This window comes from Microtus oregoni, unplaced genomic scaffold (assembly GCF_018167655.1).
Source record: "Microtus oregoni isolate MIOR12 unplaced genomic scaffold, Mior012 000070F_ref0000104, whole genome shotgun sequence".
NCBI lineage: Eukaryota > Metazoa > Chordata > Mammalia > Rodentia > Cricetidae > Microtus > Microtus oregoni.
In genome coordinates this window covers 1,027,395-2,164,247 of record NW_024543977.1, presented here as the reverse complement: position 1 = coordinate 2,164,247, position 1,136,853 = coordinate 1,027,395, and the positions used below count along the sequence as shown (strand labels likewise).

The window sequence follows — 1,136,853 nt, the reverse complement described above, 5'->3', positions numbered from 1 at the left end:
GAATGTTTGGGCTGTTTAATCAATAAAGTTATTAATACTTTGGAGTTTTCTAAACAAATTAAAATGCCTAGTTATAAATTGGCTGGAATTTATTACATTTTCAGCATCATACTCAAGCGTGAGGTGCCAATAAACGGCTCTCCTGGTGTTCTTTTGCTATCTCCGATGGATTGCCATGTTTTTGATATTCTGAAACAGTGAAAGCAACCTATAGGAGTAGTCTAGATTGCTCAGCCCCTGTGCTAGACACTTATGTCTTCCCAGTGAGAGAGCGATCACTCATCCCCTCCCAGGCATCAGGGAGCTACTCCCTCCCTTTGGAATAGAACCACTGCATTCTAGAAAACCCTGAGCTCACCCTCTGCCCAATTGTCTAATCTGGAAAATTTAGCATTTTGAGAATTTTACTTAATTTGCTGGTCATGAAATTCCTTCAGATCCCAAGACAATAGGAGAGGATGGGTGGATAAGCAGAGTCCAGGAGGGAAGGAGGGGATTGTGGAAGTGGTGACCATGCCCCCATGCAAAGGTGTGGAGAATGATGAGAAAAGGGTACTCTTGACGGGGGCTGCCTGTCAGACTTGAGGGTTGCATCTGAACCCTGTGGAGAGGAGGCATAGCCAAAACAGTGGTACTCTCCAACTCTCCACTTTACACAGAACGAGGGCACCTGTGGGCATGTTAACGCTTTGGTGCAAGGAGGGGCAAAGCAGCATTTACACTTTAGGACCCATGAGGTGTATAGTGCAGGGAGAAAGGGCATTGTGGAAAGACAGTTCACACCAGTCACAATAGGCCACATTCCAGAGGCTTCATGCACTATAGACAGCATGCCCAGAGGACCACAGGGCAGGACTGTTGATGGAAACAGGAGAAAGCCTGGAGCAGGCAGGAGTATGTCTGTGCTGCTTGAACCTGCGAGGACACTGGGCTGGTAGGACTCCATGCTCACCCAGTCAGGATCCTTGCTAATAGCTGTGGTGGCCCCCGGATGTGGTCACTTTAACCGAAAAGGTGTCTTTTTCTTATCTATTCAAAGTTAGATTGGCTGTTTTGTTCTTGATGTGTGCAGTTTCTAACTAGAAGTCAATGGCTTATTCCCCCAGAGCAGACTTTTCCTCAGATTGAAAGGTGAACATGGAGACACGATAAGGGGAGGAGGGCAGAATCCTACATCTTCAAAGGGGGAAATATGCCTGAACACATATCACCATGGCCTCATTTTTTTTGAGGGGGGGGGCAATACAGGATTTTTCTGTGTATCCCTGACTGTTCTGAAACTCACTCAGTAGACCAAGCTGGCCTGCAAGGTTCACTTGAGAAGGCAGGATAAGAAGAAACAGTGGTAATTTCAAAAGCTAGGGGATGATGTTGTGATGTATGACAGTGGTGATTAACTCCATCAAAGAAAAACAAACAACAGGAAAGGGCAAGGAAGACACTTGGGCTTTGTTGTTGTTGTATGCTACAGATAGTAATACAATCCAGAGAGGAGGAATCAATTATTGCTTTGTGTAGTGGCTAGTTTTATGTCGGCTTGACAGAAACTAGAGTTATCTGAAAGCTGAGACCCTCAATTAAGAAAATACCTCTATAAGATCCGAATGCAGGACATTTTATTAATTAATGGGAGAGGATCCAGCCCATTGTGGGTGGCGCCATCCCTGGACTGGTGGCCTTGGGTTCTATAAGAAAGCAGGCTGAGCAAGCCATGAGGAACTAGCCAGTAGGCAGCACACACACACCTGCCCCATGACCTCTGCATCAGCTCCTGCCTTCAGGTTTCTGCCCTGCTTGAGTTCCTGTCCTGACTTCCATCAGTGATGGACTAGAAGTGTTAAGTGTAAGCCAAATAAACCCTTTCCTTCCTAACTTGTTTTTGGTCATGGTGTTTTATAATAGCAATAGAAACCCTTACTCGGGTGCTTTGTAATAAAACATTTCCAGGCTGAGGAGCGTAAACCAACAATTGGTATTTATTTGGTATTTTTTTTATCTGAGAGGGGCACGGTCTAGGTTTTATGAGGTCTGATAGAAGCCCTAAATTTTGAAAGCTTCAACCAAGTGACACTAAACTGCCCAGTAGGGCAGCAATTAGCTGTTCATGATCAAGTCAATGCTAAATAAAAGCAGCAATACACATCCTCATTCAAGCTAGCTAGGTCACTATTGCTCAGTAAGCTGGGGTGGTTTGTGGTACCCCAAAGGGCAGGGCAGACATGGTCAATTCCCTTCTCATAGAAAGTCATGTAAACACCAAGGCCTGAACGTCTAGCTGTCACTGTTGGCTCTCAGCTGGATTAGATGAGAGTATCGCCCATGTGCCCTTCTGGAAGGGCCAGTCCTCCTCTAAACATGGCAGCTGAGTGATAAAGGTAAGGGGCGTGGTGTACATTGGGTTTTATATGGCAGGCTCACTTCTACCACAATTGTTTTTGTTTTCTGGTTGTTTTTTTTTTTTTAGTCTGGCATTACAAAGGAAAGTAGAAGACTACCACAACCTGATAGAAGAATAGAAACATATTAAAAGATCAAGGGCCATGGGTATATGTTGCTGCGACTACCTTCAAATGTCAGCCCCCTCGGGAAAGTTATATGTTGTAGTGGTTGGAATAGGTATGGCCTTCATAGATTCATGGCTTTGAATGCTTGGCCCGTTGGGAGTGGCAGTATTAGGAGGTGTGGTGTTGTTGGAGTAGGTGTGGTCTTGTTGGAGGAAGTGTGTCACTGTGGGGCAGGCTGTGAGGTCTCAAATGCTTAAGCCCGGCCTAGTGTAGCAAAATCTCCTTCTGCTGTCTGCCCATCAAGATTAGAACTCTCAGCTCCTCCAGCACCATGTCTGCCTGTATGCCACCTTGCTTTCCCCATGAGGATAAAGGACTGAACATCTAAAACTATAAGGCAGCCCCAATTAAATGTTTTTCTTTACAAGAGTTGCTGTGGTCAGCAGGAGGGTGGTGGCATACGCCTTTAATTCCCCTTAACCAAGCACTTGGGAGTCATAAACAGGCAGATCTTTGTGACTTTGAGGTCAGCCTGGTCTGCCTTCCAGGGGGTGGGGTAGTGGGGGTGAGGAATGAGTTGCCATGGTCACAGTGTCTTTTTGCAGTAAAAGAAAGCCTAAGACACATGTCCTGTGCATTTCCTATTAAGATCAGGGAAGAAGTTGATTATTCAGTGGTTATAAAGTGTGGATAAAACATATCTAGTTATGCATGTTGTGTGTGTGTGTGTGTGTGTGTGTGTGTGTGCGTGTATGTATGTGTCATTGTCTTGTTAGGGTCACTATTGCTGTGATGGAACACCATGACCAAACGCAGTGTGGAGGAAAGGGCTTACTTCTCTCACACTTCCGTATAATAGTGTGTCATCAAAAGCAGTGAGAGTGGAAAATCGCACGGGGCAGGAACCTGGAGGCAGGAACTGATGCAGAGGCCATGGAGGAGGGCTACTTACTGGCTTGCTTCGCATGACTTGCTCAGTCTGTTTTCTTATTGACCCCAGGATCACCAGCTCAGGGATTAGCATTACCCACAATGCTCTGGGTCCTCCCCCATCAATCACTAATTAAGAAAATGTCCCACAGGCTTGCCTATATCTCAGTCTTATGGAGGCATTTTTTTAAATTACGGTTCTTCCTCTCAAATGACTTTAGCTTTTGTCGAGTTAATAAAACTATCCAGCAAAGTGTTTACATGTAAAAATATGTAAATATGAGATTTGCATGAAACAATGGGAAAAAAATTCAAAGTCAAAATCAAGGACCTTCTACTTCAGTAAAATTTCTAGGAGTGCAGGGCATGCAGAGATATTCCTTCTGAGTTGTTTCTCCTGCCCGTCCTACCACCAGGGAGGAAGCACAGTGGCTAATGGGCCTATCTACATCCACGACAGCTATTCCTCCCGTGGGGGTGTTACTCCAGCCCGTGTACCAGACGACTCGGAAAGCTAGAGTTTTAAGTGGGACCTGGAATAGAAGGTTCTATAACAGGCTCAGGTTGCTGTGCAGCCTGCTCTACTACTTGGTCCATACAATCCAGCAGACCCGATGGTACTTGAGTTATCCACGGTAACTATAGATGCAGTTAGGAACCTTTGGCAGGGCCCTCTAGGTGAGGAGGAGGCCTTTGGGATTTGGGAGCCAGAATTCACTGTCATATATAGACAACTGTTCTTCCTTTAATAGGTAGCCTTTGCGGAAACTAAGCATTTAACAATTAACCACTAAGTTACCAAGCAACCTGAGCTGCCTGCCCATCATGGGCTGGGTGTTATCTAACTCACAGAAGTTATATGGTTGGCTATGACAGCAGCAGCCCATTATCACATGCAAGGGCTATAAAATGATTGGGGCTATGATCTTATTCCTGGAAACAGTAACCACCAAATCACCTTAAACCACAGGCTACTGAGTACTAATCGTCACGGTTTTACAGTGGAAGCCCATCAGTGCTCCTAATCTAATAGGAAGGGATGGTTGCAAGGAAAAACAAAAACAAACAAAACCCAAAACTGTCTTATTTTAACAAGGAAGTAGGTTCTGTCATGTGAAGAGTATTCATAACCTAGAAAATAGTTTGTACCGCACAACTTCAGGATGGCCATGCAAATCTTAGGTGTTCACAGAGGATTCTGTCACAAATGTAACATGGCAGGCCGATGGTGGAAGAATCATGCCTCAGGCTCACCATGCAGGTTCACAACCGCCTGTAACTCCAGTTCCAGGGGACCCAGTGTCTCTGATATCTGTGGAGGTAGGCATGGGTGCCATACTCATGCATGCAGTCTAAACCCTCATACACAAAATAAATCTAAAATATCTTAAGCTGTTAGAGAAAACGAATTAGCCAGTGTAATCCCACTCAGAAGCATATGGTGTGGTACACGCACTGACCTGTCATTCCGTCAAGTGCAAGTTATCTTAAAGACTGGACTGGACATGTGACAAGTCCATTGCATCTGGCCAGGTGACAGCTCCCATGGCAGCCATGCGTTAAATGCTTCTGAAGCTTTAGGTCTGGTTTTCAGACTAGTATTTCATCCCTACCCACACAGTATATACGTCCATCTTGAGACAGAAATAAACCTGAAATCTCCCATATCCATGCTAAAAAGCTTTTACAGACGCTTGCTGATTGAATACCGTGTGGTAATAAAGGTGGTTTGTTCTGTTGACCTAAGAACAAACTTGACTTTCTAGCATCTTGTTGGTAGTTTTGGCAACAGCAGACAGACTTTAAAACTACGGAGAAAGCCAGGCAGGACAGAACAGACAAGATGATCCCAAGTCCAGGGTCTGCCCGAGCAACTTAATAAGGCCCTTCCTCAAATAAGAATTATGAAGCTATAGCTCAGCACTGGGATAATACATGATAAGCCCTATGGTCAGTTCCCAGTATCATAAATAATAAATAAGAGAGACAGAGAAGGACAGAAAATGGTGAGGGGAAGCGCAAGGTCTGTAAAGCAAGAATCAAGGAACCCCGAGGAGATCTTAGGGGTGGTAGAGGTTTGGGGGTCCCAGGCTCTATTCCAAGGGTAATCTGACTCTTGAGAGTCAAACAGAAAGACTCCTGATCTCCCTGGAAAGAAAGAGATGTGGTAACCTGGTTTATTCCGACAGAAGGAGGACATTTGTCTTCATTCACTGTCCTGTAAGAAACTAAAAGACCTAGGGCTACAATCATAGCTCAGGGTCAGAGTGCTTGTCTGCTATATACAAAAGCCTGGCTTCTATCCCCAGCACCAATAAGAGAAGAGAGGGAAGGAGAGGAGAGGGGAGGGGAGGGGAGGGAAGGAGAGGGGAGAGAAGAAGAGGGGAGGGGAAGGGAGAGGGGAGGGAAAGAGAAGAGAAGAGAAGAGAAGAGAAGAGAAGAGAAGAGAAGAGAAGAGAGGAGAGGAGAGGAGAGGAGAGGGGACGGGAGGGGAGGGGAGGGGAGGGGAGGGGAGGAGAGGAGAGGGGAGGAAAAGAGAGGAGAGGAGAGGAGAGGAGAGGAGAGGAGAGGAGAGGAGAGGAGGAGAGGGGAGGAGAGAAGGAAAACAGGCTCCTTCCTGTTTTTTGTAGCATATGCTATGTTGAACTAAGAAATGATGTATGAAACCTATCAGCTCACCAAAAAATCTTACAAAAGTCTGATATTTTCTTGGACATTGGGATTTGCTGGGCCGGTGTGTGTCTCAGAAGACCCCCTTAGCCTCAGCTCTGAAAAGCCTCTTCGTGCTTCACCCCTACCCCTCCCGTGGCATGCTCTGTCTCGAAGGTCTTCTCCAGGTTTTAAAGGGAAGCCTCTCCTTTAAGGTCCCCATTAAGCGGTCTTTAATATGTTGAACCCTTTTCTATCTAAGGTCTCTCCTGCCACAGATGCATTGCTTGGACGCCTTCCCTTCTACTGAATCATGTTTCTCGTGAGAACTGTGTGCCAGCTTCATTTCTGTGTGAACTCCATTGCTGCTGCCCTTTTAAAAACCAGGCTCAACCTCCCAGAGTCTTTCAGCTCTCTTAAAACTGGCAAGATCTCTGAATGGACAGAGGTCAAAGGCATTTTTCTTATCTCTAAAATATGTGTGCAGATCTCCACTGTGATTACTAACCTTGACTAAATTTAGGACTTCCTAGGAGATAACACTCTGGGCTTGTTTGCGAGGTGTTTCTAGATAGTGAGAAAGGAAGACCCACACTGGATGCGGGTGACAATCCTACTCAATGGCCCTGCACTGAATATAAAGGAAGCAAGCCAGGCAGTGGTGGCACATGCCTTTAAGCTGAGCACTCGGGAGCCAGAGGCAGGCGGAGCTCTGTGAGTTTGAGGCCAGCCTCGTCTACAGAGTGAGTTCCAAGACTGGCCTCCAAAGCTATTGCGAAACCCTGTCTCAAAAAGGAAGCAAGCAGAGTTTCCCAGCTGTGTAGGCAAGGTGACTGACCAGCTTCCTCACACTCCAGTTCTCTGCCTCCCCTCACACACCACAAACCATCAGTAGATATAACCCTGACACACCTAAACACATTTGATAATGAAATACAACTAGGTCTCTGCAGAGCCCTCTGTCTTCCAGAATTCTTCAGATTGGTTGGCCCTAGCTTCAATTGTTTGTGTGGTGTTCGAGCACATGCTGTATACACAGTTCTCCTTCACTTACTCAGCATTCATGCTCGATGCCGTTCACATTTATAACTTAAGAATCTTAAATTGTTTGGTACAGAACCAATTTTCCTCATTTTACAAGCTGCTTATCACACATACCACAATGTGCTGTAGCTAATGGAGCTGCTAAGCTCTGCAGCTCTCTGTGACTCATGAGCTTTTTTAAAAACTTGAGTTCAACAACATCTGGTCGCTTATATAAGGAGAGGGATGATCTTCACAATCAGTGATTTTTCTGGACGCTGTGTTTCTGCACCTGGCAGCCTTCCACTTCCCTCCGAGTGGCTGCTCTCTTTGTGTAATTAAACAAGCATCTCCATTTTCCCCGTGAAGATTAACACATGCAGGAACTTGGTCAAGTAGTGCGCCATAAACTCGTGCAGTGACTGATTCCTGGATCTCCAATGTTAATCTGCTCAGCGTTGATCCGATCTTGAAATAAAAGAGTAAAAACTAGAAATAATTGGAAATGAATTCAAAGCAGTAAAATCCCCATGTTGTACACATCAGGGAAGAATGTGGTGGCCTTTTTGTTTGCTTTAGTTAGGGTTGTATTCTTGGGACAGAGTCTCACGCTGTAGCTCAGGCTGACCTCAAATTTAGAGCCATTCATCTGCCTCAGCATCCTAAGAGCTGGGAGTACAGTTTATACACCTGGTTTAGAATGCTATTTCTTATGGAGAAATTTATATTAGGAAATTTCCGGGGTCTCTCTGATAGCCACCACAAAGAAGGCAAAGTTCACGTTTTTCAAAGTGCATCCCCAGGTAAATTAGTTTTTTCTAGCCATATGTTTTATTCATCCTTTCTGTCTCACAGTCTCTTAGACAGGAATAAAATATGCATAATATTCATGTGATGGAGGGCCCTAACAATGTTCCAGGATTTTCTCACATTCATGGTTTAGTCTAGTCTCTCTTTAATCTTTGGAATGGCAATAGGGAACGTAAGCTTGCTGCTGGGAAGGAATTGCACACATTTGAAAATTCTTTTAAACCTTTCTACCACTATTACTTCAGGCAGAAAAGGAACAGCATGAACTGCAAACACTATCCTCCACGTGTCTTTATATCCATTTTTTTAGGGGGTAGGGAGGGGTCCAGTAAGAAATCCAGGAGTTAAAAAAAAAAGCCTGTACTAAAACTTGTATAACAATGAGATGATAATAGGCTCAAGATATTCAAAAGGATCCAAATGACTCTCAAATAATTTGCTAAGCCGGGTGGTGGTGGCGCACGCCTTTAATCCCAGCACTCGGGAGGCAGAGGCAGACGGATCTCTGGGAGTTCGAGACCAGCCTGGTCTACAAGAGCTAGTTCCAGAACAGGGTCCAAAACCACAAAGAAACCCTGTCTTGAAAAATCAAAATAATAATAATAATTTGATAACATCCATTTTAGGATGGTCATAGATTAATATTGATTATATGTTCATATAATTCATATGTTCAACAGAAACTATTTTTTATTTATCTTTCCATGGAACTAGTTCAACTTACTCATAAATGGATGGGCCAAATTTGATGGTTAGAAAGATTTCAATAAATATAACATTTTTACAGCCTTTGCAATATTTATTTCAGAACATTTCACTTAATACTAAACACTTTCATCAAGTCCAAAAGGAAAACACTTTTGTTTAGAATAATTTGTTTTGTTTTTGAAGGAAATGAGCGTAGACACTGAAGATGCTGCCGGTAACATTCTTTGAGGTCTTGGCAGAGCTTGAACTATGTCGGTGATTTTGTTAAGCACCATGTGCCTCTCTCATGCACATCCCCACCCCTTAGTGAGACCTCAGCTGTACTCATTCTTCCCTGCGGCGACACAGCACCTCAGTTAAGAAATTACTATTTTCTAAAACATCTATATTCATAGGAAAAAGTCCACAAATAGCTAAGAAATGGACAACCCAATCATCTGTCAAAGGCGTTGATGGTTGAATGAATGAACAAATGGGAGGCATATATAATGGAGGATTCAACACCCAGAATATAACAACAGCAACAACAAAAGTTGGGGATGTTGCTCAGTTGGCTGACTACTTGCCCAATATACACAAGGCCCTGGGTTAGATTTTTCATCACCACGTAAATGGGGCATGGTGGCACACACCAGTAATCCTGGTATTTGAGGTGGAGGAAGGACGCCTAGAAATTCAAGGTATCCTCAACTACATGGGGAGTTTGAGGCTAGCCTGGGTTGAAGGAAAACAAAGACTGTTGCAGGCAACATGAGTGAACCTTGAAGAAAATATGGCAAATGAAATAAACCAGCCACAAAAATATAAACACTATGTGATTCTGTTCGTACAAGGCCTCTAAAATGCCTATGAGTTAAAAGCAAAGCTACAGAAAGCACATAGAACGGCCATTGCCAAGGGTTGGGAGTGTTTAATGGCTATGGTGTTTCATTTCGACCAATAAAAACATTTTAGAATTTTGTGTGCATGTACCTAATGCTACACACTGCACACACTAGAAAGACTTAAGATGGTAAATTTGTATGTGCTTGCTATCAGGATTATAAAGAAATATTTCCTCGGAAAGGATTTTAACTCTTCTTGAGTTTTATGCTTCGTGTTTTCTCACAGTGGTGATAAACAAGTGGAGCACCGTTGTTTCGGGGCAACCAAAAACCACATATGAAGTTCTGTTGCTGAACTTCATCAATATCAAACAATTTACTCTGTCAACATCTTGTGGGATTTTATAAATTCCCAGATTTGGGGCAGGAGGGTGCTTGAAAATGAAACTGGAAAGTAATCAAGTGCAGTGCTTCTTTAGAAAGCTGTTGAAAGCCGCAGTAAGCTCACATCCTCCCTATCTGGAGAAGTCTATATTCTCAGTGTTCAGGAAAGGGAATGGAAGGCCCACTTCTGAAGTGAAAAGAGGGAAGGAATACGGATTTAATCAAGTCTTCGGAGGTGTGCAGCTGCTCTGCCTTCTCTGATGCGCTGGGGTCCGTCTCTGTTGTGTGGGTGTTTAAGGCAGAGTCTAAGTAACTAAGATCTGTTTCAGATGCTCCCACACGCAGCATTTAAGAACCTGGCATTTAGCTCCGTTCCTAATCTGCAGCTGGTGCTCACTGGCTCAGGCAGCTGAAGAAGTCCCCTTTGTGCTGGAGTCTGCGTGTGGAGATAGGTGACTGGGGGACTGTACCCACCTCCACCGGGGATTCTCTCCCCTCCGCACATCTCTTCTCTAGGCAGCCTACTGTTCCAACTCCTCTTCCTCCCCATCCCTGACCCTCTGCTCTTCCTCCCCATCCCTAGACCCCTCACGCTTCCTCTCCATCTTTAGACCCTCCACTCTTCCTCTCCATCCCTAGATCCTCCACTCTTCCTCTTCACCCCTAGACCCTCCACTCTTCTTCCCTATTTCTGACCCTCCGCTCTTCCTCCTCACCCCTAGACCCTCTGCTCTTCCTCCCCATCCCTAGACCCTTCACTCTTCCTATCCATCCTTAGACCCTCCACTCTTCCTCCCCTTCCCTAGACCCTCTGCTCTTCCTCCCCATCCCTAGACCTTCCACTCTTCTCCCTATCCCTAGATCCTCCTCTCTTCCTCCTCATCCCTAGACCCTCTGTTCTCCCTCTCCATCTCTAGATCCTCCACTCTTCCCCCTCATCCTCTTTCCCTCCTCTCTTCCTCCTCCTTCCCTCATTCTTCCTCTCTTCCTCCCCCTTTGCCCCTCTTTCTCTTTTGTGTTGGGAGTGGAATCTGGGACCTCAGCACGCTACTGCACATACTCTACCATCAGCTACCCTCCAGCCCTTTTCATTTGTGTGGTGAAGGGCTTAGAAGGCTTCTTCATTTCTGAAATACACTAAGCAACTCATTCTGTATTGTTCCTAGGTTCTTGGATGTGAGTAAGCTTCCCAGAGTTTGAAACTAAGGGTGTTTTATAGGACAAACTCCAGACTTACAAAAAATACAGATCTCTCCTCTGAATTATTTCATGTTCTTGTGTGTTATTTAACAACAATAAGACAGTAGTCCCTTTCAGTTAGAATAGTCCTTTAATATCTTAGAGATCCTTTAAGACTGATGAAGATCTCAAGATTATATTGAATTTGAAAAATCATCTTGACAACCAACTAAATAGTAGTTATGTCATGAGACAAAACATACATAGATTTTGCCTCACTTATGAAAGCAAACTAAACAACAATCGTTCAAGCACAGTTTCCCAAATCACATATGGAGGTGTTGTGTAAACTTGCTTGCAAGGAATCTACTCTGGTCTTGTGTATCACTCCTGTGGCCAACTCTAGTCCAGGGTTTGTGTGCCCAGCTCCCTTCAGAGTAAAACATGTGACTGACTTTCTGGATTCTGGTGCCCTGCAGGCAGAGGGAGGTCCTGATTGGCTGACACTTTGGCACATTTGCCCTTAGCCCTCAGAAATTTCTCTGGACCAATAATTGACTCATAGCCTAGGCTCCATGGCTCCTTGGTAATCCCAGCTTGCTCCAGGTTTTGTGCCTGCCTCTGTTATCCACTGCCACATGATCCCAGCTTAACTGTTGTGACGGGAGGGTGGAAGTCACCCCTTCAGCTTCAGGTACTTCACTCACAGCATCTCTCCCCAGCCCAGCATGTGTCTGCATACTCTTACTGCATGTTCACCTGCTGCATGGCAGCAAACTGAGCAAAATGCCCTTCAGTCTTACTCATCATTCATTCTGTACATTATTAATGAATCATTTTGCCCCTCTAGAACTCCTACTTATAATAAAAGAACTAAACCAAACCAATCTTTTTCTCCATTGTTAGGAGTGTTTTCTAGGATAGGAGGCAAGAGGTTAAGGGCACAGGTTTTGGCAACAAGCAGACCTTTTGCGTATGGGTTTTCCACTGACTAGCAAATGGCCTAGCCAACTGGGCTTCAACTAAATGGAACTAATTCTTACCTCGCAGTGCTGGTGTAGGATTAAGTGAGATAATATATGAAAGTCCGTGTTAGTTGGTAATAATCAAGGACATTATATAAAATATGCAACTAAATGGTTATATATAAATATTTCATCTTGGCATTTTCCTATTACTTTCTCTGTGTATTCTTTTTATCTTAGTTCTTGCGTTTCACAAAATATTTTGAACACCTAGCAAGCATTTCTATGGAAGGTGCTCCAGTTTGGTGCTGAAATGTCTTCCAAAGGCTTATGTTCTGAAGGTATGTTTCTTCAGATGGCACTAATGGAAGATTCTGGAAGCCCTTGCGAGGTTTTGGCTAATTGGGCATACCCTCCAAGGAACTGTGGGACTCGCCTGTCTCCTCCCGTCCCTGTGCGTGTGTATGTGTCTCTCTGTGTGTCTCTCTCCCCTTCCCTGTCTCCCCCATCCCTGCATGTCTCTCTGTGTGTCTCTCTCCCCTTCCCTGTCTCTTTGTGTGTCTCTCTCCCCTTCCCTGTCTCCCCCATCCCTGCATGTCTCTCTGTATGTCTCTTTCCCCTTCCCTGCCCCTCCCTCATCCTCCCTTGGTGCCTTGTTCCACCACACACTCTGACATTAAGCTCTGAACATGGACTAAAACTTTCAGAACAGAGAGCCAGGATAGACATTTTCCTTTAGAAGCTCATTGTCACAAGCATCTTGGTACAGAAGTGAGACCCTGATAGACGTGCCAGGTAAGACTTCTTAAACTTTGGTTTTGACATAAAAATGCAGAATTTGAGCTTTTGAAGATACTCTTATTTGAGTTATAGTTAAAACAGTTGTGGAGCTGGTTTAGTATGAACAGATGGCCTTTTTAAAAAGTACAAATTGTTTTGGCAATCATCTTTGAACTGATTATAATCTTAAACTTTTAAAAATCTGTAACCAAGAAATCAGAATGTTTTGTTACATCATTTCCACAAAGGGTAGGAGCCCTGGGTGAGAGCCTCTGCCTTGACTAGGTCAGTGTTCCAGTTCAGAAACAACTATAGTAGCCTTCAAAGGGAAAGTGTGCCAGCTGACAGGGGAACCAGAAAGACTTTGTAAAAGGTCTTTAGACATACGTATTTTATTTTATGTGTATTAGTGTTTCGACTGCATGTTTTTTGTTTGTGTGTTTGTTTTCTGGTTTTTTGAGGCAGGGTTTATCTGTGGCTTTGGAGCCTGTCCTGGAACTAGCTCTTGTAGACCAAGCTGGCCTCGAACTCACAGAGATCCTCCTGCCTCTGCCTCTGTCTCCCAAGTGCTGGGATTAAAGGAATGCACCATCACCGCCCAGCACTACTGCATGTTTGTATGTATACCATGTATGTGCAGTGCCCACAGAGGCCAGAAGGTGGTGTCAGATCCCCTGGAACTGAGCTACAGATGGTTGTGTACTGCCATGTGGGTGCTGGGGACTAAATCTCACTGCAAGGTTAACAAGTACTCTTAAACTGCTAAGTGAACTCTTTGGTACCAAGAATTTTAATCTCATCATACACAATCTTATGAACAGTTGGGACCCAATAGCCTCCACCTTCCTTTACCAATGAAATGCCAAAGCCAGGAGTCCAAACTTCTGACTGCTACACCACTGATACCCAATCTAGGCACCAGTGCCTCCTCCCTAGTTCTCACTCTACTTACTTTAACTTCGCTTATCTGGAAACCCAGACAGACAAAACGTTCTTCCTGTGTAGCTTCAGAGCATAAACAATTGATAAAACATAAGATATTGGTAAAAAGCCAACTTTAAGATGCCGAAAATTAATATGGGACAAAGAAGCTAAGATCAAGAGCTGTCCTGAGATACTCACCCTCATCTTGACTGCCCTTGTCACTGAGGCAAAACTGCTAAACCACCAACATTTGGAAATGCCCATTGCAGAATCAAACATTCATGGAATTTCTATGCAGTCTAGAGAAGTATTTTTCAGTGTGAGATCCATTAGGCAAAGTCACACGGTGAGCAGAAACCTTAGAAGGAAGTGTAGTATGCTGTTCATTTATTCCTGCAGTGGTAGGGACGATAATGGTCCGGAGAGTAGTCCACACCCTCACACCCAGGTGATGCTGCTGCTGCACCTTGGAGAGAGGGATTTTCTGGTGAATAAAGCACAGATTCTGAGACAAGGAAGCTCTCTTTGTTTATAAAGATTGGTCCAGTATATTCACAGGGGTCCTTATGACAGGAAGGGTGGGAGACAGAGCAAAGACAGAAAAAAAGATGATGGAAAAAGGCATCAGATTCATTAGCAGAGGTACTTGAAGATGTGGCATGACCAGCTTTGAAGATGGACAAAGGGCACATGAGCCAAGACACGCAAGTGGTCTAAAAAAGCTGGAAAAGGGAAGGCAAGGAGGCAAGTTCCATAATGAGCTTCTGAAAGGAGCATAGATATCCTGACAACTTAGTTTTAATTTTATGGAAAACATTTTGAATCTCTGACTCCCCAAAAAAAACTAGAATGATAAATACATACATACACAGATAAGATGGAAGGATGGATGGATGGATGCATGCATGCATGCATGGATGCATGGACAGATAGACACAGATATTGCTGTTGATTAATATTGACATGTTGTGCTTATATGAGGTGTGTGTGGAGGGTGTTCATATTTGTACATGTCCATATGTGCATGTAGGGGGTCAGAGGGCAACCTCATGGGTCGTTCCTTAGGCACTGCCCCCTGTTTGGTTTGGTTTTTCAGACAGTCTCTCATGAGCCAGGAGACTCACCAGTAAGTGAGGCTGACTCGTCAGCAAACCCTAAGGCTGTCTCCGCAGTCTTGGGATTACAAGCTTGCACTTCCTATCATGCCTGGCTGTTTTAAAACATGGGTTCTAGGGATTGAGCTTAGGTCTTCATGCTTGCAATCAAGCTCTTTACTGCCTGATGTATATTCCAGTTCAAGATATTGAGTCGCTTTGAATGAGAAATTGATATACCCAGTGCCAGAGAAGCACAGATGCAGGACATATTCTTAGACCAGGCATGGTGGTGTGCACCCTTAGTCTCAGCACTTGGGAGGTAGAAGCAAGCAGATCTCTGTGAGTTCAAGGCCTGCCTAGGCCTACAAAACAAGTTCCAGGCCAGCCAGGGAAACACAGTGAGACCTCATCAAAAAAAAAAAAAGAAAAAAGAAAAGAAAAACAAAAGGAAGAAAGGAAGGAAGGAGGGATGAAGGAAGGAAGGAAGGAAAAGGAAGAGAAAAGAAAGAGAAGGAAGGACAAAAGGAAGGAAAAGAAAAGGAAATTAAAACCACATTCTTCCTTTGATCATTTGTTCAACAAATATGTACTAGGTTGCTCAAAGATACCAGGTACCCAACACTTGTGAACTACCCACTATGTGTCACCAGGTACCCAACACTTGTGAACTACCCACTATGTGTCACCAGGTACCCAACACTTGTGAACTACCCACTATGTGTCACCAGGTACCCAACACTTGTGAACTACCCACTATGTGTCACCAGGTACCCAACACTTGTGAACTACCCACTATGTGTCACCAGGTACCCAACACTTGTGAACTACCCACTATGTGTCACCAGGTACCCAACACTTGTGAACTACCCACTATGTGTCACCAGGTACCCAACACTTGTGAACTACCCACTATGTGTCACCAGGTACCCAACACTTGTGAACTACCCACTATGTGTCACCAGGTACCCAACACTTGTGAACTACCCACTATGTGTCACCAGGTACCCAACACTTGTGAACTACCCACTGTCACCAGGTACCCAACACTTGTGAACTACCCACTCTTACCAGGTACCCAACACTTGTTAACTACCCACTGTCACCAGGTACCCAACACTTGTGAACTACCCACTCTTACCAGGTACCCAACACTTGTTAACTACCCACTGTCACCAGGTACCCAACACTTGTTAACTACCCATGCATGTCAAGCAGTGTGTTAGTGTTTTGCTTGCATTTCTCCTATCTCCAAACCTATCCTGTTGATAGATCGCGGATCTCTACTGAACACCACAACCGTTACCTTTCCCTAACGATGACAGTGATCCTTCTCCCTTATTTCACAATGGAGGAGATAAATGAGCTTCAGAAGAGCAGAAGTGCTTCTTCGGATCACTTCTGAGAAGCGAAGAGGCTACCTGTAATTCTCCCTCCCCATTTTCCAGATGAGTAAACTGAGGCTCTGGAAACCATAAAAACTCGCTAACGTGAACACTGATTTGTCATTATCTCACCAACACATCCCTTCCTCTGCTTCTCCCTGCACATCCTCCAGCGTGTCCAGAGCCTTCTGCCGTCAGCCTGCAACCTGCTCACGATGCTTTACAGCGCATGAGTACTGGGGGGTTCTCCGCACTGATGCTAACATTGACTCCTTGGGGACACCGAAGTTGAGCTGTCCTAGGATAAGCCTGGGTTTCTTGGCTGTCTTCAACTGTCTGGAACTAGACTTCATTCGTTTTTCCTGACAGTACTGTTCCTTCAGCAAAGAAGCTGCTACTTGGCAAAGCTCCCTTTTTCCGTGCGCATGTGTGCATGCGTGTGTGCATATTAAAGTATAGGAATGCAAGTGAATGCCAAGGCACTCTTGCTGAAGTCAAAGGACAACCCTGGGACAGTCTTACCTTCCCACTGTTCTGAGACAGGTTCTCCATTGATTTTCTGCTGCATATGTTGAACTAGCTGACTCAAGCCTCCCGAGATTCTCTTGTTTCTGCTTCTTATCTCCCAACAGGAGTGCTGGGATTACAGATATGCTAATCACCTGGCTTTTATGTGTATCCTGGGGATTCAAACTCGGGTCCTCATTCTTGCATACAAAGCACGTTTACCTATAAGCTATCTCTCCAGCCCTATGTCTTCCATTCTTTCTCTACTCCTACCATGATCCTCTCAGGAACAGGAACTCCAGACACATAATCACTTGTGCAGGTCCTTGAAAGCTGGGAGCTCCCAAATGAGCCTGACCCCAAACTGCCATAGACAGGAAGAGATGTATATGGGAAACCTATCCCTTCCACAACCTCGAAACTTCGTTTGACAGTATCCTGGGTGTTCAGTGTTGGTTGTCCCCACAGCACCAAAGACACTGCAGACCACATATGTGTCCTTACCCTGGGGCATCACTTGTCCTTCCCACACCATAGCCAAGCTGACACTGGAAGAAGACAATATTGGAAGAAGCAAAGGGATAGCAATAAAGAAAAAAACCATACAAACATTTCTAAATGTAACAATTCCTGAATTTTAGCCATCTGATAGTAAGAAATGCTCCTTAGGGGAAAAAAATCAACATTCTCCAAAGATATTGTGCATAGTGAGCACCTGATGCATGCTTTGTTACAATTGAATTGGTTTATTTGAAAAACTGACTTACTGGCCTGGCTTATTGTAACCTAGATACAGCCTTTGCCCCAGAAGCAGGAAGTTCTGTTCATTCCTGCCTTCAACAAAAATGGGGTAGCTTTCTTACTAAAATGCAGCCCTTCGCACCAGGCATGATGATCCATGCTTATATATGGTCCCACCACTAGGGAGGCCAAGGCAGGAGGAGGACAAGTTATAGACCACCCTGAGTGGCATAGTGAGACACTGTTCAACCTCTCCACCACCTACCCTAATGCGAACACTTTCCTTACTCGAGTCCCCTTTGAACTATCTTGGATCCTTCCTTGTGAGTCTAGAGCAGAAGGATTGGGCCTCCCTTCCAGTGAGCCCCAGCTTCCTCTCCTCCAGGAGTCCTTGCCTATGACTTCTGCAGATAAGAACTGGCTGAGGGTAGCCTGACATGGTCTTTCAAAGCGCTAGCCAGTGATGTTAGCAATGACAACAGTTCGGTTGGTTGGTTGTGGTTGTACATACCTATAATTCCAGTACTAAGAAGGCTGCACAGAGGACTGAAACCTCAAAGTCAGTCTGGGATGCACGGTGAGACCCTGTCTCAACAAGTCAAATGAAGTCCAGAAACCATACAACACCACTGTACACCTGTTATGGTATAGTCTTAAATTTTCCCCAAAGGCTCATGTGCCAGAGACTTGGTCCCCAGTCTACAGCGCTACTGGAAGGTAGAAAAGAACCTATAAGAGATGGGATCTACTTGAATGAAATTAGGTCTTTGGGGTCATACTCCTGAATGAAGATATTGGGTCATAGGTCACTTCTCTCTTCCTGGCCTGCCATGAAGAAAGCTGCCACTACCTCCATGATGTATGCTGTAACCTCGGGTCCAAAGCAAGGACCCAGGGAGCAGAAAGTGACAGCTCCGAAGCTGTGATTATAAATAAGCCTTTTCTCTTCTTAGCTGTCCTAAGTTGTCTTTAGATGTGTCCTCACAGCTATGAAGAGCTGACTGACACCAATTCTACAGCAAATCTGCCTTGGCTCTTAGCCAACAGAGAGTGAAGACCAGTAAATGGTGCCTATTTCTCCTCTCAAGTGGGCAACAGGGAGAAAAGGCCCAGGGACAGTTGGTGCCTTTAAAAAGGTATAAAACATGTGTTGATTATTTACTGTTTCTGGGGAATATTTTCAGTGACGTTGAGAATGTAGGTTTTCCTCTAGACCTATTGGGACAAAACATATATTAAAAAAAGAAAAAGCATGACTGTCATGTCCTTAAAGCCCAGCACCATGCCTGGAATTTGGTAGAGTTCTCTCATCCTCCGGCACTGATTTATGGCTCTCAGTTAACAGCCTCGGGATCACTGGTGGGGCTAACTGTGGTCTTCTGGGAAAGCAAGCAAGGAATGTCTCTGTTTTGCCTAAAATTAGCCTCATCCCTTACCTATCAAGCCAGGGCAGACTCTTTAGTGTCTCAAATGACAGACAGTCCCTACCGTCAGGTATGACAGGAATGTTGTAAAAGTTGGTTTGTCTTCATGAGGTCATTCTCATTGCTTGTTGGTACATGGTCTGCGGCCCAGCCACACAGACCAGTTTGCTGCCTGGGATCAGGGCCCTCCCTTGCTGCTGCCTTGACCGCGGGCGTGAATGGTATTTTGCCATTGGATGCTTTTCGCTTTCTCCAGATTCACAGGTCTCTTTGTGTGCTTCTGAGTAACCACCATCCAGGTAGATCACCCTGGAAGGTGGTTTTCTCTGTTCTTACACTTACACCAGAGTCGTAAGGGGAAGGTCTGCATCACGCCCATCAGTGCGAGCTTGTGTCCACTGTGTACTCCCAGATTTAAACACAAGTTTCCGAAAGGGAGGAATCTTATCTCGGATATCTTCCCCATGACACCCCTGCCGAGCACAGGCACCGGGAGACACTGGGACTCTCCGCGATTTAGCCAAGTTCATGCCTTGGGAGCTTAGATGGTAAATGTGCACCAGAAGCCCCTGTGTTTACATTCTCCAGGTAAAGGCTGGCATTCGCTGGGCTTGCTCTTTCAAAGAGTCACAGGGTAGACTCAGTTTGGATCCTGGCTTCATCTTAAAGCCCCATCCATGGGTGGTAGTAAGGACAACATGATTATTGTTACTCAGCCTCCCATGACAGTTCCTCCTCCAGAGCACCATGTCTATCCCTGCAGTGTTCCCTCCATCCTGCCTTCTCTCTTCCCATTGTCACTGTCAGACCCCTCCAAGACTCTCCCAACATTATGACATTCTCGATGTATGTCCAGGAGATGACAGCAAAAGACAGCTGGCCTGTTGGCAGTTTCCTTGGCCCATGACTTTCTTGAGGGTTTGTCTCGGAGTAAGGCAGGTTTTTTTGGTGTTCCCGAGTCCCAGTGCAGCCTCCCCTTACACTAACTCTTAAAAGAACACCCTTCCAGGCTCTTGGAGACTTCATGTCTGTCCTATGATAACTCCAGAACTTTCTAATGGCAAAAGCAGAGATGACCATTTCATCACAGACTAGGAATGAGTCACCCATTCCCACGGAATGCTTCTCAACAAAAGGCTTTCCTGGGAGGCTCTGTTGTGTATTTCATGAGGCTCTTGAGCTGTGGTTGGCTAAGTCACCAGGAACTGAAAATGGTGCCCCTCACAGAGTTCTTGAGCTGTGGTTGGCTAAGTCACCAGGGACTGAAAATGGTGCCCCTCACAGAGTTCTTTTTTTTTTTTTTTTTTTTTTTTTTTTTTGGTTTTTCGAGACAGGGTTTCTCTGCCTCACAGAGTTCTTGTGAAGAGCCCAAGAATCACACTGGACCAGCGACTCAAGGGCTCAGCTGACACTTATTGACGTTGTTACATTAAGGAGCCCCTTCCACACCAGTTCTCCATAGAGCCTTCACCCACATGACCATAGCAACTCAGACAGGCTAGGGCGGAGAACCATGGAACAGCCAGCAGCTTGTAGAACACCACAGAAGCCTGCGGCGCCTCCTGCTCGTATTGTTTAGCAGTGATGGGGAGCCATGCGCGTTTAGTGTCAGCAGGACTTAACACCGAGAAAGCTTCGAACATCTCTACAGTATTTTTACCACATAATTTTATGTGGACATTAAAAATTATGATTTTAATTATATCTTGTGCAGCAGAAAAAAGGAAAAAAAAAGGAAAAAATCATTTCCCATGTCTCTTTCTAGGCAAGTCTTTCACTCCCATACAAAGTGGGCTTCTGAAGATCATGGTCCCTGTTGAAGGGTCTCTTGATCAGGTGGAGCTGACCAGTGAAGCCCACTGTTGTTGCAGGAAATGAATGCACTGTGTAGCAGGCGATTCGCTTCCCCATTGTTTCCCAGGCACGGGCCTGTGTGGGAATGTTTGTCCGCTAGCACACACAGCAGCCATTGTGTCCTCCACAGCATCCTCCATGCAGCTGTGAACACTTGTGCCCGGGCCAGTTCTGGGCTGTGGAATTTCACTCCCAAAGGAACTCTGTGAACCACATACCATGGCAGGGCCCTGGTTTTCTCTGGGAATGTCCTGCACTTTCCAAAATTCCTCTTTCTACTTGGCCAAGAACAACAAGTAAATAGGTCTCTTTGCTGTATGTAACTCCGGGACATTCAGAGGTGAGACTGCAGGGGAAGGAGTTTCCACTCTGTACAAAGAGCCTTCATTCACAACTTTCTGAGCCAAAGCAGGGAATGGTAATGCCCACATGGCCAGGCATCAAAGTTTACTATACAAAGCACTCTTGGTGCCACAATCTCTGGGGTCACACGGTGTCCCTGTATAAATAGCATCTTGAGGATGCTCCACCTGGTTATTTGACACCATCCTAGCCAGAAACCTAATCTACAGTGTGTCTCTGAAACCTACATGCTCCTTTCCCACATTTTCCTCAGCTCCTCTAGCAGGAGTCTTACATTTAAATCAGAGAACAGGAGATAGCGGTTCTCAGGGCTTGAAACATGTGTACAGGAAGACAAGGCTGTGAGTTCACAGAACGACCCACAGCTACCACCTCTGCGGATGAGACTAACTCATGGATTAGCCATGGCTGTCTTAGGAACACTGGGAATGTCTTCTTGGACACAGCAACCCATTCTTCCAAGCATATTTACAAAACTCTCCACTGGAGATCCTTCAACATTTGTTCACACTCCCTGTGACCCACTCAAAATTAGAAATTTGAAAAGTTCATCACTTTCTCACTTGTCTTAAGGATACCACTCAAAAATTTTCACAAAAGCTTAAGTAACTGCTAGGGACGCTTCCAGCAGATTATAAATAGTAGCATTTGACATTAAAGCTTCATGTCATTTTTACATGTGTCTCATCATTTAGTGTCCATTTCCAGCTACTAAAACATACAGGAAAAGTATTGTTTCATATGTGGAGATGGAATCGCCTGTCTTTTTCTCCGTTCCATTTTACTCCTATCATTTATCCTAATGAAACTGACATTTATTCTTGAAAATCCTTTATTAACCACACTGATATATTTTTTTACAATGAAATATGTTTGTGCACTGTGCTTATGGCTGGAATTCAGAAGGAGATTTGGAAGTAGACTGATGTTTTGAGGAAGTGCAGCTCCCCTAGGAAATTATTCAGTAGTTTACTTCAGCATCATGCTCACTGTGGTAGAATCTAGCAGCACAGAGGACAAAGTCATTCCTATTCATGCATCCTTAGGGAGCAAGCTTCAGCATCTTATCTGGGGAAGAGAAGGAGGCTAGTTAAAATGGAGAACACTGTTAGCATGGACATTCTCAACGCGACCTTGGGTTAGCAACACTTCATGGTGAGAGTGTACCCTGGTGACTAGAGGAAGGTTTAGTGCTGGTTTTGTTAGGCCATCTCTGCAGAGGGAGTCACAGGCACTACGAGGCTGAAGCCCCAGGATGCAACAAGCAGCTACAGCCATGAGATCAGCACCCACTCTGGTGGTGGTTACCCAGAAGGAGTGAGAGTGTACACCCTGCGGGCAGCAGCTCTATTGGCAGGCTCATCGGGACACTTTGGCTGTCTTGGCATGGTCCTGGCGAGGCAGTTCTGAAGCAGCAATGCATTCACTGCAGGCCAGTGACTCCAAGAGCAGCAAGCAACCCCAGCTCATGAGAGTGTCCAAGGATCAGTGCCTTTGCTTCATGCCTGGTTGCAAGTTCCAAGGTGACATTTCACAGGAAGCCAAAGCAAGAGAGCAAATAGTCAACACTTTAGCGTTTTATAGGTAGAGACACAAGAAACACCAACTAGGCATCTCTCAGAAATATCCATCATACATGCCCAAGAGTCCCAGAGATACTATGACAGAAGGATGTGCCAGGACCAAGAAAGTCGGACTTGTTTATCTGTGAAACATAAGCTATGAAAGTTCCAGTAAGGGAGAACGCACAATCAAATTAAGTAAACATAATATTATTGTGGATCACACCAGAGCCAAGGGTACAAGCAGAAGAAAAAAGCAGGAGCAAGCATGGCAAAGCCTGCATTCTAATTCTTATGGAATCAAAAGGGCGAAGAGGAACCTTCAGTTCCATTTATCACCATTTAGTTGAGGGATGCTAAGTGGCTGGTTTTAGCAACAGCTTCAGAAAACCAGAAGTTATACGATGACAAGATATAGATTGAGTATTTCACTGATGTCCAAAGCAGTGGTTTCCTCCCCTCTGAGCAAAATGGGGCCATGGCGTGTGGGGGCGGTGGGGAGCAGACAAGAAGAGACTCTGTGCTCCAGAGAAGATGCACAATACAAAATTGAGGTCCTACTTCCAGCAAATCTCCAAAGTGAAAATCCACAGGCTGCTGAGCCTGAAGCGGAAAATGTTATAGGAAGAAGCTGTACCTGCTGCATTGCTGCCTTTGTTGTTTTGCTTTCCCATGAGGATGAGAAAAAAACTCTTCACTGTAACAGTGCTGAGCTCCAAAAGGTTTTGGCTCCTAAAGTCAAGTCCATGTGCATTCCCAGAAGCTCCCGGACCCTGCCTCACACAGACAAGTGCCCCCCCCCCCCCGCCAGTCCTAGCCAGCTGTGGACAGCACCTTCCTGCACAAGGGTCGCAGTGCAGGTATGCAAACCAAGTGTCAGGCTCCATTCCTTCTCTGAATTCAGCATAACAGACTTCCAAACCAAGATCAATACATTGGTGTTGCTCTGTATTATTGGGGGGGGGGGGGGATTTTGAAAAATTATAGTCTTTCTTCTCTCTTAATGCCCTTTGTATCACCCAGGACACTGACTAGGGCTTAGTAAATACTGTATCACCCAGGACACTGGCCAGGGCTTAGTAAATACTGTATTACCCAGGACACTGGTCAGAGCTTAGTAAATACTGTATCACTCAGGACACTGGCCAGGGCATAGTAAATACTGTTAAATTAAAATCAGATGCCCACTACTCAATTGGCAACCTAAACAGGCTTTACCAGGAGTCATTTAAGACAGCCCTGAAAACCTTCCTTTCTGCAGCTCCTTCCACAGTGAATCTCCATGTCTCCATGTAATCTGTGGTGTAATCTCACAGGACCTGTGCCTTCTGGTGTTGCCTGGACCAGATCAGTCTTGTTACTAGAAGTTGGAGATATATTTGTGGATTTGTAATTATGCATAATTAGAAAATTATAAAAAGGAGTAAAAAAGAAAGAAATGAGAGTGGAAGGACTCTGGGCTATGCCAAATTTTATATACACTAAAACTGTTTAATACTAGAACTCTGAGGGTACTCTGGGTCTGGGGACCTTTCCAGAATACCACAGGTCCTTGGGGGAAAAGTTGAGGTTAGGGCAAGTGTGTGTCTGCTGGTGCTCGCTGACCGTTGGCCCTGAGTGCAGGTCCCACCTTCTACCCCCCATCCCTACTGCCATCCCACCATCTGCTGTCTACCTGCCTTCACTACTGGGCAAGGGTTGAGTGTGGCAAGTCAGCCAGGGCAGAGTTTCTCACCCAGCCCCACTTTAGTTACTTCCTCCCAAGCCTTTGCCATCTATTTATAGAGAAGGAAGCAGATGAGAAAGAGGACTTCCTGAAGACAAGGAAAAGGAAATGTGGGGTGCCGAGCATTCATGTAAGGCTCTTGATCCATCCTGCACCCTCATAGAGAGTGGGGGCTTTGTAGGCAAGCACCAACTTTACCCAGCCAATACTGACAACAAATACATCTTCAGAAAAGCCCTTCATGTGCTTCCTGATGCCTCGTTACTAAAGAGCAAGCCAAAGAGTAAGCCAGCTGTCTAGTCCTTCATGTGCTTCATGTGCTTCTTGATGCCTCGTTACTAAAGAGTAACCCAAAGAGTAAGCCAGCTGTCTAGTATTCCAGCAATAGCTGTGACTCCAGCTATTCTGGTTCGTTCTGCCTGCAAGGGGCTTATTGAGAACCAAAGTAACATTCCCAACAACCTGTCACTTAAGGAAACAGCACTAATCATGATAAGCACACATACTACTTAAAAGGAGTGAGCATAATTTTGTTTTAACATATCCTCAAGAGCTGGTTCCTACTCTGTTCCCATGTCTCAGACAAGGCATAGGACACATGAGAGATTAAGTATCTTGTACAAGGTCAGATGACTAACAAGTAATGTAAACAGAATACAAACATAGGTGATTTAGCTTCCAGGACAGATTTAGAAGCAGTCACCCAAAAGAACTCATAGATCTATATTCCTTGCTCAGCCCAGGCATGTAAATAGTAAATATTTATTTCTTATCAATGAAGGAGAAATGAGACATCAGTAGAGGACTGGACCTTGAGCCAGAAGGGAAATCCAGAGTCCATATTGTTTGCATCATTATCTGCCAGAAGGAGGAAGTTAAATTTGTAAAGAAAAGAGAAATTGCACATTCCAGTTCTTTCCCTGTTTCTGATGTGTGACTCCGCAGAAAATGATGGGCATCTATAGCTTCAAAGACTCACTCTGAGAGTCCTTTATGATTGTGGTTACATCAATGGGTTTAACACAAACATCTAATAATATCAAAAATAAAAAAAATTTGAAATATCAAATGAATAAATGAATGATATGCTAACATCTATCTATCTATCTATCATCTATCTATCTCTTTGGTTTCTTAAGACAGGGTTTCTCTGTAGCTTTGGAGCCTGTCCTGGAACTAGCTTTTGTAGACCAGGCTGGTCTTGAACTCACAGAGATCCTCCTGCCTCTGCCTCCTGAGTGCTGGGATTAAAGGTGTGTGCCACCACCGCCTAGCTGCTAAAATCTCTTTTAAAAAATAATTTTAGTATCTTACCCCCACCCCTGAGCGCCCCACTCCAAGACAGGGTTTCTTTGTGTAGCCCTGGATATCCTGGAACTCATTCTGTAGACCAGGCTGGCCTCAAACTCATAGACATTGGTCTGCTCCTGTTTCTTGAATGCTGGGGTCAAAGGCATTCACTGCCACTGCCACCCAGTGTTTATTTATTTTTATTTTATGTTCATTGGTGTTTTGCTGCCTATATGTCTGTGTGGGGGTATGGGATTCCCTGGACCTGGGGTTACAGACTATTGTGAACTGCCACACAGGTGCAGGGAACTGAATCTGAGTCCTCTGGAAGATCAGCCAGTGTTCTTAACTACAAAGTCATCTCTCCAAACTCAATATTTCCTAAGAAAACAAAAAAAGAAAGGGGGAGATATCACATTCAGAATGGATGCCCTAACTTTGTTTATAAGGAGAGACAATATACAAAAAAGAGTTAGTTTCACCCATACACATACATGAGTGGGGGAGAGTTGTTCAAGGCATAAACTGAAAATACAGATACGTAGTCTCCCACCTGGAGCTTCACCTTCTGTGGTTCCCTAACCTACAGTAATTGTGGGTTATGGTCTAAATATTGCAAATAAACAGACACAATAAAAAAGAGATTCTGAAAAAAATCAGTCCACACAAAAAGTATCAGGAATCAAAATAACATTGGTTTGTTCACAATAATAATAACTGTTACAAGGAGGGGGAGCCACTTGTTTGTCCCGGCTGCCTGGCTAGCTTACACCCGAAATAACCACACAGAAACTGTGTCAATTAAAAACACTGCTTGGCCATTAGCTCTAACTTCTTATTGGATAACTCTTACATATTAGTTTAACCCATCTCCACTAATCTGTGTATTGCTATGTGGCTGTAGCTTAATGGAGATTCTAACCAGCGTCCATCTCAGGCAGAGGGTCCATGGCTTCTCTCTCTCTGCCCTTCTTCCCAGCATTCAGTTCTGTCTTCTCTGCCTACCTAAGTTCTGCCCTATCAGGCCCAAAGCAGTTTCTTTATTCATTAACCAATGAAAGCAACACACGAACAGAAGAACCTCCTACACCAAATAACAGAATAATAACAATAATGGATTTTTTTTTATTTCTAGATAAATTGAAAAAGGGAACTTTTTCAAAATTCAGATTTCCAGATAGAGACTTTAACCAAGTATAAAGATAGCATCATTTTAGATATTTAAATGCTCACTCAATATTTTGCCTTTCATAGGCTGTTGGTTTAGAAAAAGCTGTTGAATATTACACTTTGAAAACTGAAAAGAGCTATAAAGGAAGGAAATCAGGGTTCCACTGAATGTCAGCATGAATGGGAATTGGTCTCTATTACACAATGGCGGGGAAAGGCTGGGTGGGGGAATAGTACTCAAATGTAAACCAACAGCAACAGTAGCAACAACAAACCCTGGTATTCTTGACCGTATGGTGGACAGAACCCAAGAGTGTACTATAGAACTATGAAAACAGTTAATGATGATTATACAAGCTAAGAAAAAGATATTGGGGTTAAGAATTCTAGGAACACTTTGAAAATGGAACCAAAGAAAAAAGAAACATTATTATGTTATGCTGTTTACCTTGAGATTAAAAAAAAAGAACATTAATTTACATAGGTTTAGTAACATAAACTCTGTTGATTTACCCTCAATGTACTGTGTCAATTAGGAAGAAGGGGAGGTCTGGAGGGCAGGGATGTGAGGGAGGGGGTTCTAACATCTGGGTCTTTAAATTCCAAAAATAACAAGTCCAAAATGGAAGTCAAAGCACACTACTTTAAATTATAGAAGAAAAGTCTAAAGCTGTAGCTCAGAGGAGAAGATGAGTCCATGGGTTTGGTCCCCAGCGTTGCAAGAAAATAAAATTAAGACGGAAGAGCTGCTCACCGTAGAACACATCTGTAATCCCAGCATTCCAGAGGCCAAGGCAAGGGGGCCATGCATTGAAAGCCAGACTGTGCATAAAGTGAGACTTTCTCTCCAAAAGATTGCTCTAATTAATGTAACTGTGGAGAGAAATGCACAGGAAAGTATGCTGGACAGGCAGCTTCTGAGAGCAAGAATAACGCCAGGCAGCACTGTCTGCTTTCTCAACCTTGATGCTCTGCAGTGGACAGCGGCTCACTCCATTGCTGGCCTGGAGCCCCGGATGGAGCCATCCTCCGCCTTCAGCCTCCCCAACAACATTTCTTAAAAAGGACTTTTAAAAACCCGGGGAGATGGATCTGTGGCTAAGAGCACTTGTTGCTCTTCCTAAAGACCATGCCTGTGACTCGCTACCACCTACCTGTGACTTCAGTCCCAGAGAAACTAATGCTCTCTCCTGGCCTCCACAGGTACCCACACATGCTCAAATACACACGTGCACAGACATGCATACAAATTAAAAAAATAAATCTCTTACAAAAGTATCTTGAAAATAATATTGGATTTCTAAAAATAAATTCTTGAGTTATTTTAAGAAAAATGAAAATTGCTTTAGCGGGCATCTGGGGCTCCCTGATGGTGTGTCTATAACGCTTGCATATATCATTATAGAAAAGGAGAAAAACCAACATCCGAAGAAGAGGCTATTATTAAATATGGCTTTGTTACTGAAATAATCACATGGCAATTTGGTAGAGAATTCAAGAGACAGTGAAGGTGATTTGGAGAGTTTACCCTTATGCCTATGTACATGATAATATTATATCCGTGCATACGTATTTATAACAGTTAAATTGTGTAGGCGTATATGCTACATATATTCCAAGTGGAGAGCTTGATGTCATGGTAACTGATGCTGATATTGTGAACAATTTTGGATCTCATGGCTTTTAAATAAACTCATTTATTATTACTGTGTTTTTTTTTGTTTGCCTTCTGTCTTGCACTCATAGAATTATAACACTTAGAATTGGAAGGGACAGGGAATTAGATTAAGATGGTTAGCTGGGCACAGATGCCTGAAATTGACAGAATAGATTATATGTTTAAAATTACAAACTTGTAACATGGCCAGAGAACAACAAAGAGTGTTCTTGTGGGTCAGAAAGGATGATTCCTCAGGAAGAGAAGGCAGGCAGGAGTGGATCAGTAGAGGAAGCTCTTTCTCAAAACTCCACAGATTCCTAAGACAGTCTGCTCCACTCGGAGAGAGATGACACCCAGCTGTTTACAGTTCTCTCACTTACAGTCTTGCATCTTTACAAGCAGCAAAAGCCTGTTATAGAAAGGAAGATCCGCTCTGGATTGCTTGAGCCTCCAGCCACAAGTGGGAGGCGGTGGCAGTGTGAGCAAGAAGGGAACCTATAGGAAAGACTGGGGGTTGATGGTTTCCAAAGTGCTTTAGAAAGATTGCATGGGGTAACCTCTGACCCCGACTTACCGAACAGAGGTAGCTGTCCTCAGAGGGGCAGAGTGACTGTAAATGTCTGAAGAATGTGTTGTTGGTTAGTGTGTGTGTGTGCGTGTGTGTGTGTGTGTGTGTGTGTGTGTGTGTGTGTGTGTGTGTGTGCATTTCACACAATCTGGAGTCCTTTGAGAATAAGGAACCCCAAACGAGAAAATGCCCCCATCAGATCAGTCTGTAGGCCAACGGGTGGAGGGTTTATGTGCAAAGACCCAGCCCACTGTGGGTAGATGCATTCCTTCACAGGGGGTACTGAGTGATGTAAGAAATCAAACCGAACAAGTCATGGAGAGAAAGTCGACACACAGTGTTCCTCCACGGTCTCTGACACAGATCCCACCTCCAGGTTCCTGCCTTGGGTTCCTCGTTGACTTCTCCTGATGATGAGCTGGAACCTGGAAGCCAACAAACATTTTCCCACTCACGTTGCTTTTGGCCATTGAGTTTGTCACAGCAATAGGGAGGAAGGAAACCATGGCTGGTGCCTTAGAAAGGTTCAGTAAGGAAAAGGAGCATCCTCTCCCAAGAGACAGGCCGACCCAGCATCTGGGAAGCAGGTAAAGCAATGACGGGCTGTGTGGAGACTCCACGGTGAGCATGAGTTCACAGCTGAGGACGGTCAATCTGAGAAAAGCTAATATCCCGAAGCAGAAGGTTTTTTTTTTTTTTTTTCTGAGAGTCTTGTATTAATACCCTCAGAGGGAAAAGACAGGATGTTGTGTACCTGAGACTAGAATTTTTTATTTGAGGAGAAAACTACTAGGAGACTTGGGGGAAACTGTGATGGTCGCACTAAGGCTTTTTGAGGTCTGATCTGCACTTCACTTCGTATGTAGACAAGGGAACACCCCATGACAACAGACGGACCACTCTGTTATTGGGAAGCTCGCATGTGTAAACGGAACAGTGTTCCACACAGCATCTTGCCTCTTGCCCTTCAGTCCTTGTCCTGGGCCAGTTGTTAGAGCCATCAGGTCACCTCCCTTTCCTTAAGAATGCATTTTGGGGCTGGGTGGTGGTGGCACATGCCTTTAATGCCAGCAGTCGGAAGGCAGAGGCAGGCAGATCTCTGTAAGTTCGAGGACAGCCTGGTCTACAAGAGCTAGTTCCAGGACAGCCAGAGGTACACAGAGAAACCCTGTCTCAAAAAAAGAAAAAAAAAATGCCTTTTTGATATTTGCTTTTTGCCTTCGTGGTCTTGTCTCCAAGCTAAATACTAACTCATCCATGGGCTTCTCCCCCGACAGCTTTCTAAACTTTCTTCTAACCTTGTCCCAAAGATTGTTCAAGATTGTCCTCAACATGTAGAGCAGAGGCCGGTCCAGAAGGTCCACGGTTGCCTGTGCTTCAGATGTTTTGGTTTTATTTTTCACAATGATATTATTGCTTCCTCTGATTATGCAGCTACTATTAATACACACGGGTCCACATCAGCCTAGGGCCTTTCCCGAAGAACCCCAGGAAATGAGTAAGCCGCTCTGTTTCTCTAACGTTTTCTGTTGGCTTCATCTGTTTAGTAAATATTTATGGACTTCAGACCATGCTCCCGAGACAGTCCTAGGTGCTATTGGGACTCCTAAGGTATGTGAAGCAGTGTCCCTGCCTAAGGAAGCTTATTGTCTGGTAGGACAGTGACGATGTGTGTCTAAATAGCGTCCATGGTGCAGATGGGAGGATAGAGCTTTGAGCAGACAGGAATACACAAACTAAAAGCAGAAACGCTTCCCAATAAACAGTCTTTCAGAAGGCTGGCATCAGATGCCAGCATAGATTCCTTCCCTAGACTTGGGTCTTGTTATCCCAGCTTCCTGTTGCGGGTGTGTCCTCGGTTCCAGTGAGTACCTATTTGCTCTTACTACTCTCCTGGGCCTGAAGATCAGCAGAGAAACCTGGCTTTCAGAATCAGCCACTCGGTAATCTCAGTTCCTCATGTAAGCACGCACACACATACACACTGCAAATTATAAGTGGGGATTGAATGGACATGTGCACATCCACATTATAAAAACCCTATTCACATAACCAAGAGGCGGAAGCACCCTGTATCCACTGGACAGCCCGTGGTCACATACACAATGGAGTATTGTTCTGCCGAGGCGTGGAACTTCTGACACATGCCGCAATAGGAATTACTCCTCAAGATGTTATAGGAAAAGAGATGAGCTAGTCACAAAATGACAAACATTAAATTATTCCACTTCCATATTATTCATAGAGATAGACAGACAATGATGTTTGCTTTGGGGCAGGGCCCTGGGAGAGTGAGGAAACAGTGTTCAGTGGCTACAGAGCTTCAACTGGAGAAGATGAAATAGTTCTACAGATGGTCATGCTAGTTGTCCATCCGTGTGAACGTGTGTCCATATGTATTTGTATGCACAAGTGAAGGCCAGTGGGTGGTCCTCCTCTATTCCTCTGTACCTTGTTCCTTTAAGGTAGCATCTCTCACAGAAGTAAGCACTGCTGTCCAGGAAGGCTAGCAGGCAGTGATTCCCAGGGACCCTTATATCCCTGCCTCCCAGCATTGGAGTTACAGGCACAAGGTCACAGCTGTAGCAGAACTCTTTGGACCACCATCCCCCAAATCATGACACAGAGACTTACTATTAATTATGAAAGCCTGGTCTTTAGCTTAGGTTTGTCCCACTAGCTCTTAGAATGTGAACCAGCCTGTTTCTCTTCATCTGTATCCTGCCACCCATGTCTTGCTCCCTCTGCGTCTGCCCAGAAGACCCACCTATACCTCCTGCCTAGTTATTGGCCATTTCATTTAGCCTTTTATTATCCCAACCACAGTGACACATCTTCATGCAGTGGCTCTTAGCATGAGTGCTGGGGGTCTGAACGTGGCTCTTCATGCTCACACAGTAAGCACTCTCCCACGTTGAGCCACCTCCCTTCCCTGTGAATGAACTTAAATATGGTTAAACAGCATGTGTTAATGTGTGTGTGTGTGCGTGTGTGCGTGTGTGTGCGCGTGCATGTGCCAGTGAGCCACTGATGTTAAGATGCCAGAAAAGGTGAGGGATCCCACAGAACTAGAGTTACAGGTGGTCATTAGGCAACTGGGTGGATATTAGAAATTGAACTCTGGTCCCTGGAAGAGCAGCAAGTGCTCTTAACCACTGAATACCCTCTCCAGCCCCTTAAATGGCAAACATTACACTATGCATATTTTACTGTTATAAAGATTCATCCTAACCTTGCACTTTCGATATTATAGGATTCCATTGTTCAACTCTTATCCACAACCTTGCCCTCCCTTCTGAGTTGTAGGCTGACTTGAAGGTACTCTTTACATAGAACACATTTACGGCTGCTATGACTGTGATGTGGTATTAGCTAAGGAGGAAGTTTATTGAGAGAAGGAATTGTCTTCAGGGGCCATGACCAACAAACCAAAAGCTGGAATCCTCTGAGGCGAGGCTCACATTCCACTCACGGCCTCACCTTTCCATAAACCTTTATGGAGGAGTCCCATGAACCCAGGAGGCGTCTTTGGCTGTGTCTAGACTGAACGTGAAATGGAAACTCCCTATCCCATCTGGAACAATCCACTTTCTTCTCAGGTAGATTGTGTCCAAGGAGAGTTCCTCCAGCATCTGTCCCTCTGGCCCTGAAAACGGTCTCCCATTCATGGCAGCAGCCTCAGCACCTAGTGCTGGAGGATTGGAGTTGGTAAACAAGCTATCCACCTGGGAAGGAATGGAATACTTGCATCATGAGTAGAACTCTATTAATTCATGCTCAGTGAGTTGTTGAATTTTACTCATGTATGATGCACTTGGTAGAATTATAGCTTGCCGATTTGCAAGGATAGTAATATTTATGAGGGCTTGGTCCGCATGGGCTAATCACTCGTGTGTTCATCTCTCTTTTTTATTGTTATAATAAAATGTTTGAGACTGAATAACTTTATAAAGAAAAAACTTTAGTTAGTTTGCAATTCTGTAGACTTACGGGCATGTTACCAGTGTCGAATGTTGTTGTTTATGCCTATAATCTCAACACTCGAGAGCGAGACACTCAGGCAGATCTCTGTGAGTTCGAGGCCTGCCTGGTCTACACAGTGAGTTTCAGGACAGTCAGCCAGGGCTACTAAACGAGACCCTCTCTCAAAAAAACCAAAAACTTAAAAGAACAAAAATATGATACCAGCAAGCAACATACAGGAGTCTGGAAAGAACCTCCCTACGAATGGAAGCACAATGCTAAGAGAACACTGAGAAGATCACACGTCAAACAGGAAGCAGAGGAAAGCAGAAGGAGCTTGCTGTCATGAGAGCCAAACGGCTTACTTCCTTTCCAAGAGCAGTGTCTCCACTGATATCAGGACTTTATAGTACTCCCGTCCCCGAAACAGGCTCCACTGCTGACACAGTAACCCCAAGCCACAAACATACCCTATGAGTACTTAAGAGACATATCCAAAACTCATCTGGACCCTCTTGCCTTCTGAAAGCCCCCACCTCCTAATCCCACCTCATTGAGAGGTAGGCTGGGTCTAACAAACAAGTACGTTCAATCCTTGCCCAGCTTATCTCTCTTACAAAGAAAAATCCCACTCCCTTCTGGGGCATTTCAAGGCAGTAATGAAATCCAAGACACTGGGACTGAATTTGTTGAATTCCTGAAGGAAAAACAAAAACAGAAGAAAAAAAATAACCCCAGAGAGCTAATAAATCATCCCAGCAACACTGTGTGCTTTAGGAAAGAAAAGAAACGGAGGAGAGTGTGGGATGCACCATGCTGCAGCCCAGCAAGCTGCTGGTCTCCTGGAAAAGCAGTTTGCTTTCCCTCTTATGCAGGAAGTCTCCCTGGAGCTGGACCTGCCACACTACATCCAACGCCCATCATTTCCTCAGCACCGACAGTTCACTCCAACTACACAGTTGAATAAGGACATCATCCAGAGTTCTGTTTACATGGCCACAAACACTCTCACTCTCATCCCAGAAGAAAATGTACCTCTGGCAGTCAAAGACTAGGTGGCCAGCTCCATAGCTCTATGTCCCCATATGAACCTTTTCCATCACCCCTGGTCACCTGACTGCTGCCCTGGGTCCCAATGCCTTCCAGTTTGGGTATGTATCCAAATCAGCCTCAAGATTGAAAAAACTCCTGGGTTCAAGCATCAACCATCTTCATCCAATGGTCCCAATGTGCTGACCAAATTTCTTTCTAAAATTTTGACCCATTTTGCAAGCTGATCTCTCCATTTCCAGAGATGAATGCACTGTGTGCTTCTCAGTTTGCCATACCCTGCCATTCCCTGTTTGCCCGTGGTTGCTGCACTTTCTGCTCTTCCCATTCCGTTCACCTGAGCAAGCCCTGTAAATTGTTGTTGCTGAGGGTTAGCGTCTCTCCCTACTCCCCAACCCCATGCTGACACTACCATTTCAGACTATTAAGAAGCCTCTCCCTGCCCAGCTGAGCAAACCTTTTACGGGACCAATTCATGTCCTTTTCTGTTTGAATCTAGACAACACTTAAATGCTTCTCTCTTGTTCTCAACTTACGAGAGGAATTTTTACACCACATTTGAAGGCAAGACAGCCACGATATTTATTGAAGGCTGGGCAAGAGGTTGCCCTTGTCTTCTGTCAGTATCATCTGTCTGGCAGGCCAAGGAATTCAGCCTGATTTCTCATCCAAGTCCATGTTAGATGCACTAGAAAGCATTGTTAACAAAACCCAAATGTAGCTGAGTGCTCTCAGCAGAAGCCTGTGAGCCAACTGCAGAGGAGGTGCACACGCACACATGCACACGCACACATGCACACGCACACGCACACATGCACACACACACATGCACACGCACACACACGCACACGGCTTGAGGCCAGAGGATAACTCCAGGTATCAGTCCTTCAGCAATGCCCATCATCTTAAGGGGAGACAGGGACTCTCACTGCCTTGAGATCAAGTCGGCTATGCCTGCCGGCCAGTGAGCTGCAGGGACCTGCTTGTCACAGACTCTCCAGTGCTGAGACTACAAGCTTGGGTTTTCAGACATGGCATTTTTCATATGAGTTGTGGGGACCACGCCTGTCTTCATGATTTGAGTAACCAGGTCATTTCTCCAATCTTCATTTATGCTCTTTAAAAATTTTCATCCTTTTGTTTTGTTTCACTGATGGGGTGTTGCTTTGTTACCCAGGTTGGTCTCAAACTCTGAGCCTCAAGTAATCTTCCTACCTCAAACTTCATCTTGGCTTGTTGTCTTTGGGGGTGGGGTGATCAATGAAGTTAGCTAAGTCACGCTACTTCGCACACTCCTGAAGCCCTGACCAGCTCCTAGGTTGAAGAATACACTTGCTCAGGGCATCACACACCCGTTCTCTTTATCCAAGCTGCTGCAGTTCTTCAGCGGCTTTCTCTGCCCTCTGTTTCATCTTGAGCATTCTCTCTCCATGTTTCTCCCTGCTCAAAGTCAGACCATTATTTGTCTCTGTGTGCGCAGAGCTGATTCTGCACAGGGCTGTGCAGGGTGTGCTGGGAGCAGTGTGGACTTTGTAGCACACAGAACTGCCCTTGAGAATACTAATTGCATGACTGATAAATTGGGGAGGGGGAGGCTCAGGGACAATAGCAGTCCTGCCTGAGAACAGAACCAGAAAGCACATCTGCAGGAACAGCATGCAAAGCCATCCTTTTCTCTCTCCTACATTTTCGTGTCCATTGGCTTCCGTCCTCTCTTAGGCCATTCCAGGATCAACCATTTCAAGAGCCTGAACAAAGCAGAACCAGCCAAAATTTAAAACACACACACACACACACACACACACACACACAGAGAGAGAGAGAGAGAGAGAGAGAGAGAGAGAGAGAGCTCAGAATCAAGGTCTGTTTTGTCAAGTTCAGGATTAGCTGAAAAATCCCTGCCTTTCTGGTCTTGTCCCCCCACCCACCCACCCATCATGAAACACCATTTTCCCAAGACATTCTTGTGGTACGTCATCATTCGCCAATCAGAGAGCCCAGTGGGGTGATATTTAATTCATGTCTGTCAATCAGGACACAAAGAAAAGGCCTTCAGCTGGCCAGAGAGAATCCTGTGCTCACCAAACAAAGAGTGGGCAGGAATCTCTGGGCCCTTCGGCCAACCACTCTCGGGGAGCGGGGCTTCACGCTACCAGCCCCTTGTGTGATTTCAAAATAATTGTGGCTTTGGAAGCTGCAAGGCAGATGAAAGAGATTAAATAGAGCATCCCTGCGACAGTCGGGATGAAACTGGGACTCTGGTGTTTGAGCCCCTCAGTCGCGGATCAGCATGTCCTTGGCATCAGACCTTCGCGTCCCATCCAAATATTTGAATTTTAGAGACAGCAGAAGTCTGACCCTCCCGACTTGTGGTTATATTAGCTCCATAATTTTTAAACAGACATATCAGCAAAACCAAGTCGTTAAGATAAGAATCTTGAGTATGAAAAAAAAAATTTTTTTTGAAGCCTCACTTCCATGCCTGCCATTGATCTTTGGAAGCTGGAGGGATATGAACAATAAATAAATGAAATGAAACACTTCCGTTGCATGCGTCGGCAACGCAAACACAGGATTCAAAGCAGCAGATGGGCGACAAAGGAACCGGTCCTCATGTTCAAACTTAGCTCACTGAGGACTCCCTCCCCCTACCACCACCCCCGGCGCCCCTCCTCCCAGTCAGACTGGGAAGTGCGGCGAGCCTTCCCACCTCCTTTCTCTCCGTCACAGCAGTGGGTCAAAATGCTTGTGCACTTGACCCTAAAAACAGTACCCGGAGCTGCTGCTCAAGGTCCAGCCCCTCATTTCTTTTTACTGAGAGAACATTTATTTCACACCTTTTTCTTTCCAATTATGTTTACCTTACTCGCTCATTTTAGAAGTGGCAACAAATGACCAAGCGTGAGGGAGGGTGGACTGGAGATGAATGAGGAGTGGGTGTGAAGGTCCAAGGGCAAACGGGAGAGGCCCAGAAAAAATAGTTTTTTCATCTTAGCCCTCCCGACTTCTGGCTCTCTGAGACTGGCAGGAGCTTAAACGCCTTGATCTTCAATTTCCTTTCTGGTGAAGTGGGAAACACCTACTCGCAGTATTCTCATTACAATTAAGCGAGATCACTGGAGTGAGAGTTCTTGGCAGGACCCGAGCGCTTGGAAGCGGTGGTTTCTTCCACAGCACACGGGAAGGTTTAGAGCTGTGCCGAATGATAGTCTGCGCGCAATCGCGCTGCCCCTGGATCGCCAGCTAGCTCAACACTCTTCTAGGTAGTGGCTTGGCTGGCGTTGTTATTAAGCTAATGCCCTTAGGTTCCTTTCTTGCTGGAGCATCAGCAAGAACAGCTCCTGTCCTGCAGGAAGTCTCCCTATTTCTTATTCACTGCTGTTACTGTGAATATTTGGGGCCCAAGAAATTTCAAGAACAGGTTAACCCCTGAGATGGTTAATCTCAATAGACACCTTGACCAGATTTAGAATCCGCACAGTTTTTCTTTTCTTTCCTTTTTTCCTTTTATTTTATTTTTTGTTTCGAAACAGAGTTTCTCTGTGGCTTTGGAGCCTGTCCTGGAACTAGCTCTTGTAGACTAGACTGGCCTCACACTCACAGAGATCCACCTGCCTCTGTCTGCCTCCCGAGTGCCACCAAACAAACTTGCCTCTGGGTGTCCTGGTGAGGGTCCACAACAAAGGGAAGACACACAGTACGGATGGTGGGTTGCATTCCTGGCTGAATAGAATGGAAATGTAAACAGCCCCAGCATCCATCTCTCTCTCTGCTTCTCTACTGAGGGCACCACGTGACCAGCCACCTCACACTCCTCCCAGGGGCCCTTGTATCCCTTCAAACTATAAGCCCAAATACCTTCCTTCACTTAAATTGATTCTGGTCTAGTATTTGATCACATCAATAATAAAAGCAATTAACACACCATGTTAGATTCGGGCAGGTCCTTTTATACGCTATGCATGCCTTTAGTTTAGACTATAATTAAAGTTTCAAACAGCTGTAGTCTCAACTACTTAAAAGGCTGGGGCAGGAGAATTGTTTGAGACTAGTCCAGGGCCAGCCTGGGTAACTAACTTTTTATATATATATAAAAAAAAAGCAGCCGGGCAGAGGTGGTGCACACCTTTAATCCCAGCACTTGGGAAGCAGAGGCAGGCGGATCTTTGTGAGTTCGAGGCCAGCCTGGTCTACAGAGCTAGTTCCAGAACAGGCTCCAGAGAAACCCTGTCTTGAAAAACAAAAACAAACAAACAAAGCAATAGGCAATATTTGGACTAGGTATATAACTCAGTGGTAAAAACATTTCAATCACAAGCACTAAAAATAAAAATTTTCTAGACCACTTATTTGTCCCAGCCACTTAGCCCGGACATAATCACCCAGAAACTGTATTAATTAAAACACTGCTTGCCCCATTAGCTCTAACTTCTTATTGGCTAACTCTTACATATTAACTTAACCCATTTCTATTAATCTGTGTTATTGCCACGTGACTGTGGTTGACCGGCTGGAGTTCTGGCATATCTGTCTTGGGCAGGCTACACGGCTTCTCTCTGACTCTGCCTTCTTCCTCCCAGCATTCAGTTTAGTTCTCCTCATCTAACTCTGTTCTACCCTATCAGGCCAAACCAGTTTCTTTATTTATTAACCAATGAAAGCAACACATAGACAAAAGGACCTCCTACACCAGGCAATATTTGGACTAGGTATATAACTCAGTGGTAAATCATTTCAATCATAAGCACTGAAAGTAAAATTTTACTTCAGCTTTCAACTGTACCTGCCTTTTTAAAGGGGACAGTGAAAGTGGTATGGAAGTTGGAGCTGTGTAGTGGTGGCACACACCTGAAATCTCACCACTAGGGAGGCGGGGGTGGGAGGATCAGAAGTTTGAGGCAGTGGAGACTACAAAGTCAAGCTCCCCAACTCCTCCTCTGTTATAAAATGAGGTGTTTGACAATATTGTTGGTTTCTGTTCTCATTCTTTATGTAATCTCCATTTTTTTTTTTGGTTTTTTTTTTTTTTTCGAGACAGGGTTTCTCTGTGGTTTTGGAGCCTGTCCTGGAACTAGCTCTTGTAGACCAGGCTGGTCTCGAACTCACAGAGATCCGCCTGCCTCTGCCTCCCGAGTGCTGGGATTAAAGGCGTGCGCCACCACCGCCCGGCTGTAATCTCCATTTTTAATTACTGTAAAATGGAGACAGGAGTACATCCTCTTTTCTCTGTTCTCTGAGCCTCTAAAATGTGAGCGCAATTGCTGCACACACCTGTGTCCACTGTGCCACCTGCCACCATGCTTCCTCTGCCCCTCCTCCATCGAGCTGCGTCTTGCTAGGCATTTGGTCAGAAAGGTTTTGTTTTGGTTTGTTTTTGTTTTGTCTTGTTCTTGTTGTTTATTTGTTTGAATACAGAACATTGGTAGAGAGAAGTGGGGTTGCTATGATGATACCCTAACTACGATCCCCAGGCCTTTAGAGACAGCTTGTGGAAGGAATGTGGAAGAATTGGAGTTGTGGCCTAGAGAAGTCCTAGCATGTCGCAAGCAGAGTTCAATGGGCCATGCTGACCCTAGCCTGGAAGGCTAGGAAGCAAATAGAGACGTAGAGTGGAGGCTGAGCTCATTTAGGTCTCTGAGGGGAACAAGGATTCTCCTGGGAATGGGGCCAGAGGCCATTCATGTTATACTCTGGCAAAGAATCACATTCTGTTTCCTGAAAACCTGAATGAGGCTGAATTCAGAAGCAGTGACTAGCTTGTCAGAAGGAGGTAATTTCAAGACAGCATAATATTTAGGCTGTAGTGTAGTATTTTAATATTTATTTATTTATTATGTATACAATATTCTGTCTGTGTGTCTGCCTGTAGGCCAGAAGAGGGCATCAGATCTCATTTCAGATGGTTGTGAGCCACCATGTGGTTGCTAGGAATTGAACTCAGGACCTTTGGAAGAACAGGCAATGTTCTTAACTGCTGAGCCATCTCTCCAGCCCCTGTAGTGTGGTTTTTACCACACTATATTCATCCAACTTATACTGAAAGAGATCAGAAAGCAGAACATGGAGCTGTGAAAAATGAACATAGTTAAAGTTTAGGACAGGGCAGTTTCAGAAAAAGTGACTGTAATTGTTAAACAGATCAACACTATTACGGAGAAGCCTCTGACTTTGTATCAGAACAATCATGTTGTAGGACATTCTGTACACTGTAAAGATGGTCTCTCCCTAAGGTTCCTGGTGATAAGCTGAATAGATTAATAACCAATAGCTAGGCAGGGGAGAATAGGCGGGACTTCCAGGGAAAAAGAGGAACTTGGTGTTAGAATCCAGGCATGCAAGAGACATTAGGGAGACACTGAAGAGGCAGACATACAGTACAGAGTAGAGGCGACCAAGCCAAGTGGCAGAATGTAGGTTAATAGAAATAGGTTAACTTAAGTAATAAGACCTAGCTGGAGACAAGCCTAGCTAAAGGCTAAGCTTTCATGATTAATAAGAAGCCTCCATATCGTTATTTGTGGGTTATAAATCCAGGAAAAGTTCAACTCCACAGTAGGGAAGGTGTTTGTACGGGATGATGTACACATGAAGAGTTCCAGGGCAATAGGGCAATTGATCTGAAAGAAACAAACACGAAAAAGAAGAAACTTTGGGGATACCCTATTTGAAAGTTGTCTAGGGAAGTGTTTTCCTAGACTCATCTACAAAGGCACAAGGGGGTCATTGCTGCTGCAGTATATATTTGAACTGGTGACAGAATTTGCTGGTGGTATCCACATTGCAGTGGTTTTGTAGGCATGCAAGCGAGAGAATCATGGAGGCTTGCAGCAGCAAGCCACTGAGGTCCAGTGACATAGCAGCAATATCAGATTCCCTCATGGAAGACCTGAGTGGGCTGAGCATGGAACAGTGAAGGAAAACATCAATTTCAATGGAGATGTTAAAAAATTAGGAATGGCAGACGGTAGTGGCACACACCTTTAATCCCAGCATTTAGGAGCAGAGACAGGTGGATGGCTGAGTTTGATATCAGCCTGGTCTACAGAGTGAGTTCCAGAACAACCAGAGAGAAATCCTCTCTCAAAAATAAAAATAAAATAAAATAAAAATTTAAAAAATGGAAATACTGGAAACATGGGTGTCTATTGAGGGATGCTTGGGGCATGGAGGAGAATAGACTGAGCTGAGAAGATACATGAGGCCTAGAAAATAGAGCTTTAGGGGGAGGGCTACCTATCCAAGGCTGGTAGGGCCCAGACGGAAATACTGAATGTGGAGCTACAGAGTCAGCCTGCTGGTGTTGATCTTGTATTTTTAACCTATGCTTGCTATGCTCCTATGTCTCCCATTGGGTACGTTCACTCTGCCGCTGTATGTTGAAAGTATAGGACTTAATTATTAATTTATAGTTGCTCACAGTTAAGATTGGCTTGAGTATTGAAAGAGATTTTGAGCTTTTAGACATGCTTAAAATTATTAAGACTGGGGAATCTTGTAATGAACTAAATTCTTCTTTCATTGTCAGATGGCCACAAGCCCTTGAGAATTGGGGGTGGAATATTAGAGGTTTTCGTTTTAGTTTTTGTCTTCCAAGTCAGGTTTTCTCTATGTAACAGAGCCCTGGCTATCCTGGAACTCACTTTGTAGACCAGGCTGACCTCTAACTCACAGAGATCCACCTGCTCCTGCCTTCCAAGTGCCGGAATTAAAGGTGTGTGCCCCCACTGTCCAACTTGGAATGTTCTAGTTTTAAAGTGATTTGTTTGAGTGTGAGTTGACAAGATGTGGACTTTTGATGGCTAATCTTCACTGTCAACTTCAGAGGATTCATAATCACCTAGGAGACACACCTCCGGCCACATCTGTGAAGGTATTCCAGTGGGGAGTTAACTAAAGATGGGAAACCTGCCCTGAATGTGGATGGCACGAACTCATGGATGCCCCACACGGAATACAACGAGAAAAAGCAGTGATCCAGCTGAGCACCGGCCATTCCCCTCTCTGCTTTCTGGTCTACTGAGACGTAGCAAAAACTTGTTATACAGAACCAGCAGCCACAGAAGCCCCTGCCACCGTGCCTTCCACACTATATTTCTTCAAACAGTGAGGCAAAATAAGCCTCTTTCTCTTTGAAAATGGGAAGGATAGCAATAGTCCATATACAAGATTATCATGAGGCCTAAACGAAATGATACATCCAGTCAGAATAAATCTCAAACCAAAAATCCTATTATAAAAGTGTGTTTATATTTTCTTTTGTGTATATGTATTAGTCAGTGTTGTCTAGAGGAATGGAACTTATAGAATGAATACACATACACACACATATATATACTGTGTATATATATATGTATATATATACATAGAATTTATTAAAATGGCTTACAGGTTGTGTTGTGGTTCAGCTGATCAATGGCTGTCTACCAATGGAAGATCCAAGAATCCAGTAGTTGTTCAGTCCATGAGGCTGGATGTCTCAGCTGGTCTTCAGCACACACCAGAACCCCAAAGAAGAAGACTCTGATGTCAGTGGAGGAATGGACTTGCTGGCAAGACTGAGGAAAGCAAGCTTCCTTCTTCCATGTCATTTATATAGGCTGCCATCAAAAGGTGTGGCAGATTAAAGGTGGATCTTTTCACTTCGAAAGATCCAGATTAAAGTGGGTCTTCGTCAGGCGATGATGGTGCACACCTTTAATCCCAGTGTTTGGGACGCAGAAGCAGGCAGATTTCTATGAGTTCGAGGCCAGCCTGGTGTACAGAACTAGTTCCAGGACAGCCAAGGTTGTTACACAGTAAAACCCTGTTTCAAATCCACCCTACGCGCGCGCGCACACACACACACACACACACACACACACACACACACACACACACACAGAGTGGGTTTTCCAGGGCCTAGAGAGACTGCTTAGTGGTTAAGAGCCCTATTTTCTTTCCCAGAGGTCCTAGGCTCAGTTCCCAGCACCATTATGGCAGCTCACAACCATCTTTTACTAATCCTATGGACTATGATGCCCTCTTCTGATGTGCAGACATACATGCAGACAAAACATACATATACCTAAAATAATCTTTAAAATAAATAAGTAAACAAATAAATAAAGGTGTGTCTTCCTACTTTAAATGATTTAACTAAGAAAAAATCCCTCACAGGTGCCCAGCCACTGGGTTTTAGTTAATTATAGATGTAATCAAGTTGACAACCAAGAATAGCTATCACATGCATGTATTACTGTATTATATATGCATGTATGTACGTATATATATCTACCCAATGACATGCATGCATAATATGTATGTTATATATGTTATATCCAATGACATACATTTATAGTGTGTATATGTATATATTGCATGCACCATGCGCACACATATATACTCATATAACATACATACCTAACCTATATATGTGTACCCTAAATGTACATATACAGTATGTATGCATGGTCTATGTGTACACATAACATATACATATTATACATACATGTCCTTGGATATATGTATATAATTTTTTTAAATCACACATTTTCTGAGTCATAATCCTCTGGGTTACCAGGAAATTTAATTTTAGACACTATCGGGGATTTCCCACCCATATTCCAGGGCACATTTTAAGTGTCTTACATAGATGTCATCCTTACCAGGATGGTTCCAGGACCTCTTGAGAATACCAACATCTATCAATGCTCAACTCTCTTATATAAAACAAAATATAACTTTCATATACTTTTCTGTATATTTCAAGTCATCTCTAGGTTGCTTATAAAACCTGATAAAGTAGAAATGGTATATACACTTTATCATTTCATATTATTTGTAAAATTAGGCAAGAAAAGTGTCTGCATATGTTCAGATTTTACAAACGTCTTCCATCCATGATTGATTGGACCTACAGATGAAGAATCTGAGGACAGAGTGCTCATTTTCTAGTGTACAGCAGCAGATGGAGGCATGGGGATTCTCCTGGTCTTTGAGATGCATGTTGTCTTGGCGCACAGGGGTCCGGCAGTAACTCTTCTGCCATGCTTGGACAAAGCCCCCTGAGAGAAGACTAGGAGGCCCAACATCCTGAGACTAGGAGGCTCAACATCCTGATATCGTTCCTTTGCTGAGGTCTAACCCCTCCCCAGTCCCTGTTCTCCATGACTGGGGAAGTTCTTCATAGTCTAGTTGAGCTCTGGGACCAGTCTCTGGGGCTTGGAAGGCGTCAACACCAAGAAGCGCCTGCAGCTCTCCAAGCCTACCACCATCTCACCAGCCCTCTGCAGGCAGCTCATCATCTATATTTGCTTCCTGTGACACCTGAGCTGTCTCCCTCCAAGCCCTTCTCTCAGCTAAGCTTAAATTAACTTGGGTCTCATTCAGTGGAGCTTCTTCTATGATGCCTCCAGACAGAGTTCGCTCTTCTTCCTTCTAGCTACCACTGAAGTACCGCAATACTGGCTTCATCCTACTGCACATCCTGACTGAGTGTCTGCTTTCTCTACTCATTTGAAAACAGTGTTAGCTCTCTCTCTCTCTCCAGCTAGTGCTGAACCCAGCAAGTATACAGTTTAGGTTTGGTAAGTCGATTTTCTTAACAGCAATTCTATGCATTTAGTTTTCTCTCCTAATAGTGCTTGATCTCTGTGCTTGAACCCATGACAGTGCTATGCACATTAGGAAGCGATGTAATTCAGCTAGTCTTGGTGACCACAGACTAGCTGAATTACATGGCCTCCTAATTGCAGATCCTAAGGGGGAAAAAAACTCAGTTGTAGTGTTTAAAAATCTCTCCTTCGTAGTGCAAAACTCATTTACAGACGGTCATTCACTCTCTTCTTAAATCATTCCCAAGGCTTTTACATTGACTGGATTCCGAAGTGCATTGTGGAAAACACTAGCATGTGGATAGGCATTCTGAGAACGTCCTGGCATACAGCACCTGACTCACTCTGTGGATGAGAACAGAGCAGTTCAGAACACACAGATGCTGGGAGGAAAGGACATTCTGTTTTTGATGAAGCTTATTTTTCTTTCAGATGACAGTCCAGGCAAATAAGGAGGCTGGGTGGCCCTGCTCTCTTGGGCCCTGTTCGGTTAGCTGGTTCTGACTACAGTCCTACAGGTAACAGAACCAGAGCCTTCTGCTTGCTCTTCCAGGAGCCGTTGTTATCACCACCAAGAGATTTGGACCCGAACGGTTTTTGGGGATGAGAAAGAAGCAAGGACAGTGGCTCTTTGTGTCTCTCAAAGGCAGCACTGTTTCCCTGTGCTGGCACAGCTCACCATCAACGTGGTGCACTTCATGCAAGATTGTTTGACTACCCTGGCACATGGACTGCCCAGCGCCAGTCCTCAGCAGGGAGAAATGCTGGTACTGCCTTTGCAGAGCAGCAAATAGGAATACCTTCCAAAAAGGGACTGTCAGTCACCTGTTGTACTTTCTGCGGCTGGCTTGTTTGTGTCTTCTGTATCTAGTTGCCAACAGCGGCCTAGAGCTTAGAAGTGGAGTTGCTAAAGGGCCCTCTCATGTTCCTCTATTTGGAGTCCTTGTCCCAGGCCATACATCACAGCATGTTAATCGGTGAAAATAGCTGTTTGTTGATGCTACCACAACTTCCAGATCCCCCTACACCAGTCATTCATCGGTACAGTTAGCAAACACTGGGAACAGATTTTATATCACCTGCCTCAGCCACCAAAGTGCACAATTACACACCTACTTTCTTTTGCAGCCTTACCTGTCTCTTTCATGTTTCCTTTAAAAAGGTGAAAATGGTGATCCTGATGTTGATATAAACAGACCAAACTCAAGAAGACAGATAATGCATGTTTTCTCTCGGAGGTGGACTCTGCACTATATGTGATGTATGTATCATGGGGGAAGAGAACCAGTAAGAGGAAGGAAGGGCACAAGACAGACATTAGATACAAATATTGGCAAGGTACAATGGTATACATCTGTGAAGATGTCCTAATGAAACCCATTATTTTGTATGCTAGCTAATAATAATGATAATATGCGACTCTTAATAAAGGGAAGGCTATCACTGTTGGTGCTAGGTGCTGTGGGTCCCTTGTTGGTTACAGAAATATCAGGGACACGGGACAACCCTGGCCCCCTGAAGCATCAAATACGCCCTTGCTTTCTTAAGTCTCTGAAATCCAGGGTGCATTTGCAGCTAGAACATGAATCATTCTGTCCTAATTAGCGTGGAGTTTTATCATACACTGACATTCTTGTACTTAGGTCATCGTTATCCTTTGTTTTAATTTCTGTCTTATGTTTCTATGGTGATAAATCTTGATTATTTTTTCCTTTGGTTCCATACTGTTTATTGAGCTGCAATAATCCTCTCCGATGGTTTTCCAGTGGGTTTTATTTTCTGAGAAATAGTAACATCACAAAAATCTTTCTTGAATGACTATCAATAGTGGTGTAGTTGGAATACATACTTTATTCATTATATTTGGCAAAGAGAAAGTATAGTTCTTTTTAGCGGGTCCCACCCTTCAGCTGTAACTCATTACTGTCTACCTAAATGGCCTGAACTAGCCAGAAAGCAAATGTTTCCCATTACACATGACATCCATCAGCTAGTCTCAGCAATAGGCTCCCTTCAAAATTGATCTAACTTGGAAGTAACAGTTATGACTCACTACTGAATCTCTTCATGCTTTCAAAGTGAAAAATCACAGTGGATGATACGATTAATCCCGACCCACTGCATCTTTCTCAGGCATGCTTCAACCTTCGCCTTTATCTCTCTGGTAAGGTTCTGTTTTGGGCTATCACCTCTAGAATGTCTTTCTCAGTAGGTCTGATAGTCCTCCATCTGCAGGCATAGGCTACATTTAGAAGGTTTTTTAAAATACTTTTTAGAACTGTTACCTTATTCTGTAGTGCCACCCAGAAGCTGAATTATGTTAAACAATGTTTGAGTAGATGCTATGGTTCAGACAGTGATGCTGTTGGAAATATATGAAGTACCCCAACTTCCACATGGGTTACATTCTGGAAGTTTATGGTCCGCTTTTTGGAACTTAGGTGACATTTCCCAGCGATAGCTCTGAAATCCATCATTTATTCTATCTGTTCTATTGTAACTACTCAAAGCCAGTTTAACCATGAGAGCAGGAGAAGCCCACTTCTTCAGTATGCTAACCATCTGAGCTATCTGTGCAATCTAATCATGGTTTATAAAAATGTTTGTCGAAACCAGTCTGTTGCTATCAGAACAACCGTTTGGGAAAATGTTTGGCCTCTGACACTATCCATGTAGAGGGAAGCGACCTGGAATCCATAAGAACATATTCTGGTCACTCACAAACGTGTTTTTCAAAATAGCAAGTGGCCTCTGCATGTCTGATCAAGAGGGTGAAAGCGTCAGAGCCTCTTTCAGGGGTTCTGGTGGGTCCCTTGAAGCATCAGCTGCAGTTTGAGATGCAGAGTTAAGACCAAAAGATTGCTGTAAAACAGATGCTTCTAATTTCAAAGTTAATTTTATGCAATAGCTTTGAGAGTCCTTGAAGTCAATCCATATCACAGCAGCGTAATACAAAAGTCAGTCAAGTGCACTGGATGGTTATTCTGACCACCTGATAGGAGCATCCGTCTAGTGAACAGTCTCACCTCTGGCTGAGAGGGTTCGGCAGTGACCTGCAGGGAGGCACTGAAATGCCTCTGGGAGTCCGACTTTGGCAGAAGTGGAACGCAGAGTGTGTGCTGAGTGACAAACTGTTACTGCTGTCCTGCCACCTGGGCTCAAAGATAGACCAGCTTCTACTACGCCCTCAGGAACCATTTCCAGGTACCGTTTGCTCCGTTTTGAAAGCTGTTAAACAAAGGTCCACACTCGAGCTTGAGACAGGAAAGTAATAAGGAAGAAACTGACCCCATAGACCAATTACATAACAGTTCTGCTATTTCCATGATAATTCACTGTGATTAACTCAAGAAAACAAACTGGGTGGTGGTGGTGGTGCACACCTTTAATCAGGAGGCAGAGGCAGGCGGATCTCTGTGAGTTGGAGGCCAGCGGTGGTCTACAACAGCTAGTTCAAGGACCTGGGCATTCACTGACTCGGCAACGTTGGTGACCTACATCTGGCCCACACAAGACTGACCCTATCAACAGTCAGTCATGAATGGGCGTGGTCAAGAGGCCCTACCTTTACTCCTGAACTATTGGTAGATTCTAGGACCGGGGAATCGCTGTCTCTTTTTGTGTCCTCACTACTGAGTCCACTGGTCTCCACTGGATATGCCAAAGCAGTGGACACACAGATGTCATTGATAAACTCCGTCACAAAACAGAACAGACATGAACTTGAGGAGAGAGAGAAAGAGACAGGTTTGTAGGAACGAGGCATGAAGGGAAAGAGTGGTAGGGAAAGAGGAGACAGGTGGGGTGAGAGTGTACATAAGAAATTATCAAAAACACATTTAAATAATAAAAATAATTTTTAAGAAATAAATAGAAAATGCAAACAAAACAAGTATTTTGATTTTTAAGATCTCTTAGAAATAATTATGAATCAGAAATTTAATAATTTAATAAAAGCAAAAGTTTCTCTGTCTTTCTTTCCCTCCCTACTATATTCCTTTCTTCATTTTCTTTAAAGATTTGACAGGATCGCACTATGTAGCCCCGGCTGGCCTTGAACTCACAATCTTTCTGCCTTGGCTTCTTAAATGCTAACATTACAAGCAGGCACCACTATGCCTAGATTTTCTATACCTATTAAAGACTTGAAACCAGAGTCAACCACAAGGGTAAAAAGCTTGGAAAATATCAATTTGTTATTTTGAAACTGCAATACAAAAAAACAAATCAAGATTTCTTTTCCTCCCTGCCCCAGGGATTGAACCCAGGGTCTCACACATGTGAGGTGAATGCCTTCCTGATGAGCTTCTGCTCTAGTCCTGGGATTTCACCAATATTGATTCATTTTTCCCCCTAAATTGTATAGATAATGCAAGGCAATTTGAAAAAGATAGGAAAAGAGGAGGGGAGAGAAGGAGGGAGGGAGGAGGGGAGAGAGTGGGAAGGGAAGGAGGAAGCTGGCAGAGAGAGAAAGGGAGGGAGGGAAGGGAGGAGGGAGGGAAAAAGGAAGGAATAGATTCAGGCAAGTATGAAGTGACCTGGATCTTGAACCAGAAAGTTTTATTCTACCTTCTCTCTGTTTTCCTAGTGATTTGATAACAGTTTAACTTACCCCTATCTAGCCATATTATGCTCTTTCTAATTTAGTGTGACCACACTTAGCAACCTGCCATTGGTCTACTCAGTCAGATGTGGACCTGTCTAGATGTTGAAGGACAGATGACATTTGGACAGGTAGACAATTTCAAATAATATTAGCAACTGGCTCAGCTGCCAGTCATGGAAAATTGAGTGCAGACAAGATTCATGTTGAGTTACACGCATTCTATAACCCAGCCCACAAACACCTTACAAGGCTGGGCATGTAGCGGCACGATACAGTGCTTACCTGACATATGCAATCCCTGCCTTAAATACCCGAGAATGGAAAAGTCATTAGAGACCATGTGTGGTGATGGTTAGTGCCTATTGTCAACAGACATCTTTACATTTCTCATCTCCTTAGTGATCCAGCTTTATGGTAAGGTCCATTCCATATGTAGTGGCAACAGTGTCTGGATCCTACTGAATATAGAAGATCAAGAATTTCCTTTGAGGTAATTGAAGAAACTTGCATCTCAGAAGTTTCAGCGAGGCTGAAGGACCAGAGCTCAGTTGCTAACACCTATGTCAGGGAGATCATAACTGCCGGTGACTCCAGTACCAAAGAATCTGACATCATCGTCTAGCCTTGCAGGACACCTGCACTCGTGTGTATAAACCTACACATATATACATGCATACACATAATTAAAAATAAAAATAAATCACAAAAAAATAAAGAAGCTTCGCTGAGCGGTGATGACACACGCCTTTAATCCCCTCGTTCAGGAGGCAGAGGCAGGCAGATCTCTGAGTTAAGAGGCCAGCCATCTACAGAGTGAGTTCTAGGACAGTCAGGGCTACACAGATCAACAACAACAACAAAGAAGCTTGACCATATGTCATGTCTTACTGATGTAATGATGTCCACATCATTGACCTAAATTTGATAATGTCCATTTCAGCAATTTATATGGCAACAAAGAAACATTGTCCTCCTTGGTTTTAGCCAGTCAAGGCAATGCCAGGATTGACCTCACTGTAAGTATGATCTCATCCTTCCAAAATCTCAGTGTACTTAAAGCAAAAGGCAGTCAGGAAAGATTCTAGTGAGGTTGCTAAAACTATGGACTCCACCCTCCAGTCCTATTGTTTCGTTAAAAGCAAAATCTCAGAAAATATTATTTTTAAAATATTTAAAATTTATTTTAAACTCTGTTGTTCAAAAAAATGTAAACTAAAAAACATCACACAGTGAAATTAACCAAATCCAAAGACTCCACAGCTCAATGAACTTTTATACAGTTAGTAACCATTCAAATCAGAGGCTGTGGTGCTTCACACTGCATTTTATACTTTGACTATCAGGTATATTTTATATCAAAAAAACTAAGAACATGACAGAGTTAGAACTAGAGAAACAATTAGCTTTATACCCTCTTTCATGACTAGTGTTACCTGCCTGCATTCATGTTACACTGTATCCATATGTACATTTGTTTACATATGTGAATACATTATTGGCTAAATTTCATATATGAGGGAGAATATGAGTTCTTCTGAGATTCTGTGATCTCAATTAATATGCATTTTAAGTCTGTCCATTTTCCTGAAAAGTTTGTGATTTGTTTTCTTTAGAGCTGAGTAGTATTAATAAATATAAATATAATATATAATTTTATTGTCTATTCATCAGTTGATAGACAATTTGGTTAGTTCTACATTCTTGCTATATTGAATAAAGCAGCCAGAAGCCTAGGAGCACAAATATGCCTACTGTACGGTATGGTGTTCTTGGGTATAAACCTGGAAATGGAACAGTTGGGTCACACGCTAGTTCTACTTTTAATTTTTTGAGTACTCTCCTGTAGGTGGCATTTTCTTTCTTGCCCACCAGTCCCAAGTAACTGCACTGAGGTATATGTTAATTACAAATGCTTGCCCAATAGCTCAGGCTTATTACTAACTAGTTCTTACATTTTAAGTTAACCCTGATGCTTTATTTATGCTCTGTTTTGTGGCAGTACCTTTTTAACAAGGCACGTTCATCTCCTGCTCCCTCTGCTTCTGACTGGCAATCCAGACTCAGCCCTTCTTCCTCCCAACATTCTCAGGCCTAACCTTACTCTGTTCAGCTATTGGCCAGTCAGCTTCTTTAAACCAGTCACAGTGACATATATTCACACAGTTTAAAGAATATTCCACAGCACTCTCCAAACTGATTTCTACAATGACTGTATTAATTTGCACCCCAACTTCCAGTTAATAAGGGTTTCTTTTCTGGCTGCATCATTTCCAATATCCTTTGTCAGATTTGTGGATGATAGCTGTTCTGACTGGGATGAGGAAGAGTCCTAAAGTAGTTTTAATTTCCATTTCTCTGATGGGTAGAGACAATGGAACTTTTAAAACATAGTTATTGGCCATGTGTGTTTCTTGTTTTGAATACTCCTTTTCATTTCCTTAGCCTGTTTGTTGATTGGTGGTTTCATTTCCCTGGTATTTACTTTCTGTGATTCTTTGTAAATCCTGAATGTTAGCCCTTTGTCTGAAGTGTGTCTGGTGGAGATTTTCTCACCGTCTGTATACTGTTGGCTTATTCTGCCGAGTGTTTTCTGTACAGAAATGTCTTGTTTTCTTGTAGTCCCACCTGTGGGTGTTTGGAGTCAGTACCTATGCCATTGGTTTTCTGTAAAATACTCTTGCCTACTGCAATATCTTAAAGGTATGTCATGTTTTCTTCTAAAGGTTCCAGGTTTTAAAGTTTTTGATGCATTTGGAATAGATTTTCTTAACAAGGTGAAAGACAGAATCTAATTTCATTCTCCTGCAGCAGAAATGTAGTTTTGCCAGCATCATTTGGTGGACAGACTTTTTTCCAATCTATGTTTTTTCTTTTATCAGAAATTAAGTGGGCATAGCTTTGTCACTTCTTTTTTGGGCTCCCTATCTGATATTCTTGTCTATTTTTATGTCAATCCCAGGCATGTTTACTACTATTTTCCTAATGTAAAATTTCAGGAAGGGTATTGTAACACCTCAGCAGGTATATTAAAAGGCCATCCTGGATGGGAAAGCTCTGCATTAACGGAACTAAAGTAAGTTTCTCTGCTCCCAGGGAGCATACTTTCCATGGTCATGTAAGGCGCTCCAAAACTAACTACCACATTTCAACTTGGTAAGTATCCATATTTTGAATGTTACATATATTTTGAAAAGATATGTGTCTTGGGGTGTCATAGGTTTATTCTGATTGAATTTTAAAAATAAATTCAATTTAAATTTAATTATAAAATTAAAAATACCAAGTGAAAAACACCAGATATGATGTTCCACTCTTGTAAATCCAGCATTTGGGGAATAGGAGGACCAGTGCAAGTTCAAAGGCAGCCTAGTCTATGCAGTGTAGTGACCATAGTGATGGAAGTCCCCACCTATGGTTCTGTAAACCATCACTGCTTACAGGCATTGTACTGTGTCTCACTCAGGTTAACATGGTAGCTACCACATGACCCACAGCCTCTGGAGCTATATTATTCCCCTCTAAAGCACTCACACAGCCTAGAGGATGCAGCTTAAAGTGAAACATAGTTTTACTCAGCTTCACTTCAAGGAGAAAGAAAGAGCATCAATAGTCAACAGATCTACTAATTTCCAGTGGTGGTTCTCAGCTTCTAACAATCGCAGAGTCTGGCTGTTCCATTACGTTTCTAAAGGCTAAATAAATTAGTACCATGAGAAATACCCCGGCCCGGTTCTGCCTCAAATATAAATATACAAAAGAAGAATCCACACAGGTCTGTTTATAATTCAGAACAATAAAATAAATAAGATTGAAAAAGTCCTGCAGATGAGTCCAGAATGTCTGAGCCAGTTTCAAGTCTTCTGGCCTCTGAGTTGCTAGGGTTTATTTTTTTCCATTCCCTTCTGAAAGCATCGTGGCTACAAAATCTCAGAAACAGAACGGCAGAAAAGGGACAGCCCTACTTTATCCCATCAACCCCCAGTCACCAAACTGTGATTAAATGGGTGTGAAGACCAAAGCAGCCCAAGATTCCTAAAATGTCACATATTTGTAATTTGCCCAAAATGGAACCAAGCCTAGAGAAGCCTGTCTCATTACTTTTTGGCAAAGGACAGGGAATATCCATGGAAATGCTCTTAAATTTGTCCTTGTTTTCTTCTGAAAAGTAGTATTAATTTATAAAATAAGTTTGAGCCCCAATGAAAGGTATCAACATGTCCAACCAGGAACCCTCAAAGAAGAACCTGGCCACCCCAAACTATAGTGTTAGCATTATGCTTGGGGTGAGAACTGATGGCCAACTCAGCACACATGTCCTAATATGCCCTCACCTTATTAACTGTGGTACAAAGACCTTTCTTCCTTTCAAAGTGGCAGCTTCTTTGGGGGTATAAACCCTAGGCCTTCCTGGATAATCACTGCGATTCTTCTCTGAACTAAATAGTTCTCTGAACTAAATGAACCATCCCCTTTAGTCTAATAGAAAGCATTTTGATGATCCTGGATTATGGTTGAGTTAGTTTTTTTCTTTGTAGAAACTGCCCATTAGAGAAATCAGTAGGCCCAGTAGTCTACTCACAGATTCTAACAATAAATTCTACATAGAGCAGTTGTGGGCTTGTTTATACTTCTGCTTATTTGTCTAGAAGTTTCTGAAGTTGATAATAGCATACATTGTCTTTTTTGGATTCCTTACTGCAGCCTATGCCTTCCAGGATGAGCATCTGGTATCTGACAATCTTGGCATCCTGTGTCTGCTGCTCTGGACTTTTTGGCATTAGAGTTGAATTGGTTTCACTCCTCATCAATGAACAAAACATGTGCAGAAAAATATAAGGAAGGAATGCCCATCCAGTGTGGGGAAAGCATGCAGAGTTCTTGGTGTTGGGATTGTATAATAGATGATTGTTTACATCTTGGTGGATCAGTGAACTTGAGATAATCAGATGAGTATCATGGCCTACTCCTAACGAGTCAGTATTGCTGCATCCCAAAGGTTCTATAACCTCCCAAAATAGAAGCACATCCTGGGGACCAAGTGTCCAAACATATAAGACTGTAGAAGACATTTCACACTCAAGCCCTGACAATAGTGCACTCATAAAAATGCAATTCACTTTAAGTGGTTTTACATATGGCATTGAGAGAATAGCAAAAAGTAAGGGAATTCTTACGTCTTTAATCAAGGTCAAAGAAGAAATAAAAAGCGTATTTCATTTACTTTTCAAGTGTTAAGAAATAGATACTTGCTTATAAAATGAACTGCTTTTTAGTATCATAGTGTAGTTTATAACCTGTTCAAGGGTGGGGGAAGCATCCGGAGTGAAAAGGGACAATTAAAACTGTGTAGACACATCACAGAAGAAGGGAGCAGAAAGATGACAGAAGCCACAGACCTGAGAGGACTGCTAAGAAGGATTTCCAGACATGTGTCTTGTTCTATTGCAGAACAAGATGGAGAGGAAGGGGTTTATTTGGCTTACATTTCATTGTTCATTATTTTTAAAGGAATGGGAACTCATACAGGGCAGGAACTCAAATTTCATCAGGACAGAAATTCAAACAGGGCAGGATTTGGAGGTGGGAGCTGATGTTGAGGCCACGGAGGAGTACTGCTTACTGTCTTGCTCCATGTAAGTCTACTTTCTTATAGAACCTAAGACCACCTGCTCAGGAATGGCACCTCCCACAGTGGGCTGGGCCCTTTCCATTTAATAGTTATTAAGAAAATGCTCTACAGGCTGGCCCACAGCCCTATCTTATGTAGGCATTTTCTCAATTGAGGTTTCCTCCTCCCGAATTCCTATAGGTTGTATCAAGTTGACATGCATCTAACCAGTTGTATCAAGTTGACATGCATCTAACCAGTTGTATCAAGTTGACAAGCATCTAACCAGTTGTATCAAGTTGACAAGCATCTAACCAGTTGTATCAAGTTGACAAGCATCTAACCAGTTGTATCAAGTTGACATGCATCTAACCAGTTGTATCAAGTTGACATGCATCTAACCAGTTGTATCAAGTTGACATGCATCTAACCAGTTGTATCAAGTTGACATGCATCTAACCAGTTGTATCAAGTTGACATGCATCTAACTAGCACAACACGGCAGGGCTGTCGCAGTCATGAACCCACAGCAGCTGTTGAAAGTCAGTGCTGGGGAGTGGGGAGTGGGGAGTGGGGAGTGGGGAGTGGAGAGTGGGGAGTGGGGAGTGGGGGGTGGGGAGTGGCATCAAAGGCCTCACCCCTAGCTGAGGGGCTCCTTGCTGTCAAAGGCTGTTGAGGACAGGAAAGACCAGTGTCCTTCAGGGGTGTGAGCCTTATTAGGTTTCCATGTCATCAGTGGATGGTCGCACACCCATGGGCGCACGGGCAGTACTAACTGGACTCTGTGGGTTTTGTTCTTATTTGAAGGTCTTGAAAGGCTGGGTGGGATAGTGCACACCTTTAACCCCAGCAATTAGGAGACAGAGGCAGACTGATCTCTGTGAGTTCTAGCCCAGACTGGTCTATATAATGATACTTTATCTTAAAAAAAAAAAAGAAGGAAAGAAAAGAGGGAAGGAAGAAGAAAAGAAAGAAAGAAAAATACCCCCTACCCAAAGGTTTGAGTGTTGTGAGGGAAATATGGAAAAGGAAATATGGCTTTGGAGGTGATGAAAGGGTGTGTGAATAGGATCAGTATGCATTGGATTGCATTGTATACAAGTATAAATTCTTAAAGAATAAATGAAAATATCATTAAAAAACTTGTTCACAAATGATATAATAGTCTGTGTAGAAAATCCTACAGAATTTATAGAACAGAGTTCAGAAATAGATCAACATTACAAAAAAATAGATTTCACAATGGTCTCAATATAATTTAGTGAAACAAAGGAAATTTTTTCCAACAAATGGTTTACTGAAGTGAAGCTCCCTCCTCTCAGATGACTGTAGGTTATGTCAGCTGACGTGAAACTAGTCAGCACACCTAGCTTAATCAGTGTGTGCCAGGTCACAGAGAAATCCTGTCTCACTGAAACAAGGAGGACAGCACATGAGGAGAAGCAACATTGGAGGCTGTTCTCTGGCCTCCATGTTTGCGTTCCCATGTGCACCTGCACAATATACACATATGAACATGCATGCAAACATGCACCCACACACGTAAAACAAAACTGACAGCACCAAATGTTGATGTTGCTGTAGACCTAGCAGAACTCTCAGAAGCAGAACAGTATGTGTCACTTTGAAAAGCTACAAGATTTTATATAAAGCTAAACATATACATTCTTTATGATTTGATAATTCTTTTAAGTGTTTATTCAAGAGAAATACAACATACAAAACATTTGCACAAGAACATATGAATATATGTGGCAGTATTTGACTTTATTGATAATAGTTGATAATAGTCCCTTACTGGAAAAAAAACACGTTAACAGTTTAATGTTTACCCATGTCATGGGATAGTCACACAATGGAATATTACTAAGTAGTGAAAAATAACTGCTAATGTACACATACTACTGATCAAATTAAAAAACAACAGTGTAGCAAGTTAAAGAAGGCAGCAACTGCACTAGCTTGCTTTCTGTTGCTGTGATAAAACAGTAAACAAAACTTACTTAGGAAAGATAGGGTTGGTTTGGCTTACACATCCTGATCATGGTCCATCATCAAAAGTCAGAACAGGAACTAGAGTGAGGAGTGCTGTTTACTTACCTGCTTTTATGCCTTATTTACTCTGCTTTTGTTCACAATCCAGGGCCAACTCTAAGCTATGGGGCCCCTCAAAGTAGCTGGGTCCTCCCACATCAATCACCAATCAAGAAAATACCCATAAACCAATCTCATGGCGGTACTTCCTCAATTGGAGTTCCTTCTTCCCAAGTGTGAGGGGGGATGGAACCATTTGGGAAGGATAGGAGGTGTGACCTTGTTGGAAAAGGTGTGTCACCAGGGGTGGACTCCGAGGTTTCAAAAGACTCCTACCATTACCTGTGTGTTCTCTGCCTTGTGCTATGGGTCAAGATGCGAGTCTCAGCGGCTCCTGCTACCATGTTTTTCTCTGCCTTCATGGATTTTATCCAACCCACTGAAATTATAAGCACAATAAACACTTTCTTTTCTATGTTGTCTTGATCATAGTGTTTTTTTTTTCACAACAATAGAAAAGTATCTAAGACAGAAGTTGGTTCCAAAGAGTAGCTATATTACTATGACAGGGCCTGATCACGCTGGGTTTGGGGCAAATGTGGAAGATTTGGGGGCTTTGGACTAGGAAAGAGCTTGAAGCTCTAAGCAGTGATTAATTTATAGGACTTTGGAAGACAGAAGTGCTGAACATGATGTGGACTGTGGAGGCCCAGCTCAAGAGATCTCAGATGGGAATTATATTAGCAACTGTATTAGAGAGCATTCTTGTGATATTTTAACAGAGAATGTGACTGCCTTCTGCCCTTGTCCAAAGAATTCTCCTGTGTCTAAACTTAAAAGTAGGAAACTAATTTATTTGGCAGAGGAGATTTTACGACAACCTAATACTGACTTCATTGTATGGTTATTAGTGATCACTCTTATGCAGGTCTACTAATGAAAAAGAGAAGGAATGTGGAGCCAAAGGAATCACAAAATAGACAGTCTGGGAAAAAAGGAGCCCTGGGAAATGTTGTATGGGAGCCGAGGACCGTGCTGGGAGAGATGAGACCAAACCTAAGCGGCTCTGCTACAGAGGGAGGGCAAGACTTCACCCTGCTAAGCTTCCAATGTGTGAAAGGAAGAGGCCTAAGGAATTCTCCGTTCCTAAAAAGAACAACCAATTAAAGCTGCTACTAATGTGGCTCAAGGGGGCCAGGGTACACCCCACATTCGTAGTTCAACTCGGCAGTGTCGAGCTCATGATTCTGGCTTTAAAGTCATAAGACTTTAAAAAGTCTCATGTGTTTAGCTTGACTTAAAATTCAGGTGTTTATAAAAAGTGATATATTTCTGAGCCGTTTCTTCACCTGAGAGTTAAGAGTGGAGAGAAAACTCAAAACAAATGCTACTACAGCACTGGATGAGATCGATGGATTCACAACCACAACGGAAGGCCACACAGCAGGAGCGGACAGGAAAACCCGGGAAGCAAGTCGGCCCTAAAGCTAATTAATCCCCCAGGGGGTGATCTCTACACCCAGGGCTGTGAGTAGCCAGCCTTCTCTGCTCCCCAGAAAGGAGCACGGCTCACTGCCAGCCCTGCCTTGACCTTGGGTCTTGCTCTCGCTCCGTGCATGCCTCTCATTCCACGGGACACAAATATGCCTTTCATATCAGAAAGGAGACTATTCCCTATACGCCCAGCCTTCGTGGCCATCCGCAGACACAGGGACAGACAGCTGGGCAGAAGCTATTTATGTTTACCAAAACCTTATTTCTTCCCAGATCAGTTAAGTTTTTCTTTTCACTGGACTTATTAGATGCTGTCTTCAAGAACAAAATTTGGTCTGTTTATTTAAAAAAAAAAAAGATATTTTGTTTGAGAAGTAAAATGTGTTGATCTAAGTAGCCATTATTACAAGTTGTGGAATGGGGATGTTATGAGGGCTTTTTTTCAGCTTGCTTTATGTTAGAATGGCTGTTTCCTTTGCTCAAACTCAAATGGACAGACACCATGTTTGGCTCCTCCTCCGTGTCTCTCCTGCAGAGCTTTTAGCATGTCTGGACTCCAACAATTTACTTGATTAAAATTAACGGTCTTGCCTGTCACCCTTACCTCTACACTGTCAGGGGCTCCAGAGCATCGCTGGCACAGTTCCTCTCCAGCCACCCTCTCTACACTTCTCAGGCTGTTTGCAAGGGGTCTGCTTCATTCATCCATGCATCTCATCCCGGCTCCCGGCTTCTTTCTACTTCTCCGAGAAGGTCAACTGTGAAATAGATAAATAGTTGGCCAGAGTCCTGTTTTCTCTACAATTTCCTCCCAAAGAAAAGGCAATAAATAAAACCGAGTAAGCGGGGGCTGTGTCAACATAGCAAACACCTGCAGAACAACTCGGGGCTGACGAAGACTTATGAAACCCTTCAATGGCTGTCCTGGGTCCAATAGTAAGCTTTTCCGGACCCTAACTCTCTCTCTGCCAAGGAGTCATGACCTTTGAACCTGGTGGAGAAGTTCAGTATAATACTGTATTATTACTTCATAGAACAACAGGATAAAATACATGGTGGGAATTGGTCACAGACACAGGCTATGGGTCAATTAACGCAAGCTAGAAAATGGTAAAAATGATGGCAACCAAAACATTCCAAAATATAATAGGATTTACTATTTGCAAGCTGATTTTGCATACACTATAGCAACCTTCCTTACTACCACATATTAATAAAATAAGCCTCAGAGTGACTGAAGTTTTCTTTATGGTATCCACGAGGGAAGGGGTTCTGGGTATTAGGGGTATCTATTTAGGGTCACAAAATCATATTCCTCTTTGATATTCTCTTTCTCTCAGGCACTGGTCTTCTAACTCCATTGTGAAATATGTACCATTGCCACGTTTTGTTCTAGCCCTCACTCAGCTTTGATACAATGTTGTTTAAGGCTCAAAAGTGACTTCTCTTCACAAATTTAGTTTCCCCAATTGTGCACAGAAATCACCACAGAACCACAGCGGGCAGGAAGAAAAGTCACCACAAGGAAAGTGGGAATATATCTAACTTATAATGTTAGAAGTATTTGACCAATATTAATGAGAAATATTGAGCATTTATTCGGTATCAGGCATTGTGCTAGGTGCCTATAGAATCTTTGGGCCTATGCTAGGCTGGGATGTAGCTTGGTCGTAGAGCATTTCCCTAGTAAGCAGGAGGCCTGAGTTCAGTTCCAGCAGCGCACACGTGCGCGCTCTCTCTCTCTCTCTCTCTCTCTCTCTCTCTCTCTCTGAATCACCCAAGAATAATAGTCTATGAAAATGTAGTATGAAACCAGTGGAAAGGAATGAACTCTACAGAGCTCTGAAGAATTTCAGGAATCTTCCTGACATCTTTACTAGAGTTGCCAGAAGACGCTGTCTCCATGAATAAGAGCATTAAAAGAAGAGAGAGAGGAGGCTTTGAAGAAGAAGAAGGATGTCATGAGAAAGAAAAGAGCAGAGGTAACTTGGAAAGCAAAGTAGATAAAATAAAAATATTTTTTAAAAAGCAGAAAAACAGAGTTAAAGTTGTTTGTGCTTAAAAGCAGCACAATGAGTTTCCTGAATATGCAGGACTTAAGCAAATAGATCTGGCTACACATGATGATTGTCTATAATCCCAGCACTACGGAGCCAGAGGTAGGAAGATCTGGAGTTCAAGGGCAGCCTGGACTAGCTAGATCCATCTCAAAAACAAACAAGCAAATAAACACACGAAGTCCAAAAGTGACCAAAAAGAAAAAGAGAGAAAAAAAATTAAAAATAAATAAAAAAAAAAAGAAAGAAAAAACCACCAAAGACATGCCTGGTCTTTGTAACCAGAGACAGCACATTTGTTTTTCTGGATGCCCAGAGCTGAATAATAATACAGAAACTGTATTAATTACAACACTGTTTGGCCTATTAGCTCAGGCTTCTTATTAAGTAACTCTTACATCTTAAATTAATCCCAGACCCAGATAATCACACAAAAACTTTATTTATTACAACACTGTTTGGCCAATAACTTAAGTGTACTTTTAGCTAGCTAGGTCTTCCATCTTAAATTAACCCATTTTTACTAATCTATATATCACCAGGCTGTGGCCTACTTGTAAGGCTCTGGTCAGAATCTGTCTCCTTCAGCAGCTGCATTGGATTTTTCTCTGACTCTGCCTATTCTCTCTCTATATATCTCTTCCAGCATGGCTATATTCGGCCTTGCAATAGGCCAAAGCAGCTTTATTCATTAGCCAATAAAAGCAACACATATACAGAGGGACACCCCACATGAGGTCATTGCTTCTATTTAGGATTCCTCAGGGCCATTCAGTCATGAAATAAGTCAAGAAAAGGACTGGTCCATGAATTAGAAAGGAGAAACAATATATGGGGGTTAGAGGAGCCAATGCTATGAATCATTTTTTGCATATAAAGGAATAGTTTGAAAATATACAGATAAGTATTTCAACTGCAAATCATGATGAGTTATAAACACCCGAGAATAAACTTAAATAAAGGCAAGGGGCAGGCAAGAAGGCTCAGGGGGCAAAAGCACTTGATGCCAAGATCTGAGTTGATCCCTGGGACTCACATGATGGAAAGAGAGAACCAACTCCTGAAAACAGTTCTCTGACATCTACACATGTGCTGTAGTAGAAAGAAAGAAAGAAAGAAAGAAAGAAAGAAAGAAAGAAAGAAAGAAAGAAAAGAGAAGGAGGGAGGGAGGGAGAAAGGAAGGAAGGAAGGAAGGAAGGAAAGAAGGAAGGAAGGAAGTTGGGCATGGATACACCTATAATACCAGTGCTCGAAAGGCTTGAGGCAAGATATTACTGTGAATTCAAAACCAGTCTGAGCTACAAAGCATAAAAGGACTGTGTAAGAATGACATTAAAAGTTGTAAAACTGGGCCTGTAAAGATGGCCCAGCAGTTTAGAGCACTTGCTATTCTTGTAAAGGTCCTGGATTCGATTCCCAGTACTCACATGGCAGCTCACAACTGTCTCTCACTTCGGTTCCAGAGGAGCTGATGCTCTCTTCTGACCTCTGCAAGTACCAGGTACACAGTGGTGCACAGACATACATGCAATCAAAATACTCATACAACATTAAATAAATCTGAAAATCAAGACATTTAAAGAATTAGAAAATTCCATCCCAGGTGACAACTGCTAGAAGAAACAGCTATATTCATTATAGGGAAGAATAAAATACTACCATATTCTAAAAGCAGATTCTTTCTGAATCTATGCAATATCATTTCAATTTAAATTTTGATGGGTTTTGATTGTTTTGAAATGACTATTCAAAGAAAAAGAGCCAAGAATTAAATTAGAAAACTATTACTGAAAGGGGAAGCTTGCTTCAAAAATGAAGGGTACGTGTTAAAACAAAACAAAATATGTCCATATTCACTTTTGGTTCTGATCTTGTCTAGACATCCAGGGTCAGCTTGCCAGCTAGCGGGTGGATCTAGAACTTCAAAGTCAGCATATCTGATACATTCCCTCCCCACACTGTGTTTATAACCTGTGAGGCCACAGTCTGGCGGATCACAACTGTACAGACTCCTCTTCCATTTCCACTCCTGGCCCTAAGGCAGGCTCCTCCACAGACGGAGATATTGCCATCCTCTGCTGTGGGTCTCCATGACCCTCTCTGCCCTTGGCCCCAGGCCTGGATTTTTCTCCTCCTTTGTGGCTACGTGACTAATCTCCATGGAGAGACCTTGGTCATGGCATTCCCTCAATCATGTGCTTCAGAACCTTTAGTGACACCTAACTGTCTACTAAATATAGTCTAAACTCTTTAGTTTGGTATTTATAAAAGGTCCTGTGCTTTCTGACCCTCACTTCTGTTCTCCACTTCATCTCTCTGTCAGCAGACAGGTTAGTGGGAACAGCAGAGAAACGAAAGAACAGAGAGTGAAACATATGTAGACTACTCCTTAGAAGCCTTTCCTAGAGCCAGGCAGGACGGACGATGTGCGAGCCGTCACAAGAAGGTGGAAGCAGGAGGATTGCCAGTCTGAATGAGCTTTCAGTGAGACCCACTTTCACAAAGATTAGGTCTGTAGATCAGTAGTAGAGAGCCCAGCACATAAAAAACTATGGGTTCCATTTCTAGCACAAGACAATAAACAAAATAAAAATGGAGAAACTGAGGTGAACGGAAGGTGAAAATCGAATACTATTCTAGAATCATCCATTGAAAGAGGTTTTGCTCTATTTTGTCTTGGAATGGAGTATTTGAAAGATGCATATTTCATGAGTTGGTTAGAAATCGCTCTGTAACAAAATACCCCAAAGCTTAGTGACCTAATATTCAACAACCATTTATATTGGGTGTTTATTTAGTTCCAGAGTCTTCAGGGCTGCTGGTGGTTTTGCTAATTTGAATCCTGCTTAGCAGATCTTGGCTGGACGACTATTAGTCTGCTGATGGAAAGGTAGCAGACTACTGATCTAGAATGGTTCCAGCTGATACAACTGTCCTCATTTTGTGGAGTCTCTCATCCAGCATTAGGCAAAGCCTGGGCTTGCTCACAAGGTGGTGGGAAGGTCTCAAGGAAAAGCCTGGAAGCAACAGGGCTTCTAGGTTGTAAGCATCCCAAGGTGGGTATGGGAACCGAACTCAGGTCCTCTGCAACAACAGAACATGATCTTAACCACTGAGCCATCTCTCCAGTACCCACAAGGGGCTTCTTAAAGCTTAAGCTCAGAGTTGGCATATTGTCACTTCCTTTGGCAGTGGCTAAATGGGATGGATGAAAACATTGAAAAACCATAGAAACCACCTCCAAACCATAGACACTTCAAGGTCACATTGGAAAGGAAGAGCGAGGACTTGAGACCATTTTTTATAACTAGTAGTCGCCAGTCCCTGCAGCTTATATTATGATAAGCAGGACAGACCAGGGGCTGAACCCATAGCAGTCAGTTTTGATTGACAGATACTTGGGCCAATCTGGTTGTTCATGTGATCTGCAAGGATCTCTTTGGTCCACTAATCTCAAAGGTCACCTCAAGAGCTTCGTTATGAATGCAACACTATAAAAAAGTACGATGAAAACAAAACAAATCTTTGCATTTGGGGGACTAACTCAATGTCTTACCACATCAATATCATAATCTGTAAACTTTGTTTACACAATGATAAAAGCTTCTCGCCCTTCTAGCCTTGTAGATGCTGGAGCTCATGCTGTACAAAATGCGTTCATCTGTCCTCAGGATGCACCACTGATCCCTTCTGGAGAGGTTGAAACACCATATTTTTAAAATTTTGTCTGTTCATTTCTTCAGACCAGTTTACCTAGTACCAAAATAATTTTCAAACGACTTTATTCTTTAAGAAGAAGCCTTTTAGTTGGGCATTGTTTTTCTTCTTCTTTTTTTTAAATGTTTTCTCAAGACAGGGTTTCTCTGTAGCTTTGGAGCTTATCTTGGAACTAGCTCTTGTAGACCAGGCTGGCCTCAAACTCACAGAGATCCGCCTGCCTCTGCCTCCCGAGTTCTGGGATTAAAGGCGTGTGCCACACCACCCGGTTTTTATTCTTCTTTATGCAGCACAGTAATATCTGTATGAATGTATATGTTACAAAATACTATTTGTTTTAAAGACTAGATATGTCTGTTGCAAAACGTCAGCTTTATTGAATGACAACATAAGGGGTTTTATAGAAAATAATCCTATGCTTTCATTCGGTATTCCAGTTAGTCCTCACCATGAGTCACTGTGGTGAAAAGACATCTGAGAAGAACAAAGGATTCCGTTCTGTGCCACCTGAGAGTTGTCCCTACCCAAAACAGCTTACAAATACAAACAGAAACACCGTGCCAAGAATTCAGATCACAGAAATTCCATCCCAAATGAGTTCAACTTATATATTAATTATGTTTTTGGCTCATTTGATATATAACTGTGCTCGTACCCTAAAGCAGTGTGATTACCTGACATTTAATACTAAATATGAAATGAAAATTAATAGATGTACAACTGGATCCACACACTAGTACTTGCGAATATAAATTTAAAAAAAATCTCAAGGACATTGTAGCCCAGAATAATGTGGGATGTCACAGCCCTTATGACGTTGAGGACTTCCCCATTGTTTCTTTTCTATTGTTGACTCTATCACCTTCATTAATTTATTCTTACTCTTTTTCTTTTTGTCATCAAAGAAACCTTGAAATCCTTTAAAACTGGAACCACTTAGCTCCTTGGAGCATAGCTATGTAAATAGACTAAAGGCAGCAGAGTTCAGCTTTCTTCTCCACAGCAGCCAGTGTTTCTCTGTGTTCTTCGGTGTCCACTTGCTCTGGCCATTTGTTAAGTCACACACAGAAGAGCTGGATCTGGTGGCACAGGCCTGGAACCTCAGCCACTTGGGAGGCTGAGGCAGGAAGACCATGAGTTCAAGGCCTGCCTTGGCGAGATCTTGGTGCAAAACCAAGCTAGAAGAGAGAAGAGGACCCGTGGTGCAGAGAGAGATTCTTGTGACCTGAATCGGACATAACTTTTCTACCGTATTCAGATGCTAACACCAGGCTCTTAAGGTTTTCTCTACATTGACCAGGAGGAAGGAACGTCACCCCAAAAATCCAAACATGTAAGGTTTCTTTTAACTTAAAACTTTAAATGTTGTTTTTATAATATACAATGCTAAAATTATTCAAATAGCATAGAATAGAAAGTAAATCTCAATCCCACCACCTGGCATCTATCCCAATTCTTCAGTTAGTTTACAACTTTTCTGACAATAAATGTCTATAATAAGGACATATAAATTATAAACAGATACATATAATCAATATTTATTGTGTAATTCCACAGCTTGTGAATGAATCCATAAATCTCTCCCCAATTCATTTTAACAACCACAGAATGTTTTTACTAATCCTTTTGTATAACCATCCAAGTCAAATGTCCATTCCTTATTGAGCAGCTTTGCACGGTTTCTTAAACCAAGTTCTATATCGGATTTATTGTAAAACACATTATCTGCCCTCATCTTTTTAAAGATTTCTCTAGAGCAGTGGCTCTCAGTCTTCCTAAGCTGCAACCCCTTGACGCAGCTCCTTGTGTTGTGGGGACCCCAACCATACAATTATTTCATTGCTACTTCATAACTGGAATTTTGCTCCTGTTTATGAATCGTAATGTAAATATAGGATATACAGATGGACTTCCCAAAGGTTAAGAACTACTGCTCGGAGGTGATTCCTGTGTCTCTTATGGTTTCATATCCTTTCCTTGTCACTGATGAAACTGCCTTCTCCATTTTTATGATTTACGGGCATAGTTTAAAAATATATAAATTTGGGGCTGGCAAGATATATACAGACAAATAAACTAAATAAAATAAGTAAAAATTCTATAAAACTTTAAATTAAAATACATATTTTGTTTATGCTCAAAATATTAATTACTACAAACCTTAAAAGAACCTTAAATAGGCCGGGCGGTGGTGGCGCACCCCTTTAATCCCAGCACTTGGGAGGCAGAGGTAGGCAGATCTCTGTGAGTTCGAGGCCAGCCTGGTCTACAAGAGCTACTTCCAGGACAGTCCCCAAAGCTAGCTACAGAGAAACCCTGTCTCAAAAAACAAAATAAAACAAAAAAGAACCTAAATACAAATAAACCCTGTTCATATCTTTGGTTTTTGATTTATCTTTAAATAGATAACCAAAACTTTCTTTTCATTCTTTGAGATGATAAAAGGATCTTGGCGTGGCCGAGAAGGTGTGCCTTGCCCTGGTTAGGCACTCAGGAATCTGAAGCAAATCTCCTAAGACCTTGCTAGTTACAGTATTACTAACAGTTTCAGATTGGAGTGTTTACCAAGCATTTGCCAGGAATGAAGAGAACCTCCCCTATCCATGGATAGCTAGCAACTGCATGAAAAAAGTCCAGTCCCATTAGATAGGGCACTAACTACACTCAGCAACAAAAGGCAAGCTAACTGGACATAAAAATTATCTTATGTATTTTAGTTTAAATACCTCTAGTGAATCAAACTTTAGAGTTTTGTGAAACTATGAAACACATGCATTCTACATAATATCCAAAACTTGTACTTTAAAGTATTTTGTATGGGTTAGCTCATTAACTCTTCAAAGCAAAAAGGTGAGGTTGTACATGCCGGTAATTCCAGCATTTGGGGGCTTGGGAGGAGAACTGGGAGTTCCAGGTCATCCTCCATCAGCTGCACAGGGAGTCTGTGCAAGAGTCTTAACTCAAAAAAGTAAAAATAAAAATTCCAAAACATGATAGGTTTTATCTCCATTTTTAATATTTGGGAAACTAAAAAAACAAGAGAGATTGCTTATTTGCAAAACCAGCCATGGTTCTAGCAGCATCTGGACCACTTGAGCAGAACCTGACCTAACTAACCACCTTTTCCTTTTGCTACTTCTAAATAAAACATAAAGTTGCGGACACCATATATAATATATAAAATATAGTGATAAAAATACACATTCATAAAAGGGCCTGCATCAACAACCATGAAGAAATACAAACTGAAACCACAGTGAGACATAAGAGACTCTGAGGTCCCCACTAGGAAACTCTTAGAATTGCTAAGCACTTTCATCAGAATGGGGGATACAAAGCTAGTGTGAGAAAACCAGTAAGTAGCCTTCCTCTACACCACAGACATCTGAGAAAGAAATCAGGGAAGCAATCCTATTCACAACAGCCTTTGAAGAAAACCAAAGAAACACCTTGAAATACACCCATCCGAGAAAGAGAAAGGCCTGCTAAGCAAACAACCCAAGGAAGACATTGGAAATGGAAAGACCTTATGCTCACAGATTGGGAGAATTAATATTAAAAAAATAGCTATTCCACCAAAAGCAATTGGTCCCCATTATAATCCCAATACCCTTTTGCACAGAAAGAGGAAAAACAGCAACAATTAAAAAAAACCTTTAAATTCATATGGGACAAGAGCTCTAGCAGCCAAAGCAATTCTGAACAAAAACAATATTGCTGATATGATAACATCTGATTTTTAGTTATACTACAGAGTAATAGTAATAAAAACACCATGAGAGTCAGGCGATGGAGGTGCACACATTTAATCCCAGCACTCAAGAGGCAGAGGCAGGCGGATTCTTATAAATTCGAGGCCAACCTGGACTACAAAACAAGATCCAGGACAGCCAGTGCTACACAGAAACCCTAACTTAAAAATTTAAACAAACAAAATAACAAACAACCAAACAAATAAAAATAAATAAGCCAGCATGAAACAGGCAGAAACAGACACTAAGATTATTGGGAGAGAATCAAGAACCCAAATACAAGCCCACATAGGTATAACCACCTGATTTTTGACAAAGATATGAAAAATACGCATTGGAGAAAGTACAGCTTTCAACAAGTGGGGCAATGGGGTCAACTTGAGTTTAACAATAATTTTCTTTAGGAACCATTTTGTGTCATTTTATTGTGATAAAATGCACATTTCCTAAATCTCCCATTTTGAACCATTTATTGTGACCATACATTCATACTGTTGTGAGTCACCATCCTTCGTCTCCAAAGCTTTCTACCTTGCAAACCTGAAATTGTACCTATGATAGGATAACCTGTCCTTCTCGCCCACTGTGGGCGTTTCCTTCCTGCTCTCTGCTCTAGGAATTGTATTACCAGAACCTCCTAAAAGAGATGATGATACTATTGATCCTTTTGGGGGTTATTTCATCTAGTTTAGGCATGTTTCAGAATGTCTTCCTTTTCTTTAATGATGAAAAGCATTCCTCTTTCTCTCTCTCTTTCTCTTTCTCTTTGTAAGAATTTTTTTTATGTATTCATTCGTCAACAGACACTTGGAGTTTTCCACATTTGGGTTGTTGCAAGCAATGCTGTTGTAGACATGGGTGTTTAGATAATCCTTTAAATCTCTGTTTTCAGTTCTTTGGGGGTACAGGTCATGAAGGAAGATTTCCATCCACATAATTCTACTTTTACGTTTTTGAGAGCCCACCTTGGTGTTCTCCCTGGCAGCTATGCCATTTCACATTTTTCCCAACAATTCATTTTCCCACAACTTTGACAATGTTTACCCCTCTCCCCTTGCTTTCCTTTCCTGCTTTCCCCAGGAGCCATCATCATGGATGTGAGGGCTAAGTGTGCATAGCCCTTAATGCCAAACATTGCAGTAATCAAGAATAATATTTATATAAAAATGTTGATAAACACCCTTGTAAATTAGCAACTACTCCCATGCTCCTGAGGGTCATCATCTAGAGCAACACAATTGTCTCAAGACAGCCAACAAAACTGCAGACACGGGCCTGAGGAGAAATTACCCTGTGTGGGGTTGCCTAGACAATGGGGGCAGTAGTGTGGGAACACGGTGACTAGCCAGCCGGTAGTGGAGACCGTATTATAGAAACCATGCTTCCTGGAACTCACCTACCCAATGTTGCCTACTTGATCCTCTGACAGCCAGGTTTTGACATTTACTTTTTTATTTTTAATATTGCTTCAGTACTCACTTCAAATGCCCACCCATTGGATTTACAGTTTTTCTCCAAGAAAATAAGAAGCCAAGTCTTACATTTTTTAAATTAAAAGTTTCAAAGTGTTAGGTCTTATTTATCTCTTAATGTAAAGTCACAATTCAGCGTGTCTTGGCAGCCGACATCTGAAATTCTAGCATTCAGAGTCAGGGGCAGGAGGATCACTGCAAGTGCAAGGCCTACCTGATCTGCATAGTGAGCTACCCATTCCAGACTCTTCCACACTCTTCTCACAAACCAGTTCCTCAGGCCTAAGCACTACATACATGGTCAGGTTTATCTCAGCCATTGCCAGACTCCTCCGGACCAGTTTTCTGAATTAGTCAGCTTTATCATTGTTAGGATAAACTATCTGACAGAAGCCACTGAAGTGGGGAAAGGTTTATCTTGCCAACAATCCATCCTGGTTGAGGCCACACAGTGTCCTTGAGTAGGAGCTTGAGTCGATGGTCACACCGTCTACAGTCGGGAAACAGCAAGAGGAATGTTGGTACACAGCTCATTTGGACATCCACCCATGGGACGATGCCACTCATTTTTAGGATGGGTCTTCTGTCTTCAATTAACCCAAACCTAGAAGCTTCCTCATTTATTTCCTATTCCTCATTGTCTTTTTTCCTCTTCCTCTTCCTGTTTGAGGCCAGTATGAATCTGCCCATGATTTTTATACTTTTAATGAATGTGTGTGTGTTCATACATACTATGTGACACATATTATATATGTATTATAAATCAACTCGCACTTTGGCAATTTCCTTTCACATTTGGTATCCATTTTATTATAAATTAATTTATATTATTATATTTATCAACTTCATTAATTAAACTTGCACTGCCTAAATAAAGTTGATTTTATCCATATTTTCCTACAGAAGGAGAACTTATGTAGAGGGGGATATTTTATACACATCTGCTTTTATAAAGAAAATATTTTTTCTGGATGAATATGCAGAAGTATATTTTTTGTAATAGTATTTTTTAGCCATTATATTTAAAAACGCTTTTTTCCCCTAAAGTGGTTATTTATTCAGTTTTCAACACATGATGTATTGAGTATATTGCACAAACCAGGATCTGTTGTAGACACCGAGGAGATAGCAACCTGTAAAAGAGACTTGCTTCCAGCTCCTCTAAGGCTTACTGTCTAAGAAGAGAAAATAAATACATAACACCAGGTAACAATGAATACTTTGAGAAACTGAAGCCCCAAGGACAGAGTTCGAGTTTCCTCTTAGGTGTTCTCTAAAGGTGTGTGTGTGCTGTCTGGAGCTTAGGTCACGGAGGGAGTGTTCTTGAAGGGGGATACTGGCATCCCAGCCTCTTTTTAGCCTTCTTGCCCACTATCCCATGAAGAGCCTCTACCCCACACTCCCCACCGGGATGCGCTGCACAGACACAACACAGTCAAATGCCTCACCAACATGGACTGTGAAACCACGAACCTGAATAAGCCACTTCCTCAGTCCTGGCTGCCCACCTGCTGCACTTACTGACATCTAATATAGGTGGAGAGAGAACTATCTGATGCATGACTGAGGTGACACCTGTGGAGGCAGCTAAGGTGTCATTTAAAGTATGGTGGTCAAAGAAAACCTTTTAAAAAATAACTTTTAAGTAAAAAGCCTCAATGAGATGAGGGAAGTCTCCTCCCGTCTTGGGGGAGGGCAGGTCTGAAGTGTAGGTGAGCTGCAGCTGTGTTGGGAGCAAGCCCCCAACACTAGAGAAATGACAGCAAGCAGACGGGTATATTCTGGAGGTGGACCAGGGGAGGTGGTGTAAGTTATTGGAAGGGTTTAGGCTTTTTTATCTTAACCAAAAATAGGAAGCCATTGGGGGATTTTACGCAAATAAGTGTCATGATCCGATCTGAGTTCTCAAAGGCTTTCCTTGGCCCCTGTAGATTGTGATAAAGATAAGGGCAGAAGCCAGAAGACTAATTAAAGGCTGTCGTTCTAATCCAGGTGAAAGATGGCTTGGCTGGGGTTAGGGTGACAGCTGTGGAGGTGATAGATACTGGGTATAACTGAATATCAGAGCTGACTGATGTGGCTGTGGAATGAGAGAGAAAGAGGGGTTCAAGGAGCCTCACAAGTTGGAGATTTGAAGCAACTGGAAGGACAGAATTGCCACTTATGTGGGGAAAACAGATGGGGCATTTCACATTGGAGACCCCTGCTGGATATCAAGGTGGAGATCGGTGGCCTCAGATTCTGCAGACAATTTAGAAAAGGGTCTGAGCAACCTTTGGACGGCACTGAACGGCCCACATGCTGTGAAATCGTCGCTTTCCTCGCTAGCACAGTGTGGTGGGTTTCAGAAGCCTCCTCATTTGATTGGCATTATCCTGACCACAGGGGCACGGAACACCAACGCTTTTCTTAACGCTCAGGGTCAGAGATATTTTCTCTTTTGTGAACTATTGGTCCTTTCTATTTTACCTGCTGGCCTCTGGGAGCTCTTTCCACATCTGAATATAAATTCCCTTTGAGTTGTATGTGTCTCTTGGGTCTGTGGTTTGCCTTTTCACTTTATGTCTAAGTATTTGGTCTTTGGGACTTCCAGCAGCGTAAATAACTTAATGGCATTTCCACAGCTCCTTGTAGCCGACAAGGAGATCCACAGGAGTAACATTTCTTAACCTTTCCTCTCCTGCTTCTCCAACACCCTCGGCACGCTTCTGCCGTAGTCTTATTGCAGTACTATTATTGCCTTCTTTTTTGACATTGATTTTCCTCTCAGGATTTATAGTATCTGCATTCGGTGATGGCCCAGTGATGACCACAGGTAGGCCATTGCCACCACCAGTGCTCACGTGTGTAGTGGAATCCAGTAGTAAATCACAGTGCCATATGTCATACTTTGGGAGGAAAGCGATAAAGTTCCTGAATTTACACATTCAAAATGTCTTCTTATTGCTTTTAAATTTGAAACGGCTACATGATTTTGATCTTTTGAGTCATTTTCCTTTCTGTTTTCCTTCAGAACTTTTTCCATATTAATAATGAGAATTCTGTAGCCAGTCACCCTTCTCCTTCCGATTAAAGGCACGTGCTACCACTGCCCAGCACTATCTCTTTAAACTGCTTCCATTTGAAAAGCAGGGTTTTTGTTTGTTTGTTTGTTTGCTTGTTTTCCCCCCGGGAAGAGCTAGATAGGAAATCTGTTAGGCTCTGTAGCTCTCACGGACTGAAGCATCCCCTTATTGTCGTAGCACTGCCTTCATGATCAGTGCTGCAGAGCTTGTAAAACTTGCCAGGCAAAACAAATGGAAGTTCTATTGTGTGCAGCCTTATTTCATTTTTCTTTATTACTAATGCATGTGTCCGTGTGTCCGTGTCTGTGTCCGTGTGTGTGTCTGTGTGCACCGTTACTATCTGAAGGTCAGAGGTCAGCTTTGGGAGTTTGTTCTTTCCTTCTAGCAGGAGTTCCAGTGGATGAACTCAGGTCCTTAAGTCAGCCTTCACAAGCATTTAATTACAGTTCTCGCTATCTCTGAGAGGATCCATAGACAAAATATTGGACACCCAGTTTAACGTAAATTTCAGATAAAGAACAAATAAATAAATAAATAAATGTGCACTATTTCAGTTATTATAACAGGTTTATACTAGAAAAATATTTTTTGAGATCTATATTACATTTTTGTTTTTTCTGGTTTTGGTTTTGTTTTTTTTTTTGTTTTTGTTTTTGTTTTTTTTTTTTGAGACAAGGTTTCTCTGTGTAGCTCTGACTGTCCTGGAACTCACTTTGTAGACCAAACTGGCCTTGAACTCAGAGATCCTCCTGCCTCCTGAGTGCTGGGATTAAAGGCACTATCAATACTACATTTTTATTTGCTGTTTATTTGAAAGCAATATGGAACTGAGTGCCATTTATATATTATTTATTATTAAGACAGTGTTTCCTGTAACACAGAGTGTCTTAAGTCCAAGGATGGTATTGAACCTGATCCTCCTGCCTCCACCTTCCAAAGTGCTGGGATTACTGGGATATGCACGGTGACATGTTTAGCACTGGAGACGGAACCAGAGCACAGTGTATACCAGGCAAGGTCTTTACCACCGAGTCCAAACTCTAACCCTTGCCTTTTATTTTTATATGCTAAACGTGGCAATCTATCTCAATCACTGTGAAGTTGGGGAGCCCTTTACGGGGGAGAATTCTGGAGTGACCCATGGTCATTCCTGCCCATGTTTCATATAGTTATGACCACACTTAGGAGGAAGGCTGGGAACTAAGCCCAACTTGTTGCTCCAGTAAAATGCTATTATTAGGGAGGGATGGTACAGATACTGGGGACATTCAACTGCAAGCCCATTTTATCCCTGAAAAGATTTTACTTTTGTTAATGCAAACTCTTGGTCAGAGGTCTTTATTTCTCCAAATTATATTTTTTATCATGTATTCCTTATATTTATTTTTCTCACACTTCTCCCTCCTGGTGTGAAGAGTTTCCTCTGAGACTGAACCATTCTGTCTATCATACAGGAAAGTACTTTAAACAGGAAGGTAAACCATTCAAAATAGCTGCAGGAAGTCCCTGAAACTGACCAGATTCACTAGCCCTCCCTCTCGTCCAGAGTAAGCATTAAAAGCCGAGTGTTTGTCTCAGAGGAGCGGAGAAAAGCTGAGAAGATGGCTTTCAGACAAACCCAACTGCAAAGAAGACTCTGAGGCCAGACCAGCTACCGGAAGAGGTTTAGACCAAATGAGTCACAGGGACGGGACAGTCACCAAGCTGTCGAGCTGCCTGCAGGCTGTGCAGTGTGCTCCAGGTTCTCAGCTTCTGTGAGCTGTCACCACGCTGCAGTGGGCCTCAATGAGGCAGCTGTCTTTGAGTCATTTCTACTCCTCCAAGTAACCCCTCACCTGTATTCCTGTAAGTAACATCCAGAAAACTCATTGGTTCACCAATTTGGATTTTGATGGTGTTTGTGTTTTGGTCTGCCGTGGCTTTTCATCTGGGGTGAGTAGATACGCCTGCTTCTCCCCAGGGGAAGTTTTGTCACACAGCACCTCCCTCCTCTTCTTTATTTCCCCTTTCTCTAGCACTGTGTAGTTGAGGCAGGTCTTGAACTCGCAGTCCTTCTGCTTCATCCTCTGGCATGATTTTAATCTCTAGCCTACTCACTCGACATCTCTTCCTTTCCTTTGGGTTTCATGTGAGAAACGACAGCTACCAGACCAGCCCTGCACACACCACAAGCCTCTTGTTCACCTACACTGCATTCTTCTAGACACTTAGTGACACTCTGGCTGACTCTAGCTTTACTTCGGCCATGGTAAGCTTCTTCCCCCTTGACATATTCTCTCAGCTCTCACAGTGCCTTTCATATTTTCTTCATTCACTTTTAATATATCCTTTCCACTAGGGTGTAAACTATTGGTCTACTTTTCTTCAGTTACTGGAGTTAATCTTATATAATATATTCTTTTCTCTCTTGTTAGAAGAATATACTCTGTTTCTGAAGTTTTTACAGCTTGTTGGTCTTCTGATAAATCTGCCCCATCACAGATCCAGCCATTGCAGAGTCTCTGCCCCTGCTGTTTGTCTGTCTGCTGTCCTGACTTCACAAATCCTGCTCTTGCACACAGCACACAGACTCCTTGAGGTCCTTTTTGTCTTGCTCAGGGCATTTCTTGCAAGGTCATTTGGGCTTGCCTTCCTTCCTTCCTTCCTCCCTCCCTCCCTTCCTTCCTTCCTTCCTTCCTTCCTTCCTTCCTTCCTTCCTTCCTTTGAGACAGGGTTTCTCTGTAGCTTTAGAGCCGGTCCTGGAACTAGCTCTTGTAGCCCAGGCTGGCCTTGAACTCATAAAAATCCGCCTGCCTCTGTCTCCCAACTGGGCTCAGTTTTCTTTGTGCAATCCAAAGAATCACCAAAACTAAGGCCACTTGTTTTGCCACCACTGAATCAGTGCGAAAATGTCATTGGGTATAGTCTCGTGCATTTTGGATAGTTCCCCTGCAATGTTTGTTGTTGGAACCATTATCTTCTCAGAGTGAAAGACACTGATGATCATTTGCTTCCTTTGAAGAGACTGATCACAAACCCCTCTTTCTAGACAGTTACCATGGATGATAGGAGATCCTCAGGCAGCCAGGAAAAGGTGACTGCATGCTCCTTTATTTTGCCTTCTTCCCCACAATGACAATGTAAAATGTTTTCATCAATTTAAAAAAAAAAAAGTAGCCCAGGTAGGCCTGGAACTCAAAGAAGCCATCCAGGTCGGCCTTGGACTCATCTTCATCTTAGAGTGTCTCAGTCTCCCTTAGTACTGGGATTAAAGGCCAGCACGTCTGTGTCTCCATTCACCTTTGACAAGGACTCACGCGCTATCTTTTCCGTTTGCATATAATTAGACCTCAGAGTAGATGAAGTATCTCTGACAGTCTCAGGATTTTTGTTGGATTCAACCAGTAAAAGCTTTTGGAAGACGCCAGAGGATAGATTTGTAAAGTATGATATGAAGTCAGCTCAGCAGAGCCTGACTGTTTATTTGTATGTGTGTGTTGTGAATCTTTTAGAAATTAAAATATAATTGAACTGGGTATGTTGGTTTATGCCTTTAATCCCAGCACTTGGGAGGCAAAGGCAGGTGGATCTCTGTGAGTTTGAGGCCAGCCTGGTCTACAGCTATTGACTTTGTCTCTCTTGTGCAAAGAAAACAAAACCAATTTTATACTTATATATAATCAAAATAATCCTTAGGGTAAAGTTATGCAAGCCTCAATCTATAATTCTTGAACCCACAAGTGAATCTCCATATATTTTTCTATAATGTTTTTCTATCTGAAGGAAGAATCTTTAGTTAGTTGACTTTTGGATTAGTAAGGAATGCAGGTGATTTTAGGAATAAGGGAACCTGATCTATGGGGCTAAGGAGTATGGAAAGGCAACCGGAGTTTCACTGATGCCAGGAATGGAACGGCCTTGGAATCTGTCCTAATCCTGCCCAGTGATGGCAAAAGGAACTGCTAGGGAAAAAAATGACTTTCCTTTTTACTATGATGAAAAGTTTGGGTTACTCTGGATTGGACCTACCATATTCAAAATCAACTGCTGGCGGTCTCCTCGTTAGAACAGAGTAGCTGGAATGCAGCCCTCTCTTCCGAGCTGATAAAACCCAGTTCACATCTATTGTAACGTGGGTTTCCACCCAGACTGCAGTTCTTGCACAGCATGTTCCAGCTCAGACTTAGGCGAGTGGGTGGTTTTAAAAACTGGTCTCATATTTTTAAAAATAGAACATTTCTAAATGAAAGTCACGATTCCTAGGACGAAAGAAGAGCTGTGAATCAATGTATTTAGTCCTATTATTCTTAAAATGCAGAAATAAACTCTTAATGATGCTGAGTCACTGTAGCACTACATTGGAATAACACAAATTTGACTGCTGAAAAATAGTTTGAATCCAGAAGGAAATGGTGGATATATGATTCTGGGTAAACTGTGAGTTGAGATTTTATACCACTCAAATTTATTGCCTCCCAAATGCAAGTGATACTAGTTTTTAGGATGCTGTTGTGAGCCGAGACAGTCAGTCATCAGAGATGGAGTTAGGTGAAGAGCGAAAACCTGCCAAGGGTGGAGCTTGAGGCATGTGGTCTTTATTCTCTTTATAGATACATCTTTGAATTTATTCTCTTCAGCCATATGCACTGTGATCTGGATAGTTAGAGGTCAGCTAGGAATTTGAGATAAAACGGTTTATCAGTAACAATGATACAGACTCAGTGGTAGAACACTTGCCTAGTGTGTATGAGGTCATGGGTTCAAACTTTAGAACCACAAATAATAACAATCATAACAATATCACCTTGATTATTTATTTGTTGAGTAATTGAGTACCGATTTGTGTAGACTAAAGATGTGAATTAAAGTCTCAAAATGAATACTAGTATTCTATTGCAGGATTAGGGAAAAAAATAAGCTGAGAGCAAAGAAATTATTCAAAATTAGTATTTAACAGTTTGCTAGTCACTGTATATAAGAAACTAAAGATTATTATCTTCACGTTCAGAAATTAATGGTAAAACCTAGATCATCTACAGTATGAATAAGAAATAAAGTATCTAGCAAATGTAGAACATTAAATTAGTAAATAATTTACAGTATTTGTTTGGAAGGGTTGGATGTGATGGAGGACCCTAGGACTTCCTTGCCTTGGAGAATCACTCCTATCTCTTGAATACAGCAGTTAAATGCCTTGTGAGTGAGGGGAGATATCTCTAGCTATTCAACATGAAGGTGTCATTTCAGAGAAATGTTGGTAGGTATCAGTTCCTTTCTGAAGGTATGTGACTAAGAAATAAAGCTCACAGTGTTTCCTCACTGAAGGGAAGTTGCTCGTCTGATGGCATTTGGTCTCAAATATCTCAGACACATAATTTTGCAAGTGCTTCATACTGAATTACAAATTTCACTTGTGGAATTCTCTGGCAAACACTTGTGCCTCTTAGACTTGGCAGCTTCTGTATTCAGAGTTGAAATCATCCATAGATTGTCACAGAATGACCTCAGACCAGACCAGGCCAGAACACTGTGGTTCTATTTCTGGCTTTGACATTTTTCCTTGATAATGGTTCACCAAACAGTATTATTATGCCATCCACATAGCCAAAACTTACATTTTGAGGATATAGTTGCCATCTTAAAAAAAAAAAACTTACTTGCACTGCAAGAATTATAGTTTATGAGTTGACCTTCTAGTAGTTAACATAGTAATTTATGAAACTCTTTCAAGTTCGACGATAGGAAATCACACATTAGATATGCAGCAGGCAGGAAAAGATGGGTCTTTCAAGAGAGCAAAGCTATCAACAAGGGTCCAGATATCAACCATGACATCCAGGAGACCCACAGTTTGTTTCAGTGTCCTCTGTTATAGTGACCCCCAACATTGGTTAACTGACTCTGTCAGGAGAGCCTTTAACAGGTGCCACATGATTGAAGTTTGGCTCATTTTCCTTCCCTTGCCTTCCCTCTGGTGGAGGTGTTAATGAGTTCAAACACCTATACGGGCAGCAGAGAATTCCAGGGTGGCATCCTGAACCCCTTATTTATTCTGTTAGCCGGTGGAGCCTAGTGAGGGACTGGCTGTGGGCTGCTGCTTTCTGGATGAGCCAAGGGTGCCCATGCCCGTTCCTTATACAGAAGGAAACTAAATGGGAGCAGAATCACTTATTCTGAGATTACTATTGCTCACATCTTCAGACAGGAACGGACATAACTCTGAACTGGCTAATGTGTTCCTAGTAAGGGTCACTAAAAGAGTGAAGTCCCGTTGAGGACACAAGACAAAGTCTTGCTTCACAGTAGCTTCGTGGTTTAATAGTTAATACGCAACGATGTGGTCATTTTTTTTTTTTTTTTTTGAGATGGGATTTCTCTGAACAGCCCTGGCTGTCCTGGAACTAGCTCTGTAGACCAGGCTGACCTCAAACTCACAGAGATCCACGTGCTTCTTCCTTCCAAGTGCTGGGATTAAAGGTATGAGCTCCCACCGCCCAGCATACTTTAATAGTTTAATAGCCAACATAATGTTTTTATATTTGCAACGTCCCTTTACAGCTGTGATTTCACCTGATGTTCTCCTCAACAAAATATGAAAAATACTGTTATTTATACTCACAGATTCTAGTAGTGGTCCAGAGACATGTTTCTCAAATCCTAGCCACATAGTCTTCTCAATCCAGTAAGTCTGACATGCACAAGCCACACATGATGTAACTCATAAAGTTATGAAAAGCATTCCCACGTTTTTGGGACATCATGATCATACCTGGCCGTCCAAGGAATAGGATTAAATTGGTACTTACAGACCACAAAAATTAGCACATAGTATGCTAAATGTTAGCTAATATGGTTATTATCATCGTAAAGGCTGTTTGAGGGAGTATAGAGCTATATAAAAAAGAGCGAATTCTGGAACCAGACTCTGGGTTTGAGTCCTGCCTCCGACATAACAGTCTCCTTATGATGGACATGAAGCTCTCAGAGCAGCACCAACAGGGGACAGGGCTAAAGAGATGTTGGCTGCTGTTGTTCTCCGTTAGCTCTGGTATTTACACACAAAGAAGAATTTGCCTCAAGTTACATGAAAAATAAAGATAGAATGTAACATTTTAAAAAGACTTTATTTTTTAATCATGTATATGTGTGTGTTGCTCCAGAGACCGGAGGGGTTGTGTACCTAGAACTGGAGTTCCAGGCGGCTGAGAGCTGGTTGGTGTAGGTGCTAGGAGCCTAACTCAAGTCTTCACTGCTGAGTCATTCTTCTCTCAGACCCCTGGATATAATCTTGGTTCTCCCATGTTACTTTCTTTGGCAGAAATTTTGCATTCGTAGGGTATGTTACTTCCCCATAATTCCAAAATGAAATTGATTTCCTTTCACGGCTAGCCTTTTATTCTCTAGTACCAAATGGAAACCCTTTTCCCCAAACCCACCTTTGTAAAGATCTACTGCGAAGCCTAGATAGCCTCTTCTGTTAGGCCCTCAGTTATGCCAGGCATGCGCATTTGCATCTGTAAGCAGAAGATGTGAACTTTTATCTCCTCTTATTCTCTAAGCATACTAGAGACAAACCGCTTAAACGTTGGATTTCTTTTCAGTTTTGTTGATTTAGCCAATAACAGGGTAGAACTAGATCTGCTATAGAAGATCTATAGAAGATCTGGGCTGCTCCGGAGTAAATTACTGAGCAGTAGGCTTCCTTTTCTATCTTCTTCCTCCCTCCCTCCAACCTTCCCTCTCTCCCTCCCTGTCTTTTCTTTTTCGTTCTTGGCTATTGGTTAACTATTCTGGTCCGGAGCCGTCAGACCCCGCACCTCTCAGGGTTACTGAAAATGATCTAGTTAATTTCCGTCCTTATCAAAGTGTGAAGGTTTGGTTGTGAATTCTTTCATTGTAAGGAACTATAAACTAAGGTTCAGGTTCTTCTCTACCAGTTCCGGAGAGTGCTTTAAACCTGGAAAAGAAACAGGACCCTAGGCAGTGGGTGTGGAACGGGGAGGAGTCTTCAGAAGATAATTGCAGCAAAGAAGAAAAAGGTAGCACGTCCCACCGTGTCGTCTTGTTTTTGTTCTGTTCTCTCAGGATGGTGGTGACAAATGATCAGACACAAAAGCTGGCAGTGCTCTGCCAAAAAGAGGATCAAAATGTCCCTCAACAGCATCACCGGGAGGACAGAGACCGGGAGAAGGGGTGTGCATAAGAGGAAGAGAGGACTACGGTGACAAGGCGCCAAGTGCTACGGTCGCAGCTAGGTGCTCCTTCAAGGAACAGAGTTGGTGAGCCACCTCCCAAGAAGGGGTGGGGGTGGAAAGGGGAGGCTGAGGGGCGGGGCAAAAGGCCCGAGCAGGTAGCCTCTGATTGGCTCACATTCTCTCGCAGCGTCCCCGGATTGGGCGGTTTGCAGCGGGAGATGTTGTGAGACGCAGCAGGGCGGAGCTAGCCGTTGGGGTCTGAGTGCTGGCCCGGGAGTGCCGTGTGGAGCGGCGGCGGCCGCCGGCTGGGTCCCTGGGACGGGGACTATGGGGACGGCCCAGCCGCTACCGCTGCTCGGTTCCGCTAGCCGCGCCTATTCGCTCTGCTGCACCGCTGGCTAAAAAAGAAAAAAAAGCAACCACAAAAAAATCTGAACGACACGTAGCCGCCACCACCGTGTCCCTGCTTACCGCAGGAAGCTACCTTGCAGTGGGGCGGGCAGGGACACTCCCTTATCTGGAAGCCCCACGTCCCGTAGCCTCTAGCCCCACCCGCTGCAGAAAAGGGGCCGCCGGCGCCCAAGACCTGTGTCCCCGCGGTCCCGGGCCCTCGGTCCCGCAGGCAGCTGCAGGGCTGTGCCTGCTCTTGGAGCGGCGCTCGGGAAGCATCTGGGGTTGTGAGCCCGAATCGGGGCGCGGGGACGAGAGGGACCGCGAGCGTCCAAGTTTCGGGGGGCCTGGCGAGTACCACCCTGTCCTGGCCCATCTTCCTTCTCCAGCTTGACTTCCCGGGCCGGGTGACTGCAGACCGAAAACTCCTCGTCCCCGAGAGTCCCCCGGGAGGGGAGGGGAAGGAGGTGGGGTGGAAGGAGGTGGATCCAGAAGGAAGGCGCGAGCAGTCCGCCCCCGGGAAGCAGCTCGCGTGCCCGCCGGCCGGGACAGTCTCGCGCTCGGCGATCGCGGGAGCGGGGGCCCCGGCCGGCCCGGCCAGGCGAGGGGAGAGTCCGGCGGCCACCGCCCCGCCCCACGCCCTCCCGCGGCGCCGAGAGCCCGGGGCCGGCCGGGGCAGGTCGTGGCGCTGCCTGCGAGCGGACCCCCCTCGCCCGCGTCCTCCGTTGCGTGGTCGTCTCTCTCACCGCCCGGGGCTCAGGCGCGGGCCCGCGGAGGCCGCGCCCGCGTGTGAGCAGCGAGCGAACGAGGCCGGGGCACAAAGGCGGGCGGCGGGCGCCGGGGTCCGGCGGGCCGCGGAGGAGGGGCGGCGCCTCATGAATATTAACCGAGCCGCGGCCTAGCGCGCCCCGCCGCGGGCCGAGCCGCCGAGCGGAGCCCTCGCTACCCGCACGCGCCCGGGCCGCGCTTCCCGGGAGCCCGCGCCGGCGACCCGCCTCAGGAAGGGGCGGAGGAAATAGTGGTAGGTGGGTGGTTTGCTTTGCGCTTTTCCCTCTTCCTCAGGTGGCTACCCGGGAGGGCGAGCCAGGATCGGGGTGGGGGTGGGGGGCGCAGCGCCGACCTACGAGTTGCCGGGGCCGCGCTCTCCCGAAGCATGCCCGGCAGCCCGAGCGGGAGCGGCGCCGCGTCTCAACCGCGGCCGCACGCCTCCCCACCCAGCCCCGCCGCGGGCCAAGGAAAACAGCCGCCTCCTCGGGGGCGCGGGCCGGGGCGCAGGGCAGGCTGCCACGGGCGGTCCGAGTCACCCGTGGCCCCGGCGGCCGCCGCAGACGCCGCCGAGCCCACGCCCGCCCGGCTCAGAGCTGGCTTTTTGTTTGTTTGTTAGGGAGTTGGAGGGCGTCTGCGAGTCTAACCCGGTGCGGAGCAAACTTCGCTTAAGAGTAGGTATCCGGGTGCTGCAGAACGCGCACACTGCCTCGACACTGCCCAGGAAATGCAGCAATTAAAATACACTTGAACCGGGAATTTTCTTTTTTTTAATTCATGAAGGCTTCAAGCAGCCGGGTGTGCTTGACACAGCCACAAGGGCAGTTCTGAGGTCTCGCTCTCTCGTTCTCTTCCCGGTGTTCAGGCTTCTCTCTCTCTTTTTAATTTGTGGCATGCGAGAACTGTTTCTTTCCTTTGCGTGGTTCACCTTCGTGGACTGAGTAATCCATCGGATCGGGGAGAGGGGGAACTTGGTCTGGACTTGTGGCTAAGGCTAAAGATCGGCGCCTGGGGAAAGTTCACGTCCTTCATTAACTTCTCCCTGTTCTAGGAAGGATCCCCGAAAGCCGACGCCAGAGCGGCCCACTAGGATTTTTGTCTGCCTTCGAGTAGTACCGCTTGGAAGTAGACCTCTTCTCTCTACCCTTGGCGTCCACCCGCCCTGCCAAGGAAACCTGTCGCCCCTGGACTCTGTCTGGAGCAATGAAGAGGGCGAATTCTCTGGAAGAGGGCGTTTGAAGGGGCTTCCTGCAAATCTTTCTTATCTCGCTCGTTGTTGGACCAGTCCCTTCCCTGCTTCGCCTCAGAAACCTGCTGTGGAATTGGCCCCCTTTTGGTGTGTGGTGGCTCCTCTTCAATGTGGACTCCAAAGGATTTGTCCCTTTACAGTTTGAAATGAAATGATGGCCACACATTGGACTGGTCTGCCTGAGGGAGATGGTGACAAACTCAAGGCCTGTGGGGCCGTCTCTGCCTGTGAGGTAAGCCAGCTAGCTGGGCGGTGGCTCGTCTGTGAGCGTCCTAAGAGAGTGGGGTCGCCTGCCGCTGGGCCTCCCGAGGGGGATTCTTGGGGGCCTTCAGCTGCTTGGTGCCAGTGTCCCAGTTGACCAGGAGGGATGTGAAACCTGGCCTATTTTTGTTTCTAGCGACTTCAGTGATTAATTAGCAGGAACGAGTCTCTGTTTTAAATACCCACATCTTGGTTACCCTTTGGGCCAGAGGCATTCTTCCATCCACGAAGGCTGAGAAGCCTGAGAACAGACGGTTCAGCATCCATGTTCTCTTCAGTGTTTGGAGATGGAACTGCTTGGGGACTGCTTTATGTAACTCTTGTGTGTGCTACAGCCCCAGCGGAGAGGGCAGCTGCTGGGCTTTGCTGCACCTGGAAGCCAATGTTTTTGACTGATGGGAGGGGATCCTGCCTGCTAGTGGTGCCCATAGCAGCTTTGGGTGGGAATCGAGTCTTCCCACCGACAGTTTGAGCTCAGCCCTGGAAAACGCCTGTAGTGTTGAAATTCCAAGCTCCTGAAAATCCTGGCTTTGATCTTGTTTTATTTCTGCTCTCTGAGACCTTATATAGCTCCGTAGTTCTCAGGGCTGCTCCGGGTGTCAGGTGGCTTGACCTGAAGTTCAGAGAACAGCTGGCTGGGAAGCACTGACGCCAGCTTTTCCAATTTTTCCTTTTTCTCTTTCTCTCTCTCCTTCTTTTGTTTTCTGTTTGTTTTTTTCAGCCAGCCGCACAGAATTTGTAAAATATCTATTCATTTATGGCATCTGCATGACCTCCTGTCTTCACCTGCCTTTATCCTCCTTGTATTTGAGTTGGTGTATGTGGAGTTTATTTCTATGATGGATCTGTTGTGCTTCGTTTTGTATGGTTTCTGTGATTTGTTTGTTACTTTTTACACCTGATTTTTGAGGTGCCTGTGTCTTTATTGAGATGTCAGTGGTGACAATAGCAACATCTCCAGTGATTCCTCACTAGCTCACTGTTTCTTTTTCCTCTATTGCCAGTTTCCACATCTTGGTCTTTGGGACACGACTCCTTCTAAGCATTTAGTCAGTTCAGTTTTGGTTCAGAAAGCATGCAGAAGGCATGCGTCAAACAGATTACTTCGTGTGGGAGTAGAAAGTTTGTGCAGAGGGGACATTCTGTGTGTTAGCACGCAGTTTATTGGGCACAGTCTCAGGTTTATGTCTAGAACAGGTATTCTGCTTTTTGATATCTGTAAACACCTGCTTGCAGGTTAAGCATGATTAAGTCTGACACCACAATCCTCTGATCGCAGTAAACCATAATGACACCTTTTGGAAGACCTACCTACAACCTGGTGATTGCTTAATGGGCATTGTAGTTACATAATGATATATGCTGTGGTCCTAAAGCCTTATTTGTCATTGTCTTGTGAACACTTGAATTAGCATGCTCTTGCATTGTGTTTTCTAGAACTAACGTTTATTTGATAATATACATATGTGTCTGTTGTTGTTATTGTTTAAGGGTTGCTCTCAAACCAAGAATTTAGACACACCTTGTACTTGTCTGTAAAGCAGTGTGCACTTCAGTTAGTTGCATACTGGCTTTTATTGACAGTGGCAGTGTGTGTGTGTGTGTATATACATATCTATACACATGTATATATGCATATGTATACACACATGTATGTATATATGTATTTTTGAGGGCTGCAAAATTCGTTTTCATTTGGGCAGTTTTTTTTTTGGTTGTGTGGCTATATTGTTTCTAGTTGGGAATAATGGCACAACATTGTCTGTATTTTGCTAATTTAAAGAGTACTTGAATTTGGTATTAAATCAATTTGTTTTGGTTTTTTTAAGAATAGTCTTAGATTCTTTGTGCTTCAAGAAAGCATTTTCAAACCGGCAGGTAGGGGGTGAGGGAAGTGTGGTTTTACTGCCTGCAGTTAGCTGGGTGTGGGTTTCTCTCAGATGCTGGTTACAGCTTGGGAATATTTCTGAATACTAGAAAGGGAGTTGTCATAGTTTGGTTTGATAAATATTCATCATTGAACACTGCACTTAATACTTGTTTTTAGTTTTATTGGCAGTACTCTATTCTGTAATATACCATCATTCTTCAATTAAAAAGGAAAAAGAAGAAAAAGGAGAAACAGCAACTATATTCCTGAATGTGTTTGAGTAGTAAATTGATGTACATTCTTAACTATCCAGGAAAGAATGCATGTGTCTTGGTAGTAATGCTTTTTGTTAAATTACCAAAATGTCTAACAGTGTGAGATAGAAGAAACCAATTTGCTAATTTAATTGGCATTTCTTTCATGCCATATCTAATTATAATGTTCCATGTTCAGTGGATAAGGTCAGTTGCTTTGCATTAAACAGAGATTTCATGTTCCTATTAAACAATATAATCCACTTGTGTTGATAAGTATATTAATTTAGGCACCCTTCCTCAAGAATATATTGGAAGACCAAAAAGCAGATAACCAATAGTTCCCATAACTTAAGGAATTCTGACAGTTCAGAAAGTGTCTTGGTGTTACAGTGAGGATCATATAGATAGTGTTCTATACCATAGTACACAAGCTTCCTCTGTGCCTCCCCCTTTCCCCTTTGCGTCCCCTTCCCTCCCTTCTTATAGGCCCTGCCATGTAACCCTGGCTGGTCTCAAACTCAAAGCAATCTTACATCAACTTTCCAAGCAGTGGGATTATAGGCAAGAGCCAGCAGGGTGGGCTTTAAAGATAAGTTTTTTAGTAATGGTTTTAATCAACTTGAACTATGGTGTGTATGTGTGTGTGTAGGTTTGGCTTGCTATTTTGTTTTATATAGACACCTTTAAATGTTGTGATAAGATCATTCCCTTTTCAAATTACTTAGTTTTAGTCTTCAAGGTTTAGTTTGTTTTTTAGCCAGAAGACTGAAAAGTTGCATTGATTTTTTTTTTCTCCCCCTTTCCTCTATTTTAAACACTAATTTCACCTTTTAGTCTATAATACCTAGTATTCTATAGTAATGGAAATTTTAGCAAGTTCATTGTTAAAAACTTAATTGTTATTGCTAATTTCAAACGCTGTGTCTTGCTTTTATTTTTTAAACTTTGGCTGAGATTTTCCTGTAACTGTAATGTATTTGTGGCTGATGAAAATTATTTGCTTGTTGATAATGCAGTAGTGTAAACGCTATGATAGAGAGTTTTTTCTGAGTGGGAGGTTGTGTGAAGTCTTGCTTTGGCTGTCTTTTATAGTAGTGCTTGTTTTGTTTTTATCCCAGGTTCCCTTGCTCCATCTTGGGTTCGTTATGTTTTTTCTTTTTCTTACTCTTCCTCCTCCTCCTTTTTCCATAAGATCCTTTTACTGTTTGCCCATTTCATATTGGATTAAGCCCTAGTTAGTCTGTTTCTAGTCTTTTATCCTTTGCTTTCTTTCCCAGGCTTCATGTTTTCCTGTAGCTTTAATCTCTATATAAGTGATTCCCAGTATATAACCCCATCCCAGATTTTATGGTTGCCCTGTAGACCTCCATAACCATTTTGTTGAGTTCTGAGCAGTGTTTCGGGAACTCCACAGGTATAGCCCGGTCACCTGCCTGCTGTCTGCTGCTGCTGCTTGCTCTCTTAGTCTGTTTACTTGTCTCAGTTAAAAACTCGGTGGTTAGTCTTGATTATCTTCTCTAAAGTTCTGTCAAGGCTCCACTCTAGATTGCTACCGCCACTGGGGTCACTTTCTCCTGAACCACAGAAACTGGTTTCTCCAGGAGGTTCCAGTAGCCCAGCTGTCCCTTTCTTCTCCCAGAGCTTAGTCTTCAGTGACTTCAGTGGTCGAGGCCATCCTTCTCCTTTCTCACCTCTTTCTGTAGTTCCTATAATTGAACTTGTGGATCGTGGGGCAGGCAAGGCCTTTCCTTCAGGTCCTCACAGGTGTCTTTCACGTTGCCTGGCTCCCCACAGGTTCATCATTGCCACCTTTATCTGGTTTCCACTTAGCCCTTCAGGCTTTTATTTTACGTGATTCCTAGGGACGTCTGCCCTGACTCTCCAGGACTGATTAGTTGCCCCTAGTGCATTAGTCCAAAACATGCTGTACTTTATTGGGAACAGGTGCTTACGGCGCTGGCCATTGCTGTCTTCTTTGGACTGCAGCCTCCATAAGAGCACAGATCATGTTTATTTCCACAGTGTCTGGCACGTAATAAATGCTCAGTGTTTGTTGACTAGGTGAATGAATACATTGAAAGGGCTTTACATTTCATTGACTGTTCCCTGGGAGTCTAGTACACTGGTTATTATCTTGATTATTCTACCTCATCTTTTCTTTCTCCACTGTCAATTTCAAGTTTTTCAACTTTCTTACCTATGTATATCTCAGGACTCAGTTTGGCCCTCTTTTCCTCCTATGTTTCATGGTTTTGACCCAGGGTAGTCTCAAACTGGACGCGGAGCTGAGAATGACCTTGGATTTATCATCTTCCTCATTCCACTTTCCAACTATTGGGATTACAAGCACATGCCAGGAAGCCTGCTTTTCTCTTTTTCTCTATTGTTTTTGAGACAAGATCTCACTATAGAGCCAGGATGGTCTTGACTTTACCATCTTCCTGTCCGTCTCTCCCCCCCCCCCCCCCCCCCCCCCCCGCCTCCCCAGTCTGGGATTACAGGTAGATGCTACCATGTCTGGCTCTTTTAGAGCATGCATGGTATGTATATTTCTTGGTTGTTTTTTTTTTTTTGGCTTGCTGAGCTGCTGTTTCTTCCTGTTGTAAGCAGAGCAGACCATTTATAAATCAAATCATGTCATTCTTTCACTCAGATTCCTTTAATGGCCTTTCATTTCCTTAAAAATTAAAGGGCAGAGTTCTTTTGGTGACCTTCAGGGCTTTCCCCTTTGCCTTCCTGCCCTCACTTCCTGTTACTCTTCCCCTCATTATGTACTGGCTTTCGCAGACTTTTGCTCTTCTGCACACAGAGATGGAGCCTGGCGACCTCGAGCCTCCCGCTTGCTGTTCCCCCTTTTGCAATGCTCTTCCCCATCTCTTCAAGGCCTGCTCTCCTGTCTACGGCTTGTGCTCAGAGGCCACCCTCTGAATGCAGCATTGTCACCCACCCAGATGAGTGAACACGATCCTCCTCCTGCTCCCCTCCGCTTCCCCTGTGTCCCATGAATATGCTTAGATGATTTTACTTTTTGGGGGGACACAGATAATGCATATAGAATATAAATGTTCTGAGTGCAGAGTGTGACTGTTTTGATCATGTGCTCTTTGTGTCGTAATATATTTTTTAGATGGATGGAGACGAGAAATTGCACATTGTTGTGCAGTTTGTTCTTAGGCGTGTAATATGTAAATACAGTGTATTAGCCATGAAGTAGAAGTGCTTGTTCTTCAGGCAGCCTCCTCACTCCCTACTTTCCCTTCCTTTTCCCTTAAGGATTGCATTTTCATTAAGGATTGCAGCCGAGAGTTTGTCTTTTTTTTTTCCCTTTGTATCTTTCTTACCTTTGGGAAGTTGGTTACCAAGTTACAGTAACCAGGACAATATGTAGTGCAAATGAAGGAAATAATTTGCACCACTGGGTTTGATAACAGACTCGTGGAAAGATAATCAGGGTGGTGGATGCTAAAAGCATATTGAAAGGTAATAGGCCAAGAGCTAGAGTGCTTTACCTGGCATGCATGGGGCTCTGAGTTTGAACCTAGCACTTAAAAAAAAAAGCAGTATGTTTATATTAACAATATTTCTTTAGTCAAATGATTGTCTATCATATGACTGATACTTATTTTATATTTTTGTTTTTAATATAATAGGCAGGCAAATTTAACAGCTGTTAATTTTGATGAGAATATAGAAGTAAGTTTTAATCCTTTTCAATTCTGAACTGCTATTTACTGATTTTTTTTAAAAAAATAAGTTACATGTTACCAGTCTTATAAAATTCTGATTTCTAGCAAACCCATACTCAAAGCAATACATGAGCAAGCTTTCAGAGGCATATGCTTTGTTCTGAGATGTCCTGGGGTTGATTCTAGCTAGTTATTGTACAAGACAGCACCATTACTTCATCTTAAGTGTTCCTCCATATAAATAGATCCAAAACCAGAATACCACTCTGCCAAACATCTCTATGCAGACTTAGGACTGAGAGTGAAGCCTGCCAGCACTGAGAATAGTGTAATCACCCAAGCGCCTGTCACTGGGGCATCATATGTGAGTCTGGAATTGAATGTGTTAAACAAGATCTTTCACTAGATAAGAGCCACCAACAAAGAAATTTTCTCCATAAATTATTAGTGTTCCTTAACATTCATTTCTCTTAACATATTTTGAAGTCTGTTGTGCTTTGATTTCATGTTTTAATTTGAGCAACTGCGGGTCAGTTTATGTACGAGAAAGGTAATACTCTCTTTTGTTCTTTGCACTATGAAGAGCTTTGTCTTATTATATTAACAATATGCTTGCTGATTTAAGGATGGGCAGGGCTAGGGCTGTTAGATGCACAGATGCTGTTATTGAATGCAGCTATTTTCTGCCACAGAAGGACCATATGGTAGGCACTTGTTTTTCTTTCTGGTTGATGTGATTAGAGTACTAAATGAAAGGTTACTGTATTTAAAGACTGTCCTAGTATTTATCTGCTTTTAATCGACCTTAAGGAATTAAATGTGTGAAACTATTATAAATAGCCTTCTGAATAGCTTTGGGGGAGAAAGACTTCGTGTGAGTTACCTTTATGGGTTCTGTGGCAAAGCACCTGACATGAAGTGGCCTCAGGAAAGACAGGTTTATTTTGGCTTAGAGCTCTCCAGGATATAGTCTGTCATGGCAGGGAAAGTGCAGAGAGAGAAGGTGCTGGCCACATTGTGTCTGCAGTCAGGAACTGAGGCTAATGGCTGCCAGTGCTCAGCCTGTCTCAGTTGTGTCTTCTCTAGGACTCCAGCTCATGGAGTGCTAATACAGTCTTCAGGTCTTCCTCAATTACAGTTTTCTGGGAACATCCTCTGTTTCCATGGTGATTCTAAGTCCAGTCAAGTTGGCCATGGAGATGAATTGTTGTATACATCTTCATGCAAAAGCTGCATTTTGGATTATTTTTATGAAAACAGTTTTGTAATTTGAAGTAGTCAAACTACAAACCATAGTCTTATCAAACTGAATAGTAGACAGAAGAGTTTATTTCTTTAATAATGTAATAACAGAGGACAGCATTTTATGCTTTTAAAGTCATCTGAAAGTGGGCTTGAAAGATGTCTCTGGGGTACAGGCTCTTGCCATGTAAGCCTGGCAGCCTGAACTCAAAGCCTGTAACCATGGTGGAAGGAGAAGACTGATTCTCCAGGGCTGTTTTCTCACCTCCATGTGTGCACCATTGCATATGCAACCCCACATCTCTCTCTCTGGGTCTCTCTATTCCACACACACACACATTATACATTTTTTAAAAATCTGAAAGAGAAATGAATATACTGTACTATAGCTTTAAAAACTTTACATGATAGAATTTTTTGTTTGTTTTCTAGTTAATACAAAAAATTCCATTCTCATGTTAGGATTAAAACAATAAGTTTAAAACTTAAACGTGGTATTTCTGAATATTTGCCTATTTAAGAGAACACGGTTAGACAGACCAGAGCAAACTGTACTCCATTACTATTAGGAAGGCTATGTTAAAGACTTTATTGACTTTCCCCAGTGTCTGGCTGCTCTCCGGCCTTCTGTTTGATATTGGGTATGTTTGGATTCTGGCTGGGTTACTTGCTGCCTTTTGCCTTGTTGCTTATCTCGGCCCTGGATGGACATCTGGTGCAGCTGTGGGCCAGGCCAGGCATGCTCTGTCTTTCTCATAACCTAGTGAGCACGTAGTGTCTTGGCTTCTGGCTCTCTTTTCACTGCCTTCCTCACTAGTATAGCTTAGAGGGGCTTACATTCTTAATAACATGCTGATTATCACATAGCAGATGGGCTTAGAATGCTGGGAAGTTTCTTCTGGATATAGTTTCACCAGTATGCTCTTGAACTTTAAAAAGTGTCTTCAGATCAGGTGTCTGGATACAGCAGTGTCTTCTGGTCTCTCAGGGTTCTGTATTGGAGGAAATCCGTGTGAGCTTGATCAGTGAGGCCTACTTTCTCTTCTGGCCTCTGAATATTGGCTTCTGGACATGGTCGGGATTGGTATGTGAGGTGAGGGAAGGAAGTGCCTGGGGCACCCAGTTTTAAGTGGGTCTTTATTGAAAAGCTTTTAGGAAATTGCTTTTGCTTCATTCATTCATTCCCTACACTCATGCTTCTCAACAAGTTTGAAAACAGAAAAATAGAGACAGAATAAGTAAAAGCCTAGAATTGTCCCAGGTGCACACTTAATAAATTCTGGTGAGCACTGCTAAAGTTATGGGCTGAGTTCATGGCCTGGATTTCTTCCTTGACATTCCAGTTTGTTCTTTATTCCTTGAAGTGAGAGAAACCCAGTATGGAAACAAAGGTAGGAACCACCAATGTGCTGGAGACTTCTGTGAGGCCCGTCATCTCCCAGAGTGTTCTTAGTCAAGTGCTAGCAGTTTCTTACAGGATTCTTTCCATTGTGGTGCATGGCCAGAATTTTGATTTAGTGAAATGAAGAGGATCATGATTAGAAATTTGTTTTTACTTTTTTAATTAAAAAATTATATTTGTACTGTATTTTTAAAAAAGTGACTTAATAATATATCATAGGCATACATCTTTGTCCATAGGTTTATGGATGGATCATACCCTATTGTATATGGAGGAAAAGAAACCTAAATAGGCTAGGCCAAAGGGAATTTCAAAGTCTGTAATATAGAACTAAGAATAGATTCATTTTCTATGTCTCTGAAGGTAGAACTAGGTCGATGGGCCTATTCTAACTAGAAGTTAACGGAAATTAAATTTGTTTTCTTAGCAGAGGTAGGATGACCTTCAGATAGAGATGTTACAGTAGATACTTTTGCCTTGGTAGGATTTTTCAGTCAGGTGTGTTGGGGTGATCTTTTGAGTAACTTTTTGAATTACAGATTTCTAGTAATGTAATGAATAGATAACCCTGGAATTCACCCCAAACCTTTAACTATTGAACGGGCTTGTGATCACCCAATTTTGAGAACAGCAGAATTCAAAGTCATATTCACAGACCCTTCCAGGAAGTTGTAAATGGCCATAAATTTAGTTAATCTTCAAGATCGAAATTGTATTGGAGTTTCTTCTCTTATAGTGAAGCATTATATCCGCGTTGCTGATCTGCTGAAGTGATATCTTTTCAGACACAGAAAACTGTCAAGAGAGTCAGACATGGTGGTGCACACCTAGCTGCAGGAGCTCGGAAGTTGAGACTTGAGTAGAAGTTGAACCAAGGGGTTCAAGGCAGCAGAACAAAACACACTTTAAAATCCAACAGATGTAAGTGATAGCTAGTGTACTTTTGAAAGATGTTGGCTGTCCCTTAGTCAAAAGTTAAACATTTTAAAGTGATAGAATTCTCCTTTTTGGCTTAGTGCACATACAGCTGTTAGTTTCTTGCTTTATTACAAAACTAATATATTTGGTTTCATTTGTACAAGGTTGTATTTAGAAATTATTGCTAGGATAAATTGCAAGCAGTTGTTTTTACTATTTTTTTTTTTTTTAGCAAGAACAGAAAAGGTTACAGTAGAATATATGTGAATATATGTGCACACCCACATGCACACATACACATGCACATGGTTCTGTACCTTAATCCACACTGAGTACACATTGTGAGGGACAGAAATCATTACAGCATAAATCTCCAACAGTGAAGTGTTCATTAGTGAGATAATTTCCCCGTAAATCTGTCCCCATTTACCTCCAGCCCGCAGCTCTTCTGAGTCTGTCCTTTGAATCTGTCTGGTCTTTTAGGCTGACTCAGAGTGGCCGGCATTGGATAATACAATGCAAACACAATGCAAACTAATTGCAGTGTCCAGTTGCAATTCTGAAAAAGAAGTGGGGTTTCTGGAAGACAGTGAATGTGAAGGAGAAGGCGCACTGACAAAGAGGATCTGGCAGAGTGAGACTCAGCTCCCAAATGAAGGAAATGTAATCAGGGTTGATAGGCATCTCAAAGGGGAGCAGTGGAGAGCATGTTTAAGGATTAAGAGCTTTTGAGAAATTGATGTCTTTGACTGTGATTGCATCTGGGAGGGTACAGTTCTTCTCAGAAGCAAAGTTTAACTTAGACCTAGTCTTTCAGCAGCTCTGTTTGCCGAGAGACAAGAAAAAGCAGGTATGAATGTATTGATGGATGGGTGGAAGTAGTGGACAAATTTCTCCTACTACTGAGCATTAGCAGAAAACCCTAGCTTTTCTGGTTGGCTTTTAAATGAAGCTGTTTAAAAATAGCTCTCAGGGATAGCCTCATACAAGGTTGTAGTTCTTAGATACCCAAGTAGTTCAGGATTGTGACTATCACGGGTCTTTGCTGCCTAGAGTACCATTGATGTCTTAGCCAAGAGTTCAGGAGATTAAAATCAAGACTGGTAGGCACAATTACATTGTACGTCTCATTAAAATCTTCCTTAGGATCTGATTCAAACGATCTCTAGGTGATGATATTAACAGAACCATAGTTTGTGGCTGCCAGAAGTGTGTCTGCTCTAGCCATAGAGGAATACAGATTCTAATCCAGCTAAGGGAGAAACCAAGAATCATTTATTTCTGTTGGGCCTTTGCTGCTGTCACTCTTGACAGCTGTTGACCTCTGTGATTATCATTTCTAATTTTGACCTTTAAGCAGATTATTCAAACAATATTTTTGGAGTAACCGGTATTTTGAGAAGAAGGTAGACAGTTATTTAATGGCTTAAAATATGTGTGTCCATTTGAAGAACACAATAATTCCTCCAAACACTGGGCTTAGAAAGGGCATGCCTCACACTGTGCTGAAGTGTTAGGTATTATTGACAGGAAAATGGTATGTCTTTCCTAGCTGACTCTTAATTGACCACAGACTAAATAGAACTCTTTCTTAGTCTCTTAATAGGATTTGAACTTTAGAAGTTATTTTGTATATTCACTAAGAGGAGTAGAATACCAATATTATGAATAAAGTAGGGGTCATTGGTCATAGCCTATATATAGATAATAAAAAAGAGAATTTCAAATGGATTAATTTCTGTCAGTGAACTTGGCAGATGAAATGGTCAAGTTCCTTAAGAGGGCAAATTACTGAAATGGACACAAGGAGAAATTAAGGAATTGTAACAGTGCCATGTGTTAAAGCATGTGAAACCACAAGCCTTTCCAAACAGAGGGTTCGAAATCCATTTGATACACTGGTATGTTTAAGGCATACATCTATCTATGTATCTTCTATATTAAACATGTCACATATTTAAGGAAGAAAAGATTCTAAAGCCAATTTTTTTACAAACTCAAAAAATAGAGGTAGAGAGAATTTTCTGACCTCCAGTTTATGAGGTCATTTGTAGGCCTGTCCAGATAAATACATAAGAAAAGGAATTCATATTAACAGCTGTCCTGTTTATATTCTGCAAGGATATTAGCAAATCAGATCTAGCAATAAAGTGAAAAGGATAATATACCATAAGTAATTTTGAGTTATTTTAGAAGTGAACGTTTATTATCAAAAATGAATTAGCAACAAAGCAAGGTAGTTCATATGATCATCTCAGTAGATGCAAAGTATTTGACATAGTGTAAGTCAGAAAGCTGGGAATATAATGACACTTGCTGAATTTGATGGGAGCACAGCTGTCAGACTTGGGGTCTGGTCCCCGCAGGCTTACAGTGTAAGTCAGCAGAGGAGCTAGAAGGGAGGAAGAAGAGGAGTGAGCCACTTCTCAGAATGCATTTATACATGTAGAAAACCATAAGGGATGCACCCCACATGCCTGCTAGAACTAACTAGTAATAGTTTCAAACTTAGGGATGCAAGGCGGTTATGTAGTAGGCTTTGTATTTCTGTGTGCTGACAACAGCTAGTGAACGAGACTAAAAGTGAGTTTTCTTTTAATGTTTGAAGGGGAACTGAACAGAGAGTTAGCCACAAACTGCTCTGTTAGATTCAGTTTAGTTACAGTTAAACCTCTAGCAGGCATTTTGCTGTTGTTTGCTGTTTTTTTGTTTTTTGTTTTGTTTTTGTTTTTGAGACAAGGTCTCTATACGTGGCCCTCTCTGACCTAGCTCTGACTCTGGCTGGCCTCTAACTCACAGAGATCCACTTGCCTCTGCTGGGACTGTGTGTTTTACCACACCCAGCTTTTAAGAAGAGAACCACCTAAATAAGGTGATTCTAAAAGGTATGTGGGTATGCAAAGGACAAACTGTGGCTACAGCTGTACTGAAAAAATAGGACTTTGGAAGGCTTACAGTATCATACTGACTTAAAGCCACGGAAATCCGACAGTACAGACTTAACATATAGAGTAATATAATCTTGATGTCTGCAGGAATGAAGGTGACTCGAGAGTGGGAGACCTGTTCATCCTTCCATCCTCCGTCCATTCAGATGCACCGAGGAAAGGATAGTGTTCTCAACAAATGGAAATACATACAGAAAAGGAGCATCCTTTTTAATGTCTCATTGGACAGAAAAGTTAATACAACATTGATCACTGGTGTGAATATGAAAGCTGATTATAAAGCTCCAATAAAGCAGCAGAATGGGCAGAGGTTTCTGAGAAATGACCCAAAAATATTTCCTAGAAGAGAAAAACAGTGATTATTTCTACTTTATCAAAATGAGAAAACTTCTATTTTTGCAAAATGCAATTAAGAAAATGTTTTCCGGCTGCACAAGGTGGTGCAGCCTTTAATCCCAGCACTCGGGAGGCAGAGGCTGGTGGGTCTCTGTGATTTCGAGGCCAACTTGGTCTACAGAGTGAGTTCCAGGAGAGCCAGGGTTACACAGAGAAATCCTGCCTTGAAAAACCAAAATAAATAAATAAACAAAGAAGAAAACAAATAAATAAATTCTTTTTGAAACCAGAGATGGGGAGGAGAGCTTCACGGAATCCGTTTTGAATGAAGGGATTGCTTCTAGAATCTGTATAGAGAATTCTTAGAACACAACTGTGAGACAGTCTACTTTTAAAAATGGGCAAAAACTGAAGCACAAGACAAGATAAATGGAAAACACATGCAGCCTTGTTCATCATCATTAGTAATGTTTGTTCTCTGTCGCAGTGGAGTTTGCTGCTGTGATCTGCCTGCACTCAGACAACTCTGAGAGAGCAGTTTGTGGGGACTTCTCTTTCTAGGTTCTCTCTGAAGCACTAAAATAATATTGCTGTTACTTTTCTTTTTTTTTTTTTTTTTTTTTTGGTTTTTCGAGACAGGGTTTCTCTGTGGTTTTGGAGCCTGTCCTGGAACTAGCTCTGTAGACCAGGCTGGTCTCGATCTCACAGAGATCCGCCTGCCTCTGCCTCCCGAGTGCTGGGATTAAAGGCGTGCGCCACCACCGCCCGGCTGCTGTTACTTTTTTATCTTTATTTTATGTAAATTGGTATTTTACCAGCATATATGTCTGTTGTGAGGGTGTCAGAAGCCCTGGAACTGGAATTACAGACAGTCGTGAGCTGCCTTGTGGGTGGGAATTGAACCCTTATCCTCTAGAAGAGCAGCCAGTGCTCTTAACCACTGAGCCACTTCTCCAGCCCTATTGCTGTTACTTTTCAATTTTGTTTTCCAGTTATTCATTACTACCACATAGGAAGGAAGGGAGGATTTTGTGTAGCAACTTTGTATACTGAAAATGTAAAAATTTCACTTTTTGGCTGCTACCCATTAGAATATCAGAATTCTAAGTCAGAATACCAAGTATTGTTAGGGAGAAGCAACTGCCCATTAGAATATCAGAATTGTAATCAGAATACCAAGTATTGTTTGGGGAGGAGCAACTGCCCATTAGAATATCAGAATTATGAGTCAGACTACCACGTGTTTGGGGAGGAGCAACTGTCCTTTCACATATTGTAGCTGACATGATGACACAACCACGGAGGAAGACCTTTTGCCACCTGTCAGAAATTCAGGTACTCATTCACTGTGCAGCCCACTCTAGCTAATAATTTTTGTTATTTTGAGACAGAGTCTTGCTGTGTAATAGCCCTGGCTAGCCTATGGCTTGCTGCATTTCCCAGAATAGCCTTGAACTCAAGAAAATCTGCCTCAGCTTCTCAGATTCCGAATTTACAGGCATGTAGCATGTGTCTCTTTTTAGCTGTTTATAGTCTTAATATCTAGCATCTTCAAATTTGAAACAGCCCATGTGTTTACCAACAGAGGAACCAGAAAGTAAATTTTAATGTATTATATAGTAGAGTACTACTCAGAGTTAGAATGAGCTGATACTTGCAACCACATAGATGTATCTCACAAAGTAAGAGAAGCTAGACGCGAAAGAGTGGATATATAGACACATAAATGTACACACACACTTCACACAATTCCACTTTTAGGAAATTTTAGAACTAGGGAAAATAATCTCTAGTGCTGTCGAGTGGACTGTTGGTCACATGGGGGAAGACTGATTGCAGAGGTCCAGAGGAACCTGGGGTAAGCAGGTCTTGTGCGGTGCTGGTGTTTATGTGTGTGCATATATTTGCGAAGATCAATTGTGCATTCAGTGGGTACATTTTGTTCTGTGAATTAGACTTCAGCAAAATGTATTTAAAAAGAAAAATGTTTGACAACATGAAAGTGTGGTAAGGCTGTGCAGTAGCAAGCCCTGCTACAGTGCCGAGTGCCATCTACAGCAGCACGCTTAGACCAAAGTCTTGCTGGCTTCCCATAAACGCCAGCAGATACCCACCTTAGGAGCCACAATTTCTATCCCCAGAAAACAGATCTCCACAGGAGTGTTCACAAGGGCTTGCTCCTGCCAGACTGGAAGCAAGCTGACTAGCTAAACAAGCCCAAGGAGGGAGCTCTGAGATGAGAGACTCTGAATATCTCAAGTGTCTTAACCTCTGGCCCCCACATGCACAGACATAGGGGCATGGGCCCTCTTCCCATGCATTCACATAGATCTGAACACGTACATGCATGTACACATGTGCGTGCACAAAAAGGAAAAGGCTGTGCTAAGTATGACAGTAAAATGCAAACTGGTGAAAAAGGAGGCTGTGCAGAAACTGAAGAATTCACCAGAACTGTTCTATAAGCACCAGGTTCCCACCTAGTATTTAACTGTGCCTCCTGGATATAAAAATAAATATTTTTAAAAGGGAGAAAATGAAAATAACTTAGTTTCTATTATTCTTAAGTTCTAAACTTAAGAAGTATTTTCTTTTTAGAGAAAGGATAGTTAAGGGAGTTACTGTAGCTCTCAGGAACCCGAAGCTAAACCTTACACTTAATTTGTATCTCTTACCTATCAGCCAGCTTCTTATATCCTAATAGTGTGACCAAATTTATCAAGTTTTGGTTTCTCTAGAACAAATATTTTAAGAATTTCTTTTATTTTCTTAACTGCAGTCATTAAGAAATCATAATGAGCTGGGTGGTGGTGGCGCACACCTTTAATCTCAGGAGGCAGAGGCAGGCAGCTCTCTGTGAATTTGAGGCCAGCCTGGTCTACAAGAGCTAATTCTAATTAGAACAGGCTCCAAAGCTACAGAGAAACCCTAACTAGAAAAACCAAAAAGAAAAAAAAATGGAAAGAAATCATAGTGAAACTATACAAAAATTGAAAAATTACATATACTGATACTTACATAAATTGATACTTTACATTGAGACTGGAGCTCCGCTGTCAGGCAACTTATTTTGTATGAACCTTGACTGTTTTGGAGGTGGAAATAAGTAAGTAAACTCTGAATATCATTTTTAAAATGTGGGATTAAATTGTTAGCTATTCCACTTAAATGCTGTGAATTAGATTCTTTGCAGGAAACTATATTTTATAATGTTTTCTTTGGTTATGCCCAATAATTGTTTTATCTTTTTAGTGGCTCAAGGACTTAAGATTTAAGATGTAATTTTTTTATTTTTAAAAATATTTAATATTCATACATACATACAATGTGCTTTGATCAAATGCATCCTTCTTTCCCTCCTTTTCCGTTTCTCTCATCCCCCACCCCCAACTCTGTCCCCTCGACTTCATGTGCAGCTTGGCTGGGGGAGGGGCTCTTGAAGTCCCACTCCTGTCTGAGGGGCTATTGCCAGTTGATGGCTGTTCATAGAAGAGTCAGTTTTTTTCAGGGTTGCTTGCAATAGGCGTCCTCCACGCATACATATATATGCAGTACTAAATGGATTCAGTGGTATTCAGTTTAAAAATATCACACTTGAACTATTTTTAAGGGCATAACTTGGTACAGTATGCACATTCATAATTTTCTGTAATAATCCCTATTTCTGGGGTCTTCTCATCACACCAGAGTGAAACCCTCGCCTCTGGTCACTTCTGTTCTACTTAAGGGTTACCGATGTGCCGATCCTGGGTAGTCTGTGCTGTCAGCAGCATTTGTCCATTGCTTTGTGGCCACCTCCCTTAGCACAGCGCTTCCGTGCCTCACCCACACTGTGGGTGTTAGAATTCCATGTCCTTCTGCGGTGAGCGGCATCCTGCTGAGGAACATGCCATAGCTTTTATGCACTCGGTTGTTTATGGTTTCTTAGATGTGAATAACGCCATTGTAAACGTACCACGCAGGTATCTGTTTGAATTCCTGTCTTCTTCCGAGAACAGACCTGGTGACAGTGGGAGGCAGGTAGGACAGTGTGGCAGAGGCAAGTGTGAGAGAACCGCTCAAGTTCAGAGCAAACCAAAGTGTATGAAGGAGAACTCTTGATAAGTACACGGTAGTACAGAACTGAATTTCCAGATGAGGTTTTCATGTCACTCGTCCAGTGATGATGCAGGGAACAGGCTCCAGTGTTTGAACAAGTCTGTGCTGCGTTCCATTCCAGCTCAGACCTGTTTTTGGCTCATGAGGGCACTGTGCAAGGAATCTCTGTTATAGTCTCCATCCAGTATCTGACTTTTTAAAAACCCCCAGCGTCTAGTAACAGGAAGCCCGTGGTGTTTGTTTTGTCAGCCTGGGTCATCTGTTAGTTCTCACAGAGAGAGCGTTTGAGGACGGAGAAAGTTTAATATTAATGATAGTATTTTTCAGTTCTTCCTTTCTAGTGAATAAAATCAGAGTGTCTCCATTTTAATTATTTTAATAAATTTGGGCTTTGTTGTCTTCTTTTACTTAACCTTTTTTCTACCCATCTCTTTTACTGCTAGTTTATAACCTACAATCCGCTGGGGGACTTATGAGTGACTGTTTGACTTTTCTGTAAATGGGACAGGCACAGTCATTAAAAATAAATTTACTTCTGTTTGATTAGTTTTGTACAGTTTTAGACACTTGCTAGTCAAGTTACTTAAGCAGGATGGGATACTAGTTAGATTGTTTTGTCTTCAGGTAAAAGTACAGACTATGAGAACAGATCTAAATAGTTGGGGTAATTACATTAAAGACTTTTAAAAATCTGTGTGTATGCATTCTCCACATGTGTGCAGGTGTTGAGAAAGCCAGAAGAGGGCGTTGGATCCCCTGGAGCTGGAGTTAGGCTGTTTTGAGCTGTCCACCACTGTTTCTTGTCCTCTGGAAGAGCAGGAAGAACTCTTAACCAATAAACTCTCTTTCCAGCGCCCAGGGAGTTAAGTCTTTGCAAAGGGTGATTTGAGCTGTTGTTAACTAGCCGCATAGCATATGACTTGTGTTTGTTGTTATTTGTTTGCCTCTAAATGTGGACATCAGAAAATCGTAACCGTTGGTCTGCTTTCTAGCATGGAGCATGGAATTGCATCTGTTTTCAGTTTTATTTCACCACCTTTTAATACTCGTTCCTGCTGTACTGTAGACGAGGATGCTGTTGACATCCGCTAGCTGTAATGTTTGTTCAGTCTCAGAGCACTGGTTGGTACTTTGTGAGTTCTAGACTGGAATAGCGGTTTCCTAGAAATATGCTGTGAGACAAAGAGCATCTTAGACAGGTTTATAGCTCTGGAGAAAGAGCCTTAACACTTACATCATTCTGGGAAGGCCTGTATGACTGTATGCATTTTCAAGGTGGAACAGGTTCAGAGAGCTTAATTAACAAGGCCAAGGCCACACAGATCTATAGCTATCTTATTTCCGCTCGTTTCTTCAGAGTGGTGAATTGCACATGGTGTTTTCCTGAGGAAAGCCCATTTGAGTTTGAACCTGACCTAACCTCCCTCCTTGGTGGGACTAAAGGTCCTTAGAGCTCTCCACCTTGTCTTTGCAGCAGGCAGCATAGCGTGGTTCCTTGAACGCAGAAGACGGCCAAAGTCCGTCATGTCTGTTCATGTTCACTGTGCTGAAACACCTTTCTCACGTCTCACATCCCTGTAAGTCCTACGTTTCCTTCAAGTCTGCAGCACAGTGCCTGAGAAGCTTTTGTCCGACCTCACTGACCTCAGGTAGAAAACAGTTTTCCAGTCTCAAGGTGGATAGTCTTGCTCTTGGTGGCTTTTCTTCCTTGACGCTCTCTCCCTCTGGACTCCTACTGTCATTTCCCTTATTTTTAGTATTGAGTAGATCTGTAACTTAATTCTTTCAGAGTTCAGAAGGTCTTAGATCTTAGAAGTGGTGCAGATTCTGGCTGTGAACTGTGTTGTATGAGTGTTTGCATTCATGGAATAAATACAGACTTAGAGCCTATGGTCAGCTCAAGTCAGGGTTTATTTACTGCCAATGTGAAAAAAACAATGTTTTCACTTTCAGGGCTGTTTGAAATTTAGGATAGTCAATATATAGTTATAAATACAGACGACGGCTATTTTAGAAAACCTATCTAGTAGTCACATGATAATTTATGACTTTTGTTCCTCTTTTTTTTTTTTTTAAAACAAATTAGTATTGATTACCTTAGAGATGATGTGAGTGTGTGGGTATTGGCTGCCAATTGATCCATCATTAATAGGTAGATGTGACCTTATTTTTCAAAGCTTGGATTTTTTGGTCACTGGTGACTTTTCAGTTTTTTCCTAAATCCTTTAGACACAAACCCAATTATCAGTCATGGTTTCTTATTTTCTACTTCAATTTTACGTGCTATTTTCGCCCAAGATCTCTGGAATCAACCGTTGTTTCAAGATGTCCTAGTATCTTTTAGTAGACACAGTATTTCAAGACCTCGCTTTCTCTTAGAGATAGATGTTCGTTCCTAAAGAGTTGACGTTGAGGTTTATTTCATAACCATACACACTCATGTTCTATAACCTTCTATACTTATCCAGACCAGGACAACAGCAACAATATTGCTATAGTATTCTTATTAAAGTATAGGCCCATTTGCTGCCTTTTGAGTGGGGGGGAATGAGACTATAAGTCACACTATTTCCTTTCAAATTCAGGGTTTTGAGAGTGTTGTTTGAGACGAGGCCTCACTGTTTAACCCTGGCTGACTTGGAACTCACTATATAGGTGAGGCTGGTCTAGAACTCAGAGAGATTCCCTTGCCTCTGCCTCTTGAGTGCTTGAATTAAAGGTGTGCACCACATCTGGCAGGCTTAGGCGTTTTTGTTTAACCTCTTTGGTATTTCCTTCCATTCCTCTTTACCCCCAGAGAACTCATTTAATTTTATCCCAAACAGCATATATAACAATCTGGGGAAAAATAGTGCCCGATGAGTGTAACTACTGAGAAATTACATTTTTTCCTGTTCTTTCTCATTTTTAAATGCCCCTTCCCATTTTTTAAAGAAGTTGTATTGTAGCCGGGCGGTGGTGGCGCACGCCTTTAATCCCAGCACTTGGGAGGCAGAGGCAGGCGGATCTTTGTGAGTTCGAGACCAGCCTGGTCTACAGAGCTAGTTCCAGGACAGGCTCCAAAGCCACAGAGAAACCCTGTCTCGAAAAACCAAAAAAAAAGAAGTTGTATTGTATCTGCCCTGTCAAACTAACAGGGATTAGAGGTCCACTTTCCCCTTTTAAACTGTCATTTAGTGTTGATTCTAAAATAGCTCAGTGTTAAGTATTCATCTCTGTTTCCCATGCCCTGCTTCTTCTTTTGTTTTGACATGGAATCCTTCTTTGTAGTCAACACGGGCCTGTGATTTCCTTTGTAGCCCAGGCTGGCCAGGTTACAGATATGAGTCACCATATCTAGTTGCTTTAGTCGTTTTGATTGTCTAGAGTTTGTTTTCTGATAGGTTCTGTGGGAAAGTCTAGGACACAAAATTCCTAGAGTTCTCACAAAGTTGTGGATATTACAGTGGAAAGCTCTACCCTGGGCAGTTTCTGGATTCATTTTCTTTCTGGAAATGTCTTAAAACTGATGTTGCAGGTTTGTTTTTGTTGTGGAAAAGTCAAATGGCCATTTAATTTTATTTTCATAAGCACTTTGCTCTTTCTGCCTCAGTTAGTTGGTTATTTTTTATTGCTGTGATGAAATACCATGACCAAAAGTGACTTACGGAAGCAAGACTTTATTTCAGTTTCCAGTTCATGGCAGAGTCCATGATGGTGGTGGAGGCGGAGTAACAGACAGCCAGAGCCAGATGCCTACAGTTTCATATTCCACTGGAAACCCTAAGCAGAAAGCAAGCTGGAAGTGGTGCATGGGTTTAAACTTTCAAAGCTTCCCCCCAGTGATGCATTCTTCATCAAGGAGCCAATGCAAAGGTTTTACTGTCTCCCAAACAGCACCACCAGAAGTGGCCCAAGAATTCAGATACAAGAGCTCATTCAGATCACCATAGCGGCTCCCATCTCATTAATGTAGTGATGGCATTCTGAGGGCATCCCTTTCAATTTCAAATGTTTTTGTTTCAGGAAAGCATTTATGAATTGACTCCTTGTACATACTCTTCTGCTTCTCTGGGATTCTTGACGGACTGTGCTGTGTGCACATTGAAACTCCCCTCCTATTTTCAGTGATTTCCGTATTCTCTATGTCTCCTCTAGCTTACTGTTTACTTCTGATTTTTGAGTTTTATCATCTCATTTCTGAGTTTGTGTAGTTTGAAAGGAAGTTTATTTGACCAATTGATAATTGGTATAAGCCAATTCTAATTCACCTTCCTTGTCCTATAGAACTAGTGGGAACATGCTTTGAGAAATGGTGCTGTATCCTGACAGAAAGCAACAGTTGGAAGTGATGTAGCCTGTGTAATCTGTGTTTAACTTTGGTTTACAATATTCTTTTGTTAATCCTGTGGAGCAAGATTTCAGATAGGTGTGACAGAATGGTTGAGAGACCAGCCTAGGAGAAAGCTTATGGGAGTCTAACTCAGCAGGAGGCAGTGCAGTAAGAAGGGGACAGTATTTTAGAAGTGACAGATTTAGTAACTGGGCAGAGAGAGAAGGGACTCTAGGAAGACTGTTTTCTGTTGTGGTAACCAAGGGCTTGAATTGAGCTGTCGTTATGTAGATTTGGAGATTCTTGGTGCTGGCAGTTGGGAGAGGGAAGATAATGAGCTCTGTTCAGGGCATGTAGTGCAAGGCATCTAGGTACCCAGGCTTAGCAAGGGCTCAGTCATGCAAATGGGGGCTTGGGAGAAAGAGTGGCTTTGGAGAGCATTGAAAGTTATTCATAGTCATGAGCCTTGAGGATGACATCATCTAGGGAGAGCATAAGAAAGGAGAAAGTGGGTCAAGGAGAGAATTCTAACGTAGATAAGAAAGGAAACCAGGCTTAGAATCATTAGGTGCTATTTAATTTTGTTGCGGTTGTTCATGCTAAAAGATCCATGCAGGTGTTACTCATTTTACAAACGAATGATTGGGAGTTCAAAGGTTTAAGCATTTGCTGCTTGTACTTCTAGCAGTCTGTGTGGCTTGAACCCCTGCTTCTCACTTCTACCTGGCCTCTTGCTAGGCAAGGAGTTTCGGAAACATTGCACAAGTGGTGGTGTACTGCCTAGGGTGAGAGATGTGGAAGGTGTTAGCAGTGTGGGGTCCTGCCGAGAGATTAGGAGGATTCTTGTGTGGAGTTGGTTTGCTGTGGGACGTAGCTAGTATGGTTAGTGTATTGCACTGCTTTGTTATGCCGTGCTTTTATTACTAAGTAAATGCCAGCTCATGATTCTCCAAAAGAAGAAAACAACAATTGTTAGAAAAACGAAGTGATGCTAAATTCAGACTAAGACTGTTATGAGACAGCCCTCCTGCATGATGCAATACGGCGTTCTAGTGCTTCGGAGGGTGCCGCAGCTCGGACAGGAAGGGAGGGGAACGCCTCTGAGCGCTTCACTGCAGAGGGAGCGCTGCTTGCTGACAAAAGCTGAGTCAGAGGATGGAGACTGCGCTCTAGGCAGACATGGCCCAGTTCAGGCTGCTGGATTGCGTGATCAACCACAACTGGAGTTTACTCTGCAATCTGTATTGTGCGTGGAGTGGCCAGGTTTGTCTGATGGGTACATACTTTTGCTTTTTAATTTGAGGCGGCTCTGGCTGTAGAGCAGGGTGGAAATGCTTGATATGAGAACATAGTCTTGTTGCAGTCAGCTTTTGTTACTTTTGGATGAATTAGTTTTGTTCACATAGCATATGGTAAATCTGATTATCTGATTTACTCTAAGATTGGAGTTCACTGAAGGAAAACACAAATGATGCTGTTTGTAGAGCATTCCATAGTGGGGGAGGGGAAGTGGCAATGAATTACTTAACACAAAACTAATAAATATGAGAACAATACGGTTGTAAAAGAAGGGAAACATCACAGCTTTTCCAAGAAGTTTAGGATTGTGTTAATAAGGTGGTAGGAGTTCAGAATGAACTGCCTTTTATTAGCAAGCTTTTTATTTACAAAAAATATGGTTCTGGATTTCTTTCACAGTGGTATTGAATGAAGCTCCTTTCTGAACTTTTCAGGTTATGAGCCAGGCTTTTATGAAAACTATTGTTTTGCTTGGTGGGCATGTTTCTTGGAATAGCTTCCCGCTCTTGAGTGTTCTCTAGGAAGCAAACCGTTCTCAGTGCAGCACCACCAGCACTCTTAGCAGGTAAAGACTGCTTTAGTAAGTCGTAAATCATGTTGTACATGCTCAGCCTAATGGCTTTTAAAACACAGAAGACCCAGCCACACCCCAGCCATGTCTCAGTTCTTCCACAGGCCAGACACAAACTTCCTAGGTTGGAAGATTTGAAATTAGTTCCAAGCAGGACATTTGGGTCTCAGTCCTTTTCTGTGTATCCTATTTTTTCTGGCCTGGAAAATAGTTTCATAGTTTAGCATGGACACAGTAGACCAATAAATAGATCAGAGAAATTAGAGATAAAGAAGGCCATTTAGTATCTGTTTCTTTCAGGCTAAAATTGATCCCTCAATGCACTTTCTAGTACTTTTCCTAATGGATTTACATTGCCATAAAAATATGGGTTTTACATGGCTACTAAGAGAATAAACGAAGATAGATACTGCAATTATCTTAACATTTAAAATTCATGATATCAGGAGCCTAGAAGCTGAAACCTGAGCTCTGTGCTTTATACTTGCTCCATAACTATTACTAAGCCTGTAGTCTCACCAGCAAACTGTCTTGTTTGAAGTCTGAAGCTACTTGGTCCTAACTCTGAAGCTACTTGGTCCTAACTAACCCCAAACGAGTTTTAACTGTACTGTAGATGTCCTGGGATGAGTTGATGCAGCTGCTGACCCCAAGTGCTTTGTGTGTGCCTTGGCCTGTGTGTTGTTGGAGTTGCTGTTGCCATAGTCATGGCTTTGATCTGACGTTGGCCATTTAGCTAGAGTATCTCTCAGGGAGTTTGCAGAATGTAGCTTAAGGAAAATGGCACAGGACACCATCTCCTGTGAATATTGATGCCACTACTTAAAAATATTCTGTTTGTTTTTCAGACAGGGTTTCTCTTTGTAGCCTTGTTCCAGGATCTCACTCTGTAGACCAGGCTGGCCTTGAACTCAGAGATCTGTCTGCCGCTGCCTCTGGAGTGCTGGGATTTAAAACGTGCACCACCACTGCCTGGCTTCTTAAAAGTGGCACACTTTTAAAAAAGAGTATTTAAAGAAAGTCACAGGTGCAGTATGTTTGTTTGTTTGTTTGTTTATTTATTTGGTTTTTCAAGACAGGGTTTCTCTAGCTTTGGAGCCTATCCTGTAACTTGCTCTGTAGACCAAGCTGGTCTTGAACTCATAGAAATCCGCCTGCTGCTGCCTCCTGAGTGCTGGGATTAAAGGTACATACATGCCACCACCACCCGGCACTGATGTAGTACCTTTGAGACAGACTTTCAGTATGAAAGGAGTCGAAAAAGAGTGAAGAGGCTGGTTTGGTGTGATGGCATATACCTGCAATCACAGCACTTGGGTGCAGAGGCAGGGGAGGATCAGGAGTTCAAGGCTAGCCAGAGCTTAAAGGAGTGAAGAGACCTGCATATAACTGCAGATAACAGGAGAGCGAAAGTTCTCAGTCACAGCTCCTGTGCTGGACCTGATGTTGCCAGATGCTGCCTGCATGTGTGTATGTGTATAACATACACACCTGGTGCTGGCAGAGCTCAGAAGAGGGGATTGTGTAGCAGGCTGTCTTGGCTCACCGACCCCAAATCATTGCATGGAGACTCATGATTAATCATGAATGCCTGGCCTTAGTTTAGGCTTGTCCCACTAGCTCTTATAACTTATTTTAACCTGTTTCTCTTCAGCTATGATTTGCCTCAGGGTTTTTTTTTTTAAACCTTTCTTTTATTCTGTATTTCCCACTTTCCTGCTTTCTCTGTGTCTGTCTGGCAGCTGCTTCCCTATCTGGCCTCAGGGGCTCTCTTTCTTTCTCCCTTGTTCTTTCTCCTTCCTTCCTTCCTTCCCTCCCTCCCTCCCTCCCTCCCTCCCTCCCTCCCTCCCTCCCCACCCACTTATTCTTTCTGCCTGCAAGCCCTGCCTCTATTACCTAACTATTGGAAGTTCAGGTTTTTATTAGACCAATCAGGTGACTTAGGCAAGCAAGGTGAAACAAATGTAACATATCTTTTCATAGTTGAACAAATGCAGCATAAAGAAATACAATACACTTTTACATTGTTGAAATAATATTCTGCAACATAAACAAATGTAATATATCTTTACATAGTTAAAGTAATATTCCACAACAGGGGTGGATTCCCTGGAACTAGGTGGTTGTTAGCCACTGTGTTGGTGCTGGGAACTGAGCTGAAGTCCTTTGCAAAAGCAACATGTGCTCCTCTAAGCCTTGTCTCTAGTTCCTTCAAGATACTTTATTTTAAAAGAAGTAAATGTTTAAATTGTATATGAATTTACCATATCTTTTAAACGTTGATGACTTATTAAAAACTTTCAAAACAGGATCTGAAGCGAATCCATATATTGGGCAGGTGTGGCTCTAAGCTTCCAATGTGTGACTTCTAATTTATAGTAGACATAGGGTGTCACTTGGTTCTCTTGATTTCACCATTGAAGCTAAGCAGTGCCCAAGAATGTTGCTAGATAAAAGCGTGTGGTATTGATAGGGAAGGTGCACAGAGGATGAGGGAGAAAGGGAGTGAATGAAGTAGTGGATGAGAGAAGAGGGAAACAATGGAGATGAAGGAATGATAAACCAAGAAGGAGAAAGTACCACCATGGTGCAGAATGCTGGTCCCGTTACTTACTACATATCTCATTGCTGCAGGGAGACAGGATAGTGGAGAATAATGCCAAGTTTGGTGTCCAGGAATATTTAAGGCAGAGTTAATGATGGTTCTGTTATGTCCATATGCTGCTAACTTTGTGTACTTCACATAGTGTGGACATCAGGAATTACTGTGAAGATGAAAACGGGGAGCTTGGTCCAGCGCTTGGCAAAGTGCCTGGCATGTTATATTTAATGTGTGCTTATTGTTATTGTTAATATATCCTAGCTCAGTGTAGTGTGCATCAAGGTAATATCACATGAGATTTATATTAGAAATTAAAATTATTTGTAAGTTGAATGATCACTTGTAAAACATTGGAAATATGTTAAAATTGATTTACACATTTCAGTCATTCAGCTAACACTCCTACTAATATTTGATATGTATATAGCCAGTGTTTCCCAAGATCTTTTGCGGAATTTTGAGTAGTTTGAAAATTTGAGTAGTTTATAGTTTTTATAAACTGGAGTCAAATTATGAACAATTCCCACTCCCCAATTTAAAAGGCTTCATTAAAAAAATTTAGTGTGTGTGTGTGTGTGAGAGAGAGAGAGAAAGAAAGAGAGAGAGAGAGAGAGAGAGAGAGAACGTGTTGAGTGCAGGTGCTCAGGGAGGTCAGGAGAGGATGTTGAATTCCCTTGGAGCTGGAGTTAAAGGTGGTTGTGAGCTGCCCTATGTAGGTGCTGGGAACCAAATTTAGGTCCTCAGCACGACGAACAAGGACTTTTAACTACTGAGCCATCTCTCTAGTTCTCAAGGCTTTGTTTTTAATAACTAATATTCTAGCTGTAAAATCTATATATTTTAATTACATTTGCTGGATATTCAGATTGCTTCTTAGTATGTTTTCATGTGTTTGTATACAAGTGTGTGTGCATCTATGTACATGCATGCATGTGGAGACCAGAGAACATCCTTAGGTGGCAGCAACTGGAGTTGGTGTTGTTTCTGTTTGTTTGCTTTTGAGACAGGGTCCCTCTATACGACCCTGACTTTTCTGGAACTGGCTATGTAGACCATACTTTCCTCAAACTCATCTGCCTTTGCCTACAGAGTACTGGGATTAAAGGTGTAACCACCACTCCAGGCTCCTAAGTTTTTTAATGATAGGGTCTGAGTTTCACTGATTAGGCTAGGCTGGCTATCCAGTGAGCCCCAGGGATCTGCCTGTCTCTGCCTCTCAGCACTAGGATTAAAAGCACAAGCTACCATGCCTGGCGTTTTTGCATGGGTTCTGGGGATTGAATTCAGACCCTTGTGCTTATGTGGCTAACACTTTGTTGGCTAGCATTTCTCTAGTCCCCTCTAGTGGTTTCAGTGACTCACATAGGACCATAGGGAGTGCTACTATTAGGAGGTGTGGCCTTGTTGGAGGAAGAGTGTCACTAGGGGTGGGCTTTGAGGTTTTCCTACTGTGTGGATCCAGATGTAGAACTCTCCGTTCCTTCTCTAGCACCTTGTCTTCCTGCATGCTGTCAGGCTTTTCACCCCAATGATGTTAATGGATTAAACCTCTGAACTGTAAGCCAACTCCAGTTAAATGTTTTCCTTTTCAAAAGTTGCTGTGTTTATGGTGTGTCTTTACAGCAATAGAAACCCTAAGACACCCCCACTTCTATATCTTTGCTATAATAAATTGCTGAGTATCCTTCAAGGCTATGGCTGTAGCTCAGTTGATAGAGTGCCTGCTTAGCAGCAGGCAGAAGTCCTGGGTTAGATCGCCAGTGCTGCATTTGGAAGGTGGAGGCAGGAACATCAGGAGTCCAAGTCATGTTCAGCTACAAGAAGATTGTGGTCAGCTTGGGCTACATGAGACCTCCTATCCCCTCAGTACCAGTACCCTCCTACCCTCCAAATCCAATAGACTCCTCCAGGCAAACCCGTAACCTCAGTTTTTCATGTTTTGTATTTTACTAACTTAGGAAGGTGTTTCATTATTACTGCTTTAGTCAGCTAGGGGCTCTCAGAGGGACTTTAGGCAAAGATCCTGGAGGTTTTGTTTCATAATGGACACAGTACTATAGTTGGGCTGTACTCCTTAGCCTGACCTCCAGAACAGCCCGGTGTATAGCTGTGTGGATATGCATCTGAGTCTTCTGTCTGCTGCTCACTTCCAAGCAAAAGGTTTTTTGATGAGTAGTCAACGTCAGCCGGAAGTGACATATGGAAAGCACACCAGTGGGTGGGACAGATAGAGGATGAACACAGATGAGAACAGGTGACATGGGGATGGGAGAGCAGAGTTCTCTTCCTCACGGTTAAGAGAAGTCCAAGCTGAGCAACTATGTGTCTAAGCAGTAGTGTTTAAGGACTGTTGGCTTCAGTCTCAGAACTGAAGCTCTCACAACCATTGGTTTCAGGAGGAGGAGAAAGCACTGTTCTGCCATTAGCTTTAAGATAAGCCCTGTATAGGAAACCTGCACAGTGATGGAAAAGGCCATGAGGAATTTTAGTTCAGTATTTTCGGAGTGATTAAAAATAGATGCCAGGCATTTTAGATATTTAACCTCCTTGGTACTTCTGATAACCCCACAGTGTTGGTGTAGCCATCACATGCCTGTCTTTGCACGTGAGGAAGCTAGTGCAGTGGGAGGCTTAGTGCCTGGTCCAGTTCCCACCACTGGGGTGATGCAAAGCAGGGTATGCTGAGACTCATACGCAGCTGAGTGTTGCGATTACAGGTTGTACCACCTGTTAAACTAATTCGGTAATTTCCAGGGCTTCTGAATTCTAATTCTAACAAAATAAGATATGATTTACATACTGCTGTATGTTTTAGAAATTTTAATTCTGCTTTGTTACCATGGTTAATAGTTAAGTCATAATTGATGAGGTTACTTCTCCCAGTGGCCTTGGGTTCAGAGACTGAATGGGAAAGTTTTTAGAAAGAACTTCACTTGGTGCATTAAAGAACTCAGTCCCTGGTTTTCCTGCCATTGTACAAACACAAGCAAATGCAGCAGCCAGGGACTCTATTCGCTTTACCTGCAAAAGACCTGAGAATGTTTCTGTCCAAGTATAGTACAGGTTTGTCTTATTCTGTACTTTCTCCTAGTTGAAGAAAATTGGGCTCAACAACTCATCAGGCTTAACAGTTGGTGGAGTCTGAGCAAGGTTTGGCCTAGGTCAGTGATCAGAACAGGGGAAGAAGGGACACAGAGGCATCTGCTCGTCCTCACTTTGCTCCATCTTCCTGCGTGCTCCCTTTATTTCCTGTTCCTCACAGCCCACCCATCTCCCTGTGGCTGATCCCTCAAACCATCTCCGCTCACAGCTGTCCTTTCACTTAGATTTCCTCTCCTACGACATTTCCCCCATTCTTTGGAGTCAGGTGGCGCTAAGGTTGAGTCACGTTTAGGAACAATGTTTTATTACCCTTGTCTCGCATTTCTGACTCAGGCCCTTTGGTACCCTTCTCACTGGGACACTCATTCCTGAATTTCACCTTGTAATGAAGGTTAAAAGCCCTGCTGGGCCCCCGCTGATTTCTGTGCTGTTGCCAACCCCTTTGCTCCATCACCAGGCTGTATTCTCAGTGTTGACTTGAGAGCATGCAGCACCTCGCAGACTGGCACTGCCTTGGTACCTGGAGTGTCCTCTGACCTCTGCAGATGCCTTGGCCTGGTCCTGAATGCCCGGTTCCTGAGCATCATGGTCAGCCACAGCAGTTCTAGTACCTCTGCTTGATATGCAGTCTCATTTTGTCCAAGCTTCGTAGGCCCTGCCCAGTGGTATATGTGAGCCTCCCGTTCACTCTGCCGTTCCCACTACTCTGCAGCTAAGACTTTTCATGCACCAGTGGGTACTGGCCGGGGCCTGCAGTTCTCGGGGGAACAAGAACCCTTTCCTCTTCCATCTTTGTTGGTCTTTATTAGGTATGCTGATCCCTTTCAGTCAGGAGCAGATTCATCCTGATAGTGGGCTCTTAAGCATTTTACTTGGTGTACCATTGCTGACTGCATCTTCCCTCTCTCACTGGTGGGAACAGCTGTGTTCCTGGTCCTGTGTGCTTTTCAGGGGCTAGCTACCCATCCTTTTAAGAAATCCTTCATTCAGGCAGACTAACCCTGCTTGTTAGAACTGGGCCTCTGGGTCAGAATCTGTCTGTTATTTAGCCCTCTGCCCTGTGAACTCAAGTCTTCCCTGCCTAGATTCCCTTTCCCTGTGCGGAGGTCTTACATACTGTGTGTATAAGCGTGGGTGGTCGTAAGGCTCCCTTGGTCCTCTCAGGGCTCACTGCTCTTTGTCATCCGCTGATCCCTGACTAGAAGCTGTTGCTTCAGAGATGCTATAGAGTTTGGGTTGTTTACCTTACCGGTAGACTGTCAGTTATCTGCTCCTGAGTAGCAGATTACCCCTGCAACTTCATGGCTGGGAGAACACATCTCAGTTTCTTCTGGGGTGGAAGGAGAAGCTTACTTTCTTAGGGTTGTCTGTAGCATTGGCCACAGCACACCCAGGCTCTTGGTTTGCCCGGGGAAGGACCCTGTTGACGGCTGACTTCAGTTCTTCAGGGACTGTGCAACCGAGAGCGCATGAGTTCTTCAGGGGCTGTGCAGCCGAGGGCACATGAGTTCTTTCTTTTTTTAAAAGAGGTGATTTCATTTTATTTAAGTACATCTTTTATAAAGAAGTACATTTTCTTTTTAATGTGGGTGTTTGCCTGCATGTATGTATGTGAATCTCATGCACGTCTGGCGCCCATGGAGCCTCCTGCGCACGCTTTGCTTTTTAAGCTGGCTGAGTGGACGGCACGTGACCCTTTCCAGAGAGTGTGGTGTACAACCTGGCAACTTGTTTCATGAGAGGATGTAAGGGAGAAGAGGCAGAGAGTGGACAAGACAATGGTTGCTGTGTTTTGGAATCTAACCTGGGAAGGGATATTCCATCACTTTTATGGAATCTCGTTCTTCAGGAGCTAATCACTAGGTCCAGCCCACACTCAAGGGAGGGGTTTGCACATAGACAGGAAGGTGGGGATATTGATTAGAACCATTGCAGAGCTGGGGGATGTGTTGGTTTGTGAGGCAGCTCGCAGACCTGAGTCTGCAATACTCAGCTCCAGTAGCTATACCACAGTGAAAGGACACAAAGCAAGTCAGCTGGGACAAAGGTCAGTGGAAACCACACAGGCTTCCATGAGTCCTCCCTTGGTGGAGTCACATAGGATATGCTTAACTGCTTCAGCCACAGTCTGTTAACAGCGCTTGTGAGAGTTTTTTTTTTTTATTAAACTGCAGGCCAGTCACCTGCCTAGAATATACCATAATTCTAGACTCTTAATAAGAAAGCAAGTAAGTACTTAGGCGAAGTGAGCCTCTTTCATCAGCTAGGAATTGATGGGAACATTCTTAAACCTAAACAGCGTGACACCAGTCTGTGGACTCCTTGCAGGCAGGTGTGCTAACTCTTCTGAATAAGTTGGAGTTGGAGTTTATGTTTGTCTTACTACAAATCATAGTAACTAGTAAAAACATTGTATTAAAGCCAGGTGTGGCAGTGCATAGCTGTGATTCTAACATTCAAGAGATTGAACCAAGAAGATGGCCAGTCTATGCCCTCCAGGACTATACAGTGAGACCATGGCTTAAAATAAATTACCTGATTTCTTGGAATATGATGTTAAGTACTCCTATAGTGGAATAATATTATCTTTTCCTTCCTTTTAGTAGTCTCTTTTTGAGTAAACAAAACAGGTTAATATGAATTTTAAGGCTTTTTCAGCAGTTTATAAGAACTGAAGAACTAAACATTAACTAATATTAGCTATTTTCTACATAGACTACATGTCTATTTTGGATATAAAGAGTTTTCAAGAGACTAGATCTGAAGTGTGAATTAATATTGTAAAAATCAACTAGGGCTAGGAGCTGGCTCATTTGGTAAAATATCTGTTTTGCAAGCATGAAGACCTGGGTTTGGTTTCCCAGAACTCACATGAAAATCGGCATAGTGGTGGTGCACACTTGTGCTGTGGAGGCAGGGACAGACAAACCTCCGAGGCTCACTGGCCAGACCCTCCCCAAAGAGGTACACAGAAGTTGTTGTTTCTTAACTCTGGCCTACACGTACACATATATACATACACACACCTCAAATGAATGAAAATCAACTTTCAAAATATAAGATTAGTTATAAGTGAGTTGGTAGAATGCCAGTCTACGACGCTGGAGGCCCCGGTTTCAGCCCTAGTACTCTGAAACTGGGATGGTGGCACCCTGGCCCGTTATCCAGTACTCCAGAGGCAAAGCAGGAGGATCAGTAGTTCTAGGTCATTCTCAGTCCCAGCCAGTTCCTGGCCAACTTGGATTACATAATATCCTGTCTAAAATACAACAATAACAACAAAAATACAATATAAGAAGACTCCTGTTCTTCTTCCACAAGAAGAAACATTTTTTAAAAAAATATTTAAGCCCAGTTTATCTGTAGATTACTCTTCTGAACACAAGTTCATTTTTATATCTAACTGCAAAGCCTCTCTACATGTACCTGACGAGTGCTTAAGGACTAGCATCTCCCTGTCTCCCAGTACCATAGCCAGTGTCTCCCACACTTTGACAGGACTAGCATAGCAACATCTACAAAAACCTATCGTTTGGTTTTGAAGATACCCTGACTGACAGTATTTCCAGACATGGCCCATGACTTTGAGCACACCCACGAGCATCTGCTCTCTTAGCAGAGTGGAGCGGTGCTGCCCACCCTTGTCTATTTATTTTGAATGATGCATGCTTCTTTTAGCTTCTGAATTTGAATACAGTATAATTCTTAGTTTGTTGCATTTGTATTTCCACGAGTTTGATATACATTTTAAGACACCTGAAGATATTCATTGTATAGTATGCAACTTTCTAAAAAGGTTGTAGTTCAGTGTTGGAGCACTTGCTCAGCATGCACAAGGTTTTAACACCTTCACCTTATAGATGGTTTCTGAGTTTCTAGTTTCTATAGCTTTGCTTCTTGATAATTGTTGGGCTATTTCTGGGTTTTGGAAGCATTTTTCTTTGTAATCTATTGAAACAATCTGTTCTGTAATGTTGTTTCTGTTGTATTGTAGATTTACTGAAGTTCTTCAGTGTTTTCTAAAAGATTTACACCAAGGTTCTCTTAAATATCAAGCGTCTCCGCAATGCTCAAATGTGTTTAAAATACTTTTCGATATTTAATTATAGCTTTTCATGACCCAGCTGTAAAATAAATACCTCCTGCATTTGGAACGTTTTACTTGGCTGAGTTTTTAGTGAGTTTGACCCTAAAACAACTTTTGAAAGTGCAGGAAGGAATCATGTATTTCTACACTGGAAGTGTAGAATCAGTGGCTGAGGCTCTCATCACGAAGCATGAGGGCCAGGACTTAGGTCCCTAGAGCACATGGAAAGCCAGGTGGGGCATAGCATCCCATCTCTAACCCCAGTGCCCTAGAGGAGATAGCCAGATTGGTGATGGCCATGTTTAGATGAGACATCTTGCCTCAGTTTATGAAGGTGCAGAACAATTGATGACATCAATTTTAGGCCTCCATACACATGTTCACACATGATACATACCACACACATACCTCCCTCACATGTGACATGAATGCACACACACACAAAAATGAAAGAAAGGAAGGAAGAGAAGGGAAGGAACAGAGAGAGGGGGAAGGAAGGAAAGAAGGAAGAAAGGGAAAGAAAGGAAGAAAGGGAACTGCAGCCTCCTGGAGCTCTGTCTCAAAGGTGTGTTTCCCCCAGGAACCTTGCCTTCCTAGTTAACTGCTCCAATGTCAATCCCCTCTGCTATGTCTACCAGTTTAGGGCGCAGCCCTGCTGTGACTAATCAGATTATAAAGCAGGTCCAGCCTATCTTGGTTAGGGCATTATCTCCTCTGTGAACGGAAAGGTCTGCTCTCTTTGGTGATAACCTCTGTGTACTGGGAGCTCTCTCCAGCCCTTAGGGATTTTGTTTTGTTTGTTTTGTTTTCTGCTACTAGGATTTAAGACATTCCTGCCAAAGGGACTGCTTTCTGAGTGTCAGTGATGCCTCGTGTTTTCCTTTAAAGGACTATGCATTCTTTTCTGCTATTTATATTATTATTATTATTTATATCTAGGAAGAGTTTAAGGTGCTTAGCTTTGCTAATAATGAAAGAAACAAAGATTAAGTCAGCGAAAACCATTTCATTTTCTCATATTTGTAACTTAAGAAAATCCCAGCGCTAATTAGAACACAGCAGTGTCCTGCTGTGAATGGGTTTTGCCCTTTATTTTATTCTTGATACTTTGAAACTTTGAAATGAAAAACAAATAAAATGGTAATATATTAACAAGTCTGTTTTCAGGAATTTACCCTAATGTGATTCTCATGGTTTTTCATAGACACTGGTCTACAAAGAGGTAGTAGTATAATAATAAGAGAAGTTCACTGATAGTATAAAAATGCCCAATCTTGAGACATGGCTTACTACTCTTGCAGAGAACAGTATTCAATTCCCAGCACTGAGATAGGGCAGCTCCAGTTTGAGGGGATCCTCCACCCTCTACTGAACTGTACACATACCAGCACTAACATGTGCACAAAGCCACATACACAGACACACTCACACATACTCAGATACATATTTACACTTAATTAAAACTAAAAAAGAAACTCTTTAAGAAGTTAGTGAATTGATATGGGAGTGTCATATATCAATCTGTTGATTTCATTGGTTAAGCAATAAAGAAACTGCTTGGCCCTCATAGGTTAAAACATAGGTGGGAGGAGTAAACAGAACAGAATGCTGGGAGGAAGAGGAAGTGAGCTCAGAGAGACGCCATGCTCCGCTCTCCCTGGCGGACGTGAGAGCTCTGCTCTCTGAGACACACGCGATGAGGCTCCGACCCAGGATGGAGGTGGGCTAGAATCTCCCTGGTAAGCGCACCTTGGGGTGCTACACAAATGATTGGAAATGGGCTAGTCCAGGTGCGAGAGTTAGCCGAGAAGAGGCTGGATATAATGGGCCAAGCAGTGTTTAAAAGAATACAGTGTCCATGTAATTATTTTGGGGTATAAGCTAGCCAGGCGGCCCGGGTGCTGGGGATGCAGCCCCACCGCTCCATATTACTACAGTGAATGTAGCCCATTGTGGTGGTGTGCGCATTTATCCCAAACACTTGAGAAGGAGAGGCGGGATTGCTCTCTGATTTTGAGGCTAGCCTGGTCTTCAGAGTAAGTTCTAGGACAGCCAGGGTGGCACAGAAACCTGTCGTGTCACCCCCACCCCAAAAAGATAGTGAACAGTTGCATATACCTAATTCAAAGAAGTTGAAATGAACAAAGTATGTTTTATTTATGTGATGAAATAATTAAGTTTTAAAGATAATATAGACATATATGTTTATATGAAAAGAGACGTATACGTAAAAAAATGTTAGAAGAGAAATTTCTCTAAAGTGTATATTTTTATATGAAAAATATTGGGGAATATACATATATACCAAAATTTTGACTTAGTTTTCTCTAAAGAGGTTAGTTTTTCTTCAATGTGAAAAAACCTGTGAAGATAGAAACTCAATTGAGGAATTGCCTCCATCAGATTGGTCTGTGGACATGTCTTTAGAATATTTTCTTACCAATTCTTGATTAATGATTGAAATAGGAGGGCCCAGCTCACTGTGTGTGGTACTCTGGGCAGGTGATCCTAGGTTATATAAGAAAGCAGTATCAGCAGCCCCTGCGTAGTAGCCATTAAGGAGCATTCCTCCATGGCTTCGGCTTCTGTTTCTGCCTCCTCCTGCCCTGAATTCCCACAGTGATGAATTAATTGACCTGGCTATTGTAAGATGAAATAAAAGCCTTTCCTTTATAAGTTGCTTTTAGTGGTAATAGCAACAGCAAACAAAACAGGATTAGAGAGAATGGGAGATAAATTCAGTTATTTTCCCTTTTGCTTATTTTTATCTTTAATGAACTTTTATTATGTGTCTTAAAAGAAGAATGGTATTATGACCCATAAGCTGTCTCCTCATATTGCTGAGATATCTTGTTAATGATGTGGCTTACCGGGAAGGTTCCGTTCAGGAGAGTGGAAACTTCAGCTACAGTCCAAGCTGTGCAGCTAGTTATAAGAGCATCAGCCCAGTCTCTGTGTGCAAAGTAAGTTGGTTGAAATAGGTCTCTGATTTTGAGGGTTTTAGCTTCTGTGAAATTATATATAACCTTTACAGTATTAGTTAATGAGTCCACTGTTAAGTTGATAATACAGTGTGAATGTGTATGTGTGTGTATATACATACGCACACATATATTTTACTCTTTTTGCAGCAAGGTTTCTTTATGTAGCTTTGGCTAGCCTGGAACTCATAGTATAGACCAGGTTGGCCTAGAATTCATAGAGCTCCACCTGCCTCTACCTCTTGAGTACTGGGGCTAAAGGCACACACTGCCACACCCAGCTGATAATACAGTGTCTTAATACTATATTTGGGGTTAATTTATGTTTTGGAAAACTTATGTAAACATTTATGAAAATGAGTCTTTGTTCTAGAGCAGCATGGTGTTTCAAGTAAAATAGGTAACTTTTGTAATGGCTGTCTCTACCATGTCTTCCCTAGCTTGTATATATGTGTCCTTCTGTATATGTCTGCTCAGAGGGGACTGCATTATTTCTTTGGTAGCTATGATGAAATGAAAACTAAGCTTTGATTACCTAAAAGGTAAGGAGGTAACTGTTTTTAATCTGAAAAAAATCTATTCTCAGCTTGAGAAGAGCCAACATTTTATACATATCACAAGATAAGAGCAATTTGAAACTATCTACTAGTATTACTTCTTTAACAGAATATATGTAAATTACACATATCTACATGTTTTGGTTTTTAGTTTTGGTCATCTTTGTTACATTTCATTCATGTTTGTGTGTATGCATTTGAGCACACATGTAGAGGTCAGAAGACAACGTTTAGGAGTCTGTTCTCTCCTTCTGTCATATGGGTCTGGAGGCCTACATGTAGGCTGGCTGACTTTGTGACAGGTCCCTTCACTGGTTGAGGTGTTTTGTCTTCTTCATGTAATATGCTATATGCACTCATCATTGGTCATGAGAAAAATAGGAACTATGTAAATGGAGCAGTTCCCAGACAAAGTCTTAAAGTAGTTGTTTTCTTTCACATCACCCTTGCTTTATGTAAACTTTAATTGAGCCATCTAACTTAATTCAGTTTTTCGACTGTAATTTTGTTTGGGGCATGGAATCTCTTGAGGGAATGGCTCTGGCTGGCGGTGGCTTGAAGTACGGCGCTCTGCAGTGAAGACATGGGGAGGTGGGAGTATTGGGCTCTCCCTCTGGAAATTTGTGGTGAGGATAGTCTTAAAAGGTTTCAAACCTGGTGCAACTTAGCTGGGATACACTGCATGGCACTCCAGCCTACGGTGCCAGGGCTGTGCTCATGTCCATTTTCTAGAACCATAAAGGCGTGTGTGTGTGTGTGTGTGTGTGAGAGAGAGAGAGGGGGGGGGGGGGAGGGGAGGGAGAGGTTAAGAAAATTTTTTTATATTGTGAAGTTTTATATCTTATTTTTTTTAGCATTTCATATTGGGCATCTTCCCATACCCTGAAAATGTTTCACAGTCATGACTTTAGTAGCTCGGTCATAATAATTCTCCTTTGTTGCCGTTGGACACGGGTTTGTTTGTTTGTTTGTTATTGTAAGGATAGAACTCAGGACTTGACCCTTGCTTGGAAAGGGCTCCACTACTGAGTTGCACATCTATAGCTCCTGACAATTTCACTAGTTTCCAATTTCAGTTTGTTATTGTGATTAGGATCAAGAAGAGATGGGGGATGTAGATCGATCGGGAGAGGGAAAGCTTTGCTTTTGAAGAATATTTTTGATAAGTGAGGATTAGCTGAACTTTACTGAGGTAACTTCTTCAGAAGTCCTTAGCAAAGTGATTAGCAGAGCGATACTTCAGACATTGAATGTTTTTTATGTATGATTTGAAAGTCTTATAGAAAGATACTTTAGGAAGAGACTAACTTCATAATGGAGAGGATAGTGTATCACAGTGTTACAGTTAGAAAAGAACAGGGTTATTGATTGAACTACCCTTGTGGACAAAACTATTTCTGCAGAGAAACAACATAGCTTTATTCTCCTCTGATAGTGAACCCATGACAGACCAAAACCAGGATACCACCCATGTCCAACTTGGTGAACCAATGAGTTTTATTGAGGTTACTTACAGGAGCAGAAATGACTCAAAGGCAGCTGAATCACCAAGTCCCACCCCAGCATAGCAACAGCTCACAAAAGTTGGGAACCTGGAGCACAATGCACAGCCTGCAGGCAGCTCACCAGGTTGGAGTGTCCTTTCCAAGTGACGCTGGGCCAGGCAGCTGGGCTGCTCTCAGAGTCTTTGCAGCTTTTCTCTCTGAGAGTCTGCATTGCTGCTCAGTTTCCCAGGGTCTTCTTGGCAGCTTGGTTCCCATATGAGAGTCTCCTTTGCATTATAGCTTCCTTTAGTCAGAGAAGGACTCTCAGCTTTTATTACTTACTCTGGCAAGGAGGGGCCTAGTAATCTGATCTGTATCGCCAACTCCCTGAAGTTAGTTTGAACTGTATACTTTTCTGTTTAAAAAGCTTCCCTGCAAGATAGAATGTTTCAATTTGTTATTACTTGACATTATTATGCTGTTATTGTATCTTATGTTTAGGAAATGATTAGGAAAGTTAGAAGCAAATAAAGAATGAAAGTAAAATTATGCTGCCTAATTTTGGTAGCATGATTGATGGCGATGGACTATAAATGCTGAGTGCAGTTGGTGAGGCTTTAAAAGTAAAGGTGGAAGTTCTTGTGCCAGCAGAAATTGTAGTAAACTGTGGGTGTCTACATTGATCTGTGCTGTGGTGTGGTGTCAGTGCTGGCCTGTGCATGTTTGTCAAAAAGTAGGAAAGGAAAAGCCATAGAATAGAGCAGGAAAGCTAGTGCTGATTGATACAGTACCACAAAATGATTTGTTGAGGAGGAAGTCCATGATTGCCTAAAATTGTGTTACCAGATTGTTTTTTTCCTGTTTTAATCATGCATTAGATTTGGTCACTCTAGTTGGTGCTCCTTAACAGCTAAAAAAGTCTTTATTCATGATAAGTCTATTCCTAGTATACCTAGAATATAGCAGTCAAACTGATAGATTCTTAGAATTGAAAATAGTTTGTTCTATGACAATTTTTTACATGTATACAGCATATTTTAGTAACATTCTTGTTGCCACCTCTTCTTCCTCTTCCTCCTCCTTTTCTTCTTTCTCTTTTGTTTTTTCTTATAGCCCACTTGAATCTAGTTACTGATACTTGTATATATGTTGGACCTGGAACCAAAATTTCTAGAACATTTTTATTTCTGATATTTAGTTTGAAATTTTTTTTTCTTACTTGATCTTTCTTTTTAAAAAATAAAATACCTGAAGTATACATTTCAATGAAAATCATTTTTTTCAAATGTGCTGGCATGTCTTAACAATGTTCCAGTAATATAGTAATATAGGAGTTCATAGACCTTCTGGGCTCCCACGTCCTTGTGTTTCATCATGATTAATGTTTGATTTTTTTTTTATTGCAGTAACATGTCTTCAAGTAGAAGCACTTTGTCTTTTTGTTTGTTTGTTTGTTTGTTTTCGAGACAGGGTTTCTCTGTGGTTTTGGAGCCTGTCCTGGAACTAGCTCTTGTAGACCAGGCTGGTCTCGAACTCACAGAGATCCGCCTGCCTCTGCCTCCCGAGTGCTAGGATTAAAGGCATGCGCCACCACCGCCGGGCACACTTTGTCTTTTGTAAGTAGACTTAGGGCCTTTGGTTTCTTAGGAGACAGCCCTTAGTAAGCTTACATTATTCAAATTACATTCTTTTGTTTTGTTAAAAGTTTAAGCCATAATAGCAGACAATTTCAACTTCTTCTCATGCAGTACTAAGGAGAGTTTGAGTAAATCTTTGAATAAATTTCTGAGCAAATCCCACACATGTTCAGAGAGAAGTGACATCTTCTCTTGGGGCTGTCTGGGAGGAAGGTGTGAGGACAGACCATGCTGTAGTAGCTCTTGATAGCCATGACCCACCTCACTTCATGAAAACATTCTATACCAGCCAAGTCCATTAAAAAGATATAAATACTATTAAGTATGTTAAAGAATTCATAAAAATACTGTGTGAATACCATGAAGAAACCATAGCACAGTGCATTTCCCTACAGACAGATAGATGTTCTGAGGAACATTTAAAAATTTTGTTAGTGAAATAACTGGACACTCCCATCCCATTTACTGGAGAACAGATAAATACAATGTAGGGTTTTCACAGTGGAACCGTGTATTTGATAGAAATTATTGAACAGTGTAGGCATTGGTTGGTTAGCTGCCGAGAAGACACAACCCCCCCTTTTTGTGGTGAGCACCTCAATCTCATGCCCTTGCATTCTTACTTTAATGAGTATTTTTAATCATAGAAAGCAATGCCAGAGGATATTCAAGAAGTGATTGCAAACATATTTCAGATATGCCAAATAATGGCTGGTGTATCATAGTTCATCTTTGTTTCAAAACCTTTGAGATATTTTTCAGTTTATAAAAAATGAAACTGCTGTGAACAGTTCTGTGTAAGTTTTTATATTGACATAAAAACCTGAGTTTCCTATTGAGCAGTCATTTGTGTTTTGGAGAAGGAGGGAGAGAGACCACCCCCCCCTTCAACCCCCCCCACCCCCGCCACCGACCCAACTGTATCGGCGTAAATAAATGCAATGCAGATATTAAAGAATATTTACCACTTTAATGATAAACTTACAGAACCGAAGTTCCCGCGTGACACAGGAGGTAGGAAGGAAAGGGCGGAGCCGCCTCCCGTGCGCCCATTTATCTGTAGGCGTTCGCCCGAGGCAAACCCCGCCCCCTAAAGGGGCTGTCTTAACCCTACACCCAACAGGGTTTCTCTGTGTAGTGCTGGCCTTGCTGGAACCCACTCAGTAGACCAGGCTGCCTCTAAGTCAGATCCGCCTGCCTCTGCCTCTTAAGTGCTGGGATTAGAGGTGTGTGCCATCACTGCCTGGTGAGAAAAATTATTTTAAATTATAAGAATAGTTATACAAATGCCAGAGGACAGGTGAACTTTTTTGTTTCAGGCACAATTTTGAAAACTTTGTCTCTTTTATTTTGTAAATTTATGCACTTTTCATTATGTATTTGTAATTGAAGGAAGAATGGGAGCACACACGCATGTTGAGGTCAGAAGATGATTTTGTGGAGTTAGTTCTTTCTGTCTCCATTTACTTGGGTTTCTGGGCTGGAACTCAGCGCACAGGGCTGTTGCATGATACCATGGGAGTCTGTTAAAGGATGTCAAGAATTTATTTAGGTATAGGGTAGGGACCAGCACTCACTGATACAGAACCCATTAGATGCCACCGCTAATCCAGCTGCCTTCATTCAGCCGTTCTGCCCAGGGGTGAAGAACACCAACCACAAGCTATCTCTCTGCTGCCTGCTCTGCTGGGCCACCAAGAGAGCGCTAGGGCAAGAGCGCTCTCAACCCTCTTTCTCAGCTTTTAAACGGTATTGTAGGCAGATAAGACCATGTCTTAAGGCTTGCTGCCCTCAAAGTCCTTGGCTAACTGGATCAAAATCTCTCTACAAATGACTTTTTTGGGAACAGTGCCTGCTGAGTGGCCAACTGAACTTTCTCTTTTAGAAAAGCATATCAAATTGTCCCTGTTATCGTGCTGCTATGTTTTGTTTGTCACAAGGAGAACCAAGGAAGATAGAAACACATAATTGGAGTATGTCATTACTACCAGTAAAAGAACCCTGAGAATGTGCCTAGAAAATGTACTGTTTATAGACATACCAGATGATGTGACACCTCCTTGTCATTCTGTGAGATGGCAATGTTGCTATTGTATGTCTGTAAATTAATGAGATGATTCTCACCATCTGCTGGTATTCAGAGCTAACCTACTTGTGAAGCATTCCTGGATTTTCCATAACCTTGCTGCAGTTTTGGTTTCTTTGGCTATTATATAAATATGAAGTATTAAAGTAGTGATTTAATTATCTCTTTGAAAAATTGGGATCTAAAAACAGAGAAAGAGGGAGCAGGGAGAGAAAGGGGAACCGCTTAGGTTATAAGTGCAGTAAAAAGCAGAAGCTGGATAGGTGGGCAGTGTGAGCGGGACAGCACCAGTGAGTAGAGCTGCAGGAATGGCTGCAGAAATTCAGCTTCCCAGTGAGCTGCATGAGTGGTGCCACTGCTAATCCTAAGATTTGCCCAGAAAAACCAGCTCTACCTTGTTGACCAAGTTAAGCAAGCTTTTTACTAAAATGTTAAATACTACCAAGGTGGGATTTGGTCAGGGTCATTCCCGGAAATTTTGCTGCTGAGTGGCCCTGAGGCACAAGTTGTTGGAGGTTATATGAACAAAACCTGTCCTATAGGCCACCATACTTTCCCATGAGACTTTGTTGTAATTTTCAACTCAAGAACTACAACTCCCAGCATCACAGGAAGTTAACCTAGTCTTGGGGCAAGTGGGGCTTACAGGTTACCTTAGTGTCTAACACTACAAACAAATGTCTGGTGACGTGATAAACTGAAGATTAAGCTGTGTGTAAAAATACTGACTGTCAGGGGTTTCCTTTGCTGTATCATGCATGGCAGTTACCTGAGTCTCCCAGCTCCCAGCTATGAGTTCATTCTTTGGTTATATTAACTGTGTTGAGCTAGAGTCACAGGCCCTCTTGTTTTCAACATGGATTGGCAAAAATTTCTTTAGGGCTGGAGAAAACTCCATGGTAAAGTGCAAGGATGAAGATGGGAGTTTGATCCCCAGAACCCATGTGAAAAAGCAGCAGTGACCATCTATAATCCCAGCTCTGGGGAGGCAGAGACCCGTGGGATCCCCTGGGACTCTGGCTAGCCTGCCTTGCCTAGTGAGTTCCCGACCAATGAAAGGACCCTGTCTCAAAAACAGTGGATGATATCTAAAGAATGACACCCAAGGCTGTCCACTAACCGGACTCATCTCTGTGCCCGCCCTCTCTCTCCCTCTCCTTCTCCCTCTCCTTCTGCCTCTCCCAACACCCCTCTCTCTATCTCTGTCTCTCTGTCTCTCTCTCTCATACACACACACGAAACTCTTTCTCCCCTCCCCCCATGTAAACTAATAATCAAAGAAGAACGATTTTAAATTAGAAAAAAAAAGAATTTATCAGCAAGCCATGTGGTAAGACTTTCAAGGATACTTGGCATATGCAGATTATATTTAAGAGCCTTTTAACAAACTTAGAATCTAAACCAATAGACCAAAAACAAACAAAAACTAAACTTCAATTCAAAACAGATTATTTCTCTGGTGTAACTCTGGAGAAATTAGTTTAGAGATGAAGCAATATCTAATTTATCAACACTATTATTTTTCCATTTCTGCTAATGGTGTGTTTCGGAGAAAGTGGGTTAGCTCATTACTTAGTAGCTGTCTGGTTTTGAGAAATGACTCAATCACTGTAAATCCACTTCTCTGTTATACTCCTGATATGAGGATTTTGCCTGGCAGTGACTCAACCTTCAAGTACTTGCCATGCCATGCATGTTTGAGGCTGTGACGATCAATCTCTAATACTGAAAAAAATCAATAAATGTTTAGAGATATTCAGGTTTTGTTTTTCTTAGACAAAAATCAAGATTTTACACTTGATCTCAGTGTCTGAGCAGTGGTCCTTCAGTACATTTTTACAATAAGTTGTTTCTGTGTTTAGTGACACTTATAATTTTATTTTATGAAAGAAGTTTATTGTTTACTTTGCAAGATGGTATTTTAAGTATTATGTACTTTTAACTCATTAAAAAATTAGGGATGGTAATAGTTGTCTATATAGTCTCAGGACTCAGGGGATCAGGAGTTTAAAGTCAGTCTTCAGGCACAGCAGATTCAAGGCCAACTTGGGCTACTTGAGACACTGTCTAAAAAAAAAATATTTAAAAATATCTCTGGAAAGCCGGGCGGTGGTGGCGCATGCCTTTAATCCCAGCACTCAGGAGGCAGAGGCAGGCGGATCTCTGTGAGTTCGAGGCCAGCCTGGTCTACAAGAGGTAGTTCCAGGACAGGAACCAAAAAAGCTACGGAGAAACCCTGTCTCAAAAAAAAAAAAAAAAAAAAAATCTCTGGAATAATAGATAATAATGACACAAATAGCCATATGACATAGTTGTTTATGTTGTTTGACTATTACTTATCCAGAATGCTTGGGCTAGAGTATATTTAGTTAATCTGTTTGTTTGTGAATGAGCTCTTACACTGTGTACACACACCTGGCACAGTGTCTTAAGTGTAGTGTTTCAGGCACTCTCTGGTTTTCCTGAATCCTATGACGTGAAGTAGGACATTTCCTACTTCTGCTGTCATAAAAGTACTCATAAAGTGTTAGGTAGTGGGAGACGATGGGGTTTTGAATTAGTGCTATAACTTCCATTATCATCCTCAGAACCAAGGCACAGACATGCTTCAAGCAGTTTGCCAACCACAACCTAGAGCTGTAACCCAAGGATCCAGTTCAGAGAGTTTAGTTCTGAGTGCAATGTCCCCTGTGCCATATCCTAGAAACATCAACAAAATAGCACTGAGCCAGATGAAAGGTGCAACCAGAAAGTTAATAGTTCAAGGACATAAAAAGAAGATCACTGTTTTGTGTTTTCTCAGCAAGTAAAATTACCAGAAGAGGTTGGTCATGAAAAGATCAGGCTCTGTAAGCAGACACTGCCTTTAAGTCGCTGTGTGATCTGTGGTAAGGGTTATAAGAGGACAAGTCTTTGTCAGTAGGACTGACTGTAGGCACACCGACCGACCGACTGTAGGCATGTTGACTGACTGTAGGCACACTGACAGACTGACTGTAGGCACATTGACTGACCGACTGTAGGCATATTGACCGGCCGACTGTAGGCACATTGACTGACTGTAGGCATGTTGACCAACTGACTGTAGGCATGTTGACCGACCGACTGTAGGCATGTTGACCAGCCGACTGTAGGCACGTTGACTGACTTAGGCACACTCTAGGATTTCTGTGACGGCCTTTCACGAAAAATAGAATACAGAATGATTTCTCAGGAATGCATCCTGGGATGCACCAGGAAACTGACTTCATTTTGTGTTAAGTGTAAATAACTATAAAAGGAAATGTCTGTATACTTGTTATGTATATAACCATTCTGTCCTGTTATATTCACTTGTAAGACAACCCTATCTCCTCTTCCTCCCACCTTTCCTTTTCTTCTCTCATTGATCCAGAGCTTTCCATGTTCTAGGCAAACACTTTACCCTAAGAAGCTACCACAATGATTTACAAATAAAAGAAACTCACCCACTGTGAATGCGCATTTCATTGGTGTGTGTAAAAGTTTACCACACTCCTTTAGAACTTTTCCATTAATCTAGAAAGTTCCATCATGCCATTACCTCCGTTTTTTAAAACAATTCCTTTTATATTTTTTTGATTGGTGTTTTCCCCTTACACTCTATCTCAGCCTTCTTTTACTTTGCTTTGTCTAATTATTCTAATTTTTATAGAAGTGTTTGTTATCTTTTAGTTTCTTTGAATGTTGTCAATCAAATGACCTTGTTATAAAGTCTCTTAAGGGAATGAAATCGCAGTTCTTAGTCGACAGAAATTTAGTCTCTTATATCCAATCATTTCTTACCTTTGTTCACTCTCAGGTAGTTAGCGGTCAGTGGTGGTTGGGAAATGAGATGTCTGGGGAGACGCTGACCAGAGTCTCTTAACTGGAGGGATCTGTGAGTGCTGACTTCTTTACTCACAGCCCACAGTTTGCCTTTGTTACTAAATCCAGAAGATCAAAGGCACTGTGGGTATGTAGGAGTGAAAGAGGCACTCGTGTATGTTTCTTTTTATCTCCTTTGTATACAGGCCAATGAAAATATAACCTTCTTTCCTACAGGGGAAAGGTCAGAGACTGAAAGGGCTTGGATGTGTTGTTCTGGGTTGATGGAATAATTGAAACAACTGAGCTATGTGCTGTTAAAAAAAATTAGTTCATGGAGGGCAAAGTGAAATTGCTTACACTTATCCATCTTCTTTTGTAGAAAGAATGTAGTAAATTAAGATGTAACAAGGCCAGTCAGAGGCTTAAGAGGAGGAACCATGATCTGTAGAGGTTCCTGTGTGATTGAAAAGAAAGCTTGAATATGTCTGAGGTTGTGAGACTATCAAAAGAACATTCTATTCATATCATATGAAATATGAATTTAATGTACAGGTCAGTTTTAGAGTGTTAAAACTGAGTCCAAAAGGATCTTTAACAATCCCAGTTTAGACTGAAGAACAAGATTATGAGATTACAGGCTAGAAGAGATGAGACATGGACGCAGAACATACTCTAGCTGGGACTCAGGATTCCATTGTTCGGTTGAAGATTTCGTGAGGTAAGGTCTTGCTGTATCCCAGGTTGGCCTCAGACTTAGTGCAATTAATAGATACTTACATATACAGGAGTTCATTTCATTGCTAAATAGTGATTGATGTATCATAGTTTATCTTTGTTTCAAAACCTTTGAGATATTTTTCAGTTTATAACAGATGAAAACTGCTGTGAACAGTTCTGTGTAAGTTTTTATATTGACATAAAAACCTGAGCTTCCTCTTGAGCAAATGGCTGTACCACACAAAAATACATATTTAACTCTTTATGAATCCATATAGTTGTACAAAATATAAGTACCATTTTAGGTTTGCAATAGCATTGTGTGAGAGGTCCAAGTGACTCATAGCCAACACGGGCTGGTCTTTACAGGAAATGGTCCAGTCACAATGTTGAACATTTCTTAGCTTCTTTAGTGAGGTATACTTTGATATTCTGCTCATTTATTAATTATTGAATTTCTAAAGTCATTTTTATGTTCCATACATTACTTTTTGATGAGATCCCATTTATAGAGATACAATTTCAACAAATTGTCCTTTTATTTTCACGTTTCAAACAACAGATTTTGATGAAATCTTTTTTTAAAAAAAAAATATAGAACATAAGTGTAGGAAATTTCTTCTTCAGAGCATGATCCGGTGAGCTTTAGAAACAGTATGTCTTCGTGCAAAAGTGTCCTGAGATCTTAATTGAAATTGCTTTGAATCAATATACAAATCTAAGTCTATAAATACATCTAGAGTTAATAGGGTAACATTGCCAAATCTCCTAAGAAGAATGTTCTTCATCTAGTACATGGTCTTTCAGTGTCTCAGTAGTAATGTTTTAGACTTGTACCTTCAGTTTTAGGTCTTGGGAATGTTTTGTCATCTCATAGCTCAGAGCCATTTTAGTTGATATGTCTGTTTTTTTTGTGCATATATGTTTGTGTGTGGGTGTATGCAAATGATCATACACCCTCTTCAGAGGTGTAGGATCCCCTGAGCTGGAATTATAGGCAGTTGTGAGCTGGCCAACATGGATGATGGAAACCAAATGCAGGTCTTCTCAAGGTGCTCTTAACCACCAAGCCATCTCTCTGGCATGGTTGATACATCTTTTTAATTATCAAGTTGCAGTTGTTTATTGCCAATATGTAAACATGTCATTAATTGTATACATTACATATTACTGTCACATTCCAGTTACTTAGTTACATTGCCTTGCTGCTGTCTTATCTTCTCACATCCTTATGAAACAAATCGTTATGGAATAGATTTGTTAATAGACGATAATAGAAAAGGAGAGTCAGCATTTGTAAGTATTTGCTATTTGATAAGGTTACATTTTTTAAATTGCTGGAGTAAGCTTAGAGTTATAATCTAAAGCAAAATCTTATCAACAACTCAGACATTTAAAGTTACCAATTGGATTGGAGGTATGCTCAAACAATAGATACCTATTTGGTATTGAGCACACGATACTAAATGAAGTTACCCAAAGAAAAGAGTTTGAAGAAGTCAATGGATTTACTGTGGGGGTGGGGTTGTTGGCACCTCAGCCTACAAGGAGTCTTCTGGGAGTGCTGCACTTTTCTGGGACATGAGCCTGTTGGTTGTAAATTGTCCCTCGCATGCTGCAGCCAACCTCTTCATCCAGCCAGGTCTCCCACATTCTTTTCCAGTGTCTGACCTGCTCTACACCAGGTTCCACTAGTTCAGCCACTCCTGCCTGCACAGCAATCAACCTCTAGTCTTCTTCCAGGACCCTTCCCGCCCGCCATCTACCCCTAGTCTCTCTGGCACCACATTCTAAACTTTCCGTCCATCCACAATTCAGATCATCCATGTTCTATACAGGGCCTAGCCTGGTCTTCCACACAGATCCTCTCATCTGCCACAACCTACTTTGTCTATATAAGATTTAGGACTAACAAAAGAAATCCACATGCCCAGATCTCACCGAAAAATGAAATATGAAAGATCAAACTGATATCTTCTTTCCAGAACTACCAGTCCAGTCCTAAAGAAGTGTTTGCCAATGAGAATCACCTAGAAAAACCCCAGGACACAAAATTTAAAAGAACAACCATAAACTTCTTCAAAGAATTCAGGGAATTTAAATATGGCAGAAAGAAGCAACTCAATGAAATTAAGTAGAAAGAACTTAAGGAAAAGAAATGTCTGAGTGAAATCCAAGAAGACACAGACAAGGCTGATGGCTACGATGAAGACAATCCAGGATCTGAGAACAAAATTCAAGAAGGAAATAGAAACACTGAAGAAGATTCAAACTGAAATGAAGGTGGAATTGAAAAACTCAACTCAACTAGAAATTTCAAAAGGAAAACTTTACAAGTCGAATGAATCAAGCACAAGATAGATTAGCAGGACTCTTAGACAAAGTAAAAGATCTAAACCAAATAAACAAGGAATATGAAGCAAAAATTAAAAAAAGGAAAATTAAAAAACACCATGAAGAAAACCAAACCTATGAATTATAGGCACAGAGGAGGGATAAGAATCTGAAAAGAATGGCATAGATCAGATCTTCAATAAGATCATAGAAGAAAACTTTCCGCCAATACAAATGCAAGAAGTACACAGAACATCAAGTAGACAAGACCAGAAAAGAAAATCCCTATGGCATATCATAGTTAAAACAATAAGTATGTAGAACCAAGAAAGTATACTTAAAACTTCAAGAGAAACACACACAAACACAGACACACACACACAAACACACACACACACACACACATAAACTCACTGCATTTAGGAAATTTGAAAGCCAGAAGAGCCTGGAACAATGCATTCTAAATCCTAAAAGACTACAACAGCTAGCCTGGACTAATAAGCCTAGCAAAACTATCTGCCTTAATTAAAGGAGAAAGGAAACTTTCCATTGTATAAATAGCCTAAAAAGATTTTTATATTAAAAAAAAACAGTAAGAAAATACAGGAAGCATTATTTTGGGCTGGAGAGAGAAATGAGCATAGTAGAGACCAGGGAGAGAAGTACAAAGCTGTAATTACTATAACACAAAGTACCAGCGAGAGCACAAACAGTACCAAAAGTCAACAACATGATGACCATGATGAACACAGATTACAATCATAGCAGCTTTAAATATTAATGTCCTCAGTTCTCCAATCAAAAGACACAAACTGGATGGATCAAGAAGCAGAATTCAATTATCTGTTGTTTACAAGAAACATCTTAGTTTTAAAGATGGGCACCACCTTAGCAAAAGGACGGACAAAAATACTCCAATCAAATCTGGTAGGAAGCAAGCAGGTCTTCCTACCCTAATATCTGATTGACTAGACTTCAAACTTAAACTAAAACTTCATTCTAATGAAGGAAATGGTTACATTAAATATGTAATATAATTTGGTACATATGTACCAAACTCTTGTGCAATCAGTGTTGTTAAAAAGCTGTACTAAAACCAAAAAAAAAAAAACCTGTACTACCAATTGAAAGACAAAGATTAGTATCAATCCATTAATAGTGGGTGATTTGAATACGTCACTTTCTCTGAAAGACAGGTCATATGGACAAAAAAATAGAAGCATCAGGATTAGTTGACATCATATATCAAATGGATTTGTCAGATCCACAGAATATTCCACCCAAACACCAAAGAATACACATTCTACCCAGCCGTACATGGAAGCTTTTCTAAAATAGATCACATCCTGGGGCACAAAACAAATCTTTACAAAGTAAAAGGCAAACAAAACTACTATATTGGATATAGTGCAATAAAACTTAAAATCGACAGCAACCAAATCTCTAATAAATATATAAACTCATAGAGAGTAATCTAAATGATGGATGGGTCCAAGAAAGAAATAAAAATGAACTTGTAACTAAATGAAAACCAATAATATAATACAGCAAAAACTGTGGGACTCATAGATAACTGGGAGGAAAATTGATAACTTTTTAAGTACCTACATTAAAGAATCACAAATAAGCTACTTAGTGATGTAATTCAAAAATTTAGAAATCAAGAACAAACCACATCTAAACCTAGTCAGTGCCAAAAAAACAATAAAAGTCAGTGCAGGAATTCATTGAAATAGGAACAAAGAAAAATATGCAAAGAATCAACCAATTTAAGAGCTGGTTCTTTGAGAAGATAAGATTGACAGACCCTTTGCCCACTAACTAAGAGAAAGAAAGAGGATCCAAATTAATAGAATCGGAATTAATAAAAGAAAACATTACAGTAGGCACCAAAGAAATTGAGAATATTATAAGGGAAAAGGGAATATTATGAGAAAAGGAGAACTCAGAATCCTTCTGTAAACCTTGCATCATCCTCATACCAAAACTAGGTAAAGATACAACAGAAAATGAAAACAACAGGCCCATATCTCTGATGACTATAGACTGAAAAAATGCTCAATAGAATAGCTTACAAACAGAAAACAGACATATATCACAAAGGTTATACACTATGACCAAGTTGACTTTATTACTGAAATGTAGGGTTGGTTCAACACATTCAAGACAATAAATGTCATAAACTACATAAATGGACTTAAAGACAATAATCTCATAGTCATCTCAGTAGATGAAGAAACAGAATCCAACATGCTTTCATGATAGAAGTCTTAGAGAATATAGGAGATGGGGCCATTACAAAGCTATAAGGCATTAGGAGAACAGAGACTTCAGTCATTATCATTACGAGAGAGGACGGGAAAAGATGGGGGAAGTGGGTAGGTAAATGCCAGGGGATTATGTTCTCTTTATAGCTCTGTTTTCTCACTGTGAAACCCTGGTAAGGTCATTGTCTTCCAGTGAGGGTGAGGGAGAAAGGATGAAATAGCCGCTTAGGATGAGGAGACAAGATGTCAGGTATCTGAGTGACCGTACTGCAGGGTCTGACATTCAAGTGAACGCCACCAGCTTGGCTTTGTTTCTCTCCACCTGTGTTCACCTGGAAAGGCTAAAGCTTCCAACTGGCAATGCCGATTCCTCCTGGGCCATTTAGGTAGCAGTGAGGAGTTCTGAAGAATCTAAGGTTAAGGGAGTGTTGTAATAGGAGCGGCGGGGCTGTGTCCCCAGCACCCCGGCCGCCTGGCTAGCTTATGCCCCGAAATAATTACACAGACACTGTATTCTTTTAAACACTGCTTGGCCCATTTCTATCTAGCCTCTTCTAGGCTAATTCTCACATATTAATTTAGCCCATTTCTAATCATCTATGTAGCCCACGAGATGGCTTACCAGGGAGATTCTAGCCTACGTCCATCCTGGGTCGGAGCGTCATTGTGTGCGTCTCTCTGAGCTCACTTCCTCTTCCTCCCAGCATTCTGTTCTGTTTACTCCTCCCACCTATGTTTTAACCTATGGGGCCAAGCAGTTTCTTTATTACTTAACCAATGACCTTCCTCCATCAAGGGAGTAGGTAAATCAAAGCCTCTTTAAGAGAAGCGTGAAGACTTGTGGTTGGTGAGGCACAGTGTTAAGAGTTCAGACTTCGGGAACAACAGGAATTAAGAGGTAATGAGTGAGGTTTTTGGTTTAATCTGTAAAGGATTTTTAGTCTTGGTCAGGAAAAGGCTGAAGAGCAGAGGTCAAGGGACCTCAAAAGCCAGAATCTTGGAAGGATTGTGATCTCTGTGCATATGTAATTCAGGCTTAGAGCTGAGGGCTTTGCTAGTTTTCTAATATTTGTTGCATTGGACCATATGGCTTACTCTCCTTCTGTGCTGAGAGTTCTGCCTCTCTTTCATTGTTTCTCCTTTGACCCTTTGTGTGTTGTGGGATTTTCTTAGTGTCGTTTTCCTGTGACATTTTTAGTTTTACTTACTGTGCTGGTAATTTTCAGGAATTCTCTCTTGCTCATTGATTTTCCATAATATAATTTTTTTTTTGTAGTTTTAGTTTGAGGGTGGTGGTGGAGAGATGGCTCAGAGGTAAGAGTGTTGCTGTTCAAGATAAAGAACCAGAGCGTAGGTCCCAGCACTCACTTGACAAGCTGGGAGAGGCTCTGCATGAACCTTTAACGCCATCAATGAGCAGGTCATCCCCTGTGAGGATACTGGGCCTTGCTGCCTGCCGTCCTAACCTTGCCAAACACTGTAAACTCCAGGTTCAACAAGAGATCCTGTCTCAAAAGATATATGGCAGAGAATGGTAGAAGACACAAGACACCCTCTGGCCCCAGTATGCATGTAGAGGTGCCCACACATGTACATGCATTATACGCATGCTCACACACATGCACGTATGCACATCTTTGTGATTTTGGTGATTGTGATTCACTTAACTCTAGCAGCAAATACACGACCTGTCCATAAAGTTCATATTTATACTCAGGTATTGTGTTTGTACTTGTGTTCTGTAGTTAAGTGGTACATATCTTTGCACTTTAGGTGTCAAAAAATAAAGATGGAAAAGAACAAAGTGAAACCGTGTCACCATCTGAAGATGAACCGTTCTCCTGGCCAGGTCCAAAAACAGTTATGTTGAAGAGAACGTCGCAAGGGTTTGGCTTTACCTTGAGACACTTCATCGTTTATCCCCCAGAGTCTGCCATTCAGTTTTCATATAAGGTAAGAGAATCCCATCCCCTCTGGTCTCTTCCCCTTCTCACCTCCCCCTTCCCCTCTTTTCTATCTTAAAATGAGTGACATATTTGTATTTTAAAATCTTTTTTATGTATTTTTTAAACCTATAGCAAACTTTAATTTCTGAAATATACTGATTCTGAACTCTAGATCTATTTTTTGGTGACTTCTAAGCTTCATTTTTACTCTTCATAATGTGTGACTTCCCTACATCTAGAAAAAGTCTGTAGGCTCTGGGCAGATTATGGCAATTGATGGTTAAAATATGCTGGTGATTTCAGAAAATTAATAAGACTAGAAATTGCTAACTTTCCATTGTATCATGATGGTAAGTCAGAATTTTGAAATACAGTCACAGGTGTAAGCTGCACGAATATGCTTCAGTCGAGAGCGCTCCTGTTGAACGGGTCAGCGTGTAATGATTTTAGCTGCAGTTAACATGTTTGTGATCATTACTCTTCCCTGCCATTACTAGTGCTAGCTTACAAGTATATTAGCCCCGTGTCACAGACATGGGAACTGGGTTAAGTCCTATAGGTAGAGTGGGTCTGGAATTTGAACTTGGCTAATGTATTGATTAAAGACATATAAAGATAATATCCAGTTGTATCTAGAGATCACACTTTTTTTAGCTGTTGTTCAGTTTTTGAGATGTAGCTCTGGCTAGCCTCAAACTCACAGGTCTCTGCCTCCTCCTGTCTGCAGAGAGCTAGAATTAAAGGTGTGCAAGCACACCTGGACCCTCACTTCATTTCCCTAAATACCTCTTTCCAAGAAAATGAACTACAGGATAGTCTTTTAAAGGCACTGAATATCTCAAAGGTTATGAATAATTACTGCCATTGGACTTAATATTATTAGTCATGTTTCCTAAAATGTCTGTATAGCGATTGTCTAGCTGCTTTAAGAAGTTATTGATCTTAAAAGCTCTAATAAATATTACTTACATATTCACTAGATACATACGCTAGAGCCGTGTGATTGTTTGTTTCATTTAGCTCACAACGAGCATATAGATAATATAATTTTTATAAAATAATTAGCACAGGTTAAAAATATATCTGTATTGGAAAGTGTTTGTGGAGTCGAAAGAATCTGGTCTGATCCCCATCTCTGTCCCTCATGAGCTCTGTGACCTTGAGCATTGCACTTGTGAGACCCCAGCAGTGCCTTGCTCACGGTGGGCATGGTGACTTTGCAGCATGAAGCAATGGGAATGGAACTGATAGACAGTAATGCTTGGTAGAGCCATGTAATGCTGGGGTTTGGTGCAGACATTCATATATATAGGTCTGTTTTTATATTCCTTCCCTGGGAAATATACATTAGAGTATTTTCCACTTTCATATTGAAATTTTATCAATTCACTCAAAGACTGTGTGTGTGCATGTGTGTCTGTGTGTGTGCATGTGTGCGTTCATGTGTGCATGTGTGTGTGTCTGAGGAAGTAGACCTCGGGCCTTATACATGACACTTGCTAGGCGAGCACTGTATCACTGAGCTACACTCCCAGTCTTAAAAGAATTTAAAATAATTTTTAGTGTTATATAGTTTTTAGAAAGTGTCCGATTGATTAAAAAACAATGTCTCTATTATGTGACTTAGCTGGCAACCAATTAGTCTCAGAACAGAGCTTATAACAAGAAGAAGAAAAACATTTGGGCAGCCAAAATAAAGGTCAAGAGTTATGTAATAAATCACTAGCCTTCAGCCAGAGCTCCACTTTCCTTTCTACAGTGCATGGTAGCTTTGATTCTGTCAAGGCTCAGCAAGTACTTGTCTTGATGTGTTTTTTCATACGAGCTTTTGAAAGTTGCTTGCTAATTTCTTAGCTAGAAGGCAGCGTGGCAGCAAGAGCCTAAAGACACCAAACAGATGACCTTTCAAATTGCGTACAGGAACTTAACCATGTAGTGGTTAGTTCCGTGTCCTGTCGTAGCCCATGAGCGCTCACGGAAGGTCCCTGTAGTACAGTAGCGTCTCATCTCTCTGGCTGCTTTTGTGGTACTTCCGCCTGAGTGTCTCCGTGATGCACCCCGCCCCCACATATTTCAGAGCTAGTTGATTTTTTTGCTCCTAACCTGGCTTCACCCACAGCCTTTTTTCTTGTGAAAACTCCAGTCTTCTGACAAAGGTGCTTAGTAAGATTCTAATTGGTATTAATTATATACCAATAATTTGTTTTAAGTATGGCTGTGATCAGATAACAGTTCACTATTGTGCTCATATGTGTATTTGTTTTATTTTGTAGGATGAAGAGAATGGAAACAGAGGAGGTAAGCCGTAAAATGTTTACTTTTTCTCTAAATATACACGTTCCTCTGTGTATTCTTGCTGTTCTGGGGATGGTGTTAATTAAAGTGATTTCAAATGTAGACTGGCTTTTAGGTGTGAGAATCATGGGAGTTGACTATCCTTTGCTCTCATTCCAGGGCTTTGGGAATTCAATCACTTGGTCGTCAGAATTTGAACACTAACGCTTTCATTATTTATGCAGCACAATTCTAAGGATATTATGTACAGTTTTTATTTTGGTCTGAGGACTTTTGTAAACTTAGTGGTCCTTTCAGGACAGGAGGAGCATGTTGTGTTTTATAAGGGTAGCTTCGGGTTCTTCTATTCTTACTCTTTTTTTTAATATTTTACTTATTTATTATGTATACAATATTCTGTCTGTGTGTCTGCCTGCAGGCCAGAATCGGGCACCAGACCCCATTACAGATGGTTGTCAGCCACTATGTGGTTACTGGGAATTGAACTCAGGACGTTTGGAAGAGCAGGCAATGCTCTTAACCTCTGAGCCATCTCTCCAGCCCTGAGGCTTGCTTCTTAGAAGTATACATAACTGTGATACAGTGAGCATAACTAGGAAATTAACATTGATAAGTATTAGTATATTAGCTACAGGCGTTCATTGTTGCTGAGTTTTCCACTGTCATGTTGGTTTTGTTTTTTGTTATTCTAGAATCCCACTTTGCATTCAGTTATGATTCTTCCTTAAAATCTCAGTCTTTATTTCTCTCCTTTGTTCTTTTTGTAACTTGTGACCTCAACATTGTTGAGACTCTGCTAGTTTTTGTCTTGAAGGATGTTTATTCACTTGGTTTGTCTGTTTTCTTACTACCAGTTCAAGTTTAATGTGCTTTTACCAATAATATCACATTTGCACCAATATAAGTATATGTTATATGAGAGTTAATAAATATGTAACCCATGAACCTTCCTTTCCCATCAAGATATGACTTAAAAATATGCATTCCATCAGTTTGGAAAGTTTCTGTGTATTCTATGTATTTCTGTGTATTTGTAACTCGTTTGGTTTCTCATCAATAGAGAATTTTGCATTTTCTGGAATTTCTTGTCAAGTAGAACAATACAGAATATTCTTTCTGTGTCTTTTGCCTGACTTTTTTATTTTAATGTACGTATGGGTACTAACAGTGCTATCTCCCCTCCCCCTGCCAGCTGAGTAATTTCATTTGAATCTACGCCACATAGCCTTATTGGATCTTCGTCATGTCTGTGTCTCAACAGCCTGCTTTGTCATGTTTAGGGTTAACATGGAAAGGAAATAATTTCTTTCATTATTGTCCAAAATAATCCGAGGGTGTAGGCCAGGTAGCAGGAATCATAGATGTCACCTGTGCAGGATGGGGCTCTCCTGTCACCATCTGTTATGCACTAGGGTTTAGGATGAGTTCCAAACACTCCTGCTGTGACAGGAGCAGGGACAGTGAAGGAACAAGTACCGGTGCGAGCAAAGGGCATTTGAGTGCTCTGTCATCTTCCCACCATGTCCCAGGCCCATGTGCTGGGGCAGATATGGCAACGTAGCTTGTTACGGGGAATATACATGCCTAATAAATCTAGAAAAATATAACCAGGAAGCCGTGTGTGGATGGTGATGGATCTGCCGCAGCCTTTGAACTAATTGGATGTAGTTAGTGCTTTGAATGGGAAGAATTAATGGAAATCCCTGCAGGGGCCAGGGCTCAGAGAAAGAAATTTGGAGAGGAATAGTAACATGTAGATAGAGGGTAATCCACCCATTTTATACATACTCTTATTCAAAATGGATTGTCCACATACAGAAATACCATGTTGCCATTAAATAGTAAGAAATAAGTTAATTTAAAAAAAGGTACAAAGTTGGATGGGTAGGAAAAGGAGAGTGGTTGTAAAAAGAGTATGGGGAGAGGGTGAATATGATCCAAACACTTGAGATTCTCAAAGAAACTGATAGATTTTGAGTAAAAACATTAATTTGATTGACAGGAGATTCAGTGTACATAAATATGTTCTGTGTGTCATTATAAAAAGAAAAGCTGAGTTTGCTCCTAAGCTTCCTAAGAGCCAAAGAATCAAGTAATAATAGTAATAGTTAGAAATACACATCGTCTGTTAAAAACACTGTATTGTTTGCATTCAGTAGGAGGACAGAGTATCGTATATGTCCCTGTTCTGGAAAACAAAGAGAATGCTTCAGCAGTGTTGCTCCACAAGGCTGTTTTTACAATGAATTTACATCCCTAGCATACAGTTCCTTTAAAGCAGTGGTTCTTAGTCTTTCTAATGCTGCATCCCCAGTTCAGTTCTTCCTAATGCTGCATCCCCAGTTCAGTTCTTCCTAATGCTGCACCTCCAGTTCAGTTCTTCCTAATGCTGCACCTCCAGTACAGTTCTTCCTAATGCTGCATCCCCAGTACAGTTCTTCCTAATGCTGCATCCCCAGTACAGTTGTTCCTAATGCTGCATCCCCAGTACAGTTCTTCCTAATGCTGCATCCCCAGTGCAGTTCTTCCTAATGCTGCATCCCCAGTACAGTTGTTCCTAATGCTGCATCCCCAGTACAGTTCTTCCTAATGCTGCATCCCCAGTACAGTTCTTCCTAATGCTGCACCTCCAGTACAGTTATTCCTAATGCTGCATCCCCAGTACAGTTCTTCCTAATGCTGCATCCCCAGCACAGTTCTTCCTAATGCTGTATCCCCAGTACAGTTATTCCTAATGCTGCACCTCCAGTACAGTTCTTCCTAATGCTCCATCCCCAGTACAGTTCTTCCTAATGCTGCATCCCCAGCACAGTTCTTCCTAATGCTGCATCCCCAGTACAGTTCTTCCTAATGCTGCATCCCCAGTACAGTTCTTCCTAATGCTGCATCCCCAGTACAGTTCTTCCTAATGCTGCATCCCCAGTACAGTTCTTCCTAATGCTGCATCCCCAGTACAGTTATTCCTAATGCTGCACCTCCAGTACAGTTCTTCCTAATGCTGCATCCCCAGTACAGTTCTTCCTAATGCTGCATCCCCAGTACAGTTATTCCTAATGCTGCATCCCCAGTACAGTTCTTCCTAATGCTCCATCCCCAGTTCAGTTCTTCCTAATGCTGCATCCCCAGTACAGTTCTTCCTAATGCTCCATCCCCAGTTCAGTTCTTCCTAATGCTGCACCTCCAGTACAGTTCTTCCTAATGCTGCACCTCCAGTTCAGTTCTTCCTAATGCTGCATCCCCCAGCACAGTTATTCCTAATGCTGCATCCCCAGTACAAGAAAAGACCCTATAAGTGGGGACTATTTTGGAGAGAATAGCTGTTTTGGACAATTGGTATCATCTTGATGCCCTATTGCCCTTTAAAATTGTGGAGTAAATACTCATAATCACACGAGAATAAGGTTGACTGTTGCTGTCATTTCCTTTTCTTAGTTCCATTCTATTTCCATTGTTCTAGCCTGTTAATAATAGTGTGGAGTACCTGGGAGTTGTGGGAATAGTCTCAGTTGTGACATTTGTGATTTGTTTTTTCCTGATGGAATAGCTCTATAATCTGTACTGGTGTGTTCCAACAGTGACAAGACCCAGGACAGGCCAGATGCAAAGGATGGTGTGCACTGGCCATAAACATGCCAGAGAGACACAGCAGCAGCGGGGCAGCCACGGCCTATGGAAGAGTCTGTCCAGGAAAGCTGGACTCTGTGTCCATGAGCTTACGCTCTGTGGCAGTCCAGCCCTCGCCATGCCCTCTTTTTTGTGACACTCCTAAATCTCCAGGGAGGGAACTGAAGCAGACCAGTGAGCTGTTGAGTGCAGAACACCTCAGAGCTGGGTGTGGAAACAAGTGTGCTTCAGTGAAACACAGTTTGAGTGATGAAAAGAGGCTTAGAAAGCAGAGAAAATGGGGTGTACTTCATGCTAGCATTTCTATTAACATGCTGAAAACACATTCTTTCAGAATAATGTAGCTAAAATATGGACCTGAAATTGTGTTACAAGTTTTTCTTTCTGGGCAGGTCAGTAGCCAGAGATTTGGTGGTGAGTGTGAAAAATACATTTACATTTCTTTTCAAATGCAGCTATTCTGACTGAGCTCTTTGGAGTCCTTAGCTGAACCCTATAGGATACATGTTTAATTGAGTTGTTTTTAATTAACTTAACTGGATAGGTATTAATTAGTTGTATATTTTCTGTTAATTTTTAGTGCTCCTTAGTAGAATAGCTGTAGGCGTCTTAGTCTTATTCTAGGAAGAAGGAGAGAGAGATGGTCATGATGGTGGCCCCAGTGCTAGAGCAGGCAACAGTGCCAATGACAACACAGTAGTTAATCCTTAGCAGCACAGCTTTCCAAGGGTGGATACAGTTACTGCCTCTAGTTTTAGGTGATGTAATCGAAGCATGCCATTTAAGTAATTAGCAAGAGGTAGAGAATCTGGGTTCTGAAGTTCCTCTCAGTTTCTGCCATGGCCTCTCAGAACTTAGCTTTTATGGAATTCAGGCTTGAAAGTATAGAAGAAAGAAGACTATATTCTCTGGATTATACACACTGCTAACTGCCCGTATTCTCTGGATTGTACACACCGCTAACAGCGTGTGTTCTCTGGATTGCACACACCGCTAACAGCGCGTGTTCTCTGGATTGCACACACCGCTAACAGCGCGTGTTCTCTGGATTGCACACACCGCTAACAGCGCGTGTTCTCTGGATTGCACACACTGCTAACACGCGTGTTTGGCTTCAGGTGCAGTTTTGATTGGCACAGCAGAGCATTTCAGACATGTTCTCTAACTTTCCTCAATTTTACAGGCTCACATGTTATTGGCTTTTTTTAAAATTGAGCATCAGTTTAGCAACAAGGCGTATATATTACCCTTTTTTCCTTATTTTTTAAAATTTATTTGTTTTACATCCCAACTATAGTTTCCTCTCCCTTTTCACATCCCAGTCCTCCCTCCCCATATTTATTATCTTAATGTCTGAATTTACTTTTCTTTTTGGTTCAGTTATATTTTTGATATGTGGAATGTTCTTGTCATTTATTTTTATGAGATGATAAGAGAAATCCTAGGTTTGGACCTAAAATAAATTAAATGTGAGCAAAAAGTATCTCTATAGAATTATTTATAACTGTCTTTTCAAAATCAACACTAAATTTGAGCAAAATAGTCATTGTTGTATAAATAGGTAAATTGTGATATATAGTGGAATACACAGCAAAATTGATGAATTTTGTAAACTTTTAAAACAATTCTCCTTATATAGCTTGAACTTATAGAACTTTCCTCTGCTTCCTGAGTGGTACAATTAAAGGCATAAACTACCATGCCTCGCTTGAAAACATTTTTTGTCATGAATTACAATAAAATTTACCACTTTCAAGTTAACAACTAAGTGGCATATCTGTGTCTTTCTCTCTCTCTCCACACACACACACACACACAAACACACACATGCACACATACACGCACACCACCGTTTATCCATTTACCTGTTGTTGGACAGTTAGACTTAATAGAACTTGTGGCTATTGTTGTTTGTGCACTGTGAACATATATGTGGTGATATTTGGGTCCACGTTCTCCGTTCTTTGGATGGGTACCCAGGAGTGTGGTTGCTGGTCACACTCTTTCCCGCAATGGCCTCACCATTTCCATACTCCTATGCAGTGCAGGAGGTCTCCATTTCTCTGCATTCTCTCTGACAAGTTTCTGTTTTTATATTAGAGTCAACCTCATAGGTATGAAGTGAAATTTCATTGTGGTTTTGATTTGCATTTAACTTATTAATACTTTTAGATAATATCTTTCTGTGTGTTTATTGGCCATTTGTGTAACCTACTTGTAGAAATATCTGTTGATGTCCATTGCTCATTATTTATTTTTAAAATTATTATTTTGTTATTGTCTGTATATGGATGTTTTGTCTGCATGTATGTCTGGGCCCCATGCTTGCTTGTTCCTGGTACTTGAGGAAGTTAGAACAGGGTGTTAGATTTCTGAACTTGAGTTACAGGTTGTGGGCCACCACGTGGGTGCTGGGAACCAAACTCAAGTCCATTTTAATTACCGACTTGTAGGCATTAAATATTTCAGTCGAGGAATTAGTTAGCTGCATTATGTACAGTTGGCTGTCTATTGATCTTGTTTTTCAGATTCTTACTAATTTTGATACGTTTCTTATTTTAATGCAGTCTGAATGGGTGATACTTGTTTTTAACACTTTGAGTTTTCTTTGAGAACTTTGTACCCCTTGGACACGAAGGTGCTCACTGTGGTTTCCTAAGGTGCTGTTGTTTCATCATTCACGATCAGAACTTCAGTTTGCCCATCATTATTGCTTTGGTGTGTGGTTTGAGACCAAGAGAAATTTTTTCTATAATTTTTATTTTCATTCCCACAGTGTTTAGTGTAAAGTCTGTACCTATTCAATTTCTGTGTAGCGAAAATTGCCTTGCTCATAAAGTTGTCTGTCTCGGTGTTGGTCTGTCCTGGACTTCGCTCTATCCTGGGAGTTGGCCCATGGCTTGTTATTATATAGTTTCCAAACCAGGATTTTTTTTTTTTTAAGAAGATAAAAAGAACAGGATAGAGACCATAAGTACTTACGAAGCCCCAAATACTTACTATCTGATTCTTTACAGACACACATCATTCGTGTTGTTCCTGTTTCCCTGGTTGTTTTATTTGCATCAAGACAGCACTGCTTTTGATTGTTGTGGTTTGAGAGGTGTCTTTATCCTGCAGCGTATTCTTCCATTTGTTCATGATACCTTGCTGGGCTGAGGTGTAACTAACTTGGTGCTTTGTCTCCGACTCAGCATTAAACCCACAAACAGAAAAAAAGAAAAAGAAAAAGAAAAAAATTCCAGGCTATTTAATTTATTATGTAGTATCATAAAAGTTTTAGAATTAGGCTACACGTTCTCTCTCTCTCTCTCTCTCTCTCTCTCTCTCTCTCTCTCTCACACACACACACACACACACACACACACACACACCTAAAACCAAACAAAATCCTTGGCTTGTTGAAGAATGTAGATTAGTTGGTCTGCATTTTTTGCTTTTTCTCTGTCCATCTTTTGATAAAATGAATGTGTGTATATTGGTTGGATTTTTAGGTGTTAAGCCAACTTTGTATTCCTGACCGAACCAAGCTTATTCCTACTGTCATGCTTATTATCATCAACTTTGACTTTGCTACTTGAAGATTCTGGCTTCTCTGCTCAGTGACTGTTGAGATTAGCAGTCACCGAGCAGCAGCAGCTCATGCAAGAGCATTGGTAGGGAAAATGATTTACGATGGACAAATAATCGAAGAGGAGGGCCGCGATACAGATCTGGCCCTAAGGCAGAAAAGTGAAAGGACGATTTGTTAGGAGAAGCCTCAGACTTCTTAAAGTCTGCATTTAAGGAAGGCGCGGCTAGGCCAGCAAGCGGTAGATGGGTTGGGAGCAATCCTCTTAAAGAACTTTGCTTTGGGCAGCAGCTGGGACATGCTGGCTCAGCTGGACAGTGGATCTGATGGCTGGAGAACTGCTACCTGCAGAAGGTTCTCAGAGGGAAATGTGGGCATGGCATCTTCATGCTTGATAGCCTGGCCTTCTTCCTCCTCTCCATCCCAGCTGAAGGCATTTGATCCTTTCCAGGCTGGTTCTGCACACCTTGCTTCCCTCCCAGCCTTTGGAGACTGTGAGGCTCTTTGCCTTGTCTAGCTTTCCTGTGGTCCATGAGAGGAAGTTGACCATGAAGCCAGTTAGCAAGCTATACGTATTTAGAAACTTAGATACTGATAACTAATGAAAATTTTCATTTGTTTAATCTTTTACATTTATTTATGTATATATGTATTTATTTATTATGCGTATAAGTGTTTGTTTTGCCTGCATGTATGTCTGTGCACTACTTTCATGCCTGATTTCTTCAGAGGACAAAAGAGGTCATCGAATCACCTGAAACTAGAGTTACAGATGGTGTGATCTGCTGTGTAGTTGCTGAGAACCAAACTCCTGTCCTCTGGGAGAGCAGCCAGTGTTCTTAACAACTGAACTCTCTCTCCAGCCCTTTGTTTAATCTTTGTTGTAAGAATCTGTTGATTCAGACTTACTTATAAATTTCTTTTTGAGACTAAAAAAGCCATTTTTCCTTCATGCTTTCTACTTGATATGTTAAGTGATATATTTTCATTCTTCTAATAGTTAGCTTGGTAACTCTACTTACGCTCTCCTGCCTGCATATCATTGTTGTGCTGTATTGAAGTGCCCCCATTTTTGCTTTGTACATTCTTCAGTAATCTTGGAGATGCAATTCTAGTCTTACTTGGCTTCTGCTGTTGCTACTAAGACATTGTAATTTGGTCATACCTTTTTGGAGGTAAACACACAGACATGCACACATGCCACAGACACATGCACACATGCCACAGATACACGCACAAAACACAGACACATACACACAAAACACAGACACACACCAAACACAGAATTGTACACAGAACAGAGGACACACAACACAGACACGCACACAAAACACACACACGTACACACACAGTGCACTTAAGTTTTTTTTCCCTGTACCTTTAATGCTCAGCCATTTCTAACGGTGTAGCAGAGGGAGGATCATCAGAGAGAGTTCTGTTGTTAAGAACACTGGCTGCTATCCCAGAGGACAGGATATCAGGTGGGGGCAGTGGAACTTCTCAGGACTGTGACGTCTTTTCTCCTCATATTCTATCACTGTCTGGTTCTTTCCGAGGCCTCAGTTAAATATTTTCTTTTTTTGTTTGCTTGTTTGTTTGTTTTGTTTTTGAGACAGGGTTTTTCTGTAGCTTTGGAGCCTGTCCTGGAACTAGCTCTTTTCCACCAGGCTGGTCTTAAAATTACAGAGATCCTCCTGCCCCTGCCTTCTGAGTGCTGGGATTAAATGCGTGTGCCACCGCTGCCCAGCTATATTCCTTTTTAAAACATGATTTGATTTTCATGGTTTTTACTAGATTTTTAGAAGCTAATAGAAAAGTGATAGCCAGTTTCAATTTTTTGAAGGTCTATTTGTAGGAAATGTTTCACAATTAGTAGAAGATTGAAGATATGTTCATTAATAATACACTGGAAAAATCCCTGCTCTTGGAGACAGCTTGTTGATCGTTCGTGTTTGTGGTAAATTTGGTGAGAATCCCTGCCTCTTGAATTGCCCGTTCACGCTGTGGCGCTAGCGCAGGTTTGTTGCTACGAAGTATGAAGCCAAGGCTGGTCATGAGATTGTACAAAGGAGACACTTAGTTGTTCATGGCTGCCCTCCCCTCCTCCCTCGCTGTGCTTGTCTCCTTCCCTCTTTCCGTTCCTCCTTTTCTTGTGTAAAGAATCAGGATCTCTTTGTGTTGACTTGGCACTCTTGAACTCCTAGGCTCAAGTAATCTTCCCTCCTTAGCCTCCCAAGTCAGGGACAGATCCACTCCAAGATCCACTCCACTTAGCTATCAATGTATTTTTGAAATGATTCCTCTGTATTCTTCTCAGAGCAAAAGTTATGAAGGGCAGGAAATGCCTCAGATGGCTGAATTTTCAGTGAGTAGGTCCCTGGCACATAGTAGGAGCTTATGTGCACCAGTGACCATTGAATAAAGGGAAGGACGGTGACAGCTGTGGTGATGGCTACCATGGTGCTGTTCCTGAGTGACTGCTGCCCGGGCTGCAGGGCTTTGCTTGTTGGTCTGTATCTGCTATGTGTGAGAAAACTAGTTCTGTCTCTCCTTTCTTACTCCCCATAGTCTCTGCAACTCAAGGGTTGATTTAGAAACCACATTTTAAATAACTAAGTGTATGTATGAGAAAATAATGAAAATAGAAAAATCTTGGACTTACATAGAAACTCAGACTCTGTAGGTGAGAAATTTAGAAGTAAGTCTTGATATTACTTAAAGGTAAAGAATGGTAATCTATTATGAAGGGAATTCAGCTGGATTAAAGTAAATGTCAGAAATCTGCTTTTTAGGAGTAAACTTTTAAAAGTTGAAAAACTAATACATGAAGTTAACTTGGTGGTCAATAAATCAGATGTAATTTCAGAATATCTTTAAGAATTCTAAGCCCTTTTTTAAATATGAAAGCGTTCAGAGAGCTAATTGGAGGCACTGGGCAGAGGGATATAGTTGTAAAAGAATGAGCAAAGTTCACACAGTCTGCCCAGTCTCTGCAGCATGACCGTCTGCTCTGCAGACATTCTCTCAGGACCGTCGCCTTGGGCAGCCCTGTAATGGGGAGGGGGGGGGGGTTGAGCTGTGTTTTCCTAGCTGTTTGGTAACTTGTGACCTGGCTCGCAGACACCACTCGGCTGGATTATCCCGGTCTTGTTTCAGATTGCTTTCCAGCCAGCCGATACAGAAAGTATGGGATTCCTAACTTCATAAAAGTTAATTGTGGGATTTACAGCCCCTGCTTTTGACGTTTAGCACATAACTTCTCTTCATTGGCATGAAAACAAAACAGACGTGTGCAGCTAAATGCTGAGCACAATAATCTAAGAAATCCATTTCTTGTTTTTATATTCACTTAGCAAACATCTGTTCAGTCTGTACCATGAGCCAGACACTAAACTGATTGCCTGGAAGGAAGCATTGTGGCCTCTAACCTCACTTCCCTCAGAGTGTTGATCAAATGCCGCCTGATACAGTGGACTTCCTCAACCATTTAATAAAAACAACCCTGCCTTTCATGTTCTCTTTCCTTCTCCTCCTGTGTGGTGTTCTCCACAACACCACCTCACACTAATTTCTTCACTACTCCCCTCACAGTTGAAATAGAGGCCAAGAAGTTTTGGTTTTTCTTTTTTTGTTTTCTTCCTTCAAACTCAGAATAGTTTCTGCCATGCATTTATTGGAAATATACAGACCCACACATATGACACCCTGATTTCGAGAAACTTGTAATCTGTTGGAAGGTAGAAATATAAAATAACTCTTTTAAAGTACTGAAAGAAAGTGTACAGTTGTTATAGGATTGTGGCGGAATGAATTATTTTTACACCAGGAAAGAGTGCTTAGGAGAACATTGGTTAGATTGTTGATGGACTTAATGCGGAGGAAGGAAAAACAGCACATGCTGAAGTGATATTTGCCTAGCTTTGGGGAAGAGCAGGGTGGGGTGGATTATGTGTATTCGTTGTGGGTGACTGATACATGGAGAGTCATACTTAGCTTTTCTAGGTTGAGTAGGTTGAATGGATGAAAACTCTGTGAATCAAAGGATGCTAGAAGGAATCATCTTCCTGTCCCCAGGGAGTGGGCTTCAGTTTGGGATCAGGAGCTTTTCTGATGATCACTAGGGCACAGAGCCTGGAGTTCTTGAGGAGGACCAGCCATTTACAGATGAGCCGTCGATATGCTAGGGTTAGGTCTCGGACATAATGAAACCATCCAGAGAGCATGGGACCTCAGAGTAAAGATGGGGCCAGGGAAGATAATGTCTAATGATGGCCAGAGCAAGACAAATCAGAAAAAAGATGTAGTGACATTACATTTGTATTTTAATAAATAAAGATTGCCTGAAGTTCAGAAAAGTAAAACAGCCACCCACTGACTCTTATCTTTGTGTTAGTCCAAAATGGCACTCCTGCTTCCAGGAATCTCAGAATGAGACTGGGTCTGAGAGCTGTCTACAATCCTCTACAGTGCTGGGATTTAAGGGCATGCGTGCTCCACTACTGCCTGGTTTCTGTGGCAAACTAGTGTGGCTACTCGGATTAAAGGTGTGTGTCACCACTGCCTGGTCTGTAAGACTGATCAGTGCAGCTGTTTTATCTCTGAACTTCAGGAAAGCTTTATTTATTAAAATACAAATGAAATATTATTATAGAAAGATCTGAGGACAACCAGAGTTGGCGCTTTGCTAATTAAGGGGTGGTAATTTTGAGGTGTCAGCGAAAAGCTTGTCATTGTGGCAGAAAATCCATTAGGACGGAGGCCAGAAGGGTTCTCTCTGACAAGTAGCACATTAGTGAAGTTACAGAGGACAGTGGACTTGACAGAGATTGAATTAGGATGTTTGTTAGAACATCAACCCATGCCCAGAGACAGCAGTGTCACCACGCTGAGTTTGTATGCCTGCCCTGGGGATGTTTGTTCATATCAGAAAACCCTGAAATACAAGTGACTGGAGACGAGTGAGTGCATCAGAACTGGCAGAAACACAACACCAGTCACAGCCGCATGGACGAGAGAAAGGGCACTTCGGGGAGATGATGTTGAGTTGATTGAAGTACATACACAAGAAGTGGTAGCTGTGGACCAAGACTCTGAAGAAGGCTGTGAGGGCTAAGTTCTTGCTTGAGAACAGGACACAGGAGAAATGAAAACTTAGCATTTAAAAAATAAAATGAGGCCAGAGCAGCAGAAGTACAGGAAATAGGAGACAGATCCAGTGTGACCTGGGCTGCAAGGAGAGCAGGTTAAAACTGCAGAAGTTTGGAAGAACAGCCTCGAGGGAACAGGAGTTGAACAGCAAGAGCCTTTCCTGAGCAGAAACCTGACTGAACTTAGGAAGCAGTTTACTGTGTGGCTCAGCTTCATCAGCTGTATTGCTGGGCCGGAAACTGGAGGCTGGAGGCAGAGCTGGTGTGTAGTTGGTCTTCTGTCTAGTCAGATGAGCATACTGCATACTCTGAAAGTTCAGGGGAGAAGAGGTTGAAGTTGCTAAGTTTTGTTGAGATGTGCCTCTGTAGATGATCTCAGAGAGACTCCTGAGGGAGGCCGGTAGTCTTGACCAGTAGAGAAGGCACAAAGGAAGTTCTTGACAAGACTGAGGAGAATTCAGAGATGGAAAGTTGTTGCTTATGATTAAGAGTGCTGTAACAATTTGGTTGGTCAGAGAAATCACAACCTATCATAGCAAAAAAAACAAAAAACAAACAAAAAAAACCAAAATGGGGCTGTGACTCTAGGCATGATACATGACTTTTGAAACTGCTAAGACTTAGAGAAAAATCTGACATCTTGTGAACTTGAAATACTCTGAAAGGTAATCGTGGGGCTATTTTGTTCATAATAAGAAAATCACTATGAAATGGTAAATTTTTGTTGGGTGTTAACATGCTCCTTGTGTTTCTGCCTAGCTAGAACACTAACATTTTTCAACTCATGCCTGACACCTAGTGGTGTTATGCTTACACTACTCTCATTGCCTGCCCTGGCTCTGAACTGACCAGGACAGGAGACAAAAGCTCTTTTACTGTAGGCATCTTCCAGTGTGACATTTGTGTCGGAGGGTATTTATGGAGCATCTTACATGCCAGGTACCATTCTGTGCACTTGAGATATTCAAGTGACTTGTTTTCTCTTCTATAAACTCAGAGAATTTGAAAATATAGCTGAGTAAATTGGCAATAAACTCACTGTATTTTAACATATAGCTGAACAGGACCACTGCACGCTCACAGAACTTGAATATATAGCTAAGCAGATCTACTATTAACTCAATCGATTTTGAATCTATAACTTAGCATATTACTACTAACCCATGAAATTTGAATCTATAGCTGAGCAGATCCACTACTAACTCATTGAATTTGAATTTATAACTGAGTAGATCTACTATTACCCTGTGAAATTGAATATGTAGCTAAGCAGATTCACAGGATGGGTAACTTGTTTATAAACTTAACATAGAGTTGTCTTGTGATTTTCACATGTGAGACCTTTTTGTGTTTGTCTCATGGTTTTGGGGGCTGTGTCAGTCATTCATGTTAAGTAGCTGTTTAAGAAGATAAAACTTGGTTTGTGCTCAGTGTATGTGAGAAACCGTGCAGAGTACTCCGTCCATACTGTGGAGACTCACTGGAGTAGTTCGCCGATTTGCCTGTACGTTAACACTAAACTTATCTTTCAGCTATCCTTGCCGAAGTATTTACAGTATTTATGAATGAATCAACATCTGGGGTATAATTTGAAATGTTTCATAAGTATATGAGTGTGCTTACATGGAACAGGATATTCATAGCTCTTTAGATAGGCTCCTGGGGTTCGTGATATTAGCTGCCTGGTTCTGAGTATATGACATACATTACCATGGCAAAAAGTCTTAAAGATCTGAATGTATCTGATTTGAAAGAGTTTTAACATAAGTAAGTTCAAATATAGTCTTCTTATTAAGGTTTTAAAAGATTTTTTTAACTCCATTATTAAAGGTCAGGTTGTATAAAGGAAGTATGTATTTGATGAAGTATATGCAAGTGTGATTGAAACATGACAGATCTCATCCCGGTTCCATTCCGACATTATTAGAACTTGAGGTCAGGTTTTCTGAAACTGCAGATTGGGAGATAAAACTTGAATGTACTAACTAGCATTCTGAAAATGAGCATGCCAAATAGAATTTGGAGAACACGTTGATTTAATAAGTTACTTTTTCCCATTTGCTTTTGCCCTTACCACAAAAGAAGAAAAGGAGGATAACAAATCAGCTGTAGCATTTTAGTGTTTGATTATATGATACATGCATTTTTTAACATGAAGTAGTGTGTTTATTTTAGGATATTAAGATGACTTTTATAACTGGATGTGGTGACTCGTGCCTGTAATCACAGCCTTTAGAGTTGAGACAGAAGGGTTGCTGTGAGTTCAGGATCAGCCTGGTGACAAGAGCTAGTGCCGGTGGTAGTGCGTGAAGCATGGGCTGTATGACCGGCAATGGGATTGCTGGGTCTTACGGATTTTTTTCCCATTTATTTATTTGACGGTACTTTATACTGTTTTCCATAATGGTTGTTGTGTTGGTTAGTTTTATGTGAACTTGGCATATGCTAGAATAGAGCCATTGGCCATTTGGGAAGAGGGTCTCTTTGGTTTTTTTGTCAATGTGATTTTTACTCATTGACTAATAGCCTACTGCAATTTATTGGTCCCAGTTAATTTGCATTTATGTGTATAATGGTTATTTATTATTTGTATTGATCTTAGTTTTGAAAAACAACCTAGTAAAGAAATTCATATTTCAGTGGACTTGGACAATGCCACAGGCTCCACGGCTCCCTTGAGAGAACTGCCACTGAGCTCTTCTCCAAATCTCAGTGTTAAATGTTTTTGATAGTTAAAAGCCATGTGAAGAAAAATGAGTACATAAAAGGAATTTAGATATATTTTATAGGTTAAACCTTACAAATATTTTTATTTTTTAAATTTTTTTGAGATTATACTATAATTGCAGCACTTTTTTCTTTCTCTTTCCCCCCTCCAGCTTCTCCAATATACCCACCTCCCTACTCTAAAATTCATGGGTTCTTTTCTTTCGTAGTTTTTACTATTTTCGATTGTGTGTGTGTATTTCTTCCTAAATAGAACCTGCTCAGTCCGTACTACATTACTCGTGTATGTTTCCGAGACTGACCACTTGGTATTGATTAACCAGCCGAGGCACTCTTTGCTGTGGGAAGCTGGTTCTCCCATTTTGAGCATTCCTTAGTGGCCTATGAGTCTTTGTCTATGATTAAGGACACATTAGTTTCCCCTCGGTGTCAGCATGTTTATTGGCATTGTCTTTGTTTAACTCATGTTTGGGCTTTTCTGCCAATGTGACTTAATGGGTATAGCTTCTCTGACATTTCTAGGAGACAATTTTACAGCAAACATCCTGTTCTCTGGCTTTTACAATCTTTCTGCCCCTCTTTGGCAATGATCCCTTGAGCTTTAGATGTAGGAGTAACTCTTTCATATGTACCTCTGGAACTGAGCTTCACAGCTCTGCATTGTTCATTTTATATAATGATCTCCATCTGTTGCAAAGAGAAGTTCCCTTGATGAAGGGAGAGGACTGCACTTATCTGTGGGTATGAGGATAAATATCTAATAGGTGGTTAGGGGTTATGCCGACTTAGGAAAGAAGCAATTACAGGTTCTCCAAGATCTATGACTTCACTAGCCCCAGGTAACTGGCTAGATTTCCAAGACCAGGCATTACTTTTCTCTTGTTGAGCAATTAGATTGCTGTTGGTTACTGCATAGGTATGCATGCCACTATTGCACACTTGGGGTTATCATGCCATGCTGATTGTTGTGGTTTATAGGCATCATACATAGCTGGGTAAAACTATTGGTTGCTTCCTCCCTGACGCGTTTTGGTATCATAAGAGCTAGTTCTCAGGGAGGAGACATTCAGGTCAGATCCAACTCGGATCCTCTGGGTGGAAAATGATCTGCCCATATATTCAACTCCATGAGTTAATAGTGGATTTACTCAACTTTATATTCAGTTTCATGAGTTAATAGTGAATCAGTTCAGCCATATATTCAAACTTCATGAGTTAATTGCGGATCTGCTCAGCTATATATTCAAATTCAGTGCATGATGACTTAGCAATAGTGACTTAACTTCCACTTCTTGGAAGCAACCAGGGACTACAGCAGTATCCTACAATGTTCTGGGACTCTCTTTGACAACCTTGACCAATAAGAGGACTTCCCATGCTTGGTGTTACGGCTTTTGCTAAATAGTCTGGGGCTCTTGAGGGGAGCCTTATTAGCCCAGATGGGATAATTTCATTTAAACAGTGTATGCTTATGTATATTCAAACTTAGGTGTATTATATTTTTAGGTTGATAGATTAATAGTATGATTTCTCCTTTATGATATTTTTTTCTGACATCCTTACCATTAATTTTACCCTCTTCCCTCCTTCTGTATTTATCTCCCACCCTCCTTTGGTAATTAACACCTCCCCTAGTTTTCCACTCCCCTCTTTAGATCAGTCAATCAATCCCTGCCAAGGTATGCATTCCACTATTGATCAATCAATCAGTCTCTGTTGCAAGAGGACTGTTCATTGAGAAAATGCCTCCATACTGTCAGTTCTGCCTGCATTTTCTTTAGTAATGATTGATGGAAGACACAGCCCACTGTGGATCGTGACAGTTTAGGGCGGGTGGTCGGTCCTGAGTTGTGTATGAAAACAGCCATTGAAGCCATAGTGACCAAGCCTGTTACGTGGTGCTTCTCCTTGGCCCCGGCTCCAGTTCTTGCCTTGCCTTGCCTTTCCTCAGTGAGAGGAAGAGACCTGTAAGAGAAATAAACCTTTTCCAGTCCCAAGTTGCCTTTGGCCATGGTGTTTTATCACAGCAGTAGAAACTCTAAGACATCTGCACCACTTTAAGTTGCCACCAGTGGACAGGGCTTCCCTTTTTCTGGTCCTTGCCAGCACTTGTTACTTTTGTCTTCTAGTGCACTGTGGTTTTGGCTTGTATTTTTTTGCTACTTAGTGATGTGGAACGCTTGCTTTTACTCTGTGTTGACCACCTAATAATATGTCTGCTTAGAAGTGTCTGCTTATGTGTGTTGCCCATTTTTTTATCTGGTTGATTTTTTTTTTTGCTATTGAGTTTTTGTAGTTTCTTAATATTTTGGTTATTGACTTTTCAGAGGTGTAATTTGCAGTATCTTATTCTATGTGATATCTTCTGACTGTGATGATTATTTCCTATTTCTATGCAGAATCATTTTAGTTTAATATAATCTCATTTATTTATCAGCTTTTATTTGCTGTATTTCTGGGCAATGTGAATATATGTGTATACATATTTGTGTACACATGACAAAACTGTTTTTTCAGTCAATCATAGGTACGTTACTTTGTTCTAGAACTGTAGGATTCCATGGTTGTCATGATCTCTTTATGAATCTTTCAGGGTTGTTTTTGTGACTAGCCATCTTAGTTTGGGTTTCTATTGCTGTGAAGAAACCCCATGATCACAGCAAGTCTTACAAGGAAAACATTTAATTGGTATAGCTTGCTTACTGTTTCAGAGGTTCAGTTCATTATCATCATGGCAAGGGTGCATGAGGCCATGCAGGCAGGCATGGTGCTGGCTTCATCTTATCAGAAGGCAATAGAAAGTGGACTCGTGTATGATAAAGTGAAACTTGAGCAAAAGAGACCTCAAAGCTCACCCCCAGAGTGACACACTTCTTCCAACAAAGCCACACCTACTTCAAGACCACACCTCCTAATAGTGACACTCCCTTTGCCATTTTCTTTCAAACTACCACACTGGCATAGGTCAAAGATTGTTTCTTTACGATCTGTCTACTCTGTGAACCTTCATACTAAAAATTTTCAGGTAAGATAAATGCTGCAAGGTGATTCCAATTTGAGCATTCTCTAAAGAAGTTTGTTATAGATTTAAATCATCTCTCTTGACTTTAGAGATGTCATAATTCAGTCTGAGCCACCAATCTTTTTGTAGTTGGGAATCTAGTTCACAGCAGGGATATTGGAACATTTTGTGCTTGTACCTTTATGTCCTCTTCCCTTTCGTTTCTGTTTTCTTTGGACTGTGCTCTTCAGCTTCCTTCTAATATGACTGTTGAGTTTAATGGATAATTTCTCAGCCAGTGTTTTCTGATTACCTGCAGGGATACAAGGTTGATGTCTTCTCACAGGGCTTGTCTCCATCTGTGTGTAAACCTTGTCTGTGAACCTGGTTTAGAATAAAATGAGCGTAGTCATATATATTTAATATCTTAATGTTAATGCTCACAGCAACTTTGTCAGGTAGGCGTAACTACTGTTGTTACTGCATTGCAGATGAGCAAACTGGCACATGTAAGCAAGTCATGTAAAAAAATACTTGCCAGGTAAAAAAAAAGAGCGCTCAGTTAAATTTGACGCTCATATCAATAACTAATAATTAGTGAGAACTTATATCAAATACAAATTTTGGTAGCTGGATTGGAAAGTAAATGGTAAAGGTGGGGTTTTAAGCCATATGTCTTGGTATAGGGCCTGAGTTTTTCTGAAGTACTCCATTATCCTGGGCACAGAATACGACTTCCCTGGACATTCAGAATTGGATGGTTCCCCCTACCTGTATGTTACTAATTCTTTTTACTTAAGCACAGCTGATCACATTATTGTAAAGTTTATGTGCTCTCTGATTTTAAATGTTGTCCCGAGCCTTCAGTCAGTTCATGTGTGCTTTCTATGCCTTCTTAATCAAGTGTGGTCACTTCATTTAGCCTTTTGCACCCATGTAAGACCCTTTCATTTGCTTATTTTCTGCAAAGATAAAGATTTAGTTAGTTACACAAATATGCTAATATAAATACTTAGAGAAGGTCAATAAAAAGACACCAGAGTAAGATACTTGACCTTTTAAACATGTTCTGTGTCTTCAAAAAGTCAAGAAATGGAGAAAGAAGTAAAGGAAGGAAAGTGGAAGTGACTTTCTAAGAATCACCAAGGCAGCTGTCTGGAAACAGCAATAAGTCTCCCTGTTGGATTATTAAAACTCAGGATTGGGCTTTTCATTTTATATGTCCAGAAAGTGATCTGCAAAACCTAATGACTGATGAGATTGAATGACACACATCTTATTTACTTATTATCCTATTTTTGTTTGCTTGGTGTATGTGTGGCATATACATGTTTGTACATGTGTGGATGTGGGTATACATACTTATGCAGAAATGCAAATAATTTTGGGTGTCATCTTCTATCACTTTCTACTCTGTATTTTGAGTCATACTGCACTGAACCTGGAGCTCATGGTAACTGCTGGCCGGCCGGCCAGTGTGTCCCCGAGATCAGCTCGTGTAGGGCTGGTTATAACGGTGCGCTGCCATGCTTGCTTTTTATGTGGGTGCTGGAGATCCAAACTCAGCAAGAAGCACTCTACCTACTGAGCAGTCTCTTTACCGTTCATTCATTCATTCATTCATTCATTCATCCGTTAGGTCGTTTGTCCATTCATCTAAGACAAGGCTTGCTCTCTACCTTGGCTGGCCTCAAACTCGTGATCCTAATACCTCCACCTTCTGAATGTTTAAATTATAGGGATGTACTGCATATGAGCTCAAGTTGAAACAGAATTTCATCTCCCCTGCCCCGTGTGTGTGTGTGTGTGTGTGTGTGTGTGTACTGTTAAAATTAATGAGCCAAATGTCTTAACTCAAAATATAAAATCTGACTATAGAAATCGAAGACATATAAATTCCTACTGAGGCTTGCTTATATTTAAGGGATATATGAAGAACAGTTTTCATTTTTTATAAGAAGGATTAGATTAAACCCTGGTAGAATTTAGAAGAGAGTTCATTCTCAGCATATGTTATGGCTTATTGATATTATTGACCTCTTTTTTAATCGATTCTACCTCCATAGGCATAGTGTGATGATAGGCTTATCAATAACAAATTGATTTGGCTTCACAAAAGAAGCCATTGCAAAAGTAGTATTTCTTTTGTAAACATTTGGCCCAAATTATTTTGGTCAGCTCTCCTCTGTGTTAGTAAACTTCGCTACCAGAATTTTTAGCTGTTACCACATTGCTATCCAACTAACTTTTTATTATTTTGTAGAATGTATTAATAACCATTTGTATTTAATAAATATTTGTAGCAAGCTCTTATTTTTATTTTAATATTTTATGTGTATGGGTGTTTGCCTGCATGTATGTCTGTGTACCACATGTGTGCCTGGTGCCCAAGGAGGCCAGAAGAAAGTATCATATCTCCTGGAACTGGACTTACAGATGGTTATGAGCTGCCATATGGATACTGGGAATCAAACTTGGGTCCTCTGTGAGAGCAGCTGGGGCTCTTAACTGCTGAGCCATCTCTATAGCCTCTATGTTTTATATTTTTAAATGAGACAGATGAGAGACATCAATAGAAAACAAATGTCTTTTATTTTACAAACCTTCCTGTGAAAGCAATGTCTTGATAAAACATTAAATCCTTAGATCTTTAGCCAAAAAGACAAGTGGTTTTCTTTTAATGCTAGCTGTTGTAATGTTGGGTTGGTCACAAAGGGATCTAGCCAGACTAGCTTCTTTCTGGATTAGAATTCAGTGTTTGCATTTTGAATGACTTAAATTGAAATACATTTTTTCTTCATAGAAATTGCATCTGTGCATCACCTAAAATGGCAGTACATTATGGGAAGATGTCCCTAGGTGATTTTTGTCACTGAGTTAGTGTTGTAGTATCTGTTTGCATATATCTAGATGGGAATGTAACTCATTGGCAGAGCGCTCACCTAAAGTGCAAGCCCTAGGTTCCATCCCAGCACTACAAAGAAAAAACAGCTAGAAATGCAGATAGATAGCATGGCCTTTACACACCTGGTGCTGTTTGGTATAGCCACTGTTTGACAAAACGTTAGGCTCATGACTGTAACTGTAAGTGGGCTTGTCTAAATAAAGCTGGACCCCTGGATTAATGTCAGTTACTGAGATGCCATGTCACTCTGCCTCTGCCGAATGCTTCGTTTCTCATTCCTGCTCAGTCACAGTCTCTGGATCACGGTGCCTAGCTCCAAAGCCTGTGAGAGTTAGACTAATGTGTTTATTCATCAACTTTGTAAGTGCTTATTAGATGCCAGCTCCGTACCAACCATTCTCTAGGTGATGTGGATGTCAGGAAGAATCATACATTTCCCACCATTAGCTTTATTAGCCATACATACAGCAAATAAAGAAACAGATATACAGATTTTGTAGTGATACTTTCAGTGAATACAAATTAAGAACAGACATTTTCAAGTGGCAAAGGGGTCTGTGACTGTACCACCCTGAATGTTCCCAGCCATGCCTACTGACTTCTGAAACATAAGCAGTTGCTACTACAGTAGGATGGCTTAGGTGGTTGAGTTACTGCTTTAGAGGGCGTCTTTCTGATTACAGAGCTAGGTATGAACAGGAGTGACCGATTGATGGTCTGTTACTGAGAGATGTCTTTCGAGCCTCCTCTGTGCAGACATGAAGACAGTTTCATGTGGCTATAATGAAGCATTCTCCTATGTGGCATCCTCTTCTCCCCAGTGCTGCTACTTAGTAAGTAGCATTAGATTACCATATACATGCATATGTCTTGTTACTCAGTTACATTCTTCTTTAAAGGTCTGTGTCTTCTACTTCAGTGGTTCTCGCTAACCTCAGCTATCTGGAGCCGGTCTACAGACCATCATTTCTTTTTTTTTTTTCTTTTTTTTTTTTCGAGACAGGATTTCCCTGTGTAACAGTCCTAGCTGCTCTGGAAATAGCTCTTGTAGACAAGGCTGGCCTCGAACTCACAGGGATTCACCTGCCTCTGCCTCCCGAGTGCTGGTATTAAAGGCATGAGCCACCACCACAACCGGGCATTTTTAACTCAGCCCCCGGTGGTGCAGGCCACAAAGGTCTTAACCTTGAAAACTGTGGGCTCATCATGGTGTTTATCAGTCAGCTGGCCTGTTCTCTCTTCTTTGACTCTTTCCTTGACATCTATTTCTTGGAAACGTTCTTCTCACATTGTAGTGTTAGGGTCACATTGGAAACTTGTAAACAAAATGAAATTCCGTTTGGACCCTATGCAATTTTTATTCCATAAATGCTGGGATATCTATTTATAGGAGGGGCTGTGGACCAAAACTTGTGAAATATTGACTTTTTTTTTTTTTTTTTGGTTTTTCGAGACAGGGTTTCTCTGTGGCTTTGGAGCCTGTCCTGGAACTAGCTCTATAGACCAGGCTGGTCTCGAACTCACAGAGATCCGCCTGCCTCTGCCTCCCGAGTGCTGGGATTAAAGGCGTGCGCCACCATCGCCCGGCTAATACGTGGCTAAGTTGTTTAAGAGCTTATACTACCCTTGCAGAAAAACAGTTCCTGGTACCCAGGTTGAACTGCCTATAACTCCAACTCTAGAGGTTATAATGCCCTCTTCTGGTTTCTGCAGAAACCTAAACTCATCTATACATTCTCACACAAATACACATGCATACTTATAATTAAAAATAAAATCTTCTTTGAGAATACTGACTCTCTTAATTAGGCCTTTTATTGCTGTGAAGAGACACCATGGCCATAGCAACTGTTATAAGCAAATTGGCAGCTTACAGTTTCAGAGGTTCAGTTCATCATCATCATGTCAGGGAGCATGGCAGTGTGCAGGCAGACATGATGCTGAGGCTGAGAGTCCCACATCTTGCTGGCAATTGGAAGTCAACTGTCACACTGAACAAAACTTCAGCAAAAGAGACCTCAACGCCTGCCCCCAAAGTGCCACACTTCCTCTAAGTAGGCTGTACCTACATCAAACAAGGCCACACCTCTAGTAGTGCCTGTCCCTTTGGGGGGCATTTTCTTTCAAACCACTACACTGACTGTATTCATATTGATCATGTGCTTATTGTCACCACTACATTTCGTACCTATCTTTAACCAAGTGTTACACTATCTTGTCATTTATTTATGTCTGATTTTTCCCATCAGCTCTTAGAAGAAAGGACTGTCTTCACTGTTAGCACAATTTAGTTTTAGAAAGCAGTAGTCTGGGTGTTGCTGTGTAACAAGCTTTGGCATTTGTTAGCTCTGTGACCTTTGAAGATCTTTTACCCCTTCAAGACGTGGTCCTCTTTGTGCTCTAGTGGTCATTATATTTATTAACTATGGGAATTAGGAGCTGTACTGTAGGATATCATAGCATATAATTTAGTCATAAATATACAGAATATGCTCAGCAAATGGAAACCATCAATTGTTCTATGGCAGAAGCAAATAAATGCTCACTTAAGGAAAAGCCCTACAGTCTCGCGTTAGCATCCAGATTCAGGTTGTGTTTAATACTCTGAAAAATCTCTACCCCTGTTTTAATTAGCTCTCATTTTATGTTTGGGAGTTTTATTAAAATACTGTGAAGTAAAACCTTGATTTGGGATTTTTTTTCTTTCATAGGAAAGCAGAGAAACCGATTGGAGCCGATGGATACCATATTTGTTAAACAAGTGAAGGAAGGCGGGCCTGCCTCTGAGGCTGGATTATGCACAGGTGCTAGTCATCAGTGTCTCGTACATTCATTTCACCTTTCCTTACACATCTTTTCCTGGAGGTTTCTTTCCCTTTTCTAGTCTTCTATGTATGTATCTCTCTCTCTCTCTCTCTCTCTCTCTCTCCCCCCCCCCACCCACACACACATACACACATGTTTTTTGTTGTTGTTGTTGCTGAGATTGAGTTCTATTTTTCTTGAAACTCAGTGGATGTAGCTGAACGGACAGAACGATGAAACTTGATAAAAATCTGGGCACTTTTAGTTAAGACACAGACTTGCAGTCTCTTTACAATCTATAGTTGAAGTTTGACAAAAGGATCTCTAAGTCTGGAAGTGCCTGATCAGGCAGGAAACCTACAGAATGACTGAGCTTCCCTGAGTTCCTTCATTTCCAAGTATCAGTGGGAGTGGTCTACTGAGGGAGATTTAATAGCTGCTTGATACTATATTTTTCTAATTTAATTTGTGACATTAATAAAATTAACTCAAAATCAAAGCTTAGCAAATACTTTAGAATATTTTTGTTGTTTTTAATGCATAAAGCAATTCAAAATCGAAATTGACAGCCTCTACATGCTTCTTTTAGTTCCCTTTGAATAAAGTATATTTTCAGCTACGAATAAGTAGTGAGTACCACTGCTGAGATTTATGAGGCTGCATTATAATTATCCTTATCATATTTAAAGTAACTCTTATTTTAATATCATTAATATGTATAATATGCATATTAGTATCTACACATGCAGAGTTTCATTAGTGTATCACCTGTCATATTCCAGGTGTCACAGTTTTGAGACAGTAAGTAGGAGATAATGTGATAAGCACACAAAAAATTACTTTATTTCTATTTCCCGTTTTTCTGTCCTTTTTTCCTTTTTTTGCCCTTTTATTCCTGTTTTTTTGAGTAATCCAATATTTTTCTCCATTAAAATGAAGAGTAAATTAATAGATTCAAAGTACAAAAAACGCATATATTCGTCTTTAAGTTTCCTAGCACATTTATCAGTTATCCAGATATATAGTTTGGAGGAACACCGTAAGAAGTGAGGAGATAAAATCAGATGATCCTGTTGAACCGTTAGCATCATCTGAAGTATGATGGGAAGGGGAGGAGTACCTGAGGACAGGAGCAGCACCTGGGCCATTGCAGTTTAAGTTCATCAGTATCAGAATTCTTACTTGGACCATTGTCGTACTTCATGAGAAGTTGGAGGCATCAACGGGTGGATTTATTTTTGTAACAGGTACTTAAAAGTATGCAAGTATGTTTTAAAAATAAGGGCACATTGGATATAGGGTGTAGTTCAGGTAGCAAGCAGTTTGACCCCAGCACCACTAGAACAACAAAGAGAAGGAGCAGTCTCGGGAGCTACTTTACAGTTACCCAAAGCGAATTCTTTCCGGAGTTCCTAATGTGTTAGTTTGTTTATTTTTTTCTTTCTATTTAATTATTCTTTGTAATTATTCTTTGAAGGTGACCGGATTATAAAAGTCAACGGAGAAAGTGTCATAGGAAAGACCTATTCCCAAGTAATTGCTCTCATTCAGAACAGGTAGGATTCTTGAAAACTGATTAATTTTCGTTAAAATCCTATAGAGCAAGTAGGTTTCATACAATGCTGTGCTCCTCTAAGGGACTGGGGTGACATGGAGCTTTCTTCTTCAGTGGATAATGTGGCTGGTGTTTCCAAGCCTTAGCCCACTCATTGCTTAGTGGGCTTGCCAATTTGTAATGTTTACAATGTAAAATCCTTTGGGGTTGGAGAGCACATAGTATAGATAATATGAGTTTTCCACTTTGATTTGAAAGGACAAATATGTAATTTGCTTAAAATAAATCTGGAAATAAATGGACACTTGGTTTTCTAAAAAAAAATCTTAGTGAGATGCATATTTTTAATGTATTTTACCTGACAGTCTTATTGAATAAAATCATTAGCTTGTATTCCTTCATTTATTTTAACAATCTCAGCAAGCTATTCTTTTTAAATTCACTTGCCTGTAATCTACAGAAGGATAGAATTTTGAGTCTTAAAGGTAAATACATATTTATAGAATAAGTATCTATAAGACCACAAAAACAATTTAGTCTTCTTTCTTTCTCTCTCACACTTAAAAATTTTAAATAACTTTAAAAAAAAATCTGAAGTCAAAGAGGTCATGATATTGAGTTTCTATCAAGCGCACCATGACTCTAGCTCTGACTTCCAATCCTATCTCTTTTCTAAGAGGTTCTTCCCCAGTTCAGATTCATAACTTTTGGATTATTGAATGCTTCCTCTTTGCTTTCTTCACCTATTTAAAACTCAATTGAAATTCTTTATTTTCTAAAAGGTAAGATTGTGTGGGTATGTCTCAGTCAAAGACAACTTGAAGCATCTTCTTCCTCAGGAACACTGTCCACTCTGTTGAGACAGAGTCTCATTCCTGGAGCTCAGCAGGCTCTTAGTGCTATCTCTCCGCCACCCTAAGATTTTTATCCGGGGTTCTAGCTATGTCGACAGCAGTTTGTGCCATAGTTTAAATTATTTATACTAATGTCCTAATGCATTGCGTTGTTTTTACAATGAAATGATATGATCATGATTAATTGATCTCAGAGTATTCTATTTGATGTTTTAATATTTAATGAAATTCCTAGAGAAGCCAAGTCTTTAACTCTAGGTATTGGAGGCAAAGCTTCTGCAGAAGCAGCAGGAGAGATGTACACATTCTTCCTTTCCAGTAACCAAGATCATCACACCTACACCAGCATGCCAGTATATAACCTAATTTCTGTTTTCCCCAAATCCACATAATTCCTCTATTATTGGTACAGATCTTTCAGAGTAACACGAGAATAGTAGTCTTAAAATTTCTGCCACAAGCAATTTGATGCTGAGAGAAAAGCCTTTTATGATGTTAGTTTATGTCAGAAAGTTGCATAGCAAGGGCAGAGCAGCTGAAAGCTCCGGGGCTACAGTGACTGTCACTGCCGGGGACGTCTCTGTACATTATGTGTGTTTTTGACATCCTGAAATGCGGGAATGCAGGGGCTGTTAGTTGTGTTTGCACCCGTGGCTCATTGGTTTACCAACCTCCTGAAATTATCAACCTAAACAGATACGGACAAAGTACTGAATTTTGAACTTTTTTCCATTTTCCGTTGGGATTATTTATTAGTCTTTGAGGGTATCAAAGGGAAGCTGTGATAATAGGTTAAGACAGCCCCACGATCCTAAATATGAATGCAGGCCATGTCACAGGGCTCATTTCAGCTCCTCTTGAGTTCTCTTTCCTCCCCTTTTCTTTCCTGTGCTGCAGATCAAACCAGGCTCTGGCAAATGGTCTCCCACTGCCCTGTGCAAACCCAGGGAGCCGTCCCCAACAGAAACCTGCAGTGCCAGCATGAAAACGCTTTAGGCTGTACCTAAGGTTCTGAGATTAAATCCTAGTGATAAAACAAATAGTTGAGGTGATGCTGAAAACTGAAATTATGTTCACCACGTCTGAGGCCAAGATGGAATTTTCAAAATTAGGAAGTTTAAATCTGCTTAAAATGTTAAATTTGAGGGGCTGGGATATAGTTCAATCCCCAGAACCTAAAAGCATCAAAGCAAGAAAGTCACTAGAAGAGTTCCTGGCTATTTTGTGTTAATAAATTTTAAGTTGATAATAAAAACCAATAATTTGTCTTATGGCTCAAATAAGCAATTAAAGACTCATATTCTGATATTTTTACAAGTTTTGTCCTCAAACTGTTTATTATGTAACAGTTTATTTCTGAGTTAGCAGCATGTCATAAAGACAGCTCAGTTGCTTATGAACTATGGAAACTTATGTGGGGTGCCCTCTTTTGTATGTCACCTACCTCTGTGCAAACAGCTTCTTTCATATGGTTTGTTTTGAAAGTGATGGTTTAAAAGTGCTCCTAAACCAAGCATTCTGAGTTAGAGTTTCTTGTTAGCCTCCTGCCTCCTGACAGTGTTGTGCTCCATTTCAGTGACACCACACTGGAGCTCAGTGTTATGCCAAAGGATGAAGATATCCTCCAAGTGGTAAGCTTTCTTCAAATAGAAATTGTTCATAGACATGAATATTAAGGTAATTTTAAAAAGAAGGGGATTGCATCAAAAGAGTTTGCAGATCAAAACCACCCCCTGATTGACTCTCTCAGCAGTGTGTGGCTGTGTTCTTTATAAGAGAACGAGAGACTGTTGTCCGTTATTGGAACTAAGTGTCGTTCATGGGACTGTTTTATATTCTTCAGTGAGCTCCCCTGAAGCAGAGGCCTGAATCTTGGGCCTTGGGCTTGCTAAGGAAGCTCTCTGCCTCTGAGCTAATCCCCCAGCCTCCAGTTTCACAAGAGACTATTAATGTTACCATTTAGGATGAAATTCCTGAACAGTCAAGCCAAGTTGCATTATGGGTATCCTTTGACGCCAAGGCCAAACATCAGAGTGTGTACGCACATCTTTAGGGATTAGAATTTTTGTTTTTTGATGTGTAAATAAGAGTTTTTAGAAAGTAGGTGCTAACTTTTCTTATAATTGTTAGCCCTTTAGAAGTAAGTGTTCATTGTGAATGGACTCTGCAGCTTAGTGGGAAATGCATTTGAGTAAGTGAAACAGTGTGGGCACGAAGTGGGCGTGTAGTCTAAAACACTTTCCTGAGTGCAAGAAGGGTTAAAGGATATCAAAAATAAAACTTTCGCTTGAAATAATATTTTCAGTGGACTTGGCAAGTCATTAGCATACAGGAGGTGGTGATGATCTCTTCTCAGTGACTTGTTTTTAACTCACAGCTAAATTCAATAAAACAGGGATGTAGCATGATTAATTAAAAACCCAGAGACAGATATTGGGGTTCTCTCTAAAGGTCAGAAAAGTAAAACAGCTAGCCACTGGCTCTTAAGCCTCTGCCTTAGTCAGAAATGGCAATCCTGCGTCCAGGAGTCCTCAGAATGAGACTGTGTCTGAGAGCTGTCTCCTCCCATCTTGTATTCTTGTCTAGGACTGGGATTAAAGGTGTGCACCACTACCACTCGGTTTCAGTGTGGCTACTGGGATTAAAGGTGTGTGTCACCACTGCCTGGTCTGCATGGCTGACCAGTGGGACTGTTTTACACTCTGATCTTCAGGCAAGCTTTACTTATTAAAACACAAATGAAATATCACTACAGAGGGACAGGAGTTTGAATGTAACCTAACGAGATTTTAAACAGTTTTTTGTTAAGCAAAAGCATCAGTAAGGAGACCCTGGGGACTCATCTTATTTGCTGACATATTATAGATGAATTAGCTGATTCGTGGAGATGAACCCAAGTCTCCTCAAGGCATACTGGCTTTCTTTAGGAATGGCTCACTATTGGTCACAGAATATTCTTCCTAAGTATGTGGACTAGGGCCTGGGAGACTCAACCAGAAACGTGTAGGTACAGTGTAGTGACAGAATAGCATTAGTGAGTGAGACTGATGCTTCCGGTAACTAGACTAGAGGTGGAGGACTTTTCTCTAATGCTCTGTTGGCTTCAGTGCCACAGAGTGCTCTGTGATTTCGGTAAACCCGGAAGCGGAAGACTTGAGGATAGACCACCTTTCAAGCTAAGTTGTCATGACCTTTAGTTACTTTTCCTTGCCAGCAGCAGGTACTGCTGGAACAGTGTGGCTAGTATTGTCCTAAATTTCTAAGTTTGTAATTGAGTGCAGAAATCTGTGATAGATGAAGGATGACAAACAACTTCATGCAGCTGGCAAAATAGCTTCCTAATAAGATCAGGAAGTGGTGTGGTGGTGCACGCCTTTAATACCAGCATTTGGAGCCAGAGGCAAGTGGATCTCTGTAAGTCCAGGACAGCCAGGGCTGTTACACAGAGAAACCTTGTCTGAAACAAACAAACAAACAAAAATACAAAGAAAAATCAGTAGAAGAAAACTAGGTCATTCTGCTGTATAATTCTTTGCAGCAAGAATACAATAAAGTATAGTGCAAAGCATTGTAAACATAGGGTGGCATGGCATACAGGTCTAGGCCCAGAACAAAGACTATGGTAGACCAAAATCTAAAATTTACTCTTGAAAATATTTTACAAATTACTTCAATCATAAATTTAAAAACATGTACCCTCAATGATAAATCTCCACCTTTATATTTGGTCTTAACTCTGATTTTAAATTGTTTAGAAATTAAAAGGGCGTCTATATAAAATAAAATTGATGCATAATATGCATTGTTCTGTGAAGGACAATAGACTATGGCTACTTTTTGAAGCATAGTTTTTATGGGATTATGGACAAGCTTTGCCTTAATTAGGGTTTCTATTGCCGTGAAGAAGACACCATGACCATGGCAACACTATAAAGGAAAATATTTAATTTATTTAATTGGGACTACCTTACTGTTCAGAGGTTGGTTTAGTCCATTATGGCAGAAAGCATGGCAGCATGCAGGCAGTACTGGAGAAGTAGCTGAGAGTTCGACGTCTGTATCTAGGTGAGAGAGAGGGACACTGGGCCTGACTTGAGCTTTTGAAACTGCAAAGCCCACCCCCGGTGACATACTTCCTGCAGCAAGGGCAGGGTCTGTGGCAGACTCTTGATGGCTCTGTGGTGACTATTTTCATTCAGACCAAAACAAGCATCATTATTGGAGTTACTATAAATATGCAAAAAGAATCAAAGGGTTTTTTGTTTTTGTTGTTTGGTTGGTTGATTGGTTTTTAACCTTATATAGAAATATACTGTATTTTGGTATAGATCCTGGGGCTTAACTATTTCACAGGGGACCTTGAGGCCTTACATAGTACTTACATTGAATTTAAATTCATTTTTAATTTTGAAGTATCCATTTGTGTTTAAAAAGAAAAACAACGTTAAGAGTAGCTACATAAGCAATCTTAATGATACTGAAATAATATAATTTCAGGTAAATGTTTTTTTCATACAGGATGATTTAATATTATCATAAAAGAATACAAATAGACATAATTACATAAGGACATAATTGCTTTGTTTTGCTTACGGGGTATTCTGTGCCATTTAATTGGTGCCCACTGATAATTTAAAGGTTCCCTGATGTGTACTTAAAGCACTGGTGTGTTGGACCATGATTACTTGTTGAAAGAGTTGATGCTGTGTAACCAAGCACATGAGAAGAAGCACATCGTTATGGTTGTGAGCAAGTTGGAATTATTAATTCTCTTCCCAGAACATAAAGTTATATTTTCATACTCAGTGTTCATTTGCCTTAAAAGATTGCATATTCTGATTCCATCCAAGTGACCTGTTCTTATGAATATATGTCTTTCTTTATGGAGCCCAGAGCAATCTTCAGATGTCATGGGAGAAAAAGCATTTTGTAGTTGTGAGTTCTCTGTCCCTAACTTGTTTCCCCAGTATTCCTTGGGACTAGTTTGGGCTATATATTTATGCTTTTTTGGATTGCCACATATAACCCTGGGTTATTCTCCAGTACAACAACCTTAGGAATAAAATACTTGTTAATTCCTCCATGGGTGGTTAACTGGTGAGACCATTTGTTCCCAAATTTAGTGTCCAGAATTTCTGTGTAGAAATTTTGGCTATATCTAAAGAAAATAAACATTTAAAATATTTTATAGATAACGTTCCTCTTCAAAGTTGGCTAAATGAGTTACCTTTGAATTATTGCAGAATGACCTTTTCAAGCATGTATAAAACCTGTGGGGGTAAAAATGGGCTTTTATGGGGAGTAAGTATGTGTATGTTCTCTTCAAGTACAGTGTGTTTTATCTAGTGCAGGAGAAGTTTGCCAAAGCTTCCCAGTTTCCCTGACATTGCCGGCTGTAAGGACACAAACCCACTGCAGGAAATACTGCAAGAGTCCATGAAGCTCTCTTAGGTCATTGTGTGTGTGTGTGTGTGTGTGTGTGTGTGTGTGTGTGCTGTGTGTGGTGTGTGTGTGTGTGTGGTGTGTGTGCTGTGTGTGCTGTGTGTGTGGTGTGTGTGGTGTGTGTGTGTGGTGTGTGTGTGTGTGTGTGGTATGTGTGTGTGTGTGTGGTATGTGTGTGTGTGGTATGTGTGTGTGTGTGGTGTGTGTGTGTGTGGTGTGTGTGTGGTGTGTGTGCTGTGTGTGCTGTGTGTGTGTGTGTGGTGTGTGTGTGTGGTGTGTGTGTGTGTGGTGTGTGTGCTGTGTGTGGTGTGTGTGTGTGTGTGGTGTGTGTGTGGTGTGTGTGTGTGGTGTGTGTGCTGTGTGTGTGGTGTGTGTGCTGTGTGTGTGTGGTGTGTGCGTGTGTGGTGTGTGCGTGTGTGTGTGGTGTGTGTGTGGTGTGTGTGTGTGGTGTGTGTGTGTGGTGTGTGTGCTGTGTGTGTGGTGTGTGTGTGCTGTGTGTGTGTGTGTGGTGTGTGTGTATGTGCTGTGTGTGTGTGTGTGTGTGGTATGTGCACATGTGTCACAGAAAAGCAGTGACATGGACTTAATCAATGTGAAAAAACTAGGCTTGTTATGTACATAGCCAAGATGCATACTTCATGTTCACATTTACAGTGTTTATGCTATAAAAATATTATGGTGTGTGTGTTTATAAATTTAGCTTCTATTTCTCAACTGCACTCAAGACTGTTCTGTAATACCTATTACTACTACAAGTTATACTCTGGAAGTGACTTTTTATGTCTAGTTGAAAGTTATTTAATAAATGAATAAAGCACTATAAAAGACATTGTGTTGAAAGATCTTAAGAATAATCTATTTAAACCAAAGCGTTGTTTCCTCCCGTCATATGGTGAAGTTGTCTGTAGTCAGCTGACAGTCTGTGGTTATGCTCTGATCTACCAGGAAGGAGGAGGGTGCACTATTTTAAATGCATAATAGAGGCATTCACTTAGTCTGGAAGCAGGGATGAAGGTGCTCAGGGGAAGAGAGAGGCAGCAATGCTGATCGTGTTGAAGGGAAGCTTGCACATTATCAGGTAGCTGTGAATATTGGAGAAAATGCCTGTCAGGTCTGTGTGTCACTAGATGTATTCTGCTTCCAAGAGTCAACGACAAATCCAATAAGAACCAGATAAGAGCTTGAGAATAAGATGCTCAGTGGATACTGAAGTTATTCTTACGCTCCACTGCCCTTTACTCTCTTGGTACCTTCCGGGGAAATCATTATAGGTGTATTTTTAGCTTGCTGTTTCCAGCATCAATATGACAACATGATTCTGTCTTTATATCAGTAAGCAACTTCTACTGTGTTTTCCCATTTTCTGCTAGCTACAATTTACAAAGGATGTCACAGCACTGGTAAGAGTTGCACAGTAGCCATTTCCTTGTTTTTAAAGTTATGTTCCATAGCGATTTGTCAAAAGCCAATCTATTACAATTGTAAGTTTGCTTACTCATACTCATTTGCAGAAGCGTTTATGTAACACGTGGTTTTCCTTCCTCCACCGTTATGTTTTGTTTGTACTCTAGAACTAGTATTAAAGCATATTTATCTGCATTTGTATTTTTCCTTAAGTATCTCACCCTCTCCTTAATCCTTTGCCGTGATGTGGTAGCTGCATGTGAGCTTGGCAGGCTGTGTAGTGTGAGGGCGGGTGTGCTGCCAGGCAGGAGTTACTCATTTGATCTGGGTGACAGTCGCCACACCTGACTGCCCAGCTGCACATAACCCTGTGGGGCATCCGTGAGCTCTGTTTGTGTGGAGCTTTTCTAATTAAATTTCAGTTCTTAAAATTTTGAAAGTATTGCTAGATAAATTTATAAATTATAAAAGTCAGAGCTGCGTGCATGCTTCTTAGTAATTGAAGTGCCTTGAGAAAGGCCAGTTTATCGAGTAATGTTTGCTGAACTTAAAATAATAAAAAGTTTATATTCAGAAAGATGAATTATCTTTTTCATATTTTTGTTCTTAATATATGCTACCTAATTTCTCAAATCTGCACATTCAGTGACTTTAAATATGAAAATATTTAGCATGGCTGTTTAGGGACTTAATTTTCCAAGGTGATTTTTTTAAAAATTCTTTATAGTTAATTGACAAGCCATTTTAGTAAATGTTAAATTTGTTATAGTATTAACCTTAAACAACAATGTATTTGGGTAAGACTTTTAATATTTTGACTTTCTTCCCTTGCAAACATTTAGAATCTTCTTTTGCTGGGATTTATTAGACAGTCATTTAACCTATTGACTGCCCAAAAATCTTAAAGCTTAAATGGAGAGATTTTAGAAATGGCGTATTATCTCTGATTGGTTAGGAGCAATATTATAGGTCTCATGAACCTCTTGGAACAATTAATGATTGCAGTTTGTATGTGTGGCATGTTCTACAGTTTATTCAGTTTCTTTAAGGATAATTCTTGAGGATATGCAGTGCTGTGCTTTGTATGCATGTAATAGTAAGCATCATTCAGGGTTAAGGTAGGGCTTACTTAGTCAAATAGTGAACTACAAACATGAAAATTATTTGTGATACTTTTCTCTGATTTCCATACAGGCATATTCTCAAGATGCCTACCTGAAAGGCAATGAAGCTTACAGTGGCAATGCCCGTAACATACCTGAACCTCCACCAGTTTGCTATCCCTGGTTGCCATCCACTCCTTCAGCCACGGCACAGCCAGTTGAAATATCTCCTCCAGACTCCTTACCGAACAAACAGCAGACCAGTACACCGGTCCTGACACAACCTGGCCGGGCTTATAGAATGGAAATACAAGTGCCTCCATCACCAACGGATGTTGCAAAGTCAAACACAGCAGTGTGTGTTTGCAGTGAAAGTGTGAGGACTGTCATTGTGCCTTCTGAGAAGGTGGTAGACTTGTTATCCAATAGAAACAACCATTCAGGTCCTTCGCACAGAACTGAAGAAGTAAGGTATGGTGTAAGTGAGCAGACCTCTTCAAAAGCAGCATCAAGAACCACATCACCGTCATCAGTTCCCACTGCCCACCTGAGTCATCAGACCACAGGCTCCAGATCGCTGGAACCTTCTGGAATTTTACTTAAATCTGGAAATTACAGTGGACATTTAGAAGGAGTCTCAAGTAGTAGACCTCAAAGTGTGGATTCTCCCTCTGTGTCTGTCAATCACTATTCCCCAAACTCCCATCAGCACATAGACTGGAAAAATTATAAGACTTATAAAGAATACATTGATAATAGGAGGTTGCACATGGGTTGTCGGACAATTCAAGAAAGGTTGGACAGCTTAAGGGCTGCATCTCAGAGTGCAGCGGACTATAACCAGGTGGTACCCACCCGCACTACTTTGCAGGTACGACGTCGAAGCACCTCTCATGATCGAGTGCCCCAGTCGGTTCAGATCCGGCAGCGCAGTGTATCTCAGGAAAGACTGGAAGATTCTGTGCTGATGAAGTATTGCCCAAGGAGCGCGTCTCAAGGAGCGCTGACCGCGCCACCTGTTAGCTTTAGTAATCATAGAACTCGTTCATGGGATTACATCGAGGGGCAGGGTGAAGCCACAGCCAGCGTCAGTTCTGAAAGTCAGATGCCTGACTCAAATGGGGAACGAAAACAGACATATAAGTGGAGTGGATTCACCGAGCAAGACGATAGACGAGGTATTTGTGAACGACCCAGGCAGCAAGAAGCTCACAAACCTTTCCGAGGTTCAAATTTGACTGTGGCCCCTGTTGTTAACTCCGATAACAGGCGACTGAGTGGTAGAGGAGTGGGGCCTGTTTCACAGCTTAAAAAAATCCCACCAGACCTCAGACCACCACATTCCAACAGAACTTTTCCAACTACGAGTGGGATGTCACTGCCACGGGGTGTTTCACAAGACAGGTCCCCACTTATGAAAGTCCGAAGCAATTCTCTGAAAGCGCCTTCTGCACCTGTCTCCAAACCATCCTTCAGCCAGCACTCACTGGTGTCCACGAAAGACCAAAGGCCCGTCAATCATCTGCATCAGCATAGTCCACTGAATCAGCAGACATGGTTCAGACCTGAAAACACCCTTGAGCACCAGCTGGGGACTGAGATGTCCCCATGTTTACCCGGAACTTCTGCTAAGACAGGGCCTCAGCTCAGTGAGAACTTGGGAACTTCAGATTTAGAATTATCTACCAGTCCAAGGAATGGAGATTTAAACTTACAGGAGGCTGAAATTCAGCAGCCAGGTGTGCTAGATAATAAAGAATCTGTCATCCTAAGAGAAAAACCTCCATCTGGTCGCCAGACGCCGCAGCCTTTAAGACATCAGTCTTACATCTTGGCAGTGAATGACCAGGAAACGGGGTCAGACACCACCTGCTGGCTGCCAAATGATGCTCGCAGAGAGGTTCATATAAGAAGGATGGAGGAAAGGAAGGCTTCAAACACCAGTCCGCCTGGTGATTCCCTGGCTTCCATCCCATTTATAGGTGAGCTCAGAGATGCTCCATAGTGTTGACTATGTAAAAATGTTTTCAGAAAAAATGGGATTTATATTCCGTAAGCACAGACATTTTAAACTGCTTTCAAAGCATTTTAAGTGTTGTTTACTTGTTTGTTTTCAGTGCTGGGGATCAGACCCAGTGCCTTATGTGTACTAGGCAAGCGCTTCCCCAATGAGCCACAGCACCCCTCTCTAAATATTAAGTTGTGCTTTGGTCAGAGCCATTGCTTCTCCTCCTTAAAATTATTTCCATTAGATATTTTCCTTTAGAAGTGAACTTAAATCTCATGTTTTTTTGGAGACAGGGTCTCAGTAGGTAGCCCAGGCTGGCTTTGAACATATGGTTCTGCCCCTCCACTGGCCAAGTGGGCTTACAGGTTCTCATAATCTCTTCTTAGTTTTCGTTAAATCAGTTTCTACCATCTGTGGTCAAGAGACTCAATGGCCAGTTATACCTAGTTGTTGATCCAGGCATGCCCTTCCCTGCTACGTCAGTAGTCAGCAGCTGCTAGGTCATAGAGGCTGGTGCAGGGAGGGACAGACTCCTGGGCAGGAGCTCCTATGTTGTCACCCACATGGGGGTGGGCCTTTTATGATGCAGCTGCCTTTGAGTCGCTCGTGCTTCTGTAGGTAGCCCCCCACCCATTTTCCTGTAAGTAACCACTAGGGACTCTAGTAGTTCACTGAGGTTTTAAACAAAACAAAAAATAAGAGGTAGGAAAGCTTTGAACATTAGTAATGAGCCCTGCATCTGAGCAGTGTGAAGCACGCTGTAAAGAGGGACCGTGCGTAGGTGTGCAGAGGCCCTGCTTTGACACCAAGGCATGGTCTTACAAGTTTATGATAGGCTCTCCGTAGCTTTGTAATGTAACTTGTCAATTTCTTACATTTTTCTCTCTAGAGACACTTTAAGCTGTTGAACAATTGAACTGTCACGTAGCAGTATCCAAATCAGCTTAAAAGAGTCAAGAATAGTGTCAAGTTTTTATAAGTCGGTTATTTTCATTGTGAGGAGAGTTTCAGCCAAAATTATACCCACATTCAAGTTTGTATCCTTACTGCCAAGCCTGCTGAATAGTTCTTGTTGTACATAGAATGTAATAGCTCACCTACATTGGTAACTGAGGACTAATGGTTTGTATGTATGTGTTCTACAACCTGAAGCTACATTTCACAGGTCAATGAGATCTTACCAGAGTGACAGCATCACATTTTTTTTTCTGCATTGTGAGATGTTAGAATAAGATAACATGGAATATATTTAGTTTTTAAGTGCTGGGAGATAAAATGAGAATCAACTATTTATTAAAAAGCATCCATTAACTAAAATACAGAGTAGTTGTCTCTATAATTCTGTGTATACGCATATTCATGAAACAGAGTGTCTTACTGGATTACTCAGAGAGAACAGAGTGCTCCAGGGCTGGAGTGGCGGGGCTTCAGCAGCTAACAGTGCTTCCTGCTTTCCCAGAGGACCTGAGTTGGTTCCCAGTTCGCCCGCACCACATGGCACACAACTGCCTGGAACTCCAGCTTCAGGGGATCCATCTGATGGCCTCCATGGTACCCGTACACGTGATATATACTCACATGGATGCATATACAAAATAAAATTCAGCCAGGTGGTGGCAGTGCAAACCTTTAATTCCTCAGTTGAGGCCAGCCTTGTCTACAAAGTGAGTTCCAGAACAGCCAGGGCTACACAGAGAAACCCTGTCTAGAAAAACAAAAAAACAAAACAATAAAATCAGACTTTGCAAAGAGAATAAAAGTGCTCACTGACTCCCTTCGTCGTTTTGAATACTTACTGAAGCCTTTCTCCTAATTCCTACAGAATACATCTGTTTTAGCACTTCTAAAGTTACACAGTGTAACAGCCCTCTTAAAGCCTACTCACATAGCCTGTGGGCATGTGGCACGAGTTACACAGCACCAGGCGTAGAGGCCGAGACCTAAGGTTCTTTGACTGTTCTCCCACTGTGGAAAACTGTCCATCCCATGATCAGCCTCTCAGAAGTTCCCAAGCTTGAGGTGGGCAGCCTGGCACCTTCTGAGTTATTTACAGCATAGCCCAGCATTTATAATACTTCTGCTTGAAGTAAAGACACTGAAAGGAATATAATTTTAGTATTCATCTGATTTTTAGAAAATAAGCTTTCTTTTTACTTAACATATTTACCCTTTTTCTTTGATGCTTTCAGCTTTTTGATTAAAAAATCCATTCTTGAAACATTAGATTCCAAAGACCTTGTCATGTTAAGTAGAGGTTGGAGAACTTTTATGTTCATTTTTTAATTCATAAAACCTCAGTACTTATTACTGGGCTTTAAATTTTATCCTACATGTTTTTCATTACCTATTGGTTATATAAATACACATTCTAGGGGTGGTTAGGATAGATAACAAGATCCGAGTGGAGAGAAGAGAATGTATGCAACGCTCCCCAAAAAGCTTTTAGAGAACACAGATTCCATTAGACTGTGTTATTGAGAATTGTTTATTCAGCAGCCAAAGAAAGCAAAAAATGTTAGCTTACATGGAAAATAAATTTTTGTCTTTTTACTGTAACAGTCTCCAAGTCATTAATATATTACTAGATGCTGGGAATTTCCTAGGGTTAGTAGATCTTAAAAATATTTGGTAGTACATTCTTTTGTTTAGATTATCTAATGGCGTCAGTGTACTATAAGACAAATTTTGGAGGCTGGGCGGTGGTGGCGCACGCCTTTAATCCCAGCACTTGGGAGGCAGAGGCAGGTGGATCTCTGTGAGTTCGAGACCAGCCTGGTCTACAAGAGCTAGTTCCAGGACAGGCTCCAAAACCACAGAGAAACCCTGACTCGAAAAACAAAAAAAAAAAAAAAAACAAAAAAAAAAAGACAAATTTTGGTATATGTTGACCTGTTTTGTGGTACTTTATTCAAATTTAAGTAACAAAGAAAAAAATTAAGGCTTGCTTTTGTGCTATCAAACCTAGAGGTCCTGTTATTTTAATAATGCTTTTTGTTACTTGAAAACATTATAGATTAATGTCCTCACATATCAAATGCCTTCTCTTTTCCCCCAAATACCAATGTAGAGCCAGTTCACTTATTTAGCTGTCTGTCAGGCAGAACGAAGGTCTTCAGCAGGGGTTTCAGCCTGTGCATCATGATCGCTTTTGGGGTCAAATGACCCTTTCACAGGGATCACATGTCAGATGTATTTACATTGATAACAGCAGCAGAATCACAGTAAACATGTAGCAGCAATGAAGTAAAATGAAGGTAATTTTATGGTTGGGGTGACCACAACATGAGGAACTGCCTTAAAGGGCCACAGTATGAGGAAGGCTGAGAACCACTGAGTTACAGGAAGAAAATTCTCTACGTATTTTATTACACATTTATTTAACTTGTAACATCAATCTTTTACTACACAATGTGGGGAAAATGCCAACATTTCATTTTTATTTTCTTATTTATTTTTTTAAAAAAGAAAACAATCTTTTTTCATTTTATGTACCGAACTCAGTTCCCACTCTCTCCCCTCGTCCCATTCCTTCTACCTTCCCTCCCCCCCACCTCCCATCCACTCCTCAGACAGGGTAAGGCACATTGCTTTGAGGCCCTCCCTACTATATCTAGGCTGAACAAGGTATCCATCCAAAGAGAATAGGTTCCCTTAAAGCCAGTACAAGCAGTAGGGATAAATCCTGATGCCACTGCCAGTGTCCCCACAGTGTGCCCCAGCCACTGTGTTACTGTAACTCACATTCAGAGGGACTAGTTTGGACCTATGCTGTTTCCTTCCCTGTCTGGCTGAAGTTGGTGAGCTCCTATTAGCTCAGGTGAACTGTTTTAGTGGGTATCCCCATCATGGTCTTGACCTCTTTGTTCATATTCTCATTCCTCCCACTCTTTAGCTGGACTTTGGGATCTCAGTCCAATGCTCCAATGCAGGTCTCTGCCTCTGTTTCCATCAATCTATGGTGACATTTAAGTTATTCATCAATTTGACTCCAAGACAAGGCCAGTTTGGGCACCCTCGCTATTGCTTATGGTCTTTGCTGAGGTCATCCTTGTGGATTCCTGGGAATTTCTCTAGTGTCAGATTTCTTGCTAACCCGTAATGGCTCCCCTCCATCAAAGTATCTCTTTCCTTGCTCTCATCTCTGTCATTCCTCCATCTTGACTATCCTGTTTCCTCAAGTTCTTCCCCTTCTTCCCTTCTCTTCCCCTTCTGCCTTTCTCTACCCACCTCCGTGCTCCCAATTTTGTCAGGCAATCTTGTCTACTTCTCCTTTCTAGTTGGATCTATATATGTTTTTCTCAGGGTTCACCTTGTTACTTAGCTTCTCTAGGGTCGTGACTGTAGGCTCCTTTGCTTTATAGCTGTATCCACTTATGAATGAGTACATACCATGTTCATCTTGGGCATATACCCAAAGTACGCTCAATCATACAACAAAGATATTTGTTCAACTGTCTTCATAGCAGCATTATTTATAATAGTCAGAACCTGGAAACAACCTAGATGCCCCTCAACTGAAGAATGAATAAAGAAAATGGAGCACATTTACACATAAGAGTACAATTCAGCGGTAAAAAACAATGACATCTTGAAATTTGCATGCAAATGGATGGAAGTAGAAAAAACATCCTGAGTGAGGTAACCCAGACCCAACATTTCCTTTTTAAATCAGAAACTCTGGACTGAGAGCAAGGAGAGCCTGCATAGGACCAAACTAGGGTCCTATGTACGGGTGACAGTTGTGTGTTTTGGGCAGTCTGTGGGACCTCTGACAACTGGACCAGAATGTATCCCTACTATTTGAACTGGCGTCTTGGAACCCATTCTCTTTGGAGGGATACCTTGCTCAGCCTAGATATAGTAGGGAGGGCCTCAGTCCTGCCTCAAAGAGATGATGACTTTTAGATAGCCCAACAGCTACTGGTTAGCGTATAGAAATGCTGCTGTTTTGTATGTTGATGGCTATTTTTGTGTCCTGCAGTATGACCAAATTTATTTACTTGTAATAATGTAATGACAGTTATGTTGTTCTTGAGTTTTATTTCTAAAATAGGGTCTCAGCGAGAGCCCTGGATGAGTTAGAACTCTATAGCTGAGACTGGCCTTGACCTTTTTATTCTGTTGTCTTTACTTCCTGGGTGCTGGGATTAGAGGTGTGTGCCACCATACCTGGTTTCATGAAGAGCTAGGGATCCACCCTATGCCTTCATGCATGCTAGACAAGCACTTTACCCCCAACCTATGTCCTAATAGTTTTTTGATGGAGTCTTCATGACAGATGATCACATGTACCTGCAGTGGGAAGGCAGAGGGTGGGGAGAGGCGGGTACTCAAGTGTGTTCCTTATTCGGTGTGAGATACCTCCCCATCAAGTGTGCTGCCCACAAAGGCGGGTCTTCTTTCTTTAGTTATGCCTTTTGGAGACACCGCCATAGACAACCCCAGAGAGTGTGTTTCTATGACGATTCCAAGTCTAATCAAGTTGACAGTGGAATATTAATCATCATAATAATCATGCTACCTGCATGATTTTTTAAAATTTTTTAAAAAATAAAAAGAAATGTTTTTTGGTTGTAATGGTGTTGTCATCTCTTAATTGGGCCTTCTCTTGTTTTCTTTAGTGTGACTAAAGGTTTGTCAATCTTGCTTATCTTTGCAGAGAATTAACCTTTTGTTTCGTTGACTATTTATTAAAGGATTTATTGCTTTTGGTTATATAATAGAAAAGTTACAATTTTTCAAACATTAGTTCTTTTTGCCAAAATACTGATCATTAAAATGATAGAAGATTGTTAGAATTTGCTCAGAATTAGTGTTTGACCATCTGAACCAAGTGATCAAAATTCTGTTTTATATCACTGTAGTTTTTTTTTGTAAAGGATTCTATTATGGGACATCTAATCTTATGCCTTATATATAGTTCTGCCCTCCTATAAAATTTTGTTTAGCCTAAAATACTAGAAGGTAAATCGTTGATGTTTTTACAAGAGTAAGAATTTAGAATGAAGTTATGGCTCACTAATTGGAAGACAGGTGCCAAGCAGGCAGGGCCGATGAGGCTTGGTTTAGATGACACCATTGAATTCTGCTGTCTTGCTCTCTTAGTCTGTAAAGTCATGTTTCAGGATTTCGTTTGTTTTACAGGAAGTAGGATATGTAAACCGTTTACACGTATTAGCACATAATGAGCACCATTATTGTTAGCTTTCATGCATGTATACAGATTGGTTTGACAGAAGGTGACAGACTTAGAGATAGTGAGAACTCGCACACAGAGTTTCCCATTTCTACAAGTCCATCTGCACACAGCTAATAGGAAAATCATGACTGACACCTGTCCTGGAAAGAAGGGACCTTTTATGATTTACTTAACAATGCCAAATAGATTAGAATGTTCTGATAGACTTCTGGATGTTACATACTGGACTTTGTTATCTTGCTACACAAGTTAAAGACTTGTGTTGGGAGTTGACAGTCAGACTTGAAAAAGTCAATTTTGACATATGGCTGATTATTTGCTTTGGTCCATTTAGGGTCTTATACCTACATGCTTTGTTTGCTATGCTTGTTTTCATTTTACATTGTTGGGGGGGATTATTCATTTTTATATTTTCAGAGTTATTGGCAGCACTACAGTAGTGGTTGTGTAAAGTGAATTTTAATAGAGAGCTGTGTCATTTTATTGGTGGTTTGATGACTGCTAAAACCTTCATTTGGCCTTTTTAGGCACAACAGTTGACTATGACATTTTTAAGGTTCAGTAATTGTTTTCCTTCCTTACAGACGAGCCAACCAGCCCTAGCATTGATCATGATATCGCACATATCCCTGCATCTGCTGTAATCTCAGCCTCTCCCTCCCAGGTCCCCTCCATAGCAACAGTTCCTCCAAGCCTCACGACTTCTGCTCCTTTGATTCGACGTCAGCTCTCCCATGACCAAGGTACGTTTAAAGTGATTCTGCACTGTACCTCACAAATACCTGGCAAGTGGATCTTTAACCATTGAAAGAATCTGAAAGATCACTTAAAAAGTATGAATTCTGGGTCTGAATTGCAGAATCTGTTGGACCTCCCAGCTTAGATGGCCAGCACAACTCAAAGACAGAAAGATCAAAATCCTATGATGAAGGGCTGGATGATTACAGAGAAGACGCAAAACTGTGAGTCTCAGACGTATTGTTTTAAATGTTTTTATGTAAATGGTATTCATTATGAGTTTAGCTTTTAAGGTTGTCTTATTTTTAACTTTGACATCAGAAATGCAAATTGAATAGTATCAAACTAGCATCCAATTTATTTTAGAAGTAATATTTTTATTTGTTTATAGCAACATGCTTTTATATGTCATAGATATAAGACGCTATTCCTCCCCCAGACTTGTAGCTATTTATAGTGGTTTTACATAATGAGGTAGGGCTATTACTCATCGTGATGATGTGTTCTTTCAAAATTCTGCTGATTATTTTTATTTTATTACTTGAACCTTCAAACATGATTTTCTAGTTCCTTTTCATGTGGGTATTTTTATTGATACATTGTTTGGTTCATAGATTAGTTTAGGAAATGTTGACAGCGTTTATCAGTGAGCAATTCTTACGTCAGTTTGTTTAATGTCCTTTTAGGCTTTCATCAGATTGTCATTTGTATTCTAATACAATTAGTTCTTCTAGGACTAGTCGCATAAGAGCGGTTCCTCTGAGATACTGCCAGGGCACAATGTTCCAGCTCAGTAGGAGTTTTCCTCATGATGCCAGGTTGGATATGTGAGCCATTGCCACGCAGTTCAGGCTTCTCTCTACATGGGCTATGCACAGCTTTCTTCAAAGATGGCAGCACTACGTGTTTCCTCACTTATTCAACACATGTACAATGTCTTAGACAATATTAACTCCCCATTGCCTTCTCTTGTCTCCTCAATCTCCTGCTAAACTCCTTCTCAACTAAACTACACTCCAGTGTCTATGTCCGTGTGTCCCACTGAGTTCAGTTAAGGAAGCATGCCTGAGCATGTGTGGAGTTATTTACCATAGCACAAACAGCTTACCAGTGGCCATGAACAAAATGCCCCCCCCCACCTGCTTGCAAGTAGCGGCTCCTCCTCACTTTCCTCCCCTCACTGGTGCTAGGTGGTGACTCTGAGTTTGTCACAAATCCACCTTGTGTCCCATGTGTGAATTGGGGGAGGGAGACTGTGAACTGCGATGTTATTTGAATTACGCAGCTAGTGGTCTACTCTCTATTGGCCTTTAACTGCTCTTCTTCATTCACGGACATTTTTACCTTTTCTTGAGAGTAGTTAGTAATTCCAACGTCCAGCTCATGTCTGTGTCTGATTTTATAATCTTCCGTATCTTGAAACTGGGTTCCTTTTTCGTTTGAATTGTCTTTTTTTATTATCATTGCCATTTTTTATTGAAAGCTAGACGCTACAGATAGACAAAAATTTGGGTTAATTTTACAGTATTCGTTCACAGGGGTGGGCATAAACTGTGAGACAGGCTCTCTCCAGGAGTTTAACCCTTTCTTTCTAGCCTACTGGTAAACAGTTTCAGAGTCTCCTGGTACTTTTCAGGAAGGAGTTTGTATACCTGTTTCTCATTGCCTTCTTGGTTGAGGTGTTTTTTGAGAGAACAGTGATGTATTTTGTCACATCTTAAAAGTTTAATTATTTTGAAGAATTAATACTGACCTGAAGCCTTTTCATTGACAGCATTTGTTTCTCCCATTCTTGAAAGCACTCAAGAGTGTGGGTGAATGAGTGTATGCAATGGGGTGGGTTAAGGGGTGGGGTGGGTTAAGAGGGAGTGTCTCTGGCCTTCATGGACCTGCAGAGAGTTGATCATAGCAAGAAGTCTTGTTTACCATTAACTCAGTAGCCAGTATTGGTTCAAACTTTTGGAGTCCGACTCTGAGTGGTTTATTTTAGGCATGTTTAAGCAAAACACAGTTTAGTGAAAACTTCGGGTGATTATCAGCTCAATCCTGCATGCACAACAAAACATACATAAACCTATGAAAATTGGATGTAACTACATTGAAACTCTTTGCTAAAGTTCAATGGGACACCTTACATAAGGATAGCTTCTATAGATTGACTGAGAAAAACCAGTTTTCAGTGTTCTGTGGGTGGGGAGTCCATTGTCAGAAAGTCTCAGACTATGCAAAGAGTCAGCAGGCTAGGAAGCACTTCTGCTTCTGCCTTCTGGGCAGAAAACAGGTTTTGCATTCCCTCTCTTGGAGGAAGAGCTCTGCATTCTTCACATTCCAGGTTCCCCAGTGCTTACCTGTGAACACCACAACCTTCCTCCTGCTGGTAGAGGGCACAAGGTGTGGCCGGCACTACCTGACAGCTTGCTGACTGCTGCATTCAAGGTCCAGGGTTTTCATTAGCTGCATAGGGCAAAAGAGCTGTAGTAGACTGCCCCCTGTAGGTAGCAAGCCCAGTGGTTAGCCCAGAGGTAGCTTTTCCTTTGATATAAAGAAATATGTTTTAAAAAGTTGCACACTTAAAGCAGAAAAGGCAGAAACAGCTGACCTGGCAAATGAAAGCTAAGAAAGCTGTTATCAATGAATTGAAAATGTACATGTTTATAACTTAGCTTTTCTCACTTATGTTGAACAATGAACATATCAATAGCATGATTAGGATGAAATGTCAAGTCATTAATTAATGAAAATTTAGTTGTAGTAGTCAGTTCTTACATAAAGAGTTTTTAATACTTACTGCACTTATTTATATACTTCTCCAACAGATCCTTTAAGCATGTGTCTAGCCTGAAGGGAATCAAGGTCAGTATTTAATATTTTTAAGATACCGAGTAAATGATCAATGTTTTATTTACCTTAGTTTACTTTAGTCCATCAAAGAAAAGTATGTATTTTTCTCTTTTGGGTATTTTGTATTTAAATGATATTACTTTTTAACCCATGTCCACTGGATTGGAAAGATACGTGAAAAAGTGTTTTTAATTTCTAAACATTTTCATGAAGTATATAATGCCTTACAAACATTGGACTGATTTTTCTCATTAACAACTCAAGGCCCAAATCAAAATGCCAAGCAGCCCTTCTGCATTTTATTTTCTCCTCAAAATCTACCTGCTGCTTCTAACCACATCTATACCGTCTTTACCCTTCCTCGTACTTCATTGAAAAATTAGGGATGATTAGACAGGAAAACTTTAATTTGCTGCCCCTGGAAATGGCTGGGACTGCATAGTTATTTCCTTTCTTGCCTTTTCCTTAAAGTCTTTGTGCTTGGAACATGGCCTTGCTGAAAGCCAGCAAGCACCCAAACTTCTGTGGTACCCACCCACACTTACTTCCCCAAACCCCACCCTCTTCTGCAAGGGTAGTCTTCCCGGTCCTTGCTTACTGCAGGCCATCATCTGCTGTCTCTGTTACCCAGGAAACTCCCGGAAGCTGTACCTCTCTACCACTCCCAGTTTGTAATTTTTATATAAACCTTAAAAACCACGTACATGGTCTCTTCCCCTCAGTTCACATACGTGAGAATCATAAGTGTGCCAAGGTTGCCAGTGACGCTCAGCTTCACAGATGGTGGTTACCTGGGTTTTTAACTTGATACAACTTGTCAAGAATAGTTCCACAATTCCATCTGCTGCTTCTACTTCGTCATCTCTTCCTTTGTGTTCTGAGTCTTCTTTGCTGGCTCTTCTGCACAGTTAAAATTTTGGAATGCCTAAAGCTAGTTTCAATCTGTTTCTGTACACTGATTTCCTTGTTGATTAATTCAGAGGCCTCACGGAATCTGTTTACTAGCCTTGGCTTCCTCCCAGAACAGCAGCTCATGGAAGCCACTACGTAACCTAACGTCTTCATCCACATATTTAGTAAGCAGCTCCAGGTTTGCATAGCTCTTGATTACCCTTAGATGGTTTATCCCTTCTCTCCGTCTCATTAATTCCACTTTTATTCTCCCATTTGCTCAAGACAAACTGTTTCTTCTGTTTCCCTCCTTGACGTCAGACTTGTCTTCTCTGTGTCTAAGCCATAGCCTCAGTGGTTCATCCCTCCTCATCTTCTCTCCAGTCACGCAGTCATCTCTGCGTGCTTGTCCCTTGAAGAGAAACCACTCTCCATGCAACAGGATGGATGGTCTTACTCTCAGGCTCCCTTCCCTTTCTACTACAGACAAAAGACCAGACCAACTTTTCCTTAGCTCTCTACATATTGAAGTGATAAGTATGTGTTCATCAGCCCATGCATTCTTCCTGAACTTTCCATCTCTGGCCTGTTATGGTGCTGCTGTGGCCCCACCAGCTTAGTCATCCAGTTCCCAGTCCCTCCATGTCCATTCTCCAGAAGCACCGATCACGAATGGCTAATGTCCTCACTTCTGTCTCCAAGTTTTTGTGTCATTTTGTTTTAAAGCAGGATCTCATTGTATAGAATAGGCTGGCTTTGAACTTACTTTGTACCTCAGGCTGGCCCCAAACTCTGTAGAGTAGACATAGATTCGTTTTTTGTACACCCTAAGCTCCTCCCATTGCAGCCTCTTGAGTGCTGAGATTACAGGTGTCCCACTAGACTTGGCTTCTTGTTTGTCGCCAATCTGTCTGTCCGTCTGTCTGTCTTTCTGTCCATCTGTCTTTGTGTGTGTGTGTGTGTGTGTGTGTGCGCGTGTGCGTGTGGTGTGTCCACCCCATTATCTTTTTCTGCCAAAATGTGACTCCATGAGACTAACGAAGTCACACTATTCTGTAGATGGCTTTTAAAAAACAATGGGAGCCAATTTGCCTTTTACAAAAAGGGCTAGAAGTGTTTCTGGTATGGTTTCTAACCCCAGAACTTTCCACAGTGCTTTACTTAGAACATTAAATATGACATTTTGACAGCACAGTTTCTGTGTCTAACTATTTATATTTAGTGTTCGCTTGGCTCTCTCTGTAGATCACGGACAGCCAGAAGTCCTCAGAGGACTCTGGATCCAGGAAGGATTCTTCCTCTGAGGTCTTCAGTGATGCTGCCAAAGAAGGGTGGCTCCAGTTCCGACCTCTCATCACCGATAAGGGCAAAGTAAGTGCACTTTCTTAGCTCATGTGATACCAGAAATGAGGCCTGATGAAACCTCTTACACATATGAGGTTGTGAGGCTCCCAGGCATTCCTAAAAAGGGAAATCTCATCGATGGGGTCATTTTCTGCTTCTCATCTTGAGCACCAGCTCCATGTGGAGTATACTGCCTTATAGTGTGCTAGTGTGAACAGGAAATCGGGGTCTAAGGAGGAACTCTGTCTCTTTCTACCAGGATGGGTTATCTAAGTCACTAGATAGCAATTCTCCTTACTGGCATCTAGAAATATTTAGCCTAGTTCTTTTTAATTTTTGTTTCATTTCATTTTATAAACACTGAATTACATGAATGTGTTTAGTGGTATCAACATGGTGCTTCAGTAAATAGAATCCAACCCAATAAAATCTTTGCATAAGAATTATTTTAGTGTTGTGAAAAAATTTAAATTTGCAAACATCCTTGGATATGGATGTTCCTGCTTTACCCTGCAAAGCTGATAATTTTGGTCATGTCATTTTCTGTCATTATGTGTTGTTTCAGGAGCATTCCTTCTGGGGTGTTGATCATGCCCCTGTTTTAAAACTTGGGTTTTACTTGTATTATGGTTTTTGTTTTTCCTTTGTTTGTTTGTTTGTTTTTTTCTGGTCAGAGATACAGCTTAATGGTAGAGCACTTGAACACTGCTCTAGATTCAATCCCCTAGCACCAGAAGGAAAAAAAGATTATTATTGGATTTCTTTCTTTTAGTTATGAAAATTTCTTTGCTATTTTTGTGTTCCTATAATCGTTATTAAAAAAATAAAAGCAAACAGTTAATGGCCACTTTTAATACATTTCTGTAGCATGTATTTGGGTTTAGTTGTTCATTTTGCCTTCCATCTGAAGTTGATGCAAATACATTCCCTAATTGGTATATATGTGACATTAAAAAAAAGTACTACCTTTTGTTTTTTAGCTTTTTATTGATTCTTTGTGGATTTCACATCATGCATCCCAATCCCATTCATCTCCCTGTACCTTTGTGTCCACCCTCTACCCTGCTACTCCTTCCTATCCCCCTCCACAAATAAATTTTAAAAATAAGGAAAGAAAAAGAAAAATTCAGTGTGGGAGCTGTCCTGTCACACAGTGAGTCACAGTTACCCTGTGGTCCATAACTTTACTTGGAAGTGTTTGCTGCAGAGTGTCATTGGTCAGGTTCAGGGCCTCTGGTTTCTGCTGCCCTATCGATACTGGAACTCCTCTTGGATACCCTGATGTTGTCCTGCTCCATGGAGATCCTGACAGCTTTGGATCTGCAGGTCCACCCGCCTCACATGCTCCAGCAGTTCATAGATGAGGTGGATGCTGGGGTGGGACAAGTCATACCTTTGATTCTGGGCCTGGGTGACACCTGCCTTGATCAGCTGCCAACTTTCCCTCAACATTATCCCTGGGGTGAGCTCCCCAGCACTGCCTTGGCCAGCTCACCTTGCAGCAGGCAGCAAGGGGAGGGATCGGTTTTCCTACTCTCATGCCCTTGGGCCAACTTATCCACACCCATACCACCACAGCCACCTCTACTGTTTTGAAAAAGTACTACATTTAAAGTTTTTATTTGTTTATTTAGATGGGATCTCACTGTATAGCTTGGAACCTGCTAAGTAGACTAGGCTGTCCTCAAACTCAGAGCCTTTGGCTCCTGTGTGCTCAGACATGAGTCACCATGTCTAGCTACACTTTTATTGTATGTGTAAGTGTATCATGTGATTGTTCTTATGCCGTGGCAAGCATGTGAAGGTCAGAAAACAGTGTGCAGGAGTCAAGTTCCCTTGTACTTATGTAGGTCTCTGGATAGAACTCATATCAAGCTTGGTAGCAGGCAACTTTTCCCACTGAGCAATCTGACATTTTTTTTTATCCTTCCTTTCTTAATGTGTCTTCAGTAAATGAGACATTGCTAACCCATGTACATAACTGCATCTGAAAGGCGCTGCTTAGTCCCCATCCTGTCACAGAGCTCTAGCCTTGTATTGCGTATTCATAGACATGGACCACTTGGCTATTTTCCAGCGTGTTGGTGGCAGCATTAGGCCTTGGAAACAGATGTATGTTGTACTTCGGGGCCATTCCCTTTACTTGTACAAAGACAGAAGAGAGCAGACAACGCCATCCGAGGAAGAACAGCCCATCAGTGTCAATGCTTGCCTGATTGACATCTCATACAGTGAGACAAAGAGGAGGAACGTGTTCCGCCTCACCACATCTGACTGTGAGTGCCTGTTCCAGGCTGAAGACAGAGACGACATGTTAGCGTGGATCAAGACTATCCAGGAAAGTAGCAACCTAAATGAAGAGGTATGATTTTCAAAGGATGTGGATGAAATTTGACACTTATTAAAGCATTGAATAGATTATTTTTTTTTAAATATTTATTTATTTATTATGCATACAATATTCTGTCTGTGTGTATGTCTGCAGTCCAGAAGAGGGCACCAGACCTCATTACAGATGGTTGTGAGCCACCATGTGGTTGCCGGGAATTGAACTCAGGACCTTTGGAAGAGCAGGCAATGCTCTTAACCACTGAGCCATCCCTCCAGCCCTGAATAGATTATTTTTATAAAAAAATAAGATACACTATTTTCAGTCATTAAAGCGGAAAATTCAAGTATACCTACATTATTTGTATTTATTGAAAAAGTACTATTACTAAACAAGAAAAATAGGATATTCATATTCTTCATTTCTTTTCAGACGTAGCAAATTGCAGTCAGGAGCCCCATGTTACCTTCTGAGGATTAGTGTTGTCCCTGGTACCTGTGAGGAGGGTCAGGACACCTCCATGGATACCAGTGTCTGTGGGTGCTGCAGCTTCTTACATGGCACAGAAACCTGCAAGAACCCTTTTGACCAAATTACTACCCACTTGTCCTAGATGCTGAAATTAGTATTGTTGTGGGTTAGGCTACAGCAAAAACATTTACAAAGACAAGTTACTATGTAAAGGCAAAGAAATGATTTTTTTTTAAATGGAATTGTGTAGGTAAAAATATACTATATCCTGGTATGCTCATGGGTTTCTAAAGAAGCATGTTTTATCAAAAATCATTCTATAAGGCATTTTTTTTTAAATTAAGGAATAATGCCTTACATTTTTGAGAGTCTCTGGCTTATACCATCAAGGAGTTGCTTTTGCAGTAAGAATTTTAATAGTCAAGGTATTTTTCAATACAGTGGAAGTCAAGCTTCTCCTCACCCCACCATATCATTAGCGCGGTTTTCCTTGCACATTCGTCGTGCTCCTTGTGCCTGCTACTCAGTGCTCGTGGTCAGCTGCGTCAGCTGTGCAGCTGCACATTCGATTTTCCTCTTTTCATTCCCATTGTTCAGCGGACACTGAAAACTGAAAGGCTCACACCGTGAGGTCACCTCGCTGGGCTGCTGTGCCTCCTGCCTTGCCTTTGCTCTGTCGCTGCTCACTGCCGTCAGCTGAATTGTGTGTCAGGAAACTGAAGGGTAGATTTCAGCTTAAAACAGTTGCTTGAGCTTTTTAATCAGCGTGCACAGCATTGGGATACATTATGGCATTTTCTTCTTTTATTTTTGTCTATGTTTTTTTTTTGTTTTGCTTTGTTTTTCGAGACAGTATTTATCGTGTAGCCCTGGATGTCCTGGAACTCTCTCTGTAGCCCAGGCTGGCCTTGAACTCAAAAGATCCATCTGCCTCTGCCTCCTGATTAAAGGCATGCACCACTACTGCCTAACTACATTGTGGCATTTTCATATAAACTCTATCTTTGTTGATCCCTTTCCCTCACCCCCTTTCCTTCTGGTCCCCTTCTTTCTGCAGGTAGTCTACATTCCACTTTCATGCCACGTAACTTTTGTTGCCTTTTTCTTTCTTTCTTTTTCCCTACTCATGCTCCTGTTTGCAATTCCATGATCTGAACCCACCCTCGTACATGCACACATATGAAAATTAAAGTCTAGTTTCTGCATAGGAAAGAAAACATGTGCAATTTGTCTTCCTAAGCCTAGGCAACATAACAGTGAAAAGCAGAGAAGAGAGTCATTCAATATGGGTGTTGGCAAGAGGAACAAAGAGCTCTAGTGGCCTCCAGTCCATCCTTGAGCATCCTGCATGAGGGTTAGGTTTAGAGGGCAGAAAGGCATGCATAGCTAAGCAGTCCTGGTCAAGGTGTCGTCCTGTCCATCATCGTTGTGGCTCAGCTTTGACAAATCACAAAATTGAGTGAAATCTCTTTCTGGGAGACAAGCCCCCCTCTTACTGTCATGGAGTATGATGTTAGCTTTTGCTTCTTTTAGCATGAGAGCCCCGGGACATGGTTAACTTTTTAAGAACCATTGTTTCAATAATCTGATAGCCAAAAAGAGCACAGTCTTCAAGGATCTTTTTTCCTGCCTGTGTGCCTACATGTATTTCATGACACTCAAAATAAGAGGTATTTTAAAAAATGTTTGCAGACACATGACAGTGTATAACCACAGTAACTATAAATAGTTACTCCTGTTTGCTCACCTTTGAGCAGAAAATAGGACAAAGCAGGTTCTTGAAGACCTGCCCCTCTTGATGCCACTTAACTCTTAATTCACTATTCCTGCAAGTTATTCATTAATTCTGGTGTATTTTTCCATTTTGACTCAGTAGTATTATTATTGAATGCTGATCATTCATTCTTATATTAGAGATAAGCTGGCTTTGTGCTCCTCAATTATGCATTTTGCTTAGCATATTAATTCAGTACCTACTGAATCAGTGTTACCTAAAAACTATACTGATATTGCATATATAAAGCAAACTCACTTGCAGGGGCACTTGAACCATTTGCCACATGGTGACAGCTCCATTGAGAATAAGTCATAGCATTTATATTAATAAAGTGATATCATAGCAAGCTTCAAACCTAGGGGCTACCCTCTGCCGCCTCCAATAGTCTGCTAGCATACTTTCTAATGTTACCTTCTGCTCATTCTGTAGGACACGGGAGTTACCAACAGAGATCTAATTAGTCGAAGAATCAAAGAATATAACAGTCTGATGAGGTGAGAATCCCACCATGCCTATGGTTAATTTAGATGTCAAATATGCAGTTGTTAAGAAATGTTCATTTCTTTCAGCAGCAAAACAGAACAGTTGCCGAAAACACCTCGCCAGAGTCTTAGCATCAGGCAGACTTTGCTTGGTGCTAAATCAGAGCCAAAAACTCAAAGCCCACATTCTCCAAAGGAGGAGTCAGAGCGGAAGCTTCTCAGCAGAGGTAACTAAGTGTAACCAGCTTATGCCGGGTTGTGAGTGTGTGTTCTCTCTTCACGGTGCTGTTTTTACCAGCAGGCCCAGGGTTAGCTAGCTCGAAACTCATGGTAAACACGGAACAAGCTTATTGGACTTTTTCCTTTAAGGTGAGGCCCAAGGCATCCTTCCCTGTAATCAAGAGAAAGGGAAGGAGAGCAGAGTCACATCTTTACCTATGTGAATGGCCAGGCGTCACTGTCAAAGGCCGGTTCTGGTTCTTTCTGAGAGGGTAAAGAAGTCGAGTGTGTCTGACAGTCATGTGGCCGGGTGGAGGCATGACAGCGCCGAAGGAGAATTCTGTGCTAAGCGTAGACTGTTATAAGACTGCAGTCAAGGCAGGCGGATCTCTGTGAGTTCGAGACCAGCCTGGTCTACAGAGTTAGTTCCAGGACAGGCTCCAAAGCCACAGAGAAACCCTGTCTCGAAAAACCAAAAAAAAAAAAAAAAAAAGACTGCAGTCAATGCAAGCATCAGTGAAGTAGCCTTTTAAAGTGATTCGAACAGTCTTGTTTCCATTTTTTATAATGTCAATTTATTTTCAATAACAATCAAAAGATGATACCAGTCCACCCAAAGACAAAGGCACTTGGAGAAGAGGCATTCCAAGCATTGTGAGGAAGACATTTGAGAAAAAGCCAGCTGCCACAGGGACCTTCGGAGTTAGACTGGATGACTGCCCGCCTGCCCACACCAACCGGGTAGGAGACCCCAACCATTCGACCAGTCAGTGACCATCATAGCAGGGCCTGAGTTTACAGCTCTTTGGATAAAGGGGGTGCATGCTCATCTGGTCGGTGCTTTTCTCCCTTAGTATAACTGTGGGTTGAACAGTTTTTATCTTTAAGCTTTTTATCTTAACTCTGAACTAGAGTAGTAATTTAATCAGAAATGGTCAGTAGGAATTCATTTTCAAACTTTTGTACTGTGTTAAATAAAATGCTCGTTTCTTGTTTTGCAGTATATTCCATTGATTGTTGACATATGTTGCAAATTAGTTGAAGAAAGAGGTCTTGAATATACAGGTATTTACAGAGTTCCTGGGAACAACGCAGCCATTTCAAGCATGCAGGAAGAACTCAACAAGGGGATGACTGACATTGATATACAAGATGATGTAAGCTCATTTCTGTTTGAATAACTGATCCATTTTTTCTTCTATAATATTGACCACAAAAATGCTTTGTTTCTGTTTTGTATATCCAGAAATGGCGAGATCTGAATGTGATAAGCAGTTTACTAAAATCCTTCTTCCGAAAGCTACCTGAGCCTCTCTTCACAAATGGTGAGTTAGTTCCCTCAGACCATGCCAGAGGAGAAGGCTCACTGTCTGGGGAAATCAGGGCATAATAAATCTAACCAGGAAAACAATATGAGGGATGAAGAAATGGCATTTATCAGGTCTAAATTTAATGAAAAGCATAATTGAGAACTGACTTTGTTCATTTATAGTCTTGATAAATTTTGGTAAAAAATCATTTGCAAAAAGTTGATCTACTTCAGTAAAATGATAATAAGATCTATATTCACCTATGTTTGTCATCAAGCTAAGTATGTCATTGTTTCAGTCCGATTTCTTTGGTTATAAGGTTTACTTTCACGACCCCATGCTAGATACTGGTGTGAGGTGGGGATAATGGACAGGTTGAATGAATGCTAGACAGTAGCTTTGAAGAACATTGAGAGAACTGTCTAGACAGTAGCTTTGAAGAACATTGAGAGAACTCTTCTCTGTTTCCTGGAAAGGCTTGGAGATCATTAAAAACCGTATCTAGCATGTAAATTTCAGAGATTTATATTTTAAAGATAGACAAAATCTTACACATTTTAAATTGTGGTTTAAAATTAAGCCCTGAAAAAAGGGGACTGCAGTTGACCTAAGCAGGTTGATTTGTTCTTTTGTTCCTACCACTACCAGATAAATACACTGACTTCATTGAGGCCAATCGTAAGGAAGACCCTCTAGATCGGCTGAGAACATTAAAAAGACTAGTAGGTATTTCTTTTTATTTGGGGAGGTGCAATTCAAATACAGCATTTAAATCCATTCTGAAAATAATATGTTCCAGATCCATGACCTGCCTGAACATCATTACGAAACACTCAAGTTTCTTTCGGCTCATCTGAAGACAGTGGCAGAAAATTCAGAAAAAAATAAGGTACGCAAGGTACAGCCCGTGGAAATACACTCTCAGCAACCTCAGTTAGAGGGTTGGCCTTCATCGCTCTGTGCTGAGAACTTAGAGGAAGCCTAAGAGGCATCAGACTGGACTGGCTGGGTCCTTCTGAAGATCGCACAGAAGCAAAGGCCGCACAAACAGCCGCTGTCACTCTTGTGAAGGGCACTTCTTTGGAAATGTGTCACTTGACATCCATCCAGCAAGAAAAATGGGAGAGTCAGAATTTTATTGTTTTCAGCTTTCAGTCACTACCTTAAATAGGTGGCGTATGTGCATGGTAACCCAGCAGATGATCCACGCTGAAAAGAAGTGTTTTCTTTAGTTTCCTTTTAAACAGTGTGAGCTTTTTCTTCCTTTAACACCACATCAGCACACACCCACAGCTAGCTAAGTATTCTCAGATATTCAGTTCATGTTCAGGTTTTCTCGAGCAGTTTTTTTTTTTAATATCTTTACAGTTATTTGTTTAAATAGCTAAGTAAGATCCACATTGGATTTCACTGATCCATTTAATCTTCATTTTTCATCTTTTTGCTGAATCAGTGAGTGATTGTTGCCCAAGTCTATTATATCAGGAGGTTGCAAATGATTCTTCTTCTAACTTGGGTCATTATTTGCAGTTTTGTGATGATCTTGTTGTTATGGAGGAAAAAAAATGAATTCTAGCTGGAGTATTTTCTAGTTGATTATCCCTGACCGATGGCATGGTCCAAAGTTCAGTAGCCTTATTATGTACCAGTGTCAGACATACTGAGGAAGAAATCAGGGAGCAGTTCCACTCACCGTAGCCTCAGAACTGAATCAGCTGGTGTCTATGCTGTACAATTCCTTTTTGCTGTTGTTGTTGTTGTGTTTGTTAGGTTTGTTAGGGTTTCTATGCAATATAACTGTCCTGGAATTTGCTAGGTAAACTCAGGCTAGCCTCAGACTTAGAAATCCTATCTCTGCCTCCTGAGTGCTGGAATTAAAAGCGTGAGCCTCCACACCTGGCTCAGGTTTGTTTTTTGTTTTTTTTTTGTTTTGTTTTTCGAGAAGGATCTCAGGTAGCTCAGACTGGCCTTGAGCTCAGCTTTGGAGCCTAAGTGTCTTATCCTCTTGCATCCTCTTGCCTCCACTGGAGCCATAGGCATAGGCCACCACACTGGCTTCTTAGAGTTTTTTCTGGATTAATAGTGAATTTGAAGACAATATAGTACTTTATTTTCATGACATTTTCTTAACCTAATTTTTTGGATCTAAAGACTTAAATGAAGCCATAGGCAGGAATCTACTAAATGTTTGACATTAAGCATTTGATGTGGTAGATTTTTTTGGCTTTCGGCCATTCTTGCCATACCAGTACAGGGGTTGGGACAAAATAACTGAATATTCTAAGAGGAGACACAAACATGGCCATGCCCAAATCCTTTCTAATAGTCCAGGAAAATCCTAAACCTTTATAAGAGTTTATTTTTTGTTTTTCTTCCATATGTTATGATAACACTGGTTAAAAGATGAGTGACATTTAGGCTCCTTGTCTGGTAAATTACATACACATGTTGGTGCCTCCCAAATAATCTAGTAATATGGGATCCTGATGATTAATTTTTTTCATACCCTGATGAGTTCTAAGATTGGCTAAAGTTTTAACACTTTAATCAAACCTTAAGCTCAACATAATATAGACACAACAGGTCCCGTGACAGTCATGATTAAACAAATTGGGAAGAGTCTGTCAGTGACTATGCAAGCTGATAAGAATCTCAGGCTAAGAAGGCAGGGAGCCAAAGCCCAGAACTTGAGGAGATTTGGATGAGGTCAAAGTTCATCAGAAAAGATATTTCAGACTTGTTTTCCTTTGTTAAAGATTTTGATGTATGACACAAAAGAATCTGGAACCCAATCTTATTCCCAAGTCCTTTGTCCCTTCCTTCCAATTCCCAAGAGGAATTCCTTATTCTTTCTTTTTCCATTCAAAAATTTACACTTCCTCCCTTCCTCCCATTCTCCTCTTGTTTCCCCACTCACCCTCCTCTCTCCCCCTCCCTCCTTAAGAGAGGGCAAGGAACCCTGCCCTGTGGGAAGTCCAAGGCCCTCTCCCCTCCATCCAGGCCTAGGAAGCTTTGCATCCAAATAGACCTGGGTTGCAAAAAGCAGCCAGTACATGCAGTAGAAACAAGTCCCAGTGCCTTTATCAATGGCTTCTCAGTCAGCCCCCATTGTCAGCCACATTTAGATTCTTTAATTTCACTTTTTTCTTTTTTGTCCCCAACCAATCCAGATATCTTTGTTTTTGTTTTGTTTTTTTTAAATATTTATATATTTTGTATACAATATTCTGTCTATGTGTATGACTGCAGGCCAGAAGAGGGCACCAGACCCCGTTACAGATGGTTGTGAGCCACCATGTGGTTGCTGGGAATTGAACTCAGGACCTTTGGAAGAGCAGGCAATGCTCTTAACCTCTGAGCCATCTCTCCAGCTCCCCAGATATCTTTGTTAACTAAAACCAGTTGGTTTGGTTTCATACTAATCAAAGATTCCTTGGAAAAACACAAATAATCAATTATCATCATCCATTATCATTTTAGGATTTGCTCAGAAAAACCCTAAGTAGGAAGACTTTGTTTTTCTTTATCCATTCTTTGTGGTTTTTATCAAAAAGAACTTTCCAGAAATAAATTTCAACAACTCAGTGCCAGACCTGCAGTAGAGGTTTAATCTAATTTTTCACTTTCCTTTCCTTCAGATGGAACCAAGAAACCTAGCCATCGTTTTTGGTCCAACTCTAGTGAGAACATCAGAAGACAACATGACGCACATGGTGACACACATGCCTGACCAGTACAGAATCGTAGAGACCCTCATCCAGCACGTAAGTTGGCACTGCCTCTCTTCCTGAAAGGCCACTTCCATCGCACCTGACGGCTGGTAGGACGAAGGCTGCACCTACTTTCCCCTCTGACACTTCCCTATTCCTGTTCTGTTCCCCGAGGTAGAAATACACTTGGAGGGTTATTTAATTATTCTCACTTTTTTATTTTAAATTTTAGCATGACTGGTTTTTCACAGAAGAGGGCGCTGAAGAACCTCTCGTAAGTATTGTTGGTGCGCGTGCTCTGCTCTTTTCATGTGGGACACAGGCTCCTTCTTGATGCCACAACAGTCTTGATCTTCTGCCTTGTGTGCTCTTGTCAGCCATGTGCCTAGGAAGCAGGTCTCTAGTGCCCAGTCGCTGATCTGATGAGCGTGTAACTGGTGCCTACTTCACCATTAGTGGCATCTAACCAATGCGAAGTTAAGCCCCTGCTCCATATAGCAATGCGTATCTTCTACTAAGTGTTGTTTGGAGAGACGGTGAAGAGGTCTTTGTTTGTTAACCACAGACGACAGTGCAGGAGGAGAGCACAGTAGACTCCCAGCCAGTACCCAACATAGATCACTTACTCACCAACATCGGAAGGACAGGCGTGCTCCCCGGAGATGTACCAGGTAACTCTTGTGTGGGCGGTACTGACCGCTAGGTTATTTGACATTCCTGTAACATGAAACAGCGACTCAGCCATGAGTAACAATCCACTATGAGTTCTTTTCTTTCCCTTCCTCTATTTCCTTTCTACTAATAAAACTGCGATCTGCCTTTTCTGATTGACCTCACTTACCTTCCAGTGACTATAATGCCATTGACAGTGCATGGAGTTGTGATGTTTGTCAGAATGGGAAGATGAGAGCAATGAGCATGCAAACCACTGTTTTGTTCTGTTTTGTTTTTTTTTAATTCACAGTTTCCATGTAATAGTCATCACAAGGTAAAACAGATATATGCTGCTGGATATGTGGTTGCTGTGACGGCAGAAAGTATGGTTAGACTGAATGCATAGTTCTTGGTTGGGGCCAGTTCTGTGAGAGCAGCATGCCCCTCGCAATCCAGTGTCATCTGTCACTAGAGACGTCGCAGTCTAAGCTGCTCTACTGACCTTGATTTTCTTCTTTCTCCTACTGCCACCCTAATGCTTGGTTAAGTATTAGTGTTTAATAGGCTCTTGATGGAAACGTCTCCTGCCAAACTGTTGCACTAATCTGGCATGCTATTTCACACAATGTTCTCCCTTTGTCTCTAGTTCTTGTTTTGGCTCTAAAGGGCTTTTTCAGCACTTACTGACACAGGCAAATCTATATTGATGTTGCGCAGGCGAAGTGGGAGGAGTCTATCACACGGTAATGTCACTAGTGGATTCTGTGATGTCCCTGATGGACAGCTGGAACTGTAGGAAGAAGGAGGACTGCTGTCCACACTGTAGCTGCCTTGTCTGCAGAAACCCCCGGTTCTTGTAAATGCAAACATAGCTGATCTGTGGTGTAAAGTCTCTCTTAAGAATATTGTAAACAGATCACTGCTACTCTCTTAAAAGTTTTTCTGCTGTCTCTTGTTATTTCTGAAGCGGACCCTGAGGAGAAATAGCATGGTATGGTCCACCGGTTCTTAAAGTCATAAAGCATTTAGCCATGTGTTGAAAGGGGCGTGGCATGGGCCCAGCTCATTAATTTTGAAAATAATTTTCCCAATATTTTAAAGATAAAATTCTAAAATTGATATTTATTCTTCATCATGCTGGCCCCTTCCTACCCTCTTTATAATTGTATAATCTGAGTTTTTGCCAGACAGCGAAATTATGGTCTCCATTTTTCCATTTCCATAATAGCATTTGTTAATAGATACTTACAAACCTGGTAGCAATTTAACCAAACTAACCAAAAGGATCCCTGACTGCACGGATGTGAAACTGGGGGCGAGCACAAAAATAAGCATCATTTAACAAAACCAAACGTGACCTGGGAGCAAGGCCACCCTAATGCCTCTGTCGTGTCCATTCACATCTGGGGTGTGTTTATACAAATTCCAATCTGACAGTCTGACAAAAATCAACATGTACCAGTGTGAGTGTTTCTATTTGTAGCTAGGGCAGCCGGCAGTCTGGAAAGTCCTGCATTGTGTATCAGTTTCAGATGCAAGATGTGGGACATGATTTTAAATGGTGTTCAAGCTTCCTCATTGCTAGATTCACTATTTAGAAAGATAGACACTAGTATTCCGTTTCTGTTTAGCACAGGGCTCCTTGCCATTCCTCTCATTGAGCTGGTTCTGCCTACAATTCACAGCATCCTTTCATGGCGGTGGCTTTCTGTGGTGCAGCTTGCATCTTTGTGAGCTCTGACTATCCACTGTGTTCTATTGTTTTGAGTTTTGCTTTCACATTTTGTTCTGTGCCTGTCCTCTTCATAAGTTTTGCATTGTTTATTGAAAGTGGTGAGGCTTGGCTCCCACTAACTGCATTTTATTTACTTCCCACAGATTCAGCTACTAGTGACTCAACAAAATCTAAGGTGAGTTGTGTATACAGTTTGAAAACACTTCATCGTGTCTTTCTATGAGAGCTTTTATCATTAACATACAATTGTAGTTCATACTGGAGCCAGAGTAGTGAAGTCCAGTGTGAGGAGAAGTTAATTTGGAACAGAAGAAGGCTGGAGAATACAAGATCTTGAGCTGGAAGATTGCAGTAGTGGGAACAGTTTAGCATGATGCAGACAGCAATGGCTTGATTACATTGTTAAAAATGTACTAACATGAAGTTGGGTGGGGGTGGCGCACGCCTTTAATCCCAGCACTCAGGAGCAGAGGCAGGTGGATCTCTGTGAGTTCGAGGCCAGCCTGGTCTACAAGAGCTAGTTCCAGGACAGGCTTCAAAGCTGCAATGAAAACACAGAGAATGGGATAAAGAATCTGCATAAGCCAGGATGATGGTGCAGGTCCGAGACAGGAAGAAAACCTGGTCTAACCTGGCGTTGCTATCATAGTGAGATTCTGTCTCAAAACACACATGCACACATATAAAAAGATCCTTCTAGCACAAATTGGATTCAATGGGTCATTTAAAAAGAAAAAAAAAAGACAGTTATGAAGTGGATCTGTGAGTCTACGAGGAATGAGGGATCGAAGTACCTGTAGAAAGGATTTCCATGCATGGAAAGGTGCTGGAATAATAGTTTTCAAGCATGTGTGCTTGCATGCTGTAGTGCACGCGTAGAGATCAGGGGACAGTGACCTAAATCGTTTTCTCAGCTTGGTGAGTCCAAGGGATTGGACGCAGGTTGGCAGGTGATTTTACCCACCAAGTGACTTCTCACCTTTCTGTTGCTGTGACAGATACCGTGACCTAAAGCAACTAAGGGGAAGAAAGACTTTATCTCGCCCTCTGCTTTCAGGCGTTGAGGGAAGTCAGGGCAGGAACATGAAGCAAAAACCACAGAGGCAGACTGCTTCCTGGCTCACTCAAGGGCTTGTGCTTTTAGCTAGCTTTTTTACCCAGCCAGGACCATGTGCCTAGAGATGGTGTTGCCCACAGTGTCAGACCCATTGCAACTCAGTTAGCAATCAGAACAGTTCCCGCACACGCTCGCCCATAGCACAGTCTGACCTACGGAACCCCTCGACTGAGACTGCCTTTTCAGGAGGCTCCACAGTTGGCCGATTAGCGCATCCACTGGGGCTTTTGTTTGTTTAAACATGTATTTACAATCCTTTTACCTTGAATTCATTCCTTGCTAAGTGTGTGTGTGTGTGTGTGTGTGTGTGTGTATCACTCGGGCCATGAACACACAGACTTACTTAGCTAATTATAATATGGATGACACCACCCTAAATAGTGCAGCCCTGTCTCCCACAAACCAGAACATTCTCCTACATAATCAGTCTGGTCATCATTGGCAGGGCACTAACACAAGCATAATACATTATTGTATAATGTATTTTTTATGCAACTTTTCCGGATTACCTGAATATTCTTTTAACCCCTGCTCAGGAATAATCAGAAATCATCGCTTACATTCGATTGTCATGTCCCTGGTCTCCCTAGAGCTAGAATACGTCCCAAACCTCTTTTGCCGGATTTCTATTTGGAACAGGGTCTCACAGTGTAGTCCGAACCAGCCTGGACACATACTCCAGCCTCAGCTTCCCACGTGTTTCACTGTACCAGCTTCAGGCGATAAACTTTGAAATCAGAAAGACATGCTTGATATCCCTACCCCCCTCACTAGACATACACCCCTTTCCCTGTATGTTCATCTTACATTGTTTTATACTAAGCCTATAACATAATTTGAATTTTCACTGTTTCCAAATTGTAAAAATCAGACTTTTTTCACACAGAATTAGAGAATTTAAAGGTGATATAATCCAGGTGCTTCTTCTCTGACTGGTAAAATCGAGGTGTGAAAATGAATTCATCCTTTGTGTCCTGCAGAGCAAGCTGGAGACAGGAGGCCAGTTCCTCCCTCAGCTCAGGTTCAGGCATGGTCCAGTGTTAAAGAGAACATGGGGGAAACAGGAGCGGCCCATAGGAAGGCACTGTGGCTGAGAAGTCCTTTACCGTGTAGAAAAGCACAAGCCTACTGATCTCTGATTTGTCTTTTTCATAGAACATCTCCTTTCAGAAGACATCATGATAGCAGGCTAGCTTGTTTAAGGTTTCGTTTTGTTTTGTTTTGGTACTAGGCATGTATTTTCTGATCCATTACTCTACATGCCTTCTGCTAGGCTCTCTTTGCTGAAGATTGTGTTCTAAAAGGAAGGGCTAATTTACCTGCCCACCAACCACTTACTTGGCAGGCAGACATTCCAAACAAACTAAATAGCTGTCATCAAGAACTTCCGATATGTAGCTAGCACGTGACTCTTACATTAGCAGTACACTGCAGTGTTTTGGGGTAAGAATTCACAACTTTTTGAGTAACTTTATGTACTTTGAATTTTTTGCTTTGCTGTTACATGAGATGAATGAAGCCTTTAATAACTTGATTTACCCAAGACAAATCCCTGAAGATCCAGTCTTGGGGAGCTAATGGGAACCAGACTCCCCTTAGCTGAATGAGTACCTCAGGTACAGTACCTGTACCATATGCTGTCCACAGTCATGCAGACCTGATCATGTCTGAATAGTAAGTGTCAGAATGCTGTTTACCTGCTTCCCTTTTGGGTGTTTGAGACAGGATCCCACTGTGTAGTTGGGGCAACCTTGGGACTTGTCCTCTTTCTGGCAGCCTCCTGAGTGGTGTGATTACAGGTGTGCACCATCACACCTGGCAGAATATCTCTTAACTTCTCTACTTGTAGACTAGATAAAGGAAGTAGGACTATTTGAGTGTTATGGGTGGGAAAAACCAATGAGGAAATTAATAGGAATTGGGAACCCTCAATTTCCCTAAGCATGAACTAATTCCCTGAAAGAGAAATGTATCTGTTATGATGTGACAAGAAATGGGACTGGTGATTAAATTAAAAAAAACTAACATTGACACAAGTTTAAAAGTGAGTATTAAAAAATAAGCAGACGATGTTGTGGATCATCTGGGCTTTGGTAGACTTTAACTCTAAGCCAGCCCTGCCAAGACTCTGGACAGTGTTCATGACCTCATTTTTCTGCTTGCTTCCTAGGGCTCTTGGGGATCAGGGAAGGATCAGTATAGCAGGGAACTGCTTGTGTCCTCCATCTTCGCAGCTGCTAGTCGTAAGAGGAAAAAGCCCAAAGAGAAAGCCCAACCCAGCAGCTCTGAAGATGAGTTGGACAGTGTGTTTTTTAAGAAGGAGAATGTGGAACAGAGTCACAATGAGATTAAAGAAGAGTCCAGAAAAGAAAATGAGGTATCAGGCAGAAAGCAGAGGGCTGTCATTGCCAAAGACAGTAATGCCAAGAAAGACACTGGTGTATCAAAGGAGGAGAAGAAAATGCCATCCGAAGAGCCCTCCCCACCACACAGCTCCAAACGCAACAGGTCACCAACTCTGAGCAGTCGCCTGGCCGTGCTGAAGGAGAGCCCCAGATCTCTTCTGACACAGAAGCCCCCCTGCGAAGAAACAGGGTCTGACTCGGGCACTCTGCTTAGCACGTCTTCCCAGGCTTCGCTGGCGAGGTCCTCCACCAAAAAATCAACCAGTCCAGAAACCAAGCACAGTGAGTTTTTGGCCAATGCTGGCACCATCACCTCAGATTATTCTACTACATCATCAGCTACCTACTTGACCAGCCTGGACTCCAGCCGCCTGAGCCCCGAGGTGCAGTCAGTGGCAGAGAGCAAGGGGGATGAGGCTGATGACGAGAGGAGCGAGCTGGTGAGTGAAGGGCGGCCGATGGAGACAGACAGCGAGAGCGACTTCCCTGTGTTCCCCACCGCGCTGACTTCGGACAGGCTGTTCCGAGGGAAGCTACAGGAGGTTGCCAGGGTGAGCCGCAGGAACTCAGAAGGCAGCGAAGCCAGCTGCACTGAGGGAAGCCTTACACCAAGTTTAGACAGCCGTAGGCAGCAGTTCAGTTCCCACAGGCTGATTGAATGTGACACGCTGTCTAGAAAGAAGTCTGCTCGCTTCAAGTCAGATAGTGGGAGCCCTGGAGACACGAGGACCGAGAAAGAAACTCCTGCCCTGGCCAAAGTGTTTGACGTCATGAAGAAAGGCAAGTCGACAGGAAGCCTCCTGACACCCAGCAGAAGTGAATCCGAAAAGCAGGAGGCCACTTGGAAAACAAAAATAGCAGATCGCTTAAAACTGAGACCCAGGGCACCGGCTGATGACATGTTCGGAGTTGGGAATCAAAAACCTACTGCCGAGACAGCGAAAAGGAAAAACATCAAACGCAGACACACGCTCGGAGGCCACAGAGATGCTACTGAAATCAGCGTCCTGAGTTTCTGGAAAGCGCAGGAGCAGAATGCAGACAAAGAGTCCGAGCTTTCAGCTGTGAATCGGTTAAAACCCAAGTGCTCAGCCCAGGACCTCTCCATCTCAGACTGGCTCGCCAGGGAGCGCATCCGCACCAGCGCCTCCGACCTGAGCCGAGGCGAAGGCCGCGAGTCACAGGCCGAGAGCTCCAGCATGCCGGGCACACCCGCCAACACCCAAGTACCCCTCTCTCAGCAGTCTGAAGCCAGGGGCGCTGCTAGCACCTTGACATCAGCTGGTGGGCCCCCTCTTTCCACACCACCACAGTCACCTGACCAAATAAACGGAGAAAGCTTCCAGAACATGAGCCAGAATGCTAGTTCTGCAGCCAACACCCACCCTCACAAACTGTCTGAAAGTCCCAGTACTAAGGTGGAGTCTCCTCCCTGTCTTTAAGCTGGGTATGTCCACTCTAGAAATAAAAAGCTACTGTTACACAGTTCGGTAACTCTGTAAATATTTTTCTTGTACCAGAATTGTTATTATGCAGCCTTGGTTTGGGCTGGATTCACCATTTTGCACTGTGAAATAGCTTTACAGTGCATTACTACAGCCAGAAGAACACACACATACATGTAAAGGTATATCAGATAGTTGTATACAAATAAGCAGTGTGTTTGTTGCAACTTATTACATAGTAGATTCCCCAAATTACTGAAGAAAAATCGCTGGCTCATGCCACAGAATTGTCCTTTTGGTTCCTCACTAACAAAAGTGCCTATGATAAAAGTACATTTGATTTTTAGGGTGCCATATTGTTGAAATTAGATAACTTACATTGAATAAATGAATGCGTTTTACCAGTAACAAATTTCATTACCTTTACCGGTTTTAACACAGGTGGATACAGAACCTCCATTCTTTAGTCATTCCATGTGGATCTGAGTTTTATATCAAACTTTTAATACAGTTCTGAGTTTTGTGTGACTTGAATTTTTAATCTTTCTGTAAAATACGTAATAACTTAAATGAACATATTCTATGTGTATCTTTTCTTCAGATACCAGATTTGATATAAATGTTGTAACATAGATGTGTAGATAGTGGATCCTGGATGGAACTGGCTTCTTCCTGAGAAGAATATAATTCTGCATGAGGACTTAAATCCAAACCTGTGTCATGCCTGTGTGCATACCCAATTAAACACTGGAAATAAAAATTGTTTTGGTGAAGTTTTCCCTGTTGGGAGCTGTCTCTATTTTAACTGTTGCCCATTTGTATACTGTTTAACCCATTTTATACTATCTAGCCCTATCTTTTAAAAGTTAGCCTCTGTGTTCGCACAGTCCTTCCTCCTCTCCTCTCTTGCCATGGCTGGGAATGACTGCTTAGGAACGCTTATGGCGGCCTCACTTCTGTGGGTCAGTGGTCCTTAGGAACTGGAGCTGCAGTACTGGGCGCTGCTCGCCTTTCCTGGAGAAGCATTGAGTAAAGAACTGTACTTCCTAGACATGTAGCGAGTTAGACTGTAACTTCTGAGTCACCTGTATGAGCAGTGACAGAAATGTAGCGAGTTAGACTGTAACTTCTGAGTCACCTGTATGAGCAGTGACAGAAATGTAGCGAGTTAGACTGTGAACTTCTGAGTTCGCTCCTATATGAACAGTGACAGAAATACTTCCCAGTGTAGCATATTATAAATAATGCAGCCATAAAATCTAAACGTGTGAAGATTTGATGAGCGCGGAAGTCACTGGAGCCACAGATTCTCAAAAAACTTTTTATAAAAACATTTCTAATTGTTCCATTTCACAAAACGAAATTATGTATATGTATTTGAGTATATATAAAATATGTCAGAGGCTACATTCCCTTGTTATCAGAAAGGAAAGGAATTTGTAATAACATGTTGAAATAAGAGCAGTTGGGCTGTGTCCCGGGCACCCGGCCGCCCGCACGGCTAGCTTTACCCGAAATAATTACACAGAAACTGTATTTTTTTAAGCACCGCTTGGCCCATTATATCTAGCCTTTTCTCAGCTAACTCTCGCACCTGGACTAGCCCATTTCTTCTAATCTGTGTAGCCCAAGAGCTGGCTTACCAGGAATGATCTTAACCTGCGTCTGTCTGGAGTGGGAGAATCATCGCGACTCACTGACTCAGCTTCTTTCTCCCAGCATTCTGTTCTGTTTACTCTTCCCACCTATGTTTTAACCTATGAGGGCCAAGCAGTTTCTTTATTGCTTAACCAATGAAATCAACAGATTGATATATGACACTCCCACATCAATAACGCACACTCGGCTTGCAGTTACTTCGACACAGCTACATTATAGAAACTGACATCAGTCATCAGGCACTGTTGCTGTAGCTGTGGGCACAGAAGGCACAGTGAAGGCTATGCCGTGTGTGGCTGCGCCAGCAGTAATGTGATTTTCTTTCTTATTTTAGACATTGTCTCACTGTGCAGCCCTGACTGCCCTAGAACTTCCTGTGTAAACCAGACTGGCCAGGAACACAGATCCACCTGCCTCTGCCTTCCAAGTGCTCAGACTATAGGTATTTGCCACCATGCCAGCTGGATGTGATTTTTCTTAAACAGATATGCTGTCAGTAAAGGTCTGAAAAAATACACTTTTGGTGTAGTTTACACAACAAAAGTAAAAGTATATTTTTGAAACTGTCAAAACCATCTTTTAGGCATTTTGAAAGGCTGGTTCAAGGCTCAAATGATTGTATTTCAATCTGCCCTTGAATTAATTATGTTTTTGGATTTAGTTGGTTGTGTATTTTTAAAATCCCTAATATTGTTGATTTTTTTTCCCAGGATTTTGTTCTTTCATTTTCTAATATATGCATTTTAGGCCTTTGGACTCTATTTTTGTTATTAACTTAAAAATATTGGCGAGAAAGATGGGGAAGTGGGTAGGATGTCTGCCCAAGCCCCACAACCTGAGTTCTATCCCTGAAACCTACATGGTAGAAGGAAGGGAATGAGCCCCACATATGTGTGCACTTGTACACACAGCATAGTGTAACAGAGGTCAGCAGAGGACACTTTCAGAAGTGTGGATGCAGAGAACAACTCAGACCATCATGCTTGGTAGCAGCAAGCACCTTTACTTGCTGAGCTGTTTTGCTGGCCCATGACACAGTTTCAATGGATTTTGATGTAAGTTATATGTGTTTGAAGAACACATGATGGGACTGATGGTTTTTGTCCTGGGTGCCAAGTCCAGGGCTGAATATACCGTTTTCCCACTGATCTGCGGTGCCATCTTCTGCCTCTGTCACTCCCCGATACATGTGCAGGGCTGTCTGGGGCTCAGTATCTTCTCTATCGCTCTGCTTGAGTCCCTGCTCATAATACATACTTTATAAATCTTGATGGGGAAGTTTTTCTTCCCATTGCTTCTAAGCCAGTCCACTGCAGCTGCTATAGACTTGCATGTGAGTTTTCTACTTTAATATATTATCTTTAACTTGTTCCCTTTTATTGGAGGAATAGTTTTTGTTCTTTAATTTCTCAAGTTGGATGATTAAGTTCATTTATTATATTTTTAGTCTTTTCAAATCCCAATAAAGTTTATAATTTCCTTATGTTTATAAGCTATGTCAACTAAGTTTTAATTCCAAGTGTCTTTATAGTTTCTTGATTTTTTTACATATGGGTGTAGAACTGCCTTTAAATGTCCAAAGACGCGGCATTTTTATAGTGTATCATTTTGAGAAATTTTTCTGAATTCATTATGGTAGAATACATAGTCTGTATGGTCCTAGTTCTTAGCATTTGATTGGAGTTAGTGTACAGTCAGTTATAACAATGTTCTGTCTTCGTTCACAGCAGGCATGTCACTCGGAGCAAGCCTGCTGTTGTGCTGGTTACTGTCTCCTTTCTTTTCTAGAGGAGGCAATGAAGTCCTTTGTGACAGCATGAGCTGTTGACATTGGGTGCAACCATGCCAAGATGCTAATGTGTCGCATCCTCATGGGGGTGGCAAAGCCTTCCCCAAGTCTGAGTGTGAATGTTAACTGTCTGGGGGCGCGGGGGGGGGGGGGGGGGAATGTCTACTTAGCCCCGCCCCCCAGTTGTTTACATCCTGAAGACCGCATCCCTACAGAGACTAATCCTACTGAGATTAGCTAAACCTGCCTCTGTTCAGTTTTGTATAACCCCGCCTCCTTATTCAGCTGTATATAACCCTGCCTCCTTGTTCAACTGCACATAATCGTGGCCTCTATTATATTGGTTCCTGGAGCCATGCAGGACATGGCACTTTTCTTCTTGCTGGGTTCTTTTTTTATATATTTTTATTGGTTTCAAATTGCTGTGGACTTTCTGTCTAGCTAAGGATAGTTGGAATTGCATGAGTAAACGCTAATCTTTTTCTACTAATCTTTTTCTACTGGGTTAAAGTCTATTTTGTACTTGTTCTTGTATTTGTTTAGTGAAATTAGCCTTGTTCTAAGCCTATTTCTCCATTCTTTAATCCTTATCCTTTCTCTATAGCTTTCTCTAATAGCTTTTTCTGTTATCCTTATAAATATAAAAACCTTTATGTTCTGTTACTTTTTTTAAGTAGTCAGATAAAGCATCTTTCAACCTCAATAATCAGTCTTTATCTGTCGTACTTTCTGATTGTTCAATAATCTATCCACTGGCTGTTGGTTTTTATTATGTTTCCCTCACCTTTTATTTTTACTTGGATTGAGATTTTCTCTTTCCATCCTTCTCCTATTTCTATCCTTTTAGTAAATCTAGAAAATTCAGTATTTGGGACTGGAGACATTGCTCAATAATTGTGTACTGCTCTTGCAGAGGACCTGGGTTTGGTTCTCAGCACTCAGTTCTGTAACTTCAGTTCTGGGGGGTGAGAAGGGCTCTGATGCCCTCTTGTGGTCTCTTTGAGCACTTACACTCAACATGTACATACACACACTTGAATAAATTTTAAAAGGAAAAAATGTAAGATGCATACTATAAGAAATTTCTTTAATAGTTGATGTAGAGAGTGCTTGTTCATTTCCCAGATGCCCAGAAACTATTACAGCATTGTTTGGCATATTCCTAGCTAGCTCTTATATCTTAAATGAACTCATTTCTGTTAATCTGTTTATTACCACAAGGCTATGACCTACCAGTAAGGTTCTGGCGTTCCAGAGTCTTTCTCCTTTGGCAGCTACATGGTGTCTCCTTGACTCCACTTACTCTCTCTTTATATCTCTGTTCAGATTTCCCACCTGGGTTTACTCTGCTAAGCTACTGGCTGAAACAGCTTTATTCATTATCAAATAAAAGCAACAAATATTCAGAAGGACATCGCACATCTCCCCTTTCTGTCTAATTAAAAAGGAAAGTTTAATTTTAACATAGTAAATTACATAGAACAAAACTGGCATCAAGCAAGAGTTACACTTAAATATTTAGTTTACTTGTATCTGGAAAGTTTCACATCTAATTATCCTTTATCATAGCTAAGGAAAGCTATAACTATATCTGTTTTCAACTCCGTCAAAGACTCCAGAAGGATATAATATTACCTAAATAAATAAGAAGTTCATTGTAAGGATCTTCAGAACTCTAGAATTGAGAGACATCTTACTGCCTGGACAGTCACCCAAAGTTCTTCTGTAACATTGGGGCATCCATCTTCAGCCTACAGGCCCATAGTATCTGGCAGACTTTTCAATGAAGCAGGAAATTTGAAAGGCTGTTTTGCCTCTATTGGCAATTTGTCAGTCACTTTCTTCTGTGTCCTGCAGAATATCTAACAGACTCTTTCATGAAGCAGGAACCCTGAAGGGCTGTCTCACCTTATTTAGGCAAGTTTAGCAGTCATTTTTCTGTGGGTCCTAAATGTCCATTTCATACAGCCAACCATCAAGCAGTCCAGACAAGAGCAGTTTCTTGCCTAAATGGCTAGCCTTCTCAATTGAAAGCAAATTCCATAATGTGTTTCTACGATTCCATCAACCTCTCTGAAGTAATTGGTGCTGCCAGAAGCAGACATGTCTCACTGTTGATAAAAGTTTTAAGTTCTTAAAACATTTTAAATGCCATATTCTGTAGGTCTTTTTTTTTAAGATTTGAAGAATAGCTATCCATCTGAAATATATCTCTATACATCTAGAAAACCTAACATGACTACAAATTTGACTATTTTAGATGATTATAAATCCATAATTTTAAATTATGCATTAAATTTTTAAATGAGCTGTATAAACATACCTTTAACAAGAGTAGAAAGATACATGTAATAAAATTGACATTAAATTTGTATCAACAAACCAAAATCTATATCAATGCAAAGCATTTATCTCTATATCACATACCCCCTTTTTAAGAAAGAGATTGACTGTGATTTAACTATTTATACCTAACCTCTTTTCAGTGAAAACAAATAATTATAATAAACAATCATTTGGGGAATTTGGGCATCGTTTTCTCCAAACTGCTTCTGCTGTTTGTTAGGCCAAGTATTTTTAGGGTTCATGGAGACCTTATGGGAGGAGGTCTTGTTCCATTAAACCACATTTGCCTGGAATCTTCTGTGGAAACAAAAGCAGAACCTCTTTTTCAAACTAACATATCATTAGACTCAAATTTTGAAGTCAAGATACCATTAAAATATATATGTTGGTTTAACTTAGCAGCCCCAAGAATCAAATGTCTCTCTGCAGTCAAAAAATTCAAAGAAATACAATAATTAATCAAGATTGTATTTTCATTAAGTGGCCTTTTTCTCTTATTTTTTAATATTTTATTATCTTTACTCCTTTAGTCTATGATTTTCTGTACTCTTTCATAAGCCCATGTACATTTATCCAACACTGTGACCCATTTAGAGGTCTATTTTTTTAATGACTCTGCCTTTATTGTATATCTGTAATCATATTTTGACCAGGAGTGTCTTTTTTATTGCTAAGTAGATGTGGCTAGAACCAACTCCACCAACTACTACATGGCAGAGACATGTTTACCAGTTCTGTGAGCCATGCTCATCACCCCAGCTCCAGGAATGCAGCAGGTCTATTTTGCCATTAAGCAATTTTTAGCACTGCTCACAGACCCCTGTAAGTGCTCTATAACAACCATCATAAACCAGGAAGCCAGCTCTTAAAGGAGCTGGACAATTTTTGCTGCTAATGCATAGTCAGGAAGCCTTTTCTTAAAGGAATTGCCCCTCTGCTTGCCTCTAGTAAACAGAGCCCACCTGAGAAAATGCTGCTGCCAAGAAACCATGTTTAACTCTGTTCTTTTGTGTCTAGAATTCCTTCCCAAGCTCTCTCTGGTTTTATGTGGATATAGTTGGCCCACATTGGTCCTGTTAGTAAGCAGACTATTCATTCCAGACTCAAATAATCACACAGAAACTATATTAATTACAACACTGTTTGGCCAATGACTCAGGCATATTCCTAACTAGCTCTTACATCTAAACTCATTTCTGTGTATCACTACAAGGCTGTGGCCTACTGGTAATATTTTTGGCATTCTAGAGTCTCTTTTGGCAGCTATGTGATGTCTCCTTGACTCCACCTACTATCTATCTATCTATCTATCTATCTATCTATCTATCTATCTATCTGTTCAGATTTCCCATCTAGCTTTACTCTGCTAAGCCATTGACCGAAATAGCTTTATTCATTATCCAATAAAAGCAACACATAAAAAAGGATATATACATCAAGTTGAGAGCTTTGCTCTCAAGCAATACAGAGACTGTTCCTCTCCAACATCTTCCAGAAGTTTGGTTTTTCTTTTCTACTCCATGATGTGGACAATGTTCCTTTTTGATACAGTTAGGCTGATACTTAGATTTACTTCCTGGCATGTCACTGAGCATTGCTTCCTGTAATCTAGATTGACATTCTAAGAACGTTTTCATGAAACCTGAACTGTATATTTTAGAAATTTCTTTAGTGAAAATCATTCATCATAAATATCCACTGTTTCTATTTATCTTTTGGTGAAATTGTTTTGCTTTTTGTTCTTGAAAGTACTGTGTTGCTGGTGGTGCAATAATAGGCTGAAGCAGTATTTCCTCTTCGTCTGGAGATGTCGTCTCCTGGTGCTGCTGCACTGACTCAGCGGTAAGTTACTGCCTTTTAAAATCCTCCCTTTGCCAGTGTTCTGAGGCTTTGGTACAATGTGTGTAGGGTTCCATCTCATTATCCTCCTGAGATTTCTGTGGCTTAGCAGTTCCATGCTGTTTTTGTCACCTCCCTTCCTTATGCTCTGTCACCTCCTTCAGGAACACCCTAGAAATGTGCTGAACGGACTCCCTCTTGTGCCACATCCTTTCCCTTCCCTTCTTATTCACCTCTCCTTCTGCCACTCTGCCAGATTTCCACTTTTGCTGTTTCACTTTTAGCTCTGTCTAATCTGCAGTTAAATCTGTTCAACAAGTTTCAAATATCACTTATTTTGTCTTTCTCTAAAAATAGCAGCATTTTCGAAATGACCTAGTCAGCTTTGAAATACCACTTGTCACATTTACAACCATCTGTAAAATGAAACCATTTTATTTTAGTATGAATCCCAGAAGCAGACTACCTGTCTGCAAATCTGAACATTGCCATTTATGGAAGAGGTGGGTTTCCACCCTTGGATTCTGAGGGCAGTAATAATTCCTCTCAGAGTTCATATGTGTTGTTATTATTGACATAATTCAGCTGTAGAGAGTCTGGTTGTTTAATCTGACTCTTGCTGAGGGAGACCATTTTTCCTGAAGTACATACCCAGTTTCCACTTTTACTATAATCAACATTTGTCATACAATATTGAGTTCAATGTACCCAAATGATGCTTATCCTTTCCTATGTTTGAAGATACCCAGAGGCTGCTTCTCAAGACCAACAGGAAAGAGGGTTTATGCAGGCATTTTAATAAACATTTTATCTTAGCCGGGCGGTGGTGGCGCACGCCTTTAATCCCAGCACTCGGGAGGCAGAGGCAGGTGGATCTCTGTGAGTTCGAGACCAGCCTGGTCTACAAGAGCTAGTTCCAGGACAGGCTCCAAAACCACAGAGAAACCCTGTCTCAAAAAAACAAAAAAAAAAAAAATTTATCTTGTGACTGAGGAAGTCAGCACGAGGGTCACAGTAGCCCAGAATCATACAGGATTCCCAGGAAAGATTTTTTTTTTTTTAAGGAACTATACATTAAGAACCAGAGTTTATCAATGAATGCTGCTGGGAAGCCAGGCAACTTCAACATTGCCTTTTTTGCAGCCAATTTGTTACAAGAAACTATAACCTTTGCTATAAATATCTGTATATTTAGACTAAATATTGTTGCCTCCTCCAAAATTCAGCTTCTCTTTGGTCTCAAGAAGCCAGAGAGAGCACCTTAATTTATAAATTGTTCATTAGCTGTTCATTTTGGCCAAGATGTTTTGAAGCCTGCACTAAAATTTTCTTTAAGATATGTTGACATATTTACAACCTTCTAAATTTACTATGCTCATAAACTCTTAGGAGAACTATGTCATCGTTTCCTCTCCATTTTCCATAAGCAATCTACTCTGAAGACCTAATGTAGCCCCAAAGGACTCTTTAGCTGCAGAATGATGAGGAAAGCCATGGCTTTGCTTACAGACCCCAGCGTCCTTCAGGGTTGATTATTTACTGGCAGACATTTCCCAGTCCCACTTTGGGGAAGTATCACTTAAAGGGACTTGTCCCTAGTCAAAGCAGAGATGAAGAAAGTAATCTTCATGCTGGTGGATTTCATGAAATGAGTGGAGGTGTTTAGTAGTGGGAGGGGGGAGGGAAAAAACAAAAACCAGACTTTTCTTGTAAGCCAACCTCAGTGTAGTATGACTTTGTTGTTTTTGAGTCAGGATCTCACATAACCCAGGTTGGCCTCCAGCTCACTCAGTAGCTGAGGATACTCAGCTGTCCTAGAACTTGGTCTGTAGACCAGGCTAGCCTCAAACTCACAGAGATCTGTCCGCCTCTGCTTCCTGAGTACTGGGATTAAGTGTGTGCTACCACCACCCAGCTTCTAGTATAGTTTTGAAACATTGGGAACTAGTAATCTTTCCATCCCTCTAGCACACTTTAGTAGACACTATGCAAACAAAACCTCTTAAGTTACAAAGTTTAGTCTTTCCTTCCCTGGGCTCCCTGTCCAGCTTAGGGGGCGGCAGGCTGGGGACCACTCCAGGCCAGCCTTAGTAGGTCCCGCCCCGATGTCTCCCCCCCCCCCCCATAATGTTTTGCAGTCATGCCTCCAGCTGCAGCTGATTGCTTTTCCAACCCAGCCCCTGTGTCATTATTTTCCATCTCATGTGGTCTCAGCAGTCTGCTCGCCTGTGGCCATAAGACAGTGTTCAGAGTGAATAGAAAGACGTCACATTCAAGTCAGCCCAAACTGTTCTGAAGTCCCCACCCCTTAGAGAGCATGTATGTGCCTGCTTCCCATTCACTTAGCCCCTCCAGCCTGTGCCTGGCTGTCACTGTTGCAGTGATTGATCCCCAGAGCACTACCCTAACCCTTGGCTCGACTAAAATCTCTTCCAATGGAGGGGGCCGACGACTTTTGGCCTCTCAGCCTCACACCGCGTCTTTAAGGCTAGATATGGGAGAAGTCCTATATTCTAAGGGGAGCTATAGGAAGGGCCAACCTGTGCTTCAGCAGCAGGTTCTCTCACTTTGGGAGAATCTTATTTCTAAAAAGTATAGCATTGAAAATCTTCAGGTGACTAGATTTTATTCAGATGACTAATACCTAGTCAATGTGACAAACTTTAATGCATGCCTCAGCCTCTGGACAACTAGCTGTGGCCACAGACCGGGCTCTTGCTTGATATTTACAGGAGGGGACCTTCCCACCAGTTCCTGGAAAAGCACCTTCCCCTTGGTATAGACTGACCACAGTCCAAGACTCTTGAACTTGAAGCTACCTCAGAATGAAAGTCTTGCATAGTGGACCCCAAGTTCATGTGCCATGGACTGCCACCTAAAAATCCCTACCTCTCAGCTGAATGTACAGGAGAGAAATAGATATCTCTCCTTTTCTGCCATTCCTACTTTAGGCCTCATAGTGTGCAGCTGCCCATAGTCCTGGGTGAGAGAGACATACGTATGGTGCTTTAGATGGGAAAAGGGTCAGTTGTTTTTCCAAGTCTATGTGACTAGGAACAAAAATCTCTGAACTTTAGAGCTTAGAAAATTTAGAAATACCTACCCCCTATAAGATATGCTAAGAGCACAAAGGAAAATAGGAACATCGGGTTAGTATTATCTGAACAAAGTCTAGTCATTTGAGGATTTAAGACATATGTTCTTACTTAAAAATAAGATTTTTTTTTCCCCAAAATGAGATAATTTACTGGAGAAAAAAACTGAGAACATACAGACTTAAGATTATTTAAACACTTTTTTCTTACTGTGTAATTTAACTGTGCTTTTAATTGCTGACTTGGGCCATTTTCATAAGCTGTCTCGGTTTCTCATAAGATAGTAGTCCTTAGAATAAGAGTTCAGAGATGCTGACCTCCCTCAGGGAAAAAATGTGTTGATTTACACACAATTTCATTTTCTGGTAATTAAAGTCCTAGACACTTAAAACATACTTGTCAGGGTTTCTCCAAAACATAGTGTACACCTCGGTTCCTATCTGAAATTCAAACAATTGTTTGATTCATGCTAATTATTTTCTTAAAACAGTCAGTGAGGCAGCTCAATAGGTAGAGGTACTTGCTGACAAGCCTGACAACCCACGTTCAGTCCCTAGGGCCCACCTAGTCCCACAGGTTGTTTTCTCATCTCCATTCATGCCTGTGTGCACGTGTGTGCACACACACGATACATTTTTCTGAATAGCAACTAAAAAAATGTATGTGTTGATAAAAACTCCTGAGAGGAGCAACTTACATGAGAAAAGGTTTACTTTGGGTTGTGGTTTCAGGACTTTTAGTCTGGCTTGGCTCCATTTTTGCAGAGGCCTCTGGTGAGATGGTATGTTATGGCAGAAGGACACAGCAGAATAACTGCTCACTTCTGAGCAGAAAGCTGAGCCCCAGTGACCTTCCTGCAGCTAAGCCCCACCTCCTTTTGATCCTTCCAGCTATGCCTTATCAATGGATCAACACACTGATAACCTCAGAAGTCTCCTGATCCAGTGACCTCTCAAAAGATCAGCTGATGACCAAGCCTATAGCACAGGAATCTTTTCAGGCTACTTTTAGAGTCATCCTATAGTTTCCCTAGTCTGAAGATAGCAGAAGGGTGTCCATTGCTGCCACTGAGTTGTTGCATCCTGGAACTCCCTACACTGGCTTTGTAGATGTGGGCTAGATTCCACTTAACCCCGCCTGGCAAGCATTTTTGGCGACTAAACGCTTGCAAGCTTCTCACTGACATTAGTGACATCCTATAGTGATTCTCACAGTCGCTCAGCTTCTGTCCTCCACACTCTTGTTACCACAGGTCAGAACTGCCGCTTCTCCAGTACCGTTCGTTTCCCATTGTGAAGACATGAGGTGAGGTCTGGGTTGAAGGAACACCTCTTCAAGACAATGCTTCCTCTTTTCTATGCTAACTCATCAGCCGAAGATGGCCTAGCGGAAAGCCATTTTCATCCCATGGGCTTTGGAAGCCAACCCTGAAGCAAAATAACATGCGCACTGTGAGATCTAGAGTGACCTCATAAGGCACAGGCTCACTCATCAGCTGGTCAACTCAGGTCTTTACCCTGAGGTGACGGAGTTCTCAAAAGAAACTTTATGGGTGGCATTTCTTCCAAAACAGTGGTTCTCAACCTCCTCATGGTCTGACTCTTTAATACAGTTCCTCATGTTGTAATGACCCCCAACCATAAAATTATTTCAATCCTACTTCATAACTGTAATTTTGCTTCTGTTATAAATTGTGGTGTAATTTCTGTGATATGCAGGCTCTCTAGTAGAAAGAAATCCCTGTGAAAGGGTTGTTTGATCCTCAGAGGGGTCGCGACCACAGGTTGAGAAGCACTACTCTAGAGGCTGACAAAGTAGGGTAGTCTAGCCTTGACAGAGTGGGGACAAGGGAAGCAGAAGGTGAAAGCTGCTCAGAGGACAGGTTCATTTGTCAGATGTCTGACTCTTGTGTGACTAATGTTGACATGGCCACTGAGCTGATTTTTTAGAATCTTGGTTTAAAAAAATAAAGAGGCTTGTGTCTGACATCCATAATGCCAGTACTCAGGAGGCTGAGGCATGGGGAAGTTTGAGTCTAGCTTGGGATATAGTGAGAGCTTCTCTCGAAGACCAAACAGAAACTATCAGAAGTGTGAAGCCAAGCCTGTCACCTTTCCTCAATGGCTCTGCTTCCCCAGAGGCACCTGATAGTGGCCGGGATGCTGTGTGAGGGGCAAAGCGCTTGTCCAGCATGTGGAAGAGCCTGGGCTCAAACCCTAGCACCAGCAACAAAAGAGGAATCAGCGGTCCAGGGGCAGAGAAGGGAGCTGTACATAGCCACGGGAAGGGTGCCTAATGTCACACAGACACTCCCTCTGCTGAGCCTCATGCATCAACCAGTGGTGTATTTAGATTTTGCTCGAGGTGGTGGTGAAAACAGTGGGCATAAAAAGTGAGGCTGTGGGCAGGTAGAAGTACAGCCACTCCACACACTAGACCAAATAAATCACAGATGGGACCACGTCTTCCTTTGCAACTTCGGCCCAGCCGTAATTCAGACCTTTGACAGAGTCAGGATTTCCTGAGCAAAGTGACTGTCGGCTGCTTTTTCTGAAAAGCACTTATACTATTAGCTCCAACTACTCCTTTCCTAAAATGTTTTACCCTACACCAGTAGCTCTCAACCTTCCTAATACTGCAACTTTTTAACACAGTTCCTCATGTGTGGTGACCCCAACCACAAAATTATTTCACTGCTACTTCATAACTGTAATTTTGCTACTGTTATGAACTGAATTATAAATATCTGATATGCAGGATATCTGATATGCAACCCCTAAAGGGGTCGTGACCCACAGGTCTTTGACTTGCCTCGTTTTCCCGGTAGCTTTCCTAGGTCTCTCCTCTCTGATCCTGACACTGAGGTCTAAGCATTCCGGCAGAGTACTGAGCGTGTGTCTCGATGCTGGTCAACCTTTCCTACTGCCTTTGGAAGTCTTTTAGGACAGGAATTGAGTTCCACTGCAGACTGTACACAATTGTTGGACAGCAACAGAAATAACCCAATAAAAAATTTATGACCACAGCTTTTGAGAACTCTGCATAATCAAGAGGCAAAATCCAAGAATCTATGATGTAGAAGAAGAAGCTGAGATAAAAACCAAAATCTATTCCATGAAATTGTAACAGAAGCCAGGCCATGGTGGTCCACGCCTTAATCCCAACAGTGGGAGGCAGAGACAACTTCAAGGCCAGCCTGGTCTATAGAGTTCCAGGACAGGCTCCAAAGCTACATAGAAACCCTGTCTTGAAAAAACAAAAAACAAAACAGAAACAGAAAAAAAAAACAAAAAAAAAAAACAAACAAAACAGAAACAACAACAAAAGAAAACTGTAACAGAACATTTGGTACAAGAAGCACTTAGAGCCCCAAAAGGACATGACCAGAAAAGAACCTTCTCCAGTACGCACTATAGTTCAAATGCTCAGGCTGCAAAGAAACAGGATTAAATTCTGTAAGAGAAAAACTCCACTTCACTTACAAAAGCTACCCCACCAGAATAGCTTAGCAAAGACCCTCAAAGCCAGGGAATCATGAATGACCTATTTTAAGACTTGAAAGTAGAAAAACTGCCAACTAAGATTACTATATCCAGCAAAATTATCTTTTAATATCCTTGGCAAAATAAAGACATTTCCAAACATGCATAAACTAAAGCAATACATGACTTCTGAGCCAGCACACCAGAAGATGCTTAGAATTCTGTTCGTCTGCTTTCTGTTGCTGACATAAAAACACTCTGACACAGTCTATCTCTGAGGGAAGTCAAGCAGGAACGTTAGGCAGGAACCTAGAACCAAGATCCATGGAAGAAACTTGCTGGTTGACTCTCAGGCTCAAGCATACCTAGCCTTCTTATACAGTTCAAGACTTGCTTGGGGATGGTACCACCCACAGTGGATTGGGCCCTTCTGTATTAATAACCGAGAAAATCTCCTACAGACATGCTCATAAGCCAGTTTTACCTAGGCAATTCCTCAATCAAGATTTACCTCAATCAAGATTTCCCTCAATCAAGATTTGACTCTAGGCTGTGTCAAGTTGACAAAGCCAACTAGAATAAATCCTATAAAGGGAGAGGGGCATGGGGAACACACACAATCACACGATCATTTTGTTTTGTTTGACAGGATGGAGACTGAACCTAGGAATTCATGCATGAGAGGCAAGTGCTCTACTACTGTGATAGAATTCAGTAGCTATTTATGAATTAGAAGGAAAAAAGACCATACGAGGAATTTAGTATTTTTTTATAACAATGTAATTGTATAGACATTATTTACCATGAAATCTTGAACTTAATGTCAAAATCTTGAGAAGGTTCATCACTGGCGACCCAAACAAAGAAGGAATCATTGGTAATACCAATTCTATTCAGGAAATAAGAATGAATCTACAAAAAATGAATCTACAATGATTAATTATTAAAAGTAAGCAAGTTAGACTTGTTAGTCAGCTCAGCAGGTAAAGGCACTAGCTACCAACCCTGCTGAGCTGAGTTTGATGCATGCATGTGGTCGAGGGAGAGGGTGGCTCAAGCAGGTTGTCCTTGGATCTCCCTGTGTGCTGTGGCTCACACGCGCGCGCACACACACACACATTTCTCTCCTAAGGTGTTTTGATTATTGGTATTTGTCACAAGAACGAAAAAGGAAACTAGAATAAACCTTTAGCCAAATTAACCAAGGATGATCCAACATTTGCAAATCAATAGCCATATTATAGCACAAATAGAAACCATGGGTCATCTGAATAGATGTAGAGAGGGCTTTTGATAAACCTCAATGACCCTTCATGATCAAACCATCAATGAATGAATATCTTAATATAATACAATATACAACAGATCTACAGCCAATGTCATACTAAATGTGGGAAAGTGAAACGTTTTTCCAAAGGAGCAAGACCAGAGGGTCTGTCTACTGTTCCCTACTCTTCTTAATACAGTGCTTGAAGACTTAGCCAGAGCAGTCACAGAAATAACAGGGATAGGAAATAGAAAAGGAATAGCCAAATTAAATATCAGCACTCAGTTTAGTCTTCCCACCTAGTTATATTCTGTCCTGTCATAGGACAAAAAAGCTTCTGTATTAACCAATGGTAATAAAACATATTCACAGCATACAGAGAGGAATCCCATATTAAGAAAGCAAACACACAAAGCACTGAAAACAGGCACCGGAGTGGTAGTTCAGCAGTTAAAAGCACTGGCGGATCCACTGCCCTCTTCTGGCCTCCGCTGGTAACACACTCACATAGGGCATGGACACACATGAAGGCAAAATACCCATACACAGTAAAATAAATCGGAACTACTACATGACCCAGTTATACCTCTCCTGAGTGTACTCAAGGGAATCAAAGCCAGCATATGAAAGAGATAACTCCATACTATGTTAATCATGGCATTGTTTACGATGTATTAGAGATATGGCCAGCCTAAGTGTCCTGTAATGGACAAACAGGTAAAACTATTGTATATGCTCCCAATGCAGTGTTATTCAGCCACAAAGAACAAAATAAGCCAATTTTTTTTAAGAAAAGCTGTTGTAACTAAAGGTCACCTACAGGAAATAAGCCAGACTCAGACAAATCTTGTGCATTATGTCCCCTCGTGAGAGAACTAGAAGAAGAAAAAAGATGGCTTGGAAGTAGCAGCGGGACAGCTGGGGAAATACACAGGATGGAAGGGTGAGTGACAGTAAGACAGTGGAAGGGAGGGGAGATAGGACCAAGCATGATACTCAAGGTGCCATGGTTTGTTCTGTGCTCTGTGCATCCGTGGTTGCAGTAGGAAAGACCCCATGAGAGGTGCAGTCGGGGAGCTGGGCTCTGCTGAGTCAGTGAGTGCCCTTCGTGTCTAGAAAGGAGAGACAGTACTTTTTGAGTAAAATCTCTACGTGCAGAAAGGGTATATGGGCTGCAAATAAGCACACGAGGGATTCTATCTTCATTGGTCACTAGCTGACTTAGTTATTTTTCTCTCAATTTGACACAGGCTAGAATCATCTGGTAAGAGGAACCTCCATTGAGCAAAGGCCGCCACCAGATTGGCCTATAAACAAGTCTGCAGGGTGTTTTCTTGATTAATCATTTGTGGAGATATTTTGTTTATGATCTAACAAACAAGGCCTGCCTGAAGACCAGAGTGCAGAACTAGTTAGCCATAGAGGTCAGGCAGTGGTGGCACACACTTTTAATCCCAGGAAACAGAGTCAGACGGATCTCTGTGAGTTCAAGGACACCATAGACTCCATGAAATGGATTCAGTCTGACACCCTAGGCTCCACGAAATTGATTCAGTCTAAAAGAGAAAAAGAGCTCACACAAAGATAATCCTAGCACCGAGGATCACACACCTTTAATCCTAGCATTAGGGAGGTGGAGACAGGAGGGATATGGCTGGATGGAGAGAGGAATATAAGGCAGGAAGAGACAGGAGCTCAGTGCAGTCAGTCTGAGAATGCAGTCTGAGGACAGCATCACCTCTTTGGTCTGAGCATTGGCAGAGGTAAGAACTCTAGTGACTGGTTGCTCTGCTTCTCTGATCTTTCAACTTTCATCCTGATAGCTGACTCCGAGTTTTTATTATTTAGAACAATTAGAATTCGTGCGACAGTCAGTGATCCCTGGTCAGGTGGTCCTGGGATGTTAAGAAAGGAAGCTGAACAAGTCATGGAGGACAAGTCAGAATGCAGCTCTTCTCCATGGCTTCAGCTCCTGTCTCCAGCTCCTGCCCCGACTTCCCCTCATGATGGATGACAACTGCAAGCTATATAAACTTTCTTTCCAACTTGCTTTTGGTCATGGTGTTTATCGCAGCAATAGAAAGCGAACTGAGACCCAGACGAAATGAAATGAACTGAGATCCACCTCTCTCTCTACTCAAAGCAGGGCTAAATTAAATGATGGGTGGTGTGAACTATCGGTGAGGCTGTGGAGGGACAGGGGCGACAGTCCTGCTGATGGGAACAGAATGCATACTTCTGAAAAGATGTCTGGAACCTCCTCCAAATATTAAATATGCCATTCCTGAATGACACAGGCAGGGCACACCTCAGTATTTGCCCAGGAGGAATGAAAGGCTATGTCCGTGAAAAGACTTCTCTATACATGTCCACAGTGACCTTGCTTGTCAAACTCACACCAGGAAGCATATTCCTGCAATGAGATACTGTTTGGTCATATGAAGAACTGAACTACTGGTGGACTCAATAACAGGCTGAAGCCCAGAACGGTTAGAGGGAAAGAGGCCAGACTAAAAATCACAATCTATATTGCATTTCCTCAAAAAGTTGGGATGACTCAAAACTTAGTTACAGTGACTGAAAGAAGACCAGAGCTTGGAGAAGAAGGGGCAGGGAGGGGTGGGAAGGAAAGACAGTAAAACAGAGCCTTATAGTGGAGTAATTTAGGGTGGCCCGCATAGCCCCACATAATAGCATTCACTGCCTCATCTAATCCTCACTCCTGGACAAATTTGTCAGTAAGCAACACACCACCTCAAGGGGGTGGGGAGGATTTTGTCTCTATTAGACTAGGTAAGATTTTATCTTCTGTGGTGCTAGCCCACACTATCCCTTGTGCATTTTTTTCTTTTCTTCAGCTTTCTATTTTGGTGGGCCGGCGGTCAGCCCCAGAGATGGCAGTTCGTTACACGCATGCTCCAGTCCCAGGAACTGAAGTGTGCTACACACATGCTCGGCCACGTGGACATGTCCCTACTTTCACTTGCCAGCTTTGATGAGGTCGTGGCTATGCTGGGAAGACCACAAGCCGAGGAAGTGAAGGCAGTCATGGCCCACAGCCTGCAAAGAACAGAATCCTGAAGCAACCAACTGAACTCAGAAGCAGAGCAGAATCCTCAGGTCCAGATTTTAGGACAATACCAGCACAATTGATACATTCAGTCCCCCAAATCCTGATCCAATGCCCCTGCTAAACATCTGGACTCCAGGTTCTTAAATGCTTTGTGGTTTTTATTTTATTTTTTTTAAAGATTTATTTATTTATTATGTATACAACATTCTGCCTCCATTATGCCCACACGCCAGAAGAGGGCACCAGACCCTATTACAGATGGTTGTGAGCCACCATGTGGTTGCTGGGAATTGAACGCAGGACCTCTGGAAGAGCAGCCAGTGCTCTTAACCACTGAGTCGTCTCTCCAGCTCCCCCTTTGTGGTTTTAAACCACAGTCTGTGACCATTTATTTCACAGCCACAGATAACCAACTCAAGACACAAACACTAAAAAGAACAAGCAGGTGAACTGCGTGCCTATGATGACAGGCACCACAGCCACCAGTGGGACTAAAGTTAAATCCCAGAAATACCCAAGGCTCACATGCAGAGGAACTGGGCCCTTCCATGCTGGAGTGTAAATTGGTGCTGCCTCTTAGAAAATTCTATGGGCGGACAATTCCCCTAACTTAGACCCCAAAACGTAGCCACGTGTGCATCAAAAGTATATGTGAAACATATTCCGCAGTGTCCAAAGAGTCATGTCAACATGACCAACTGTCAGTCAACAAGGTCAAGCTTTGGATTCCAACACAATATTGGCTTAACCTCAGAGCCACAACTGAGAGGAAAACAGAACACAGTATCCCGTTGTCTACAGAAAAGAAGAAACAGGTCATCCTAACAGGATCACGTGTGAGGAACTGTGCGAAGGGACCTTGATGACTTCCTATTTCTTCAATTCTTCTGGGAGTCACTTCTGACTTTGCAGGCAATGAGCTATGAACATGGGCTTTGTGTGCTCGTGTGTGCCACACTTGGGCTTTGTGTACTTATGTATGTGTTACACTTGGGCTCTGTGTGTTCATGTATGTATCACACTTGTGCTTTGTGTGCTCGTGCATGTCACACTTGGGCCTTGTGTGCTCATGCATATATACATTTCCTAAAAACTTGACTCAAAGCCTCATTTATGTCAAGTGGGGCCAGTTTTAAAATCCCGATATTCCTATGGCTGCATGGATTTTGCCGTGGCACACTCCATTGTCTTTGGCCACAGCGACTATTAAGATGATCGGCCATAGACTGGGTGGCTTATAAGCCACAAGAGTTTATTTTTCACAGTGTTGGATGGAGGAGGTTCTGGATAAGAAATTTGAGGGTGAGGGCTTGCTCGCTTGATCTACACTGAGGTCATCTTGTTGGGAAGAATAAAGTCTCTGGAGTCTGTTGTATACAGGTGGTAATTCCACTCAGGAGAACTCCGTGGTCATGATCTAATCACTTTGTTTTATACCATCTCATTGAGGTTATGTTTCCTTTTTTAAAATTTTCTTATTGTTATTTGTCTTGTCTGTGCGTACAGGAATGCCACTGCTGGCAGAGGCCAGAGGCTTCAGAGCCACACCCTCAGCTCAAACGACACATGGTTGGGGGCCAACCCCGGTGAGAGCTAGGAGCCAAACTCAAGTCTTCCACACAAGCAGAACCTGCTTTTAACAGCTATACAGTCTCTCCGGCCCCCAGAGTTAGGGTTTTAAAACAGAAATTTGGGTAGCAGGAAAAATGCAAAGATAAAAAGATAAAGAGGGGTGCTTCTAGCAGGGACCCAAACCCAAACTTCCTGGAGGGGGCAGCATCTGAGCCCAGGCCAGAGGGATCACTAGAACACAGAGGAGGGCCTAGATGAAGAGAACATTGCAGGCAGAGGAAGCTGCTTGTGTTGTGGGCTTGTCTTAGGAGAATGGTTGGCATAGAGACTGAAGGGTGAGACAAAGCCAGATTGCATTTTTGAGGCAAGAAGATCTAATCTGCATTAGAAGTGTCTCCTTTGAGGCATTTTAGACAAAAGAGGAAGTTAATGCCATCTCTCCTTGAGGTGTCAGCGGCAGGGCATTCTTTATCCTTGCAGAACTGTAGGCCTAGTGAGAACCTTCTCCTCTGGGCCTATTCAGTTGTCAAGACAAAGGCAGTCTGATGATAACTATAGCAGACGATGTGTCTGTCCCAGAACCGTGTCCTTCTAGTTCCCTGTCCAGGTAAGGCTTCCTCAAGCTGACATCAGGTGCAACCACAGACTTTTCAGGAAAAGACAAGCCTGGAAAGGAGTCTACCATCATGGAGAGAAGAGATGCTGGAGCCCCAGGACTAGCCATGTGAAAGGGTAGAAACCCGGGAAGGCACGCTGGCCAAGAGAGGAGACTGGCCTATCAAATGTGCACTTTGCTTCTTTGTAACTCTAAGGAAGCTTCCCGCTCCAATCCATCTGTCACATTCAATCCAATGTGCACCCTTAGATCCAGTCTGTTGAAAAGACAGCACCGGATGGTGCTTTAAATGCTGGCTCAAAACAAAACCAAAATCAAAACCAAGCAAATCCAAGCAAGAATAATCAACTAAGTAGATGGTACTCCCAAAAAGTATACAGTGTCTTCTGCAGATATATGGTGTGCCCTGAGCTCATTAGCTGAACCATTAGTATCTGTCAATCATGCAGCAAAGTTCTGACTGCTAAGCCCGGAAGACTAAGGTTGCCACTCCCCTGTGTCACTACAGAAAGGGCCTCTGTTCTGTTAGGTCCAGAACAGTCACTGCAATGGCTTTACATGGAGCCAAAGACAGTGATGGAAGAAACAGAGATTGCAGTAACCTCTGAGGTAGCAGCGTCTGCAGGGAAGCACCGAGTGGGCCACATCACTATGGTGCTGCCGACCACAAGTGCAGTCTTTGGTATCAACACAGTTAAAGTACCTCACTTAAGTAGTAGGGACATCTGGAGACCAAGAAAGACCTAGGTCTGTGCTTTCATAAGGCCAGGTCTTAATTTCACCTGCAAAGGCACTGGAATGCTATGAACTGGCATCGCAAAGAAAGCACTATGTGTAGCCAAACCCAAGGCAACTCCCAAAGGCACCAAGAATATAACACATAAGGCGGCTATAAATTGACTTTATAAAGCCAGGCAGGACATGGTGGCACTCCAGCTGCAACCGAAGCACTCTGGAGACTGGAAGATAGGAGTTTGACAACAGCCTGGACTATATATGGAATCCCTGCTTTTAAGTAAATAAGTAGGTAAAATAACAGCTGAGAAGTTGGAGGTGGGGTACACACATTTACCCCCAATTGATGGCTGAACCAAGTTCTTCCTGTGGAAACCAGCATGGCAGCAGTGACATCTGTGTTTGCCTCTGACTTTTCTGGGAGGAGAGGGTACCTTCCAGCCCTGTTGTCCTGCTAAAGAGTGAGCTGAGAGGTTGAGAAAACACCTCCTCTTCATTCTTTTTGAGTGTCCAAGCCTTGGCACGTTCAGGTGCAGCATTCCACAGCCCTCCAGGAGGGCAATGCCCTCAACTTCAAGAAGCTGCCCCCTGAGCCTCCAATATCTTATACCCGGCTTTCTTGGGTTCTGCCGTTTCTGGGGTATCTCTCACTGTTCTCTGTCTTTTGCTATCCCGGCAACCTGGCAATGGTTCCAACTCACCTTTCCTCGGTGTCTCAGGCCCCTCATGGGTGCCCAGAGGCTAGATTGCCATGGCTACTGAATTTATCAGGCTTTATGAGAGAGCATACAAGGATAAAGGCTTAGGAAGAAGTAGAAGAGGAAGACTGGTCCACGGGGGCAATTTGAAGGACCTGTGGAGAGCGTTTTCTCCTCAGCACTGAAGGCAAAAGTGGTATTTAGTGAGTCAGGGATGCTAGAACCTTGCTTAAGGATGGTCCCTGCCTGGTAGGAGCATGCTGCCATCTGTTGGGCATTTAAGAAATTAAAACCGTGTTCGTAATTACCAGATACCAGAGACCAAATTCATTCATGTCACCTTTAAGCAATCTAGTCTCCAGTGATGAGTGGAACCTGGGGGACTGGCGTTGGTTTTGTTTGACCCTTTCAACAGTGGTCCACTCTTTGCAAAAAGTCACAACACATGGCATTCACAGCGTCTGAGTCTGGGGCCTGGTCTGAATGCATCTTCACTTGAGGCTGAGTTCCACGAGGATGCATGCCTGTGACAGCCAGGTGAGGACTGTGCTACACTGGTGGATGGGTGGACACGCCCCGAAGGGTTTCTCCTCATACAAAACCATTTACAAGGGGAACTTGCATGCAATGGAACTAAGATTCCTTCTCTCATCTTAAAGACTCTCCGTGGGCCCCTTCACAAATTTATACCTGGCAAGTTTCAAAGCCAAGACGCCAGAATCCCTTTCAGGAGGCACTTACCAACAGCTCTTCACTAGATGAGTGTGACCAGCCAGAGGACTCCCATGTCGGATAGGGCCCAGAGATGTGGGCTACACCAGGGAGGACCAGCACCTTGGAATTTCAGATACCAACATGGGACTTTGGGGAGAGTTGTGTTGTGAGCCCAGATTTGTACCCAGCTCATTCTCCTCCCTACAATTAACAGCTGATGACAATGTCAGCCTGGCGAGCGGAGAATCTTGTCACCCGCCCTTCTTCTGAAGGGGAAGATGCCAGAACTTGAAGTCTAATAACCCCTACAGTGACTGCTTTTCTACAGCGTGCTTGTTTGTTTGATCATGGAATGGAAAATGCCTGTCAACACTATTGCCTTCCAAAGAGGCACCATGAGCCGTCCCACCCCCACGCAAAACATTCAAGCTTTGCCCCACTCGGTCTGCCCCTTACAGGCCTCTGCCTGGGCACAGAGAGATGGGGAGGGAGGACGGTGTGTGGGGTAATCCATGGCTAAGGTTGGAGAGGCAGTGGATCTAAGCCCCTGAAGCATCATGCCTGGCTCATAATAGATGACGGATGGCCATTACTCTGGCTATGTCCAAAGACTCATGGTCTAAGGAATCCCTGAAAATCTCAGGCAATTAAACATGGAGTTTTTTGTGTGAATTTAAGGTATGCAGCATAGGGTCGCTGCCTTTGGGGCAGACTCTATGGAACACATCTTAGCCCTCTTGATTTCAGGCTGTCGAGTGAGCCTTTGCTGCCAAGCTGGGCAGCATGAACTGTTGTTGGGGCAGGACCTACGAGTGTGGTCCAACTCATAATTGTCAACTTACTCAAAGCATTATGAGAGTTTTTATGTATTTTTTTACTCAATTGCACAGCTCTTGAATGTATATGTTGTGGATGACAATGCTATACTTCAAAGTCGGTAGCTTGGATATCTGTCTTCTGTTCTGCAGGGCAGATTAGGGACTAGATGGTGGGCCTGGCTCGAGGTCTTTCCCTGGCTGGTGTTACTGACATATGTACAGAAACTAGCTTCCATGCTATTAACTGATACTGTTTCCTCTCGAAGGCTGTGGGGCTGCTCCTGTGTATTAGCACTTACGGAGCTCCAAGGAAGCTGGTTAGTGCTATAAGGACATCCAAGAAGATGGTTAATTACCTACAAACCTGGTTCAAAGAAGAGTATGCAACCTGTTCCAGTGCCCAGAGGCTGGGTCCCCCCATTCCAGGTCTTGCTTCTGGCACTCCTCCTAGATATGGGCAACACTGGGGGATGCGGAGTGGACTGGGCTGGGCACCCCTGCCCTGAGAATTTAGCTTTGTAGGACTACATTCTTGCAGCGAAGGTTCCCAGAGTATCAGTACTTCTCCATGCCTGTGCAAGGATTCTAGTCATGGGCAATGTACCAGTCAAGCAGCTCCTTTGATGCCAAGGAAGTATGTTCTGTTTTGTCCCAAAAAGGGCCAAATGGCCATCTCCCTGAAGTCACAGAACAGAACTGTGCAGCTTCTGTTCGGATGACTCTAACACTCCCCTGTTGCCCCATTTTGTCCTTCCTAGGATTCACTCCCCCCCTCCTGATTAGACTAGAAACTTCTTAGGGGCCAGATAGTGCCACAGGTATCATTGAAATTGTTAACGGTAAGTCTAATCTTTTCTAAGTGCTCAAGATGGGTTAGGTTCTGCTATACTGTGGTTAACAGATGAGAAAACCAGACTGTGCTCAGATTTGTATGTCCAGGAAATAGCAGTAAGGTCTCAGGTCACAGTGTTACCTCCCCAACCCCTAGAGCCCTCCAAAACTGGTTCAGTGGAGTTACGTGTTATTCAGCAAGTGTTAAAGGCCATGCAGAGTAAAGGGACAACTTTTGTTGATTCAGTCCATTCCTTCCGTCTTCATGCCTATACTGGGTCTTGAACTCAGGGCATTAGGTTTTCAAGGCACCTTTACCAGATGAAGCAGCTCGCTGGGCCCATTTAGCTTATTTAAGAATCTTTGTCAGATTGCAGAGATTTATTAGATTAATGGCAACCATAGATGATTCTTAAGCAAATATCTATTCGTAATTTAACAAAGCCTGAGAAGTCAGCTGTTTTTGCTGCCACCCCTCACCCACTTTAGGTGTTAAAATAGCTCAGGTGCAGTTGTGAGCCTCACTGTACGCATTCTTTTTTCACTTTGAGATCTCTATACTGGAGCATCCTTCAACCAAACAGCCCCTGTCGAGGACGCCCTGTACGTCTAGGTGATAGGCATATGCAATGCAGCAAGAACTTAAACACAAACTACAGCAAAGTGAAGCAGTTTATTATTTAAGGATCTTTGAGTGCTGATGGCGGTGGGGCCAAGGGATGGTGAGTGGGCACAGAACAAAGCTCAGGCAGCAGGTTGGTGGGAAGGACAAGGGCCATGCCTTTATTAGGTCCTCATGCCTGCTCCCTGGCCTTTGGAGAGATTGGCTGGTGTAAAGAAGACTCATGTGAAGTAGAAACCATTTGGTCTTGGGTGCTAACCATTAGGTTTGATTGTGGTTAGCAGCTGAAGGATGTGTTGGGTTTGTGGCCAGTGAGGTGAGGAACCAACCAGAAGAGGAGGGGATCTTAACTCAGCTAAGGGTGACAGGGTAAAACCGGGTCTCAAGTTATGTCAGACTTAGAAATGAGTGTTGAGTCAACTCATTTCTGCCTGCTGCCATTTTGCTAAGCTGGTTGTGGGATACCTGGGCTCTGTTCCTCACAGCAAGAGAGAAGACACTTCATCACCCTTCCCCCGCCCAATGGAAGAGGCAGGCAGAGAGTTCTGGGCCAGTCTTGAGAGGTCTCCAGTCCAGGGAATCTGCTTGTGCCTGTCTGACACTGGCTCAAAGGGACCATGAGTTGCAGGACTCTGCCAGAGCTCTGGGAAGTCTGATGTCAAACTGAACCCCAACCTGCTGGTTAGGTGCTTAAGCAAAAGTTCCCAGCATGGCCATAAACAGGACCGAGCACACCAGCATGAATTAGCTAGTCACACAGCACAGTTGTAATTCTAGGAGCGGGTATTGTCTATGGACTCCCATTCAGATTACGGCACTGCTGGACAGGATAGGAACGCTGGAATCACGTACACTGAAAACCTTCCCTGAGTGCTACTGAACTTGTGGCGGCCATGACTGCTGTGAGCAGAGGTCTCTGAAGGTATTTCTCATGAAGGCATGATGTTCAGGAAACCTGAAGCTTGGGACACACAACAGGGTGCTGTAAAGTGTGACAGTATTAGCTCTTTACATCTAACCAACAAGTTAAATATTTTTTGATGTGAAAAAAAAAAAGATGAACAGGTTCTTAAGGTTGTTTGTGGAATCTGGGAATTTTTATTATTAATAACTCTTTGCCAGTTTGTGTGTGTATATCTGTCTATATTTATGTATGTGCATGCATGCATATCACAGCTGGAGGTCAGTCTCGGGTGCTGTTCCCCAGGGTATCTTACTGGCCTGGAACTGCTTAGGCTGGACTGGTTGGCCAGCCAGTCTCTGAGGATCTGCCTGTCTCACCCCCAGAGCTGGAATATAAGGGCATACCACTCTGCTCAGCTGCTTTTGTGGGTTCTAGGGATCAAACTCAAGATCCTCATGCTTACAGGGCAAGCACTTTCCTGACTGAGCCCTCTCCTCCGTCTTCTTTCCAGTCTTTGTAAATGAAAACGTGCTGTGTTGCATTGTCCATTTCCTTTAGATTCCTAGCACCCACATGGAGGCTTCCAACCAGATAGAACTCCAATTCCAGGGATCCGACACAACTCTTCTGACCACAGGCACCAGGAATGAATGTATATCCATATACATAAAATAACAATTTAAAAACTTCAAATTAGGAATTGAAGAATAAACAACTAGACACACACACACACACACACACACACACACACACAAACCCTGTTTGAACCAAGTGATAAAGGCATCTTCTTTTTACTTTTACTAGAAATTAAGAGAAGAAAAAAATCAAGAAAGCAGCAAAAACCCCCTCTGATGAATGAGTATGCAAACTTGTGTCCAGGTTTATGGTCTTGGGGTTTGGTTATCAGCTAAACCCCAAGAAGCCCTGGAGAAAAGTGAGGCCGCAAATGAAGTTCAGACAACCACACTGTCAATTAATTTATTAGGGACTCGTCCTTAGCTACTCCGAGCTTTCGGAGAAGCACCGCTGTATACTTGGACGTGGCTACACGTTACTCAGAACACCCTCAAAGCCGAGACCCTGAGGCAATACTTACATGCTCTTTGACTAGGAAGTAGTTACAATGACAAGGTACAAAAAAATACTAAGCATGCAGCCCTTTATTTAGTTTTGCAAGGTCTCTGCTTACAGTTCTGTATGTTACATGGCTGTGTTATACAAATACAGTTATTTACAAAACCACTCGAGCTGTGCAAACTTGTAGCTTTTAAAAAATGGATGGGTAGTGCCATTTCTGCCCATCCCAACATAGACTCTCAAGCATGCATAAAAATTAACTTTGGTGTGGGAAAACTACTCCATGTGCGGTCACATACAATATTTTGATGTCTGTTTATATTTAAATATTTACAAAATCTCCTCAGTGTACAGAACCGTACAGAAGTGTACGTTTTAAAATCCACAATGTAATAGTGTGGGTTACCAGGTCTAGGGAAACATAAAAAGGGGTTAAGATACTGCAACAAAAAAAATACTAAAGAATAATAATATATTTTTTTTAAGAAAAAAAGGAAGAAGAAAATAAAAAGAAGGCAAAGAAAAAGACAGCACACCTGCTTGGGCTAGCAAGTTGTCATCCATCCTTCAGATGGCAGTGCAAGAGTTTGCTGAATGTCGTCCTGCGGGCTGTGCGCAAGCGCACTGGCTTAGAGTCTAGCATGCTACTTTCAAATGTACAATGCTGTAGTATCAAAAATGTTTTTGGCAAAAAAGATCTTGAAAGGAACCATGAAGCTTTTGACAAAAATAGAAATCTGTAATAAAGCTAAATAACACTAAAATAAAAGAAAATATCATAATATATGCTTTACAATTTATATAGTCACGCTTGTGTATCTCTCTGTTCACTTCTAGTCTCTGTAATGAAAAATATTTTTATACAAAACATACTAAAACTCTGGAATCATACATGTTTTACATGCATAGTACAGCTCGTCTTACGGTCTCCTGGCTCGCGCCGTACTCTCTTGGTTAACAGCACATGCTTTCTTCATTGAATAGGTACTGAATCTAGACAGTCGTCACTATGAAATTACAACAGCAACAGAGTGGGAAAAACAGGCTTGATTGCAACCTAGGAACTAACTCAGTGTTTAGCACACACTTTGCATGAAGCCTTGGACAGTACAGCAATATGGTAATTCTCTTGTGGAAACAGTTGTTCCAGACTGGCTAAAAATTAGAAACAAGGATGGGATTCCACCTCGTGCCTAATAGGATCTGGCCTTTAAGAAGTTTCCTTTGCTGTGGACGGGGTGGCTTTGCTTGAACTTCCGTTCTGTGCTTTGTAGCTGGTGAGGCTAGGAGTATGGATGGTCCTGACGCCCCTGGCACCTTGATTCAGGGAGGTGGGGGAGGCAGGGGAGGGAGGGGAAGAGGAGGAGGAAGTAGGGGCGGCTCGGCCATTTTGAGTCTGCAGTGCAAATGAAAGGTGATGGCCTTTACCTGCGTGAGGCGGGCTCTGAAACTTTAAGGAGCCATTAGAGACAGAGGGGATGAGGGAGGTGGAGTGAGTGGGCCGTCCTGCTTGGGGGCTGAGAGGGGTAGAAGCAACCGATGGTTTAGTAGCAGATGCACTGGGGAGGTTAGAGCTGTCACCGCTAGCAGAGGGTAGAGAACTGCTTTTCCCAGAGCTGGGAGAAAGGGCTGGGATCTTAGAAGCAGGGAGGGAGGGGGAAGTAGGCTTACAATCCCCACCAGCTTTCTTAGCACTTCCATTAGCCTGCAAACAAAGATGGCGGGAGACACGCGGTCAGAAAGCTGGCAACACCATCAACACACAGGGCCTGGCAACACAGCCCTTCAGAGAACCATTCAGCACAAGGAAAACAAGGTTCAGTCAATCGCGGCCTGAGCTACGCTTTGTGCTTATCTGGACCTGGCAGAAACCACCCCATGCACAGAGCGAAGAAGGAATGGAAAAGGCAGAAAGGGAGACCACACATCACGGGTTGGGTTGGCCATGCATGGGGATTGGTGTTGGGGAGGGGAGCGTGAATGTGCTTTTAATGTGGGGGTGTTAATGTGACTTTAAAGCCATCAACACAGATGTTAGTAGCTGTGACGGAAGAGCAGACCAATGACAGGCTGGTTTGTCTCTGCTTCCCAAGAGGTTTTGATAAGCGCTACATTCACCAAAGAAACCGCCACTGGCCTGGCACCATGTGTTAACAGTTAAGGTCTGGAGTCACAGAGGAAAAGACACTTTATTGTAGGCATGCAAGAGTGTGGTGAAAAGTTTAACACAGTTCTTTTTAGATTTTTTTTCTCATGCCCCCAGATCCAGAATGTCTACGTAAATGATATCTCACAAAGAAAACACGGTATTTGGTATAAACTAAGTCAGCGACTGGCTTCTTAATTGCAACAGCGTCCATCCAAAATTTGGTTTAAGGTAAAACTACCTGACGATATTGGCGGGGATCCTGCAGTTTGGACGGTTTGTTGGTTTTATCCAGGCTTCCGGGTCTGTTCTTAGAACTCATGGGGACTGGCATCCGGCTTGTCTGTGGGGTGGCACTGGAGCCCTGTGGAAGGACCGGTGAGGGAGGGGAGACAAAGAGAAGAAGGTGAGCAGATTGTTGCTGAGACTGTCTCTCTAGGTGCAGAGAAGGTCAAGGGAAAAGCTAGCGCCCTACATGCAGGACAGACCCAGGAGACACCGACTGGGTTAATCAGAAGAATCAAACAGAATCAACAGCTCACTACTGATCAATTGGATTTTAATGTGAGTACCAACAGCACACGGCTGACCCAGCTTCCTGATACGGACCCAACACCAATCAGCAACAGAGGCACAAACAGAATTGATTAGCTGTTAGACACCTAGTTGCCGGTTGTTTTTGGAAGGCGACGGAGAAGGGAGGAAAGACGGGTACATGACGAATAGACAAAAAAAAACGCGAGCCACCTGAAAGGAAGCGATTAAATCACAAGACACCGTTTGCTACTGTGATTATGACAGGCTTAAGAAGCAGCTGGATTTTTCCACTTTCCACAGACCAATATACCTTACGTGAAGCTGAAGATATGGACGTGGGGGGTTCTGGGGCAGGGGGCACTTCATCCAGAACTAGCAAGGCCCGGGGAGAGACCTCTTGGGCTATGTGGGCCGAGCTTGCACCACAATCTGGGTTGGAAGAACACGGGGTATCAACTAGGGCCCTGGGGCTCATTTCGCTGATTGTGTTTTCAAGTTGCCTTATGGTCTGCTCCAGGCTGTCCAGAGTTCTGTACGTATTTTTCCTAATTTCATCCGTCCTTGAAGTCGGAGATGTGCCTTCAAGACTGAGCTGCTCTTGTCTCCTGGTCATGGTTTTCAGGGCATCTTCGGGCTGTGACCGGTTGATTTCAAACCTCTTGGCCTCTTTGTGCTGTTTCAAAGTGCCATCCTCTTCCTCTTCCTCATAGACCACCACCTGCAGGGTCTTCTTTCCCGTCTTAGTTCCTGTGCGGATTGCCTGAGTAAGAGCAGCAAGCTGCTTTTTAGGGAACTTGAATTTAAATTTTTTCTTGGGGCTCTCGAACTGGTCGTCAGTCACGTCACACTTGCGTCCCGAGTTTGGAGAATCTTCTGCGCTAAGTTTTCTCTGCTCAGCTTTATGAACTTCCTGCCCTCCTGGAGTCTGTGTCTCTGCTGAGGTGGAGTGGGGTTGTGATTGTGTCTCTGCCTTCTGTCCCCTCCTACCACTTCCTGAGTCAATCTGCTCAGGAGACGTGTGGGAGGAGGGTGGGACTCCAGTGTCTCCGTTTTCTTCCTCTTCCTCCTCCTCTATCTTTTCCTCTGTCATCATTCTCTCTAATTCCTCATCACATTCCTCAAAGATGGTGGAAAGTCTTTTATATGCGGATCGGATGTCCATGGGTTCATCAAAAATGATGATAACTGGCTTCTTGTCTAGGCACACGACTGGCTCTTCGCCTTCAGTCCCTTCTTGCTGAGAGGTAGCCTCTTTTCTTGCATCAATATTGACTGTCTGCACATCTTGTCCTTTTTGACTCACAATGTCATGGACCTCCCCACTGGACAGAACCTGGACAGCGGTTTTGGTGATCATGAAGGCGATGTTATCAGTGGTTGGGTGTTCCTCACTGGGAGAACTGGGAGTCGATTCTCCGTCTTCATTAGTGTTCGTATTAGCGTGCCTACCCACCTTAGATCTCAGGACAACTTGTCCAAGATCGGTCATGAGCACGTCATGATCCTGTGCTTTGACATCATGAATACTTAATTCTGTTGATCTAGTCAGTGGAGGAATGTGACTCTTATCTGTATTTTCCTGTCCTTGCTGGCCTGTCTCTTTTGCCTTTCCATAGTTCACCTTCTGATTCTCGGTGTCAGGAACAGCGCACTGTGGTCCCGAGACCTTAGGCCCTTTGTGGATTTCACCTTCCAATGAATTCACACCAGTGAAATTAAAATTGACCTTAGCCACATTTTTCTGGGAATACTCTCTACTGTCTCTGAATACATTCTTATTGGGTGTGGAATTTTCCTTCATGAAGGTGTCACCTCTACTTTCTGGTGTTCTTGATGGGTCAGGCATACTAGTCACCATCGGTCTTTCCCACTTGGGAGGGCCACTAGGTCTCAGAGCCCCTGCAGGAACCTGAGAGGCAAAGTGGAGAAAGGAAACCACACACATTAATCAGAAAAGGGTCTGCAAGGGTAGGTAATTAAATTGCATGGCATCAGTTGGAACCCAGATGCGGCGAACTCACCTTTTGAGATTCCACTTGGGGGCCATTTTCACATTCAACACCAGATTTTCGTACATCTTCATGGAAAAATTCCAAATTCTGGTAGGATAGTGTAGGACATGTTACTCCACAAACCACAGGCGCCCACAGTGGACTATCACTATCGTTTAGTTACTTTTCCAAACATGCGTGTGGCCCAAGCACGTGTGTTACACACCAACCCGAACCCTACAGCTGTTTACCCGGGGCTGCTTTGTTCTCCAACCTTCAAAACTGCCCTGTGCCCGCACGAGATCAGTCTCCATTAGTGGAACATTCAAGGGTTTCCAGTTTTGTGGGGAGCAGGTACGAGAATAAATGCAGCCATTACCAACTCTCTTTTTAACTCCTCACTGTCTGTGATCTTAGCAGAATCTAGTACCAGAATTGTAAGAAGCACACTGGGGTGTGTGGGCCAAGCAGAGACTAGGATTCTGAGATACAACTGCCTCTTAATGACGTGACTTTGGATACACCCTTTATTTCACGTCTCCACACTTGAAGTTTTGGTTTTGCTATATCTATGAACTGAGGAACAAGAGCAGAGTTTTAAAAATGTCCCTTCCAACTCTTTTATTGAAATCATCCCATAAGGAGTTCTCTTTGGGTTGGTTGTCATACTCTGGGATAAAAAAAAAAAATTCTTCCACGCTCCAGTGACAGATTGAAAATGTCTTTGTAGGTTATTAGTGTATTCAGATAACCTTCAAATTAATAACAGCCACTATGATTACATCTAAATTTGCAGTGCTAATACTCCACAGTTTGCAGCCATGTAGTTCTCAATGACAGGGACATGTCCTGACAATTGAGTCATGGAGTTTATGTTGTGCAAACATTTTAGTGTATCCTTACACTCACCAGATGTGTAGGCTACCACTGTGTGTGGCCTCAGGATGCTCTCGACAGATTCAACAAACCATGTAGCACAGGTAATTGTGCTATGGTGACTTTTGGCTTTCACGTAACTAGAAGTCTACTCTGAGACACCAATGCAGAGTATAGAATATTACATATGCCAGTGACAGCTTTTATTATCCTTATCCCATCAGGCAGGAGAGGCAACTGTCTCTTTCATACATCAGCATCAAGTAGACCTGTTTAGACCACCATAAACCACCTCAGCACAACTGCGTGATGCAGATGACTGACACCAGTTATAACTTCACTGGGTCACCACTGTAGACATGGTCCATTGCTCGCCAAAACGTTATGCTACATGGTGCATGGCCATAATGGGGGGGGGGGGGGGGATTAGTGCAGGCATCTGAGGCCAAGATGGTAGCTGTGATGTCACAGTCAGTTTTTATTCTCTGCATTTTATGATGCAGCTTTTGTTCTCTCTATTAGAAGATGTGAAGATGCTCATGGGGGTCTCAGTCCCACTAAGAGGCAGGATTGAAGGACCCAACAGCAGTGAGAGTCCAGGTAATCAGAGCATTTCGTCTCAGGGCATTGTGTTCTTCTAGCCTGACTGGAAGAATAGCCCCAGGCCCTGTGCATCCCTAATAGTAGGATCTGTTCTCCTCTCAGGGTGCTGCTGCTGGCCCTTCTAGCTGTAGCATACCAAGAGGCCGTGATGTCTGTCACAAGGTGAAATACAATCCCAGTGATGGCCGTTTGTTCAAAGCGCTGACAATATCACAAAGCACAGTAACCCAGGCTGTGCCACAGTTAACACTACTGCTCTGGTTCCGAGAGGAAGGAATAGTCACACGCGTTCAAGGGATAGCACGAACAATACAAACAACAAAGTCAGCATTAACCACATGGAACACCATTAAAGACAAGAAATGAGGTGCGCCCGCCGCCAGTCACCGCCAGTTTATGTGCCTGCTCCCCATGGGGGTCCCCAGATGGGGCAGTACTGCTGCTGCAATAGAATGTATGTTTTTCTGTGGGATTTTAAATTCAGATTATAAAGCAACTAACGTAGCACATAAAAGATTTTAAGGAGAATATTAAATGACGATTCAGTCCAACCTTTCAGTTCCAAACATGCATCCAGGTAAAAGTTTACTCCCAATAAGATAGGACTGGGTGTATGTAAGCTCAAGTCCCCTGCCACACCCATTTACTGGGGGTGGGCGAGGAGGGCAGAGGGGCGGGGCTGGCATCTGCCCTGTCTACTGCTAAATATTTCCAGTCTCGCTCTGTAATGTGTATATTTGAATACAATTTAGGTAGTTGAGTTGAAGAGTAATTCAGATTTCACACAGATAATTGCATTTTATCAATGGGCTAGAAAGAAAAAGGAATAGATTCATCAGAGCAAGCACATGGGCTTCAGGAAAACTTGGTCACAGCTGTCCTGGAAACTGACAGTGACTTCTCAGGCATGGATGGTCACAATTTTGCACGAACGACAACCACCCTCTTTAGTATTTTCTTCTAAGCCCCAGGATTTATATGGCAGGGATGGCTGGGGAAGCAAGCCCCATGTGTATGGATAATAGGCAGAAGAGAGATCCAGTCACGAGAAGCCGTGTGAAGGACCAGGCTGGAGCTTCATGAGGGCAGGAGGAAAACAACGGAGAAAGACATTTAAGTTATGGAAGGGCAGGCGAATAGGCCACAAAGAGGTTAATAATGACAAACTGGGGGGGGGGGGGGCAGGGGGGCGGGGTTTACACAGTGATTCACCTTTTGAGTTTAATGATCCAAAATGAGTGCCTGACCTACAAACAAACCCAGTGTTGGGCACTCAACAGTGACCACTGGTGTTACCATAGCAACTTGCTTCCAATCAGAGCTATCATCAGGCATGGACTTCAAACTTCAAGCAAGAACTGCAGGCAATATCAGAGCCAATTAGAAAAGTCTGCAATGACACTGTGGTTATTGGGGGACCTTTGGGAGGTATGAAGTTTCCAGTTAGTGTTCTAGAATGTTCACATTGGTCCAAACACAACATACCAGGCCCTGCCAGGGGCCTTCTACAAGTTAGCAGTAATAAAGCCGTATAGGAAAATTCCTCACACGGAATGAACAAGCAACCTGTTTCTGGGCTGATATCATGGGTTTTGTTTTCTGTGTGAGACAACCTTGTCTGTCACTGTCTAACAACCTCCAGGTGTGTAAGACATCCTCTGCCTGCTGACGCTTTCATCTGTCTACCGGCAGATCACTTCACACTTGGGCTCTGTGATGGCGCCAGGCCAGAGCTGAGCAAGTTCCTTAAAGACTTAGATTTTTCCCTCTGTGGTCTGATACTTTATCTCACTGAGTCTGCCTATATAGGAGCTAAGGAATCCATGTGGGGTAGGTACAGTAGGCCACCTTGCAGCTTTTCTCTCTCTCTCTCTCTCTTTTTTTTTTTTTATAAATTTACTCATTATGTATACAATATTCTTTCTGTGTGTATGCCTGCAGGTCAGAAGAGGGCACTAGACCTCATTACAGATGGTTGTGAGCCACCATGTGGTTGCTGGGAATTGAACTCAGGACCTTTGGAAGAGCAGGCAATGCTCTTAACCTCTGAGCCATCTCTCCAGCACCGCAGCTTTTCTCTTACTATTGTTTCTCTTTATTGAGAATTAAGTAGTGTCCTGATTCCTGAAATATAAGTTTTCTGGTGGGAAATGTTAGGACTCAGGTTGGCTCACCTTTTTGTCCTTAATTAACATGAGAAGTCTCTGAACCCCCAAACCACAGGTGCTCTGGATTCAGCTTCACACACTGTAGTTCTGACCTTGGTGCCCCCAGTGTTCTCTTCAGCATGGATCATGCTTTGCTACACACCCTGGACTCCTCTTCGAAGTCACAAGTATATTATTTTAGCGTTAAAACTACACTTACTCATTTTAAAAAATATACCTCAAAATTGGCAATAATTTGTAAGGATCCCATTTGGCATACTTCAGTGTGTATACAGGTATGCTTCTATGAGTCTAAACTTTCATGAGATAGGTTGGAAATGAGAAAAAAAATTGCATTTACTTATTTATTTCTGGTTTTTGTTGTTGTTGTTGTTTCTAACGAGCTGGACCGAAGCACTTGGAAGGTTTACATTCTCTATTTGGGGACACTATTGTCTTGCTTTTGCAAATGCTACTGTGTGGTGCTCACAGGGAACAATTCTGACTTTGGAAACAAGTCAGGTATTTCTAATCTCGCTGTAAACCTGTTTCTCTGTTAGTTTCAAAAGAAGGGAGAGAGCAAAACAGAAAGGCCGCGTGCGAGAGGTGAAGGGCAAGAGTGCGTGTTAGTAGCAGAGCAGGGCAGGGCTGTCTAACTGTGTGAAAGTTCACAGCTGCCATGTGTTACCTTCTTCTCCTTGGCTGGGACTGTGGCGCCTGGCCTAGTGTCTTTAAGGTGGCTGTCAGCTCGGGACTGCTCAGCATGACTGTTTGGATTTACATCCATAAAGGAACACTTCTGGAATGCCTAAGGAATTAAAATACTGAGGTTAACAGGGATCCAGGTGTATGGAGCAGAAAAGAGGCAGGAATTCAAAGACACGGGGTCCCCAACCCTGGTCCTGCATGCAGGTTCCTGCTAGGGGGCAGCATCCTGAAATCCTGTATTGCAGAAGTCCTCAAGTTGGCCCCTGGCTGAGCTCTAAACAACAAAAAAAAAAAATTCCTTATAAAGATGAAATGGACAGAGACCTAGAAACTGTTAATACCCTTAGGCTGGAGGTGCAGCTCAGTGAGAGGTGCATGCTTGCAGGTGTGAAACTTGGCTCGGGATCTCGCATCAAGGGGGGAAAAGGCTCTCAGGTGCACTTGAGTTGACTTAGTGTTGCTTTTTGTCTTGACCTTTTTATGTTGGCAAATACATGAACAAATCAAGAAAAGATGAAAAGATCTTTATGGTCTTCATTTCTTATCAGCTTTATTGACATGATAGGAAGAAAACCTCACGAGATATTTTCAACTTAGAAAGAAAGAATGCACACCCGTTCATCTCTGAAACAGTTGCAGATCCCACGCTCGGTGTGGCTTCCTTTCCTAGCAGCGAACGCCTTTAGCACCACGTGATCCTGAATGGCCAAGGAGCTGCCAAGCTCTGGACATACGAGTGGGCCCACAGCTGGCTCATGTGAGCAGGGCCAGGGAGACTAGTTCATAGAGAGAGCGGAAGTACTGCTTCTCTCTGTCAGGTGACAGGGTTGGGGACATCGGGAGAGTCTCTTGGCACCGTGACTGTGGAGTTCACTGCTGCTTGGTCTGAGCTAAGCATGGTTGTGCAGCCAGCAGCCAGCACAACCGAGCGCCAGCGCAGCTGGCTCACTCAAGAGAACTAGTAAATAAGAGGCCGGGAGTAGGGCATTCTCCACACAAATGCTGTAGTCATTCTCATGTGCAGTTAGCATGAAAAAGAACTTACTGAAGTGAATAATCTTAAATAATTGCCTAGTATTCTCTCTATGTCAAATGTTGACGTCTGGAAACACCTCAGTAGGCAGAAAGAAGAATTTGTGACTTTGTCAAGTGAACATTCTAGCATCTGTCCTAACATCAGGACATAGCTGACTGACAACGGGGACCCTCTTGTGCCTTCAATGCTTGCTGTCTCTGTTTTGGTCATCTTTGCCCTCCATGCGGTCTGTTCCTTGGACAGTGAGTCCTGGCTTGTCTGAGATATGCCTGACTTATCGACATGCTGCCGATTGAGACCGTGTCCTTTGAGCTGTTAGAAGTTATATTTCCAAGCCTGGATTTTCTTCTGATGCCGGGTCACCTGAACACAGGGCTCTATTTAATGGAAACTTCCCTTAGAGGGGACTGAAGAGTCTCCTTGTCATGCCGGGGGTCTGACTCAAGAGCACACATAAGCAAACTAACTGGACCGACAGAGCTAGATAATTTCAGTCTCTGTTATTACTAGTCACTTACAGAGCAAGAAGCCAGATATCCGATACCCTACTCCTGGAAAGGGATCGGCATAGAAAACACTGAAGACATAGGACTCTAAACATGGGGGAGGTCATCTCAAATGGTAGCTAGAAGTATCTATGACAAATATATGATTTCTATTGGAGTGTTAAGATTGGAACATTTAAAAGTCTAATTGTTACTAACTATAAATCTGTTTCCTGTCAGGAAGTTTCTGACCACTGTGAGAACACATGGAGTTTGCTTGACCTAGGACAATCTGTGAGCTTGAGCGAGTAGTCAAAGGCTTCACCACCCAATGGAACACTCTGGAGACCCACTTTCCTTATAAGGAGCTCAATTTTGGCAGCTATTATCATGATTATGATGAAAACCAGAGCAGACGCAGTATCACAAAACTGACATGGTATAAAATTTCCCCCATTCCACATGAAGAAGTTAGATTCCCTGGGCTGCACCAACCACATGGGCAGCGAGAAGATGACATGTTTTGGAGCCCCACACAGGATTCAGTCTCGCAGAAGCAAAAATGTCCATAAAAAGTACGAGTCAAAAAAAAAATCCAGAATTTGGTCTAGGAATTATGTATGTATCTAACGAGGTGAGTTCCCAGAACAAGCTTGTAGGGAAGAGTCACATTCATGACAGGGACATGGGGTGGCCTTGGGTATAGACCCTGCAATCTATTCTCAATCCTGGCAGAGAACTTTGCCAGTAAATACTTTAAAAAAAGAAAAGAAAAACAGAAACAAAACCAAAAACCCTAATAATATACTCTCAATAGGCAAGGAAAATAGAAAAAAATAGAATATTCTTATCACTTAGAGCTCTAGGGAGGTCTGCAACTGATTTTGCTATGTAAACTTTACAGAATTGCTTTGAAAATCGTCTCTACCTACACATCTTCCAGGTGCTTAGAGAGGTGGCTGGCTCTCAGCTTGGAACAATGGAGGCCAGAACTAAAAGGCACAATTAGCATATGCTAGCTCCAGCGCCCTTTACCAGCCCCGTCAGGTAACAAACCTGTGGGTTCCAAGGCTTGGGAAGCCCAGATGAGAACTCAGAGAGGCAATGCTAGAAGTCACCTCAGCTACATACCTGGAGTTCTGCCATGATTTTGTCTCCTTCTTCTTCTTCCTCCTCTTCATCCTTGGCGGAAGAGGTCGGGACTGGTGGTGAGGATGGGGCCCAGGCTGATGCTGGCTCCTCTGCGGGACATTTTGTAGCTCTAGTCTGTGGGGCTGGCCCAGGGTCTTCACTGCTCACCTATAGGGGATTCAAACCACAGACACTGGTCAGACAACACGGATTCTCAATGCCTCTTGCTCTTCCAGCCAAAAAGCTGCTTCATTTCCTTGCATTTAGCTTGTGTTTGTTTACATAAGTTGTCACGTTGGTGAATGGTTTGAAGAATTATAAAATTGCAAATTCCCCACATTTATAAAAGGCCCTCCCCACATTGCATTTCCAATTGGAAATTGTCCTTTTTCATTTAATACAGGGGACAAGGCTTTCCAAGTGTAAGCTAAGCTCACGTAACAGCTTTTTATGCTGACACCCGCAGCTACGACGGCTGACCCATTACCTAGGTAAGACTGTATCTCTTCCCATCTCACTTTAGGTTAATGATGCCCCACCAAGGAAAGCAGCTGGTGATATGCATTCATATTGTCCCACTAAAGTCACATAAGCCTAGCACCCACGGTGCCCCGGCTCGGCCAATAGCACTGGCCGACAGTCTCCATCTGGCGCACTTTCTGGAGATCTAAATGAGCTGAATTGATTTTTAATGTTCAGCCAGCTAGAACTGTCTGCACCTAGAAATCAGTTTGCCAGGACTCGACCCATCAGACCTTAGACACAGTCTCCTTTCTGCTGGTGTAGACCACATCGCCGGACCTTGTGGTGGTGAGTCCTGACCCAGGAAGGTAACTTCTTCGTGGGGGTGGGGGTGGAGGAGGGGGTGACTTTCCCCCTAGCTTGTCCAATTCCTGCTCCGAATTTGGAGAATCTTCTGGAAAAGAGTATGCCATTTCAAAGATAATCTCTTTTGAAGATGCATCTGGTGTATACATACGCAATAATAATAACGTAAAACTCTCTATTCTCATCAAAGACCAATGACTAAGGGGACAGCCTTCACAACAAACTGAAAGGAACTCACAGAAAGCCCCGGCATATGTGACCTCCCTTTTTGCTAACTTGGTTCTCTCATCTCTTACTTACTACATACAACATACTACTGCAACAGACCTTCCATTGGGGTGTTCTGGGGGTGAAATGATACATAAACATATATACAATCATTGGCTTATTGGGAATGCAATGCAAACTAGTAGATTTATTATTAAGTGAATTTCTTGGTACATATAAAAACTTAGGGGCACTGGAAAAGTGAAAAAAATTGGGAAACTAAAGTTAAATCTCAAACCCTTTGCCAGGCTTCAAAGTCTCAGTCCCAGCCTGAAACAGTAATAATAAGAATTTACATAGCTACGGGGATCGACTCTAGCTAAAGAGGGGAGAGGTACAGAGGAAATGGGAACAAAGAATAAAGACAAAGAAAACGTGGAACTCTGGGGAGAAGGGTCATAGTGAAGGGTTAGGAAATATGCCTTGTTGGCAATGTGAGGGACACAGTATTAAAAATCAGAATTTACAGCAATGTTAGGGGACATGGATATCTCTCAGCTCTACCTCCTGTTCAGGAAAGCCATTTTTCACCCAAAGGTTAATTTAACAGCCTGGCTTCTGCTCTTTCTCTACCTGAGACCCAAAGACTCACCAAACCAAAACCCGTACTGGTTTCTGGAGTTTTCTCTTATTCTCTCTATGGACTTGGCTTGGACACCAAGGGGTCTATTTTGCTTTTCTGGGAAACTGAGACTTGTTTTGAGGAGATTCTTCGGTTTCTGCTTTGAGTTGTAATGAAAACCTGGGTAAGTCATGAGTCTTCCTAAAGGGGTGTGGCTTCAAGGCTGCCTTGACTTAGAGCATCCATCCAGGGTTTGCCAAGGCTGATAATAGAGGTCTGTCTTCTCAGTGCCCTGAGGATAGACTCCTTCCTTGACCAAACTTTAGTCAAGTTCCTTCAGCCTCCTTCTTGACTGGACCCTGCCTGGCTACGGAGCCTAGATTTAGCGGACAATCCTATTGTCAGCTTAGCAAGGATCTCTCCAGGCCTGATACTTCTCTCTCATTTACTTCAAGAATAAAATTGAGATGAAATTTGTGCCCTGGCAACGTGCAAGCATGCATGGGCAGCACGTACATGGTGGTTGTGTTGAATTGTCTATATTGGGTGTCATGGTCTAAGTTGATGAGGACAACTGACCAGGTCTTTTCCTCAAGAGGACACCAGATCTCATTACAGATGGTTGTGAGTCACCATGCAGTTGCTGGGACTTCAACTCAGGACCTTTGGAAGAGTAGGCAGTTCTCTTAACCACTGAGCCATCTCTCCAGCCCCATTTACTACAAGACTCTTGAACAAATTTTTCCCTGCTATTTTGAAGAAACATCTACTGAATAATTTTTATTTAATAATGACTGAGGCTATGGTGTTCAAATTTTCCATCAATTTTTTCCTATCTATCCATTACCTGTGTAATAATACACCTATGAAGGTTTTATAATACCTTGTATGGAAACTTTTGTTTTTATGCATCTATAAATGCATTAAAAAATCTCTCTCTTACACACAGATACATAGAGAGACAAACACACTCACACACACACACACAGAGACACACTCGCACACACACACTGCTAGAAATCAGCATTTACAGCTACAGGTGACTGCTACATATTCTGGGTGAGCTGTGTACTAGTGAACTATTTCTGGTAATTTTTTTTGTTGTTTTGTTTTGTTTTTTAAGTAGGAAAAGCACTGAACTGGATAAAAATATTCATGCTGGTAACTGAACAATTTATGCAGGAATTTAAAATTTTTATTTACTTTTGGTTTCTTGAGACAGAGTTTCTCTGTGTAGCCCTGGCTATCCTCAAAATCAGAGATCCACCTGCCTCTACCTCCCAGGTGCTGGGATTAAAGTCATGTGCTACCACTGCCCACTGGGAATTTTTAATCTGAAAGTAAAAGGTGAAAATGAGACATATCTTTACAAAATGTTTGCTATATTTGTGGTGCCATAAATAACAAAAATATGAGAATTATATGAAACACCAACAGACTGTGAAGAGATTAATAACGGGGAAGACAATTATATAAGGTAGAAATGTAATGAGATGGGTCGGAAATTCTCTCCAGGGCCCTGAGGAGAAAAGTCAGCTTTGGAGAACCATGGCCCCTGCAGCATCTTGACCTCCTTGCGAAATTTCTTTTGTGGAGAGATTGCATCGTGCTTTGTGTGGTAGTGTTATCTACAACCTGCACATGAAGGTCAGAAGACAGGAGTTCATTCTCCCTTCTCCTACTACATGAACTCAGGTTGTTAGGCTTGGTGGCAAGTGACCGCTTCCTGAGATTCTCAGGAAGTGAGGCATGGTCCTGCATTGCACAGAAGCCTATATGAGTGATAAACTCTGATCTGAGGCCAGGGAGCCTGCACATCTCTGCAAGGCCTGCTGTAGGCTGCCCTTACCGGACAGCTCCTGCTTGTCACCAGCGGCATCAGCCTTCGGCCCTGGGGTGGAAGCTGGAGGCATCTCCAGGTTAGGAATGGATTTCATGATGTTGGCCTGAGCTTCTTCCAGCAGCTTCTCAAACTCTTTCCCATTGTATTGTTCAAGATTTTGCCTTTTTTCTTCCCATTTCCTTTCCGCTTTCTGCAGGAAAATAGCAATTGCAGCTAGTTTGAAAACTAGAGAGAAGACTTAGGTTATAGATTTTATGCTGATGCGCCAAAGGGGTTCAGCACCGTTAAAGTGTTGATAATGCCCTGGTCTATCTGAGGCCGCCTGCCATCTTATATCGCCACACGGCCCAGACCCATCAAGCTGCTTTAGCCTCTGTGACACTCATCCACAGAAAAGCTATCTCAGAAGCTCAAATCTACCTCTTGACAATCACTCGGCACTCACCATATACTCTGTCAATGCTAAATTAAAATGGGTAGGGATGTTGCTTCCAAAGGTATTTTCTACTACTCAACTTTGTTTTCTAAATTCAACTTTCATTGCAAAAGGAATGTTTAAACAAACAACAGATACACAAACACTCCCTAAGAACCACAGTAAGAACCAAAGTCCCGGTTTTACAATCTCCCACTCATGTATTGAAATATGATAAGGCACTCTATTCATATGTACAATTTTATGTTTTTATGCATTAGCTGCAAAAATAATTAAGGTTAAAAAAATCTTTTGATGTAATTCTAATTCTGCTCAAGACGCTATATGACTTCTGGGTCATCCTTTCTTATAAAATGGGGCGGGTGTTGTTTTAGATTATCTGCTAGCTCTAGACCAATGTGGTCAAGTGTCATGGTACATATGCAGTCAAGTACTTTTAAACAAACAGAAGGCCTACCGCCACCACCATCAGTCTCCTGTGCTTTCCCTCCCCAGCACCGAGCACTTGGCATGGACTTGGCGAGCCAGAAACAGCTGAGCCTAGCTCTCTGCTGACCCAAAGGCTATAAGATAGGAAGAATCAGCGAAAGAATAAAGCTTGCCTGATTTGTCATGGCCCAGGTGACAGAAAGGCCCTGGGCCTCCCTACCCATGCTCTGGGCGTTTTCAGACACAGCGCCTAAGTGTCCTTCTACATCATGAAATACAAACATCTTATGGACAACTGTGTCTCCCAGGCTTTTAATAGATGTTTATAAAATAGAAGTGTTGTCACGGTGACATCCTTTAAGTAAGGAAATGCACACACCCCACCCCCACCCCACCCTGCCCCCAGTGCTGGGGATAGAGCGAAACTCCACCCACAGCCTCCCATCCCTTCCTCCGCAATTTTTATATAAGTGACACGGATCCAGGCATAGACATTGCATGTGGAATGGAAACTACCCCTTGTCTAGAGGCCATGTGACTGTGGCTATGGAAGTTTTAAGAGGTCATTCCAGCATACCTGGAGTTATCAGCTGGTGACATGTAAGACAGGTGAGGGTGGGTATGACCAGGTTGCTGGGGACAGAGCTGGGGAAAGGCTCTGGGATTAGGGGAAAGTGAGGGCTGGGGAAGCAAAATGTATTTAAAATAATATGCTTTTTTTGTATGTCCTTTGTTTTCCCAGTGATGGGAACCCAGGAAGCAGCAGATGCTCAGCTTTGTTGTCCTGCTCCCAGCATCTTCCTGTGTAACCCAGGCTGCCCTCCAACTCCCAGCCTTCCTGCTTTAGCCTTTCCACTACCACAGCACAGGTGCTGCCTGCCATGGCCACTGCTCCGTTTCCATCCTTAGACTACGAAAACTTCCCATTCGGCTCCTGCCATTCCAGACCCATCTTATCAATTGACTCTGTATTGTCCCTGGATTTCCTGGAGATAGAATTTTGAAAACTCACTACTGTCAGACCTTCTGTGTTCTCCACTATCTCTACATCGCACCCCCAGGGAACTTGCACTGGCTTCCAAGTTCTCCCAGATCAACATACAACCAGCTAAACTGGTTTTACTCCCCGCCTTCCTTCTTTTCCAGGAATGCTCTAGCCCAGAATGCCTTCCTCCACATCTTGTCCTGGTTAGTTTTCTGTCAACCTGACACAAGCTTGAGTTATCTGGAAAGAGGACCCTCAGTTGAGAAAGTGTCTCCATGCTCCATAAGATGGCCTGTAGGCAAGTCTGCAGACACTTGCTTGATGAATGATTGACGTGGAAAGGCTCAGCCCACTGGGGGGCCGGGGTATATAAGAAAGCAGATTGATCAAACCACAGGGAACAAGCCAGTAAGCCGTGCTCCTCCACGGTGTCTGCTTCAGTTCCTGCTCTGGGTTTTTGCTTTGAGTTCCTTCCTTGGCTTCCCTCAGTAGATTGTGACCCAGGATATGTAAGTCAAATAAACCCTTCCCTAAACAAATCGCTTTTGGTCATGGTATTTATCACACCAGCAGAAAGCAAGCTAAGACAGTGCCTTTTTTGCTTACTCAGATTCTAGTGTTTCACGAAGGGAGTTGAGCCCTCTCCAAAGCTCCATTAGCATGGATGCTCTGTGTGTACAGGCTCAGAAAATGCACAGGCCTCATTTCCCTAGAAGCTTGCACTTAGCCACGTCAAGTGGTCATACCAGATCCCAGATCAGCTCCCGTGGGAGCTGGCGGATGCTTCCTAGCCGGTCTTTCCCCATAAGAGCTCCCTACTCACATTTACCAACATATCCCTGACCCATCTTAAGGTTAGGGGGCATCCTTACACCCGAAGACCTTTTCTCAACCCTACTCCTGCGTTCTGTTCCCAGAAAAATCTAAAAACAAGCAACAACAACAAAACCCCTAAATATCTACAAAAAGCTATCTTTAGTCACATATATCTTTGATCCTTATTATATTCATATGAATGCAGTCCTACTCATATATGTATATAATACATATCCATACATTGGTATTTAAATATACAGCAGTCAGAATATAAACCCTCTGCCTGCAGGGAGGACATGGGCGTGAGAAATGGAAATCAGACTCTACCTCAATGGACACCGCCCTGTTCTTGGCACTCACACTGTGGATTTCTTCAATGAACAAGCTCTGCATGGAGGAACCATTCATTGGGGTTTGAGGAGACTGGGGGGCTGGAGCTGACTGTGGTGCAGAGGTTGCTTCCTGTGTGATCACTGTGGAACTGGCTGAATGGGAGCCAGTCCCTCCAGACAAGTTCTGGGCCGCATTCAGCAAGGCTGAGGAGTGTTGGGAGGGCTGCATGACCACAGGGGAGCTCTGTACATGGTGAACCGTCATGGTGGACACGGGCACCACTTCTGACTTCACATCGCTGGGGCCTCCGATGCTGCTGTGGACGGACTGTCCAGGCACATGGATTGTCTCCTCCTGATGCTTCAGGACCTCTGCAGCTGTGGCCTTCTCCATGGCAATGTACTGTGCAGCTTGGGCTGCATCTGTGCCTTTCAGGAGCCCATCAGTGACATGCCTAGGAGAGACCAAGTACAGCAGTGTTAAATGGGGACCGGTGTCCCTCTGTGTTCTCTCTGTGGTATATTTGAATGCCATGCCAGTTTAGGTGAAAATATTAAAGAACTCAACGGTGAAGGTTATCTTAGCAATGTTCCAAAGCCATATGGGCTTTTGCAGTTCTTTCTTCAAAAGATGGTTTCGTGTGTGTGTGTGTGTGTGTGTTCTCATTGATGTGCGTGTGTTTGTGTGTGAATTCAGACACACATGAGCCATCTTCACACAGAGAGCAGAGGATAACCTGTGGAGTCTCAGTCCTTACTTTCCCCCTTGTCCGAGGCTGGATTTCATTGCTGCTGTTGATGCCAGTGTGGTCATCAATGCCAGCATAGCCTGTGAGCTTTTGAAGACTTACCTGTCTCTGCCTCCCATCTGGCCACAGGTGTATTCATGCTACGGCACCTGGTACTACCGGGGTTCTAAGGATTTGAACACAGGTCCTCAGGCTTTGTGGCAAGTGCCCTTACCCATTGAGCCCTGCTATCAGCCCCAGGAGATAGTCTCTTCCTTTTATGGTAACACTATACCAGACTGAAACTGGCCCCTCACTGTTTGGTGGTGACAAGTGAAAGTGAGCACACATTTATCAATATTCACTCTTCCACCTGATTTTGGCCTGTGAAGCTCTCAAATACACTCAATTCTCAGTCAGAAGCTCCTAGAAGCCTTCAAATTCTTGGACTGTGAGCCATGTTAGCCTGTGTCTTACCTTATTGCTGTCTTTCCCTGTATTTGGACTCAATCAAGCCTTTCAAATTCAAGGCCTACTGTGACTGTGAACCGAGGTATGTTTTGTTCCCCATCTGAACATGCTGTGCAAATGTTCTACAACTGATTTATATCCATGTGCTTGGGTTCTGAGACAAAGTCTATGCGTAGCTCAGGCTGACCTTGAACTTGTGATCATCCTGAGGGCTGGGATTATGAGCGTGTGCCACCTTCCCTGATTCTTTGGGAGTCATTTAAAGTTATATGTCTATTTTCACACAGGCTACAGTTGAAAAGACAAGGATCTTTTGGAAGCACACACGTGTGTTTGAGTGTCAGTTCTCACATGTTTTAGAATGTCAGGGACATTGCCACTTTGAGTCTCAGGTACTTCTGTAGAATGTGAGCATGGCAATAATAAAGACAGTGCCTTCTTATACCCAAGAGGTGATGGCACATGACTTTAATCCCAGCACTCAGGAGGCAGATGCAGGTGGATCTCTGAGTTTGAGGTCAATCTGGTCTACAGAGTGAGTTCCAGGACAGCCAGGGCTACACAGAGAAACCCTGTTTTGAAAAATAAACAAACAAAGACAGTGCCTTCTATGAGGAGTGTGTGTGTTTGGGTCATGCTTCTCACTCGCTTCAGGAGGCTGTCCAGCTTGTGCGGTTCTTCCTTCAAGAACCTCACAGCCTCCACTTCTATGCGCAGGACGGCACGCATCTTATTTTGCAAAGTTGGAAATTCTCCTACAGGCCAAACCAGCAATGTGTTATGGGATAGGAAGGCAGAATATGTGTGTGTGTGTGTGTGTGTGTGTGTGTGTGTGTGTGTGTGTGGTGTTCATGGCTGAACACATCCTAGGCAAGTGTTCTACCACTGAGCTACACCCCTGCCTCTGTAAGCACGGTTTCAATGGGTTTGATGATTCTAGAACTTTTTCATTAAAAGTTGCAGATCAGGCAGTGATTCCTCTGAATCTTTCTTCACAGTAGTGATCTTTGACGAGCAGCTCCACTCAAGCATGCACGTCTTTCCTTGGTGGACCTGATTCCCTTGGGTATCAGATTCCCAGATACTCTTTCAGTAGATAAACACTTGGCTCGGTTTTTCTAACTGAAGTCTACTACACCCCCAAGGTGAAGGAGGCTAATAGAGTATTTTAATTTGTTCTTTACCTACAAATTGTTACATTTAATTTTTAAAACTACTTACCTAATTTTATTTCTAAATTCATTAATTTCATAGTAGTGGGAATCAAGCCCGGCACATGGCTAACAATTTAAAAGCCTATGATGGGTCCAGTGCAAAGGTCTGCACTGAAGGAATGATGCCCTCAAGCCATGTTGTAACAGATGTTGAGATTGTGAGCAGGATGCCATGAATAAGGGGTGATGAGTCAAGATGCTACTAGAAGTAGGCCCCTGGAGAAGGGCAGGAACTTAGAGCCCATGAACTGTACGGCAGCCTATGAGCCCTCCTCCTCACCCACCCCAGTAGGGCCACGACAGTCACCTCCGCAACATCGTCAGGACATCCGTCATGCTTCTCACTCGCTTCAGGAGGCTGTCCAGCTTGTGCGGTTCTTCCTTCAAGAACCTCACAGCCTCCACTTCTATGCGCAGGACGGCACGCATCTTATTTTGCAAAGTTGGAAATTCTCCTACAGGCCAAACCAGCAGTGTGTTATGGGATAGGAAGGCAGAATAACCATACCCATCCCACGCCTGGGACCTAGGATAGTGCAGAGAAGTACCATGCCTACAAAAATGTCGGGAGACAGTGGCTAAGAGCACAGATGGTGACCTCAGACAAGGTCACAACCCCACTAGATCCATTCCCTGTATATTATGGATACGGTCAACTGAAAGTTAGGGTCATTTTCAAGAATTGGTATGTCTGTCAGGTGCAGTAAAAGTGAACAGACATTTTTAATTGTATCACTCAATTTCCATCTTCAGCTCCCTCTCTGAGGGTCCTCTAAGAAGTCCCAACTCAATCTTTCACTCTCTGAAAGATTATTTATTAAATATTTATTTGAAACAAGGTTTCACTATTTTCCTGTACTGGTCTCAATTAAGTTCAAGGTATCCTCCTGCCTCAACCTCTTGAATAGCTGGGATGACAGGCTCATATTTGAAGATTCTTACACATCCCAGGAAACATGATTCCAACCTCCCTTCCTGCAGAAGCCTCACCTTTGAGGGTGGCCACAGCTTCCCCCACTTGGCGCAGGAGGAACGCTCCGTCCTCCACATCTTTCAGCGTCACCACGCGGCCAGTGGATGAAGAGTCCTTCTTCAAGTCCTCAACGAAGTCCTCCAGTTCGCTGTTGGGAAGGGGGTCAGATAGCAGAGGAACTGAGCACAGAGGGTCTCAGGAAGGGCAGGTGAAGGAGCAGGGCACGCCCTTCCATGTCCCAGCTCCACCTTGGGTTTCCATGGAGGTGGAGGGAGTGAAGTAGATGGTACTTTGTTTTGGAACCTTGCATAGAGGTGTAAGGCAGCTTCAGGAAGGTTCTCCTCTGCCTGTCACTTGAGGCCCAGGTTGGCCAGTGATGTGTGTGTGCTGAGGGGAGAGGCATGTGGTTTGCGGAAGATATTCTTAATTTTCAAGGGTACTCATGCCAGCCAAAGGAGCAATGAGTACACTTGGTGATCAGGAAGGGAGGGAGAGAAAAACAGAGGGAAGAAAGTGGTGATAGACTAGAAATGGAAGCGGGCAGTGTGCAGGGGCGGCATGAGCCAGTTACTCCAACGGAAGGAAATCAGACAATCAGGTTTCTCAGCTTTGGTATCTGACATATTGGACCAGATAATTTTTTTTAGTGCAGGACTGTCTTGTGCAGTGAATAATGTTACACTGTGTTCCTGGCCTCTACCCATTGAGTGCTAATAGCAAACGGCCCCAAATTCCAGTCATTTGTGACACACGTGAATGTCCCTCGACATTGTCACATGTCCTTTGGAGAAAGCAAAACCGACCTCAAAACTCCCTAATAGATAACCTCTAGTGTATCTGATAGTCCTACCATTAATGATTGCCTCTCTTCTTATGGCTTAGCACTCACATAAGATCTGATTTCCGGTGTGTGTGTGTGTGTGTGTGTGTGTGTGTGTGTGTGTACAGATACTAACTCCAACAGAGCTAAGTTACATTCTTCCACTTGAAACAACAAAAACAATCTGTCCAGGCATCTTTACTCATTCCCCCATGTGTTTGCATCCTTTCAGTTTGCCTGCAAATTTGAGAAAAAGCTGTTTTTGTTTTTTTAAAAAAAAGATTAGTGAGGCTAGAGTGCTGAGAAACACACGACCACTAGGTGGCAGCAAGTGATTAGCGACTGTGCCTCCTGGTTCCTTCCCTCGTGGAGCAGGCAGAGGATGGTCACTGAGGAGGTGATAGGACTCCTTTCCTCTAGGTAAACTGGAGGGAGCTAGGGTAGCTGCAGGAGGCAGTCCAGAGCTCAGGTATACACATATTAAGGATGAAGTCACACACAAGCAATCTGGCCTCTTCTGACTCTTACTAGAAGTCCATCAGAGGACACTTCCTTGGAGTTGCTACTCTTGTTTTACTGTGGGTTCCCATGATCTTGTTATGCACAGCCCAGACAGACATGCAGCAAGTCTCCAGAGCAGGAGTATGGTCTATAGAAGGTGCCGTGCAAATAGGAATGGAACGATTCAAGCATGAGATGTCATAATCACCTTGTCCCCAGTTTTCCTGCCAATCCCAACCCCTTCTCTACAGATATCCCACACTTTCCTGGTCAAGAGACATGTTGCCATGGGGACAGTAGAGTTTCCCAGGACTTAGCAGAGGGACACTTGGAACCACAGATACCAGGGCCAGCAGATCTCTGATGTACACAGAGATAAAGAGGAGGACAGTACCAACTAAGAAGAGCACCCTGTAAACAGTTTTTCTTCCCAGGTGGCCAGCACTCACCGTAGCTTCTTGACAATCCTCTCCTCTTCATGGAGGTACTTCTGTCTCTCCTGCTCCACCAAGGTGCGCTGGCGTTGCACCGGGTCCTCCAGTCTCTGCATTGTCTCCTTCACTTTGCTACTGATTTCCAGCTCAGCCTTCTTCATCATTGCCCTCAGAATCTCCTGGTTCTGCAGCTGCGGGACAAAAGAAATCAGCTTCCATTGGCTTCGCCTGTCTGCCATCGTGAGGCCTGAGTGCCTTGCAGTCTTCAGAAACAGGCTTAGAGAAAAACTACAGCTGAATCTTTATTTTGGTAAGAAAGACAAGAAAGCAAGGCCTGGCTACAGTATCGCTTCCTTGAGGAACTGCTGAGCTTCAGCAGGCAACTGACAGCTGAACTTCAATTTGTGTCTATCAAAAAGGTAAAATCTGGGCTGGAGAGATGGCTCAGTGGTTAAGAGCATTGACTGCTCTTCCAAAGGTACCGAGTTCAATTCCCAGCAACCACATGGTGGCTCACAACCATCTGGAATGAGGTCTGGTGCCCTCTTCTGGCCTGCAGGCATATACACAGGCAGAATATTGTACTCATAATAAATAAATAAATAATTAAAAAAAAAAAAGGTAAAATCTTTTCTACTCTTCCACTACGGTTACACACACACACACACACACACACACTGCAAACTCTGATGGACATGGTTTTATAGAGAAGAGCCAAGTAGACCAATCAACCCCAATCCTTAGCCCCCTATAGACCACGGCAGCCATCCAGACTTTCTTGCCCTCTGTTTTACTTTTCTCTGATGATTTTGGATTTGCTTTCCTTGGTAGGATTACGTGAGACTCTTGACAGGAATTTTTCAGAATGTGTTTTAAAAGTGAATCTGTGCTCTCTGGTTTGTTTGGCTCCGTGTCTCAATACCATGGAGTCATAGCTCCTTACCATGTGGCTCTCAGTATTGATGGTGACAGTGATAATGAGTCCAGAGGAGACCAAGGCTCTTGGAAATTCACTAATTTCACTGGATTTGGCAAAGACCGCATGTGAACGTAAGCCCATAATTCCCATACAATTTTCAGAGCTCACTGGTTTTTCATCTCATGGAGCAGACTGCATGCATGTTTGCAGTCAGGTGTCATAAGACACTTGTCAACACTTGCATCCTTGGGGCACAGCAATGAGTCTTTCATACGTCTGGGAAGTGACCATCTTCCCTCAGCCTCAGCAGCCGCGATTCCATTATATTCATTACGTTATCCCTACGTCCCCCAGAAACACCAGAGTCCTTCAGTTGTTTGAATTGTTTTCTGGACCCTTCTCCAATACAAGCTATCACCTCACAGGGTGGGGATGCTGTTGTCATCGGCCCCATTGTATCTTCACACTGAAGGGAAGGACGGTTTGACCATGGTATCATTTGTTCAGAGCTTCACTGTGGTCTCCATTACCCAAGTAAAGAATAAGCTGGGTCACAGGTATAAGCACCACTGGGTCCCAACGTCAGTGCAAGATTCTGTGTGGCTCTTACTGGCTAAAGAGACTATGGCCGTGGATGCTACAAGTTCCCATGACTGTTAGAAAGGAAGTGTGGTAACAGGACAGTGCCTTTGCCTGATTGTGAGGATTTAGTAAGACAATTTAAAAACATGGTTAGAGAAGACTCTGGTACAAACCTAACTCTGAGTACACACCAGCTATTGTTATCAGAGAGCAGGAACCTGGGGGTGGAGCCTGTGGTCGTATCTGGGAGGGAGCCAGTAAAAGTGGGTCACTCTTGGTGACCTCTGTGACCCAGCCATGCTCACACAGCTTTGCTAATGTCCTTTCCGTGGACTTCTGAAATCAGTCAGTGCACAGCAGTCATGAGCCTCCTTTGCTGTGGATCGCTCTGGCCCGTCCTTTCTTGAGACAGCCCTTCCCGAGTGTCTCGTCTCTTCTCAGGTGCTCACACCAACATCCTCTGGTCTTTCTGACTCACCAAGGTCCTTTCTGCCACAGTGACCTTGTACCTACATATCTTTACCTCTTGAAATGGTCTTCCCACCTCCTTGTTAATTTCTTCTCTAGAAAGAGGATCTGATATCAGCTTTTGAACAAATGAACTTAAGCAGCCATCTTGATAACTAACAGAGAGCAGTGGAAAACCCAGAATGTTCTCTAAGTGGTTAAGTTAGGGAGTAACACCGGCCAGCTCAGGTGAGCCTTGTGCTCAGCCTGTGCTACAGACGCTGTGGTCAACACTGTATAGGTCAACGAAACATAAACAGTAACACGGCCTTCTATGAAAAACTCGGCTCAAATTTAGGGCTATGGTGCTAGCTCCGTAGAGCTCTGCCTCGGAGGGGAAGGAACAGTGAGTGGAGATCACACAAGCTCCGCGGAGCTCTGTCTGGGAGGGGGAGGCACAGTGAGTGGAGATGGCCGTGTAAGACACAAAGACGTACACTATTAAAGAGTTGTCAAGGTTATGAATGCCTGAAGGCTTGTGAGAGAAGCGGCTAATTTAACTGGGAGGCAAACTGAGCATCGGGAATTTTTTGACTACCTGAGTGCCTGTGTTTTGCCACCAAGGACAGTGTCATGGTCTAAGAAAGGGGCTCATGAAAGAAGAGACAGTATCACTGTGTCATGAGCTAGGGCCCAGCCCTCTGCCATTACCCTCCTGGCCACACCAGACGAAACAAGCTCAAGTAACACCATAATCTCATTAGCAGCAGACATTAAAATGGCTATCAAAATAGGAATTATTGCTGGGAGGGCCTTCCCACTGAAATTGGAAGGTAGGAAATAGGTCCCTCACAGAGGTCACGTGACTTGTTGAGGCTCATTTGTTGGTTATAGGCCCAATCAGGGTTAGAACCAGGTCATTTTATCCCATCTCTAGAACTGCTCTTCTGTCTAGACATGAGTCTTGTTCTAGGCCTACTTTCTGGCACACACAGCATTTCTGACACAGTGATGGACATCCTGGAGGAAGACAATTCCACATAATGCGTCAGTGAGCTCCTGTGCTACCAGAGCAGAGCAGGAGGATGGGCTGTTCCTCAGTGCTGGGCTCTGGGAGTCTCCTTGGGAGTCAGGGGAGAGTACAGACACGGAATTTATTATGACACTGCGGGGGTGGGGGGGCACTTCCTGAAGGGAGGAATGCCCAACTAGCTAGATTCTTAGTCTATTTCCCTCTCCTCTCCTCGCCTATCCTGCCTGTTGCTGTCATTACCTCCTGGCCACAAACATGCCCTGGTTCATCCCAGCAGAGAGCAGAAAGAAAAGCAGAGGGCAAGCTTTTGATCCACAGATGTGCTCTTGGTCTTTCTCCGTGCCGGAGAGCATGGTAAGGTTTGTAGGTTTTCCCTTCAGTTATGAAGGAGCATCAGTTCTGAGAAGGGACAGTATTCAAGCAGTAAGAAATGTACGCTCGCTCACACCAAGACAGCTTCTCAGGTTCACACATATGTCCACCAGGAAACACCACTGAAGAGAGAGACATTTTGGGGTCACTCTAAAAGTCCCCTTCACAATCCCCCACGTTTGCGACCTCTAGCCTGAGAAAACCACCCGCATTTCTGCTATCACAGAACAGCTCCCCCGTCCTAGAACATCATGCAAACGGTATCCCACGTTGTCCATTGTAACTGGCTTCTTTCATCCAGATCTCCCAGCCCCAGTGCTGAGATGTGGAACTCAGGGCCTTGCGTGTGCTAGGCAACTGATCTACCCCTGAGTCACACCCCAGCCCAGCCCAGGGCTGCTGAGGTTGCAGCAAATGCTATTTCAGCCGTCTGTTCTCTTTACGGCCAAAGTGACATTCCCTTGTGTGGACGTACTAAATGTTTTATAGCTTGACTTGATTCTGGTGATCTTGTTCAAATCACTTAGTTCGAAAGGCACTCTTGTCATTCCCTTTCACGTGCAACTGATGATAATCTGTGACGAGAGACAAGTACATTTGTGTTCCGCTGTCATACATCTGCATTTTCTTTGCCAGCCTTGCTCTGCTCGGTAATATTCAGTGCTAAACAGAAGGGAAAGGTGATTTCCGTCTACTTGGTTCTTGTGTTTTCCTGGGATCATGTGTGACGGTTCACTAGCAATACCATTTCCTATGGGCTGAGGAAGGTTCTTTCTCTCTAGAGACTCCTGAGTGTTGGTGTCACTGACAGTGAGTTCCAGCATGCTTGTCTTGTATTTACTGAGAGGTTATGTATTTTTTATTCTGTTGATAGGGTCGAACATGACAATTTCTATTTCTATGCTAAAGAACTCTGGTATACTTGAGGTAATTATTTTTTAATACATTAAATTCATTGCTACTATTTTGTTTTTTTAAAATATTTATTTATTTATTTATTAAGTATATAATATTCTGTCTGCATATATGCCTGCAGGCCAGAAGAGGGCACCAGATCTCATTACAGATGGTTGTGAGCCACCATGTGGTTGCCGGGAATTGAACTCAGGACCTTCGGAAGAGCAGGCAATGCTCTTAACCGCTGAGCCATCTCGCCGGCCCCGCTACTATTTTGTTGAGGGTTTGATAACTTTGTCTTCGCAAGGGCCACTGGCCTGTCACTTTCCTACTGCTTTTAGGGCATGTGCTGGTTAGTTTTTGTGAGCTTGACACAAGCTAGAGTCATCTGGGAAGAGTGGAATTCAATGGAAGAGCTGCCTCCATTAGGTAGGCCTGTGGGCATGTCTTTGGGACTTTCTCTTGCTTAATGATTGATGTTGGAGGTCCCAGTCCACTGTGAGCAATGTCACTACTGGGCTGGTGGTCCTTGATTTGTATAAGAAAGCAGGCTGGGCAAGCCATGGAGAGCAAGCCAATAAGCAGCACCCCTCCATTGTCTCTGCTTCAGTTGCTGCCTTGCCTTCCCTTCATGATGGACTGGGACTGGGACACGTAAGCCTTCTCTTCACGCAGTTGTTGCTTTTAGACAGTGTTTATCACAACTAGGACAGGGTAACACTGACTTCATAAGAGGAGCTGGGCACTAAATTTCCTTCCCTTTAGATTTTTTTTCCCCTTTTGGGCCTTTGAAGATGTCCTTAAACTATTTCCTGTCTGTTCTTATTTCTGATGATACGTGTCTATTAATCCTGATTTATGTTTCCATGTATGAAATGCTTCTCCCCAGTCTGCCTGTCTTTTCTATTGATCCTTGTTTTCTAGCAGGCTGTTTACAGAATCCTTTGTTGTGCTTTTCTCTCTGATGACCAGACTGGGTGTTTACTAGGTCTTTAGTCTGTAGATTTATGACCTTTATCAAGTTTGGAAAAATTGCCCCCACTCTTTCTTCCCACATTGACCCTTGAATACTGCTCCATGGGTCACTACATTTTAGTGTAATTTCTTCTTTACTCTTGGATGGTTTCTATTGCTGTTTTCTATTGCTTTCTTTGGCCAGTGCTTCATCATTTAAGTCTATCTAGATACTGTGTGTCTTTTTTTTTTTTTGGCAGTACCAAAAGCTCTATCTTTAAGCGCTTAAAGCATTGGTTCATGTTTTCTTCTAAATCTGTGAGAATAATTTGAGTAGCCTTTTGAAGTCTTTGTTACTGATGTAAGCGATCTTCATCACTTCTGGTTGGCTTCTATTGGCTGAGTTTTCATAGATCATATTTTTTTTAACCATCATTCATTGTCTAGTAGCTACCGGTTGGATGTTAGGCATGGAGTATTCGTTTTTATTGTTTTCCTTACAGATTTTGGGTATTCTCTGACAGGCCAGTTGTGTGTGGCTCATTTTGTTACTGAGAGGGTTATTTGTAATCTTTTGTAGGGAGACTCTAGGGTGATCTTTATGCTAGGGCTACTTTGGTTCAGTGACTGGGATGTCGATTTTTTCTAGTCTGTACTTAATTCTGAGGTATCCAATATGGCCTCTTCATTTTTTCTTGTGAAAACTTGAACGGATCCAGGCCTGGGTGGTCTCTAGGGAGATTTTAGCTTGCTGGTTTATCTAGTCTTTACTTGGTCCAGAGGTCTGGTCGTTTTACACATACTTGGTTTATTACCCAATAGCTGGCCCACAGATTAACATAGTCCTTTCTATACAGAGATTTCTTCTATTTGGCAGTCCATTTCATAAATGCAAGCTGCTTCAGCTTTTTGAACCTTGATTTTTATCTCCTTAGCCGAGCAAGATGATCCCAAGACTGCTGGAGTTTCTGCATTACATCTGAAGAAAATTGCTTCCAGGCAGATGCACGGGTCAGCCACGGGATTCATCTGCCTTGTCTCCATCCTTCTAAGCAACCCAGGCCCAAGATCCCTGTTGTCCAGTGTCTACAAGTCATGTTCAACAAGTTTCCAGTTCTCTAGATGTCAGCAATGGGATGGTGAGTGGGGCTGCAACTACTCCCTCTTAGCTGAAAACACAACTTATTAAAAATGCCTTTGATGGTTTTATAAGCACTCTTAGAATGTTCTTGGCCACTAAATCTTTAATTGGGCCAAGTGAGTTATCCATGTCAACTTCATGAATAATGTAGGAAACCACTTAAACCTAACTACCTCAAAATAGCCCTGTACCTCCTAAGCTCATTCCTGACAAGGTAGGTGAAGCCAGCCTTGACAACATGGTCAGCTGACAGAAAGCACCAGATGCTGCAATCACCTGGTTACACTAAGCAGTGGGTATGCCACAAACTCGGGGGTCTGGGACTAAAAACCAGACACCAGAATGACTCCTAACCACCTTCATAAAACCAGCAACGCCTAGTCACGAACACATGGTATCTGGATGTCATCTCAGCCTCTTAGATAGTCTCTTGTCTGAAGATCTGACTGGACCTTGGTAAATTGTTTAGTAACTTAACTGTCAACTTCTGTATAGGTTCCATGTATCATTTCTGCCTGGGTGGAGAAACAGTCTGTCCTACAAGGGCCAAACGTTGGTGTACTTTCGTCTGGGACACACATTATCCTGACTATAATTCTGGACATCAGAAAATAAAAACCTCTAGCACAAGAGATACATTAAGATAACTGTTGACCTATGTCAGGCCAGATCCCAGGGCTCTGTGAACAGCAGTTTCTTCTTTAGTGTTGATCCTCCCTCACCAGAGGAAAACCCGCAGATTCCCAGAAACCTTAAACATGTAACACTAAGCTCAGAAGAACACCATTTTTTTTTTTTAACTTATCAGGAAGCCGGATAAAGAGACGGGTGGGTAAGAAAACAAGTGATGTATGATGTGGAACCGTAGAATGTATCCGTTCTTTTGATTTCTGAAGTCCTGACTGTGGTCACCACAGAACTTGTTTTCTTCCAGGAATACATTTCTCTCCTCAACTCAGAGAAGGGCAAAAATGCAGTCACTGGAGGTAACTCTAGTGGGCAGTATGGGTGGAGCATGAATTGTCCAGCTCGTGTGATGTTGAAAGCCAACGCATCATACACCGAGGGAGCTGGTTGTCTCAGTGGCCTCACTGGCATCATTTTCTCCCATCTGATCACCCTTGTGTCTGCTTCATATTTTATTCCTGAGAAGAATCTATCACTTCTGGAAATGAAGTGTTCACGTGTGAGAGTCTGCGACAGTCTAAGACTTTCCAATGATTTAATTATCTAATTACTGAAGCAGGCTGCCAAACACAAAAGAGTTCATTCAGTTACACTATTTTATAACACAGCTCAAAGAACATTGGAATTTCTAATTCCATTTTTGTTCTTTTGAGACTCTTCTAGTGGGTTCTGCATGTCCCTAATGATAGCGCTGTACTGGACTCATAATCACACTGGGGTTGCGTTCATATTAGGTGTAGGGTAATGCAGGTGCTGAAGGAGAATCGGGGCTGCCACAGCTTATTACTCTCAATTGTTCTTGTATTAAATACACTCCCTTGGCTGAAAAGACAGAAGTTCCTGGAGGAGGGAAGCCTGGGACACGGAGAATACAAAGATTGGATGGAGATGAGGCTGTGAAGGCTGCCAGGTTACAAAACAAAGCACATATCTTCCCCCCTGTGTCTGCTCTGGAAACTGCTAACACTTCTGTGCCCAACAGCACAATGCTTGTGTCCATTTGCTCCCAGACAGAACCAATGAAGTGGAACAGTTCTCCAGGGATAAAGAAACCCATAGGGCTAGGATAGTATTGCTAAAGCCTTGGTCAAGAACTTCCCTGTTAAGAAATCAACAGTTTTACACTGTGGGTTTGAGGGTTGACGGGGCGGTAGGTGGTAGGAGATCTCTTCCAACCCTCCCAGAACCAAACAATGCCATGTACCCAAGGTGTTAACATTAACACCCACAGTAACAACTGCATCTCAAATGCTTAGGAAATAGCTAAGATGATTGTTTGTGTTCATGATAAAGCAATGCCACCCATGTCCCCAAACCAAGAGCTGCTCACTGTGGAGAACAGTTAGTGCCTACTATAGAAATGATAGATTCAGTTTGGGGGGTGAGGGCACCACAACATGGGATTTATAGGGGTGTCCAATGAGGAACACAGTTTCCAAACAACAATGGCGCTAAAACGCAGCTGCAGTGTGAGGAGGGGCATGCTGTGGGATAACCCTTCTGTACACTGTGAAAACGTGTTGCTCTCATTGTTAATAAAAAGCTGATTGGCTGATAGCTGGTCAGGATTTGCGGGGCAGAGAGAATGTGGGAAGAAGGGCAGAGTCTGAGGAGTCTCAAGCCAGATGCAGAAGAAGCAACATGGGAGGTTCACAGGTGGGGTAGCACATAGTTTAATAGAAATGGGTTAATTTAAGTTGTAAGAGCTGACTGGAGATAAGCCTAAGCTATCGGCTAAGCATTTAAAATTAATATTAAGTCACTTGTGGTTATTCGGGAGCAAATGACAGGACACAGGAAGTCTCTGCTTAAAGGAGCAGACTCCAGACAGACTGGGAAAGAAACAGGGAGGTGACAGGTGTGTCTGACCTACAGACCTGTCCTGCCCTTTGGCCTTGGGAACACCAAACAATTGAGTCTTAATTACTCTCTAACACTTGAAAATGGAAGTGTTTTATATCAGACTTGTATTTGCAGATTTTCTGGGAGTACTGAAAACATTCAGAACAGGGAGTCTAAGTCCACAGGGTTAGGGATGGCTGGAATTGAACGGCAATTGCTTTCTAAAGGGGCCGAGTCCTTTGCTTCTCCTTGCTTTCTTTGTGACTTCATTGTTAGGACACTGAGGACTGAAGACATTCTAGTTGTCATTCTAACCACCCACAGAAGCACTTCCTTTCATGGCGGAATCAAATCATTCTCATTCTCATCCTCCCCTCCCCCACATTTCTGATCCCCCCCCTTCCCTTTCTTTGCGGAGGGATGGCTCAATGCATGAGAATACTTTCTGTACAAGCATGAGGACCAAAGCTGGAATCTCTGGCACTCATATCAAATATCAAAACCAAGCATGGCTGCACAGGCCTGTGATCTCAGCCTGGAGGACAGGGACAGGTGGATCCTAAAAGTTAAATGGCTTCTGGTTCAGTGAGAGACCTTGTCTCAAAGCAGTGAAGTGAAGAGCACAGGTGCATGGGCACACGCCTGCATACTCACATGCACACACCACATACAGGTCTGCCCCTCCCCACATGCACATAAAATAAAAATAAATTTGCAAGGCAAAGAGAAGTTCACCCAAGATGGACTTTCACAGATGCCATGACTCAGAGGGGATTTCATACACCATATACCCAGGTCTGCCCCTCCCCACATACACATAAGATGGAAAATAAATTTGCAAGGCAAAGAGAAGTTCATTCAAGATGGACTTTCACAGATGCCATGACTCAGGGGGTATTTAAATAAATATACAGCAAATGTTCCAGGTGTCTAGGACAGAGAGAAAGTGAGCGGATGGTGGCTGTCTGAGCACTAAGCAATTTGCTGTGTTTTGTCAACCCTCACCATGTACTCCGGGACCTCAGGTCTTCCAAACCAGCTGCCCTTATTTTACATTTTAATTAAAATTAGAAGAAGTGATTTTGAGACAGGATCTCCTTTTGCAGTATAGGTTGGCCTTGAACTCATGATCTTACTGCCTCAGCCTCCCAGTGCTGGGATTAGAGACTTGGGTATGACTCGCAGCCTGGTTCTAGCTGCCACTCCCCCCTTTCCACTGCTAGACACTGGTGGGAACGCACACTCTTAGCTTTAATTAGGTGGTGGAACATGTTGGGTTTATGCCACTGGGGTGCAGAAGAGCTGCGGTTCAAAGTCCTTTCTTCCCTGAACCTCACCATTTGGGAATTGCTTCCACTAGCCGTAGAGGAGACCCGCCCATGTGACTGCCCCAGCTACTGGGTGTGTTCAACTCCAATAATATTTGGATTGTGAGCTTCTTAAAGGAGGTCAAAGAGATGTCTCCATAAAGCCCAAGCTAGGACTTTGTCCTCCACGTTCAAGTCCTTGTCAGAGACAGGGAGGGCGAGGCTGCACTGGAGGCAAACAGGTGACCTCAGGCAGTGCTGTGCTATCCCAACTCCTTAGGACTCGAGGCAGGAGCTGGAATAGCTTAGTTTATCAGGTTGTCAGTGCTTGCTGACAGAGCTCTGAGATGTGAAGGGTTATTTTTGCCCTCACTTTGATTGCCTATAGCTCAGGGATGAGAAGGACACTGGAGACCTGGAACACAGCACCCGAACAAAACGCAGATGCTCTGTGCTCAACAAGTCACCCACTGGAGCTTTCCTCACCCTTACTAATTCATCTTCTGTGCTAAACTCACAGTGGTAAAGATGAGGAGGAGTCTATGCTGAACTCATATTTCTTGAGGAGCAGGGACGGGCTTCCACCACACAGAACTGGCAACCTTGACTGGTAGCATGCCCCATGGGGCAGTTCTCCTCTCGCTCTCTTCTAAAAAAGCAAGTGCTGGAAGGTTCTTTTTCTCATGTAAAGCACTTACTGCCAAAGGAAGCTGTCATGCACTGGCTATATATATAGTGGAAGGTTCTAGACCAGGCTTACAGGTAAACAAGGGAGCTGTGTTATTATGATCATATGTGTGGGACCTTCAATTAGCTCCTAGAGAGGGTAGGTAAAGGGGCCCAGGGAAGTCGCAGCAGAGCTGGGGCTATGGGGTTGGGGGCAGAAAGTCAGATCCCAAGCCACTAAGACACAGGGACACATCTGTGAGAGGTACCTGGAGCTGCCTCATCTGCTGGAGCTGGAGTCTGAGTTCAACCACGTTCCGCCTCATGTCAAGCAGACTCATGTGGATGGATGAGGTACCAGCAGGCAGGGCTTGGCTGGGAGGCAGTGGGGCCTCCAAAGTGCCCAGACTCTTCCCAGCTGAAACATGGACCGTTCCTGTGAGGAGGAAAAAAAAAAAACAACAAAATCAAAAACCAGCAAAGGCCTTAGAATGCAGACAGCACCTGAGCTGTGAGGCCTATCTCCATACAGAGGACTAAAAAATTAATTAAGAAAACACCAGGAGGGGGCTGGAGAGATGGCTCAGTGGTTAAGAGCATCGCCTGCTCTTCCAAAGGTCCTGAGTTCAATTCCCAGCAACCACATGGTGGCTCACAACCATCTGTAATGAGGTCTGGTGCCCTCTTCTGGCCTGGAGACATACACACAAACAGAATATTGTATACATAATAAATAAATATTAAAAAAAAAAAGAAAACACCAGGAAAACAATAGGTCACAGAATGCTAAGAGTTTCAGTGTGGAACCACCATGTTCTAGAAGCTTCGCTGTCTTGGGATGGCAGAGCAGGGTTTACAGCATGAAGCCATGTCAAGGAGGCTAAGTATCTCGGCTGCTGCCAGTCCCTCTGTATCCATCTATTCCCCCTCCCTCCCTCTTCTCTCCTCCCTCTTTATCCCCTTATGCTGTGATTCCTCCACTTTCCCTTTTCTTTTTCTCTAAATGCACAGAGTTTCATAGACAAAAGTTGAAAAGTATATTGGACAAAATATTAACAACATTTCTGGCTGCTGGTATTCTAATAATCATATCACTAAATTTTAGATTTTTAAAATCTGTTATATATGTATATATATATATATATATATATATATATATATATATATATATATCATTCCAGAGTAAGGGAGGATTTAATTTCTGGGTCTTCATAGATCATGCTGAGTGACCATCTCCTGCTGGTAGGTGGACATGGGACATGCTGGAGATAGAGACCGGAAAGTAATCAGCACAAGGTAAACTTGGCTTCTAAAACCTCTTTGGTTTTAGTAAGATTTTTGTGCATTATCACCCTTTGTCAGAAAACACGATTTTCCTTTAAAATTCTTTAGGAAAGAAATTAAAACCAAAGGCAATGGAAAGAGTCGTCTAGGCTGGAGCTAGGAGCACGGCTCAGTGGTGGAGTACTCTGAGGGCCTGGGCCTGGGCCGGGGCTAGGAGCACAGCTCAGCGGTGGAGTACTCTGAGGGCCTGGGCCTGGGCCGGGGCTAGGAGCACAGCTCAGCGGTGGAGTACTCTGAGGGCCTGGGCCTGGGCCGGGGCTAGGAGCACAGCTCAGCGGTGGAGTACTCTGAGGGCCTGGGCCTGGGCCGGGGCTAGGAGCACAGCTCAGCGGTGGAGTACTCTGAGGGCCTGGGCCTGGGCCGGGGCTAGGAGCACGGCTCAGCGGTGGAGTACTCTGAGGGCCTGGGCCTAGGCCGGGGCTAGGAGCACGGCTCAGCGGTGGAGTACTCTGAGGGCCTGGGCCAGGGCTAGGAGCACGGCTCAGCGGTGGAGTACTCTGAGGGCCTGGGCCAGGGCTAGGAGCACGGCTCAGCGGTGGAGTACTCTGAGGGCCTGGGCCAGGGCTAGGAGCACGGCTCAGTGGTGGAGTACTCTGAGGGCCTGGGCCAGGGCTAGGAGCACGGCTCAGCGGTGGAGTACTCTGAGGGCCTGGGCCTGGGCCGGGGCTAGGAGCACAGCTCAGCGGTGGAGTACTCTGAGGGCCTGGGCACAGCTCCTCACTTATTCCCTAGCTGCCACTTATTCTCCATCTTTTGTTCAATTTATGTACGACTCATACATTTTGCAAGCCCATTGGGGAGGGTCAGAAGGTTTAAAGAATCTTTGCTAGATGGTTTGGCCTTTTAAAGAGAATGCAAAACTATGGAACAGGCCCCCAGAGTAAATGCTGAATGTGTATCTCTCTCTCTCTCTCACACACACACATGCACACACACATACACACTCACACACAGATACATAAACGCAGAAACACACATAGATACATATACACATGTACACAGACACACACACACACATAGACAAACACACACATGTACACACACAGCACTTCTGGCTATTCTTAGGGAACAGGCCCCCAGAGTAAATGCTGAATCTGTATCACACATACATAGACACACACGCACACTCTCACACACATAGATACACACATAGACTGTACACACACAGACACATACACACCTATATACACACAGACGTTTGGGCTATTCTTATGAACCTCAGTGGTCATTCACACCATCACCGGGCAGGTCTTGAGAAACTTTTATATGTATCCCTCACACACAGATCATCGTCACCCTCAGAGAAGCCAGTATCTGCCATCTGTGCAGCTGTTGAAAAGACTGTTTTCCACTGCGAGGACAAAGGAAGAGAACATCCAGTGACATCTCCTGCTCCAGCAGTGTGTCATAATTACTCAGTGTCTTCCAAGGTCAGGTATTCTGACAGGGAACAACTACCAGCTCCAAGTTGTCGCTTTTGAATCAGACAGCCTGTGCCTTGTGTGTAGGCAAAGATACATGTGTACAGGCATGAGAACCCCCGATATCACACCATACGTTATCTGCAGAGTAAATGGAACCACCCTGGTTCCACTTCAGTAAAAATGACACTGTGAAAACCAACCTGTCCTGCCAGCTCCTCAGCCAAATGAAGGCCCATTCCTTGTGCATACCATGTGATCCTAGCGCATGCTGGGGTACCAGTTTATCTCACCAATCTTTCTTATTTATTTATTTATTTAGTGTGTGTGTGTGTGCACACATCTCGATTCTCACCTTCCAACTGTCAGTGGCTTCTGGGATCACACTTGAGTTGCTAGGTTTGCACAACAAGCACCTTTACCCAAAGAGCCAACTCATAAAGAGAACAGACTCCAGCCTGCATGTTTTTGTTATAGCTGAATGCTTATATCAGGCTTCAAAAACATTTTCAAAAACCAGCTTCTTTATGGAATGCATATTATTTAAGAATACATCTTTTTCAATAACAGCTAGTTCTACTGCATGTGGTTTTTGGTCCCAGCAATTCCCTGAAATGGCTGCTCATAAAGTGGCCAGCAATGGTTCCTCTCCAGGGACCATGACGTCATCTAGCATCACTGGTCTTTGTTGTCTGTCAGTCACTTCTTTCCTTTGTTGTCACATTGAGATGTCTCTTCCTTGCCTTCTTCCCTCTCTGCTGCTCCATCTTCTTGAGTCTCTTCTCTAAATCCTCCCTCCATTAACCTTTGAGATCGGGCGCCTGCTGTCCTAGGTCTGCTCTTCTCTCTGGCCATGTTTTGAGGAGCAAGTCCATCCTCTTCCACCATCTGTCCAGCTCACTGCCCCCCTCAGCCTCCAGTTATCTTCAGAGTCACATACCAGTGGCTTCAAGTCACCCCCAGCCTTTCCTACAAGCAGATTCAATTCATTATCTCCTCTCACCTCCCCACAAACTGCTTTCTGTGTCTATTTGATTTTTGCCAAGGTCACTATTATCCACTTCAATATTTAGGCCAGAACCTGGAAGCTGTTCTCACTCTCCATTTTTCCATGTATAAGCTTGAGCAAGCAACTCTCAGTACTTGGTTTAATGGGTATTGGTGTTACCCTGTGGGCTAAGGAAGTCAACAGTTGTAACTGCTTAGCCCAATGTCTGAGCAAGAGTGAACCTTACTGGCCTTGGCTGAATGGGAAAAAGGACCATTTTCTCTACCTCTGTCTAGAGTCTCAGCAAGTATGGAGCTCTGGGAGTGATCCAATAGCTAGCAAGGATCTACAGCAAAGCCCTGAAATGCAGACTCAGGATGGAGAGGACCTAGTACTGGGGACTCCAAGTAAGCCCCACTCATGCTGGAATCACAAGACCTGGAGTTGGTATGTCACACCCACAGATGGGTAGTCATGTTCAGTTTCTTGCCAAGTCTAGTAAGAAGACACAACATACAGTTTGTCCCCAGAATCTTACTCCTAGGGGTAATTGATCTTGGTTAGTTTACATCTTAAAATCATCATCATCACCACCATCACTATCATCACTATCATCATCATCACCATCAAAGTCCTCATCACCACCACCACCATCATCGTCATCACAACCACCACCACCACCATCATCACCATCACCATCATCATCATCACCATCACCATCATCATTGCTATCGCCATCACCACCATCATCACCGTCATCATCATTGTGGGGGGAGTGATGTACATGACATAGCATGTAGTTGCAGGTCAGGGTACTACTCTGGAGTCCATTCTCCCCTACCTCTCTGTAGGTCCTGGGGATTGAGGTCACCAGGCTTGCACAAGGGCCTTTAGCCCCGGAGACATCTCACTGGCCCTTGGCTAGTTAGGTCTTAACAAGTGTACACGTGATGTGAACTTAGTGTGCCTCACTGTAACAGAACTAACACTGGAGCAGGTTTAGAAAGACTGCCATCAGCTGGGGGACTCAGAGCATCTTAACTTACTATGTGTGTCTGCTTCTCTCTGCAAGATACAGGTTAAGTGTGCTGAGACAACAAACAACGTAATATACATGGTACGCCTCAGAAGGGCCTTCTGCTCCTTTGTGTCTACAGTAAATTACACATTTCTAGTGTAACCAGGAAGTCTGGACTTCATTTGTGTTGACCTTTGATCAAATGAGTTCCTTGCCTTCTATATCAGTCTGTCATTTGTCCATACACAGGGAACACTGCTTATAGTTGACTTCCTAGGAGCATGGAAGAATTAATCCATTTTGGGCACTGTACTGGCTGCTGTGGCAACTAAACCCCTGTGGGCAGTATGCAGCCTTGGTACATTCATTAGAAAGAGAAAGACCAAACTGGGCAGAGACACAGGAGGGAAAACCACTTGCATTGCCAGTGGCATTGCCGATGCTTTGCATAGACCATGTGACCACTATGATCGTCTGTCCCCCACAGTTACTAATCAATACCACATGACCACTATGACCGTCTGTCCCCCACAGTTACTAATCAATACCACGTGACCACTATGACCGTCTGTCCCCCACAGTTACTAATCAATACCACTGAAGGCTTTAGTGTTAGTAGTTTCGTTCTATTCTCTGAGGTTCATAATAAATAAGAAAATGAGTGAATAAATATCCCCAGAGCCAACTGGCAAGTGTTCTGAAGTCAAGTTTAGTGATTTCCATGAAATAACTGTCTGGGTTCAGCCCAGGCCCCTGACTGATTTCTAAGCTGAACGCGGGAGAAACCTCCTTAAAACTGAGTGCTAGGCTCTGCTCCACCGAGGGGAGCCAGAGGCAGGGGTGTTAACCTACAGCCCTAATCCTATTCACATTCCTATGCTGCATGAGACCAGAAGATGTGGTTTCCCCAAATTAGGGGTTCATTTCTGTAGAGTCTCGGCATGTGAGCGTGCTCCTGACGTGATCTGTTTCTAACCCAGCAGGCAAGAAGACAGCATCTTCCTCAGGGAAGCCTGCCTGGGGACTGCAGGATCAGGCTGTCACCAAACAGAGGTGGTGACATCAGGAAGTTATGCTGGTGACAGAGTCAGTCCACCTTCAGGGGAATGCTAGCGCTTGAAAGGAAAGTCAGGAATCCTGCTCATTCCCTTTTCCTATCTAGACTTTTGTAAGTGGTTACTTCAGACTTGCCCACTCCCCTACATCCAGGCTAACAGCCTGGGATCTACCAATGGCTTCACTCTGCACATAGGGGACTGCTGAGTTACCTCAACCTGGAAGGATCCTTTCCTCTTTCCCTTCCCTAAGTTCTAGGTCCCCTTTATACTCCACTATTGCCTTTCTAGGGGACACTTTCAATCCAGGCAAGTCTTTCGCGTAGCTTTATCCCATAATGCTTGATACTCAACCCACATATATTTTCAACTTTTCTGTGCATTTGAAGTTGTAGGCAGGCAGCACCATGTTTTACATTACATATCCACTCTGCACACCAGTGCCTGGAACAGAGGTAAGGGCATACGAGTGACCGAGTGAATGAGCAATGAAGGCAGTAATTTCTGCACTGCAGGAAGCTGTAGTAGCAATGGAGTTCTCTTGGACACTTCTGCATCATAGCAACTGACTTGGAGAAACACTGAGTACATGTGAAGCCAGCCAGAGCTGACTGAAACTCACGGCCCTCCAGAGCTCCTGGGAACACTCACCTGCACCATCTGTTTGGTTCCTGCTGCCCGTGGCTTTCATCATTTTCTCACTGAATAAAAGAAAGAAGAGAGTCAACTCTACAGTTTTCAAAGTCCCATCATCTTTCCCTGACCCTTCTATTCCTAAGAATTAGCGGTGATGGATTAAGCAATGAAAGTGTTTGACACCGGCTCCATGCTGCCCGAGATGGAAAAGGCTTCCCAGGTGTGTGCTGACACAGGCAGATGTAGCTGGGCACACAGTGGTTTTCAGATGGTGGTGGATGTGGACACACGTGGATGGTAGGAACAGGCACTGCGAGGCAAGTGGTCCATGAAGCCACATGCACTGGGAAGCACAATGACCCTTCTTGGGCCAAAGTATTACCTTTGTCCAAGAATTCCCGGAAGTAAAACAAACAAACAAACAAAAAACAACCCCCACAATGTAATTTATAAAGATGTAAACATGTCAGCCCTAAAATGATCACAGAGGAACAAACTTCAGTGAATGAATGGCTGTAGTGGTTAAGGAGAAGCGAGCTGAATTATGTTTTGTGCTGCACGGCTGGCTTCTTTTTACCTAGACGTCTCTTTGCTACTACTCGTAATGGGCCCTTTAAAAAGTGCAGACTGAACAAGGCCAGTTAGACTGGCAATCTGCTTTTCCATGGCTTGCATCCTCTCTCTGCAAAACAAGAGAATTGTCTGTTAAAGCTGTTGACTTTCAGATGGGTTCTGCTAGGAGAAAGATCCACCTGCGGGCTATAAAAGGTACCAGCCGACAGGCTGCCAAAGTCTACCCAAACCTGGAGCACTGAAGATGTATGAAGACTGAGGCCAAGATGTATTGACAAGAATGGAGTGAAGAGACTGTGATCTCACAAAAAAGACAATGCTCAGGCCAGCAGAGGCCGCCCAGAAAACAGCATCTCCCTCGGGAGCATCTCCTCACATAGCATGCGTTTTCCCGCCTTCTTGCCCTGTGAGAGGAGACCTCAGTGGGACTGGCTATCCGCAGGGCCAGGCCCTGCATTCATACATGCCTCTAGGCTGCTCTTCCCAGCTGGGACGCTGCAGGCTGGTTTCAATGTAAAAGATGGGGGTGTTTGTTGCATGTGTAGTTATACTTGTTTTATAGCCCAAGGGCAGACAAACAAGCGCCTCTTGTCAACACCATGGAGAATACAATTGAAATCAATAAGAGGTTGAGAGTAGGTGATGCTCAGTTTAATGGTGTAGAAGACTTAGCCTGGAGGATTTTGCAGGATCAAGAAAGAAAAATATACTCAACAACTCAATCATGAACACACTAATCCCCCCACCTCAGTTACTGCCTATGGACAGGTGCTGTACCTTTGTCTTCAGGTCTCTGGGGTGCTCCAATCAGGTATTTGAAACAGGCTCACCTGTCTACATCGCAGACAATGGATGTAAAATAGGACCACGTGTATAATAGAATTCCTAGTCTACAAACAGCACACTCATACACGAGCTGTGGCTCTTCAGAGCAAGCCAACTTCTTTATCTGATACTCCATGGAGAGAGAGCAGCAGAGTGGCAATCCAGCCTTTCACTACAGAAACAACCGTTGAGGCTGGGCCCATGGACAGACAGGGCCTGAACTTTGCGGCAATCAAGAGCATCCTTGAGCTTTGAGGCTTTGCGTCTTGCCTTTGGTCTAAAATCTTGACCGCCTTATCAATTACTAAGTGTAACTTTGCAGTTACCAGCTCTGACTTGATTCCGCATGCTTTCTTCAGTTTAAACGGACAGGGCTGTTACGACATGAGGTTTCTTTCTCGTATGTCATGCGGGTGGTTAGCTAATGGTTGCAAAGGCAAGCAGCCCCAGAGAGTGATGTATTCTACTAGGGTAGAGATAATTGCAAATGCCAAGGATGGACGCACATCTGCACAGACTGACTGTTGATATACACAGGCCCAGCAGACAACGTCAGTCTCTGAACTGAGGCATTTGCAGGCACCCCTGTGTACTTGGCATCCTCTTTCCCACAAAAGGATCAACAGGTCAAGGAAAAAAGTTAGTAAAAAAAATTCTAACAAGAAAATCAGGTTAGTAAAAACTCTTCAGAAAGCCCATGTTTATCAGTGAGTCACAGTAGCACCTCAGAAGTGATGAGGATAGCGATTAGCCACAGTGTCTGCCACATAGGAGACACAAATGGACACAAACACTTGGGAAACTACTTATCTGAAAGAAAATGCCAGTGCAGAGTGAACGGTATTATCCCTATCATTCATTGCGCAGAAGATGGAGAGAAATGCAATGTATAGACCGGTGCACATCTACAAGGAATAACCAAGACTCTGCTTAGAGGAAAGAGCAAGAAGAAATCTTGGCATCATAACACTGGTTGTGGGGGCAGCACAGATCCACTGGCACTGCAGCACTGGCTACGGAGGCAGTGCAGGTCCACTGGCACTGCAGCACTGGCTACGGAGGCAGTACAGAGGGGCCACAGGGTTTCCTACCATTTTCTTTCTCTCGGGGGACATAGGCTTCTCCACTAAGCTTCCCCTCTATAGTTAGTGGTTTGGGGAGGCAGAGAAAGAACGATAATTCCTCACTTGCACCCCACTGCCTGATTCTTCAGGGTTCACACCAACACAAGTGTAGAACAACTTGGGACAGCAATTTAGATGCTTGGAGCAAAAGGCCTATGTGTGATCCAGGTATCAACATGCTTGGTTCTGTACTTAGTAACCATGAGTTGGGGCATGAATACTCCCTGGGTGGCCTCTTCCTGGCTATGGCATCAACAGGGCCACCAAGGAGGAGACACCAAGTTAGATGCTCTTTGACATTCTCCCTGTGATTGATAGAACCTTGAACCAAACGTAGAGGGGCCACAGTTCTCTTCCACTCCAAGGTGGGGTCAGTGCAGTGGAGGCAGTAATGGGACAGCACACTGACCCCAAAAGTGTGTGCCAATGTCTCAGCCAAAACCACTTCGTGAAAATACAATTCTTCTGACACATGGTAATGAGAAAACTTTCCTTCATATTTAATCATCGAAGTGTTTCTGGTTTCAGGATTCATTTGAGGGAGATTATCTGATTTATAAATTCATAAATAAGATTGCCTTTCCATTTCATGGTTGGTAATCTGGAAACAATTACAGCAAGTGGAATATGTGCAGCCTTCTCCCGTGATGAAATGCTATGAGGAATGTTTAATACGAAAAGGGGAAAAAATAGAAGAAATGTAGCGGAAGAAGAGAAATTAGGCACGACCCTGCCATTTACTGCAGTGGCAATTCTGTGTGATAACCGTCCGAATATTGAGGACACTTAGGCTAATTCTTACCAGTTTCACTTGGTTTAAGGTATTATGGGCTGGTATAATTACTGTAGAAAAGACAGCTCAAAAGTGATTTTATAAACCATTTTATATCATTCCCATAGACCGTATTTATACGATTAGTAGGGGACGGTTAACTAGTCATTTAGTGCTGTAAATCAGCTGCTTGGCTTCACAAATCTTTTTTGAGGCCCAAACAACATGAATAAAAAATACAAGGCAAATTTAGGGAAGGTGTTATACCGAGCATCAACAGGCCCCTGATTCTGTTTGCATTCCTCCCTGCCCGGGGTCTGTGTGTGCAGGTGAAGGGAGGCCATAGGGCTCGAGGGCCGCCCTTGCTGCCTTCCGAGCAGAGGGAAGAAAACGTTGTGTGCTCGAGGAAGTATTTTTAGCCAGCGGGTTTATTCATGTGACTTTTGATTCAAGTTTCACCTTTAATCACTTTTGATTATGGGTATGTCTGTGTTCTGAAGGAGGCCTCCTTGAGCCTGGATTAGTTTCTTATCTTTGTCTTGTTAAGAAAATTAATACCAATTAGGAATCAAGTTGACACCTTACTAAGTGAAGACCAGAAATTCTTAATGATGAATTCCATAGGATGCATGCAAGTATGCATGAGTGTGTGCATGCAAACACGTGTGTGCATGTATGTGGAAGCAGACACTGATGCTGAGTATCTTCTGGAGTCAATCCCCACCCTATATTTTGAGTCTCTCAGTGACGCAGGAGCTCATTCATTCAGTCAGGCTGGTGGCTGATGAGCTTCAAGCACCCACCTGTCTCCATGTGCTGGGGATTTGAACTCAGGCCTGCACTCTATCTCCCCAGCCCCCAAAGAATATGTTTCCAAAGATACAAGAAAGATACAGAGCAGCTGGCTGAAACCAGTCAAGCACACTAATGTGCATTAGAAATTCAGCCCTCCTTAGTCAGTTCCCCCATCACTAAAATTAGCTGTGTAAGGCAGTAAGTCACAACTACCGGAGCTGAGACCGCTATTCTAAGAGTGCTAAGTGGTCCCTAAATTCACTTCTTTTATTTTATTTTATTGTTATTTATTTATTTATTAAAGATTTCTGTCCCTCCCCCAATAAAGTCCCCCTCCCTCGTCAGCCCAAAGAGCAATCATGGTTCCCTGTCCTGTGGGAAGTCCAAGGACCACCCACCTCCATCCAGGTCTAGTAAGGTGAGCATCCAAACCGCCTAGGCTCCCACAAAGCCAGTACGTGCAGTAGGACCAAAAACCCATTGCCATTGTTCTTGAGTTCTCAGTAGTCCTCATTGTCCGCTATGTTCAGCGAGTCCGGTTTTGACAGAGACAGAGACCCGCATTGGAGCACCGGACAGAAATCTCAAGGTCCAAATCAGGAGCAGAAGGAGAGAGAGCACGAGCAAGGAACTTAGGACCGCGAGGGGTGCACCCACACACTGAGACAAAGGGGATGTTCTATTGGGAACTCACCAAGGCCAGCTGGCCTGGGTCTGAAAAAGCCTAAATTCACTTCTGACCATAATCTTTTATGACTTGTTGTTGTTCCTTCTTGCTACCATTAGGGAACTAATACTTTAACTTCTCGTTTCCAGACTAAGTTATCTAATTGGGGGCTAAATAACCAAGAGACCATTCCCGACTCTCTGAACCATCTTAACTTCTCATTGAGGCATCTGGACTTGTTGAGAGGATATGGATGGAGTTAGCAGCTGGAGTCTATTACCCATCTGCCCTCTGCTTCTGGAGTGAGCAGGAAGACTGGGCATGCTTTGTCCCCCCTACCGTGGCTTCAGTCATTGCAATGTGCCCCCTGTTTCTGAATTTAGAATTATTTGGGAGGATCTGGAAGGCATTGGGAGAGGGGCAACCATAATTGGAATACAGTTTATGAAAGAAACATTTCAATTAAAAAATAATAAAAAGAAAAAAGCAAAACAAAAAGAATTACTTGTCTAAGTTGTCTTCCAAAGTCAGGAGCCCCTGCAATTTGTGGCATTCAAGCAGAGCAAGTTGCCTTTCTGTCACATACACTGTCACCTGACAAGAAGCAGTTTACATGATAGGTGATTTATTGTGTCTCATGACCTAAGAAGAACCTACAGAGCTCATGGTGGCAGGAGCACATCTCTGGGACGCCACACCTCTTGATAGACAGCGTGGGACAGACAGGTGGCCAACAAGCCAGGTTGGCTGGGGTACAAATCTTCATCCTTGGCAACCTGTTTCCTACAGCCTGGTCTGGATATTCAAACATATGAAGGGGGAGGGGAGCTTCAATTTATATTAAAAACATAGCCTTGTTCCAATCTGCCATCTTTTAAAGCATTAAGATCCATACCAACAACCCTTCTAGAAGCCTGACATTACAGATTCTTAAACACATTTGCTGTTACGTTCTGGCATCAGGTTCCAACCTAGAACGTTTTTACTGTCTAGGCCTGAACTCTAAACTCCTCTTGAAGTCACACACTCTGTCTTCAGTTCCCTTGTTCATAGACTAGCCCCTTCTCTGTATCCTGACCTTGCCTTCTTTCTTCCAGCCATCAATAGTGTCTAGACAGTCCCTGGGGGTTTACTTGTTCCTTCCGTTTTCTAAAGTTCAGCCTGAAGACACTGGCCTGCAGTGGGACAACATACCATGGTGGGACATGTGTGCTGGAGGAGCCCTCTTCAGTGGCATGATGGCCAGGAAGATGGGGTCAGGGCGAGGTGGAGAGGAAGGGGAGAGGCAAGGATCTTGATATTCCCTTCAAGGGTGTGCCAGGCCCTAAATAAGCTAACTTCTTTCCCTAGGCCCCAACTCCTTAATGTTCCATCACTTCCAACAACACTACAAAACCAAATCTTCAACAATTGTCTTTAGGGAACTGTTTAGATCCAAACTATAATAGTGCCTAGTGTAAGTACTACCACACTCCCCTCCCCACATCCTGTCAAGACCCTCTTGCTTCTAGGCTCTTTTCCAGCCTTCCAGATCCCATGTGAGCCTGGCTTTGCTTCCTGACTGTCTGAGGAGGGCAACAAATGAGAAGAACTGGCCCCTGTGACACTTAACCTTACAACGACATCTTACAATGTCATTTTCTGTTGGTTTCCAAAAGACTGGGTGAGGTATCATTTCACTAGACAGCCATGTTTTCCTAAGCCAGATAAAACACAGCAGCCAAGCCAAAGGCGCTTACCTAAGATGCATTGCATTTGACATTATTACTAGTGTTGCTGTCACAGTGCTCAGATTGCACCCAGGGCCCTCACATTGTCTCCAGGTGTTCTACCACCAACTTGCACCTGAACCCTGCACTTACACTGGGATGTACAAAAATACAAACACATGTCTGGCTTGGTAGCAAGCCTGGAGCCCACTCGTGGACGAGGGTAAAAGGCTGTTTGTACATGCTCTGAGGCCCCGAGAGAACAAAAGTCTACAGTGGAACGAGAGGAGAAAAAGCCAACATTGGGCCGTCCCCTCTAGTTCTCAGCTCTTCACAGACTAGAAACCAAAGCAGCTTGTTTTCCTCAGCGCCATGGAAGAGGGTTGATTATCAAGTTCAAGTTCACCTTGGCCATGACTTTGGGTGTAGACACCATGACAGGAAATGGGGAATCATGACACATGAATGTTCTTCCCTTCATCTCAGGCTTAAGAAGCCCTAAGGTGACATGAAGTAGTTACACCCAAACTAGGATTCTGTGGTGTGCGTATGTCCTTGGCACCGTCCACCAAAAGCTCCCGGATAATCAGCCAGAAATGCAACCCTTCCTAAGAGCTGGCACATGAAGCCAACGCGGAAGCTGGGGGGAATGGGTGGGGCCCATAGACTAACAGTACTGATGTGGGTGCTATAGCAAGTGTAGCAGAAGGGAGCCAACTAAAACAATCCCAGCGAAAGCACAGACCAGGAGCTGATGATTTGTGTTCTGACTGACAGAGGTGACTCCTCTACAAATTCAAACAACACTTATTGTGCTAGTCAGTGTTCGAGGGATTGAAGACACAGAAGTAAGGCTTTGCACACACACACACACACACACACACACACACAGAGAGAGAGAGAGAGAGAGAGAGAGAGAGAGAGAGAGAGAAAGAGAAAGAGAGAGAAAGCCTGGTGGGACTGAGTGAGTAGTCAAGGAGCTACTGTGTCTACAGTAGTGAAGGAGGGAAGGGCAATAGGAACCAATGCAGGGTCCCACAAGGAAGGCAAACCCCAGGATTTATTTGCAAATCAGGAACCTTTTCAGAATGAAAGGGAGTCACTGGTTACTATGGAAGGCCAGAGGTAAATCTGACTGGCCCCAGACTAGCTGCAAAGTGTGTCCTTCCAGATGTGGGCCATTTTTCAGGCCGTTGGCCAGACTGTGAATGTGATGGTAGCTGAGGTCAGGACATTTGAGGACTCAGATTTTAACTGGATCCTATGACTTCTCTGCTGAGAACAGCCCAGAGTAGATGGACTCTGAGTGGGGAGCCAGCTTAGAAAATTATATGATAGTCAAGAACAGCTTCTCTTAGCTGATGGCATTTGGGTGAAGCCCTGAGGTTGGAGAGGAGCCAGTCCGGCGGCTGTTCACTGGCAGTAAGCACCAAGCGGGCACAACCACAAATGCAGTCTTCAAAGCAGGTGAGTTCCTGCCAAGTTTAGACTCAGGGGCCAGCACACATGCAGTGGCGTCCATGGCAGGGAATGCCGAAGGTCTGCGGGAGTTGGCATCTTCAATGTCTTCCAAAGGCTGATGGGTTAAAGGATTCATCCCTAGCCTGTGGTACGACAGGGCAGTGGAAATTCTGCAAAGTGGTTTCAATGGAAGGAGGCCAGGTCATAGGAGGTGTGCATGCCTATGATGGGGATACATGACCTTGGTCCTTCTTGCTTCCTGGCTGTCATGAAATGCAGAGGGCTCTTCTGCCACACACTCCCACCTTGATAAAAGTGCAGCCACAGGCTCAAGGTGAGAGGGCCAAGTAAATGTGGACTGAAATCCTTGAACCATGATCCATGAGCCCTTCCCCTTAGTAAGCTACATGTCTTGAGTGTTTTGTGACAGTGACGGAAAGGGCACAGAAAGCAGAACTCTCAACACCCAGCGGTCATAGGGCCAACAGGTTCTGGCATTGTTAAGAGAGTTGCCCTTGGTCTCATCCACTACTTACAAAGATCATATCTGAAATACAGCTGGAGTCAGGATCCTAGAATTGAATGGTTTCTCAGGAGGAACTTATTCAGCCCTCATAATTCTCTCTGTTCTGGTTCAGTGATTCTGACGTCAGGAGAGAGAGAGAGAAAAAAGAAGGGTGTATCAAATCAGACAAGTGGGTCAAAGCTCAGACACACCCAGGACAGGGCTCCCAAGGTGCACCGCTTCTGCAGCCAGATGGGTTCTTCACAGAACAGTAAATGCGGTCGGGAAGCACTCCCAGTAGTTACTCTATTTCAGTTTACTCTCTGTGCGGGCTGTATTACTTGGGACCTGAGAATAGCCCCAGGCCAGTGACAAGACACATTTTTCTCTTGGATCTGGATGGCCACCTAACTAGATAGCTTCATGTTTTTATGCTCATAAGACTCTTTCTTGATCAGACAGCTTTCAGGATCACCAAGTGGTTTTTGCACCTCTTTTCATCAGAACTAAGGGGTGCGACCTTTCAAGATTACAGCAGGCACTGAGTTTCAGCAGAGTGCAGTAGCCACGGCTGCCCTGCAACGGTGACGCACAGCCTGGGGTCAAGTGTTTCATTTCCTGTTGGCTCTGGCAGTGACTCTAGCTACCACACCCCAGAGCCAGCCAACTTGAAATCATCAATTTTGGATTTTCTTTCTCTTCCCTGAGGGTGTTCTTCAATATTCATGCTCTGGAGTGGTGCCCCATTTTTTTTTTTTTTTTTAAAATTCAGGTCCAAACTGGTAGAAACAGCTATTCATTTCTGTTACAGACTGTAACTTATTTCCAACTGACAGTGTTGGACACTAGGAAGAGCTGGTCCTGGGGTAGTTGTGAATATAAGCTCCACTGTTTCTGTAACAGAATCGTATGACATTGTCTACATGGAGCTCAACTTCTCCTGAAATGCTGGGATTACAGGAGTGGCTCCCGTGCCTGCCTTCTACCTACTTTAGCTGTAAAACCCTAGTGTGGACTCCAAAGAAATACAATGACTCAGGGCTGGGTGGAGGTGTGGCACATCTTTTATCCTAGCGCTTGGGAGGCAGAGGCAGGTGGATCTCTGAGTTTGAGGCCAGCCTGGTCTACAGAGTAAATACCAAGAGAGCTAGGGTTACACAGGAAAATCCATCTCTAAAATTCAAAGACAAATGAAAAACAAAGCAAAAACAATGACTCAGAAAAAGAAGAAAGACGTTTCCTATCTGTGCCCTCTCTAAAATTCTTACTGAGATCATCTTTCCAGTCACTGGTAGGTGATGGAGGAGGAAGGGACCTACTACCTCTATTACAAGGCAAACAGTATGGAGGCAGTGTGGTATTGAGACCCCAGTTTACTGGAATGGCTCTGGTTATCACACTCTGAACTGTGTCTCCTTATATCTTTTTTAAAGTCAGGCTACAGGGCAGAGGCCTCCAAATTCCCTTTAGCTCCAAGGCTGGACAAGGAGCACATGATTTGACTTACAGCAGTACAGTAAAAAAATGTGGATTTTTAAAAAAGACCTACCATTTTTGGAACTTTGGAATTAATGATTAGACTTAACTGTAGTTTTGAATCACATCATTCATGAAAAAAATAAAGCCCAGAGTTCCAGTAAGCATGAATGCCATCTACTTGGCCATCAGTCGGAGAGCCAATGAGTCATTGCGGAAGCCGAGATGCGGTGTGAGCATCACAAGAGCCTGAGCTGCTTAGATGAGCCTTGTTTTCAGGCTGGGGGCGGTCATGCTCATTTCTACACTTCAAGAAGGCTGTGTCTGCCCCTAAGCCTTGACTCTGGGAAGGTTCTGGCTCACAAGGAAAAGGAACTATCTGACTGTTAAATTGTTTGGGCAACTCTGATTTCCTTCCATGTGTCAGAATCAAGACTTCTGATTGACAGCACCTCTTGAATATTCAAAAGAAATGCAGTCATGTTTTAATTGGATCTAATTAGTGACAGGTGATGGCTTCTCCTTTGGAGAAATTGGTTTGTTTAAAGTAGCTCAGACTTCATAGCAGTCATTTTGTACAGAGTATCTCTGGTGCAATTATGGGGAGGGCTATCTTCATAAATCAGTTAGATGGTCAAACGTGTTTGTTACATATCTGATGCCTGAGTTTAGTCCACTGTGTGGCTACCACATATTCCTTATCCATGAGGTTATATCCCAGGGAATGTAGTAACAATTCAACATATCGGCTCTTACTCGAGTTCTTAGACTGGCAAAACATCCTATCATGATGTCATTTTATAGGTACTGTAATGGCAGAAACATAGCCAGTTTTGGATAAAGACCAGTTGGCCTTCTTTTTATTTCATTATATGCAGCCCATAAATTCCAGACCATCTGAGGATTATCATGGAGCTCCCAGATGGGCCTGACCCAGCAAAGCGCTCCCGTTTCTGAATTCTTCTCAATTACAGTCTGTATCACTGCTTTGGAATTAATTATGTACAACCATTCCCCTCAATTATGGTAGGGTTGTAATCTAAAAGTTTACTTGTACTTTCATTGTTTAGGACTTGGAATAAGTGGCGGTTGGATTTCCAGCTGGCCCCCAGAAGCTTCTTCATCTAAGCATATTATTAGTCCCATTGCTCCACATTGTTTTCAAGGAAAAACGTGTCCTAACTTCCCAGCTGGACTCTGAAGTACTGGAAAGAGATCTCCCCTGTGAAGCTCAGGACTCAGCGAGGCGCTGGGCTTGGTGTGTCTTCCCGCTCCCTACTTTGCTAGGAGACTCTGTCACTCTCAGGAAGACAGGAAAACATCTCCCAAGCATCCCCAAAGCCAAAATGAACCCCAAATCCCATGGCAGGTGTTTTCCCAGATGGGTGTTGAGTCGTTTTCGGAGTCAGAGTTCTGCTGCCCTACCACAGCGTAGCTTAGATGTGTACATTAAGCTCTGAGCGTTTTATGATTGTCTTCAAAGTTTATGTGTGTGAGAACCACATCCAAGCTCCTCTCTGTGTTCGACAAAGCGTCAGTTCACAGCCAAATACGTAAGAGGACCTCAATAAACACCTATTGATCCACAGTTAGGGCCCTGTGGGAAAGCAGACCAGACAAGCGCCCAGTTTGTCGGGCACCAGCAATCGTCCCAGCGGATGGCAACACAGCCACACCTGCGGAGGGAGGGACCTCTGCCATCAAGCCCACTGCTCGGGTTCAGGGGACTCCTCAAAGGATGCCCTTAGCCTGCCTTGTCTTTCGTCCCCAGACTTGACGACTCCTGAAACAGACTTGCTAGTGGCCCTGCTGCTCTGTACACTCTGAGTCGATCCCATTTGGGGCTCACACTTGGTTTTAATGTCTCACCCCCTCATTCTACCCCATGATGTTTTGTGCTATTATATTAAAAAATATGTCTGCCTGCCCCTTCCTTTGGCACGCCTATCTCGTCAAAAGACCAGGGCTTTTGTTCTTCAAGCCTAGGGTGCCTAAAAAGTCCTAGCCAGGTGCCATGTGGTTTCTCTTTCTTTAGATTCAGGCTACAGTCAGGGCTAGACTTTGTTCCTCAGTGCGACTCTTCCCTACTCTGAGGAACTTACCTGCTCTGGCTGAAAAACTGTTAACATGGAATCTCAGCTCCAGTTCCCCGAGCATGAAGAATCATGTTCCTTTTCAAGGATTCTGTTATGCGTTTGGGGCGATGGCCATTAGTGACTCTGCAATGAGCACCTTTGAATTTGAGTGTTATTTCTAGAAAGATACTTTCGATTATCTGATCCAAGCTACAAATAGAAAATGGTAAAAACACAAACGCCCTCGAGCTTTACAGTTCTTCTGGTCAGGGGTAATGACGCTGTTTCATGGAGTGATTTTATGACCAAGGGCAGGCAGAGCCCCTCGCTCTAACTGTCTGTCCCACATAATCTCCTCACAAGTTTCTTACAGTGGCTCGAACCCATTTTTCCTTTTTGGAATCCCAGCAGAAGGGGTTGTCTGGGCACAGCCATCAAAATATGCAAGGTGATCCTTCTCCTAGGAGCTCAGACACAGGAAGGGTGTTAGGAGAAAACTCATCACCCATGGGATCCGTGGAAGGAGAGCACCACCATGAGATATATTACACCGTTTATGCTGACCTTTCGCAGATATTCACCAAAGTGTTGTCAAAAAGCAAAGAGAAGCTGCCTCCCGGAGAATGAGGCACATGACCGTAAGCCTAAGGCTAAATGACTCAGTGTTGGGCGCTTCATTTCCTTGTCAACAGAGCTGTATACGCTCATGTTCCTTCAAACAAGCTGCCGAGGGACCTCTCCATCAGACATGTGAGAAAAAGGATTCTTCTCTCTGATTTCCAGTGTCCTGCAGCTATTTGGGCTATGACACTGAAGTGCTCTTAGGAACCATACTGGAGTCCTGCAGCCATCAGGAGAAAGCGCAGCTTCCTGCAGCTCTGGCCCCTAGGTTTTGTCAGCTCACTTAGATGTAAAAATCTCACTTGGAGATTCTCAAAGAAAAAGCGCTCTCGTTTATTTACCCTTAATATTATGAAATGGCAACAGAAATTGGCTTGGTATTTTATACCCCATGCTCATGATGTCAGACTTCAAGGGAGCTGCACATGCTTTAAAAATATTATCCAGATCAAATATTTCTAAAATAACGTCATGAGCTCAGTGAGCCGATAGCATGTAATTTTGTGCTTTGGTTATTGTTCCTGGTGTTTGTCTTTAACATTTTTTCCCCTTTGACATAGTACTCAGATGCACTTTTTTTTTTTTTTAAATAAATTCTACCAAGAATGTTCTCTCCTTTTCCCATTTCTATGTAATTGAGCTAATATACCAGCTAGGGCAGTTATACTTTAAATGGCATGCATATATTTAGCAGAATAATTATGCAAATTCTGCCATGTTTATGATTGTGAATGTCCTTTGGGAGCAGTTACTTAGCATCCAGTCCTAAAATGATTTTTGAAGCATTCTTGTTGCAATATTCAGAACTCACTTCTGTCTACTCCTCCGCTGTGGGAAGGTGGGTGACTTGATGCTATTTACCCATGGCTGCTATAGTAGACTATGCACTTCATGAATACAGGATTTCTTCCTTCGTCTTTCTTCCTCTTAGGATGGGGATGGAACCTAAAGCCTTGCACATGCTAAGCGAGGGCTCTACTGAGCTGTATCCTCATTATTTAAGATAGGGTCTCACTATGTAAACGGGGTCGGTCTTGATCTCAAATCCTCTTGTCTTAGACTCTCAGGTATTGGGGTTACAGATGTTTGTCGACATGCCTGGCAAGAGGCACAGCCCCTTTACTAGACGGAACCATTGCATAGCACGGGTGATTTTACAGAATCAACTTAGCACCCTTGTTCCTCAGTTTCTGTATCTGTGAAATGGGATGGAGCAAGTGCATATCTGAGCAGTTGTTCTGACAGTTCTATCCCATGCTATCTGGAAGACTCTTATTTCAGTGCTCACTTACAAAGGCCCTGGACATGAGGACAGGCTGCATTTCAGCTGAGTCATCACTGTCTATGGCTGTTTTGTGTCCAGGCTCAATCAGTGAGGACTGGAAAGCTGCCTTTCATTAGTGGAGACTCCAAACGTAGATGGAGCATGTGCCCGCGGTCTGTGGTGTGTGTGTGTACACGCACCTGAGCATGTGCCTGAGGTCTGTGCTGTGTGTGTGTGTGTGTGTGCGCGCGCGCACACGCACCTTGTGGTGTTTGTATAGTGTGGATGTACATGCCTGCACACTACCTGTGTGTGCTGATCAGTTCTGGGCTTGTCACTGTTGTTTTTCAACTTGACCTGAGCTAGGGTCATCTGGATAGAGAGGACTTCGATTGAGAAAATGTCTCCAGGGCTGGAGAGATAGTTCAGCCATTAAAGGCTAGGCTCACAACCAAAAATGTAAGAGAAAATGTCTCCGTTATAGTGACCTGTATGCAAGCTTGTGGGACATTTTCTTGATTAGTGGCTGATGTGGGAAGACTCAGCCCACTGGGGTCAGTAAGACCCCTGGACAGTTAGCTGTCTGGGTGGCAGAAGGAAGCGCAATGAGCGCGCCAGAAGCAGCATTCCTCCATGGCCTCTGCTGTAGTTTCGCCTGCCTTGAGTTTCTGCTCTGACTTCTCTCAGTGACGGGCTGTGACCTGGGAGTGTAAGATGAAGAACCCTTTCCTTCCCAAGTTGCTTTTGGTCATGGTGTTTGTCACAGAAATAGAAAGCTAATTAGGGCAGGTATGAATGTATGTGTTCAGAGCACATTTGTCTGTGGTGTTTTCTGTGTGTCTGTCTGTATGTGTGTTCAGAGCATGTACATCTGTGGTGTCTGTGTCTGTATGTGTGTTCAGAGCACGTATGTCTGTGGTGTTTTCTGTGTGTCTGTCTGTATGTGTGTTCAGAGCATGTACATCTGTGGTGTCTGTGTCTGTATGTGTGTTCAGAGCACGTATGTCTGTGGTGTTTTCTGTGTGTCTGTATGTGTGTTCAGAGCACGTATGTCTGTGGTGTTTTCTGTGTGTCTGTATGTGTGTTCAGAGCATATACGTCTGTGGTGTTTTCTGTGTGTCTGTGTCTGTATATTTCTATGCGGTATATGTGAACAGGCGCCCCTGTGGGGTTCCTGTGTTTATATCTATCTCTGTTATATATGTATAATTTATATTTATCTCTGTTATATATGTATATATGTCTGTAGTGTGCATAAGAGTGCATGTATGTATTTACACATCTGACAGGTGTTATGTTTGTATGTGAAAAATGTAAGATCTGTGGGAAAATGTGTGTGTGTAGTACTAACCCGTCCACAAACACATAAACACCCCAGCATAATTATCTGTGAAGACCAGTTAATTAACCAATCAGGATTCACCTAGACGGGATATGCAAAGTAAAACTCTTCCTTTGTTATTTCACATTTGGCGAAGGGAGGGATGTGAAAATGTAAAATTACAGCATCACAGTCATCTGTCAGAACACAGTGGTGATGATGACACTATGTTCTAGGTGAGCACTTACTTTTTCTGACTAACTTTTCTAATATTTTCTATTCTAGATATAACATAATTTTATAAAAATGTTTTATAACATGTAAAGAAGAAATCTATAGACTTTTTTTTGAGATTTGAAGAAATGAAGTCACTGAGGCTGGCAAATCTGTCTATGTAAGGGAGTGAAAATCCAACAAAAACACTGGCAAATGGAGTATGAATCTCCTTTAAGATGCTGGTGAGGAACCCACACATGGAACACTCTGCACATCCTTGAAGGCTGTGCTTTTGATTGTTGTTTGTTTGGTTGGATTTTTAATACAAGGTTTCCTAGGCTGACTTTGACACTGAGACAATGTTTTTTAATACAAGGTTTCCTAGGCTGACTTTGACACTGCAACAATGTTTTCCTCTTTGTCGTGCCTCCATGTCTTGAGTGCTGGGATTACAGAGTGCCCTAATTTACCTATTACTGAATCTCTTGACAAATGGGACTAAGATGCTCTGTGGGCTGGATACCTGTGGCATCTGCATCAATGACACCACACTAGGCGCTGGGAATGGAGATGTGGTGGTTTAGAGAATGCCCCTATCTATTTGAACATGGGTCTGCAGCTGGCAGCACTGTCTGAGGATGTTAAGGATCCTGTAAGAAGTGGAACGGGGTGTGGGTGGTGGAGGGGTGGAATTTGAGAGTTTATAAACTCGCCCCACTTCTGGTTATCACACTGCTTCCTGTGTGGGGTTAAGATGTGATCTCTCAGTCTCCTGCACAAGCCTCCTGCTACCACATCTACCCAACATTAGGGACATCTGGTACTCGATAGCCATTAGCCAAAATAAGCTTTTTCTTTCATAAGTTGCTTTGCTTTCCATCATGGTATTTTATCACAGCAACAGAAAAATAGCTAATACAGAGGTTGTCCCCAGAACCTAGCATGGGAACAATGTCATGTGATGCTCGTCCTCTGCTCCCCTCAAGGTACCCATGGAGTAGTGGTAGCATGGTGGAAAGGAAAAGGTAAGAGAGGGTGAATTCTGGTTCTCAGTCTTAGACCCTGGAAGTGGGGCTTTTTAAAAAATATAAATTACTTCACTAAATCCCTGTGCTTCTAATTCTCATCCTCCCCATGACCCACCATTTCCCAGCTGCACCTCACAGACCATTTCAGGGGACACCTGTCACCATGTCTGCTGAGAGCTCAGCACTCACTCCAAGCTTTGCCTTTTTTCTTAGCTCGACATTCTCAAGTCAGTTAGCTAGTTGCTACTTTACCAATGGTGAGAGTTGGACTTTGTTCTTGCATTAATGATCCCATAATGTTCATGCTCATTCCTCTTCCACTCCCCTGAAATTTTTGTGCTGTGAGATTCCTTATGCCTGAACAAATAGGGACAGCCTCACATGGTAAAGTTCTGCTAGAGGCAGCAGGACTGGGACTGATTTGAGTGTGAAAACAGTAAGTTAGGAAGACAGTTCACATTCCTTTCACAAGCCTGGACTTTTTATAAGGTTATATAACAGTGTGCAACGGAACCATTTTTAGTCAGAAGCAGTAGTTCTGAGCAGGTCCTGAGCAACTTTGTATCTGATTCTTGTATTTTATCCTTTCCGAACCTACATGAAACAGGTAAGTTGCCCATTTTACTTCAATTTATTTGCCAAATTTATGATTATAATTATTTTTATTCAGTTCAGTTCATTCATACTAGCGAACTTTCTTCTATGAAATTTTGTTTTCAGTTGTTATTTTGCAGATTTTGGAGGATTTTCAAGATACATTCAAGATATAAATATGCATATGTGTATATATGTAAACTATGAACACTCAGTGTTTAATTCACTAGAAAACTACCCATTCTAGCTCCACTCCCAGATGAGTATTAAATCCAAACATTTCATGTTCATGCAGACTTGTTCTTTCCATTTTCCAAAGCAAGATGAGAAAACGACATTACATTCTATAGATGTAACACAAATGTCTGTGACCAACAGTTAAGCTTCTCTTCATTTTCTATGACAGACAATTATTATTATGATCCCTCCATCTATCATCTGCATGGTTTCTGTTAGTCACCATTTTTTTCCCAGTTGTTCCAGATTACCTTTGTTTAATGGCAATGCTGTGAGGACCACAGTCGAGGGACAAGAAGCTGAGTGGTGCCTGTGATCGGTCTCCTTTCTCATGGTCACGGGTGGACCTCATTGACCTGACCCCTCTCATTTGGAAACCCTGCAGAGAAGGGTCACCTCCTTTGATTCTCAGAATTTTGTTCCCTGCTTGTATCTAGAAAATAGTTTTAGCAACACACAGGCACAGACCACCCTCGGCCACCCCATGCCTTACCTGGTTTCTCTGTCTTTGGGGATTGTAGCAGTGCTGTAAGCAAAAACTTGCTTCTCAACTAGAGGAGGCCCCAGGTCTACAAGGCCGGATAATCCTGGAGCGTTTCGTGGCTTTTCGATATACACCAGGGTGCCGGGCTCCTTTTTGAAGGACTGACGACTAGGTGAGGCCCGGTCGGGCTGCAGGGTGTGAGGGGGCCCGTGTGCGTTAAGATGCGGATGCATGTCTATCATTCTCAGGTCACCCACCCGGTGCGGAGAGGCCGGGGGCGTTTTGGAGCCCAAGGTAGGCAAATGGCTGTCAGGGTATTTCCTTGACTTCTGTCTGTATAATGACTGCTCCATATGCATTTCTGCTTGCAAGGAAGGGTTACAGTAAGCACTTGCTGACCGGATCGCAGTGCGGTGATACGCGATGACATGATCTGGAACATCCAAAGGGTGGCCACCGTGGGACGAGGCTATGCTCATGCGTCCCTCGTGGTAGACATAAGGGTCGGCATAGAAGCCCTCATTTCTGAACATAACCAGGTTTTTGTTGCTCATATCCTCGTCGGGCTTCACATCTCTTCTTTCCAAAATGGCGCTGGGGCTTGGGGAGATGGATCTAGAGACTGGCAGGCTGGAGAGTCTGTCCCTGGGGATGGTGGCGTTGCCAGGAATAGCCATGGGACGGCTGCCCCCGTAAGGAATTCTTGATGGCGAGGGAGGCAAAGAATGGGGCACTGGAGTGGATGGTGGGGAGTTTGGAATTGCATGGGGTGGGTGAGCTGTGGATCCTGGTCTGGGGGCTACAAGGCCATCTCCTCTTGCATAAACAATTTCTCTCTGCATCTGGAAATAAAACAAGGAATCAGAAAACATACGTAGATAACCATGGTGTGGGAGGAGCCCCAATGTGACAAGGTGAATTCCTTAATAGGGAAACCTGGCCATGTTTCTTTCCTTCTTACCAGACACTCACACCAGATGGATGGAACCTGAGCATTTGTCTTCTTACTGGCAACAAAGTCATGGGTCCTGAGGTGGCAGACACTCTCCAGGTTGACTCATTGCAATCACAAAGGATAAGCTGTCTACTTTGGAGGTGAGCGAGAGCCAAAAGCCAAGGACTGCAATGGCACAAGACAAGGAAATGGATTCTCCCTCAGCCCACCAACCAGTCTGGTACTGCCTACAGGTTGATAAACGCTCATGAAACTTATTTTAGAGATCCAACCCAACCTCTATACAAGAATAAATTCATTTCATTTAAAGCCTAAAATATTTTGTTTTGTAATGTTGAGGTTCAAACCCAAAGCCTCATAGCTTAGGCAAAGGCGCCCCACCCCACAACTCCAAGTCTCTAATAATTTGTGGTAGCAACCTCAAAAAACATCTACCCAGTGACAACAACACAGTGCCATGGTCTGAATATTGAGGCCATAGCTTCTTACAGCCACATAATAAATGTAAAGCTAATGTATACATAGGTCTAAAAATGTATTTTCCAAGACCTGTGTTGCGCACGTTTTCCTACAGTTAGCGCTGGAAAATAACTAATAAGTACTTCTTCAGGCTAATGATAGGTAAGACCATGGCTAGAAAGACAAAACGCATCCCTGGGAGAAGTGTGGAAGGAGGTTGAAGTCACTCATCAGTTCTTGACTTGGGGCCTATGTGAAGGCAGCATAACAGGCAAGGGGAAGTAAGGAGGTAACAGTAAGGTGATAGAAGAGAAAGAACCCGAAGCATGGTGGAGGCACCATGGAAAGTCTTAATGACACAGCCTGTGGGGCCACATGGTGGTGATGGGTGATGTCACATCACTCAAGTGGCAATGGGACTGGGGTAGCAGGTTACTATAAGCTGGAGCTTAGGGCCAGGTAGCTTAGATATACAGGCTGTGGCATTGCATGGTCCAGGAGAGATAAAGATGCCTATGGCTCTTTGACAAAAGCATCTTCAAAGAGAAGCAGTGACAAGAGAATAAAGCTAATGATGAAATGGGGGGGGGGATAAATTTGCAACCACATTATTGTGTTATCAAGGACAGAATCCAAACAACAAATAAATCCAGGACATGATTATCTGGTACACTGGTGCTCTGGTCAAGGCCCAGGAGGAAAATACCCACTGGGATTTTCCATTGTCCCCTGAGGGAGAGGAAACGGAAACCATAGTCCCTTATCCTGACTTCCGAGAGATGACAGAAGGGTGCCAATGGTTGGAGGGTAGCTGTGATAGGGTCATGGGAAAGAGCAGGTGGCTCAGACAGAGAAGAACCAGAATGTGCACCCAGAGGACTCATGGTGGGTGAGAGTAGTTTGAATAAAAAGCAGAGTCCATGCCTTGAATAAAAGAAACGGATGCATTACCTCATAAATTTGTCTACTGAACAACTTTTACCAAGACACTCCTAAGAGTCAGGCATCGGGGTATAACTCCAAACACTTTCTAGTTCCCACCACTGAGAAGGAACCAGCTTTCCCTCCATGAGAATCCAGAGCAAGAGTCATTCACTCTTCCACAGCTTCTTATCTTGTGCCTGGCATCCAACGATGCAGAATCCTTAATAGGATCAGGGATCCTATTATAATATTATAATGGATTTTACATAAAATGTGAACAATTAAAACTAAACTGAAACATAGTTACAAAGAGTTAACAACCAAATGGAACCGGTGGAGGGTGTTTCCTGAACTGGCCTTGATTCCCTATGGACTTGAGTGATGCTGGAGACCGAGAGGGAGCAGGCGCCTAACTTACAGTCGTAGTTTATCTCACTACCCTCTTTCCTCTCCAACACACACGGAGTTCATGCCTTCCCAGGGTAGTCGCTTCCCCTTCTCCATTGCTGACTGTGCTATCTTGAAACTCCCTTTTGTGTCCTTACTTTTATGTTCCATACTTAGTCCTGGATTCCAGGTATCCTAATATTCCTGTGCATATGACCATTCTCTACTCACCAGGCACATGTATGACTCAGGTGTGCAGTTCAGTAGACCGGAAGGGACCCACCCAAAGTCGTTGTGGGGTAATATACCTGATTAGTTCTCCAGAATGGTTGGAACAACCATGGAATGGAAGGTTTGAAAACCATCACAAACCCTTACAAATTCCTTTCCCACTGTCTTGTACAATTCAGGGCTCAATAAAAACAAAGGTAGGCTCAGTGCATGGCTTTAGAGATCATAAAACCTGGAAGGGTCTGGTTCAGCTGGCAGTGAGCATCTGACGAAATGCCGCCAACAGTCATAACACACAGTACAATAGCCACTCCCCCCAAAAAGTCAAGATAAACTCATCACACGGCATTGATTCAAGCAGCTCATTGTGTGAAGAGCATCACACATTCCCAAGACAAATTAACACATAGAAAGTTCTGTTGCCATTATTGTTGAGAATTACAAAGGTAAACAAGATGAAAAATGTCTAGAAGCCACTTGGGATCAGCAACTGCTTTAACCATCTCTGCTTTCCTTTCTTTCTTATCTCTAGATAGCATTTAGTCTTTGGGGATTCCAGCCTAGCTGGGCACAGTAGAAATATCTGTCTTTCTGTTTAGAGAGTAAAAAGAGAGAATAAGATTCTAAACAGTAGAGAAATGCTAAGAAAAATAAGTAATATTAATGAAAAAATGTAAAATTAACTTTAATTAATAAAAATATAGACATATCTTTTAAAACAGCAGAGGTGTTTGAATAGGAATTTAAAAATATTTCATGATATGAAAAGACATAGTTAAGAGTTATGAGTATCTTTTATAATGAAATACCAAAAGATTCATTAGAAAAAAATTCTTTAGTTTCAAGTAACAAAAATAGATAAATCCTGAAAGAATAAATGAATTAAGAATAGTTCTGACACACTCTACTGTGCATTCATGTGAGGAATGTGGGTGTCAGTTAAAACACCGAATAGCCTACCTCTGTCTTGGTCCGGGACCAATCAGCCCAGAACCTTCATGAATGAGGATAAATCCTGGTTATAGCCATGAGCATCTTATTCTTGCTGACCATGTGGGTATCATCCCTGACCTTCCCATTTCAAAATAATCTTACCATGGTCCAATGGGATCACAGAATGAACCACTGAGTTAGCCACTGGGCATTCAATGTTAACAGAACAGCTAATCTGAGGTGAATGTCTCCATCAACATTAGTGGCATAGCCAAAGCCTCTGGCAAAATGTTCATGTCGCTTTGCCAGACTGAACTTTAGAAAGCACCCTGATCATTTATTTCAACCCCTGCTCTAAATAGAGCCCCAGAAGAGGATGACATGATAATCCCATTAAACTTTGGGAAAATATGGCTTTCAGATGCAAGAAAAGAAACTCTTAACATGAGATGACTTCAGTCCATACAGTCAACGCCTGCGTCCAGCTGACAGCACCTCACCCAGGACCTGGTAGAAGGACTGGGAGATGAGGAAGGAACTTCATGCTGATTTTGAAAACCTAGATTTTATTGACTTCACAAGATATTTGTCTGACTGGCTGTGGGGCAGGTAAGTTTTATAGTTTGTCATTTACAGCAACCTTTGGTGCTCAAGCTCGTGTCCTTATGACTGTAATGTCCTTGTTTCAGGTGTCTACCCCTTTACTTTGCTATGGTTTTTAAAGTACCTTGCTGACAAAAACCCGACATTAACTATGAATGAGCTTCTCTTATACTAACACCCATGGTCGGGTCTAGGAGACGATTAGCTGACTTGGCACAGTGAGATAAGCAAGGCACATGTATGCAGGACTGCAGCTGTCTCCCACCCATCTCTGGCTCTGCTGCACCTCACTCCTCTTGGCAAGTTAAGAGTAGTTGTGCCCATCATTGATGCTTTCTCTACAGGGAATTTCATGTTGAAGTCTGTATATAAACTGCAGAGTTTTGTTTTACAGAAATAAAAAGAGGGCCTACATACATCTTTCTACTTCCTTCCCAGAATTCAAGTCAAGTATTTGGCTGCATAGGCTCCAGGAGAAAAATGTTCAAGCATTCAGCAATGTATGAACCAGGCTATTCTTTCTCTGTCCTTTGCACGGTATGGTATTGCCTTTCTTTTCCTCTCCTCACTGCTACCCAAACCCCTACTGTGTGGTTTTTGGAGTCTTTCTGACACGGGTAAACAAGGAGGTGTTTTACACGGTCTCATCACCAAGGTGGCCCTGAGTAGCATGCCGCTATTTCCACTCACAACACCCAGTTCACTAACCCACCCACTCTTCCATCAACCAGGGAACACTAGGGGCCAGTTCAAATTATGTTTGAGTTAGGCAGCTGTACATATAGCTGCCTTTCATTTCCCCCAAGCGTTCTAAGACAAGGCAAGAATCACTCAGTTGGGAGTTTGTCGAAAGTAAGACAAGAAGGAACATTTTTAAATGGTTTCTGGAAAAGAAAATCTAGCACGTGCAAACAACGTCTCACTTACCATCTTCTGCGGCAATGTTCCCAGAATCATGTCTCTTTCCGAAGCATTTACAGCACATACAGATACGCTTTGTGGGGAGGGCATAATATGCTCTGCTTACTCTGTTTCAAGCCCCACCCTTCCAAGTCTAGAATCTGTACGTGGCCTCCTCCATCAGACCACATAATAAAGTGTCGGGGGAAAACAGAGAGGCACCCTTAGAAATGTTTTCACCCTCAAAGAACAAAAGCCACTTACTGTTTGTCTGACGGAACCACCTGTGTAACTGATGCCGTGAAAAGGCCCATTGGCTCTGTGCCGGGTTACGGTGCTCCTTTGTTTGAGATCCTCATCCGAGTCCTCAGGCCCTCGCTTGGGTGATCCAGACAACTTCTCTTCAGTGTCCAAATCACCACAAGGGCGCTCAAATACTAAAATGCTCCCCAACGAAGACCGGTTTGTTTTGCCCGGTTTTCAGAGCGAAGCTGCCACAGGCATGGATAAAAAGTAGCTCGCCCCACGATAAGCCAATTTCTCCTCCCCTTGGAAATTAGTCACTGAATAACCTCAGCTCGCATCCAACCACAGGCTACTGCGTGGGTGACTCAATCCTTCAACAATTGCTTACAGGGAAACCCATAGCAAGGAAGGCTCAACGCTGAGAGCCCGGGGTAAACGGGTTAACAAGAGAAGCTATATTACCCAACAGAATCTACAGAAAGCAAAGATGATCCTTAAAGCCGACCAAGAGCCAGCAACCAAGAAGCAAAACCAACAGAGAAGCGGGTGTGCTAATTATCCCTCAGGACCAATTCTCACTGCAGCTTCCTGTTATGGGTGCTGGAAAAAAAATCTGGCTCAGCACCAAGACTTCCTTCTCCTGCTAGACTTTTGAAGTCTGGTTACTGGCAAGTAAAGGCAACCTATTTCTTCCCTAGGTTTGTGGTACCTGAGGGAAGACAAGAGGGAGGGAAAGAGGCTGTCTACTAATTAACCAGCCGGTTTAACCAGGCTGAGCTCTCAGTCCTCTGCAATGGCTATGGGGCTAGAAAACCCAGTTGAGACGAGGGGAAAGGGAGGGCAAGCCACAGCTGCAGAAAGAGGCGCTCTGAGAAAGGCAAGCAGCTCCTGGCAGCCCCACCCTAGGCAACAAGGAAGAGAGAGCCAGGGGTTCTCCAGAGGCGTCCTCTGGGGAAGGCGCTGTACAGCCTGCTCTTCCAGGGAGACGGGGACAAGAAGGGGCTCGCGTTGTCTACCAGAAGTAGCTCGCTAGAGGACAGGTGTCAGCACTTGGCTAACAAAAGGTCAGTGAGGTAGAAGCCAAGGCGTCCCTTGGCTCCCAGAAGCACTCTGTTTAGCCACTCCCCTGTTCTCTGAGCCCTCAGGGACAGTACAACACCCAGCTGGGAAGCCTGCAACACGGAACCTCAGACCTTGGGCTGGCTTTAAGCCACACCTCACTACCACACTCGTGGCTGCTGGAGCATTTTTAAAAACATTTTTAGGCTATCAGAGGTTGTTTTTGTGACCAAAAGAATTTTGTGACGTCGCTGAAGTTCAAATGCAGTCAGCACTGCGAACTCACCAAAGGAACCGTTTCCTACCACCAAATCGCTCGCGGTTATTAAGGGAGGGGACGTTGGTGCCCACGACACCACCACCCTCCTAAGATGGCCCATTAGAAACAATATTTTGATGAAGTGGTTGTAACAGATGCCACCTAAGAGGTTGGAAAAGTGGAGAAGGGATCTGAAAACCTTTATTTTGATTTTTTAATCTAATCAGCAAGGATTTGTTATTTCTCACCGGGCTACGGGAAGCACCAGCTCTCGGCTCCCAGGCATCTGGCATACATTTGGTGGGTTTTGTTGGGTCACAGAAGGGCTTTCCAGGAAGGGGAACATAGAGGCTGACCTTCATTGTCTGTGGAAGCCACATCCAGGCCTACTACACCCCCAATGTCTTTGTTTAATGGCATAGGGTGCAACATGGCTCTTTGAATGATTTCCCTGGTATCTTCCTGTGCAGGACCACTTGTTTTAAAGGGTTATACTTGGAATGATGGGGCCATGCCCTTCCCACCCCAAACCAGAAGCGACAGACCCTCAGTGCTCTTTGGCTGAGTGAATCATGCCATAATCAACATATTCTTTCATGACAGCCACCTTAAAGAGTGGTGGCTTCTGTTGACCCTGCTACCATGTGAGTCCGTGGTACCATGGGAGGCAGTCTGGCCTACCTCTCCCATCTCTTCCTTCCCGCTGCTTCAGAACCATATCCTTTCACTTTCGAAGTGCTCCAGGGCACTCTGCACAGTGCCCTGGCTTCATCCTTACATGGGTAGTAATTCACTGTCAGGGGTTTGAAAGGCAGCCCGATCCTGTGGTGAATACGGATGAACTAAATGCTCTACAGTAAGCAGGGATCTGGATCCCAGAGAAGAGAAATGCTTTGCTGTCCAAGGCTTGGAAAGAAGTGGCTAATGAAGCATCCATTTCTGAAAAAATGTCCCAGTGTTGAACATAGACCCACGGAGCAGCTCACACTCTACAGAAGACCCCTTAGCCCTTTCCCACTAGTCCAAGAGCTGCCAGTTCCTGGTATCTCAAACTCTAGCTTGGCCACCAGGTTGCTCTCAGTCTTGCGTACCTTTCCGTAAGCAGCCTTTGTGAGACTGCCACTCATTTCCCATCTTCTCTTGTTGGACTAAGGCTGCAAGTGAAGTGGAAGCAGTTCATCTCTTTCAGGTTAGCACTGAGAAAGGCCTTGCCTGTAGATAGGCAGGGTTAGCTCAGTAGGACACAATGCTTATTCTCTGGGAAGACGAATAGCATCGTAAAATTTGTTCCTAATTCTTCTTTCTCATTCATTATCAACTTTAGAAATACATACGTAAAAAGAAACTCCAATGTGCCTATAGACATACACATGGCATCATAAAAGGAAATAATTATCATGCTGGAAATATTTCAAACTCATCTTGTTTATAAAGTTAAAATTGTAAGGATGGTCATTTGTGAGGTCTTATTAATCAATTAATATTTCATTTGCTCATAAATGGACCATCTCCCAGACATGAGACAGATTGTTGCCAAAATTATTGGATTCTCAGTAAAGAGACGATCCAGTCAGCAGTTAGCTTATGGCTATATTTAACGTGAGTGTTATTCCCAGAAATTGTTTGACATGGAGAATCTAGTTGGGCCCTACACCACTTGATCTGGTGGACCAGCCCTGTGCCCAACAGTGACTAAAGATGCTTGGACTGGGGCAGAATAAAGAAAAATATTAAGTACATTATCTAACTTCCAAGTCACAACCAGTGATAGGGCAGAGCTGCAGGGTAGATAAAAGAAAAACTCCCCTCTCCCATGGATACTTGTCTTCCACAGGGCTGGCTACTCCCTCTGTCATGGGCCAAGGACAACTCCTTCTGTTGTGTGATCACAGTTAGTAAAATCATATCTTCTTAAAAAGATTTCCAACAAACGGAACAAATAGCTCCTTGTCTGCTCTTCGCATCCACCCATGCTTCAGCAGGGACAAAGGTCTTTTGTGCTCGGATCCCTTTCAGGACTTCTAGATTTGCTGTTGGCATATTATCTAGGTGCTCAACTCAGTGGCTTACACGGTTCCCTTTGAGTAACAGCTATTGAAATGCCTACTTAATTATTAACATGTACCTTAAATGTGTAATATATCGCATTATCAACTTACAATGTTTCTTTCTGTGAAAGGAATTTTAAATGTACCCTCGAGCAAATACATATGATAATCGCTTCATAGTTTTGTACCACACAAAGTGCTTTCAGTTATGATTTTATTTTATGGACCACAGAAGTCAGTGAGGTACATAGGGCAGGTACTACTGTCCTGAATGGCTAGTGCATGAGATGTAGGAAGTTAAGAACCTCGCTCAGCATCATGCATCATGCAGCAAGTACATACATGTAGTAGCCTTAGTCATATTCATCTGTAGGAGATAAGTTCCAACACATAACTAGATGCCTGAAACTGCAGATAGCACAGAATATTATATATATATATATACATTTCCTTCTATGCATATCCCAAAGAGATCAATAGCAATAATGCATTTGGGATAATTATAACAATAAAATTTTAAAAATTGTAATAAAAGCTACTTAGAACTTATAAACTGGTTATTCTTGAATATCTATTGATTAGTTTTAGATAAATCAAGATTGATCTTGGGGAGCTGAAATCATGGGATGGGAAATTAAATACAAATATTATATATGATATATATATACACACACACACAGAGATATCAATTATTTATGCACTAAAATGTCTGATGTATTTGATTAAAATCTCTCTCTGAGCATTATGATAGTGGTGTCATAATCTACTCCAGTTATGCTCCTGGGGCCCATAGCTCTCAAAGTTAACTCCTGCATATCTCTCAGGAACGCATTAACCAGTGACCCAGGCACAGGTCCCTTCTCTTGACCCTGTGTCCAGCCTTTCTTTCCATACAGAAACTGACTGTGCAATGACTGAAGAAACTTAGATACCATAGCAAATAGCTTTAGGATGATTGCAACAATGTGAGAATTAAGACGTCTGCTTATTTTGGCTTGATGACATAGCAAGTCTAAACTTACCAAATGAGTTCATAACGATTTATATAGAATTGTAACCACGACAACTGTAGATTAGTGACACAGAGTTCCAGGGCTCAGTAGAGAAAAACGATGGTGGATACCTGAATGAATGACAGAACTTGGAAAGCAAATGGTCACTTAGCATCCTCACCTCTTACCCTTGGGAGAGGCATGAAGGTTCTGTTACTGCTTAGCAGAACAAGCACAACACAGTGTGAGCTGCACTGCAGAGCCTATTGTAAACAGTCTGCTGCGGCTGGTGAGAGGTGCTCTGCTGAGCCATCATTTTTATCCACAGATAATGTGTCAAGAGAAGAAAAGACTATAACACAAACAAGTCCCAGGGGATAACTCTGGAGGACATAATTTACAAACCCAAACTCTCGGCCAATAAATGTCAAACAACAGTGGAGTTTCAGAGCAAAAGAGCCTTGTGGCAATCTACCTTTGATTCAAAAGGGTCTTCTGCTCTGCCCTTAAAAGTAGCTTCCAGTGTCAGTCACTTCCATGGGCATCCAAGGAAGGAGGATGCTTACGGGTAAGGCTGCCAATAGATGCTGTGGTACAGGGAAAAAGTGGCACCTGCTCAGTCCTTTCAAAGACACCCCAACTTTGTATTTGTAACGAAGACACCCTTGAAACCCAATCTGTGTTCCTGGGCTTTAGCTGGAGCCTGAGACAAAGAATACAAAAACACCTGCGAGTATTTGGAACAGATTATTATTCCTGAATGACCTCCAAGGGTGTCTCTCAAAAATCAGTGCAGACAGACTGGCAAGATGTCTCAGTAGGTAGAAACACGTGGCCCATAAGCCTGATAACCTGAGTTCAGTTCCCAGAACTCACGGTAGAAGGAGAATGATGGAGGTGAGTCTTGTATCTTATCTGTTGCTTTAATTGGTTAAGTAATAAAGGAGAGAACCAACTCTCAGAAGTTATCCTCCCATTGCCAGCCATGGGCCATGACATGTGAATGTATATGCAGGTGGACCCCACTCACATGCACAATACACCACCACCACCAACAACAACAATAATAATAACTTTTAAAAATAAAAATATCCATGTAGAATGATGGATATTCCAACACCAGTCTGGAATGAATCACTGAAACTGCCTTCAAGTTCAAGAATTAACATGAGCGTCTTAACCTTTAACTTCCTGTAATACCCACTCCAACAATCTGATGCTGCGAATTCATAGAGTGCTAACTGAGTAGCTACTGTCTGTGCTAAATCTGGGGCTACAACTGATGAGGAAGAAGGGATCTGGTGAGACACAGTCCTTACCGGGCATTGTGGCATCAGTCTTTGATCCCGGTACTCAGGAGCAGAGTCAGGCACATCTCTGAGTTCAAGGAGAGCCTGGCCTGCATACTGAGTGAGCTCCAGGATAGACAGAGACAGAGTCATATAGTGAGGCCCTGCCTCAAAATAAATAAACAAACAAATAAATAAATAACCACACAATCCCCGACCTTTGAGGAAGGCACAGTTTGGAAGAGAAAGTTAAGCATGCACATATATATTCAAAATAGATCCAGAAAGAACCATTGAAATGAGTGCACTAGACAACACTCCCAGGACCGGAAGGACGAGAGCCTTCTGATATTAAGCTGTTGGGTGGCAATAAAAATCACGATTGCCTATGATTTCTCCAGCAGTGAATACTTAAATCTGTTCAACTAAATTTGCCAGGAAAAGTTGGATATAGGAAAGGAAAGCAATGGTTTTAGAGATTTCCTATTTAGCAATTGCTTTCTAGACTTAGCCACTGGCTCCCTAAATATTCCTATCATGTAACTCTCACCTCCATTTTCCAGATGGACAAACTGACCCAGAACTTCAAGAGTCTCATCCAAGACAAAATCCAGGCCCAGAATCTACAAGATGCCGGAGCAATCTTACAGTTGGTATCTAGAGACCAGTGTTTGGGTCTGACCTTGGGAGAGTCTGAGGTTGAGTTACAGTTCAGATTCTAGAGACCAGTGTTTGGGTCTGACCTTGGGAGAGTCTGAGGTTGAGTTACAATTCAGATTCTAGAGACCAGTGTTTGGGTCTGACCTTGGGAGGGTCTCAGGTTGAGGATTATTTTGATACAAAATCAAGTGCAGAGATATCTGAACAAAGGCATCTCTTCTGCTTGTTTCAGAAGAGGAGGGTCAAACAAACCAAACATATCCACATTCTCCAAAACTGCAGGAGAAAGTCTTCGAGACAGTGACTCCGGGATCCCCGTGAACTCCACAAAAGCGCCCCATTCCGAAGGAATACCTTTGTGTTTGCAGTTCAAATATCAAGTGGGACAGCCGGTGAGCGTGGCTTGGAAATCTGAGCCGGTCAGCAGAGCCACTGCCTTGCCTTATTTGGATAAATAACAGCCTCAAAGACAACCAGTTTGGAAGTCATACATGCCCTGTGGCTAAGCTTGGCAGCATCTCTGCCCATGCCTTGCCCTGCCCTGCTCCAGCAGCGCATGGAAGAACTGAAGCAACCATCACCATCCCTTCGCCACCAGGCTGATCCTGATACAAAATGTCTTTGCCTCAGACACCAGACCTGCTTCTCCAAGTTCCAAGAACATACACCCAGAATCATGGGCATCCCCACTCTCAGGTGAAGCCCTGAATCCGAAAACCAAGTAGTCCTAAGAAACCAAATGATTAGTTAGCAGCTCAGAGACTTCCTGGAGAGACATCATGTCCCCTGTGACAAATTGCAAAATGCGTACATCATGGAAGGAGGGCAATACAATCTAGTTGTTCTTGCTAGTGCTGTCCCCTGAAAAGAGAATCCTTGTCCCACATGGCACAGGAAGATAGGTTCTATGGATCATTTTCAAAGACCCGAAACTGCACCGAGAGTTTTGCATTCACTTTAAAGATAAGCTCCAGCTTGAACAACTTACTTTCTTTCTCCCACTGCTCAATGCAACATTCAGCCTTTCCTCCTTTTTAGTATGTGTGTGTGTTCACTTAAATTTCTTCCCTTTTCTGAAAAACACCATGGGGTAAAATTTCTCCCAGGAAGCATAGAAAGACAGAGGTCAACAAATAGATGGCCTGTCCTCTGGTCTATCGACATATATAATTAGCCCCTACCCCTTCCAAAGTTTGAAAGAATTTAATCAGCCTCATCAAGTGTTGCCCCTCCCCATCACGGTGCTAAAGGAAGGAAGAGCAGTATGGGAGAACCACACTGAGTTATGGCTAAACAGGCTTGATTTCTCCTAGGAATCTCGTCTCCATCATGGGCCCCAGCCGTGAGTTTCACTGAGCTTCTAACTGTGTAGCTGTATTGTTCCAGAAATGCCTCCTGTGCTTGCCCTTCTCAGGCCATGAATAGTAAATGACTTAAATCATTGCTACATTAGCTGAGATGTAGAAATGCATGAAAAACTTGCGTTATTTTTAATATCACCAACAAATATTCATGGGCTCCTCACTGAGTTGTGAGGCAAAACAAAGTGTATAAAACGGATAATATTCACATGAATATATTCACAGGAGGATGAAGAAAATAATACCTTCTGTTGGTAAGACGGAAGAACTCATGAATGAATGGCAATTCGGAATGTAGGTAATGTATACCTTGTTGTAATATATCTCAAAGACTGTATCCTTGAGGAGAAAAGTCCGAGTTTAAGGCATGGACTTACATTTAAGAAGATATATGAAAATATTCTTGCTGATGCCAGTAAGATGACTTATGAGGTAAATAAAGGTGCCGACAGACAGGCCTGATAACGGGAGTTCAATCCTGGGGATCCATGAGGTAGAAAGAAAAGAAGCAACTGTTGTAGAACATTATTCTAAGGTGTGTTACGTTTGTTTATGCTGTGGAACATTTGTTTAATGATGCAAAGATGTGTTACATTCTTTAATGTTACATTTGTTTAACTCTGTAAAGCTGTGTTACTTTACCTGACTAAAACACTGATTAGTCTAATAAAGAGCTGACCAGCCAATAGCAAGGCAGGAAAAAGGGCGGGGCTGCCAGGCAGAGAGAAATAACTAGGAGAAACTGGGAGGAGATCAAGGAACAAGAAAAAGAGGGGACATCCGCCAAGCTACACAGCCAGTCATGGAGTAAGATGGAAACAAACATCTGGGTACCTTAAGACAGTACTCGGGGAAAAAAATTATATTTTACTCTTGCCCAAAATTGGACATTCCTTTTGAGACAGGTTTTTCTGGGTATCCCTGACTGTCCTGGAACTAGCTCTGTAGACGAGGCTGGCCTCAAACTCACAGAGTTCTGCCTGCCTCTGCCTCCTGTACTGGGATTAAAGGCGTGTGCTACCGCCACCTGGCAAGTGCATATCATTCAACAAAAATTGTGACTCAAAGTTCCACCTTTGACTTATTTTTATGCCCTAATCTCAAGGTGAAACAGAATAGAAATTTACTAGCATTTTCCTAAGTTTCTTCAGATATTGCTATAAATAATAAAAATACAGAAACATTTTAGAACAACATATTTCAGTCTTAAAATGGCTACATTAACATAATTACAGCCTTGGATGCCAATACGGCCACATTTCTCATTTTTATGAGAATACAGAGGTTCTCTTAGATCACAAGCTAATAGGCCCCTTGGTCTAAATATACACAGAGAAATCTGCCACAGATTTCTGGAGTGATGAGGTCTGACCCTGTAGATATCGGGCTGGGTACATTAGTCTGCAGCAGGGAGGGTCCTTTCTCCTTCTTCTTCTGCCTTTAAACAGCTGCTATCAAATATATTTTTAGATTCACTTTTAAAGGAAAGCAAAAACGCTATCTACTTTTGGAGATGCATCTAGAATGTTCCTTCACTCACAACCACATGGTGCCAACCATCTCCAGAAAGTTGTAATCAACATCTGTCCTTGGAGGTCAGCACAAAACACAGTCCTACACGTTCATCTTAAATGAAGTATCTGACTCTGATCATGTAGTGGACAGCCTCCTGAGGAACACACAGCAGCGTTCAGGTTCACGGAGAAAATTTCCACTGTGCGTGTGCTTTGGCTTTCTGCTGTGTACAGCTGTGTTCGGCAGTTCTTGCTACTCCTTTAAGGGTGAATGAGAAGTGATGGGTTCAAAGGGGTGAAATGGCAAGGTGAACCATGACCTTTGATGTTCCAGGAAAAGGAAAGAAAGAAAGAAAGAAAGAAAGAAAGGAAGAAAGGGATGAAATCAGTGCATGTGTGGACCTGGACTAGCGAATGAGCCAAGCATAGCGTTCATGCTTCAGGAATGTGGCGTGGCTTGGTGCTGCCATACAATGGCTTAAGTGAAGTCCCGGATGTTCACACCTCTGATTAGGAAAGGCCTCGAGGAAATATATCCGCACAAAATGACTTCATGAATACCGCCTCTTTTGTGGGGAATAGAAAGATGCTGGAGTCCTGAGAACTCTTCAAGTGGAATTAGGTGGGATTTTAACAACAAAATGATGCTTTCTTTTCAGTTATACACAATCCGTAATAATTACACCTTCCATGACCCCCAGCTTAGACTTCATCCTAAAGTTTCAATCCATGGGATTAACTCTTCATTCACAAGACAGGATTGCCATTTAGGCTCTAACCCTATTCTAGCTAAACTATATCACTCATTTAATAATTTTCTTTAAGTCAGTTTTAAACTGACTTTTATCTGCTTAACTGGGAGCAAAACAACAATACTCATTAGTTCCTAGGCCCCTGATCTCACAAATCTTTTTAAAAACCATTAAAGGCGAAATTATACAATGACTAAAATTTAGGCCTGTATAGTAGCACACACCTGTAATGCTAGCCACTGAGGTCGGCATGGGATACATAGTGAGACCCCCACAAATAACAGAAATGAAAGGATGCAAAACCCCTTTTCCATGCGTCACCTAAAAACCAGTGGTGCAAGCGGAGTTTGAAAACTACTTTGCAAGTAATTTGGCCACAGAACATTAAACCTGCACACAAAACGATGGCAGGCAAGACCTGCTGCAACAGAGAATTGGACAACTAAGGATGCTGCTGCACACTGTGCAACTTTGTGGAAGCCAATAGTTTTTGATTTATTCAATGTATTGCATAATTTGAAGCAGCTGCTATTTCTCAATTGACTTGATGACCTATTCCCTTTCCATAAAAATACAGGATAGTCTAAATTTGGTTAGTTCAACATCTATTTTTGGTGCCGGCCCATGCATTTCCAATTAATGAACCCTAGCTCTGACAGGCTCTCTGGTTCGTTTTTAGTAAGATAATCAAGAAGAGAGATGTGGGCTGCTTTCTGGAGAGTAAATGAAGCAAGCTGTACCAGCTACAGCCATGGATGCTGGGAGGTGGATAGTCTTCCCAGACCTGCCAAGAAAACCTCTGGGAAGCTGGGCATGGAGGCTTAGTGTCCTCATGAATACCTGGAAAGAATAAGCAAGTTGGAGGACAACCTTGGCTTCATAGTAACTTCAAGGCCAGCTTACATTACACAGTGAGTCTGTGTCTCTTCTGTGTCTCTCTGCCTCTCTGTCTCTGTCTCTCTGTCTCTCTCTGTCTCTGTCTCTCTCTGTTTCTCTCTCTCTCTCTCTCTCTCTCACACACACACACACACACACACACACACACACACAACACCCCAGATGAGACACAGAGGAACGAGAGCAGTAGCAAAGGTCCACACAGCATGGCAAGGGGTGAGAATAACGAACTGGTCTGAGGCGGGCAGCTGGGGCTCCTTCACCATTTTTTACCCTTTTTTTGGTTTGTAAACCTGACTAAATCTCTCCCACCACGCTAAGCCTCTTGGATGTGAACTTCCAGGTGAATGGTTTACAAAAGGTGATGCCTAAGTCCCTCTTTCTAGCTGTTGGGCCCAAAGACTTTAAATTGGTCAGGCTTAGCCACTGAGGGAAGGAACACCAACTGCACAGGTCATGTGTGTTTCCTGAGTCATGAATATAAAGGAGTATTTCCTCAAAAGCAGAGGAAACACTTCTCGCTCCTGCACATCACACTTGAGCAAAGACGCTGCTAACCCCGTGGGGAAGCACCCTGGAGAGAAATGTCATTGCGCATCTTTAACACATTCAAATGTATATGAAAACAGCCCACTCACCTGAGATACTTTGGGAAAAGCACAAAAATGGTCAGCCTGTCTCGGAGCAGGACGCCAGACCTGGGAAGCCTGGGCTGATAAAGCCCGGAACAGTCCAGCAGAGTCTTGACGGCCCTGGCGGAAATCCACAAGCAGTATGGAATAGTGAAAGTGCGGCCAGAGAACCTGAGAGAAGGAGGTTCACAGCTGGGAGACAAGGAAGCAGGCTCCCAGTCAAAGGCCACTTCTGCTAACATCAAAGAAAGGGGGCGTGGCTTGCATTGGAGAGGCAGGGGGTGTGGCAAAACGTTTCCTGCACTAGGCTAAGGATGGGTGGGGGCTGGGAGCATCAGAGGAGCGAAGCTGTTTCAAGTGATGTTTAGGTGGGCTGGTTGTGTGGCCAACCTTGGATTTCAGATCAACGACAGCATAGTCAATTAGTGTATATTAATTTACAAAAGGAGTTTTGTTTTGAAATTTTTATAATTTGCTGTAATAGGGTTGGGGGCAGGAGGCCTTGATCCTGAAACCAAATCCTGTGTGGTGCTAGCAGCTGCATCCCGGTGAGAACTTTGCATAACAAACCACCAGGATGGACATTTTCTGCTGTCAGGCTGTTGTCTGGATCTTCAGGAGGGGCTAAGGAGAGCGGGGAAGGCTAAGCAAGCCTGCAGCCCTAACTCTAGAACCTCCCCCTCCAATATACTTCAGCTTTGCTCTTGCCTCTTTCAGAGAGGGCAGTGGGGAGGTACCTGGAGCAGTCTCTCCTAAAGACTCTCAGGTCCGTTTTTGAGCTCACAAACACACTCCCCGCTCTGTGCCACAAACACAGTTCTTGCTTGTTGTGTGGAAAGGAAATGGCAAAAGCCTGCAGCAGAGACAGTCACTCATGCCAGGGGTTTTCATTTTCTCCACTGTATCTGGTGCTGACTGCCTTCCTGTCACTTTCACTTGTAATCCCTGTCCAGGGGCAAACATAAACATCAGGTCCTGCAGTGTTAGGCTTTGAAAGGTCCTAATTTACAAAAACCAACCAACAAGAGACTCCCAAACAACAGCAAAACCCACTACAGTACAAAACAGTACCTTGACACTGAGTAAATATGACTTTTTAACTACTCCCAAGGTAAATTATCTGCATTGGCTCCAGGCCTGAAACTCAGCTCTTGACAAGGCTGTGAGTCTAAGACACGGACACAGAGGCTTTGGAGAGAAAGCCTGGGTTTCAGTCCCAACTCTGCTACTTACTAGTGTGTGATCTTGTTACTTCATCACTCTCAGCCTCAGTTTTCCAATCTTAAAATGGGTACCACAGTACTTATGTCATAGGGTTACCATGATGACGATAGGAAATGATACATGGACTGCACATCACATTGGCTAACAATGTCCTACATTTTAAAATCATCTACAAACAGGGATTTAAACACTACAGGATGGATAAGCAGATCCATGCATGTGTTCCTTTAATAGGAAGCTGACAGGCTTAAAAGGGCATGCCCCTCATTAAATTCATTTAAATGTTTTCTATAATGTGATTTTACATAGACCTATTGTGACAAATAACCAGGATTTTTTTCAAAGACATTCAGGCAATCATTAAATTTCACATAACAGGCTATTTCAAAACTGGACCCTTGTTCAGCATTCCTTCCTCAAGGTTAAATTGACATCTTTCTAATTTTCTTTCTAAACTAAAATAATTGAACAATTTAAGAAGAATTTCACTGGAAAAAGAATTTAGTAACCTCCCAGAATACTACAAGCCACACAGAGTTTTCTCTTATTTCTCTTAAATTTTCTCTACTGATCTCAGAGCTGAATGAAAGATATCTTTATGAAGATACTGCCGATTGCCACAAACCCATTAATGAATGAACCCTGTTTAGGCAAACTGTACTAACTTCCCAACGGCTTTCCTAAGATACAAGGTAAAACAGAAACAGGCTCACGGCTCTGTAGTTCAGAGACAGCCCAGTGGAATCAAAGGGGGGACCTTTAAAAAAACAGACTAATTCCAGCAACAATGAGATGGTTTTCAAAGCAGCACACCAGGAGTTCAAACAAAACCTCCAACTCCAGCTCCTCACTAGAGAGAACACAGGAGATGTACTGCGAGGGAGGGAGGGTACAGCCCGTGCCGGAGCCGGACAGAGCAGTCTTGAGGGACTGCGTTCTGTTTTAAAGGCAAATCTTACCTTTCATCTTCCGTGGCCCGTTCTTTTCTAGAAAAAACTTTCTGGACTCACAGGGACCTCAGGGCCACCCATCCATCTGTCGAATACTTCCAGCCCCGTCTCTTCACGGTGACTACATGCGAGGCTTTGCTTTCTTACAGAAGGAAGCGTTTAGTCAAAACATGTGGTTTAAAGGAGCAATCTCCACCCTTGTTAAAACTATTTCACGGACATCCAGAGGTATGACTTCTACTCTGTGGAAGTTAAAGCCGCACAGGCACGCGTTTCTCCTGTTCTGGAAATCAGCATAACGAAAACCAAGGCTGAGCCAACGAGAAATGTTTCTTCCCTGTGTGCTGTCTGGCAGAAACTGCAGCCAGATCAAGGAAACACGTGATGTTTATAAATACAATATGGCTCATGTTGTCATAACCTCTCAATGACAAAAAGACGTGCAAGGGAAAACAAGTGGCCACGCAGCAGGAAAAATGAGATTTGCATCCGGTGGAAGCTGCCTGTCTGATGTGCAGGTTTGCTTCTGAGAAAGCGAAGACCTGAGAACACGGAGGGAAGGCATGCCGGGGCAGACTCAGCATTAAAATGCGCTGGCTGGTGAGTCACCACAGCAAGAGAAACTCATCACTGTGACACGGCCGTCCTAAAGACACAGGTGAAGGGGGCAACTCGTTGCTCATAACCAAGACCCACAGTCTCACTGATGCTAGCAATGAGAAGAGCAAGCTTCGTACAGCCTGGAGCTGATGAGAAAAATAACAGATGTGGATATCGGCATCGATCATTGGCTATTCTGATTCCTGGTCAGACAGATATTTGGAAGCAGGGGTTTCAACATCTGCCTTGTTTACTGTTACAGCGTCAGGATCTGGAGGAAGCATGACTGGTAGAAAGAGCTGGCTCAGCAGGCTGCAGGGGGTGGGGGGATTTCTCTGACATTTTATAGCTGTGGGGTGATGCTCACTATTGTAAAATCATAATGCTTAGTTTAGGCGTTTGAAGATATTTGAAATGATAACAACCCACTCCACCTAAAGGCAGTTTTTGTCTTCAGGAATTGTGTATACAGCAACACACGGTATCTTACTTAGGTTTTTTTTAACAGGAGAGCTAGATTTCTACTGCAGGTGAGTGCAACCCCTGGGACTCAGTCTTTTGAGGGGGGGGGGGGAGGCTGGCAGTTGTGCATTTCCCACAGTCACTGTGTCTGAGAAAGCCAGGCTTTTCCCATCACTATGATTCTCATCTGAATCTCCAGGGAAAACAACCACTGTCCTGTTGCAGAGATGGAAAGGAGAATGCGGGAAGACAAGTAGGCATTCTTGTTCCTCACTGGGAATGGGCTGCAAACCACCAGCAGCCTGTTTACAGACCATTGTATTGACATTAGTAAATAAAGCATTAAAAGTTCAATAGGAAAATGCTGACCTAAGTAATATTTTCCATGACTGCATTTAGTCAGAATCTATGCAGGATGGGCTAGTGAGAGAGTCGCAGAGAGTGTGAAGATGAGAGAAAAGGGGACCTGGTCTCAGAAGAGTGTATCTGTGACTACAAAGTAAGAAGAGAGAAGAGCATGCCAGGAGAATACAGGGGCTGAAGGGGTATCCATGGAAGTCCCAAAAAAGGACAGTGATGAAGCCTGGCTCCTGCATGAGGTCTTCAGGAAGTGGGAGTACCTAGGCGTGGAGGTGACCCGTGGACACTAAGAAGATGGTCTGGCCACGGAAGGGATCATTACCATCTTACTGAGTTCTGCCGAGCTCTGCATCCAGTTCCACATCTCACCACCTGTATGGTACTAGATGGGTTGACTAACTCTGCTCAACTTCATCTCTTCCTCCTCAGGGAATCACAGGAATTTCTCTCTCATTGTGTTATGGAAATCGAATAAGAATGAATATAATAGCAATACTGAACAAGGTGCGGGGCACAGAGTAAGTGAATCATGAACATGGGTTTCTAATACCACTGCCACTGAACAGGTAGAGGGGCCTGGCTAGGACAGGCAGCACAAACAATGAACGAAGTCAGGGAGTGTTTTCTGATATTCCATCTCTGTGGTAGACTTCCATTCCTACAGCCTTATTTGGTTCCTCCCAAATCCCAAACTTTCATCTTAGCCAGAATGCAAGAGACACAAGAGTTCTGCAGCCTGGTCACCTCCTCCATCTCCCCCTCTTCCTCTTTGTATAACTCCCTCTTCCCTTCCCTCCTTGTTTCTTTGTGCTGTTGTTATCTTTTAGGTCGTCATCAAAGAACGAGATGGGACAAAGTAAAAGAGGCCACCATGGAGGGGATATCCAACCATGTCACGAAACAAAGCAAACAATAAAGTAAATAAATAAAAACTAGAATAAATAAAAAATATTTTGTTCATCGTACTAGGAAGAGTAACTTCTTTTATATAACTTTTTATAACTCATAAAACATATATGTAAATATCAAGAGAGGAAAGCTAGGGCTGAATACAAGGAAGCTAAAAGAAGTGGGCTCAGATCTGGTGGGTAGTGGTTGTCAGCTGTGTGAGCTGAAGGGAGGTGTCTTGAGCCTCAGTTTTATCATTTGAATAAAAAAATGGATTCAACACACCTATTTTGCAGAGACTTTAAATTTAGTTAAAATCTGAAGGGCTTTCCCATGCTGCTTCCACCACAGACACAGGAGGGCCTATGATCTGACATCAGGAACCATGGCACACAGAAAATACTATTTATGTCTGGACAGATTCTACAAAGAAACTAATACAGCTCACATGAATTATTATAATCCTGTAAGGAAAAAAAAAAGCCAAGAGGAATACACGACAAGAGGAAGAAGAAAAGCAAGGAAATTAAAGGGGGAGGCCAGGAACCAAGCCAACACACAAACTACAGCCTGCAAGTGCCTGCACTCTTGCTGTGGTGGGCCACAAATCTAATTCTAAGCTTGAGAGTAGCAACACAAAGAAGGAAAATGATCACGTACAAGACTCCAAGTGTCCACATGATAAAAATAAACCAGGAGAAGGGAACTATTCTTGGGAGGGAGACTGCGGATATTTTTACAGCGGGTCCTCACTAGGAACATCACAACATCTGTAGCAACACAGTAACCATTGTTCTGGGCTGTGACTGCACCCCACATCTACCGCCCCTCTGCACTCCACATCTACCGCCCCAACCCCCACTCCACATCTACTGCCCCTCCGCACCCCACATTTACCGCCCCCCGCACCCCACACCCTACATCTACCGCCCCCCCACCCTACATCCCACATCTACCGCCCCACCCCGTACCCCATATCTACCGCCCCCGTACTCCACATCTACCGCCTCTCTGCACCCCACATCTCCCGCCCCTCCGCATTCCACATCTACTGCCCCACCCCGTACCCCATATCTACCGCCCCCGTACTCCACATCTACCGCCCCTCCGCACCCCACATCTACCGCCCCCCGCACCTCACATCTACCGCCCCCCGTACCTCACATCTACCGCCCCCCGTACCTCACATCTACCGCCCCTCTGCACCCCACATCTCCCGCCCCTCCGCATTCCACATTTACTGCCCCACCCCGTACCCCATATCTACCGTCCCCGTACTTCACATCTACCGCCCCCCCCGCACCTCACATCTACCGCCCCCCGCACCCCACATCTACCGCCCCCCGCACCTCACATCTACCGCCCCCCGCACCCCACATCTACCGCCCCCGTACTCCACATCTACCGCCCCCCGTACCTCACATCTACCGCCCCCCGCACCCCCATCTACCGCCCCTCCGCACCCCACATCGACTGACCCACTGCACCCCACATCTGCTCTACCGGTCCTCCGGATGCCACACTGGCTTCAGGGAGACATGGAGGTGAACGTAGTATGATCTGAGCCTTTAAAGGGCACACCATCTTCGGGATAAGGTGAACACAACTTAAGGGGTTAGATAAGAGAGTGTGTGTTCTTGCTCCTCAGAGGGAAGCTGGGATTACACTGACCACTCAGAAGCCTTCTGCAGCAGGCCATCTTTCATGTAGGCCAGAAAAACAGTTTTTAATTTTAATTACTTTTTAAATATTTTACAGTAGAAATTTTAAGACATAAAAAAAATAGAGAAAAAATTAGGAGCCCCTATTACCTTTCTATGTTTTTCAAAGTTGTTCCCTCTACTACGTTTTTTCCATTGATGGAGTATTGTAAAGAAAACTTCATTCAGCATGTCGTTTAACGTGTAAATACTTTAGCATGTTTCATTTTTTTTTAAAGTGCCAACCTGTTATTCTAACCCATATAGCTGCCAGTTATCCCTTAGTATCTTCTGATGCCTAACACATGTTAAAACTTTCCAAAGAGTTTTAAAGCTGTCTTTTACAGTTGGCCCATTCTCTTCAGGATCTACCGACAGACCTCGAGCACAGCTTTAGTGGACAGCACGTCCTCCCGTGTTTTTATAAGCTAGCAGTTCGTTGGAGGGAGGAATGAGATGACTGTCCATTAGTACGTTAAAAGAGAAGACTTAGTCCGTTTTGTGTTGCTATAACAAAATATCCAAGGGGTTGGGCATTTTTGGTTGCTGCTGCCCCCCCTCCCCCTTCAGTTGGATAGGAAACCCAGATCCAGGTCCAGGTGAATAGCAAGGGCGAGTCTATTCAACAATACGGCAAACGAGCGGAAAGGGAAAGGGTCATGTAAAGAAGGAGCCGGGCATGTGAGTAGCCTCCCTCACTTTGTGAGAACCAGGGCTGCCATAATCAAGTTTGGGGAACTAAATTAATCCCCTTTGAGTTGGTTCCCTCAGGACCTGATCCTTTCTCGCTAGACCACTGAAAATGCACCTCTCACCACCATGACACTGCAGGCCACACCGCAAACACGTTGAGTGTTCCATATGTCCCCAGCAGGCCAAAATATGAGGAGACACAGGGCACTCTGGACACCAAGAACAAGAAAAAATTGACATGGGAAGTAAGAAATGAGCAGGTGCAAGAACGGCGAGCACTGTGGTTAAACCTGTGGAGGTGAGCTGGGCACCTTGACTAGGAAGCAGCCTCCTCGGTGATAGCAGTCCCCTTCCTCTAGCTAAGCAACTGCTTAACACAAACAAGTGCTCATCGCTATAAATATGCAGACCACACCAACGTCTGCCTCAAGGATTTGTCTTGGGGACTAAATACTTGCCAGTGCCTAATAAAAGCTCACGAGTTAGCCCTGGCGGGAGTGTTAGTACAGACACCAGAGAACTGTCTGCGAGATACTTCGTGAGAGACATGGACAAGCGCTGGAGAATGGTTGAATATTTTGAAGGACAGTTATCAGGGAGGTTAGGAACCTAATTTTAAAAATGTTTTTGTTTTTAATTAGGTGTAGGTATGTATGTCTGTGTGTGGGTTTGTGTACCAGAGTGCAGGGCCTGAGGAGGCCAGAAGAGGGGGTCTAATCCCTAGAAGTTGGAGTTACATCTGGTTATAATCTATTAAATATGGGTTCTAGGGACTGAATTCAGGTCCTCTGTAAGAGTAGGACTTTCTCTAAACCACTGAAATCTTTCCTCTAGCCGCAAATTCAATGTTTTCAGATCTCTCAGGCTCCATTTCCTGCACATGCATGGGTGGGCGTGTGGTGTGAGGACCCACACACGGGCACTCCATCCTGCAGAGCATGTGGTGTGAGGACCCACACACAGGCACTCCATCCTGCAGAGTGTGTGGTGTGAGGACACACAACACAGGCACTCCATCCTGCAGAGGCTGAGAATCAAGGGAGTTCTTCAGTAGTAGAATTAGAAGTACTGGAAGAAAATTCAATGTGAAGGTAACAGCTTAGAGCAGTGGTTCTCAACCTGTGGGACTCAAGCTCTTTGGAGAGGGTCGGATGGCCCTTTTCACAGGGGTTGCATGTCATATACTTATGTTATGACCTAAAACAATAGCAAAGAAGCAGTTATGAAGTAGCAACAAAAATAATTTTATGGTTGAGGGTCACCCCAACATGAAGAACTATATTAAAAGGTCACAGCTTTAGGAAGGGTGAGAACCAGTGGCTTAGAGGTTACACACTTGGGTTTAGAATTAAAGAATGAGGATCTAGAAATCCATTTCTGTGTTCATTCACAGAGTTATAGTTTTTAAACAGTAGCTAAAGCAGTGATAAGATGAAAAAAAATCACAAGTTCAAGGTCAAACTAAAAGAAGAGCAGAGAGAGAGACAGAGACAGAGAGAGAGAAGCTTCAACTGCATAAATCCTGACTGAACACACTGAAGCCATTGGGGAGCGACACAAAGGAAAGGTCTACGGAATAAAGGAAGCTAGCGTGTGCTGCAGGTATGCAAAGAATTTAGCCGTGGTGTGGAATGGAAACCATTGGCTTCTAAGTAGACTATTCCTCATCATCAACGCAAGGCTCAAATAGAAAACAACCGGGAAGCAGCAACTGACTTGGGTATTGGTAGTTAATTTAAGACACAAGGTTAATTCTGGGGAGGGTGTCCTAAATGTAAATCCAGCGGTTGTCTGCATTCAAGTAAAAAATTAGAGACATATGAGTAAGATCCACAGTAGGTTGAGAGCATTTCTCAATGACAGCAGAGAATCTTGGGTAATAATATTAATTACACAAGAAATAGGGAAGCCCTCAAAGATCAGATAACAACCAGGTTTAGCGAACAGGAAGTCAAAAGTTCCCTTTGAGAGCCACAAGACAGAATGGATGACCTTCGAGGTATGTATAATTTGTGAATAAGCACACATAATGTATTCAGAAGGGCCTGCTCCATATGGTGGTAGCAGTTCTCTGGGAACTGAATGATCAAACCTACCTGATGTAAGGAACAAAGGCCACGTGACTAAATTAGATTGGGGTGCTTTACACCCATGTGGAAAGCATCAGCAGACTCAGGAGTCCAGTTAGGTATGTTCAGTTCTAGCCAAGAACAAGTCTCATTAGACACAGAGGCCTCAGCAAGGCTCAGCGAGATGTTAAATGAAAAACTAGACGCCTGCTTCCCCACAAAAATTCCATGCACACTCAGAGGCCTGTAACCTCGGAGTTAATACTTTGGTCTAACTTGCTTCCTGGGCCACACCATTCTTATCATAAAACCGCTCTGGGAGAACAGCCTGTAAATTGTAGATCCAGAGTCTCCCATTTCCTCTGACTCAAAGGCAAGGTATTAAAGTCCTTGTTTAAGGAAAATTTCAGAGGTCATAGCAGACTCTAGGTATTGCTGCTACGGCTCCTCAGCTTGTTCCAATTCATGTCTTTTTTCATATGCTTGTTTATTGGGAAGGAGTGGACAGCCCAAAGGTCTGGCCCAGGCTGTCTTTGGGAGGCTAGTGAGTGACGTCTAATGACATCAGGTGCAGGTGAAGGGTTGTCATGACATTCCTTCATGGTCACGCTCAGAGTGCCTATGCACAGGAGGACGCAGTGTGCTCTGGCCCACCATGGAGCTTGGTTTAGTCTAAGTCTATGATAACAACTGGTACTTGCTCTGTTCTGTTCTGTTCACACTAGCAGTGACGTTTTACAGCTGGACTGTATACTGGCAAGGCTTAGCAAAATTCTTGCCTTTTCCCAGCAATGCAGCTGTACTCACTGGGAGAGAGCAGACAGCTCCATTTCCCAGAGCCCAAAGCGAGGCTGGAAGATTACCACATCTTAGTTTTGGGAATCTAAGGAAAGGTTCAAAGTTATGCTGATCAGACATGATGATACCTAGATGGTTCTGACAGAGCTTCTTGTGATTCTCACTTCTGAGTAATCTTTACTAAAATGCAGGACTTTTGACTGACTACATTATGAACAGTTGTTGTCCCTCATTTGAGGGCAATGACTGAGTTCCTCTCTCACACACACATAACTGTTATCTGAAGTGGGCTCTGAACAATCCAGAAAAAAAGCACTTGTGTTTTATCCACAAGCAAATGCTGAAGGGCTTTGCTGGAGTCCAGAGCAAAGTCTGTGCATCTTAATAGCTTACACGCACATGGTTACTATTGGATGCTCCTGGTCCCCACCGCAAGTCCTGTCTGTGTAGGCACCACATGTGCTTCAGAGTTAAAACAGGTGTCTCCCGCAGCCACATGCCGGGCTCCCCAGAAACAACTGGGGGGCGCCTGTCTGAGGAAGGGCTCTGTGTAACAGAAACAGTATGGCAGAAGGACAGGTGGAAGGAAGGCACATCCAAACTAAAGATGCCCCAAGGGCAAAACTTGGGTGTTTCCCAGAAAGAGCACAGCAGAGTCATGCCACCCAGGGTCTCGTGATGTCCACTTAGGCTCCCTTAAAGGAATGGCCCATTGTCTTCACACGGTTCTGGCTTGCAGTTACATGTAACTGACTAAGAACAAATGTTAAAATTCTAGATTTTTCTGAAGTAGCACTGCAGCCTTTTGGTTTGAATCACACGAGGAAAAGAAAAAGAAAAAAGAAAAAGAAAAGCAGTTGAGGACATAATAGGCCTTTCCCTTCAAAACGGTGGGTCCTAGTCCCTCTGGGCCTTGGCTCACAATATGACCCAGAATTTCATAGGCATTCTTCTGGAGCCCTCAGCTGGATCTCCTGACCCTTCCTGTATTTAAACTCATATATCCCAGGAGGAAGGTAGAGCTCTGGTCCCCGTAGATTCTGCAGCCTAACGCGCTGCACATGTGATGCTAGGGTATAAGAGACCGGGACACTAAGGCTGCTGTGCAGCCTCCCTGAGATCAGGGGGTCCCCCAGACCATGAGCAGATGCACGGTAACGCCGAGTGTCTTTAAAAGCGGACAGTGGAAGATGGGAGATTTGACGAGGGAAGCAAGGCCAGAGGATTGAAAATGGGGCTGCAAATCAACATAGGAGACTTCCAGAAAACAGGCCAGATGGACACACATACACTGACTCTCTAGAAAGAATTTGGCTTGGCTGGCCAGTCCTTATTTAGACTGCTAAGACTCTCTAGACACACAGGGCTGTAAATAGGTGTTGTTTTAGAACACCAAACTGGCCATCATTTGTTACGGCAGTAAGAAGAAACACATGGACATCAGGAGGAAGCAGAGCGCAGCTCACTCACGGAAAGACCAGTAGGAAATGCCTAGATTTCATTAACAATAAAAAGTATTTTTTTTTAAGTTGAATTCCAGTGTCCTTGTAGGTGACTGCATGCACTCTGTGTATGTGTTGGGGAAACGGTGCATTTCAAGAAATTGATTTATTTTTGGTTGTTTTTTGTTTTGTTTTTTCGAGATACGGTTTTTCTTTGTAACAGCCTGGAACTAGCTGTTGTAGACCAGGCTGGCCTTGAACTCACAGAGATCCGCCTGCCTCTGCCTCCCGAGTGCTGTGATTAAGGGCATGCACCACCACCGCCCAACTGAGAAATTGACGCATTTATTCCCCACTTTTATTTACATTGGACACAGCCCTCCCAGTGGACTTGTATTATGTGATTCTCAGACTCTTCTCGTACAGTTCTCCCATATTTTTCTTCCAGACATCCCTGAGTGTTATAAATATTGGGGCAATCTCCTAAAATGACCTAAATCTGGAGAGTTCAGCTTCTGAATCATGTAGGTATTTATGTTCTGCTCCCAGCATGGTTCACAGAAGACGTAATGATGCTTGCCATTAAGAGAAAACAGCCCCGAGTTAGCAGGTGAGCAACCGCATGAGGATGTTGGGAGCAGCTACAGTGAGAACAAGAACTGCTTTCCCATGCAGCTCATGCACTTTGTTTTTACTCAGTGGAAGCACTGCAACAGATTCCCTAGTAAGCTAATGCGTTACAGACCAAGGATACTGAGGCAGAAGGCTTTCAAGATGCCGTTGATATCTTCAGAGTGAAGAGTTATCTAAACTCTGTGCTTGAGGTAGAGGATACAGAACAGCCCAGCGAAAGGGGGACCCTGCATTCCATCCTGAGTACCACTAAAATAAGTACGTAAGTGAGTAAAGATGAGAACTGAGATCCATGCTAAGGGAACGAAGGTAGAACCAACCCCATTCTAATTTCCGTCCTTCAAGTGACCAGGACATCTTATTGTTTTATCAGTGAACAAATGAGTCACCAGACAAGACAAGCAACACGATCCCGGGAAACGTGGTAGTGGCGGTGGTTGGCTGTGAGAGGAAGGGACTGTGCGAGCGGTACTCACCCTCACGTCTCCGTTCACAGCTTTCGCCATGTGGTTAAATGCGTGTGAAGGATCCTTGTTGTACACCTTGAGAAGGGATCTGTCTTGGATATTCCTGGAATCAAAAACATCCATCACTATGGCAGAGGAAAGGACCCTGATTCTGGCCATTTCCTCTCCCTGTCCTGAAGCATCAGGCAAAAGACAGAGACAGACACTCCGGCGGTTGACTACCATGAACCAGACAAAAAGTCTTTTCACCATGAAATGGGCAAAGATAAATAAGGAAGAGAAGAAGAAAAATGACTCTGGCTTTTCTTCCCTGGTCTCGTTCCTAGGGAACGTGTTATTCTTGCAGTATTAACGTCCACCCATAAATATCAGGTAACAAGAACTTGCTTTCAAGCTTCAGAGTGTGGAAAACTATCACTCCCGAAGGCAGTAAAATGCCAGTATTTACAATACCTTCAAAGAGCTTTGGTTAATATTTAAATACTTAATTGTTTACTTTGCCAAAACACCTGCTTTTCTGCTTATCTAATTAATGTATACATAACAATGATTTTTTTCTTTCTGACATGCTCAGCAAGGGAAACAAAACGCATACAGAATGTAGAAAAAAATATCAAAAGAGATCAAATTCAGTATATTTAACAATGCATTTCTGTCCCCCATAGGGCATTTTTAGATACTTTTCTCCATACAAATTGAAGCACAAAGGGAAAACAGCAGAGTCTTCACTGCTTTTGATCCCAGTTGTAGAGCCAAGAACTCCAACTGCAGAAGACAGGGGTTCTGCATCCTGCGCAGAGCATACCTTCAAATCACACAGAAGTGGTCCTCCTCTCTTCTTAGGTTGGTCTGTGGGCCTCTAGCCCACCTACACTGCGGTTCCATCCAATGCTGGCTGGAGCTGAGGGGCAGTGGGCAGGCAGATGGGATCTTTCTTGTATGTATACTTGCATTGAGTGGGTTGACCACAACCACTGGGATCTTTAGGTCATATTGTGTTTTAAATGAAGTGGAGGATTCTAGGAGGAGTCTTGTTTCTCTCTAAATACCTGCCAGCTATTGCTTTGAAGCATCAACTAGTCCTAGCTTGCATTGCTGCTTCATGTTTCAAGTAGCTCATTAGAAGTGAGTTTGGGGGAGCAGGCAGTCGTTGTTATCAACAGGGGCTAGGTTAATGGAGAGAAGAGAGGCAGGAGTAAGGATGTGGCGGTTCATGAAAGGAACCCAGCCTCTGGCTAGCAGATGTCATGTGTGACATGTGCTGAAACTGGAAATTTCACTAGCCATGAGAGAGTCTTACTATGATTATAAATGTATTCAAAATATATGAGCTTGGTTTATGATTAATTTAGAAACTTATTCATGAGATGAGCCAACTGCAAAAGGCCAGACTGCATTGTGGAGACATTTACCATATAGCATCCTGGCCTGACCTCTCTTCAGTACCTCCCTGAGGAAAATACGTGAAGCCAGTACAATAACGAACTAGTCAAATGGTCAACAAATGCGCTCTGACATCTAGAACACCGATAGAAATAAAATTATGACTTCATAAGAATAAAGCCACTGTCTTTAGTTACACCTACCTGTATTCTTTTTTTAAATGTATTACATAATGTTTGTGGCAAAAATTTCCATCACTGAACTTAAATTAAAACATTTTATGTACAAAAGCTAAAGAGTAAATGGTCCTACAGGGAGGATACACAACGGTCATTTAAGATAAACATGATATTCACCAAAAACAACTATTTTATCCTGAACACTTTTAGGCCCATTTTTCACATTTAAATTAAAGAAACAAAAAGCAACTTAAGGAGAGAGAATGGTAAGCTAAGTGCCAACAAGTTATCATTATTGCAATAAGAAACAAACAACACAGTAATATATCTGAGAATTATTAGGTTGTGTGTATGTTTGTGTGCATGTATGTGTGTATGTGTTCATACGTGCATGTGTGTCTGTGTGCATCTGGAAGTGGGGCATGGACTAAAACCCAGGCCTTATCCCTGATAACTTGCGCTATATCCTCACATTACCAGGGTTTAAAAAGTGTCTCTTCTAACAAGCACTGCTTTCAGTTCTTTTATGGGACGGATTTCGTTGAGGAGGACCATGGTCTTTTTCTTCGTTGGCTCTTCCCAAGTCCCCTCCTGACATTTCCAAAGAATGCAAGACCAAGCCCAAGGAACCATACCTTAGAACTCGGAAAGGCTTTAGAAAATGGTGACTCATGGTATATGTAAATGTTTCAATCGGCCGAAAGTGAGAGGAGCCCAAGTGCTCCCAATCGCCTCCTGACAGCTTTAGGGTCTGCAGTCCAGCACTTAGTCACTGCTATTGTCCCTCAGGGCCTCTCTACCCATGAGTGCAGAAATAGAAGGGGATAGCCGTGAAGTGGTCTGTCCATGTAAAAAATAACACACGGCTTTATATTATCAGAGATATACGTTTCAATATAATGCGATTACCTCCGGTTTAACTTTATGTTTTGTAAATTAAAAAAAAATGGTGACAGCTTGATTAATAATTTATCTAAAAAATAAGCATGACTTTTCAGTGGTCATAAATATTTAAACCTGTTTTCCAAAAGCAGGAAGTTGCACAACAGTTGCAGTACCACCTATAGCTTGGGGCATGTGTCAAGTAATGAAAGCCCTAAATTACACCCTGGCACCGCCTTAGTAGTCATCCAGGGTTGCTGCTAGATATGGATCAGCTTGCATTCATGCTCTGCAGGCATTTTACAAAGTACGACTTGCTATTTCCATGATGAAGAAACAGGGGAGCCTGCTCTTTCCAGGGTAGTGACCAAAAAGTCTGTCTTGTGCTCCTCATGATTTGGGCTGAACATTTGGACATCCTGGATGTGTGCCTGTGTTTGTGTGTTTGTCTTAATTGGCTGTGTGCTCTTGAAAAAGCCCCTTAACTTTGATACACCTAATTTCCTCGTTCCATAAAATGTAAGGACTAGATTAAGCTTTTGACTTCTAAACTATTTAGGGACTACATGATGGAGGAAGGTCATTGGCTAATAAAAAACTGCTTGGCCCTGATGGGTTATAATATAGGTGGGTGGAGTAAACAGAACAGAATGCTGGGAGGAAGAGGAAGCGAGCTCAGATGCCAGGCCGCTGCTCTCTGGGGGAGATGCGATGAAGCTCTGACCCAGGATGGACGTAGGCTAGAATCTTCCAGATAAGCGCACCTCGGTGCTACACACATTAATAGAAATGGGCCAGGCAGTGTTTAAATGAATACAGTTTGTGTGTTGTTATTTTGGAGTATAAGCTAGCCGGTGGCCGGGAACCGGCCTGTGGGAAGAGGCCCGCAGCTTCTACTACAACTATAATAGCAACTGCTTGTTTATATAAATTTAAATTCCATTTCTACAGCTGATTTATGGGGACAGATCAGAAGGGGCCCTCATTCTACGGACAACAACACTGCAATTAAGGACAAGGCTTTTGTTTCCTGCTAATCTGTCCAACCACGCTTCCCAGAGAAAGTCCTTTCAGCAGGTGACACCCTTGGGTAAAGGATGACTCTTTCAGAACTGGCATGTGGGACTGCTTCTCAGTGTAGTTGGCAGACACTGAGTTTAGTTTCATTTCGAACTTGTGAGGCACAAACGAAGACCCAGTAGGATCATTACTTAAAGTATCTACAAGTTCTGTCACGGGAAAAAGGGCAGTTTGTGAGGAGTTTGAAATTGTCAGTCTAAAGTATGACTTTAGCTCTTGGCATTTCTTTACCACCTCCCTAAGCTTTAGTTTCCTTGACCTTCAGATGAAATGCAGGGCTGGGTCTTTTCTTATGCTCCTGTCAGCTATCACCTAGGCAGAGCTAGTTACACACACTTCAAAGGTCTGCGTGGAAGATGTCCATTTGCATCCTTGTACTTAACTGTAGGCAGCCAGAGGGTGGACACCCTCCCATCTGTGGCAGCAGTGAAATGGAATGACTGGGGTTTCTCCATCAGGCTGAGGGGAATATGGACTGAGTACAAACTCTAGACACCCAATGTGGTCAAAGACCCACAAAATAAAATAAGCAAACGCCCCCAAACTACTACCTACAACAATGCCGCCAAACTACTTACCTACAACAATGCCCCCAAACTACTACCTACAACAATGCCGCCAAACTACTACCTACAACAATGCCGCCAAACTACTACCTACAACAATGCCGCCAAACTACTACCTACAACAATGCCGCCAAACTACTACCTACAACAATGCCACCAAACTACTACCTACAACAATGCCACCAAACTACTACCTACAACAATGCCGCCAAACTACTACCTACAACAATGCCCCCAAACTACTACCTACAACAATGCCCCCAAACTACTACCTACAACAATGCTGCCAAACTACTACCTACAACAATGCTGCCAAACTACTACCTACAACAATGCCCCCGAACTACTACCTACAACAATGCCCCCAAACTACTACCTACAACAATGCCGCCAAACTACTACCTACAACAATGCCCCCAAACTACTACCTACAACAATGCCCCCAAACTACTACCTACAACAATGCTGCCAAACTACTACCTACAACAATGCCGCCAAACTACTACCTACAACAATGCCCCCAAACTACTACCTACAACAATGCCCCCAAACTACTACCTACAACAATGCCGCCAAACTACTACCTACAACAATGCCCCCAAACTACTACCTACAACAATGCCCCCAAACTACTACCTACAACAATGCCCCAAACTACTACCTACAACAATGCCCCCAAACTACTACCTACAACAATGCCCCCAAACTACTACCTACAACAATGCCCCCAAACTACTACCTACAACAATGCCCCAAACTACTACCTACAACAATGCTGCCAAACTACTACCTACAACAATGCTGCCAAACTACTACCTACAACAATGCCCCCAAACTACTACCTACAACAATGCCCCCAAACTACTTACCTCACATCATTTAACTCATAATAGACGTTTCTGCTTTCGTCTTTGATGTAGATGGCAACGCTGGGCGACTCCAGCATTTTCATGGTGAGCTGCTGTGGGAAGGCACTTACGAAGAGGGCACGGATCGTGTCCGCGCTTGTGATTTCATTCGGCATCCGCAGCTGTTTGGTTTCATCTCCATACTGGAGGTAGAGAACACCTGCACGCAAAAGTATATGCAGTCATCAGCCCATGGATCAAGGAGCGTGGGTGTGAAACGTAAGCTGAGCCACTTCTACCACAACACAATTATAGATGTTCAGAATAAACCTGGAGAGCAAGCAACAGGGGCTGTTTGTTTGGAGCTTCCACGGGACGCATTGTCTGGTTATCATGTAATCACCCGGTTATTCTCTTTGGGCAGGTATTAACCAGGCCATTTTCCCCCCTGTTCTAGAATCAAAAGGACAAAGTTCTAACCTTGATGCCTATAGTAAAAGGCAATACATACCATCCTCAGAAGGTATATTTAGGACTTTGACCTTATGGGTTTATTTTTAGCATTAGTCCATTGACTGGAGACCTAATCATTACAGCAAGGCATAAGATAAGATTCAGAGCTTGTCTCAGAGGTTCATTCTGAAACACTTCAAGTGGAAACAGCACATCTCTGTGGTTTTACTATAGCTATCGAACGCTTATATCATATTAAACTCCCCTCAAGAGGCTGGCACCTTGACATTCCAAATAAAAATGGGACAAGTTGGTTCCCACAGATACCATCACTGAGTGTCAGAGTTCCAAGCGGGGTGGCGTATGTCTTATTTTGGCAAATGAGACATTAACCAATGTGGCGCAAAGTGAAGACCAGACACCTGCTGGCACACTGGATTTGTCTTCTTGATAAGCAAGGTTTGACAGTGATCCCTTTCAGGACCCACATTTGGGGACTCCAACCTAAGCCCCCAAAGAGGTCAAATGTAGGAGAATGGCAGTGGCGTCTGGCTGCTCCAGCAACACACCCTCATGCAGCGAGGAACACGGGATGAACATGAACTCCCGAGTCACGTGACAGAAAGGACATGTCCCCACCAAGCACTGCTGTGACTGGAGAGTCCTAGCTAGCAGACAGTAGGAGCAGCCTCAAGCTACTGCACTTGCTACTGTGGTTTGGTTATCAGTGTCCACAGTGGGTTTGAACACCTGTTCCTCAGCCAGGGGTAGTATTTGGTTAAGTTGTGAAACCTTTAGCAAACGGAGCCTTGCTGGAGGAAGCACACCACTGGAGGACTTTGAAGGTTTACAGCCGGCCCCCATCTACTCTCCTCTGTGTGCAGATAAAATGTGATCTCCCAGCTTCTGCTCTTGCTGTCACGCCTTCCTTGCCTGCTGCCATGTTTTCTCCCGCCACGCTGGACTCTATCCCTCTGGAGCTGTGAGACAAATGAGCCATTTCTCCCCTAGTTGGTGTTGTTAGGCCAGGGTATTTACCATAGAAATAGCAGAAAAGAAATGAACACATTTGCCTTCGCCTGCTATCTGGTCATGGATAACTGAAGTGTTAAATCAAAGATACTGAGGTTTCATCTGAGTCCTGGTGTTTGTGTATTTGTGAGAAGCCATGGGGGTGGGGGCGTAGACTAGCACCACTAGGTAAATATTAATGAGAAGAGACTGAAAAGGAAGCAGATGGCTTTTAGTTAAGTATGGCATCTCACCTAACAAACATATCCTCCAGAAACACCACTGAAATGGCAAAGAGGAAAAAAAACACACACACACATCAAAGAATTAGAAAAAGGAGAGAAGCTTAAGGACAGATGAGAGAAAGCTAACACTGAAATCTTCAAGGGAAGAATTCATTACAAACCAAAGAGACCCATGAGTGCCAGGCTCCTTGAGCATGCCCATACAGAGCTGAAAGGGTGGAGCCTGCCTCAACCTCATGCTTCCCAGCTTATCCAAGGCTGGATTACAACTGGTCAGGTTTACAGGCCTATGCTGGGGGATGGCATCCTACTGTAGAAACCAGAGGAACTTCCTTAGAGCTGACCGGATGAAGGGACCCTCAGGTTCGGAGGGACATCTGCCACCAGGACTGGGTGGCTGTCCCTCCCCTTCTCATGCTAACAGACTTTCAAGTATTTCAGACACTTTATGAAAGCTTTTAACATAAGAAGAGAGCATTTGAGACTTTTTATCAGTCATCTACATTTCTAGAAAAAAAAATGGTTGGGTAAAAAAAATGGCTAGGAAAAACATTTATATAAAAATAGACTATAAGTTGTCTTTTCCCAAACTAAGATTCACGAAACTCCAGAGTGAAAGGGGACGTGACATTCCCAACACACTCAGACTAGTCATTGATACTTGGAAAACAACAGGCCCTGTAGGCTCCTGGAGGTGGGGGGAGTCACAGAGGAAGGACCAGACATCAGAAGGAAGTTATCCTTCTCAATATCGACCAGGAACAGCACTTAAGAAACTCCTGTAGAATAAACTTCCCATATAGGTTTATGTCCCTCCACGTCACCAGCCAGGTTTCCATTAAAACTGTCTTCTCAGTGAGGGTTTCCCTGGATACTCCATCTAGAGTTCCAATACCCATGTCCCCTATTATTTTATATTCTACCCGTGTTTTCTTTCTGTTCTTTTCTCACCCTGAGCTACAAATTTGTATCTTAATGCTTGACCTCAGGTCTGGCTGGTGCAGCTGCAGACTGGGTATACATGTCCAGGACACTCTCGAGAGGATGGGGATGATGCCTTTGAAAACAGAGAGGACGGTGTTTTCATACTTGGTTCCAGAAAGGTATTTACCCTTATTTTTAGCTAAAATAAGTTTTTAAGAGAAGAGATATGTTCTGCAGGGTGGTGGTAGTGCACACCTTTAATCTCAGCACTTGGGAGGCAGAGGTCAGTGGATCTCTGTGAGTTCAAGGCCAGCCTGGTCTACAAAGGGAGTCTCAGGACAGTTGGACTACACAGAGAGACCCTATCTTGAAAAACCAGAGAAAGAGATAGAGACATATATATATATATATATATATATATGTATATATATATACATATATATATATGTGTATATATGGAGAGAGAGAGAGAGAGAGAGAGAGAGAGAGAGAGAGAGAGAGAGAAAGCGAAAGCCATGGAGGTCAAAAGAAGGCACAGATTACCTGGAACTGGAGATACCAGTGACTGTGAGCAAACACAGGGTGAAGGGAACCGAAACCAAACCTGGGTCCTCTGGAAAAGCAGCAAGCGGCAAGAGGGGGGAGTTTTTAAAGTATTTTTTTTTACCCATGGCTCTTCCTATCTATCAAAGTACCTATCATAGGTCCTTTTCTTTTTCCACCTGTCCTGTGTGGACATGTGAATGGTATGTGTATATGTGTGTACAGATAGATGTGTATGTGTGTGTATACATGTGGGAACACAAGGCTGATGTGAGGAGTCATCCTTGGCTGCTCTTCTACCTTATTCATGAGGTAGGGCCTCAGACTCCCCCAGAGCTCACTGATATGACTAGTCTTCGTAGCCACCTTGCTCTATGGGTTTCCTGTCTCTCTTCTGGGGCACTCAACAATCAACAGCTGAGCTATTGCAGGCTCTTAATAAACAGATACTGAATGAATGAATGAATGCATATTCATTAGTCATCTAAAAGGGACTTTGGGTAAGGGACTTATCTGAGCTGGAAATTTTATTTCTAGATGATGTACTTAGCCTCATAGGATCTAGCTTATAAATTAATGTCCCCTTTTCCCAAGTCATCTTTGTGTGTTAGACACGAGCAGTTCCATTACTCCCCTCTGCCCATCCCATGTCAGATCCTCAGGGAGCGAGCTCTCCCGTGTGCCTATGAAGTCACAAGCTCCTTAGACTGCAGAGAAAATCTTTCAGCCCTGTCTGGTCACAGACTGTGAAACGTTTCACTCCAAACAAGAATTTCGGTGACTGTCCCATGGGTTAGCTTATACTATATGAAAAGGATACAACCATTCCTGAAGGCTGGGCCTGAAACAATCCCCAGGTGAGGCCTCTCCAGAACTGCCTGGCAGCAGTTCAATATCATAGCCTTGCCACCCCCACGGGCCTGGTTTTCATCCCCACATCTGCATTCTGTATATGTATGCGTGCTTGAAATAGACTTTAAAGACTCTGGAGTGGAAACAAATTGGGACTACACTCCAATTACCTCAGGTCTGGCTGGTGCAGCTGCCAGCTGGGCACACATGTCCAGTGAGAACGTGACAGTCCAGAGGGGATGGGAATGGTGCCTTTGCAAACAGAGGCGAATGGTGTTTTCACTCATGATTCCGGAAAGGTTTTTAAAGATTCTTAAATTCAGTAGGAATTCTTCTTAATTTATGATGGCATTTTAATGGTACAGTGATAAACTAAAACCCATATGGCTTCAGCCAAGTCCATGATGGCTGCTCCAGGCGCATGAGGGATGTCTGTGGGTTATAATCTCATTCCGCATGAAGACGAGAACAACTGGAACACATGTATGGGATAGCCACTGCATCCCAGACATGGGGCCAGGATTCCATCCCATCAGACAGCATCCTTGTCCAGGTGTATGGGATGGCCACTGCATCCCAGACATGGGGCCAGGATTCCATCCCATCAAACAGCATCCTCGTCCAGGTGTATGGGTGATGGAGGAAGGTCATTGGCTAATAAAGGAACTGCCCTGGCCCATTTTATTGGTTAGAGGATAGGTGGGAGGAGTAAACAGAACAGAACGCTGGGAGGAAGAGGAAGTGAGGTCAGAGACTCGACCGCTTTCCTCTCGGGAGCAGACGCCTGAGAGAGATGCCATGCCCCACTCCCGGGATGAAGCTCCGACCCAGGATGGACTAGGCTAGAATCTCCCCGGTAAGCGCACCTTGGGGTGCTACACACAGATGATTAGGAATGGGCTAAATTAATATGTGAGAATTAGCCTAGAAGAGAATGGGCCAAACGGTGTTTAAAAGAATACAGTGTCCGTGTAATTATTTCGGGGCATAAGCTAGCTGGGCAGGCGGCTGGGGTGTTGGGGACGCAGCCCCGCCGCTGCCCTTATTACTTCATATGGCGCCCACGTGGACAACTGCTTCCACATAAAGCCTGAGACAGCTTGGAAAGTAATTCTAGAACAAAATGAAAGCATTGTGCCTGGTTTCTTGGTAGCAGCAATTTCTCGGTTCTACTCTGCTTGCTCGAGGCAAGCAAGCGCCTCATCTAAGAGAGGCTTCCTGACTCAGCTTTAGCTGCAAAGCCTGCAGCTCATTAAGAGGTCCTGCCACGAAACACTTAAACGGTGTTGACGAAAAGCTGAACACATGCTTTTCGGTTTTCAGCCATAGCAGGAAAAAAGCTGCGCCGTTTAAAAATGCCGGCTTTCTGGGCTGTCCTGCCAGGACAAACTCTGACTCTTTTACGCAGGCGGCTTGCAAGCACAGGCTGTTGAAGCTCGCTTGCTGGCTACAGCCAGTACCTCCGCCATGAGGCTGGAAAGCTAAGGAATGGACTGGATCTAGCTGACAAAGCCACGCCTTTAGTCCTACTGATATTGCTTGGTAAATTAAAGACTTGTGTGGTCAGAAAAAGAGAGATATACAGTAAAGAGAGATTCAAAGACAAAGAAAATTTCTAAAAGGTTTAAAGTGTGTTAAAAATATATGCAGACTAAAAGTTGAAGTTCTTAAAGTAAAAAACAAAAAAAGGAAGAGAGTTGTTGTGTGTGGTAGCACACGCCTTTAATCCCAGTGCCTAGAAGGCAGAGGCAAACAGATCTCTGTGAGTTCAAGGTGTAGTAGCATACACCTTTAATCCCAATGCCTGGGAGGCAGAGACAGGTGGATCTCTGAGAGTTCAAAGACAGCCTGGTCTACAGAGTTACTTCAGGTCAAAGATACAGAGAACCTGTCTCAAAAAGCAAAGAGTTAAAAGTAAAAATAAACAAAATAGAGGTTAAAACAAAGCGTACAAAGATGGAAAATACACAGAGACTTTTGATACTGTATGCTATTATGCTCTCTTTGAATTGTTTAAATGCTGAGGAAGGAGAAACAGATGCTAAAAGATATTTATTTATAAATACTGCTGAACTAATCCAACATAGATATTATGAATTTGGATCTAAGGATATGATACTTTGGGAAGGAGTTTCTTATTTTGTTTTCACAGAGGATGAGACGCTGTTCATTTCTTCTATTCCGATTTGGTATGATGGACCACGTCCTCCTGAATGGTTCCTGTGCACGCCTTCAAAAATTTGTTTCGCTCAACTGTCAACTGAGATGAAACTAGCACACAGGTTATACCATGAAAGACCTAATTAACGACGCCCCCATTCAGCAGGAAGCAGTTTGGAGAGAAAAAACTGCGCCCATGTTCCCAAATATGGTTTATAAACGTCCTTTTACATTTAAAGGGGGATATGATATAGATATGAATAATTTACATTAGTATAGATTTTGCTTTATTGATAGAGATTTAAGGTCAATTTTGTTATATGTATAAGTGTTTCTGATTTTGATTAAGGTATTGTGATTGTGTAGTTCATTTAAATATGTACTGTATAATTAAGAAATATAGGTTGTTAATGGATAATCATCGATAATAGTAAAGCTTGTAGTCATGTTAGTTAGATTTTCTAGATATATAGAGATATATTTTAGATAGACATTCTTCATGTCTTTCAAAGATTACAGAATAGGACATTTAATGTTTTAATAACTGAGGACTTTTCATGACAATGAGACACTCTGCTCCTGGCAGCACCAATGTACTTCAAGAGGAAGATGGGCATCGAAGAGGCACGTAATGGAATTTGATAGCCATTTGGGCAAGAAACTGCTCTTGCCTGGACTATTGGCATAAACTGGACACAGAAAACCCGCAGAGAGAGGACTACTGAACTTGCCTAAGGTGAGATGATCTTTCAGGGTTCCTGATTCATCAAAGAGTCTGCGAGACATTCTGCAGGACACAACAGATAGTGACTGAACTGACTTTGAATTTTCCTGCTTTATGGAAATGTCTGCTGGATACCATGGGCCTGAAGGCTGAAGATGGATGCCCCAACGGTACAGAGGAACTTTGGGTGACTGTCCAGGCAGCAAGATGTCTCTGTCATTTCTAGAGTTTTAAAAGTTGCTTTTTTCTTGTTTGCTTAGGTAGTATTGTATCTTTCTGGAGTCTTTGATGGAGTTAAGAATAGTTAGTTATAGTTATAGTTTTCCTTAGTTATGATAAAGATTATTGTAACTTTTACTTGATAACTGTTTTTGTTATATGTAATTTTGCTATGTTAAAGTTAAAGCTTTTTTTTTTTTAAACCGAAAAAGGGGAAATGATGGAGGAAGGTCATTGGCTAATAAAGGAACTGCCCTGGCCCATTTTATTGGTTAGAGGATAGGTGGGAGGAGTAAACAGAACAGAACGCTGGGAGGAAGAGGAAGTGAGGTCAGAGACTCGACCGCTTTCCTCTCGGGAGCAGACGCCTGAGAGAGATGCCATGCCCCACTCCCGGGATGAAGCTCCGACCCAGGATGGACTAGGCTAGAATCTCCCCGGTAAGCGCACCTTGGGGTGCTACACACAGATGATTAGGAATGGGCTAAATTAATATGTGAGAATTAGCCTAGAAGAGAATGGGCCAAACGGTGTTTAAAAGAATACAGTGTCCGTGTAATTATTTCGGGGCATAAGCTAGCTGGGCAGGCGGCTGGGGTGTTGGGGACGCAGCCCCGCCGCTGCCCTTATTACTTCATATGGGATAGCCACTGCATCTCAGACATAGGGCCAGGATTCCATCCCATCAGACAGCATCCTCGTCCAGGTGTTACTATGACCCAATTTCAAGGTATGGAAATATTAATAGAAGCTCATAAGGTCCAAGTGACTTGCCTTGAAGTTACAGCCAATAGCAAAGACTCAGACACAATTCTATTCTGAAGACCCTGCAGTCTTTGAAGCATACTGCTTCTGAAATTCTGCACTCGGTCTGTTCATTCAGTCTTCCATCACCTAGTGATCTCAGCTGGCATTACATTTTCCCAATGACATGTGGCTTGAAGATCAAGTTGAGGACAGTTAGGGAAGAAATTCCATCTTTAACCCAACTGAAGAGAATGAGGGCACATGGAAGGAAATTCCTCAAGTCAAGGCTGGCCTGAGAGGTTACAGGGAAGTAGGGAGCTCAGAAAGTCACCCCAGGGTTTGGAAATGAACCTCAGGACATCTGGAGTCCTTCTTAAAAAACAAACAAACAAGCAAACAAAACACAAACCAAAACCGAGACAACTCAGATTGCTTCCACCTTAATGGCTTTGCCAAAGCATTGTAGATTTTATCTAAGAATCTTAGTCACAATGAAACAAAGGTATTTGGCAGGTCATTCCTGTGTTGTTACCACCTTCTGAACCTCGGTAAGGTCCCAGAATGAGGGACCACTTACATTTTCTTTATTGTAATAAAGTATCTAAGGATATTCACAGTGTAACCTTAGCCTCCAAGACCTACTCAAGTCATCCCACCTTCCCAGGCACTGTGAGGATACTGGACATATCACCATACACATTCAGTCCACTGGGCCACCAGCTTATTATGGCCTTCTTGCCCATAGTTTGCTACACACACACACACACACACACACACACACACACACACACCAGACACACCTCCTTTGAACATGCTTCCTTCTCTATGTCAATCAGAATTGCTGCCATGATGATATACCTGAGAAAAACAACTTAAGAGACTAAAAATCTATTATGGTTCACAACTTCTGAGGTTTCAGACCATTGTAGCAAGAAAAGCATGAAGGAGCCAAGCAGCTCACCTCGTGACAGCCCAGAAGCAGAGAGAATATGTGTGGCAGGCTTTCTCTTTCTTCCTTTTATTCCAGCTCCACCCCCAGTCTATGCACACACTAGGGTTTTCCACATGTGTCAGTCCTCTCTGGAGACACCCTCTGAGACACAATGTGCTTTACTAGTTTCCCAGGTACCTTCAACCTAAGGAAACTGACCCTCAAGATCAATCACGAGAGTTCCTAACCACACCCCCAGAAGCAGAGCTTCATTATGTGCTAAGGAATCAGCTTTCTTCACATGCAAGCTTACATCGTGTTTTTCTGAAACGGCAGGCATGGTTCTTACTTGTTTACTACAGTTGCTGGTATACAAACCAGCTTGTCTCACCAGATGGTATTACACAATACAGTGGGTAGTAACTCATAGATGCTCACATATATTTACTTTAAATGAATTCAGTTCTCCCTGTACAGTGCTTGTGTTCCTCTGATACACGCCTGCTTCCGGGAAGGACAACACAGTCCTCCTGGAAGGCATTCTCCACAGGCCGGTGATGCAGCAATTTAAGTCGCCCAGTTTCTCCAAATCCACTCTGAGATTATGCAAACCACAATCATTATTGTGCATTGACACCAGCAAAAGAGCAATGTCTCTGAATATATGAAGAGCTCTGGTAGTAATTTCTGAAGAAAAAACATGCTTTCAAATCATGAAAGTTATTAAAATAAAACCAGGAAGATCATTTTTAACATCTATAAAACTGGCTAAGGGATTTACAATAGCATCAGCAGTACGAGAAAAATTAGAAAGATATTCTCATCCATCTCTTGGGAAAGCTCTTTGTAAATATACATTCAAAATTCCCAAAATATGCAATTTCAATGAGTAATTCCAACTCTGTACATTTAGGCACAAATATGTCTTTACCAGAGAATTCAAATGATCAGAACAATATGGACTAGGGAAAATGTCCAACCACGGCGGATTGATTAGACGGATTGAAGCAATCAATCAATCTACTCACGGGGACGCTGATGTTTCATAAGATTTCTAGCAGCATATGGCATTGAGCAAGACATTATATTTTTGTTAAGTGACAGAGTATGAAACAAAATGAATTTATAAAAAGTTAATTACCTTGACAAGAGGTACAAACTTTTAAACTTACAAAAATTGGCGGGGGGGACTTCTTTAAGAGTAAAACCATAAAGTTAGCTATGAACGTCAACATTCAGTTGTGGTTTCATTAGTTCTTGTTAAGTTTATCTATTTTATTGCTATATACCAAAATACTAGAAGTGCCTGAAGGGTCCACTCAAACTCCTTCATACTCTTCTGTCTATCCTTTATAAAACAAGGTTTGGTTTAATCATCTTTCAGGACAGCTTGCTCACATCCAAAGAGAATGACCAAGAAAATAACACCTTCTTGGTTAAGTGGTCATTTCTTAAGCCAGAAGAGATCGACCAAGGTTCAATGATTATATAAAATCTCTCAGTAGAGTTGGTGACATGCAATGTGACATCAGCATAAGGGAGAAACTGGTATTTATTACAAGTGAGACTTAACTATAGTTAATACGTCTGAGCATCCTTAAGAAGTGCCTTATTACAAACTTACAAAAAATATATGTACTTAGAGGGACATCATAGACACTGAGGAATCAGCTTTATTCACTAGATATGCTCCTACCATGTTCCAGGTCTCTTGTACAATATTGAGTATATGAAATAATACAACCCTAATCATAATTATATTAGAAATAGACAAAGGCTAAGAGAAATAGAGTACACTCGCAACTTTAAAAATAGTTTAATGTTTAAGTTGATTTTCTTAAGTATATCTGCCAAAAAGAAACTTTCAAATAAGCTTAAAATGTGAAAAGTCATCTTTAAACTTGGGTTATTTTGTGTGTGTGATTTCTATAGTGGAAGTGCTACCTATAACAGTTAATGCAAGAAAAAGACACCAAAGGTACACGGTGCTGAAAGGGGCACCAAAGGGATGCAGGATGTTAGGGAGAGCCCGGAGGAGTGAGGACGAAGGAAGCACATTGCAGGAATTCATGAGGATTCCGTGTGGATGAAGGAGGCTAGAACTGTTCAAAAACAAACAGCAACCCAGAGGCTTGGAAAATGGAGAATAAATATTGTTAAATAGAACTTGTCATTTATAATAACACTGGCAATTCTGAGGAACACTGATAAGCAGAAGGGCTCACTCCACCCCGCATCAACACTATTAAAACACTGTGGTCTTTGGCACAGAACAAATAAGATTATGGAGTGAAGCAAAGCCCAGGGAGAGACAGGTTTTATGAAGGCCTGAAATATGATAGGCGTGGCTCTAAAATTCATGGAGGAATGTCGATTCAATAAATAGTCCCACAAGTAGTTTTCCATACAGCAGAAGTAAAATATATCCCTTTCTTATGCCATAAGCAGGAAAGATTCCTGTTAGACTTGTGAGCAATATGTGAAGAAAAACTATGAAACTTTTAAAGGTCAGTAACATAGGGAGGTGCCTTCTACCAATGCAGGGGGCTTTTAAAAGGAGAAGGAAGCATGGAGGAAGGCACTGTTTTATTATCCCATATTAAAATAAGTATTTCATACTATGGAAGGCAGTAAACAAAGAAAACAAACCACATCCTAAAAGACGATATTTATAAATCAACAAGAAGATAGCGAAATAGAAAACAAACAGCAATAGACATCCAAAATGAAAATAAACAAGCAAGTCAATGAAGAAGAAATTCCTCAGGTGAATAAACATGAAAATGTTTTCTGTAATTGAAGGTGCGATTTGAACGGAAAACACCGCCATACTATTTTATCCCCATCGCGCAGGGAAAGCCAGGAAACCTAATGGCCTCAAGTGTCGCTGTGAGTATGAGAAAATGCCAGTGAGAGAATAAACTTAGCCATTCCTTTGGAGAGCCTTAAGATTTGTGTGCTATTCTTGGCCACGTCGTTGCTGTTTATCATAGACAACAGCTCATACACATGTTCCAAGAAAGCCCACTGTAGCTCCATTTGCAGGTGTCTGTTCTTAGTGCTGCATTCATACAATGGTTAATACAGTAAACAGCTGTTATAATGGCGGGGAAGCATGTCTGTCCTGGAGGTAGAGCTCAACAACATAAAGCTGAGAGGCCACGCAGACTAGAGAGCGATGCATACAACCCACTTAGTAGAATGTTACACTGACCACATAATCATACTCTTGCTTGTGAGCACACGGGAACACGCAGAGGCACAAGCATTTGCATGGTAGCTACACTTGCTAGCTACTGGTCAGCACTGGGATATGCATAGCAGCTACTCCCTCGAGCTATTGGTTGGCTCTGGGATATGAAAAGATATATGGCTTTATACCATGCTATCTCTTTTTAAATGTTTGTTAAGGGGGCTGGAGAGATGGCTCAGTGGTTAAGAGCATTGCCTGCTCTTCCAAAGGTCCTGAGTTCAATTCCCAGCAACCACATGGTGGTGGCTCACAACCATCTGTGATGAGGTCTGGTGCCCTCTTCTGGCCTGTAGACATACACACAGACAGAATATTGTACACATAATAAATACATATTAAAATAAATAAATGTTTGTTAGGTAAGAGGGTTCAATTATACAAATAACTTTTTCTTCATAAAAATTGACTCAACCTTATATATCACTTGTTATGGGCTGGGCATTGATCTAAACCATCCCCAAATATCAACTCATTTCATCCTTACAGTGAAGCTTTGGGCGACCCAGTTGATGACCTTACACATCGTGCAATGCCATCTCACCACTGATAAAAGGATCTCTTTATTTTTGGCAACGTCTACTATATTGTTGTTTTCTATATTTTTCCAATTTAAGATACTAAAGAAGAGACCATTTTACTTAAGATTTATGTATTTATTATGTATACATTTTCTGCCTGCATGTCAGATGAGGGCGCGAGATCTCATTACAGATGGTTGTAAGCTACCATGTGGTTGCTGGGAATTGAACTCAGGGCCTCTGAAAGAGCAGTCAGTGGTCTTAACCTCTGAGCCATCTCTCCAGCCTAGAAGAGACCATTTTTAAAGAGATTATCAAGATGAAACTTGAGAGATGGCTCAATGGTTATGAATGCCAGCTGCTCTTATAGAGGAATCAGGTTTTATTCCAAGTATCAAATGGCAACTCACAACCTCCTGTAACTCTAGTTCTAGGGGAACTGATACCCTCTTCTGGCCTCTAAACAATACACACACACACACACACACACACAGGCAAATAAAAATAAAATAAATTAAAATTTTTAAAAATCCAATCTGGGCATGGAGGCACATGCTTTTAATTCCGGCATTCAGGAGACACAGGCAGGTGGATCACTGTTAGTCCAAGACTAGCTTAATCTACACAATGAGTTACAGGCCAGACAGGGCTATGTAGGGAGGACCTGTCTCAAAACAAAAACAAAAACCAATAATAATAATAATAATAATAAATTTTCAAGATATTGTTGACAATAATGATGACAATGCTCTCTTAATGGCCTTTTCCCACATATCATACAGATCTGACCAAGAAACTAAAACCTGGGTGTAGCCTGGGAATCTGGACATTTTCTTTGGCTAGTGATAAAATAACAGACCCTGAAATTCCATAATGGCAAGCAAAGAGTAAAGGTCATAAAAGGAAGAATTAGAATCTTCTGAAGAAAAAAACAAATGATCTGAGAAAAAGGGAGGAGAAAGGAAGGAAAGAAGCCCAGCAATAATTAAATAAAAATAATGAACAACAGTAAGTGTATAGTGCAGTTCTGATGCATGCTTTCTTAGTCTCAGACTCTGGCTATGATCTTTTATTTGTATGTTTTGTTTTGGTTTTTAGAGAAAGGGTTTCTCCATGTAGCTTTGTCTGTGCTGGAACTAGCTCTTGTAGACCAGGCTGGCCTCGAACTCACAGAGATCCGCCTGCCTTTGCCTCCCGAGTGCTCAGACTAAAGGTGTGAGACCCCACCACTGGCTCTGGCTATGATTTTTAAAAAAATCATATACAAAAAAAGGTATACAAGCTTCCTTAGAGGGAGATGTGTGCGTCCTGTACTGTCTTCACTCTCACTGACCAGCAAATGTAGGCACTATTGTGGTTTGATAGGAATGTCCCTCTGTAGGTTAATGTGTTAAACATTTGGTACGCAGCTTATTTTAATTTCTATTAATCATTTTTAATTTTGGCAATACAATACATATATATGATGCATTGCGCTTATACTCACATCTTTTTATTTTTATTCGTGTGTGTGTGTGTGTGTGTGTGTGTGTGTGTGTGTGTGTGTGTGCGTGCATGAACATGCATGCTATGGGAATTTATGTGCACCATATGATTGCAGGGACCTATGCAGACCAGAACAAGGCATCAGATCCCCTGGAACTGGAGTTGTAAGCAGTTGTCCATGGACATGTGGGTGCTGGGAACTGAACCCAGATTCCCTGCTATAATAGAAAGTGCTATTAACAACCGAGTCATCTGTCCAGTACAACCTCCTCTTACTTTCTGAATTAAAAATGTTTTTCTCGTTGTTGTTGTTTTATGACTGTAGTCAAGCCTTAAACCCCTAAGTTCAAGTCGCCCTCTTGTCTCAGACTTCCTGCAGCTGTGACTAGAAGCAAGTGTCACCATGCAAGGTTAAAGTTTATTTTAAAAAGACACAAGTATGGGCTGCTTGGATCCCAAAGCCATCTTGTGCTTTTGGGCCCTTCCCACTTCTTTCCTCCCTCTCATTCAGTTTCACGGATCTATTAGATCTACTAGTTGAGCAATAAAGTTGGGAAGACAGGCAGCCAGGAGGGCGTGGTTCATCTTAGGCAGCTGTTCCTGTCTTGGCAGCTCTTTCTAGGCTCCTTTTAGGAGTCTGAAGGCTAGTCTCAAAATATTTTCCAGAAGAGAAAGGATGTGGGCAGTTTTTTGAAATCCATATCTCTCTGGCCTTCATTCTAAAGCACCTAAAAAGAAACAAACAATAACAACAATAACAGAAACCCCACACAGCTGTCATATTGCCCATGAGTCCTGAAAAGACACAACCCAGCCAATGCTCACACTCCTGGGAAAGACTAACTTCCTAAAGCTTTGTGATTTGACCTAAGAGAAAGGGAAGACAGATGTGTGTTAATCCCGACAGAACAGTAAGCGTCACACTGTGTGACACAGGTGTCTGGAAGGGGGCCTAGTTGCCCAAGCTGCCAACATGGGCAAAGAAATTCTTGGAACTGTGGGGTGATGTGGTGTTGTCCTTAGTGGGGATTATTTCTTTACAGCCACCATGCAAAGTTCGACTGGAAGCCGAACCAGAGGGAGGCAGGCTACCTTGGCAGCATTGCTCAGGCTGAGTTGTCAGGGGCGGGCCTTCCCAATCAGATGCGCTAGCTTTGTGCTGTTTCAGAGAACTCTGAAACCAAACCCGGCTTTACGTTCAGGTCTGGATATTATGAAGGCTGAGTTTGTCAAAGCATGAGGAGGGTATGGATTGTGTCTTACACTTTGTTAGCCAGATTTAAACCTTTAAAACTACCTTGATGGGGCTGGAGCAGTGGCTCAGGGGTAAAGAGCACTGGTTGCTCTTCCAGAGGACCCAGGTTCAATTCGCAGCACCCACATGACAGCTAACTACTGTCTGTAACTCTAGGATCTGACAGGCTCACACAGACACATGCAGGCAAAACACCAAGGTACACAAAACAAACAAACAGATTGAAGCTACCCTGGCAAAAGGTATGCAAGAACATGTACGCTACTCAGTGAGCATATCGGTGTGTCAGACACTAGGACCTGGGCGCTCAGAAATGTCAGCCAGAGCTAAGAATAGCCAGGTCTTCACCTTCTGGCCATTACGTAGCTGTGGACTTAGGCCATCAACAGTTCATTTTCAAGTGTTCCTGGTGGAGCCGGGACCATAGCACATTCAGTGCCGGTCTGATCGGGTTTGGCTTTGGGGCTAGAAACAAAGGTGGACTTAATGACCTGGTAACAGTGCATCACCTTCTCTATCCCACTGACTTTGTTACTATTTTATATCTATAATTTCTTCCCCATGGCTCTTCTCTGGTAATCATTCCGTCACTTGTTCATTTACTGACTCCCCTGGACTTTTCTGGGGCTATTATTAAAGTTCCCAGCTGTCTTGTGGGCACTCCCAGCAGACCCAGTCAGACTCCAGCCTGAAGTGGACAGGACAGTGACAGGACGCTGGCCTCCAGAGGGGTCCATTCTGTTCCTGGCCCTCCACCCACCTCTCAACCCTGGGGGTCTGCCTGCTGCTCCCAGCACGGCTTCTCCTGTGTCCTCCAGCCACCAGAGGATCTGCTGGCAGCCTCCTCCGAGTCTTCTGTCTCTGCCCCATCCACACTCTGACCCAGCAGGAGAACTGGGACGTCCTCTTGGTGCTGGCCTGAGGAGCCAAGTGGCTTCAGGAGAGCTAATGCTGAGCTCATGGAGGCCTGGGACCGGCACCCAAGATCCTAACTGTGTGGACCTGTGTGTCCCTCTTGCTCAAGAGCATGCGAGATGGGAAGGGCCACTGCTAGGTCCGGGTGAAGGAGGGTAAGACACCCCCTCCCACAAACGACCAGCTTTTAGTACGTGGGGATTTTAAGGAAGGTTGGCCTGACGGATCTTGTTCTTGTGACATAAACCTCCAGGACTGAGCTTGAGAAATCGCACTTCCAATCTGCTTTCTCAAGACCCCACCTCATCCTGCCACCCAAGATTTTTGCTATTTTTTTTAACATTTTAAGCCACCCCCCCACCCCATTGATACTTTCTAAGCGGCATTTAAGAGACCCACACATGACTATTTCTTCCTCTCGCCTCCCTTTGAAGCCTCACTATGCCTTTCAAGAGAAGCTTCTGATGTCAATCACAGGATCACAATAAAGAAAGAGTATCTGAGGGCAGCTGAGTCATGTGGGCCCCACTGGAGCAGCTCCGGAGGTGGTGGACCAGGAGGAGGGCCCTGAGACTGACCAAACTGTAGGACTTCTGTCCTCAAGCCCTTCCTGATCTACCTGAAAAACACACCTTGCTTCCGGATTCACTGTAAATCACCATTCAGAAATACGAGTCCCTTTGAAATGCCTCAGTATCAAAGTGACCTTTGTGCACATTCCTCCTTTAATGAAAGCTCTAGAAAAGACGGATCAGGCCCACAGGCACCTCGGGCTGCTTTGCTGTCTAAGGAATTTATCAGGCGAAGTCACTGTATTGTGCTGTTCTGAACATAACATGCGTTCGACAAGTTGACTGCCCACCCCGGGCTCCAGCAAAAATGACTTCAAGCTTGTGACTTTCGGGCTCTGTGCATCCCCTCGCCTTATCATTTACAATAGCCATTCCACTCCCGCAGAAACACTCTGTTTATGTAACAGAACAAAAGGGAGAATAATAGCCTACGTCCGTGTTCCCCAGAACAGGGTAACTCAACTACACAGGGCGCTGACATGAGCGAAAACAACCAAAGGCGAGCTGGCTGAGCTATGCTTTCAGCTGTCCTTAAATAAATTCTTTAGCAATCGAGAATCGTAGATGAGACCCAGGGCTGCTTCTGATCTACAGAGTGGCACTGCATTCATTTCACCTAAGTGTATGTCATCACAGATGGACTGAACTCATTCTAGGGAGACGGAGTGCCAACACTGCACACACAGTGTTCTCGGGGCTGGTAATAAAGTAGTCAGCTTGGAGATGTGAACGTGTGCTGCCACACAAGAGATAATAAACTCATAAAGGAGTGTGGAGCGTGTCATCTAATAGGGGAAAAGTGAAATGGGTGTGTGGGGAGGGAGAGGGAGGGCAGCAGGCAGGGTGGGTGGATTGCTATTCTACTCACAGGAGGTGGATGTCCTACAGAGACAAAGATGTTTGGGGAAAGAGTGGGAGCAGGCTTGCAGGTATCAGGAGGACTAACAGTTCCGCACCAAGGTACAGAAAGACTTAAGGAGAAGCGTGTCTGATGAGTGCCAGGAGCAGCAGGGAGCTACAGTGTTTGGAGGCAGAGGAGAAATGGCGAGGACCCAGACATGTGGTCAGAAAAGCAACAGATGGCAGGATCATAGAGACCCGGGTACTGTGAATGAGCTGGGAGGCTGACGGGATTGTGGGGAGAGGAACAGCAAGATGGGCCTGCTTACTAGAACTGCTTAGGTAAATGCTCACTTAGAGGGGTGAGGGCTAACAGTAAGGAACCGCAGGAAGCTAAAGCAAAAATCTGAGGAGAGATTATGATGGGTGAGAACATTTCTGGCTAGTCAGTGGTCTAGTAGTGTCATGAGAAGCAGTTCCAGGACCCCTCCCCCTACTGGATACCAAAATATAGACATGTTCAAATCCCTTATACAAAATAGTTCATGCAGGCTGGAGAGATGGCTCAGTGACTGCTCACTGACTGCTCTTCCAGAGTTCCTGAGTTCAGTTCCCAGCAACCACATGGTGGCTGACAGCCATCTATAATGAGATCTGGTGCCCCCTTCTGGTGTGCAGGTTTACATGGAAGGAATGCTGTGTGCATAATAAATAAATAAACTCCAGGGCTATACAGAGAAATCCTGTCTCAAAAATTAAAAAAAAAAAAAACCAAAAAACCAGACAAAACAAAATAGCGCATGCAGTATTTGCACATCACCTATGCATACCTTCCTGTGTTCTGTAAATCATCTTTAGACGACTTTTAATACATAAGCTAGTAGTTGAGATACTACATTGTTTAGGAAATAGTGACAAGAATATGTGTTCAGTAAACATGTTGATCAAGCAGGGAGTGGTGGCAGCACTTGGGAGGCAGAGGCAGGGGGATCTCTGTGAGTTTGAGGCCAGCCTGGTCTATAAACCAAGTTCCAGGACAGCCAGAACTGTTACAAAGAGAAACCCTGTCTCAAAAAACAAAAACAAAACCAACCAAACAAAAAACCCTCCTGATCGGCTACATCTTGAAGGTAGATTGAACAGAACTTCCTCTAGACTGAATAAAAATGAGATCAAAAGAGGATTCAAGAATAATAGTGAGCCGGGCAGTGGTGGCGCTGGCCTTTAATCCCAGCACTTGGGAGGCAGAGGCAGGCGGATCTCTGAATTCGAGGCCAGCCTGGTCTACAAGAGCTAGTTCCAGAACAGGCTCCGAAGCTACACAGAAACCCTGTCTTGAAAATAAAATGGTGAAGGTTCTATATGAATGATTGGCAAAGGATAATATCATCTACCCAGTTCAGGACAGATCCCATACTGAGAGGCATGGATTTGATAGAGGGAATCAGAAGTTCATTTTGGACCTTTCAACTTTAAAACTTAAGTAAACGACTTCAAATACTAATCTCAGTCTCAAGGGAAATACACAGATCAGAGAGGGCTCTGTCGTATCATTGGCACGTGGCCCCAAAGAGCTAGATCAGATCACATATGGCACTAGGAGGGAAAAGCCATGAAGTCTGGGCAGAAGCCATTTTCTGTGAGACTCTGAGAGGAAACTAGCATAGAGACTGGCAAGGAACAGCCAGGGAATCATTAGGAAAGCGGAAGGTGACCAGAGTTAAGAGAAACACTTGTCTTAAGAATGGTGCGAGATCTTGCCTGTAAAGAGATGTCATGTCACAGCACCAGTTCACACATGAATGCCACCCATGACCTTGACTGGAGCTGCATCTGGACAAGGGTGACCTAGAAAGTCTGAGCGCCCATGTTTAAGGGGAAATGACAGGAGATCTGGAGCCAGTACAGTCACCTTCCGACCTGTTACCATGGCGCAGGAGTTGGAAGGGGATGTGACAAGTCAGTTGGAGCCAAAGCTACAACCTTGGGTAATCTAGACTCAAACAGTCACACATGATTCCTGAGGACTAATAAGCAAGTCAGAGGACAAAGGACTTAAGTGGATCAGCAACAATCAAGATATTTTTTAGGTTACTCAGATTTCTTTCTCTCTCTAGCAGATATTTTTTGTGAGATTGGGACAATCAAACTGGGAAGTTATAGCCAACATAACAGTTGCACAGACTTTTGTCTCAGAATTATGCAGACACAAGTTTCGGGCACAGTACTACATCTGGCTACGCAGCTACAGCGCTACAGCTTTTCCTGTACAACATGACTAACGCCCCCTTGGTGATGCTCACTCTTATTTTATCAAGCAAGTTACTTTGGTGAGCTTTGTGGTAAGTTTGATCTCAACCAAGTGTCCATTTCCTTGGGCAACTTCTTGCTAATAGTAGTAGCCATCAAAATTCAAACAAAAACAAAAAGAACAAAATCAAACTAGTGTCCATAGTTAGAGCCAAAGTCACAGGCTAGTGGTCATTTTATATGTAATGAAATAATGAAAATAAAAATCACACTGGGTCTTGGTTTCATGTTTTCTGTTTGCCCGAATAGGCTATACTTTCCATGGGGTATCAATTCCAGTAATCCTATGGAAAATGAAATCCATGGATGCTCAAGTCCCTTTTGTAAAATGTTGAAATAATCTCCAATAGCTTGCATATCTTCCAGTATACTTTAAATCATCTTCAGATTCACTGTGATGCCCAATACAATATAAATACTACATAAATAGTTAATGACAAGAAAAGCCTATAGCATTTGTTCAACATGTTGGGTCTCAAACTCAGGATAAATACCTGAGATTCCATTAACATAGCAAAGGGGAAGCTGGCCACCAGGTTCTTCAGCATCCTTCAGTCCCTCTGTTACAGGGCCTCCTGCATGGCATGCCATGCCTCCTTCCCTAAACTTCTTCAGCCTGAGGGCTGGTCGCCCCTCCTCGAGTTGCTCTTCTCTGTAGAATCCAGCCATTTTGGTTGTGTACCCCTCTTTGCCCTTTAGCCTCTTGTTCTCTTGGCTACTGTTCCTGGTTCCCTTTTCCCAATCCCTTCCCCCATACCCTGACAGGGTCCAGCTTAGTCTGTCATGTTCAGTCTAGACCCTTCCAGATGTCTCTGGCTATGCTTTCCATCATATTTACAATAAACCTTGTTTTCCATCATACCTAGGGATAATCATGTCTCCACAATGTCTCTCCCTGTATTCTCCTTTATATCTTCCATAGACCGTCTCCTCCATCAATTCTACTTTTAATTTCTTTTTTTCTAATCACAATACAAACTTCATTATTTTTCTAAATAGTGGTGAGGTTTGGTTGGGTGAAATCATAGATGCAAAACCTATAGATACGGAGGAACAATTATGTGCATGTATATGTGTACATAGTGGTACACAGATTGGTAAACACAAACATAAACGTACACAAAAATTTGCACATACACATACAACTTCTCATAATAGATAACCTAGGAGTAATATCAATATTATAAAAGAATGCACTAAGGATATTCCTTTAATAGCAATTAGCATCAAAATTTAAGCACACTTAAATCCCAGTAAGGAGTGAACATGCCAAAGAACTTGAGAACACATGTGCAATAGAGAGGAAGGATTGGTGCCTTGAAAACTAGAATGTAAGGAACTGTTTAATTAACAAGGAGGGGTGTATGGAGGGTTTACAGAGAGGAAAGAGGAGTGAGAAATGATGAATTTACATTATAATCTCAAGAATAAAATTTAAAAATGACCTCAAGTATCTAAGAAAGTCCCTTTTTCATTGAGGGTGCATTTGTTTCATTTGATCTACCCAAGAATCGGCTGCCTCATCGGAATGCTCTGTGTCAACGACCACTAAGTAGATATCAGTACCACATGGCAACAGACTTTTTTAAGGTTGCCACTTAACGGTAAAACAACTGGCTGAGGAATGGTTGTGTTATAAAGGAACACGTGAACTAAGTAAAGTGTGGCCTACGAAAAGGGTTGTGATTCCAGCCGTAATCTGACATGCAGTTTACTATGACTCTTAGATGTATGAAGTTCTGCTGATATGGTTTTAGTAGCCAGTGCCTCTTTTTCAAGGAGAATTGGGGGAGAGATTAACAAAGAGTCCTATGCGCCAGGAAGCATCTAGAAGGCCTCCCTCACAGGAGAGAAAAAGGAAGATAGGCACAAAAATCTGTGAGAAAGAGATATTTCAGAAACTCTAGGGGAGGGAGAGTTATAATTTGCCAGAAAAGAATGGGAGAAGGAGGGCTGACTGTGTGGAGGCTTTGCGGAAGAGTATCTACTAGGGTAAGGGAGGCCTGGGCTTGATCTCAAGCATAAGATAAAAAAGGAGAGAAAAAAGCAAGAAAGAACATTGTGCCTTTCATACTGAAAGACAAAGGGCGGCTGTCCCGCTCTGGCTCCAAGCCAGAGCCGATGTTCTCAATGACCTTGGCCAAGACGTTTAATTCTCTCCACCTGCACATCTAAACTTCTGTGCAGCAGTAATGCCGTACACCCGATGACTTCTATCTGCTTGGCTTTGATTTGAACCCAAGGAACCAATTTTAGAAAATGGGTTAGTACACTTCCCCACCACAAACAAAGAGTTTCCCCTCTACACCAAGGATGCATAAATAAATGCTATCGCAAATGGGAAATCATTAATGTTAAAAACAAAACAAAACAACAAGTTTCATTAATTGCCTAGCAGGCAATGGAGGAAATGGAAGGACACACCGGGAATAGCCAGTGTGACCTTGGGCAATTTATTTCCCTCTTTTTTCTTTCAAAAAAGCTTTACTGAGCAATATAATACATATCATATATATAATAAATGAGATAAACTTAAGAAGTAGGATTTGACAAGTTAATTTCACTGCTGTTGTTTGGAGGGAGGTCTCAATACGTGGCCTAGCTTGACCTTGAACTCACAATCCTCCTGCCTCAGCCTCTTGAGTGTTGGGATTACAGGTGTGTGACTTCACATCTAGCTTCAGTTTGGGAAGTTTGGACCTATTGATAAATCCATGAAATTATCCCCTCAAACAAAGGATGATCACCAGCCCTGCCCCCAAGCGTCCCTCAGACCCTCTGCAAAGCTGCTGTCAGCTCCCCGAGCAAACATTAGTCTCCTACTGTCTCCATGGACTCGGTCTCATTTCCTTGATTTACAAAGGAAATAATACAAGACATACTCCCAGTCTGGAATCTTTCACTAAACATAATACCATGCTAGACAGTGGCGGTGTACGCCTTTAATCCCAGCATTCAGGAGGTAGAGACAGGCAGATCTCTGAGTTCAAGGCTAGCCTGGTCTACACAGTGAGTTGTAGGACAGCCAGGCCTACACAGAGAAACCCTGTCTTGAAAAACCAAAAGAGGAAGAAAAAGAAAAAAAATTAACCTGAGATGTATCTGTATTGTTCCTCTTTTCATGCTGGAAAAGACTCAGCAGTTACGAGCATGGGCTGCTCTCCTAGGGGACCCAGGTTCAATTCCCAGCACCCACACTGGGACTCACAACTGTCTGTAACTCTAATTTCAGGGAATCCAGCGCACATGAGATGCACGCGCGCGCGCGCGCACACACACACACACACACACACACACATACACACACACACGTAAACACTCATACACATAGAAATAAAAGGTTTTTTAAAGAATATAGTATATAAATAAGCATGGTGACATACATTTGCAGTCTCAGTACTCAGAAGGCAGACAGGAGGGTAACTGGAAGTTTGAAGCTTCCCTGTTCTACATAGAAAGTTCTGGACAAGCCTGGGCTACATAGTAAGACTCCTATTTAAAAAACAATTACTCAATCAACCAATCAATGAGAATTGAATACATGAAGTTGGCAATCATACCGAGCTTCCCTAATCTAACAGAGCAGTAACAGCTGACACAGGTATAAAAGCAGATGGGGTGGACTGGGCGGGACTGAGAGCTGTCCTCCTTGGGATGATAGAAGCAAGAGAATAAATGTCTTTCTGTGACTCTTACTTCCTGGAATGAATTAAGATAGGGCGGCATATAAAGTCCACTAGAAACTGCTCCACCACACACTGGAACTCATTAGTTTATGTAACACAATTTTTTGAGTGGGCACCCCACCGAGACCTTGTAAAACAGCACTGAGTAAAATAAGGTGACCATTCCCCTGGACTCCCCTGCTTGCCACAGGGAGAGGAGCTTCGTGTTAACAGACAAATGATGAGAGTGTGCCCGGCAGTCACCAGCGCTCAGCAGGGAAATCAGGCCGGTTAATAGAAGTCTATGTGAGAGGGTATTTCCCAGAGTGCTCAGAGAAGCGTTCTTCTGATAAAAACACATGAATAAAGATCAGATGAGGAAAGCTGATCTTTTCTCCAGTGTTCCCAAGACTATCGCAGGCAAAGGAAACCAAGTTCAAAGTCTCTGAGACTGCGAGCAATAAGCTGGGCTGGTGAGAGGACCGCGGAGACATCAAGGGCTGAGACTGCGGGAGGGGCAGTGTTGTCACATGCCAAAGCCGTGTACAAGGCCTTGTACCCTGACTTGGCTGTAATGCCCTGATGATTGGCCGTTGCCATGTTTGGAGCAGAAGATTCCTGTGAAGTGACCTAGGAGTTCGGATAAGCACCTTGGCCTCTTTCTGAAGATTCCTGGGACTGAGATAAGAAGCAAGGTCTTGAGCTAGTAGATTACTAAATAGTCCTGGCCATGTGAGTGGAGAGAAGGAAAACTCCCAGGTTTAGGTGCAGTTTAATGCTGTCCATCCATCGTGTCTCTCTGTGAGGCTCAATCATAAGATCACTTCCTTCCTGCAGCAGTTATTGTAGTTCAGACACCACACTGCAGAATAAATTCACTAATTTAATCCTTACAGTAGCACTGTGAGGTACGTTCTACCTGCACATTGCTTTACAGATGAGGAGGTAGGCAAGAATAGCTAGATAACAGGTGGGCAGGAACATACAGTGGAGATTATGTGGGGATGTGATGCTGGTAGCCTGACCTCAGAGTCTATGCTGTTCGTTCCACACATTATCACTCCTTCAAGTTGATGTAGGGAAGAAATAATAAGTCAGGCATCATGGTACACACCCTGCGATCCCAGTATTTGGGAGGCTGAGGAAGGAAGACCGTAGCTCCAATGTTGGTCAAGCCAAAACTGAGGGAGAGGAGAAACATGACTAAAATATATTGTTTGGAAAAAAATTTGAACAGAAAAGTGGGAAAAAAAACTCTGAGGGTAGTGAGGATGAAAAGGAAAAGAAAGGGTGGGGGCAGGCAAAAGGAGGAGAGCTGAGGGTATAACCACTTTGTTCAAAGTAAGTCTGTAAAATTGAGAAACGTGTCATATAGTGACCATTCATTTAAAGCTTTTGGCCCAAGCAAACTTGCAGAAACAACCTTGCTATCTCTTGTTATGAACACAATCAATCGCTTTCCAATGGAGCCACATTGATGGGTTCTCTTGGATAAAGCAGTGACTGATATCCACAGCCAGATGTTCTAGTTTGCCTTCTGTGACTGTAATAAACGCTGCCACCAAAGGCAATCTGGGGAGGAGAGGATCTATTTGGTTTCCACTTCCAGGTCACGATCCATCAATGAGGAAAGTCAGGGCAGGACTCCAGCAGGAGCTGAAACAGAAGCCTTTGGAGGAACATTGCTTACTGGCTTGCTTTCTTCTAAAGCCGAGGACAACCTGCCTGGGATGGTACTGCCCATGATGAGCTGGGCTCTCTTACATCAGTTAGCAATGAAGACAATGTCTGCAGACATGCGCCAGGCCAGTCTGACAGAGCAATGCTTCAATAGAGGCTTCCTTCTCCCAGGTGGCTTTAGCTTGTGCCAGGTTGGCAAGAGAAACCAACCAATAGTCATGGCCACGTCAATGGGGAGTTAAGGTGTTGAAGACAGTCATGTGTTACTTTCCTTACTGCCGTGACAAAATACTTCACAGAAGTGACCTAAGTAAGAAGTTTGCTTTGGCTCATGGTTTAGAGAGTACAGTCCCCTATGGAGGGAGAAGGCACAGCAGTAGGGCAGCTCCATGGGTAGTGGTTGGAGTGACAGGACAGCCCTGCACAGGAAACTGAGGGCTGAACAGGAAGTGGTGTGGAGTGCTACACAAGAAACAAAGGGCTGGACAGGAAGTGGTTTGGAGTGATAGGAAGTAGTGTGGAGTGATAGGAAGTGGTGTGGAGTGACAGGACAGACTTGCACAAGAAACAGAGGGCTGGACAGGAAGTGGTGTGGAGTAACAGGACAGACCTGCACAGGAAACAGAGGGCTGGACAGGAAGTGGTGTGAAGTAACAGGACAGACCTGCACAGGAAACAGAGGGCTGGACAGGAAGTGGTGTGGAGTGACGGGACAGCCCTGCACAGGAAAGAGAAAGCTGAACAGGAAGCAGAAGTTAGGTATAAACCCTTTCAAAGACTAGTTCTTAATGGCCTTCGCTTATGCTGCTTGTCTCAAAGGTTCCATAGATTTCCAGAAGAGAGCTACCAGCTGGAGACCAAGTGTTCAACACAGGAGCCTGTGGTGAACACTTCAGACCCTGTAGGCCAGTGGTTCTCAACCTGTAGGGCGCTATCCCTTTGGGGAGGGTCAAGCTTCACAGGGATGGGATATTAGATATCTAGAATACCAGATGTTTACATACAACAATAACATTCCAGTTATGAAGTAGCAACAAAATAATTTCATGACTAAGGACTGTTGCTGTAGGCAGTTCTTTAGAAACACCCGACAAGAACATTTCAAAGTATGAAGGCATGCACCTGTTTTGGGTTTGGTGAATCTTTTCTTGCCAATACCATTCTTCCATTTTATTATGGCCAAAGAACATTTATCTTTACTTTATCCTGACACAAAATAAGCTGGCCCCAGTGCTATCATCAGTATCCATAAAATATTTCTGGGAGACCCTGTGACTCATTGTCTTGTCTATCAGGCCAAGATTCCTCTCAGACTCTCCTGGGCCGGAATTTTATGGAAATGAAACCTAAGATTAGCAAGGATGAGAGAGTTACCCAGGCTCCCTGACCAGCTTCTGACCAGCTTGGCAGAGCCAGGACCAGAACGTTCCTGATGTTTTTATAGCTGACTGTGAGCTCATCCTGCAACAGGTGCTTTTGTTGTTTGAGGAGACGAAACTATTGTGTAAGAGCTAGGCAAACTCCCTCTTCGGGCTGCCGCAGAGGCTGGCAGCACCAGTTGTTCCGAGGGTCCAGCTGCACTGGGTTTAATGCTGTTTGGACTTCAGCCTTGCCTGCCAGTGCTGAAATATGGGCACATCCAGGGAAGCGAGGCTTTCAACAAAACACTTGATTTAGAGCTCGAGCGTCCGAAGGTAACACAGCTTAAGTATTTTCCTAGTGTGTTCTCTACAGTCATCGTAGGCACAATGGATGGGGCAGGCAATCTTTTATGAGTGTGGAAATAGAAGGTTTGGTTGCACAATGTTGCAGGCAGGACAAAGAGCTCTCTCTTCCCAATACTGTCAATGGCTTTAGCTGTTTAGCCCAGGCTAAATGATACTTGAGGCTGTATCTAAGCATGCACCTCGACATATTTAGGGCTCCAGGTCATCTTAACATCAGAAGAAACAAAAACAACATTACAAATGGGGAATCAATAAATTGGTGAATTTCTCTGATCTTCAAAAAGCACACCTCCACTGAATACAGAATAAGATGTCTTTAAAATGTGATTTTGTGTTCATAACTATAGGCATACATGAAGTTTGCATGTGGATGTCTGTCGATTTCCCAGGTAACAAAGTAGCCAAAGGCTGGGATCCTGGGATGAATAGCTTCATGACAGCTGTTTAGAGTGTCGTGTTACAAGGCCAGGTATACAAGCTTTGCTTTGTGGTCCTGTGCTCACACTATGGTCAGTGAAGTTCATTGAATGCAAAGGGAGATGTGGATGCTACTGGTTCTGCCTGTAGTTTAAAACGTTGCAACCAGGTATGGCGGTGCACGCCTTTGATCCCAGCACTTGGGAGGCAGACAGGGGGATCTCTGTGAGTTCGAGGCCAGTGCATGACTCTGACTTGTACTAATTCTCTGCTAATTATCCACGAGCAAAGGAAAAGCCCATGTCCTGGAAGAATTATGAAGGAACTGTGAGGACAGTAAGTTTCCATACCTGAACCAGTGCCCAGTAAATGACTTTGGCTGGTTTTAGTGTTCCGCTGTTTATCATAAAAACATTTCCTTAAGTGCATGGATGTCAATGTTGTTTATGATAGGCTCTCACGATGCAGCCCTGGCTGGCCTGGAATTCTATATGTAGTCAAGGCTCTCCTCAAGCTTAGAGCTCCACCTACTTCTGCTTAATGTACTATGGGCTGAGGATGCGCACCAGCACGCCGGGCAGGAGGGCTGCCATTGTGCTCCGCCCCAGAACTTCTCATTGCTCCTGTCAGACACGTTTGTCTTACTCTTAACGTCAGCATATGATTTGTTAAAAATCCATTCTATTTTCAATTTTCCAGAAACATCTTGGCCATTCCATCCTCTCACCATCACTTCATTCATTCTAGTCCTTCCTTCTGGTTAGCACTGCTCAGAATGAAGAATCTACTTTTCAATATTTTATTTTAAATTATTCATAAAAAAGTTGTGGGAGGGTATGGGGACCCATATCTTCTCTCAATTGTAAAATTATGGAAAAATAACCAAACCAAGTTATTCTGGTTTGATCCACAGAGAATGTTCAGATTTCTACAGGGTACCTATTCTGTGACTGTGTAATAATGGGCACAGTCACGATAATTAACTACACCATCATAACGAGGCTCCTTCATGCCACCCTTTCGATTCAGATTCCCCTCTCTCACCCAATCCCTAACCCCTGGTCAGTAGTAGGGTTTCTTATCTCCTTGGTTTTCTTTCTAGGTACAATGATTCCTCAAAGGGGTTACTAAGGGTTTTGGTTTATTCTTCCCCCGAAGACCAAGTACAGCAACTAAATGACATGATGACTTCGGCGTGGTGCGATCATCCCTGAGCAAACAGTGAAGCTTAGCACGGACCCTCAGCTGTCCCTCCTGTCTCTCCTTCCAGCCCCAAAGGCTCATCTCCCGACAGCCGGCAACCTCCAGTTCCTGGATGGCCCAGCACATTCAATCCCAGCACATCCTCATCAGCGTTGCACCCTTTCTCCAGAATCTTGGCACAGTTTGCCTCACTCCCTTCTTCCTGTGCCACTTTCCCTGGGCATGCACAGCATCCTTGCCCTTCCTGTCGCTCACCACTGTGTCAGTGGCACTGCTATTGCTGTGGAAAGTGATTGAGCAAGGAAACTTAAACAAGAGAGGGAGGGAGAAGGGAGACGGGGAGGGGAGAGGACAGACTGGGCTCATGAGTCCAGAGATTTCAGTACATCACGGTGAGAACATGATGGAGAAGAGCATGGCTGCCGTCACGGCAACCAGGAAGTGGTGCGGTCAGGCTTGCTCTTTCTACTTTTCTCCCATCAGAACCCCTAGCTTTTAGGATGGTGCCGCCCACATTCGAGCATGTTTTCCATTATGGTTAACCCTTTCTGGAAATCTCTTCACAAGCACATGTCTGGTATGCGTTGTGGGTTTAGACATGTGTTGATCCGGTCAAGTTAGCAATGAAGGTTAATCCGTACGGTCACTGAGATCAGCACTCGCCACACTCCTTGCAGACAATCCAGAGGATTTTAGGAACATCGGTACTTGCCATTTTTGTAAGAGTGCCATCCACATGGAAAGGAACTCCTCTATGTAGTTTGCAGAAGGCTACATATAAATAAAATGGCGTAGTTGGCAATCTTTTGAGATTGGCTTTAATTCAAAAGGACACTCCTCTTGAGGCACACCCAAGGTGTTACATATGTCAATATTTCTCTATTGCTGGGTGGTATTGTGTGGTACAGGGGTAGCATCCATCCATCCATCCATCCATCCATCCATCCATCCACTGAAGGGCATGTAGGTGGGGAGCTTTTACCTTTCAGCTACTTCAAGCAAAGCTGGTCTACATATGCTTCCACATAGGATTCTGGGTGAATGGCTGTTTCCCTTTTTTGAGATGAATACTAAGGAGTACAGTTAATGGATCTACTTTCTGCTACTTTCTTTGTTGTTTGTTTTGGTTTTGGCTTTTTTCCCCCTCTGAGACAGGGTTTCTCTTTGTAACAGCTCTGGCTATCCTGGAACTCACTCTATAGACCAGGCTGGCCTTAAACTCACAGTGATCTGTCTGCCTCTGCCTTCTGAGTGTTGAGATTAAAGGCGTGCGCCCATCACTGCCTGGCTTTTTTGTTTGTTTGGTTGTTTGTTTCTACTTTCAGTTTTAAAAGGAATAAAATTATTCACCAGACTGGTTGTGCTATCTTACATTCCTATCAGCAATGGGTGAGTGAGTGGCTTCAATCCTCTGAATCTTTACCATAATTTTTCAGCACCCTTATTTTTGATTTAACTATTCAATAGTGACATCATATTGGATCTTAATTTGCATTTTCTAAAATCCAATGATACTGGCCATCACAGTGAAATTCTCTATATTTCATCCAGTTTCCTAGTGGATTTTTTAAGTAATAAGAGTATTGTTTTTGTTTCTTGAGATTAAAAAAGTTGGGTCTAACTCACCAGATTTTCCTGTTATAGCCGCTATTGGTGTCACATCTGAGAAATCTTAGTAACAACAACATAGTGTATAACTCTGTCAGTATAACAAAATGCCTAGGCAATTACCTTCAAGGGGAAAGGCTTACTTTAGCTCCCAGTGTTGGAGGTATCTCTCTACCTACGGCTATCTCTAGGCCAGCAGCTCATCGCTCCTGGGCCTGTGGTGAAGCAGAACATTACGTACACAGTGGGAGCATGAGGCAGATGAAGAGCAAGAAACAGCAAGAGAAGACTAGGGTCCCTCCGCCCCCTTCCAAGGGTATTTGTTCCCTTCAAAAGCACAGCATCAATGCACTGGCACAGACTCCTTACATTTCCAGGATTTGCCAACAGCACATAGGTTTGGGTCTAAGCATTTAACATAAATATCTGATGTGTTCTGTGGCCTGGGGTCAGGTCAGGCCAGATCCAAAGGACAGTAGAGGTGCACCAACATTCAGCTTTGGTTCTGAATAGTATCTACTGCTCCTCTTTTTCAGCATGTATATGCTATGTGTCTGCATGAGCGCGTGAGCATCTGTGTTTAGTGCACGTTCCTCTGCGTGTGCATGGAGGCTGGAAGAAAGCATCAGGTTTTCTTCTCTGTCCTCTCCGCCTACTCCTTTGAGGCAGAGGCTCTCTCTGACCCTGGAGCATGTGTTTTCTCAGCCAGGCTTGAGATCTGCAAGCTCCGGTGTTCCTCTTGCCTCTGCCCCTGACAATGCTGGCGTTGCAGGCATGCACAGAATGCCTGGCTTATTCTGTTGGTGCCAGGATCCGAATTCCAGTTAGTCCTCAATGCTTCGGGACATCTCTCCAGATCCTATCTACAACTTTTCTAAAGTGTTATAGTTTTAACTCTTAAGTCTATGACCGTTTTTACAGTTAATTTAACATAAAAAGTAAGAGACCTAAGTTGGGACACTTTCTTTCAGAGCTATGGATACTCCATTGTTCTCCTGCCATATGTTGGAAAAAGTCCTTTTCCCCTTTTCGTCGAAATACCTTTGCAGCTTTGTCAAAAATTAGATGAACATCCTTCTGCCCTGTGCATGTGTGCATGCATGTGTGTGTGTTGTTTGCACAAGTGTGTGTGCATAAGTGTGTGTGTGTGCACATGAGTGTATGTGTTTGACCACATGTGTTTATGTGTGTGTGCATGAGTGTGTGCATAAGTGTATGTGCTTGTGTTTGTGTGCATGAGTGTGTGTGTGCACGCATGAGTGTGTGTGTGTGTGCATGAGTGTTGTCAGGTTCTCTTTTCTGCTTCACCGATACCTATATATGCCCCTGCATCAATACCACCACCTAAGCTCTACAGAAAGCTTTAAAATCACATAGGATGATTCTTTACACTTCATCCTTTTGTGACAATAGTATCAGGCTTGTGTATATTTACAGAGACCCTGACTGTGGTTTTAATGGTAACTGTTTGAAGCCTGGAAAGCTTTATTTTGCTGAGTCTTCCAATTCATGAATAAAATGTTTCGTCAATTATTACGTCTGCTCTCCTTTGCGCGCATCATTTTCAGCCTACAGATCCTGTGTGCCTTCTAAGTGTCTCTGCTTAAGCATCTCCTCTTCCTTCGGGAGATGGCAAAGAGCGGTGGCTTCCATCTGGCCTCCTGTCGTCCGTTGTCAGCAGGCAGTGCGGCTGATTCTGGGTCTGTTCTGTTGACCATCCCTGCAGAACTCCCGAAACTCCTCCAAGGGTTTGGTTTGCCTTTGGCTTTTTTACATTCTTGGAAATTTTCTGGAAGGCAATGTTTCTGAAACCAGAGACAGTTTTGTTTCTTCCTTTCTGAGCTACATGCCTTTATTTGATATACTGGCTAGCATATCGAAAATTACACTAACAAGAGCGAGGCCAGACACTGTTGGTGGGTCCCCTCACAGCAATGGCATTGTAACAGTTGACCGCAGGGGCCTTATATAAGCTCTTTCTGGGGTTCACCACCATTCCTATTGTGCTGGGAGCTTTTTGTTGTGAGTATTTGTTTGTTAATTTGAAAGCTTTCAGTGCTGAAGATCAAACCAAAGCCTTGTATATATGCTCAACAAATTTTTTTTTATGTCATAAAGTGGTATTGGATTTTTTGAGGCCATTCATAGAGTCACATGGTTTTCCTTGTTTGCCTGTTGAGATGGGAGATTACATAAATTGATTTACTATTGAACCAGCCTTCCGTCCCTGGACTAACTCCATCTGGTTTTACTGTGTTACTGGTTTAAAGCATTGATGTGTTTGGCTTGCTAATTTTTCATTAAGGATTTCATGTAGAATGCATGTTACTAGCTCCTTCGGCAAATCTATGGACGCAAATACTCTCAACCTTTACCTGAAAGTGGCTTATGCTTCCCTATTCAAAAGGAACAAAAAACCAAAACCCAGACTGGCTGATAGTGATTTTCCCTCTGAATGATGAAGGTGTCACTGCACAGCTTCTGGCTTCACACCCTTTTTGTGTGGGCACCCACCATTTCTCTCAACCTCTCATCTCTGATGCTCTTCCTTTTGTCCTTAGCGAACCTAGAGTGGATCCTCTCTCTCTTCTTAAAAATCTTAGTTATGACTTTATGACTTTGTGTCCCTTTTCATCTTAATTCTTAGAAAAGAAATTCTCATCTATGTTCTCTTCCACTGCTGTTCTTCTCCAGGTTTCTCCACCCACCCCATCCAGAATTCTTATAAAACTTAAATGGTCTTAATTATTTTGCCTTGGAATTGTTCCTTCACTTTCTTTCTCTTTCTCCTTGAATTGTAAGTTGTCCTTAAGTTTATATTCTTCTCAAATATACTTTTTCTCTCTAATTAAGTAATCTTGATAATATTTACATTGGTTTATAGGGCTAGTGTAGTTGTCACTAGTATTGTTTATAAATATGCTAGAGCTTTATCCCTTTGAAGTTAGTGCGACCTTGTGACTTCTTTAAACCTAAGTGTCACCGCTGCAGAAGGTTGAAAAGCTAGGCAAGTTTCACTAGGATTCCTTAGCTCATGTCACTGCTGTATTGAGCTGGAGCGGTCACTAGCATGGAACCCTGAGTGGCTGTGACCGGCAAAAACTCCAGCCGATCTGCCTTGCACATGCAACTTGAACGGGAAAGAAACATTAGCCATGGTAGGTGCCACTGGAGTCTGTGGGTGGCTACTGCAGCATTACAGAGTTTAGCCTGACTGATAATGTGGATAGCTTGAGTTAGGCTGCATCCCTCTGCGTATCTCCTATCTATGTGGGGAGCAGATGAAGGCCTTAGTGAGCACACATTGTTGAAATGGGAGAGCCATATGCAAGGCCTCAAGGCCTCAGACACATGGAAGTAAGAGCCATTCCAGGCAGAGGGGTGGGGAGGTCTGCTGGAGAGCATGGTGGTGAGGCTCAGCTCAGAGCTATGGCACAGTCTTCCTCTGGTCCAAAGGTGAAATGTTGAACAATGTAGAAAGGGTCCACTACAGTTTCGTCCTGTGTGCTGGCTGCAGTGGGAGACTGCTCCACTGCAGAGGCCTCCCGCTGAGAATAGCTGAGGCTGCCCCTTGGCCAGCTGTGTAGGATAAACCTGCCTCCTCTATTCGGACGGCTGACGGAAATGCACAGCTGGAGCCCCCACCAGAGTGAGCAGAGCCCACCTGCCCCAGCTTTTCCGCCTATCCTTTTTCTTCATTCCCTTGTCACCGCACTTGGTCAGTCCATGAAGCTGTGCAGAGGACAGAGGACAGCATAGCTAGAGGCTTCATTCCTCTCAGACAATTTTCTCTTTCCTTTGTCCCAGTGTTCAAGGCCTGGACCTTTGCTGTCTCCACAGCTGTGCGCACAGCCCGCCACTACTCCTACCGTATTCTATTAGATAAGCAGCTCCTTTAGTTGATCTTTCTCTTAATTTTCTTACTATTACCTAAGCATGAGTGTCCTGTCCAGGAAGCCCAGTATTCCTTTCTAAAATACTTATACCCAATAGTAATTCTCACCATGGCATTCTTTCTTTAATTTTTTTATTATGTATACAACATTCTGTCTGCGTGTATGCCTGCAGGCCAGAAGAGGGCACCAGACCTCATTACAGATGGTTGTAAGCCATCATATGGTTGTTGGGAATTGAACTCAGGACCTTTGGAAGAGCAGGCTCTTAACCACTGAGCCATCGCTCCAGCCCTCTTTTTCACTTCTAAAAGCTGGAAATTTTCTTTCCTTCCTTTAAAACTGATGTGTTTTAACTTTTGCTTATTATATTTCATCCTGTATTCCTACTTGTTTGTAGCAGCCAAAGGTATTATTTGTATAACTATATTTGTGATAAAATCCACCTTAAGACCACTCTGCTCTGCCAGTATAACCGTATTTTCTGAAGCATCATCTATATTCATATTGACATCAACTCTCTCCTTGCTGAAATATCTGAGTCATACTTTTCAAGCTGATAAATTTAAAAGACAGGGTAGCCCAGAAACCAACAGAACACTAGAGTTTGGAGATGGAATCTAACACTCAAGGAGAGAAGAACAGCGTGTGTGGAGAAAGTGACCTAAACAGAGAAACTTGCAGAAACAATGTAGCCTACAACTTAGGTCTGTGCTTCTGGTGAGAGTAAAGACTAAAAACCAACCAACATAACATGTGAATTATCACAACTTAAATCTTTGTAAAGAAAATACAATGTGAAAGTCACATGGCAGACCATGGATTTGGAAGGCAGAAAGGTACCCTATCCAACTTTGAAGGCAAACGGAGTTAACAATGCAGAAATCTTAAACAGTAACTGATGCAAGGTCAATGTTTCTAAATGGAATGTATCACGTCCTAGCTTAGAAAGCAGAATGCAATGGACACTGTGTCCTTCTTTATGACCTGAGTGACCAAGTAACCATCCACTAACAGATGAACTGTTCACTATGTACCTACTCTGGATTGAGACCATTACAAATAGGGGCTCAATTGGTCTTTACAACTGCTTCAAGAGTACGTTTTTATAGAAGCCCAGAGATAGAACAAGGTGCCCAATTGATGTGTGATGTCCTCTGTGTGCTATGAAGATGCTTTATTACCATTGGCTAATACAGAAGCTGCTTTGGCCTAGGCAGGAAAGCCAAACTGAATACAGGGAGAAAAGAAGCTGTCAGAGCATTACTGGTAAGCCACGGGGCATGTGGTGATACATAGATGATTAGAAATGGGTTAGTTTATATGTAAGGCTAGCCAGTATAAAGCCTGAGCTATTGGCCAAGCAATTATAATCAATATTCAACCTCAGAGTGATTTTTTGGGAACTGACAGGTGGAAGAGAAACCTCTAGTTGTAGTGATATTGCATTTGTATTTTGATAAATAAAGTTCGCCTGAAGATCAGAGAGTAAAACAGTCCCACTGGTCAGTCTTACAGACCAGGCAGTGGTGACACACACCTTTAATCCATACTAGTATGCCATAGAAATCAGGCGGTATTGATGCACGCCTTTAATCCCAGCCCTAGAGAGAGGGAGGAGACAGCGCTCAGACACAATCTCATTCTAAGATTCCTGGAGGCAGGATAACCATTTCAGACTGAGGTAGAGGTAAGAGCCTGATTGCTTTGCTTTTCTGACCTTCAGGTTATGCCCCAATATCTGTCTCTGGGTTTTTGGTTTTTTATTAGTCATGCTACATCTAGTTACACCCACCGTCACACGCCAGGTAAACGCCGGAACCTGGAACAGCTTCCCTTGACATTCATTACATAGCCTGCTTCACTGACTTTGTGCAGTATCTGTTGGGGCAGTAGAGAGGAAGCTATGCTGCAGGGAGAAGGGCAGAGGACGGGGTTGAATAACCACTGTAGACAGCCATATCCCGGTGTATCCCAGCTCAGCTCTGGAACATCAAGTCATCCACCAGCAGGTGGCTATTCATGTATTGTTTAAGGCAGCTTTTCAGTACAGCTACTGTTCTAAAGAGACCCCACCCATTTCAACGATCAGATTCTATTGATTCCCGAAAGACTCAGACAAAATGTTACTTTTCATTAAAACTCTCTAAGTCATCCAAACTAGAATCTACCTTTTTTTCTCTTTTGTGCTTTTCATACAATGACTAAGAGTGGGGCTTGTGCTGGCTGGACAGATGGCTCAGCATGTAAGGCGCTTGCCCTATAACCCTGACAACCAGAGTTCAATCCCCAGAACCCACTGGAAGGTGGAAGGAAAAATCAGCTCCACAGTTGTCCTCTAAACTCTACATGTGTGCCATGGCATGTTCATGCCCTGCTACATACATATAGACACAAAATAATACTAACAATAAATAATAATAATAATACATACAATAAAGAGATGGGCAGTGGAGATAGAACACTTAGGTTGCAATCTCAACATTCCTGTTGAACGTATTAGACACTGCCAGCAGGGCCAGTGGTAAGTATTTGCCAGTCACTAAGGTACCATCTGCATGCATTTCTTGGGTTAGAATGTTTTACATATATGTTATGTTCCAGCACAAAGTCCTACATAGCAGGAACATATTTCAAAATGCATACATCATTCAACCTATTCTTCCCATTTCCACTTTCATCTCTCTAGAGGATTCTGAGACTCTTTGTTCCCCCCAACTTGTCGCCATGCTCTTCGGTCTATCACAGACCTAGTGGTTAAAACAGCCTTGAAACTGAAGGGAAGCAAGTCACGCAGCCATTCTCCTCCCAGTGTGACCCTCTTGGCTGCCATCTGTTCTTTTGCCTCTCCTACCACATCCCCACCTCTCTAGTCCTTACTGTAGACTCCAGCCAACGGTCCTCCACCGTTCCTTCCTTGAGAGCTCCCAGCATGCTCCTGCTTGGGCCTCTGCACTCTTTTCCCTCTACATAGCTTTCTCTCCAGGTCTCTGTGTGGCTTATATCTTCATATGCTCCATGTCATGAGTCAAATGCTGCTTTCCACCATCTCTCCCTGTCCATCTCTCCAGCAGTCTCTGAAATGTTTACCTTCCGTGTCTTTCACAGATTTACACATCTATTACTTATTTTTACATCCCCCTGCTTAATCCAACAGAAGTTCCAGAAAATCAGATGGTTTTGGCTCTTATGTTGAGTATTGCCAAAGGTACCTAGCCTTCTGAGTGTTATAGAATTACCTACCTCTCTAGAGTGTTGTGCATATCACAGGAATTAGGTGTGTGTGTGTGTGTGTAGTCATATGTGTTTTTGTGATGTGTGTGGAAGCCAGAGATCAAATGCGGGTATCTCAGTTCTCATCAGTTCTCAGATTCTATCCACCTTTGTGTGTGTGTGGCGGAGGGGGGGGGGGGACTTGGCTCCTGCATTCCAGTGACTCCCATGAGGCAGGTGAAAGGAGGAGGAGAAGGAGGAGGAGGAGGAGGAGGAGGAGGAGGAGGAGGAGGAGGAGGAGAAGGAGGAGGAGGAGGAAGTACTAAACCTTGAAGAGATTGTCACATCAAAGCATGGGCCCCTGTGCCACAGAGATGGCTCACTTCACCTGCTTGTCTTCTGCCTCATCTATACCATGAATAGTATCAGGGGCTAGGTGAGAAGTGACCAGAACTGGGCCAATCTAGTCTTCCCCTGGGGCAGAGCAAAGCCAGGATACTGAGATGGGAAATCCTTGAATTAAGCTGGGTGGGTATGTGCAAAGTACTGAAGCCCGAGGAGGAAGTAAGCCACCTAGGGTACAAAGAACTTGCAGATGCCGAGTTGAGCAAACTTCTAAATCTATCAGGAGGCTGAAAGTAGCAGAAAAAAGGTGGTTCTGAGTCAGGCAGGGATCAAAAATAGGCACAGCAAAGAGAGACGGAGAGAGAGTCAAGCAGGATGTCTTCTAAACTCTAACAGGATACAGAGCCCTGAGCCTCACAAGGGCTGCACTAGCCATGGATGCTGGAGCTACTTCCAATCATGATCCAAGCTGGGCCTCTGTATTCCTCCATAGGAGTCCTTACTATTGTCTCACTCAAATAGAATAATAATTCCTCATCCTCTATAGGAACTGACCAATGGGCCCCCATGTGGGGTTATGTTGTAAGAACAGTTTTCACAAGATTGTGCTCATGCCTTGGAGCTGTTCTGGGACCCTAGGCCAAGCAATGAACAAATACTCAGATCCGACCAGATCCCTGACTGGGTAACTAAGGAGAACCAGTCACAGTGGTGCACCCTTGTAGCACCATGACTTGGGGGGCTGAAGCAGGAGGATTGTGAATATAAGGGCAGCCTGAGGTAGACAGCAAGACCCTATTTCTAGGAAGGAAGGAAGGAAGGAAGGAAGGAAGGAAGGAAGGAAAAAAGGAAGGAAGGAAGAAAAAAGGAAGGAAGGAAGGTAGGAAGGAAAAAAGAAAGGAAGGAAGGAAAAAGAAACAAAGGAAGAAAGAAAGTAAAGGAGGAAGGAATGGGAAAGAAATTCAGGAGACCAGGTCAGAAATCTGTTTTCACAACTGGCCTGCTGACGTTGTGAGTGAATGCTGTAAGCCCATCCCCAGAGCGTGGCTACCTGGAGTGAGCTCTTTAGAGCAGGATAGGGTAAGGAAGCGCTGAGGCGCGGGCTCTGATGACTGGAGGTATGAACAGTCACTCTGATCAGGTCCACTGTTAATGGGGGCGGGGTGGGAGCAGGACTCAGGCAGTAGCTGGCGGCCTGAGCAGCAGCGAGGCCCGTATGGCTGAGTGTACGCAGAACATCATCCTCCAAGTCTTCGCCCTGTGTATATTTTAAAGTAGGTCCTTACATGGGTCTTCAGTTATGCCGAACATTCTTTACATACAAGAGCCAGATTTCATATATTTCTTTAAATAACTCACCATGGCACCTTTCACCGTGCCAGAAAGCAGGCAGACTCTTGATATAAAAGACATGAATTGAGAGGGAAAATTGAGAGTGGGCAAAACTCGGGAGGGACATGGAGAGAAAAGCGTATTTTTGCTATTACTTTATATTACTGGAAGACATTTAGCCAGAGATGTCTTAAAGCCAATTAACACCTTTGGAAAGTCTGAAAATGAAAAAGTTGGAGGGAACGTAATTTTAAATGACATTTTCAAACTATTGAGAACTCAAAACCCGACAAGCTGAAAACAAGGGCTTGTCCTGATGGGATATAGTTGAGTCACGTGGATGCCAGTGTTTGTTTGCTGAACTTGAATGGAGCCTGGGACCTGCCAAAAGCAAAGAGGAAATGGAAGAGTCTGTAGCCGAGGTTTATCCTTTCTCTGGGCGGAATTATAACACCAGGCAGAGACATTGTACAAGTGTAGATATAGCTGGTTGGAAACAAAGGGAATGCTTGACAAACAATCTTAGCGTCTGGAAGAAAGACACACTCTGCTTATGGCAACTCTGTGCTGCTGAGGAGAGAAGGAGGGAGGAGAGCTGGTATGAGCCCCTTCTGCTAAAAATATCAAACTGTGGGGCTTGAACTGCAGAAATAAATCTTCTCATAATTCAAGATCAGCTCAGGTTCCCTTTATTTTTGAATCGGAGATGGCTGCCTTCTAACTTTTTCTTCATATAACCTCACCTCTGCATCCTGTTTTGCTCTTCTTAGGCGGATGCCAGTCATACCGAAATAGGACCACCTTTATAACCTCATTCTAACCCATCCACCTCTTTATTGATCTTGACTCCAAAGACAGTTACATTTTGAAGTTCTGGGAGATAGGACTTAAGTAAGCAATACTGAAAGGGAGCGCTCTAATCCCACCTATAACAGCCCCTAAGAGTCTCAAGAAAGTAAAAGGGTCACATGATGCCTGGGTGCCCACCTGCTGCTGTGTTCAAAAGCAGCTAAGTTAGATGGAAATCTCACCCTCTAAACTCTCTAGGCGGGACCTTGGCTCCAGACCCAAGGCCTGTTTCATCTCAGTTCCACATCACGATGCTCACTGGAGAAATCTGAATGGAAAGTAGACCAGAGAGGCCTTTAGCAGATCCTTTGCTTACAGAGACACACACGGACCCCGTGGCCATGCAGAATGCGTGCCTTCCTGTGTTCTTAGCACACCGCCTGAAATATGAGAACCTGCCAACAAGCTGTTCCCTGATGCCACCTGGCAGCCTGCTGGATGCCTCTGCCAGGAGGAGAGCATCAAGGAGGATCTGCATGGGTGTGTGACATAAGGCAGGCTTGCACTGCAGCGCGAGTTCCTCTGCCAGGAGGAGAGCATCAAGGAGGATCTGCATGGGTGTGTGACATAAGGCAGGCTTGCACTGCAGCGCGAGTTCCTCTGCCAGGAGGAGAGCATCAAGGAGGATCTGCATGGGTGTGTGACATAAGGCAGGCTTGCACTGCAGTGCGAGTTCCTCTGCCAGGAGGAGAGCATCAAGGAGGATCTGCATGGGTGTGTGACATAAGGCAGGCTTGCACTGCAGCGCGAGTTCTGGTATTGCACAGAATAAATTGTCTTTAAGCGAGTGTGAAAACACACGTGGAAACTCTTACGGCACTTGAAGAACATAAATGGTCCCATTTGAAAACCAGAAAACAAATTAGCTTGTAAAGGAACTTTCCATTAAAAGAAACAGGGTATGCACTATTGATATCACCAGGGCCCAATGTATAGTTACAATCTGACGGTCTCACACACAGCCTGGCTCTGGTTGAATTGAATGGATCACAAAACCAGATTAAAAGTCATGAATCTGCGAAAGAGACTAGTATGGGGATGGGAGGATAGAGTAACCAGAGTGTGAAACTGACAAGGACAAACTAAGTTAATTAAAAGGTAACTCATGAAGGTAACAAATGGTGAATGGATTTCAGATAGAGCTGCCCTGGTGAAGGAAAGAGAAGGGAACTAAAGAGCTTGCTCTTTCTCCGTGAGGAGTCCAAAAACATTTGCTCACATATCCTGTTCTAACAAAATCCCTGCAGAGCAGCTGAGAATGCAACTTCTTTTGGGGGGGAGGGTTGAGACAGGGTTTCTCTGTGTAGCCCTGGCTATCCCAGAACTCTCTCTATAGACCAGGCTGGCCTTGTCTATAGAGATCCGGCTGCCTCTGCCTCCTGAGTGCTGGGATTAAAGGCATGCACCGACGTGCATTACTATAACATCTTAATCCAGATACTTCCAATGCCATTAGAGAAGAGAACTAAGGCTTGCATTGGTATTCTTAGAGCAAACTTAAGGGGTTGGAGAGATAGCTCCATAGTTAAGAGCACTGGTTGCTTTTCCAGAGGACCGGGCTTCAATTCCCAGCACCCACATAGTGGCACACAAGCTTCTGTAACTGCTGTCCCATTAAACCCAACACCTTCTTCTGGTCTCCTAAGGCATTGTACATACATAAGGGCACAGATACACATGCAGGCAAAACGCCATACACATTTAAAGACCAAACGAAAAGAGATGTAGTTAGAATGTATGGTGGCACTAATCTCAGGACCTGCTATTTAAGGTTTTCTTTGATTGCCTAGTGAGTTCGGGTCAGCCTGAGATACAGGAGACCCTGTCTCAACAAAACAGAGCATGGGAATTTTGTCCCTACAGGAGAGGTTCCGTTTTTTCAGTTTCTTTTGACACCCTGGAAACCAATAGGGGCACGTTCCTCTCCAACTGCAGGGCCTTTTCCTGAATAGCAATTCATACTGAGAATCATTTGAGGCATGGCTCTTCAGGGATCAGGTCAGATCCCCAGAAGCCCACAGTCACCAAGTTACACCGTTGGACAGTGAGCGGTGTGAGGCATCTTGTCACTGGGTTTCCAACTTTCAGCATGAAGCCCCTTCTAAGAACAGCAAAGAAATCATTGACAAGCAACTGCCTCGTAAGGGGGTCAAGAGCACCAACCTACCATTGTTTCTACCACAATGCTTTAGAACGCTTTTACCCTGAGGAATTGGTATAAAACTTTTCTAAAATAATACAGTCTATTTAGCTCACCACATTTCTCCCTTTTTCTGCTTTTTATCTTGGTTGAAGTTACAGCAATTATCCTTATCTTAATTTCCTGGCACACACATTACATTCAACTGCTACTTGTAAAAATACTTGTTTAAATGGTTCTTATAATTTTATTATTTCTTATTAAGTCAAGTCAAATCTATTTTGGATATAGAAGTATAAATAACAAAATTTTGCCTTGCTGGGTTTCCATGTTGTCTTTGAAACTTGAGATTTCTGTTTTAAGTGAATATTTTTTTTTTACATCAGGAAAAAAAAACCAACATGGGCAGGAATCTGGGTTAGAATGGAGCTTCCTGGCTGTGATACAGAGTAAGGAATATTTCACACTGACCTCCTGGAAGACTGATTCCCCCCCCCTAAAAAGCTTTGGCTATCTGTCACCTTTCATTATTTCAATCCGATGCCTCCATCTTCAACACTGAAAAGTTTTATGTAAACCTGTTAAATGGTGACTTACCAACACCTTGGCTGCAAAAGCAAAAATAGCACAGGTGACCTGAGGCTTCCCCAGGAGCCATTCCAATGCTCACGGCTAACATGTCCCTCATTTGTGGCCCACCAACATGCCAAAGCAGGCCCGTACCCTTGGCATCAATCCTGCAGTCGCTACCTTTCCCAGCATGCCCTGCCTACAAAGCTATCATGGGAACCTTGGTAAAATACATGGTCTTGGTTTCTTACTGTGGGTCTGATAAAACACCCAACAAAGGCAAAGTGCAAAGAAGATCCATGACAGTTTACAGTTCCTGGAGGACATCATCCATCCTGGTGGAAAGAGCATGGCCGCGGAGGCAGAAAGCAGGTCAGTCACACGGAATCACACACACAGGAGGCAGTGTTTGTGTGTGTGTGTGTGTGTGTGTGTGTGTGTGTAAGCTGGTCAGTCACACCGAATCCCACACAGGAGGTAGTGTGTGTGTGTATGTGTGTGTGTGTATTAGAAAGCTGGTCAGTTACATGGAATCACACACACAGGAGGCAGTGTGTGTGTGTGTGTGTGTGTGTGTGTGTATGTGTGTGTATTAGAAAGCTGGTCAGTCACACCGAATCCCACACAGGATGCAGTGTGTGTGTGAGTGTGTGTGTGTCAGAAAGCTGGTCAGTCACACTGAATCCCACACAGGAAGCAGAATGCTGTGATGGGGTGGGACTGCGAAGCCTCAGCTGTACCCGCAGGGACCCACTTCTTCCACCAGTCTCCATCTCTCAAAGACTTCACACTTTTTCTAATTAGCAGCAACAGCAGAGGATCAGATGTTCAAACACAAGAGTTTCTGTGGGGATGTTTCCCATTCAAACTGCAAAAGGCACAGAACGAGGTCTGTGCCGACGGAATAATCGCCGTGACATCTGAGACATCAAGTCTAGAGTCGCAGCCAAGACTTTTGACAACATGAGACTTCTAATGATATCTAATTGTGTTTTCTTCCAGACAAAACCTCACTGTGTAGCCATGACTGGCTTGGAACTCACAAAAGAGACGCCTCTCCCTCCGCCTCCCAGGGCTGGGATTACATGTGCACACCGCCATGTCTGGCTAACTGTTTAAGGACAGATGCAGTTTCTTATAAGCTGAACTGGGTGCAAGCGGGTCAGTTCGCAGCAACTTTCCCACACTTCATTCACCTCATACGTAAAAATATTAAATCAAGAGGCACAGACAGGTGATCCTCTTGTATCATCATGGACGGGAGTTCTGAAGCAATCCCATTGGAAGTTAACTGCCGTCCCTAAATCCACCTTTTACTAAAGATCAACTCAGCTTATAAAAGCCTCTCAGGGTATTCATTTTACCAAATGTAAGAAAACCGAGTGAAGATAACATTTCTCTTTTTTTTTATTTGAAATTCTTTCATACAATGTATTTTGATCATATTCTTTCCCCTCCCCCAACTCCTCCCATGTTCTCCTCACCTAGCTAGTCACCCTTCATTTTCTCTCTCTCTTTCTCCAAAACAAAAAATAAAAAACCATGCAAGCAAACAAACAACATAAAACAATAAGACAAAACAAAAAAAATGCACACAAAAAATTCAGAGTCCATTTTGTGTTGGCCAACTGCTCCTGGGTATGGGACCTGCCCAGGAGTGTGGTTTATATGCCCAGTGACACTTGGAGAAACCAATTTTCCCTTTCCCAGCAGGTGTAGATCACAAAGAGATTCTTGGTGAGGGTGGGGCTCTGACTACCTAGCACCCCTCCTCTGTGCTGGAATTATGTCTAGACTGCCTCATGTAAGTCTTGGGCATGATGCTACAGTCTCTGTGTTCAAGTGGGCAGTAGCTCTGCTGTGTCTGGAAGATGCTGCTTCCTTGGAGTCATCTCCATGTTTGGCTCTTACAGTCTTTCTGCCTCCTCGTCTGCATAGATCCCTGGGTCGCAAAGGGAAGGTTTTGGTAAAGATATCCCATTTAGGACTAAGAGCCCTATTTTTGTTCATTTAAGAAAGCTTGCTTTATATAGCAAAATTTGTTCCTAACTATATAATTTCTCTTCCTTTGTCTTTGGTATATAGCTCAGTCTGTTTGATGTGTGTAGAATTTTACTTTATTTTAATTGTTTTATTTAGCATCAGTTCATTTCATGAAACTACTCTCTAACACCCCTTAGACTGCTAGTGAATTCTCTTGCAGTTCACTGACCTGCCTCTAGATGGCATTAGTCTGTACCTTTCAAGGCTATCACCTTCCCGGCAACAAAGTTGCTATGGCAACACAATATGTAAATAGAGAAAAATCAGTCAGCATGCAAGTGCAAACAACTGAATCTGTTGCTAGTTAAGGTCAGTACAGCCGTATTAAAGGCTTACAGAAACACGGAATTGGATTTTCCCTGTAGGACCGGGCTACAGCACAATCTGCCCAAACAACCTGTCACCCCAAGCAGGTGCTAAAGTCCTGGTTCTATCAGGAACCTCAGTAGTGTCACAGTCCCTGGGCACACTAGATCCTCAGAGCTACCAAGATGGCAGCCCTCTACCTGGACCCTCGACCATGCCAGTATCCTGTATGGGTGCTAACCTGAAACCATGCTCAGCTACTTTACTGGCTACCTACCAATCAGATCTGAGCATGCTCGGTGGGCTAGGACAGCCCATTTTCCAGCCTCAGTAAAAGAGCAGGCGCACATTAGGAAGATGAGAGTGTGTGACTCATACCCTCACCACAGCCACTGACCAAGTGCGCTGAGGCCAGGATGCTGTAGGAAACACACAGACACTTGCTTTCACAGTACCCTAAAACGATTACGGGTTCACCCAAACCTATCGATCTGCCGCAGGACCATCTTTTTGAATTTTCTGGTTTTATAACATTACATTTCTTTTGAATTTTTATTATTTTTAATTACGTGTGTTCATATGTTTCCGTGTGAGGGTATGCAAACAAGAACACGGGTGCTCATCCATGCTGGGAACTGAAGACAGTCTTCTGAAAAGAGCAGTATGTGCTCTTGACTGCTGAGCCAGCATCTCTCCACCCCAGTACAACACTGCATGGCAATCATTGACAACACTTGGAAAAACAAATGTCAAAAACGTTTTATCTATCAGGCTCCACGGTGACGGCTCAGCAGGCAGATCACTTGCCGTACAAGTATGAGGACCTAAATTCAAATCCCCGGGGCTCATATAAAGGCTGTGGGCAGAGTATGCATCTCTAATTCCAGTGCTCTCACGGGGAAATGGGAAGCAGAGAAGAATCCCCTGAAGACTGAAGGGTTGCAGATGTGATGTAGACAGTTGTGAGCAAGAATGGACCCTGCCTCAAACAAAGCAGAAGACGCGAACCAAAGGAGGAGCGCGTTTCTCCACCCTCCTTTCTGCTCTCACCTCCGACGCAGTGCAGTCCTGCAGATGCAGATTTGGTCCTCCATCCAGCCTTAACCCTTCTATCCCGTTTAGCCTGTTTTCGCCATTTTAGTCTATGTTTACAGGCACGGCAGGCCCTCTGCTGGGCTGCTTAGCCAGGCCTGCTCTCTAAGGCTGTGCCTTTGGGGTATGGTCAGCCCTCCAAAGCCTGGCTGCTTCAGAAGGAAGTTGCTGCTGCTGCTCATGTTTTCACAAGTATCATTTGCAAATTCCTGAGGGCACTTCGAGGGGTGGGGACAGCTTGTGGCTACCCTTCCCCAAAGGCCAACTAAGGAGCAGCCAGACACCAACCCTACAGACGGCTGCATTCCAGACAGGCACCATGATTAAAAGGACACTACACCATCATTAAGACTGCAGACCTAATATCAGTGGCCTGATTTTTCAGGGAAATTATTTCAAAAGCCAAACTCTACTGGAAAGTGGTTTTCCCATTGGGGGAGACTGGCTTTCTTTTAACCCTTTCTATTTCCAGTGACAAGAGGGTTAGTTGTGTCAGGAAGGTCAGTGAGTGTTTACTCAAATGGTAAAGCAGGTCGGGAACACACTAACTGATGGAAGTGAAGCAGGCTGAGGTCTTTGGAACCCGGCTGGGAAATAAACCAGAGCTATCAAGTACATTTCTTTCCTGTCGCTGTCTCTTTGCCAGCCTTCGGCATTAGAAAGGACCTGGCTTAGACATCATCTGACTGTGCCTTGCTCTCTCAAATGATCAGTTCCCATCTTTCATTGCAGTAATTGCCCCTCAGCATCCACAGGGGAGTACAGCCCGGATCTCACAAGACACCACAGTCTGGGGATGCTCAAGTCCCTTATATATAATCTGATAAAATCGGTTTATAATGCACACACATCTCTTGACTTCCAAACATCTCTAGATTGGTCCGAATACCTAACACAACCTAAAATCTACCTAAATAATTATTGTATTGTTTAGAGAATGGTGCACAGTTAGCATAGATACAATTTATTTTTTTTTTCAGAGGATTTTATTTTAGGGATGGGATTGAGCCTAGGGCCTTGGACACACTAGAAAATACTACTGAGCTACACCCACAGTCTCGGGAGAATTCTGGTCTGCAGATGGTTATATCAGAGGACTCAGAACTAGCAAATACAGAGAACAGCTTACATTTATGGCTATGTGAACATATGTAGTTAATACATACACATGCATTTATATATGTCTTATTGCTTTCAATTTCTCTCCAAATACATGTGCTAGAAGCCCCTTGCAGAATGAATCATGCTTAGCCCCTCAAAATTCTTCCCACTCTAAAAAACAGAGAAGCAATAGAAACAATAGATTATTCACATAGAATAATTAAAAACTTGGCAGTCTTATCTCCAAGCAAATGTGTGAAGGTTTCTTCTTCTCCAGGGAGGAAGAAGATGAGGACTATCCAGTTCAGACTCCACCATCATGGTGCCAAGCCTCCATATAGCCTAAGAAGGACTAGGATGACAAATTTTGCTACATATAGAAGTGTAAGCCAGAACAGGTTTCCCCACTCAGCCTGTTGAAGTTTGAAGGAAACCCTCAAGGGCGCCTACATTTGATCACTTAGTCCCCAGCTGGTGTCTCCAGCTGTTGAGGGAGGTTATGGAACTCTGAGAACTAGAGTGCAGAGCTTTGCTGAAGGAAGTGAGTGGCTGTGGGCCGGCTCTGGGAGTTTATAGTCCAGGCCACTTCCAGGTTACTCTCTGCTTCCTGTGTGCAGCCGAGAAGTGAGCTCGGATTCCCTGCCACCACGTCCCTCTGCCATTGTGGGCTCTCCCTCTGGAACACAAGCCCGAATAAACTCTTCCGTATATAAGCTGCTCTGGGTCATGGCATTTTGTCATAGCAACAGGGAAGTAACCAGGACATGGTCCCACTCCAGGCTCTGTGGCCAGGGGCAGGCAGCAATTGTAGCTCACACTGGGGGTGACCCCTGGGGAGGTAATGGTATAAAATCCCCGAGGTACAGCCTGTAATTATCTGTTCTGTCTCTTTAAGAGGCAAGCCATGCCTACTCCTTCCCTGCTTGCAGCCTTAATCTCCATCTTTTCTCCATCTTCCTCTTGAGGAGGCAGCTTCTGCCTCTCCCCACTTCTCCCCTCTTTTTTTTCTCTCTCTCCCTCTGTGCCCTTCTCCCTTCCTTTTTATAACCACTAAATAAATATCCCAATTCACTCTACGTGGTGTGCCTATCTGTCTGTCTTCCACCTGCCCACCACTGCCACATGGCTCGCTGCAGAGGACACTACCGGGGACCAGCCACCTTCAGAGACCTGCAGTATGGTTTCATGCATGGTCCCTGCCTAGGACTGGCTGCTCTTGGGGACCCCCTGCCCCCTGCCTGCCTGCCGGGATCCCACAGAAAGCTACTCGGGGTTCCACAACAATCTTTAATAATCCATTACATAGCCCCTAGTGCACAGGTCAAGGTCTCTACAAATACCTCAGCAATCACTAGAAGTGATACCTTGATCTAACGATAGAAACTCAAAGTTAATTCAGACTCCACTGTGGGAGCTGGAGAGATGGCTCAGGAGTTGAGAAAGCATCCTGCTCGCACAGAGAACCTGAATTTGGTTCCCAGTAACCACACTGGGTGACTCACAAGAGTATCCGACATCCTCTACTGGTCTTTGCAGGCAGCTGCACTCATGTGCATGTGTGTGTACACACAGACATAAAAACAAATCTTGTAAGAGTTATCCCTGCCCCTTAAAAGTACCCACAATGAAATCGAATTAAAACAAAACAAAACAGAAACCTTCCCATGTAATCCATAATCCTGCTATCTGGAATTTACTCAAAGAAACCTACACACAGATTTTCTCAGCAGCTTTATTCATAACCATCTACACTTGAACTCAGCCAAGATGCTTTTCAGAGGATGGACGGATAAACTGGCGGACCTAGATGACGGGATAGTATTCAGTGCTAAGAGGACATGAACCACAAGAAAACATGGAAGCTCACTTGAGGCCAGAAGTTAGTGGGGAGTGAAGGGGAAGTGGGCAGAATGCAGAAGATCTTTGAGCAGAGAAAACACTTTCTATTATAGCCGGTAATTCCTTAGCGTTGCATGCGCAGCCCTGCAGCAGAATAACAGCAAGAGGCAGCTCTCGCACCCGCTAGAGGCTGCGGGTGACAGCGATACATCAGGGTAAGCCTGTCAGTTGGGTCACCACTCCTGGCCTAAAAGTTTTTGATTTCGAGGTGGGGCGGAGTCCTTGACGATCAAGATAAATGGATACAACCAGAACAGTGGTTCTCAACCTTCCTAATGCAGAGACCCTCAGCCATAAAATCATTCTGTTGCTACTCCATAACTGTAAGTCTGCTACTTAGTGGTGTCCTGGTTTCTAAGGCCATCGGAAATGTGTGTTTTCTGATGGCTGCGACCCACAGGTTGAAAGCTACTCATCCCTATGGTGACGATGTATTAAAATTGTCAATATGACAACACAGAGATAACCAAAGTCACATGGCTTCTAGTGGGCTTACAAGGTCATGCCTCTGGGGCTTGGTGGGTTCACAGCTGCACACCTAGCTGTTTGTGATGTGGGGGAGGGGTGTCACTGCTGCTTACTCAGACTCTTGGGACCATTCCTCTGCGTGTCTGAATTAAATAAGACCAGGCACAAGGGGATTTCCTTAAAGGCAAGGCCAGGAAAGGGCCTTGAAAAGGAGATCGTGTTTGCAGATTCCTGGTGACTCACATTTCCCCCCTCATTTCAAGGCCTTATCAATCTCAGGAAGCTCCCTGGACACCAGGTGAATCCCAGAGAAATTCCCAAGTTGGCCACAAGGAGGCATTCAAGGGCAGCAGTAACATTGCTGGCCCAATGCCCTCCTCATTTTCTGAGGCCACAGGTAGCCTCCCTTTGGGCAAATTTTTCTTGTCTCTCATCTCCTGTCCTCTCCTCCCCCTGTGTCCCTTTGTTTCTCTCCGAAAGTTAAAAATTTCACAAGTTAAGTGCCCCATATTGAAGTGACTGAACTGAACTTGAATATTGAATATCCCTAATTTGCTGTGACCATGTGTTTATAGGCACTTTACAGCAAGATTGGCTTTAAATTCAGGCTGAGCATTTTGCAGAAGCACAGCCAACCAGAAATGTCCCTTCAGTAATGTCGTGGGTATCACTGCTTCACAGCTCTTGTCTCTCTGCCGGAGGTCGGGTTCCTGTGCTGGGCAGGTATGCACCTGCAAGGCCAGCTGCTGTGGCCGCCAGAGGAAATTCCTCCCTTGAAGACAAAGGGTCCATTATCCAGCAGGCTCAGGTTCCCAGGGATGGGGGAAGGCACACAGGAGCTTCTAATCTTTACTTTATTTGGCAAAGCAGGGGCAATCTTCACAGAGGCCTGACCCCCCCTCCCCGCCCCTCCCCGCCCCATTTCCAGCAAAGCACAAAGGAGAAATTCCATTGCCAGTCTCTCTTCTGCCTCAAGGGTGACTGTGGCTAAGAAAGCAGAAGGCTTTTTGATCCAGGTGGAAGCTGCAGCCTGGTGGCCACAGGAAGGTCTTGCCATCTCACTGGCCTGAGTAGCGTGTCCCCAAGTTGCATGCCAGCCCCTGGGCGTCCAAGAGATGTCATTGTACGATGGAGCTAACAGGATGTAGGGTTTGGATTTCCTGACTCTGTGATTTAACTATCAGGTCACACACACACACACACACACACACCCCAGTATTCCCTGTGACCTTGTCTTATCTGCCAAACAAGGACTCTTGTATATAAAAATAAAAACAGAAGAAGAAAGTTTTTTTGAGGCAGTTCGAACTGGCTTCAAATTCACTATGTAACCCACACTCAAAGTGTGGAATTTACTCAAACTCAAACTCTTCCTGCCTTAGCCTCCCAAGGACTGGGATTTCCGGTGTGCAGGATCACACCCAGCTTGAAGTGGAATGTTAACTGTGATACCGAGTGCTTGCTGCAGAGGCGCACACTCTAAGACTGGACTGATGTAGGAATCAGCAGGGCCTCTCACCAGCCTGGAGTGCAAAGCCGCCAACAGCCCAATCTCACAATAACAATTTTGTTTCATGAATAATAGGAAGGAAAGGACTCAAAAGCAAAAAACTGAAAATGGCGATAAGGAGACAATAGAAATATTAATTACCCTGATGCAATCAGGACCCATTGTGTACTTGTGACAAAGCATCACAGTGCACCCCCAAAGTACACAGAATTATCACATCTGGATTTAAGATTTAATTAGAGACGAAATGATAAAATCATAATGCACCAGATCATAACGCACCATTTTCGTGTATGAGCACACTCCATACTGTGCTTCGTATATGTGGACAATTAAAATAAACAGCAGAGGGCTAGAGAGATGGCTCGGCAGGTAGAGAAAAGCACTTGGCAGGGATCTGTAACCCGACCAACCCTCCAGACATTCATGAGCCTGCCAGCGTGGAGTAGCCAGTTCAGCAAAAACAGTAGGAAATACTCTGTCTTTAAATAAGGTAGGGAGAGAGAATAGACTCAGGAAAGTTATCTTCTGATCTCCCCATGCATGCCACGGCATGTGGACACCAGCACCCACACATATATCCTACACCCACGCACACATATACACAAACAACAACAATACAAATGACTGGGCGAAAGTAAAGAATATTAATAGTATTGATAATATAAACACTAATGTATCTTTTAAGGTAGCTAGGACAGTGACTGAAACCGCACATTGACACTAGCCTTGTTTTGTTTAGTTTGTTGTTTTGCCTGTGGTTAGTTGGAATGGCTAGAATACCGTCTGAATCCAGTTTCTCTGGCTGCTCTCTGCAACAAGGAAACAAAGTCAAGGTACCAACTTACACCTATTTTCTCCATAATCTTCCGGCAACAATTTGCTAGGTTTTACGTGGCGGAACGCAGTTGTCTTATATATTGGCCCCTTTGCTGTCCCCTTTTTATCCGCAATTCCACATGCCTGAAACTCTTAAGATGGCTGGTGAGACACACGGGATACCAGCGCAGTGAGCAAGGTGTCCAAACCAGTAACCCTGACATTTCGTTACGGTGCTAAGAAGGGGCATAAAGGCACAGGAAAATAAAAATGAACTTCTAATCCGGGGGGGGGGGGGAGGGGAGTTTACCAGTGGTAAAGGCATACAGAGAGCTTCTGCCTCTTGGGAAAGTCTGTGAAAAGGAGAGCGCCACACCTGAGAAGCCCTTGTCCTTGTCGAGAAACCAGGAGGGAAGAGCAGGCTGTATTTTCTGCTTTTAGCGCTCCTCACACTGCCTGAGCCATGCTGAGGGTCTACATCAACCATTGTGCCCTCTGGTACTGCGGTGTGGTCTGGGAGGTGAGAAGAGGCTCACCTGGAAGGTCACCCCTCCATGTTCCCTGGTGTTCCCTGGTCTAAGAACACTGGCAGGTACTAGAGATGTGGTGGCTAAAGTTGCTAATCCTAGACGATTCAGAATGCGCCCAGTCCAAGAAACAGTCTAGACCTCAGACAGTTCCTCAGCACATGGATAACACTTGTGTTCTAGCTAGGTTACTGTTATGATTGTTCAAGCCACGCCCACTCCCTACAGCCCCTCCCCTCCTCTCACCATCTTGGCTTCTCTGGTTCCCTGTGCTCCCTCTCCCGCTACCCCCTTCTCTCTCTGTCCTCTTTTCTCTCTTCTCTCTCTCTCTCCTCTTCTCCCTCCTCCCCCTTTTTCCCATTGCAATGCTCAACTAATAAATATCCAATTCTATTCTGTACTATGTGTCTGTCCACATGTCTCCCATCTGCTTGCCACTGGGAACCTGCACCTTCCAGGGACTCACTGTCACTGAGACCAGCCCACTGCTGCATGGCTGGGCCCTCTAGGGACCCACTGCCCAGCCCCCGCTGCTCGGGACCAGGCACTGGGACTCCGCCACAAGCTGCTCAGGACCCATAGGCAAAAATCATAACAGTTACTATTACTGTGATGGAATATGACCAAAAGCAACAGCCTGGACTTCAGCCAGTTCCTCAGCACATGGATAGCACTTGTGTTCTAGTTAGGTTGCTAGTGCTGTGTTGAAATATCATGACCAAAAGCCACTTGGGAAGGAAAGGGTTTATTTGGCTCACACATCCACTGTTCATCAGTGAAGGAAGTCAGAACAAGAACTCAAACAGGGCAGGAACCTGGAGGCAGGAGCTGGTGCAGAGGCCATGGAGGGGTGCTACTTACTGGCTCACTCCACAAGACTTTCTCAGCTTGCTTTCTTATAGAAACCAGGACCACCAGGCCAGGGTTGGCACTACCCACGATGACACTCTCCCACATCAACCACTAATTAAGAACATGTCCCACAGTCTTGCTTTCAGCCTGATTTTATGGAGGCATTTAAGTTTCTTAACTGAAGCTTCCTCCTAACTGATCACTCCGGCTCTTGTCAGGCTGACAGAAAACAAATCAGCTCATCCTGAGGCTCACTTTGTTTTGGCTCTTCAATGTCCCCACAAAAGCCTATATATCAGCAAAAAAGGACTTCTTCACCAGCCTGCAGCATTCCTAGGAGGTGATAACACCCTAAGACAGTGTGGCCAAGTAGAAGAAAGAACACTGGAGACCCTTGGCCCTTCCTTTCCCTATCTGCACCCCAGCCATAGCTCTGTTCTACCCCACGTCCCACCAATGACGTCTGTTCTCCTCACAGGAATAAAGCAATAGACTAGGGCTATGCAGGCATCCTTCTTGCTTCCTGGTAGCCACGAGGTAAGCAACTTTGCTGCTCAGTAAACACTGACATCCCAAAGGCCCCAAAGCAAAGCAACTGAGCCAGTCAAACATGAACTAAAGCAATGGTTCTCAGCAGTGGGTAACAATCCTACTGGGGTAACATTTTTGATATCCTGCATATCAGATACTTACATTGTGATTCATAACAATAGCAAAATTACAGTTATGAAGCAGCAACAAAAATAATTTTATGGTTGGGGGTGACCACAACATGAGGAACTGTATTAATGGGTCACAGCATTAGGAAGGTTGAGAACCACTGGGCTCTCTAAAACAGTAAAACAAAATAAATCTTTCTTCTTTATGCACCAGTTATCTCCAGAAATTGTCAGCGATGGGAAACTATCACAATAATAAAACAGCAAAGTTTCCCAGCATCAACGTTTGTATAACTGAGTCCAGGGGCAAATGGTTGGAAGGATAAAAACATTCACATGCAGTAAGAATGGGGCACTTGAAACTGTCTTTTGAAGCTTACCGAGGGACCTTTCTTTTGTTTGGTTGGTTGACCTCACCACGGGAAGACTCGCTCGAGTCCGACTTCCTCTAGCGAAAGGACTTGGGACGTCTCCCTCAGACATGGCTTCCAAAGAGTCACCAGATGTCTCTGACAAATGCTCAACTGGATCTCCCAAACTGGGAGGCTGAGGACTGTGAGACAGCTTGGGGCTTTTTGTCTGCAAAAGACATTGTAAAGAAAGCGTTATTACCATCATCATCATCATCATCATCATCATCATCATCATCATCATCAATTTATTTATCATTGCCATGTATTTCTAATGCCAGCTGTGGCCAGGAAGAAAGTCATCAGAAGGACTACTCTGGGAGTCAGTGGTGTCAATTCCCAGAAAACAAAATGTCCTTGAGGAGCTTGCTAAGAATTGTGGTCACTGGACACCTACACTATAAATGCCATTTCAAGCAGGTTGGGGACAAACCTGCACTGTGGGAAAGGATAATGGAGAACTATTACCTTTGTCAAACAGATTCGCACTGTTAACGCACAAAAGCCGGGGCTGTGCACAGTTCTAGGTGTCCAGTGTGGATATTAGACTCGCACCAGGGTAAACTGGATACAACCTGTTCGTCATGGTATTCTCTAAAGAACCATCCAGGGGGTGGAGAGATGGCTCAAGGGTTTATAATATTCACTGACTGTTATTCCAAAGGAGCTAGGTTCAAGTCTCAGGATCCACACAGCAGTACACAACCACCTGTAACTCCAGTTCCAGGGGACTCCTCTTCTGGCCTCTACAAGTATCAGGTATGTAAATGGTGCATGCACAGACACACATGCTGGCACAGGCTCACACAAATGGATTAAATTAAATTAATCTTTCCTAGGCATGGTGGTTTAATCCTAGCCCTCAGAAAGCAGAGGCAGGCAGAGCTCTGAGTTTAAGGCAAGCCTGGGCAATGGAGTGTGTTCTAAAACAGTTAGGACTACACAGAGAACCCCTGTCTTGAAAAATGAAAGAAAGAAAGAAAGAAAGAAACAAACAAACAAACAAACAAATCAAAACAATGAACAAAGCAAGCAAAAATGTGCTTAAAAATTCAGTAGGATAGCACTGTGAGGACAACGTTAATAACATTGTTGATTATTTCTCTTCTGAGGCAGGGGACTCTTAGTAAGTTGTCCAGCTTTTTGTTTTTTAATCTCCCTTGCTAATTCACAGTCGATACCCCCATCCACACACTGCCTAATTGAATTTCGCTGTGAATTACCTGTTTAGACTGCTATGCTAGGGAGTATGCAAAATATTTCCTGAACATAAAAGATGGCGGGAGTATTGTCCAGAGATCAGAAGAATGTCAGCACTAGGAGATGCCAAACAGCACCTGATTTAATTGGTGAAGTAAATAACCCAAGAGAATTATGATAGAAGTACACATATGAATCATGCGGTACATTCATGCACAGTTCAGTAAATACTCATGAGACCCCCCCCCACACACACACACTATGCTCCAGGCATTCCTGCTTGGGACAAAGGACAGAAAGAGACAGCGGACAGACATGACTTCCTTCCTTGTGGTGTTTATAATCCAGAAGGAAACATACACTAAGGAGAAGGGAGGAGGCTGCATGTTGTGGTACACGCCTTTAATCCCGGCACTTGGGAGGCTGAGACAGTCAGATCTCTTGAGTTTGAGGCCAGCCTGGTCTATATAGTGTGATCCAGGTCAGCCAGGGCTACACAGAGAAACCCTGTCTTGAAAACACAAGAGAGAATAAGAAACAATAGGAGGAAGTATGCCATCCAAGATTGGTGGTAGTAGTGGAGTCATGGGGGTCACAGCAGGATAAAGATGCTTTTCTAGATCACTGTGGCTGCTGTGCAGATGGGGGATGATACAGGCTGTAGGGCAAAAAAGAGGAGCTGGGAACTTGGGGAACTGTGAGAAGTGGGCACATGACCTCAACTTTCTCAGACCTCCGGCCAATACTGACCTGTACCACATGACCCCAGGCACCTTCTGGGAAGCAAACTGATCTAGAAGGACCAGGCAGGTGCCTTTTCACTAACTAAGATGCCAAAAGAGCTGGTGGAGTGGCAGAGTGGTTAGGCGGTCCCCAGAAGCCAAACTTGTTGGTTTGTTCCTTTCCTTGATTTCTTTTGGGCTGCCTAAGAATGTCAGTCCACTAGGCATTGAGGTGCCCTGGGCGCGTGACCTGTGCAGCTTCTGAAATCCCGCTATCCCATGATCTGCACTTGTTTCATGTTCTTCTGGTGAGAACTAGAAACTATTTTTTTAAATGAAGAGATAATTTATGTGTCTCTTTACTTCTCTTTAAAAATCAAGAGAAAATTCCGTGTCTTTCCCGCTTTAATGATTTAGCTACAGATTCTTGAGTGTTGTCACAACTGTGTGTGACACCACTAGGGGACCCTTGTAAAGACGGCACTCTCTCTCCTATTGCACTGCCCAGACAGCTGCTCTTTCCAGCACCTCATGGAAGGCCACAGAGGGAAACACAAAATCAGTTCTTCCCCTCCCGTGACCCCCAAGAATGTGTCTTCTAGAGATGCCTGCATATCCAAAATAAAACTCAGCCACAAGAGAATGAGATTGTGAACCGAGATTCCAGCCAGAAACAACGCTATTAATAGGCAAATTACCCCCTTTAAGTTCATTTTCATACGCAAGTTTCCAAAGCAGATTATTTCCCAATTTACATTTTATGAAGTTGGCTTCTACTAGGGGGAACTGATACTCTTCGTGACAGATGGAGCATATTATCCAACTAGGGAAATAGGCCTCAACCTCTCTTACCTACCTCACTAAGACGTGGAGCAATGGCTATGGTCACTGGAGTTAAGCTAAGCAGAATCTCATGCTAGAAGTGTCCTAACGAGAGAGGCAGGGAGATGAAGAGGAGAGATCCACTTAGCCTAGCAAAATAGCAGACACTGAGATCCCTTCAGATGAAGCAGCTGCATTCATCACATCTGCTGTGGCCATCCTAGCACAAGCTGCGTGCGTGTGATAGGTTGCTATTTCCCATTGCAATAGGCAATAATCCTTGAAGAAAATGAAACATCAAATCTCTATTTCTTGTTCAGGGTCATCACAGCAGTAAGTGAATATAAAAACAGAGATGAAAAGGCTGGTATTTTTTTTTCTAACTTCCTATATATAGACTATTTGGTTCTAAAGGGGTGCTTCTCTTGATGTTTATGTCATCAGGTTCTTGTTGAAAACCTTCCCCCTGCCCACTAACAATATCCTCAGTCAATGCACCCTCCCCTCAGACACATGCTCACTGCTGAAAAGGCAATGGAAATTGTTGGCACTGGTATTAGATACCCTATGATCTGATGTATTGAAAACAATGTGCTTGGACTACTCAGCCTATGCCTAGTATACAAGGTATATCTTAGGGGCCAAGAACTGCATATCCAGAATCTGGGGACAGGGCGTGCCTACCACATACAAAGTTATAGGTCCACTCCCAGCACTGCATGGGCTTGGTGACATTGCTTAGCACTTGAGGTGTGGAGGTAGAAGGCTCAGAATTTCAAGGTCATCTTCAGCTACATAGTAAGTTCAAGTGCAAGGCCAATGTAGGCCTGTCTCGAAAACAAACAACCAAAAAGCATCATATATATGTAACACACAAGAAGAGCCAGGTGGGCATACCACTGTGAGGACAGGAGAGAACTAAGGCTTTAAGAGAGGGCGCTGTTTAGGACAGATCAGTGGGCTCCGGGATTTATCCCCAATACTGCAACATTAAAAACTAAAGGTGGATGGGGAAAGTGGAGCTTGAATATGGCAGGTGCTGGGGTGCTGTGAGCTCTCCCCCAACTGGATCAATCAATAGCCACCTAGGCATGACGAAGCTGATCAAATTCTTTTCCTCAGAAGTCACCCTGGGCTTTACCTGTGTATATGGAACAGACCAGGAAAGTGATGCAGAAGGCACAGAGAGAAGACAACACAGCCTTGTGGTGGAATCACAGATGAGAGGCTCAGGCCAATGGCCCAGGCAAGCAGCCCTGGGGCTTTCTGCTTCCAGTCACCAGTGGGAGTGGGAGGTAGGGAGTGTGAAGCTTGCAACTAGTTTGGCCCTTAGTTCCAGTTTTGTTCTCTCATGGTTTCCAGAAGAGTCTATGCCTCATTAGCCAACGAGTACTGTCCAACACCGATTCTAGTAGTCACCCCCACACCCTCCCCATCCAGGCTGCTGTGTTACTCAGACATGAGCAACAGCCACTTTTTCTCTGGAGACCAGCAAAGAACATCAAGCAGCTAGAGGAGGTTAGAATACAGAGGGATGCTGCTTAGGTTTGCAAAGTCCGAGATAATGAAAACAAGTCAAAAGAGATCCTGTCCTATGGCTCAGGGTAGCACGCAACATTTAAACATAGTTTAAACCCCAGAACTAAACTAAACAAACTCAAGCCCCATCCCTCCCATAATATAACTATAGGAAAGGAATAGGGCACGGGGAGATGGTTCAGGTGGAACGTGCTCACTGCACAAACACTTGGAGCTGAGTCCAGTTTCCCAGAGTTCATGCGAAAGCTGGCACCATGACGCACACCTTTCATCTTAGCACTGGAGAGGTAGAGACAGGGAGACCCTGGTGGCTTGCCTTACCAACTAGCTGGCAAGCTTCAGGTTCAATGAGAGACCCCATCTCAAGAAAAACCAAGGTAGACAGCCACTGAAGAAAACACCTGATGCTGCCCTCTGACCTGATGCTGTATACAAACTCATGTGAACACTCACAAACATGTACATGTACAGTGTTTGCGTGTATGTGTGTGTGTTTGGTTGGTTTTTCAAGAAGGGTTTCTTTGGATAACAACCCTAACTGTCTTGGAACTTGCTTTGTAGACTAGTCTGGCCTCAAACTCACAGAGACCTGCTTGCCTCTTCCTCCCAAATGCTGGAATTAAAGGTGTCACCCACCTGTTGTTTTTGTGTGTGTGTGTGTGTGTGTGTGTGTGTTTAATGTTCCCTAAAAGGGAAGCAAGCGACTCCAAAGATTTCAGATTTTGGCCTCATTTTGCATAAGATGAAGCCTTTTCTGAACCCTGGGTGGCCCAGCATGTGCTCTGCAGCCTCTGCAGTAGAACTGAGAGTTAGGCTCAGCTGGAGAAGGAGCAGAGGATGATGGAGCACTCTCTGTGTCACTTGAGCAATGGCCAAGAGTCCCTAACCCTGGATTTCCCTTGTAATTCCTTGGTGACCCAGGACAAAAATCTCCCTGCATTTCCATTTCAGTAAGACCTCTCTTAAAGGAGCTGCTGCCTGCTGCCAGCAAACAGCAAGAAGCTGTGTTAAACTCTGTATTTTGTTATCTAGAATTCCCTTTTTCAAGCTCTCTTATGTTTTTAAGTGGATTTAGTTGGCCACATTGGATGCCAATTGTTGCAGCCGCTTGTTCGTCCCAGCCACCCAGAACCAAAATAACCACATAGAAACTATATTATTTAAATCACTGCTTGGCTCCTTAGCTCTAGCTTCTTATTGCTAATTCTTACATCTTAATTTAACCTATTTATATGAATCTGTATATCACCACAATGTTGTGGCCTACCAGCAAAGTTCCAGCACATCTATCTGCAGTGGTAGCTCCATAGCGTCCTCAGCATCCACCGTTCTTTCTCCCAGCATTCAGTCCAGTCCTCTCTGCCTACCTGAGTTCTGCTCTATCAACAGGCCACTGCAGTTTTTTTAATTCATTAATGGTAATCACAGCACCAAGTGGGGACTCCCACATCACTCCTCAGTTCACCAAGTGCCTCAACCATACAAACACAAATGAGAACAGGGTGGTCTGTGCAGCCAAGTCACCAACCCACTCACCCTTTCTAAAGTGTTCTCTTCATTAAAGAGAACTTGATCTCACTGAGCAGCGATGGTGTAGAGGGATCCATATGGCTCTCTCCCATGTTTTCATCTTAGACTAAATTTCCAGGCATCTTCTCTTCCTAATGACAGGGAAGGAGGAAAGGAAAGAACTAACATTGCAGATTCCATCAGCCCTGGACCAGATGGCTCGTATCTGGTAATCTTTTCTAACCATCACTGTAGCTTTGTAACAGTGCTTGCACTGAGGAACCAGTATCTAAGCCATGCACACTGAACTGCTAGCAATGGAAGGAACCCAAACTCAGTATGTAGGTTGACAGATCTGAATCTCATTGCTGAGTTAATTAACCAGGACTCACAGATGCTGGATCCAGATCACCTTCTAACAAGAACTGGTCAACATATAACTTTCACTGGGCAACAGTTGGCTCATGTGTTGCTATTTAAAATCCCTTTTCTGGCCAAAAAAGAAAAAAAAAAAGTCATAACTCTAAGGTATACATACCACAAAGAAGAATGATATCACCCAGGGGGAAAAATTAGCTTACTGAGACATCCTATACACTGTTGACTCCACAGTACTTGCTCCATACAAACATGTTGCTAGGCCATGCTAAGATCTCCTTTCTGTCATGACACTAATCCAGGAGACTGCTGTGCCTGCCTCCTCTCAGCATGAATGCACTTGAAACATCTGCCACCAGCAGCATGCTTTACTAGGATATCGGATTTGTGCTTAGTGTGTGCTTAGTGTGTGCTTAGTGTGTGTGTGTGTGAGAGAGAGAGAGAAAGAGAGAGAGAACACATGTGCATGTGTGTGATGCTGTTGCATTTGAACACTGTAGTCAAAGAGAATAGGATATCAAAGATATAATGATCAATGTTTTTTCATTCTTATTTTCAGACCTTTTAAACTCTAAACTGAAATGCTGAGGTTCAGAAAAATAAACCTGAAACAAAGCTTTATTTAACATGCTAATTATTAGGAACAGTGGAATGTCTGGTGAGCCAAAGTATTCAGATCACAGTCTGTTTTGCAAAGAAAAATCAACACTGTCTTAATGAACTTTTCCTTCATCCTAATGGATGCCCAATTTGCCACAGAGAACTTGGAAACACAATGCGAATGTATTCAGAATGACTCATTCCTGGCCCTGGTTAATTGCCTCCTTTTTTTGAATCACGACACTTGAGAAACTTTCAACTCATGCTAGTCAAAATTCTTGCTTATACTGAAGAGAACCATCTAGTCGCTACGAACAAAGTCAGAGATTATCACATAATGAATCAAGCATGAACTTTAGTTTTTCTCTCCCATCCTTGCTCTAGCAATACTTCATCTTTGAAGAAAGTTCAGTTACTAGGGACGGCCTTTCCAAGACTCTGTTAGCTTAGAGTCCTTTCCATGGTCCACAGTATGGTCAGCTGCCTCTCACTCTCATCCTTTCTTCTGATTAGTCTTTGAGTGTCTGACTGGAGATGGGAAGGAAGGCATGGAGCTCTGTGAAGCACACCAGACTTCCAGGGCTACTGTCCTTACAGACATCCACACTGGTGGCAGCATCCACTGAGGTCTTTGTCCTCTGGGCCGGGTACCTGCCACTCTCAGTTGAGTTCTGGGACCCAGAACTAGTTGCCCTGTGAGAGCACCCAGGCCAGAATAACCAAAGCCTGGAGCAGGTGGATCCCTCAGCACTATCGCTGGGATGACGGCCAAGGCGGGAAACGCACAGAACATGTCAGTGGATGTGAGAACTCCAATATAAATGCAAGAAAGAAGTGGGGTTCTAGAACAATCTTGAAATTGTCAGATGGTCTCAGCTCTAAAGACTCAGAGAAATGGAGGTGGAGGCTAATAAACCAACTTTTGTTTCCATGATAAAAGATGGGCATAGGCACTAAAGAGCTCGACTGTCAATCAAGAACAAGGCATCAACCCACTCAAGATGGAATGCCTGTTGTCTTCCTGGGTGTTTCATATTGGGAGTAAGAACACAAGACAGGTCTCAGCAATGCAGAACTTCCAGGCCCCATAGAAGATGGGAATTTAAGTTCAAGCCCTTATTTGATGCCAACTTTTAACTTTCCTGACATTCTTCAACTACCTTTACTTGAGCTTGGAAAATCAACATTTCCATTCTTTTGTTTGGACAAAGGTTAATGGTTTTCTTTCCATTATTTATTTTGATGAATTTTTCCTGATAAACTCTGCCCATACCCTGTTTCTTCAAGGCTAGTATATCAATACTTCCCCTGCTCTTCTACCCAGAGTGCCCAGACATTATTCATGTGTTTCACCTGTGAAAACATCCATGTTTGGTCTGGAGTGAAATCCGACCATTCAGCAGTAGAGCAAAGTACAACAGCATCTTTTCTTTCAAGTCTCCCCTCTCGTGTGCACAATTTCATTGTCAGATCAGGAGGATGTGTGGGCTGGAGTGGCAACTGCTCACTGCCCTTAGACAGTCCGGCCAGAGCCACCACAGACATCTGTGTGTGCAACAAGTTGGCTATGGTCTTGAACAAAGGTGGGACCTTGCGGTCTGGCCTTGCACAAGTTCCTGCCTGCAGAAGCCAGGAAGCAGATGACAAGGACAGCTCCAGCATGAAAAGAGGGATGCCCCTGTCCTTTAAACAGACGTGTGCAATCTTTTGAAACTATACGATGACACTGTCATTTCTAAATGTGTTGAGTCGCCTACCTTCTGCAGCAGGGTTGACAGGGCCTGTAAAGAACACCAGGCTACAACGTGATCTCCACAGAGCATCCTTCGTGTGCTCATCTCATCTTTTGAGAGGTCTGACAATGAGTCTGGGGAACATGGAAGTTACTAACAGGGTTTGAAAAGGGGAATGTGTGACCTTTCAGGAACAATGAGAGAATGACAATCAGGAGTCACTGATGGTGACACTGTTGTGTTCTTTAAACTGGGGAGACCTTGCTTGTATTTGCAAAAAAGACTTCTGATTGGAAGACGAGTGTGTGGTATGCTTAGGCATTCAATCTGGAAGCTTAGCAAATACGTCCCTTGTAGCTGTCTGCAATCACATGGTACAGAACCTTCATCCAGCTTTAACAGACTAACTGGGCTTCCAAAATTTCTTTATGATCCCAACCAAGGGCACAATGTTTCCCCTGAATATCATGAGAATGTTTCTCAATAGGTGGAAGCCAAGCCAAGATTAGCTTGATTTAGAAAGATTATGAAAAATGTAGAGCCCGCAAGATGGCTTAGTGTGGTGGTTCAACCTTTCTAATACTGCAACCAGTCACGTTGTGGTGACGCCCAATCATAAAATTATTTGTGTTGCTACCTCATAACTGTAATTTTATTACGGTTATGAGTTGTAACGCAAATATCTGATATGAGGGATATCTCATATTTGACCTCTAAAGGAGTGGCCACCCACAGTTGAGAACCACTGCCTTAGTAGGTGAAGGTACTTGATTGCCACATATTATGACATGAGTCCAACTCTCAGGTGCTCATGATGGAAAGGAACAGACTTCCGCAAGTTGTCCTCTGACCTCCACACATGCGTCAACATGTGCTTGAACAAACACAACACACACACACACACACACACACACACACACACACACAAAATAGTTATCATTTTAAAAGTTTTTTGTTGTTGTTTAAAGGAAGAAAAATGTGGAATTGTGGGTACAGATGTATACACATTCCATCCTTAACCAAATCAGTGAGTCTAGGAACAATTTACAAGGCGATTACCAAACTCCAATGTGTTCAGTCTGGAATACTAAGCATAACAGAGGTGTTTACAGGGAACATTTCTCATACAGTGTAGGAAAGAGAAGTCACATCCTAAACATTAACATTGGTTTTCTTCCAATGTTGGCATTATGGGTAACATGCATTCTCCCTTTCTCCAAGTCAGAACGATTGTGTTCATACATCAGAGAAATAACGAACCAGCAAGACAGTTAAAAGTGTAATGGGGGAAAGAGGAGACTTTCCTCGGGCACTGGGCATCCAGTAGGATCGGTGACCATCGGGGCCCTGCTCATACCCACTTCCTGCTTCCCCACCTGGATTTCAAACTGAGGTGGTTCCTAATGAGGGCACGTTGTATGAGGGAAAACACAGGAAGGGAAATACATTCTGATTTTCATGGCATGCAAAATTGGCAGGAACCAGAACAGCAATGGCTTTTCAACTCCAAACTAGATACAGCCAGGAGAGAGGAACCACAGCCAACAGGACAGACTTCCACGGCTGTAGTTCTGATGTGGCTGCCTTACCTGAGCCTCTAAAGCTGGACTCCAGGTAAATCAGAATTTTATCAATGCTTTTTGTTAAAAAATAGTTTCTGGACTATAAAACCATTTGCTGTGTACAGCTTCTGTGATTCTGGTTTTTGTTTGTTTTGTTTTTCCTTTAAGTGGTTCAGAGCTTCCTTGGTTGTTGCTCAAATTGACTGCACTGCAGACTGGGCATAACACAGACCCCTCACCTGGATAGAATGCCAGGTAGCTATCTCACTGCCAGGACTAGATGTCAACCTGCCCACTGCCCTTCTGTTTGCACACTTAGGGACAGACCCTTCAGCAGTTACACTTAGAATGGACTTCTGATTTCTCCACAGAGCCACCCTGAGGTCAGAGCTACTTAAAGCCCCTAAGGCCCAGCCTTCTCCTTCCTCACAAAGCGTCAACCATCCACCCTGCTGGGAAGTGAGGACGTCAACAAGTTCCACATCTGGATCTCACCAGTTCAGACCACCGTTCTGTACTGCTGCCCTTCCCCCTTTATTTCAGATACAAAATAAAAGACCAGGTGAACCAGGCTGTCTGTTTGCTATGATATCCAACCTTGTTTGTTTTAGAAAGAAGGGAAACAGCACTGTTTCTTTTAGATTTTAAAACAAGAAAAACTGTTTTGCTTCCTAAAATATGGGTCGGGTATTTCCTTATCACATAAGAAGAACTTTGTAAAAGACTACGTGTTAGGAAGGGAACAGCTGGACTCGATTTCCAGCCAATCACAGGGCGGACATTTGTGACTCTGCTTCCTCCTCTGGTAAGACTTCTGTTATTGCACGGTGCCTGTAATCCATTACTGCATCCCTTCCTCCCTCGGAGGGAAACAAACAAGCCAGGGCTTGAACAGGCCACCAGGCTGCTTCTGGAACACAGCAGCAGGTGCCACTGCAATTCAGGGACAGGAACGTGCTTTAAAAGGGTCTGAGATAAAAGGTGTCTGTGGGGATTGCTGTTACTGCTGGGATGAAAAGGAAGGGGCCCATCCTGCAGCCTTTGAGATTCACCTTAGAAGCCTCCTGGCAAAGGCATCTTTAGACACCCCCACCTCCCACCCTGCTGCCTAGGGGAGGGTGTGAGGCCCTAGGCTAGGGGTGCAATTTTTAAAGACGAATTGTATTATTGTGGAGCCAACCAGGCTTTTTTCCCTAGGGCCAATGGTCCAACTGCAGTGAGGGCATACACAGTGACAGTGTTTTGGGAACTCTTACCTGCTCCCAACATCACCACAGTGGACATGGCCTCAGGGAGTTGTTGGAAGGCACCAAGCCATTAGCACTGTGGCCAGACCCTCTCCAAATATCCCAGGAAGAACTTTGCTGTTCCTTATAAACTTAGACAGCACAGCCACCCACACTGAAGTCCACCCTCAGACTCTCCCACCCCTACCACCACCACCGTGACCACCACAGGCTCAACTTCACTGCAGTGAGTTTCACTTAAAACAAAACTCCCCCAAACAAAAAATATCTTAAAAAACAAAACAAAACAAAAAACAAAAACAAAAAAAACAAAACAGAAACAGACAATCGCTAAAATCACTTTCTGGGAATTTCAACCTCCTTTCTAGGATCCTGTTCCTTTTGTTTGTTTGTTCCTAGCTCCGTTATATTATGAAATAGCAGGGTTTGGAGAACCAGGCAAAGGACAAGTTTAGGAATATGAAAGCCCTGTGTTTTGCTCACACTGTTCTGTGGAACACAGACTAATTTCAGCAATGCTATACTAGTGAAACACAAGAAACCATTCCGAGCATCAATTCTCAGTTAAGCGGCTTCACTAGAGGAGCTGCCAGGGGTCTGTCCCAGTGGGGAGGATTTTTTTGCGTAGTGTGGATATGGCCTTGGGTTCCTTTCCCCAGACCACATAAAATAACCAGAATATTTACCTGATGTTGTTAGGGTGAGCAGAGTGTTTTAGAAACTCACAGGACGGCATTTGTGGACTGTGAACCCCACAAAGCATTGAGCTACCATTTCCTTGTACTGCTCTCACAGTTTCGGGGAGGCTCAGCTCAGCTTCCTACCAGGAGGGGTGGCCCATAACTCATGGCATCCCACCGCGATTTGAAGGACACACCAATGGCTCACTGTCTCCATGCTGCTAGACTGGAGAAGAGCTACTTCCAATTTCCAAACAGAACTTCATGTCACAGAGGACATGCGCTGGTCACGAAAGAGAACAACTACCTTCCATTTTCAACCCTAATCCTCTTGCCACTCCAGTGGGGAATTTCCCAAACTCACTGCTGCAAGTGTACCTTATCTAGAATGCAATGATTTGTTGATAAGCTTAGAAGAAAGAAAAGAGTTAGGGGTGGCAGCAGACATCTTTAATCCTAGCCATGGGGCGGGGCCAGGGCGGGGCCGGGGCGGGGGTGGGGCATGGGGAGAGCTCAGAGACAAGTAGATGGATCTCTTTGAGTCTGAGGCTCACTGAGTCTACAAAGTGGGTTCCAGATCAGCCAAGGCACAGAATAAGACCGTATCTGAAATAAAACAAACAAACAACAAACGAGAGAGAGAGACAGAGACAGAGGGAGAGAGAGGGAGGGAGAACACAGGGTTTCTTTCTTTTAAACTTAAGATAAACAGAAAGAAAAACTGACACTACAGAGTTAGCAGGATCCTGGGTTCCCATCCCCACTACCCTCTTCCCCAAAAAAGAGTGGGATGGGATTCCAGACTCTGCATTGTTTATGATGGGAGAAAAGAAATCCCACACGACAACATCAAATCTATGTTTTGAAAATCTGAAACACAGTTCAGGGCAGTGTGCGAGCGGCAGAAAGGAGCTCGCTGTAGCATCCTTCCCCTCCCTGTGCGCTTTGGCTCAGTGTGCGGCGCACATGCCAGGAAGTGGAAGAGGCCTCTCTTCTGCATGAATTATAAAATTCATTATGGAAATATAAAAACAGTTAAGAACTCATGGGAAGAAATTAAGGATAAACACCCGTCAGAACTGGCCAACTGCGGGATATGGCAGTGGTGCTTTTTGGTTTGTGAAGCCGGAATTTAACTTTTTAAGGACAGGATCTTACTGAGTAGCTTGAAGACCTGGCTGGCCTTAAACTCACAGAAATCTACCTGTGTCTGCCCCTAGAGTGCTGGGATTAAAGGGTTGTGCCGTGAGTCCTGGCCGGCCCCAAATTTAGTTTTTAAGTCTATCCATTGGAGCTGGAACATTCTAATTTGAGCTTGCTGTTCCAAACAGAAGATCAAAGGAGCCATTATCTAAAAAGGGAAGGTGAAAAAGTCAGCGCTGTCCTTGACACTGAGCAAGAAGGAGACAGGCAAACAGACAGTCTGCTTCCCGAGTCTCTTTGCATTTGGGCCTCACAGCAGAGGGCTGTGGTTCTGATGTGTGCGCATTCAGGAGACAATGGGGAAATAAATAATCCCATGTTTGTGTGGGGGGCAGAAAGGATGTGGGTGGCTGTGTGGCACAGCTTCAGTTGGCACCGCTACCCCACACTGAGCCAGATGACCGGGGATGTTCCCATCTCTGGAAGCCTGAACGATCCAAACTAAGACAGTCTGAAGTGGAGGGCCTTGAAGTGTAAAGGCAACAGTAATAAGTCAAGGACTGATGGCTGGGGTTAGACATCCTGGAGGCAAGCCGCAGCCTTGCCACTAACTAGCAGCGTGGCCTCACATAAAGTTATCTAATCTCTCTGTGCCTCGATTTCCATATTTGCAAAACGGGGAATTCCAGCACACCTTCCCTTTTGGGGGACAGCATTTAGAACAGCACATGGACTCAGGAAGTTCTAGAACAGCACCCGTGTTCCCATTATCGCTCTATGGAAATGTGGGCCAGTCAAGTGACCCAGACCCATTAATGAGGTACTCAATCTGAATCAAGTCACTCATGTGAATCCAGAACTTCAGGAGTGGAAGACTCTGGTTTACTTCCAAGAGGACTCTGTCTTGTCTGTCAGCTGGGGGTGAGGGGTCTCACTGGGGAAGATCGTCATTCAACAACCATGCAAAGACTCCAGCCTTCTGTACCACTACTCATTCTACAAAACCACAAACCAACTTATGAAAAATACATTATTTTGAGGCAAGCATGCAGTTAATGCTCATTCTGACTATACCCGTTCCTAGCACTGCAAACAATGCGCATGTTTCCCAATGCTGCAGGCACTTGGTCGTGGTAGTTGTGGATCAGTGAGGTAAATGGGAAAATACAGGCAATCTGGTTTAGTCGGCCACGGCAATCAGGGCACCACAAGCTGTTGCGTGGAAAGGGCACAAATGAGGGGGCAGCTCAGTGCACAGAAAGGGAAGGCAGAGTACTAACTCGCTGGGACGACTCGATTTTCATCAAGTACCTTTGAATGTCAAGTTCTGCCTGCAGAGACGCCAGCATACACTGCAAAGCCTGTGACCAGGAGAAAGAGAAACAGTGAAACAGGAGGAGAAAGGGGGTAGGCTGCCCAAAGAGACCAGCTAATCCTTCATACGCTTCTTAATAATAATAGTGGAGCAAAGTTATCCCTCCCGAGGGAAAGAAGTGGCAAATCCAGCCATTTATTTGTCAAAACAACGTTGAAAGCAAGTCCTAACTACCAGAGGTCTCCTCAGATCTCCTGACACAGGTGTGATTGACCTCACCTCATGTTACCTGAGAATGTGTCACACTGACCCACAGTCACGGGGTATGGAGGACTTGACAGAGCCAACCCAACCAATGGGACACCTTGTTGAATCAGAGTGCAGGCTAGTGGGCAGCATGGAAGCTACCATGAAGATTAACACTGGCCCCGGGGTCCATAGCCTCTGGGGTGTCTTTATAACACAGTTCTGTGTGCAGTGTCCTCTGTCTGTACCCTGCCACCCAGGATGCTACGGCCACTATGAATGCAGGCAGGAATAGATGACCAGCATCTAATCCAGAACTGGAGTGCTGATACTTGAACCCAGCGGCCATCAAGCAGGACTTTGTGTGCCAGCACTTAATTCTCTTTGATACTACTGATCTACTTTTGGACTCCTCCGTTTTTTAAAAACCTGAACTAGAGGGGTTGGAAGGATAGCTCAGCAGTAAGAATGAGTGTTGCTCTTGCAGAGGACCTGAGTTCAATTCCCAGTACAGATCACAACCTCCTGTAATGCTAGCCAGTCAGCTTCAGTGTCCTCTTCTGGACTCCATGGGTACCTGCATTCTCATGTGCACCTACCCTCAAACCATGCACGCACGCACACGCGCACACGCGCGAGTACACACACCACACACAAAGAAAACAAATCTTTATAAATGATCTAAGGTAGAAAACATTTTGTGTGTTTTGAAACAGGAAATCTGCATATTCCAAAAACAAGAATGATCATTTTTTGTACCTCACGTCACCCAATGACATGTTCTTCTGGTGTATAGGACTGGCCATCAATTCAGATATATCCATGTAGACTACCAGCATACAGGACCTCTAAAATCAATTGTAATCTGGTGTGGTGACGAACACCTATAATCCCAGCATTTGCAAGCCTGAGGCTGAAGGATCATGAGTTCAAAGCTAGGTTGAGCTATACAAAGATTAAAATCAGAGAAATAAATAGCTTTTTAGAAATTCACTTTGTCTAAGATTGAGTGTGCTGATTACACACAGCCAGGAGGTGGTGCACGCCTTTAATCCTAGCACTCGCGAGACAGAGACAGTCAGATCTCTGGAGGCCAGCCTGGCCTACAAAGAGAGTTCTGGGACAGCCAGGGATATACAGAGAAACAAAAAACAAAAGCAAAAGCAAACAAAACTAAACACATAACATTGTAATAAGTTTACACAATCTATATGATCCAAGTTACCTCTAGACATACAATATGTGCATCACTATATACATTTATGTCTAAGTGTTTCTATGTTATTTAGGACCACACACATTAACTATAGGTCATAAGAAGAAAAGGGGCCTTAGAATATAAAGGTTATGCTTAAAAGCTGAGACAAATCTCCTGATAATAATGGTGCTAAAATATTCTACCCAGAATGCTCTGAGGGGTTTCAACCTGTAAAAGAACACTTGGGGGCCTTCACAGGAACAAATAGCGACACCATTTGAAGAACCTGCTAGTCTGAGTTCATAAAAGCCCCCTTTACAGTGAATATACTCTTCCCAGAACTAAGAAGGCTGCTGTGCTGTAGGCTCCCTGAATCTCTGCTGCAGAGTTTACAGGCTTCATCAACTAGGCAAGAAACACCTTGAGGCAGGCCACAAATAAGAAAGCCCTAGAGGGGTGAGGTAAATAAACATGTGAGGTGGAAACAGGATGGCAGGTCTGAAGAGCCTCTGGAGTCAGATGCAGGCAAAGGCTACATAAAATTGCACTTTCTCTTCCAAGATGACGGGGTGCCATAGCTTGCAATAGACAGGAGACTTCAGCCTCAATGGGAGGGAGACCAAGGCCAAGGAGTCCCCAACATCAGGGGCACCTACAACATGAAAGAAATAGTCGGGGGCAAGTGATATCGACAAAGCAGCTGTCAAGATAAGCGTCATCGTGAGGCTGGTAGGGTGTGTGTGTGTGTGTGCACGCGTGTGTGTGCAAGCGTGTGTGTGTGTGTGTGTGTGTGTGCGCGCGCACGCGTGTGTGCGGTGGGGGCTCCACATTCTGGAGCCGACCTCACTCTCCAGCTTCGTTCATTCTCAGCTTGGCTTTGAGGAGTGAGCAGAGCCAAGAAAACATAGAAACTATCAAAGTTCCCCAGTAGACTGGGGAAGACCCTAGGGTACTAGAAGGCAGGAAGGCCTTTCTGGAAAGTCTATGGATCCAAAAGAGAAAGAACTTGGAGCCAGCAGCTGGACGTGGCGGTCCATCCTGCAATCCTACCACTGGAGGTTCTCAAGTTGGGGACACGTTCTTAAGGCCTAATGAGACCTTGCCTCAAACAACCATTAGCTCCTCACTATGGAGGGTTTTTGAGATTACAAAGGAAACTCACAGAGAACTCTATCTCCCAGTGGGTTCCATCTGGGTGGGAAAAAATTTAACCGCAACAAGAAAAAAAAAACAAAAACCAGAGACTGAATCAGGCCACTCCTTCATGCCATTCAAAGCCAAAGTAGCACTTAGGAGCTGATGCATGGCTCTAACTGGAAAATAAACTAGTTTCCAAACATTGAGAGAAGTGGCAAGGAAACTATTTTGAAAATACAATTTTATTTATTTACTGGGGTAAATAAAGGGCACACACATGCATAGCTGAGTGTGAAGGTCAGAGGACAACTTATAGGAGTCAGTTCTCCACTTCCATCATGTGGGTTCCTGAACTAAAATTCAAGTCATCCCACTCTGTGGCAAGCACCCTGGCCCACTGAGCCATCTTGGTGGCCTCAAAAGATGCTAGTTTGATTAAACTTCTTGATTATCAAAGATCCATTCAACACTTCAAGGAAATAAATGGAGTGGCAAAACAATGATGCTGTAAAATTAATCAGGAGTATAATTCTTTTTCAAACATTACTAACAAAAAATTGAACAGCTATCAGAATGAAATCGCAAAAACAGTCAATGGGTGTTTCTGTTGTACTGAAGGAGTCAGATTCCTGAGATCTTTTTCCAGAAATGAACAAAACAGAATGCTGCCCATAGCACAAGTGATGGGTGATAGGGAATCTTCTTTTTTAGCTCTTCCCATCTCTGAGTTTTCAATAGCAAGTCTAAGTACCCTACAGTGTGCAGCAGAAGCAACACACAGGTGTCTAGGGGTAGCAGTGAGAAATGGCAGATGGTTAGAACTCAAAGGTTAACATTTAACTTAAAGGTTAAGTTCTTGATTTTCTTCAGAAGTTAAAGATTTTTCTGATATATGACTTGGGAGCCACCTAGCAAACTGTGGTTGAATAAAATGCATGCATAAAAAACCTGTTATGATCCAGGGAAGACCCGGCTGTGTTGAGTGCTCCATGAACACCATCCCCATTGGCCAGAGCCTTGTGGAGTCGTTTGTCTTACCGAGCATAGATCATAGAATCAGGTTCTCTCTTCCCCTCTCTTGTGGCTCACATACTTGTTCTTGAGTTTACAGTGGAAATTTTTACTACTGCTTCCCAACTAGTTAAACTTTCAGAGATGGAGAATGCTGCTTTCATTGCCTTTCTAAATGTCTCCCTGGCTTTGAAGACACAGAATAGCTGTTTAATTTTCTCCCAACTTAACTTTCCTCATATGCAAACTGGGAGCACATAGACAGTGGTGGGTACTGAAAGGGTTAGAAGTGGCCGAGGCATATAAGACTCCACCCTCAATCCTCCCTCCTGTGACCCCAGCTCCAGGGTATCTCGTGCCCTCCCTGGTCTCTGCATGTAATCACATACAAATGGCAGCCACACACACAAATGTATGGCTATAAAATAAAAACAAATCTTTAAATAATGTATTGCCAACAGTCTGGAGAGATGACTCAGGAGTTAAGAGGACTAATTGCTCTTCCAACACCTACATGGCAACAACTGTCAGTACCTCCAGTTCCAGGGTATCTGCATGACTGATGTGGTCTTGCAGCCACATCAGTCATGCAGACTTGTGGTGACAGATTTAAGCAGGTGAAATATGCATACACACATAATAAAAATAGATAATTCAAATTATGTTGTTGACACATGATTTAATGACAGATGATGAATATTAGAAGTCTTAAAATCCAGCAATACTGTTTTCATTGGTAAACTGTAAGGAAATAACCATAACCTAAGGGAGTCTGTACAGTGTCCTGTGAACATGGGGGTTCTCATGCTCGGGCCAACGAAAACAGACGCCAACAAAGGCAATCACACACAGCTGGAAATGGCAACATACACCCATGAGCTGATGCAGGAGGATCACAGGTTCAAGGAAGCTCAGTCTACACAGCAAAGCTGTGTTTCTAGACAAAACAAGAAGTTTGCACATATAATTGAGCAGAAAAAACCATGCCAGAAAAAAAGACAACTTCTTTCAGTTCTGAATCTCTCTGCCTATCAAAGAAGAGCAGAGGGCACATGTTAACAGGGATATCCTATGGGTTGTGGGACTATACTAACTCTTAACTTTATCCTTTATAGATTACACAGTTATGCCTGTGATTTAAAAATACATTAATTTTAAATTTCATGGGACTGGCATCAAATTATTGTGCTTGTTTTTCTGATTTGTTTCTACCCCCCCAAATTCCTTAGCATTGAATATGATATTAATAGAAAAGAGAATAGAAATACTCTCCTTTAATAGAAAGAGAATATGAGGGTTCATTTGTTTGGGAGCTTTGAAGGTGGGGAAAACAGGAAGAACACAGCTAACTGTGCAGCCTTTTCATGACCTCTAAGCTGCCTGCTGGCTTCTCTTGTGGAACAAGGACCATTACACCACGAGGGGGTGCCCTGAGCTTGGCACCTTCAGCAGCATCCAGCCTGATGGAAGGACGCAGCTGACACCCCGGGCACTAGAGGAAACAGGACACCCTTGCCACTGGTGGCTCTGCGTCAAACTTTGTCCTTCTTAATATGCTTCAGAGTCTCCTGCTCACCCCCACTCTGGCTGTGTCTGGCCAATCCGTGGGGACACAGCAGTCAGCTGTGACAGGACGGAGCGAGGATGACTACGCGTCTCATCCATTTAGCAGATCTGCCAAGGATGACGCGGTTTTGTCACGGTGACGCAAACCAAAGAGCACAACACAAGCAGATGCTGGGGAAATCACTTCAGAAACCAGTCTACCCTGAAGACACACAGACCATCTGTAACAGGTCATCAAAGCCAATTCAGGTTCTTTGATGTTAAAGAAAAATTACTCCATGGAAGAATCCAATCATATAATAAAATCACCTTAAATGTTTAAAACAGTGAGAGTGGAACAAAATCATTTCCTCCATGACATTCAATAAGTCAGGCTAATATTTATAATTAACGTCAAAATTGTTGTTTATCTCTAAAGGGCAAGTGGGGGCAGCACCCAACAAAATGAAGAAGGGCATAGAGCAGAAGTCCTTAGAAACTGCTGTCCTGAGAATTTCTCCTTTCCCGAGGAACCTAAGAGTGAAGTAATCCTACAGTGACCATGAAGTGTGCTGCAACTACCGTCTCCAGAAAGAGGCAGGAGCGAATCAGCTCAGGCCTCAGCTCCAGCACTACTTAAGTTTAAGTACTGTGTGCACTGCATGGGGTGTCTTTCGTGTGCAGTTTTCTCACCAGAAGACACAGGGATGTATTTATGTTACAGTGTGTTATATGACATGAGATCACATCACTTATGAAAACCCCGAAGCACAGCACGTGAGGCTCAGTAGAACCCTGACTGACACCTACAGGAAGACGTGGCCAGGACCTCCAAACCAGGAGTCAAAGTAGGGAGCCCGCTTGGCTGTTTTCAAAACAAATGAATCCCATATACATCATCTGCATGGCAGTCTCCTCTGAACTCGAGACTCATTGGGTAAATAAAAGGTCACACTCTGGCAAAGGTGGAGCCTGGAAGATTCTGGAAGGCCCCTCCTGAGCTTTAGAGGAGCAAGCATCTCTGAGAGCTCTTGGACCTGACCTGCTATCTACAAGTTGGGCAGAGAGCCTCAGAGATTCAGCTTTCTTGAGTCCTCATCCGTGCCAGGGAGGACTTTCTGGGATACAGATTTTAAGTCATCTCTGTTCCCGTAAGTAGCCCCTCCCTCACCCCTGTCAGTAACCCCAATACAAACTCAGGGATTCACCAGGTTGGATGGACTTTGGTTCAGCTGTGACTTTGGTCTGCATGGGTTTCCTTTAGAGGAGGTGCAGGTGTGTGTTTGTGTGTGTGTCGTGTTGTCCTAGGAAAACGTTGTCCTAAAACGACACCTTAGTTTATAATACATCGCTGGCTTCCCATGCAGTGGATTTGAAGGGTAATACAATGATTTCTATTAATTGCTGTAGGTTGGAGGGGAAAAAGTTATTGTACCGCAAAGTAAATATACAGAGCATAGCCTAGAGCCAGGCCAGTTTTTGTGATGTCCAACACACACACACACACACACACACACACACACACACACACACACAGCCACTTTGTTCTGATGGGCAGGCAGTGCTATAGAAGTGGCTCAGAATTGTACTGTTCACCCGCCACTCACTTCCCATTCTGATTCCCAATATCCACTCTCTCAATCTAGAAGAATCAGACTATATTTAGGAAAGAACTGAAACAGCTGAGATTCTCATGCCAAGGAAAGACGACAGTATGAGGATCAACCAGTGCACCGTCAGAGGAACTCTTTCCTAAGTCCCCGCATTCCCCACTCACAGCGGAGGAAGAGAAGCTGGAAGAAGTGGAAATGTTCCTGTCCAGTGTTTACTGTGTCTGGGAGGACGCTGCTCAGGTCATTTCTGCAAAGGAGACAGATATTCCTAGAACCGTACCCAAAGGAATGCCTCACATGGTTGTAGCCTCTGGGTGCCCAGCTCAAACATTACCTGTCACACATAGAAGCTGTGGTTTGGGTGTGGACAGTCAGTGGAGGATCCATTGTGATTGAAAACTTGGTCATTAGGATGGTACCATGGGAGACGGTGGAACCTGTGGGAGGTGGCACCTCCTGGGAGATCAGGGTGACATTAGGAAGGTACTTCCAAAAGGGAGACCTCTGGAAGGGAGTTCTCATGGGATACATGGGCGGTTTTCTCATGGAGACTGCTATGGAGGCCTGTTTCTGGCTTGGCTCTTTCTGTCTATGGACAGACTCAGATGTGACCACTTCTGTCAACACTGGCTCCCATCACCTGCTTTGGGCCTACTCCAGCACTCAGCTGATATAGGCACCATTCCCTTGACCCTCCAAACCGAACAATTTCAATCTTTTCTCTCCATAGAGTAGCTTGTCTGGGACATTTTGTTCCAGTGACACAGAGATGACTAGGGATACAATAAATGTGTTTGTGTGCTTGCTTCCCCGTCTCCTCCCCAACTTCCCACTGTCTACACTGTGAGCATCACAAAGCAGAGGCATCTTCAGCACTTCCTTGTCACTTACAGAATGAATGAATGCAAAGCTGGAAGGAGGTAGCAGGCCTTAGGACTTGTGGTTAATGTAGTGTGGTGCTTTGAATAACCTCCTCCCCCCTACCCCCGAAATAGTGGCGCACACCTATAATCCCAGCACTCCTAGAGACAGGTGGATGGATCTCTGTGAGTTCAAGGCCAGCCTGGTCTACAAAGCAAATTTCAGGACACCCAGGGCTGTTACACAGAGAAACCCCATCTCGAAAAAACAAAACCAATCAAACCACAACAAAAAGGCCCCCATAGATTCATAAGGAGTAACACTATTAGGAGGAGTGGCCTTGTTGGAGTAGGTGTGACTTTGCTGGAAGAGGTGTGTCACTAGTGGGTGGGCTTTGAGGTCTCAGAAGCTTAAACCAGGATTAGTGGCTCCCAGCTTTTTCTGGCTGCCTGAAGATCCAGATGTAGAACTCTCAGCTACCTTTCCAGCACCATGTTTGCCTGCAAGCCTTCATGTTTCCTGCCATGACGCTAATAGATTAAACCTCTGAACTGGAAGCCAGCCCCGGTGACATGTTTTCCTTTATAAGAGTTGTGGTCATGGTGTCTCTTCACAGCAATAAAACCCTATGACATGTGGCTTGCTTGATTTAGAGGCCTACTTCTTGATAACAGGCTACCTAGCAGCTCTTGGAATTTCAGATGTGTCTCCTGGGCAACAGTTCCCACAGCCCGAGCAGGCCTACAAGATCCAGAGACCTGGGCCTAGCCCAACACTACATGAACCTCACCATCAATATTCCAAGAGTGCTCTGATCTGTCTCTTCCCCGCCTCTGCCAGTCTGCCAGTCTTGGGTGCTCTTGTACCTTCTCAAAAGGAGGGAAATTCCATGTGATGGAATTTCTGCTTGGCAGGGCTCCTTTTCAATTTTCACCAAAACCTCCTCCCACAGAACATGAAACTTAAATAAAAAGACTCAGAGCCCCTGAAGGGGGCAGGAAGTGGGAAGAGCTTCCAAACCCCTTTCATTATTTCAAGGGCTTTGGAGTACATTCCAGCTTTGGTTCAATAGCTGCTATTTCTGAGGATGTAAGCACTGTAGAAGAGATGACAAGAGCTTGCACCAGCTGGGGCTATTATCCCAGAAGGCTTTGCTTCAGGAACTGCCTCTCACACTGAAGGCCTGCTTAAGGTGGCCTTTTAATAGGGAGGAGAGGTGGGCTAATACCTGGATTCTGATATCTCCTTTCTTCTCTTGGAAAACAGATCCAAACTCCAGAACCTCACAGATCCTCAGCAGACTGTATGGAAATGTTAGGACCTCAGACACGGGTACCAGCAGGAAATCTGAGCTTCACCTGGGTCTGCTGTGCAAGCTCTCATTGGATGGCAGTTGTACACATGGGACTGAGGGACAAGCAAGGGCACAACAATCCATAGACCCCCAGGATAAGGATCAGAAACCCGGGCTTCCTGTGACTCAAGCTTGGTTCTGGCTCCAGAGCTGTATTCAGATGAAGAGATGGATGAAATCTTAAGGGAATTTTAGCTTTGCAGTATTAGTTGCCTCCCAAAATGGGAGTTCCCGGGTGTTCCAGGAATCGCACATCACAAAGTCATCCTCAGAGGAGAAGGCCTGAGTTGGATCTGTTCTTGATAAAACTCCATGTCCTGTAACCAGGAAGACTCTTGTGCTGGTCGGCTTGGCCAACTCAACACAAACCTAGACATACCAGAGAAGAGGGAGTCTTAATTGAGAAAATACCCCCAGAAGACTGACCTGTAGGCAGGGCTGTGGGGTAGTGTCTTGATTTGTGATTGATGTGGAGGAACCCAGCTCACAGTGGACTGTGTGGTTCCTGGGCAGAAGTCCTGGGTTGTACAGGAAAGCAAGCTGAGCAAGCCATGCGGAAATGCAGTAAGCAGCATCTTTTCAACTTCTGTGCTAGTTCCTGCCTTGATTTACCTCCATGATAGAGTGTGACCAGACAGTTGTAAGAAGAACCTTTTCCTTCCCATGATGTTTTCGGTCATGGTGTTCTATCACAGTAATAATTTAAGACAAGCCTGAACACAGGACATGAGCCCTCAGCCCAGGCTCAGCGTTCATTAGTTTCTCACTTTGAACAAGTTATTCCATCCAACAATGGATTTTACACTGGGGCATTAAAGCACCGGGGCTCACTTTGTAAACTGGCAACGAAAACCACTGTCCTGTCTTCACGGGGTCAGCAAGAGCCACAAGGGACATCAACTGTGTGAAACCTCTTTACTGTAAAGCTCTTACATGGAACACTAGTGCGGCTCTGTAGAAGGACACGCACAGAAAGAGTTCCCGAGAGGATGACTGTCTCTACAGCCCCACAGCTCACCATTGTACCTGGCCCCAGTTCCTGAGTTAATACTCAATGTCTAAATGTTTCTTAAATTCCTGGGTTGAACCCCTGGTCTCCAATGTGATGGTATTTGAAGGTGGAACCTTTCACAAGTGACTAGTTTATATGGACGGAGTTTCTATGACAGGGTTCGTGCCCTAATAAAAACAACAGGAGAGACCAACCCCTGATGCTCATGGATACAGGAAGAAGAAAGTTCCCTGTAAATCCACAAGATGTTGACACTTTGGCCTTGGGTTTATTTTACTTGAACAATGAAAAGATTTATTTCTATCATTTAAGTCTACTTATTACAGAAGCTAAACTTTATCAAGATGATAAACCAGTGACAATCATAGTGGCAGATGCTGGCAGCCACATCATCCCCTGATATCACCTGCCTATGCCACTGCTCCCCGATCCCGTGTTTCCTGGACTCAGCCCACCCATCCTGCTCACCTTTGCTAGCCTGCATCTCCTGAGACCTAGAGAACTCCATGCTGGACTCAGCCTACCTTTCTAAATTCTGGCTTACTAAACATCAGAGCCAGCTAAATGATTCTAGAGAAAGGTAGTTCTGTGAAATCTATTAAATTTGGGTAAGGAAAAAAAATGCCTTCCTCTAAAACTGTGATTCTAGAGAGTTCCATATCACTGCTAATAGCAATGCAGGAAGAGCGATGGTTTCTTCTACCAACACATGGGCTGCAAACTTCTAGTTCGGACCACCAAGCACCATTCCTCTTATAAACAGCACACAACAGAGGCCAGAGTTCTAAACTGCTATTGCCATTTTGCACGGAAGCCAGGGCTCTGTACATGGTAGGCAGGCGGTCTACACTGAACTACATCTCTAGCCCACAAGCTATTTTTTGAATGTTTGGGTGTGTACATGTGCGGGTAGGTGAGTGCACTCGTGTGTGCATGTGTGTGTGTGTGTGTGTGTGTGCATGTGTGTGTGTTGTGTTTATATGGATTCTTGCATGTGGTGGTGTGGGGGCTGGGACAGAAAATCAATCTAAAGAATCATTTCTTAAGAGCCTCACACTTCTCTTTGAGGCAGGGTCTCTCATTGGCCTCCAGCCCATCAATCTGTCTAGACTGGCTAGCCATCAAGCCCTAGGGATGTCTAAGGTGAGTCTAATTCTATCTCTCCAGTTCTGGGATTCCAAATGGGCACCACCTTGCCCTGCTTTTTAAAATACGAGTTCTGGGGATGGAACTGATGTCTTGTATTTTTTGAGACAGGGTTTCTCTGTAGCTTTGGAGCTTGCCCTAGAATTCACCCTGTAGAGCAGGCTGGCCTTGAACTCATGGAGATCTGCCTTTCTCTGCCCTACCTGCCTACCCTAAGTGCTAGGATTAAAGGTATGTGCCACCACCGGCCAGCCCGCTGACATTAGCACTCTACCAACTGAGTGAGCTTCCTAGTCCACAAGTCATTTTCAACACTATATTTTAGAATGATAATCTGAGCATGAAACAACAACAAAACAACTATAAAATTTTGACATTGAAATCACAGTGTGGGAATTAGTGTATTCTGCTAGCTATGTGAACTCCAGTCACTTACAATACAGGGTTCAATCCTTTTTAATCAAGACTGGATTCTTGAAGAAGTTGAGACCTTAGCTTTCTAATTACAGGGCATTGCAGTGGAATGAGCCTCTATAACAGCTCAACTCTAAACACACTTTGCTAATTGCTTGCAAATACCAAGAGCAGAAGGCTGAAAACCTCGTCCCTCAGTAGCCACAGCTTACCAGCGATGTGTAGGATACTGTGCAGGGCGATCAAGAGACACTAAAAAAAGTTTAGGAAGATTACCAAGAACGCTTTCAGGAGAAGGGAAAAAAATTACAGAAAACCTTTACCGTGGAATTTTGTGAACATCAAAAATCACAGGATCACTGAAACTGCAAACAGAAGAGAACAGACCTAGAGGGAAAGGTATCTGAACACGGTTATTCTATAGGCATGTCCGCCGGGCTTGGAGCAACAAGCAAGCAGGGTTCTGGAAGGTATAGGAGGGAAAGAGAAATGGTTTACGGTTTTGGGGTACAATGAGGCTGAGAAATAACTGACAAAATGCAACAACTTCATTCCCCTGAGTTTTCCTCAGCCCCAGAGGGAGGGCAGACCTCTGCTCTCCCTGGATCTCTAGCTCCACTTCCCCAAGATGTGAACTTCCTGACTCTACAGAGAATAGGAGGATCAGACTGGCTACCCTCCACACACCACCGCACACTCACTGTGGAGGTCAGTGTAGACACGCCTGCATGCCCACTTTGGACTGGCTGGAAAGGGTCACAAAGACCAGCAGTTTCTCTGGAAATTAAAAAAAGCCCAGAGCAAGGAAGAAAATACACTTGGGAGTGGGTGTGTGGGGGGGGGGGGTGCGGGGGGTAGGAAAGCTGATGGGAATTTTCTAGAATGTTAGATGCTAAAAGTCAATTTATAAATCACATAGTCACTCTCCCCAAAACTGAGTGTGAAGATGCAGTGACCCATTAGGTATGACCAACCATGAAGAGAACCTGTGTGATCAAGATGTGACCTGTTTTCTCCCCTACCCCCACTTCACTTCTCAGCCCACCTGTTTTGCAGACACCTCCTACAGGCAAGAAGAGGATCATTGGGCCAGTCTGTTTAAAGCAAATGTCTTCGGTTCTGTCACTTAATCTCATGCTAGCAGGAAGAACCCCAAGGTTCTGAACTACAGGGAAAATACGTTCTATTTCAAAGCCAACTACCGACACATAAGGAAGCTTGTGTGTCCTTCCAGGGATGTCGTCTCTAAAGGGATAGCTTTATACAATTACTTTTACGGTTTAAGTACTTTGAACTAATCATGAAGACACATTTCCCTTCCCCCACCCCGAAAAGGCAAGCAACACAAGAGTTTTTTAAAGACTCAAACAGAAAAAGATAGAGCTCCTATAATATTGTCTAAGCGGGGAGAGGGCACTAAAAGCTATCTTATAGTAAAACCCTCTTGGTTTGCTCAGTGTGAACCACCCCATTCTTCCCACTCCTCCCACTCTGGCCACTCATGGAACTACGTGACACAGATGGTTCCCATCCTTTGCTGCTCTTGTCAGTGCTCGGCAGCCAGGTCATTTGGACCATAGAAACACATTATTTTTAGTTTGGGAGGTTCTGAGTACTAACTTCAAAAAGTATCATCTTTTCTTTCTTTAAAAAAAAAATTATTTAGGGTGCAGAGAATAAAACAAGCAATTTTAAGCACCTTTCCCAGGGGTGAAGAATAGCCACACACCATGCCTGCTTTAACCTCTGCGTTCCCTCTGGACCGGATATTCTATTCATACCCCAAGCCTTTCTCCTTTCTTCTTTCTGCCCTTTGAGCTCTAGGCATTTTGAGTAAAGATCATTTCCTTAGAGTATGAGTATCTTTTGTGAAGACCAGGGCTGTCCATGAACATACCAGCCACTTCCACTTAGGAGACAGGCCTTCCAGGAAGAGAAGGCACTCTGCCCCTTGATGCTCTACGATGTTCTCTTTGTGGACACCGGCATGTGTTTGGCTTTCCTTGCTGGTTATTTGTTGTTGGCACACACACATCCCAGTGTCCAGCAGACCTCCACCATAACTGTGTACACGCTAAGACCTCTTTCCTCTTTGAGAAGGAGGCCTGGCACAGGTATTTTGCAAAGGGAAACACAGTTGTAAAAGTACGATCTGCCAAATACCTTAGCCTGCCTGAGCCTGGAGATCTTCTTATCTGCACAATGGGAGGCTGGCATGTAGTTTACCCGAAGCTGCTGTCTGGAAGGCATGGAATAAATGAGGGTGTGGCACATGGTGAGCACTCAGCTCATTCCTCCACCTCCACTCAAATGTCTTCCCAGAGAACACAGGCTAGGAGGGGATGACAGCTGGGGGCGGAGTTTTTATTTCATGCTGGCTACATCTGGCCTTCATAAGTTTTCCTCCAAATGATAAAGGTCATATGTTAACAGGAACACTAGGCTGCAATGCATGTATTACAATCAATGCAGCAACTGAGAGATTTCAGCTCTTTCAGAATGCACAGGTCTACACTACAGGACTGGTGACAAGCTCAGAGAGAGCACCAGCCACTCTTTGGTGGGACCCCACATTTATGCCCCTAGCCAGCAGGACTTTTTCCTGAAATCACCACTTGGAGAATGAGCGTGAAAATTGCTTCTTCTTGAGATCCACTCTGAACTTGGATTTCTGGTTTCCATTACCTAAGGGATTTCAGGAGACATGATTTCCTAATGTGTACAGTGTATCTTCTAACATCCCACAGAAAACCCAAAATCAAACAAACAAACTAAAACCTAAAAAGATTTATTAAACCTGAGATAAGGTAAAAGGAACATAATGTCTGCTGTAGCTATATAACAATGAATGGGGCCCACTTGCTACACTATGCTAGGCACGCTTAGTTAAAACTGCCTACATCTCCCAATCATGACTGTGGACACCTAGCTATATGTATGTATCTGGTTTCACATTGGGATTGCTCCTAAAAGAACACAGAAGTCAAGCAAGCTTTAATGGAATTATATCCTTCATTTCCTAATTAATCATATGCTAGGCTTACATTGATGTTCTTTTTTTTTTTTTTTTTGGATTTTCGAGACAGGGTTTCTCCATAGCTTTTGGTTCCTGTCCTGGAACTAGATCTTGTAGACCAGGCTGGCCTCGAACTCACAGAGATCCACCTGCCTCTGCCTCCAGAGTGCTGGGATTAAAGGCGTGCGCCACCACCGCCCGGCTTACACTGATGCTCTTATATTTATTTATAGTTAACCATCAACTAAAATTTCATCATCGAATGCACAGCTGTAAAACAGGTTGAGTCTATTGTGTGCATACTGAAATAAACTAGAGTGCTTTGTATTTCAGAAGCAAGTTTCCTGGTAGTCCTTATAAGTTCCCCAGGCCAGCAATACTTTTCAGTAAATTTCAACAGTTTCCTGAAAGAAAGAAAGAAATGGTTTTCAATGGCGTTTGGATGTGGATGCCATCGTGTTTATTCAGGTCGAAACTCAAAGCATGATCATGGCGAAAGTGAAGGGTTTGCTAATAACTTGGCTGTGGCAACCATTTCACATATTCGCATGTTGATTTGATATTTACATATCAAATCTCATGTTTTACACCCAGAATGTACTGGGATAAGCTTTCACTTACCAATTATTTACTTCACTAAAGCTGGAAAAGAACTTCCCAAAGCATTTCTTAAAAACAAAACAAAACAAAACAAAAACAAACACAGCTGGGCTGTGGTGGTGCACGCCTTTAATTCCAGCAGAGGCAGGCGGATCCCTGTGAGTTCGTGGACAGCCTGGTCTGGTCTACAAAGTGAGTTTCAGGACAGCCAGGACTGTTACACAGAGAAACCGTGTCTCGAAAAATAAATATACAAAACTAAGCCTGACAAGGAAAGTGCCCAGTTTTCTAATGTGTGTGTATTGTTTTAATTATGACTCTGAGCTTTATCTTAGTATATTTTCTCATTCTATTCTCTAGGGCCAACAGAGCAATCCCTAAGTATGAAAATAAAATAATTTAAAAAGTTAAACTGGTGATGTAAGCATTATGAGTCCCTCCCCCCATGGCAAAATCCCAGTTAAATGCTTATCTCCACACCCACAGCTAAGCATGGGCAGAGCCAGCATATGTAAAACAAAAGCGCCAAGGTTTTATGGCCCCCCAACCCTCCTTGACCCTGAGAAATGTACTGTAGGCTGGAAGTACAGCAGGAGAAAGGGATGTCGGGCGTTTAAATGGCTCCTTCATCCCTATTTTCCAACCTCTGAGTGTTTTCGAGCAAAGGCCTTAAGCAGGGCTAGTGAGGGCAATCGCACCCTATGCTTAAGGAAACAAGCCCATGGCTGGGGATTAGGATAAGGGGCATCCTTCCCTCAGGGGGTCACTGCCACCTTAGTCCTTTGGCTTCCTTCATGGCTGCTGCACCTGTCTAAACTGAAGTGAGGTGGAGGGCTTGCCATCAATCACTGCAATGTACTTCAAAAGCAATTTTTACACTCCCGCTAGGAGCCCTCAGCCTCAGTGAGCCAACTCTGTAGTTATTCATAGTCTGGAAGTTCGTTGTCTAGTGGACAAAGACAGTGTCCAAATGCTCATAATGATCAGTAAGCAAAATATCCATCAGCTGTGGCTTGTGTCTGAAATGCCCCCAAGAGCTCATATTTTGAATGCTAGGTCCCCAACTGTTGCCCTATTTTGAGTGGTTGTGGAAAGACTAAGAAGTTGGGCATCACTGGAGGAAGTGGGTTGCCGGTGGAGAGCTATCCCTGGCCCCTCCCACTGTGGCCTGCTTCCAGATCAATCACGAAGTGAAGGGGTTTCCACCATAGGCACCCCCAACCACGATGCTCTGTCCAAGCACATGGGGCCAAGAGACTATGGACTCAACCCACTTAAACTCTGAGAAAAAATAAATCCTTCCTTTACTTATTTCTGTCACACATTTTGTCACAGCAATGCAAAAGTAACTAATACAACATACAGTGGAGAGTTATTGTGCCTTCAAAGGGAACGAATTTGATATGTTCCACGAAGCGGATGAGACTTAAGGGCACTGCTCTAAGAGAAAGAAACAGTTACACATACAAAATCCAATACCTAATTATTTTTCTTACATGAATTGCCTGAAGTAGTCAAACACAGAGTTCATGGAAAATTAAATGTTGATTGACAGGTTTGGGGACAGGGCTATGATTAAATAGACACAGAGCTCCCGTGTTGCAGTGTTTCAAGGCTGGGGAGATGGTTCAGCTGGTAAAGTGCTTACTGTACAAGCAGGAGGATCTGAATTCAGAGCCTCAGACCCCAAGTAGAAACCTAGGTGTGGTGGCTCACACCTGGAGCGTCAGTGATGGGAGCAGACACAGGCAGATCTGGGGCTTTCGGCCAGACTAGCCAAAATGGTGAACCCTGGGCTCAATGAGAGACTTTGTCTTAAAATAGGACAGACAGTAATAGAAGGGGAGATACTGACGTCAATCTCTAGCCCAGCATAAGCACGTATGTGTCCCCCCATATACACATACACACACACACCACATACACACATGACACAATGTGAACATTATTAAAACCACGAAAGCATGAACTTTAAATACTTAAAACGGTAATTTTCATGTCATGTGCTTTTTACCTCCATTGAAAAGCATTCTGCGGGCAACCAATAAGATGGCAGAGCAAAGGAAAAGGGCACAGAAGAGAACACACTCAGCTGGAGTTTCTCTACAAAGAATCTCAAAAAATAGGAAGAGCTGAAAGGGAAAAATGTTCCCAGAATTTCTTTTGTGTGCAATTCCTCACTGGCACATTTAGACAACACTAAGCCTTATGCTAACATCTCTCTCTAGAGAGGAACGACTCTGGGCTCGATCAAGTTTGAATGAAGATCCTGGGCACATTTCATTTAGCTGTGGTCCCTCTGGTCCCTTCATTCTTCGTTGGGATACCTGTGCCCTTACCTTGAACACAATTACAGTGCCCTTTGTGAGCTTGCAGTCCCGATATCCCTTTCTATTGTAAACAGCACTTAGCCCAGACACATGTCATCATATTGCTGTGAAGTGGTCGGTTCTTTGCCAGAATCTACAGCTGTCCCCAAGTGCCCTCTGCCACTCTCCTCATAGCCATGCATTGTAGGATGGGAGAAAGATGTTTATTTTCAATATTAATTGTTCTGGTCACTACACTTGCTATCTCAAGTTAATAGGATTGAACATTTTTCTTAAATATTTGACTAAGGTAATAGAATGTATGGTATATACCTTTCTAAAAAGATTGAATTTTAATTATGTATATGCATGTGTCTGCATATACAGATATGCTATATGAGTACAGATGGATGTCATATGACTCAGGTGTCTGCAGGGCCAAAAGAAAACATCGGATCCCCTGGAGCTGGAGTCACAGGTGGTTGTGAGCTACCTGATTTGGATGCTGGGGTCTGAACTCAAATCCTCTGAAAGAGCAGTAAATATTCGTAACCACTGGACAATCTCTCCAGTTCCCAGTGTGCACCTTTTTGTTAATGATGCCACAGTGCTTCTCTGGGTGGAGTCTGAGACAGTTACCAATGCTGTTTGTTAAGTGAAAAGAAACAGGCAAACTGCCCCATGAGTTGAGGGTAGTTTAGCCACCTCGATAGTTGATAGTGGATTCTTGCGGAGAGATTGCAGGCTACTGAGATAAATCGGATATGAATCGTACCAGCTCTCTGACTTCATACTCAGTTTAAAATTAGAAGCTAAGACAATCCTCCCATTAAACATATGGAAGGTGGAGAGGAATCTCATTTATTTTCTCTCCATATAAGCAGCAGAGCTTTCCTTTGCACTCTAGCATGTACAAATAAGGAGATTTCACCGCAGGGCTGTGCTCAGACCCTGTGGAAGTACAGATCTGTGTTAAATGAAAAGATACATTTCTGTTATTAAAAGCTCATCTTCTTTTGGAAAATGTCCAACAAGCTCAATAAAGATCCTTTCATTTTTAATATTATTAGCTAAAGAAAGAAGGTCTTATTTTCCACATTCTCCAACTAGAAGGTCAGAATTGCGTCTTGGAATCTACTGCCACACTTCAGCTTCCTGCTCAGCAAGATTTACCTCAGAGAATGACCAGGTGTCTAACTGCCACCAGACCTCAGCCGTTTCTATGAAATCAGCCAGATTGGAGCCAACCCAAACTCCGTAATGAGCCATGAACTGCAAGGCAGAGCACAAGCAAATACTAACGTTTTCTGGTTGACTGCCTACAAATATGTGTGTCAACATGCTCAGCGATGCCTTATTTATAGGACGTTACCACAGAAATGAGAGTTAAAGAGAAGACATTTAAAATATCATTCGAGATGATATTTTTAAATCTTATTTATTTGTAGTTTTGTGCATACCCAATATATTGGGAAAAGTTGATTCTTTTTGGGTGATCGTTGCCAGTAGTTGTAAGGCAAGAGGAGAAAATGGAAACAGAAGTGCATTCATAAAGAGGTCCCATGGCGAAGTGAGCAGAAGTCGGGTGCTCCTTCCCAGCTTGCTCCACACCTAAAATCATAGCAGCATTGGCGTTGAGTGCTGCTGCGAGAAGGACAATGGGCAGCGTTCTTTCAGGATGTGATGCATGGTAGAGGAACAGACTCTAATGGACAGACACATCCAAGAGCACATAGACAGCATGAAGCTGGATGGGTTTAAAAGAAAAAGAGGGAGCAAAGTGGATTGGGTACAGAATGGAGAGGTGGGCCTGGGAGGAGTTGGGGGAGGGGTGACTGATCAAAATCCAATGGATGAAATTCTCCAAGAATTACAAAAGTAGGTAACTTCATTCTAAAACTTATCCTTACGCCCGCAGTAATGCACTGCTCCAATCTCCTCATCAATGCAGCTTCTTTTCACAACTGAAACAGTACAGAAAGCCCCAGCAGGCCACAATACAAAGACACACGGGTTACTGTGTGTGTGGACCCTAGCCCAGTGGGTACACCAACCACAGAACTCCTATACCTAAGGCTCAGGGAATATCACAGAAGAGGGGGCAGGAAGATTGTAATGGCCAGAGGGCCAGCAAGTGGGCTGTGAGATTATGCCTCCTAGAAAAGACAGGAAAGCTCTAATACCCATGGCACTTCAACAATTCAGCTGCCTAACCATGACCTGAGCAGACTTGCTAATGCAGAAGAGGGAAATCTCACAGGGTCCCAGCCCTAGACAAAGAACTATAAGCAACTACTGAGAACTAATTACTGAGAGAGGGAGAATTAGCCTCTCCCCGGGAAGAACTCCTGGTTATCCAATACATGTGGTCAGTCCTGACATCATATACACACAAACCACACTAAACTGTCTCATTGGGCTGCGCTTATGTACTTATGTAACAACAATAATAATCAAAAAACAACATCAATTTGTAAGGTGATAAAGGAGGAGATATGAGGGACAGGGAAGGGAGAAAAAATGTAATTACTTTTTAAGTAAATTCTTTGGTATATGAAATGGTTTTGTTAACCAATTAAAACTGGGCAAAAACACAAACGGAAACTTTCCACATCCACAAACTGACTACATGGTCTAAGAGGCATGAAGGAAGCGTTACTCAACGTCAATGACTTTAAACACATAAGCGATAACGAGACAGTTTCTTCCTTCATTAAGTGACAAAAGTTGAAGATTTGGGGCTGGAGAGATGGCTCATCAGCCCAGAGCACTGGCTGCTATGGTAGAGGACCTGAGCTAGATCCCCACCATCCACACGGGGCTGATAACCACCAGTAACTCCAACTCCAGGAGAACCAGTGCCCTCTTCTGGCTTTTGTGTGTACCACTCATACACAAACACATACAGGTGAAACCGTCTACACATAAAATAAATCTTAAAAAAAATACTAAAACTTTGACAGCCCTGGGTAGGCAATAATGAGCTAACACCATATGGAGTGCAGATGTCCACGCTGATACAACTGCCCTGGTGAAAATCTTTAAACGTTCAATCAATTCTCCATTTAGAAATTTACTCTATACATAGAAGAGCTGGAAATAAGTCCCACTGAGATACATAAACAAACCATCACACATAAAGCATCTTGCCTTTCTGAGAATAAAGACAGAATACAGGAGTCACAGGTTAAGAAAGGTGGGGATGAGAAAAACGATCATTTATTTTGTAATCTACATATCGATAAACAATGCAGTCATTAAGAACTGTGCCTTAGTTGATATGGAATCACTTGAAGATTCAAAAGCAGAGCACAAAGAGCACATAATTTACATCAATGTACATACATCTATCTACTCAAACGTGCATACACCACTCAGGGAGAAGTAGCCAAAGAAAATATTAATCACAGCTAAGATTATAAAGAACTGAGACCTGAGGTAAAAGCTTAACTTTGGAAGTAGATGTACACACAGTTTGTTTTCATGTATGGTATATCTAATTTAATTTTAAAACTTTAATAAAAAATGATTCCAGATTTGCTGACAGCTGCTGTTATTTCTGCTGTCTTCATGAAATTGGTCAGGCATGTGCGGCCATGCTCTGTGATTAGGGTAATGCTTAGGTTTAATGGCAATCATTTGTTTTTCAGTTAGCTTTCCCACCTTCGAGTGTGCTGTGAGCTAGGTGTGGAGGCGCAAGCCTTTAATCCCAGCACTACAGGAGGCAGAGGCAGGTGGATCTATGTGAGTTTGAGGCCAGCCTGGTCTACAGAGGGAGTGGGCCAGGACAGCCAAGGCTGCACAGAGAAACCCAAACCCAAAACCAAACCCAAACAAAACAAACGAAAAACTCCTGTGTCTGCTGTGTCCTGTGATTGTAGCCCTGTGATACATTTGTACACAATGCTCACCAGCTACTACAGTCTGAAGACAGCTGTCCTCCAAATCAAGCTACCGGATGAAAAGGCCACAATATTCTGCCTTCTGGAGTAACTCCATGCTCGCAAAAACAAGATGCTGGACTTTCCTCAGTCACAATCATTTGTTCAAGGTCTGTATATCAGCACTTCTTTCAAACAATTTGTGTAACGGATGGCACTCTAGGAAACAATAAATACAGTCCAGTCTTTACAACTATTTTTTCATTCAGTTCTACAACGTTGAAGCTAATGGAACTTGGAGCTCACCCACTTCAACCCTCACCTCAGGTTTATAAAAATGGAATTAGGCAAGATTAAATGCCTTGTCTGAGGCCACCAGTTTGCAGCCAGTAAAGCTAGTGGGAAATTACAGATTTCCTAAAAGTCATTTGCATGACTGAGACCGTGAACCACACTGAGGAAATTACACTACAAGCTCAATTCATGAAAATAAGCATCCAAGGAACTATAGAATAGGACAGTCAGTATAAAGAGATGCATTCCCCAGACTTGACTTTATGAAGCTTCGCCAGGAAAGCACGCTCAGAAAGGAGAGATATTTACATATGGTCGAGTCCTCTGTGCCCACAGACGATCAACAGATGGAAGATACTTGGAAAGGAAAAAGAATGACTGTACTACAGACTGTAGTCTTCCCATAGTTTCTAAACACTCCAATACAAAGATTGCTGACAAATCTGCATTGAATGAGTTCCCTTAGCAATCCAGAGAGGATTTGAAGTGTGCAGAAGGAAGTACAAAGGCAACTGGAAAGCCCTGTGCCATCTTATAAAAGGGACTTGTAAAAGTAATTAAGCTTTCTGACTCCATCGGAAGGAGAGTAGGAGATCTCGGTTTCCGACGGAGATGAACAGCGCATCAGGCTTAGCTGGAAAACTTACGGAGTTGTCGTTTGTTGCATGGCTAGAATGAGCTAGAACGAGTGACATTACCGTGACAGTTCTCCCGTGACCTCCTGGACAGCCACACCAAAGCTGGGCTTAATGCAGCGTAAGCACCTTTTCCTGAAATTCCTGGCCACAGAAATGTTTTGGATGTTTGAAAAATATTGGCATACACATGAGACTGCTTTGGAGTTCCATAAAGTCTACTTAGCTTCATTTATGCCTTATATAGGAAACCTGCATGTAACTCTTTTATCCGATTTGACTTTCATGTTGCCTGGGACCCACTGTGAGATGAGGTGTGGAATTCCCCACCAGTGCTGTCATGTCAAGCATGCAAAAAGTCTCAGATTTCGGAGCATTTTAAATTTTGGATTTTTAGATTCTAGACGCTAGCCTATACAGATCTTGCTGACATGCAGAGGCACGGGAAAGGGAATCCTATTACAGACACCTGGGGAATGCGTCTCAGAAGACATTTTTAGAAAAATTCCCTTGCAAGCTAGGGCATTGAGTCCCACTTCATCCTGGGAGAATGCATCTTTGGTTTTCCTTTTCTATAGTGATGACTATTTTGACAGGAGGCGAATAGGGATAAGTAGAGTTTAAATCCCCATGGACTTGACAGCTTGCTGAGTATGATTCACTATTCCTGAGGAGGAAAGGGCAGAAAGAATGAAGGAATCAGAACAGTCGGGATGAGTTCTGCATGTCTTAGGACTGGAAGCACGGAGTTAACACACACGCCTTGCTCCCTCCCTCCTCTCTCACTACCTACCCTCCCCCCAACAACCAAAGAATATTCTGATTCACTAGAAAATTCCCTCAAACACCGGTGGATTTCTGTTCATCTGAAAACCATTTCCAGCTGAACTCAGTGGTTCCTTATGAGAAGGAAGCCACCACATCCCACTAAGCATGACGTTGTTGGCGCCATGAAGGGGCCATCTAATAATTTTTTTGGGGGGTGGTTCAGTGCAATGAAACAAACAACTGTACATAAGTATGTGCTCTCTCTCTCTCTCTCTCTCTCTCTCTCTCTCTCACACACACACACACACACACACACACACACACACTCCTCTCAGCAGTGAGTATCACAAAGAATCACATTGCTTGGCTCAGGGGAACTTCTCTGACTTCAGCCCTGTGATGGATGCTTCAGTGGCAGCTGGGAGGGCAGGAAGGTTGAGGTAGGAGATGGAGAGGGAGAGGGCGTTTTAGCAGTGCCACCAAGAACATAGAAACCATGGCAGCATCAGATTCAGTCTCAAAGGAAAAGGACCACATCAGATAGTTTTTCCAGCTGTCTCCTACCTGATTGCAATGACATGGAGCCCAGAGTCACACAGATAGATCTACCTTTTCTTCAGCACAGCACTACACAGCCTTGCCCGGCCTCACAGCAGTCCTTGGAATTAGGTGTAGCTATGACTAATCGCTAAGTCAGTGGTTCTCAGCCTTCCTAGTGCTTCAACCATTTAATACATGTTGTTGGGATCCCATTTATTTTCGTTGCTACTTTATAACTGTAATTTTGCTACTGTTATGAATCATAATGTAAATATCTTTGTTTTCTGATGGTCCTAGGCTACCCCTGTGAAAAGGTCATTTGACTCCCAAAAAGGGGTCTTAACCCACAGGTTGAGTAACATTGCTCTAAGCAATGAACATATTATTCTGATAAGCAAGGAAAAATATGAGAGAAGACAGATTTGAGGAAAATAGGGGTACAGGCTGGAGTCTGGCTTATAAGGGGAACCGAAACTGCATATGTTGAAAGGCAGAATCTTCGTGATCATGGCTCCTAAAGAAGTTAACCTTCAGAAAATACCGGAAGTCTCTGGAGGTCTGCGATCAGCTGTGACTCTCAGCTTTCTCAGCAAGCCTTATTAAGTGACGTAACAAAGCTCTCCATCTGTGCTCACATCAAACCGTAACTGCTCTCAGATGGGTCATCAAAGAGGAGACTAGGGCCCGCAGAGGTCGATTATATAGTTTACTGGTGCTTGTTGGCTTCTAGCCTCTCTGAGAAAACCGGGAGTCCCAGGTTCAGGGAGAGACTTTTCCTCAAAGGAATGGTTGAGAATTACAGAGGAAGATACCACATGTCCCCTGGCTTCTGCACATGCATGAAAAGAATTTTTTTTCAAAAATGAAAATTAAATATGCCACATAAAACTGAGCACTTCAAGCATTTCTAAGCACACAATGGCCTTACCATATTCAATCTGATGAATGGACACCACCACCTTCTCCCTGCAGAACTTCTCATCCTGCAAACCCTAAACGCGGTGTCCACATCTCTCCCATTCCTGCTCCCTCTACCCCGGTAACTTGCATTCAACTTCCCGTGTCCACAGATTATTTGAATACTTTAGGAACCTCATCGAAACAAAATTATTAAGTATTAATCCTCTTGTGATTGGCTCATTTCACTTGGCACAAGGTCCTCAAGGTTCATCCATACCCTACCAGGTGTCAAAATCATCTTCCTTATTAAAGGCCGTCTAATAGGCTATTATATGTATATATAACATTTTATTCCTTCATTTAGTAGTTCATGCTTGGGTTGCTTCTTCCTTGGAGCTATGTGAGCTTCTGACTATGTGTATAAACAGCTTTTCAAGCCTCTGGTTTGATTTCTTTTGAGTACACAGCAGGTATCATTTCTGGGTTTTCCACGCAGCTGCAGTGCATGACTTCCACGGGCCACGTGGTCCCACAGTGATCAGCAGTACCCTTGTTCCTCATGTCTCCACCCGCAGGGTGATGCCTCTGTGTCACGAGGATGGTGTTGGGATTTCATGCTCTTTGTGGTTGTTGAATAGATTCGATAGAGAAAAGTCTATTCTCTATCTGTTGACCCTTTACCAATTTTCTTTCTTTTTTTTAAAGATTTATTTATTATGTATACAAAAGTCTGCCTCCATGTATGCCTGCATGCTAGAAGAGGGCGCCATATCTCATTACAGATGGTTGTAAGCCACCTTGTGGTTGCTGGGAATTGAACTCAGGACCTCTGGAAGAGCAGTCAGTGCTCATAATACTGAGCCATCTCTCCAACCCCCTTTACCAATTTTCAATTGTGCTTTTAAATTTGTTATTGCAGGGTTTGCAGTTCTGTATATACTTGAAGCATCATCTCCTTTTAGAAATAAACGATATGGAAATACTTCCCCATTGCACAGCCTGCCTTCTCGTTCTGCTGACCTTTGAGACATGAGTCCTCTTGTCTCCACTGTGTGGTCTCCATCTTCACGGGAAAAATTAATTCAAATATTTTTTAAACTTAAATTTAAAACTTTAAAATTTAAACCCTCTTTTTTTAAGCAAGCTATCTCTGATAAGCTCATAACAGATAGTAGGCACCCTTTATGTAAATACAATCTTCTGGACATTTGTGTCTAAATATAAATAGCTCAGTGCACATCCGTGGCCCTTGCATGGGCTGAGTATGGAGTAAGCCAAACAGAAACTGGATTGAGATCACAGCTCTCAGGTTCACATTGTGAAGGGCAAGACTCCGAACGCACTCAGGACCTTAGCGTAGGAACTGTGCACTGGTCAAAGGAGAAAGAGCAGTGCTCTAAGAGGATTCCTTTGTGGAAAGTGTGTTTGTCTTAAGCACCAGCAGACAAATGCAAAAATGGCAAGGAGAATTTTTTTCAGATTTTATTGTTTTTAAAGATTTATTTAGGGGGCTGGAGAGATGGCTCAACGGTTAAGAGCATTGCCTGCTCTTCCAAAGGTCCTGAGTTCAATTCCCAGCAACCACATGGTGGCTCACAACCATTTGTAATGAGGTCTGGTGCCCTCTTCTGGCCTTCAGGCATACACGCAGAAAGAATACTGTATACATAATAAATAAATAAATAAATATTTTTTAAAAAAAAGATTTATTTATTATGTATACAGTGTCTTATCTGCTTGTATGCCTACAGGCCAGAAAAGGGCACCAGATCTCATTAGAGATGGTTGTGATTAACAGATGCACGCTCTGTTAATCAGACTCAGTATCTCGTCACTATCTCTTCAGTATCTTTTCCTGTTGTAGCCAAGAGGTTGCTGGGAATTGAACTCAGGACCTCTAGAAGAGCAGCCAGCACTCTTAACTGCTGAATCATCTCTCTAGCCACGATGGTTTTGTTTTTTAGATTATGTATGTATGTATGTATGTATGTATCCCTCTGTGTGCAGCATTGGCATGTGAGTGCAGTGCCTGCTGAGGCCAGAAGAAAGCATTTGACTCCCTAGAGCTGGAACTATAAGCAGCTATCAGCCACCCTACCTGCGTGCTGAAAACCAAACTCAGGTCCTCTTCGAGAGCAGCGACTGCACTAAACCACTGAGCCGTTTCTCCATCCACAGCAGGAATAAGCTTGAAGTGTTTGAACTCCATACCCTTTGGTCTTTTTCTTACTTGCCACTTAGCAGGTGCCTCAAGAGTGAAGCCATTTACAGCCCACAGTCCAATATTTTCAGTCTGACCTAGACTATGCCATGTCGACAGTCTACTTTAGAGCATGTTTATCATAACACAGTGAAACCACCTCCACCCGCAGTTACTCCTCCTCCCGCTTCACCTCTGGGACCATTGGCAAAACCTGCTCTACTTCCTGTCTTTGTGGAATTGCCTTCTCGGGACATAACGTGTGAGTTAAAGTTTCAGTGAGGGGTCTGCTGTGACTGAGCTGCAGTTTACAGCAGGGTTTTCAGGATTCGTCCACACTGTAGCGTGTACTATGATATGCCAGATCCCACGCTCTGTTAATCAAACTCAGTATCTCTTTGGCATTTGTCTTCCTGTCGTGAAGCCGCCATGAGCACCCATAGCCAAGCTGTTGTGTGGACACCATTTGCATTTTAAAATGCACATGGTTGGAGATGAAGTTTCTTGGTTCAAATGACACAGATTTCCAATAGTCATAAGACTTAGCTAGCAAAGGCTGGGAAATACATCTTAGTGACACTGTAGCCTCCACCATCTCCATAAAATTATATTCTTCTAAGCCCGCAACTTAACATCCGTCATTTATTCCCCAAATATTAAATCTCTGATTTGGGGTTCTAAAGTTACAGTGGAGAACAGGATCCGTTTACAAAGTTTAGAGGCATCAAGGAGAGAGCTAATTAGGCAAACCTATAAACCTATAAACACAAGCGTGAGGGAGACAAACAGTACTTGGAAGAGAGCTAAACACAGTCGTGGAGAAAGGGGAAACGCTTATTAAAACTGCCTTACAAAAGCCTATGTACCTCAAACAAATTTGGGTTCGTAGTATTACATATATGTTAACATGTGTGTGAGTAGACATGTGTGTGCCAGATTGCTTGCACATATATGCACACCAGAGAACAGAGGTTGACATTGGGCAGCTTTCTTCACCAATCTTCACCTTGTGCTTTGAGACAGTCTTTCCCTGGAGCTCACTGAGTCAGCTGGGATGGACAACCAAAGAATTCAAGAGGTCCACTTGCCCTTTAGCACTGGGGTTACAGAGGCTTAGCCCTTCACCCAACTTAAATGTAGGTGCTCTGGATTAGAACTCAGGTCCTCCAGCTGGGGCAGATGAGGGGCCACTGACAGTGACACTGGGCTGTGTCTCTACTGGCATATACCGGCTTCATAGGATCCTATTCTCTTTGGATGTAAACTTTGTTCAACCTAGAGGTAGTAGGGAGGGCCTTGGACTTTCCACAGGGCGGGGTGCATGGTACTCCCTTAGGGTTGGAGGGGTGGGGGGAAGGGTCTGTGGAGGGAGAAGGAGGGGACTGGGAGGAGGGGGGGAGTGGGAAATTGGGATTGATATTTTTTTAAATAATAAAAAAAAGGAAAAAAAAAAGAACTCAGGTCCTCATGTTTATGTGGCAGGTCCTTAACATCTGAGTCATCCCCAGGTTCTCATATTTTGATATATGGTTGCCAGGACTAAGAAGGCTCCTCCTCATTTTATGTTTGAGGGCAACTTCAGTCATTTGATAAATGTAGAATATGCATTTCTTCTATACACACAACTGGTCATAATTTCAAAGATTCTTGGAAGGAGACACACTCGACCCCTGACTTATCTCAGTATTTAGTATCAGTTACACTATCATCTTTCCAATCTATTCCTCATTCCGCTAAGCTCTGGCCCTCTTCATTTGTCATCAAAAGAAATACAGAACAGCTGTGGCCAATATGCATTCATTATTAACAATAATAACTTATCACTCAACATTTTTCCACACTGAGTTCAAGTTTTGCTTGGCCTGAAAGCCTTGTTTTTCCTAACTTTTAAACCACCTCATAGCCTTCTCAATGACTCCCATTCTCCTCTGCTTGCAGAGCTAAGGTGGGTTCTTACCCTCCTATTGCTAGAATAGGAGCTCGGTACAGTGTGGTTTCTTACTTGGCCTTTCTACTGACAAGGTCTACACTCAAGCGCTGGAGCCAGTCCAAAAAGGACCAACTTGATAGGCTACAAAACTCACCCAGGACGCATTTGGTGGTGGGGCATGGGGTGGAGATGGTGCTGGTATCCGCTAAACCCCAAATGTGTATCTCCTGAGCATGTTTGTCATTACTGCCCGCAGGAAGACGAGGAATTGCTGTCTTAGTGTCCCTATCCTCTGCTTCGGACATCATTTTCTACTTGGCTTTCAGTCCCGTCTCTAAATGACCAGTTGTCACACTGTTGATCTAAAGATCCTCCTACTCTTGCCTCCAACCGAGGCATCTACCCTTCCACACCTTGCTGATCATCAGACACGTTTAAACAAGTCTTCTGTCTAGTAGTGGTCCCTTCAGAACACTTACGGATATAACCCTTTTACACACTCCACTGCGACTACAGATCCCTAGTCAAACATGCTACCAGTGTGATCCTCAGGGAGTTGCAGCGTGAAAGACAATCATTCCTTCAATGTCTGACGAGCGGTCCTCAAATCAAACTATTTGGCATTTTCACCATTTTTTGCTCCCTTTCAGCCTATGGTTGCCATTCCATCACGCGGAGGCCACATTAGTCAGGCAGGATTTGCTCTCTCAGGCCACCACCTGCCACCTCCCAGCCCGCAAGCTACTTCCAGATTAATTCTGTGCTGTCCACTGGATATCTGCCTCCTTTCCTCCACTACCATCAATTTTTCTTCCTGGCCATAAAATGTTTTGCTCTGAGCGGTGAAGGCCATCCTTCATTCACGTTCCATCTAAATGGCAAACTTCTCTCTTCTAGGCTGTACGTCCTTTCTGCAGCTTGTGCCCTCTGAGGCCACCATTCAAAACCAGTATCAGCTTGCTGGTAGTTAAGCCATCAGTGTCTATGGATTCCAAGAAGAGTTCTTTAAAACACCCTTCGGCCAGCCCTTCCGACCATTTCATTCACTCTTCCAACGCCCACTCAGCCTTATCAGACCCCTTGAAAACTAGAAATTTTGCCTTAGGGTTAAAAATAGACAATATGACCCACTGATGGCATCTAAAAGCCAACCTCCTCCTCTACTCAACAGAGAAAGGAGATTTCCTCGAGCCGCGTTGCTGATGTGTACAGAGTGCTGGCCTTGATGTGTGCTGAAGACTGTTCTCATTGCCTGTTCGAGCTGCTGACTTTCCCTCTGTGTAGTCCTACTTGACTTCCCGCCACTCCTCTGCCTTGCAGCAGCCTTCTTGTACCATGTCAGCTCTTTGTTCAGGCTGCTGGCTTTCCTCCTACCTTCCCATCCCTAATCAGAATCGCCTTTTCTTCTTTCCTGAGCTGGAATTTCATTAAGGTGCCCCCTGTACTGCTGGATCCACATATCTTTTTCTATCCAGTTTCTGCATTGATGGCTTCCTCTTAAAACACTTACAAGCCATGTTCATCAGTTCACCTGGTGAACACTGCTGATGTGCAGCCTCCGGAGAGCCCAGGAAACACTAATACATCCCATAATAAAATCCTCGCCCAACCCCTACCTTTCAAATATTGAATTTGGGATACGGCAGCATCCTAGCTACGGTTTTTGCTTTCTCCTTTAAAAGGATTCTATTAGGGCAGGAGGTGTTGCTCAACGTGCAATATGCACATTTGCTCAGCATGCAAGAGGTCCTCAGTTCAATTCTCAGCACTAGAAATAAAAACTCCAATGGTATCTGATTCAGTAAGGCATAAGAAGACACCAGGATCCCGACACCATCCGTCTTGACAGCTTGATCACATGCTCAAGAAGCCTGCTCAACAGTGTCTCATAGATGAGTGATTACAACAGAAGTCCTTGGAAAGGTTCCCTTTGCTTTATCTAAAATTTTATTCTAAAACCTGCAAACTCTCTGCCTGGTGACTTCCTGGCATGTCCTCTGGAAGGAGAAAATAGACTGTAACGGAGGCTTTTAAAGTTTCTACCTGACCAGACCTGTGAATCCTTATGTAAGCTCCACATTGATAAGCAACAAATGAGACTTCTTAGCCCTCCCTTCACCCTTATTTACTGTAGACCAGGCAATACCCCAAATAGTGTTTATCCTTATACCTTTCTCATTATGATCTATTTGCTAAACCTATTCTTGTTCCCTAGGATGACCTCTTCATATTCAATAGTAACTAACACCTATAGAGTATCTATATTAGGAGGCTATCACAATATCAGGAATACAGATGATTTTATCTAAATATTAAACCTGGTAAGATATTTATTCTTATCCCTATCCAACAGACAACAATATCCAGACTCAAGGCAGCTCCACAACATTGGGATTGCTAACTAATGGCCTTTCAATTTCCCATGGGTACCACTGCCCCCTAGGTCTATAAAGGAAAAGCTGGTGAGAGATGCTAGCATTGAAGGGCAACTTACTTTTCCCCTTTGGTTCTGGGACAAAGGGAATTATGCTCACAGAAAAATGTTTTTCTTAAATTAAATATGTGTTAATAACTCATATTTTCCCCCAACCACCAAGTGTAACAGGAAATACTTATTCATTATCCCTCACTCTCAACAGAGGGTTAAGTTTCCAGACCCACACACCCTGCAAGAACCAAAGCCTGTGGATGCTCAAGTCCCTTGTAGCTAATGCTATAACTGCAAATGACTAGGAACTCCTCGTTCACACAAGCACACATCCTGTTTTATAGTAGTTAGTACAATGTAAACACCAAGTTACTAGCTACTGCTCTCTTTTATTTAGGGAATAATGACAAAGGGGGGGGGCTGCATATTTTCAACACAGACAAATTTTTTTCTAAATATTTTTAATGAGTCTCAGGCTGGTTAAATGCATAGATCTGGGATTCATAGATATGGAAGATCAACTCTCTCTCCCATCTACCTATTTTTTCTCTAATCATGATTATTAAAGTAGATGGATAGATAGATATAAACAGATAACTGATAGATAATTGAAAGATTATGACATCAATACAGTATGGTATAATTAAGAAATCTACCAGTTGGATACATAAAATAATGGCATCATATCTGAAAACTAGAACAATACTTTCAGTTGGACAGGGATTCCTATCTCATGGAAGAAAACCAGTTAATAAATTAGGAATTCCAGCTAACATGGCAATATCACTGGTACCCAGTTCAGTAGATAGAATCGCATGGGCCCTAAAAGATGCTATGAATAGGAAAAATAAGTGTGAGTTTCAAAAATTCTGAGATAAAGATCTACATGAGTTATATTTCTTGGAAGAGCACTCTAAGTCAGAAGGGAACACTGTTCAGACAATTTGAAAACTTTATATATCAGTGACTCATTTATTGGGGAAATGAAAAGCAAACACACCCATAACTTCAGTAGCGAACAGTCTGGATCCCAGTCTAGAAGTCACATGGTCACACACAGAGCTACTTTAGTCTCCTTCAACCTCTGAAAGAGGGAATTCATGATTGAAGGAGTGAGAAAAGGACCACGTTCCCAGAAGGGCCATATTAAAGATCACGCACTATCCTGGTTGGATTTTTGTCTATTTGACATCACCTTAGAGTCATCTGGGGAAAGAGGATCTTAATTGAGAAGATGCTGCCATCAGATTGACTGTAAGAAATCTGTGGGCCATTTTCCTGAGCAATGATTTATATCGGAAGAGACATAGGCTATGTGTCACACTGTGGTGGTGGGCCTGGGTGCTATAAGAAAGTAGGCTGAAAGTGGGGCTGGTGGCGCACGCCTTCAATCCCAGCACCTGGGAGACAGAAGCAGGTGGATCTCTGTGAGTTCAAGACCAGCTTGGTCTACAAAGTTTCAGGACAGCCAGAGACACATAGAGAAAGTCGGCCTTGAAAAACAAAACAAACAAACAAACAAAAAAAAGAAAAACAAATAAAGCAAAAAACAAAACAAACAAGCAGGCTGAGCAATCCATGGACAAGCCAGTAAGCAGTGTTCCTCAAAGGCCTCTGTTTCAGTTTCCACCTCAGGTCTTGTCTTGTGTTCCTGTCCCGAGTTGCTGTGGACTTTGCTGCAGAGGTGTAAGCTGAAATAAACCCTTTCCTCTCCAAGTTGCTCTTGGTCATGGTGTTTATCACAGCAATAGAAACCCTAAGATACATCTTCTCTAGATTCTGTCTGAGTTCAGGCTCTGCCATTTGTTACTTGCAGTCCTGGGCGAATAATACAAACCTTCCTTCTCTATTCCCTTGATAGTAAATGGAAGTAAAAACAAACTACATCTCTGTGAGTTCAAGACCAGCCTCATCTGCAGGGCAAGTTCCAAGACAGCAGGACTACACAGAGATACCCTGTCTCAAAAATAGAAAAGAGTATTAGACAGGTATCACCATATGTAAGCAGTAGGACTCAGTGAATCGCTCCCTTAAATGAGCATCAAAAGAGTACTCTCAGACAATTAGTGAGATAGCGAAACTTCATTAACATCTAATAGGGGACTCAAGTATAGCCCAGCAGTACAGTGCCTGCCTAGTATGTGTAAGCCCAAGGGTTCAAATCCTAAGAGTAATAATAATAATTATGAGCAATAAAATAACTAACAACAGTAAAAGAAAAAAAATGTAATATGTGACAATGTTTGAATGAACATTGTCCTTCAAAATCCTCGGAACAGATAAAGCATGGCTGGTAGACTGGTGTCTAGGTGGTATCTAGGGAACAGAGAGATGTGACCTGGCTCATGGTTTGTAGACGATGCTCAATGATTCCAGCAGAGAAAGAAGACAAATTGTCACCTGTATTGGAAACGTTTTCTGCATTTCATTTTGGCTTTGCTCCCATTGAGTTATTGCTTCTTAGTGTTTCCAAATGACAGCATAAAACACTCAGTTTGGACTTCCTTTCTGGCTGACCAGCTGCGTTTGAGCCACTCTAGTCGCTATTTCGGTGCTACGAAGGCAACTCATCAAAACAAACAAACAAACAAAAAATCCAATGGGGCTTTCTGTTTGTCATTGCAAGCAGAAGAAAGTGGCATGCCTCTAGCAGATAGCCTGCTTAGAAAATGTATTTCTGTTTGTGATAGATAGATCAATTGCAATGGCTAATCTTGGTAGTCAACTTGACACCTGGGGAGACAGAACCTTGATTGAGGAATTATCCCATAAGAACGGTCTGTGGGCGTGTCTGTGAAATCTTTTTCTGATTGCTAATTGTTGTCAGAGGGCCCGCCCCATGGATGACACCACATCTAGGTGGATGGTCTTGGCTAAATCAGAAATCTATAATGCAGCTAGTCAGAAAGGACAAGTGACAGTCAGTATATACTCTGCTTTCCATCACCTCAAATCACCCTACGGACTCTAGATTTGAGCAGGAAGGACCCCAGGGCTAGTACAGTAGAATCTAATCAAAAGAACTCAAAATTAACAACAAAATGGCCCTAGGCAGAAAGAATATAAAACACTGAACCTGAATTTATGACAGAAACAGGCCAATGCAATTTCTTCATTTTTGGCCCCTTCTGGCCCCTCTGACACAGACACAGCAACCCATCCATACACACTCCTGTGCAATGTGCATGGCCTTGCTTAAAACTTTTTCACCTCATAGCCATCCTTCTGTTTTCTACAGCCTGACCCCCAGGAGCACAACGTTCCCAAATAATACAACTAGACCAGACAATTCATCCACGAAGTACAAGGTCAGCTGGCTGCTTTTCCTTAGGCGCATATGAGACGTAGAGGAGATCCCATTCCATAAGGAGGAGGCTAAAGGCTATCCTGTGAACTATCTGAAGGTGGGGGGAAAAGCCTAAGACACCTTCTGTTGCAGGAGTACATACTCAGGTAGAGACCGTACACAAACACCTTTTTCATCTCTTGTTTCTCTAGATGAGTCTGAATATATCTATAACTGCCATCACTGAGACAGCTGACTGCTGCGACTTGCCTCCCCTCTCCTCCTTGAAATCAGAGCCAAGTTCCATACCTGCAAGGTCAAAGTAATCCAGAACACAAAACATTGCCACTGAAGGACTCGCAAAACATTGCCCCTGGTGCCTACAAAGAGAAAGGATTAACCGAAGACAAGTCAGGATCCCTAGCTTCAACTTAACCTTCCTGCTTATTTCCAGGTGGCCTTGGTATTGTTCCTAAGTAGAAAGTTGAAGACGGTGAAACCAACCAATGCCCCCCGACAGCCACATGCTTAGACCTCTTCAGAGTCAAGTTCTGTACGTGCAGTGTCTAAAAAGTCGGGTTCAAGAGCCACCCAAGGCAGCAAGGCTCTTCCAGAAGCACATATAAACAGTGTTGTAAAAACACGACAGTCTTGGGCTCCTAGCCAAGAATCAAGCCGAGATTTGCAAGACTTGACATGACGGCGTACAGCAAGTAGCAACACTGCCTTCCTAAAGGACAGGGTCCGTGAGACTGTAGAGAGAAAACTGGAGAAGCAGGATCCCAAAGCCACTAATGAAGCGTACAGGAGATAAACATCTAAGCGTCCTTAATAAAATTCCCACCCTAGGCTCAAATTTTATACCCATCTCCTCTGTATATTGCAGGCAGTTCTTAGTCTAAAATCTAACATTAACGAGAGATTTTTATTGTGATAACTATTGTTACTCCTTTGATATTTAGAAACCTTTGTACATTATTTCAAGGTTAACTAGAGTGCACTAAGTTTCAGGCACTCAAAGAAATACAAAACCTCTTTGAACTTAAACCATACTCACACACAACGTCACAGCCGTGCCATCTCCTTCAAATTCCACCTGAGTTGAGGACAATATCAATACTACACAAATTTTTCCTCCAAAGACAAACATTCTATTAATACCTTTTTCCTTCCCAGCCCAGCTGTTTATCACAGTGACATCACAAAGCAGATGAGATGCTAGCAGCCAAAAGTCAGACAGCGGATTGGCTGTTTATGCTGTGCACTTCCCAGGTAAAGGACTGCTACCTAAGAGCAGAGGTCATTCAGATGGACTGCAGTCGGTAGCAGATGTGAGCAGGAACACACTGAGTTCCCTGTGGATTCCCATCACCCTTGCCAAGGGAGAACGGAGACCTGGGGAGATGACTCAGTGGATAATATCCTGAGGACCTGGGTCTGAATGTTCAAAACTCACACAAAACTGGACATAATTGAGCAGTACCGATGCTCCCAGAGTTGAGAGGAGAGGTAGAGTCAGGAGAATTCCAAGGAACTGGCAGCCAGCTAGTCTGCCAAATGCAGGACCAAAATCCAAGAAACTGTCTTGAACAAACTGGAAGGTCAGGGCCATCATCCAATGTCCTCTGTTGTTGTCCTATACATATGCCATGGCACTAGCAGGCCCACATTTATTTTATACACGAGTATGTATACACATACACTAAAAAGGAATGGTACCTTTGGGGGGATGGCTTATGGCATAAGAAGGTGTCTTCAAATATTATGAATTTTGCCTTTACCAATTGAGTTGTTGAGGTATGCAGAAAAACATCTATACAGAAGTATATGTTAGATTGATATCTAGATAACTTTTTAGTTCATTGTTCAATAAGGGACCCTTGGACCAGCATAGCCAGGCCTTTGTAAATACAGGAGGGATGAAGACAAGTCCACACCTTCTCAAATAAAAAGGGTACAGTCCCTTAGGCACATCATTGCTGAACTGCTCCCCTAATCTTCCATTACATTCAGCCACAGAAGGATGGGCAATGGTCTCCCTGAGCCTGCCCCTATCTCCTCAGAACTGTAAGCAGATGGTATCTACTCCCCCTTAGAATTCCGAGAGGCTGACTGTCAGGCAATACCTGGAAGGTATAAGAGATGCCTGAGTACTTTGAAGGACAGCCAGCCAAAGGTGATTTGAGGACAGCTCTGGGTGTGTGCTCCAGTCACTGATGATGTCTGAAATGTCAGTCTCCAGAACAATCACTTGGCCCCGTTTGGGCAGGGCCTGCTGCCTTGCTGGTGTCTGCAACACTGCTCTATGGATTGTCCTTCTCTACCCGGCACTCAGGTACCCTCATGGCCACTTGGGTCTAGTCAAACATCACACTCCATGCTCGAGGCCAGACTTGGTCCAGCTTGGGCTGGGCTGCTAATCAACTGGAGTGGAACTTCTGTGATACAGTTTATTCTTCTTCTGTAGTACTTAAAAAAATAAAACAGCAGTAAAACATATAAACAATCAGATTTGCTGTGTCAACCATTTTTCAGTTCATCGCAATGTCACTCGGAACAGACACATTGCAATGTATGTGACATCAGCCACTAACACAGCCAGAACCTTTCGTCTCCCAAAATTGAAAGACTTCTCTGTCAAACAGCTCCTCATTTTGCTTCCTCAATGTCTTGCACCAGCCGTTTACTCCCAGTGTCTGTGGATCTATTACTGGCTCTAAATGGAACAATACACTGTCCTTTCTGTGACTGATTTATTTCACTTAGCCTATTGTCCTCACAGCTGATCTGTGTTGAGAATATGCCAAGCTCCCCCTTCCACAGCTACTCATCTATTTTCATGCCTGTGAACTCGCATGTGGCTCCCACCACCTGACTCTCTTGAATACTACTTCTCTGAACATGGGTATATGACCGTCTCTTCCAGTCCTGTTCACGACTCTTTTGTGTATTTATGCAAAGTGGAAAAGTGGGATCATGGGGTACAACTGTTTTTATTTTCTTTTGCTAGACTAGACGCTGTCTGTACTACTACAGGTGTTCCTAACTAATGAGACCAAGAAGGCAGAGAACCAGTGCTGGGGCTGGCAGGGCTCTTCATGTCAATACATGGTGAGCAGTGCTCAAAGGTGCTATGTCTCCCCTGCCACCATCAGGCAGATATAGTGACCACATAGAAGGGCAGGTGCTGTGGCCCTAACAAGGCTGCCTTGAGATATTATTTACAGTTTAATATGCACCTCCTGAAGATAACAGTTTAGCCGAACAAGAATGGAATACTCAAGCTGAAATAGTGACTTTGGGTCACCCTTCAAAAACGGCCTAGCCAGTCTGAGATCTAAATTCTTAATTGTTCACCCAAAAGAAAGCAATCAACATCAAGTATGCAATTTTTATGTGTGATTAGTCAGTCTAGGACTGATTTGTGGCTGTGGGGTAGATAGGTAGCAATTTATTTTTCCTCTACAGATCTCCACGCATGAAGTGTAATTACAGATTTGTTTGCCTTTTCGGTGGTGTGGAATTAAAAACGTAACCTTCCTGGAGACTTAAAGTAGCAAGCTTTCCTTCTCTATTTTCAGCTCCCAAATAAAAGTGTAATAAGTGCCAAACAGTGTTTTGTATGAGATACAAGCTCGCCGATTCCAGCCACAGGATGTGCTGGGAATTGCTGCTTTTACCTGATGAAACCACCAGTTAGTTACAAGCTACAGGGTAATGGCAAACACCCTAGGACTTGATAAGCGTGATTATGCCACCTCTGCAGTTTGCCACACGCTTGTATCATTAACCTGGATTTTTCTTTTTTTTTTCCCTGGGTTTTTCTTATCTCCTGGAAACACTCTATTCAAATGTTCGGGGAACAAAGCTGGACATGTGAATTTTCTTGCAGGAAAATTAATTTCAATAAGTGCCAAGAGATTTACAGTTCTTCAGCAAAGTCTCACAACCTTGATCTTGGTTTCTTGAAACTATGGTTCTGGTCACACACCACACAGGTCCCTTTTGTGTCCAGTTGCTGGATTGTTAAGGTACTAAGTTCACCTGTTCTTCAATGAGAGACCTCTACAGTTCTCTTGCCTTCCACTGGAGTCCACTCCACTCCCTGAGTTTTTTCTATCCCTTGTTCTGGGCATATGTGGCCTTAGAATATTCTACATATTTCCTCAAAGGGTCTATACAAACCTACTTTATCTCTTATGTTCCCCAACTCTAAAACAAGTTCTCCATAAAGAAAAGCAAGCAGGGCTGGGGAGAAATACACTCGCCACCAATCCTGATGACCAGAGCTGCAACCCAGAAACCCGCATGTGATTCCACTTTTCTGCAATCCCAGCACTCCTGTTCTAAAGATGTGAGGAGACAAGACGGTCGCTCAAGAGCTTGGGGGCCAGCTAGCTTCAAGTCCACAGTGCAGCAGAAACAAGAAAGACCATGACTTAACAGGGGAGAAGGAGAGAACCCAATCCCACTCCTGAAAGTTGTCCTCAGACCTCCACACACCTGTGGCATGAGCACACACACGAAATAAAGCAAAGCGCTCGTGGTAATATTAATGCCTCCTTCTAACATCTCCTTCTGCATCTCATGGTGCAGGTGAGCGTGGGACTAGTGGAGCCTAATCACACAGACGAGAAATCTTTCTCATGGTTGCAAATGTACTTTTTTGCAACTATATAATGAAGATACACACACTAAAAAAAGAAAATCTTTGCCGAGAAAAGAGAGACAAGATTGAAACCTACTCACATTGTCTCGCTGAGCTGACTCCTCAGCCTTGCGCGCGCACACACACACACACACACACACTGGTATCATATCATCCACCCCACTTCGGACACTGCATCAGGTTGTCTCTGAATCTGGGCTTCTTTCAGAATCTCTCTCAAAGTTTCTTGTGCTGTTGTTGCTCTTTCCAGAGAACCTGTACTGTGAACCTCTACCCTTCAAGCCTCCTGAACCTCATCGACTCCCTGTGACTACTATTAGTGTACTGTGAGTACACTAGTGTACTCACGGGTGCAGGGGGGCTGCAGCAGCGCCACAGAGGCACTGTCCTGAATCTTAAACTTTTGAGGGAAAACATCACTACGCATAGCTTAAGGCAATGGTCTCAAAATTGGGTCATCTGTATTTTGGGGTCCCCTTAGCAAAATAGGGATTGTAGAGATTGTTGTAAACAAGCACACATACTCTCGCTCACACATTATGTCTTTGTCCCTCCCCCCCTCTGTGTGTGTGTGTGTGTGTGATGTCTGTGTGTGATACCAGGGCTTGAGACCTTGAGAGCCCACTGGATAGAGGGATTTGACCGGAAGTGACAATGCTATCAGCACAGTTCCCCCCGGAGCAGGGACTGTTACTGGGTGGCAGAGCGATTCAGCAGCGTGTGTCAGGCCCCAGGTCCCAACTCCAGATTCCATCACGCTACCCCTGACTGAAAACTGCTCACAAAGGAAACTGCTCCTGGGTTTTATCTTCATTTCTGTCTTCTCCTTTGTATTCTGGTTTGTCGGTTTGTTTGTCTATTTGCTTTCTAAAGAATGAGAGAATGAAGAAGGCGGGTTAGATGGGTAGGGAAGTGGAGAAGATCTGGGAAGAAATGGAGAAGGGGAAATTGTGATCAGAATACATTCTATGAAAAGAATTATTCCAATAAAGAATAAAAATAAATAACTGTTTACTACAAGAATAGCAAAAACAAACCTCTAATAAAACATTTTTGAGGCAGATATTTCATTAAAATGAGCCTCAAGGCCCTGCTGTGGAACTCAGTGGTGGAGCATTTACCACACACAAGCAAGGATTTTGCACTGCAAAAAATACAAACATAAAAATAAAGTGATCTTTGAGGCGGGTAGATTTCCACAGCAGCAAGCGTGAGCTGCCTCTGCCTGGAGTCCACATTACCTACATAGCCGGGTCTTCGGGTGGCTTCCCACACAAATGTAACAGTATATCCCAGAAGACAAAGATGAGAAGTATTAGGGAGGAACAACCCCAGCGTATATCTTTTCTGGGAAAATATGTGCTTGTTTTAGTCAAAGACATCACCACATCACTGTGAAAAACATCAATTTTGATGCAACTTTCTGTGTTTTGCTCCTTTCTCATAATTAAAGCTGGAAGCTACTGGAAGCTATGGCTTCCATTACTTCATCGTTGTGAGCAATGTCAGCTGTGCTACCTAAAGACACTGTTCTATCAGCTATGCTACCTATACACTGTTCTTACAATATTTAAGTAGCTGAGATACCAAGGCGACGTGATTTTCCATTTTCAAGGAGGGGCCCTTTTCATTCAAAAAACGTGGCTGGTCTGTCATTTCATCTAATTAAGTCCCCACTCCCAGCCAGTGAATCTGGTCCCCAGTCAGACATCCATGTATCAGAGGACAGGGATGTCCTGAGGAAAATAGAATTCTATAGAAAATATAAGGTGAGCTGTGTGTACACACGTCTTTAATCCCAGCACTCGGGAGGCAGAGGAGGCAGGCGGAGCTCTGTGCATTTGAGGCCAGCCTGATCTGCATACTGACTTCCAGGACTATGTAGAGAGATCTTGCTTCAAAAACAAACAAAGAAACAAAAAAAATCAAGTCTAAAATATAAGTGAAATCTCTGCAGGGACAATCAGAATTTGGTTAGTACTAGAAGCTGGAAGGGACCAAAATTTGAGTGTGTTAACCAGAAAAGAATCTACACTACGATTTGCAGTGAATGCCACAAAAGATGCATGAACTTATCAAAGGGGTAGCCGTGCTAGGACAGGCAAGAAATCTCACATAAAAACACATCTGATAAGAGAATAGCAGTTCAATGCATTTCTGCTTCTCTGAGACACACTTTCCCGGCTTATTCTCTTCAGCCAATGTATATACTTTGGGCCAATGAACTAGCGAAAATCTGTAGGTCAGCTTACATATGGTAGCATTTCTGGCATATAAATTTTCCCAACCAGCAGGCACGTATAATAATTTATAATTCCACCATTTTCCAGACTACACAATCTCACTGGTCCCTTAGAAGCTCATAATAAACATAACCTGATTTTTCCAACACGTTTACTAAAAATAAAAGGACCGCACAGTGAGTCTCTGTCTCTGTCTCTGTCTCTGTCTCTCTCTCTCTCTCTCACACACACACACACACACACACACACACACACACACACACACACACACGACCCACTTGAGCAGACAGTTTTCTTTAGACTTTGTCCCTTCACAGGCTTTGGAGAATTATAGATTCTCAACAGAAGACCACAGAATGCTGGAACAGAAAAAGATGTAGACCTCCGACCTTTGGCTTGGAAATATATTATTATTTTTAAATTTTAGCTGGAAGGAATTTCTTCTGCTGATAAAAACATGATGCCTCTTTGTCGAGGAAAAGGATAGGAGGCCCAGGATGGTCATGAGTAGAAAGTGTCCTGTCATGTACCCCTGAAGTATTTTACCAAGTCCTAAGTGCAAGGGCAAGGCTGTGGGCAGCGGACTCTGCTATTCTACAGCCATTTCTGTGTTTCTTCCTAGCAGGAGCATACCAAGAGCTATCAAGAGCTGACAGTGTAGATGAATCATGGATGAGAGTTATTAGGTAACAAGTCAATGTGTCTGGGAACAATTAAAATGGGGACAGTTTAACATATTGAAATATAATACTGAATTGTATGGGCAGGCCCACTGTCCCATACAGGGTGACAGCTCACCCAGGTTTGCCAGGACTTTCCCAGTTTCAAAACAAAAAGACTCACCTTCTTTGACTTCCACCCCTCGCAGCGTCTGTATTAGGTACCTTTTGTTGCTGTGATTAAAATACCAAGACTGAAGCAACCTAGAGAAGGAAGTTTATTTATGCTCATGGTTACCACAGGGGAGTCCTTAACGGCAGGGGACTGCTGTCCTTGCTCCTGCCTGCATCTGTATGCGGGAAGCAAGAAGAGAAAACTGCTGCAAGTCGGGTGAGATTACACACTCTAAACACACGCGTGCACGCACAGTCGGGTGAGATTACACACTCTAAACACACGCGTGCACACAGTCGGGTGAGATTACACACTCTAAACACACGCGTGCACACAGTCGGGTGAGATTACACACTCTAAACACACGCGTGCACACACAGTCGGGTGAGATTACACACTCTAAACACACGCGTGCACACACAGTCGGGTGAGATTACACACTCTAAACACACGCGTGCACACACAGTCGGGTGAGATTACACACTCTAAACACACGCGTGCACACACAGTCGGGTGAGATTACACACTCTAAACACACGTGTGCACACACAGGCTTCTGTTGTCGACTGGTCTTGTACACTTGATTCTGAACACATGATTGAGTAATGGATGACCAGCCTAGATTGTGGTGTGTCTGTTGTCTGTACGGGGACATTCATCACCTGAACCAGAGCATAGGATCCTGGTGCTTGGTGCTTCCTGCCCTGTCTACACACACACACATACACCCTAAAGGAAAGCACTTTAGGCTCGGCTCCAACCAAATCATTTAGGTAGGCAGAAGAAAAGGTTTTTGACTAAATAATTAACAATATTCCTTATGATCTTCATTATATTAGATACCTTTTATATCTGATATATCAGATGCCTTTGATGTCCCATTATTACATAACATTAAGATAAATATCTATTACGATAATACCCCCAATTAAGTGATTTAAAGTTAACACTATCATATCTAACAAAATTTTTAGGTGTGAGCTAATACAAATTTTACTGTTCCTGAATATCAATTTTAGAAAAGATTTTTTATTTTTATTTAATGTGTGGTTTTTTGGCCTGTATGTATGTGCGCCATATGTGTTCAGTGCAGAGGAGGGTGTCAGGTCATCTGGAACTAGCGTTACAAGTAGTCAGGAGCTGCCATGTGGTTGCTGGGAACTGAACTCGGGTCCTCTGTAAGAGCAGCAACTGCACTTAACCACTGAACCATCTCTCTAGTCAGATTGTAAACTAGATGACTATTCTGGCAACAGGTCAAATGACGATCCTTTCCATCAGCAGGTACAGCAAATTGGCAGGTTTCCTGGCAGATGGATGGGGTAAAGCCAACTCCTCCTGGACAGGCTTCTTGGGCACAAGGGAGGACTCCTAGAACAGGCAATAGACAAGCACCGTTTGTATGAGACTTTTGCCTCTTTCCTTTCAGAGTTCCCAGGGTTCAACATCCTCCTCCGGAAAACAGAAGGCATCAGTTTCTGTCTGCTCTGAAGCAGGCCCTCTGGGAGCAGCAGGGAGGGTTTTTATTTGTCTCAGTATTCGTAGGAAACAGGCTTATTTTCACCTTAAAAAAAAAAAAATCCCTCCAGCCCTCAAGGTGCACCTTTTCATCTTCTCAATACTAAAGCACTGATCTTCTATATTTGCATTGAGAATCAGCAGCGGAAGCAGTGGCGGTGGTCTTGTGATATTTATTCTACCCTACTTCCTGACATTTCTGGATATTATTCCAGGACACAACACCTTCCTCACGCTCCTTCCACCCTCTGTTTCAGCCTTCTTGATATGCTGCTGGGAACTCTGAGTTCCACGGAAGACTTAAACCAACACAAGATAGAGAACCACCAAAGACATGGGTAGGCTCTTAGGTGAACAATGGTTTTAAGTTGGGTGTGGTGGTTTGAAAGAAAATGGTCCCCATAGGCCCATGAGGAGTGGTGTTATCAGGAGTTGTGGCCTTATTGGGGTAGGTACAGCATTGTTGGAGAAGGTGTGTCACTGGGGGTCGGCTTTGAGGTTTTAGGAACTCAAGCCAGGTCCTTTGTCACTCTCTCTTCTGCTGCCTATGGATCCAGATGCTCAGCTACCTCTTCAGCAACATGTCTACCTGGGTACCACCCTGCTCCCCACCACGAAGATAATGGACCAAGCCTCTAAACTGTAAGTCAGTCCCAATTAAAAGTTTTCCTTTATAAGAAAGAGTTGCTGTGGTCGTGGTGTCTCTTCACAACAATAGAAACCCTAACTAAAACATTGGGATAGCAAGACTGTTAAGTTTCATATCTGGTCCTCCATCATCAACTACGGGCACTAACCAGAGCCACGGGAAGGCTGGGATGTGGCACACACACTTGTTTTGGGAACTAACTGTTAAAGCACCACCCCAGATGGATTACATAGCCTTGCTCAGGCAAATGGTCATTCTCCCGAGAAACTACCCTCCTCAGTCTCTGTTGTCAAGATGCTCCAATCAGAGGCAGAAATCTTATCAAGGACTAATAAAAACATGGAATCAGTTCTGTTTTATAAAGACACACACATAGCAGCAACTGGGTGGAAGCTAAAAAAAAAAAACAGCAAGAATTCATTTTCTAGATCTAGATACATGCATGCGTGTGTTTTGTGTGTGTGTGTGTGTATCTTTTGAGTGCATGTATATATGTGCACCATGACTGGTGCTTCTAGATGTCAGAAGAGGGCTTTGGACGTCCTGTCTCTGGAGTTACAACGGTTGTGAGCCACCATGTGGGTATGGGGAACTGAACTCAGTTCAGTTTCTCTGCAAGAGCAACAAGTGTTATAAACCACTGAGCTATCTCTCCATCCCCCAGAACTTGGTTTTTCAATTGTGGCAAAAATAATTTTTGAAGCTCTCTTGCTGCAGATTAAATTATCTCTTTCAGAACTAAATAAAGCTGAGTTCATGGTCTTAAGAAAGGACACCGTCAAAAAATACAGTCATAGTTACAAACTAACAGCCGTAGTAACAAGCTAGTTAGCTCTTCTAACATGGTCTATGACCTGCGACTGGGTGATAGTTAGTTGCAAGACTGACTTGCTGGAGGATCTAAGAATGGAATCCATCCAAAAACACCATTTCTCCCAAGGCAGCTCTGCAGGCTTTGTGCAGTCTATAAGCAGTCCAAATCAACACATTCATGCATGTGGCATTCCAAAGCAGCAAAAACAGTCTTTATCTGAAAGCATCCTCCTCTGTAGGAGGGCATCCCACAGGAAAACACACAAGGGCTTCAGAGCGGCTGCATCCCGAGAAGCCCCATTTGGCTCTAAACCCAGACAGCTTTAACACCACAGCCCACTGATATTTTCACAGCCGCACTCACTCTCCTCCTAATTGGGATGTTGATGCGACTCATGTTCAACATAATGGGCTCCTCTGATCACAGCCTTGCTGCTCACTCTGAAGTAAGAGCATTTAATCATCGGCCACTCTTTCCCGAGCCTGCCAGCGAGAGCATTTGTCAGGTGTTATGTCAATGTTCGCCAACAAATAAAAATACAGCTTCATCTTACCTCTGCTGACAACCAGGACTTCAGAGAGACATTGCAAAGTCTTCTCTCCCAGATCCCTAAAGACACCAGCAAATCTACACGGCTTGCCCTACCTTCGTGTGGATTTTCACCAAGAGGTTAAGCAGGAGAAGTGGTTAGAAGTCGTCTCTTCATGGTTATGAAACCTAAGTATCTTTTATTAATTTTGACCCTACAGAATTATGTTTTTAACATTTTTTTAAGCTGTGAGTTGGATAAAGTGGTATACACAGGGAGTCCTAGTTACTGAGGTGGAGGCAGGGGGATTACTTGAGCCTAGTAATTTGAAATCACCCTGGGCAATGTGAAAAGACCTGTGTTTTAAAAAAAAGTGTGAGTTATAGTTCCCTATTAATCTTCCCACAGCAGAAAAACACATTCAGCCTTCCGGCCATTTCTATTTATATCTATTTTCCTGAATGACACTCAGCTGGACTCCTCTCCTTGCTTTTGGGCCTTGAGCCTCAGAGAATGAGCAAGCATCTTGAGTGAACAATGTGCCCCTCTGGACAGCACCGTCCTTGCGGGAGGAGGAAGGGTGAGAGGAGAAGGAAGAGGAAGAAATTAAGTACACTGTGGTGCTGAGAGCAACTGCTTTTCTCCATCTCATCTCATGTCTCCAGACACTCTCTCCGGCACGAGGAAGAGAGTCGGGGTCAAGCTCAAGCAGAGTCCCGGGTCACCAGGCCGTGGTGACGCAAATCTTTAATTCTGGCACTCGGGAGGCAGAAGCAGGTGGATCTCTGTGAGTTCAAATCCAGTCTTGTCTATAAAGTGAGTTCCAGGACAGCCAGGGATACATCGTGAGAATCTTGTCTCGTTAAAAACAAAACAAACAAAACAACAATAACTACAACAACATAGAACCTGTAGGGTTGTGAGGTGTGTGTGTTGTTTGTTGTATGTGTGTTTACATGTTTTGAGGGGTACAAACGTATGTGGAGGCCAGAAGTAAACAATGGTTGTCTTCCTCAATTTTTCTCCACCTTGTTTTTGAGATAGGGTCATGTAGCAAACCTGGAGCTCACTGATGGTAGATAGGCTGGCTGGTGACCTCCAGAGACCCACTGTTCTCAGTGCCCCCCTGCCCCAGCACACTGGAGTTACACGTGATTGACATGGTACCTGACTTTGGGTGCTAGGGATCCAAACTCAGGCCCGCATGCTTGCATGGCAAGTCCTTTACCAGCTGAGCCATCTGCCTGGCACCACAGGTTAGTGAATCTTAGAAACAAAACAACAAAAATGGCAACTCCACTCTTTCTTCTGTTCCCTTTCTAGATAAGGTTCAGGTGCCACCTGCCGAGTTCTTCTAGTTCACGGGAAAGCGCCCACTCATCCTATCTGCATTTCCTTTTCCACCTCAGAATAGAAGAAAGCTTCTTGTTTGTCCTAGAGGAGTCCCTGCCAGATAAAAATACCCTGCTTCCACACCTGCATGCAAGTATTTATGGAATACTGGAACCCTTGAAATAAACATAAAGTTAAGCACCCAGTACTGCCAAAAGAAGACCACCATTGGGATATGAAGGCGATGGTACTAAGGCAGAGAAAGTTACCAGAGACCATTGGCTAAGGAGATTATGGACAGCATCATCGCCTCGCTCAGAGAGTCGTTACTCCAGCATCTGCCCCTCTGTATCACCGCATCCCTAGCAATTATCCTATTTAAAGTAAAAGTAACTGACATTTGAATATTTGTCAAATTCAGTTCTATGTACCCCTTTTGAGCAAAGGGGTTGACTTTTTATTTAATTTTTTTAAAAATTAATATACAAGGCACTAGATACCATTGTGGAATTTTGATTTTGAATACTGTATGATTTAATAGAATCCCCATCTCTTCCACCCCCCATCATCCCTGGGCCCTCCTGTCACTGCTTCTCCAGTCTCTCTTCCCCTTTTTGGTCACAGGTATCTTTTGGTCCATTCCCTGCCCTTCCTCATCACCTGTGTTCACCCTCTCCTGGGGTATGTTTTACCCACATTTACACACACGTGTTACATTGCAAGCTAGGATTTGTATGTGGAGTAGAACATGTGGTTTTTGTTTCTCTGAGTTTGGGTCACTTTGCTTAATATTACACTTTTTAGACCCACCCATTTTTCTGAAAATGTCCCTTCACAGCTTAGCAAAAAAAAAAAAAAATCTGGAAAAGCTTTTTGAGTGATGTCTCTGAAAGTGGAACTCTACCAGTTTCTGCTGATCTCCCTCCAAAACAAGGCAGAAGGAGAGGAGAGCGCCTCACTGGAGAAATACAACTGTGCGACACATTCCTTTCATCCTCTGAAAATGGAGGAATGCTCCATAAGCAAATGGAAACATCAAGGTTCCCCACCAGGTGGCTTTTATATGATCAGCTCATCCTCACCCCTGTTTCCTGGCACAGGCTTTGCAGCTGCGTCATGACCACCTTGACTAGCCTAGGGTCTCAGATACCTCACTCCTGACACCTTTTATTCCTCGTCTGCTAGTTGAGATAGCAGTACACACTACGGTGGGCCTCTGTGTGGACTAAATGAGTTATACTTGATATACGGGAAGAGCAGAATGAACCCTAGCAGCCATTATTCTGGATATACCGTCTTGTTAGGCAGTCACTTGTCTGTTAAAGGACACGTCACAGTTTGGATGTCAAATGACCTCCAGAGGTCCCCAGGATGATGCTACGGGGAAGCGAGGAGGCTGTGAGAGATAGGTCTTAGCTACAGGTCTTTCTCCTCTTTGCTCCATGGCTCAGGATATAAGCAGGTTTGCTCCATCACTCCTTACCACAGACGCCAACAACGGGGAGAGGAGTGTCACTAGACTGTACCTTCGCAACTCAGAGCCAAAACAGACTTTTTCCTATTAGAAAGTTAATCAACCCAGATATTTTGTTCCCGGGTACACTGTGAAAAGCTTAACTGACACGCATTGTCTAAAAGACTTCTCTCTGTTAATATCCAGTTTAGAAGAACCCAAGAGACTCAAGGAAAATGGAGAAGCGATAGTGACAGAATATAAGAGATAGTAGCATCGACAAATGAAAAAGCCTTTCTTCCTAGAAAAGAAAGTCCTGCAATAAGTTTTTTGTGATGGGGGAGAGTCTTCTGTTTTGTGAGACTGCCTTGGCCCTTTAATAGGACATAAAATTAGGTAGGCGGAGTAAACAGAACAGAATGCTGGGAGAAAGAAGCTGAGTCAGGGAGTCGCCATGATTCTCCCACTCCAGACAGACGCAGGTTAAGATCTTCCCTGGTAAGCCACCTGGTGGGCTACACAGATTATTAAAAATGGGTTAGATCAATATGTAAGAGCTAGCCAATAAGAGGCTAGAACTAATGGGCCAGTCAGTGTTTAAAAGAATACAGTTTCCGTGTAATTATTTCAGGTAAAGCTAGCCGGGTGGCAGGACGCAGCCCGCCGCTCCTCACTACATCTTTGTACTTGGTAAATGCCGGATGATGTCCAGGACTTCTTTGCACCCTATATCTGACCCAATGTCCAGCATGACATACATTTTTGGATAAATTTCAGTGATGTCAAGGAAACATGTGGTGGCATGATAGGGAGTAAGGGGAATACTGAGTGCAATAGATTCTAGTTTTAAGAAAAGGGGGCGAGCATTGTCAAAAGTGGATTCCATACAAGTGCAGAGCATTGCAAATTATATGCATACAGACACACACATGCATGCACACACATGCTCCTGTGGTCTGGAAAATGCTGATCACTGGATGTGCCTGTGGGACCCATTCCAGGATGCAAATGTGTGCGCTCTCTGGCATGCACTTCTTTTGAGGAAGCAGGGTGTTTGAATTTTAAAGATCAGTCAGTTTACAAGTGCAAATAAAAGGCATCTTTGCTGACCAGGAAGATTAGGGCTGGAAGGTTGTGCCCTACAGAACCTCCCTTGTGGCAGGCAGTGTGGGGCTAACAAATGCAAAGAGAGAAGGTAAAGGGAGCAAAGAAGTGAAGCTCACCTGGTGGTGGCACAGAGAAATGGTTTACCTTCCTCATCCACTGTAAGCCCCACACTTTGGAGATGACAGTGCCCTCATCTTACAGGCAAAGAAAGAAGGGATCAGAATTGTTCAATTGGAATCAGGATTTTACACTACATGACAAGCCATGCTTCAGGCCCAGGTCGCCTGTACTCAAGCATATAATGACTCTAAATCTCTACTGGGGTTGCCACAAGCTGTTCCGGAGCATCTGGGATATAAGTGGGTGCAATGTACAGTATTCTCCCGCCAAAGACAATGGAGAAACACAAGTCAGCAGCCTCATCTTCATGGCAGATCTTTGCAGAGACTTCAGTATGCAAACGTGCACCATGGGTCTCACAGCCACACTGAGTGACTACCATTGGCTAGACTGCAGAAACATGCACGTAATTTGCAATATTCTACCGCTTTTGAAATCCACACGTTCGTACCATGGCACTTTTTCTTCACACTAGAATTTGCTACACTCAGTATTTGCTCTGCTCACTAACATCCCATGTTTCCCTGACACCACTGGAATTCATCCAAAGTGGATGTCATGCTGGACACTGTGTCAGATACAGTGGACAGAGAAGTGACGAAGTCATGGATATCAGCTGACATTTACCGGAGGCAATGCAGAACTTATTTCAGAATCTTCTTTTCTAAGTAAAAAAGGACAAAGCGGAAGGAAGAAGTGTGACTGTTCATGATAGTAAACCCAAGGTTTCCTGCTGTGCCTTTCAGAAAACAGAAGACAAAGCTTGTTGAGATGATACCTCAGGAAAGTGGATGGCTCACCCTCCTCTCCAATCAACCTCCTCATTCTTAACGGGCAGGGGATTGCTGGTGAGCTTGAACCTGGCCTCCATCCAGTTGTCCAGACTACCTATTACTGCTTAACTGCAGTGGATTCTAGTAGCTTCACAATTTCTTTGATTCTTTTCCAATCCAAATTCCCCTTACTGGGGTGACTTCTGATGGTCTAGCCAGTGTATTATCTCACGGCATATGGAATTTGGAATGGCATTTCCATATGACTGCCATACACATTCCTCTTCCAGGTTCCATTCAGAAACACATGTGCTCTCAGTTAGCAGAGCAGGCCGAGAAGGGGTCGGACTGGGAAAAATGATGGGGAAACGGAGCTCAGAGAATCAAAAGGAAAAAAGAAAGGCTCCTTATACTGCTTAGCAGTAAAGATCATGGAAGTCAAACAACTTTTATATAAGAAAAATCAATGTATTGTATCTGGACTCTAGGGCTTTATTTTCCATTTGAAATTTTATGTGTCAGATAAATGTGGCTTCAGAAATCACAAGCCTTCTACAGCTTAGGCAATGACATCATGACTCAGCCAGTGACTTAAGACCGCTCTTTCCCCAGGGAACAAACTTTAGTGTTCGCTGTGCGCAGGAGTTGCTGAAGTGAGACAGCCTGTCAGCTCTTGCGTGCTGGCAGACGTGTTCCACTCCGTCTCAACAGAAGGAGGGGAACCTCAAGGCGAGGGCGGTTTCCACGGCCCCGCATTACTTCAGCACTCTGCCAGCTCTGTCAGTGGGAGGCTTGACGGGAAATAACACCAGCAGCAGCCACATCTTTCCGTAATTAATAACGCCCACCCTCGGGTTCTTCCCTGTTTATTAACACAAGCTTTGTAACAGAAAGTCCCTCGAGGAGAGGCTTAGTCCCACCTGTCATCCCAGCAACAATAGACAGCAAGAAAGCTGCTGCAAATTCAAGGTCAGCCCAGGCGACACAGTGAGTGTGTGGCTTGCCTGCTTATGTGGTAGAACCCTGTCTCAAAACAATAAGGTTAAAACAATAGAGGAAGAGGAGGGAGAGGAGGCAAAGCAACAGCTCCACTTACGGCTGTAGTAAAAGGAGAAATTCCATTCAAGCTGATGAAGTTCAAACAGGAAATGCATGAAGAACTTAAAAATCTGAAAGTTGACCCCAATATTATCGAGAAAATATGCCCATGATCAGAGCTTAAGACCCATGATGGGGGAACAAAGACATGGAGATCTTTAAGAATGTAATTGAGAATGAAAGTTGGTAGCTGGTAATTAAGTAAATAAAGTCTAAAAACTGAGCGAACTGGGGAAGTCAGCATTTGAGCATCACAGTGAGTTGTCGCACTTTGGCTGTCCAAGTAAACAAAGAATATAAGGCATGTGAGAACACATGATCATGAGGCAGGGACCCTTGAAGCAAATGGCAAGGTGAAAGCGGACAGACACTGAACACTTAAATTGGCAAGAACAGAAACCTCACATTCCAATTATGGAAGACAAGATGTCCCTCTGCAGAATACCAACAGAACAGGAAGTGAAAGGGGACACCTGGCTCCAGGGTTAGGGACTAAAGCCCAGTTATCATGGTCACTTGGAAGATACTGCCACTGCAAGCACGACTTCCCATGCAGGTAGGACCTGTGCTCACAGCCTTGCCTGTGGCTTCAAAGAATGAATGACTCCCATTAAAAGACTATCACTAGGATACATTGAATGGCCAGAGAGGCAGCTTAGAAGGCTGCGCTGAAGGCCCTCAACATTTAGAGTTAAATTTGTTAGTGTTCTGAGATATCAAAGGAAGAAAAGGCAGATATTTTGGTTTTAGATTGTGTGGTCTAGATTTGGGATAAAATAGTATGTGACTTTATCTCTTAAAGATGCTCAAGTCTCAAATGCCACCAGCTGTTGCTTGTTCAATGATGAAATACGGGTGCCCAAAGTTGAAATTACTTGCGATTTGAGGGAGTCAGAACACACAGTCATCCTTCACCCTGAGCGACTTCAAAAGCTGGGTGTGGTATGTGTATAGAGAGTGTGCACCTTGTTAGAATAGGCTCATGCACAGTTTGGCATCACTTAAAGAATGACCTAAAGAGGGCAGTTATCCTCTCTTCAATAATAAAATGTAATATTTACCTTTAGGATAGTCAAGAAATGTCAATAAGATCCTAAGTCAACCAGTCTTGAAGTTCTCTCTCTGCTTTTAATTCTAACGTTCCCAGTCAGACCACGGGTATCAGAGGGTTGATCTTACATCTTCCATGCTTTGTTTGTTGCTGCTTAGTTGGTTTGGTTTTTTGAAACAGGGTCTCGTGTAGCCCAGGCTGACCTCAAACTTGCTCTGAAGCTAAGCATGACTTTGAACTTCCGATCCCTGTTTCCACTGGTTTCTATCTTTGACCATTTTCCTTTCCTTGCTTTATTTCCTTTGGTGGATGACTCTTACATTCTCATCTAAACACTTTCGAAGCCACACTCTCTGCTAAGCCCGAGAGTCGGGCCCCACAAAGACGACATGTTCCGACCTTCACCTCAGCACACCTGGCTCCTCTGCTGACGTCACCTCTCATCCAAGCAGATGTTGTAACTGTCCTGTAAGATGCCTTTCCAAGTTCACGCTCTCCTCCCTGTGGTAAATGCTTCTCCTCACTCACTGACTTTTGTTTTAAACAGCCACATTGCACTGAATGCATGCCAATCATTGCTCTAGGAACTTTACATGACTGTCATCATGGTTTTTTGTCTGTAACATCAAAAATCTTGCCAACTTCCCACCCATTCTCCATGACAGTTCAAAAACTCACTTTTCCTCCAAATCCAAGTATCTATAGCATTCCAAGGCCCTGAAATGTCAACGTTCCCCACATCTAATCTCCCTAGCTTACCGTACAAGGACGTTGATTTCCTCCTTCCCAACCCTTTTCTATGGTGCCTTTGCTCCCTTCCCCTCTGCAGGAAGACAAGTTCCAGCAACACCAAACTACGCATCTGCCTTTTCAGAAGCTACGGAACTTCGTTCTGCCAGGAGCCTTTATCTCACAGATTTCATTACAGCAAATTCTTGGAGAAGCCTTCTTAAGTAAAACTAATGGAAGGACCTTCAAGGCCAATTGTTCCAGTCCCCGCTGGATCTCAAGCGAACTCCCGTGCAAAAACAAGATGGAGGGGAGTGCTGAGGCTTTTCTGCACCATCCGTGGGGGTACACATGGGGAATGAGAAAGCAACGACAGAATGGACCGCCGTTTCCACAATAAAAGACAACTTAAGAGAAGTTCCAGAGTTGAAGCTACAGAAGCAGCTGCTCAGACAACCAAGAAAGGTGTGAGAGACATGGGAACTGAGGATGATGATTTATGCTAATTTGTTTATATACGGTCTGAACTTCCCATCAGCATCATTTCTGGCTCTACCTGTTTCTAAAATGCTCCATACAACATCTCTTTCCAGTTATCGCTACTCTGCTTTAGAGATGGCATTATGAGGACACAAGTGAACATGTAGACCCCTTCAGAAAATCCCACACAGTGAATCTGAATGCCACATACTCAACCCCTTGTGGGCCAGGCTCTCTGCAAACTATGAGAGAGCATGGAAATGGTCAAGGCATGGCCTCAAGTCTCGGAGCTCACATTTAGCAAGAGCGACTTACAGCTTTGAATATCCAATAACAAATAACCAAAGCCAAAACCCAGTCGGAGTCCTATCCCTCAATGTGGCTCATCCTTAACACTACCCCATCACAGTAAAGAGCAAAGGGGAATCCTCAAGCTGCCAACAAGCAATGCTGACAGTCATTTTTACTCCTTCTTATGGCCTGAATTCGAGGTTCCCCACAGGCTGCTAATCCGCATGCTTGTTCCCCAGCTCGTGGCGCTGTTTTCAGAGGCTACTGTGTAGACCCGTTAGCAGGAGGGCCTGCCTGACAAAGCAAGTCACTACTGATTATATCCCATCCTGGTTCCTGGCATCATTCTCTACTTCCTGGTCCTCCATGACATAACATGCCTCTCACTACAGGCTCCCATAACCAGGAACTGGAATACTATGCACACTATGATGGGTGGAAATTCCCAAAAACTTTGAGTCGGAATGAATCCTCCTACTTCCCTTCAGCTGTCCTGGTCAGGCTTTGTGATCAAAATGTGCAAAAGCTAACCAATAAAACTTACTTTCTGCTGGCTGTGTTGTTAAAGTACCTTTAATCTTAGCCCCTGGGAGGCAAGGGCAAGGGGATCCTTGTGAGTTTGAGGTCCACCTGATCTACATAGTGCAATCCAGCCCAGCTGGGGCTAATAGAGACCCATCTGGAACAAAACAAAACAAATAAAACAAAACACAAAATCCACCTAGATTTTTTCACAGGCCTGCTGCCATCCACCTGAATCCACAAAACTGCAAGCCAAAATTAACCTTGTCCCGTCTCAAGTTGATTATCTCCGGCGGCATTTGATCCAGGAATGGGAAGCTGCTTGGCACGCAGGAGCTGCAGGGTAAGTAAGGAATTTGGGTGTTTGGGGATGGCTAAAGAATAGAGAGAGCTGGAGAAATTTCTTTTCCCATCTTTTCTTCATAAAAATTGTAGTTTTCAGTAAGTGAAAAAGTGACTGTTGAGGGGAGAAAACTATAAATGTCTAAGATACTTCAGTTGACCTGGGAAAGACAAAGATCAACTTAAGAAGCATTAGGATGCCCGTGTCCATCAACAGAAGGGTCCCGCACAGGTAAAACAAGACATCAGGGGATTTTAGCAAGTGGTTTGTACAAGAAATCCCATCTACAGGTGCTGTGAATTTCATCATTATCCACTAAATACAAAAGTAGGGTCTAGTATGGTGGAAAAGGGGTCCGCAGTATGCCCGAGGCTCTGGGTTTGATCCCTAGCACCACCAAAAAAAATAAGTGCCTGGATTTGGGCCAGCAAGATGGCCCAAAGAGTATAGTTGCTTGCCACCAAGGTAATGATTGGAGTTTGAATCCAAGCACAGTAGGAAGACAAAATCAATTCCTAGAAAATTTCCTCTGGCCTCTACTCATGCACTGTGGCCAGAACATGCCTATGACAACCATACACATTCCTCCCCTACATATTCCCACAACCCCAAACAAATACATGTGAAGATAAAAACAAGTGCCTAGATCCAGGAACCTACATCCAAAACCTCATGGAAAACTCCACCAATGTCTATAACAGCCAGTGAGATAGTGCCTTCATTTTTCATTTCCAAAGAGCTACACAACATTAGGTTATTATATAATTTTCAGTCTAGCATTTTTTTGCATCTCTATGCCAGGTGCTTCAGAAACCCCATCTCTAATATCCATTGATACCATGACAGGACACAGGGGCGAGAATCAGGACCCTTACAAAGCCCGCACAGTAGAAAGTGACTGGAGGAACACCTGACGCAGGTGTGTTGACCCCCAGGACCGAGCACCCCCTGTTTCTGTGACTTGCACCAAGCTTCCCTGTTGTGGGATGTCTGTACACTGTGTGAAGGCGCACTGCCGTGAGAGGTGCAATAGAAAGCTGAACAGTCAACAGCTAACAGGAGGTACAGTCGGGACTTCCAGGCAGAGAGTGAGAAACCGAAAGGAGGAATAATGGCACATGGGAGACAACAGGAGACACAGAGAGGGAATAGGAGAGGCACGTGAGGGAATGTAGATCATATAAGTGGGTTAATCTAAGTTATAAGAGATAGTCAGGAACAAGTCTAAGCTATAGACACAGAGAGGAAACAGGAGAGGCACGTGAGGGAATGTAGATCATATAAGTGGGTTAATCTAAGTTATAAGAGATAGTCAGGAACAAGTCTAAGCTATAGGCCAAGCGTCCATAATTAATAATAAATCTCACTGTCATTATTTGGGAACGAGCTGTATAATGGAAAACCCAGCTATACTTCCCCTCAGCTTCTTGCCGCATGTACTATGATTCCTCCTAATTCTTACATTCATTAAGCCAAAGTCTTTACCCCATAGCTTCTGACAAGAACTAATGAGGCTGTCTAGGCAGATCGCTCGCAAACCTTAGGCCCCAGTGCCTCTCTACGTCCTGAGACATAGTTAATTAAAGGAAAAATAAAATTGCCTCATCATACTTGAATGTTTAAAAAAATCATATAATACCTTGTTAAATAAAGAAGAAAACAGTAATCTTAGCACCCAGGAAGTGGGAGGTGGGAGCAGGAGCTGAAGGTCACCCTTCTGAGTTTGAGAACCTGCCTCAAAATGAAGAAAAAATAAAAGCCAACAACTTATCTGCACTCAGATATGTTTCAGTATGTAACTTGTCAGGTTTAAATGCATCATCCCAAGACACAAGAAGACAAGCCGATCTTGCGGCAAACACTTACATCAGCACCTGGGAGACAGAGGCCAGGGGTTCTTAAGTTTGAGGCCAATCTGGGCTACATAAGTAAGTTCCCCACCAGCCAACTCCGTAGTAAGACCCTGTCTCAGAACAGATAAGGAGAAACATTTTCAGATGTCAGAGTCTTACACTTATAAATAGAATCAGTGTGAATTCTGTCGATACACATGCAGACTAGTATGAGCAGAGACATCCTTATTTTGAAATAAAAGTTAACATATGAAGTTAAAAAAAGACAAAATCCACACACACCCTTGTTCTTGGGAAGTTCAGCAATATTTTTTTTAAAGGCATATTTTTTTTTAAAGATTTATTTATTTATTATATATACAACATTCTGCCTCCATGTATGCCCGCACGCCAGAGGAGGGTGCCAGATCTCAGTACAGATGGTTGTGAGCCACCATGTGGTTGCTGGGAATTGAACTCAGGACCTCTGGAAGAGCAGCCAGTGCTCTTAACCGCTGAGCCATCTCTCCAGCCCAAGTTCAGCAATATTTAACATGCTTTTTGCTTCATAAAGATATGTTGACGGTACACTAGGTCTCTTTGTCCCTTGTCACAATGTGAACATATTCATGCTTCCTTTTTGACTTTTCACTAGTATGTGTCTATGTGATTTTACACACACACACACACACACACACACACACACACACACACTCTCGTATTAATAACAGAGTTTTCTGTCTCCCAAATGCCTGGCCAAACACTCTGCAGTCAGGGCCTCATGGACAGTTCAGATCTTTATAATGTGAAAAACTACTCTGTGTCTTGCAGAACCTTTTGTGTCTCTGGCCTGCACACACAAATGTCACCAATCCAATTACCATTACAAGCAAAGTGACCCTACACATTCCCACAATGCAATGCAGTGGCTGGCACTTTCCTCTGGCATCATCTAGGCTGAGGCAGGTCGCCTCCGTACATTCTGGACTCCTCCTGCTCCTGTTTCATTCCCAGACAGCTAAGAAGACTTCGCTGTCAAATCCTGTCCTGTTTTCAAAATCTCAGCATGCTCCACTGTCATCTCCTTCTGCAGTTATTAGCAAGGATGTGTGAGCTGGAAAACCCAGCTTTTGATACGCTGATAGAGAACAGCCTCCTAACCTTTACACATGCTTTGCCACTTAATCCCAAACACCACAGCTGAGATAGCAATCCAATGACACACACACGGGTGTTTACTCTCAGATGAGGTGGAGGGGGGGGGCGCTAAGCTCATAATCTATAACTAGAAACAGTGAACGGGTTTCTCTCTATACTTGTTCATGTCCAAGGGACATGGACGAATGCTACAAAGGTGACCGGAAAGTAACAAGCCAAGGCTATTGAAGGAAAGGAAGGGGGAGCTACGGTTTTTCTAAATCTGAAAATGGTCGCAGGAAAACCATCTGCTCTGGGAGACATTTTCTGTCTGGGTGATCATGAGATAATGTTCTAACTCAGAGAACAACCTCAATGCAGTTCATTCACTAGCAATTGACTACTCGTCATTGAGTAGACATTCAGAGCCCCTACTACACAGGAGGCCTGTGTGATATGCACATCCACTCCAGCTCCTATGAACTGCAATCACCGGGGAGCTCTGTGGAGCCTGAGTTCTGCTCAGCTAGTCTACCGCGGAGGCTGGGAGCATGCAGCTCTAATGTGGGAGCTCAGAGAAACGAGACCCCCCAAACTTCAGCAAAGCCTTTCCTGTTGTCGAAACCAGAGATTTTCTGACCTGTTTCTACACAGGCAGGGTGGACCTCTCTCTGAAGTTCCCTTTCCCAGGGGTCCTCCAAAGGGACACAGTGAACGTCACTCCCTTCCAGAGAATTTCATAGCAGTAAAGACTAAATTCCCCTTCAGGAATGGAGACTAAGGGACACCACCAAACCTATACAGACGTCAAAGCCTTTTATTGTCTGTTTGTCCACTTAATTTTGGCCCCTTTACAAGTTATATTGTCTACTCTTTGGGGGTTCATTCCACTTCTGAAAGATGTCCTTTATTAGCGTTTGAAATCACCTATAACCCCCCTCCACTCCCTGCTTCCCTATGAAGAGGATATCAAGTTTCATATTTTAGAAAGATGTTCATTGCTCAAGGGCACATTGCTTTGTTTCGACAGTTAATCTGCCTGCTGTTAGTGGTGTCGGCAGACTAAACAGGGATCTCCCTCCTTCGTGAAGCTCAGGTGACAGCATCTTGAATAACAAAAACACTTTAGGGAGCAAAATAAATAAGCTTGGACCCTGATTTCATAGAACTTAGCAATTCATAATAAAGCAATGCATTCCCTCCGAACCAAACAGAGGAGATATAAGCTCGATTGTAGCCCCAAAGAAAAGAGCTTGCTTAATGTGTGCAGGGCCCTGGGTTCAATCCCCAGCACTGTAAAAATAAAGAATACACACCAAAATATAGAATAGTACCAGAGGGAAAATGCTATTACAAAACCAAAGAACTGTTCAGCCAGGGGATGGTTAGCTATCTGGGAAGATAGGGTGACAAAGGTGGCGTCTAAGACTTCTTAGCCTCCAGGGTTAGGTATATAGCAAGACAGAGAGAAGAACAGAGGATGTACCTCGCAGAGGGATCAGTGACAAAGAACAGCTGGTACATTAATTAAAAGTTGCAAGGCTCTTGGAAGGCTCACCTGAAAGACACACTTGGTTTTCTTTTCAGACACTTGAGATTTTATTTATTGTTGACATGTGTATGTGCGAGTGTAAGCATATACAGGCCACGGAGTGCCACTGTTCCAGGACAAAACCCAGGTTACAAGGTTGCCCACTGAGCTCTCACAAGCCCCAGGCACTTAAAATTTTAGTCGCTATTAATGAGTAAAGCCGACACAAATGGTGACCCTTCCTTCTTGGAAGAGATGGTCTTTGTGTGTTAACCTCCACTCCAGTCACGACAGCATAGTTGGCTTGGTTCACTCCAGAGATACAGTTCCAGGCAAAAGAATCTGGCTTTGAAATACAGTGAGACGGAAACTGCAAAAAAATTCGTTTACAGAAACGAGAACGCAGCATCTGTGAGGTCCCTTCTCTCTTTCCATCCCTCGGGCTAGGATCTCTCAGCGCCGTCTGCCTGAAGCACCCCTTAGTATCTTCCCTAATGCAAAGAGCGGTGCATTTCTGGGGTCACCACACTAACTATAAATGCAATTATGTGGTAAATCTAAAGTGTATCATAAATAACCCAGGCCAATTATATCAGGCTTTTAAAAACGTGTGGAATATTTTTATTCTTTCAGAATTCCATAATGCATCCAATATATTTTGGTCATATTAACCTCCCACTTTCCCCCCTAACTCCTCCCAGGTCCAGCACGCTTTTAAAACTGTGTGAGGAAATCACATAGATGGAGTGTAGGGATGCCCACTTCCTCCCTTCCCTTCTCCCTCCCCTGCTATGGTTCCATGAAATAAATCATTCTTCTGAGTAGGTTTCCTTTAGCTCTAGAACTATGAGCATCTTCAGGAAGGATCAAATGACTACTAACCAGGGTAACTGGATAGGCAGAGTGTGAGAATAGAAGAAAATAATGGTGATACTAAGTCTCGAGTTATGGGCTCAAACCAGTCCACTTCAGTTCTGGGCCCATCTTTTTAAAGCTGTCAACCAGCTAAACAACTTCCACAGCAAACTGTAATGCCAATTTAACTTTCACTCCAATGACATCAACTTTATTTTTCATTCCATTATAATAATGCCCAATTTTATAAAATTGCCTTAACCATGTCTCCTATAATAATATGGCAAACCTTTGCTGATTAGAAAACCCTGGGACAGGCCTGGTGGTGGTGGTGCAAGCCTTTACTCCCAGTACTCAGGAGGCAGAGGCAGGCGAATTTCTGTGAGTTCAACGACAGCCTGGTCTACAGAGTGAGTTCTAGTACAGTCAAGTCTATACAGAGAAACCCTGTCTCAAGAAAAGAAAGAGAAAGAAGAAAACCCCGAGACCCTTTGCTCAAAAAGCTGGAGAACTTGTGACAAGTGTTATTGAACTTTTGAATACTAAACGAAAGCCTGCCTGTGTTAGTTCATTTTATTTGAGGGTCTAGTCTTTCTTTGCATACTCAGGGTGTTCATATCAAACAATAGGTTTTTAAAAAATCCTTTCCACTTAAACAAAAACTAATTGGTAAAGTGTTCAAGAGAAACACACCCAGTGGAAATCCCTCCCCCCACACACATACATGTGGTATAAAAGTAAGAGGAAAGGCTCCAGTGGGACAGAGTAACAGAGCATGACCCAAACCAGTTCTGATGAAAGTCTTTAAGGACAATCCTAAATGTTACTGTTGTCAGGAATAAATCGGTATATTTTACTCTCAGTTTTAGAGACCTCAGTTCATGCTCACTGACCACACTACCTAGGGGTTTGCAGCAAGGCAATAAATAGAGGTGAGGAGTTAGTAGCGGACCAAGAGACACATCTCATTGTGGCAGGAAGAGAATAGGAGGGCCCACTGTCATGAGGACAGGTGTCTGGTGACCTAAATTCTTTCTTCTTGGCCATACCTCTTAGAGATTCCATTTACTCCCAAGAACATTATAGACTGGGAGCCAAGTCTTCAACTCGTGGCCTTTGGAAGCTATCCAAGATCCAAATTACAGTGACCACATCTAGAACAACTCAATTACAGGAGACAGATGGAAAGCTCTCTTAGGAACAAGAGGATAATTGACCAACCCTATTAGACTTATCTTAATGACACCCACCTGAAAAGTCTTCAGAGGGATCTATTCACTTTAGACTTTGATAAAGCTGTTTCTAGTGTTGGAATTACTGTGGGAAGAAGACACTCAGACATGAAGCAGGGAAAAGTTCTTGGTTTAGAACCTGTAGGAACTCAGGTGATAGTTCCAGGAATAACAGACCAAAAATTCTACACTCCACTGAAAGCAATTCTAATCCAAATCCGATTTTCAGAGCTCTCAGTAACGTTCTGAATGTGGCTAAGGAGCTTTCTTCTGTAAGGAGCAATCCCTTGCCCTAATCCTTACTCTTGTTCCAACAATGACCCATTGTTCACTATTGATTTGGGATTTCTATGACTTTCCGAAGGGATTCAATGCCCTTGAGACCTTTGTTTCTAGTTTCAGGCCTCCTCCCATACCCAGGGAGCCTTGGAATCGCTGCTCAGTGTCTGAGATTTCTTACAGTGTTACCTGGCTTCTGACCTATCTAACCTTTCGGCTCTATCTTAGCCAGTCTTCACTGGGTCTCCTCCAGGTTACAAGTCTGTTATCTGCAAACCATTCAAAGTCCTTCTGACAATTTACCACTCCTGCCCTACTCACTGGTCAGCTCTCCATCCCCATCAGGTCAGCACTGTGCTGACTGAAGACCAGTGTTTTGTTATACAGCACTTCTGCATAGTCTCATCTCTCCTGTCAACTGGACATAGGATCCAGGTGACATCCCTTCTTTCTTCCACACAGTCACATTAACCTTTATCGTTCTCTTCCAGCCTTGCTCCCCACCAGCCCCTTCTGCCATTCCTAGTGAAAGATCTTCATTGGAAAATGCACAGACAGGCAAAGGCTGCTCTGGTTTCCTCCCCCTCCGTGAGCATCCTTACCCCAGGCTCCTGTCACTAGCGGTGGAAAGTGTGTTTCCATCCCACCTCCTCCTAGGTCTTGTCCTGACAGCAAATCCACCCACCAACTCTCTCCATTCCCCAGGGTCTTCCAATCTTCTAGAGTTAGCACCTTCCTTTCACAGTGAAGTTTCCAGAAGGAGGATCCATAGTTTCGCTTGCCTTCCAGACCTGCCAATCAATCTCTGCCTCACTGCCCCTGTCCCTGCCAGTCCACTGAGCTGGGTTGCATGGCCTCCTGGCTGTTGAACCTGACAGTGATGGCAATAAGTTCACTTTAAAGACTTAGCGTTACTTTATTGACAGTACTAAGTGAGAAGTAATGTCTTACTGCAGCTTACACTGAACTAGATCACGAACCTTTCCCCTGGACTTGTCTAAAATGAAATCTGATCACGTCACCTTCCTGTTTGGAGTCTTTCAGCTGCTTCCTCTGAGGTTTGGATACAAAAGGTCCTTCTCAGAGATGCATATATTGAGCCCTCAGTCTCCAGATGATGCCACTATTTGGGGGAGGGGCTGGAAACTTTAGACTGCAGATCTAGCTAGAGGAAGCAGGCTGTTGGCGGAGGGCTTCTCAGAGTTGTGCATGAGGTTTAGCTCCCTCCTTGTTTGCTGTTTCCTGTCCACCATGAGGGACTGGAGTTCCTTCGTCATGCATTCCTATGATGTTCTGCCAAAGCACAAGGAGTCAAACAACCATGAAATAAACCATCTAAAACCATGAGCTGAAAGAAACCCTTCTCTCCTTTAGGTAGAATTTCTTAGGTATTTATTACTCAGACAAAAATCTAATTGCATCATTTGTGGATATCCACGGGATTAGGTTGAAATTTCCTAACCAGAGAAGTCTTGGCTAGCTGACTTCCCAGCATGCTGCTTCCATCAACACCACATACCATAGTCTACAAATCTACCAAACTGGAATATGTTAGCCAGGCGTGGTGGCATAGCCTTTAAGCCCAGCACTTGTGAGGCAGAGGCAAGCAGATCTTTGTGAATTAGAGGCCAGCCTAGTCTGCAAAACAAGTTCCAGGATAGTCAGGACTGTTACACAGAGAAACCCTGTCTCAACACTCCCACCCCCATGAAAAATAAAAAAGTAATTACTTGATAAACTTTGATATTTTCAAATTAAAATAATATTCAGGAAGAAAGACAATTGTATTTTTAGCTCAACTCACATCATATTTTTAAGAGAACAAGTTATCATTAAAAATGAGTAATTAGAGAAACTTATGAAATAGGATCCTAAGTATCATGTCTAACTATGTTATTAATTAATAATCTTTAAAACTACTTTACTTTTCAGTTGAAAATAAAATGTTCAGGCCTGGTAGTCCTGACTGATAATTTTAATTACTCAAGAGGAGTAAGTAACTCAGGAGAATCTAAAGCTCAGATCTACCTGGACAACAGGCAGCGAGTTCAAGGCCCACCTAGGCAATTTAGTGAAACCCAACTTCAAAATAAAACATTAAAACAGGGCTGGGATAGAGCTGGTGCCTAGCATTCATGAGGCTCCAGGTTCAATCCCCAGCACTGAAAGAGTAGGAAAAACCAACTACATCTTGCCCAGTTTCAGCTGCAGGACCATGCTATGCCATCTCAAGTCTTCTGCAGACTTTTTAGGTTAGGACTGGCCTAAGATGTCCTTCCAAAACTACAGGTTTTCCCTACCCCTATGGGGGTGGGGGAAAGATTTGAATAAACAATGTTTTAAAAGAAAAACAAAACCTTTTCGTCTCAGTAAGTAACATTATTTTGTTCACCTGAGTTCAGAACATTTTGGAAAATTGAGTTATGACTTTATTTTATTAATCCCCAACTAGTAAAATTTAAGGAAAGCCATGGGTTGCAGATAGGTACGTATGGAATGGGATGAATCAGAGCTCAGTGATCCAGTCCAGTCAAATCACAAGCAAAGCCAATATTCTCTTAAAATATTAAGTCGCTTCTATTGGCAGGATACAGAAATCCTATTAACTAATTTCTTTGACTCCACGAAAATTGATTTTGATATTCACAGCAGGAGTCGTGGAGTCCGAATGAAAGAAAGTATGAAAGAACATGGTATTTCTTATAAATGAACAAAGGCAATCTTCCTCCAACAGGAAAAAGGAAAACACTTTTAATTAAATCTCCAAGAAGTTCATGATTATTTCCTGTAATTAAAAACTTGAATTGTTGGTCTAAATCTTCTCACATATGAATGTGGCTGGTTTTGACTCACAAAAGTTCTGACTGACCTTAACATCCTAACACAAAAGAAATAAGCAAATCTCCTGAGAGTCCAGGGGAGTCTGCTTTAAACTCAGATTCAGAAAGCACAGATCAGGGAGTTTCACATTATTTAGTTGAATCCAACTTAATTACAATCTCCATCTTGTAATTTGAAGTGAAATAAATAGGCTGACCAGGTGGCCTTCCCAATTACCGCCAGCCAGCAAAGGTGAGAGAGCGCGGGTATTTTTGTTTGTCAAATGTCTCTTCCTGAAAAGAACAGAAAGCTGTGGGGAATATGTAAAAGATGAAGTCTGAGCACCGAAGGTCTGGAGTATAAAAAATTACGTAAAGCTAAGTTTTTGTACCTCTCTGGTAGAAAATGAAAAATTACAAGAAGTCTTGGGAAGACTCCAGTACTCAGGAATGCCAGGGCCAGGGAAGAATGAAGATGTTAACTGATAAAGTCCTTGGAACTTTCTGCCTAGTTCTGTAAAATTAAATCGACGACAGTACCTCCCACTGGAGCTGCCTGACTTTGAAAAATTGAGTGTTTGTCTAAAAGGGAAAAAAATCTGTAAAATTAAGAAGACAACAACATTTAAGATCTTTTAAAATTTAAACTATTTTGGTTGTGAGAAAGGGGCGAGCTTATAGAGAGTGTACGACGAAATAAGACAAAACCAGCTTTACAAATGGCCAAGAGATCAGAAGTGACTCCTCAGCAAAGGGTGCTTGAGGACAATGAGCCTGGGTGGTGATCAGCACAGTTTGTCAGTGAGCTCATCTGCAGTTTAAACAAGGAGGTACCACAGGGCATTTACTGGAGTTGCTAAAACCTGAGCAGGCAGGAGAATGAAGAACTGACTGATGGTCAGAAACCCCATTCGTTGTTGCTGTGAAGGCCAAGTGGGACGGCAGCCGCTGTGGTGGACGATCTGTCTGGTTCTTAGGAAACAATACAAAGATGAGGGCAAGCAACTTTCCTAATAGGAACGCAACATTCCACTCCTTCGGTTGGTGCGGGCTATTTTCAACAGTGACAAACCACGGTGACAACAGTGACACACCACATTAATTTTGAACCTTTAACATCATGGGAATGGATTTTTTCTGGAGTCTTCTACCCTCATACTATCAACCATAGTTCAATCATAATAAAAAACATTAGTTCAGGTGGATGAAACAGTTCAGAGGGTTAAAGTGCTTGCTACATAAACCTGACAGCCTGAGGTGGGTCCCCAAACTCAGTTCACAAAGAGAGAACCTCCCAAAAGATGTCCTCTGATCTCCACATGTGTGCTGTGGCATACCATCATTGGGCCATTGTCATACACATTACACACACACACACACACTAATAAGAAGAAATAAAATTTAAATAAAACAAAACATGGACCCACTTCAGTTAGGGTACATTTTAACTATATGTACCCAAATTGTCAAGACCATTGAAATAAGAAATGTCTGAGAAGCTACCACAACCAAGAGGAATGAATGTAAGGAGACAATGATGACCAAACACAACATGGGAAAGGATATGGAATAGCTCCTTACAAGGTAAAAACGGTGGACTAAATGATTAGAACATGTAGACATTAGTTTACTAAATACAAGAAAGGCACAAGGCTAATGTAAGATGTGACTGATAGAGAACATGTTACAGGTGCCCAGACCTTAATAGCCCCCCCCCCCCCCCCAGAATTTAGCACAACAGACGCTATGATGGAGTTCAGGCCAGCAACACCTGCCGAGTAAGAACAAAGACCTAATCCATCAAAGTCATAGTGTTGGGAAAGCCCTTAAATCTACTAACCTAGTCTTCTGACTTCTGTAGTTCTGCTTCTGGCTAATTGTTCCTGCTAACTGGGGTGTGTCAATCCAGGATGTGACATTTTTGCTTAAAAGCTTACTCTGAGAAGGTCTCAGGACTGCACTGGGGTCCTGAACACCCCATGTACTTTCCACTGGTTAATAAAGACTTTCTATTGGCTTGGACCCCATGCCCAAGTCACCTTCTGTGGTAAATATCTCCCAACAAACAAAAACTTTAGTAGGTATAAGGGAATTCTAAATTATCTTCACAGTTTATCTGCAAATCTAAAGTTGCTCTAGTTCTTTAAACATTTATGTCTTGAGACAGGTAGCTGACCCTGGCTTAGACCTTACTATGTAGCCCAGGTGACCTCAAATTGATCATGATTCTGCCTTTGGCCCCACAAGGGCTAAGATTATAGTTGCCTACTACTGTATCTGGCTAAAAAGTTTTTTTTTTAAGTGAAATCTTGAAAATCACATTATTTCCCACCATGAAGGCTAGAATGCGTTCTGGTATTCTAGCCCTCTCTTAAGTAAGGTTATCAGTACATTAACCAAAGGAATGCTAATTTTTACACACATTGAGGTTATATCATTTGAATAAAAATCCAAAATATTCTAAGCATTTAATAATTTTGTTTTTTATATAGAAAAAAATAACCATCTTAAGTTGAAGAATTAAAAGTGGATGTACTGTTTCATTGAAATATTTTGTTTGTTTGTGGAAAAGGCCCTTCCCCCACCTAATATCTAAGAAGAGTTTAAGTTCATGGAGACTGTTTACCTTACTTTAGAACACTTTCCCCTCTTCCTCACTGACATCATTCACCTTCCTGCAATGCCAGAAACCCCAGACAGCCCCAGAGGCAGCAATTATTTTGCTTTGCTTTTTTGCTACAGTTCTGTCCAGCACTTGATGCTCAAGAAAATGATAAAGAGATCACAGTTCATCTTATTCAAGGACACATGTTCAACAAACTGAGTCCTGAATACTGTGATTTCACAAATATTTGAAAAGAAAAAGCACTGAAGTTGGAGATTGAATGGCAAGAGATCTTATAACACCTAGGCTAACCCACAGATGGTCAGGGCACTCCCGGTATTCTGCTCACTAGCAATGGTATTTTCACTTTTAGAACAGCAAGAACACTCCTAGGATGCACTTTTCTCTGTTTGCCAATGTAAAAAGAACCAAAAAAGTGTTAGCTTGAGTTAATTGGTAATTTTTTTCTATTTCGTTTTTACTTCTTTTAGCTACAAAGGTTTCCACATAAATCACAGATTCTTAATGGTGTGTTTTAATTTCATTACTTTTTATAATTGTGATAAAATAAATATTTTAATTGCTGGTTATATTTAATATGCAGACTCCATCAACCTTTGACTTATAATATCTTTCTCAGATGCTCACTTCAAAACAAAAATCCACAGGCCTTTTAATGAAGGCATTTTACTACACAAGAAAATTTTCCATGTGGTCATTAATCAGTAACATGGGAATCTCTTCACGAGTGATACTGTAAATTTTACAGTAATATATTAAGGACAGTTATGAGTGAGATGCCATTAGTGTTAGCCTTTGAAGTGAAGGATCTACATGGTTCTACCATAGCTCAAAACCTATGTTTTTCTTCTAGGAATCGAGTAACATGTACTAAATATATGATACATGACACCCACAGGAGAAAGCACAAATATAATAAATCCCTGCTCTGTTTTTCAGTGTCCCCACTAATTGAAGCAACTCAAAACACATTCGTCTAACCAGGCTCTGCCTCAGTGGGGCCTTCACAGTTAGCAATATTCTACCAATTCCTATCTCAAAACAAGGATATGGGTGGCCACTGATGGAGGAAACTTTCATGCACAGAACACTGGAAAGCAAGCTTTGTGGTAACAGTCAGATCACCTTGGAAGAAACACCCAGCTGATTGAACTAGTTGGCTGAAAAATCTTCATGCTTTGAGTCAACCCTGGCTTTCCAGCACAAAGCTCTTAGCTTGAGCTAGATTCATGCCTTACAGTAGGCAACCACCAGGTACATGCGCTAAGCTAAGGTCCATCTTGCCTCCTGTTATGCCACGATCATATCTGAGGGAGTGAAACCGGGGGACCAGTTACCAGCAGTAGCAAAAACTTAAAAGGCAGAGATTACTTAACACAGAATTTCCATTGGCTAGAAGGTGCTCTAAAAATGAAGAGTTTAGTTCATGCTTTCTGGAATAAATGGACATAATCGTTGCATGCTACCTAGCCAATTGGGACATTGTATAACTGGATAAAATAAATAATAGTGTCTAGTTGACCATAGCCTACTGCAACTGACGGCTCAGGTGCGAGAGTGTAGAATAATAACTATTCCCAAAGGTGTTTTGAAAAGATAAGTTGGCATTCACTGTTGAAGTCAGCCTCTGAGGTGGGGGTTTGTTGAGTAGCACTAAAGAAGAGGTGAGATACCACATGCATCTCTATACCCAGCTACATCTTTCTCCGGCTCCTAACCAGGTAAATGAATAGAACTAGAAAAGATCATGTTGAGTGAGGTGACTGAGACCCAAGAAGACAATTTGTGCAAATTCTTTCGAGGCTTTGAGCTACAAATCTTTGGATATGAGTACATATCCTCAAATAAAACAGACCATGAAAGGAGGGTAGAATAACAAGAAAGATGTCCGAAAAGTCATAAGGAATCATACCATTAACTATCTACCTAGAGGGCTGGAGAGTTAGCTCAGTGGGTAAGAGCACTGCCTGCTGTTTCAAATGTCATGAGTTCAATTCCCAGCAACCACATGGTGGCTCACAACCATCTGTAGTAAGATCTGGTGCTCCCTTCTGGCCTGAAGAGCAATGTATATCTAATGAATAAATAAAATCTTTAAAAAAAAAAACTATCTACCTAGAAATACCTGTAATGTGTACAAGCCAGTATGTAAATATACATATAATTAAAATAATTTTCCCATCTTGGCTGACAATATTCCTTCCAAAAGTTAAAGGCCAACTAAGAAAAACACTAACACCAGCAGGTATGAGAAGCCCTCTTTTGAGCTATTGATCATGGTTATCCAAGAGACTCCCCAAACATTGCAAACCACTGCTACTGCCTTGGTTGCCTCCAGAGTTGGAAGGCAAGACCCCATTACTTCAGACACAAGCCCAGAAGTCTGTGACCTAGAACTGATCCGAAAGCTTCTTCCCTGGGGATTAATTTTCATGGTACAAGACATGCAAGCTTCTGAAGGAAACAACCCAGTCTTACCCAGCTATGACTCTGATGAGCTACAACCAGCATGGCGTGATAATGCCAAGGGTACAGTAGTGACCTGCATACCAACATTTCTCTAATTGGACACAAGATCTTCTTAACAAGAAGGAACTCAGGCCTGGCACTGGAAACCTAGCCAACTCCCCAGACCTGGTGATGTCATGGATCTTGCAGGAGAACCTCTAGCAACCACTTTACTAAAGCAGCGCAGTCCTGCACTAGATTTGAAATGTTTGTTCTTATACTCACAGTAAGTGCAGTCCTCACCCCTCGTCAAAGAGATGTCTCTTTATAACAGATGGAGACCATTACAGAAAACCACAGCCAATTAAAATGCAGCGTTGTAAAGCCCAGTCCCAAAGGATACATTTAAAAGACAATTCTCACACCTAAAGCTCAGGGATTATTGCAGAAGAGGGAACAGAAAGATGGTTAAAGGCCAGAGAAATGGGGAATTTGTTGAGATTATGTCTTCGAAGAATGTCAGAAGATACCCACATGAAATCTCACTAAAATGGCTGCCTAGAAGGTGCCCTAAACAAGCACTACAACATTAGACATGCTAATGTGGACAGTGGAACGCCCATGAGCCCGCACCAGTACATAAAGAACTACAGGCAACCAAAGAATCCCGAGAAAAGGAGAAATAGTACTCTTTAAGAAGAAGACATGTATTTGTTGTCCAATACCAAACGGTCAGTCCTACAAACATATCCATGCAGGTGACATTATAAAGACTGAGCAGGGTGCAGCTATGTATTTAGGACATACGCACTTTTGTATGTACGTGGGTAACAACAATTAGTGAAAAAAGAGGCTATGGATTTGAAAGAGGGCAAGAAAGGGCACCTGGGAGGATCTGGAGGGAGGACAGAAAAGAAGGAAATGATCTAACCATATTATAATCTCAAAAATAATTTTTAAAAATAAAATAAATACCTGGACCCTTACAAGGGGAGGGGGTGACGTAGATGGAGTTTGTGGTTCTAAAGGATATGAGTAAAGACAAAACAAAGTATATTACTTGATGACGTGAGAACATGTTCAGGAAATGCTGACAAACTCAAAACATTAGACTGGTCACAGAGATGCTGTTTTCAACTAAAAATATCTACCCAGATAAAATGCTGAAAACTGTAAAAAATGTTCGCATGGATTATTTCTTGAAGATGACAAATTTTTCCAACTCTTTGAAGCAGAATAAATAAAAACTTAAAAATGAGTATTGAGGGCTGGAGAGATGGCTCAGTGGTTAAGAGCACCGGCTGCTCTTCCAAAGGTCCTGAGTTCAATTCCCAGCAACCACATGGTGGCTGCAAACCATCCGTAATGAGATCTGGCGCCCTCTTCTGGCGTGTGGGTATACGTGGAGGCAGAAAGTTGTATACATAATAAACAAATAAATAAAAAAAAAATGAGTATTGAAAATACTTCACAAAACCTGACAATGTCAGCTACAATGAAAGTGACAATCGGAATCAGAACACATTCTTCTGAACCTCCAGTATTTCTCTCAAATAACATAACATAAAAGTACCTCCTGCTAATGACAAAAATAAAGAATGAATATAATGACAAAAAGAAAATATATTTTTTCTAGAAAATGCTAAGAAGCTTGCAGTTTCATTTAAGTGGGGATGAGGGGGTGACTGAGTCACTTAAAGTTAAAAAATTTGCACCTGGGGCTGGAGAGGTGACTGAACGGTTAGAAGCGCCTAACAAATTGCTCTTCCAGAGGACCAGAGTTCAATTCCTAGCACCCAGGTCAGGCAGCTCACAACTGGCTGTAACTTCAGGTTCTCCAAAGTCACTCACACAACCCACACACAAAAAAACACAAGTGAAAATAAAGTAACATTTAAAAGAAAGAGAGAAAGAAAGAAAGAAAGAAAGAAAGCGAGCACAGTCTTTCTAGTCCTGGAACTAATAAATGCAGCAGTAGGCAATTCCTAGCCTCTTTATTAATCTCCAATACCACAGTCACAGCACTTGATATAGAATAGCAAGATTTTTAAGCCTCTTTATGCTGACAGACCATGAACTCGACAGTTGAGGCACAGCAGGGACTTTGGGCTCCTGGTAAGGCAGGCCCTCCCAGCCTGACTTACCTTGCTTAGAAGCTACAGTGTGTTGGACCTGACATTCAATTTCTAGTCTTTGCTTTCCATAAGATATAGATCATTAAGTCTGAACCAATTTCCTCTGCAGAAACTGCTTTAAATAAAGTGTCTCAAAGAGCAATGCAATTTAAAAATAATGAGTATATTTTTTGAAGGCAGACTTTAGTTCCCCTGTGCATTTTAGATCATGTTTGTCCTGCCTTTCTGGATGTGGGGACTGGAGCACAGGTTAAACAAGCCACCAGTAGAAGGCTCCTGGGCGTATAGAGAGGGTCTGTTCTCCCTGCGTCTGTGTAGAAAGCACCAGCAAGATAGACAGCTTGACACACTGCCAGGCTTTATAAATGTTAATTGTGATCACTGCATGTTTTCTGATAACCCATAGCAGTTTAAATTAAAGTAACTTCTATGTCACTGAAGGGAACTGTTATTCAAGATGGCTGTATTCATCAGCAGAACAGAACTCTTCTTGTTCAACTGTAGAAAAGCAAGAGACGCATGAGACATGTCAAGGTCTCCAACCCTACAGCTTAAGAGACCAAGTTCAGATTCTCAGAGGAATGTCCCAGTGCATAGATGCTATAGGGGTACACCTTCCTTGTCCACATGGCGGATTCAGAATTACCTGGGAAACTGAGAAGACACATTCCTGACTGTGCTTGTGAGCATGCATCCAGAGAGGACTAATTCAATACACATCAGGAATGTGGATGGCAAAAGGCTGGTGACTTTAACAGATTTATTTCTTTTAAAACAAGCACAACTCAAGCATCCTTTTTTGCCTGTCTACCTTGAGGTGAACCACCTCCTTTACCCCAGATTCTGGCCACCATGATACTCTGCCCAAGTGCCTGGGACCAATCAAGAACAGACTATACTTGTTCAAACAATGAGGCAAAATAAACCCCTCCTTTGTTTGCTCAGGAATCTTGTCACAGCAGTGAGGTAACTAAATGGTCCAGGTCTCTCGAGCTTTGGTCACTTCTACTGGAGATCCATGACTTCTGCTCCTTCAAGTCTTCATGTGTGCTTTGCTGTCTGTACTCCTCGTCTATTGAATGAAGTGGTCTGTCGTGACTCCTTGTAGACATTTCCTTCATGTGGAAAAGTTCCCTGGCCCCACAGTGTGGCTCTGGAGCCACTTCTGTCTGTTCACACGTCCCCAGGATCTTCCTGTATCACGGAACTTCTGGCCTCTTTGAACAGCCTGTTTATTTGCAGTCCCCACTCAACCTCAAACTTCTCCTGCTCCTTTCATCCTCCACCCCCATTGGCCAACTTAATATCCAGAGCGGACTCCCCACATGTCCCACGAATGGAGGAATGACAGTGACTCTAAGTAGCCCCACTAATCTGATGTCTGCTGCGTGGCTGCAACCTGCCAGATGCTTTGAACAGATCCCCTCTTATCCACACAACACTGCAAGCTGGGTGCTATATTTGGACATTTTGCAGACAAAGGTCAGTGGGATTAAATAGCTTTCTCCAAGCCACAGAGCTTATAGTGAATTCAAGACCAGAGTTGTGTGACTTCAAAATTCCTGCCCCTCACACTGCAGTCTCTCCCTCTCCCCGGAGCTAGCTAGCACACACCCACAAGAGAGCTGTGTGTTAGACTTCGGAGAGTGCTCTTATTAATCTTCCAGTAAAATGGAGACTTTCCGGAACACCTCAGTTAGCTTGACTTTTTCCACCTTTGCTATCATGAGAACGCTCTTCTTCATGGAGGTTACAGTCCATCCCAGAGGCCTTATCAAAACTCTGGTTCTCCTCTTCGCCATTCCTCCACAGAGGTTAAGAGGTGGCATCACTATAGCCCGAAGCATCTTACCCAAGACAGTGTCTCAGAGCAGTGAGGACCATTCATCAACATACTTACAGAACAAAAAGGATGCATTCACAGCGTCAACACACTGGAGTGTCCCAAGAAGAAGCCAGTGGGTCTACTTTCTGATGCAAGAGGCAGACTTCCCTAGACAGCTGCCAGAAGTATTACTGGTGTCCTGTGGATGTGCCATTTGCCTCTGATGCTTGTTCAGGCAAATCAGAGAAGAGACGTGGAAAGATCTGGCTGGCAGTTGGCCTGCCTTCCTTCTCACAAGTTCCCCAGGGCAGCATCTCCTAGACTATATTTGTGAGATTTTCCATTCAGAGGGCACCTGCCACCAATCCCCTGATTCCTAGAGCTGTGGCAGGGTCCACCCCAGAGACAAGAGTGAGCTGATCAGTGACACAGAAAATGCCTTTATCTGGACCGACATATTCAGGCTAAGAAGTGACGGGGCTGCGTCGCTGAAAAGGTACTATCTCCCCATGGGGTTAGAGTTAAGACCTGGTTGGAAAAAAGTAAGACTTTCACCTGCATGACCTCCCATGGGAGCACATATCTGTAATCCTAGGTAGAAGATCTCAGGTCGTATGCTAGAACATATAGTAGGTTCAAGGTCAGCCTAAGCAACACAGTGAGAATTTACTTTTTTTTTTTTAAATCAACCTACAAAGCTAGAGATGAGATTTTAGAAGCATAGAACACTTTAATGTTAGCTTAAAAGTTTGAAAGATGGGGCTGGGCTAGACAGATAGCTTAGTAGTTAAGAGCACTGGCTGATCTTTCAGAGGAGCCAGATTTAACCCCCCTAGCACCCGTGTGGCAACTCACAACTGTCTGTAACCCAAAAGAGTTACGGCATCGTCTTCTGGGCCTTCATGGGTAACAGGAATGTACTTGGTGCACAGATACACATGCAGACAAAACACCATAAACATAAAGTAAAAATAAAAAAAAATAAATTAAAGTTATGGGAGCTAGGTAAATGGTTCTGCAAGTAAAAGCACAAGCCTAACTACCTAAATTTGATTCCCAGAACTCACATAAAAAAGCTTGATGCTGTGGCAAGCAGTTGTTATCCCAGCTTTCCTTTTCTGAGTTGGAGACAGACAAGATAACCAACAGGAAGCTCTCAGGCCAATATACAGCACAACAGCAAAAACAAGAGAGACTTTGCCTCAAAACAACATGGAAGGAGAGAACCAACTTCCACAAAGCTGTCCTCTGATGTCCATATTTATGTAGAAACACGCACACTAAATTGATAACATAGCTTTTATGAAAACTCCAACTCAGATCTCTTCAGGAATCCCTTTGGTAGCTCTTGAAGAGGGCAGAACAAGATAGAATGTTTTGTCTTTTGCATTTCTGAAAAGTTCTTCCTTTCGTAAAGGAGAGTGAATCTTCACTATCACCTAAGTCGTTCCTTGGTTCTGGATTACATTCTACATCAACATAACATCACTATCACCAAAGTCGTTCCTTGGTTCTGGATTACATTCTACATCAACATAGCAGCTGATCAGCAAGCACAGTCAAACCCCACTTGCTGCGCTCCATTCTGACTGTGCTAACATGTAGAATAATATGAAACAGTGATATTGATTCTAACGATCTTGTACCCCACTTCCATACACTTCTCTAGATAATAGCAAAACCAACAGCATCAAGCATTGGTATTTACAAATTAAATCAAACTCCTCTTCCATGTTCTGAGTAACCCCGGGCAGAAAGAGAAACGGCTAGACCTGGGGCAGCAATAGGACCTTCAACCATTACTCATCTCAACTCTGAAACAACCATGAGGGGCCTGAATAAAGGGATCCTGTTTTTTTTAAAAAAAAAAATTTTTTTAAGCAGACAATGTAGGTGGATATGGTGGCACACACTTCTAATCTCAGTACTCAGGAGACAAAGGCAGATGGATCACTGAGTTGGAGCCCAACCAGGTCTATAGAGTGAGTTACAGGCTAACCAAAACGACATAGTGAGCCCCTGTCTCAAAATAATGACAAAAACCCAACAGAGAAGTACCTGTAAGGACCCTACCATAGCCTACCCATAAAAAATGGTATTAATTCTTGCAAATTTTCTATCTTTAATGAAAGTGCAGACAATATATAAGTCAACACAACTAGAAGCATCAGTCTCATCTGCAGAAATCTCATAAGAACAAAAAAGAGAAAACAGCCAGTTACTGTAGTTACAGATTCTCTACGTTTCTCTATTTGCTAAACTGTATATGCAGCCCCCACATCAACATCCATGGACCTGAACAGAACAGTGAACAATCTGGGTTACCCCACAAGCATGTCCAAGGTGGAGTTCCACTCAACAGCACTCTGCTTTCCTAGTTCATTCTGAGTAAACATTCTTTTCACGGTCTATTTAGTGCCTCCTGTTTGTCTTTTGTGTGTGTGTGTGTGTGTTTTTTTTTTGATGATTTTGCTGTTTACACTGGCCCATGAGCAGAGTGTGGAAGGGCTGCCTAGTGTTCTTAAGTGCAGGAGACTGTGATGTGCCTTACAGAGAAAACATAAGTGTTGGATAAACTTCATTCAAGCACAAGTTACGGTACAGTTGGTTGCTGAGCTCAGTACAAATGAAAGGATGATATTTATTACAGAAGGTGCCTTTAAATAAACACGCACGCACATGTACAAAAGCAATGCTTTTGATAATTAGCTGGCAAGAATGCTGTGAGCAGAAATCTAATAGTGGAGAAAATTAATGCTTACTAAACGTCAATATTCCCTAACTCAGCATGACGATTAATGTTCTCAGCTTGACAGGATCTAGAATCTGTTAGAAGTCAAACTCTAGGCATATGGTGGTGTTTCTAGACTAGAATGAATGCAGTGGGAAGACCTACTCTAAATGTGGACAGCATCCTCCCATGAGCAGGAGCCCTAAATTCAATGAAAAACAAAAGGCAAAGAGCACTAACATTCTTCTCTCTCTGCTTCGGGAGTCTGGACCACTCACGGTCCTACCACCATGACCCCCTCCCCCACCATGATAGACTAAGCCTTTGAACCGTGAGCCAAACTAAAACTTTTATAACTTGCTATTGCCTATTGCCACGTATTTGATCACAGCAACGAGAAAAGTAATTGATAAGCTATGCAAAATCAAATGTAACTGCTGCTAATAATGAGAATGGACTATACTTCTATGCTATAATAAAGATGTGTGAATATGTGAGACAGGATTAATACTTGAACAGCAGAGGATAGTTAATGTAGTCAGCTCATCTCTTCTTATGACCTTATAAAACCCAATAATTTGGGCGTATGCTGGAAGCACAGCCAGATAGAACTTCTGTGTCCTCTATAAACTGTCAATTTTCACTTGAGATAGTATAGACTGTATTAATTAGAGTTCTCTAGAGAAACAGAACTGATAGAATGAATATATATTATATATATATATATATATATATATATATGGAATTTATTAGAGAAGCTTATAGGCTGTGGTCTAGGTGGTTCAACAATTGCTGTCTAACAATGGAAGGTCAAGAATACACTAGTTTTTTTCAGGTCACAAGGCTGGATGTCTCAGTTGATCTTCAGTATACAACGGAATCCAGAAGAAGTAGGCTCTAATGCCAGTGAAGTAATGGACCCTGCAGTGCTGTGGGATAATGCTCTTGTACACTATAAAGATTTGTCACTTGTGGTTTGATAAAATACTGATTGGCCAGTAGTCAGGCAGGAAGTATAGGTGGAGCAGCCAGATTAGGAGAATTCTGAGAAGAGGAAAGGCAGAGAGAGCCAGTCACCAGCCAGAGGCAGAGGAAACAAGAAGAGAATGCCTCACTGAGAAAAGGTACCAAGACACGTGGCTAAACATAGACAAGAGTTATGGGTTAATTTAACTTGTAAGAGCTGGTTAATAATAAGCCTGAGTTTTAATAGGCCAAACAGCTTATAATTAATATAAGCCTCTGTGTGTTTATTAGGGACTGAATGGCTGCAGGACCAGGTAGCACAGAAACTTCCATCTACACTGCAGAAAAATGGGAGCAAGCAAGCAAAGAGTAGCTGTTTCACTCTTCCTCATCTTTTATATGGCCTACTATGAGGTATGGGCCAGATTTAGGGTGAATAGTTCCACCTCAAGTGATCTGTGTTTAACATGGATTTTCCTACCTCAAAGGCTTCGATTAACTAAAAATCCCTCACAAGTATGTCAGTGAGTTGGGTTTTTAGTTAATTTCAGATATAGCCAAGTTGTCAACCAAAATAGCCACCATACAGACAAAATCATTATGTATTCTTTAGAAAAATTTTCATTTAATTTTTTAAAAAAGAAATCACATATTTTTGTCATTTACAAAATAGATTTTGATGACATGATGACTTCACTGGGGACCATATCCACTGGGGTACTATATCCTCAAATTCAGACTTACCTACACACACCCTAAGATTCCAGGATACTCATACTGAAGATTTGACCTTCACCTAAGCTATATGAAAATTTAATTATTTTAATTTAATTATTATGAAATCTTAATTAATTTTAGAAGCAAGACAGTTTTCTTGCCTGAGGCACAATTCTTCAAGTCCTATTTTTTAGAAAGGTAAAAGAGAAAGACAATAGAAAAGACACAAGAAAGTTAATAGAATTTAGAAATCCAGATTCAAGTTGTTAATACAAAAAAATGAATAGTTCTTACTGACAAAAAAGCACTCATTATTCTCTGAAGTTATCCAACAATACTGAGCCTATCTGAAAATAAGCATCAGACAGTTTTCAAGTCATTCCTGTGTGTATACATTTAGTAATTAGCCTAGTAATATATAGAATGTGACTCATTAGCATATGGTTTACTGGGTTAGCATATGGTTTACTGGGCTTGAGTTGTATTTGGGGTTGACAGATGTATTTCTAATTCATTGTGTAGGACCCAGCCATGACAAGCTCAATAAAGGCCCGAGTTTCAGATTACCTGTTCCAGGAAAGACCACAAACTTAGACCAGCCCGACACCACCAAGGAACAAATCATCTAAGGGGAAAGTACATAACCTTTCAAAGGAAATTCCTAACACTCCAACCACTGTAGAGAGGATCACCTGATGTCTATCATATACCCATCCTTTTTCACCAAGACACCCCTAGACAGTCAGGGATCCTGAACCTTAGAAATCCCTCACCCCAACCTTTAATATAATAATAAAAAAAAAAACTCCACCCCTACTGAGCTTGAGGCTCTCCAATTGTGCCAACGCATTAGACAAATGAAGAGTCCAAGTTCGAGCTTGAATAAAGGCTCTTTGCTTTTACATACAGGATTTGGTCTCTGTGGTGGTCTTTTGGAGGTCCCTACAATTTGGACATAACACATTGTTACTGTGGTGGTTAATTCTGATGAGAACCTGATTAACAGATTAATCTTACCAAGTTCCTTGTGACTACTCAGGGAACCAGATTCTTTATTAACATTTGCAGAGTGTGACTACGAAGGATCTTTAAATAAGGAGCATCAACTAAAGGAGTCTTTTAAGAGGTAAAATAGATCTTCCATTGTGACATTTCAGGCCTCCTTCATGGGGCACTGAGCCAGAAGACACAGCAGAATCTGTCCCGTCTTATTCTTTTCTTGGATCAACAGATGCCTTAGAATAGTGGAACACATATCTGGATGTGTCCATGAAGACGTTTCCAGAGACCACAAGGGCTCTGACTTAATGAATTCATCTCTTGATGGCTCATAGTATTGTGACGTTAACAGGAGGTGGTTAGAGTTGAAAGCAATGAGGTGAAGTATAGGATGTTGAGCCCAGCCGGAGGGGTGTGTTCTTGAGATTGTATCCTACCCTATTCTCTCTCCACATTGCCACTTCTTTTGACTTCCAGTCCAGTAAGAAGAAAAAAGCCTGTTTCCCCACACTCTCTTGCCACCATGATGCTCTGCAAGCCTAGCCTGATCCTTCTGAAACTATGATCCAGAACAAATGTTTTTTTCCCCTTATTATTCTACCAGGTGATTTGGTCATAGCTATGTAAAAGTAACCAATATAGACACTAAACTGGAAAATTCATCACCCCAGACATCTGCCCTGGCTGGCTCCCAGATCTTACATTTCTATGTCTGGGAATCCTCTTCATGATCTCAAATTGAGATAGGCAATGGAATGTCCCAGTTCCTTTAACAATAAGCTGCACACAGAAAGTAGCAAAGAGTCTTGTCTATGGAACATCGTCACTGGGCCGAGAAAAGAATAAGACAGGACAGATTCTGCTGTGTCTTCTGGCTCAGTGCCCCATGAAGGAGGCCTGAAATGTCACAATGGAAAATCTATTTTACCTTTTAAAAGACTCCTTTAGTTGATGCTCTTTATTTAAAGATCCTTTCGTACTCACACTCTGCAAATGTTAATAAAGAATCTGGTTCCCTGAGTAGTCACAGGGAACATGGTAAGTCTCTAAACAAATGCTTCCCTTTTGAGAGTCTACACCAAGGTGGACAAACACAAGAGGCATTTCATATATAGAACTCCAGCTTCTCCTGCATAGACTTTGTGCTGTTAAAACAACTCCTAGAGCATTAATTAGTTCCTTAATATCTTTTTATTCTCCAAGCCTGCTCTCCATAAATAGCCTGAGGGAAGAGTGTCTGTGGAGCATGAGGGCGTTGACTTTTATGCAGTGGGAGTCCTTTGACATTGTGCTAACAGTCTTGAGTCTTCCTGCTCAGACCACAGACACCAGAGAAAGAACAAGAAAGAACAGGGTGGATGCTGTCTTCTTGTTTGCTCTTTTCATTAAGACTTTTCAAAGAAGACTTTATTCTAGCCTGCATTTAGAAGAAAAAGGAAGAATCTTGCCTCCAGGCAAATAACTCATAAGGGTGAAAAAGAACTCCATGATATGACTTATTTTGTGGGGATCACTAGTGTGTATGACAGTGGCCCTCTACAGACACTTAACAAGGGCTGCTAATTGCTCAAAAAGCAATTTGTAATAGTTGGCAGAGACAATCAAACAAACCTGCTGCTTTTGTTTGTTTATTTGTTTGTTTTTCAACAAATTGTGTTGTGTGGCCTGGCTGCCCTGGAACTAGTTCTGTAGACCAGGCTGGCCTCGAACTCACAGAGATCTGCCAGCCTCTGTCTCCTCAGGGCCACTACGGCCCAGCTTCAAACTCGCTACTTCTTAACAGCTTAGTTTGGCTGGAATGCATCTAGAATTGCAGTATCCATTTTGGATAAAATTTAACCTCCATATTTTATTTCCATCAGTGACAAGGTTGTTTGTTTGGTACAGTTACAGCTGCTTAGATGGTGTAGATAATAATACAATCAAGTGTATGTGTGTGCATGGATGTTTTGCCTGCATGTCTGTTCATGTCTGGTACTAAAGAGACCAGAAGGCATCTAATCCCCTGGAACTGAAGTTGAAGATAGTTGTGAGCCATGTAGGTGCTGGAAATTGAACCTGGGTCCTCTGGAAGAGCAATCAGTGCTCTTAGCTGCAAAGGCACCTCTCCAGCCCAGAACACATTGTTTTTACAACTGATTGCTTGTAAGGGACATTTTAGAGTCAAAAGGAAATTCAGACATTACTCAGTTACATATGCAACATGAATGGTTTTGCAGTAGGCCACACAATGAGTTAGACGCTTCACCAGCCTAGTTCTAAGCTCTCCTGGCTCCTAGTCTGGGCACTGGCATTACTAAACGCTTTTCCTGGTAATGACCCTCATCTGATTTCATTCTCTAAACACATTGCCGTCTGCAGAAAAGGGATACTGATCATGTGGAGGGAAGTGAGGAGAAAGGAGACACCCTTCACTCCCACAGTAGGATGGGTAGAGGATGTCAGTTTGTCTTCGCAGTTCAGAGTGCTCCCTGTGACCAGCTTAAAATGGAGAAAGTGCATGTACCTCTCAATAGGGGCTAGTTCATCTTATAGAAGGCTGGGTCAGACTAGAATGAAACAATCTTCATTTGAACATGCTGAAACCCAAAACAACACACTGAGATAGAACAAATCAGGCACAGGGGAGGATGTTATAAGACCCATGAGTGCAATCTCATCATTCCTGTTCTTCATTCTCTTAGTGAAAAGTGATAAGAACTGAAATTAGCACTCATGATTCAAAATCTCAAAATTCCCATAGTGTGTTGGTTATATGGAGTAGTTTCCCTTGTATTTAAAACCACTAACCTTCACTTCTAGGTAAATGATTACAAAACTAGTATTATTAAGTCTGTTACTTAAATATGTGTTGATATTTTCCCTTCTGGAATGATATACTTTGTGTCAATCAAAAGAGAGAATAATCCTAAAATTAAAGGCATTTAAAGAAATAATTTTGATTCCAAATTGGGAAAGAAAGCTTTGAGTGTGCTTTGAAAATGGAGCCAAAGTACCCATCAAAGGAAAAATTACAGGCAAATTAAGAATATGTCTTTTCCCAATGACATTGAATCTCAGTCATTTTCTCCACGATGATCTGAAAACCCTGCAGCTCTCACAGAAATCTGGCAATCTCACCCATTTCCCTTCGGCAGAACAAACACAATGGCACAGGGTGTGGGGTGTATTACAAAGAAATATTGTCTTACACTTGAGTTTGGAGCACAAGCCAGGATTACTCTTGAGGATCATCAAAGGGAAGATGTATAAGCTACACTTCAAATATAAGCTATGTGAAATGGCATAATCCATCACATTTATTTTTCATGCTTTTAATTAGCCAAAAGTTGAAAATAAGATGTCATTATTTCTGCAGTTTAGTGATCTGTTTTAGTGGGATGTATCCAGAGAAATTGCCGGTAGAGGGATAGTATATAAGTATTTGATCTAAGAGCCTACAAGATCAGTGTTCTTGGGACCAGATAACAGGGTAAGCATTGGGAACCTATGTCAGAATTCATGTGACTGTCCTGTGTTCAATGGCTAAAACAGTTTCTTTACATCAACAACCTTGAGTTTTAGTCTTGAGTTTACAATGTGATTTATTAACCGGGTGATTATAAATCTGTACTCTAGTGGAAATCAAGGAATGTATTCAAAATTTTGCATTTCTAGCACCTTTACTTCATAGTCAGAGAAAAAATTCAGCCTGGTGACTTGGGTGGGCTTCCAACCAGAATCAGCATCCTGTCCTGAGTTCTGGTTCCACAACCCACTGTCCACTCTTATGATGTGGGGAGGCTTTTCCATATTCATGTAAGCATTGATCTCCTACAGCTGATGGGATGAGGCAAGAGAGATGAAATATGAATATCATTCACTATCTTTTCTAAACACAGGCACGGAAGCTTAAAGGATTTTACATAGTACAATCCCCCATCTTCAGGCATGGAAACGGCATGATACATGATACCAATTATCTGTGTGATATCATGAACATGTGGACACACTGCAGCTGTTTTTTCCCCTCCCTCCATTCTTCCTTAAAGGCAGAGCCTCGGTGTGCAGCCAAGGCTGATCCGGAACTCTGTGTTGCCTAAGCTAGCTGTGAGCTTGTAACATGCTTGCCTCTGACCCCAGGGGCTGGATGTATGCACCATCATACTCAAGTTCATAAGCTTTCCTGAGAAAAAAACCAAACTATTCTATCATAAGGGCTGCACGTAAGCGAGACCAAGAACTCCTGGTCTCAGAGAAAAGCCAGCACTACCCTGCTTTCCCAGTGATAAGCCCTGAGCGAAGGGGTGCTTGGATTCAAACATTAGCCTTTGTGCCTCTGCCAAAGCATTCACTTGCTATATGCTTTTTTAATGAATGTTTAAGGCAATCCATTTTAAAGAGGACAAACCTTGGCAGGAGGTCAGCAAGCTAATTGGCTGGGAGAAAATAAAGCACAGCTCTATGCCCATCTCAAAAACTCACTTCGAATGCAACATAAGTGCATGGGGAATTATTATTGTGCCCAGTATTTTGAAAATCCAACATAAGTAAGTACGTCCGTACTACCCAAATAAAATCTGGAGTGATGATTTACCCAGAGTCCTTTCCTGCTCACCCACAATTTCCTTGTTCCTCAGGGTGGGGTGCTGCTGAGTGTCACAGCACCTGCCTAGCATGCAAAAGTCTTGGGTTTGATCCCTATCACTACAATCAATAAGTAGCAATTCTGAGGCAAGTGTGAGCCCGAGTGTCCAGATGATTAACTAACTGCAGTGGATGGGAGCTGTAGGGCAGGAACTCAGAGTTAAAGGCTTGGTTACCACTGTCAATTACAGGGTAGCCAGAGAGCACATCATCCCTTTAATTAAGCCTAAGGTAATAGGAAATGTCATTTATGAAAAATCCAGGGCTATGTACAGCATGGTGGCAGGCAGCCAGGCAGCAATGCATCCAGAATGGCAAGTCTCTTCTCGAGCAACAGCATGCTGGCATGAGAAGAGAGTATGCACACTTCAACAGACACCTTTTCTCTTCGAGAAGTGGCCTGACTCTTCCTGGGCATCGACTACAAAAATAAAGAGACTCTTTAGAAAAGCCAGCACAGTGTTCTTAGCATCCTAACACTCTTTTAAGATCGATTCAAACGCCCACTTTGCTCCAGAAGCCTTTGCATCTTGGGAGAACTCTGATCCTCTGGGTTCAGACAACGCTCACCGCATGTGGCAAGCAGAACATTCATCTTACTGCTTCCACGCATGCCAGCAACTCTGGGTAAACTGGAGCTTGTTGAGAGCATAAATGGCCCTTATTAATCTGTACCCTCCCAACAGCTACGTGACTGTCTGGCTCTTTGTAGGTTTTTTAATAACAACCATTTAATTTTTCCAGAGAAGAGCAAAGGCCCAAAGTTATGAATAATTCAGCCCCGTATTACCAACTCTGATAAATTTTCACTCCAACTTGTCCACCTTTGATTACAGCTGGTAAGATGATCAAGATGCCATCCTGGCAGGTGTCTTTTGATTGCTGTCATCAAGCTACAGAGAGAGTCGCTGGGGAGTCATAATCAAAACTAACGAGAAGATAGCAAAATGGACAAAAGATGAAGCATTTTGAAAAACAAAGAAAATGATCAGTCTTGGGGGAGGGGAATGAGTACGATCAAAATATACTGTGAAAAAATTGAACAAATTAAAACAAGTCAGTCTTCATTGGGTAAGGTGGTGCATGCCTTCTATCCCAGCACTAGAAAGGCAGAAGCAGCAGATTGGAAACTCTGAGGGTAACCTGGGATGTTTAGGGGGACTCTTTCTCAGAAACAAAGAAAACCATGTGAGGGTTTGGGCTGGCTGCTCAGTTTCCTACCCTACTAATTCAGAGCTGCCTTAGGGAAATAAAGAGTACTCTTTCAAGAACTTGTCTGGAATAAAGGCAAGATCTGAAAAAGGAAGCCATGGAAGCAACGGGATATCTCTATGGGCAACAGAGCATACCAGTATCATGGGACTAAACAATGGGACCTAATATGAGCACGAGGGTCACAAGGTTGTCATCTACAAAAGATGTGGCACTCTTTAAAGGCCTAGACAGGCATCATCCAGGGGATTCTCATTTCACCTGAAGTAAACATTAGTGCGCTTGAAGCTGAGTGGAAAGTCAATATAACCATCTCATATATTTCAAAGTATAAACCCCTCAAGTAAGGTCATGACCAAAGGACTTGAAAACTATCATAACCAATATGGGAGTAAGTATCTGCCTAATTAATGCAAGAAAAGTGTTGATTGGGTCAGTGAGATGGCTGAGTGGGTAAAGGCGCTTGCTCACAAACCTGAAGACATGAGTTCAATCCCTAGTGCAAGGAAAGAAGTAACTCTCAGAAGTTGTTCTCTGACCTACACACACACGATAGATGGATGGATGGATGGATGGATGGATGGATGGATGGATGGAAAGACAGACAGACAGACAGATGCAAAAAGAAGCTGGGCAGTAGTGACACATGCCTTTAATCTCAGCACTCGGGAGGCAGAAGCAGTGGGATCTCGTTGAGTTTGAGGCCAATCTGGTCTACAGAGTAAGTTCCAGGAGAGCCAGGACTGTTTCTCAGAGAAACCCTATCTCAAAAAAAAAAAAAAAAAAGGAAGAAAGGTAAAAAGAAAGAGAAAAAAGAATATTGGTAGAATATTGTTATCAGAGAAAGCTAGCCATCTTGAGGGGCTGAAGAAATGATTCCGTGGTTGAGGGAGTTTATTGTTCTTAGAGAGGACCCAGATTTGGTTCCCAGCACCCACATTAAGGCTCACAACAGTGTAACTCTGGATTAAGGGAATCCTAATCCTCTTCTAGCCTTCTACACGCAGGTAGTGCACATAAACTCATACAGGCAAACACTGCACATAAAAAAAAAAGGAACAATTTAAAAATTGTTTCAGGTGGTTTGTGGGTGTTCATACTTCCAATTCCACCACTCGGAAGTGAGTTCCTGAGGCAGTGCTACATAGTGAGGGCCTGTCTCAAGGGAGAAAGTGTCTCAGGTCTTTCCTTTCCTGTTCTCTACCAATCTCCATGCTGTTTTTACAATCAGGTTCTACTGTAGCAATGCTCTGCAATGACCCTCAGAAGGAAACATGCCATCTCTTGCAGCTCAGTGGCTTCCTGGAATGTCTGTGACAGTCCCTTTGTGCATAAGCTTGGCTTTGTTTCCTTCCTTGCATACTTTTGTAAACGCTGAAGCTGGTCCTACCGGTTGGACAGATTTCACCATTCCCCTGTTTGCATAGCACTGTCAACCGGTTCAATCTGAAGCTGTCCCCTGCTTCCTCTGCTCAACAGTGGGTGTGCACTCATGATACATTTTCACGAGATCCTCTACGCATTGTAGATATATTACAAAACTATGGAAAGGTCAGATTTGAACTATCTTGAGCACAGAAAGAAAAATGGCAATGCACTTGCGTGAAAGTGGGGTTCGTAACTGACATAGTACAGTAGGCCCTCTATAACCATGGGTTCTAAATCTGTGGGTTCCACACTCATGAGTTTAACCAATGGCACGTCAGAAATATTTTTTTTTAAAAAAAAGTATTGTGTCTGTACTGAACATGCAAAAACTATTTTTGTCTGATGATTACCTCAAATAAAACAGCAAAGGAATCCTGTTTACACAGAATTTACCTCGCATAATGTATTGAGTAATTTGGAGATGATTCAAAGTAGATGAGATGGTGGGTGTCGGTCCCAAGCAAATGCTATACCTTTTAAAAATCAATGACTTGAGCATCTTCGGATTTCGGAATATATGGGGCCCTAGAACCAGACTCTCATGGATTCCAGAGAATAATTTTGTAATATCCAGTACCAAATCTATACCTGCTTAACAAAGCTTAAATTCTCTTCCTAAACCATTAAAAAATATATGTTGCAGACATGTATTTGTTTTCCATAATTAAAAATGTTAGAAGCTAGCCATAACATTGAAAGAAACTAAGTCCAACTCCTGAGTGAGGCCCATCTGTAACAGCAACAGTATCAGGACAAAGCCCTCCAACTCCAGCAACCAAAGTGCATCATTGGTTAACATCATAGCACACACCAGAGGCAAGCAGTCAACTGAGCACTGAGAGGTTAAAGAAGGACAGAGGAGTAGTGATTTTAGGCACCCAAAAGTCCACTGTCTCTTCTGGGAGACACTCAGGATACAGGCTCTCCTGTGGCGGGGTTAAACCCCAGGTAGATGAAAACACAGTGGACTGGTGTAGAAAACAATTCCCACATTGCTCACAACCATTGTGCCCAAAGGTCTAGAATTTTGTACTTTTTCAAATCTGAGCCACCATCACAGACTGTTCCTTGAGAAGTCCTAAAACAGAGCAGCCGTCTCACAATTGCCGAGGTACAATTAAGAAATTCATGAAGAGATGCTAATCTTCTGAGTGTATTTATATCCACAAACTCTAGGAAGCAGCCCAAGTCTGGAACAGAGGAGCAACAAGATTGCAGCGAATGACCTCAGAGGCAGCACAGAGTCGCATCTGAGACAGACACCAGGTCTTCCTATTTGGGGCACTTTCTTAGGAGCATGGACCTTGTCTCTCTGCTGTGATAATGAAATAATGTATGTATTTTCTCAGGCCTGTAGTCTCCCACTTCATCTAGCCTATAAATTGGGACCCTGAAAACTTACCATTTGATTGGCAACACGTGTCCATACCCATGTTTGATTACCCACACTCTCTCTTGAGCTCTTTGCTCCCTGTGTGGGTCCCAGTGGACTGCTGGAAAGATCTCTGAATGCTCAACACAACTGTAAACTTCCGCCCAACAAATCCAGACCCCAGTTCGCCTCTCTCTCTATTTCTTTTTTACTTGCTCTGTCTTCCTCCCCAAATCCTTTGTAAAGATGATAGGACTGAACACTGAGACACGGATATATTGGTGCTCTCTCTGTGTGTGTGTGGTGTGGTCTTCATTGCATGTTTTGTAATTGGGTAATATAGCATAGTTGTAGAGAAAATTTCTTTTCCTCTATTCATAAGCATAGAGAAAGGTCTTTTTTCTTGCGTGTGCCAATAACTGGGTCCCAAAAGCCAAGCATTCTGTCATCATGTCTTGGCTCAGTTGCTGCAAAGAGTTGCTCGAGTATCTAAATTTAGTGTTTCCCATGGTTAGCTCATGCAAATATCTTTTCCATGCAGCATCAGCTTTCCAGAGCTTTCTGTAGAGGATCCCACCACCAAAGCATTACAACCTGGGGAAAAGTACTCAACCAGTCCTAACTAAACCCAGAATTAGAACTCAGGGCCCACTTTTCATAAGAGCAATGGAAAAAAAATAGGTACAGTAGATTAGTTCAATTACACACTCAATGTGTGCTTGCCAGACAGCCTTGAAGGCTGGTGTGAAATTCCACACGCCCATCCCAGAAGGCAAAGCGCTGATTCCTGTTAGGATAGATGCATACTAGCACAGGGGTGCTGGTGCATACAGCATCTGTGGCCTCAGCATTCAACACTTCCTGCAACTCTGAAGCTAGCTCCCTTCCACAAAGAGGTCTTTGACCCTCTGCCTCCAATACTGTGAGTCCATCGTTATCTACCCCTCCCTCTTTGAAGGAGGTAAAGAACAGACATTTTCAATCACGAACAGAACAGGTACACAGGGTCAGAATTAAAAGTTTTTGTCAAATGTACAAAGTCATTTACAATACAGATAAAGTTTTTAGACTATGTAATAGTTCAAGGCTGTCTTCTAGAATATGCTTTCTGAGGCAAAACTACTCCACAATAGAAGTGCTGACTTTAGCACATTCTGGCTTTAACTAGTTAACAGAGTCCATTGGGTTTTCAGGGTCTCTGTCCCATCGCTCTGAGAGTCTTTCTAGGGAACAAGCCTGAGCCGTCTGCCTGAAGCACCTGCTCATTTGTGTCCCCTTCCTAATCCTTCAAAGAGATATAACTCAGGACTTGATGTTCCTAGCTGTCAGCGCTCTCTCTGTCTCTTTGTCTTTGTCTGGCTATCTCTGTCTCTCTCTGTCTCTGTCTCTCTCTGTCTCTGTCTCTCTGTCTCTGTCTCTCTCTCTGTCTCTCTGTCTCTCTCTCTCTCTCTCTCTCTCTCTCTCTCTCTCTCTCTCTCTCTCTCACACACACACACACACACCCAGACTAAGGATTTCACAGTGAGAACACTTCCATTTAAATGTCTTTCTTTTTTCCTTACACCCTCACAACTGAAGACTAAGGCCTCATGCTTTCTTTACAAGGTGAGAAAAGCAAACACAGGGGAGCCCACAGCAGGGAAAGCAGCAGGGCTGGAATTTTAAGCCATGGGAAAATCCCTAATGGAGACACTTGAGCCCTTTGAAGCATCTGAGCCAAAGCACAGTGGATGGCATAATCTTGAGTGTGTGTGTGTGTGTGTGTGTGTGTGTGTGTGTGTGTGTATGTGCGTGCGTGCGTGCGTGCGTGTGTGTGTGTGTGTGTGTGTGTGTGTGTGTTGGACCCAACGGGCCCTGAAAGGAGGTGGCAACTTCCCCTTTATTCCCTCCCTTTCTCCATCTGAGAGTAGCAGGCCAGGGGAGGGCACAGTCCTCCAACAGCTTTGTCACCTTTAAGCCCATTCAGGCTCCCAGAGAGTGCATGTTGTGGAAACAGAAAGTTCAGTTCCAGGTTCTAGATCAGAGGTTCTCATTGCTGCAAGTTGTGCTGACCCCCAACCATAAAATTATTTTTGTTGGTAATTCATAACTGCATTTTTGTCACTGTTATAAACCATAATGTAAACATCTGATATGCAGGATATCTGATATTTGACCCCTGTGAAAGGGTTGTTTGATGCTCCCAAAGGGGTCTTGACCCACAGGTTGAGAATCGCTGCTCTAGAACCTTACAGAAAGGACCCCTGAGCAGAGCCCATAGTTGGTTACAAGTATTCTGAAGAAATTCCTGCCTGGGTAATTTCTAGTGATGTGGAACACCTCTAAGAGGCCCTGAGAGTGTGACTTGGGGACACTCTGCTCTGTACCTGGGAGAATTCTCTCACACAGACACCTCTCTCTCCCTCTCTCTCTCTCTCTCTCTCTCTCTCTCTCTCTCCCTCTCTCTCTCTCCCCCCCCCCCCTCCTCTTCTCTCTCTCTCTCTTTAATTACCTGGTCACTTTAAGCAAGTTTATCCATGGCCCCAGTCTGTGAGGCCTCCGCCGGTAGGCAGGACAGCTTGCTGGGCAAAGGCATCAGGTGACACAGTGCTGATAGGCATCTTCAGTCCACTGACACAGTGACAGCTAAGTCAAGGAATGCCAGGAATTGCACTGCACTGTAACACAGGCGCTGTACACAGCTCCAGACACCTGGGCCCCGAGTCTCAGCCTGGAACTTTTACAAATTCGCCTTTTCAATCTCTTCTCTTACTTCATACCACCCTTAGCCCCAGGTTTCGAAAGCCAATCAGGAGCATGAGCACGTGCGTCTGGCCCTTCATGGCACCTCTGCTTTTAGGGTTTGGAGGCCACACTAACTAGTCAAATACGATACTATCTCTTTTACTGGATATGGTGAGGCATTCCTGTCAACTCAGCACCTGGGAGGTGAGAGGTCTGCATACTCAAGACCAGACTGTGCTATAGAGTAAAAGCTTGTCTCAAAAGACCAAGGATGGGGTGAAGCTTGGGAAATAATGCTTACCTAGCATATCCAAAGCCAGTGGTTAAAATATGCAAATAAATAAAGTTTTAATTGCTGAACATTACTTTTCTAACTGAGAATCTGCCTCTATGTAACACTTGCAATAGATAACACTGTTCATCAGAGACCTTACATAGTGCATAGGGGCCAGAGAGATGGCTTCCTGGTTAAGATCTTGGACTGCTCATGTAGAGGTCCTGAGTCTAGTTCCTAGCACTCTTGGTGGGTGACTCACAACCGCCTGGAACTCCAGCTCCAGGGGATCCCCTTGCCTCCTCGGGCACCTGGCTTGACATACACAGACACATAGAGATACAGAATTTAAATTTTTTTTTAATTAAAAACAGTACGTATAGACTCGAGTTAACAGAGGACACCACTCAACTTCTGTGACTACCTGAATCAGAAACCAGAATTCGATTTACAGAATATTGGGGTACAGAACACACATCAGGGTGGATGTGAAAGTGCCCTGTCCAAGATCAACTGCTTTTCCTCATGAAAATCATGGATTAGTGGCATAAGATGTCCCTTGGAAGCCAAACCCTGGAGAAGACCCCTGAGCTACTGGGCCTTAGGAACCGTATCTAACCTTTGGGGCTGACTTGGTGTTGGGAATATTATTTTAAGGTGTGCGATTTCTGTTTAACTGCATTTGTTTAACTCTGTGAAGTTGTGATACTTTGCCTGTCTCGAACACCTGATTGGCGGTTCAGAGAAGTAGCTGAGAAGGAGGAGGACATCAGGGGCCAGACATCCAGTTACACAGCAGTCCATGGAGGAAGAGTAAGATTTACAGAAGTAAGAGACAGAGAAAAATCCCAGAGCCAAAAGGGTAGATGGGATAATATACCAAGCCAAGCTAAGGCTGGACCATCCTAACTAAGAATAAGACTCCGTGAGTAATTCATTTGGGAGCTGGGTGGCAGGCTCCCAAAAGAGTCCAAAGAGCTTAATACCATACTACTACACCTGGTTAACCTTTAGATCCCTTAGCGACCTGGCCTTAGGAATCCCCTCTAGTCTTCAAGGCTGACTGGTTAAACTTTAGTCTCCCGAGTCCTGTGAGTCTCCGAGATATGTTTGACCTGAGTTGATAATCAGATTAAGACGTAGAAGATTTAACTAGGCAGCACACAGGGTAAGAGAAAGGTTTGTTTTGGTTTATGCTCTAGAAGATGAAAAGAGTCAGAACAGGGCAAAGGAGGACCTTGCGCTGCTCTGACACAGTGGAAGACAGAGGAGCAAGTGTGTACGTGTAGGGGAGGGGACAGATGGAGCTTCACAATGACCTGCTTCCCCAGTAACTACCGCAGGCCCAGAGTAAGCCCTCCTCACCACACAGTCACATGGTAGTCAGATGGCAGCGTGCACTTCAAGAAGGCATGAGGCCCCGGTGCCATGACGACACTTCTTTACATCGCTCCGTCCATCCTAGTGTGAGCCATTCATTTATATGCTCTTAAATTCCCTGTGCCCCGACTCGCCCTCACACCGTCCAGGTTAAAAATATCTTTATAGCCCTTCCAAGTCCCTGGGTCTTTTGCCTCCTTTCCATACAATAAGTAACTACTACTTCTTTACTTAGGGTCACCTGTCTTGTTGTTCAGTTACTCTTCACAGACTCAACATTCTTCATTTTGTCCCACTTCCTTATGCTTGGGACCATCTTGGCCAAAAAAAAAAGTGTCTGAACAAAGTATACTGGGCCCAGAAAGTGACTTCAATACTGCCAGCATCAGTGTGTAGTCTGAACAGAACATTTGAGTGTTATAACTTGTTATAACACATGAACCCAGCTTGTGGGAACTACAGTTGCTCTGTTCCTTCAGAAAACGTTTTCCCTCCTTGCTTTGTTTTCATATCAGACCTGGCAACTATCTCTATTTTTATGACGTTTCTTCCCAGAGCATAATTCTGGCATCAGAAGACAGGTCCATGAAATCAGACATACATCAGACGAGCCCCATCTTAGGGCTTTCTTGTTTTGTAGTTGTACTTTTCCCCCTATGTGGGTTTTTATAAAGTTTCTCCCCTGCCTCCACTGTGTCAAAACGTTTCCTCACAGGACCCAGCTGATCACCTTCCCCAGTACTGTGGAACCTTGTGGCTTTTCTTGCCCGGTCTCTCAAGATTGCAAAACTCCTGCCCAAATCAATGCGGGTTCTAAGTCAGGCAGGAACAAGACAGAACATGCTACCATTTCATCTTCCCGTTGCAGAGATGAGGCAAGCCTAGTTGAGAAGCAGCTGCGTAAGCTTTGAGAAACTCACGGGCTGGGGTGCAGTACAGTGGTAGAGCTCTTTTCCTTGCCCGCACGAGGCTGTGGGTTCCATCCGAACCCCTCCAAAAACAACAGAGCTAGCAGGCATACAGGCAGAACAGAACCAAGGCAAGAGGAGGAAAAGATATGTATCTCTTGACTCCCAAAAAACTGGTTTGGAGGTGGGTTTTTGGTTTGTTTGTTTCTTTGTTTTCCATTTTTGCTTTTTCGAGGCAGGGTCAGTCAGTATTGCAGGCAGGCCTTGAACTCTCGTCTCAGCCTGAACACCGGGATTCGTAGGCAAGAGCTACCAAGTGTGAAGAACCCAGTGTCCAACTCGTACTTGGCATTTCTAAATCAGTGCTCACAGACATGAATTTAGAGTCCAGCAAGGTGAGCTGCAATGATTACACTTCAGTTAGAAGAAATATTTCAATATAATCAAGAGAAGGGCTCCCTACTTTTGCATAGAAAATAAGAAGTCTTTTTTCAGAATAAACAAAAATGCAAGTTATCATTAAATAAGATTTAAAGCTGAGAACAAGCAACGTGAGCCCGAGACCTACAATTTAGGTTAAAAGTGACCACATGAGCTCTGGCAATTCCCGGCTGACCCTCAGGACAGAGTGACCAGGAGTCAGAAACATGACACAGCAGTTTACAGACACCTGGGAAGGCAGACAACCCCTAGAATCACGCAACTTCTGTACCTGTCTCTTGGCTGCTTCTCCATGGGGTCTCCGACAGCAGAAATAAGCGAGCCCTGTTTCCCTCCTTGGCCTCTCTGGTGGAGAGCAGGCTGAAGGCTCCATGTCCAGGTCCAGCTGTGGCCATCAGCCAGACTTCAGGGTTCTCTGAGCAGAAAGGGGCCTGGCCCATGAGTGACAAGTCCTGCTCTCTCCAAGTGCAGCTGGACTATACTCTAATCCATTCTTCCAGCCATCTGGCCTGCCACAACCCCCACACAGACAGACAGACAGACTCAGGACTGGGAGGAGTGTGATTCACTCACAGAAAATCCTGGTTCTCTCACTGCTATGCAAATGCACTGTGGGTGGGGTTTTACTAAATGCGGATGTGGACACCAAAATTTCCAGCAAGAATGTGTCTCTCAGCATACATTTCACTTGGCCAAATAGGCTCCACCCACATAGCAGTCATTAAAGAAAACTGGAGCTAACTGCGTGGGAAGGAGCCATTTCTAGCTCCCCAGTAGATGCTGGGGCAGTTCATGCATGCAGGCTGTGGGGCTGGAGGCAGAGCTTTGTATAGACCAGCATCAAATGACAAAGCCTGACTTGCCAACTGTGCTGGTGTTTGGGCCAACTGCCTCATCAGTTCAGAGCTTCTGCAATAACCACATAAAGTGTTCATATAAAGAGCTGATCAAACTCTGACATCCAACTGTTTGAAGACCACCCAGGGACTTCCCTACCCCAACCCTAGGCTTCCGACGGGATGACATATATCATCCCCTCACCCAGCTACTGTCCTGGTCTCTGAAGAGATGTATAAACCTTCGTTCAGAGTCATCTCAGGCTCCTACAGGCAAGACTAATCCAGGTCTCGTCACCTCTCCAAAGCCCACTTCCTTGCCTGTAAAGGGCAGGAATTGAATGCTACCTCATGAGCACAAACAAGTCCAAACTGAGCAAGCCCCGGTGCTGAAGGTGTCAGTGGGACTTGACAGTGTTGACAGCCCAGGGCTAGGGACAGAGCCAGTGCTTAGCATGTTGAGGTCTTGCATTTGATGGCAGAGCAAAACAAAAACAAATAAAACCAAAAACCAGTCTACACTCCAGTTTTTGCTGTTGCTGCTGTTTTCTTTTGTGTTTTTGCCAACCTTCCCAGAGTGCATTAAGTGCCTGGCCTGAGCCAGGCTGCAGGAGAAGCTTCAGCAAACTCTCTGAAATGTGTACTCTGGTTTCTCGTTTGCAGATGAGAGCAGATGACAAGTCAAAGGTCACTGGAACGACCCCAAACCAGGAACCTAACGGACGTGCGTCTGGTTTCAGACATCATCACATCCCTGCGCACTTTGCATGCTGGGTACCTTGCTTTCCTGGGTACCTTGTTTTGTGATCAAAAGGAAATACTTTAGAAAACCCAGTGAATGTGTTGCAAAGCAGGAAAAACAGAACAGAAATAACACTTGCCCTTTGGAGTTAATGGCAGAATATGGAATTGTGCTTTTGGATACCAGGCATGGGACCCTGAGGCACCAATCACAGACAGAGCCCCAGAACTCGTGAAGTGCTGGCTTAGGGGCTCTCCGGTATGTTTTAGACTTCTACAGTGTTCCTTTGAGGATTGCTGCACTGATGGAGAAGGACATAAGGTCAATCAGTATCCCCTGCCTAGGCAATTCTCTATACGATAACGTTTGTACAAATGGTAAAAAGACTTTACGACTCTCACTCCCTTGCTATACCACTTTTGCGTTTCAGGAAGAAAACACTCCAAAGCCCTAAGTGCTGCTCAGGAACTGCAGGCACCTTGCCCAGGTCACCTGAGTTATTCAACAGTGAAGTCCCTCTGTGCCTGGGGAATTCTCTGCTCTGGATGTTCTTCCTCCTGAAGAATCCAAGCTTCGTAATTTTTTAGGATAGCTTTTTCCCGTCTAGCTCCCTCTAGTTCCTTCATGGCATTTATATAGATCTGAAATTCTCTACACAATAGACCCTCTTCTTTAAGTCACATGTTTCTGGCCCTCAGTGAATGACCAAAGTGATGGCCAGTACCCAAGCATGGCAAACGTGACATTCTACGTGTGAGAATAGGCCACTGTGGTTAGCAAAAAGATGGCACGGTAGCGCACACCTTTCATATCAGTGCTTGGGAGGCAAAAGCAGGCAAATCTCTATGAGTTCGAGACCAGCCTGGTCTACAGAGTGAGTTCCAGGTGAGCCAATGTTACATAGTGAGACTCTGTTTCTAAAGCAGACAACAAAAAGAAAATACCTCACAACACCCAAACCAATTTCCAAGACTAAAAGCTACTGATTTTGGACCTGTTAGTCTTCAAAACACTGAACAGTGTTGGACTGGTGAACTCCCCAAGCTTCAGGTTCCTTCTCCACAAAGCTAGGGCGAGTCCTATAGCAGCTCAAGGGCCCCTCCCACCCTGAACAACCTCAGAATAATTGAGACATTGGGTAAAAAGCCATTGTCCTCATAAAATGTGGCAGGATGTTTCCAGGAGAGCACCCACCACATGCCGGGTACTGGGCTAAATATTCCTCACACCTTGAATCTAGATGGTCTCGCCCAGCAGGAGAAAACGCAGCTTATGCACAGCTTGACCTGCTTAAGACCACGCCGGTATCAAGTGATAGAACCAGAACTCAAACTAAGTCTGTCTGCCAACAGGGTTGAGAGTCCTTCCAGCCCAGCACGGTGCCTCTAGGAAAAATGTGGCACAAATCTCTGTGATGGTCAGGGGGTCAGGCAGGTGAGCAAGACAGCTGTAGAGCAGAAAGTGGAGCTCTGTGTGAACCCCCAAACCAAAAAGTTAAGCCCCAGCTTTCTTCATTATATATGTATATGGTTTGGGTTTGGTTTTTTTTCTGTTGGTTTTGGGGTTTTTTTTTTTTTTTTGTTGTTGTTGTTGTTGATCTTTGAGGTATAAGAAATTTTATTTTTAGGTCAAGACCACCTGATTCTACAAAGTTTTAGTGATTTTAATTTTGACTCGTGTTTGTTTTCTGTTTCTCCAGGACCTCAGGCCCGCAGGCTCCACGCTGTTCCCTCCATGCTCAGCCACTGTTCTACAGGCCCCCCCAGGTTTTAGTATTTTATGAGAACTTGCCGAGATCATTGCATAGGCTTTCCTAGAGACTCCGTCCCAGGCCAGCCTGGTCCCAAACAGCCTGATTTCTGGCCAGGAAAGTTGTCTAGTTCAACTCTTTCATTCCAGTGAGCACTTCTGAAATCCTACTGAAAGCAGGAAAGGTGAGTGGGGGAGGGGCGTGGGGGCACTGAGTGAGGAGCAGTGCTTTGTGAGCTCTGAGGGCCTGTCCAGAGAGGACACATAAGCTGGGAAGAAAGTTGCTTCATCGTTGCATCTGACATTCCTCACAAGCCATCCCCAGGCCTGACCTCTGGGCAGACGAGTGTCTCTTCCCACCCTTCAGTTCTCCAGTCCTTGGTTGTTGAAATGGGAGGAGAAACAAAGAAAAACCCAGGGCTTGGGAGGTCAGAGGTCAATCTTTCTGGCTGACTACAGCATCTGAAATCTGACCTCCTCAACAAAACCACTTCTCATCGCACAGGCCTTAGGGAGCCCCAGAATGACGCCACAGGTTGGAGTTAAAACTCAGGTTCAAATCCCAACTCCTGTCAGGTACTGGCAGCGCACACCTTTAATCCCTGCATTGGGAGACAGAGGCAGCTCTGTGAGTTTGAGGCAGCCTGGTCTACAAAGTGAGTTCCAAGACAACCAGAGCTGTTACACAGAGAAACCCTGTCTCGAAAAATCAAAATCAATTCCTTTTCTTTAGAATCAAGACTCTCCCTTATTCTCAGTCTTGGTACCATTTTTACACATGTCCCCCTTTAGAACGTTTTACTAATTTGGTTAATTGTGTGTGCTGCATGCAAGCATGTGTCTGGGGTAGGGCAAAGGGCCACAGTGCACGGGTGGAGGTCGGGACAACCATCAGATTGTGTTCTCATTCGACCATATAGGTTCCGGAAGTGAGCTCAGGTCAGCAGGCCTGGAGGCAAGAGCCTTCATCTGCTCTGTCATCTCATGGGCTCTGTATGGATCTACTCACACACATGGATGTTTATTTAAAATAACAATTATAATAGACATAATTGAGTGATGTTGCTGAGATGCAGTGATGTGCTGCAGTGACCCCTAGACATATACCAGGCAAAGTTTAACTGGATTGGATTAGACTGCATTGAAATGCATAAAGAAACTTGATTGGGGTGTGTCTATGTGTGATATAAACGCTGCGGTGGGATGGCGAAGTGACCCGTCAAGTGACAACACTTATGAACAAGACTGGAGACTCAAGTTCGATCTCTGGAATTTATATGGTAGAAGATAAACAACTCCCCAAAAGCTGTCCTTTGACTCCTATAAGTCCACCATGTCACATGTGTGCCCACCTCCATCAAATAAATGATTTTAAATTATTTTTACACCTATGATATTTAATATTTGCAGGAAGAAAACAACATTATTTAATCCCACAATATGGGAAGCTTGGCCCATCTTTCTAATGATTTATAAAAGCTATACTTGTCTTAGAAATCACCTAACTCCTCCCAGGGCAACAGTAATTATATTCTCTTTAATGAAATTGCTTCAATTATGGCTTTCCCTTGATTTGCACATCACAGTCATGACCCTCTTCTTTTTCCTCTAAACTGAGCTATTTCTCATGATTCTTTCTGGGTTAGCTGACTACAAGCCTGTGCACAATTGCAAAATACGGTATTGAGATGCGTTTGCCATTAGATGCCTCTGGACAATGGAGTTTCATGAATGGTTACTGAGAAGGGAGGAAGTACAGAGTTACTGCGAAGATGTCCTTTGTTTTGAAAACACCACTACACACAAATCAATCCCACTGAGGGCTGGACAGATTCTGCACAACTGGATTAAAACGAGTTGGAGCTTCAAATCAGGTCCAAAGCTTTCTTCGGTGCGATGGGGCTACACAACATAGTGCCCCCTTTGAGTTTCTCTGAGTAGGGCACTCTCTGAGGACATGCCTTCTATCATTGGCTTCTCCTGCTCTCTGAATGGAAAATTCTAGTACAGTTTGCAAATTGCAATATGCATGTCTTAAGATGGAATTTCAGTAAGGTGGTGGTGGCGCATGCCTTTAATCCCAGCACTCGAGAGGCAGAGGCAAGCAATGTCTGTGAGTTCAAGACCAGCCTGAGAACAGCTAGAGCTACACAGAGAAACCCTGTCTGAAAAAAAGGTTGGAGCTTCATTTAGGACCCTGAATTTTTGTTGCATAACAAGAGACTTCTTATGCAAACTTAAATAAATACCAACCGGTTGTGGGGGTGCACTCCTATAATCTCAGTACTTGGGAGGCTGTGACAGAAAGATCAACCATGAAATTCAAAGCTCTAACACCTTATCTACACAATGAGACCCCCCCCCACACCTCAAAACCATACCCAAACAAGAAAACACCTGCATTCTGTGTATCCATCTTGCTAAGGTACCAGAGTGGTAACGGAGCGAGCACCTTGTAAGTAGGCTGGAAGATGCTCCACTCTCCAAAGACACCTCGGCTGCTTTCACTGAACAGTTCCAACTGCCTAAAACGGTGTCAGCCAAACACACATGTTCCTCAGGACTCAAACTAGCATTTGTTGAAAAATGAGGGATCAAGACTGAGTAAATTTGACAGACTACTCCTGAGGTAAAAAGTGATTGTTCCCACAAAGAAAAAAGCAAAAGAGCACTCCTTCCTTCCAACAGCAACAGGGGTTGCCTGGAGCCAAGACGAGGCCATCGTCTTAGCTCATCTGCTAGTTTGCTGCCCTCCTTCATGAGACCACAGGCTAGAGTCCAGGACAACTATTCTTATTTTAAACTTGTTTTCTTCTTGTGTTTTAAAGTCAGTGTTGTCTGCATGTGACAAAAATCTAAATAGTAAAGAAATCAAAAAAATAAAACTTCCATTTTTGCTATCCTGCTGGTCCCTCTTTTTGATTTGTTGGATATTAGTCTAGATATCTGTAGATGAGTACACAGAAATTGCATATGCTTTTTTCTTTTTGGTTTTTCGAGACAGGGTTTCTCTTTCTTGCCCTGGCTGTCCTCAAACTGGTCTTGAACTCATAGAGATCCACCTGCCTCTGCTTCCCCAGTGCTGGGATTAAAGGCGTGCAAAACTACCACCTGGTTACATGCTTTTTCAATAAAAATGTGGCCCACTCTTTCTAATATAATTCTAGCATTGTGTGCTGCTTATTTCTCCATGGGCTTGGCCATGTGTTCATATCTGCATGTAGGGTTTCTATCATTTACTATGGTCCAGCACCTGGATCCTATGAAAGTGAAGGAACATTCCCTGTCACATTCCTGTCCACAGTACCAACCAGTGTTTCTTGAGTGTCTTTGGGTGACATCCTTCTTTTTTTTTTTTAATTTATTTATTTATTAAGGATTTCTGCCTCCTCCCCGCAACCGCTTCCCATTTCCCTCCCCCTCCCCCGATCATGTCCCCCTCCCTCATCTGCTCGAAGAGCAATCAGGGTTCCCTGACCTGTGGGAAGCCCAAGGACCGCCCACCTCTATCCAGGTCTCATAAGGTGAGCATCCAAACTGCCTAGGCTCCCCCAAAGCCAGTACGTGCAGTAGGATCAAAAACCAACTGCGATTGTTGTTGAGTTCTCAGTAGTCCTCATTGTCTGCTATGTTCAGCAAGTCCGGTTTTATCCCATGCTTTTTCAGACCTAGGCCAGCTGGCCTTGGTGAGTTCCCGATAGAACATCCCCATTGTCTCAAAATTGAAGAAGACACCAGAAAATGGAAGGACCTCCCTTGCTCTTGGATTGGGAGGATCAACATAGTAAAAATGGGTGACATCCTTCAACACCAACAATCTGATTTGACTTCCAGAAATTTGTCCTTTGGATGTGATATTACAAGGAGGGTCACTTCAGTAGTTCTCACAACAGTGCTCACAAAAAGGCAGAAATCTAAACACAATTATAAAAGGGCCACATCAAGATATGGGACCACTCCCATAATTGCTGTTAAAACAAAATTGTTCTAAGACACTTTATGCTATACACCACATACACACTTACTCAATGCAACATACACATTCATGCATACATAGTCATTGACGGATGCATACGCACACTCAAACACACCTGGACACATACACACGCATGCATACACACACGTACACGTGCATACATGGACACACATACACTGCACAAAGAAGAGACTGAAAATTGTCTTTCACTAGGCAGTCAGTTGAGGCAGTTTCTTCAACAGTCATAAAACTTAATGTAAGAAAGGAATTAAATACTAACGCCACTGGAGAAGGGAATCCATGCAACTTCCTTCATGCAAAATTCAAAGAGACAATTACACAACCAATTTTCTCCCATAGAATGGAAACCCAAACCACAGCTATGCCGTGTTCACTAACGACTACACAGAAAATGGGATGTGATGGCCTCCTGATGCCCTGAATGTATTCACAACAGTTCAGCATCAAAGAGAAAAGAAGACCATGATACTATCCCGGGCGGCTTTCTGGCTACTCCCGATTCAGCTAAGAAAGCAGCCTGCTTCGCTGCTGAGCAGCAGGAGAATGGTCAAAGCGAGTCTTCTCTGAAGGATCCACAGTTCCACATGGATTTCCAGTACAGACATCCCCAATGTGGTCTTTGCTTTTTCCATCCTGTGTGATCTAAGCAGGAAGTGGCAGAGCCAACAGTCTGGGGATCAGGGCTCACAATCCTAAGGAAGCCTGCTGCTGTCAGTTTAATGGAGTCAATGTGATTACCCGCATTTGTTAACCTTAAAGGAACTGAGGGTGAGAGGCACAGTATCACCTCTGTCCCTTAATTAGGACCAACCAGGAATGGGAGGTACAATAACTATGCAATGATAAAGTCACGCAGTGTGTCACCACGATGCACATAGAAAAGAGCCTCAGATCCTAACAGCCGCTGGGCGCTGGGCTAACAGAACTCAGGGTCACGTAGGATTTCTCTACGTGGTAACATTTTATGTTTGTTCTTCCTGGTCAGACCGTCAGGAATCTCATCTCTCATTCTTTTGTGTATTTAGTCTCTTTTCCGAAGCAAACACAGCCGAGAGACCAGGAAAAAGCTGGTCCAGGATTCTTGCTTTGTTACTGCTAGGGCTGCCTTGATTTTATTCTCCCTACCACAGCCCACAGTTCCAAAGTTTTCTGAGGCCCCAGTTGTCATAAACCAAAAAGAATTTATGCCACTGGTTATAAACATCAAGGGAAGAGATTAAATATTTCATAGCACTTGTCTGGGTAAACTTGCCTAGGATGTTTGAGGCCTAGGTCCCATCTACAGAATGCCCCCCCCCCAAAAAAAAGGAGAAAGAGAAAGAGGGGAGCAGAAGAGGAGAAAAGAAGAAAGATATGCTTACTTCAATCTTACATCTCTATCAAGAAGAAAAATGAAAATCCAGTCCTCCATATTTCCTCTCCTCCAATGTTAAAGGCTAAATGTAAAAGTCAGGAGGTTTATGAAGAAGGTAGTTGATTTTGTAAAGACCTATGGGGAAATTCACATTAAAACAAGAAGTGGTTCAAAACTCACAGGCCTTATGCTTAACAATGTACAATAACAATAGGCCCCAACTTTGGTCCCCCTGGAAGGGTTGCATCCTGTAGAACAATTGAAGAAATTAAGAGCAGTTTGGTGATGCTCGGGCGAGTACATCTTTCTACTTCCTCTACCTTGTCTGTGTTGTCAGTGGCCACCCGCCAGATGAACAAGCCATGGCCAAGTCACCTGTCATGAGAGGGCTTTCTCGTGATGAGTGTCTCTGAAACAAGGAGGTTTTGGAGAAATCAGGCATGGTGCTATGTGCCTCTAATGCCAACATGTAAGAAGATCATGAGTGTGAGACCAGCCTGGGCTACAGAGATGGACCCTGTCTCAAAAATAAACAAGATAGTTTTTTCAAAATTTAGAAACCACTCTTCAATAGCTTCAGAACACAGATGTTTGGGACTGGCTGGGCCGCACAGTGGTAGACAGCTTGCCCAGCACAAATGAGGCTCAGGATCAACAGCCGACAAATGCGCGCACAGGGGTGTGCACACCCACACGCTGTAAACTGGGGTGCTCCTGATGAAGTTCAGCAGTAAATAACAACTGTAATCAGCATCTAGAATAGCTTTGTCCTCCCACACAGAACAGGCTCTTCCACCTCCTCCACAGTCAGCTGCGAAGAACTCCCTGATACGCTTTTTTAGGACATTCTAGTACATTCCTTTTTAAATAAATAAATAAATAAAAGATTTGTAGGGCAATAATGCAATATGTAAGACTACTAACTCCTTTACTAAGAGGCTTTTAAAACTTAAGACCTCAGGCTGGGGACATCAGTCAGTGATACTGCACTTGCCCGGCATGTGGGAGGGTGTGAGTTCCACCCATAAGATGGTAAAAAAAAGGTGACCTTCAGTTGCTCTATCTGACTAGCAAATGAACGCCCTCCAACCGAAAGCTTGTGCTACAGGTAAGTGACGGGGGGGGGGGGGGGGGGGCAGAATTTGGTCCCAAGTGCCTAGACTCTACCCTCTCTGACTTTGAACCTTCCACCGACTGCTGCCACATTCCAGCCTGCAGTACACAACCGCTGTTTACTTATCCAACACAACTTCAGTCTCAACAATAAGTGTAACAGAGAGCAGAGCGACTGTGAGGTTTGCCAGGTAAAAAGAAAACGAATATTCATTAGTGATTCTAAATCTAGCTGAGGCTTTGGCTCCCTGTTGCTGGTAGATTTCATGCTAGGCGAACTCTCTACCTTGGGTGAAACCTCTCAGCTGGCATAACTCTCTTATGAAATGAAGATTTACTTTTGGATTTGTAGATTGTCTCTTGAGATAAAATAACCAGAGAGAGATTTTCCTCAGGTCCCCACATGGGACTGGAAGCTGGAGTCAGCCAGCAAGCAAGATTCACCTGACCACTAGCATTACCCTATAGTGCACTATTCAGGGCTGCAGCAGCTCAGGTGTCAAAGCCAGCAACTCTAGAATCTACTCTCAGAGTCCACCCAAGCTCCTGCCAAGAGCCTATCCCACAGCATCAGACCTCGGCAGCTCTGAAAACCGGGAACTTTGAAGGTGCTTAGGAAACCCAGAACTACCAGACTTTTTCCCCTGGACTACAGATGCTGTTGTTACTCAAGAGCCAGATGCTGCACACACCTGTAATCATCGCACCCAAGAGATGGTTCATGAGATGGAGACCAGCTAAGAAGGCTACATAGTGAGCTCAAGGATATGGGGGGGGGGGGGGGCTACGTGCAAGGTCGTGCCTCAAACAAACAACAACAAATAATAAAAAGTCCCATGGCTAAAAATAACACAATAAAAACCAGATTGTCTCTTGCACTCAAACAATGCAGAATAATTATGAGCTGCTCAGACATGTGGAATAGAGACAAGAGAGGAGGTGGCAGATTCTAGAATAAAAGCTAGCAAAGAGTCACTGCCTGAAACTCCTGGACCGTGTGGAACCCATGAGTGGGCCCAGAAAGTGTGAGGTGGATGCAATTTCAAAATACGAGTGTTTACAGTAACCTGAGCTCCAGTGAGCATTTTATCAGTAAAAAGTAAATTTATATGACTGCAGTCAGTTCTCTATAAGTAGCACAAGCACTATTAAAATATATATTAATATATATTATAAATATATATATCCTTGTTCCTTTGACAAACATGTTCTCTATATTTGTAACACAGAACGATACTGGATCTACAAAAATGTATCATATTCTCTTCCTTCATCTTCTGAGTCAGAGATGCTCATCTACAAGTCTTTACTTGGCTGTTGTAATAACAAGAAGTATAGAAAAGAGGAGTGAGAAAGAATTTTGCAATCACACTCTTTGTAACCTCGTGTCTCTAAGTAAAAACGACCCATCATGTGTGAGGCATCGAAGCTCAGAGTTGCTCTACAGCATCGTGACCGCCACCCTCACTGTACGAGGTGAAAATGGAGGCTTAAGGGTATGAATTTACGTAGCCAAAGTCACAGAGCTAGTGAGTGAGGAGACCAGGGCTCCTTTGTCACCGTCCGCACCAACTGAAAACAACATTTCACTGAATGCCAATTCCGGTGCTAATCCACATTCTCAGACTGCAGGATTTCATATTCCGGGCTTACATATTCCAAACATTTTAAAGCCTACTGCTAGCTTTTAAGTAGTTTTTTTTTTTTGTCTCAAAAGTTTTAAGTTCCCATGTCCCAGGTAGCTTGAGCCCGAGCTTTGATCCATGCTTTACAGGAAAGAGACAATGAGTTTTCTCTGTGTTCCCTTGAAGACACAAAACAGTTAACAAACACCCAGGGATGAGCTGCTGTTGGTTGACTGCTGATTCTGACAACCTGGGGGGCTTACACGCAAGGGCTTACTGGACTGTCCACCTAACCCCACCGCCTAAGTGACGGTTCAGAGCAAGCTTTTGAACCACCATCATCTCTCTCTTCTCCCACGGAGTCTTCATCTGTCCTCTTCCTGTTCACAACTATTTTCTTAAACGTCTACAAACTAAGAACTGCAGTATGGTTAGTCTTTTCTGGTCCTAGAAAATGTGTTTATGAAAAATCATGCAGGCGCACCCACAAACAAAACGGCAGTTTGTAAATGATTCCCGTAGTATTTCTGGGGTGTTCCAAGAATTCTATTTTTCATATTTTACAAAATTAAAATCCGGAACTGCATGAGCCTTAGCTTAAGATGCACACACGCCCCTGCCCCCCCACCACACACTGGGCATCTGGAAATGGTCAACAAATGCATGTAATATCTCCGTTCTCAGCCACTCTCTAAGTCCTTATCTGCCCTTATCCGTGGTTCTTACAGCATTGTGCATTGCTGCAATCAGCATAATGTATAATACATCACTTGTTTTTCAGCTCTATTCAAAAATCTCAGTTCATTCAATAACAACAACAAAAAGCCCTTAAAACAGGCCTGGAGCTGGAACACCCTGTGTGGGAAAGCCATGCTTATAGACTCCATTCTTCCTGCCAAGAGAACAATGCTTAGAGCAGACCACAGTGTTTCCAAATAATCTTTTAGCAATAACTGGAAGAAGAAACAACAAAGAAAAAGCCATGTATTTACCTGTCCCGAGCACTCCACAGGTGAGGTGACAGTGAAAGGAGGAATTCTAGTTCATCTTCTGGAACTTTCCGTTTCCAATGGACTGCCGGGTCATCCTCCTTCAGAGCTGCCAGGTAAGCCCCCCTCCATGTCTCTGCTGTTTTCTTTTGCAGTTTTTCCCAGTGAAACTCTCCTCATTTGCATAAAGCCTACTTGTAGCCTATAGGACTTTCTGAGCAACTACTTGTTAAACTGGCTGTCTTGACATGCTCTTTCAAGCATGACATCATAAATCTCCATGGAAACCCTAACCCCACCTGCCTACATGCCAACGTTACCTGTCAAGTAAAGACTTAAACAATCATCCGAAATTGTTCATTAATGAAACCTTTTCAGAGGGGCTTGGGATCTTTGCACGCTGTAATTTGTGCTGTTGGCAGCAACGAAGCCGAGAACGGCGGCTTCATTTTCAAAGCCTGAGCTGTTTTGCAGAAAACAATGATCAAAATTATAGGCATTCGTTAATCTGCCCCTCCCTGTCTAACAATGCACTTAATCAGTGGGGGGGGGGGGGGGAGTCTCAGTGGCACATGTGCGCCTCTCCCTTCCCTGTTGGGCAAAGTTACTTTGAAAACTCAGGTTCTTAAAAATCTTCAATCCACATTTCTAAGGCTTTCCCGGCTCGGCTCTCCCACCAACCCCCTACCTACTTTTAACCAGGAAAACTTGCAAAACAGGTTCCTTACCTGAGTGCCTGTGTCTGTGTGTGCCTGTGCAGCTGCCTGCATTTCCAGTGGCCTGTGGCTACAGAGGAGGAGGTGCAGGGAAAAGTTTAACCCTTTCCTGGCATGCACGCGCATGTCCCCAGGTTTATGGAGGTAACCGGATTAGCGTTGAGCATCTATTTGAGGATTTGGGGGCATGCTCTGCTCTAAAAGACACACAAGCTTTTATGCACTTCTGCAGTTTTCACTACCTCACATTTGAAAAAGATTTAAGTTATTTTTAATCTGTGTATAAGTTCTTTGCTAGCTTCTCTGCCTGTATGTGTCCCGTGTGTGTGGTCATAGCCTGCAGAAGCTAGAAACCAGCATCAGATCCCTTGGAACTGGAGATAAAGACAGCTGTGAGCCACCATGTTGGTGCTAAGAACTGGTGCTGGGTCCTAAGATCAGAAAATGCTTTTAAACTCTAAGCCATCTCTCCACCATCTCAATTTTTTTAATGGAATCTTTTCCAACTACCAAAAGATTTGGACACATTTTTGGTCAATTTGTTCCCAAACCCTCTTGGTTATAATGCTGAATTCATCATTCTTTCTTCCCACTACCAAATGTAATGCAGAAACCTTGTGTTTTCCAGTTTTAAAACTGGTGAGCTCCAGGAACTGGAAAGGTTTACGTGGACTTGGTTCAAACCCACAGGAGTTCACGAACCATGGGCTGTCAGGAGCCACAGCATAAAGGGCTTCCGTGAGACTGATGGGATCAGACACAATACCACGGTGCTGGATGCAGCAGTGCCTGCCCTAACTCCCTAGCATCCTGCGGCGAACTGCACCAGGCTCAGCAGCAGCTGCCCTCAGAGGCCAGAGAGCAAGCGTTAGCCTTTACAGCGGGCCACACTCATGCTGTCTTCTGCAGAGAGCAGAGCACTGGCTCCAAAAACTCAGAACGGCTCTTCCTGTTAGGAAACAGAAAGGGGTTTGGATCCCATCCACTGAAAATTCTGAGTTCTGCATTGCCCCAGTGCACAGTCAACAGATGGGACATTGCCTTTGAAGGGAACCACGAACTAGCCGGGTTTAATATGACAGCTTGGGTTGGAATACTCCTGGGAGGCAAGCCTATTGTCAGAGAGTCAATTACTGCCTCTGTGCGGTGAAAATGCATCCAGATGAAACCCATGCCTGTGCTTTACCCAATGGGGCACAAACACAACATGAGACAAACAAAATCAAGAAAGAACCAGATCTGGGTTTGATTTGGTGGAATCTCCAGATGGAGTGGAGGCACTATTCAATTACAGTTATTCCTCGAGGTTCTGTTAGAGAGGCGCATGTGAACGTAGATTCAGCAGGCAGAGTGCCTATAATGGGCCAGATCTTCCCTTTGGCTTACTTAGGAAATGACAGTATCTCAGCTTTTGCTTACTCACATCAAGCTTTGGAAAGACATTCAAAAAAAAAAAAATTCAGCATGTGAAAGGCACAAGGGATAATTACAAAAATAAGTCGGAGGCAAAAGCCAGGATTAACCCATTCACAGGCAGGCAAGCAGAGGTAAATGCTAGAGATGACATCATTACTGGATGTGGGAACCTTGGCGGATTTAGTTTCATGCGCCAGCAATCTTAGCAATAAGGTCAGCACATGAAGGCTGGCACAGATGCCAAGACTTCATTAGAGGTAGCCCGACCAATAAGGACTTCTCTTAGAGTCCCCAGATGAGAGAAGCCCAGAGCTGCCTACCACTTTAAAAGTATCCTGATCTCACTAAACCAACAACCAAGTTTAGACACACACACACACACACAAAAATAATGTAAAGGTTTGTACGTAAAGTGTCTCCTACAGGCTCGTGTGTCTGAATGGTTAGTCTCCAGCAGGGGGCGCTGTTTTGAGAGGCCCAGGCACCTTCAGGAGGTAGGGCCAAGCTGGGGGAAGCTGGTAACTGGTGGGGCCTGGAGATCCCCTGCCCCACGGGCTGCGCTTCAGCCGCTCTCCGCTATCTGTACTCCTTCCCCTTCCTTCCTCCTTGCTCGGCCAGAACACCAGGAAGCAGCCTCGAGTTTCCACACCATAGCTGCCTGAGCATACACGCCTTCTCCGCCACAATAATGTTTGCTTCAAACCACGAACCCAAATAAATCTCTTCTCTAAGTGGGTTCTTATATCAGGTCCTCCGTTGTGATCAGAAGAAAAATAACTAATACAATAGACTGTTTTGTTTCTAAATTTAGTGACAGCACAGTCATCTATAATTGATTCAGGAGAGCAAATCACACTCTTGAGTTTGTTTCAACAAGTCTATGCCTTATCCGAAGTGCTCTCAGAAATAAAGCCTCTGAAAAATCAGGGTGCCCATGGCCTGCTAGAAGAGGTTTCTTACCTACGCCTTAGAAGCTGTCACTCAGGTAAAGGTACTTCAGCGGATACTTCCTCTGTTAAATAAAGTGCCCATACTTCCTGTAAGCTTCCCAGCTCCAGTGAGATGCAAGAAAGACCATTCCCATTGTGAGTGTAGAAGGCTCAAAGGGATTGGGTTGGGTGGGTCTGCCCAGAAACAAGGTGTTGGAGTCTCGATATAAATCTGGGAGGGCCCAAGATTTGACCTCAGAATACCCGTGTTTAACTACAGATAGCATTGCCCCTAGCTTAGTAAGCCCACTCCAGATAGGGGATGTGAAAATCCTCAGTAAATTCAGCCAGGCCAAGTGGGGTTCTTCCGTAGCTAACTTCAAAATCCTTATTAGATTACAAAGGGTAAACAGACTTATTGTGGATTCTCCTGATATTCCGAGTGAAGAGATGCCTGGGTTCTGGGATTGTCCATCCATGGACAGTCTAAGATGTAAGTAGCATTGGCAACAGGGGCTGCTCAGAGGGAAGGCATCGCTCTAGCTCGGGGTCAGCATGGACTGCAGAGCGCGTTGATACATCCTAACTCACGGCTCAGCCCTCATAACCTCAGAGCAGGCAGACAGCAAGGATGAAGACGAGATCTCATGAAACAAACCCTGCTCTTTCTAGAAATCACTGCAACCTCATCCAAAGAAACACTGATGGCCACTAAAAGAAGCAAGGACGTATTCTGTAGTTGGAAATCATACTTCAGTGTCATCATAAGAAAAACAGAATTTGAGGGCTGGAGAGATGGCTCAGAGGTTAAGAGCATTGCCTGCTCTTCCAAAGGTTCTGAGTTCAATTCCCAGCAACCACATGGTGGCTCACAACCATCTGTAATGTGGTCTGGCCTGCAGGCATACACACAGACAGAATATTGTATACATAATAAGTAAATATTAAAAAAAAAGAAAAAGAAAAACATCATTTGAACTTCTGAGGGAGATGGTGGAGGCCAACCCTGGAAACCCTTCACCCCAGCTGACCCTGATGCTCTGGTTGTGGTGGGACGGCGTTGATTTCTCTTCGAAATCACACAGTCTCATTTTACTATTACTTAAAGGTACCGGGGGACAGTTAATTCTGAGTTGCCACTTGGCTAAGCGGAGGTGCCCAGGAGTTCCCTGAAACACCCGCCTCGGTTTTGCTGTGAAGGAATGTCTGAGATGTGACGCCCATCAGTCATTAGGGTGTGAAGAAAGCAGCCTGCCCTCCATAATCCAATCAGCAGAAGGCTTAAAGAGCAATGGCTGAGCTCTCCCGATGAGAGAGCATTTTCCTATTTCTACTCTGGCTCCACAGAGCCCTGACTGACGGATCTCATAACTGCAGGCTGCATGTGTGCAGTCTGGTTTTCTGGGCGTAGGATCCAATTCCCACTGGACTCTAGGCGTGTAAGTCATCTCACCTGGAGTCGCTTGCTGCCATGTCGAACACACTTGCCAACAGCAGTAAACTCAAGTGCCTGTCAGGCTTTACCTAGCCTGAGCCATATGTGATCAGAGATGAGCAGACAGAGTTGAGAGAAGTTAAAATGAAGTGATGATGATGTGCTTAATGTTAACATGTAAACTCTCCTGTGAAGATCCAGACGGACTCTGGGAGTGGCGGGGCATGCCTATCGTCTTAGCACGCAGCAGGCGGCAGCATAAGGATCGCTACAAGTTTGAGGCCAGCCTGGGCTACAAAGCAAATCCCAGGCTAGCCAGGGCTACACAGAGAAATATTAAATTTAACCTCATTTGGGGCTGGTGAGAGGGATCAGTCGGTAAAGGTGCCTGATGCCAAGACTGACTACCTGAGTTTGAGCCACAGAGGACACATGGCAGAGGGAGAAACCTGACTTGTGCAATTTGTTTTCTGACCTCTGCGTGTTACACCATAGTGCATGTACATATGCACACAATAAAAAATAAACAACTGAAAATACCATTGGAAATTAAACTTGGGCTGGGAAGATGGCTCAGCGGATAAGAGCATTTGTGGCTCGTGTAGAGGACCTGGAGTTCTGAGCACCCACATACTGGTTCACAACCACCTGTAGCTCCAGTTCCAGGGGATCCAACATCCTCTTCTTGTCTCCATGGGAATCGGGCAAACACATGTTCCAAAAATGCAGCAAAAACAGTCAAATGTGCAAAATTAAAGCTTTTGAAAAATTAAACTCAATTAAAGAAATTATAAAAGACAAGATAATTTTTAAAACCCAGGAAAGGATATTACTGAAGATAGAAGCTAAAAACAATAAGATTACCTGAAAAGAGAAATGTGAGCTGATTCTTGATAAATAATGGAAAAAAAAAGAGACCTGAGAGAAACTGCTTGCTCTCTACTAGCTTACAGGACATGAAAGTGCTGTTCCTAACAAGAAGGAAACACGGATGTGTCATGGAGTAGTAGGGGAAAGGACTGGGTCTTTAAACAGTAACACTTCTCACACATTTTATATTTAGCGTGCTTTTGCACAGGAGAGAGTTCTGGTTCCATTGAAGAATCTGAAAACAGAAAAAGGAAGGAGCAAAGAAACGGAGTAGGAGAAAAACAAGGGGGACATAAAATACAGGCTTGCTCAGTCCTCTCTCAGCACATTTGGGCCATGGCTTCACTTCATTTCCTGTCCTTCCCACACCTGCTCAGCCTCAGCATCTTGGTGCCGGCTAAGCAGCATCGCTGACCTAGGAGCAATGCCAATAAAGGCTCAGGAAACCAAGCCATTGCACATGCCATTCGTGCAAAAATACCTCTTTGGAGTAAGATGGAGTAAGAACTGGCAGGGCAATGCCTGCTATTTGCCCCACACTCTCAAAAATCAGCCCTAGTTCAAAGGTCCATCCCATAGACCAGAACAAGCAAGGCTCAGGTTTACCCTTCCACAAAGACATGCTTGTGGTGCCCCTGGAAAACTACAGATAAGGGAACTGGGAGGACAGAGAAAGAGCAGCTCAGCTAAGCCAAAGACACTGAGATGAGAATGTGAAGTGGGGTTGCAGTAAGGCTGTGGGAGAGCCGGCCTCAGAGGCTCCAAAGAGATGCTTCCAAACGCTATTGAACAGGCTCCAGACCGGAGGCGTCCCCACCCAAGTCATCCCCATCAACAAGACCGCAAGGGCTGACACCATGACGTCAGTTCTGTCCTCTCGTTATTACTACTAATGGTACCTTCCCACTCCCCGTTTTTCCCGTTCATTTTTATGTGTGTGACTGTGTGTGTAGTATCTGTGAATAGGTTTGTGTGTGTATGTTGGGGGTGTGCACGTGCATGTGTGTGTGTGTGTGTGTGCATGCACGCGTGAAGGTCAGAGGTTGGTGTTGCGTATCTCCCCTCTATGTTGAGACACAGTCACTCACTGAGCTCACCACTGCTTCCCACCTCCCCCTTGTTACAGACAATGCTTGGCTGTCTGTCTGCAGGGGATCCGAACTCAGGTCCTAATGCTTACACAGCCAGTAGAGCATCACAAACTCAGACATTTCTCAGCCCCTCTTTCCCAGCTCTCCAGTGTCTAAATGTTTCCGAGCACCATGGACTACTTGGACCTTGCACAAGCTAAAAAATAGAATGAAACCCAAAACCAGGTCTTTTCATTTCTTGAGTGGATGGATGGACGGTGGAGGCAGGGGACCTGTGTAGCCCTGTGTGTCCTGGAACTCATCATGTAGAGACCACGCTAGCCTTGAGTTCACTGAGATCTGTCTGCCTCTGCCTCCCAAGTGCTGGGATTAAAGGTGTGTGCCACCATTCCAGCTTCTGAAATCAAGGTTTACATCTATTCCTCTGAACCTGTGATAGTCTTTCCTGTACCTTTGTTCTCCTCCAGTCTGTTACTGTCCTTGTCTCGTTCCTAAAGTCTGGTATGTCCGTATGTATCTCTGGTTAGGTTCCAGACCATAGCTGCCACCCTGGACCTTATCACTGCAGATCTGTCTGGACACCAAGGCTGCTACCAACCAGTTTCATCAACCCTCCCACATATCACTGAAAGGTGATTCTGAAACTTTGCTGTTAGTATGATTCCACACCATGGCTCAGATCCATGGATCCACACTTTCTGCTGGCATTCAAGGCTCTGTTAGCACAACCTGGCTTCCCTCTCCTTGTATCCACTGATGTTCTTCTCCAAAGTCCACTTCCACCTTTCCTAGGCTGCTCGATTTTTGTCTGGCATCATCTCTCTGACCTCCCTACTCCAGAAGAATGCCATCTATCAGGATCCTTGCCATAGGTGAGACCTCGAGGACACAGAGGTTAACCAGGGAAACAGGGGTCCCTCATCCTTCTGAGACTGCAGCAACTTCTGATCTCAGTGTGAAATTCTTCCCTGCGAACAGCTCCCTCCATGAGCTGATCTTCACACTTTGAGGTACACGGAATCATTTCCTAACACCGTTCTCAGAGAACACAAGACCCTAACTGCTAAATGTGTGGGTCAAATCGACTTTGCAAACAACGAGTATTTCTTTCGTCTTTTCTTCTTTCTCATTTTTTGCACATTGCTAGTTATTAAATCTCATTCAGACTAGGAAAGCACTGTCACTGAGAAACAACCCTGTTCCAACCCTGAAAGCTTGTTCCACAGCTACTTGCCTCAAATTTCCCACTTATGGTATTTGAATAAGAATGGCCCCAATGGGCTCATAGAATTGAATGCTTGGTTACCAGAGAGTGGCATTACTTAAAAGGATTTAGGAGACGTCGCTTTGGAGAAAGTGTGTCACTTTGTGGATCTCAAAAGCCTGCGTCAGGCCCTGTGGTTTTCTCTCTTGCTGCTGCCTGTGAACCCAGGTGTAGAACTCTCAGCTGTTCTCCAGCACCATGTCTGCCTGTGTGCTGCCAATCTCCCCACCATGGTGACAATGGACTAAACCTCTGGAACCGCAAGCCAGCCCCAATTCAATGTTTTCCTTTATAAGAGTTGCTATCTCACTAAGCCATGACTGAGAAAAATAAGTCATCAGTGCCAAATTCCACAATTAGCCTATATTGATGGCTGCACTCCAACCACACTCTGCCCTCCACAGTCAGGCAATGGGGCCCCCTGTCTGATGGCCCTGCCCAATTAAAAAAGCCCAAAAGAGGCCGGGCGGTGGTGGTGCACGCCTTTAATCCCAGCACTCGGGAGGCAGAGGCAGGCGGATCTCTGTGAGTTCGAGACCAGCCTGGTCTACAAGAGCTAGTTCCAGGACAGGCTCCAAAACCACAGAGAAACCCTGTCTCGAAAAACCAAAAAAAAAAAAAAAAAAAAAAAAGCCCAAAAGAGTCTAGAGATGGCTCAGGGGTCAAAGTGCAAGTGACTCCTGCAACCTACATAAAAAGTCTGACGTGGTGACAAGCGACTATAGTTACAGTTCTCCAGGACAGGTAGGGACAGTGGCCAGAAGGCCTCAATGAGGTGGAGGTGGGAACCAGCTCCTCCAAGTTGTCCTGGCACCCTCACACATATGCTCGCTCACCCACATACCTTCATACGCATGTGTACACACATAAGAACTAAGTAGCTGAGTAGCTGTTTGAAAAGACCTAAGAATGCGGAGGGAGACAGAAAGGTGCAGTCATTCTTCTGCAAACATGCATTGTGCTGCAAAGTGCGCACCTGCATAGTTTAAGGACTTGGATGGACCTTAAGGTAATCTTTCAGCTTCTCAATAATTGAGAGTCAAGAAAATGAATTCATAGTTTTAAAAACTCAAATGCGGGGCTGGAGAGATGGCTCTCTCCAGCCAAGAGCACTGACTGTTCTTCCAGAGGACCTGGATTCAATTCTCAGCACCCACACGGTGGTTCACAACTGTCTGTAGCTCCGGTTCTTGAAAATGTGACAATCTCAAACAGACTAATACCGGCAAAACACCAATGCACATAAATAAATAAATAAACAGGAAACTCAAATGCAGGGCCTAAACAAACAAACAAATAGGAAATAAATAAATAGGAAACTCAAATGCAGGGCCTAAATAAATAAATAAGAAGCTCAAATGCAGGACCAGGGAGATGGCTCATCCGTGAAGGTGCTTGCCATACAAGGTTGGCAACCTACATTTTCTACCAGGAACCCAGAGAGAGGCAGTAGGAAATGACTAACTCCACAAAGCTGACTTCTGACCTCCATACTTGAGTGTGTACACACAAATGTGAGATAATAATTTTTTAAAAATTAAACCTAAGTTTTAAATTCTCTATTAGGAATATTCTAGTACTTAAACTAAGATTCTGAAGCAGGGGCACATTCCTCTTTCCATTGTGTTTGATAGCAAGGAATCAGAAGATTCCTGGATTCCTACTACCAGGCTGGCATCTAAAATGCCAGATATATCATTTTTGACTTTCCTTCAGCCATGCTGGGGAGGCAGCCAGGACTACAGCCCACAAAGGAGTAGTTGGTATTTAGAGGCTCAGAGTCTAGAGATGGGCATCAGATGGTGTTATTTGACTTCCTCCACAGGAAAAGCCACAGTCAGAAGGTCTGTGGACACAGCGAGGCAGGAAGATACTCAGGGGTGGTGAGAGACAAGGGAGGAGAAGTCAGATGAAATGTCCCAAGTCCCCCAACGCTCCTCTGCTGTTGGGATGGACACGACCTCAGAAGCAGCCTGAGTGCACACAGATGTGGCCTTCAAAGTCTCCCTTTTTTAGATAGTCAGCACAGAACACAAAAAGGTAGGGATGGGACTTGGCCCCTGTTCTCACCAGGAAAGAACAGCTGCGAGGTCACCTCATAGCTCAGTGGAGGTGGAGGTGTTGTTGGGGACAGTAGGTCAGTATCGTAGGCCACTAACCCATTTCCCTTCCCATTTAACACAGATTTTTTATCTTTTCTACCCTTCTCTCCATCCCCTTCAAGTGTACTGTCCCTTGTGTACCTTGTGTGTGACAAGATTTACTCTAAACTTACAAGCCCTGGACCTGGCATGTGGCTCAGGAAATAGACGGATCCCTGTGAGTTCAAGTCCATCCTGGTTAGATAAGGGGTTCCAGAATAGCCAGGACTGCATAGTGACACTCTGTCTAAGAAAGAAATGAACAAACAATAATAACAAAAAACAAACTTACAGGCCACGACCTTTATCATTTAGAATAGTGGAATAAATAAACAAGGATTCCCCGTTCACACTTCTTTTGTTCAATCCCAGCTTTTCCTTGATGTGTAATCATTACTGAGTTTAAGATACTTCCATATGAATAGCTTTGTATCAATTATAATATTTCCCAAAACAGAGACAAAGAGAAAAAAACACTATCCTATTGCTCAAAAGCACATCAGAGCTGCCGAGCCTCCTTCAAAGGAAATGTAGCCCTCCTTCCTTACACAGGAGTGGGTTATCTGCCCATCTTTAGGTCAGTGAAGTTTCCCATTTCCTCTTCAGCCCACAGTCTGCCTTTTTGCAATACAAAGGAGAAGGAAATCGAATGTGAAAAAGAAAGCATATTTCACAGATTTAGGCAGTCTGATAGAGTCCTTAGAGGACGGTCCACTTCAGGGAGAAATGGAACTAAGGGCAAACTGTGAACTGAAACTGTACCACATGATGCCCCCACCCATTTCTATGAATAATCAAAAGCTGAATGACTTAGACAGAACTGTGGCATCTAACTGTCCAGACAGAAGACTAAAAACATGGAGCTTGCCTCAGCCCCTGGAAGTCTGTAGTGCCCTCCCCTACCTGCTCTCCACCCACTGAAATACTGGTAGAGGGCTCTCGGTTTGCTCCCCTCCAGGCAGTCTCCAGCCTCAAAGGTCAATCTGATAAGAGGGCCCCAGAGGAAGCCACACATCTCCTGTGACCCTAAACCCGCTCAGTCTGCTAAAAAGTAATTGCACACAGCCCAGGAACAATAAAACCCTGTGCCACGCAGCTGGGTGATATCTTTGTGGCTGTCAAGATAACCAGAGAAAACAGGTAGCTGAAGACAGCAGAAAGCAAGGATGCAAAAAAAAGCATCTGTGATTTCTACCAAAGAAGTAAAAAGAACAGGAGCAAAAAGTCTGAGGTCAGCTTGAAGAGGCTTGTCACAAGTCTATTCGTAGATGCTCTATTTACCTTGAAGTGTCCTCAGAGATTTTTGCCTTCATTCATTCATTCATTCACCCATTCACTCATTCATTCATTCACTGTGCCAAGCACTTAAGTGTTCTCAGGATGAAGTGCAGTTGCACGATGTCTCACTCAGAAAACAAAATCCTTCATGCCCTATGCATTTGATGCATTTGTGGTTGAAAAGAAGCTCATTTGGGGAGAACTGTTTGATTTGTGAGCTTTCCTTTTGGGTCAGACTTTTCTGTTCTCTTGATATGCTGCTTAGGAAGACAATAGCTAAGCCAGGAATCAGGAACAACTCCATGACAAGAACACCCATTGATCTTTTCACTTTGAACCCCAAAGTCATCTTGCTCATTAAAGAATGAGCTGTGAGGGGCTGGAAAGAAGGCTCAAGGCCTAAGAACATTAGACAGCTCTTGTACAGGACCCAGGTTGGTTCCCAGTACCCACACAGCAGCTCACAAGTGTTCTCTCTGGCCTCTGTAAGTACATGTATGCAGGGAGTACACATAAACTCAGACACACACGCACACAAATAAAAACATTAATAACAGGCTGGGCATGGTGTGCATGCCTTTAATCCTTGCTCTTGTGAGGCTGAGGCAGGCAGAACTCTGTAAGTCTGAGGTCAGCCTGATCTACGTAGAGAGTTCATAGCCAGCCAAGACTTCACAGTGAAACCCATGTCAAACAAAGAAAAATTATCAACATCATCATCATCAATAGTAATAGTAGTAGTTATAATAATAATAGTACTAATAATGAACAAATCTCTTTTTAAGAAAACAATGAATAATCTATGTAAAAATGCTTTCCTAGCATAGGCAAGGCCCTGGGTTCTAATTTCAACACTGCAATAGCAACAACAAAGCAGACTGAGTGGGCTGGAGGAATGGCTCGGTGTCATGCCTGTAACCCCAGCTCCAAGGGGGACACAGACTGGAAGATCACTTGGGCTTGCTGACTGCCAGTCTAGTGAGAAAATGTCAGCCCCAGGTTCAGCGGGAGACCGATCCTGGAAATAAGTGCAAAATGACAGCGGAGGCCACCTGAGAACACCTTCTAGCCTCTGTGCCCATGTATGGGTTTACATCCGCACATACCACTGAACTGCATACCCTCACACAGACACTTATATGTACACACAGGTGAATAAGTGCTTTAAGTTTTAAAAGTATTTTTAAATGAATGAGCAAGACCAAGATGACTGGCAGTGTGTTCCTACCTGGTCCCTCAGCCTCTCCTGGTGACCCATGATTGCTGTGGCATGGTGGGGGTACTTCTGCTTTAGATGCTCCAGGAACGCCTCTCTCTTTCTATCCATCTCAGACGTTTGCATCCCCAGGATCTCTTTGGAACTTCGGGGACCACCTAGCGTGTGTCTCCTGGGGATATTTCGGGCAGGCTTGGAAACCTGAGCCCGGTTGTGTCCATTAGACAGGCGTTCCCTGGGCCGGCGGCATGCTGCATCTTCCAGGGACGTTACATGAAGATTGCTTTTCCCTTGCTCTGCAGGATGAAGAACAAAAGTACAATTCACAATTAAGGATTTCACAGGAGTCTCGGGTTTGTGGCAGTTGCTAATGAATCAATGTAACTTAACAATTTTTTTTTTGTTCTTTTTTTTTTTTTGCAAGATAGAAAAAAAAATTCTACAATCAGAAGTGATTTTAAAAGTGTACTTCATGGCCAGGCGATGGTGGCGCACGCCTTTAATCCCAGCACTCGGGAGGCAGAGGCAGGTGGATCTCTGTGAGTTCGAGACCAGCATGGTCTACAGAGTGAGTTCCAGGACAGACTCCAAAGCTACAGAGAAACCCTGTCTCAAAAAACCAAAAAAAAAAAACCAAAAAAAAAAAAAAAAGTACTTCATATGCTGTAGCAAGTGGGTTTTTTTTTGTTGTTTTTTATTTATTTATTTATTTATTTATTTCTGCCATTGAGTTTGTTACAAATGAGTAAGTGTGGCCAGACCAGGTGTTTGCAGGTAACTACTCCTGTGTCTATAATCACAGCAGAGGTAACCTCAGGAATTCTGACTATTTGAACACTTTCCATTATAGTTTCAACCTACTAAGAGGATTTTATAATTTTTATAATCTGAAGATGGTTCTGACACGCGTGGGCCAGCACCAAGAGGAAAGGAAGCTATATAATCCTCCGAAGATCACTGGCACCAGCGAAGAACTGGAGAGTTCCATTTCTCCATTATCATCAAAAGCCAGGCATGGGGACTATCATGGAAGGTAATGGGGAGCCATCCAATGAAGGTTCGGTCATATTTTCCCCCAAACGACTTCATCTGAAACACATGTAGAAAGAGAAGCGCCATGGATATGTTTTGATGGTTCTGACCTAAGTAGAGGACTTCCAACATAAAGCTGGCCTATCAGAGTCCTGTCAGCTTATCCTTAGAACAGATCAAAGAGGGCTTACGAGGTTAGTGCTTAGGGTTCAAAGCAAGTTAAAGATCCTTCTGACCCTGTTTTTCTTTGTTCTGTTGTTTTCGGTTTTTTAGGATGGGGATGAAAGTAACAAACATTGAGAAGCTGCAAAAATTCAAGAACACGGTTCTTCATAGTCTTTTGTTTCTTTGATTTTTGTTCTGTTTCGTTTTGAGACGGGGTCTCACTATGTAACCTTGACTGGCCTGGAGCTTGTTACGTTGACCAGGCTGTCCTTGAACTCAGAGATCCTCCTGCCTCAGCCTCCCAAGTACTGGGACTAACAGTGTGTGTCACCATCACCCTGTTCTCACAGCCTTTCTAGAAAAAGTAGGCTCAATTGGTTAAGGAATTTCCCACTAAGACCAAAGGTGTGAGTTCAAGCCCAAGCACCCACACAGTAGAATAAAAAAACTGACTTCTGCCTGCTGTCTCCTGACTGCTACAGGCACATGTGCATCCCCTCCACCATTATAATAATTTTTGTTTTTCAAAACAGGGTTTCTCTGTGTAGCCTTGGCATCCTGGAACTCACAGAGATCCACCTGCCTCTGCCTCCCAAGTGGAGTGTGGAGATTAAAGGCGTATGCCACTACCACGAGGCTTTGTAATTTTTATTTATTTATTTATTTGGTTGGTTGGTTTAGCAATTTTTTTTAAAGCAACAGCTGTCCATAGTTTAGACATAAATCAGTTCCCTAGAAGCAAGGGCACTGACACCCTAACACTGTTATCCTCTCTTTTTCTGGAGGCTTCTGCGTATAGAAGATCTCCAAGTGCAGAGTCCAGCTAGCAAGAAAAGGAAACTATTTCATCTCTGGCTAGTTTTCCTGTTCTAGTCTTCCCAAGCTCAATGTGCCCAAAGAACAATTCTTCTGCATGCTCCCACTCCTGCAGCCCAATTAGTTACTATTAACTTTTACTAGTTTCAGCAGTAAGCTTAAAGAGGGAGAAGGCAAATAAACATTTAAGAATAGTTAAGAAGGTATTGAGGGGTTAGTGTAATTTTATTTAGTTAGTAAGAATAATCTTTATCAAGTAATAATATCTTTATTTTTCTCTCTTTTTTTTTTAGCCTCTCTTCCCTAATAACTCAGAAGTCATGGAGTTTGTTACAAAGAGTAGAACGTAGGACAGAAGATGGAACTTAGAGGTGAAACTCTTACCTGGGATTTGCAAAGCTCTGGGTCAGAGCCACAAGACCACCACAAAAAACAAAGCTAAGAGCAGAAAGAGCATATCTCAGGCCGAGAAGAGCATGTGCCACGAAGATGCTCAACTTCTTCTTTTGTACGGTGTGTGTTGCACATGTATTTTTGTATTAGCCAAAACCATCGTGTGAGTGATAGAGCCCTGTGGCTTTTCAAGACTGTTTTCGACAACATTAAAATAATCCATGGGAAAGTTACCCAGGACAGTTAGCTTAATGAACAAATCTGAATCTCTGACAAGGCTATTTTTTCAGACATACGGATAAAGAGTCACACACAGGGCTGGAGAGATGGCTCAGTGGTTAAGAGCATTGCCTGCTCTTCCAAAGGTCCTGAGTTCAATTTCCAGCAACCACATGGTGACTCATATCCACCTGTAATGAGATCTGGTGCCTTCTTCTGGCCAGAAGGCATGCATACAGGCAGAACACTGTATACTTAATAAATAAATATAAAAAGAGAGTCACACATAACCAGTCAGACAGACAGGTTGTTGAACTCATAGGCTTTTAGCAACACAGCTGCTCCATCCAGGGACCAGCAGGGTCAGCAGAGACAACAAGAACAGTTAGCCCCACAGACTATGGAGTCTCCCACTTTCTTTCTTGAAGTAAACTGAGAGACCACATAGAAGTAGGGTCCTGAGGTCACTGTCAACCTACAGTGCACATTATCCTCTTCGCCATCCCACTGCCTGGACTTCAAACTCTCAGCCTTACCTGATGCTTGTTATGAGGGAAGTTGCATCAACTTTACACTGCTTCTCTATCTCTTTCACATTTTTGTGGATTTCTAAATAATTTTCCAGCTGTCTAACAAGGTTGAACATGTCTTAGATTAAAGGAGTGGAAACAGCACCCGCAGTTAGCAAGAAGGAAGGCTTATGCAGGCTGCCTGGCGGACAGAGCCCACCTTTGTCTTATCACCCTCATCCATTGCTCCACCAGTCCCCTCTGCCTCTGTCCCAGCCCCAGGAATCAGCGCCCGAACAAACCAACACTGTCCACACAAAACCACTTCACACTCCTCATCGTCACGTAGGCCCTTTCCTCTGCTCTTGGAAGCTGCCAGACTCTTGAAGGAGAACTGGCATCTGGACCATTGCAGTCATGTGGGGAGAATGCGGCCTTTTAGCTGAGCGTATCGTCAGGCGGGGCATCATAACCAAGAGAAGGAACGGGCACAGTGCATTTTGTCAGAGTTCCACAGTCACGGTGTCAGACCCAAGCGGGTCAATTCCTCATTATCCGTATGAATAGAGAAAAGCAGAAGTGTGGCTCTCAAGCTGCCAAACAGAAGGGCAGTTCTATTTCTTGTTTGGAAAGAACTTTAGTGCTAAGATGTAAATATGGGTGTGCCCGACTCTTTGCTATTCTGGGACTCCTTGTCCAACAAAGTAGTGAAGCTGTAGCCTGAAGACAAGGCCTGGGCAAAGCTGAAAGGCAGCCCTGTTTCCTCTTCCTGCCCCTCCCAAGCTCTTCCAGGGAGCCCACTTCCAGCAGGACAAAGAGCAAGCAAGAGCTTCCAATGGAAAACCTGCCCTTAAAGATACTCCAGAGCAGAAGTGGGGAGGAGGAAGGCAGGCGGACAAAAGAGCTGCTCCTCAGAGACCTGGGGACTCCAGCAGGGATGAGTCCGCTTCCTGGACATAAAAAGCAGAGAGGGTCTGGGGAGGCTGAATGCAAAAAGGCAGAGGTTATAGGAAGGCAAGCATCCCAAGGAGCCGTCCACATAGAAGCTCGGCAGACAGGCAACTGCCGGACTGCGGGAGCCGGTGTCTTTGCCATGCTCTGGTTACTCTGGCTGAGTCAGATGACATGGTGAGGGATTTAGGGCTTTGCATCATTTGGCCACTCCACAACCGGCTGGGAACCAGCGCAAGTGCAGCTATCTTCTTGGGATAATTATTTTGTTTTATCTTATTTGCTTTTAATTTTGTTTTTTGTACTGAAGATTATACCCAGAGTCTTGTACATGCTAAATATGCACTCTACCATTGAATTAAAATTCTCTGAGAATTTCTTCCTTGGTCAAGGTCAGGGAGTCCAGTGGCTCACGCTTACCATTTCAGCACTCAGAAGGCTGAGGTAGGAGTTCAAAGCTAGCCTAGGTTACATAGTGAATTCCAGGTCAGCTGGGGCTGCTGTGTAATAGAGCATGAACTCTTGTCTTAGATGGTTATCTAAGACACACACATATACCCTGATAAATATTAGGTAGTCCACATACTCCTTGTATGTGTTTGCATATGGTATATGCACACTTGTATTTGTGAATGTGTCTGTACACGCTTGTGTGGAAGGCAGAGATAAAGGGTAGGTATTTTCCTCTACCATGCCCCACCTTGTGTTTTGTGAGGTAGAAAAACAGGAGCTCATCAAATTCTGTTAGTCTGGCTGTCAGCAAACCTCCCGTCTCCAGCTCCAGGGCTGAGACCATGGGCAAGTGCACCACACTTAGCTATTTACACAAGTTCTGCAGATCCAAAGTCGGGTCCTTCTGCTTGTGAGTCAGACACTTTGCCTACTACCCCACATCTCTGGCTCCTCCTCACTTCATAGCTGCAGTGTTGTGATTGGTTTTTGTTTTGTTTCTTTAAAGACAGTCTCTGCAGCCCAGGCCAGACTCGTGCTTCCTGACCTCTGGAGTCAGCTGTCCAAATGCTAGAATTGCAGCCAGTTGGCCCTCACACTAGGAAAGATGGAGCTTTCCAACCTTGCCAAAGAGCACTGGTCTTCAAGGAGAGGCTGCCTGGCTGTGAAGCCTTTGGGTGACAACTTACCATGACAACCACTGCACTCTATTGGAATGGACACAGCCCCTGGGCTGCTCACACAGGCAGAGTCCAATTCTTGTAGTCTCCGTCTATCTGGAACTCTGTACTAATTCCAGTGAGTGGAATGTGGCAGAAGTAACAAGAATCCCTTTATTCCTGACCCCTGAATCTCCTAAATAATCGTGCAGGGTATCTGTCTTCACTTCACCAGATGAATGCAAAGGAGACACCTCTAAAAGGATAGTGTGCTGATGGGGCAAAGGGACACCCAAGGGTTAGTTCAAGGGCAACACACTCCAGTATGTGGGACCAGGAAATTGACCCTGACCATATAAAGCCACCAAGAACACTGGGCCTGAATAATGGCCATGTTTACTGGACACTCAGTTCAGTGTCCCTTGGTTTTCCGGTCCTCTTGTCAATATTACAGAGATATCACCATATACAAACTTGTACAGGAATTACTGTTGAAACGGGGCCATTGCATCCCTATAAAAGACTTTCTAAACTGAGGTCAGAGGGCTGGCAAGATGGCTCAAAAGAGGAGTGTTAGCACGCCCGGCCACCTGAGTTCAATTCCTGGAAGCTGTAGAATGGTGGACGGGGAAAACTAAGTCCACAAGCTGTCCTCGGACCGCTACAAAGGGAGCAAGGTATATCTGCAATCACATCACACATATTCATGATAATAATAGTAGTAGTAGTAGTGGTGGGAGAGCTGAAGAGAGCTCAGGAGCTAAGAACATTGGCTACGCTCCCAGAGGACCCACATTAAAATCCCAGCACCCACGTGGCAGCTCACTACTGTCTGTAACTCCAGTTGCAGGAGATCCTTGTCCTCTTCTGGCTTCTGTGGGCACCAGGTAGGCATGGGGTACACAGACACACATGCAGGAAAGCACTCCTACACATAAATACATTTCTTAAAAAAATAATGTCAAGGATAAAATACAATTCCTGGTATAGATTTTATACAAAATAGGAACAGCTTGCTCCCTAATCTAGAAAAGCATTTTTGTGTGGATTCAAGTTAACTGACAGAGTGAACTGTTCATTCACACAAATATTGATGAAATGGCTGTTCCAAACGCTGAGGGAGTAGGAGGGTGATGGAGCAGTGATCAAGATAGATTGTATCTCTCCCTGAATAGGAGCATCACCATGATGATTAGAGAGACAGTCAGCAAACACACTAATATGCGATCTGAGTGTCAGGCAGTGCTCTGAAGAGTGAAAGAAGACACGGGGTGGAGATGGAATGGGCTATTTCAGAGCGCAGACTGAATGTTTCTCATTCCCTAGGCTGGTACTCCAAAGGAGGCTGCCAGTCACTGGCCAGAGGAGGCAAGCAGGTGGATGGACTCTGGCATAGTTTTCAAAATGCTCTTAAAAGCCAGAACAGGAACTTGTATTGTGGGCAACATCCTAAGAATCACACTAAGAGACCATGGCCTCTAAAGAAAATAAGACACAGATTAAAATTCCACCAACTACCAGGCATGAGGAAACACATCATACCCCAGTACTTGGCAGGAGGCAGGAAGATCAGGAGTTCAAGTTCAGCCTCAACCACATTTGTTCAAAGCCAGCCTGAATTACATGAGACCCCATCTCAAACAAATTACACCAATAGTACCAAATGCCTTCTCTGCCAAAAACACACAGCTTTTTACACTCTGGACCGATTGTAATGAATTGTCCTGTCCCTTTAAGAGACAAGCCCCACTGACTCCCTTCCTCCCCCACCTTCATGTTTTCCTTTCCACCTCTAGTCTCTCTCCCAAAGAGGCAGCTTCTGCCCTTCTCCCTTCTCCCCACTCCACCCCCCCCCGTTTCTCTTTCTCTGCCTCTCTCTGCTCTTCCCCCTTCTCCCTTTTCCCCTTCCTTTCCATAACCCACTAAATAAATATCCAACCTCACTCTGCATGGCATGCCTATCTGTCTCAGTCTCTCACCTGCCACATGGCTCCCTGCCTGGCTGCCTTCATGGCTGGCCGTGGCCTCATGCCTGCTGCCCACTGCCGCCACTCGGGAATCTGCAGCATCTTATTTTTACCATAACACCTATGGGGGTCACAGAACTAAATATGGAGCTGTGAAAGAAGTTAGCAACAGTGAAGGGTTTTGAAGCCTGCAACAAGCAACAATTAATTCAAAATCATATATGAAGAAATCGGGGGCTGAAGATATAGCTCAGACGTTAAGAGCATTCATTTCTCACAGAGGCCAGGTTTGATTCTCAGCACCCACATGGCTGCTCACAAATTTGTAACTCCAGTTCCAAGGGATTCCACACCCTGTTTTGACCTCCACAGGTAGCAGGCACACACGTGGTACATAGACTCAGGTGCGCGCACACACACACACACCATAAATAAATAAATAAATAAATAAGTAAAAAGTAAACCAGCAACACACATAAAACCAGGCATGGTGGTGTGTGCCTGTAATTGTAGCAATTGGGAGGTAGAAGCAGGAGGGTCAGGAGCTCAAGGTCATACTCAGCCACATACAAAGTTCAAGCTAGCCTGGGCTACGTGAGACTATGTTTAAAACAAAACAAACCAAGTTCTAATGAATCAGAGAGGTTTCTGGCAGCGCTTGCTCACATTGCATTTTGTTTCCCAGGATCCTGGGTTCTGAACACACACCGTGCATGCTTGCTTGGTTCTGAACACACACCATGCATGCTTGGTTCTGAACACACACCATGCTTGCTTGGTTCTGAACACACACCATGCTTGCTTGGTTCTGAACACACACCATGCTTGCTTAGTTCTGAACACACACCGTGCATGCTTGCTTGGTTCTGAACACACACCGTGCATGCTTGCTTGGTTCTGAACACACACCATGCATGCTTGCTTGGTTCTGAACACACACCACACATGCTTCGCATGGCATCTGCCACCATGCCACAACTTGCCAGCAAATGCTTCTGGAAATACTGTGGCTCAGATTCAATTACTGTATGTTTTGAATTTCAGTGCTTTCACTAATTATGCAAAGCTTTATGCTCTTATAGAAAAAGAATGGTTTAATTATAAAAAATAAGGAATTTAAATAGCTTCCTACTGTCATCCTTCAGCATGTATCAAATTAGTGTGTCTTCAACATGTATTATCTTAGGATGTGTGATTTTTATCTTAGAATATTTGAGATGCTGACTTGAGATTCATTTTTTTAAAAAAATTATTCAGCAAATATTGATTTGGAATTGGAACAGAATTTCCACAGTTTCTGAAACGGCTTTAAACATATTTTTGACATTGGTACTACATGTTGGTATCATGATGCTCTCAGCACTATTATAAAATTAAACTATCAACACTGAAAAGTTTTAAAGATGTTCTATATCTTGCCATATCAAATATTCAGCCAAGATTTAAATCCTTATATAAAAATAAACAAACACATTCATGTTAGTGTGCAAATTTGTTTTCATCTTTAATAAATGATCATATTTTATACACCACACATACACACACACACACACACACACACACACACAACCATGGTAGCACATGCATTTAATCCCAGTTCCAACACTGAGGAGGCAGAGGCAAGAAGATTCCTGTGAGTTCTAGGCCAACTTGGTCTGTATAAGGAATTTCAACCTAGCCAGAGCTAACTAGTGACGCTCCGTCTCAAAAAAAAGAAAAATGGGGGAGGGGAGAAGAACTTTCTTTTACAGTTAATTGATGTTTATGATATTTATTTAAAGGGTTTATTTTTAATTATAACTGTGCGTTTGTGCATATAAATACAGTTGCCCAGAGTGCAGAGGAAGACGTTAGATTCCTTGGAGCAGGAGTTCCGAGGGATTGTAAGCTCCTCAGCATGGGACCTTGAGTCCTCTGGACAGCAGCGCACACCCTTAACCACTTGGCTATCGCTCCAGTTCCAAAGGGGTTGTTTTAAAATAATCTTCTTTATGATTTAGCTCCAGGAAATGTTTGATTTATATGTCTCTCTTACAATTGTATATATCCAGAGTCATACAAATCTTCCCAGATGAAAGACTCCAGGGGCAAAAAAAGTTTAGGAGGTCCGTAACCCAGGGTGCTATCACTGTTCCCCGATTCTTGAGATGACCATATGCCTGCCACCTTTCTTAAATAGCTCTGAGTTACACCTGTTGCCCAGCAAAATTATTTATAGAGTTCTCTTTTATTCTCAAAGGTGTGAGTTACAAGCTCACTCAAGGTTTCCCTGTGGACAGCTGCCTGATAACACAACGTCTCCGGAGTAGTGTCGACGGCCTTCTGTCACTCTGTGAGACACAGTCCTGGCCCAGGAACCCCACACTGTAACTGCGGAAACCGATACACAGGCAGAGATACAGAGCAGAGCACAGTAGCAGATGAGCACATGCGGCTGCAGGTGATGTGGGCCTCAGAGACGCTGCTCCTTCAGCTCACCCTAAGAAAGCCGTGCACATCCCAATGGAGCACGCTCAGAGAAGCACACGTGGTGAAGCACACTCAGAGAAGCACACGCGGTGAAGCACACTCAGAGAAGCACACGCGGTGAAGCACACTCAGAGAAGCACACGCGGTGAAGCACACGCGGTGAAGCACACGCGGTGAAGCACACGCGGTGAAGCACACTCAGAGAAGCACACGCGGTGAAGCACACGCGGTGAAGCGCACGCGGTGAAGCGCACGCGGTGAAGCGCACGCGGTGAAGCGCACGCGGTGAAGCGCACGCGGTGAAGCACATGCGGTGAAGCACACGTGGTGAAGCACACTCAGTGAAACACACTTGAAGCACACTCGGTGAAGCACACTCCACGACGACATACACGCAATGACGTACACGCAATGACACAATGAAGTTCACGTGGAGCAGCCAGAACCAAATCTTGAGATTCTAACTGGGACTCTCTCTCCTTTTACCACTTTCCCACCCCCTTCCAATGTCCCTAACCTGTCATTTCTTGAAGGCCCAGGTGCAATCTTAATTCTTGGGCGCCCGGGGCCATCAATCAGCACAGAGGTAGTCAGGAGGGAAAGCTCAGTCTCCAGTCCTCCTGGCAACCCACTGACCAACACCTGTATACTTTTCTTAATCCTCACACACACTAAGGAAATGCTACTCCCCTAACCCCCCAGCTCTTTCTCTTAAATGCTTTCCCCCATAGGTAAATGCAGTTCCATCCTTCCAGCTACCTAGATCAAATATTTTGAAGGTGTTTCTGACTTCTCTTTTCTACTCAACACTACATCTGATCTTAGCAAATTCCTTTGGCTTTGCATCCAGCATACGTCAGGAATCTGCTTGCTTCTTATCGCCTGCTGCTTATCACATCTAGCCTGAAGCAGCACGAATTTTCTTGCCTGTTTTGCTTCAGGAGCCTCCTTTACAGGCCTCGCTGCCCCTCCCCCAGTCCACTTGTGTGAAGCTGCCCACCACTCCTCAGCCACTAAGTGCCTTCGAGAACACCTGGTAGAGTTCTTGAGTTCCTACCTAAGAGGCTTAAGGCTCTAGGTTCTCTACCAGGGTTCCAAATTAATTAATTAAAATTAATTTCTTTAAATAAAAGGCAAGTCATATTTGCTAGAAGCGCCCCACCTCCCATGAAGTAAGCGCCAAAGACCTCCCCACAGTTCTACAAGCCCTACAGAATCCGGCCTGGGCGACCTCTCAACCCCTTTCCCTCCTCTCCTCCTCCCAAGTTCCTGCTCTTCCCTCTCGTGCTGTGAATTTGGTTTCTTCTCATCTCTGCTAGTGTCACCTCACTGACATGCTTTCTCATAATCCTTGATTTTACCCCCACTTCCTTGCTCTTCCCTTATTTTCCCCCATAGTCTTATTTTTAGCCAACAGAATCACCAGATAAAACAAAGGATCTCCAGTAAAATAGGAAGCTTAGGAGCATAAAAAATATTTTTCGTCTAAGTCTATCTCACACAATCTTTAAGAAATACGTATGCATTAAAATGACTCATCGCTTCTCCGCTTTATTTACTAAATTCAACATCCCAGCCATCTGACAGACTCCTCATTTGGCTTATTTTTTCATTGTTTGTTTCTGCCCCACCCTTAGCCCTTGGAACATCATCAGTCCAATGAAGGGGACTGTTTTTCATCTGGGTTCTGCATCGCTGGATCCCCAGCGTCTGGTACAGTGACTACTACACAACAGAAGTTCAATATTCATGGAGTGGACCAGTAAGCAGAGCGAGGATCTGACCACCCCAACCTCGGAAACATCAATGAATTCCTCCGCTTGTTTCAGAGTTGGTTCTTAAATTGGTCCTGGTCAAATTGCCCCCTCTAGAATCGGGGTCTTTTTTTTTTTTTTTTTTTTTTTTTTGAGGACAGTCCCAGAGGTTGAATTCCTGTAGGAAGATCGGCCCTATCAAAAGAGTGAGTGGGGAGGAGGGCTTAGCTTGGATGCCACCAACCCCGGGAGCCTCAAACCGAGCTTAAACGCTGGGACGTTCAGACGAGCGGACTGACGCCCCCCAGGCTCAGGGATTCATTGAGCATTTAAGAGACAGGCTTCCTTTTCAGTTGGCTGGGGGATTTCTCTCTGCTGATTGTATTTTCTTCTGTCTGGCTCGGTTTTGCATTTCCAGTGTGGATGAGTCATGTGCTACTTCCTTTTTTTTTTATTTTAAAAAACACACACCTTTTCCCTTGTGCATAATCCCCACTCCCACGCGCTGTCGTGCGCAGCTCTGCACTCCCGCACATCTTTGTGTTACTAACTGGCCCCTGCATGAACCTGGACGGGTAGGGCAGGGACGGTTCAAGATTGTGTGGTAGGTGCCCCGACAGCCTACTCAGTGAGAGGGGCCGATGGGCGCCAGCATCACTGTCTGCAGCTACCCACCCTCCCGGCAAGATTTATTTGTAACTATATAAGGTTCTGGAAATTCCCTACGGAAAAGAAAAGTCTTTTATAAACACAAGGTAGAAAAGAAACTGCCTGGAGAAAATACAGGAAAGCTGTTTTAAGAACTCCCAACTTTTACATTAAAACAGAAAGCCCCAGAGTTCTATCTATCATCCAGATGCTCAAGTACTCCCCTGCCGTTCGGATCTGCAAAATAAAAACATTCTTAAGCTCCAATTTAACTCTAAAGCACTGCAAAACTTTGTATCCTACAAGAAGTCCCCCCCCCCCCCATTCAATGAATGGAACCGCAGCGCCCTGAAGGTAGGCGCAAAATTGCCTTTCAGAGCCTCCTGAAGCACCGGGAAATTATCAAAATGCTGTCGGGTGATTCATTTGTCATTGCTTAGGGATCCTGCACAAATTGCTTGTTCACTGTTCGACCAATTTGACACCATGCACCGCCTCTTCCCCGATTTAGGAAGATCTCGCCACAAATAAAGTAGAGACAAGAAACCACAGCTCTGGGATTAGTTTGAAAACGCACACCCCCACTCCCAAACGCACCCCCCCCCGCAAAGAAACAGACTTTTCGTGGCGCCAGGCTCTGGGTCTCCAGTTCTAAGCAGCGTGCGTGTAACTCCATCTTTGAGGACTGTTACTTACGGGGCATCTGTCTGCTGTCTGCCGAGGGAGGCAGGTTCGGCTCACATTTCTGGCCTTCGCTTTCTTCCATTGTCCCTGCCGGCCGCCCAGGCTCCTCACTCTGGAAACTTCAGAGCGCAGTTCGGAAAGCTCGCAGAAAGCGCTTGGAAGGGGGCCCGGGGGTGGGGCGGAGAGGACCGGCGAAACCCCACCCCAACTAGTCTCCACACGGGTGCAAAGTCTCTCTCGCCAGGGAAGACCGCATTCCAGGGCCCGGCCTCTCTCGGCCCGGGTCCCAGAGCGTCCGCCACCCGCCCGCTGTCGCCAGGACTGGGGGCTGTGCCCTGGAGGCGGCCGCTGTCCCCGCCTCTGCCGCTCAACAGGTGACCGCTCTGCTGACCCAGGACGCAGCCTGCCGGCTTTCCCCGGACGAGGCAAACACTTCACACAGGAGTAGGGACAGGAACTGCTGTTGCAAGTCAGGCCCAGCCCCCTTGAATCTCAGGAGCCCAATAGGCCCCCCAGATAGGCTGAGTAATAAGCAGCGAACCGCTGAATCCTCCAAAGTTATGAGAAACCTCTTTAAAAGTTTTTTTTCTTTCTTTTTAAAGATAAGTATATGCTAAATGTTGTGAAATAAACACTTTACATACCAACTCTGTAGGGAACTAATTAGCATCTATAAAGAAGTATTGTAATTTTCTCTGGTCGGTTTCAATCACTTCCTTACCAGGATTTTAACCCCCGGATTTTAAACCCTTTGCTTTGGTTCTCTCTTTCTTTCTTTCTCTCTTTCTTTCTTTCTCTCCTTTCCTTCCCTTCCCTTCCTTCCTTCCTTCCTTCCTTCCTTCCTTCCTTTCTTTTTCACCTTCACTTCTAAGACGCCTTTCTTTGCCCCAACACAGACACACAAACAGACACACACCATACACACACACCTCTTGATCACAAATCTGAAAAGCCACCTAGTAAATCGACCTTCTGGGTTGCTCAAGTTAATTACTTAAAAACATCTGAAAGGCAATTAAAATGCTTTCCTTTGGATGGGCAGGATTACATCCGACAGACTTGTTCTTCTTTTAAACCACCTACAAATATTTATTTTGTTCACTACCCAGTCCTTGGAAAGCTGGCGAATTTCCCAGAAAGTGAAAATAGGAGGCACAATGTCCACACAAAAAAGATGGGAAAATAATCCAAGCAACATTTGCCCTGGCTCTTATGGAGATTTGAAAAGAACCCAAGAGCTAACCTGGAAGGTGCGACCTTTTAATCTGCTGCGCCAGATCATCTCAGGGGGAGAGGACAATGGTCATCCTGGCCGTCATACCTTCACCCAATTTACAGTCCATTCAAGCAGGATTGGACACCGATTTAGACCAGGAATGTGCGCAGAACAATGGCTGGCCTCTGGGCTAGATTGTGGCCTTGAATCACCTGTGTGTCTTGGCAGCAGAAGGGACATATTTTGGCCACGTCAAACATAAAAATGCAGAAGTTTGTTAAAGACAAAAGAGTGTGCCACCAGTTAAGGCATGGATGACATCCACGTCGCAAGGAGAAGAGCCCCTCAATCCCAACCAGGGTTTTTCTGGAAATCCAAGCAGTGTCCTAGCAGAGGGAATATAGACAGTGGATTCATTTTATATTTAAAGATTTATTTTCATTTTATGTGTATGGGTGTCTTGTGTACGCAAACGTATGTGTACGCATACGTATGTGTACGCTTTTGGTGCAGTGCCCACAAAGGCCAGAAGAGGGCATTGGTCCTCTCTAACTGGTGTTAGATGGTTTTGAGCCGCCATGTGGATGCTGGGAGCAAAATCTGGGTCCCCTGAAAGAGCCACAAGTGCTCTTAACGGTTGAGCCATCTTTTGAGTGCCAAGGAGTGGGCCTAGGCAGCAAATAGCTAGAAATTTCCAAGGCCTTGCAACAGCAGCATCCCTTGATCTTACTTACTTGGGAAATCATCAAGACAGCTATTCCCATAATCCTGGTCACTTATTTAGGTAAAAGTAATCATAAAGGAGGACTCTCCTGGTAATATAGGACTATAATATCAGTTACTGAGGCAGGAGGATGGCAAATTGAAGGCTTGCCCAGGCTACAGAGTGAGTTTAAGGCCTTCCTGAATGACTTAGCGAAACCTTGTTTTAAAGAGCATAACAAGTCTGAGGGTAGCTTAGTGGTAGAACATTCGCCCACACTGTTCAAGGCCAGGGTTTGAGTGGCAGCATCACCAAAAAAAAAAAAAAAAAAAATGTTCATCAATGAGGAAGAATCTTCTGCATACAGGTCTCGGGTTAGATGGTTTTGGTTGTCTTTCTGTGTGTATATATGTGCTTGGATATGCAAATGTTCAGGCCTGTGTGTTCCTGGAGGCCGGAAGAGGGCATTTGTTGTCTCTTCTATCACTTTTCCCCTTAGTCCCAAGGTCTCTCCCTAAACCAAGAGCTCATGGTTTTGACTAGGCTCTCAGGCAACTGACTCCAGAGAGCCTCCTGTGTCTGTCTACCCTCCTAGAAGCTGGGCTTTCCAGGCAAGCACAGGAGGCCCATCTTGGTATGTGGTGCTGGGACACAAACTGCAGTCCTCACGGCTGTGTAGCAAGTACTCCTAACTGCTGAACCATCTCGCCATACCTCAAGTCTTATATGATTGCTCTAAGATTTCAAGTTATCAGAGTCAATGGAGCAGGGAACATTGAAATATGAGGCCAAAGGCTTTGATACCACCCAACCTGTTGCCCTGTGGGAACAGGCCACTCTCAGCGGCTCCTGTTTGTCGCTTGACACAGTACAGGAACAAGCTTTCATATGAAGGAAATGCAGCCGGCAGCCAGCAGTAGCCTTTCCGTTAATCCCATGCAGATAGGAAAGGTGGATTTCTGGACAGGAGCTGTGTCACCCTGTGCTGCAGCAAACAAAGCACGAGAGCAGTGTTTGGGCCACTGTGGGCACCCGGAGGGGCCAGAGCACGCTCCTCCACCCTCTCTGCACCCCTGAGACTCTAAGCAGCCCGTGTGCCCAAGTGGCTTTGGCTTCTCTGTCATAAGGAAAAGCAGGCTGCTGCTGCCTATGCAGGTCCTCCAGATATGCTGTAGAATGCAGGAAAGAAACAAGCAAACGAGAAAGCCAGTGGGCCTACATCATCAAGGACTGTGATCTACACATATTCTGATGGTGAAATGTTCTCTCCTCTGCATGACCAGAGTCTGGCAATTACAGGCAGAGCCTCTGTGAGTCACTGGACTTCAGTTGTTTAAGAACAGGAACTGAAAATATTTTGCCAAGACCCCGTTCGTGCCATTGTGCGAGCTATTCACATATCTCTCTCCAGGCACACTGACCTTATTAAGAGCTCTCCACTTACTGTCAAGTTTCTCAGAAGAAACAGTAGTTGCATTCTGCAATCTACACAAACTTGGCACTCAAATCTTCATGAAAAATACCACTATTGTCACCTTAGGTACTAGAGAGATGTCCTTGGTTCTAGAAACATCTCTGAACTAGAAGTATACTATACTTTTAGAATTTAATTTCTAACTTTAAACTTTGCTATCATCATTCAATCTGCCTATTACTGTACTTCAAAACTTGCTGGGAAAGCAAGAACTTAAATTTTATTTTCTTCCAGTCAACTAGACAGCCACAATAATGATTGTGGGGGTTCAACTTCCAGCTCCATTTCTGTACCCCAGCAAAGGTGCAAGCCTTTCTCATCTGTTGGGATTCAGACTTAAAATGAGCTTACATACACACAAAGAAGTGTCATTTTAAATGAAACAGAAGTGCAGGAAGACAAAGGGGATTTTTTGGTCATAGCCAACCCATTGCAGAACTGGAATGTTGGCTTTCAAAACGGCATCTACATGAAGTCGGCTAACATGGGGATCAATCACAAACAATTGTGGATGATTTGTTACAAGCCTATTTAATTACAGGGCAGTGGGAAAACACATCAACTTCTTTTATGCAAATTTCTCAAGAGAGAAATCATGGCCAGAACCAGGCCTAAGTGGAGTTACCTTGATATATGTTTAGCTTTTTTTTTTCTTTAACTCTTCCTAAAAGCAAGGTAATTTAAAGTAATTTCACATCTGGACACAAAAGAAATAATTAATGCTTGCTTAACGTCCTTAAATGGATCTTTTAGAAGCATTGATAACTGAGTCAAAACAGTGGAAAACCAGTCAACAAAAATGTTTAAAAGGGAGGCTCCCTGTTGGGTAAGTGTTTAGCTTCCAAGTTCTGAAGGCACATGTCATCAGTATGTCATAGGGAACAGACGTGTAACAGCTGGGGAAGCTGTTGAAATGATGGTGTGACAACAAGCTGTCAGGTGCTCCAGGGACCTTCTACTGGGAGAAGGAAAGGAGGCACTATTAACCATGAGAGCTGGGCCATTAGAAACCAGGATTGTCTATGGTGACCCCAGCACAGATGGCCACCTGCATGGGATCAAAGATAAGCCTCATGCATTCTTCAGGTTTCCTAATGTGAAGGGCTCATAAAAAGAAGATTTGAGCTTCTCACTGGACACTCTGTGGACGTATTTTAAGCACTAGTGAAAGCAAATGGGGACCCTCCTCCCAGCTGTATTTCAAGTAGTACCTGTATATCTCCAGCATGACCTCTACGCTTCCCTTATCAGAGAGACTGGAAATCCCAGAAACTTAAGAACTGAGGAGTTCAGGAGTCCCCCAGCATGTGATTTTCCTGTTTGGGTGGCTGGGAGTGTCCTCAGCATGCATCCACTGTACGGTTACATAACGTAAAGTTACACTTGGATCCCTGTATCATCCTCTCAGGATCGGGAGATACAGCTCTGCAGGGCTGCCCTGTGGTCTCAGCTCTACTGCTTGGTCCACCACAAACTGAGTCTGGATTGCAGGCAGCAACTTTCAAGTGATAATCACAGCGTGTATGGTTTACAGCTTTTATCCCGGAGCAAGCCAAGCTGTGTACCATGTCCCTGAGTTTCTGGACTTGCAGGGCGGAATTCACCAGAACAGGTAAACTCGCACAGACCCAAGCAATCGATGCTGCTATCAGCCTTACAGTGTCTGGAGAAAATGGCTTTCCAGGTTCATTTTCTGCCCCTAACCCACCCTAAAGGCTCTCACTCCAGATTGCCTTAGAGAGGGCAAGAACCAAGGGGAAACCCAGCACACAGCCAGGACACGAAGTCACAGATGGTTCACATCTCTGTTGCCTTAGCCTACCACTGGGCAAACTATAACTTAATAAGCGGTGTCCTCCTTCTTACCCATTACTCCAAGTGGCCCCCCAGTTGCTCTGATTCTTTGCGCTACATTGACATGGAGAATAAAGTCATGAATGAAGCGCCAGAGAGCTTGCTCATCCATTGCTGGAAATAAAGGGAGCCAGCCTTCAGAAGAGGTGGGAGGGGCCCAGAAGAGGTCACACAGAGCAAAGAGCCCTTGAGCAGGCTGTGGGGACTCAACTTTTGGGCAAGTGACTTAGTTTACACAGTTTATGCTGCAGAAAAAGGTTACCTGATAAGACTGGGGTATCAGAGCAAAGGCCCTGGATGTCGCCCTGAGGTCCTGGTGAAGCCCAGCGACAAGACCCTTATACCACCCTCAACAACCTTTGTACTCCTTTGTCCCCACCTCAGGAATTCCAGCTCCTTCTTTCCATTCCCTGCAAGGCGGGGGATCTAAGTGGTTTTGGGTGAATTGCTTCCAGGCCAAGAAACTGAAACACACAACAAGTCTCCCTACTAGATCAGTCCTTCTAGTCTTTGCATCAGCTTCAGGGAGTCATCTCTCTGGCTTTGTTCTTTTTTTTTTTTTTGGTTTTTCGAGACAGGATTTCTCTGCGGTTTTTGGAGCCTGTCCTGGAACTAGCTCTTTTAGACCAGGCTGGTCTCGAACTCACAGAGATCTGCCTGCCTCTGCCTCCCGAGTGCTGGGATTAAAGGCTACCACCACCCGGCTCTGGCTTTGTTCTTGAGGGGCTGGGATAGAACTCAGCACAGGGTGCAAGTCCTGCTGCCTGGAGTCCTGTCAAGGAGGAACACTCTGCCCATCATTCTCCAACCTGAAGGGAGCCTTGGACTCCAGAACATGAAAGAAGCCCCGCAAGGGAATCAGCCTTTCCTCTCCAACTGCTGATGTCTGGAGAAGGAGAGCTCTTATTAAGAAGGTAAGGGGCAACCAACATCAAAAGAGATTTTGCTGTTAACTATTTCCTATGAGATTAAAACATTCCATCCTGCAGGGAAGCTCCTTAAGGAGGAAGGTGAACAACTCCAAAGAGCTTCAGGAAGTCCCTGATGCTGAGCACATTCACTAGACTCCTCCCCTGCCCTGCCAGAGTAAGTTATGAAGGCTGAGAGTCCCTCTCAGAAGAGCAGAGTCAAGCTTCAAAGAAGACACTAGACAAGCCAAGCTACAAAGAGACTTTGGAACCAGAGCAGCTGCCTGGAAGAAGCAGAAACCAGATGAGCTGAAGAGGTTTAGACCAACTGAGTCACCTGGAAAGGACATACTCCAACCTTCTGGGCTGCCTGCAGGCTGTGCAGTGTGCTCCAGCTTCCCAGCTTTTGTGAGCTATCACCTATGCTGGGGTGGGCCTTGGTGATGTAACTGTCTTTGAGTCATTTCTACTTCTGTAAGTAACCCCTCACCCATACTCCTGCAAATAACCCCAGTAAAACTCACAGTTTACCAAGCTGGACTTTAGTGTTTTCTATACCTTGTCATGGGTTCCCTATCTAGGGTGAGTGGATGAGAGTGTTGTGTCTACCCAGGAAAAGTTCTCACATAATGGGCCTGCAGCAGGGCTGAGCACTGAAGAGCTCATAGGCTACTGTGCTCAAAGGGTTTGGGTGTTTGAGCACCTGGAGTCACCAAAGGACTCAGGAACTCAAACTCTATATCCTCAAGGTCCTTAGACCTTGTGAAAATAGTCATGTGTCTCAGAAGTTAGTATAGACCGTTACTAGCATTCAGCACAAGACACCCCAAGACCAAACTCACACAAAGGAGATTTACTTTCTCCAAAGGGAAAAAGAGCTGGCAATAAGAGACAGAGACAAGAGATAGAGGACTGGGGAGAAGGGAAAAGGAACAAGGGAAAGAGGTCAGGGGTCAGGGATATTTGTCCTGGAGAGACAAAGAACTGCCTCTGGATAGAGAGGAGCCAGACATGGTCACAGGCAAATGGCAGTTTATAAAGGTAAAAGGGGAAACCCTAAGTTAGGATAAGGTGTTTAATTTTAATTGGGCATGCTAATTTGGTGAGCCAAAAGGGACTTTTGATTGCTGAACTTCAATACCTTGGTAGTCAGCTTCAGGAGGAGGAAGTAGTCAAATAAGGGAATAGACTTTGGTGACCAGCTTTAGGAATGTAATCTTAAGGGTTTTAGCAAGGCAGGGGGACTAGGGGAAGGGCAAATCCTTCCAGAGCCATGTTTGCTCTGCTCAGGCTAGCTAGAGTCCCTTCAACTGTAATTTTAATATTTTCAACATCTCAGCCCACAGCACCAAGAAGGAGCTCCACTGCCCAGAGAGAAACAGTCTTTGTTAGGAAGGACACATTCCCAGCACAGTGGGTGGACGGGTAGGGAAGTGTCCCCCATTGCATACAAACCTTGCAGCCACTCAGCTTTGCGGATTTTAGGGCAAGGTGTTGAGGGAATTTAGCAGAGTCATTGTATCTGGGGTAGATATTAGATCGGACAATCATGTTTTAGAAGTCCTTTGACCTTGGGCTTGAATCCTGTGGAAAACAGTGCTTGTTCTGCTGAAGGGGCATCTTAGCTTTCCCACAACCTTGGTCACTGATGCCTCAGGCACACCTGAGGCTCTTGTGTTATTGTATATTGCAAACAATATATAATTAAAGACTGGAGTCCTGGGGGCACGAGATGCTCTCCTTTAGAAAGACTTGTAAATTAGATTAGGGACCTTGGTATGAGGAAATAGTTTGTGTAATTTTCAGTAAGTACGCCTTTGTATGGTTGTTCAGGGTTTTATTCAGCAGAAGAGGCTGGACCTTCCTGCTGCCACACAGGCCTGAAAATTTCATCTTGGACTACCTTCTTTCTTCAACTGACTCGTGCTACACGGTGCAGCCTGACAGCAAGGTGAAGTTCAGGTTTCTATATGATGCTAGAACTTAAAATTCTTCATTTTCCTGCTTTTGCTGCTTTCCTTTTTAAATATACCTCTCCAAACTTGACCAAGTTCCAGCTGCACCAAAATGAGTGGAATAAAATACTTAAATACAGGGTGAGCCCCAGTGTGAATAACACTGTTGTAGGAGCTTCCATAACTCTGCAAGATTAAATTCCACAAGTGAAAAGGATGAAATGAGAAAAATCAAAGGTCAGGTGGTTAGGGTGGCTCAGTGAGTAATAAGACTTGCTGTCAGGTTGGACCTGAGTTTACTCTCTGGAACCCATGGTGAAAAGATGCATTATCCTTCATGAAGCAATAGCCTTTCCTGGTCCAATCAGCAGGGTTACTATGCCAACCCTCTTCCCCTCTTCCCCCTTCTCTCTCATAGAATCTGAACATGAGATGTCAAGGGACAGGATGTAGACAGAGTAGTTGGTCCCCAACTCTGGAACTTTGAGTGTTTCTAGGATGTGAAGAGTTTGGTACTAAGCTAAAAAATGTTCTAATACAGTAGACAGAATTGATGTCTCCTTCCCAAACTTGAATCCCCAGAGGTACAGCGACAGGTACATGTTATGCAGAAGTAGGTCTGGGGGACAGAGAGATCAACAGAGCTCTGCCTGGGAAGTAACAGGTAGAGACAGCTGGGATGGAGAAGTCAAACAGGACATGGAGTTGCCTTGTGTAATTCAGAACTGCCAGCAGCCTCTGCAGCTACCTGAAAGCCAGAAGCAGTGCGTCTACTCAAGCTTAGGAGGGCATTCCCTGTCTTCTTTTTGTTTGCACACACACACAACACACACATACATGCACACATGTGCACACACATATACACAACCCCAGCTGTGGGTATATCTATCCCATACTACCTAAACAGATCACATCTGAATAAAATGGGAAATTCAAGGGCAGACTTCATTGACTGCTTATAAAATAAAATATTTGCTTCAACTAAGACACAAATACACACACACACACACACACACACACACACACATACACACACTATTCATTACACCTGACTGTAATGGTTTAAGTAAAATGCTGCAGGTACCCAAGTGGCAGCAGTGGGCAGTGGGCTATGAGACCATGCTGCAGGTCACTGAGTGGCAGCAGGCAGCGGGTCCTGAGATCATGGCAGGCCATGAAAGCAGCTGGGTCCCATGCAGAAGACCGAGATGGATAGGCATGCCATGCAGAGTGAAGTTGGATATTTATTTAGTGGGTTATGGAAAGGAAGGGGAGAAAGGGGAAGAGGAGAGAGAGAAAGAGAGAGAGAGAGAGAGAGAGAGAGAGAGAAAGAGAGAGAGAGAAAGAGAGAGAGAGAGAGAGAAGAGCTTGGGCTGCAGGCAGGAAGGAAGATCTGCCTGCCTCTGCAGCAAAGAGAGGGGAGGGTGTGGGTGGGGCTTGTCTCTTAAAGGGACAGGACACTGACTTCCCAAAGATTTCTATTAAGTAGCTTAAAATTACATTTGAGGGTAGATTTTTAAGAGTCAAATAGTGACTTCAAGAAGCTTCCAAATTCTATAGGTAAGTGAATATATGCAGACTAAACTCAGGAAAAGAGCAAGTTTAAGTGGGAAAGAGTGAAAATCATTTTCCCTAGGTTATTATTCCCCAAACTGCAGCCTACTGACTCCTCTCATCAGATTACTGGCATTTAGATCATTAATGACCTTATATCAACTCACCAAAAACATTAAGATTTTGTCTTAATACTGTCAAATTATGGGTATCAGATCACAATTAGATATTTTTACTCAGAATTGGTAAATATGTAAGTTTTAAAAAAAGTAGCTGTGTGTGTTGGCTCATACCTATAATCCTAACCTTAGGAAGCTAAGGCAGGAAAACTGTCATGAGTTCAAGGACTGCCTAAACTACATACAGTGAATTCCAAGTCAGCCTGGGATACAGAACAAGATTGTCTCAAAAACAATTAATGGAACAATATTTAAAAATAATAAAAAATGTTGAGTTGGGGTATAGCTTACTGGTAGAATATGAGATTAGTGTCAATGAGATCTGACATTTATTCCTCATAACAAAAGGGAAAGAAAAAAGTAGAACATTTTGTTCATATAATTCTTAAAATTGCTTAAGATATTACAATCTGGAATATACTGATTTAAGCCAAAGGTGAGCAACTTAACTGCTTTAGTTAGGGTTTCTATTGCTATTTACCATGCTTTAGTTAGGGTTTCTATTGCTATTTACCATGACCATGGCAAGTCTTATAAAGCAAACATTTAATTGTGGTGACTCACTTATAGTTCAGAGGTTCAGTATATTATCATCATGGTTAGAAGCAAGGCAGTACAGGCAGACATGGTGCAGGCAGACATGATGCTGAAGAAGGAGCTGAGAGTTTGTACATCTTGACTCACAGTCAACAGAAAGTGATCTGCCTGACTGGGCATGGCTTGAGCATATATGAGCCTTCAGAGCTCACCTCCACAGTGACACACTTCCTCCATCAAGACCAAACCTACTCCAACAAGGCCATACCTCTTAATAGTGCTGTTATGGGCAATCCTTTTGTATGCTGTGAATATATGTTGCTCTCATTGGTTAATAAAAAAACTGCTTCGGCCTATAGCAAGGCAGAATAAAGACAGGTGGGAAAGTCAAACAGAGATACAAGGGGAAAGAAGGGCCAAGTCAGGGCAAGATGGGAGTCATCTGTCCAAGAAGGAAGATGCCAGAGGACCAGTAAAGCCATGGCAATATGATAATATATAGATTAATAGAAATTGGTTAATTTAAGTTATGAGAACTATTTAGTAATGAGCCTGAACTATAGGCCAAACATTCTATAATTAATATTAAGCCTCTGAGTGATTATTAAGAAGTGATTGAGGGATGGGGCCGGACAGAGAAACCGCTATTTATACAGTGCTACTCCCTCTGGGGACCATTTTCTTTCACACCACCGCATTACCCTACTCATTCACACTTAACTTCTATCTTGGTCCCTTTTCTGTTTCTATAACAGTATATTCAAGACTGGGTCTTTATAAGTAAAGAGGTTAATTTTTGCTCAGAGTTTTGCAAATCTAATAGAACAGGCATGACATCTGTTGAGCACGTGGGGAAGGCCATGTGCTACTCCATTCGGGGCAGAAGAGCAGATGGGACAGAGGATGTGTGGGCAAAAGAAGTCTGCTCGTGAGAGGGCAACGAGGGAGAGCCGAGGACACTGGGGAGAGTCAGCACCTCCCTCCCAGGAACATGCATCAGCGAATGCACTATGTCCCCATTTGTATATCTGAAGGCCTCCGAAGATTCCTACCACCTCTCGAAATCATGATCTTGGGAACCAAGCCGCAACAAGAGAGTGGATGGGGACAAAACATTCAAGTCATGGCAGTTTCGTTGTTCAAAATGTAGTGAACACTAGTTGCCAGTGGTGGGTACCAAGATGTCAGTAGACAACACTGGTAAGGGAAGGTGTGGATTTGTGACTATTTCTCACACCGTGTGCTCCTTCCTTATATCTGACCCTTTCTTGTGACGCTCTGAGGTATACATGCGGTAACAGCTTTGGCCACCTTTAATCGCAGCTCTGACCACAACTATTGGCATGCACTGAAACATTAACTCCTTAAGGGAGGCTCCTACAACTTAAGAAGCCAATGAAACTTCAAAGGCTCAGAAACCCAGAAAGTTACAATACACACAAGTCTCCTCCCCAAGGTTGTAAACTCGGTACCAACTGCAACACTCGGCAGCAGTGTTCCTCTATAGCCAGATGCAGATTGGCCAGGAGGTTCTGGGGCACAACTCCAATGAGTTGTTATCCAGGCTAGGGTGGGTTTTTTGGTGATGCAGCTGCCTTTGAGACACCTATGCTCTTGTAAATAGCCCCAAGAAACACATTCATTTGCCAAGCTAGACTTGGGTGGGATTCTGTCTTTGGTCTGTTGTGGGTGCCCTCTCTGGGATGAGCAGACAGTTGTTCCTGGCTCCCCACGATGCGCATAGATCCTGGCTGATTTATTTCTGCATGATGGGGTCAGCAGACTGAAGAAATGATGTCTGCATGAACTAAGTTAGAGAAGGGAGAGGCTAGTTGTCCATGTCAACAATGAGCAGGGACCACATTACTGAAGAACAAGAAAACTGGCCTCAAAGAACCACTAGATATGTGCTGGGTGCCTTACAGGAAAGGGCCCGACAGTACAGGGAGCTGCAAGAGCAATGGCTAATTCCTTGAGACAACACGAATGTTGAAGGATGAGGAACGGAGGCGGTTCCTGCAGGGTTGAAAGTAATTTAAAAAGTTAGTGGTGGGATGTGGGCAAAGATGACCAGAAGACATATAAGTGAAATGAGTCCCAATTTTGAGGGTTGTAGCTTTTAAGTTGTATCTAGTATAATATGACAAATTAACCAAACAGCTCTGTACTGCTTGTTCGGTTTGCTTGGCTTGAGGTCACTGGAGGGAGAATCAAGGGCTTTGCACATGCTATGCAGGGGCGCTACCATTTATAAACATGATTTGGTAGCACTGTGCAGGCTGTGTTGAAAGGAAAAAAGAGCAGCAGAGAAACTGGGGTGCCATGTTCCAAGCTATGTGTCTCCTGAAAGTTGTGAGCAGCGCCCCTTGCCTGCCCTTCTCACCCTTTTCATGTACTTATAAGAAAGAGCAAACCCAGCCGCTTGCCCACCTTGGTGCAAATACTTGCACAAGTTAAAGTTTATTCATTAAACACGAGCTTAAGTCAACATGACAATGAAATTACAGTCACTAGCAAGCTGGCATCTGTGTTCATTCAACAAAATTCCTTTATAACATTGTGACTTGTTAAAAAATCAAAAGGTAACGAAGTAGAGCTGTGCCCCGTGGTGTATACCCAGTGCTGCAATCCCAGCATCACCAGATATTGGGGTGAAAGCTGAGAGATCAGAGAAGCAGAGCAGCCCCCACTAGAGGGACCTTTTATCTTTTCTAATACTCTGAATGAAAGGACAATCCTGTCCTCAGACTTGGTCCTCTGACTGACTGCTTCAGACTGAGCCTCAGACTGCATCCTCAGAGTGCATTTAGCCCCTGTCTCCTCCCATATTATATTCCTCTGTCTGCCCAGCCTGTCTCCACTTACCTAGTGCAGAAATTAAAAGCAAGGGATCCCAAGTTCTGGGACCTTTGTGTGAGCTATGTTTCTTTTTTATACAGATCCAATCTTGAGTAGCCCAGGGTGGTCTTGAACTCACAGAGATCCCTCTACCTCTGTCTCCAGGTCCTGGGATTTAAAAAGGTGTGTGCCACCACTGCCTGGCTTCTAGAGGCTTAGCTCTGCACTCTGTTCTTCAGGCAAGCTTTCAAACATAAACAAAATCATGGTTTCATGCTGATATTTTTCAGACAAGACTGGGCATGTTCAGGTGTGTGGTCACAGACCATCCTGTTTCATAACACATGTAAGTGTTTTAGCCATGCTCAACCCTGGCTCATCAACCTCTCTTGCTCCCATCCCCAGATGGCTCTGGTCCCTCTCCACTCCTCAAAACAGTCCCCTTTCTACCTTCATGTTTTTGTTTTTATTTTAAATCTAGATTCTGCCTGTAAGAGAAGACCTACTCTACCTGTTCTGTGTATCTTTGTGTGTACGCAGGTACATGTGCTTGTGTGTGTGTGTGGGGGGGGGGGCAGAGGTCCACACTGAGTTTCTTCACTCTGCATGACAGGTCCTCTCCTTGAACCTGGAGCTTGCTGATGTTCCTACAGCGGCTGGTGAGCAAGCTCCAACAGTCCTCGGGTCTCGGGCTCCTCAGTGTTGGAATAATAGACATGTATTGCTATGTACCTCACATGGGTATTTGGGATCAAACCTGGGTCCTCGTTTGTGCGGCAAGTACTTCACCCACTGAGCCCTCTCCCCAGCCCTTTACTTGTCTTTCTGAATCGGACATATTTTATTCAAGAGTTCACTTATTTTCCAGTAAATGACATGCTTGTGTTCTCTATGGTTGGACAGTACTCCACCGTGAACATATACCACATTTTCTTTAACAGTTCATCTGCTGGTGACTGGTGGGCGCATAGGTTGACTCCATGAGTTCTGTAGATACCTCTGTGGTATGCTGATTTCGGTCCTTTAACGTATATATTTGGAGTTAAACTGTTTCCTGAGGTTCTGCGGATCTTAAGTGCAGCCTTCTTTGAGTGCTGAGGAACCACACACTCGGCCATCATGAGCTACTGTTTCTCCGTAAGTGAACACATGCAAAGACTGATCATTTCAGAGCTCCTTCCCCAGCGGTGGGTCAGACCCTCCAGTTCTCCTGTCTCTAGAGCAGCAATAGCAGTCGTGCCTAGCTCAGAGGGTACTGTGAGAAGCAAAGTACAGCTGGGCCTGGCACAGTGCCATTGATGTGTGTGGAATGAATTAATAGAACAAGGCAAACTGACCTGTCAGTCATGCGTGGCTGTAAGAAACGGACGTGATCATCCGAACGTGGGTCAAATCCTTAAGAGAGATGCAGACCTGTGACTAAAGCTGTTGTCAAGAGCCTGTGGCATGTATAGATGGACAGCAAGTCCCTAAGGTTTTCCCATCAGCCTTCTACACAACAGTGTGGGCAGCTCATCCTTCTCTACTTCCTTGGGAATCAACATTGGCTCTCTTCACTGTCGGAAGCTCTCTGAAAATAAAATGTGGTGACCTTGGTAATCTGAGCATAAGAGAATATCCAGAATAGAACTGGCCTCGTTATGTAAGTAAGGCCAGTTAGGACAGTTGGAATACTGACTTAGTCCTGATGTGGAAGCATCTGCCTGCTAAGACAGCCTGGAGATCCCCCACCCTTACCCCATTAGTAATCTTTCCAAAGCTGGAACAATGGGCCTTTGTAACTAAGACATTTCTTTTCTGTGTTGAGATCAAAATCCAATTAAGTCAACCCTGAGCACCCAAGGAGAATTAGCCAGAGAAAGCTAAACAATTGAGAGATGGGGGAGGGAAGGGCAGGAAGACTCTGGCATCTGATAAACACATTACTCACTGGCTACAAGGTTGTTAAAACGCGGTCAACATTGACTTGTAACATGTTTAAAATGAGATTTAGTCACTTCGGTGCTACCTGGTACACCAAGGGGAAACCTTACAAGGAATGAAGCAAAGGAGTGGATTTATGCATTCAGGTATTTATTTAATAACCCACAAGGCTATTCAAAGCAAGATCCCCCTGGGCGATGGTGGTGGGAGGGGTGATGAGTAAAGAGGTCCTTCAGTCAACCTGCAAAGACCCTGCCTGTCCTGTAAGCATGATGAAGTCAGAACCAAAAGCAAACAAAGGCAGTCGTGTGACCGAGTTAGTTTAAGGTGGCGTGTATAAAGACTGGATTGGAGGGACGCTGACAAGGTGACATGTGAGAACACAGCCTGAGCCACCATCTCCAGGAACGAAGGAAACTCAAGTTCCAGAAGTCAGAAAGATGGGCCGGCTCCTCTGAACAGTGTCTGGTTGTGGGTCAGCATTCTATCCGAGCTCTGTGAATGCTTCTGGCCTTGCAATCAGATCACCGCCTGTGTGAATATGGAGATTGCAGGTCACTCTCGGGGTCTTCCTTTATTGCTCTCTACCTTACTTTTGGCGACCTGGAGCTCCCTGTTTCAGTAGACTCACTGGCTAGTCTGACCCCAGTCCCGGTTTCTCTCTGCCCCCAGAACTGGGCTTATAGGCATGCACAGCACTAACCCAGTCTTTTACAGGAGCTCTGGGGATTCACACTTAGGTCTTCATGCCTGTAGAAGGTACTTTACCCAATGAGCTACCTGCCCAGTCTGCCATGTGAGGTTTTTTTTTTTTTTTTGGTTTTTCGAGACAGGGTTTCTCTGTGGCTTTGGAGCCTGTCCTGGAACTAGCTCTTGTAGACCAGGCTGGTCTCGAACTCACAGAGATCCACCTGCCTCTGCCTACCGAGTGCTGGGATTAAAGGCGTGCGCCACCACTGCCCAGTTGCCATGTGAGGTTTTTATGTTTGTTTGTTTGTTTGTTTGTTTTTGGCTTGGTTTGTATTTTTGAGACAGGGTTTCCCTGTGTCACCCTGGCTGTCCTGTAACTCACTCTGTAGACCAGGCTGGCCTCCTACTCACAAGTCTGTCTCTGCCTCCCAAGTGCTGGGATCAAAGGCATGTGTCACCACTGCCCAGTTCACCTTGTGAGTTTTGATGCATTTAGTGTGGTTAGTCTCACCACACACAGGCCTAGCTTTTCCCCAACAGCTTCATTGTTCTAATGTGTTTCTGCTGGTTCCTTCAACATCAGCAACTCACTACCTCAAATTCCAGAAAAAAGGGGGGAAAATTCAACATCTGCAATGTTCTCCTTTGCATAAGTCAGGAATGGCTCTAGGCATATCATATAATATTAGCCTTATAATGTATGCAGTTTTGATTGATTATTGTCAAGAAGTTCAATGGTATTTAAAAAAATATGCTAAAACCTTATACGGTCAAGTTATAAAGTAAGTACATGGCCAGGAAGTCAGCGCTCAAGGGGGGGGCTGTCCTTCCAGTTGGGTCTAACAATTCTCGTGCCTAGGCATGGCTTCCATTTGCCTTTGGTGCAACCTTGATCTACCTCTCAGTCACAGGGAAGTGCCCTGCTTCCTGAACAGGGCCTGGCATGTTGTAGGCACTTCAGGAGTACTTGCTGCATACGTTGCTAAAAACAAACCATGGGCAGATTTAATCCTCGGGGTCTCAAGCCTGAGCCCCCAGCTAAAGTCTCATAAAGTAGCAGAAGGCAGGAGGGATTCAGTGCAGCACTTACACCTCACTCCTGAACCTCCACACTCTTAGCCTTCTAGATTTAGGGTCGGCCTGCACCCCCACATTTTGTATCCTTAATTACCTTCACTTATTGCAGTTACATCAATGGAGCGCCAAAGGCCACAGAGCTCTGTAAAGGAGCCGGCATTCAGATAGCCATATTGGCATTTGGCCGCTAGAGGGCGGGAGAGTCGGGAGCCGTTCTCTGGAAGAAGATAATGAATGCCCTTTTGGGTAGGAACTTGTGCTGGTGAAGAGGCCTCAGCTTCTTTTTATAAATAATTCACAATTCTTGTCAGGGAATGGGAGTATGATTTCTCCCTTGGGCAATCTGAAATACTCATGTTATAATTTAAAGCAAACCAGAGGATATTCAGAAGAATTCTCCAGATGCTGAACACTGCTGAGTAGCCTCCTGTAATACCAGGACGCTGTGAATTTCCAACCCCTGGTCTGGCATTTTGAGCAACACATGCATTCATTTATGGCCAGGTATTTTGACCAGATGCATGCACCTGTAGCCATACATTTTGACCAGATGCATGCACCTGTAGCCATACATTTTGACCAGATACATGCACCCATGCCCAGGCATTTTTACCAGATGCATGCACCTGTGGCCAGGCATTTTGATCAGTTTTATGCACATTTGTCAAGTAAGGTTGCCAGAGTTTAAAATTCAAGAGTCTAAGTAAAAATTTCAGGAAAAATAGTAAATACACTTTAATATATAAACATACCAATTTGGGAGCAAGTTGTCTTTTGTTTGTTGGTCAGGCTTGGTTTCTTGAGACCCAGGCTGGCTTGAACTCCCTATGGATCCCAGGACAGACTCAAAACTTGAGAGCCTCCTGCCTCTGCCTCCGTGTTGATGGGAATACAGGTAACGCCACCACACCAAGCTTGAAACTTGTCATTTTTACTGTTGTTCTGAGCATCTGACTGGCATATGACACAAGGACACTTGCTCTTCATGGGGACCAGGTCACTCTCTTGCGGTGGCGTTCTCCATCTTCCCTGCCTGCGCTATTTTCTCTTTACCAATTATTCACTCAGTTCCCCTCTCGTTATCTAAGGTCTGGCTTGGGAGCTTCTTCCTTGCCAGTTCATTAATATTCTCAGTGGCTGTGTGATATCGTGTATGTCACAGCCATCTTGGCACTCCAGGGACGTATGTATGGGCTGTGAGGCTGCGGATTGCCCCCAGGAGCAGAAGGAAGGGGACTGTGGTGGCCTGAGAAAGAATGGCCCCTACACTCAGATTTGAATGCTTTGGGAGTGGCCTTAGGAGATGCGGTCTTGTTTGAGGAAGTATGTCACTGTGGTAGGCTTTGAGGTTTCAGATACTCAAGTGAGGCCCTGTGTCTCTCTCTTCCTGCTGCCCGTGAATCTGGATATAGAATTCTCAGTTACCTCTCTAGTACCATGTTTCCCACCATGACGATAATTAGAACTAACCCTCTGAACCGTAAACCAGCTCCAGTTAGATGTTTTCCTTTATAAGAGTTTCTGTGGTCATAGTGTCTCTTCACAGCAATGGAAAACCTAAGACTGGGATGGATGAGAAGCACTCACGAGAAGGGACTGTTCTATGTGTCCAGACATATTGGAGGAAAAATAAGGTTGAAAACTCTCATACTAGGCCATGATGCCTGGGAAGACAGAACCTAGATTACTTTGTTAGCCCGACTCTATTGTCTATGCCTACACAGACATATGCACCTAGAAGAGATGTAACAGATGCAATACTATAACCACGTTCTTCAGTCTGGGTTTGGGAGCAGAGTGCTGTGGCATTGTAGCTCTGGGTAGAGAATACATAAGCAGGAGGTCCTGAGTCCATCACCAGCAACCTCCAGACAAGCAAGCGACTAAATAAACAAACACATATCTACAGAGTCAGTAAACCCGAGTTCCCTGTAAAAGCAGAGAACAGAAGACGCCATCTCACTTGCCCTCATGTGTAGTCCTCCACCTACTCTTCCAGCTCGCTGAAAAGTCAGCAGTTCTGGGTGACATGCTGCCAGCAGCTCTTCTGGCTAAGGGCTCTTCTATGAGCACATTATTCTGTCGCCTTCTGAGCTCTGTCATGTCTTCTGACCTGAATCTCCTTTCTGTTTTCACCAATGTTCTGGAGGAAGGTACCCTGACAGACAGGCTCGAATCCCAACTGTTAGCACCCAGAGAGCCCTAGGCAGGGCAGCTGTGCTTCTGCCTCATCCAGAAAAGCCTCAGGTTCTGGATTTCTTGGTGGTTCACGGGGGCAAAGGCATCCAAGAAGGAATTGATATTGACTTGGGGTTCCATTCAAGCAAGATAATCCTCTTGAGCTGGCTACCTAATAGTTTCTGCAAGCAGAGTCCAGTGTAGCAAAACAAGGTGCCTTGACCTGGTGACAGGGATTCTTTCATCTCCTGAGCTTGTGGTAGAAAGAGGCAGGAGCACCCAGGTCAGCATGAGGAGAGAGTTCTGGGAGAGGGGACCTGGCTTTCCCTAGGAAAGCTCAACCTACTTATAGGGTCTAGCAAGAGGTAGAACAGAGAGGAGAAGAACCATGCTTGTTCACTGTCTTTCAGTTTAAGACCTATGCTTGCCAAGATATTGCTTAATTGAATGAATGGGACGTTTACTGGTTTGGGGGATGGAGAAATGTGGACCATGTAGAGAACAGAACCAAGAAAGGCACATAAGTTGGTTGCCGATTAACCTCTAGTATTCCTAAGAAGCATCCAATGTCTTCCTGCACCTTCTGCAGTGGCAGAAAGTACTACAAAACCCAGAACAATAGTGTGACATGCATGATGTGTGAGATACAGCAGCTTAGGAGGGATCATCCCCCTGGGGAGAAAGGACAGGTGTAAGAAACAGAGCAAACAGCATGGGTTGCCCATACCGAGGACCCAGGGAGCAGAAAGAGACCTGGTTTGAAAATGTAGAAGGCCAAGGCTGGGAAGGTATTCACAGGAGGTCTGAGAAATTATTTATCATCTCCTAAAGGTGATATTTTTTTTACTAATTTTGTTTATTATTATTTTTATGTGTGGGGTGTGTGTGTGTGTACAAGCATGTAGAGGTCGTAAGACCTACATTCAATTCTCTCTTTCTACCATGTGGGTTCCAGGGACTGAACTCAGGCCATCGGAGTGATGGCAAGTGCCTTTATCTACTGAGCCACCTTGCTCAGTAATCAGCCCGTGGTGGTGGCGCATGTCTTTAATCCGAGTACTTGGGAGTCAGAAACAGGTAAATCTATATGAGTCTGAGACCAGCCTTAGATACATAGTAAGTCCTTGTCTCCGAAACCAACCAAACAACCAACCCCCAAACAATAACAACAACAACGAAACATCAGAGCAGGGTTCCTTCAGCTTTTTCTGAAGTCACACTGTGACCCACGTCAAGTACACAGATATGAAATGGTCATAGTTTAATAATCATTAATTGATCCATCGCCTTGGCAGGAATGCATTTCTCCTTCCTTGACTTTCCAGAGGGACAGACTTCCTTCAGCCATCTGAACACCCTCTCCCACCCCTAGTCTTTCCTAGAGAACAACAGGATGTGCCCTTCCCCTTCGCTCCTCTGCTATCCTCTTTGGGCACACAGGTTGGGAGGACTCTAGTAGTCTAACTCTAATTGGAATTAATAGAGGTGGAGACCTAATTTTGGGAGCACCCCTGCCAAGGATGTCCCTCACACATGCTACAGAGGCCCATATGCTAAAGCCTTGACCAGCAACCCATGGTTCTGTTGTGAGGTGCGAGGATCTTTTGGATGAGCTTTTGGAGGAGCTTAGGAGGAGGTGAGGTGGTTGGTACATCTTGTTATGTTGGAGCCTTGGCCTCTTCCATTATCCTCCCTCTTCCTTCCCTCTCTCTGTCTTTCTCACTTTCTCTCTACTGTGTATCTGCCATGAGGTGAGCAGCTTGGTCCAATGTACATTCTTTGTCATGGTGTTTGCCTTCCACAGGCTCAGCAACTTCTGAAAATGTGAACCATAGTAAGACCTTTATTGGAGACAGGGTCTCACCATGTGATCCAGGCTGGCCTCTGCCTCCTTTTAAGGAGGCACCACCACACCCAGCCAAACTGTCTTTTTAAGTTGATTTTTTCATATATTATTTCATAGAAATGGAAAATTGATTCTTATAAACCCATGGCCGCCTTAACTCTAACAATGTTATCTGTGTCTCGTTCTGCTTTCCTCTCTCATTTGCCTCTTGGGAAAGAAAAGCTGTGTTACAACTATGTGCTCTCTTCACCCAGACTCCTCCATGGTATGTGCAGAACACTACACAGACGTTCTCAGTACTATGATAACGCTATGAAGAAGACGCAAGTGTCATTATTCCTTCCTGACAGAGGTCGCACAGGGAGGGAGAATAGGAGAAGGCTGGTCACGGGACTCAGTGGGTAAAAGAGTTGTGCAAACCCAATGACCTGAGTTCACCCTCATGGATGTGCAATGAAAGGAGGGGAGCAACTTCTGGAAGTTGTTTTGTGACTGCCAAATATGTGCTGTGACACATGCATGCCTTCATGTGCATACACACGTACATCACACACACAATAATAAATAAAGTATTAGCAAAATGGAAGGACAGGAGCTAGAGTAGAATCTGGATTCAAAATCTGGCTGTGGAGCCGAGAAACTACAGTCCTGACTATTTTAAATTGTTATTATTATTATTAATATTCCCATGCTGGGATAGAACACAGAGGTTTTTGCATGCTTAGCAAACACTGTATCACCGAGCCACTGCTAGCCCTAAATTATTTTAAAATCAATAAAAAAAGATATATGGTAGTGCTATTTTGTATTTTAAAAGGATACAAATGAAGATGAATATATTATCACTATAATAATATAATTATTTCATTATAATAATAAATATAAAAAATTGAAGGGGAAAATATTGCTAGAGAACTAAGCTCTGAATCAGCCCCCACCTGTCAAATGATGGGAGCTGAGAGTCTTGAGCCTGCCTTGCTGGGTAGATAGAACTGTCTCGATGAGTACTTGGGGTTGCACACAGTAGCGTACTTCCTTCCCCAGGGAAAAGCATTTGGAGCTATCTCTCCTTTTCAGGTGAGATAGTGACAATTTCGAGGGTTCTTTCCTGCAGATAGAGGAAGATGAGCATTATCTGGTCTGACCACCAGGAAGATGCAGCAGCCACGGATGCTGTATTGATAAGGAGGCAAGACAGATGGCCACAGCTACTACAGTGCGGGCCCTATTGTCTTCACGGGGCTCCAGCATTTAGATCACGGAGTGATGCTCTGCCAAGTGGATATTTAAGGTGGACATTTGTATAAGACATTTGCATTAGACACCTACTTCTTCGTGGTATGTTGTTTCTCCAGCTGAGTCTGCAGTAGGCTTTGTTGGAGGAGAGAATTTGGCCCGGGTGCTTCTGCGTCATTCCCACTGAACATGTCCTGTATTCACTCTAAACGTGACTCTGGTCATAAGCATGGAACGAGCCCACTGGCCCATTCTTGTCTTCAATCTCTTAGGAACTTTGCTGCTCATCATCTGTATGTGACCTTTAGCTCTGGTTAGAAGGCTCTCCCTGTCTTCTGTCACCTATCCCAGATGTTCTCTTATAACCCTGCTCCTGAATGGACAGGAAGCATTACCCTGTGAGGACAATATTGGAAAGCCAAGGCATAGAGATCTTGTTAGGGTTCAAGCCCTACTGCAAGTGTAGTCTTTGACTCTGAGGACGACGAAGAGGCAAGAAGGGAGCTCACCCTCCTCACACCTTTCTCTCATGAAACAAGACAGACTACCCTCATGTAAGAGATGTCTCCACAATTCCCAGAAACAAGGAATTTCCTTCAATCTGATGACACAGGGACAGAGAGCAGGAAGAAGAAAGACCAGGACCCAAGTTCATTTCCATCAGACCAGATTCCATCTGTCTTCCACTCAGACTTCTGCCCACTTTAGGAGGATAAAGGTCCACCTAAAACATAAAATCCCACCAGATCACTCCTGCCCTTAGGTCTTCATTTCTACAGGTGCCTGTATCTCATGAATTTTGTGTGACATCAGTTTGTATGAAATGCTCTTTTTAATGTGTCTTTTGTTTTGGGGGCCCCAGCCATGAGAAAAGGAAATCTTTTTATTCTACAGTACTACCATTTCCATAGCTGATGCTCATCTGAACCCCCCAATCCCCCCCTCTTCTTTAATTGTTTCTTGTCCTAAGGAAGTAACCAAGGGCTTCACACAGTATTGTATATCAATCTGTACCTTTGACCCCGCAAGTTTTTCAACCCCAGGGCCAGCTGAGATGGCTCCTCAGCAAAGGGTACCCTGACAAACTGAATTCAACCCAAAATGTTTTCTTCTGATTTCCACACATGCCACAGCACACACATATTCATGCTCACACACATCACATACCATGCAATAATAAATAAAAGTTTAAAAGACTTTCAAGAATTTAAACACCATAACTAATTCTCTTGAAAGTAGATCTTTTTCATTCTGCCCACGAATGTTTCTCCTCCTGATCAGATTTGTTAAGGGTAAAACGCAGTTCTTTAAATCTCAAAGAAACTAGGTAGAACCACATTTTTTTTTTTTAAAAAAAGTTGGTTCTGTGGCATGAGGTGACGGCATCTTGAGGGGACAGCACATCAAGTCTGTGTCCTTGCTGTCTCTATGTCTCCTTGAAGTCATCTGCTCACCAGAGTACTTGGCTGTTTTGATTCTTCACTGACTTCTTATAGAGTCTCTCCATATGGGGGCTAACCAGAACATTCTGGCTGGCATTTTCTGGAAAAGGTGCCAAAGGATGGAAGGGTGCTAAGAAAATAACTGGCCAGCAGCCTGTCTACCTCAGACGCGATATCTTCAATGGTGCGTTCTAATTCTGGAATTCCTAGATCACTCTGGGCTCTCCCAGGACATATGGGGGGATATGTGGGTGGGAGAACCTTCTGGATGCCCTGTGTTTGCTGCTCTGTGATGGAAAAAAACCTTGCAGTTAGTATCTAAAGTCTAGTAAGTGTACAAAACTGTGTCTTACAGGACAGCTCCCAGCCCAGGAGGATGCAGGGTAGTTCCTCGTGCATGCTCAACCATTCAGAGAAGTTCTTGGAGTAGATAGAAGTCAGGAGGATAAATGGTTACATTGTGGGATCTTCAGCAAACTTGTCTCTGTTTTCTGCTTTACTATTTGGGGGTACCAAAACCCAGAACATGATACCCCCAAATATGGCACCTTAAAGAGATACAGATTATCCCTATTCTTTCTGTGAGAGTTTGCCATAAGGAGTTCTCTGCCCTGCCTTTCTGGTAAGAGCCCAGAGATCTCCATGTGAGAATAGTCTTGTCCTACACCTAGGAGACGAGTGTTGTACAGAGAGCCAAGGAGAATCTGAACAGTCCAGCCTTACTGGTTTCCTTGCATGTTGCAATCAGATCACACACACTCTCTCCAGTCATGCTTCTACCCAACTGTTTACCCTTCACCAAACCCAAACTTTACAACACCCACTTTTCTCTGGGTCTCTAGGTTCCCATTTCTAAAAGCCCCATGTTGTGTAGCAATTTCCTCTAAGGAATTTGTTGTGCTTTATCCGTGCATAGAGGTATCAGCTAGGACTCTTGTAGTAGGTGAGGCAAATAAACTGCTTTCTCTCTACTATACGGGTGGGAGCACTTGTGTGTATGGAGAAAGAGAGGAAGGAAGAAAATATTTTATTGTATTAATTATGGAAATTATGGGGCTTTATACCAATATAGCTAATTACTACCTAAAGCAGTTATCCAGTCTCTGGGTTATATTTTCAAAGAACATTTACTTTTAAATATTGGCTTCTTATTTACATGTATGCAGTGTGTTTGTGTGTCTGGCACATACGGCCCATGGAGGTCAGAAGAGAAAGCTGGATTCTTTGAAGCTGGAGTTTCAGGTGGTTGTGAGCCACTGATGTGGGTGCTGGGAACTGAACTCAGGCCTTCTACAAGAGGAACAGTAACCTTTAACCTCTTAGCCATCTCGTCAGCACCTGAAAGCATTTTTTAAATAAATCATGTGGGCTTGTTCTGAGCTTTCTCTACCCTTTCAGCCAACATTTTATAAGCAAAACACTCCATTCCGGAGTGTGCCCTTTCTGTCAGGTGGCATGCTGAGTGTTTTCCTGGGTGGCATCATTGGCTTCCTTTGTTCCTCTCAACAGACCATTAAGGTGGTTATTAGCATCTTCATGTGATAGAGGAGTCAAGGAAACTGATTGAAGGTGGATGCGGTGACAAAGGACCAGAGAATGCCACTTACAGAACTGCCTCTTAACAAGGAGTAAACACTTGCTCCATATACAGCTGGTCCTCTAGAGTCACGAGTTCTACTTCTTCCTCTTTACTAGTTGTTGACTGAAAATGTTCAGGGAGGGAAAACATGAACAGACTTTAAATTTGTCTTTAGTCCCTAAACCCCAAAGTATAATAGCTATTTACAAAGCGCTAAAATTGTATCGAGTGCTATAAAAAATCTACAGATGATTATGGAGGAACACAGAGGGTTTATGCAAATATTAGGCCATTTTAGATAAGGGACTTGAGCCTCTGTGGGTTTTAGAATCCACAGGAGTCTTGCAACCAAATAAACCCAGGGATATGGAGGGATGACTCTATGTGATTCGGTTTTTTATGTTTAAAATTTTTATTTTGTGAATTATGTGTGAAGGCATGATGTGTACATGAGTGTGGGCATGCATGCGGAGGTCAGAGGTCAGAGGACAGTTTGGTGGAGCTGGTCTTCTTGTTCTTCCTTTAGGTGCTTTCTGGGTGACTACACTCATTTGGCTGGCTTGCATAGTAAACAGCTTGACCGGCCAGGCCATCTTGTTGGCCCTCGGTTAGAGTCTTTGAGGTCCAACCTGCATCCTTCTTTCCGTCCAGTGAACAATTCTGCGGTAGTTAGAATGGCACCAATAATAAGGTAAAATAAAAAGTGGCCTGTAGAACGCATGAAGAACGACAGCTTACAACTTGGGTTACACTTAATTCACACGCAATCAGTTCATGCCAAGTATGCAATGACTGTGGTACCAGAGGCCAGAGATTCACAGATGCAAATGAGGGGCCCTTGGTAACTCAAGATTTATTCATGGCTCGGATCCCGATTCTCCTGAGGATCTCCAATGGCATGCTGGAGAGTACCAGAAACCCCCTTATTATTACTGCTCATCCTTTTGGGGCCTCAAATTTATTATACAAAGATTAGAAGTGGGATGAAAGAATTGAGTAACTGAACAGCGAAGTTGTGTAAAGCACATTAAACATATTCAAAACAAATGTGTATGTTACATAATTGAATTAAAATATTGCCTCTTTTATTTTTTTAAGATAAAGTGTTGAACTTCAAGCAAATTGCATACATGAGGTCAACTTCTTTGGGATTGTGTTCATGAATATGCAATTTTTTCCTTTTTTCCCCCTGCAGAGCTATGGTAGTTTATAACTAGATGGAAATGGTTTATAAACACGGAGCTTATTAAATCCTGAAGGGAAGAGGAAAGAGAATTCAGGGAGCCTCCTGAAGCTACTCTACAGACTTAAGGACGTGATGACCTGGGAGTTAGGAATAAGGAGAAATCATGAGAAGACATCAGCTCAGTCAGCCACAAGATGGTGTGAGCAAGCCGGGCGATGGTGGCGCACGCCTTTAATCCCAGTACTTGGGAGGCAGAGGCAGGCGGATCTTTGTGAGTTCGAGACCAGCCTGGTCTACAGAGCTAGTTCCAGGACAGGCTCCAAAGCTACAGAGAAACCCTGTCTCAAAAAACCAAAAAAAAAAAAAAAAAAAGATGGTGTGAGCAAAAGAAAAGGGTGAGTTGGGGTCTTGGGGAGCCTGTGATAGGTAAGAAGCGAGCCTCAAAACTCAGGTTAGGGAAACCATATCAAATCCTGGACCCAGAATCAGATTTCAGACATTTCTCATGAACAGATTCTAAGGATAATGGGTAGCTGACCAGGGATATTAGGAGAATCTCAAAGGTCTTGAACAAAGCCTTCTTAAAAAGGAGAGACCCTGAAAGACCAGCAGAGCAGAAGCGATGATGCTGAGTACACAGACCAAGGCATGGAGTGCACAGGTGAGGAAGTGGACTGAAATGAGCCAGCCAGCTGAGATGACTCAACCAGTAAAGCACTTGGCATCAAGTCTGGGAACCTGAGCTGAGGTCTCCAGGACCCTCAGGAAGTCAGACGCAGTGGCATACACCTGTAGTTCCAGTACTCCTGCAGGAGATGGGCGGCAAAGCCAGGAGCATCTCTGGAAACTAGCAGGCCACCTGGCCTGGTGTATGTAGCAGTGAACTACAAAGAATCTACGTTTTAAGGTAGAGGGCGAGAACTCACATCCGGTTGTCACACATACACGCGCGCGTGCGCACATACACACACACAGAAAGAGAGAGAGAGAGAGAGAGAGAGAGAGAGAGAGAGAGAGAGACGGAGGGAGGGAGGGAGGGATAGAAAGAAGAGAGAAAGAGGGAGAGAGATATTATATAAACAAATGAACTGGGGTAAGAAGAATAATTAGCTACAAATATAGGCAAAGAAAACAAGAGTGACCCAACATTTAAGCAGAGAAATCTCTGGAGAAAACCAAGTAAATTGAGGAGAATTATACGCAAAAATAATCCAAGAAGTTCTGTGAAGACTCAAATAAAAGACCCACATCTGTGCATCGGGATAGAGACAGAGAAGGACCATGTGTGAAGCACGCGGCCCCCAGTCTATTGAGATCCATAAATGAGGAAATATTCTGGAGATAAGGCATGGTGGCAGCTAATGTGGGAGAACCCTTGAAGGGATGGTGGACCTTGACTCTTCTTCAACTTTCTTTGGCTTCCTGGATGCTCTGAGATGACTAGCTTCCTCTGTCATGTGGTCTCAGTCTTACCACAGCCCCCAAATAATAAGACCATGGACAAAAAGACTTTTGAAATTAAGAGAAAAAAACCTTTTAGAACGATAAAGTGGTATATTACTATAATATCAGCACTTGGGAGGCTGAGACAGGAGTACCATAAATTCAAGGCCAGTAGCAATCTTTTTTTTTCTTTAAGATTTATTTATTTATTATGTACACTGTGTTCAGCCTCCATGCCTGCAGGCCAGAAGAGGACAACAGATCTCATTACAGATGGTTATGAGCTACCATGTGGTTGCTGGGAATTGAACCCAGAACCTCCGGAAGAGCAGTCAGTACTTTTAACCTCTGAGTCATCTCTCCAGTCCGAGCTAATAGCAATCTTTTAGGCTAGCCTGAGCTATATAGAAAGAAACCCCCTCTTAAACAAATAAGCGGGGCTGGGAAGATGGTTCATCTGGTAAAAGTGTTCAAAAACTCTAAGTTCAATTTCTGGGACTCCGAATTGAAGGAAGGAACTGATTCCTGAAAGCCATCCTCTGACTTCCACGTGTGTGCTGTGGCTCACCCGCCTGTATGTGTGTGCGTGTTTGTGTGTGTGTGCGCGCGCGTGCACGCTTATATGTAAAATAAAAATTAAATACCAGAAAATGCTTTTCCTCTTTTAAAATTGTTTAGTGTTTTCTACAATGGTGGGGAGCTGAGTAATATAAATGGTTTATTACATTAAAAATAGTAAAATAATAGCTACAACAAAGGAAGGGCCCAAGACCTGGTGAGGAAGATGCATATTTAGTCTGTGTGTGGGAAATGTCTGGAGTGCTGCTGAACACTGATCAGCCGAGCAGAAGACCTGAGTGGTGTGTCTCCATGTGCACTTACAACTCAGCTGAAATGCCTCAGCCTTCGGGGCTAGTTGGGAGCACTTCTCCTTGGAGAATCAGTATTATTCACATTTGGGGGCAAGTTGCATTTGTCTGTGTTTCTACTGTTAGGTAAGCGTGGGTCTTAAGAGTTCACCTTAAGCAAGGACTCTCTTCCTTTGAGATCACAGACACACGTGGAAGAGGAGCTGGCACACAGAGCTTCATCCCCAGATGTTCTGTTTGATTTCAAGTTGAGATTTTACAAAAAATCCAACATAGATATTTTAGTCTAGCACGTCTTTCTCCTTAAGTACAGAAACTAGCCAGTGCACATCTGTGATCCCAGCACCGAGGAAGCAGGGGGTCCATGAGTGCAGTGTCAGCTCGGACAATATAGTGAGTTCCAGCGGAAGTCCTTGGCTCCATAGTGAGCCACTCCCATAACAAAACAAACAGCAAAACAACAGCTGAACATCAAAACTGGAAATATTAGTGGCAGGTATTGCTACCATATCCTGTAGGTTGTATTGCACAACCAGGAGTAGGATTCACTAGCATATTTGTGATGTCCTTGTGGTTTTAATGACTGTTTATAGGGCCAACATGGAAACAAAACAAAACAATCTTGCAAGGAAGGTAGAGAAAAATCCTAATCTTACATATTTGATCATAATAACTCCAGGGACAGGACTAACCCTCCCACATCTCTGAGCCCCGATCTGTGGACCAAGGGCCTCTCCACCCTATCAGAACACCTGTTGCTGGACAGCAAGTGGTGGTGTGCATTTCTTGAGGTAGGATTTGAATTCATGAAAAGCCTTCCCCAACACATGATAGAGTGATGTGGGAGTGTCATATATCAATCTGTTGATTTCATTGGTTAAGCAATAAAGAAACTGCTTGGTCCTCATAGGTTAAAACATAGGTGGGAGGAGTAAACAGAACAGAAGGCTGGGAGAAAGAAGCTGAGTCAGGAGTCGCCATGATTCTCCCACTCCAGACAGAGGCAGGTTAAGATCATTCCTGGTAAGCCAGCTCGTGGGCTACAGCAGATTATTAGAAATGGGCTAGTCCAGATGCGAGAGCTAGCCTAGAAGAGGCTAGATAGAAATGGACCAAGCAGTGTTTAAAAGAATACAGTTTCCGTGTAATTATTTCGGGTAAAGCTAGCCACGCAGGCAGCCGGGTGGCAGGACGCAGCCCGCTGCTCCTATTTCAACAATAGAGGACCGTTGCCTTGGAAGGGCGCTTAGGTAGTCAGAGAGCCTGAAAGCGGTGTGCAAATGCTCATTCATTTGCATTAGAAAAGTGTTCTGGGCTTTCAGAACACCTTTTCATGTAAGGGATTTTGCGAAGTGCACTAAAAGATTTTTTTTTTTAAAAGAAAGAGGAAGAAGAAAAAACCCCACGATATCATCTAAAGGGAACATCTGTTACAACAGCTGGTCCTAAAAGCAGATTAAGGTATTACTACCATATAACGAACAAAAAAGAGAAAAATCTTCCCATTTTATTTTATTCATACCCTTCTAGAATTGAAAACCCTTCCTATTTATTACCCTGCAATTTCACTGGGATTTAGCACACTTCAAATTCCATACGTGGCGAACCAATTGCATTATAAACCTTACATAAATACCCCACCTACCTAGGAATGACTCAGAGCCATGACAGAGCCCAAATCTTCAAGTCTACTCTCACTGCTCTTTACTGAAAAGTAAGTGATATTAAAACAACATTCAGGAAACTGGAGACAGCTGTCCAGCATGCATAGCACTGGTCAGCACTGGTTAGCACTGGTACCACTCAGTGAGGAGTGTCTGTTCATGGGGGCCCAGAGGAGATGATGAAGAAAGAAGAAACTGGTCTCTCTGTCTTACAGGAAATGCATCTTGGAGACTTGGGGATATTTAGTCTGCAGAAGAGAAATTTTGAAGAGGCATAGGAGTTGTCTTAACAGATTTGAAAGACTGCCATACAGAATATAGAATAGACTGACCTAACGGCTGTGGGTACAAAGTTGTATCAGGGAGCAGGTTCATTTTGCTTCTTGATAGGATTGACTGATTGCTAGAGCAGAGAGGGAACACCGGCTGCTGAGCATAACCACGTGGAGGGCAGTTAGAAGTTGCTAAGGAATTGTCCAGCCAGCTGTCTCATACTGGAATGGAAGAGAACAGGCAAAGGACTTCCTCCTCTATCCATCGTCATGAAAGCCTCTCACAGAACTCTCAGAGTAGAGAGAAGAATGGCCAGGCATGATCTTAAAGACACAGAGGGTTCTAGCTGGCTGTGGTACCTCACGTTTATCCCCTAGCTCTCGGGGACTGCACTAATAACTGTTCTGCTGCCGTGAGAAAACACCACAACCAAGGCAACTTCAGCAAGAGGGGTTTATTTAGGACGATGGTTTCAGAGGGGTCAGAGTTCATCATGGAAAGGAAGCAAGCTGTAGCCACAGTGGCAGAAACAGGAGGCTAAGAGTTCAGATCTTTAGCCATAATCACAAGCAGAGAGAACAAACTGCAAGTGGGTAAGGCTTTTTACTCTCAACCACATCCCCTCCCCGCCATGCCCAGGGACATACTTCCTCTAGCTAGGCCACTCTACCCAAATCTCCCAAATGGCAACACCAACTGGAGACAAAGGGGTCATCTGCCCAAGACTATGGGGAATATTTAAACAACAGAGTCTAAGGCAGGGGGTTAGATGTTTGAAGCCAGCCTGGGCTACATAGAAAATTCAAGGCCACCTTGGGCTACAATGTGAGACCTTGTCTTGAAGTAACATTTTTTAAAAAAGACACGGGGGGCTGGAGAGATGGTGCAGTTGTTAAGGTCACTGGCTGCTCTTCCAGAGGACCTTGGTTTGATTCCAACCACCCAGTTCCAGAGGATCTGACACCCTCTTTTAGCCAGGCATAAACAGATACATATATACAAACAAAATACTCATATACATAAAATAAATAAGCAAAATTTTAAAAAGAATACAGAATAATTTAGTCTTACATAAAAAATTCATTGCTCTATTCTGAAGAGGATGAGAAGCTGATGGTAAAGAGAAGGCAGGGAACGAGCTTCAGAGGCAGGGAAGTTGGTTGAGTCTCCCTGGTTTTCTATGATCCCCTCATTCTTGGAAGGGCACTGTGAAAAGTAAACTTCGTACAGCCAGCATATCAACTCATCAGAGACTGGCTGGGTTTCCAAAACCAACCACAAACCCCTCAGCAGACGCACATTTTACCAGAAATGCTGTAACACTAAAGGTCCACCAAATGCTCTTGTCTTCTTGTCTTTCCTTTTCTCTTAAGGACCTTTGTGTGTATCTGAGCTCACCCATGCTTTACATTGTAGTACATTAAAATGCAGGCTGTTTACAGAACACAAAACTACGAGCCTACAGTACCCCCAAAGAGCAAACAGACATGTATGCAGAAGGGCCACACAGACCTGATCTGCTCAAACAAATCAAGAGCAAAGCCAACGGAACCAGACGGAACCTTGTGGAACACAGACGGCTGTGAGGATGGATTAAAAAACCAGAAAACTGGGGCCTGAGAAGATGTCTCAGTTGGTAGAGTGCTTGTCTTGCAAGCACGGATACCTGAGTTTGATGCCTGGAACCCATCTAAAAGTAGCCAGATGCACAGCTGGAGAGAGGGCTCAGTGGTTAAAAGCATTTGCTGCTCTCACAGAGGACCTGGATTTGGTTCTCAGAACTCTTACGATGGTACAAAACTATCTTAACTCCAGGTCCAAGTGATCCAGTGTTCTCTTCTGGCCTCTGAAGGTACCGGACTTGCATGGCACACATATTTACATGCAGGTGAGTTCACACAAGTTTTTTACACATGCACAAGTTTCAGGCCATCTTGGGGTACACAGTGAGGTCCCAATTTAAGACACAAACAAAAACAAAGTAAACACACACACAGAGATAGATAGATAGATAGATAGATAGATAGATAGATAGATAGATAGAGAGATAAAATGGTAAGCTCGGCATATCACTGCTGGGAGATGATGACAGGACAATCCTTGGGTTTCCTGTCCAGTTAGCAGATCCACATTGACAATCCCATGCCTCCCAAGTCCTAAATTCTGCTTCTTTCATGAGAAATACAAAAGATTACATGCCGTGTTCCACTTGAATGTTTCGTAGTACTTGAAAATCTGTGTATTAGAGGTTGAACTCCATTTTGTCCTTATACCATAATATCGCAGTGATTCATGTCTTTGCCCACTGTCATCAAGACAGAAATCAAGAACTGATGACGGCATTAGTGTGTAAAAGAACTGCCACACAGGTCTGATGACCAGAGTTTGTATGGTGAAAGAGGATTGACTCCCAAAGTTGCCCTGCACACATGCCATGGCACCTACACACACCACACACACAATAATAATAATGACAAATACAGTTAAAAACCAGCAATAGAAGACACCCCGCCCTCTCTCACCCTAACTTACAACAAAATCCCACACCTTGCTTCTCTTCCAAATACTACTCTACTCCAATCCGTCCTGCCACCATAAACCTGGACCACACCATCCTTTTCTTCTTGGAAAGGCTTCAAAGCCTCCCAGGTAGTCTCTCTCGGTTCAGTCTCACTCTTGCTCCATTCTGGGGCTGACATGATTTGACATACACAACTGACCATGGTGTTGCCCTGGGATGGCTTCCCATCAACAAAAGGAAAAGTTCCTTAAGTCAGCCCTAAGGTCCTGCATGATCAGGCTGTGAGTTCCCTGCTAGTAGCTCTTCCTCCGGATGAGACCCCCTTCACCCTGTAGGCTGGAGTCATGAGGAACTGACTTGTTCTCTGTCCACTGTGGGTTGACTGTACACCCCACAGGCTCTTATGCTGGGAACATAACTTCCAAACTCTTATGTGGGGTAGTTATTCTTAGATGAGGTTGGGCCCCACGACAGCAATAGCAGAGCTATGAGAGAACCGAGTTAGCACATTTTCTGTTTAGCCATGTGATCCCCTCTTCCATACTCAGAGGAGACAAGAAGGGCTTCACCAGATGGCGAGCGAATGTCAGTGCTCTTGGACAACCCACCGTCTAGAGCCAAATAATCAAATCTTTTCTTCTGAGATAAGAATCTCACTGTTTAGCTGAGGCTGGCCTCAAACTAATGATCCTTGTACTCAGGTACCACCACATCTGTCTTAAGCTGCTATTCTTTTTAAATTATTTGGCTCAGGTATTTTGTTACAATAACAGCAAATAGACTTTCAGAAACACCGGGGCTGGGCCAGGAAATGACCCAGTGGGTAATGTACATGCTGTACTTGCTGCATTTGAATACACAGAACCCACACAAAGCAGACATCACGATACATGTCTGCAATCCTAGTGTTCCTACTGTGGTATGTGAGGCAAAGACAGGTGAATCCCCAGAAGCTGGAGAACCAGTTAGTCTGCATGCAACAAGAGAGATCCTGCTTCAGAGTGAAAGGCAAGGACCAATGCTCGAGGATCTCCTTTGATCTTTACATGCATGCTGTGATATGTTCATGCCAGTGTGCACATGTACAGACACATCATACATTTACATATCAGGTACATACACATATAAATATCATACACACACACACACACACACACACACACCTCATAAACACAGAGAAAGATTAAAGCAAAAGAAAACACTGAACAGGCCACATTCTTTCCAACTTTAGAGTCTTCATGCCTATTGTTCTTGCAGCCTCTCATTCCTTCCTCCTCCCCATCTCCTAGTCAGGGTTGCCTCTTCCCTTGTGACCTGTTTTAGTTTCTTTTTTGTTTGTTTGTTTTTTGTTTTTTTGAGACAGGGTATTATAACCCTGCCTGTCCTGGAACTCACTGTGCAGACCAAGCTGGCCTCAAACTCCCAGAGATCCACCTTTCTTTGCCTCTCTGAGTGCTGGGATTAAAGGTGTGCTCCACCATACCTGGCATACCTTACTGTTGAGTTGCTAGCATACTCTGATAGAAGCAACTTAAGGGAGAAACAGCTTGTTTAGCTCACAGTTCAAGGTACAGTTTATCATAGTGGGGAGGTCAAGGCAGCAGGATGTTGTGGGGAGGTCAAGGCAGCAGGATGTTGTGGGGAGGTCAAGGCAGCAGGATGTTGGTCACTTTATGTCCACAGTCAAGAAGCAGAGGGTGATGGTGATGCAAGCCTTTATTCCCAGCCTTGGAAGGCAGAGGCAGGTGGATCTCTGTGAATCTGAGTCTGAGACCAGCCTGGTCTACAAAGTGAGTTCCAGCACAGCCAGGGAGACACAGAGAAATCCTGTCTCAAAAATCCAAAACAGAAACGAAACAGAGACTGCTTGCTGCTGCTCAGTCCTTTCCACTACCTCACCCAGAGAAATGGCACCACTCAGAGCAGACAGATCTTCCTACATCAGTGAACACAATGATGTTAACACCCTGCAGGTATGCCAAGGGTTCTATCTTTGAGAAGATTCTAGATTCTGTCAGGTTATTAACCATCACGGGTTCCAAATTCACATCTTCAGGAATGTTCTTACTCACACAGGTCCTTGGCACATGAGTTGTTCTCTGAGATATTCCCATGACTCTTCACTTTGTAACACATATCAGACTCTGAAGTGTTCGTTGTTCATTTTCCAAACTGCATTAGGATTTCCAAGACATGAGGAGCTGTTAGTCCTCTTGCACTATTCATGCTGCCGTGTGAATGAATGAATGAATGAATGACCTATGCTATCTGTGTCACTGTCCACAACCATTACTGTGCACAGAGGTCACCGAGGAAGGCAAGTTAGCAGATCCATGGTCATAGGCATCTAGTTACCTCTTCAACTGCAACTCTGGTTGGGTGATTGTCCTTGCCTTGGGTTTTACGAGGCAATATTCCAGGATATAGAGGTAGATACAAGGAGAGAAGCAGAAAACTAGTTCAAGAGACAAAAGGGAACAAGTTGTGAGGCATTAACCACAACAGCCCTGCAATGCTGTTAAAACAACTACAGAAAAATCCGAAGGGCAAAATGATAGATTGTCGAGGTAATTTCTTGGTAACAACCTGATCCATTTAGGAGGAACTTTCTGAGGGAGCTGGAGGGGAAACGCTCAAATGGGAAAGTCAAGTTGGGCTGGTGTTAAAGGCTGGGCATTATTGGAAAGAAGATGAGAAGTGGGCAATAGACACAAAGGCATATAGGAAGATGAGTTCACAGGAAGGGACGTGGAGAGGAAAGGGGAGCCCTGCGGAAAAGGCTCAGAATGCATTGCCTTGAGGTTAAAGATGGGAAATCAGGAAAGGGTCTGACGACAGAGATCCTCAGAATTTCTGCAGAGAATCAGAGACGCCACTCCCAAAGGAACAGAGATGCCTGCCACCCCCAAAAGGACACTGTAGTACAATGGCTATTTTGAGTTAAAGACAGAGAAATGGTAGATCCAGAAAAGTCTCCCTACTCCCCCGCCAAATGCAAGGTACGACTTTCCCTTTGTGCGAGTGTCCCTGTCTGTTCTCTCCCATCAGGTGGAGGAGGTGGTGTAGGGTTGATGCTAACTTCGGTCTGTAGAACAATCCTTCCTAAACAACGCTGATCTTCCATTAGCTTCCTCCAAGTATCAGTCGTCTCATACCTCAGAGCCCTCTGAAGCCCAAATCCCTTCACTTTGTCTTGACACATTGTTCAAAGAATACATGCTCTTCAAGGCCTGGCTGGTTTTGAAGGTTTTTACTTCTTTTGAGAGCCATTCTACTTGCATACGAAATAAATCTTTTCTCTTTTATCAGTTTAATTCACTCACCGCAGATAATAGATGTAAGAGGGTAAAAGAAAAGATTCCCAGCCCTCTACATTAGACAAAGAGGAATAAAGAGAGGAGACACCCAAAAGTAATATCTGAGTTGCGCTTTAAGTGTAGGCCTAAGATTTGGAATACTAAAAAGGAAACATCCTATCTTTCCTAGTATGTTCCGTGTCTCCAAGACATAAAAAGATTTCTCCACAACACAGCCTTCTTCTATGTTGTAAACATAAAGGACAACAACCAAAGGGGAAAAAAAATAAGAAAAAATGCAAACTGATGTGTTTTGCAGAGGTACTTAATTCTAAAATCATGAGTACTGAGAAGCTTCAAACAACACGGAGAAGTGAAATGGAAATCTATTTTGAATTTAAATAACCCAAGAAGAGTGGATCTCTTTCTTTTTTGCTTATTTCATGTATGTGTTGCTGAACTGTGGGAAGGGATAAGGTCACTGAGGTGAGAAAAGCACAGCTTCATGGGAGTCAAACAGATGGTGAGAAGGTGTCTTTGGAGGCTGTGTTCCTGGTCCATACTGTCTTGATATCTGTTCATGGGCCACCATGGTGTGAACCACTCCACCCTGCCACATGATCCCAGTTGACCAAATGGTTGAGACAGTGGCAAGGCCTCTCCTCCCTTCCAGATAGTTTCCTCTGGTATCTGGTCACAGTGGTGATACAATGAACACAAATGGTGCGGCATTATAAAAGAATCCCCAGACTTTCTCCTTATGGCTTCACATCACCCTTACATTTCTATTAATGGCCTCTGCAGGTGGCCAAGGGATAGAGCTGAGAAGTCCTGACTTTGTGGCCTCATTCTGTTAAAGTCAGATAGGTTTTTCTCAACTCACTTGAGCCCTCTCCCCACCTCTCATTTTTTGGGCTGGGGTCAAAACCCAGGGGCTTTCACGTGATAAGCAGGACTCTATCAATCACCGAGCTCCCCAGCCCCTTCTCCAGTCTTTATTTGTGAGATGGATATAGGATTCCTTGTCATTTTTATAAGATTGTGAGATTCCAATGTGAAGGCATTTGTACCTGCAAGTGTCTTTAGAAATCCCCAGCACTATTAGATATTAGCAATAGGTAAAGAATTTCTAGTTCTACAAAGCATTTTTCCCTCTCCTTAGGTGTTATCTAAGTAAACACTGGGCATAGAAGATAGCAACAGTCACACCGGCTAAGCAGTTTGTGATGATACAAAGACTCTAAAATGTGCACACTCAATTTTCTTTACCCGCCTTCACCTTTGCTTTTCTCAGAACAAACATCCTGCACTCCAGCAACATAACAGCATCCCCCTCTGAAGGCTAAAACTGCAGGAATCTCTATCTGGTACTTAGGAACCAAGCCAAACCTGGCAGTGTCTGTGCACACATCAGATAAAGGATTTAGCTAACAGATGCTCCTTCTTGTAATCAGCCAAGAACTTCTAATATCCTGACAACTTGTTAATCAGCCAACATATGGTATCACTTTGGTAAACACAACTCTCAGATTTTGCTTTTTACAGAATATTTTCTGAGAGGTATAATAGTCCTGACTCATCAGCACTATTCACTGGAAATCAAGGGGAGCCAGGCCCCCCCACCACTTGGAGTTTGTTTAATTACTAGGCAGAAAAGAAATACAGGCATTGATTTCCATTTGGGTATTTCTCTGAGTTAAGATTCTTTTCAAATGCCATCTTTGTAGACATTTGTATATTTTTAAATACCTTCTTGCACAGACTTACATAAAACACAGGTCAAAATTTCTGTAGTCCCTACATTAATCTCTAAGAGCAGCTGCAACAATGCTCTATAAATTGGGCAGCTCGAAACAAGAGGGATTTATTATTCCACTGCTCTTGAGAAAAGTCAAGTCATACATTTGACATTTCCCAAGGACCTTGCCATCTACAAATGTCTCATTCATGGCTATCCTGAGATGCATGTGGCCGTGGGCTTCATGTTGGATGTTCCTATGGTAGAAGCAAGCTCGCTCTCAAGTGTTCACATCTAGGAAAAGGACTTTCCCTTACTACTTTTAGCTTTCATGGCTTGCAGCCGTATCACCCCACTCCTTGTCTCGTTTCCATATAGCCATCTTTCCTCTGTGTTTATCTGCATCAAATTTTCTTATTATACAAAAACAAACAACATTTGAGCAGAGTCCACCCTGTGCCAGTATGACTTCACTTTAACCTTTGGGAGGCTGTATTGTGAATTCTAATACACAATAATAATAATGTGTATTATTATTAATAATAATAATAAATCCCAAGTCAGATATCAGGGTAAATGTTGAAAAATCAGAGAGATAAAGGAGCAAGTCACAGCCAACTCTCACCTCACCAATTTCTCAGCCTAAAAGGGACCAACCTCCTGTCTCCGCCCTGCCTTATCACTTCTCTCTGCCCAGCCCCATCACCTTCTGTCTCCTCGTAGGTGCTGGGATTAAAGGTTATGGCACCATTGCCTGGCCTCTGTGGTTAGCTAGTGGCTAGCTCCACACTCTGATCTCCAGACAAGCTTTATTTGTTAGAGCACAAACAAAATATCGCCCCGGAGGTACCATCCCAGAGCAGGTAAACTTGGGCTGTGTGAGTAAGCTCAGAGGAAACAAGCTCGTCAACATGATTCCTCCCAGGCTCCTACTCAGTTACTACCTAGAGGAAGGCTCCTGCCTTGAGTTCCTGCCCTGACAATCCTAGATGATGGGCTGTCACACAGGAATCTAAAATGAAATGACCCTTTTCACCTCCAATATGCTTTTGGTTAGAGGACACAGACCAAACTCTGGGATTCGGATACTCAAAAGGCAGCATGGGCTGGGGATGTGGCCCAGCAGGAGAATACTTGCCTAGCATGGGTGTCCTCTCAGTGTGGCTTTCTTTCCTGCAATCTCTGGCCAAGGAGACAGGAGAGCAGAGAATTCGGGCCACTCAGCTAAAATTGACTGACATTAATGAATCAATATTAACGACAAGTGGATATTTATTGTTTTCTATAGGCCAGGAAATATTCTGAGCTTTATAAATTCTAGAATTATCTAGAGAAGGTTCCAGTTTGCATAATCAGTTGTCTGTTTTGAGTGCCCACGAAAGACTCCAATGTGATCTAGTTGAACCATCCTCCAGATGGCAGATCGAACCAATTACCTGGGAGTTCTAGGTTGTTTTCATAACCTTTGAGTGGAAAGCTTCTGTCAATCACCTTGTGACTTTATTGAAACTCACTATTTGGGGCATAGATCAAAGGAAAGAGTCACAGTTTAAGAAGGAGCCGGGAAGGCAATGGTGTTCTCCATGGGATGTGATATTGTCAAAGGTAGGGAGGGAACAGAAGCAAATAAATAACGGCTGGGTTAGTCGGCCTTCTGTGCCTGGATAGCAAATACCAGAGACAGTCGATTTATTTGGGGAAAAGCTTTGTTTTGGCTCATGGCGCTGGGGCTTTTAATCTGTCACTGATTGGCCCTGTTGCTTCAGGGACAGAACTTCACAGTAGGAGTATGTAGCTGAACAAAGATCACCTCCTGGAGCCCAGTAAGTAAATGCAGAGGAAGGAAGGACAGCATCCCAGAACACATTCATGGACACATGGCCTGAGATCACTCTATAGACACTGCAGCTTAAAGCAGCTACCACCTCTCCATGGTGGCGTGCTGGGGTGGAGCCTTTAACGTGTAGATCATCTAAGTAAGATACAAACCATAGTAGATCCCAGACACCTAGAAGAATAAACTATCTATTTATTTTCATGGAATCATGAGTTTGGATTTATGAACTGGCAGAGTCATGAGCAGAATGGGCCTCAGGCCTTACACAAGGTCTATTTTCATGTAGGCACTAGCACTAGACAACTACAGCAACATCTACTGTGTGCTGATCATATTTTAACCACTGGAAACTATGAACTCCTTTAATCTTTACAGTGGCTCAGTAGAGGCCTGGAGAGGTGAATTCATCTCACAAGGTCATCTACTCATATGCACAGGGGCCAGGCACCTAGAGTTTGGTGTCCAGGTCTATGATGTTAAGCTCCATACAACCCCATCTCTATGAATCTAGAAGCGAAGGAACATCTTTGCACGGTAGTGGGAGGACAGAGTTCATCTCGGTCCAACCAATGATTTTACAGCATTCCATTTTAAAGACTTTCTCCTCGTTCACCACTGTAGGGCAGGATGGAAGAAACCATTAGATCACACTCACAGGGTTGCTATCTTGGCGGACACTCGGGGTCTTGCCAAGTGTGGTGGCAGAAGCCTGTCAGTCTAGCACCCAGGGAACTGAGGTAGAAGGATCACAAGCTAAGATCAGCCTGGGTGAGGCAATGAGGAGCCATCTCAAAACAAATGAATGGACGAACACCCACCGAGGGTTTGAATTTATTCAGTTTTTTTTCTCCAGAGCCTTCTGTGAACTACGTACTTCGAGCAGTCTGTGGTCTGGAGGTTTCCATTTTGGCTCTTCCAGCAAGCAATTTACTACCTCTCTGAGCCTCAATTTCCTCCTTGGTAATATGGGGATAAATAATTATCCCCATCTTGGCAAAACAAAGAAACAAACAAAAACACCAGCTGTAGAAGATATCATGGTATTGACCCTGAAATAATGCTGAGATCCACTCCACTGTATCCAGCTCGTAGGAGGTTTTCAGAATGCTGAGCTCTGGGCTATCATTTAAATTACGATGCTGATTATCAGCATCATTGAAGGAAAATGGTATTTTACTTTAAATGTTTTCAGTAATTTGTTATCAAGCTCATTTTTGATATATGTTGAGAGCCTTTTTTTAAAAAAACAAATATAACAATAAAAATTACTTGCTTAACAAAAAACTCATGGGGTCCTTGGGAGAAAGTAGAATATTGGTTTTCCTAGTATCCTATGTATGACCCTGATTGTCAAATAATTTTGATGAAAGTATTTCCGGCATCTTTTCTGGCTATTGAGAAGTTACTTGATGTCAAAGTTCACTTCATGAATGACAGTGAAGGGGATGACGGTGATGAAAAGGATGGTGGAACTCCGGGAAATTCCCATTTGGCGTCTCTGAGTATTCATGTGACTGACGTCTGTTTGCTCTTGGCAGACTCATCCAGCCAGTCTAAGCATTTAACTCTCCTGAATGAGTTTGTAAAGCTCAATTTTGCTGATGCCATTCAGAGAAAAAGGCCGTGTTTAGAAAGCTACACTGCAGCTTTTCTGTCCAGCAGGTGCTGGGTGCAGAATGCTGCCCATTCGGGGCCTCTTCCAGGGGATTCCACAGTCAGCACACCCAGCAGACATGGGCTCTCTTTACCTAGAAGTCAGTTCTGGGGACATCTGACAGCTACAAAGTATGCTGTTCTGTTGGTTTTTCACTTCCAATGCATGGCAAGTTTTCCTCAGGTTTATGGGGTATCTATCTGTTTAGTTATGTAAAGCCCCCATCTACCAGGAACAGAGATTGATGACATCCTCTTATCACCAGTCGGAGAAGTGGTTCATGTAGAACCCTGAGCCTGGCACAATGATACAAGCTTGTAACCCCAGCACCTCAGAAGCAAAGGGTGGGGGATGGCAACTTATGGGCCTTCCTGGACTCTGTAGTGACACTCTGTCTCAAGAGGACAGTCAACTATGAAAATGACTTTTGACCACCCTAGCCATTCACCACTGCTTTTGTTCTCTCAACATGGAACTTAGACTTATTAATCGAGTGCCTATCCGCCGACTGTTGGAGGATAGAAAAGGCCAGGGTTTCCCTTGGGAGCAGTTCCAGGCAGTAGACTTCCGCAAAACCTACTGGCTCTGTTGTTCACAGACAACAAAATAGTGGAGTCACCAAATGAGGCAAATTTTGCACAATCAACTTGGGGACAGTTAGGAAGGGGTCTGCTTGTTTAACATGAGATTCAGAGATACCCCCCAAAAAGATTCATTCACTAAACACAAAGGCCCATTTCCTCTGAGAATGCTACTTTCTCTTCCTTTCAGGAGTTAGTCTGCTTGTTTATTTGTCCTCTGTGTTTGCAGGAAATGCTGCAAAATATTGACTAGAAGATTGAGTTTCTTGTACTGTTGTATTTTGGAAGAAAAAAGCCAGTATTGGAAAATGTGATTCTTAATTTAGTCTAAATTTTTGCATAAAGCATAGGTGCACGTAAATAACCACACTCAAGCAATCACACCTGGACAGAATAAAAATCTACATTCCCACAGTTAGTAGAGAGAGAGATGTACATACACATTATATTCAAATATTGTTTTTAAATACAGCTTGTCCTAGAAAAATTCCTTACAGCTTTCTGAGTACTAACAATCTCCAAAAGGAGTAATTTAGAGAAGTTAGGTTTCTTCTCTTTTGTTTTTTAGATCTATTTTATGATCGTGTTAGTGTGTGCATTCATGTGTGCAGATGTTCAGTGCCCACGGGCATGCATGTGCAGACTGAAAGTCAGTATCATTGTCTTCCACATCACTTTCCACAGCATTTTTTCAGGCTGGGGCTCCCACTGAATTTGAAGATCAGCAGTTTAGATAGATTAACAAATCAGAAAACCTCTCATCCTAAGATCCACCTGTCTTTGCACCCCTAGTTCTGAGGTTACTGAAGCCTGGCGGTATACCCAACATTTTAAACATGGATTCCAGAAGCCCAAACTCAGGTCCTTAAGCTTATACAAGAGGTACTCTTCTAAGTGAGCTCTCTCCCCAGCGAAATGAGACTTTAAAGTACTTAATTTCCTATGAATTCCTCAGATTGGGAAGCAGCAGGGGCGCCACGTAAACAAAGCGGTGAGCAAGATTAGACCAGACCCATCTACATCTTGGAAATGTTCTTTTTGGTCTCAGAAACCTATGCTGCCTACTTGCCATACAGAGGCTACCACAGTGAATCAAGAACAGGTTGAACAGTGCAATTTGGCAGATGTGTTAAAGGAATCTGGCCAGCTTTTCTGAATTTATAATTTATTCATTGATCATGATTGCTAGGGTTTTGCTATGCCCCTCTCCCAAAGTTGACATGTAAGAAAATTAAGGCATAATTAGATTAGATGTCATCATGAAGACGGATCCCTAAGAGGGCATTAATGGCTTTACAAGAAGAGGAAGAGGGGCTTGAGCTAGCATCCAGCTCTGCCTCATTCTCCAATGTCCTCCATCATTTTATGATGCAGTGAAAAGCCCCTCCCCAGATGCTGACACCATGGTTGTGGGCTTCCCAGATTCCAGCAGTGTGAGCTAAATAGATTTCTTTTCCTTAAAAATTAACCCACAACAGGTTTTTGTTATAGTTATAGAAAGATGACTTTACTACTGACGAACTCCTAGAAATTTTCAATGGAGCTAATTATCACGACAGCCTTCTGGTGGCATAGTAAACAATGAATTTCCAAGATAAAGCCGAAGATAGATGAGGGCTAAAGAGCAAAGGCATACTACTTCAAAAGTTGGGACGCATGGGATTAGTGGACAGGAACAGTTTGGATCTGGAGTGGTTCCCAGAGGCCCTGTGTAGAACTGCTCAGTCCCCAGTTTGACACTTTTAGGAGGAAGTGGGGCTTAGTGGGAGATGGAGATTGTAAATCACTTGTGTCTATCAGCAAAGGGGATTGTGGGGTTCTCTTGCTTTCTGTTCTCCACTTTCCTTCTGTGAAGTGAACAGCCTCCTTTGCTATGCGCTCCCACTAATGTGTGTCGTCATAGGCCCCAAAAAACTGAGACAACTTACCCGAGCCACCATAAACCTTTGTCTTTTAAAGCCCCCCTCCCCAGGTATCTATTATGGTGATGAGAAGCAATCTAACACCAAGGATGTTGTCCCTGATGCTGTAACACTGATGATGTTCTGGGTCCCTCAGAGGGGTGTAACTACCGAAAGGAACATGATCCGGGTTGAAGGAAAAACAACACATGACTATTTTGAATACGAATGTGTTTGGGAAAAATGCAGACCGGAGGAAGCTACCAAAACTAGCCTAGGGAATAAGAGGACAGTAGTAGAGCTTCAGTCAGAAGAGCAAGCAGGGGCCAAACTATGGTGATCTGGAAAATCGGTGGGCCAGTAATTATCACCACAAGTGATGACATATTTTCTAAAGCTGAATCTCTAGTTTTAATGGACTTGGTAATGTCAACGCTAAAGCTAAATAGAAAAGAATACTTCAGAACGTAGAAATACAGTGTGCTGAAGGCTCTTGAAGATGTGGCTGTCTCTCTCCTTGGAGGAATCAGCTCACCAGAGCAGCCATCCTGACCGGAGCCCAGACTAAGCTGGCAGCCAGAATCAGAACTATTCATCCTTGTGAGCTGTGCTCTGCCAGCACTGGATCGTGGGCTGGCATCCCAGAGAGAATGTGTAGCCACCTTCAGAGGTATTGATGACCTGGACGAAAAATGGCCTCTTCAGGTTGTGGGGTCCTCCTTTTCCTAAAAGAAGGAAATAATTGCTCCAGGAACAGAGAGGTGGGCGATGAACAACACCAGCAGCCACCAAGGTTAACTCGTGTGAACACTGATAATCCAGCATTCCCCAGGTTAACTCATGTGAACACTGATAATGTCAGCCTGTGGCCACTGAGGGCTGAGCCTGGCATCTGTGAGTGGAGGAAACAGGGTAGTCCCTTTGTCTCTTTCAGGGGATGCCAGGAAATCCGGTGATAAATTGGCTAGGTCACTTTTTCTTCCCTCCTCACTTTATCAGGCAGACACTGCAGTGTTTTTTTTTTTTCCCCACCAGCTGGGTCTTTGGACAACTTGGTGCTTTTCGTGAGACTTATTATTTTCATCTGAAAATTGATGTTTCCTTTCTTGGAAGTAAGCTCTGAGATTGGCCGGTGGTTCTCTCTCTCTTCATGTTTCCCTGAGTCTGGAAGGCACTTTAAGTTATGGCCTTGAATTTTATTATCATCATGAATAGTAATTCCAGGTGTATAATTTCACATGTCTATGTTATACAACCCTAGTAATACCAGGGTTCAAGTACAGCAGCAGTCTGAGATTGAAGTCTTCCAGAGTAGGAAATCTGACTACTAAGCATGCAAACGGGAAGCCAGCTGTTGCATCAACACATAGAGACTATGGGTTTCAGGACTTTGTTGATCCATGGTATTTCCCTTCATCAAAGTCCTGACCACACTGCAACTCAGAATCCTTCTGACACAGGACCCTCCCACCCTCAGAGATACTGCCCGAAATCCTGTACTTGCCTTATACAGTGGCGAGACAGTATTACTGGGGAGGGAGGAAGTCAGCTCAGCAAGGGAAAGGCTCTGCTGGCGAGTGTGGGCTAGTCACAGAGCCCTGTGAAAGTCACAGTTTGTTATGTTGCTAGTCACAGAGCCCTGTGGACGTCACAGTTTGTTATGTTGAAACTGGTGAGCACCCACATGTCCCACACTCATAGCTTTCTATTCTCTGCAAGTGGAATTTTTCTGCTCTTAATTACTCTTCATTGGGATGATATCAGAAACTTACAAGACCAAAAATAAAGATTCAGGGAGTGCATGCAAGACTATCCTTAGATAGGTTAAAAAACAAAAATGGGAAACAAAATAAATGAAATCTTCTGCTTGTTTCTGTCTTCTGTGGCTATTCAAGAAAGGTGTAAGGACTGCAGAGATGGCTCAATGGTTAAAAGCACCTTCTGTTCTTCCAGAGGACCAGGGTTCAATTCCCAGCACCTATGTGGCTTGCATGGCAGCTCACAGCTGTCTGTAACTCCAGCTCCAGGGTATGTAATGCCCCTTCTGGCCACCTTTGGCATCAGGTATATTTACAGACATACATGGAAGCAAAACACCCATACACATGAAGTAATTTTAAAAGAAATGTGTACAAGTGGATTATTAGAAACCCAAAGTTCTGTGTGTACCTTACCCAGCCAGCGTTAATTTCTAAGCATCTTCTATTTATCAACAACTAAAATGTCTTCCTTCTGACTGGGATTGTTATTTTCTTTCTTTTTGAGTGTCAGACTCAAACCCAGGGTGTAGCATAACTAGGCAAGCCCTCTACCACTAAGCCACATTACCTGCTCAGCATAGATTTTAGTCAGAATTTCCCAGAACTTGCTTTGACAGCCACGGGAGATACCTTTCTGGGACCAGGACATATACTTGCTGTGGGAAGTCAGGCAGAAGTTTTTCTGATGATCTTGGTCAAGAAAAGAAAGAACGAGGAACGATATTTTTTGGTCTAGATAGTAAAAAGGTATTTTGAATATTTTAAAAATGATTGGGTCAAAGGTCTAAAAAGAGCCTTCAAAACTTTAGGAAAGTGATTTAAAAAAAAAAAAGGTTAATAAGTTTTAGTTTTCTTCTTTCTGAACTCCTTAGGGGCAAGGTAGGGATTGCCAGAGTAGCAATTGCTTGAAGGTGGGGCAAGGAGCCTTTGGTACTTTGAGTCTTGGATTTTTATTAATTGCTCTGTTAACATGCTCCTCATGAAACCAGCAGCAGTTGGATCCCCTCCCCCAACCCCAAATATCTGAGAACTCACTAACTACAAGTCTTCTGAACTGCCCGTCCAAGTTTTTAGACAGCTCCAACTTAGTGGCAGAAAGAGGAAATGGGTATGGTTCTTGTGCTCAGTATTGCTTTTATGTCCCCTCACATGGCTTTCACCTGTCTCTTAATAACATGTGGACTTGACCTTACAAATTCTGGTTATCTTCATTTATAAAAATTGCATGATGGCTTAAAACTTCAAACCCATGGAGCCAGGTAGCACACACCTGTAATCTCATCATGTAACACTTGGGGCAGGAAGAGACCAGGACACCAACTCACCAAACCATCCCCTCAAACTTCAATCTAACTTCATCTCCTTGCCTCTCCTGGTACACATAGGCATGACTCAAGGGCTATGTTATGAGAATGGGCACCTCCCATATGAAATCTGCCTTTTCCATGGTTTAGGACAGAGAGAAAGGATTAGGTATGTTTTCTCTGACTGATTTTCTAGGTATCGTACTCTAACCCAGATTAGCTCTTAGCATCTACTTTGTGACAGGAGACAAAATGTGGCTCTTGGAAGTTGACTCAGTGTTTTGTCTGACCATGTACAGTCCTTCCAATCCCCAGATGCTATGGTTTGAGCATGTATCCCAAAGTTTATGTTTGGAACGTAAGCCCCAGATTAGTATATTGATGGTATTTGAAGATGGAGAAATGGGAGGTGTGGTCATTTGAATGTATTGCCCCCCATAATCTCATAGGGAGTGGACTTATTAGGAAACATGACTTTATTGAAGTGGGTATGGCCCTGTTGGAGGAAATGTGTTACTGTGGAATGGGGGGCAGGTTTTAAGGTTTCCTATGCTTAGGATACCACCCAGTGTATCAGTTGACTTTCTGTTCTTTGCAAGTCAAGATGGAGCCTTGCACATGTCTGCCTGCACACTGCCATGCTCACTACCATGATGATAATAGGTGGAACTTCTGAAACTGTAAGCGAGCCACCCCAGTGAAATGCTTTTCCTTTATAAGAGTTGCTGTGGTTAAGGTGACTTCACAGAAACAGACATCCTAACCAAGACAGGAGGCAACAGAGATAGATGAGGTGATGAAGATGGGGTCTCCATGACAGCATTGGTGGCCATATCAGCTGATAGCGACTAGAGTTTGCAGTCCCGTCTTCTACTCTCTTATCATTCCACATTATAGGCAGCAAAAATGTCCTCACTACATGTAATCCTGTGGTCTTGGACTCCCAGTGAGAGAAACAGATTTCTTCTTTTTATAAATTATCCCAATTCAGGAGCACATATGGGCCAGATGACTGAAGATTGAGACCAGGTACCTGCTTACCCTCCCCAGTTCCACACAGCCCACACTACAGGCAGTAGTTTCTCATACTCACATATGAATGCATGCATCTTCTCACAAACTATAGAGCCCTGTCTGCTGGTAGAGAACTCTCCAGAAGGCACTCGCCTGCCTATGGTCCAGCAGGAATCACTTCATCTTTTCCACCTCATGCAGTAGAAGCACATTTGACTTTAAAGACACTTACTGTTCTCTCTGCTTAGTTCTGCCATCTTTCTCCTATTTCCTTTACCCCAGGCTAATAGAATAGAGGACTAGTGCTGGGCTGCTCCCTAAGGAGACCTCCCGCTGGAGAGCAAGGCACTCCTCCCCCATTTGTCTTCTCTTCAATAGTATCTTCCTTAAATACCCCCCATCACAGTGAGCAGAGCAACATACAGTGGCTCCCAACATTCCAGAAAGGCCCCCTTGTCCTTTTCTTCCCATCCTGGGCACGGTTTTGATTCTTGCATCATGATCTGTTCCTTTGACATCCCTGAGAGAAGGTCTGCTTCCAATTGCTGGTATTATATCCATTATGGGGACAGACAGAGAGCCTCTTTGTTCTCGGACTTAGTCCCTAGTTGCTGATTCAAGGAAACAGGAAACAGGCCCATTTGATATCCCTTTATACTGCTACTTTGTGTCTCCTGAAACTCATCCCCATTAAACCATTTCCGGCTGATCATTCAGCCAGACATTCAATAGATATTAAGTGATCCCTCCACCTAGGGACTAATTCAGGTACTGGGAATGTGACAGCAACCAGGGTAGATAGGGCTTCCTTTCCCAGACAGCTTGCGCTACCTAGAAGGTGAGCACTTTAAACAGGTATGCTAGAAAGAGATTGCATGGGGGTGTGATGGAGACACCCAGTCCCGTGTGTTTGTGTGTGTATGTCTATGTGTGTGTTTCAGGATTGATAACTGGAAAAGACTTATTTGAAGGGGTGATCACTGGCTTGAATCTGAATGATGCCTTGGCAGGAAAGAGGCAAAGGCATGAGATGGGAGCCCATGTGGCTTGTTGAAGAAACCAAACGGTAAATAAATGGATGGATCCAGGCAGTGGTGGCGCACACCTTTAATCCCAGCAGTTGGGAGGCAGTGGCAGGCGCATCTCAGATTTGAGGACAACCTGGTTAACAAATCAAGTTTCAGGACAGCTAGGATTGTTACACAGAAAAACCCTGTCTTGAAATAAATAAAGAAGTCATAAATAAACGGATGGTTTTTAATTTGCCATATTGTAGTACTACTTCATTTGTATTTTAATGAATAAACCTTGCCCGAAGATTAGAGTAAACAGCCCCACTGGTCAGCCTTATAGACCAGGCAGTGGTGACACACAATTTAATTCCAGTAGCCATACTAGTTTGCCATAGAAACCAGGTGGTATTGGTGTACAGCTTTAATCCCAGCCATAGAGAGGAATATAAAACAGGAGGAGACAGCTCTCAGACACAGTCTCATTCTGAGGATCCCTGGAGGCAGGATTGTTATTTTGGTCTGAGGTAGAGGAAAGAGCCAGTGGGTGACTGTTTTGCTTTTCTGACTTTCAGGTTGAACCTCAATATCTGTCTCTGGGTTTTTATTAATCATGTTACACCATATTAACCATTAAAACTCCCAGGATATATCCTCATGTGCTCTTGCTCCCATGCATTAAAGCGTTTTGTTCTGTTGTGAGTCTACCCTCATTTGTTAGGCTGTTATAGCTACTTATTTAGGATTAAGGCTTTAAAAAGCATTCCACTCATTTTTTGAGTCATGTGACAGAAAGAGTCTTTATCAGAAGGCTACCATAGCTCTGGCTAAATTACTACCATGTAGAAATCAGTCGCTAACAATGGGAGAGCAGAGCCAGTTGGCTTCCCATGCCAGGTACCTTCTTAATGAGGATCATAGATGAACTCACTTACATGTGCAAATTTGTTTATTACACCTTAAAACATTGAACAAAAATATGTGTTATTTTCAGGCTTACTAGAATAAAGCACAGATAATGAAGAGAAATAAAATAAGGTTCGAGAACACTCTAGGGTACTATTTCTTTAGTTCGCATTACTTTGAAATGGGAAGTGGCATCGGAAGATTACTTATTTTGTTAAACAAAATTGCTTTCATAACACTCATGCCTGAAATAACAATTTTCTTTGTGGCACAGCATTGCAGATCTCAGTAATATCTTTGAGATCGTTTATAACCAAACTCTCATTTTACAGAGATAATGGATGTCAAAAAGGCAAGGCAACATTCTAGGACATGGAGCATTCTCAATTGCCAGAGGTGAATTTGAATCTAAATGTCTTTGTTCTCAATCCATAGATTTTGCCAAGCTGTTGTGGTGCCTGTCAGTGAAGAACTGTTCTCTGCGTGTATTATATCACCCCACACTGGCACGGTGGGGACAGGAGATGCTGTGAGAGGGAGCACCAAGATGGCTGCAAAAACAGTCTCCTCATATTCCAGTCTCACATGGTTGCTCTGCGTTATGGCTTTGGATCCTTGTTCCCCTGTTGGTGGTCCTATTTTGGAAGGTTCTGGAGGGAGGCTGTAGGAAGGAAGTTACTGGAGCTAGATTCTTAGAAGTATGTTTTCTCTGTCCACTTCCAGTCTGTCTATGCTTCCTGGTCCTCAGCTACATGAATAGCTTTTTTTTTTTCACATGCTTCTGTTGCCATGGGGATGTGCCTCATCATGCCCTCCCTGCCATGATTACAAAACCTCCTGAAACTATGGGGTCCAATGTATCTTTCCTCTTTGGAGCTGTTTTCATCGGTACTTTGTTACGCTAATAAGAAGGTAATGTGGTCTGCACAAATATGATGGTATATTACAGGTTATGAATAACTGTGGCTACCATATTGATCTCCTTCTCTTAGACCCAGCTGCCATTTTGAGAGGTTACTTAAATAGACTATGGAAAGAGCTGAGGAGCAGAGATACTTAACCAAGAGCCAGCAATTCAGGCTTGCCTACATTCATATGTGAACTTGGAAGCAGATTCTGCTCTGTCTTGTAACCAGAATTCTAGCCAATAGAAATCCCACAGAAGACCCTGCCCTAACCACTCAGCTAAGTCATTTCAAAGATGCATTGTCCCAATGAACTTAGGAGATAATAAGTATTTATAATTTAAAATATTGGGGGGGGGAATATTTTGTATAGGAATAGAAAACCAATATGAGCATCACATTCTCTCCAAACAATGGTAAGTCCTATGTAACAGACAGTATCACTCATGGTAATTCCTCAAGTATTGGGCAGATAGATACCTTGCCTGCTCAAGGACCTACTTAAGCACAGCTGTTGCCATAGAGATGAGGAATGTGGATGGTGGCTCTGCCTGATGCTAATGTCTCCTTGTAGCCTTCCCTGAGTATTAAGTGTGGGTGTCAAGCTTCTGGATGAACCAGGACGATAAGCATGGCAGTGGTGTGACATTCACAGAAAAAGAGTGGAAACAGGACGTGTCTCTAGGTAGTCTTCAGGCATGCACAACCTCTTGCTTCAATAGCGCATGCTTTTGGAAAACTAGAAATTACCTGAGGATGCGTCCCTTACCTTGTTACAAGTGTGCTCTGGATTTGATAGAAAAGATTATTAGAGATGTCAGTGAATCTAAATTTAGTATTTACTTAAGCCGGTTCTGGGGCTATGTGCACTCTGAAATGCTCGAGTTACGGTATGCCTTGTGTGTTAAGGAAATCCTAGCCCTGGAGACACTTTCTCTTCTAGATAATGTTTCTTTCCCCTCCCCCCGCTCAGTTCCAGCTCATTGGCCCGACAAAGCCTGTCTGAAGTTACTGTTGGTTTAGTGTTTTCGCTCTTTCCTCTTCCTCCATTATGATTCACACTGTAGCAGAGCTGAGCCCCGTTCTGTGCTCTCTGTCTCTGTGGGTCTCCTTAGCACCACAGCTTAGTCTCCGAGGTGAGGAACCAACATTCAAGGCTGGCAACAGTGGGGGCTTAGTAAATAGTATTAAATATTATCCAATCATGCCCATGCCTGAGAGGATGATATAGGAGGAAGGGATTGTACAATGGTAACAATGTCAACCTAACCTGGACATGAACTTTCTGTTACTCAACCTGGCATGTTCTCTTCTGAACGGTCACTATAGAGAAAGTTAAGACAGAATCCCATGTTTCACTGTTGCACGGTTGAGAACAGGAGCCAGACAAGTCTTCTGTTTATCAGTGACATATTTCAGGAGCTGGAGGGCTCAGCCTACACACAGTCAGAGGTGAGGGTCAGACCAGATCTAGGCATGATTGATGATGAGATTAGAGGGGGTGATGGGAGGCATTTTGCTCCTCTGTGTCTTTTCCTCTTACGATGCCTGAAATTCACTGTTAACGATCAGTGTCTGCATTAGAGTTATGTTCTTCTGAAATGCAAACATTCTTAACAGTCTTAATTTGTTCACTTAAAAACTGTCTTATGCCAGGGAAATTTACCAGAACAAGTTTCCTCAGGGCTACTAGACAATAAGAGTTTTATGGAACACAGTGGGGGTGTGACCCAGCTAAATTTAGACCAGGACACTTCTCCAGACAACAGCTACTTCTCTGGAAAGGCAGAAACACTCACTTACTGCTTATTAGAACTCCAGGTGGGGTGGTTTGCTCTTGGAAATGTTTGCCCATAGACAACTAAAAAAGCACTCCCGGGGAGAATAATGACAGAGCTGGTTTTAAATAAGAATCTGTAGATTGGGGAAGGGGCTGATAATTAATGCTATTAAATTCAAACCCTTTGGGGAATATCACTTTAACATTTCAGTCTTAGCCAGAGCAAAGAAAGGAAGTGCAGAAGTTGACTTCTCCTAACTCATTCCCATTACACATTCTCACAGATTCCTTGTAAGCTGCAGAAGTCTGTGTCTCTCATATGCCAGGTTTGCTGGGCTACCCTGCAAAGGACAGCGTGACTAGCTCTGAGAGCTGGGAATCCACTCTCAGCTTCATTACAGGACTGGGGGCATTTGGTTTGAAAACTCATTTGTAGAGGTTCTTCAGAGAGATAGGGGACAAAATAGATGAGGGGAGACTTGTTTCTGTGTTCTCAATGAAAATAGGGCACGCAAGTGAAAAGCAATAAGGCTTCTTCTGCAATTGAAAATTAGTGAAGAAAAGAATCCCATTTCAAGAGTTTCAAACACCGGGAGTAGGAGGATGGCTCAGCCAGCAAAGTGCTTGACTTGCAAGTATGCGGAACCAAGTCTGAGCCAGAACCCATGAAGAAATTTTTGGTGTGGTGGGGAGCTCTAGCCACTCCAATTGCTGGGGGGGGGGCAGAGACAGGTTGTCTACATTTGAGTGGGCAGCAGTGAGAGAGCACCTAAGGCACAACACCTAATGTTGACCTCTGGTCTCTACAAACCTATTAACACACGTATGTACACACTTGCACACATGCACACACAAAAGAGTTTTTGAAATTCTTGAGGCTGTGTGTCATTTCTTACACATGTGCACTGAAAACTTCAAAAGTTGCAGAAGGCTTAAAATTTCTAGAGCTATGTAACAAGTTCTGAGGGTGGAAGAGTCAGTATTGATAAAATATCACCTTTCACAACACGCTGCATCCCTGTCAGCATCCCACAAGGAATCTCTGGAGAAGATGATGGCTGTTAAACGGAGAGGACCTATAGAATCAAAACAGCTTTGCCAGACAACAAGGCTGGGAATAACACTACCTGATTCCATGACTTATTATAAATCAATAGTTCTATAGATTTCTAGTTATATAGTTAACACAATGTGGAATTAACAGAAAAGCAAACAAATAGATCAATGGCATTGAAGGAGTCTAGAAAGAGATCCTATATTGAACTTTAACAAAAGAACAAATGGTTCTGTAACAATTGGACATACACATGTGAAAAGGAAAAAAACAACAAATAAATTCCAATCTTTATTGTGTACCAGATTTAAAAACAATAAACAACCCTATATGCGTCATAGGCTAAGTATAAAATTTAATATCATAAAGCCTTCACCAGAAAACAGAGTAGAAAATTTTCATGACCCTGGGTCAGGCAAAGATGTCTTTCTTAAACATGATGGGAAAATTAGATATATAAGAGAACAAACTGACAAAATTGGCTATATTAAAACTAAAATATTGGGTCTTGAGAGATGCCTCCTTGGTTAAGAGCACATCTTGCTCTTGCAGAAGACCCGGGTTCTATTTCCAACACCCAAGTCAGCCAGCTCACCACTGTAACCCCAGCTCCAGGGTACCCAATGCTTCTAGTTGCCTCTGGTACCTGTAGCCATGCACATAGGCCATCAGCCCCTGACATACAAATGTTTAAAGAACTTACACTCTCCAAAAGACATATTTTTTTAAAAAATATATATTGTATAGTGTTCTGTCTGTATGTTTGCCTACAGGTTAGAAGATGGTTGTGAGCCATCATGTGTTTTTTGGGAATTGAACTCATGACCTCTGGAAAAGCAACAAGAGCTCTTAACAGCTGAGTTATCTCTCCAATCCCCAAAAGACACTTTTAAGAGAGCAAAAAGAATAGCTGTCATCCTTGCACTTGGGTGGCTACATCAGGAGGGTCAGGAGTTCAAAGTCAGCCTCAACCACATAGTGAATTTGAGGCCAGCATTGGCTACAGGAGACCTTGCCTAAAAAAAATAGATGAAAACAACAATAAATAAATTAAAAAAATAAAAGGGAGAGGAAGAAAGAAAACTGGAGAGAGAGAGAGAGAGAGAGAGAGAGAGAGAGACTGAGAGAGAGAGAGAGAGAGAGAGAGAGACAGAGAGAGAGACAGAGAGAGAGAGAGAGAGAGAGAGAGAAAGTGAGCCAGAGACTGGAGCAAGAATTTTTGTAAGCCATATGACTGCTAACAGACATATTCAGAATAAATAACAAAGTTCCCAACATTTAACAAAAAGAAAACCAACATCCCCGCTGTTCAGAAAATATGTAAACTATTTACACAGATATAAAAGAGAAGGAAGTATACAAAATTAAAACACAAAGACTTGAACATAATTGTTTGTTAGGTGTATGCAGAGAGCACCTCATTCGACCATAACCTAGAAGAGATGAATTTAACAGGCAGAGTACACTGGATTCGGATCTGTTTTTATTAAGGCTGGAGATTCTGGAAGTGCTTTGGACAACAGTTTGGTAGTTTCTCAAAAACTTAAACATGATCCTACCATCTGATGCACCAATTGTAAGGCTAGGATTTGCTCAGAAAGAAGGAACATTTTAGAATGTTCTTGGAATTCGTTTTAACCCCAAATGAAAAGCATGTAGATTCAGAATGACTACCACAAAGGAAGAAGTTTTATTCATGGTTTCCTGGCAACAGGAGGCACAGTATGCCATGTAGAAGGGTCAAACGGAGAAGCACCAGGGACCATCAGGTGACAAAGAAACGGAGAAGACAATGTGGTCAAGTGGCTTCTGGGAAGGACAAGCAGGCTAAGCAGGCGTAGGGGTGGCTAATTCGGGTAGAATAATTGTAGCTGGCTTTCTGAAGTAGGAACTTGCCCTCGGATGCCTGCTTTCCGGACCTGACCTGTTTCAAGTCGGTGGATAAGTGAATCATAAGAGCCAAACTAAAGAAGCATTAGGAGGAATGGGCTTAGGCTTGGTTAGCATTCTGCATGAAAACTCTGCTTGCAGAAGAGTCTCTTGATATCTCTGAGTACTGGCTAGCTTTGAGAGAAGCAGTCTTTTCAAGGATGATAAAACTGCAGTGTCATCTTGTTGGTATGGAAATCCCATGTCCATACAGAAACTTCGCATGGCTACCCATACAGATTCTATTTGCAAGAGACTATTGAAAACAACCCAAATACAAATCGACAGCAAAACATATGACATAGAATGTGGTAAACTGTCCCTGATCTGTGGGATACTGGTTCCTAGGTTCCAGCTGACACCCAAATTCTCAGATGCTCATGCCCCTTATGGAAAATGGCATATTGTATTGGTCAGACCTTTGGTTGCTGAGACAAACACCTGAGAAAGTAGTTTAAAGTAGAGAAGACTTGATTTGGTTTACAGTTTCAGAGGCTGTTTTGTAACCAGACCCTCAAATTACTTTATCACAATAAAGAAGTCCCACTGCTCAGGGTTGTGTGGATCTGCATGAGCAGCCTACCTCCTAGAGAGCTGGATGAACTCTGATCGGTCTTTAATAACTGCCAAGGGCAAGAGGGTCGATGAGAAACAGAGGCCGAGTGGTTGGCAGAGCACTATGTATTGTGGTTTTATCATTATTAAAATAATAAAATACATATATCAGAAAACTTACCATTGTAGCCAGCATTTATTTATTTTTATTGAAAATAGTTTTTTTTTCCATACGATATATTCTGATTATGGTTTCCCCTTCCCCTACTTCTCCCAGTTTCTCCCATCTCATCGCTCATCCAGATCCATAACCTTTCTGTCTCTCCTTAAAAAACAAACAGGCATCTAAGGAGTAACAATAAAATAGAATACAAAAAGATAAAACAAAAACAAACAACTTTGAATAGTACTAAACAAATGGAACAAAAAAGGACCAAAGAAAAAGTTCAAGAAACACATATGGACACAGAGACATGCATGTTTGCACACATAGGAATCCCATAAAAACACATATGGACACAGAGACATGCATGTTTGCACACACAGGAATCCCATAAAAACACATATGGACACAGAGACATGCATGTTTGCATGCATAGGAATCCCATAAAAACACAAAACCAGAAGCCATTATATATATATATATATATATATATATATATATATATATATATATATGAATGGCTTGTAAGGTTTAAAAAAAAAAGGATGCCCTGACTTGACATTATGAGACAAAGAATCTCAAGAGATGCCCTTGAATTTGTTTTGTGTTTGCCATCTATTTCCAGGCATATGGTTCAGTGGCACTGAATGCGTTCCTGTTGTTGTGCATCTGCCTTTGTCCTCCAGTGGCGGAATCTTTCCCTCCCCTGTGAAACTGAAACTCTAGATATGTTAAACAGGAACCTTTTGCTCCATTCTCTATAGCTTATGACCACCACCCTTCTGCTTTCTCTCTAGGAATCTGAGTACTTTAGGTACTTCTTGCAAATTCCATCATCAGCCAACATATTAAGCAATTTAATAGTATCTCATTTAATCCTGCCAGGAAGCCAGGAAGCAGGGAACATCTTCAGGGCAAAACTGATCAACCAAGCCCAAGCAGGAAGCATCACTCCATTATGAAAGGCACCAATGACACATAGCTTAGCTGCTTCCATAGCCTGGTCCTTCCATTCCTGTGCACAGACAGAAATGCCTTGAATGAGAGATGGTTGAGGATATATATAGCTCAGTGTAGAGGGCTTCCTTACCATGCAGGGAGCCCTGGGCTTGGTCCCTAGCACTGAAAACTTAAATAAATCGGAAGAAGTCAGAGGATTATATACAGGCCAGTGTGGTCCATCCAACTCTTAGCATTCTTGATTAAGTTATAAGGAGCCACTTAAACCTGAACCTCTGAGTCTCTATACATTCTGTATGTGTGCACACATACATGTTTGATCACATGATTTTAATCCTAAAACCAAGCTGAAATAAAATTGTTAGAGATAATAAGAAAACTCTAAGTATGGAATGGCGACCCATGGAAACATGGAATATGTCTTCATTGCTTCCAGTGTTTAGGGCTGTGCGTTTCTAGAAAAATGAGCAATGAGATCCCAGATACATAAGTGCCCTTGTTACCTCCAAATCATAAATGGCCTCCTTCTCAAGTGCTTTTTCAGCTGTTGGTGGATCCTAGGGGGTAGGAATTTGCAACTCTCGATGTTGTATGAAGGGAAATTGGCTTTCAGAACAGCTGTAGCCAATCTACCCGAGTGAACCAGACAGCCCCACAGCCAGACTTCATGGTCGAAAGAATGAACGACCCTGGAGGGCCAGACTGACTTATGACTAACAGTTCACGAATCAACAGTAGGCCTTGAAGCTCGAGAACCATGGATTTATGCCCAGCAGATTCTTCCGAATAAGCCTGCCTTGTGGACATTCAAAGGGGGTTCCTCCCCTTGGTGTTGTTTTTTGTCACAACTGTCATTAGATTTATTCTAAACTCTAAAATGAGTGAATTTTGATCCCTTTCTCCATTAGTCACTTGAGATTTATTTATACATTATTAAAGAATTTTGCTAGCATTCCACAATTACTAAGAACAGTTTGCTTTTAATGAGAAGTAAAATCTATGACCTCCAAGTCTCCTTCCCTTGTTAAAAGATTTAATGCTGGTTTGAAAATAAATCAATACCATCTTCCTTTACAAAGAGAACTTTGGAGTTTTCTTAGGGACCATAAAGGGCAAAACAGTAAAGTTTGCTTAGGTGTTGGACACTAGATGAAAGGGTACAACATGTTTGGCCTTCGAGAGGATCTGTGCAGGATGTAAAGGGGATTAGAGATCTCACAACAGCGACAATCTTCACCAGTCTTGACATTTTCTCTGCCTCTGTGAGCTTCATGCCGGACCGACAGAAAATGTTATTTCACGAAAGACAATGTTTTGTAATTCATTAACTCAACTTGAACATATGGCAAATATTTTACATATGGATTCACATGGGCACATTTTTACGAGGCTGAGTACTTAGAAAGTAAACGAAGAGAAAAGGAAACAGTTTGGGATGGGCACCCGCTCCCTATCTGGATACTCACAATAAGGATGTCTTACTTTATTGCACCCACTACTATTTTCAACTCAAAGATTTATAGAAAGCATACATCAGTTAAAGCAGAGCTTTAATACATGGCATGAGGCTAAAACCATACTCTAAACACTTAGAGACAGACAGACAGACAGACAGGCAGGCAGGTAGATATTATTGCTCACATTAAGAACCAAAAGATTCTTGAGATGGTAAGAAACAAAAAGAAAGAGAAAGGGAGAAAAAGGAAGAATTTTTTTAAACCAAACTGTTAAGTTTATGGCCATAAACAGTTGTTTTGATAATAGTAAAGAATGTCTATTTAGACATTAGAACATGATTTAACCATTCAAGTTAGGATGGAATTAAGATGGGATTTGGAATTAGGTCAAAATCAAGTCTTAACATTGTCTAGTTGGATAACTGGGTTCACACACATGTCTTCTGGTCTGTTCTATAACCTATAAATTAGAGGAATGGATTAAATCCTTCTCCTGCATCTGTGTAGTTTTAAAGCCGTATATTTTTGTTGTTGTTGTTGTTTGGTAGATTAATGCACAGGACCAGGAATATATAGCTTACACTCAGCACAACTGGTGAAGGAAGGCAGACATTTTTGGTCATTAGATAAAGACAGCCAGCCTCTTCTAATCTCCCTAAATTCTTATGCATCAATTCTCTCTCTCTCTCTCTCTCTCTCTCTCTCTCTCTCTCTCTCTCTCACACACACACACACACACACACACACACACACACACACACACAAACACACACACCCTTTGACTCTGTGGTACTCTATATATGTCCTTTCAGTGTGTCCTTGGGACATGCTTCCAGCATCAGTCATGGGACATGACTGAAGAAGTATGCCTGGTACATACTAGCGACCCAAGCTACTCAATGAAGAAACTCCATGAAAATGCCTTCTCTGAGTTTGAGTGTAGACTCTTTTTCCTTCCTCCCTTCTTTTCTTTCTCTCCTCCCCTTCCTTTAACCAGGGTCTCATTTTCTTCCAGCACAGATTGGCCTGGAACTTTTTATCTTCCCGCCTTCCTCCCAGCTCTTCTCATCGTTAAGCCCCCCGTCTTGTTATCCTTGATACAGATACGGTAGCTTCTAGTTCTAAGGTTTGATAGAAAGTCAGCGAGACAAAAATATGTAAAACTCAGCCAGTTCAGAGTGGCCGGGACTGCTGTGACATTATTGTAGTCTGTTTGGTGAGCTCCTGCTAACACCCTCTGCCACCATTTTTGGTAACCAGCAAGTGACTCAGATATACCTCCCTGCTTGGGTCATGGTTATCCTCTGTACTCAGCTCCTGATACATGTGCTTGCCCCCTTAGCCCTCTCTTCTTGCAGCCCAGGCTGAGCTCCCTCTTCTCATACCTTCTAAGTCTCAGCCTCAGGCTCATCTTACTCCTGGTTGCTTTGGAGAGCATAGCTTTTCAACTCAGGGATGAACTGGTATTTGCCAGGACTGCCTATTTCAGCTCTATCCAGTCATCCAGCAGCTGAGAATGAAGTTACAAACAGAAAGACACCTAGAGCCAGATGTGGAAGCAGAAAAACTGCCAGGACCCCATGAGTAGGGCCCCCTTCAGCCATGCCTGATACTGATATACAACTGGCATTTTCGTGTAACCGATTGGTTGTCTTTAGCTCCTCTCCCTGTAAGCTACTCATTTTTTTTCCAACCCTAGCAAGCTAGAGCCCAATACTGAAGGAGTAGAAGAAAGAGAGGAGTAATCTCTAAAAGCAATGAGACTAAAAGATGACTTTGAAATAGCCTTTCCTCCTCCTGGCTCCCTGGGGTAACCAACTTTCTTCAGAGCAACTAGAATATCACCAATCCTTGGGGATATGAAAGTAAGCCTGGACCACCCTTACACCATCCTTCATGTTTGCGCTTTTCAAGAAAGAGATGCATTGAATAACAAAACCTTACTGCTGTCTACAAAATGCTTAGAGATATTTGAGAAAAACCCAGAGTTTCTTTTGCATCCATTAAAAAATAAAAATTTGCCCATTATTTTTCTCTTATCTTTAGATGCTTCGAATGAACTTCTAAATTCAGTACCTGCTTTCTAAACAAACTGCTTCAATTATCTGAAGTTAAAAAAAAAACCCTACTGCTCTTGAGGAAGAATGATGCCCTTCCCAAGCTGCAGTGCCACCCTACATGCAAGTATTTCTGTAGAACCCAGCAAGCGAGGAAGAAGAGGCGAGACGTTAAGAAGAGCCTGTGCAAAGCTCTGGGGTTCTCACTTAATACAGGACCAAGTTATCTGTCTATAAAAACAAAAACCTTGCTGGAGTGTCTATTAAACTATTTAAAAATAGTTAAAGCTATTTTAAGATACTCAGAATGGAGTAAAGTCTGAAGGCCAGGAATTATTATGTTATGGAAATAAATAAATCCAGATAAAAAAATAGTTGATACTGTTTCTCAGAATGTCTAAATATAAGCAATTGAGAAAATACTTTTAACTCCCCCCCTTTTTTTTTTAGCTAAAACAACAAAAAAGCTAGCCTTTCTATTTGAATGCGAGGGCTCAGCAGCAGAGGCAGCATTTCTGCACAGCACTGCACATGCATTCTGTAAATCCTGGTTCAAACTTCTGCGAGGAAAAAAAATGGGAAATCTATTCATAGGAATGAATGCTGTCATTAAGAATGCAAAATAGTTTTAGAAATTTAAAGCCAAGAAGCAAAAGAAAAATCTCCTTGAGGGATAAATATTCCATATATGGTTTTGATGCAAAGGCAACTTATTTTTAGTAAATATGGAAAAAATTCTTCAATTCTTCAGCTCTTTTGGATTTATACACTCAAAAGTGACTGCTAATATTTGAAATAATATAATATTCTTTATTGAGGCAGAGTTTCACTTTGTAGCCCAAACTATGTATGTATGTATGTATGTAAGTATGTATGTATTATCCTCCTCTCTTCTTCCCTCTTTTTGAGACAGGGTCTCACTATGGAGACCTGGCATCTGAAACTTACTCTGTAGACCAGGGTGACCTTGAACTCACAGGGATAAGTACTGGGATTAAAGGTATGTGCCACCACTTCTGGCCTACATATCTCTTTTTTTTGTGGCTTTTTACAGTGCTGGGGATAGAACTGAGTCCTGTGTCTTCTGGTCTAGCCGGTACGCCACTGTTGCCACACCAACTATTGTAAAACCAGAATTTGTCAGTCCACATATTAAGTTTAATAGCTTTTATTTTTTTTTGAAAATACACAATCGAAAAACTTAAGTACAGAGCAGAAAGTTCCTTTTCAAATGACTAAATAGTTTTGCTCACCACAGACCTCTGACATATTGATAGCCATTTTCCTGCTGTTTAGACACAGCCTATCTGCAGGGCAATGTCATCAATAAAACTCAAACATATTAACTACAATGTTCCAAGAATTCCCAGGGTGCTTATTTCACAACTAGAAAATATTGTCTATGCATTGTCAGAACAATACAAAATATGTTTTGAGAAACGGTGACAATGCACTCTTCAGCTTTCCTCAGCTTCATGAAACTGCAAAAAGTATGAAAATTTCAAACTGTCAAAAGAAAGCAGGTGTGCTTCTCAGATCTCTGGTACAAAGGAGCAGCGTGTTCCACACTCATCAGCGGGAGAAGCTGCTGCCCCAGCCCAGAACTACAAGGAGAGTAATGAACACTGAAAATCCTGGGGACTCACCAAGACCAAGTCACCCAAATTTTGATGGAACCAGAATCTCTGAGAGTGTCTATACATTTCTCTTTTCTTTTCTAAAATAAGCGCCCTTTGGTTACAGGTGAGATGGTTCGGCAAGTAGAGGCTTACGCCGAGCAAGTCTGGGACCCAGGTCAAGGCTGAAGGAACTGACTCTGAGCTGTCCCCTGACTTCCAAGTGTGCACTGTTGTACATAGACTCTCAGCACATGAAGCCACAACAACAAATAGTTGGAAGCCTAAGTGGTTTTTAGATAAACTGAAATTAGCAAGCAGTGGCATGTAATCTCGAGAAGATCTATCCACGTGTAGAGTATGAGATACACCAAAGCATCCCCAAGCACCTTCCTCTTTGGCGCATTTCATTCGGAAACAGGGTCTTACTATGTAGTAATGCTTGGCTTAGAGCTCACCGAGATCCTCCTGTCTCTGCCTCATGAGAGCCCAGCTACATACTTGTTTTGAGATTTTTTTCTTTCATTTTTGGCACCTGGGGTTGGGGCCATGTGGGCGGCAGAAAGTGACTGATTGTGAACTATCCCCTCCCACCAGTGTTCAGCAGGCAAAGGTTGAGTCTGTTGACTTGTCTTTGCTGGGTGTGTTAATCAGGGCTTGAATAATGGTCAGATTGCATCTAGTTAAGAATTCAGTTCCCTAAGGACTGATGGTTCCTGGGGTGGGAAAAGGAGTCAAGTTATTGTTTTGTTTGTTTGTTTTTCAAGATGTTATTTCTCTGAGTAGCCCTGACTATCCTGGAATTCCGTCTGTGGACAGTCTGTCCTTGAACTCAGAGATCCGCCTGCCTCTGCCTCCCAAGTGCTGAGATTAAAGGTGTGAATGGTCACACCTAGCTCATTTTTTAAAATGAAGATTTTAAGTCAGATTTTCTTTACAGACTTTTATGTAAATTAAAATTGGTTCATAAAAAAATGGGAAACTTCTGGATTTTCTTCTAACTACCAAATACTTGGTGAGGTGCTAAAAAGTACAGTCATTCTAACAGAGGCCCCAGCTTCTTGTCTCTTTCTGCTTTATGACCATGGGACAAGTCGTGAACCACCTGTAACTTGAAAGCAGGTCCTCTGTAGAAACCCACCATGCTGCCATCCCAACTTTGGACTCTGCAGCCTCCAGAATTCTAGAACAAGAGAAAGAAACTCCTATTGCTTAAAAGCTAAAAATATAAATACAAATAAGTAAAAAGAAATATTACCGGGGTTATTGACTTAACCCGTGGACCGTACCTCTTTCCTAACTGAACACTTCAAGTGTGAGCCCTGGTAACCACTCCTTCCTGTGAGGAGACCCTCCTTCGATAGAGAAGTGTTCACAGGAAGCAAGCAAAGCCGTGTGCTTGATGCCTCAGTTAACAGCTATTTTTTTAATTTAGGTTTTGCTTTTCTCAGCTTGTTTTTGTGATGACACTTTTATTTTAACTTTTTACTTGTTGCTGTTTTGTGTTCTTCAACTTTTAACTTTTGTATCAAGAGCACTATTTAGTCGGTTTCCCCTGACTTTGTACATGTACGTATACAAGATGTCAAGCAACCAATGGATCATGCGTAGATCATGCACCATAGTCTACTTTTGCTTTTTAAATCACTGTCTTTCTATTGATGAGGACTTTCTTATTGCTGTTGCTTTTGAGATAAGCTGCCCTCCTGCTTGCTATTAGCAAGGAATGACCTTGAATCGGTGAATCTGCTGCTTCCATGCATCATCCTCATGAGAGAGATGTGTTTATGCTGTGGTAATACTTGTTACCAAATCCAGTAACAGACTTCATTCAGGTAGATGTCCCAGCATTAGCTTCAGGTTGCAGCTAGACGGCAGAGACAGATAAGGTGATTGGCTATAGGGGGCGCTCTCAAATGACCGGGTCAGCATTTGACCCGAAGTCAGCTACATTCCAAAGTGTTGACTTTAATGTCTTATATGAAGATAACAAGAAACCACAGGCATTTTTTTTCTAACATGGCTAATTTTATCTGGTGATAAATATGTTAAACCACTAGTATTGTAATAAATAATAAAACACAAATCAGCTTTTATAGAAAACGAATGTTTCTTTTATAAAGACTGACTGCCAGACTAACTCTTATGAAAGAGGTATGTGTACTCACTTAATTGTAGAATGTAAGCATCTGAATACAGTTACACATTCGGTGTCTGGATGTGTCTATGAACAGGGTAAATCACAACGATGGACTAGGAAGAACACACCGCATTATCCTTGTAATTCTAATTTCTGAGCAATCCAGACTTGTTGGTGTAAACTGCTGCTGATGAATTGGAGGTGTAAGAAGCAGAAGGTTCAGCCAAAAGGTGGTGGAACACATCTTTAATTCCAGCACTTGGGAGGCAGGTGCAGGTGTAACTCTGTGAGTTCAAGGCCAGCCTGGTCCACAGAGCAAGGTTCAGGATAATTGGGACTACACAGAAAAACCCTGTCTCCATCCCCACCCCAAAGAAGAAGAAAAGAAACAGGAGGCTCTTGGAATCAGACTGAGCATGTGTGGAACCTTTTTCTGTGCAACTGCAAATGGAGGAATCTAAAATTTCAATCTCCGACTACATCAAATTCCAAGGCATCCTTTGATCTCTAATGAAAGCTAAAGATGATAATCATTAGCTCAAATAAAGTCCCCTGCTTTTAAACCCATTGCATCTGCTGGAAGTGACTCTGACTAGACTCGGAAAACTGGCAAGAGAAGCGGGACATAGAAATTACAAAGAATGTGAGAAAGGAAAGAGAGCGGTGGGGCTGACAGAAACAGCAGATGCACGGAGGACTTGGCCCCCTAAAAGGCAGGCTAGGAGAACCCCAGGAAGAAGCAATCATAAAGCACCTAAAAATAGTAGTGCCATAGGAAACTGTCCTGAAGATACTGGACCTGCTATTGTGTTCCAAATCCTGCATTTCAGCTGGAGTCTATAAAAAGGCATTGTTTTTAAAATACACCACGTCCTTCCTATCTGTTCACCAAGGGCACTGGTGAACATCCCGCTCTAAGCCGGTGGTCTTTCGCCAGCATTTCTTCATTTCTTACTATAAAAAGCCGTACTTGCACCGCTTTCTCTGTGGGAATTTGCACCCACATGTTACGTTCGTAACTATTGTTTCTGTTCTCTTTGCAGTCAATCATGGGAGCATGGTGGCAGAGTGGTTGTGTGCATTGTAAGCACATTAAAGTGCACACCCTAGCCTGGTGAGGTGGCAGCAGGTACTTGCCCGAAAGCCTAATGAGCTGAGTTTGTTCCCCGATACCCACACTGTAGAAGGAGACGACTGATTTCTACAAAGCTGTCCCCTGCCCGATTTCCACATGCTTGCTGTGATACTAATGTGCCTTCACATACATACATGCGCACGCACAATGAACACCTATGTGCCTTCATGTACACACACACGCATAATGAGCACCAATGTGCCGTCACATATACACACGTGTGCAAATGAGCACCTATGTGCCTTCACATATACATGGGTGTGCACAATGAGCACCTATGTGCCTTCACATATACACACGCATGCACAATGAATACTTATGTGCCTTCACATATACATGGGTGTGCACAATGAACACCTATGTGCCTTCACATATACGTGGGTGTGCACAATTAATACTTATGTGCCTTCACATATACATGGGTGTGCACAATGAGCACCTATGTGCCTTCACATATACACGCGCATGCACAATGAACACCTATGTGCCTTCACATATACATGGGCGTGCACAATGAACACCTATGTGCCTTCACATATACACGGGCGTGCACAATGAGCACCTATGTGCATTCACATATACATGCGCATGCACAATGAACACTTATGTGCCTTCACATATACATGGGCGTGCAGAATGAGCACCTATGTGCCTTCACATATACATGCACACACAATGAACGCAATCAAAAAAGGATTTTAAAACTAAAAGAAACACACACCATTTTGCCTCTTAGTGGGACTCGCCTGTATTAATTTTTCCTTAGTATCTTTCACTTTAAAAATATTAAGTAAATATTTTCTTGATCAGTTTTTCTAATATTAATCCATTGAAGTCTTCTGAATTACTAACTTGTCTTAGATGATTGGCAAAATGAGAATAAAGTTTGGAAAACTGAGTTGCTGACATTGAAAAAAAAACACTTCAAAATTGGAGCGGATGAACACAAGCAAAAATCCTTTCAAAATTCTATTTATCTTCTTTCCTGCTGGGGTCATTTTATCGTCACATTTCTACCTGGATCATATGGATTTTAAATCCAATTCCATGGCTAATGAACATGTGTTTAGTTTTCATAATGTCATGTGAACCTTAAATTGACTGAGAATCACTTGACTGGTAGAAGGCTTGTGCTTCCCAGCACCGCTCGCTAAAAAGACCAGCCATTCTCTAAATTAGATGTTTGGCAGCACAGGAACATGTTGTCCTCACAGAGACATTTTGTCAGGAGTCAGCTCCAGCCTGCACGATTTGCTGCCAGCACCCCTAGCGGGCAGGCATGCATGACAACAGGCCACCTTTCTCAGAAGTGATGGCTTAATTGAGGCACTTTGGGAAGGTTGGTGGATTACTATGTTAAGAGTTGCAGAGTTAGCAGAAACAGAAGGCAGCCAAGTCTCCCAAATGGTGAATCACAAGTCTGGGAGAAAAAGACAGGGGTTGGAGAGCTGGCAGATCCACAGCTTCCGGCATATCCGCAGCTTCCGGCAGCTGCATCCTGAAAGGCTCGGCAGCTCCATGTGAGAGTGGCTCCCAAGGTGCTGCTGCTATCCCCTCCTGTTGCTGGACTTCAAACTTCCTTCAGCAGGGCAGTTCTTCTCGGTGTCTACCAGAGGGAACTGTGAACTGCTTATTGCGAGCTGTTCTCTCTGACCTACTTTTTAATGGTTAAGAAATCTAAGAAAACTGTCTCAGAACTATGAGGATTAATGTTTTCCCTGCTACGGATCACTGCAATTCTGGCCTTTGGCACCACTAACAAATTTCTTTTCTCTTCCTGATATATATTAAGGCTTTTTAGTATCAAGAACAGCACTCGGGCTTTTTGTTTTTAAAGTAACTGGTATAAAGTCCAAAGGACAATAGTGATATTCCTTGCTCGAAGGACAATGGTGATATTCCTCAGTAACAATCCTTATTCAGAGGTCAATGGTGATATTCCTCAGTAACAATCCTTGCTCGAAGGACAATGATGCTATTCCTCAGCAGCAATTCTTGCCCAAGTGATACCCTGGCACGCCAAACTGGCTTCTTGTCAAATTCTCAAGTGTTTAACGTTGACAGTCCCTTTCCTGCACTGCTGTCTGTATGAGAACAGCCTTGCCTTTGTCCATTTCATTCCTTGTCTAGCTCTCCTGTGGGACCTCTCCTCTTGCTCTGTTTCTAGACTGGGTCACCCACATCTCAATACCACCCTAAGAACTCTACATCATCTAGTTCCCCCTAAAAAATCACAGTAATAGCTCTTCTTATATTCGTAATAGCTCTTCTTATGAAACGTCTCCCAATTTATAAACAAAGCTTAAAACTCCATACATCATTAACTCACTAAGGTAAAACTCTTGTTAAATAAAGCTTTGTATAAGACAAGAAGTTTGGACTGGCCACCCCGCTCTGGACCCAACAGTTTGAAGTAATGAAGAGTGTAAGCACTGACAGGGCACTTTCGTTGCCTGCTGCAGATGGTGTAGCCAATGACCCGATGAAGCTATAGTCAGCTCACTAGTTAAGAGTTGTTCTACTGACCCTGGGCTGACTAGACTGGAGTCTGGTGGTTTTTCAAACTGTGTCCCTGTTTTCCTACTGATGTTGTCTCCTCCGAGGGTTGCATTTCTCAGAACTTGCTTTGGTTTGGTGACCTGCCCAGTTTTTAAGCTGTGGTTTTTGTTTTTTGCTTTTAAATTTTCTTTGCTCAAATAAACTCTACTAAATGTAACTGATGTAAAGATTTTTCCCCTTTCTAATAACCTTTGGGTAGGCTCAGAACAGCTTGAGAATCTGCATTTACCTTTCCAATTATCAATTTTATGATCTCTAAATATATATTTAGTATCATTGCTGAAAACTCTAAAACAAAGTTTTCTTTTTTAAAAAAAAATCTTTAAAAGTTTTAAAAACAGATTTAAAACATTCTAAATTTTCATGTATAGGTGTTTTCCCTGCATATATATCTGTGTACAAGATTCATGTCTGGTGCCCAGAGGCCAGAAGAGGGTGTTGCACTCTTTGGGGCTGTAGTTACAGACTGCAGTGACCCACCATGTGGGTGCTGGGAATTGAACCTAAAACTTCTGGAAAAGCATCCAGTGCTTTTAACCATTGAGCTGTCTCTCCAGCCCCCTTTTATTAATTATTTATGTGTATGTGTAAGTGTCTGCATGAGTTTACATATGCCACATGTATGCAGGAAACTAAAGAGGACAGAAGAAGGCATCCTCTAGAGCCTGGAACTAGAGTAACAGATGGTTGTGAGTGTAATATGGTGCTGGGAACTGAATGCAGGTCCTCTACAAGAGCAGGAAGTACTCTTAACTGCTGAGCCATCTTTCCAAAGCCTCTTTGCTGAAAATTTAATGCTCAGATTGAACACCCTGTAAGTATAAAACAATTTTTAAAGGTGATTTTGAAGCTTTCGTAGAAGGAAAGGAGCAGAGACTGTCTCTTTAACAGTCTTTGTGTTAATTACATGTGGTTGAGCTAATGTTTTTGGACAGCAATGCCTGGTTTGTTCAGAATCAGGTGCCTTGTCCTTGTGAGACTAGAGTCCACTGGTGTTCAGTGACTGTTTCCTGACTTATAGATGTCATCCTTTTGTTGGCTCCTTACACAGCAGAGGGGACAAGGCAGATCTTTGGGATCTCTTGTATAAAGAGCACAAATCCCATCCATGAGGGCATTCTCATAACTTAATCATCCTTCAAAGATCATACATCCCAATAACTTTATATTGGTGATTAAATTTTAAATCAAGTCATTCAGTCCAGGCAACTGAATCAAAGAAATAAATTATTAAAATTAGCTTCACCTGTTTCTCCTTACATTTAATTTTGTTTTATTTTTATTTACATGTCTATGTCTATATGACACTTGGATGTAGGTACCCATAGATCCCAAAAGAAGGTGTTGGATCCCCTGGAGCTAGAGCTATAGGCAGGTCTGAGCCATCTTATGTGGTTACTTTGAAATCCTGAAGGAGGTATTTTGTATGTGTGTGTGAGTGTTTAAATCAAGTTCTGCTATACTACTATCTTCATATGGACAAAATGTGAAGTCTGACCACTGGGTTCCCTCTCCAGCTGCCTGGCTGATGAGATATGTGCCTACTGTTTTGCATATGAAGCTGTAATTCATTAGCAAATTTATTTGCATCAGTATAGAATGTAGGGGCTCCAATTATTGGTGTGTCTGGTACAATGTGAGGAAGGATCCAATTAGTTCTCTTTATAAGTTGAATTCTCTTGCTTTTAGAATAGTTGTTGTTAATCTCTACCAAAAAATTTGGCAAAAACTCTTTGCCAGGGTTCACTTTCTTCCCATAATTTGTCAATTACATCATTATTAAAAGGTACTATAATTTCTGCTTGGTCTATTCCTGCTAATTGACAAAGTCTCAGTTTTCCTTTTAGAATTAACTCAGAGACATTTCTCACTTAAATTTTTTACTTGGTTTATGTGGTAAAAAAATCCATTCTAAGATAATATCTTCTCTCTGCATTAAAATTCTTGTAGGAAAATGTTTGGAGGGTAATATGACCAGAATGCAGTTAAGATTCAGATCTACACAATCCACATGTGCCTTCTGTAATTTCTCTTCAACCAGAGTCAATTCTCTCTCAAATTGAGCTGATAATTCCCTGGGATTATTTAAATCCATGTCATCATTTGAGGTTTTATTTAGATTAACCAGGTCATCAGGTTTTACCTAATAGTGCACCGTAGATGGGAAATATCTCCTCGCAATCTTTGGAAGTCATTTAGAGTCTGCAATCAATTTCTCCTAAATTGCACCTTTTGGGGTCTAAATTTTTTGTAAACCTATTTTATAACCTAAATAATTAATAAAATATCTTCTTTGTATTTTTTAGGAGCAATTTGTAATTCCCAACAAGACAAAATTTTCTTTACTTCTTCAAACGTTCTTTCTAAAGTATCTACATTTGAATCAGTAAAATGTCATCAATGTAATGGTAAATTATAGATTCATGAAATTGCTTATGTATCATTTCCAATGGCTGACTTGCAAAATATTGGCACAGGGTGAGGCTATTTAGCATCCTCTATGGGAGAATCTTCCATTCATATCTCTCAGCAGGCTGAGAATTATTATACGTAGGCACTGTGAAGGGAACTTTTTTCTGTCATTTTCTTGTAAAGGATAGTAAAAAAACAATCTTTTAAGTCAATAACTATAAGAAGCCATCCTTTAGGCAATAGGAATGCCAGACTATAAAGATCCCATAGACTAAATCACTGTATTAACAGTTCTTAGATCTGTTACCATTCTCTGTTTTCCATATTTCTTTTTAACATCAAATACAGAATTCCAAGAGTTGGTTGATTCCTCAGTATGCTAAACATTTAGTTGCTCCTATACCAGTTGTTCTAAAACCTGCAGTTTCTCTGTTGTTAAAGGCCATTATGCAACCCATACATGTTTGCCTGTTAACCATTTTAAAAGTAAGACTGTTGGTGCCTTGGAAGATCAGCAGCTTTTGTGCCCTGTTCTTGGTCAATGACTGTTCTTTATAATATCTTATAGTATTTTCCCCAGAAACATATGTTAACTTATGGTTCATTTCTAAGTTTGGGAGAATGTTAATCTGAGTATTCCATTGCTATAACAAATCATGTCCCCACAAAATCATTGCTATGTTAGCCACATGTGGTTTTAATATTTCTTTCTGTCTGTCTGGCCCTATATATTTAACCCATCTAGTGCTTTGCTTCACCTGATGTTGTAAGAGGTCACAGTTCTTAACCACTGAGCTATCACTCTAGCCCCATATAAATAACTTCTGAGTCCTAGCTTTGTCATCTGCAGTCTTTCTAAGCTTACTTCTAGAGTGGTTGTGTAGAATCTTTGGGATTTTCTTTGTTAATCATGTCACCTGTGAATAGGGACATTTTTATTTCTATTTTTTGTAACATATTTGTTGTGTTTGTGTCCATGTCTATGTTCACGTGTGTGTGTCCATGTGTGTGCATGTGCATCTGTGAATGAGGGATTATGCATGTCTTGGTCATGTGTGGAGGTCAGTGAATGACTTTCTAGAGTCAGTTCTTGTCCACTTGCTTCTTCTGAGGGTTTCTCTTGTTTTTATGCAGGTACATATATGGGTCAGCTGACCTATGAGCTTCCAATCATTCTCCTGTCAGTTTCCCATGTCATCACTGAAGTGCTGGGATTAAAGACGAGCACCACAGCATCTGGTATTTTATATGCGTTCTGGGCATAGAACTCAAGTCATCAGGTTTGTGTGGCAAGTGATCTACTGAGCTATCTCTTTGGCTCTGTCTCTTCATTTTCATTTAAGCTTCTGTAATTTCTTTTCTTAGCCTGTTGCACCACTTTGGACTCAGTATTATACAGAATGTAGGTGATGGGAGTGGACAACATTGTCTCATTTAGGATCCCAGGTGAAATGTCCAGTCATTCATGATTAAGTTAGTTAAGGATGTTGGTAAATGCTGTTTACCAGTGTGAGGAGGTCTTCTCCTATTCCTGAATTGTGAGGAATGAAAACTGAATTTTGTCAAAATTTTCTCTGTATTATGCTTTGTGACCATGTGATTTTCCTTTTATAGACTACCAATATTATAGAATAATATGATTTTAAAACACTGATCATTACTGAAATTTCCAAAATAAAAACCACCATGTTCTATGGAATTTGTTTTAAAATACATTGCTGTGTTAGATTTGCTATAATTTTATTGATAATTCTGATGCCTGTGTTTACAAAAGATATCATTTTTTTCTTTCATTGAACTATCTTTGTTTTTAATGAATATTTATTTTTTATTATATGTTTTTCTTTCAAAATTTTATTTATTTAATGTGCATATGCATTTTGTCTACAAGTATGTCTGTGTATCATAAGTGTCTGGTGCCTGTGCTGGTCAGAGACAGCATCAGATCATCTGGAACCTGAGATGATGGTGAGCCATTATATAGGTGCTGAGACTCAAGCCTAAGTCCTCTGGAAGAACAATCAGTGCTCTGAACCTCTAAGCCATCTCTCTGGCTCCCATAGTATTTTTAGTATATGTGATTCGTGTTCTCTAGTGAGGTACTATATAACCAGGTGTTTATGGGCCCTGACTGAATAGTATGAATAGTTAGCAATGAGCACATTGCCTTGTTGGGCTTCACAAAAGCTTTTGTTTCTACTGTATTTGTTGAGGTATATCTTCACTAATAGCATAATCATCTCAAATTTGGAAAAAGATCCCAAATGTATTAAGCAATAGCTTCACATCCAAGAAAAATGGCATGAGACCTACTCCTCTCCAAATGGCCTACTTGTCTTTTATAGCACTGCCATTTTAGATTCTTCTTTTGCAAGCTACATGTACTTATTCCTCTTGACAGTATCAAGCCTTCTTCCTGTGAGCTTCAAAAGCTGGCAGCTAAAACGTTTCATTGCATTTGGATAATCAGAAGATCGGACTAGCTTCAGGCTGAGGAGCAGGCAGGCTTGGTGAAACCAATGACAGAGGCTGCTGCCAACAGAAAGCTATGCCAGATTTGTCTTTGATATCATCAATGGACACATTAGCATTGTGTCATATCTTTCACATCAAAGGCAATCTACATTTTGTCTTCAGAACTTTCAGTCAGTGGTTAAATATTTGCCTGTGAAAGGTTGGTTGTAAAACCAAGCAAACTGGTATACAAGTGTGTGCCACACTGCGGGAGACTGAGCCAAGGGGAGTTTTTGTATGCATGCATGTGTTGTATGTGTGGGTAGGTGTACCTGCACATTTGTGCTGAAGTCAAGAGAGGGTGAATTTCTTCTTTTGAGGCAGGGTCTCTCCCTGAACCTGGAACCCATACTTTCTCAGGTAAGTTGGAAGCCAGCAGGCTCACCCTTCCTTCTATTTACGTGTGCCTCTGAACTGAGGTTACAAATGCGCATAAGACAATTGGCTTCTTATGTGAGTCCTGGGATCCAAACTCCAGACCTAAGACAGAGCAGCAAGTTAACTATGGAGCCATCCCTCCAGTTTGCTTTGTAGCTTCTTGAAGCAGAAGATTAGATTAGTAATTTGAGACCTTGTTTCCTTTTTGGACATAAGCATATAATGCCAAGAATTTCCTTTCCAGCATTCCTTTAAGTATACTATCAGAAATTTGAGGAATTTCTTTTTTTATTTTTTTTTAATTCAAAATATTTAAACATTCTCTTGAGTCTTTTTTGATTTTATAAACATTACATTCATGTTTGGGGATTTTTCCTCTTCTTACATTTCCATTTGTTTCAAGAACTTGAGCTTATGTGGAATATTTGCAAAATAAACTTAAATTCTCCCAAACTGTCAGCACAGAGTTATTGTTTGTTGATTGTCGTTTGCTGGTGAGTGAAGATTTTCTTACGTCTTTGTGTACCAAGTAACTCTGTATTGGATTCGGATGTTTTGAATGTTGTTATGAGAACTTAGTCCTTTAAAACCAATGTTTGTTGTTTGCCAGGCAAAGGCCTGATTGGTTACAAGCTGTGCATCCCGACAAACCTTAGGGTTGTTAGTCTATTGCAATCTGAATTTTCTGAGACTTTACAGATCTAGATCAATCTGTATTTCGTATATCTCCAAATGTCTTCTATGGTCCTGTTGTGGTTATCTTTAATATAGTTCAATTTTTTTATGGCTGGTGCATGTTATATATGGTCAGAACTCCTTTGTACATATATTAAGGAGTGATTCCTCGAGTTCATGAACTCTGAGTGGTTATTTTTCTAAGCCCTTTTCTCTGCACCATCTCTGGGAAATAGCACTTTTTAGTTCCCTAGGTTTCCCCAGAAGTCTAGGATATTGTCCTGCTACAGAGTATTTCCTGAGATGATCATGTTCAGGGATAAGTAATGAGAAGACAGAGTGAGGAAAACTGACAGACGGACAGGTGCTTGTGCCTGAGTTCTATAAGCATGGTTCTTTCCCCTAGGGAGTAGAATTATGTCTTCAGTTTTAGACTCCTTTTGTCCCCATTGCTATTATTTCTACCATGAGATTATTTGGTGGTTTAAATCCCAAAATACAGAGAGAAAGAAAGGAAAAGAGAATTGTTTTTCCTGAGCATTAGGAAACATTTCAGTTTGGATATGGTGGGACAGGCCTGTGATTTCAACATGTGGAAAGTTTTTAAAAAATGCAAAGGAATACTGTAAATTTGGGGCTAACCTGAGCTATGTGATAAGATTAAAATAAATAAATAAATTAATTAAAAACAAGCAAACACAAACCCAGCTCCTCTCTTGTTGTTTGACCAGGAATAGGGGGATTCTGATGTCAGTAACCTTCGTGCACTAATGCCCATTCCCAATTACAAGTTATGCTGGGCTCCGGCAAAGAGATGCTGGAGCTGACAAACTAAATAAACTCACTGCCATTTCGATGGGCACATTTGGATCCTGATGTTCCATCCCAGAGGGCCTTTTAGACTTCAAAAGTTGCTTTATTCATTCTGTCTGGGGGCTGTACATTATTATTATTTAAAGTTGTTTTAGAAGTTCTGATTTGTGCATAAGACATGTCATGGAAGTGAGATATTATAGGAATGGAGACAACATGATTGTCACTTGTGAGTTAGAAGAGCTTGCATTCATCAGCTCCTTACTGGATGTCAAACATTATCTTTAGTGACTTGTATACACATCACTTTCTATGAACCTCATACTAAACCTATGAGGCAAAAATAAATCATATAAGTTTCTCAAGATCCTATAGTTAGTCAATGAATAGGTCAATATATTAGTTCAGGTAGCTTAGAGCCTATAGGACCTGTGGTGAACATTTTTATGTGTGTGCTGGTGGGCAAACTCAGAAACCCACAGAAGGTATGCTAGGTAGGTGCTAGCAATTGGACTATAGCCCCAACCCCAAGGCCTATGCTCTTATATAAGATAACTATTGAAAAAAACATTGAAAGAGAATAAAGACGGAATGCTCAAATTGTAGTAAGGCATACTGTCAAGGTATAATAATTAAAATATTTCAGCATTGCTACAGAATGATACATAAATGAATATGACAGCAAAGAGAATTCCAAAATAGGATGTAAGATAGGATACGTAATATATAATTAAGGACATATTGAGATATAACAAGGACAAAACAGATTGCTTGGGGATAACTGCTTTACCCAAATTCCAAAGAAATCTCTGTTAAAAACAGAAATATTCACTGAACTTGACAAGTATAAGTAAATGATATAAATTGTTTATTCTACTATCATTATTTCTCTTTTTGTTTTGTTTTCTTTTGAAAGAAGTTCTCTCTATATAGCCCTGGCTGTCCTGGAACTCACTATGTAGACCAGGATCACTGCCTGCTCCTGCCTCCTAATGCTGGGATTAAAGGCCTGTACCTTGTTACCTAGCTAATAATATGCGCTCTTTAAAGAAGAGATTTTCCATGCAAAACAGATGGCTCAGTAGGTAAAGGCACTAGCAGTGAAAGCCTGATGACTTGACTTCAATCCATGTGTCCCATGTAAAAAGCTAAATATACTGGCAAACATCTGGAATTCCAGAAATGTTCATAGAATCATCAGGGGAGATGCACTTCTGAAGTCCAGCCCAGGAAGCTGGCTGAAGCGTGCGCGCACGCACACACACACACACACACGTAAAAAATAAATGGGAGAATTTCCTAAGCTTAAAAGTGATTATTTGGTCACTTTAAGTTAGTAGTAAAACACATACAGATAAATGAAGTGAAAACATAAGGAATATGTTGAAAATGTCTACCAATGGGACAAAGCTGAGATAGTAGTGACAAAGTGGCCATACAGACTTTAGAGAAACATTTAGTCCTTGTGTAAATAAACAGATGAAGGATGTAAACCAGTGTTTCCTTCCTCACGAGCAACTAAGGAAATGTGGTTACTAACCAGTTAGTAACAGTGTACATTCAAATCAGACCGTAATATTGCATATCATCTTTAAAAAGATTAAAATATTATGGCATTGGGGCTTGTGGCATAAAACTATGGCAGTTTAAAATACCTTTAGGTTCTGAATTAGTATGTGTAAAGTTTCTTAGAAATAGAATCTCATTTTAATTTACAGCAATTCTAGGAATATATTCAAAGAACTATTTCCCAAATGTGGTGAGAGGGCACAATGAACTGTGTGCTTTATGTAAATAGAAAAGATGCAGGAACCAGAGACCTCTGTGGGGGACCTCCATGGGAGCAGGCCCAAACCAGGGACATCTACCAAAACAGGCCTGAGCCAGTGACCTCTGCAGGAGTAGGTGTGAGGCAGTAAAGTCCACAGGAGCAGGTATAAGGGAGCTATCGCTGAGGGAGTAGGCCAGAACCAGAGACCTCTGTGGAACCCAAGCCCAAGCCAGGGACCTCTGTAAAAGCGGGCCCAGGCCAGTGGCATCTACGGAAACAGGCCTGAACCAGCAAACGCTGACAGAGCAGGCCTGAGAGAGCATACTCCACGGTAGCAGGTACAAGGGAGTGACCATCTAGGGAGCAGGCCCGAGTAAGAGAACTCTGCAGTGCCAGGTGCCAGTCAGGGACCTCCAAGGGAGCAGGCTCAAGCCAGGGACATCTGTGGGAACAGGCCTGAGCCAGCCACCTTAGCTGGAGCAGGCCCAAGGCAACAAACTCCACAGGAACAGGGTACAAGGGAGCCACTGCTGAGGTAGCAGGCCTGATCCAGTGACCTCCAACCTCAGCTGAAACAGGCCCAAGGCAGCAACCTCAGCAGAAACAGCTCCAAGAAATTTCTGTGGGAGCAGGCCTGAATGACCCCTGGGAGTGCTGAGCGACCTTGAGGAACACAGAGTGACCATCGGGGTGACTGCAACCTTTGCACTGACTGCACCAGGAGGAGCAATTATCTGAACCCTGGATCCACTGGCACCTGGAAGATTGATTACCAGAGTCACAGACAGCCCCAACTATCAAGATAAGAACACATGCAACATCATGAAGAGCAACATGGCACCAATAAAAACTAGAGGCCCTACAACAGCAAGACTTGAACAACCAAATATAGATGAAACAGAAGGAAAATAACCTAACAGATGTTATGACTCAAATGAACTTAACAGACATCTATAGAACATTCCATCCAAACATAAAAGAATATACCTTCTTCTCAGCACCTTATGGAACCTTCTCAAAAATTGACCACATACTAGGTAACAAAACAAACCTCAACATATACAAAAAATTGTAATAACCTCATGTATCTTACTGGATCACCATGGCTTAATATTAGAATTCAACAGCAATACTAATTCCAGAAAGCCCACAAACACATGGAAATTAAATAATGCTCACCCGAATAATCAATGTGTCAAGAACAAAATAAAGGAAGAAATTAAAGACTTCCTAAAATTCAATGAAAATGATTACACAGCAGATCCAAATTTATGGGACACAATGAGAACAGTGTTAAAAGGAAAGTTCATAGCACTAAATGCCTACATAAAAAAAGCAGGAAGAATCCCACACCTGTGAATTAACAGAACAGTTGAAAACTCTAGAACACACACACAAAAAGCAAACACACCCAGGAAAATTAAAAGGCAGAAAATAATCAAATTAGGAGCTAAAATCAACAAAATAGAAACAAGGAAAACAATACAAAGAATCAATAAGACAAAGAATTAGTTCTTCAAGAAAATCAATAAAATAGACAAACCTTTATCCAAACTAAACAAAATGCATAGAGAGAATATCCAAATTAACAAAATCAGAAAAGAAAAGGGGGGACATAATAGTAGACACAGAGGAAATCCAGACAATCATTAGGTCATATTTTGAAAACCTGTACTCCACAAAACTGGAAAACTTAAAGGAAATGGAGAACTTTCTGAATAAATATCACTTACCAAAATTAAATCAAGACCAGATAAGCAAATTAAATAGACCTATAACAGCTAAAGAAATAGAAACAGTCATCAAAATTTTTCCAACCAAAAAAAAGCCCAGGACCATATGGTTTCAGCTCAGAATTCTACAAGATTTTTAAAGAAGAACCAATACCAATACTCCTCAAATTGTTCCACACAATAGAAACAGAAGGAACATTGTCTTGTTATGAGGTTACAATTACCCTGATACCCAAACCACATAAAGACATTACTAAGAAAGAGAATTACAGACCAGTCTCACTCATGAACATTGATGCAAAAATACTCAATAAAATACTGGCAAATCGAATCCAAGAACACATCAGAACAATCATCCACTATGATCAAGTCAGCTTCATGACAGAAATGCAGGGATGATTCAACATACAAAAATCTGTCAATGTAATCCACATTATAAGAAAACTGTAAAATAAAAACCACATGATCATCTCATTAGATGCTGTAAAAGCCTTCAACAAAATACAACATCCCTTTATGATAAAGATCTTGGAGAGAACCGGGACACAAGGAACATACTGAAATATAATAAAGGCAATATACAGCAAGCCAACAGCTAACATCAAACTAAATGGAGAGAAACTCACAGAGATTCTAATGAAACCAGGAACAAGACAAGGTTTTCCACTCTCTCCATATCTATTCAATATAGTTTTTGAGGTTCTAGCTAGAGCAATAAGACAACAAAAGAAGATCATGGGATACAAACCAGAAAAGAAGTCAAACTCTCACTATTTGCTGATAATATGATAGTTTATATAAGCGACCCCAAAAATTCTACCAAGGAACTTCTACACTCATAAACACTTTCAGTAATGTAATGGGATAAAAGACTAACTCAACAAAATTATTAGCCCTCCTTTACACAGATGATAAATGCTCTGAGAAAGAAATCAGAAAAACGTCACCTTTCATAATAGCAAGAAATAGCATAAAATAACTTGGAGTAACTCTAACCAAACAAGTGGAAGACCTGTATGACAAGAACTTTAAATCTTTGAAGAAAGAAATTGAAGAAGACACCAGAAAATGGAAAGATCTCCCATGCTCTTGGGTAGGTAGAATTAACATAGTAAAAATGGCAATCTTACCAAAAGCAATCTACAGATTCAATGAAATGTCCATCAAAATTCCAGTAAAATTCTTCATAGACCACAAAAGAACAGTACTCAACTTCATATGGAAAAGCAAAAAAAAACAGGATAGCCAAAATAATCCTGTACAATAAAGGAACTCCTGGAGGCACCACAATCCCCTACTTCAAACTTTACTACAGAGCTACAGTATTGAAAACAGCCAGGTATTGGCATAAAAACAGACAGAAGGACCAATAGAACCGAATTGAAGACCCAGATATTCACACACCTATGAACATCTGATTTTTGACAAAGAAGCAAAAAATATAAAATGGAAAAGAGACAGCATATTTAACAAATGGTGCTGGCATAACTGGATATCAACATGTAGAAGAATCAAAATAAATCCATATCTATCACCATGCACAACTCAAGTCCAAATGGATCAAAGACCTTAAAATCAAGCCAACCACACTGATCCTCATAGAAGAGAAAGTGGGATGGTGTGGGAGAATTGTCTGTATTCTGTCAATCATGTTTTAAATAAATGCTGACTGGCCAGGCAGGAAGTATAGGCGGGAAGACCAGACAGGAAGGAGAAATGATGCAATGAGAACAGGAGAATCCTGGGAAAAAGGAAGTTGATTCCTCCCACTCCTGCCCAGACTCCGAAGAAGCAAGATGTGAGCTGCCCTGCTGAGAAAGGTATGGAACCATGTGGCTAGCATAGATAAGAATAATGGGTTAATATAAGCTACAAGAGCTAATAAGTAGCCTGAGCTAATGGGTCAATCAACTTTATAATTTATAGAGATCTCTGTGTGATTTTCTTTGGGGCTTGCTGACTGTAGAGTACAGGGCAGGGCAGAAACCTCAACAAGCAAGCTGGTGCTCATGTTACAGTGGGAAGTACACTTAAACACATTGGCACAGGTAATCACTTCCTAAATATAACCCCAGTAGCACAGACACTGGGAAAAACAATTAATAAATGGGATCTCCTAAAACTGAGAAGCTTCTGTAAAGAAAAGGACAGTGTCAACAAGACAAAACGACAGCCTATACAATGGGAAGAAATCTTCACCAACCCCACATGAGGCAGAGGTCTTATCTCCAAAATATACAAAGAACTCAAGAAATTGGTCATCAAAAGAACAAATAATTCAATAAAAAATAAAGTACAGACCTAAACAGAGAATTTTCAACAAAGGAATCTAAAATGGCTGAAAGACATTTAAAGAAATGCTCAATATCCTTAGTCATTAGGGAAATGCAAATCAAAACAACTCTGAGATTCTATCTTACACGTGTAAGAATGGTCAAGATCAAAAACACTGATGACAACTTTTGCTGGAGAGTTTGTGGGGTAGAAGGAACACTCCTCCATTGCCAGTGGGAGTGCAAATTGGCACAGCCCCTTTGAATATCAGTATGGCTATTTCTCAGAAAATTAGGAAACAACCTTCCTCAAGACCCAACAATACCACTTTTGGATATATACCCAGATGCTCAATTGTACCACAACGACATGTCATCAACTACGTTTATTGCGACATTATTTATCGTAGCCAGATCCTGGAAACAACCTTAATGCCCCTCGACTGAAAAATGGATAAGGGAATGTGGTACATTTACACAATGGAGTACTACACAGCAGAAACAATAATGACATCTTGAAATTTGCAGAAAAATGGATGGAGTTAGAAAACATCATATTGACTGATGTAACTCAGACCCAGACAGACAAATATCATCTTTACTCACTCCCAAGTGACTTTTACACATGAAGAAAAAAAAACCCAGCATACATTTCACAATCCCAGAGAACCCAGACAGCAATGAGCACCTTAAGAGAGACATACGTGGATCTAATCTACATGGGAAGTAGAAAAAGACAAGCTCTCCTGAGTAAATTGGGAGCACCGGGACCATGGAAGAGGGTAGAAGGGGAGAAAAGAGAAAGAGAGGGGAACAGAGATAAATGTATAGCTCAAGAAAATCTATAAAAAAATTTTCAAAAATACAAAAGATTGAAAAATTAGAATGTTTCTTTAATTTAAATAAAAGAATTTAATCCAAAAAAAGAGATGTAATCATAAAACCATAGGAAATTAGCTCAGTAATTATAGAACACTCATTTTATGGAAACCTATACAGCCACTAACATTGTGTCTATAAATAGTTTATAAGAACATGAAGGTATTTCAGTTAAAAAGTAGTATGATTATATATACAGTACAAATATGCTAGAAAAACAAGCCCCGAGGCACACGTGCTTATAACCTCAGCATGTGAGAGGTGAAGGTTAGAGGACCACAAATTTAGGGCCAGGCTGGGCTACACAGTGAGTCGTTGTCTCAGAAAACTGAGGCGGAAAAGCACAATGCAAAGCGACAGAGTGGAGCTAAAAGCAATGTGTGACTGAGGGGGCCAAGGCTTTCTTCTATTTTCTGTTGAGAGCATCTGCCGGGTTCCTCTGAATTCCTTTTTTTCTTTACTTTTGTAAAAAATTTTTATTTATTACGTATGCAATATTCTGTCTGTGTGTATGCCTGCAGGCCAGAAGAGAGCACCAGACCTCATTACAAATAGTTGTGAGCCACCATGTGGTTGCTGGGAATTGAACTCAGGACCTTTGGAAGAGCAGGTAATGTTCTTAACCTCTGAGCCATCTCTCCAGCCCCTTCCATTTTACTTTTAAAAACTATATAACAATACATTTCTTTCTGTTTTTGAATGGCTTTTCATTTATACTTTGAACATTTATATATTGTGTGGTATGTGTTTCATAATAACTTAAACCAAAAGCAACACCCCTCACGTTGACATTAATTCCAACCATTGGTTTTTAAGACTGTGTAGGAGAGGAAGGTTTTATAAAATGACATCAGTTGAAAAGAGAATGAGCAAATAACCAGGTCTTTTTGTTTGTTTGTTTGTTTGTTTTTCTGAGATTCTATATAACAGTCCTGGCTATCCTGGAGCTCACTCTGTAGATCAGGCTGACCTCAAAGATCATCAGTTCCTAATACTTAGTGTTTAGAATGAATGGGTTATTTCTGGTTCTGGAGTCTTCCAAATACAACCTCATTTTTTACTGTCATCAATTTGGGCTTGGAATAATCTACTCGAGTTATAAATGGCTTGTAATGGTTTATTTAATAATACAATTTGGCTCCACTTTTAAAATGCAGGCAAAAAGATAAACTCAGGTCGCAACAGTTTAAAAACAAAGTTTGGGCAAGAATCTCTGGCTCTTCGCCCCCTTAATGATGCCAGGAGTCTCAAGAAAAGTAGCATTGCTCAAATATTGTGTTATCTTTCAGAGAAGATGCAGTGAGGCGCAAGAAGATGCTGTTTGTAAAATGTCAAGTCTCTGCTTAGAATCAGCAGGGGAGATGGTCTCCTGTGGCCTGGCCCAGGCAGCTGGTGGATTGCGGCCTGGGGATGCTCCGCCACAACCCAGGCAGCTGGGGAGTTTTATACGAGTGAAAACACACAGACATGCAGGCATTTGGTCTCTGTGGAATTCAGTCATTGCCACGCCTGGGTGCCTGCAGCAGAGAGAGCAATGTTTCCTGCTGGTATCAGTGAAGGCAGTCTGAGACTCTGCAGTCTGTAGGCACCTTGGTACTTGCACTATAGAGATGATGATGCCTGGGATATTTTTACTCTTGAAAATGAATTAATGATTATAAATGCTCTCACAAATGTGATTTCACACTGTGAGTGTTTAAAATAAATATGTCAAAATTTACATGTTATATAAATACTCTCCACTTCAAAGAAATGTCTTATTGCTGTTTGGTTAGTTTGTTTTATTTTCCTGGTTTAGTGTTTTTGAGACAGCACCTTGCTGATGTGGGAGTGTCATATATCAATCTGTTGATTTCATTGGTTAAGCAATAAAGAAACTGCTTGGCTGGCCCTCATAGGTTAAAACATAGGTGGGAGGAGTAAACAGTACAGAATGCTGGGAGGTAGAGGAAGTGAGCTCAGACTCGACAGCTCTCCTCTCGGGAGCAGACGCCTCAGAGAGACGCCATGCTCCCATCTCCAGGGCGGACGTGAGAGCTCTGCTCTCTGAGGCACATGCGATGAAGCTCCGACCCAGGATGGATGTAGGCTAGAATCTTCCTGGTAAGCGCACCTAGCGGTGCTATGCAGATGATTAGAAATGGGTTAAATTAATATGTGAGAATTAGCCTAGAAGAGGCTAGATATAAATGGGCCAAGCAGTGTTTAAAAGAATACAGTGTCCATGTAATTATTTTGGGGCATAAGCTAGCCAGGCGGTTGGGGTGTTGGGGACGCAGCCCCGCAGCTCTTATCACTGCACCTTGCTATGTCGTTCAGGATGACCCCAAACGCATGAAGGTCCTACCTTTGCCTTCTGAGTATTGGGATTACAGGTGTGTACTGCCATAGCCATCTTGGGGCTATCTTATTTTTAGTGTCTCCATCACTCAAGGTATGCTTGGTGTTCTACTTTGCACATTTACATCAGAGATTATGGAACACGGGAAAAATCTTTTCAGTGTTTCTGATGTTTTGAACTTTGTGGGTAGGCTTACTATTTTCATGGATAGTCAAAAAGAATAATCTTTGTGAACAATATGTGCAATTTAGCTACACTCTGACCCAGTTCCAAGGACCACACAGTTCAGTTCATTCCTGATGTGATGTAGGGCTAGTTAAACTTTTAGCCACTGTTTGTGGGAGGACTAGGCACAGTATATGCTATTATTGGTGCTGGGAGTTTTCTTTGCAAACAATCAGATGAGACTGTACAGTAAGAAAGCTGATGCTTTGTATTATAATCACTACAAAGGCTACAAAGACTAGTAATACTAGTAAAAAATACACTCTACAAAGGTGGGAAAATCAGTGTGAGTTTATAGTCTCCCAAGAAGTCTATTCATTTTGTCCTAGTTAGGACTTCTATTGCTGCGACAAAACACCATGACCAAAAAACAAGTTGGAGAGGAAAGAATTTATTAGGCTTACACTTCATCACTGCTGTCCATCACTGAAGGAAGTCAGGACAGCAACTGAAAACCGGGCGGGATCTCGGAAGCAGGAGCTGATGCAGAGGTTATGGAAGGGAGTTGCTTACTGCCTTGCTTCCCCTGGCTTGTTCAGTCCCCCTTCTTACAGAACCCAGGACCAGCAGCTCAGGATGGTCCCACCCACTATGGACTGGGTCCTCCCTCATTCATCACTAAAGGAGAAAATGCCTTCCAGCTGGATGTCTAAGAGGCATTTCCTCCCCCGAGGCTCCTTTCTCTAATGACTCTAGCGTGTGTCACACGGACACACAAAACCCCCAGTACACATTTGCTTATGTATTTGTCTATCTGTCCCTTCCTTTGAAACATTCTTCATATTTTATAGTCCCGTTACTATAGTAAGAATACTGTTGTGAGACATTTCTACACTGTGTGAAAGATGTGTTGCTAGTGGTTGGTGTAATAAAAAGCTGAACGACCAATAGCTAGGTGGGAGAGTATAGGCAGGACTTCCAGGCAGAAAGAGAACTCCGGGAAGAAGAAGAAAGGCAGAATCACCAGCAAGACCCAAAGGAAGCAGAATAAGCTGTATGGAGATGAGGTAACAAGTTTCGTGGAAGAATGTAGATTTAAAAATATGGGTTAAAAGTCGGGCGGTGGTGGTGCACGCCTTTAATCCCAGCACTCGGGAGGCAGAGGCAGGCGGATCTCTGTGAGTTCGAGGCCAGCCTGGTCTACAAGAGCTAGTTCCAGGACAGGAACCAAAAGCTACGGAGAAACCCTGTCTTGAAAAAAAAAATATGGGTTAATTTAAATTGTAAAAACTATTTGGGAAAAACCCTAAGCTAAGGCCAAGCTTTCATAATTAATAATAAGTCTCTGTGTGGTTATTTGTGAGTTGGAATCTGAAAAGTCAAACAACAGAATACTTTGACAGGAAAAAGGCATATAGGGAAATGAATGTTTATACAATGAATTCTCACATCTTTGGTATGTCCCTATTTTAAAGAAGATTTAGTGTATGTGCGTTTGGATGTAAGCCCCTTGTGCATGTGTGCCTATGGAGGCGAGAAAAGCACATCAGTTGCCTTGGAGCGAGATCTACCCTCATGTGGGTGCTAGGAATCAAATTTGGGTTCTTTGGAAAAGAGGCAAGTGCTTCTGAGCCTTGAGCCATCTTTCTAGGCCCTCAACCCCTATTTTACAATACAGTTCTGAATAGAACTTTAAAATGTTTGTCTCCCTGCCTCTTTTAAAATAAATGCTTCTGGATAGACTATATCCATGTCTTGATGACTCAGAACTGATCTTCCAAACATGAATTACTCATTGTGTTTTGAGACTTGAGCAACTACAACAAAAATAAAAAAAGACATGCTTACTTTATTGCTACGCCACACAGACTCATATTGCTATTGAAAAACTCTTTTCTTACATTTTACTCTTCTCTTGTAATGTGCTCTACACTCCCATGTGTTTTTACACACATGTATTAACTCCATGCCTCCTCCCTATTTGCAACTTCAGTTCCCTGGGAAGAGTCACCAACATGTCTCATGTACAGTAATTGTGTCCAGAATGAATACAGAGGCTACTAGATTTACACCGGGACTGTTGTGTTATGTTTTAGTAAGTCCAACAGAAACTACAAATACATAGTATTAAAATCACTGAATTCCTCTAGTCTAGCAAGTCTTCATGGAACAGTTGAATCTTAGCAGGGCAGTACACTGCAGAATACAAATGGCTTCCCTCTGTGATCTCATTGCCGATTGGGAGATACAGTTCTCAGCCATTAACAATAGCTGGCATTGAGACTCTTCACATAAGGCTATCCCAGGGAAAGTTCCAAACTCAAGAACCAAAGGTTGAGGAGGGACTGGAGTTGTAGTTCCATGGTGCAGAGGGCTGGGACTTCCAGTCTCTGTGCAAAAACTCCAACCAGTTAGTCAGCAGGACAGATTCTGCTGGGTGAGCATGGCTTTGCGTCATCACGAGGCTGAGACATTCTAGGCCAGGGACTGTCTATGCGGCATGTGTAGGAAGCTGGAGAGGGTTACTACCTCATGTTCTTACCATAAGGATGCTAAAATATCTCTTTACTGTTTGCTTGAAGACTGTACACACACACACACACACACACACACACACACACACACACGCAGTTTTGAATCCGGCCGAATTTTTAAGAGATCACATCTTATTTGTACATGAGTTGTCACCTGAAGCTCACTTGATGGATGGAGAGACTGAGGCACAGGAAAGGCCTCAGCAGAACTGGGAATGCAGCCTGCCTCCCATCTCTTGGGATTCTTGCTGTTTTGCTGTCTAAGCTGCCGCCGCACCAGCTCTCCAACTGTGTGGCTATGCGAGGAATTAGGTTTGTCCCCTCTTAAGGGTGCTGTTTTTTCCTTGAAGCTGGTGATTGCACTGGAAGGACATGGAAATCTTGGGCTTGTACATCTCTTTCCCGTTATCTGTTTGGTCTCTGCTTCCTGGAGCTCTTTCCATACAGTTGACCTGTGACCTGCAAACACCGTCCTGTCCCAGACTCAATCCTGCCAGGCCAGCACACTTAAATACCATACAGGGTGGATGTTTACTCCCAAAGCCTTCCCCCGGCTCCTACTGATGGCAATCTAACAACCTTTGCTCCAGCTTCTCCACTCCCCTCTTGAATGCTTCCCTGAGACAGGGATCGCAATTCAAGCATCGGTGGACATAGACTGTCCATCTCTCGTCCACCACAGTGGTCATAATACTGTACTTGTCCATCTGAAAGGAAACTTCTCCGCTCTCTACATGTCTGACTCCCAAGCATTCTCCAGGCTAAACATGTCCCTGCTGAGTTTGCCGTCAGCGGCCTCCTGCTCCCTACTCTCACTTTTTGTCACACTCACGCCCTCCTTGGGTACCAACCTGCTTGATGTACAAAGCAATGCCCCACACCTCACCAGGTACTGTAAAGCATTTACCCGCCTACCATGAAGGTCAGCCGAGCGCCAAGAGTTTTATTCTTGCCCTGGTTATCTGTCGGCCCCTGACCGACATAGCTGCAGAAACCCTGCTGAAGTTTCAAGGGGCCCTTCTTCACTTGCCCAAGCCGGAAGCTCACACTTTCCCACCTTGTTTTCCAGCATAGTTCTAAGTGTGGCTTCAGCCAGATGGAACTAATTGCTATTCTTTATGCATCTGTGTGTTTTCTTAGCTCCTTGATGTTTGTTCTGTGAGAAATGCCTGGAACAGCACTCCACCCGCCACCTGTGCTCCCCAGCCCATCCACTGCAGATCTCTGCAGTTCAAGACCCTTTATCCTTCAGGTTTGCACTTCTGCTTTCCTTATAACCTTTCCCACTCCATTTTTTTTAACTTCTTAAAGCACTTTATTTGTACTTACTTCTGGGAGAACTTTGCCAGATCAACTGTAAGCGGCACTTTTAACAAATCAGTAATGTTAGATTATAATGGTAAAAGTTTTTAAAAAGTAACCGTCATTTTCCTTCACTGTCCCTCACTGTCCCTCTAAAGGTTCAGCTCTGCTTTTGCTCTGAATGGAAATCCAGGCAAAGCCATGATTTTTCTCATAGTTCCTTCCTGAGAAAAGTTCCATATTCACACTAAGCTACAAAATAATCTCAATCCAGAAATTAGTAGCTTGACCCAATCTTCATCACTCAAAGTGATGCCCCCACTATCTTCAGCAGGTGAGCGGATAACTTCAGTGTGACACCCTGCTTGGCTTTTATCCTTCATTCACTGATTGAGGCCTCTGACCAACCTCCACTCCCTGGTTGTCAGGAAGAAAGAGTAGAAGGCCCAGGAATCTTTTGAGGCTAATAGAATCCGAAATTTACAGCGAGTTCCCCCTCTCTGCGGCCTTTTCTGTAAATCCTTTGGAAGTTTTGCTCTTTTCACTTGGGAACTCCAGTGACACAGCTGGCTGCTCTTCTCTCATCTCCCAGTAACCCGGGACCACCGCCAGCCTTTCTCTGCTGGGGTGTCGTTAAGCCTCTGGGCAGCTAGGTTAGATGCACCTTCATCTTTTTGGGAACAAGCTGTTGAGGGGCAGATTGAGTTCATATCAGCAGCAATGTCCCTTCACTGTGGCTGTCTAGACAAATGGCTGGTCATGGAGTGTCATTTCTACACTTCTCATACTTAAACATCGGTCCACATCGTCCAAAACCAGGCTTGGTGTCCAGTTCTTCGAGGACTGCTGGCCTCCATCACTCTAGATTTTAAGGGGGTTGGTAGGCAGGCTGCCCAGCCCACCTCCACAGGGATGACAACAGAGAACAGGACAGTAAAGAGGTAGAGATTCACACAAAGCTCTCTTGGTGTTCCCCTAGGGGCCTTTTTTGCTTTCTTTGTGGCTGAGAAAATTTTTAAGTTGATAGAACCCATTCTTCATTTTTCTTTGAAGCTGGCACCTTGATCTGCATTGCCTCATTTTGGAATTTCCTATCTGTGAGAACTAAGAGACTCAGTTAAAAATTCCAGTTTAATACCTTGTTACCCAGCCACAGAACAGTTATGAAAGAGCATGCTCCTTTTGTAGACTGTATACTGCCTGAGGCTGCAGAGGGTGGTAGGCTCATCTTGCATTCCCCATAGCATCCAGAACTAGACATGCTTCCCAATAGGCAATACAGAGTTAGAGCTCCCTGTAATGGACCAAGCATGGAGCTACTGCCTCACACTCTTTATTAGCCTCCATTCAAAACTATGGACATTTTGATGGACCTCTCTATGTTTGTCATATTTTAGAGTCTAGGACCTAGGCTATGTGATGGACCTCTCTATGTTTGTCATATCCTGGAGTCTAGGACCTAGGCTATGTGATGGACCTCTCTATGTTTGTCATATCCTGGAGTCTAGGACCCAGACTATATGATGGACCTCTCTATGTTTGTCATATCCTGGAGTCTAGGACCTAGGCTATGTGATGGACCTCTCTCTATTCATCATATCCTCTTTCCTTTCTGTTTTACAGGAAGCTAGATTTCATTTCCCAGCATCTCGTGGAGCTAGGTGGGACCATTACATGAGTTCCAGTCCACAGGATGAGGGAAGAAGTGACTACACCAGTTCCAAGTGTGGCTCTGAGAGACCTCCTGGGTGTCCTCATGGCTTTCCCTCACTGCAGAAGGGCTGTGGTCCTAAGAAGTCACACATCACACTCTAATTGGATGAATGTTCACTCTCACACACTAGACTGTGCTGACAGTCATACTCATATCTTTATAGTGAGAAGCCACTGTGACATAGATATTGTCATTACAGTGGTGTCTAGAAATACAGAGGGCTGGGGTCTAATAATACACTTCTGAAAGCAAACCAAACAAATTTCTCATGACCCTTTTTTCAACTTCCGTGGGAAAGCACCTGTGGTCTATGTCCTCAAGGCAAGAAATACGATTTACTCTTTCCTGTGGCGGTTCACACGCTCGCTGAAAAGCTCAGGCACATCCCTTAGGTTAAGCGATTTTATTTTAACTAAAAAAAAACACGCAGAAGTTTTTTCCCTCAGCTCCATAAGCTCAAAATTCATTTTAATTAAAAAATATCATTGGCATGAAGATGGGGAGTGGGCACAGTTGTGGAATGCCAATGCAAGGACTTGGCCTCTTTTTCGTAAGACTGTAGTTCAGGATGTGGTAGGCTGTATTTCTGGAGTAGGAGCAAGACAAGTTCATTCAACCATGCAAATTCAATTAGAAGCCTTGGACTTATTTCCTGTGAAAATGTGTTCTCTATACTATGCTTGCTCCGGCATTCTTTCCAGGTTTTCACCATGATAGTTCCATTTGCCCTTTAAATAACACGTGATCGGTAAATGTCTCTGGTGAAGGAGATGGAATTTGCACATCTTTCTTTCAGTGTTCTAAAGATAAAAATATCTTTTTTAAAAAAGACCTGATGAGGTAATAAAAAACAGACAAACTGTCACTGGAGAATAGAAAATCCTAGGTCCACAGACCTTAAAACAGAATCCAAGTGCATCTTGAACCTTGGATGTTAATCCTACTTTTAATAAAATATAAGAAAGCAATTTTGTGTTTTCTTCTTTTATCTGTTTCATTATTCAATAACACTGAACTATGTATAAGTAAAATGGCATTTTCCTTTATATTTAAACTGCATCATTCATGCTATAACTGAACACATATATTCCGTTTCTCCATGAACTCTTATGGCAATCTCATCATTCTTGGCCTTCTTTAACTTTTATCTTTTAGACAAGGGAAGACGGAGGCTTTATCCCTAGATTAAAAGTCAGGGTTTAAGGAGTCATGTCCATCAATTGCTGTATTGATTTATGGTATCTTTTGGAATTTTGAGGTAACCACAAAACTGCTGGAGATTTTACACAGCTGCAGAAGTTGATGGTGGTGATCAATCATGTGCAATTGAAAACATTTTCCAGCTATGTGAAGTTTGATACTATGGAGAACTTACTGGTTGCTAGTCCCCAGGTACAGGAGAGGGCGATTCTAAAAGATGCTGTTCTCATTTGCATAAACATCTGGATGACTTATCTGTGATTGGCTGGTTGCTCAGGTACTAATTTCTTCATAGTTTTCTGTTGTTAGGAACCCTGGAGAATTCTGCGAACTCTATGCGCCAGACCATTTTCTGGGACTTTATTTTATGTAGGGAGATTGGGTGCCACCACTTCCATTAACTGCTATGCAAATTAAAAAATGTATGGATCTACATAAGATGTATAGAGCACAAAACCAACACTGACTCAAAATAGGCTCTAATTTGGTTTCAGGATAATAATGAAACATTGTCTTTCTAGCTTTCGGCAGTTACACGTTTTTATTTAGGAAATAAAAATTGGTCATATTTTTGAAGCTAAAAAGCTTCAAATAACCCCATAACTTCATTCAGTTAGTTTTCATGAAAAGGTTGACTTAACTTATATACAGAGGAAGCGAGCAATGTGAACAGAAAGAGATGGTGGGAAAGAATGATTAAGAAGCTCCTAAAGCTCTGCAGAGTCTGAAGATCACTGCTCTTAAGAAAGAGGAGGAGGGGGGAGTGGGAGGCACAGGGAAGATAAGACAGGACAGGTGGGCAGAGACACACAAGGCCTTTGATTCCAAGAGACGCATGATGCCCAAGATTGTGACCGTTCATCAGAATAAGAATGAGCCAATGAAAGGCTACACAAGGAGAAAGAATAAATAAAGCTCATGGGACATTGAGTTACATGGCCGATCTGGGATGGGATGAGAGCAGTCCAAATTAACTTTCCAGGAATTGATAAAGGAAGCTGTTAAGGCAGTGAGAAAGATAAGAGTAACAAAATGGCAGGATGCAGATGCACACAGGACTGGATGGTAGAGTCAACAGTACATGCGGGGATAATTAAAATCAAGACTAACAATGCAAGTGAAGGAAAGCCCTGTGGACTCAGTTTCAGAATGAGAAACTGATCATATATGTTAAAGACATTTAAATTATTTTTACTAAAGACATATTCACACACCACTCAGAATTACAAAATCTATAAAGCACCAATGATTGTAGAACGTTTATGCATGCCTTTTAAAACATTAATGCTGAAATCTTAGACCCTTCCCCCGAATCCCAGTAAGGTGCTGATTTCAGTAACAATATTTATCTAACGTCCCTGACTAAATAAAGCATATAAGGGGCAAAAACTGCCTGTATCTCCTTTATTATCCCCACTTACTCCTCTGCCACACTGCAGCAAGGACTCTAATTGAAAACATAAATTAAGCCCCAAACAACAAACTCTTTGCAGAACTGTGTGCCTCAGCATTTTCTGTGCATGGAAGGAGCTGTGTGTCTCTCACTAGCTCAGTATGGCCCACCTCTAGCACTTACTTCATCCCCTATGACCCAGCGAACGCCAGGATAGCCACCCCGCAAAAAGAAGGAATGATTTCTTTGCTTGAAGAAAGAGACTGCACGTTAGTTAAAGTAGGGTTAACTGGGATTCTTGAGAAAGAGTTGCCCTTTAATAGTCAAGGTCAGTGGGGGTCTTGGTAATGGTGGCATAGGTATCAACACTAACAATGGAGGATAAAGCAGCTAGGAATTATTAGCATAGTTTATGAAGGTGAAAAATGAAACTGTAACTGTCCACCTTGAGTCTCTGGCCTTGGCTTTTGGTCCAAGGGTGAACCCTTAAACCCTTATGCTTGCCGCTCATCAGAATGGGCAGTGGAAGCTCATGCCCTGTTTCTCCCAGGACTTCATGCTCATTAGTCAAAGTCACCAATTAAAAACTTTTTTAGAGAACTAAGGGCTGTGCTGCAGCACATGTAGAGGCCTGAAGCCACTTTCCAGCATCACATGGATGAATGGGTCTCTAGGACATGCCAAACCACACATCAGTGGGCTGCGAACATCCAGACAGAAGCAACAAAAGCAGCCTGAGAAGTCTGAAGTCAGCACTCTTTGGAAGCCCCTCCTTTTCATTCCAAAGGATAAGGATTTAAACTTTTTCATTATCCTTGCTGATTCTGAGTATTTTAAATGACAAACATTATAATTATTTTTATAGCAAGTGACACAAGCCAGGATGCAGTCCAGACTCGATAATTTTCTAGAAATGGTTACTGACCTATGTAGACACCTCCTTGCAACGATGAGGGGTCGAGTTGAGGTTAACATTCTGGCAACCCACTTAGGATCTAGAGTAACAACTGTTTGGTGAGGGATTATTGCCATTGTAAACCACTGACAAGGGCTGGAAACGGTAATTCTTAATTAAGAAAATCACAAGATCAGCGTCTGGTCTCTCTTCATGCAGCTGACAACTGGCCCCACCTCAATTCCAACACACACACACAGAGAAATTCAGCAAAGGAATGGGTTTGTTTTTGTAATGATTTGTTTTAGATATTTAATCTAAAAGTACAGGCTGGGACTTTGGAAATAACTTTGGATACTCTATGCGGAAAGAATATTTGTTATTTTTACATGGATCTTGTGTTTTGATTTCAACTGTGTCTCACAACTGATTTATTACTAACTTGTTGCTCCCAGAGAGATTTTTAGGAGAAAGTGGCTTAAAATCTTGCATGTCCATTGGAGGTAATAAAACTTGTCATGGTGTACATTGTAAAACATCATGTTTAGACAGTTTTCAATAACATTTAAACCCAACAATTATTTTAATTAAAAATTATTTGACTATTTATGTGCGTGAATGTTTTGCCTGCATAAATGTCTGTGTTCCACATGCATGCTTGATACCCATGCAGACCAGAAGAAGGTATCAGATCCCCTAGAACTGGAGTTACAGGCAGTTGTGAGCTGCTATGTAGGTGTTGGGAATCGAACCCTGCAAATATTATATTGTTTGCCTGTGACACACAAGTTGTACTTTATAGATTAAAAGTGAAATAAGCTGGGGAGGTAGCCCTGTTGATAGATAACTGGTCTCGATGCGCAAAACTCTGGGTTAAATCCCTGGTACCAACTAAGACAGAACATGATGGTATACACCTATAACCCTAGAACTAGGGAGGTAAGGCAGGAGTTTCAGAAGTTTGAGGTCATCTTCAAATACATAGATAGTTTGAGGCAGCCTGGGATACATGAGATCCTATCTTTAAAACAAATGAATGAATCGAAAATTCAACATAATTGGTGATTAATAATTTTGAGATGTCACAAAAATTATATGCAGAATGTCAGATTAGAGAAATATCAACAACAACCAAAGGTTGGGTACAGCTGCCTGGATTCCTTGGGAGCTATGATGAATGGGAAGGATTGAATGTATTAATGACAGACAGCCTTGTTGCTCAAGACTTTGCCTTTAAACTATACACAGTCTGGAAGATTTGTTAGTAAAATGTTTCAAGGTAGTAGAAAAATCATAAAATTCTACGGCTAGAAAGAAATGTGGAGCTTTTGTTAAAGCCCTTCAGTTTTGGAGTAGTGCTGAGAACTGAACTCAGGGACACATGCAGACCAGCCAAGTACCTTACTGCTAAGCCAGCTTAACAGCCCCGTTAAGACTAGGTCAAGTCTGCTAAGGAAAAGCCAATGCCATTCGCCTTGTTTCAGACAATATCATCTGTGTCTCTCCTGTCCACTCCATGAAACTTTTCTCTACAGAGGGCACAGCCCCTCCCTAAGCCCCACCCCATAATTCCCGGTGCAGCAGACTGTGTCGGGTTTATTGGAGAGGTTCAAAGGAATGCACCTCCTCGGAGCTCATATAGCAGCACTTCAGGGTTAGATTAGCGTGGTAATTTTCAAGCTGGTTTATGGAAAGTCTGCATTTCTACAGAAGCTAGCCAGAAAAGTGCACAGAAAATATGATTTGTGAAATTCTTAGGTTCTTCAAAAACATTCATGTCAAAAATATCAAAAGCTCAAGTTCTTGTTCTACATTTTTTCCCTCAAGAAAGCCTGAAAAATTTCCCACTATAAACACTTAGAAATAATGGATAAAAAAGACATTGTTCTTTCAAATCCATTGCTAAGCTTGCATCTCTGAGCAGTAGAGAGACCAGGTGTGAGACACAGAGATTAAAAAAGGAACAATGGGGCCCGAGAGATGGCTCGGTGGTTATAAGCTCTTGCTGTTCTTCAGGAGGCCTGGAATTGGTTCCAGCACCAGCATGGGGCAGCTCACAACTGTCTGTAACTCCAACTCTAGGGAATCTGACACCCTTCTCTGGCCTCTGTGGGGTCTCTGCACTCACATGGCATAATACAAACACAAAAATAAAAATAAAATAAAGATAAATCTACTCCAATTAAAAACCAACAGCACTGATTTGCAGTTAGGTACTTCAGTCTGAATGTCACACAGGCTAATTGTGGCAACTCATGCCTGTAGCCCAGTCATTGGGAGGTTGAGGCAGGAGGATTGCTGTGTGTTTGAGGCTAGGGCTACAGGGTGAGATCGTGTCTATAAAAGAAAAATAAAAAATGAAAACAAAAAAAGGGAAAAGATTCAGGTCTGGAGACATGGCTTAGTTGGCAAAGTCCTGCCACTGCTGCACAAGAACAGGAGTGAACTATGTAAAGAGTTAGGAATGGAAGCACACTTCTCATCCCGCCACTGGGGAGGTGGACACAAGCAGATCCTGGATCTGCTAGAGCCAGGCTAGTTGAATTAGGGAGACTCAGTGAGAGACACTGACTCAGAAAGTGGAGGATGGCTCCTGCTGTAAACACCTGAGGTTGTTCTCCGCCTTCCACATGCGTGCACACGCAAATGCACACACACACACCCTTCTAATAAAACATGGAAAAGAATCTCAGTAAATGGACATGCTAACAACACTCATGTCTCTGTGAAGCTGCCTAGAGAACAGAAAGAGTGTACCCAGAGTTATTGAACTGACTGTGTGTGGTCCAGGAAACACAAGTTAAAAAATAACCCAAGGATTCATCATGATGTAAATAAAAAAAAAAAAAAAGAAGGAAACTATCTCTGAGGAGCTGGCTGTACAGCCTATCTAGTTTTACACACGGTCCTGCTGAAGATGAGTTTAGAATCCCACATCATTAATCACGCGGAGAACACAATCAGCCAGAAATAGTATATAGCACTTGAATCCTAAAAGATTACTTAGCCTACATTTAAGAAGACTAAGGCAAAAAAGAAAAATACAGTGTTAAAATAATATGTGGAAGGGCTAGAAATAAAAGAAGCAACTGAGTGAAGACGTTGATGGATAGAGGACACGGCTGTTAAGACAGAGTCAAAGAATAATTCATAGAACGCAAGGCGGAGTTAGGGAAATAACTGAAAAGCAGCTCAGTGAGGAAAGTGGATAAATGTATCTAAGAGTTGGGCCTGGTGGCACGTAACCCCAGCACTCGGGGCACACAGGCAGGAAGATCCCAAGCTTTGAGCTGAGCCGCGGTACACAGTGATATGCTGGATTAACAGTCAAGTGATGGGAGGGCAGTTCATACACGTGCGTGTACACACACACACACACACACACACACACACACAGAGAGAGAGAGAGAGGGGGGGGAGGGAGGGAGGGAGGGAGGGAAAGGACACAAAGTATAAAGCAAACAAAAATTAGTGTCTAATACGAATTTCTGAGCAATAATCGAATTTTGAAGTGGAAATATTTTATATGCCCTAGAGTTGCTTAGTGATATAACCCTAGAATTAGAAAAAGCAAATCCTCAAAGAGTTACATGGAGGTGACAGGGATGAAGAGCACAGATAATGTGCTCTGAAAAGCAAAAGAGACAAGAGGGGAGGACTCACAGAAGCAACAGACCATGCACAGCTCTCAGAGGCAGTGTAAGTGACAAGAATAAGTGGGGTATCTTATGACATACGAGGAAATGCCTGCTGGTGGAGACCAAGTCACTCAGTTGAAAATCTGCTCAGGTCTTGTGGGCATTTGCCACCCATTGATGGGCCCGGAGAAAGCCAAGTCCTTCCAAAAGTAATAAAAACCAATAAGGTTCTTGTAAGACTGACTTCAAAAGAGAAAAGGGAAGTGACGCTATGTTGGTATGAAGAAAGGTGACAGGTATAGAAGAGAAAGGTTTTTAAAAGACGAATATAAGAAAGCTTTGTGTCTTTGAAAAGTGAATGATCAATTCACTGCAAAGATAATGTGCAATTATTCAAGACGAAATAGAAAACTTGGATTGGTCAAAAGAAAAATGGGATCATTGGCTAAAATCTATTCAGACCCATAGATTGACCAGACCTGGAGCTTTCAGACAAGTTAATTCAGCTTTCAAAGTTAAGGTAATTCTAACTGTAAAAAAAAAAAAAAAAAATTCCACAGAGGAGAATGAACTGATTGTATTTTCCACTTATTTTCATGAGGTAAGAGAAATGATGCAAAATGAGCAAGAAAAATTACATGCCAGTTTCATTTATGAATATAAAAATTCTAAGGAAGATGCCAGCAAGCCAAATTTAGAATGAGCATTTTTAAAAAACTATAATTAAGTTAGAGTTATTGCAGAGTAGAATGGTTTAGATTCTGAAAATTTTGTCAGTATAACTCACCAAAGAATCCACCAAGAGACAATCTATCTCAATAAATTAGAAGAAGGGAGATGACAAAATTCAAAATAGCTCCTTGATAAAACATTTTAATGAACAGGTAATATAAGGAAGCTTTTTTAACAAGGCAAAAATAAACCCCATGGAAATACCAATCCTGGCTGTGAAAAGTCAGGGGTACATTATATAAAACCTGGAATAATACAGTGCTGCTATCTAATGTTGGTTCAGAGGGCCTAGTCATAAAATGAGAAAAATAGAAAAACATAAATATTACAAAAGAATGAACAGAACTCACATTATCTATACATCAAGATTATTTATGTAAAATATTAAATAATCTACACACATTACAAAGCAACAAGGAGTGAGCATATCTGGAAATGGGGCAGACCAGTGAATGAATTGTAGTGGGGCAACCGACCATATGAAAAAGTATAAACACATCACACAATACAGAAATATGGATTACAGGATCGACTAAATATCTTATTGATTAAAAAGTGATTGTATAACTTTTGAAAGAAAAATCACACACAGCATATACATATTAATATTTTCTGAGTCACATATAAAATGAAGGAAATACTGATTGGCTTCTTCCAAAACTTTAAAGTTCCATGTGACAAAAAACATCACTAATAAACTAAAATGGTGTCATTTATTAGGGGTAGATTTTTGCAAATCATATACTGGCTCCTTCAGAATTAATCTCTAGAATATTAAAAAAATCTACAAACAACACTGACACAATTTAAAATAAGTAAAACAGTACCACAATTATATGCATATATATATATATTACATTTTTTAAAACACGTTTTCATCTATCCCAAAGCTGGCACTAAACTCTTCTTCTTTGCCTCCCACATGCTCGAATTTGTCATCTTCTAAACACCTTTTGTGGCTTTTTGTCACCTCTGATATAAACTTAATGGAAGACTTGAGATGTTTAATAGCATTCTAAGAGCATTTGCTTACTAGTGGTCAGAAAGCCCTTACATCTATGCGATTAGCGAAACGGAGTATCTGGTAACACTCAGAAGATGGGAGGAGAAATGGTAAACCAACTATACATTAGTACCACCTAGGAAACCTAAACATTATTCTCAGGCTCCATCCCCGAAGATAATCAATTGGTCTAGGGCCAAACACGAGCACTAGTGATTTTTATATGTGTCTTGCTTGGTTGATTCTTCTCTGCCATTAGGTTTTGGAGTTACTACTGCTCAACCTGGTTCATAGCTGGTATCCCATTACAGACCTTAGGGCAGTATCCCTAGGAATCTAAAGATGCATATTCTTTATAAGTTAATCATTCCATCTCAGGAATAACTCAAATGATTCTCTCAAGAGCCTTTGGAACATGAAGATGTAGACCAGTTGGCACATCTGTCTGTCCATCATACATGGAATCCTGCATCTGAGTCATCAACACTAGATAAATCAAGCACGGAAGTACACTCCTGCCTGCCCAGGACTAAGGAGGCAGCCTCAGGCTAACAGGTACTCAAAGTCATCCTGCCCTACATAGCAAGTCTGAGGGGAACCTAGGCTACACGAGACCCCGCCCCCAAACAGAACACAACAACAAATAAATTTCAGCACTTGCATAAAAAGATACACATACAGATCTTCACAGAAGAACTTTAGATCCAAACAGAGTTTGTCCAAAGTCCTTTCAGGAGGAAAATGAATAAATCAACCCTGAGTTATTTACACAACATGATATTATCCTGCTGTTATGATAAACAGCTGGACACCTATGTGCCAGCAAGGATCATGCCTGACACAGTGCTGAGTTTGAAAAAGTTACAGAAGGATAGGAATGATTTTTTTTTTGGTATTTTAAAATGTTAGCATGAAACAAGGCTATAACCACAAATGGATCTCCCCTGTCTACATCTAACACACACACACACACACACACACACACACACACACACACACACAGCGTTATATCAGGGCAATAGTGCATTAGGAGAGGGCAAAGAGAAAAGAGTAATGCTTTAGCTAAATTTGTAATGAGCTTCATTTTAATTTATAAGTGATATGAACTAGAGATGGAAAAATAAATGTATTTAAACTGGGCGGTTGGTTTGTAAATAACTATGATATATTAGATACATTAAAATATTTTTATCAAACTGAAATATCTTTTTCAAATCTTTCAGAGACCTTCAGATTATGGCGTTTAAAATGTTTAAGATCTTGGGACTTTTCATGACAATGAGACTCATCTACACCTGGCAGCACCAATTACTTCAAAAGGAAGATGGACATTGAAGAGGCTCCTTATGGAGTTTGCTAGCCATTTGGGCAAGAAATTGCTCTTGCCTGGACTGCTTAACTGGACATGCAGGACTAGCAAAGAAATGACTGATGAACTTGGTGAAAGGTCAGATGATCCTTCGGGGTTCCTGCTTCATGAAAGAGTCTGCCAGACATTCTGCAGGATATAGAAGAAAGTTGACTGACAAACTGCCAATATAGGAGGAACTGTCTTTGAAATTTCCTGCTTCATGGAAAGGTCTGCTGGATACTATGGGCCAGTAGGCTGAAGATGGATGCCCCAATGGTACAGAAGAACTTTGGGTGACTGTCCAGGCAGCGAGATGTCTCTATCAATTATAGAATTTTGGACGTTGCTTAAAATGAACTTATTGTTTATTTAGGTAATATTATATCCTTCTGGAGTCTTTGATAGGATTGAAGAATTTATAGTTATAATTAAAGTTTTCCTTAGTTGTGATGAAAGATAAAGTAAATATAAATATTGTAAATGTAAAAAAAAAAAAAAAAAAAAAAAAAATATTTTTATCAAAAGATAAAGGACAAATGAGATTGATATGATTATGGGACACATCTTCATTTTTTAAATTCGCTGCAAAAACAGTAATATTTCTAAAATATAAAAAGTAAAAATAATCCTTGTGCTTGCTTTAGCTCTGCAGCTGGGCCCTGATTTGTAAATCACTTTACCGTACTGGTTTCGGTATTATCCTACACAAAGTAAGGCTGTGAGGGAAAGTATCCTGCTTCTAGATGCTGATGGATCTAAAGCTGAGAAAGGTTAGGATTTTTGTGGTTATCCATTCTCTCTCCTTGAAGGTCATCTGCCAAATTTGTACTTCACCCTGACATAGTAAATTTGTCCTCCGATGTAGTAATGGGCCCATTGGAAAGTAGTGCCCTATGAGTGGCCAGTAAGTCATCTTTGAACTGGCAACAGGAAATCCAAGGGGCAAATCCAGATCAGGAGAAATCTGCCACGTCTGTCAGTAATGCCCAGTGAATGCCAGCTCCAAGTCCATAAACTATTTCCTTATTCATGTGCTTGTTGGCTGCCTTTTTTCTTGAATGCTTGCTCATCAGCATTTGTCATATGGCAATAAAATTTATGTAAGTGATATTATAGTAAAATTTTCTTAATACATCTTATGACAGAAAACATGAAAATCTGCCCCCCCTTCATTAGTATGAACAATTTCTTTCCATCCTTTAAACATCTTGTTTGCTCATAATAAAAACCCGGCCCAACACAAACAACTAAACACATTTGTTCACTAATGTGCTGTTTTCTTCCAAGAATTATGGTGCTTTTAGCCAACAAGGGCTAATTATCCACAGAACCCTGCAGAAAATGCAGCAGAGAAACACATGGCATGGGGTGAAGCCATACTTTCCATAAATACGAATGCGGGGCTGAGATGACTGAAACCCACTTCCTATACATGGAACAAAACTTCACCCAAGTCTCAATTCTCCTATCTCCGCCCTACCCCTGACTGGTACCTGTTCTATGCTGCACATTTTATGAAAGACTATCTGTGATCTGAAATAATACAGCAAGAAGAAGGGATAGTGTACAGTCTAAGTGGCTAGACTGAATGGCAGGAACCACGGTCCCAAGTGCAGAAAGAATGCAGGATAGTCAAGAGGAATATTCTAATATGATAGTTTGTTCTTCTTCTGTTGAGATAGGTAATGGAGGCTACCTCCATCACCTGCATCATGACTGGGTGAAGGCAGATGTGCCAGGAGCATTATTGAATATCAGCATTTCCCCTGACAGCTGATGGCAGCCAATCATCGCTTGGTGTGATCATTTCATTGTCTCCTGCAGCACAGGACACAGCTGCTTCACTGACTGTTTTCACAGGAGCTATTCAGAGCAAAGTACTTGCTTTATGAAGGCAAGTTGCACGGGATGGCTTAGTGTCTTTTGAAATCCGGCCATATAATTTTCACTGAGGGGAAAAGAACCATAATAGTATTCTTATTCAGCAAGAAGCTAACAGGATGCAGAGTGGAGGGGGAATATCTAGTGGACAAAGGCTGGGGAGATGGGCTCAGAGAGCAGTGTTTTCGGGGTAGGACTGAGGATGAGTTTGCACCCCTAGCACTTAAGGTAAAACCTGGGTGGGCTTGGGGTACTCAGATCCAAGGCTTGCCTGGCACTAATGCGGTCTTTGTTTCCCGTTTCATTGTCTCACTGGGATCCTGACGCAGTCTGTGCCCACCTTTCCTGACACCCTAGGCTAGGCCTTCTGGCTTTTGCTCTGAAGCCCCTCCCCCACCCTTTGCCATATAGCAACTTCCTGACTTCCAATACTGAACATTTCTGCTTTCTCGGACTCTAAGAGAGGCATGGCTGTCTTCCTCCTCTCTGTCTCGCTCTTCCATGCAACTGCTGAGATTCACGACTTGCCTGCTCTGGAGTTTTTCCTCTCAAAGTCAAATAAAGTTGTCTTTGACATTCTTTTTGAGGCCATTTTTTTTTTTTTTTTTAAATTCTTTTTCAGTGAGACGTAACACCAACCCCAGATTCCCTGGTAAACACGATGGGGAAAAACCATCCAGTGAGTTTTCCCACCTGCTGACCAAGGAGCACAGTAAGCAGAGAATAATTTATATTTTTTTCTTGGTGCTGCTTGGACTGAGAGCAGTGGGCTGGCATATGCTAGACAACTGCTCTACACCTAAGCAACAGCCTCCTCCACGCTTCCACCCACGCTGCCCCATCGGTGTCGATGCATGCCTGACATCCGTAAGGAGGGGCTGCCGGCCATCGCTGTGTCTCATAAAAGCCAGTGCAAACCCTTTAGCACGAGTAAATCAGGAAGCAGGTAATTTGTCTGAAAGTAGCAACCACCTGGCATGGCAAAGCGCACATTCGCTGTGTCATTTCTCAACAGCTCCCGAATGATTGTCCCGCTCCTCTAAGCGTGGGTTCGTGGCCATCCACGATTATACCGTTGGCACACAAAAGTGGGCCCCAGGTTCCTATTGTTTACAACAGGCCTTTGACCTGGACCACACGGAGCTGCTACCACACAAGGGAGCGGGCAGCTGTAAAACGGGAAGAACTACTGAGCAGAAACAGCAGATGGCCTGCCAGATAGTGATCTCTAGCTAAAGGGCTTAAACAGTCACCTGGCTGGTTTTGAGAGCATTTGGTTCCGAGGAAGCAGGAAGAATAGCAACTGTTGCTTAGAGGGGGAGGCAGAGGCCATTCAAATGCTGGCAGAGGGTGGAAGGGAGGGCAACACGAAACTGTAGTTCAACGATCATGGCTTCCTTTTAAAAATGCTTTCTTCTAAGCCAGTTGGTTTGTAAAAAACGGGAGTGTTGATGAGGGCTTGGCGGTAGAAAAAGGAACATGCGAAGTAGGGGAAACAACAGCCCATCCCTTGCCCAGATATCCACCAGCTAGTACAAGCAGCCTTCCCCAAAGGTCACTGGGAAAATTGACAGCTGCATGGAGCAGAGGGATGGGGGTGGGTGGTTAGAAGGTAGGAGTCTGGGAGGGAATAGGACATCTCAGCCATGCCTACATCCCACGATGGTCCATGCACCATCTCACCGCATCCAGCTGGAGGAGAGTCACAGCTCTCGATGTTTGAAAACTCAAGAGGCTGCCTAGTTACCGCTAACCCCCCAAACACCCATGCCCACCCGCCTCACACCCCCCACACTTAATACTGTAAGCACAGGATAGTAAGAAAGGCTGAAATCTTCCAATATTTCCATTCCCTGTTGCTTGTTATATGCTAGAGCGACTTCCTCCAGCACCTGCCAAGTGACTGCATGGCATTTTCAAAGGGGTTCACAAGTGTCCCAGCTTCAGATAATGTCACTCCCTATACTTCAGCAAATCTGTCTAAATCTTCCAGGAAAATCAACAGTTCGATATGCTTGCTAGGGCAACAATGCAGTCTTCAGGAAAGTCCCCTCCCCACACCCACTTCCTTATTTTCTAATTTAAAATTTATTTTATGTTACTGGAGGAAATGAGCCAAAAGATATTCACTTACAACTTTAACGAAATTGAATAACTCCCAACATGAAAACACAAGCATGCCTATACACATTACCTGCTAAATGGGACCAAGAGTAGAAAATTCTGTGGTGAATCTTGTAATTAATTTATGGGCTGGCAAATCGCTTTACTAATATTTATAGTGTAACTGATAGCTTCATTGAGATTACAATATGCAAAAGATGCTTCATATTAAGGGATTAGAGGAAGAGAAAGAGAAAAACAAAGTACTTACTTGCAGTGGTAATTTTAAAGTAATCTTGAATTTCAAATTAGGCTCTTTTGTTCATAAAGAAAGACTAAGCTAGCTATAATCCTTTGGGCCACAAGGTATACACTGGAAATCCACAGCACAAGTCTTTGAGAAATCTTCCTTTTGTATTTATTTCTCCAAACAGCCAAAACATTAGGAAGCAATAAAAAAACAAGAATGTCCTTGAGATGGAGCAATAGAAAAAATGAAAGGGAGCAAAATCAGAGCGTAAGCCTGCAAGAGAGGAATACGCCCTGTCTAAAACTCAGACTTGGGGGTGTAACTGTCTGTCTGCGTTTGAAGTGTCCTCTTGTTCTTCTGGTAACATTTCTCAGCACTCAGCCTCCTCAGTTACTGCAACGCAAGGATGTTTGAGGAGAAGTGAACTCATCGTCAGAAGTTCCTCTGGTAAAGGAAAACAGATGGAGGGTTTCCTGCGGAGGACTCCCTGCCGAGGCACAAATTCAGGGGGTGTGGAGTTGACGGGAAGCTCTTGTTTCCTGGGCTCAGCACCGAAACCACATGTGCCGCCTCACGCTGAAACCGAACCTTGCCTTCTGAGGTAACTCCCTCAACACTGATGGCACGCAGGAGCAGGTCAGCACTATGTGAACACCCTGCTTGCCAGTACCCCTGTTTCAGCTTCGTTTCTTCACTAGAACCAGATAAATGATGTAAGGGCCTTTTGCTGGGAGAGTCCTCCCTTCCCGTGTCTGTCCTCCCCACCTCTTCACCTTCACCTCCAGATTTCTTTCCTGGTATCAACAGGTGCAGGTGCAGCAGGTTGAATTATTTTAGATGTTACCCAGGTTTCCTTTCTTCCTATGAAAGAATATTTTAAAAGCAGCACATTTGAAAATGGGTTCTGAAGACAGTGGTTGGCCCTAGAGTATCCAATGAGAAGCAAGAATGGCGCTACTGCTCACAGCTGTGGGGTCCTGCCGCAGACTGCTGCTTTGTTAGACTGAAAATCAAGCCCAAATTTACCTTAAAACCATTGTTTTTGGTTTCTTCCTTCCCCATTACCAAGTATAAGGACATCAGTGCCCATCACAGGAGGTCTTCCTTTGCTAAGGTAGCAAACCTTTTAACAAAGCATCAACAATGTATTAGTTTCCTTCCTTCCTTCCTTCCTTCCTTCCTTTCTTTCTTTCTTTCTTTCTTTAAGATTTTATTCAGTTACAGACATTTGTGAGCTGCCATGTGGGTGCTGGGAATTAAACCCAGGTCCTCTGGAACAGCAGCCAGTGCTCTTAACTGCAGAGCCATCTCTCCAGCAATATATTAATTTCAATTCTCCTAACCCTTAAATTCATACCTACCTTTTGTACTGCAAACCATGTTAAAAAGCCCTCTGGAAGTAAGTGTCATGGGCAGGGAAGATGGGATAGTTGGTGAAAGTGTTTGCCATGCAAGCCTGATGCCCTGAGCTCAAATCTCCAGAATTTATGTAGAAGCCAGATGCTGTTGCATATTTCTGTAATTCTGGTTCTCCTACAGAGTCACGTGGGAGGTAGAGACAGAATCCCAGGAGTTCTTGGGCAAGCCTGCTGGAGTATGCAGGACAGTGACAAATGATACAGCAATTCTGCCTCAAACAAGGTGAAAGGTGAGGACCAATACTAGGTTCTCCTCTAGTGTTCACACACAGACAGACAATTTTGAAAAAGTTCTTAAAAAAGATGTGAGTATTATGTGATCTTTCTTTTCTGGTCAACATCTTTGTTAAGTAGTTTGTTGTTGTGAGGTCCAGTTTTCTAGTTTAGCTGATGTAAGAGGTAGAGATATATGGGATGAAGGAAGGGTGTATGCTATCTGTAGAATTATGGCTAGTTTGTTGTTGTGAGGTCCGGTTTTCTGGTCTAGTTGATGTAAGCGGTGGCGATGATGGGATGAAGGAAGGGTGTATGTTATCTGTAGAATTATGGCTAGTTTGTTGTTGTGAGGTCCAGGTTTCTAGTCTAGTTGATGTAAGCGGTGGAGATGATGGGATGAAGGAGGGTGTGTGTTATCTGTAGAATTATGGCCTATCTCTATCATGAGTTCTATGGAAACCTTTTTTGTTTTGTTTTTCTTTCAAAAGAAAGAAAACTGGTTTTCTTTGCTTTATGTTTAAAAACCACTTATGAGTGAATACATATGATAACTGTCTTTCTGGTCTGGGTTAATGAAGAAATTGATCATCAAAAGAACAAATAATCTAATAAAAAAAATGGAGTACAGACCTAAACAGAGAACTCTCAACAGAGGAATCTAAAATGGCTGAAAGACACTTAAGGAAATGTTCAACATCCTTAGTCATCAGAGAAATGCAAATAAAAACAACTCAGAGATTCCATCTTACACCTGTAAGAATGGCCAAGATCAAAAACACTGATGACAACTTATGCTGGAGAGGTTGTGGAGAAAACGAAACACTTCTACATTGCTGGTGGAAATGAAAGCTGGTACAGGCCCTTTGGATGTCAGTGTGATGATTTCTCAGAAAATTAGGAAACAACCTACCTCAAGACCCAGCAATACCACTTTTGGGTATATATCCAAAGGATGCTCAATCATGCCACAAGGACATGTGCTCAAGTACGGAAACCTTTGTAGCCCGAATAAAGATTGTCTGGAAAGGCAGAGTTAGATGGCTTGGCAAGCAAAATGTTTGCTGTATAAAGCATAATGATCCACCCCAGGTTTCACCTAAGAGCCAGGTGGGTGAGGTGCTCACCTGTAATCCCAGTACTCACAAAACAGACAGAGAGTTTCCTAGAGCAAGTTGGCTAGCCAGACGTCAGCTGGGGCAGTAAGCTCCAAGTTCAGCAAGAGACCTCTCTCTCTCTCTCTCTCTCTCTCTCTCTCCCATTCCCCCTCATCCCCCACCCTCTCTCTCTCTCACACACACACGAGGAACAAAGATCATCTAGAAGAATGTTTTATATCAGACATTCACAAATGAAGTTCCTAGACCACATGAGGCCCACTATGCTACATTTATAAATAAAGTTTTATTAGAACACATGCATGCCCATTTCTTCTGTATTATCTTTAGCTGCTTTTTATGCTACAGTAGCGGAGCTGTCTGGTTACAACAGAGACAATGTGATTCATACAGTCCCAATATTTTTCTGTCTAGTTCTATTCAGAAAAATCTTACAGATTTCTCCTTATTATGTCAGAGAGTCACTAGAAAACTATTGAAATAGTTGATATTATTTTTTTCTGAACTATATTGTCAGAAGTGTAGTATATTCCTATTTAATAACAATGGGGATTTAGGAGTTGATTTCCGCTAGTCCCAGGTAAATGCTATAAGAGTGTTTTCTGGGACTTTGGTCAAAGGAGTGCGAAATCTCAAATTCCCAAAAGATAAAATCTATCAGACCGTGGGGTGGTGGTGTAGGCTGACAGAAGAATTCAGATGTCCTGAAGGGGAGCCAAAGTAGCAGGGTTGAGAAAGGCATCCATGGAGGTAGTGTTAGGATCAGTACAAAATGAGTGTATGAACATGGAAGGGATCACTCAGTGGGAGACCTGGAATTAAAGTACTGGGAACCTTCTTTCAATGGCTTCATGGAAAGGTTACACGATTACCCTAACTGGACACTGGGTTCTCCTAATTGTGAAGCTAAGTAATAGGATGAGCCATAAGAAATACATATATAGATCCACCTGAAAATGGAAATAGACAAGATTGTCTCACAAAAGTGGGAGCAAAGGGAAGGTGGAAGAAGAAGAAGAGGAGGGGAGAAAGGGAGGGGTGAGGAGAACTTGAGGGAATGGGATAGTTGAGAAAGACAGATATGAGAGCAAGGAAAGAGATATCTTCATTGAGGAAGCCATTATAGGGTTACCAAGAAACCTGGCTCTAGAGAAATTCCCAGGAATCCACAAGGATGACCCCGCCTAAGACCCTAAGCAATAGAGGAGAGGGGGCCTGATCTTGACTTGTCCTGTAGTCAGACTGATGAACATCTTAAATATTACCATAGAACCTTCATTCAGCAAATGATGGAAACAGATGCAGGGACCTGCATCAGAGCACTGGACTGAGATCCCAAAGTCCAGTCCAAGAGTGGGAGGAGTGAGAATATGAGCAAATAGGTCAAGACCATGATGGGTACACCCATTGAAACAGTCTACCTGAGCTAATGGGAGCTCACCAACTCCAGCTGGACTGGGAAGGAGCAAGCATAGGATCAAACTAGTTCCTCTGAATGTGGTTGACAGTTGCATGGCTGGGGTAGACTGAGGGGCCACTGGCAGTGGTACCAGGATTTATCCCTACTGCATGTCCTGGCTTTTTGGGAACCTATTCTCTTTGAATAATACCTTGCTCAGCCTAGATATAGTAGGGAGGGTCTTGGACCTTCCCCAAAGCAATGTGCCTTACCTTCTCTGAGGAGTGAAGGGGGTGGGATAGGAGGGTGTGTGGAGGGAGTGGGAGGAGAGGAAGGACTGGGAATTTGGATTGGTATGTATAATGAAAAAAGATAGTTTGTTTTCTTTTTTTTTAAAATAAGTAAATAAAAGGGGGAAAAGCTCAAGACCCCACCTCTGGGCAAACCTGTGGAATCTAGGTGGTTGATCACTGCACCCCCACCTAAAGTCAGGCTGAAAGATGAACCGGAAGACTAGCAGCCTTGCCAATACACGGTCCCTTCATGCCTAGGACGCTCAGAGAAAAAGCAGGGAGCCATCCTGGCACTACCAGGGCTGCTGGAGAAAGACAGGGTTACTGCTCTCAGCGATCTGGGCTCTGAGAACACACAGTATGTAGAAAGGAGGAGTGTGGCCCCAGAAGAACCGGAAAGAAAGCCTGAGGTTATCTGTGCAGCTGGACAGTGTCTGGCTTAACCTTTTCACCCCAAAGCCAGTTTGCATTTTTTCCAGAAGAGCTGACTTGCTTAATTTGATGACTGCCTTGAATTCTATGCTTCAGTTTCCCCAAACTTCACAGCTATCTAAACAGTGCTTAGTTTTCAATGATGAACGCTGACTTAACTTCCTGGATCCCATGAATGTAGCTATCTTTGCTTCCACTGATCTATAGTAGATCAGTTCATCAGTAAATATTTGAGATGCGACTACATGCTAGCACTGTACTGAACCTGGTGTAAAAGATCCAGTTAAATAGGCAAAATTTCTGACCTCTTGGGCACTAGAACATGGACATGTACAGAGAGTTTTAGAATGTGACAAGTCCCCGGAAAAAATAAGCCAACTGCTAAGAAGCAGAGCAGCTGGGCAGTGATGTGGGTGTTAGGTAGGGTTAGAAGATCACTTCTGATGCAGTGTAGATGAATTTTGGAGGCTGAAACAGAGCTGGCTGTGCAGTGAGCTAGGAAGGTTCAGTTCAAAAGCAAAGGCAGAAAAGCACCACAGCCCATTCCCCAAAGCAGGATCCTCTGGTGTGGCTTAGTGGGCAAGGGGCGGGGATGGTGAGTGCTGTTCTCTGGGAAGAGGAACAGGTTTGGGCATCTTCCAAGGGCAAGGCAAGGGTCTAAGCAAAGGAATGTGAGCTCGGGTGTGTTTTCCTAAAGGGATTTCTCTAGTTCTGTTGTTGAGAATGGAATGTTGAGACAGGGGGATGGGTATTGGGAGGGACTTTGTGGCTCTCAGGGGACAGAATGCTTGAAACAGACTTTGCAGAGATGGGAGCTGTGCCCACTGCAGTGGTGTAGGGACTTAGCCCACCGTAGCATTGCTTTTGACATGTTTTAGTTTCACCGATGTGAGGTAAATGCAGAGGATGGGCCTCATCTTCCTTGCATCTTGCACATGCCTAGTGTAGACAAGGGATACATGATTCAAGGACTGACTGTATGTCAGGCGCAGTGACCACGTGGTTGTGGCAAGTCTTTGTATGAGGAGAGAACAGGTAGTTGGGGGGGGGGGGAACTCTTTTTGAATGGAATTTGAATACTTCCATAGGTCCAGCTGATTATCTAAAAGGACACTTATAATCCCAGTCCTTTGGAGGCTGAGACAGGAGGATTGCCATTGTCAGTCTGAGCTATACAGGGGAAAACCCTATTTTTTTTAAAGGTGCCTTAGGCAGTATACTATTACTGTGGAGAGATACTATGACCATGAAAACTCTTATAAAAGATAGCATTTAATTGGGGTTGGCTTATACTTCAGCCGTGTATATTATCATGATGGGGAACATGGCAGCATGGAGATAGACCTGGAGCTGGGGAGTAGCTGCGAGTTCTACATCAGGATCCATAGGCTAAGAGAGACACTGGGCCTGTCTGCGTTTCTGAAACCCCAGAGCCTACCTTCAGCAACACATTTACTCCAATTAGGCCACACCTACTTCCACAAGGCCACACCTCCTAATCCCTGTCAAGTAGCACCATCCCTAATGACCAAACATTTCAGTATATGAGCCTACCGTATTAAAAACAACACAAAAACGGGGCAAGAAAACAGGGATTTGAGATGGAAGACAGATATGTTGACCTTGCAGCTGTCTGTACCCTGCCATCAGGACTCACCAAGCACAAGTCAGAGAAACTTAGCAGTCACCTGACTCAGAGCTACGGTTTGTTTTCCGTTCAGTCATACTCTGTCATTCATGATACCATAACATATATGTGACATTTTAATCTTTTCCAAAGCTTTATTCTCCACCAGTCTTCAACTCACAGGAATATATTCATAACTGACTCAAGTCAAACATCTTTTGGAGAAGCCTTCTCACTAAAAATGTGTCCCATAAACAGTACTATCAGTGAAGGACGCATGTCTGTACAGACACAAAAAGCCAGAAAAAGTCCTTGAAACCTACACGCTTCGCTCATCCCTGCAGGATGTTTTATGTTTCACAAATCAAAAAATGATTTAAGCTCTTTTTAGTACATTTTTTTCATAGTTCAATAAGATTTGGTTCCTTAAATCTGAAGGAACAGGAATTTTTCTCCAAAACACGAATACTTCAAGTGACTCTACAAAATACAGCCTTAGGGCAAAGAGATCTTTGCTTGAGTAGAAGAGAATGCTGCATTTCACTAGATAAAAAGCCCCATTCCCAGAAATATTTTATTGAATTTCATGTGTATATTTTGCCAAAAAATGCCAACTTTCAAATACTAGTCCCTTTTTTCACAATAATTACACGATCAGCTGGGTTACCAATAGCCCATCTTTGGGAGATGTATACAGGGTGCTATGCTCTAGCTCATATTTGGCTTTGGTGAGGTAATGAGACAGCAATAAAGTTTATGTTCTCATAACACACAGAAATGGTATTTTGTACTCAGCAGTGAACATCAAAAATAACTATCAGTAGAAACAAAGTACACAACATACTACTCTTGGTATGCGTTAATGTGTCACTGAAAATTAGTGCAAAGTCCACTGTAGATGGAATTTGAATATTTACATTACAGGAACTCATACAGAAATCATTACTAAAGTATATCATACCTGAAATGATTGTAAAATAGATTTTGGTGGTTAGCTATTAGACCACCTCATTTTCAATCTGTGTGCAGAGAGGGATTATACCTCTGCATTTCTCCAACCAGAATTTTCCCCATACAACTTAAAAATTCAAAATTATAATGAAGAAACATTACTGCACAGTGGGGACTTAAAACTTATGCTATTTTGCTATTTGACAGTATATCATATTTACTAATAAAATATTTCTCACAACACACCACAAGTACATATAATCCATTTGCTTTAGGTATAAAGACTAAGACAAAAATATTTTGAAAAAATTTTTTTTGTAGGTACACAGAAAGAACAAGATCCATAGGTTTGCAGAAAAAAGTTATTGGTAAAGATGTGTATATTTCCATCTACATATACTTTTCTTCTCTGGCCACATAATTGTAAAAATTTATTATACCATGAAAGGATTGTCAAATAACTTAAACTGCTATGTTTTCATTGTTCAATTATAGCAGTTATTAATAGTTCACATAAACTCTTTTGAAAGATAGAATTTAAAAAAATTTTGGTTTTTACCACCCCAAAGCACTATAAATAAAATCACAGGCCAGGGCTGAAGAGGCAGCTCAGCGGTTTTGAGTACATTCTGTTCTTATAGAGGACCCAAGTTCAGTTCCCAGCCCCCATGTATGGATCAGCCTCCTGTAACTGCAGCTGCAGGAAATCTAGTGCCCTTTTCTGACTTCTGGGGGCTCTGTGCACAACATGCACCTACTCCCAAAATTAAAAAATAAAAATAAAAAAACTCTGCCAAAAGGAAATTTAAGCAAAATAAAATTTTTAATATAAAAACTCAGAATTCTTTCTCTGAGCATCTGCAGTCCTCATGGACAACAGAACAGCTGAGCTGTCAACCACACACAGCTGAGTCAGGATCCATCGCTTTATATAAACTGATAAAATCTGTCCCGAGCAAGGCCCAGAGCTCATCGATCCAGGACTTGATGGCTATGTAAAAATTTGTGAATAAAAGCAGCCCACCCAAATCAAGACAAACTGACTGATCAGCAACATTCAAACAGAATTTCATTTCCACTTTTATCAATTCTAAATATTTCTCCAGTCAAGTCCTTTAGCCAGTGTCTGGGATCACTTTGATGATTGTTCAGTCCTTCCTGCACCTTTTATGAGACATGCAGACTTGTGTTTCTGGTGAGTTGTTTTGTTTTCTTAATTTATTTATGGATCATTTTTCCTTTGATTATCTTTCTTTCACACCTGAACATTTCTTCCTCTTTTTCTTCTGAGTGTACATCTGGGATTCCTCTTGGTCCCGGATCCCCAAGGGCTCATTCCTCCCTCACTCTCCAGTTTCTATCTATTTTCCATGTCCTTTCTTTTTCTAGCACAAGTAATCCACAGAGAATTATGGCAAATGGTGGGAACCATACAAAAACCACAAAGCAGAGGATAATATAAACTCTTCTCATTAGTACATTTAGTGAAGTCAAATATACAAATGAAAATTGAGACCTCAAGCCAACTGAAAAGTTAATAAAGTCAATTAAACATATAGGACAAGATAGTTATCCCAACTGAAGTTAGACAAAAGAGTTAATGACTTTCCATCTGTGATAATAAATAATTAAAACACCATTATGGCAGTGTTGGACTTGATTTGGCTGTCACTCACTGTACTCTCCTGTGTCTTAGACTGTCAGTTCAAAGGACAGAGTCAGTTCAAAGGGAAGATGGCTCAGATGATATATGAGGATGATCCCCATGACCAGGTATGTATGGCTGGCCTGTTACTAGGTACCAATAGAACATCCTAGGAAGAACAGACAAGCCGGATTAACCATGTTGGGGAACTCTGGGTTCAAATGAGAGACATGACCTCAGCGAATACAGAGGAGTGTGACTGAGGAAGACACCTGATACCAGTCTCAAGCCTCCACACCATGAAAACTCATGTGCACACACACTTGCTTACATCCATGTATACCCCATGCTTAGGAGCAGGGAGTTAAATGCAACCTTTAGCCTCCCTCATCATTATCCTTAGACATTAGCTAGGGCTCCATCTAACCTTTTATTCTAGGGGTCATATTTAGATAGAAGAAAGTTTGTATCAACTTATCAAGTAAAACTTGGTAACATGGCAAAAAAATGGTTTCTGGAGAATTCAATATATCTATTTTTGTTCTCTTTGTTCATTAACTTTATTATCCATAGAAAACAGGGGAGAGGCTACAGAGCTAGTCTAGTTGGTAAGGTACTTGCCGTGGAAGCAAGAGGACTTGAGCTCAAACCCCAGAGCCCATGAATAAAAGTTGGGCATAGTGATACTTGCTTGTAATCCTAGTGTTGGGGAGATAGAGAAAGATCCCGGCTGAGAGTGTGACCTCCTCAGTGAGCTCCAGACCAGTAAGAGATCCTGCCCCCCCCCCCACAAAAAAAAAGAAAAACAAAACAAAAAATAAACAAACAAAAGCAAAAAATCCACAGAAACCAAAGATAGTTGATGGAGAGATAGCTTTAGGAGTTAACAGGCATGCTGTACAAGCATGGGGAACATATCTGGGCATCATGTGCACATCTGTAACCCTAGCAACCAAAGCTGACACTGGGCTTAGATAGCTCTGACCCTCCACCAGCCTTTTTGTCTGAAACCCAAGTTTTTCTCTTGGGCTGTTTCCACTCCCTATATGAAGGTCTCCCGGCAGACATCTCATGGCACTGGCAATTCTGGTATCTTTGTTTCACCTTTGCAATCAAGACTTCGCTTTCCCAACCTGTACAAGGGTCTCTTCACCTCTCAGGGCCTGCTCACTGGCTGTAGCACAGTCCCACTTCGCCTGCCTCAGCAGCTCTCTGAAAAGGTGGGGGAAGAATCCATGGCCCCTTCACGTTTGCATCTTTCATGCCTCCAAAACCAGTACGCCATGGATGAAATGCTAAGTATGGCTGACAGAGTGGGATGGATGCTGACCCTCCAGAATCCTGTTGTTGTTGTTTGGGGGACAGAAACCACCTTAGGCCTTTTTCACAGGTTGAAAGCTTAGCTGGTTGGAGTCTTTTCCTGAGAACACAGTCCATTATTTTAGTATTTAATAGCACCAGTCTTAACTATTTATCACAGCCTCTCTTCCAGAACATGCCTTGACTGTAACAGTAAGCTTCCCAGTTCCTTTTTCCTCTTCAAAGTGTACATTATATATGTATTTTTTCCTCTCTGAACTGTCCATTATATATGTAATTTTTCTCTCTGAACTGTTATATATGTATTTTTTTCTCTCAGAATTGTCCATTATATATGTATTTTCTTCTCCAAACTGTACATTATATATGTATTTTTCCTCTACAAACTGTACATTTATGTATTTTTCCTCTTTTAAAGATACATTATGTTTGTATTTTTTCCTCTCTGAACTGTATATTATGTATGTATTTTTTTCTGCCCCACAAGCTTGTTTTCACTATAAATCTGCAAAAGGAAAATCAGGAACAACCATGTTGCAGATTCAATGCTATGTTTTGGCATTTCCTCCACCAAGAATTTAGTCTATTGTGTTTCAATTTAGCCTCAAAGAAGTTCTCAGGACATAGACAAAATGTAGCCAGATTCTTTGCCAAAACATCCCACAAATAGCTTCTAGCCGGGCTGATGCTGAGGTCCCTGTTTGCCTCTGAGACCTGATGAGCCACACACACCACAGTCTGCACCACTCTTCTTACTAGAACAGCCCAGTAAGCTCTGATTATAGTACCTAACCTCCCCAGGAACAATTCTAGGCTAAGCATCATGGAATTGTTCTAGACAAAATTGTTTAATATTGGCAATGTTGCCATATGGTCTAGCATAACATTGGTACCAGATATGTGAATCACTAAATTTCTTCAGAATGTTTTTAAGACTATAGCTTTCAATTGAACTTATAATCAACCCCAAGGGTAGTAACCCCAATTGTAGAAACAAAGCGTGGATAAATGAAACTCACAAAGATTTAAGAGGTCACATTCAAATTCTTGACTTAAGCATTTAGCTAAGTAAAGATCTTCAGAAGCAGGGGTGCTGTCCTGGATATTTTCTAAGCAGGCACAAACACCTTAGAACTAATTTTAAAAATTTAATTTACATTATTTAAGCTTGCTGATAATTTCATGAATAATTTATCAACATATTATAAGACCTCAGTAATAACCATTAGATAAAAAAGAATCCATGTGCTTAAGCCAATGTCAGGTGCCCTCTTGTGATGTACATTATATTGGTAAGTAGTTATTTCTGCTTGAATAACTGAGGTCTCTGTAAGCAGGGCTCCCTCCACCCAATTTTCTCAGATTGTCCTTTAAGGTCACCTCTGGTCTGGGGATGGGTTGTTCCCAGCTGTGACACAGAGGGAAGCGAATGGTAAACCAGCCCAAGAGTGAAAACACTGTGTCCTTGAGAACAGGCAGAAAGTGAAGCATTTCCAAGAGACGTTAGCATTGCTCATCCCACGATAGACCAGAGGCTGCAGTGGGAATGGAGCCAGCAGTTCAGCCATAGGAAGTTCATCCACGGAGAGAGAGCTAACCAGTCAGTCCAGCTGACTGCTCAACTTTCCCAGTCAGGTTCACAGGGATGACATCGGAGCCAGTGTGGTGATGTTATTTCTATCTGTGGCTATGTGTTCTCTTCTGTGGAGGTCTCCCCAGAAGGGTCATTCTGCTCCACCTGCACATTTGGAGACACTCCAGCTGACTGCCTTCACAGGGCTTCTCCAGATGGTTTCTAATAGCTATCAATAAGCCTCCAATGTAATGCTATTACCAGCTTGGTGTTATTTATTCTTTTACTCGAAAGCTTGCCCCAGGAGGAAACTCCTGTTTCTGAGATTCTCTGTGCTAACCTCTGTGGCTGCTACAGTGGGACTTACCCAGTGTGTTCTTGCTGGACTTTTCTGAGCACCCAATTTGACGATGCTTTGCTATCTCGTTAACCATGATGCATGCATTCATCCCTTGTTAGTTATTATTTCACTTGGGCTTGCTATGTAATTAATAAGCTCACTTGCTCACGACCACAAGCGTGCCTGATGTAGATCATTCTCAAGGCGACACAGAAGAGCAGTCGTCGCAAATGTCTCAGGTGGCCCCACCTCTGGTACTCGGTACAGCACTTGCTAACTCAGAGGCTGTTTCCACCAAGCCATACTTCAGTTTATTTAAGCAACAGTCACATGTAGAATATTACTATTAAAAGGAAAATGGAGCTGGTAGACAGCTCAGGGGGTAGAGGTGCTCCTTGCACAAGCCTGGTGACCTGAGTTCAATTTCAGAGTCCACAAAGGAGTAGAAAGAAAGAACCAATTCCGTAGAATGGTCCTCTACCCATCACATGTGTTCCATGGCATGCAATGCCCACCCTCCGCCATGTATACAGACTCAATAATAACAACTATTTTTAGTTAAAACAAGAAAGGGAATCATAAAAAGCTTCAGGAATACTGCATCTAAAAGTCATTTAATGACTGGACTATATTATTGAGCTTTTTAATTTTCATTTTTAGCCCATATTATGAATAAATGGTAAAACAATAAAGCACTTTCTCCTAAAACCAAGATGAAAGCCTGCAGAAGCAAAATACACATAGTAATTTAGAATCCAATAATAAAGATCCCATCACTGCTGGAACCAGATCCCTTGTTATGAGAACTGATACCCTTGCAAAATGGCCAGGAAAGGGAAGAGTTACTCTTTCTTGCCTTGAAGGCAGCTATCTAAACTGGGCCAGCACCCAAAGTGAAATGACAACCTTGCTAAAAGCAATATGCACTTCGTGTATTAAGTGCCTGTCTTACATAAGGCAGCAGGCAGAAATTCACCCCACTTATAGGAGTGTTTGGGGGTCAACAGACAGACCTGAGAGTCTTGTGATTTGGGAAATGATTGGTTGTGTTGATCTTGCCATTGTTCTTTCATAATAATGTCACCCCAAGTATATTGTGGTCCCACAGACTGAGCTCTAAAAGTTAGGAGCGGCTTCTCTGGGTGCCACTAGAAGATACACCCACGGGGCCTCCAAAGGCAAGGAAACCCTTTTCTTCTTCATCAGTGAAACAGATGTGCAGCCTGCTGTGCTCAGAGCTATTGACTAAGTTAAATAATTCCAGGTTTGCTACCGTTTTAACCATTCACAGTAAGTAGCCTCAGATCCCTGTTACACGGTGAGGTGAAAAGAACCAAATCCTGAAGGGTATAAAGATCACTGACATAAGAAAGGAAGACTTACAGGTTGAAAGAAGTTTTGACACTAGGAAAGGGAGACCAGGGAGATAAATGAAAGCATTGCCTCAAGGCCACAGGGATCAGCAGCAGTTGCTGGCATACCCTTGACAGGTAGCATGTAATGCCAGGCAAAGCACAGGAAAAGCAAATCAAGACTCCTTCTGTGGACAGATGATGGAGGTTGTGTTTGACACAACGGCTACACCATCCACCTCTGAGAGACAAGACCAGTTGCCTTCCTCCTGAGCAATGGCTGGATTTACTTACCCCATCGTAAGCCTTGGGAGCAGGATTAGAGGGGGCTTCCAGAGTCATTCTCAATATCAGGAATGGGCTAGAGGGGGCACAGTCTCCCCTGGAGTTCTGTCTGACACGGAGCTGGCAAAGTCCTGTACCTCCTGTGGAAACCTCTTTCTCTCTCTTTGTCTCTGCCTCCCTCCATTCTCCCTTCTCTCTCAGATGCAAATTGCAACTTATCTTTCCTGTAGCCTAGTAGTACGGGTCTGGGCAAGGAGCACCCTTTAAAACCACCCCGCATCTGCTCTCAGAGCGTGGAGAAACCACCGTGCTGCTGGGGTAGCCGGGAAGTGGCTGGCAAAGGTGCTGCTGTGCAGTGTCTGGGCTTGGCTTTTAAAGGCCGCGTGTCTGTCTAGATAAAGCTGGACAGACCCTTCTGTGTTCCCAGACCAGAAAGTCTGTCTACAGCCTTGCTGGCTCCTGCCATTCAATAGCCCTGGTGCCTTCCCTATGCAGCTTTTGTCATGTTGGTGGTGGTCTTTCAGTGGTGGTGCCGGTGATGATACTGGGGATCAAACTGAGGAATTTATACATGGTAGGCAAGTGTTCTATCACTGATCATTGTACTATATGCCCAGTTTCACTTTGCAAACCTCATGTGGTGGTTTGAAGAAGTATGGCCCCCATGGACTCATGTGTTTGAAGGATTGGCTTATAGGGGGTGGCACTACTAGGAGGTATGGCCTTGTTGGAGGAAGTGTGTCACTGTCAAAGTGAGCTTTGAGGTCTCATGTATGCTCAAGCCATACCTAGTGGGACAGTTCACTTCCTGTTGCCTATGGATTAAGATGTTGAATTCTCTGCCCCTTCTCCAGCACCATGTCTGCCAATATGCTACCATACTCGCTGCCGTGATGATAATGGACTAAACCTCTGAAACTGTAAACTGCCCCCAATTAAATGTTTTCCTTTATAAGAGTTGCTGTGGTCATGGTGTCTCTTCACAGCAGTAGAAACCCTAACACACCTCAGCTCTGTATTTCTAACATGCTTCACTCCTGTAGTCTAAAACCATTTTTTATTTCTCCTTTCAGATTATGAGATGTCAAGTACTTGTATCCCCTCTATGTGCTGGTTAAGTTTTTTATTTATTATTATTATTATTATTATTTTTTGTGTGTGTGTACTTCTGTGTGCCTGTATGTGAGTATGTGCGTGTGAGAGCAGGTGCTCACGGAGGACAAAGGCAGCTGATGCCCTGGAGCTGGAGTTACAGTGAGTTTACCCAACATTGGCGCCTGTGGAGCACTACTGTTGAGCTCCTTATGAATGAGAGTCTTAGCTGCTAAGAAGCCACAGCTCTTGAATCTCTGTTCGAGTTTACCTTGTGAGGCATCCCCAACCTCACAGAAGCCCTGTGACTTATAAAGACATCTGCTCTTTCCTTTACTTCAGAAACACAGGTGTGCTCACGAAACTCGCACACTCAAACAATCTTGCCTTACTGTCTGAAGGCTAATTGTCCCCCTTCTTAGGTCACCTTGCCAAAGACTGGTGGCAGTTGGAGGGAATGCAAGCCGAGGGGAGAGGGTGCCTCTGCTAGGCGGCGGGGCCTGTAGCTTCCAGGTCCAGGCAGTTTCTGAAGTAGTCTGGAGAGCCTCGCAGAGGCAGCATTACCGGGGCTGCATGTGGACTGCAAATTTGGCTTCAGCACAATTCTGTCTGAGAAAGAGGAGACCACCTGCGGGGCAAATGAGCCCCAGGAATCACCATTCCACCAGCGTTCTTGCAGATGGCCCTGGTTTGGAAAAGGTATGCAGAAAATCTTTGAAAGACAGCTGCTGTTCTGTACAGCGTTTGGAAGTCTGTGCCACACCATCCTGTGCCGGTTTTGTTAAAGCAGCATCATTTGCTCCCCTCAAAGTCCAGCTCTCCTTTCTTCTCATTAAAACAATTATTAGATCCTTATTTCAGGTTATTCGTTTCCCTTTCATGCTTCTCAAGTACAGTTAGCTATCAAGTCCTGGGATGTCCTCATTCCCATTCTCATGTCACTATTTAATGTAAACCTTACTGCTCCTTACATTATGTTATAATCCCTATATTTAAATGGATTCCTTGACGTCTACTGTGCGTGAGTGCCGAGTCCATGCATGTCCCCCTTTATTTGCACACTGGTGCCTTTCCTGGCTCACCATGATCTTCACATGGTACCAAACTACATAATTAACTCATTACTTTAATTTGTATTTCCTTCCATTAGAGATTAATTTAGTGTCTGTGGTGCACTGTGCATCATCCTTGGCTCAAGAGAGACAGAAGCAAACACCAGACCTATTTTTTCCTTGCCTTTTAGGAAAGAGTTAATGTTAGAGATCAATGTTCAGAAAGATCTAGCTATAGAAGTGTGTTATAACTTGGGGTGAAAGCACAGTCAGTAAAGTGCATTGGATACAGAATGGTCCCCATACTCTCATAAAAGCCAGGCAAAGCAGAGTAGGGTGTCTGCAGTCCCAGCACTGTGAGGGCAGAGACACGACAGTTTCTGGGGATGGGTGGCCAGTCAGTCTAGCTGAGTCAGTGAGTTCCTGCTTCAGAAAATAAGGTGCAGGGTCAGGTGGTGGTGCACACCTTTAACCCCAGAACTTTGCAGGCAGAGTCAGGCTGATCTCTGTGAGTTTGAGACCAGCCTTTTCAGTTAGGGCTACATAGAGAAATCCTGTTTCACCACCTCTACAAAATAACAGAAAAAGAAAGAAAGAGAAAATATGAGGTAAATTGAATAAGACACCTGACACTGACCTCTGGCTTCTTGCATGAATTCACACGCTTCGCACAAGAAACAAACTTAATGCTTAGGTTCCTAGGAGGGATTCCCCCAAAATACATTTCAGCTGAGATGACAAAGGAGTACCGTGTGAGTAAAGGGGCTGCACCCTTAAGGAGCAAGGTGTAGAAAAGATTCACACATGGGGGGCGGGGGAAGACTGACAAGCCTAGGTGCAGGGGGAGTCGTTGAAGCACAGGAGAGGTCAAAGGCAGGAAGGTCACTGGGGCCAGACTGTGCCGAGACTCCTAAGAAGTGTTGAGGAATTTGGGTTTTATTATAAAAGCAATGGGGAATCACAGCAGGTCTGGAGCACAGGAATGCAATAATCTATTATGTTTCAAAAACTGCAAAATGTAGAAGGCTTGAAGCAAAGCTCACTGGGTGAAAAATGGGAGAGCTGTGTAGGTAAGAGCCAGTGGTTGGCTGTGATCATGGTGGGGTCCGTGACATGGACAGAAAAGGAAAAGAGACCCAGATCCAAGAGAGAAAGACGTTGAGGTTTAGAGATCTTCACCAGAGGAGCGAGGCAGAGGGAAGGGGCACACAGGAGTATTCGGATGCCCAGGCTTTCATCACTAACAATAGTGGAGACTGATGTGGACCTCAGAAAACAAAGGACAGAAGAGGGACTGAAACCCAGAGCTTAGTGAGGGTGCTGGGGTCCAACACAGCTCTTTCTGAGAGGGCGAAGTGAAGATGAGCAGTTTTGTCTCGTTCCCGTAAATTTGGAAGTCAGTGAGAAGGCTCTGAGCTCTGCTCTCTCTAACCTTGCCATGGTGTGGTGTGTAACTTCATGTGGTCATACTGACCAGTACCAAGAACAGCCCAAAGAAATAAGGTCCTTTGTTTTTGAGCTCTGCAGAAGCGAAAAGCATCTCCTGACCAAGAGATTAGTGTCAAATACATAACATCTGGCCCACCTGCTGTGAGACAGCACCAGTTATTCTGGGAAAAGCCAGTTTTGCCCCCCTTAAATTAATTCCTGGCAAGGTGGGCTTCTCATTGAGCTGGCTTCTTGGGTAAAGGTCCCTTGCTACAGAACCTTGTCACAAGTTAGTTGGCCTGCTGTGTGGCGAGCGGGCAGACTTGGGTCCCACAACAACAGCACTTGTCCTGGAATTCCTGGAGAGGTGCCAATGTGAGACATAAACTTGGCATTGACTGATCCATTTGGTAACTGAGACCATGGAGGTAGAGGTGGAGAAGGAAGAGATAGTGGTCATGGCCTGGGCCTGAGCCTTGAGGAACAGCAATGTGGAAAGTTGAGTAGAGAAGAGAGACCTCGCAGAGGAAAGGCCAACATGGTATTGAGAAAGCTAAGGGGAGAATCTGCGCTAAGTAGGGCAGGATAGGTGAGTGTGGGCAGGTGGCCCTGCATTGGGTGAAGGATGGTAAGCTGTGGATTATTGAATCACTGATGGCCATTATAATAATTTGTTATCTTAGGGTTACTATTGCTGTGATTAAACACCATGACCAAGAGCAACTTGGGGAGGAAAGGGTTTATTTCCCTCACAATTCCATGTAATAGTTCATTGTCAAAAGCAGCAAGGGCAGGGACTCAAGCGGGGTAAGAACCTGGAGGCAGGAGCTTATGCACAGGGCCAGTGAGGGGTGATGTTTCTTAGCTTGAACCTGATGGCTTGCTCAACCTGCTTTCTTAGAGACCCTGGGACGGCCATCCCAGGGATGGTACTGCCCACAATGTGCTGGGCCCTTCCCCACCAATCACTAATAAGAAAACACTCTACAGGCTTGTCTGCAGCCTGATCTTACAGAGACATTTTCTCAGTTGAGGTTTCCTCCTCCCAGATGACTCTAGCCTGTATCAAGTTGACATTAAACTAGCCAGCACATTCGTCAGAACTCTCTCAATTGGTACTCTGCTCTGAGGCTCCCTCACATACTGCCTTATTTTCATTTTGTAGTGCTGAGCGTTGACCCCAAGGCTTTCCATGCTAGGTAAGTACTCTAACAGCCTCAGCTGATATTTGAAGACATTGTATATAAATAGCTTTACTCTTCACTACAGAATATTCCAGGCTCTGACAGAGACATGCATTTTCCACTGCATTCTATCACCCCGGATTTCTTCATGCTAGCCCACTGTAATTCTGTCTGGTGCTGTGTTTTCCACAGCTAGCACCGCTTCCCACCACACTAGAATTTTATAATTTAAGTCACGCAGTATGTAACATCTTGGACCAGACTCTTCCATTTCAAGAAAAATATTTGAAAATCATTCTTGCTATTACATAAGACAACAGTTCATCGCCTTTTGTGATTGAATGGTGTTTCATTGTGTGGTCATAGCCGAAATTTGTCCATCGGGAGACTGATGATCTAGTTGGCTATTATTTATTTCTGTTGATCGTGAAGGGAGCTATTTAGAAGATTTGCATGTAGGTTTAGCCTAAATATAAGGTCCTTTTTCTTGGGGGTGGGAAACAGCTTTTGGAATTCAGTGGGTTAACCTTTCCAAGGCTGCATCTGACCTTCATTTGGCTTCTCCTGGCACAGGGGATTAATTAGCTCAGCCCTTTCAGACTCCTTGGCCCCTCTAGATGGCCTCATAATGCCGTCATGCACAAACTGATTTTACATATCCAGTGATGGTGAGGCATCTGCTAGGAAGTAGTAAAACTATACATTTAGCAGCTTGTTCATTTTTATCCCAGAGGGATGTTTTGCCTCATTTTCCACAAAAACACCCTTGTAATGTTCAAATTTGATCTTACGTGATACTCACCACTTGGGGCATCCAAGAGTCTCTAGGCCATAAGCTTGGTGGCCAGTGACATGGTCATGAAAATTCCCTTAGCGTTGAACATTTGGGGGATTTTTAAACTAGCTTGATAGCAAAACATGTTTCCTTGGTAGTGATCCTGACATTGACCCCTAATAATTAGAGACACTTGTGGATTTCCTCTGACTTATTAATGAGTAAAACAGACTATCTTCTTTGTATATTAAAAAAAAATGGTTGTGAAAATAGTGACATAAAATAAACCAGCATTTATCTTAATCATAATGATGAGACTGTAAGTTGGTAGGCATCTTATTTAGGAAGTTATGTATGGTTTTAAGGCTTTCAGGAAAATACCTGAAATGACTGTAGGCAGTCATTCAGTTCCATAAAACCTCATACTGACACCTTGCAGAGCACTTTGTACCAGGACAGATAATAACACACTTAGCTATGGGATTTCAGAGCTAGTACTGTAAAAATGTGTAGATCACATAAATGCTTCGTGGAATGGCTCTGTACAGAGGAGCATACTGCAGAAATCTTATCTTAGTATCCATGCAAACACTAGGGATTTTAAGTCAGAAACATAATTTTTCAGTTTTGGAAAGGACTTCGAGAAGGTCTTAATCTGACAGAAAAAGAAAAGAATTCTGTAGGCAGAAACCTGGGCTGTGAATACTGAAATAGCCTAAAACTTTTAGTGACTTTTGCCTCTTATTCCCTCATTTGTGATACATATGATAAGCCAGATGCCCCTTTGAGAAGGTCTTATTATCCCAAGGCCTAAGATTGTTGTCAACAGGTCTGTGATTAGAAAGCTACTCCTAGATTTTGGCTTTGATCCGCTTCTTCAGGGAAAGCACTCTGCTAGGGCCTGGAATCCCCTGTGGATTGGACCAGTCCTCCCAGGCAACACGCTCATGACCTACCCCCACACATGTTGTTGGGGAGGAGCCTCAAAGAGAAAACTGATCCACTGTGGTGTGAGTCATTGATAATCCAGAGAAGGGAAGGTTAGTCATTTGGAGAGTTGAATGATATAAATGGAAAAGCTTCTAAGCTCCCAGGCCCCAGAAAATGAGTGGCATCTCTCTAGGGAGGCAGAGGAGAGAGCAAGGTGAAGGTAGAGTGGTTGGGATGTGCTAAAGAAGTAGAGAAACGTGGGAGTGGAAATGGCTCCCACAGCAGGGCAGGAAGACAGCCCTATGTGTACCAACACTGCTGACTTTCTGGTCATCATCCTTGCTCTAGTTGGCTTCCTTTACTGTATCAAACACTGGGGATACACATCTTACTCAGGGAAGATTTTGATTCCTATCTGTAGAGGTTTGAGTTCATGGGTCAATAGTCCTGTTGCTTTGAGGGCTGCAGGAAGAAACTCTCACAGAAAAGATCATTCAGTGAGCATGATAAGGGTCTCACTTCATGGCTTAGAAATCGCCAGGCAAAAGTTGGGAACATGGGAGTGGGGGTGGGGATAGGGGAAGAGGAGAGGGGGAGAGAGGAGGGAAGGTTGGGGAGAGCTGGGGGGAGTGGGATGATTGAAATGGAGGAAGGATGGATATGGGAGCAGGGAAGAAGATATCTTAATTAAGGGAGCCATTTTGGGGTTGGCAAGAGGCTTGGGTCTAGAGGAGTTCTTAGTTGTCCATGGGGATGACCCCAGCTAGGACCCTGGGCAGTGGAGGAGAGGGTGTCAGGCACCATAGTGAGACCGATGACTATCTTGAATATCACCACAGAACCTTCATTCAGAGAGAGATGGAGACAGAGACAGAGACCCACATTGGAGCACTGGACTGAGCTCCCAAGGTCCAGTTGAAGAGCAGAAGGAAGGAGAATATGAGCAGGGAAATCAGGACCTCGAGGGGTTGGTCCACCCACTGAGACAGTGTGCCTGCTCTAATGGGAGCTCACCAAAGCCAACTAGACTGTGACTGAACTAGCATGGGATCAGACTGGACCCTCTGAATGTGGCTGACATTTGGGGTAGACTGAGAAGTCAATGATAATGGCACTGGGATTTGTCTCTACTGCGTGTACTGGCTTTTGGGGATCTAGTCTATTTGGATGCATACCTTCCTAAGCCTGGATGGAGGAGGGAGGGCCTTGGACTTCCCACAGGGCAGGGTACCCTGCTCTCTCTTAGGACTGGAGGGGGAGTGGGGGAGCAGGAGGGAGATGGGAGGAGGGGAGGAAGTGGAAATTTTGAATGGTATTATTTATAAAGCAATAAAAATTAAAAACAAAGACGTGACGGTGAACAGAGAAGAGGCTGGGCCTCCATGATCTCCTTAGTGGGTACACTTTTAGTGAGCTAAAATCTCCTACTATTCTTAAATATTCTACCACCTCCCAATAATAGTGACAAGCAGGGGACCTAGCTTTGAACAAATGTGTTTGGATGAGAATAGTTCTCTCTTCAGGGAAAAGTCATTCTTGACCCAATCTTTAGAGTTTATCCTATATAGTCTAGGGGCTGGGTTGCTGTACTATATGGCATGGGAGTGGACAAGTGATCAAGAAAAAGACTACTTTGAAATGATAAGACTCAGAACTACGTGTGGTATTAGGTATCCACTCTGAGATGGACATTTGCACTGTGGATTACTGTCTTCACAACACACTCTTGATAATTCTTCTGCATCCAAGAATATTATATAACGTAATGTGTATGTGATGTGAATGTGTAAATGGGAAAAGTGCAGAAATCTGTCACCATGAGCAAGAAGACTGCTATGACAGAATGAGCTCATGAATGACCTAGGTTATGCAAATACTTTCTGTAAATTAAATTCTATGAGTAAATGAATGTCAGGAATAAGGATTTGTATCTCCTATGGAATAAAGCAGGACCAACTAATGGGAATGACGATGGGATATACACCCTTTGCTATACTATTCTGACACTAATTTAGACACTTAAATATTATATTTTCCAAGAACTGTTCATGTAGAGAAAACCTGGGGTAGCCAATGAAGGTCATGATGCAAGAAGCTCATGAATTTGCATGCCTTTAGTTAAAAAAAAAAAGGGGAAGTATATAAAACTCAACCCAAATTCTTAGAGAACCAATGAATGTAAAACAGTTTAGAAGAATCTTTACATTCTGTTGTTCTGATCAAATGCCTAAGAGAAAGTTTTTTTCTTTTATTGAAAATAGGTGTTTTTCATACAATATATTCTGTTTATTGTTTCCCCTCCTCCAACTCCTCTCCAATCTTCGCTACCTCCACTTCTATCCAGATCCACATCCTTCACTCCCTCTCTTGTTAGAAAACAAATAGGCACAGAAAAATAGTAAAATAAAATAAAACAAAATAAAAAACTGGAACCGGACAAAACAAACAGAAGAAAAAGAGCCAAACAAAAAGCACAAAACCCACATACAGATGCATACACAGAAATACCATAAAAATCCAAATCCAGAAACCGTAGTATATACACAAAAGACCAGTAGGGAAAAAAGCCTGGAAAAGAGATTATGAGACAAAGAATCTCAAAAAATGCCAGTGAGATAGGTTTCTGTTGGCCATCTACTTCTGGGCATAGTGCCTGCCCTTAAGAGCTTTGAACACCCAGGGAGACACTGTTGGAGAAGACTAATTTCTCACTTGGGAGTGGTTATCAATTGGAGATCGCTTCTGGGTCAGGATTGGGGCTTGTGTCCACTTCCCCTCTTAGCTCTTAGTGCTGGGCCCCAGCTTTAAAAGGTGAAAAGATTGGCTGCAGTTCATGGAATCAGAAGTTTGGGTTCCTGGACATCTGCTCCATGGCGCCAAAGCTGTGGTGAAGCAAGTGATGGAGAAAGATGTCAGGCGGCAGAGCAAGAGAAAGGAGAAGGGTCTGGGGACAAGATACAACGCCCAAGTCTGTGTTTTCAAGGACCTGCTCCCTTCAACTAGGTTCCACCTACCACGTTCTCATCACCATCAAATAGTGAATCCATGGCTGCAAAAATCCACGGACGGGCTCAGAACTCTTACGCTCCAATCACTTCCGTCAAATCCTACCTCTGTAGTCTGCTGCATTGGGCGACAAGCTTTCATCACACAAACCTTTGGGAGGACATTTTGTAAGCAAACAATAGCAAGTAGCTTTGGCCAACTCTCGTTACGGGGGCAGCACAAGCAAATCCCCTAGAAACAGACCGTTTCATAGACGTGTCAAGAAAGATTCTGAAACAGCTTTCATCAGGCCAGTATTTAATATGATCTTCATACTAAAAGCTTTCAACGTCATGAAATTCTCATTTTCTTTGAAAAAAATAGACTTATCTACTTTAATTTTATACATATAAATGTTTTTCCTGCATATATATATACCATGTGTATGCCTGGTTGTTTAGGAGGCCCAAACAGAATTTTGGGTCCCCAGGAATTGGAGTTGCAGATAGTTGTGAGCCACCATGTGAGTGTAAGAAACAAACCTGGATACTCCGTAAGAACAGCAAATGCTCTTAGCCACTGAGCCATCTAACTAGCCCCCAAACTACATCTCTTGTACTGATTTAAGGTTTCCAACTCATTCAGACTCTTCCTTCCACCCTGGCTGGTATTAAGCCTTTGTTTGCCTGCTGGGGAAGTGTCACTTGAATAAATTTGCTGAATTTGGAAATCACAAATATCATACACAAGTCTTCAAACTGGATGGAGGCATTTCCCCCAGTCTCAGTGGACGATTAGGGGAATGAAGATGAATAAGGCAAGGGGCTGGTACACTGTCCTATACCAAGTCAGCTCTCAGTGCTTCCTGGACAGATGATAGCACAGTTCATACTGAAGCCTCGGAGGAAGCCCAGGCTTGAGGCATCGGAACTCTTGGGTCCTGTAACTCTTGGGCCTGTAAATACATCATCCTGGGAAACTTGGAACAAAGACCAAGTTGCATTTTTTTTATGTCTCTTTCTGTCTTCCCTCAGTCCTGCTGATAAAAAAAAAACTTCTATTTTTAGGACTAATTGGTATATTTGAGCTTGCAAAGGCATTCCTAATTCTCTCTTCTTCCCTTCATTAACATTTGGCATATCTATTTTAAAAACATACACTCCCTAGTAAAGCCAATTATGACATGCACGAAAGATTAGTCAGAAAATATGAAATTTAGGATTTGTTCCAAGTTTACTTAGTCTACATCATTGATGAAATTCAGGACTCTTCTAAGAATGACAGCAGAAATCAATCTAGAATTACTCCTTTGTTAAAATCTGCTGCACATGGAATTTTCCAAAAGGAATATAGGAAATAATTAGACCAACAGTAACTTAAAGTCCCTTGCTGACATGAAAATATTCAGGCTAATATCAGTCTGATAACGAATGCATGTCTGTACTCTCAAAACAGGGGGGAAGCTACCCAAGTTGAAACCCTGTCAGAAGCAATAGGAATTGCTCAGTTTGTTCCACTGCCAAAGGCAAAGCTAGCCCTGGAAAAAGCTCCCCTTTGCTGAGTTTCCTTTCAGGGCCACTCTACTGGGTTTTAGTGACTTGCATTAAGTACTTACTGCTACCAATCACCATTTTGGCTGTGGGGGATACAGAGGAAAAAAAAATCAAACAAAATCCATGGATGGTGGGGTATATTTTAGAGTAAGGGGTACATTATAACAAAATGTATTGTTACCAAAGTAAGTCAGGTATTGGTGTTGCATGCCTTTAATCTCAACACTTGGGAGGCAGAGGCAGCAGTATCTCTGTGAGTTTCAGGCCAGCCTAGTGTATAAAGTGAGTTCTAGGATAGCCGAGGCTGGTGAAACCCTGTCTCAAACAAACAAACAAACAAACAAAACAACAACAACCCCCCCCCCCCCAAAAAAAAAACAAAACCAAAACAAACCAAACTAAAACAAACAAACAAAAAACCCAAAGTAAAAGCAACACACACTTAAGGTCAAATAATGTTATGTCCTGTAGAAGAACATGATGCAGAGGAAATAGACAGGAAGTACGTGCGTAGAGACATTTGCTATTTAAGACCAGATGGCAAGGGAAGGTCAGTAGCAAAGATGACATTTTGGGCAAAGACCCGAAAGGCATGGGAAAAATAGTTAGAGATGTGTTCACATATCCCAAGATGTAATTTGACAATTTTCTTTTGCAAAACAGGACTCTGTATATAAAAAGATTAATTTTGTGATATAGAGATTGATATTCATTGCCAACTTATTAGCTTTAGAATCAGCTAGGAGATTGGTGAAGGTCCAGCAGTCTGGGTATGTCCAGAAGGGCATTTCTAGAGAAGTTTAACTGGGGAAGGAGACCGCAATCCTGAGTGTGTGTGGCACTCCTAGGCATGGGCCTTAGAGTAAAAGGGGGAAAAGAGAAAGCAAGGCAAGGGCATTAGGTCCTCTCTGCTTCTCCATCTGACACATGTCCCCACCGCCGGGATGCTCTTCCCAAGTGCATGGGACAAACACCTGTGGGCTGAGTACTCTGAATCTGTGAGCCAGAATAAGCCCCCTTTCCTTAAGTTGTTCCGCAGGAAATTGACCACAGCAATGAGAAAAATAACACAAACGCTTTCCCAGGGTCTACAAACGTTAACATCATTCAAAAGCTTAAGTCAGGGCATGAACTAAAAATTATTAAGTGTTTTCTCTTGTTTTATTTAATTGTATTTTTCATAAAGTCAGGGCCTAGAGAGTTGAAGCCAGAGATTAGACAAATAGTGACTCATAGGGCTTTTATTTGAATTCGGGGCAAGGTGACCGTCAGGTCCAAGAGAAACTCAGGACAAATGGCTAACTGTGCTGCCCATTAACAGACCAAAGCCCACACTGGCTTCCAGGCTCACTCAGTACCTGTGGCTCCCCTCAACTCTTCTCACCCCACCCCTACCCTAAACTTCTCCAGCTTGTAGGCTTCCCTTCCCCCAATTTTTCATTTCTGTATAACCCTGCCATTTTGTTCAAGTGCTCTCTTGTGACTCTCTCTTGCTCTCTTCTCTCGTGGCTGCCTCCTTCTTGCCCCCCTCTCTCTCGGTCCTCCCTCACCCCATGTCCCGGTTAAGTCTACTGGGCGCCCATAGTCCACCACTTTCTCTCCCTGCTATGGACTCTTCCAGATCCTCTGGCTGTACTCTCCCTCATAGCTACAATAGAAACCCTTTACTCAACCACATCTATAGCTCTACCATGAAGGACGAGCTGTGTGGTTTCAGTGGGGACCAGGTCTACCCCAGACACAGGCTACACTACACCAGGACTGACGGGAAGGCTTTACAGTTTCTTAATTTAAAATGCAGGTTCATATTCCTTTCCAAAACGGAATGCTCGGCAGATAAACTGGACTGTCCTCTACAGAAGAAAACACAAAAAAAGACAGTCGGAAGAAATTCAAAAGAAAAGAACCTGTCTTAAAGTTGTCTTGATTTGCATTTCCCTGATCGCTAAGGAAGTTGAACATGACCTTAAGTGTCTTTTGGCCATTTGAACTTCTTCTGTTGAGAATTCTCTGTTCAGCTCAGTGCCCCATTTTATAATTGGGTTGATTAGCCTTTTACGGTCTAGTTTCTTGAGTTCTTTATATATTTTGGAGATCAGACCTTTGTCAGTTGCGGGGTTGGTGAAGATCTTCTCCCAGTCAGTGGGTTGCCTTTGTGTCTTAGCGACAGTGTCCTTTGCTTTACAGAAGCTTCTCAGTTTCAGGAGGTCCCATTTATTCAATGAGGCCCTTAATGTCTGTGCTGCTGGGGTTATACGTAGGAAGTGGTCTCCTGTGCCCATGTGTTGTAGAGTACTTCCCACTTTCTCTTCTATCAGCTTCAGTGTGTTCAGACTGATATTGAGGTCTTTAATCCATTTGGACTTGAGTTTTGTGCATGGTGATAGATATGGATCTATTTTCATTCTTCCACAGGTTGACAATGTCAGGCGATTAAAGGAGACAGAGACAGAGACCCACACTGGAGCACCGGACAGAAATCTCAAGGTCCAAATCAGGAGCAGAAGGAGAGAGAGCACGAGCAAGGAACTCAGGACCATGAGGGGTGCACCCACACACTGAGACAATGGGGATGTTCTATCAGGAACTCACCAAGGCCAGCTGGCCTGGGTCTGAAAAAGCCTGGGATAAAACCGGACTCGCTGAACATAGCGGACAATGAGGACTACTGAGAACTCAAGAACAATGGCAATGGGTTTTTGATCCTACTGCACATACTGGCTTTGTGGGAGCCTAGGCAGTTTGGATGCTCACCTTACTAGACCTGGATGGAGGTGGGGGTTCCTTGGACTTCCCACAGGGCAGGGAACCCTGATTGCTCTTTGGGCTGACGAGAGAGGGGGACTTGACTGGGGGAGTGGGAGGGAAATGGGAAGCGGTGGCAGGGAAGAGACAGAAATCTTTACTCTTTTTTTTTTTTTTTTGGTTTTTTTTCGAGACAGGGTTTCTCTGTGGTTTTGGAGCCTGTCCTGGAACTAGCTCTTGTAGACCAGGCTGGTCTCGAACTCACAGAGATCCGCCTGCCTCTGCCTCCCGAGTGCTGGGATTAAAGGCGTGCGCCACCACCGCCCGGCAGAAATCTTTAATAAATAAATAAATTAAAAAAAAGAAAAGAAAAGAACCTGTCACCCTGTCATATTCCAGGCAGCCATCACTGGTGCATCCCTTGCTGATATAATGGCTGAGAGAAATTGGAAACCAGAAGTTAGGAAAGCCCAGCAAGAGCAGGCCATCAGAGCCACCAAGGAAGCAAAAGGCTACGCAGGCATCCAAGAAGACAGCAATGGCTGCTGCCAAGGTCCCTACAGAAGCAGCACCTAAGCAAATGGTTGTAAAGCCTGTGAAGGTCTCTGCTCTCCGAGCTGGTGGAAAACACTAACTTGGTAGATCAGAGTTTGAATAAAGATTTATTTCTAACTCTTAAAAAAAGGGCAGGAAGTGGAAGCACTGGTCTACAGGAAGCACAGGAAGTGAAGCACTAGTCTATAGGAAGCATGGGAAGTGAAAGCACTAGTCTACAGAAGCACAGGCAAACACCAGGAAGGAGTTCCGTTAGGACACGAATGTCTGGCTGCCTCAAGGTTCTCAGCAGGAGCTAGCCCCAGTGTTGTGCTTAGCCTCTCACTCCAGCTTTAATGTCTGTCTGTTACAGAACATGAACAAAATTTCTTCCTTGGTTGTTTACTGACACTTACATGCCACATCCTCATTAGACATTCTTGCAAACCTGATATTACAGTAGCTGTCTAAGATCTCTATTTAAAATATTAGCCTGGGCTCTCCATCCTTGTCTTTAGCCTTTATTAACAGCAAATAAATAATCAGGAGGGATGATCTGGGACCAAACATCCTGTCGCAATGTATTTGCTTTAACCGTTGTTTGCTTTTGAATTAAAAACATGGAATAAATTTCATAGCATTATCAAACATTCAGGAGAAACGTCAGCTCATTCATAACACAGTTATTTCCCCAGTCTCTTAAAAAATAGCTTCATATTCAGCTGAAAAATGAAACCCCAAGAAATATGTAGAAAACTTTAAGACAGAATTTTCTCCCTAATCACTGTCATATCTATCCCCAATGATATAATCTTTGTAATTCAGGCTCCACTTGCTAAAGAACAATGGACAGATCTTAAGATAAAGGCAACCACTGTGTTCTCCATGAGAAGAATGAACTTGCTAAGCTATTAGTGCCGTAAGATTGTAGGAATGTTTGATTTGTTTGCCTCAAAGAACAAGCTGCTCCTTTAAGACCCTGTCCATATTCCAAATATACATACCAGGCTAATGTGCTGTTTAGAAATAATTTTTATTTACACATTAAGTCAAATATCCTCAGCTTCATTGAAATCACTGTGCAAAGTTGAAAGAAGTTCAATTGTTCTTTCTTTTTGAATCTTAAATTTGAGATGAGCCTTTCTTCTTAATGGTAATTAGTGCTGTTTCATAGAAATAATAAATCACAGGGGATGTATCTAGTTTCATGGATGATTGAGGCAGATTCTAATCAGGACTGCTGACCTAATGTTTGAGAAAGGACTATTTCCAGGAGAATCCATTAATGACTTGTGAAAACAGATGTACCTCTAAACAATACTAGTCATGCCAAGAACACTAAGTCCTTTCTTTTCCTTCCATCCCTCAAATAAACCAAAGATAGGCATTGGCTTAGTGTTGCGTAAATAAACAAAGCGAAGTGATTTTGGCGTCACCAGGCTCTGTGATGACCTGCTCTTCTCCTTCATTTTACTGAGATTTCTCTAGACCAGACACACCTATTAGACACCATCCCCCACTCCCAAAAATGAGTAGGGAGGCCAGCAAGATGGCTCAGCAGATAAAAGCACTGATGGCCAGAGGAATAAGTCCCAGAACCCACACGAGAAAGCCAGATGCATTAGCAAGCACCTGTGAACCCATCATTCTTGAGTGGGAGTCAGACACTGGAGAACTGCCCGGAAGCCTTCAGGCTAGCTAGGCCAGACTATGCAGTAGTACAACAGCAGAAATGAGAGGCCCTACCCTATTTCAGCAAGACTGAAGGAGAAAACCCAGGAGTGGCCCTCTGACTTCCACAAGCACACCTGAGCATGTGTGGGCAAGCACACACACAAATGCATTACAAAGCTAAGTAAATCAATACTGAAAAAAATGGCAGAGGGAAAATAAAGCCTTAGAAATCAGGACCTTTTGATTAGGAGCATTTTGGTAGGGACAGGAGCTCATCTGAAGTAGCTTAGATATGATCAGTCACGTACTTCGATAAACCTGGATACACGGAACGTTCTGTCTGAAAGCCATATGCATTCAGCTCCAAGTCTCAATTTTCAGAGCGACTGTTGCTGTTTTAGTATTGTAGTTTACTTGGGCCTTGGCATTAGGGATACAAATATTTCTATAGGAGCGATGGTTGCAAGTCACAGAGATTCAGACTAAGTCTGTACCCTGATGCCAAACGCTATCTGTAACTATCACGAGGGCTGCCTCTTTCTATTTGCAATGGCCAATTTTCTATATACATAAAAACGTTGTTTCATAAAATGGGTAATTTCTTAGCCAGGATTGACCAAAGAGCTTTTATGGGCCGCGTGCTTCAATATTTCAAAGGAATGAGAATAATCAGACCTTATTTATATTTAAATTGGCTTATTTTAGTGCCTTTTCCTGACACTATAATACCATTAAGGGATCTATAGCATCACATCTCTTATTTTCTACAGTAAGTAGAGATTATTATTCCAGAGAGAGAGAGAGAGAGAGAGAGAGAGAGAGAGAGAGAATGACAAGAAGTCACTGTTGAATAAGCAGTGCACTATGGGAGCTTTGTGGTACAGACAGAATTTGAGTAAGGCCTTGGCTTTCCTGCATGCCAATTTCCTTGTGGTAAACCACTTGTTAGGTCATTTGAAAGAAAGAAATCTGTGCACATGGAAATGGATGTGATTCCTGGGATGTCCATGGGGCAGGCTCAGGGAGTAACAGGAAATATAGAGCCACCTACCATCACCCTGAGATCTTGAATTCCAAATGCTAGAGAGACAGAGAAGAGCGAGCTGGACTTCCAGGAGTAACTGCGGGAACAACCTCAAGAGGAAGTAGCTACCCACACAGAATGTAAGCTACACTCTTGGGGTCTGAGGTGGTTCTCATATCTTATGGTAGGTCACACCTTCTGGGGGGGGGTGTCACCCATCTCCCAAATGATTCCTTGTGGACAACTTTAAATCTGCTTTAAATAGCAGGAAAAAGAATTCAAGATTTCTTTTAAAAGTTAGACTATCTTTAGTAGTGACCTCTCAGAATTAAAACAAACAAAACAAACAAACTGGGGTTAGTTAATAAACATCATAAGAATAGATGAAGTGATTTTAGATTTGAGAAAGAACCAACATTTTTTAGGCATTAGGAAAACCACAGAGGGAGGCTATCATAAACACCAAGTAATCAATCAATCCTCAATGTGCCACTGAGTGAAATGAAGAGGAAGAAAACACTGGGAACATAAACTAAAAATATACGCTAGAAATATTGGCAATATGTCTTTTTACCAGATGTGAAAATATTATAAGACAATGACTACATTTGAACACCAGATGGGAAGTGCAGAGACCACCTGACAATCCTTGCACCCAACCCTTCCTCAGCTAGAGTGTGACATCTTAGTATCAACTCCCACTCAAAATACCTCTTAAAGAGTTGTAAAATTGATTCACACTGTTTTGAAAGCATCCTGATTTAGAATAGTGTCTTCCAGGAGAGTTTGTTCTTACAGGGAGGTCTGCTATAATGCAGGGAATGAAGTGCCTGTGTTGGAATTTGGGACTGCACTGGACATACGAGGAAGATGCATGCATGTGTGTCTGTGAGTGTGTGTGTGTGTGTGTGTGTGTGTGTGTGTCTGTGTCTGTGTGTCTGAGAGAGGATGATGCAGAGCAGAAGATGAAGGATGATGTGAATTTCCTGAACCCACACCAGAGTCAGAGAATGAGGAAAAAGCAAACAGGAAGGCTCAGGACACTGAGGGACAGATGAGGAATGAGACAAAAATCTAGATAGTAGAAGGAAAAGGAAAGGAAGCCATCGACTCTCAGAGAAATGTCATTACCGTCCCCTGGCCTTTTTTTTTTCTGTTAGATTTTTTTGGCATTTTTATGACAAAAAAAATAATTTTTCACCAATAGATTGTTATGGAGAAACCTATGAGTGGAAAGAAAGGAAACAAAAGACTGTATGGCCAGAAAAGGGAACTGTCTACAAGACAGAAAACAATTTTTAAGTTACATTTTAAAAAACCTTCGTATGGACAGCCTGATGGAGAGACCTTCACTGATGCTGGTGGTTTTGTCTGCTGTTTATAGTACGCATTTCATCCTGAACTTCAGAACAAAAACAAACAGTGAAATCTGCCAAAGTCAGCTTCTACCTAGAGCAGGCCCCTCGCTTACCTCAGGGTAGAAACCTTGATGATTTCTAAGGCAACTATGGCTTCCAGTTACTCACCAGAAAGCAATAATACTGTATTTATTTCTCCTTCTCTGATTAACTGGCCAATCTTAGAAGTCGGGCATTTGTACAGATTGGGGCTCATCAAGACATTCTTCTCCCCTGAATAGGATTTTCATTTTAAAAATAGGATATACAGGAGAAAAGATGAGACTTTGCCACAACGTGTTTTAGAACCATCAGTCACTAACCTGGTGATGATTAACAAATATTCAGTTGGAAAGAATGAGCTAAATACCATTTCTATCCTGATTGCAGAGAGAACAGTTGAGAACCAAGGTCAAGAAAAAGCCAGTGTCAAGTGCATTGACTGCACAGAGTCTTGCTAGTGAAGGGCAAAAGAAAATACAACCAACTGTCCAAAGAAGGCTGGCCATTGCAGTGCTTTCTCCATTTCTGGATGTGCTCACAGAGAAGGGGCTCACATAACCATCTGTACAGTTTTAGGGTTTTAGCTACTTAAGTGGACAGGTAAAAATAAGCAGGCTTTACTTTCTTCCAGTAGTTGGGGATTATTTATAAGGGAGGATTTAATTCCCGTTAATTATTTATTAATGAATAATGAAGCTGAAGTGTTTCCTTTAATTGGTATCATTAAGAATGCTAACAGATATGGTGATTTATTCAGCATATATACTTTCATGAATATTAAAAAATAATGAATATATAAACACTCTTAAAAATGTTAGCACAACTATGGTATAATCTAAGAAACCTGAACACTCAGAATCCCAGCCAAAAGCTCTCAAGGATACACTCTGACTATAAAACAAGGGGTGTCCAGAACTTGTTTTTCTTTCGTCCATTTACATATTGTTCTGAGTGGTTTTGCCCCTTTTAAACCTTTCTTTGAACTGACAGTAGGCAAATGAAGTGATTTAAAGACACTTTTGCATAACTGATTAAATTAGCAATAATATTCCTTCCCTGGACCCACAATATAAAAATCAATTATAGCTATTCAACCTGGCTTTGAGAGTTTTTTTTTTCTTTTTCTCTTTGAGAAAGTGTAGCATACTGTAGTCCATGCTACACACACAGTTCTTCTGTCTCATCCTCCTGAGAGCTGGGATTATAGACTGAATCACCATGTCTGGATTTGAGTTTTGATTAGAAAAAAAGCAAAGCAAGAAAACTAAACTCTTCTCAGATATATTTGGTTCAATTATCACAGAATCAATAACTAACTTAAATATTAATGGATTATACATAGGGATGTCCAAAGGCAAAACAATTTATTAGAAATAACTAATAGTTAAAAAACTATTAACTATTTTTTGATAGCTCTTCATATTGACATAAAAATTTATCATATATTATCATTATATATTAAAGTATGGAATTTTTGTTGTATTCATAGTTTTTTAGTGTATCTTTCTTAGGAACTATTGAGTTTTCTGCTATCTACAGGATTTTTTTTCTTTTTTTTATTGAAAAAAAATTTCCTCCTCCTCCCAGCCTCCCACTCCTCTCCCCCTCCCCCCACTCCTCTCCCCCTCCCTCTCCAGTCCAAAGAGCAGTCAGGGTTCCCTGCCCTGTGGAAAGTCCAAAGTCCTCCCCCCTCCATCCTGGTCTAGGAAGGTGAACATCCCAACTGGCTAGGCTCCCACAAAGCCAGAACATGAAGTAGGATCAAAACCCAGTGCCATTGTCCTTTGCGTCTCATCAGCCCTCATTGTCCGCCATATTCAGAGAGTCCGATTTTATCCCATGCTTTTTCAGTCACAGTCCAGCTGGCCTTGGTGAGCTCCCAATAGATCAGCCCCACTGTCTCCGTGGGTGGGTGCACCCCTCGTGGTCCCGACTTCTTTGCTCATGTTCTCCCTCCTTCTACAGGATTTTAATATCTTTTAAAATTAGTTCTGTAATCACATTCATTATCTTTCAAATTATCTTTCATAGTTTCTGCATTGTCTCCTTCCTGACATCCAATTCGACATGTATTGGGCTTTTTTCCTTGGTCTTCTGCTGTGCGCACCTTATTTATGAAGACTCAGAGAAGTGGTAGGTTTTCTGAATGTGCATACACTCTGGAGTCAAGAAAAAAGGAGACATGATCCAAACAAATGAACAATATAGAACTCCAGAATCAACCCTAATAAAATGGGGCCGTATATATTGTCTGATATAGAATTCAAAGTAATCATCAAACGATCAATGACTAAATATGGCAGTTTGAATGAGGATGGCTTCTATAGACTACTATATTTGAACATTTGATTCCGAGTTGGTGGAGTTGTTTGGAAAGGATTACAAGGTATGGCTTTGCTGAAAGAGGTGTGCCACTGGGTGTAGGTCTTGGGGTTTTAAAAGCCTATGATACCCATCCTCACGTATCTCTCTCTCTCTCTCTCTCTCTCTCTCTCTCTCTCTCTCTCTTTCTCTCCCTCTCTCTCTTTCTCCCTCTCTGCCTCATGGTTGTTTTCTCAACATGTAACTCTCAGCTGTTGCTCCAGTACCATGCTTGCTTATTTGCTTCCATGTTCCCCGTCATGAGGCCTTGGACTCACAGTCTGAAAATGTACATAAGCCCCAATCAGATGCTTTCTTCTATAAATTGCCTTGGTCACGGTGTCTCTTCAGAGCAATAGAAAAGAAACTAAACAGACCTCAAGAGAGTGGTCCACATAGTGAGAATTTCAACAAAGACATTGGACATTTAAGAGAGAATTAAAAACAAATTTTAGAACTAAGTGATATAATGATGGGGATGAAATATTTAAAAGAGTTGCCAACAGCAAATGAGAGCAAGCAAAAAAGAGCCAGGGGCCTCTAGTGAGAAATTCAAAATATTCTAGTCAAGAGGCTCATGATAGGCATTATGGGCATGCTGCCATACAGAGAAGAAAACGTATGAGAAAGCCGATTCAAAGAACAAATGTCTAGATGCTTAAATTTGGGGAAGTAAATCATATCTGGATCCAGGAAATCCAAAGATTTAAAGTAATATGAACCTAAAGAAGTAGATACAGGACACAGTATAGTGAAATGACCTAAAGTCAAGGGAAAAAGAATTTTGAAAGCAAGATAGGAAAATGGCTTTTCATATACATAACACCTTTCATAAGATTATCAGTGAAGTTTTAATAGAAACATCACAAGCTAGTGAGAGGATTGGCACTGTATACTGAAAGAATGACAGAGAAGACAATGATTAACCAAAGTTACTGTTTCTGACCAAAAAAAAAAAAATGTTCTTCAAAACCTGGGAGAGGGGAAGACTTTGCAGGATCCTCAAGAGCTCAGAAAATTCAGTATGTATTCAGATTTGTATGAAGAGAAATACTAAAGTGAGATCTTCAACTTGAAATGAAAGGACACCAAACAGCAGTATTACTACAAGAAAGGGGACTCATTTGTAAAGGTCGGATGGCACAGCACATTATAGCTGTCCATCATATCATGTGCCGTTCATATCATGGGTTCTCAATGACCCATGAATTTAAAACAAAACAAAAAAAACTTCAATGATTTAAAATTTAAAATACTGATCATGCATACATTTTCATAATTCTCTAATGTACACATTGAATTCATAGAGATCCACCTACCTCTGCTTCCCAAGTGCTGGGATTAAAGGTATGAGCCACCATGCCTGCCTTCAAAATATTTTTAATATGCATGCACAGATCATGCATATTTTTTATTATTCCCTAAACAATGCAGTATAACTACTGTTTACACAGCATTCACATTGCATGTGGCCTTATAGCTAACCTGTAGAAAGTTTAACTTTTATCTACAGAGGCTATGCGATTTTACATAAAAGAAGAGAATCTACAAATTTTGGTATCCTCAATGAAATTTTGGGACTGATATTTTGTATATACAGTGGAATAACTATATCTCTGTAACCTTAGTGCCTAAATCACTTTTATTCTGACTAGTTTTATGTCAACTCGTCACAAGCTAGAGCTATCTGAAATACTACAATGGAGAAAATACCTCTATAAGACCCAGCTATAAGATGTTTTCTTAGTAATTGAGTAGAGGGCCCAGGATATGGTGGCTGGTGTTATCCTTGGGCTGGTGGTCCTGGGCTCTATAAGAAAGTTGTCTGAAGCAAGCCAGTAAGGAGCACTCCTCCATGGTCTGTGAACAACTCCTGCCTCCAGGTTCCTGCCCTGCTTGAGTTCCTGTCCTCACTACTTTCAATGATGAACTGTTACATACTGTGAGTGAAATAAATCCCTTTCTTCTCAAGTTGTTTCTGAACATGTTATTTTATCACAGCAATAGTAACCTTAATTAAGACAACTTGGTACCAGAAGTTGGATGTTGCTGTGATACACCTAACCATGTTGTTTTGGGGAGAATTGTGGAAAAACTTTGGGGCTGGAAAAGCCATCAAGTGTTGAGGACTCATTGAACTGTTGTGTGGGAGCTTAGAAAATAAGAATTTTATAGCACTGCAGACGATGGAGGCCTTGATTGTGACATTTCTGAGGGAAGTTTAAAGATTCTACCAGGTCTTTGAATCTTCAGGGTGTGGTCAGTTGGAACTAAAGAATCGGCTGTGTATAACAAGATACTAGAACTCCTAAAGCAAAAGTACAAAGAGGGTCCATGCAGACAGTAGTAGCCAAAGATGATGAAAATGCTCAGAGACACAAAACAGATTTCAATAAAAAACGTCATTTGAGGGCCCAGAAGATGACTCAGCAGGAAATAGAGCTTGCTGGCCAACTTGATTGAGTTTGATTCCCAGAACCCACTGACTGCAAAGAGAAAACTGACTCCTACGTTCTGTCCTCTGATCTCCACATGTACATCATGGCATATGTGCCCCTACTAAATAAAATATTAAAGCATCAAACAAACACACCTCACTCAAGACAAAGGGAAACATTATATAATCACAAAAGAGGTAATTCCCCAGGACAATGCGACAATTTTAAGTATGTTATCTCAATTTTTGAGAGCAGTGACAAACCTGAAGGAAGGGACCACTCATGTTCAATAATGGGTGGAATAGACCATCAGAAAAACCATCAGGCAGAGTGCATTGAACGGTATTACAGGTCTCAAATGGCTCTACCACATAGAGAACAAAGCCAAAAGACACAGATCCTTTTCCATAAATTGAAGATGACCAGATCACATCAAATATCAAACATAATGAAATAAAAATAGATGTCAATAGCACAGGAAAAGCAACAAAAGTCACAAACACGTGGAAACTAAACTATACATTTTTGAACAACCAGGAGACCAAAGAAGAAGCCAGAGGGGCATTAGAATATATGTTGCCAGGAGCACCATTTCCCCTATCCCTGCAAAAGACCAATATAACAAAACTGGGAATATAGGACAGGCAGCAAGCACTAAGAGTGACGCTTATGGCATTAAGTTTCTAAACTAAAAAACGTGATCTCAAATATATTCTAATTTTGTATTTCAAGGAACAAAGAAATAATTAAAAACTAAGGCCAAAAATAACACCATGAAAGAAATAATAAAAAACAAAGCAGGGATAAATGAAATAGAGAATAACAAATTGCTTGAAAAAGTCAGTGAAAGAGTTGGTTTTTAAATAACTTTTACTGAATTCATCCTTTGGCAATGTCATACATGTATGAAACCCTTATCCTCTGTAATCTTCCTTCTTCCTTCATACCCCCATCCCACCTACAAGTCCTTTCTCATCTTCATAAACACTTTGTTTTGGGTTTTAAACAATGAAGCTGACAAACCATTAGTTAGACTAAGAAGAAGTCAGAAAATGAGGGGAACATGAAAGGAATTGGAGGGAGGAAAGGGAAGGGGAGATATGATATAATTATACTTTAATTTTAAAATAAACAAAATAAAGGAGGAAAAATAAGTGATGTCATGGGAGAATAGGAAGGATAAAGACAACTATAAATAATTATAGGCCTGCCAGAAAACCAGGTAGGCTGTCCATAGACCTCCTGTCTCTGTTTCCCCAGACCCAATCCCTCACTCTTGTCCCTAAAGCTCTAACAGAACAGCAGATACAGCCTTCCTTCCCTTCTGCCCACTCACTTGTGGATTCCACAGACCAGTGGTTCTCAACCTCTTAATGCTGTAACCCTCAGCAGTTCCTCATGTTGTGATTACCCCGAACCAGAAAATTATTTTGGGCTACTACATAACTACTTTTGCAACTGCTATGAATCATAATGTAAACATCTGATATGGGACCCCCAAAGGGGTCATGACCCACATGCTGAGAGCCACCACCACAGACCATCCTCTCCTAACCTCCCTCCTGCCGCTTGTTGCTTTGTCCCACACCCCAACTCCAGCTGGCATACCCTGTTAAGCCCTAGCCCATGCCTGCTTGAAAACTAGGTAGGTTGCCCACAGACCTTCTTTCTGTTCCCCCAGACCCACTCCTCCAGTCTCACCCCCAAATCTGTGGCACAACACCTGGGGCAGCCTTCCCTACCCACTACTCATATCTCCTGTGGATCTCACAGATCCTCCCCCCACTGTTGCTTTGTCTAGACCCCAACTCTAACAGGTACCCCTTGCTGACCCAAGGGCTGTTTTTCCCAGGTGAACAAATAGGCTGAAGGCAGTCCCATTCCTCTCCTTCTGCCTAAGACCCAACCCTCTCCCACTAACTGTGTTCTTACTTCCTGCTCTGTAGCAGGAAACCTGGGGTGGTCTCTCCTTCTCTGAGCCCATGTATAGGTCTCAAATATCTCCACCAATTCATCCTGTATCCCAGTTTCCAGCACAGGCAGGCATTCCCTGAGAGCACACCAGCTGAGCAGGCCAGGGAAACAGGCAATACACAGCCATTCCACTCTCCAAAAGTCCTGAGAGAAAACATAACCATGGAACAAAACACCCATCCAGCAAGGACAAATCTGGAAATCAGCACCTATATAATCATATAGACGTTAGTGTAAAAACACCATCAATAACAGTCAGTGCAGCTGGGTGGTGGTGACTCATGCCTTTAATCCCAGAACTTGGGAAGCAGAGGCAGGCGGATCTCTTTGAGTTTGAGGCCAGCCTGGTCTACAGAGTGAGTTCCAGGACAGCCAGGGCTGATACACAGAGAAACCCTATCTTGAAAAAGAAAAAAAAAAAAAAAAAAACTCCAAACCAACAAACCAACCAGACAAAAAAACCCTAAAACCGTCAGGGCCATATGTCTTCACTAAAGCCTAATTATCCTAATATGGCAGGCCCTAAGTATTCCAAAATAGCTGAAACACTACAAAGAGACCTTAAAACCAAGTGAATAAAGACAGTAGAAGTTCTTAAAAAGGAAATGAATAAATTCCTTTTAAAAAATCCATGAAAAAAAAAAACAAACAAACAAAATACTGGAGGAAATGAAATCCAAGAAATCACAAAGAAACCATGGAAGGAAACAAAATTGTTCACGACTTGATAATGGAACTAGAATCAATAAAGAAACATAACCTGAGGGATTTCTGGAAGTAAAAAATTTAAGAATGTGAACAGGGACTACAGAGGCAAGCTTCACCAAACAGGATACAGGAGATGGAAGAGGGAATCTGAGGCATTGAAGATATGATACAAGAAATGGATACATTAGTAAAAGAAAAGTTTAAGTCCAAAAATACTTCTGACACAAAATACCCAGGAAACTTGGGACACTATGAAAAGGCCAAACCTAAGAATAATAGGTACAGAGGAAGGAGAAGAAACCCAGCTCAAAGGTCCAGAAAAAGTCTTCAACAAAATCATAGAAGAAAAATTTCTTAATCTAACAAAAGAAATGCCTAAAACAGTACAAGAAGCATGCAGAACACCAAATACATTATGCCAGAAAAGAAAGACTTCTCATCACATAATAACCAAAACACTAAACAAGTAGACTTCAGACCAAAACTAAATAAAAGAGATGGGGAAAGATATGGTACACACATAAGAGGAAAAGTCCACCAAGATGAAATTTCAATTCTTAACATATATGCTCCAATACAAGGACACCCAAGGTTGTAAAACAACAACAACAACAACACACACACAACAGCACTATAGCTTAAACCACATATTGACTCTTACACATGATATTGGAAGACTTCAACAATCCTCTCTCACCAACAGACAGGATATCTAGACAAATCTAAATAGAGAAATATTGGAGATAATCGAAATTATAAACTAAATAGACCTAACAGATATTTTCAGAACATTTCACTCAAACACAAAAGAATATACCTTCTTCTCAGCACCTCATGGAACTTTGTTTAAAATTGACCACATACTCAGATGCAAAGCAAATCTCAACAGATACAAGCAAAGTGAAATAACTCCCTGTATCCTGTCAGACCACCGCAGATTAAAGCTGGATATCATTAATACTAGAAACAAAAGAAAGTTCTTAAACTCATGGAAACTGAACAACTCTCTACTGAATGAAAAATGGGTCAATACAGAAATAAAAAAAGAAAAGTGGACACCAACTCTGTCACAAAACCTTTGACCTACAATCTGTGCTGCCTGCAAAGTGTGCTAGGGCAATGGTGGCACAGAACTGGTGAGAGTGGCCAAACAATGTCTGCTTTGACTTAAGGCTCACTCTACACAAAGGAATCCATATCCAATACTGCTTAGGTAACCAAGAACCAGAGACTAGATAGCCCAGGACCTAGGTTAAAACCAAACACTACAGGCCTTAAAAAAATCAATAAAATGATTCCTAATGATATTATGCTATACTTATAGATCAGTGCCTTATGCAGTCATCATCAGAGAGGTTTCTGAGCTCTGAGGGAAGAAATTTCACGGAACAGATGCTGAGGCCCATAACTAGATATCATACACACACAGAGAATCTAAGTTGGAATTTTCCATCAAATCCCTCAGAGCTCAGATGATCCCTTGGAAAAGAAGGTGGACAGATTTTAAGAGCCAGAGGGGATGTAGGACATCAGGAGAACAAGGCTTCTGAATCAACTAAGCAAGGCACATAGGACCTCACAGAGGATGAAGCAGAAAGCACAGGGCCTAAAAGGGTCTAAGTCCTTGATTCATATATTAAAGTTCTTAGTTTCATATTTTTATGTGACTCCTTACTGTGAGAACAAGTGGAACGTGGGAGTCTTTTTCCTCCTTTTGGTTTGCCATGCCCAACTTCAATATGACAAGTTTTGCTTCTTCGTATTACATTTCATTTTGTCATGTTTGGTTGTTATTTTTTAAAAGCCTGTTCTTTTCTAACAAAAGACAGAAAGGGAGTGGATCCAGAAGGGAAAAGAGGTAGGGATATATTGTATGAGAAAAGCATCTATTTTCAATAAAAGAAAAAATAAAATTATTATATATAGAAATAAAAATAAATAAATAATTATATGTCAACAAATATAGATAATATAGAAGGAATGGATAAACTCCCAGAAGTACACAACCTACTAGGACTCGTGATACAGAGATGAAAGTATACTTAAACATATTAAGGGAGTTGAATTGGTAATCAAAATATTCCTGATAAATCATTATGACAAAGTGGCCTCATGGTAAATTAGATTGAATATTTAAAGAATTATCACTAATCACACAAACTCTTCTGAATAATGGAATGCTGGGGAAACTCCTTCAGTCAGTGGCCTTTGAGATGTTGACCAGGTTGAACATGGGTACCCAAAGTGTGCACGCTTTCTCTCTCTCTCTCTCTCTCTCTCTCTCTCTCTCTCTCTCTCTCTCTTGGCTTGTTCACTTGAGTCTGCACCTACGGGGACCAGCTAAAAAGGTCCATGAATGCTTCCTCCCCAACCCCACACTCCCACCAGCTCAGGAATGCTTTTTGCCCGTGGCTGCAGCCTCTCTAGCTTACACCCTGATCATGTGGCCCATCCTGCACACAGCATGCTGCTGCAACCTCTCCAGCCAGCACCCAAGCCATGTTTTTCCCCCACCATGATCCCTACTACCTCATCTACTGTCTGCACCCAGGATCCATGCCAACTCATTTACTGGCCACACTCAGGCTCCGTTCACAGTTCGCAACTGCTGGCAAGTTTTGGGCTCCTGATATTTTGGCCAACTCAGTCCTACATATACAAATGCACTGCTCTTAATTAATTAATTAAGCCCCAGGCAATTCAGGTGCTGTAGCTTGTCTTGCCACTGCGGGTTGCACGTACCTGCAACTGTGACACATGCTGGCCAATAAACAATTTACCAAAGACCCATAACAAGGTACATTCATTTACATAAATAAATCAGTAAATTTGAAAGTTATATAATGACAGACAATATCACCACCCAGGAATTTCATAACCTTTCTGCTTATACTATGGATGATATTCTGGAAGGCTTGTGTGATTTTTCTGATACATCAATTTATTTGATCTTGGGACTTAGCTTTGTTTTTTAGGTTATATCCTTAAGAAAGTAGTTCTATAACAGAGCCAAGAATGAGGCACTTTCAGAAATAATACAGTCTTTACAGACCAATAATGAACAACTAGCTGACAGGATTAATAGCATCAAAAATCAAAATTTAGCTGAAAAATTAATACAATTGAAAGGAATAACATTAATTTGACAGAGAAAATTCCATTCACCTCAAAGGGTGCTGAGAAATTATCTGAAAGAATTCATACTGTTGAATTTAACCATCAAAATCTGTTAAAAAGTTATGATAAGTTAACAGATAGAGTACCTTTCCATGAAGGCAATCTACACACCATCCAAATAATATCCAAGGAAGATAAGTTATCATTAATGGAAAAATTTTATACCTTGGAAAATATGTGCAGAATAAGGACCAGAGGTTATATGAGTGGTGTAGGAGTTCCTTCTGTTTATGTGTTGCTTTCATTGGTTAATGAATAAAGAAATTGCCTTGGATTGGACTAAGCTCCCAAGGTCCAAACGAGGAGCAGAAGGACGGAGAACATGAGAAAGGAAGTCAGGACCGCGAGGGGTGCATCCACCCACTGAGACAATGGGACTGATCTAATGGGAGCTCACCAAGGCCAGCTGGACTGGGACTGGTGGAGCATGTGATCAATCTGGACTCTCTAAATGTGGCTGACAATGAGGGCTGACTGAGAAGCCAAGGACAATGGCACTGAGATTTGATTTTACTGCATGGACTGGCCTTGTGGGAGACTAGTCTGTTTGGATGCTCACCTTTCTAGACCTGGATGGAGCGGGGAGGACCTTGGACTTCCCACAGGGCAGAAAACCCTGACAGCTCTTTGTACTGGAGAGGGAGGGAGAGAGGGAGTGGGGGGAGTGGGAGGAGGTGGAAATTTTTAAGAAAGAAAGAAAGAAAGAAAGAAGAAAAAAAGAAAGAAAGAAAGAAAGAAAGAAAGGAAAAAGAAACTGCCTTGGCTTAGTTGATAGGGCAGAACTTAGGTAGGCAGGAAAGACAGAACTGAATGCTGGAGGAAGAGAGACAGAGAAAGAGAGGAACACCATGGAGCTGCCAGAGACAGACATGCTGAATCTTTCCTGGTAAGTCACTGCCACATGGTGATACACAGATTAATAGAAATAGGTTAAATTAAGATGTAAGAATTATCCAAGAAGAAACTAGAGCAAATGGGCCAATAAGTGTTTTAATTAATACAGTTTCTGTGTGGTTATTTCAGGGCAAAGCTAGCTGGGCGACCAGGACAAACAAGCAGCTCCTTCCTCCAACAACTGGCACCAACGTGATGAACTAAATCCACTTAAAACTTGAAAGAGCTTAATTTAAACACAAAATACATAGAACTACCACATTTATCATAGTAACAGCACAGCTTAAGTTTTAGACTGGGCAGGCAAACAGATGGTACCGTGTTACCCCTACTAATGGCACAACTTAAGTTTTTAAGAAATGCTTAGCATTTTAAGAAGTGCTCCTGGACAATAAACAATTTCAGATTCACAATAGGACCAGATTCAGACATAAAAGACCTCTAACTGGGTCACAGTGCTGGATAAATGTGCATAGGCTTGGAGGAGAGAAGAAAGACTATAGAGAGTCATAAAATAAAGTTAATGCTTGAAAAAGGTGGGTAAAGTTTTTGAAGAGACAGAGTATAGATAGTCTTAGGTTAAAAGGAGTAAAGAAAAATAAGCTACGTAAAAATGGAAAATTCACAGACAGTCTGGATTATGTATATTATTGTGTTTTCTTTGAATTTTTTGACTGTGAAGGACCTAAGTACAGAGGGACATTTTATTGTATGGGTTGATAAGCTAAACCAGCAAGTATATTATAAAGGTGTCTTGACTTCAGAATTTGGGTCTAAGGATATGGTACTTTGGAAAAGATGTTTTTGTTTTGTTTCCACAGAAGATGAGAACCTGTAGAATACTTCTAGACAAATATGGTTTGATAGGCCATGCACCCCTGAAAGGTTGCCATAAACACCCTCAAAATATTTCTTTGCCTAACGACTGACTGAGATGAACCTAACACACAGCCCCCAGCCAGCAGGAAGCAGTATGGACAAAACTATGCCCATATTCCCAAATATTGTTTATAAATGTTCTTTTACATTTAAAGGGGGATATGATATATATATGATTAATTTGCTTTGGTATGGATCTTGGTTTATTGATACAAATTTAAGGTTAATTTTGTTATATGTATATGCATTTCTGATCTTGATTAAGGTATTGTGATTGTGTAGCTCATTTAAAAATGTAATGTATAATTAAGAAATAAGGGTTAATAGATAATCATTTATAATAGTCAAGCTTGTAATCATGTTAGTAGGATTTTCTAGATGTGCATCGATATATTTCAGATGGATAGGCATTCTTTATGTCTTTCAAAGGCTACAAAACATGGCATTTAAAATGTTTTAAAAATTTGGGACTTTTCATGACAATGAGACATGTCTGCTCTTGGCAGTACCAATCAACTTCAAGAGCAAGATGGGCATCAAAGAGGCTCCTTATGAAGTTGGTTACCCATTTGTGCAAAAAACTGCTTTTGCTTGGATATACAGGACCTGCAGAGAAATGATTGCTGAACATGCCTAAAGGTGAGATGATCCTTCGGGGCTCCTGCTTCATGAAAGAGTCTATGAGACATTCTGCAGGATACAGAAGAAAATAACTAAACTGTCTTTGAAATTTCCTGCTTCATGTAAAAGTCCTCTGGATACTATGGCCCTGTAGGGTAAAGATGGATACCACAATGCTACAGAAAAACTTTGGTTGACTGTCCAGAGCGAGATGTCTCTGTCAATTCTAGAATTTTGGAAGTGCTTGCAATGCACTTCCTGTTTACTTAGGTAATATTATATCCTTCTGGAGTCTTTGATGGGGTTGAAGAATAGATAGTTATTATTATAGTTTTCCTCAGTTATGAAAAGGTAAAATAGATATAAATATTGTAACTGTAGTTTTTGCTTGATACTTGTTTTGTTATATGTATTTTTACTACGTTAAAGTTAAAGTCTTCCTTTTTGTTTAAACAGAAAAGGGGAAATGAGGCAGGAGTTCCTTCTGTTTGTGTGTTGCTTTCATTGGTTAATGAATAAAGAAACTGCCTTGGCTTAGTTGATAGGGCAGAACTTAGGTAGGCAAGAAAGACAGAACTGAATGCTAGAGGAAGAAAGACAGAGAAAGAGAGGAACACCATGGAGCTGCCAGAGACAGACATGCTGAATCTTTTCTGGTAAGCTACTGCCACGTGGTGATACACAGATTAATAGAAATAGGTTAAATTAAGATGTAAGAATTATCCAAGAAGAAACTAGAGCAAATGGGCCAAGCAGTGTTTTAATTAATACAGTTTCTGTGTAGTTATTTTGGGCTAAGCTACCCAGGCAGCCAGGACAAACAAGCAGCTCCATCCTCCAACATGTGAGTCAATGAAATACTTAGAATTATAACAGGTCAAGAGAGTCAGGCATTATAAAAGGCAGTGGTAAAAAGATTGGAAAGGATCGAGGAAATTATCTGAACTCTTGAGTAGGGAGAAATGGAACATGAACAGGATTTAGCCTCACCAGTATGTGTCAGAGTCAGAGATGACTTCCCAGGTGTTTTAGGTTATTATCCTGTAATGTCCCCTGACAAACCATCCAGAACTAAATATCCAAAAGGATTCAAGGAATGTTTAAGTGGAAATCTATATGTATGAATGATCTAAAGGGAATTAAGCATGCAGTAGAATCCTATGGCTTGCATTCACCATTGTTAGGGAAATTGTGAAAACATGGGTTTTAAGCAATAAGGCTACCCCATACAACTGGCTATTGGAGTCCCCATGATTCCATTATGAGCCTTAGATGCTGGACATGGAGCCATAGAATGTCATGTTTGCTCTACTAGGTTTAGGTCTTGTTTTGGTGCAGCTTTTTTCTTGTTATGCCCCCCTACTTCCTTATTGAAGTGGAATGTTTAGTCTGTGACATATTGGAAGTGTTAGATTTCAGACCCTCTAGCTGCCTCTTTCTCTCTCCCACAAATCAGGTCACACTTTCCTACAGTCTATCTCTTAGGACAAACAACTGATAGACACATGCTATGTCTGCTAGGACACTGAGGACGAGCCAGGAAAACAAACTCGTCCTCTTCCACATGTTGCCTTGGCTCAAGGCACCTTTGACCTATGCCCCTAGTGCCTTCTTCATGACTTTGTAGGTTAGACTAGACTAGGTTATGTAATGTGGAGTACTCTCCCTGTCCTACCAGCAACTTAGAAGAGTCAGAAACCCATTCTATGGAGTTTGAAGGGAATGCACTAGCTCCCTTCAAGACCCCATGATGACTGCTCAGGACCATGAAGCTATATCTCTTCTGCTATTCAGGGAACTCAAGGGTCTGTCTCTCTCTTCAGCAACCTGGTTACATGGTACCTATCTCCTTTAATGGTCAGTCTCCATTTCCAGGTCCAGTCTCAAAGGATCACAATGGTGAGTTCTCTCTCCTAGTTGGAATGAATGCATTTTGTATTTTTAGATTGCTTCTAAGGAACAGGGGCAGGTTATGATTCAAAAGTGATGTATTAGGGCAGTGGTTCTCAACCTTCCTAATACTGAGACCCTTTAATACAGTTCCTCATGTTGTGGTAACTCCCCTAATCAAAAAATTATTTCACTTCTACTTCATAAATGTAATTTTGCTTCTGTTATGAATTGTAATGTAAATATTTGATATGCAAGACATCTGATATGTAATTCCTGTGAAAAAGTTGTTTGACTCTAAAAGTGACTGTGACCTACAGGTTCAGAACTGCTGTATTAGGGTTTCAAGCTGGTAAATGGTGGACATCTGGTGGTTAATATCATGATAGGATTTATAACTACCAGAGAAAAAACTCTGGACATGTCTGTGAGATCCTTTCTTCTGGGCTAAAGAGATTCAGAGACCCACTCTAAATGTGAGCATCACAATTCTATAGGTTGGGCCAAGACTGAATAAAAAGTAAACAGTTGGAAGAGCATTCATCTTCCCAGCCCATCTCTCCTGAGTGCGGACACTGTGGAGCTAGGAGACTTACACTGAAGCTGCCTTTCTCTGCCAATCTCTGTGACATCAAGATGTGAGCCAAAATGAGGGTTAGGCTTAGCATTAGAAGTTAGGGGTTAGGGCTAGATGTTACGGTCAGGGTTAGAGGTTAGGGTTTAGGGCTAGAGTTTAGTGTTGGGACTAGGGTTATGGCTAGAGTTTAGGGTTAGGATTAGAGGTTATAGGTTAGGACTAGGGGTTATGGTTAGTATTAGAAGTTAGGGTTGGGGCTAGATGTGACGGTCAGAATTAGAGGTTAGGGGTTAGGGCTAGAGTTTAGTGTTGGGACTAGGGTTATGGCTAGAGGTTAGGGTTAGGATTAGAGGTTATAGGTTAAGACTAGGGGTTATGGTTAGTGTTAGAGGTTAGGGTTGGGGTTAACTTTAGGGCTAGAGGTAGGGTTAGGATTGGTGGTTAGGGGTTAGGTTTTAGTTAGAGGTTAGGTTCGGGTTAGGTTTAAGACTAGAGATTAGCCGGGCGGTGGTGGCACACGCCTTTAATCCCAGCACTCGAGAAGCAGAGGCAGGCGGATCTCTGTGAGTTCGAGACCAGCCTGGTCTACAAGAGCTAGTGCCAGGACAGGCTCCAAAGCCACAGAGAAACCCTGTCTCAAAAAACCAAAAAAAAAAAAAAAAAAAAAAAAAAAGACTAGAGATTATGTTGGGGTTAGATTTAGGGACAGAGTTTAGAGTTATGGTAGAAGCTAAGGGTTAAAGTTAGAGGTCAGGATTTAGGGTTGGAACAATTACTGAAGGGGGTAGAGTCAGACATTTTGTCACAGTCATGAGAAGAAACTAATAAACTACATATCTGATAACGAGTTAAATTTTAAATATATAGAGAGCTCCTATAATAACACTAGTAACCTAAACCAAAATAATCAATAATCCAAACCAAAAATCTGTCATCAATAACTTTAGTAGACATAACTCCAATGAAAATATACAAATGGCCAATAAATATGTAAAATCATGCCTATTGCTACCAATTATTAAAAACATACAAATCAAAGTCCTATGGAATATAATCTTTAATATGTGATTACATAAGTAAACTTGCAAGACCCTGGGCTTAATAAATCAAGCAAGCTATGAAATGCAAATATTAAATCATCCAACTTCTCTGAGTTGTCTAAAATGGTTAAATTTGGGGCTGGAGATATGTGGCAGTAGTTAAGAGCACTTGTTGTTCTTACAGAGAACCTGGATTCAGCTGTCATCAACCCTAAAGAGCTCACAACTGTCCGCAATTACAGTTCCAGGATCTGGCCTCTGTAGACACCAGGTATGCACAGTTTGCACTCACACATTCAGGCAAACAAACGTACATATGAAATAAAATAAAGAATCGTTTAAATCATTCTATGCATAGGAGCACAGAGTGGGATGGTAGCTGTCTTGGGTTGAATGGGGGGAGAAATGACAAATAGCTAAATAATAACTAAAACATTTCAGATATACAAGATTAAGAGATCTGAGAGCTGTGTGGTATAACATCTCATGGTCAACAATCTGCAGCACATACAGATGTAGTCAGACTTAGTCTCACGTTATATACACCGGTAGGCTTCGTGTTATATCACAATAGCAATAACAAATTTTAAAATAATAATTCACCAATTTTTTTTATTATATTTGGTATGGCACTTAACAAATTTATAGAGTTTCTACTTTTAATTATTAATTACAGTTTTTCATTATTATAAAATACATATTAAAAACACAACAGGTCAGTGTTGCTAGAATCTGTTACTTCAATGCATACCTCATATGCTCTAACATCACTAATGTATTCAGATCTGATAAAGGAGTGTTTCTCCCTTTCCAGGCCCTGCACATGGTCACTGATGTCTTTCTGTGCTTACCAAATGTTTCCTGTCTGTGCATGTCTATGGACTTCCATCTGTTGGAATGCTCAGATGCCACCTAAAGTAAATTATTTCAGAGATGATTTATATTTCTGCTTCTAAGCTGTTTTGGACAGTGCCAACTGGGAGTGATTATGCCGCATTTTTGGCACTTGACTTTTGGTTTTTTATCCATCCAACTTTTAATAATACAGTTTTAATCCCTGGGGCAGCACACATGGCCTGCTGTTTAACTTTTCTGACAAAATACTTGATAAGGTGCAACTTAACAGGGGGAAGCATTTCTTTTGTCCGTAGTGTGTTCATTCCATCATGACGGGGGCCAGAGCAGCAGGCCTCACACTGCGGTCGGAGAGTGGAGAGAGGTGACTGCTGGAGTTATTTGCCTTCTTTTCAGTTTTTATTTATTTGTGTGCACTTTCACAGGTGTGTTCTGGTACACACATGCATGTCCTTCTGAAGGCCAGAGTGAAACTCAGAAGTCACTCCTTAGGAGCCTTAGTTTGTGAGTTAGGACTCTCATTAGGACATGGGGCTTATGAATTAGACTAGACTGGCTGGCCAGTGAGTCCTGGGAATCTGTCTATCTCTGCCACCTAGATCTGGGATTGCAAGCATGTACCACCATGCCTGGCTCCTTATGAAATTCTGGTATCACTCAGAATCTTAGTCTTTAACAGCAACTACTTCACCCACTGAGTCATCTCTTTAGCCTCTCTTCTTTTTATTCAGTCTGGGACCACAGTCCCTGGAATGAATGACACCACATTCAGGGTGGATCATCCATCTTGATTCAAACCTCTCTGGAGGGGCTGGAGAGATGGCTCAGAGGCAATGAGATGGCTCATTGCCTGCTCTTCCAAAGGTCCTGAGTTTAATTCCCAGCAACCACATGGTGGCTCACAACCATCTGTAGTGAGGTCTGGTGCCCTCTTCTGGCCTGCAGGCATACACACAGACAGAATATTGTATACATAATAAATAAATAAATAAATAAATATTTTTTTAAAAAACCTCTCTGGAAACACCCTCAGGACATACACATAGGTATGTTTCCGTGGGATACCAAATGGTTTCCCTGACCTTGAAGACACCATCATACTGTGAGGAAAAGCAGATGGTTGGCCATTTTCCATATATTCCCTTCTTTTACTCTTCTGAACTTAGAGCTGAGGTGCAATCAACATTTTCTTCAAAGTCTACCTCTACAGAGACAGGTGTTTTATTCTTTTTCTGATTGTGCTGCAGCTCCCGTTATGCCTCAGTAGATCATTCCTGTCCTCCAATGTACCTGTTAAAATTTCCTGGGCCTCAAGGCTTGACAGAGACCACTACCAAGGTGCCAGTAACAGTTCTGGGTTTTGCTTAATATCCCCACATTGAAGCTTTCTTGGGTTTGCCTCAGAGGAATTTGTCCCTTTCCTGCCAGAACAAGCAGGCATCACAAAAGTATTTATGGCATTTTTAAGAAATTTAGTGTTTTTAACTTTGTCCTCTGGGAAGGCATTCTCTATTATGTATAATTTCCATTATGATTTGTTGATGATTCTTCTGGTTATAGCTATTCAAAAACCTTTGTAAAATAACTCTATTAAGTAGGGCATAAATAGAACAGAGATTTTCCTAGTGTAGCATCTTTAAATATTCACGATTCCTCTTCACAAATCACTACAATGTAAACAGAGGGCTCATCATAAAAAAGATGGCATTGCATTGTGCTGGAAATTGAAGTAGCAAATCAGTCCTCACCTTAGAAACAAGTTCAGAATCAGAAACTCTCAGGAACAGATGAAGGTAAATAAGCACTAACAAATGAAAAATATAATTATGTGGTGCAATTAGGAAATCACAAAGGAGATTAGAAGGAAGAGAATGTTCTGTAATCCCTCCACTTTGCTGGGTCTCTGAGTGTAGAAAAGGTACCTCTGGCAATAAACAATGGTTTTTGTTGTTGTTGTTACCGGAAGCCATACTTTGACCACGGTGGGAGACATTTCAATTGTGATTAATTCAGTTAAAAATGATTTCAAATTAAATTAAGCAAAACATCGTAGGCCAGATGACAAGATTTATACCACCTAAAATTAATATATATATATATATATATATATATATATATATTTTGGGGCCGGAGAGATGGCTCAGCAGTTAAGGGTGAGAATGGCTCACCAGAGGACTCAGGTTCTGTTCCCAGCACCCATGTGGAGCAGCTCACAGCCACCTGCAACTCCAGTTCCAGGCTATCTGACTCCCTCTTCCGGCTTCCATGAGAATCACAGGCAGGTGACAGATACACAGAAACATATAACATACACATAATTTGAAATTTTTTTCAAAGAAAATTCTCTGTGGGGTATTTGTTTGCAGCAATGAGGGGTATGGATGTATTTATTTGTAATGGCCTTTGTTTTAAATGAAAATTCTTAGGTTTGTATACATGATGCTTCATATTTGAGTTTTATGTCTGCTTCGACCCTTCTATGGTAATACTCCAGAGTCTAAGGTCACTTAATCTTCTCAACCATAGGCCACATTCTCTTTTTTATGTTCTCTGTACCTCGAGATGTCCATCCAATGCCATGATTTAAGTGTGATCCATGTATTTCTCTCCTCAAGCCCTGCTCTGTTCTTTGGATTTCACTTCATATCTGACACTTCCTATGAACCCTTATGAGACACACCTCATGAAGTTTACAAACAGAATTTTTTACCCTCTCAGTTCCCCTATCATTTTTTATCATTCAGTTTTTGTCATTGAGCATGGCGGTGGGAGTTAATTTTCACGATCCATTTGACTGGATTTAGAGTTACCATGGAAACATGACTCTGGGTGTGTCTATGAGACTGAGTCCAGAAAAAATTACAAACAAGGAGGAAGGATTCATCTTGAATATGGGCAGTACCATCCACGGGGCCAGCCCTTGGCTGAAAAAAAGAAGATGAGCCGAGCACCAGCGTTCATCTCCCTCTGATTCTTGACTGCTGATTTGACAGTTCCTTTGCCCACTGTGCACTCCACTTCCGGCCCTGATAGGCTATATCCCTCCTTAAACTGTAAGTCCAAACAAACCCCTTCTTCCTTAAGGTGTTTCTTGTCAGGTCGTGGCAATGAGAAAAGTAACTCTCTCACTGGCTATGCCCCGTGGGACCCCAGCCTCAATATATTACGGCCTGCATTTCAAGCCTTGAAGGGCCCATGGTCCACAGAAGCAAGAAAGTACATAGTCACTGATGCAGTGAAAAGCTTAGCACAGATTCCATTTCAGAAAAAATCTGTCCTCCCTCCATTGTTTTTCACTTTTCTTCCTTCCTTCTGGCTTCTGCCACCCTCGGGCACTTTGCTATTTCCCAAATGCAGCATCATCTTTGATGATGGTTCCACTCTCCTCCAACCTGGCAGATTCTTCTCACCTGGGGAAACAGCCTGTTCTACTTCTTTCATAGATTCATTATTTTGTACACCAATCTACTGCAAGGTTTTATTTCAATATTTGGATAATTCGGGCATCATTTGGACTGAATGTGAAATGCCCTATAGGCTCATGTATCTGTTCATGGTAACTCCGTGTGGGAAAGCTTTTTTTTTTTTAAAGATTTATTTATTTATTATGTGTACAGTGTTCTGCCTGCATGTATGCCTACAGGCCAGAAAAGGGTGCCAGATCTCATTTTAGATGGTTGTGAGTTACCATGTGGTTGCTGGGAATTGAACTCAGGTCCTCTGGAAGAGCAGCCTATGCTCTTAACCCCTTAGCCATCTCTCCATCCCTGGGAAAGCTTTTTTTAAGGAGGTGTGTCTATGTGGTGTATGCACGTGGACAGTCCCACCACCACAGCTGAGAGCTGCCCAATCAGCTTCCTGTGTTGCTTTTGTCAGGGATGCTGTCCCACTAAGGGTAAAAGCATCAAATCCAATTTTTCAGAGCAAAACAATGTTTTACTTTCTTTAAGCTTCCAGAATTCTGGATAATACCAGATATAAAGTAAATGATCAGTTGTGGATTTGTTCTTGATTGGGTAAAGGCCTTACAGGTATCATTTTTAAAAAGCAACTATTATTAAATATTTTTTAAATTGGCTTGAGAAACATCTGGCAAATTTGTGTCTAGCATATATTAAAATGGAAAAATTTAAGTATATTTCCATGCAATGGATATATCAAATACCACATCTGTATATTATTTATTCCTAATGCATGTAAGCTATCAGTCAGTTACAAGCATCTTTATCATTTGAATGTCTCAGTAATTCATTTCTTTTAAAATATAACTTGTTTTGTAATATAAGTTATCAATAAATATAAAATGTAATCATATATATATTTCTAACAGATACATTTAACCAAATTTCTTTCATATGAGAATCCATGTTTACTTATAGTTACTTGTAATTCATTTTGCTGATATAAGTTTACATTTTGGAAACATGAAAAATTAAATAACCTGAACACCTGTGATGCTTCTGTTCCCTTCTCATTAAAAAAGGGTAAGAGAACCACACAGGTGGACCTCTGGCCAGACTTAAGACTAGAGATTATTAACTCAGAAAGCCCAATAGTTAGCCAGGAGGATCAGCATCACTAAGGAGAAAACTGTTGCTTTCCCCATCCTTCTATATTCCCAGACACTGCCTCTGCTTACACCTGACAATGAGTTAATACTGGCCTTGTGCAGTGCCAGAAAGGAGGAATCTGCTAGGCAGACAGACAGGCCAAGGCCCAATCATCTGCTCCTGAGTCACCAAGTGAGATAAAGTGTTTCCAAGAACACAGGCAGTGCTTGATGCTAGAAGGATATCATCTCTTCATTTAAGGAACTTTTATAAATATGTCCCCCAATAAAGTGACAATGTATTTTTTGTCCTTTAATTTATATTAATTCTGGTCATTTTTCAGCTATCCACATTGTAGTTGCTTAAATGAATAATAAAAGGAAAGTATTTTGAACGTAAAGTGGTCCATCAGAATTGAAGATGTAAGACTGAATGAATATATAAAACATGCCAAGTTAAAACAGTACAAGGAATGAAGATGAAAATGTAATTTGGGTAATAAAACATTTTATTAGAATTAGGAAAGAAATCTATTATGTTTCTATACAGTCTCTTAAGGTCACATAGAGGAAAAATCACTAGACTACTGACTCCTGTTTTAGGGTTAGTGAATAATATAAATGTTCAAAAATGTAATTTCTTACATGTGTATGGATGTTTTGGCTGCATGTGTATATATGAACCACTTGTGTGCCTGGTGCCTGAGGAGGTCAGAAAAAGGTGTCAGATCCCCTGGAACTACAGATGATCTGAACCCTACTGGGCATTGAACCCAGATCCTCTGGAAGAACAGCCCATGCCTTGAACTGCTGAGCTCTCTTTCCAGCCCTGAATAATAAAGATTTTTGGAAAAGAATGTCTTTTAAGGTTTTTAGTTTCTTGCTTTTGTTCAAAATTCTAGTTAAAACAGAAACATAAAGTCATATTTCATTTTTAGTTTTTTTTTAAAGGGAGAAACACATTTCTTTAGTCCCCTGGGAGTAACCAGGAACAAAGCTTTGTTTAAGAACCCAATAGGAGACACTGGTTGCAATTTTCCAGCATTAAATTGCCCAAGGATTGGCACAGTGATAATCTGATCAATGCCCACTCTTCTTGGACTTGAAATAAGCAAGTACAGACAGGGAGCTAGGAAGTCACATAGCACAAGAGACAGCATATATATAGCCAAGGTCAAGTGGGCTTCTCAGGAAAGAAGAGAAGATTTGTGAGTCAACCCGGAGGCATCTAGCAGGTCTTGTCTTTCTCACTCAGGATGTATGGACAGATGGAAGCACTGACTTAAAAGACAAAAAGAAGTAACTGTGGCTTGCGTGTGTGTGTGTGTGTGTGCGCGTGTGCGTGTGTATGTTATTTCTCAAGGGAGAGATGAATTCTTTCATTGTGAAGGTATTACATCTGTGAGTTATTGATCTCTCTACACTAAGTAGGCTAGTCTACATTAAACAAAAGCGATCTCAGATTAACTTTAAGATGTGATATATATATATATATATATATATATATATATATATATATATATCTCAGAACAAACCCACTCTTGCTTTTCACGGGTCCTAGAAGCATATGTATGGTTGGTTGAGGAAAATAAAGAGAACTCCAGATGTAAGAGTTATTTTAAATATTCACACAGTCATATCTCATGCTATATTTAGTTAGAGAAAAGTTGGCTTGAAGTAACCGGGGAAGAAGCATTCAAAAGGTTGAATTTTCTTTTGTAAAACAGCCATGCAAAGGAAGTCGTGCACATTTTAATAGGATAAAGGGAAATTTATTGGCCTGCACAGATGCTGGATGCAGGAACTGAACTCACTGGCATTGATGATAAGCCAAAACTGTGAATGAGTGGGTTGGAGGGGGGTTACCAATGCTTTGTTGAATTAGAAACAGTCCTCTAGCTATCAGCTCTTCTCAAATATTGGGTGAAATTGATCCCAAAGGCAACCAGAGAAAGAAATGGACATGCCGGGTAGTAGTACAAATGTATCACTTCCAGACAATACTAGACAAAGTACAGGGCCTACCACTGGAAAACTGCTTACTAGTATTATTAGCGTGTTATCAGAAAACACAATTCAGCCAGTACACCCATCTGAGGTTCTGCCTCCCTGAAGCAAAGACCCCCTTCACCATTATTCCATTGTTCCTGGGTCTAACACCATCACAAACAGTAGTAGAATTCAGAATGAATTCGTACCCCGCTAGAGAAAATGAAGACATTTTTGTGCGCTGGTAACTAATATTTTTGACTAATAGAGGTAGGCAACATTAGGCTCCAGGCTTCCACAGGCAATTAAAATCAGCAGGTCCTCTGGTAAACAAGAGCCTGTGAGGTTTCCTCTTGGTCATAAATAACAGTATAGGGCATGTGACCCGGGGATCATAATGGCGTTTTTCTGGCATGGTTACGTGCCTGATACTGTGAGAGTGTGAGCCTTTACCTTCTTCTGCATTCAGAGATAAACAGAGACCTCATTGTACTTGACTACAATTACTTATGTGGGGCATGGACTCTTGAAAACACCAGACACACATTAACTAAGTCATTAATCCACACCAATCCTTTTCCCAGAAACCACATATTATTATTCTTTAATGGCCGACCAAACTCAGTCAGGAAGGATAATTGCCTTGCTCAAGGCCACAGAGGGAGTCTTGTGTCAGAATAGAATTAGAGTTGAGTGATTTGGGGCCTACAGGCTTGCATTTGGCCCATTAGGTCATGTGTGATGGGAAAAGACTTTTTTTTTTTTTTTGACTTGTTTGAGGAGAGAGAGAGAGAGAGAGAGAGAGAGAGAGAGAGAGAGAGAGCACTAGTGTGTTCCTCTGTGATCATGAATGTAGGCATTAGTTAGGATATTGGTATTCATGCATACAACAGCTTTTTCCATGTTAGGATAGTATTCACAGACTGTGACACTCTTAGTAACTCTGAAACTTGTTTGTTCCTTTGCTGTTTCTTGGTTTTGTCTAAGAAAGAGACATGTTAGCTAAGAAATGAAAATGGCTCAGCCCAGAAGCCCATCTCCTTCCTTGCCTACTTTTCTGTGTCCCAGGCTGCCCCCGAGTTACAGTTCTCCCTCCTCAGCCTCTGGCATAGATGTCTAAGGGGAGTGCACCTCCACTCCTGCCTCCAAAGGGCTTGTGTTGAACTACAGAATGTCACCAAAGGGTTTTCTTCTTCAGGGACCAGACCGAATAGTTGCTAAGTCTGGCTAGCGTTATTCATTTCTTCCATGAGCAGATGCTTGCTCTGTATAGAAAGATGCCTTAGAATAGAGGTTGGGTGTAAAAGGTCAGGAGGTAAAACTTATGGAATTAGTTCCTACCACATTCTGAGTACATATCCTTATGTCTACAGATGAATGCATCTCTCACCCTTCATTAAAAGAATTTGTCTTTGTTGTAGACAGACACCATCACCAAAAGTCACAACTGGTCAAAATACAGAGGACAACTGGCTGTGACCAGGCCCCAGTTGATATGCCTGCAAGATAACCTTCACACCAAAGGCTCAGGGAACAGTTTAGAAGAAAAGGGTAGAAACACTCTGAGAGCCAGAGGTCCATGAAGCCTACTGGGAAATTATGTCATTTCTTCCTAGAAATCACAGGAAAGTTGTACCATAATACCTCAGCAATATAGCTGCCTAAACAAGACCTGAACAATGGCAGCACCAATAAACATGCTGTTGTACAAAAGAAAAATCTGATGGGATCCCATCCCTAAATAAAGAACTATAGGCAACTAATGACTGATGAGAGAGGGAGAATTAATTAGTCAGCCACAGGAATGAGACCCCTAATTGCTTATCCAAAACCAAGTGGATTGACCTGAAATCATACATACACAAGCAACAATAAATGAACTCAGCAGGTTGTATGTCTATATCTAGTCATATATAGATATATTTGTAACAATAATAACAAAGAAAAGGGGGTCATGAATTTGAGGGTAGAGAGGGGTGATACATGTGAAGAATTGAAGGAAGGAGAGGGAGAGAAAAATGATGTAATTATATTTTAATTTAAAAAATCATGGAATTAGATTTCTGGCTCTATGACTTCCGGATTAATAGTTTGGGGGGACTACCTCAAACTTTATGTTTCAGTTTCCCAATCTGTGCAGGAATAAGTGCAGGAATAGCATTAAGTCATAAGACTCCCCAAGGCTGCTTCCAATTGCAATGACCACACTGGTAGAACTCAAGAGACTAAATGTCACCATGACCATTTTTTTTTTTGTTAGAGCAAATGCATGAGAGGAGGGAGGCTGTTTCTTCAAACAACCTTGTTGGAAGCCATGTCAACTTTTAAGAATGGGTTTCTTTATTTTAAGTAGCTTAAGGAAAAACAATTTTAAAAGTTAGGCGCTAAGTCTAAGGAGATGACCCAGTGGGTGAAGTGTTTGTTGCAGGAATCTGGTGACAATGAGTTTGATTCTTGGAACCCATGTAGAGGTTGATGGGAGAACTGGCTCCGCATTGTAGTCCTTTGACCTCCACACATGTGCCATGGCAAACATATGCATTAATAAATGATTACTATATTAAAATAATAAATCAAGGGTTGAAACGCAACTCAATGACAGAGCACTTACTTAGCAGTATCTGGCCCTGGGATCCATTGCAAGGACCATCCAAGTAAATATGAATCAATTAATTAATGAAACCAGAACAGTGCCATCATGTTGTAGGACGAGCGGCAGGCTGTGTCCCACCACCCAGCTAGCTTAGCCCCGAAATAATTACACAGAAACTGTATTCATTTAAACACTGCCTGGCCCATTAGCTCTAGCCACTTATTCGCTAACTCTCACATCTTGATCTAACCCATTTCTAATAATCTGTGCAGCACCATGAGGTCATGGCTTACCAGGAATGATTCTAACCTACATCTGCTTCATGGCGTTTGCCTGACTATGCTCTTCTTCCCAGCATCCAGTTCTATCTTTCCCACCTACCTAAGTTTCTGCCCTATCTAAAGGCCAAGGCAGTCTCTTTATTCAACCAATGAAAGCAACACATCCTACACCACCATCAAGAGGAATAGGGAGCAGAAGGGAAGAGTCTCCACAGTCCTCCGACACTAACTCATACCCTGAACTGGAAAGACCTAGCCTGTATCAGAGCACAATAACACTAATCTTCCATTTGGTGGATTCCCATCATGGCAGAAGCTCTTTAAGGGAGACAGTTATGAATGCTATGATCTGGATCACTGGCGGCCTGGATCTTCTTTTCCGGGATCCACATGGATCACTGATTAGGAATGAAAAGCGTAGCAGCATCCCAGCGATGAGGTTAATCATTTCACAGTACCCTCAAAGCAGCAGAGGCAATGATAACTATGCTAAGTGACTACCTTGCAAGCACACTGCTTATACACATAAAGTAATGCCATGTATTGTGGTCTCAAAATTAGAGTGACAAACACTCTTGAGGCATTCACAGCACAACAATCATAATTATATAGTAGAGGAGTTGGAAAATAAAATTAAGAAGATCCAAAAGATAAAATGTGAATTAAAAATATAAGTAAAGATAAACATCACACAACACCAGTCAACTACTAGAGGTTCATACATACAGATAGATAAGTCATCTAAGAATTATCAGGATAGTCTGGGCTAAGGGCTCCCTTGGACTTGAAAGAGCCCATTAAAGATCCAGTCAAAGTGGACAAAAAACCCAGCACTTTCAAAGACTTGAGAGAAGTTCTGAAACATCAAAGATCAAGAGCAGATCCTGAAAGCTTTGAAAGAATGAGGAAAAACTTTACCTACAAAGAAAGCATGAATGCGCGAGTGGCCCAGGGCTACTGATTCAATCTAGAAAACCATATCCACTCAGAATACCTTGGGGACTTTAACAGAGAAGAAAGGTATTTGGGACATGCAAACACGCAGAATGTCTTCTTCCCATTCAGCCTTTTCTCTGTTTCTGGGGGTTGTGATTTTAGCAAAATGGAGCAAAGAGATAGCTGTTCAATGTTCTAGAAACTGGGCAGGAAAAGGCAGGCAATGTGGCTGAAGGGAACAGAAACACATTTGGGATAGAAAGGTGTTTCTTTCCTTGGAGAAACTGGAAATGCCCCACAGAGAAGAAGACTAAGATTTTAAAACCACTAGAGGCAATGACAACATCAGGTATCTTGTGATGTCGTAAGTCACAAAACAATCCCACACCAGTTCAGAATTATGAATAATAAAAGGGTTATTTATTTAAGGGGAAAACTTACAGATCACTGACCTAGACAACAGTACTCTACGTGAACAGGAACAGAGTCTAGCAGCTGGAAGCGGGAGCAGGAAGCAAGAGAGCAGGAGCATGGTTACTGGGCGCACAGTTACCGCTGCTTTTATAGTATAAGAGACCATGCCCAAGTGGGCTGGTATCTTAAATGCTATTGGCTGAAGGAGCAAAATATGCTCCCACAGCAGTCTTGTATTAGCCATGAAAAATATTTATAAGGTCATCTTTGTTATGTGCTTTGCTAATTTTCAATGTTTAGAACTGGTCACCAGATAAACTATGAAAGACCTAGTTATGGTAACAGCACATGACATTAATATTTTAATGTGAAATAAAAGCATAGATTATAACACTAAAGAGTAGAGGAGGGGACCTTGGAAGCAGATGAAGGTGAAGTCCTGCTGTAATTTGTGAAATACACTAGATGAGACTCAGACTTTAGACAAAATTAAAAATGCAGTTGGGTGACAAGAAACCAGACATGTAACAAAGACCAAGGCACAGTCATGGCACAAATGCAATTAACTCTCTAAACTGTAAAACCAAGATCTCTGTGAGGACAACATGGCTCAACTCAAATGCAAACACAATGGCATGTCTGATTGTTGAACATGTCTGAACATTAGGATTGTTCTTTACTTTGAGACAGGGTCTTGCTAGACTGCTTCAAAATTTCCACAATCCTTCTGCCTCCCAATACTGGAATTATAGGCATGTACCACTATGTCTGACTTGGGTTTGTTTGTTTGTTTTTTTTTCCTATAGTGCTAGAGATTTTATCTAGGATCTCACATGCCAGGCCAGTGTTTAATCACTGAACCATGTTTCCATCCCCAGGATTCTTACATCTGTCTATCTATCTATCTATCTATCTATCTATCTATCTATCTATCATGTATTCATCCTCACATCTATTTATCTATTTATGGTGCGCTCACACGTGTGCGCGTGTGCGTGCATGTCTGTTGTGTATCATGGCAGAAAGTGGGGAGGTCAGAAGAAAGCTTGTGTGAGTTAGTTTTCTCTTTCTACCATATGGGGCTCTGGCAGGGATGGGTAGAACTGAAGAGAGTAGGCATGGTATGAAGCAACTTTACCCATGAGTCATCTCTCTGGTCCTGGCCTTGGATTTTTTTTTGATGTATTTAATTACTTATTTATTCATCTTCTATCTATCTGTCTATCTATCTATCTATCTATCTATCTATCTATCTATCCATCCATCTACATTCTGACCAAAGTTTCCCTTTTCTCTTCCAGTACCTCCCAACCTCCTTTTTGCCTTGGATTTCTTAATCACATGACACCACTTCAATGAAAACCTAACATAATCCTGTTACCGAATTTCTATTGCTCTTCAACAACTGACATTCCTATGGATACTATATGATATGAAGGTATGATGGCTAATTTTATATCAACATGATACAAGGTATAGTCAATGGAGAGAGGGGAGCCTCAACTAAGCAGATGCTTCTGTAAGATTGGGCTGTAGGCAAGCCTATAGGGGAAGTTCTTAATTAGTGATTGATAGGGGACCATCCTCCCCCCTTGTGGATGGGGTTACACTGGTGGTCCTAGGTTCTATATGAAAGTAGGCTGAGCAAGCCATGGAGAACAAGCCAGTAAGCAGCACACCTCCATGGCCTCTGCATCAGCCTTTGCCTCCAGATTCTTGCTTTTGCTTCCTTCAGTGATGGACAACCATGTGGAAATATAAATCAAATAAACCCTTTTCTCTCCAACTTGCTTTGGTCATGGTCATGACAATAATTAGTAGTGTTAACTGGGGTAAAGAGACTGCTTTTGAAAAGAATTTTGATCAAAAGTGAATTCTAACAATGTCTTTCTCTCCTGTTTTCAACTTAAAAGTTTTTCTTTCTCTCTCCCTCTTTTTTTTTGTTCTTGTTTTTTTTGTTTTTTTTGTTTTTCAAGACAGGGTTTCTCTGTGTAATAGTCCTGGCTGTCCTGGAACTTGCTCTGTAGACCAGGCTGGCCTTGAACTCACAGAGATCCACCTGCCTCTACCTCCTGAGTGCTGGGATTAAAGGTTTGTACCGCCATGCCTGGCTAATCTCAAAATTTTTATGTTTTAGCTTTCCTTTTCCTCCCAGAGAGGTATGAAGAAAATACCACTCTGTTAATTTATAATCTTCTGCTAGTTTATTTATTTTACAAAAATGTCATTATCATATTGATCTTGTACTGTATAAAAATTCTTGGTTTTAATGACTTTTAAAGCAAAGTCCCTAAACAATTGCTATCAAACATTATTTTCACCTACAAATTCTTTTCAGATGCATCCTCAAATTGGCCAGGAGAGGGTCAGCATGATCAATAATCTTTGGACTAAGAACTTGCTTGGTCTCGTGTAAAGGTCCTCCTGATATATCAAATAGACACAGTTGCATGCACTATACGCATCCTATAGGTGGGAAAGGTTGACATTCTTTTTCATTGAATATTTATGGATATTATCATAGCACAATTTCCTTTTCAGGCAGCCAAAATTCAGTCTCTTCAACAACTTCTCTCAATACTTCTAAAGTTTATCCATGTTTATTTTATGCACGACTTTTCACAAAATCTTTTGGCTCCAGCTTTTATATACAAACACTTAATTGCTCAAATGGACAAAACAACAACAAAGGTAATGAAGAAAAATAATTCCTAGAAAGATATTTGCATTTTTTGAAATAGCGTACAGCACAAGAATGTACCATTATATATTCCTTTTAATAGTTTTTAAACAGAAGAGGCCAGGATTGAAATTACAAAATGAATTTGTTCTTCTGCATAAAATAAAAACTTTTTCTTCAGGACAAAGCTATTATATTGTTAGACAAGAGCTCAAAACATATTAAAATCAGCACTGTAAAATACTTCTTAGAAATTTAATGTGGGAGAAATTGGTATTAGAATTTTAAAATACGATTTAATTGCCCTCTGTGATTATCTACACTAAAATAGACGTTCTCAGTAGGTCAACATTTTTCAGTTCCAGGTCAAATAGTTAACAGTACTCTTGTTAAGCAACACATCCTAACACACTTCTGAAAGACTTATCCAGGTAACAAGGTTAGCAGGAAGTTTTGCCTCACTTGGCAAAGAATTCTTATTCATTGTTAGATTAGCATTTCAGAGAAGCATCATTTTAAACAGAGACTGCCAATAATTAAACATGCAAAATTTTCTCTGCTAATTAATGACATGGCTTTAGGAGACTTTTCTATTTCTTTCCACATAGGTAAAGCAACAGCAAGAAACTTTATGCAGACATGATCAGATTATCAAAGATTATAGAATGCAAACACAAACCCTCGTCTGCAAGGAAACCACAACCCTCAGCTTTGCTCTCATCGTTCTTTAATTAAACCACCATCTCTTCCACCATTCTAACGATTGGTTATTTTACAGTGTACTGGGAAAGGGTGCATGTCCACGGACACAGCTGAGCACAGACGCTGCGTCCCTGCCGTAGCTGTATCTATGCCAGTTACGGGTCAGGGTTAATAAGCAGAAAGTTTCTAGGCAGGCTGGAGGCCAGCCGCTACCTGCAGCCTTACCTTTGTGAGCCGCTGCCTTCCGCGGAGCTGGAGTCGCCACAGCCTGCACCTGCTTCTCCAAGTTTCCTTCACTTCCAGTCCTCTCCGTCTTCTCACCTAGGCTGGTTTTCTTCGACTTGCTGCTTAAATCATCCTTCTTAGAGGACGGCAGCTTAGAAGCCGCGCTAGTAAAGAAGGATTTAGCCAAGCGGGAGGACTTGGACATTTTAAACGGCAGGGAAGACACCCCACCCCCGAATAAAAACAAAACAAGAAAGATCAGCTCTAGAATGGTACCTACTGGGGCAGCAAATTCTAAAATTTATCCTACGAGTTACACTTCTCAACAGCCAGTGACAGTGTGGAGTTCAGCTGGATAGAAAGTGATGGGCTGGGCTGGGCTGTGCGGGGGGGGGGGGGGGGGGGGGGGCACTTGTTTTTCGTTTGTTTTTGTTTTTTAAACAAAGGCATCCTGCTGCCACATCGCCCATTCACTCCTGTGGAATGGAAAGGTGTTTCAAAGACAAGTATTCAATGGTAAATGCTCTAACGCCAGGGACCTGCAGATTCTGGAATCAGGAATGTGAAATATGCATACAGGCAAGCTCTCCCAGAGACATCCCGGCACGTTCAGACTAGATGCTGGAGGACTAGAAAAGGAAAACGAATGTAAATACAGCCCCATCCACTCAGGTACAGGATGTGAAAATAAGCCAGATGTGAGATTTACAGGACTTTAGAGCTCGTGCCACGTAAGGCTTCCAGGCATTTGTACAAGCAAATATTTCCTTGCCTTAGCACATTCCTATATTATAGTCTAAGACTGGCCGGTGCAAAGAATGCCCACCTACAGAAACACTTCTACTGTTTACAGAACACGAAGAGCACCGTGGGAAGAGAGAAAAGCCAGAAGATTGCATTTTCCATACCTCTTGGGGCTGCTGTGTGGCACCCGATAACAGATGACAGGAGAGCTGTATGCCTGTATAAGTGAGTGCGGGGGTATATGTGTGTGCATGTTCCCTCTGTGTGTGTCGCGCGCGCGGGGTGCTCGTGTGCGCACGCACGTACACGCTTGCATGTATCTGTGTGTTGAGAATCTGGGACTATGTTATTTTACCTTTAAAGGAGCCTGGCGTTCCTCTGAGTAGTTGTAATTACTCCGTGTTCTGAAAGGCTGACAGTAACATGTAAAACTCAGGTGTGTTCACGCGGCAGGTTTTCCTTAGGCCGAAAACAGTCCTTTCGCCAACTGAACACACAGGAGCCCACTAGAAGCATGCAGCCCCTTTTGCACTAAGGGTGACCCCTTTCCCTCTTCATTTCCCATGTCAGTGATTTTTACTTCTTGGGGGTTAAGCTGTTTCCAACCTCAATTATTCTATGTTCCCTCAGGGAGAAACTGTACAAACACTCTAAGAACTAGAAAAGCGTTCTGGGAATCTGTGATCATGTAATGGCCTTAATGAGCAAATGCCCTGATAAATGTGCAGCTACTTAGCCCTGCATCAAGAGAGAATGAGAGGCCAGGAAGAGTATAAATTTTGGAATCGACTGGAGTATGCCTTCCTCAGAGGAAGACCCATTCCTGTCATTTAAATGATAAAGTTGGTATAATTTTGATCAACCAGAAGGCAATACAGATGGCCTCAGATAACACACCTGCCCTTCCCTTCATCTGGTAAATGGTAATCTCTCTCTCTATCTCTCTCTGTCACTCTGTCTCTGTCTCTGTCTCTCTCTCTCTCTTTCACACACACACACACACACACACACACACACACACACACACACACCTACCTCCTCACCTCATCTGCCCAAAATTTCCCTGACTTTAACACTATCTAGCAAATCTGGTGCAGTCAGTCCTAAGATCCACCAGAGTCGGCAGTTTAAATCCTGACTTGGAACTGAAGGTCCCCAGTGGGATCCCACTTGTGGTTTTAGACCACTAAAAACCCAGAGAACCTGGGAGTAACCCTTAATGACAACAGGAACCTGTGAGGATGACAGGCCAGTGCCTTCCCGAATTCCACTGCATCACTGAACTAGAAAGCATAAAACTTAAGTGACCCCCTTCACTCTTTAAAATCCTGTTCAAATCAGACAGGCCAGGTGTCTGAGGGAGAAGCATAAGTCTTCTCCATTTCGTCCAAAGTCATGCCTCCTCAAGCTGCCCCTGGCTCCTTTCTTTTCGGAATCTTCCTTGCAGTCTCTTTCAGGAATAAGATTAACAAAAAAACAAAACAAAAAAAAAACAAAAAAACAAAACAAAAAAAACCCCACAACTAACTGGCTTCTTTGTAGACTGCCGAGCACAGTGTGTCAGAGCCTAGCAGCCCTGTAGCTGCTGAGTGAAGGCTTATCGTCCAGGTTTCTCTACCGAAGAGATGGGCACCAGCAGTACAGCCCGGTCCCAAGTGGGTACTGATGCCATGGCTGCTGAGCCTGTGGCACTTGGCCATGCACTGGAGCCTGGCAAGCCAGTGAGGGATCCATGCCAGGAAAGAAATGCCGCTGAATCCTGAAGCTGTCTAGAACAGGTGGTTTTCCTACCCAGTGGGTGAAGCATTTAGCAGGGATCACATTGTATATAGGTGTAGCATGCCTGTCTCTTCCAACAGGGCCCAGATAACCAGAGCAGCTTATAAAAGACAGAAAAAAAATCAGCAATGATTGTGAAACAGGATACGGGAAGAGGTGGAGCCTATACCAATGTCCTCCAGAGAAACAACCAATACAAAAATAAGACTTTTGTATTATATATATATGTATGTATGTGTATGTATATATATATATTAGATACACACACAACTATGCATGTGCATACATATCTGTATACAGACTATGTCTGTGTCTATGAATGCACATATAAAATATATGTCACTTACTGGGACATATGCATTTATATACATGCCTGTACAGAATATATTATGCAAGCCAATAATTAAGTATCCATAAGATATACATATTATGTTTAGTAATTACATATTATGGATCCATATAGTCAACTATATAATATGCATTCATGTAGACTAAACAATACATATATGTACAGTTATATAAAATACATACAATATATAAAACATGAGCTGAATGTTGGGATACCTGGGGTGGTTGTTGCTGGTACAACTGTTTCTAGGCTCTAAGAGATTATAGTTATCTGGAAACCTCTCAAATGGACCGTTTCTGAGCTTTAACTTAGACCAATGGCTTAAAATTTCAGGTAAGGCCAAAGCTAGGTTTCCAGACCCTCACACAAGCAATTTGCAGGCATATCTCTTACTTAAAGGGCCCTGGGAGATGCTCTAGCCTGCATCCCCATGTGAAGGTCCCCAAAGGACCATTCCTGCCCACTGCTGCTGCTGTACCTTGGTTGCTCCGTTTGTTTCTTCTGTTTTGCAGACATCACACGCTGTGTGGTAAATCTGTCTGAGAACATCAAACTCTGTCACTCATCACCTTGGCCATTTGTTTCTTGGCCATGCTTGGTTTGATCTGTGATACTTGAGGTAAACACATCCCCCCCGTCACTCCCAACACAGACTGGCCTGCCTGTGCTAACATTTGTGCATCTCTTTGAAAGAAGCTGGCTTATGCAAGGGGGAGGCCTGAAAGCACCATGTGGCTCGTTAATTTTCTTCTCCACTCGCTGGAAGTTTCCTGAGACGCATTGTCACTCAGTGCATAGCAAACCCTTAGGCCACATAGAGCCAGAGTCCATGTGGTATGGGATATTTTTGTTTTAGATAAACAAAAGAGAGCTGACCTAGAAGCATTTGTTTGGACAGCTCGCACCAAATGCGCCTGGAACCATCGCTCAAAGAAAGACAGAATACAAGAGGTTTGACACACTTAAAAAAAAACAAAAAACTTTATTTCTAAAAGTACCTAAATTGGTTGGCAAAATAATACTCTTAGGATTAATTGTGTGAGGTTAAAATAAAAAATAATTAATAATAAGACCAGAGACAAAGGAGCTTATTTCTGAGTTTCCTAGCATTCGAGCAAAAAGAAAAAGGGGGGTTTGCAGTGTCTGTGCTATTTTATCAATAGCTTGAGTCTAAAGACAACAAAGCTGCTGCTGCTGGATCCCAAAGAATCTCTTGAGTTGTGAGTGACCCATTAAGAAGGACACCTTTATAGGACAAACGCCATCATGTTCCAGGAACCCCCATACTCATGTGAATATTTTCGGGAAACACTGCTTTAATCTACATGGCCAATTTCTCTTCTACGTCCAACAAGTAACCTGCCATCTAGTCCCAATCCTAACCACTACAAGTGGTATCTGCTTCCCAGCCAACCAGGCATAGACGCACCTTCCTTTCAACTCGCTGGCTTTCCTTTGGCCTGTGGTGGTATAGTATCTCCCCACAAGAGTCCAGTCTCACCGGCCTTTCCTTTAAGACTATGTCTAGTCTGCCTGAGCTGGGCCAACCTCTGTCCTCTGGGGTTCTCTGATCTCCACATCTCACTGTCATGAGCTCTGCTCAGCAAAGTAGGCAGGGCAGGTAAAGGTTTCTCTTCTTTTGAAATGCCAAGTTTACCCAAACTCATCACTGCTACTTCTGCCGGCATGAGGACATTGTCCCAAGCTACTTCTGTCGTTGCTGCTATTGAAGTTTAGTTATTTGGAGACAGTGTCTTAATAATATAGCAAGCTGATATGAACTCCCAAGCTTCCTGCCTCCCCTCTGAGTTCCAGAATGACAGGAGTGTGCCACCATACCCAGCTCCTCCCGAATGGCTCATTGCCTTTCCTTCCCTCGCTCCTCCTCAGACCAATGTGCCCCCAGAGCTTTTATAACTAGATGTCCCTGCCTCACATACTACCAGCTTGGGAATTTCAGTATTTTGATAGGATTCATAATGAAAAGGGCGAACACGATATTCAAAATTGTAGTTTGAGTAAACCCATTAACTGCTCCCCTTAACTCTCTTCCTGGTCTCCTCTGACCTCTGACCTTTGTGACAGCTCCTGGATTTGGTCTGTAGAACACTGTACATGATGGCTTCTGGCATTTGGCTCTCAGGGGATCCTGTGTGTTTGAGCTCGCTCAAGCCATGCTCAGAGTTGCTCTTTGCCTGCCTGGTCTAGTCTGTTTTCTAAACTCAGAAGGCACAAATTGCCTTTTTTGTTTGTTTGTTTGATTGGTTTGGTTGGTTCTGTGTGTTTACTGGTTTGTTTATGTAGCTAACTTAAATTGCTCTTATCAACTTCAAGCCAACTTTCTCTTCTTCTAAACATGGAAGTTAAGATCATTTATAAATGGACATTTCCTCTTATTTCTTCAAGGAAACATCACATGACGAGGGTTCTCAAACTAAGCTTTTCCCTAGCCTTGTGACTGACTGAACTGGCTGAGAGCCACCTTTCTAGGAAATTGCCATGTTTTTCTAAAGCTGAGACCATTAGTATCTTCCAAGTTGTATGTGCTGTTCAGGTCTATGGAGTCAACTCTCCTGAATTCTACCTTCTTCCCTAGCCTGAAGAGGTCCTCTGGGTGAGAAAAGACAGGTAACAACTCATATCTACTCTTGGATGTGAGGACATCAGGATTCCTGTGCAAGTCCATAAAGGTGCCTCTCAGCATGCAAATGCCAGCAGTCACGGTAGGTGTGGACAGTGGTGATCACCAGTGCTGATACCAATGCTGTTTTACGTCATCCCTAGCCTGCAAGGTAGTACTACTATTAGACTCGCTTTATAGCTGAGTCAATTGAAGCACTCAGAGGTCTAGAAACTCACAAAGAATTCACAGATAATACATGCTAGAACTGGGATTTGAACTCAGGCCATCTGGTCAAAGAACCCGACTCCTGTGTAAGACAAAATAAGACAAAATATCTGTCTTTAACTAATGTGTGTACTGAGGACAGACATGGAGCACCTGTTCAGTCACAGCAGTGACCTGGAAAGTGTCTTCCATTTTGAATCCTGTGTGACAGACCCTATAGATGAGTCCCCAGATAAGACAGGGGTTGTGACCAATGAACCCAGCAGTCCTTGTATGGAAGAAAACCTCCTGTGCACAGGAGCAGATGGCAGAGCAGCCACATGGGAGGCAGCTTCCTATGGTGGCCGCCACGCTACCCAAGCAGTACAGGAAATGCACATGGGCCTCTCTGGAGCTTCCTGACCTTTGCCCTTCCCTGGCCTCCTGATCTTGTTTGCTGAGCAGCTGTCAAGAGAAACAAGTAGGCAGCATGTGTCTAAGCTCACCCTGCCAGAAGAACATGCAGACTTGTCATTACGCCCTTGAGAAGTCATTTCAGCTCTCAGAGCTGGATCACCTGGAAGAAGGCTCCGTAGTGTTTCCCCTCATGCATCACGGGATTGTTTCAACATTCAAATGAGATCATGAATATGAAGACACCTTTATGATTATAAAATGTCAATTTTACAATGAATCAAAGAGCATAATTATAATGGTTATAAAATACCAATTTCCTATTTTGTCTTAGTTTATATCAGTTTTTTTATTAGCAGAACATACTGTAGCAAGCTTCAGCAAATCTTTTCTATATAGGGACATAGAGTAGATATTTTAATCCTTCTGAGCAGAATGACCTCTTCTCAACACCTGAGTTTTGCTATTGGCACATGGAAATATTCACAGACAAAATGTAAACCAACAAGCAAGGCTGTGTCCCAGTAAAACTTTATTTACAAAACCACAGCTGGACAGATACATTTGTTGTTTGCTAAGGTCCAGTCTATAACAGTCATTTAAAACTATCTGTGAATTTCATTCGGATTCCTGCCTTTATGAACACTGTCTGCAATATGGATTCTTTGACCAACTCTTTGGATGTTTGAGTTCCAAGGCTAGCTTTGAACATTTTCTCAAATTTATATCATCCTAAAATTTTAACATTATATCATTCAATTGCTTGAGGTGAGACTCAGTTTCTTAAACAGCCAGTGCTGAGTCTAACTTAACTACATAAAATCATGGCAATGAAGGCAAATGATATTTCAGTATGTACATAGAATAATACAGTCACCTTCTCTTTATCGAATAATCTATCTTTAAATTTTTGGAATCCACATACATTTTGGGTATTTTAATAACATTACTGTGTATTCTAGTCCCCGCTTTTTCTTGAGCATAGACCCAGAAATGGAACTCCTAAATGACAACAGTTTCTGCTTAATTAGTTGGGTAACTGCAACGTTTCTTTTTTTGGTGGCTGTGCATTTCACGTTTCTCCCATCAACATACAAGGATTCCAGTTTCTATCCTTCCTCCCAACTCTCATTGCTTTTGTTTTCTCGAGCCACCGATCCTGGTGAGTGTGAAGTGGCACTCACGGCAATGCTGGGCTGCGGTCCCTCACTAATGATGATGCCGAGTTTATGTGTTTATGAGCCTTGAACAAGTGTAAGCATTCAAGATCTCACATTCCAAGAATGGAGCCATTCCTTAGTTCCCTACTCTCCCTGGGTGTTTGGCTTTACTTACGTACAGTGTGTAGTGTCCATGGGACACAGGGAAAGTGTGACGCTTAGCCCTGTTTCAGACACTCACACTGAGCTTGATGACGAAGCAGGTGCATGACTTTCAGGGTGTTTGGTGGACACACTTCTCCAGTGCTCTCAGTGATTAAACACAAAAGCTAGCCTCAAAAGCTTAGCACGTCCCCGGTTTTATTCAATTTTCCTTGCTCACTCCTTGATTTACTGTTCTTCCCACCATCATTAAATTAGAGCGTCTAAAATCCTGTGGGAATCAGAAAGGAATCCGCTGGAGCTACAGAAAGCATCAGGTTATTTGCTCTCTTGTGACATGCCATTGAATTAAATGTCATCCCGCATTTCAACAAGTGTCTGCGAGTTAGGGAGCGGCCTCTTCTATTTTAAGATTTGGCTCTTACTGACCTGGAAGTTTCAGTGTATTTGATGCTTTATAGTTAAAAGCATGTTACTGTCACCTCTCTACACTACAGTGAGAGAAGAAGCAAACTCGCCATTGGAGGGCTGGAGAGATGCTTACTTGGTTTAAATCCCCACATTGTGTTTCTCATTAGGAGGATTTAAAGCAAGGGCAGAATTTTAGCACCTTTGCCTCTTTTTCATTTTAAAGTGGGTAAAAGGTCGTACTGCTTGGTTGGGCTCAAAGATTTATTTCAAGGTCACACCTACAGTATCACTACTAACAAGTAATGGTGACTCAAGGCATCGTTTTCAGGTGACTGTATTTAATTTATATTGTCAATTATACCTGTATACGCCAGCCTAAGAAGAAAGAGTGTACCTCAGGATCCTCCTCTGAAAGCATAGCATTTTGCTTTATGCTCCAAACCAACGGGATTCCTAAAGTGACAAGCAGAAGCTGGCTGTGATTACAGAGGTTCAGCCCCCATTACAACCTGGCCGTCTAACACGTCTGTGTTTAACTTTCTAGATGGCTTGCAGCTCTACTTGTTGGTTCAGAGAAGTCAGCCTTCTATGTGTAGGAGGGTTTTGCAATAAAAGGAAGAAAAAAACCTTCTTGGCATTGGAAACTTTATAGCATAATGAAGCAAATCCCAAGTCATTTTCAGATTCCTTTACAACATAGAGGCACAGATGGGTGACATCGTAGTGTAAAGCGACTTTTACTGAAACCATTAAAAGTGTTTTTGAAAGAATCCTTAGAAATTGGACTGGTTAAATCAAGAAACCTTCATGCCACATTTAACTTGGAAGTTGAGGAATCTGAACTCGCTAGCCTTTGTCCTTTAGCTAAGACACAAGAAATGCTGCAAGAAAGTTTAGCCCATAGATTGATAACCAGCACTCCAAAAGGTTTCCCTACAGAACTGAATAATTGTATATTAATAAATTTCCAAAGCCTGCTGTAATCCAGGTAGCCAAAGAGCTGCGCATTGCCTTCATTGCCACTATTTTATGTAGTTAAGTTAGACTCGGCACTGGCTGTTTAAGAAACTGAGTCTCACCTCAAGCAATTGAATGATACAATGTTCAAATTTTAGGATGATATAAATTTGAGAAAATGTTCAAAGCTAGCCTTGGAACTCAAACATCCAAAGAGTTGGTCAAAGAATCCATATTGCAGACAGTTCTGACATATGTTAAAATTTGAATTATTTTGAGGGTATTATTTCAGATGGGATTATTTAGCCACCAAAAAAAAAAAAAACCCAAATACTATGTGGTTCTATGTAATTTAAGGTAACTAAACCAGTCAATTCACAGGGAAGACGGTGGAGTGGGTTTCCCTGGACAGAAGGGGAAACATGGGGAGTTTTAGTTGAAGAAAATGAAATATTCTGGAGATAGATGGATCATAGAGATTGTTGTTCAATCTAAAGTGATGTGGGAATCCTCTCTCTGTGTTACTTTTCTTGGTTAATGAATAAAGAAACTGCCTTGGCCTGTTGATAGGGCAGAACATTTAGGTAGGCAGGGAAGACAGAACTGAATGCTGGGAGAAGGAAAGACTCAGAGAGATGCCATGGATCCTCAGCCTGAAACAGATGCTGGTTAGAATCTTTGCCAGTAAGCCACTGCCATGTGGTGATATACAAATTAATAGAAATGGGTTAAATTAATATGAGAGTTAGCCAATAAGAAGCTAATGCTAATGAGCCAAACAGTGATTTAATTAATACAGTTTCTGTGTGGTTATTTTGGGGCTAAGCTAGTTGGGTGGCAGGGACTACAAAGCAGCCTGGCTCTCCTTGAAACACTAAAAACATAATGCCATGAAACTGTGTACCTTAGAATGAACAAAACAATGGGTTTAATATTATGTATATTTTTATCACAATAAGAAGTTTATCCGATGGCCAGAGTTGGCTCTTTGGACAAAGGCTCATGTTGCCACACTTGATGATGTTGCTTTCATCCCTGGGACACAATTGGTGGAAGGATAGAATGAACTCCTCCATGTTGTCTCCCAGCCATTCATATGTCTATGTGCACATACATACACACAGATACAGGTGCAGACACAGACACACAGACATGAAGGGAAAGCATTTTCAGACCTGGAATATAGATCAGTGGCAGAGCATTTGTGTAGTTAACTGTGATTATTTTATTGGAATATCTATCCTTCTTCATGTGAGTTCTGGGGATTGAACTCAGATCACTGGGCTTGGCTACCAGAACCATATCACCACCATACCAGGAGAACTTGTCTGTCAATTTGCCATCAGAGGTGTGATGTGGATCTCTCTCTTGCCTCACGACGGCTGCTGAGACATCTCAGCATAGCTTCTTGTCATCCTTATACAATGCTAACTGACTTCCCCTTCTCTCTAACTTTAACAAGCACCACACACACTAACCCTCTAATGGTCATAGGTCAGCTAAAGATTAAACAGCCTCATGAAGAATTTGAAAACAATTTTTTTGGGCCCATGGCTTGAAGTTATACTTAGGAATGCTCATTAATAGTCATATCCCCCTCTATGCCACAAGGGACGAAGCCCCTGAAATCATGATCCAAAATACATGTCTTCCTTTAAATTACTTCAATCACTTATTCTGTCTGCTGTGCTGGTTGTGGCCTTCTTGTGGGACATGGTGTCTGGGGGAGAGTGCTTAAGGAAGAAAGATTTATTTATGTTCACAGCTTTAGAGGTTTCTGTCCTTCATGTCAGGAAAGATTTGGTGGAGGAGGGTGGCTCACATGTGGAGGTCAAGAAATAAAGAGAGGCAAGTGTATAGTAATGGACTCTTTCCTTTTATCTGGACAGGTCCTCATCCTACAGGATGGTGCCACACTGCTTAGAAATGTCCTTCCTTTCTTAGTTATAACTCCTGGAAATGGCCCCACAGACACACCAGAAGCATGCTCTTATGATCTTCCAGGTGGCTCCTAATCCAGTCAAGCTAGCCAAAGTTACCACCATGCATACTCTATAGCTGAGCTGGGCTAAACCCCACCTTGAAAATGACTTTCCAGAACTCATTTCCTAGTCCCTTAATTCTCTGGCCCTGGCATGGCACCCTTTGGAGAAATCTGTCTTTTGGGAAATTGTCAGAGACAGCTTTGACAACTATACCATTTACCACAATAGGGGAATGGGGATTAGAAAAGTTAGCAAAGAAAACCAAGACACAAGTGAAAATAATAAAACAGAAACATAGGATAGTGCTGGGAGGAAGTTCCAGTGAATACTGAAAATCACATATGTTTAATTTTCCATACGTTTTTATATTCAATATAAAGGGGAAAGCAAAAGACTGCTTTAACATAATAAAAAGGACGACTTGAACAGTTACTTGTTCAATACTTGAGACACCAAGTCATTAATCTTGAGAAAAGCATTCTATTGTTTATATAGTAAAGCCACTTTAGAATGAGTATCCTGAAGGCAGCCACTCCCTAGGTCAAACCTCCTGGTTCAAAAGAAGGAGTAGAAGCATACTTGAATTTTCTGACCTTTGGTTAGGGTGGAGTGGATCTACCAGTAAGAGGCGTCTTAATGTCCAAACACCAACTAACCGCTCCCTAGGTCAGGGTGTGTAGCCTCACTTGTCAACAATGTTGAATGAGCTCAAACTCTTTGACCTTTAGACAAGGTGGAAATAGGCTCACATTTTTGGGCCTCCACAGTCTTTTTGAAAGAAGGAAGAGATTTTTCCCATCACCTCAGAATCCCTGGCAGCAGATCCTTTGGACTCCAAAATTTGTCCTAAGTAATATTCTAGAAACTCCTGAACTGTGGTGTTCCGTTTTTCCTAATGGAGAAGATGAAGCTCCAATGAGTGTCCTGCACTTGTCTCTGTGAATGAAAACAAGTTCATTCCAGCTCTGGACGTTCCTCAGGGGCCATGGAAGAGTTCACCCCACATGTTAGTCTTATCTAACACAGCCTTCTTATCTCTGCAGGCTCAATTTCACAAACAAGGTGATGCAGGTATTTATGTAAGGAACAATCTGTGCACACTTTAGTTTGACATCCCCCTTCCTATACATTTATACGCTGCAAACATAGCTGAGGACCTATGAGAGGCCTGCGTCATTGATCACAGCTGATATGATCTGGATGATTAGATTCTTTGTTTCCTTACAATAATTTACAGACCAAAACAAAAAGTGACCATTGAGAGCAGCTAGGAAACTCCGAAGTAGAAGTCTACTCTCTATTATAGCTTCCATTTCCCACCCTCAGCTCCCTATGCCTTGCTGCTTCCTGGGCACATCTTTCTGTCCTCTGGAGACCCCTATTTCCACCCCTCCGAAAGTTTGCTTTCTGGAAAGGATCTTCATAGGGGTATTTATAACTTGAAATATTTCTTAGGATAAAACAAGAAGTTCATTTCACAGCACTAAATTTTAAAATGTAAAACTTACTTATGGAAGTAGGAAACTATCAATAGACCAGAGTAATAATGATGTAGATTTGGGGGTGCTCCTAAGAAACTTTTAAAAAGATTTGAAATACAGCAAACCAGAAATGGACATAAGGAAAATGTAAAGATAAAGAACACAGAGGACAAACTTGTACCCTGCACTCCATAGCCACACCACCCAGAATGTACCCGAGCACATCTAACAGTACACTGAGGTTCTGAGGTTGTCTAGGGACTTCTGCTGGAACCCTGAAGGGCCAGTACTCCTAGACGTACAGTCAATTATTCTCTTACTTTCTTCATAGACCCACAAATGTGTATATGTACTTTAATTTTCCTTAAAAATCTTTATATAAAGGCAATGACATGGTAAGAGTTGCATTTATTCTTCTGTGACTTAAGCTCTGGGCTTAAGCCTGGGATTCATTGTGCTATTGCAGTTCCTAGATGTGAGAGTCTGACACAGCATAACTCACTTGCACTGTGCAGATGCACACAAGGCACAGAGATTTTACAATGATATGAACAAGTACACCACAGTCTCCACTTGCTGACCAAGTAGATTCTTCCCCAGAGACCAAAAGTATAACACGATTAATTAATAGTTCTGTTTTTTGAAATATTTTCTAGGTTCTCCTTCATTTATCTATTTCTCTACCCATAAGATATATCTTCTTTCATTAATAAGTTAGGGCAAATGAAGAAAATTGTATCTCATATCTCACACATATGAGATGCCAACTGTGTTCGTTACTTTGGTCATTACTTTGACATCATATCTGACAGAAGCAACTTAAGGGAAAAAGGCATATTTGGCTCACAGGTTCAGGAGGTTACAACCCATAACATAAAAGGAATGCCCTGGGGGCAGTGGGAGCCTGTGGTGAAATTTCTCAGATGGCAGGCTGGTCACAACACAGAGTAAATGACAGGAAGGAGCAAGGGACACTGGCCTTCAAAGACTCGTACCCTGTGAACAACCCTGCTCCTGAAGCTAAACCTTTCCAGGTTCCCCAAACACAGACACCAGCTGGGGATGAAATGTTCAAACACCCGAGCCTGTGGGGGAGGGGAACATCTCACAGCCAGATCTCTGCACCAGCCACTGTCCTGGGTACTTTTTACACAATCATTTCCTGTATGAAGTGAGCCCTGTTATACAGATAAGGAATCTGATCCCAGATATCAGTATGACCAAGTAGCTGCTATTAGATACTCAGGTAACCAAGTCACAGAGATTGTGCTATTTGACACTACACAAATCACACTCCTGTTATGTGTAATGATATTTTGTGATACATCAAGGCTCATTCTGATGTGTATCAGGGGCCAGCAAGATGGCTGAGTGGCTAAAACGACTTGTGCCACAAGCCTTGTGGCTTGAGATCACTCCTCCAAACACATATAACTCCAATTTGAGTCCTCTGACCCTTGCACAGGTGCCATGGAGTGTGTCCTGCTCCAATAAAAATAAATACAAAATATTTCTTTATAGTGAATATCCTTAGACCCTTACTGTCATAAGAAAATATTATACCTATTTTTAAATTCTGTGAACAACCAACCATTAAAAATTTTATTAGATCTCCAAATAAATTTACATTATTGAGTTTCAAATTCGTTAGCATCATATTTTTTCCAGTTTTTATATTAAATGCTTTATTTTTTAAAATCATGTTTTATGATATCCCTTACACTGTACATCTTTTATAAAATATATTTATGGGTATCTTATTTTATTTCCACTACAGAAAATGGCACATTTTAATGTTCTTTCTGCTCCTCGCTATTTGAGATAACACAATTGACTTAGACAGTTCTCCTCTTGCTTGCGGGCAATGGCTGAGTAAAAGGGATGGCAATTACTCTTCCTCCTTATGTAACAGGAAAAGTATTTGAAACAATTGTCCTCAGACATTGTATGATATGCAGCACAATGATTGCTCAGAGGATAAAAAATATGAATTAAGCTCAATGATAGCTCCAGGTTACTGTTTGGAGTTTTCAGGTCACAGTGCAGAAGGGGACACCACTAGAGCTTGGTGGCCACCTGAAAGTGAGAAGACAGAGTTCACAGTTCTAGCAGGCTAATATGAAACTTACAGGACAAAATGTCAAGAGGAACAACTGCCTAGAGAAAGGAAGACACATGGAGAATGTTCTCGGGTTAATGGAATTACATTAGAAATAGTAACAGAAAGACGCTTGAACAATGTACAAATATTTGAAAGTTAAGCAGCAATTGCCTAAGTACTACCCTTCATGGCCCAGCCCTGGCAAAGGAGAGATGCACAAAATCAGGAACTGTTTTGAGTAAATGAAAATAAAAAATATGGCATACAGAAATCAGACAGATGTTTCTGAAACTTAAGGGTAAGGGCCAGCGTGGATGAAGTGGCATTTTATAGAGTCTCTAGTTTAGATAGCACGTCATAGGTCTCACATCATAATGTTTAAAAAGAATTAAGTCTGAATTATACATAAATTGAGTATAATGCTACATACATTTAATTCCAACAACTTGAGGGACTGAGGCAAAAGGACTGAAATTTGAGGTCTACCTTGGCTCAAAAGAAAATAGGAAAGGGCTGAGGACGCAGTTCAGAGGTAAAGTTTTGCTGGTCACATGCGAGGCCTGGGATTTGTTCCCCAGTGCTACAGCGAACAGTGGAAGCCCTGAGTGAAGTCCTCAATGAGTGTGTGTTTTGAAATAGTCATGGCCTGCTGAGGATTCCAAGACTAATAGACTCAAGGTAAGTTGGCAAAGCCATTACCTATATGGTCCAGGCTCAAGAGGGATGGAAAGTTTTCCTTAGGAGTCCAAGGATGAGTGCTTATGGATAATTGATCAGTGTGTGCAAAGACTAGCAAGTGTGACTTTTTCCTCTCAGATGTTTACATCCTGAGAGACAGCTCACCTACAGAGATCTCCTCCCCAGACTAACTTGCTGCACCTCTCCCAGCACATCCTATGATGTACTTGTTAAAAATGCTGAGGTTCCAGGTTGTGAACGTGGTATGGGTTAGAGAACCTCACTCAATCCCAGCTTCATTGTATATGTGTATGTGTGTCTGTCTTCATTTCCTTCTTGCCCCTAACTAGGGTTTTGGAACTTAGGCCATACAGGAATCTGTATAGTGCCAGCAAACAAACAAGTGAACAAACATAAAGTAATACAGAACAGAAACCAATGAAATAGATAAGAGAAATCAATGGGGAAAAACATCAGTGCAACCTAAAGCTAGTTGCATGGAAGGATCAATAAAACGCACAAGACTCAAGTAAGACAACGGAGGAAAAAAAATAACAGCAGTTTACTAAAACTGGGGGTGAACAAAGACAGCACATAGGAAGGAACCGTTATGAACAGCTGTATATTAATAATCCTAATAACACAGTAGAAATATACAAATTGCTTTAAAAATATAAACAGCCAACTTGTTATTAAAGGTACAGGCAACAGCTGTAAAATGAGCTGAGCCTTCCTTCTGACAGGGAGTGAGGCTACATACTTGTGATCTTGGCACTTGTGAGGCAGATGCAGAAGGATCACCAGTTCCAAGCCAGCCTGAGCTACATCTTATAGAGGCAATAGCTTAAAATTCCCTCTTCCTAAGTGATTATGGGTTGTGTCAAGTTGACAATTGAAGCTGACCATAACACACGGTGAGAGAATATCTAAAAATAATAAAGTGGAAAGATTGAATTATAATGAAAAGCCTCCAGACTGAAGTAGCTCCCTTGGTGAATCCATCTCCTGATCTCAGTCTGGGAAATGACACACAAATCCGACCAATGTTCTTTCAGGACAGAAGGAGGGGGCTATTTTCACTCATTCTATGAATTCAGATTATATAAGAATGAAACCCCATGAGTTGAGCAACATGGAACCAGACAGTATTATAGTTAGTGTAATATGCAGGAAAAAAAGGTAAGTAAATAGTTGATACCATGAAGTAGAAAGTAGGCTAGGGCTCACTGGTACAGAGGGCAGCTGAAAGCCAGAAGATAGGCATCAGAATAACAAGAAGGAATAAATTCCGGTGATCCATAGCACAGCTGAGAGACTGTGGTACAAATACAAATCTATTTACATGAATTTTATTAGAACACAGGAGTTCAGTTTCTCAACAAAAACAAATGACAAATGGATAAAAAGATACTAATTACCTCAATTTGATTATTACACACTGTGTATACATTTAAAATTGTAACATGGCACCCTATAAATGTAGGAGAGTGCTCGTTCGTTTTCTGGTTGCCCAGACCTGGATAATCACACAGAAACTATTTTAATTACAACACTGTTTGGCAAATGGCTTAGGCATGTTCCTAGCTAGCTCTTACATTGTAAGTTAACCCATTTATATTAATCTGTGTATCACCACGAGTTTGTGGCTTACCAGTAAGATTCCGGTAAGTTTCTCGTACAACAGTTACATGGCATCTTTTTGACTCTGCCTTCTTTCTCCCAGCATTCAGTTTAGTCTTCCCACCTAGCTCTATTCTGCCCTGTCTTAGGCCAAAGCAGCTTCTTTATTAACTACTAGTAATAAAACATATTCATAGTACACAGAGGGAAATCCCACATCATCTAAATATATGCAATTATTTTTTGGGGGGGGCGGGAGAAATTGTTGTAGATTTAGTTCAGTTGGTAGCATATTTGCCTACCATGCATGTGCCCTGAGTTGGATGGCCAGAACCACATAAGCTGGGCAGGGCGCAATATGCTTGTATTCCCAGTACCCAAGAGATAGAGGCAGGAGGATCAGAAGTTCCTTGGCTACACAGTGAGTCTGAGGCTAGCCTGTGACATATGAGACCCTGGCAAAGAAAGAAAATAATATTGTCTTAGTAGGGAGAAGATAAAAATTTTACTAAATTCAACACTCGTTCACAATTAAATCTCCCAGTCATTTAGGAATAAAAGGGAACTTATAAATATGACAAAAGCCCTTACACAACCAAAGCAACCACCTTCCAGCTACCACCTTAAGGACAGACTTATTGTTTTTGGGCTGCAAAGAGACAGGGTTGCTTGCTTTTACTGTTCCTACTATTAGAACAGTAAGGCAAGAAAAAGAGACAAAAGATTCTCAAACAGAAAAGGGTAAAGCCACTTTTACTTATGGACAACAGGATTATTCATGAAGAAATCCTCTAAAGAATCTATAATAGAGCTTGTGAACCTAGGAAGAAAGCTTAACAAGTTCACAGAAGAGGAAATCAAATCTGAAAACAATTACTTGTCACATTTTAAGAGAGGATATTTGAAAATAAAATTCAGAATTATTACCATAAAATCAAAAATGTAAAATATGTAGAGGTAAATCCCACAAAACACACCCAAGGCTTGCACAGCATGAAAACCTCTCTTAGGGAAACTGAGGAGGACTCCAGAACATGAGTGCAGACTCGCATGCTCATAGTTTGGAAACACAACTGTTGGCTTTCTTTCAATATTCTTCAACTCTGGAGATTCACTGTGCTTCTAACTATAATACCACTCAGCCATGTATAGAAACCAGAAAGAGAATTCTAAAATGTAAAACATCTAGAATGGTCAGTTGTTGTTTTTATTGTTTCCAGTCTCCATGCTTTTAAGTCTTACCATAGTGTTATTGCCATCTAGAAATGTGTTTGAATGAGAATAGTGAAAAGGTGATAAATCACAGTATGGATTCCAGATATTAGCCCGGACTCTTACCTGACAGCAAGCACAAATACCTGTTCAGAACAGTTTAAAAACAAGAAAATAGCACCTGAAGCTTAAAACATCTGTGGGAAACTTCACAACTCGAGTTAAACTAGTATTTCTTAGGACATTCCAGGAGTGGGGGCATGTGACTTCAGGTGGATTTTTGTGAGTTTGAGGTAAGCCTGGTTTACATAATGAGTTCCAGGGCAGCTAGTGATACACAGAGAGACTCTGACTCAAAAAAAAAATATTTCTTATGTTGTAAAATTATGAACCTGATGGGGGAGAGTCTTCTGTTTTGTATTGATTTCATTGGTTAAATAAAGAGACTGCCTTAGCCCTTTGATAGGATAGAAAATTAGGTAGGCGGAGTAGACAGAACAGAATGCTGGGAGAAAGAAGCCCAGTCAGTGAGTCGCCATGATTCTCTCACTCCAGACAGACGCAGGTTAAGATCTTTCCTGGTAAGCCAGCTCATGGTGTTACACAGATTATTAGAAATGGGTTAGATCAATATGTAAGAGCTAGCCAATAAGAGGCTGGAACTAATGGGCCAGGCAGTGTTTAAAAGAATACAGTTTCCATGTAATTATTTCGGGTAAAGCTAGCCAGGTGGTGGGGCGCAGCCCGCCGCTCCCCATTACAACATGAACCAAGTTATGAACAAAGATATTTTTAAAATTGTACTTCACTTAAAATGTATATTCTTTCTTCAAATGTCACAATTCTGAAAATGCATATATAAGGCACAGATTTAAACATATTTTCTAAAACATATAACTCATCATGGACTTAAACTACAATATATTGTGATATTTTTATTGCATTCTGACAATAAAGTTTGATTTGAATCAGAGGATAGAGGTAGCCACCAGTTGACCAAAATTAATCATAGAGGTTTTAGAGGACTGAGGACAGATAGAGAGACAGGAAGTTGAAAGGTAGATGGAGGAATGGAAGAGACAGGTGGTCACTGGTCTCCACTGCTTGTCTGTTCATTCAGGTTCTTATTCCATATCTATAATTTCTGATTTTTTTATTGATAAAGAATAATTAGAAAATAAATCAATATATAAGTAATCCTTATGAAGCTTTATAAACAGGTAAAATATTTGACAGCCAGTTCATTAAACGAGTCATAGAAATTCAAATAAATATTGGCTATTCTACTCTCTCTTCATTAAGGGAATGCAAATTAAAGTCCGATGAGAAAGGCTGAAGTTGAAAATGTAGTGCAAATAGATTGCTCATGTAGTACTGATGGAAGGTGACATGGCCACCTTGGAAGAACTGTCACATTCTCTTATATGTGGCAATTCTACTTCTGAATTTTATTTAAGAGATTAAAAACTAGCTCCTCATTCAGATGTGCCCAAATATTCAGCTGTATTCATTCACTTTAGTTTATATGTGTTTAGTACATTCATTAATAGACTTGTGTTTATACCTGTCATTATTTGTTTTTTAAATATTTGATGTTTTTCTATTTTTCTTTATGATCTTATTAAGTATTAATAAATATATGTGTACCACTATTAGTTCCTTTATTATGTTTTAATCATTTCCTTACAGCTTATTTTGGGGCCTGAATTATTTGCTTTTTTGTTAGTGCTCTTTTGATTGTTCCAGACAAGTTTTTGTTGTGTAACCTTGGCTGCTCTGAAACCATCTCTGTAGACCAGGCTGGCCTTGAACTCACAGAGATCCGTCTGCCTCTGCCTTCCAAGTGCTGGGATTAAAGGTGCGCACCACTACCACTTGGTCCCAGGGTTTGCAGTATTAAACTTAGCTTTTTATTTTATTTTTTCTCCTATTTATTTATTTATTAAAAATTTCCACCTCCTTCCTTCCTCCTATTTCCTTCCCCCTCACCCCTCCCCCTCCCTTTTCAGTCCTAAGAGAAGTCAGGGTGCCCTGCCCTGTGGGAAGTCCAAGGTCCTTCCCTCTCCATCTAGGTCTAAGAAGGTGTGCATCCAAACAGACTAGGCTCCCACAAAGCCAGTACATGCAGTAGAATCAAAACCCAGTGCCATTGTCCTTGGCTTCTCAGCCCCCATTGTCAGCCACATTCAGAGAGTCCAGTTTGATCACATGCTCATTCAGTCCCAGTCTAGCTGGCCTTGGTGAGCTCCCATTAGCTCAGGAACACTGTCTCAGTGGGTGGAAGCACCCCTCGCAGTCCTGACTTCCTTGCTCATGTTCTCCCACCTTCTGCTTTTCATCAAGCTTTTTATACAATCTACTTAGTTTTAATACTGATTAAATTTCACTTTTACATCAATACATCTTTGTTTGCTCCTACTCTGTGTTAGTATTCTTATATCTCTCCATAAAAATATATCAATGCATCTTATATAAACACACAAATATATACATATATAACAATATGTAAACAAATGTAGAAATATAAACAACACTATACTGTTCAATTAATATTTTCTGTGTTTTTATAAAAATTAAGAAAAAATTCTAAAGTCTTAAATTTCTGTATGTATTTGTGTTAAAATTTTCTCTGGGCAGTGGTGACGCGTGCCTTTAATCCCAGCACTTGGGAGGCAGAGACAGGTGGATCTCTGTGAGTTCGAGGCCAGCCTGATCTACAGAGCAAGTTTCAGGACAGGTTCCAAAGCTACAGAGAAACCCTTGTCTCTGAAAAAAGAAAAAAAAACCCACAATAATAACAAAATGAAACCCAAACCCAAAACTTTTCATTTCCTCTTTTGAATGCACATTTCAGCTGATGCCAATTATTTTAGAACAAAATACTTTTTTTAAATTGATGTTACTTTCTTGACTTGGCACACAAAGTTTTCATTACAGCATTTTCATATATACTTTGTATGCTCATTTTCTCATCTTCCTTCCTCCATTCCCCTACCCCTTCCTGCTGGGTCTTTCTCTTCCTGCAACAGAACCTTCTCCTTTCATGTCATGTGGGTTCTCCTGCCCCTCCACATTCTGCTTTCAGAATGCTATCTGCTACCATACCCACACATAAACATTAAAGTCTATAATCTGCGTGAGAGACAGTACAAATACCCCATATCTGTCCCTCTGTGTCTGGCCTATTTTACTTAACATAATTACTTTCAGGTCTATCAGTGTTCCTACAGATGCCATTTCATATTTCTTTATGGTTGAACAAAATCCCACTGTGCATATCTAACACATTTTGTTTACCATTCTTCTGTTGATGGACATCTTGGGCTGGCTGATTCCATATCTTAGCTAATCTGAATAGTGCAGGAAAAAAGACATGGCCATGCAGCATTGTGTGGCCGGACACAATTCTTTGAGTACATTCTTAGGAGTGATGTATCTCCATCTTATAGTAGGTTTACTTTTGGCTTAATGAGACATCTCCACGGTGATGCTCATAAGGGCCGCATCCAGTTACATCTCACCAGCAGTGACTATGTTTTCCTCTTGCTTGGTACCCTGGCCAGTAGGTGTGTCCTTTTTTTCTCTTGATGCTGTTCATTCTGACAGGTGACATGGAATCCCAAAGTAGTTATAATTTGCAATTTTATGATGGTTAAGGCTGTTGAACACTTTTCAACTATTTATTGGTCATTTGCTTTTTTCTTCTGAGAACTGTTTATTCAGTTCAATAGCCCATTTATTGATGAGAAGATCTGGAGTTTCTTTGTTGTGAGAGCTCTATTTGAATAGGTCTTTATTTACTCTAGACATTAGCTATCAAGCACAGCTGACGAAGGCTTTTTTTTATCATGCTGACAATTTCTTTTACTACACAGAAGCTTTTTTGTTATTGTTTTGTTTTTTATATTGTGTAATCTCATTTGTCAACTCTTGGAGTTATTTCCTGACCTACTGGAGTCATTTTCAGAAAATTCCAACCTATGTCTGTATCTTGAAGTGTTTCTGTTAACAGGTTCATCATTTTAGCCTTGATATTAAGGCCCATTTTGAATTGATTTTTGTTCAAGGTGAGAGACAAGGTCCGAATTTCAAACCTCTAAGATCCAGTTTTCCCAGCACCACGTGGTGAAGAGGCTGTCTGTTTTCCAGGGTTTGGTTTTCAAACCCACCCTGAAGAGGATGACTTCCTTTGGATATGGCAGTACCAGCTCATGGGCTGGGGTCCCAGACTGAAAGGAAGGGCTCCTAATTCTGGGCACAGTGTGGCACATGTGACCAGCTGCTTCATGCTTCTGTTGAGGCTTCTCAGATAGTATGGACTGTATTCTCAAACTAAGAACCAAAATAATTCCTAATTTCTTAAAGTGCCTTTGTCAAGCATTTTGTTAAAGTTATGAGAGAAGTAACTAAGAAAACACCTGTTTTGAAAATGATGTGACTCTTGCTATGGGGGTTTAGTTCCAGGCCCCCTGCTCCATTCCATTGTTCTGTATGTGTTTCCATGGCAACACCAAGCTCTTTGTCACTACAGCCTCACTGTGAGTTGAAGGGCTACTGTGACCCCTTCAGCACTGTTCTTTCTGCTCGGGATTGCCTTGGCTACTCAAGGTCTTTTATGTTTTCACATGAATTTAGGGCTTGACTTTAGTTTTCATAAGAATTTCATTGGAACTTTGGTGGGGATTATGTGGAACCCGCAGACCACTCTCAGTAATATGTTGTTTTCTTTACATTTGGTCTTCTAATCAACGAGCAAGGAGTAGACCAAAATACTTTCTCTTATTGTTGTTTTCTATTTTCTAATTTGTGCTTTTGTCTGCTTGCCTGTTTGCGTACCACAGGCGTGCCTTGGTTCCCATGGAGGCCTGAGAGGGCATCATTGAATCCACTGGAACTGGAGTTACAGACAGTTGTGAATTGCCATGTTGGTGCTGGGAATCAAGCCTGGGCCTCTACAAAAATAGTCAGTGCTCTCAACTACTGAGCCGCCTTTCCAACACCACAAGCACTTTCTTACTGCTTCTTACAAAAAGTATCTGTGAAAATATTTTAACGGAGTTTCCTTTTTAGAACAGTTTCTGGGTTAGGGAAAAACTGTGCCAAAAATGCAGACTTTCACATGCATCCTGTCCTTCCCCAAACGCCCTTCACATTAACATTGCGTGACCTGCTTATTAAAATCCATGAACCAATACTGACACATGACTCTTCGTATCAGTTGAAACCGATAATCCATGCCTAGGATTACTCTCTGTGTTGTTCAGGTCTGTGCATTTTAACACTGCATAGTCATGGATCTACACCAGAGTACAGTGCAAAACATCGTCACTGTTTTAAAAGCCTCCATGTTAGACCTACTCATTTTTCTCCCCCTTTCTCCACCTGGAAACCAGTGAACTTGTTAGCATGCTCCTGTTTTATACAGTATAGAGTGATTTTTACTCTGTATTCTACATAGCCTTTTCACACTGTCTTCTTCTGCTGGACATTGTAGCATATGCCTATAATTACAGCACTTGAGAGCCTGTAGCAGGGGGACTGCCATGAGTTCGAATATAGCCTGGACTATAGAGTGAGATACTGTCTCAAAATAACTGAAACAAACCCAACACACACACTCACATGCACACACATGCATTCACATGCACACACACACTCACTCACATGCACACACACACATTCACATACACACACACATGCCTACAGACTCACATGCACACACACACACACACACACACCCTTACTCCTTTCATCTTTCACACTGCAATATGCACTTAGGTTTCCTTCATGTCTTTATATGTCTTGACAGTTATTTCTTTTTAACTTTGAATAATATCTCAGTATATGGACACAATGTATTTTTTAAATTGCTTTTATTGAGATGTATATAAAATATAGTTTAAAAAATCTGTTTAACTATTGAAGGACATCTTGGTTCTTCCTGATTTTTGACAGCTTTGAAGAAAGCTCTATAAACCCATAGGCAGGTTTTTCTGTGGATACGCATCACCAGTACACAGTGTTTAACATTGTGAAGAATAGCTGAGCCACCTTCAGAAGGGGCTCACTCTTTTTGTGTTCCCTCCAAGAGTGAATGAATTTCTACCACATTCCTTTTCTGCTATCACTTATTTTTGTTAGTCCCTGGATCTGAGGCATTTTAGTAGGTCTAGAATAATTTCTCGTTTTGATCTGCAATTTGCTAATGAGAAATGTGAGCTTCATATGTTTATTTTACCCTTCATGTATCCTCTTTGAAGAGGTGTTGGCTTAGATCTTTTTAACCCACTTTAAACAAGTGTTTTTATTTACATGCAGTGTGTGTGTGTATGTGTGTGTGTGTGTGTGTGTGTGTGTGTGTGCTACATGTGTGCACATGCCTACAGAGGACAGAAGAAGGCATCAGATCCTCTGGAACTGGAGTTAGAGGCATCTTTGAGCTACCAGTGTGGTTACTGGAAATTGTACTCTGGTCCTCTGGAAGAGCAGCCTTACACTCATTTTAAATCAGCGTGGTTGTTTTGCTTTTGCTAAGTTTTAAACTAGCTCCTTCCCTTCCTTCCTTCCTTCCTTCCTTCCTTCCTTCCTTCCTTTCTTCCCTCTCTCCCTCCCTCCCGCTCTCCCTCCCTTCCTTCTTTCCTTCCTTCCTTCTCTCCTCCCCTTCCCTTCATTCTTTCTATCTTCTATAAATAATGATTTATCCTGGATGTGGGGCTATGGTGGCACATTTGGATAAAATAAGATTCTGGGTGTTAGATAATATGCACCCACAGTGGCAGAGTCAGGCAGAAAGTTGGAGCCAAGTTGTCCTGGTGTCAGACTTTAAGAGCTCTTGGGTATGGTTAGGGGGGCTCATGGAGGAATAGACATTATCCAGACAGGAAGTTGCAGTGGGTATGGGTTTTTTTCCTACCATGGCTCAGACTTGCTCCCAAAGCCAGGTCCCATCAGGCCAGGGAAGAAGGACGGGGTAGCTGGTCAATTTCTCTAGAGCTGGGACAGGTTGGGGCTCTGTCTCTTGGGTCTGTGTCTTTACCCTAGCCAGAAAGAAAGGGCTGGCCCAGTAGAACAAGTGAGTGAAGGAAAAGGGGGTAGCCTGTGCTGGGTATCTCTAGACAGCATCTCTGTCTCATTTCTAAGTATCTCCCTGACTGTCCATACGTCTCTTCATTCCATTCTGTGCATCATCTGACTTTGTTCCTCTCCTGCAGGTCATTTGCGAGTTTTTCTGAGCATCTCCCTATTTGTTTGGTTCAAAAATCAGTCTGTACCTGTGGAATTTCAATATCTAAATATTCTGTCTCCTTTCAAATGTGTTTCACATCTGCAATCCCAGTTTAAGGGAGTAAAGGCACAAGGCTTGTGAGTTTGAAGTTGGCCAGTGATATGGAGAGAATGCAGGCCAGCCTGGACCACAGAGTGAGGCCTTGTCTCAAAATAAAAAAAAAAAAAAAAACAGGGGCTGGAGAGATGGCTCAGTGGTTGAGAACACTGGCTGTGCTTCCAGAGGACCCAGGTTCAATTCCCAGTACACACATGACAGCTAACAACTGTCTGTAACTCCAGTTTCTGGGGATCTGATACCTTCACACCAATACACATAAAATAAAGTTAAATAAATTATAAAAAACAAACAAACAAACAAAAACAAAAAAAAACAAACAAAAGATTAAACTAAATATCATGTTCCCATCTTTCTAGTCATTAGTACCCCTCTATGTCCCAAATCACCAAGGCTCTAACATTCCAGAGTTTTCCAAACCGGAGAGATTCCTTAGATTAGGACTTCTTTCCTTAGATTAGTACTTTCTTTGTTTGAGATGTGACTCTTCATAAGTTAAATGTCTTCCATTATTTTCTCCTAGTACGTGGCTCATCATTCCATCCTCTTGACAGTATTTTATAGACCAGAAATCTTTAACAGGAATGAAATCTGACCGGTAGTCATATCTTGCATGGTTTTAGTTTCTTAATATTGAATATTCAATGATTAAAACATTTTCTTTTATGCTGTCTTCTAGTAGTTTTATAGCTTTGGGTTTTACATGTAGTTCTAAGTTCCATTTTGAGTTAATTTTGTAAGAAGTTTAAGGTTTTTGTATAAGATTGTGTGCGCGCGAGTGTGTGTGTGTGTGTGTGTGTGTGTGTGTGTGTATGTGTGTGTCTGGATGCTAAAGGGACTAGCTGTCTTCTCCACTGAGCCACCTGTGTTCTGTTGACAAAATCCAGTTGGTCCTACCTGGACAGTTTCATGCTATCCATTCCCCACTGCTGGTCAGCATTTTCCCACCAGCCCACTGTCTTGTTTACCATAGCTTCCCAGGGAGTGTCAAAGCCATCAAAGCTAGCTGTGGCAGTCCTCTAGTTTTGCCCTTTCCCCCACATTTGTTTTGTTGGTTCCAGGGGGTCTTCTGGCTTTTATGTAAACTTGATAATCAATTTGTCAATCACCACTAAATGCCTGTTGGGATTCTGGTTGTGAGTGCATTAAATCTATGAATAAACTTGAGAGAGGCTGTTTTCCTCTCACTATTGAGGCTCCAGTCCATGAACATGGTATTCTCTTTGTGTACTCAGATCAATTTCTCCATATACACATTAGGATTTATAGCTGAAGTATTACTGTTTTTGTGTTAATCATGATAAAATTCAATTATTTATTGCTGTCATTATCAGTAAATAATTGACTTCTCTGTATTAACCTTGTACTTCTTTATACTTTCATTACAATATTTGGTATGCATTCTTTATTGGAACTATCTATATAGATGATTGATTCTTTTAGTGCAGTTTCTGTTTTTCTATTAACAAATCTTCGTGATTGGTTTATTCACCCATGTACTCCTTTAATTCATTATACATTTTCATTGAATTAGGGAACATAATTCTAACAGGGTGATTGATGTTCTAAAAATCTGACCCCATCTGAGAGCCAGCTGGTATTGACCACTCTTTCTCCTTGAACATTGGCATGGATAGGGTACACTTTCCTGGTTTTGTTTTGCATTTTTGTAGTATTTTGTTGAAAACTGGTATGTTTTATAATATAATGTTGCAGTTGTGAACTTGGTCTTTGTAAGAAAATTTGTTGGAATTGATCTGCACAAACCCTCTTCTGTTTTGTGCAGCTACTAGAATCTGTGTTCAACTTTTATGTCTTAAATTATGCTTCCAGTCTGGTTTTCTAGGTGATCACTCCTGTGACAGTTGGCTCAGTGGTCAACCAATGCCTGGGCAGGGTGTTTCCTCAAATACCTCAAGCTGCAGTGCTTCCATCTTCTGTGCGCTTGCTGGGGGGCTTGGCAAAGCGTTTTCATTCACAGCTTGGTTTGGAGTTTCCTACCCTAGGCCATTCTGTTACAGACAGACAGTTTTCTAGAAGTCTCTCTCTTCAAAGCTTTCTTCTTGTCCTTATTGCTTACCCAGTGCTTATGGAAACAGGACCATGCCTCCAGCTGCAGAACAGCTTGCTTCCCCATGCCCTTTCGTTGCTTTATTGACAAGACTCTTGGTGTGGCTTTCACCTCTCATCCCTCATCAAGCTAGCTGCTTCTGACTGCTAAGCAGCTCCCTGAAATAGCTCCACTCTTGTGGGAAACTGTGGGAACCAAACTGCTGCTCACTGCAAGGCAATGGGATTAACCCCAGGAAAGAAAGTCATGATCCCATGATCACACAGATGGCCCTAGTGAGCAGACATGAGTGAGAATGGATTTTATAGGAGAGAGGTCAGCGGCAGAAAGGATGTGGGAGCAGATGGCAGGCAAGAGTGGCCAGTCCTCATTATGTACATGTGGTGAAAGTGTCAATAGCAAATTTAATAAAAATAGTAAAGAATTGATGGAGCATCATGAGAAGTTCAAGCCTTTATCTTTGAGAATTAAAAAGGCATACAGTTTTTTGTTTTTGCTTTTTCCAAGTAAACAGGTAGAAAACATTTTCTAACACTCCTTCCATGATAGGGTGACTTCATTGTAGGCTCCGGGCTGAAGATGGCAGTGGAAGTCATGTTGATGTTTCCAGACTGCAAATGTCCCTGATTGCCATATAAGCTCTTTGGCCATGAAAACGACACAAGTCATAAGATCGAAAAAACTATAAAGAATCCCAAAGGACCATCAAACCATAAGCCAACTTTTATATCAGCAGTAAATTCCTCTTTCCTGTTCTACATTACTAGTTCCTTCAGGTTGGTTATTATAGCAGTTAGCTTTCATTCCTGACTAAGGACAGGAAAGTCCAAGCAGACTCCCTCACTTAGGAATACAGTTCGGAGAACCTAGAAAATTATACTCTCACCTCTAAAACGTTTCATTCTGTATCACATTTTTATCTTTTACTTTGCTGTCTTTAAGAATTTCAAAACTGTGACTGAAGAGATGGCTTAGAGGTCAAGAGCACTGCTTGTTCTTCCAGAGGACCTGCATTGATCCCCAGTACCCACATGGTAGCTCACAACTGTCTAAAAGTCCAGAAGAGCTGATGCTCTTTATTGGCTTCTGCAGGCGCTATACGTAGATAGTGCACAGACACACGTACAGAAAAGCGCCCATAGAAAAAGAAAAAAAAATAAACCAGCAAACAACAAGAATCTTCTAAGTAAAAAATAAATGAACATACTTGGTTCAGGACAACTTTGATTAGTGCTAATATATGTTATTTTACTGATATAGGTATGAATAATTTACATTGGTATAAATTTTGTTTTTTTGACATAAATTTAGGGTCAATTTCATTATATGTATATGTATTTCTAATCTTGATTAAGGTATTATGATTGTGTAGTTCATTTTAAAAATTTAATCTATAATTAGAAAATATAGGTTGTTAATGGATAATCATCAGTAATAGTCAAGCTTGTAGTCATGTTAGTCAGATTTTATAGATATATAAAGATATATTTTAGTTAAATAGGCATTCTTCATATCTTTCATAGACTCAGAATATGGCATTTTAAACATTTTAATAACTTAGGGCTTTTCAGGACAACGAGACACGTCTGCTCCTGGCAGCACCAATCTACTTCAAGAGGAAGATGGGCACTGAAGAAGCTCCTTATGGAGTTGGTTAGCCATTTGGGCAAGAAACTGCTCTTGCCTGGACTGATACATAAACTGGACACAAAGAACCTGCAGAGAGAGGACTGCTGAACTTGCTTAAAGATGAGATGATCCTTCGGGGTTCCTGACTCATAAAAGGTTCTGCAAGACATTCTGCAGGACACAGCAAAAAGTGACTGAACTGTCTTTGAAATTTCTTGCTTCATAAAAATGTCTTCTGGGGGCTGGAGAGAGGGCTCAGAGGTTAAGAGCATTGCCTGCTCTTCTAAAGGTCCTGAGTTCAATTCCCAGCAACCACATGGTGGCTCACAGCCATCTGTAATGGGGTCTGGTGCCCTCTTCTGGCCTGCAGGCATACACATGGAAAGAATATTGTATACATAATACATAAATAAATATTTAAAAAAATAAATAAAAATGTCTGTTGGATACTATGGGCCTGTAGGCCAAAGATGGATTCCCCAATGGTACAGAGGAACTTTGGATGACTGTCCAGACAGCAAGTTGTCTCTGTCATTTCTAGAGTTTTAGAAGTTGCTTACTTCTTGTTTACTTAAGTAATATGATATCCTTCTAGAGTCTTTGATGGAGTTGAAGAATAAATTGATAGTTATAGTTTTCCTTAGCTATGATAAAAGATAAAGTAGATATAAATATTATAACTATAATTCTTGCTTGATAACTATTTTGTTATATATAATTTTACTATGTTAAAATGAAAACCTTTTTTTGTTTAAACAGAAAAAGGGAAAATGATATGGGAGGGTCTTCCATCTATGTGTTACTTTCATTGGTTAATAAAGAAACTGCCTTGGCCTTTTGATAGGACAGCAGCTTAGATAGGCAGAGTAGACCTAACAGAATGCTGGGAGAAAGAAAGCAGAGTCAGACAGACGCCCTGACTCTCCTCTCCGAGACAGACACTGGTTAGACTTGTGCCGGTAATCCACAGTCTAATGGTAATACAGATATTAGAAATGGGTTAGATCAATATGTGATAGTTAGCCAATAAGTGACTGAAAATAATGGGCCAGGCAGTGTTTAAATGAATACAATTTGTGTGTTGTTATTTTGGGTGTTAAGTTAGCCATGTGGGAGCCGGGCAGGACGAAAAGCAGGCCTGCTCACCTCATCATTACATTTTATGGTCACTATTCATTGTAACAGCAATATGATTACAATAGCTAATACTAATACATTCTATGAACTTTAGTTTCATGCTCCCTATGTGCTTTATTTTGTGGGACTGGAGGGGACAATCAGTTGCTAAAAGGCTTTGCTGCTCCTCCAGCGACCAGTGTTCAGTTTGGGCCGCCCACATCACAAGCGCCTGGAACTTTCGCTCCAGGGGTTACTGCTCTTCTTACATCACCAGAGGTGACCTCACCTGTGCTCCACCTTCATCAGTAGCTAAAAATAACACCAAATAACTATTTTTGCTTAATTAAAAATCCCGCACGAGATGGCACAGGTTGTTAATTTTCAGCAGGGATTCAACATGGTTTTAATGTTGCTTTTAGAAATCTCGACTTCACAAAATGAATTTAACTCCTAGGAAGACACAGAACATTTTTCATGTGTGAAGAGATAACTTGGCCATATTTCACAAACACTTATTTTTGTAAAGTTTTCAGAATCTTCCTGAGATACTAAAAACACTTTCCCCCAGATCTGAGGTTTCTAAATGAAGCTCATGAGTTAGAGTCTATATTGATCTCATATACCATTAAGTGGCAAAATGGTCCAATTTATCATGTCCACATGGCAATGTGGGAAATACTCTCCACGGCTTGGGTTCTCTGTTTATCTTTTCTAATTTCCTCACATCACAGGCTAATGACAGAGGCGCTTCCTTTTCAGGTTATTGTTTCCAATAAGCAACTGCATAGAAAGGAGCAATTATTTCTGAAGTTGCATCCTTTTCCCTACGCTGTTTAAAGCAACGATTTGTTTATTTCAAGTTTCAAATTCTATTTTCTACCTATAAGACAAATAACCTTATGCATGAATATGAGAACACATAGGTTCTCTACACACTGGCCAGTAAAAATCTCCCTATGCATAGCATACTAAATAAGTTGGGAAATTCTACTGACCTAAGTATATGCAAGGGCTTCCTGTTGAAGAACATGTCTATAAAATCACACATGCACACACACAGACACACACACATGCACAGACACATGCGCACGCACTGACAAGAGTAGCCATGAAGCAAAGAGATATGGCCTTATATGAACAAGAAAAGCAAATGAACAGACTCGGTTTACATAGAAAGGATGCCACTCAACTCAGAGGAATATATTGTTATCTTTTCTGCCAGCTCTCCAGAAGGTACCACTCCTGGCATTTTGTATATATCAGTCAGTATCATATCCCATTGTCTCGACTCCTGATGTTGTTAACATAAGCATTCATTTCCCTCCATTTCTGGCTTCCTTTCCCCAGCTTCTTCCCATGTCTCCATCTTCCATCCCACATGCAGCTTCCCCAGAGTTTATGGTCAAGGGTCTTTCCTCTTTCTTTCTTCAAGGTCACCTTCCTTTCTCTGCCCTTCGTGTAAGACCCTTGTGATCCAGATTCAGGCCACCTAACATGTCATTATTTCAAACCTGGTCATCTGCATATCAGGTTGTTTCTGAGTTGCATGTCAGAGGATGGGTGGAAGCCACATATAATGTCCTAGAAAGAACCAGGCTGCACAGAGCTGTTGGACATGTGCAGTCCATATTCATTAGCCCCGCAGTTACATTTCCTAGCAGAGTAGGAAGACTGAGTCAATGACTCTTGAACGCTTGCCTTCCGAGGAGATATACTTCTTAAAAGTTCTGGGTGATATGGTTGACTGCTAATGGATACATAGCTTTGTGTCCATTTCTCTTTAAAGATCCCTTACTTACCATGTGTAGTTGATTCGTTAACACTGAACTCAGCGCTGAAAGCACTGTAATGTATGCCTCAACCACCACATGTTCTCTCCCCCTAGGACTTGTCACTGCTGGCTTTCACGGAGGTGCACCACTGAGGTCTACTGAACAGTGCTTCAGTGCTGAAATTGGGCTCCATTTTTATACCATGAAAACATAAAAAAAATAGAAAAATGCAGGAAAAGAACAAAAGAAAAATCATGGGACTACATGGACCGTATAAAGAATAAATGTTTACAGTGTGCATTGTGTAATTCAAATTTATTGCAGCTCTGTGTTACCTTTTGAATGTCTGCAAAAGCACCATTACCACAGACTTTGAGACTGAAAATATATTTTAATGAGAATGTGAATTTGTAAATGGAGAATCCAAAGATAATAAAGAACAATAGTATTTAAATAATCAAAACATTATGGGGTAAGGATGTAACTGGCAATCAAAAAAGTTTCTTCCATTTTTTTTTAAGCATGTTCCATCTTAATCCAGATGACACTGAACTTTTGTTAAAGCTCTATTTAAAACTTTGACTTTTTTTTGTCTCTACAGGATGCTTCTGAATTACAGTTTATCATAATAGGCATTATAGCCCAGCTTCCCTTGAAAGCCCTGGCTTTTCTTTAATCACTGGTCTCCAGGGCTGCAACTAAAGTCAGGTCATCAGCACTGCATGCGGGGGAAATCCCTCATTGAAAAGCACAAGGGAGAGTTTAGCCCAGTAATCTCGGAGGAAGAGACTTCTATCTTACCATCAAACAGTGTGGTTTTCTGGGACTGGGGAATTCTTCCTCCCCCCACATCCCCCCTTCCTGCCTTCCCTTTATTCTGTACCATAGTTTTCTGCAAAAAAGGGAAGGTACTTGTTTGACATTTGCTTCCGGGCTGTTCCAGCAGGATCAGGGCAGGGCTGTGGCTCACATGAACAGGATTGGAGATGTGGATGTCAGGGGCCTCTTAAGGAACAACCTGGGATTTCAACTTGTGAGGTTTAACATGGAGAAACAATCCGAGGTTTAATTGGGCTTGCTTTTTTCTCTGGGCTTTGTATATAGTGACGTGTGTGTGTTTTGTGTGTGTGTGTGTGTGTGAGAGAGAGAGGGGGGGGAGAGGGAGAAGGAGGGAGAGAAGGAGAGGGACAGAGGGAGAGAAGAGGAAGGGAGGGAGAGGTGAGGGAGGGAGAGGAAGAGGTCCTCCATGACAGACACAACTCATTTGAGAAGGACGCGCGGCAGAGTATAACCAGCACAGCTGTCTGTAGACACACCTTAGGTCTTTGTGAGATCTTGAAACAGAAATCAACTTTCAAAGTTGTTTTCAGGTTGACTTTTGGTTCTGTTAAATGCTAAATATTTCTTTTTTAAACAATAACAACAAAACAAACAAACTCTTTGGATAAATTAATCACCACCATCAAATCCCCCTGAGTGTGGAAATACACCATCAGAAAGAGATGCTATTGGGTGGGTGGGTAGGGAATAATGGGTTCGAAAAGCTTTTGTTTTATAGCTGAGTCACCATCGCTATTCTATCACATCAGCTTTTCTTACAATGAACAAAATCATCCAAACCGGTGATCCAATGCAGCAGCCACACAGTAAGCACCGAAGAGCAGAGCTGCCTCATCAAGAGGCAAAGAAGCCCACAGCACCCTGGACTGAGCTGAACACCCACTCCACAGCACAACAAGTTGAGTTGCATTTTGCCCACAATGTAATTAATTTCCTTTGCTTCAAGAGAGACCCATGCCTTATTGGAATCTTGTTTCCACAGCATAAAGATGGAGAAAACAGTACTTCCTAGCAGTCCATCCTTTTAGGACACTTGGTGACTCTATGCTTTGCTGAAGACAGTTTTCCAGATGAGAACCCCCTTCTAACATTCCAGATGTCTCATATATTGCATGAAGATATGTATGTATGTATGAATGTATGTATGTATGTATACATAAATATATGGGCAACACTATAATTTCTGGCTCTATTATTCTTTTCTACATGGCTTCTTCTTCTCCATACCTTTGCCAAATAGTTTATTCTACTAGAGGCCATGTCTCCATCCTTGCACACCAGTTTCTAATTGCATTGGAAATTACAGCACTTCACGAAGCGAATGGAGCTATAACCTCTGGGCTTTACCTTTAAGAAGTGCCTGCTTAATGCTTCTTTATTCCCATATCATAATCCCACCTCTTGGTCAGTTGGCACTTCCCATGCCTCCCCTCCATTCCCACTTGGAGTTGCTGCCCCTGGGAGAGTTCTCATCTAAGGCCAAGAAAATCCTCCAGGCACCAGAGAAGAGAAGAAGTTAGCAAAGTGCAACTGGTTTTGAGAGCTTCCTTGCTTTTCAGCAAACGTGTTTTCTTCCTGTCTAGGAGCTGAGAACATATGCAGCACCTGGCAGATGATTTCTTCGAAGCTTAAAGTTAGGAGAGGGAAGGCTGACTCACAGCTTCTTCCACTGCATGTGTGAAACCTTTTGAGAAAATTCGGAGGCGGAAGAGCCACGGGATTTTGATGATGCTCTCGACTGCTATTTAATCAGCAGTAAAAGCAGAGATAACCTCCTGCCTCTCGCCTTCTGTTCCTGACCTTTACAGACTTAAAAAGAAAGCAACATGAATGGGTGTTAAGTGCCAAAAGAAGGTGGCAGTTTTAGGTAGCTGTGGTCTGATCACCTTAAACATCTGATCTCTTGGTGTCCTTTGGATTCACGTTTTATCTATGACAAGGACAAAGGCTCTGGGGGACCACACAGTCATCAACGGGGTACTGACTCTAATCTCTGGGTTCCTTACACTATTCTTGTAGCTTTCTTTGAAAGTCTCATGCCATTCAGAAAAGAGAGATACTGTAAGGAATGGGGAGCTAAAATATGATTCTCATTAACATAATTTATTTCAGGAAATGGTTCTTTTGTCTGTCATTGCCAAGTATGTGAAGGTGTCACCCACAGACATTGGTTTCTAACCCCAAGCAAAGAACAACAGATGAAGCACTTACTTATGTACTGTTCTGTACCGGATATGAGTGATTAGGTCTGACTGCCCAAGATGGTCACAGCAACAGGCCACCCACACAGACATACAGGTTCAGTGTTTTGAGAGTTCAGAGAAAGGATTTTGCATGCTGCATAAAAACTCCATAGTATCTGACAAGGGTTCTTTCAGATATAATAGTCTTATCAAATATTTACCTTAACGTGTTTTCTTTTTTTAAATTTAAAGTTTATTTTATGTGCATGAATGTTTGCCTTCATGTATGTCTGTGTACCATGTGTATACCTGGTGCCCATTGAAGCCAGAAGAGGGCATCAGATTCCTTAGGAACAGAGTTATAGATGGTTATGAGCTGCCATGTGGGTGCTAGGAATTGAACTTGAGCCCTCTGGAATAGTAGCCAGTGCTTTTAACCATGGAGTCATCTCTCCAGCTTCTCTGTCATGCTTTCTTTATCACAGAGTTTAGGACACATTTTCCACAGGAAAACCCACCTATAGTATGACACAGTTTTACCAGCCATGGCATGCCCAGATGAGCCAATGCAGTGAGAAACCAGGCACACTGGACTTGGGACCATTTAGTCCAGCCTGAACCATAGCAATCCCAGACTTCTGTAAAGCTCCCAAGCTCAGAAGGCAAAGGGCTCCATCAGCTTCCACAACGCAGGCCAGAAACTGCAGCAGAAGCCAGAAGGACAAAACTAGGCTAAGCGACAGTCACATCCACTCCATTCCAGAGCTCTGTTCCAATACTGGACTTTCTACTAAATCACAGTGTGACCTTAAGTCTAGCATTTCCACTGTGTGGAGCCCATTGTCCTATGTGTAAGGCAGGGCGACAAGGCCCCCTGTGCACAGCTGTGAGGACTAAAGATACCGTGTGTCTGCACCGCATGTGACACACAGCCAGACAGGGACTAGAGAGCAGCTGTTATCTTGTGTGTCGTGATTATCCAGAATCCCGAGATTTGAAATATACCTTTTTTTTTTATACCCCAGCAAACAAGTTCAAAGTCTTTTTTTCAAGTACATTATCTAGTTAGGGGTTAAAAATCCAAATCCCTGTATATGTTCTGCTCTGCTTGTCAAAGGCTCTCTAATGCCTGCTCGTCGGTAAGTAAATTACATGGGTTATTCTTCTACGTCCGGTTAGTCTTGAACCACATTCCATGCGGTAACGGGTCAGTTTCTTTACTCTCTTCTCCCTCCTACCACATTCCATACCCCAAATGATTCCAGTTTTCCCTTGCCTTGAAAGTGAATTTTCATCTGTATTTTACAAAAAGTCCTTTAGCTGTGGGTTCTTTGAGCACCCACCAGCCCCAACTGTCGGCAAGGAGAAGGTCTGCTGCCTTCGCCAGAATCCTCCCACAGAGAACAGTGGCTTTGCAATGAATAGCACATCCAGAAACGGTCGACTCTTTGATCTTTGATACTTGTACAGCTCTGAAGAGAAAGGCATTCCAGCCCCAACCACACACAGAGAGGGATACGGGTTATTTATGGAAGCCCCCTGACTCTGAGCTTAGCCTGGCTCTGTAAAAACTCAAATACACACATCACTTTGACTGGCCAAATTGCTCCAGCCCCTTGCAGTTGTGTCTAATAGGACGGGAGTGGGAGGTGGGAGGTGTGTGTGTCTGGTCTTTGGCTTCTCCCTGGGGTGAGAAAGGTAGCTTGGCAGAGGCAGTCACAACAATATTTATAAAGACAGGAGAAAATAGAGTCCATATGTGTACAAAGGGAAATCAGAGTAAATCACGGGGGTGAAGAAGCCTCTTGACTCTATTTCTGAGGTCTGGCGGCTTCTGGTGGAGTGAAGGGAACCAGCCACTCTAGGCTTCAGTACGCAGAGGCCAGTGTTCCCGTGTGGGCGCCTTCTAATCAAGTCAGTCAGCCCTGCAGCTTCTCAGACGAGCTGAAGCGGACTCTGGTTCCCCCGGTTCAGACACTGTTTTGTAAGTCTAACCACCCAGGGAACTTCCTATCCCAGAGCTGAAAATGACCTAGAAGCTGACGTTCTGGCTCCTGCAGATGCTATAGGACATGTTAATAGCTTTCTACCCATGGTTCATACCTAGGTTCTGCCTACTATTAGGTGTGCTGGCTCTATGGTGTGTCTGACTTTTGATCCAGGATTCAACATGGAACCCCACAGGCTGTTGTTTAGAACTCTTGGTTCCCCACAGGCAGTACTGTCTGGGGAGGTTTGGGAAGCCTTAGGAGGTGGGCTTGCCTAGGGGAATAGGTCACTGGGGCCAGGCTGCTGGGGAGTCTTGTCCCTTGCTCTTTGGCATTTTCCCCTGTTTCTGAGCACTGTGAAGTGAACACGTGCCTTCTGTCATACATCCTGCTGCCATGATGCTCTCTCTGCACAAGTCCACAAAGCTAAGCTAAGTGGCCAGGAAATAAACCTCGTGGAACTGTGAGTCACCCAAAACTTCGCCTCCTTCAAGTCGCTCTCTTAGCGATTTGAGGTCATTATGCAAAAGTAACTAAGATAAACACTAAATCAAGAACCAAGTTAAATAAAAATGGTAGCATGGTAAGATCTAGTCTCTTTACTACCTTTCTCTGGGTCCAATATATTGAACTGATAGATTTATAGTGAAAACAGGCTGAATAAACATGGCTATGGTGGGAACGTCACTAGGACCATTTCTTATCTAGATACCCAAGGCCGTCCATGCAGACGACTCTGGAAAAAGAAAGCATGGTCTTTGGGTATTTTCTTATTCTGTAGTGGTTATGATAGCTTCAAGGTAGAGTCTAAACAAGACAGACTTAGCAATGTCAGTGAACATGATACGCATCTTGGAAAACACACATCTGCTCCTACCACTGGGAACACAACCAATAAATAGCACATAAAGCAGTACACAGCCGCATTTCAGAAGAAGAACGTATGGAAAAGCTGCATGGTTCAGCACACGCTTTCAACATTGTGTTCCCTGGACTCAGGGAAGAACTCTGGAAGTCACATTCTACAAAAATAGCTTTATCTCATAATTAATTCAATCATGTCATGATTAAGTTAAAAAACAACAACAACACAAGACTTACCTAAGAAGAAAACAGGGTAGGGGGGAGTCGCCAGATGAGCGGTGTACTCCTTTGAGGCCAATGTTTATGGTCTCTGGGCTGTGGTCCCACTTTTGTCTCTGGGATACAGTATAGTCAGCTACACACTCAGGATTCCAGCATTTCCATCTGTTAAATACAAATAATAGTGTAATAGTTTACCCAGTAACTGCTTCGTGAATTTTAGGGTCCCAGTGTGACCGAGAAAAGGAGGAACAAAGACTAGAGGAATAATGCTGATCTGTAGAGCAGGACACACTGACGTCACACAGACCCCCACACAGCTCTTCAGACGAAGGGCTCTTAACTGACAGTCTCCACCACTTGCTTTTTAACCAAAACATGAGTTAGATACCACAAGGCAAGGCAAATCCACCAAACTAGACCAACCAGGAAAACAACAGCACGCTTCTATAGCTGAGGGCAAGAGAAATGGGAAAGGCTGACTGGGAGTCAGACAGTACAGAGAGAAGCCCAATCCCCCGTGACTTAGTGCCATGCACTGTCCCTCGAGAGCCCAGCACACAGAGATAGATACTGTATCCTGTGATCATCCTATCATCCAGGCTAAGTGGGAAATGACATGGGACTGTGGACAGATGCAGTGACTGGGCCACTAGTGACATGACTTGCCTAGCACAAAGAATGCAGCCTAAACAGGACTGCCCAGGTTCAAACATTTAAAATTTATGGCTGAGGATGACAGGCACATCTGTATAGGGAGGCTGCAGGATCATTGAGAAGCCCTAGAAACTGAAGCTGACGTTCTGTTCTTTCCCTACCATTGGTAACCTCCCAGCAACTAGAAGCTGTGGCGATTTGGCTGTTGGCAGCAGGCTTGGTGCACATGGATCAGGCCAGTTGTTTGGAAGCCATGTTTTCCCCATGGATATTTGTTGCTATAAAAACCCTCTCGGGGTCCAGAAAAACACATTTCAAGTGGAAAGAAATGGTGGATGAGAATATGACAGATGCCACTGATCGTAATTTAAAATATTGCAAAATACCATTGCATTTTGACTCAAGTTTCTAAAACATGAAATTCAGGTTAGTTATTGTACTGAGTTCAACTAATTATTAAATTAAACATTAAATTAATATATAGTTACTTTTTTAAAATGTATGACTTTGGAATCAAAATGGTCCTCTATATACTATGTCTAAACCAGGAGAGGTAAATGATTCAGGTGCCAGAAAGCCTGAGGTCTGTGTCTCTGAGCCACTAACCCCTACCCTTAGCTTCATTATCAATGAAATAAAACGCAGAGATGCTGGAAGGTCAGGAATAAATCCCTTAGCTTTGCCAGTCTACATCATGGCTTCTACTCTGGCTTCTATGACCACTTCATTTTGAGATTGTATGCATATTTTTTGTTAGTTTTTTCTTTTTAAGATGTGTTAACTTATTCTTTACAAATTTCCTATGTGTAGACAATATATATTGATCAGATCCACTCCTAACACATTGCTTTGCATATTCTTACCTAACTTGATTCTCTCTTTGGCTTGACTGAGCTAGTTTTGTACTGGTGTGAGAAAATACCCGAGGTAATCAGCTTGCAAAGAGGAAAGGTTTATATGAGCTGATGGTTTCAGTTTGTGGCTGCTTGCTTTGGCCTTTAGTGCGAGAGCATGGGAGAGGACGTCTCTTAACGTCATGACAGCCAGGAAGTAGAGGGACAGAAGGGAAAGAGCTGGGGTCCCAATATATCCAAGGAAACCCACTCCCACAAATATTTAACTTCCCACCACCTCCCAATAAGGTCGTTGGGTGGGAACCAACCTTTAACATATGATCCTTTGGAGGACATGCCAGGACCAAGCGCGACAGTAGAGTGCCCGGATTCAACAAACTATGTTCTCAGTGAGCCGTGGACCCAGGTTATGAAGTTAATCTGGTTTCATAGTCTGGTGTCTTTCCATTTACCTACCAGTGTAATCACTGATTGTGTCAACGAGTGATGCTTAATAAAATATTTAAAATATACCTCTTTGTTTCAAATTAGTGTTGGAACAGTGCCAATCTTAAAAGTCCTTAAAAGTGTCCTGGGTATCTTTGTAGGGAAATGAGCGAGGGTGAGTCTGGTGACTCCTGACTGACTGGGGTGGGGGGATTGAAAATTACTTATCTAGGGCTAGAGGGGTGGCTCAACGTGCAGAGCACTTGCTTTGCAATCGCGAGGACCTGAGTTCAGATCCACAGACCCTACATAAATAAAGCACATCTCTAATCCTAGTGCTCCTATAATAAGACGGGAGCCAAGAGACAGGGAAATCTCTGGAGGCTTATGGGCTGGTTCATCTGTCATACGCAGCAGTGAGCATAACAGACTGTCTCAGACAAGGGGAGGGCAAGGATGAACACTTCCACGTGTGCGTTGCGTCACACTCAAACACTTGGGCATTTATTCACAAATGAAAACAGACATGTACACACATATAGACTTAACAGGAAAAACACACATCAAATATAAGATTTTCCAGTACGTATATGATTTCCCAGGCATTGCTTCTTACCCACTGCATTATACAATCCTGCATGTAGCCCCACTGGTTACCCCCACTGGCTAAGCAATGTTAGGGCCACTTTGCAACTGAGCGCACTGAACTCATGACGATTAAACACGTTGTTCAAAGTCACACGGTACGTGCAGAGCCTGATCTCAAACCCACATCTCTCAGAAGCTACTGTGTGTCTGTGTTGGCAATAGTTAGAGATTATATGCAAGTCTATTTCTTGAGACAAGTTATTCCTAAGCTACTCCTACCTTCTTGTTCTCCCTCTGACGTGTTGTCATCAGCTCCGTCCACTCCCACCGCCCATGAGTTCACTCAGGCTCTAGATGCCCCAGTTCCACAGTTCACAGCTCTACCTGCACCCCCACTGGACTGGCCCAATTCCATTTTGTTCCAAAGACTGTTATAAGTGTCATTTGCTCTCCCTTGATGTTATATTCCCTTTCCCCTGCTTGCTTAAGCCACTGTATGAGAGAAAGGAGAGAGCAATACGAAATTGTAACAGGTGAGAAAGCGGGTGAACTGTGTGTACACAGCAGGCACTGTGGAGCAGGACAGGGAAATACATGCTTTAATTATTTTCTTGTTACTGGGACTTATTGGAAAGTAATTAATAATAATAATCCATTGCTTAATTATCTTTATAATACAATTCTGTAGGTTAATTCCGGAGAATTCAGACTCATTGGAGCACGGAATTGAAGAGCACAATTATTTCCCAATATTGTTTTTTCCTTTTATACAAATGGGTAACTTCAGTTAGGTTACTGAAAATGGCCAAGCAGAAGCCCACAAAAGGTTGTGTTACAATGAATGAAAAAGAACACAGGCAGTCTACAGCTGAAAAAAAAAAAAAGAATTCATGCGATGTACTTGGTTTAAATTGAAAAATCTTTTCTCTTAATAAAATTAAAGGGCTCTGAGGTAGTTTAGATACTATTAGTTAGTTTATAACACTGAGGAGGAGAATGTTTACTTGATACATATTAACAAGTCGTTTGAACTCCAGTTATTACCGACAAACCAAACAACCTTGAAACAAAAGGACTATGCAACCGCCAAGTATGAATGAGTGAATATTTTATTGCAGTTTACTGTATTGGCAGGGTTATTGCAATATCCTGTGATTCAGAGTGACAAGGTGGCCCTCAGAGGGTTGTCCCATGACAGCAAAATCTTAACAGGATAAGCAATTGTAAAATTCACCTTTATAAAGACTGTATTAGTGTGTGTTTATTATACAACTAATGGGCTTCATAGTATACTCATTCAAGCATCTGCATACTTCAGCCATCCATACCTTTTCTTTCTCCTCTTTCCTCTCTTCTCCTCTCAAAGATTCCCATTTCTACCTTCATGTCATACGCTTACTTCCCTGATGATTACCAGTTTTATCCTTGTCTTGAAACTGACATAATTTCACTCATCTGTACAGTTGAATAAAATTCTATCATGAACGTAGGAAATATTTTCTGTATTCTATGCATCTATTGATGGACATCTAAGTTCATCTATTTTTAAAATGTAATCTTTCCTGACCCATTGACTGTTGATCCAATTTTCTCCTTTGAGGAGTATAACTTTGTTCCACAAAATGGATAGAAGTATAAGAACAAAACACAAGAGTTTTCTCAAGTGTGAAATAGTGATTTGGGTGTGGCAATAATCCCAGGCTGGAGGATTAGGAGTTCAAGATCATCCTCAGCTGTATAGTGAGTTTGAGGCCAGTCTTGACCTCATGAGACACTATTTCAGAAAAACAAACCAACCAAATACCACCAACCACCCAAAATATTTAAAGAGAACAAAAATGAGAGGATTTTAAAACATAGTTAGTACTAAATAAATCATTTTATGCTTTTGCTAGGCATTGTTGATTTGATGGAGGCAAGGAGGGAATTCAGAACAGGCAGTGTTGGAGGTTCCCCCATCTCTAGATAGATCATCAAGTTGGTCCACTGGGGAGGGCCGGAGCAGCAAGAACACTGAAACATAGCAAATGGGGAGGCTCTCTTCCTTGGTTGGATAGTATGCCTCCATGGTCACGGGTGGTGCAGTCTAGAAAAGCATGTGACCTCAAGCTGATCTGTGCTGAGTTCCAGGGACAGTGAGATTAAGAATGACGTGGGGAAAATGTGAGCAACTTTGGGACTGACACAAAGTCACTGGGAGAAGCACCGATGATCACAGTCGGAAGGGCTAACATCCCGAATCTGCTCACCTCTGTGTCCTCCACCATGCAGAAATTAATCTCTACTCCCTTGAAAGGACTATTCAAACCCCCTTCATTTCCAGTTTTGGCTTGCTTAACAGGCTCCTCATATTCAATTTCTAGTGTCTGAAAAATCTCTATATAGCTTTGAGAGCCTCGGAGCAGCAGGTTTTCCTCTGCAGAGCCTAGCTAACTCCACTTTGCTAAAGAACAGTGAATGTAGTGGCTATGAATGTCTGTCTGAGACAACCAGATCTGAATTCAGACATCATCTGTCTGGGCTAACTTTAGCTGTCAACTTGACACAGCACAGAGTCAACAAAGAGAGTTTCAACTGGGAGATTTCCCAAGTCAGATTGGCCTGTGGCCATGTCTATAAGAGATTGTCTTGATTGATGATTTATGTGAGAGGTCCCAGCCCACTGTGGGCAGCAACATCCCTCCATACAGGATTCTAGGCTATGGAAGAGAGCTAACCGAGCATGAGTCAATGGGCAAGCCAGAAAGCAGGCAAGGAAACAGCTATCCTTCATGGTTCTTGCTCAGACTTCCTCCAGTCATAGAGTGTTGCCTAGAAACACAGACTGAACTGAACACTTTCCTCCCCGAAATTACTGTTGGTCAGAGTGGTTTATCACAGAAACAATGAACTTAGAACATCATTCTGGCATCAATCAACTTGTATTTCTTCCATCTAGGAGCTTTGCTTCAGGACAAACAGCCTTCATCCTGTCCTTAGGACCCTCGTATTTAGACTACCGCTTTATCCAGGTCTGAGCAAGCCAGTTGACTGATCAAAGAATCAGTTTCATCATATGCAACGTGGAACGGATAATGAAGACCTTGACAATGCACCCTGCCATTTAGTTGTCTTTCTCACTAGATAAATATTTGTGACCCACATGGTAAACTAAATGAATCTAAATGACAGAATCCATTCACATCACTTATAACATATCCTGCATTACCAAAGCACACACTTCCTGCCTTCTCTACTAGAATATGAGCTCTTTTGGTGGGATCTGATTGTAGTCACTTTTTTTTCATACAAAAAGCAAAACTTGTTATATAGTTAAGTCATCCATTCAACAAGACTTTATTGAATGGCTTCTCTCTGACAGATGTTATCATGCTAAGCATACCAAACATATAAATGAACAGGGGCTCAAGAAAATAAGAACAGTTTAAAAGCGTTGTAAGTAACTCCATTTTTTTATACAGAGACAAATGGTAACAATCATATTCTATCAATATCAATCTATATTACTTAAATTACAAATAAGGTAAAGTTTGAGTTCAAATATTTTTGCAGTGTCATACTCTAATCTTCTGGTGTATGAGAGTTAGCTGAGCCCCCAGAATACCACTTTGCATATGTATAACCATTCAGATTGGTTGTTATTGTCAACTAGACATGACCTAGAGTCACCTGGGAAGAAGGAACCTCAGTTGAGGAATTTCCCAGATAAGGTTGACCAACTCTGTGAGAGAGTGTCTTCATTGATAATTGACGTGGAAAGGCCCAACCCACTCTAGGCAGCACCATTTCTAGATGGTTCTGGGCTGAGCATGAGCCAAACACCAAGCCAGCAGGCAGCGTTCCTCTCAATGGCACCGTTCTTCAGTGATGGACTGTGACCAGGAAATGTAAGCCAAAAAAACTCTGATCTCTTCAAGTGGCTTTTGGTTAGAGCAGTGCTTCTCAAGTAGGGTGGCATGACCCCCTTGGGGGTCAAATGATCCTTTCACGGGAGTCACATACCAGATGTCCTGCATATCAGATATTTAAATTATTATTCATAACAGTAACAAAATTGCAGTTATAAAGTAGCAATGAAAATAATTTTATGGTTGGGGTCCCCACAGCATGAGGAACCGTGTTAAGGGTTGCAGCGTCCGGAAGGCTGAGAATCATTGGGTTAGAGTGTTGTATCACAGCAGCAGAAAGTAAACTAGAACAGACTCCAACCTGCATGCTGCATCCCTTGACACTTGCCATTAGATGTACAATGTGATAGCGCTAATTGCCAACTGGACAGACCCTAGAATCAACTGAGAAACCTGCCTCTGAGCACTCCTGTGGGGGGTTATGGTGATTCTGTGGGGAGACCCGCCACTGTGGAAGGCACCATTCCTTGACTGGGCTCCTGGAGTGTAAAGGAGAAAGGTAACTGGATGGCAGCATGCTTTTCTTGCTCCTTTCTTCTGACTGTTGCCAGGATGGGGCCAGCCACTTGAAGCCCTTGCTGCCCTGAATTGGCCTGCGTGGGGGACAGTGTCCTGAACTGTGAGCAAAGTAAACCCCTTCTCCATGAAGTTCCTGAACTGTGAGCAAAGTAAACCCCTTCTCCGTGAAGTTCTTTTCCTTGGATAATCTCATCACAGAGACAGGCAAAATGATGAGGACATGCGCTTTTACTGAGCTGAGTTTTAAAAATGCAAAACACTAGAGATTATTAGAAGATATTAACCACGCTTACAGCAATGCTGTGAGCTCTGCAGTAATCTTAATAAGTCAACAGAGAGCACATGAATTTTCATTACAGGGTGTTCTAATATTTCCCCCCTATAATGAATATGGGGGTGGATCCATCACTCAAAATTACTCTCCGTTAGTGGGAAATTCTCTCCGTGGTTAGAGAGAGACCTACCACAGCCTCCCCCAGTCAGAGGAAGCTGAGAGGGTGCAACCCTTTGTCCCTCCCTGTCCCACACATGGCTCAGCCTCTTTGGTGGGCAGCGTCCAGAGAGCTATCCTGGCTCTACCCTAAATACCAAGGGAATGATGCAAAGACTTGGGGACCGGAGTGGTGGCAATGGTGTGAGAGTGTCTTGTAGCGATGGGCCTCCGAGGAAGGTGCTCTGCCCACCCTCTACCTGCTCCTTCACTCTCACAGTCAGTTCTGATGGTCACCAAGGCTATGCTCAGTTATGGGCAGTCTGTGAGCCCACAGCCTCCTAGGCCAAGACAGCTTCTTTTTCTCAGAATCAGGAATGCTACCTGCAGCATCCACAGCCTTCACCCTGTTCTCTGCATCTTCCCATAGAAATAGAAGCGTGGATTGCACACATCAATTACCATAAAGGACACGTGCCAGCAGGCATCCCACTCCTCCTGCACCCACCCTCATTTTAGATGCGTTGCAGTGTTTCTTTCTCAGTTGCTCAGCATTTGTGGGCAGGAGGAATAGATGGTTATTTTAGTGAGGGAGCTCATCTCAGAAATATGAATCTAAACCTATCCCAAGGAAAGAAGAAGTTCAGTTTGGAATCTTAGGAAAAAAAAGTATCTAAATATACTGGTATACTGTGACTTCATCATCTTCTCCCTGTCTGCTTGGAAACATTTTCAGTGTTTAAACAAAGAACCGTAGCCAAACAGTAACTCTGGGACTTACAGTTTCCAGTTGCTTAAAGAAAATGGTTAACCTTTCTCCCTCAGATCTTCCTAACCATCTTTCTGTGCTTCTGTCTTTGCTCACATAATAAAAGTATTTTTTCAATGCAACACAAAGGTCTCTGCTTATAGCTAGCTCTTGGTTGGTTTGCATGCGAAGGTGAAACCGTCAGCGAGACCTGTTAACTAATTTTCCCTTGTAATTTGGAATGAAATCGTGAGCAGAGTCTTAGGAAGCTTAACTAGTGTAGCTACCGGATGGAGTTGGAGGTCCAGGAATGTGAGGAAATTCCTACAGATTAATCCAAGGCACGGCTTCCTCTTTCTGGGGCCTCATACCTGTCTAGCATGCAGAGAATCATTCCAGGGACAAATAATACTGTCAGCCTCTACCAACCTTTTACGTGTTTACATGGGTACTGAGCTCCAGGAAAAGGCAGGGAGGAAGGGGGCTCTCAAATCAGGTTCTTTGAAGAAAACACACATGGCCACAGACACTAAAAGTTTTAAAGGCTGGATAATCTCCTGGATTTCTTTTCCATACCAACATTTGATTTTATTGAATTACATTTTGAGAAGTAAAGATAATTCAAGGATAGGGTCAGACCATAAGGTATGTGAGAGCCAGACAGAACACAGAAGATGAAGAGTCCAGGGAAAGAATGTATTTGGAGACTTTGTTGTGCAGAAGTCCCTCCTCTTTCTGCACTGTCCCGGTTTTCTTCTGAAATGTAAATGAATTTACTCATGTTTGAAAGAGAAAAAAGGAAAATGGAAGATAAACTAGAAATCATTAAAATCACCTTCCATGGCTCTTGGCATGGACAGATTCCAGAAGAAAAGGGAGAGGCTGGCTTCAGAGAAGGAAGTGATCCTGTCCCCTTCTCTTCTGGCTTCAGGGAACAATGAACGCCAGTAGCAAAGGGTCCCAACTGAGAGACCATTCCACATAGAAGCCTGCTGCTGCTCTTCCCACATCCCTCCCTACTGGGAGTATAGAACAAGGTTGGAAGAAAACCTGGGCCCCCAAAACACAGCCCTTGGAGGAAGACATGGCTGCGAATGACCAAAGCTTTACCTCTTTCCGTATGTAGAACACCACCAAAATGCCACCAGCAAAGAACTTAAAACTGCTAAGTTTTTGTATCTGGAATTCACTGTAAACAGTATATCTATCTGGATTGCACTGGGGAAAAGCAATGATATGGCAGAGGTGGTCTCAGTTAGCAGATGTCTCCCTGCAGCCAACCAGACTGTGCCTCTCCTTGTGACTACCTCCGGCAAATGATTTTTGCAATAAAAATAAACTCCCACAACAAATTAATTACAAGGGAAAGCAATTTACATTTCACCCCAGATTTCACAGTTGTTATTTTTTTCATCAGATATGAGTTAGCCAAAGTAATTGGAAGAAATGATTAGCAATGTTCTGTATTGAATATGGGTCCAAACCAACAAACAAAGCTAGTGGGAACAGCTTTAATCCTCTGTTTTCTTCTGCGTGGTAATAGTTTTTGCTCTCACAATGGTTTTTGGGGGGGGGACTTATAGTAATTCAGGAGAATATACTTTCTGTAAAAATAGCCCTGGGCTCTTTTTGTTTTTGAAGTAGAACTTTATAAGTCAGTAGGATCTTACAACATGGCTGTGTCATCCCAAAAGAGCTCGGAAAGAACACACTGCTAAAAACCCAGCAACAGATCATCTGTGGGCAAGTCTTGGGTCACTCCTGAAAAGTTTAGCCCAATGAGGCCTCCTGCTTTTCAGTTCTCGGTTTGCACTGTGCTTCTGAGGGGTAGCTAGGGTTTTTAGGCATTTGCATCAGTTCTTGCTGCCTTCACATTTTAAAACAACCTCTGGATGGACGGATACAGTGCATCTAATGGGAATGGCCTGTCCCAATGTGAGCTACTTCCGTTAAGCTGACTGCCGTAGCTCACTTCCTTTACTGTCTGGATACTCAGGTATGGGGAAAACCTGATGGCTAGAAACAAATACCAAAGGTAAAATTCATGTTTACAGAGTCCCATTCTTTAAAAAGTGTATTTTGTTGGCATGAGTACACATGTGTGGTGTCTGTGCATGGATGTGTGTGTCTATCTGCAAGTGTGTCAGCACATGCCTGTGTGTGGAAGTTGCCACTGGTGTCTTCCTTAATTGCTCTGCACCTTACAGTGGAACCCAGAGCTTGCCAACTCATCCAGCCTTGTTAGATTGCTTGCTCTGGGGATCCCATTGCTACCTCCCACAGACCGGGACTCCAGGCAGGCTGCCAAACCCATCTGACATTTCCATTGGTGCTGGGGAGTCAAACTGGTCCTCATGTCTGCGTGGTAGATGCCTTATCTGCTAATTCATTTCCTCAGTTCACAAGGGTTTGCCCAGACTTGCCTCAGATTGGTGATTCTCCTGCCTCTGCCTCTTCAGTTCATTCTACCATAATCAGCCCTACTCTTGAATACATTAAAATGTTGCCACAAATTGAGATTTGAAACGAGTTAGTATCAGTTTCTCTATTTAGGATTATTTTATGATACAACTTTATAGAAAATGTAGTCTTCAAAAACTATTGGCTTTATGATTAGCAGTTTCAAGCAAACTACCTGATACACCTCCACCATGATTCTAGCAAATATTTGCTTTGTGGCCACTCTGCTAGGCACTATGACATTGTTAGCATGCATTACAATGTAATTTAGCTGGGGCCAGGGTTGCTGGTGCATGACTTTAATGCCAGCACTTAGCAGAGAGGTAGAGGTAGAGAGAGGCAGGGCCAGAGGCAGAGAGGCAGAGGCAGGAGGATCTCCATGAATTCAAGACCAGCCTGGTCTTCATAGCAAACTCCAGACTGGCCAGGGCTACACAGCAAGAACTTATGTCAATAAATAAATGTACAAGCAGACTGATTTCTGTTTTCATGTTACGGTGACCACAGAGAAAGAGCGGTGACAGTGTTCTCCTTTACACCAGAATGCGGTCTTTTCCCTGTGCAATGAATCCAGGTTGCCTCTTTCTCCCTTAAACCATCAGCATTGACATTACAATTCTAATCTGCATTTGTGAACTGCATTTCTATTTCTTTCGTTCGTGACATTAATCACAGCATCCCAGGGAGACACTCCAATTTATGGCTTCTATTTTACTCAAGAGAAGTAAAAAACCAAGAGCTTCAATGACTTTCTCAAAGTCAATAGCAAACCAGGGATCGGGATTCCAAGTTTGCAAATGCCTACCTTGTGCCGACCTTCAACACATGCTTAGCCTCTCCAACAACCTAAGGGCTCTGTTTTCCTGTTTAGCTAAAGAGAATAAATTAGAATAAAGACACACTAGCTAAGGAGGAAGCATCTGGTTTGTAACACAATATCATTACTGTATTGCTGCTTCAATCTAAGCACTTAGCATTCTCCTAACTACTGAACCTACCGGACAACTGTCAATGGCTCTTTTGACTTGGGTCTACCCTCATGTAACATCCATTTGTGAAATTACCTGAAGAAAATATTACTAAGACATATTTTCTTAGTAATTCCAGCACAAGGGAAATGCTCTCTTAATGACGGGTCATCATTTACTGGAATTGCCCCGCTGTGGTCATGTGCAGACAACATGCTCCAATCGGCTGGGATGGAACTGACAAAGCAGAAAGCTCACGTGGAAGCTTTACCCCAAATCCAGAGACCATGAGCACACCAGCTTCCTAGGGCTGTGCTTGCTCACAAAATGATTGTATAGTTTCTTTTTTTTATTTTTGAAACCAGGTAGGCATTTACTATGTGGGCCTTCAAGGGCCTGGGCACTGATTTCCCTCTTGTGTCCTAGGGTCGCTGGTAAGCACATGGGATCCCAGAGCTGTCTCTGTATTCCTGTTTCCAGGGGCAAGAACTGAGGGAAAGTCATGTGGATGTCACTTTGTCCCTCTTGCAGCCATTCCTCTATGCGCTTTTAAAAATTAATAATACAGATTAGAGGCAAAATTCTGAAAGAAAAGGAAATACATTTTTAAAAGTTTTACAGCTTAGGATAGGGACATTATGTAATTATGAATAATAATTATCATTTCAGATCTTGAGATCCATGGGTTATAGCCATCCTAAGACAATAAATAAATAAATGAAAATGAACTTGGTAAAAAGGAACTTGGTCATGGTTGAGGAGGAAATCCAAGCTATAAAGGAGAGTGTGGTGCTCCCAGGTTTTCTAGCTGGTTCTACAGAATGAAAGTGTAGATGGTGTCTCTGGACTTTAATGACGCTCTTCTGCAAGACGGAAAGGGTCATGAGGTTTGGATTTTACCTTGGTCAAAATTGAAATGATTAGTGGACACAGCTCCACACTGCCCCCTGGTGGTATTATGTTTAACCGTTCTTGGGAATGCCTCAACCTGAGTGTGAGCTTGGTTTACACAGTGGCTTGTGAATATAGAACTATGAAAACTTATTTTACTCAACATTCAAGTGTTCTATTGCTACCATTTCTCCAAGGGCTTGACCTGAGTATCAGGGAAGAAGGCAAATTACTTATAAGAGGGATGTCAGGGTTCCAATGTAGTTATCTCCACAAACTTACGTGGGAGGTGGTGCTGGGCATGGAGTTGCCCTAGGAGCAAATGTCAGTACAAGAGAAGTGCCCAATGCACCAGATGCCACTGAACCCCAGTCATCTAATCCCATCTCAAACTCACATACCTTAACATGGAGATCATATGAGAAGTTAAAGGTCATTGAGGTCATGTTTAGCTTTAATGGCAATGAGCTTGTGGCTTAGATGTCAAGATATGACTTTAAGATGAAGGTTTTCCTCAGCTCTGACAGATCAGGAATGCAGTAGTCAATGCCAGGTTCGACCAAGGGTAACTTACAGTGCCAATGTCCTACTCTTTCCCTCACCAATGAATTGGAGCTTGGTGAGGCTCTCTGGAACCTTCCTGTGCACTGTGTACAGGCAGGGGGCACCACCTGAATGTGCCCCAAATCAGACTGTCCTAGTCCATTTTTAGGAACCGATAAAGAGCCCCTAGCTTCACCGTTGTAGGCAATGGTGATCTTGTATCACTGAAGGCTTTTCCTTCATATTTTGATAGCAAAGGGTCCCTTCACATCCGTGTTGGGCATGCTTTCTCTTTCTGTACCATGTAGATTTTTAGTAACAAGGGGATTTGTGCCTTGGCTTTGCAATATGCTAAACACATCCTGGTGGATTCTTAACCTTAGTCAGGATACAGCTGATGGAAAACCTTCAGTGACTTCGTCTGCTCACCCTCTCCTCACTTTCCTGTCCCTCTCAGGCTACATCTGTGAGCTCTCAAGGAATATTCTACGAGACAGGTAGGATACCAGTCACGTGGCATATTTGTACACTGTCTGGAGACTCAAACCTTGACATTTTTATTTTTCAGTGACTCTGTAAGGTCCATTTTCAGATCCTTCATCTAGACAGCATTTCCTTCCTTCCTTCCTTTATTGAGAGCACATTTTCTTTGTCAAGTCTATTTCCGAGGCCATATTTGCCAAAGCAATTTTCACAATGAGAGAAGAATAAAGGGAAGGCTTACAAATCACACGGGGACCAAACCCCAAAACTGTTTCTGTGTTACCGTTTAGAGTATATACATTCTTTCATACTGCAGAGTTAGGAAAGCAATGTAAGCTGGGCAGGGATCTTTGTAGTAACTTGACTCCATGTCATCTGAATGGGTCCAGAAGCAATATGTCTTCTCTACTTTCTGCCATGAAGAGTTTGCTTAATCACAAGATGGTGTCTGAGTTACTTCTCTGTTGCCATGACCAAACACCATGACTAAGGAAGCTTATTAAAGAAAGCATTAAATTTGGGGTTCCTAGTACCAAAGGGCTAAAATTCATAACCGTCACAGTGGAGAACAAAGCAAGGGGCAGGCAGGCATGGTGCAGGAACAGTAGCTGAGAGCTTACATCTAATTCACAAGCACAAGGCAAAGAGAGAAGAGTAAGCGGCAGTAATGTGGGCTTTTGAAACCTCAAAGCCCATGTCCAGTGACATACCTTTCTAAAAAGGCCTCCCAATCCTTCCCAAACAGTTCTGCAACTGGGAATCAAGCATTCAAATATATGAGCCTATGGGGGCCTTTATCATTCAGACTACCACAGATGGCAACCTGTTAGATCGTTCTAGTAAATCGATAAGTATAAAGGGCTTAGCCTGGTATTTATCTACAGAAGGTCACCTGAAATATACCCAACCAGCTATTCCCTGTCACGAGTCCCCCTACTCTCAGCAGATTCTCTTCTTATCTGATGCTAGAGTGTGTGGTGTCAAGTGTATATGTATGCTATTCCCTTCCATAGAATGCAGCTTTCTCTCACCTTTATATAGCTGTCATATTGGAATACTCCATATTAGTAAGTACACACACATATTCAGATACATATGAATCTACCCATATATTTAGAACCCACCACATTTTACACATATAACATATAGAAAATATGAAGACATGTCTAGGTTCTATATCAGACTTGCAGGTATATGACTCCCCATCTTTCTCATCTCTGAGATATGTGTCCCAACTATATGCAAGATCCTTAGAAGTCTTGTTTTTCGCTTTTCTATTTCCCCTACACACTAGGCTCAGAGTTATGGAAATCTTTGATGCTTACTCAACAGATGACTTAGTCCACAGATCATAGGCTCCATGAAAGAACAGAGAAACCGGCACTGACCAGATTATAGGGATACAGGTTTCTCAGCACAAAACTGAGCGGCCTGCTGGCCCAAAGGAACAGGGTCTGATCTTTACTTCCCTGTGGACACGGACTGGGTTCCAAAGCACAGATTTTGGGTAGAGATCAGGAAAATACCAGTCAGTGTGATGAGCCCCCTGACTGAGACTAAAGTTCTGACTGACAGTTTGGCTTCTCCACCCAAGTCAGCAGAGAAAGAGAAGGAAGCCATTCTACACTGGGCAATCTTGATTTTCCTGGGGCAAAATCCAGGGTTTGATTTTGTTTATTGGCCATTTTTCTCACCTGCCTGCAATTACCTCATTTATAAAATGAGATATTTGGGATGGTAGTGTTGTAGGTTGTTCTGTGAACAAATTCCATGTATTGAATACCTGGTCCCAGCCTATGGCATTGCTGTAAACCTCGAGGAGCTGGAGCTTTCTGGAAGGAAGTTAGATGTCCCTGGAAGGTGATTGAGACCCCAGCCTGTCTCCTCCCTCTGTGCTTTTGCAATGCCATGAGGTAAACAGCTTTCTTGTCATGTTCCCACAGCAATGTTCTGTCTCATCAAAGACCCTTAGCATAAGGAAGAAAATGAGGGCTGAATTCTCTGAAGCTGTGAACCAAAAGGAACTTTCCCTTAATGAGTTAATACTCTCTGGTGTTTAGTTGCTGTAACAGAAACCTGATCCACATGATTAAATTATTCTCCAAGATTCTTCTATGGTCTAAGTTAGGATTGCTATTATTTGGAGAAGACACCACAAGCAAGGAAGTTCTCATAGAAGAAAGCATTTAATTGAGTGCATGTTTACAATTTTAAAGGGTTAATCCATGATCATCGTGGCAGGAAGCAGGCAGGTGAGGAACTGGAGCAGTAACTGAGAGATTTACATCCTGATCAGAAAACAGCAGACACACACAGAGAGACATTAGGCCTGGCATGTGCTTTTGAAACCTTAAAGCCCACCCTCAGTGACATATCTCCTGCAAGGCCACACCTTCCCATTCTTCCTAAACAGTTCCACTAACTGGAGACTAAGCATTCAAATATATGAGCCTGTGAGGTTCATTATCATTCAAACCATTACGTATACCTCTAGAAGCCTACACCTAAAAATAGACTCCTTCCTCTTGAGCACTGACTTACATTGTAAACATTAGTTTATCACCCAACAACACACTCTACTAGGAGAAAAAGAAGGCAGGTAATTTATTTGTTGATTAGGGCCCCTTATAAGAAACTCAGAGTGGTTATCTAAATATTATTAGAATATATTTGCTTATGTTTTTACTTAACCATAGCTCTGCCATTCTTCCTATAGTAAATGAGCTTTTACAAGAGTTGTATTATAAACCAAGGCTCCTCCGTTTACAAAAAAAATTGGGAAATTTTGAAGGGCTTGACATTTTGCATTTTAGGCAATTTCTCTTGTTTTCAACATTAAATATGTCTAAAATCGGAACATGGGAAAGGCACTCCAAGAAATTAACTGAGGAGAAGAATGTAGATTTTTCCAATCAAACATAAATCAAGACTTCATTAAAAATATTAATATTAATTATTTAACAATAAAGGGTGTTATCATATTTACTGGGAAGAGAGAAAACGATGCTAAGGCCTCAATGTGGGAGAAGGAGAAAGGTGATGATTTAAACCAAAATGACAGGTAGAAAGGTAACCATGCAATCCCCTAGCTGGTGCTTCTTACAACACTTGCTTGTTTTGAAATGTCCTTTGAGCTTAGGAGACAATACATTTAATCAAATGATTTTCATTCTTTTCCCTACAGCTTTTATCTAACGAATTTATTTCAGTGAAAACACTTTCACAGCATGCTCAGCCCCTGAGGATTTTGGAAAGTCATTTTACACTCAACACAATAAAAGAGGTGAAGCAAGATCAACTTGTTCTCACAACTTTGCCCTCTGTCCTCTAGGCAGGTGTGTGAGAGAATTACCGCCTTTACTACCTGCTTTGCCTTTCTATTGGCCAGACATCAATAATGGGCAACTGCTATCGTCTTGGCAGGTAGATGTGAACACCCCTTTTCCTGACTAGGAAACAGAGCTTCAAGAAGGCTAAGCTACTTGTAGTAAGCTCATACGTTCACGAAAATTAGGTTTCGCCATGTTCTAACTCAGTTTCCCCAGATCTGCAGAACAAAGAGGATATAAATGCTTAAGCAACTGACAGTGATTTGAAGGTGATTCTGACATCCAATTCTTGCCATTCTAGAATGGTGTTTGCCTGAGCCGCAATCTCTAGAGTTATGGGGCATAAGAAAGGCTACAGGACCTTTACCTGCAGAAGGAAATCAAGAAAACTGCAGCTCTTCCAGATCTCTCTTAAAAACCCTCAAGAGGCAGGTGTCCTGCCCTTTATACAAAAGGGATGAGTGTTGCAAAAATGTCAAGAAGTATCAGAATAGAGAATGCCCACCCCATTCCAATTCATAACTGGGTCCTTTCCTGTCTTTGTCTAGATATACTTCCACACAACTGTCCAATCTTTGTTAGATGTAACCATGGAATATTTATCCCCCACCCTGAACTTTTGATGTACATTTCTGAAGACTACCTTGTCATGTGATACCCTACATTTGTTTTGTTTTTCTCTTCAGAAACTGTCCTGTGTTATAGAAGCATCACCCATGAAATAGAATCCAAGGGAAGGATTTTATGTTTTCCTCTCCTACAAAAATGTGAAAAGTACACCTTCAAATGGATTAATCTTTGCTCTGTCTCAGCTAAGGATAGAAGGGTGAGTCTAGAGAGATGGGCTGATCTGTAATCATCCCCTGGAAGGCAGTCTACTCTATAGTCAAGAAATGTCTGAAGGACTACTGTTTTTATAATACACGTTTCAGAATGCTGAGCTCCGGAAATTTCCACAGCTGGTGAATTTTCATTTTCACTAAGTGCTCAGGACCCCAGGTTATGACTGCATTGTGGGTGCAGCCCTTGCACAAACCACTAGTCCAGAGTTTGAAGTCTGCAAAATGAATGGACTCATTTGACTTCAAAGATGTTTCTTATACAATTTCCCGTCCTGATTTGTGGAAAAAGCTTTAAATTGAACAGAAGTCTAGCTCTCTCTCTCTCTCTCTCTCTCTCTCTCTCTCTCTCTCTCTCTCACACACACACACACACACACCTTATTTTATATGATGAATGCAACACTGGTGTCTTCCCTACAACTTTGGTAAGGTATTTTAATCATAATCACTGATGGTTATGTGTTTAGGTTACTCTATCTCAAGATACCAGGGCATATTACACATTTTAAGCTGAAGGAATCTGAGAGCACAGCAGAAGAACAAAGCCTGCTCTCACACTTTTTCCTTTGTCCACTGAGTAGTCACAGATTTGTCACTTGAAAGGTTCCCTCCCTAAGGCGGGAGGGAAGGCCTTTCTTCCTGAAGACTCACAGGGAAAAGAATCGGAACAAAGGACCTTGCTGCTTCTCCCAGCTTAGCACCATCGAATCCCATTCCTTTATCAATCATATTTCTCTATCACTGTCCCTTTCTTTATCAAATAGGACATGAAAATTAGACGAGCTTATCTCTTTCTTCGGATCTTTGTTTTCTTATAAAGTCTCCAGTGTCACATAGCATTTATATCAAGTAAATTTGTTTGCTTTCTTCTTGCTATTGACAGGAGCCTTAGATATGAACCTAGGAGGTATAAAGAAAAGACATATAATAATATAATACATAATGATGAACACTATTCATTTGTGCAAAGCTGAGGCTTAACCTACTTTGCTGTTGTAGTCTAAGGCTTCTACTGCAACCCTAGTTGTGTGTTTCATATATCAAGGATTGTGATACTTTTTTCCAGACAAGTTAATAAAATATATAAAAGTTCAGAAATTAAAAAAAAACAAGGGGAAATTTTCTTTTTATCAGTCTTATTGTTAAATTGGTATTTTATAATCAAGAGAAGTTATGCAATGGGTTACTAAGTCATGTTCCCAAGAATCTCTGTGCAAGACATTTCCATATGGTACCAGTCTGCAAAGCTTTATATCACATTCACAAATCTTGGTGACAAGAACTCATGTTAATTTCTTAAGAGTCAATGTCATTTTCCCAATACAATTTTATTTCCTTATACATTGTAATTTAAAACTACATTTCTTCTTAAAAAACCAAAGCTAACCACATAATCAATAACACATGAACAAACTACACATGCCTCATGTATTTAAGATGTATCTTGATATAGTAAACAAAAAGCAAAGCCTACATCATTAATGTATTCTATCATTGTATTTCTTTTGTGGTACTTACCATAGTTCATGTAGCTTGTATATATATTTGTTATTTTTTTCTTTTGATTCTTATGTACAAAGAAAGTCATTTTCATTTTATTCCAATCAGAATGGCTAAGACCAAAAAAGTGAGTGATACACAGGCCCAACAAATACATATAAAACACAACCCCCACACTTAAGGCTCAGAGATACTGAGGAAGAGGGGGTGGAAAGACTTTAAGAACCAGAAGAACAGGGAGTTTGCTATGAGATTGTGTCTGTTATCAATGTCAGGAGCTATATCCATAGTTTCACCCACATGACTTCCTAAACATGAGTTGAGCAAAGACAAGAACAGATACGCCAGTGTGGATGAGGGAAAGCCCACAAGGCTTCAACCCTACACAGTCCTACTGTCAGCTACAGAGTGCTGAGAGGAGAAGAAAAAGGAAAGAAGAAAGAGCACACCAGTTGACGATCCAATACCAAATAATCATACCTGAAACCATCCATAAAAGTGACATTATACAAACTGAGCAGGTTGTAGTTGTGTATTTGGGAATATACATGTATGTGCAATAACATAAATATATGTATGGGGAATTAATTAATGAAAGAGGCCATGAATTTCAAAGAGAACAAGGAGAGGTATATGAGAGGTTTTGGAGGGATGAAAGGGAAGGAAAAAATGATGTAACTTTAATAAAAAATAAAATAAAAAAGCAAATGGCAACAAATGCTGGAGAGAATGTGGGGAAAGGAACACACTTATTCTCTGCTGGTGAAAGTACAAACTGGTATAGGCACTCTGGAAATCAGTATGGAGGGTCCAGCTGTATAACTCCTAGGCATATACCCAAAGGACTCCATATCCTACGACAGAGATACCTGCTTCTCTGTGTTCATTGCTGCTCTAGTCATAATAGCCAGAAAATAGAGACAGTCTAGGTGTCCCTCAATGATGGACAAGCAATGACAAGGGGGTTCCCACACACAATGGACTATTATGAAGCTGTAAAAAATGGAATGTGAAGGTAAATGAAAGGAGTTGGAAATAATCATTGTGAGTAGGTAATCCACACCCACAAAGATGAACACCACATCTCTCCTGTGTGAATGCTAGCTTTGACTCTCTAGATACATGGGATACAACAAGATGCTTGATATCTCCATTTTCTCATTATAGTCTTAGAAAATCTGTATTAGAAGAGATCTACTAGTTCATCACACCTCCCAACAGTCCACCGCAGCTTTTTGAATCTGGCTTTTATACTTGAAAACATTTACTCCTGAGGGACATCAAATAGACGGTCCAGAGTGTTCACAGTGGTGGAATAATCCTTGAGTATCAGTTTTAGTTTGAGACTTCAGCGAAAAGAATAGATTCAGTGATAATGTGAACAATCCCTGTGAGGTGCCTGACAGACTTTCTGCTTTGTCTTAATTCATTCTGGAGAAAACAAAATATTTCTATTTTTGAAATATAATTTATCTCCCCCCTTTTTTGTTTTTGTTTTTTTTTCAAGACAGGGTTTCTCTGTAGCTTTGGAACCTATCCTGGAACTAGCACTTGTAGACCAGGATGGCCTCAAACTGACAGAGATCCACCTGCCTCTGCCTCTCAAATGCTGAAATTAAAAGCATGTGTCACCACTGCCCGGCCTATAATTTATTCTTAACAGACATATGATATGAGATTCTTTTTATTGATAAAGCAGCATGTGGTATTTTCATATATGCATGTATAGAATTTACTTTTTTATTCTTTTACAATTTAATATACACATCTAAAAAGCGTTTTCATCATTTTTATCTAAAATTTTCCTTTCTCTTTCTTCCAAGTAATGTGCACAGCTGTGGAAATGGGAGACTTGGTGCTGTAGGAACTCCTTCAGCCAATAGCCTTTAAGATACCAGCCCACTTGGGCATGGTCTCTTGTGCTATAAATGCAGACATAAAGCACGTACTCATTCTCTCTTTTGGCTGCTGGATTCGGTTTCTGTTCCCCCGCTCAAGCAGAGGATTGTGATCTGTGAGTCCACCCTTAAATAAAGAACCCTTTATTATACTCAATTCAGAGCTAGTGTGGGACTACTTTATCATGTTCATCTACAACTTGGCATCTTCCATGTGACCTTCTGCCTGTCTGATCACCCCTTTGTGACCCTCCATAAGAACAAATATGACCTACCTGTCGCACTGATGCAAAGAGTTTGAGGAAACAGGAGAAATCTGAGTTCAGCTGAAAGCCCAGGGCTGCGCCAGATAGATCTAAAGCAGGGAAATGCCCCCACACTGACTGCTTTAGTCTCTGAGAGTTGCATCCAGCATTGATTAACACAGAAACCAGTACTTGTAAGTAGAAAGCTTCTGTAATAGGAATTTCATGAGAAGCACTGACCCTGAGATCAGCTGGCAGGCAATAAGGAAGCCTTGGAGATGAAAGAAAAAACAAAACAAAACAGAGATCTACTCACATAATGGACAAGCCATTTGGCAATATTGTCCTCCGTGGGAACTCACAATACAGAAAATGTCAATAATAAATTGTGTTTGACAAGAAGCCTCTGAGGCAAACTGTTGATAGAATCACGTGCTCCTCTGTGGCCTCTTAAAAAAAAAAAGACCATTAAAAATGGTAGTGTGCAAGTGGAAGAAAGCCCAAAAGCTTAGCAACGTGTAGGCCAGACAGATGCAACTGTTTGGTACCCAGTGAAAAATCTCACCACTCTTTATCCAGGGCCATCAGTACAACACAGTCTCAAGACAAACACTACAGCAAGACCAGAGTAGTCAGACCCTGTTGTGGGAGCTCCTTCTGCTCCTTCAGCCAATAGAACCATTCTATTAATCATAATTCCAAACTGGTGTGGGATTGTTTGTGACTTATGCCTTCAAGACCCTGTGAGAATTCTCAGTATTCCTCATTGTCTGCTATGTTCAGCTAGTCCGGATTTATCCCATGCTTTTTCAGACCTAGGCCAGCTGGCCTTGGTGAGATCCCAATAGAACATCCCCATTGTCTTAGTGTGTGGGTGCACCCCTCGTGGTCCTGAGTTCCTTGCTTGTGCTCCGTCTCCTTCTGCTCCTGATTTGGACCTTGAGATTTCTGTCCGGTGCTCCCGTGAACATAGCAGACAATGAGGAATACTGAGAATTCAAGAACAATTGCAGTGGGTTTTTGACCCTACTGCACGTACTGGCTTTGTGGGAGCCTAGGCAGTTTGAATGCACACCTTACGAGACCTGGATAGAGGTGGGCAGTCCTTGGGCTTCCCACAGGTCAGGGAACCCTGATTGCTCTTCGAGCAGATGAGGGAGGGGGACTTGATCGGGAGAGGGGGAGGGAAATGGGAAGCAGTTGTGGGGACGAGGCAGAAATCCTTAATAAATAAATAAATTAAAAAAAAAAAAGACCCTGTGAGAATCCAAATGACCCAAGTGGGGAATTTTAGTTGGAGAAGTTTCTGCACAGGCTGTGGGTTTGGTTCCCAGGCGATCATTAGACTCTGAGGATTTCTCTCAGTCCTTGGAGTACCATGTTTAAAAGAGTGGTGGCTGGCATGTGGGCACACAGAATTGGTTGGAATCAAGTGCACAGAAAGCTTTCAGAACTTTTGAGATAATCGTCCTGGGACAAACACCGACAGGCTTATTTGAAAGAACTTTAAGGACTATTAACAGTCTTCAGGAAGGCAGACAGCAGCGTTCATCTTCCTAGAAGGAGGTGCTTCCCAGAGCCCTCTCGAGTGGCTCTGAAGGATGACAGAGAAGGAAGTGTGTCCTGGTGGGTGTGGGAACGAACAATAAGAACAATGTGCTAGAGACTGCTCCCACAGAACACACCTGGGCTCAGCCGAAGAGCATGCCCTCATCTGTGACCCGGCAGCGTGTGCAGCGTGGGATTGCAGACCCGCTGTGGACAAGTGACTGTTGTGTGCTTCCCATTCTTGAACTCCCTACATTGTGCTGCTTTCTGAGCTTAACTTCAGTTTATGTCAGGCCGGCAACGGGGTTGGGTACCTGGGAGATAGGAAGGCAGCATATGGGTTTTCTTGATAAGCTCCCATATCAGAAGGAAGCCTGAAGGTGACTATTCTCACCCTTCACTGTCTATGAAATCAGAATATGTAGTTTGTTCCCTCTGAGCTAGTTTAGCAGTATGGCATGCAATGGAAGGAGAGTGGAGGTGAGGGCTGCCTTAGGAGATATACCCAGTCTGCTCTTGCTCCTCTTGTGAGCCTCTGATCATCCGTGAATGGAAAGGGCTCCAGGTCACCACTTGTCCAAGGGGAACGAGGAGACTTGTGGGGTAAGCTAGGACTCACAAGGTTCAGAAAGTCTCTAGAGATCTCACACCCCATTAATCACTAGAGAAGTGTCCTAGACTGCCTGTGGGGAACCCAACTGCTGAGTCCCCTACTTATTTTCAGCACTTAGATCCAGGGAATGTCGCACCTTGTACCCAATTTCCTTCTTGTCCTCGACCTCTTAGGACCCACGGGGTTACTGAGAATGAAGGAAAGAAAGACAAGAGAAAATAAAACTGTTTTAAGATGGTACTGTACAGCATAGCTGGGGGCCATGGTTGTTACTATAGGTCTCTGTTAGCTTTCATGCAATATCCGTGTCAGATATCCAAGGACATGGCACACTCCCATTCCAGACAGGCAGTTAGACCCCCGCTCTGAGGGCTCCCTGTCTCCAGCATTCCTTCCCACAGTCATACATTGTCACAGGCCTTGAGAACCAGGGGGCAACTAGCGTTCAGATATCAGCACAACAGAGGCATGGTTATCTGATGGAGGATTAATCCTGTCCAGACAAGACCTGCAGGACCATCAACTCTGAAAGCTGTTGCTAACTTTTGCTGAAGCTCCTTGGTGTTTCCCCTACACCTGCATTGTAGTGTGTAGTCTCATCTGCTGTGGGTGTGTAATCTCAGGATTGCATCTCAATCTTATGGCACATGTATCTCTGGTGGTCAGATACTTTTCATTTAGCTGTGTAGTTCTGATATACAGAATATATACTAGGACATGCTTCATAACTGGATCTTTTTGTCCCATAAGGACTGTGGACACTTAAAAGCCTGTCTTCTTTTGCTTACTTGATGACTTCCCCCACCCTGTAAGACTTCCAATAAGAGAATTTAGTCACATAGCCAGAAACCTTGGTTCCCATAGCCATATCTCCATTCTGTTCCCTGAGATACATTGGAAGCCACTTCTCTGTGACTATCTTCCATTTGGCAGGACATGCAGTGAGAAAGGAGTCTTTCATATAGATCACATTTGTGACCTTCAAAGATAAAGGGACGTCCAAGCTCAGAGAATTGCTGTTTTTGTGTGTGTATATAAACTGGGAACTTTACAGAACAGAAGAAGAACAGCGGGAAAAGAATAAAGAAACTGATGCAGAAAAGTACATAAAGGAGAGTTCATTTTGCCTTAAGATCCTTCTATGTCCTGCGCTTGCTGTGAGTCTTCTGGACCCTGAGGGGACAGTAAGGCTGGCACTCAGAGGTCCCCTATAATGCAGCACTGCTCTCTTGGATTTTGTTCTTAAATCGTTTTATCTATCCTTGTTTCTTCAGGCTCAGCTGAACTCAGCAAATTGAATTTTCCTTGAGAAGATATAACTGGTGATGTGGCTGCTATATTTGTATTCTTAACTGAAATATTCATGGTCAAAACCAACGGTGACTATCTGAGAGCCAGGTACAACTCTCTGTAATGTTCTCTTCAGAGTAGATGCTATTCACAAGCACAGATATGCTTCATTTGCCTAGAGGAAGGTACATAGTTCCAATGGGAAAACAAAAGAGCTTCAAGATGAATAACAAGCCTGCTGTTCTGACTGTAGAAAATGAATGTCAAAGTTCTTATAGGGTAAAAATAAGAGTTTTAAACTTAATAAGTTATTATCTGTTCTGAAAAAATGGCCTCTGTGTTTTTAGAGCTGTGACAAAATCTTGCAGAATCAAAATTAACCTTTGATTTAAAGATCACTGATAGCTTTTTTAATTTGCAGAAAAACACAAGGTTTTATAATCTGTCTGCACTGAGCATGGGCAGGAGATAAAATTCTTCTAAGTTTAGAAGATGTTTTCTAAAAAAAATAAGCTATGGTTCAAGATTGGATGAATTTATTGTATCTTCAAAGAAACTCTTCCAGGAAATAGTCTCTAAAATGAAGATACTCTAAAATATATAATTTGAGATTGATGTTTGAATTGAACAAAACTCCTTGAAATTTCAAAAGGTGTCCAAGCAAATATCACAGAGATAGGGTTGGTAAATGTCTTTGGTAGTTTAAAACTATTTCTATCTGAGCATGCAGTTGTGTTTTCTTTTCCCAGGCTCCCTGGACACATTACCTAAAGTTTCTCTCTACTTTGGTTTAAATGTGGATTTATTTTTATACCATAAATAACTTTGAACAATTGCCCTATAACTAAAGTTTCTGGATAGAGATACAGGTTACTAGTGGGAGTGGAATTAACTGTTTGGATATCTCAGTCTAAAGAGACCACTGACCACACCCATTGTCTCAAGATAAAAGGTCTTTAGGGAGGCAGCATACTCAGGAGGCTGGGGTAGAGGGATTCCCAGCTTGGGAAGGGGAGAGTGAGGAGAGAGGGTAGTGGGATATGAACGGGAAGAGAGAGCAGCAGAAGAAAAGTTTTAACTAACATTTGAAAACAAGGAAAGGAATGATGGGCTGGTAGCAGATTGAGTGGCACAGAGGTGCAAACGCCTAACAAGGGGTGTACCAACCAGGTGTAGCCAGTTTCCATGTAGAGCCAATGATGGTGAGGTTCTTAGAAACAAGGTGTTGAGATTGTGGGAGAAAGCACAAAGAAAGAATAGCTATTTTTGGTGATGCCTTGCAAATGCCTCACCCCTGCATTGCACCTTTCGCATAGGAAACCGGAAGTGAACTCGCTGAAGGGCTCAAGACAATAAGCATGTATGCTCACAGAAGCTGGGTTCCACACAGGGAAGGAAACAAAACTCCATGCATCAAACAGTGGTCTCTGAAGGCAGTTTCCATACTCTTGCTTCCTGAATTCTGGAGGCAGCTACGTGGGATGATGCCACTATTGGGCACACTAACAGATGCCTTTTGACCATAGTCATCTGAGAGTGAAGCTTAATGGTTAGAGCTAATAGCCCCTCACAACATTACCTTGATGTGGATGTCCTTCTGTATATGTGTTGTTCTTATTGGTTAATGAATAGACCTGCTTTGGCCTATGGTAGGGCAGAAAATAGCCAGGCTGGAAGACCTCTCTCTCTCTTTCTCTCTCTCTCTTTCTCTCTCTCTCCCTCTCTCTCGAGAGTAGGTGGAGTCAAGGAGATACCATGTACTTTCCAAAGAAGAATGAAGTCGAAACTTTCCAGTAGGCCACAATCTCGTGGTGATACACAGATTAAAAGAAATGCATTAATTTAAGATATAAGATCAAGCTAGAAAGATGCCTAAGCTATTGGCCAAATAGTTTTATAATTAATATATTACATATATAATAATATGTAATTAATATAGTGTCTGTGTGATTATTCGGGATTGGGCAGCCAGGAACAACCAATTGGTCTTTGACTACCTTACCCTTTTTAAAAGGATATATACTCTGCAATAGATTTATGTGTGCATTCATTCATCCTTTTATAGATCTGTTTACTTTACCTATGACTCTTCTACCTTTGCCTCCCACTGTCAAGTATAACTGACAGGCAAGGTCACTGCATACTACTGCCTGAAAGAGAAGGACCTTAGCCCAAAACAGGAAGCACAGCATTACAGGGACAATGGGTTTCTGTGAGGATCAGAGAACTTGGAATGTACATGCTACTGTCATCAGGGAGAAGGAAGAAGGTGGTACAACCAGTAAGAAAAAGAGGATGCTAGGAAGAAGAAAAGACCAACGAATAAGAATTGGAAAACAAAACCAGTCAGACTTTTAAAAACTGAGGACTGTCTGAAGTTGGGAGCTTTTGTTGCTTTACCATTCTGACCCAGGATTTCATGTAGCCCAGTCTGGTCTCAGACTTGTTATATAGCCAAGACTGGATTCTAATTCCTGATCTTTGTGCTTCAGCCTCTCAAGAGCTGTGATTAAAGGTGTGAATTACCATGGTGTGTAGAAGTTGGAGGCTTTTGTGCAGCTGATCTAGGAACAGTGGAATGGGTAGAGCCTAGAGGGAGAAGTTGGGAAACTTAGATTCTATACTAAGGTCTCCTTTAGGGCAAGGCAGGAGAAGCCTGGGGAGTGGCAGGGCAAAGATGACCCCTGAGGGATAGAAAAGGAAAGAGAACAACAAAATTCTTTCATGGTTTTATGTATTTGTATTTTAGAATAAAATTATTTTAAAGTACATTAAAGCCAGACATGGTGGGCACACCTATAATCCCAGCACCTGACAAGTAGATCCAGTACATTTGTGGACTCCTTTGAGTCTGTAAGACCATCAGTTCTTCAGAATGTGATTGAAAAGCACATCCAGACATGTGCTGGCTGGTTTTATGTCAGTTTGGCACAAGCCAGAGCCATTTGGGAATAGAGAGTCTCACTTCGGAAACCAACTTCCTGAGAGTGGCCTGCAAGCCTGTGTGTAGGGTATTCACTGTGGGAGGAGCCATGCCTAGGTAGGTGGCCCTAGGTGATAGAAGAAAATAGGCGGAAGAAGCTTTGGAGAGCAAGTCAACAGCCTGTGTTCCCCCATGCTTTCTGCTTCAGGTCCTGTCTCCAGGTTCCTGCCGTGATTTTCCTGGATGATGAACTGCAAGCAGTAAGAGGAAATAAAGCCTTTCCTCTCCCAGATGCTTTTGGTCATGGTGCTTTATCATGGCAATAGAGATCCTAACCAAAATAAGACAGTGGCAGGAAAGGCCTGTCAGGAACTCCACGTGAAATAGTCCATGCACAGAGGAATTCCTCTTTAATGTAGGTCACTTATTAGAATAACCAAACCAGTGTCATAAGGACACTCATTTCCTTTGTTTCCTGTTTGTCGAAATTACATCTCTAATTAGAAGAGTTAAAAAAAAATCAGCCACGAACCCAGGATTCTGGAGGAGATTTGTTGTGATTGAGGGAGGTCAGGCTGAGACTCTAGACAGCTTTTCTCAACCCCTGGGCTGTGACCCCTGGGGGTTCGAATGACCCTTTCCCAGGGATTTCCTAAGATCACTGAAGAGCACACAGATATTTGCATTATGATTTATAACAGCAGCAAAATTACAGTTATGTAATAGCAACAAAAATAATTTTATGTTTGGGGGTTACCAGAATATGAGGGTCACAGAGTTAGGAAAGTTGAGAACTGTCACTCTAGGAGGTGGTGGTGGGGTCAGCCTCAGCTCTTGAATAATAAAGATGCCACTTGGAGAAGGGGTGAGATCTTGAGGTGGTCCCCAAATGCTAAGCTTTGTTCTTAGATGAGGGAAGTTTCCATCCTCCCCAAATCATCACGATGATCACCACTGGGCTTTTACGAGCAGAATGTGCTGTCTAATTCCCACGCAACAAACAGCCATGCTCACAGAAACTGTTTTGAAGAGTGGGCAATGGAGGAGAAACTCGGGGAGAGACTCTGACAGGAGAATACTAGCCTGCAATTATCAGGAGCAGTGAGATTTTTTCCGAAGGCTACGAAATTGGGGCTGTTATCTTAAACAGTAGTAGCTGGTGTACATCCAAATGACCCTAAGTGAGGCCGCAACGGTTGTAACCATCCCCAAACCTCTCTTTTCAAATTACAGGTCTGCTGAATGAGCAGCCAGAGCTATCCCTCCTGGTCTGTTTGGCTTCTTCCAAATTACCTGGCATCTGCATTCATTTAAAAAGGAAACATCATTGGGAACAGCTATTAATAGAGAAAATAACATTACCTTTAAATTGTGGCCCCAGAGTGCGGGGCAATGAAATCTTTTACAGGTGTTCATTTATTTTCCATTTTATATAACACTGGTGAGAGCCTTATAGCATAAAGATGGAGCCATCTCTGCTTGTCTGGTTTTAAAAGGCTGGGGTGTTCCACCGAGCACACATTCATGCTTACTGTTTCCTTCATCTTTCCTTCCTTTGTCCTTTCTTCTCTCTAACTCGAGGACATTGCAGCATGGCAGAAAGAGCAGCCGGTGAAATCAGTGAGGATTTAGCCTCTCAGCTAACTCTGCCTTTTATTAGCTGCGTGACCTTCTGCAACTTGCCCCGCCTCTCTGAAGCTGCATCTCTTCATGTGTGACATGAAAGCAATGTTTGCCCTCTCTGGCTCTAAGTGTGGAGATGAAAGTGCTTTATAAACTTCACTGTTAAATAAATTTATAACATTCCAAAAACTCCAAGGACAGAGGCTGGCACTGGACTCATTATAGAGTTTGACAAAGTTTGAAAGCATTTCCAGGGTGTTCTTCTTCCAACTACATTGAAGTCCTTGCCACATCTCAGCCCACAAGCCATGCTTAGAAGACTAAGAAGGGGCTACTTGTAAAAACAACATATTTTCCAAAAATACTCATTGTCTCATGTCCTTATAACACACAAATGAGAAAGATCTTCAGCAGAGAAAGGCTCATGGATTAAAAATTATAATCATTGTTGATTTTCAATAATTACTCTACTGGGAGGAGAGCAGGTTCTGCTTGTTTTCCATTTTCTTCTCTTTATTATCAGTCTAGGACTTCAGTCTACAGGATGATATCACTTATATTCAGAGAGAAGGCTTTACTTAATTTTCCTGGAAATGTCCTGAAGTCACACTCAGAGGGGTGCCTCCTTGTGATGAGAAATCCGGTCAAACTGACAGTGAACACTAACCATTCTGTTCTTCCAAAATCCCCCCATAGCTTAATTCTTTTAATATGTATTAACAGTTTCTTATTTTTCTGATCTCTATTGCACCTAGGAGAGCAATGAGCACACAGGAGGGACTCATTGCCATTTGCACTGATTGAGTATTTAGGATTTTTTCTTGTATACATAATATTATGAGAACTTGAGTCCCTAGGAAGAATGTTGGCATAGGTGTGGATTTGCCATCTGCCTAGAAATAGAACTTGTACATGTTGGCACAAATTATATTTTAATAAACCCAAATCACCTCTAACATGTTAATTTTTGCAACTCATTTGAGAACAGATCATTTCTAATCTTGTAAGAGAATGTCTGTGTCCAGATAAGCTGCTGCTCGGTAAATTTCCATAGCTTAACTATATGAAGAAGGGGCATCTGGAATGATAAAGAACTTTTCTAGCCCTGATTTTGCCATAGCTGCTAAGCTATCTGTGGATAACATGCTTTATCTCCCCAAGATTCATTTCAGTTTTTCATCTAAAAGTGAAATCAGTTGATTCAAAGGACTCTATTTAACTCTGACAGTTAACTGCAGTTGCTGCTGCTGCTGCTGGTGGGGGTGATGGTGGTGATGGTGGGGGTGATGGTGGTCATGGTGATGATGGTGGTCATGGTGGTGGTAGTGGTGGTAGTGATGGTGGTAGTGGTGGTGATGGTAGTGGTGGTAATGGTGGTGGTGGTGGTGGTGATGGTGGTGGTGGTGGTGGTGGTGATGGTGGTGGTGATGATGGTGGTGGTGATGGTGGTTGTGTTGGTGATGGTGATGGTGGTAATGGTGGTCATGGTGGTGGTAGTGGTGGTGGTGATGGTGGTGGTGGTGGTGATGGTAGTGGTGGTAATGGTGGTCATGGTGGTGGTAGTGGTGGTAGTGATGGTGGTGGTGGTGGTGATGGTAGTGGTGGTAATGGTGGTCATGGTGGTGGTAGTGGTGGTGGTGGTGGTGATGGTGGTGGTGGTGGGTGTCTCAGCATTCATTCTAGACAGGATAGACTGACTCCTTGACTTGGAGTGATTACTGAGGCAGCCTCTTAATGAACTGGTGAGTTCCTAGAGCTCACCAGGAGCAGTTAGCAGTTACCCCTGATAAATTTTGGGGAACATGGGTACAATGGGCAAAAGTGTCTTAGATCACAGATCCCATAGAAGCCTCTTCTCTCATTCTCAGTGTTGGAGAGGCTAGAAGACATTGTGTGGGGAAATGGGGGAGGTGGACATGATTATAACATTTTGCACATATGTATGAAATTCCCCCAAAATTACAAAATCAAGCTGTGCATCCCCTGCAGTTCAGATCTCTACCAACTGTGGATACAGCAAAGACAGGCAAACACATGTTTTCCTTATATTTGGTGCTCGGGGAAAAGTCTCTGGTGCCTTTGAGCTATGGACAGGCTTTCTACTTGCTGGGGAAATGTCACAAAAGTAAGAGATTTCTCCGAAGATGCTCTCTTGTTCACATAGTTTAGCTCTGACACACTCTCTTCCCATTTCAGGTCTCCCGCTCATGTTGGCCCCAGTGTCTCTTACTTTAACTTATCATCACTCTTAGTGAAGCTCCTCTCCAGATTTTAAAAGGACACTTTTGCTTCACTGTTTAAAGTCATATTGTTTTGTCTTTGATACAATCCCCTCTCTACCCCTTCTAATGTCTTTTTCACTTGATGACTTTATCATGACCTCCATAGTTGGGAGTCTCTCTCTTTCCTAATACAGCTAATTTTGGAAGGTAATTAGTCTCAGCTCCTTCTCCACAAACCAACTGAACCTGCATTTTTCTTTGGATATAACAAAGGGACTTTGCCATGAGAGTGGAACAATCACCATGGTCCTATTGTCATTACCTACTAATAATTCTCATCACTGGGGTTTGTTGTCATGCTCTTCGAGGGAGAGCAGAAAGAATGACAGCTCCTTACTTAAATAACCCAGATATAGTGCAAGGTGTCTTGTTTACTGTCACTGTAGGGGCTTTGTACCTCTTAGTCTCAAGTTTATTCAGATAGCTTGGAAAAATTGACTTTCATATTTCCTTAGCCTAATAGCATCTGACCTAGGACATCCCTTCTATCCCTGAAAGCCATTTAAGCCATTCTTGTTGGGTTCCTTTTTACTCATACAAGGGAGTTTAAGATATATTGGCCTGTGCTCTTTAATCAGAGTTGAGAAGTGATTAATTTTTTTTACCTTTTATTTGCAAAGGAACTTCTGGTGTTTCTAATTTAATTTCAGAGTAGAAAGTAAAAATTGTAAGAAACGGGTGCTGGAACAGCAGGTTAACATCTTCATTTCAGATCCTTGCTTTTTATAAAATGCATACCGCTGCCAGCCTGCCAGCCAGCCAGCCAAGCATTTCCCTGAAACTAGACCTCACTTCCAGTCTGAGAGGAGTGTGGGGAGCCAGACATGAGCTGGGATGCTGTAAAATCAGCTGGCAGAGAAAGTCTGAGGGGACAGTTTCTCCTGATAAAAACAGTCTCTTCCTCTGTTTTCCAAGATGTTTCTAAATTGAAACTGTACACTTTTCCAAGCAATGAGTCCAGAACTTGAGTTCTACTTCCTGACCATCAGAGTCAGTGTGCATCTGCTCCGGGAACCCCTGACCTAGGGGGAGGTGGACTGTCTGTGGTGCGATTTGAGGAATGAGAGTCAAGTTCCCACGTTAACTGCCAAGGGGAAGGAAATAACACAGTTGCACCAAAAGGCACAAAAACGAGTCAAAGGTTTTTCCCTGTTTATATTCTGGCTATCACGGATAGCTCCTCTCAACCTATAAAGTGGGAGAAGAATGTAATAAAGCCCGAGTTTATTTTTTATAGCAGGAATTATATTACATGAGTTATTTAATATAGTGTCAGCAATAGTACTGGCAATAAAAAATTATATATGCTTGTGCTTTCTTTAAAGTGGCTCACGTAGCAGTTAGCATGCAATAGAAGGCAGGATCAATTTTGATGAACTTCCTACATGTGATTTTACTTAATACAAATGCTTTGTAGTAGGGCTAATTTGTTGAAGAAAAAGCTGAGGTTTAGAGAGACCAAATACCTGCTCAAAATGACAAAGCGAGGAGGGTTTGAAGCCTGGCATGAGAAATTCTGAAGCCCTTAGACCCCACATGACACTTCATATCTCCAACAGCATCTTCCTTTTATCGACAAGAACACTGGACTTTGAAGACTGGACTTTGTTCCGAGGCTGCATCTCAGGAGTTTCGGACACTGGTCAAATCCAGTCCTTCTACATATGCCTTTGTGCCTCCACTGATAACAAAACCTCCACCACGCCATGTGCTTCCTAAAGGAATGCCTTGAATGTAAGAGCTAGTTATTTCACCTTTTCATCAGTCGAGGAGACACACACAGAGCCAACACAATGCCTCTTCCGCTGATTGAAGGAATTAACCCACATTTTTACTGACACCAGTCAAGTTCACTGTCTTTCTTTTCAGTGCTTTAACCATTGTTCATGTACTTTGCAGGCTGACTGACATCTGATTCTAGGATTGGTCCAGATGGCTGAACAAATAACACAGGTGGGGATGCAGCTGCACCTCTTCCCAAAGGCAAAGCAAAGGGTTTCTCTTATTCCTCAAGTTATGTTTCTGTCTTCGATCGGCAGTGGCCCTATAGAAAAAATAGCTGCCTGAGACTTATGTGAAACCCATGACAGGACAGAAGCAAGCAGGCTCTCAGTGTGAGCCACGGTTTCCCACCATTATCTCTGATAGCCTGTGGTGACTGATCACAGCCTTGCAGAAGTGAGCAGGCTGCTGGTTTGAAGTACACCCAGCAAGCTAAGAATGTGCTAACTGGCTTCCCTTGATCTGAGGAAAATAATTGTTATCTATTTGCAAAATTACACACACTTGTTTCCCTAATACAGCATTTTACAGAATTCCACCAGAACCCTCCTGTGACAAGGGAACTGTGTCAGGACTGTAAGCTGTCTTTGGATGTTACACACAGCTAGACCTGGCTTTGGATGCCACAGCTGCCATTGGCAAACAGCATGTGTCGGGGACATAGCTAATCGTTCTAGTCTCAGTTTTCTAATTGTGAAGATAGGTTGTTGTTAAGGATGGGATCATCTACACAGTGCAGAGCAAACATACAGTAAATGACAGTTACAGCTAAAATGATTGAGATATAAACTTTTCAACAATTTATTCCTTGCTCTCATGCTGTTTTTCTACCATACTTTATTGTCAGTGTATCTAAATAATAAGTGTAGGGAAAAATGTTTTAATTTATTGACATCAGCTATCAAAATGACAACAAAATTTTAAAGGGAAAGGGGGTAAAACAAAGACTTCAAGTCGAGCTTTTTAAATTCAAATAGAATCTTTTTCCCAGGATTACTAAGCTTTAATTGATAAAATCTGTAGGTATTTATGGCATACAGTGTTAAAAATAATATAGTATCACAATCAAGCCGATTGACAAGTTTATCAGTTCCCACACATCTACAATCTGCTCGTTTAGCAACTTTTTAAGAACACAGTGTATCCACTATAGCCACGGTGTTCTGCAATGTATCTCCCCAAACTTAATTCCCCAGGCTAGCTTAGACTGTACGCTTTCCCCGATCCTCCTGAGCTCTGCTAACCTTGGTAACCTCTGTGCATTTTGATAAAGATTCCACATAGTAAGATAACGTTGTATTTGTCTTCCTGTGCTTGCCTGTTTCCAGCTCCATCCATTTAATCACAAATGATGGGGTTTCCTTCTTTTAAAAGTTGAATAGTATTCTAGTATGTACCTGTGTGTGTGTGTTTATGTGTGTGCATGTGTAATGTGAAATATATGCATTATGTGATATGGAAGAAACTAATATAGATATAGATATATAAAACATATAAATGGATCCAGACTTAATACAATAGCAAAGCAAAGAAGACAACAGAGAAGTAAAGCCTGGTTAGTTTGGATCACATCTTCTTTGCTACACCACCAAAAGCACAGAAGAAAAGGTAAGTAAAATTGGATTTCAACAAAATTGAAAACCTTTGTGCTGCAAATTAATTCATTGAAAAAGTGAAAATGTAAACTCCCAGAATGAGAGAATATTTGAAAATTATGTATTTGAAAAGGAATATTCGCCTACCATATGCAAACATTCTCACACTTCGATGGTAAGGAGATAAATAATCCATTTATTAAAAACAAGCTAAAGATCCAAAAGCAGCCAATAAGCACTAAGCATGTGGAAATGCAAATTAGAACTGCAATGAGGTAACGCTGCACAGAGGTGCTGAACGAAGGATAGATGCTCACCAATATTGGTGAGGGGTGGAGAAATCAAACCCTCGTGCACTGTGGTAACTCTGTGAAATGCTGAAGCCACTTTAGAAAACACCTCAGCAACTACTCAAAAATACTGAGCTTATCGTGTCCATGTGATCTAAAATTTCCACTCACAGGTATGTACTTGAGAGAAATGGAAGGCAGATCCACCCAGGGGCATGCGCATAAATATTCACAACATCGTGATAGTCAAAATGTCAAAAGATGCAAATTTCCATCAACTAATATGCAAATACATAAGATATGGTATACCCTCACTGGTGGGATATTATTTGACAATACAAAAGAATAAAGTCTTGATACCTACTACATCTTGAGTGAACTTGAGAACATTGCATTAAGTGAAAGAAACTAGTTGTAAAATATCTCATGTTGTATGATATAATTTATAGGAATCAGGCAGAAGATGGTAATTCGTAGAAACAAAAACTAGGATGGGAGGTAGGGTGATCATGAGAAACAACTGTTAATGGGCACAAGATTTATTCTGAGAAACAGAGATTAATTGTGGTGAGAGTTGCTGACTCTGAGAGGGTCTCCAAGCCCCTGAATCACACAGTTGACATGAATGAACTGTACACTGAGTTAGCTGCACCTCAATGAAGCGGCTAAAAACAAGAATGAAGATGGTGTACTGTGCTTATTAAGAGTCAGATTACACCACACCATTCTACCTGTGCCAGCAAATGCAAAGGAAATGAGCCATTCCTCCCAGAGAGCCCTCCCTACTGAGCAGATCAACTCTACACACAGGTAAACTTTGCTGTAATCACAACACCGTGTATTTAACTGTTGCTCTCAATAGGCATTTGGACTGCTTTGAGCCTGCCATTTGATGTTGCGGAATTTTACAAACACACGCACACACACATGTACGCACGCATACACACACATATGCACAAAACTAAACACAACAAAATGAACAAAAAGCATGTTATACTTGGGTAGTCCTTTGGGACGATCATTACGGGGAATTACACTGGCCCCACCATCCTTGAAAGTCATCTAACATCCCTAACCTTACTGCAGAAGGAAGCCTACCTTCCTGTATCTTTGACAATGCTCATTAGAATTCTGATAGTAAATTTAACGTATTTTATGCTTGAATAGGATTTTTTATGAAAAAACTTGTTACTGCATTTATATGCTGGTCATTTATATTTCTTTTTCTGTGAACTTCTTATATTTTAATTGATTTACCTAATGACATATGTGTCACAAATGTATCTTATGTTGTCTTTTAAGAAATACTATTTAGCCAGTTCTGGTGGTACATGTCCGGAATCGTAGTATTCGAGAGATGGAGGACAAGAAGTTCAATACCACCTTGGTCACATATTGAGTTTGAAGTTAGCCTAGGATACATGAGAACCTGTCTCAAAAAGTGTGTGTGTCTGTCTCTGTGTGTGTGTGTGTGTGTGTGTGTGTGTGTGTGTGTGTATCAACTCAAGACCTTATATAGTCTAGGCAAAGTGCTATAGTACTGAAATCAAACTTCAGGCCCTATATTTAAAACTTCACATATGTGGACTTACATTTAGGCTTTTCTTGCTATTTGCAGCCTAGGGATGGAACCCAGGACTTTGCTGAGCGAGGACTCTATTACTAAGCTGCATCCCCAGGCCTGGAGTTCATCTGAATAGACACACGGGACAAAAACTCATCTATATTTGTTTGTTAAAATGTGTCCCAACTGTGCCAGCATCTCTCTACTATTTGAAACTCCACTTGAAGCACACACAATCTTTCACAAATGCTATAAATTCAGATCAATTTCAGACTATTTTATTCTGCTGATCTATCATTTTGGTTTCATGTGTTTGAATTTACTATAGTCTCAGAATGTCTTAATATTTAATAGTTCTAATTACTCTTCTTTTCCAGAAATATTCTGGTCAAGATCACGTGTCTACTTATTTTGTTAAGGTATTAGAAATAAATCTTTTCTGGTTGTGATATTTCAGAATCAGTATCTCAGTAATGACTTGTCCTAAGTAGAAAACATTTTTCCTTCAGCAGACCTCTGACAGAGTTGGCAAGTTTCCCTTCACACAAGTCTGCATGTTTCTTTTATTTGCTACAAGTATTCTTTGTCGTGTAAGTGGCATCTCTTCATTTCTCATTGTGTTTCTCCTCTTATGACTGTTCTGTGAAAATGATGATTATGCTTTAAATGTTCAACTTCTAACCAGCCACTTTCTCAAGGTACCTTAGTGATGTTAGCATGTCTCACCTCTGCTCTGCGTAACTGAATTCTGTTGCCATGTATTTACACATCTGGAAATACTTAAAATTATTCTCCTTCATGATAGATATTGCACATAGAAACATGTCTATACATTTCCCATTGGTAGTCCTGCCATTTTTCCATAATTAAGTTAAATGGAAGTGGAAACAATGGGGGAATCTCTAAACCAGTTTCTGTCCCCACTGAAAATCTCACCCTATTTGTCAGAAGACACCATCCTGGAGGATTTCTAGCTGGCTGCCACAGTGAGACTGGAAACGCACACCCATTACTCCACAGAGAATTCTCTCTGCTTCTCATGTGAGGCATAATTTTCTTGTGAGAAATTATTTTTCCTCTCAGATCTTTGAGTTGGTGGGAGGCATATCTCTCAAGGTCTCATTTGCTTTTATAACCATTTGGAAGATGCTTGTCATTTCCTTGGGGTAGATTTCTGGAGCCGTCTAACTTACATCTGTCAAACCATCCCAAGTATCGCCTTAATTTTAGTAGCTATCAATAGCCTTTGTATGAATATGACAAAAAGGCAAACTGAATTTTGTTTTAATATTGAACCATCCTAGTTCTGCATGCCAACTCCACCTACCTATTCTGGGATTCACCTGAGTTTCATAATCAGTATCACTGCAGGTTCTCTTTTTCCTTAGATTTCACAGGGATGGTGTCTGTGAGCTTTCCTGACAATCTGATGAGTAGATCCCACTAGGGAGTGGCATAGGATTCAGTGAGAAGGCACAGGCCACATATCCAGGAATTCTCTCTGCCACTGCCACCACCTCTAGAGCTCCACTGACAACCCAGTGTCAAAATACGCCATGATGACTGGTGGTTGGGACGAGAATGGTCTCTACAGACTCATGTATTTAAATAATTGACTCCCAATTGTTGGAACCATTTAAGAAGCATTAGGTGTGCCTGTGTTGGAGGAGGCGTGTCACTCAGCGTGAGAGCTGAAGTTTCCAGAACCCACACCATTCCCAGTCAGCTCCTTCTTTTTGCCTCCTGCTTGTTGATCAGATCTCAGCTATGGCTCTAGTGCCATGCCTGCCTGCTTGCAGCTATGCTCCCCACTATGATGGTCATGTGCTCATTCTTTGACACCTAAGCCGCTATTAAATGCTTTCTTTTGTAAGTTGCCTTGGTCACAGCGTTTTGTTGACTGCACGAATGGCAACTAAGACAATGTTACAGACAGGACATCAGTGTCAAGTACGGGAGCACTGTTCCCCTTCCTTGCTGAAAACAAATGAACATCTTTAAAAGGCATTGTCATGACAGGACAGCCAAATCTCCAGAGGCCCCATGGACACTTCAGGGTGCTATCCCCTAGGCATCTTCAGCTTCAATGGATAGAAATCACATCATCTATAACTTTAGGCACCTCTGAAGGCAGCAACCACCCTGCACTAGAGATGTGTATGTCTGGGTAAGTTTGCTGTTGCTTTTCACTACCTGCACCCCAACAGTTATAATCACCTCAAGATAATGATACTGTGAGCTTCGGTTATAGGCCCAGGAAATAAGGCCATGTGTGACGTCCAGCCCCTGCCACACCTAGTTGTTAACTGGTACCCAGGTCAGAACCTAGGTGTGGTGCGGGACAATTGTCTATATTCTGTCAATTATGTTTTAAATAAACACTGATTGGCCAGTAGTTAGACAGGAAGTATAGGTGGGACAACCAGATAGGAAGTGGAGGTGGGTTAATGAGAACAGGAGAATTCTGGGAAGAAGGAAGCCCATGCCTCCCCAGTCCTTTCCAGACACCAAAGAAGCAAGATGTGACCTGTCCCACTGAAAAAGGTACCCAGTCATGTGGCTTATAGATAAGAATAATGGATTAATATAAGTTATAAGAGTTAATAAGAATCCTGAACTAATGAGCCAACCAGTTTATCATTAATATAGACCTTTGTGTGATTTTTTGGGGGATAAATGGCTGTGGGACCTGGTGGGAGGACAGGAACCAGGCAGGAGAGAACCTCAGTCAACATAGGTGAAACACAGCTGGTACCAGGGAAAGATATCCAAAATACAAAGAATATGTACAAGCACCATGCAACCCTGAATACTGCTACCTGTGGCTGATCAAGGAGTTGAAGGATGGATGATAGCACCACATTTTAGTTACAAGATGTTCAGTGGCAATGAACCCTCAGCATCTGTAGGTCACACACATACCTAGACACATGACAAGATATTCAGTGGTAACGAACCCTCAGGATCTGTAGGTCACACACACACAGGGGGCATTTCCTGGATGGACCTGAAGCTTTCTCAAGCAGCTGGGCATGGATTGGCATCTCTTTGAAAAAATATTGTAAAATATTATATATATGTATGTATGTATATATATATAATTCAGGCTGTACTTGTTCTATGGTTTGTTCTAATCACAGATATATTTACACAATATTTAAGCTCTATTTCACACAGACTCTGAAATAAGATTGATAAATTGTGACTTTATTTTCCCTTCAGTAAATGAGCAAACGGGAAGCCTTTGTTCATCTACTGCCAGTAAAAATAAGCCCACTATACCCTGTTGTAAAGTTGGAATTCCTTCTTTCCTTTAGTTAAATTGAATAACAAGAGATTACTATTTTTATATCCAATTAAGGCTGAATGTTGTGAGATTTATTGTGGCTCAACCTAATACTTGAATGAAGTTTATTCGCTGTGACCTGAATGATTTTTTCTTTCACTTTCAGATATTGTATATTTCCTGAGTTTTTCCTATTAAAATGATTAGTATAAATAAACAAGCTCTAAGTCACGATACCTACCTATTCCTCTGCTCTCATGGTCATGGGAACCAGTGTCTCGGCTGAGGGGGCACTGATCTGATTCCATTGCAAGAATAACAAAGTCTTCCCACTGGCCAGTCACTGTTGTGCAGAAGGGAACATCAGAGTGATTGTTATAGGCCTTCGACTAGATTCTCTAGTCCGATTAACTCATGACCCAATCATGGGCATGATAAACAAAATTTTAAGGCATACTTGAAGTCAGACTAGTTATATTCCTTGGAGCTAGGAAGGACCTATCCCTCTGTCTCTAGTTTCCAATTATAATCAGGTCACAGGCTGTGTACATAGTACTTTCCATTCAGAGCTTCTTGAGGAGCACAAATTCTATACAGTTGAGAATCTGTATGCAAGTCTATGCTCTTAAGTTCTACCAGACAAGGATGAAGACTAGTTAGGAAGACGTTGTATAGATCCTGAACTTGTGAAGAGATTTTTTTCTTGTTGTTATTTTCTAGGCAGCTAAAAGCAGCAACTATTTAAATAGCATTTATATCCTGTCATAAGTTATTCATTTATAGACATGTATAGGTGGGTATGTACAACTTCTATGCAATACTATAATGTTTCATGTAAGGGTCTTAAGTGTGTGAGGATTTGGTATTCATAAGAGTCCTGGGATGACCCGCTGCAGATAATAAAGAGGGATGATTACGTGGAATCTGAGAAACAGAACTCTTTTTATGTAACTACCATGAGTATAACAGGCATTAATATGGAAAGTTATGATGAAGCGAGGTAAAAATAATGTGTTTGTGTTTGAGTGTACATCTATTTAAGTGACTAAAATTATCCATGACACATATTATTTAAGCTTAAGATGCTTCAGGTTAACATATGTGGGCACTGACATTACATGAGGTAAATGTTAGCTTAAATCAGAAAAGTGTCAAAAGCGACATTCTAATCCTGGGGCCTTCCCTCTTCACGCTTCCCAATGAGAGTTGTGTTTAAAAACACCCTCAATCAGTTACATCAACGTATTCATTATAGGTAAACTAGCTGCCCAAGATTCACGATTCTCCTAACTTCCAGTCTCTCAGAATGTGACTTTGAAGACAAGATGTACAGTAAAATGTGATCAGCAGGATTAATGCTAACATAATTCACACAATAATAATAATAATAATTTAAAAAAATACAATGTCATCTTTATAAAAGAGACATTTGAACACAGAAACAACTCAATATGGAGAGAAAACTGTTCAGAGGCAGACAGAGAAGACAGTGCTATAGTTTGAAGTTATGGAGCCTATGTGATGCTACTAAGAGACTGTGCTATCTTTGGGAGTTGAGGCCTTATCAGGAGTCTAGGTCATTGCGGATGTGTACTTGTGAGCTGTAGATTCCCTTTCCCCCCTCTCTCTGCTTCCGGGTTTGTGATGTAAATGGGTTTGCTGTGGCACATTCCTTGTATGGTATGTTGTACCAAGGGTTCCAATACAGTGGGGGCAAATGATCTTGGGCTTGAAACCACCATGAACTGTGAGCAGAAAGTTTGATAGATCGTTATGTCAATTATCTCCTAGACTTGTATAGTGACAGTATGGTGTCGGAGATCCTTCTGTCTTTGTGTTGCTTTCATTGGTTAATAAAGAAACTGCTTTGGGCCTGTTGATAGGGCAGAACTTAGGTAGGCAGGAAAGACAGAACTGAATGCTTGAAGGAAGAAAGCAGATTCAGGGAGAAACCATGGATCCGCTGGAGACAGATGTTGGGAATTTTACCTGGTAAGCCACTTCCACATGGCAACACACAGATGAATAGAAATGGGTTAAATTAAGATGTAAGAGTTAGCTAATAAGAAACTAGAGCTAATGGGCCAAGCAGTGTTTTAATGGGTACAGTTTCTGTGTGGTTATTCTGGGGCTGAGATAGGCAGGAGGCTAGGATGAACAAGCAGCCCCTCCTTACAACAACAGTAAACTGACCAACTACCTGCAAGCCAAAGACAGCGACTTGGAACATTTCTTCACAGCCTTTGGAAGTAACTAACCCTGTGACTCCAACACTTGCCCTCCAGCCTCCTGTTAGCACACTCAATCCATTCTGTTGGTGATTCTCTGTCATGACAACTTTAGCCACCCCATACACCATCATTTGCCAAGAACAGCTTTCCTAGGCTTAATCACATCTGTTTAATTTTTTTTTTGTCACACAAAAAAGTCATGGAGGTCATTCCAAAGATATTGTATAGGCATGAAAATACAGGAGAAACTAGACTTCTGTGGGCTAACAACATCAAAGTGTACCCAGGAGAGAAGTAGAGACAGAGACTGATATGGGTAACCACTGAGCAACCTGCCAGAAATTATAGGGGTTGTACATTCTTTTTATTTAGGAATATCTGAAAGTCTACTTTGTTCTGCTCCCAACAAATGGCTGTGTTGGCTGAGAGCTTCACCAGCTTGTGACTCAGTGCCATTTCAAATATTATTTTTGGACTGTAGGGTCCTCAAAGGGGCAAATGAAATGCCATGGACCCGCAGATCTGCATTTGGCTAACCCTACAACAGTAACATAAACAGTAAAGGGTAGTGTGGTTGCTGCATTACAGCTGCATGAAAAGCACAAAGATAAATAAGCTGGAAATGTATTAACATGAGATTTTATGGAGCTCTACGGAAGTCCTTAGTGATCCATAAAAATTTCTACCTTTGAAGTGTTTTATGGAATACACAAAATGTCTTCCAATACAAATTCTGAAATTCTCAGGAGGGTTTGTACATATCTTTCAATTCTTAATCCATAAAAATATAATTTGAACATTGTCAACACAGTGTAATTTCCTCTCTTACTGACTTTGATTTTTGAGAAATATCAAGATTCTAGTTGTAAGTATAATAAGTTTTCAATTATTTGCCTTTAGATAAACTTCTTAAAGCCAGCACTGCCAATTCTTATTTTGCCTTTATAAAAAAAAGATGTAATAACAATATGTACAATTTCATGGAATAAAAGACAAACTCCTAATCTTATTTATCTGTTTAGGTTTTATTTTATAAGATTATATTGAATTTACATGGGGAATTAAGCCTTAATGAATGAGCTAGGGTGTGTCAAACTGGGTTAAATTTCTGAAACTTTCATAAATATTTGTTCACTATCTCCCAGTGGAATAATAGTTTTCATTGTCACCTTCTGATTGTCTAGAGCATTATTCAACAACAAAGCAAGGTAAATCCAAAAGAGGCAGAAATACTGTATTTAGCTATTTCCATTTCTATACACATATTACTTCAGTGACCTCCAACTTCATTAAAGAAAGAACATGATCTTTTATTTAACCAAAGCCAAGATAGTGTATGAGAAAGGGGGGGGGAGAATGAGGATATAGGGTGGGGAGAGAGACCAACTTTATTACTTCAAATTATACATACAAGATACTGGAAAAGATGCTTTGGGTTATGATAAGAAGGGAATGCATGCCTGGAAGATGTGTCTGAGTAGGTTGATGGGGTTCAGGGTGGGTCATCCCCAGATAGGAGATCTTGATTTTGGAGAAAGTAGCAGGGGTAGGAAGGTCCCTGTGACCTTCTCATCTCCCTTCTGCTGAAGCTGGATATTGAGAAAATTTGCTAACTTCCCGCTTGAACTGTCTCAAGGGAATGTGAACCCACAAAGCCCTTCAGTTTATCCCCATTAGATCATCATGACCTGGTGTGGGAACTCCTTCTGTCTATGTGTAATTTTTTATCGGTTAATGAATAAAGAAGCTGCTTTCAGCCAATGGCTTAAGAGAATATAGGCTGGAAAAGATAGGAAGAGAGTAGTTGGAGTCGGAGAGAAGCCATGTAGCCTCCGCAGGGGACAGACAAAACTTTGCCAGTAAACCACGACCTTGTGCTGATGCATAGATTAATGGAGATGGGTTAGTTTAGGATATAAGAGTAAGCCAGAAACACGCTGAAGTTATTGGCCAAACAGTATTGCAAATAATATAGTTTCTGTGTGATTATTTTGGGTCTGAGTGGCTGGGAACAAACAAGCAGTCTTTCCTCAACAATGTCCCTAATGTCCAGTCACATTTCACCCACTCCTCATCGAACTTAGCATAAAAACAGAAGTTTGAGTGTTTCTTGAGTCTTCATTTCTGAAGGCTCCGGTGCCATGTAAAACTTAAATTACACAAAGAATGTATGTTCTTTTTTTTGTTGACCTGTCTCTTGCCATGAGCCCAGGGAAGGGATGTGTTCTTCCCTCATACTGTGCTTGTCTAGTGTTCTTAACTATACAGTAATACTTAGCATTCTGTAGCTGTAGGTCTTCTATAGGAAATGGAAATAGCTAATTTGCTGCATCAGTGCATTTTTCTTTTCTTTTTTTTAAGTTAGAAATGAAATTTTAATATAAAACAATTCAAGAAAACAAAGTCTAAGAATGAAGGCAAGAACAATTGTCCCAAGAAAAATCCCAGAACTGCTTGCTCCTCTTGGGGACTATAAAGCTGATAATTATACAGTTACAGAGAACCATACAGAAAACACTTAAAAACAAACAGGAGGTACACTTAGGATAGAACTTGAGTTGTCTTGTATGTAAGGACTATGCCATGCATTGTGACAATACCATGTTAATACACAACTGCAAACCAGGATGAATGACTCATAGTGGTTATTATGTTCATTATGTCATCAGGTTAATGAACAGAACTAAAGGAAAGTTGTTTATATTAGTCCCTATAAATCTTTAGTCAAGGCTTATCATGAATCAACTTACAAACTACCTGGTCAGGAATGGAGAGACATTATTATGAGATTTGAGGGCACTGACATTTAACTTCAGACAATGTATGTTAAATAAGCAAATAGAAACATTGCTACTTTATTAAAATACTGAGTTTATTTCACATGTATATTTGTCTCCCTACCATTTCCACATCTGACCACCACTATTACTATGTCCTATCATGACATTCCATACATACTTAAAACCAAGTAAAGGGTGGAGCTCCATCCTTGAAAACTAAACAGGCATTTTAGACAACATTCGTGGCAATGGAACCTGGACAACATTTATCAAACACAGTAGGGAAAGTTCTCACTTTGCATTATAAAAAGGACAGCAAGATATATCAACTGTTACAGAAATTAAGTAAGACGGAATATTTCAAACTGTTTAAACCATTTTCTTAAAGAGACTTCCTCCACTGCCAGAGATCTTGAATAGCCTCCTGGTCAGTCATCCGGAAGCAATTCTTCACATAATTAATGAACTTGGCTTCCACTTTGGGAAGAGAGCCACCTTTTTCTATACTTGCTTGCATTTTTGCCTTAATGTCTTCTACAGAACTAGGTCCTTTTGGTGTTTTAGGGGTTTTTTCCTGTTTTTTGAAGGACTCTTGACCCTTTGATCTTGGTGTTGATGGTTTTAAGTCTTTTCCATTTTGGTTTGATTTTTGTGCATTTTTGGCTGGGGTATCTCGTACAGATTTCTTCACTGGAACTTTTTCTTCAGCTTCCTCATCATCAAAATCATCCTCATCATCGTCTTCATCATCCTCATCATCTTCATCATCATCCTCATCAAGTTTTACTTTTTTCTGTGGAACCTTGTTGCCACCTCCAGGAGCAGATCGCTTTCCAGACATACTCACCAGCTTTACATCCTCCTCATCTTCATCTTCTGACTCTGCATCTTCCTCTACAGCTACTAGGTGCTGTCCACTAATGTGCACAGGCCCAGAACCACACTTCAATCTTAAGACCACAGGGGGTGTTATTTCAAATCCCCCAAGAGAAACTGTTGGCTGTACAGACATTTTCAAAGTTGTCAGTGTTACTTTAATTGGACTGCCTTCATAGTTCATTGCTTCTGCCTCTACGATGTGTAATTCGTCTTTTGCCCCAGCACCTAAACTAACCGTTCTTAGTGATAACTGGTGCTCATTCTCATCATTATCCACCTTAAAGTGATAATCTTTGTCGGCTTTTAGTTCACAGCCAAAAAGGTAGTTCTGAGGCCTTAGAGGGCTCATGTCCATGTCCATGGAATCTTCCATGAGGTGAAGGCGCGTTCTTCGGTGGCAGAGATGTCGGACGGAGGGTTCTGCCTGCTGCTCCTCAGAACAGGCACGCAGGACGGAATCACGCCAGGGCATCAGTGCATTTTTCTTCCACAGCAGAACTCTTCCTTCTAGAGTGCCAGTCCATGGACAGCCGCTGGTCTCTGAGTGGCTGGGAAAGAACCCTCTGTCAGCTCTCAGAAGCTCCATAGCTTGGACAGCTCACCAGAGCACTGTCTTGGAGTTTGTTATAGGCAACTCCAAATACTTTTCATATACATAAAGAGTTATTTTAGGGTGGAGTTTCAAGTGTAAACAAGCACTTTATTATGTTTAATATACATCTCAAATATGTAATCTGAGAATAAATTTCACACAGTGTACATCTGTGTTTGACTGTTGTTTGACATTCTTGCTGGGGGGATGTGAACAAATGCCTACTCACCCCAGATAGGGAACTAACAACAGAACAAAGTAAGCAACCACCAAATTATGAACCAATGAGTTTTTGGGGGTCACTTAGGAGAATACTGGTGATGGCTTACTTCCAGGAGCAGAACTGACTCAGAGACAGCTGTGCCACAGAGCCCACTCCAGCATGAGCAACAGCTCACAAACGCTGAGATCTAGAGCACACTGCGTAGCCTGCAGACAGCTCAACAGGCTGGAGGGTGTCCTTCCAGATAGCTCATACACCAGTGCCTCTCCCAGGAGGCTCAGCAGGCCTCTGGTTCTTTCAAGCTTCTTGGCTACTTTGAGCCTCTTCTAGGCAGATCAGCTAGTTGAAAAGGGTCCCTCAGCAACCCTTATAACTTATATGTGCTTGGAGGTAGAGGCTTAGTGAATCTGGTCAGTTTTACTTCCTGGGTTGCTTACTTGCTGAGGTTCCCTTCAGGATGGAATATTTCCAGACTGGCCCTTCTACCAACTGACTTCCCCTTCAAAAATTTGTGTCTTAACAAGATGGAACAAGATGGAAGGTTTTAGAAGAAACTGCTGGACCACGTGACCTGTCACATGAGTCAAGTGTAGAATGTGCCACTGGTATTGTCAAGTGGGTGTTCAAACATTCTGCGGCTTGGGAAGACTTAAATTTCATATTTTTAGATTTGAAATGTCCAGTCTGAAAGGAGGGAAGTACATGAAAGGAGCAGCAGAAAATGGGAGGCACCCAGCAGCACTGCAGAGGGACAGCAGGAAATGGGGGACACCCAGCTGCACTGCAGAGGAGAGACAGCAGGAAATGGGGGTACCCAGCAGCACTGCAGAGGGACAGCAGGAAATGGGGGGCACCCAGCTGCACTGCAGAGGGACAGCAGGAAATGGGGGACACCCAGCTGCACTGCAGAGGAGAGACAGCAGGAAATGGGGAGCACCCAGCAGCACTGCAGAGGGACAGCAGGAAATGGGGGACACCCAGCAGCACTGCAGAGGAGAGACAGCAGGAAATGGGGGTACCCAGCAGCACTCCCAGTCTGGCCAGAGCACCATGGCCAGTAAATTCCTCACGCTCGTCTGAGCAAGTCTTAATTCCTCACTAACAACCGAGTTAATTAAGGTTAGTCTTTCTGTTTTTTTTTCTCTTATGCTTCTCCAAGACATTGGAATAAGTTGTTTCAAAAGGGGCGATGTCAGAGCTGCTCTTTTAAAGTTCTGTTAAATGTCTATTTGACCCAGTCTCCATTCCACTCAGCCTGTATCCCACCCAGCCTACACTCAGTAAGCCTGTATCCCACCAAGCCCACACTCCAGTGAGCCTGTATCCCACCCAGCCTACACTCCAGTGAGCCTGTATCCCACCCAGCCTACATTCCTGTGAGTCTATAACCCACCCAGCCTACACTCAGTGAGCCTGTATCCCACCCAGCCCACACTCCAGTGAGCCTGTATCCCACCCAGCCCACACTCCAGTGAGCCTGTATCCCACACAGCCTACACTCCAGTGAGCCTGTATCCCACCCAGCCTACATTCCTGTGAGTCTATAACCCACCCAGCCAACACTCAGTGAGCCTGTGTCCCACCCAGTCTGCATTCCACTGAGTCTATAACCCACTCACCGGACATCCCATCTTGGTCTTCTGGTCTGAGGTCAAGAGAACTGCAGTAAACAAATGCGGCACTGTCTTCTTTCTGTTGTCATCCTGTCTACATAGGAAAAGCTATTCGGTTCAACCAGGTGGCTAAGATGTGGATGCGGTACAATGCAGATCTGGGATGTGATGGTTAGGTGCAGTCCATTTAAAATGATGTCCAATGAGGCCTTTACATCCCACACACTCCCATGAGAAGCTTCTGTGTAGGCAAATGCACAGAGAATAGGGTTCAAAGTTGCCAACTACAGCAGATTCCCAATTTTAATGAGCTACTCCACTCATCTCTCTGTGCAGTCCGCCTTTCAATGGCCTTTTGTTGGAGGAAAAATTTCTTTTGTATTTTTGTTTTAATTAACTAATTTGGGGACAGGGTCTCACTTTGTAGTCCTGGCTGGCTTGGAACTCACTGTGTAAACTTGGCTGACCTTGAAATCACAGCGATTCTCCTGCCTCTGCTGCCAGTGCTGGCATAAAAGGCATCTGCCTCAGTGCCTGGCTCCTGTTATATTTTTGAAGGTCAAGGATACTGATTAGAAAAAGAGAACCTTTCTAAAAATGTTTTCACTTGTTAAGTTTTACTGAGCTACTACTATACACAAAGCAACATCTTATACCCAGCTGACCAACATTTGTCCCTGGGTCCTTCATGTTTTAAAGAGAAGGTCAATGCAAATTGAAATCATCAAGTATTAGATAACTACCTAGTCCATTTTTATCCATCAAAACATTCCTAAAATTTTGTTTGGCTTGGGCAGTCCTCATGCCACTGTTTCTTTCTCTGGCTGAAGTACAGTAACTATTGTAGTTTGGATGAAAATGTCCCCCACAGGCCTAGATAACTGAACCCTTGGTTCCCAGTTGGTGAAGTTCTTTGGGGGGGCGCTTGTGAGGCAGTGCAGCCATGCTGGAGGAAGCACATTCCTGAGCGTGGGCTTTGAGAGGTTCTGGCCTCACACCATTCTTAGCCCACTTTCTGTTTCCTGCCTGCAGTTGAGGACACAATTTCTTAGTTGTTTCTGCTGCTCTGTCCAAACTTAAGACCAAATCAAGTCTGTTCTCTGTTACTTTTGGTCATTGTTTTGTTTGTTTGTTAGTTAGTTTGTTTGTAATCACAGCAACAGAAAAATAACTAATACAAAGAGCAATTCTGATTTTATGTTTTGGTTCCTAGGGCACTCAGAATAATTGAAACAGGCAGGCTCAATGCATTAACATATGAAAATTCTTTATTATGCAGAAAACAAGTAAGCAGACAAAACACTTGTAGAAGATTTTAATGAAGAAGCAGCCTCATTATCTGCCCTGGCTCTTGAACCTGTTGTTTTCATTTCTTACTATTAGTCTAGGTCAGACCTTCAGCTTCTTTTACCTATATTGTTCTCCCCTATCCATAAGATTCTGCTACAACCCTGTGTGACTGTGATATTCACTCTCTCCAGGACATTGAACATTGCCTTTTTATCTGTATACAGGCTTCAACTTCTGGGGCTCTCTGATATTTTTTTCCAATTCTTCAGTCTCTCCATGGCCTTGACCAAGTGCGTACCTTTGATTGGGCAGGATTCCTCCTCCATTCTGCACCCCTATGTATTCTTACAATCTATGGGTATTTCCTTGGTTTTACTGCAGGAGCTAACAGCTCTCTTATCTGTGCACACAGCATTCTTTTTAATTAATTAATTTTACATCCCAGCCACAGTGGGCTCTCCCTCCTCTCCTATCAGTCTTCCCTACCCTCTCTGTTTCTACTCCCCCAATCCAAATCTCCTCTGTTTCTATTAAGGAAATAGTAGGCCTCCCATTGATACCAACAAAACATGGCATATCAAGTTTCAGTAAGACTGTGCATCCCTCCTGCCCATGTATTCAAGTTCGGCAAGGTGACCCAGAATACAGGAGATGGAAGAGACAACCTCAGGTGTTGAAGATATGATAGAGGAAATAGATTTATCTGTCAAAGAAAATGTTAACTCTAAAAGAATTCTTAACACAAAACATTCAGGGCACTATGAAAAGAGCAACCCCAAGAATAATAGGAATAGAATAAGAAGAATCCCAGCTCAAAAACCCAGAGAATATATTTAACCAAATCATAGAAGAAAATTTTTTCAACCTAAAGAAGGACAAACCTACAAAAAGAATAAGAAGTTTACAGAAGAATCTGTCAACAATGGAAGAATACAAAGACATAAAATATCACTTTTGCCCTTAATCCCTGCTTTTCATTTTGAAGTCCAGTGTTAGGAAAGAAATTAAGAGATCAGTTAGTGAGAGTTCAAAAGTTGTAGCTCCTTTATGGATCCACACAGCAAAAGGTTTTGAGAGTTATACATCTTTCTCAAGTCTGTGCTTTTGTCTGAGGGCTTGTGAAATATTTCCATAAAAATTCACAATGTCTGGTTTTGAGGATCAAGGTGGTTCATAATCTTTTTTTCTGTTCAGATAGTAAACTGTTCTCTTTCTGTGTGTGTTTTTCCTCCCAATTCACCAGACTCTAGATTTAATCTAAGGACTCCAAGACTCTCACATGTCCTCTGATTGCTTCTGCCCATTTAGCTGCTCCTGGGAAAGTAGGACTTTCCCTCATCTCTTAGATTTCTGTGATAAAACCAGCTGAGAAATTATTCTTAATCACTTGGCCCAACAAAAGAAATAATGGCTAATCAATGTAAGCGGATTTTGACTAAGATCTCCATTAGCAAAGGCCAAGTACATAATAAAATCTGGACGTGATTACGCTATGCCCTCACTCACCATTTGATGGATGCTCTCCTCAAATCCCACCTTTGACCCCTTTATTTTTACTTAATCTTTCAAAGCCTTCCCAGTAGGAAGACAGAAGAATGGAAATTGGCCCCATTCCATATTTGATTTCCTAAAGATTAGAGAAATTGCAAATGCTGGCCTTGTGAGGTAGAATTCAATAGCATAGGGTGGATGAGAGGAACTTAGAGGATCAGTTGGTCTCCCCTCCCTTTCACTGAAGGTCTCGAATCAGTGGTCAGAGCTGAGGGTTTCCCTGCCTTCCAGGTGCACCTGCTTTGTCTTACTGATAGTAAGTTTATCTTACTTATAGTAACTATTGAGTTACTACAGCAAGAAAACTCCAGATGGTTTCAAATGCATTCTAGAGTTGCTTGAGAAAAGATCAGACTACTGTCTCATTCAGTGAGTGACATGTTGCAGGAGCTAAGATCTCACTCTGTAAATGTGCCTTCATCTGGACATGGAATAAAATATATTTGTATCACAGGAGAGCTGGCATCCTAGTAGGAAGAGGTTATAGACATAAGAAGATGTTTATTTTTTTTAGCAGTTGTTGAGAAAAACCTCAAAGCTGTCGATAAATGAGACCTGTTTTATGCTGAGGGACGTCCAAAGGGAACGATGGAGTGTTGTCATGGCCCCCTAATGTAACTAGCTATGAGGCCAAGCTCTTAATCAACAACAAGGCAATATCACACAGCACTGACAATGCACTTAATCGGCACCACAGAATACACTCAGTGTTTCCTGTTCACTGTTTGAAATGTAAAATGCCCACATAGGGGAGAAACTTTGACTTTTTTTTTATACACAAAGAAACTTAAGTTTGTGTATAAGTGATAGGTGGGGCCAATGAGCTCTCTCATGATCCTTATTGCTGCTCAGTAGCGTACTAGCAAGACAAGAAAGTGTTATCACTGAGACATCAGAAGGATGCGAGTCATACTATGTTGCTAACCAGTAGAATATGAGTGGGATAGGAGTGCTACCTTGACATTCAAAAGCTGATGTGTGCCTTCTTCACACAAACGTTCCCCCTCGGGGTGACAAGTATGACAGCCATATACCGAGATATCAACAGCTCGGGAGAGAAGGCGGCTGGATTCCTGAGACACTGGATGAAAAAGAATTTATTGACCTGCATTAGTTTTCAGATAAAAGAGAAACTTAGAGTGTGTTAGTTAGCAAGGTGAATTGCTTCTGCAGCTCCAGCTGTTATAATTCCAACAAAAACTGTTTTAACTTTGGGTTGATGCCAATAGCTTAAACCCCTTTCTTTACATGAAGAAGGCCAGAAAGGACCATGCCAGGCTCCCTAGGTGAATTCTTTGTATGATGTGTTGCTGCCATTCTGCACTCACTCTTTCAAATAAGGACAGTCCTGAGGGTGTGAGAGTATGGTTGATCTCAGTACCATGCTTCTATGTCATCTGTGATACGTCATCATGCTCGCTTGAAGAAGGACAGATAGGTTAAAATGAAAACTCCCATGTATAGTCCTATCTATGCTTAACAGCAGTTCTACTTCCTTAAATGTACTATGTTTTGTAGCTCACAGGAGAGTCACATGTATTATGTATTTGTTTCTCATGATAATGAGGGCTAGTAAGATAGCTCAGTGGCTTAGTGAGCAAGGAACTTCCTGCACAAGCATGAGGACCTGAGCTTGGATCCCTGGATCCCACATAAAAATTAGGTATAGTGGTACATGCCTGGAACCCCAGTGTTGGGGTGTGGAAACAGGCAGAATTTAGAGGTTTGTTGGCCGGTAAATCTAGAGGAAATGGTGAGCTCCAGGTTGATTGAAAGAGCTGCCTCAAAGAGTTCAAGTAAAATACATGAAGTTGACTTCTGACTTCCAAATGCGTACACACACACACACACACGCGCGCGCGCGCGCGCACACATGCGCACACACACAAATTATGAAATAGGCAGTTTCACTATTGTTATTTCTATTTCACACATTAGGAAACTAAGACTCAAAATATCAAATGACTAAGGACTTTTACATAGCATGGCCAAAGCTGGGCTCCAAATTCTCCAGATCCTGGTGCCTTGTTACTACAAGAAGAGTTTACCGAAAACTCATGGTAATGTTACCATGGTAGAAAAGCATCATGAGGTCCCAGTTGATGACAAGAATTTAAATTGTCTAATGAGACGATCTGTTAGAGGCCATCTCCTTGGCAATGGACGCTATTAGCTTGCAGAACAGATTGGGAGAGTGTTTCTCTTCTCCTCTGTGCAGACTGTTATGTCCCATTTATATGAGACACCTGCTGAGAGCAGAGGTGAAGGGCAGGCAGAAAAATCTAGAGCACAGGAAGATGTGATTAAATAAAAATGCTAAATAGAGAGGTGGAAAAACACCGGCAACTTAGGCAATTGTAGTTTGTTTAGCTGAAAAAGACACAGATGCTGTCTACACAAGATGGCTAAGGCAGCTAAGAGGTAAATGTAAGCTACACACTGTCTCAGTAGACAGTACTGGAGAGCCAGACACGGATTCTCCGCCCCGGAATATTTGCAGATAATGGAGGGGAGTGCTTGTTATGCTGGGAGATTCTAGTCTGAGTCACACAGACTGCATGATAGAAAGGATGAGACATTTGAGGCCGTCAAATTTGAATTTCAATCTTGATTTTGTGTGTCCCTAGATTACACACTTTTCTGAGTTCCCATCTTCTTAAAACTAAATTGTAGATATTGCGAGCCTCTTTTGTGCTACCCGAGCCATTTATGCATCTTCTTCCCTTCCCTCTTGTCTTGCTTTCCTTCACCTGGAACTCCTCCCTACCTCTCTAGCTATGCTATATTTCTCAGGTATCCGCTGAGGTGCTCCTTCACCTTCCAGGGTGGACTGTCTGCGTAGCTGTGTGAAGATGGTAGCACCCCCAAGGCACTCCAACTTTCACACTGAGCGACTTTCTCTTTCCTTATTGTCTCATATACTAGATGGGCTGCCTGATTGTGAAAAATGAATGACAGTATCTTTTATTATCAACACATACCCAGGGGAAGCACCGGGAATAGCATAATAAATACAAAATATTTACTTCTTCATTGATTCATCTACCCAGCTAGGACTTATGCCCACTTAATATTAGGTATTATCTAGACTCTAATGATGCAAGAGTAAAGGAAAAAAATATCAGAATCTTCATGTAAAATTTATTTTAGGAAAGTAAAATAGGCCATAAACAAATAAAACATTGTCAGATGGGGATAAAACTATTCATGACAGTGGTTCTCAACATGTGGATCATGACCCCTTTGGGGTCACCTAAGACCATCACAAAACACAGATATTTACATCACAATTCATAGTGGCAGCAAAGTTAGTTATGAAGTAGCAACAAAATGTTATGGTTGAGGCTCACCACAACATGAGGAACTGTATTCAATGGTCTCACTGCTAAGAAGGTTGAGAAGCACTGATTTGTAGTGTTGTTCCTCCTCATCTCTATCGCTGTCTCCATTTCTGTCTTTTTCCATCCCCATATTTATATCTATCCCTATTCCAATCTCATATCCATCTCCATCACCATCTTCCATCCTCATGCCCACCTCTATCTCTATAGTAGTTACATTTGTCGATATGACAAAGCGTTATGATCAAAGGCAGTCTAGGAATGAAAGCATTTATTTGGGCTTCCAGTTCCAGAGGGGAGAATCCATAAAAGCTGTGGAGGAATGGCAGCAGCCAGCCAGAGTAGACACGAAGAGGTCATATCACAGCTGTGCAAGGGAAGCAGAGTGAGTGACCTGGAAGGGGGGCAAGGGGATAGACTCCCTAAGCTCTTCCCCATTGACATACCTCTTCCAGCAAGGCTCCACCCCCCAAAGATTCCACAACCTCCCCAAACAGCATCATAAACTAGGGATCAAGTGTTTAAACAAATGAGCCCACGGTGGATGTCTTTCATTCAAAATGCCACAGTGGAGAACTAGAACTATCTCCATCTCTATCCTTGCCCTCATTTTCATCTCCATTTCTTATCGATACTCATTTTCACCTCTGTCTTTATCTCCTTTGTTGTCACCCAAGCATCCATACCCTATGCCCATCTCCAGGCCTACTTCATTAGTACATATTAATCTCTAACTTGAAATTCATCATTCTAGCTCCATCCCCAATGAATGAATGAATAATAAAATTGCTTAATTCCAGTGAAACTCAAGTGGTTTGGATCATTTAAGTACTCAATAAATGCTTATCTTCCATCATGCTTTTCTTGATTTAGTCTTACCTTTCATACCTTTATAATCACAGCAGATCGGAAATGAGACGTGCTGTTAACATTGACAATATGTAAGGAAAATACATCAAGGTCAGCATTTGAACTGTATTTCTATGGCTGTGTTTCTCATTAAGCGAACCTTCAAATCTTTCTAGTGTAGTGATCACCCCCATGCAAAAATATCCTGGTAATGTTACGAATGAGAATTAGAACAAGTATCAGCCTGCATTTGCAAAGCTGTGGTTATATGAGGTAGGGAGTGTTTTGTCTGCCTGGCAACTCTGAGCTGAATGTGAATGGCAGAGATTAGATTGTGGTCAGCGTAGCTACTACGTGTCAGGTGGGTCAACACAGTGTCCAAAGGGCAGTCAAGGCTGTGGAATTGCAGGTTCAAATATCTTTATTGCCACTTACTGGCTCTTGAAAACCACGATCCCTATACATCTCTCGTTCAGTATATTAGTCTGAGAGTGAGATAACAAAACCCACCTCATAACTAGATAGCACCATATGGCCGGAGAAGAACTTCTGACAGAGGGGACGTGCACACCGCTAGCTGTTGTGACGGGATTCACAGATGTAATACTAGTGCACAGCATTCACTCACAGCACAGCAGAAGATGCTAAGCCAAACATTCAATACTTCAATTCTGAAGAAGCTATGATTTCTTTCATCTCAATTTTTCTCAGTTACTTCATATGCATAAAACTGAATACATTTCTTTTTTTAAAAAAATAAGAATTTCATTGCTAGCATTGAATTATCATCTGCATAAACGACTTCCACCATGGCTGCTTTAAAAACAGACAATATTTTCTTCAATATCATAAAGATTCAATATTTTAAAAAGGTAAAAAGAAATGCTGCTGTCTGTCTTTTCCTCTGGCAGATGAAATTTATAGTTGTGATTTCTCTGGGTTATCTGAATTTAATGCATTTGTAATGTTAGTGTGTACAAAGCAAGAAACCATTGTCAAAGCTACAGCTCTCTGTATGCACATGTCCACAGTCTTGTGTGCATCTCCAGATTAAATGTACACATGTCCGCAGTCTTGTGTGTATCCACAGATTAAGTAACAGAAATAACTCTGAGAACTATCAATATGCACATGTCTGCAGTCTTGTGTGCATCTACAGACTAAATGTGCACATGTCTGCAGTCTTGTGTGCATCTACAGACTAAATGTGCACATGTCTGCAGTCTTGTGTGCATCTACAGACTAAATGTGCACGTCTGTAGTCTTGTGTGCATCTACAGACTAAATGTGCACATGTCTGCAGTCTTGTGTGTACCCACGGATTAAATAACATAATTCTGAGAAGTGACAAAAGCTAGAAATGTAACTGTACAGAAATCAACTGAAAATAATCAGCTTTGCAAAGTTTCTTCAGAATTTCTCAGAAAACAGGTCTCTCCATTGCTTTTTCCGTTCATAGATTTTCTTGTTTTACCAGAACTCAATATGTATTTTCTATCATTGGCACATGTAACTTGTAAAATTGGACAAATGCCTTAATTTTCAGAAGAGCTAGTCAAGAAAACTTTATGAGAAAATAGTAAGTATTCACAAACCTCGGAAAGAAACTTTCTCGGATGCACTCTTCCTGACTTACATTATTTATGTATGTTCCTCTTATATATGCTCTATCAACTGTGAACATCCAGCAGACTATATGTACAGATTTGAAAAACTCTAAAGTGTATGATTAATAGATGAGCCAAAGAGCACATCCAAGTGCGATGTGACTAAACCAGGATTAAGACTGTCTTCCTGGACAATTTGTAGCCTTAACCAATCCCCTTGTTCACTCACTCTCTTCATGTTTTACTCACTTACTCAATATATGTAACATGGACCATGCGGCAAGCACTGTCCAGCTACTTGGGATGCATCTGCAATACTGCACGCCTGCCATTACAGCACTCTAAGGCTGAGACAGGAAGACACTGACTTTAAAGCTAATCTGGGCTACATAGGAAAACCCTGTCTCAAGAAAAGCAAATAGAAGCAATATAGAAGGATTATAAAAATTTCTCAGTCAATAAAGTGTTCACTTCCTAAGTATGAGGACCTGGGCTCAGATCTGTGGAACACCTCTAAAAAGACATGCAGGCAATACTCACCTGTAAGTCCAACACCACTGTGGGAACCCAAACATGTGAACTGATTCCACCTTGTCTGAAGGTAAGAGAGTCTGAGCTTGTTTTTGCTTTTTCAAAGTTGTTAACAATAGGTGTGGCTACAAAATAAGATATCCTAACCTAGGGTGTGGTTACTTGGTGTTTTGGACATCAAGATGGCCCATACAGATAGATCTGCTCCATCTTGACTAAAGGTTAGAGAATTCAAGCGCACTTCTGCTCCTCCTGTAGCGAACTGCATGGAATCACACCTGATGGAGATGTATAATCAACTCCTGAGATGGCTAAGGCCTGACCTATGCTATGATCACGCAATGATTATCAGCTGCCTGTATATGCATGAACCTATGGGCAGTGCCCACCTGGCAGTTCGGGGTTGGCAGCCCATGCCTACTTAAGGGCTGAGAGAAGTTTGCCGGAGGAGAGAGGTCAAAGAGGGAGAGGAGAGAGAGGAGGGAGAGAGGTCAAGGAGAGAGAAAGAGAGAGGAGAGAGGGGAAGAGAGAGAAGTATAAAAAGTCCTGGAATAAACTGCAGTGAGAAGAGCTCCGGTGGTCGCATCATTCCTTGCTGGACGAGGTGGGGCGTGACAGTTGGTGGCCCGTACGGGGACAAGTCATATGGGGAACCTCCAAACCTCTCTCCGTGGAGCCCAGAACTTGCTGCAGTCAGGGGGTGCATCAAATAATCCTCAAGGTAAAGATTGGGGATCCGCGACAAAAAGTGGGTTTTCTGCTCTTACTGGTAGAAGAAGGGAGAGTGGGGGGTAATAGGGCTGTGACTATAGCAGACAGTTTAAAGAAAGTATAGCCACGACAAAAGTGGAGGGTTAAAATGGAAATAAAAGGAAGAATAGGATTTTAGAATGGGCGCTTCAACATCATACCTGACTTTTCTGGCTCTTAATGAGCTGTTACAGAGCGCTTTGGAGAAGTTTTTGGCTAAATGTGACACAATTGCCTCTTGGTTTGCCGTCTCTGGCAATCTTAATGTGTCATCCTGGGACAAGCTTGGTAGAGAGCTGAAGTTTGCTGCTGAACAAGGTATGCTAAGGAAGGGAGGTATATTTGTGTGGTTTGAATTACCAAGACCTCCAGAGTTTGCAGTGTAGTGTGAGCAGCTTGGGCTCCAAGGCCAAGCAGCCCTGAGGGTCTGCAAAGCTGCAAACACCAGGACCTGCCTTGAGGACTACAAGGCCAGAACGCTAGGCCACTCCCAGCATGGATGCCTCAGGGCATAGAAGTGCTCAGCCAAGATCTGTTGGCCTGAACCTCTGTCCCAGCCCGGGGCAACCGGCCAGACCGGGTCTGGCCTGCCGCTCAACCCTGCCACACCTCCACCTTTCAGTTCCACCTTTCAGTTCGGTGGGGAAGTCTCCGCCTCTCCCCTGCTGTTGCTGCGACCTGAGTCCGAGCGCGACTGGAAAATGGCAGTAGATTGTAGTAAATACCTTTAAGAATGCGATGTCCCCGCTCAGCAGGAAGTAGCCAGAGAGATTGACAATGCCCAAATTCCCTATAAGATAATTTAAGCGGGGCCCTTTCAGAGCAGAAGCAGGATCAGCTGGGTTGCTAGGGAAGCCAAAGAGGTGCACGAGGGAGAAGGTGTCTTCCATGCACTCAGCTGACAGGAATAAATGAGCCAAGGGGGTATGGTAGCTGGGGTATGTTGTTTCGGGGAATGCTGAAGGAGCAGTGGTTTCTGACTGCTCCTGGGGTCATGGCAAAGCCACTCCTAATGACAGGAGCAGGCAGAGGAAAGCCAGGGAGGGGAAAGCAAGATTGCCTCCCCTTCTTCTCCTCTGTGCTGGCCCCTCTGCTACCAGTTCTGACTGCCCTTGCTGCTGCCTCAAGCACAGCCGCGCGGCTGTGGCAATTGGCTCAGCTTGGCTGTGAATGGAAGTATCCAGGGCTGTGTGTGTGACCAGCATTCAATATGAAAAATATACTCATGCAACTAATCTGTCTAAAGAATTGTCTAAATATCTTTTAGGTAATTGGTCTGGTGAATTCGAACAACAACTGGAAAAGCTGAGAGTGACGATTGCAACTGCAGATTCCACACGCATGGATACCAGCCTGGCAGAAGAACTATCTTCCTGGATCACTCCATGGATCATCTGAAGGAGTGGGCGGGATAAGAGCCCTAACAGGCTTAATGGTACTTGCCTCTCTGGTATGCCTATGGTGCGTTTGTCACATAAGGGTTTCACAGCATCGCAATGCAGTTATGATCATTCAGGCCTTCATGGTTATTGAAGCAGGACAGTCCCCTCAAGCTTGGTTACAAAACAAAAGAGGGAACTGTAGCGAGCAGCATAGAGCCACACCTGATGGAGATGTGTAATCAACTCTATGGCTAAAGTCTGACCTATGCTATGATCACGCAATGATTATCAGCTGCTTGCATATGTGTGGGCCTATGGGCAGTGCCCACCTGGCAATCCAGGATTGGCAGCCCATGCCTACTTAAGGGCTGGGAGAGGTTTGCCCAGAGGAGAGAGAAAGAGAGAGAGGGGAAGAGAGAAAGAAGTGTAAAAAGTCCTGGAATAAAACTGCAGTGAGAAGAGCTCCGGTGGTCGCGTCATCCTTGTGGGACGAGGGTGGCCGTGACACCTTCTTTGGAAATAGGAGGTTTGACCTAGGAGTGGTTGCCTGTTGGATACTTGGTATAGAGTGAGCTCACTGCCCCAGACATCAAAAACTTTTACTCAGGAATTAATGGCTTGTTGTCTAAAGCATTGAAACAAGTAAATGTTCTGGTTGTCTTTTGTGTCGTGTTAAGGAGGTCTTTTATCTTCTCCCCCCCTTTTGTATTAAGGTGTAAAAGTGTATGAAAAATAAACACGGGCGAACTCAGAACTCAGGATTCAGCATTCAGGATCCACGGAGTTGCCCTCTCAGTACTATCCTATGTCTCTGTGCTTCTTTCTTATCTCTGTTCCTCCTACCTAACATTTCTAATCCTCACACCCCTACCTTGGAATGCACAAACCCAATCCGACAGAAGTCACCCTCAAAAGGTGACTCCTGACACATCAGGGAAGTACAATGGTTAATTAGTCAAGACATCGACGTTAATCTCTAGCCTCCATATCTACCTGTTTACAGAAGCGTGCACATGTGTGTGCGCGTGAGCACACACATACACACACATTCACTCAAAAATAAAAATGTAATGAAAAAGAGAAAATAATTAAAAGGAAAAAGCAGGAAGAAGAAAAAGATTATGAAATACACAGACGGTCTTTTGGCTGCTCTAACTGGGTGAAAGGCTTTGACACAGTGAAATAAACAGGACTGCTGGAAGAGAAGCATGGACTGTTATTCATCTGGGATGGCACCTAATGCGATACTGCCAACGGCAAGTCATAGAAACGAAGAACTGGCCAATGAGATTAATACTCATGGCTGGGAAATCATAGTCTCAATTTTCAGCTCTTCTGAAACACTTTAACTACATCTTTTTTCTAGGTACACATGAGATTCATTAGAGGACAATAGACTTAATCTTCATACTGTACACATTTAATCTTTAATGGGGGAATAAATACAATGACCTTGCCAATGTTCTTCCTTTCAAACTAGAGTATTGTGAAAAAGATCTGTTTCTATTAGATGGAGTTTCATAGGTTTGGGAAGACCTGTACAGGCTGTTTAGGGAGACAGATGGTCATACTGTCAGTAGGTAACAGACTAACAAGGGGGAAAGATTAAAATGCCCCAGGAAATGATCATTTCTATTTTTTATTCCCCTGGAAGGTGAAGATGTCATTTTATTTGTTAAAATTTCTTGTATTGGACAGATGACTTTCAACTCAATAGCTCTGTGTGACATTAGATGAGCAAATACGTAATCACAGTGTGACAGTCTGAGACCCTGAAGAATAAGGGAATGCTAAACATATTTAAGTTGAGCTGCTTTTTTCTATGTGATAGATTTTAATTATGAAACACCAAATAGCTCCCATAAATTTTATTTTTGGTAAAATACACATCAGAGCTACACAGCATACAAACTACTTTTTTTTTGGTAGAAGCCAGTTCATAAGGTTATGAAATTGCTTAAAATACTTAATCATGTTTCATGAACCAAGTGTGGCCAACATGTAGTCAGTGGTTGGGATCACTGTTATCTAGCAAACTGTAGTACCAGTAGGCTGAACTCTACAGTAAGATGTTCCAGGGACTGAAACACAGGCTTGCAGGTTATTCAAGATCTGAAAGTAGGTGCAGGGGTTTATAGACTCAACATTCATTTGTAACTGGCCTTCATGAGTCAAAATTATTTTTTTCTTTGTGAATAGTCCTCTCATTTTGCACGTGTTGAATCTTCTTTTGAAACACTAATTATCACCTATAATTGTGAGATCAGTACTGCCAATGTCTACCAATACAATAGCTATTTTATACTATGATATACCTGATTTGTAAAATTTCTTCTGAATAATAAAATGATTTATAGAATTCCTACACTTCTCCAAGATAAAATTTTGATTGCACCAATCCTAGATATAAAATCTGTGGGGAGGTGTTGGTGCCCGGGGGACAAGGGAAGGTGGAGGAGAAGGGAAGGGAAGGGGTGAGGAGAACAGGATGGCTGAGATGGGGAAGGACAGAGAGGGAGAGCAAGGAAGGATATATCTTGATTGAGGGAGCCATAATGGAGCTAGTGAGAAACCTGACCCTAGGGAAATTCCCAGGAATCTGCAAGGATGATCCCAGCTAAGATCCTAAGTAAGCAATAGTGGACAGGGTAATCAGATTGATAACTACCTTAATCGTCATCATAGAACCTTCATCCAGCAACTGATGGAAGCAGATGCAGAGATTCACAACAAGCACCGGGCTGAGCCCCCAGAGTCCAGTGTAGGAGTGGGAGGAGCTATAATATGAGTGAAAGGGTCAAGACCACAATGGTGATACCCACAGTAATAGCTGACCTGAGCTAGTGGGAGCTCACTGACTCTGGACTAACAGTGGGGGAACCTGCACAGGACCAAACTATGCCCTTTGAATGTGGGTGACAGTTGTGTGGCTGGGGCAGTCTGTGGAACCACTGGGATTGGGACTGGGATTTATCCCTAGTGCTTGAACTGGACTTTTGGAGCCGGTTTTCTTTGAAGGGATACCTTGCTTAGCCTAGATACTATGGAAGGGCCTTGGTCTTGCCTGGAAGTGATGTGACAGGCTTTGTTGACTCCCCATGGAAAGCCTTACCCTCTCTGAGGAGCAGATGAAGGGTGGGGTGGGTAGAAGGTGAGGGGAGTGGGAGGAGGGGAAGGAGAGCAAACTGGAACTGGTATGTAAAATGAGTAAAGATTATTTTATAAATCTGTAAAACTGTGCTACATTTACCCATTCCTGTAAGCATCTCTCAGCTGAAATGTACAAAATATCTGCCAGGATCAGACTCAATTCCCACCTCCTCCATAGGCAACTATTCTGGTTTCCGACACTAACATTATGTTTAGCTGCCTGACTTTTATACTAATGGACTAATACTGTATTCTGTGTGTGTCCTGGCTGCTTTTCCTTAGTGTTTGCAACCCATCCATGTAACTTCTGGCATTAATATTTCATCTTTATTCCTGTTAATTTCTGTTAATGACTATATCACAATTTGTTTATCTGTTTTAGGGACATAGTGGATAGAGTTGATATGGACTTCCTCCTACAGGTGATTTCTGTGGGTAAGTGTGTGTGTGTGTAGTCTCGTGTAGGTGGACATAGATATTGTACCTCAGAGGAGCTGTGTGCTACACTTTATGGAAACTCGCAGTCTTTGCTAACATGTGTTGCGCTTTTCTCACCAGCAGCAGGGTAGACAATGGACCCCCGTTCTTACCAGGACTTGTCACCTCTCATTTTCTTCGCCACTCTAGTTGGAGTGAACGGGGGACTCTCTTCAGAATGACTCGGGTGTCTCCATGGTCTGTCCTGAAGAACACCTTTCAGACATGTTTGCCAGGCACTTATGTACTTTAGAGGAAGTATCTATTCAAATCTTTCCTCAGCTTTGCTTTTTGCTACAAGGCACACACACTCTTTGGGTCTCATTATAGGAGATTTTTACGGATGTTTCCATCAGAAGGAAGAGACGTATGAATAAGTTGACACACTTATAAACAGGCCAGGAACAAAGCGTCCCCTCGTTTATGGGATTACTAAAGATGCATCTGAACATTTTCAGTGCTTTGTTTCTTAACTGAATGATGGCCTGACATGGTGTTTCATTTCTTAGTGTCTATTATGTGCTGCTAGGTAAAAATTTGGATTTTAATTTCTTCTCATTTGTGAGGTTTCTTCTTTTGCTGTACACCTCTCATAGCTGTCCTTCCTGAGAACAAATTTTGCCAGGGTGGGAAGGATGCCGACCTGTGTTTACTTACAGGTGTGTTCAAGATTTATCATTGATTTTTAGCTCCACCTAATATTAATTTCTCATTATAACATGAAGTGGGAACCAAAATTCAACTTTTCATTGTATAAAAAGATTTAGACCTTTGGTAAAGAATGAATATATATATGTCTATTCATAAATAGAGAAATATAAAATATTGACCTATTTCTGAATCATTCTGGTCTATTTTCTCTTTTCTTTATTTTTACCTTTTAACATTAATTACTGTTTAAGTAATTTTGTTTTTATAGAATTCTTCATGTTTAATAGTATAAATATCACAGCTTTGTTCTTCAAGGTGTTCTAAAGTATTATAGAGCCTTTGGCTTTTTTGAATATAAATTTTGAATCAATTTGTCAAGTTCTATTTTTAAAAGAATGTCTACCTATTATTGTTTTGCTCAGAATTGCATGAATCTTTGGATAACTTTTGGAGAAACAATATACTTGAATGTTAATTCACAATCATGGTAATATTTTAAATTTATTTGGATGTTCATATACATTTAAAAAAAGAATTTTATATGGGTCTTGAAATTTCTAGGTCAGCTTTCTGTGGGACTGTTTTTATAGGTGATTGACAGGACTAGTTTCATTAATTCTTAAGGAAAGGACCAATGTACATTATACTTTAATGATTGGAGAAGATTGGAATGTTCTTTTTTTGAATTTTTATTTCTCTTCTGATATTCCTTATTTCTCAGTATCACTTTTCCTTTATATCACTAAATGCATGTACAATAACTGTGTAAAAGCCTTTGTCTGTTAATTCCCAAATGTGTGATATTTCATTAATTATTTCTGTTGACTACATTTTACCTTAGTTTCTTCATAGGCCTTTACTTTGATTATACTTGACATTGTAAATGACATATTTAGAATGTGTCAGACTCTTTTCTGATATATGCCTTTATCTAACATCAATAGGCTTTGAATTTTGCACCTCTAAACAGTCAGATTATGGCTGACTGTTTTAGTATCCTAGAAAAGGGTCTTTTATTGTGTTAGGACAGGTTCGTCACTTTTACACTTGTTTGTAGGGTACATCCTTAGTCTTAGCTGCTAGAGTGATGGGATGATTTGGTTTATACTTTGTTCAGATACCTGTCATTGTCCTGGATCTGATTGCAACAACCTATTCTGTTACAGCCCTTGTACCCACAAGTTTTCTCTATAATAGAAACATATTTCCCCTTTTGTCTTATTTGTATATTACTACAAAGCATTTAGTGTCCTTAGCAATTAGAGACATACAAGTTAAACTTCTTTAAGATTTCAACCTCCTCAGTCAGAATGGTCAAGGTCAACAAATAAACACCCAGTTGATAAACACTGTTGGAGAGGATGCAGGGAAAAGGGATCCCTTCTTCACTGTTGAGATTTTGCACTTCTTCATCCATTATTGAAATCAGAGAACTCCCCAAGAGCTAAAAGTAGATCTACCATATGCCCTACCTGTACCACTCCTTGGCATCTGTCCAGAGACTTGACAACCTACTCCACAGGTTCTTGCTCGGTCTTGTGTATTACTGCTCTACTGACAATGGCTAGAAAATGGAAAAACCTAAAAGTCCTTCAACTGATGACTAAATAACAAAAATATGCTAAATATACATAACATACTGTTTAGCTGTAAAGAAAAATGATATCAAGAAATTTTCAGGTAATGAATGGGATTAGAGAATAATATTGAGTGAAGTAGCCTAGATTCAGACAGACACATTTTGCAAGTTCTTTCTTATTTGTGGATCCTGTCTCTGAATTTTTAGATGTACGTATATTACCTGGAGCAACTACAGAAATCAAGTTAAATCAAAAGAGACTCTGAGAGGAAGTATTCTAGAGGGGAGAGAGTAGGTCACAGATGCTTTAAGGGGGAAAAGAGAATAAATAGGTGTGTAGGGCTTTTTCTGGAGAGGGATAGAAAGGGAATAGACATGGGGAGAGAGAAGAAGCAGGATAAATAATGCTAAACATATTTGAAAAAAATCATAGATAAATATTAATTTATGTTTACCTAAGATGCATACATAATATATGTTTATATATACATACATATACATATAAATATATATAAGTTATACATATATTTTAATGAAAGTACAGTACTTGGGGTAATAATGTTTGCCTCAAGAACTATAGACCATCTAAAAAAAAAAAAACCCAGTGTCAGGCATGGGAAATCTCCCTCTGAGTTGTTGGAGAGAGGAGTCTGAGACTCCCCACACAATATAGGCTACTGCCATTGACCATGGTTTCCTTCCCAAACCTGAAGGTAAGACCCTATCATTTAAGAAACCATATACTTGAAACACAGAACTTGGAGGAAATGAGCTGAAAATGACCCAAAAGCCTTCTCCCCAAGAAATAACTCTCATAGTAACCAACATTGCCATCCAAGATATCTAGCAAGAAAGCAACTGATAGTCTTACACTGATATAAAGTTAGGAAATGCAACAATGCCTAATCCAACAGTGCTGTGGGACAATGGTCTTTTATCCTGTCACTTGTATTATTTTTAATAGAATGCTAATCGGCCAGTAGTCAGGCAGGAAATATAGGCAGGGCTATGGTGACCAGGCAGGAAGTAGAGGCATGGCAATGAGAATTATGGGAAGAGGAAAGTTTCAGTCTACAGTCATCACCCAGATGCAGAGGACTCAAGATGTGATTGCCTCACTGAAAAAGGTACCAGACAAGAATTATGGGCTAACATAAGTTATAAGAGTTAATAAGAAGCCTGAGTTAATAGGCCAATCAGTTTATAATTAATGTAGACCTCTGTGTATTTCCTTGGAACTGAACAACTGTAGGACCTGGTGGGACAGAAACCCCAGTCAACAGAACAAGTATACAAGAATTCAGTAGTGGTACTTTTATCTTGGGCATAATCAAATGCTGTCTGATTGGACTTCCTGGCTAGGAGGGAATTCATGCCTTCTACTGTAAACCTAATCGATTACCAGAAGCTGGTAACATCACAGACCCTTGAGGAGAGCCTACTATTGCCCTTTTCCCATAGCAGTATAATTTCTAACTCCATTCCAAAAACTAATTTCTATATCCACAGACAACTGTAGTTTTCATCCTTCGTCAAGGAAACTTCTTTTTCCAGAAGATGGAGACTATTACAAAAGCTCCTAATGGTGAAAATGCAGAGAACTGACTGTGGGATACCCAATGCCAGCAGATACATCTACTGTAAAACTTAGAGCTAAAGCCCAGGAAACACCATGGAAGAGGGGGATGGAGAGATTGTAATAGCCAGAAAACCAGAATATCTGTCGTGAGAAAATGTCTTTTATATATGACATATATGTAGTACTCATAAAATCGTAACAGTATGGTTACCTAGAAACTTCTACACAATAACAACACCAGTTGACATGCAAATGTGAATGGGGGAAATCTCACAAGAACCCACTCCTAGATGAAGAGCTGCAGGAAAGGAATGACTGTGGAGAAAGGGAGAATCACTTAAATGTGAAATGGGCATGGGCATCGTTCTATAATTCCAATGTGTGGATGGTAAAGACAAGGGATCCCTGAAACAAGATAACTGGACCATCTCAAATGGCAAGCTCTGGGTTCAAGGGAGAAGACTCTGCCTTAATATATCTGGCAGAAATAAATGAGAAAGAAATACGAAAATTGTTTCATCATGGTTTTACAGAATCACTATTTTGATTGCTTTGTTTTGATTGGTATAGTCATAAAAACAGAAGATGTTAGAATATTATGGGGATCAGAAAGAATTTATAAAACATATACCTATACAAATGTGATTACTTCCTTTACTCACGAGTGCTCAGAAATGTGTTGTCTAATTTCCAAGCAGTTGAATGAGTTTTCAGTCATTGCTCTAATTGATTTATACCTAATCAATGGTTATTAGAAAGCACAATGCACTGTATAATGGTGTAAATGGAGACTGCTTGTTTGTTTTCTGGCTGCCCAGGCCCAAATAATCACACAAAACTATATTAATTACAACACTGTTTGGTAACTAGCTTAGGTATATTCCTGGATAATTCTTATATCTTAAATGAACCCATTTCTATTAATCTATATATTGTCATGAGGCTGTGGCTTACCAGTATCTCTCTCCTTCAGCAGCTACATGGTTTCTTCTTGACTCCACCTATACTCTGTCTATATTTCTCTTCAGATTTTCCACCTAGCTACATTCTGCCCCACTATAGGCCAAAGCAGTTTCTTTGTTAACCAATGGTAATAAAAACATTCACAGTATGTGGAGGGGAAACCCATATTATAATGGGATCTTTTAAATTTATCAAGACTTTTTAAAAAATGAGATGGGAGTCTTTCTACAGAGTTCGGTGTGGCTTTAAACTCACAATCCTCCTGCCTCAGCATTCTTATAATATGGTGAACTCTTTTGTAATCTATTCCTCTACCTTGCAAGTCTCACCCAACCTTTTTTTTTGTCTTTCTGAAAGCAGCATATGAACCTTGTGATACTGGCCTTGATGGAGCTCAGATTCTAGTTAACCACATTGAGGTAACATTTTTTTATGTATGTGACCACACAGTGTAAAAGAAGGACAAATAAAAGCCAGGCCCAGGGACCATATAGTTATGTAGCCTAAGGGTCTTTGAACACCATTTTTCAAATCCTCTCTCACAACATCTACACCCCCATGGTTACATTGCATGGGTTGTACATTGGGAGCTATGATTGCTTAAACCAGAAGATGTGATGGAAGGAATTCAACAGTGTGACAGTGGTGCTGGATGACATGTTTCATGTGTCAGTTTCCAAGGATTGCCACAACACATCACCAAGAATTGAGTTGCTTCAAATAACAGAAATGTGTTCCTTTATAGTTTTGGAAACTAGAAGTCTTGAATTTGACTGTCAGCAGGGCCATGTTGTCCCTGAACTTCCCAGGGAAGAGTCATTCCCTGCTTTTGGAAGGTCTCTGTGGTGGTTTCTGACATCCTCTGTCTGGCTTACAGGTGGATTGCTGTATTTCTTCCTATGATCAGTTCAATGACTGTATTTTTCATTTATTTTATTTTATTTATTTATTTATTATAGATTTCTGCCTCCTCCCCGCCACTGCCTCCCATTTCCCTCCCCTTCCCCTAATCAAGTCCCCCTCCCTCAGCAGCCCGAAGAGCAGTCAGGGTTCCCTGCCCTGTGGGAAGTTCAAGGATCTCCCACCTCCTTCCAGGTCTAGTAAGGTGAGCATCCAAACAGCCTAGGCTCCCACAAAGGCAGTATGGGCAGTAGGATCAAAACCCAGTGCCATTGTTTTTGACTTCTCAGCGGCCCTCATTGTCCGCTATGTTCAGCAAGTCCGGTTTTATCCCATGCTTTTTTTAGACCCAGTCCAGCTGGCCTTGGTGAGTTCCCGATAGACCATCCCCATTGTCTCAGTGTGTGGGTGCACCCCTCACCATCTCTTTGTAAGTAGGGGTAATTCTAGGCACAGAAATGAAAAATACAAATTCTGTGCCTAGAATTACCCCTACTTACAAAGAGATGGTGAGTCAATGACTTGGGGCCCACCACAATCTACCATGACTTCAGTTTTACTTGCTTGCATTCACAAATATCCTATTTCTCAATGAGGTCACATTTATAGCCACCATGGTTAGGGTTTACACAACTCTAGGGGGAAGTGAATTCTATCCATTCACATTAGTGTGCCTAATACCTGCCTCTGTCTCCATGCTGCATTCATTCCTATAGCTTCCAGTTGGATTCAGCAAATGTGGCGCCCTGGAGAAGTTTAGGCAGGGCTGAGAAGGGAATAGTCAAGAGCTTATTTATCTGATCCCTACTGCTTGATACCTGTGCCTTGTCAGAAGGCCACATGGCTACCTGCTTTATTTTACCATCTTGTTCCTGATTTCAATAACTTGATCCTATTGCCCTTTGGACAAAGGATTGAGGATAGCATGGTCTCAGTTCTGCCCTAAAATCTACGCTACACACTCCCTTGTAAACAATTTCCTTACTAACCAACTAGTTCTGTTTTAATTATATGTGTCACCTGTCTCCTGTTGGGACTCTGACACTGACTGACTTTCAGTTGGGCTTCAGTTCTTCTAAACAATGAATGATTAAAAACAAAAGTATCTATGTATGTCTGTCTTAGGATCCTCATTGTTGTCTAAGTTCTCTGGAATTGTGATTTGTGGGTTGGTTTTCTTTGCTTTATGAGATCTAATCTACATGGGAAATAGAAAAAGACAAGATCTCCTAAGTAAATTGGGAGCATGGGGACTTTGGGGGAGGGTTGAAGGGGAGGGGAGATGCAAGGAGGGGAGCAGAGAAAAATGTAGAGCTTAATAAAAAATCAATTAAAAAAAACAAAAAACAAAACACTCCAAAAGTTTGTCATTCACTTACAAAGTACCAAAACTTTAAGCAAAAATGAACTATTTGAAGAAAATTTTCAGATACAATATTATGTAATTCTCAAACACATAGTAGTATAAGTAACTTAATATACAATTAATAATATAGAACTATTATTATAAATATTGATTTAAAAATTTCTTCTTCTTCTTTTGCTTTATGTTACTCAGAAACATGTTCTGAAACTTGTTTCCTTTGCTGTTACCATGTATATATCCAACTGATTTTCCCTGATACCCAGCTTGTTGCTAAGATCCTTTGCTCTAAGACCTAGAGCATGGGGTAAACTGTCCACTAAACCTGCAGGTTCATGTTAGAACACAGGATACACTGAGGAAGTATAGATGAAAGAAAGAATATATCTTGGCAGATGTCCTCCAGCAATGTTTAAAGTGCTTATTTTTTATCCCTCGGTGGTCTGAGGGTGTATAATTCTGACATATAGATGACAATTTATATTGACCTGAGTCAGTCTAATAATTTGCAATAAACTCATGGAGTTGTTTTTTTTTTTTTAACAATTGTCAATCTTTTTCTCTTACCTTTAGAACTGATCAAAAATTTCACATATGAAAAGTCTCCTTGCTCTCTCTGCTCTTTCCCTCATTTCATTAAGAACTTACTTAGCTAAAAGTTCTACCAAGAGGTGGAGGGGAAATAAGGTTACGGAGAGCTGGGATCATCGGCTCTGCCCTATGGTCAGTATTTACATCAGACTTTAATATTAGAAACTAGAAGATCTGTATGCATTTGCTTTGACTGTCTTATTCCAGAGAACAAAGACTATACAATATTTTGATTAGCAGAAAATCATGGAATTTCAGAGCTGGAATAAAACCTGGTGAACATTAAAAATGAGAGCAATAATTTTCCAATGAAAATGAAGGCCTGGAGACGAGAGAACTCTGCCCTGTGTGCAGGTGTAGCCACTTAGCAGGACATATACTGGGTCCACAGAAGCCACTTTGGGCTCCTAGAAGCAGAACCCAAAGCAGCACACTCCCATCAGAAACTTGTTCCCCCTTCCCACAGTGACAGGCTTGTCCTCCGAGGCTGTTCAAATGATACCCTTTAATATCCTGAAATTTGATCTATTTTTAGCATCGGCATCATTACACAGCTTGCCGGGAAAATGTGAAGATGGGATGTGTGTAAACAGACGGCTCCTCAGTGCTCAGCAGAGAATATGCTGATTCTATTACAAAAGAAGTGAAGTGGGCAACATAATGGCAATCATAAGCAATGCTGGAATACTAATGCAATGCCTGTGTGCTCATACATTATAAGCACCCATGCTCCAGCTAATCAGCTAACTAATTGCTTGTAACAGGTTCTGAGGGTATTTAATTTGCCTATCATTATAACAACTCACAAACAAGAGCAGGACTTACAAATGGCTCTAATTTTACCTTCATATTTATTAATTTTTCTAAGCAACTTTATGTATTTATTTCTTTCTGCTTCATCATTATCTCAAGTATTAATTTAGGCCAAAACACTCTGGAGAAACACACATAGTTATGCAAACACCACTTTTATGTCGTTAAAGCGAGAGATTATACCATCTAAAGAGCTTTTCTTTATCCATGGAGGCCATATCCCAGCACTCTAGTGGGTGCCTGAAACTGCAGCTGGAACTCAGTCGTGTATGAACTCATAGGGCCCCCATGCATGCATACCACAGCAGAGCTTAATGTATCTGCCATGCACAGAGACGAAATTATAAAACTCTACTGTAATGAACAATGAGGGAATCTCTTTCCTCTCTCTTTGTCAATCCCTCCCAGCCCTTGTGTGTTTAGTCTCTGTCTCTCAAAAGAGTTGTACCATAATCAATAATTTTCGATTTTAACCATGGTGAACTATGAGGACTGAAATTTAGGAACACAAAACATAAATATAAGCATATACTTACTTGATTAAAGAGAGGTGACAAAATACCCGAGGCAGATAAACTTAGAAGAGGTTTTAGTACGTATCAAAGTTTGAGAGATAGATCATTATTCCATGCTCATCTGTTTTTGTGGTTTGAGACCCAAGAACATCGTGGCAAGAGTGTGGGGGAAAGTTTTTCACCTCACTATGTCTTAGCAGAGGCACAGGGAATAAGAGGAAAGGGATAGCATCAATGTATGTTCTTTCAAGGCACATCCTCAGTGACCTACTTCCTCACAAGACTCCACCTTCTAACAGCTCATTAAGCTAGAAGCTCTTTAATGGATCATCACACTGATGACATCAGCACCCTGATGAGTCAATCATTTCTCAATGATCCTATAAGCTGGGAACTGTGTTTTCAACACATGAGCTATTAGGGGTCTACTTCATTTCTAAGGCATAACAATATCTACTAACATTGGAACTAGATCATAAGAGGGAAAAGCAAATATGTTAATGGTATGAAGCAAAATGTTAAAAATGTCACAATCTGCATAAATACTATACAGATAATTTTTCATCCTAAGACTCAAAAGCCTTCGAAAAAGCTTTCTCTGTGTAAAGTTTTATTAACTAATCAATATTCTCCATGAATAAATTTCTTTGAAGATGTGAGCTTAGCCTCCTGGCTTGACCGCATTGCTGCTGTCTTTTAAGAGTTAATGCCTCTAAGAGTCTGTAAAGTTGTACTTCTTTAAAGACTTGGAGAATCTGGCTCAATTCATAGACTTTTCCTGGCACATCTGAGCCCTTCAACAGATACTTGATGAATGAATGAGAACTGCTTTGAGTAAGTGTGAGCTGTGCTATTTTCATCCATTACATTTTTTTGAGTTACATAGGCTCCACTCTTGGCTTATCACACAAGTTGTGATGAATATCATCTGCTTCCTACTCCAGATGCCTTCTCCACCCTTCTCCATTTTTATGTACCCAGGAGATGGAAGTTGTGTCAAGAAATCCATTTCCTGGTGGCCTTCAACCAAGACCAGGTCCTGCAGGGATGGAGAACACAAAAGCTAAGGTGCCTGTTCTGCTGCTTTCTCCTGGGTGGCTTTGTGCTTTTTTGTTTTATTTTGTTTTGGTTTTGGTTTTTGCAAGTGACCACAGCTCTTGCCAGCTGTTTTTCTTCATTCATGCATGCTCCAAAGTACAGTAGCTGACATTCCCAATTCCTCCAGGCCAAGGGTTGGAACAGCTCTTGCATCCATCCAACAACCCTGGACCACTGTACTATCCCTTACTGGCCCCTATTTTACAAAAGCCGCCTTTGGTAGCTGCTTCTCAAGTCCTCAGCTTGAGTGAACCATCTGCTTCCTGCTAAGACTTTGACTGATATATGAGAGCTCTAAGCAGTTGCATTTATGCATTTGTGCTACATTTCTTATTTTATGTGAAAATAAAAATGAAGAAAAACCAACACTTCACAAATGGTTGTGTCATGTCATCCAGAAGACAAGAACTGAAGAAAACTATAAAAATATTTATATTGTCTGTTTCTGTGCCTGAGATAATCATGTCTTTCTCACTAGATATAAGACATGCTATATGTCCTGTACTTTTACAAAAGACGATGAGCTAAATGTTCCAAAAATGGCTGGTTCATTCAGCAGGAGGCACCCCAGTGAGAAAGGTAAGACTTCATGTCATGACTGTCTGTGGTAAGAAATGTACAAGACTCAGTATCCAGGAGCTAATTGAGCAAAAGGCAGAATGTTCTCAGATGTCTAACACCTTGCCAAGGAAGCACATAAATGCATCAAAATATCTATTTCATTGACTTCAGTTCAGCAAAGATTATAAATAGACTTATTCTCATACTGCCCTTTCTCAGCAAGATGCAGAAACAAAGCGGTAACTTCTGAAAGTCCCTGGACATTTTGATTGACAGGTGCAAACCAATTTCAGAAACACTGAAACAGGAGAAAGCCTTTATTGCAAGTTAAGAGCAGGAGGTCTAATACAAAAGAAACGCAGGTGTTGCTGCTGTAAATCACCACTATCCCACACAAGGGCTTCTGCCATCTTTAATTTAAAAACTTAGAGTGTGACTTCTAAGATGACATCCAAGATGCTTAAGAGCCTGGAGTTGATTTCCAAATCATTTATTTTAGTGTATCCATTTTGTTTTCTGGGTTTTTTTTGGTACAAATATTATGAAGAATCATATAAACAAAGGATGATGAGACACTTCTGTATTTTACAATGCATTTTGTTTTTGCATAGCAATATTAAAATTAGTGATAAATATTCAAACCTCAGTTCTGTTTTTCCAAAGTCATACTTGGCTTAACCTCACCTTGTACATTGTTCCTTCAGACAATATGTTCCTACTGGTCATATTAGTACTTTGTTGTATTCTTTTTTTTTTATTTTTTCCATTTTTTTATTGAGAAAAGGAGAAAAAAAAACAAGTTTCCACCTCCTCCCAGCCTCCCATCTCCCTCCCCCTCCTCCCACCCTTCTCCCCCTCCTCCCACCCTTCTCCCCCTCCCCCCACTCCTCTCCCCCTCCTTCTCCAGTCCAAAGAGCAGTCAGGGTTCCCTGCCCTGTGGTAAGTCCTAGGTCCTCCCCTCTCCGTCCATTTCTAGGAAGGTGAACATCCAAACTGGCTAGGCTCCCACAAAGCCAGCACATTACGTAGGTTCAAAACCCCGTGCCATTGTCCTCGGCTTCTCATCAGCCCTCATTGTTCGCCATGCTCAGAGAGTCCAGTTTTATCCCATGCTTTTTCAGTCACAGTCCAGCTGGCCTTGGTGAGCTCCCAATAGATCAGCTCCACTGTCTCAGTGGGTGGGTGCACCCCTCGTGGTCCCGACTTCTTTGCTCATGTTCTCCCTCCTTCTGCTCCTCATTGGGACCTTGGGAACTCAGTCCAGTGCTCCTGTGTGGGTCTCTGTCTCTATCTCCATCCATCACCAGATGAAGGTTAAGATAGTGTCTTGCCACATAGCCCAGGTGGGCTTTGAACTTCTGATTGATCCTTTTGCCTTTGGAGTGAGCACTAAGATTTATAGGTGAGTGCCCCCATGTCTGACTCCTCATGGGTCTTCCTTGTTATTTTCATTTGTGCCTTGAAAACTTAGTTCTTAGTGTCCCTTTCATATTCTTTGTCTTTGCATGTTTGGTGTCTTCTTCTTGTCATTCAGACATAGACTGCAAGAAATCTCAGAAATCCTTTCCAAGACTCTTTCCTCTCCACTTAACTTCATCACTGAGTCTCTCTGTCAACCCATAATACCCAAATCTTTAATGCGGAAGTAAAGAAATCATTATGTGGCCACATGTAAAGTATTCAAGTTCTTCATGAATTGTGCGACTCCATGAACTTCAAGTATCTCAGCTTCTCTTTGCAAAATGCACAGAGCACTATTCACCTCCCAGGGCTGTTAAGAACAGGACACATGGTGAGACCATCGAAGTATAGCTTGGTGTTCTTTCATTCCTTTACTGCTTTGCTCATCCAAAGGCTTCGAGCCCCACGAGGACAAAGAGATTGCTATTTTCTATTTAATACACAATCTTGAGTTCGAGTAATGTTTGTATAGCAGGTGTTCAGCAACTACTTATTAAGTGAATGGCTGCATGAACTTAAACAAACAAGCAACAAATGCAAGGCAATAAGAAAGGAGAAAGCGTTACCACAGTAGGAAAAACTAGAATTCACTGCTGTTCTGGGAAGCTACTTTCTCAAAAAGCTAGTCTTAAAAGCAATGTTTTCCACTAGATTCTACTATTTGCTTCCAACACGAAGAGTCAGAAATAATTTTCTCTTCAATGGTAGGTCTGGAATATGGCCTAACAAAGCTGAAGCACCTCCCAGGGGTTCTCATGGGGCTCCACAGGAGCCTCAAATGTGGCTGGCTTATAAAATCAAAAGCACACGGTCTCCAAGAGAGACAGAATTGCTCGATGACAAGGAAAAACATCAGCCAACCCAAAGAAGTTTAACCATTTTTATCCTTTAAGCAATGTTTTCAGCAAGAGACCAGATCCTGTGGCAGCAGCTCTCACTGGGGGTTTACTGCGAGGACAATGTGTCCCTTCTGACCTAGAGCTCAGAGGGACCACTCTGGAATGATGGCACTATGCGAGTTCACACTTCTCCATTGAGTCAACTGCTTTATATATGGATTTCCTCCCAAGTCTTATGTTCAATGTGACATTTGCTTCATCACACACTGTTCTTAGAACAAAGAAAAAGAATCTCACTGTCTCATCTGTTTATATATAAATCTGCTACAGAATGCCAATGCCCAAACCAGGTGGCAACCCTAAAAGCAAGAAAAATTATTGAAAACATTAATTTGGGGGAAAGTATAGGGGACTTATAAAACTATCCTAAAGATATCTGAGCAAAAGTCCAATGCATGAACATTTTACCTTCTTTATGATTTCATGAACTTTTACTTCCTATCACAATGAATGGATCACGGCACGATATCATCCTTCCTTAAGAGTCTAATAAATTTTAATTTTGATTCTTTGAAATTATATCTCCAATTTGCTGAGAGATTTACATAGCATTCTCAGATTATTTCATTTTACATCTTAAAAAGAATGTTTCAATAATATTATAAAAGGAGAGACAATCATTATACACACACATTATTACTTGATAGAGGAATGACAGGTAAGACAAAGAGGTAGTATTTTGAGAATAGAAAGACATTTATAGCAAAAATATCTAGGTAATTAGAGTATATTAAGGTAAATTGTTGCCTCTAAAAACACAGGGTGAGCTATAGGCATTGACGGAGAGAGAGGAAGAATTGAGGGAGGTTGACAAGTGGCAGCTAATGGCTGGGGTTGTGTTTTGAAATGTAGGATTCTCTTCATACTCTTCATGCGGAAGGAGGATTAACCCAATGACAAGGACGAGAAATCACTGTCAGACTTTCTTGCCTTCACTTCTGATGTTTCCTTTCATGGCAGGAAGAGCTCTGACGGTTACATTCTGCTACAGGGGGTTGGAAATACCTCCATGCTTGTCACTTTTCATCAACTTGACAGAAACCCAGACACACACTATGGGAGACAGAATTTCAGCTGAGGAGTTGTCTCTATTGGATTGACCTGTGGTCATGTCTGTGGGCCATTTTCTTGATTCACATGGAAGGGCCGGGCACTGCCACCCCTGGGGACCTCCCAAAGTCCCAGGTGTTAAAGATTTAGTTACCAACTTCTAATGCTATTAGGGGATAGTAGGATGCTGGGAAGATGAGACCTAAAATAACAAGTTGGTGACATTGGAGACATGTCTTTGAAGAGGATTGGATCACTCTCTCTTTTCTTTCTCTCCATCTCCCTACCCCCTTCCCCCCTTTCTCCCTGTCTCTGCTTCTATGAGGTGCAAAGGCCTCTTCTTTGTGCTCTCACCATGATGTGTCGTGTCAGCAGAGACCCAAAGTCTAGATACCAAACAGCTATGACCTTAACCCTTGGAATCGAGGAGTTCAAAATTACCCTTTCCTCTTCATAAGTTGATTTATTTCAGGCATTTTAGTACAGTGGAAGAATATGACACAGGCTCCTTGTTCCTTCCAGATCTTCAACTCCAAGTTCCTCCTGAGGGGAAATAATTCAATCTGAATAAGGGGCAGGAAGGAGATAGTGGGAAGTGATGATTGGCTCCTTCTCTTTCCTAGGAATCCACATGCATGAACTGATTTTGATCCTCTTTTCTCCAGAAGAAGCTCCCCTTTAGTGGGGAGTTCACTCACAAGGACGGGGTGTGGGTATGCGTATCCTAAGATTGACCATGGGAGAGTTTCTTGGTTGGCATGTGTACAGCATGCTTTTCTTTATCCAGAGCCCAGTTGTTCTTTTAACTATTCCTTTGACTACTATACCTCAGTTCTCAATTTAGTTAGGTGCTGCAGAAAAATAGTGTTTTATTAGGTCCCCCTGGGTCTCAAACATCAAGTTTACAGACAGTAACCTGTCCAAAGTAACATAGCAGAAAGAGATGAGAATGAATTTGCTTTTATCTTGAAACCTTCTGGAGTTACCTCAGGCTTTACAGGTTAATGGCACAACTCACAATACTGCCCCACTTCAGTCCCAAACACTGGTTCCAAAGGCTGCCCACATTTGTTTCTGATTTGATTACAACTTGCTGGTTCTGACAACTTCCGCCTAAGGCTTAGTATGTATAGCATCTCACTGAATTCAGGCCAGAGCTCCTCTTGCTACCATTGCTATATATAATACAAACTGTAAAGAGAACACAGATGAAGATCTGGGGTAGACTGCTCAGTAGGTAGAATGTTTTCTGCTCAAGCCAAAGGACCCAAGTTCAGATACCCAGGACACCTGTAAACGCTGGGTGGGGTATTGAGCGCCTATGATTCCAGTGTTGGGTAACAGAGAGGTAAATCCTGGGGTGGGGTGGTTTTTACTGGCCAGTCACTCTAGACAAAACTGTGGACTCCAGGCTCAGTGAGAGACCCTATCAAAAAATAAGTTGAAGAAGTGATTGAGGAAGATATCTGATGCGGGAAGTCCTTCTGTATATGTGTTGCTTTATTGGTTGATGAAGAAAGCTTTTTGGTCAATGGCTTAGCAGAGTAAAGCCAGGTGGGAAATCCAAATAGAGATAAAAAGATAGAGTAGGCGGAGTCATGGAGACAACATGTAGCTGCTGAAGGAGAAGGACACTGGAAACTTACCCATGAGCCTTGTGGTAAAATATAAATGAATAGAAATGGGTTAATTGAAGATGTAAGAGCTAACTAGAAATACACCTGAGCCATCAGCCAAGTAGTGCAGTAATTAATACAGTTTTTGTGTGATCTTTCAGGTCTGGGAGACTCGGAAATGCAAGAGCAGTCTCCATTTACAGATATCTTGACAAACTTTGGCCTTTGCATACATATAATGGGCAAGTATACTTCAACCCACACATATGTTCATGCAAGGTAAACCTGCATGCACATAAAAAATAAATTCTAAAAAAGAATATGGATGAACAGTGACATGAAGGTACAATTGGAAGGCAGGAGGTGGTGCAGATCTTCCATCTCTCTCAGGGTGCTCTGCCTCTCAACTCTCCAGAGTCGTCACTATTTATGATTTTTTTTGAGACCCTGTAACCTGAACAAGATTGATGAAATCATTGGCCGTTGCAACTGAAGTCAATTTCCAACTCATCTTCCCTCCCCAGTGTTGGGTGTGTCTCAAAGTTCTAATAGTCTGGTCGTCAGTTGATACTCTGGCAATCTCAAACTCCATCTTAAAGTTATCCAAGAAGTTGCCAGCCATTTTCCTCTGCACATGGAAGTCACCCATCGGACTGAGGGGACTTGAAAGGTTTTACAAGATCTTGTGCCAGGAAACATAAGAGAAGGCTAAATATGTATTTATTTTTTTCAAAAAAGATTTATTTATGTATGTGAGAGAGTATGTATACTTGTATGGGTGCCTATAGAGGACAGAGAGGACATCAGATTCCTGAATTTGGAGTTTTCAGGCAGCTGTGGCCCCCAAACAGTGGTTCTGGGAACAGAACTTCAATAATCCAAAAGAACAAATGGTATTCTTAACTACTTATGCATCTCTCTAATCCTCCAAATATGTATTCCTTTTTTTTTTTTGGTTTTTGGAGACAGGGTTTCTCTGTAGCTTTGGTGCCTGTCCCGGAACTAGCTCTTGTAGACCAGGCTGGCCTCGAACTCCCAGAGATCCGCCTGCCTCTGCCTCCCGAGTGCTGGGATTAAAGGCGTGTGCCACCACCGCCCAGAACCTGGAAAGTAGCAATATTCTGCTAATTACGAATCTGAAATACTGTTATGAGCCAAGTTCAGGGGTCTTGTGCTCTGAAGAGGCCACGGGCACTTCATTGCAGCCTCAGAACCTATTTGGTGCCCCTGCACACCTTTCTAGAAAAAAAAATCCCCGACTGCATAGGGAATAGCATGTTAAGTTAGCATCTCCAGGTATAGCACTGCTATACCTGAACAGCAGCTGTCTGAACCTTGGGAGACTGTATCCTGATTTCTCTTGCAAAGTTTGAGTGATATCTTTGTACTATTCATGAACCATCTATATGAGAGCAGAAAGGAAACACCTTCACCATGGTGTGAGAAGGGAGCAATATGGGTGTGCTTGAGTCTTAAACTAAAGCTATCAAGCAGATGGATGAAGGGAAAAAAAAAAAACAAGTGACATGGAGGATAGAATCTGCTCACTGGGCCACAGGAGCCTATACTGTCCACTTTAAACTCCAGTTTTAGTGAAGGGGCTTTCTGTCCCAAAGCCTTAAAAAATAAATCTGTTTAATTCTTCTTGGATACAAGCATCCCAAATACAGAAACTTCACCAGAAACAGATGTCCCAGTTGTTGAAATAGTCAAACATAAAGAACATGCTACTTTGGTTTGAAGGTAGAAGCAAGTTTACCATAACCTGAAACCTAGTTCATATTAAGATGAACGTTCTCTTGCTATGTTTGGTTGTTAGCTCCTAGAAGGCTGTTATTTTTCAATGACAGACAGAAAGGGAGTAGATCTGGAGGGGAGGACATGTGGGGAGGACCTGAGAAGAGTAGAAGGAGAGGAAACTATAATCCAGATACACTGTATGAGAAAAAATAATCATTTTCAATAAAAGGAAAAATGAAAAATATTAAAACCCAATGAGTCACCTAAAATATTTTAAAAAGCAAATAATGTAATAATAATTTTAAAAAGAAAAGGGTTCTCTGTCATTTTATTATCATTAGGCTGAGCCATTGTCGCAGTTTAAATATAGTCCCCAAATTTGTGAATTGGAAACATTATGCTAAAATTATTTGAAGTTGGCCTCGAGGAGATAATTAGAGCTCTAGGAGTCACAAAGGTGGACCCCATGTCAGCATTTGTGGCTTCCTAAGAAGAGTGTGAGAGGTCTCTTGGGGCAAACCCATTACTTCTCTCTAGACTCACCCTCATCTGGCTGCAGCCCATCTGCAGGAATGCCCCTCCCATCTTACTCTGCTTCCCTGGGACTCTGTCTCTTGGTGCAGACCCAGCTTCGTTCTTTCGCACTGACCTTCCCAGCCTTCCCTTCAAGCCCATCTCCATTTCTTTGTGTCAGCACTGATCCACAAGACACTTTCCATCAGAAGTCCCCCATGAGGGAGCTAGACAATTTTCCCTGTCCTTTCTGTCTCTCATGATGCTCTCTCCAAACCCAATGCTCGTCCTGTAGCAGCCTGTCTGCAGGAGCTTCTCTTTCTACCCCACTTCCACTCCCTGGGGACTCTGCCTCTTCATCAGAACGGATCCACTAGATGTTTCCCACAACTCCGTCAGCCTTCCCTCCAGGCCCATCTCCATTCCTCCATGCTATGCCCTGATGCACAGAAGCACTCACACTACCAGGGACCCTACAGCTACCACATATGCAATCCACAACTCCGTCAGCCTTCCCTCCAGGCCCATCTCCATTCCTCCATGCTATGCCCTGAGGCACAGAAGCACTCACACTAGCAGGGACCCTACAGCTACCACATACGCATAGGATCCAGAACAAGCAACAGAAACCATGGAGCACAACACCTACCCAACAAAGACAAGACCACATATCTACACTAAAAAAACAACTCAAATAGCACAACTCCAGATGCCTAGATTACAGCACAAAAATACCAACATGAACAATCAGAACAGTATGCCTCCTCGAGAAGTCAGTAAGCTAATTGTAATAGGACCTAAGAAATGCAAGTTAGTTAACTGAATCACAAGACAGGGACTGCAAATAGCAATAGCAATTATGAATGTGTTCAAGAACCTTGGGGAGGAAATGCCTTAATGAAGACAGTGAAAACACTAAATAAATAATAAAAGAGTGAAATAAAAGAATGAAAACTGTTCAAGACATGAAGTAGAAATAAAATCGTTCAAGAACACATGAACTGAATAAAACTGGAACTGAAAACTTTAGAATGTCAAACAACAACATCAGAGGGAGGCCTCACCAGTAAATTACAAGACAAGGAAAAGAGAATCTCGGGTGTTAAAGATAAGGTAGAAGAAATGAATATCGCAGTCAAAGAAACTTAATCTGAAAAAGGAGTCAAGGTACAAAAAGCATCTAGGAAATCTGGGTTACAAAGAAAAGTCAAAATCTAGAAATAATGGGGAGAGAAGAAAGGCAAACAACAACAACAGCAGCAAAATAGCAACAAAAGAAAACAGAAGAAGATCCTGAAAATACTTCAACAAAATAGTAGAACATTTCACCAATCTAAATATGGAGGGGCCTATCAAGGTGAAAAAAGCATGCAGAACACCAAACAGAGAGGGACATACAAGAAAAGCTACATGACACAACATTGTAGCACAAGCAAGGGGGCTGGCTTGTTGTTTGTTGTTGTTTTTGTCCTCCCACCAGGTACCCCACAACTGTTTAGCCCCAAAGAAAATCACACATAGGTCTCCATAAAGTATAAGTTGGTTGGCCCATTAGCTCTAGCTTCTCACTGGCTAAGTCTCACATCCTGATTAACGCATTTTTCTGATCTATGTTAGTCATGTGGCTCAGTACCTTTTTTCAGTGGGGCAGATCACATCCTGCTGCTTTGGTGGTCTGGGCAGGAGTGGGAGGAATCAACTTCCTTCTTCCCAGAATTCTCCTGTTCTCATTACATCATTTCTACTTTCTGTCTGGTTTTCCTGCCTATATTTCCTGCCTGGCCAATCAGCGTTGATTTATAACATGATTGACAGAATACAGACCAATTCTCCTGATGGGGGAGAGTCTTCTGTTTTGTGTTAATTTCATTGGTTAAATAAAGAGACTGCCTTGGCTCTGCTAGGACAGAAAATTAGGTAGGTGGAGTAGACAGACAGAATGCTGGGAGAATGAAGCCGAGTCAGGCAGTCACCATGATTCTCCCATGGGACACAGACGCAGGTTAAGATCTTCCCTGGTAAGACACCTCGTGGTGTTACAGGGATATTAAAAATGGGTTAGATCAATATGTAAGAGCTAGCCAATAAGAGGTTATAACTAATGGACCAGACAGTGTCTAAAAGAATACACTTTCTGTGTAATTATTTTGGGTATAAAGCTAGCCGTGGGGGCAGCCGGGTGCCAGGAATGTAGCCCACCGCTCCTACTTCAACATTCTCCCGCACTACAAAATAGTCAAAACACTAAATGCATAGAAAAAAGAAAGAATATTAAAAATTACAAGGAAAATGTCCAAATCACATAAAAAGGCAGACCCATTATAATAATGCCTGAGTTTTCAATAGAGATTGAAAGCCCAAAGGGCCTGGATACATTTTCTGCAAGTTCTAAGAGACCAGAGATGCCAGCACAGACTGTAATTCCTAGCAAAATGTACAATCATAATCAATGGAGAAAGGAAAACATTCCTCTGAAAAATCAAATTAAAGCAATTTCTATCTGCCAACCAACTCTACAGAAGACACCAGAAGGAAAACTTACATCTAAAGAGATTAACCAAACCCAAGAAAACACAAGTAATAAACAATCCCAGACCAACAAATCAGAAGAGGGGAAAAGCCCTACAACATAACAACAAAATAACATGAATTACTAAACACCTCTCATTGATAGCTCTTAATATTGATGGTCTCTGTTTCTTCAGCAAAAACACAGACTAACAGATTGGATTATAAAACAAGATGTATTTTCTCCTGCTACATTCAAGAAACACACATCACTAAATCAGTGATAGACATCACCTCAGGGAAAAAGGATAGAAAAGGGCATTTTAAGCAAAGAGACAAAATAGCAAAAAGGTGTAACTATTTAATATCTGACAAAATAGACTTAAAACCAAAATTAATTAGAAGAGATAGGGAATGCGATTGTAACTCATTAAAGAAAAGAAAATCTACCAAGAGACATTGAAATTCTAAACTTTTGTGCACCAAATACAATGGCTCCCAAGTTCGGAAAAGAAGCACTTTCCTTGAGAAAATCAACAAGATTGACAAATCCTTATCCAAATTCACTAAAAGATGGCTAGAAGACTCAAATTAATAAAATTAGAAATGAAAGCATTACATTACAACAGGCATTACAACAGATACCTATAGAATTCACAGAATTATAAAAGCACTTTAAAAAATCTGTACTCTACTGGATTGAAAAGTGTAAAAGAAATGGGTAAATTTTTTGATATATACAATTTACCAAAGTTTAAATTATTTTCCAGATAACCAAACAGGTATAGTCACTTTGTAAATCAGTGTGGCAATATCTTAGAAAGTTAGGAAACAACCTTCCTCAAGACCCAGCCATACCACTTTTGGGTATACCCAAAGGATGCTCAGTCATGCCACAAGAACATGTGCTCAGCTATGTTGATAGCAGCATTATCTGTCATAGTCAGTGACTGGAAACAACCTAAATCCTCCTTGACTGAAGAATGGGTAAAGAAGATGTGGTACACTCACACAATAGAGTACTACACAGGGCAAAAAAATAATGACATCTTGAGATTCGCGGACAAACGGATGGATCTAGAAAACATCATATTGAGTGAGTTAACCCAGACCCAGAAAGACAAATATCATATTAATCACTCATAAGTGGCTTTTAGATATAAAGCAAAGAAAATCCAGCCTACAATTCACAATCCCAGAAACCTAGACAACAAAGAGGACCCTAAAAGAGACATACATGGATCTAATCTACATGGGAAGTAGAAAACGACAAGATCTCCTGAGTAAAGTGAGAGCATGGGGATCATGGAAGAAGATAGAAGGGGAGAGGGAGGAAGGGAGGGGAGTAGTGAAAAAAATATAGCTTAACAGAAACAATAAAAAGACAAAAAAATCAAAAAACCAACCAAACAAAAAGCAAATAACAAACAGACTGAGAAAGAAACCAGGGAGATGTAGAGGCTTTCATAATGGCCTTCAAAACATAGCTTGAGATAAATGCTAACCAAGCAAGTAAAAGACTTGCATAATAAAAACTTTATGGTTTTGAAAAAATTGGATGAAGACATTAGTAGATGGACAAGTTTCCTATGTTTATACATCCGTAAGATTAAAAATGGTCATCCTACCAAACGCAATCTATTGATTTATTGAAATTCCCATCAAAATCAAATACAATTCTTCACAAAAATTGAAAAAAAATTTCAATTTCATATGAAAACATGCATACAAAAACTTAGTATAGCTAAAACAATTATGAATAATAAAAGAACTGCAGGAGATATCACCATCCCCGCCCTCAAACTGTACCACAGAGCTACAGTTATAAAAACAAAACGTTACTGATACAAACCCAAGCTGATCAATGGAACTGAATTTAAGATTCACACATAAATCCACACTCCTAGGGACACCTGATTTTTGATAAAGAAGCCAGAAGTATACACTGGAGAAAGGACAACATCTTCAATAACTGGTGCTGATCAATTGGATTTCTGCATGTACCTATCACCCTGCACAAAATTCAACAGCAATTTTATCAAAGACCTCAACATAATACCTGATACCCTGAACCTGCTAGAAAAGAAAGTCAATGGCTTTGAACTCATTGACACAGTGGAAGGCTTTCTGAACAAGACACTAGTAGTATAGACACCAAGACCAACAATTAATAGATGGGATCTCATAAAGATGAAACACTTCTGCATGGCACAGGACACCATTGTTTGGGCATTGTGAAAGCCTATGGAATGATAAGGGATTTTTACCAATTATACATCTAATAGATGTATCTAAAATATATAAAGAACTCAAAAAACAAAAACAAAAACCTGGATATAAAAAAATAAATAGTCCAATTAAAGAGGTAGTACATATGAAACTAAACAAAAAATTCTCAAAAGATGAACACAAATTGCTTCAAAACATCTAAAGGAAAGTCCAACATCTTAGGTTATCAGAGATACATAAATAAAAACCACTTAGCGATTTTTATCTTACATCAGTCAGAATGGTCAAATAACAGCACATACTGGCAAGGATGCAGAGAAAGGGGACCACTTATTCTTTGCTGTTAGCAGTAGAGTCACTATGGAAATCTGTGTGGTGGTTCTTCAGAAGATGGGTGACCCTAAGAAACAAGAGTTTTCCACACACAACACATGAATTCTTAGAGACTACAGCAACATAACACAAAAATAAATGAGTTTATGCCAGCAGGGTTCCAGCACTAAGAGGAGAAGTGGACTTAGGGTTCTACCACTAACTAAGAAGCTGTTTGTGATTGGCAAAGGGAAAATCAATTTTCTTCAGTGGAGCCTTCACCTGGCATAGCAACCATGTTTCAGGGCAGGTCCCATACCCAGGAGCAGCTGACCAACAGAAAATGTACTCAGAGATATTTCTGCAATTTTTTTCTTTCATTTTGTGTTGTGTTGACATGTTCTGTCTCATTGGACTTTTGCTTGTTTATTTTCATTTTTGTTTTTCCTGTGTTTTTTGTGTGTTTCTTGATATTTTTGTTTTGGAAATTTGTGGGGCATAGAGTTGGGTGGATAGTGAGGTGGGGAGATCTGGGAACAATTGGGGAAGGTGAAAAACACCATCAGTACACATTGTATGAAAAAAAAACTTTTCAATTAAAAAAGGCTGAATGTCCTGAGCTAGCATGCCTCCTCTCGCCCTGTAATGCGGATACTGCCTACTAGGGAGATACCCTTTACCATGTGCAGCTCCAGACTTCCATTACTGGAGATGGATCACGAGCTGCCTAATAGAAAACAGAGTCAGCCATCTTGAGTGAGGGAAGTCTGTGATCCTGACTGCTCCAAAGGAGGACAGCCAACTTTCCAGGTGGCAGAGAGGCTGCAAGCGACAAAGAGGCAGATAAAAGAGTGGATAGCATCTTCAGGGACCCTTCAAAGTTGATGCTCTTTTTTTATGGCCAGATCTGTGGTGGCCTGATGCCTCATCTTAATGAGACAACCTGAAAGACCTCCCGGGAAAACTTACTGTGGTCACCTCACAAGGCCAGGCTGCCTGCAAAATGAAATTTCATTATTTCAGAAATTAATTTCATGGTAACCAATTCAACCAGTCAGAAGTCTTCCCAAAGGAGATGACAGGTTGGAAAAGATTGACCAAGATGAAAATAAAATATTAATTGCTTATTTATACATGTCCATTCCCACAGCCGGCTCAAAATGAAACTCTGGAGGAGAGTGCCTAGCCCCTCCCTGAGGAATGTGGTGGGAAAGAGTTGGGAGTCACTGTGCTCACACAAGTACTGGGAAGAGCAAGGGTTAAAATCAAGAGCATTCTGCCTAGAGTTGTTAGGTCTGGAATTTGGGGTTAATGACATCTGTATCCACACAGCAAAGTCTCTTTCAGGACTCCTGTTTTTTTCTCTGTAGCTTTGGAGCCTGTCCTGGAACTAGCTCTTGTAGACCAGGCTGGCCTCGAACTCACAGAGATCCGCCTGCCTCTGCCTCCCGAGTGCTAGGATTAAAGGCATGATCCAGTGCATTCCACATAACTTTTTTCTTCTGAGATAAGAGAAATCTAACCTTTTTTTAAATAGATGATATTTAGGAACAACATGACCAAGAAGAAGGTGGCGTAAAATAGAATTTTGAGAGCCCTTCTAGGCAAAAAGACCCCTTTAAAGATTTATTTAGTTTTCATTTAGTTTTTATTTTATTCTCTCTCTCTCTCTCTCTCTCTCTCTCTCTCTGTGTCTGTGTGTGCAGGTACCATAGAGGACAGAAGAGAACCTTGGGTGCCCTAGCACTGAAGTTATAGGTAGTTGTAAGCTTCCCAGTATGGGGTGCCAGGAACTGAGTCCAAATCTTCTGCAAGAACATTGTGTTCTTAATTACTGAACCATCTCTGCAGCCCCAAAGAGGATTCATTACATTCAGAATGATTGTCCTTAATTAATACCCCCAGGACAGAACTTAAACAAAGACTTGGGTTAATTAACACTGACATTTGTTCCCAGAGGCTACGAATGCCTGAGCAAATACTTCTTAAATGAGTGACGGAATCAAGCATTCCACATAATCTATTAAGGGTTGAGTATGACATGACTATCAGCGATTTTCGTGGGGGAGTAGTTGTAGTCAAGAGAAATAACTTTTACAAAGATCGTGACCTTAGCTTCAAGTACTCATAGCTGACAGTGTTGACTGTCGCCTTTTTTGATAGGGGCTTCTGGATTCCTATTCAATGAGATAACCCTTTTTCTCGACAGATTCCAACAAACAGCAATAATGACTGATGCTTCTTTTTCCATTCTTTTGACACCACAGACTGGCAGTGGCGGGTGCATCTGTGACTCGTGCCTGCCATCTGGACCCTGATGTTTTCTTATCTGACTTCTCAGAAACCTGGTCCCCACATGGTGGCTCGAGAGCTTTGTGGGTAGTTTCCCATCAGGCCCTGGGGCACACAGCTCTACATACACCACGACAATCATCCTATCATGTGTTTTCAGTAAACTTGCTTACTGGGAAGAGGCGAAATCCTGTTACCCACATGGAGTACATGTTTTTCTTTAATTGTTACAGGTGAAACACTGTCACCGCTCAAGAGACACAAAACCTTTGTGTTCTAGCCTAGCCCTGGGTGCAGGATGAACTGACTGAGTTTTTTTCTGAGCATTATTGACAGCTTGAGATAGATAACAAGTCTTCAACACAGCATGACCCTGTATCAGCCTTCCTGTTGAAGCAACCGTGGGAACAGGACATTTCCTACAGACCTCAGCCACGACCTAGCAGTGGCACAGAACTCACTCATAGGTCATAACCACTGAAAACAGCTTCCTGAAAGACAGATCATGGGTCAGCCATGTGACATTAATTAGAAAAGACCCATTATGACTAGATATTTTTCCTTATCTCATGCACATTTTTTATGTGCATGAGATAAGCTTATTTCTCATTAGTTTCATCTTTTCTCCATCTCTAAAACCTATGGGATGAAAACTGTGCTATTTTGCATAATATGAGTCCTGTTTAAATGCATTTGAGACACAGATGACCTAGCTTATTGCTTACATGCATGTAGGGCTGTATACATTATCACCAATCTGAAAGCAAAGAACTGGAGCGATGAAACCACTCCTGCAGCCAGCGAGAGTCACAGGTCCCCAGATTCAAGGAATGGAACCCATTCCTCTTCTTCCCTTGTTGCTGGGTCAGGACTTGGGATGTGGAGCAAGAGATCTGGATGCCAGCTGTCAGCCACAGCTGTTTGTGCAGCTGGGGAGAGCTGCGCATTTCTACCAGCTCCTTGGCTGTATCTCTTTCGCTGATCTTTCCTGTTGCCTGGGGTAGAAAAGCTCTGGCAGGCAGCATCTCCACACTCAAACTCCAGTTACCTTATCCTCACAGAGTTTTTACTCCCACCCCTTTCTCTGCAGTTTTCAAACATACCTGCTCATTTACAAACCCAACACCAGCCCAATCCTCCACCTCCAACTTTTACTACCCATTTTTACCAGGTGGTAGGCTGGCTGCCATCTAGTCATGGAATAAGCATGGTGAGAATTCAACCATGAGAATTTCCACTATGAGAAATAAGGAACAGAGGTCTTTGTTCTGGGTGCCCTGTTGTCCTGGCATTTCACTGAGCAGAAGTAACAGCAGTTACGTTTTACATTACTAACTGTGTTTGGAAACTGTAATTCAGCCAGACTTCCGTTCAGCACATGGGATTTACATCTGTATACAATGTTGTCTTTATCTGAGTTTTCTTTCTCCATTTTCTGCTTAGTTTGGGCATGATAGCCAATATGTAATTATCAACACAATGAAATAAATAACTAAAAACATAAAAAATTTGGGCTCCACTGGCATGTAAATATTCTGCAAGAAGAGAAAAACAATGAAGGTCTGCAGATGAGGCCAAGTGTCTCCAAACACAGCTCTCCTAGGTGCCAGATAGAGTTCAAGATACACAAGCAAGAAATTCTAATCATCACTTCTTTAAAGCCGAAAAAATTCTTTCATATTAATAAAGCAATAGGCAGACATGAAAAGAATACAAATAGGAAAGAGAGAAGTTGGATAACTCCCATTTACAGATAATATAATTTTATACTCATGAGACCCTAAATCTGTCATTAAATTCTGGAATTTATAAATGATTTCAGCAAAGTAGCAGGATATGAAATCCACATACAAAAACCAGTAACTTTTCTATGTATCAACAACGAACATGCTGAGAAAGAAATCAGAAAAGCAATCCTGCTCAACACAGTCTCAGAAATACTTAGGTATTTAATAGCTGTGTTTACATTTGAAAATTATTATGTGTTTATTCTACTCTGACACTAATGCATTAAATAAACAAGAATTATACTGTGGTGCAGTGAGATAAACATTGTGGTGAAAGACAAAACACAGTCGTGTGTTAGCTTACCATAGAAGAAGGGATGCTGAGGAGGGCAGAGAAGGGATCCACTGTGTGCGGCTTGGAAAGATGAGAGAATTGCTCAGATGAAAAGGAAAAGGCAAATCAACAATAAAGAAGAAAATCTATCCCTGACCATTGATTGCATATAAACAGCCACCTTGTGCTCCTAAAACCCTAACTGGCGGTCTCTCATGCTGCCGTTCTTTCCCCACCATGATGGACTTCAGCCTCTCACAAACCTTTCCCCCTCTTTAGAGCCTTGTCAAGGGATAAAAAGTTGCTTTGTTTTTGTTTTAATTGGTTCACAGAAGTACAGTCATTGCTGCCACAAACTTGACCATGTGGTTCTCAGGCCATCGGGACTTGTTTGGGGAAGATGTGAGGCAGTTGGTACATGTGGGCCGAAGAGACCCTGGGATCTGTACAAAGCTTAACAGGCTGTTCTGGAGGGACTGTGGAAGGTCAGCACTGCAATGAAAGTGCTGACAGTAAAGGCTGTGTTTACGAGGCCTCGGGGGTAGCAAGGACTTGGACTAGAAAGCACTCAAGCTCTATTCTGTCCATGGCTTGAGATTTTGAGTGTGGCTGAATTTAAGTTTTGGACAGATTTTATTGGAGAACACTGTAAGACAGTATAACATCCAGGTGTGGTATGGTTGGTTATTGCATGCTGCTCTCCACCAGGTTTATAATAAGAGAACAGAATGATATAAAAGTGCAGTTTGGTGATCTGGCATTTGAACACTTGGTCCCCAGTTGGTGCAAGAGCTGTGGCCTTGCTGGAAAAAGTATGTTACTAGAGTCGGGCTTTGAACACTTGAAGTCTTCTAGTTCACTCTCTGCTATGTCCTCATGGTTGAGAACATAAGCTCTCAGGTTCCTCCTCCAACCATGCCAGCTCTTTGTTGCTATAGCTCCCACCACGATAGACTCTTGTAAGCCCAAAGCACCTCTTTTGGCTCTAAGCTGCTTTGTTCACGGTGTTCTATCACAGCAACAGAAAAATTAACACCACTGGTAAGGAAGGGGTCATGGACAATGTTAAGGATGCAAACAGAAGACAAAATGGGCAGGGCAAGAACAGCTACAGTTGCTAAAGAAATGGTCATAATTAAGGGAAATCTATGAATTTTGCACTAGGTTGGTAAAAATGACACACTGAGGGAAGTATTTCACCAAATGAAGTATCTAGTCTCTGGAAGAATACTCATTTTGAAAGGACAGTAGCCTAGGAAAGAGGGGTTGAACAGAACATGAATTTGCAGCAAGTCCTTGCTCACTGTCAACAACAAAACCCACCATGTGGCATAAAGGACTGTTTCCACAGGTTTGGCCATGCAGGACCTTGGATATATAGCCATGGTCCAAGGAGACCAGGCTAACATCTCAAGCTGGCAGCACAACTTGGTGGTAGCATCCACATGATACTGATTTGGTAAGTATACATAAACCCCACATAGGTCACGGAGGTTTTCATTAAAGTTCCAGAAAGACACAGAGGTTAGGCAATGTGTAACATGTCAGGGTGCCTGTCAGGTGGTCCTTAAAGCTTTGCTTCAGGAAAGTATGGGAATTTGATAGATGAATTATCTGTCAAATATTTGAGATTAGACAAGTAAAAGTTTAGTCACAGGGAACGTTAGTCAATTCATCAGGATAGGCTTATCAACTTCTTCATTAGACTGGAGAAAGCAATCTGCCATTAACCTAGATGGTGGCGTTGGCAAGCAGAGTCTGAATATTCTAAAGTGACAAGTAGCATATTGATAACAAGCTCACAAGAAAGTGCCTGAAACCCCATCTATGGTGCTCATGTATTCTACTCAGTTCTGTTACATACCATGACTTTTTAAAAAGATTTCTACCCTTTAAATCTGCATTTCCCTTCTTCCCCATGTTAACCAATGGTTGCAGCCCCCTCTCTGCCAGACAAAGCAGAGGACATGGTGAAATGATGTTGAACTTCCCACTCTCTACCCAAGCCTTCCTGCAAGGTCACCAGCCTAGCCTTCCACAAGTCTCATTCTTCTTCTTTAAGAATTCCATTCTCACCCTATTAGATATCAAGACTGAGTAGAGAGCTCCCATGTGGCTGGGGCTCCTGGGGGCTGAGGAGAAAGAAACAAAGAAGCCACAGCATGGTCTAGTGACTATCCATGTGCATATGTGTGACTTTGCCATGCTCCCCCATGTAACCCTCTTCCTCCCCCTCCTACCACACCACAGCCATTTTTAGTATCAAAACCCTGAAGTTTTAAAATAGCCAATAAGATAAGATGTTACCAACTACTGGAGACAGAGAAGTGAAATGGCACAAATGATAGCCTAGTGTACTCAGGGTTTTAGATAATAATCCACAAAGACCAAGTGGCATGGGAAGTCCTTCTGTATATGTGTTGCTTTTATTGATTAATGAATAAATAAGCTGCCTTGACCTGTGATAGAGCAGAATAGAGCTAGGTGGGAAAATTAGACGGATGCTGGGAGAAAGTAGACAGTCTGAGAAGCCATGCAGCCACCTGCAGGAGACAGATGGATTAGAACCTTGCCGGTAGGTCACAAACTTTGTAGTAAAATATAAAGTAATAGAAATGGATTAATTTATGATGTAAGAGCTTGCTAGGAATATGCTAGAGTCATTGACCAAGCAGTGTTGTAAATAATATAGTTTCTGAGTGATTATTCTGGGTCTGGACAGCCAGGAACTAACAAGAAGCTCTCCCAACAACCAGGAAGTTGCACAACACACTGAGTCCTGGCAGAAAGAGTCATGGTATCATTTCTCTGTGCATGAATCTTGTAATCCTAGAAACTTAAGCTGTGTACATTATCAACAGACAAGACCAGCAGCGTGAAACTGGGAACCTAGGAACAGGCCCACTCACAGACCTAAGTGTTACTATATGTTAGAAGTAGATTCAAAAGTCAGTAGTGGAAGAATGTACATTTAAAATTTAAAAGTTTATTTGATGATTTTTATGCACGCAGGTATTTTGTCTGCAGTATATCTGTGCAGCACATATGCACAAGGGCCCACAGAATTCACAAAGGGTATCAGGTCTTCTGGAACTGGAGTGACAGGTGCTTGTGCACCACTGTGAGGGTGGACAGAATAGAATGTGGGTCCTGTGGAGCTACAATCAACACTCTTTATTGCTGAGCCATCTCTCTGGCCCAGAAATGGACATTTTAAAAATGACTATTGATTTGCAAGGTGATAAAGTCAGATTCTTTAGCATGTATCCCAGATAGAAGTATGTTCCAGATGGTTTGATTACAAATCTGAAGAGGAAACTTTTGAAACAAAATTAACAAATGCATTCACCATGGTGGAATAGAGGATTCAATTATCAGAGAAAACCACAAACCTACAAGGACAATGTTGATACAATTTCTACATTAATATATTTTATATAAAAGTTACTGTGAAATAAATAAAATGTCAGAAAAACTGGTATTTTTACATTGAAATAACTTTCAAAATAAAGCTTACACACAGTAAGAAAAAATAGCAAAAACAACAGCAACAAACCCAAAGACTCACACTTTTCTGGTGAACAGACATAGCATTACTTTGGAAGTAATTTCAGCAAAGCCTGCTGAAAATGAAAAGTGTGTACTTCATAACCCAGAGATTTTCTTTCGAGAAAAGGACCTAAGCATGAAGTCAAGTCCCAAGTGAATGTGTATTGTTAGACATAGGCATGGTCGTGTCTAGGTCTAATGCTTCAGTCTTGTGAGACAGGCAAAGCTTTCCTGGGCTGAGGTTCAGAGGGATGGATGTCAAAGTCTTCCCCTGATCCAGATGTGAATGTGGTGAATGCATGCAGGATATTCCCATCACTGCTTACTCCCCCAGGATATTTATGGCCTGACTGTTTTCCCACAGAGTCAGTGCCTACCAGAGATCAACTAAACCTCTTCAGCCCTGTATAATAACCTGGCCTCCACTGGGCAGTGGTGGTACATGCCTTTAATCCCAGCACTCGGGAGGCAGAGGCAGGCAGATGTCTATGAGTTCGAGGACAGACTGGTTTACCAGAACTAGTACCAGGACAGGCTTCAAAGCTACGTGGAAACCCTGTCTCAAAAACAAAACAAAAACAAAAAGATAACCTGGCCTCTTTGTTTATCTGTATTCAACAACACCCCTTCCTTCTTCAATTGTAAGCAACAACTCCACCTTCCCTGTCCAACTGTATATAAGAGCATGCTGAGCTTTCTGGGTACTGTAGCTTCTTCATCCAAAAGCCCACACAACTAAATCCCAGCTTTTCTGTGTTTGAATTTTTTTTCATTCCCTGCCACTTCTGTCAGTGGAGTCATGCAAAGATGTGGCAGACCTAGAAAACCTTGTGCACACGGGTGTACACACACACACACACACACACACACACACACACACGAGGAGATGGGCACAATGCTGGTCTTATCAGTTCTCAGAATGTTTAAAAAAATATAAACAGCTCACATGGAGTTGGTCAACAGAGATGACCAAAGTTCCATGCAGAAACTCCAATGTACTGACCAGATCTGTGTATACCCACAGGACCACCAGCTACCAGGAGAGAGACTGGAAAGAAGTTTCCCTCAAGAATGATCAGGGTGTATGGATATCTTCTTATGACTGTTTCCAAGTTTCTAGACTGAGGTCAGAAATGAAAGCCCTTATTGGCCAATGGTTAGTATAAGTTCTACCTTCACCAATATACTGAAGTGCATCTGGGACTTATGGAGATTTACTGCTAGTCTCATTCAGTCTCCAAAGCCTGGGACCTTCTGTTCAATCATATGTCTCAATGAAGAGTCAACAGGCAATTGAGACTCATATAGAGTGAATACTTGTGATGACCGAGGCTGTTCTTCCAAGTGTGGTTAGGCACTGGAGACAGAGAGAGATAATGAAGCTTCATGAATGGGATCTCTGTTCTTAGGAGAATAAACAAAAAGACAGCATTTCTACAGTGTGCAAGGACACAATGAAAAGCTCCTTATAAATCAAGAAGAGGTCTTTCACCGAACCTAATCCCAGCACCCTGATCACGAAGTTCTAGTCTTGAGAACTGTGAAAAACAAATGTTGCTGTTTATGGAAAAGTATCACCCTGTCCCTACAGGCATCTTCCTAAGAACCAATTTAAAAGAAATGCAGTTATTTTAGATTTCCAGAAAAATTGCAAAAATAGTACAGAGTAGTTCTCACTCCTTGTCACCCAGCTTCCAGGAGCAGCATTCTATACTGGGAACGGAGGTTCCCGAAAAGAAGCACCACCTCCCCCGAACCTCCCTCAAGGCTGGGTAGCCCAGCAGAAGTTCAACAATTATGGGAAGTTTGGAATGTTGCAAAGTCTAAAGCCAAGTTCTCTCGAGCATCTTTAACTTCCCAAACGGCTGTTTACTACCCTCCTCTCTATGTAAGCTAATATCTCTGTGAATACTGACTAAGTCCTTTGGAATGTATAAACAGACAGCCCGCTCTATAACCAAAGGGCTAAGAATAGCATCAGATGGTATCTGACGCAGAGGTTTTCTCACTGTGCTATAACAAACCTGCCTCTTGTTTATACCAATGTACTTGAAAAGTGCCTGGATTCATGGCTTTCTTCATTGTGTTACTGTAAAAACGCCCTCAAACTTCGTCAGTTTTGCTAATAACCAGTCTGATAGTTAATGTTGTTATCCTAAAAAGACTGGGAATGCCCTGGGAGAGGGGCCTCTGGGCACACCTACGGAACAGTACTTTGACTTTGCTCAGTGATGTGGGAAGACCCATCTTAATTGTTTGTGGGAGCATTCCCTGGACAGCAGATCTGGAATGCTGCAGAGAAAACAGACTGAGCATCAGTCTGCATTCACCGCCTCTGTTCCTCAGAATGAAGGGTGAGCAACCTCCACATGCAGCGACTGCCTTAGCTTCCTTACAGGAGCTAAAAGAAGCCCCTCCTTTACTACTTAGCTTCTCTAGGATCAGGAACTGTAGGCTCAATGTCCTTTGTTTATGGCTAGAATCCACTAATGAGTGAGTACATACCGTATTCATATTTTTTGGGTCTTGGTTATCTCATTCAGGATAGTGTTTTCTACTTCCATCCATTTGCATGCAAAATTCAAGATTTCATTGTTTTTTTTTTTACTGCTGAATAGTACTCTAATGTGTAGATATGCCACACTTTCTTCATCCATTCTTCCATTGAGGGACATCTAGGTTGTGTCCAGGTTCTGGCTATTACAAATAATGCTGCTATGAACATAGTTGAACAAATTCTTCTGTAGTATCATTGGGCATCTTTTGGGTATATTCCCAAGAGTAGTATTGCTAGATCCTGAGGTAGGCTGACTCCTAATTTTCTGAGAAACCGTCAGACTGATTTCCAAAGTGGTTGTACAAGTTTGCATTCCCACCAGCAATGGATGAGTCTTCCCTTTACTCCACATCTTCTCCAGCATAAGCTATCATTGGTGTTTTTGATTTTAGCCATTCTGACAGGTGTAAGATGGTATCTCAAAGTTGTTTTGATTTGCATTTCCCTAATAGCTAAGGAAGTTGAACATTTCCTTAAGTATCTTTTGGCCATTTGAACTTCTTCTGTTGAGAATTCTCTGTTTAGTTCAGTACCCCATTTTTTTAATTCGGTTATTTAGAATTTTAATGTCTAGTTTCTTGAATTCTTTATATATTTTGGATATCATTCCTTTGTCTGATGTAGTGTTGGTGAAGATCTTTTCCCATTCAGTAGATTGTCTTTTTGTTTTATTGACTGTGTCCTTTGCTTTACAGAAGCTTCTTCTCAGTTTCAGGAGGTCCCATTTATTCATTGTTGCTCTTATTGTCTGTGCTACTGGGGTTCTACGTAGGAAGTGGTCTCCTGTGCCCATGTATTGCAGGCTACTTCCCACTTTCTCTTCTATCAGGTTTAATGTGGTTGGATTTATATTGAGGTCTTTAATCCATTTGGACTTCAGTTTTGTGCATGGTGATAGATATGGATCTATTTTCATTCTTCTACAGGTTGACATCCAGTTATTCCAGCATAATTTGTTGAAGATGCTTCTTTTTTTTTTCAAGATAAACAATTCCTCCTGAGAATGGGAAGCAAACAAGATAGCCTGGCAAAAATTGGGAGCATGGGGGCAAGGGGTAGAGGGAAGGGGAGAGGTGGAGGGAGACAGGAGAAGGGGGAGGGTTGGGGAGAGCTTGGGGGCGTGGGATGGTTGAGATGGAGGAAGGACAGATATGGGAGCAGGGAAGGAGATATCTTAATTTAGAGAGCCATTTTGGGGTTGGCAAGAGACTTGGCTCTGGAGGGGTTCCCAGGAGTCCATGGGGATGACCCCAGCTAGGACCCTGGGCAGTGGACGAGAGGGTGCCTGAACTGGCCTTGTCCCATAGTCAGACTGATGACTATCTTGAATATTACCATAGAACCTTTGTCTGGCGATGGATGGAGACAGAGACAGAGACCCACATTGGAGCACTGGACTGAGCTCCCAAGGTCCAGTTGAAGAGCAGAAGAAGGGAGAATATGAACAAACAAGTCAGGACCATGATGGTCCACCCACTAAGACAGTGTGCGTGAGCTAATGGGAGCTCACCAACTCCAACTGGACTTAGAATGAATGATAACGGGATCAAACTGGTCACTCTGAATGTGGTTAACAGTTGGGGCAGACTGAGGGGCCAATGACAATGGCACTGGGATTTGTCTCTACTGTATGTACTGGCTTTTTGGGATCCTATTCTCTTTGGATGTATACCTTGCTCAGCCTGGATGTAGTGGGGAGGGCCTTGGACTTCCCACAGGGCAGGGTGCCTTGCCCTCTCTTAGGACTGGAGGGGAGTGGGAGGAGGGTGTGGGGAAAATGGGAGGGAAGTGGGAGAAGGGGAGGAAGTGGAAATTGATTGGTATTATTTTTAAAGCAATTTTTACAAAGTAAAAAAAAAGAGAAGCCCCCTCCCCTCTTGCTTTTGTTGGATCACTTGATCACAAAGGCAGGAAAAGAAACCAAGGGATCCCATTTATGTTCAAGTCCATACAGCTCTCCTTTCTCCTTAGTGCCACCACCTTCTTGAACACAGGCCCTTTTGACTTGTGAGTAATCTCACAGTGAGACACTCCAGCCTCCATTTAAGCTATTTCTTTTCCTTCCTTTTCAGTCTCCCCCTTTTCTCTTTTCTTTTTCTTATGAAATTCTCTTCCTGCCTCAAGTCTGATCAATTTTAAAAAACATTATTTTTAATTATGATTATAAGTATGTATCTGGCTGGGTGTGTGTGTGTGCATCGTTAAGGCAGATGCTGTCAGACTCTAAAAGAACCAAACTTCCAGGCAGTTGTGAGCTGCCCTGTATGGGTTCTGGGACCAGAACTTGGGTCCTCCGGAGGAGAAGGAAGTGCTCTTAGCTGCAGAGCCATCTCTTCAGTCCCATGTTGTTGTTGCTGTGGTTTGTTTGTTTGTTTGTTTTTGTCTTTGGGGGATTGTTTTGTTTGTCTTATTTTCTCAATTTTCTTTTTGGAAGATGTCACTTTTCAACTAGTAAGTGGAACAAATGACGATCCAACCTACACCCACCCCTCAAATGTCCCTGTAGAATCCATAGCTTCAGGCCATGTATATGAGTACACCCTGGCCTGGATCATAGGCAGCGTGAGCCTGGCACTTCAGCCCCATCTTCCAACTCCATTCCTGGCCCAAGAGCCTATCTCCTATCACCTATTACCTTGAGGACATTATTTCTGGACTGCACAGTACTGGCTTGGAAATTTGTACTGTCCCTAAATTAAAAACGTTGTAACTGACTCATTTACCAGACTTCTTTGAATGGATTTAAGGAGAAGAAGATTCACCACGTTTGTAAGAAGAAAGGATAGTATGGCTATTCATGTCTCCAGATCTGGGGTATGGGCTGCGGTTGCTCTCGCCATAGCTTTCTCATATGTGAACTTAATAGCAGCGTTCTTAGCACCTATGAGGGTGGGGCCTCCTTTCATGGAAGGGTGATGGAGGTCCACGTGTCCTGGTCTAAGTGACCTTTTCCTTGGATAGACTTCACCTAAGCCTTCTTGCTAAGCTGCATGGCATCTGCCCCAATTTAGTATCATTGGGTTATCAGATAGTCCTGGCCCTCCAGGGCTGCAGGCCATGTGTCTGCATTGCTGGAGTATCCCCAGCACCCAGAAGTGTCTGCTCCAAGGAGTGTCCAATAAACACCGGTTAAAGGGACAAAAGGATTTGTGTGAACAACCCCACAGGTATAAGAACAAAAGGTCAAAAAAGAGAGAAGCAGAATCTTTTCTCCAGATCCAGAGAGGCCTCCTTACGTGACTGTCTACCTTCCAATGGACAAACACTATTAAAAATGGGAGTGAGGCCATGTTTTATTAGTCTAATAAAAGAGTCAGGCTGATACTTTTTTTTTTCTCTCAGTGTGTCAACACTATTTTAGCACCAGGAATTTCCCTGGCAGCCTGTCTACGCTGTACCAGCCAGGAACTCTCCAGTTGCTCTGGGGGAGCCCCCTCACTTATCCATCCCTTTCCAGCTCTCCTTTCCAACTCAATCACTCTCACCACACTCTTTCGACTCCTCATCAAGTTTACCCCTAAAGAACCACAGACCCCAGAGAATACTGATATGACAGGTGGTGGGGCAGGATTGCCTGATAGCAGGGAAAAGGCTCCCTTCCTTTGTTTGCCTTTTTTTTTTTAAGGAACAGAAAGGTACTTGGCTACGAAAGCACAAACAATACTTGACAGCCTGTGATAGACTTCCTTGCCAATATAAACTCATGTGCTTCACAGGATGTCTTTTCCCTGACATTGATTCAGTATGACAACTTCTTTATTGCCAACCCAAGAAAATCTCTAAGAAATGCCAGTGCCCTGCAGTCGGGGAGGCTAACGCTCAACCTTGGGGAATTCTTAACAGTACAAGGAAGGTCTGCATTAAGACTTTGGATGGCTATCATAAGTCACTGTGAACTCACAGACTGTCAATTAAAGGACAGTGAAAGTGGTAGGGGTGGAGGGTTAGGGGCGTGACCTTTTGCCTAAAGATAAATGAATGAACACAGCCTTGTTTTAGTTTTCTATTGCTAGGAGTTCTATGCCAACAACACAGGAGAAAAACTAACATTCCAAAGAAAACATCCTTGGCACACAGGCTCAGACTGTGCCACTGTATTCACAAAGGACAGTGAAGTGGAACGAAGATGCTTGGCATCCCAGCTGGCATCGCTGCTGGGCTTGAATGACTGCTCTCTCTCCTTGCTACTCTTGGCATCATTATCATCCTTCCTGCTAGAACTACAGCAGGTCGTTCTCTCTAGTCTACCCTTGAGATCTTAGGGTGGGAGAGTACCTCTTTAGCACACACAGGGCTCTGTACTGGAGTCCTGGCACTATAAAAACATTACCTTTGACCTTCATCTGTTTATTTTTATTTAAGGTTTATTTTATGCATGGGACTGCTTTGCCTGCGTGTATGTCTGTGCACCACTTATATGCCTGATGCTCGAAAAGGACAGACGAGGTCACTGGATTCCCTGGAACTGGAATTACATACAACATCTGTGAGCCAACATGTGGGTGCTGGGAATCTACAAACGAAGCAGGTGTTCTTACCCACTGAGCCATCTCCCCAGCCTTCTGATGTACCTATTTTTTTCTGGCCCTTATACTTGTTCTTCACTGGATGGTATCAAATGCTTCTTTAAATCTGACTGAAGAAGTCAGACAGCATCTCTGAGAAGTTTAGAACCCTCAGCCTAAGCTGTGTGTCTTTCCAGGTGGACGTACTATTTCCCACTGTACTGAATGCTTTCCTCAGAGGGAGGAGCCTTAGGGCTCTGATGTTAAAGAAGAGGGCAGTGCTGTAGTTTGGCTGTGACATGTACTTCATAGATTCATTGGTTTGAACATCCGCAGCTGGCAGAGCTGTTTGGGAAGGTTCTGGAATCCTTAGGAGGTACAGATTCCCTGAAGAAAGTGAGTCATTGAGGTTGGGGTGGCAAAGGCTGAAGTTTTATAATCTAGCCCTGCTTCTTATTTACTCCTTGGTACCTGAGTGTGGATACCCCCATGCTTTTGCTGCTGCTGCTACGCCTTCTATGTCTTTATGTACTGTACCCCTCTAGAACTGTAAGCCAGAAACTGTCTCCTGTAAGTTGCTTTTGTCCAATTATTTTAACATCAGAACAATGGCACAGAAACTAGGACAGACTACCATGGAGCAAGTGGAAAGAGGAAACGATGGGGAAGGAAGCTTGCCAAGGACTCCTAGCCGGGTGAATGCCTGCCCCAAGGAAACCATGGCAGGCTTGGGCTGAGAGTTTTCTTTGTGCTGCTCCTGCCTCTGATTTGTTGTCACCTGAAGCAACTTCAGTGAGCATATCTCACTCTCCCTGTCCAGAGTCAGATTACTGACAAGGACGTCATTATGCCACAACTCTCAGTAACACAGGCGACTCAACACAGAAGAGTGACATCTAGTGTCCTGAGCTGTTATCAACTGGACACTCCTACGGTGGAGAAGAGCCAGTCTCCATCAGATGCTTTGCTGTGACACTGGCTGATGTCTCTCATTTCCGGAAATAAAGAGTTTCTCTCGGGCTTTTCATTTAGTGTCAGTTTGGGAGTCAGAAAAACAAAATCTTTGTGTCCATGCGCACGCATGCATACATATGCATACTTGCTCAGGCATACACACAGAACACACATCCTTTGCTTCCTTTGCTTCCATGCCTGTTCCAGTGTGCAGCAGTACATGACAGAAGGCAGGTCATTTGCATTTTGATAGCAGAAGCTGTAAAACTGCTGCTGCTGCTGACTGAACACTTCCAATTGGAAGGATTCAGTGGGGCTATGGGAGGACCGAGGGTCTAGGTGGCATCTCACATCTCAAACTGATGGAAAGTCTAGTGGCAGGGATGAACAAGGTCGGCCTTCAGTCCTTTGGAGACAGTTAAACGTCTACAGAAATGAGGCAGGATAGAAAGACAGGAAATATTAAAGAGGCTTGAGAAAAGAAACGAGTCCCTTGTTCCTTAGGGTCTGGTTTATGTTTCCAGCTGGCAGAAAGTCAAGAATTTTGACTGACCATTGAAAAGATGCCCACACAGTGACCATCCTCCCTTTCTGAGAGATAGCTCAAACAGGAGGGCTGAAATTGCTCATCAGTTATGCCTCAGGCCACAATTTATTCCTAAATCTTTGTGTCATTGATTTTAATCCTAGCAACATCTCTTCCTCGCCTGTCAGTTTCTATAATGTAACACAGAAAGCACTTTCTAATCCCATTTACAAAAGAACATTCTTAAGGATTAAAGAAATGGGTTATTGAGTTCATGTATTTTCCTTGGTTCTTAAACTGTGCTTTATCTGTGAGCCGCTCATGACTTGTACCCTTTGACCATGGTAACTGCAGAAGGCACATCACACACGCATCTCTACTGTTAAGGATCTCTCTCTCTCTCTCTCTCTCTCTCTCTTTCTCTCTCTTTCTCACTTTCTCTCTCTCTCTCTCTCTCTCTCTCTCTCTCTCTCTCTCTCTCTCTCTCTCTTTATGCCTGGATTCAGACACCCTTGATTGTATTCTTTCTTTTTCTTAATACCCCACAAGTTTGCTTCAGAATAATTTGTCCAGAAATACTTTTCTGTGTACGAGTGAGGATCATCTCTACACCTGAAGGGAGACCCAAGGGGACTCCTTCAGAAGCACAGCTAACAATGCGCACAGACAGGAATACCTCTGAAGCCAGTGCCAGAAAACTTTAATCTTGACTTTCCACTTAGCAGACATGTGATCTTGAGATGGTCACTTCTAACTTCAATATCTCACTTTTAAAACTGGTATTCATGGAGACAAAGTGATACACTGAGGTAGGTGCTTGATGGAACACCTGGCACATTCTATAAATTTGCCTTGGACCAGGGATAGTCAGCCATCTCTTTGTCGTTCCTGGTCCATTCCTGGTTTAAGTACTGAGAAAATACACGTCAGTAATCTTTGGCAGATCTCTGATACCCATAGTTTTCAAATCTCCCAGCTTGAGCATTTTCTGCTCAAAACTGAGCTTCTCTGTGTTGCTCAGGGCTATAAGTCACCCTAGGATCCCAGCAGCACTCAGGCCTGTGGAGACCACAGCACTGATGTGGATGAACTGGGCTATTCTTTCTCCTTCTGAATGGAAACACTTGGGCTGTTTGATATGTGGATCACTTATCATACCTTCAGTTTGATCCTGTTTTTTAAGCTATTTTCTTCCTTTTCAGTGAACAGTTTCTGTTCTTAGGAGTGGCCTCCCCTTGCTTAGGGAACATCACTTTCCTTCACCTGGTAAAGGCGACATTGTAGCAAGCTTGTACCTGGAGCCTGTGTCCATGTTGTGCTCAGGGCTATATAGAGGTTTCCTTGGAGGTCCTCCTCTTCTCACCCTTCTGTATCAATTACTTTTATTTTGTGTTTTTGTGATCATAGTATTGGACACAAATAACTGAAAAGAAAGATGATCCATTTTGGTTCATGGTTTCTGAGGGTTTCAGTCCATCGTGACCAGAAAGGCATAACCAAGGAGCTTAGGTCACTGCAGGAGAAATGTGTGTCAGAGGCTCCACACATCACCAGGAGACCTGGAGAGAGTGAGATAGGAACCAGGGACTAGACTATAAACTTAAATTTCAGAAGCTTGCCCATGGATCCATTGCCTACGGCTAGGACTCACCATCTATGATGGTCAGTCTTGGCCCTCATATTTAGGAGATCTGGGATGAAGTAAGAGGCATGCCTCTGAGTGAATCTGTGAGTATGTTTCCAAGAAGTCTTAACTGAAGGGAGAAGAGTCACCCAGAATGGCCAGCACCTTCCAGTAATGGCCCAGAAGGTCTTTGGGGGAAAGCAGTACTGCTTCTTAATTTACCCAGCTTTGACTTTTGCTGGTATGTTCATATGCATTATTTCCATCACTGAAACTGCTACCCTTTGTTGACAGTAGAACCAAGAGCCTTTGTTTTCCTGGTGTGAATTGAAGATCAGAAACTCCAAGAATCCTCTAGGTCCTAGAGCGGTTCTCAACTTGTAGAGCACAACCCCTTTGGGAGTTGAAGGATCCGTTTACAGAGACCACATATCCTGCATATCAGTTATTTACATCACAATTCATAACAGTAGAAACATTACAGAAAGTAAATAGCAATGAAATAATTTTATGGTTGGAGTTCACCACAATACAAGGAGTTATATTAAAGATTCACAACATTAGGTTAAGATCCACTGCTCTAGGACTTCAAGCCAGACTGTGAGTGCTGAATCATGCAGCCTTGTGGACTGAGGAGCTACTGCATTCTCAGCCTCTCCTGTGTGCGGATAGTCAGTGTTGAACTACCCAGCTCATATCAGTAAGCCAATCTAAAAATCCCCTTCACAGTAGATGTTCAGTCAATAAGTTCTCTTTTCTATATTCATACATATAGTTGGTTAGTTATAAATGAATATATAGGGAGAGGGGAGGGAAAGTGGGGACAGATTAGTTCTGTTTAATTGGTTTAATTGGTTCATTTTTCCTATAAGACTGACACAGTCCAGTAATTACTTGTTAAAGAAAGGAAGAACAGAGGACAGAGATAAGACATGAAGAAGAAATAAGTGCAGTCTATTTGCTGAATAATTCCAGCCAAGCTCCAGCCCAATGAAGGCCTTTAGAACTTTGCTTTAATACTCATAAAATAATGGTAAACAATTTCCATGCCAATTGTGTGTAGATAGACATCCATAAAAGACTATAATGGACTCAGACTGCTTCGTGTAGACTAAAACATACATGATGCCACAATGAATAAACACCTGTGTGATGGTTTGAATGAAAATGTCTCCTATAAACCCATAGGGAGTGGCACTATTAGGTATAGCCTTGTTGGAGTAGGTGTGACCTTATTGGAGGAAGTGTGACACTGGGTGTGGGCTTTGAGGTTTCAGATGCTCGAGCCAGGACCAGTGTCATCCTCTCTTACTGCTGCCTTCTGATCTGGATGTAGAACTCTCTGCCTCTTTTCCAGCACTGTGTCTGCCTGCATGCCACCATACTTCCCATACATGATGATAATGGACTGAACCTCTGAACTGTAAGCCAGCTCCAACTAAATGTTTTTCTTTATAAGAGTTGCTGTGGTCATAGTGTCTCTTCACAGCAATAGCAACACTAATTAAAACAACTTGAGTCATTGAAAAAAGACATTTTTTCATAAACAATTTATGATACAACTTTAGCCCAGGAAACTGCACACAGCATCAAAAGCATTTAGAGTTCCCGATAGAACATCCCCATTGTCTTAGTGTGTGGGTGCACCCCTCGCCGTGAGTTCCTTGCTCGTGCTCTCTCTCCATCTGCTCCTGATTTGGACCTTGAGATTTCAGTCCGGTGCTCCAATGTGGGTCTCTGTCTCAGTCTCCTTTCATCGCCTGATGAAGGTTAATATTTAGGAGGATGCCTATATGATTTTCTTTGGGTTCACCTTCTTTTTTAGCTTCTCTAGGATCGCAAATTATAGGCTCAATGTCCTTTATTTATGGCTAGAAACCAAATATGAGTGAGTACATTCCATGTTCCTCTTTTTGGGTCTGGCTTACCTCACTCAGGATAGTGTTTTCTATTTTTGTCCATTTGTATGCAAAATTCAAGAAGTCCTTGTTTTTTACTGCTGAGTAGTACTCTGGCCCGGGTCTGAAAAAGCAAGGGATAAAACCGGACTCGCTGAACATAGCAGACAATGAGGGCTACTGAGAACTCAAGAACAATGGCAATGGGTTTTTGATCCTACTGCACGTACTGGCTTTGTGGGAGCCTAGGCAGTTTGGATGCTCACCTTACTAGACCTGGATGGAGGTGGGTGGTCCTTGGTCTTCCCACAGGGCAGGGAACCCTGATTGCTCTTTGGGCTGAAGAGGGAGGGAGACTTGACCGGGGGAGGGGGAGGGAAATGGGAGGTGGTGGCGGGGAGGAGGCAGAAATCTTTAATAAATAATTAATAAAAAATAATATGATGGAGGAAGGTCATTGGCTAATAAAGGAACTGCCCTGGCCCATTTTATTGGTTAGAAGATAGGTGGAAGGAGTAAACAGAACAAAATGCTGGTAGGAAGAGGAAGTGAGCTCAGAGTCTCGACAGCTTTCCTCTTGGGAGCAGACGCCTGAGAGAGACGCCATGCCCCGCTCCCGGCATGAAGCTCCGACCCAGGATGGACTAGGCTAGAATCTTCCTGGTAAGCGCACCTTGGGGTGCCATACACAGATGATTAGAGATGGGCTAAATTAATATGTGAGAATTAGCCTAGAAGAGAATGGGTCAAGCAGTATTTAAATGAATACAGTTTGTGTGTTGTTATTTCGGGCATAAGCTAGCCATGTGGGCGGCCGGGTGTGGGGGACGCAGCCCTGCTGCCCCTATTACTACAATAATAAAAGCTAAAACCTTAGGTAAAAAAAAAGCATTTAGAGAATGTCAAGGAATTGTATTCTAGTGGCCATGGTCAGTAAAAATCATTTATTACGAACACATCTAGTCAGGATCAGTGGTGGGGAATGCCTTCTACATTAGACCTACAACATGACCTCTTTTCTCTGCTGTCCACAAGGCTGTGGGATCTCCAGACAGCACACCTGAAGTGAACTGTCTTGCATCATAAAAGCAGATGCATTCTGTGGGCTTCCAAAGCAGCACATGCAACCATTTTCCTAAAAACAATTCTATAAGAAGCTGCAACATGGGACTTTGTGAAATACTTTTGGTAATTGGGACTACCTTATATAAACCAAAGTAAAATTTGGCTTTATTCTAAGCAATGTTCTAGAAATCACATATAATAACCCAAAATAAAGCTGAGCATAGTGGTTATCACCTATGATGCCAGCAGGTAGGAGGCTGAGGCAGGGGGGCAGCTTTGAGCTCACAGCCACCTCAGAGTACCTAGTGAACTCTAAGTGAACCTGAGGCAATGCGGGACTGTGTCTCACAAGACAATAAGTTCTTCTCTCAAGCCCCTAAAGATCTATAAAATAAACTTCTCACCTGTTGTTTAGGCAAGTTTCATTTTACACCTTATTAATTCAAACAAACATTGAATAATGGTGAGATTAGGAACATAGAACGATGAGTATATGTTTGATTGTGTTTGGTATGAGTACGTGTATGATGTGGGATTTCCCTCTATATTCTGTGATTACTATTTGTTGATGGAGCAGCGGGCTGCTTTGTGCCACCCAGCTAGCTTTACCCGAAATAATTACATGGAAACTGTATTCTTTTAAACACTGCTTGGTCCATTAGTTTTAACCTCTTATTGGCTAGCTCTTACATATTGATCTAACCCATTTCTAATATTCTGTGTAGCACCATGAGCTGGCTTACTAGGAAAGATCTTAACCTGCGTCTGTCTGGAGTGGGAGAATCATGGCGACTGCCTGACTCGACTTCTTTCTCCCAGCATTCTGTCTGTCTACTCCACCTACCTAATTTTCAGTCCTATCTGATAAAGGAGGGTCCACTGTAGGTGGTATTATCTCTAGGAAGTAGTCTTGGGCTATATAAGAAACTAGCTAAGCATGAGACTGAGTGAGTGATTGAATCAAGCAAGTCTTGTATATCAGCGGTTTCTACTTCATGTTGTTGTTTGAGTTCCTGTCCTGAGTTAAGGTGAACTGAGACCTGGAAATGGAAGCCAAATAAATCCTTTCCTCCACTAAGGTGCTTTTGACTAGAGTGTCTCATAAGAGGCAAGTTCACAGTATTAAGTGCCTACATTAAAAAAGTTGTAGAAATCTCATATTAGCAACTTATCAGCAGACCTGAAAGCTCTAGAACAACACTAAGAAATTATACCCGAAAGGAGTACATGGCAAGAAATAATAAAACTCAGGACTGCTACCAATAAAGTAGATACAAAACAAAGTGAAAAAAAAATAAGACTCAATGAAACAAAGGCGTAGTTCTTTGTGAAAATCAGTTGTACTGACAAACCCTAATCCAAATTAACTGGAGTGGAGAGAGAATATCTAAATTAAAATTAGAGATGAAAGGAAAGATATAACAGCATATATTGAAGAAATTCAGAGAATACTAAGGACATACTTTAAAAACTTGTGCTCCACCAAATTGGAATATCTGAAAGAATTAGATAATTTTCTTGATAATATCACTTATCAAAGTTAAATCAAGATACAATAAGCAATTTAAACAAATCTATAACTCCTAGTGAAATAGAAGTGGTAATCAAAAGGCTACCAATAAAATCAACCAAATAAGCAAGCAAACAAAAAAATACAGTCTCAGGTGGTTTTAGTTCATAGTTCTAGCAGACTTTCAAAGAAGAGTTAATGCCAATACTCCTCAAATTATTCCACAAAAATAGAAACAAAAGGAAAACTGCCCAATTGTTTTATGAGGCTACAATTACCCTAATACCCAAACCACATAAAGACAAGCGAAGAAAGAATATTTCAGATAAATTTCCTTTATGAACATAAATACAAACATTCTCAATAAAATTCTTGTGAACAAAACGCAAGAACACATCAAATATTTTACCTACCATGCTCAAGTGGCTTTCATCCTAATGATGAAGGAATGGTTCTACATATGAAAATCAATAAACACAATACACTACAAAATAAACAAAGACAAAAACAACATGATCATCTCATTAGGTGGAGAAAAGGACTTTGACAAAATTCAACACAATTTCATGATAAAAGTCCTGGAGGGATACAAGGGATGTACCTTAACATACAGTTTACAGTTCTATGTAGTTTACAGTAAGCCCAGAGACGGTAAGCCTAAATGGAGAGAAACTCAAAGCAATTCCACTAGAATCAAGAGCAAGACAAGGTTTTGCACTCTTTCCATGCTATTCAACATGGTACTTGAAGTCTTTGTTAGAGCATAAGACAACTGAAGGAGTTCAAGGGAAACAAATTAGAACGGAAGAAGTCAAGGTGTCTTTATTTGTAGATGATATGTTAGTATATATAAGTCATCCTAAAAAATCCACTGGGAAACCCCTATACCTGATAAACACTTTCAGCAAAATAGCTGGATACAAAATTAACTCATAAAATCAGTTACCCTCTTATGTACAAATGACAAACAGACTAAGAAAAAATTATCGAAATAGCACCTTTCACAGTATCTTCAAATAATATAAAATATCTTGAGTTAACTCTAGCCAAGCAAGTGAAAAACTTTAAGACATTGAAGAAAGATCCTGAAGAGGTTATCAGAAGATGGAAAGATTGCCCATGTGCATAGATCAGTAGGATTAATATAATAAAAATGGTCAACCTTACAAAAGCAATCTATGGATTCAATGTGATCACTATAAAACTTCCAACACATTTTCCACAGATTGTGAAATAACTATTTTCCAATTTCACATGGAAACATAAGAACCCAGGTTAGTTAAAACAGTCCTGAATAATAAGAGAACTGATGGAGGTATCACCAACCCCACCCTCAAAATATATTACAGAGCTACAGTAATAAAAATAATGGGATTGACACAAAAACATACAGATTGATCAGTGGAATTGAATTCAAGAGTCAAACATAAATCCACATATTTGGACACCTGATTTTTGACAAAGAAGCCAGAAATGCATAGTGAAAAAAAGACAGTATCTCCAACAAATGGTGCTAATCACACTGGACAGTGGCATGTAGAAAGAAGTGTGTGAATAGATCCATGCTTATCACCCCACAGAAAACTCAAGTCCAAATGGACCAAAGACCTCAACATAAAACTAGGCACACTGAACCTGATAGAAGTGAAAGTGGGGAATAGCCTTGAATTCATTGGCACAGGAGAAGACTTTCTCAACAGAACACAGCACAAACTGAGATCAGCAATTAATGAATGGAGCTTCATGAAATAGAAAAGCTTCTGTAAGGCAAAGGATACCTTAATTCAGACAGAGTGAGAGCCTACAGAGTTGGAAAAGATTTTTTTTTACCAACTCCACATCCCAGAGAGGATTAATATCCAAAATATATAAAGAACTCAAGAAACTAAATATCAAGAAAACAAATAACACATTTAAAAATGGCATACAGATCTAAATAGAGAATTCTCAAAAGAGGAAACTGAAATGCCTGAGAAACACTGAAAGAAATGTTCAACATCCTTAGCCATCAGAGAAATGTAAATCAAAACTTATTTTGAGATTTTTATCTCATACCCACCAGAAAGGCTAAGATCAATGAAACAAAAGATAGCTCATGCTGGTAAGGATGTGGAGTAAGGAGAACACTCACCCATTGCTAATGAGAGTGTCAACAAGTACAGCCACTATGAAAATCACTGTGGAGGTTCCTAAAGAAGATGGGAATCCATCTAACTCAAGACCTAGCTATATCACTCTTGGTCATATAAACAAAAGATGCTTCATCATACCACAGAAATACCTGTTTAGTCACGTTCATTGCTGCTCTATTCATAATAGCAAAAATAGAAACAACTCCAATTTCCTTTTAACAGATGAATGGATAAAAAATGTAGTAGTACATTTATGTAATGAAATATTACTCAGTGATTAAAAAATGACATGAAATTCTCAGGTAAATGGGTGGAACTAGAAAAAAAATCATCCTGAGTAAGGCAACCCAGATGGAGAAAGATATGTGTGATATGTGTTTGCTTAAAAGTGGATATATCAGCTGTAAAGTCAATGGTAACCATGCTACAATCCATTGACCCACAGAGGTTAGATGAAGTAAGGGACTAGGGAGGAAGACAGATCTCATTAGAAAAGGAAATTAGAGGCTGAGCGGTGGTGGCATGCGCCTTTAATCCCAGCACTAGGAAGGCAGAGGCAGGTGGATCTCTGTGAGTTCAAGGCCAGCGTGGCCTACACACACACACACACACACACACACACAGAGAGAGAGAGAGAGAGAGAGAGAGAGAGAGAGAGAGAGAGAGAGACAGACAGACAGACAGACAGACAGACGGGGGAAGGTAGTGGGGAGAGGCAGAAGTTGCCTCTTTGAGAGGGAGACAGAAAAGGAAGAGAGTCAATCTGCAAGCAGGAAGGAAGATCTGCCTGCCTCAGCAGGAAAGGGGAGAGAGTAGATGGGGCTTAAGATCATTACACCTGCCCCCTTCCTCTTTCCTCTCTCTCTCTCTCTCTCTCTCTCTCTCTCTCTCTCTCTCTCTCTCCCCTCTCTCTCACTCTTCCCTCCATGCCCCCTTACCCTTATACCCTCCCAATACCCACTGAATAAACTCTCTATACCCAAGCTCTCTCCGGCATGGCATGTCTGTGTGCTGTCTCCCACCAGACGAGGGACCTGCCAGCGTCACCTGCGCCATAAATCTTTCACCTAGCTCATGGCCTCAGTACAGCCTTCTGGGCATGACTTCCTTGAGATTTCAGCTTAGCATCATGCCGTCATTCTTGATCATCTGCATTAGAACGTGGGGATTTTTACAATAAAATCATGTTTTCTATAAGTCTCAAATGCCACATAGATATACTGTACTCTTAAAAGTAAAAATTAATTCTGTTAAAAGAAAAAAGAATCTCTTGACTATAAGAAGTGGAGGGATATGACACCATTTTCCTATAACATGTGTCATTTTTATTTTTAAAGTTAATTTACTTGTTTATTCGTGTGTGTGTGTGTGTGTGTGTGTGTGTGTAGGTCAGACAATAAAGCTGTGGGAGTTGCTTCTGTTCTTTGATTATATGGGTCCTAAGGGTTGAACCCAGAATATCAGGCTTGTGGGTAAGTACCTTTATCCAGTGAGCCACCTCACTGGCACAAGGCACATATGTTCTTTTAAAATTGTGCAAAGGAGTTGAAAGGAGTTTTAGTTGACTTTGCCTCAGAGTCAAAGTTCCACCGTGCCTTGAGTTCACTCTGGTCCTTCACAACCTCTAGTGGTCCCAAGGCTTCCCTTCCTTAGAGAGCTGATTCCATTTGTCCTCAGCAGGATTGTTGTCCCCACATTTGCCTCCCAAAGCACACTCTAACCTATGTGCCACCTGTTCCTGATGACGGCTGAGCTTATAGACCCCTTTGGCAGACAAAGGGGACCACCGAGTCACTGCACCCGGACTGCAGCTTTGTTAGGGTTTTCTCTTCTCTTGTTTTAGTCTTATTGCACTGTAACCTGATGGAGCCCACAGACCAGTAGGTAGATCCGTGGGAAGTGCATATGCACCTGTCCACATGCAACAACACATTTTGCAGAGCTATGGGAGCACTTGTTTTTTTGGAAAAGTCACTGTTATATCTGTAAAAACCTTGTGAAGCCATGATTTTTCCGTTCAAAATGGGACTCATTCCCAGAACACCTCAGCAGTGTAGCCTCTGCACAGGCAGTGAAATGACCTTGCTCCATTCCCCCCACACCAGGAGGCCTGGGAGCAATGGCATTCACTCTTTGTTCTAACAGTCAAATTTACAGAGTCAGTCCCACAAAATTACCTGCTAACAGACCATATAGAAATTTCTATACCAGACAAGCACCAAGCAGTAAGGCAGCATGCTCTACCTTTGCTAACAAACAAATCTGGGCGTCCCCAAAGCTGGTTATCACCAAAGAAATTAGAGGAGGAGAATGGCTGAATCCAGGATTCAGGGATGTTGAGTAACTTTATCTAGTGGTTTGGGATGTCAAATACTTCCCCTTGAATGCTGGCTCTTTCCTGGGTTGGGTCACTTGTTACAGAGTACTGCTTTGTCAGGTTCTATCTGCCCTTTTTGCGATTTTTGATATGCATATTGTCATTGTCCTTGACTATGGAATTTTCCAACTGTGTCTGTAAAAACTAAAAACCTCAGGGAGATCAGCCCTTACTTATTCTTGTCTTTGCTACATCTGCTTCTTTCCCTTGCTCTCCTTTCTTTTCCTTATTCTTCCCTTCCTCTTCTTATTCTTCCTCTCCTCTGCATCCCCTTCACTTCATTTTTTCCCTTTGCATGAAAACTAAAGATGCAGAGGTAACATACTTGAGTTAATTTTTGACCCTCAGATTCTCGCCTGCCATAGACATCCAATTCTGAGTCCTGAGGGGGTACTGAGGCTGGTACTCAAGGCCCCCAATCATAACACCCCAGCACATGTTGGCCCCAGCAAAATGAAACTGTAATAAGCACAATGTGATGTTGCTGGTCTGGTTAGTACCGCTTTGCAATGTGCACAGCCTTGCTACCATCTGATGCTATATTTAAAGTACTGCTTGGAACTGGCTATGGCACTCAGCATGGCATGACATCTACATTCTCCTTCTTGCATATGCATAAGCTCATGACACATAAAGACTTTATCTCAAACAGGCAGCTTCATCTGGGCCCTCAGGAGGTGAGGTATATTGTGTGGTGTTTCCAGCAGTGGTGGAGGCTTGGCAACCAGCCAGCTTCTTGCTCCTTCTCTGGGAAATTTCACGGCCATAGGTGAGACTGTTATTATCAACACACACACGAGAGAGAGAGAGAGAGAGAGAGAGAGAGAGAGAGAGAGAGAGAGAGAAAGGGACAAAAGAAGGGGGGTGAAAGACCCGGATAAATTCAGAAACCTCTAGCAGAAAGAGTAGAGCCGAAAAAAAAATCTACCAGGGGGAGAAGAACCAAAAATCTAGGTTAGCAGGTTCAGTGACTCTGTTCCAGGAACTAGCTGACCATAAAGTTAGATTATAATCTTGAGAAATAGGGAGTTACCCCCTTTGTGATTATCACTGGTATGTTTGGAATTTTTCAATGATGCCCTCCCTATCCCCTTTGGATTACTGGGTTGTGATTTCTTCTCTTAAATACCCCATTTTCCCAGCTACTTGGGGTCGACCTCTACCCCTGTGTGGGAAATGAATTTCGGCCCCAGGCCACTGGTTACTGTCCTGTCAATAAACCTCGTGTGATTGCAGCAAGGACGGTCTCTCATGAGTTTCTGAGGGTGTGTGCTATCCCGAGACTTGAGAGAGAGTCTTCCCACTCTGGAGGTCTTTTGGGGGGGGGGGGGGAAGAGAGAGAGAAAGAGCACTGAGAAAGGTAATGCTAGCAGAGACCACACATCATTTGCCTCAAAGCTTTATACATTTATCTAAAGTTGTATTTTCACGCTTGGTTTTGCCTTCTGGATTCTGAGGGAAAACACATCAGCTCCTTTATAACTCTGGGTAGTTGATTAATGGTAAGTCACTATTGGAGAAGGGAGATCCCTTAGAGAGTCAATCCTAAGATGCAAATTAAATCTTGGATGTGGATGTTTCTGAACGTTGCAGTTTCTGTACACAAGTGTGTGCTTGAGCTCTCGGGCTTAGGCTTCGGCTCCCTTCACGTCAGTGTATTTTGTTGTCTAGACAAGAGCCGTGAAGATGTGTTAGATGTAAAGTCAGTCGAGTTGAACATGGTGGTGAAGAACTTTAGCCAACTTACTGCAACAGATAATATAGCAAAAACCATCAGAGCAGAGGGGACAATGAAACTCAGCCCCAGGCCTGCTTCCCTGCTTACTAACTATGGGATCTTGAACTGGCTACTCAGCATTTTTGCTCCTAAACATTATCAGTTGGAAGGTAATTATAACTTCTTTATAAATGTGTGGCAAATATGAATTGGAGGCAATAATCTGTGGGAAGCTTTTCTAGCCAATATGAAGTAAGCATTCAATCCATTGTAACAAAACAAAACATGATGGCCCAAAGCCAAGTGAACAATGATTTTTGAAAATAAACTTAACAATTGCCAAAGTAGTTTTGAAAATTTAAACACCTTCTAGTGTAATTCCCACAGAAACTTTATGACTTTTTTCTTCTTCCTCCTCATAGAAAGTGGTTAGGTGCATAAATAACTTCTTTTGCCGCTGAGCAAATAGAATAGGAGAGCTCAGAACATATCAACACATGGTCATTAGAACATATCAACACATGGTCATTAGAACATATCAACACATGGCCATTAGAACATACCAATTCATGGCCATTAGAACATACTAATACAAGGCCATTAGAACATACCAATACATGGCCATTAGAACATACCAATACATGGCCATTAGACCTAGCATCACTGAGATTTAAATCAAGCCTTGATCTAACTGAAAACCAGGGTCTTGAATCACAGTATCTCCCAGTCATGCCTTTCCATGAGGCTGCTGCCATCTAAAAAAACCACCAGAGTTTTCCTAAAGGCAAGGCACGGGCACTTAAGGAAGGGTGGCCATAAAAGCACAGGTCAAGTGCACACTGTCCATGAGAACTCCGTGAATCACACTTTTCTCTACCACCATTTCTAAGAGGGAGATGCAATTTCCACCTGTGATGGGCAGGTTTGGGGTTACAAGTACGTCTCCCTATGCTCATTGTAGGCCTCTGAGCATGGTGGGGCAAGAGTCTTTTTACAGAGTGTTAAAAACACACTTTTTAAAGGGGGCTTCTCAGGGTTTGTTTCTTACCTACTTGAACTTCCAATTTATCACTTGTGCCAATGCTCTGTGTTCTGTGATGAGGTGAAGAATTCATTATTGACTGAAACTATGTTATATTTTATCCCTGGTCTGTGGGTAGTAAAATCCAGATGCTCCATCACCAATACCCCAAACAGTAACAGGATGCAGGGCTTTCCCCTGGGGAGATCGTCACACTTCAGGAAACTCTTGCAAAGGTACATACATTATGAGCAAGACAGCATGAACAAGGTTGTTTCAGCAACATTACCAAAGAGCTTCCCGTGCCACAATGAAAAAAGTCCAGCTAGAATCCCGAATGGAGAGATAACTTAGAGAATGATGACATAATGGAATGATTGGCGGCAGCAAGAAGTAATCAACAATGGCTACACACATCAACATGGTGTAGACCTCGAGCAGACCACTGACTCCATCAAAAGAAGGCTTCACACAGCCCACAATGAGGAGGAGATATAACATATGCCCTGACAGAGATTAGTCTGAGAACATGATGCTGTATAAAACAATGACAGAAAAGCAAATCTCCAGTGGTTCTAGTTGTACAAAGTATATAGAGTAATAATGGATATGACATCATTTTGTAAGAAGGGAAAATATGATATTTGGAGAAGGGTGATTTAACAATGCATATGTTTGATACTAAACACTAAAAAGTAGTTGAGATGGGAAATTATATCATGTGCATTTTGTTACAATTAAAAATGTCTTAAATTAAAAATTATAGGAGAATTGACATGCTTAATGAGATATTTATAAAACACTTAAAGAAACCAATGGGGCAATGTGCCAGTAGAATAAGGTGATGTCCGAGCCACAGGGCACACATAGGGATCTTTATCTATGTTCTGACTATCAAATTGCTACAAAAGCTGTCAACAATGTGGAACTGGACTTTTGGCACCTCTTGTTTGTTTGGAAACCCTCTGAGCAGGTGGGGTTTGGAGAAAGACAGGAATGGGGCTTCCTGGACCATGCAGGGGTAAGCCAGAAGCTCCTGTTGAACACCTCTTACAACAGTGAACATCAACAACCTCAGGAGATAGTAGTTCAGCCAACACTAAGGAGGTGAGGCAGAAACTAACCAAAGGGAAAACTGAAAGCAACATTTGGAAATGAGATTTTTGTTTTACAGTGGGAAGCACATGTAAGTGGTACACAGATGAAGGTCTGAGGACACCTCACAGGTGTTTATTCTTGCTGGCCCAAGAGGAATATTCAGATGATGACACCAAACAGGACTATCAGATAAAGAATAAATGAATTTTCTTTTTTTTTATTGGTTAAGTGGGTTTATTACTCTTTTTTAAAATTAATTAATTTATTTATTTATTAAAGATTTCTGCCTCCTCCTCGCCACCGCCTCCCATTCCCCTCCCTCCCCCAATCAAGTCCCCCTCCCTCGTCAGCCCGAAGAGCAGTCAGGGTTCCCTGCCCTGTGGGAAGTCCAAGGACCACCCACCTCCATCCAGGTCTAGTAAGGTGGGCATCCAAACTGCCTAGCAATAGCAATAAGACAACATAAGGGAATTTGCATTGGAAAGGAAGAAGTTAAACTATCGTTATTTGCAGATGATATGATAGTATACATAAGCGACCCCAAAAACTCTACCAAAGAACTTCTACAGCTGATAAACACCTTTCATAATGTGGCAGGATACAAGATCAACTCCAAGAAATCAGTTGCCTTCCATATACACTAAGGATAAGGAAGCAGAGAGCGACATCAGAGAAGCATCACGTTTCACGATAGCCACAAATACATAAAATATCTTGGGGTAACTCTGACCAAGAAAGTGAAAGATCTATTTGACAAGAACTTTAAGTCTTTGAAGAAAGAAATTGAAGAGGACACCAGAAAATGGAAGGACCTCCCTTGCTCTTGGATTGGGAGGATCAACATAGAAAAAATGGCAATTCTACCAAAAGCAATCTATAGATTCAATGCAATCCCCACCAAAATCCCATCAAAATTCTTCACAGACCTTGAGAAGACAATAATCAACTTTATATGCAAAAACAAAAAACCCAGGATAGCCAAAACAATCTTATACAATAAAGGATCGTCTGGAGGCATTACCATCCCTGAATAAATGGATTTTCATTTTGATTTACAACACAAAGTCATTACTAAAGACATTGATGGGGACTTCAAGATCACATGCCTTACTTGGTGAGCTGCTAAAGCCTCTGCCAAACTTGTTTCTGTTGCTAGGGTGCAGCATTGGATCAGTACTCACCTTTACCAACAGAGCAGTCCCAACACCCTCAGAGATGGATTTACCTGCATAAACATCTGGGAGCTTTGCAAGTCGGGACTTTCAGAAGGACACCATTTACTTCAAAAGTATTATTAAGCAAATGTAGTAATCCTTCTTTCCAGCATTAGCTGTCTCCAAGCGGACTGAGGCCAGCCACCAGCTTAAATCTGAGAGTTCCAAAGTGTGCACTAAGAGCTTCTAATATCCAGAACTCAAGTGTGTGAAGAAATCACCATTCATCCTTAATTATATTATCATTATAAAAGGTCTCTTTTCACATGGCCCAACTTTTAAAATCAAACAAAAAGTAAATCTGAGAAAAATGTCTAGGACTTTAAAGTAAAACTGATAAGAGAACAAAGTTCAATCTTAAAAAAGTCAAACACCACTGTAGTTGGTCACCCATGGATTCCATCAGACTCCTAAGAGATTCTGCGGGAGAACTGTCTGTAGTCTGTCAATCATGTTATAAATAAACGCTGATTGGCCAGGAAGGAAATATAGGCAGGAAAACAAGACAGGAAGTAGAAATGATGTAATAAGAACAGGAGAATTCTGGGAAGGAGGAAGTTGATTCCTCCCACTCCTGCCCAGACCACCAAAGCAGCAGATGTGAGCTGCCAGCTGAAAAAAGGTACCGAGCCACATGGCTAACATAGATCAGAAAAAATGGGTTAATCAAGATGTGAGAGTTAACCAGTGAGAGGCTAGAGCTAATAGGCCAATCAGCTTTATAACTTATAAAGACCTATGTGTGATTTTCTTTGGGGCTAAACATTTGTGGGGTACCGGTGGGACAGAAACCCAAACAAGTAAGCCAGCCCATTCATGTTACAGATTCTTTCTCCTGAATCTCTTAAGAGTGAAATCTGAGTTGTAAAATTCTTCCTGTAATGTCCCCACTATGACAAATCCCCCAATGGTAACATTTGCCACAGACATTAAGAAGTCAAAGTGAAATTTCAGCTATGACCCTAGAACAGTCAGAAGTGAGATCATCATCCACAGCCTGCAGCTAAGACATTACAAGGTGATAACTCCATTGACATGAGGCCAGAGGAAGAAAGGGGAGAAAAGAGCAGGAGGAATTCAGTACAGCAGTTAGAATGTGCGCTAATAATCTCGGTGAGAGAAGGTGGGCAAACTCTCTGGAGTTCACTTTACCAACTGGAATAAAATCTAAAGCTGTATCTAATGCTGATTGAGTTTTGTGGGTAGTGATTATGAATGATCAGAAACCATAAAAGCCATTTGGAAAACAGATAAAAATGATCCTGTAGATGGAAGAGAGAAGTATGAAGCCACTTGCAGCTGGCTCTTCTTTTACTTCTTCAAGAGACTTTAACACCATGCTATGTTTTCTTCTCTGTAAATCAGCCAGGAGGAAGAGGGAAGGCTATCATTTCATGTTACAAGTTCATGGTTTTTTAATGATGCCATAGTATATTGTAAGTTCTTTTTTCAATTCTATCAAGATTCTCAACCAAAACTTCTTTTCTTTTATTTATAATAGAGAACAATGAGCCTCTCCAATGTGTGACTCTTCAATAAAATTTACAAGTAAGCCATGCTATGAAAAGACATTTTCCACAATAAATAAGGCACATTGTGCAAATTGTCTGTGAGATTTCTCTTCCCTGGAGGAAGTCATAGCTGCTGCTAATGGCTGTCATTAATAATTCTTAATTCAAAGGCTGCTTCTGTCACTCGAGAGGCCAAAGTTAGTCAGCTTACTTACAAACACACACTGAGCATATTACAAAAGACAACTTATTTGGTTATCAGAGACATTCCATAAACCCAATCAAAATGTTTTCTGGCACATGTCTCTGGGATCTAGACACAGCTCTCCAGCTTCCTGTAATAATTTCATTCCCATTAATTAGAAGAAAGAGGCTAAGGAAAGTCTCATGAAAGTATTGCTTGCTTAAATACTACCTGTGCTTTCACAAAAGGAACCTCTTCATATATTACCTGAAAGGCAACAGTTATCTAATTAAAGAACATTTTAAATTAGATTTTCTTTAATTAGAATTTTCTCTTTAGAGTTTGATTAATAGTTCATTGAGGTGAATAACATATACTTCCAAGACATTAAACACCAAAGGGCTAGAAAATATGTATAGTATAAAGTTAGGCAGCTAGGTGGGGCTTAGCAGCTTGGGATGCCATTGAAGATAGATGCTTCTTTTATGATTGTCTTTGGAGTCCACTTCCTGTTCCCCAGGAAACACAAGAAAGGGAAACATCTCAACTGCCCCTTAGGATTTAAACTACTACGTGAAGAGGTGGAGGTATCATAGCCTTGTTGAAGCACATTAAGGAAAGTTACCTCCTCCTGGTCAAAATAATTAAAATTGAGTACCACCTCTGGCCTGGGTAGAGACATGACATTCTGATTTGCTCCAAGGATAAGAACATTACATAGGATCATTTTCTCACTTAAGAGTTAATCCAGCCATGGCTGTTATTCACCTGGTCAGGTGATTACACTTCAGGAAATTCAGTCACCTGAAAACACACCAAGGAGATGGGAGGAATAATTATTCCCATAATGAGACAATGCATTCATCCGGCCCAGAAGCCCCTCTTCCCAGCCTACCCACTTACAGAGCTGTCCATGCAGCACTGCTGAGACTGCCTATGTTTCCGAGTTCTAAATCAGAATGTGAAATGCTTTTCCTCTTTCTTTCTCTTTTTCCAGACAGTAGCCAAAAGCTTTCCCTGGCAGACACAATGGTCTTTCCCAGAAGTGCCCCCATTTCCTCCAAGCAGCTGCTTGCCAGCCTCTATTGCTGAACATGCTTGACGTTCTTAGATCCTACCTCCAAAAGTCATGTTTTGTTCCTCTTTCTCTTCCCCCTTCCTCCCTCCCTTTCTCACTTCTCTCTCCCCCTCCCTCTTCTCCTTCTCCATCCTCTTGGAAATGGCTGAAATTTACTCCTTCCTGTCTTGTTGTTCTTATCTCGAACCCTACCAGAATGGTCCTAGAATTTCCTTCTGAGTCTGTTTGTAAATTATTTTATCAATGAGACTGAGGCTCAGAAAAGGGAGCCTGTTTGTTTCCCTGATTATAATAACATGTAAAGCAATGGTATTTGTTACTTTTGCTTTTGTCACTAGAGGAATAAATTCATGAGTATACAAGTATGTGAAGATTATATAAATTAATACTAATTATACATCTGAGATATATAGTTAGATAAAAATTTATAAATACTTCATATAAATGACTTAGAGTTTTATGAGCTGAAACACTTTGATGTTCTTAAAAACTTCACAAATATTTATCTTGACAAAACATACATTTTAAGTGGGTATTTTCTGTGGTTTTCATCTTTAAAGTAAAACAAAAATTCAGAGGGAAATAGATTTTCTCATTCCTGAGCATAAAATTCAAGAGTCCTGAGAATAAAAAAAAATTAAAGTAACAAGAAGATGAATACCTGAGAATTAAAAAAAATAAAAGGATTAAAGGAATATATGAAAATAAATTAGGGAAATTAACTGGACCTTGTAGCATAGCAACTGGGCAAAAAAAAAAGGTGAGAAAATAATTTCTAGGAAATGGACAGCAGGAAGTGTAAGAGTGCAATACTGGGGCTGGAGAGAGGCTCAGCAGTTGAGAGCACTGGGTGCTCTTTGAGAGGACCCAAGTTAATTTCCAGCACCCACAGGTGGCTCCTAACCAGTTGTCACTCCAGTACCAAGGTATTTAATGCCCTCCCCTGGTCTCTGTGGGCACTACACACCCATAGTACACAGACATACACACAGGTAAAACACAATAAAATAAATTTTAAAGACAAACTTTACAGAAAAGAATGCGGTACTCAGAGAAGAGGACCCCAGCAGCTGAGACCCACAGTTCTCTGGGAAATCTGTCTAGAGATGGTGTCCTGACTCTGGCAAAGGGGTCACAATCCAAGCTAAGCCCAGCAGTTCTTCTGACCTAAGCAGACAAAGCAAACCAACAAGTTTGAGGTAGCTGAAGCCTTGGGAACCTTGGTTGGATTGATCCTAGGGAGCAGAGAGTTGCCCGAGCCTGGGAAAGCAGTCAGAAGTTTAAGCACATGCTCCCTCCAAGATTTTTGCTCAGGCTCCCAGTGTGTGTGTGTGCAGAACAATACATAGGTAACTGAGGATAGGAGCATGCTGATTTCAGTCTCGGGATTCATTCTGGTTGTTACTGGTTAAGGACAAATCAGTTATGTTTATATCACCCCTTCCCTGCAACATAATATTTTATTAATTGTTTGGAAATTTTGTACAATTGTACTCCATCACATTCCCCAAAAACAAATAAACAAAATGAAATTTCCAAAGTCCAATTGGTATTGCTCATATATTCACTGGAGCATGGTCAAACTTCCAGTGACTAGCCGCTTCAAGAAAATGGAGTACAACCCCGCCTCCTTCCAAAAGTATCCGTTGTGAAGAGCTGTATGTCAGCATCTTTATTATAGTTTTTTTTTGTTGTTTGTTTGTTTGCCTGCTTGCTTGTTGTTTTGGTTTTTCAAGACAGGGTGTCTCTGTGTAGCCTTGGGTCTTCTGGAACTCACTCTGTAAACCAGACTGACTTCCAATGAACTCATAGGCACCCCCAAGCCTCTATCTCTCTAGTGTTGAGATCAAAGGCATGTGCCACCACTGCCAAACTTTGTCATGGTTTTTAAGGACTCTCTTCAACAGCTTCCTGTCTAGACTCTTTCTTTCTTTCTTTCTTTCTTTCTTTTTATCTCTTTCTCCTCTCTCTTCCTTCCTTCCTTGTAGTGAGCCGGACAGGATCGCCATTACAAGATGGCGCCGACATCCTGTCTTGTTGGTTATAAACAACTCCATATTTGGCTATGGCTTTGAGAGCTGCGCGTCCCCGCTTCCCGCATGCGCAGAGGATGAGGATCTTTGAGCCTATCCCAATGTGGTCTGGTGTCAGCTGTTGGTGGCAGCCAATCACAGGGCGACCCGTGTGCCAATTCCCTATTGCCAATTCCCTATTTAAGTGGCTGCCTAAGTGCACCCCGGTCCCTTCGCTTCCTGCTGCCTCTCCCGTCTGCTCCCTGTTCCTTGTTTTCCCCGCCCCCTCATTCCATGCTCCCCATCAATCAAGGGCACTCCAGTAAAAGCGTGTTCTGAGTGGAATCCTGGTGTGGTGGTCATTCTTCGTCGCCGGTCGAGAGGTCCGCCACAGCTGGTGCCGAAAACCCGGGAACTTCGGTCGCCAGGCGAAGGGCCGAAGAGGATTCTGAACTCAACACGCGGAGTGGCGACGTCGGTAAGTTTCTCCCAGTATGCTAATTTCAGTCTCCCCAAGTATGCTGTTTGTGGGAGTGGGTTCTTGGGTGTTTGGTCTCGTGTTCGTGGCGTTTGTGATGTTTATACTGGCCTGCTGTCTCTGGTTGCACTGCCGTAAGTCCGGCCGCAACCTCAGGGCGGGGAACAAAGTTGACGTTCCGAGAGAGGGGCGAAAGGCCCGCATTAAACACAAGAACAGTTTTTCAGATTCAGATTCAAAGGGAGGAAACTTGGAAAGGCCTGAAAGAAAAAAAGTAAGAGAAAAGGATCCTGGTACAAACCTCTCTAAAAGAGAGGCTAATGAGAAGGGGAGAAGTCCCCTCTATCCAGCGCTCGAGGAATTTGCGAGCCTGGATCGGTCTGAGGAGGAGGTAGACCCTCAGGAGGATGAAGATCTGGAGGAAACCTCCGCTGACTATGAGGAGGAAGGATATGGATGGAGGCGGCCCCCTGCAAATAATGAGTCAGCAGGGGTGGGTGTGGGCCCATTGGCGCCACGGGAACCATGCCCGCCCCCTGTGCTTCCATCCTATTCACAAGGGAGAGGGGGATGCCATTTTATTAAAAGAGATACATGGGCACGTCTAGCGTCTGCATTTCCAGTTTTTGAAGACCTGCAGACTAATGAGAGACATTATGAGCCTGTATCTTATATACAGTTAAAGGATTTAGTGGAAGCAGTTCGAACCTATGGAGTTACAGCTAATTATACCATAGCCTTGCTGCGTAGAATCGCCGCCATGGCCATGACTCCTACAGATTGGTTTGAGACTGCTAAGGCTTGCCTAAGTATGGGACAATTTTTGGATTTTAAATCCATTGTTACAGATAAAGCTCATGTCCAAGCTAGAGTGAATGCCCAGAATAATCGTCCCCAATGGACAGCGGATATGCTTTTGGGGCAAGGGCAATGGGCTGCCGACCAGCTAGGATATCCTCAGGAGGTGTACCAACAGATTAATGATATCTGCTATAGGGCATGGAAGTCTTTGAATAATAAAGGAGAAGTCAAAGGCCACCTAACAAAGATTATTCAGGGGCCAAATGAACCCTTCTCAGATTTTGTGGCTAGGATGCTTGATATGGCTGGAAAGATTGTTGGGGATGTGGATCAGGTGATGCCGTTGGTACAGCAGATTGTTTTTGAACAGAGTACTAAGGAATGTCAGGGGGCCATTACTCCTGTTAAAGAGAAGGGAATTGAGGCTTGGCTAAAAGCCTGCCGAGAGGTTGGAGGGCCCCTTACCAATGCAGGCTTAGCGGCTGCTGTTTTATCTGCTACTCAGGCCGCAAAGACAGGGAAAGGAGGAGGATGTTTCAAGTGTGGACAACAAGGGCATTTTAGGAGACAATGCCCGTTACTGAAAGGGCTGTCTTCTCCGGCTCAGACTCCTAATGTGAGGCAACCTGGCATTTGCCCAAGATGTAAGAACGGAAAGCATTGGGCCAATGAATGCCGGTCCTTTAAGGACATCAATGGACAGCCCATTATGCAGCTCGGTGGCCAGGAGTCAAAAAACGGATTGAGGGGCCCCCGTCCCCAGGGCCCGAAAATTTATGGGGCACTGCAGCAGACCACCATTCCCAACCCGACTGTATCCGCCGAGCAACCTCAGGCTCAGCAGGGTTGGACCTCCGTGCCTCCACCGGACTGGTGTTAACCCAGGAGATGGGAATTCAGGTGGTTGAATCTGACATGTATGGCCCCTTAGAAATAGGAACAGTGGGGATTGTCTTAGGACGATCCTCATCCACTATGAAAGGCTTGATTGTCTTTCCAGGAGTCATTGATTCCGATTATACTGGAGTGATTAAGATCCTGTGTCATTCTTCCTGTGGCGTGATTTCTATTGCGCCAGGGGACAGGATTGCCCAACTGCTTATACTACCATCTAAGCATGAGACCTTTCCTGCACATCTTAAGGAAAGGAATGACAAGGGGTTGGGCTCCACTGGAGTGGACCTTGCCTGTCTGTCTATGGAACTAGATCAGAGGCCCATGCTGGATTTAATGATAGAGGGAAAGATATTCTCCGGATTGGTGGATACTGGGGCAGACCGGAGTATTATCCAGCTGCGAGCCTGGCCCAAGCGCTGGCCATTGCAACAGTCATCTCAATCCTTACAAGGGCTGGGCTACGCACGCACCCCATACATGAGTGCCAAAGAGCTGGTCTGGAAAATGGAGGACCAACAAGGCACGGTTCAACCCTTCGTGGTTGAAGTTCCCATTAATTTGTGGGGCCGTGACATTCAACATCAATTGAAACTTAAGCTAACTAATGATTATTCAGAGGCTAGTAAAAGTATGATGAAAAGACAAGGTTTTGTTCCATCTAAGGGCCTGGGGAAGAATCTTCAGGGTTGTCGCAGGCCTATAGAGTCTATGAAAAAACAGGATAGAAAGGGCCTGGGTTTTTCCTAGGGGCCACTGAAGAATCGGCTTCCAATAACAATCTTTTGCCCATACCCTGGGAGTCCAATAAGCCGGTATGGGTTCCCCAGTGGCCCCTTTCTCAAGAAAAATTGGAAGCTGCAAAAAACCTGGTCTTAGAACAATTAAGGCTCGGGCACGTGGAGCCTTCTGTTTCACCATGGAACACCCCTATCTTTGTTGTTAAAAAGAGCTCAGGAAAATGGAGATTATTACATGACTTGCGTGCAGTTAATGCTCAGATGCAGGTTATGGGTGCAGTCCAGAGGGGACTACCCTTACTCTCTGCCTTGCCACGTAGCTGGCCGGTCATGGCCTTGGACATCAAGGATTGCTTTTTTTCCATTCCTTTGCACCCAGATGATAGGGAGCGATTCGCATTCACTTTGCCATCGGTTAACCATGAGCAACCCGATACTCGTTATCAATGGAAAATGCTTCCACAGGGGATGGCCAATAGCGCGACAATATGCCAGCTATATGTAGCTCAGGCCCTCCTACCCGTTAGACAACAATTCCCAAAAATAAAAATAATTCATTACATGGATGACGTCCTGTTGACTGCCTCTTCGCAGGAAATGCTCCTGGCCGCATTCCAGGAAACGGCCTCGGCCCTACGCCGTTGGGGCCTGGTCTTGGCACCTGATAAGATCCAACAGACTACTACTATAAAATTTCTGGGGGCAATTATATCCCCTTTGACGGTGACCCCTCAAAAGATTTCCATTCGCACCCATCATTTGAGGACACTTAATGATTTTCAACAATTATTGGGGGATATTAATTGGATTAGGGGGTATTTAAACATCCCCCGGGCAAAGTTGTTGCCCTTGTTTTCTATTTTGGAAGGTGATCCAAATGTTAACTCGAACAGAACTTTGACCCCCTTGGCTGAAAAGGCTTTAAAACAGGTGGAGAAAGCAATGACTAAGGCACAATTGTGCCGAGTCAATCCTGCTTTGCCCATATTCTTATGCATCTTAAAAACTACACATTACCCTACTGGGGTGCTATGGCAAGATGGCCCTTTATGGTGGATCCATGATAATTCTTCAGGTACCAAAGCTATTCAATATTATCCTGAGTTGGTTGCTTCTCAAGCGGTATTGGGGATAAAACATTGCTTAACATCTTTTACAACCATGCCAGATAAATTAATTATTCCCTATACCAAGGGACAGGTGGAGACATTGGCAGCTACAGTAAATGAATGGGCTGTTTTGGTTTGCGCTTTTCCTAACCTTATTGATAATCATTATCCAAGACATCCCATATTAAATTTTGTGAAAAGGAACTTAGTGTATTTTCCTAAGGTTACCTTTAAAAAGCCCATTAATATGGCCTTGACTGTTTTTACTGATGGCTCCAAAACTGGCAAAGGTGCCATAGTAATTGAAGGTAGGGAACCCATTTTGCTTGATTTTCGACCTGATTCCCCACAAGTCACGGAATGTATGACCGTGCTGGAAGTTTTTAAAAGATTTTCAGAACCCTTCAATTTATTTTCAGATTCTAAATATGTGGTGAATGCTGTTGCCTCGTTGGAGGTGGCCGCCTTTGTTAGAAATTCAAGTACAGTTTCCAATATTTTATGTCAAATTCAAGCGTGCATTTTACAAAGGGATAATCCCTTTTTCATTGGACATATTCGGGCACATACTTTGCTTCCAGGACCCATGTCTGAGGCCAATGATTTGGCTGACTGCCTTACCCGGTCCATGGCTTTGGTCGTCTCGGACCCTGTAGAATTAGCACGAGATTTTCATAAGCTTTGGCATGTGCCTGCCAATACCCTTAGAAAAAAATTTCATATTTCCAGACAGATAGCCAGAGATATAGTTAAAGCCTGTTCTTCATGTGTGACCTTTTTATACCCTCCTAATGTTGGGGTCAACCCTAGAGGGCTGCAACCTAACGCGTTGTGGCAAATGGATGTTACCCATCTGCCTGATTTTGGCAAATTAAAATATTTACATGTATCAGTGGATACCTTTTCTGGCATTATTCATGCCACGCCCCTAGCGGGAGAAAAGGTGACTCATGTAAAAACACATTGCCTTGAGGCCTGGGCTGCCTGGGGAAAACCCCTACGCCTGAAGACAGACAATGGCCCGGCATATACCTCCCATGGATTTCGTGCCTTTTGCGCACAGCTCCAAGTGACCCACATTACGGGTCTTCCATACAATCCACAAGGACAAGGTATTGTGGAGAGAGCCAACAAAAATATTAAAGAAATTCTACAAAAACAAAAAGGGGGAATAGCTGAATCCGCCTCCCCCAGGGAAAGAATCTCCCTTGCTCTCTTCACACTTAACTTTTTAAACCTGAATGAGTCGGGTACTGCAGCAGCTAAAAAGCATGCAGCAGGCCCTATGGAACAAAAGAAATATGTGATGTGGAAAGATATATTGGATAACAAATGGTATGGACCGGATCTTGCGGTGGCAAGATCCAGGGGAGCTGTATGTGTTTTTCCACAGGGCCAAGAGGCTCCACTTTGGGTTCCGAGCCGGCTGACACGCATGATCAAGGAAGTTCCTAAGGAAGAGGCTGAGTCGCTGGAGAAAGTTCCTGCTAACATCCCTGATGACGTGGATTCAGGGGAAGGTGGAGCACAGAAGGAAAAGCCTGTCAGCCTTCCCAAAGGCGATGCCCGTTCGCCATGATTTCCCCAGATTTTTACCACCGATAGAAACCTTGAGTTATAAGTCTAAAGTGGCCCTTTTAGGAAAAGCATGTAACATTACAGAGAAAGCGTCCCTGTGCTTTCAGTTGCGTGGGCATGTTTTTTGGCAAGCTGCCTGGGTGGCTATGTGTTGTGCCTGTGGTTGGTTTGCTGCCTTCGAGCCCAGACCAATAGGGATAAGGCTATATTGGGATAAGGTTATAATCTCTCAGGCTTTAGCTACCCTGGAGTGTGGCTCCTTCCCCCAGATATGGTTGTCAGCACTAAGAGACGCTTAGGGCTTCCATCCTGCACAGCCTTTGCACCCCATGGGATCTGTTGATCCATTGCACTTGGGTAGGTGTGCGGATGTAGGTTCCTCCTGCACAGCCTTTGCACCCCATGGGATCTGTCGATCCATTGCACTTGGGAAGGTGTGTGGTTGTAGGTTCCTGCGACACAGCCTTTGCACCCCCGGGGTTCCTCGAGTACCCATTGCACAGGGGAAGGTGTGTCCATGGAAAATATCTTCCATCCTCGATCGACCAACACATCATGAGGTGGGGGTCAGATTGGATGACGTTAGTCCTGCGCTCATTGCTTACAAACAATAAGGGGGAATTGTAGTGAGCCGGACAGGATCGCCATTACAAGATGGCGCCGACATCCTGTCTTGTTGGTTATAAACAACTCCATATTTGGCTATGGCTTTGAGAGCTGCGCGTCCCCGCTTCCCGCATGCGCAGAGGATGAGGATCTTTGAGCCTATCCCAATGTGGTCTGGTGTCAGCTGTTGGTGGCAGCCAATCACAGGGCGACCCGTGTGCCAATTCCCTATTGCCAATTCCCTATTTAAGTGGCTGCCTAAGTGCACCCCGGTCCCTTCGCTTCCTGCTGCCTCTCCCGTCTGCTCCCTGTTCCTTGTTTTCCCGCCCCCTCATTCCATGCTCCCCATCAATCAAGGGCACTCCAGTAAAAGCGTGTTCTGAGTGGAATCCTGGTGTGGTGGTCATTCTTCGTCGCCGGTCGAGAGGTCCGCCACACTTCCTTTCTTTTTTTTTTTGTAGAGGAGGGGTATAAATTCTTAAAGCTTGTCCCAAGGTTCAATGTCAGGCAGCTAGGCAGCTGTCAGCCTTGGAAAATGCCTCAGAGTTTAGAGGGAGCTCCCTGTATCTAGCCTGGCTATCCCATAGGTGGAAATGTTTGGGAAGCTTCTCCAAACAGTCCCAAACCTGGGTCGCATTCTGTTTTTTATCCTGTTTTATTTTCCTGCTAAAAAATAGTATTTGTGAATTGTTTTCCATATGCAGATAATGCTTCTTTTATGAAGAAAATTCCCCAAGTTGTACTAAAATTGTATGAAACTTGTATTAGTCACTTGTTTCTTGCTGGGATAAAACACTATGACCAAAAGCAACTTGCAGAAGACAGAATTTATTTTGGCTTATGGCTCCAGAGGGAGAGTCCATAATGTTGAGAGAGACATGGCAACAGGCAGCCTGAGAAGAAGCTCAACCACAAACATAAAACAGTGCAAGAAAACTGAAAGTGGGATACGGCTTCAAACACTCAAAGCCCATGCTAGCGTCATGTGTCCTTCAGGCAAGCTGTGCCTCAAAGGTCCATGACCACCTAAGTAGGGTCACAAGTGAGACAGGGTTTAAATACCTGACCTTATGGGGACATTGCACATGTACATCCCCACAAGACCTGATGACATGAAATCCCAGAGAAAACTATCAAGTAAGAAAGCCATAGCTCACGCTGGTCAATAACTGGGCATTTTTTCATATGTTCTAAAAGTGAAACATGTCTAGGTCACAGACAACATTTCTTGGTTAGTTTTAGCTTCAGTTTCTTTCACAGGAAAATTGAATCCAATGCCCCAAAGTTAGAGTTTAATTGGAAAAAAAAAACCCAAGCAACAACAACTAAGAAAATAGAGGATAAAAAAGACAAATCCAGATGAATAGCATTTATAACCTGATTCTTGCCCATAAAAGCATTTCAGAATTAGTTTAGTGTTCCCAGATGGACTTTAGCTTTTCTCCTCTGTGCCTGTGGATCTGACTCCCCAGGACACACAGGGGGGCACCTACACTCAGTCCGCACACATTCTAACTCACCCTAATGGTTGCCGGCAGCTGTGCCTATTTCTTCCCTTTGCTCCTGTCTCTTATATTTTTATAACTCTTTGCTGTAAAAACATCAGAATAGAACATTTTCCAAAGAGTGTGATTTAGAGATTAGAAACAAACGCCATGGCTCCTCTAGTATTTCTAGAACATATTTTCCTGCAGTTAGGTTTTGTCCTAAACACAAAACACTTATGGAGTACTTTAAATCTTTTGGAAATACTCTGACATACTTTATTGCACACAATCAACAAGAAAAACTGTTATATACTGTTATTATTTCAGGTTTCTGCTTGTTTTTTTTTTTTTTTTAACAGTTACCCAAGCTGAACTTCAAGGGGTCAAGTTAGGAAAGCCAGATAGCAGCAATTCCAAATATAAAATTTAGGGTTCCCAACTCAGTCAATTTTCCTGCCAAATGCAGTTGATTCTTTGTATCTGCATGTTCTCTATCAGTGAATTATAACAACTACCAATCAAAAATACTTTGAAAACCACCTTGAGTCTGTACTGAACACATTGCGTTTTTTTTTTCGTGACTGTGCATTTGCATAGCATGTCTATTTGTACCAGGAAGTGTGGAGATCTGAGGATTCTTTCAGGGGATGGGGTGGGGAGGGAGTCAGTATGGAAATACTGAGGTATGTTATAAGGGACTTTAACTGAGACTACAGCTAAAAGTATTTATATTTATTAAATTATGTGTATGTGTGCGCATGTATGTCTTTGTGTGGATACACCCATATGAGTGCAGGTGGACTTGAAGGCCAGGAAAGACTGTTGGATTCCCCTGAGCTGGAGTTCCAGGTGGCTGTGAGCGGCCTGAAATGGGTATTAGAAGCTGAACTGGGCTCGCTGAAAGATCAGCATGTGTTCTTAACCACTGAGCTTTCCGCGCAGATACTAGAAATAATCTAATTTTAGTTCCTCAAATATTTTACACTGTGACTAGATACACAAAATAAGGCTTGGGGAAAGGTATCCTCTACAGTTGTAATCATTGGAGAATTTGATTTCAAAGGTCAACATGACGTAAATATTAGCTATACATCTTTTGAAGAATTTAAAACATTTAAAAGATCCCAGTTCCTAGCACCTTGGTAACTACTGATATTTTATCAAGTCATATTTTTATGGACAAGAAATAACAAATAATCCATCTACACCACTCGTGTGTATGTATACTCATAGGAATATAGTCGGCACACCTAATAATGTGTATATATATATATATGTGTGTATATATATATGTGTGTATATGTTCACTTATAGGAATCTAGTTGGTACGCCACAGAGATGCAGGATGCTCATGTTCCCTGAAGCACACTACTCACAGCGATCAAGATGCAGAGTCAGCCTGGGTGCCTGATAACTGATTACAGCAGTAGCTAGCTAGAAACAGGATGTGTCTAAGTACATTGTATATGCACAGTGGGGCTTATTAGGCCACGAAGAAGAATGGATTTATAACAGTTTCAATGCAATGGCTGGAAACAGAGATTAGTATGCTGATCGAAATAACCAAGACACTCAGAAAGACACGTATTTTGTGTAATATTTAGTGTGCATCTATTATCTAGTGTGTTTTACATATTAACATTGACAAAGGTCAATGCTGGAAGAGTTGGAGAAAAGAGCGCTTGTTCTCTGGATTGCAACCTCCAGAGGCTCTCCATGAATGGGTTCTCCCACCTTCAAACCTACTCTCCACCACTGGCCCCAGGTAGACGGTCTGCTTAGCTGCTGTTCTATGGGATAGGGACTGGCCAAGGGTAATTTCAGGTAGTGGCAGGAATAGATTCTAGAGGGCGCAACACTGCTTTCTTGCTAGCTTCTGAGGCCAGGAACCGAGGAGCGAGGGAGCAACTTGTCCCAGTGGCTTGGAAGTTTGACTCAAACCGAGTTTTCCCATGACTTTCTTCCCTCCTATCTCATTACACTGTTCTCTGATTTCTATCATTAATGATGCTCTACTGTATGTTGCTAGGAAAGTAGACCAAATGTATTCTCATCACATGCGTACAGAGAGACTGTGAAAAGATGCACAACCACAGTGGTCATCTCACTAAAAGTAGCAAGCTTAAACCTTGTACATCTTGAATTTTTGTTAAAAAAAAAAAACCAACAACAACAGTGTACTGTAATCTATAAATCTCAAAGGACACTTAGTTTCTTTGATGGGAGTAATTAGCAATGTTTCTTTCTAAAAACAGCTATTGAAACCAAGGCCAAGAGAGAACTGGGTGGAGTGGACAGAAGAGGACAGCAGCTGTCCTGCCTGTTACACATCCAGGCCAGGAGGTGAAACGTATGTACTGGTGATAATGACCAGCTGCAGAGAGAGACCAGCGACCGCTCTGCAAGCGGCATGGGCTGGGGAACCTGCCAGGCTATGCTGGTCCCAGAGCAGGATGCACACATGCCAGGCCTGAAGAACTGCCTGGATCCACAGTGAAGCGTGAGCCCACGAGGATAGCGACACTAATTCCAGCACTGGCAATGCCTGTGACTAGATAATTAGTGAGACAATTCGAGAAACAAAAGATTATGTTTTACAGTGGCTGAATTTTGTTTTTCTTTGTATATTGGCTGGCTACTGGTAAGAAACAGGCCACCTTCAAAAATAATTGTGCCCTTGAGATTATTGATTTGGCAGTGGATTATTGGCTAAGTTGGTTGAAAAGACAAGGAAGACATGAACTAAGTCTGTGACTTGCTGGCTTGCTGCGCTGAGAAAGGCCAATCAAGAGTCATAAGACTAACTATAAACTTCTCATGACCGTTGGGGGCATGCTTGCATCCCTTCAAGATGTACAAGATTTAAGCTTGCTACTTTTAGTGAGATGACCACTGTGATCATGCATCTTTTCACAGTCTCTCTGTACACATGTGATAAGAACACATTTGTGGGCTTCAGAATAATGTTCTGAAAGAGAGCTGGGTTTGCAAGAATGGGTAAAAGGAATACCAACCACATTACATGTCACCAGGGAAACGCAAATTAAACAAGGAGACGGCACCATGCACCTGTAAGAACAGACGAAGTCCAGGGTACAGGCAGCAATATTCCTTGTGTCTGGGAAGACAGAGAGAAGTAAGGACTGTTGCTCATGACTGCTGGGAGCGCAAAATAGCAGCCATTTTGGAAGACAACAGTCTGGTTGTTTATTACAAAAGTCAGTATACTCTCATCATGCGATCTAGGCTTCACACTCCTTGCTATGTAAAAAAGAGCTGAGAAACCATGGCCATATAAAAACCTGCATGAGGTGTTGATAATAGCCCTATTTATAACTGCCATCTCAGAAGCAACTAAGATGTCCATCAATGGGTAAATGGGCAAACTATGATACATTCAGACATGGAAATACTATTGTGCACTAAAAAGAAATTGCTATCCAGTTATAAAAAGACATGAAAGGATTTGTTTACTAAGTGATAACATCCAGTTATAAGACTGTATAATGTCAACGCTATGCATTCTAGAAAAGGCAAAAGTATGGTAGTCACCAGCAACTATGAGGGAGGGAGGGAGGGAGGGAGGGAGGGAGGGAGGGAGGGAGGGAGGGAGATTGGGAGGAAAGAGCAGGTCAAGTATAAGACTTACATGGCACTAAAATTATTCTGTATGGAATGGCAATGGTGGATAGATGTAAGTACACACTCTTAAAACTCACAGCAAGAGTACTATCGAGAACAAACCCTGTGATGAACGGTGAACTCCAGGCTACGATGATGCACTAACACGGGTCATTGATTTTAAGATACCACTTTCATCAGGGATGCTAATAATTGACAAAAATAAATGGATGTGGAGGCTAAAAGAACTTTAATCTACAAAAATGAGCTTTAGTCCATCAGAAAAGTCAAAGGACATTTCTAATTTGCATACATGAACCAACAATTAAGTGCAAGAGATTTTTTAAATTAAATTAAATTTTCAAGGTGTGTGGCAAAAATGACTCCCCTGCAGTCTATCTTTCGTGTAAAACAATGCAAACTTTGCAAGCTAGTAACCTGAGCAATTATCTAGTGTCATGCCCTCCCCTTAAGTTGTATGATCACAGACAGGGAATGTTTGGGACCCTGACTAGATCTAGAACTCAGCTCTTAAGCCTCTGAGCAATGTCTTAGCACAGTGTTTGCCCTGTCCCCAAAGACTGTAATTGAGCACACAGTCAAGCACTGCTTACAGCCAAGCTACATCCTGAGAGGTGGGTCATGAGTGGCATGTCACTGGCCAAAGATTCTAGAATATACGTCCACAATTATGATGTCTTAGGTCAAGCTACCAGGTAGTTTCTCGACTGTATCAAGAGTCTTTGTAAACATGCCATGTATAAGCTTGCTGCTGACATATGTTCTGCTTTATCACAGTGAATACTACAACAAGAGGGATACACTTACTGTAGATTCTGAACTTTGAAACTCCAGGAGGCATGACATGTTTGTTTACACAAGCGCCATCAGATGCATGTGTAAAGCACTGCCCTGTGATGTTAAGCTGTCTGCTACATGCCTGGGAAATGGTGACTTTTCAATACCTTAGACTCCTATAGATAATTGTTGTCCACCAGATCTGTCACATATGGAAACGCCGGCTTGCAGTGCACACTAGGATGATTTGGTTAGCTCTTGAAGCGATCATTCTTCAGGAAATATATCCACACCTGACTTTGGTCCTTTTATTTGTGATTTTAAAGACTAGAATGTGAACTAAAGCAGCTAGTGCTTCAATGCAAGGCATTGGAAGGGAAAGGGACATAACTTATCCCTCGAGAAATCTGTTCTAAAAATATCAGCTCTCCCAACACAGTGAACAGTCGCTCTGTCTCCTCGCTTCTGCCAAGGTTTCATGGAGTATTTCCCAATTAATTGGCAAATTATGGCATTGGCCACAGTTTTCATCCTTTAATTTATTTACATATGGAGTGGAAGATATTTCCCATCCCTATGATGCTTCTCAAAGAACAGGCTTTGTCAACATGCTTGAATCCGGTGTGAGATAACAGACATCCAAGCACTGAGATTTAGTAGATTTAGTAGTCAGAGCCTGAGAAGGCCATTCGCTGCCTTGAGTGATGAAAGCAGTTTTTCAAATTTTATTTTAAATTATCATGACAATTGATTTCTCAATTGATAATCAATCAGTAGATGGGCATATGTCAACAAAATTGTTACAAACTAGGATGCCAAGAGGACATTAGGATCTTCACCTACATGAAGCGGTAGATGTAAACATGTTAAAATGGCCTTGTAGTTCATGATTACTTAATAGCAATAGAGGGAGAATGAAGCTCTGATACTATGGATGAGGATGATGATGTCACATACCTCACGCCTCTAGCCTACACTGAACACACATCAATACTAAGGTATTTAATAAGAAAAGAACAAAGTTGAGGGACTCACCCCAAATGCTGAAACTTAGTGAAAGGACTTTTGGGATTTAATTTTGTTCTCTGTAGAAATAGGAGTCTGTTGTAATATATATTTGTTTTAATTTTCCCATGTTTGATTTTCATGTTTTCAGGACTGCACTATATTGAAAATTGAGGATTTTTGGTAGCTCTGTTTCACCATAGTTTGAACAGGAAAGCAATATTGCTTGGCTGTTAGGATGCTCAGGTCCTAGGCCTGTCACTAAGCCTCAGAGCAAGGCAGAAGGCAAGAGTTAAAAGCAGTCTATCTGGGATTAGCTTCGTAATTACACCCAGGCCAAAAGAAGGCTCCTCTGGGCTTGAGACTAATCACATCTGAAAGTAAAATAATTTGGCTCCTCTTGGCCTCAGAACTTTAGGAAGGAAAGTGAAGGCTTTTAATTTAATCTGAAACATGTGCTGGTTACACAGATGAGGAAATGGAGCTGCAAAAACACAGAAGCTGTAGATTTCTAACTGAGAACCAGACACAAACACAGACATTTTCCCCGGGGAATTAAGTCCACCTAAAAACCAGAGCTTTTTCAACTCTGCTTTCTTTTGTCTTGAAATTTATTCGAAAACTCAATGGTGCTGCTAAAATGAAAGTTCCTTAGACAAATTACAATCAGTAGAATTTGTCTGAGCAAAAAACCAACCAAAACAAACAGTGACTCCGGTAGTCTCTGGAACTGCAGTAGACTCTGAGAACTTCAGACAGTAATGCTATCAGACAGAATTTAGAGACAGGTAAACGCGAGGCATGGAGAACAGATTAATCGACGACACTTTAATCAATCGGCCCAGACAGTTGCCTATGGCTCAGGTAACTGGCTACAAGGCCTTCTAAAGCCTGCCATGCTGTCACTATGACTAGACTCCTCACCACTATGGTCTGTTGGTATCCAGCGTGCACTCATGACCTCCTACAACTATTGGCCAAAAATAATGGGAAAATAGAGAAAAAAGATGAGCACAGGGCGAGGAAAACAAATGAAACACTCGCTCCCTCACACAAACAAAAGCTTAGCATGTCGGCATGGAAGGTCATTATGTCCAGTCCTGGGCGGCAACTCCCCATTCACATCTTGCAGGTCTGAGGTAGACTAGACAGAATTGTATCAGAGCCAAGTACACTGTAGCTTTGGCGTCTGTCTTAGGTAATGTAATTTGATCAATTAGATTTTGAAAAGTTCCTTAACTGCAGCAAATCCCTTTCCAGCAATTCAGGGAAATGAAAGTGATTTCCAGGATAGGCAGAGATACGAATTATGTTGTCTGTCACTATTTCCTCAGACCACTGGGATGGCAAAGAAGAGGGATGGCTTAATTCTGTCTCTCGCAATTTATTACTTTAGATGAGAAGGATTACTGAGATGTAGTCTAGCAATCACTAATTGTTTTTAGATTACACACTAATATATTCATTTCATAATTGTAAGTGAAAGAATGCATAGCGATGCTCAAAGCTGTGGTCGTTTTGTACAGCTTAACTAATTTTAATGGGTGAAAACTTAATTAAATAGATTCAAAGTGCGATCAGCCTTTGGTAATGAATATGCTTACTTTTTATCCAAATAGACAGTTGTTCCATGCCACAAGGAAGACTAGAGCTGCAACCTCAGCATCATGGTCCTCTGCAGACCTCCACTGAGTTAACGCTGCCCCCTCTCACTATGCATGGTCCTCTCTCTCACTCCCCCTGGCTAGCATCTCTGGTTAGGCTCATCACTAAAATGACTTGGTTGCCATTGCTTTTAGCTTCAGGTCTGGGGCTCACTTTCCTTCATTCTGTTTACTTGGCAGAAAAGTCACAAGCCTGCATCTGGCAATGCTTACTCTTCAGGTCTTCGGTACTAGGAAAGCAGTTGAATGTAGCTGGCACACATTCGTAGGACTGCTGACCTCATGCCAGAGCTGTGACCTCTGACCTCTCAACTGTACAAACTTTCTATGCCCATTTAATCTTTCATTTTTCTTCCTTGTGTGTATTTTAGTCAGTCGCATGTCATTACTGTGAGAAACTCAAAGAACTGACTTACAAAAAGTGCTATTTACCTCATGACTGCAGAGATTCCAGTCTAAGGTCTGGTGGTTTTCAGGACTTTGTGTCTCTGGTGAGAATACCAAGGGGAGTGAAGGGATGTGGATCAGAGAAAACTGGTCCACCGGAAAGCAGGAAGCAGAGAGAAATGGAGAAACCAGGGTCCCATAGACACCCTTTAGGGCACATGTCTTAAATGAACTAATAACTTCTATTAAGTTCTACCCCCTAAAGATTCCACTGGGCATCAACAGTACTGTTTAGGACCATCCCTTTAACCTATAGATTTCTGGAGGCCATTCACCACCCAGACAATAGCAGGGGTTTCATACTTTGCTGAGTAGCTAATTTCCCACTTCCTATCTCCTGTTTTATCTGAAGATGTGCTTCCCAGAGATACTTTCCAGAGAAAATGGAAGGAGTCCCAAGACAGTGTCTTCTAGTTCCTCTATGCTGACATCCGCCTGCTTACAAATGGCCCTTGTCAAGTCTTCATGCTCCCACCTGGAGTGACACCAGGTCCCTTTTTCTGCTCAGTACAATCATTAGCCAATTCTTCCTTCCTCCTCCTCTGTTATTTATGCCCCTGCTGCACTGGATTACCTCCAAAGCATGTACATGTACCAATGTTTCCCACCTTGAAAAATACAGCTTCTGGTCCTGGCCACAACTCCTGATAAACCTCTCTTCTCCATTTCCAGTGGTGTGGGACCATGGTCTGTATTCTGTCAGTTATATTTTAAATAAACGCTGATTGGCCAGTAGCTAGGCAGGAAGTATAGGTGGGACAACCAGACAGGAGGTAGAGGCGGGTCAAGGAGAACAGGAGAATTCTGGGAAGGAGGAAGCCCATTCCTCGGCAGTTGCGACCAGACACAGAAAAAGAAAGATGTGACTGCCCTGCTGAAAAAGGTATCAAGCCATGTGGCTAACATATACTAGAACAATGGGCTAATATAAGTTATAAGAGTTAATAAGAATCCTGAGCTAATGGGTCAAACAGGTTATAGTTAATGTAGACCTCTGTGTGATTTCTTTGGGAGTTAACGATTGTGGGAACTGGGCAGGACAGAAAACTCAGTCAACATATTTCCTTTCACTCAGAAATTCACCAGATGAACTGACACAACAGTGTCCCTACTGATCTCTCTTCTCCCATTCTTTCTTGAGTCTACTCCATCAAGCTGCCAGGTTATTAAAGCACTGATACTGCTATTGCAAATTCACCGTGGACATCACTTGACTAAGTAAAGTGACAGATTCCCAGTTCCCATTGATGGGATCTGCTTGTGACATTTGATACAATTAATCACTTCATTGTCTCTAACAGGCTGTATCTAGATTTCAGAACTTTTTCCCCCATTATTTTCTTCTTGCCTCATTGTAGCTTTTCCTCTCAACTGGTTCTCACACATTCCTGTACCCTTTAGGATGCCCTGCCATCTTGCTTATGATTTCTGCTGTCTCCAGCCACATTCACTGTCTAAGGGAGAAAATGGGCATTGGAGAATTGCTGCCTTCTTGCTCTCACCTAGCCTCAGCTGTGAATGCTGTGCAAGAGGCAACACCCTCCACTGTGTGCCTTCATTAAAGACCATTCCCCCGAACTCCAGGCTTGAGCACCCGCCTGCTGATTGATTTCTGCATTTGGATGTCTAGTAAATATTTCCATCTTCATAGCTCTAGTACAGAACCCCTAGTTCTCCTCTCTCTACTCTTGGTTTTGAGGTCTTCTTTGTTTCAGTATGTGAGAACTCCTTCTGTCAGATGTGTGCTTCAAAGACTCTGGAATCATCTCTGCCATTTCCCCACTAATATCCCATTTTCAACACGGGAGAAATCCTCACTGCTTCTATCTCCCAAATAGTCCAAGTAACATCTTGCTGTTCCTCACTTCTGCTGGATTCAAACCGCATCAGTTTCTCTGAGAGAGATGACCCTCTTGCTCTTAGTTCTGTGCATCCACTGCCCACTACTGTACACGCAGTGAGGTTTTCTCTGAATACCCTGCTCAAACAGTCCCTTATCACTGTGGGACTTGTCCTTGCTCTTGGATTTATTTGATTCTAATACATTTATCATCACCTGATGCACCGTTCAGATTTTTGTTTGGAAGTGCTAGGCCCTGAGCCCATGCTATGTAAGTATTCTATCATTGCTACAATATATCAGAACCACTTACATAATCATTGACTGTGTCCTCCATTAGGATATATACTTAAGAGAGTCTCAATTCTGAAAGAGAACCTGTCGCATGAACTGAGTAGATGTTCACTCAATATTTACTGATTCAATGATCCACTCTTGTGTATGCTAGCCTACAATCCCTCTGGAAATAAAATTGTGAGCCAGGCAGTGGTGGTGCACTCAGGAGGCAGAGGCAGGAGGATCTTTGTGAGTTCGAGGCCAGCCTGGTCTATAAAAGCTAGTTCCAGGACAGGCTCCAAAGCTACAGAGAAACCCTGTCTTAACCCCCCCCCCCCACATAAATAAATAAATTAAATTAAATAAATAAAATTGTGTAAATGAGCCTAGAAAAGTGGCCTGGCTGTTTTAAGCAAAAAGAAAGGACTGACCAAACCTGAAGTTGGATACCTCTGTTTGATGCTATCCACTGCTTTGACAGTAGTCTAAATGGCATTATGGTGCCCTGGTAAACTTCCCTGCATGAAGGGCAGGGTGAAAAGCAGGTCCATTTGATACACATCACTCTCTCTTTCCTTGGTGCACTTCAATGTCATGTGCTACGTGGGTCTTTCTGTTTCAATTAGAGACTTCCTGTGAGAATAGAAGAAGCAGAGGGCATTGGCACACCTTCTCTGTGACAATGTGCATCTGTGCCACCTGGAAGCTTCTCTGTACCAGCTATTGGGCTGGTGAACTGTGTGCCCCAGGCAGTCTGGCTCTTGTGGTGCCTCTGCAGGAATATGACAGGAAACAGCAGAAAACCAACGTCTTGATGTGGTTGCAAGTCAGGATTTTCTCTGTGTCCGTAAATGCTTCACTGTGAGCATCCACATCACAGGATGAATCTTTTATGAACCTCGGTTTATTCCTCATATGACAAACCAGATGCCAGCCAACTAAGATAAGAGATTTGAAAAGCCTCTTTGATATTTGAGTGTCAATTTGTTTCTCATACAATTTGTATCTCTTACAGTCTATGACAGTGGAAGATTTATTCCAAAGCTATCAAAGAGAATTAACTTCTTGATTTTTAAAGACACAATTGTGTAGATCTGACACAGCAAAAGAAATATGGCTTATTAAATCTATAAATACAATTATAAAAATCTTACAAGAAAATCTATCAACTTCTCAAGGTCTCAAGGCAGATGCTCTGGTAATACAAACATCTTCATTACCAAATTGTTCACTCACCCCATAGTCAGTATTCCGTGCTGGAGAAAGAGTTTTGCTCATGGATGGAAGAAGTCAAACCCCAGGGCCAAAAGGAGAAAACCTAGAGAAATTAGAAATAATAAGTGAATGTATAGTACCAGGACACAGAGAATAAGGTTTTTACTGCCGATTGAAAAGCCTGCATGAGATTAAAGCCAACAATGAGGTGGAGCAAGGGTTTTGTGTACTTTGATCTAATCCTGCTGGGAGAGGGGCAGTGGGCACTTTGTCTTGTCAGTGACCACACTCTCAAGGTCTCAGAAAGTAGAGTCTCACTTAAAGAAGAAAATGGGACAGCAGTTCTTTGTTAGCTGAAGAGAGCAGCCCGTGACACATGAGCTGAAAACAGCAGAAGCCAAGAGGCCACTGTACCATACTTCCTCACTCGGGTTTTAAAATGGCAGTGAACTTTAAAGGTTAAGAGAAGCTGACAGGATCAAACCACTTGGCAGCAGCGTGATGCTTGTTTCCATACTGAAGACCCAGAAACCAGTTCCTCGGCACTGGCTACCTCTCACCCCAATCCTACCCCATCATAAGTCATCCTTCATGACTGTTGTCAAATAGAGCTGGGGTATTTCATGGCAGCTCAGTCTCAAGCCTGTGTTACTTTAAGTCACAATCTTTTCCTTTCCTTTGGAATAAAGGTAAAACTTTTACAGTCAAAGCAAAAGACCTAACCTGTAGATTTCAACTCCATGCTACACAATGCTTTCTGAAGAAGCAGATTGTGGGAGACGAAAGAGATGTGCATGAGAGACTCTAGACAAAATTTCCAACAGATGCGTGTGTGCCCCAAGGATCATAGAGAGTTCCACCGAGCAATACTGACTCCAAAGCAAACTTTATAACTTTTCACTATGACATTGGTGGTACATTTTCAAGGCTGGAAATGTAGAAGAAATTGAAACATCTGTTCAACTGGGAAGCAACCAGCCTTTCTCTTTAGCAATATTGAATTCAACCAAGCAGAGCTTGGAAAGACAGCATCCTGTACTTGCTTATAATAGTGTGTGTGTGTGTGTGTGTGTGTGTGTGTGTGTGTGTGTGTGTGCATGCCTGCATGCACATGTATGTGTGTGTGCATGTGTGTGTGATATATATATGTGTGTGTGCGCACACATGTGTGTGTCTTTCTAGGGATGGAACCCAGGGCTTAATGCATGCTCTCTCCCATTGAGCAATATTTCAATTCTCTTTTTTATTTTTAATTTTGAGACATGGTCTCACTAGGCTACCCAGGTTGACCTTGAACTAGCTTTGTAGCTCAGGAAGAACTTGAACCTGTGATCTTCAGGCCTGGCTGATTTTCATAATGTGATAATGTGCTCCCAAAGCAAGGGTGCCACTTTCCCTTTCGATTATTTTCCTCTTACCATGCTCATGCCCTCTTGTACCCTATAAAGATAGATAGATAGATAAATAAATGGATGAATAAATAATAAGTGTGTGTGTGTGTGTGTGTGTGTGTGTGTGTGTGTGATGTCACCATTTCTTCTGCTGGATTATTTGAAGTATCAACTGGTAGAGGCACCGAAATAAAATCCAAAAACCCGTGAAGAGAAATATTGCTTCCTTCTGGCTTCATACTGGAATCCACTACAGAGAATTTTAGAATCTGATATTTATACCCTACCCAAATTCTTACCAGGTTGTAGTTGGGTCCTAGTACCTGGTATTTTAAAACAAAACAATTTAAATTCTTGCACATTAGGGAGAAACTTAGTATGAGGGAAATTCCCAAGAATAATGAACGGGCAAATTAAAGTTCTAGAGTTGGCTAATGGCAGAGACAGGCTTGAAGTGTTGTCCCCAGTCCCTGAAAGACAATTTGAAATATAATTAAATAAAATGATACCTTTGCTCTGAAAATATAAAATATTTAATAAGAAAAGGAAAATTCAAGGAGGGTTTATCAGACAAACCCATGGTGGCTCATAGCAGAATGTGGTAGGAGGCAGGGCCTTAAGGTGTCCAAGTCAATCAGGATGAGCCAGTGTCAGAGTGGAAGCATAGGATCTGACTCATGCCAACAGCATCCAGGATAACTGAACTATAGAAACTGCGCATGACGTATCGTGTAAGTTTTTACCATGTAAGCAAAGTGCATATTAGGTGCTTTACCTAGTACCATAAGTGCTTGGTCTAGACCAGTTCTATTAGTGATAGGAGCTCCCTCATTCTGCTATGACCATGATCAAAATCTAACCATAAGATGGTGACTCTTTCGTTTCTCCTCAAGTTTGGAGATCTGTTTCTTATTCAGTTCATCCTGGACCCATTCTTGCTCTCTCATCTGACCCCATGGGATTTTTGCTCTTTGTAAGGTTGCATAGTTCACTTTCCTATGCTCATTTTGTGTTTTCCAAGCCTCCACTCCCATTACTCGCCTACTTCAATAGTTTATGACCACAGAAGCTTATAGTAATTCTTCCAAGTTGGGGAGTTGCATGCATTGTTGATTTCCTCAAAAAGGCAAATGCAACCTATGACAAGATTATCATTTGGTAACCTACCCATCTCAGGAAAGCTGAGTAAAGCTGGAGAAGCTGCGTCCATATGGGTAAGGGGAGGCTATTAGTACAGGGGACACCACTCAAGAGTCGCTGTTTTGTACGCCTGGTACTTAGTACAGAGTCTGGGACATGGTGATGTGTAGCACTTGCTATTTTCAACAGAAAATGTGAAATGACACATTGGTTATGCGCTTCCCATTACTTAGTTTTTGGGGTTACTAGCAATGTCTACAGATTGCTGAGATTTCATGGGAATTGGTGAACCCTGAAACAGGCTGAGGCTATGGTTAAATCTTGAACAAACAGTCCTGTGGATGGAGTGGTGATTGGCATGCCAATCCCCACACTCAGAAAGCCATCAATGCATTAACTCCAGAGGTGGCAATAGAGAGGAAAATGTTTGACTTGTACCTAGCCAGTGACAAAGGGTAAATGACAGTCCTAGTCCAAGGAGGGAAACTGACCTCTCCTGAGGGTTGTTCAGTGGTCAAAGAACAAAGTGGCAGTTCCGTCAGAGGCTTTGGTAGCTCGGGCAGGACTGATGTCTTTTGCAGGACCATGGGTGGGGCTGGAAGGGATCTGTAGCTTCATGAAGCTGCCTTAGGTTAGCAGTTTTGCTACTGCACAACTCACCTGAAATGCGGGCAAAGAGACAGGCTCCCCTGTAAAGCTTGGTTCTGATTGGCTGCGGACTGAAAGGTCAGAGCCTGAGAACTAGTGGCCATTAGCTGAGAGGCCAAGGAACTTAGACATGTATAGTCTCTTATTTGGAATATGTGTTCCAAATTGTAGGGCAAATGCACTATATGTGTTCAACTCCTAGCACTGGAAGAAATGGCCAAGATAGTAAGTGAAAAGATGAAAACACCTTGGTAGTTTCTAACAGATTCCTCCACTTTAAAGAAAATACTATGTGACAGAGTTAAGTCTGTGGTTTGTTGGCCAGAAAGACCTAGGTTCAAAACCCTGAATCTTCACTGCACATTTTTGGTCAGACACTTCATCTCATGGATTCTTAAATCTACCCCTGGGATAAACAGAGTGACTTCTAAGGTCAGTTTTGTGAAAATAACCACCACAAGCTCCTTTACCCAAAGGCATTGATGACATGGCAGAGGAGAGTAGTCAGGCCTTGCTGTAGAGCCAAGCTGCTCCAGTCTGTGTCACCCAGTTGTCCCTGAGTTATTTCATTTATCTGAACTCAGGAATGCTCACTTATAAAGAGTGGGCATTAATGACATTAATCTTACCTCAGAGTATAAAAAAAAACTAAGTGAACAAGCATGCATGAAATGGAGCCCTTGGGTGGTGCTCAGGAAGCAGTAAACAGGCCCTGCTTTTGTCAACTGCCCTGCTTGTTCACCACGGGTTTTCTTTAAGTGGGTCTGTTTGGTGGTATCACCAGGATGTCATCCTTTAAGGTATAACTCAATATTTTATACCTTTGTTAACGTACTTTGAAGCTGAGACAATTTAGACTATAAAATCATAAAGTTTGAAATTCAGTCCCCAATCTCCACGCGAAGCAGGGAGCAGCAAAATCAGAATGAGAAGAGCAGGAACATTCTGGAGATGTCTCTACCTCCGGACACCCTTTTATCCCGAGATGTAGTCATTAACTGTCTCCTTGTCCACCTCTCCCTGCTTGTAAGAGGGAGCAGAGAAGTAGAGGGCCACAAGAAATAGAAGGGAGAGATCAGGCCAAGAATAATTCCTTAAACTTGAGACCAGGCATCAACAAAATATCATCAAATATTTGCTGACTAGTCAAACAAACTGTCGGAACCTCACTAGAGACAGCACCCCTGAAAATATTTCATGGGCATTTAAATAATGCAATCGTCCATTGAAGATTCTTGGTGTTAGCAGCATGTCCTGTTCATAGAGGATTAACTGTGACCCTCAGGATTATCTTTTTGTACATACTAAGTATTATTAGATGTTGCAACCATAACTCACACTTCTTTTTCTTCCTCTGTAAAAATTGGCATCAGAGGTGAGCTGGTATAAATGGCCTCTCAGGGTGAAGCTTTCCTGTGTTACAGCTATGGCTGATTTACAAACATCAGACTTCTTTTCTTGTAGCAGTAAGGATTTCCCTCTCAGCCAAGTAAGACACACCAATGTGCACGATGCTACAGTTTAGAACTTCTGTCTAGTTTGGTTCCTTCCTTTAGTGGCCAATCAAAGTGAAGCTCAGAGAATATAAATAAATTGGTGGGGGTCACACATCCAGCAAGAGCCATTGGAGTCATCCACTCAAAACCGTATCAGTTGACTGGAGTCTAAAGAGCCCATCTTACAGGACACATCATCCTTCTCTCCGTGCAGGCCTAATGTTATTCAAGTGAATAACAATTTAGTGCCAAATGTGAGTCAACTTTTCAACCAAGACATATGCTACCTTCCCACAGGGAAGAGTCATCTAATCCCCATTTAGCCACCGGACCGCTTTTAACAGATAGGTGGCTGCACTGCATTTTCAAAATATCCAAGACTCATCCTAAAACCAACATTCATGATCACACACTCTACTGACAATGTGTCTACCTGGGACTGGAAACGCATCTATAAAAATGAAAACCAAAGACGCACAGAGGCGGAGCGGCGGCTCGGCCAGACGCACAGAGGCGGAGCGGCGGCGGCCAGACGCGGCGTGGCGGCGGCCAGACGCGGCGTGGCGGAGCGACACCGCATACAGGAAGAGGCTTTCGGGGACCAGCGCAGCGGCAGACCCAAGCGGTGGGGACAGGCGTGCAATAAGGAGAGCAGATCGCCCTACTACAATTGAATCAAAGAGGTAGGCCTTTGGTTGGCCAGGTCACTGGCACACGGGGAGCCTGGTCCTGTACTGAAGATCCTTTGGAGGGGTGAGAGGGTTCTTGGCCTGCAGCAGGAAACACGAAAGAGAGTGAGGGCATTTTGTAAGTGGAGCCCTTGGCCAGCAGGGAAACCCTGATCCAGTTTTTAAAAGACCCATTGGATAGGATCAATAGGAGGAGATGGGCAGGCGCCAAGGCAAGAATTCACCCAATAATCTGAAAAACAACATGAAAACACCAGAACCCAATGATCTTATAACAGAAGTATTTGAACAACCTAACAAAGAAGAAGTGGAAAAAATTGACTTTATGAAGACAATAGAGTCCCTTAAACAACATGTAAAAAATGCCCTTATAGAAATGGATGAGAAGTATAACAAAAAGTTTGAAGAAATGAGTAAACATGTACATGATACCCTGGGAAACCAAGAAAAAACTATCAAACAGGTAATGGAAACAGTTCAAGAATTGAAAACTGAAATGAAGGCAAGGAAGAAAATACAAACTGAGGACCAGCTGGATATGGAAAATCTAGGCCAACGAGCAGTCTACAGAAACAAGCATAATCAATAGAATACAAGAGCTAGAAGAAAGAATCTCAGATGCTGAGGACACCATAGAGAAAATAAACGAACAGATCAAAGAAAACAGCAAAGCCAACAAATTCTCAACACAAAACATTCAGGAACTATGGGACACAATAAAAAAACCAAACCTAAGAATAATAGGAATAGAAGAAGGAGAAGAGTCACAGCTCAAAGGCCCAGAAAATATTTTCAACAAAATTATGGAAGAAAACTTTCCCAACTTAAAGAAAGATATTCATTTAAATATTCAAGAAGCATACAGAACACCAAACAGACTGGATCAAAGAAAAACATCTCCTCGCCATATAATAATCAAAACACAAAATATACAGGTTAAAGAAAGAATATTAAGAGCTGCAAAGGAAAAAGGGCAAGTAACTTATAAAGGTAAACCGATCAGACTTACACCTGACTTCTCGATGGAAACTATGAAAGCCAGAAGGTCCTGGATAGAGGTTCTGCAGAAGCTAAGAGACCATGGATGCAAACCCAAACTACTATACCCAGCCAAGCTATCGTTCATTATCAATGGAGAAAACAAGACATTCCAGGATAAGAACAAATTTAAACAATACGTAGCCACAGATCCAGCCCTACAGAAAGTAATAGAAGGAAAATCGCAACCCAAGGAATCCAACACTGCCAACACTGCCTACAATAACCCAGGCATCTAATGACCCTTCACCAGCACATCTCAAAGAAGGGAGACACACAATCTCTACTACCAAAAGCAATAAGAATAATCGGAGTAAACAACCACTGGTCATTAATATCACTTAATATTAATGGGCTCAATTCACCTATAAAAAGGCACAGGCTAAAAGATTGGATACGAAAACAGGATCCAACATTCTGCTGTTTGCAAGAAACACATCTCAACCACAAAGACAGGCACCTACTCAGAGTAAAGGGTTGGGAAAAGGTGTTTCAAGCAAATGGTCCTAAGAAAAAAGCAGGTGTGGCCATACTAATTTCTAACAAAACTGACTTCAAACTAAAATCAATCAGAAGAGACCGAGATGGTCACTTTATACTCATAACAGGAACAATTCATCAGGAGGACGTCTCAATCCTGAATATATACGCCCCGAATATAAAAGCACCTACTTATGTAAAAGAAATATTACTAGAACTCAAGGCAGACATCAAACCACACACACTAGGAGTAGGAGACTTCAACACACCTCTCTCTCCAAGGGACAGGTCAATCAGACAGAAACCTAATAGAGAATTAAGAGAATTATTGGAGGTAATGAAGCAAATGGACTTAACAGACATCTATAGAACATTCCACCCAAATAGGAAAGAATATACCTTCTTCTCTGCAGCTCATGGAACCTTCTCAAAAATTGACCACATACTCGGAAACAAAGGAAACCTCCACAGATACAAAAAAATATCAGTGTCCACCTGTGTCTTATCAGATCATCACGGATTAAAGTTAGAAGGCAACAACCACGCTGCCCCCAAAAAACCGACAAACTCATGGAAACTGAACAGTCAACTACTGAACCACACCTGGGTCAAGGAAGAAATCAAGAAAGAAATTAAAGTCTTCCTTGAATTTAATGAAAATAAAGGGACAACATACTCAAACCTATGGGACACAATGAAAGCAGTGCTAAGAGGAAAGTTCATAGCACTAAGTGCCCACTTAAAGAAAACGGAGAATGCATACATTGGGGACTTAACAACACACCTGAAAGCTCTAGAAAAAAAAGAAGCAGACGCGCCCAGGAGAAGTAGAAGACTTGAAATAATAAAACTGAGGGCTGAAATCAACAAAATAGAAACACAGAAAACAGTCCAAAGAATCAATGAAACAAAAAGCTGGTTCTTGGAGAAAATCAACAAGATCGACAAACTCCTATCCAAACAAATTAAACGACAGAGAGAGAACACGCAAATAAATAAGATCAGAAATGAAAAGGGGGACATAACCACAGACACAGAGGAAATTCAGAGAATCATTAGATCTTACTACAAAAGCCTGTATGCCACAAAACTGGAAAATATAAAAGAAATGGACATTTTTTTAAATAAGTACCACATACCAAAGCTAAACCAAGACCAGGTGAATGATCTAAATAGACCAGTTACTCGCGAAGAATTAGAAATGGTTATCAAAAATCTCCCTGTGAAAAAAAGCCCAGGACAAGATGGTTTCAATGCAGAATTCTACCAGAACTTCCAAGAAGAACTAATACCTATACTCCTTAATGTATTTCACAATATCAGTCGCCCTCTTATACACAAAGGATATGGAAGCAGAGAGGGAAATCAGAGAAGCTTCACCATTCACAATAGCCAAAAACAGCATAAAATATCTTGGGGTACATCTAACCAAGGAAGTGAAAGATCTATTTGACAAGAACTTTAAGGCATTGAAGAAAGAAATTGAAGAGGATACCAAAAAATGGATGGACCTCCCTTGCTCTTGGATTGGGAGGATCAACATAGTAAAAATGGCAATTCTACCAAAGGCTATTTATAGATTCAATGCAATCCCCATCAAGATCCCATCAAAATTCTTCACAGATCTGGAGAGGACAATAATCAACTTTATATGGAAAAACAAAAAACCCAGGATAGCCAAAACAATCCTATACAATAAAGGATCTTCTGGAGGCATTACCATCCCTGACTTCAAACTCTATTACAGAGCTACAGTAATGAAAACAGTGTGGTACTGGCATAAAAACAGAGAAGTCGACCAATGGAATCGTATAGAAGACCCGGATTTTATCCCACAAACCTATGAACACCTGATTTTCGATAAAGGAGCTAAAAGTATAAAATGGAAGAAAGAAAGCATCTTCAACAAATGATGCTGGCACAACTGGATGTCATCTTGTAGAAGAATGAAAATAGACCCTTATCTATCACCGTGCACAAAACTCAAGTCCAAATGGATTAAAGACCTCAATATCAGCCCGAACACACTGAACCTGATAGAAGAGAAAGTGGGAAGTACCCTACAGGAGCTGGGCACAGGAGATCGCTTCCTATGTATAACCCCAGAAGCACAGACATTAAGGGCAACATTGAATAAATGGGACCTACTTAAACTGAGAAGCTTCTGTAAAGCAAAGGACATAGTCAATAAGACACAAAGGCAACCTACTGATTGGGAGAAGATCTTCACCAACCCCACAACAGACAAAGGTCTGATCTCCAAAATATATAAAGAACTCAAGAAACTAGACTTTAAAATGCTAATTAACCCAATTAAAAAATGGGGCACTGAACTGAACAGAGAATTCTCAGCAGAGGAAGTTCAAATGGCCAAAAGACACTTAAAGTCGTGCTCAACTTCCTTAGCAATCAGGGAAATGCAAATCAAAACAACTTTGAGATATCATCTTACACCTGTCAGAATGGCTAAAGTCAAAAACACCAAGGATAACCTTTGCTGGAGAGGCTGTGGAGGAACGGGTACCCTCATCCATTGCTGGTGGGAATGCCATCTTGTGCAACCACTGTGGAAGTCAGTGTTTCGGTTTCTCAGGAAATTCGGGATCAACTTACCCCTGGACCCAGCAATACCACTCCTGGGAATATACCCAAGAGATGCTCTATCATATGACAAAAGCATTTGTTCAACTATGTTCATAGCAGTATTATTTGTAATAGCCAGAACCTGGAAACAACCTAGATGCCCTTCAATGGAAGAATGGATGAAGAAAGTATGGAATATATACACGCTAGAGTACTACGCTGCGGTAAAAAACAATGACTTCTCGAATTTTGCAGGCAAATGGATGGAAATAGAAAACACTATCCTGAGTGAGGTGTCCCAGACCCAAAAAGATGAACATGGGATGTACTCGCTCATAATTGGTTTCTAGCCATAAATTAGGGCCACGGAGTCTACAATAGGTGAACCTAAAGAAGCTAAGTAAGAAGGTGAACCCAAGGAAAAACATATAGTTATTCTCTTGGCTAAGGGAAGTAGACCCAATTGCCGGGGAGAAAATTAGGATTTTGGGGGTGGGGTGGGATGGGGGTAAGGGGAGATGGGGAGAGAAAAGGTAGAAGGGAAGGAGGGGGGACTTGGGGAATCAGGAGAATTGGGATAAAGGAAAGGTGGATAGGGGAGCACGGAACCACAATTCTTAGTTAAGGGAACCACTTTAGGGTGAGCAAGAGATTTGACCCTAGAGGGGCTCCCAAGTGCCCAACATGAGGTTCCCAGTTAGTTCCTTGGGTAGCTGAGGACTGGGAACCTGAAATGACCCTATCCGAGAGCAATACTGACGAATATCTTGCATATCATCATAGAACCTTCATCTGGTGATGGATGGAGACAGAGACAGAGACCCACACTGGAGCACTGGACTGAGCTCCCAAGGTCCCAATGAGGAGCAGAAGGAGGGAGAATATGAGCAAAGAAGTCGGGACCACGAGGCGTGCACCCACCCACTGAGACAGTGGAGCTGATCTACTGGGAGCTCACCAAGGCCATCTGGACTGTGACTGAAAAAGCATGGGATAAAGCCAGACTCTCTGAACATGACGAACAATGAGGGCTGATGAGACACCAAGGACAATGGCACGGGGTTTTGATCCTACTTAATGTGCTGGCTTTGTGGAAGCCTAGCCAGTTTGGATGTTCACCTTCCTAGATATGGACGGAGGGGGGAGGACCTAGGACTTGCCACAGGGCAGGGAACCTGGACTGCTCTGTGGACTGGAGAGGGAGGGGGAGAGGAGTGGGGGGAGGGGTAGAAGGTGGGAGGAGGGGGAGAAGGGTGGGAGGAGGGGGAGGGAGATGGGAGGCTGGGAGGAGGTGGAAACTTGTTTTTTGTTTATGTTTTTTTTCTTCTTTTCTTAATAAAAAAATTATTAAAAAAAAATATAAATAAAACTTAAGAATTAAAAAAAAAAAAAAAGAAACAGAAGAGTCATTGCCAAATTCCTTTTATGAAGCTACAGTTACCCTGATACCAAAACCACACAAAGACCCAACCAAGAAAGAGAATTACAGACCGATCTCACTCATGAACATCGACGCAAAAATTCTCAATAAAATACTGGCTAACCGAATCCAAGAACACATAAGAAAAATTATCCATTATGATCAAGTAGGCTTCATCCCAGAGATGCAGGGCTGGTTCAACATACGCAAATCTATCAATGTAATCCACCATATAAATAAACTGAAAGAAAAAAACCATATGATCATTTCATTAGATGCTGAAAAAGCATTTGACAAAATTCAACACCCCTTTATGATAAAGGTCTTGGAGAGAATAGGGATACAAGGGTCCTACCTAAATATAATAAAAGCTATTTACAGCAAGCCAACAGCTAACATTAAATTAAACGGAGAAAAACTCAAAGCCATCCCACTAAAATCAGGAACACGACAAGGATGTCCACTCTTTCCATACCTCTTCAACATAGTGTTTGAAGTTCTAGCAATAGCAATAAGACAACATAAGGAGACCAAGGGGATTCGTATTGGAAAGGAAGAAGTTAAGCTTTCGTTATTTGCAGATGATATGATAGTGTACATAAGCGACCCCAAAAATTCTACCAAAGAACTCCTACAGCTGATAAACACCATTAGTAATGTGGCAGGATACAAGATCAACTCCAAAAAATCAGTTGCCTTCCTATACACTAAGGATAAGGAAGCAGAGAGGGAAATAAGAGAAGCATCACCTTTCACGATAGCCACAAATAGCATAAAATATCTTGGGGTAACTCTGACCAAGGAAGTGAAAGATCTACTTGACAAGAACTATAAGTCTTTTAAGAAAAAAATTGAAGAAGACACCAGAAAATGGAAAGACCTCCCTTGCTCTTGGATTGGGAGGATCAACATAGTAAAAATGGCAATTCTACCAAAAGCAATCTATAGATTCAATGCAATCCCCATCAAAATCCCATCAAAATTCTTCACAGATCTGGAGAAGACAATAATCAACTTTATATGGAACAACAAAAAAACCAGGATAGCCAAAACAATCTTATACAATAAAGGATTGTCTGGAGGCATTACCATCCCTGACTTCAAACTCTATTACAGAGCTACAGTATTGAAAACAGCTTGGTATTGGCATAAAAACAGAGAAGTCGACCAATGGAATCGAATAGAAGACCCTGACATTAACCCACAAACCTATGAACACCTGATTTTCGATGAAGGAGCTAAAAGTATACAATGGAAAAAAGAGAGCATCTTCAACAAATTGTGCTGGCAAAACTGGATGTCAATCTGTAGAAGAATGAAAATAGATCCATATCTATCACCATGCACAAAACTCAAGTCCAAATGGATTAAAGACCTCAATATCAGTCCGAACACACTGAACCTGATAGAAGAGAAAGTGGGAAGTACTCTACAGCACATGGGCACAGGAGACCACTTCCTACGTATAACCCCAGCAGCACAGACACTAAGGGCATCATTGAAGAAATGGGACCTCCTGAGGCTGAGAAGCTTCTGTAAAGCAAAGGACACTGTCACTAAGACAAAAAGGCAACCCACTGACTGGGAGAAGATCTTCACCAACCCCGCAACTGACAAAGGTTTGATCTCCAAAATATATAAAGAACTCAAGAAACTAGACCGCAAAAGGCTAATCAACCCAATTATAAAATGGGGCACTGAGCTGAACAGAGAATTCTCAACAGAAGAACTTCAAATGGCCAAAAGACACTTAAGGTCATGCTCAACTTCCTTAGCGATCAGGGAAATGCAAATCAAGACAACTTTAAGATACCACCTTACATCTGTCAGAATGGCTAAAATAAAAAACACCAATGATAGCCTTTGCTGGAGAGGTTGTGGAGAAAGGGGTACACTCACCCATTGCTGGTGGGAATGCAAACTTGTGCAACCACTCTGGAAAGCAGTGTTTTGGTTTCTCAGGAAATTCAGGATCAACCTACCCCTGGATCCAGCAATACCACTCTTGGGAATATACCCAAGAGAGGCCCTATCATACAACAAAAGTATATGCTCAACTATGTTCATGGCAGCATTGTTTGTAATAGCCAGAACCTGGAAATAACCTAGATGCCCTTCAACGGAAGAATGGATGAAGAAAGTATGGAATATATACATATTAGAGTATTACTCAGCAGTAAAAAACAAGGACTTCTTGAATTTTGCATACAAATGGATGGAAATAGAAAACATTATCCTGAGTGAGGTAAGCCAGACCCAAAAAGAGGAACATGGGATGTACTCACTCATATTTGGTTTCTAGCCTTAAATAAAGGACATTGAGCTTATAATTCATGTTCCTAGAGAAGCTAAATAAGAAGGTGAATCCAAAGACAAACACATAGGCATCCTCATGAATATTAACCTTCATCAGGCGATGAAAGGAGACAGAGACAGAGACCCACATGGGAGCACCGGACAGAAATCTCAAGGTCCAAATCAGGAGCAGAAGGAGACGGAGCACGAGCAAGGAACTCAGGACCACGAGAGGTGCACCCACACACTAAGACAATGGGGATGTTCTATTGGGAACTCACCAAGGCCAGCTGGCCTAGGTCTGAAAAAGCATGGGATAAATCTGGACTAGCTGAACATAGCGGACAATGAGGAATACTGAGAATTCAAGAACAATTGCAATGGGCTTTTGATCCTACTGCACGTACTGGCTTTGTGGGAGCCTAGGCAGTTTGGATGCTCACCTTACCGAGACCTGGATAGAGGTGGGCAGTCCTTGGGCTTCCCACAGGTCAGGGAACCCTGATTGCTTTTCGAGCAGATGAGGGAGGGGGACTTGATCGGGGGAGGGGGAGGGAAATGGGAAGCGGTTGTGGGGACGAGGCAGAAATCCTTAATAAATAAATAAATTTAAAAAAAAATGAAAAACAAAACAAAACAAAAGAAACAAACAAATAAAACAAAACAAAAAAGCCAACCCGGGCTTACCATTGCTTAGATACATTTGTGATTTTATGAAATTATTTATTACAGTGGAGAATATTTAATTCCAATGACAAGAGTGCCTGCAGCACTTTTTGTCAGGCAGAAAACTGACATTAGAACAAGCCTATTTTTATAAAAGATATTCTCATTTTTCCATGGGGACAATAATTTTTTAAATATTATTTTAAAATACACGCAGAAAGTATAGCCTCAACATAGGGTATTAAATGATAATTTATTAACTTTTTTTTCCAAATTAACCATTATATTCAATGAAGAGCTTTTGAAGCACTCTGGCAGTACAGTGGGCATGGGAGCTGGGAGACTGCCAGTAAGACAGATTGGCAACTTTTATGAGAGAGGTCATAATATAAATAAGAAATACTCGTCTTGAATGAATTGACATCTATTCATTTGCTCAGTAGCTAGACTACAGATATTAGAATGTGCCAACCTTTAAATGGAACAAGGAACTCGCTGCTGCTTCTTGACCCAGGCTGACTGCCAGGAGAGTCTTGGTTTGGTAACAGATGGAGAAAATTAAAAACAAAAAACAAACTATACAGATAAGCCAGAAATTTAGGCAAATCCATTTCTTGCTCATTCTTTCTATAGCCCCAGGCCCAGTGCCAACACAAATGGAGGGACCATGTCCTTGGAGCAAGACAAACTTTTCAGAGGTTCTGTTCAGCCTGTTTTCAGTCGCTCTTCCAGTCCGTCATGCCAAACCTGGTTTAACCAAGTAGCCACACATTTGGGATGTTTCCCAGCCACAGAAAAAAGCATGTGGCCAGGAGTTATGGCCAGAAAGGGTAACAGCAGCACATGGGCCAGAGCCAGAAGGAAAGATGTGGGAATGTGTCCTGGGATTGTGCCAGGGACAAGAATGTGCAGTAGCACAAGGCTTTTGGATATGCAGAATTCAAGGGCCTGAAAATAGTTCTCCTGGGCCAAGAATACCAGATGAGTAGGCAAACAAAAGAGAGAGGCATTAAATAACTCCAAGTTACCTTCATTCCATATCCAAGGAGACTGCAAAGTAAGGTTAAACCAGTGCCAAAGGTCCTTAGAAGACAAGAAAGTCTCAAGGGCAAATGGCACTCTTGATCCTCTGGGCTTGCATGAAGGCAGGGAGTTCTCAATCTCTCAAATAATAGGATACAATGATCAGGCTTTAAGTCCAACTAGATAGCTCTTGATTATCCTTAAGATATGCGTCCCTACTACTGTGATGTGAAATGCAGAAACACTTTATAAGTAACTATGCAGAATTCTAGCCACAACTAGTGTAGAAATAATAGGAAACTTTATAAAACATTAAAGTCTCCATGTTGAATCAGTTTCATTTTAACTTTGGAGTTAATTTCTTTGGGCACCATTTGGGCTAGTTTCTGTGTAAGTGTAAATTCTACAAAACTTATTTATACTCTTCCTATTTGTTACATTTATAGATTTATATGACATCTGGTTAAAAGCAAATTATTGAAAAACTAACCAAACCACTATACTTTTTTATGTACTGTACAAACAAAAAGAATGACATTTTTATATTTAGCTCTGACAAAAATTAAAGGAGCTAGTACTAAGAAAGGAATATCATGACTTAGAAAAAAGATATGCATCCCTATTGAACCTCTAGGCATATCTTTCTGTGATGGTTATTGTTTTACGGTCATCACAGTGGATAGATATGTTGATTCTCTTCTCCCATATGCACCCTTTCTGGCCCTATGAGAGCTAATTGTCAAGGAAGAGGCTTCTAGGTCAGTTCCAGCTCAATTCTTCCAAGGTCTCTGCCCATTCATTTGTTGAAGAACATTTAAATTGCACTTCTCCTTTGGGGATAGCCAACAGTTAGACTTAAGGCCCACTTAGTAGTGGGGAATTTATGCCAAGTGCTGTAAACCTAGCTAACTCCCACAACTAGGGAGACCATAGGACCTAAAAGAGAACTCCCTACTGCCACTTTCTTAAACCACCTCAAGTCCTAACAGTGTTCTAAATACTGATACTTGCGCCTGTGAAGGTAGTACAGCTCTCACCCCTGGTCTATGGTTTAGCAGATGGAGACCATGCGGAAAGCTACAAACTGGTCAAAATGCAGAGAACCCAGCCCCAGCTGTACATCTATAATATAACCCTACATCTGCAGTTCAGAGAACAGCATGGAACAAGGGTTGAAAAGATCATACGAGCCAGAGGACCAGGGCATCTGCTGCGAGACTGTGGCTTCTATAAATGATAGGGAAGCTACACTCAGGAAATCTCAATAATATGGTCTTCTAGATAAGACCTGAACAATGACACCACTGGCTGACATGCCAGTGTGGATGGGGAAAACCTCACAAAGTTCCGCCTTTAGAACGACTGCTCAAAAAGGGAGAACCAGTTTTCTCTAGGGACGATGTCCTTAATTGGTTATTTAATACCAAGTGGTCAGCCCTAAAAAGATACATATGAACTACAATAAATCAACTCGGCAGATTACATTTATGTTTATATGTATGTATCATAATTAAAAAAAGGGGGGAACAAGCAGGGAGTGGGATAAAGAGATAGGGGGTAGATCTGGGAGGAGTTAGAGAGAGGAACTGAGTAGGGGATTAAATACGATCTAAATACATTTTGTGAAAAGTCTCAAAGATTTAATAAAAAACATTAAAAAGAAAAAAGTATGATAAACAATTTATTTACCTACAAAAGAAAATTTATTATAATACAAAAATTACTAAATTTTCACCAACTTTTTCATTGGTTTTTAATCAATGTGCTGAAATTACCCACACCAAACAGGCTTGATGAACTTGAAACAAGTAGGCACATAATGATATTTTTTTAGCAAATAAACAATTTCTATTACGATGAGAAGGTGCAATACCAAGAAAGCACAGCAATGTATATCCCCTAAATAAAGAAGAAATTTAACAGGGGAAGCGACTGGTAAGTGTTGCAGTCCACAAAGCTCACAATGTTTCTTTAATCAGGCCAGCCAGCTTGAGAACAAGATCAACAGAGAATCCAGACAACAGTCTAAGTCTACAGTGACCTGGCAAGTGACAAAGTAGTGCAATTTATAGGATGATGGATGGCTTAGTCTTTTCTAAATTAAAATTTGATTAAGTTTAATAAACTTTTCTGCCACCAGTGAGGAAAAAAATGGTCCTCATCTCTTGCATCAAATACAAGAATAAATTCTAAATGAATTAGAGATTTAAATGTTTAAGAAATTAAAAACAAACGAAACAAGAATCCTTAAGCAAAACCGGAAGCTCTGAAGCTATGCAGGAGAAAGCATTTTTACTAGAAAAGGTAGTTTAAGAAAAATCTAGAGTGCTAGATAATTGTAAAACAAGGACAAAGACAAATGACAGAACAAAAAAAGTCCAAACCACATGCGAGACTGAGAGTTAAATCCCATAATTTATAAGTCATGGAGCAAAAGCCAAGGGAGTGTTTTTGATTGGGTGGGAAGTATAATTCAGTGCTTAAGATGTAATTCACAAAAGACAGTTCTATAGGTTAAACAGATGAAGAGATGCTCAAATTCACAAATATGTAAATTCACGAAATGTAAATTAAGGTACAAGATGTCCTATCTTGGCCTTTGGATCAACAGTAATTAGAAAGGGCTCTAACAGAGTATAAAGTGGGCTGCTTCTCTCACACACTGCTAGCAGACAGCAAGGAGGATGCTGAGGTTCTGACGTGGTCAAGGGATACCCAGTGAACAGTGAAGCTGTGCCATCGTTAATGGAACTCTGACCCCCACAAGGAGTCCTGGTGAAGTATCTGAATACTTATAAGGACTGATTAAGTTACAGGATGTGGTGTTATGTAAACTAGGAAATAGACAGCTTTTAAGAATGAGTTGTATTAGCCAATTGCAGTGATGCACGCCTTTAATCCCAGCACTTGAGAGGCAGAGGCAGGTGGATCTCTGTGTCTGTGGCCAGTTTAGTCTAAAAATCAAGTTCCAGGACAGCCAGTGCTGTTACACAGAGAAACCCCATCCCCAAAAAACAAAAGAAAAAAACAAACTAACAAATGGGAGAATGAGCTGTGTTTGTAGCCATTGATATATATGAACACCAAGAGTACCTTTTACTCTGTGTTTTCTTTTGTCTCTATACAAGGTCTCCCTATATAACCTAGTTCAGGATCCTTCTGCCTCAGGCTCCAGAGTGTGGGGATTATAGGCCTGTGTCATCATGGCCAACTTCCTACATTATTTATATCCTCTGAGTTCCAACTGTCATATTTAGAAAGTAATACCTACTTCAGGTTCTTCGAGATCATGTGGGAAGCACTTATGCTTCCCCTATGCTGGTGTGGAACAGACAAGTATTTATCACTACTGTTTCTGTGCTTTAGAGACCAGAGACAAGTGAGATTCCCAAAGGACAGTTAAGAGGCTACATGAAAAATGTGCGAAAAGCCATTTGTGACTGGTTGAGGACTTTAGCACAGAGTCTGAGTGAAGGACAGTCCCAAGTGAGCTGCTGTGCCCATGCTTCAGGGGAAGGATGGGCAGGAGGAGTGAAACGGGGGAAGAAAGCTTGACATTTCCTTCTCAGGGCTGACTCTGGTACTGTAGGCTACAGTGTCTCAGTACTTCTGTGAAGCAGTCACAGAGTCAGAGATGTGTGTAATTCATATAGACTTCTTTATGGTCCTTAAGCCATTAGCATCTTCATATGTCTTGCGTCTTCTGCTTCAAATTCTCAAATTTCTCTACTACTACTTCTTGTATTCTAGCTGTGGAAGGCTGGGGACTTGCTTAGTATGGGTGAGGACTTCAGTGCTGTAAAAAATAAAGTCATAATTGAAGATACATAGCATTAATAATACCTATTAAATTGTGTTTCCCATATAATATACTCAGTTCCAGTGATTAAGGCATGAACATCCTTGAGAGCCCATATCTACCTCACTGCTTAGAGATTAAAAAATAGCACCAGAAAACAGTAGCTTCTATGTTTCATTATTTAATACAAGTGGGAAGTTTTCAAAGTCTAATTTTGTTCTTACAGGTATTATGACTGTGTTATTAAACCAGATGTATTGTACCATGATGTTTGATGACCTAGATTTCTTGTGGGACACAGGATCAGTGCACCCTTTCCCAAATGAAAAAGTACGAAAGAGGATTTTAAAAATGCAATGTTTTGACTGGGTAGTGGTGGTGCATGCCTTTAATCCTCACAGTCGGGAGACAGAGGCAGGTGAATCCCTGTGAGTTCGAGGCCAGCCTGGTCTACAAGAGCTAGTTCCAGGACTGTTACACAGGGAAACCCTGTCTCAAAAAACAAAACAAAACAAAACAAATTTCTTGATGTATGTTTTGTCTAAAGAAAATTGAAAGCAAACTGTAACAATACCTAATTTTTCCTGTTTCTATAAAAATTCCTTATTATGAATATTGAAGAAATATACAGTTTCAAAGAGTAGATGCTTAAGTTATCTGCCAATCAAGGATTAAAGGAAATATGTAGCATAACCATCCTTAACTCCAAAGCTCTATTTGATTGACCTATTTATTCCTGTTTGGTCTTCTTGCAAGTACTCTGGTAATGTCTCATGCTGCCATTACATGATGTGCTTTTTGCGAATGACAGGGGAGTCCTGCAGCTTCTCAGGGAGTTGGAGTGTGGAAATCAGATTAAAGGGGGCAGACAAAAGTCACGTGGAGTAGCTTATTTGTAGGTTGGAGACAAGAAGCAATGATTTTAAATTATCACCTAGGAAATCAGAGGTATAATTTAAAAAAAAATATTTCATCACCAAGGTCAGTTAGAGCTTAGTACTAAGATTCAGAAGAATTCTTTTACCTCAGAGACATTAAGGAAAGGACTGAGAACAGAGTGAACAGAGTAGCAGGCAAGGCAGGGCCTCCTGGTTCCCAGAGTGCAGAGGAGGCTAAGAGAGAGGCCAGTTCATGGGGGAAGTGAGGCTGCTGGGGCGCATCCATACTGCTCACCCTGCCACACATAAGTGACAACATGCATGTGGTTGCAAATGTTTTTCTCCATTGAGTACAGACTGCAAATACGTATGTCTTTGAAGGTCTGTGTGATTTCCTAACTCACAAGAGAAGGCCTACTAAGTTTGACACTCAGTAGATGCTTTTGTCACAAACTGTTAAGTTAGAAACAGTTCCAGTCAAGTTATTTTAGACACTTCAGGATAAACAGAGTGATACTTTCACAAGCCTAATGATCTGTCTCTGTAAGAGTTTTGTATAGTCAGAAATACTGTGGGAAGCCCAGAACCTTTCCATGTGTTGACTTTGACTTGTTCTTTTATTAAAGGCATTATAGCATGATGGACTACAAACTAAGGTGAAGTTCAGATCTGAACTTGAATGACCATTCGTATGTGGAAAAACCCCATGTTGCTGCTGCCACAGTGACACAGCTGTCCTCCAGTCAGTGACCTTATGTCACATGGTTGGTGGAAGGCGACACCACTATTATTTCTCCAGATACAACACCAACTATTGGTGAGGGAAAATTGTTTGTATTCTGTTCAATCATGTATTTTAATAAAACACTGATTGGCCAGGCAGGAAGTATAGGCAGGTCAACCAGACAGGAAGTAGAAGCGGGACGATAAGAACAGGAGAATGCTAGGAAGGAGGAAGCGCATTCCTCCTAGTCCAGCCCAGACCACAGAAGAAGCAACATGTGAGCTGCCATGCTGGAAAAGGTACTGAGCCATGTGGCTAACATAGATAAGAATAATGGGTTAATATAAGCTACGAGAGCTAATAAGAAGACTGAGCTAATGGACCAATCAGTTTTATAACTTATGGAGATCTTTGTGTGATTTTCTTTGGGGCTTGCAGGCTGTGGGGTACTGGGTGGGGCGGAAACCCCAACAAGCCAGCCCTCATGTTACAAACTATGTTCATTTCACTCTGGGTTAGAAAAATAGTCAACCTACAATGACAATTCCATTCAGAGGTGCTCTTCTTAATTGTCTGTAAGCTCTAGAGAGTTCAGGGACTGTTGTTAGACAGAGTTTGCAGCAGCTGTCTATCAAGACCAATGGCAAAGACAAAATGGTTCTATAAACACTTAATGTTAGGATGGGGAAGAGCATAGAGTCTGGGCATGCCTACCCACGGACTCCAGGTTGCTGTCCTAACAGAGGGGTTGTGAACCTGGCGTGCAGTCACCCTTGATGCTTTATGATCTTCCCCTTCTGTCTCCTTGTTCAGAATGCGCAACTGAGAGGCACCAAGGTTAAGTCACAGCTGGGACAGAAGCCAGGGGTAAGGCAAAAGGAGAAGAGAAACTGGCCTTGGAAAGAAGATGCCTGTTCCCCATATGTCTGGATCCAATCCTACTGTCCACATGTGCCATCTCCCTCATGAGTTCCCCCGACTTCATTTAACAAGATAGAAATGCTTAAGTTGCTAGCCTTTCCTTTAGGCTGGTTTCCAATCATACCTCCAGCTTTCTGTGTAAATATAGGCACACACATAATTTGTGATGATCTAGCAAAAAAGTCCTTATACCTTCCTCATGGTAGAGAGCAGTCCTACTAAGGGTTACCAGAAACAGCCTAGTTTATACTCAGCTATGCATCAGAAACATAAATTATAGGTTTCTAGGTCTTGGTCCTGAATTCTTATTTATGTGTTTGTATTTAAGTGGTGCTGGGGTTTGAACCCAAAACATCATGCATACTAGGCAAGCACTCTACTATTGAACAGCAGCCCAAACACTAGTTTTATTCTCTTTAATATAGACTTCATATTCTCCAGGAAATGCAGGTGTTAAAGCAGGCCAAGGGACCTCTGCTCTGAGGTACACAGGCAAGAAAAAAATCCATAAACCCTTTTAATTACAGCTAAACATCATCATTATTAATGATAAAATCCTTCTTCTATCGAGTGCTCTGTTAATTGGCCATTTGATTCCCACTCCTGTCTATCTCTGGCTTCCTACTCAGTCTCATCTTCTTCCACTAATAAACAAAGTGACCCGATGAACTCTATTAGATGGGGTGATCAGAAGAGGGACAAGGGAGATTTTGCTCTCCTGAGAAATAAAAGTGACTGACCTCTGAAATCCATTCTCAGTTAAAGCATGGGGCTATCTGAGCTGATAATTTATTAATAGAAAGTACTGTCCAGGCTCAGGGAAGGCGGCCGCATGGCCTGAGACTGCGCCCATGTAGGGTATATAAACTACGTCTTCTTTCAGGAAGATTGCAGCTGAGTAGCAAGGAGGAAAATCATCCTCCCCCTATTTACGTTTCTGCTTCTGGCTTTCCCCCTGTGGTGGCATTGTCAGCTGTCATTTTCTGGAAATTCATATTAAAATGACAGCATTAGAAAGAAATAAAAGAACTGAAGCCATGATTACTCTTTCCAACACTATTCTGGGAGACTTAAAGAAATGAAACTGAGGAACTCCTAGCATTTTCAAACAAAATTACCTGGGCCTCTAATGACCAGCCCGCTCTTGTGCTAGGGTTAATTTTGTCTAGAGCATGTTAAGCATGGAGAGAACTATTTTGTTTCCTCCAAAGGCTGCTGAATGATCCGGCATGCTTGAACAATGAGGCACCTGTGGGTTGTTCTTTTTAATTAAAAACTCCTTAATGGGATGGACTTTCAGGCACTTATTTGTTGTAAATGCTAGAATTCGGCCCACCTCATTTTCCAAAGTCCAATTTGAAAATTATGTTTAAAAATAGCCTCCTGGTTTGAGAACACAATGAAACAGTCACAGCAATCTGTGAAGGATGGATTTATAGGTTGTTCACATTCGAGAGGAAGCAAGATTGCAATTTATCTGTCCTGCAGATGATGTCTGTAAGCAGCTGGAGTTTAGAGAGGAATTCTGGGAAAACAGAGGAAGGTCAAACAAGGACGTTCATATCAGGAGACCTTTGGTTCTCAGAGCTGAGAGTGAGTTAGAACGGAAAGATTCAGCTACGCAGGGGTGAGAGGAAAAACAGCCAGAGAGCTGGACAGGAAAATGCAGCAACAGCGGCCGTTGATTAGTTAGTCAGGTGTGAAGCTCAGCTGTGGGATTTTGTGTGTTTGTTTCTTTTAATTTTCTTTTTTGTTTTTTTTTTTTGAGACTTTGAGCCTTCTACACTTCCAGAATCTTTCTTATGTAACTAAACAAGGACTATCGAAGATTTTTAGCGTACATGCCTCACATTCCCGTCAACACAGATACAGGGTCCTTGCCCCAAGGAGCTGTGAACAGAGAACACGTCACAGGAAAGAGCTCCTATCCACTGAAACGTCCTCCACACCAGAATTTGCTGGTGTGTTTGCTACATCTGTGTCCCTGTGGGCAAAACAACCTAAGGGACAAAGGTTTATTTTGGCTCATGGTTCCGGAAGCTCACTCAATTAAGTTTGAGGGAAGATACAGTGGGGATCCTGGCAGGGAGTATGCAGTAATGGATGCTTGCATGGTATAGACCAGTGAGTGGAAAATGCATGCTGGAACCAGGTGCAGGCACAATATGGTATTCAAAGTCCTGCTCCTAGTAATATTCTTTCTCCAGCCAGGCCCTGCCTCAAAACATGAGCCAGTGGAATTCGATTGAAATTATGACATGGTAACATGTGTAAACAAAAATAAAGATTAGTGCATAGAAAATACGACATCTACGTCATTTCCAATAGTAGTCACTATAACTACATTAAAGGTGGCCTCATTTAGTTTCCTGTTGCTGTGATAAAATAGCAGGACTAAAAGCAACTTGGAGAGAAAGGGGTTTATTTTATAGTTTGCAGTCCATTGTTCAGGTACATCAGATCAAGCCATGATCTGGTTCCTCAAGGCAGGAACCAGAGTCAGGAATTGATGCAGAGTCCATGGAGGAACATTGCTCACTGGCTTGCTCCTCAGGGCTTGCTCAGCCTGTCTTCTTGTATCACCCAAGACCACCTGCCCAGGGGTGGCAATACCTATACTAAAACGGAGCCTTCTCATATCAATCATCAGCCAAGAAAATGCAACTCTGGTTTGCCCAAGGGCATTCTAGTGGAGGCCTTTTCTCAACTGAGTTTCCCTCCTCCAAGGTGCTTACATGTCAAATTGATACAAAAATAGCCATCATAAAGGTGTGTGTGCATATTCGACTTACAAAAATTTTACCAACTATATATTAAAAAGTGTCATTTACTCAACCATTCTACCATTATTTAAGCAATGAATGACTATAATCAATAATAATAATCAATTTACATTGTCTGCTTCATTTATTCATTCAACACATTTAATTTTAAGATTTCATTGTTAAAAATGCACACATTGTGTATGTGTAGGTGTATCTGTCTGTCTGTCTGTCTGTCTGTCTGTGTGCATGTATAAGCATAGGTGCCTGTGAAGCCCAAAAGAGAGCACCAGCTCCCTTGGAGCAGGGATTACATTTGGATGTGCTGCACCTTCCCCGGGTTTTGGGAGTCTAACTTAAGTCCTTTACAAAAACAGTAAACCCTCTTAACAGTTGAGCTACCTTTCTAGGCCTCCATCCAACACATAATTTTATATTACATTTTATTTATTATGTGTGGGGTTGAAAACACGTGCACACCACGCTGTATGTACAGAAGTCAGAGGTCAATTTGCCAAAGTTGACTTTTTTCTTCCACCAGGTGGGTCTTGGGTCTTAGTGGCGGGTGCATTTTTTCACCACGCTATCTCTCTGACCCCATTCAACATGTTCAAAAAACAAAAATTAGTTTCTATTCCTAAAATGCTGTTGGATTATAAGGATACAGAAAAGGAAAACAATTTCTGTATTAATAGTGCTAATAATTTAGTGATGGAAGAGGACATTAAGTTAATAATAAAGAAATAAGTAATTTCAAATTATGACACTAGTCAGGATGAGCTAAATTATGCTATGACTACAATCTCAATATCTCATTGCTTTGTGACAGAGATATAGTACACAAGGTATGTGACTCTCCAGGGAAGACAGTAATTGCTTTCCTAATGGCAACTCTATGTGTACATATTGGAAGGTTAAAAAAAAAAAAGAAAACTAAGTGTTTGGTTACATGTGGTAAAGAAGAGGATGATTTAACAAGGTGAATAGAAGATGATCCCTTCATTCAAATATGAAGTGTTATTTTGGGCAGATGGGATGTTATGGGTGTTACAAAAGAGTCTAGATCAGTTTTTAGAAGCATTGATTTTTGAGGTTTATTTAAGGCTGGTGAGTACACGATACACACATATGTCCATGTGGGTGACCCAGGCTAAAAAAAGTAATCAAGTAAACCAAAAATAAAACAAAAGACATGATAGGTGGAAGAGGACTTGCTGGGAGGAGCAGAGGCGGCTGTGGAGGTGTGAAGGGAGTAAGAGGATTATTACATGTGTGTATGAGTGTAGTGACAGACAGAGCTATGTATCGTGAGCGTGCTGAAGCTATTTAAAGCTGGCAAATCAGCGTGGGGAAAGAGGCACAGAGGGTGAGAATGCTTTCTGTGCAAACCTGAAGACCTGAGCTTGATTGCCCAGAACCTACATTAAAAAGCGGAAAATGGTCCTGTGAGTGCCTGTAATTCCATGTTGTGGGGAGAGGAGGATAGATGGGGCTTGCTGGCTGCCAGCCTAGCCCCAGGTTAGGAAGAAACCCTGTCTCAAGAGATGAGGTGGGGCGTGGCAGAGCAGCATGAGTGACAACCTCCAATGGCTCCACATGTGTCCAACCTACCTCCACTCTTTTTCCTGAACTAATGAGGTGATCGAAGGTGAGGCTTGACTGAAGCTCAGTCAGTTAGGACTGCCACTGTGAATCCACAAGCAGTCCAGCAGTCTGCAGAACAGGCATGACCTTGGGTGCTGCTCGCAGGTGTCCTTACTCCTGCCAAGGAGAATGGCTGAAATCTGGTCTACAGCAAGAGGGAGTAAATTGGTTATATGGAGAAGAGAGAGAAAAGAGGATTCCTAAACCATGGGTTAGGTAGAAACACATTCTTGTCTTTTATGGAATATGCCATTAAAAAAATAACATCTAAGCATTAACTTTTCATTAATTAAGGCTGCTTTCTGCTTTCTGCAATTAATCATAATACTGACTGGTACAAAATAAATGCAAGTTACCATTTTTTGAGGAAGTGAATACACAGAGAGGTTGAGTTCCAAGGCACACAGATTGGGAGACAGTTACTGCTGGACCTGACACGTGAGTACAGGCCATCTGAAGGCAGAGCATATGCCTTGAACATCAGTATACAATGTTATGGTTTGAGTCTAAAAGATCCTCCATAGGCACAGGTCTTGAATGCTCAAGCCCCAGTTTATGGCATGAATTTGAAGACCCTCTGGAGCTTATGTCTGACAGGGGATCAGCTGCTCTGTTTCTCGTGTGTTTCAATCATTGCTGACCACAACTGAACTTCTCTTTAGACCATTGTGGACTGAAACACCCTAAAGCACTTGATCTCAAACTGCAGGTAGTGATCCCTTTGGGGGTCAAATGACCCTTTCACAGGGGTCACATATCAAGTATCCTGCATATCAGCTATTTACATCATGATCCATGACAGTAGCAAAATTAAAACTATGAAGTAGCAATGAAAATAATTTTATGGTTTGGGGTCACCACAAGATGAGGAACTTTACTAAAGTGTTGCAGTATTAGGAGGGATGAGAAATCACGAAGCAACAGAGGTTGCCCCCCGCCCCCTGTCAGGTATTCTGTCACAGCCAAGCAGGGATAACTTTTACAGAAGCCTACCTATTCAAATGGAATAGGGTGGAAATGTAGCCACCAGCTGGGTGATAGGAAGAATCAGCCTGTCAGTTCTATTTACTCTCTCTTGCACAGATACCCCGTATATTTTATAGTATCTTAATGATGATATCTGCTTCTATCTATTTTTAAAGATTGAAGGTGATCTGTAACCATCAGTCATTAGAGAGAGAATGACTCATACTAAATAATTCTTCATGATCTAAAATGCATTATAAAGAGATCAACAGTGCTGCTTCTTATATAAAAAAACATTACTTTATTCAATATTTTTTTCACTTAGCCAACATCATCACTTTTAAAACTATGTTCCATTACAGAGAAAGCTACTGCCCTTGCAATTTGGAATAAAATATCCCCCTAGACTCATGCACTGAAGCCCTGGTCCTCACTTGTGGTTCATTGTAACATGAAGGGGCCCTGCTTGTTGGGGTTTTCTGTCCTGCCACCAGGTCCCCCAGCTGTTTAGTCCCAGAGAAAAATCACACAAAGATCTCCGTAAGTTATAAAGCTGATTGGCCAGGCAGGAAATATAGGTGAGAAAACCAGACAGCAAGTAGAAATGATGTAATGAGAACAGGAGAATTCTGGGAAGGAGAAAGTTGATTCCTCCTACTCCTGCCCAGACCACCGAAGCAGCAGGATCTGATCTGTTTCACTGAAAAAGGTACTAAGCCACATGGCTAACATAGATCAGAAAAATGGGTTAATCAAGATGTGAGAGTTAGCCAGTGAGAGGCTAGAGCTAATGGGCTAATCAGCTTATAATTGATGGAGAGCTATGTGTGATTTTTCTCTGGGGCTAAACAGCTGGGGGTACAGGGCAGGACAGAAAACAACAACAAACAAGCAGCCTGGCCCCTCCATGTTACAGATTGGTGCCCACGTGGATAACTGCATCCACAGAAAGCCTGAGAAAGCTTGGGAAAGACTAGAATAAAGCATTTGGGCTTTCAGCCATAGCAGGAAAAAAGCTATGCTGTTTTAAAATGCTGGCTTTCTGGGCTGTTCTGCCAGGGAAAACTCTGACTCTTTCAAGCAGGCAGTCAGGACTATGGAGCTATGGATACATTGTTGCAGCTTGCTTCCTGGCAAGAAAACACCATAGGAGCTTTTGACTGTTGTTTATGGACACAGCATTGCAGCTTGCTTGCTGGCAAAGACCTTAAAATGCCATAGAGTTGTGGCAAAAATCTTCTCCATATTCCTTAGCAAATTAAAGACCCATGTGGTCAGAAAAAGAGAGATATACAGTAAAGAGAGATTCAAAGAGGAAGAAAACCTCTAAATAGTTTACAGTGTGTTAAAAAATATATACAGGCTAAAGATTAAAGTTCTCAAAAAAAAAAAAGAAAGAAAGAGAGTAGCCTGGGAGGCAGAGACAGACAGATCTCTGTGAGTTCAAAGATAGCCTGGTTTACAGAGGGAATTCCAGGACAAAGATATACAGAGAACCTGTCTTAAAAAGCCAAAAGTTAAAAGTAAAAATAAAAGAAATTGAGGTTAAAATAAAGCCATGTAAAGATGGAAAATACACAGAGAATATTGATACTGTATGTTATTATTCTCTCTTTGAATTGTTTGAATGCTGAGGAAAAAGCAACAGCTGCTAAAAGGTATTTGCTTATAAATGCTGCAGAATTAATCCAAGATAGGTATTTTAAAAATACGTTGGCTTCAAAATTGATGTCAAAAGGTATGTTACTTTGGAGAAAAGATTTTGCTTTTGTTTCCACAGAAAATGAGAGGCTGTGGATTTATTCAGAGTTGAGAAAAATCCAGTTTGATCAAGGAAGACCACCTGAGAAGTCTCTGGCAGGAATAGATGGCCCAGATGTCTGATTTCTTCATCTAGAATAGGTTCAAGACTGCTGCCTGAGATGATCAAGATTCACAGGATACTTCAATCAGGACTTGATCATAACTCTAAATTTTCGTTAGGTCCCCATAAGATTATCAACACCCCCAACCAGCTGCAAGTAGCCTGAAATACTATGCCCACATTCCCAAAAAATGGACAATGGACTACGGATATTTTCTTTTCCTTTTTTCTTTTTGAGGGGGAAATGATGAGGGAGAATTGTCTGTATTCTGTCAATCATGTTATAAATAAATGCTGATTGGCCAGGCAGGAAATATAGGTGAGAAAACCAGACAGGAAGTAGAAATGATGTAATGAGAACAGGAGAATTCTAGGAAGGAGAAAGTTGATTCCTCCTACTCCTGCCCAGACCACCGAAGCAGCAGGATGTGATCTGCATCACTGAAAAAGGTACTGAGCCACATAGCTAACATAGATCAGAAAAATGGGTTAATCAAGATGTGAGTTAGCCAGTGAGAGGCTAGAGCTAATGGGCCAATCAGCTTATAATTTATGGAGACCTATATGTGATTTTTCTCTGGGGCTAAACAGCTGGGGGTACCGGGCAGGACAGAAACAACAACAGTTCATTCCCCAATTAAGAACCTTATCAATGAACCAATATATTGATGAGTCTCTACACTGAATGGTCTCTTAGAAGCTGGAGATGGTTGGAGGAACTAGGTCACAAGGTTATATTTTCAAAGGTATACCATGTCCCTGCCCTTCTTTTCCCTCCCTCTATCCTTCTGTCCATCTCTCACTCTCCCTATTTCTTGCCCACCATGAGGTGAACTATTTTGCACTCATGCTGTCTGTCCAGAAGCAATGGAATCAAGCAACCACCTCAGGTTTAGCCATCTCAGGCTTTGTCACCTCAGGCTTAGGGATTTTCATTGGTAAAATGGGAAAAGGCACCAATTAATGTGAGACTTGTATTTGCAGCAGCTGGGGTTCCTTCTTGCTCATTTATATTAATAAAAAGTATGTTCTTCTTTTTAAATTCTCACTCAGACAGGTATGTTTTCAATAAAACTTGCTAGGCTGGAAGACAGATTTGTAATGTGGGATTGATCCTATATTTAATGTTCTCATTAAACTCAAATAAGAAGAAAGAGAAGGAAAACATGAAGGATGAGGGGGAGGAGGAGAAAAGAAGAAAAAGAAGAGTCATGATAGCCATACCCATCAGGAAGGGGATAACTTTGCTTTTACTATTTCTAGAAAGGGATGATCTATGGGATTCTTCAGGGACTCTAAGAATAAATTCTTCTTCACATATAGATGACGGCAAAGCATAAGGTCCTTCCTCAATGCAGGTACAAGACTCAGAAAGAAGAGAAGGGTCTCTATGAAGTAGCCTGAGCTCTTGCGAAAGAGAGCGGTTAGGACTGTAGCCAAGAGGATGCTAAGAGACAACAAAGATAATTCAAAGTTAATACATTGTTAGACTTGTTCTTCTAAGATTAGTCTCAGCTTATTGGTGGTCATCTCACTGATTGTCACATGACTGCATTCTGTGTCTGTGTTCTAACCTCTTCCTTTACTAAAGACACTAGCTAGATAGGACTGAGGTACCCTAATGTCCTCATTAAGTTGCCTTCTTTAAAACATCCTGTTTCCACATACTGAGGTCCTGGGTTGCATACCTAAAAAGTTTCAGCACATGAATTTTGGAGAGGCTTGACCCAGACCATAACAGAGGGTTACTGTGTTGGTTAACTTTTGTCAATTGGACACAAGCTAAAGGGAATTTTAACTGAGGAATTGCTTCCATCATGCTGGCCTGTAGGCTTGTCTATGTAGCACCTCGTTGCTTAATAATTGGTGTAGAATAACCCAGCCCATCGTGGGGGTGGCATTCCTGAGATGGTGGTCCTGGGTTACAAATGAAAGCAGGTTGAACAAGCCATGTGGAGCAAGTCAGTAAGCAGCACTCCTCTGTGGTCTCTGCTTCAGTTCCTGCCCCCAAGTTCCTGCCTTGGCTTCCTTCAATGATAGACTATGTGCTGCAAGATGATGTAAACCCTTTTTTTTTTCCCAAGTTGCATTTTGGTGATGATGTTTATCACAGCAACACAAAGCAAACTAAGACAGTGACCAAGGATGTGACATGTGACAAAACAGAAATATAGTGGTGGCATACCAAGTAAGATGATTACAAACAAAGGAAAGATGACTTTTTGTGAGCAGCTGATAGGCTGAGAGAGAATTGCACCACCCCGTCTCGGCTGCATTTCGAGTTGGTAGAAGAGGGCTCACCATCTAGAATGTCACCACAAAAGCCACAACCTTGGAGTTTCATCATGGTAAGCCAGGGAAGGCCAGAGGATAAAAGAGGCATTTATTGAAAAAGATAAAGTTGTAGAAGAAAGAAATTTCAGTCAGAAAGATAGAGCACATTCATACTGTCCCACTGCTAATACCAATGTAATCAAGCAGAAAAAGGGGAAAAGTCTCTTTGGGCTTTTAAAGAAATGAATATCACTTTGGGTCAGTAAAGAGAAGAAACACCAATGTCTAAGGCCACAGCCCTGCTGGGTACTAATGCAGCTGCTGGTAGGTGGTAGAGAGATGATCTCCTGGGAGCAAATACATTCTAAATCATGGGAGACGCTCCCCATTCTCAGGGAACCTTAAGAAAACCCACTCAATTTTAATGATGGTGACCAAGGACCATCATTATGTCTGATTGGTTATTTTCATAACCATCTTTTTTAGTGTTAATATATACTCTGGCTTACTATTCTTCCCTCTTGAAATGCTTTCTTTGGTCAACTTTTTGGATGTTATCCCATCCTCTTTATTCACTGACATCTGTTTCTCCATCTTTTCTGATTCCTTTCCATATTTCTCATCACTGGGAAAAGTCAGGGCAGGAGCTAAAATGACAGGAACGTGGAGGTAGAAACTAAAACAGAGGCCATGGAGGAATGTTGCTAATTGGCTTGCTCTTCATGTTTTCTTCCAGCACCAGGATCACCAGCTCAGGTGTAGAAACTCCTACAGTGACCTGGGCTCACTCATCTCCATCATTAAACAAGAAAATGCCTTCAGAGGTTTGTCCACAAGCCAATCTGGTGGGGGAATTTTCCCAACTGGGGTTTCCTCCTCTCGACTATGACTCTAGCTTATATTGAGTAGACATAAAACTAGCCAGGGCACCAGACTTTTAAAAAACAGCTTGTTGAATCTCCCCATGTCCCCCACTTAAATTATCATTAAAGAAAGAGGTCAAAACACATAGTCAAAAATTAGAAAACTAAGGAAAGGCAAGCAAAGCCCAGGCCACTAGTAAGGCAGGAGTCATCGAGGTCCAGTCTCTTCTGATCATGGGGATCCTGGTATTGAGAGTGGGAGCATGCTCTGGGCATGGTTTTCTGTGATAGGATTTAATTCTTAAGTCTTTCATATAAAATTATGTCTTTTTTCCTGATGATTGACATTCTGGACCTTGGAATACAACCCTTGTGCTTCAACCAGCTGCAATGATTCTGTAGATTAGCTCAATGATTTTATGGGGATAAAATTCAGGCATCAGGATGAAATTTTGAAATACTTCAGTCGCTCGTGAAAGATTCACTGCAGATTCTAAGAGAGTCATTTTCTATCCACTCCGTCCCGAATTCTAAAGCTCAAACTGTGCTTAAGAAACAATTTTTAATGTCCAAGGTATTGTACAAGTATTCTGGCATATTCCACATACAAATCACTGTGCTTTCCAGTGGTGTAGAGAGATTTGCTACTTAAGAATATACCTCATTTCCTTCCTCCCTTCCTCCTTGGCCCATTCTTCCCTCCCATTCTATCTCCTTTCAAGTATTTCTTTTTTCTTTTTTCTTTTGAGCAAGGGTCTTTGTGTACCTTAGGCTGTCCCTAAATTCAAAATACTCATGCCTCAGCCTCATCGGTGGTGGGTTAAGACCACACAGGTGTGCACTATAATACCCTGCTTTTGTTTGTGTTTTTTTTTTTTTTTTTTTTTTTTTTTTTTATCGAATGGTTTGGACCAAAACTGTTTTAATTCTCCTTTTATCATGGTGACAGCAGAGTTTGATTCATTGCAGCAATATCTACTGACATTTTCTAATAACAACACTTCTGCTACAAGAATTTAAAAACAGTTTTTAGTAGTTTATATACAGTTGAATTCTTGTAAGTGTCCAATGTCTCCAAACTTTTTGTTCTATATACCCACAGGCAAGGTATGTATGGGTTCCCTGGGGCCTGGTTTAAGAGCAACTTTCCAAACACACACCCCACTTCTCTCTGCCCCTGGTAGTTCTTAGAAAACCCCTGCTTACTTCTCATCATGACTACAAATAGTAATTAGGAATATATTTCAACTTTTGACAATATTACGTTTGACTTAATACAACCTTGCTTGTTTTTTTCTAGCCCCGGGGTCTGTTTGCAATGCTATGACCGATTGCGAAGCTTACACACAGCAGAAACTCAGTGACTAAAACATTGGCTCAGCAGTTAAGAGATTGTTCTAGAAGATCCAGGTTCAGTTCCCAGCACCCACACTGTGGCTTATAACCATCTGTAATTCCAGTTCTAGGGGAACCATTACCTTCCATTAACCTCGGTGGACACCAGGCACATATGTCACAAAACATCCATGCATATAAAATAAAAGTAAATACATCTTTAAAACAAAACAGAAACTACTTCCAAACAGTTCTGGATGCTGTGAAGTTCAAGCTCAAGAAAGTAAACAGATATTCTTGTTTCGTGGACAGTACCTTGTTGCTGTGCCCAATCATAGTGGATGGAGTGAAGGATTCCTTCAGTGACCTTGCCTTCAGTTTTTGGCAGATCCAGGCCTTTGCACATTCTAGGCAAGTCTTCTGCCACTAATTTGTATCCCCAGTCCCTCCTGTGCTTACAGGGTGCCTGATGTTATTCACAAGTAGTCCATTCTCATGACCTGCTCCACTATGGCCCCACCTCCTGGTCCTACCATTAATCCTTAGCATTAATGCTAAGGATTTCAGTACAGCCTTGAGGAGACATGGGCACCAAGACCATAACAGTCAGAATTTACAAGGTACAATTTTAAGTTATAATCATTTGTATCTTTAAAATATTATTTCAAAAATTAAGCTTGTATACTCCAGGAAATGTTTTCAGAAAGATAGTTTTTTAAAATTAATGGCTATAAATCATTTTTACATCTTTATTATGACATTTTTGAAACTGCTGGCTACATTGAAGCATTCATTTTTTTGACTTCCACGATGGCATAAAGAAAGCAGTGTGTATATTGACTTCAGAGTTGTAAAGTCGATGGAAATTATGTGCCCTATCATATAAAATACATATCGGTAAGTTAAGACAGAAAATGAGTGAGGACATCTCCCAGTTTCTCATTCCACTCAGAAAAGAACATTTTAACATAACATTTACCTTTGCTGTCAGGGAAGCTGAGCCTCGTACAAAGAGAAGTGGCCTGCCACAGAACACTTTCTACTCAAAATGCCTTTCACGGCCTTCTTACAGCTTGATATGATTGACAAACTGTTACTTACACTTCTCTGTGTAATAAAATGTTCTAGGGTGTTACAACAAATTTCCTTCCATGGAACTTTTAAAGTTCACTTAGAGATGAGCTTTCCAGTTCTGGCAAGATGATAGCTAAACTGGATGAGGGAGAAGATGAGGTGGGAATTCAGTCCTTCCCCCAGGCCTCCAGATTGTAAGGTTAGTGCCCCTGCAAAGATTCTTAATCAGAAAAGGCAACCTCCTACCTGCTGTGGTCTCACAGGGGAAAGTCGGGCACCAAATCAGCAGCTAAGTCAATGGAAAGCACACCCTGTGCCAGGGTTAAACACTTTGAATGGTCTCATTTAATCCTCATAGCAACCTCATAAAAAAAGGTATGAAAATTATCCCAATTTTTCAATATACTGAAGAACCTAAATATAATGCCTATGCTTGATAAGATAGACACACTTGAGTATATTAGTAAAGTAAAATGTGTGTGTGTATGTGTGCATGAGAGGGAGAAAAAGATAGAGAGAAATGTGTGTGTGTGTGTGTGTGTGTGTGTGTGTGTGTGTGTGTGTGTATGAGAGAGAGACAGAAAGAGAGACAGAGTGGGGAAATACTAGTGTGAGTGTGTCTGTACATTTAGTACTCTGGTTTCTGCTCCTGGTTTCCCCCACATAGCTCCTGGAACTCCGGCAATTGCTGGATGAACAAACCTCTTTTGCAAGCTAATGAGGTCTGGCAGCTGGTGGTCTCTGGATTTCTTCTGAGAGAGGGTTCTATTAAAAGGAAGACCTAGGTGAGGAGCAGAGCTTTAATATTGCCAGGAGTCCTCTCCAACCTGCAGGAAGGTCAGAGTATCATCAGTGGCCAACAATGAAACCATCATGCCTATGATGTGATAACTGCCCTCTCACACAAGCACAGGGTTTCAGAGATCATGCAGACTGGGGAACTGTTGAAGATGCTGGGAGCACCCCCTCCTCTATACCTTGATTCCATCTCCTCTTAATCTGACTGTCCACTGAGATTCTTGGTAAAATCTTAAAAAAAAAAAAACACCTAACAGATGTTAACAAAAAAATTCCCTTTGTTCTGTGCACTTTCCTGAAAACTAAAAAAGCACCCGAGGAGGACACCATGACTATCATGGCTTTTTGGGAAATAAATCCTCATCTGGAGCAATTTCATGGAGATTCCCCATATTTTCTTCTAGTAGCTTTACGCTTTCAATTTTATAGTTTTAAATCCATTTTAAGCTTATTTTCACATCTGGAGACAGAGGTTCCATTTCTGCTGCTTAGGAGAAGTAACAAATTATCAAAAAACAGTCAAGAAGACAACTTCTAGAAACAGGTTAGCTTATCACACAGCTTTAGAGGTTCATAGCCCCTCTATATCCCCTCTTTATCTCCTCCATCAACTAGACACATTCCATGCCACAGACAGTTGAAGATGCTTCTTGCCTTGATAAGCAGCAGGCCCTGTGAATGAGCACGCACACATGTATACTCTACTATCCATCTCTCTTTAACCTATCACCTCTCCATTCATGAGTCACCTTGTCACCAGTTTCTAACTTCATACTTCATGTGCCTGTGCAGGGGGAGATGTGACCACCGAAGTTCGGGGGTAGAGGCTGAGGCAGGTGATTCAAGTGGAGAAAGTTTTACAAAGAGCAGTCCTGCACCGGTTCTCACTGCAGCAGGCAAGTATCCAGGCTGTTAGAAAGCTGAGTCCACCATGTTTTTCTGCAGCTGGAACATTTCGATTATTGCAACTTTATGCACTCATGGAATTGTCGTGTGCTGCAACTCTTTCTAGAGAGAGTTGTCAATGAGAAGTGTGATTGTGCTCCAGCCTAGGGTTTTCTTGGCATACTGTTGTACCCCCAAATGCACTGGAGTGCACAGACCTCTTCTTTTTAAGGGAGCAAAAACACCTGCTGCTCTAAGATCTATAAATCGACAGTCTACCGTACAAAGTCACCAAACAAGGGTGGGACATAGGAGATGGTGACTATTGAATCATTCTGTTGTTAAATCAATTACTGCATCTGATTAGCTTTTCAGTAACATTTGGGATAGAGAAAATGTTGTTGGCAAAATAGTAAAAATCTGGCAGCCCTGAGAATTAAACATTAGCAGCCATTCAGAAACAAACAGAGGCAACTTAGTACAACAGAGAATTCTTTGATCTAATTGCTTCCGCTAGTAAACGCTACCATTTTTCTTCCAACTGATTTATTTAGCCCCACAGCATGAGCTCAATTAATTTCCTTTTACTAAGAGGTCATGTAATTCTGAGCCTTCGCTATAAATACACAGAAATGCCCAACAACTGTGAAATATTTTCTTAACCCTTTCGTATCTGAAAGTACCACATACAAAAAGAACACAACGACAGCACCTAGTATACAGAAGACATGCAGCCAAGTCATATTCAGATATGAAATGACTAAGTCACACAAAATGTCCTAAAAATGGCTCAGTTTAGACATGAAATCAATCAGATGTTGAGTGAGCAAGCCTAAGACATCTGGGTTTTACCTCAGGTCATGCACCAAATTGTGAGAGCACAAATAGATATGTTGAATAAAAAGGAAAGACTATCCAATAACTAGTTATTGGTGGAATTCCAAACCACCACTTCCACAGTTCTTCCTCTCGTATAGTGAGTTCACTCGTCACAAGAGTCTCTGTGTTGCTCTAAGGAGTTGACACCTGCAAATAGAATTCACAGAGCTGACAGGTCCCTGTCCCTCCAGCTTTGAGACTCCATTAAATGCCTAGGTGCAGATGTGGATCAAACTCTGATAATAACCTAAGTGCCAGGAGAGGTTAGGTGATAAAAGAATCAATTCAGTGAGTCATAATTCATGTTTTCTTAACTCAGTTGAATTCTTGTTCACCGTCCCAACTTTGGTTTAGAGTCAGCTTGGAGCCACCAGTCACATTTTGGGAAAACCCTTCTGGGAGCAGAATAAGCTAACAGTCAAGCCTGTATCTGAATTCTTATGCCTGTATCTGAATTCTTGTGCCAAAAATGTTGAGTGCAAGAGAGAGATATCTTTTCTTCCCTTTTATTCTCGGTATTTTATTTATTTTTTTTAAAAAGGTTGTTTTTCTTCAACTCCTTCACAAAGCTCCAGGAGAAACTGTGAGATGGACGTGTAAAGTGAGGACAGACAAAGGCATCAGTTTCCTTCCCCGAACAGACTGGCATGGGTACCATATACTCCATTCCTATAGCCACACACACCTTAGATCAGATCCCAACTCTGTCATCTACCAGCTCATGATCCATAAAAAGATGCGATGATGTTGCCTATCTGAGGAGCAGGTGAGAGAGCAAATGAGTCACGAGAAGCAGAGCGAAGTTAGGCGTATGAGAGGCCAGGTGCCCACTAAGCAGTAAGTAGTTACTCTCTCTCAAACAATTTTTATTTTGTCATGTAGTTTATACTTTTCCTTAGACAAAAATCAGAATTCCCGGTTTCCTTCCTCACAAAAGGCATAAGTAGATTTATAGTATCCTAACCGGTCATCAGCTAAACAGGACTAAGAGCAGTGGTTGTGATGTGCTGGAGCATCACAGTCTCTTACAACCCCATCTTCGCAAACCCAGCTGTCTCCTTCTGAAGCTACCAGGGTGAAACAGGATGCTCCTACCCCGCCTGCCAAGGCTGTGTCAAGGGATGTGCTTGTGGTTCCTCAGCTGGATCACTGTGCCTTTTTCATGCAGGTGTGTAAATTGGGTGTGAAACAAGAAGGCCACTTTGTTCTTAGAAAACTTGTAGAGCTTGGCATCACTACTGGAAAAACAACAAAGTGCTCAGAGCCAGGCTCAGGAACATCTTGTTCCTTAGCAGTCCATCACCCTCTTAAAAAAAAAATCAATCGAAGTTAGTGAGCTTAAAATTACCAAAGGTTGTTCACAAGCTGGCCTCAATTCTCTATCCCTGTGCTGTGGCATCAAGTCTTCATTTTGCTTGATATGCTCTCTGCTTGCTCTCTCCTTGTGAGCAAATGATCATGGCTTGTTATCTCTGGGGCTTCGCGCTCCCAGAACACCTCCTGGTTTCCCTGGGAAACAACTTTTCCAACATGGCTCCCACCACGATTTCCACCCGGCTCCACCCTGCCACTGTGGTTCTGTGTACTTTCACTTGTGGTTACAGACTTTATAGTCACAGCTGTCATCTAGGAGAAGTCCCTTGACTTCAACCTCAAAGGCTGAGGGAGGACCAAAGAGCCTGGTAAGATGCTCTCCAGCACCCCCCTGCTTCTGATGGAGGGAATACCGCAATGAAGGGGACACTGAACACCTGCGCTGACATGGCCTACCTCCTGCTGCAATCGCACTGCTCAGCTGGTGCTCAGTAGTACTGTTTTCACAATTCCAAGAGAAAATATGCACTTTGGATGAAAAAAATCTTTTTTTAAAAGATGTATTTTTTTTATGTATATGAGTGTTCTATCTTCATGTAAGCCTTTATGCCAGAAGGGGGCATCAGATCCCCTTATAGATGGTTGTGAACCACCCTGTGGTTGCTGGGAATTTGACTCGGAACCTCTGGAAGGGCAGCCAGTGCTCTTAACTGCTGAGCCATCTCTCCAGCACCCCCCCACCCCCCCCAAAAAAAACTTACAACATGGGTACCACTGCAGGAATGTGAATCTCAATTACCCTGACAGAAACTCTAACCCACAATGTTACACATTACAGTCTGAAAAATGGTGTATATAATAATAACCAGGTCCTTGGATTTGGAGTCATAGGCCTGTAACCCTACCCACAGAGGGAGTTGAGGCACCAGCATCAAAAGTACAGAGCCTGTCTGAGCTTGAGAGCAGGCTCAAGACCAGCTTAGTCAGTTTAGAGAGAATTTTTATGATGCTTTATTTAAAAAAGCTAGAGAATTTAGTTCAGTAGTAGAGTGTCTGTCTAGCATGCTCAAAAACTTAAAATATACTTTTAATAATGCATGGGGCAGTGTATGTGTGTGTGTGAGCACAGCACCACCTCACCACCACCACTGAACAACCCAAAGTAACCAGGAACATGATTGCTTGTGGGGCAATTGACAAGCCCAAGGTCTTTAAAAGCACTGCAGACTGAACAGAAGAACATCTACAAATAATAATAATAATAATAATAATAATAATAATAACATTCTTATGTACCCTGAATGGGGAATTGTTTTCCTCATATAACATATCCTGATTACAATTTCCCCTCTCTCTCTACTCATCCCAGTTCTTTCCCCACCTTTTCTCCAATCTGTATCCACCTCACATCTCTCTCTCTCATCAGAAAACAAACAGGCTTCTATGGGATAATTATAAGATAAAACATAGTAAGATAAAATAAAAACTAAGACATTGGAAAAGGACAAAAACAAACAAACAGAAGGAAAAGAGCCCAAAGAAAGGGCACAAGAAACAGATACAGTTTTAGAGACCCACTCCTTTGCACACAACACTGGTAGCCAGCGGCTAAGCCTGATTGTCAGCACCATGGACAAAAGCCTGGAGATGAAACCAGGCAGAAACCAGGCAGCAGCAATGCTTGAGAGTCTGTGCTCACCAATGCCAATCAAGGCTAGTGTGGGGAGCAAGGAGGTATTAAGACTTTATTACAGGTTGAAGGGGGAGGGGAGAGGCAGGGAGGGGAGCAGAGAAAAATGTAGAGCTCAATAAAAATCAATAAAAAAGAGAGAAAAAAGACTTTGTTTCAGAAAAAAAGTAATATGAAAAAGATTTTACTGCCTTAAAGAGCAGTGACCAATGCTGAATTCTTCCTGGTAAGAATTTTGAACTTGAAGATTTACTATCAAAATGCCAATGTAACAGGGCTATTGTTTCTAGGTCTGTCATAAAATATAAAGTTTCTCATCTTTTAAGAAAGTATTTTATGTTATTACTTTGGAAAATGATTGTATGAAATACTTAAACTTCCCTTAGTGAAGCTTATTACACCTGAAGGTATAATAGAAAAACTTTCAACTCTAATTAGAATGATTCAGGAGGGTGTTAAATTTAGGCAAATTCCTCCGGCGCAGAATGGTATCGGAGGTTAAGGTTGGGTGAGGGGCGGAAGTGACATACTGACGGACATTTCCACAAGGGAAGGCAATGATGACTCTGTTTGAGACTCTGGGCACCAGAATGTCTGGTTGGTATTTCTCATTAAATCACACTTCCATCATCTTTGGGCTGCTAATGGTTTCATAGTTTTGTCCATAAAGAAACTAATCATTAGGAAAAAAATGAGCATTTTCTGGTGTTACATGGCACCTCAGAATAAAGTCGGAGTTGAATCACAGTCTGCCTGACTGTGAAGGTGACATTTTCACCTCTCTGCCATGCCATTAGACCACAGGGCTACAGGCCATTTTTATCTCTGATAAATTGGTTAGCAACCTAGTTCACAACGTCCTAAATGCATTGTGGTCCAGAATAACACAGGCACTGTTTATTAATTATCTGTAGGGCACGAAAATTAGTTTTACTGAAACCAAAATTGAAAATATCTTATAATGAAATAAACATCCCTGCTGATATTATAGCTGTGACTCAAGTGCTTTATATGGAGCTGAATAACTTTAAGCCCACATACACAGTTATTCAAAGCCAGAAGGAACCTTGTGTGAGTCAAGTGGTCTTTCGTTTGTCAAGACTGCTTCTATATGTGCCAACTCATACGGAGTAATTAGCATGCAAATAAAGATGAAATTTCTAAGAATCCAAGTGTATAAAGAGGCTCCAATGACAAGGAAAAGCTGATGTTTCGATGGCGAAAACCCCAGAGCACATATTTTGAGCTAACACCTAGGAGATAAAGGGTTTTCACTTCCCTCCCTCTAAAAGCAAAGTGTCACGTTTCAAATTATGTGTTATGTGATGATATATTAAGAATGGAGAAAGAAAATTGTTTTAAAAAATAAACACAGGCATTTTCCAGTTCCACTAACAGAGCTTACAAACTGTGAATGTCAGAGACAAATAGAAACAGGAGACAGATTCAAGAATTAGAAGCTTGATTTAGAGACCCAGGTCCATCCCTAATGAATTTCACATATTTTTCAGGATTCTGAGACCAACCCATGTGGTTTCATACGTTCATGCCTATAGCTTAAATGTGAAAAAAGCAGATAGTTAATCTACCTTCCAAACAGAACCCTATAAATGGAGAATTTGCCATGTAATACGTTGTCCAAATCAAGATACTGATAATAACTTTGTTGGGCCAATTAGAATACAAGAGACAAATCTTAGACAAATTAGGAAATATGTCAGTGTAATAGCTGATACTTATCATAGATGCTCAGGGGGCATCAATCAACCTTCACTCCTGGGACTTTATTTGTATACCTATTTTGTCTCTTTATACTATGTATACTATATTATATAATTTTATGACCCATAGATAACCCCCATTCTTGTTTGTGTCCCTTCTTTATCTCTAGTTCCTTCTCTCCTAGCTTGTGTATCACTTCCATTTCATTAAGTCCATGCCAGCTGCCATTTATTGGAAATTACATATTTATCTGTTTATTTTGTTTTCTTAAGGTTATTTTGTTGATACAATAGTTTTGCATTGTAATAGAATGTCATAGTTTTACATTTGTTGTATTTTGACTTCAAAAGAGGTTAATCAAGGGTTTTGTATTTTATCTTTATACAAGGTATTTTCATAGTCAGAAGGGCATAGGAAACATGGCTATGTCTTAGTCCATGAGACAAGAGTTTTTAAGATCACACAGTAAAAACACTCTGAGATGTGGTTTGTAAGAGGGTTTCCCTCTGTTAGCTCTGTGGGCCTACTCTACTTTCTTGAGCCCTTAAAAATGAAGAGATTTCTCTAGCCAAAGGCAGAAGAGAAGGTCAAAGAGATTATAAGGATTTAAACTTTTTCTGGCTCGGAGCTAGACAGGATTATGTGACCAAGAGGCTTTGGACAGAACTAGAGCGCATCAGTGAGCTGATGGGGGCTCCAGCTCAAGCCTGGAAAGGACTTGGACCTCGGCACAGCAACCTAATGGAGCCGAATTCAAGGAAGAATCTCACAGATCCTGGGAGAGAAATCCTCTGAGAGTCCCCAGGAAGGAGCCCAGTCCTGTTAGGACCTGCATGACAAACTGAGAGAGGATAATGGTGTTAATCTGTCTGTCTGTGGTAATTTGTTACAGCAGTGTATGTGTTATTCCTTTCAGTGCCGTGACAAAGTGTTAGACCTAAATAATCGTTAGAAGAAAATATATATCTGGATTTCCACGTTTGGAAACTGCAGCCCATGGTCACGTGGCCTCGTGAGTCTGGCTGAATAGTTCTGCAGCAGAACGAGCACACAATGGAGGTTCTTCATCTTACTGAGGACAACCATCAGAGAGAGGAAGACAGAAAGAGGTCAGAAAGCCTCAAGCCCTGTTTATAGCAACTCAACTCGTCTAAATAGGCCCCAACTCCTCTAGCTTCCCGAGCCTCCCACGACAGAGGCAGCAGCAAGGATCTTGGTGCTAATACACTAGTTTGTATGGGCGTTTTATATTTAAACCCTAACAAAGAACAGTGGGAAGATGATATAACTATGGATTCTATTTAATCTTTCTTAAATTTAGGGGACTATGTGTCAAAAGCTCCTTAAATCTCAAAGGAAAGGTCATCTTTCACCTTTTGGCTAAATGGTATTTACGCTGATTTTTAAAGCATGTTTTCAGACGAAAGAATAAATTTAGCAGTCCACGGGGACTCACCCTCAGGCATGTCTCTCCACTGTCAGCGCCTTGTTCATCCTCAGTCTTGGAAAACTAAGGGATCCAACTTCTTCATTTGGTTTTTAATATTACCCCATTACAGTTGCCTCCTGGGTATTCTCAAAGTGTCCTGTGTTAAAACCCGATCCCTAGCCAAGTGAAGGTGGCAAGGACTTTAAGAGTGAGGTGCTTCGGGAGGAAGTTAGGTTGTTAGGGGTATACTTGTGAGTGGGTTGTGGTATCTTGACACCTTCCTATCTTCCTTTGCATCCTGGTCATGAGGTGCACGGTTTTGCTCTGCCACATGTTGCCTGGCAACAGGTCAAATTGAAACTTCCATAACTCTGACACAAAAGATTTTGCTCTTCATTATCGATTGCCTCAGATATTTATTATAGTGGAAGAAAGCTGTCCAACATACCCTCTGATCTTCTTGGAGAAATTTTGCATTTTCCAGCAATCAGAGGTTATACTGTTCTCTGCCTCATTATCAAAATAGGACAAAAGCTAATGAAACTGTCAGTGGAACATGAAGTTGGTATGTCTATGATTGAGAGAGAAGTTGATTCTGTCTGTTGACTCAACTTATCCGTTGAATGGACTGAAGAAAAGTGTCAGACCTTGTAACACAAAATGACAGCATCAACACAATTAAAAGACCCAAACATACAAGTAATCTTGAACAAACAGCAATGTGTTGGAAGTGTAACAATACCGATCTCAAATGACACTACAGAGCCATAGTGATCAAAATAGTATGGTGCTATCATAAAACAGACACAAGTATCAGTGAAGTAGAATAGAGGACCCAGAAACAAAAGCACACAGCTGTGGTAATCAGCTTACTATTATTAATGATCATATCGTTTGACAAAAATATCAAAATACATATTAAGAAAAATTCATCCCTTTTAACAAATGGTACGAGGAGTATTGGATGTCTGTATGCAGAATATTGAAATGAAATAGATTTCTCTCACTCTGCATAAAAGTCAATTCAAAATGGATCGAAGGCCTTCATATGAAATCTGAAATACTGAAGTTGCCAAGGAAAATACTTCAAAATACTGACATAAGCAAATATTTTCTGAAATTGATATCAATATCTTGGGAACGATTTTAATTAATTAGTCAATTAATTCATTATTTTCTTAAAAAACTATCTTTTCTCATTTTACATCCCAAATCCAATCCCCACTTCCTCTCTTCCTTCTGCTCCCTCCACCGTCCTCTCCACCCCTACATCCACTCCTCAGAGAGGACAAGGCTCGCCAGAGGAGTCAGCAAAGTCTAGCACATTGCTTTGAAGCAGGACCAAGGCCCTCCCCACTAAATTTAGGCTGAGCAAGGAATCCCTTCAAAGAGAATGGGTTCCAAAAAGCCAGAACAAGCAGTAGGGATTATTTTGGGAAAGTTAACCACAAGAATTGAGAAATAGGATTATGCTAACTTAAAAGGATTTGGCACAGGAAAAGAAACAATCAGCAGAGGGAAGAGACAGTCCACAGAACAGGAAAAAATCTTCACCAACTATACAACAGGCAGAGAAATAAACTAATAATATATAAATAAAGAGAAGTTTAAACACCCAAATCCAAAATCATCTAATCAATAAATGGGCTACTGATGTGGATAGACAGTTCTCAAAAGAAAAAAAAAATGCAAATGGCCAGTGAATTTGAGACCACATTCAATATCCTTAGTCATTGGTGACGTGCCAATTAAACTGCTTTGAGATGCCATCTTACTCTGATCAGAAGTGCTATTATCAAGAATTCAAATGACAACAAATGCTGGTAGGGAGGCAGGGGAGAGAGCAGCCTGTTTTTGTAGCTGGTAGGAATATAAAGTGGCGTAGGCTCCATGTTAATCAGTGTGAAAGGCACTGAAAAAATAAGTAAAATAGAACTGCATACGATCCAATTTATACAATTCTTGGGTACATAACCAAAACATTCTGCCATGGAGCTATCTGCACATTCATGTCTAACGCTGCACTATTCATTTTAGCCAGGACATGGAACCAGCCCGCATATCCATCAAAACATAAACTGATAAAGGAAACGTGATACATGCACACAATAGAATTTTGTAGAACCATAAAGAAAACCGAAATCCTGACATTCGCAGGAAAATGGATAGGACTGAAAATCATTATGTTAAATGAAGCATGTTTTTATAGTCTGAAAAACCTGAATTTAAAGTTGTAATGTGTGAACATGTGTATGCACCATGAGTAGAAGTCTTAAGATAAGGGGTGGTTAGCAGAATACTTGTGGCATGAAATACTTGGGGTCTGTGACAGGGAGCAAAGGGACAGTCATCAAGAAAGTGGCAGGAACACACGAGAAAGGAGTGGAGGAGAGGATCAATAAGAGCCAAGTACATAAGAAATACAGTGAAACTCATTTCTTTGTATGCTTGTTTCAAAATACTAAAATAAGAGAACCCTTTACCTTGAAGTGAACTTAAATGTTAATAAGAAATAAAAATTTAAAGTTTGACAATTTTCTACTGATCAAAAATTTACGTTTGTTCCTACATCCACAAATTCCTCCATCTTCATTTTAATGCAGTTTCAAGACACTCTATTCAAATACAAATTCGTGTCTTTTATTCTGCAGTAGGAATGAGATAAAACGAGGAAAACAGAGCTCTAATTTTCCTTAATAGCACTTTTGAAGGTCTGATTTTCTCAGAAATTTTAGGTTAGGTTTTCAAAAATTTTAGTTTTTTTTATTTTTTTAAAAAAGAAAACAAATTATCTTTTTTCATTTTACATACCAATCCCACTTCCCTCTCCCTCTCCTCTTCCCATTCTCTCCATCTTCTCCCTTACCCCAACCCCCATCCACTCCTTAGAGAGGGTGAAGCACATTGCTTTGAGGAAGGACCAAGGCCCTCCTTACTATAACTATGCTGAGCAGGTATCCATCAAAAGAGAATGGGATCCAAAAAATCAGTACAAGCTGTAGGGATAAATTCTGGTCTCACTGCCAGTGGTCCTTCAGTCTGCCCCAGCCATATACTTGTCACCCACATCCAGAGGGTCTAGTTTCAACCTATGCTGGTTCCTTCCCTGTCTGGCTGGACTGGTGAGCTCCCATTAGCTCAGGTAAACTGTGTCAGTGGGTGTACCCATCATGGTCATGACCTCTTTGCTCATATTCTCACTCCTACCACTCTTTGACTGGACTTTGGGTGCTTAGCTCAGTTCTCCCCTGCAGGTCTCTGCCTCTGTTTCTATTAGTTGTTGGTTGAAGGTTCTCTGGTGACATTTAAGATAGTCATCAATCTGACCACAGGACAAGGCCAGTTTGGGCACCCTCTCCTATATTGCTTAGGACCTTAACTGGGGTCATCCTTGTGGATTCCTGGGAATTTCTCTAGTGTTAGTTTTTTTTTTTTGTTTTTTTTTTTTTTGCTAGTCTTATAATGACTCCCTCAATCAAAATGTCTCTTTTCCTTGCTCTCATCTCTGTCCTTCCTCCATCTTGATTATCTGGTTCCCTCAAGTTGTCCACCCCTTTCCCGTTCTCCTCTCCGCTTCCCCTTTCGCCACTCACATGCTCCCAATTTTGTCAGGAGATCTTATCTATTTTCCCTTCCAGGGAGATCTATCTATATATGTTTGTTTAGGGTTCACCTTCTTAGTTCCTCTATGGTCATGAACTATATAGGCTTGTTATCCTTTGCTTTATAGCTAGTACCCACTTATGCTCACCTTTCTGGGTCTGTGTTATCTCACTCAGGATTTTTTTCTAGTTACATCCATTTTCATGCAAATAAAAATTATATGATTTAGAATCAAAAAAGGGAAATATCCAGAAACCTGAATACTATTTCCACTGAAGCTTTGAAGTCTTGTGGACAGAGTGAATGCCGCTTTCTAGACTAGAGAATAGTAGTGTCCACAAATAAATGATCTGAGAGTCGAGTGCTAAGTTCATTGAGCTACAAACCCTGTCCCCAACCTCTATTTATTGTCTAGAATATCTGATGGATGATCACAAATTCTGGAACCTGAAGAGAAGCGGGAGTCTCAGGAGATGTGAAGAATGACACCCATGTCACATTGATGACAGCAGGAGAAGGTCATGCTGCCATGGAATAGTTACAAGGGTTTAAACAATCCCCAACTCAGCAATGGCAACAATGGCTTATTGAGCTGAAGTTCTGTTCTCAAATTTTCTGAAGAGCAAAACAACATGGGCCTTGGGGCTCTCTTAAGGTGAGGGGACATTCAGCAATGACTGATATGCATATCATAGGTTATACCTCACTAAAAGAAGTTAAAGCTAAACCCCAATAAACATCATAACATAAAGCATTGTGATGGTTTTGCATGACTGCTGCAAAGCAGACCCATGCCAATTGCATGTATACATGTGTGTGGATAGATGAAAGGGAGTAGATGAAAGAAATATAAGAAGTTAGCTCTTTAAAAGAGGTCCGGTGAAGGCCATGGCCTCCTTCTACTACTTCTCAAGATGTGCTCTGGAGTTTCTTTTGTGCATATGCATGTTAACCCTGCATATTCACATATTCATCATCCACGCACAAGATGTCAGAGCACCTGGGAGATGGCCCAGAAAGAAGACTGCACACCTCCTCCTGAAAGCAGCATAGCCTACTAGTAAATTTAATTTGCAGTTTGAAAATAGCCTTCTATATTTGTGGTTTGCTATAGACTCTTCAATCAAAACATATGGCTGTGTGTTTTGTTACTGTGACAACATCCAAACTGGTCGTTAGGGACTACCCTGAGTCTGCAAGTATGTGCTGTGTAAGTTGGAACTGGAGCTGATACTTAAAATATATTGACTTCTCCCCACTTCTCCCATGTCTGATCATTTCAGTGATTTTCTACTCAGGTAAACACACCACTTGCAGTAGATCAGCTGCTTATCTATCTTCTTCCCAGGAACTATCACATGTGTGCATGCGTATGTGCACCCAGACACAGCAGCAGGAAAATTAAACCCATGAAGATGTTTTATTAGTGAGAAGTCACAGCTGACTTAACTTTGAAGAGTCAGGCAATTCTAAGTTCCTCCTGCAACTTTATCTCACCCACACCATATAAATACACAATGAAGCATGAAACCCAAATATGCAAACGGAAATATCTCTTGCACAAAGAGGCATATTCTTGCAGTGATAATTCTGCTGTGCTTGCTCTGTATCTTTAAGATTACTTCCCCCAGAATTATATTCTTACCCATCTCTTTTCTACATAACATCCTCTCATGCCTAAAAAACACTGGTCTTAAGGGGACTGTTTCATATCAAGAAGTAAGTCATGGAGAAAACCAAATGGCAGGAAAGCTCTGGGGTTCCACCGCCTTCCAGCCCTACCATTAAAGTTTGAATCTGATGAGGCACCTCAAAGTGTTTCTTTGTTGAATACTTGGTTCCCAGACAGTGATGCTACTGAGAGGTGACTGGCTCATACAATGCTAATCTCATCAACAGATTAACCGTGGGTGTATTCATACTGAATGGGCTATCAGAGGGTGTCTATCTGAAGGAAGTGTGTCACTTGGGGGGTGTCTTGTAGCGTATAACTTGTCCCTGGACCTTTTACTCCCTGCTATCCAGCTACCATGGCATGATTACCTTTGTTTCCAGTATCTTTTCCTCCACAATGCTCAGCCTCACTACGGGCCCTTGGCCATGACACTGCCCACCATAGACTGAAATGAAATGTCTGAAATTTGAGGCAAAATAACATTTCCTTCTTTTTTTCAGAGATACTCTATTACAGTTGTTCACAAACCAATACACCCACATTCGACCCATTTCCATCACCAGCTCCTTGATGCTTTGTTACTTGGTACCCAGCCCAGAGTCTTTGTAGACACCAGTTCCCCCTTTAAGATAACCTCTGTATTAGCTCCATAAAGATACCCTGCCAAACTCTTTGGCAACCAACATTTATTGTCTTCTTAAATTTCTAAATCAAAACTAAGCCCCTCCAGAGAACCCTCTTCTGATTTAATTGTCCTGTAAACTCCTTCAGCACACAGGCATTCAGTAGACAGCAGTATTTGCTCTCCTGATATGTAGCCTTAAAAGAGAGATGGAGCTCAGTTAATGGTAGAGAAAGGATGCCTGGTTATTATAGCCAACAGATTAATCTAGGATGGAGAAAAAAATGGGGTAGAACTGTATTCCATGGCATTAAATACAAATCATCAAAATTAAAAAAAAAAAAAAGAGAGAGCTCTTACTGCAAGCCACAGAGCTAGCAGCCCTCGGTAACATTTAACCTGCAGGGCTCTAGGAGGGAAAGAACACCAAATACAACAGACATGGTGAACCCAAGTGGGAGGTCACAGGTCGTTCAAAATTCTATGACTCAATGTTTGAATAATTTTTACACAATTAAAATGTAGATTCCTTAAAAATGAGCTTGGTGGCCCTCCTCTCAGCAACATATGCATAGCCTATTAATGCAATGCTGGGCAACTGCCTACATACATCAGGCAACTGATAACTGTCTGGGTATCTGAGAATGATTGGATATATGTTTGGTTTCCTCCCAATTCTAAGAATACTCAGCTCCTTTATATAAAATGGGAGCAGCTTTGTATCTAACCTGTACACACACTCATGATACTCTAGATTATCTCTAGACTACTTACATCAAACAAAATGTAAACACAGTGAAAATAGTCATTGTTGAGGGAGTGATGACAAGAAAATAGCCGGCACATGTTCCGTGCAGATGCGGCTTTAAGAGAACTGCACTCAGTTGACTCTACAGATGCTCTAACCATGGATATGGAGAGCCAACTATATTTGCATATGCCAGTAGGACCCAGAACCAGCTTTCAGAGGAAGCAGCCTTCAGTGCTTGCAAAATTATAGAGTCTATTTAGCTCAGAATTCATATTTTACAGAGGAAGAAACACAGATTGGAATGCTAATAGGAGAACATCACACCAACTGAATGAGTCCGGTGGCACAGAATTCAGGCTTCTGAACTTCTTGTCCAGTATTCTTTTCAAACCTCTAAACAGTTTCTAAGGAGAAACTGATTCTATGAGTTTAATATAAGGCCACAAAAGCGTTCTAAGTACTATGTATGGTGCATCAGAAAGGTACTTAGTAATGGGTATCTATATTGGCAAGATTTATCGATTGAATTTCCTACATAGGTTGTGTTTTGAATATTGTTTATAGATGTCTTATTTATGGTTGTATTTAGAATGTATCTAGAAATTTAAATGTAATAGTGACCTTTAAAAAAGACATTTATTTTCCTGTGACTAAAGGTAACAGCACATATGGGGTCTAGAGATGGCGTAGGGCATCCTGGTGTCAACAGCCTGTAGCCCTTCACACTTTGTCCCATCTCTTTCCCATATTACATAGGAATTCCAGTTGATCCTATAGCTATATCTATCCCCTCTGAATTCAGCCAGCAAAAACAAGAGGCAAGGAGAGGCTACATCTCCTTTTGTTAGTGCTCTTAAGTCCCAGACAATGGTTCCGATTGCATCACTCTCACCGGAATCCAGTCTGGTAGCTCCAGCGTGCTGCAATGGACCTGGACGTGCTGACTTTCATTATGGTGGTCACATGCCTGGCCGCAGCAGGCTTCTGTTGCTGGGATAAGAGAGAATGGGGGTGAAATGCAACCAGCATTTGTTCTCACAGAATAGTTGCCCAATTGCTCTCCAATTGCCTTTTTTTAAGTAAATTTAAAGATTCTTTAATATAATGCAAATAGCCCAAATTTTCAAGGAACTATAATGATTCATATGAATAAGGTGACATACAGCAGTGCAATGACAAGGATGTAAAAGATTTTTATGTAAGTAATATTGTGTTATGTCAGCATTTTAAGCTCACATCTGTTAGTGATATCCGTGGTAGCAAGGCTATTCCAGGGCGTTAAAAAATTCCTTACAAGCCAAGAAAAAAGTCACTAGGTGATAACACTTGCCAAGAGGGCCTATAGAATCACCAAATTCTTTGAGTATGACCAGTTTTCTAGCCATGTTTCCATATGCCAAATGCCAAGCCATTGCCAAGGCAACCGAGGCCATGCTCCTGAGCTGTATCAGGTGCCTGGGCTGTGAGAAAACAAGGTCAAGAAAGCAGGAAGATTCTCTGGATGAAACAGATGGTATAACCAATGCCAATGATACCTTTTCTCTCAGCAACTTGTCCGTTCTGTTCCTTCCATGCCCCGTGTCCTGTCTGTCACTTTCAAAGACTTCTGCAGGCTCCTTTTATTGATCTCTACAATTAAGTAAGTGACTGTAATCTTTTCGCTTTGTGGAGGAGCTTTTTATCTCTGGTTTACTTGAGACATTTAAGTGCTCTGGATCTCTTATCTCATTTGAAAAGTAAGTGTTCTGGAAGAGACGATCCCTCCAGTACATCTGGCTCCAAACACCCTATGATGCTATGCTGGAACTACTGTGTAGCAATGTCACGTCATCCAGCAAAGGCTTTACACTTCTCTGGCAATGTTTCAATAAGAGCTACAACCATTTGAAAATAATTGGACAATTCTTCTGGATGAATTCTTCTGGAGAAGAAATCATTTGTATACATCATCCTGTCTTATCATGCTTTTACAGCTGCTGACAGGAAGCAATTCACTGTGCCATTTGAGCGAGCTGGTGAATTGAAAAGTGAGGTAGCCTCTCAGGTAAGTGCCAATTAAAACCATTCCAACTCATTTCAAATGACTGGTACGCAACAGCCTCCGAGCGGGGCTTTTGGAAGAATGAACTAGCAATTTTGAAATTTTGCTTTTTGACTATGCAGGAGTGTCTGAAGACCAAGATTTTTGCTATATGCATTCCTTAGAGCTCGTTCTTAGGTTGAGTTCATGAATAGCAGTGGACGCTGTGGGCTGAGAATGGCAAAGTCATCCATGTTTTCCAATTCCTTTTCCTTTGCTTCTTTTCTGGGGGCTCTGTGTATCCTGTTCTGTTGCATAAAAGCGTTCCTTGGGGCTCACTTTTACTGCTCTGCCTAGGTTTCCCCAGTAAGTGATGAACACGACTCCAGTCTCCCAACCACCTAGTCACTTGCCCTTCAAATTGAAGCAGAAAAGCAGGTCTCTTTATAGAGCTCTTTAGACTAATTTAGACAATTTAGATTGCTCAGTCACTCTATGTCTTCCTCTTAAGATTAGATAAAGCATTATGTTTTGGGGCTGCATTCAAAATATTATTCAAAACTTTGCAGGGGCTGAAGATGCACCTTAGTGGGAGAAAGCTTACCTAGCATGTGCAAGGCTCTTAATTTGATGGCAGTCACCCACAAGACACCCTGTATACACACAGATACACACACACACACACACACACACACACACACACACACGCACGCACATCCATATAAGACCTTTACAGCTCAAAGCAATGTAAATACTGGTGGCCAAGAATAGTTTTGCTTAAGGAATGTGATTTAACTCCAAATATGGCTTTCCACAAGAAAAAAGAGTTCCTGAAAGTCTTCATTAACTTTTATTAATTTCAGTGTAAATTAACTTCTTGGGGAGACAGCATATTTTTTGTAAACAGTCACCCAAAAAAAGGGACTCGGTGGTAAATTTAGAGCATGCTCATGGACTCAGGGTCAAAACTGTACCCTGTTTATGCAGCAAAATATTTCCAAAAGAGCAAGACGATCAATTCCATTAAAGACTTTATAACTGAAACTTAGTTCAGATTTTACATATTTGCCTTCGGACAAGAACATTTAAAATGCAATCAAGGAATGGCTTCTTGGGTAAAAAGTGTTGATGGGGAGCCTGGCAACCAAAGTTTGACCATGATGGAAGGAGAGAACTGACCCCTGGATGTTGTCCTCTGACCTACACACATGTGCCTTGGCATATGTCCAGCTACACTGCTCTCTCTGTCTCATACATGCACACATACACATACAAAAGAATAACAATAATATGAAATAAATAGCTACAACACACTCCATCTCACTATATATGAAATACACAAGTACAGGTTTATAGTTGGTTTGTTTGGAGCTAATTAATACAATCGTTAATACTAAAGGGCTAATTTGGGGCATTATAGTTTGTAACCTGAGCAACAAAATTTTCTTTTAATGTAAGATGATTTGGATGAAGTGCCTTTATTCGTTTTTCACATATGAAAGTGAGGAATTCAAAACACAAAGCTCCTCAGAGTATCGTCTGTCTTACTTTAATACCTTATGAGAGGAGAAATGATATAAAATTGTGTCTCAGTGTTAGCCACTTCATGTCTGATTATGCTGATATAACAACAACAACAACAACAATAATAATAATAATAATAATAATAATAATGTCTTGAAATTATTCTCAGGGCACTTTCCAACCCATTACCTCATCTACTCACTATGATAACGAATTGGGGAGAATGGAGTCTTCACTCCAGGTGCCCACTGTCGTGAACTCTGCCAAGCCTTCTCACTGAGACGGACTGGAACCATGAGCCAACATCCACCTCTCCTCAAGCTGATATCTGATCACACCAATGAAGATATCTGATCACATCAATGAAGAGAGTGTCTGATGCAAACAGCAACCGTAAATAACTCACATCTATGGAGGCCCCAGCATGTGCTTAGCTCTGCTCAGTGGTTAGTGTACAACTGAGATAGAGCTGAGAGGTCTGCCTAAGATGAGAAAGCACCTAGGTTCCAACACTGAGCACTAAGCACGGAGAACTGTGCTTTCCACAGTCCCAGCAGAAGAATGAACTTAGGCGCTGCCCACAAGGAAGGCACTTCAGTAGAGAACAGGATGATGCATTCTTTCTGCCTCTGAATTTGCAACTAATCCCATCTTCCTCTAAAATAAAACACCATTAGCTCAGAAGTCATGTCTGCAAGAGATTTTATTTTTGAGCTTCACTTGAAGAGTCTGGGAATGAGCCGGTCATTGTTTTATGACCTTTAAAGTGAAGTATGAAGTCACTGAGAAATCATGGAAAGGTGACAGCTTTTGGTGAATTTATGGCTTCCTAGGAGTGTGGGCATCCTGAATCAGCAGCTGCAGATGGAGTTGTCTGTGCACACAGAGATGAAAGTATTCTCACATCCTTGCCATTATGATGGACTGGGCCCCAGAACCTTCAGGTAGAATAAGCATGTTCTCCTGTAAGTTTCTTCTAAGTATCTCAATAGAGCAACATGAAAAGACACTGAGACAGGAAAAGAGTGTGAACTGACACAAGCTTATGGAAAACAGTTTACATGAAGTCTAGATGAAAGCCGGAGTTATTTGAACCACTTGTTTACCTCTTAAGTAGCATCATTTCTAGAGAAAGAGTGGGTTGTTGATACCAATGCTTGCCAGCCCTTGCTAGTAATATCACAATACTGCAAACAGTTTGTAAACATGCAAGAATATGAAAAGGGACACGCACATTATTGTGCATGCTACATAAGGGGTCCTACAGCCATTTTATATCATCATCACCAAATATTTTTAAGGATGTGGGGAGATACTCATTATAAACTTTTAAGTGAGAAAAAACAGTAAAAATCATTCTTTTATTAGGATTTTATTGTTTTATTTTTTTGCTTTTAGATTTCTTTATATTTTTTTAATGTGTATGAGTGTTTTGCTTGCATGTATGTCTGTGTGCCTGGTGTGTACAGTGGCTGTATGGGCTAGGAGAGGATGTAAGATCCCCCAGAGCTGGGGTCACAGGCACTTATAGGCCACTTGACATGGGTGCTAGGAGCAATATCCACTCTTAACCACTGAGTCAATGATGGTCTTATTTAGGTACTTACAGGAAGAGAAAGAGACAGGACAAGTCTGTGTATGTATATAAGTATGTGTTTGTATGTATGTATATACACACATATATGCACGTCTATATGTGTGTATATATACATAAGTGTATACACATATATAAATATGTATGTATCATCTCTAGATGTACCCATTTATCTACATTTACTATCTAGTCAATCATCTATCTATCTATCTATCTATCTATCTATCTATCTATCTATCTGTCATCTATTCATCTACCCATCTATCTACCTAAAATATGGAATATAACAAAAAACCCACAAAAGACAGAAAAGCAGCAAATTTTAAAACAACTTTTCTTAAAGTCAAGGAAGTGTTTTATGGTGGCACCTGTCTGCCATCATAGGACTTGGTAGACAGAGGCAAATGGGCCATAGGATCAAAGCTAGCTTGGTTTGCAGAGTGAAACACTTTCTCAAATGGAGGACTAGAAAGAAAGAGAAGAGGAAAAGAAAGGGAATGAACGGAAAGGAAAAGTAAGCCCAGAAGGAAGGGAGGAATGGAGAGAATAAGGAAAGAAAGAGAGAAAGAAAGAAAGAAGGAAAGAAAGGAAGGAAGGAAGGAAGGAAAGAAAGAAGGAAGGAAGGAAGGAAGGGAAAAAGAAAACAAAAAAGGCAAATAAAACCCTTAAGGAGTATGATCCTGAATTTGGCAATAAAGTTTTTAAAACTATCATCATCGTCATTGTTGTCAACCTCATCATCATCATCAACAACAACAATAAAAAAAGAGTTTCATCACAATTTTGTGCTTTACAGGAAAGGAAAAGGAAACCGAGTAGGAAGGCATTGGTGCAAATCCTGAGAGAGCTGTGTAGTGATCAGGTAAAGGATCAATATAATCTAATCACAAAACAATGACTAAGTTATTTTAAATCGGTAAAAGAACGGAGTCACTGAACTGAGATGTACAAATGTCCAAATACACAGAGAAGGATTCTTGTTGTGGTAAGATACAGGGAAGATGCAAACCCAAACCACAGTGTGAAACCATACCACTCACACAGTCTGCTAAATTCAGAAAGTCAGAAAATAGCACACATAGAACAGGACACAGAGAACCGGGAACCTTCTTATGCAGCAAAGTAAAATAGTATGGCCACTTTAGGAAACAACTCGGAAGCTGTTCACATTGCTTAACACAAAGTTACCATATGACCCAACAATTCCACGCCTATGTATATCCTCAAGGGGATTGAAAACATATGTCCACACGATGACTTACACATGAATATTCACAACAATACTATTTATAATATTGCCAAAGTAAGAACAACTCACCCATCAAAGACTGAATAGATATATTAAATATATATATATATATATATATATAATACATTAATATACCAGCTGCAAAATGCATAATAACATTGTAACTCTATACCATAGAACATTTTTGACATGAGCGAAATGAAGTATTGATGCATACTATGCAGTGGACAGACCTTGAATAGATTATGCCAAGAGAAAGAAGTCAGATGCAAATACACTCATTCTATATAACTCTACCCAAAGGAACCAGAAATAGCAAGTATACAAAGTTAGCAAGCCAATTATTTAATTGCTGATGGGGTATATGGTTAATAGGGATAGTATTAGAGGTACCAGTAGACCTTGAACATCTTTAGAGGGTAATGAAAATATCCTAAGATTTACTGTGGTAGTCCACTGAATATATTTCTAAAATAAGTAAATTGTGTACTTTAAGTGAATTGTATGAATGTGAATCTACTTTCAGTAAAGTTGATGCATTAAAAACCCAGGATCAAAAATGAGTTTTTATGAGTTCATATATTAACTTTACACAAGCTCTTGCTGTGGCCTGTGCTATATATATTATCAACTTTTTATGTATTGTAATTGATTTAACTCCTAATGAGCATTTGGACTATTCCCATCTTGGAGATGAGGTATATGGTTGGTCAAATAAATATTATTACATATGCCTTTTGGTGCACACACACATACATTTCTGAACTTGTATGTCACTAAGAATATAGCCATGCAGCACCAGCAGACACTTGGGGTTTCTACCTTTTCCCCTCAACCAGCAACATATGAGATCGCTAGACATTCAACATCGCCTAGAGTGATTGCCAATCACTTTTATAAAAAGCAGTTCTGGAGGGCAATCCTTTTTTATCTTTCATTCTATTTCTCTGATGAATAATGTTGAGTAAGATTTTAACACTTATTTGTCATATTGATCCTTGTTTATGAAGTGCCTACTCAAGTCTTTTGACTGTTATTGGGTTGCCTTTTCCTTAGCTTGAAGTTCTTTATAAATATTATGTTAAATATTGTGTTACTTACTCTTCTCATTGCCATGCCAACAAGTGTTTTTCTATTGCTTTGGCTTACAGTTTGAGGGTACAGTCTATTATGATGGAGAGGTCATGGCCGTGGAAGTGTGAGATGGTGATCACACTATGTGTACAGTCAGACACAAACAGAGATGAAGGCTGGTGTACAATTCATTTCCTACTTCTGGCTCAGTCTATGGGATGGTGCATTCACATTTAGGGTTGGTTTTCCTACCTCAGTTGACTGACTTTAGAAACTCCCTCACTGACATGCCTAGAAGTTGATCTACTAGATCAATATCAACCACCCTAAGTCGACCCCTTATCAATTTGTCACCCAAACACAGCACTTTAAAGCCATAACTTTCCACCTCTTGTCTTTATAGATTCACGGATATCTTATAATATAAAATGTATTCTGCTTAACTTCAAAGTTTCCCATTATCACTAACAGTTTCATCACTATTAAAAAAAATCCAAAGTTCAAATTTCCTACAAAGCAATCTTGTAGCTATGAACTCTCACAAAATTAAAAAAGTTACATATAAAACAACACAGAATAAAGATTCCCATTCTAAAATTAAGGAATGTGGAAATAGAACTACAGATGAGATCAAATCTTCATCAGACATAACACAAAATCCATTCAGTTCCATATCTATCTTTGAGCTTCATGATGGAATAGTAGTCTCCAAAGGACATGGGTAACCATGCCCTCTTGCCCCTCTGGCTGCATCACACATAACTTCTCTCTTGACCCAAATATGCTCTGTGCCCCAGGCTTTGCTTAAAGGACTCCACATGGTCCTGACATCTCCTACATCCTAAAGTCTCCAGTCTTCCCAGGTGTCACCTTCCTAGCTCCATGCAATGACCTCAAAGGGTTTCCTTGCAGAAAATCTATTTCCATCACACATTGTCTACTGCAGCAGTTTTTAGGTACCTAGGAGCAAACATCTTTGACTCACTCACCCTTGAACATTTCATGCCTGTAAAACCAGTAACAATTGGATGGTGTCAACAAACTCAACGTCAGTTGGAGATGCAGCCTGTCAAGCCTGGACCACAGCTGCAGCGGCCTATATGTGCTGACCCTGGGAAAACATATCCCTAGATGGTTCTGATCAAAGTATCCCTTTGGAGCAATTCTCAGTTTAGGATCTCCCCTTCCAAATAGATGTGAAACCTCACAAATTGGAGTGGTCAATGGATGGGGGTCTTTCCCTGGGAGCAGTTTCTGTCCTTATAGGCCACCACAGGATGTTCAGTTTTAAGGGTGGCAATTCTGTCTTGAGCGATTCAGTTGTTTGCTCGGTATTCTTGTCTGAAACTTTAGCTTTGCTCACACTCTCTTCCCTGCCAAGCTTCATATTTTTGTGTGTCTTTCAACTTTATTTTTTCTTTTATTGGAAACAATTTTTTATCACACAATATATTCTGATTACAGTTTCCCCTCCCCATCCTTTTTCCAGGTCCTCCCTCCCTCCCTCTCATCAGGATTCACATGTTTTCTGTCTCTTCTTAGAAATAATAAAATAAGATAAGATAATTTAAAAAGATAAAAAAATCAGAATATGTCAAAGTAACCAAAGAAGAAAAATGTTCTCCTCCCAAAGAGCATGAAAAGCACATTTAGGCACAGAAATACACAAGTCTGTACACTCAGGAATTTTATCATATTATATATGATAAAAGGACTTATAAGCCAGAAAACAAAAACAAATAAACAAAACCCCCACATGTCCCAATTTAACATTAGGAGACAAAAAACCTCCAAAGATCCCATTGAATTTCCTTTGTGTTGTTTGTTTACTGTTGGGCAGGCAGCCCACCCTTACTCACTGCCCCAGTGAGACTCCCTTAGAGAAAACTGATTTTCCATTTGCATGTGGCTATTAATCGAAGGTAGCTTCTGGGTTAGTGACAGAGCCATATGTCCACTTTTCCTTTCAGCTCTAGGACCCCCATCTGGGACAGACTTGTGTAGGCTCCACGGATGATACCATAGTCTCTATGAGTCCTGAGAAAAGGAATTTGATGGTGACATCTCTTTTAGGGCTGAATGTTCTGAGATCTCTCACTCTTTGCATATTGCCTGGTGTGGGTCTCTATTTGTTCCCTTCTGCTGCAGGAAGAAGCATCTCTGCGGATGACTGAGCAAGACTGACTTATAAAGCACAGAAGAATGCTGTTGGGAGTCAATTTATTGCTATATACCTTTAGCAGAACAGTAGCCTTTGGTTTTCTCCAAGGTCCTTGATCTATATGGTCTTAGACTTCTGGGTACTCAAGCAGCATTGGAAATGGTATCCACTTTATAGAGTGGGCCTTAACTTAAATCAGATATTGGCTGGCTACTCCCACAAGCTTTGCGCCATGATTGCACCAGTGTTTCTTGCAGGCAGGTCATTATTGTAGATCAAAGGATTTGGAACTGAGTGAGTGTTTACCTTTCTCCTTCAGTTGGGTGGGGAGTACATTCAGGTACCATGAACACTAGTGTTCAGGGGTAAAACCTCTTGGTAGCCACCAGTTCAACTTCTCTGTGTTCAATGAGTTGTGTTGATGTTATCTTCACCAATAGGCCCTTATTGACTGTGGAGAGCCACCAACGGTCTTAGCAATAGCCTGGGTTGTTATAGGGTTCCCCTGGAACCCCTTCGGCCAAAACTCAATTAGATGTAGCTCATTTCTAGTTTTGAAAGCTTCCTTTGGTGATGAGAGATGTCCAGTTAGGATTTCACCCTTCCTATTATTTGGCATTTTATTTAGATTGTCTTTATATATGCATATAGTTGAGGAAGTTTCTACTGTACTAGGTTTCTATACTACTTCTCAAATGGCCCTTAGTTTTAGCTGTACCCTTCAATATTCCCTCCCTTATTCCTCCCTTTCCTCCCCTCCCTATTTTATCCTCTCATTATAGCCACCGCTACACCCATTCATGCATATCTTTCTATTCTATTTCCCCTTCCTAGAGAGATTCCTCTTTAGCCCCTGGTCCCTTACTCTCTACCTAACCCGTGTTTTTACATGGATTGTAGAGTGTGTATCAACAACTTAACAGCTAATATTCACATATAAGCAAATACGCACCATATTTGCCTTTCTGGATCTGAGCTACCTCATTCAGGAAGAATATTTTTCTAGTTCTATCCATTTTCCTGTGAATTTCAAGATTTATTTATTTTATGTCTGAATAATATCCCATTGAATAAATATACCACATCTTCTTTATCCATTTAGTCCATTGAAAGACATCAAGATTATTTCCAATTTCTGGCTGTTATGAATAGAGCAACAGTGAACATGATTGAGCAATTGTACTTTGGGTATATACCCAAGAGTGGTATAGCTGGGTTAGGAGATGGATCTATTTCCATCTCTCTGATGAACTGCCATGGGTACCAAATAGAGGCAAGAAGTGACATGAAGATCTTGACTACTATCTTGTCTTAAAATTTTCTTTTCCAAACAAATTAACCTATTGCTTCTGAATCGGCTCTCAGTTCAGTTCACTGGCAGGATGAAGCTAGATTCTTTGCCAGGCTATAACTCAAATATTTGGCCTGTAGCCCAATTTCAAATAGAGTCCTTGTTCCCCTCTGAAATCTAATGATGTAGGCCTTGGCTCTCTGCATTTCTTTCTAGGCATTTTGATGTAAATTTCCACGAGAATGGTACATTAAGCTCTACTCATGCAGCTGCTAGTCAGTTGAAAAATACAATGAACAACATGACCGGGTTTATCATAGCCTCACCTCAGCTCCTATAACCTGTTTCCTATATTAATTACTTTTCTCAACACTGATAAAATACTTGAAAAAAAAGTGGCTTCAGGAAGGAAGGGTTCATTTTGGGTCATGAGTTTGGGGTGCAGTCAAGTTGACAGTAATAACTTTTGTATACATTCAAGGGAAATATGTGTATAAGAATTTTACATTAATTGACTTTATAGTCCCTAATGATGAATTGGGGGGGGTCTTAATTTTAAGTATGTATAATCAATCAATCTTCTCTGAGAGCTTTAAAATGATTTTTGAAAGTTTAATTCATTTATACTATATTTGCATAATTTCTTCCCTCCTTCTACCCCTTCTGTCTCTTCTTGTGCCTACTGACTCTCTCTCAGTCATGACCTCTTCTTGTAAATATATATATATATATATATATATATATATATGCATGCATATATTTATAAATGTGTATGTGTGTGCACATATGTGTATGTCATGGAATACTCCTTTACACTGTGTGAAAACAAGTTACTGTGATTGGTTTAATAAAAAACTAAGTGGTTAACAGCTAGGCAGGAGGTATAGGCAGGACTTCTGGACAGAGATAGCTCTGGGAAGAAGAAAGGCAGAGTTGCCAGACAGATGTGAAATAACCAGGATGGTGATAATGGAGATGAGGTAAGGAGTGCATGGAAGAATGTAGATTCAAAAATATGGGCTAATATAAGTTATAAGAGTTAAGATCCCATCAAAATTCTTCACAGATCTGGAGAGGACAATAATCAACTTTATATGGAAAAACAAAAAACCCAGGATAGCCAAAACAATCCTATACAATAAAGGATCTTCTGGAGGCATTACCATCCCTGACTTCAAACTCTATTACAGAGCTACAGTAATGAAAACAGTGTGGTACTGGCATAAAAACAGAGAAGTTGACCAATGGAATCGTATAGAAGACCCGGATTTTATCCCACAAACCTATGAACACCTCATTTTCGATAAAGGAGCTAAAAGTATACAATGGAAGAAAGAAAGCATCTTCAACAAATGGTGCTGGCACAACTGGATGTCAACCTGTAGAAGAATGAAAATAGACCCATATCTATCACCATGCACAAAACTCAAGTCCAAATGGATTAAAGACCTCAATATCAGCCCGAACACACTGAACCTGATAGAAGAGAAAGTGGGAAATACCCTACAACAGATGGGCACAGGAGATCGCTTCCTATGTATAACCCCAGAAGCACAGATATTAAGGGCAACATTGAATAAATGGGACCTACTTAAACTGAGAAGCTTCTGTAAAGCAAAGGACATTGTCACTAAGACACAAAGGCAACCTACTGACTGGGAGAAGATCTTCACCAACCCCGCAACAGACAAAGGTCTGATCTCCAAAATATATAGAGAACTCAAGAAACTAGACTTTAAAATGCTAATTAACCCAATTAAAAAATGGGGCACTGAACTGAACAGAGAATTCTCAACAGAAGAAGTTCAAATGGCCAAAAGACACTTAAGGTCGTGCTCAACTTCCTTAGCAATCAGGGAAATGCAAATCAAAACAACTTTGAGATATCATCTTACACCTGTCAGAATGGCTAAAGTTAAAAACACCAAGGATAACCTTTGCTGGAGAGGCTGTGGAGGAACTGGTACCCTCATCCATTGCTGGTGGGAATGCAATCTTGTGCAACCACTGTGGAAGTCAGTGTTTCGGTTTCTCAGGAAATTCGGGATCAACTTACCCCTGGACCCAGCAATACCACTCTTGGGAATATACCAAAGAGATACTCTATCATATGACAAAAGCATTTGTTCAACTATGTTCATAGCAGAGCAGTATTATTTGTAATAGCCAGAACCTGGAAACAACCTAGATGCCCTTCAGTGGAAGAATGGATGAAGAAAGTATGGAATATATACACGCTAGAGTACTACGCTGCGGTAAAAAACAATGACTTCTCGAATTTTGCATGCAAATGGATGGAAATAGAAAACACTATCCTGAGTAAGGTGTCCCAGACCCAAAAAGATGAACATGGGATGTACTCGCTCATAATTGGTTTCTAGCCATAAATAAGGGCCACAGAGTCTACAATAGGTGAACCTAAAGAAGCTAAGTAAGAAGGTGAACCGAAGGAAAAACATATAGTTATCCTCTTGGCTAAGGGAAGTAGACCAAATTGCCGGGGAGAAAATTGGGATCTTGGGGGTGGGGTGGGATGAGGGTAAGGGGAGATGGGGAGAGAAAAGGTAGAAGGGAAGGAGGGGGGACTTGGGGAAACAGGAGAATTGGGATAAAGGAAAGGTGGATAGGGGAGCACAGGAACTACAATTCTTAGTTAAGGGAGCCACTTTAGGGTGGGCAAGAGACTTGACCCTAGAGGGGCTCCCAAGTGCCCAAGATGAGGTTCCCAGTTAGTTCCTTGGGCAGCTGAGGATTGGGAACCTGAAATGACCCTATCCTAGAACAATACTGACGAATATCTTGTATATCATCATAGAACCTTCATCTGGTGATGGATAGAGATAGAGACAGAGACCCACACAGGAGCACTGGACTGAGCTCCCAAGGTCCCAATGAGGAGCAGAAGGAGGGAGAACATGACCAAAGAAGTCGGGAACACGAGGCGTACACCCACCCACTGAGACAGTGTTGCTGATCTACTGGGAGCTCACCAAGGCCAGCTGGACTGTGACTGAAAAAGCATGGGATAAAACCGGACTCTCTGAACATGGCGAACAATGAGGGCTGATGAGATGCCAAGGACAATGGCACGGGGTTTTGATCCTACTTAATGTGCTGGCTTTGTGGGAGCCTAGCCAGTTTGGATGTTCACCTTCCTAGATATGGACGGAGGGGGGAGGACCTAGGACTTACCACAGAGCAGGGAACCCGGACTGCTCTGTGGACTGGAGAGGGAGGGGGAGATGAGTGGGGTAGGGGGAGAAGGGTGGGAGGAGGGGGAGGGAAATGGGAGGCTGGGAGGAGGTGGAAACTTGTTTTTTGTTTATGTTTTTTTTTCTTCTTTTCTCAATAAAAAAAAAGAGTTAATTAGAAATAGGCCTAAGCTAGGCTTTCGTTTCATAATTAATAATTAGTCTCTGTGTAACTTTTTGTGAGCTTGTGGCCCCAAAAGAAAAGTCTGTCTACACACACACACACACACACACACACACACACGTGTGCATATATATGTATGTATATACATGTATGTGTCTGTGCATTTGTGTGTATGTACATATACTTATGTACCCTACTGAGTCCATTTAGTTTTGTTGACATGTATAGTGTTTAGGACTGAACATTTGGTATGGAATAACCAATCAGGGACTTATCCATGGAGAAAACTGACAGCTTTTTCTGTTATACTTCATATTGTTTAAGAATTTTTTGCATATATCATGAAGAAAATCTCTTCTATTGCTTTCAAGATTCTTCAAACTGAGTTTGATGAAATACACGTAGAATTGTAAAATGTGTCAGTCAAGGCAAGTAGATTGTGAGTTCAAGACCAGCCTGGACTGCAGAGCAAGGAACTATCTTTAAAAGAAACAAATATTTGTTTATATATATTGGTTATGCCATCTGGTCATCTGGACGTATGAATGGATCAGAATTTATTTTGGTACACAGTAGGGTAGATGTTCATTTTTTTTTCTCAGAAAGCGAAGACTGTCTTCCTTGCATTTGATTGCAGGGGCACCTTTGTTCAAACAAGGTCATCGGCTGTGTAGAATCTGATTCTGGATTTGCCACTCTGCTCCTGTCTGTTTATGCCTTCAGTGACCTGCCCTATATGATAATTCTATTGAAAAAATTTCCATCTTATATTATAGGGCCTAAACTTGGCTGTTCTCCCTAAGACTATCTCAGATATTCTTGTCTACTTCTATTTTTTTGAGTGTGGGATTTAGTTTGTTAATCTCCCTAAAAGCACATGATGGGGTAACTATTTGGGATTTCATTGACTCCAGAGATATTATGGACATATCTTATTTTTTAAAATAAAATTGAGTCTTCAAAATCACAATATTGATACATCATTTAGTTTAACTAGTTCTTTAATTTTTGCAAGTGACATTTAGCATTTTTTCTGTGTAAATGTCTAGTGTAAATCCTTACTAAAGTTAGTTCTTAGAACTCTAGTTTTGGTGCCATTTTAAATTGAATGTTTCATATTTATTTCCAAACATTTATATTGCACAGAATATAAGTATAATCAGCTTTTGTATATCAAATTCTGATTTTGTAAACTTTTTGTTAAATTATTTCTAATTTATAGATCCCCGAGTAAGGTTCTGCCTTTCCAAGCACATGTTTGAACTGTTTACCGTTCCTGTGATAATTTACCTCTCTAGGTCGACTGCTGCTATACTGTTCATGTTTTGAATTAGCCTTGATGTTTTTTGGCTTCTTTTTCTTGTGTTCAATTAATTTATTCCAACTTTTTAAAAAAATTCTATGCTATGTTTGCTAAATTTCGCATTTTATTTATTTTCTTACAATGCATACCCTGACAAACTTTGTATTTGAGTTGAATTTTAGTAAGTGTAGACTTCGTTGGTGCTTCCTACTCTCCTGACAACAACAGAACTCTATTTTCCCTCCTTCTCTTGCCCACATCCCACATTAATAGTGTTCAGTGTTTCCCTTTAGTTTTCAAAGACTCATCACTGGTCATGTCTCCCTTGGCCTTTGTTGAGGCATGCTCTTGCTATGTATCCCAGCCTGGCCTAAGCCATGGTCCTCCTTCAGCCTTCCAAGAGCTGGAGTTTCGGATGCATGACACTATGCCTGGCTAGACATGCTTGAGTAGTACGCTCACTTGCCTGCCTTTGTACAAAATCCTTCATTCACCATTCTTGTCTGCACTGGTTTCCTTCTTCCTGGCAGACATCATTCATCTGTGCCGTCAATGCAGTAAATGTTCGCCTTTGTGTCAGTCACAAATCATCTCCGTCCTTTATCTTACTCTGGCATATTGTTCTAGAATGGCAATTTCCCATCTGCACTTGGAAGATGTTATTTCATTTTTCTCTGCCATGTCTCACTGCAGATTTAAAGAGTATTGTTGTCTAACTGTCCTTCTTTGCTGTTTTCACTTGCTTTCCCCTCTGTAAGCATATAAAGTTTTCCTTATGCTGATGCAGTTCCACATCTCCATGGCTATGTGTTTTGAGGAGGTTTACGGTTCTATTATCTGCTTACATTCAAAACCCACTATGCCCCCTGACTCAAAGTCTCGAATTTTCTTACCACTGTTGCTTTGAATATCACTTCTTTCTCCTTCTATTTTGTCACCTGAAACTTGCATTAAATATATATTGATTTCTTTTGACCAGCTGGCATTTCCCCGAAGTTTTCATATACTTTTCCTCTCTAGTTTTGTATAATGAATTTACCATCAATTCCTCAGATTAATATTGTAATTATTGACTTGTCCCTTGGGGCTAGTGCTCAACCCATTTCCCTTGTTACTTAAGATCTCGGTTCTGATTTTAGACAGTCTGTTGCTGACTTTCAATGCTCTTACTTACATATAGTTTTACACTTTCCCAGGTTCCTTCTCGGCTTTAGCTCAGAGATCACCTTTGGAAAGCCCATATGGATATTTGTGACTTTCTTTCATTTCTGGCTTTTACAACCCATACTCTACTGTTTGCTGAATCCGCTATTTCCAGGTTTCCTTCGGGCTCACTTGGTTTGCATGTCTCCACCTTGAGCTCATTTCCAGGGGAGGTAATTTTCCAATGTTTCTTAGAATGAATATCAACATGATGGTTAGAAATGCCTCTGTGTGTGCAGTATCCCAATTTCATTGGTAAATTTTCAATATTGGTGTAAGGAAATCCTGACATCACATTGGCTATGGTATGAGCTTGGTGAGCTAACTTCTTTTTGGTGATATTATTCCCACTGGGCCCAGAGGTACGGAAAGCTTCATCTCAGTTCTCTGAGCCATATTCCCTTCTTAATAGACAAGCCAGTACTTCTGAAATCCTGGTTCGAAGCAGATTTATCTGAGAGGATAGTACAAACTACCTCCTATGGGCTTTTTTCTCCCATTGCCTGCAGTTAAAGCCTATATCTGCACTGCTTTCATGGTCTATTTGAGCATCATTTCCTGTTTACTCTTTTGATTTTGAGTTTCCTCTTCATTTTGGAGAGTTAAGGGTTTCCATTTCTTGCCTTTGAACTTAAAATTTTCATTTTCATATTTTTGAACATTTCTGTACATTGAAATGAAAGTCAAGGAAGTTGTTGCACACCAGTTACATTCATCCTATTTCCTTTTTCTTTTCTTTACCCATCCACCCATCCATCCACTCATCCATCCACCCATCCTTCCTTCCCCCATCTCTCCTTTCTTTTCTCCATTTTTGGTAAGGTACCATGTAGAACAGGCTGGCTTCAAACTTACTCATATAGCTAAGGCTGACTTTGAACTTCTGCTCCCCCTGCTCTACCTTCTCAAGGTTGGAATCACCAAGATTAGAAACATGTGTCACCATGTGTTTATGCAGTACTGTGGATCGAATGTAGGACTTTGTTCATGCTTCCTAAGCAGTCTATCAGATGAGCTACATCCCAGGCCCCTCATCCTCTTTTTCTAAATACAAATTTGATCACATTGTCTGCAAAAGGGTTCCACTGGTTTGAGAAATAAAGTCAATGTCCTTATCCAGCTACTTTATAAACTTCATAATAAGGTGCAATTCTGGCTAACCATAGTCTCCTAGAGCCATGTTCCAAATTCCAGGTGCCATATTAGACTCACAGTGGTACAAGTCTTCTGCCTCAAATGTTCCATGCCTATTCTCATCATTATTTTAATATTAATAAACTTCAATTAGAAGCGGCTTCTAGATCATATTTCTATTTCTAATAATACTACTCTTTGACCTTCGTCTAAGCTGTGAGCCCTTCAAAAATCTGTGAGTTAGAAATTTTTAAAAAATGAGTTTTTAAACACAGGTCACTTTCATAATCCAGGCCACAAATCCATTAAATTAAACAAAAGTTAATAGGAGAATGAAAATTTCTATCCATCTAAGATGCCAAAAGGGTACGATGCAGACAGAAGTCACCGACCCGCCGCTAAACTATCGAGCTTTATCGCAGTGCCACAGTCCTGTGCAGACCAGTTCGTGACCTGGTTTCTGCTCACTTCTGCTCCAAGGCGACATTTGTTCGGCCCTCTTTAGGGAGAGTAGCCTGCTGTGGAGATAGCTGTTATAGTTCTCGTGCTTCATCAGAGCAAGGAAATATAGTTTGCTGTGCCTAACAAATCCTAGCTGCTAATGGGCAAAGAGCCCGTGAATGCAGAGTTAGAATTGTTGTAACACCTGAGAACTGGAAGGAGAAAGAGCAGCTCCGGGAACAAAGGAATTGCACTCTGAAGTCTCATTTATAGGTACATTCCCAGCTAATCAATAACTCAGAGATGTACAGAGAAGGACAAAAATGAGTTGATTGTAATCTTCAAAGAGTCGGCAAAAAGGAAAAGTAGTAGTGAAAATTAAACTCATTCAAAAGAGCAAAGACACTTGGCTCAAACTTGAGAAGATTCAACAAGGCTGGCAAAAGAATTTGTTATTTCAGAAGAGATGACAGAGGGAAGTAATAGCCTCTGAAACCTGGACATAAAAACTCTACCCAGATGTTTGTCTTCAGACTTTTTTCCCACTGCCTCGTTCTTGAGAATGCAAAGCTGTATCCTAAGGTACGCTGATAAATGTACAAACAGGAGGCCCTCAGCCTCCAGTTGCTGAAACCAGTGAGAAAGTGCTGTCTGGATCCCTAGCTAGGCTACTATCCTCAAACAAATCCAATTTAATGCAAAAATGTCATTCACATTTTAACATTCATTTCTTATCTATTATTCAATTTGAACACACTGCTTTTAATATACATCCATTCTGTCCCTGTAAATACTGGCACAGAACAACGCGATCAACTCAGCAAGGACAAAACCCTTTCTAGTTTTCTGTCCTTTCTAGTCAAACATGGATGCACACACACACACACACACACACACACACACACACACACACACCACAACCGATTTTCAAACATCCCTGCCAGGGTTCAGTAGCTAAAAAAATTCCCAAGACATAGCTCTAGGTGATTAGATGATCAAAGATATTTTAAAATATTTGCCTATACTGCCCTCTTGCAGGGACATAAGTCTTGAGGTCAAATTGAGATTTCATTCACAATAAGATAACTGGATCAGCAGGCAAAAGGACTGGTCTACTGTGAGAAGGTACATGGCCACGTAAAATGGCCATCTCATTAATATAATCCATAACACATCCAGGTCATATATACCATATATATACTACACACACGTGTGTGTGTGGTCTATGTTCCATATGTATGACTGATATCTATGAAAATGAAGTGGTAACTTGAAAATGTGCAACAAATGTAGTATATATTACATGTAGAGGAATTTGATTATATTTCATGTATGTACAGATAGAGGAAAGATGGATGATAGGTAGACAGAAAGACAGACTGACAGACAAACAGATGAGTGATATAGGAAAATCTTCAACCTTCTAATGAATAACTTGCATCAGTATTCAGACTGTTAACGACAGTAAGCACAGACACATATTTATATTATCCATTTGCAACAATCTGTTTTGAACAACCAGCAAAGTTTGCCCAAGTGAAAAGTCCTACATCTACTCACGTATTTCCAAAGCCAGGCTGTTAGGCGTGATGTGAACAGAATGTAAAACACTTGAGTAAGTGGTTTCTCTTACCTCACTCACACAGAGAACAAAGGTTCAAAGGGATGTGTCATCCAGCTCCCTATCATATCCTCCATAAAGAGCAAGCAAAGTGACAGCTCAGAAAGATTCACTCAGTGCCCTGCAGGATTTTGCAGTGAATCTGTGGCATATAATTAGAGCCTTCCCTGAAGAATCCCAGTGGTTGCTGTGAGCCTTACTCCAAAGATTTCACTTTGCCTGTCCTAAAATAAAGGGGAGGGACTAGAGACAGAAAGTAAAGGAGGTATTGGTTCCCACAGACAGCTAAAATTCACATCTGTGTCCATGCTGTGTTCAGTCTTCCTTCCCATACTGATTATATTTTCATATCAATTTATGTCTTTGTTTAATTAATATTTCCTATGTTTAACCACTACCTTTATTAATCTACATATAATCATTTTCATTTGATATAATCATATACATTCCTTTAGATCTATGTTATTGTATGGTCACTGCCTGTGTTGTATGCCTAAACAAATCCACTGTACAACATCAAAGCATGTTCATAGTTTTATTGACATAACTTAAGGTATTTCCCTCATCAAAGAAATAAGGAAAAACAAAGACAAATCTAAACATTAAGAGGCAATTTTAGACCTTTTTCATGAAATAAGGACAGTCTTTTACTGATTGAAAATTGGAATGAAAAATACGGAAACAGGTGTCATGATCAGCTTCCTTGACAAGTAGACTGTATGGTAAAACATGTCTGTGTGACACACTCTGTCTCAGGAGCAAGTCCCTGTGTGACACTTTTTATCCCAGTCTCCTGTGAGGGCAATGCAACAGCAATAAGGCAGATACTGGCTGATTCTCAGACAATTTGTGAGATGTTGGAATCAGGTGGTCTCTGGAGATGGCCTAGACCGACAAGGGGGCTGTGTCCTTATACCCTTGACTTGATCATTCATGGTTTGTGGGCCACCTCTGCGAGTAAATTGAACCCCAGCAGGGAATCTACTTTCATGAGGGCAGTGTCTCAGTAAGAGGGTGAAATCAATTTAATCCATTGGATATTCAAACAGTTCAGAAAATGCAGATCTCAAGCTTAAAAAGGAATCTGGTTGGTGCTAGGATACCACAACCTGAGTTTTCTGAGTCTATCTCATGTTTTATGAGAACCATAAGTACCTCCAATTATGAGCTCACTCTTCTGATAAGCATCTCTTGTAACCTCAGTGATTATTCCTTCATGCCCTCTGACTTCTTAGGTCAGTGAGTTAACCATAGTCCATCTTTCAATGCAGGAAGCACTCTCCATTACTTGGAAGAGTTTTGGAATATAATGTGTGAAAAGAGAATGGACTCCTTTGTCTACAAACTGAAAATGATAATATCACAGACCTCATGGGGTATGCAGTATAACTTAAGTGTGCAAAGATCGTCAAACTGTGTCTGCCACACCGTTAGTTTCTACCAGTGTTATTATTTTTGGAAAATACTGTGGGTTCAATACTCATTCATGGTTACTGTTGCTTATCCAGAATTTGCTTCAAAAACCAAATCAGTAGCGTGCCTTGTGTTCTAACATTTTCGAGTACTGTGGTGGATTTCCAGCCCACGTGGTTTCGCTTGAGCCATACCCTCACACTGCCATTTGATTGGATTTCAGGCCATTAAGAAATTAATTTTTTTGTGTGAACTTGTTTTCATTCTGAAAAGATTTCTAGATATTTTTGTTGTCATTATTTATAATAGTTTCTATTTTGTTGTATCTTGAGACAAAGCCTCATTTTATACTTTGGGCTGGTCTTGAGATTGTGTGCTGGGATTGAAGTTGTGCACACCCACCACATCTACTTAGAATACAGGATTTAAATAGACAGCATTGCTTCTGGGAAGGGCAGAAATGGTAGCAAAGGACAGTGTCCATTGCAACCACCAGAGCTGTCAGTTGTCTCCCAGCATTTAGTGACTTGATGAATCAACTGGACTCAGCATGGCAGTCTAATCAGATATCCAGATTATAAATTGCCAAATTCATGTCACCAGAAAACTGGTTAACAACTATGTGAGTATATTGTTTCAACTATACAATCCCACCACTCAGGAGGGTGAAGTGGAAGATTGGGAGTTCTCAGTCACTCTAGGCTACATAGTGAGACCTAGCCTCAAACAAACAAAATGGCTAACATAGATAACATTATGGCTGGGCATTAATGTTGTTGTGTGGGACTAGAATAATATTTCTTGAGTAAGTGACTGTAGGTAAAAGCCAAGCAAAACAACAACGAAAACCAGGGCCCTCATCACTCGTTTATGTTTTGAAGCAGGCACAGAAATTTCTGCAGACATCCTTGACTACTTCACAATATGAGTAGAGAGTGACTCCGCACTGAGTGAGCGTCCTTAGGTTTCCTGAGAAGGCACTAGCCTGCCTTGATGGTATGCAGGCTCATGGGATGTCTGTCATTACCTGAGTCCTTCCAAGTCTATATCCAGTCGTCTGCCTTAAGCTAGGGCTTGTGGATTTCTTCTTCTTACAAAACCCTCAGGAGAGAACTATATCCAAAAAAATGTTTGAGTGACATTGGCTTCTTCAGTCCTCACAGCTGGTGTTCTTCATTTATTAGGAAGAACTTCAGGGAATATGTGAACACTATAAAATTAGCAAGTGCATGTGGTGTTATGTCTGATTGCCTGTTTTTCTTGAGACACAGTTTAATAATTTTGATAAGATTACTGAAGAGCTTTAACATGGGCAGGTCTTTAAGGTGGTTCAGGCCAATCCAAACTTAGATTGCTGGAGCTTATATCTGATGCTGCCACTTATTAACTGAGTGACTTTACTTATTTTCAGAAGCCTTAAGCTCTGGATCTGTAAGCAGTGTTAACAAGAGTCCCTACTTCTGCAGCTTTTTAATCAGACTGAATGCCACTGACCTTCATCAAGGGTTGATACAAAGTCCAACCACATGGGGAAGTGATGACAATGTCTGATATTATATATTTTCCTCTTTAGGGACTTCTATAGGGGAAATCTTAGCAGGAAAGGATTCAGAAAACATATCAGAGTGTCTCACAGAGACGAGGTGCCTCAGGAAGAATGTGGGCCCTGAGAAGTTGAGCACTGAATGATGATCAGCTTCAGCATTTCAAAATCTTCCACCTGTCCCTTGTGTGATAATGTTGTCAGGTATGTTTTCTCCTTGCTCCTGTGTCTTTCTTTTTATTTAATCTTGATGTAATTTGTGATCTTTTGTGGAACACCTTGAATCCACCGAAGAATAAATCCATTACATACATAAACAGAAGAACAAATCCATACAGTATGGATTAGTGCTCTGTTGCCTATTATGCTACTTGTTCTGTTTTACGGATGCTCTCCCTGTTGTTTAAATGAGTTTAGATCCTCTCTTGTTGAGAAGATGTGAGCGAGTAGGGTAGGGATTTTCATGTGCTGTAAATAGATAATGAAGCAATCAAGACATTTTGAAGGAGCCCGATGGTGATCTCAACACAAACAAAATTGCAGTCAAAAATACATTAAACAAAGAGAAAGAAATTACTTTAGAACCCGTCCTGTTTATATCCTAGGAAGGCATTTCTTGGAGGGCTAACATATGCATAAAACTCTTCTGTAGTTTAAATCTGAGTTTCCAGAAAGGGTGGAGGGGCCTCGAATTCCCTGAAGCGAAATGCCAGCTGTGAGGGGTCTTTCAACAGATCCTTCCTCCTTCTTATGTTCACCCACTGGCCTTTTAAACACAACTGTGAGTCTTCATAAGTCACAAGAATTCTACAGAAATTCCCTATGAAAATCAGAATCACAGTAGTTGGTCCTGAATCATAAAGGATCTGCTAAAGGTAGCCAGGATTTTTTTTTCTTTCCTCATAACCCGGTGATGTCAAAAACATTTTAATGTCTCCATGCTTCCTACGACCATAGCCTGATCTGCAATACTCTCAGAGCAGAGGAATCCTGGAACAGACTGAGCCGTGATAAAATGCCTAGCAATTACAATAGGAACGGCATCCATCTGTGTTGTCCTTCACAGTTTGTGTTATGTTTTCATAAATATTATTTTGCACGATCCTAATAAAAATCCCGATTTCAAAGCCTACACTTTATTGCTGGTTTATAAAGTTTGTTGGGAATGAAATATTTCCTCCCAAAATTTTTAAAGTTGAAAGCTAACCGCCAGTACCTCAGAATTTGACATTGTTTAGAGATATGCCTTTAGAGGTAGTTGAGTTCAAATGAGGTCATTTGGGTGGACCCCAATCTAACATAACTAGCACTCTTACAGAAGAAGAGTTAAACAGGGGCACAGAAAAACAACTGTAGGACTATAAGGGAAAACTAGAATGATCAAAGATGGTCAGCATGCCAGAAGCTAAGAGAGACAATAGCACCCTGAGAGGCCATCTTGACTGTGTACCTATGAGAACTATGAGACAGTATGTCTCTACTTTCTACCCTACAGTGTGGTATATTATTAAAGCAGCCCTAGAAAACTAATACAAAAGACCTTTGTGGTCTAGTACTTCTTCCTCCAGCATCTTCTCTTATTCCTCCTTCCAAGGGACTACACACTCCAGCCAAAATGTATCCTACACAGGAGACTGTCTACTAAGAGTTTGTTGTTAGCTGTTGGGGTATAAAGAAATACAAGGAGAGGCTTCTGTGACATTTTTTGCACATTTCTGAGTCCAAAGGAGTCAAATGTTTTCATGAGATACCTAAGGACCTTTAGGTAGCTTTTCACTAATGCTACTCTGAAGATTTTTTATTTGGTTCCTAGAAAAAAAAATGTTAAAATAAAGTGGGATTTAGCGTCTTTAGACCTACATTTTTAGGCCATATGTCTTGTTCCTTTCATTTTGTACAGGAGAGGGGAAGTGAGAGGGAGAGAGATGGAGATAGCAGCATTTGAACACACATGTACTACATGTGGAGATCAGAGGACAGCGGCTGGGAGCCACCTCTCCTGTGACTGTGTGGTTTCCTGTGACAGAATTCAAGCCACCAGGCTTGCCTGAAAAGCACATTTACCTGCTCAACTATCACTATGTTTTGAATTGTCTTTAAAAATACCCTGAAGGATTATAGGCTCCCAGGGTTGATAGCTCCTTTCCCAATCAAATCTTATGGGTGATGAGAACAGGTGGCACTGGATAAGCACTCAGCACATGACTGCTGTGATGCTTCCTCCTGCCTCTATTTTTGTGTGTGATTGTTTGCTTTAAGTACTATACCCCTAGAGGATTAGAAGGTAGAAGTTCTATGCTATACCTCCCGCACAGCAGAGGTTTGTGCTCTCCCTTGGTTTTGGCAGATGTTATTATCACCTGACATGTGGAATGCTGGTTCTCAGACCTTAGGGCTCCTTCTCCTCTTCAAATTCTGATTCCTTTCTTTGGTGAATTGTCTTTCACATCATACAGAGACCATTATTATAAGGAAAAGATCAAGCAATTAATAAAGCAATGAATTGAAGAGCATCCTGTTTAACCTATGGCTATAGAACTGAACTAATAAACTCTCAGAATTTTGCAGATAGCAGAAACTCTAAGGATTCTCTATCAGGTCACATTTGAATCTGAATCTCCTTCAGCAATTCATGAGGCCAAAGACACATGATGTTCAAGCTTTTGTGTAATCTATACTTGTTTTCTATTTCAGAAAACCAGAGACTAAATTTTGATGTGAAGCATTCTTTGGAATTAGACAGATTAGCTATATGTATTTGAACAAGTTGTTTAATCTCTTAAAAGTGTAGCATTCTATTCTCTACATTAGCAATATCTTTAGGTGGCTGTAGTTAGATAATGGACAATAAAATAGTTTCCAGGGTGCATGAGACATATCAGTTTTCAACAGAGACAGCTATAACATCATGCCGAGGCACAGGCCCAATACCTCTATGACTGAACGAATGCAATGGACTCGCCTCTTGGTGACCACAAAGCCAAAGTAAGTGCAACCAGTAAGTAAGAATAAAGAAACTAATAGGAGTAAGCTGTTTCCAAAGGAAACCTATGCATACCCTTATATGAAAGTACTTTAGCAGTTTATTTCTGAGACTGTTCAGTTGAGGACATGGTTCAAGAAGAAAGACAATAGATGCATTTCAGGGCATGGAACACAGGGTAAAGTTAAATGCTGAACCAGGGTGCCTCTGAACATGCTCAGTCTGTACCATGATGCTTTAACTGAAGAAAATAAAAGACACATTGAAGTTTGTTAATGGGTGGAAATTGTCCAGGGTCTTCTGGAAAGGGCAGGATCCCTGTATTCATAAACTCACTCTAGCTGTGGTTGCCTGAGCAAGTTCCGCAAAAGATCAAATCAGCCAACATTCTAGCATGGAAAAGAAAAGAATTCAAGAACCCCCTCCAGCTGAGGAGCTGTTGATAGTTGATGACTTCTGAAAGACATAGAGAGTTAGGTTTGTTTGTTTGTTTGTTTGTTTGTTTTTATGGGAGTACCCCTGGTACATGGACCACACTTCAGTATATGGCCCCACAACCATGACACACTCCAGTACATGGGCAACAAAAGTGGACTTGATGGGTTATTTAAAAACAGTTGAAAATAAAATAAAAACTATTAATAAATGAAGTTAGAATTGGGTTGTCTAGAAGGGGTTAGTTGGAGCAGTGCGGGGGGGGGAGTTGAAGGTAAATATTATCAAAATACATGCATGAAAATCTCAAGGAATTAGTAAATATTTTTAAAGTGAACAAACAAAAAAACCAAACAAACTAAATATAAGTGTTTGTCTTTAAAGATGCCTACCTAGCTTAGTGGCTAGTATCTCATGCCTAAAAACCATTACCATGTCTGTTTGGATCCCTTAGAGGCAAGGCCATTTCCCTAATATACAGAATAGAGACGTTCAGGAAACCTAAAATTTTGTTCTGAAATGTGACCAAATAAAACCCAAAGCTTGTATTACACATGAAATTGGATGTGGGATTTCCCTTTGTATCCTGTGATTTATTACCATTAGTTAATAAAGAAACTACTTTGGCCTATGGCAGGGCAGAATAGAGCTAGGTGGGGAAAATTAAACCAAATGTAGGGAGAAAGGAGGCAGAGTCAGGTAGATTCTATGTAACTGCCGAAGGAGAAAGATGCTAGAAACTTTCTGGTAAGCCACAGCCTCATGGCAATACACAGATTAATAGAAATGGGTTAATTTAAAAGATAAGAGCTAGGTAGGAATACACCTAAGCCATTGGCCAAGCTGTATTGTAATTAACATAGAACAGTCTTCACTGACATGAAATGCTCACAGTTGTTAACAAATATAAAGTCCCTCTGAAAACGGATTATTGCAGTTTTGTCAGCTAAATGAAACCACAAGCAAACAGCGTTTTCTGCTTTTATAAGCAAAGGCCTGAGGATTGTTCTCCCTTAGAGAACATGAGTTGTCTTAGTAGTCCTTTGCTCTTAGACATAGGTGGAAAGTTAAACAGCTGTATTGGTTTCCCTCCTAACCAACCTAGCTTATCAGTCCAGTCATTGCACGATGATTCTTAGACCCAAAGTAAACATACTCGATAAGGATAAAGGTATTTCCCCAAACACTGATTCCTTCTGAGCAGTGACAATGAAATAAGCAATCACAATCAGCTCAGAAGGACAGTGGACAGATGAACACTTCAAGGAGGAATCTGGCAAGAGTTGAGACGGCACAGCCTTGTTCTTGGCACTATTCTCTCTAAATGAACAGTAAATAAAAGCAACTTCGGAGTGAACATTCAGAAGATCTAAAATGTCTGCTCTTTCGCTGTGTGAGGGTTCAGATTGAAGAGGATTTGAAAGTCCACTCATTTCATCTTACCCAGCTGTTACAGACTTTGAAAAAGCAATGATTTCAAAACAATAGTCAAAATACTCTTGATGAATGACTATTAAAAATTCATTTCCCTTCATTTGAGCTATGGGATGGAAGGTCCAAGCAAAACCATTTTCTCTGCTCTTAAAGTGCTTTTCCAGAGAGAAGACTAAATTATCCCTGTTGGATTTGCATCAGCAACTCAAGGTACGGCTTGGTGTTGTCTGCTCCCTGCTTGGGAGGCAGGTCAAGGAGAGAAAACTGCGGTGATGACCACAGCAGCACTGCACAGACAGTTTATGTGCAACACTGTACACAGTTAGCAACTTTCAGCATGTTTCATGCAGCAGAGTGATGGCCAAGGCATTGTTGTTAAGAACATGGTCAGTATGCCTGAATGTAGCTGATGGTTTCTTGTGTTTCCATAGTGAAAACTATCCACAAAGAATAAATGTCATAAATGGGAAAAAAAGGAGAATGGAAAGATGAAGGAAGACACATACAGAAATATTGCTTCTGGGATCACATAGACACCCTTGGCCATTAAGTGTTAGAGTCATGGACTTGGTGAGCCATAGGCAATGTACCAGGCATATTTGCTGCTAGTTGGGGTCCCCTAACGATGCCATCTGCAGCTGCTTGAGCATGAGTGGAATTGAGGTCTCCAGGATCTCCTGACTTTGGTGCGGTTCTCCTGTGGCCACAGTGACCATGAGAATGAAGGGAATAAATCACACAACCAATAACTATAAGAAAACTCTCCACACCCCTTTACTCACCCCTTTCATGAGATCAGGAGTATAAATGACCTTTCCTGGTCAATATTATCCTTCCTCCCACACAGGAAGTCAAACTTCCTGTAAAATAACTAAACTTACACACATATTGTAAGTCCATATGAAAACCAGAATGACCCATGTTTCAGACACAAAACAAGTCACTCTTGAGAAAGGATTCTGTAGAACAAGAGTATGGTTACAAAGAGAAAAATGAGGCAATATTTTATTAATAATTGTCTAGATCTATTTATTGTTATAAGAATATATCCTTCACAGTACAGAAGAACTCCCTCTAAATTTGTTTCTTTTCTTTTTCTGGTATGTTTTGATTGTGAGCCTAGTCATTTTTCCAGTCCTCATTTCCTCTCTCTCTCTCTCTCTCTCTCTCTCTCTCTCTCTCTCTCTCTCCTCTCTCTCTCCTCACTGTGTAACTTAGGTTGGCCTTGAACTCACAATCTTCTTGCCTCACTCTCCTGCGTACTGGATTAGAGTCCTACATCAGCATACTGAAGCACCAATGTAGGTTTGTTTTGTTTTGTTTTTTCGAGACAGGATTTCTCTGTGGTTTTGGAGCCTGTCCTGGAACTAGCTCTTGTAGACCAGGCTGGTCTCGAACTCACAGAGATCTGCCTGCCTCTGCCTCCTGAGTGCTGGGATTAAAGGCATGCGCCACCACCGCCCAGCCAACCACTGTAGTTTTAAATAGCAGTTTTCTGTAGGCACCTAAGGCACAGGTTGGTTATGGAAGCATGATGCACATGCAGTCATTCTAGAACTGCTGCAGCAGAGAGTGAGAAGGTTCGTACTTTTCCTGACCCCACTGGACAGTTCAGTGTTTGTTTGGTCCTCCAGTGTCCTGGTTTGCACAGATAAAGCATATCATAAAATGATCACTTAAAGACAGCTTCCATTTAATTTGTTTCTAAGGCATTTATTTCTTTTAGAGAGGAAGGTCGTGAAGTCTTCCACAGACATCGATATTTTTCCCAGATAGAATGTGGTTTAGGTGAGGCTCAAATTACAAATCAAAAGAAAGTCTGGTAGCAGGCTTCCTATATATAAGATTGGAAACATAAATTACCCTGCATTAGGTCAGTCTCTGGATAACAAAAGTGAAAAATCAGCTTTATTGCGTGAAAGAACAATACAGCATTGCTGAAGTTGGCCACTATAATTCTAACCCTCATTATGATATTCACCTTTGATAACACCATTGATACCGTGATATAACCATCAATCACCTTGTAAAACTCAACAACAAAAGATGTATTTTCCCATATTTCTGGTGATGCAGTTTTACATTTTGGGGGACAATTCCCAGAAATTCCTAGAGCACCCCATGGCAAAACTCTCTTTTACTAAAAAGTGGTACTCACCCTGTGAACCAGTGTTCACAAACCTGGAGGCCTAACTGGATAAACTGATGGCTAGGAATTTAACTCTTTATAGTTATGATAATGTTGGGTTTTGTTAGCATCAACTCCTGCCCCCACTTTTTAAAATTCTCTACATAATTCAGGGCATCTGTAATTTGTTGCAAAAGAATACAATGTAATACAGCCAGAGGGAATAGGTAGAATTTGAAGGCAGGCCATACATTGTTGGTTGTCAAGGCTAAGAGATATGTACATGGGGGTTATTATATTCTCTCCATTTTGTGTAGCTTTGAGCTTTCTTCTACTTACTTCTTTCTTTATTTAAAAGTATTCTAAGTTTCATTTTATTGTTTTCATACATGAGCTCATCATTACTTCTGCCCTTCCCTCCTCCAAGTTCTCCTATCTCCAACTCCTCCCTCCCAAATCAGGATCTCCTTCTTCAAAGATGATGATAGAAAGTCAAAAGTTGTGGGTTGACAGTGTAGCTGAGTGGGCAGAATGCTTGCCTAGCATGCACAAATCCTGAGAACGACTCCCTAGGACTGCATATACTAAACGTGGCAATCTATAGTGGAATTCCAGCACTTGAAAGGTAGAGAAAGGGGGATCAGAAATCTAAGGTCCTCCTTGGCTATGTGGTGATTTCAAGGTCAGCACTGGACACATGAGATCCTGTCAGAAAGAAAATCAAAAGTTGCCAGTGCTGTAAGAACCAGCAGCCTCAGCTAATAACAACTAGTCATGCTCATGCAAGCAACACTAATTAAATTCAGCGAGCCATAAGAAAAGTCATGAATGTGGGGGGGGGGGCTTGCTTGGTGGGCAGGGAGAAAAGATTCGAGCAGATGAGGGAGGGGGACTTGATCGGGGGGAGGGGGAGGGAAATGGGAAGCGGTTGTGGGGACGAGGCAGAAATCCTTAATAAATAAATAAATTTAAAAAAAAAAGAGATAATAATGGGAAGATTATCATCAAAGTTCACGTAATATATGCATGGAAATTGTGACAGAATAAATAAATATTAAAGAAAAATAATCACAACCCTCTAATATTCACGACGTACCTTGGCCCATTGCAATAAGGATATAGAAACTAAAATAACCCACTCTCTTCTGCATGTGTTTAACAACCAGAGAAAAAGAGATAAGAAAAAAATTCCCATTTGTCCTCAAAGTGTTATTAAGAAAAATAGAGATGTGAAGGGGGATTTGTCTTACATTGATAATGGAGAGTACAGTGACCCTTTCACACAGCAGAGCGACTTATAAAAATGGTCCTTTGTGACCTGCAGCTCATCTTTGAAGGTCACTGAGCCCTAAGACCATCTGAAGCCTCAAATAAAATCTTGAGAATAGAAATAATCAGATAGCTATATCTAAAATGTGTCATTGAGAATTTTACTCATGAGAGGGCAAGATATGGGTGTTTTATCTTATGTCCTTTTGAGTTTCTCCATGGCAAGCCCCACTCAAGAGAGTTTGCTGACATGCACTGGCTGTAACAACCAGTCTGCAAATGAGCACTGTCAGGAAACTACTCTCCCAGAAATGTGCACACCTAATCACTCTCAGTAACACATATCAAAATTCCATCAGAGGGCAAATCGTCTGTCACAATCTATCACATGACCCTTCATTAATTAGCTGAAAGTTTTATATCAAGGAGGAGGGGAAGCGAAGAAGAATGTCACTGTGGACGCTGGCCAAAGGACATGCGGAGCCCTGCAGAGTTTCCCTGGAAAATGTAGGCCTGGACTAGGGAAGTGGATGGGGTTAGAACTCAGACAGCAGCGCTGCTTTTATCTCAACAGGCTGGGTGACCTTGCGGAGGGCACGACCCCCACCAGGCGCCGGGCAGTCTCTTTAGTAGTCCCAGGCTTGTGAGTTCTGGGGAGGAAGGGTTCTCCAACAACACAGAAACCCTGTGCTTCTCCTATGGGACTTCCTACAAGTGTTAAGAAAGCGATCTTAATATTTTTCAAATAAAAAATATTTTAAAAGAAGAATTACTGGGGACAAAATGATAAACCTCTAACAGCCGACACATAAGCAATCCTACCAAATGGATTACAGTAGATTAATATCTTGACAATTATTTGTTTAAGCAATCAATTTAGAGAAGCAACGTCAGACAGGGAGGGCCATTAGCCACACACTCTGCAAATGCAACCATGGATTTGGCACTTGGGTCATGTGAGAGATTTCTGCTAATCTTGTCTCCTCACAGACACTTACAGTGCAGCTGGGTATCCTGGTGCCTTTCATCTGTGACCCTCTTCGCCCTTTCCTCCCGAGCATCACCCTTCACTCTCTAGTGTGGGTGAGAACTTGTCTGCATCACTGTATTTGCTTGCCTGGCCTGTCATTGTGAGGTCCTGCTTGGTCCTCCTGGCTGTCAGAATACTTATATGTTTTACGTCTCTAATGCCCAGCCTAGTTTCAGACATAGATGATAACTCATATTTATTTAAAACCGCATGACACTAATCTTTTAGGATTTTATATCCCTCTATTTCAAAAAATGTCTTTCCTCTTATCAAACTCTATGTAGATAGTCTCTGATTTAAAATCACTCAACTTGAAACTTTGCAGTTTTATTACAGCACAGATGTAATATTCATCCAGTAAAAAAAACCCACTCTGATGTCTACATTTTGATAGTTTTCCCTTAGTAATGTATAATGTGGTACCATGTTGTAATGCCTAACTGGAAATTTAAAGTAGCCTAGGTCGAGGTATAGTTTCTGATACTTTAAATATCACGAATGATTTTATTTATTTAAGAGATTATGTTTATTTGTATGTAGTGGGGAAGAATGCACCATATGTGTTGCCCTACACTGGTGCAGGGAACCAAACTCAGAGCCTCTGGAAGAACAGACAGGTTCTTAGCCACTCTCCATCTCTCCAGCTTCTCGAATAAACTGTAGACTTATAATTTTTCACCTTATAATGCATTTATAAGGCTGTCACCCTAACCCCCACTTAAGTCAAGAGACACCTTCCTTTACGTCACCCCAGAGAACAAAGGAGATTGGCAAACACTCAGAATTATGAGATAATACATAAAGGGGATAAAATATTGTCTCTCTAACTATGTTAGAAAAGTCATTCTATTTGAATTTCTGCAGGATTGCTTATGATGCAAAAACCGATTTGAGTATCTAAGTAGAAAAATTAAATGCTACCTAAAGGAAAGATCATGGTATTAAACTTTCACATTTGTAAATGCCTATAAAACAGAAAACATGGCTTCTGTTTCCCATCGCCACCTTCACCCTTCTCTGGAGAAGACCTGTGAGGAGCACAGGGCGATTGCTGTCATGGTCGGTAAAGGTTAAGCTTTGATGACTGGAAAATACTCTTTGTCTACAGGAAATGAGACCTTGGAGACTCTCTTTTGAAACACAGCATCAGCCTGTGTCCTGTTGGGGTTTCAGAATGTGAAAGAGTCTGCTGATCGCAGCACTCCCTGGGGTCTCTGACTGAGCATGGTGAACGTTTCTCAGTCCTTTTCTCGGCTCTGTGAGCTCTCTGGCCAGACCTGCCTCCACTCCTGTCTCCACGTTAAATGGATAAAGCTGCAGTTATGAGAGTTAAATGTCACTGTTCTAACTAATATTGTCTTGAGTACTATGGAATAAAATTTAAGACTTGGAAAAGTAGAAATGGTTATTTGGTGGTGGTCAAAACTGTGAGACAGGTAAGATAAGCACAATAAGATTAAAAAAACGTATGTCTAAAGAATTGAAGTTTAAACTGACAGAGTCACAACAGTCCTCACAGTGAGCTATTGAAACTGAGTTGTTTATTTAATCAGCTTTGAGTTTTATTCTTTGATTTACATCCCTCCTCTATCTGGAATGTTCTTGTCTCCAACCTCCCTTCCTTCTAATATTATGCCTTTTACCTATATTATATAAATTTTCCATTTCCTCAAGGCCTGTGGCAAGTATGGTTGATATCATTTTCGAATCTTACAGCTACAGAAATCTTCACTTCTTCCCAGAACCCTAATAAGAAATTAACATAGTAAAAATGGCAATATCACCAAATGCAATATACAGATTCAGTGCAATGCCCATCAAAATCCTAGCAAAATTTTTCAAAGACCTTGAAAGAACGGTACTTAGCTTCATATGGAAAAGCAAAAAACCCAGGATAGCCAAAACAATCCTGTACAATAAAAGAACTTCTGGAGGCATCACAATCCCTGACTTCAAACTCTACTATAGAGCTATGGTACTGAAAACAGCCTGGTATTGGCATAAGAACAGACAGGAGGACCAATAGAACCGAATAGAAGACCCAAATATTAATCCACACTCCTTCAAACACCTGATTTTTGACAAAGAAGCAAAAAAATATCAAATGGAAAAAAGAAAGCATATTTAACAAATGGTGCTGGCACAACTGGATATCAACTTGTAGAAGAATGAAAATAGGCCCATATCTATCACCATGCACAAAACTCAAGTCCAAATAGATCAAAGACTTCAACATAAAGCTAGCCACACTGAACCTTATAGAAGAGAAAGTGGGTAGTACATTCGAATTCATTGGCACAGGAGACCACTTCCTAAATATAACCCTACCAACACAGACACTGAGAGGAACAATTAATAAAAGGGACCTCCTGAAACTGAAAAGCTTCTATACAGCTAAGGATGAGGTCAACAAGACAAAATGACAGCCTACAGAATGGGAAAAGATCTTCATTAACACCACATCAGACAGAGATCTGATCTCCAAAATATACAAAGAACTCAAGAAATTGGTCATCAAAAGAACACATAATCTAATTTTTAAAAATGGAGTACAGACCTAAACAGAGAACTCTCAACAGAGGAATCTAAAATGGCTGAAAGACACTTAAGGAAATGTTCAACATCCTTAATCATCAGAGAAATGCAAATAAAACAACTCTGAGATTCCATCTTACACCTGTAAGAATGGCCAAGATCAAAAATACTGATGACAACTTACGCTGAAGAGGTTTTGGGGAAAAGGGAACACTTCTACATTGCTGGTGCAAATGCAAGCTGGTACAACCCCTTTGGATATCAGTGTGGTGATTTCTCAGAAAATTAGAAAACAACCTTCATCAAGACCCAGTAATACCACTTTTGGGTATATACCCAAAGGATGCTCAATCATGCCACAAGGACATGTGCTCAACTATGTTCATAGCAGCATTGTTTGTCATAGCCAGAACCTGGAAACAACCTAAATGCCCCTTGACCAAAGAATGGATAAGGCAAATGTGGTACATTTACACAATATAGTACTCAGAAAAACAAAACAAAACACCCGACATCTTGAATTTTGCAGGAAAATGGATGAAGCTAAAAACATTTTTTTGAGTGAGGTAACCCAGAAACAGAAAGACAATTATCACATGTACTCACTCATATGTGGTTTTTAAACATAAAGCAAAGAAAGCCAACCTACAAACCCCAATCCCAAAGAACATAGACAATGAGGATACTAAGAGAGAATTAAATAGATCTAACCTACATGGGAAGTAGAAAAAGACAAGATCTCCTGAGTAAATTGGGAGCATGGGGACCTTGGGGAAAGGTTGAAGGGAAGAAGGGAGAGGCAGGGAGGGGAGCAGAGAAAAATGTAGAGCTCAATAAATATCAATAAAAAAAACGAAATTTGAAGTGTGGGCCTGAGCCCACTGCTGGGCAACTTGGACGTATCACTGTAATGTATACCATTCCCCAGAGCCAGACCCATACCTGAGCTACTGCTGGAAGAGGAGGTGGTCTTACAGTTGGGAGCATAAAATCTACTACCATACCCATTCCAAAGGAAGCCTCCCCCAAGGAGATCATGGTCCAGAAGCCATGACTGCCTACCCTATCAGCGGAGATAGTACGAACACTGGGACAGCGATGCATATTGGTGTGAAGAGCAGAGTCCATCCTTTGGAGAGGTTTGTTATGGTCTTCACATTTTCCAACATCTGAGATGGTCACAAGAGAGGGGGCCATACTGTACCTGAAAGCAGGCCCACCACTGTCACAAACACCATACCAGGTCTTGTAGCACTGTCTCCTCGAGAAGCCAACAGTAAGTGTAGTAGACAGACTGTGGAAAATGACAAGAATGGATACCTGGTGTCCTGCATCCGCAATTGGCTCCAAGAGTAATATGAGATCATGGGGAACCTGGACAAAGTTACCTTTAGCAAGGTGGTGAAGTGCTTGGACCATGCCAGAGGTCACAGACTGCCCTGAAGATCATTCGTTATGTGTGCAAGTACTGGGATGCTGCCCGTCTAGAAATTAATGTTCTTAAGAAAATAAAAAATGACAAAGAGAATAAGTTCCTGTGTATTCTGATGTCTGACTGGTTCAACTTCTGTGGTCCTATGTGCATCACCTTTGAGCTCCTTGGTAAGAACATTTTTGAGTTCCTGAAGGAGAACAACTTCCAGCCTTACCCCCTACCACAAGTTTGGCAACATGACCTACCAGCTCTGCCATGCGCTTTGATTTCTACATGAGAACCAGCTGACACACATGGACTTGAAGCCAGAGAACATGTTTGAAGCCCTTGCAAAGAGCACAAGAGCTGTGAGGAGAAGCCAGGGAAGAACACCAGCATCTGTGCGGCAGACATTGGCAGCACCACATTTGACTGCAAACAGCACACCGCCATTGTGGCTACCCATCACTATTCCCTCCTGAGGTGATCCTTGAACTGGGTTGGGCACAGCCCTGTGATGTCTGGCTGCATTCTCTTCGAGTACCTACCATAGCCTTACATTCTTCCAGACCCATGAAAACAGAGAGCGCTTGGTTATGATAAAGATCCTAGGGCCCATCCCATCACACATGATCCACCGTACCAGGAAGCAGAACTATTTCTACAAAGGGGGCCTGGTTTCAGATGAGAACAGCTCTAATGGGCGGTAGGAATGTGAAGGAGAACAGCAAACCTCAGAAGAGTTACATGCTCCAGGACTCCGTAGAGCATGTGCAGCTGTTTGACCTGATGAGGAGGATGTTAGTATTCAACCCTGCTCAGTGCATCCCTTCTTTGCTGACCTGACCCGTGAGGAGCTGTTCTCCACAGCAGCTGTAACCCCAGCAGATGACAAGTGAAGACCAGCAAACAAGGAGTTGGAGAGCTGGACTGGGCTGCTGACCCCTTTTCTCCAGCCTCTCCCACTGGTGTCTGAGCTGGAGGAACTGATGAACAGTGCAATGTGAAGGAAGACAAGGAGCTTGCAAGGGATGGGGGAGGTGTGGTGTCCAGCTGCTAGAAAGCACAGATTGGACCCAAGCTATTTATACATTGTAAAGTTATAATAAAGAATTTTCTTACTGTTTGTAAAGAAAAAAAAGAAATGTGACTTATATTTCTATTTGCTCATTTATTTACCCATTAAAAGCACTTTATAGAGACCTATGAACACTACCAATTCTCACTAGTTTCTATGCAGTTTCATATAAATTTGCTGTAATCTCTTTTGCAAGAAAAAAATCTTTTCAAGGCAATTTTTGTGTATGATTGATTTTTGCATTCCACAAAAATCTTTTTGGTATAATTATTGTTAGTTGTCTGCCTGACTTCAATTTCCCTTTTCTCTTCTTTACTGATAGAATTTCAGTTTGGAATAGGCACTGTTTCCCTATGCAGATCTTTAACATATGAAGCACACATTAATGAATTTTAAAGGAGAAGTGAATAAATTGGGAGCATGGGGACTTTGGGGAATGGTTGAAGGGGGAAGGAGAGAGGCAGGGAGGGGAGCTCAATAAAAAATCAATAAAAAGAAAGAAGAAGCGGCAAAATCATAATAGTGGGGACTTCATTATCCCACTTTCAACAACAGGAAGCTTATTCAGATAGAAAGTTGAGAAGGAAACTTTGGACTTAATGGATACTTAACAAAATGAAGCTAACAGAGATTCTGAGGACCTTCCATTCAATACCACGGATACCCATTCTTCTGGAGAACCACCTTCAGCTTTCATCATGTTTTAAGAAAGAGTATGCTTAACAAATCTAAGACGATTTAAATCTTAGCAAGTTCCTGATTCAACCACAATGCCATTACACTAGAAATTGATCATAAAAGGAAAATTTACAGATTTGTATACTGCATGCTCCAAATAGCAAACGAGTCAAAGAAATAATAAAATTAGAAACTATCTTTATATGTGCAAAAATGAAAGCATAACAACTCAAATAGAAGAAGAAGAACAAGTAATTTTAAGAGCTTAAGAGACAAATTTATACTAACAGAAATCCCACTAAGGGAAAAAAAACCCTCAAACCCATATTACACCTAAAAAAAAGCTATCAAGAGAAACACTAATTAAATCCAAATTAAAAGAAATAAAGTAATGACACTCATAACTGAAATGAGTCAAACAGTTTCTGGAAAAATCATAAGAAACGATCAAGAAAAAGATCAATAGAAGTAAGAATTGTTCTTTTTTTCAAACAAACGTTTGTCTAGACTTAATCTTCCACATCTATGTTGTAGTTGAATAGCTTGGTATTCTTGTGAGTCTCCTAACAGTGGGAACAAGGTTGTCTTTGGTTCTTTTGCCTGCTCTTAGGACCCCTTTCCTCCTAAATGGTTAGCCTTGTGCAGCCCTGATATGAGGGTCTGTGCCTAATGTTATTGTAGCTTGTTCAGTTGACATTTCTGGGAAGCCTTTTCCTTATTGAAGGGAAATGGAGGAGGAGTGGATTTGGGGAAGAGAAAAAGCAGGAAGAAGGGACTGGGAGGAGTGGAGGGAGGGAAAACTGCTCTTGGGATGCAATATATGAAAAAAGAATATATAAACAGATAGATAGAAAGCTCCAATAGAAATGTTATGCATATTGCTAAACCCCATGTGTAAACTATTATTATTCAAATTCAAAGTTAACTGAAACACAACAATTAGAAAAGAAAGAATTAGAACAAACATACAAATAAAATAAAATCAGAAATAAAAAGGAGACATTGCAACAGATGCTACAAAAATATAGAAGACCTCATTAGTAATTATAGGACAACAATTACTAATGAGAGAGAGCCAAAGAAAACAACAAAATTCATAGAAATACACAGCCACCCAGGACTCATTAAAGCAGAAGCAGAAAGCCAGAGTGGACCTAGAATCATGAAGAGATCTAAACAACAACAATGATAATAATAGTAACAAATACTTCCAAACAAAGATAAATCTAGTATCAGATAGCTTCATGACTGAATTCTACCAAATACTTAAAGTATTAATAGCAATCCTTCTTACTCGTCTCCAAATAATAACTAAAGAGATTATTGCAAAAGACATTTTTATGAGTCTAGGGTCATTCTATCACAAAGCTAGACAATGACAACCTCAAAAAGGAAAGCCTGGCCGGGCGGTGGTGGCGCACGCCTTTAATCCCAGCACTCGGGAGGCAGAGGCAGGCGGATCTCTGTGAGTTCGAGACCAGTCTGGTCTACAAGAGCAAGTTCCAGGACAGGCTCCAAAACCATAGAGAAACCCTGACTTGAAAAACCAAAAAAAAAAAAAAAAAAAAAAAAAAAAAAAAAAAAGGAAAGCCAATGTCTCAGATACTGGATACAAATGATTAAATGGAAAGAAATGGGTTAGAAAACCCAGTAATGTTCAAAAGCCAATAGAATCCAGAACTGTGAATACATTCACTGATATCCCTATCACAATTCCCATGTCACCTTCACAAAGATAGAAATAGAAATCCTAAAATTCATGTGGAACCACCAACACAAATAGCCACAAAAATGCAGAGACAGAAAAAAATTGAAGTTTTACTGATTATAATTAAACTGAAAAGCTTCAGCAATTAAAACAGCTATGCATGATTTTGATGAAGGTGCTGAGTGGAGAAAGGATCATCTCTTCCAAGAGTGGTCCTACGAAAACTAGACATCTATGTATATGGTGAAATTTGGCTCATATTGTACACTAAGCACTGAACTGGGTTCTCTAGAAGAGCAGTGAGCACATTTAGCCACTGAGCCATCTCTCCCGCCTTTGATCATGATTTTTAAACAACAATCATTTAAAAAAAATTGACAATGGAGATAATGTTAAACTGAAAATATTTTGCACAGTAAAGAAGATAAACAAATGTAAAGCTACCTTATCGATTGGGAGGAAACCTGTGAGAACCACAGGTCTATAAGAAGAAGAGCATAGAAAGGTTGATGCAAGGTTCAGTCCTGTCTGCTCCCACAGCAATTCAGTCCCAAAGAAACACACATAGGTCTACATTAATTATAAACTGGTTGCCCTATTAGCTCAGGCTTCTTAATAACTAATTCTTACATCTTAAATTAACCCATAATTATTTTCTGTTTTAGCCATGTGACTTGGTACCTTTTATTAGTGGGACATTCTCATCTTGCTTCCTTTTGATCTGGGTGACGACTGCAGACTAAGCCTTTCCTCTTCCCAGAATCTTCCTACTCTAGTCTCCCCACCTATACTTCCTGTCTAGCTATTGGCCAATCAGCATTTTATTAAACAATACAAGTGACAAATCTTTATAGGGCACAAGACCATTGACAGTGAGAAAGGGATTTATAGGGAAGAAGGGGAGTTCACAGGGGTGGGTGGGAGAGAGCAAAAACACTTTAACCCATGACCTGTAGTGAACTTCACAAAAAACTAATCTCTTTATCTCCTATATACATTCCAAGAAGCCAGCCCACCTAAAACCAAATCTTCACAAAGACCTATAATTGTACCAAGGGCAGATCCAGAATTCAGAACCTCTGCAACAATCAGGCCCAAATAGCCAAGATTTAATTATTTAAACTGAGAATTTGCTTGTCTGTGCTTCCAGCTTTAAGACCAGAGGAAGCCAATGTGATGTCTGCTTTGCTCCCCTCTTGCTTCCTAGTCCATGTTCCCCGAGCAGACATACTTCATCAGCAAAGTTGACAAAGCTGGACTGTGAGCTCCATTTTTACATTTTCCTTGCCTTCTTTTACTTGTGATAAGTATATGAGCACTCATATATATGGTCTTCATGTGACATGTTGGGGTCTTGTCACTCATGTCCTCAAACACTCATTTCCTTTTTGTGTGTCTAAAATAATATAGGTAACCATTTTCCAAATACAGGAATAATATGCTAATTGAAGAGTCTTCAAAAATAAATGTTATCTATAAAAAATACAAAGAGTATGAAGTCATCCATTCAATATACTCATTCTACTGCATCTTTCTAGTAATTTTATTTATAAAATATATTTTTAAATTGTATCACATTATTATGAATAATTTATTGATAAGCAGTATCAGGTAATATGTATAGCCAATTATAGCTCTTACAGATATATGTTTATCATCTCAAAAAAGAAGTAAACATGAGGGAATTTTATGAAAACATGGAATGGATAAGTGAACAAAACAGCAATGAATCGGGCATAGGAACATTACAACTGGTAAAAATTCAAATAAATGCATTCCCAATTATTTCCCAAAGTTCAGTTACTTAGCATTGGCAAGTTCCTCAAGAAGGAATAAAATTAGAAGCTGCATTGTTAGCGTGTCCTTTGGGGGAGCATTCAAGGCATGAGACTCAGCCTTGGGCTGTCAGGAACACAGACTAGAGAGATATGATTTGAATTAATCTTTGAGGAAGACTGTTCAGCATCACCAACAGTCTCAAGAGAACTGGAACAGGGATCCAACATAATCTCTACGCTTAGTATTTGATTCTTTTCTGAACATGACCTGCCCTATAATTTATTAAATCATTTAGATGAAGGAAACCATTGGAGCTCTTTATATGACTCAGTGAAAGTCATTTTGATTCAATGTTGCTTTCATAACATTATCTGACAAGCCTGTGGGATAATTATGTTTTTTGGTTATAGAAGTTAACAAAGCTTCAACCTGAAATGGCTTAAATTAAGAATATATAAAACCCAGAATGAAGGCACTGACCAGCAGAGAAGAGTCTGTGCTGGAAATGCCTGGCTGTACAAAAGAGCTACATCAAAGGATGAACATGCTGATTTATCCCATATTTAATGTGATGCCTTCAGATGATGAATCTAATCACCCTGAAGCCTTGTTTGATGTGAGACCTTAAAAATCTTGAATGGAGAGTCTGGGATAAATTGCTTCAATTCTTGAATTAACGTAATTATTTAGTCCATTTAGTTCAAGGGGTAATTACTGTTAATCATTGTTCTGGTTAGTTTTTATTCTCAACTAGTTACAAGCTAGAATCCATATGGGCAGAGGAAACCTCAATTGAAGAAATGCCTGGATTAGATTGGCCTGTTGGCATTTCTGTAGATCATAATTTATACAGGAGCGCCAAGCCCACCGAGTGCGGTGCTATCCCTAGACAAATGGGTCAAGTCTGAATAAAATAGCAAGCCAGGAGCAAAGCCAGTATGCAACCCTCTTCCACGGCTTCTACTCCCATTCCTGACTTGCCTTCCCTCACGATGGATTGTAGCCTGGAATTGTGAGCCAAACAAACCCTTTCCTCCAAAGCTGCTTTTGGTCATGGTGTCTATCACAGCAGCAGAAAGAAAACCAGGAGAGCCATCCATTTTGTGTGCAATGGTAACCAGCATTCACATGCTTCAGTGCATGTGTACTTTGGGGAATCGGGGTGTGTGTGAAGGTTGGGGTACAGCTCTGGCTTCTTTTTCCATTTTCCACTGTGTACCTATGCCTGGATGTCTAAGTGACACCTTCAGCTTAGGGTACCGTAAACTGAATACTCCACTCTCTCCAAAGCCACTCTTTACCTTTCAGCCTGCATCAAAAGCATCATCGATACAACATGTCCTTCTCAAGTCCTCTGATGAGCCCTGATTTTCTAACTCTTCATTTTCAAAGCTATCATTCCACATATTAATGTACTGTTATGGGTTGACTATGCAGGTATCCTCTAAGGGCATATGTGTTGAAGACTTGGTCTTTACATTTATTGAGAGGTGCTCTTGAAGGGATGCTAATTTTATCAACAGGTTAATCCATGCATGGCTTTGTAGGTGAATGAGTTATCAGAAGGTGGGGCCTGGTTGAGGATAGGTAAGACTGAGGCCTCTTCCCTTCCCTTCCCTTCCCTTCCCTTCCCTTCCCTTCCCTTCCCTTCCCTTCTCTTCCCCTCCTGCCCTTTTCCCTCTCCTTCCCTCCCCCACTTGCCATGAAGTGAGCTTTCATTTTCCATGTAGTTTCCCCATATTTACCAGGTTCTGCCTACTACAGGTCTATAAGCAATTGATCCAGTCAACCATGAACTGGAACTTCTTAAATCATGAGCTGAATTAACTCTGTCTTCTGTGTAAACTGTGTCGCTCAGGAGTTTGGCATAATGATAAAAAGTCTAACACATTTACCTATGAATCTCCTAAGGAAACACTTGCCCAACCTATTTCTTAAATATACCCCAAGTTCAGGTTCTTTCTCCCTTTCTCTGCTATTTCCATAACCGTAAGTCTGTTCCTGACTCTTCAGATGCTGGGTGAAGATAACAGTTTCTAATCAACTCATTATCTGGAATTGTCTTTTATAAATAGCAACCTAATCATGTGTATCCTATTAAAATGGCAGTTAAAGGATGGAAATATGACTTGGTGGAAAACGTGCATGTCAAACAATTGTGAGGACAGGAATTCAGAACCCCACAAAATGCAGGCAAATGTCTATCGGGTACAGTAACTGGTTCACAATTCTAGGGCTCAGAAGGCAGAGATGGGGGACCCCTGAAACAAGCTGGCAGCAGACTAGCTATCTATTGGTTTGATTGAGGGACCTTTGGGTCTGAGAGATGGGTCAGAGGTTAAGAGCAACATTTGCTCTTACATAGGACCCAGGTTCAGTTCCTAGCACCTACATAGTGCCTAAAAACAATTATTAACTCCAGTTCTCAGGGATCCAAACCCTCTTCTACTCACTGAGGGCACCAGGCACACCTGTGCTGCACGTACATACAAGCAGATGAAACACTCATACACATAAAACAAAAAATAAATAAATCTTTAAAAGAGGAGGCAGACCTTGCCTCCATGATTAAGATGGAAAGTAATAGCAAAAGACTCCCAGTGTTGGTCTCTGGCCTCTACACATGCACACACATGCACATGCATGCACATACATGCACACATATTCTCCCATACACATTGGAAGCATAATACCACACACACACACACACACACACACACACACACACAAACATGTTCATACACTACAAATGGTTATTTATTTTTATTGCTTATGACACAATATATCGAGATCTTCATGATTGGTGCAACACACAGCATGAAACCCATCTTCTCCATGAAGTCCTAACCTTTGCAATTAGGGATCCTTGGCAGGAATAGAAGTTGAAGCTATATATTTTATATAGTAAGCTAAAATCTTACACGTTTAGCTTATCAGCCGTTAAATAAGTGTATGTTTTCTAAATGAACAAATAAAATTTCTTAAATTAGGATGTTCGATTCCTCAGAGGGTTATATAAATGGGAGGTTCTGGACCCAGTCAGTTCCGGTTTCCCTTATACCTGCCTCCCATCTCTGACAATAGTATTATTTGCATACTACAGACACCCCTCCCTGATGTCAGAGTGCATTCACAGTCTCCCGTAAACAGCCCCTAGTCTCACTTTAGGCGTAAGGATGCTATGCTTTCCCACTCTCAAAGAACTCTCAGTGGTGGAGGTCACCAAAGACATTAGTCATAGCTTGAGAGTATCCTGAACAGGGCGATATAGGACTCATGGAGCACGGAAGCATGGACTCAAGTAGGTAGGCCCTTTGGGCCCACAGTTCTTTTACTAGCATTACATCTCCCCAGCAAGGGCAGGATCCAGGAAAGGAATGGCACCCAGGGTTAAGACACCCAGGGTTAAGTGGCATTCTCCAGCAGAGCTCACATATTAGGCATATATAGTACCACTTGGTTTCTGGAGCATGCCATGTCCTTTCTTGTTGGAACAAGCTTCACATGAATTTTTTCAGAGAGAAAGCTAGATACAATCTTGCGAGCAATTCCTTTTGTGTTGTCTGCATTTTGGTGTTGTCTTCCCTAATGGACCTGATTACTCCTTCCTCTTCTTTGGATCTCCAAATCCTACAAAGGTGCCTAGGACACAGTGCTTTTGGTATAGTTTTGAAGAGAGACAAAGTTAATTAATGAATAATATTCCTATATCTACCCAAGTTCTGATTTTCTATTTCTCAACTTTCATTGTCATTTTTAAAATTTCTAAACTTAATAGAGGATCCAGGAGGATAGATAGACAAACAAATAAATCCATAATTTGTTAGTAGAAGGGTAGAGAAAATGGGAACTGGAAATGAAAGTTCAAAGCTTCAACTAACAGTGTAAGAAAATTACAAGGAGGTGTCTCCTTGGAATGTGAAGTTATGGATCAGCTGATCATAGGCCAGGCGAATGTTCCTAGAGAATAGAACTGTTATAGCGTTACTTTTTATTTATCCCATTGCATTCATTATAAAATAGAGTAAAGCAAGGTTCACATCCTCTTAATTTTTTTTTTTAAAAAATCACTAATCCTATGAGTTTTCCAAGTTAATTCCCAAATTAACCACATAGCACGCCATAGTATAACTTGGAGATGTGTGGCCTTCTGCCCAGAGTACTGCAGTCCTAAAGTCATAAGGTGAGAACCAAATGGTGCCTTCCTACCTGACTCCTGATCAAAATAGTTCAAGAGCTCACAGTAATACAATCCAAAATTTAATAAAAGGGTCAGTACAAACCAAGTGCCTACACCAATGTCTGGCACTCTAAACAGCTGGTCTCATTTCCCCTCTGGTCTTCCTCCACAGCTTTCTCTACTCCCAATGCTTCTTGGTGATTCCCTTGTTGCTGATGCTGGCTTCAGCATCACCAACATTGCCACCTGAGAGCACTCTTCAAGAACACCCAAGAGCATTGTTTAGACTGCGGAAAGGAAACTAGGTGGCCGCGAAGACTAAGTCGGTAGCACATCACTCTGAAACTCACCAGCAGACATGTTTGTATCTGGAAAGAATGCTGTGCTTCATGTCATTCCAACCAAGAACAAAGTCCAGGCTCAGAGAGTAAAGGCACAAATGCTTTAACTATCATTTTCATAGTCTTCTTTGGAAGTATATAATTTAGATTATGTTTAAATCTGGCATATTTTATTTTTAATTTTTTTACACAACAACTGAGATCTACTAATATTTATCAACATTTAAGCCACACCTTTTAAAAATACATGTATGATTTAAAATTCATAGAACATGACGGAATGCAAACTTTCATATTCTTTCTTAAAGTTCCCACATTGAGCTCCACTGTCAAGCTTTACATTCAGACGTTTAAGAAAGAAAGACAGTTTCATAAAGGAACAGAGAGAATGTAAAAACAGAGAGAAAACAGATGCAGAAAAGGTGAGTTAGTGAAGAGCAAAACCCTATTCTCTTCTGCATGAGCACACTGTCTCAGCGCCCTGGCGTGTGGCTCATTTTGGTTGTAAGTGTGAGTCATTGCCACAGTTGACCTGTAAATTTGTGCAATACTTTACATCCTTTATCCATTTGTATCATTCATGGAAAATTTGTCTCAAAGTGGCAAAGTTGTGGGGTAAAAGAAACCAGTGCTGGGATGATTAGCTACCTTTAGATGGTACCACCTGCTGATCAGGAACCAAGGTTGTGTAAGAAACAAACTCCCATAGTGCTCTGCCCTTGAGCTTTTCTATTGGGCCTGCTGTGTGGTAGCCAGACAGATTATCTAATATAAACTTCCCGAGTTGTCACTCAGAGCCTCAGCATGCTTCATGCACAAATTAATACTTATATCAAAGTAATAGGTCCTGGAGGACTGGGCATCAAAATTCTATCTTATGCTAATATTTAAATTTTACTCGCTTTCCACAAATTAAACCATACAGTTCAGAATAGTTGAGAAGTGATTCAGGAACACTGTATGAGATGTAACAACTGAGTTCTAGTATTCATTGCAGAAACTCTAATAATTGGGTAATTTATATTAGGAGACAGCCTTCCTCAATCTTATGGAAGCAGTTTCTCAATTGAGGCTCTGTCCTCTATGATGACTCTACCTTGTGCCATGTTGACATTAAATGAGCCAGCACACACATCTAAACTAGGGTCCAGCCCCAGAGAAAAGCAGAGTCCAGTCCTCTGTGGCTAGAGGCTTCAGTGCCTGCCTTCCTTCAGCCATATCTAGCTGAGCAGGGAAAGGACAACAGTCTGCTTCCATTTCCAGGCTTAACCTCTGAACCCGGGGCTCCATTGGGTGCTATAGCTGCTTACTCAGTGATTTCTAAAGAAGTATCAACATCTCAATTGACTCTTTTACTTTTTTACTTTATTTTTCAAGAACACAGATGAAATTATGGAGGGAAAAGCAGAGTAAAATCCTTCCCCTGACCCCAGTGTCTACTCAAGGATTGTCAACCAACACACACACACACAAACACAAACACACACACACACACACACACACACAACTGACCATTTGAATTATTCTCTTCTCTTCCCTCCCTTACCCACACCCAATCACCTTGTCTTTCAAATGCTTCACTAGTTAAATTAGAATGTTTGCTCCCCATTTCCCCAACCTTAGATGGGGATCCAGAATAGCTTACATGAAATACTATGTTGTAATAGGAGCGGCGGGCTGCATCCCTGTCACCCGGCCGCCCCCACGGCTAGCTTTACCCAAAATAATACACGGAAACTGTATTCTTTTAAATACTGCTTGGCCCATTATATCTAGCCTTTTCTCCGCTAACTCTCGCACCTAGACTAGCCCATTTCTTATAATCTATGTAGCCCACGAGCTGGCTTACCAGGAATGATCTTAACCTGCATCTGCCTGGAATGGAAGAATCATGGCGACTCCCTGACTCAGATTCTTTCTCCCAGCCTTCTGTTCTGTTTACTCCACCCACCTAAGGGTGGGCCTATCAAATGGGCCTAGCAGTTTCTTTATTGCTTAACCAATGAAATCAACAGATTGATATATGACACTCCCACATCACTTCCCCTTTTTCTGTTTAAACAAAAAAGAAAGGCTTTAACTTTAACATAGTAAAATTACATATAACAAAAAGTTATCAAGTAAGAATTACAGTTACAATATTTATATCTATTTTATCTTTTATCATAACTAAGGAAAACTCTAACTATCTACTCATTCTTCAACTCCATCAAAGACTCCAGAAGGATATAATACTACCTAACAAGAAATAAGAAAACTCTAGAAATGACAGAGACATCTCGCTGCCTGGACAGTCACCCAAAGTTCTTTTATACCATTGGGGCATCCATCTTTAGTCTTTAGGCCCAAAGTATCCAGCAGACATTTTCATCAAGCAGGAAATTCCAAAGACAGTTTAGTCATTTTCTGCTGTATCCTGCAGAATGTCTCGCAGACTCTTTCATGAGTCAGGAACCCCGAAAGACCATCTCACGTTTAGGCAAGTTTAGCAGTCCTCTCTCTGTGGGTTCTCTTTGTCCAGTTTATGCAACAGTCTAGGCAAGAACAGTTTCTTGCCCAAATGGCTATCAAACTCTATAAGGATCCTCTTTGATGCCCATCTTCTTCTTGAAGTAGATTGGTGCTGCCAGGAGCAGAGTGTCTCATTGTCATGAAAAGTCCTAAGTTATTAAAACATTTAAAATGCCATATTCTGCAGTCTTTGAAAGATATGAAGAATGCCTATCTGAAATGTATCTATATATATCTAGAAAATCTAAGTAACATGACTACAAACTTTACTATCATCGATGATTATCCATTAGCAACCTCTATTTTTTATTATACAGTATATTTTAAATAAACTACACTATCACAATGCCTTAATCAAGAGCAGAATTATATATACATATAACAAAATTGACCTTAAATCTCTATCAATAAAGCAAAATCTATACTAATGCAAATTATTCATATCTATATCATATCCCCCTTTAAATGTAAAAGAACATTTATAAACAATATTTTGGGAACATGGGCGCAGTTTTTTCTCTCCAAACTGCTTCCTGCTGAATGGGGGCGTCGTTAATTAGGTCTTTCATGGTATAACCTGTGTGCTAGTTTCATCTCAGTTGGCAGTTGAGCGAAGCAATTTTCTGAAGATGTTCACAACAACCCTTCAGGAGGGTGTGGTCTATCATATCAAATTGGAATAGAAGAAATCCACAGGGTCTAGTCCTCTGTGAAAACAAAAGAAGACCCTCTCCAAAGCATCATATTCTTAGACCCAAATTTTGAAATTGTAATACCCTCATATCCATTCTGGTTTAGCTTGGCAGCCCATGTAATGAAATGTCTCTCTGTACTTAGCTCCTTCACAGTCAAAAATTTTAAAGAAAACACAATGTACATAATCCAGACTCTCTGTGAATTTTCATTTTTACGTGGCTTATTTTTATTTATTTCTTTTAATCTATAACTATCTGTACTCTGTCTCTTTAAAGACTTTACCTTTTTTTTAAAACCATTAACTTTAGGTGAACCCTGGAAGAGAATCTTTTCTCCAGCATCTACAAAGCCCCACTGTGGAGAATCAAACCTAAGTCATCATTATAAGGTTGGCTGAATTACTGCAAAAATTTATGTTCCAGCCTTAGGGGTTGTCAGCAAAGTAAGGGCATTGATTGGTAAAGAATAGAATCTTTTAACTTGGAATGGAGATATGTGGAAGGACCCTATTGAAGCTGAGAACAAAGAGCCCTCAGATCCTCAAGTGTTTATCTAACCTGAAGAATTAGTCTTAGTGGAAAATAAACATTTAATAATGGGTCATCAAGTTACCATGTGACCTGAGGTACCATAGCATCATGAGTTTGGGTAATATTTGACCCACCAAGTCATGAAATAGGACATGCACAGCAGCAGCAATCCATTACTGAATAGGATATTATATATAATAAATATATTTTTATTATTATATATTAATAAATTTATATTCAAGCGTGAGCAAGTCCTGAGGGCACAAACAAGTTACATGAAGAGGTTGCTCAAATGCATATAGTTTCTGTTCCCATGTCATCTGCTCCAAACATGCACCTGTAGCCTCATGGTGTGTATGCCATGATCAGTTGACTGAGGAAGAGAAGACAAGGGCCTGCTTTATTGGTGATTCTGCACACTGTGCAGGCCCCATTAAGAGGGGCACAGCTACAGCTACACTGGGAAAATCCTGAAAAACACAGGTAAAGAAAAATCTTCACAGTGAGCAGAACTTTGGGCAACACATGGTCATACATTTTGTTTGGAAGGAGAAATGACCAGAAGTGTGACTGTTTACTGATTAAAGGTTTGTGCTGCATGGTCAGGGACTTAGAAAGAGCATAACTGAGAAATTTGTGAGAAAAACATCTGGGGAAGGTGTTTCTCCAAATGAGAGAAAGTATGAAAGTACTATGTCCGATGTAAATGCTCATCAAAGGATGACATCAACAGAGGAGTTCAATAATCAAGAAGATGGGGTGACCCAGTCAGCCTCTTTTCCCAATCATCCCTGTAATTGCTCAATGGGTCCATGAACAAAGTGGTCATGGTGGCAGAGATGGGGGTTATATATGAGCTTGACAATATATGGACCCGCACTCACCAAGGCTGGTCTGGCTACAGATCTGTCAACAGCAGAGACAAACACTGATTCCCAGATATAGCACCATTCCCTCAGGTGGCCAGATAGTCATCTGGTGGCAGGCTACCTATATCGGACAAATTCCTCCATGGAAAGGACCACCTCTTTGTCATTACTGGAGTAGATACTTATTCTGGTTGTGCATTTGCCTTTCCCTTATGTAACACTTCTGCCAAAACCACCATCCATGGACTTACACAATGCCAGATTCACGGTCATGGTATTCTACACAGTGTTGCTTCTGACTTCTTTAGTCACAATAAAGCCAAAGAATGTAACAGTCGGCCCCAGTCATGGAATCCACTGGTCTTGCCATGTTCCCCACCACCTTGAAGCAGCTGGCTTGATAGAAAAATAGAATGGTCTTTTGAAGATACAGTTACAACACCAATTATGTGGCAACAACCTGAAGGACTGCATTGTAGTTCTTCACAAAGTGGTATATGCTTTGAATTAGTGTCCAATAAATGCTATGGTTTCTCCCATAGCTGGGATCCATGGGTCCAGCAACCAAAGGGTGGAAAAGGGAATGGTTATACATTCATTATCACCCCTAGTAATCCACTAGGAACATTTTTGCTTCCTGTTCCCATGCCCTTAAGTTATGCTGACCTTGAAGTTTGGGTTCCAGAATGGGGAGCATTCCTGGAAGGAGACACAAGAGAGAGAGCTCATTGAACTGGAAGTTCAGACTTCCTCCTGGTCACTTTGGGCTTCTGATGCCCTTATGCCAATACTCTGACAAAGGAACAAGAGTGTTGGGAAATGTGATTGATTCAGATTACCAAAGGGAAACTATGTCTACAGTGCAGGAGATTCTTTAGGGCATCTCTTGATACCCCTGTGTCCTATAATTAAAGTGAGTGGGAACCTACAACAGCCTAATCCAGCCAGAATGATAAAGGGCACAGACCCTTCAGGAATGAAGGTATGGCTCACTCACTCCTCCAGAAAAAAGAGCCAAGATCTGCTGAGAATGGAGAAAATACAGAATGGGTAGTAAAGAAGGTAGTTATAAACACCAGCTTTGGTAGTTTGAATGTAACTGGACCCCATAACATTATAGGGAGTGACACTATTAGAGATGTGGCTTTGTTTGGTAGGTGTGGCCTTGTTGGAGGAAGTGTGTCACTGTGGGGGCAGACGTTGAGGTTTCCTATGTTTAAGATACCACCCAGTGTCTCAGTCAACTTCCTGCTCCCTACAATCCAAGATGTAGCCAGGACCACTTATGCCTGCACGATGCTCCCCATCATGATGATAATGGAATGAATCCCTAAAACTGTAAGTAAGTCACCACAATTAAATGTTTTCCTCTGTAAGAGTTGCCATGGTCATAGTGTCTCTCTTCACGGCAATAAAAACCCTAACTAAGACACCAGCTAAAGCTACGTGACCAAATGCAGATATGAGGATTATGAGTGTTTCTTTTATAGTTGGTTAAGAATGTGTTTGTACAGACATTTGTGTTTTCTTTCCTCAATTTCTTTATCATGTAATGCAATATCAAGAGATTTTATCGATGATTTTTATATTTAAGTTTGCGATGCTAAAAGAATGTCCTTATACTGGATAGTTTTATGTAAACTTGACATAAGCTAAAATCATCTGAGAGGAGGGAACCTCAAATAAGAAAATGTCTCCATAAGATTGGGTTGTAGACAAGCCTGTACAACATTATCTTATTTCGTAATTGATGAGGGAGGCATCAGTCAATTGTGGGTGGTGCTTCTTTGAACTGCTGGTCCTGGTTCTATAAGAAAGCAGGTTGAGCAAGCCATGAAGAACAAGCTTATAAGTAGAATCCCTTCGTGGCCGCTGCATCAGCTCCTGCTCTCAGGTTCCTGTCCTGCTTAATGTTTAAGTTCCTGTCCTGACTTTCTTTAATGATGAACAGTGATACGGAAGTAAACCCCATGGTCTACTTTAAAAAAAAAATCCCTTTCCTCTCCAATTTTCTTTTGGTCATTGTGTTTCCTCATAACAATACTAACTAACTAAATCAGTCCCTTAAGGGACATTGTCACCTAATCTAAAATTTGTAACATGTCTGAGGTTGTACAAGGGATGGTTATATCACATTAGGTGTAATTATTATGTGGTTATCGTTTTGGTTTGGAAATTAAGCATGACATAAGAAGATACGATTGTGTGTCCAGCTGATAAAGGTGGGGGTGATTTGCGATGGCTATTCTTGGTCGTTAACTTGACTACATCTGGAATTGACTCCTAACCCAAATGGCTGGATACAACTGTAAGGGATTATTTTCTTAATATAACCATTTAAAGTAGGAAGATCTGATTTTAATCCAGATCTTTTAAGGTGGGAAGATCCATTTTTAATCTCAGCCACACTTTCTACTGTCTGCCTATATAAAGACATGGAAAAGGGAATCTCGCTCTAGTCTGCTTGTGGGCAAGTCCATTCTTTCACTGAAAATAGAGCCTGCTTCTTCATGATTCTTGTGTATACTGGAGACCAGCTGAGACATCTAGCCTTAGGGACTGAACAACTACTGGATTCTTGGACCTTCCGCTGGTAAATAGTTAATGTTGGACTAGGTGAAGTACAACCTACAAAATACTCTAATAAATCCTCTAATGTGTGTGTGTGTGTGTGTGTGTATGTGTGTGTGTTCATTCTATAAGTTCTCTTCTCTTAGAGAACCCAGACTAGTACACCAACTTTAAATTATCCATTACTTGGATTATTTGAAAAAAATAAAATTATTGAGTAACTGACAAGATTTGGAAGCTTGACAGCAGCAAATATTAGGTAGTACAGCTAGTAAGGGCATTAAAGTCTGTGTTTCACACCCACTTTGGGTGGCAAAGGGAAGAGAGGAACAGAAAGGAAGAAAAAGAACTTTCTATTTCAGAGGTGAATATTTGTCTTATATGACATTGCAATGTAGTCACAAGAAAGTATTATCAATGACTTTCCAATTAATCTTTGGAATCACCATTTAATCTTTAATGGTTGAAGTTAAGATTAAGTCATCCTTGAAAGTGAAATTTTCCTTTAAATTAATTGGTAAACTGTCTCAACAGAAATATATGATGAGATGTGTGGTTGCTACTGTAATAATTTTACTCATATTTCCCCTCCCCTTATGTTGTTACCTGCTTTACTGTTAGTATCATCTTTTACTATTCTCCATACTGTTAGCAGAAGACTAAAAAGGAACATAGGGGGACCAATACATAAGTGCTACTGTGGCTGGAATAACTCAGTCCCTACCTCTTCCCATAGCCAACCTCCTCCTGCTTCATCCCTCCCTGAGCTTTTCTCACCTATGTTGCTTTAACACCAGAAGTTATAAATCCCTTATTAGGTTGGCCTCTATCTATTTGAATGATCTGGGAACCTAGAGACTGCCTGAACCAATTGGCATTGGATAAAGAAGGTGTTCTAATTTCACCCTGTTGCTATGATAAATACCATGACCGAAAGCAACTCAAAAGAGGAATAGGTTTATTTCAGCTTATAGATTATAGTCCCTCATTGAAGAAAGTCAAGACATGAACTCAATCAGGAATTTGAAGGCAGGCCTACTTGTTATTTCACACAGTATTATGTCTGAACTAAGATCAAAATCACAATCAAGGAAGTCCAGGGGAAACCATGGAGGAACTCTGCTTGCTGGTATTTGCAGTTTCATGCATTGCTGTCTTTCATAAGAAGCCCAAGATCATCTCCTCCAAGGAATGATGCCACCCATAGTGGATTGTGTGTCTCTCCATCAATTAACAATTAAGATAGTTTCCCCAGAGTTCAATCCAACCTAGGCAATTCTTCCATTAAGAGTATCCTCTCTCATGACTCCAGGGCTGTCTCAAGTTGATAGTCAAGCTAACTAGGACAGAGGACAGCTTCCATTGTCATAGATGTGCACTACAGCAATCATTCTTGCAAGTTTTCTTGACCTCATATCCTTGGTACCTCCTTGAAAGGGAACCTGACCCACAAAGAACCAAACAATTCATAAAGTCACATAGCGTGTGTGGTACAGCACAACAATCCCTATCTTAAGTCAAGGAGCAAAAAAAGAAGAGACTGGGTCCCCTGGTCTGTAACAAAGGCATAATCCCAGTCATCTAAGTACTTCCCAATAGGCACCAAGTTCTGAAGGAATACCACCGCCCAAGGCCACCACCATGAAATCAAACTTTAACACAAGGCCTTAGTGGCCACTCAAGATCTGAATTCTAGCAACAAGTACTGCATAATTACATAGAGTTAAATAAAAGCAATTTTAAGGGGTTGCAATGGGAAGGGACGAACTCACAAATACAGAGAAAAGGCCGAAGCCACACTGATCCCATGCTGTCTCCCTGCATTCTGTGTTTCCCCTCACGCTAAGCAACAGCCACAGCAAGAGAGAGAGATCACACTTCTTGCAGCTTATAGTGCATACGTAGCCCCTCAGACCATGCCCAAAAGGCTGGTATCCCAAAAGCTAATTGACTGAATGAATTCCCACAACAAACAAGTTCATGCAAAACTTCAGTTTCTCACCCCTGTGGTTTGATCTGCAGATGCCTACCAACTATTGAACACACATGAGAGTCTAGACAGTGAATTAAAATGCCTTTAAATCTGAAAAGAAAGAACAGTACTCAGTATAAATCAAACTAGCTCATCCTCTACAAACTACATCCACAGAATATGGAACAAATAAAAGAAATACACTAAATGAGTTCTGCCAAATCAGGGAAACGATTTCTGCTTCCTTTTTCCACGAGGCACCGGAAAGTCATATTCTCTTCACACTTAGAATATGGTGTGAAGAAAGAAGCATCCTGCAGCTTTTAAAGCATATACAAATGCCACTTTTGAGGGCTTTTCCATAGCCAGTCAGAGACACTGGGCATTTTGTTTAAAGTCAGCCGAAACCCCAGAAACAGAGATCTGTGAACGCACTCAGTGAGTTGACAGCACACTCACGCTCTCACTCTCAGGTATAAAAAAGTGCAGTCTTCATATATTGAGGTTCGCCAAAACAAATGGATGCATGACAAACATGCAGCGAACATCATGCATTATGGCGCAAGATGGGAAGCCTTTTCTCTATGTATGGAAGAAGGCATCAAGGCCAACTTCACAGATTCTCATCAGTACCACATCTGAGATCTTCCTCCGAATAGGTGGGCAAGAAAGGAAGTAAAAGCACCAATATCAGAAGCAGAAAATTAGAATTATCCGTGTTTAAATTTAATATTGTAGGTTGCTTTACACACAAAAATGTCAGGATACAGGAACTCCACAAATTCATAAGATACAAATAAAGCATAAAATGTTAGCTGTATTTCTGCATGCTAAGAATGAACAATCCAAAAAGAAAATCAAGATGCAAATTCTACTTATAGTAGTATCAACAAGAACAAGTAAGAAATTAAAGTAGCTAAAAAGGAATTACACTTATACTATGAAAACTACAAAAATACAAAATACTTCTGAAAGCAATTGGAGCTGTGTAAATAAGTTAAAAGACATTCATATTCACAGACTTGAAAACATAGTGTTAATACCAACACTACCCAAGGTGATCTATAGATTTAATGTAATATTTATTAAAAACCAATGCCATTTTCAAGAAGCTTACCCTAAAATGTATGTGGAACCTCAAAAGAACCCAATTTGCCAAAATAATTTTTTAAAAGAACCAAGCTAGAGGACTCATACTTCTGACTCCCAAAATTATAGGTGTAGTAATCAAAATAACACAATAGTAGGAAAATGATTTATCTGCATACCAATGCACAAGAAGAGAGTTCAGAGATAAGCTCTTGCCAGGAGATCAAGAAGCAGCAGGTGGAAGTGTCAGGTTCCCCAAACAATGCTGATAGGAAACTGGAAAATGTTGTTTTCTTTTCTGTGCAAATGAAGAAAACTGAAAATGTTACCCAGCACACACACACACACACACACACACACACACACACTAGCTCAGAGTAAGGAACAACCAAACAATAAAAGCTAAAACTATGAAAGTCTTAGAAGAAAGCATGAGGAAACCGATTTGTTAATGATTTCTTATACACATACCAGTAAAAGAAAGGAAATAGACAAATTGGATTTTTATAAAAGTTTATAAATATGTACATCAAAACATACCATCAACAGAGAAAAGGGCAACCCACAGAATGGGAGTAAATATTTGTAAACTGTGTTTCTCTTGAAGTAATTAGAATCCAGAAAAGACAGGAGAGAACTTTTTATATCACCAACAAAACCCTGCAACCAGACTCAGAAGTGGATAAAGGATTTGAATAGATACTTCTCTATACAAAGGGCTAACAAGATGTAAAGATGCTTGGCATGGCTAACCATTGTCGGCATGCCAATCAAAACTAGAACGTATACCGCTGCGCAGTCACTGGGATGACTGCTATGATATTTTAATTTAAAAGTGTTGCCAAGGACCCGAAGAAGTTGAAATGTTTATGCAGTGTCTGTGAACTGCAAATTACAGCAGGCACCTTGGAAACCAGAATAGTGATTTCTCAAAGTACTATCACTAGATCAACAACTTGAAAGGATTTCCCACATCTTGAGATCAGCTTTTGTTAAATTCGTCTATGGCTCTGTCAGCCCAAGTGGTGTAACTTCATTAACTCCAGTTAAGATGTGTGTGTGCTTGTATGTATGTGCATACATTTATATGTACTATGTGTAAATTTATGCATATATAGAAAAATATGATTCCTTATGATTTTTCCAAGTTGCCTTAGCATTGTTTTTTCCTCTCCCTCCCTCTCCTCTGTATTAACCTCTTTCTCCATCTCAGTTAAAGGCACCCCCTCCCCCATATCATCTGTACCGTGCTATTTACTTCTCTTGCACTCCCTCCTCCCTCACTCTAATGTGACCTTTTTTTTTTTACTTTCCTGACGTCATAGGGTAACTCTAGGGTTTAGACTCACATCTGAAAATTTGGAGCTGGTAACCACAGATAAGATAGAATATGCACATTTGTCTTTCCAGGTCTAGGTTACCTCTCTTCATATATCAGGAGATTTCAAGAGACTTACAAAACCAAAGAGGTTATTAATGTTGCCTTTGGTTACCTCCCAGTAGTTAAAGATAAGTCCCTAATTTTGAAGACACCATATACTTTAGACACAGGACTCTAAAGATTCAAGCTCAATCTGACCTGAAAGTCTCCTTCCTGGGGACTAGTGTTCCTAGAACTGGAAGATGCTATGCAAGCTGTCAAGGAAAGAAAGAAATCAATAATCATACTTAGCTATGATACCTACGAACCACAACAAAGACTAGCATGGCAAGATGTGCCTAAAGCTGCAGTTGTGGCAATCATATCTCAGTAGTAAGCAATAGCTATCTAATTTATAAGCACTTAATCATTGAACAGGAAGGAAGTCATGTCTGGTACTGGAAGCCTAGACAAGTAGTTAGCTAGTGAAGTCATGGCTTAGGAGAGAACCCACTACTACCACTTTACCAGACCAGCGTATTTCCTAACTTCATTCTAAACATGTATTCTTATGCCCATATATGTCTCATGCTTTATCAATGAAGCTTCTTCTCATTGCAGCAGATGGAGACCATTATGAAAAGTCACCACTGGTCAAAATGCAGTGAACAATTAGTCATGTGTTGCCCAGCCCCACAGGAAAAATCTACAACACAATCCCTACATATAAAGTGTAGGAAACTTTGTAGAAGAGAGAGAGGAAAGCTTGTAAGACCTAGAAAACCTCCTTCTCCACCTTCTATGAGATGCATCTCCTAGAACTGACAAGAAAGCTACACCTATGATATACCTCAACAATATGGTGGCCTAAACAAGATCTGAAAAATGGCAGTACCAGCACATATGCTAACATAGAAGGAGGAATCCATACAGGGCCCCCACCGCTAGACAAAGAATTATAGGAAACTAAGGACTTATGAGAGAGGGAGAATTAGTCCTCCCCAGCAATGTGTCCCTAATTGGTTATCCACTATCAAATAGTCAGCCCTGAAGTCACATACATAGAAGAAAAATGGACTCATAAGGTTTTATTTATATATTTATGCTGTGTGTTTGGGTGTGTTTAACAACAATAATTAAAAAGAGACCATGGGTTTGGAAAGGGGTAGGGGTGTGTGGGAGGATTTGGAGGGAGAATAATTTTATTTTAATTAAAATATTAAAAGTAGAACTCCAAGGAGATATTTCTAAGGCCACATTACAGCAACAGTAGTCACAATAATTAAAATCTAGAAGCATCCCTCATCCATCAAGAGATGAAGTGATATGCAAAATACAGCCTATGCACACACTGAAATGACATTCAGTTTTGAAATGGAAAAACCTCCTGACATAGTCTACAACAAAGATGAATCCAGAAAATGTTCTGCTAAATGACACAGGACAGTCAAAAGATGAAAGATGCCATGTGATTATATTTATACAGGTATTTAGGGTCAATGGCAACACAGAGCACTCCTGACAGTCAGGAAGCAGAAATTAAGGCATTTGAAACAAAATATACCACTCTAGGGTGTACTCCAGTCAGCTGCTTCCTCTATTAGATCCTACCTCTTAGTTTCTGCCGCCTGTCAGTAATATAACAAATTCTGAAGCCATTAACCTACTGATTGATCCACACATGAAGTCAAAACCCTCATGATTCACTCCCACAAAATCTTGTCTCTGCACTTGAAACATTAGGAACCAAATCCTTAATAAATGACTCATTTTGGAGGATACTCCGTTTCCAATGACATTAACAAATGACTCATTTTGGAGGGTACTTAATGCCTTCATGATCCACTCCCCCCAAATCCTACCTCTGAACTTGATGTCTTGGTACATAAAGGTACCAAGCCTTTGATAAAAGTCATTGGAAGAGTACTCAAAATGTACTCCAAACTGTAACATTTACTATAATAAAACTTTAAGAATATGCAAAAGTGAGTATTAGTAATTTCAAGTGTCTACCAACACTTCAATAAACAAACACCAAGAGTACCAGGCACTCTTATACCAAATATGTCTTCAGTGTTCTTAATATTATTTCTAAAATGTTAGCATACATTAATTCCTATGTGTCACTTTGCAAATCTTATATACTTCTTTAGAGAAACCTTGGAATCACAAAATGACCCAAGGTAATATAAAGATGCTAGAAATAAAAATGAAATGTCAGTTGGATGATGAACTGACTCAGAGCTGTGAACATGAGTCAGAAGGTTGCTTGGGTCTTACTGGGACCTTCCTTGTAATTCTGAGCGCAGGGTCTGCCCGTTACACTCTCAGGGTTACACAGCACAGTCAGAGTCCTTATTTTGAACATTGGCTTTTCTATTTCTCCTTACCACTCCTACAGTAATCTATTAATCTCCATGTAGGCTTATTATTTTCTGTTTTGCTTCTTTTTTCTGTCCTTATTTTTGGGAGATGATGCCTCGGTATTCACATAATTACACACATTTTGTCCTCCCTCATATTCACTGGGGAAAAATTGTCTACATTCATCTCTAGAATGGACTTTTAGAACCTCTTATCAACAGGAGTTGAATTTTAATGCTACTGGGTTTTTTATGATTACTAGAGATACCATAAGTTAAGAGATTTGGACAAGAGCTGGAGAAATGGCTCTGTGATTTAGAGTGAGCACTGCTCTTCCAGTGGACTGAAGTTCAGTTCCTAGCATTCATGTCAGGTAGCTCATAGCCGACTGTAACTCCAGCTCCGGGAGATCTGATGCACTCTTTTGACTTCTATGTACATCTGCACTCGTGTGCACATAGCCCCCTGACAGTCACTCATAAACACAAAATTTAAATAACAACATCAAAAGCACACAAAAAGATGGACAAAATTATGAACACTTGGTGACTGAATTAGGACTAAACTATGTCCTTTAACTCCCTGTTTATGGCAAAAAAAAAAGACATGCCAAGCTCAAGCTCTCTCTCTCTCTCTCTCTCTCTCTCTCTCTCTCTCTCTCTCTCTCTCTCGTGTGTGTATGTGTGTGTGTGTGTGTGTGTGTGAGAGAGAGAGAGAGAGAGAGAGAGAGAGAGAGAGAGAGAGAATTAGCTTCTCTCTCTACGTATAGATCTGAGTTTTTAGGATACCTCTGGGATTTTGATTTTTCTTCCCAATGTTATCTAGTCTTCTACTTGTGCAAAACTTTCTCTATATCTCTGGAAGGAATCTGGGTCATGGCTAGAGGCAGCTGGCTGGGAGAAGAGCCTGCGTGGGGACCACAGCTGCAGATCTCTGGATCATGATGTCAGCCTTGATGGCACCACAGTCTGTCATTTGTCTGTGCAGTTTTATAGAGATGATGAAGTTCACTTTGTATTTAATTATTGTTTTGATAATTTGGTGGTTTTAATCATTTTCCAATGGCATTTTAAAATTTCTTTTCCTTTGATTTCAACCGTCCTCTTAATGCAGCAATTAAATACAACTGATTAAAGGTTGTAAATGGAAAGAATTAGCAATAACCACAATAAAAAAGTACTTCAGCAAACTATGCAATGAACCTCTCCATTCATTCCCTCAGAAGATGCCTGGAGATGAAATATTAATGATAAAGGAAGAAAAGAGCACTTATAAATCCAACACATTGAGTGCCAGCAGGCATCAGGCTACACACTGTAACAAAAAATTAAAATTAAAATAATGCTGAGGGGTGGGATTAGGAGACTAGTCTGGAATCTCAAGGATGTTAAGGGTGTAAGGGGTAGGAGATGGAAAAAGGCAGGAGACTTATCCATGAACAGCCTTGACACTCAGTACTTCTTGGCTTGCATTACACCCTGCTAAAGGCTGTAGAAGCAGATTATCAAAGCAGACTTCTTTGTCAATCACAAGAAGGAAGACCAAGCTGTCTACCTGTCAGACTGTATGGGAAAATGCCAGAGTGATGCCCAGGGAGAACAAGCTGGGCTTTGGGCTCTAGTAAAACTTCAGCAAAAAGAGACTCCTTCTGTGGGGACACAATGCTAGGAAGGTCACTGTGGATACCCATTTTATTTCCTTTCACAACACAAATAGTCACCAGTAAGATGCCTTTCTTTGAGGTCTGGTCAGTATAATTTTCCTTTCTTTGCCCAAATGGCACAGCTACCTGTGTGCATACCTGCTTTGCATACGCTGTTATATATGCATGTCTTTAATAAGCCTTGGGTGTTTTTTAAAGGCCAGATAGTATATTAGACCTCGATGATTCTGAGTTGGAAGACTGACAGCTTCTGCTTCTGTGCTCACAGGGAGAGAAGATATATAGAACCCATCATTAGTAATGTATAGGGGATAATATGGAGGAGTTAGGTCTAATGAGGACAGGAAAGAGGGGACATTAGAAAGTAGTGGAGAACTCAGAGACAAGTCATTTTAGGGCTGAGTCATGCAGAAAAATGGAATTTGTCAGAAGGACTAGGAAGGGGTTAGGGTTGTCAGGCTCCAAGGATAGTTAAAAGTAAGAATCTAAGCAGGTTAAACCTGTGTTCTAAAAATAGACACATTTAGACATGGTAGATGGACTATTGCTATAACAGCTCTTAATTATTTTTTGCTGATTAACTATTTGGATCATTTCAGATTTTGGACACAGGGAATTCTCAGTCTTTTAATGCTGCTGGAGGCCATGTGGATGTCTGTGGTCCATGCTGCCACCAAAAATGACTTGGAAGCTCAAGATCCATGTTTCCACAGGCATTATGGCAAGGGAGCTACTTTTGCAGTGGTACTGGTGACTGCAGACTCATAATAGGGAATGCGTGAACCACAGGATAATTGAGCCAGTGTGAAAATTTACTCCCTGTACCAAGAGCTCACAAATGACCACACACTGCCCCAGTAAATTATCTAGCCTGAGAAATGGATGGTTCCAGAGGGAGACATAAAATCCATTCTCAACAGGAACACAAAAAGCTAAGATGATATCTCAGTTGATAACCTGTTTGGTACTCAAGTATTAAGACCAAAAATTATACATTGGAAAAACAAAAGCATCTTCAGCAAATGGTGTGGGCATAACTGGATGTCAACATGTAGAAGATTGAAAATAGATCCATATCTATTGCCATGCACAAAACTCAAGTCCAAATGGATTAAAGGCCATAATATAAATCCGACCACACTGAACCTGATAGAAGAGAAAGTGGGAAGTAGTCTTCAAAGCATGGGTACAGGCAACCACTTCCTAAATATAACTCCAGTAGCACAGACAATAAGAGCAACAATAAATAAATGAGACCTCCTCAAACTGAGAAGCTTCTTTAAAGCAAAAAACACAGTCAATAAGACAAAAAAGGCAATATACTGAATAGGAGAAGATCTTTACCAACCCCACATCAGACAAAGGACTGATCTCCAAAACATATAAAGAACTCAAGAAATTAGACATTAAAATTCTAAATAACCCAATTAAAAATAGGATATTGAACTAAACAGAGAATTCTCAACAGAAGAATCTCAAATGGCCAAAAGATACATAATGAAATGTTCAGCATCCTTACCTATCAGGGAAATGCAAATCAAAACAACTCTGAGATACCATCTTATACCTGTCAGAATGGCTAATCAAAAACACGAATGATAGCTCATGCTGGAGAGGATGTGGAATAAGGGGAAGACTCATCCATTGCTGGTGAGAATGCAAACTTGTACAACCACTTCGGGAATCAGTATGGCAGTTTCTCAGAAAATTGGGAATCAACTTACCTCAGGATCTAGCCATACCACTCTTGGGCATATACCCAAAAGATGCTCAATCATGCTACAAAAGTATTTGTTCAACTATGTTCATAGCAGCATTATTTGTAATAGCTAGAACCTAGAAGCAACCTAGATGCCCCTCAAGTGAAAAATGGATAAAGAAAATGTAACACATCAGAGTACTACTCAACAGTAAAAAGCAATGACATCTTGAATTTTGCATGCGAATGGATGGAGTTAGAAAACATTATCCAAACCCGGACCCAAAAAAGATGAGTATGGTATGTGCTCACTCATAAGTGGATACTAGCTATAAACAAAGAATATTGAGCCTAGAGAAGCTAAGTAATAAGGTGAACCCAAAGAAAAATATACACAGACCCACCTGAAAATTTGAAACGGACAGGATTGACTGGCAGAGTAGGGAGCATGGGAGTCGGGGGAGACGGGAGCATAGGAGGAGAAGAGGAGGGTAGAGGGGGAAGGGAGAGGAGAACTTGAGGGAATGGGAAGACTGAGATGGAGGAAGGACAGAGATGAGAGCAAGGAGAGAGATCTCTTGATTGAGGGAGCCATTATAGGGTTAGCAGAAACCTGGCTCTAAATAAATTCCCAAGAATTCAAACGGATGACTCCACTTAGGACCCTGGGTAATAGAGGAGAGGGTGCCCTGTAATCAGACTTAAATATTACCATAGAACTTTCATCCAGCAACTGATGGAGGCAGAGGCAGAGACCCATAATGGAGCACTGGACTGGGCTCCCAAAGTCCAGATGAAGAACAAAAGGAATGAGAATATAAGCAAGGAGGTCAAGACCATGATGAATTCACCCACTGAAATAGTTTGCCTGAGTTAATGGGAGTTCACCAATGCTAGCCAGATGGGGAAAGAACAAGAATAGGACGAAACTATTTCCTCTGAATGTGGTTGGCAGTTGCATGGCTGGGGCAGACTAGGGAGCCACTGACAGTGGTACCAAGATTTATCCCTACTGCATGTACTGATGTTCTGGGATTCTATTCTCTTTGGATGGATACCTTTCTCAGCCTAGATAAAATAGGAAGAGCCTTGGACCTTCCACAGGCAATGTGCCTTACCCTCCCTGAGGATTAGATGGGGGTGGGGTGAGAGGGTGTAGGGAAAGAATGGGAGGAGATGAGGGAGTGGGAACTTGGATTGGTATTTTTTTTTTTAAAAAAAAACTAATAAATTAAGAAAAAAAGCCCAATGCTGAGGAGACGAAGCCAAGTGGATCCCTGAGGCTCACTAATTAGCTAAAGTAGCTGAATCAGCAAACCCTAAAGTAATGTGGATGGTTCCTGAGGAGCAACACTGGAGGTTGATCTATGACCTCATATACTATACACACACACACACACACACACACACACACACACACTACAAATCAAAATAAATGGTAAGATAGCAGGCCTATAAGAAAAACTTTCCCCAAAATATTTTAAACCAATACATAGTAAAAGATGTCTAACAGTGTCCCCTCATCTCAACCATTTCCAGATTTGAACTTGAACAGTCTCTTTTCCAGGTCATATTACTCATAATTATTCAGAGAAATCTTTAAGTCAGGTAACCCGACAAGAAGCCTCTGGGGATGTCTCAATATAGTTATAGACGCCAGCAGGATAAATTTATATCTTCACAGGTTCCTGTAACAAGACTTGCTGAACCAAAGAAATTATTTTGATTTTCAAGACCACTTGCTACCATCTCAAATTAACCCTTTTATTCATGATCAAATAGAATAAAATTCAAGTATTTTTCATTCCGAGTTGAAGCTCAAGAGGCTGCAGAAGCAATCATTTCTTTTAAGCAAGAGAGAGAGAGCTCCTGAATGGACTTCATGCATCACAGGCAGGAAAGATACATCCTCCGCCTACATTTTAAACTCTCCATTGAGTACTATCCCCACTGTTACAAATTATAAGTTGTGTATTGAATAAACATCCCAAACCATGTATCAGTTCTAGTGCATAAGATAACATGTACAGTATTACTGAGAAGACTTTATGGCCAACATAGCTTGAGAAAGAAGGGCCAGGGGCATGCCTGCTCATGAACGTTGCATTTCTTTGAGCTAAGAAAGCATTTGGCCCCATCAAAGATAATACAAAGCAAGATAAACAGTCACATTTTTTATAAGATGCTACTAATTAAATACACCTATATTTGTGTTCAGGTAGTCAGTCACAACCTCTGTCAAGCCTTAGTTAGGCATTCATTAACTCAATGAGTATATTCTAAGCCAGGTACTTTAGAGATGAGCATAGAGAAGCATGGTAAGAGTTGGAACAGAGGCGGTAAGGCTGAGATATGTGTCAAAGGATTCCATGTTCCAAGTCAATGAGTTTAGAATTGATTAATACAGTGTAGAAAAATAGGATTTAAACAAAGAATTCTTTGATTAGATTTTCATTTTAAAAAGATAACATTTGGGTTATTGAATTGGGTGGAAAGTGGGAGTAGATGCCTGGAAAACAACACAGTAAAAGATTCCCAGAACCCAGGAAATTAATGTTGATAGCCAGAGTGTATCTGAAGAGTGGAAATGAAAAAAGGAAGCCAAAGCAAGACAAAGTGTAGTAACAGGAGCGGCGGGGCTGCATCCCCAGCACCCCGGCTGCCTGGCTAGCTTATGCCCGAAATAACAACACACAAACTGTATTCATTTAATCACTGCTTGGCCCATTTCTATCTAGCCTCTTCTAGGCTAATTCTCACATATTAATTTAGCCCATTTCTAATCATCTGTGTAGCGCCCCTAGGTGCGCTTACCGGGAAGATTCTAGCCTATGTCCATCCTGGGTCGGAGCTTCATCGTATGCGTCTGCCTGGGAGCTGGGAGCATGGTGTCTCTCTGAAGCGTCTGCTCCCAAGAGGAGAGCTGTGGAGTCTGAGCTCACTTCCTCTTCCTCCCAGTGTTCTGTTCTGTTTACTCCTCCCACCTATCTTCTAACCAATGAGGGCCAAGAAGTTTCTTTCTATTTAACCAATGACCTTCCTCCATCAACAAAGTTTTAAAAAAAGAAAGAAAATACAAAAAAAGAGAGAGATCACATGAGGAAAAGCAGTTCTGGGGAAGAGGTAGGAAATGATGGGTTGAGTAAATACCATGTTGAGTGCAGGTCAGGGTGAGCTTTTGGGGAAACCCATGCATAGTAGGGAAATATCTGTCTAGCCCTCACAAAACTGACCAAAGCGACTCTCCATTAGAATGACATCTCTTTACAGATGATTAATGAAGTTGTGAGAATGCAAAACAAAAACACAGGTGGGAAGAAGAGCACTGAGAAAAGAGAAGAACTAAATACTGAGGGACACTAAACGTTAAGAAATACACACCAGAGCAAGAGAACTGAGAGATGGAGAAGGGTGAGAGAGTAAGGACAAGGATGAAGAATTCAAGGTGCCAGTGGCCAAAACTGGCAAATAGTGCCAACTTATTACAGATATGAAGTCCAAAGGAATAAAGAAAGAAGTTCACAAAGGGAGGATGGCAGATGAACTGGACTCCCATCACTTGATTGAGTTGAAGTAGGATGTGCCTCAGAGATGAAGAACTTGAGAGAAGCTGTGAAGAACATTGCTACAAACATTAATTCTTCACTGCCTTAAATGCATCCTAACAAAAGTAGCAATGTTAGAGGTGAGACCATGCCAAGGAGGGACAGGCACTTTGGTACCTGTAGGAAGGGATAGTATAACTCACTGGAAGGGATCTAAGGCCCACAAATCTTGGGTGCTTGACAGACCATATTTCTGGATATGGAAGCTAGTCAAGATTTTGAGTAGAAGGGTGACAAAAATCAGAGATAGCAGCTCTATTGGCATGAAGAACAGAAGAGTCGGACATCTGCTGATAGTACTGCAGTAGTGACAATATAAGCTTCAGAGGGGCATCAGGAACAGGAAGAGGAGTAGACATTATCTGCAACATGCACAGTACAAACAAAGAGCCCAAACACAACTCCAGACTCTGGGACCATGGACAAATTAGTAAATTTTCCATGCATCCATGCATGCATCCATCCATCTATCCATCAATTCATTCAAGAACTGTTCTTTCAGTATCTGCTGGAGCTGTGCTAGCTACCAGGGAAAAAAAATCTTTGAAATATTCACATATTTTTTTTTGCTAAAATGTGAAAAGTCATGAATTTGGCAGGTATAAAGAGAGCCTTTACAGAAGAAAATAGCAAAAGTATAAATCTGAATTTACTAGAGAGTAGTCTTCAAAAGTCATATGCTGAGATTTTAGAGAGAGGAATTGGGTGGAGTCTGAATCAAAGGGAAGGAAGCTCAGGGTGTGCCTGGCTGCAGAAGGAAGCTACCATACTTTGGAGGAGTTTTCATGTTCAGAAGCAACTACGAATGGCAAAGGTGTGCTGCATGCAGAAACTGGTTAAAGCAGCTTGGAGTTCTCAGTGAAATTTACCCTAGCCATGATTACCTAGCCATGGGTTCATTGGGGAATCAAGATATAAACAGGAGTAACAATTACTCCTAGAGGAGGTGGCTCCCCTTGCAATACCAGCATAAGAGGGCTATTCTGGAGATATAGACCTCTTAAAGAGTGCTTGCCAAGCATATACCAGACTCTGAGGTCAATCCCTATTACCTCAAAAAGAAGGAGAAATGAGCCTTTGTCTAGTTATACTGCAATGCAAGGAATAAGAGTGAAGAACAGCATGAGGCACGAGGGCAGACTGACCACATGCTAGCGGACCCAGCTATTAAAACGAGCCCTGGATGCTGAGACATCCATTGAAAAGGAGACAGCCATTGAAAAGGAGCTTAACAATTCTGTTTTAAACTTTTGGGGAAATCCACTGGAGACTTAATGTTTCCCATGCTTTTGTAAGCTTCAAACCTCCTTTGAATACACATACACCTTAGTTTTCCCTACTACATGTGAGTGATCCTCTGAGATTTAATCTCAGTTCCCTGACAAGGAGGAATATGCTCTCCTAACTCCCGTCTGCATGGCCAGGATGATGAGCTCCATCCTGGCATATTTGGCCCTATCATAGATGTTTCTTTGCAACCATGTTGTCATGATATTCCCTTGAGCTGTTCTGTATTGACTGAATTTGTATTACTGGCCCCCATCTTCATCTTAAGCCTGAAATCCCCAGTCACCCTGGAACACATCAGGGAATAAAGACTGTTTTGCCATTCTTATCCAAATTCTAGAATAAAGCACCTGTGATCCTTCCATATTCATAACCTTCATTGGTCTAGTATTCCCTAGGGGCCACTATCTAAAGTCTAGTTTCTAGCTATTTTCCTCTCTGAGATACAGATGCTATTTTCTTGCCAACTCTACAGATGACATTCTGACCTGAGGAAATGAGAGCTACACATGCTTTTGAGTGTTTTTCAAGTGAGATATTCTTAGGAGTCAAGATAGTCCTTGGGGCTCTATACTGTTTCCACTTCCATCCTGTATTTTCAAAGCTTTCTGGCAACCTTCCAGATTGTTTCTTCTTGCCACACAGTCTTTCACTTTCTCTGCCCCAAATGAGCAGATTTTCCTTCAGCACACATGATTTGCTTCCCTGTCTTCGTAGTCACAGCTCCAGTCCGACAGCAGCTGGGTGCAAACAATTCCCAACAGGCGTATGATGCAGCTGCATCAGGTAGAACAAGGACACATGGGGCTGGAGGGATGACAGACTGGGTAAAGATCTTGCCTGGGCAAGTGTGAAGACCAGAGTTCAGATTCCCAGGATATTTATAAACGCTCAGTGGGCATTGTGGCTGTCCTATAGGCTTCAGCTTCTGCTGTCAAGTTGACAGAGCCCATAGTCATCTAAGAGAGCCTCGATCGAAGAACTGCTCATATTAGGTTGGCCTGTGGTCATGTCTATAAAAGGTTGACTTGATTGATGAATTATGTAAGAAGACTCAGCCCACTGTAGGCATCACCATTCCTAGGCGGGGGGTGCGAAATTATAAAAGAAAACTAGCTGGGCATGAGCCAGTGGTGGGTCCAAGAGCAGAGTGAGCCAGCAAGCAAATTCCTTCATGGTTCTCTCCTTGACTTTCCTCAATGATGTATTGTAACCTGGAAGTGTAAGACAAATAGACCCTTTCCTTTCCTACACTGCTTTCTGTCAGTGTTTATCACAGCAACAGAAATTAAACTAGATCAATGCCTACCTCTAATCCCTATAAACTCAGAACTGTCACGCTTTCAATATAGAAGGTAGAAGTAAAGAAAAACAGAACCAAGAAAGATAACCTGTATCAATCTATGTCCTCCATATTTATACACATGTACATGAACATAACCCATATTTACATGGGCCCATATACATGTGAATATGCATACACACCTTCTCATAAAAGTAAATAAAAATTAAAAGTAATCAAAATAAGGCACAATGTGAGCCCCAAACTTCTGCCTGGAATGTAGGTTGATGAAAGACAAAGAAAATAGTGAATGGTGATCAGTGTGGTCCTTCATCAACATTCACACTCATACAAATAGTGAGAGGCCTAAGCACAACACAAAGTCAAGCATGGGCTGGCTTGCCCTGCCCTGCCTTATAGACACAGTTAGAAGCAGATCTTCCTATCGTTGCCCTGGACATTCCTACCCACAGCCTGACAAGCATCCTCCCCTGCTCACCTCCCTGTGGCTGGCCATCCAGTTATAAGGATGCATTTTATCTCCTTTTTAGCCACCGTGGGCTCCATGAGTGCTCCAACACTTGCCACACTTGTCAATCTTGTTTTCCAGGACCACAAATTACCTGGAGGCCAGGTAGAGTTATGAATAACTCCACAAGCTTTGCCAGTCAGGAAAATATAGCAACTCCCTTTCTCTGAAAGTGCCTTAAATATACATGGAGCAAGAAGAAGCAGAAAATCCTCAGATTGTTCATTAATGTACTCACAAAGTCAGGAGTACCACAATGGTCCATGGGAAACCACTATTCACTGAAGTTCACTGCCACTGTCTCCATGGCAATCAGCAATCTGAAAAAGTTATGGCCAATTTTTGAATATGTCTAATTTATGCCTGGAATGGTGCAGGGACACGAGTTAGACATGTTCAGCAGCTCAATATGAGATTATGTTAGCACAAACCTCCTGGCTAAGATGGAAATACCTAGAGTGACAGATAATACACACTCAAGCAGTTGGCTTCATGTATTTACTATATCACTCCTTCATTTGTATAATGCTTCTTAAGTAGCTCTTACTTATGGTCCTACCAGTAACAGTAGGCACTAACAATGCTAAAATATGGAGAAAATAATTAAAATACTATGTTTTCCCCAGTTCAGTCTTTGGGGGTTGTAATGCTTAATTTTATGTGTCAAATGAGCTGTATGATGATACAAGGATATTTGATCAGGCATTAATCTAGAAATTTCTGCAAGAGTTTTTTTTTAATTTTTTTAAATTTAATTATTTATTTATTTATTTATTTATTTATTGTGTGAGATGATGGTCGGTACGAGTATGTGGGTCTATGTGTGGAGACGTGACAACAGCTTGCTGAAGTGAGTTTCTCAAGGATATTTTCTGAATGATAGGAACATTTAAATCAATGACATTGAATAAAGCACACAGCTTTCCACAAAGTGAATAAACCTCACATACTGAGTAGTTGCTGTGGGATAATGCTCTTGTGCACTGTAAAGATTTGTCGCTCATATTGGCTTAGTGAAACATTGATTGGCCAGTAGTCAGGAGGGGAAACCAGACCAGGAGAACGCTGAAAAGAGGAAAGGCAGTCACAATCCAGAAGCAGAGGAAGCAAGATGATAACGCCTTACTGAGAAAAGGTATCAACCCACATGGATAAACATAGATAAGAATTATGGGTTAATTTGAATTGTAAGAGGTAGTTAGTAATAAGACTGAGCAATAGGCCAAACAATTTATAATTAATATAAAGTTAATTTGAATTGTAAGAGGAAGTTAGTAATAAGACTGAGCAATAGGCCAAACAATTAATAATTAATATAAAGTTCAGTGTGTTTCTTTGGGACTGAATGGCTGTGGGACCAGACAGGACAGAAACTTCTGCCCACAAGTAGTAGCCCTTACTCCACAAAAGTCTGGGTTTCCACAAGCAAGAATTTTCATAGCAGACAGCCTCTTCCTTCTGCTACAGCCTGGTGTCCAACGACAAAGCATTTGGATTGTTCTGCTTCTGTAATCATAGAACCCCAGCGGTTCTACCAATTTGGAGAATTCTGAGCAATATAAGGTAAATTTTTAATAGTGGTTATTGATGGAAAATTATACAATGCCACCACAGGCATCCGTAGTTACTTCTATCATAGCACTCGTAACATATTTCTCATGCAGTGGAGAAGAGGCGTTACGTCTTCCTTTTTCTGAGACATTATGGCTGTGACTCCATCTCAGTTAACAGTGAGCAAGGAAACCTTGTTCTTGAAAGCTCCATCTTCGCCACCTAACACTAGCACCCCCTTGACTTTCCTGGCCATAGGATGCCACTTTAAGAATCCCCTACTTCAGTTCATCTTAAGATCACTTATGTATTGAACTCTAGTCCTGAGTGACCCCAGTGTGAGTACTCCCCTGAAGTTATGCCAACACTAAAAGCAACTTGAAAGAACCACCATAGAAATAGCATCCAATTCTGCCCCAGGAGAGCTGGCCACCTGGCCATCCATGCGCTTAGTAGTGCGAACCACTGCCACGCAGGCAATCTGTCTTCAAAGCCCTAAATGCCAAGGCTGGCATCTTCCAGTTTGGCCATGGCCTCCTCTGGAAGCATGCCAGGCATATCTACTTGACCTTGTTCTGGCCCACACATTTTCTTCTTCCAGATTCTTTGCTCCTATTTCTTTTTAAACAGAAAATAATCCATCCTCTGCCCTTATCTCAAATACTACTTCTTTTCCCCTGAAGTGTTTCTTGACATCTGCCAGGAAAAGGAAAAAACTGTCTTAAGTAAGTTACCATTGACATTTTTATTTCTTCTGATAATAAAATAAATTTATGAAACAAAGTCATACCAACAAAATATTTAAATATCATCCCAATGAAAATTGTCCTTAGAACACAGCCTAAATATGAGAGATGGGAATTTTACTACTGATATTTATTTGGATGTCAGTATTGGCATTTACAAATATAGTTTTTCAACAGACGTTCACAACCATGGATAACTTAGAGAGATAATCTGAAATGTAGTAATTCTAAAGTATACCAACTATTGTGTGGTGGGCGAGGTGACTGCTGACCGTGGCTCTCCACACAGTAGTGTGTGCTCCGTGATCACGGCCTTTGAACTCTAGTGTTCGCTCTTTGTTCCTTCATTTTTAACAGCAAATGTAACTGGATGGCATCTGACAGACTCAGCTCACCACAAGAGAGTCATAATGAAACATCCCTTTGCTCTGGGAATTTCCAGGCCTCACCATGTCAGACTCAAATGCCACAGAACTCTCTCCTTCAGATTGGTTTTCTCACGTCCTGCATGCTCTGCTTAGGGGCGGTCTACAAAAGAAGCAAGAAAACTGAGCTAATTGTGGAAACCGATGTCAGGTGGTTCTGAACCAGGGGGTGGTAAGTGCTACCATAAACATGATTTCCTCAAAGTTTATCTGTCAACTGGGACCCATGAGGAGATAGTTTCAATTTTGGACTTAACTCAACTTTCAGTCTTGTGCTGGTCGTAATGAACCACAGCATGAAGGTGATGCCAAATGGAACTCCCTGGAAACTCCCAGCAATCTGTGCCTCTTTCCCCTGCCGTCCCCACAGTTTCAGGACTGCCAGTGTGGCCTTCTGTGAAAGACCATTTCGCTCCTCCTTTAACACTGCTGCAGAGGCGGAGATGGGTTGGGGCAGTTGCTCATTCTGCACCTTTAGTGACTGGCATGTTGTAGGAACAACTGACCAAGAGTGAGCCCCTCTTCAGAACGTGGGCCTGGAAGTCATTGCTGACAAGAGTCCCTGCAGCTCCCTCTGGCTCCTGGCTGCCCCCATAGTGTTTACATAGCTGATCCCCTGCTCCTGGAATTCCTGTGGCATGAGGTCACAAGCTGCTATATATGTTTCTAGAATTCTGCTTCCACTCTCCAGCTTAGCCCCTCTTAATGTCTCCTCAAGCTTTTCCAACACCCGGCCCTCCTTCTCGTCTATAATCCTGGAACTTCTTCATACTGTTGTTTCCTCAACTCCTTCCCTAGACCATCTGAGATTCAGTACTGTCTTCATTCTTGTGTCATGTGAAAGTCACCCCTTATAGTGGCTAACCTGCCTATAACAGAGCCCTAGACAATTCCCCTGTATGCTGTACTTTGTATTATTAGTATTTAAGTATCCTCTTGTTCTTTTTCATTAGACTTTGACCCCCAAAGGGGTTGTGACCCACGGGCTGAGAACCACTGCTTTATGCTGTCAGGTGTGGCTGGATCTACTCAAGTCCTTAAAGAATGCTATTAGAATAAAATGCTGTCTCACTCTGGCCTTACTTTTCTGGTTTAGGAATTCTGAACCCTCTCTCCTCTTGCATTATGCTTCCTGTATGCAACAATGGAATGGTTACTGCCAATTCTAGGATTATAGTAATTAGTTGTTCTAATTGATAAAGGGTTTCTTGTCCAAGCAGCCTTGTATTAATCACAGGAATGACTCAGCTGACTTGGTCTGTCCCTTTTGACCACGACTGAGCCAATTCTCAGGCAGCCAGATGGAAGAAAGCAGGTAGATCCATAACTAATTGAGCAAACTTGAACTTGATGGATGTCTCTGTTATCCAAATCCACAAAATAAGGTGGTTTTTATCTCACTTGCACATAATCTCTGGGCTCAAACAGTTTTGAGATTAAGACAGCGTTGAGGTGGGGCTCCTCCATTTACCCTGTGACCCTGTTCCAGACTAGTTAGACCTTCCCCATTTAAAAACAAAATACCCAATATGTGTCAATATACACATATCCACATGAGAGAGATCTAACATCAGTCTCACAACACATTTGGGGAGAATCAGGCTCAAATAAAACTCAGAGCCAACTGAACTGGTGGAAAGAACAACATAGATAGGTATTCCTTTCTCTCTTTTTCCTCACTTGATGTCACCTAGAGTCATGGTATTTAAGGTCCTTTATGTGCTGGTGCCTCTCAATTCGCCCTCCATCTTATGGTAGCTGCTTATTCCATTGTTTAAACATTGGCTCTTCTGATGTGATTCAGACACTTTTCTGGTCTGAGGTATAGTAATGGAACCCCTAATCTTCTCCAAATACAATTCCCCCCATAATCAGAAAGTGGCCACCTCATTTCAGTCTCGGGTAATAAACCTTGAAATTCTCCTCAACCACTTGCTCTCTTATCTGGTTTTCAGTGCTTCACTGAATTCATCAGTTCCAGACGATCCTCTGGCTCTTCAGGGATACCACTATCCTGTGGTACCAACACCCTTTTGTATGGATCACTGTGGCAGCCCCCGATGGGTCTCCTGACTCCACTGTGCCATTATTTTTTTCTTTTTATCGCATCTGTATTTACTCTTTAAAGCAAAATGTGATTGGGCACTGTATTTCCATTCATAAGCTTTGCGAGTCGCAAAACCTAGGGAGGTTCGGGGTTTCATTCTCAGGACTTTAGAAACAAGCCACATGAGGAATTCCCTGTCAAACTGTTTCAACTTATGTTCATACTGCTAAGACAGGCATAATTACCTGCAGGGATGACATTTTCTTTAAGATAAAATTTAAACTATCTTAATTTTTTCATTTTAAGCATGAAGATATATCTCAGAATACCTCAGTGACAAATGATTTGGTCTACTAAGGAATACAGCTTGATAGCTAAACACTTCAGTCCAGGTTATTTATGTTAACAGGTTATTTATGTATTACAATAAACATTCCACCAACCTGCTAAATCAAACCTATAGCATTACAGTATCACAAGCAGAAAGAAATATTATCTTCTCCTTAGTTTTCATGCGATGCAGATGTTTTAAATGGTAACAAAAATGAATAAAAATCCTGGAAAATAAAGAGAATGAAGGTAAGAGAGAGAATGAAGGTAAGCATTGACCATGTGGTTCTCCCGAGGAAACTTCATCTACTTCCTCCGTAATGAGGAGTCATCATCCACTTCCAGGGGTGGCATTTCTTCAGCTGCAGCAGCACTGGGATCATCCATAGTAGGATGGCCATCATCAATATCTAAACCAAGCCTGATCACTCTGTATATCCTGTTAGCATGTGTCTGGGGATTGTCCAGCCTGAAGCCAGAAGCCAGGAGAGTATTGCATACACTAAGAGGTCCTGATCCTTCACGGGCTTGTCATTCTTGTCAGCCTTTGCCTTTCGCCCTGAGGTTTCAGTACTGGAGTGGTCAGGGTTTTATCTCCAGGAGTCCTTTGCTGCCATCAAGCTGTCTCTGAAGGCTTGGGCTTTCATGGTTCTCTCCATGTTTGGTGTCCATCCATATGCACTGTTGCTCACAATATTCATCAATGGGCTCAGTCATATAGATCACTTAAAGCCATACACGAAGGCTGAGTTAGTGACTTGGTCCTTGGTCTCAGGTGTGATAAAATGGATGTGTCTTTTATTGTCTCCATTCTGAAACTGCAGTCCTTGAGAGAAACCATCTCACCCACAGAAGCTGGTGTGTAGTCTTGCAGTGGCTTTGAAAGCTTCTTCCAGTTTTGAGAGTCTTCATGAATTCTGAGCGCTGTATTTTTTGAGAACTGCTCATAAAATTTTTTGTAGTTCTCTTTATTTTCTGCAAGTTCAGTAAATAGCTCTATGTATTTCTTGACTAAATTCTTTCTGATAACTTTCAAAATTTTGCTTTACTACAACATTTTATGGGAAATATTTAGAGGGAGATCCTCAGAACCCAGCACCCCTCTAATGAACTTCAGATACTCGGGGATTCACTCCTCACAGTTCTCCACACGTACAACTTGATGTTGTTCTTTTTCATTCTGCTTTTCAAAAGGATCAAAGGGAGCACAACTTGAGACAAAAAAGAAAGGCCCAGCATTCCAATTTTCTTCAACAGAAAAGTGCTTCACTGCCTAATATTCTTCCCAAATGTTGGATAAGCTACATCCCCGTACAATAAGTTCTCCTTTCCCCTACTTCATCTTTCTCTTGAGTATATCATTTCATCTCATGCACAAATGTTATTTGTGTGTCTATCCTATATTCCCAATACAATGAAACACCCTTGAGAATAGGGGGGCTTTTGCCTTTATTATTTGTTGTTGTACCTCTACTGCCAGAAATAGCTCTTAGTTCCCAGAAGATGCTCTGGTGAGCAGCATGTGTTGAAATAACCAACCATGTGTTTATACATTCCTTCTGCTCAAAAACCAAAATCAAAATATAATGCTTTTAAAATTTCCAATTGTTTCACTGCCACTTTCCTCTTAAAGAAATAGAAGAAAATTAATTACTGTCATTTTTGAGCCCAATGTGGTGAATTATTAGACAGGAAGTGGTTGAAATACAGAGTGATAAAAGACAATTAACATGTAGTGATTGGAATAAAATCAGCAAGCATGCAGAACATTTATAATAGTAGGCAACGAACTTGAGGAGTGTCCCTAAGACTAAGGTCAAACGCATTATGTAAAATATGCACAAGGCTTTGAGGTATTTGGATGACAAAGCCAAAAAGAAAACACACCAATAAAATTACAAATGCATGCATGATAAGGCAATAATCAGAAATATAATGGCATGAAACATTCCAGACCTTATAAAATAAATGAGATCATAAATTAATAGGTTAATGTCTTCCAAGAGATTTAATGAACAGAAATAAATGTTCAATAGAGGTTCATAAAATTTAAAATCTAAAGAGTTTTTTAATTGAGTCCCAAATTATCCACTAGAATCGTGATCACCCAAAGGACAAGAGAAGGCTGAGGATATATATATATATATATATATATATATATATATATATATATTGAACTGTATTGATATAGTTCAGTGGGAGAGCACATGCTGAGCACACACAGTGCCAAGGAGTCTAGTCGCCACCAAAGTGAAGGTGGGGTGGAGACAACATTGGTGAGAGTAAAAAAAAAAAACAACAAAAAAACAAAACAAAAAAAAACCTCAGAGTTTGTGGGAATACAGGCTGATATGGTAATTATGGAAAACAGCATATCAACTCCATACATACACATGCACAAAATGACTTTACCACTTCATAAATATGTCATCACAACCCATGCTCCATATAGTATTGCCTTTGTTAGGGTTTTATTGATATGAAGAGACACCATGACTACAGTAACTCTTATAAAACAAAACATTTGATTGAGGCTAGCTTACAGTTCTGAGGTTAGTTCATTGTTGTCATGATTGGAAGCAGGGTGGCATGTAGGCTGGAGAGGGAGCTGAGAGTTCTACATCTGGTTCCGCAGGTGGCAGGAAGAGACAGTCAGCCACTAGCCCTGACCTGAACATTTGAAATCTCAAAGCCCAACCCCAAGTGACATACTTTCTCTAACATGGCCACACTTCCTAGCAGTGCCACTCCCTATGTGCCTGTGGGTGCCATTTGTTCAGACCACCACAAGTGTTATTCACAGTTGTCAAGATATGGACACACCTATATATTCATCAATGGATAAATGAAGAACTATTATCCAGGACATAATATTAAATAAGTTAGGCAAGACAAAGAAAACATGGTATAGGACTACTTACATGCAGGATGTTTTATATGTCAAATATATAGAGATAGAGAATCAAACAATGATTACTAAGATTGGGGTATAGGGAGGAAATGAAGAGATGAGGGCCAAAGGATTTTAAGTAGCAAATATGTAGAAACAAAATTTGAAGATCAATGCATAAGATTACAGGTAATAATGGTATGTGGTTTTGAGATTTTTTGCTAAATGGAAAGCAAATGGAGTTTTAAAATACTATAATAATAATCTGTTAAGCAAGATATGTCCACTGGTGCAATAGTGGCAGGGTTGTGGGGTCTCTTGATTGAATTTAAGATCTTTTATTCAGGTGGAAATTCATGCCAGGTATTGTAAACATGGTCAAAACATATGACTGCGGAAATAATTAGGGCAGAAACTATTCATGTTGTTTTGCTAAATGGTCATGTTAGCAAACTTCCTTTATATCCATGGATATGCGATGCTCTCAGCCTTGGTCAAAGAAGCTTCTAATTTCAACGGGTAATGAATAATGCAAAGATTCTGACTATCCAGAGTGCTGAGAATAAGGGACTGAGTTCTCAAACACAGATGGAACATCCATGTCGATCCACAAGGCCCAGGGGACACCGAGGAAAGGGGGGTAGAAACAATGTAAGGGCTGGAGGACAGGGAGGAGTGCAGGGAAGGGTGACAGATGTGTTGACAGGAGTGATGAACACATTGGCCTCTGGACATGACGGATGAACACATCGGGGCAGAGCTTCTGTGGCTATCTGCACAAGTCAGTTAAAAGAAAAACCAAAAAAAAAAAAAAGTTCCATCACAGAGGTGAGCTCTCAAGGTCTGGTCTCTTGAAGGGCTATTGACAGTGACTGCTGAGGGAGGGTCACTTTTCTCTTGAAAGAGGGTACTGTTATGCTGGCCATGCCCTGGTGGATGACCCTACCCTTTCACAAATGGGCAGAGGGTCAATAGCTTTTTAAGGAGGACATAATGTTCAGAGAAAAATGTGTTGGAAAATGTTTTAGAAGGATTAGAAAGGAGGGAGTAGGAGAAAGACATGACCAAAATATATTGTATACATGTATGAAATTTTCAAAGAATTTTTGATTTGTAGTATAGTATTTTTAGTGATTTTTATTGAGATGCACATTTTTCTTTACTCCCCTACCTTCCTCTCCCCTCCCCTTCTACCCTATCCCAAGATCCCCATGCTCCCAATTTACTCAGGAGATCTTGTCTTTTTCTACTTCCCATGTATTAGATCCATGTATGTCTTGCTTAGGGTCCTCATTGTTGTCTAAGTTCTCTGGGATTGTGATTTGTAGGCTGGTTTTCTTTACTTTATGTTTAAAAACCACTTATGAGTGAGTACATATGATATTTGTCTTTCTGGGTTTGGGTTACCTCACTCAAAAAGATGTTTTCTAGCTCCATCCATTTGCCTGCAAATTTCAAGACGTCATTACTTTTTTCTGCTGTGTAGTACTCCATTGTGTAAATATACCACATTTTCCTTATCCATTCTTCAGTCAAGGGGCATTTAGGTTATTTCCAGGTTCACAATGCTATTATGAACATAGTTGAACACATGTCCTTGTGGCACAATTGAGCATCCTTTGGATATATACCCAAAAGTAGTATTACTGGGTATTAAGGAAGGTTGTTTCCTAATTTTCTAAGAAATTGCCATACTGATATCCCAAAAAGCTGTACCATATATATTCTTAAATTCTACTCTGGATCGAAGAAGCCACTCTTTGCAGTGAACAGTGATAAATGCAGGTGCTTATCTGACAAGGCACTGAGAATAACTGATGACTAAATTCTCACCCCTAAACAAGACATTCCTACCACCTGAGACACAAAGAACTCTTCAAATTGAACTGTTATCTACTGATTGATCCTTGGGAGGGGGGACAGTCATTGTCTTCTATTGTGTACCCATGAAGAATCCACCAGGTTCCAATGAGTTGTTCCAGACTCATGGTCACACATATGATCCTGTTAAATTTAGGTTGTCACAAACAAAACAAAGTCGAGGGTGAGAATGAGATTGGAGGGGAGTGGTTAACAGGGATGTGTGGGAGGTAAGAGAGGGTGGGGCAAGAGGAATCAGAATGCATTCTGTACATGTATGAAATTATCAAAGAAAAAATGCAAATTTAGAAAGTTTAATAGACTTTTAAAATCCCTAGTCTTGCCACTGAAGGAAAAATTGGTGACTGTGAGATGATGTATATATCAATTCCTTCTGCTATATTATCTATTTTACTCTGTGTATTTTCACATTATCTTATACACTTAAACATATACACATAAACATTAAAATTTAAATTTTAAATTAATAAGTAAAATTAAGCAAACTGGGAGAAAAACAGTTTTTATCTTCTAGTATATTTTCTATATTGGTAATAAATGATAGTACTCATGAGGACACAATTTATAATTCAAACAGTTTGCAAGTATTTCTGAGCCATTCATCATATGCCAGGACAATATATGTTAAATGACTATACCTGCAAAGTAGTAATATTATAAAAGTATAACTAGAAGATTTAAAAGGCTTATAAACATACCCAGTAGGGGTGTGTGTGTGTGTGTGTGTGTGTGTGTGTGTGTAATTTCACTCACTGTATATTCCAGGAAACCAAGAAATTGATAGAGCCCTGATTTGAAAATTTTGGAGAACTTCAGTAGAAAACAGCTATCAGTAGATGCTGAGGCTATACAGCTACTTAGAAATAACAAAATAAACACATTAATCATTGTGAGAAAAATAGGATTCTCACAAACAGTAGTAATTTTAGTTTTTACAGTTATAGTAACTAGAAAAGGATAAAATGTGCATGTATTGAAAGAAAGGGCTTTTGTTTCAAAGTAATTGCAAAATTTCAGATTAAAACTATCAGAAGAATGATCAGCAGGGACAGGAGAGGCAACAGAAGCAAGAAAACAAAAGACTAAATTCCTTTTAAATGCTAATGTAGCACTGGTAGAATTTTAAACACTATCTGCCTTCGATGCATAAAATCTAGTAATTAACATATCAAATTATATGCAAGACAAGTGTGGAAAATTGTAAAACTCGTTGGGTCCACATTTAAGATTTAAATAAAGAGAAAAATGTCATGCTGGTGGGTCAGAATACTCAATTTTATAAAGATTTTTCTTATAATAATTCTTGAATTCAAGAGAATTCATTGAAAATCTCAGAAGTACTTCTTACTGACCAGGACAAGCAGAATCTAAAGTGTATATGAAAGGATCAAGACTGAGAAAATGATGAAAACTAGACGGGCCTTGCAGTGGCTAAACCCCAGGGTGAAAAGAAGGCAGGAGTAGACACTGAGCAGGGCTCAGTGGGCTTTGGAGACAAGGAAAGGAAGGGACTCTCTGATAGATGGTGCTGGGACAGTTGTGTGCATGGCAAGGAATTGAATTCGTAGTCTCATCATAATCAACAACCACATACTGCAAATGATAAGGAAGGATCAGAACCTAAAATCTGGTGTCAGGAAGGAAGAAGTTAAAATAATAAATGGAAGTGGTAACAGAATATATGGCTAACACTTTTGAGAACTTCAGTGTTTGTTTTTTAAAAGGGAGATGAAATTGGTGGGGTCACCAAGAAGAAGTTGGAGGGTAAAGACTTGGGGGTGGACTTGACAAAACACACTGTCTATATGTATGAAATTCTCAAGCAAAAAAAGTTCTTTCTAAAAATAAATAAAATAAGTCTATCAAAATATTGCTTAAGAATTAAATATATATGGGTTTGTTCTGAAGCTTGGTAGAGCATTTGCTTAACTCACATGAGGTTCTCTACTCAGTACCCAGTACTGAAGAAAAAGAAAAGTAGATGAATATGACAAAACTTTAAAACTAAATCAAATGTCAATGGTAAGTCCCAGAAAATAATGCTGCCAATGAAGGAAGGAAGGACGGGAGAGCTCACAGATCATGGACTGGCTGAGTAAAACTTTTTTCTCAGTAAACTGAGATTGCAATAATGTTGATTTATCTTATTACTTATATGTCTATTTAAACATCTTTAAGTGCTACATGATAAAAGTATTTGAACCAAAGGCTATGTATACTTAGCATGACAAGCAGTGGTCAATAATATGCATAGCTGTGTGATAAAAGTATTAGACATACTGCAGAGAAATTTTCCTCACAAACATTCACAGAAGAAAACTGCAGCCCATAGAGTGTGCCCGTGCCAGGCCCCAGCCACTGTACATCTCTAAATCTGCACATCACATACACACACAGAGTGAAAGCCAACATGAGATACTGGACTCTTAGTGATAGTGCTGTGACAATGTGACTTCATCAGCTGTGGCCAGTCCACCGTTCTGGCCACAGATACTGAGAGCTGAGAGCCTGGGCATGTATCCTTACAAGGGCATGCATGGGAAATCTCTGTACCTGCTCCTCCAATTTGCTGTGAGCCTAATAGTGCTATAAAATACAAAACACAAATATAAGATAGAAAACACAAAAGTATTCAAAGATGGATGTATATCATGATAACATCGTATTCTTAAATCTCAAAACTATAACAAGACTAATTCTTTCCCTAACTTTAATTTTCAGCATTTTATTTGCAATTACATTTCTTTTATAATTTAGTACAGTGAATTAAAATGAAAAAATAATGCTAAAATATAAGGTATGCCAGTTAAGGTGCTACATACCTGTAATCTCAGTGCTGGGAAGGCAGAGTCAGGTGGATCATGAGTTTGATGCCATCTTGAACTATGTATGATTTGAATAAGAACAGCCCATATTTTCCTATGCTTGGTCCTCATTTGGTGGAACTGTTTGGGAAGGATTAGGAAGAATGGTCTTGTTGAAGGAGGTGTGTCACTGCGGGTAAGCTTTGAGGTTTCAGAAGCCCAGATGTTCCCTCTTATCCATCTCTGCCCCATGCTTGTGGACCAAGATGTAAGCTCTCTAAAATTGGTCAAGATGTAAGCTCTCTGTATTGGTCAAGATGTAAGCTCTCTGTATTGGTCAAGATGTAAGCTCTCTAATATTGGTCAAGATGTAAGCTCTCTGATATTGGTCAAGATGTAAGCTCTCTAATATTGGTCAAGATGTAAGCTCTCTGTATTGGTCAAGATGTAAGCTCTCTAATATTGGTCAAGATGTAAGCTCTCTGATATTGGTCAAGATGTAAGCTCTCTGTATTGGTCAAGATGTAAGCTCTCTGATATTGGTCAAGATGTAAGTTCTCTGATATTGGTCAAGATGTAAGCTCTCTGTATTGGTCTAGCACCATGCCTGTCAGCTTGCTGCCATGTCCCTGCCACGATGGTGACGTACTCACCCTCTGAAACTGTTCGGGCACAAGAAAAAATTCTTTCTTCTGTAAGTTGCCTTGGTCATGTCATCTTGTCAATAGAAAAGTGTTGTGGAATATTAACTTAAGATGTGATAATTCATTTCTGCTGTGGAATAATTGTTTAATGATACAAAGAAGAGTTACATTTGTTTGATTTAAATAAAATTAACCTGGGGTTAGGAGGCTGAATCAGCAGCTAGCTGACAGGAAGTGGTAGAGAGGAACCATATGTAGCTAGGGTTCTTAAATGGGGGCTGAGCAGAATGAAGCCCAGTTTTTCAGGAGATATAAGATAGCATACTGAGAAGGTTAGTTACTTGCTATTCAGCCTCTCTGAGTGAGCAGAATTTCACCTTAACCTTTGAATCCTGAGTTCTGTAGAGGGTTAGAGATCTGGATAAAGTTTCCTTTAGCAGCCTTAATAGAGCCATTTCCTGAGGGAACAGAATTCCTGCCTGGTTATGGCCACTGAGGCCATACCTGTTACTGGTAGCTGCAGAGTTGAAGTTACAGATTACGACAGCAGTTGCTTAAGAGACAGCTACTGAATTTAAAGAAGAACATCAGAAAAGCAGCCAAAGAAGGTTATGTAGTAAGATCTTATTGCCAAAACAAACAAGCAAAAACTAAATAAAATATCTGGGTGAGGGGTATGACATATCTGCAGTCTCAATGCTTAGAAAGTAAAATGGGGTGCTGCATACCTGCATTTTCAGTGCTTAGGAGGTAAAGGGGGGTGCTGCATACCTGCAATCTCAGTGCTTGGGAGGTAAAAGCAGGATGACTAGGAGCTCAAAACCAGGCTTGGTTACATAGTGAGTTTAGAATAGGCCTGGGCTACATGTGTTCCCAAATGCCTCTGTGTGTGTGTGTGTGTGTGTGTGTGTGTGTGTGTGTGTGTGTGTGTTAGGCTCATCTTTTACAAACAAATTAGTCTCATTGATCCCCAAACTCCTGGAAACTTTTCTCAAGTTGGTACTGAAGAAGCGCAAACATCCAGAAAGATTTTCAACTTAAAGCTATGTTGTCGTGGGGAGACTGATACGGGATGCACGCTGCAAAGGGGGAAATGTCATACCACCCTATTCTTCCCAAGTCTAGAGGCTCATCTCTTCACTGGAGAAAGAAAGAACACAAAGGCCCGAAGCATAATTTTCCAGTTAAGAAGTGGACAGGACATGGCATCTGGGAGAAGCTGAGGAATAAGGTGAATATAATAAAAAAAAAGTAAGAAATCCTCAAAGAACTAATTTTTTTAAAAGTCACATCAATATGAACCTTCTATTTGAGGAAAGGCAACATTAGAAGCAGCAGGAAAGATAGGAGGGGAATGAGTGAATGGGTAAGGGGGAGCTGGTGCTTGGGGAGGTGGGGAGCTGGTGAATGGGGAGGTGGGGAGCCGGTGCTTGGGGAGGTGGGGAGCTGGGGAGTAGACCCGTTAGCACATAGCTGCTTGTAATTTGAGTTTAAAGCTTGAGAATTATTTTTGGCAAAACCAATAGCATTCAATTTATAACAGATGTAACCAAGTATTTCTACCTTTAAAATGCTAAGTCAAAAGTTCAGTGAGTAAAGAAGCCATGAATGTAAGAAAAATAAGATTCACTGCTATGAGAAAAAGAATCCACCGTAATCACTGGTGGACATTAATTATTCTATATCAATAGGGTTTGTGCTGCTTATAAGGGTGGAAACACTAGCTCAATTGCTATATTATATTTAATTATGTCTTCACATAAATATGATGCCTGAATGCAACCATAAACTAGGGAAATTTCATATGAATCAACATTCACCCCCATAATCATCTTTAAATAAGGAGAAATAAATGTATGATTGAAGACATAGCCAAAGCAGTCCTTCAATAATAATGTCAAACCACCCAAACCTTATTGCTTCCTTTATTGCTGCTGGTATCCCTACCTCTAGCTATCTACTTCAAACCTCCTTCCAGAGCAAGTACTCAGGACTATTCTGAACCAGTCACACCAGCTGCATGGAACGGGGTGAGCAGGAGTGCAGGGTGCTTCGCATAGGACAGCGAGAGTCCACATGGACAGAAGCTACTGTAAACAGACAAGTGGTTTAAGCAGAAGACAGGAAGAGGGATAAGCTTTTAAGCAAACATAGCATGTCCTCACAGTATATCAGTCAACTCAAAGACAAGCAATTATGTCATATCTCGTAAATTATATCATAGAATACATAATTTGCACTGATTTTTAAGGTGAAAACACAGGGGTTCAAAGAAATTTTGATGATTTCTTTTAGAATTATTTGGAATTAATATCCTCAAATTAAGAGATTAAGCCTTCATTCTTCTCTACCTTTCCAGATAGTTAGGGTTAAAACTAGAGAGAACTGGAGAAAGACCCTGAAAAGTTATCTGGCTGCACACAAAAACTTCCCTGTCTTATCGCCCACGGTTGATAAAACTAACACTATTGTCAAAATACCTTAGACAATATTTTTTTTAAAAAAAAAAAGAAAAAAGGGGGCCTGGAAAGATGGCTCAACATTTAAGAGCAATACTACTGCGGTAGCAGATTTCAGCTTAGTTCCTGCTACCTGAATCCCATGGTTCTCAACCGCCTGTTATTTCAGTTCACGGGTCTCTGACACCCTCTTATGTTCTCTTAAGGCAATTGTACTCATGTGTACACACTCACACAGAGACATACAAACATAATACACATATTTATAAACAAAATATTTGAAAAGGACAAGGGTAGAGGGTGGATTATTTGAAAGTTAAGCATAGAAAATGCAGAAATTTTTTTGCTCATTAAATAGAAGTAAACCATTCCATGAGGAAAAGCAAAATGTAATAAAACCAGAACTGTATACAGGAATAGCATAGCAAAGTTCAATATTTAAATAAGAGATTTTCCTTTTTGAAAAGCACATAGGAATTTTCAATTCTTATATAAAATTTAAAAGTTATCAAAGCTTAAGCTTGCCAATCTACTCATTTTGCATTTGAATTTGAATATTTTTTTAAAGTTAGCAAACTGCAAAGCTAGCATATCTAAGAATAAGATGTTCTTAGCAAGGAGCTCTTAAAAAGCAATGTGAAAAACTCAAATTCAAATTCATAATAGCGTCAAAATGCACAGATGCATTGTATATTATTTTGCATAACTTCAAATATAACTAGAAGTGACTCATTCTAGACTTGCAGAAATTTAAGAATGAACCAATAAATGCGCAACAACAAATGAGAGCAGTGCAGAGTGGAGCCGCCAGCTGCACACATTAGGACTCAGGATGCTCTTCTTCGTGGGACAGACCAATGTGCCATTACTATTAGACTAATTTTAATATTTTATGGAAGTCCCTAATAAGATAATGTTTTCCATGTTCCCAAGGCCCAAAAACTAACCAACAGATAATTAAATAATCAGAGAAGCAATGAAAACACTGCTGGCGGGAAGCACAGTAATAAAAACTGGAAAAAGCCATTCACAGTGATGGCAAGAGCAGGAAAATGGAGAAGCACAATGGCACAGGGATATTGGGGGCGGAAATAGCTTCAGTGCTTTGGGGCTTGGAATGCTTGGGGATAAGCATACAGGAAGGTGTGGTGAGCAGGGCAAACCCATTTTATTTCCAGATGACCCCCAATAATAACTCAAGGTCAGCACCACATTGGTTAGAAACTAGGTTAAGAATGGATGTATGAATTAGCCCTGACCACGTAGGTTCACAATGCCTGCTGACTTTGAGAATTTCTCTTTCTTATTCTATAGCCAGGCTGAGAATGAGGCTAACACGCAGGGCAGAATGGAGGGAGAAGGGAAAGCTAGATTTAAGACTCGGGATTGAACATTCTGAAACCATTTGCTTTGAATCGTTATGTGTGGAAGCAAGTGTCTGCAGTGCATGCCGTGGAAATGAGCACTATCAGGGAAAAGGCATGGCGGACTATGCTTGAACACTGATATCTCACTGGTGTTTCCACAGAACAGGGACAGGAGGAGTACACATTTAGCCACAGGGACACAGGGCTTCCTTGCATAGACAAACACAGCCACACACTCATTCAGTGGGAGAAGTGATCCACAACTCAGGCCAAATTCCATTCACTGTTGTGAGGTTACTTAGAGCAGAGCAGTTGCTAGTGGACGGCAGCATGGGAGTCAAGATTCTTGCCATCATGTCGGAGGCTGCAAGATGCTGCAGTAGGTTCAAAGTCAGCCTCTCACCAGCAACATCTGGATGCCTCTATCAGGTGCAGCTGGACACCTGGAACCACCTGGCTACCAGGTTGAGTGACCATCTCTCTAGTAAAGTGCAGTTGGACACCTGGGACCACCTGGGTACCAGGATGACAGTGTTCATCTCTCTGGAATAACACCTGTGTGATTCTTGAGAACTGTTTGTTTATTTAGGGGTCTATTGGAGTTCCCTCAATCCATAATAAAACCAATCTCCCCTAAGAAATGAGAATGTCCTCTGAAGTTTTCATTTACCTTTGGTAGAAATGTGTGAAGGTAATGAAGGAAGCTGAGAGAATGGACCATTGTGTCTCTGTCAGGCATGTGTCTAAGCCAGTGATTCTCAGTCTTCCTAACACCATGACCCTTTAGTACAGTTCCTCATGTTGTGGTGACCTTCCCCCAACCATAAAATTATCTTCTTGCTACCTCATAACTATAATTCTGCTTCTGTAATCATAATGCATATATCTGTGTTTTGTGGTTGTCTTAGGAAAGAATTGAGGCCAGAGCCTACTTTCATGAATGAAAATATATAGAGAGTACACTATCTCCTTGTTGAAGCTAGTTTGGATCAATCATATGAAAGAAACTATCGAAGACTTGAAAACTAAAATAGAGACTATAAAGAAAACAGCAAGCCAATGGAATTATAAAAACAGAAATCATGAGAAAATGATCAGAAACCACAAACGCAAGCATGAACAGCAGAATACAACAGATGGAAGGGAGAATCTCAAGTTCTGAAGATACAAAAGAGGAAATAGTTTCATCAGTCAAAGAAAACATTAAATCTAACAAAAGCTTAATGTAAAATATTTAGGAATATGGGACACCAAGAAAGACCAAATCTAAGAATAATAGGTATAGAAGAAGGAGAAGAACTTTAACTCAAAAGCAAAGAAAATATATTTAACAAAATCTTTCCCAACCTAAAGAAAGATATGCCTATGAAGATACAAGAAGCTTACAAAATACCAAAATGACTGGATCAAAAAAAGAAAAGTCCCTTCATCACATGATAATCAAAACACTAAACATACAGAGCAAAGAAAGAATCTTAAGAGCTGCAAAGAAAAAAGACCAAGTAACATATAAAGGTAGACCTATCAGAATTACACCTAACTTTTCATTGGAGACAATGAAAGTCAGAAGGTCATGGTCAAGCATTATGCAGACATTAAGAGACCACGGATACCAACCCAGACTACTATACCCAGCAGAACTTTCAATCACCATAGAAGGACAAAGCAAGATATTCCATGACAAAATCAGATTTAACCAATACCTAGCCACAAACCCAGCCCTACACAAAATACTAGAAGGAAAATTCCAACCCAAGGAAGTTGGCTACATCAACAAAAACACAGACAATTGATGGTCTCATAGCAACAAATTCCAAAGAAAGGAAAAAAAAAGTACAAATTAACATTACCCACAATGAAAACTAAATTAACAGGAGATAGCAATCACTCATCATTAATATCCCTTAACATAAATGGACTCAACTCACCTATGAATAGGCACAGGCTAACAGATTGGATACAAAAACAGAATCCATCCTCCTTCTGCATACAGGAAACACACCTCAATCTCAAAGACAAACTTCATCTCAAAATAAAAGGTTGGGAAAAAAATAAACCAATCAAGTGGACCTAAGAAACAATCTGGTGTAGCTATCCTAATATCTAACAACATAGACTTCAAACTAAAATCAATCAAAAGAGACAAAGAAGGACATTTCATATTAGTCACAGGAAAAGTCCATCAAGAAGAAATCGCAATACTGAACATCTATGCCCCAAATACAAGGCCATCCTCATATGTAAAAGAAACACTTCTAAAGCTTAAATCATATATTAAATCCCACACACTAATAGTGGGAGACTTCACCTCTCCTCTCTCACCACTGGACAGGTCAGTCAGACAATAAATGAACAAAGACGTAAGGGAACTAACAGATGTTATGATTCTTTCTTATTTATTAGGACAGAGTTACATACCACAACATTGAAGACCAGGGGACTACTTACAGGAGTCAGTTTTTCTTTCTTATTGTATGGGTTTCAAGGATCAAAATCAGGTCACCAGACATGGGAGAGGATATATTTACTAACTGAGTCACCTTGCCAGCCCTAATCTGAATTTCTCTTCTGTATTATCCAAGGCTTCTTGTTACAAAGACTAAGCTCAAATCCTGGCTTTCACTCAATGAGACTACAAGAAATTTAAATTCTTTGGTCCTTAGTTTTGTTGTCTGTAAAGGTTTTTCATTATTGATGATTGTGAGACTTTAATTTGCTATCAAAGATAATGTACATTGTATCACATGTGGCCTATAACTCCAACAGGTGACACATCCTTAAAATCAGGAGTGTAACGAGATTGTATTTAAATCACCAAATGCATTTGGAAATATTTTTATCCAAATATTTGAATTTAAAAATACCATCAAGCTCCCATGACGTCAGATAGGGATCCTTCCTTTCTCCTCTCTAGAGGGCTGAAGATTGACTCTCCTTTCTCTGGGCCCTGCAAATACCGCCCTCAGAGGAGACTCTCTTTTCAGAGAAGAATGCACACTGACTCGTGGCTGCACAAGGGGTGGAGACTAAGTGACAGGTGAGTGTTCAGCCTGAAACCAAACATATATACCACCTTCTTAAAGGATCAAGAAACATTTTAGAAAAGGGGACAGAAAAATGCAACAGCCAAAAGAAAATAAAATGAGCTACAAAATGCCATCTCTGGGAAAAACCATGGCAATCATGAACTCATAGCAGGTGCAGATCTCAGCACTGGGTCTGCACAAGGATGGTCTGATTAACAGTAAGATAGGAATGGGATTTGGGGAAGCCCTACCACATACTGCTGAACTACTTGTTTCTAATAGAGGAGAATTAAAATTTTCTACACACATTGAGTTTTGAATTTTAAATTTGGCAAAATACACATTACATAAAAGGTGTCATGATGGTGCCTGTAAATGTTCAGTTCAGTAACGTCACGTACAAGTGCATCATCTTGTCAACACCATCACCGTTTGTTACATCATTCACCCAGAAACTCTGTACCCATTGCCATAGCCACCCGATTTCCTCTCCCACAGGCCCTGGAGCCATTCTACTTTCTGCATCTATGAATCTACTAGTTACCTCACAGAAGCGAGATCATGCAACATGTCATTCTGTGTCTGGTTTATTTCACTTAGCATAGTGTTTTCAAGATTTACCCATGCTGAAGCATATGTCCAAATACTATTTTTTAAAAGTCTTAATAGTATTTATTGTGCAAATTCTCTTTGTCCATTCATTACCAATGGACACTTTAACTGGAATGGCAAAATACTTTTAGAAGCAAAAAATTAAGATGCCTCATTCTTATTCATATCATTGCACTGTTAACTCAGCCTGGTGCCAATCAACAAATGATAAAGAAAATGTACCACAGTCACATATTTTTTATTGCATTTTCATCCATAAAGAGAAATGAAGTCATTTCATTTTCAGAAAAATGGATGGAGCTGGAAACCATGATGTTAAGCAAAATCAGCCAAACTGTGAAAATGGTACCATGAAGATTCTCTCACATTTGGACCCCAAAGGAGAGAGATGTATGAAGAGAAGGAGAGATGATGGGAGAAGGGGTCAGAGGCGGGAGTCAAAGAGTGGATGACGAAGAGGTAAATATGATCAAAGTACCATTTAGACGGGTGCATACAATTGTCAAACAAATTTATTTATATTTGTATAAAATCTGTAAGTATATAGAAATTCCACATATTTAATTTAATGGATAGATACATTTTTAAACTTAGAAATTCCTATGTTAATTTATCATATTAATTTCTTTTTCATTATTGTCTCAGAAGCAAAAAAATGATTCCTAAATGAAAGGAAACTTTCAGAATTTATTTGCTTTGAAAAGTAATATACACAGAGAACATTTTGAATTACTTTTATTGGTTTCATTTATGTATCCAATATGCCAGTGACAAAAATATAAACCAAAAATGTTTAATTTTTTTATTCACATCTTAATAAGAACTGAAAAGGAATATATATATATATATATGTGTGTGTGTGTGTGTGTGTGTGTGTGTGTGTGTGTGTGTATTAACATATAAAATAGTATATCACAAAAGCAGATACCAATGTGCCATAACTGAAGAAATGAAAGCTGTTCCTTTTAATTGTGGCCCTGACTTCAAAGGATGTGGTACTTTGATTATTGCTTTGCCCAAGTGCTATTCGAAGGTTGGGGTCTATCAGAGGAGCTCTGGGATGTTGACTTACAGTGATCGTGGGAGCAGAAAGCTCTAACCTGTCTCTGGTTTGGCCCAATGCTTATCTTTTGTTGGACAGAGGCAAGCAGGCTGGGAAGTCAACGGTAAGTGGAAATTCCCAGAGTCACTTTGGGAATAGCACCTGACTTTTCAAGGACAGGAGCTCAGGGAAACTGGCTAATTTCCCAGATGTTTTACAAAGTCTTCAGATATCATATTCTAAAAATGATTTTAATGGGCATTAAAATATAGGACTTAGAGGCTATAAAAGCTTCTACAGAATCAGGTGGGCAGACACTTTTATTAACGTCACTAATGCAAAGGTATTCTTAGGGTCTTTGATGAGTTGAAAAGCTGCCAGTGGGATGCATACCTTTTCATTTTAATTTTGTCTAAGACAAACTTAAAATCGCAGAATTTTTATCCCTTAGAGAACATGACCCATTTCCACATGGTTGACCTATGAATGTTACAGAATAGTTCAAAGTTAAAAGTAGTTAATGTGCTCAAAACTGGAATTTTGTCCAAGAGACTTAGGAGGATTTTCCTGCCCCAAGACAGATTCTTTTTGTAATCCTTTGTATGTCATGGGACCTTTTTCTTTTCTTTTTTTTTTATTGATTTTTATTGAGTTCTACATTTTGCTCTGCTCCCCTTCCTGTTTCTCCCCTCCTCTTCAACCCTCTCCCATGGTCCCATGCTTCCATTTTACTCAGGAGATCTTGTCTTTTTCTACATCCCATGTAGATTATATCTATGTATGTCTCTCTTAGGGTCATCTTTGTTGTCTAGGTTCTCTGGGATTGTAAATTGTAGGCTGATTTTCTTTGCTTTCTGTTTAAAAACAACTTATGAGTGAGTACATGTGATAATTGTCTTTCTGGGTCTGAGTTATTTTACTCAAACTGATGTTTTCTAGCTCCATCCATTTTCCTGAAAAATTGAAGATGTTATTTTTTTTTCTGCTGTGTAGTACTCCATTGTGTAAATGTACCATATTTGCCTTATCCATTCTTTGGTCAAGGGACATTTAGGTTGTTTCCAGGTTCTGTCTATGGCAAACAATGCTGCTATGAACATAGTTGAGCACATGTCCTTATGACACAATTGAGCATCCTTTGGATATATACTCAAAAGTGGTATTCCTGGGTCTTGAGGAGGGTTGTTTCCTAATTTTTTGAGAAATTGCCACATTGACATCTAAAGGGGCTGTACCAGTTTGCATTCCCACTAGCAACGGAGGAGTGATCCCTTTAACCCACAACCTCTCCAGCATAAGTTGTCATCAATGTTTTAAATCTTAGCCATTCTTACAGGTGTAAAATGGAATCTGAGTTGTTTTGATTTGCATTTCTCTGATGACTAAGGATGTTGAATATTTCCTTAAGTGTCTTTCAACCATTTTAGATTCCTGTTGAGAGTTCTCTGTTTAGGTCTGTACTCCATTTTTTTTTATTGGATTATTTGTTCTTTTGATGACCAATTTCATGAGTTCTTTGCATATTTTAAAGATAAGACCTCTGTCTGATGTGGGGTTGGTGAAGATCTTTTCCCATCCTGTAGGCTGTCATATTGTCTTGTTGAACATGTATTAATTGTTTCTCTCAATGTTTGTGCTACTGGGGTTGTATTTAGGAAGTAGTCTCCTGTGCCAATGTGTTCAAGTGTACTTCCCACTTTCTCTTCTATGAAGTTCAGTGGCTGTTTTTTTTTTTTTTGAGGTCTTTGATCCATTTGGACTTGAGTTTTATGTATGGTGATAGATATATTTTCATTCTTCTACATGTTGATATCTGTTGGGGACCAAGAAGCCCCCCGACCAAATATACTGGTCAATCTTCCTCATTCTCTCTGCAAGGACAGCTTGCTGCAAGAGCAACCTGCTTCTGAAAGCACACTCAGTTGTGAAACAGTTCTTGGAACGGCTTAACCATAAGATGTCTCAGAAAGATATAAAACAATTACTTCCCCCTTGGCCTAGGGCGCAATAGTTTCCATTCCCCTCTAACCTTACCCCTCCCTGCCAGAACCATTCTATAAGAATAAACCCCTGCCTGCAATAAACGGAACCTAGACGCATCTCAGACTGACTCTGTCATTCTTTATATGCGCTTGGTTCTCTTTCTCTTTCCCCCCATTCCTACCCAGGTGATCCCGAACTCGAGGCCCACGAATTACGTGGCCTGCTGGTCAGGTCAAGCGGCGCCCAAAGTGGGGCAGCTCGAGGATTGGTGGTCACTGGACAGCCCCCAATTGAGGAAAAAAGCGTTCCGGAACGTGCTCTGGTAGAGACGTCCTGCATCGCTCATGCAGCGTCTTGAGGTAAGTTCGGCTGTCTTATTAGGATGGGTAAGTCGGCTTCTAAGGAGGCCCTCTTTATAAGGGAGATAAAGAATACATTACGGGAGAGAGGAATAAGAGTTAAGAAAAAGGACCTCCTACAATTTTTCTGTTATACCGAGGAGAAATGTCCTTGGCTGATCTTGAATGGTCCGGATATTCAGCCCCTAACATGAAATAGGGTAGGCAAGAGTATTAATGAACTTCTAAGAAAAGGTGAGGAGGTCCCTGAATCATTCTTTAGTTTTTATGGTATAATTAGAGACATTCTTAAAGATTCTGAAAAGGAGGGGAGAGTCTCACATCTCCTGGCACTGTTTGAGGATTTCCTTAACGAGGACCAGAAATCAAATGAAACTACTCAGTCAGACTTAATGACTCCCCCCAAAACCACACTTCAAAAGCCGGACCCCAAGCAGGTTGCGTCTATAGACAAGTCCACTTCTCCAACACCCTCCCTCTTAGATGAAAAGATCCCTAAGGATCTTAAAAATCTCCATTTGCCCTTGACTGAGAAATCACCTGCAGAGGCTGCATCTTCACCTTCTCTCTACCCGGTGATTCATAGTACTGATGATGATGGTGGGCTAGACCCCACTAAGGAGATAGACTTGGAGGAAGAGGCCGCTGCTTATGAGAGGGAAAGGTATGATCTGCCTCTTGTAGCTCCCATAAAAGCCCAGGAAAGAAACCACAGTCCTAGAAGACTTATATGGTCTCAGCCACCTCCTTATGCACCCGTCCAAGATTATCGGGCTCAGCCATCAGCCCCTTCCTTCCCTATGATTCTGCCTTCCCACACCATGGAGACTCCTGGCCTAGATAATCTGTTGGCCACCAAACGGTCCCTTGCCAGTCAGATATCCCAGTTGAGAGGCGTTATTTCCTTGCAAAAAGAACTTAAAGTTCTAAATACCCAGATTCAGACCCTACAAATTGATCTATTGACACCTCCTTCGCCTCCTGTGTTGTTAAGACCTCCAAATGCTGAGGCACGTCCATCCAAAACTCGTTCCACGTCTGCCAATCATCGCCTTACCTTCCCGGTCATGACTAGATCCAAGGGAACAGCAGCTAATGCCCATGATGAGTCCTGTATTATAGATACAGCAGCTAATGCCCACAACGAGTCCTGTATTATAGATATTGGGGATGCTGTGGGGGAGGAAGGATCCCAGTCTGAGGGAGAGGAAGAGGGAGAGAGTTCCCGCATCATCAAGACTCTCAAAATAAAACATTTAAAGGAGTTGCATTTCGCAGTTAAGAACTATGGCCCAGCAGCCCCATTCACCTTGTCTATTCTCAAAAACTTGGGACAAGGAGGAAGCCTCACCCCCATAGAATGGACAAAGGTTGCCCAATCAGTACTATCCCGTGGCCAATACTTAACCTGGAAGGCAGAATTGTTAGAAAAACTTGAAGGATGTTATATTTGAGAGCGATCTGGCTTGGTTGCCTACTGTTTTTTAGCCTTAAAGCAGGTAAGACTCCCTCAAATCACATCCCTATCCTCCCAAAATGGGTAGTTATTAATCTTTCAAATGGAGAGGTTGCCGCTTACAATTCCTCCACAAATTATCCCTTTGGAAAATGGTTCCCGGATCTGTTTGTAGACTTATGTGATATAGTAGACAGATGGACTAATCCATCTGAATGGGGTTGCAACTCCCCCTGGGGCATGGCAGAGACCAGAAAGGCACAGTTCTATGTTTGCCCAAAGCGCACTTTCTCCAGATATAAAGCTGAAACATGTGGAGGAGCCTCGGAGGCTTATTGCAGAGACTGGAGCTGTGCTAGTACAGGTGACATGGGTTCCTGGAAGCCCCCTGTAAGAGATGATTATATCACTGTCAGTCCCCATGATCGCAGTGATCCAGGCACGTCCCACTGTGAAAGAAATCAACCTTGCGGCGCTTGCTATGATTCCCGCTATTATCCCCAGCGAAAATATGCAAGGCCAGGGGGACGATGTAGCATACTCAAAATTTCCTTTACTGAATTGGGCAAACAACGGGGCACAATCTGGACAGGAGGAAGAACTTGGGGAATCCGCCTTCATGTGAAAGGCACGGATCCAGCTGCCACTTTCATGTTTCAGCTCCAAAAAATGGCACCCCCTTCCTCACCTGTAGGCCCCAATCCCATCCTTCCAGATCAAGAAAAGAGCTATGCAGGAGCTCCAAATCCGCGCCCTGCTGCTCCGACACCTCAGTCAACGGTTTCTGCAAAACCGCGGTCCTTTTCCCTGCCCAGTCAGGATGTAATTTCGTTAGCTTCCCCACCTACTTTAATCCCCAAAACAGCAGATAGATTGTTCAATCTTATTCAAGGAGCCTATTCTGCAATCAACATGTCCAATCCCAACCTTACAGAAGCTTGTTGGCTATGTCTATCAGCAAAACCCCCCTATTATGAAGGAGTAGCTACTATTGTCACCAAGGTGACCGTACACGCTTCACCCCCTCCCCAATGCCGAGAAAATCCACACCAACTCACCTTATCTGGAGTCTCGGGATCAGGATATTGCTTGGGTCAGGTTCCCTCACATTTTTCCCAATATTGTTATGAGACAGTTTTCCCCTCTAAAAGTAACAATTATCTTGTGCCCCCTAATGGAACTTATTGGGCCTGTAACACTGGCCTAACATCATGTATATTTGCTAACAGTTTTACCCCTGAGGAATTTTGCATCTTAGTACAACTTTGGCCCCGTATCAGCTATTATTCAGAAGGCATTTTTTTGGCACAAATGTCACAAAGAATAAAAAGAGAACCAGTAACTATGACCCTTGCCTTACTATTGGGGGTCAGCGGCATTGCTGCCGGAATTGGGACTGGAACAACTGTCTTATTGCAAAATAATCAATTATGGGAATTACAAAAAGCCATGACAACGGATCTCGAGGCCATTGAGAAATCCATTACTGCCTTAGAGAAGTCTTTAACTTGGCTCTCTGAGGTAGTCCTACAGAATAGACGTGGACTAGATCTCCTATTTTTAAAGGAGGGAGGCCTTTGTGCTGCCCTACGGGAAGAATGTTGTTTTTATGCAGACCATACAGGCGTTGTCAGGGAATCTATGGAGATCTTGAGAGACAGACTGGATAAACGTAAAAGGGACTTTGATAAAGAAAAATAATGGTTCTCTACCTGGCTGCAAGGATCCCCTTGGCTATCCACCTTACTCCCCACTGTTATAGCCCCTTTGGTAGTGTTTCTTATCCTCCTTTCCTTTGGGCCATGGGCTTTTAACCGTTTAACGTGTTTTATTAAGTCTCAAATAGATTCTGCATTAAAACCTGCTGAGGTTCATTATCATCGCTTAGCTGCCAATGAAGAAGCTGCCAACGAAGAAGTTGAAGTGATCGAGCTACAGAAGATTTCCCTTCCCTCCCCTCAACCCTTTTCCCACTCCCCACTTAGATTTCATACCCCAAGCCCAGGCCCAGGATGGAAATTCTGGACAAAATTTTAAAGTTTGGCCTTGCTAGATCTGCCCCCATGGTGCTTTAAGTCAAAATGTCCCATGAGGAAGAAGTCTGGAAAGTCAATAACGGAAAAATTGTTTAAGCCTAGGCCCACCTAAGACAGGGCAATCCTAATGGGGAGGATGTCCCAAAGACGGGTAAAGGTCTAGCATCAGTCTTCTAACAGGCTCAGTCTCTCTCATGATTCTGACCTTGACACCAGCCATAGAGTTGCAGAACATCCATCTTCGAGGCCTTGCACGCTGAGGGCTAGTTCCCATTGCACCAGCTTAGGCTCAGCACCGAGGCCTTGCATGCTGAGGGCTAGTTCCCATTGCACCAGCTTAGGCTTGGATCAATTTTTTGTCTGCTCCGGCTACAGAGTCTTTGGTCTTTCGATTATCAGAATAGCACCCAGATCCTAAATCCCAATTGGCTCATTTATATATAGAGAGAGGGGGAGATGTTGGGGACCAAGAAGCCCCCGACCAAATATACTGGTCAATCTTCCTCATTCTCTCTGCAAGGACAGCTTGCTGCAAGAGCAACCTGCTTCTGAAAGCACACTCAGTTGTGAAACAGTTCTTGGAACGGCTTAACCATAAGATGTCTCAGAAAGATATAAAACAATTACTTCCCGCTTGGCCTAGGGCGCAATAGTTTCCATTCCCCTCTAACCTTACCCCTCCCTGCCAGAACCATTCTATAAGAACAAACCCCTGCCTGCAATAAACGGAACCTAGACGCATCTCAGACTGACTCTGTCATTCTTTATATGCGCTTGGTTCTCTTTCTCTTTCCCCCCATTCCTACCCAGGTGATCCCGAACTCGAGGCCCATGAATTACGTGGCCTGCTGGTCAGGTCAGATATCCAGTTATGCCAGCACCATTTGTTAAATATGCTTTATTTTTTTCCATCTAATACTTTTTGCTTCTTTCTCAAAAATCAGGTGTTTGAAGGTATATAGACTAATATCCAGGTCTTCAGTTAATTTCCATTAGTTCTCCTGTCTGCTTTTATGCCAATACCAGGCTGTTTTCAGTACTGTAGCTCTGTAGTAGAGTTTGAAGTCAGGGATCGTGATGCCTCCAGAAGTTCTTTTATTATACAGGATTGTTTTGGATATCCTGAGTTTTTTGCCTTTCCATATGAAGTTGAGTACTGTTCTTTCGAGGTCTATACAGAATTTTGCTGGGATATTGATGGGCATTGCCATTTTACTTTGTTAATTCTACTTAGCCAAGAGCATGGGATATCTTTCCACTTTCTGGTGTCTTCTTCAATTTCTTTCTTCAAAGATTTAAAGTTCTTTTATACAAGTCTTCCACTTGTTTGGTTAGAGTTACTCCAAGATATTTTATGCTATTTGTGGCTATTGTGAAGGGTGATGTTTCTCTGATTTCTTTCTCAGCCAATTTATCATCTGTGTACAGGAGGGCTACTAATTTTTTTGAGTTAATCTTATATCCTGCTACATTACTGAAAGTGTTTATGAGTTGTAGAAGATCCTTGGTAGAATTTTTGGGGTCACTTATGTAAGCTATCATATCATCAGCAAATACTGAGAGTTTGATTTCTTCTTTTCCGATTTGTATCTCTTTGATCTCCTTTTGGTGTCTTATTATTCTAGCTAGAACCTCAAGAACTATATTGAATAGATACGGAGAGAGTGGACAACCTTGTCGTGTTCCTGATTTCAGTGGGATTGCTGTGAGTTTCTCTCCATTTAGTTTGATGTTGGGTGTTGGATTGCTGTATATTGCCTTTATTATGTTTATGTATGTTCCTTGCATCCCTGCTCTCTCCAAGACCTTTATCATGAAGGGATATTGTATTTTGTCGAAAGCTTTTTCAGCATCTAGTGAGATGATCATGTGGTTTTTATTTTTCACTTTGTTTATATGGTGGATTACATTGACAGATTTTTGCATATTGAACCATCTCTGCATCTCTGGGGTGAAGTCGACTTGATCATGGTGGATGATAGTTCTAATGTGTTCTTGGATTTGATTTGTCAGTTTTATTGATTATTTTTTATAACAGTGTTCATGAGTGAGACTGGTCTGTGATTTTCATTCTTAGTAATGTCTTTCTGTGGTTTGGGAATCAGGTTAATTGTAGACTCATAAAAAGAGCTTGGCAATTTCCTTATGTGAAATAATTTGAGGAATATTGGTATTAGTTCTTGTTTAAAAATATTGCAGAATTCTAAGATGAAACCATATTGTCCTGAGCTTTTTTTGGTTGGGAAAATTTTGATGACTGTATTTCTTCAGCAGTTATAGATCTGTTTAATTTGCTTATCTGGTCATGATTTAATTTTGGTAAGTGATATTTATCCAGAAAGTTGTCCATTTCCTTTAAGTTTTCCAATCTGGTAGAGTACTGACGTGATGATTCTCTATGTTTCCTCCATGTCTGTTGTTATGTCCCCCTTTTCATTTCTGATTTTGTTAATTTAGATATTCTCTCTCTGCCTTTTTTTTTGGTTAGTTTGGATAAAGATTTGTCAATTTAGTTGATTTTCTCAAAGAACCAACTCTTTGTCCCATTGATTCTTTGTATTGTTTTCTTTGTTTCTAGTTTGTTGATTTCTTCTCTTAGTTTGATTATTTCCTGCCGTTCTTGGGTGAGTTTGCTTCTTTTTGTTCTAAAGTTTCCAAATGTTCTATTAATTCACTTGTGTGAGATTTTTCCAGCTTCTTTATGTAGGCATTTATTGCTATGAACTTTCCTCTTAACGCTGTTTTCATTGTGTCCCATAAATTTGTTGTGTGCTTATTTTCATTGAATTTTAGGAAGGCTTTAATCTCTCCCTTTATTTCTTTTTTAATCCATAGATGATTCAGGTGAGCATTGTTTAATTTTCATGTATTTATGGACTTTCTGGAATTAGTATTGCTGTTGAATTCTAGTTTTAATCATGGTGATCCAATAAGATTCATGGTATTATTCCAATTCTTTTGTATTTGTTGAGATTTATTTTGTTACCGAGTATGAGGTCAGCTTTTGAGAAGGTTCCATGAGGTGCTGAGCACAAGGTATATTCTTTTCTGTTTGGATAGAATATTCTATAGATGTCTGACAGGTCCATTTGAGTCATAACTTCTGTTAGTTCCTTTATTTCTCTGTTCATTTTTTTGTCTGACTGACGTGCCCAGTGGTGAGAGTGGAGTGTTGAAGTTTCCCACTATTTGTGTGTGGGGTTTAATGTATGATTTAAGCTTTAGAAGTGTTTCTTCTACATATGAGGGTGCCCTTGTATTTGGGGCATAGATGTTCAGTATTGAGATTTCCTCTTGATGGATTGTTCCCGTGATTAATATGAAAAGTCCTTCTTTGTCTCCTTTGATTGATTTTAGTTTAAAGTCTATGATGTTAGATATTAGGATAACTACACCTGCTTGTTTCTTAGGTCCATTTGATTGGAATATTTTTTCCAAATCTTTTACTCTGAGATGATGTCTGTCTTTGAGGTTGAGGTGTATTTCCTGTGTGCAGAAGGATGCGTTCTGTATTTGTATCCATTCTGTTAGCCTGTGCCTTTTCATAGGTGAGTGGAGTCCATTTACATTAAGGGATATTAATGATGAGTGATTGCTATCTCCTGTTAATTTAGTTTTCATTGTTGGTGAGGTTAATTTGTGTGTCTTTCCTATCTTTGGGATTTGCTGCTATGAGACCATCAATTGTCTGTGTTTTTGTTGATGTAGTCAACTTCCTTGGTTGGAATTTTCCTTCTAGTATTTTGTGTAGGGCTGGGTTTGTGGCTAGGTATTGGTTAAATCTGATTTTGTCATGGAATATCTTGCTTTGTCCTTCTATGGTGATTGAAAGTTCTGCTGGGTATAGTAGTCTGGGTTGGTATCCGTGGTCTCTTAATGTCTGCATAACACTTGACCATGACCTTCTGACTTTCATTGTCTCCAATGAAAAGTCAGGTGTAATTCTGATAGGTCTACCTTTATATGTTACTTGGTCTTTTTTCTTTGCAGCTCTTAAGATTCTTTCTTTGCTCTGTATACTTAGTGTTTTAATTATTATGTAATGAAGGGACTTTTTTTGATCCAGTCATTTTGGTATTTTGTAAGCTTCTTGTATCTTCATAGGCATATCTTTCTTTAGGTTGGGAAAGTTTTCTTCTATGATTTTGTTAAATATATTTTCTGTGCTTGTGAGTTGAACTTCTCCTTCTTCTATACCTATTATTCTTAGATTTGGTCTTTTCATGGTGTCCCATATTTCCTAGATATTTTGTGTTTAACTTTTGTTAGGTTTAATGTTTTCTTTGACTGATGAGTCTATTTCCTCTATTGTCTATTCAGTGCTTGCGATTCTCTTCTCCATCTCTTGTATTCTGCTGTTCAAGCTTGTGTTTGTGGTTCCTGATCATTTTCTCATGATTTCTGTTTCTATAATTTCCTCAGCTTGTGTTTTCTTTATTGTCTCTATTTTACTTATCAAGTCTTGAATATTTTCTTTCACATGTTTGATTGCCTTTTCTTGGTTTTCTCTAAGGGATTTGCTGATGTCTTCCAATTTTTTGTTTGTTTTTTCCTTCATTTCTTTGAGGGAATTTCTCATTTCCTCTTTAAGAGTTTCAAACCTTCTCCTGAGGTTATTTTTTAGGTTTTTCTTCTGCTTCATCTATATTTGGTTGCTAAAGTCTTGCTATTTTAGGGGCTTTAGGTTTTACAGGTGTCACATTGCTTTTTGTGGTGTTGTATGTGTTCTTACCTTTACTACTCATCTTTTCCTCTAATAGGTGTGGTTGGGACTGTCTGTGATTCTGCTGATTAATCTTTTATGTGCCAGTAAATCCAAGGCTCAGATGGTTGTTCCTCATGGTACAGTCAGTGTCACGGTTTTAGTTCCCATATTAGTCACTCCATGTTCCTGAAGGTCACTCAGCGTTCCCAGGCTTTGCTCTGCTCCCTTGGAATTTTCTGCCTCAGGCCTGCTTTAGCCTAGATTAGCAGCTCAGACCTGTTTCTGTAAATGCCCCTGCTCTGGATCAGTTCCTGCAGAGATACTTGGCTTGAGGTTGGTCCTGTAAAGGTCTCTGGCTCCGATCTACTCCCTTGAAGGTCCCAGGCTTGGGTTCGCCCAGACCTGTAGAGGGCCTGGCTCAGGCTTATTCCCTCCAAGGTCCCAGACTCATACTCAGACTGGCAGAGGTTTCTGATTCCTGCCTACTCCCTTTGATGTCCCAGACTGAAGCCTGGACCCACAGATATCTCTGGTTCCTGCAAACTCCCTCAGAGATCCCAGATTCTTGCCCAGATCCACAGAGGTCCTTGCTAAAGCATAGTTCCTCAGAGGTCCTAGACTCATACCGAGACCCACAGGAGTCCTGGCTTACGTCTACTCCCTTGAAGGTCCCAGTTTCATGTCTGGACCTGCAGAAGTCTCTCTCTCTAGCCCACTTGCTCAGCGGTTGCTCCCCTATACCTTCTCCTGCAGAGTTTGCTGTCTCAGGTCTGTTATGGCCTGGGTTGCTGGCTCAATCCTACATCCACAAATGTCCCTGGTCTGGATCTACTCCCACTCCCATGGAGCTCACTTTCTCAGGCCTTCTCCAGCCTAGGTAGCTGGTTCAATCGGGACCTATTTCCTTAACCATACATAATATTTAAGACCTGGGAGGGGGTAGCTCGTGAATAGCACACTTGCTGTAAGGCACTTAATTCTAGCCCCCCTGAGCTCTCCCAACTCCCACAGAACAAAAGAAAAGAGAAGTAATGTGTTTGAAGAATATAAGAAAAAAACTGGGGTGGGGCCCACTAACTTTTGAAATCCTGCTATATCACTTTTGTCTCTGATGAAGCCTGTGACACAGCCCTTTGGTATTTGTGCACATTCTGGGTCACTCTATTGTCTATCAGCCCTAGATTCTACTGGTCTATCAACTTGGTCTCAAAAGTCTAACTTAACACTGAATTATTTGTTTTATTATAGGAAAAGAGATTTTGTTATACTCTAATGTTCTAGTGTTTGAGTCAGTGTTCATCTAGGATGTATAGTTTTATTGTCATTTATCATACATTATTATAAAAGACTAGTAAGCTAGCATTTAAAATTCTTAGATAATTTGATCTATCAAGTAATGCCCTTATCTTTCTAAGTTAAATGCTATTTCAAGGTTTAAAATGAAAATATTATACACTCTTCTACCTCAGTTACTCCTCAACCTTCTGTTCTGAAGAAAAACAAATTTGAATCTTTGAGTTGGTTAATTGGGCATTTATGTGTTTATGTATTGAGATTAAATTCACGGAATATAAAAGTGGTCACTCTTGCAATGCTATACAACTGCCAATCTATCTATTTGTAAATTGCCCCCATTATTCCTTGACAAACCTCTCCCCATTAAGCCTTTTCTCCTTCTTCTTGTCTCCAGTGATCACAACTCTCTGTAGTGTTTATGAAATTATCAATTCTGAATCATTTCCATAATCTCCTTTTAACAACACTTCAGCTATCCTTAAGTTTTGAGTGTCATCAGGACACAGTATGCATCAGTATCTCATTCTGTTTCATGACCTAATAAAATTCAATTATTTTAATCTATCATATTTGTCTAGCCATTCATTCTGAGGGACACTTAAGGGGTTTTTATCCTCTGGCCATTGTTACAAGCTCTGCTTTGGATGTGTGTACATGTTTCTGTTGGGACAGATATGTTGAATTACTCTTTGAGGATTTATCCAGGAATGGAACATGGCAATTCTAAACTTAACTCATCAAAGATACAAATACTTGTCTTGTCTGTGCATTTTTAAAAGTGGAATGATAAATTTCCTGAAAGGATGTTCTTTCCTTTCAGTTTGCCTTTTGCTGGCTTTCAGTTCTTCTCTTGTTCTCTTTCCCAGCCATGTGACTTCTCATATGCTTCTGTGGATTGTCCAGAGCTATGCATTAGTTACTTACCTGCATGAATATTGAGGTTGCCAGTGAACATAGTCCATTTGAACAAAGAAAACCCTTACCATTTGTCTCATTTCACTAAACATATCCCTGAAGTTTTTTTTTTCACTTTGCTTTCTATCTCTATAATTTTTTATCTGGATGATCATAATATCTTTCAACTTGTATCCCCCTCTCTCCTGATAAAGGCTCTATCAGTTAATAAAAAAGAGTACAGTTGTAAAACTGTTTCAAGTTTGTGGCATATAACAAAGAAAGCCAAGATAATTATTATTTGGCTATGGAAAAGCAAATTGGTAAATCCCAAATAAGGTATTTCCTTTTAACAAAACTTGCTTATAAACAAATAGTTCCTGTGAATATTTCTGCTACCCTATGGGCCACAGCTGGATGTTTTCAGAAGAAAAACTAAGGACGAAACTGTTCTCAGAAACACTGAGCTGAAGGACTATGTAAAAGACCCTTGTTTTGATTGTCATGCCTACATTTTTTTTTGTCAAAGACTTAAAGCCAAGAAGAAGAAAACAAACACCCTACATTTATTCTGTATCTGCTGAACCATTGACCAATAAGCAGATGATAATGGAAGCCAAGAAGACATGGGCAAACAAAAAGTAAAGTGTGATTATACTACTATTGGCATTAAAACACAATCCCCCAAATAAAACACTAATGTGGAAATATTTTGAAAGGAGGAACACACTTCAGTGGTGTTGGCAGGGAGTCATCTGTGATGACTGCTATGGGGCTCTGGGTCACCTTAGCCAGATCAGCTGACTTTCCTTAAACCAATGTTTGTTTTCAGATTTTAGACACTTTGACAACATGGTGTTGTCATCATGATGATGCTTCATATTTTCACCAGCTGTTAGTTGAGCTCAAGTCCAACTGTCCAGTTCAAATCACCGAAGTAAAGAACTGCTAGCATAGTTTTACATACTTATTAAAATTACTTTTGTGTATGTATACATAGGTATATGCAAATGTTCATTTGTGTGTCTGTGTGTGGAAGTCAGTGGTCAACCTTGGGTATCGTTCCTCACGAAATATCCACCATGGGTGACAAAAGTAGTCTCATCTTAAGAAGGAAGCCAAAATGTAATAAAAACAGAAAATGGGACCTAAAATAGATAGTGACAAAGAAAAAAATCTATGCAGTAAATTGAATTCTACTCAATAAACTTATCTTTCCAAATCTTTTTAAGATGCCTTTAAATAATAAAGCTGCACAAGTATGTCTTTGTTGTGTTTTGCACAGATTAAAAGTGTCATCTTTTAATATAAATCATGGATGCAGATCCAAGAGCCCATCTAGTATGCTGGCTCAAGCTTCCTGCTGATGTTCAGAAGATCAAGCAGCGTTCCATGAGTTTAGTTCTGAATGGAATTGGCAGAAGAGGAAGTTTCCAGATCGAGAAACCAGGTATAAATATAATACTTAGTAATTCTCACAATCTTAATCTTATGTGGGAAACAGAGAGCTAGTTTATCCTACAAATACAGGTAGAGTAAACATGTATAATGAACTTCTGTCTTAGTTGATTAGTATGTTGAGCTCAATTTTTAAAACCTATTACATTTACTTTTTATGAGAGACACCTAGGAAATATCTACTTTTTTATGACAGATATCTACTTTAAACTGCTACAAAATGTATGCATGAGAAACCAATGCAAAGAGAATTCAATGGTCTGAAAACTAAGGCTTGTATTGTAAAGCTAGGCTTCATTTTTGATGGATTTAAATGGAGGCATTGTTCATTTATTTCACAGAGAGAAACTTTCCAAATGCCCTGAGCATAGTTTCATTTCATTTTCTGTGCACCAAGTTTATTATGTTCATATATTTTAATGACATGTTCTCATCTAATAGAAGTGTGAGTATAAAAGTCTTGTGTACAACATTAGTCAGAATGTTACCAGCAAAGCTTATTTAAGGAATAGAAGAATAAAAACACCCTTCAAGACTGATGCACACTGTTTCTATCATTGTACCCCTGTGTCTGCTTCATTATCACTGGGGAGGAAACTATAGCCATCAGTTTACAATTGGAGCAAAACGTTCCCCTTGAAACTGAAGCCATCTTTTAAGGACCATGACTTTTTGCCATTCATTTGATCAATGAAAAAAGACATCTATTTCAAATCAATGCAGTCAAAATTAAGGTATTTTCAACTTTGCTTTCCTTTCAAAAACAAGTTTGACTTTAAAATTTAGAACAACAATAATCACTTCCTTCAGATTCAATACTACCTCATTTTTAAAGAACATATTTGTAGATGCAAGAAAAATGAATGTATTTTAACCACAAAATTATCAAGTTTGACATGTTAGTCATTGGCCTAATTCTTCTATTAAATCTCTATGCGACGCATCTGCAACCACATGGTGAGTCATAAAATAATTGTAAAAATCTTACAACCACATCAAAGAGACAGTAAAGTTGACATAACAGTTACCCTCTCGGTCATATAACATTCAACAGTAAGGAGGTGGTGAACCAAGGCAACACTGGTTTAGAGCAGATATTCTAATGGACTCTCAAGCTCCTCATACAGTATTTAGGACAACAATACAAACAAACTCTGTGCTTCTAGAATCTGTTTTTACTACTGTTAACTGTCTCAATAAATACTGGATCAAACATCAAAGACATAAAAAGGAAAAGAGTCATTCTATTTGCTCCACCGTCGTGAGAAAAGGCAGTCACATCAACAGATGCAATGCAGTGAGGGATGTTACAGCAGGAGTCTGTGCACTTTGCTGTGGCGGCAGAAGAGAAACTACTCTCCTTAGAGCCTCCTTAGAGTTGCTGAAAACTCATCACAAAGGGAGAGCTGGAATGGACCTTGTCTGCTTTCACCCAGAAGTCAAGAGAAGAGGAAAGAGGAGGGAAGGAGTACTTCCAGCCAAGGCTCATTTGGGGGAAAGGTGAGAGAGTCTTGAGAAAGCACACACAGCATGTTCAGGAAAGTGAACCTCTCTCTCTGTGTCATGTGTGTGTGTGTGCCTGAGTATGTTTATGTAAGAAGGATTCTATTAAATTCACAATAGAACCCCACCTGCAGGGTGGAGTTGAAGTGCCCTTCTGCAGAAGCTTGCCTGAGTTCTCAAACTTCCTATCTTGCCTTGACCTACTTTCCTCATTCCTATTGAGTTTCCTCCAAGAAAAATTTCTTAATAAAATGCTTGTACCCAAGTCCTTCTAGAGTCTCCTGAGAGGAGACTGCTCTCAGGTGGCAGTTAATAAGAAAACTATCATTGTAATAGCTTCAGAGTAACCCTCACAAAACTGAAGGTATGTGGTGTGGGAGGTCCTTCTTTCTATGCATTGCTTTTTTTGGTTAGTGAATAAAGAAACTGCTTTGGCAAGGCAGAACTTAACTAGGTGGATAAAACTAAGCTGAATGCTGAAAGAAAGAAGGTCAAGTCAAAAGCCATGTAGCCCTGCCAGAGACAGACACCAGAACTTTACCCAGTAAGCCACAGCCTCATGTCAAACACAGATTGCTAGAAATGAGTTAAATTAAGATGTAAGAGTTAGCCAATAAGAAGCTATAGCCAAGTAGTGACTTGATTAATACAGTTTCTGTGTGGTTATTTCGGGGCTGAGCAGTCAGAAACAAACAAGCTATAGCCAAGTAGTGACTTGATTAATACAGTTTCTGTGTGGTTATTTCGGGGCTGAGCAGTCAGAAACAAACAAGCGGCCTCTTACTACAAGTATGCAATTCAGAAAAAATAGCCAGGAAAGGAGAGGTGAATATACATTTAATAACAACTGATGGATATGGAGAAAAATAGCAGAAATAAAAATCTGTAATAATTTCACATAACAGACAGCTAGCTAGCATCTCTCTCCCATCCAGAAAACACAGATGGTAAAGAGCAGGTCTGGAGGAGTGAGGGAATGTGGCAGAGTTAGGGAAGGGGACATGATTCTGGACTTACAGACATAACTCATGAAGTTACTATGGAACATCTGCTCTGTATAGAGCATCTACGTCTATATGTGCAAGTCTGAATGCAGAAGCCAATTCTGAGACTTTAAGGCATATTTGAGCAAATGATAAGCTTTATTTCCCAATAGCACAAGAATTTGTAATAGTATTGACATTGATAGGTTTGATAGGGAGTTGAATTATTCTGTATTTATAGTTTTGGGGATAAAATCCAAGTCTTCCATGTACTAAGCAGGCACTGCTAGTGAGCTTGACTGTATTTTAGAATGCTTGACTCCTAGAGTCACAGCACACATTGCAGTATAAATTAAAGTTGAACTCCATTAGAGATACCAAAATATTTTAATGCATTATCAATTTGAGATAGCTTAGCATAGCTAGTAATGATATTCAAGTCAATACAGGCTCTTAGACACAGAACTTAAGCAGAATCCTTAAAGATTGGGTGACATGGGGACAGAATTTCCATACTAACTGAACGCAGTACATGTAAAATGGTCACCAATATAAAAATCATCATTCCTATGAGGCTAGTGAATATAAAAAGGACAGTGGTTTAAAGAAGAAACATATTTGGGCCTCCCTCCTGGACCAGGTTAGTCAGCCTGGCCAGGAACTAGACTAATTCATTAGAAAGGTATATACAAAATCTCTTGTGATTAAACTCAAATGGGTAGCAACTGGGAACCTAACCTACTAGCTATTGATTTTGGCATATGGTCTACAAAACAGAAAACATCTGCACTAAATTCTGAATGGTGCCGAGGCAAAAGGGTGTGTAGGTGACTCCAGAGTAAGCTAGCTTTTGTTATTTGAGGTGTATATTAAAAAAAACAACTGGCTGAATAAATGTGGTAGAGCTATCTTTTTGAGACCTCCATACTGATTTCCATAGGGGCTGAATTAATTTACATCTCCATCAACAGTGGACAAGGGCTTTTTTTTCCCCCAGCAGCCTCAGCAGCAGCATTCAGGCTTTAGAAATGCCTACTGACCTACTGAGATACTGTCGTTATCTTTGGCGGTCCCTAACTCTGTCCTCGGAGGCCACATATTGACTATAAGCTTCATTCCATACCAACTAACTCTCTCCCTTGGCTGATTTGAACAGAGAAAAGGAATTCTATGTTCTTATTGTAAAAGGCAGTTACAATTTGAATTAATGGGTAATACATAACCTTCGGAAAATACTTTGTTGAGAACAATGAGAAAGTTGGCACAGTGGATTTATTCTTGTTCTATTTAATTAGATGGTATTAACAGCTATAAATCACCAAGCAATGATGACTTGCATGCCTGATGTTTTAAAATGTAGACACAATAGTATAGCTGAGATTTTTCACAGTTGACACAGTAGTTCAAAGGCTCTGCAAAAATAAAACCCAACAGTTCCTGATATTTGTGGTGAATATTAATTTGGCTTAAATTATTTGTTAAACTTTAAAGAAAAGTGCCCATGAATTAGGCTGAACATTGATAGCTAGTGTGTTATATGTAGATTGCCACCCAAGCACTTTAAACCCATCCACTAATATTCAGTTTCATATCTACCTGCTGTCTCTTTTGTTTATTATAGCACTCTGCAGGAATGTAAGTAGTTCCCTAAGATGCATACAAATTAGGCAAACAGTAGTGGGTGAGCCACTGTGAAGTCCTCATAAGTCCAGACAACTCAGGGCCAAGGATAGCATAACATATAGAACAGCAATTCTCAACCTGGCATTCTCAACCCCTTTGCAGGTTGAACGAACCTTTCACAGTGGTTGAGAATCCGTAGTCCTGCTTATCAGATATTTACATCATGATCCATAACACTAGCAAAGTTAGAGTTGTAAAGTAGCAATGAAATAATTTTATGGTTGGGGTCACCAGAATATGAGAAACTGTATTAAAGGGTTGCAGCATTAGACAGTTGGGAACCACTGGCATAGAGGGATGATTATGTTCCTTTGTCCATCTTCTCTCAAACTCTCTAGATAGAGAAGCAAACACCTGCCCAATACTGTGCCCGATACTGTCAGTACCCAATACCATTTACCCTTGACCTTCCAAGGGAGGATAGCCTAGACACTCTTCCTTGATGATGAAGTTCCCCACTTGAGCCTGCCGAGAAGTCCTCTCATCAGACATGGAAGGGGAATAGAAGCTCTCCCACGGCACCTGTGGAGTTGTGTGTGTCAATAGATTACAGAAACAAGGCTTGAAGAGTGGATTTTAGCACCCTAGGGCTCATCTAGTAAGCTGCTCAAGATGGTCATAAACCTTGTCTCACTGGGATAGCTCACTGAACTTGCTCTCCTTACTCACTCCATCCTAGGATTGGTTTGCTCTGTGGAAGCAAGGCATAAGATGGACCATGTTTTGTTGGTTGTTTTTTTAAACTCTTCTAGTCTTTTGGCTCTTTGCTCTTGGAGGGGCCCACCATCCAGTTCACAGATAAATCGCACAGAGGCTTATTCTTTCCTATGAATGCTCAACCTTAGCTCTGGTTTGTTTCTTGCCAGCTTTTCTTAATTTAAACAAATCCATCTATCTTTTGCCTCTGGGCAATGAAATAATTTTATGGTTGGGGTCACCAGAATATGAGAAACTGTATTAAAGGGTTGCAGCATTAGACAGTTGGGAACCACTGGCATAGAGGGATGGTCATGTTCCTTTGTCCATCTTCTCTCAAACTCTCTAGATAGAGAAGCAAACTCCTGCCCAATACTGTGCCCGATACTGTCAGTACCCAATACCATTTACCTTTGACCTTCCAAGGGAGCATAGCCTAGACACTCTTCCTTGATGCTACTTCTGTTTACCTTTCTTTACATCTTACTCTGTAGCTTGCTGTGTAGCTGTGTGCTGGTCCCTGGAGTCCTAATCCTGCTCCTTGATCTTCTTCTTTCAAATTTCCCCTCCTATTTATTCACTCTGCTGCCAGCTCCACCCATTCTTTCTCCTGATTTGCTATTGGCTGTTCAGCTCTTTATTAGATCAATCAAATGTTTTAGACAGGCAAAGAAAGTAACACAGTTTCATAGAGTTAAACAAATGCAACATAAAAAATGCATCATTAAACAAATGTTTCAAGTCATAAACAAATGTAATACATCTTAAAATAACATTCTACAAAAATGTTTTCCAGAAGGCGCTGCTTCTCCTTTGCCCTTCTGTGTTCAGATTTCGAGAACTTTCCTTTGTTTCTTGTTGTCTATACTAAGCACATGTGTTGGGGTCCTCAGGCCTTTTGTGTTTATTTTCTTTCAAAGCTATGACAAATTACCATTAACTTGGTATCAAACAACACTTATGCATAGCTAGTGTTCATTTTTGTGTTGCTATGGCAAAATACATGAGTAACTTAAGGGAGGGGGAGTTAATTTGGACTTTGTAACTTTAGAGGGCTCAATCTATGATCACTAGGGATCACCATGTGCATAGAGAGAACATTAAAGGTGTGGAAGAGGATGCTGTTCACCTCATTGCACAAGAAGGAAGCAGGGGAACAAGATAATTCCAAGAACCCAACACAAGTGACCTCCCTCCACCCAGTAGGCCAACCTCCTAACATTCTGAGAGTCTCTGAACATAGCACTGCCAGCTGAGGACCTTGAGGCTTGTAGAGAATGTTTCATATTTAAACTAGAGCAGTTCTTAAAGTTAGAAGTCTCACAGGCAAAAACCAAGGTTTCAGTGGGCTTGCCCTCCTTCTGAAGACTCAAGGAGAATCTACTGCCTTGTCTGTCTGTCTTCGGGTATACTTCACATCCCTTGACTCATGGCTTTGGGTCACCTTGAACTCAGCTTCCATCTCCTGTTGGGCTTCTCTTGCCTCTCTCTTATATTGGGCTCAATCGCATCCTCAAGGCTAACCTTTCTGCTTCAGAATCATTAATCTCATATACAAGGTCTTTCTCTCACAGAAGGTAAACTCCCAGCTTTTGGGAGTTAGGCTACGAACATCTGCAGAGAACATTCATCCACCGACCATGCTTGCCTCTGAAACTAGCTTGCCAGTCTCATTTATATTCAAGCAAATGGTTAGGGTTAGCGTTAAATACCTGCTTTTTCCTTCTTGCTCTATAGACACATCTGAGCTGTGAGGCTCAAATATAGGTAAATAGCAGAAGTAAGAGTCCTACTTTGGATGGAGATTAAAGCAGATATTCTAATGTAGCTTTGACAAAGCTCTGTGCTGAAGATTATAGCAAACACACAAAATCAGTGTATTTTCTCTCTTTTCAGCAATTCTGCCCAGTTTGTTTGCTTTACTGATCAGACAGCAGAAAAAGAAAAAGGCAACGGCGACCAAGTCCTTATTCCCACTTCATTAGACACATGGCAAACCACTTAGAGATTATTATGTGATAAAATATTTCATTAGTTATCTATTCTAAATTCAGATCTTGAGAAGACAGTTTTTTTTCCCAAGTTGAGACACATCTGTATAAATCTACACTTAAGTTCAAATAGCTTGAACTATCTGCAAAAATATAATGAACTTTCCAAACATATTTTCACCACTTGACACTACAGTGCAGTAAAATCTCAGCTCCCAGTTGTTCTCAACTCTCTATCAGCACTGGGCCAGAAACCTTATGAGTGCTGATCAGCGAGTCTCCGTATTGATTCTCTTCAGCTAACAAGTGTATGCTGTATTGTTCAAACTGTCACACGTCTGCAGCCAATAGAATCCTCATTAGCCATAAAGAGTTGTCTTCATGACATTCATAACTGAATATTTAAATCAATAAGCGGTGCAGAAATGTCCTTGGTGACAGCAGAGCAACTGTGTTAAAGAACAAAATACTTGCCAGTGTGGGAGCTTCATCATCTGTTCGACTGAGGACAGCATTATTTGATTAGAACACGCCAAAGGATTAATGGAAATTTTTAAATAATGTGATGGTTAAGCCTGAAATTACATTGGCCTGAATCGTGAAGCAGCTCAGGGATTCCATGGCCTAGAAATAGTGCAGCTTGCAGATGGTAACAGAAGGCCCCAGCCCACTCCTGCCATGTTCCTTTCTTAAGCCTTCCTCCCGCTCATTCATTTATTCTCTCGCGCTGCATCTATCATGTACCCAGCAGTGGGGATGTGAATGGAAGCAACACAACTGAAAGGGAAAGTCGGTAAATTTTTCCAGATAGCCCCTGGCTAAAGCCAACAGTGGAGCACCAAGTGTTTGCTTTTTGAAGCCAGAGAGCCTCTTTGTCCCCTTGAGTAAATTATTTTACCTGTCTATGACTCATCTCTCTGGGTGTTAAGTAAGGATAATGATAACATGTAATGCATAGTACAGATGATTCAGGCACCCTAAAAATGTGCTTTCCCATTGTCCATGCCCGCCCCACCTCCTATTGGCTCATGCTCAGACTCCCATCTCTGCTCTGTCCCGTTATGTATATCCACCCCCAGCTCCTTCATGCTCAGACTCCCATCTCTGCTCTGTCCCGTTGTGTACACCCACCCACCCCCACCTCCTTCAGGTTCAGACACTCACCTCTGCTCTGCCCCATTATCAGTGCAGGCTCATACTCAGACACCTCATTTTTGCCCTGATCTTAGTTAGTCCATCTCTACTGGGTAGCAAGAGCTGTCTTCTTTACAATGAATCATTCCACATTTCTCCCTCCTGAAAAACAAACCCTTCCTGTTGCTCTGGGACCCACTCCTTACCAACCTACAGGAGACATGTGCTTCTGACTTCTCATTCTGCCTTCTGAGCACTCAGTGTTCTGCAGCTGGACTCTAGATGACCAGCTGTGTCTGCGGAGCACTTGCCTGCCCTGGCCTCCACTGCATAACCTGCTTGAAACCTTTCCTTCCCTTTTCTCAAGTGGGAGAGCACAGCCCGAGAAAGAGGGAGCAAGGGAGGGGTGTGTTTTGGCTTTGCACCTAAGGCATGACCAGGATGTACCCTGCCATTTTGATATGTTGCCTATAAAATTATAGGACTGAACCAAATGTGCACTTGGGTTCCTTCTCACTCCTACCCTTCCTTTTCTATTGCCAAACAAAGCTGCTTTCCTTCCTGGATTCTTTCCATGATCCCCCCTAGAAGTATTTTTACATAACTTAATTTCCTTACATCTCCCTCCTGGCTCCATTTTGGGTCCCATAAAGGTAAAACTTAAAATAGAAAGAGAACTAGTGAGAGACATTTCCTTCTTTAAGGAAAACTTAAAACAAAATTGAGATGAATAAATCCATACAAAGAAATCTGGGAATGAGAGAGCAGTGGTCTGAAGAGAGCGATCCAGATCCTTACCCAGACATCCAACCCAGCTGCTCTGGCTCTTCTTTCCCATGATTCCCCTCACTCCTGCCCTTTGTGCTTCACTGGCAGGGTTAACCCCTCTTCCCACAGCCTGATCTTTGAGCATACTGCTCCATCCACCAAAGCACATGACCAGATCACCATACTACAGGCTCACAAAACCAAGAGACTCCTCTCTACCATACAGGCTGCAGTTGTTATGTTAGTAACTTTGCAATTATTCTATTGCCATTGCCTATCCTTTCTTCTGTTGTGTTCTTAAAGCAGGCATTTTCTTAATTTAAACATTTCAGCAATCAATGTACATAAATGTACTTCTTCCTAAACATTCTTAAAATTCTGAATAAATACATATATAAAACAAACTGGATAGAACACACTCTTTACAGAGTCAACCCCAGTAATGGGCCCAAGACTAGCCAGGAGTCCCATGTCTTCTATGGAAGGTCTTTGGGGTTTGCTCTCTTTTCACGCTACTGTGAAGGATTCGGCAGGAATACTTTACTCCCTGCTCTCAAATCCCCTGTATAGCTGTGCTAGTCTCTAAAGTGGCTGGAAAAGCAGTGATTAGAACGAAGACTAGGAGAGAGGTCACCGTCACCCTGGTACTCAAGTGTTGTGGACCTCTGTCCCCTGGGCATGACATGGCAGTAGCCATGAAATCAGAGCAGCTGTGATGACCCATGAGACGGTCACAGATTATATGTATTGACACTCCCATAGATGAAAGGAGGGTCATCCGATCCTCACCGCCTTGTTCAGCCTCTTGCTCTATCGGCTCGCCTAGCCCAGCCCAGCAGCAAGCAGTCCTGCTGAAGTTCTGCACTCTCTTGGAGAAATATAAAGGAGGTCGAAGGCTAACTGAAGGGAAGGCTCCGGCTATGGAGCTTCAGGGAGCGTGGACCCTATGCCGGGGTCTTTATGGGGACACAGCTGGTCTTGAGCCACCCATTCTCTCCTAAATCTTCATTCATGCTCTTGTGAGTAACCCCAACTACACTCCTTGCTTTGCCAACCTGGACTTGGAGAGAATTATTTCTTTAGCCTGTCTTTGTGGCCCTATATGGAGTAGAGACATTTGTTCGCATGTCTTCAGGCAGAGCAATGTAACCCTGAGGCAGAAAATAAATTTGAAGAGCATTATCCTTCTGTGGATATCGACACAAACACCCTCAACAAATGCTAGCAAATTAAAGCCAGCAATATACATAAAGGATTGCAAACATACTTGAGTGTAATTTATACAGAGGACAGAAGTTTGATTTAACATCAAAAAATCAATTAATGTAATAAACTATATTAAAAAGATAAGGAACAAAGCCCATATGATCATCTCAATAAACACAGAAAATCATTTCACAAATTCCATTACCATTTCATGCTAAAACTACTGAACAAATCAGGGAGAGAAAAAAGTCCATTAAACTCAGGTTGGAGACCAGATGCTTTGTTCCATTAGAGACAAGAACAAGACAGGATGTCCTCTCTTGACATTTATATTTATTATAGCCCAGTTGTAGCTGGAGCAACTAGGCAAAAGAAGGAAAGAGAGGAATGAAAGATGGGAGGGAGAGCGGAAGGAAGGAAGAAAGTAAAAGAAAAGAAAAGAAAAGAAAAGAAAGAGAAAAAGGAACAGAGGAACTGCTCAACACGTAATTGATGTGGTCTTACATAGGAAATACCTATTAAAATCTAAAAAAAGCTATTAAAAGTAACAAAATTGTTTGGCAAAGTATAGATCAATACATATAAAATAATTATATATTATATATTAGTGGTGGACAATTCAAAAGCAAAATTGAAAAATAACTAAATTTATAATGAAAATGTTAAAATACTTAAAATTAACGTAAGATTTACATTGTTATTATGAATATAATGTGGGGAAAAATTAAAGAACATCATGATGAATGGAAGGTAATTTCTGTTCATTTTGGAAGAACTGGCTGTTAAAATTGCATGACTGCCCGATAGATTACTTTTTACAAAGAACACACAAAGTTGTTCAGGTTGAGAGTGGAGTGGTTCTTCGAGGAATTAAGCAGAGCAGCTGGAGGTGAATGTGATAAGAATACATTGTATGAAATTCTCAAAGAATTAATAAAACTGGAAGAAAAGAAAACTATCTCCGCAGGATAGATCCCTACAGTAACTCATGAGGTCTTAAATCGTCTCATTTCTGAAAGCCCATGAAGCTGGCACGCATCTCTTCCCGTAGTCACTGCCTTTTCTGGCTTATTTCTGGAAAGCTCTTTTCACACCTTTTCCTGTCTTTTTATCCAGAGATATGGATGTAATTCCCTACTTCTCTTCACTACTCTTCAATAAATATAATGATCTCTCCCAACACATACACACACACAAACGACATGATTTTCAAAATTAATTTACAAAATAAACACACCAAAACCTTTGCTGTTTTTCCAGCAATTGATAAACAGATTCTAAAATGTATACTCAAGATAGACTGTAGACCTAAATGAAGCAAGAGCTAAAACTACAAAACTCCTAGAAGAAAACATGGGAATAAAATTTAACCAAATTGCATTTCTTGAACATGCAAGAAAAGTAAAAATAGATATACTGTACTTCGTTGAAATGTCAAAATTTCAGAGTTTCAAATTAAACCATCAGCAAAGACAAGGCAAAAGAGAGGAATAGATTATTTACCATTGATGAGGTATTTGTATGGGTAAAAGATAAGGAACGCAACAAAAAAATAAAGTGGTTACCCAACTTAAAACTGAACAATGATTAATCCCAGCACTCGGGAGGCAGAGGCACGCGGATCTCTGTGAGTTCGAGACCAGCCTGGTCTACAAGAGCTACTTCCAGGACAGGCTCCAAAACCACAGAGAAACCCTGTCTCAAAAAAAAAAAAAAAAAAAAAAAAAACAAAAAAAACAAAAACAAAAAAAAACTGAACAATGAATAAATAGCTCTCCAAAAACTTAAGCAAATATCCAATAAACATGAAAATATATTTTACATTATTATCCATATGTATTAAAACCATATGACACTACTTCACACCCTTTAAAATACCTATGATTAAAAATATAGAAAGAAGCATTGGCTGGGACATGGAGAAAATGAAACCTGAGCAGCTGTTTCAGAAAGCAATTTGGCAGCTCATCATAGCACCAAATATAGATTTGATATTATCCAAAACTCCAAAAAGTATGGAGTACTCAGAGAAATGAAAACATGCAGCCATGTGAAGGCTTGCGTGCGCTTCATTGTAGCATTATTTATTAGAGTCCTAACTGGAAACAACACAGAACATTAACTGAGCAATGGATAAATAAATTCTATACACATACAAAAGGCTACTACTTGGTAATAAAATGAGACATAGTCATTCATACTATATTATTAATAAGGCTTTGCCACATATTATAAGACTTGAGTTATAACCATTGTCCTAAATAGGTTCATTTACGTACACAGAAATTGTATTACCAGGGACTAGAAAGCCGGATGATAAGGAAATAGCAATTGGCTGCTAATGGGTGACTGATGGCTAATGGTGGTGGGAGTTTCTTCTCCGGGAGATGAAATGTGATAGTTGTACAATGTTATGGACACATCTAAATAATTAGGCTTCATCTTTGCCTGGATGGAGTTTACACTGTGTGAATCATATCCCCAGTAAACCCTTAAGAAGAGAAGTGAAAGAGAGGAGTTCATTGTGCTCCTGTTCTTCTTCACTAACTTGCCCCCTCTGCCTCCTCCTTTCTTCCACAACAGCCCTCGCTCATGCAGGCAGACCAAGCCCGGCTGGGTCCTAATGTGAAACGCTCAGGGTCATCTCGTTTGGTCTGAATATTCTCTCTGAGTCATGTGCTCTCCTACACGCACACACACACACACACACACACACACACACACACACACACACCACACATATAGACATACACAGACACACCACACACACAAAATAAAGACACACACAGACATAGAGACACATCAGACACCCAGAGACATACATACCCAGACACACACACACACAAACATACGGACACACACAGAGTTATCCCCCCGACCACCCCTTTCTATTTCTCTGAATCCTCTGGCATTCAGATTTTCACTCTGCCAAACTACCCCATAGGTCAACAGATCCAGACCTACAGGTCATACGTCAGACTCAACCCAGGCTTTCTCGTTTGTCTTTGCACTGTTCTCTAGCTAAGAGGAGCAGCTACCTTTGCAAAGACTGGATTAGAGAAAAATAATGTGTGCCAGAGCCAAGTGAGGGCTGCAAAGTCTAAAGTGCTCACTTGCTCTCCAGCCCTCTACAGAACAAGCTTGCTGACTTGCCAGTCTGTCTCAGAGAAAGCTCCAGGGCAGGAGCCAGGCCAGGGGAAAGCCTCAGCCTCTCTTTCAAATCACAGTTAACAACAAAAACAGCAAAACCCCGGAGCCAGTTTGTGTAATTTAACAGGAAATACATTTTTAAGAGTTTTACAAGCCAACTAAAACCTCTGACTTGTTGGGATTGGTTACCAGAGAAATCTCCACCCAGAAACCCACAAATGCTACAAAACAGGCCTTTTCTACTGTACTCAACACATTGCTAAAGACAGTCATGGAAATTTCGCCTTTGCACTTCCTGGAAACCAGAAGGCAGATTTGGGGATTTGCAGGTGGAATGGTGTGGGGCAAAGTTGAGATGGTTCCAGAGAGATGGGGGTGGGGGAGGGAGGATATGAAGTTTCCTGATCTAGCAGGACACAGGCATTGGCCCCAGTCTCTCTGGTGGTTCTCCACCCTCGTCGGGGACCTGGACCTTCTCTCTTGGACCAGCCAGCTTTATGGATATGAGTGCTGAGCAGAAGACTCTACAGTCCGCAGGAACTGATCCCTGCAGAACCAGCGAGGGGCCGGATGGGGTGGAGATGGACAGGGCACTGCCGCCAAGGCGTGGAGGGAAAGCCTCAGAGCTTCAAGATCACCACTAGAGGGAAGACTGGTCACGCTTAGAAGGAAGGCATTCAGGGATCCAAAGGAATGAGGGTAGAGGAAAGAGCAGTCATAAAGACGACAGGAAAGATGAAAGAAGAGGGAAGAAAAAGGAAATGGCTGGCCTTTATTTTCTCTCTTCTGCAAAGGGATACTGGATGCTGAGGAGACTGGGATCAGAACTCTCAGCAGCTTTCCAGCAGGCTCAGCACTTGGTTCGGTTTCATAAAGAAGGGCATTCTGAGGCTAATATAAGGCACCACACTCCCTCTGCAAATCCAGGGCACACTGATGGACATATGTGGGGAGGCCTCAGCTTGGTTGTTTTCTCCTCTCCTGTCTTCTCCCCTTCTCTTCTTCCTCCTCCTCTTCTTCCTCTCCTCTTCTTCCCCCCTCTCTCTCCCTCTCTTCTTTCTCTTTTCCAGCTCACTTTACCCCTCCTTATCAGCAAGGCTAGTCACAAATTCTTGATCATCCTGCCTTAGCATCCAAGTTGTGAGTTTGCAGACATTCACTACCCTGTCAGTCATCTTTTCAAGAATTCTATTCTAAATTATGTCTAAATCTTTAATGTTCAATATATTTTATATGTATTTGCACTTTTAAAATATTGTTTATTTGCTTGTTTTTAAGAGATGGCAAGTAAAGGCTATTCAAAAGTGCCTGTCTAATAGAGCACATGTATTTCAATTTATATATGTGTATTTGTATATGTTCTCCTGCGCTATTGAATTAATCAACAAAGAGACAATCAGGAGTCATAAAAATTCCAGCTGAACGCTGGAGGATAGCTCAATAGTCAAAATATTTGTTGCACAAGAATATGGGCCGGAGTCTAGACCTCCAGAACCCACGTGAGTGTGAGGTGGGCGTGGTGACCTATCTGCAATTTCAGGGAAGGATGAAACAGGCGATCTCCAGAACCAACAGGCTAAGGAAACTAGTCAGGTTGGTGAACTCTGGGTTTTATTAAGAGACCCTGACTCCTTGAATAAGGAGGAAAATTATTGAGGAAGATTTGGGACAGAGATCTCGGGTTTCACATGCAATTTTCACACACATGCACACAAGCTGACACACACAAAAGCCTGCATGCATACGTACATGGAAAAAGAAAAAATGTCAATCTAGACATTAATGGAATAACATGAAGGAAAAAGTGGGATTTTATTAAGTAAATATTAAGCTTATTTTCCCTATGATAAAGTAAACTATGCTATTATAATGCTTAGCTTTGAATTGAATGGGCTTTTCTTAGGGCAACTGGGAACCTAAATTCTACATGGAATAGTGTTTTCATGAGGGACAAAAATCCAAACAACTCTTCATATGGAATGCTCAGAAAAAAAAAAATCTTTTTACAAACTGTACAGAAGAAGTTAATGGACCAGCTGTTTGGAAAGTTGTTACCCCTGCTTTTGCTCCGTGAAAATTTGTGTTTCCATCATAGAGTTATCCCTGTCTGTGTCTGTGTCTTTGTCTCTGTCTGTCTCTGCTTCTGTTTCTATCACACCTAAATCTCCTCATCTTTTCTCTCCTTTCTTCCCTACTTTCTCTTTCCATCTCTACGTCTCTCTTGCTCCCTCCTTTCTCTATTTCCCATGAAGACCTATTCTGGCTTCATTTCTTTCACAGTTGTACAATGAATTTCTAGTGGATATAGTTCAAGGTTGTTGTTGTAATTTTGCTGCTGTGGTAACGTTTTCTGGTTCCGGAAAAAGTGACGCTAAACTATTGCAAACTGGACACGGCCACAGAGCTTGCTAAGAACAGAACTGGCAATCTACACGTTCTACACCCAAGGCTCTCGTTCTATTTCTAGAATAAAAAACGGGCACAACAGAACATTTTTCTCTAATAAACAAACCCACCATAAATCTACATAGTTAAATCTGTTATGCCCATTTCTAATGTGGGACTGCCTGGAACTAGTAGAAATAGGTTATATATCTTGGTATGGTAATTTATATGGAAATGTACATGGTACCAAAATTTAACATATAAGTAAAATAAATACTGCTTGTAATATTCTGGTAGAACCATTAAAATGTTCTATCACCCGCATTTACACAGCTGGAGAATAGTATTTTACAATCAACAAGTTTTCTTTAATTTTGCCTTTAAAATGGATTTTTATGGGTCATTTATTTTATTTTTATTTTTACACACTGTTCATTGGTTAGTTAATATTGCCTGATAACTATTAGTTAAAATTTGCCAGTATGTGGAGGTAATCATATTTTTAAAAAGGTAAAAATCTGACCCAAAAGCAAGAGACAGGAAAATTATGTAAAACAAACTCATGTAGCCACCCCATTGATTTAAGATCTCTCTCCTTCTCCCTCCCTTCTACCCTCCCTCCCTCCTTTTTCCATCATGTGCGCTCTTAGTCCAGACAACTAGAACTTATGCTGCAGAAGTCACTTTGTCTACAACCCTCACCTCCAACTGCCATAGCCTTTCATTTCCACTGCTGTTAAAAACTAGGCTGTGAGCCGGGCGGTGGTGACTCACACCTTTAATCTCTGCACACGGGAAACAGAAACAGGTTGATCTCTGTGAATTCGAGGCCAGCCTGGTCTACAAGAGCTAGTTCCAGGACAGGCTCCAATGCTACAGAGAAACCCTGTCTCGGAAAACAAAACACAAACAAAAGAAAAAGAACTAGGTTGTGATTCTTAGGAGAAGAAAACCCTTGTTCTGTCCAAGGAGTACATGCATAGATATCGCAACAGAAGGTGATAGTTTCAATCTAGGGACAAATTCTTCTTGAGACTTTACTAAACATTCTGCGAGCATTGTTTCATTTACTCTTAACAATACCTCATGACAGAACTGCCATCGTATTCATGTTGATTACAGAAATATCTTCTGATCATCTGTTATTTATGCCACAACTAGGGATCAGAGATACATAATGGAACAAAAAGGATTCATAACTTTACTTTCATAGAACATATGCTTTGCTAGAGAAGAGAAATTGAAATAAGTGAATAAAATACATGACGCTTTGGTTACAGTATCTGAGAGACATGTGGGGGAAAGAGTAAAAACTTAGAAGATGGAATTTTACGTAGAGAAGTCAAGAAAGACCTCACTGAGAAGTGGAACTGGAGAAAAGGTTGGAACGGGTGAGACAAAAAGGTATCTGGGGAAGACCATGCCAGACAAAAATATCAAGTTCAAATGGCTAGCTAGGAGTTAGCATTGCTATAGGAGCAGGATGAACGCCAGCATGGTGGAAGTACAGCACTTGAAGGGGAAGTAGAAGTCGCAGGCATTAAAGAAGTATGGTGTAGAACTTGTAGTTCATGGGGAAGCTTGTTTTTTCTTTTTGTGCAAGAACAAAATTGAATCAAAGAAGTCACCTGGCCTCTGTGTTGGTGGTGCTGTTCTGGCTATGAGAACACTAACTGGGAAGCAGTGAAAGGCTGGAGCAGAAAGGGAAGTGAGGGATTTGCTGCAGTAATAAGAACTGGCAGAAATCTGAACCAGCCCACTGGCAAGGGGAGTGGGGACAACGGGTCAGGTTTGTGATGTATCTTGACGGTCCTGATGAGGGATACATCAATAGATTGAAAGCTAGCCCAAAAGAAAGGCGGAAGCAGGATGATTCCAGGAGTTTGGGGTGCAGGAGACCAGAACTAAAGGGAATACTGCTTACTGAGAGGGCTCAGCCAGAGACATGGGTTTGAGGAAGAGGCCTTCTACTTTCTTGTCTATCCAGAAAGCGACGGTGACAAAGTAAAGAACAGAATTTCAGATTTGGAATTTGCATAAGTGTGTGGCTGTTGTGATCAGATTCCTTTTCTACCTAAGTGATGTCTCCTTATTCTTTAATCCATCCATCCAGTCATTCATTCAAGTGTTCCAGTGTCTATTATTGTCAAGCAGTGAGCGGAATCTTGAGTAACCTGTGAGTGAGATGTTTGATTCCTTCCCTTGTAACTCATGATCTGGACTCTAGAGGGAGAAGAGTAAATAGCTGTTTTACAAACATATGTGTATGCATATATTAATAACCTGCAAAAGTAAAGTAGACACTTACATACAGAAACAGGGGTGTTTGGAACTTACGCAGCTTTCCCATGATTGCATAGCTAGGGAAAGAGGTTCTTACCATGAACAAAGTTGCCTCTTCCAGAGGCCATAGGCCGGCATTATGTGAGAATTGAATTCCCATTCTTCCCTGGGAATTCTATGGCTGCTCACAGAAAGACTGGCAGGAAGCCTTTTCTAGGCTTGGAGTTTCTATCAGATGAAGGGCTTGGACCAGATGATTCAGAAAGCCCCTCTGGCTTGGTGACTTGGATTCTTTAATATAGAAACATCTGTGGAAGCCTAACCCAAACATGATCCATGGTTCTCCAAATCGGTCTTGGAGCCATAGAACTCTCACCAAGTCCTCTGTTACTTTAAAGAACTTAAGGATTCAGTAGAAGCTTTGAGTAAGGGGCTGGAAGGTACCAGCCTTTGAACTGGGGAGTTTGACCCGGAAAGAATGATGGAGAAATCCAAGAGTAGAAAAGCCCTTTAGATATCTCCTGAATTTAGATGTCCCTTAGGCCTGATATTTTCCTATACCTACAGTGGACAACAAAAGAGACTCATGCATCGGAGTGTGAGCTTGGAGACCGTGGATACTCTGTTAAATTAGGCTTTAACCTTGGTAATCCACCATCCCACGAGGGTAGAAGCCTTCTTGCTCCAAATTAAATTTTCAAAATGCACTTCTTTTTCCCCAGAGCACAAACCTTGCCAAAACCGTAAAACATGCTTAAGTGGTCATTCTCTCTATAGGCTGAGCTCCCAAGACGATGCATACTGGGTGCCCATGGCAGAAGGAACAGCTTAGGTTTGGCCAAAGAACCCAAATTTTAGCAACATTTTTAGCTACTTTCTTACATTTACTTTGAAAAATATAACTTTTTGCATAAAATTCTTTAAACTCCCATAAATCATTCACAACCACAATGTTTTCTCTGGAACTCTGATAATGGCATAAAATGCCTGCAAAATACTCAATAATGGAAAATACAGAGTGCTTTTCTATTCACTAATTAAATTCTTTTCAGTGTTGGCTCACTAAGTTGATAACATTAAGTACCAAATATTAGGTACCAAAGTAAGAGGACTTCACATTGATATTCTAATTTTCAATGTCTGATTTAATCATAGATATAAAACCATCTCATTTTGTAATCATAGGACCTGAGTTCAGTTCCCAGCATCCACATCAGAAGCCTCATAAACATCTGTAATCCCAATCCCATAAGATCTGATGCCCTCTTCTGACATCTAAGGTCAGATGCATTCATGTGTACATAACCCCCCCCACACACACACACATAATTAAAAATAAATTTTTAAAGCAAAAAAATTACAGATTTAGTTGTCTGATAGAAATAATATAATTGAGGGTGTACTCACAGCTCACTTTGGAATTTACATGTCAGCAATAATAAATATGGGCTGAATTAATTAAATTGAAGAAAATCTTGTACATGCATGTTTATTTTTCATGCATAAAATTTTCATGGGCATAAATCTTGTAATCAAATTTAAATGAAACAAGTTTAAAATACAAGCAATAGAAATGTGCATATTAAGTAGCCACATATTATTAGATACACAATGGAATTATTTTGATGATTGTACTCTCTTAAATCTATCTCACTGCTCTAAGAACATCCAAATCATATTAGCAGCATAATCTATAAGTCTTGCCTTGTGACCTCCACATGGTGACACCGTGCACTAAGAATGTTGTTTATAATTGACATATCCTCAGTGTTCAGCAGAGAGAGAAAGAGAGAGAGAGAGAGAGAGAGAGAGAGAGAGAGAGAAGTGAGCTGGATGCTAGTGATTTACATTGGAAAAATGGAAAACAAAACTTGTTCGTCAAGAAATGCAAATGCATCTTGGGCTGTGGAGATGGCTCAGTGAGTGGAAGTGCTTGCTCTGCAAGCGTGGGGACCTGAGTTCAAATCCTCCAAACCCACATAAAAAATCCAGGCATAGCTATGTGTTCCTGTAACTCAGCATTAGGGGGCAGAGATAAATAAACCCGGAGAGCTGGCTGACCTGCTTCTGTGAGAGATCATGTCTTAAGGTAGGAAGGCAACAAGTAATAGAGGAAGGCATCCAGTATCCTGCCCTGGCCTCTGTACACATCTTCACACTTACCTGTACCCATGCATTCATATGTATGCCCTCCACACACCCCCATGCATGTATGTGCTAGTTATCTTTAAATGTTTAGTACCCCACCTTCCTTTCCCCCCTCCTCCCCTCTCCAGGTGCCTTTTTTCCCTTCCCCCTCTGGCTCATTATCTTTCCTCTTCTTGTGTTGCTCAGGAAGTATTCCTCCTTTAGGATGCTTCTAACTATGAAGAGTCTATCCATGAATGCGTTCATTTGTAGTACTTATTGATGACCCAATATGTCATTAGTCTTTGGGTATCAAAGATGATTGATTGATAGTGTCCCAGGCTTCAAGAAGGAGACAATCCAGCTGACACTGGGCCACACTGCCAGTAAGCATGGTTGTCAGTCACTAGAGTTAAAATTCAGCACCTGCCCCTTACTATGAAAAACCTATTTTCCCCCAAGTTTTTTCTTTATCGCTTGTAAGCTGGGACCATAATCGGTCGTTTCTGTTGCCCAGCATTCAAAGCAACGCAAAGAAAAGAATTGGTTCTGAAATGTGTTTTAGGTTAATGGATGGGTAGATGAGATTGTGCTCCTTAACAAATTAAAAAAAGAAAAAGATCTCACTTAGATGAGATTTTCACTACCCTATTTCTCCTCAAAGAATCGTTCTCAATATCAAATCCAAGTGTGATTTTGATTTTGGTTTCCTAGATAAAGATAGTCGTGTTCTTAGAGAGGATGACTTTCTGAAATAATTTGGTCATATTTAATGTAATAGTCCCTCAGAAGAGGTGGGCAAACTCCCCTGCGCACGCCCCCTGCAGGCCTCTGATTGTTCTGAACTTTTTTTTTTTTTTTAACCCTTTGGAAGTTTGGTCTGTTAAAGAATTAAAACATCTTTGGGAGAATTCAGTCAGAGAAAAGAGCGCCAAAGGGAGACGATCGCTCTAGAAAGCAAGAGAGCAAAATGCCGAGGGTCTCTGTTTTTGAGCAAACCAGGTAATATCCAGATCTGTAGCAGTTCAGAACACTAGGGCAGAGGAACCAAGAGCTTTGCTAAGAGCCCAAAGGGTCCGGAGTGAAGCCCAGAGGCATGCTGCTCCTGCTCAACCTCACAGAAGCTGCCCAATTTCAGAATCTAGCAACTGAGTCTCCAGAAGCACTTATCAGCAACTGTAGCGACCGAAACGTCACACCCTGTTCCTCCTTCCATTTATGTTGCCTCGGTGGTGGCAGGAATGTCTCAGATGGCCCTAATCACACAGTTCGATCTAATAATCTCAGAGGCCCTGAATCTGGGCGTCTAGCTGTTGTTTGGGGACCAGCTTTTCCTCTCTCAGTCCTCCAGCTATCACAGATTGCGTGCCCTTCAGCGCAGCCCGAGTGGAAAGCCAGGCAGACTCCTAGTCTGGGGCTTTCCAGGCTCCACTAATCCCTTGGCTCCACACTCCAGGGGTGCACACCAAGGTCACTAGCATAGGTGTGACTGCATCCACCCTCCCTCTCCTGAAACCCTTCCCTTTCTGAGGTCTCCGGGGTCCAGCTCGTCTCTGCTAATTCACCACGCCTACTTAGGGGTCTCCTTCCTTAACACCCCAGCATCTGAACTGCATCTTGCTTTTTGCCTTGCTGGTGCTTGCCCCCTCTGGAAAGGATCGCTTTCCCATTCAGGGGCTCCTGGAAAGTCTCCCTTTGGGTTTCCGGGAGCCAGAGGGAGGAGACAGCCTCCCACTCGCTCAGGGGGAGCGGCAAGGGAACCGACGCAAACTTCTGTGCACTTACTTCGGGCCGAGGCTGCCGCCCCCGTGCCTCTGCTCGCTCTCCCACCAGCAGCTGCTTCTGGGCGACCGGGAGTCACCACCGTGCTCTCATTCCCCACGCCAGCGGCGGCTGCAAAATGCGCAAGAGGAGAAAACTGGTCTCTCAGTGACAAGCGTGCCCAAGGTCTGGGTCCAGAGCGGAGTTCTGGCTGCAAGCTTGAGTCTCAGCCACCTTCAGCAGCCCCGGGATGCTGTGTTGGGCACCGTATGCCCTACTCCTCGGCTGGGCTGTTTCTATCCAACTTGCAGTTTTAGTGCATGCCAGGACTGCAGCACTCTCTTCGTCCTCCCGGGGAGACGACTTTCAATTCACCTGGAGGCTGGCGAGGATCCCTTGCGGGCGCGCATCGTGACCACGGGTGCAGAGAGGGAGGTGCGCGGGAGCCTTGGCTGTGCGCCTCCAGCATCCTCGGCGACGAGGAGCGCACAGCCGTCTCCAGCCGCTCTCCTCGGGACTGCAGTCCTGACGTCACCTGCCCTCCCTCCCGCCCCACAGAGGAGCGGCAGCGGCGGAGGGTGGGGTGCCGCGAGCGAGGACGAGGGAGTGTGAGTGTGCGTGTGTACACGCGAGCGTGTGCCCGGCAAGGCTGGGGACCGATAGGAACCGCAGCTGGATCCGAAATCCGAGCTCTAGGCAAAGCAGTGCCGAGGGGCTACTGTGAACAGCTGGGGGCGCTCGCTTCCCGGCTGGGGTTGAGTTTGGGTGAGACCAGGAGAAAGAGATTAAGGTAGCAGCAGTTAAGGCGGTGGGAGAGAAGGGAGTTTAAAAGGATGCGCCCGAAGTTGGATCGTGCACAGGACGCCTGTTTAAAAAGCTGCGCTGGAGGCAGAGAGGAGTAAACATGGTGGGACAGTAGGTGCTTACTCCACTAAAAGTAACAGAATCTGGGTAGAGTTGGGAGCTCGCAGCCTTGGCTATCTCTGGCTGCTAATTTACTCCAGGCTTTAGGGTGGCTAGTTAATCCGTGCAGCTGTGTTCCTCAACTAATTTCCTTCTTTTTTGTGAGCCTGGGGAAACTGCGGTTAGAAACCGGGAAAAAATACCCTTGAGTGAAAAGGGTCAAGGGCAAAGAGTAGGCGAAGTCCATTCGCTGGGTCCTGTATCAAAGGCCACCGAGATGAGAATTCTGAGCCAGAATCCCGTGCATCATCAGGATGAAAATAGTTTGTCTTTGCGATCTACACGACTTTACTCTCCAAAGGTAGTTCGTTAGTCACCTAACTTTCCTCCTTGTCTGAAATTGCCTTGGTGTTGGGATGGACAAAGGTTATTCCCGGAGCATTTGCCCCCTTAGTGCGACCTTTGCAAGCCTGTCATGGACTCTGCACTCCTCTGGGCTGCAATGACCAACCAGGAGATGTCTGCTGACTGCCTGAGGACTCCCGGTGGGAGCGAAATGTGCAATGCGCTCCAGCTCAGGCCAGATCTGCTGCCAGTATCTTGGCGTCCAGAGCAAGAGCGCTCTGCAGTGACTGCTCACGCAGCCGGCAATTTTGCCCTGGTGAGAGGCAGTGAATTTTAACTTCAAGCGTCTTCTTTCCTGAATTACACACCTTTTAATCTCTGCTGTGCTCATATTCATTAAAATAGTTTCAATAGAGAAGGTGGGAAGAGGAAATTAAAAGAGAGAAAAATGTCTTAGTTCAAACGTATTTTTTAAATATTCGACTTTTTAAAGATTCTGAAGTAGAATCAGACGTCAACAAAACTGCTCCAATCCCAATCCTCCAATGGAAGTTTAATAAACAGAAGCAAGTCTAGTAACCTTGGCTATTGTGCTATGCTTAATAATTTTTAAAACTCGCATATTGAAACATTGGAAATGCAGCTAGTCAGGTAAAATTAAGGATATCCTTAATAACTGCAGGTTGAAGTCCACAAACAAGCAGCGTAATTAAAATGGAAAGATACAGTACACTCCTAATGAGAACAAGGGAACAGCAGGAAAGGACACAGGACCATCAGCCTCCAGGTTCTTCTGCAACTGCCCTATTTTTTAAGGTGTAATTTTGAAAGCACGCTGACACCGTGAAGGACTTATATAACCAGATCCCAGCTATGTTCATTTCAAAAGCATAATTTCTCAGTAGGAGTCACTGTTCCCTGAAAATGCTAATTCAGATTAATAGTGTGGGAATAAGCTAGCCACTGACAAATTAGTGATTTGAAAACAAATTTGAGAAGTGAGAGCTGTGAACCTTCTAAGATGGGTTGTGACTTTTGTTTGCATATATTCAATGCAGGAAGCTAGCGATGCTCTGTCGTCTACTATGACAGCCTGATTGACATATCCCCCCAGTGAATTGTGGCCATCGGACATGAAGGACACAAACAGTTCCTTCCCTTATTTTCCTCACATCCTGGGCACACCTTGAGGACAACCATCTGTGTACATTGACGTGATTGGTTCTTTGCATGTTTAGTTTCCTTCCAAGCTTACAAATCCCTCCCCTGTGGGCACTGGTTTGCTTTCCTTGGGACCCAGCGTGCTGTCTAGTAAAGTTTCCCTGGGTTGTTTTTAGAGAGCATAAAATAACTACGCTGAAGAATCTGTCTTTCAAACAGAAAGCCAAGTGGAACAAAACCAAGGACCAGAAAGGAATCCGAACACAGATCATCAATTTGTGCTCCACACGCACAGCAAGAGGCCTGGCAAGAATTAGAATCAATAAATAGTTTATGGACCCTTAACACAGCACACAACTGCATAAGGGTGGAAAGAAGACTTAAGGTGAGGCCTGAACCCCCGAGAAACTGATAGGGAAATGGGGCTACTTGATGTTTGCCATGATCAAGGATATGTTTTTTTCAGAATATCATACTGAAAACTTGAGTTTCAAGAGCAAAGATCAATAAATGTAATGACACCAGAATAAAAAGCTTCTGCACAATTAAAGGAGCATCATCAACAGAAATGATAACATACTGACTGGGGGAAATATCTCCGAACTACACGTATTGAATATGGCTTACTACCCAAATTATGAAGAGCCTTTATAATTCAGCAGCAGATGAGCAAATGGCCCAATTGCAAAAACGGGCAAAGGACCTAAATACACATTTCTCCCCCAAGGGAAACATGCTTTAAAGGGCCAGAAGGTGTGTTGGAGAGATACCTCACAGCTAAGAATGTTCTGCTCTTCCAGAGGTTGAGAATTGGGTTCCCAGCAACCACATTGTGCTACTTACAATGAAATGTAAGCCTCACTGGAAGGGATTCAGCACCCTCTTCTGTCACCCATGGGTACCTGCACACATGGGGCATGCTTACACACCATACACATGATTAAATAAAAATTAACAATAAATCTAGAATCAAGGCCAGAGAGTATGGGTCAAGATGCTTAATGCTATTAGTTATCAATGAAATGCAAATTAACACCACTACAAGATAACACTTGATATTTGTTAAGATGGCTATGATTGAAAAGATAGACAATAAGAACTGTGGGCAGGGATGTAGGAAAAGGAAATTTCCATGTTGGCAAGAATGTATTAGTGAAGTTGTTATAAAAATCATTTTAAAAGTTAGTAACAACAATACTACTATATAACCCACCAATTCATCCTCCTGTAAATAGCGAAGAAGATGAACTCAGCATCTCATAAAGATGCCTGTATCTCCTCTATGCTCACTGCAGCACTTTTTTTTTACACAGGCATGGGTTAGAAATAACTTAAATGTCTATTGAAAGATTAATGAGTAAAAAAATAATAGCATGTATATGTTGGAATACAATTTAACCTTAAAAGGGAAATCCTGTTACTTTCCACACTATGGCTGGACCATCTAGGTGTATTACAGACATATTTCCTTGTGTTGCAGAACTTCCATTCATCTGGATGTAGCTACTGCTGATGAGTTAGAAGACAAGGTTGGCTCAGCTTACCCTGAGCTGCTCCCTAACCAGTGTGAGAGGAGCCACAGTCCAAGTTCAGCAGACCACAGTCTAGTGACTATGACTGTGTGCCCAGCACAGAGCACCTACATTCAAGCAGTTCAAGCATCGAGCACATTACAGGGACTGAATATGGAATGAATGCCCTACCCCAGACAAACACATGCAGCTATACTTACAAAGAAGCAAGAACACTTCGAGAGTCAGAACTGGAGAACCCTGGGTAGGAAATGCAGCTTGAACCCACTGTCTTTCCATGCAATGTTCCACAGTCGTTAACGTTCCTGAACCAAACTGACAAATGCATGCGGGAAAAACTTTGCAGAATCTTGATTCTATCCTTCTAGAACCTATCTCCTGGGAAGACTAAAATACTCTCCCTTGGTCGCTGATAAAGTTTCTCAACAACAACAAAGAAAAGAAGAAGAAAAGGAAGGAGGAAAAAAGGCAAAAATGGAAAGAAATCTAGTCCTGGTGATACATGCCTACAATCCCAGCATTCAGGAGGTGGAAGAGGAAGGGCTGAACGATCAAGGCCAACTTTAGGCTATGAAACAAGACCCTCTTTGAAAAATAAACAACTAAACAAAAGTCCCCAAACCAACACCAAGTTTTTAAGAGGAAGAAAAAGGTAGAATAAATATTTTTCATATAGCACTTAGCTTGCAGTAATTCTTCTGAAACACAGTTAATCTGTAGTTTGTGCATATTGTTGACAGATGTGTATGTGTAGAATATCTGAATATGTGTATGTACTTTCTATCTTAATAGGTAAAATATACCATATAGATTATAATCAAAATGATATAAGCCCATCCAAGTAAAGCAGTTACATGAGTTTATGAGAAAAATCTGTTAAAATTTTTCTTTTTAGAACATAATTTATCAGACACAAAACATTAGCCTTCTCGTGAAATTTCTCTGAGGACTCTGGTTTGCCCTTAATATTTAGTCCTTGTGGTATATGAATCTATATTAGAGGTATTAGGTGCCTCTAATCCTGACAGAGTTAACTTTTGAGACCATTTTTCTTTTTAAGAAATGAAAGTCCTGCATCAGACAAAGGTCTGATCTCCAAAATATATAAAGAACTCAAGAAACTAGACTTTAAAATGCTAATTAACCCAATTTAAAAAATGGGGCACTGAACTGAACAGAGAATTCTCAAAAGAAGACGTTCAAATGGCCAAAAGACACTTAAGGTCATGCTCAACCTCCTTAGCTATCAGGGAAATGCAAATCAAAACAACTTTGAGATACCATCCTACACCTGTCAGAATGGCTAAAATCAAAAACACCAATAACAGCCTATGCTGGAGAGGATGTGGAGTAAGGGGAATGTTCATCCATTGCTGGTGGGAATGCAAACTTGTGCAACCACTTTGGAAATCAGTGTTTCGGTTTCTCAGGATATTCGGGATCAACCTACCCCAGGATCCAGCAATACCACTCTTGGGAATATACCCAAGAGATGTCCTATCATACTACAAAAGCATTTCTTCAACTATGTTCATAGCAGCATTATTTGCAATAGCCAGAACCTGGAAACAACCTAGATGCCCCTCAATGGAAGAATGGATAAAGAAAGTGTGGAATATATACACATTAGAGTACTACTCAGCGGTAAAAAACAATGACATCTTGAATTTTGCATTCAAATGGATGGAAATAGAAAACACTATCCTGAGTGAGATAATCCAGACCCAAACATATGAATATGGTATGTACTCACTCATAAGTGGATTCTAGCCATAAATAAAGGACATTGAGCCTATAATTTGGAATCCTAGAGAAGCTAAATAAGAAGCTGAACCCAAAGAAAAACATGTAGTTATCCTCCTGTATATTGGAAGTAGACAAGATTGCCAGGCAAAAATTGGGAGCTTGGGGGTGTGGGTGGAATGGGGGTAAGGGGAAAGGGGAAGAGAGAAGGGAGAAGGGAGGATGGGGCGAGAGCTTGGGGGAATGGAATGGTTGGGATGGAGAAAGGGTGGATAAGGGAGCAGGGAAGTAGATATCCTAATTAAAGGAGCCATTTTAGGGTTGGCAAGAGATTTGACTCTAGAAGGGTTCCCAGGTGTCCAGGGAGATGTTCCCAGTTTGTTCCTTGGGCAGCAGAGGAGAGGGCACCTGAACTGGTCCTATCCTATAGCCACACTGATGAATATCTTGCATATCACCATAGAACCTTCAGCTGGCGATGGATGGAGATAGAGACAGGGACCCACACTGGAGCACTGGACTGAGCTCCCAAGGTCCAAATGAGGAGCAGAAGGAGAGAGAACATGAGCAAGGAAGTCAGGACCACGAGGGGTGCGCCCACCTACTGAGACGGTGGGGCTGATCTAATGGGAGCTCACCAAGGCCAGCTGGACTGGGACTGATGGAGCATGTGATAAAACCAGACTCTCTGAATGTGGCTGACAATGAGGGCTGACTGACAAGCCAAGAACAATGGCGCTGGGTTTTGATTCTACTGCATGTACTGGCTTTGTGGGAGCCTAGTCTGTTGGATGCTCACCTTCCTAGACTTGGATGGAGGGGGGAGCACCTTGGACTTCCCACAGGGCAGAAAACCCTGACTGCTCTTAGGACTGGAGAGGGAGAGGAAGGGGAAGGAAATGGGAGGTGGTGGAAATTTTTAATAAAAATAAAAAAGAAATGAAAGTCTTAATTGAGGCATTGAAATTCCAAAGATATAATAACTTAAGCCAAAACTAAAAATTGACATAATAACCCAATACATTTGGGGTAATTTAGTGAAGTTTTATATTAAAATACTAATTGTAGGGCTAAAGGGCTCCAGTGAGCAAAAGTGCCTGCTGTGCAAGCTGGGGACTCAGTTTGACTCTGCAGTCCCCACCTGATGCCAGCGTGGGCAAAGCATAGATAGCAGTGCTCATTTGAGAGGCAGAGGCAGGAGGATCTCTGTGAGTTTGAGGCTACCCTGGTCTACATGGTGAGTTCCAGGACAGCCATAATTACATAGTCAGAGCTTGTCTCACAAACAAGCAAAATGCCAGGCATGGACGCTCACTGTAACTCCAGCGTTGTGGGCTGAGATTTGTCAATCCCAGGACCTGAATGTATAGCCAACCTAGATGATATGGTGAGCTTCCACTTTAGTGAGAGACCCTGTCTCAAGGGGATGAGGTGGAGAATGGCAAAGGAAGACACCTATGTCCTCCATGTGTGCAGGCACCTACACACATGCATGAGCATTCAAAGAGACAGACAGGGAAAGAGTAACTAGGAGACAAATAGATGACCAGTTCTCTGGTTATCACAGCCTGGCCATCAGTTTGGGATTAAAGTTGCATTTACCTGTACTGTTACAGTAAAAATCACGGCACTTTACATACACACTTGCGAACCAGTCCCTGGACCTGCCCTCTATGGCTGTGTGACAGCCTGCAGCAATAGACCACATTCACAGTATGCATTGGACAAGTAATATCTTTGCCATGTCATAAAATCTGAAGAACGACAGTAAAGAGATAACCAACTGTTTTCCGCTGGACTCTGGCGGGGTTTCTTTAAAGGGAAAGTGGTTTTTTATAACGCGTGCTCCCATGGATAGATTTACCTATGTGTGAAGAAAATGCTTTTGCTTTTCCCATTAATTGGATGAAGACAAAAAGGTTCTAGCCAGAATGGACTCTGCACATTGCTCAGTTTTTGCCCGAAAGAATGGACTAGTACCCTTTCCCTCTCTTCCCTGTGAGTTATGTCGAGACACAGTGGTAACCTGAGTAAGGTAGGGAGAGCAAAATTCATAGGAAGAAGGTAGAATTTCTTAGAAACTTTCAGGAAGTAGTTCAGTAGTGGTTTAGTTACACTGATTTGGTTCTTTTTACTTAGTATAAATCAACTTCAATCTAGATCTAAAGGAACGCTTGCTGGAAGCCAAACATGGTTCCCAACCCAGCCCTTGGATGGGAGGTTTCAATGTCAAGCCAGCTTGGTCTACATAGGTCAACCTGAACTTTTTAGCAAAACCCTGTCACCAACACTGCCACCACCAAAAAGGAATGGGGGCGGAGGAAGAAAGATAGGAAGTCACTAGCTTTTGCTTGTGTCCACCACTCATTTCCAAACACTTATTTCTTGAGCCCTCTTTGCAGGTAATGCCTTCCACTTCTGTACAGAGTAGGTGGGGCTTTTCCATTTCCATGGTCTAAATCATATGATTAGAGCCTGGGCACCTCCAGGCACAGCAGCTTCTCTGCCTACATGTTTATAAAGTATATATACACTTGCTGAACTCTATAAATAATAATAACAGTAATCACCCTCTATACAAAATTAGAATGCCAGCATATTCAACCAGTTTAGTACGCTGATTTGCTTTAGTGCTTCGTAATTATCTCATGAAACCTATGGTATAATGGGCACTACATTATACAGTCTTCCAAAAATATGCCGCTGTAGATCCTGGCAAAGAGGAGCACCTGCAGCTTCCCTCCACCCACCTCTGTAATACAGAAACAGCAGGGTGCTACTTAAGTTGTATTCACTGACAACTATTCTAAGCAGTCATCTTTCCAGTCTCTTCCACCCCAAACTCCTTCCTTAAGGATCTTTAAAAATCTGCGTGTCCACAAGGAGCAACTTGAACAAGAAAGTGGAAATGTATAATTTCCCCCACACCCAGGACACGGTATAGATTGCACACTGCCACTCAGTCCTCCAGGAGATGCAGGGTGAAAGACAGCAACCCAAGGCTTACCCAGTGGTAGTTACCAGTGGTTGCTGGTTCTAAGCAATCAGAAAATTAACCTTGTTTAGTTTTTTAGACTGGATCTCACTGTGTAATCCAAGTGATTCCAATCCCCCAGTCCCTCTACCTCTGCGCTCCCAGCATGCAGCTGACAGGCCCACACCCTCACAGCCACTTCAGTCTTGGCTTCCCGGGAAAGGCAGTAGTAGCCTCTCTCTCTCTCTCTCTCTCTCTCTCTCTCAGTGATTTGTTTTCCCAACTCAGAGAAAAGAACAAAGACATCACTGAAGATTCAGTGAATAAATGCATTCTGCTTTTCCCTGTGCAAGGCTGATCTCTCCCTGCAGCGCACTTGCCAGGTTGAGGTAATTAAGTTTGTGCTACAGCTTAGATCATTGAGGAGACAGGTGACATGGCCAAAATTCTCATGCCATTTGAAACCACGTCATGGAAAGCTGTGTACTACATAAAATAGAAACCCTCACACCCTCTGAGAAGAGGGAATTCCTAGCCTTCTCTGCGTTTTGCCTCGGGGTTTTCTTCAATGCAGTCATGTTATTTTAATGTGCCAGAGTGCAAACGCTGGCCAGAGATTTCTGCAGTCTGAATTCCACTGTCTCGAGCAGTGTGTTCTGTCTTCTGGGCTAATTGGAGAGAGCACCGGGTAATACAATTCTTTTGACATTGCTGCAGAAATACCTGAGGGAGTGCCCCAGAGGAATCGCTGCCCACAGAGGCAAACTCTGCCAAAGGCGGAGTCTGCACTCAGCAGCTTCCATCCTGGCTCTCTCCAGCAGAGCAAGACCCATCCATTTTCACAGCACACAACTCACCTTGGAGGGTGCTATCCCCTGAAACATTGTCCAATCCACAGAAATAACCACCGTGTCTGTCTTCACCGGCAGCTACTTCTAAAGAAAAGGAGTGATCTTGAACTCATCCTCAGATTTGCATGTAAAAGGCATGGCAAATGAAAAGTGTGAGAACAAGTGCCTTCCAGGAAGCACCCATGGAAATGACGAAAGATGCTGGTCTTGGCAGTGCACGCTGGTATTTCAGCATTGGGTTGGCAGGAGGCCAAGGCAGGAACATAGTGAGTTCAAGGTCAGCTTAAGCTATGCAGGGAGACCCTGTATCATTTACAATAAACAGGGCTAGGGAAATGGGTGAGAGTGCTTGCTCCACAAGTATGAGGGCCTGAGTTCAAATCTTCACTGCCTACATAAAAATCCAGTGTGGATAACCTCAGCCCTATGGGAGGTGGAGACAAGGTGCTCACTGGGTTTGTTGCTGTCAGCCTAGCTGTGGCTTCCTTGGGAGACCCTGTCTTATGGAAATACAGTGGAGACTGATGGTGCAGAAACTTGAACCATTCTCTGGCCTCTGCACATGAACATGTATACTCACCCACATACGTGTGTGTGCCTGCATCACACACAGGTCATACACACTCACCCATACAAAACAGGAAAATGTTCAATAAGTATAAAATGATTTTTAAAGTCCATAGTCAGTAACAACTTCTGAAGTTCTTAAACTATTGGAAGACATATTCTGTTCATGGCTGATTAGGGAAATGACAGAGCGGAGGAGAAATGTGTTTATAGGAAGTGGTGGGGTAGGGTTGTTTCTGGATACAATGTAGACCTGTTGCCTTCTCAAGATCTGCTGGCATGGTAGTCAGTCAGACAAGGATCAGTAAAGAAACAGGATTCCCTCTATTTTAGGAATCAAGTGATTAAACGTCCATAATTAGATGCTGGTGAATTACTGGGAAAGTTAAAGCGTTCTTAGCTAAGCTCCCAGTAAACAGAGAGCAGAACTCACTGTTGATGCTACCCTGGCAGCTTCAAGTTCAAGATCACCTTCCACTGTGGCTGAGCAGTTGCTACTGCTTCTCCAGGCCTGAGGGGCAGGATGGGGAGCTGATGTCTGGCAAGCTGGAGTTCTGGAGTTTGCTGACTTCCCCTGCAGCAGAAATAGCCAGGGTTGGCTGGGAGATGGCTGCTATCAGAGTTCTGCCATACAAAGTGTGTGCGTGTACGTGTGTGTGTGTGTGTGTGTGTGTGTGTGTGTGTGTGAGTGTTTAGTGAATCTTTCCCTGATTTTAGGTACAAGGCTCTTAGGAGATTGTCTTAGCCCTTCTAAGGTCTCAAGTAGAGACTGAGTGACCAATGAAGAGGACCAACCCCAAGTGGCCCCCAAAATATATTCACTCCATTCCCCCAAATCATGGAGGCTGGGCTGTACCACGGAGAAGCAGATGATTTTGAGAATAAATGTCTGTCGTGGTAATAACCTTCTCAGCCTGCTTGCCTTGTGTCAGGATCCAAAAGAAGAAAGATTCTAGGCAAAGCAAGGGCTCCATTTCATGGTCCCTAGCATTGCTATTGCCTTTACTGGTGATAAGTGTACACGGAGCAGGGAATTCCCTTCCATGAACACACAGAAAAACCAGACAAGGAGGACCTCCTGGGAAGTGCAGCCTAGGCAATGTCTGAGAGGGCCAATGAGGGATCTGGTCTGAAGGGCCTAAAAGGAGGATCACATGCTCTGGAGAGAGAGCATGGCCAGCAGCCAGTGAAGTTAGGAAGGAACTTCCCATCCAGGTCCTCGCGGCCATAGAGTGAGAAAACGTGAGTTCCAGAAGGTAGCTGAGAACTCACGGGAGAAACTCTCACACAGACTTCAAAAGACACTCAAGTATGTGGAAGATGAGCAATACTGCCGGCCATTCAGGACAGGGAGCCAAAGCATAGCAATCAAGGCTTTAAACAGTTTAGAGGCAGGGGCAGAGAAATCAGCAGACTGGGGAAGAACAATACTGCCAAGGAACCTGGAGCAATGAGCTCCTTCTACCTTTCTATGAATCCGTGAACTAGAAGGAAGAAGAGGGAGGTGAGAAAGGGCTAGGGGAGGATGGTTCTGAATGCAGTGAAGTCCAGGATCTGAGTGGAGGCAACCTGCCTCCACAGAAAAACCACTGCATGGCTTCCAAGAGTCTTCAAGAGCAACTGCAATGTACTAAGATTCTAATATGTGCCCCCCAAAAATATCAGGTTGAAATCTAATCCTCTACATAATAGTGTTAACCCCGAAACCTTTAGTTCAGGATGGCTCTGGGGCAACCAATGGGATTGTGCATTTATGGAAGGCTTGAAGAACCTGTTAGGTTCCTTTTGCCCTATAGCACAGGAAGAAATCAGCAAGGTGTATCTTTGAAGGAAAGAGAAGCCCTTGGCAGTCACGTGTCTGCCAGTGTGTTGGACTTGGACTTCCTGCTCTTCAGGGCTGTGATAAAACAAGTTTTATTCTTTCCCAGTCATCCACTGAAGGTGTTCTGTTTTACCAGCAGGAACAGACTAAGACAAATGCTCTGGAGGTGGAGGACTAAGTCCCTGAATAGAACATGGTGTGGTGTCATAAAACCAACAAGTACTGCTGGGTGTGGGGCCGCAAGCCTTGAATCCTTCTACTCTGAAAGCAGAGACAGGAGGATCTCTGAGTTCAAAGTCACCCTGGTCTACAAAGGAAGTTTTAGGTCAATTAGATTTATATGGTGCGACCCTGTCTAAAAAAAATGGAACTGTGCGTGCTCATATTGCTCATGTGCATGCGCATGAGACAGAAGGAAAGAAGCAGGGAGAGAGGGAGGTAGAGAGAGAGGGAGGTAGGGAGAGAGAATCATTTCTAAGTCCCTGCTCTGTGGTAGCTTGGAGGAACCGGTTGAATATTTTTAGACTATATATCCACATAAAGCTACATGAAAGAAACATTCTTTTCAAAGCTCCAGGCACCTATGAAGAAATGTGCTGTTCCCACAAAACTTCCTTGCTCATTTGCTCCACAAGACCGCCGCTAACGCCTTCAATTATAGCAGCCGTGTTAACAATGCTGTTGGCGTCTGAATTTTCTCCCAGTACTCTGAAATCTTAAGAAATATACATTTAAAAAGAAAAAATATTTCCCAGGAAAAACCCCAAATGCAAGCACTAACTTCTTGAGAGACTGCCAAGGAGGGATCCTGTTGTCTGTATTAGCCTTGGGTGGTCCCTGCTCCCTTTCTCTGTGACTCCCGGGGAACTCAGGCAGGCAGGGCAAAGGGAAGTAAGGAATTTCTCTGTAGATGTTGAATGGAGGTTTTTCTTTTTTTATTTCTTAGGCTCTCTGTTGGTTTGTTTGGTTCTAGTTTTCACATTTCACATTTACCTCCACAATTCTGAGTTGCATCCACATTTCTAAAATGATTTTGCAAGAGAATATGAAAGAAATGGAACTAGACCTACAACGTGGATCAAAACACATCATTCCCTTGAGGAATGATGAAAGAACCACTATCCTCAGTATTTAGACAATTCTTTTAGCATGCAGGCTAAGTCTTACTGTTTTCCATCAAAGATTTTTAACATTTGGTTTCTACAGGATGCATGTCATAATTTCTTGCTGCCCAGAATTTTGAATGTCATTTTATTTTTAGTAAGTTCCGGGTTTTCTTGCTTTTTATTTTTTTAAAGAAAAAAATCTATTACTTACTCAGATTTGAGTCAGGTCCTTGTATATCATAGGCACGCAGCTTACCAAGGACCTAATTCTCATCCCTTTCTTTTGTTCTTGTCGTTTTGAGATAGGGGTCTTGATAGGAAAACCTGGCTGGCCTCATAGTCATGGTCCTAATGCTTCCACCTCCTCAGGGCTGCAACAACAGGCATGCGCCCCAACATCCAGCCTCTGGACTCCTTCTGCAACAGAGTACAGGCAGGTAAATGAGAAATATATTCTCTTGTGGGGTATTTATATTACCGATGAATATGCTGGTTATTTTTTTTGTCAACTTGACACAAACTGGAGTCACCTGGGAAGAGGGACCCTCAGTTGAGAAATTACCTCCATCAGATTTTCCTGCAGGTCTATTTTTCTAAGATTTACTTGATTAATGATTGATACAAGAGAACCCAGCTCATGTGGGTAGCACTCTCCCTAGGCAGGTGAACCTGGATTGTCTAAGAAAAGTAGCTGTGCAAGCCAGGGGAGGCCCCAGCGAGCGGTGTTCATCTGTGGTTTCGCTTCAAGTTCCTGCATCGAGGTTTTGCCTTGACTTTGCCCTCAGTGATGAATCCTTTTCTCCCCAGAGTGGCTGATCATCATGGCATCCATCACAGAAACAGGGAAACAAACTAGGACCGCGGGAAAGACTTGATGCCTCTGAGAAAAGCTGTGATGGCCAGCAGTCTTCACAAATGGCAACAGTGCTGGCGACAGGAAGCAGCAGGAACAGCTGGAGGCAAGTTGAAGAGATGGCAGCTTTGCAAAGTCAAGCACCAGCAACATCAAAATAGGCATGCAGTGTGGAGACGACCATAGCTGTAATTCCTCCTCAATCAATTTCCTGCATGGTTTAGAAGCATTAGAGGAATGTTAGCCCTGGGCTTATTTTTCCAACTGAAACTATGTTGAATATATAAATGGAGCTGGAGAGAAATGCTATCATCTTAATAACTTTGAGTCTTCTGACCATGAGCACAATGCGTCTCTTATTCTATTTTAGACCTCTTCAAATTGCTCCCACCATAGTTTTTGGCTTTTGAGTGTGTGGCTATGGCAGGTTACAGCTTGGTTCTATCTCAGATATTTCATAATTTTTATGCATTGTAAATGACATGAATTTTAATTTAGACTTTAGAACATCTGGCCTCTATGAAGATCATCTAAAAGATGATGCCTCATTGTTATATCAAAACACATTGACTTTTATACTTTGACATTTTTATCTTGTGACATCTATAAACTTATTTATTGGTTTCAGTGACTTTTTATAGTCCATCTGATATTGCTCTATGACAAATCTGTGAACAGAATCAGTTCTTAATGCTTTTTGACCCTGATGTCTTTTCTTTCTTTCCCATGTCTGGTTGTATAGAAAAGAAATTACATATTTTGAGCAATAGATTTGGTAAGAATAGTCGACTCTGTCTTATTCCTTATCTTGGAAGGATATGTTCAGTTTGCCACTAAGTGTGGTGTCATCTATAGATGCTATAGATAGGTCATCTAGCAAACAGAAAAGAAAATCAGGAATGAATTTGGGTTTTTAAATACTCTTTTCTATACCTCCTGAATATATTTCTATGGGTCTTTAATAAGATGAAACGTGCTCATAAAGCTTCAAATATTAAGTCAAAACAGCATCCACGGCATCAACATCAGTTGGTCATACAATTTGCCTTTTTTAAAAAAAGAAAAATCTTTCAAGTAAGCTGTCATGAATACACGGTCAGGAACATAGACAAACAAGTGTGTGTTTCCACAATGTCAGAATTTATTAAATAAAAATAAATTCACAAGGTACGTCAGTTTCTCTAGCATCAATTTCTTGGTTAGTTCCAATTTACTCAATAGCTAACTTGGAAAGATTTCTTTTTCTAATTCCAGTTTTAAGTACCAAGATTAACTCTCACACCACATATCCCACATTCTACAGTAAATCTGCCTAATATCTGTATGTACATCTAGATGTAGGCTGCAGATCAGCTACAAAGGGTTGGAGATGCCAGAGTAGAGTTCAAAGAGTTCCGAAGATTATGGAGAGAAGCAGAAATGTAAAGCTGACAAGAATGTCACAAAAGCCGCTGTGGGGATAAGAGAGCAAATTCTGACATTGTAGAGTCCGGTTGCCACTGGGTCACAGGTTTGAACTGAGCCAAAGGTTGAATGAGGTACGGAAGCAAGGGGAGGAACTAGAGAGGTCATAGAGTCAAATGGCAGGACAAATAAATGGCTGGACAGCAGGTCTGGAGAGCTAAACAGACGAATGGACAGCAATTCAAGCAGGGCTGCATCAAGAGTAGAGACAGCGCCAACTGAAGCCTCTGAGACATTTGGGAGTCCTCTGCCTGCAGATCTCTCAATGCACATAGCTCACTGGGTACTCAGATGACAATAGTTGAGTTAAGGTGCTCTCAGGTGAGCATGTGGCCCCCATCCCACAGTCTTGTCTACCTGATATTTTCCTGGGCCTGGTTTTGCTGGTATGTTTTTCATGTGCCCACATGCTTCTATCGCCCCAGTTTACTCTGACAAACATATAGGGTAACACCCTTTCTACTTTTAGCCCTAAGTTATTTATCAGCCAATGCCTTGTGGGTGGTGCTGGACAGATGGCACTGTTTATGTGCCCACTGAGATGCAGAGTCATCCTCCATCCTCAAACTGGAGTCGAAAGTTGCTTGTAAAATGGAGTCTTTGTGTTGCACAATCCAGTAACTTTGGGCAGGCCGTGGCCTGATCTCAGCAGAGGGCAGACTAGGAGCTGTCTTCATGTGAGCCGGTAAAGGAGAAGAGTCAGGATAAAAATATTGACTCTATCTTTTTTTTTTCTTTTACAATTACAAAGAAATACCATTCATTTTAATTTAAATAATAATGGAACTCATTGCTTATAGATTTGATTATTAGTGTGGTAGTTTGAAAGAAAATGACCCCCATAGGCCCATAAGGAGTGGCACTATTAGGCAGCATGGCCCAGTTGGGGTAAGTGTGTCACTGTGGGGGCATGCATCGAAGTTTCCTCTGCTCAAGCTACACCCAGTGTAGTCAGACTCCATCTGCTGCCTATGGATCAGGATGTAGAACTCTCAGGTCCATCTCTAGCACTTTGCCTGCATGCCGCCATGCTTCCTGCCATTATAACGATGATCCAAACCTCTGACACTGTAAGTCAGTCCCAATTAAATGCTTTCCTTTATAAAAGTTGCTGTGGCCATGGTGTCTTTTCACAGCAATAAACAAGTGGTCTCTAGCGAGTGGAACTATTTGGGGGTGATTTGGAGGTTTGACCTTGTTGGAAGTAGACTCTATTCTGAAGAGAAAGAAAAGAACAGGAACATTGGAGCATCATGAAGGTAGGGACAAGGTCCCTGAAAAGCACAGAGGGAAAGACAGGCAACAAACTGCAGAGAATTAAGGCAAGCCAAAAGCCACTCCAACCCTACCACTCCCCAGTGTGTGTGTGTGTGTGTGTGTGTGTGTGTGTGTGTGTGTGTTGGGGGTATGCAGTTCCCATTACATAAGAAAAACAGTCAGTCCTAGCCTTAAGGCAAGCCCACAATACTCACAGGCTTCAACTTTAGTGTGAAGTTTGGTGAGATGGTGAGTATTGTTTTCTCTAGTGACGAGGTCAACCTAGAAAGCAGTCTCATTTTGGCACTCTGCGTGCTCAGGACCATGGCCAGGCACTACTGTGAGGCAAACCCTGATGTTTTACCCTGGGGATATACATGATAACAGGGAAAAACCCAAGTTGGGAAGCCTTAATTTAATCTGTCACAGCCTCAAGGTGAGAAACTTCCTTGGGACATAGATGTGGAGAGGGGATAGGTCTAATGCTGACAAGACACACAAGCAACAGGAAGGTGAAAGACAGGCCACTTTTGGTGGCTAGGAGCAGACCTCATCCACTGAGACAGCCCTGGAGTATATCTCAGCCTGGTTCAGTAGCTGAGGCAATCTCTAGAGAGACCTACCTGTCAGTCACTGCTGTGAAGATGCCAAGTCTACAGGCAATCACGATTTCATCCTTCAAGCAAGACTCTTAGTACTTAGGGTCTCTTACAAGTATGAAGGCAGATTTTCTGTCTGTAGAGGTCTCAGTGCCATGATTGTTTCTTACTCTCCCAACACACTTCAAGAGACCCTGTTCCAGCTAGAACATTAGCTGCCTAGGGTTGGGAGCAAGATCTGGAAATATCTTGAGGATTAGAGGGCCTGCCCGGGTCACAGACTGCGAAGCTAAGTATGACCAGCAGAGGACACTGGTACCCAAAGAAGAAAAGCTACTAAGGTGAGGATGATTGACAGACACCAGCCAATCATCCACTTCAAGTTCAAATACTAGCTAAGACAAAGGAAAGACAAGACCACAGTTCAACTGACCACCACCTCTGCAGCTTTCCCTGTGATTGATATGCCAGCCTTGGGTTGTCTGCATTTTACTACACATTCAGAAATATTTTTAGCATATTTTTAAATGTTTTTATATTTGTATTCCCCTTAATATATTCATTTAATTTTATTTAATCTTTTTTGAATTATTGGTCACTGAGTTTTTTTTATCCCTTCCTTTGTCTCCTATGTTTTTTCCTTTTATTCATCCTATACTTTTTGTAATATTTTTACTTTACTGTACACCTTTTTAAATAATATTTTTACTTCTTAATCTCCTTTTTTTATATTTATCTAATTTCATCAATGAACATTTAAACTTATGAAAAGTCATTTTGCCTTTTATTTTTTCTAATTTGTTGATCTTTTTTCTTTTCATCTGTAGCATTATTTTCCATGCCCCTTGTCCTTTTCGGTTATTTATTTATGTAACTTTCCTTTTTATTTATGTTTCCTTTACTTAACCTGCTTCTCTACTTTCTCCTGTTCCTATCCACTGCTGTTATCTTAGTGTACTGTTCAGCTACTATAAATATAACACTAATCTTGTACTAGTTACTTTTTTTTATGGTTTCCTTCAGACCTTTTCTTTTTTTTTTAAAGTTTTTTTTTTATTGAGAAAAGGAAAAAAAAGTTTCTGCCTCCTTCCAGCCTCCCATTTCCCTCCCCCTCCTCCCACCCTTCTCCCCCCCCCCCCCACTCCTCTCCCTCTCCCTCTCCAGTCCAAAGAGCAGTCAGGGTTCCCTGCCCCGTGGAAAGTCCAAGGTCCTCCCCACTCCGTCCATGTCTAGGAAGGTGAACATTCAAACTGGCTAGGCTCCCACAAAGCCAGAACATGAAGTAGGATCAAAACCCCGTGCCATTGTCCTTGGTCTCTCATCAGCCCTCATTGTTCGCCATGTTCAGAGAGTCCGGTTTTATACCACGCTTTTTCAGTCACAGTCCAGCTGGCCTTGGTGAGCTCCCAATAGATCAGCGCCTCTGTCTCAGTGGGTGGGTGCACCCCTCGTGGTCCTGACTTCCTCGCTCATGTTCTCCCTCCTTCTGCTCCTCATTGGGACCTTGGGAGCTCAGTCCAGTGCTCCAGTGTGGGTCTCTGTCTCTATCTCCATTCATCACCAGATGAAGGTTTTATGGTAATATGCAAGATATTCGTCAGTACTAGTTACTTTTTAATGCTATGATAAAACATTACAACCAAGAAAACTTATAGAAGGGTTTATTTGGCCTTATGGTTGCAGAGGGGTGAGAATCTGTTGTGACTAGGGGACATGGCAGAAAGCAGCAGGATGCTGGGGTCCATATCCTCAAATACACAGCTGAGAACAAATTGGAAACTCTCAAAGCCTGTCTTCAGTGACAAAATTCCTCTAGCAAGGTCACACTTTCTAAGACTTCCCAAACAGCACCACCAACTGGGGACCAATATTCAAATGCGCAGGACTATGGGGGACATTCTTATTCATCACAAACCCCAAGACATTCTGTACTAATTTTTCAGTTATCTATTTTATAGTCATTGGTGGTATACTAGTGGACATTACTTGATTATAAGCCTATTTCTGTGCCTTGTTGAGTGCTATGATACAAACATTGAAGTTTGTTTTTCCTTTCTGAGATGTATTAGAGATAAGCCTTTAAGAATGGACTGCTCAATAGTATCTTCAATAGAAGTAATGCAATAGCCCAAACTACACATGCATGAATAAAAAACACAAGAAACATTACAAAGGTAGCACAACTCCTTCAAGAAATAATTCCTCAGACTACTGAGAACTCAAGAACAATGGCACTGGGTTTTGATCCTACTGCACATACTGGCTTTTTGGGAGCCTAGGCAGTGTGGATGCTCACCTTACTAGACCTGGATGGAGGTGGGTGGTCCTTGGACTTACCACCCACAGGGCAGGGAACCCTGATTGCTCTTCGGGCTGACGAGGGAGGGGGACTTGATTGGGGGAGGGGAAGGGAAATGGGAGGTGGTGGTGGGGAGGATGCAGAAATCTTTAATAAATAAATAAATAAATAAACTTAAAAAAAAGAAAGAAATAATTCCTCAGTTACTGAATTCACACTGAAATAGGGTAAAATGCCAGAAGAAGATTGCAAAATGTACTAGTATAAATTATCAGTGTCCTTAAAGATGATTAAAAAAACAGACTAAACCCATACAGGATCTGGAGAGGAAAGTTATCAGCATAGAAGAAAAAGCCAATAAAATGGATGATAAAATGATCACAAACATGTAAGAAAACACAAGGTTGTTTCCAATTTGAGGAAAGATAAATAGAAAATTTTTAATGAAAAACTAAATAACTAAATACAGTAGAAAGCACTACCAATGGGTTTGAACAGACAAGAAAAAATGATCAGGAATGGATGATAAACTCACAGGAATACTACAAATAGATATGAAGAGGAAACAATGAACATATCCACAACATCTAAGACAGCCAAACACCCAACAGAAAGAGATCAAATCTCAAGAGTTTGTAGAAAAGAAGAGGAAACTGGTATAAAAATATTAAAGTGATAGAGAATCTATTCAATGAAATTGTAGTAGAAAATTCCCAAAATCTATGGAAAGGAATAGTCATGCACACACAAGAGGCATTTAGAAACCAAATAGACTTACTAGTGAAGAACCTCTCCATGACATGAGTAGAGATGTTAATAAAAGCCAAAAATAATATGAACGTAATAAGAAAAGGCCACTTACACACTTACAAGCAAGCATATCAGGATAATACTATATTTCTCATTAGTAACAATGAATGCCACAAAAGTCCAGAAAGGTTAATCTTTTAGGATTTATTTTTATTATCTTAAAAATACATGTATATGTGTATGGGTATTTGCATGTGAATGCAAGTGCCCCTGAAGCTGGAGTTAGAGGTAGTTGTGAGCTATGTAACACATGTACTGGGAACCAAATTTGGACCTTCTGCAAGAACAGTGTACGCTCTTAAGCACTGAGTCATCTCTTCAGTCCTGGAATGATGTATTGTAAGCCCTGAAAGTATATAACTGCCAACACAGACTTCTATATACAGCACAACTATCTTTTGCATTGGACATTCAAATAAGAACATTTCAAGATAATTTCAAACCAATGGAGTTCAAGACCATCAAGCTGATACCGTAGAAGGCACTAAATGGCACTCTCTATTCTAAGAAAGAAAACAATACACCTGGATAAAAATTCAAATTCACAATCATGGGAGCACAGGAAAGAATAAATTTCTTGAAATGAATAGATAAACAAAGAAGATAAAAGGGAATCGATAATGCCCAGCAATGTAAACCATCAACCCTCAATATTAATGGAGAGAGGTAAAAAAACAAACAATACAACAATCTAAGAACTAACAAATTTTCAGGAATCAGTAAAGATCTTTCTATAGCAACCATAAGCATAAATGGCCTCAACTCACTAATAAAGAGACACAAACTGGATGATTGGATTAAATAACTAGACCAAAGTTATTGTTTGAATCCCTAGAACACAGCTCACTAGTAAAGACTCAGAATGAGAAGCCAAGGGTAGAAAGGAATCTGCGAGGTGAGTGGAAGCCGAAAAGAAGCCAGCATGGCCAACAGTGCGTTACCAAGCTAGGGCATGATTCGGATGCCATTGTGTGCTCCCATGATCATGTGGCTTCTAGGAACTGAAGCATGTCATGGCTGCTACCCAGCATTACATCACAGAATGTCATCAACTCAGAGCCAGGTCCTCTGGAGATGGAATTGCAGGTGGTTAGGAGCTACTCAGTCTTGGTTCTGGAAACTGAACTCAGGTTCTAACTGCTGAGCCATCTCTCTACCCTCACAGGTATGGCTTCCACACTATTGTAAAATGGAAAAAGTGTGAGTGGGATGAAAGCGAATGATTATCCTTATATTATTAGAGCTGATATGCTCAGGTCTGCATACAAATTTTACATGTACATTCATAAGGGATGTTGCAACCATTTTTCTTGTATACTATATTTGTTTATTTTAGTATAAGATTATTGTCCACATCAAACACGTTTCAGTTTTCTGGAAGAGTTTATGAAAAATTGGTATTACTTCATTATAAACTGTTATGGACTTATCAATGAAATCACATGGTCTTGGGGTGTTCTTAGGAGAAGATTTGACTACATATTCAATTACTGCAATAGACAGACTATTTCCTCTTGAGCAAGTGCTAGCATTTTGAGCTGTCAAGTCATTTATTTATTTTCCCCAGGATGCTTAATATACTGCCTTGAAGTTGTTCATAACATGACTGTTATTCATTTAGCATCTATAGAACTTGTACCTGCATTGCCTGTTGTATACCTGATATTGGTCATTTGTGTCTTCAATTTTTGTTTCTGATAAATATGTTCAGAAGTTTATTAATTTTATTAGTATTTTCAAAGGAACAGACTTTGGGTCACTTATTTTTCTTTCAGCTGTTTGTTTTCCAACCTATTACTGGTTTTCTGTCTACTCAGGATTTAATTGGCTTCAATTTTATTAGTTTCTGAAGGTAGAATCTGAGGTCAAAAATTTATAACCAATTTTATAATTTAATATTAATTCAGATATTCAGTGCTATAATTTTTTTTCTGTTTTTCCAGTTAGTACCCTAATAGCATCCCACAACTTTTTATATCCTATTTTTTTCTTTTAGGAAAAATATTTTATAATTACTTTTTGATCTTTAAGTTGATCCAAAGCTTCTTTTTTACTTTAAAATCTTAACTTTATTGAAATAATAAATAATTTTAATATGTAACTTGAATTTTTGTATAAATTTTTATTTTTGAGATTACAATATAATTGCCGCATTTCCTCCCTTTTCTTTTTTCCCTCCAGTCTCTTCCATGTAATCACCCTTGTTATCTTTCAAATGCATGGCCTCTTTTTCTTTATTGTTTATGTGAATTCTTAAAACATAAAACACAAACAGCTCAGTCTGTATAATGTTAATTGTTTGCATTTGTTATGGGGGCTTCTGACCATTTGGTATTGTACAACCTATTTTTGAGCTCCTCCCAGGAAAGATTGTTTCTCCCTCTGTGAGCATTCCTTAGTGCCCAGAGTTCTTTGTGTAGGGTTGAGGCCTGGTGAGTTAGCCACCTTCCATGTTAGAGTGTCTGTTAATGCCTTCCTTATTCAGACATGTTAGCGTGTCTGTTAATGCCTTCCTTATTCAGACATGTTAGCGTGTCTGTTAATGCCTTCCTTATTCAGGTCACATTTAGTCATGTTGGTGAGACTTGACAGATGTAGCTTCTCTGATGTTTCTAGGAGACAGTATCTCATAAGAAACTTCCTGTTTTCTTGTTCTTACTATCTTTCTGCACCCTTTTCCACAATGATTCCAAAGCCTTCAGTACAAGAGTTGCTTTGTAGATGTATTAATTGTAGCTAGGCTCCACCACTCTGTATTTTAATCAGTTGTGGTTTTCTGTAAGGGTCTCCATCTGCTGCAAAGAGAAGTTTCTTTGATGAGGGGTGAGAACTACACGTACCTGTGGTTATAAGCACAAATACTTATAGTATAGTTAAGAATGATCGTTGAACTAATAATAATATATGATGAACAATTTCATGTAGTATTTTATTTTTATTTTTACAAATATGGAAATTTCATTTATTCATTGTTGCTCATACAGCACTTTGTGAACATCTGGGACATTGTTATAAAACTCTTTGTGTCTTCCTCTGCTAATTCCAACATCTGTTATAGGTCATGGTCCAATGTGATTGAATTTATAGCCTTATTATATAAGCATTTTACTTAAAATAAGTAATATTTTGACTGGTGTCAGTAAGTACTCTTCGTGCTAATCTGTTCAAGTAGATTTTTTTTCTGTTGTCTCAGTTTTCTTGGATGCATATGTGGTCCAGTACTCTGCAGAAAACTGAAAAATACTGCCAAGAGATTTCCAGTGTTCTGTTTGAGAGGGATTCTCCTCTGGTGTTCTATTCTTCACAGTCCAGATTGTCAGCTCCCTCACTCAATTCAGAAAAGCTTACAGCAAGTCTCAAAGTTACTTTAGAGAAAGAAAAGCCCAACTAAGTGGTCTTTCTGAATTGCTGCCACCAGCCAAAATGGAAAATGTAGTTTGGGAGTACCAGATAAAGAGTCTGCAATCCTTGCATAAGGAGTGAAGACTGCTATCCTTACCTGGAGATGTTCTGTTCCTTGAGATGATGGTGGTTTGTGACTCTTTGCATTTGTGAGAATTCACAAAGCTATACACCAAGGAGTGTGCCCTACCATATGTAAATCCAAAACTAAAACAAAAACTAAAATTAAAATTTGAAACCTATGTACGAAATATTAAAACACCTACCCCTTTCCATGACTCAGCCCCATGGAAGCAGACAAGCAGTCATATTCCTTAGGCCAGAGAAATACTCTCTTGAGATATAAAAGACCCCATGGAGGATGGAGAGGATTCACATCCACTGACATTTGGGACAATTGTTCTGAAACACCTGGACTTTGACTCGGAAACTAGCATGATGCTCACGCTCTTCTGACCTGATAGCCCATACACATCCAAGATCCCATCCTAGTTTCAACTGAGTTTCAAGTAAGAAGTCATTTACTTTTAAGGAAAACACCACTCATGAAACATGAAGAGCAATAGAATCATTGAAAGGATTAAAATTCAATAAAAGTATGAGGTACTGTAGAAAGTTGATGAAAACTTAAAGACATTTATCTGATACTCTCAAAGGGTTGAGAGAATATATTAATTCCATTTTTTAAAATGCAATAAGGAATAAACAGGAAGCAATTAAGAACATCTGGAAATTAAATATAGCAAGGATAAAATAAAACATATCAGAAGGGCTAGAGGATAAAGTGAGGCTTATTTTCTGGAAAGTAGAACTGAAGGCAAAAATAAAGAAAAATTCTAAAAGGTTGCATAATTCAAAACCCTACAACCAAATAAAGAATGCAACAGAAATAAAAAAAAACCTAGAGAAATTCAGACTATAGAAGTACAAAGTAATTTCTATAACTGAAATTATGTACCCAGAAAAAAAAATAAATGAGATCAACCAATGTATCATAATGGATAATTAAAATATCGGGTTGGGCTGCCAAGATGGCTCAGTAAAGAAAGGAAATTGCCTCACAAACCTCATGACCTGAGTTCGAACCCTGGAATCTCCAGTAAAGGGGGAAAAACTGGTTTTGTCAGGCAAGTTGTCCTCTGACCATTATATGCACACTGTGACATAGGCTGCACAGACAGAAACACACACAAGTGCACGTACTTACACACACAATAATAAAAATAAAATATAACAGGAAATTAATTAAAGCCATCAGGTTTCAAAGAGAAAAGGCTGCCGATTTAAATAATGAGAATGTCATAAAATGAAAGGCATTAGAAATCATAAGATGTTGTGGCATATTACTTTAGGTAAAGATGTGCTGCCTTCGTTCAATTATGTATAGATGTGTTAAATGTATTTGCTGTAGCTTTTAAGATACCAGTCCACTTGGGCATGGCCTCTTGTGCTATAAATACTGACAAAAGCAAGCACTTGTTCTCTTTCCTGGCTTCTAGATTCTGTTCCTGTTCCCGATTTGTGCAGAGGACAACTGTGAGTCTACCCCTAAATAAAAAAAAAAAAAAAACCTTTATTATACTTAAATCTGAGCTACTGTGGGATTATCTTATAGCTTCTGTCTTTTTTGTTTATGCTGCATTTGTTTAATGATGTAAAGATGTGTTCTTTTGCCTGCCTAAGGCAAAAGATTGATCTAATAAAAAAGCTGAATGACCAATAGACAGTAGAGGGATAGGTAGGATTAGTGAGCAGAGAGAATAAATAGGAGAAGAAATCTAGGCTTAAGAGGAAAGGAGAAAATGAGAGAGAAGAGAACAAGGGAGAAAACAAGGGAGTTGCTTGGGGCCAGTTAGCCAGTCAGCTGCCAGCCAGCTAGACATGGAGTAGGATGTACAGAATGAAAGAAAGGTAAAAGGCCCCAAAGCAAAACTTAGATAAAGAGAAACAGTTAAGTCATAAGAACTATCAAGCAGTGAGCGCTAACTTAAGCCAAACATTCATAATTAATATTAAGTCTCTGTGTTATAATTTAAAACCTGGTTGGTGGCCCAAGAAAAACCTTGATACATTTGGTGTTTCAATAAGGGGAACAAAAATGGAAAATGGATATCCCCCCCTTAAGTGACTCTCCTATACAATAAACACTTGAGCAGCTGGCACTCTAAATAGAAACAGTGTGCCAAGTAAAAATGTCTGCCACAGTGCAGGCACCAACTTCCTAAAGCTGAGGCAGTTGGGTGTAGCACCCAGTTAAATGTAGCTCCCAGTTGAACACAGCTTTTGGCCAGGCCCATGGGGCTCTCACTGACCAGAGCAGGGTGGAGACAGTAACCAGCAAAAATCCATGTGTGAGTTTAAAGTTTGGCTCAAGCAGTCAGAGGGCACTACAGTGCACAGGAAAGTAGGTCAAGACCAAAAGAATATCTAAGAAGGTGTTTTAAAATGTGCATAAGTGCTTAAGAAAGAAAATAAAATATGTTTAGACAATAATAAAAAAATGGTTTAAAAAATAATAGTCTTTAAAGAAGTAGTGAACTAATATAAAGGGGGAAAGCCATGTGAAGATGAGAACTACACAGGGAGTCTGGATCCTGTATGCTTTTGTGTTGATTTTGAATTTTTTGAATGCTGATGCATGAATGACAGCGGCTAGAAGAAATTGGGATTGTAAAAGGAACTGCCGAACTAAATCAACTTTGATACTTTAGAGATGTTTTAACTTTAAAATGAAAGTCAGAAAATGTATTATGTTGGGGAAGAAATGGAAACAAAAGACTGCAGATTCCTTCAAGGTTAATAAAGATCAGATTTGATCAGGGGAAATCTCTTAAAATATTGACTATAAACATAAAGAAACTAAGAAAAACTGTAATACAGGTGATGTTTTTACTGATTTCTCTGCATGGGAACAGTTCTGAGCTTGGACAACAAATGTTACAACGAGTATTACCAGGATGTGACAATTGTTTCAATTTTCTCAGGGTCCCCTAAAGATACTGTTATCCTTAGACAACAGGAAGCAGTCTAGATAAGAGAATGTCCACATTCCCAAGAGTGGGGTGAGTGGCTTTTGCTCATTTCGTGGGAAATGAATGTTTGTCATTGTTTTATGGAGATATAGGAATATAGGATAAAAAGGTAACTATTTAACCTCAAATACTTTACATTGGTGTGGACTTTGGTATATTGATAGAAATTTAAAGTCACTTTTGTTATAATATATATATATATATATATATATATATATATATATATATATTTCCACTCCTGTTTAGGGTGTTGTGCTAATGCTGATCATTTAAAAACATAATGTATAATTAAGAAATTCAGGTTAGTAGTTATATATAGTAAACAAACTTATAGCAATATTAGGTATGTTTTTAAGGTTAAACAGATATATTTTAGATATGTAGGTAATATAACCCTCAAGAACCTACAAATATGACATTTAAAATGCTTTTTTAATCTAAGACTTTTCATGACAGTGAAACACATCTGCTTCTGGCAACACCAATATACTTCAAAAAAGGATGATGGACATTGAAGAACCTCCATATGCAGTTTGCTTTTAATGTGACAAAACTAGTCATTTGAACAAGAAACTGTCACTGTCTTGACTTCTGACAGTATACTATTCAAACTGGACACACAAGACTCAAAGGAAAGTAACTGCTGTGCTTTGCCAAAACAAGGCAGGACAGTTCTTCAAAATTCTTGATTCATACAAAAGTCTGCCAGATATTCTGTAGGACACAGAGGAAAGTGATGGCTGACTTTGCCAAAACAAGGTATGACAGTCCTTCAAAATTCCTGCTTCATGAAAATGTCTGCCAGATATTTCAGGCCTGTAGGCCAAAAATGGTTGCTCAACAGCATAGAAGAACATAGGATAACTGTTTACAATCCAGATTTCTCTGTCATTTCTATAGTTTTGGAAGTGGCTTGCACTAAATAAACTTCCTGTTTATTCAGGTAATATTGTATCCTCTTGGGATCTTTGATTGAGTTGAAGACTAGATAGATATAGTTATATTTTCCTTAGTTATGATAAAAGGCAAATTAGCTGCAAATCTTTATACTCACCAAGAAAGGATAAATAATGGAGTAATTTCTCTGAATTTGCCAAATGCAAATGGACTTGATATTGCAAATGTAATTCTTACTTGATCATTTTTCTTGTTGTATATAGTCTTACTATGGTTAAGTTAAAAACTTTTTTTATTTAGACAAAAGGGGGAAATGTTGTGGGATATTACCTTAACTAGGTAAAGATGTGTTACATTTGTTGATGCTGCTTTTGTTAATGTTGTAAAGATGGGCTGCTTTGCCTGCCTAAGACACCTGATTATTGGTCTAATAAAAAGCTGAATAGGCAATAATTAGTCAGGAGAGGGATAGGTGGGGATAATGAACAGAAAGAATAAATAGGAGGAGGAATCTAGGCTCAAGAGGAATGAACAAGCAACAGAGGAAGAGAAGGAGATGCCCGGGGCTAGCCGACCAGGCAGTCCCTAGCTAGCCAGACGTGGACAAGCAGGAGAAACAGGACATATAGAAGGAAGGGAAGGTAAAAAGCCCTGAGGCAAAACATAGATGAAGAGAAACAAATTAAGTTGTAAGAGCTAGCGGGACATTCATAACTAATGATAAGTCTCTATGTCTTTGTTTAGGAGCTGGTTGGTGGCTCAAAAGGTAGGATAATATCTTGAGAACTGTGAGGATGAGTTCGAGCCATACTCAGAGAATCCATCAAAGCATGCATGCATGTAAACATGGCTTTCAGCATTTGGGGTCTCAGAAGTGTTGCTTGCAAATTTCCAGTCACTACGTCTTGGAAAGCAACTGTACATCATCACACCAAGGAAAACAAACTGGAAGAGGCTGATTACTTGCTGTTTCGCTGTTTCGCAAGCAGAAAATGGCATAGTCCTGCAAGTTCTAGAGATCTTGTGGAAAGACTGAGAAGAGTTCATGATGGGAACGTTTTTAAAAGATGCAAATAATAGCAAAACAAATATCAACCACAGGAAAATGTTTCTTTTAAGAAGAAAACTATAAATACGATTTTTCTCAGTAACAAGTAGCCAAAACCCTAACATTGTTCAATGAGTTTATCAAAAATTGTAAGTATATACAAAACTGTAACCCAAACTAATAACTGTATTGACATTTATACATACATTTGGAGGGTGGATGAAGGTGAACATTGAGAAGTGAGGCATTCTTAGGGGAATTTCACATGCTCATTTTTCATATAAGAAATTCAACCTTGTCTAAAACTGAGAAAACAATCAGTATTTATACTGATGGAGGCGCTTATCTCAGGGGGTTACTGAAGGAAGAGAAGAAGCTGCCTCTGACATGCCAACATGGGGATGGGGTGGGGCACAAAGAGCTGCTTCTCAGTTGTCATAATTAAAGAAAAAGTTTTATACAAGCTTTACTCTGATAAAAATATAATTAAAAATTTAATTGTTACAGGCACTGTAAGAATGCCACTTTGACCCTAGAACATGAATTGGCTTTTTAGAGCTCATTCCCTATGGATGGAGACCTTGCTCAGCTTAGATACAGGCCTTTGCCCTGCCTCAAGTGATGTGACAGACTTTGTTGACTCCCCATGGGAGGCCTCACCTTTTCTGAGGAGTGGATGGGGAGTGGGGTGGCGGGAAAAGTGATAGGAGAAGAGGAGAGAGAGGGAACTGGGATTGGTATGTAAAATAAAAAAGTTTTTTTAAAAAAGATAATTTAACAAAAGAATGGCACTGTGAATAGAAAGGTAAAGAACAACATGAAAAACCAAAACCAAACAAAAGTCCTGTCTGTTTTTCACAGTTGCTAGACAAGAGAGCCAGCCCTGTTAGCACCCAGAGGAGGAGGAATGTGCTGCATGGCTCTGGAGCTCCAGGTGACTTCTAATATCGTTCTTTGGAAAGAAGACGTGAAACAAAAAATGCCCAGAGTTTGCTGTTTTCTTTTCATTCATTTTTGTGGGTTTTTTTAAAAGAAAATAGTCACAGCACATTAATGGGTATAAACTTGTTTCCATAAACAGTTGAGTCTCAGCCTGTATCAGAAGGTTGGTGGGACATTTTGAAATTGCTGAGTAAATGTCACCAACAACAGGGAGCTATGGAATCTGATTTCTGCAAAGTCAACTCCTTAGATTGCAAGGAAGAGTGCAATCCTTTGAAAAGGTCCCACAATGGCATCCCATGGACACAGCCCTATGCAAAAGTTCATGATGCTCCATCCTTGAAATTCTTCATACGAGTGCTTAGTGGGAAGTGACTTTCACAGGTCCTAGAGGTGGAAATTCTTAAGATCCCTGCAGGAAGAATATTTCTGACTTTCTAATGTTTGTTGCTTCATCCTGGTCTATGTTTTTATTGAGTTCAGGCCTATTAAGTGCACAAGAACATGGGCTTGATAATGGTAGTTTAGTACAAGTAAGCCAAACCAAGAGAGGAACCATAAACTCGGACCTGCAAAGGCTGGGAAGAGGGATTCAAATGAACAACAACAGATTTTTGGACCAGAAGATAAGGACATTGCCATCAATCCTGAGGATCCAAGGTCAACTACCCCGACCCACATGATGAAAGGTGAGGACCAAGCCTTACAAGTTCCTCTGACCTCCACACAAGCACAATGCAAACACACACACGCACACACACACACACACACACACACACGAACTAATGAATCAAAACACTATTTTAAAATTATTATTGGCCTATATTTTGGAGTATTCATCATGAATTCACACACACACACATATTCTATTTTTGATTTTTTATTCAATTTTTTATTTATCTTTTGAATTTATTTTTTTCATCCTAATGTTTTCACCTATGCTGATTCAGAAGATAAATTTCAAAAATGCATTTCTAGTCTTTGACTGGTGACAGTTGTCCTGATGTCCTTCCCATATTCACACTAGGAATTTCAATATTAACCAAGGGCATTCCAAGCCTGCTGAACAATATAAGGGCACAAGATGCTGTGACCCAACCTACCTCTCGTTTCATAGATCATTTGTTATCGCCACCAGCCTTTCCATCATGACCTCCTTTTTGGTGCTTTATTTGTTCTGTTTCCACACATTAATTTAAAATGTCAACCTTCCCAAATAAGCATTAGAATAACCTATTACAGTTCTGCTGTACTTTTGTGTGACTTCTTTACCTGCATTATCATATATGCATGTTTTATCCTCAGACATAGCTGTCATCCCAACTTTTATACTAATCACCTTTCAAATCCATTTAAAATTTTGCTTTTCTCTGTAGTGAGGTGTATGTCTCTCCATGTGAATATGTGCATGTGACTGTAAGTATCTGTGAAGGCAAGAGGCATCAGATCCTCCTGGATCTGCAGTCACACATGGTTGTGAACTGCCTGGCTTTACTGCTCAGGACTGAACTCAAGTCCTTAGCAAGAGCAATATGAGTTTGTGATGGTCTGAATGAGAATGGTCCCCGTAGGTTCATATACTTGAATATTTGGTTCCAGTGGGTGGACTATTCAGGAAGCTGTGACCTTGGAGGAGGAATGTCAGTGGAGGTAGGCTTTGGGGTATTAAAAGCCCAAACCAGCTCTCTCTCTCTCTCTCTCTCTCTCTCTCTCTCTCTCTCTCTCTCTCCACCTCCTGCCTGAATATCAGATTGTACCTCTCAGCCACTACTCCAGCAGTAGGCTTGCCTACCTGTCATTTCTCTCCCCACCACGATGATCATAGACTAATCCTCTGAAACTATCAGCAAGCCCTTAGTCAAATGCTTTCTTTTATAAGCAGCCTTGATCATGGAATCTTTTCACAGCAATAAAACAGTGACTAAGACAGTCACTGTTTAGCTGCTGAGTCATCTCTCCAGGACCTTATTTCCATGTGACAGAAATGTTTATCACATATATACATGTGCCTAAAATTATGTAATGGCCACTTTTGTGTATTATCGATATTATAAAAAATTTACTAGGAAGCATTCTGGAAATAGTTAACTTCATTCCTTCCATCCATTCTTTGTTCCTTCCTTCCTTCCTTCCTTCCTTTCGTTTTTTTCTTTCTTTCTTTACTTTTGGTCATTGAGTCATCATTATGTTCTTGATTGCTTTTTGATAGTCTGCAGCACAGCATGAAATATAAAATAGCCCACAGTTTGTTTTGCTAGTCTCCATCAACAAGACTAGACAAACAATTTGAGGCGGCCATAGAGGCACGGCATTCAGATCTCCCTTATGAGGAACTTGCTGCAAGGAATGAGGCTAGCCGGCATCTTTAGTATGTGAAGATCATTACGGGATTCACACAGATGCCATGGCTGCACTGCTTCCATCCAGTGGTTGAACAGACAAGGGCATCTGAGACTTGGAGAATCTGAACAGCCCTGCAGGGCTGACAAGGCCAACATCTCTCATACCCCTAGTGAGCTAGTCCCTGGAGCTTTCGTGGCCCTCTGTGTTTGACAGCAGGGAATAGTGGCAGCAGGCAGGAGGAAGAAGAAGCAACAGGTGGCAGCCTCTTAATGTTAAAGCTCCTGTTAGGGATACAAGTACCAGGGACACTTAGCTTTGTGGTAGCAAGTCTTATAGCTCTTGTGTAAGCCCTTTGCTCTAGCTTCTGAGCTTATTTATATATAGAAGTTCCTCAACCCTTGACAGCGGCCAGTTTTACAGCTCCCAAGCACAGAGTATCTGAGATCCTGGTTATGAAGGCAGGACAGCTCTCTGGAACCCTTCCAAGTGTATGTCTTCTGGCCCTATGCAGCCCCCTATGCAGAACTCCCTCAGCTCTTTCTAACTCTGCCATCCCTCTTCTTCCTGCTCTGGTCACTCCTACAAGCTGTCCTGCTGCATCTTGTCATGGTGATTGTTACAGCCTCAGGAGGCAGCTACTAAACTTTTGCTGATGCTTCAGCTGCTGTTGGCTCCTTGTCCATCCATTCTACCTCTTCTGTAACTAACAGAGAAGCTACTTCAGTGACCTGGCCTGATGTTAACTCCACCATCAGCACCACTGCCATTCTGCTGCCTACACTCCAAAAGCAAATGATAGATAGATAGATGATAGATAGATAGATAGATAGATAGATAATAGATAGATAGATAGATAGATAGATAGATAGATAGATAGACAGACTGAGAGACAGACAGACAGACAGATAGATAAAGCCCAGCTCAGACAAGTGTTATATTGAATCTAAGGTTCACTGAGGGAGGCAGCATAGAAAGGTGTCTCTTAGTTCAGTGCATGAGCTGCACAGCCTGCTTACGCAGCCAGAAAACAGTTCCTTGCAGGAATCACAGCAGACCTCCCTTTGCTGTGCACACTAGTCCTGGCACTTTTCCTTTAGTACCTGTCATAATAGGTGGCTGCTAGGCCACCAGTGGACATGTCTCATCTTGCCTAGGTAGACATGGTTGCAGGGAACATCAGGTGCAATTTTCTTAAAACCCTACGGCTGGGGCTACACCCTCGAGAGCTGGAATAAAGCAGTTGTGGCAGCGGCCATATTCCTCCGGGAGCTGGAACAAACAATTCTAATCATTATGCAGCTTTCCCAAAGTACTCGTGCCATGTTCAAAACAGTGGGTGTTGGCAAAAGAATGATTCAGCTGGCTGCTTGACTGACAATCCTTATTTTAAATTTCTTTTATTTTATTTATTATTATTATGGCATGTGTGTGTAATATGTGGGTGAGTATGCATGCATGCCTGTAAAGGGCAGAGGACAACTTTGCACAGCTGTTTCTCTCCTTCCTATATGGGTTTTGGATACTAAACTTAGGTTGCCAGGCTGGGTAACCCAAGTGTCTTTACCTGCTGAGTCATCTTCCCTGGGCCTTGTCAGTCATTTTGCTTAAGACAGCCAGGGCATCAAGAGAACATCCAAAGGCTTCCAATTAAGGAGTCAAAATGGAAGCGGTGTGGACCAAAATAGAGGAAGATGTCAGGTGGAGGTTACTGGAAGGAGTGGAGGAAGGGGGAACTGTGTTCAAGATGCACTGAAAACAAACAAATAAATAAATAAATAAAAATTAAGAGAAAATAAAAAGAAAATGAGCATTAGAAAGTGTGCTTCCAACAATAATGTACTAATATTAATATTGATTTTAATAGTATTGGGCACCATGTTTACCAGTGCTTAACTCTTGCCCAGTATACAAGAGAAAGGTGAGTTCCCCTTAGCTCTCTCCCTGGAAGCGATGGGTGCCCTACTGCTGAGGTAGCCACTAAGAACAAGAAGTCGCTTGATTGGAACTTAATACTTTGGGCCATGCTCACAACAGGACTCACGACTGCCTTGGCTCCTGCAAATACACCTGATGACACTTGCCTCAGAATGCTGGGAGCAAATCGAAAAGAGCCAGAGTCTGTGAAGTCTAATATAAAAAGGTCTTGATAAATGCCATTCTCTGATGACATCTTTTCTGTGTTTGATTGCTGTGTTCTCAGTCTGACCTAATTCCAAGTGAAGGCAAATGTAACTGTTAAAAAAAAAAAAACATGTGGTAAGGCTTGCCCAGAGTTGTTATCATCTGGCATGGACCCTCCATCAGCATCAGGGTCTCATGCATTCAATAGGCAAGTTCCAGACAGATATGTGTAGTGACAGAATTTTGGCAGATCTGAGGATTTTCTAGGTCAAACAGAAAGATGTAAACTACTGGCAAGCAGAGCAGTTCTGAGGCCCAGTTATGGGAAAGACACCTGTGCCAACATCTGTGGGTAGGGAGATGACATTTGACAGAGTTCTGGCTGCTCTTTTGTCAACTTGACACAAGCTCAAGTCATCTGAAAGGAGGGACCTCAACTGAGAAAATGCCTCCGTAAGACCCAGCTGTAAGGGATTTTATTAATTAGTGATTGGCAGGGGCTGGTCCAGCCCATGGGTGGGTGGCGCTATGCCTGGACTGATGGTCCTAGGTTCTATGAGAAGAAGGTTGAGCAAGCCAGTAAGCAGCACCCCTCCAAGGCCTCTACATCTACTCTTGCCTCCTGGTTCCTGCTGTGTTTGAGTTCCTGTCCTGACATCCTTCAAGAATGAACAGCAATATGGAAGTGTAAGCCAAATAACCCCTCTCCTCCCCAACTTGCTTTTTTGGCTATGGTGTTTCATCACAGCAATAGAAATGAAGACAGCATCTGATCAGGATCAAATAGCAAGAAGGGGGTACAGGACTAAGGCCAGCTCCTGGAGAGGTTCATGCCAACTGAAGGTTTGGAGTAATAGGTGCTTCAGATAGGGACTTTAGGTTATTCTGTCAGTGCTCTCCTAGGCCTTTTTAAAAAAAATGTGGTCCTGGAGATAAGAGTGGGATCTAGCATCTCATAAAGGACTCTATCCATTCTATCTGAAGCCTTTGTTCTTGGATCATATGATAATCTTGTCTCTTTAAGATGAAAAGGGAACACAGGAAGAAGGTTGAAGTCCATTAGGGGCTGCCTCTGGACCCCCTGGGGAGGGTCCTCAGCTTTCCTTTTTCCTCTGGTGTTTATATAGATGATACTTATGACTAAGCATCTACCAAATCATCAACTGACTCAAGCCTTAGAGAAGACAGGTGGGAGAAAGTCACTCAACAAAGTCATCTGTGGTGTGTGTGTGTGTGTGTGTGTGTGTGTGTGTGTGTGTGTGTGTGTTTGGTTTTTCAAGACAGAATTTCTCTGTAGCATCGGATCCTGTCCAGGAACTAGCTCCTATAGACCAGGCTGGGGTCTTGTACTCACAGAGATCTGCGTGCCCCTACCTCCTGAGTGCTGGGTTTAAAGGAGTGCACCGTCACCACCCGGCTTTTTTTTTTTTTTTTGAGGTCAGAGAGGATTCTGTAAATATTTTCTGAGTTGCTGAGTTGGAAGCCAAGCACTAGATTCTTCAACTACATATTAAGTAAGATTCAGTTCCTTTTGGTGGGAAGACAAGGCAATAACTATTCTTTCTAGCCACAAAAGTCAAAACATTGGAAACAAAAGTATGATGACAATATTCAAAGACATTGAAACAGGGTGAGCCCCCTCAAATACCCAGTCTCCCTTTCCACCACATCTAACACAGAAAAATCAGCATTTCTCAATACTTTGTGAAAAATTTAGGATCAGACTAAGTCAGGTGGGCAAAAAGAACTAAATTCATTGCTTAGTTGAAAAGTAGGAAAGATTAACATAGCCGGGTTGAGCCAGGGAGACCTTATGAAGTAGAAAGTCATGAATACAGGTTCAGTGGGGCAAAAACAAAACTAGAACCCTTGTTGGCTTAACATACTCAGAGCAGGAAGTAAAATTCCATAGGAAACTGTAGTCAGCTGCTGTTGGCTATGAACTTTTTGGCCAGTAGTATGGACCACATTTGGTAATGGAGAGCAATTAGTGGGGGTCATGGGTTTTAAATGCTGCTGACACAGGCATGGAGATTATCAATTTAAAGCGGAGGTTTGAAAGATGAAGACTAAATGCATACATCCCATAAGTTTTTCAAAGGCTCTTCCCAAAGCACTGACTGGCTGCAGAACCAGAGCTTTGCAAAGAGTCCCAACAGCCGCCGAGCTTTCCTGCCAAGCCCCTGCCGAGATGACTGTCCCAAATGCCTGAAGGGTTCTCGGTAGACTTCTGGGAGGGCTCCCACTGAGGTCACCTAGGACTCTGATTTATAGTCTTACGGGGGGGGGGGGGGTTAGAGTATGTGCCTGTGTGTGTGTGTGTGTGTGTGTGTGTGTGTGTGTGTGTAACATGTATATGTGTACACTCCATGGGCATGCATATAAAGGTCAGAGAGTGATATCATGTATATTCCTGCTGTAGGAAGCCACTTGTTGGTTCCCAGCTGCCCAGACTACAAAATAACCACTTAGAAACAATGTTATTTAAACCACTCCTTGGCCAGTCACTTAAGCGTATTGCTAACTATCTCTTATATCTTTGGCTAACCCATTTCTGTTATTTGATATTCTACCACGAAGTTTGTGGCCTACTGGCAAGGCTGGTGGCTCACGTTTTTCTCCTCTGGTGACTCCATGTTGTCTCTCTGATTCCGCTTTCTTTCTCCCAGCATTCAGTTTAGTTTTCCCTGCCTACCTCTGTTCTTCCCTGTGCAGGCCCAAGATGGTTTCTTTATTAACTAATGGTATTCACAGCATACAGAGGGGAATCCCACATCATATTCCTCTATCACTCTAAGCTTTATTCTCTTGAGACAAGGTCTCACTAAACCTGAAGCTCATTGTGTGGGCTTGGCTAGCTGGTGGGCAAGCTCTTGGGATCTGCCTAACTAAGAGCTCTCTCCTCAGTGTTGAGGGTACCAGCATGTGCGACCAGCCCAAATTTTATATTGGTGCTGGGGATTTGAATTCAGGTCTTCGTGGTTGCACAGCAAGCACTCTTACCTACTGAGTCATCTCTCCAGCCCCATTCTTTCTGAACATTAAAGATGCCACTCCAGCTTTATGGTCTTTGTTCTTTCTCTCTCTCTCTCTCTCTCTCTCTCTCTCTCTCGATTGAGATTTCTCCTTACTGACATCAAAACTCATACATATAGTAAATACCTTCATGGAGAATTTATCAGTGTTTCTGAGGCAAATAGAAAATTAAAGTATCATTAACATGGGTTATTTGTACGGGTTCTGAGAATTTTATGTCTTCATGGTCAGGAACCCTGGGCCATAGGCATACCTCTTAACTACCATTGAACTTCAGAAAACCCTGTCAAGAAGCTTCTGTGACATGGAGAGATCTTGGTCATATCTAGTAGGTGACACCCACTATGGCGCCAGTTAAAAGAGCTTTCCCATGACCTCTTGACCTACAGTTCTTTGCCATGAAATGTCTAAGAAATATCAAGATTTTTCTAGATTTTGTTTTACATCTATACAATAAACCTGAACTGAATTGTAAGATCCTCTTCTTACAAAAATAAACTGTCATGAATGAGGCAGAAGTTCCTGAAATATCCACAGGAATTTCAGAAAGAATAAGTAAAGATGTTGCAACTTGATTCGGTGATATTATTCTTCTTATTTGGAGCCAGCACACTCCTGATAAGCCCATAAAAGCATGCTGATGCCTATCTGGACAACGCTCTGATAGCTTCCTAATGTGCAGAATCACACAGCACTCACAGAAGCAGGATTAGCTGTACCCAAGCCTGCTAAGAATTCCTTTTCACTTGGAGAATGAAAGACTACTTGAGTTACAGTGCTAGAAATAGAAGCAACTGATTCTCAATGGGTTTCTCATTTTAAGTAAGATAATGTGTTTCTAAACAGTTGGATAAAAGAAGAAACTGCTGTAAAGACCGAAGAGTCTGAAAGTAGAGAAGACAAGTCGAAATTACACAGTTAGAATTATGTCTTTCATTTCCTGGATTTGGATAACTCCACAGGACTTTCACTGGGCCTTTCTCTGCCCTAGATCAGAATATGTTTAATATATCAAAAAGACACAGTTACTGAAATACCCGCCTGACAAATTATCCCCACTTACAAGTACAGTGATCATATATCTTAGATTTTTCTGAGCCAATCCCATTTTAAATTTATTCCATCCTACTCTATGAAGGCAGTACAGTTGATGATTAATCAAGCACAATTCTCTATTATTCAATTTAGATATTAGAAAACTTATGGCTGGACCACGTTCTCTGATTTAAGGTTTATAAAATATGTTACTCTGAATTCTCACAAAATGTTGTAATGACAGCCTGCCGTGTTTATAATGTATGAGAATCTGAGCTGATTTAGCTTAGATTCACAGGAGCACGGGAATGTAAAAGGACTTGTAAGACAGGGTAATTTATCCTCCTCTCTTAGGTAGACAGTCCCAGCTGATGAGAATTTATCCTGCTTCTAAAGATGGTCCAAAAAGCAGACCACAAACCTCTTTGAATAGTCATTTCTAAATGAAAAATATTTTCAGATCCAGTCACTCCACACTAGGGATACTTAACCCATCTAACTTGTAAGAGGGTCAAAAGGTCCAAAACTGGCTCCTTACTTAAGCCATTCCTAATGTCGTCAAAATGACTATACATCATATAAGTGAACTTGTCACTGTTTAAAATCCTTGTTTGTGTCCCCACTTGGTCTTTTCTCTCTCTTGACTCTTACTCCCATAGCCATTTTCATTGCTGTATAATTTAGAGGTTTCTGAAGCTCAAACCCTGTGGAGGAGCTCTGTGATATCATTAATGTTGTCACCGAATAACCCCTCCATATCCTTCCACTAACCCTGCAGGACACTGCTTCTACGCTGATCCACACATTATTACATGGTGAATCTCCCTCCAGTGTTATTTGGGATAAGGAGGTAGAGCTGACATTATTTCTGTCCTCTATAAAACAAGCAAACAAACAAAACCACCACCAACAACAGAAACACTCCCGGGACCTAGACTGACAGATTACTAGGTAAAAGCACTTGCTGCACAAGCATGAGGATCTGAGTTCAAATCCCCTGCACCCACATTAAGAAGCAGGGCTTAGCTACATGTGTACCACAACCCCAGTGCTGTGGAAGGGGGTTAGGTAGCGACAAGAAGATCTCTGGTGCTCATCAGCTTACCTCTAGCTTCAATGAGAGGCCATATCTCAAGAGAATAAAGCAAGGAATGATAAAAAGGACACCCAATAGCCTCCTCTGATATGTGTGTGTACATGTATTCATACACCATATACATACGCCACACAAATATAACCACCCCAACACACAAACACACAAGCATTCGTTTTAACGTTTGTGCCTTCTTAACTATAACTGCTCTTTCCTCTCCTTCGCATTCCCTTTTACATCCGCCTAGTTCCTTCCATTTATTGATAACATCTGTTCCCTTTCCCAAATCTTGCCATAGTGCTTGTCATGAATATAGATGTTCTCTACAGTACCTTATTCTCATGACCACATATTTGTTTGTTTATTTGTTTGTTTGTTTTTCCCATGGCCTCTCTCTGGGTCTTGGGGTCACTTTTGTGCCTTTGGGGTCTTCACCTCCAGTTTATTCTATTCTTGAACATAATTTACTTCTCTGAGTCTTTGACTGAAGTTCATTGATTACCTGAGCTTCTCCCACACCAGTCCCCTGTTGGCTTGCACCAGGCATTTGCTGTGACTGCATTGGAACCCCTCTCTGAACTTGCTAGGATTCACCTTCTCTGAAATTCACCTTTCATACTCAGAGAAATTTCTAGATCTGTAGTTTGGCTTTTTTTCTAGAGCCACAGCCTCCAATCCCAGCTCTAGCCTAAATCTTGCCACTGTATTGGTCAGTCCCTAGACTGTCATTCCAAACCAATTCCACTCTCCTTTCCCATCTACCAAGCACCCTGCCCATCGTTCATTCTTTCTATTTGGTAGGTACTCCATAAATTGCTACTTGAAGAAAATTAAAGCTGCTTGATATGGCATTTCTAAAATATCCATTCCCTTTATAAATGAATATTTATTTCACACACATTCTGATCTCCTTCTCTTTAACCCCAGTCTAAAGCACCAGCTGTGTTTCTAACCTTCCCAGTGTCACCGCAGGACTTTAAGCCTTCTCCCATCCTATTATTCTTTGTTTGCAGGCAGACAGTCTGTACTCTATTACGGCTGATTGCAACCTCACCTCTGTACAGTGGTTCACGGTGTCATGTTCTAACAGGAAGGTCTGACTTGTGACCCAGGGATAACAGGAACTTGCCACATTTGTAGATGACAAGGTCATATGGTAATGTCAAAAGTTTGGACCCTCCGGTGAGCTCTATACATCAATAAAAGATCGAGTCCTCATGGAATTTTAACTCGAATTTGTGAAGATGAAAATCCAGTTAGTACTAGCCACTCTCCAGGTATCCTGTAGCAAAAAATGTCATCTGGATTGCATTTGCGGATGTCAAAGCAGTCCTGTTGATGAGGGAAATTCTCTTGGACAGTACTCCCCACTCTATGGAATAACGTATCTTTTTAAAAGCCCAAAGTTCCTCATGTCTCTGGCTCCCAGCACAGTGTGATTGTTTCTGCATGTCAGCACCAACTCTGACCTCCTATGACTATCAATATGTATGTAGAAATTTGTTTCCAGACCCAGCTTTTGGTTTTGCTACAAACACAAAAGTCGTTACCACCAATATTTATCTTTATGTGGTAATTTAGTGTACAAGTAAGGTATTGTCATTTTCCTACCTAAGCACAATAGATGAACGTGGAGAGATACAGGTAAGGAAATGGGATAATATACCTTCAAGAAAATGTTTTTACTTTCAACATCCTAATCATTTCAAACATAATACATAATACAAAATGATCCACCCTTATAGATGTGGCAATTATCTTGCTTTCAAGATTATTATAGATTCCAATTCTGTGTGTATTTGAATGTTTGTATATGTGTATGTATACATGTTTGAATGTTTGTATATGTGTATGTATACATGTTTGAATGTTTGTATATGTGTATGTATACATGTTTTGGATGCATATGCATGTGTGTGGAGACTCAGATGTTCTTCTTCAAGTGCTGCTCATCTTGTTTTCTTTTGAGACAGAAACTCTCCCTTGCTGTGGAGTTTACAAGGTTGGACTTGTTGGCCCCAGGGATCCTGGTCCTACCCCTCCAGTACCAGGATAGGCAAGGACCACCATACCTGGCTTTTTTTCCATTAGGACAAAGGTCCTAATGCTTGTTATGAATTGAGCCATCTCCCCATTTGAGCCATTGTTTTTCAGAGAAACTATAGTAAACTATTTTGTTTACTTTTTTTTAAAAAAGAAAGCAAACTACCTTTATTTTCATTGTACATACCAATTTAAGTTCCCATTCCCTCCCCTCCTCCCATTTCCTTCACATACCCCCCAATCCCCATCCAATCCTCAGAGAGGGTAAGACACATTGCTTTGGGGAAGGTTGAAGGCCCTCTATACTATATATAGGCTGAGCAAGGTATCCATCCAAAGAGAATAGGATCCCAAAAAGCCAGTACATGCAGTAGGGATAAATCCTAGTGCCATTGCCAATGGTCCCTCAGTCTGCCCCAGCCATGCCACTGTCAACCATAACCAGAGGGACTAATTTGATTCTATGCTTATTCCTTCCCAGTCCGGCTGGAGTTTGTGAGCTCCTATTAGCTCAGGCAGACTGTTTCAGTGGGTGTACCCATCATGGTCTTGACCTCTTTGCTCATATTCTCATTCCTCCTACTCTTCAACTAGAATTTGGGGGCTCAGTCCAATGCTCCAATGTGGGTCTCTGTCTGTTTCCATCAGTTGCCTCTCCCCTTCTCCCCTCCTCTTCTCTTCCATCCTCTCTTCTTCCCCTACCCCCATGCTTCCAATTTTGTCAGGCAATCTTATCTGTTTCTACTTTCCAGGTGGATCTATATATGTTTTTCTTAGGGTTCACCTTATTACTTAACTTCTCTAGGATCATGAACTACAGGCTCAGTGTCCTTTGTTTATAGCTAGTATCCACTTATGAATGAGTACATACCATATTCATCCTTTTGGGTCTGGGTTACCTCACTCAGGATAGTGCTTTCTAATTCCATTCATTTGCATACAAAATTCAAGATGTCATTGTTTTTTTTATTGCAGTAATACTCTAATGTGTAAATGTGCCACATTTTCTTTATCCATTCTTTGGTTGACTGACTTCTAGGTTGTTTCCAGGTTCTGGCTATTTCAAATAATGCTGCTACAAACATAGCTGAACAAATGCTTTTGTAGTATGGTTGTGCGTTAATGCACGAAACAATCCCACACCAGTTAGGATTTAAAGGTGTGTTTATTTTGGGTGGTAAACTTACAAAACACCAACCGTCAGGAAAGGAGCCTAGTGGCTGGAGCAGGAGCCGGAACCAAGCGCCAGAACCAAGAGAGAGAGCCGAGGCTTGCTGCTCTTTTTTAAAGATTAATAGACTACGCCCCAGTGGGCTGGTATTTCAGCGGCTATTGGCTGAAGGAGCAGAAGGTCCTCCTGCAGCAGAGCATCTTTTGGGTATATTCCCAAAAGTGGTTTGTTGGACCCTGAAGTAGGGTGATTCCCAATTTTCTGAGAAACTGCCACACTGATTTCCAAAGTGGTAGTACAAGTTTGCATTCCCGCCAACAACAGATGAATGTTCCTTTTACTCCCCATCCTCTCCAGCATAAGCTGTCATTGGTGTTTTTTATCTTAGTCCTTTTAGTATTAAGATGGTATTTCAGAGTTGCTTTGATTTATTTTACATTTCCCTGTTGGCTAAGGAAGTTGAACATTTCCTTAAGTATCTTTTTGACATTTGATATTCTTCTGTTGAGAATTTTCTGTTTAGTTTCATACCCCATTTTTAATTGGGTTATTTAGAATTTTGATGTCGAATTTCTTGAGTTCTTTATATATTTTGGAGATCAGTCCTTTGTCTGATGTGGGGTTGGTGAGGATACTAACCAAAGAAAATGAAAGACCTATTTGACATGAACTTTAAGTTTTTGAAGAAAGAAATTGAAGAAGATACCAGAAAATGGAAAGATCTCCCATGCTCTTGCATATGTAGGACCAACATAGTAAAAATGGCAATTCTACCAAAACAATCTATAGATTCAATGCAATATCCATCAAAATCCCAACACAATTCTTCACAGACCTTTAAAGAACAATAATCAGCTTCATATGGAAATACAAAAAAAAAAAAACCCAGAATAGCCAAAACAATCCTGTACAACAAAGGAATTTCTGGAGGCATCACCATTCCTGAAATCAAGCTCTATTACAGAGCTACAGTAATGAAAACAGCTTGGTAATGGCATAAAAACAGAGAGGTTGACCAATGGAATCAAATCGAAGACCCAGATATTAATCCACACACCTATGAACACCTGATTTTTGACAAAGAAGCTAAAATTATACAATGGAAAAAAACGTATCTTCAACAAATGGTGCTAGCAAAAGTGGATATCAACATGTAGAAGAACGAAAAAAGATCCTTATCTATCCCCATGCACAAAACTCAAGTCCAAATGGATTAAAGATCTTAGTATAAATCTGACCACACTGAACCTGATAGAAGAGAAAGTGGGAAGTAGAATTCAGTGCATGAGCACAGGAGACCACTTTCTAAATATAACCCCAGCAGCACAGACACTGAGAGCAACAATGAATAAATGGTACCTCCTGAAGCTGAGAAGCTTCTGTAAAGCAAAGAACACAGTCAATAAGACAAAAAGGCAGCCTACAGTAAACTCTTAAATGTTTCTGATGAAACATTTTATTGTACCCAGAGAATCAGATTAGGATACAATAGAGTGAACACTTGGATGTTTGACCTTACACTATTATATAATATGTTACTGGGAAATCACAGCAAGAACGCCTTTTAAAAAGTGAATATATTCAACTCTACTCAAGTTTATGCTAGTTAAGACCTTTGCTGTGTGACTTAATTGTTTTGTTCAAAGTGAATCCTTAGGAGGCCTGGAATGTGACTCTTAAATATAAATGTTTAGAAAGCATGTTCCAAACTCATGTATCACGTTTATGATCATTACTGATCATTTGGAATACACTTCATTAATGTCAGGGTTAAAGGAAGAGAAATTGGAGACTCTGGCCCTGCCGTTGACTGGCTGTGAGCCTGGGCACTTTGTTTAGCTCAGGAGCCTGTGTCTCTCTAGGGTCCCATCAGATCATCAGAACGCATTCTCTCCAGACACTCTTTGTGCTCTAAGAGCAATGCAGCGTGGGCCTTGGGGTAGAAGAAAGGAATTTTCTGACATTGTCAATTATTCTATTTAATGTTAAGAGTAAAATATTTCTAGCCATGAGTTTTCCACCTCTATAAAATGTCTACACTTTCACTATTTATGCATAGAATTCTGGAATCTCCATCAATTAGAATTCAAGAAATAAATATATGGGTTCAGCCCATCTGCAGGAGTAATGTATGAATATGGAAGTGAAGGTATATAGGAGGAACAGTCTGCAGGGAAGAATCCACAGGCTCCTTTGATCTCATGAAAACCAGTGGTGTCTCTCACCTACTGTCTTTAAGTGTGGTCCTTTAGTATCAAGCTTATCTTGCCATTCACCTGACTTTACTGTTCTATTTACCTGTTTATATCCTGTTTATATGCAGACATGAATACATGACACCCTTTTACATTATTATAAATATGCAAGCATTATTTGTAAGCACTTAAGTTAGTTCAGGGCCCCCTCCTAAGAGCTGGACCCCAGGCACAGTAGCCCGGATATACTCCTAAGCTGCATCTTGGATGTCTAAGGCAAGCAGCTTAGATGTAAAATGCTCTCTGGCTTATTATTTTTCAGTATTAGGGTGATCAGTGAGTGTAGAAAAGGGCACAGTTCAAGGTGGAGGAAAGAGTATTTTTCTCTTGTAATATGAAATTTTTAATTATTTTAAATGTGTGACTTGGTGAGCTTGGAGCCAATCCACCTCCAAGTGAAATAAAAATAAATGAAAATTGATGGTGCAATGGTTCAGTGACTAAGAAACTTAGACCTACTGCAAACTGAGTAAGTCCCTCTAGCCTAAACAGTGCAGCTTCTAGGGTGTGTGTGTGTGTGTGTGTGTGTGAGAGAGAGAGAGAGAGAGAGAGAGAGAGAGAGAGAAAGAGAGAGAGAGAGAGAGAAATGTGTGTGAGAATGTGTGTGTGTGAGAGAGAATGTGTGTGTGTGTGTGTGTATGAGAGAATATGTAAGTGTGTGTATGAGAGAGGGGGGAGGGAGAGAGAGAATATGTGAGAGTGTATGTGTGTGTGCATCTATCTGAGCATGTATTCCCATGGTGGGGGCTAGATTCAGTGGCTAAAAGCTCTTGTTGCTCTTACAGAGGTCCTGGGTTCAGATGCCAGCTTCCACATGGCAGTACATAACTGTGTAAAATTCTAGTTCTAAGAGATCTGTCCCCCTTTTCTGGCCCCCTGGGGGGCCAGACATGCACGTGGTGCACATACCTACATGTGGTAAACACTCATATGCATAAATAATTTTAAATAAATACTTTAAAAAGATATCATCATTAGGATCATTATCATTTATTTGAAGACAAAAGTAAAAGACATTTCAGTATGTGTTATATGTGGCTGTATTCCTTTTAAAACCTTCATCAAGCATGTTTATTTAAGGACTACTAATATACAAAACTACACCCATGAACACTTTACACTTCCATTCCCTCCTCTAAATAGATAAATAAAATAAAAATCATTTTTAAAACAATTCGGCACTAATATGTGAAAGCGATCCTATTTTCCAACTCAGTTGGACATTAAGGGAACTCCCTGTTTTGCTTGCCTCTTGTGGATGAAGGTAAATCCTGCTGGATACCACGGAGCTGGAACTTCACCACTATTCCAAAGATGAGGATGATCTGACTGGAATAACTGAGCCAATGAATTGTTAAAGAAAAGGGGATAGTTGTTGTCTTCAATTCTTTTCCAGTTGTCATAAAAATAGCCAACAAAAGCAATTCAGGAGAGAAAGGGTTTGTTTCTGTTCACAGTGCAGCAGTATAGTCCAATATGGCAGGGAAATTAACACAGTAGGAGCTTGAAACAGTTGGCCACAGTGTATACACTTTAAGGAGAGATGGGAAGAAGGAAGTAGTGAGAGATGTGAGAGAAAGAGTGAGGGAGAAAAGAGAGAGGGAAAAAGAAACACGAGGCACTGGTATCCTCCTTTAGTTCTAGTACTTAAAAGGCAGAAGCAGGAGCATCTCTGTGATTTGAAACCAGCCTGGTTTATATAGCAAATTCTGGGTCAGTCAGGGCTCCATAAGACGACCCTGTTCTTCCGCTCCTAACCCCAAAGAAGTAAGCAGAGGAAGACAAGTGCTGGTGTTCATCAGTTTTCTCCACTTTAAAAGGCCCCGGATCTCCGCTCAGGGAATGGTACTGTTAAGACTAATTCCCACATCAGTTAACCTAAACAAGAGATTCCTGGGGCTATAGGGATGACTCAACCATTAAAGGCTGGGCTTCCAGCCAAAAGAACAAGGGAATTCCTCATAGACATTGTCAAAAGCTGATGTTTGTCTAGAAAGTCCCTCAAGGGTGCTTTTAGGGGCTCATCTCCTAGGTAATTCTAGATCCCATCAGGGCAAGAAACACAAACCATCACAAGTGTACATTAATGCCCCTATTAGTGCAAACACTAACAAAAATTATACAAAAACTATTGCAGAGAATATAGACCTGTGCACACATGTATGTGTGTGTCAGTTTTTGATGCAAAATGGGTCTGATGTTTGTTACTGGAGGAGAAGGTGGAGCAATCACTTCATGTGCACTTTATGTCTGCTTTCTTCATAATTCCTACTGCTGTGACAAAACACCTGAAAGGACAATTTAAAAGAGGGAGGGGTTTACCTCAGCTCATGTTTTCAGAGGTCTACACCATGATCAGCCTGCAAAATATCACAGCAGTGTGTGGAGTGAAGGCTTGGATTACTGCAACAGCAGAAGTCTGAGCATTTATTAGCTACTAAACAGGCCAGGCACCTTCTGGAACAAATAAAATATTATTGGACCTTCGAGATTTTCACTGCTTGGGGGCCAGCCTCCAGCAACACAGGGCTCTAAGGGAATCAGCAGGTCGGTGACCCTTCTGTCTCTCTTGATGTTTTCCTTCTAACTGTCATTCTTGATGCTTTTCTTCTCTCTCATTCTTTTTTTTTTTTTTTGGTAAAGAAATTTTTTTTGAAAAAAATTTTTTTATTGAAAAAAGGAAAAAAAAACAAGTTTCCACCTCAACCCAGCCTCCCATTTCCCTCCCCCTCCTCCCACCCTTCTCTCCCTCCTCCCACCCTTCTCCCTCTCCCCCCACTCCTCTCCCCCACCCTCTCCAGTCCAAAGAGCAGTCAGGGTTCCCTGCCCTGTGGTAAGTCCTAGGTCCTCCCACCTCCGTCCATATCTAGGAAGGTGAACATCCAAACTGGCTAGGCTCCCACAAAGCCAGTACATTAAGTAGGATCAAAACCCAGTGCCATTGTCCTTGGCTTCTCAGCAGCCCTCATTGTTGGCCATGTTCAGAGAGTCCAGTTTTATCCCATGCTTTTTCAGTCACAGTCCAGCTGGCCTTGGTGAGCTCCCAATAGATCAGCTCCACTGTCTCAGTGGGTGGGTGCACCCCTCGTGATCCCGACTTCTTTGCTCATGTTCTCCCTCTTTCTGCTCCTCATTGGGACCTTGGGAGCTCAGTCCAGTGCTCCAGTGTGGGTCTCTGTCTCTATCTCCATCCATCACCAGATGAAGGTTCTATGGCGATATGCAAGATATTCGTCAGTATTGCTATAGGATAGGGTCATTTCAGGTTCCCTATCCTCAGCTGCCCAAGGAACTAACTGGGGACATCGCCTTGGGCTCCTGGGAGCCACTCTAGGTTCAAGTCTCTTGCCAACCGTAAAGTGGCTCCCTTAACTAAGAATTGTGGTTCCGTGCTCCCTTGTCTAACCTTCCTTTATCCCAATCCTCCTATTTCCCCAAGGCCCCGCCTCCTTCCCTTCTAACTTTTCTCTCCCCATCTCCCCTTACCCCTATTCCACACAACCCCCAAGATCCCAATTTTCTCCCCGGCAATTTTGTCTTCTTCCCATAGCCAAGAGGATAACTATATGTTTTTCCTTGGGTTCACCTTCTTACTTAGCTTCTTCAGGTTCACCAATTGTACACTCTGTGACCCTTATTTATGGCTAGAAACCAATTATGAGTGAGTACATCCCATGTTCATCTTTTTGGGTCTGGGTTACCTCACTCAGTATAGTGTTTTCTTTTTCCATCCATTTGCATGAAAAATTCGAGAAGTCATTGTTTTTTACCACAGCGTAGTACTCTAATGTGTATATATTCCACACTTTCTTCATCCATTCTTCCACTGAAGGGCATCTAGGTTGTTTCCTGGTTCTGGCTATTACAAATAATACTGCTATGAACATAGTTGAACAAATGCTCTTGTCATATGATAGGGCATCTCTTGGGTATATTCCCAGGAGTGGTATTGTTGTGTCCAGGGGTAGGTTGATCCCGAATTTCCTGAGAAACCGAAACACTGATTTCCAAAGTGGTTGTACAAGATTGCATTAATACCAGCAATGGGTGAGTGTACCCCTTCCTCTACTGCTTCTCCAGCAAAGGCTATCATTGGAGTTTTTTATTTTAGCCATTCTGACAGGTGTAAGATGATATCTCAAAGTTGTTTTGATTTGCATTTCCCTGATTGCTAAGGAAGTTGAGCACGACCTTAAGTGTCTTTTGGCCATTTGAACTTCTTCTGTTGAGAATTCTCTGTTCAGCTCAGTGTCCCATTTTTTAATTGGGTTAATTAGCATTTTAAAGTCTAGTTTCTTGAGTTCTCTATATATTTTGGAGATCAGACCTTTGTCTGTTGCGGGGTTGGTGAAGATCTTCTCCCAGTTAGTAGGTTGCCTCTTTGTCTTAGTTACAGTGTCCTTTGCTTTGCAGAAGTTTCTCAGTTTAAGTAGGTCCCATTTATTCAATGTTGCCTTTAATGTCTGTGCTGCTGGGGTTACACATAGGAAGCGATCTCCTGTGCCCATCTGTTGTAGGGTACTTCCCACTTTCTCTTCTATCAGGTTCAGTGTGTTCGGGCTAATATTGAGGTCTTTAATCCATTTGGACTTGAGTTTTGTTCACAGTGATAGATATGGGTCTATTTTCATTCTTCTACAGGTTGACATCCAGTTGTGCCAGCACCATTTGTTGAAGATGCTTTCTTTCTTCCATTGTATACTTTTAGCTCCTTTATTAAAAATGAGGTGTTCATAGGTTTGTGGGATAAAATCCGGGTCTTCTATATGATTCCATTGGTCGACTTCTCTGTTTTTATGCCAGTACCACACTGTTTTCATCACTGTAGCTCTGTAATAGAGTTTGAAGTCAGGGATGGTAATGCCTCCAGAAGATCCTTTATTATATAGGATTGTTTTGGCTATCCTGGGTTTTTTGTTTTTCCATATAAAGTTGATTATTGTCCTCTCAAGATCTGTGAAGAATTTTGATGGGACCTTGATGGGGATTGCATTGAATCTATAAACTGCCTTTAGTAGAATTGCCATTTTTACTATGTTGATCCTCCCAATCCAAGAGCAAGGGAGGTCCTTCCATTTTCTGGTATCCTCCTCAATTTCTTTCTTCAATGCCTTAATGTTCTTGTCAAATAGAACTTTCACTTCCTTGGTTAGGTTTACCCCAAGATATTTTATGCTGTTTGTGACTATCGTGAATGGTGAAGCTTCTCTGATTTCCCTCTCTGCTTCCATATTCTTTGTGTATAAGAGGGTGACTGATTTTTTGGAGTTGATCTTGTATCCTGCCACATTACTAAAGGTGTTTATCAGCAGTAAAGTTCTTTGGTGGAGTTTTGGGGGTCGCTTAAGTACACTATCATATCATCTGCAAATAACGAAAGTTTCACTTCTTCCTTTCCAATTCGAATCCCCTTGATCCCATTATGTTGTCTTATTGCTATTTCTAGAACTTCAAGCACTATATTGAAGAGGTATGGCAAGAGTGGACAGCCTTGTCGTGTTCCTGAGTTTAGTGGGATGGCTTTGAGTTTCTCTCCATTTAATTTGATGTTAGCTGTCAGCTTGCTGTATATAGCTTTTATTATATTTAGGTATGACCCTTGTATCCCTAATCTCTCCAAGACTTTTATCATAAAGTGATTTTGAATTTTGTCAAATGCTTTTTCAGCATCTAATGAAATGATCATATGGTTTTTTTCGTTCAGTTTATTTATATGATGGATTACATTGATAGATTTTCATATATTGAACCAGCCCTGCATCTCTGGGATGAAGCCTACTTGATCATAATGGATAAATTTTCTAATGTGTCCTTGGATTCGTTTTGCCAGTATTTTGTTGAGGATTTTTGCGTCAATGTTCATGAGTGAGATTGTCCTATAATTCTCTTTCTTGGTTGAGTCTTTGTGCGGTTTTGATATCAGAGTGACTGTAGCTTTATAAAAGGAATTTGGCAATGCCTCTTCTGTTTCTATATTGTGAAATACATTAAGGAGTATAGGTATTAGGTCTTCTTGGAAGTTCTGGTAGAATTCCGCATTGAAACCATCTGGTCCTGGGCTTTTTTTGGTAGGGAGGTTTTTGATAACAGCTTCTAATTCTTCGCGACTAACAGGTCTATTTAGATTGTTCACCTGGTCCTGGTTTAACTTTGGTATATGGTATTTATCTAAAAAAGTGTCCATTTCCTTTACATTTTCCAGTTTTGTGGCATATAGGCTTTTGTAGTAAGATCTAATGATTCTCTGAATTTCCTCTGTGTCTGTGGTTATGTCCCCCCTTTCATTTCTGCTCTTATTAAATTGCATATTCTCTCTCTGCCGTTTGATTAGTTTGGATAGGGGTTTGTCAATCTTGTTGATTTTCTCCAGGAACCAGCTTTTTGTTTCATTGATTCTTTGGATTGTTTTCTGTGTTTCTATTTTGTTGATTTCCACCCTCAGTTTGATTATTTCCAGTCTTCTACTCCTCCTAGTGAGTCTGCTTCTTTTTTTTCTAGAGCTTTCAGGTGGGCTGTTAAGTCTCCAATGTGAGCTTTCTCTGTTTTCTTTAAGTGGGCACTTAGTGCTATGAACTTTCCTCTTAGGACTGCTTTCATAGTGTCCCATAAGTTCGAGTATGTTGTTTCTTTATTTTCATTGAATTCCAGGAAGACTTTAATTTCTTTCTTTATTTCTTCCTTAATCCAGGTATGGTTCAGTAGTTGACTGTTCAGTTTCCATGAATTTGTAGGCTTTCTGGGGGTAGCATTGTTGTTGAATTCTAACTTTAATCCATGGTGATCTAATAAGACACAGGTGGTTACTAATATTTTTTTGTTACTGTGGATGTTTGCTTTGTTACCGACTATGTGGTCGATTTTCGAGAAGGTTCCATGAGCTGCAGAGAAGAAGGTATATTCTTTCCTATTTGGGTGGAATGTTCTATAGATGTCTGTTAAGCCCATTTGCTTCATTACCTCCATTAATTCTCTTATTTCTCTGTTAGGTTTCTGTCTGATTGACCTGTCCATTGGTGAGAGAGGAGTGTTGAAGTCTCCTACTATTTGTGTGTGCAGTTTGATGGCTGCCTTGAGTTTTAGCAATGTTTCTTTTATGTACGTGGGTGCTTTTATATTAGGGGCATAGATGTTCAGGATTGAGACTTCATCCTGATGAACTGTTCCTGTTATGAGTATAAAATGCCCCTCTCCATCTCTTCTGATTGATTTAAGTTTGAAGTCAACTTTGTTAGAGATTAGTATGGCCACACCTGCTTGTTTCTTAGGTCCATTTGCTTGATAAGCCTTTTCCCAGCCCATTACTCTGAGTAGGTGCCTGTCTTTGTGGTTGAGGTGTGTTTCTTGTAAACAGCAGAATGTTGGATCCTGTTTTCTTATCCAATCTCTTAGCCTGTGCCTTTTTATAGGTGAGTTGAGTCCATTGACATTATGTGATATTAATGACCAGTGGTTGTTAACTCCGGTCACTTTTTTAGTCGTAGTGTTTGTGTGTTTCCCTTCTTTGAGTTGTGTTGGTGAAGGGTCTCTAGATGTCTCAGTTATTGTGGTCATTGTTGGACTCCTTGGTTAGTGATTTACCTTCTGTTACTTTCTGTAAGGCTGGATTTGTGGCTGCGTATTGTTTAAATTTGTTTTTATCCTGGAAAATTTTATTTTCTCCATTTATAGTGAACGAAAGCTTGGCTGGGTATAGTAGTCTGGGCTTGCATCCATGGTCTCTCAGTTTCTGTAGTACATCTATCCAGGACCTTCTGGCTTTCATGGTTTCCATGGAGAAGTCAAGTGTAAGTCTGATAGGTTTATCTTTACAAGTGACTTGGCCTTTTTCCTTTGCAGCTCTTAAAATTCTTTTCTTATTCTGTATGCTTTGTGTTTTGATTATTATATAGCGAGGGGATGTTTTTTTTTTTTTGATCCAGCCTATTCCGTGTTCTGTATGCTTCTTGAACCTTCATAGGTATATCTTTCTTTAGGTTGGGAAAGTTTTCTTCTATAATTTTATTAAATATATTTTCTGGACCATTGAGCTGCACTTCTTCTCCTTGTTCTACTTCTACTATTCTTAGGTTTGGTCTTTTTATTGTGTCCCAGATTTCCTGAATGTTTTGTGATGAGAGTTTGTTGGACTTGCTGTTTTCTTTGATCAGTGTGTTTATTTTCTCTATGGTATCTTCAGAATCTGAGATTCTTTCTTCTAACTCTTGTATTCTGTTGGTTATGCTTGTTTCTGTAGACTCTGTTTGTTTACTTAAATTTTCCATGTCCAGCCGGCCCTCTGTTTGTGTTTTCTTCATTGCATCCATTTCAGTTTTCAAGTCTTGAACTGTTTCCATTTCCTGTTTGATTGTTTTTCCTTGGTTTTCTAGGGTATCATTCACTGATTTATTCAGTTCTTCAAACTTTCTGTTATATTTCTCATCCATTTCTATAAGGGCGTTTTTTACATGCTGTTTAAGGGCGTCAATCACTTTCACGAAGTCAATCTTTTCTACTTCTTCTTGATTAAGGTGTTCATGTCCTCCCATTGTGAGGTCTCTGGTTTCTGGTGGCTTCATGTTCCTTTTCAGCTTGTTGGGTGAATTCTTGCATTGGCATCTGCCCATATCTTCTTCCAAATGCTCCCTTATGGATCTTCTTTTACTGGATCACGTCTCCTTGCTTACTGATATACCTTTCCAGTGATGGCTCTCCCCAGTGATGTCTCTCCTGGTGCCGAGATCAGATCTCCGTACCCAATGATGGCTCTCCCCAATACTGGCTCTCCTGGCACCTAGATCAGGTCTCCATGCTGGTTGGGTAGCTCGTAAACAAAGCACCTACCCTGCTTGGTGCAGGCAGGCCATAGAAACAAAGGAACTCCTGCCCGCTTGGGTGCCCCGAGGATTCGGACCCAGTGCCCAGACAGGCTGGGCTGGGTGATGTTATGTGTCGAAAGAGGGCAGTGGGGCCAAAGTGGGGAGGGCTCCGGATGCAAGCTGGGTGGGATAGGAAGAAAGAGGCAGTATGCAGGGAGTAGAGGCCCTGCAGAGAGCCCAAGAAGGATAGGGGGTTGAGGAACCTCTGAGTTCCCTGTCCCGGGCTGGCGCCACGGGGTCAGAAATTCACCCCAATGTTGGCTCTCCTGGCTCCGAGAGATCAGGTCTCCGTGCTGGTTGTGCAGCTCGCAAACAAAGCACCTACCCTGCTTGGTGCAGGCAGGCCATAGAAACAAAGGAACTCCCGCCCGCTTGGGTGCCCCGAGGATTCAGACCCAGTGCCCCACTCTCTCATTCTTGATGTTTTCCTTCTAACTAATTCTCTGTGTGTTCCTTCTAACTCATTTCAACTCTATCTTGATTCTTTCCCTTAAAACTTATACACCCCAGCAAAATCTTTCAGGCAGTATAAAAATTACAATGTGATCACACTGTGTTTTCCAAGTGAATGATTACAATAAATACAAGTAAAAACCAACTTTTACCCATATTCCTTAACAAATTTAAATATTTTATGTACTATAGGTGAAAATCATATTATCTCAAGAACTCATGTACATTCATACCCAAGCAACTTGTTACAGATTAACAGCATATACAAGGTATACTTTTACTGGCAAGCTGGGTTTTGCAGTTACAAAGAAAGGACCATGTAAATACAATACTTAAGATAAAATATGGCAAACCCTTTGTCCAAAAATAAGGCAAGTCTGATGTTCTTGAATAAAACTTTAGTTTTAGTTAACCATCTTTGATAAAATGTTTAAATATTTTTAAATTTTTAAATGATTTTAGCAAAAGTCTTTCTATTTATTCATCTATTTCTAACATTTACAAAGAAAAAACTGAATTAGATTGATGTTATTCATGTAGTTGTTTAGCATTCTTGAGTCATACCTTCCCCTTCCCATGAAGTCTTTAGAAGTAAGAGCACAAACTTGGCACTTAGGGCATTGCTGCCTTCTTTAGATTCTTAAAATACATTTTGCATATTTATCTGGGTCTCCAAAGTATTAAATTTAGAAATAATTTGTTAGTGTATTGTCTTATTGTCCATAAAAAGTTCTGAATATATGGAAATACTGATTGAATGCATAAAACAAGCAATTGTATCAAGGTTTATTTTAAGATGTGCTTGACTCTAAATTTCTTTCCTGTAAAATTATCACATTTCATTTTCTTTTGAATAATCCTCAAACTTAATCAATTAATCAATTCTTGTAACAAAAAAAGATATAATATTGAAATTTTCACATATTCTCAAATTTGTATAAAATCAAGAAAATACATGAGCCAGGTATGGTGGTGCACACCTTTAATCCCAGCATTTGGGAGGCAGAGGCAGGTGGATCTCTGTGAGTTGGAGGCCAACCAGGTCTACAGAGTGAGTTCTAGGACAGTCAGAGCTGTTACACAGAGAAAAACCTGTCTAGGAAAAAAAAGAATTTAAAAACTTCATTTTAATTTCCTTTTTGTAGTTCTTACTGGGTCAATATTTGTTACTTTCAGGCTTAAAATCTTAAGGCTAATATCTATTTTCATTGCTGGTTTTCATGTTATGTGAACTGTTCCATTTAAAGCCCAGAAGGAAAAGACTAGTTCTCTAAAATTATAAGGACTAAGAGAAATAGTTAATATACTTAGATATTGCTTACAGTGAAGTCCAATAGCTCGCAAGTTCAGAATCAGAGGCAGTGGGAAGGTCTGGATGAGCGGTATACGTGAGAATGACGACTGGGAGTTAGAGACAGGATAGCCAGATCTGTAGCCTTGACTGAAAAGTGGCAGATGTGGCAGTCATTTAGTTAATTATATTTTGCTAAATGTGATACACAAAATCCCCAAAGTCTGTACTTCTACCATACAAGGTTGGGAATATTAGCTCAAGCTACATACTGTTCATTTATTCTTTTCATGTGTTTATTTGTATATTTGTTTAAAGCACTATGTATTTAAATGAAGTTAAGAATCATTAAATAAAAACCAAAGGACCAATCACTTTATTACTTATCTCAAAATGTAACCTTATAAGAAATCTTAAAAGAATTATAAGTCTCAACTTTTATATATGAAAACAATGAGTCAGCTCTACTTTAAATCTTCAGGGTACATACCTACTCACCAATAGCTTTTTTGTATCAGGGACTGTGGGCAAAAAAAATGGGAAAAAGGAATTAATCATCACTTTTGATCATCAACTAGTCCTAGCAAGAAAAGCACCTCAGCTAATGATAACCGGGCTGCTTTGTTCTTGTTCCCTGATTTTAACGAGTTCCTCACTCAACCACACTCCTTGGTGAAAACTCATGGGTTCTAGCTGTGTGACCCTTCCTTGCTTATATACTTATAAACATCAAACATCATTATTATTATCATCATCATCATTATTAAACTAACATCATCATTATTATAATCAGTTTAAGAAGAAATCATCTTCATAATAATCCACAGGCAAAAATGTCCAGTAGAATGTGTAGATGGAGCGGTGGGCTGCGTTCCCACCCAGCTCCCTCATGGCTAGCTTAGCCCCGGAAATAATAACAGACAAATTGTATTCTTTTAAACACTGCCTGGCCCATAAGCTCTATCCTTTGCCTAACTCTCATATCTTGCTTAACCCATTTCTATTAATGTGTGTAGCACCACGGGGTCGTGGCTTACCAGGAAGGAGTCTAGCCTGCTTCCATCTCGGAGAGGAGAGCTATGGCGACTGACCTCACTGCCTTCTTCCCAGCATCCTGTTCTGGTTACTCCGTCTACCTAATTTTCTGTCCTATTAAAGGGCCAAGGCGGTTTCTTTATTTAACCAAGGAAATCAACACAAAACAGAAGACTCTCCCATATCAAGAATGGGATATTTCCATGAGGTAAACATACTATATTACAGGCAGTGGGGATCTCCCCATACCCATTTGCACCATGCCAGATACCAGAGAAAGATGGCAGCAGCAAACATGTAAAAGCACAGAAGAAGCAAAAGACATTCTGAAGTCTGTGGTCTCATGGCCTTGCCTATCCAAGATTGACCCATCAGGGATTAACCTCCTAGTGGGTTGATACCCTCAAATCAATTGCCATCAATTGCTCCTCTGACGTGGTCACCAGCACAAGGTGCCCTTGCCTTGATTTTCTGCTAAAACTTTAGGATGTAAACTAAATATATCCTGAGGAATTCCTGTCTGTCATTTTAACCTTTTAAACATGAGCTCATGACGTTGAGGTAAGCATGTCCCCAGATATGTCTATTATCTTTTCTTCTTCAATTGACTTTAAATTGAGCGTGCTCACAAGTGTACTCCTTAACCTAGTACACTCAGGAATGAAGTGACTCCTATAGAAATACGTATAATCTTCCAGAATAAAATCCTTATCCTTTCCTTGTTTGAGCAGAGTCTTGCTCTGGAAATAACTTCTACACTGTCCTTACCTGCTGCAGGTAATGAATCTCCACACTCTCTTTTTTTACCCCAGGTGAATTTTATTTTATTCTTTTAATTTTAATTTATTTTTTTAATTTCATTTTACATTGTATCCACAGTTCTTACCCCAGCCCTTTTCCAACCCTCCCTGCCTCCCCCACCCCCACACACTCCCCATTCACTCTTCCCAATGGGTAAGGGCTTCCATGGGAAGTCAACAAAGTCTGGCACATTGACTTGGAACAAGCTGAAGCCTCAGCCTTTTGCGTTAAGGCTGAGCATGACATCCCACCATAGGGAAAGAGCTCCAAAGCTCCACTCCCTTATGTCTCTGCTGTGCTTCTTAACACTTTGCTTTTACCAAGATGTGAATCCACTGTGCTCAGCCACACAATGAATTGTGAGTATTGAAGAAACCATTCACAAGATTGATGATGTGCAAAGGGAACTATGGTTTTATAGTTTTTTACAAGAGTAGGATTATGAAAATAGTTACACTTATTTTTAAACTCTACTTGGACATATTTGAATGGATGAATTTTCTCTTTCAATTTTCATTGTTTATATAAGGTGGAAGTTGTTTTATATTATTTTACTTTTAGAGTTACAGGACATCAAGATAAGCTTGCAGCTAGCTTAGAAAAGGAGTGAGTCTTGGCAGGTATGGACACAGCATTTGAAGGGACTTAGGATTTTTCTTTGGGAGATATTGGGGATGTTGCATAGCTGAGGTGGAAGTAAGTTGTTGCCATGACTTTCTAGTAGGTTTTGTGTGCACAAAAGCGGGGCCGTGGACACTGAGTCCAGAAAGGTATTCTTCGATAGGTAATCTGACTCTCTCAACTTCAAGTTATTTATCTCCTTGAAAATACTGGGAGGTTAAAACTGCATTCCTTAGACTTTCTTGCTGCGAGGTGTCTGGACATAAACATGAGCTTTTTCTGAAGATGGAAAGGAGGCACACACCTTCCTTTGCAACAGTGCAGGAAAACGAGAAGCTTTCACCGGACAGGGAGTTTACAGGAGCCAAACATTGCTATGCAACATCCAGTCACCTGATCTCTAGAGAGGGGTAGTGGTATAAGCTGTAACTCTTCCAGCAGAGACTGTAGCAGCCACTCGCTCCTGGGTTAAAATAGAAGATGAAATTCCAGCAGAACATTCTGGCTCCCACATCTCCAACACTTTTTGTTTTATAAAAGTTTTATTTCTTTATTAAATCCTTTTATGTTTATAAAACATATACTACTGCATACACACTGAAATAAAGATATACAATTAATATAGAACCCAAAGAAATACTTGCCTGTGTACAAGAAAAGGGACATGAAATGTTTGTAATATTTTCAACAGTGATGCCTTACATGCATAAAAATAAGAACTTATTGAATAACTTATGATATATTTATACTATGGTATACATCTATTTAAAAGGATGAAGGCCAATTTATATTGCCATTAAAGTACTGCAACACATTAAAACTGGTCAGTCCCTTAAAGGGAAGTTATGTAATAATTTGTGCCAAACTCATAGTAGTAATAGCCTCTTCAGGAGACATTAGGATGACAACTGATGATAAGAGAGGGCTTCAGTTTTATGTGTAACAATTAAACATTTACGATTAGAGTAATATTCCATATTACTGGATGGCATCAAAGACAGTGAATCTTAACATAATGATTTATTCTGACTGTAAAGAATAAAACAGTTATATACTCTGAGAAATGAGAAATAAATGAAGAGAATTTCAAAAGTAATGGAGCTCCTTACATGAAAATCTAAAGACCACAGTTGCAAATTCCCATACAAAGCAGCTAAAGGAAAAGGAGGAAGATGCTGGAGAAAGAAGGCATAGCACACAGTGACTTTTGTTTTTGCAAGAACAGAGAGACAATGTGGAGCACATGGATTTTTTTTCTTGAAAATGAAACAGATATTTAAGTTTAAACTGTTCGCTAAGGTAAAGAAAATCAAATTGACTATGTAACTTTCAAATCACTAGAGAAAAAGATGAAATAAATGTGATTCATTAAACAAATCCAGGCAGCAAAAACACGGTGTAAAGTAGAAAGTGTTTCTACCCCATCTGAGTCCTGCTGGAGCTTGTGAAGGTGCTGGTCCTGCATAAAATCAGTGTGAAAATACCAGAATTGACTCAGAAGCCCAACAACTGCATTGTGATAAACAATATAGCAAGAAATAAACTAAATTACTAACAACAGTTGCAAGGGAAAGAGAAAAGCTGTATATTTACATAGTTTGAAACAAAATCTCTCTCTAGTCATGGAAAGTTTGAAAATTCACCCATTACCTGTCTGCTGAGAAGAGAAGGGACAATTGAAATGTACTCTAGTTAATTTAAAATTTTTATTGCTTTATTTATTAATATTAATAAGTTAAAGTTAAGAACAAGAAGTACGCTTGAACAAATAAAGAACTAATATTGCTCATAACTACAACTGTAGACTCCCATAGAAAAATTTGTGCTAAACCCAATGTCACATCAATCCAAACTTCACTTATTTCCAAAATGAGTGAGGCTAATTAACAATCCACTTACATAATTCACTATTCAACTGTGCTTAGTAAGAAAAAAATCAAATGTACGGATGACCACCACAACTTTATTTGATAAAATTCCACATCCACACTTTACCAACAACAGCAGCAAAAATATATTTCAGTAAACTAAGGAATAGAAAGCTATACTCTTGCTGTAGTATAAAGAATCTAATAAAAAGAATAAAAACTGGCCAGCAACGAGCAAGGAACTCAGGACCACGAGGGGTGCACCCACACACTAAGACAATGGGGATGTTCTATTGGGATCTCACCAAGGCCAGCTGGCCTAGGTCTGAAAAAGCATGGGATAAATCCAGACTAGCTGAATATAGCGGACAATGAGGAATACTGAGAACTCAAGAACAATTGCAGTGGGTTTTTGATCCTACTGCACGTACTGGCTTTGTGGGAGCCTAGGCAGTTTGAATGCTCACCTTAGGAGACCTGGATAGAGGTGGACAGTCCTTGGGCTTCCCACAGGTCAGGGAACCCTGATTGCTCTTCGAGCAGATGAGGGGGGGGGGGGACTTGATCGGGGGAGGGGGAGGGAAACGGGAAGCGGTTGTGGGGACGAGGCAGAAATTCTTAATAAATAAATAAATTAAAATAAAAAAAAAAAAACTCTATGAAGGTAATATTAAATTTTACAAAATTAAAAAAAAAAAAAAAAAAAAAAAAAAAAAAAAAAAAAAAAAACTGGCCAGCAAGAGACAAGTTCAGCTTTCCCAGAGCAGTGAAGGCTGCGATTGGCTCGATATAGCCTTCTGATTTCATCTCACATAATTCCTGAGGCCTCCTGAAGTGACACTCTCCACAGACATCAATACAGACCCCATCTGCAGCTGAACTATGGACCCGAACACGGACTTGGCAACAGCTTAGACTCGGACATCCTGTCTCTGGGTGGAAGAACCGCCATTCAGGTGGGAATGGTTCTGGCAGCCATGTGGTCACAGGACACCACCAAGGCCTCAGGACAGACCCCCAGCCATGATAGGACTACGAACCCCAACATGGTCCTTAGCAGCTACTGGGTCTGGATGTCATCACTGCCCCCAGTGACAGTCTGACCCCTAGACACCAATTTGGCCCTTGATCTTAAGTGTCTTTGTGGTTTTTGATGGTAGCAAGGGCATCGGACATCACCTCAGACCCTGGCTGCAGTAGGGCCAAGGACACTGACATGGACCTCAGCGGCACCTTGGGACCAGACGTCACCATGTCTGTAGCCACTACAGCACTTGATGGCCACTACAGCAAGAGAGGTGGACCCTGCACTTGTGAGAGAGGACCCCCACTCCTCACCACAAGTGAGGATGAACCTACCCTGATGGCTTGCATGTAGGGGAGCTGACTCTGCCACAGCACCCAAGGTGGGTAGTTCCAGTGGCTCGATCTGACCTGCCTGGCTAAACTGGCTTTGGGTTGACCCACCCTAGTATCTACCCTGTTTGGTAGCTGGGGCTTGTGAAGGGACTGCACAACAATACCTGCAAGATTTCCAAGACATAGGATACTCCAGTGAGGATCCAGTGAGGATGGTGTACCGAAAACCAGAGACCTTGAACCAGACCAAACATGGCGATGAACAGTTGCCAGTCAAGCTGATGGGATGAACAGGTACACTATATGACACACCGAACCCTCCAGTGCCATCAGGACTGATGAAGAGGTGATGGAGAGGCAAAAGAGGAGAAACCGAGATTTTTCTGTTTCAGGTGTGGTTTTATTCTATTTTGGTTTATTGGGTGTTTGTTGTTGTTGTTGTTGCTTTTGTTTATTTGCTTGCTTGCTTAGTTTTGTTTTCTTTCATGGGAGGATGCAACAGAAATGAGGGAACATATGGGGGGACTGGGAGGTGAACAGAACTGGGGTTCATGATGTGAAACCCCAAAAGATTTAATTAAAAAAGATTTGTTTAAAGAATAAAAAGTAATATAGTCAACAAAAAGACATCAATGGTAGTAGCTTCCCTAGAATTTTCCACAAAGATTAAAACAATGATAAGCCTTTATGTGACATTATTCTGAAATTACCAAAAAAAAATTGGCCAAAAAAGGTGGGAGGGGGAGATATAGGAAAATAAAAAGAAACAGAAAAACAGAGAATCAAAGGTAAGAGGTTGGCTGAATGCCAGAGACACTAGATAAACATATGCCCCTCCTGGCATTTGTACGCATATGACACAGATTCACACACACACACACACACACACACACACACGCATATACACATACATATATATATATATATATATAATATTTGGCATATAAATAATGAGACAGTTAAATAGTGGTTTTTTGTTTAAAAAGTATTAGTTAACATTCTGAATTATGACTTCCATAGAAATTAAAATATGAAAATCATAAAGTAATCCTGATGAATATTAAAATTTTGGACTCAGAAATTATCTTATTGGCAATAAGACAATTTTATATAACAAAAGGAAAAAGCTGACAGTGTGTTTCTAAATTAGACTTCTACAAAATAAAGAGACTTTTTCATGTGAAAGATGAGGCACTCTGGAGAAATCTTTAGGCTCTGTGACCATTGTTCCATATGTTCTCCGCAGGCTCCTTCTTGAGCTGTGTTCCAGCTTTCACAGAACACAGCCTGTTGAAAGCACAGCTTTTATTTCACTTTTTATCAAGTTGTGCAAGCTGTGTCCATTGTCAGTTCCATTATAATCCATCCCCAAAAACATATCTGTGCTTACCCTGGGCGCTGTGGAAAGTGTGAACATGAAACATGAAAATCACACCTGTGGGGACAACTGAGTGAACAGGAGGCCACCCTGAATCAGGGGGACTGTGAGCAAAATGGCAGCCCTCCCTCTAAGGGAAGAAGGATCTTGGGGAGGAGGAGTTCACATGAAAGCAGGCCAGAGACGGGGGTGATGAGGGTGTAAGGCAAGAACGGTGGCAAGGAAGGCTTCGTCCCCACAGCCTGCAGGAGTGACAAGTAACTGGTGACAGTTTGCATGCTTCTTGCTTTGGAGCTACGAGAGAGTGAATTTCTGTTTTACAGAACACAGTTTCTGGTACTTTATTATAGCAACACTAGGAAATGAATACAGTTTTTTAAGCACTGTTATTTCAGTGCTCCATGTACTAGCACGTATAACATGCTACATACATGGGGCACTTCTATTCATCCATTAATACTTTGAGAAATGAAACTCAATCATTTCCTATTTTCAAGAACACTCTCCATAACTTTCAAATTTGATAGGCAGAGCTCCCTTCCTTTGAATTACAAAGCAAACTATTATCAGTCTTGTGCTATTTCCCAGTATGTGTGTTTGTGTGTGTGTACGTGTGTGTATGTGTGTGTGCACGTGTGTGTATACATGCATCCGTGAATGTACATGTGGAAGCCAGAGGTTGAGGTTGGGCATCTTTCTCAATAATTCTCCACCTTATTTTTGAGACAAGGTCTCTCACTGAACTTGGAGCTCACCAATTTGTCTAGACAGACTGACCATGAGCCCCAGAGACTTGCCTTCCCTGCTCCCCAGCGCAGTGCTTAGAGTCATACACCACTGTGCCCAGGTTTTACGTGGTTTCTAGGAATCCAAACTCGGGTCCTCATGTTTTCACAGTGAGCACTTTACCCACTGAGCCACGTTCCATGTTTTGCCTCATCTTTTAGGACACATCTTCAACACCTACAACATTTACCCAGTTGTGTCCTTCCCCATCTTACTTTTAGCCGGATGCTGGAGTCAGAGGTTCCCTCAATAGCTGGCCTGGAAAAGGGGCCCTGCATAACTATTTTCATTTAACAGCTGGCACCAAGGCCCGACTTATTGTACACGCTCATCATCCCCACAACATGCTGTAGAAAAGGTCTAATAGATTCAGTTTCTAAACCAAAAAAGAAGTGAGATTCAGCTGTGTTCAGGGACTATACATTCACCAACTTCTCAGAGTCAGAGTCACTGGATCTGTCTATCCTCTAAGGCTCTTTCTGTGTGCTATTATCTTAAACATGTTTTATTATTCCTTGTTATTCACTATTCTACTTTCCAATAAGCTTCTAAAGATGCATCATATTTTACTATCATTTTTCACAGAATAAAGACTACTAAATCCTCCACAAAAGACGAACTCTCAGACAAATGATTGCCTCTTAATTGAATGTCACCCTTACTGAACTAAAATTCTTACTATTGAATTAAATATAATGTTAGTGTGGCTAAGTAGCTAAAAACAATGACATTTGGGTGAGAATTCAAATCTGGGGACTGTTATATTTAATTAGAGACAAAAGAATAAGGAGAATATCACACACAGCTTGTAAAGTGGTGTGCAGGAGCAGGAGGGGAGAGAGTCTGCAAAGGTTTGTTCATATCCTATGTACTTTTCAAACAAATTTGAAATAGGTGTAAGATCTAACTGAGATCAACACTTCTTTCTGTGTTTTGGAGGAAAATCAGAAAGACTGTCTAGCTGTTCTGGACATACATTCTTCATGGCAGCAACTGGCTAGAGCGTGGTAAGAGCGGCTGCCCTACAACAGTTCTTCCTCTTCATAGTCCCCACCGTTCCCTAGCGTGACCTAGTACACTTTACCACTTCACTCCCTCAAAGTCCCTACCGGGTCATAGTGGGATCCAGTACACTTTACCACTTCACTCCCTCAAAGTCCCTACCGGGTCATAGTGGGATCCAGTACACTTTACCAACTCACTGCCCCAAAGTCCCTACCGGGTCATAGTGGGATCCAGTACACTTTACCACTCACTCCCTCAAAGTCCCTACCGGGTCATAGTGGGATCCAGTACACTTTACCACTTCACTCCCTCAAAGTCCCTACCGGGTCATAGTGGGATCCAGTACACTTTACCAACTCACTGCCCCAAAGTCCCTACCAGTTCATAGTGGGTCACACTTTACCAGTTCACTCCCCCAAAGTCCCTACCAGGTCATAGTGGGATCCAGTACACTTTACCAGTTCACTGCCCCAAAGTCCCTACCGGGTCATAGTGGGGTCCAGTACACTTCATTCATTTCTTCCCCACAGGCTCCACCATTTCCTTGTGTAAACTAAGATTCTAAATTTACTCATACAACTGCCTTGCTCTTATAGACACCAGAGTGTTAAACTGTATGGCAGATTATGCAATGGTGTTCTCCATAAAGCATCTTTAGACATCATGTTTAGTTTGTTAAACTGTTTCTGTAATCTCAAGGAAGAAAGAAACAGAGAGAAGTTGAGATGCAGTGGGAGAGTGCACAGTGCTGACTCTTCTCAGGAAGAACCCATTTTCCTGAATAAATTGGAAGCATGGGGACCATGGCAGAGGGTTGAAGGGGAGGGGAGAGGAAAGGATGAGAGCAGACAAAAATGTATAGTTTGATAAAATCAATTTAAAAAGAACTCATTTTGATGTTCTCCGTGATCATACCTATGAGAGAAGAGGAAAGGGCAGATTTCTCCAGCCTCTTTCCAACTGCGGGTTATATCATTTGCCTTGGCTATCACTGCTAACCGTCTGGCACTGCTCAGCTCTGAATTTATTAAGGATTCTGGCTTCTTTAGAGTGATGGACTAGAGCAAAGACATTAAATAACCCTCCTACTGACAACATCCAAAAACTGTCAATAAAATAAATGTTATATTAACAGCAGCGATGTGCAAGGTCTACAATTTTTCATGAAAAGATTCTTACAGGTCAAAAGAGTGAAGCAGTTTATGCTAGAGAGGATGTGAGGTAGAGGGAACATTCCTGCATTGCTGGTGGGAGGAGAGGATGTGGGGTAGTAGGAGCACTCCTGCACTGCTGGTGGAAGGAGAGGATTGGGGTAGAGGGAGCACTCCTTTACTGCTGGTGGAGGGAGAGGATTGGGGTAGAGGGAATACTTCTGCATTGCTGGTGGAAAGAGAGGATGTGGGTAGACGAAACACTCCTCCATTGCTGGTGGGGGGAGAGGATTGGGGTAGAGGGAATACTCCTGCACTGCTGGTGGGAGGAGAGGATGTGGGGTAGAGGGAATACTTCTGCATTGCTGGTGGGAGGAGAGGATTGTGGTAGAGGGAACACTCCTGCATTGCTGGTGGGAGGAGAGGATGTGGGGGTAGAGGGAACACTCCTGCATTGCTGGTGAGGGGAGAGGATGTGGAGATAGAGGGAACACTTCTGCATTGCTTGGGGGAGTGTAAACTGATACAGCTTCTTTGGAAATCAGTATGATTATTTCTCAGAAAATTAGGAAACAATATACCTCAAGACTAACAATACCACTTTTAAGTATATACCCAAAGGATGCTCATTCATACCACAAGGGCATGTGCCCAACTATGTTCATAGCAGCACTGTTTGTCATAGCCTGAACTCTCAACTGAAGAACAGATAAATAAAATGTGGTACATTTACACAATGAAATACCACACAGCATAAAATAATGACATCTTGAAATTTGCAGGAAACATCATATTGAGTGAGGTAACCCAGACCCAGGAAGACAAATATAACATGTACTCACTCATAAATGGCTTTTAGACAAAAAGCAAAGAAAAACCAGCCTACAATCCACAACCCCAGAGAACCTAGACAACAAAGAGGACCCTAAGGGATACACATGGATCTAATCTACATGAGAAGTAGAAAAAGACAGGATCTCCTGAGTAAGTTGGGGGCATGGGAATCATGGGAGAAGATAGAAGGGATGGGGGAGGAAGGGAGGGGAGTGGAGAAAAGTATGTAGCCCAATAAAAAAGGAAGCAAATTAGATACACAACTTTGGACTCACCAAGATAGAATAGATAATGGAGTATTTTCTCTGAATTTGCCAAATACAGATGGACTGAATGTTGTAAAGGTAGTTCTTACTTGATAATTATTCTAATTGTATATAGTCTTACTATGTTAAACTAAAACCTTTCTCTTCATTTAGACAAAAAGAGGGAAGCTCGCAAAACATTTGTTTAACTATGCAAAGATATGCTGCATCTGTTCAATTATGTAAAGCTGTGTTGCTGATTTACCGTGCCTGCCTAAGGCACCTGAATGGTTTAATTAAAAGCTCAACAGCCAATAGTGAGGTTAGGAGGTATAGGAATTTGGGTTCCAGAGGAAAGATAAAGAGATGACAGAGAGATGCCAGAGGCCAGCCAGTAAGACACAGAGGAAGCAGGAAAGCAGGACATACAGAATGAAAGGTAAAAAGTCCCGAGGCAAAAAAGCTAATGGGATAAGCCTAAGTGAAAGATGAACATTCCTCATTAAAAAAAAAAAAGAAAGAAAAGAAAAGTGAAGCACCAAAAAGGAGCATGACTCAGTTGTGAACCAGAGTAGGCACTCACATTTAGGAAATTCATTTGGCCTTTAATTGTGCCACATCTCCTTAACTCAAGAATACAAAGCACATACATGAGCCATAGCATCTTTATTGCATTGTAGATGTCAGCATTCACCCAACACACCCTTCCTTCAGCCCTGTCACACATATCAGACTTCTACAGACAGAGCAGTCAAGGAGTCTGGGTTACTTTAACACACAGAGGTACAGCATTCCACACTTTCCAGTCTCTTACAGTATTCTAATCGGGAGGGCTGACACACATCTCCCATCATGCAGGTGGTGATTTTCCCAGAGCAAACAAGTATACACCAGCTTCAATGTTTATCTGCACTCCTTTTCTGCAGGCTTACATCAACCCACACCTGGTGTTAACTCTATCCACAAGTATCTTGTCAATGTGTCAAACCCTGCTGTGAGCATTAATCTTGACTGTCAACTTGATTAGACTGAGAATTGCCTGAGAGATGAGCAAGCCATTCCTGCAGAAATGTTGGGGATTTCCAAAGAATTTTAGATTACAGAGGCTTTGACCCAGGGAACGAACTAGTATTTGGTAACACGAGGTATCACTAGGAGGCATTAAAGGCAAAGATTTCTTTGGGTAAAGTAAGTTACTGGGGACATATACTTTGGGGGAAAGTAAATCACTGTGTTCTTGCCCTGGCTGTTTTATGTACCCCTCTTCACTGCACTTCCTGGACACCATAATGTTAACTACTGTGCTTCCTTATTCTCTCCCCACAGTGATGGGCTAAATCCTCTGAACACATGAGTTCCTCCTTTAAGATGGTCTTCTAGGGATTTCAATCACAGTGATGAAAAATTAACCACTACACGTGGTTCTTGTCACTTTTATTTTCTAAGAGGACAAAACTGAGCCGTGGGTAAAGCTCAATAGGTAAATGAGCATTTAATTTCCAAAGCTGTCATCTGGAGAAGGCAAGGAAGGAAAAGGAATTTTTGGATAAAGTAGTCCAAGATTGGGCATGATGGTGCACGTCTTTAATACCAGTACTTGGGAGACAGAGGTAGGCGGATGTCTATGAGCTGAAGACCAGTTGGGGCTACACCATGAGAATCTAACTATGTGGTGGTTGGGGGGAGAATTGAACAAAGAAAAAAAAAGAAACCTAATATAGAAGGGGTAAATAAAATGCTGTATATTAAAAAGCCTTAATGTGGGGTACTAACTACACTTAAAGATAAACACTAGTCTAAGCAAACCTCATGAATTATACATATAAAGCAGGTATGGTGATCATGTCTGTAATCTCAGCAGTTAGGAGGAGGCTAACGCAGGAGACTCAAGAATTTAAGATCAGCCTGGGCTTTGTAGCAAAAAAGAAAAAGAAAAGAAAAGAAGGAAGGAAGGAAGGAAAAGAAAAGGAAATATAATAATTAAAAGTAAAAAGAAATCTGAATCTCTTCCCGTTTTTCCTGTATTCTTCCATCCTGCTTCCCTCTTGTCCAGAAAGGCACCCCACAGAGTGAAACAGAAAGAGGAGAAGGTAAAGGTGGATGTGGAATCTTCTCCAGGAGGACTCTGGGGAAGAGGTCATCAAAACCAATGTGCTGTCTTTACAACTCTTTTGCAAATTTGAAATTGTCTTTCACACTCAATAAAAGGGATGGGCCAATGAAAAAAATGAGTATTATTACATCAATATGAGCAACAAAACAGCCATAGGATTCATGAGCATTATTTTGAAGGAGGAATACTTGAGTGCAGCATATCAGCAGTACTTGACTTCAAGTGAAAATTGGGAAACTCTAAGTATAAATTAATAAACCCATCATCGCAGTGTCAGGTTCCAAGTATCTTTCAATCATACAGAGATCTGGCAAATGAACAACAATGAAGGATAAAAATATCAAAGCTCACATTTAACAAGCATGGTCTCATGGACAAAGCACTACCTGCAAGAATTACATAACTAATACTAACTTTAAGCTCAGACAAATATTAATGAATAAAGACTGGTCACACCGATCCATAGACACATATACATTAGACTTCTGAGAATAGATTCCACATGGACCACACTTTCAGACCCAAATGCAATTAAGTAAAAATTGCTAATGAAATGATAGCTAGGCAAGCTGAAAATTAGAAAAGTCACAATTCAACATGAAATATGGTTCCCATAAATGACCATAATGAGGTTTCATGAACATTTAGAATTGGATGATCATGAACTTATTTAATGATATTTGCTTTCATGGATCCAGAGCACAGGCTAGCAACATGTGATGGTCAGTTTTGTCGACTGAATACAAACTAGGAAGTTACCTGGGAAGTGAGAACCTCAATTGAGGAACTACCTCCTTTGGATTTGCTTGTGAGAATGTCTGCTTGGCATTTTCTTCATTGCTACTTGATTTAGAAGGGTCCAACCCACTCTGGGTGGTACCATACCCAGGCAGGTGGGACTGGGCTATATCTTTCAAAGGTAGCTGAGTAAGCAAGAGAAACCAAACCAGAAAGAAAAGTCCTCCCGTGGCCTCTGTTTCAGTTATTTTCACCATGTTTCTATCAGGAGTTTCTACCTTGTCTGCCCTTGAGTCAAATCAATTTTTTCCTTCTTAAGTTGGCTGTGGCCAGTTTTTTTGTTTGTTTGTTTTGTTTTGTTTGGGTCAATATTTTATCAAAGCTTTCATTGCAAACTTGGATGCTTCCCATCAGCCCTTACAACTACCACCATCTCAATGTTAATACCCAATCTTTTAACCAATATATTTTTCAAATTTTAAACATATATCTATAGTGGATTAATCTTAAATATTTATCTTGAGAACCTTTTAAATATATTCACATTTCATAACTGAACTCAAGAGCATGAATATACTACATGTATATATTTTCCATTCTGTTGGTGGGAATAAGTTTTGAGTCTTGTTCTTACTGTTATTATTGAACCTATAATGATTATTTTTGCACATATAACTCATTCCTGTTGGATATATACTTTGGAGTAAAACTGCTGGATCTCGAGGCAGGAAACATTTTGGCTTTAGGATACATTGCTAACTTTTCTTCTGAGTGTCTGTACCATGTTAAACTCCCACCAGCCTCATATGAGTTGGTTCATGAAGTTACCAAAGTGGGTATTGTCAATCTTGTTAATTTTAGCCATCCTGGTGGGTGTATGGTGGTTTTCATTTTCTCATGACTAATGGCATACAGCATGTTTTCATAAGTGTATTGCCATTTATATGTGCTCTTTTATAAAGCACCTATGAAACCTTTTGCCCATTTCTTGTTTGAAGCACAGCTTTGTTGAGATATAACTCATGCACTGTAAACATCACCCCACTAAAGTGTAGATATGTTGGGTTTTAGTGTGTTAGATGATGCATCTTTACCATTACCTAATTTCAGAACAGAAACCATGGTCAACAAATGGTGCCAACGTGGACAAATAAATCCACATAAAACCTGAGAGAGCTTTGGAATTAATTCTAGATATAAAAGTACAGAGTTAAGTACGACTTCTTGGTAGCAGCATTTTCTCAAGTGGGCTCTGTTTGCTAGAGAGAAGCATGTCTCATTTAAGAGAGGCTTCCTGATTCACCTTTATCTGTGAAAACCTTGCAGCTCTTGTAAGAAGTAGCACCATTAAACACTTAAATGGTGTTTATGAATAGCCAATAGCATGCTTCTTGGTAGTGGCAGGGACCTTGAAACTTCATAGAGTTGTGGCTCTAAACGTGGCTCCAGCTGGTACCTCCACCATGAGGCTGGATTCTCAGAAAGCTAAGGAATGGCTGGATCCAGCCATCAAAGCCACAGCTTTAATCCTAGCCATATCGCTTAGCAAATTAAAGTTTTATGGGATCAGGAAAAAAAAAGAGATATACAGTAAAGATAGATTCAAAGATGAAGAAAACCTCTAAATGGTTTTCAGTGTGTTTAAAAATATACGTAGGCTTGGGAGAGAAAAGAAAAAGGCCAATGTCTTTAACATGAAAAAGAAACAAAGTAGTTGGGTGTGGTGGCACACACCTTTAATCCCAAAACTTGGGAGGAAGAGGCAGGTAGATCTCTGTGAGTTCAAGGACAACCTGGTCTACAGAATGAGTTCTGGGACAGACAAAGATACACAGAGAAGCCTTGTCTCAAAAAACCAAAAATTAAAAATAAAAAAAATAAAGTTTAAAATAAAGTCATGTAAAGATGGAAAACATACAGAGAGTCTGGATACTGTATATTATTGTGTTGTCTTTGAATAGTATGACTGCTGAGGAAAGAGCAACAGCTGCTAAAAGGCATTTGATTACAAATGTTGCTGGAATAATACAACATATATATTTTAAAGATGCTTTGACTTCAAAATTTAAGTCAAAAGAAATGTTACTTTAAAGAAGAGATTTTGCTTTTGTTTCTACGGGAAATGAGAGGCTGTAGATTCATTCTGGATTAAGAAAAATCAGGTTAGATCAAGGAAGACCCCTTGAGACATCTCTGATAGGAGCAAATGATCCAGATGTCTCAGTTCTACATCCAGAACAGATTCAAGACTGCTGCCTGAGATAACCAAGCTGCACAGGATACTCTAGTCAACACTTGATCATAATTCTAAATTTTCTTTTGGTCCCCATAAAATTATCAGCACTCTCAATCACCAGGAAGAAGCTTAGAAAACTATGCCCACATTTCCAAAAAATTGACAATGGATATTTTTCTTTGTTTTAAGGTATTGATTACAAGTTGGCCAGGAAGAAAGCTAAACAAAAGAGATTAGAATCAGAAATCTTGTTTAAAAAAAGGGGGGGTTGTGAGACAATGGTCTTGTACTTTATAAAGATTTGTCACTTGTATTTTAATAAAATTCTGATTGGCCAGTAGCCAGACAGAAAGTATAGGCAAGGTGGCCGGGCAGGAAGTAGAGGCAGGGCAATGAAAACAGTAAATTTCTGGGAAGAAGAAAGCTCAATCTGCAATTGTCACCTAGATGAAGAAGAAACAAGATCAGAATGCCTCACTGATAAAGGTACCAAGCCCCACAGCTAACATAGACAAGAATAATGGGCCAATTTAAGGTGTAAGAATAAGTTAAAAAGAAGCCTGAGCTAATAGGCCAACCAGTTTATAATTAATGTAGACCTCTGTGTGTTTCTTTGGGACTGAATGACTGCAGGACTGGGAGGCAAAGAAATCTCAGTCAACAATTAGTATTCTTTTTATCATTGAATAGTATTCAATTATGAGGACATACTGCAGTCTTCTTTATTCATTATTGTGGTCATTTATGTTATTTTCTCTTTTGTGCATTCTCTACATTTGTACATAGCTTTTTATGAACACTTTTAAGCTCCTTTAGGTGTTATGTACCTAGAAGAAAAAATATTAGGTTATATGACAACTCTAGCTTATTATTATTGCTTTAATTTTGTTATTATTTTAGAGTTGTCTCTAAAGATTGCAATTGACACCTTAAAAACTTGTTTTTATTAATATTAACTTATTTGAAAAGTACAAGAAAACCCAGCCAACACAGCTCCACTGCCTCTCCTTTCATCCGACTGTCACAAAACAAATTGTGTTTCTATATATTTTAAGTCCATCAACAATTTCCCAAACACTATGTAGTCATTGAAAACATGCACAAACAAGGCTCTGTCCATATTGGCTTTCATACCGTCCTATATAAATACCTTTATTGGTGCTTTATATTTCTATATAAATGTGTCTAATGTGTGTTCATTTCAGTATGAGAACATCTCTAAGGCAAGTACAGCTGTGACAGATTCTTCAAATTTTGTCTATCTGGAAATGTTTTGATTTTGACTTGATTTTTGTAGGATAGATTTTCTTGATTTAAAACTTCATGTTGACAATGCTTTTCAGTATTTGAGTAAAGCAGCATCCCAGTGCAATCTACAAGCCATAATCTGAGATATGAAACCCACTATTAATGTTAATGGGATCCCATTGTATGTTCTGGGGCATGGATGTGTTCTCTTCATGCTTTTAATTTTTTCTCTGAATTATAACTACAAAATCTTGTGTTTGGATCTCTGAGTTTGTCCTATTTGAAATTTCCTAAGTTTGTCATAAATATCAATTAATATTTTCATTATTTTTTATTTTTTATTCACTGTTTTTCTTTATTTGTTTGTTTTTTAGATATTTTTCATCCTAGCTCTTTCTAACATCTTTCTGAGGCTGTATTGTATCTCATCCAAGCCTTGGTATGTCAATGTTTAGTTAGTACCTGTTAATTTGAGTCCATTCTGTTCTCTTCTTTTCATAAGACTGGAGAATTCCAGTTGATTTGATTTTTGGCTCACTGATTTTCATTTGAAAGCTCAGATTTTTCTGATGACCCAATCCACTGAATTATTATTATTTTTTTTACTTTTCAGTTCCAGACTTTCTATTATTAATTATAGCTTCTATCTAGAGATCTTATATATTTGCTGTAATATCATTCCCATTCATTCCTTAAATTCTCCACTTTCTTCTTCTTTAATTGTTATACAGTACCTGGTCTAACTCAAGGCCCTTCCCATGCTAGGCAAGTGTGATCTACCACGTAGCCACACCTGAGCCATTGGATTTTAGCTCTGTGAAAAGAACTCTGTATGTGACCCAGGCTGGTCTTAGACTTACTATATAGCCTGTTAGCCTCAAAGTTGTCATCCTCCTTCTTCTGCCTTCTGAGTGTTGTGGTTTCAGGTTTGTGCCAGCATATTTAGCTTCTTAAATTCTTTAGGCATAATTTCCTTTAATCTTGCAAACATATTTAATAGATGACTTTAATTTTTGTATATTATGTATAACATCTGGGCTTTCTTAGCTATGGTCTTAGTGGGATTTCTATTGCTGTGATAAAATGTCATGACCAAAAGCAACTTGGAGAGAAAAGGGTTTGTTTCATCTTTTACATCCAGCTAACAATCTATTGCTGTTGGAAGTCAGGGCAGGAACTCAAACAGGGAAAGAATCTGAAAGTGGGAACTGAAGATGAAACCTTGGAGGAATGCTGCTCACTAGCTTGCTCCCCATAGTTTGCTCAGCCCACTTTCTTATAACACCTAGAAACACCAGTCCATGGCACTACCCAAAGTGAGCTGGACCCTCCCATATCAATCATAAATGTAGAATATGCTTTACAGACTTACCTATAGGTCAGTTTTATGGAGACATTTTCCTGACTGAGATCCCTTCTTCCCAGATGACTCTAGCTTGTGGCAAGTTGACAAATGAACTATACAACAGTATCTATTACTATTTTTTGCTCTTGTCTTCATGTACAAAAGCCATACTTTTTTGTTTCTGTTTTCATTTATAGTTATTGCTGAAAATCTGATGTTTCAAACATGTCATGGGACCATTCAGAAAAGCAAACCACCCCATCCCACACAGCTTGTGCCTTTGCTATTAGTAACTGTTTACTTGGCAGCTTTGGGGCCTAGTTCTGTAAGGCCTGTGTTTGTTATGATGCAGTCACTAATGTCTGTGCTGAGTGTCTTAATGAGGGGATGGATATCTTAAGTAGTGGGCCAACGAGCCACCCAGCCTTGCTGCAGCATATCTCCAGAGCTTCAGAAGGTTATGCTGTGTCTTAGACCTCACTTCCTATTTCTACAGGGCCTCAGGGTAAATCAGAGGTGGTGGTATGAGGTCTTCTCGGGTCTTCACTGAGCATTGCACAACTATGCTATACACACACGGCCTTCTAGGTGCTCAAGAATATATATAAGAACTTTCCAAGCTGCCTGTGAGTTCATCTTGTGAATTTCCTTGAAGTCTTTTAACCAGCCCTCTGTGTGCTTCAACTTGTGTACCCACTCCAGGTAGCAACAGTGTTAAGCAAGTTCAACTGATCATTGTTGACAAACACCCTTGAGACAAGCTGAACACACGGAGCAGACTCCGAGTCAGGTCAAATAGAGACAATCCCTGAGAATGGAGCTTGGGCATGAGCGGTCAGACAGGTCAAATTGTTTTGATTCCCTGGGGACAGAGGTTTGGGAGCTGCTCCAGCTTGGTTCTGTACCCTGTCTAGTAGATGCCAGGCTGCTGGTTCTCAGTTACCATGGTTACAAGGCTGTTAGTTTTCAAGGCTACTGTGGAGCTGGGGTGAAGGGGTGGGGCAAGTTAAAATGTCACAAAGCTTACTGTTGTTTCCAAAACGCAGCTGCTTTTTGTGGGGAGATGGTTCCTTAGAGCCATAGAAACCGCTGGTGGATTTCCAGAGCTCTGAAAATGTTCAGTTTTGACAACACTTGTGGTTTCTTCTGAGAACTGGGTTGCACCGTCCTCTCCCTTCCCAGATATGTTTCTGCTTTTTGTTTTGTATTTAATTTTCTGACTTATTTTTTATGAATTCCTTATTTACCTTTTTTGATACACTGCAGATACAAGTCTGCAGTGAAATACATGCTTGGTGAGCGTCTTCTCCAGGCAGCCTCTGCCATTCCTCTCTGGGGTTTCCTTGTACACCAGACTCAGCTGAACAGTGTAACTGCAGAGGACGATGCTTGTGACTTCACCTCTCAGGTAGTCAGCAGTATTTTACTGACTAAAGATAGAGAGGAGGAGGTGTCAGTCCATGGCCATTTGGGACTATTACGTGCTGTGGAATAACCCTCTGTACACTGTGAAGATTTGTCACTTGAATTGCTTTAATAAAACGCTGATTTATTAGTAGCCAGGCAGGCAGTATAGGCAGGCAACTAAACTAAGGATGACGGGAAGGAGACTGGTGGAGAAGCAGAACAGCCATTGAACAAGCAGGGCGTGTAAAAAGTGAGGTAACAAGCCATGAGCCACGTAGCAAACATAAATAGAAACATGAGTTAATTTAAGTGTAAGAGTTAGCTGGTAACAAGCCTGAACTACCAGCCGAGCACTTATAATTTATTTTCAGCCTCTCAGTCAGTTATTTGGTCCAGGAAGCATCTGATTACAATTATGTACAACTGAGATGCTCTATTCTGTGTGAGTTTATACAATAGGATAATGTGAGTTCATGCTCTTTGTAAAAAGTGAAATAAAATAAAAATGCTTTTAGAAACTACCAGATTTCTTCTCTTCTCTCATATACTTATGACAGCCTCTATTGGCTATGCTTGCTGAATCCTGTAAATTCTTTCCTGTGAGTTTACATCTGTGTGTGCACATAGCTATTTCCATGCATTTATGTGCAGAGAGACTTACAAATGGAGTATTTTAGCTATGGGTTTTGTGGCTATGTGGTTTTCTATCACTGTTATTTTCAAGGCTACATTTTGTTGAAGATTTGCCTCACTTCCTCTTCCTGTGCTATGAAATATTGCTGGGATGGTTGGTTGTCGTTGTTGATGTGACACAGTCTAGAAATACCTGGAGACATGCCTTGATTAGGTTAACTGATGTGTGAAGATCCAGCCGAAAAGCAGGATGCACCAATCCCTGGGTTTGTGTTCTGAAGCATTATCGTGGAGAAAGCATGCATGGGGCTAATCCGCTGCTCTCTGCTCTTGACTGTAGATTGATGTGACCATGATTTCAAGCTCCACAGTGACTTCAGACACATTCCATGCAAAAGCATGGAAAACTGCCCAGAAAACATTTACTTAATTGTGTATCCTTCGCCTCCAACAAGAAAGACCACCTGTAGCAAACACAGATTCCCCTGTGCAGAGGCAAAGGCTGCAGGACTCCTCGAGTTTCATGGGCTCTTCTGTGCCAATGTCACCTCCTTTTATTAATATTTTATTGTAGATTCAATGTGTGTTTCTCTTATTCTCTTCTTTATCATCAATGTTTATACCATTATTGCTTATCTTCTATGCTCTTTCTAGCTAAAATTCTGATGGAAACTTTTATTAAGATAGTAAAATGTTGCTTACAATCATTTTGAAATGATCAATAAACTTGAGTTAAATTTAACATCTTAATCATATTGAATATGCCCATCCAGAGAACAGCACACACACACACACACACACACACACACACACACACACACCTTAATATGTAGAGGGCTGATTCTTTTTTCTTAACCTTTTAAAAAAAAATCTTTGTGCCTTTCACTCCATGCATCTCAATCCCATTCGTTTCCTTTCCCTAAGTATCCACCCTCGGCCCAACAAAATTTAGGAGAAAAAAGAAAGAAAGAAAGAAAGAAAGAAAGAAAGAAAGAAAGGAGGGAGGGAGGGAGGGAGGAAAGAGAGAGAGAGAAAGAGAGAGAAGAAAAGAAAAGAGTGTGAGGAGGGAGAATCTTGTTATTGAAGCTGTAGTGTGACACAGTGAGACCCACAGTAAACCTTTTGTCCTATATCTGTACTTGAATGTGTTCATACTTTAAATGAATGTGTTCAATTCAAAGAGTCATTGGCCTGGTTTGAGGCCTCTGGTTTCTACCACACTGTTAATGCTGGGCCTTCACTGGAACCCCTCTTGGTTATCCTGATGTTGCCCTGTGTTATGGAGATCCTGCAGCTTTCAGTCTGAAGTACCAGTTCCTTTACATGCTCCAGCGGATCACAGATGGGGTGGACCAACATATACCCCTGGTTCGGGGTCTGGGTAGTTGCAGGGTTGGTCAGCCCACAAGCTCTCCTTGTCCTCACCACGAGGGTGAGCTCTCCAGCGTTGCCCTGGTGAGTTCACCCTTTGCAGGGATGAGCAAGGGCGGGGCCAGTTCTGTTTTCACATCCTCAGGTCGGATCTCCCACAGGTACACATTCAGGGCCAGCTCTGTTGTGTTGCCAGGGTGCCGTGGGCGCCGTGGTGTAGGGACCACTCCCGTGAATGCTACAGCAGATGAGGGACAGGACCAGCTCTCCCACTCTTACAACCTCAGGACCAGCTCTCCCACCTGCCTCAGGCATCGATGAAGCAGGGGGTCATCTCTCACTCACCCATGCCACCACACGACAGATAAGTAGTGCGGGAAGCTCTTCCATGCTCACAATTTCAGCGCTGTCTCACCCACACCTCTGCCAATGGGCTTGACTCTATTGCGCTGCCCAGGAGAGGTACAGTGCCTGCTCTCCCAAGTGTTCCAGCTGGGGGCAGGCAAGAGAAGCTCTCCCACCTGCCTCGGTGATTCTAAGACCAAAATCTATAGATGCTCAACACTATTAGATAATATTATCTATGCACATTATCACATCTACTGTAAATATACTTTAGATTATTTAAAATACCCACTACTACATAAATGCTAGTTATATCACTATTTTGTATTGCTAATAAACAAAGTGTGTATATATTCAGTATAAAAAAAATTCTCTAGGTTCAAGTCTCTTGCCAGCCTTAAGGTGGCTCCCTTAACTAAGAATTGTGCTTCCGTGCTCCCCTATCCAGCCTTCCTTTATCCCAATCATCTTGTTTTCCCAAGTTCCCCCCATCCTCCCCTTCTCACTTTTCTCTCCCCAACTCCCCTTACCCCCAACCCACCCCACCCCCAAGATCCCAATTTTCTCCCCGGCAATTTTGTCTACTTCCCATAGGCAAGAGGATAACTATATGTTTTTCCTTGGGTTCACCTTCTTATTTAGCTTCTTTAGGTTCACCAATTGTAGACTCTGTGACCCTTATTTATGGCTAGAAACCAATTATGAGTGAGTACATCCCATGTTCATCTTTTTGGGTCTGGGTTACCTCACTCAGGATAGTGTTTTCTATTTCCATCCATTTGCATGCAAAATTCGAGAAGTCATTGTTTTTTACCACAGCATAGTACTCTACTGTGTATATATTCCACACTTTCTTCATCCATTCTTCCATTGAAGGACATCTAGGTTGTTTCCAGGATCTGGCTATTACAAATAATACTGCTATGAACATAGTTGAACAAATGCTTTTGTCATATGAGTGGCTCCCAGGAGCCCAAGGCGATGTCCCCAGTTAGTTCCTTGGGCAGATGAGGATAGGGAACCTGAAACGACCCTATCCTATAGCAATACTGACGAATATCTTGTATATCACCATAGAACCTTCATCTGGTGATGGATGGAGATAGAGACAGAGATCCACACTGGAGCACTGGACTGAGCTCCCAAGGTCCCAATGAGGAGCAGAAGGAGGGAGAACATGAGCAAGGAAGTCAGGACCACGAGGGGTGCACCTACCCACTGAGACAGTGGGGCTGATCTACTGGGAGCTCACCAAGGCCAGCTGGACTATGACTGAAAAAGCATGGGATAAAACTGGACTCTCTGAACATGGCGAACAATGAGGGCTGATGAGAAGCCAAGGACAATGGCACGGGGTTTTGATCCTACTTCATGTTCTGGCTTTGTGGGAGCCTAGCCAGGTTGGATGTTCACCTTCCTAGACATGGACGGAGGAGGGAGGACCTTGGACTTTCCACAGGGCAGGGAACCCTGACTGCACTTTGGACTGGAGAGGGAGGGGGAAAGGAGTGGGGGGAGGGGGAAAAGGGTGGGAGGAGGGGGAGGGGAATGGGAGGAGGGGGAAACTTTTTTTTTCCTTTTCTCAATAAAAAAAAAAGAAAAAAACAAAAAAAAATTCTCAACCCACAGTTAGCTTAACCTATCTTAAATGTGGCACCCACAGTTAAGGATAACTGACTGTATGTACACCCCAATCTCTCTCTCTCTCTCTGTCTCTCTCTCTCACACACACACACACACACACATACATACGCACACTCACAGTCACACATGCATGCATGTGCACCACACATGCACATGCCTACCACCTACACACACCTGGACTGACATCCTGTAATCGTTTTAGTTTATTCGTTATTCGTTTCATATTAGTGTTTAAAGCACAGTTGCTACTTTCAAATAATGTCTTTTAATCTGCTTCCTCTCTAACTGGTAGCCGTGATTGCGATCTGTTCTGTGTGATCAGGGACCCCATGACAGTTGTTAATTCCCTTGCAAGTTCTAATAGTTTTTCTGGTTATTTATGCAATGGTTTCTTGATTTATTCCAATACTTTGAGCCATTTCCTAGCGACAGTGAGACGCCCTTCTTTCCTTTTGAGTAGTTACATTGGAAATGGTTTTATTGTCTCACATTCAGATCGACTGTGAGAGTATGAGTCAGTTCTCCTCTATTCTGGGTCTGTAAAGAGTGTTTTAATAAGTATGATAGAAGATTCAGCTTGATCTATCTTCTCATTTGTTAATGCAGTAAATTCCATCAATAAGAAGCAAAATACCAAATCACCTTTCAGATCATAAGATAAAACTGATTTGCTTACCATGTATTTTTAATATATCGCTAGGATTGATTTATTAATATTTTATTTATGTATTTGCATCTATACTTTCTAATGGAATTATAATTTTTCTTTCTTGCCATACCTATATTTAGGGTTCTGCTAGTTACATAAAGTAAATGAAAGAGTTCTGTTTGATTTAAATTCTCTTCAGTAACAGTAATCATCTACTACTAAGGGTTTTACAGAACTTATCAGCCAGGCCTATTGCCTTGAGAAATGTTTGAATTTTACTCCTTTCACTATCAATTACTGATATTGTGCAAAAATAATTTAAAAATAACTTTAACCCAATTGTTCTTAGGTTATCATTTATTTTGTGTGGGCTTCCAAATTTGAGTCTTTTCAAATAGAATTGAATTGGTTTAGACCAAACAAACAAATTTTAAAAATCCCAAATTTGTTCCCTACAATGAAAAAAGTCCCAGAAAAGATGAATGCGTAGAGTAGATGCTTCTTGGCTTCCTGTTACTATAACAAATACTTGAGAGAGTCAGCTCCTGGAGGGATGGGTCATGGTTTATCTGGAGCATCAGCTCATGGAGAGATGGGCCATGGTTTATTTGAGAGAATCAGCTCATGGAGAGATGGATCATGGCTTATCTGAGAGAATCAGCTCATGGAGAGATGGATCATGGTTTATCTGAGAGAATCAGCTCATGGAGAGATGGATCATGGTTTATCTGAGGGAATCAGCTCCTGGAGGGATGGGCCATGGTTTATCTGAGAGAATCAGCTCCTGGAGGGATGGGCCATGGTTTATCTGAGAGAATCAGCTCCTGGAGGGATGGGTCATGGCTTATCTGAGAGAATCAGCTCATGGAGGGATGGGTCATGGTTTATCTGAGAGAATCAACTCCTGGAGGGATGGGTCATGGTTTATCTGAGAGAATCAACTCCTGGAGGGATGGATCATCGTTTATCCTGAGCTTCATCTCTTGGAGGAATGGGCCATGGTTTATCTGGAGGCATTAGCTCATAGAGGGATGGGCCATGGTTTATCTGGGAGCATCAATTCATAGAGGGGTGGGTCAGTCCATGGAGAGAGAGAGATGGGTCCTGATTTTGGAGGATTCAGTCCTTGGGTGGTCAGCTCTATTACCTTAACCTATGGAAAGATAGCACATCATGGTGGAGAATGCATGAGGCAGTCAAATTGCTCAACTATGGCAGCTAAGATGTGAACGGAAAGAAGAAGAAAGCAAATAGACTCCCATAAGCCCCCATTGTGGTGCACCCCAGTGACATAAGATCTCCCATGAGGCCCCCACCTCGTAAAGGTTCTATCATTGCGCAATGGTATCTGAAGCTGAAGAGCAACCTTTAACAAGCGGACTTGGGGAACACTTTTCCAAACCATAGCAAGAACTGTGATTTCAGTCAGCTTCTCTACTGAAGACCTTTCAAACAAAAATTCCATTCTAAGATGTGTCTTGCTCAATACTGAATTTTATTAAGATTATCATCTCTTAAACCTGTATCCAATGATCCTCATCAAGGTAATTGAATACTAGATTGAAAATTAAAACTTTCCCCCATGGTAAAGCAATAAAATGTGTTTACAAAAAGTACAGATATTGTTCTAGAAGCACGAGGGGCATTCCTTCACAGTTGCAGACATGCCAGTGAAGCCACAGGCTCCCTGGGTGTGGAGCTGGTCCTGTGGTTAACACCACTGATCTTGGAGCTACCACAAGACAACCAAAGGAAACCTGGTCTGCAAATAAAAGAGGGGTATGAGTCTTCTGATTCTGATGTGCATTTACCTGCTTAGCCATACCTCAGAGCTGCATGGGAAACACATAAGCACACTAACCCAGAACATACCCAAGTACACTGATAGGAGTCCCTGAGTTGATATCTACCGGGTGGCATTTGTGTCTAAGTGACAAACCTCTTGTCAAGAGAACACAACAGACAGTTCCTTTCCTGCATTCAGCATTGCAGCCACACACAAATAAGATCATGGTACATTAAGAGAAAAAGCCCTTCCTTCTGAGCAGACACTTTATATTTTAAGTATATTTTAAGAGAAATATTACCGGGGGCATAATTAGTTGTGGTGGAATTAAAATTCGGTGTTTAATGGCAGACAGTAATGCTTCACCTGTCCAGGCTCTGAGAGACTATGTTAGAAGCAGGCTTGATAATGTGCTTAAACAGCCTTCGGAAGCACCGGGCGCTTCTTGCTGAGTCACCATCCTCACAGTCCTGCTGCAACCTAATCAATATTTAACTACTTGGAGCTTTTACCTCTTCCCCAAGAGGACCACATCCCACAGTAAAAAACTAAAACCCTTATTTTCTTGATATCCATTCCGAATTTTTCACTAGGTCATCCCATACCCCTACTCCTAATAAAAATTTTATATCTCATAACTATTCCAACAAATACCCAAGTGACAGTTTGTTCAGGGGAGGATTCATTCAGAGGCAAACTGTTGACTTTTCTGGTTATCATTCTCTTTGCAGCCTCTGAAAAATTAGTGTGCTTAGAAGAACTTACCATTTAATTTTGATAAGTGATCTGCAAGGTGAGCTCAGAGATTCTGAAGATCCAAATTAGGGCATAGTCTGCACATGAGTCCCATTAGGAAACTACTACAGTAAAATATTAAAATGGGTTTATTGCCTAGTTGTTTTTAGCATTTGTCTTAATTATTTAAAAACTTATTTTTACACACTAAGCAATGCTTCCTGTAAACACTCCCCTAGTTTTGCAGATGATAACAAAACTTCAAAATTAGCTGCTTCTGTTCCACACTCTGCAACATTCTGCTGGCTCTTCACTATATTTTGTCAAGGTCTGGTTCTTTCTCATGAAATCCATCAAGTAGATACTGACTTGAAAATAATTGATTTTTGTTTGTTTTGCTAGGGGAGAAACCCTGGGTTTCTGTGCAGGCTAAACCAATACTCTGGCACTGTGTTAATCCCCCAGCCCCTAAGAACCTGCTCTTTAAAAAGAAGAGCAATAATATGAGTATATGGTAAGGTTTTTTTTAGCAAGTATTTAACTTTAGTTTAGTAATTTGCCTCTTACTTCTTAGACAATTCAGCAGCTGAGCGACAAAGGGTGACATGTGACATTCTAGAAAGCCTGGGGCTCCCAGTTTTCCAAGTGTCTCTCAGTATGCAAGACCATAGGTCCCTGAAACACTGCTATTTCCTTCCTTCTCAGCTGTCTTCACTGCCATGACAATAAATCTGCAGAAAAGGCCGATGTGGGGGCCATGGAGTCTTGGTGGGAACCCCCTTATGGGTAACTACTGAATTTGGACTTCCACGCAGGTCACAACTCCTGTGAATCTCAGATTCTCAATCACAAAATGTAATTGTAGCTCCTATACGTGTAAAAGCCATAAATGGCAGTTCCTCTAGCGTCTGAGTCTCAAACTACCAATTACTATGTGTTGTAGTTTGCTTCTGAAATACCACAAATAAGTTATGTGCCTCAGCTGGTGATACAGTTTGGAGAGGCTGTGGATTTCATAGGGCAGAAGGACTGACTTGTAACCTGAACAGTTAGGGGCAGGCCTTCAAAGATGATAGCTTGGCTCCAGGTTCCAACCTTGCTCTCTGCTTTCAGGTCTGTTGTGATGTGAACAATGTCTACCACGTTCTTCCCCTGTCATGAATGGAGTTGCTCCATGCTGCCCTCTCTACCAAGGCAGTCTTGAACCCTCTGAAATGGTGAGCCAATGTAAATTCTAACAGCTTGATGGTAGAGCTTTGTTCTAATTGAGCAGCAGGGTTGCAGAGGCCAAAGCACAACTTTATCGTCTAAAGCATGCCAACCAAGGTATAACATGCTGAACAAAATACCTGGAGGCTCTATAATGAAGGAACCTGGGGCAATTCTCTTTTTTAAATTCTAGTTGAGTTGATTCTGTAACGAAATTTTCCCAGGTAGAAGAGAGGTCAAAGGGACCATCATCCCTAAGGCTTCTGAGAAGAATTTGACAAGAAGAGAGGACCCATTCAGATGTGATAATTAGTCCCAAAGGTTTTTTAATTAATTTATCTTTTCTTATTTTATATACCAATCCTAGTTCTCATTGCCTCCCTCCTCATGCTCCCTCCACATTCCCCCCATGCCACCCCCCATCCACTCCTCAGAGGGAGTAAGGCTTTCCATAGGGAGTCAACAAAGTCTAGCACAGCGCCTTGAGGCAGGACCAAGGTCCTCCCCACTATATCTAGGCTGAGAAAGGTATCCCTCCTAAGAGAATGAATCCAAAAACCCAGTTCAAACAGTAGGAATAGATGCTGGTCCCAATGCCAGTGGCCCCACAGCCTGCACCAGCCACACAACTGTCGCCCATATTCAGAGGGCCTAGTTTGCTCCTATACTGGTTTTCCTATCAGTATGGAGTCAGTGAGCTCCCATTTGCTCAAGTAAGCTGTTTCAGTGGGTATCCCCATCATGATCTTGACCCCTTTGGTCATATTATTGCTCCTCCCTCTCTTCAACTGGACTTTAGGAACTCATCCCAGAAGAAAATGTGGTACATTTACACAATGGAGTACTAATCAGTGGGGAAAAAAGACATCTTGAAATTTACATGTAAATGGATGGAACTAGAAAAAAAATCCTTAGTGAGGCAGACCCAGAAAGACAAAAATGGAATGTACTTACTCATAAGTGAATAATAGACCCAAAGCCAAGGATAACCAACCTATAGTCCACAAATCCAGAGAAGCTAGGTAACAAGGGGAACCTGACATGAATCCCCCTAGAAAGGGGAAATAGACAAGATTTCCTGAGAAAATTGGGAGCATGGGGATAGCAGGGGAAGGAGGGGTAAAAAGAGAGGAGCAGGGGAGAGGGAATGAGAACATGAAGGAACAGGAAGGTCAAGATGGGGGAAGGACACGGAGGAAGGGCAAGGAAAAAGGTACCCTGATTGAGGGAGTCATTATGGGGCTAGCAAGACACCTAGTACTAGAGAAATTCCCAGGATTCTACAAGGATGACACCAGCTAAGACCCTAAGCAAGAGTGGAGAGGGTGCCTGAACTGGCCTTGCCCTGTAGTCAGATTGATGACTACCTTAACTGTCATCATAGAACCTTCATCCAACAATTGATGGAAGCAGAGGCAGAGATCCACAGTGAAGAACTGGCTGAGTTCTCCAAGTCCAGTCAAAAAGACAGAGAAGAGGAGCGGTAATAAGTCCCCAAATTCTATATTGCTTTCCTTTACTAAGAGTGGGCTAAATACATGCTGTTTTCCTTGCAACTGTAGTCGAGGTAGTGGGGACTCTTCAGTGTTTAGTGTATAAATCATCTCCCTGTAACTGGGGGGATGGAGAATGCTTGAAATGGAGAGTCATGTAAAAAAGAAAGAAAACAAGATTTTCAATTAAAGCCTAGTGATGGCCCAAAGATGAATAGCTGTCTGGAGAGAACAAGTCAACTGCCATGCAAATCTCCTGGAGGTAGCTATTACACCATGGCCATTTTCATACCCAACCCTTCTGCCCTGAACTGTTGTCCTGGCCATAGGTAGCTAAACCAGAGACAAGCACTCAACTCCACAGAGCGTTCTTGACTACACAGCAGTTCTCCTGGCCGGGGGAGAGGTATGAAAGTGTCACATAAAACAATGACTCGTGGGCCCTTACTAGATTCCCTTCCTTAGACACATTGTTTGTGACACCTACACAGGAACCCAGCACCAACCCAGGGAAAGAGAAGCAAGAACACACATAGAAAATGGTATTACCAGTAATAATGGCCAAGATCAAAAACACTGATGACAACTTATGCTGGAGACGTTGTAGGGAAAAGGGAACACTCCTGCATTGCTGGTGGGAATGCAAGCTGATGCAACCACTTTGGATGTCAGTGTGGCGATTTCTCAGAAAATTAGGAAACAACCTTCCTCAAGACCAGTAATACCGCTTTTGGGTATATATCCAAAGGATGCTCAATCGTGCCATAGGACATGTGCTCAACTATGTTCATAGCAGCTTTGTTTGTCATAGCCAGAACCTGGAAACAACCTAAATGCCCCCTGATAGAAGAATGGATAAGGAAAATGTGGTACATTTATACAATGGAGTACTACACAGCAGAAAAAAATAACAGCATCTTGAATTTTGCAGGAGAATGGATGGAGCTAGAAAACATTATTTTGAGTGAGGTAACTCAGATACAGAAAGAGAATTATCACATGTACTCACTCATAGGTAGTTTTTAAACATAAAGCAAAGAAAACCAGCCTACAAGCTACAATCCCAGAGAACCTAGACAACAATGAGGACACTAAGAGAGACTTCCATAGATCTAATCTACGTAGGAAGTAGAAAGTAAAAAAAAGACAAGATCTCCTTAGTAAATTGGGAGCATGGGGACCTTGGGGGAGGGTTGAAGTGGGGAAGGGAGAGGCAGGGAGGGGAGTAGAGGAAAATGTAGAGTTCAATAAAAATCAATAAAAAAGAGAGAAAGGTGTTAGATTCAGCAGCAGAGGAAAAAAGAAACCAGCATGCTATGGCTGAGTCAACCTAGGTACCAACTAGGTGGGGAGATTAATTACTTTTCCATCACTTGTCCTGGAATTGTAGTATACATACTTGTAGGAGAAAGACTTATTTTTGCTCTCTTGGACGCCTGACCTGGGATGCTTGTCCTCAATACCTTAGCAGACAATCACAGCAAAGGAGTATATAAAAAGGAATATGCCACTCTATGGTGAACCCACACTTGGGAAGGAGGCAGGAAAAGCTACTGCCTCTAAAGACATTATTCCAGAGGCTTTCTTCCTCCAGGGAAGTCCCAGATCCTTCTGTTAACCATTTCCCAAAAACACTGCCATAACAGGAATTCATCCAGGAATAAATCCTGTCACGGGATCAGCAATCTTATGATCTAAGTGTCTCACAAACATGGCCAGAAATGTGTCTCACTAATCTAGGGATTCTCAATTAACCAGGTTGACAGGCAAGATTAGCTGTCACAGTGGGGTTTTGCAAGATGATCCTCTGTGGTGTCAGAATAAAGGGGAGGTGGGGAAGGAAACCAATCTTAATGGTGCTGATTTTCTTAAATTGGTGCTCTTCTGTTATTACTTGTGGACATTTAAAAATAGATATATTAGAATGAGCAGGCTCAAAACATTTTTGTTGTTGGATCAAAACAGAAGGAGCAGTGGGGATGTGTACAAAGGATAAGACATTGCTTATGCAAGGACAGCTACCAGAGTGAGGTTTCTGAAAACCTCTCTTGATCCATTTGATGCCCAGAGCCTGGGACTGCAGAGACTGTACTCTGCTGTGGTCCTTCCTATGAACAAGTATACCAGCTGTCTCCAGAAACAGCTTCAGCAGCAGCTCTATAGATGAGGAGACTGAAGAGATGGGAAAACCAAAAACAAACCTCAGAGGAAACTCCTGTGGCCGCAGGGAAAGTGTGTTAGCTGTCTTGGGCACCACAGAGGAAAAAAGAATTTAGGGTAAAGCTAGTCTGCCATTGACCTTCATTAAAACCCCATCTTTTCTGTTTCCCACATGTGTGGATGTACACCTCAGAGGTGGTTAACTAGAGAATTTTAAATTAAGCTTCTGACTTGCTACATAATTGATCTCTCTGGGGGTCATTTATTATTAACCTTTAAAGTAATAAAAAATAAAATAAAATAATAAATAAGCAAAAAAAGTACTTTCAAGGAGAGGTTTCTAAAAGTCATCAAACTTTCAGATTTTCATTCAGTTTTGCACTATTTTATAGTGGCTAGAAAATTTTCCAATAGAAAAAAGGCTGCCCTAAAGAAATACCAAGCCATCTACCAAGAAACCAAAACAAAGGAAATTACCAATTGAAGATATTGGAAGAATTTTAATGATGTTCTTTAAGATCACTAAGCAAACATGAAATAATTGTGAGCATTAAGAACTAAACTGCATTTTCTCTATTGGGTTGTAAAGGTCATAATACTGCTTCTTGTTGTAAGTCTGCTTCTTACTGCCTGGCTGCCCAGCCCCAAAATAATCACACAGAAACTGTATTAATTAAATCACTGCTTGGCCCATTATCTCTAGCTTCTTATTTTCTAACTCTTAGATCTTAATTTAACCCATCTCCATTAATCTGTGTATTACCATGTGGCTGTAGCTTACCAGATAAAATTCTGTCAGGCTCCAGTCAGGCTACATGGCTTCTCTCTGACTCTGCCTTCTTCCTCCCAGCATTCAGTTTA

The 1,136,853-nt window shown here is 42.2% G+C and overlaps 3 protein-coding genes and 2 pseudogenes across 31 annotated transcripts; 3 read left to right on the top strand and 2 right to left on the bottom strand.

Moving 5' to 3' along the window:
• Nucleotides 1-80,942: 80,942 nt before the first annotated feature.
• Arhgap21 (Rho GTPase activating protein 21) lies at nt 80,943-204,721 on the top strand. Of its 9 annotated transcripts, none has more exons than XM_041641596.1 (27): nt 80,943-82,019; nt 82,815-83,244; nt 135,668-135,847; nt 138,114-138,138; nt 161,822-161,914; nt 163,393-163,471; nt 165,901-165,955; nt 171,137-171,166; nt 172,365-174,255; nt 181,065-181,223; nt 181,340-181,442; nt 181,944-182,036; nt 184,035-184,071; nt 186,196-186,321; nt 188,372-188,656; nt 191,301-191,365; nt 191,441-191,580; nt 192,171-192,313; nt 192,574-192,729; nt 192,819-192,897; nt 193,531-193,604; nt 193,682-193,771; nt 196,521-196,646; nt 196,825-196,866; nt 197,158-197,263; nt 199,125-199,156; nt 202,269-204,721. In XM_041641596.1, exons 2-27 carry the CDS (start codon nt 83,164-83,166, stop codon nt 203,943-203,945), a joined length of 5,967 nt encoding a protein of 1,988 aa, XP_041497530.1. In that variant the 5' UTR covers nt 80,943-82,019; nt 82,815-83,163; the 3' UTR covers nt 203,946-204,721. The 9 variants fall into 9 exon arrangements, with proteins under 9 accessions (XP_041497530.1, XP_041497534.1, XP_041497529.1 ...); XM_041641600.1 differs by having other exon boundaries at nt 80,943-82,023; nt 181,953-182,036; XM_041641595.1 differs by having other exon boundaries at nt 80,943-82,023.
• Nucleotides 204,722-230,078: 25,357 nt separating this feature from the next.
• Nucleotides 230,079-1,049,014, bottom strand: Kiaa1217 (KIAA1217 ortholog). 19 transcript variants are annotated; one of them, XM_041641628.1, is made up of 24 exons: nt 1,048,519-1,049,014; nt 977,204-977,322; nt 871,529-871,610; nt 729,810-729,956; nt 510,650-510,933; nt 378,021-378,219; nt 323,787-323,985; nt 318,837-318,930; nt 289,450-290,282; nt 272,271-272,375; nt 271,709-271,758; nt 265,501-265,667; nt 254,400-254,575; nt 252,647-252,777; nt 251,964-252,111; nt 249,239-249,698; nt 246,252-246,435; nt 243,501-243,661; nt 242,746-242,913; nt 240,074-240,193; nt 235,790-235,867; nt 234,079-235,677; nt 233,473-233,595; nt 230,973-232,790 (listed from the first exon to the last, which is right to left on the bottom strand). In XM_041641628.1, the coding sequence occupies exons 5-24, from the start codon at nt 510,761-510,763 to the stop codon at nt 232,296-232,298; spliced, it is 5,604 nt and encodes a 1,867-aa protein (XP_041497562.1). In that variant the 5' UTR covers nt 510,764-510,933; nt 729,810-729,956; nt 871,529-871,610; nt 977,204-977,322; nt 1,048,519-1,049,014; the 3' UTR covers nt 230,973-232,295. The 19 variants fall into 19 exon arrangements, with proteins under 19 accessions (XP_041497560.1, XP_041497562.1, XP_041497561.1 ...); XM_041641627.1 differs by lacking the exon at nt 977,204-977,322; XM_041641626.1 differs by lacking the exons at nt 230,973-232,790; nt 729,810-729,956; nt 871,529-871,610; nt 977,204-977,322; nt 1,048,519-1,049,014 and adding exons at nt 230,079-230,635; nt 691,885-692,106.
• LOC121440694 lies at nt 654,416-656,103 on the top strand (annotated as a pseudogene).
• Nucleotides 775,056-776,139, bottom strand: LOC121440757 (nucleophosmin-like). 3 transcript variants are annotated; one of them, XM_041641641.1, is made up of 3 exons: nt 776,082-776,139; nt 775,567-775,787; nt 775,058-775,485 (listed from the first exon to the last, which is right to left on the bottom strand). In XM_041641641.1, the coding sequence occupies exons 1-3, from the start codon at nt 776,137-776,139 to the stop codon at nt 775,270-775,272; spliced, it is 495 nt and encodes a 164-aa protein (XP_041497575.1). In that variant the 3' UTR covers nt 775,058-775,269. The 3 variants fall into 3 exon arrangements, with proteins under 3 accessions (XP_041497574.1, XP_041497575.1, XP_041497573.1); XM_041641640.1 differs by having other exon boundaries at nt 775,056-775,485; nt 775,567-776,139; XM_041641639.1 differs by having other exon boundaries at nt 775,106-776,139.
• Nucleotides 954,055-957,868, top strand: LOC121440706 (annotated as a pseudogene).
• Nucleotides 1,049,015-1,136,853: the final 87,839 nt, after the last annotated feature.

What these genes read in the sequence shown, in the direction of transcription:
- LOC121440757 (XM_041641639.1), bottom strand. Translation starts at nt 776,139, where the DNA reads ATGGAAGATTCCATGGACATGGACATGAGCCCTCTAAGGCCTCAGAAC.
- Kiaa1217 (XM_041641618.1), bottom strand. Translation starts at nt 692,089, where the DNA reads ATGTCCAAGTCCTCCCGCTTGGCTAAATCCTTCTTTACTAGCGCGGCT. An exon ending in GAAGGCAGCGGCTCACAAAG is followed by an intron (nt 510,934 to 691,884) that starts GTAAGGCTGCAG and finishes TTCATCCTGCAG; the next exon opens with AGCAAGGGAAAAGCAATCTT. An exon ending in ACAGGGCGGTGTCCATTGAG is followed by an intron (nt 246,436 to 249,238) that starts GTAGAGTCTGAT and finishes ATTTTCCTGCAG; the next exon opens with AAAGCGGAAAGGAAATGGGA.
- Arhgap21 (XM_041641596.1), top strand. Translation starts at nt 83,164, where the DNA reads ATGATGGCCACACATTGGACTGGTCTGCCTGAGGGAGATGGTGACAAA. An exon ending in CAAAGGATGTCACAGCACTG is followed by an intron (nt 171,167 to 172,364) that starts GTAAGAGTTGCA and finishes ATTTCCATACAG; the next exon opens with GCATATTCTCAAGATGCCTA. An exon ending in TCATCACCGATAAGGGCAAA is followed by an intron (nt 186,322 to 188,371) that starts GTAAGTGCACTT and finishes GCTATTTTCCAG; the next exon opens with CGTGTTGGTGGCAGCATTAG.